The 1,097,346-nt window shown below is 39.8% G+C and overlaps 2 protein-coding genes and 1 long non-coding RNA gene across 17 annotated transcripts; 1 reads left to right on the top strand and 2 right to left on the bottom strand.

Annotated features, from left to right (window-relative positions):
• Positions 1-11,075: 11,075 nt before the first annotated feature.
• NARS2 (asparaginyl-tRNA synthetase 2, mitochondrial) lies at positions 11,076-62,479 on the bottom strand. Of its 4 annotated transcripts, none has more exons than XM_051778613.1 (14): positions 62,297-62,479; positions 60,180-60,289; positions 59,208-59,328; positions 58,389-58,529; positions 54,276-54,356; positions 46,123-46,223; positions 31,741-31,873; positions 25,209-25,306; positions 24,764-24,808; positions 22,869-22,935; positions 21,181-21,393; positions 19,964-20,061; positions 17,742-17,768; positions 11,076-11,792 (listed from the first exon to the last, which is right to left on the bottom strand). In XM_051778613.1, exons 1-14 carry the CDS (start codon positions 62,423-62,425, stop codon positions 11,648-11,650), a joined length of 1,509 nt encoding a protein of 502 aa, XP_051634573.1. In that variant the 5' UTR covers positions 62,426-62,479; the 3' UTR covers positions 11,076-11,647. The 4 variants fall into 4 exon arrangements, with proteins under 4 accessions (XP_051634573.1, XP_051634574.1, XP_051634575.1 ...); XM_051778614.1 differs by having other exon boundaries at positions 24,764-24,801; positions 25,208-25,306; positions 62,297-62,478; XM_051778615.1 differs by having other exon boundaries at positions 21,181-21,318; positions 62,297-62,476.
• Positions 62,480-123,700: 61,221 nt separating this feature from the next.
• Positions 123,701-724,322, bottom strand: TENM4 (teneurin transmembrane protein 4). 11 transcript variants are annotated; one of them, XM_051778642.1, is made up of 34 exons: positions 724,038-724,322; positions 632,874-633,016; positions 528,314-528,409; positions 476,981-477,269; positions 472,309-472,578; positions 344,471-344,723; positions 339,242-339,340; positions 336,953-337,188; positions 314,794-314,964; positions 309,759-309,973; positions 302,680-302,890; positions 284,037-284,138; positions 278,767-278,961; positions 274,365-274,565; positions 254,907-255,092; positions 247,156-247,182; positions 239,569-239,715; positions 224,004-224,220; positions 209,446-209,565; positions 201,836-202,097; positions 195,748-196,015; positions 193,543-193,686; positions 192,283-192,532; positions 189,754-189,774; positions 183,297-183,529; positions 173,636-173,790; positions 169,644-170,521; positions 158,272-158,444; positions 154,552-154,787; positions 147,744-148,040; positions 145,084-146,698; positions 139,317-139,459; positions 130,624-131,378; positions 123,701-130,205 (listed from the first exon to the last, which is right to left on the bottom strand). In XM_051778642.1, exons 4-34 carry the CDS (start codon positions 477,201-477,203, stop codon positions 130,031-130,033), a joined length of 8,478 nt encoding a protein of 2,825 aa, XP_051634602.1. In that variant the 5' UTR covers positions 477,204-477,269; positions 528,314-528,409; positions 632,874-633,016; positions 724,038-724,322; the 3' UTR covers positions 123,701-130,030. The 11 variants fall into 11 exon arrangements, with proteins under 11 accessions (XP_051634602.1, XP_051634607.1, XP_051634604.1 ...); XM_051778647.1 differs by having other exon boundaries at positions 123,701-131,378; XM_051778644.1 differs by lacking the exon at positions 189,754-189,774.
• Positions 392,693-431,600, top strand: LOC127467103 (uncharacterized). 2 transcript variants are annotated; one of them, XR_007902975.1, is made up of 4 exons: positions 392,693-393,045; positions 396,444-396,553; positions 431,141-431,341; positions 431,510-431,587. It is a non-coding gene; the product is annotated as an uncharacterized LOC127467103 (long non-coding RNA). The 2 variants fall into 2 exon arrangements; XR_007902974.1 differs by having other exon boundaries at positions 431,141-431,600.
• Positions 724,323-1,097,346: the final 373,024 nt, after the last annotated feature.

The raw sequence follows: 1,097,346 nt of genomic DNA, 5'->3' as shown, positions 1-1,097,346 counted from the left end.
CCTCCTTACATGTTTGTGCCGTGGCTGGTGCAATAACAACTCCACGCTGGCTGGATGCTCTACTCTATGTCAAACAACAACAACCTTTATATAACGCCGCTCGAGCAAGGATCTTGCATCACTTCAGAACAGTAATTGCAACTCACAGTGCCTCTGGGAGGTAGGAACGACACCTCTTTTCAAGATGGGGACAGCATGGTTAAGCCATATGTTGTTTATCATCTTTGAGAATGCATAAAGCAGGGGAATAACCCCTTAAAGAACAAGTCAGTCATTTGTTAGGAATGTATTTTCTCAACAGCTTTGTTTTTCTGACAGTGAAATGCAAAGACTTAAAAAGGAAGATTTTTCTACCTTCTCATTACCCAAAGGAAGGATTTGATCCTATTCCAGTGCTGGGCAATCTCTCCACAGAGAGGCTGTGGTCAGATCAGCTCACCTATCTCTGCCAATGCAGTGTGTGTGATGGAGCTGAGAGCAGGGGAGGATGGAGAGACCAGTTCTGTGCTGGCCTCAGCCAGCATTGTCTATTATTCAGTGCACTGGAGCTGTATCAATTTACACTGTATGAGAGCAAGAGTCCCACCTGCAAAATCCCCTGGGTTAGAGGAACTTTGCGCATTCACAGGGAAAACTGTGTCCTGGTGACCTGCACTTGAGAGATCTTCCCAAAACACACAGTGATTTCAGGGAGGCCAGTGAGTCACTGGGGATTTAGAAAGACTCCATCGAGAGCAGACAATCATGATTAATACACAGGTATCATGCAAAACTATTCCATGGTGTATGTTAATGATTCACAAGTTAGGAATTCACTCATACTGACACCAATGCAAAGTGGTATCAGTTTGAATACCAGTTGCAGAGAACCCTGTCTGCATTTTTATGTTAACAACTTCCACCACACGGAGTTGAAACACTTCATTTGGGTGATGGATGTTTGAAGAAGTGCTCCATAATTATCATCGTGTGAATTGGAATGAAATATTCTACATATTCTGTGACAGGCCTTGGTTTATTACCTTGCTCCCTTGCTGTGCTATCCTTTCTCTCCACTCATCCCCTATTCTGGATCACATTTACTGACTTGGTTATACCTCAACATATATCTGAACAGCATCCAAAATGTGAAGTACCCCTGTGAATTCTTCTTTTATTCCTTTGGTGAAGCCTGACACATGTATCTCAGATTGCTGGGACTTTTGGATGGCAAATGGGTTGCATGTTTTGCACATTTAAATATGCTGCCATCTCAAATGTGACACAGAATCATAGAGTCATAGAAGTTGGAAAAAACATCCAAGATCATCGAGTCCAATCTTAATATAAGCTCTGTGCAGAAAAATGCTTGAAACCAAGATGCTGCACGTGAACGTGCCTCCCCAATTCCACTGTGGCCATATGCAGAGCAGGAACAGTGAGTTAATTCTGGCATCAGGCTGCCAGATTACATGTGATCCAGTGCATGTCACATTACAATGCCTTATAATGCTGGCCCTCCTTAAAGCATTTGGCCTGGAAGATACACACAAATACCACCCTCAATGCCCCTAGGAGTTAAGGATGACTTAAGCACGGCTCTGATTTGGCAGCGCTTGCACGTTCGTAACAGTTTTACCAACTTCAAGCTGTTCCTCCAACCGGCAGAGGAGAATGAACTCAGGCTGGCCCCAGCTGACTACGTAAATCTCCGGAGTTTGAGCTAACAGCCAGCAGCCTTGGCGGAAAACTGTGTGAAAACCACATCCCTACGTTGGAAAAACCCACTGAGGGAGCTATGCGAAGCCATAGAGAATCCATCTCTGCCAGGAGGAACAACTGAAAGGGGAACAGCAGAACTAGCAGGCAAAGTAAGGGAGAAATTAAGAGATGCCATATGAGCAATTGTATTCCTTGAACAAGGGAAGGCTGAGAAACATTTTTCTAAGAAAAAGCCCTTGTACTGTGTGTTTAATGTGCTGGAGTGCATGAAAAAGTGACACTTTCTCCTGCAGAAACCTCCAGGATTTTTAACCTTCAGTGTGGTTTCTCGTTCATCTATGAAACCGAAATCTATGAAAGATCAGAACTTCTAAGAAAGAAACCACAATGCCCACCGCTTTTCCTGCCTGCTCCAAATTTATTTATATGAGCTGTGCCATCTGCTGGCAGAAGGGAAAGCTGCAGGCAGAGCAATTCCTTTCCTCGCTCCCGGTCGCTGGTGCAAGCAGGGGATGGATGGAGACACAGGGCATTTCCTGTGGATTAGGGACCAGCTGGCTGAAATGCTTTGGGCTACTTACCCCAGCCAGGCACTAATCCCTTGGAAATGCCCTATACTGAGGTTAAAATAAATCGAAACAGGCTAGGGGGTGAGGGGAAAGGCTAAAAAATCTGCGCTCTTTGGTGCTTCTTGCCTGCTTTTAATTCTGACTGAATACTTGGTCTCCTGAGATCCAGCTCCACAACAATAGGACCTGACTTTATCTTCATGCAACAGTTCCTGCAGCAGAGTGAGATGGAAGCAAGCTTTTTTATTTCACCAAGGATTTTCAAGGTTAAAAAAAAAAATCACCTCTTTCAAGAGCTCCAATCTTTTCAAGCTTTCCACCCTCCACAGAAAAGCACGGCAAGCCCCCCAGAATGACCACAATTGAAGCCAAACCACAAGACAGTCCTTTACTTCATGTTATAGACAGCAGTTTCAGCAGCACTGTGTGCTTTCCATGAGCAGAGGGAATAGTAGCACAGGATGCTTTCATCAGATAATGAGACAGTTTAAAGCATCTTCACTACAGTGTTCTGGCAAAGATGGGGCATCAGAGCTCTGATGCCTTAATAGAGACTTAAAAGAGAGAGAAGGGAAGAGATGACTTGCAGGTCAGCAGTGTTAAAGGGACTTGATGGGCCAGTTGCTAGTGGTGGTGACGGGAAAGCAATCTATTTGGAAAGCCTACTTCGTCCTCTCCCTGTTGGACATTCTGGTAAAAACCAGCACATCCCATCAAGAATGGATGCAGACCATTGGGCAGCATGGGGAGGGGCCTGGGGTGCCTGGACAGTGTCTGTGCATGCAGCTGGAGGACACTTCCAGTCCTCACACTTGAAGATAATTAAATGTGTTTTCCTATTCAGTCCACACTGAAGCCCAGTCTTACCTCTTTGAGCAAATTAGACAGAAGTAACGGCCTGGAGCTGAGCTAGGACAGAATGCTACTGATGTATTTCTCAGTTTTCGGCCCAGGTAGGACTTCTTCCTGCTTGGTAATTCCTTCTAGGATGGATGAGTTCCTTACGCAAACTCTCCTGCCTGGATCCAGACACATTTTTGGCAGCTACCTTTACCCCTCCCCCCCTTATGCTATTTCTACCACAGAAGTGAAAGAAACTGGGAGTTTTCCCATTTTTTTCTCACCTCCTCAAGACAGAAAACCATTATAGAACTGCTTGGTGGACAGTGCACCAGGCAATGCTCCAGACACAGACACTATTCTGATATAAGCATAAAGGCCACTTCATCCCTGTTTTTTCCCAGATGAGACCAGTGGCTCGGTATGGGAAGGACTCCCTCTACGGACCCTATTTGGCACAATGGGGCTTTGACCGCAGCTGAGCCCAGGGCAAGCAACCATAAAACAAATGATAATAAAACAAGCGGGGGAAAATCTTCACCGGGCTCCCCTGCCTGTTTACCCGACCCTGGTATCCTCTCACATCCTTAGGCATTACTTCAAGAGCAGATGGTGCTCTGTGGTAGAGCAAATGAGCAATTATCCTCCTGACACCCTGCAAGGCCTCCCCACATGCGACTGCAAGAAGTTACTTCACCCCAAGCTAAGAGCTGTTGTCTGGCTTTTCAGCATAATTGGATGTAATCAAGTTTAATTTGGTTGGTGCAGTAACTCTGAAGACTTTTGTAACTGGATTACTGTCGGCTCAACGGTCATGTGCCATTATATTTGCTGGTCAAAACAGAAGCCAGAATAAAAACAGATGCTTTCCCCCTACTCCTCCTTCCAGTGACACCCCTCCAGGATATGAGGTTGCCCTGTACAGTCAATATAATGAACTAAAAATTCTATTAGAAGAAGGAAGTCATTGCTGTTGTATTATGTCCAGGCCTCTTCTACAAAGTGTAAATTACTTGGAGTATGTATCTCTATGTTTGTTTACAATTGTAGACCATGCACAGCTTAGAGTGAAAACTGCTGGAGCACAGACCCATGATGCACGTGAGCTTTTAAACATATGAACTTATTATTCTAACTGTACAAATAGGGGGGCTGAGACCATGAGCAGGAGTGAAGGGCTGATGAAAATGAACTCCCCCAGGTTTTATTTTCTGCTATACACCACCATCTGAGAGTAAGGAATACACAAAATGCTGTGTTTGTAGCTGACTTACAGCTCTACTAGAGGTAACCTGTAGGTGAGAGTGGCACCTGGTAAATGTGACAAAGTCAGCAGCATAAAGATCTTATTTTCAGACCCCCCCAGCCACTACCAGTGTTAAGTCATAGAAGAAGCATGTGAAAGCCTGTTCCCATCATACCTTAGGTCAAATTTTGCAAATTCAAAAGCGTGTGGTCTTTTGTAATGCCGCTGAAATGCTGAGAGTTTAGACACGCTGATATCCTTCTGACAGATGCTGAGGCCAGGCAAATGGAGGCTGAAATATGGCACCTTTTTAACAGTGGAAATAATCACCAGAGCAGCACGTGGAGGTGATACGCCCTTGTGGTTTCAAAGCATTTTAGCCCATTTAGAGTGTATTATATTCCTGGTTGAGACATCAATTGCATTTTAGATAGACACCTCCTAAAAGTCTGAAGTGTAAAGAGACTTCCCTGAGATCAGAGCAAAAGATACTCTATAGTTCCCAGTCTCAAGTGCTACAGAGCAGCCACCCTCCCAGCTGAATGCTGTTAAGCTGTAGTTGCAGGCATATGTATCTCTGGTTTTGGCCAGATGGCTATTTTGAGTTTCTAATGATCTGGGAAATGAACACTTCATAATATTCTGTCTCAGAGGGAAGAGCACAAACTTTCTTCCTTTTATCCATAGCAGCACTGTTACAGATGGTACTGGATCTCAATCAAGGACTGGAGTAACACAGTGCTAAAACCACCATGTTTTAACACGTACTCCAAGGACATGGCAATACAATCCTACCTGGCAAGTCATCCATCAAGTTTATTAACAAATAGGCTCGTGAAATTTGCTAAATACTTGAACTGTATGCTTCCTAATTCACCATAAATGCTAATAATTTATTAATGTCATTAGTAATAATGGAATTTGAAAGACTGTTTGAAGCCACTGGATAAACCAGGCCCTCAGATTTTACTTGTATGGTTATTTGGGTTTTGCAGGTGGCAAAGTTCAGATGTGTAGGGTGATATGGAAAAGCACCACCTATGCATGTTTACGGAGAAGCACCTAAAGCACACCCTTTCTAGCATTTCAGCTGCTGTGCAGAGCCCTGTGTTGGCAGCTATAACACCATGTACACAATGTTGAGCAAGCCTGAAAGCACGTCATGATTTATTTATACTAAACAACTGCAGAGGTCATTTCGAGAGCTTCATGGAGATGCCATTGTGTGACTCTGGCCTGCCAAAAGGAGACCTCATCAGTTACAGTGATGACAGCATCTCTGCAGTGGGTAAGTGCTCACAGTTGGATCTCCTGGAGCTGCAAACTGGCTACCAGTTGAGCAGTGAGTTTCTGTAACTTTGTGCAGAAATGGAACTAACCTGTTCTCAAGCTAGGGGAGCCTGGAAAATGAACTCTGACCCTGACTCTTGCTTCCCTTCCCTGCATAGCCTCTGGCAAGTACCTTCCTCTATCACTCACCTGGAGCATCCCAGCTGTGTTAACAGCCCGGGCAGCACTACCACTGAGAGGTCAGTAAGCCTTTGAGTTGTATGTGGTGGGTGTCTAGCTCTCTCCTGCTTGGACATACAGCCTGTGGCCATGCATTCATCAAGAGAGAAGCAGCAAAGCTGAGGGACAAGCAGAAAATGGCAGACCTATGTCTCAGAAAAATATGGATCGTATGCCTGCTTCACACAGCTTAATCACAGTACTGACCACTTAGAGCCCAGCATCTTCAAAGGACCACCAAAGGTATTATTACATATTATTAGAATTATTGTTCAAAAATCACTGTGAAGGTAAAGACACCATAGAAGTATTATTAAAAACCATTGTGTCAATGAAATATAATTACTTTCCACTTTGACTGGAAATCTAGCCTCTTTTGGAAGCCCTAGCTGAGAGTAGAGAATGGTTCCATACAGAAATTTAAGTGTTTACATGATTTATCAAGGCCACCTCCGAGACCACACTGATTTTTTCCTGAGCAGTTTGCATATTTTTTTGCCAGCAACCTGTATGATTGGTGACTTCTGAAAACTCTGAACTCCATTTTTTCAGCACAAGTATCAGTACATTAACCTGCTGAAGACAGTAAGATATACAGCTATCAGTGAAGAACAAGAAGCAAGATCAAGCTTTGCAAAGAAAATTAAATCCTCTGTTGGCTGTCTCAAATTATTCAGAAAAAAAAGTAAATTGTAAGAGTAATAAAAATAAACAGCAGGATTGCTATCTCTGAAAGGCCCCGGGACATACAGGGATAGATAAAAATCACTGAAGCACAGTCTAGGATCTTAGAAATGCCAAAAATGCATTTGAAACCAGATCAGTTGCAAACATCCTGCCTTGCTTCTGGTGTGCCAGCGTACCCAAAGGCAAACAAAGGGAAGTCCCGTGGGCAGGCGCCGAGCAGGGATTTGGTTGATTTGGGTCAGTTCCATGCTTCTGCCATACATCTTCCACAACCTTGGGCAAGCAGATTAGTTGCTCTGTGCCTCAATTTCCCGCAGTAAAATAGCATCAGCAATAAGAGCAACGTGGATTCTGAAGTAATTTCATCCATATGTCATCCACATGTCATCCACAATAGAGCCTACAATTTCTGATGGAGCTGGTATATGACTTTTAAATGGCCACACAGTCGTGTCCCTCTCTTGCCCTTTACGTGAAAGCTCTCCCTTTACAGCATCTTTTCCATACACCTTGTGCAGCAGACACTGTGACACAGCTGTAGGACAGAAATAATACATTTCACAGCAGCAATAAAACAATGGGAGCCATAATTTCTTTGAACTCCGGGTCAAACTTGTTGTTAGCCAAGTCTGTAAGAACTCGTATAGTAAATTACATACGTGTCTTTATCAGCAGGATCATAAAATAAAACTTTACAACCCTTCTGAAGGTCATGGGTCTGCAACAAACAGTAAGACAAAACAATCAATTCACCCCCGAGACCACCATTTTTGTGACTTTGGCAGCTTTGTTAGATCTAAGGAAATTAGAACTTTGTCAATCTTTATACAAAGTCTTTCTTATTTTTCCTTTGGACCCATCTCCCATTTCTCCCTAAGTGTAAGGCAAAGGTTAAAACAACAGTAATAATGGCTGTTATTGGTTTCAGCAACAGCAAAGCCACATATAATAGAAACACATTTAACGGAAACAATGACCAAAGTGGTTCTTGGCAAATTAGTCCCCTTCACCCCCTAAAGAAAAACATATCTATAAGCTATTTCCAAAACAATCAATATTAGTCCAGCAAGCAAAACTGTATGTTACATTTCCCATCAAAGTCTTGGCTTTCCCTCAAACAAGTGATGCTTTATAAATTACAACTACTACCAAATAAACTGGAGAGAGGACTGCTGAGCCGGGCACCTTGCTGCTTTTCCCGCAGGTCTGGGGGCCTGGATGCAGGTAATTCGGCTAAAATACCTGTGCTGGTCTGCTGACTTTTAAACACTTGGCCCAGCGATGTATCTTTTTGTCTCTGCTTGTACAGAAGCTAGTAAAACAGTCCACTGAACACTGCCACAGTATCACAACATAAATCATAACGGAGAGAACAGCAGTCTCTACTCATAGCTTCAGAGTGTGCATTTGCTCTCCTGTGGATTTAAAAATGAGAAGACTGAGACATGATGTTAGTTCTGAAGGTATTATTTTTTCAATTAAAAATAGAGCACTTTGGGATACTTTGATCCTGCATGTAAAAAAATTAAGTGAAGGAATTATCTGATATTCTTGAAATTAAAAAAACAAACGTTTTCCTCTAAACACTCTTCTGAGAGGCTGGCATTTGGTTATGCAAAGTTTATGGCATTGCTCTTTTATCTCCCATCACTCTGTTCTAATGTTGCAAAGCTACCAACGCAATAATCAATGACACTCATTCTTTCCTCTGAAGCTCAAAGTGAGGACGAACTTGAAAAGAGGCAAGTACAGTCTGCTGAGGAACTGAAATGTCAAGAAATACTTACCAAAATGATGCTAGCAGAGACAGTGCTGGTCACCTGGGCTTGAGGGCTGACTGCTTACTGTACTAAAAACACCCCAGGGTAAGCTACTGCACTGCATGGTCAGGCTAAGAGATGGTTCCTGTGTGCAAAGAATAACAGCTTTTTATTTGAAGAAGTGTCAGAGTTTTTATCTGCCTTCAGCCACTGTCACGGTGCAGGCAGAGAGAAGATGTTGCAAGGAAAACTGCTGAAATTAAGAAATTCTTGGTGTATTTCCCTGCCCACATGTCCAGGAGGAACAAACTCCCTGTCCTCCAGATTAACTTCCGTTTCATTCTAGGAGAGGAGATTCAAAGGAAATACATGACATTCCACATGGAAATCCCAAAGAAAACATGTCGCATTCCTTGGCAATACCAGCCCATGTTATATATACATAGCACAAAGTGAACAATGCCAGCCTGGAGGGAAAGAGCAGCTCCCACCCTTGCTGGGTACCCATAAATCAAGCTTCTCACAACGCCAATCTCTGTATTAACCCTGAGCAGTATCATCACATACACAGGCCTCAGCCTCTCCTCTTTCCCACCACTAAAAAAACCAGCACAGGTTGAATGCTGTTGCCAAGACTGGACAACCTTTTCTTACCCTTCTGAGCCATCTGGCTAGCTCTCCTGAGACAACCGTGCTCACCTTTTGCTTCATCTGCCAAATTACTAGGGGTAGTTTTCTCAATGAGTTTTCAGACCTAAGGGCAGTGTCCCCTTAGCTCAACCCTGCCCACTGGATGACCAGTTCACCAAGTACCTTTCAATGAATCAGAAGTATGTGTAGAAGACTGGGAAGACTGCTCCTCTTGGACACCTCATTGGAAACACACAAAAAACTACTCACAGTGCATCCTTGTTACTTCTTTCTTACCTTCATCTACCTATCTACAAATCAAAGGTTCAACCTTTACCTTCAGTCCTGCAACAAACTCTTAACAGGGCAAAGAACAAAGGGTAGGTCAGACCAGTTCTTTGTTCTTGCAGGCTGTCACCCTGACAGCCACTCTGCACGCCTGTTTGAAGCAGTTCTGCATCATTCCCTGTAACTTGTGACTCATGCTACGTTAACCTACAACTTTTTTGCTCCTTTTATTGTCGTCTTCTCTACATCTTGTTTTCCACCTGTCACTGTTTAGCCCCACCTTGCCCATCAGATCTGGCATCTCACAGTGGGATCAACAATCTCCTGCTGATGCCAAAACCAACAGAGACAGCCCAGCACTGCTGCAGGGATGACAGCAGAGTGGACAGGAGATGGTTTTGCCATCCCCCCAATCTGTTCTCAGCAGATGGGCTTCCAGTTCAAGCACTCTCATTTACAGCAACTGTGACAGAACCAGTGACTAAGGATCTCAATAAGGACACCTGCTCATTCCAAATTATTTAGGAACAGGCTATGAATGGGGCTGTTTGGCAGCTGTACTCTTTCCACATCTTTCTGCTGAGAGAAGTAATTTCAAACCAAGGCCAGTAATAAGTTAAGACAACATACCAAAAGGAGAGATGGTCCAAATGCAGGAAGATACTTGGGTGTGGGATGTGGGAACTTCTCAGTGGTTTCAAAGGGAAGGCAGGTGCTTGAACTGTTTCATGGAACCAGACTTACCAACTCGAGGCTGTACTGGGAAATGCAAACCAGCAAACGCACAATTAACACCTGCCTAATCAAGCGGATGAAGGAGACATGAAAAAGTCTTGATATGCAGATGTCTCAGTGCACGCAAGAAACCCCCCAAAGTAATGACCTTGTGGTGATGCTGTTTGCATGATTGTAAAACATAAAAGTCCCCGACCACGGAGCACACTGAAACATGGCAGGTGCCACATGACATAAATAGGTATTTTTAGATATTGCAGGTGCAGTATTATACAGCCTCACCAGAAAGAACTGTGACTGCAGTATTACCAGTGCAATGTGAGTGGATTACTATTTCTCAGTCTCTTTCATCTACTTGGAAAAGAAGTCTTCGGGGTTGTTATGCAGCCACTTCACATTGTGTGTGCCAATTTACAAAGGGTTCATCAGTAGTAAGGCTGCTACCTTGCTTTTTCTCTTTATATATATATTGTTTATATTCCAGCCATAGTGGTTTCCAGAGTAGTAAGCACCATGCAAATGACCATTTGCTGGATTGTGATAATTTGGAAGGGAAGAAGAACCCTCTGTTCAAGTCCCAAATAAATCACTGGTTTCCAGTTGCCTTAGGCAAGTCACTTGGTCTTCCCATAGTCCTGTCTTCAAAACAGAAATGAATATTTCTTTACCTGCCAGAGAAGCTGAGAGCACAAACCCATTAAAGACTGCTAAGGAGTTCAGATCCTATAGTGATAAGTAATTATTTAATACACATGCAATTCTTGGGAGCATATGTTGGTTATTTTGCAATATAGACAAAATTGTTTGGTCCGATGAGCACATGAGAAATTTTCTCAATAACAATACAAAAGCAAAGCAACAACAAAACCCCACCAATAAACTGCAAGTTGGTTCTGGAAAGATGGATGAATGAACTCTGATCTAACTGAACATTTCTTTCTGCTATGAATGTGTGCTCTCTTGGAGACAGGAGACAGAAGACAGATATCTTCTGCAGAAGTTGTGCAACAAATCTGGGTATACAGAAGAGGAAACCTCTACTGAAGACATTGAAGGAAACACTCTGGTGCTGAGAGCTACAGTTTTATAACAGAAGAAGAAACCACAGAGTTACAAAACAACCCAGTACATCTTTATTGATGATTCAGAAAATCAAGCATTCACCTGACTTGCTCCAGCAGTACCAAGGTGACATTGTTCCTTGGTAGGCTTGGTTGATTTTTCCAAGGTAAGCAATATTTGCTTTTAATTCAGAGTGGGGAAAATCATGCTTTACAGTAGCCATCTTGTAACAACAAATGCATCGCTGCCATGACAATATTTTTAGGTCACACCTCCTTATTAATATTTCACATAACCCCAGCTACCTCCCAACAATGCTTATTTAGTACCTCCATGGCCTGTACTAGTCTCATGAGAATCTTAACCCTTTAGTTAAGTGGGATTTACTAATACTCCTGAAGTGCACTGAAGACACGAGCTACTATCAAATTAACTGCCAGTGTGCGTCCATAATCTCACCAGAACATATATTATTTTCAATAGGCTAGTATGAAATTTACCAAGAGTTTCATTGATATAAAAATTATCTTGATTTCACACTAAAACACTCAGTCATATCCTAGTATGTTATATACAGATAGTCACACCAGCAGTTTTCGCCATGTGAGTCAACTGCTGAGCTACAGGAGACAGGAGTGAGAGAACCTGGGGAAAGGAATAACATCTTTGATATTGTCAACTCCCAAGATGTACTGCAGGTAGCGTTCAAACCCCATTCCGAAGCCTCCATGAGGAACTGAGCCGAATTTTCGGAGGTCTAGATACCTGTAATTTAAACAGATAGTTACATTTGCAGCACAGTTATGCTGACATAATTAAAGTGAGCCTTTTATCTAGGGTTTTGCTTTCCATCTAAATTACTTCCCTTTGACCCTGACCACTTTGATTTCTGCCAACACAGGCGGTGTTGGTCAGGGGTGTGAAGAGGCAGAATTGTATTTGCAGAAACCCCAGGTGCAAACCCATTTAACCCAGAATAGCTATGCTTTGCTATGTTTTGTTTAGGAGCAAGAACTTATTTGGGTATGAAGAACAGCTTGAACATCATAGCTCTGCTCATATGGAAAGCACATTTGAAATTTTAGTACCTAAAATATTCCTAGCACAGCCACAAACCCAGGTTCCTACAGAATCACAAAGCACTTCTACTGCTGGAGAGGAAGCCGCCTTCTTGGGTTTGTTTAGCCTTCACCATGCTGGTGTCGAAATCTGCCCTAAAACAAGTTCTTTCATTTTCTGTTTGCTTTTCAATAGCCTAAGTAATTTCATTTTCAGTAATTTCTTCAGAAGCCAAAGTAGGTCTTGCTGTCTACTCAGCATTCCTTCAGACTTTTTTTCTTTTAAGGTAATTAAGATGGCTTTTTGCTACTTTTTCCCCAATCACTCTTATAGACTGAGTCATTTATTTCCATAGTAAGCCAGCAAAAAAACTTGAATATATGTTCTCTAAAAATGAGATCTGGAAAAAGGTATTTTGTTTTGGAGAACAGCACCTGTTGTGCACAGAAAACAGATATCCCAAATACATGGGTGTCAACAAGATTATGATGGTTCTTCTTTAGAGTTCCCTATTTCCCAGCTGGACTGTAGCTGATGTGATACTGTATTTACAGCTACAAATTGTCACCAACAGTTTTATTTTAATAGGAGTGAAAAACATCTCAGTGCTTCTATTGATTTATGGGGCCGCTTCTGAGCTTGCTGAGGGCACAAAGGCATTCTTCTTTATATGAATGCACTGGTAAGGGATTGAGTGACTCTGGATGTATTACATGCTTCTAATCTTGGTGTATGAATATTTTATCACCCCGGTTTAAAAAAAAATCAAGTGCACTTAAATATAAATGCATATAATATGTTTTTCTACTTAGGCAGTGGAATAGAGGGGGGGAAAACACTGTGAATAAAATTAAGATTGGATTGATTGCAATAAATGGCTTCTCAAATTTTAACTACTCTTAATGAACTGCAAAGAAATATTATATTTGTGCGTATATATATTTATATATATAAAAATATGCATTATATATATTTGAGTGTACTTGTTTGGACATCAGAATTTTCTTGGTTTGAAGACTGTATTTTAACAGAGTGAAGCCAAAGTAATGCCAGTGATCACCTTTACTTGCAAAATAAAAGCACTCTCCCACAAACTGTACAGCTGCAAGAATGCTCTGGCACTCAGCTTGACAGTATGCCTTTTATACCATGACATATTATTTTTCCTTGCAGTTCATTAACAGTAGTTAAAATTTAAGGAACCATTTATTACACTCAACTCAATCTTAAGGTTTCCCCCCCCCCAGTGTTTTTCCCTTCCCTCCACTGCCCAAATAGTAAAAATAGAAGCACATCTTACTTCTTCCTAGTAGCACTGACACACAAAGTGCAGTTCTGCTTATACTTCAAGTTGAACTCAAGAATGTTCTCTGATCACTGGGACCCATGTGCCTTCTCTCTGTGCTGCTGCTTAGTTAGCTTGGCTCACTAAGGCTCAGCTGTATCCACCCCATACCTTATAATGAGGATTATGCTTAGGCTGTGAACATGCAGACTGCAACTGCATGGTGGTCTTCATTTCTATCCCCTTCATACAGACTGCATTAATAAGAACTTGTGTTTCTGCTAATACCCTGGGAACTGCCCCTGGGGAGCTCTGCTTCACAGCTTTCCAAGAGTTTGCAAGGCACCTGATAGGCAGACCTGATGCTGCAGGTGGTGACTCATGAATTAGGAAAGATCTCATAAATGTGAGGTATATGGGTGCTGGCTGTGGCAGATCACTGTGACCCAGCTCAGCAGTTCTGAGCAGAACTTGCAAAACAGCTGGTCACAACTTTAGCTGTAACTAGGAATATAAGTACCAGCACAAGGATTTCTGATGATGTCTATAAGCACATCTCAGCCTTGCAAAGGCAGTTTAGACTAAGCCTAGCATCTTCTCTCCCCATTTGCTGGCAACAGAGTTTATAAAGTCATTGTAAGAAGAAGAAATAACTCAGCTTCTTCCAGATGAACAATAATAATAAATTCTACCCTTACTTATCCAGGACTTTGATCTGTAGATCTCAAAGCACTTTAAGAAGCCATTTTGGCAAAAGGAGCGAAACAAAACCCATCAAAGTTAATGGAAAAATCTATTGAATTAAACGTGCTGAGGATCAAGACTGTGAATCCTTTCTGATGACTGTGCTTAGAAGAATCAGAGGAATTGGGAAATTTTCCATTCTTCACAGATGAAAGAAAAAGTAACTGCCCGCAGATGAAGAGAAAAACCCCTTGAGACTGGAAAATGCTCCCTGAGGTTTTCCTTCTTTCAATAGTCTCCAGACATTGGATGTTTCTCACCTCAAAAACAGTCACGAACTAATCTAGCTGTTTTTGCTAGTAACTCACACTTAAGAGGAGAGCTGAGCCCTCCATTGGTAACTGAGGGACTGTGCAACATTATTCCACAGGGAAAATAAGCTTCTGTGACCTCAGCTAGCCCCTAAGTTCATGTTCTGGACCTGAGGACTGGTAGCTCTTCAGTGATTTGAATCTTACTAAAGTATGTGCTGCAACAACATCCCCCAGCGATGAATTCCAGGAGCTTGTTATGTATGTGCCACGTTAGAAGAGCGTTTCCTTTCATCCTTTTAAAGACCTATATCCTTTTATCATCATCATGAACTCCTGTGTTGCATGGAAAGGCAGTATGAAGAACGGCGCTCTCCCAGTGACCATTTATAAGCAGAATATGTTCTTTTCAGCCTCCTTTCCAAACAAATATAATCTTGATCCTTTATGCAACCCCCTTGTTAAACTGAAGCCTCTGTGGCCAGTTTGAAAAAAGTAAGACCGAAAGAACAAAGTTCTTCAACAGTTCATGAAAGTGAATATTCTACTGGAGGAAACAAGTAAAAAAAAAGGGTAATGAAAAACTACTAGTGAAATGATAAGTGAAAGATCATTTTACTGAATGTTTCAGGAAATAAACATGCAAAGCATCACCAGGTTCTGATGCTGGGTCAAACACTGTCTTAGCTTTCAGGGAGCTTCTGCTCTGCTACAGTTTCTTGTGGCTTCACAATAAAAACCCATTCAGGGACACCAATCTAAAACAGTCTCATGGACATGAGTGAGATTTGGGCACATTCTGACTGGCTTTAGTACTGACTTTCTTCCTGCTTCTATCTGGCTCAGCACAGGGCTCCAGTCTCTCCCCAAAGCAAGAGTGATAGGACCAGGCAACTGCCAAGGACAGTGATGGGAAATCTGTTTTCACTGGGCTCTGAAGGAGGTTTAAAGGATGACATGAATGCTGTCACTGGCCATGGGCTGCAAGTGGCTTACCAGTGGTGCTGTTCCCTAAGTCCAACCTCTCCTTTCTATGCTGCCACACAAGACCTATCCAACATTCAAGCTTCAAAGAAAATTAGAAATTAAAGAGCCCAACACAGGTCAGTCTTCTTCTCCAGAGCAGAAGCAGGGCCAAGACAACACAGTAACATCCATTTGAAGATGGCAGACACCACCTGCTCTGCCACTGTGTACTTTCACCAGTGTCACAACCAGATGATCAGAAAGGCACCTGGACTGTAAAGTATGAGACAATCTTCTCTACTGATGTGCATCATGATGATCAGAGTAAGGAAATGGGTGCCTTACGTGCAGGAAGACTGTCTGAAATGCTGTTCTAGCTGATGGTAGTGATTGTTCATTATTACAAAGTACCCACTGTGTTACTTTTAAGCTGGCACTTGGAGGCTGTAAACAGGGGACCTGATCCTGTTTGCAAGGAATATGCTTAATACTCCCTGGTCACAGAGAAAGCAAGTGACTTTCCAGAGTAAACTCTGATCACTCGGCTTTCCCACCTCACTTACGCAGACCTCTCAGTTTAGCCAAGATCATCATCTACAGCACTGAGCTCTTTTCTATCTACAGGTCAAAGGAAGAAGTGTGAAAATAAGATAAAATAACTGCAAAATCAAGCCAAATACTTCTCCAACTCATACTCTTTTTGGAAAGAGACCTGCACAACAGGAAAGGTGTAGTGTCCTGAACAAGATTTAGAGGCGTTTGACTGTGTCACTTTATCTACTTTTTCGAGAAAGTTTTCTAAAAGGTAGGAATGGCAAGAAGCAGAGCAGCATTTCAGATCACCAGTTGCCTCTTTGCCCTACGATTTTCCCACAAGCAAGGCACTCCTGAAGCTGTCCTAGAAACAGTCAGATTCCACAATATCCTCATGTTTAGTGGGAGAAGAAAACAGGTAGAATCAGATACATCAATGGTTAAGGGGCTTCAAAAGGGATCACATTCTAAAGTCAGCAAATATTATATTTAAAAAGGAATGACTCAACTATTCTTCAAGGAGTTTGCGAGCCAGCTTTGGAAACTCAATTCAATCACTAAATTGGAAGAGATTAATTTCAGTCTCTCCTGCCACCTCCACTGAAAAGATGGATGCTGGCAAACCACCTACCAGTTTTCTGGCAGATTTTGGACTGCAGTCCAGAAGCATCCGGAACTACTCCTATCCTGCCCCTTTCTAGGACACTAGACCCTGCTATGGCAGGTGGTAACAATAGCTTTAATCTTCTCTGGGATGTTACATTATCTGTGATGGAGTAGAGTGAATAAAGGAGGAAAGAGTCTCCAAAACAAGATTACAGGAGGAAGAGTTTCCAGAATGTGATTGCTACTATCACATGAAAACGCACATAGGGAACAGGCCATGTCTTAATCTTCTCTTGAGGGAAGCATGAGGCAGGGCTGCACTATCTTAGTAGTGCTGGAAGGCTCTGCTGTTGAACATCAGACTTCCTCAGGCTGTATTTCAGCATCTAACCACACAACTTATACCCTTGTTCAGGATAATCCTTCCCTCACATGAAGGGATATGGTGTATTCTGGTCCATAAATACAAATAACAAAGGAAGACATTTAATTTACCCTGTTTGCAAATGGATGATGTAAAGATCTGCCATATACTGTGCTATTCCTAAGTGATTTCATATTGTGGGAAGTGGAGAGTGAGGAATCCTACACTTACTCTTTTTTCAAGACAGCCTCCTCAATGATCAATCCAAATATTGCAGAATATTTGAATATACTCTTCTAAATTTAAAATTCTTTGCATTAGCACTCTCTCAGTAGCTATGACAAAGTACATACCAAGAAACGCTTGTCAAGAAGAACACTAAGAACCTCCTGTCGTTTTAAGAGGTTAAACTGATAATTCAAAGGTTGATCTGTCTCCTTAGGAAGACAGCTTTAATTGCTTTAACCACTTTGTTAGGGAAGATTTTTCGACCAAGTTGTCCTGTCAATTGCAAAGGGTTGCAATTCATAGGGTTGTTAAAGGTCACAAATTGCTTGTGGTTCTGTAACCTGTTTATCTCACGCATGGTGGTCAGAACCTATTCAACTTCCAACACAGCCTAAAGATTTAATATCAGAAATTATTATGGGTTGTAAATGAATGCATTTCATGCAATCCTGAAAGGAATGACCTGTGCTGTGAGTGGACAAATGGGAAGGATAAACTAAGCAGCATTAAACTTTGTTTAAATGAACTGTCTGTTCCATCTAGACTGGCAGTGATGGCAGGGCAACTGGGCCAAAAAATGTTCCCTCAAGAACAGAATAAAAAAAAAAAAAGATAAATAGGTGTTTAAAGAGTCTCAAAAGAAGAAATATAGCTTGCAGAGCAAGATAGCATCTTACCATTGGTAGGCATCTGTGAGTCCTAATCTGTGAAACAAACAAAAAATTTCCTTGTAAGTAAAAGCAACAGAGTTGATCTGCACAAGCCTGGAAGAGAATGCTACAAGAAAATGGAGAGTGTGTGACTACACCCAGTCCAAAAAGGAAAGGCGAAAATGAAGGGAAATAAAGGGAAGACATGATCAGTGGCCGCCAGTTCTGGTAACTGGTAGACAATCTTGAACAGATTCCCAACATGCTTCATAAAATGCCAAGTTTGTTTTGTCAACATACAGGATTGATCCCACCTTCATGCAAAGACTTGTACGTATTTGTAACTTTAAGCATATCGGTAAACTCTGCTTGTGAATGTTTGGAGTTTATGGGCCTGAATATTAAATTTACAATGACATGCAGCCAACCTCATTTATGGGCGAGTTAAAATGTCTTCCCTATGTGGCTCCCATTTCATAGTGCACAAAACCACTGAACTCCTGTAGCTTTATTAATGTATGCCAACTTCTGTAATGTCTTTTTCTCATCACCACTTGTATAACTTCTCTCCTTTTCCTGCCCTGGCATAAACTGAGCAAAGTTTTAGGCTTTTTTTCTGTTTCTCTGAACAGAAAATTCAGCAGTTAAAGAGAGACCACTTCTCCCATCTTCAGTGCACTGCAGCTGTCCCTGACTTGGCCTTGGAGAGCTATTGTATGAAGCATGTATAAGGAGACAAGAATCCTCTTCGTTATCTCTAAGGTTATGCTGGGTCTGCAGGAAATAGAATTTAAAAGCCTAAACAAAGTATTTGGCTCAGCAAAATCAGATCCTGAGGACTCAAAATTGAGAAAAGCATGTGAAAGGAGGTGTGATTTTTCCAGGCCTTCTTCAATGCAGAGCTGTGCTCTAAGGTCACTGAAGTCACACCCCATTTGTAGCTTGAAATACTTTCTATGACTTTCCTGATAAACAAGAAACTCTGGCTTTGAACTCCATATGGACCCTCCTCCAGCCCCACAACTTGAGGACTGTGGACTCTAGATCTTACTTGCAAAAAACTTCGAGTGAAAAACTGCAGCAGGCAACACTGTTCTTTACATCAGCTGAAGCATGCCTGCTTCAGAGAGCTCACAGGGAGAGTAGCAGGAGGCACAGGGAATATCATCCTACACTAAAAATGGAGAATCAATCTTCTGGTGATTTTAATTGCCTTGTGCCTTTTGGATTCATTATGTTGAAATGGATATTGCTTTTCTTCACTCACCACATATATCTCTGTGAGCATGTGGCTGATTTCAGCAACAAATTAATTCCCAGTGTGCAAATAGTATTACCCTGGGATTAATCCTCCCCCAAAATTGCTTTGCACAAGTGTATGACTGGGCAAGTAGAAATGTTCAAGTGTTGGATGAGACTTTGCACAACCTGATCTAGTGGAAGGTGTCCCTGGCCATGGCAGGTGGGTTGGAAGTTGGAACTAGATGGTCTTTAAGCTCCCTTCCAACCCAAATCTTTCTGTGATTCTACAAAAGGTTCCTTTGAACAATCAGACAGTACTTATCTATGGAGAATTATCCCATCTATAATGTCGATTATTGTTAACTAAACAGCAGTTTTGATATTCTGACATGTAATTTAGCCTAAAATTACTCAGTCATGTGATCTTTGGCAGTGGTGAAAAAGTCCATATGACACAGTTAGGTCTCAGGCACTTCCAGTGAAGCTTTCCACCAAAGTGGAAACCATATTCTCTGAAATGACGCCAGTCACTAAGGCCAGCTGCATCACAGCTAGCAAAGTTTCTGACCAAAACTGCAGTTCCTCAGTTACACAGCGTGATGACAAATGTATCTGTCTACATGACAACTTCCACCTTCACAATTCACTCTCAGCCACAAAAACTGTGAAGAAAAGGCTCAAGGATGAAGTGCCTCTCATCAGATCCTGTACCAGATAGTCCCAGCAGAGCTGAGGCATTCAGCTGCCCTGGCCTCCTAGCATAAAGTAAACTTTTCTTCTCTGATGAGCTAAAACAGAGAGGCCATTTGCATACCTCCAACAGAAGCATAAGAACTTCTTCACCAGTTTGCAATCATCTACTCATAAAAACAGATATCACAAAGACAAAAATAGGCTTTTAAATAGTATTGGTTGACCTTCCACTCCTCTGCCTTGCCAACCACTGTGGGCTGCTCAAACACTCTCCTGAGCAGGCTAGTCACCTGGCACCTGCAGGTTTTCCATACCTCTGTAAGCGTGATTCGAGGAAGGGCAGTCGCTCTTCTCTCAAGCTGCCTCCACACAACTCCCCTATTCCTGGTACGAGGAGATCAACAGCTGCAACCTTAAAAGAAAGAAAACTAGTTGAAGTCATGCCCCGTAGCCACACAGTGACTGGCAGAAGTACAGTTGATGCTGATGGTTGGTTGTAAAACCCTACTGTAATTCTTCCAGAGTCTGTGACACTTAGATAAGTATTTGCACATACTTGAAAAGTCTCTTGTTGACAGAAGGCTCGGAGGAAATTTTGCAAGGATAAACTTCAGTAAATCTACAGAAAACCTAAACAACAGCAGTGATGTTCCACACTGAGAACATCTACAGCAAGTGGTTTGAACTGAATCTCACTAAGTTACTCTAGTCACAACCTGTGCGGGGTTATAAAGAACCCAACAGCAGCTCACAAGACAGCAAAGACACGTCGGCAAGTTTCTTGAAGCCCTGATTCCCTGCTCTGATGCTGTAACTTGTGTTCAGCCTTATCTACCCCCATTCCTTGGGCCAGCTCTAGTGGATATGGTATCAATGCCACTCATGTATTGGATCCAACTATTAGGATCCAAGTGATACCACTTAGGCTCTTAGGTTTGAGCTGGCTGTCTTCTCTGTTTTGTCTTCTAGGGTTACTTTTCTTATCCCACAGCTGAAGTGGTTCTAGAACTAAAGCCACTGAAGTGAAAGTGGTACATGGTAGGGTAGTTGCTCTTTGTAGCAGAAGCGATGCTTCAGGTTGTCTCAGTTCAACTGGGAAATCACACCTTCAAAGCATGAGGCTTGTTGATAAAGAGCTTACTTCCTGTGCCCATGTGCTATTTGAGCATTACATGGATGCTACATTTGGATGACAAGAGAATCACAGACTGCTTCAAGCCATGCAATTCTAGGCATTTCACCTAATAGTACAGAAGTTTACCAGGAAAAGAAATAAACTATGGCAAACTTGTCTTAAGGGAATTAAGCTAAAACTTGACACTATCCCATCTCCTGAATCTTCTCCCTCCTGTTGTTCCTGCTTTGGGGATTTCTTCTACAACAGGAAAAGAACCACACGGGATTGTCATGTCTTTTCTTGGACTTCTTGCACAGAGGCCCAGCAGATGATTATTTTCATCAGTCTATCTATCAGTAGGCCAAGACATATGCCTGGCCAAAAAAGCAGTGGAAGTGTGACCCATGGACTCACTGTGTGTTGAGGTCCATCTTCATTGTCCCGCATGTAGAAAGGCTTGAGGTCATATGGGTAGTTAATCACAAACACAGGAATCTCACCACAGTGCTTCACTAGGTACTTTTCATGTTCTGTTTGGAGGTCACAGCCCCACTGCAAAGACAGCAAAGGGGACCTGGGAACCTGCCTTCGAGTATCTTGCCCATGGCAAGAGACCCAGCAAAATCCCTGTGTAGAAGACGTGGAGCTTTGAATAACATGAAACCAAGCAAAGCAGCTTTTCATACAGGCCACTGGGAAAGTCTGCTAAGAAGACAGTTTCACAAGGTTTAAGGCACAGCAAAGCATGGAAAATAATATGATTTAACTTCACAGAGCAAGGCCAGATCAAACCAAAGCATCTGGTATCAAATCAGAAAAAAATCCCAAACAAACAAGCAAGAAACTCCACAAAATCAGCTCCCAAAAAACACCCCACCACACAAATAAACAAAACCAATCAACCAACCCCAGAACTTAACACCCAAACCACACTCCATATATCTAAAGAGAAATAGGCACCTATTCAAAGTCAGATTATTTGACTCCGCAAACTGGTCTTATTTCAGTATTACCTTTGGTATATAGAAAGCAGCTTTTCTGGGCTGATCCTCTCCTGCTGTGTTACATGTTACATTAAGTCTCACTTAAGAAAACCCAGTATTCTATTAAATTCTTTGTTATCAGAAACCTCAGACATTTGCAATGCCCCTCACTTTTCCTTTCTTCCACTGATGTTATAAATTTTGTGGCTTTTGACTTGAGACCTCAAGTCCATTTATAGGACGTGCAAAGAATATTGGGGGAGTAGAAGGGGAAGACTGGAACAGACCTCTCACAGATTCTCTTCATCTGAAAATATCCCAAGTTTGCTGTCTCAGATCAAGGTAGTACAGATAAGAGATCTGAGGTTCAACACCCACTGGTATGCACAGTGGAAACAGTTACCCAACTGGCTAAAAAGGTGGCTTTGGCCAGAGGATTATTTTCCTCAAGGTATCAGAATGAGATAACAATTAAAGAGTATACACATGAGGTGAGCACCACCACAAATGCTGTCCCATACTGGGGGGTGTGTGTGCGTGTGTTTGAAATTGTGCAAAATATGATTTTCAGAAAACCACAATCTGACAGCGTTAGAAAGACTAGCATGTTATTTTTTTTTCCCAGTCAACATCTATGCTTTGGAAAGAAAAGGGATTCCCTTTACATACATCTAGATTACATGGTATTTTGACATAGTATTGGCTTATTAATTGTTGTCAGACTTTTGGTGCTACCTTATTATATTTCCTTTATTTGAGGACTATTGCAGCAACTCTTCTTAGATGATTGCTACCGAATCTGCAACACTCCCAGCACTACTCACACACAGGAAAGAGAAGTGCCTTTGCTGAAGCCTTGGTCCTTCAACAGCACAGTCATCACTTCCTTCCCTGAATGCGTTACGTGTTGTTCTGCTACAGATCTCACTCCTTATATTGCTCCCATTTCAACCCCAAAGGCCAAAAGTTTCACCTGGGTGATAACCCACGAACACCCCAGAAGGCAGATAATCTGTGCCAAGTAACAGCTTCCGTGGTATCAGAAAGAAAGGAGATTCTATAGAGTTCAGGCTGTGCACATGAACAGGCACAGGGACAAGCCACCTGGCAACAACCTACCTCTGGCTTGAAAGTGAAAGTTTGAGAAGCTTGCTTCAAAATTTCCACTGCTTCACTGTATGAAATTCTGCAAGAGGAGAAAAAAAAAAGTCTTTAAGATAACTATGAAAGGAATAACAAAGTTTTCTGGACAAGTGCCATGCTGGGAAAAATAAGGAGGCACTTCCCCACCACCATGCCAACTTGTGTGTAATGTCAGACTTCCCAGCAATGCTTCTTTGGACAGAAACCAAAAAGCATTTTATATGGCAAGAACCCTATGTTTTCCTGTGCTTCAGCTACATGCTGGGCAGGAAGTGCTAAGCTCTCAACACTTCTGCATTATTGCAATGTTGCATGTCAGTCAAAAGTGAGCTCTGCAGAGAATTGCTTCATAGAAATTTGTGGATTTTTTTTAAAGAAAACAATGTGCTCTCATCAGCATAGCTACAACAACATAGCTCTAGCTCAGGGTGTGTTAGGCAAAAATAACAGCCCAGGGTGCAAAGCTCTTGTTGCTCAAATGTTTCCACTTTGCTTTGCAAAAACCATGAGATTTATTTGCAGCAATGTTTCTCTACTGCTCTGTCAGACTTGGGAGCAGATTCTCCACTGATTTCCACCAGCACAAAAGAACATGGCAATGCAAACAGAAAAACTGCAGTGAATGATTGCGTCAGGTTTGATAACTGGAAATCAAGACTCAGTGGAAAAGACTTTGGCTGATAAGTTTTCCACATACCAAGCAAAATGTCATGGACAGAGGAATAACCTGATGCTATACAACAGAACTATATAACAGAACTATACACTATATAACAGAAAGAATAACCTGATCACTACAATTTCATGTTTCTGTATCATTGGCTAAATCCAATTATAAACAAAATTCTCTAAGGAGCATGAGCTCTTTACACGCAGGTACAAGGTTTCACTAACACAGGGAAGGCTTCTGGAGGAAATACCTCAAGAAGGAATATATTGTTCCATGTGTTTGGTTTATGTCAGGCCACAGTCCAAATGAGGTATATCACTGGCACAGGTTCAACACATGTAACTGATGTGTGTAAGCCAGGAATGCCCCAGATCTGCCAGCAACTGATGAAGAGAGAGAGGGAGAAACAGATGTTCTGACTCTCCCTCTTTTTCCTTGGACCATGAGAGAAGCTGAGTGGCAACTCTGTCCTCTCAGGAATATCAGTTAGGTCCAAAGAGAGGACTGAAATGGGGAGATGGTAACTTCTCTGAGGTCTTCCACGGTGCTCTTGCAGACAGAGACACAGGGAGGATCTATCACGATCCTATTGCCCAAGTGTGGTTGTAGCTGCTTAATAGGACAACCAGTGCTGGGCTGAGCAGACCTACAGTGTTCTGTGGGACAAATGGAGAGCTCCACTATTTGAAGACATAGGCAGGAGTAAGGAAGGAGGTATTCTTGAGGGTCAGTGAGGGAAACCCAAACCCTTCAATTCTTTAGCACACATAGAACTGGGAATAGAAATAGGAGTTGCACAACCAACTGGGAATAGAAAAAAAAGTTGGAATTTTTAAATATCATAAAATACTTCTATAAAAAGGGAGCCACTGGAGCGGAGATGTGATTGAAAGAAGACCACCAAGGCCAAAACCAAGCAAGACAGTGAGCAAACCACTGTGCAAGTACATGCTGGAAGGAGGATACAGTTACAGAAAGAGGATCTCGTCCAGGGGAGCAAGAGCCAAAGGTCAGCAGATTCAGATGTCAGTCTCATGCAGAGATGAAAGGGTAATGACAAACAATAAAAGGGAACTGCAATTCATGCTCCTTTGGAGATATTATGCTAACCCAGAAGATATCGAGTTGTGAAAGAACATATACAAAATAGGAACTCTTTCCCCAAAAGCCCTCTTCCAGATCATTTTGAAATAGTACTTACGTCACAAATTTGTTCTTCAGTATTTGTTCCAACCTGTCCTTGGTCAAAAAAAGAAAAACATAAACATATAAAGATACTCTTAAGGGTTCAGGGGTCCAGTGGAGACTCAGAAAAGTGATTTTCCTCTATATTTGAATTTGTGGGACTGCATTCTGATCTAGATATGGGTCAAAATCCACTCCCGGCCATTCAGTGCTAAAAGAGTACCCGATTATTGAAGCTGATGATCCAGAGGCTGCCAGATGAAGTGACGGCTACACTTCCACCATATCCTCTCTCTGCTGGCCTGAACAATCACTTAAGCTCAGGCTGACATTTAGCTCTTCAATTTCTTAACACAGGACAACACAGTAAAAAAAGAATAATAAAAAATCAGCCTCCCTATAGCCAAGAACCCCCAAAATGCACAACAGGATTGCAGCTCTTTCTTGTCACATGCATTACCTTCTGTGCAGGAGCTACATATTTATGAAAAAGTTCAACATCATGAGGACATTTGGAGAGCACAGTGCTTGTTACTGTCTTGAAAAGATCTTCCATAACCTAATAGGAAAAAGAGAAATGGATGAAAAATGAACACTGCTTAGGTGTCCCAGACTATAAATGAAACATGGTACACATCAGCCAAATGGTACAGGAGTTTCTGTCCTTCTGCATGGTCAGACTGCATAAGAGGGTACCAGCTTGCTAATGCTCCTAATTAGCAGGCTTGCTTAGTAGTTGAAGAGGACTGGAACCTGTATTTCTACTATGGGTTTAGGACTTCAGTGTCTGCTGATGGCCTCAGTATCTTCAGTCAGGTATCTCCAGTGAAAAACAGCACAGTTGAAATATTCAAGCAGCAACCCTGGTCAGACAGACACATATTACAACCATTTGTGGAGACTGGTCTCAGATGAATTCTTAGTGAGGTATCTGTCCTGTAATGAGTCATTCTGGGTTTCTGCTTCATTATTAGAAAAAGCAGAACTAAAGGAAAGGAGAATAAACCTGTAGTGTGTAGAGCCAGCCCACCAAATGGATCCCAGCTAGAGAGATTCTGCAGAGTAAAAGCAAAGTGAAGACACACAGAGATGAGTAGAGAGCTAAAGCAGAGGACACATCAGTGCAGGGATGTTTGAGAAACTAAAAAGATGTGATTCCATTTCCCTAAACTAATGTGGATTAACTAAATGACATTATCATCCAATTTGGATATAGTTATCCAGTAAAACAGGCTTCACTCATTAAGAAATTAAAATGCCATTAAAAGCCCCCACATGCGATGCCATTTTCATCAACCTGTTGTAATTTTCTCTTTTGGTTAAGCAAAGCAGTCCATTCAGGACACTTGCTATTGTGCAGATTAAGTGTTCTCATGACTCCTCACAAAGCAGGTAGTGGTACAACCTGTGGTATCAACTGATGATGGCCCCAATCCTTCTTCAAAATCACCCTCCTATTCTACCCTCCTTGGTAAGAACAGAACAACGCAGCTGGGCTGCACGTCACCTCAGCCTGGTATGGGACTAGGTTTTTCATAATAAAAAGTATCTCTGAAAATTCTGGCACATTCTTTTTTTTTTTTTTTTTTTTTGGGAGCATAACAACTGCTTCATTAATTGCAGGGTTGGGAGAAGCAAAGTATCCACCAATGACACTTAGGTGAGCAGCAGTCCCTAGACACAAGGCCCAGGGAAGACTAACTGTGAAAGCACAAACCTGACATTCAGTCAGCAGATTAGAAGAAGCAGCAGCAGGTCTCTGCCTTACAAGCCCTTACAAGGAACCAGATCCTACAGGGTAAGAGGAACACAAGGCACAGAAATGAAGCAGCTGTGCTACTTACATAGCCTGTATGAGATGAGATTTCAGGCACATTGTTCAAACTCTTATGTTTGGATGAACATCTGTCACCTGTCCCAAGCTGCTGGAACACTACTCTGTGCTGAATAACCTCTGCATCCCACTAGCCTAGCAAAGCTGGTAAAGCAGTCCATTTTGACTCCTCTGGAGCCAAACTCAGACTCAACACTCTTGCATCAACCTGGGCCTTCTTTCTAAACAGGGAAGATGCAAATAAAGGAACGGCATTATCATATGCAGATTAACAGTTTCACCCCTCCTGGTACTCAAACATAGAGGAAATGAAAAGCCAGCATTCCTGCTGCTGAGTAGCAAATAACCAAACAGTCAGCTTTGAACTTTCTTCAAAGTAGCTAGAACAAGGCTTATGCAAATGAAATCAGAAAACTTCTTGGCAATTCATCTGGTTTCACCAGGCAGAGACGAAGGGATTTTACATTAAGCTTCCTCTTTCTAGAAAATGAAAGTATCATCTGGTTTCAGAAAAGCATGTTGTTTAATTAGCACTTTTTTTCCTCACTGTGCGATAAAGTAACAATTAGGTTCCCACAGCATTCAACATGAGCAGCTTCCTCTTGTGGAAAAAAGATGTGGGTGGTATGGGAAAAACAATCGGGGAAATATTTCCAGGTTTGAGACTGAGGTTTTATCCTGGCAAAAAAAACTAGACACGTGGGTCATACACTGGCCTCGTCACTGCTCTTATTTATGCCAAATGTGTACTAGACACAAAGAGTGGGGGGGGGAAAAAAAAGGAAAAAAAATCTCAAACTGAGAATTTATGTCTTTAAGCAGATAGTACAATGAAGGACTAGAAAGTGGGCAATAGGAGAAATGAGTGGAGAACTGTAACCAGTGGCTTGCTGAATTGAGGGAAAACGTGAGCTGGAGATACAGGTGGAGTGACTGGTTTGAACATATGCTGAAAGAAACATGTTTGATAGGAGACTTATACAGGGAAAAAGGCATTGGAATCACAGCAAGTAGCTTATCTCAGCAGTGGGACTTCTGATGTCCCAAAAGCCCATTAATTTGGTTGCTTCATAATGGCAATGTGGAAACTGCTGGTAGGAGGGCAGACAAGAAGGACAGAGGTTAAAGCTTTCCCCCCTCCCTCAACACTACAGCTTTTCTCTCTTTATTTTCACCTTTCAAAGTTCAGCAGTATCAACCTTGGCCTTCTCCAATGCTGCTGTGTTACTCAATGGTTAACTGTTCAATTTTAATTAGGAGCAGCTCCCAAGGGTATTGCTTAATTTTAACTTGGATCTTTTGATACTGCAACTTATCCTTTCCCAAATAAAATTATGATCAGAGTTGAAACAGGAAATCATCAATAAAACAGCAGTAAATGTCAGCAGCAGCAACAGGAGGTGCTGTGCATTCCAAGAAGAGTTCAAATCATCATCCCTGTTACGTAAGACACTTTCAGAAAAATCGCATGACCTGCCAGTAGGATTTTTATTAATGTATTTACCTGAGGCATGCATATGGATGCAGTGTAGATCACAGGCTATTTACATATGAGACACTCACCAGTGGAGCATTATTTCTTACTCTCATGCTTGGACACACACACCGTACATGTGTGCCCATATAAACACACAGAGAGGGGAGGATTCCCATCTGATCTTAGTCATAAAATCTCCTCTCTCAGCTACACAACCAACAGCTCAGGACCCACTCTAGAGAGATGCTGTTTTTATGCAAGGAAGGAGACTTGTCTGTAGGACCCCTGCTTCACTGGCCATTGAAGCTTGAATGCTGATGTAAGTTAGGGGATACAGCAAGCCTCAGCTATGGCAGCTGGATGCCACTTCAGAGAAGGAACCTACAGTCCTGCAGATACCCCAATGTCCCTAAAGAGTGCTGAGCAAGACACTTGGAGTAAACCTTTCCCACGTGATTACCAGTGTCTGTTCTCTTGAGACTGCAGTCAGATTTGCCCAAGTGCCTCAGCCTTAGCACTGAAGACAGAAAGAACGCTGAGTGCAAACTATTCTGGAAATCAAATCACATACATGTTTCAGATCCAAACTCTCTGAAGCTGACACCCAAAATCAGTCCCACTGATTTCATTTCATGCCTGAACTCCCTTCTATAAATGGAGGTAATAATGCTCCATGTCACTAGGCTGTAATGACAGCAAATTAATTTTGATGAAGTACATAACCAGTGGAAGACAATACTTCTGCCCTCAGGACAGAGCTCAAATACTGAGTGTTAAATTGTACTCTCCATCTGAAAGAGATATATTCTTCATCCCTTAAAGAGACAGTGGTGCTAGGATGTGATCTTGTTAAAGAAGACTAACACTATGCATAAACTCCCAAAAATGCCATCAGGAAAATGCCTTCTGGCAGTTCTTAACTTTACAGCCTAAATAATGTCTTTTTTAGCATAGTTTTGTATGTGTGTTTTATGAAATTCAATAATGACTGTATCAAATGGCCTCTTTGAGACCCCATTAGTGTCAGGAGTGAAGTGGGATCCTTTAAATCTACTACACTGCCAAGACAGCGGAATGAAAACCAGAAGATAACGGTGTACAGATACAGCTACATAACACGGCACTCAAGAGAGAGGGAGAGATTGACAACTGGTATCTCAGAGGACAAATGAAACTGGAGACCTTGGACCTCCAATACAGGTACTGGAGGGGAGATGACTCTAGATGGTCATGTCTGGAAGTCCAGACAATTCCACAATTGAACCTCTTCCACTGTCTACCTGACCTTCTTGTAACACCTTCTCATCCAGTTTGGAGGACAAAAGTGCCTTGGAGCAACCTGACCCAACTTCTTCACTTCACTTGTGGAAAGAGGTTACAGAGGTCTTTCCTTAGATACCCTTACATAGGTACCCTTAGGTACCCTGTACAATAAAGCAGAAATACTATTATCCAGCCATGCAGCATAAAGTACTGCACTAAGCACATGGGACTTTCCACAGAAAGTATTATGAAACCAGTATTGTGAGAGTTGAAGCTTCTTTGTAGCACTAAAACACATTTTGGCAGAGAACAGAAATTTATATTGCATGATTAACACATAAGAGACTTTGCAAGAACTGTGCTACTAATTTAGGAATAACTGAGCACTGCTCTGTGCAATTACAGTGGGGAAAAAAGGCCACTGTTCTAAGATTTCAGGCCCTTTGTTCCTAAATACATTTAACTTGGTTATTAAATCTTCTTTTTTCCTTTTATTTCATAAGGAAAGCTATGTTTTTTTTGGAGCTTTGGCTGAAAGACCTCAAGGCCTCATCAGTGAATGGTAAACATCTACATCTTTATAGCAAGACTCTTTAATGGTGTACAAGCAAATACTTCAACATGTCCCATAAGAAGCTGAGCATTCCCAGCATACTAGTTACTATTAGAGGTACTTAGTCCAAATGTTGAATATCAATTTCAAAAATAAATCTTAAACAATTCAGCTCTTTATGTGAGGACAAAGTTCAGATGGTAACCATGGCCAAGAGCCCCTGAGGCTTTCAACTGGGCGTTTTGCACCAAACAAAGAACTTGCAGATGACAACAAACAGACAAACTGCCCAATGGGCAGATACATGAGAGAACACTGAATTTAGGTCAGTTGCACCAGGAAAGAAACTTGACTTCGGCTTTAGAGCAGCTGGCAGGTTTTTTTGTTGGTGTTTTTCTGTTTTTTTAAAGAGTGATTGCCCAATGATTTAAAAATAAACAAAATGGGAACTCCACTTCTGCAAATAAGAACACCCCAAAATTAAGGCTGTTGCAATGTAGACTCACTATGAGGAATGAAAAATGAAGGCTGCTAGGAGACTTTCTGTTATAGGGAGAGAAGCTTGTCAAAGACTTTAAGACAGAGGGAAGATGTGAAGAGAGCACAAGATGAGACTTCACAAGATACTTAGCAACAACAAAAGCCAAGACAAGGGGGGAAGTTCCTCCTTTCCCTACAAATAAAAGCCCTACACATTCCAGAACAATTCTCAACCCTAATTCTCTGAACTGTCTGAACTGGTTGACTATACTTCAAAAGACAAGCAATTACGGTTCTTGCACAGGATATGTTGATGCTGTGTTCAAGAGCTCAAACACCACTTAACAGAAGACCCTGCTTATTATGCTAGATAAAAGCAGTGAAGATTTCAATTAGCTCCTGATTGCCTAGAGAAACAGGACTCAGGAAGTAAGGTGAGAACATATACATATGCTATGTTCTAAGAATACACAAAGTTGTTCTGGAGAAAAGGAGAGAGCAAAGAAAGAGCAGGATGCTACTAATGATGGATCACAGATTCCCAGTGGTCCACTGTGTGGTTCCACACAGTCCAGTGCCATCCAGACATCCCGGACGTAGAAGCAGCACACAGAGCATGTCAGCTCTGCTGTCTGGCCATAGTGACTCAGCAATGTGTACGATCCAGGCTGAAGAAATGACCACCTGGATGTTATTTTATAAATCTGTAGCCAGTGTCTCAGGTATTTTTCTTTATAAGGCTGTTTCTCCAATAGTTTTCCAGGGAGTTTACCTGATAAACCAGAGTTTGTGAGGATGTTTACTCATAAGTCCTACTGGACATAAGCTGGTTTACATTGAGACTAGTAAAATGCATTAGCATCCATCATGTGGTTCAACTGCAACCGAGAGGTCAATCCTGAAAAATCAAAAGTCAACTGACTAAGGATTTCCTCCAGTCTTCTGCTAAAGCCACAATGAACAGTGTATGCCAAAAACTGTTGTTTCTACTTCAGATTTCAATGCAGATTTCAAGGAGGCCTTTACAGACCACATCAAGGGACACACTGTACAAATACTGTTCATTCACTGGAGAGGTGTTGAAGGTTTTGAAAGGGAGAGTGCCACTTTCATTAGCCCAGTCAAGCACATTTATACACTTCCTGGCAATACAGCAACTGTGCAGCTTCAGATGAGGGCTGTGTGCACCTGTATCTTCCCTTCCAAATCCCCTCTGTGGCCTCATCTCTGTTGAGCAAATCCCAATCCTTGGGAAACCCTGTGCAGCCTCTACTTGGTTCACACAGGGTGAGAGGAGTTGTGACCTCAGTTGAGGGTAGGGAGCGCATCTCAAGGAGGAGGAAGAAGCCCTGGTACTGGTCCTGCACAGACATTTGGAGTGCCCACCTGCATGATGTCCTGTAGGTTTTCAGTGAAGGATAGCTCAGCCTCCACCATGTAGAACTCTGCCAGGTGCCGGCGACTCTGTGAGTTTTCCGCTCGGAACGTCGGACCAAAGGTGAACACGTGGGTAAAAGCCCTGCAAGGTGACAGTAAACAGGTAGGTCAGGTTCAGCACACAAGTGAGTCTGTTACACCTAAAGCCCTCACTTTTATCTCAGGATCTAGAAACAATGATGTTTCTATTTCATCTTTGACCCATTTAATGGCACTGCTGAATATGCCACTGTTATGTTCCTTTATCCAGACACGGAGAGGACTTATTCACACCTCTTCATGACTCAGGGAGGTTGCACACACAGTATTCAGCTTTCACTGTACACAAGTTGTGCTCAGGACACTTTTTGCAACTGTGAGGGAAGAAAAAACAACATTCTGCGGAGCCAGATAACTAGAGAAGCACCCAGTCATCACACCAGCCAGGTTCTCCTTGATTGCATCCTTTCTTGTTTCTTTAGCTGCAATGTCTGACCTTCACGGGTGCTGTGAGACCCCAGAGCACAACAGAGCAGAAAGTGCCCTGCAGCTGGAGTTGCTGGGCTAGTGCAAACACGAAGGGGTGGCTGGTGAAGCCCAGCAGGATGGATACACGGTGTACGGCTTGCAGTCCCCCTCTAGTGGCAAGACCGAAGTTTATTGCTGAAAGAGCCTTCGAGATAATCAACTGGGCATCGTCCACACACCTAAAAATGGTTCAGCTAAAGGGTCCCTACTGCAGAGAACACATCTGGGATATCACTTGGTGCTAGAGCAACCAATGCAATTCTCCAGCCACCTTCTGGAGAGTCTATTTAAACACATCCTCTCTTGTTCCGCAGTCATGTCATGCTGTGTTTCTACTTCCCTTGTAAGAAACCTTCCTATCCAACACCAACACACCCTTAAAAGTTTTAGTTTTATGTGGGAAGCTGCACTACAAGCAATACCTTTTACACCACGGGCTATGAACACTTGGGCTCCTGGACATCCTCAAGCCAGCAAGAGCTTCCCAAGCAGATGCCATGACAGCAGTGTTTCCCCTCTTGCTGCATGGGAAGCAAACCATGATTGGGGAAGAGAGTGAGCTGCTTCAGAAAAACCATGAACTGGGCAGCTGCTATCTTTAGTACATCTTTAACTTGATGTTATTTTCAGCTGTAGGCAGCATGTAAGAGAAAAAGAACCTCAGCAGTAGAGATTAAGCACAGTTTGATGCTCATGAAAGGATGCGTGCTAATAGCTGGGGTTGGCATTTGACTTGCATCTTGCTCTGCAAGCTTTCAATTTAAAGAGGATGTTCACTGAAGTTTCTGAACAGGCTAATTTTGTTAAACTGAAGTTTAAATAAACAACACTACAAAAAGCAGCATTTTTCCTTTGCCCCTTATGGAGACATCTGCGCTGCAAATAAAGGAACACACACATTCTGCTTCACTCATCTGTTTCCTCATGTCACATGTTGGTTAAAGGTTATGATCCAAAGAAAGAGCACTTTCTTTTTCCTTGAGTTGCTAGTAGTAAACACACCAGAAGAAAGTTTCAGGTCAAGACTCAATATGCAGCCTGCCTGCAGGTTTTTCTTCCCCATGGCTCTGCTTTCCCCCCTCCAAAAAACACATTTTCTGTCTCTACTTTGCCCCTGTACCTGCACTCTCTCATACATGACCACAGCATCTATGACTTTAACCAGATTTTGCAGCAAACATCTTTCCTCAAGCATCATTTTCAACATGCCTCTTCGCTCTGCTGCCTTTCTTGCTTGCTACGATGTTACTGTGAAACTTCTGCTGTCTCTCGATCATCCATCCTCTTTCAAACTGCCCTTTACTATAGTGCCTATAAAACCTCATCAATGTTTAGATAATTGATGTATCAAGACTGTTACTCAATGCACCAGTCAGTATTATATCATAGGTTCCTTGTGATCCCTCATCTGTAGGCAGCTGTTGTCTTGGGTTATACAGAAACACATGTTCTTCCTCAACAAGGCCATTTTGGTTTGTTTTTTTCCCCTGCTCCTACTGCACCTGGCACAACAAGGTCTTGGATCCAAAGCTTAAGAGCCTCAACTGCTATAGCAGTACAAACAACAAATATGAAAGAATGAGTCATGCTGTCAAAATTGTTTTGTGTTTAAGGCAGAACTGGTCAAAAACTTTTGCTTGGCAGGTTGTGGAGTCTGGCCTGCCGTGGAAAACAGGAGATGCAGGTTCTTGTTCTATCTGTCCTGACGTTTCAGGTTTTTGCTAAAATATTTCAATTTTAGGCTCTTCAGTTAAAGACAGAATTTTCCCTAAATACATGAATTTAGTCACAAGTTCAGTTTGTGGTTGAGCCAGGATCAGACACAAGACAAAAATATTTTGAAATGCCTGCAATTGCTGAAGTACCCATTCAGGTCTGCTCAGTTTGATGTGCACGTTTTTAATCTCTCACTGACATGAAGTCCTCCAAGTAACACTTAAAACTAAAGTGTGACACTAGCTGGTTAGCAGGAGATTCTGTCCCACAGAGCAACAGGCTGGCTTCAGCAAGAGACACTCTTCTCTGTGGCTGTCCAGGCACAGGCACTGACATTCGGTCACTGTAGGTTACCATGACAGATGACAGTCTCCAGCAATGCAGACTACTAAGAGTACTTTGAACTGTACTTATTTCCTTCTGAACAGCAGCCCAAACATGATGACTACTTACTTATTTTCCAAGGGGGTTGCCAACTGCATGATACCTAAAAGCAATCAAAAATAAAAATTACCCCTCATATTGCTCCAAGATGTCAACTATGGTCAAATACTTCACAGTCACAGATCAGTTTTGTACTGCAAGAATAAAGCCTCTCTATGCCTGAGACAGAGTTTCTGGGGAGGGGAAGTGCAGAACAACTGTCCCTGTTCCCACAGGAACCAACTTCTGTCTTTTCTCAGCTCTAGGCACCCTGTTGGAATGAATTTTCTCTAACCTGTAAACTGAGAACCACCTATGTTTACAAAATGAACCATTAGCACTGCAACTCTATGGACTATTCCAGAGTGCTCAACAACAGTAAGGGTAAGGGTTTTGTGATAGCCTGTAGAACCTCACATCACTGGTGTGGGGTTGAGTTTGCCTGCCTGCCCCTTGGAAGAAGGGAAAAAACAAAACTCAGCTCCCCCCCCCCATAAAAAAAACGCGCAGGAAGGGGAGGAATCATTCATTTCCCAGGCTAATTGTAAAGGAAAAAGACAGATACAAGTAACTGTGAGAACTTCACCACAATCCTGGGACCCTGGCAAAGGGAAACCAGCCAGATGACATGCTGGCAAAACGATCAAAGGAGCGCAGTAAATGCAAGTCATCTGGTAACAACAACGTAGCACTGACCAGAGGCCTGGACATAACAGAGGAACACAGCTAAAAATATATAGTCCCTGTTATCAACTCCATGCGTGAACAATTATTTCCATCCAGGCATTTATATGCTGCTTACTGTGCTCTGCCATTCAAGATACTACGCAAATGCTCGCTACACAAATCCAGCCTTTATTTGTACTTCATCTGCTATAAAAAACATATCTGTGATTTGATACACTGCTGTATCTCACTGAGAACGTATAAATATGTTAGAAAAGAGGGATGGGAGCTGACTCCGCTCCAATTTCATGGTACTGAGGGCAAAACCAGTAATTTTGTTCTGTGTGCATTCAGCACCTAGCACAATGGAGCCTCAGTCCAGGGCTGCAAGTCCTATGCTCTACGATGCAAATAATTAATCATTTAACATTCCCAGACCTCTGCAAGACTTCCAGCATTTAAAAATAACTTAAAAATTCTGGCTAGGTCTCCAAAAGTTCCTAGGTCAGTTAGGGTTGTGGGCACCAAAGAGTCTTTAAAAAAAAAATCAGTAGTGCTAATTCCTCATCTCCAACAAAAGCACGCAGGAGAAGAAAAAAAAGCCTAATAATCTGTTGAGCCTTTTCTCTTAGCCATTACAGCAGAGCAGTAACACTGTCCTTGTATGTGCTACCAAAGAATACAAGAGAAGCTTTGAAAAGAGTCCCTTTGCAGTCAGCTTTACCCAGATCAGAGCTCTGGACAGCAAGCTCAAGTGCATTGATGCAGCTCACAGGCGCTGCCGGGGTTGACACCAGAAGAAGGCATAGAGCCGCTTAATTAATTGCTCCCTTTCTGTAACTGTATTTCGCTCTGTCCAGTTCTCTGGGAAAATTTGAGAGCTTAATGTGGAGGCCAAGAGAATACCCATGGCACTCCCTCTAATACACTGAAATGTGGCAAAAGCCAGGGCCCGTCCTGCAAAACCCTGAGCTTGCTCATCCCAGCCCAGCAAAGGGCTCAGCCACTTTCCAGCTACAGGCTCACAGGAGTGCCTTTGGACACTGAAGCAGCACCTGGCAGCATTGTTGGAGCACAGCCGTCCTTCACACGGACGGTCACTCGGTGGAGGCTCATTTTTGCACAGACTGCTCTTGTGTTCTCCACCCTATGGACACCCAGGAAGGGAGAAACTTCCCCTTTCCACCTTTACTTCACATGCTACTTGAAACAGTCTTCTGAAGTAGCCACCTCTCTCCCTTTGGGAGCTTTCTGCCACGCACAATGAAAGCTCATTTCATTTGAGTTCGCTGACAATTCATTATAGAGGCAGTGATAGAAACCAATAGAGAAGTAATAAGTATCCGTGCCCAAAGCTGCTTCAAATCGTTCTTTTAATTAAACTCCTGCAATGTTTGTAGGCCTCACTGTCTCTGCCTTACTGGCAATTTTTATGCTGCAATCCAAATAGAATTAATTGTGCCGACGGTTCCCAAGCCAGGAATGGATTGTGCTCCTTTTCTGAGCCAGGACTCCACACTGCTACCGAGGTAATAAAGACTTATTTGTGCTGTCGAACCAAGGGGATATAACTCTGAACAAGGCAATTAATCAAGAAGATGCAATCCCTGCACAGTCAGCTTACAGCTCATGCCGAGGTCACAACACCACAGCAGTGACACAGCTGGAGGCAGAAGCTGGTTGCTGTGACTCAGGGCTAAGCACTAAACCACACCAGTACACACAGGGAGCAAAGATGTTTTTCAAAACTTAATCATCACAGTGACTCCTAGAGTAAGCCATAAAAATACATTACCAGCATGGCAGGGGGGAACAATTCACTTGGGGTGAGAGTGGTGCCCTTGCTGTTACCCCAAAATACTACAGGTGTCTGCATATACACAAATAATAGTGATTACTCTGACAAGGTCTGCAGTGAAGAGTTAAGTTGAACAGTGACTCGTGCAAAATCCTATCTCTGGCCATGCTAAATGAACACAGCATGTGACCCTTGTATATTCCCCTACACCATGATCCACCAACCTCTCCCGGCCATACACACGCTAAAATCCAGGTTGCAAGAAAATCTAGAAATAATTCTAACCCAAGGACAAAACAACAGATGATGTCAGCGGAGGAGGAAAGAACAGCAAGGTGACCCTAAAGCCAAGGAGTTTAGCTTTGTCAACCCACTGTCCTTTCCCTTAGGAAGGGAAGAAGTTAATAAAGTGAGCCATCTGATTTAATTCCACTCTGTTCCAGCATGACCATATTAATTCTGAGCATGGAGGACCTGCCTCCTCTGTTGAAATAAGCAGATGACTTTGCTCAGCTGCCAGGAGACACTAGTTGGCTGCAGTGCTTGACTCAAGCACGACTGGGATTGTTCAGGGATGCTGAAATTTATATGTTGAAAGATGTTACGGCCCACTGCAAAAAACCACACACAGACAGCCATTCAAACACACCAATCCAATGTCTCCAGGGTCTAGTTTTTGGAGGAGCTGGAAACCCAGAGCTCCTAATGATGCTAGAGAGGTACAGGTGCCCACCAGTTTGGAGAAGAGGCAGAATATTGTACAGAATATCTACCTAGAGCTGGGTAGACTGTGTTAAAATAAACCCCAAACCATCAGAGTTGGACAGAAATACCTGTTTTTTAACCTCAATGGAAAAATAATACTCCCTTTTCTATTGTTTGGTGGTTTGGATTCTGCCCAATGAAAGTGAATTTGTTTCTGTTGAAAAGGTAGCAGAAGGGACTGAAAAAGAAGTTTTAAAAACTCCTCATAGGACATGCCATTTCTGTCTGCCGTCTGGGGAAATGCAGGTGAGAAAAGTTGCATTTTGACAAGGGCTTTTGTAGCAGTATGTGAGAATTAGGCCTGGGCAGCAGAGCTGGTGTGCTGAGTGCTAAGGTTTCAACTCATGCTGCGACAAGATGGGACTGTACTTCCTTTTGTAAGCATCCAAAAATAGATACATAAATTAAAAAAAAAAAAAAGCTGTCTAAGTTCCCAGACAGAGACTGGGAAGTGCCAACTTCCCCCCCAACCAGTCAGACTGAAGCAATGCAGCAGTTTCCCTCGCTGCAATCTCCAAAGAGCAGGGACCCACAATGCCTGAGAGGCTGCATGTGCACAGCACTCTTCTGCCACACTCCAGGACCACCTCTCCCCTTGCCATAGCCTCTGCACCAGTTCCAGTAGCAAAATACAGAAGATGGGACAAAAATCCTCCCTAGGTAATCCACCTCTGCTTGAAAATGATCCAGGCACACTTGAGTAATTAACAACAACATGACCCATATACCCTAATTATCTGGCAAAGCACCCAGAATTTTGTTTATTAAACCCCAGAGCAGAGCTAGGCACTGGATTGTTAGCCTACAGATGGCAGGAGAATAGGGGAAAATCGAGACAAAGGACATAAGTGTTACTCAGAGACATACAAGTTGTCTGCTCCAGGCTCAAAGACCACATCAGCCTGGGTCCTCCACCCTCTTATGCAACACTGTTTTACTTTATTCTCAGTGGAGTCTTGTTTTGTCCTAGTGTTGATATTATTATTTCTAATTAAAGTCAATAAAAAGACTGATTAGCAATGAAAACTCAAGCTGGGTTGATGAAAGCCACCAAAGTAGTTGAACATTTATTCAAATAACCATTTCCTATGCTCTAGCCTAACAGAGATATTCTACAAAGAGTTACATAAAATGTTTCAAAGATTTAAATAAAACAGCGAGAAAAGACGTTTTTCAAAAGTTAATCATCCCTGTGACTCCTACTCTAAGCCATAAAAATACATTACCGACATGGCAGGGGGGGAAACAATTGGGTTAAATCTTTTTCCTTTCAAAGTGGAAAACCCCCATGTTCTCTGAAAACTGCTTTTTAACACCCATGAAAAAGATATTTTCTTTAATTTTTGTTTTTCAGATGAACATGGATTTTATGAACTCTGCAAAAAAGAATCACAACAAGAAAATGCATTGGTGGGTGCATTACTGTACAAAAGGAGTCACGGTTTAGGTCACATTCCAAAGTTTGGGCGTAACTATTTAAAATCTCCAAGGCCTACAATTCTACAGTAACTAAACAAAGTAAGCAACTGCACAAAAAATTTTTCTTAAATCTGTATTAAACAGATCTAGCCTTATTCTACCACAGCACGACGACAGCAAATTGGAGAATTTTAGGGCACACGCTAATAGATTTGTGCATCTATTTTAAGGAAAGCTGTGGGAGCAAATAGGGATGAAGTTGTCTAATTTCACATCTCATCCTAAAGCCACTTCTCAGGGCATAGAGGCTCCCTAAGAAGCAGGAGCTGCAGCCTGGACACAAGGCACGTTCATGCTCTTGTAAGCTATCGAGTTTGCTACAGAGCCAGGAGCCACTGATGGTCAGCTGAGCTGCAGTGAGAGGCCACCCAAAGCTTCTTGCTTGCCTCAGTTCCAAAGTAAAACAAGTTTGCAGAAGTAACCATGAATGTGGCTACTACAGCACGGGAACATGCGGGCAGAGGGTTATAACAGCCCTATTGTAACTCACAAAGCCACAGCTTCTTAAGCCCTTGCAGCTCTCCTGGTGCTGTCTGGGCACATGGATGAAGCTGAGCTGCAAGGCCCTACACAAACGTGGATGCTGGGCTCTTCTGACACAGATCCTACAGTACCTACTACTGCTTGGAATAGGGATGACAAGATATTCAGAGAAGGACCAAAAATCTCAGCTGATGACATCTTTCACCAGACGAGTATACAACCTGTTCTTCTGTTGCTACCTGCATTTCATTTTTACAGCCAGCAGGTAAAAAGAAGAACACATAGTCCAAGACTGCTGGGATTGTATTCAGCCCCTCCATATGTGGATCCCAGCACATGGCTGACCCGCTGCTACTGTCAGCACATGCTCACCGTGCTTCTTGCAAGTCAATTACCTATTTCCCCTCCAAAAAAAGTGGAGGGAAAAAAGGACCAACAGCATATCCATGCATACTGTAAAGCTCCAACCAGCCAAGCAACCCTAGACTCACTGTTGTACCTACAAAGTTCATGTATTTGGCCTCCCAGTAATACGAAGTCATTAACAATCATTGCAGCAGTCATGAACCAGACTGAAGCACGCGGTAATTGATTAAAACCAGACATGTCACAGTTGCTTTTTATAGATCCAATTAAGTGTCAGCCTAATTAATGGAAGTTAGTGCGCTAATTATAAGAGTCTGCATTATGAGTCAGACTCAAACAAATGTTGTGCAAGAAATGTCAGAGATTTTTTTCAGACATCCAAGATAAATAATTACACTTATTTTTGTTGCTTCTTAGCAACAGGAATGTTATACAACTGGACATCATTCCTGCAGCTGCATTCAGAAGTGTTTAAAATTGTACAATGTAGAGCAAATATTTGCTTAAAGACAATGCAATCTGTTTCATCATTAGCAAGTCATTTTGGAATCAAATTTTAAAACTGTGTTTGCCAGACTGCTGAAAATGAAGCCTCTTTTATGGAAGGCAGCCTCAAACCCATCTCTTTTGAGCTCTGCAGTGTTTTCTTGAACACCAAACGAAAATGACAGCACTCTCTCTTTCATTCTCCATCTCCTCCATGCTTTGAAATGCACTAAAGTACTGACGTATTACAAGTGAAATCAGTGGGACTTACGTACCTTTTGTAATCAAAAGAAAATTCACCGAGTTCAGCTCTCCACAAACTCAAGGGGACCCAGCAAAAATGGTCTGAGTGATTGTGATTTTTTTTTAGAGCCTCTCTGCAACCAGCAAAACCAGTTGCAGGACTGTAGAGAATATGTGGATTTGGCAGAACAGCAGCAAAATACATGATGATTTAGAAATCAAGGGAATTTGCTTGAGGAGAGGGGGATTAATTATGTCGCAACTAAACCAAGTTTGATAGCTAGGCATTAACAGGAAGAAGTCAGCATGAAAGGCTGAGATTTTATGTTAGTAGAAAAATACAGCTCCTGGGATGTTGAACTGAAACTGAACTAGAGAGAGAAATCATCAAGGTGCTCTTATGCACGAGATAGGTGGAGATGAAAATGAGAACGAAGCCAAGAAAAAACTTAGAAGGAGAAAATAACTCAGGAGGTCATTGGTCCAGTCTGCTGTCCAAAGCAGGGTCAGCAAGAAGGCCAGACCAAGCTGCTCAAAGCTCCATCTAGCTGTGTCTCTGATGAACAGTACAGAGTTTCTCTCAGCAATATTTTCCAATGCTTGACAGATTTCTTCATGATTTTTTTCCCACCTATATCCACTCAGAACTTCTCATTTCAGTTTATCCCCATTGTCTCTCGTCCTCCTGTTGTTCATCATTGCAAAGAGTGGGCTTGTCTTCTTGATAATCTCCTTGCAGGTCCTAACAGGTTGCTATTAGGTTGCCCCTCCCATTCGCAGGGAACTTCAAGAGAATGTGAGATCAACAAAAGAGCAGAAACCTAGTGAAGGCCTTAAAAGGGAAAAGAAACAGAGTTAGGGAGGGCAAGGAACATGGAGATAACTTATTCTGCAATTTAAGGAGAGGATAGTTTCCAGAGCTTCTAGGAAAAGAAATTTTATTTAAGCTCATGATGCAAAAGGCAGAACAGACAGTGCCTGGGATGAAAAGCTGCACAAGGAAAAAACACTGATGTAAACAGCATTAGCAAGAGGGGCTGAAAGGAGAGGAGCAGGTACAGCTTGTGGGAAGTGCAGATGGGTGAAAGGAGAAACAAAACAAGAACAAAAAGATAACTACAGCCAGTGAGCTGTACTTCTTGACAACAATTGGCTTTGGCTGTCTCCAGTATGCCTCTGAGTCATCTTCAGCTGTCACAGACCCTCCAGACCAGTTCAGGACCCCTAAGGGGCCTTTATCCTCACTGGAGGATCGGGGGGGGGGGCAAAGAAATACCACACAGACTTCACAGCAAACCAATGACATTTAAAACCAGATATCAGGACACACACAGTCCTACAGAGTTTTACCACACACATTGGTTACTGACTCATTCGCGACTGAGGAGACTAAAGCGGAGAGCTGTATCACTGAATAAAGACTTTTCTGGAGACCTTAAAAAGCCCATAGATTTACAGCAGCTGACAATGATTCAGACACCCTGAGCAGACAACCTAGATGCCGTCACCACAAAGATGAAGTACAATGAAATGAGAAGTTGTGCCAACTAGGCCGTTCGTGTCACACTGAGAGACGAGATGAACTTCTCTGACCTTGCCTTCAATAACAAGCACAGCAGACAGTCAATAAATGCAGGAACATCTCTCTCCCCACTTTCCTCAAAAAAAACCCTCACAAACTATAAATGGCTCGGTGTTCTCTCCTGTGATCAGGAATAACACCCCAAAAAGCCCCACTGTGAAATGGAGCCCTGAGCCCTGGACAACATGCAGGCATGGGCACTCACCCTGTAGTCTGCAAGGACATGGAAAATGTGATTCCAGACACCTTTGGTCAGTCTTTTCCATACCTCCCCTTTCCAGTCTTTTCCAACCGCAGCTTGGAGGTTGCTCATGAGCTCTGTAAATCTAAAAGCTAATCTCGAAGAGACATGACTGCCTACTTGACCTTCTGTTCCCTACTACATACAGCCCCCATGGACAAATTCCTAGTTGCCTCTTATACCTACCCTGCTCCACCTCTGGTTTCTAACAGACTTCTGCAGGATCTGTCTCTGTGCTCCCAATGTCCTACAAAAAGTCACAAAAGGATTTGGGCCAAGACTGGATGGGGAAGGCTCTCCCCAGCATTTCCATCTTGGTCTCCTCCCACAAATTCTCAGGGACCAGGTGATCTTGAGAGCCTTAAGACTGCAACAAGTCAACATTTTATTTAAGACAAAAGGAATTTTTGAAGAATAGACCCTTCTCTGGGCATGACGAATTTAACCTGGCTAAAGCAAAGGGTGAATTTCAAGGAATCAAATCCAAAACAGATAAATCTTTACTGTTTTGCCTGCTTTGTTTATTGGGAAGATCAGAATATTTCTGTTTTGGGGGAGAAGACTCCCACATTTTACTACTCTGAAAGCATCATCACACCTTCATTTGCCAAGCAGCTCTGGTTACTATCATGCATTTACATTCTTTAACCACATAGGAGTCCCATTCACAGACTAAAACCCAACCAGAGATAAAACCTTCACAGCTTCTTGAGAGTTTCACAGCATCTCGCCCCTCTACTCTGCCCTCGTGAGACCCCACCTGCATCCACTACTGGGCCCCCCCAATGTAAGAGGACATAGATCTGTTGCAGTGAATCCAAAGTAAGCCACAAAGATGCTCAGAGGGCTGGAGCACCTCTGCAATGGACACAGGCTGAGAGAGTTGGGGTTCTTCAGTCTGAGAAGAAAAGGCTCTGCGGAGAACTCAGAGCCCCTTCCAGTACCTAAAGGGGCTAAAAGATAGCTGGAGAGGGACTTTTGACAAGAGCATGAAGTGATGGAACAAGGAGGAATGGCTTTAAACTGAAAGAGGGTAGGTTTAAATTAGATATTGGGAAGAAATTCTTTACTGTGAGGGTGGTGAGGCACTGCAACAAGTTGCCCAGAAAAGTTGTTGATTCCCCATTCCTGGAAGTGTTCAAGGCCAGATTGGATGGGGCTTTGAGAAACCTGAACTAGTGAAAGTATCCCTGCCCATGGCAGAGGAGTTGGAACTGGATGATATTTAAGGTCCCTTCCAACCCAAACCATTCTAGAATTCTGTGCTCTAGAGGGTCTCACAGCATCTAGAGAGTTAATGATGTATTCACTATGGTGCTTTTGCATCTAGAAGAGCTTCATCTATTTTTGAAGACTGAAGGGATTTAATATCACTTGAGCTGCAGGCCTCAAACACTCAGTGTACTTAAATTAAAACTAAAATAAAAGGAGCAGGTTCCCAGAACAGTTATGTCCCATTATGAATAAAGATAGCTTATCTAAATTTAGATGGCCCTGGACCCATTTAAAATGCCCATAAGAACAACACACTACTGTAAAATAGGAACATGAAGTACTGCATACTGAAGAGCATTGATTTTTTATTTATCCATCCTTAGAGAACAAGGTGCATCTGAGTGATAGCAGTGGAAAAAATATTTACCACACACGTCTTTCATCTGCCCAGTTCAGCTTTCTGCTCCATCCCAGAGCAGGTTGTGTACTATTTAAAGGGAACAGAGAGTGAGATTGTATTTCAAGTTAATCATTAGAATCTATATTCTTTCTTTGGACTTATTTGATTTGTGGAATTACATCTTTCAATATAGGTCACAGCGCAGGACAGTCAATTAAGTCTAACAGATACAAATGCACATCATCCCATCTTCTTCCAGGGACACAAAAACTCCACCCCCCCCCTTACAGTTAAATAAATCTCTTCATTATTAACTTTCCCCAGCTAATGTCTGAGATGACACATAAGTCGTTGGCTGTCAAGTGACCTGTGCTTTTGTCACAGCAGACAGAGCACAGGAAAAATCCTGTCCTTTGAGAACCTTTAGCTTGAGTATTCAGCATATCACAGACACTGAGGTGGGCTGAGAAGAGACAGCGTCTCTCGGAAAGAACAAGCCGAGTAGAAAAGAGCTTTCTGAAGAAGTTCATACGTTTTGATTTATAAGCAAAACTTGCCCTTTGAGCAATTTCACTTCAGCTATTTACCAGCGGCCAATTAAACTGTGCAACAGTGATTAGATAATAAACCCCATTAGTTCTCAACACTGGATACAAGGCAAGAACAGCAAATACTAAGACTATTAGAAATACAGAACATCCATGTGAAAAGGCAGATCTTTCAAGGTCACATTTTCTAAAGCTGAGATTTTATCCCTCCCACCTTCAGATTTCCACTGGACAGTAACAAATCACTTTAAAAGTGATTTTGAAGTAACTATAAGTGCATGAGGAACCCCCTTGGCACGTGGCAAACAACTGTAGTGCTACCTGACTGAAATCTGATCTCTGATAGGCTTTATCAGCCACTCAGCTGGTAAGCAGTGATTTGGCTGAAGTATCATGTCTGAGGAGAACCCACACTGCAAGTGCTCAGAAAAATGTGCCTTCATATAAAGGACTGTGCTGATTTCACTCCCGCTGTTCAATGTACTCATGTAGTTAATTTATTGAGAAAATGCAGTGTAGAGGAAGACCAACCCTCTTAATCAAAGGGAACTGTCTCTCTGACAGACTGACACTTTCACCCTTAACAATCTTAGTGAAACATTAAAAGCTTAAGGGTAATTTATTAATCAAAGTCAGTATTAGTTATTTTACTGTGATCACTTTAGTAGCTAGAATGAAAAAAAAATAGATTTAAGGTATGAGTTTTTTTATGATGAAGGTGGTGAAGCACTGGAACAGGTTACCCAGGGAGGAGGTACATGCCATGTCTGGAAACATTTAAGGGCAGGTTGGATGGAGTTTTGAGCGACCTGATCAAGTTGAAGACAACCCCGCTCATTGCAGGGGGCTTGGAACAGACGATCTTTAAAAGTCCCTTCCAAGCCAAACTGTTCTCATTTTATTTTATGATAAAGTATCAAGTGTGAAAACCATGACACAAAAGAAATGACAACAGAAGGAAGAAACACAACAGAAAGACTGAAGAAGACATAAATAGGAAGCTTGGGGGGGGAAAAAGGAGAAAACAGAAAAGGATGTGATAGCTAAAATGAAAAAGATTTTCTTGCTGAGACATGCCAGACATAAGCAATAACAAGAAGACCCTTAAGGTGTCTAGCAGTGACTAGCAATAATCCTACAGTCATTCCCATGAAGATTACATCTCCATCCAATGTTCCCAAAGCATGGCAAGCAGAAAGAGACTCCTAGTATTTAAAAATGGTTCATAGCTCAGAATTAAAAAGCCATTTAATTTTCCCCTGCCTGGGCTGGCCTCTCACACCATCATTCAGCCACTGTCACTCAATTCATTTCTGGCACATACACGACAGATATCTAATGGATACCAACAGGGCAAAACCACCAACTGGGAAAATCCCAGAGATCAAGACAGAAACTTGTCATTTTGCTCACCCTGCCATCACTTCCAAATGGAGTTGGCCAGAAACCGTCAGGAAGGCAGGCACATTGAAGAAATGGGTCTTTTCTGCAGGTTCTCTTACCTCACTTGATGTCTGTAAGCCAAAAAATGAGCAAGAAGTCAAACTATTAGTGTTCAAATAAAAAGCTCAGCTCCCAGCTTATTTTCCCTTTTTTTTCAAAGCATTGATTTTCACTTTCCTACCAAGGTTAACAGGGAGGAGGAAGGGAAGAATATCATTTGGAGTTTGAAGCTTCATAGAGCATTGCCTTCAAAATTCAATTACAAGCCTGATGAGAAAGCGAAGAAGTGTTTTCTGTGTCAGTCACACTGACTTTTAGCAAAAACTTTTAAAATCAGTGTTACTTTCTTTTCATGGGCAAATGAATTTGTTTCCATTGGAAAAAGGCAAACAGTAATAAAAAAAATGGAATGCAATATCCTCTTAGGACTTGTTATTCAGTCTTCAAAAAAAAATCAGAACTAAAACAATACAGAGTTGGAAACATCACAGCTTACACATTATAGAGGCGCTGAAAAATAAACTGTTTCATTGTAGCTTTTGAATATTTTTTCAGGCCATCAGATATTTAAAGGATAAAAATCTACAGATAATGGAAAATTTAGCAAGTTTAGTGTTTCATTATGAAAAACTCCCCAAAAAAAGAGTCCCATTTAAGTAAAAGTATTTTGTTCTTTAATTTACAGACACAAAATTAAAATTAGAAGATCTCAGTGTCGAGCAATTTAAATGTCACTTGCACGAAAGGGCTGTGCTTCACCATTTCCCTGGCATAAGACAGCAAGGAGGTCTCATGGCAAGGAAAGTCACAGCTTCAGGGCTGTGTTAACACTGCCAGCAGGTCAAGGAGGGGTTCCCTCCCCTCTGCACAGCACTGGTGACTTAGCGAGATCACTGGGTAAAGCCTTTGTTTCCCCTGTACAATACATGGACATACTGGAGTGATATGTCCAGCAAAGGACACAAAAATGATTAATGGACTGGAGCATCTTTCATATTAGGAGAGGCTGAGAAAGCTGGGGCTGTCCAGCATGGAGAAGAGAAGGCTCAATTTATATATTTGTATAAATACTTACAGAAGGGAATGTACCAGACTCATCTCAGCTGTCCTCACTGAGAGGACAAGAGGCAATGGGCACAGATTTTAAAAAAGACACACAAAAATTAATCTGAAATCAAGAATAACCTTTTTTATTTATTGAGGGTGATCAAGCACTAGAACAGGTTGCCCGGAGAGGCTGTGAAGTCTCCATCTGGGGAGATATAAAAAACTCAGTAGCACAGTGTCCTAGGCATCTTGCTCCAGCTGACCCTGTTTGAGCACAGTGAGATGGATTAGATGATCTCTAGAGGTCACAATTCTGTGACTTTCAAAGAAATATGAAGATAAATGAGATTTTGTTTCAACATCTATATTTCAATGTCATCCCTACGCTTTGAGTAGCCAAAGGTTCAGGACAAAAACAGAATGGAACTTCACAGCTAATCTGGGGTTTGGCTGATCTACATTTACTTCCAAACAAAGACTTTCTTCTGAAATAAGTTTGAAATACCCACTTTCTAAAGTGTAGTTCTTAGGAGTTATGCTAGCTCAGCTAAGTATGTCACTGCCTCCAGCCACCGCACTCCCCACCTTGCTCTGTCACAGGGAGGTGCTTGGGCTCAGACTTGTTTGCCAGCCTTTGATATTCTACAACCTGTCATTTTTCTCAATGAGTTGGAAGGTGTTGCTTTTGTTCTCAAAAAGCTCTGCTGCTCATTGCAAAGATAAAACAGTGACTGCCAAAGACCTCAGATCACAAGGCAGTTTTATCTCTTCACAGCATCACACTAAAGAAATGAGCGAGCTTGCCTCGTTCCACAGAGATCAATGAAGATATGACAATCTGTGGTTGTAACCCCAGGACTGCTTCCTTTGTTTCAGAGGCTTTTGCAGTTCTAAAAAAAACCAAACACCAACCCCAAGGATGCAGAAGCAGGTCCCTATTGTTTTCATCAAATAAACCCAGAGTGTTTGCTCAAAAACAATAAGGATATTAATAAACATACAAACATCCGCATACTGCAGCCCCAGAACCACGGTCAGAAGACTAAAGAGAACAGTCATGTACCACTCCAGTTTCTCTTACTGCAAGCTTAGTTCAGCTATATGCCTTGTTTCACCAGTGAAAAATCCTACCTAATACTGTAGGATGCAACTTCTAAACACCGAGAGACTGGAAGCATGCAAAGAACAGAAGAAAGCAGCCATGAAATCTCAATGCTTCCTCCCAAATCCACAAACTGGATACAACTGTCTCCAGAAGCTGGGGTTTGGTTTATTTATAACGACTCTGTGTCATTTTTCATTCTCCAAATCAGATGTAATCTCAGAGAGACACAGAGAAAATAGGCACACAGTAAGTGACAGGAGAAGGAATGAGACAGTCTACAGCTCAACTGGACTTCTGAAAACCTGCAGCCAGTTTTAGAGGCCACTGAGAGATCCCACAATGCATGTCTGCATTGTGAGCAGCACCTGGATGGCTCCTGACAGAAGGTGAAGAGTGAATACACCAATATTTAGATAAAATTTTACTCTCCCATCACCGTTCGATCACCTTGCCTCTCCAGAGCTGCCCACTTTCTCTCCCTCCTTTTGAGACACAATACTCAATACTCAGTGTTGTGAGCTGCAAAAGTCAATCCACTTGCTATGCAGGAAAAATTAAATGCCTCCCTTTTTGTTCAGAAGGGACTTCTTCAGCAAGGGGATATTCCATAATTAGCAGCTGTATGTTTCACGTGTACAAATATCAACTAATTCACTGGAGGTGGTTCCTCCACTTTACACATTCAAGCACAGGTCAGTGTTTTCAAGTACAAGTGCCTCAGATTCATGCTCAGCCTTTTAGATCAAGATGGCTTCTTTATTATATACAACCACAGCCACTGGAACAAGACAAATAATAAATAGTAGGTGACACTATGCCTTCACTGCTAACACTGGGTAAGATTGGTTTTCATGTCCATTACTAGCAAAATAAAACTACTTTTGTGGTGTCTTTATTTCAACTAGATGGACTCTTCTCCCTCTTCCTAACCCCAAAATACTGACTTGATAACAGATTAGGAGGGGAATTATGGGTATGCTTTTAAGCTCTCTCCATTCCCTAGTCAAAAACTACCCAAATTACAATGGGGAAAGAGGGAGGGGGAATTCTTGTACGAAACACCTTGGTGTCTCAGAATAAATGCACTACAAGCATATTAGTATTTGACGTCAACTTCAAAGGCTTTTAATTCTCATTCTAAATACAAGAACAACTGGATTTAGTACCTGTTTTGTTCTCCATCTCCTCAAATGTCTAATGATATAATTTAAAATTATTCCCTTTGATGTCAGTCTTGTATTAACTTCTACTTGAGGCAATTAGCTTCAGGAGAGTACAAACGGTTTGATTCTGTCTTTCACTCTGTGCAAGTCAAATGCATAAAGGGATCAAATGCATAAAGAGAAGACTCTAAAAGCTCAGAGAAATCACTGCTGTAGCTCTAGCCCAGGCCTACACTACCACGCTGCTGAAGCTTTACAGCACCACATCTTTAATCCAGGTTTGCCCTCTGTGACACTCCATTATAAACATGATTGGATTTCCCTTTTTAGACAACCTCTAACCCTTAGACAATTCCTAACTTCCAAGAAGTCCTCCTTACAATTCTAGTCCTAATTCTGATCAGCTGGACTTGCACTGAGCAATAGCAGCTAGTTTTGCTGAGACAGAACCAGCCTGAGACAGAATTCCCTCTGGAATTACAAGCAGAGAGTTAACCAGATAGAAACGAGCAAAAAATGGGAAAGCTAGAAAATGAAAAAGCAAGCCCTCCCTCAGCTCAGTTCCAGGTTACCCTGATCCCTGCTGAGCACAGTCTCTGAAGCCCCAGTCTCCCAGGGACTGGCTGCCTCACAGACTGTGACACATTTCTAAAAGGGAAAACACCTGACAGACACCAGTGGTGTTGCATGTAACTGTGATTCTCCCCAGCAGATGCCAGCCTTCTTTGGTGCTGACCAGGCTATCTTTTAGTAGTACCAATGGGATGGTAGGAATAAGTTTCTGCATCTTCAGCAGCAGGCAAACATTTCCAGTGCCACAGTGGGCACAGCCATGACCTTGAACCTTCAGGAATCTAGAAACTTTGACACTCGCTCCTGTGAAAAAAAAAACCCAAAGCTAAACATCATACAATCTCCAGACGCAGTTTAAAGAACTATACCTGGAAGGTTCTTCAGGTTTACAGTTAAGTATCCTTTCAGATAACAAAATGGCCTGATCCAGACTCTGGGTTCAGTCAAGGTGCAATCATCCAGTTCAGACTTAACCAGGTGCAATCGGGCATGTGCGGGAAGAGACAAGCCTCATACAGAGCATATATTACCTCTGCTGAAGCCAAAAGGTAGAGTGAAGCACTCCTTACACGTAGAGCAAGGTCCCCAGGAAGGAATAAGGCCACAGGCAACAAAACCCACATGTGAGATCTACTTTAAAGAGCTGTGAATGCCAACACAGCTCTTGTGCTTTGTAAAGCATCACATGCTGAGTTCTCTTAAAAGGCTGAAGCTGGGCAACAGGGAAAGTGGCTGTCAAGACCCTCATCATACCAGCTGGAGTGTCCTGGGCCAGACAGACTCTTACAGAGCATAGAGAAGCCTCCAACTTCTCCCCAGCAGCTGAGGACGGCCATACAAAGAAAATTTTCCAATGAGCAAAGTGGAAAGGGGAGAGCAAGAGACCCAGAGAGCCTTAAACACTGTAGACAGAGTGGGAGGCTACTGAAAATAGCAGGGAACAGACATGCAGATGGGTCACAAGGACAAAAGAAAGGCAGATTTCCCCAGACACAGCCCCAGAAGGGGACTAGGTAAAGTTTCTTGCAACATACAAAGCTGCTAAGAATTTCAGACTTTGGAAGAAAAAAAAAAGGAAAAAAGCAAGAAAAGAATCTGTGCTGAGGTGCTGAAACTGCTGGTACAGAGAAATTATTCTCAGATTAAATTAAAATAAAATAAGGGCTGTCTCACCCTACTGATCTGTGTTTTCCCTATTTCAAGAATTACCTTGTCCTGCTCTGGATTATACTAAACCCCAGCTTTCAATATTCAAAGCTCTCCTAGTGTTTTCAATAAACTTACTTTAAAGAAGGCAGCACAAACAAGATGCTTTCTCCTCTACAGGCTTTCACCAAAGGCAGACATTGTCAACAGTGCAGAAATCCACAAACTGGTGCTGCTGATGTTCTCCATGTGGGTTAGGGTCTGCCTAGCTGTTTTCACACTCCTAACAGTTTCTCCTCAAACCTACATTTTTCATGTGTAGAAACTCTCAGCTGCAGAAGATTTCTCTGCAGTTGTTATCATCTTGGGATATATTTATTTTTCTAAAATGTCCTCTGCTTACTGCCCTCTTTTCACCATTATGGTACTTGATTTTAAAAATTATTTAGTTGAACTGATTTGCCAAGTAGAGAGGGAATGGATTCCACCCCCCTCCCAAGTCTTAGTATGAGAACCTCCCAGCCAAAGCTACAGACTAATCATCATACCCAAAACCAAACAAAGATAATGAGGAAGCTGAACATATAAACAAACACAAATCCTACAGGATTAAGAGGTCCAGAAATCAAAGACCATATTTCAAAAAGCCTTTTCTTTCTAGCTCAAGATACATTTTTCCCCATCTCTTCAAGTCACATGTAAAAACACATTCCTACTCTCTTCACTTTCCTTCATTTCCAAAGAATGCACAGGCCTGAGCAACCATCAGACATTACTCAGAGGCCTAAGATTGTGCCAATCAGAGAAGACAGCTATTTGAACGCAATGGTTCACAGTGGGTGTAAAAGCAGCCTCTACTTGGGTCCTAAAGGCTACTCAACTAAAGTTTTCAACTTATTCCACCTGCAGCAGGTCAGCTAAACTGATCAAATCATCAGTTTTATACACTGCCCCAAGGAGCTAAAAAAAAAAACCCTCAAAAGGCAGAAAAAACCCCAACCCCGAGCAGGTGTATTGTAACTACTACAGATTCAGGAGCAAAAGGACGCCAATTTATGTTCTGGTCACAACTAGAAGATAGGTCTTAAAACTTAAGGAACAGGATTTAAATATTTTTTGAATTGAAGAATCTAATTTGCAGGTTGATTCCCATCACCATCATTTTTATTTTCTGCTCAAATATGAGGAACAGGAATTTAATTTCTCCCTTTGCCTGTGCAAGCAGTGAATTAAAGGCTAGTTTAAAAAGTGACCAAATACAGCAGACAGTTGGTTAAAAGCATATAAAGATTCTGGGCTTTGCTGCAAATACCACACCCTTATTATTATGTCTGTCACCCTTTCTTTGTGTCTGACAGCCTCACATGTATGGTCCAATCTTAATCTTCCCCATGTTTTCTCTGTCAAAAAACAGTGTCACTGCTCCAGTGGAGTGAAGTAGTCCCAGCAGGATAGGAGGTGGTCTTGGATCTCTACTAGCCAAAACCAATTCTGCACAGGGCTGGGCAGAAACAAAACTGAGTCTTAAATCAGGACAGACAATGAAGCAGTACCCAAAGAAGAAACAGGAAATCAGGGAGAATTTCCCTCTTCCCAGTAGCAAGTGGGTTTCTGAAGCTCTTCCTTTGTGGCACAAGCCATTTAATGGGATCTGACTTGGCACTTGTTCCACACCTTTCAAGCACAGCTGTAGCTACATTACTGCAAGTATTATTTGCACCTCAGCAATACCACTGGAGAGAGAGCAAAATATTTGCCTTGAACCATGCATTTAGATAAGATCGAGTTTATACAAGTTTCAGACTTACAATTTAGCACCTCATTCAACATTTGCTTCAGGGCTTCTGTTACTACCAGACACCTACACTGTAGTCCTGCATCCTCTACAGCTTTCAAGTGGATACAATTTGTACCAAAGACATAATACACGGTACAGCTGCAAACTGCATAATGTTTTCATCATTAAGTGTCACTTGTTTTCACATCTCAATTTGCATGCAACAGCCTGGAATGAACCTTTGGTAGCATCAAGGGATCTCAATTAAAGAGGAACAATTTAGTTTAGCTAATCAACTCTATTGTCCCAGCAAGCAAAAAGCTGAGCCACATGTACTGGTCTGGAAGGGAATCACCAGTAGCACAGGTTAGACCTTAAGATCCTGAAGAACCAGTAGACAGAAGCTTTTTGTCATGAGGCTGTGCAGAGAGTGGAAGACAGAATCCTGCAGCAAGCAACTGCTACCTCAACAATTTTTCTTTTGCTTACAGATGATTCACCAGCAAACTTGGAGCCAATAAGCTTAAGTGGCAATGGATGCTATTGTTTGAGACTGAATGAATTTCAAACATAGAAGTATAAAAGGCAGATGGAATTCCTTATGATTCATGGATGTGGGGAGTTAGGAATCATGAGAAATCTGTGGGGAAGATCTTAGTGGTTATGGCTGTGTTTCAGTTTCATCGAAGTTTCTGATCCATAATGTGGCATGCTTCATATAATGATACATTGCGAATACTTTGGTGGATGGGGCGGCTTGACAACACTGGGAGAGAATTCTGACATGGAACAGGAGTAGCTTGTAGGGAGGAACCTGTATATACACAGGTGAAAAGGAGTTTTAGGTATTGCTGACTTTTTTTTAAGGATTATCTCATGGTGGATTATATTCTTTGTTCCAAAGCTAAGAAGTATTTGACTGTAGTATGTCTGTCCTGAGTGACCCATTCCATTTCTTGGGCTCTTATGAGCACATGATTCTGTTTACTAATTTGTCCCACCTCCTTGTGTTGTTCTTTGTAAACTTTTTCACAGCACCAGGGATAGAAAAACCTCATCAGTAGAAAAGGTACTGATTAAGGCACAAAACAGCAATAAAATAAAAAAAGCATCTGTTTAACTCTGTCTAAATTATCAGTTGAAGCTAAGGATTGCTATATTAAAAAAAATAATCACAGAAGTACATAAAAGGAAAGGATTTGTAAAGATAAACATTACCTCTAACCTTCAATAACTCAAGAATTGATTTGCAACCAAAAAAAACCAAACAAAAAACCAAAAAAACACACAAACTTTATGCAACCCAACTTACCTCAATTTGAAAGAGTTCCCCAGCACCTTCACAGTCATTGGATGTAATTATGGGAGTATGAATATGCACGTAGCCATTATCCTGGAAGAGACAGAACACTAAAGTTAACTAGCTAAAGATATCAAACTGTCGAGGACCAAGAATCAGAATGGGAACGATTTCAGAAGTGGAAAAATATGTACAGAGATTGAAAGGACTGTATGATTTAGACTTTACAGTTATTATGTATATACACATTGTATGTTTCCCCAGAATTTGTATCTCCCAGGCACATCCAGGCTTGTTCACTTCCCTGCTTCCCTGCTGATTGGCAGGAGAAGCTGCAGAGAGGAGACAGCCTCCATTCGCCCTTTCCTTCCCAGGTTCCTCCTACGCTCCTCCCCCTTTTGCCTGTGTCCCTATCCTGATCTGTCCCCCCGTTTGTCTGTCTCATGCTCTGCCCCATGTTCTGGCCCTTTCCCCTCCTGAGCTGATAAAAAATTATCAAATTATTGATTATATATCAATTATTCAATAAATTGAAGCGTGCACGCTTCAATAAAGCATTCTACCTGCACCCTACCTTGGCTCCTGAACCCACGCTGTGCCACGGCCCCATCCCTCCTTTTGGACCGTGGCATCAAACGTCAACCTCAAGGATGACATCAGCCAGCACACATCATAACTTAGCTATTAGCCCCCAACCAGGACAATACATGTAGTCTTTGAGGCAGCTTCTACCTTACATGGACAGATGACTAACTAAATGCTAGCGTGATTTTCAAATCAATGTTTACTAACTGTGCATTTTCCTCCAGGTTCCATAACCAAACGAGAGTTGTGTCATTACTATGGTTCTTTTGCAATAGCCCATCTCCACACCATTCCCCTTTCTTATCACCTCCCCCAGCATTTTTATATTTTTGGGCAGTTTCAATCAAATTCACCCCTATGCCATCAACACTTGGTTTCTTCCAGCTTTTTGGAAGACAGTGGTTAGGCAGAAGACATTCCACTAAGAGAAGTGATCAAGTGTGTTGGATGACAAAAATTAAACACTGGGTGGGAGAGACACCTTAAAAACACCCAACCACCATTGAAATGTCAGTCCTACCTTGCATCTGAGATACTGAAGTCAAACTAATTTTAAGAGACAGAGTATACCCTGGCTTGGTTATGTTCTAGGTACCTACAGAATTATACATTCACGTTCATAGATACAGCAGAGGCCTCCAAAACCAGAAAGGTTGAACAAAGAAGGAGCTCCTATTCTCTAGATTTCTCTGCAGTGCAGCCACAGGTTTTGAAAACAGCTGCAACCCAATATTCAGTGGATAGATATATCAAGCAGACATCAGACAAGCACATGCACCATGTGCATTTTGCATAGAGGCAAAACTAGGAACTGAACTCTATTAACCATCACCTTTCTAACTTAGTCTTACCATGGAGGTCACTGATGGAATACTGAAATCATACCTATCTGTGTCCAAGCAAAAAGAACTTGGAACTATCTAATTTCAGCTGTGAACAAAGGATTTGTTTTCTCTTGCATCGCTGCAATATCTAGCACAAAGGGAACCCCTTTAATATCAGGGTGTGCCAGCATTACCATGATACAGGCAATGATGTAACAGAACCCACTGTCTATTTACACAAAATACTCATAAAAATAGTTAAGAAAACAAATGTTTCTAAAAGCTTATCTTCACAGTTTTAACGGAATAATACAAATCAACCAGTCACATGAGAGGTCCTGGTCCTTATCACCAGCTAGTTAAAAGGCTGGGAAGACTGAAGCAGTATTTTCTGCCCACTCTGAGAATCAAACTACAGTTAATTTGGACCAAAGACTTCGTATGGACATGCAATGCATTTTGTGGAAGTACAATAACCAAGTAGGAGCAAAGTCCCTGCAGTCACCTCTAGGCTACTTTGGTTACAGGCGCAATGACTTTGGCTTGCCAAGTGCCTGGCAGGAGCACCTCACTGAGATACAGTTACTGCACAGAAGGAAGTTTTGGGACCAGAACTACTTGTTTTACTTGGAGAAGGTCCACCAAGGTCCAGTCTACCAATACAAAATCGAGGTCTCTGACAGTTCCCTGCATATTCAGAGACCTGCTGGTCATGGGGCCTCCCGACTCTACATGAGATTTTGGAAAATTGCCTAAATTCCTCATACAGTGGTAGCAGTTGCTGTAAAGAAGCACATTTCACACAGAAGACCCCCTACATGCCTTGGAAAGGAATGCAAACCGCACAGATCTGAGAGAATCACATAAAACCTCTTGGACAGTTCCCCTTACAAAAGCTTCTAAAATACCTCAGGCCACATTATTGGCTCCCACAAACCTGGACGTTAATGTGCAAAGTGGAAGTTGCCATTCACATTGCAACTATCTTACTGTGCTTAGGAACAACTTTCCTATGCCACATGGACCACAGTATTCAGAAGACTTAAAGATGACATTTTAGCTTTCAAAATCCAAACCAAAGGCACCTGACATTAGACATTCATTCCTGGAAATGAATAGGCTAAAAAAAAAGAAGTTTTTAAAGTTAGAGAGAGTCTTGAGTGTGTATTCAAAACAGTCCACTTATTTTCTTCCACCATTAAGCTCCTTACAGCTTTGCAAAGTGAAAATACTCCAATTGTACTTTCTAGTTATGGTATATTCTGATATTGACAAGTTGGAAATTGCAATATTCTTGGGATGATGCAGGTGACAATTTTAGAAGACTTCCTTCCATTCCTTCTACCAGAAATGAAGCAAACACAAACATTTCTGGTGCTAGGAGAGTTCTGACATAAGCATTTGCAAAATATCCAGTCTGGGACCAAATATTCCTTATCCTTTTAGAAATAATTTTAATGAAGCTGCCGCTGCTAAACTGATGATAATTTTTGATTCTAATTTTTAAAACAGGTCTGCTCTTGAGCATTTTAAACAGGAAGGTATGCCAGAGCCTGAGCAGGAGTTGATTTGGAAAAACAAAGCTCGAGTAAGAGGTTTTCTGTACCTCAGTTGCCTTCTGTGTCCAGGTTTGGAAGCACAAACCGTTGTAGGCATTGCCATCTAGTGGCTCGACACTAGCATAGACTGATTCCCAAGAGTTGGCTTCTACCTTAGCAGCAGGCACAATCCTGAAACCAGCAGCTTTACCTGACATGAGACTTCTATTAGGTTTTTAAAAAAAATCAAACCAAACCCCACAAAAGTCGTCCAAATACCATGTAATTCCAAACAGATAACTCCTAGAGCAAGCAAGCCTTCTTTGCCACTGCAGGTGACAAAGACCAGCACACTTGGGACCAGAAATTCAACTTCAACAATTCTACCCTGTTCCTTGGGCCACACTAATTACTACTTGTGAATGCTCTGAATATGATTCTCCTCAAACTAAAGACAGCTTATCTAAACTAAAACGTTTATTTCAATGAACAATTAATGTTTATTTCAATGAATGACTCAGGTGTGCTAGAGGACTTGCTACCTTTATTTACTCACACAAGGAATCACATGGTCTCTGTTGTGACATCAGAGTTAATTCACTGCCTACCCTGTCTGCACAAAGCCTGTACCATGCCCTCAGTTTAAGGGTGACAAATTCAGAAAACTCGCATGGCTCCCACTCATCAGTTTGAAATGCATAAAACAGGAGTCTCCTAATCTCAGCTAACAGCACTCACACGGACTTGTATTGCAGAAATAGAAAGAACTGAGAATAAAAAAAAGCTCTGAGTCAGTTTGTCTGTGTTCCCTTATCACAGATTTTTCCATGTGGAAGGAGGCTTCTGTCCAAGGACCGTAAGGTCTCTGCTGAAGATGGGTTAAACAACTCCATATCATCTTGTGTTCCACAGACCACACAATTGCAGGGAATTACACTGTAACTTAGAAAAAGGGATAAAATAACAGGAAATGGGTGAAAAGACACTGACACAGATGTACTAACCTGATCATAAGCAACAACCAAGGCCCAGCCAGGCTCAGGCCTGGAAAGAAAACCACCATGTCCAAAATCCATACCCTGTAGTCAAGATGTCACGCTCCTTCCCTCCTAACCTGCACCTGTGAAGCCGACCTGGGGGAGCATTTTACACAGAAGGCTCAGTACAGAAGGGACTACCTGGAAGAAGGAGTGGATGGCTGCAGTGGCTTCGCTGCGGATTCTCAAGAGGGAGCCCAGTGTGTTGTTCCTGCATCGCAGGTGAGGGAACTGTCGGACATACTCCAGTGGGTGCCTCTCCTTCATTTTCAGGGGAAACGACTGAAAACAACAAGGAAACAAAAATAAGAGGATAAGAACTTGGGAGTCAATACAGTTTTACTGCTATTCAGGGAATGGCATCTCTGCCTACTAAAACTCAATCATCATTACAGAGCAGAGAAGAACTTGATGCTTTTGCCTACCTTTTCTGGTTATTTTGTGGATTTTATAATGCTTACGGCAGAGCAAGAGCCATGAACACAAGAGAAGGTATGAGCACTCTGAAATGTTCCACTTTTGGATGTTGAGCTCCCCTGAAACCCAGTTGTTCACCTCACTGCTGCAACAGCAACCTGTGCCTGTGGCAGATGCAGTTCTTCCACCTGCACAACCTGGACCATCTTGCCAGTCCCACTGTTTCTCCAATTCATATCCCGGCCAGACTTACCAGGTACACCACCTGGTACAGGTAAGTGCTTCAGGGTGGGACAAATGCAAACTCTTAGGTGCCAGCATGTGCACCCATTTCCACGAAGAAACGGCTCTGCCCCAGAGAAGAGTTCTCATGGTGGTCCCATGTTCCTCCTTTGATGTACTCTATAGACACCACTGACAAATCAAAGCCTGCAGGATGACTCAGACTTACAGAAAACACAGTTTGAAGCATGCTTTACTGGATGCTTGGACCTTTAAAAATTGATTTCCAGCAGTCCTACCACTCCTGCTGCAGCAACATACCCAAATATCACAAGGTCCCACCACACGGATGGTTTCAGCTTGCAGCTCCATGTTTTGCTTCCTATGAGGACTTTTGACCAGCTTCCCTTGCACTTCCACTGCACTTCCAAAAGTCAGGTCTCTAAGAAATGGAGAGAAAACAGCAGCTTAACTAAGTGCTGACAGAAAGTCAACTACATTCAGAAGAGAGATTCCTGTTAATTTAGCTGGATCACTTGAGATCACAAGGGATGCTGCAGCCATACAGCTTACCTGATGAAATGAAAAATTATTAAATGCATAGCTGGGAATGTGAATAGATTCACAACAATACAAAACAATTTAGGACAAGGTAGGAGTGTTGGACAAGTAAGGGGAAAAGAGGCAGGCTTTTAACTGAAGGGGCTCTTGGTGGAGATAAACCAGGCCTACAGAAGAAAAATTAAAAAAAATCTTTAATATATGAAGTTACACACAGAAGGTTCCTGGATCTTCCCAAAACTCCCAACTCTAGTCCAATGAACAACTGAGAGTTATAAACAAAATTAAGCTGTAAAACAAGTGTATTATTTTATTATACTAGATCAGACATGCCTATCCAGGGAGCATGCCTACCAAGCCTGCCTTGAAAAGTTATTACAGGAAGATCAACAGCACCCTCCAAAACCCAGGGGACAGTTATCCCCCATTACCTTGTGTGATTTCCAAGCAATTCCAAGGGCAGTCAAGAATGCCTACGCTATTAAGAAAATTAGGCCCAAATTAATCTCACAGGATTAATCAGCTGAACCACAAGGCCTCAGCTAAGAGGAGATAGAGTAGTATGACACTCTCCATTCTAAAAATACATCCAGAGACCCCAAACTGCAGCAGTGCCTTTTCTGTGGCCAGGTGCCGCCAGTGGCGAGTCCTGGGCACAGGAAAGGAGGCCCGAGCACACCCTTCCAAGCACCGCTCAAAATGTATTTCTCCACTTATTTCAAATGGACCAACCTATTTTCCAGGCTGGGATTAGCAACCACCTGGAGGTGTTCCAGAGAACTTCCATCATTTATGTGCAGGAACAAAACTTCCTTCTGGGATCGGACAGAACGGACCCAGCCCTAGAGATAAAAGAGATTTATTATTTCTTGGTATGGACACAGTGTAGTTATGCTCTTCTTCCATCTAAGTCAGACATGCCACTTCAAGCCTATTTTAGTTTCTTATTGAAATCAGTGTCTCTTTAGGGACAAAAAAATAAATAAAAAAGGGTAAAAAAAAGTCAGAGAGATAAAAAAACCTTAGGCAGAGACACCCTCCTGAGCATGGAAAGGAATAACTAAGATGCATCTGCATCTTCGGGGAGCTGAGAATACAGAAAGCAAGAAGGCATTCTGGAGATGAAGAGCATTTTAGTGAAGTACATATTCTTATTAGTGGTGTCCCTTCCAAACACTTCTTACTGAAAAAGGAGAGACTGGTAATGCACACTTCTTCATGATAACACATTCAAGACTGTTTTGATGCATTTTATTATCAAATTTTGTTGCTGTATCACCTGTAGAAAAGTTCAAACTGAAATATATTCACTAGTTGTTTACATGTCCTAAACTGCTGGACTGCTAAAACAGTGATGCAGCCAATAGATTCATATGAAAGACTACAGAATGCAAAACAAAAATAAAAATTAACGCCTTGGATGTTTCTCCCTATGTCTCAAAATCAAGACTGCTACACTGTCCCCATGAAAAAAAAAATTAAGAAAAAATTTAGAAGCATCTTGTCCAGTTTCACTGAAAGAATTAAAATAATAATACAAAAGTTCTCTGTAACAGCAAAACAGTAGAACTAGCCATGTACATCTCAGGCTAATGTCTTAATTTGAGTTTTTTAATGATAAATTTTAATTTCTTTTTAAGGGAAACACTAAGTCAGTACTAGGGCACCAAGCAATAGTAAGAGCATCCAAAATAACTCCCTTAGTTGCTCCCCAACTTGCAAGGGTTGAGACAAAGCTGCCCTTAAAAGCACAACTACCTGCTGGGGACCTTGCAGCTCATCTTATAGCAGTACTGTAGAGAACAACTGAAAACAGTGCATCAATTTATTCCAGCTTGCATTATTCATAAAACTACAGCTGCAAAGAACCTACACTGGACGAGCTACTTCCTACCCTATTAAACTTCATCTATGTGTGTGTAGAAATACCAGTGTGCTACAAACAGGTTTTTGGGTCAGCAGAATCACAGAAAGGCTTGGGTTGAAAGAGACCCTAAAGATCATGTAGTTCCAAGCCCCCTGCCATGAGCAGGGACACCCTCCATGAGACCGTGTTGCTCCAAGCCCCATCCAACCTGGCCTTGGACATTTCCAGGGATGGGGCATCCACATATTCTCTGGGCAACCTGTGCCAGTGCCTCATCACCCTCAAGGTATGGATCTTCTTTATCATAAATCTAAATCTACTCTCTTAGTTTTATTTAAAACTGTTACCAAGTACCCCAGTCCTCTTCAGATTCATTCAGAAATACTGACAGCTACACAGTTCTGGCCACAGGCCTTGCACCAAAACAGGTGTGTGTGCTCTGCCAGTTGGGAACACCAGAAATCTGGGGAACACACAACCCTATGTCAAGGGAAAGAGCTCCATTGCTAAAAGGTCCATTTATCCCAGTCTACCTTGGTTCACAACAGGAGCCAGACACGAACAGCAGTGAAAGCTGTCGATGATTCTACTTACACTGCTATAAACCTACAGGTATGTGGTACAAAGATGCGGTACAAGACACAGAAAAAAACCTTTGAAAACAACAGTACAATGGTTTGCTCTCCCAAACGGAACAGGCGATAAAGCCAATATTATAGAGAGCACTTTTCGGTACAACCCATCACAGAGACCAGCTTTCCCTGCCCCTACCAAGTAACTTCAAAGCTTTGACAGCAGCAAACTGAGTACACAAACCGAAAGATCGCACAGTGGGGCCCCGCACACCGCGAAGGCGATCCGGGAGCTCAGCAAAGCGCCCTGCAGAGCTCCCAGCTCTTCCTCCCTGAGGCACCACTACGGGCCCTCTCCCCTCCGCTCAGCCTCTGGACCGGGACATTTCCAGGCACACCGGGACACACACCTGCACTCTGACCGCGTCCGCCGCCTCCCGCGCCCCCAGCGCTTCGCGTACACGCAGCCGCACCGCCCGCGGCAGGGAGGCGCAGCGCCGGAGGGCCCGCCACCCGCCCTGGGCCCGGGCCCCCAGCATGGCGAGGCCTGGCGGGCCCGCTCCCCCCGGACCCTCGGCCTGAGCCCGAGCCCGCTCCCGCGCCCGTACAGGCCCACGTGAGCCGGTGCCCCGCCCACCGTCTCACGTGATCTCCCCGCCCACCCAATTGCCGCTCGGACTGCCCCAGCGAGCCAATCAGAACGGGAGAGCCCACCCAGTCCGCCTCTTCCGCCGCCCGGGCGCAAGCGCCTCTGGGAAATGTAGTTCCTGGCTTGGGATCTCGGCGCCGAGCGAGTCACGGGGGGCCGGGGTTCTGTGCTGGCCGCGGGAGGGATCCCGTGTTGGGAGAGAAGGGATCTCCGTGGCGGGGATGAGGGGTCCTGCTGCTCTCTGGGACCTCCTCGGCGGCAGCGCGCTCTAGCCCATGAGCCGCTCTCTTCCCCTCCCGGGCTCCTCTCAGGCAGCGTGAGCCTTCCGTGCTTGTCCTCGCTGAGGAATCAGATCTTCCTCCTGTCCCTTTTTCAGGCTTATGCCCCTCTGCCTATGCAGGTCCCCTGAGTAGCAGGTGAGGAGCAGCCGCCAGGGCGAGTGTCTCCAGCCCTCCAGAGAATGACTTAGGAATACCGGTGGGCTAAACTCTGAACGTGATGTGGCAATGTGCGCTTCCAGCCCGGAAAGCCAACTGTAACCTGGATTGCAACAAAAGCAGCGTGGCCCACAGGTCGAGGGAGGTGATTCTGCCCCTCTGCTCTGCTCTGGTGAGACCCCACTTAAAGAGCTGAGTGAGAGACATGGACCTGTTTGAGCGAGTCTAGAGAAGGGCCATAAAGAGCCTCAGAGGGCTGGAGCACCTCTGCTGTGGATACAGGCTGAGAGAGTTGGGATTGTTCACCATGGAGAAGAAAAGGCTCCAGGGACACGTTATTGCAGCCCTTCCATAGTTAAAGGGGGTTTATAAGAAAGATGGAGAGTCCCATACTAATGCCAAGATGAGGGACAATGGCTTTAAAATGTAAGAGTGTAGATTTAGATTGCACATAAGGAAGAAATTCTTCCCTATAAGAGTGGTGAGACACTGGCACAACTTCCCCATCCCTGGAAGTGTCCAAAGGCAGGTTGGATGAGGCTTGAAGAAACATAGTCTCATGGAAGGCAGCAGCTGAATATTTCTGCTGTGCTTGTGGTCAGAAGTTGCCTCATTCCTGTGCACCAATCTTTGGAGCACTGTGAGTTAAACAAGAGACAGCAGCAATGAGATGCCCCAGGGCCAGGAGGTGCTGGGAGGCAGCTTTGGTTGTGACACTGCTTATGGGAAGATGAATCCCTGCTTCGCTGCAATGTCTCAGATAAGGAAAGAATTGCTAGCCAGAGACTTCATTTAAAAGAAACGAGCTGGGCTCATGGAAAAGAGAGAGGAAAGCTTTGTAGATGTTTGGTTTTGACTTTTCCCTGTGATGCTTTTTATCTGTGCATTAAAGTCTTGTCCTCAAAGTCCCTTGTGCTGCTTGCCTGGACCTTCCTTCACCTCTGCCTTTGCTCCTAGTAAGCCAGTGTCCCCACCTATGGCTCTCAGTCTTGACCTGAGCTCCAAGTGCCTTGAAAGGCCATCCTGAGGAATTAGAGCTGCAGAGCAGGGGCACGGACATAATCAGGTGGATGAGAAAGACATTGAGAGGAAGGATAGGAGGCTTCAGGGAGGGGTGAAGGGAGGGTAGGTAGAGGGAGGGATAGAAGCACATCCTCAGCCAACAAGGGCAACTCTGTCCTCTGTACCACTGCATGGAACCATGCAGACTGCCTGGACGCACACAGGTTGCTGCCTCAGTGCCGGATGGAAACACAGGGATATTCATATCATTACTCAGGTACGCCTGAGTAAGCGAAATTAGTTTGAATGCGAATCACCATCCCCTCCTGTAAGGGCCAGCATTGAGCTTTGCTGTGTGTTGGTACGCTGCTGTGATGTGGTTTCTTAAAGAATCACAGTGCAGGAAGGAGCTGGTACTGCAGTGTCAGGCAGAGATACAGGATGTAAACTGGTAGGAAATTAGGGCTCTATCGTTCAGGAAACTCCTGGCTTAATGTGAGAATTAAGCTTGTATGTAATGACTGTTCAGCGCATGTTATGTGTTCTCTGTGCCTGGCCACAGATGGTGCATTTATTACTGTTCTCAGCTGTAGGTTTTGCCAGTGCTCATCACCATGACCCAGGGTAAGTGACTGGAAATGGGGAGATAAAAAAGTGTTGATGAGAACTGCTTCTAGCTCTATGGGGACAGCAAGAAACAGGAAGAGATGTTTTTTGGGGGAAGCAATCTCTATGCCCAGGCCTTTACTGTCTGGACTGCTCTTCCAACAGAAACATGCTCTGGATCTGCTGTGAGCAAAAATTTGGCTGGAACAGTGGTCTTTGTGCTGGGCTTAGGCTTCACTGTGGTGGTACTTGTCATCTATCAGAAGAAAAAAAAGTGAATTATTCATGAGCTAAGAAGAAACCCGTTCTTAATGGGGCTGCAGAGAAATGTTTTAAAGCCTGTAATGTTTCCCTAGAATTTAGATTTACCATGATAATTTCCTTGGGTTCCCAGCATTCGAGCGGGTTTCATATGGTCTAATCCAATATTGGCAGAAGCCAGTGATAGCTTTTAATTATTTTAACTGATGTTAGATTGGGCTTTCAGTGATGAGAAGTCAGTTTTAGAACTATCATCAGCTGCTGAAAGGTCAGCCCAGTTCTCTAAGATATAGTCCTCAGCTATGGTTTCTTGTGAGTATCAAATTAGCTACTTCATTCCCAAATGTCTCCACATTGCTTTGATACGGACATATTTTGTAGACTGTAGAAGCAAATACATTCATAGTTATTTTTAGAAGGATTAAATACCTTTCCTTTGAAACTGCACAGAGGGAAAAAGAGAGACGTTATCTCCCAGAAAGCTGCATTCTTGTTCTCAGAATTTGGGTTTGCTGAGTAACAGCATCTTATCCCAGCCTTTGCTTTCTGCTTTCTAATAATTTATGGTTATTAGAATTACAAACAAGTACTGGGTAAGTCACTGTTTGGTGATATCTTTCCTGGTGCAATGAGGAATATCCCTCAGCTTAATCCTGTACTATTATATTTTTCCTAAGCAAATTCCCTTAAGCAAGCCACAGCCAAAGTAGCCCTTTGGCCCTGTTAATTCTCAGCCTATGGATTTAGGTCTCTAGCACCAGGAGAACCTGAATTCCTTGGCCACCAATACAGCTGTTAATAACTAGGGAAGAAAAGGCTTGATGCTAAAAATGCTGAAACCCCCTTCCTTAGACCCAAACATCAGTTTCCCAATGTACTATGATGAGAATGGCATACAGATTTGACTTCATAGGAATAAGTTTTCCAGGCTATTCAGAGCCTGAGCTTGTTGGTTTTTCAGAGCCCCGCGTTTTCCAGGTGATAAATGCTTTGGGTAGGTCTCCAAGGTGATCTCAGAAACTGGATTCCTCTGCCATGAATAAATCGTCTACCAAAACAGCCTCTGGCAGTGCTGCTATGGGCTCTCTGAAGGTCAGCTGACCCCCTAGGTCTTAGTAGCTCTCTGTGGTGGGTTAGCATGGGATGTTGGGGTGGAAATCACAGGAAAATTATTCAGGCAGGTGAACATGGGAGATTCTCCTAACAGGAGCCTAGAGTAGCTTTTCCCGTCCTTTAGTCTAACTGGCATGGTGACTGGCAATGCTCCAAAGCCTCTGTGAGAAGTTCCTGCTCTTTTTTCCTGCAAGTCTGCCACGGTTGTCTGCTGCAGCCACAGAGGAAGTTGGCACGGAAAGGAACATACCGCTGGGTGACTAAGTCCGCAGCAAACCTCTGAATCTGTTTGGGTCTCTCAGAGTTAAGAGGAGCTGTTACTCACTGCTTTTTTTCCCCAACATTATTCCCTTTCTTCCTACTGTTGCCCACATTGGCAGGGTACTGCCTTGTCCCCCCTCAGAAGAACTGTGAATTTGCAAACTGGCAGACTTGCAAATTTAAGGGTAGTCTCAGAGACTGATGCTGGGCCATTGAGGCTTGGATGGCCTCTACTCCTGCATTAAGCAGCAGGAGGAAAGCTGGAGCTTTCCAGCCCTGCACCTACCTGGAGAGAGAAGAGGGGAGTAAATAATAGCATTTCTAAGGAATGTTTTGTACTTCGAGCAATTTATCTAAGGGTCTGAAAGGATTTAATAACTGAGAGCTAATTAAAGGTACTAATTAACCTGATGTTTAATCCCAGCTCTTCATTAGCTTTCTGTGCCGCTGAAGCAGAGACATAGTCCCATATATCATGACATCCAGCCACTTTGCTTAATTGTGATTCCTCTGCACATGGTGCAGGTACTTGGCCACTAAGGTGATGAGAGAAACACGAAAGCCCATGTACAGGAGAAAATTAAAGGGGCGAAGCCAGCCCTGTGTGACTAACGACCTTGAGATTATTTCCATGAAGAAGATATTGACAGCCTAATTTGTTTCCCCTCTGCATTATCACTAGTTTGTTCTCATTGATGCCACTGTTTTGGCAAGAGGAGTGGGAACAATCTGCTTCTGGGCACATGATGACAAAATGGCCATGTTATTCCTTGGTCCCATCCTTGTCACCATGTGTCCAAGCTGTTCTGCTACAACCGGGACAAGGAGGCTGCTCACTTTCTCTTCTCATCATATTTCCCCATGGACTTGCCTTTCCATGATGGTTTATGCTGGTGCTACTGGTACTATTTTTGTGTACAACCCACAGAGCCAGCTCTCAGATCTCCATGAGCTGTTTCCTCAGTGCCACAGGAGAAGGGACATCTGAAGTGACTGCCCAGAGCTAGCTTAATCCAACAGTAGATCAGGAGCGATGTGATTTTCCTGCTTCCAGGGCTAAATAATTCTTCCTGGTTCTGGAATGGTTCTGTGGGGGACCTTGGGGCAGGCTGGTGGATGTGGTGGTCCCAGGAGAAGGTGTGCTCCATAGGAGAAACAGAGACAGAGGACTCAGAAGATTGAAAATCCTCATATTCATGAGAGCCATCATCCCAAGACACACTCCTCGTGGATGCAGTATTTAGTGGAGGACATCTGAAATCCTGTCATTGCTTCTTGTCACAGCTGGCCTAAAAACTATGTCTTGGAAGATACCATGAACCCCAGGCTGCCCAGTCAAGGGCAGAGTAATTGCCCCAACAGCACTGTTTAAACCAGCAGCTTGAGTTTGTTCTCAGCTGTAACTCCGTCCCTACACTGTTTATTACTGCTCATATAAACCTGGGATGGAGGTGAGCTTCTTTCAGGCTCATGACCTCAGCTTGGAGTCACAACTCCTTCTTTAGGAGCTACTCATTTAAATGTGGCTGGAAATGAGCCTGTGTGAGCACAGGGTCATTAAATTAGCTGAGGAAACAGGCTGCAGTAGGGGAATGCAGCAGACACCTTCTTTGGAAATCACACGGGAAAGCCAGGCATGGATCTCTTGGGGATGTCTTAGGGGAATGAATCAGACCTGCCAGGATATGGGGAGAGGTGGGAGATTACCCACTGGGGGCTTTTTTTCTGAACTGAACAAACAAACGATTTTATGAAACCAACAATCCCCCGGTGTCTCCTTGCACAGCCCTATGCAGCCAGTGGAGGAAATTGGTAACTGTACCCAGCAAGCCTGTTTTTAATTAACAAATAATTATCTACAAATTGCTGTAATTATTGCCTTGGATTCCAGAGGACGAGGATGTTAGTGCAAGATGAGCACAGTTTCCTTGCGAGTGAAATATTTTCCCTGCCTTATCTACAGTGCCCTGCTGCTGTGAGGTTTGGGGACTCAGCAGCATTTTCCTTTGGAGAAAGTGATAAAACAGCTCAGGCTGCCTGGAAGGGGAAGCACGGTGAAAAAAGGACCTGAGGAAGGGCAGTTTCTTACATTTATCGCGTTGTCTGCCCTCATGCTGGAGTGACTTGGGGGATGCCAATTAAGACATAAAGCTCATCAATGAGTGCCAGGAGGAGGGTGCTTGCACATTCACGAGCAAAATGAGCAGAGCAAAATGAGCATCCTGATTAGCGATCTTTCAGTGAGGAGAGGATAAATCTAGCTTTGGAAAAAGGTAGTTAGTGTTAATTCAGATCAAATGGAAAGCATAGTTTCCCTGAGCCTTCGGCACTGAGAGATGCTGGTCTGGAGAGAGTGCATCACTGGCCATGACCTTCTGGATCGCATTTCGGAGGGAGAGCACATAGAGTTCTTCCACCTCTTTTTCTTCTGCCAAAAGGAAGAAAAAGAAATTTGGCTCTACTGCAAAACCTCGTGGTGGATATATATGCAACAACTACCTTTTCATGATTACAAAGAGTCTCCCCCACGGTAGCCTAAGTACTAACATACAGAGATGTTTATTGTCCTGCAGGGCTTATACCCTTTCAACAGGTCTAAGAGGAAAATCCACTCCAGTTTGCAAGACTGAAGGCACTGGTAAACTGCAAGTACATCCTGGGCTAAATGGGCACAACCTACTGAAAAGTTCATGAGCCCAGGCTTCAACCCTGCTTGTTGTGTTTAATCTCTGTATCCTGATGCTTCCCAGGAAACTATGACTTTTCTTCCGTCACTTCTAATCAAATCCCCTAAATGATGCCTCTCACTGCCAGGGTTTCCATGACAGCCTCTGCTTCAAGCGAATGGAGTGCTTTTATTATTCATCCATGGCGTATTTACCTGAGGTGAGCTGCCTGTACCACATGCTGCTGTGAAATGTTGCCTTTGTTTACCGTGTACTACGTCTTTCCACTTCTCCATGTACATATCGAACATTTTAGGCTGGGGGGCCCTGCAACACCTTCCAAGGTGATGTGCAGTGCCTACTCTTTCAGCATCCCTTTGACTATAAGAAAACACCTTCTTAGTGAAGAGATGTTGTACCTCCTTGCTGTGGAGGACTGTAAAGAATAGGGTAAGCTGATACTTCGGCCCTGACCTCACCCTCATCTTGCCATCTTGCTTCTACCAGTAGTACAGCCTAAAAGCCCTTAATCCTGCTCAGAAATATCCCACTTTGCCTGTAAATATATAGATGGCAGCTGATTTTCTGCTACTTTATGGGGTAGCACAAGTAATTTGTTTGGATGCATGAACCTGTGTCTCTGCTGAAGCTCAGTGTAGTCTCCAGCATTGTCCAGTCTCAAGGAGCTTCATGTTCTTCAGACCCCCTGAGGTTTAAGCTCCCAGCATGAGCTTATCCTTTCTGAGCTCACACTGGGACCTCATCTGGCTCAGAATGGCATTTCTCAATCATTTCAGGGCTTGTTGTTGAGCTTTGCTTGCTGATCGTGTGAGTGAAAAGCTACCCGCTGTGAAAGCTGGGTCTTTGCCCTTAGTGTGGTGCCCTAGAAGCTGGGACCTTGTTGAGCATCCATAATGCTCCTGCCTTGTTCAAGGCATGGCTGTGGCTCAAATATGTGACTCTAACAGGAAAACAAAGAAAAAAAGACTGTGTTTTGACATTAGGATAAGAAAGTGCCTTTTTTTAAAAAAAAATACCTATCCCTCTCCCATGCACTGTGGCATTTAAATAGATGGTTTCTAATAAATGGAAATAGTTCATGGACAAAGAAGCTGTCATGAGGCATGATTGATGGTGCTTTATATTTTATTTTCAAGACTTCAAAGGAAATCTCTGAAATATCCTTTGGCAGGTCTGTGAACCTAATGGAGTGATTCACAGAGATACAGAAGGAACTGGGGGCTTGTTACCAGCAGAGCAGGACAGCATTGGTTGCATTTCATACCCACTTTTGCAACACAGCTGGAGAATATTGTGAGGGAAAGGCAAACTAAGGCAAATTTCAGATTCAGTTACTTTAGCCCTGCTGACAAGAGAAAAAATAAGATTTTCTAAGCACTGTACATCCATAATATTTTAAAAGGGGAGAGAGGAAACCAGCCCTTTGTTGGTGAAACACAATTTTTTTTTTTTCAAATTGGAGTGTCTGCAGGCTACTGTGCCCAGCATCACTGTGGTGTTCTATATCACCAAACTTTAATGCCTTTGGAGAGTTCCCATGGGAAGCCAGTATCCTGTTGTTCTACTAGGCTACACTGGTGAAACAACTTGTCCTAAATCACACAAAAGGTCAAGGTCACACATGAGATTTGAACTCTGACCTTCTGATGTCTCCTTCTATGTGTATGCATCATCAGCTCTTGTTTTCCTCATGCCTCATTTCACTCCAGGTAGTTTCTCCTGCTTTCAACCTCTCCCAGCTGCCAATGATGCTCTTTGCTGCTTCCAGCAAGTCCCTATAGGGGACATGTCCCCATACAGGACATTTTCCCAAAAGGCTGGAGAAGCTCATTCCTACATATGAAGAAAGAGACCACCTCATGGTCAGCTGCTCTGTGGGGTGGCCAGTTTGAGCTTTTTCCCTGCAAAATCAACAAAAATGGGGATAGGAACAACAAGGTTTCAGGAGAAATTCTGACCTGTTCTCCAGGTGAGTGTCACCTTCCAGTTGAGGGACAGCAGTCTTCTTGCTTAACTCCAGAGTGCTGCCATGGAGGTGTCTACATCAGAGATGTTGTACTCACTCCCTTCATAGCTGTTGGGGACAAATAAGCTGCTCTAGGGAGGAAAATGCCCCATCCTGAAGGAGACATCTAAAATAGCCTATGTACATGCCCACAGTGCTTGTGATGGCAGTCTTGGATGGCAAAGACTCTGTGGATAGATGTGCCCATTTGAGCCATGTTGGCTGTAGGCAATCCCTGAGGAGTTAGAGCAATCCTGCAATGATGGAGGGGACATCTTAAAAACATCTCAGCTTGCTCTGAATGTACAGGTGAGACCTCACTGCTGATAGTGAGCTCCAGATGTTCAAAATGCACAGTTTTCTGCTTCTCCCATCACAACCTGTGTTGACATTTCTTTCATCTCGATTTTCCTTTTTTTTCTCGGCTACTTCTTCACTTTTGTCACTAGATGACAGTAGAGGTCTCATAACAACACACCAAAGACTGCTCTGAAGCCGAGGCAGGTACCACTGCTGTACCAGGCAGTTCACGGCTGGGTACCCCAAAACATCCTGTTAACAATAGCCCTTAATAACTCTTTACCTACTTATTTATCTGACAGTTTATATACAAATACGATGTTTAAGTCAAAACTTCAACTTTTTGTGTGGAGCTACTTGTTGTGTGTGTTTTCCTGCTTTATCACCTCCAGCATCTTATTTTTAAGATTTTTTCTCTCACACTTACTCGATGCCTTTTGTTTTAAACTTGGCTTGTGCTCTCCAAATCCACCTTATTTAGTGCAACAGGGACGCTACAGGTACAGGCAGCAGACACAGCTGAGCTCCCAAGGGATAGGTGGTTCCTGAGGGGAGGATTTCTATGATAACTGGGAACTTACACCTAAATATGAGTATAAATACTTTAGACAGGATGAATAAATGCATGGATAGATGGATGGTTTTTAGCACATGCAATAATTACTTCTCAGTGGAATATAGGTCAGATAATTGAGATAATTAGCTAAAGGGTGAAATGTGGGATTTTTAAAAAATAATTATTCAATTATAAATGATATTGTTATCAGGAATACCTTTACCATATAACAAGAAGGAGAAGTCATGGATTTGTGACACGTGAGTCTATCAAATAGGCAATTTCTGTACCTGGGGTGCTATGAAGGAGGCTGATTCAGGCTGTGGTCTAGCAGAGAGCACTGCACAAACACTTGGACCTTGTCTGATGATTAACTGAAGCAGGTCTCTGATCTGTACAAAGGTATTCTGTGGGGAGGGTATGATCTATGTTTTTAGGAGAGGCCAGGACGCTTTAGGAGACATTCTATGTGATTTATTTGGAGTTTCATAGGAGATTCTGGGACAATATTTCACAAGGAGGATTTTCATTACAAAATTCTCAAACCTGCATCCCCAACAGCAATCTTCAATGCCTGCAGCTCTTGGGTATGGTCCAGGATTTTGTTCTTGTCAAAACAAGAGCAGGGTTGATACCAAGACCATTTGAATCTTTCAGATATTGTAAAACTAGAAAATGCATTTCAAGCTTCTTGTCAGTGACTAGGAGAAGCTTACCTGGTTTTTCCTATAGAGGTTGTGTTTGTTGCCTTTGTTTTACCTGCAGTATAATTTTTAATCTCAAGGGCAGTGATAACCTGCGGATACTGGTAGCCTTTCATAATTGGTCCTTGGCCCTCTGCTCCTACTGACTAGAACCGTGCAGGATCACAGCCCTAAGGGGCTGTTGCAGTGCATCATGATGGAAAAACTAAAACAGCTAGCATTTTAATTTCTGATCACTCAGTCTCCATCCTACAGCTGGATGAAGGAGAGAAGAGGATATTGTTTCTTTCGTGTCGTGCTCTTATTGTTCCCATGGTGGAAATGGAGGATTTTAGGGAATGATGCTTCCCAGTTCATTGTAACCATCTAAATATTAGGCAGTCAAACTAAACTGGCAGTATAGGATCTCCATATGACAAAACAGTCAAGTATATAACTACCTGAAATGGTTCTGCTCTTCCCAAGAAGATTATCTAAAATAGGAGTTAGGAGGCAACCAAAGAATTTTCTGTCTCTCAGTTGGCCATGAAGGGAAAGCTTAGATGAGTCACTTAGACTAGTTACTGATGATGGGGTGAGAAGAGAGGAGGGGAGGGAAAAGGGGAAGGGAGAGGGGAGGGGAGGGGAGAGGAGAGGAAAGGATAGCATAGGCAATCTGAGAAAGATATTTAAGCTCTTGCAGCTGTAGATGTAATATTCATAAGCAACCGTGCAGATACCTCATTCCCACTGAAGTCACTGATTACACTTTTTCCCTGATGTCACAAGTGTCATCCACAGGTTTGGGAGCTGCTCTGTCCCTGGGCTCAGGTGGGTGACTGATGGGTAACAGGGAGAGTCTAGCTGTGTTTGAGAGCTGGCCCATTACCAGCAGAGGACCTTGAACAGCACTTGACATGTCCCAGAGCATGAAGCAGTTCCTATGTGAACAAGCTAGGATCTGTCCATCTGTTTCATGTCCTATTTTAAAAACTGTGAATCAAGGTAAAATCCAGCCTGGAGGTGACAAGTATCTAGGTCATCCTGGCCATGTCCACAGCTGTCAGAGTGGTGAAGGGAGGGGAGAAGGGTGGCACTTGCTGCTGAATCAGAGTTGAAAGCAGTCCTTCAGAGACACTGGTACAGCCTGAATGCTATAGATCAGCTACTGCTGACCTAAAACATTCACCTTGAGGTTGAAAGGACGACTTCTAATCCGTGTTACTGCAGTTTTGGGACTAAAAGGGGTCCTGAAAAGCCCCCACGTTCCCCCAAGTTCCCCCAAGGCTGACCCTTGGGAGAAACAGCCTGCAGTTAGGCAGCTACGTGTCTGTGGTACCAATCGAGCTTTTAAATCTGGAAGCATCTGCCCCAGCAGTGATTTGATTTTATGCAATGTGTCTCATGCTACCGTATTGCTAAGCATGTCACTAAATCCTTGCACATCAAAGGAACAAAGTAAATCAAGCAAAACTGCATAAGGCACTCTACAATTCAGTTTTGGCAAAAGGTGCTTAGACAACCCTGGAGGCTGCTGTCCTCTAGCTAGCAGCAAAACTCACTTAAACCCAGAAGCAGTGTGTTTTTTCCTGCAGCACCAGGCAAAAGGCTGAGGTTGGATTAGGAACTGGCCTGGAGTCAAGTGGTCCAGAGGTCTAGTCCTGAATTTGATTATAATTTTCCAGGTGGATTGAGACATTATACTTAACCTTTTTGTGGTTTTATTTCCTCGTCCGTAATTTTCCCCCCATCTTCCATGGGGGAGATGAGGATTAATTAGATAAGGCCGTTTAGTGGAGACCAAAAAGCTTTGCTGTTGTTAAAGACTCAGGTTTGCCCTTTGCTAAGCCAGCTCACTGTAGTTCCTGAGTGTCAGTGTTGTAGAGCAGAATTTGTCTACAATATTACTGTTAATATTCCCTGTTTGTACTCTTGATCATACAAGGACTGATGCCTTTTGCTGCTTTGCAGGCGTCGGTAGAAAAAAGGAAAAGGTAACTTCACAGGCTCAGCAGCTGTCTGACTCCCTGGGGCCACATTCTGACACGAGAGCTGTCATTCAGCAGCACACACTTAGAGAAGTCCCTGGGACAGGTCACTCATTTGGGTCTGATGGGTGACAAGGACAGACTGCTTGAAGGCTGGGTAGAGGCCACCATGGGCTGTAGGGGAGAGGATGCTGTGTGGCTGTGCTGGAGAAGATGCAGTGCAGAAAGTGGTGTGACTGAGTGATGGGGTGAACATGTCAGCACTCCCTGCACTGATGATGGAGGAAGCCCGGGGGACTGGCCTAGACTAGATGCCCATTATTACATGATTTTTGTTCAGTCAGTGGAGGTCTAAGGCTCATTGCATTGCACAGGTGCACTTAGTGCAGTAGAGAGGCTATGGGGTACCTGGGACATCTGAAAGAAGGATCGTAAGTCCACCACAGAATCTGTGAGACACTTACACACTCCTGGACTAGCAACTGGAGACCCGGTAGGACACCAGAACATTTCAAATGCACTGACCACATATGTGTGGGCAGTTAAACAGAGCTTCAAGTCAATACATCCCATGGAGAACAGGAAGCAGTTCAACCTGTATGGAAGCATCTGCAAGGCTCAGTTGCTCTCCCGGCTCCACAAGTCCCCTCACTAGCTCTTCATGTACTTAAGCAGAAACTCATACATGTGGCTAATGTAGACACTTGCATGTAGACACCAACATTAGAGATTAAACCAATCTCTGGGTTCCTTCTAAATCAGATCCTCCAGCAACAATGCTGAGATCCTCCACAGAAGAAAGGAGAGATCCACTCTGGAGGCTGAGCATACTTCCCACAGCAAAAGGAGGTAAGAGCAGGGTTCTCAGGGGTTTTTTTCTTGCCCCTAGATGGGTTCCCATTTGAGACTTTCTAGGTCAGGAGGGTTAGGGAATGGCCGATATCTCCTGCCCAGAGCCCTCTGTAGTGTAATCCCCTAGATCTCTTCCTGCCCAAAGTCCTCTCCATCACAAATCTAACACAGAAATTCAAGGCCTCTATTCCAAATATCCCAAGACCTCTTGTCCCATACCAACTCTTTACTCTTCTTTTTGTCATAGCACACTGATCATCGTGCCTGTTCCACAATAAATGGACTACAGTCAACAATGTCATTTAACATTGGTAAAGTGAAACCCAGTTATAGTGATTTTTGGTCTAGAACATGTCGACTTTTATAGACCACCATCCCCATACAGAGCACTGCACAAAAAACAAGTGGAACAAGTCTCCTGGGGATCTTTTTCTCTAGAGAATCCAGATGCTTTCAAGGCGCCCGGTAACAGTACAAAATAGTCTGCTATTAAAATTCAAAAGCAAATAAAATAGCCCTTCCCTGCAGGCTTTCTTTCTATGAGGCATTTCTGATGAGAATCCAGAGTCTTTGCAGAGGCCTGGCATATGAAATCCAAATTATATAGCAAGCATTCCCCTCTTTAGAAGTGGCTGTGTGAAATACAAAATCCCTTTGCAATTCATACTGGTGATGAGAGGCAGCTCCTTATGTTCAGACCATTCCTCTCAGCATGCCTTGGGCTGAAGGCCTGCCAGGCCTGTAGCCCAGGAACTACCTGCCCTCCCCATACCTTTCTGACTGAAGGGAGAGCCCATCTCCTACATCCTTCAGAGCACAGTGGAGGGTTCACAGGCAGAACCACCCTCTTACTTTCTCCAGCCCCCTAGAAACATGCTGGGACTGCATCTGTCTTTCCATCCCCTTCTCTGGAGCCTTCCTGCTGATATCTGAAAGGGCATGTCTACAACTACACATTTTGGGCTATTTTGTCATGGGGATAGGTTAAAAATGAGTCATGGTCGTTTTCACAAATTACTCGCACAGCAGAGTTTTTCCACACAGTGAGCCATTATGAACCCATAGGTGGAGAAGATAATTATGACTGGCGTAAAGCTGTGCCTAATTTGCCTCTCCATAAAGGGGAGACAATAACTCCCTTTCCTCTTGGAGGTGTATGATGATTTAATCACAAGGGGAGCTCTGTATTTATAGATTTTAAAGACACGGCTATGATTACATAGTCCCACCTCCTGCATAACAAAGCACAAAGCACATCAGCCATGAACGTCTGTGTCAAGTTCATAATTTTTGCTTGAGTTCGTAGCACATCTCTTAGAAACATATTCATGTGACCAATCTGAATGTATGTGTGTCAAGTTATGGACTCCATTTTTTATGTTGACTTACACGCAGCTTTGTATTTTCCATTTATAAATTCAGTATGGGGAGTAGAGTCTCCATTTTATTATCTGTTGATTTTATACTTACACCACATTCACTGCAAGATTGCAGTCATGTCAGCCTGTCAATGCCTTGATTAAAGAAAGAGTCTGTCATATTCCAAAAATTATGAATATAACTATGAAATTATGTATATAACCATGTATATAAGCATGTATGGCCCTGGCATCAGCTGAGTGATACAGCAGAAAATTATCTTTCTTGGGCTGTGAATCAGGACATCAGGAACTATTACTCTTTGCAGCTGGATAGGTCTATGAGTTTAGCCCATGTAATTCATCCTTTGCTTTATGTTCATATACCAAGTTACAAAGGACAAAGGTTTTATTTTGCATTGTTCCCAAGAAAGTGAAGATGATCTCTGTGTGATGCCCTCATGAACGAGCATAATTCTGACTGGAATCTCTTTGTAGGCATGTATAAGGATGAGTCAAAATGAAATTTATGGGAAAAGTATGCCCATGTGCCTGTGAGTCCAGTTTAACAACCATAAGAATACATTTGGTAAAAGAGCTCTCTCTTGAATTAAAATGGTTTCCATATAGTGAAGAACCTAATTATTTTGAGAAATCAGTTTAACCATGTTTCAAAGGAGGTTCAGTTTTGTTGTTTGATGATATGATGGGCAGTACTATGTTGTCCCCCATCACAAGATTTTGCTCTTGCAAAAACACTGCCCAGTAAGAGCTAATGTACCCTAAAGTTATTTTTCTTATTTTGTTGAATGTGGGATCACCATCATAAATTTGAGGACATTTTGTTCCCCTACTCCACATCGGAGGAAGGGATGTGCTTCCTGATGGAATACGTGGAGAAAATGAACCTGTGATAAGCTTTGGGAAGATTTAGGGCTCTGAAGATAAGTTTGTCACATGCAAGCAAGCTGATCTGAAGACACAGATGCTGATTGACCTCTAAAGTGCCAAGAAGGTCTGTCTCAGGGGCACAGCATCCTCGAAAGACTTCAGTCAGTGAAGATTGTAGGTCTCTAGTGCTTTCTAAAAGTGACATGACATGATCAAAAAAAAATCCCATGCCAAATGTTTGGGGTTTTTCTTTCACTTGCTGATCATTGTGTCCTCTAAAGAGTGAAACCGAGAGCAGATAGGCTCAGTGGGGTGGGAGCCAGAGGGAAGGTATGGAGGCTAAATGCAGAATGCTATGTCTGGAGGGTAGATTGAGATGAAAGGTCTCTGCTGGAGCATCTGACCAGGACCCAGAGCCAGGAGGACCAACTCAAATCCAGACCAAAAAAGTTATTAGGGTATTAATGAACATTTTTTTTTTGCAGGATATCATTTTTGTGTCTTCTGGTGACCTTCCTGAAGTCACTCATAACATCACGCAGAGCAGGATCATCAGTAGCCAAGATCTCCTGTGAGTGCTCTGTCTTGCTGACAGTGAGTTGCCTGGGTTCCCTGTACTCAGGTTGCTTTTCCATCCTCCCTTCAAGGCAAGGCCACAGCTCTCTCTGGCTCATGGAAAGAGCATCTGGCTGACCATTGCTGAGGAGAGAGATGACAGACTCGTAGCCAAACACAGCATGAGAGTAAAGTGTAGCTTGGGCCAACAGCCATCCTTTATGTTTGGGAATTAGCACCTGCTCGGGTGGTGTCCAACTCAGCATTGGGATCATTCAACCTTGGCAATATTACTGAGTGGGGACAGGTGCCTATGTGACAGGGAGGTGGGTGCCTCATGGGGAATATGGCTGTGCTCTGAGGGTGGCTGTGCAGGTGACAAGTAGCAAGGGAGGGACTTGGCCAGTCTGGAGAAATGGGCTGCCAGGGACCTCGTGGAGTTCAGCAGAGGCAAGTGTAAAGGACCCCCATGGTTGCCATAGGATTCCTGCCACAATGGCACTTGGGCACAGTGTGGACCCCCATCACAAAGGCCTGGGCATTGCCATGGGGACCTGCAGACCCATGTCCTGGTGGTCCACAAGGGGACACAGATCTGCATTAAAGACCCCAAGTTTTACATTCTCTTTACCTACTTGATTAACATGACCATCAACATGAACAGCGCCTGTATTAACTGTTTCTTAGTATGTAGCTGTTTTGGTTATTATCTATAGAAATATAGCAATATAAAAGTATGAAAATATCACTTAAGAAAATACATAAGGAAAAGAAAGAAAGAGTAGATAGCAGAGAGATCTGCTATCTGGATCCACCCATGGATCCAGAGACAAGACTTGATTGTTGCAATTCAGATGTCCATTGGTCAAAGTGATGGCCACAGTCTTGATCCACAGGGGATGTGGGAAACCCACAAAACCCAAAATTGAATGAGTTAATATACATTTAGGTGCGGGTGGGAACACCCAAGTACATCCCCTGGGGCTGGAGTTTTACACTGACTGATATAGCACTGTGAACCATGCACAGTCCTCTGGTGGAAGGCCCCAGAAACGAGTCTGGGGGAGAAATGAGTCTGGGGGCATTTTGGGGGATCTTTGACAGTTTATGACACCTTCTAAGGCATAACAGCTGTTTCTCACACCTGTGTAGTTGAGCCAGGCATGCCCCATCAGAAGGGATGAATACTTTCAGGTTTGCGTGTAAATGTCCTGATACCTTCCTGGGGCAGGGAGGAGTATTATACCTGAGCCAGTTGTGTAAGGGAGGACATTGGCAAGATGAAAAGCATAACCCCACCTCGCAGGATCTGCTTCTTACTGGCCTTTTGTCTTATCTGGCTCAAAACCCAGCTTGTTGCTAAACAAAGGTTTGTTGGTCAGGGTCATCTTCTGGTGATGGGTGTGCACCCGCTCTGTCTTATTCAGGTCAGAGGTTTTGCCACCATACACAACAAACTCTCCTCCTTCCCTTTAATTTGGAGTTGCAGACCTGGCCTCAGCAAAGCACCTGCTGCTTTTGTAAATGTCTGATTGTTGAGTCATTAACTCTTAACAATTCAGTCTCTCACAGATGCTGACTTGGCAATCGAAAAGTCATCTTTTCTTTTCCCTCCACTCATCAGCATCCTTAGGTGACCCAGGCTTCCTCTATCACTCCAGCCCCCTCATGTACCTTAATGTCTTCTTGAAAACACTCAGCAGCAATTGGAAAGTAATGTTGGAAATCAAGAGTGATGCTTTTAGCTTTTCACAAGGCTCCAGAACGTTTGACCTTTTTTCCTCTGTCATGGTTTAGCCCAGCCAGCAACTCAGCCCCGCACAGATGCTTGCTCACTCCCCCCAGGTGGGATGGGGGAGAAAATTGGAAGGGTAAAAGTGAGAAAACTCGTGGGCTGAGATAAAGACAGTTTAATAGGGAAAGCAAAAGCCATGCTTGCAAACAGAGCAAAACAAAGAATTCATTCACCACTTCCCATGGGGAGGCAGGTGTTCAGCCATCCCACATAATGGTGACCTGGGAAGACAAACACCATCACTCCAAATGTCCCCCCATTCCTCCTTCTTCCCCTGGCTTTACATGCTGAGCATGACACCATATGGTCTGGGATATCACTTGGGTCAGTTGGGGTCAGCTGTCCTGGCTGTGTCCCCTCCCAGCTCCTTGTGCATCCACAGCCTCCTTGCTAATTGGGTGGAGTGAGAAGCAGTAGAGGCCCTGACTCTGTGTAAGCATTGCTCAGCAGCAAGGAAAACATCCCTGTCTTATCAATGCTCTTTCCAGCACAAATTGAAAACACAGCCCCATACCAGCTACTATGAAGAAAATTAACTCTACCCCAGCCAAAACCAGCATATCCTCCCACTTGGTTGCTTCTCTGCTTTTAATAAATCAAATAAAACTGTAGGAACACTGCATTTCATCTTGTCTGGACTGTTATATTTAATCTCCTGAGTGGGTGGGGTTGGTTTGTGTGGAGAGGAATGGCTCAGAGCCTGAAAACATGAGAGATGACTCTCTTAAGCTCTTCTGATTTCACAGAAAGTTGCCAGATAGCATTTTAATTAGGGCCTATCAAAACCAATCAGGAAAAGAAGAAGGTTTGTCGGGTTGTTAGCTGCTGCTAAGCTTTTTGGAGTTTGTAGGATGGGTTTTTTTGCCTTGTGCACAAATTTATTCATCCTAACAATTTTACAGCTGTGCTCCCTTGCTTGCAGCACATCCCTCTGCATGACAAACCTCTTCTATCATCTTTGCTGCTTGCTCCATTGGTAATTTTCCTGCTGAGATGGGCAGGAGCACTCAGGCATTGCCAGGGTGGAGATTAGATTTTCACTTTTCACCCCTCCCCCCCCCAGTGCTAAGAACTTTCTACTTGTGTGTTGATAATGCTGTTATTTCTGTTTCATCTGCAACGTAGGTTTGGAACTCAAGGGTCCTTGGTATTCACTCAGCAATGTAAAACACAACTATGATAAATAATCGTATTATATAGCCTGCTAGGGACAAAAGGGGAAACCAGCACAATTTTAAAAGGAAAATTAGAACATTTTCTTTAGCAGATTTTAGTGGAAAAGCCTTTTCCCCTCATTTATAATTCTACAATGTGGTTCACATTATCTGAGGAATTCTCTGATCTGCTTGTTGGGTTTTCAGAGATTTCAGTCAATAGGGAGTGAGTCAAATATTGAAAGTTGGGATCATCTTGAAGTGTTTTGCTGGATCAGAGATTTCATTATCAAGATGCTGGTCACACCATCTCTGACATCCGGGAATATTTCTTGTTCAAAAACACAATTTGAAATAAAATTGTTAACTTTTGTGTGCAATACAGCAACTGAAGGAAATTATATGGCAGCTGGAGGCTGTAAAAACAGAGTAGGATCACTGAACACATCTGGAAATACTTTAATTACTGCACATTCAACTTTGAACTACTTGGTGCCTATGTAAACATAAGACTAGTAATTAAAGTACACGATTCAGCTCATGTGGATTGCCATCCTTTTACTACTTATTTGGAGAAGGGAGGGAAAGAGAAAGGGTAATTTTACATTTGTAGATTTGAAGGCCAAAAAGACCATTATATGTGACTGGATGTATAACAGACTGGTGAATTCCACCCCATTGCTCCTCTTCTGAGCCCAAAACCCTTTGTTGACTACAGCATATTATTCTGAAAGGTAATTGATCTTGATAGAAGAACATCAAGTAATGACATTACACCTTGGAGAGTGGAGGGAACTCTTATTAAATAGGTTTTAAGAAATCATAAAGATAATGAAAAGGTTTTCAAGTCCTTTTTTTGAAAGTATGTATGACGTTTTAATTTGATTTGCAATAAACCTGTTACAAAGAGCCATAGTTTTATCTGTCATTAATTATATATTTAGCTTAAGATGTGTTAATAAAAAAATGATGGAGGTTTAAAGGACGCACAGTCAAAAATCAGTTGACTTGGTAAATAATTCTGAGGAATTACTTTAAATAAGGTTGAATTTGCTGACTTGCCATGAAACTTTGCGCAGTTGGCTCAAGATGATAAATTAACTGCTCTGTAAAACTGCTTTAAATATCTTTTTATTGCATTAAGGAAGCTGCGTGGATAGATGAGTAATATTTTGTACAGTATTAAGAAGGGCCTCATCTGTTGGCCACCATTTTGGGTCAGTAAGTCTCTGCTGCCTACTGGTGGCTGGGTGGTCTGAGTGAAGGCAGCCACAGACCTCTCCATAGTGGAGATACGTACTTCACCCCCTGCAGACCACTGCTGGGCAGCGTGAAACCAGTGCCAAACTGCAGATGATGTTACTGCAAAGCGTTGCCTTGCTCGTCTTGAAATGCTGCCTGCACATGTTGGCTCTTCTGGATTTGCCTCTGTGCTCAACAAGTGTCTCTACGCTGTGCTGGTGGAAGCTACATGAGATGCCTTCAAGTAGTTCATCAGGATACTTATGATCTAGCTTGGCTAAGAAGAGGTTTGTGGGTTTTTAAGACTAGATCAGTCTCTCCCTCTACATGTTTCTGGCACAGCTAGTCTGTCTATGGCTAAAACCAAAGCAAACTCAGGGTGAGTAAAGCCAAAATGCTATTCTAGGCATAAAAACAACAAAACCTTCGTAAGTGAAATTGTCCTTGGAAAGCCAGAATTCAACAAGCTGAGGAGCCTGGCCTGATGTCCCAATGCTGCACTGTATTGCCAATGGGAAAGGTTGGGAGATGGGAGAGGTTGTAAAAAACCTGGCTTTTGCAGTTTCTCCTTGAACTGCTTTTTTCTTTCCTTCTGGGGTCTAAGGTAGAAAACCTTAAAAATTGGGGAAATGAAGAAAATACACTTTATGTGAAATACAGCCTTCAGAATAAAACTTGGACATTTTTCGAGTAAGTATGATATTATTGTTACTGGATTTATACCTTTTACTAATAAATATTCCCAGTGATGTCAATATATATCAAATTGTACAATATTAATGGTAATGATTTCCACAGTTTTTAGACTTTACTGCTGGTACTTCACAGTGCTTTGTTATTCTGAGTTATACTGAATGTATATAACAATGTCTTTTTCCTTAAGCTTTCCTCCTGAATGATGAAGATTTTCTTTTTCATCTGCAGGACAATATGAGAAGCTGTAACCTTTTATTTTTTTTTTTGCAAGTCAGCAATATTGATGCTTTTTAAAATCTATTATTTCCCTACCTATTTTATTAGTATTTATAAAGATAAAACATATGCAAGCATTTTAGAATGCAGCACTATTGTATGTGTGAAGTGTATTTGTTGCTATTGGGAAGTAAAGAATTTAATAGCATCACCAAAAATTTTATGTAGTATATAATGATAAAGGACATATTGTTTATTAGAAATTAAAAAAGGTTGGTTTGAATAAGGTAAGTAAAACTACAGATCTGTTTATCTGATATTTCAATGGAATGTTTAAAAAATAAATTAATGAATATCTGGAATTTAAAATTTTGTTCAAATTTCCTGCTGCAGTCAAAGGCTAAAAACTGAGCAACAAGGTGATCGAAAGCATCAGGAAGTAAGTGTAGGTTATGGCAAGGAGAAAAAGGGGCATTAGAGAAAGGACTAAAATAAAAACAGCAGTGGCTGCAAAAGAAGGAAAGGCGCAGAAGACACAAACAGCAGGAGACGTTCAGTGATGTCGTGGGTAGATCTCTCTTTGCAGCTGCCAAGACTTTACCTTTCAGAGCATAATCTCACAGAACAGGATTTCTCAAAGAAAAAACATGGGACTACTGTGGAGTGTCAGCCTCTTCCTCCAGACCCCAGTGGTGACAGATCCACCTGAACATCAGTGTTACCAGGAAAGGGTTTTCATTGCATACCTCATGTCTGGAGAGTGGAGAAGTTTTGCCAGCTCCTCTTGTACAGTGTCTCACGTATGTCTCAAGGAGGTCTCTCTGATTCGCGTGGCACAAAATCATTGCAAAAGTGTGAGATTGCAAAGTGATTGCACTCTGAAAAGACAGTCCTAATTCTGCATATACAAAGCTGACTGCCACCTCTCACAACTGAGTTGGGAGTAAAAATTTCTAGAGAAAACACCACCTCAATGCACAAGAGCTGTCAAAAAAACCCAGATTGCATCTTAGGAACTGTTAGAAAGACAGTACAGATCAAACCAGGAGATGTTGTGCTGCCATGCAAAACCCTTGGAAAGACCTGTGCAGTCCTACTTCTCTTGTTTCAAAACTGATTTACTAGAAGTGGGAAAGGCAGAAAGGAGAAGGAGAACAGCAAGGATAATGAAAGATATCCATGGTTTCTGTATGAACAACTGAGGAGACAGGAGTCATGAGTGACAAGGAAAAGCTAAGCAGGGAATAGCTAATGGTGGTTTACAATGCAAGAATCATTATATTGAAATGTGGGAAGTATTCTACTGTTTAAAATGAAATTAAAAGGAACCACGATCCCAACACATACAAGACTCTTGTTCTTTCCACAGCAAAGAGTGAAGTGGTGAAGTGCTTGCCACAAAACTCTCTGTTGCAAAAAGTTTGGAGTTCAAAAGGGTATCCTCTAAGTAGACCTTTGGTCTGCCCTGACAAGGCATTTATTATGTGAATTCGGTGAAAAATTCTTATGTATTTGGACTCACAGAACTGGAATTTAGCTGTGCAGGTGTGTCTGGTACTGGGGCTTCTGATGAGAAATTTTATGTATTCATTCAAACATTGTGGCAAAAACCTGACTCTGGATACCTTATATCCACAGCAGTAAAGGGAATGACTGATACTTCTCCTGTAATTGAGAGGTTGCAGTTCCAATGTCAGTTGTAGGATTCGAAGCAGAGAACAAAACAAGCAAACAGCTATTGATACCAGATATACTCCTGAGAGTATTTGATGAGGCTGTACTTGAAAACGATACTAGGGAACAGTATAATACATGCGTGTCTGACTAAAAAGAATTATCCAGTTTCAAAACCAATGTGGAACAAATTTACAGAAGCTGCAGCAGAGTGTGAAACATCACTGGAAGCCATTATGGTTGTGATTGTGCACTGGCCGGGGAATCACACACGTAACCGATACTTCCCAGTTCCAACAGAAGCGCTGTGGTAATTCATGGCAAGCTATCTGAAGATAACCACATTGGTTTCAGAGGTGCTGTATTCTTTGAAATGCTTCAGAAAAATACAGGAAGGGTAAGTGAAGAGTCTAAAGAAGAGTACAGAAAGAACTATTCTGGCCAAAAAATGCAAAGTAGACACAGAGAAAATATTGAAATATGTGAAATCTGCTGAAAACTGCAGAGAAACAAAAACTTATGCTGATAAATCAGGACTTCTTGAAGCCTTGGAACATGTGTATAGTGCAAGAATGACTATTTCTTAGCTTTATCTTGCTCATCCTACCCTATGATTGCATTAATGAAAAAACTATCACCAAACCCATCATCACTGGTGTTAGTCAGATATTTGTCAAATGTCGGATCCCAGCAATAATTAAAAGCTAAACCAATCTGCTGGTTCAATAGACAAGACTTCAAACAATTTGTTTGCTTATGAATTTGAGTTCCTCTCTGATCAAAGCCGTGCAGGAAAATCTAATGAAGGATGTCAGCAAAGATATGTGTCTGCAGGGTGGATCCCAAAATCTGGTGAGAAGGACTCGGGGGTTAAAGACCCTGCAGCTGGTGTACACGTTTGTAACACAGAGGATTAGGGAGATACACACTCCTGAGGAAGATTTGTGGAAGAATCAGAGTGCTCTTGCAAGCTATTCTGAGTAAGAGGAATAGGGTTATGAAACTTTTTGAAATAGCCCTAAAAGTAAAGAAAAAAATGAGAACATTGCAGAGCTGTAAAAGAATGAGCAGTGGGACAGAGGTAGATGGGCCTCTTAGAAGATCAGCCAGTACACACAGTGCTTATGGGAGCTCCTGAAAGACCTACTGAGTGCTGTTAAAACAGTTAAAGTGGAGCTGAATGTGTTTTTTTTTTTCCCAAGTGCTGTAATACAAATTGGAATGTGAGCTAATTTACTGTGGAAAAACAGGGAGTTGTGTTATAAGGATGTTGATTTCCAGAACAAGAAAGAAAGTGATACTGCCCAGAGATGCCCAAAAAGGAGCCGTGAGGCTTCTGGAGTCAGATAAATGTTTTTACTATAACTTGACTTTTCTGCTGCATTTCAGCATCAGACTGCCTTCCTGATGGAACCCTTAGTTGGTGTCTTGATTGTTCTGCTATCAAAACAGTGGCCAAAAACTTTCCTTTTGAGCATAGCAGGCAGGTGACAGACCTAGGATGTGGCCTCTGGGTCCATGTCTTCTGTTTGCTAGTCACGTAATCCAGTTTTGGGTATCTCAAGTTGAAGTGTTACTGGTTGTTTTAGCTTACCTTTACAATCAGAGGACAGAAATATTCTTCCCGATGGTGTTGCCTTGCACATCTTGCTGCCATGGCTTGATGCTGAGCTACGTGGTGAGTAAATTTGCCAATGAGAAAATTTCCCAAGGATTCATGTTGGAGCCAGACATAACATGGGGGAATAGTATGGACAAGATGAGACCCAGAAGACACAAATTATGAATTCTTGAAATAGGGTAATATCTTGTAAAGTGGGAGAGGTCCTCTTATGCTCAGCTGAGTGATCTCAGATCTGTGGATCTTTAGTTATCTACAGCCATAGGTGGTAAGATGTTCAGGTGTTATTCACCTCCTCATTATGCACCTCTAAGCAAGGTGCACGTGTTCTCCAAATGCAAAACCACACACATCATTCAAGGAAAAAGCCTGAGTATCCTTATCTATGTGCCTTTCTACTCCAAATTACTGTTGGGCAGTTTAGCACACTCCATGCACCATTAGATTTGCATTGGTTATCTGACTTGAGCACCATCAATATTCAGTCCGTCAACGTGCAAATGCTACTCTGGGAAATAAATATCCATAAAATGTTTTGTTGAAACTCCCAACCAAAATAAAGGCAGATGATGCTACTAACTGAACTGTACAGCCGATTAGTAGTAAGAACTTCTGAAATAGCTTCTTGATTGAGAATATATGTCTCATTAATCTTTTAAACAGGACAGTGTGAGCTGAGCACAAAAAGAGAATGGAGCCTCCAGCAGCATCCTTGGCCTTGCCCTTAGGACAAGGGCTGCAGTGCTTGGGCCTGATTAAAGAAGTCACTTAGGTGGAGGTGGTATTTTATGGAGGTGCTTAAAATACCACGGGCTATGTTCACTGAAGGACATAACTGCCTTCCAGGCAATTGGATCCAAAATGGAGAGCCTCCCTTGTCCTGCTTAGCTGCTTCTCTTTCTGCAGGTAGCTGTGTTCTTCACAAACTTATTTTTTACTGCTTAACCTCCCCTAACACCCCAAATCAGTCCCTGGCCTAAAGCTCCCCAGTATTATGGGTCATGAGTGTGAGCTGTGGCTGAGTGATGATGCAGACCTCGTATATCTGGCTAGTGCTGTTATGCTCCACACTGAGAAGGGCTGGAGGAGTAGAGGATCCCTACCTCCACCATGTGGTGCTTAGGACACCTGTCCAGAAGGAGGGAGACTCACATTTGATTACTCTTCCAGCAGTTTTGCATTTGGATTCATGGCTATCATCATCTACTACCCCAGGGTTAGCGGTCTCAGCACATCTCACTGAGCTTATTCCATGAGATATGGGGGCATATGTCATATGGCCCAAGCAAAAATGTGGATTAGTCTGTAGCCCTGCACTGAGGGAGCTCCCAACAAGAGAAGGAACCCAGAGCCTGGACCCTGCTTCAGCAAACATTTCTCTCACAGTGTTGTCTTTACAGCAGAGACCACAACAAGGTCATCCCTCTTGAGGGGATTCTGGATTCTTGATAAGGCATTTTTTCACCAGGTGAAATCAGGAAAAATGAGATTAGCTCCATCTACAAAACATCAAATAAACAAGTGTCTAGAATAGCCATTGAGGCACAGGGATTTGAACTGAGGCAGAGCAGAAGCTGGGTTACTCACAGCTTTGATGAATACTACCACGGCTGTGTCACAGCTCTAAGAGGGACATGGCAGCATCCCAGACTGTAAATACAAGCAGGGCTTGGCAATTGTCCTGAGAATGTTTAGTTCCCTGGTGTAGGTAATTCATTAGAGGTGTTTGGTAGTTTTGTCCTCCCTTCTCATCCTGTTACAAGGCCAGAAGCATTTTTGAACCACTTGGTCATCTCATGAATATGTAGGACTTTGTTTGGCTGTAACCTCCAGTGGAGAAACTGCCAGTGGCTCACAGAACTCTTGGCAAACCAGAGGACTTGCTTTTCATTACCACTTGTACCAGTGATTCATGTTGTCTCTGGCTGGTTGGATCACTTTGATGTTCCTCTGTTTCCTCAGGTCCTTGAACTCCATAACCCAAATGTAATACATGAAATTATTATCTGCTGCAGTTGCTTGTCCTTAACATGAATTCAGACATAAACACTTTACAAATTAGTACAGAGCAAACAAAGCCACATTAGAAGAATAGCTGAAGCTTTTCCTTTCTTATTTTTTTCAAGTATGGTTTAGCAAAATCAGTTCTAATATCTTTTAAAAAGTGATGCCAATAGCAAAGTGCTTCTGAACTTTAATGACTATTTCCCAAATATAACTGGGAAATTCTTGCTATTTTCACTGGAATAGGGCATTTTACAGAAGGTTTTTGTGAAAATAGATGAAATATTCTGATCATAATCAACCAAGTGATAAAATAAGGATCTTCTAAACCAGAATGAAAACTGACTACTCTGCAGTGCAGCCAAGAGGCTAATGTTTGATGAAGGTTACCTGCAGTGCAAGTCTGTCAGGCTATCATTTCTTAAATCATAGTGGTTTGCTCGATTTTCTTTTGAGGGAAGAGAAGGGAATGTGTAAAATGAATGTCAGCAGACCCCTCATCTCTACCAGCAGAATGGGTTGTAAAGTGCATCTTTGTCATTCTCCATCTTCCCTCTGGAAATGGAGGATATTCTTCTCCCTTTATTGGTTTGCTGGAAAACCAGTTTATTTTGCAATTCATCACCAGTTTTGGGTTTTTTAGCTCCCTTTTGTTTCATTTTTATTGCCCTATGATGTCACATTGCAGAAACATAACATTGTCTCTCTGAGTCACTGTGGGGAAAATCTAAGCGACCTATGGGTATTTGTACATATAGACATGTTTGCTATTCTACAGGGCTCTGCTCATTACCACTATAAAGCATTTGACACATTCCTTTCTTAAAATGGCCTCTTACAGTAATTCAGTCCCCAGTATGGCTCTGAATTTGCCAATGCCATCAATTACAGATTGGGTCACACTTCCAGTTTGTTGTCCCTTTGTGAGCCCTAAAAGAACCGAGGAGTGACTGGACAGTGTGGTATGCCCTGGTAGATAAATTTAAGTGTAATGGAAGACCCTACATTCAGTCATACTGCAGCACAGAGTGATGAGCTTGAATGGAAAGGAAGAAAGTAGAGACCAGAGAGAAATGCTGGATTAAATCTTGCAGGTGATGAGGATTTACACCCCAGGAGGATTTACATCCGCTGTGGGCACAGCTCAACCCAGGTGCAATAGTGTGTGGTTCTGCATGAGACTCAAGTGGTCTGTGGTCCTCAGGGGTTTTTCTGCTGATTTCAGTGGATTTTAGATCATCATGAAATTAGAATCTTTTCCACTTCTGATGGAGCTCACCTGTAGCCTCCTAATGTGCTCCTTGGGGAAGATATCTTCACTCCCCTTTTTTTTCATTCATGCCCTTTCCAGCTTTGTGTCCTAATCCTTTTCCCCAGACTGGGGATGTCAGTGTTCAGGGGAGGGGAAGCTCAGGGCACTTCAGCTGAAGTTGGCTGAAACTTGCCTGATTTAGAAAGAATGTTCATGGATATTTCTCACTCAAACCATAATTAGTGAAACAATAAAAAAGAAAAAAATCCCTTTGCAGATTTCTAACATTTTACCATTTTTTCACCAGTTGTAAAGCCAATTACACTTTGGGAATTCTCAGCAGAGATTCTAAATGCTATGAAAAAAAGGATAAAAAAAGAGCCTGTGACTTTTAGGGGATATTCTTCTCCTTCTGTACTTTCTGGTGCCTTGAAATCTGTGTTTCCATCCCTACCTTGAAGGGAGATCTCAGCCCCAGCTCAGTGGCATTGGAAAGACTTACTCTGGAGGAAAGTCACATTCAGGAAAGGGTCATAAAGGCAAGGAGAGGGACTGCAAGTTGATCTTGTTACAGTTCATCCCCTCCTTTGTAAAAGCCTTATTTCATAGAATCATAGAGTGGTTTGGGTTGGAAGGGATCTTAAAGATCATCTGGTTCTAACCCCACTGCCATGGGCAGGGACACCTTACAGTAGACCAAGTTGCTCAGAGCCCCATCCAGCCTGGCCTTGAACACTTCCAGGGATGGAGTACCCACAGCTTCTCTGGGCAACCTGTGCCAGTGCCTCATCAGTAAAGAATTTCTTCTTAACATCTAACCTAATTTTTTTCTCTTTTAGTTTAAACTATTCCCTCTTGTTCTATCACTATCTGCCCATGTAATAAGTCAGTGATCCTCTTTATTTAGACTCACTCTAAGTACTGAAAAGTCAGTTTCATTATTTTTTAAACCTCGTGGTTTGCTGTGTGTGCAGGCATTGCAGAAGAGGGTCTGGTGAGGATCTGCAGACTCCATCTGACATTGCATTCAGCCTTCTGTGAGACCTCCAGCTGCATACCCCATCCTCCTTCTCCTTGTCTAAGCCAGTTTGACAATAATACTCAGCATAGCAGCATTTGAAAGGCCAGCTTATGTTGTTGTAATAACAGCAACAATGTAATTGCCTTTATTTATCATAAATTTACTTTTAGCTAGTTTTATTAAGGCTCTTGGGCTTAGGTGCTGATAAATTAACATAAATTGCTATCTTATTAATGGCTCCCACTCTAATCTTCCTTATGATGACAAAGACTGGGGTGAAAATTCTCAGCAGAAGTTGCATTTTCTGGCAGGTTGTTTTATTATTATTATTGTGTAGGTTGCTTTTTATTATTATGTAGTTCACTTTAGTATTGTGTGGTTCATTTTTATTATTGTGTGATTCTTTTTTGGGGGTTGGTTTTTTTTTTGATTCTGTCTGATTGTAATTAACTAACAGTTGAGAAAGTCAGCCTTGCTGCATCACCTGCAATTGCTGGGGTCCAAGCTGCAGCTGTAATTTAGAAGGCTGGAATAATCACATAATTACTCTGCAGTGATTACAGGAGGCTTGCATGGTCAGTGGATAAGAGAGATTAAATGGCAGTGGGAAAAAAGAGGCAGACATATGTTGCTAGTTAAGTTAACCACTTTATATTAATCCTGGCCTGTACAGGGAAAATGCCATATTCCTGCCAGAGGACTGACTGCGAAAAATCTCTGCCCAGCTGGTGGGGAGCACAGAGCCCTGGTGCTCCAGTCCCACTGGAAAGATCAGTTTTAACAGAGGAAAATAGGAAGTAGGAAGATCAAGTCATAGAGGTAATCTTTTATTCTTTACTCTATCATTGCTAAATCAGCCTGACATGCATTTTCCTTGGGATGGCAACCCAAACCTTGTGGGCTGCAGCAGGAATTGAGTCACACCTCTCTGAAGCAAGGTCTGGTGCAGCATTTGGCTCAACAATGCTTTGAAGTGTCTCTAGAAGGCAACTAGTCTGATAACCAAATCATATTGCTCTTCTTTGTTATAACAAGGTACTTTAAATCTGTTCTGAATGCTGGATAAGGCAGTTTGGAAGGGCTTAAGTCAAGTGGGGTTTTCCCAGATTGTTTCCTATGCAAAGGAAAAAACAAAATTTTATGGCCATTACTAATTCTCCATTAAAGGCAAGCCTGAAAATCACAGTTGTTTTTGTTATTGAAAGAAGGAAACTGGTGAGATTGTAACAGGAGGCTGCAGCCCTCCTTTTCATATAAGAAACTGTTGGGAATCTTTGTTCCCACCCCATCTGGGCAAATGGGACCAGCAAAGCGAGGCTCATTGTTCCCCTTTACTAGCCCTGGGCTCACCCACAGGTCTTATCCTGCACAGAAACATATGTCTGAATTTAACAGGTCTGTGGCAAGGTTAGGTTCAAGGTGGCCATGGGCTTCAAAAGGCATTTATGGGCACAACCTTGGAACTGTATTCTCCAGGCATCCCTGAGTGCTACATGGTGACATAGAATAGAATAGAATATTTCAGTTGGAAGGGACCTATAAGGATCATGTAAGCCTGTCTGTCTGACCACTTCAGACTGACCAAGTTATAGCATGCTATTAAGGGCATTGTTCAGAGGCCTCTAAACAGTGACAGACAGTGGGGAACCTCTGTAAGAAAGGTTCCTGAAGACATGAAACATCCCTTCTCTGATCCCAGCCCTGTCCTAGCTTGTTTGTGATATGATTTTCATGAGGGTTAATCTACTCACAGAAGAGTCCAGAAGAGCTGCTATCAGGGATGACCTGGAAAAGTTGATGAGGGTGACTGCTGGGCTCGAGGACAGGGTTTGGCTGAGAGTGGGAAATTCCAGACACAATGCAGAGGTGACCGCTGGAGATGTTGGCAAAGACCACATTTCCCAGGGGGTTGGTTTGCTTTATTTCCCTAAAAGTTTAAGGAAAAAAACTTCCAGTGAGATACAAAACCTGCTTTAAAACATTTCTGGATGGGGTCCCTCAGTGGGGAAGGGGGGCTGTCTGAAATCCGCTTCCCAAACACTGCTGCGTTATCAGTTGCCCAGGTGCAGTGTACATGAGGGTAATGAAGACAGGATAGGAGGGGATTAGTAGGACATTGCAAACAAGTTTGTGCTAAGTGGCTTAGGGTTCATCCTGTCCTGCTTCTAAATACTGACTTCTGCTGTTTCCACCTTCCAAAACACATAAACTGTTGATTTTGATTAGTAAATGAATTTATACAGATAAGCTTTAGCCATCTGTTAACAGCAAGACGTGCCTCACCACCTTGTCTTTGACATTCAGAACTGGACTTGTGGCATTTTGGTGCAGGGTGCCCATGCTGATGTATCTCTGAACAGCCAAACACAGCCCTATTCCTGGGTACTCCATCCATGGTATTACAGTATGCAGCGAATTTAACTCCTCTGAAAATCTGTCCCAAGTCCTATACTTGTTCTTGTAAGCCTTGACAACCAACATAGCTCTACTGTGCAGAAAAGGATAGACAGTTCTGAAGAGCCCCTTAGCTCCTTTTGGCCTGTCTCTCTTTCTGCAGATCCTCTGCAACCATTTAAGTCTGGAGTAACTAATAATAGAAGAATAACTATATATAACTATTCTAGAAGAACAGAAGAAGTAACCAACAACAGAAGTCAATAATGTTCTGCTGACATAGTTCATACGGGGCAAAAGTCCTTTCTTCAGGATGAGTCAAGTTCTTGGCTTTGGCCTTGAGTGAGTTTCTTACTACTGTTTTCAATGAGAAAGGGCAGTTGCATCACATCTAATATTCAGTTGGAAGCTTGAAAGTATTCTTAAACTCCATATCACCCTTCTGCATGCCCAGGGCCCTGCTTGATTTGATTATCCAAATCCACCAAAACTCTCAGCCACAGAGTGGATTCAGAAGCAATTTAAGAGATCATTACCTCTAATTTGTTTTTAATTCTTCTCTCTGAAACCCAGAGAGCTGCTAGCAGTTTCAAAGTGATTATGGGGGTCTGCTCCTGGTAAGTAAAACTCCTTGGAAGGAGGCAGAAACTTACTTGCAGGATATGGGGGGGCATTTCATGCTATCGCTTCCAGGTTGACTCCTTGCAGCATCCCATTCAGGTTCTGCCTGTGCATGAGTCTGGCAGCAGCCTACAAGTGAGCAACTCCAGCATTTCCCCACTTGATTAGGACACTTGGGGCCTATGAATTTTTCTATCCTTTGCATTGAGGGATCATTGCTTTTGACCTCCTGACATTGGCTTTTGTTGCTTCCAGTGTGTGACGTATGGGAGGGAGTCTTTGACTGAACAGTCCTCTTCTGGTCTTGAACTTGGATTGCCTCCACTCTCCTTTAATATCTGTCCACATGTGCAGAGCAGGGGGATTCTGTTTGTGCACTAAACCTTTATGCTTCTAAAACATATTGGCATCCAGCCTGCCCTCTGCCAAGGATAATGCCACCGTCCTCAGATCCCCAGACCCAAAGTTTCTCCCTCACTTAAGACCATGGCAATAGCTCCCAGACTATAGCTGCAACCAGCCTCCTACTCCAACACAGAAGTATTCTGACCCACGTAGATAGAGTCAGAGCACCATGAGCTACATAGTCATGGCAGGTAGTGGGGCATCACCTCTCATCTCTCCCCTCCTGTAGACAATTGCTCACACAGCAAAATCTGCTGTACTCTCAATATCCACCTCCGTGGTGCCATTGAGCGGCTCTGGTAGAAGGGATAGAGCAGATGTCACTGATTATGGGCTGGTGGAGCCACGATGGGAGAAAACACTGTCACGATAAAAGAGCAGCAGCTGCTATAAATGGGAAAATGTGTAGGTTTCCTGGTGAAATGCAGCATTCCCTGATTCCCCACATCACTTCTTCAAGTGATAACAGGCACATCCACCCTCTTCCCTCTACACCTGTGCGTTAAACTCCAAACCCATTTCTTAGAAAACCTCTCCGCTCTCTGTAAAAGCTGTAGACAGAGATATCAATTCCTGTTCCATGTGAGGCGATCATTTCTGGGTTAAAATATCAAATGAAACCCAATCTCTGGTGAATGTCTTGGCATCAGGGCTGCCCACCCCAGGAGGTGGCAGCCTCGCACAGCGCAGGGCTCTCATGTGCTTGCCTGATCCCACCCAGCTACTCAGAAAGAGCGTAAAATATTTATCTGCAGATATATTTGGATCTGATTTTTTCCTCCCCCCTCTTTGTATCTGAACGTTCTCTTCTACCCTTGCCGGCACAGCATTTTTCCAGAGAAACGAGACTCTGCAATCTTGTCTACATTCTGACTTAAAGCCTGCAGGGTTGTGGTGCTTTTTTTGTTGTTTCACAGTGGAAAAAAAAACCCAAAAAACCACAACCCAACAAAATTACGGCTAAATGCTTTAAAGCTAATCCGAGGTTCCTGGTACACAGAAATCATTAAAATCCAGCACATTTTACAACAGAAAAGTGAATTTTCAGAGTGCAGTTTTGCCTTCCCCATGCTCATATTAAAGCTTGCTCATAATATTGAATGAGCCTTTGGCCATCGACATGCCAAGCCTTGCTTTTGTTGATCAACGGGGATTAAAAAAAGACACCTGGGACTGCTTACACCAAGGTAATGAAACAGGAATCCAAGGGCTCTGGAGAGCAATTTGGGAAGTTTCCTTTCTTATTGCTATGGCTGGGGCAGGTTTTCCTCAAATTTAGTATTCTGTCTGGGAGAATATAAAATAATGAGACTCCTGCTGCTTCCTAGGGGAGACCCTTGAATTGCCTTAGAGATATCACTGTCAGCCTGAGTTTTTTCCTGTCTAAAGCTGACCTGAAAAAAAGGAGCAAAGAAGAAAGCAGGGGGAACATGGGCCTGTTTTGATGCTTACTGGTGGTCTTTTTTTTTTTTTTTTTTTTTTTTTGTGGGTGGAAGGGTGTTGTTTGTGGATTCATTTTACGTAAGAAACACCAGGATTAGGGAGTTCACTACTGAAAACACTTCTCTTTGGAAAATGAGAGAAACAGGGTATTGCTCACAGTGTGCTCTGAAGGTCTCTGCAATCCCTTCCCAAGGGGGAAGGGATGTTATGAGGCTGGAAAAGCACAGGGTGTTTCACAGTTGTCCATTGAAAGCATCAAAAGCTATCACAGTAAAAAAAGAGAGAGCAGCTGCTGGAGCAGTCAGGGGAAGAGAATTTGGCTGTGAGATGTGGGGTTTACAAGAAGATGGCTTTAGGGCATGAAGAATGCAAACACCAAGGAGTTTCACCAACATATTCCTTGCAAGTCAGGAGGAGGAAAACCAAAGTGCCCCGTGCAGAGAGCTGGAATAAGCTGCTAGGAAAGAAAGAGAGTCATTAAGGAGAGATCTACTGTTATATTAGCTTGCTTGCCTCTAAAGCTGTCTTGATGCTGAACACGGACCTGTTGTGTCTCTGGTGTTGTCCCTTGGGCTCTCACCACTGGCTGCAATAACCGATGGTCCCACAGGAAAGCCATTATTCCACACATTTATGGCACGTCAGGGGCTGATCTGCAGAGCAGAGCTCTGCCTGGCTGCAGCTGAGCTTGCAGACAAGGTGGAAAGGACAGATGTGGCACCACAGTGGCCTTTTTATGGGGCAAATTACACCTGCCACACAGCCATTGACCCCCAGCTGTGATGAATAAATGCGAGAGGTTTAGCAATCATCTCTGTTGGCAAATTAAATGAAATGAGGAGCTGGGCGAAGCATAGAATGGTTTGGGTAGGAAAGGACATTTAAAGGTCATATAGCCCAATCTCTGTGCAATGAACTGGGACATCTTCAACTAGATCAGGTTGCTCAAAGTCCCATCCAACCTGGCCTTGAACACTTGAAGGATGGAATCCACCACCTCTCTAGGCAACCTGTGCCAGTGTTTTACCACCCTCGTTGTAGAAAACTTCTTCCTTAAAAAGCGACCCAACTTATTGCATGATTTGCTGCCAGTAATTTGAGTGGTGGTGCCTGGAGTTTGCTTATGTTTCACCTTGAATGGACATGGAAGTTCAGGCATTTGGAGCTGCAACTGTAGGAAATGCCACCCAAACCTGGCTGCTTTTGGGAAGCTGGTCCCCATGATTTGGGGTGGGAAAAAGTGTGCTGGGGGCACTGATCAGCTGTGTGACACCAGAAATAAGTGGTGGCTTCAAAACATGTTAGGAGGTTGGATCACAGCAGCCCCGGGGATGAGACAACAGAGGATGAAAAAAATTAAGAACAGGGTTTTCAAACAGTGCTGGGGATTCAGTGAAGGAAAATCAAAGGATACATCCCCAGTGAGAGCTACTTCCCAGTCTCTACCCCTCTGGATACAGGTGAACCTAGTCCACTTCCATCCCATCGGGATGCCAAACTGGCTGTGCAGCTTGTGGAGGATGTGCCAACCTTATCCTGGGTATCCACCTTTGTTAGGGCTGGTGCAGAGCTGGCGTGTCTCTCATCACCCTGGACTCTTTCTGAGCTGCTCTTTTGTTTGCTGGAGCAAAAAAACAGGTCTCATGTGAGGGGCCAGGCAACTGGGGCCACCATCTGAAAATAAAAGACCACAGAGATAAAGGAGAGCTTGCGAAGCCCTGTTTCACACAAAGGGGAATAAACATATGGGATAAATTAACTAGCGAGGTGGCTGAAACCGTGCTATAAATAAGACTATAAATAAGTTCAAGAGGCATGTCGACAGGCTGCTGAGAAAAACAAACATGGTGGGGATTGAGGATATTAGGATGGGGGTGATGGGACCCAAAAGGTAAGCTTTTGATAAAGGGAAAATAAGATGAAGAAGCAGTCTTGTCTCTTCTTGTTCCAGCTCTGCTGTGAGTTGGAGGAAAGAGCTGTTTCTGACCAACATGTCTGAACCAGCATAAGGAAGGTTTTGCCCATAAAATTTGGGGTTGTCGAAGAGAGTAGGCAGCATGATGTAAGAAATTGAGTGTTAGGTGTCTCTGCTTTTGGAGCTGCTCTAAGGAATAGAAGTGTGGGTTCAGAGGCTTGTATAATCAGAAATACATCTGGAGGGCAGGGGGGTGTCCTGCACGGTATTCTGCCGAGAGGAGAGAGGGTGAGGGTACAGGGGGAAGGACCTTGGCTCCGGGGAGCACCTCAGCAAGGAGCAATGGCAAAGGGCAGAGACCCCTCCATAAAACACTCCTCTGCAATAAAGCAGGAAGAAATCATGTCATGATGAAGTGAGGTCTTATGCCAGGAGAGGAGCTGAACTGCAGTGGTGTCTGGTGGAGACATGGAGATGCAGTGCTGATGTGAGAGAGGTCAGAACCTACTCCTGCCTCAGCCCCAAATAATTTCTTGACATTGTCAACAGACTTGGGGAGAAAGGAGTGGTGAATTCAAGTAAACTACTTGGGTGTAGCAGATGCTTTTTGGTTGCCTTGGCCAAGCAGCTTTTTAGGAACTAAAGAATGACCCAAGTCCACCAAAGTCATCCATCTCCAAGATTTTATGTAATCTTTTTTTTTTTTTTCTGTGTAACAGACCTTAATAACTCTGCACAGGAAAACACCACATTTAAATGAAACAGGAAATATGTTCTGAGCTTTACGGAGGAATATATTTCTAAAATCCATGGATGACCAAATGGAGTAAACATCCTATGCTGTGATACTTGCAGATCCAGACAGACTGATTTTATCACCTATAGCAACCACTTTTTTGGCTGCCATGGTGGGAAATGAGCTGGGAATCTCCAGAGTGAGAAGCCAAGGTTTGATAAATTGGAATTTAAAGCCATGTTAATGACAGTTTGCACTTCCAGGGAATACAGCTGATAAGTTTTAGGGGATTTTTGATGCTATTGTGATGACAAACTCCTAATGTCTTTTCTGACTCCCTAAAGCCTGGCATCATTCCCAACAGAAAGGAGGTATTAGAACCCCTGCATTGCTTTCTTTGAAAATCAAGCTTTCTTGCTATCCAAGTGAACACTACAGACATGTGTCTATTGTGCAAAGGTGTCAGAGCATCTGTTCTAGGATCTGGATTGGGACTTCCCTCCCCACCTTGGCCATAACAGGCCTTTCTGAGGTTTTAGGCAAAGAAAACCCAGTTTTGGGATGCTATTGGAAATACTAATAGCTACAATCTGAGCAGCATGACCTAAGGGGGAAAAATATGTCTTTTGTGAAAATTGCTGATGAAAATAGAGGCATTGAAGGAACATTTATGGCAGTTATAGAATCATGGAATTGTTTAGATTGGAAAAGATTCTATGATGATAGAGTCCAATCATTAACCCAACACTGCCAAGACCACCATTAAACCATGTCTCTAAGTGCCACATCAACACATCTTTTAAATACCTCCAGGGATGGTGACTCCACCACTGCCCTGGGCAGCTTGTTCCAATCACTCTGGTGCCTGTGAATGCTGAAATGCCTGGGCAAGTAGGTGTGGTCTTTGTGAGCCACTGTATTTTGTGACTTCCAAAATTCCATTCAAGCTGAAATGCGGGTACATAAGTCCCTTTGCAGATTTGGGCCTTGCAGCAAATATTTTAGTTCGAAGTTTTCCCTGTAAGTGTCCAGAAAGTAACAAAATGTGATGTTAGCCTTTAGACATCACAACCCAGTGAAAGAAAGCATGATGAGATGGTTCCTCAGAGTTAATTTATCCATTCATTATTAATGTGTGCCTGGAATTTCAATTTACTCTCATTAAAATGTGATTGATGGTAAAGATACAGCACATAACAGTCACACCGCACCAGCTCTTTCTTTGCACTCAGCAGAAAAAACCAAGAGCTGCTTCATGAGCAAAATCAGGCCTTTTGCTCTGCTTTCTGTGTGAAAGTGGGACTTTTCTGGTCTCTCTATAGAAACTGCTTTTCCTTTGCCTCTTTCAAAACCAAAATTGCTGCTACTTCATTGCCACGCTGTAAATTGACAAAAATGGAGAGAAATGCAGAGAAAACACATGAAATGTCACTTAATGGGCTTGCAGTTTTAACAACGGCACAGTGAAAAGATGCTCAAGGGGGTGATACTGATACCCTACGTCTGAAGCTGGTGATGGAGGCTCCTCCACCATTACACAGAGCAGTCTCACCGTGCCACGTGGTCCCTGCTACCCTCCTCCTCCTCCTCTGAACGTGGGCGGTGATTTCCTGCGTAGCCTGGCCAGGCTCCAAGATATGCTCTGAGCCAAACCCTGGCCTGCAGTCATACAGGAGTTAAGGCCTCATTAGTTTCTTATTCCCATGTCAGCAGGCTCTGAATTGGCCAGCCGGTTTCTGGAGGTGAGCCAAGCAGCAGCAGCACGGGCTCGGTGCCCCGCAGCAGGCACTGCTGCTGCTGCTGGAGAGATGCACTTTGTGTGCATCCCATGATACTGGTCCAAGTTCTTATCCCAGGGGATCCTGCTTGAGTTAAGTTACATAGTGGAGGGTCCCAGAAGCTCCATGCCAGACTCCACTGTGTATCCAGGCTCCTAGGAAGATGTTTCTCCACTGACTACTTTTCATCTGTCCCCTGCTCTCCAAATTCCCAGGTGTCCTGATCCAGAATAAGCTTTTCTTGATAGCTAGGTTCCCTGGAGAGCTGTCTGCAATCCTGCGTGTTGTGTTGGATGGTGCTCTCCTCTGTGAAGCAAACATCTAAAGAGTTGACTACCCTTTCATCTCTTGAGCCAAATTTTCAATGCTAAGTCAGAGCCAGCAGGATCTAACCTGATCTTCCTATCTTCTTCTGGACAGCTTCAGCCTCAGCCTGCAAAGAACCACTCTTTTCATCTGGCACTAGGCACAAAATCCATTGGCAAGAGATTTTCTTTCCTTAGATGCGGGTGGGGCAAATCATTTACTGTTGCAAATTATGCTTAAAATTCAAGCTGGCAGAAAAGCTCTGAAATGCTTTTGAAAAGCTGAGCAAAATGTTTATGTGTGGCTGTGCCACTTGTCCTTGGGGAAGGGAGAAAGGGACAACTGCTGGTCTCCCACCATGACTGTTTTTTTTCACCCATTCCCTCTTGATCTCTTTCATACCTTTTTTTTTTTTTATTCTTAGATCTCCTCAGTAATATGGTCCATATGTTTATTATCCTTCCAGTGAAAGCACACTTCTACGTTGCCATGTTTTCCCGGCGTGCAGCAGTTTTCTAGGAGGAATTTCAAGCCTTTTGATAATTTCCGAAGTTGGCAATTAGATCACCGCCTCCCCACTGCCTCTTGCAATAAAAATAAACTTCCATTTCCTTTACTTTCCCTCATACCAATACCCAGGAATTTCCAAATGGTTTCTGTCATTCTCCAAAGCTTTGTTCCTTGGGGTAACTGCAGAGTATCCGAGACAAGGTCACAGATCACATATACGGGTCTCTAGGTGAGATGTAGCCACTCCTTTGCAAAGCAAAACCTCTTCTTGCCCCTGATTTACACACTGTTCCCCTTGCAACTCAACACCCTCTCTGTTGCTTTCTTTTCTGCAACACTGCAGATGGGGAAGTTTTCTGCCCTGGTAAATGAACGATTTCCTATGCCACATGAAGAACATGGGTGTTTGAGTCCTTTACTTGTTCTTTGTTGTCTTTCTGTTTCCCTGTGGTTCAGCAGTAGATATGATTACTTGGCACCCTCCGGTCCTCTGTGTGGCGAGGTGGTGGTGGGTTTGGTAAGGATGTGGAATTACAGATTCAGAAATGGAGGGGCATTTTTCCAGGCTGACTGACCATTTATTGCATTGCATCAAGTCCCTCATTTGGGCAAAAGTCCTGCTCAGGACAGTGAGCTTTTACGAATTAGATGTTACTGAGTCCCAGAATTAGATTTTACCGTGTCCCACTTATTTCTGAAGGATAGACTCTGCAATGGTGTGAGCTTGCAAAGGAGTTTTTGGGAGTCTCAAGGCATTTGGTACCACTTTCTGAAAAGCTATGAAAGCTTGGCAGAGATTACATCAAACTTACCTCCAGGAAAATAAAAAAAATAATAAGACTGCAGGAGCTAAGCAGTTAAACAGGAGGAGAGAATCCAGAGCCTGTTTATGAACAAGTTTTGCAAATCCCAGTTAGAAAATCTCAGTAGTATTTTGGGGTCGGTGAAACAGAGACTTAATAGGAAGAAAATATCCCACATACTGTAGAGGAACTTTTCCTAGCCAGAAGTCTTGAGCAGTGGGGATTTCTTTCAGAGACAGAAAAAATTGCTGCTGAAAGAAAAGATATCAGCAATCTGTCTGAGTAGCCTTACGGACTGTTGTTCATTCATGTTAATAACTTTGAACAAAGAGAATTCAACAGAAATTTCACCAGCAAGTGGCACTTCTTCCAGAGCTGTGCAGTCAGGCTGGAAGCTCGCTATAGATTTGAGTTGTTTGAGATCTGAAACTTGAGTCATACAGAAGACCTTCCCCTCACATTGTCTAAGTTACAAAATTCAAATCTCCTTGCTATCGTCTGTGACTTCGTGCCTAAATTACATTAACTGTTTCTTCAGGCTTTTTATTCGAGTTATCACAGTCAGAGGTGGGAGCATTATTCCAATGCCTTAATGTTGAAGAGCTGATGCTTTTTTCTTTAGCAAAAGATGAGGAGGCAAAGTTGGGGGGCAGTTTTTGTCCTGGTTCTGGAGGTGTTTGGTTGCATTGTGCTCTTTAATTTTTTATAGGTGGATAATAAATGTACAGTTTTATGTTTCCTTATGGAGTGTAGAAACTCCGAGATCAGGACAAAATGCTTTCAACGTCTTGATAAGATGTTTTCTTTTATGTGTGATAATGAACTCTCACCTCATACAAATTAAGGTCACATGACCAAAAATCTGTGATGTATTTCTTTCTCCTCAAGTTATGAGAGTCAATGAACCAAACTTGTGCTGGGTATTGCACAACACTGAAAAACAGCATGCAATTACATTGTCTGCTTTGATATTTCAGTAACAATTCTGCTTGAGGCCCTTAGAAGGTCTCCACCTTTTCCATCATGTCCATGTTGTCCAACAGCAACATATCTGACACATCAGAATCCTGTTTAGCATTTATTTTACACAGTACTTGAACATTTGTTTAAGTCATAATACCAAAGGAAATTTGTCTAACTTGAAGAAAACCAGAGAAAAACCATTTTTTTGTGTTTTAAGTGGATTCTGAAGTTGATTAAAAATGTTTACTGACCTCAGAAAAATGGAACTCTTTTGCATTACAAAACGAATCTTCAAGGCAAGCAGCAGAGGAAGCAGGGAGATGTGGCTTGAGCTGTCATGAAGGAATCAGATTCAGTTTAAACCCCTGGATCACCCATTTATTGGAACTGGTTTTCCCAAGAATGGGCTCTTCTTTGAATTACACAAACAGCTATCTCCTTGCTTCCTAAAGGACTCTGGAAAGAGTAATTTTCCAAAAGTACTCAAAGAAGCTCTGAATACTTAGCCCCACACCTGATTTTATACTCAAGGAATGTTTTAAACTCCTCGTGGACATTTTATATTCATGGAGCGTGAGTTTTATGTGATTTAACTCTAGGTGAATGTTGATTTTGTAGTGTGCTCAGCAAAAGTTGCACTTCTGCACTAGGAGAGGAAAAGTCCCATATTGAAACTACTATTAGAAAATTCATTCATGCAACTCATGTGCATATGGACTTGTGTAGATTATGGCCATGCTTTATCTCCTGGATTAAAGCCCTCTTCCTTGGCCTGAGAGCTGGCTGCAAACAAGTCATGCAGAGGCATGTGTGAGTGCACACTCACAGCCAGCTTGTTTTGTTCCCATCCCACCATAGTTCATTTTGCCTTCACAGACAAGACTGTGTCTGCATGTAGAAAAAATCAGCTGCCAAGGGAAATAAAATCTAACCCGACATGAAGACTTAGATGCTTCTTTGGTGCACGGCAGCTCCAAGCAAGCTGTTAAGACTGCCCTCTAATTTTGGACCTTGGCGTACAGCAACACATCTCATTCCTGGCAAGTGAAGAAGTTCTCCTTAGGTCTAGGTGCTAGTGGCACGAGAATGAATGCATTGGATTTCTGTTTCCATTCGCCTGGAGACGTGGATGAAAATCTGAAACAACACCTGCTGACTGTCAAATCTGAATGAAGCTGTTGGGGGTGGAAAAAAAGTGGGGAGAAGAAATCTACTGCTGTTTTTGCCCATATTTTATCTTTGGCACTCATCTATTTGGTAAAATCATCAGCTGTCTGGGCATCTGCCTGTTGCTTAGCAGCAGAACCGCTCTCCTGATGCTCTGGAGTACTCTATCTGGGGATATCTCAGAGGGAAGAATTGGTCTATTATTGCTCTCAAACAGCAAATTTCTTTTTTTTCTTTATCCATGAATTAGAACAGCAAGTAATTTACAGAGAAAATACCTTGTTCCTCAGTAATTCAGTTTAGGGATGTATAGAAAGAGTCTTGATGTCTTATTTAGAGTACTATGTTATTCTCAAAATTTATCTGGGTCTTCTTGCTGCCAATGCTATCATGGGTGAATGTCTGCACATTGAATAAGATGTATGTGTCGTTCTGGTTTGTTGATAGCATCATGGATCAATATCTGTCAGTGGATGGTAGATAATTTGTGCCCTGTATTATTGCCTGGGGGAGGGGAGAGATGTTCAGAAATTCAGATAACACAATAAATAAGTGGTCATGTGGGTATTTGTTTTGTTCTGCATTGATATCCAGCTAAGGCAGAGGTACCACTTTATGGTTTTTGGTGCAGCACTGGGTGACAGGCTGTGAGGATGGTACAGAATAAACAGTACAGAGACACATGCTGGCTCTCAGTGCAGTGCTCCAAAGTCACTTACACCATCATTCCATTCCTGAGCGCGCTAGAATGGACATGAGCATTTAACTAATTGTAAATCACTTTCTGCCTCGACAGTGCCTTGGTCAGCCAAGCCCCATTTTGGAAGGCATACATGCTTTCACAGCACAGCTGGATCCAATGGCTCAGCAGCTGAAGGAGCTAATATTTGAGCAGATGATGTACGCTGAATAGTTTGGAGAAGACACATGACAGCATGGGAGTGGGTAGGAACAGAAGTTCAGCCTCCACACAAGTGGCCAACTCCTTATGAACAGAACTGAAATCACATCCTGTGTGCTCTACTCTGCTCTCCACCTCCTTTTGGAAAACCTCATCCAATTTCATCCAGTTGTCTGGTCCGGTGCAGCTGCTGCACTTTCTGCCTGTAAATTCCTGTCAGATGATCTCAACGTAAGAGATGCACTTCCTTAAGGTCCTGTGCCCAATGGCTGGACCTGCTCTGAGCACACCACTTCTGGCCCCTGCTGGTCTGTGGTGTCTTCTGCCACTCAGCTTCCTCCTGATGCACTTCAGTGCCAGAGGAATTAGAAAATTCTGTGACTTGGAATCATAGCATCCTTACAGTTGGAAAAAAATCCCTAAGATCATTGAGTCCAACCATTAATCTAACTGTACCCTGTCACACAGCTTAGCTGGGGAGATTGTCAACCACAATTACCTCAGGGACTGAAGGTTGTAGAGAGCCCTGACCCAGGCCCAGCCCATCTTCTGCATTGCAGCCCCATTGCAAGCAGTCAAAATCTGCCTCTCAGGTTCCCTGCTGTCTCCCACCCCTGTTTCCTATCTACTCTCTTCATGCGGTGTTCCTTTCTTGGAGCAGACCTTTACAGACTGCCTCGGTGCGATCCCACTACTAATCCAGGAGCCAGTGCCATGCCTGTGCTCCAACTCACACAGGTCCTAACGTACCTCCTGTTGCCTTTCCTTGGAAGAAGAGCCCCCAGCCTTCTTTCTTACATTCACTTTTTGAATGCATGACCCAATCTCATAATTTTTTTTTGGCCAGAACACGCGTTGGCCCTGGCGCAGCAGAAGAAATGGGATGAATTTAGACCTGGAACACAGCAAACAGGGTGAATGGACATTGGCTTTCTTACCCAGTTATTCTGGGATGTGTTGGCATCTGTTCAAGCAATGTCTTGATCAACCTGGACATTCCTATCTACTTCTGTAAAGTCAGTGGGTAATGTTATGCAGCACCGAGGATAAATTCAAGACCCAAATGATTCCTGTGTTGTAAAGAGGTATTTTAACTTCTGGCATTAGATCTGACTGATGGCGCCTGTTTGAGCTGAGTCTGTTGCTGTACACCAAAGCTCACCTCTTCCAGCTGGCAAACTGAGATCTGGCTGCGTTTCATCTGCTTTGCACCTCATCAGCAGAGAGGATGATGCTGGAACCAGTTTAGGTGCTGATGTGGTAGACAGCGCGTGAGGCAGAGCAGGATGTTGGGAGTGGCTCTGCATCTGTCTCCCATCACGGGGTCTGGCTGGGATTTTTCGTCTGACTGTGGGAAGAGCAGAGCTTAGTGAGTGAGAAGCACATGCGCCCGCAGTGCACAGTCACGCCTGGGATTGCAGCTGGGGAGGGAGCAGCGTTTAATGAGCAAGGTTATGGCATGAAGTTGGGTGTTGGAAGAGCTGAACTCCTCTTCTGGGTCTGTGTCAGTCATTTGTGAGCTTTGGATCTGTTTTTTCAACCCAGCAGAGCCTTAAACTCTTTCTGCAGTTGTTAAAATGCACAAAAATGGTCTTGATGGGGTGTGGTGTAGCTTAGCATTTGGAAAGAAATGTGAGGGTGGTTTATAGGTGAAAGGAGCCTTAGAAAATTCAAAGCATTGTTATAACCTTCATTCACAGAGTAACCGAGGTTGGAAGGAACCTCTGAGGGTCCAACCCATCACACTCAAAGCATGGTAACACTTGCTTCTTGTACTGCTGGGTTCCAGGACTTTCTTTATTGGTTGTTCATGGTTAAGTGAATTTGGAATTTTTGAATATTGTTTCCTTGCAAAATTCCTTCCATTGCTTGTCTGGTCTGCATATCTTCTGAGTCTGAGAGAGCTGTTTGGGCTGAATGGTGCCAAACTGTGGAGTGAAGTCTTTCCTCTGCACACCCTCTTCTCCATGGAAAAGCGCCTGGAAAACAGTCTGATTCACAGCAGATTTCAAGCCTGTGGATCCTCAGAGGGACATGATTTATATCTGAGGGCTCTGGTGTGTAAATGAGATTGCACTGCATGCATGGAGATGTTTGAGTCATGTGAGGGGCAGCTCCTAAACTGGAGAAGATGCCACCCATTTGGCTGTGCGAAGAGACTCTGGGCTATCAGCAGCCCTTGGCTGAGCACACAGATGCTGATCAGCTCCACTGTCCCAGAAGGAGGGCAGAGGTGAGCTGGAGGAGGTAATACCAACAGCCAGAAGTCTGTCCATCGCAACCATATCTGCAACGCAACTGCAAGACTTGACTCACAACAAGACCTGCTGAGGAGTGCCCTTGATTTGAGAGGGTCCTCTTCTGAGAGAGTTGGGGCAGGGCTTTATTCTCCTCTTCAGATGTGTTGCCTGGGCTTTGGAAACTTTCCTGCAAACCACACCCCTCTTAGAACCCCTCAGACATTCCTTCACCCCAGGTTTAAATAATAATGCAACTTTTTTGGAAGTTATCTGCCTCCTGCCCAGTGCCTCATCAACAGGGCATAGAGCTTATGTCTGCTTCACGTGGGCAGGCACCCTTTTCTGGTTTTTTCAATCTATGAAAGGCTAACAGAAGAAAGCTGGTTGCTATCTGTGCCACTGCTTAATCCTCAGTCTCCAATTCCTGCTATCAGCAGTATCAGCAAGACTTTTCTCTCTGCCACCATGTTGCAGAACAGCAGATAACATAATCCTAAATCCCAGATACAATTTTGACCCTTCCGCTGTGCCGCTTTATTTTTGAAAGCGAAGTCTCTTGCATCAGATGAATCACAGCTGGTAATATTCTCCTTTAGCCTATATTTCCTTAGCATCAAACCAAGCCCCATGTGCTTTCTGCTGTCTTATTTTCTGAAACTATTTTCAGTTTTCATTTGAAAATGTCTTTTAATGTGGCCATGCGTGTAAGACTTTCTGGTAAGAGGAATCAGAAAAATTCCAAGATGCATCTTTCCCTCCTGAAAAGCTTTGATTTATGGCTAAGAAGAATTATTCTTGCTCCCCATAAAGTAATTTTTCCAGCATATTGGTTACAGACAGGGTAAGATTACTTCCAAATCCAGATAGCTGTGGATTTATCAAGCCATCTAAAATGCACATGCACATACACGTGCACATATGCTTAAAAATATTCACTGGGCCATTTTTTTTTTCTGTTACATAGAATAAATTCAATCAAATTCATTAAGTTGCCTTAATGAATATGAGGGTATGCTCCAGGGACTCGATGATCATCTGCACTTCTCTTAGACCAGATTTTTTCTCCGTGTGCTAATTACCAAACAATAATAATTTAATATGTTTTATTTTATATTCACATATTTGGTTTATGTGATATTAATATACTCTCACAACCATAATGTCTGCTTTAGTTTTGCATGTCTTTTAGGAACATAATTTCATTCTTAGCTTCATTACAGTAAAACACATGATTCATGGTGGCAATTTTTTGAAAAATCCCAAATGATTTGAGTCTAAGCTGTATGGAAAGTTGTGATGAACCAAACTCCAAACTCCCATGGGTGCTCATGACACACTTATTCAGGGAAAGGCAGTGGGTGAACTTCATGGGTTAATGCATTAAGTAGAAACGGTACGTGGAGGCCTTTTTCCTGGCAAGGAGCAGCTACAGTGCTGGGTTTTCATGGAAGCAGTTGTGACCCTGCCATCTCCAGCCTTGTAGACTGGCTTGGAATTCATAAACAGTATTTGCTTTTATGTGCATGCGGGTGTAAAACCTTCTACCCATATCTTTATAGTGTGTTTAATTCTGCTCCAAGGTTAGGAAGCTATTATTTTTGCCCAAACATCTCCATCATGCCCACTTGACAGTGTTACTGCAGAGACAGGAGCTGGAGAAAAATCCCCACGTCACAGGCTGAGCATTAAGAATCTTACAGTTTGCTCTGAACCTCTCTGGTCTGAGGCTGCTGCTCCTCAAGCAGTTCATGCCACCTGTTCCTGTGCCACTGGCACACTGTGAGCTGCAGGAGCTAAGCTGATCCAGACTACTGTGGTTAATCCTGGAGGTGCCAACGGCATCTTCCAGTGCAGGTCCTGACTTGTGTGGTATCTACTGTACCAAAAAAAGGGGGAAACAACCTAAGTAACCAAGTCCTTTCCCAAGTTATCTTGGATTGCTGTGCAGAAGGGTTTGACCTATAAATTAGACAGCAATTTAGAGGAAAAACCTGGCCCTGTATTCCTTGATGTGGCCACATGCTTCTAACAGGGTGTTGTGCCCCAGGCACACTGTGGTGCCTAATGGCACCTCCTGCCCCTGCAGCTGCCCAGAATCAGAGGCTGCTGGAAACCCTCCCTAAGCCCTAAGCCAACTCCATAAAATGGGAGCAAAATTTGGCTGCTTTAGAAAAAACACCCAAAATGGCTTCTGCATCCCTAGAATCTCTCCTTCTTAACATGAAATTATTATTATGCAGTTCAAAGGCCTCTTCTGAGTCAAGTCAAATAAATCACTAGAACTGTAGCCATAATTTCCTGAACTTGTTTGGATTATTTCTAGTTCTGGGTACCTGACTTACTGTGGTCCTCATGCATATAAAGGCTGTGCTGTGGTTCTTTTGACATCTGTCAGGTTGCTCACATAAAGACCCCTAAAACCTTCCAGTGGCTGGAAGATTTTGCTGCCACTTTCTCTTTGTAAAAAGTGTTTGTCATTAAGTGCATAATATATGATTATAAAACCTCCCACTTTCTGTTTTGGGTCTTTTAGGGTGGAATTAAAAAAAGCCACATACAACAGTGTCCCTTCGGGGCTTCATACTTAAATGTTATTTTTTTCCCCCATAACAACAGGACAGGAAGAGGCAGTGACAACTGACAGAAGAGGAATTTGAGCAGCTGGAAAAGGGTAAAATTCAAGAAAACAATGAAGCTGTGGTAGATTTTCTCTGCGCCCTGGAATCTGAGTAGTTTTTCCATCCCACAAAAACACTCATGGAAGGGAGGTGCTTTTTTTCCCTGTTTAACTGTAACAAGAAGCATGCTGTGAATCAAAGGTGCTTCCAAGAGCATCTGGAAGTATTTCCCATCCCAAGCAGAGACTGGTGATGCCTGCTGTGAATGCTTTACAGCATTCAGGAAATAAAAGAAGAGAAAAATGTGGGGGAAAAGAAATGCAGCTAGGACATTTTCATGGGTGCGGTGGCAGCAGGTGGAAGAAACAATGGCTGGATGTTGGGCAGTAGTGGGTACCTTACGGTGACACCAGTGTATGATGCTGTGAATGTAATACCACCGGTCCTGAGCAGCTGCTTGACTCTGTGATGTGTCACACAGGGTTTGTTTCCAGCTGTCCTGCTGCCTTTTCCAATGAGAACAACATAATTAAGATAAAAGCTTGGTCTGTGGAACCCCTTGCACTGGAGGATGATTCCCACGTGATTGGCAGTGTCCTGATTAGTTTTATAGTTACTATAGAGTCCAACTGCTGGGGTGCCATTTCTGTGATGCTCATTTGTTGCCAATACTTGACTGTGGGCAGTTCACAGGTGAGGATCACTTGAGGGCAGGTGAGGATCACTTTGGTGTATGTCTGGTAGATGGAGCCATTCCTTTCTATATCCAAACCATCTCTGCTATGGGCAAGTGCCCCTTTAAACTGGAGATGCAGTGAGATCCTGGGACTTAGTTCAGGAGGGGTTCTAATATCTCACTGACCCACTCTTATTTTATGGGGGGGGGGGAGGTTTTGTAGTCAATGTGTGAAACTGCAAGAACTTGCTGTTCAGTTGACATGCTCTGACACATATTTTCTATATTACCTTGGTCCAGTTATTTGATCTCTCAGTGTTTCAGTTTACTGTGAGAATATTAAGACTTCTCTTACCTTGAGGATGTATTCCTTATTGTCAGTGAGGGTCTAGGGGATCATGGGAGAGAGGGATGCTACTTGACTTGGCACCTGTGAATGCTATAAACAACTCTCAGCAAGATGCTTCTTCCTTTCCTTTCTGTAAGCGCATACCTCAAGGTATGTGCAAGGCTTGCTGTTCAGCCAGTTCTGGTTTCCATGGAATTTTAAGAGCTGGTAGATATGACCATCTAATGGTGCCAGTTCTACAGAGCAAGATTGCCTTCAGAAGATGCATAACCTTTGCAGCATGTTCATCAGTGGGTTACAAATCTTGTCTGTGAGGGCATGGTTAATTCACCCTAGGTGTCACAGGTGCTCCAATACTGCCTTGTGCTGTATTGTCCAATACTGCTTTCACCTGCTGCGCCTCTAACCAGAGCAGGTTGGGTATATTGCTCTTTCATGGACAGTGTCACATAATGAACATTGGTTTGGGTTTTTTTATGACTTACTACATGAAGAAAGCCTGAGATTTTCTGAGCCAAAGACAGAACAACTTCTGCAATGAAACAGATCCTGTTCAGCAGAGTCTGTTCACTTTTGCTGACTTCCTAGTGGTAAATCTCAGCAAAAGCCTCAGAGAATGATACGTGGAGAATAGATAAAGACATAATATGGCAGAGAAGAAAAATCAGAAAGTTTTCTCATGCGTGTGTCTGTCCGCTGAGATGTATTTATTATCAGTTTCATATAATTTTATATTTTCCAATGTATTTCAGATATATGGTATGATATAAAAATATGGACTCTCACGACAGTGTTATAAATGATTGGAAATTACCAGCTGGGAAGTTTGTCATCTGAAATATATAGCACAATGGAGGCATGTTGTATTAAAAAAAAAATCTATATTTAAAAATAAAATAATAAAAAAGAAACCCTTGTCAGAAGCAATCTGTTTTCCAGGAATATTCTGGATGTAAAGTGGAGATTTATAAACCCTGCAGTGTGTGCACAGAAAATGGATGAAAACATGAGCCTCTGCTTGGCTCTCTGTGTCCAAGCCATGTGTACAGCATGGACCGCTTCCAGGCAGAGATCCAGCAGTGCTGCTGTCCTCCTTTCCAAAACTTTGGAAGACTGCGCTTCCCTGGTGGGGTTTACATGGGTACAGGACAGATGTTCTCTAGTCAGCAATTGGCCTTGCTAAGCTTTGGACGTGATTCTGGACCTTTGCTTTTTCTCTTTTTTCCCCTCAGAGAGTAGGAAATAAATGAATTTAATTCAGGCGAGGATGTGAAGAGCTGCTGTTCATCACGAAAGAAGTAGACATTTGCATTTATGTGAAGGTAACTGGATTTTTGAATAACATACATTTCAACACAATTGTGCATCCGTGGGAATTCAATTTCTGGTTTTGTGCCAAATAACCACATATCTGTCAATTGACATAAAACTGAATGTATTTGACTTAATAAGTAGCAGGCTGTTGTTGTTGTTGTCAGGACTCACCACCCAGAGAACCCGTGGCAAATGCTGTGCATTTGGCTATTGATAACTGTTGATCCATGTGCCAATAGCAACAATAAGGCTAATCAAACAGGCTCATGGAAAGATGAAAATATCCCCAGACTTTCATCCCAGGCTTGGAAACAGGCAGTATCTACCATTCTCACGTTAACCAACACGCAGAGGGATGTGGAATGAGAGTGTAAAGGGTCAGAAGTGATGAAAAACATACTTCACATTGCATTTATGTGAAAAATCACCTACAGGATTGTGGTGGTGAAAGAAATGGGCCCACTGACCTGACTAGTAAAGACTCACATGAGGAGAAGCCAGAGATTTGATTGGGGCAGGGATATAAACCTGCTTGTCTTGGCCTGAAGAGATCAGTGCTGGTGAATTCCATTCACAAAAAGAAGGATACCTAATGTTTTAATTCAATGGGTAGACTGATGTAGGAGTCCTATTTTATGGCATTCTTGAACTATCTGTTTTTTCTAGTCTCTTAACCATCTGCTAGTCATTAATATCCCCTTGGAAAGCCAGGAATTTCTTTTCCCCCAAAAGACACATAACTTTCCATGCTTCTTTAGCTCTTCACAGAGCCTCTAAGAAAATCTCTCCCAGCTACTTGCTAGAAATTGTTTTTAGGGCATAGATTTGCTGCTGAAGAATAATTCAAGCTTTTCCTTCCATGCAGGCATCTTCTGTGAGGCCGTGGCACCAGCCTGTTCACGTGGGGGGAATAGAGTGCACATGGCCAAGGAGCTGTCAGTGAGGGTGAGACTCGTGGCAGCCAACGGCAAACACCATCTGAGCTCGGCTTCACCTCCCTTCATAGCCAGAGAAGAGAGTTCTAGGGTGTGAAACATCTGCCCCAATGTAGCCATCTGTTTTAGGATGAGATGGATCATGGCCCTATTGCACTGGATTGACTATAACAGGAGAGTATTGCAATTAGTGGGATGGATTGCAATACTTCAGGAGCCTAATGGTAGACAGAATGGACGCCTCCTCCAGGATGATCACTTCTTTTGGAGAAGAGGCTACTTCTACTGTATATGACAGCTCTGAAAAGGATCAGTGAAAGCCTTGGGTTCAAGTCTGTGTGAAAATCTATCTGTTCTCTTGGATAGCTGGTGGCACAGTGACCTCAAGGCGGAACAAGATCCTAATGCAAAATAAATGCCTAAAAATGGGTAGAGATGCATTTATGGGACTGAGAGTGGATTAATTCAGTATGTTTTGAATATACTAAAAATAAGCACGAGCATTAATGGCCTCTTTAATGGTTAGAAAGATATTAATGTTAATGGACTTCTATCCTCACTATCCACTATCTGCCTAAAATATGTTTGGTGTCATTGGCCAAAGTCAGACAATATCACCCAAGCTAATTCTTGTCTGAGTTAATAAGCAACATGGGCACTCCTCTTGGGATTTCAGGTGGCACAGCTGTGAAATATTTAGTGAGAAAAGGACTGATGCTGTTTCAAAAGAGTCTAAAGAAAGATATCAAATCTAATTTTTGAAATGCCAGGACTATGTCTCCTGCATACCAGTGTGTTTTCTCCACCCACTTTTCTTTACAGAAATAGCCCAGAGGGGAGGGGGGAGGGAGAAAAAGGAAAAAGACCACTAAAGGCAAAAGTGGGAGAATTTGATGTATCCGTATAAACCCTGTATTTGTTTTATTTTAGCTATTTTTTTTTTCCCCTGGAGATGGGAAATTTTGTTCTTGCAATTTATAATCTTGCACTATTACCTTTGTGTGAAACTGGGGAAGGTGGAGGGAAGGTGGGGAATGCATTTCTGGTAATATCTAACTGCTTTTATTAGACCACACACTAATTCCCAATCTTTGTATTCCACAGCCTTATTTACATTACATTATCATTTCATTTGCGGGCCCCTTGGAGCTCTCAGTCACTTTGGGGAGCTCTCTAAATTTGCCTTTCATCACGTATTAATGAAGTGTTAATAGCTCACCCAAGCCAATTTTGAGCAAACACTATGTGATATGTTTGTGTTGTGCAAACAGCCCATGTGCTTTGCTAATACATGACCAGTGGGGACAAGGCATGTGCCACCTCCTTGTTAATTGCTTCTTCCTTTGCTTGCTTTGCTTTCACATGACATCCCAGCCCTTTGGAGGCCAACATGGACCTTTCTGCAGCAAAACTGAACTCCCAAAGCTCTGTGCACCACGTCTGGTGGCAGAGGGCAGAAGAATGACACAAAGTCATTGAAAATTGGGCAATTTCTGGAGGCAAGATATCTGCTGGATGTGCACACAGCTGGTAGCTGGTTTGCTCCAGAAATCAGGTAGAGCACTGCCCGAAGGAGCAAAGGTGGTGGATTACCTCTTGCTGCCCAAATTGATGGGGCTGGACGTCTGAGCCTGTGCCATTTTCTCTAGTGCACTCAGGGGTTTGGGGATTTTGACTTGCCTGTTACTGCCTTTAGCAGTTAATTCTGTTAAGTGTGTTTGCCTGGTGTTTCCCATCCAAACTGAGAGCAAAAATATTTTGTTAATGACCTCGGTGAATGAATTGAGCTGGATAAAAAGTTGAAAATGTACATTCATGAGCAACTCCATTCTTCTTTGGTTGTTTTTTTGTTTTGTTTTTTTTTTTTTTTCCCAAGATGAGCAAGTTCCAAATGCAGGGGGGAGATCCAACCCTTTTTTTTACCAATCCCCACAATGAGAGACTGTTTGATGTCCTTTTTTTTTCTTAGGGAGTCAGAAACCACACTTTCTCCATGTTTCCTTCTGTGTTGCCTCTTGCACAGTCCCCAATTCACGTTGGTTTTCTGAAAAGGAGCTAGAAGGTGAGGAAGGAATAGGAAACTACTTAAAATGTGCTGCATTTTCTTACCTTCCCTTTTTTTGTCTTCAGCTGCTTCTGGACACATTCTGCCCTGACCTGGTAGCACCCGGATTAGTGCTCCTGAAATACAGAGAAGGAAAAAATCTGATACTCCAGAGAATATTCTCCTGGGCATATGCTAACCAAGTAAGCTCTTGCAGAATCAAGCTGTTGCATTCATGCAAGTGATGGGAAAAGGCACGGTGATGTATTTTTAGAACACTTTCAGGAAGAGCTTATTGACAGGTCCTTAATAAAAGCTAAAAAAATGCTTGTTTCAGATGTCACTGCCATGTGAGAGAGGGGGTGATAAGGCTTCTGAAGAATGTTTTACTGTCTCTAAAACAACCTTCCCTGATGAATCCCCAGCATCCCCTGGCTATAAAAGCAGTGGGACAGGGCAGCAGGGAGCTGTGGTGGGGATGATGGAGACTCTTGTTGTGCATAATGGACCCTGATCACTTGGAAGGTCTTGGAGAGACAGCATCTCCTAGACGAGCAGACCTCATTACTAATTCAGTGTTCCCATCAGCCAGGGATGACATTTGCAGTCCCCTTCAAAGGACAGGGTTGTGTTTCTTGCAGCCTTTGCAGTCTGGACCATGCTGTGTTGCAAGATCCATGACAGAGCTCCAGCTGAAGGGATGTTGTAGCTTTTAAACATATTCAAGAAGCACAGTGTCTCCTTTTCTTTTTTAATGAACCTCCCATGAATTCTCTAGGATATGTGATAGGATGCGACTCTCATACTGCTGACCTTTTAATAACAATAAAATAACTCAGTGGTGCACTTTATTTTGATTTATCATTGCATAACGTAAAGGGATTATATATCAAAGGAGGCACTAAAATGATAAGACTAATAAGAAGAAACCAGAGGAAGATGGGGAATAACGGGAAGAAGTTTCATTGGTATTTTCAGTCAAAGGAGATAGGAAACTATGGCTTATCTTGAATGGCCTTGGGAAGCATTTTTTTTCTCCTTTCTGACAGCTGAAAATGCAGAGATCATGTCAAAATAAACTCATATTTAAAAAAAAATGTACAGGCTATGTAGAATTTCTTTCCAGTAACTGGAGTACTGGACATTTTCTGCAGGCTTTGGCTATGTTATTTTTTGCATTTAATTTATTTTCAAAAAAGGAGATTTATCCACAGCCTTCATATATTTTGATTTTATTCTTTTTTATTATCAGGACAATATGATCCATTGGCATAGCAAATATCAAAAGTTAGACTGATAAACACTTCAAGATTTTAAGAGAAGATGGTATGAGAGGTGATTTTTTTTTATTGCTCAAAAACCTCCTGTTTTATGTCCCTTACAAACATTGGCAATAAATGTTGGGGGGTGTTTTTATGTCCCCGCAAGGGATGTGTATAGGGTCTGCTGCTTGAGAGAGATCCCCAGCTGAAGTGGGGCAATTCCTGTGGTCTGTGGTATTGCAGCAGGGGCTGAGGACCCTGGCTGTGGCTGGATGCTGCACAGCAGTAAACTGTCTCTCCAGTGGGTCTTGCCACAACCTGGTTGTGGTGGTGTGGGTGGTTGTCCATGTCTTAGCACAAGCACATCCACTGTTGGTAGTTTGGGCATGGTGTGGAGCATCCACAGAGTGCCAAGGAAATGAGACAATGGAAAACTTCCAGGTAAACCATTAGGTTTGGACTGAAGTGAAGTGCACCCATGCTCAGCACTTGTTCTGTGCTCCTAAAAAGTGTCATTGCACACAGAGAGCTCAGACACTGAGCCAGACTGGGCAATCAGAAATACCTCAGCAAGTCCCTCTGCACATGGTGGTGAGCCAAGGCCAGGAGCAGAGCTGGGCTGGTCCCAAAGGTGGACCCACAAGAACTGGTGCACTCTGCCAACCTCCTCCTGCAGCTAAGAGGCTGAAGCAGACGGATAGCAACCATGGTGTTTGGAGAAGGAACACACTTGTCAAAGTGACAGGTAAGGCAACCAAAATGATTTGTGAATTTCAGTTACATTTGAATAGATTCGTTAGGCATTTAAAGGAAAACTTTGGGAATATCAAAATGCAACTTTTTTCCTTCATAGATTGTTGAAAGTGAGTGTTTTTACATAATTAAGTGATATTTAAAGAAGTCCTCATTCTATAAACAGCCTTTTGGTTACAAAGATTGACTTGTGGCAAAAGAAAACTTTTTAAAACATGCCCAAATCATTCTGTACCAAACTGAAGGTTTGGAGTGAGCTTTTTATGATCGTTTGGCCAAAAAACAGTCCAAATTCTCCTAATTCTACCTGACCTCCTTTCTCCTCCACTTTTTTCATCAGAACAGCAACGGTACCAGGAAAGGACTGCAACCAGGAGGCTCAAATTCAGCTCATCAGTGTAGACATGGGAGGTCACCTCTTTCTTCTACTATAAACCTTAGAAATTACCAACCATTAACATTTCATCAGTTCAGGGATTTGAATGGCAACTTGCACAGTAGCTGTCTACAACCAATGCTGGCTGTGCTGCAAGCCAGCCTTTCCCAGGGTGTTTTGGGTGCAGCTGCTGTGGTTAATTCAAGTACTCACTGTGACTGTAAGGCCATGTAGCCTGCCCAGTCCACTGATATCACAGCTGGACTCCAGTCTGCTGTGTGTCTGGAAAGGTGTAAATCCACTGGAGACCGTGAAAAGAAGGAAAACAAATAGGAATGAGGTCTGAAAACACATGGAAGAAGGTCTTGTAAGGAAAGAAAAGAAATAAGTAGTTCTAAATGAGGGGTTGGCACGCTGCTTTGTGGGCTGCTGTCCTTGAGAAATTCACAGACGGGTGTAAAATGAGTGTTCATGGGGCACTGGAAGGTCACAGACACTGGGATGAAGGGGAGGCAGCAGCCAGAGCTGGAGAAAAGACACAGATAAAGACAAGTGTGACAAAAGTGTCTGAGCAAGTACAAGTGGGGCTGTGATGCTCATTGCAGTCCCAGCTGAAACAGGTACTTCAGACCATTCCTGAAGGGGGACCTTTATGAAAGACATTTCTGGCTTTGCAATTCATCCTGTTGGCTGGTTTATGAGCCAATTTCCTCACAGTGTGTTTCTTGCTGGGATGATGGGGAGCATTTAATTTCTTATTCCAGGAAGAGAAAATAAAAGATGAAGAGGAAAAGCCTGAGTTCAAAAGGTTGTGTTAGTTTTTCTCCATCAAGTTCAGCTGACTTTATTTTACTATAAAACCAATTCATCCACTTAACTGAGGATGTTGGTCCCACACACCTAAGACCTCAATCACTTGTTCCCTATTGGTTGTTGAGGAATGTGTGGCAGTGGGTTCTTCATCTACATGTTTCAGCTAGAAAACTAAATTTAGGAGGAAGACTTTGGCCATGTCTAAGTAGTTTTATGTTGCAAAAATGTGAAAACAGGACTCCTTTTTATGCCTTTCCAAGGGTGTTCGTAGAGGACTCTGCTTTTCCCTGCTTGATCATAGAAAATATTAAAAACATCCTTGGACCTGGATCACTCCCTTGCCCAGGTTCATGGGCAGAGACAGAGCTTGTGCCAGCACAGATGGCATTGTTAGACATGTGAGGGGAATATAGAAAAAAAAAAAAGAAGACAAGTAGAAAAGTGCATTTCTACAAAGAGTCGTCAGCCCTCCAACTTTGAAGTGCCAGGGCATGTTTGCTGCAGTCATTTCTCAAGGTCCCCACAGAATTGCTGAGAGGAAGAAAGCCGTGTTTAGAAAAGCTGCCAGATGACAAGACCTGGGGATGTAGGGCACCAAGCAATCACACGGTGCTTTGCTTACTCAAAGTACACCTGCAGGGAGGAGAGTAGGGATGGGGGTTTGTGTCTTCGTGAGAGTGGGGGGAGAGCAGGAAGGGATAGAAGAGTCTCTTAAATGCTTATAAATACCTGAAAGTCCATCTGAAGGCTACTCCTTTTGAAAATATGCATGTATTTCTATATACACATATATTTCTGTGTGACTATACAGCTCCCTTTCAGTAGTGGGCTGTGAGCAGCACACCTAAGTGTCCTGCATGTTGTGTAGGTGTTAAACCCTGAGATTTCCAAAGCCATGGGCATGATGCAGGAGACCTTCCTTGGTGCTCCCTTATCAAATGCTGGAGGTGGCTTTTTCTAGTGTGACATGCAGAGGCCTGCAAGCACTGGGGAGGGAGTTTGAGGGTGTGGAGCAGAGGCAGGCAATGCCCCTGCACAATATCCTCTTGCCCCAGCTCTCTGCCCCAAAGCAGAGCTGGCCCAAGCAAGAATGTACAGAAGAGGTAAGAATGAACAGAAGAGCACCCTAGGTCTAGTGCAGGACATGTCCATGATGACAGACAGAACAGTCTAACCTCTTACAGCTGTCATTTTAGGCTCCTGGACCAAAACTCAGGCATGCTGAAATCTGTCAGCTGAGATCCATCAGCTGACATGAAACTCTAGGAGCTGTATTTACACTGGTGAAAAAATCTTTTTCTTGGTGTCACCAACCTGTTGGGCCCTGAAGGTCTCAGTGGAAAATCCGTGAGATCCTTGGGATAGTTGCACCCGTGGGACTTGCCCCTTGACTATTGTAAAGGTTTGCTGTATAGTGGCAATATAAATGCAGAAGATTTTTAGGTATAGAAAGGGGAGCTCCTGACTGACCCTTACTGATCTTTTTATTCCAGTATCTCCTGCTGTGAGGCAAAACCACCCAGGCTGCTTTTAACAATATCTGGAACCAGCAGGTGTTTTCTCCATGTCTAGGTAGGGACTGGTGCAGAGGAGATGTGCAGTAGTCTGGAACACCGATTTTTCCTCAGCTCCTCCTTAGGGTGGTGGAAGAAGCACAACATGTCCTCCACCAGTCGCTCCCTCTTGCAGATGCGCTCCAGCTTCATGTGGAGGTTGGAATTCCTCACTGGTGGAAGGTGTGCTCATGGGAAGGTTTCAGAGGCACGAGCAGGGGGTAGACAGCATCAGCCTCACAGGAACTCCAACATCCTAAGGCACACCCTACCCTGATGGGCAGCTTCCCTAGCAGATGCAACTAATCCTGGGAATTTTCGACAGATATGGAGACGTTCCATATCCACCAGCTCCTCCACCATCCTGAATGATTCTGGTGGGTCCGGGAGGAAGTTGGTTGAAATTCCACACATGTCCAGTGCAACACTGGATTTTTCTTCTTGTTCCTCCTTATCTGCCTTGTTTCTGGAACTGCCCCCCTTGCTACTGTTGGCTGGCTGATAGCTCCTTTTCCTGAGCCACCTCCAGAGCCTGAAGAGTATGAACAGCACTCCTGCAATGGCCCAAAACTGTCACTGCTGCAAGGCAGTTCAACATCAAAAGGGTTGTCAGGCATTGGAACCAGCTGCCCAGAGAAGTGGTGAAGTCACCATCCCTGGAGGGATTTAAAAGATATGTAGATGTGGGCCTTGGGAAGGTGGTTTAGTGGTGGGCTTGGCAGTGCTAGGTTAATGGTTGGACTCAATGATCTTAGAGATCTTTTCCAACCTAAATGATTCTGTGATTCTATGATGAGGTCTGGTTGTGTAAAACTCCTAGAATACACGAGGATCTTCTGGATGGAAAATAACAGCATAGCAAAGAATTAATGGATCCCTCTTATCTCCTGTTCTTGGAGGCAGAAATCAAAGCCATCTTGTGGTCCCACTGGCTTGTAGCATTTCACTTGTGGGACTGGCTTTGCTGAACAAGTTTGCTCTAATGATCTGCCTGCTGATTTCTGCCTGGAAAACCCTGGGGTAAAAAAATATTTTCTAAGCTTTGGTTTAAAATCTCCACTCTGTGTCTCGAGAGGTGGAATTGGAGACACTCAAGCAGACGGAATAATGTAGCAGATCGAAGTCCAAACTCAGAACCATGTTTTGCCTGTGGGTCTATTTCATTTAATTCAGAGAGTGGGAGATGAGCTGGTTTTAAACCTAAGCATACTGGGTTGTAAACTGCAAAGACACGGTGCTTAATCTGTTCCTATATTCCTTCCCATTGTTCACCAAGTAAATCTTGACAAGGATATGCTGGCAGGACTTAGAAAGGCTTGTGTTTTTACGAACAGTATGCTGGAGGAGAAGGAGGTGTTAGGGCTCGTGGTTTATGTAGTGGGTTGGTAGTTGGAGCAGTTTTCTAGACAGAAACGAAGAAATAATTTTTAAACATCCGACTCACAATAATCCATGCAATTCCCTTGCCCTGGCTGTCATTATTTTAGCAGGCTGCATTCAAAGGAGCTCATCTTGCCCTGGAAAATTCTCTGCAAATGATCACCACATAGAAACAACTGGTTCAAACCAGAACTGTCATGATTCCACAAAAAACTGAGCTCAGTTACTTCAAAGAGACACGCTAACAACCAGATAATGTTTTAAAGCAGGTCAATCTCTGAAGAAGAGTCTCTGTCCCTGCTCTCAGCAGCAGCTCAACTTTTCTATATCTCCAACCTACACCTTTGCAGAGGAGAGCCAAAAGGCACTGGGAACATTAGGTAGCCTGGAGGTGCAGCACTGCCCCCTCCATGCTGTGCAGTGGAGGGATGGGGGGTTGCTGCAGCTGGTACTTACCTGCCCACATTGTTGCACTGTTGCATTGCAGCACTGTGTGGGGACATACACCATCTCAAGACTGAGCTAAAAAGTCCTAGAGGGACCAATATTTCAGGTGAGCTGTGTGATGTGCTGTGCCAACCAGTGGCAAAATTTTGGCCCTGGGAAGAATCATGAGGCTGGAGCACTTCTGTGGGGATGAGCCACCTGTTCTACCCATGTCTATTTTTCCCATCCAAATGTAATCACCATTTTTTGTTTTTAGTACTTTCCAACTATATGTGAGATGTGGTCCATGGCTGAGGCTTCCTATGGAGAATGCAGAAGAGGACAATTTTTTCTGTGCTTTCGTCTTAAAAGCAAGGAGAGTCTCCTTGTAGTGTTGTGAAAGATAAGCCAGAGGCCTCTGGCTACGGCCCCTATTAAAAACATAGTGTGATAAGTCTGCTCTGGCCTATTGGACTGACATGGCAGGGCAGTTCTCCTGAAAGCACTTGATTTACTACCTACGATATTTTGATTAAAACATTGGTCTTATCTGGCACAACCACATGAGGCAGAGCCAAACCTGGTTCGCCGACAACTTAAAATGTTGCTGTTTCCTTGGCTACCCTCAGGGATTAGTCCTTGGTCCAACGCATTTCAATATCATTATCAGTGATTTAAGTCAGGGTCTTTTCTGATGATAAACTGCAGGTGGCGCGGCGAGTGATGGACGGTACGTACTGGGGAGGGCCGGTCACTGTCGCAGGCTGATCTGAATTCCCTGGCTAAGCACAGCCCAGGAAAATGCATGTGAGTAACAACGCGATGCAAACTAATGCACCTGTCTTGGAGGAAAGGCTTCAGATCAGCCCCATGGGAAAACAGAAGCTCAGGGGAAAATATCAAGCTGGCCATGTAATTCTCTCAATGGGCACTTTCCAGGGCAAGAAAGAAGGGGGCAACGCCTTCCTTGGAGACAAAAATCTCTGACGAGTATGGGATCAAGATCCGGCCTTATGCATGAGGTAAGTGAAACTCTCCTGCTGAAGGAAAGGTGGCTAAGCATGTCAGAGGATGGAGAAACTAAAAATACCCAGCAACTGGAAAGTAGACTTTGTGCTATGAGGCTGAAGGAGTCTATCCTGCTTGGTGTAGCAAAGGGATAGCAAAGAGGGGACTTGATTGGTGCCAAGGGGACATTTGCTTTGCAGGAGGGTTCAGGAGCTGCAACAAGTCTGGTGGCTGGAAACTGAAGACTGAGGAACATGGCCCTGAAAGAAAACACATGTTGTTGATGGAGAGAATGGCATCCCACCAGGAATGGCCAAAGCCAGGTAGAAACCTTAGGGAAACCTCGCACACACTAATATCCACCAGAAGTTGGACGCCTCTCACCTAACATGACACGCATACAAAGAGGTCTGAACTGGTCCCTGTGACTCTGTCTGGTGTCAAAGGAAAAAGAGAGGTGCTGTTTATTTCCCCCATCACAGCCACCTATCTCCAGGGGAGGGGAATTCCACCCAGCAATGCTGGACTCTACCTTTTGTTCTGAAAGACCCAATTCACCTGGTTTTGGAGAGCAGAGCCGTGCTCAGGCAGTCAACCTGGATGGCAATGGAGACACTCCCTGCTCCTCCTCCAGTGATTGCCACCCAGTGCTATGCTTCATCTTTCCATTAGGTTGTCCCCAAGGACCAGCAAGAATATTTCCCTCAACACACATCTAGCCATGTTTTCTGAAGTTATTCTCGATCTTTTCCTGAAGCATCAGAATAAGCCACCAGTGGGGCTAGACCAGGTGGTATTAAGGATCACACCAGGGTTTCCCTGGGTTACTGTGGCATGTGCTGCAGCAGTTTTTCTTCCTCTGCATGAATGAGGATCAGATGCACAGGTTTCTACAGGACATATCACTAAATCTAATGATATCTTTATTTTTTTAAACATTTTTTGGAGTCCATGATGTAGTTTCCCAGTTTGCTTACCTTTCTGCTAGAATGAGAGCTTCCCTGATGTCTCAGGGATGCTCGGAATCCCTAGCATTACTGCCTGGATCAGCAAAGCCCTGGGGACACTTGCAATCTTGTATCCCATCTACAGGTGGGCCATGCACCTATGAGTGTAAATTTGAGGAGTGGGTGGGCACTTTGGTCAACTCCTTTACCATGTCCATCTCCCATGTAAGGACCAAACAGCTGAGGTGAAGAAATTGAACATTTTCACAGAAAAAAAAAAAAAAAAAAGAAAGCAGTACTTAAACACAAAATATTGTTTTATTTGTCACCGAAGGCTACACATGGTCACTTCTGTCTGCTTTTTTTTTTTTTTCTAGAAGGTATCTACATCTGCACTTATTTACAGCCTGGTTGTATTTACACAGTCAAGAATACAGTATTAGAAACACAAAGTGTTGAGAAAAAAAATTTCTCAAAAAATTAGTTCCAGACTTCAGGAAAATTATTACACAGGGTAATGACAAGAGTCTTCAGTGCTGGGCTTACAGATGCAGCTTTGATACAAAGTCCTCTTCTTGGCTGGAGCTGCATTAGAAGTCCTCTCACAAAATAAACATTTTTCTTTTTAATAGAAAAGTGTGATTTTTTGATTGGTTATTTTAATAGCATCTGTGAACTGTCCAAACATTTTAATTTTCTTTTTGGAAAGTTTTATTGTTTGCTTGAACAGTTTCCAGCTCTAAGGAGAAAAAAATAATATATATATGTATATATATTTTTAGTTGATTTTCATTTGTGGTTTTCTATGCTCCCCAGAAAGCACTGACCTTTGGGATCAGAGTTAACAGCTGAACCATGTAATACTTGGTCAGGAACACAAAGTTTTATGGTAATTAAAGGAGAGCAGAAAAGAAACACAAAAGGTTTCCCTTGGGTGGGCCAGATTGTTTTTGGTGGGAGTGGCAGAGGATGGAAAACTGCCACAGGAAATGGCCCCCCGGGACATGCAATGGCCCTTCATCCAGGAGTGAGATGGGGGGTGCTGGACAGGGCCCTGTGTGTTCCCATGGTGTCTGTTTGAAGTTTGCTCTACAGTCGCAAGTAATTTTCTTTAAATATACCCTAGAGATGAAAAACAACAACAAAAAGCAAACACAAGCAAGCTGTGGGTGTTTTTTTTTTACAAAACTCATGAAAATTCTTTGGTGTAACAGGGGACTATTTAGTGATCATAATAAAATGAGTGATTATAATAAAAAGAGGTGCTGAAAAACTTCTATCCTCTGGAGGACTTGAACAACAGGAGCAAAAATGCCCCAAGCCAGGCTCACTATGGGATGGAGGATGCTGCTGCCCACATGGCAACCAGATTTTATCCCATCAAACACATCCCTGGCATGGAGGCACCAGGGTGAGGAGACAAAGTGAGTGAGATTTAACAAGCAAAGCAATCTCTTTAGCTCCATTATTAATGTTATAGGTGGTTATTTCTCCTCCCCTTTTAAAAAGCGGCCAGAGGACTAACCATGATCCCTGGTCCTGGTTTCAATTACGCAGAGATTGAATCAAAACAGACTGCTGTGCCGTAAATATGAGGGGGGCCCTCTCTGTAAATCGTAAAATTGAATTCTAAAATTTCATGTTAAGAGCCTTGTCTTTGCATAATGGATTGTGGTGCCATCCATCACGGTGACACTTACAAGTCACAGCTGAAAAAGTACTTTATTAGATTTTTTTTTTAAACAATTTTGATTTATTCTGGTTACACTGTCTGTATAATAGACTGAGCAGAATCTCATGCCGATCCCTACGCTCAACAAAGCAATCACAGATATATTACAGAAATCCCTCACTGTTTCTAAGTTACAGCCAAATGGTGTCTCAGGGACTGCTCCCAGTCATCTGTGCCTTCTAAACCCGAATCAAGCATTGGGGCTCTTAACGACCTTTGGTTTCATCGGCTCTCACCTGGTGTTGTTTAGAATTGTTGGCACATTTTCATTGTGGCTCTGATCAATAGCTGTGATGACAAAGATATGATGAGCTGCATGATTCCCTCTGGTCACCGCTGCTTAATGATTTTTCCAAGCGCCAATCTTCAGTTGAAAGGGGAAAAAAATAAAATAAAGATCTCAGTGGAAATAAACATTGTGGCATTTCTCGTGATGCCAAATTAGTCTTGCTTCTCTCCCCTTGGGCTGAGCACACAGGATGTTTTTCAGCTGCTCCTGAAGCAGCTGAAGGAGTCCTCATGGCGCTGCTCCTGCCTGGATGCCACATCAAGTAGGCCCCATCACTGTTGTCCCTTCAAATGGAGCATGTTTTGGTACCAGCACCAGCTACTGAAGGCTTGAGCTGTTAGTCCTTGCCATTCTCACTGGGAGATGCAGCCCCTGCTCCAGACCACTGGACTTTCTCCTCTGAGCTGTGAGATTTGGTCACAATCCGTCTCACCACCCTTTGGACTAGAGACAAGTCCAGAGTCCAAAGTAATTTAAGCTGCACCTTTGTATTTTTGCATTTTGAAAGGAAATTCCTTTTGGTGAGGAATCACTCCTTGTTTTGGGAGTCAAGATAAAAACGACTTCTCAAAATCAAGCCTCAAAGCATGTGAGACCGCAGCGACCTTATCCCTTGGAGATGGCCTGGCATGCAACTGGCCTTTGAAAGAGTATCTAGAACAATGGTGGACATGCTGGAGGGAAGGGATGCCATCCAGAGGGACCTTGACAAGCCTGTGTGGTTGGCCTGTGTGGACCTCATGAAGTTCAACAAGGCCGACAGCAAGTTCCTGTATCTGGGTCGGGCCAATCCCAAGCACAGATACAGACTGGGCGGAGAATGGATCAAGTGTAGCCTTGGGGGTGTTGGTGGGTGAGAAGCTCAACATGATCCAGCAATATGCACTGATAGCCCAAAAAGCCAACTATGTCCTGGGCTGCATCACCAGCAGCATGAGCAGCAGGTCAAAGGAGTGGATTCTGCCCCTCTGCTCTTGTGAGACCTCACCTGAAGTGCTGTCCAGCTCTGGGGTCTCTGACACAAGAAAGACATGAACCTATTGGAGAGAGTCCAGATGAGGTCACAAAGATGCTCAGAAGGCTGCAGCACCTCTGCTATAGAGACAGGCTGAGAGAGTTGGGGTGTTCAGCCTGGAAAATGCTCTGGGGAGACCTTAGAGACCCTTGCAGTGCCTAAAGAGGCTCTAAGAGAGCTGGAGAGAGACTTTGGACAAGGGCATGGAGTGACAGAACAAAGAAGAATGGCTTCAAATTGACAGAAAGCAGATTTATATTAGATATTAGGAAGAAATTCTTTACTGTGAGGGTGGTGAGGTACTGGACAGGTTGCCCAGAGAAGTTGTGGCTGTCCCATCCATGGAAGTGTTCAAGACCAGATTTGATGGACCTCTGACCAACCCCGATCTCGTGGAAGGTATCCCTGATCATGGCAGGAGGATTGGAATGAGATGATCTTTAAGGTACCTTCCATCCCAAACCATTCTATGATTCTATGAGATGGGGGTTAGTGCTGTGGGATTTGCACCCAGGACCTCCCAGTCCAATGAATTGCTGCACCTCTTCCTATAAGCAAAGCAAGAAGGGTCAGGCACACACAGCATGGCCCATAGCGGAGGCAGAAGGGGCAACACAAGGGCTGGGAAGTGGCTATGGTGCCATCAGTGGAATGAAAATGCTTGTGGATAGTGGAGTGCAGTCCCTTGATGAGGGCACAACTCTTTGTGTTCTCAACCCATTCCGTGGGAATGCACTTGAGATACTGTAGAAAAAGCATTTTTCACTAATGGAGGGGTAAATTTAGGGCTTCAGGACTGATAATGTTCTTGTTTTGCCATCTAGGTGAAGTTGAAAGCTTTCACAGAGGCTGAGGATTTAGGAATGTAGTAGCTGTCTTTGGTCAGGTTTGTCCCGAACACTAGACAGCCATCCCTTTTAAGTTTTTTGTTTTGATAGAGAGGAGCAACATATACATATATATACTTTTACATATATACTTTTTTCCCCTTTTTGACCTAATGTCCATAGTTCCCATGCCATGTGCAGGCCCAGGAGAAGATCCTCATGGACCTGGCAGGCAGACAGGCGCAGTTGCATCCCACCGCTGCTTGAGGATGCTGAGAAATGCAACTCGAGGGGTTTGCCTTTGCCATGGTGCAGAGCAGGACGGCTCCTGGGTCCAGGCATGCTGAGTGTGCACGGCAGGACTGTAAGACTCTTGAAACATGGGTGAACTCCTCAAAGTCATTAGCTCATGTAATAACCTGAAGAGTCTCTGTAAGGCTGTAGAGGTGCCATCTCAGGCTGGCAGGGTTCCAGTAGGAATGTTTCACACTTGAATCCCTTTTCTTGGCTCCATGGAAACATGGCCCATTTACTCTTGCACTACTCCTCTTAGCATTGTAACATATGGATGGGAATGTAAGCACCAGTTCTCTTCGGAGCCTCTCGGAGTGGGGTAGTGTAAATGGGAGGCACATTGAGTCCTCTTGGCACTGCAGGTATTCACCAGGGATTTATACCTCTCGACCCAGCTTCCTGCAGATGTTTTTTCCTCCATTCATGCTGTTTTAAATATTCACAGCCATCACAAGTTTGAGGTTCTAAGAGGGATTTGTCCCTGATGTGACTTGGGGATGGGGAAGCAGGGAGCTGGGTAGCATTGTGAAGAGGGTGCTGCCTCCTTTGAGTAGGTGGCTACTGCTGGTTTGTCTAACATTTCCCCTAATCCCCACCAGCACATCCTCAGGGCAATTGAGGCTTCCCAAGAGCTTGATGCTGGCAGTACAGGTGGTAATGCCATGGCCTTTTAACCATTCCTGGCAGGCGGCAGCCTAAAGCAACTGCTCCCTTGCCAAAGCCTAGAGCTGGTCTGGCCAACGCATCTTCTCCGAGCTGACTCTGCCAGAACTGGATACCCTTTCCAGCTGCCTGTGGTTGACTCCTGCCAAAGTAATAAAGGTTGTGTGCTGCAAGGGGTGGTTCAGAGTACAGCACTGGGACACAGCACCAGTATCATCACCCTCACTGCAAACAGGAGAGACCACCAGAAAATCAAAACCATACCGGTGGTTATGGCCACACAGCCAAAGGCATTAGGGATTGGGAACTGGAGGAGGAATAGTCTGTTAGGGGAATTTCCATCCCATCACCTTCCTTCTGGCAAGCACCCTGGAACAGACAGGCAAGGCAGACGGAGCTGGCAGCTGGCATCTACGGGGAAACCGTGATAGCACTGGGGCTGCCAATGTTTCGCTGCTCGAGGACTGCATGCCCAACATAACACCCCCGCTTTGTCTGGGGGGTGAGACCCTGCAAACAAGTATCAGTCTGTGCTGGAGGATGGCAGTGCTGGTGGCATGAGTGCAGAAGAGCTGGCTCCGAGGACACAGGTGCATTGTAGGGCTCCAAGTCAGGAAACAGCCTTGGCATGAATTTGCACATCTTGGGTTATCTCTCTGAAGAACTGGGAAGCAAAAACCAAAGTGGATGGAATAAAAAGCCAGGACCGAGCTGTTCCCAAAGAAACACAGTGAGAGCTCTTAGAATCGGGATACGTGCTGGTGTCAGTGTGATAAGACATCTGTTTGGGACCAGGGTTGGCCACCTCCAGCCAGAGCTCCATTGAGAGGTGGGGTAACATCTCTGCCTGCAGGAACAGCCCTTGCTATCACAGGACTGTTTCAGGCAGGGAAGAGGATGCTGAGCTCATCTCCTTGCTCCCTTGAATTTCAAGGACTCTTGCAAATACCAGAGCACAGAGGTTATGTGAATACAAATTACATTAGCATGCCGAGTGACTTTGTCAGCAGTTTCTCATTAAAGCACTTGGTCCCCTCTGCAGTGGGCACTTCCACTCAATCTCCCCCTTCATCACTGCTAACAGTCAACTGTGCTCTCCATTTAATTCGAGCTCGTGTAAGAAACAGTGAGAGAGCTGATTCCAATATTCTCCTTCTTGTCCCACCACGCACAAGCTGTTGCTACTTATTAAGCATTTTAAAATCCCTGCTGCCAAAGTCCCTGGGAGACATTTATCTGCCATAGTCATAAATGACTTGCCAGCATGCTACTCAAAACTGCATTTCCCAGCCAATAAATACAAGCTCCAGAATCAGGAAAAGCAGGGTTTGGCTCTAATTTTCAGTGGTATGTCACTGGGATACTATAACTACTTTTAAATTCAAATCAGCTTCTTAAAAATTAACTGGTTTTATCAGATACAGCACAGTGGACTGTTAAACACGTAGCCTCATGTACTGAAACACTATACATTTAATGAAGTTATGCCATTAGCAAATGTACAACATGGGTGCATTAAATCCACCTATAGAACAGCTCTACGTATGAGAGAGAGGATTTATTTTAGCTTTTCTCAATAGAGCAGGAGTCCCTTTTCTTGGCTTTTGCTAGGTTATTTAACTAAAACCAGGATTTGTGCACACACAAAAAACCCCCAAAAGTATCTACTCTCATAATGAAAAAAGACTGTTTTTTTTTCTTTTTTTATTCCAGTTCAGGAAGGAAGAGAATCATCTTGCAAAGTAATATAATCAGCTCCTTTGCCTCTATAATCTACTTCTGCTCAGCAGGAGCCCCCAAGGAAACACTTTATGTCCCAACTGAAACATGAAAACTACTGGTAAGGTCTCTTTTGAGGCACATGATTCGGACGGTCACTTTCAGAGTGTCAGAATCAGCGCTGTCTTCCACCTCCTTTCTTTCCAGGAAGAGCTCTCTGGCATGCCATGGACTCCCCATGTTTTGGGTGGAAGGCTCTCTGTCCCTGCCCAAACCAGAAAGGGTTAGGATGACACGAGTTAGCACCGACACCCATTTCGCACTTACATCTAAGGACGTACGTACGTTGACAACTCCCCACTTCAAATTCCTCACAAAAGAGGGGGAAAAACGAAAACAAAACAAAACCAAAAATGGACAAGAGACAGTAAATTTCACTGTGATCACACTACGGCAAAATATACCTTCTGTTCATTGCAAAAAACACGTGAAGGCCAAATTAAAGAGGGAAAAAAGTATGTTGCATGAGTTACAGTGCAACTGTATTATTCCTTTTCTTTCTATTTTCCTCCCCCCCCCTTGTTCAGTTTAGAAAAAGTATTGAGTACAACACAGTCAGGTAAGTGGCCACAAAAGAGTAGCTGTCTTTGGCAAGAAGTCACCGCATTGACCCTCTCTGTCACCTTCTGCCCATTTCACTCTGTCTCATGAAGTGGATGTTGTTGGCGCTGTCTGAGAGTTCGGGGTACTGCTCCACTGAGATCACAAAATAGCCATCGTAGCCCTGTACCCGGCCCGTGTTTAGCACTTGTTGCCTCTCCCCTTCTGTCCATGATCGAATACCCTCCTCCCCATCCCGCAGTCTCTGCTGTTCCCGGGACCAAGCTTGGGTGACAGCGCGCTGTCGGGCCAGCTCCAGGACACGTGCCTTCTCCTCGTCCAAGGTGGTCCCGTAGCGAGTGTTTAGACACAGTGCACCGTACTGGAGCTGGATGTCTGTGTAACGTCTAGTCCTCCCACTCAGCACTGTGTTGATCTGGGACACTGTCACATTCACGCCGTTCTCCAGGGTCCTCCGCCCGCCGCTGAGGCCCAGGATGGACAGGTCACCCTCCGATGGCCCCTGCTTAATGAAATAGTGTGTGTCCACCCCGTCGATGGTGAAGTGCAAGTTCTCCAGGTAATGGGCGTTGTTCAGGATGGCCGCGATCCTCCGCCCGTCCTCGTTGGCCACGCTGATAATGTCGGTGGCCACTCGCCCATCCTTCATGGCGAACTTGACGCCCTTGCCGAAGATGGAACCTCCAGAAGCAAAGTTCTTGTTCCTCTTGATATGCTGGCACCCAGCGATGCTGGAGCTGTAGATCCGTTCGAAGCGCTCGAGAGTGACAAAGGCCTTCAGCTGCTTCTGCACTTCACACTGGACCCCCAAAATTGACTGAGCAAGGAGAGAAAGAAGAGAAAGACATATTAGAAAGAGAAGCCTTGTGACCCAAAGGCATCATTAGGATGCTAGAGACCAGCAGAGCATCCTGGAAACATGTAATGAGGAGCTCCATCATTTTTTTTCCCTTATCACATTTTTTCCTATTTTTAATTGTTTTTCGATGGAAGAGATGCATTGTCAAGTTATTTCCCCTAATGTACATTGTTTCTATAAACTGAACTGTATTTAATCTCTGAAGAATGAAGAGGCAGAAAAGGATTTTTTGTCTCAGTGGTGTGAGGGTTACATTGGGACACTAATTAGGTTGTATCTCAGTGTTCTTCTTCTGCATATAAGAAACAACTCATCTTGTGCCTGTGATGCTTTACCAAATGATTTCAGATTTTCTGTGAAGTGTGGAAATATTTGTAAAAGTTCTTTCTATTTTAACTTCACTTTGCACCTCCTTGTGCTGCCTCCAAAAGCCCTGTATGACCCCCCAGGTGGCCATAACCACTCTATATCCCATTTCAGCCTGGCCAAATTAGGTTGTTCAAAACTCAAGGAAGGCACTGAATCCAAGTCCTATTTCCTGCAAACCCCTACAATGTACCAGGCTCCCTGAGCTAAGGCCAGCCATACCTGATGCTCAAGGTTTGGCTTATACTGAAGCAAAACTGCTGAGAGACAACAGCCTGGATCATTTGCAGTCAGGTACATACAAAGTCACTTTTGCTGTTAGCATATAATGAAGCAAGCACACGAGTCAGCAGCTCATCGTTACTGCAAAATGTCTTTGGAAATGCTCTCATCAATTCATGGCAGCACGGGCTTCTTACAGACTCCTGTTCATGAACAATTATTTGCTCTAATTTCACAAAAGCAAGAGGATGCTATGACAAAACTCCCCTGGCATTGCCAAAGGCTCAATTCAATAATGTAATGACACCCAGGATTAAAAATAGGATACAAAGAAAAGTTTGCTGCACTCCAATTATTTTGAGGAAATTTAACATCCATGATGGATATTGCCTTAAACTGTCCACAAGCAAAAGGCTGACATCCTTCCCTGGGTGCAAGAAGACAATTCAGGTGATGCAGGCATTTCAGACTTGTAACATGGTAAGGGAAGTGAAATAAACCCTTATTTCTATGGTGGCTGTTTCCAGAGAAGAGTCTTAAAGTATTAAAAAAATAAAGGATTTACCATTGTAACTCGCTTACAGGTTATGAGCAGTTTTGACTGATAAAAGAGAAAACCATAAGAGAATAGAGGTACACAACTTCAAGAGCACATTTTGGGTTGTAAAACATTAAATTACCCTGAACTGACTTTTATTCAAAGTGCTGAGCAGGCTGGTGTATCTTCTCCTTTTCCCCTTTCAGCTGACAGCAAAGCAGCTGGAGCAGGAACCAGCCTCCTATGGAGGAGGAGCTCTTTCTAGTTCTCCCCATCCTGCCTGTAGGGCATCTCACACACCGCCTAGAGAGCAATATAATTAACAGACTGATAGGGAGCCGAGCCCAGCTTTCCTGCCAATTCCACAAGTGCTCTAATTATGCAAAAAATGGACGTAATTAATGTAGATGTCACAGATGATGGACATGGAGCAATTAGGTTTCTAGGCTTCATGAAACACTTACTGTTCTAAATAAGTGCACATTGCACAGCCTTGGTCATTAGCTCTTTCCTCTTCAAAGAGGTTTTAATGGAGGGTTATTCTTCTCGGGTGTATCTCATATGGGTTGACTCTAGGTGGTCCCACTACCACTATATATCACATTGCTCTTCCAAATTGCCTCAGTAACATTTACAAGTGATGGGAAAAGGCACTTCCCAATACTTACACTGAATCACCATTCACTCAAGGATGTAAATCAGGTCTTCTGTGCTACATTGCTCTGTCCTGTGATCATTTATGTATCACCATCTATATACACATCACCTTGTTTACCAGCAGTTGAGTGATAAAGAGTCCCTGGAATTAATTGCACCATCTACTGATTATCACCTTGGAGAAGGGAGCTCGGGGAGGTAAGACAGTACTGGGCATGGGTGAATAATTCCATCAGAAATGTCCTCCTTTCTCATTCTAGTTTGTCTTCATCACCTTATTCTTGATGAGCTGCAGGAACTCCTGCACCTTTTCAAATCTGAGCAAATTATTAGGTATAGATCCTCTGTGAGTGCCTCCAAATTAGATTGCCCCAACAAAGCAGTGGGTCTGGACACCACTGGATAGCAAATTCACAGGCAGACACCTACCTTTATGTGTCTTAGTCAAGAACAAAATCACAACTAAAGGGTTTTCTACTGGGCACTGGTTGCTTCTGGGCTTTCCCCATCTTTTTTTCAAGTAGGGAAGTGGGAGATGAGATGTGCAAAGCTGTAATGCTGAACATCACAGTCACTTAGAATCACAGAATAATTCAGGCTGGAAGGGACCTTAAAGATCACCTAGTTCCAAACTCTCTGCCACAGGCAGAGACACCTTCCACTATACCAGGTTGCTCAAACTTAACTATCAACTATTCCTATAACTAAACACATCTCTGTTAACTTGAAAACAAGCCCAGGATGACTTTGAAATGACTTTTTGAGTGCACTTCTTTGATAAAGGAGTGTATTTGGGAACAGCACTTTTTTAAAAGGAAAAGCAAACACATCCAACAGAAAAAAACCCCCATCCAACAAATTCAAACAAACCAGAGCACAGTCAGTTTGTATACTCTGCTGTGAATATAAAGGAGGTAGAGGGAAACAGATTATATGTAGTTCAAAGGGGCAGTATCCCTGACTTTGAAATTACCATTTCTGTTTAATCTTATAACTCATTTCAATGAGCTGGCAAGGAAAAGAAACAGAAATTTTCCATCCAAAGCTGCAGTGGCATGTGCTATTCTCTAAAAAGTGCTGCTGCTGTTAGCAACTGTAAGCCAAGGTATCTATAAAACCAGTTTTGCAGAAGAAAGAAGGGAATTCATTGTTATTTCAATATTTGTTGCTTGATGTGAGTGACAAACGCTGAGTTTATTTTTTCTCACAGTCTTTTTTAATCAGATGTCCTTAGGTGACATTTCACTTTATCTAGTAACAACCCTTCGGAGAGAAGCGAACGACCTTCATCATTTGTTCTCTGCTGCACAAAGCTCAAGAGAGCAGCACAATACAGAGATCTCTGAATAGCCTCCTGCATTTTACCGGCACCTCTTGAGGATTTGAAATACCATCGCCAGATCCTATCATCTGTTGTTTTTAAATACCGCCTTCCAGTGTGAGACTGAAAGCTTTAATTTCCCATCCAGGATCCAAGATGTGAAATACGTGAACATGTTTCCAAGTTTCTTTCTATCCTTGTGCCATTATACACAGATAGGTGTTTCTCTTACAACCATATGGCTTATAACACAGAAAGTCTCTTCTTCCAAAAGGCTTGGAAGTTATGACTTCCCTGAAATGTTATTCATCATTAACTCCTTCCTATTTATCACAGAATCATAGAAATGCTTGTGTTGGAAGAGATCTTAAAGATCACCTAGTTCTAACCCTTGCCACCATGGGCAGGGATGCCACCAACTAGACCAGGTTGCTCATAGCCCCATCCAACCTGCCCTTGAACACTTCCAGGAATGGGGCATCCACAGCTTCTCTGAGCAACCTCTACCAGTGCCTCACTACTCTCTGGGAATAGATTTTCTTCCTATCATCTAATCTATATGTCTCCCCTTTTTGTTTAAAAATGTCCCCCCCGTCCTATCACTATTTGCCTGTGTAAAAGCTCTCTCTCTTTTTTACAACCCCTCCTTTTTATTTACCACCTAGCTCTCTGTTAACAAAGCCATTTTTCAGTAATCAGCCTCCTCCCTATGTTCCACCTGACCATTACCTGGAGACAAATCCCCATTTGGATGTACCTCACCAGCTCCCTGATGGTGTAGGTGCAGGAGGAGCCCATCAACCTCAGCAGCCTGGCAGGTATTGACCGCTGGCATGGCTGCACTGCACGAGGGCTGGCTGAGAGGCAACGTGCCTGCTCAGCAACCTGCCAAGCACCAACACCAGTGAGGCAGTGGAGGTGAGCGACTGCCCAGCAAGGCAGTGCTCGAGATGATGACTGGTTGGCAATGTGTGAAACACAAGTGCCAACTCATGGGCTTAGAGGAGAGGTCCCTTCTCCACCTCACCAGTGTACACAGCTGCAGGGGGTAATGAGGTTGAGTTCATCAAGCAGATTTCATTTGTGGAGAAATAAAGGATTTGTCTCCTTCTCTTGCTCATCTGTTTTCATATGGCTCATCTATTTTCTGAAAGCCTCAAGAGTTCAACTCCCTTTCCTGCATTAGATCCTTTGAAAACTGGCCGCTATGTCTGCAAAACATAACAAGGGGCTGATGGACAGACGTGCAGACAGAGTGACGGTCCAAGCCCAGGCCAAAGCACTCGCAGTGTGAGGATGCCTTCCCTGAACGATGAACACTGGCAGAGCCAGTCCCTCAAACAGACTGTCCTTGAAAGAAGCTCTGCCAGAAAGCACAGCACTATAGCTCATTCCCTGGCTGAGCACCCCAGAGCAGCCTTTGCCTCCAAAATGTTGCTCCATAAGGAATGCCAAAAACTACTCCTTCCAGCACAGCCTGTAACAGGCATTGCAGAAAACAGGACCCTTCCTGAAGTCAGTGCTCATGGGATGGAGAGAAGGGTTTTTATTAATATGATGTAGATAATGATAAAAGTGCTGACTCCAAAACACTCCCTGGAAATAGAGCTGTTCTGGCTCCAACAATTACCTGACAGTTCAACAAGACAAAAGTGAAAAAAAAAAACAACGAAAAAAAAAACCAACAACAACAACAAAAAAAAAAAACTAGAAGAGAAACTGGATTCAGGTGCAGCAGTTCCACAATATGCCAGAGGTCACCCAGAGTCCCCTGGTGGCCAATAACACTGAACTTGTTCAACAAGCAATTTAGTGACAGCCTCACAGTCATAGGGAGGAGGGGAGGGGGAAGTGCTGCACAACAGAGTATTGGATTTTAAATGTCACTCGGAGCTGCAGGGGGTTAGTGCAAGGTTTATGACATATCGGCTGTTTTTGAGGTGGTGGATGCTCAAAGTCAGAACTATCTCTCCCATCTTCCAGACCTGCAAGGCAAGTACCAAAAATGTTTTGGAAGGAGATGCCAGGGCGCTCTGGTTATGCACTCTGAAGAGAGATGAAGCAGCCATTGATGGGGAGCTAGTTCCTTTGCTGTTGTGCTCTTGTTAGTCATTCCTCTCTGATAAAAGAACTGATTCAGTCTGCAGGGCCATAGCTTTGATCAGCAAAGCCAGTAAAGTAGCTCAAATATACTTTGGTCTATCACAAGGAGGTATGTGATCCAGAGAAACAGGGATCAGAAGACATGGCAATGAGAAAGCTGTGGTATATGATTCAATGGTCAATGCCTTGTCCAGGCTACTTTTAAATGACAAAAGAGGTGGGGCTTACTCCAGAGGCTCCAGTTTGACCATTTTTATCATCTGAAAATGCTTCCTGTGCTTCCATTTACCTATGTTTAATTCTGTCATTTGTGATGTGAAATTTTCCAAAGTTTGTATTTTCTTCCACATGCTTCACGAAAATATACAAACAGTAGGAAGGAGGACTGGATTGTGTCTGGAAGCCGGTTTGGCTGGAAAGGGTTGCGAGTGAACAGAACTTCATGGGAAACATCAGTGTTGGATGCATGGATAGGCATAGGAGAAAATGGATCATGTGTTCAGGTATCATATGTGAATGAATTTGTTTTACGCAAATATGTGCCTACAATATGCTGGGTGTGACAGAAAGAAAGGGAATCCTGCTCTATTGCATTTAAGAGCCACTTGCTATCACAGCATGATCCTGCAACTGTAGACAGAAATAAAATGCTCATGTTTTGTTGCTGTCATAACACAGGGGAAGAATATAAAACAGCCTGCAATGGTTAAATTCCACTTTCAGCATTTCAGTGTAAAGTGACTCATCTGGAAGCACGATGGCTGCATAAAGCCCTCTTTTAACAAGCAGGTCCCTGCACAGTCCTCACTGCAGCTTCTGGCTTTAAAAACCTGGCAGGGACATGGAGATTTTCTTTTCTTCTTATTGCTCATTCAGGCAGATTCCTCTAAAATGGCTGGATGGAAGGGAGGGTCTCCTTGGTTTTATTTCCAGCTCGTCTGCCTGTATGAGCAAGGGTTAGTCTTCATCTCAAGCTGTCACTCATTACTTGGCTATTCAATAAGTCAAATCATGATAATGAACTAATGATAAAATAATAATATAATAACACTACTACTACTATTACTACTACTACTACTACTAATTTCTGTGGTGGTTCTGTGTGGGTTATTACCTACTGCATATAATATTTCCGAGACAATCTTCTGTGCAGTCTCTGAACAAGCATTCCCTGTTTGCCTTCTCCTGTATGGCTTTGCCTGAGGATACTGTGTCACATCAGAGAGGAGGAAAAATCCTGAGGCTCTCTCTCATTACAGAATAATCTCTATTAGCGTTTTATTGTTTAATCAAAAGAAATAAGAAACAAAAAAGGAGTCTTTGAGGTCAAAAACACAACTGAGTTGCTGCAGTGTAATAGTTTTCAAGCATCAACTCAGTCATAGTAGCAAAAAGGCAGAGTTCTTTTGGTCCCCCCTCTATTATTAAGTAATACTTAAAATAAATCTCTTGCTGAAGTTCAAGCTGGTACATTTTAACTTGTCTTCACCACAACTTTCAGGCTGAGTACCAAGGACGGACTGACACATGACTTTTCTCAATCCACAGTATCTTGTTCGCACCTCTGCGTGATACCTTTTGTTGTCAAGGAGGTGTGACCTTCTGGTTTAAGATGTGTACAGGACCTTAAGAATCTGCTGCAGGACACCAAGATTTCAATGAAGTCACAGATAAAAGAGGCTAGGAGCGCACATGGAATCAATTCCATTGCCTATCATTTTATTAGCAGAAATGTTAAGACCGTGCCCTGATCTCCCCAAGCACGTTGGGGCCTCATTGCTCTTGCAAAGTTAGAACACACAGCAATATCAAGCAGGAGTTCAGACTAAAGAGGATTCAGACTAAACAGGTGAAAGCAACCCCAGAATACAATCAGTCTAGAAGATGAAGGAGTATCCTGAGAGGTAAATGACGTTTTCAAGGTCATACACTGATAAGAAGTAGGGCTGAGAGTTAACCCAGGGCTCTCAAATCCTGACTCAGTGTTCTAACCTTTAACAGTGTTGCCTCCATCTTTCAGCTGAGTAATTCCCAACAGGAAGATGGGGAAATGATTGGGTGCAAAAGCTTTTTTTGTGCCAATTTTAGCATTGAATTTTCTGCCATCATCTACCAAAATGGCTTGGGATGCAGGGCTGTTTTTAAAAGCAGGACATGGTTACTTGGGATAAACGCATTCAGGTAAAATGAAAGTTCAATATCATCTAAAACTTCTTTCTGGTGAGAGTCCCTGCAATGCAGAATAGTTTCCTAGGGAAGTACTGGGGTTTCTTGTTTAGGACATTTTAAGCCAGACTGAATAAATTTCTAGAAAAAAAGTCTGTGAAAACTGATTCTGCATCAAGATTTACCCTTTTTTAATTTTTTTTTTTTTTTAATTTCTAAGAATCCTTGGTGCAAAGGCCTTGAATTTAGCCTGCAATATGTAGTAACATGGCCTCTGTGGGAGAAAGAAACAGTAACTATTTCATTGAGCAACGACCAGAAAATATAGGAAAAAGCACCGTGGCAGTAGTGAACTTAAGATGTGATTATTCAGATAGATTTCAATATTGGAATGGGGTCTGACTTGCTCTTAATCTCCCAGTGTATCTGGGACAACACACTGATAGAGGTTTTTCAATAAAGATTGTAAGTGAATAGTCTGCTGATAAGGGCATGAGATACAGTATGGATTTGCATGGATCACCTTGCTATTGTCCCATTCTTGGGTTTTCATCTGCGTGTGGATTAGCTCATAGGACGGCTCCATTGCATCCACGTCTGGCTTGGGGTAGCCGGGGATGACGTTGTGTAGCTGGAACCCGAAGGTGAGCAGCCAACTGTTGACATCTGGAAGGGAAGAGAAGCATAAATAAGATTATCTGATCTGTCAAGTAGGATTGCCCAGGAGAAGGCCCAGAGGAGAACCCCATGGTGGCTGGCACTGTAGCAGGCTGGCCAAAACAATGAGTGTTTACTTTGTGTGAAGAGCACAAATATTAATGGTCCTTGAAAGACCTGTGTGCCAAAAGCTGGGCTTTCCACCTCCAACCAGAGCCAAATTCTGCACTTTCCCAGCTCTGAAACAGAAGCGTTGGCAGTGAGCAAATGGCCCAAATCAAAGCCAAGTCCACATCTGCCCTTCATGAGCAAGAATCAGGCACTGCTCAAAGGTATGCAGGAGAAGTGCAGGACTAGCAATACATTTGGAGGCTGAGATGCTCCATCTGAATGGGAAATGTTATCAAGTCCTAAAGTAAGTTCTGAACTCCTCACTCACAATACTTCTCTCACTGAGGACTCTCAAAGGGCCTGCAGGCTGAAGACTAAATTTAGAGCTGTGTGAGCTGGAATAGCAGGACATCCTGGATGGACAGCACAGGCATTTAGCAGGTGCTCATGCAAGAGGCTCTGGACATGTCTTTTGCTTTTTCCATGGCATTTCCACCTCAGTTCTGAGTTTCCTGGCATTTTTCAAAAGAAAGTGTAGTTTGAGTATTAAACCAGTGTAAAGTCACATGTCATCTCTTACAGTGACATTTACAGTCAGCCTGCAAGGGAAATTATAGTGAAAATAAGTGTACAAATACAAGACTACTTTGCTTGGGTACCTTTTAGAAACCTCTTAAAAGAAGTCCATGGATGGTGAGAAAACTGCTGGCTGCTAGTGGTAAACTATTGTCTTGTGAAAAGAGGGACCACTGGCACTAAAGGGTACATGACGGAAAAGCCATTTGGGACACCATTCCTGCATTTAGTTGCCAGTAGATTACAAAGTCTTCCTTGATTTTTCAGTGCACAGCTATTAGGAATAGCAGCTGAAAGTTAATCCATTGGAAGAAATAATGATGAGGTTGAGTAACTCCCATGCTTGGGATCAGCATCACTTCCCCCTTAACTTCAGAGCGTTTCATGATCTCACCTTGTTTGCTTTCACTGAACTCCAGAGGACACACCTGCTACAGTCCCTGAGCAATATGATGTACATTTGGCACACAAATAGCAGTTGCAAGAAAAACAAAGGTATGAAGGTAAAGTTTAACTAATATCAGCTCCCAGGAGTCATAGGTGTTTGGATGTAACTGGAATTGTGTTGGTGATTGCTCTGCTTCAAGCTGGCAGTGCAAGGGGCTTGATTTTCATTTTGCTAAACTCAATAAGCATTGTTGAAACAGTCTGAAGAAGGAATGAATTTAAATAATCAAATATGCATCTCTGAATATTTTTTTCTCTATTCCCATGAGCCTAAATGAATGTTTTGAAGAACCGGTTGGAAAAGAAATTATGGATGCTAGTGGCAAATAAGGCACTTCCAGATGACTGGAGAATCAGGAGCCAAACAAACACACTATCTGTTGCTTGTTTTCCTACAGGCTAAAATGTTGCGATTGGGCAGATGTCCAAAAAGCCCTTGCGACAATCCATGTGGAAGGGGGAGGATTTCTGTAATAAAAACACTTCTGTTCACTCAATGTACAGATTGTTTTTGGAGTGTCTTTGAAACAGAGAGGTTGGGGGGGGGGAGGAAAGAAATGAAAAGGCTCATTTAATTATTTTGTTTCTTAGCACTAAGCCAGCCTGCTTCCAAATTCTTCTCATCTCAAATGAAGACCTTTGATGTACATATTGTGGACCAGGTGGTCAGGAGAACAAAGTAAAACCGTGAAGGTCAGCATTGGAGTAGGAACCATTTCCCAAGCACTTCAAAAATGTGAAAAATAATACAGAGCATGGATGCTGAACTGCTGAAAAATATGTAACATGTCTGGAAATATCTAAGACAGGGGTTTTTTTGATACTTCTCAGAAAGCTGACTTTCAACACATTTGCAAACAGGAGTTTGTTCTTTTTGGGAAGAGGTGTTGGAATACCCAGAACACAAAAAAAAAAGCCCCGCCAAAATCATAGGAGGAAGGTGTGGAGCTGAGAAAACAGAGGGGAAAATACTAATTTGCCAAGAGGCAGTGACAACTTTTTTGACAGAAAAGTACATTTCACATCACATAGGTTTTTTTCAGCTACAGTAACCCTGCCAACACATTTCAAAGTAAATTCATTTGAGGGCAAAGAAAAAGGGTGCTTAATGTAGACACATGTAATGGAAATGTCAGTTCAATCCATCAAGATTGCTGAAGCTGGCAGCAAAGCTCTGCACCATGAAGTGTACAATCACTAAAATATTCATGTTTAACAATGGGCCTCTCAAAACACAAATACCTGCTTCTCCTGCTCTCCCCTCCTGCATGCCTCCAATTTGTATCCACAAGCTCAGAGACCTCATCAGTGCAAACAAAAGCACGTGTTAGTCACCCACATCCTGGGCACTGATCTTCCCTAAGGACAGCAGATCCCAGGGTGGGAATGTGGAGGAACAGAAAGTGCCAAAATCTGGGCAGATTTGGTTGCGATGACAATGGTACTCTCATCATGGGTCCTGCCCACAAGGTGACTGAAAGCTTGAGCAGAAAGAAATGCTGGGGCAGAAGCTTTGTGTCACAGCATTCAGCCCATAGCATGGCCTGCTTCTTCCATGTACTAGGAGAGGAGAAACTTAAAATATGTATTTGGGCTCTATATTCTTGAAAAAGTAAAAACCAGAACTTATAAGACCATGGAAAAAGTTATTTGGTGCATATAAAATATTAGTGTATCAGATTTGGACATCTTGATCTTATTGTCAGAGCTATGTGGGAAGCTATGCACTTGTTCTAAGACAGGGCAAAAAAAAAAAATTGAGCAGGAAAACAAAATTCTGTTATTATGCCACAAAGCAACAGTTCAAAAACTATATCAGTTCAACAATTTCAAATTAACTTCCATTTTAGTTTTGACTCCTTAATTTTTCTTTTCCAGTTTTCAGTCATTAGTTTACACTTAACTTGAAAAGGTTGAAAACCCAAAAGGAATTCTTCTTTTAGGCTGTTTTGGAATTTGTCATTTAGACAATCTTGAGAGCTGTTTACAACATTTTTGCTGAGAAATTTCTCAACTCAACCTTCTCCCATAAACAAATTCAGTTTTGACAAATGAGCATTTTCTGATAGGAAAAGTTATCTTGAGGTATTCACTGCCAGCCTTAATTATCAGAGTGAGGCCAACACACAGGTTCTTAGCCTGTATCTTTTGACATATTTTACTTCCCTTGTGGCATCATCTTCTCAGGTCTGGAGAAAACAGTTTTTCATTAAAAAACCCACAATATAATCCTTATGTTTATTGTAGAAGAACCTGAAAAAATGAATCCTAATGGCTAGAAAAACAAGCAGAATAGAACCCAGGATTTTTACTTTGTAATATTTATTTGCCATTAAGCCAATTTCATAACTCAGGGGAATGCAGTTATTGTTGAATATGGAAAAGTTGTGATAGATGCAGCAGGAGCATTTAAAAATTAATTCCATCTCAAGGAGTATGTATATTTGGTTTGTGATAATGGCACTGGGTTTTTCAAAGGGAAGTATCTAGAAAAGAGTCCCACCAAAACAGTTCTCTTAAAAATTGCTACCAGTGTTGCACACAGTATGAAACTAGTATGAAACTGGATTTGAAGGGGGAAAGGACTAGAGATAATCCTGGGGGCAGCACACCAATGCTAGAGGGATGGAAGGCTAGTGAGGTCATTCAGCTTGCTATCAGTACAGGTAGGCATTGGCAGATGAGATGAAAGTCTGTCCAGGTGTCCAAGAAGGCCAATGACATCCTGGCTGTATCAGAAATAATGTGTCCAGCAGGACGAGGGCAGTGACTGTCCCCATGAACTTAAGTAACTGGTAAAGCCACACTTCTGATCCTGTGTTCACTTTTGGGTCCTTCATGACAAGAAAGTCATTGAGGTGCTGGAACATGTCCCGAGAAGGGCAACGGAGCTGGGGAAGGGTCCGGAGCCCAAGTCTGATGAAGGAAGGTTGCAGTGAGGTGGGGATCGGTCTCTTCTCCCAGGTAACAAGAACAGGACAAGAGAAAATGGCCTCAAGTTGTGCCAGGGGAGGTTTAGTTTGGATGTTGGGGAAAATTTCTTCACATAAAGGATTGTCAAGCACTGGAACAGGCTGCCTAGGGCAGAGGTGGAGCCACCATGCCAAGACGGATTTAAAAGATGTGTAGATGTGGCACTTGGGTACATGGTTTAGTGGTAGACTTGGTAGTGCTGGGTTAATGGTTTGATTTGATGATCTCAGAGGTCTTTTCCAACATAAATGATTCTATGATTCTATGAATATAGGAGGGACATTTAAGATACAGAATGACCCAAACATACATAGAGCTCATATTACTGCCATTTTACAAAGTCCCAGGGGAAGCAGTTCAGAGATTATGTCAAGCTTTTGGGTAGGTGTGCCCCAAAATCTGGCCTTTAAGCCTAAAGCATCTGCTTTTTTTTTGTAGAATCTGTTAATTCTGTAGGGCAGATTAACTTTGAACTACATAGTTAGCAGTGTTGTAGTCATGTAGCCACTCTGAAATGGCTGACTGTAATGAAAGGTTTAAGTTACTTAGCCATTCTGCTAGAACAAATCTGTATGTCATTTGTTTAGTTGCAAATAAATCTCTAGGCAAAACTATGTAAACAGAGCTGCCCCTCTACAAAGAGAAAGGTTATCAGGACATTAATTGGTAGCTTGGGATATCTGAGGGGATGAAAATCTGGAAGCAAAATAAAAAGAACAAACACCAAAGATGAGAAAAGGAAAAAGGTTTGGGAATTACAATTTCCATCTATGCTAATGAATTAAACATACCCTGGACATAGGGGTAAACTGCAAACTAAAACTTATGTCCATTTTTAAAGATTGGAAAACCTCCTGATCAGGACACTGAGAGAGGAGATACGTATTGCACTGGTTTTGACTAGGATAAATTTCTTTACAGTAGCTACTATGGGTTTGTGTTTTGGATTTGTGCTGGAAGTGGTGTTGATAACACAGGGATGGTTTCATTATTACTGAGCAGTGCTTACACAGACTAAAGGTCTTTTCTGCTCCTCACCCCACCCCTCCAGCAAGGAGGCTGGGGGTGCACAAGGAGGCTGGGAGGGGACACAGCTGGGACAGCGGATCCCACCTGACTCAAGGGACATCCCAGACCACCATGTGGCATCATGCTCAGCATGATGTAAGACTAGGAGAAGCAGATAGAAGGAGAGGACATTCAGAGTGATGGTGTTTGTCTTACCAAGTCACCCTTATGTGTGATGGAGCCCTTTGTCCTTGGGATGGCTGAACATCTGCCTGCCCATGGGAAGTGGTGAAGGAATTCCTTGTTTTGCTTTGCGTGCACAAGTAGCTTTTGCTTTTCCTGTTCAACTGTCTTTATCTCAGCCCACGAGTTTTCTCACTTTTTCAGTTCTCTCCCTCATCCCACCTGGGGGGAGTGATTGAGCAGTTGTGTGGGGCTTAGTTCCTTCTGGGGTTAACCATGACACCTATTCACTGATGGCAAGGTTGAGAAAATGTTAATTAATTTAAATGTCTTACCTGTCATGTAACATTTGATATCCTGAGAGTTGCTAATGGGGTTGTTGTTTTTGAACATATACAGGTTGAAAGGCATTATATTATTGCTACTCAGATGCTTCCACATATCATGGTCTGGACTTGTCCACCGACCCGCTAGCACATCATAGTCTCTCCGTCCCATGTGGATAAGCTTTGTGAGGGGGTCATACAGTCCTCCGTGGTAGCCAATGATGATCTGGAAGTTGGGATTGGTGTCCATATAGATCTCCCCATATGCTGTGTACAGTATCTGCTTGATCATTAAGCCAGTCCCGCTGAAAACAGCCAAAGGAGTGCCAATGTTATCGCAAGCTATGTAGAATTCATCACCGCTGCTGAGCTCCATTGCAAAGAGGTGGCCTTGGAGGTCATAGTAAAGGGAGGTGATCTCAGAACTTGAGTGGTTGTATAGATGGGTGACCTTGGTTGGGTTGGTCAGATCTGCGTAGAAGAACTGCAAGTGATGACCATGGCTGGTTTTGCTGGAGACTCTCCTCCCTAGGCCATCATAGCGGTACTTCACACTCCACCCACTAACTTTATTGTAGGCTTTGATGAGCAGGCCAGCTGAATTGTACTCAAACATATCATTGCCCCTTTGCTTCAGGAAGCCATCTTCATCCATTTTGTACTGCACATCCCCCAGTCTAGTAATCCTATCCCTGAGGTCATACCTGAGCGGTGTAAGGCGGGCACTATTCCCCGGACTCAACAAATGGAGGTTTCCATTTAGGTCATAGCTGTAACGCCAGAGTGGTTTGTCATTGATAGACACTGTCTGCAACTGGCCATCAGCATCATATTCATATGAGTACCTAGTTGTGTTTGCATAAGGGCCAACCTTCAGCTCTTTCTTAACCACTCTTCCCATGTTGTCGTACTGCACAGTCATCCAGTACATGAGAGACCGGAATATCTCATACTGGACCTCCTTCATTCTGCCATAGGCATCAAAATGTTTAGTATGAGTCATGACAGCAGTGGTGATAATCTGGTTGATATCGTAGTAAATTACTCCAAATTTACCAAATTGCTCAGTTTTGCCTGACACGTCATCATACCTGTAGAGATCAATAGGTAAAGGTGTCTCGTTGATGACTGCTTGCATGCTGGTCACCCGAAAGCTGTTGTCATAATTGTAGTCAAAGCGTGCATTCACCATGCCTTCCTCGGTGAAGCGGAAAATCTGTCGATCAATGAGGGGCCCTATTTGTCTGTACCTGATCGTACAGGTGAACCCTTCATTCTGCAAGTTGATGGTCTTCAGCATGCCAGCGGTTTCATCGTAAGTGAAACTGATCTTTGTGGTGTCATAGAGCATCTCAGCTAACTTGGACAATTTTCCGTACTTGTAGATGACACGTCTCCCTGTGCCCAAGTACAAAGTGTGGAGGAGCTGCTCATCCTCTGTGAAATCCTGAATAACCGAGGCGTTGCCTTCCGGTGGTCGGTAAATGTTCCTGTAGTAGCCAATGGAACGAATGGTTTCTAAAGTCTGACGTGCAACATTGGGCATGGTCACCGATGACAACCGGTCATTCTTGTCAAACTCAAAGATGTACTGTCTCTGGCTGTGAAGGAGCAGCACCATGGACTGGATGGGAAGAAGGAAAGTACAGATTATATTCCCAGGTTTTGAGCAAAATTATACTCTCACAAAACCTGTAAGATTCTTCAATCCAAAGAGCAGGGCAATTGAGAAAAATCTCTGCACCCACAGAATTAAACAGTGAGAGGCAAGCAGCTGCAGAGCACATCAAGTCTCCCCAAGCAGGAGTGGGTCAGAGAAAGAAGCAGTCAATGCAGTGAGGAAGGTCTAAGTTCAGAATGCTCAGTAGTTCAAATCAATACCCTGTAGCTGACTGTCTCTACCCAAATTCCCCGTGCCAATAACTTTTACAGACTAAATAAATAAAATCGGTAGACCTACTTAAACATGCTTGAAAAAGTATCCCCCAACACCTTCCAATGCTGAATTAATTCATTGTGTCACCTTATCCTCTGTTATTCTCTTACTCACAACTTCTGTGTGCATGCTTATTTGCTCTGGGATCTTTTTGAATATAACAAAAAATCCACATAGGTTACATAATACAAGGAGTAAGTCAATACTTTTTCCTTTTTTAAAAGATATGGTACTACAGTTTTCTTAAACTGTTTTAGAGATGGATGCTATAAAAAAATCAGGAATAAAAAATTCCAGTCCCAGGTATATAGCATATGGATCTATAGGTCACTGGGCAGCGTAACAATTAATGGTAATACCCAGAAAAATTAAGTCCCACATGAATCTACAGAATGAAGACTGCAGGATACACTGCAAAGTGTGCTACAACAGCGTGGCTGGATTTATGCCTTGCACTTTTTAATTACATGTATTTCCTATAAAGCAGGAACGGCCCGCATGAAGAACACAGGATGTCAGACTCTATGGGTTGTTTTCACGTGGAAAACCCCAGTGAAAATTTCTACTATTCACTCTGATGACATTATCTGAATATATTTTATATTGCAGTTAACTCAACAAATGAAAATTGTGCTTAAAAAAGATGTGAAGGAGTGCAGCTGAACTGATGTCAAAGGAGTAAAGTCCAAGTGCTTCAAAGGCACTGTCTCTTGAATGGTAAGAGGATTCTTACCTTCTCCAAGTAAGTGTAGCTCCATGATTTGCCATCAGCAAAGATCCTGGATGTAATTCTGCCAGACTGGTCATACTCCATCCTTTCTGACATTGTGCCCCTCTGAATCCCCGCAATGTGTCCTCCTGGGGAATAGGTGACATTGACCCCATTCAGTCTGCTGCTTGGTGACCAGAGACTGGGCCTCCCTGCCTGGTCGTAGAGGATGCGGAGCGTGAACTTGCGGTGGTCATCATAGATTTTCTCTGTCCTTGTCACACGATCAAAGTCGAGGGACAGCAGGTTTCTGTTGTGAACCTACAGGAAAGAGATGGAGAATTAGGAAGCTGGAAACAGTTTTAAGTTAGAAAGACCAGCCTTGTTTCACCAAATGCCTCTTTACACCACACTGGAGAGTATCCAGCAGTTCACTGCCTCTGGATAAGAGGCAATTTTTAAAGCAAAGGGTTGTCCCAACATTGCTTCTGTGACTTCAGTGAAGAAAGAGGCAGAAGAATGGTACTTTTGAAACACCACCACAGTGAATGAATACTGCCCAAATCTACGTTTAAGACTGCTACAGCAGACGTAACCTACAGAATGAGGTCGCTTGGTCTGTTCAGCCTGGAGAAGAGGAGATTGAGGGGAGATCTCATTGCAGTCTACAACTTCTTCATGAGGGGAAGCGGAGGGTCAGGCACTGATCTGTGGTGACCAGTGATAGGACCCAAGGGGATGGCCTGAAGTTGTGTTAGGGAAGGTTTAGCTTGGATATTAGGAAAGGTTCTAAACCCAGAGGGTGTTTGGGTGCTGGAACAGGTTCCCTAGGGAAATGGTCACAGCATCAAGCCTGACATCGAGTTCAAGAAGCATTTGGATGATGCTCTCAGACACATGGTGTGACTCTTGGGGATGGTCCTGTGCAGGGCCAGGAGTTGGACTCAGTTACTCTTGCGGGTCTCTTCCAACTCAGCATATTCCGTGATTTTGTGAAATACAGGGGCCTTGACCACTGTAGATTTTGCACAGAGAAGCAACTTTCCCGTAAGAACTGGAGTTTTAATTTCATTGTCCTGGGGTTATTCAGAGTGGCATAATTATACTCCTCATACCTCCAGTGCCTCTGCATTTCCAAAGATCAAAGGTATTGACTTCAAAGGTAGGAGCAGGAATATATTTCGGTTCATGGATTGCAGTGCACAGCAATACAAAAAGGAGCTGACAACACAACTCATGTTTAGCCACGTGTGCAAGGAGACTTACAAAGCCACATCACAACAGCAGCAAAGTACTGAGCAAGTATGAAAAGCAACATTCCCAGTATGAGCTTGCCAGTGAAGATAGCTCTTTCTCCATCTCACTACTTCTAAACCTCTTTCAGCTGGTGAACCTCTCTTTTCTAAAAAGGTGCAGATTCTTCTTGGATGAATTTCAAACTCCAACGAGCTGACTTAAGTCTTCAGTGCCCTTTGTAGCCCTTCAGCTGCAGTCAATAAACCAGAATTTGCTGTTTGCTATGAGGTCTTCAGACCAGGCTAAAAACACTATTCTATACTGCTTTGGGTAAAGCTGATACTCCTGATTGGAAGTGTTCAAAAAACATCTGGATATGGCATTGAGAACATGGTCTAGCGGTGAACATGGTGGTGGTGCTTATTTTGGTTGGATTTGATGACCTTTGCATGGTTAGACTTGACAATCTCAGAGGTCCTTTCCAACCCGAACCATCTATGTATGATTCTATAATTCTATGACCTGAGCACTGTTCTCAGCCCTGCTCCAGCTTTGATTTTGGCCATTGCTTTATGATGTATGATTGAATTCCTACTGTATTTTTGGGGATGTAGGAGTATTTGAGAACTAAACAGTGAGAGGAAGGATAGGGTCAAACCAACAAGGAAGAGGTTCCTCAGCCCTGGCAGAACAGGAGAGGGAAAGACTGGATCACTGCAGTGTCTTCGTGTTGCATGGGGAGATGTCTATGCTGAAGCCTAGAGAACAGGGACACCATAACATCAGAATTCAAAAGAAGGTATCTCAGGAGCTGGGGAGAGAAGGAATTGGTGCCATGATGTGTGAGGATGATGTAAAAGAGAAGTGCAACAATGATTTTCAACTTATGAATAACAATGCTAATAGGTGGGTATGACTTGAGGAAAGAAACATTGTGGAAATGTAGACAATGCTCTAATTAAATATGTGTGAAATAGAATGTAAATGTGTAATGGTAGAGAGGAGAAATCAGCCAATGGTCCACTGTAACAGGGAAGCTGGAAAATAAATAAAAAGGTCCTAAAATTCTAAGTACAGAGGTACATGTGTAACTAAGAGCAATTTGATATCTCATAGGTGCTTGCTGCTATTTATAGAGACATAGGAGTGGCAATTTCTTGCAAAAAAAGAAAAGCAAAGTAGGAAGGAATAGCATCTCTGCCTTCCATCTATTCACAGAGAGCTCCAGCCTGGTAACTGCAGCTTCTTCTGCTCCTGATCTTCGCCAAGAAAGCTGGAAAGAGCTTTTCCAGGGCTGGGACAGTAATCCAGGCTGAAGGAGGCCTTCCTGAGCCATATGTTAGCATCAGTGCCATTCACTGGGCTGGAAGGACCAAATAGAAGGTCCCTGGATAGCTCTTAAGCTCATTTAAAGTCTCTGTATCCCATTATTGATGTCCTAAGTTGTTCCATCCTCCACATGCTCTGGCAAGCAATGTCTGTGGGACTAGTTGGAACCAGTCACCCTTTCCATGAAACTTTTTTTTAATGATTTGTTTTCTCCTGATATCTCTTGCTGTAATGTCTCATATTGGAGACGTGCTGCAGTGCCAGTCACCCATCAATGTGATGGGCAAAGTGAACCCTACCCTGCCAGTAGCCTCTGAACAGGGCCTAAATCTTTCTCATCCTTGTTCAAGGGCATGCCTTGTATAGAAGTGAACTTTCTGCAGAACTGACAGGGTTGCAGGCTTCAGTCCGATAACCATGTTTTATGGTGAGCAGCTAAATAAGGTGCCATCTCGGAGACCTTATCCTGCAACAGAGTCTGAAAATCTCCTGCAAAAAGGTTTTGCCCCTTAGACTGTTTGACAAGGCTTGTGATCAGCACCGAATCAAGACAGGGTAAATTTAAAACCACAGTTCACAGTGGATTTGACATCCCATCTAAAATGTGTGAGAGACTAAATTTAACCCCAAACTCATGTTGCACAGTACATTTATAAATCTCTTAGCTTACTCTGGAAAAGAAGGAGCATAAACACGCCACCACCTCTGATTCTACAATGCTTCCTATGGCACTCCTTTAGCTTAAATGATAATTAAATAACATGCACTGATCTCCCTGGGAGCACAAGAGCACAAAAAGGGGAGAATTCCTGTGAAAATACCTTGGCAATCTTCAATGGAGGAGGGCAAAAAATACTTCTGCAATGAGAACTCCAGGATCCAACAACATCCCTGTGATAAATGGCTGTCTACAAAGAAATTTCCCCGGTGAATTGCTAAAACCATTGGGGTGGCCATATCCAGACTAAACGTCTTGCAGAAATTGTGTAGATCATGCTGGACCATCTTCATTAGTCAACACACCAGGACTGGTTAGCACCATATCCCTCTCTGATCACAGGGGTTTTGCAGATTGTCTGGGACACTAGCTCTTGATGCCACCACTAACCTGCTGCTAACATCTTAGGAAAAACAAAGTGACTTATGACAGGAGTTACTAAATAAATAGTTAATGGTTAAATAAATAAAAGAGCTGAGCCAGTAGCTCTGCCTCTTTTGGCTGTTCTATTTGCTCCACTGTCAAGAGATTATTTTACATCCTTCTTTATTGAAAAACTCAAGTTTATTTAATAAAAAAAAAGGGAAGGAGCCCTGTTCCTTGAAGCATAGTTTACCTAATACTCACACTGCAGATGGAGTCTGTGTTGCTGTTGGCCAGTGACGGTTGGAATTCATAGCCAGCCAATTTGCAGAAATATTCACTGCTGGCTGGGTGGATAAAGCATCACAACTTTCCATGGGGTGCGTGGGACAGGAGAAGGGAAACTGGCTGCTTTAACATATTTGTGCTGTTTTACAGCTGCCTGGTCAAGTGCAGAGCCAGGTCAGCATTGGTGAGACCGGAAAAAAGTCATGAGGACTGGCCTCTTTCCCTTCATTCATGCAGAAGCCCCTACCTTGTGCCTTACACCTGTAATAAAGAAACATGTGTATTGTATTATTTCCTAGGGAGGGTCAAGGAGGTAGCTGTGAAACTGGCCTCCTTGTGCTGGGAGCTGGTCAAGCTCATGGTGACGTGACAGGTTGTCAGTCCCCAAGGACACCATGCAACCATGGGAGGAAGAGGCACAACTCATATGGATCACATGGATCCATGTGATGGCAGCAGAAAGGATTACTCTTTTACAGTGTCCAGATCCTGTTTTCCTCACTTCAAAGGCTTCATAGAATGATGCTGCAGCCTCTTTGGGATGTTCTTTCCCCATGGAGCACCATGTCTTTGCTGCTGTCTCATGTGAGCAGTAGGGTGAGGGGAGAGGGAAAGTAGTAATTTAGTCACATACAGCAGAAAATTATAACATTTCTCAAAATGAGCAAAAACATATTGAACTTAACTTCCCTAAGTTTCTCCCTTGCCAGGGAAAGCAGTAATTATTGCTGTGAAGGCAGAGGAGAACATGACACAGAGAATATGATAAATGTCATGCAATCCCCAGGGAGGCAATTAGCACCTTGCAGGTTTTTGTATTAGGGGTGCAGATGCTGCCATGCAGGTACAGACAGGAAGCTTTAAACATCTTGTACACCTTCAGCTACTTTGAACCCCTGAACAGAGCCATAACTGAGTCCTTCAACCACGTAAGATGCACTTCTGCTTCACTAGAAGGGCCCTGATAGGCTCAAAATGTGAATAAGTTCTGGCAGATTTATAGAGATACAAGTAACAAGCCTGAAAATTCATTTTGCAAGTGTTTTTCCAACTGTAGTACAATATAAAACAAAGACACATTCTGTGTTTGAATCTACTGCAAAAATTTTGGAAGATAAAACTGACACGGGCAGCTGAGCTGTGGCTAAATGATGGAAACTGCTTTGAACACCAAATAGCTGTCAGACAGCTGCAAATTTCAGGAGGCTCTCTCCTTTCAGAAAAAGACCCATCTAATAATTTTGTTGGTTATTAAAATAAAATAAAAACACCAAGACAAACCAAACAAAAAGGGTGATGACAACTGATCTGCAGATATACAGCAGTTTACACTGAAGAAGCAGCTTCAGTTTTCACTACTCTTTGCAGTTTTTCTCCTGGTAACAAAAATAAGAGGCTATCAACACAGGGGAAAAAGAACAGAGGCTGGGATGGGGAGGGTGAAGAGAAATACTTGACAAGTGTGAGCAAGGAGAGATGGGAGAAATCACACCAAGGTGGCAGGGGTCAGGCAGCAGGGAATAAGGAGAGGTGAAGAGCAAGGACTGGGAAACATATATCCTGAAACCAGAACATTGATATTTACTGCAAAGTTTAAGTGTGATTAAATAGCTGCAGTCCTTTTGCTGTGGTGGCATTAAAGGGCACTAAGCGTTTTTCTCAGAGGGTCTGAATTTGCCAGGTGCTGAGCAGGTTCCTGGGAACAGCTCATCAGCCCGTGACTCTGAGACTAGCAAGGTACAGGGTGAGTGCACAGGACTTGCTATTACAAGTTCCCAACCTTGCCAGCAGTTAGCAGATGAATTACAGGCTTATTGGGCAAGATCTTTAAACAACCCTGACAAGTATGAGGTGCATTGTGCGGAACAATGTTTTCAAAACATATCAGTCTCAAGCACAGAAAGGTCCAGGCACTCACGGAGGAGAGAGTACTGTCAGGCTGGAGCTGCTTGTAACACTTCAGGAAACAATGGCAATTGTGGTGCAATGCCTTGTGAGCCCAGCTCTTCAACAGCTTCAACAGATTAGAAAATTTCAGGAATCTAGAGATTTTTCTGAGCTTGCCCAATGAACAGTCATCATAGAATCACTCAATGGTTAGAGTTGAAGGGGATCTTAAAGATCATCTAGTCCTAACTCCCTTGCCATGGGCAGGGGTATCTTTCATTAGCCCAGGGTGCTCCAAGCCCCATCCAACCTGGCCTTGAACAATTCCAGGGATGGAGGACCCACATCATCTCTGGGTAGCCTATGCCAGTGCCTCACTACTCTCACAGTTAATAATTTCTTTCTAATTTCTAATCTAAACTCTCTCTCTTTCAGTTCGAAGCCATTCCCCTTTGTCCTATCACTCCATAACCTTGTCAGAAGTGCCTCTCTAGCATTTTTTGAGCCCCTTTAGGTAATGGAAGGTGCTCTAAGGTCTCTCTGGAGCCTTCACTTGTCCAGGCTGAACAACCCCAAGTCTCTCAGCCAGTCCTGCTATGCCTAGAAAGCTCTCAGTGCTCTGTTCTATTACTGCCAGCAGCACAGGTAGAAAACACCTATACTAATTGGTGAGGTATAGTTATGACTGTCCTTTGCTTGCTTAAACAGCCTGAGACAATGTTAAACCTGCAGTGGCTGATGGGAGGTCACGCATTCTTGGTGATGCAGAGGTCTTGTAGGGAGATCAGCAGTACCACCTATGATGGCTAAGGAAACATCAGCACATAAGGAGATATAAGGATATATTCCAGTCATAAAGGTTGTGTCACTGAGGATGAACAGCCAGTTTTCTGTCCTGCAGCTTCATCCCTAATGCAGACTATACAAATCAGCCCTGTCCCTTTTTATCATGAGACTGGGGACTGATGGGATGGGAAGTGGAGGCCAAAACTGCTCATGATTCTCACTTACCCTCAGTCGACGTCCAAAGACGGTGACCTGCCCTCTTGCTTGCTCCTTCCTCTGCCTCCACTCCACAAGATTGAGTCCATTGTCGATGGGGAGGGTGACATTCCTCTTGCCCACTGTGGGGTTGACGGTGCCAGCCAGCAGATGTGGCTCGGTTTGCAGGGCCACCTCCATGCCGTTGGCAAGCATCAGTCTGAGAGAGCCATCAGCACCGATGTAGTAGCTGTTTCGGACTTGGTCTGAAGACAGAAAAGAGATCTTTGCTCATCTTTGATGATACAGCTCCAGCTTTTCATTCGTTCCCTCCATCAGTCTGCATCAGCATTTCCGATGATTGTAAACCAAATACACTCTGTTACTCATCTGTCCCACTCACACTGAGCAAAACATTGGTTTCATCAGCGAAAGTAAATATGGGCAATACCTTTTTCATTCTGATGAGGTTTCTGCACCTCAAATTCTTACAGAAAGTATTACACAGGTTAAAAAAGACAACAGTCAAAAAACTGTGTAATACCTTATCAAAGGATGTGGGTTCAAACCTCTTCCTCTAGGCTAAAACTCTGGGTGGTGAGATATTTGTTTTAAATCAGTCTGACTGAAAACCTTCCATGCTTTTATATCCTAAAGATCCCAATTTCACAACAATATATGAAAAAGTGGGGCCACCTACTTTCCTCAGCTTATTCACTGTCTCACAAATGACAGGAAATTGCACAGTGAGTTAATGCTAACCAGTTCCCCAAACAACAGCCAAACTCTTTCCCTTGGGAAAGCTTTCAGGAGGCAACTGAAGTCCTCATGTTTGGAGAGAAAGCAGAGGCATTAAGCTCCCACATGTCTCCATACATCTGGCCTCAACTAGGTTTTGAAAAATCAGTGGATTCTGGGGCCAGTATTTGGGAGTTCAGACGTGGAACAGAAGAGCAATCTCTCTTCTACATCATTCAGGAATCAGGCAGGTTGAAAGCCCATCCTTTGAATCTCCAGCTGGCATTTCTCTCTGCAGAGAGGAGCTCATGAAGGGTAAGAAAGCATGAGACTTGCTCAATGCAGAATGGTTTTAAAATCATATACAAAGACTGCCTTATCTGAAACTCCTCAAAAGCTGGAAAATATTACTGTTTCTGTCTTCCAGGGTGCCATAAATTCCTAATTGTGAATAAAAACACCATTAAAAATTCACACAAAATGTTTTTCCATTCTGAGGCAAGTTCACTGATTGCTCTGCTGTAGCTCACAAGGAAAAAAGATCACAGAGAAATTATCATCTCTTGACCGGATGAAATAGATGAGGAAAGAGCACAGTTTGGTATAATTAGGGATGGAAACCTGACACCAGTTGGTCTTTTTTTATGTGGGTCTCATCCTGTTCCTGGTTGTAGCTAGCTGGAGTCCTGCCACAGTGATCTCAGCAGAACCACCACTCAACTTTCCGTACACAGTAGTGACAGTGTGAAAATGCGGGGGTACAAGATTTGGCCATAAACATACAGCAGTGATCCACAATGCAGATCCATGTATTTTAGCTCTACCAATGAGTATGTAAGTTGATGGTCTTTGACATAGCCTCCAGCCAGATAAACTCCACTCCATGCTTTAGTCTGCAAATGGAGAGTTAGGGCCACAGTCATACTTTTCCTAGATGCTTGGTTTGGTGATAAAGTGTTAGGAGATGCATTTTAAATCAAATCAGTGAAATATCCCTGCATAGCTAATATATTCCTCCCTTCTTTATCCTTCACCAGGAAGCAGGGGAAAGCTTGAAGGTTTACAAGAAATTTACCAGACATGTGATGTTCCCTTTGTGTTACATAAGCATCACAGAAGGGTTATTGTCACCAGTACTGTGTGGGAATGTAAATCCTCTGCTTTCAACATTTTCCCAAGAGAAGACTCTTCCCTGGCTTTGGAAGGCATTTCTCAAGGGCTACATGAAATCCATGAGCCATTGGATGCTGTATTTTAGGCTGCTTTGGCTCTAGGGCACTACTGCCCTACTTTGGCATTGCACAAATGCTCACTTTGTCATTAGTCCAGAAGACAAAATCCCACCAGGGTGCTGATGTGCCTGTTGCAGAAGCTCATAAATCCATCCTACAGGAATTTGTAACCTTCTGAAAATGTCTTGTCAGACCTTACCTGTTCACAGCGTGATCCAGGTTTCCTGAAAGGTTCACCAAGAATTTGGCTCACCAAGTCATCTCGTCTGCAACATTATCCAGATCTTCGTTTTAAGACGAATTTCTTCAGATACAAACAGTTTAATAATTTTATACTTCTGAAGATGGTTAAGCTGTTTGTAATTCTGCATGTCCTAATGGCCAGAATGTTCCTGTGCCAGAGGGTAGGACAATGAGAGAATTGACTGTGGCAGCATTATGTAACTGTGCCTTCGGTGCTGAGGGTGTAAATCACATCACAGTCAATTTTCTCACTGAAGGGCACCCAACAGTGGGCTCTATTGCTTAATTAGGCTCTTGAGCTGATACCAACCTCATGTCTGTGCACTTGCCACGTGTCTTAATGTGAGTGAATGGGATGGGGTGGGGTAGGTTGGATCTGCCTTGCAAGCTCAAGTAAAGAATAAGAAAGTCATTGTGTTTCCCTACAGGAATAATGAGGACAGCTTGAGGGGGCTGGCACCCTCTCAGTTGCCCTCCCCAGAAGGAGAAAAATCAGTGCTCAGGCATAACAGGCACTTTCTTTTAGGAAAGCTTGGTGTTATAGGGAGAGGGAGGGAAATGTGTGTCCCAGAGATATGGGAACAAATGTCACTCCGGAACATGCTTGTCTCACTTGGAGCAGGTTGTTCCTTACAAGGTGAAAAGATGTTTAACAGCCCATTGTCATCAGGGACAGACTAAATGAAATCTGGAGAGTGAAGAAAGCAGAATCTGAAAGTTCCTTTCCTTTCCCCAAGCTCCAGGGAACAGTGGTGATAGCTCATCCTGATCCTAAAGAGGCTTCAGCCTTCAGAACCCGGAGATCCAGGCTGGCATTGTTTGTGCAGTACAGGTTCTGCCCCTACCAGTATTTTAGCACAGCGATCCCCTGATATTTATTCCTCTTTTCTTTCCCACTTCATCACCTTTCCTCCACCTAATCAGTCCTCTGCTTCTCACCTTCTCACCAGAGACAGAACTGTGCTCATTTCCCACAGCAACAAACTGGTCCCACCAGTGGACAGTGGCTGTCCACTTCTCTTTTGTCCCTTGTGCCTCTCCACACCAGCCCTTTAGTTCTAATGCAGACCTACTGGGCACAGGAATGGTAATTTTTTTGGATGCTTCTTTGTGGACGTTTGAACAGCCACTGAACAAAGAATCAGATCTTCAGCAACCAGCTGGAAGCTTGTTCCAGGAGGAGAGTAACTGTTAAGTTAGAAGCCATTAAGAGACTGAAGCAAAGGGGATGGCTGGAAGTGTGGTTCGATTTATGTAACCCTTTTTATTACAACAATAATGGTAATGATGATGGAGGATTGTACTGCATGAGACTGCACGGCAAGGGGACCGGCTGGGAGTGCAGAAAAACAGCTGCAGAGCAACTGCTGTGCTTGGGAATGTGGCTAAGTAGCTGTGAGTGTGTGTCTGTACCAGCATGTGGGGAGCTCTCGGGCACTGGGGATGCAGGTGATTTTTGGTGCTGGGATTATCAAGACGATGCCTGTTTCCTGATTTTGTGCAGATTGGTCAGGAGAGGGACAGTGGCCCAACTCACCTTGGAGCAGGGTGTAGAAGGCTCCGGATGCTGACAAATTGGTTGTTATCGTGACATCATCCTTGCTGGAGGTTTCCACCTGGACGTGCACGGAGCTGTCGGTATCGCTGCGGAAGCTGCTCACTTGGCCAGTAGGGAAGGTCACGTTGGTCAGGCGGCCAAAGCTGTCGTACCTGAAAGAGAGGGTGGAGTGAAGTCAACAGCATCAACAGAGAGGTGGGAGGCAGGAATCATCCTATAAAGCAGAGACCAAGTCTTCAAGTCTTCATCCAGATTTCTCCCAGAGAAAAATGCATTGTCATTCTGTCAGGCTGTCCTGACTTTTTCTGGCTTCATGAGAAGAAAATAACAGCTTTTAGCTGAAGAAAATGAACAGAAAGTGACTAAATATGTATTAGCCTGCATTTTAACAATATTTTTCCAATTCTTCTCACCTGAACCATGCTTCTTGTTTACGAGAGTAACTTTATTGCTCTTCCACTATACGGTGACTTAGGAAAACACACTGGCTTGTGAATCCTGTCTAGCAGAACTATGAGTTTCTGAAGGCCATCAACTGTTTTGTCTGGCTGTGCCCTGAGCTTTTCAGCAATTTATTTTTTTTAGTTTTTTTCCTATCTTATTTAAAAGCTAAATGTTAAGATAGCATCAAGGGCCTGCCAGATTGGTCACATCAGGTAAGAGAACTGTCCTTTGTGAACATGGTGTAGAGCCCCGAGCACAGCTGAAACCCCAGTGCCTACCTTTTACTTTACTAGGACCATCTGGAAGGACCGATTTAAAAGCGTAAAAAAGCAGACCAGTTTTCACCCCTACTGTGTCCTTGGCTTTTCCAATGAGGAATCAACATAAGTGCCATCTGGGAAGGTTTCTGTGATGTGGACACCCATGTACCAAGACCCAGATGAAATAAGCTCCATACATGCAGGTCCCACAGCAGTTAACAAGCTGGGGGAGTTATTTTTCGATAAAAAGATAAGCAGACACTTGTGTCTAGAGTCCTCCTGAGTTGACAGAGCAAACACCATCCTGCCTCTCATTTGTGGCATTACAAAACAGGTGCCTGTGGGTTACAGACTGAGCTAGGGCCAGAGGGTTGGCAAGGGACCTTTGCAACAAGGCTATTGTAGTCTGAAATTGAGGGTAGTAGGAAGCTCTACTGGCTTATCTCTGGAGGGCTGTTGAAAGTTCTGATAAGATGGACCTTCAGGGAAGGGATATTTAAATAGTCAGGGAGAAACAACAGGAAAATTCCAGCAAATCAGTCAGTGATAAATGTTGGACTTTTTTCAAGTCCTGCCCCTCTTTTAAGAATGATTTGTATGATATACAAGAAGATGATGTTATGAAAACATATCACTTGGGGATGCAAAATGAATGCTGGGTGAGCAGAGAGGACATGTGTTCCTGCCCTATGCAGTGGTGAGCCTTTGATGGATCACAGAGTCCAGTGAAGGGCACCATTCCTCAGAATGACAAAGTAATATAAAGGATACATTAAGGATAACAAGTTTAGAAAACATGATCTAAGAGGCAAAGCCAAAATAAAAGAGTTGGTTTAGAAAAGGGAAGACAAGAAAATGGGAAAATACCACCCTGACAGTGGATATTCTGAAGCAGATTATAATTAATTGCTCGTCATGTCTATTGAGGATGTGACAAAAAGTAATCAGTTTGAATGGAATCAAGGAAAATTCAGGTTAGAAGCTCTAGAATATTTTCAAGGTCCATTGTTGCTCCAAGGAGAGGAAGAGATGGAGTGCTGGAAACCCCACTGCTCAACACTTTTAAGAATAGGGGAGGAAATGTGTTAGAGGGGATCTGGATTCAGATGATCAGACCTTGGAGGGAGCAAATGGTTGAGGAGCTCCTGATGCTTCTCTTTAGGATTACTCTGAGCTGGGGAATAAGAAAATAGATCCCATCTAATAGCAAAACCCACAAACCAAACAAAAAGAAGAGAGAGAAGAGAAGAGAAGAGAAGAGAAGAGAAGAGAAGAGAAGAGAAGAGAAGAGAAGAGAAGAGAAGAGAAGAGAAGAGAAGAGAAGAGAAGAGAAGAGAAGAGAAGAGAAGAGAAGAGAAGAGAAGAGAAGAGAAGAGAAGAGAAGAGAAGAGAAGAGAAGAGAAGAGAAGAGAAGAGAAGAGAAGAGAAGAGAAGAGAAGAGAAAACAGAAAAGAAGAAAAAACAAGGAAAGGAAATTTCAGGAAATTTCAGGAAAGGGAAGGGAAGGAAAGGAAAGGAAAGGGAATCACAAAGTACTCTCAAGCTGCAACCCATTGAGCAGTCATTGGACTGGCTCCACACTACACAGGAAAAGAAATATTTCTTGTCTTCCATTCTCATTTTCCCAGATTTGGACACAGTGCTGGTAACTTTGCATTTGACAGTGATTTAGTGTGAGGAAGGGCTAGTTGAAAAAGTGATTTTTGTCCAAGTTTAATATTTAGTGTATAGTGACTAAGTGGGTGACCTCACTGCAAGTCTCTCCAGCCCTCAGGTTTGGAGACATCATCACATGAGGCTTTTCTTGCCCACTGGCAGAAGGAAATGTAGCAAGGTAGAAGAAAGCATTTGGCCCTCCACAGTGTCAGCCTATCAATCATGGGATTATCCAAGCATGGGGAACAGCCTTGCCAGATCCTGGCAATCAATCATCCACTTGCAAAATGGAAAAGAAAGAAGAAGAAAAAAAGAAACAAACAAGAAAGGGACAAAATCAGGACTGCATTGCAGGAGTTTGGCAGAGATCAGTTAAAGCTTTTCCAAGCAACTAGCAGCACACAGCCTGGATCTGAACTGCATCTCCTTGAAAGAGCCAGAACTAAAGTGCTCCCAGTACTAGTTTACTCCAGGTTTGTGGCTGCCCTGTTTGCACTGAGACTTATGTGTTTTGCTTGTACTGCCTCCAGTCATCTGCCCATCTCCTCCTAAAACAGCATGTGAATCTTAAACAGAAAACATCACAGGTGACATCTTTACCCCATCTACTGAGACAGGACACATGGGAGATGATTTGGTGTCTCCCTTGAGTAGAGAAAACATTGTTATCACTGAAGGTGTGTTGTGTAACATCCCAAATTCCTTCTACCACAACATCAATAGTCCTACATATAAACCAGTCTGAAGCCTAAGAGGTGAGTTTGGTGTAATAGAGGTGTGCAAGGAAGTGGGTCTGCAGGTTAGGGAGATAAGGAAAGCAAAAGCCAGGATGCAGGCAGAGGGCTTCTTCATGTGAAAAGTGCTGAGTTAATGTCCTCTGAGTCATAGGTTTTATCTTAACTGAGTGACACTCAGCAAAATGCTGAGAGTCAGCACAAAACTTATACTCCATGCAAGCCCTACTTATGAGCTTTAAAGAAAGTCTCAAAACCCTGTAGATACTCAGTTTAACAGCCCCAAGCAGCAGCAGACATCCAGATGCTTTAACTCTATTCATCGAAACACTGAATCACAGAATGGTTTGGCTTGGAAGGGACCTTAAAGATCACCTCGTTTCATCTCTCATGCCGTGGGCAGGGACACCTTCCACTAGACCAGGTTGCCCAAAGCTCCATCCAACCTGGCCTTGAACACTTCCAGGAATGGGGCAGCCACAGCTTCTCTGGGCAGCCTGTTCCAGTGCCTCACCACCCTCACAGTAAAGAATTTCTTCCTATTATCTAATCTAAACCTACTCTTGTTTAGTTTAAAGCCATTTTCCCTTATCCTATCATTGCATGTCCTTATTAAAAGGCGTGTCATGTCTTTTTATATAATAATATGTAATGTAAAATAAATATTATTTTATATACTATTTAAGTAGTGCCTTTTTTTTAATATTCCTGGACCTCAAGCTCCCAGCACTCTCACAAATGGTCCTCCACCTCTGCTGGGCAAATATGTAATATTTGCAAATATGCAACTAGAGAAATCTGCCAGTAACCTCTGCTTGTTCAAATTAGGTTAAAACAGCATGAAAAAAGAGCATGAAAGAGTGTGATGGCGCTTAGACCTTTGTGGACACATTTTTCTGGTAAATTCAAAATGACTAAGTACAATACACGTAATTTACATGGTTACATTTTTACAGTTGTACAAAATTCACAAGAACTTGTACTTCATCAAGAACTTCATCAAGAGAAAGGATTTCCATTTGGGACTTTGGATCCTGAGAAGCAAGGCTCCTTTTGGGCCAGAACAGTCTGGAATGGTCTGCTGGAACTGGTTTAAGATGTCTGCACATGTACATCAGACTTTTGGCACCTCCTTAGTCACCCTATTAATGTCCACCAGAAGGAACCAGGAACATCTGTGTTTTCTGCATGTGCAGGAGCTGCTGCACCTCTCTCTGCCCAGCAGCCAGGCAGGGACCTGCCAAGTACTGTCTTCGGGGGTGACAGCTCACTGATTTTGCAGCTGCAAGGAGGTCCTGCCTTACAAAGGGTGAAAGGTGAGAAGGTAGCACAATTTGAATGCCCCCATTTTTATTATTATTTTTAATTGTGGCAGATGAAGTGTAAAATACTCGTGGACAAAAACTCCTTTTACCACTGTGGTGACAATGCAAAAGGAGGTGTGGGAAGCCAGTTAGCATGTATACACACAGCATTTTCCTCTTGGCAAGCAGTTCCTCTTCTCTTTTCTGCTTTGCTCAGGACTGGAGCATTTTCCCCTTTTCCCCTGCTTTAGCTCACACAACATATACCTGATATCATCTATCACAAACCCACAGTCTCCCAGGGATTTGAAGACTTGCACATCCCAAACAGATAATATGCTTAACGAGTTAAATGAGTCAGCTCCTTCCACCTCTGCTTTCAGCCCCATAAAGGTACTTACAGGGCACATCTCAGCTCGGAGAGGAAGCTACCTAAGAGCCAGCCAAGTGACTGGCTCTTAGGTAGCTGCAGGTGTGCCCTGGTATTTGCAGTAACATAAATCTCCCCTAGTCACCTCATTTTGCAGCTAAGCTGCCTAGTCTGTTTCCGCAGCATCGGGATTTAAGGGTCGGCCAGTTTTCATCACAGCCTAAGACTTCTGTGTTCTCCAAATGCTCTGAAAGCCCCAGCATTAAGGAAATACTGAAGCACAGGAGCGCACACAGCAGCCACTTGGAGCAATGAATCCATCACCTGCTAACACAGCTGCTGCCTCCCTTTCAAACCTGCTGCAAAGCCTCAGCACTTACAGTGACAATTATTAGGCCAGCAAAGGAAGCCGTTGCCATCCATTCCCAATTGGAAATGTATTTAGCTAAGGTTCAATGCACAGAATTAAAATGGTATGTGGTGCTTATGAGGCCTAATTGTTGGCTTGTAAACATTCAGAGCTTTCATTTATCACATTACCATTGTGTAGAGATCTGGGCCTTGGGAATTAAAGAGCATCCTAAGTACCATCTATTCAGAAATCAATTCCTTGCCTGAGTTTCTGGGTTTTCTCATTTTAGCTTTTTCACATTTCATCAACCTTTTAAAACTACCACTCAAATAGATCAGAAAAAAATCACAATAATAATTTTGCACTTAGTGCCAAAGTATCTAAACGGACCTTGCAAACTATATTTTGCATGCAATTATACTGACGTGCACCCGACGCCTCTGAACAAGTTTGCCTCATCTCAGTTTTTCAAACAACATTAAACAGAACATTAAAAATAAATCTATAACAGACAAACTGATAGTACTCAAATATGCATGAAGGCAAGTCCTCTCCCTAATGACCCAAGGCCAGGTTGTGGTCACAGTCTGCTGAATTTTCTGACTGCCCAAACAAGAAGACAAAGATCTCTCTGTAGCTCTTATGATTCTCATAATTCCCTTGGTTCTCAACTAAACTCTACCACCAAGCATTCATTTCAGGGCAGGCCAATGGCTCAAAATATGACCTCACAATTTAGTGAGAGCACTGGAAAAGGGCTATTTTATCACGGTACTTAGCAGAGTTTCACTGTAGCTTCATCTGAGGAACAATGATGAGAATTTCATAATTTGTCATGTAGAAACTGTGGAGCAAGTGGAACAAAGAAATCTTGCTAAAAGAGGAGGGAGGGCAAAAGCCAAGATGTTTCTCATACTCCAGTCTGCTGCAGGAGTAGAATGAGAGCTTCACTTGAACTACTCTAAACCAAGGATACCACCAAATTCTGTAAAACTCAGTGTACGACCTGATAAATCACCAAGTGATAAAGGGATGTTATTAATGCAGGAAGGCAGCTTTTCTCTAAGTCAAGAGGTGGCTGCTCCTATAAGGGCAATATGCATTATTTAACTCTGGTTTTGCCTAAGAGAGGAAAAATCCTCAAAGCCTTTACACCAACTGCAAAGCAGACTGAGTCTGCATCTCACCATGGTAGATGCTGACCATGTTGCCCAATTCTGGTACCACAGTCACACAGCCCAGGGCATTGGCTTGGGAACCAAATGCTGTTGGTGCTGGGGTGGGACTTCTGTTGAGCCCTGGGGTTCACTGGGAACCCATTCAAGGTCCTCCTGCATGCTCAGTCCAGCTGGCTTCTACTTTCCATCCATTACAATGTGTGAGGTTTGGCAGAGTTTGGTTTTCTGTAAAACAGCATCCAACGTTACGGGTCAAAGCTCCCCTGACCACCCATCAGAAGACCTGGTTCTATGAGATCTTTGCCCTTCAGGCAGCTGTGAGCCGCTTCTTGGGGAGTCCATGAAAAGGTTTTGAATTTCTTGGGCTTGGCTGGAGCTGTGTGTAAGTACTTCAGTCTGTATGGGAGGAGGCGACCTTCAAAACTAATTGGGCACACAAAGGATCTAAGCAAAAGAGCCTCATCTGGGTTAAATAATGCATAGAAGGTTTGACTTCAGCTTAGAGGGAAATTGAATTAATGTACAGTGATAACATCTCAGTGAACTAATCAAGATAATTGCCATATTCTTGATTTAAACAAATCCATTAATAAGACTTTCCGGATTCTGAAGCAGACAAACAGCAACTGCTAAGAAACTTTGTAAAGGCTGGTAGCAATTTTTTTCAGGTCAAGTTGAAAAGCAGCAACAACAAAGCAGCAAGTAGTCATACAGCATCCCTTGTCTTTGACTGGAGGAGCCAAATAAGAAGTCATTTCCCTGGCTGAGTTTCCAGATCAGCTTCCTTTGCTGCTGATTATCACTGTCACCAGTTCAATGGGAAGGCAAGTCTTTAATTCAGTTACCGGCCAAGCTGGGCTGCATTGCATTAACTGACAGCTAATGTCAAGCTCTCTGCAGAGGCAGGGAAGGCCTATATAATGCTAAAATCCTCAAAGTGGTTGTAGATAGGCCTTGGGGACAGGCTAATTACTGCAGGGAGCTAAGTTTCACTCTCAAATGAAAGGGGAAACTGCATACCATTACACACTGAACCTTACTCAGAGCTAAACCTGACAAAACAGCATTTAGAGCAGGCTTGGGTGTAGATGAGTGAAAGGAAAAGCTGTAAGTCGTATGAGCAACTCTGCCACTGCCTGAAGACAGCACCAGTTTCATTCCTTTCTCCACAGAAATGAAGGGACTGTGTGCCAGCCCATCCTGAAGCCTTGGAGAACCTGGGTTCCCTGGTGTGCCCTGGAGACAGACCTCCAGTACTGCTTCAATGTATCCTGCCTCCTTCTCTCCTCTCCATAGTTACACCAATGTGCCCATATGCTCTTTGCAGCCTTATGATAAAGGCTAAGAAATGCCCTGGTAAGAACAGCAACTGGAAGAGAACCAGAGATGCTGGCTATGCTGCTTGGAACTAGGTGTTCTTTAAGGTCCCTTCCAATGCAAACTATTCTATGATATTATGATTCTATGATGGACACATATAGTGATGCCACTCTCACATCACCATTGCTCTTTCATGTTGGATGTTTGGTTTTGCACCTCTGTAGACAGTCAGGTAAAGGTAAATCTTGTAAGGATGTTCTTCTTCGGGCCACTAGTGCAGTGTAAACTTGCCAGCTGGATTTACTTTACTCTTAGCTTTTTAAACAGTGGTGTTCAGCTTGCCCTGGCCCATAAACAACTATTATGTGCACTCAGAAACATGAAGCTTTTCCTCCAAGTCAGATTTGATACCTTTATTTCTCTGTCCATGAGCAAAACAGAAATATGAACTTCACCTTCCCCTTCAGCCAGGACTGAAAAATACTCAGAGCACCTTCCAGTTATTCTTGGTAACTAAATCACTTAACTTTCCCTGATATTCTGATAGAGAAACCAATAACCTGAAGGTAGTGAATGTTGATTTGGTTTACACCATCTTCTTAAGCTTCTTGGTTATCAAGGAACTTAGACTTCATCCTGCCATGCCTGCACTCATCCCTGTAGCATGTGTTTGAGTCACACAAATCTTCTGTCTGGTGAGAATATATTTTAAGGAAGGCATTAGAGTCCTGCTCTGAGACACCAAGAAACGGAGAATGTACCGCTTTCATGGTTGGTCACTCTACCAGTTAGGTCATCTCAGCCTTACAAAACCACACCTTCTTGTCAACTTCAATGTCTCTAGCTTTGCTTTCTCTTACTCTTCTCAGGCCTTTCTCTGCTAGGTTGAGAGTCCCTCTGTAGGCGATAGTTTTGGCTGACATGTTGTGATCTAGACAGTCTCCTTCATGTTGAGATAAATAGATCAAATCTTTTTAGTTCTCCCCATGAATGCATTTTTGTAGAGCTTTTCTGCCCCGACTTCAATTTTCACTATCCTTCCTAAATTGCAAACATCGGAACTGACACTATTAGTCACATCATCTTCCTACTACCCACTACAAGTAGAGTGCAATGAGTAAATGTATTATGTTGATTTGTCCATGAAACCAACAAGTTAGACAGATTTGCTGTGGAATTATGCTAAGGATCACACTGAATGACTTGATGCCTTGCTCACTAGAGCTCCTGAGAGTCAATGCTTAGCCCAGTTACATGTGTACCCTTGGCATTAGACGTATTTTGTTTAAATGAAACCTACTTCATCAAGCAATCTAAATATCTCACCTTTATTTACTAATTTTATAATTTTATAATTTTTTCCCAGGTTACATATGCAAAACTGGGACAGAATCAATCCCTGCTAATTTACTGATTTGCTTTCCAAGTCCTTAGTGGATAGGATAGGATAGGATAGGATAGGATAGGATAGGATAGGATAGGATAGGATAGGATAGGATAGGATGTGGTGGGGTGGGATAAGACAGCATGAAGAGGGATAGTCTCCAATTCAATCAAGGAAGATTTAGTCTCAGCATACAAAGAAAAGCTTTCTAACAGTAACAATAAAATAGGTAAATATATTGTTATGACTAACAATTTTTATAAATAACTCAGATGACTTTGACAGGACCCATTTGACCAAATTGTAGATATCTGAAATGTAAACATCTGTATCTAAACTCATCATTCTGTACTGCCTTTGCAGAGAGAAACTTTCAGAATACAACTTGTCTCATCTCATCCTAAAGCAGGCACCTGACATAACTCATAAGAAACTCACCTCGAAAGTGCCTGTTTCTCTTCCCTGCCTATAAAGGGAGGCTGAGGTAACTAATTCAGACATAGGCTTTTACCCCATATTTTTTTAAAGTTGCATCAGAAGTTGTCAGGAACAGTTGAATAGAGATAACTGATCACAGGATTGGATGAGGTATCTCTGAAGGCACATTCCCAATTCTACTTTCAGTGATGCTGTGCTATCATGTAGTGCTGACTTACTCTAGTCAAGATTTCCATAGTCCAACCACTGGAGAATACTGCCTTCCATTTAGCTCTAAAAAGCTTTCTTATGACTCTTCTAAAGTGCATAAAATGACCAGAATGATGACTTTCACAAATGCTCTATTTTGTTGGGCAGCATGTAATAATGGATCACTGTTGTAAATATATCCACAGAGTAAGCTGGATTTGAGCTTCTGTCTTATTTCCTTTATATTTTCAGTCGCGCTTTAAAATAAAAGATTATGTTTGAGGTATAAATCTGACCATTATTAGCTGTAATGTTTAGTTTGCTTCACTGTCTGAGGCTACATCTGTTTTCAAGCATGGGAACTATTGGGTTCTCTGCAAAAAGAAAATATCTCCTTGATTTAGCGCAATAGTCCTGACAATATAGCTGGCTTCCACTCCTATGGAGAAAAACACACTCTTTTTCCTTCCTAAAGCCTCCCTCAAGCAAATCCAATGTAAGAGATGGAAGGATATTAACTTGGATTCACTGAGGAATATTGCTATAGTAATTGCAAGGAGAACATTGATGGAATGCAAACAACATTTCAAAAGAGTCATCACAGAGTTTCCATCAGTTCTTTTCAAGGCAGAATCAGTAACAGTGAGTATTAAGCAAAGAAATTTGAAACTGGGCCTGGAACATTTTAAAGAAAGAACCAAAGCAACTGCATATCAACACATGGGTACATGGGTTCAGCCAGCTTTCCTTCCCTAAATCTCTTTCTTTAACAACTTTTTTCTTTGTAATCTTGAGAACTGTCTATTCTAGCCAAATTGGATTCTTAGAATGGGTCTATTATTATGGCAGCTGAACACTTCCATGTAGCCATTCAAACCATATGGGAAATTATGCACTTAAGGAGCATTTCGAAGAGGCTAGACTTGTAAATAAAAATGGAACTAAGGAAGAGGGAGGGAAAAGGGTTCTCAACAGCCGCATTCATTTGCAGATCATCTTTCTGGACTCCCTTCATTCAGTTGTCTATTTTTTCTTATTTGATACCAGAAATGTGTTGTCTTCACAGTATTTATAAGCAGGGAATTGCTAACAGTAGTAGAGAAAAGAAGTACAAATCTTCAAGTTGCTGCCATCTCCAGGTTTTTCAATGCCTCCTGTCTCCTCTCTGCTCAAAACACTCTTTGGAGCAGGGATGGTCTTGAACAGTTCCAAGACTACTTTTAAAGCTTAATGAGGAAAATTACAACAATCGGAATTGAGTAACCCATTAATTACAGAATTGTTTCCAGAGTAAGCTGACATTAGTCACTGCCAGTTGTCATTCTACATCAGACATTTCAAACAAGTACAAAAAAGACACTGCAGCATAGGAAGTAGGTAAAAAGCTGTGAAAAAGAGGATCTAATAGAACTTGGTTTTCAAAGCCAAGAAAAATTCTCTGACATGCAACCTAAATCCTGACAGTTAAGAACTGGGTGTCCAAATTACTTAAAAAAACTAAGCAGAAACTCTGTCTGACTCTTGACTTGGTAGAGGGAGCTTATTCAAGCTCTAATACACTTAACTACCAGCATCTACTGTTTTTTGTGTGAAATCTAATATTCTCTGTTCTGGCATTTTATTTGGACAATAATTCTGATCAGGGAATTAAATTTTACCAGCCTTGCATGGTTCAGAGAGCATAGAATGAAGTCAGCAGCCCAATATTCATAATATACTTACTCATAAAATGTTGTCCAACCATTTTCATTGCTTTTAGTGGCAAGGAGACCGGAGTTGCCGTGGTAAGTCATCATGGCCACTTCATGCCCCTGTGTTGTTACACTCTTGAGTGCACTGTTGGTACCAATTGTCACCCAGTAGACTTGGCCATCGGGCACCACCAGCCAGAGGGGCATCCCTGTGGAATCTCTTCGGATATTGACTAAATTCCCATTATTGTCAGTGATCAGGGTTATATCTCCATCTCCAGAATAAGTAAAATTGTAAAGATAATCCCCAGTGGTAAGGCTCTGGGTATAAAGGTGCTTCCCACTGGTGTCAAACAAGTAGAGTTCCTGGTCTATGGGCGAGGATAACTCATATAGATTTTGTGTGTTGAGGAATGGCTTGTTTTTCCGAATAAAGCGGATTCTGATATTTCCAAGATCAGCGACATACAGTTCCCCATCTGCACACACCGCCAGGGAGGATGGCGCGTTGAGTTTGGCATCCTTGGCATAGCCATCGTCCCCCGAGAAGCAGTCACAGTTAGCATCGTTCTTGCAGTCACAGCTGCTTGGGGCACCGGCCACGAGGGAAATCTCTCCATTGGTGGTGACCTGCCTGATGCGGTTGATCTTCTTCTCGTCGGTCTCAGCAATGTACAGGACTCCGTTATGGGAGACAGCCAGGGCGGTGGCAGACTCCAGTGTGGCATGGATTGCTACCTTGCTGAGGAGAAAGTGATCCATGCCTGGCACCTGGCAATGCATGGGCCTCCCCGCCACGATGCGCACTTGGTGGTTCTCAGAGATCTGTAGCACAACGTTATTGTCGAGGACGTAGAGTGAATTATCCATGGGATTGACTGCCAGATCCGTGGGCCATTCTAGACGAACCTTAATGGGAAAACAACACAAGGGAATTTTTATAGCAACACATTTTTCCACCGCGTGACTGCTATAAATCAATCACAATGAGGATGTTTCAGCATGGATTAAAGGGAAAATGGGTAAAAGGAAACACAACTAATTATTACTCCTTGATAGGGTGGCCATAGAGGACAACCTGGATTGAGAGAGCAGGCTTAGCTCCTGGTTGTATGAGGTAGACACATGAGGACACACGCTGCATTGGAGCAGTGGTGGGAGCAGGGTGATGGACAGAGGCAAACCATTCTGTGATTTCCCTTCTCCCATGCTTTTTGAATTGATGGAACCTGGACATGATAGCAGAGACCTGGGACGAGAAATTCTGCTGTGTGAAGTGCTATAAAATCAGACACACAAAGTAATGATTTTTTTACTAAACGTTTTTCCACACAAGTGGCTGAGCTCCTCTGGATAAATGACAAGGAGGAATAGACACAAAACTGGTGGCTGTGACAGCATGCGTGTATGTCTAAGTTATAACCACCGATTTTCTGCTTTATGCTGCAAAAATGCAAAGTAGCAATTCACAGAAATTCAGGCAATTTCAATTCATGGAGAAAAATACTTGTGCCTTCATGGTAATTTTCACATTTTGTTTTAGCATAATGGAAGAATAGGTTCAAGAGTGACACATCACAGTTCTACACTGATAATCCATATACACAAATGAACTGAAACAGGACTAGCAGCACCACAAGTGAGCACTAGAAGGTCTTTACTTCTAGCTCTGCTTCTGAAATACACTATCTTTTCAAGTGAGTCTACTCTTTTAGTTGCCAAACCTAAGAAATGTTTACCAACAGAATTTAGGGTAATTTTTTTTAATAAAGAATTCTGTGTTATGCATTTTTTTGATTATTTTATTTTACTTTAGGTTTATATAAGGAAAAAAAAGGTCAGTGTTGTGCTGATGGGAACCAACCAGTTCCAGGACTGTTTCTTTGTTTTGAACCTTCTTCTCCCACCATCCATCTCAGTTGCTGCTTCTTCTCATTTATCTGATGTGACTATATTTAGGGGAGTATTTTGTAACCTTATTGGAAGGAGGAGGAGTAGATGTCAGCAGGCTGCAGTCCAGCAAACCATCTCTCACTGTGATTTTATTTAAGACCATGAACAAGAGACCAGGTAAGATCTGGAAGAACACAGGAAATTCCTATTTTTTAAAGCCTGTAGTTGAACACTTCTGCTACAGTCATGCTTTACTTTTGATGCTTCTCTTCATGTTTAAATCCCTTTTCAACATTTTTTTTTTAAGAGATCAGATGCAAGGTATTTAGTTCATTGTCCCTTCTATTGCCTGGATACGTGAAGCTTATTTTCATGGCTAAACAGTGTGCAGAACTCTGTCTACTCTGGTTCTCTGTTTGCAAAATCTCCTTCCTTTTTCTCAGCTCCTGGCCTATTTTAACCCTTCTTGTAGTAAAACATTATAGCCTGTGGTTTTCTCTTTAATAATTCATGCCTCCATCCCTTCCAGTGGTCTTTAAGCTCTGCAGTTCTGAGTTAGCATCAAGAGCTGAGTTTATTCTGAACTGACAAGGGAATTTTCAATTTCTTAAAAACCATTCCTTGTCAACAGTGGCAGCTAAATATTTCATGTCCTCATGTCCCAGGGAGCCTCAGAGACCTGACAGAAAAGACCCTTCTAGCCACTGTAAATGATGAAAAGCTGCTTCCCAACCTTGTTTTTATTTTTTAATTAAACTTGTCTTCAGTGTGTTTCTCCAGAACAGGAGTGGTAGGTAATCTGCCCATCCCACTACAGGTTAATCTAAAAATAGCTCCTTGATTTTCTGAAGGGAAAAAAAGAGTCTTCAGCTGACACATGTTCATCTCAGAAGTGTTTAAACATGACATTTGTATACACAGAAGCTATGCAGCCTGAAATTAAATAATTTTTAAAGCCTGATTCCACAATGGTCTTGTGGTAACTGCCCCTGACATTCACATAAAGAAGAAACGATGCTCGTAAGATGAAAAACATACTACAGTGTGGCATTTAACCATCCAAATTTGCTTCTATAGAAGGCACAACAGCTTTTAAACTCATAATTTCATCTTGTTCATAAATTGCAGACAGTGGGAACCAGTTGCAAAGAAGCAAGAATGATTTTTCAAATTAGAGGGAAAACCAAGACAAACAGATTCCATATGGGAGCACAGAAATTATCTAGGTAGTTACAAAAAGGAAACCCCATTGACATCTATTGTGGCTGAATAACAGTTCTTAGCCCACCAGCTATGATCTATATTTTCATAGGAGAGGACAACATTCCTGCAGCCAGGCAAACAACAAGTGGCACAAAGGTTTCAAAGGACACTGCCCCTGAACTGGCACAATTTGACAAGTTGGCCAAGGCCCCACAAAATCGAGTGCTGGGCTGGAACAGACTTCTCTTCTACTCCATCCAGAAGTAAAGCAATCATCACACTGAGATTTCTTTTTCTCTCTTTTTTTTTTCTCCCCACCTTTAAGCAGCAGGACTTAAAAGCCCAGGATGCTGGTAGCTGCAACCAATTTGCAATCTGATGCAATTCAAGATTCTTGTTTTCCTGCTGTTGCTAATTTTGGCATCAAGGCCTCCAATCAGTATTTCCTAGATGTTAATTTGATTCAGATCTAAAATTATGCTGGGCCAAATTAGGATGAGAAAAAAAGAAAAAAAACCTGTGGTTAGCTAAGATGCCAGAGCATGGCAAATAGTCCTACTGAAATGGGTACTGCTGCTGGGTCTTTTTAGTTTAAAGCAACTCATTTCTTGATAAATGAGCCTAAAAAAATCCTATCTTTCTAGGAATCTCTGTCTTCCCACTGATTGGGAGCTCTGAAAGAAGTGTCTTCTGTGCTTGGGACATCTTTTAAAATCTCACTTACCAGAAATCTATGAATTAGGTCCGTCAGGAGTTTCCTGCATCTTTAAAGGATCTTTTTGATTCAGTCATTTTTATATCATAAAATATGTAGAAATGGAATTCTTGAGCCCTTAACTCTTTGACCTAGGGAGGCACACAGCTGTGCAGACAGGGTAAAGGCATAAGCTTCTATTCTATAGAAACACAACCAAAACACTGTCTTACCTGAGAAATGTCCATAACAGAGTCACAACTGAGAGGCCGAGCAGACGTCAAGTCATTGGAACCCAACACAGTTGAGATGATTCCATTCTGATCAATCCGCCTGATCATAGTGCCATCTACAAAGTAAATCAGCCCAAACTTGTCCACGGTGATGCCTGGGGAGGAACAAAGCAAGACAGTCAGAAAGTGATGGTAACCTGACATGAGATGAGTAGAAGATGGTGTGTGGTTTGATGCTCATGAAAGAAACTGCGGGTTTGCTTGGGAGCAATTTATTTTATTAAAAAGGATGAGATGAGAGTTGGGCATGTGGGAGTCCTGGTTATCAAGAGCTTTGAATTGGCACCATTCCATAGAAGGCACTTCCAAATGGCATGTGAGGCAATTCAGAAATCCCTGCTTGCTTCTGGAAAAGGGCATGGTATTCAGTGAACTGCTGAAAGGAAAAGCTTTTCTAATAACTGTATGTCTTGCATTTTCAGAAACCTGGTTTTATTGCTTATGGTATGAATGCTAAGCCATGCACATAAAAACGTTACACTGGTGAATCTTTCAGAACTGATGATGACAAAGGCTGTGAAATATCCATCAGGTCAATCAAATTCCAGATGGATAAATGAGGAAGGATTTTCCCTAAGATAACCCTACTAATCTACAGTGTTTCACCTCTTTTGAACTCTGCTAGTGATTCATTCATTGTCCAGACCTCCTCTGTAGACATTCCTGTCAGTGGATTTGAGGTCTGCTGACAGCAGTTACAGGCTGCTGATTCTCATTTCCTCACCTGCAGATATGTGCCATTTCACCTCCCCCTAAGCATCATTTCTCATGTATTTGTTATCGTAGCACAACCTCCTTTACTCCTCTTTATTCTGGGTTAGCTACCCTCTGCATCTTCCATCGGAGGATTTCATAGTGCTTTACACTTACTAATTAGATCTCATACCAGTCTGTGAGTGTGATCATCCTAATTTTACATATCACAAAAGTAACAGATAAAGCAATTCTCACAAGGTCACAGAGAAAGTTCATGACTAAGGCAGTAATAAGAAGTTAAAGGCTTTGTTCACCTCTTCTTTATGCTAGTATAAATTAAAATAACTCCATAGATACTAATAGAGTCATCCATCTCACCTACCCTACAGTGGCAGAATGCCACTCAGCATAATGTTTGAGTGTCTTAAAGAGACTAAAAGACTGTAAAGGAACAGAAAATTAATGTAGAAGCCTGTAACATCCTTTTCTATGCAAGGGAGAATTCTATTTGGAATACACAAATATTAGGATCTTCCTGCTTGGTTTCTTTCACTCTCAGGGTAACAATCACTTGGCAAAAACAGACATCTGCACTGTGCATCTAAGCAAGTATTTGGAGCTTTTCCAATCAGTGGAGAGAAAAATCTACTTTGAGAGTGCAATTCATATCTCCCTAAAGCACATATCCCCAGGAGATTATGTGAATCCTGCTAGAAATACCTTTTCCTCCCCATTGACTATAAAAGGAGACTACAGCAAATATCTCCAAAGGAAACATTTATTTTGTAGGCAGATTAAATTAGTGAGCTGAATCCTCACTAGACTGTTTTTTTGGCTGTTATCATGGTGACAGAAATGATGGAAAATCTGTTTCAGATAGAAAGCTTTTAGAATGTTTGAGGAGTGATCAGATCTTGTGTTTCTCCAAAATGCTGTTTTACAGCCAGATCCCCTTGTTTGAAACATTTACCCTCAGTCTCCATGCACTGTGAGCTCTGCTATGAAGTACAGATGCAGCAGTTTACAGATCAAAAATTCTAGATTTTCATAGAGCAGGGACTAATCCTCTGATTGCTTTGGCAATTAAAAGCATGGCCTTCAGCCAGTGCTGTAACTATTGCATGGGCTGGAAGTAATGGGGATAGGTAATATGTGGAAAAACATATCATATTTGGTTATATGGAAATCCACAGAAGATAATCTGGCCTGGAAGGAAAACCTCAGACCTAAGTGATTGCTTGAGAGACAGAACAAACTTCTCCATTGCGCTGAGGAAAAGGAAGGGATTCAGACATGGTTGCAACCTGTTAATTCAAAGTCAATTAGGAGTCCGGGAACTGATGTTTCAGGTCACTGAGCTGAAGGGGAGACGTTTGTTATTGCCAGGAGGTAAACCCAGCATTTTGTTACTTCTTTGTAACATCTACCTGTTTGAAGGGCATCATTTTGACCTGGATTGGATAGTTGAACATAGAGCAGTGTGGTTTCAGAATAGCATCTAGGGCAGTGAGGAAAAAAATTACTTGCTGCTTTCAAGATAAAGTTCATTAATTTTAGAGGGGATTATATAGCAGGATTGCTGAGATAATGGATGACAGGACTGAATGACCTAAAAGATTGCTTCTAGTCTTACACTCTAATACCTATGTTTAACTCATGCCAAGATAGGACTGATCTTTGCAGGACCATGAAACAAGAGTCTCAAAGAGGAGCAGAAGGTAACAGCTGCACATAAAAATTTACTGAGAGTGGTGAGGCCCTGGTAAAGGTTTCCCAAAGAAATTGTGGCTGCCCCATCCCTGGAAGTATTCAAGCACAGGTTGGACGGGGCTCTGAGCAACCTGGAAGGTGTTCCTGCCCATGTCAGGGGGATTGGAACTAGATGATCTGTACAGTCCCTTCCAACCCAACCATTCTGTGATTTGATAAGTGTTATGGGAGAAGTCACAGTAGTGGTGCCCACTTGTTCTCACTATACAATAAAAATACATCAGTTGTATCTTAGCACTTTGTCAAGTGCTTGCAGAGGGATCTGACAGTACAAGCATCAATATCTCACTGGCATCCATGGCTTTCTGGAAGCTGTCTTCACCTACCATGAGATGTGTCAGCACTGTGCCCTGGCTGGTGCCCTGTCCAATGAGTCATCCAGGATACTGGCACATGTCACCTGTTGCTGGCATCTGTTGTTGAAGATTACTGCTCCTCTAATTATTTTGCCAGCGTAAGGGCAAGTTCTTTCATGTTTGCTGGTACTTGCTTGACAACTAGGAACACAACTGAGCTCTTTAAGCAATATGGTAGATGTGCTTTTTCGGAAGAGGTATGATAGAGGGTTTAGTTGATCTTAACTGGCTTTTATCAAACACGAGAGTCTCTTACCCATTCCTTGGTTCACAAGAAGTATTTTTTAGGGTGTCTGTCCATTAGTTTGTGTGACAAGTCAAAAGCCAGTGAAGGGTGGCAGGCTGGATAATGTGATTTTAAATGAGGCAGAATTTTCTCTCTTACCTAGTTCCATATGTATTGGATTGGACTTATCAGCAGTGTATGCTGACAGTCGCTCAGTGTGTGCGATGCCAGGGTTTGATGGTTGATCTGATTACCCAGTTACAGCAATAATAACTTGGACACACTTTGGTTCTTGAGCCAGCTCTGATCACTTGATAGAGCACAACCTCATTTTGCATTCCAGCTTAGACAAAGAGCTTACACACCTTAGTAAGTTAAAGTGGGATAGCAAAGTTACCACTTATCACCCTGCTCCAGGGCAATGGCATGTATATGTATTCTTATCACAGAGCACTTCTCTGTTTATCCCTCTTTCATGGAGGTTAAGCAATCTCAATTGCCTCACATTTCCTGAGATGTTCTCCAGGGAAGCAGAGTTTCCAGTTTGCCAAAGCCCCAAATTCCTATTTGCACATGCTCCTCACATGGCATCTACTCCAATTCCTTCCTAACTTAAGCTGATTTGTCTTGGAATCAAAATTAATTACAGAGAGGAGCCCTGCTCTCCCACAGACAAGTCTTTGGATGGATGACTTCTGTGAAGAGGAAGAGAAGCATCTCATGGTTTCTTTGCAGCAGATTGTAGAGGTTAGATTGGACCTTTCTGTGTTTCCTTTCTGATAATGGCACAATTCCAGTGCTGAGAGCTGGCTCCTGCAAATGGGCACAGAAATGGGTAATACACATGTTACACTCGTTAAGCCAAAGGCCTTGGCATGCTTTGGCAGAAGGCCCCTCTCATGTTTCCATAGGAACACAAGGGAATTAAAGATTTTCAGCATATAGCTCAAAGCTCAACCTCACAGCTTCTGAGAGGAAACATCTGCTGCCACTACCCAGGTAGCATTGCAGAACTTTAGGTTCTGAGATATGAAGTACATACATTACGAAATCATGCTGGCTCCTCTTGGATAAACAGAGATCTCCTAGGAAACAAGGGCTTGTAGCCCCATTTGCATCACACCAGTGAGTTGTGATGATAGAAAGTTGTGACATGATGACATTTACTTGAAATGTCAGGACCTTGTAGCGTGAAGAGGTGACAGCACAATGTTATGCTTCAAATAGCTACTGGTACATGGTGAGTTTGTCCTAGAATACAAACTGCTAGAAGTGATTACATTGTGCATCTAGCTCTAGTTAGGAAAAACAGAAGGGGAAAAAACCCCTTTTAAATAAAAAAAGGGTGCTTAAAGAAATCTAAATTTAAAGCTTTCTTGTCTGACTGGGTGCTGAATGACTGAGTCATAAAATGGTAGATGAAAATCAATGTCAATAAGTACAGAGGAATTCACAGGGGAAGGGGAAAGCCTAACTACCCATATGCAATGACAATCTGAAAAAGAGCTCACAGGAATTCCCACAAAAAGTTTTCTGCAAAGATCAGTTTTGTGCTCTGCACTGGTCAAGGAGGGAACTATAGGCAAAGATTAGGAAAGGCACAGGGAGAAGAATAGTTAACAGTGATCTGACCTCAAAAGAACCACCCTTTTTCATGACCTCGTTGATGAAATTGTGGAAATTATTAGCACAGGGTGCCTGGAAGAACAAAATTAGGTGTTTAGGGAGGTTCCTAAGCCAATTTATGGTGGCATCTAGGCATAGGTCCAAGTGCAATCTCTTCAGAAAGTCCCCTAGATGTTGATGACTAGCATCTGGAGTGACAGCAGAGAAAGACCCCTCTATCACTGACCACTCATGTGAGACCATTCACACATTTCCCTGTGTGACTTTTTGGCCACAGTAAGAGACAAGATATTTTCTTCCCTCAGCCTCTGGTCTTCCCTGAAATGGTCCTTCTATTATTATCTGATAATGAAAATGTTAACAGATCCTGGAGGGTTGAGTTTCTTCATTTAATTCTGTCAAACTCTTGAACACTTAGCAAACAACTGAGATTTTGTTTACACATTCAGCAGGACACAGTGAAGGAAGCAATCTGTCCCCAAATTAATTACTTCATTTTGCATTGGTGTTATGGTGCTAAATGAATGAGATGCCCTCTCCTTCCCCACATCCCTTCTGAAGCCTTCTTCCTATTTTGTCAGTCTTGTCACTGCAATTTCTCTTAATTGCAGGCTCCATGGTAATTTCTCTGGCACAACATTTTCCTGAGAAGAACCACTGGTGAGTGCTCAGATGAAAAGAAATGCTTTGACAAGCTGAAGTTTTAATTTTTCTTTAGATTGCTTGTAGAAGAGGATCATTATTAGCAGATTATAATTAGGAAGTGGTAACACTTTAATTTGCAAGGATATATTGAAATTCATTAACATCCAAAAGCTTTGCTGTGCACTGTGGCAAATGAATTGGAAATATCAGACTGGTTCCTAATAGCTGTGATAAATACCCTGACCAAACCACTGCCACCCCTATTTCATTCATGGATCTACCTGTCCTATGTTTGTGTAGCCTACCTTTAATAGAGAAGCCAAAGGTAGGTGAAGTGTGAAATTCTTGGAGGGTTTTATCTCTCGTAATGTCTTTTCTAAGCTGATCATCTAAAGGGAGTTCTCTCTCCTTCAGTCAAGTGAGACAAGAACCTCTATCCAGAAGGTACTTCAAAGAAATGTATTGACAGGATAAGGAATAATGGTTTTGAACTAAACCAGGGTGGATTTAAATTATAGATTAGGAAGAAATTTTTCCCTGTCATGGTGGTGAGGCACTGGAACAGCTTGCCCAGAGAAGCTGTGGCTGCCCCATCCCTGAAAGTGTTCAAGGCCATGTTGGACAGAGTTTTGAGCAAGCTGACCTATTAGAAGGTGTTCCTGCCCATGTCAGGGGGGTTGGAACTAGATAATCTTCGAAGGTTCCTTCCAGCCCAAACCATTTAATGATTCTAAGAAATTATCCACTCTGAACTCAGGGGAGTTGAGGTGAGAACTGGAAGAAATGATCAAAACTATGGGGCAAAGGTTGCTGCTCAGAAAGTAGAGAACCATTCTGAACAATGTTTGCTGCAGTGGAGACCTCATTCTTCAGGCTATTAGATCCAGGAGGAGGCCTGTATTCCCAGAATGTGGTTCATACCACCTTGAATACATGCACTGGCATAGAACAAACCACCTTCAGGGTACTAGTTTCTTTCCATTGACAAGAGAGCCAAAAATCTGCTTAGACCAGAGGTTTGGCTGGTCCAAGAGGCTAAAAGTACATTCAAAAGTATATGTTGACAACTCATGACTGATTCTCATGAATTGCAGTTTTTCATCTGGCAGGAGGGTATTCCCTCAGTCTTTTCCAGCAAGCTGCAAATATCAGCTAATTAAAACATCATGAAAGGCAAGACTGATTCCTTATAATTTTTGAAAAAGTGAAAAGTTGTCCTTAAAATAGAGAAATCCTACTTTGCATGAAGCAATTGTGTTCACAGAAAAAAGACAGCTCTAGCCTTAAAAAGTAGAGTCTTATGAAGAGCTTGAGAATTCTTGAAGAACTGAACTTTCTAAGTCCTTCCCTGGCCACCTGATATCTCCCACAGCTACAGAATTATTTCCAAATTTCCTCTGACCATTTTCTTATGAGTGTTTATTTGCCTGACAAGACAGGGAAGCAGAGGGTCACCTGAGAGCACTGGTTACTTTTACAATAAATCATTTTTATTTTGAACTATTATGAAATATGATCATATGAAGGAAGAGCATTTCTAGTTTTTCCTGCTAGGATGAACACCGTGAAACTATACACAATGGTGACGTTACACTGTCAGCACGAGTTTACACTGCTCATTGTTTATTGAGGTGAATGGGGAGTGAGTCACGTCTGTCACAGCGATTGCCTCAGCAAACTTTGCAAACTCAGGTTAGAATCAGATCAGGGAACACTGTTTAGGAACTTTCCAATGGCAGTGTGGGCTTTCTGGATTATTATTTTCTCGTTGTCATTCTGTTTTGTGTAATTTCCTCTTTTACCCTCCATTTACTTCTGTTTTGTGGAATTTTGAAGCTGTGAAGAATGAATGTATGAACTACTTGAGAATCTTGCTGTTATAAGATTGAGGTGGGAGAAGAGCCTCCTGAGCACTTTGATTGCCAACAAGAAGGATTCCAGTGCTGAAAGCTTTGAACTCTGTTTGCTATAGCAAAGCAGAAACATAAGTCATCTAAACCTTGCAATATCCACCCACGGAGGGAAATTAATAATATTCTTCTTATCTTGTACAAGAGAGAAAAGAAGTCCAACAAAAGTTGTGGGTTATTTTTTTTTGGCACTGGTTGAACTTCAAAATGGTGCAGCAAGCTGGATTACAGATTTCTGGATTCCCTGATCTCATGACTCATCTGCTGGACTGCCTGAATCTCTCTGCCCAAGTCACTTTTTTTTCTTTTCACTCAACCTTCTCATTTCAGTGAGACCATTTCTATACTGCCACCTGACCACAAGTAGTTGTTCCCTTTCTATACCTGTGCTTCTGGAAATACTTTAGCCCAATATAATGGTCAACTCATGGGATTCTGGAGTGCTTGGAAACCATGACAGGCTCTTTGAACATTACAAGGGTAGAAGTTTGGCTTTTGATGCTTTTTGGCAAAGAAAACAGGTTTCCCAAGGTATATTTTTCTGCATCCTGCCAGGAAACAGATAGCCAACATGTAACTAAAAAAAAAATTAAAAAAATCACAACTAGACCTGACACAAAAGGTCACTAAATCAGTTTGGGGTTCTTGGATTCAGTAACAACAATGTCATCTCTATGTCATGAGAAATAACTTCCTAAGAACTATGGAATCATTGAATGGTTTGGGTTGGAGGGCACCTTAAAGATCATCTAGTTCCCAACCCCTGCCATGGGCAGGGACACCTTTCTACTAGGCCAGGTTGCTCAAAGCCCCATCCTGGCCTTGAACAACTTCCAGGGATGGGGCATCCACAGCTCCTCTGAGCAACCTGTGCCAGTGCTTTACCACCCTCACAGTAAAGAATTACTTCTTTATATATGATATAAACATGCCCTTCAGTTTGCAGCTATTCCCCCTTGCCCTATCACTCCATGCCCTTATCAAAAATCCCTCTCTAGCTCTCTTGGAGACCCTTTAGGCACTGGAAGGGTCTCTAAGGTCTCCCCAGAGCCTTCTCTTCTCCAGACTGAACAACTCCAACTGTCTTTGCCTGTCTCCAAGAAAAGAAACAACAACTCAGCTGACTTCATCTTGTCTGCTCTTAATGAAATAACTTACCATAGAATCATAGAATGGTTTGGGTTTGAAGAGTCATTAAAAGCCATCTAGTCCAAACCCCCTGCTTTGGGCATGGACATTTGTTAAATGATCCCCAGGTTTTCCTGGCAGATTGCTTTACCAAGAGGCTGGGATAAGCTTGGACATTGCTGTGGCGAGGAAGGAGGGGACTACCACCCCCTGACGCAATGGAAAAGAAAACCTGCAGCGCACTGATGTCAAAGCCAAGAACCTATTAATAACTCCTCACACTCTTAACAGCTGGGCAAAAGAAGACATATAACAGGCAAAAATGCCATATCTCGAACAACATTCCTGCATGGGCATCCTTCTCATCCCTCTACATAAACACTGTTGAAAGTGTGTGCAACAACAGTACCTTCCACCTCATCTCTATACCTCCTGAGTGTTTTTTTTTCCAAGGAGTTGTGGACAGCTGGGAGGAGCGACATCCTCCATCTGCAGAGCTTGTTACCTTGAGACTGCCAGACTGAAGTCTTGGCTACACACAGGAGTGCATATGTTTGGCTAAACCTGTTTTGAACAATTTATTTCACAGTCATGAAGGCTATGTAATGCTTTTATTCAGATTTGACTGTGCTTTTATCTCATTTCAGTATGTTTGAACCAGGTGAAGTTACGCTGAATTGGACCATTACCATATCAAAATTAGTATCCACCCCTATAGGATTTAAGCTGGATGCCATGACATATAACATAAATGTCTAAACCTCAGTTTACATATCTCTGAGCTGTATGTTGGTTTTGCTGCCATTTTATATATATATCTATGTCAATGGTTATAAAACTTTTTTTTTTTTAATGCCAAGAAAGCCTCAGTGAACTGGATCTTAGTGAATCCAGTCCAGGTTGGGATGGACCAAGCGCTGTTGGTAAGGAGGAGTAGTAGCTAAATGGCTATAAAAGAGATGGATGGATTTATTCTATTGCCCTATGGGCATGTGCCCATCACTACACCCCTCTGGTTTGGCACTCCTCCCAGCCACATCAATATGAAGAACCAAGACAGGACTGGCTGAGGGTGAGACATAATTATTTCCAGAAGCAAGCCCTTAGGATGTGTTTGTGGGGAAGGCTTGCAAAATCTGAGAGTATTTTCTGGACTGGAAAGGAGAGCAGTCTCCAGTGTGACTAAACAACCTGCTTTCAAGAAGAGCCCTTCAAAAAAGCCTGTGAAGAAGAAGCAGTCTCACCCCTGGGATTTGTAAGGGTGGCATCAGTGCCTTTGCCTCCATCTCCGCAGCGGGTGTCATCAAATGGGAGGCACTGATCCCCAGTTCCAGCCAAAACCTCTGAATTCTTCACAATGTCTTTCACTGATGTGGTTGACTTGATTTTATAGATACGTCGGCTGTTGGTGTCGGAGAGGTAGATGGAGCCGGTGATTGGATCTGTGGTCAAGTAATACTTATGAGCTGGGCTGTGGCTGAAAAACAAGGGTATGACATTATTAATTTTTTGGATTATTTGTTTCCTTGAGACAACAGGCAATGCAAGCACTTTAGAGAGTGAAAACACACAGGGTAGAGAAACACTGGGAAAGTGAAGGAGTGCTGTATCGGATAATGTTAGAACAGGGTGTGTTAAAGCACAGGATCCTGATCGCTGTGTCGGGAGTGCTCTCTGGCATGGAGGGAAGCAACCAAAGGAAAGGGCTCTCTGACCTGAGCCAAAATCATGCCAGGAACTACCAAAGGTTGAGTCCCAGTGACTGTGTTTGCTTAATTTACTTGTTATAGCTATAGTCCTGAAACCGGTGTTAGTGCAGTGCCAGAAAGTGAAGGGAAATGAACACTAGGGAAATAGAACAAATAATAATTAAAAAAAAATCTTCCCTCCCAACAAAGATCCTAATGCAAACCCTAAAAGCACTCTCCCTGTATAAAGCACCTGAAGATACATCCTGCAAGATCACTTCATCAAGGCTCATTTGGTGCTCTTGCTGACTCCAGAAAAGATTCTGAAGTGCTGTACTGCCCTGGCAAAGATTAAGGGAATCCTACCATTGAATTCAGATGGCCCTCAATGATGAGAGAAACAAAATAATTCCCTGAGTGGCACATTTTTCCCCAAGTAATGCATGAACTGGGATTAGGCTGAGGAACCCTAACATTGGTCCCCTGTTAAACCCCGTTCACTCACTGCTTCCATGGACATAAAAAAAGGGTGGCTGAGGAAACAGCGTGAGCAGACAGAATGATAATGTTTTTAGCTCCACAACTGCAACACTAAATGAGCTCAAGACTGAAGAAATTAATAGACTAGAATCCACTTTATGGAAAGCATCCAATGGGACTGGCCAGAAAAAAACAACCAGATGAGTTTAGACATAACTTAAAAAACTGTCTTGCAAGAATTTTACCTATAGTTTAATATAGATACTTAAGCTATTAACTTCCTTTATTAAGTGTTTACTACTAGTGTGTACTGAACTGTATCTCTTCTAAGCCTGAAAACAATGGATTAGACTTGTAACTCCTGCTGCATAAGTCTCCTTCCTTTTAAAGAAAGGCTAAGTAATAATTAGAACAAGTATGAAAGTGTCTACTTGTCATGGTTTGAGAGCCTCAAAACTTCAAGGGTCACCACCCCCTGGGGTTTTACCATTTTATAACTTCAGGGGGGAAAACTGTTTCCCCCCACCACACTACTATTCTCCAGAACACTTCCAAGCTGTCCAAACTCATCAAGTCCCAAAAATTCATAAAAAAAATCTAGACCATAGTTCACTATTTTGCACTTAGTGGAACTGTTCCAGGAGAAGATGGTTAGAGACTTGAGTGTCAATCATAGTTGACTCTATTCCTCCTCATAATAAGAAAATTCTTTTGTCTTTCAACCTTCATGTTAGGAAAATAAACCATTCTTCAGACATGTAAAAACTAGTGAATTATGCTCGGCTTAAAAAAGCAGTAAGTTAGATCTTCATTCAAATTACTTAATACTTTATGGGGGGAGAGGGCAAAGCACCTTTCTGATTTATTCTTGAATAACCCTTGTGATTTATCTTACCAAAGTCTGAACAGATTTCATCTCTGCAAATGACACTGATTCTTGCTAAATAAAATGCTCTGACCTTCGAGACAGCTCCAGCCTGACAGTTCAGTCACCATCTGTATTCCTTCCCAATGACAGCAGGCTGGGAGGGTATTATTTCATTTACCTGCATGTCACTCACACTAAGCAAGTGGCTTCAACCCCGGTGGAAGAAGTTCCCTGTGGGAATCCATCATCCATTTTGATGAGGGCCTTACATTTCCTGCTGACTGTCCTAACAAAGCCCAGCTGAAAGTCAGCTTTTGAGCTGTTCATAATCTGTATTTTGCATGACAGGTGGACAAGAGGAGGACAGTTTTGATGGCACACTGTAATCCTTTAGCATCTTTGCCTGTCAAGCACAGAAACCTTTCCCTGAGTCTTACACTAGGCTATCAGCAGATGGGCAAAGGTAAATTTTGACTTCCTCAAAGAAGAAGAAAAATGTGGGCAGAAATGGAAGTTCCTGCTCCTCTCTCCCACCACTATCATTGGGATTTATTTTGGATTTCACAGCCTCACTCTGGTGCATTTTATTATTGATTATAACCTTCTGTAAAAAAAGAAAGATCTTAAAACTCTTTCCTATTCCCAGCTCCTGTGCTAAATAGACACTAAAACAAACTGTTGACAATAGTCAAGCTGGAATTTACTCCACTAGCCTCTGCCAACAGTTTTCAATGCTATATGGGGAAGGTGTCTGCCCTTGCACGAATTGCACAGTGTTACACACTGAATCTTTTCTTTATCACTTTCAGATCTTTCAGGATGAGAGATGTTAAATAAACATGTTAGTCATGTAAAAACTCCCAGACTGCTTCCCTTCATCTGTGATAATGCATGAGCACTGCAGCCAGGAACACTGGGCCTTTGTTTTTTATTTAAAGCCACAATCAATAGGCAAATCTAAGTGGTAAACTGGATTGAACTGAACAACAACTGAAATAAATCTGCCTGGGGTGAAGCAGAGAAGACTTTCATCCTCTCTCATTGCTCAGCTAGACAAGGGCCCAAAACAAAAGACAGGACTTTTTACTATTCAGCAAACATAATCAGTTACAGTATTTGTAGTCTTAGAATATTTATCCCTCATATTGACACTACTACTAGAAAAGGACTGTGGGGGAAGAGCTGATATCCCATTCAGAGTGTTCCTTTAGCTATTACACTTTTTTTAGAAGAAAGCCTGAGCATTGTATTGATATTTTAAGCCCCGGAAGCAACAATCTGAAGTTTCAGGGATGGGGTGGGCTGGTCCCCAGCCAAGAACAGACACTTTGGTGGGTATTTGTGGGCAGGATGGTGTAGTCACTGGGAATGAGGACAGTTTCATAGGCAGAAGTTCTGCAGGCCAAAGTGAAATGGAGGTGATATTGCTTTCCTGAATGCTTGTGATACAGTGATATGTTGGCAAATTATAGGGAAAGCTTCCAAGTCCACAGTGATCCCTGTTGTTCGGGGTTGCATATAGACTCTCCCACACATCTGTCTTGCTCCCTTACATTTATATTCTCATTGTCTGGAGAGGATGGTGCCAGTACCATTTGGTACACCAAGGAACTCAAACTCCATTTTAAAGTGCTTGTGCTTTACATGATTCCTTATACAGACACATGGGGAAGGAAAGGGACAAAAAGTTGGGTGAACATGCAGAGATGTGACACTTATGGATTCCTTCAGCTATACTATGATAGATGCACAGGCTTTGAGCAAAGGCTGATATTATCTGTTTGGGCCCAGAGCCCATGTTTTGGAGGAGTCTGAGGAAGGAACCTCCTGCTCCAGAGTGGAAAGCCAGTGAGAAAAGGGACAGGGTTCCTGGTTTCAGCCAGTTCCTTACAGTACGTCAGCACAGCAAACTGCACCTTTTCATTGGCTTCTCTCAAATGCCAGGGTATTCATATCACCAAGCTTCAGATGGTTACAAGGTGGATGCCTAGTATCAGATGGTATCAGAGCTGGCTGCCTTAACTCTCTTTACAGGCAGTGGAGAGAAATATAATCTTTTTGGGTAAGACTTGCCTAACTATTTTCAACATTTATTTTACAAGATGAACTGCATCTTAGTTTCTCAAATACAAGAGCATCTACCACCTTCTCCAAGGACAACTTTTATTATTGGTAACAGTACAGCTCTGGTTCCCACTGTGGTCAACAGACAAGAGCAGTCACACACCAAAATTATTTACCCATAAACCACTGATCTGAATAAACCCCTGGGGCTTCTTTAAATCTGATGTCCCTCTTTAAAGACATGAAACCAACTCTAACATTTTCTGTGCCAGCTACCCACTTCCCCTGTGAGCGTTACTGGCCACATGCATTTGCTGGTGACTAAAGAACTACCAAATTCCTGCAGCCAACTGGCTTTTGTTCAGTGGGGCTGTTTCCATGGCTCCATGCTAAGCACCCTGCAGCTCAAAACCAGAGGATTTTATTGTAGCTTGTGTGAGGTACTGGTCTTTTTTCCCTGGGTGACATTCAGTAGATTAATATGGAGGCCACACAGCGCAGTGAGCTGAATTTACACTTGGTCTTTTAGTGTTTGCAGTTTGTGTGTGATGCCCAAAGCTCTTCTAGTGTCACACACTGGATAATAAAACTTTATAACAGTGCCATAAACCAAGCCAGCAACCGCAAAACACTTTTGATCTGATCCTAGGGCAGTTTTCTGGGATCTCTCTCTTTGCCACTAATTGTAGATTTGTGTCTCTAAGGTATGAATGGAAACAAGAAAGGAAGAATAAATTTAAGTGTGGCCACTTTTTGCATATTTTCAAGACAGAAATACCTCACTGCCCTCCACGTTCCTGCAGAGCAGGTATCATTATTTAGTGATGCTTTTTGGCTTTCCCTTTCCCCTGCACTGAGGAAGCTTTTGCATATGAATTTCAGCTTTTCCAAAACACTAAGACTCAGTCCTGTGGATCTCACCCTTTGCACTGTTGACCTTCATCGGTGTTAAGTTTAGGACCTTCCAGTTCAGAGCACTTGAGCTTTAGCTGAGACTACACCCACTCATTTCCCTGTGGCTCAGGAATGAAGAGGTTTCCTAACAAGACATATTATGGCAAATGACATAGAATAGACACTAAATCAGATAGGTAACTCCCTTAATGTAGTAACAGATGGGAATATTTGATCTGGATCTCCTCACCTCCTCCCTCCCTGATTCCCCTTTGGCCTGCATTGGAGCAGGCGTGTCTTGGATTTCTTTCACTTAATCTCTCAGTTTTTAGGAACTGCCTAAATGCTGAAGCCCTACCAAATTTGTAAGGCTCTGATGGCATCTACAGCATTTGTGACCCATATTTCTTCCCTGAGTTACTGCTTTCATATATAAAACCTCTTCTCAAAACAGATATTCAGATGCTGCCCTTCACAGACAAAGCAGGTGCACTTTAGTGGCTGTGTACTTCTTGGGCATTAAGGATATAACCTGGCTGTTCCAAAGAGAAATGAGTTTTTCTATTGCCTTCAAATGATGTGAAAGAGGAGCTGGGGGCTGGAACTCAACCTGATGAAGACAGTCAGTGAAAAGGTCTTGAGTACCAACCTCCCAGCCCTGCTAATAGATGCTTTGGGCCAGTCCATTATGCTGTGAAGCTCAGCCCTTCATTATTGTTCTGGCAATAAGACAAAAACCTAGTTTTTACTCCATTTCATTTCCAGGCATGCAGATAAAAGGAACATTTCTGGTTTTGCATAGCCTCTATGAAGTCAAAGAAGCAGTACATGAAAAGCATGTAGCAAGAAAAATCCCCAATCCCAAATACAAAAGAAAACTAAACACACACACGCAAAAAAATCCCAGCTCCACAGTCTAAGCTTCTAATTTAGAAAAGCAACCAGGGAGAAGGATGGGAAACCTGTCAGAGTCAGAGAAGTCGTTGTAAACACAGGCAGTGACAGGAAGTTGACATCTTCCAGAATGAAACTGATTGGATCAAACCCACTGAAACTCCAGTGAACCCAAGTGACAAATATTCTTAGTGACAAAGCTCCAATTTAGGAGTCTTTTTTTTTCATCTTGTTTTCTTGTCATTACTCTTTTTTATTGCATTTCCTGGCTAAGGTTCTGAGTTGCACTACCTCCTATCTGAGTCTGACAGACTTTCACGTGCCAAAGCTCTCTATGAAGAGCTCAGACTGAAAAAGTTACAAAAACTTACTTCCCCCAGTGGGTGGTGCTGGGGGACATATGGATCTTCATTATGCCCATGAAACGCCCCAAACTCAAAAGGAAGAGTTTTCACTGTATGAGAATTATTTTTGCATCCTAGCTATTCCAGTGACCTGTATCCTGATGCTGTTCCCATTGTACTTTCTCGGTTAATTCCCACCCGTTTTTCCTTCCCCCCTCCTCCTCTTGTTACCCTGCTTCTCCTGCCTGTACTTCCCCTGTCTCCAGCTATAACAGCTCATGCAGAAGCCTGCACAGCTCAGCATTGTGATTAATGGCTCCCAGTTCTGATGACTGATTGCCTATGCCAGTTTTAATCATGCCAGCTTCATTTGCTATTGAATCATCTGGAAATGGCACTTGTGGCTCACTGTGTAACAACATGCAACAAGACAGGGAGCAGCATAAGAATTCTCCACTGGTTGGCTTACCTATGTCTGAAATCTTTATTTCTGACAGAAGACAGGAAAGCAGGGAATAGAAGAAAGAATGAGGTGTTAGCAGCTTGGTTCGATGCATTATTAGCAGATTGAAAACTTGACAGTAACTGTATCATACAATGCAATAATAAATAAAGACTTAGCTGGAATGACACTGATGTATTTTATATTGGATATTACTTGGCAGTGAGCTCACTTATGTACTGCTGCATATCACAAAGGAAGTGTGATCTCACCTGCTTGGAGTTATTCACTTACGTAAGAGATAGGACCAGGCAGATTTTATCATTGAGTGCAGCACTGAACTAAACAGATGTAGATGCAGATATCTTTACAGTTTTTTTCACTCTCAGTGAAAGAAACACCTTGTCATTTACAAAGGTAACTTAAGAGTTGCACAGTTATGGGTGGCAGTTCATTGCCATAACCTCGTGAACTCCTGCCCAGAGGACTGAAATTATGCTGAGCTGGACATTTTTCATACATCTAAGTTACATACCCAGCTGCAGCTATCTACAACCCACAGTGTATTTGCTTTCCAGAACACTACACTCAAAAACCACCCTCCCAAACAAACCCCAGAGCCAAATAGTGAGGATGTTAATCTCAAAGGAGATGCTGATCTGAGAAGACACAAGCAAACTCCATTTAGTCCAAATGCAATGGCTTTTCTCCACAGCTTTTAGCCAGCCGACATCTGAACCCACTTACTTTATAGCACACCAGAGTGAAGAAATGTTTATTAGATCCAGTAACCTAAGTGTTTGCACAGATGAAGCAGCAATCGTTCCAGCAGATTTAACTCTGGAGTAAATTTAACTCTGTGGCTCTACACAACAGCCAGCAAGGCCACTCTGTCAAGGCTTCCAATTTTCTCTTTTCCAATGAGAAAATACTCTGCAAAACCTCTGATGGGTCTGGTATTTCCACTGACAATGAAACAGGGATTGGGGTTTAAAATTGTACTTCTGGGACTGAAACATTAATCCCACTCAGTTGCAATGGGATCTGGGTTTACCTAGACTCTTCTGGAAATCTCACCTTTGGTCATTAAAATAATTTTCTGGCACTGGAATAATATTACATTCTTTAACGAGGACCAGGTCTGAAGGTTTATTCCAGCTTCCCACCTTACAAACATGAGAGATATTATGGTCTCATGTATCAGGAAACAGAATAGCCAGAATAAGGTTCCTGCTTGTTTGCTCAAAAGGTACCCCAGTCCTCTGAGGTGTGTGTACCAAGGTAGTTTTCTGTAAGCTCCAGCCGTGTGGTGGCTGGCTGGGCTTTTTTTTTTCCATACAACATGATCTACAATGATGGTTCTGTGTGCCAAATAAAGACCTTCAGTAAGGTTTAATAATTATGGCATATTTGTAAAGGAGGGATTAATGGGGTCTTGCGTGAATTTTGCTGCAGTCCTTGGAGAAATGAAGTCTTATGTTTGTCCTCAGTAGGGATATTAAATCTGAGTAGAGGAGGGAGGGTCTTACTTTGCAGAAGATTCGCATTTTCAGACCAGATCTTGAGAGGTAAATGGGAATGTTGAACCTTCCTACCATGCTAACTTCATACTGACTTCTCAGGACCTGAGTTCAGGCCTGTCACAGAGAAGATTCATTCAGAAAGACTCCTTTAGCTCTACCTGACTTTCCTGTAGTGAAGTCATTATTAGTAGATTGAAAACTTGACAGTAACCGTATCTTGTCTGGCCACACAGAGCCCAGAAGCAGGTCCCATTGAGTTGAAGTGGATAATTGTATTTATTGTGGAAATTCTGGATAGGAAAAATATCTCCAGTGAGGTCAATTTGAAATGTGGTTCAGTCACAATTTATTTCATTTTCTCAGAATGTGTAACAAATCCATACTTTTCCCTCTGCTTCCTTGTTTTTAATGAATGTTCCTCCCCATTCCTCTCTATTTCTTCTAACATATTTTTTTTGCTTTGTTATTTGGGGTTAAAAGGAAGCTCTTCACTTTCAGATGCTCCATCTATATGTTCAGCCTGACACTGCTGTTCAGTTGGGAACTGAAGGGGGTTGATACATTTGTCACCTCAAAACCAACTAGAAAATCCCAGTCTGTGACTGCCTAGAGTGATCATCTTGTCTCAATTATGAATGATTATCAGTCTTGACTAAACTCTACATATGATCATCAGTGCTGTGTCCTAAGTTTAGATTATCTCAGAGGCTGCTTGTTAACTTCCAGAATTCCCACTGGTTTCTGACTACAGGAAAAGGCAGAGATCAGCACAGCTTGATTTAGCAGCACAGAAATGTGTCAATACTTTTGGCGTGTGATTCAGTTCTGTAAGAACTTGCTAGGCCTGTGTTTCTCTGGTGTAAATCAAAGTCAGCAGAGTTGCAGAAGAGGCAAATCTGGACAGCTTTTTCTCTGTTTTGCTGTGTTGTTTGCTTTTTTTTTCCAAGAGTTTTGCTCATTTTTCTTTTGGGTACATAGCATTTTCGCAGAACTTAAGAGCATAATTCTAACAGCCACATTCAGCACAGTGTACCTCAGCTCCAGTATGTTGGTGACATTGCCAGAGGGAAAGATCCTTCGGATGTAGTTGAAATCTCCAACATAAAGGCTTCCATCAGACCCACATGTTAGGGCAACAGGAGCCAGGAGTTTGTTCCCATCTGCCAGACCATTGCAACTTGGACAAGAAATGCTACGTCTGCGGCCGTTGCCCATAATGCTTCCAATTACAGGCGGCTGCTGGGAAATGAACTGGTTTTCCCCATTTCCTTTGTGCAAGATGCCTAGAGAGAGAAAACAGTAATAAGGAGATTAAAGAGAGACAGGGAAACTGAGACCAAAAGCAGCACAAACTGACAATGCTGGATGCCAACTGGAGAAATTGTCAAGTAGCAAGGACTTTATCATCTTTCATAGTATTGTTTCGTGATAGTTTGAAATGAGGAGCCCCTTATCTGAATTATTTTTTTTAGACCCATTAAATTTCCTGCAGAAGAAAAATGTGTAGGGAGAAGACGATCGTCTTTACCTTTGAATGAAATACACTTTTCAGCATCTCATGAACTTTTACCTGCCCTTTCTGTGCCTCCTTGCCCTGTAATTTGTTGTCTACCAGGCAAAAAAAAGAAATTACATAGCTCATGGAGAGATAAGGGACAGGAAGACCATGGGACATTCTCTAGAACCATGTTTCATCTGCAAAGTTTTAGAAGAGCTCTGCTTATGTTTCCTCTAAGTGCAGTGCTCTCAGCAGTGATGTGGGCTGAATTAGACGTTTGCTCCCATACCACTGCTATTATCCAGAGGGATACAGTGCTTCTGCCTATCAGCTTTTAGGCCTCCCTGCTGCAGTCCTCAGAGTCTTCAAGGACTCTGGAACTTTCCATTCTCCCTTATGACCCATGAAGACTCTCATTTTGCAAGTACACTAGCACACTGGAGGATGCGTCTGGGTGGATTAATGCTCAGTGACAGGTCCAATCTGAATAGGCTCCCCTTTGTTATTTTAGGAATATTTTCTTTGTTAATACCCTTGTTTTGCAACATCACAAAGTTAGACAGGCCAACATTCAACTACTTCATGATGGCCACCTTCTTTTACATTTTTTATACCAAATCACTTCTAAATGTAGGTTACTAGAAATAATTTGTTAGTAAAACACATGAGAGAGCAGATGTGTTGGTTTTAATTCCTTTCCTTTCTTTTAATTCCTTTTCTTGTATTCTTAGTGAAAAAAAGAAACCAGGTCTTGTAATGCTGCATTATTCCTGTTATGTGTCACCAACAACCTACCACTTTGTATGTTGAGGGCATGGTGTTTGTCCAGGGACCATCCTCCAAGTTTGGAAGCATCAATTTCATAACCCTGGAGCACAGCTGTCCTCTTCTCCCACAGAATCAAGTCTGGACAGGATTCATACTCATAACCTACTGAAACTGTGAACAAGAGAGAAAGAAAAGGCCCCCCCAAGATGAGCAACCCAGAAATGCAGTGCCAGGACACACAGAGTCTCAGCTGAGCAGGGGTAGGAGCATTTCTACAGGTGACTGCTAATTTAATTGAAAACATGTCATCATGATAACACACAGTCCTAATATTTTTTATCTTTAAAAAGTCCATTCTGCATTTAAAAAGGCCAATGCAGTTGTAGATGTTGGGCAAATGTGCTAAAAATTTAAAAGGCACTGTTTTAAAGACATATTTTAAAACAATGGATATTAGGATTGGGACTTGATGATCCCTGGGGGTCCCTTCTAACACAGGATATTCTTTGATTGAAGTGTGTAAACCACTGCTGGACTCCCACATGGGAGAATTTTACTTCTACCTACTTTCACTGGTCAAAGACTGCATGTCAGGAACTTGCTAAAAATCATGATCTTTCTTGGAAAGTAAGGACTTGCACAATTGATGCATGGGGCAGCAAGTCCCTCAGAGGCAACAGTCTCAGACCAGGGTGACTTGTGGTCACTGTTAATGTCAAAACTTTGCTTGCTGGGATGCCCAATCAGAGCTGTTCAGGAGAAACTCCACTGAACGTGCTGGAGTTGCTTGAGTAAAATTATGTCAGTAGAAGGAAAATCATGTTTTTGACAGAATAATGACTCCTTTATGATTTTCTCAGAAGAAGCAGGACCAGTTTCATTGGTCTGCTTTTCTTTAATCTTTATAGCTGAAGTAGAGCAGAACTGCAAGTTCCACACAAATGAAAAGTAATTACATAGATCTTTTTTTTTTTTACTAGAAAGAAATAAAGATCTGATCTTACAAATTTCCTAGCCTCTTTGAAAAGTGCTGAGCACCGAGAGAACTCAGGATTCCCCATCAAACATAGCCTTTTGCAGAATCAGACTGTATCAGAGGAAGACATAAGTAAGGCTATGAAGGCTCAATATTTTCCACTGTTCTAGAAATGCGAATCATTGAAAGCATGACTGCTGATGTCCTGAGACCTGCTTGAGTGCTCTGGGGCTGCAGAGCTGCTTCATGAAGCACTCCAGGACCCACTGCTGACCTAGCATCTTAAAGAGCATGTAAGCATAGTCTTTCAGGATATGCTACGGGGACACATTTCTCAGAGTGGACTCCAAGATGGGTAAGGCTCAGCAGCTTGTATCATCCAGTCTGCTCAAGGTAGCTGAGCCTGAGTGAGAGGAGGAAGGCACTCATTCTTCCTTGTGGAAAAACAGGTATCCTACAGCTCTTCTAAAGGAACTTATCTTCAGTTGAGCTATGAGGCATCAGTAACCATCCTTTTGTCAACAGGAGCTGTATTTGCTGATCTGGGATGTCTCCCATTTTGCTAACACCATTTCCTGGTAGCCTGGAAGGTCTAGTCTAGACTCTGTTGAGGACCTGTAACTGAATGTTCACTTGGTGTTGATGAGATGGGAAGCAATCACTACAGAACTGCATTACCTCTGCTCACTAAACAGCCAGTTTGGGATGGCATTCTTGAGCGGGTAACAAAGGGGAAAATAAGATTAGAGCAATCCTGAAGGTCAGGCAAAAGGAGGAGTTGCAATCAGGGCTCGGTTCTTGGAATTCCGTTCAAAGCAGTGCTGACAGTTTTTGGCTATATGTGAGAGGCAGCCAAATGTCTGTAGTCCCAGTTCATTCCTTCTGTATGAATTTGCTGGTAGCAGCTCGGGATGTATGTGCTGGGCCACGAGCCAGAGAACAGATAAGTATTCATACCCTGTCCTTGAAAGTGTTCAAGGCCAAGTTGGATGGTGCCCTGGGCAACCTGATCTAATGGGTGGCATCCCTGCCCATGGCTGTCCCTTTCAACCCAAAGCATTCAGTGATTCTGTGACTTATCTATTGGGGAATGTGTGCTGTTTGAACAGCTGGGCCAAACCCTCCCCAAGGAAGTAGCAGCAAATCAGCAGGGACTATTTCATGTGTTTGCAGTCAGACCATTCTGATCTACTACAGGTCTGTGCCTTGCCACTTAGCTGCTTTTAAAAAGAGACACAAACCCTGGGGTCACTTACCGAAGGCTTCTGAGAGCCCATACACCTTCTGGCTGTAAACGTCTGTCTTATCCCAGATGAAATAATAGGACAGGTCTGGAGCTGCTGCAAACCACTTTCTGAAGAGGCGTCCCTCAACGGCCACCATGAGGTGGACTTTCATGAGGTTGAAGGGGATGGTGGGGTGGGTCATGCTGATCCGCAGGACTGATTTGTAGCCAGCTGTGCGACTGCTCAAGTAACTCACTTTTATTTTACTACCAGAAACGTTAATCTCCTCTTGTAGAGCCTGTGGAAAAGCAATCCATGAGGTGTCAGATCAGCAGCGAGCAGACAGGAAAAGGCAGTGAAGCTGTAATTTATCAAACACACCAGTATAAAAGCTCTGGCAGACATGTCTAAAAAGGTACTAGTAGGCATCGAGTATGAAATCATATATGTAACTTATTGGGTTATTTATGGAAGCCAAGGAATGCCTCCCTCTTTCTCCATCTCTATTACATGGGAGAAGAGGAAACCAAAGTATCACAGTAGGTCAGGGCTTACAATGGGACTCTTAAAAGGAGTTCCAGGACACACAGTGAAAGGAGCTTGGTGTCGGAGATTATTCCAGCCCAGCAGTTTAGCTTCCATTTTCTGTATTTTATCATGGTAGGCTTTTGTGGCTACTAATTTTTGTCTCCTGACTTATTTTTCCTAATAAAATATCAAGGCCTACTTGGCCTGTATCCTTAAGGATGTTTCCTGGCCCTGATCATAACCTGCAATTCTCTCCATGACATTAGTGAATCCTGTTTCCACTCTCCCTCCTCTGACTTACCCATCTCTCCTTTGAAACTGCTCCTTGCCTACCTCACCTTTGACCCCTTTCTGCCTGAGCTACCATTTACCTCAAGCCTTTTTTTTTTTCCTGTGTCCTAGTCCTTATTTTCTGACCTCACGTTTGTTCCTACTTACTCTGGTACTTGCTTCTTACCTGTGTGATGAAGCTATCAGCCTGACCTATCACTTACAACTCCTTTCCCTTCCCTTGCAGTCCTCCTTCTCTTTCTTTTCCAAATTCATCTGTATTCTAAGTGAGTTGCTTCATTTTCTCCTCCAGCCATGAGTGTGGGCATTTCTGGCTGACTAGGACAGTTATCTCATTTAAGAAAAGACTTGAGAAACATTAAGGAAATTTTTTCTGCCCCTGGTCTGCTTTGAGAACAGAGAAGTAACAGTAAAGATGGGATTTGCAGATAATATAACTGCTAAAGTATCACCAGATCTTAAAATTTCCTCTTCTTTTTTTTTTTTTTTTTTTAGCTGGAGAAATGCTCAGAAATTTTCTAGAAACTGATACCAAATACATCCCTGACACAGTGCTGATGCTCCCATGCAAATACTGATAAAAAAAATCTTAGGAGAAAAAAATTGTCTCTTTCAAGAAAATTTCACTCGTAGGTAAGCACCCAGTGTGCACATTTTCAGCACAAGTCAGCAACCTTCAGTGAAGATTGAAACATGAAGGTAGAAGCTTAGCAGTGAGCTAGAAACTTGGTCTGCTAATGGGATGCGTTAGAAGGTCAAAGCTGGCACTTTCCTCTCCTGTGCCAGTGTGCTGAACCCTAAATGCTGGGAAAATGCTTCCCTAGCAATAGTCAGCTTTCTGAATATAAGGGATGTGGAAGCTTGAAGGCAGGTGAGTCACAAGATCCACCCATTAGAAAGTGATCATGGTGTGATTCTTGGGATTGTCCTGTGAAGGGCCAGAAATTGGACTCAGTGATTCTTGAGGGTCACTTCCAACTCAGGAGATTCTATGATCCTCGTGTCTTCCAAGTTATGTCACTCCTATATCCAGATCCTCCTATGTGGAAGCAGCAAACATCCCTGGTGTGATAAGTGGCTCATCTCTTACAGGTTTTCTGGTTAGTGTTACCAATAATGACAAATCTTGTAATCTGCACCTGAAAACACCTCTTCTGAGCTATTATCCAAAGCCCCAACACTTTTTCAAGTGATAACTAACAGGTTCTGAGAGTTGCAGCACTTGACAAATGGACACATCCAGCAGTTAAAGCCCCATTCCACTGTGCTCATAAATATTTACTTTCTCTAATGTAGCCATTTAAATTTACATATCTCAGTGCTTAAGAGGCTGAAATATGACAGAACTGGGAAAACACAGGATTTTTAAAATATATTTTATGAGATCAGCAACAAGCTGGACTGGGACTAGGCTCAGCCAGAACTGAGCTGAGCCAAACCGCTGTAAAGGTGGTCCCTTGTATCAAATCTATCTTCATATGTAATCCCACTAGGAAAAAAACAGGCAGAAATAATTGTCACAGAGGTACTATTTGGAAAGTCTGGTTCAGATCCCTGTCAGAAATAATTATTTCTCTCTGTCATGATCTATCTCTGCTGTCTACCATTCCAAAGAAAGGGTCAGCCCAACGCTACTGAGCCACTGAGCAGCACAAGGGGCTGTGTTTAAAGGTGTCTGCTTGAAGAAAGGGTTCAAATAGAAATTCAGTTGATCCAAAAAAACATTTGTAGTTTGTAAGTAGAGATAAACTAGCAACAAAGCACAGCATTGGTAGGGGAGAGTATAATCCAGTAGGACATCAGTGGGAGAAGAGGGGAAAAAAAAGCTTTAAAATACTCTGAATGCACTAAAAGTAACAAGAGCTGAATTGTGCCCTTATTTCTATTTGATAATTGCTGTTTGGCCCAGATACATTCATATGCTGTGTCTGTGGGCCTTGAGAAAGATTCTTAAGAGTTTATCCCAGCCTAACCAATATAATCTGCTCTATTAAAGGGGTCCAGCCACCAGGCTGGGTAGGCAGAAGAGCTGCTGCTTCAGGCTTACCAGGCATTTACACAATGTAGCAATTTTCACTGCCATGTTCCCTTTGCTCTGTGGTGTTGATCTATTCTTGTGTTAGTAACAATTCTACTCTTTGCGTGAGACAATGTAGGAAATCTAATTTCTGTGTGCTGGGTTAACACTAACAGCTACTCTTCACTCTGCCAGCAGGCAGCAAGGAACAGTCAGTCTTTTTTTTTTTTTTAATAAGATGCTCAGAGGGAATTTTGAGAAAGAAAAGCATTTAGGGTCTGATTCAGGGGCCTTAACATAGACATCTAGTATTTTTGAGCTGTTCTATGGTATCCAAAACTTCTGCAAAGGCATGACAGCTCTGACATGGACCTCCTTGAAATCTCCACCTTTCTGAAGCTACAGCTGGAAGCCTGAAGGGACACTTCAGGGCATCCTTAATGGCCCCAAATCTGTCTATAGGCACCTGAATCAAACATTAAAAATGCATTATTTGGTCTCTTGAACGCATCCAGGTAGAAAGCACTGCATTTATTTGTTGGAGCTTATGAGGGTTTTATCTACCCACTTGTCAAAAATCTCTTTGCCAGCCCTGGTATCTGCTTGTCACCTCCTCCCAGCTTTGTGCTCACACCTTTTAAACTTAACATTTCCCTACTGAGAACTGTGTATTATAAAATGCAGCTGCAGGAACTGACAGCTAGGTTATTTTTTATTGTATGTACATCCAGTATAGAAATGAAAAGTAGTCCATTTCTGAACTGAAGTACAGTCAGGACTCTGTCACAAATCAGATTCTCTTGTAAACTCCTGCACCACAAACTCCATTAACCTTCAGCTATCGATATTTGATGTGGAATACTGGTTTACAGGTTTTAGCTCAATCATTTGGCACATGGGAAAAGTACTGTTCATCATGTATGGGATTCATCTTAACTTAGGAATCTAAGTTCGGCATCTCTTCTGAAGTGCTCTTTTAGGTCTCCCCACAAACAGCAAACAGCAGAGATAGACTCTTTAGAAGGTTGATGTTGCCATGTAAACTTATGAGTGGGACTCAATTCCAGTTTAAGGCATCTAAATCCAGACGTCAACTTATAAATATGCTCATGTGAGGTAGGCATATAAACATCAATTATAGTCAGTGGAATCTAACTATTATCATCAGTGAGGGCCAGAAGTCTTAACTGATCTGTAGGCTCCACTGATAGTACTGATTAAATTTCTGTCAGCTTTAATGGAAGCTCAGACATCTAGCACCTCTCCCAATGACTGCATGTGAACTCCTTAATTAGGTGTCATAATGAATCCTTCTTAGGTATTATATTCCATAACTACAGGTGTCTAGTGCTATTTGAGATGTCTAAGTGATTTGACATTCACAAGGATTTGGCAGATACAATGCAGGACACTGCTAGGGGGATCATTCTGGAGTGGCAGTTGGAGGCCAAGCAGGATATCAGGAAGACATTTAAAATGGCACTAAACATTTATGATGAGGGTGGTAAAACACTGGCACAGGTTGCCCAGAGAGGTGGTAGATGCCCCATCCCGGTAAACATTCAAAATCAGGTTGGACAGGGCTCTGAGCAGCCTGATCTGGTGGGAGTTGTTTGTGGTCATGGCAAGGAGGTTGGACTAGATTACCTTTCAAAGGTCCCTTCCAATCCAAACCATTCTATGATTCTAGGATTTACAGTCAAGAAACTGTATCAAACCATTGCTTATGAACTACATCACTGGCTGCTCTCACACTAGAGAGAAACATGTGCTTTTATTAAAGAGGAGTTTTAGAACTTTTTAGTTCAATAGATATAATTAACACAATCTGACAAGTATCCTACCAAATAATGAGTGAGGTTATGATCATAGTTGCACTGTATCAGATATTTTTTTCTTTCCTAGGCAGCACTGAACATTACCTTCACAGTGTTTGCTGGTTTAGAAAAAAGAGATGTGAAAACTGAACCAAGAATCTGCACTATGGTAGACTTTAAAAGATCTGGGACTTAATTGGTAATTATGCTGAGACAAACGCAGTGACTGCAATTGGAAATTAGTGTGAGGAAGGATCACAAGATTTGGTCCAGAGGGAAAGGTAAAGAGACCACTACCTTTATTTGTTGCTGGGTTCAGAACCTGGTTTATTAAAATTAGAAGATATAAAATTACTTCTTTTCTCATTAATGGTACTGTAACTCCAGTGGAGTCACCCAGGAAGCACACAATTCGTCCTTATACTTTTTATTGTTGGCAGATGATTATTTGTCACTAAAGGGAATACTCAGGACATGCTGAACTCTAAAATCCGGGGAACAACACTTCCAAGAAAGTAAAGCTTGAATGCTGGTACATCCAGATATTTCAACAGAGTAAGTGTTTTTAAGGAAAATCAATAATTTGGTTCTTTGGACTACTTGGTTTAAAACCCAACTTTCCATTTAGCAAAATACCTTAAAGCAGATTACTACACCACTTTATCTGACCTACACTTCCTTAAAAAGTAGGAAAACGGGGATGAGTAATTAAAGGTAATCCTTTTGCTTTGCTCATCTATTCCAAATATCATAAAAGGCAATAAAACTGAGGTGCTCTGCAGGCTGGCCCTTTGCCAACCATGTGCTGACTATGTCTCAGCAGCTTTGTAGAGTGAGGGATATGACTTCCAACCATGAGAAGGTTCATTCCAACACTCCAACACTGAGGTCCACAGTGCCCCACGGGTGGAATTTGCTCCTGAACAGAAGAAAGGCATTAGAGCAGGAGCAGTCCATCAGCCTGGCACCAGGCATATTGAATGCCAAAGGGCTGACCAAGGGCTTGTTGTGGGTTACACAAGGGTCCCAGCTCATGTGCTGTCAGCCACAAGTGCTTTGCTTTCATCTCTCAGTGATAAGAGAAAAGAAATCTTTTGGTGAAGTGAGTGCTTGGGAGCAAGTGCTACTGGCAAATGTCTGAAAAATGGTGTAACAAACAGAGAATGCTTCTGTTTAGGAAAGTAGATGAATAGTTGCATTTGTGTTGCTCAAAGCTGCCAAAAGAAGCACAGAAAGGGGTGGTGAGGCACTGGCACAGGTTGCACAGAGAAGCTGTGGCTGCCCCATCCCTGGAAATGTTCTAGGCTGGGATGGATGGGGCTTGGATCAACCTAGTCTAGTGAAACGTGTTCCTGCCCATGGCAGGGAGGCTGGAAAGGGATCTTTAAGATCCCTTCCAACCCAAATCATTCTACGATTCTATAACTCTATGCTTCATTGTCTCCTTGGCTTATACAGTTCATACCTGGATTTCAGGAACAATAGGACCTTTCTCTGAGCAGGAAGTTGCAAAAGCTGTCAGCGGAGACGGAGAAACCACAGGGTTGGGCCGGGCAAAGTTACTGAGGTCACAGCTTGGGATCTCATTCTCTTCGTGCCTCATGACTATGGTTTCCATCACAAAGAAACGATCCCACGGCAGCCACAGCGTGTGTTCCTGGGTGATGAAGGGAGCCCGTTCAAAGTGCAGGATAATGGAGATTCCACCAATGGTAACAAGATCAAAGCTGTTTTTAAGAGATGGAATACAAAGTTAATGCAAGCACCACGCCCTCTGTTGGTAACAACTCCCTAGCAAGGACCCCCAGAAAAATAACTGCAAGAAATATCATCAGTCACATTTTATGAGCCTAAAACCTACAGCCCAAATAGGTGTTAGGTGAGTAACAGCAAGTGGCAGAGGCAGGAGTACAAGTTCAGCTTCTTAGCATTTTGTCCTCCTGTATATTAAAAACATACCCACACCTTTTTTGAAACAAATATTTATATTTTTGTTGGTGCTTTTCTAGTACTATTTGACCATACATACTCTTTTTTTTTTAAAAAAAAAAGTATTTATTATCCAAACACAGTTAGATTGGATCAATTCACATGATGAAATATACTATTTGGAAAGCGGTTTCTCTGACATATCTGCATATAAACTGTCTTGGCATCACTGCTAACCTGACTAGTGCCTAATGCAACCCAGGAAACATGTAGAGCCCAGTCATGGACTGAGCCTGGTGTACTAGGAATGCATGCTGTGCAGGTTGTTTGTGTACCACAGGACTCAGCACATCATCTTTTTTGACTCTTAATCATTAAGATCAGAGCAGATGAATCACTGCCTGTGGTCTGTGACTTCACCCTAAGCCACCTCCAGCCAAGTGGCTTTTCTGCCTCTGTTAGTGTTGGATAACACTGTCAGGCTAACAGACAGCCCTCCAGAGCTGTGTGAAAAGATGTGACCTTGATAAGGAAAATATTCATCCTCTGGATGTAAAGATGTTGGGATAAGGTTCTGGGGTTTTTCTTAGTTTTGTATTTAAACTCCACATCTTGTCTGAAATGGAGATTTTATCAAGTACCACAGGGTGTATCCACTATGTATAGATGCAAAAAAAAGAGGTGTTAAGTGAGAAAAGAAGGGATTTCAACACAAATTGAAGACCTCTTGGGTTTGCTTCTTTGTGTTTTTCTCAGTATCTCTTCAGTTGCAATGCCAAATGTGTGCTTCAGGCAAAGGAAGTTTTCTCATCCCTGCTTCTCACTTTCCACGCTTGGCGCTGCTGTATGACAGTCTCGCTCAGAGTTTACACACGTGAACAAGCTCACTGGCTTCAGAAGAATTCCTCGTGTGCTTAAAGAGCTGTGAGCTTATGTGCTTCTCTGCACGAGAACTGCGATCTGATTGCCCAAAGGCAGACTTGATGCACCTTGTAAATACAGGGTAAGAAACAAGATGAAAAATGGTTTTGAAATTATTTTTTAAAATTAATTGTGTGGCTTTCACATCAGCTGCAAAAATACCAGAGGAGCAACAATGGGTATGAACTACTTCTAAACACAAGTCTTTGGCAAGAAATGGCATTGGAGAACACTTTCTGGTTTATGACTAATGGAGTGAGATCTCATTTAGCAAATATAACTATGGAAAGAAGGTTTTTCATGGAAGAATGTTAAACTGAGTCCATGAGAGGAAGTGGAAAGCATTTTAAAAAGCTATAGCCATGTTTATTGTACCACTTGGGTTGGGGCATCAGCTTCCCAGACCTACAGAGCTTGGCTTGCAGCAGCCTGATGAGTAACTTGTTGGTCCCTGCCAGCAAAGCTGAGCAACACTTGTACTCTGATGTGAATGTTTTTAACAGTCAATTAGCATTTGGCAAGTCCTTTGGCTGGGAAGAAGACGCTTGCTCCGCATGGATCCGGGCACTGAACAGGGCAACAGGAGGGAAGAAATAAACATTACAAATGATGCTCAATAAGTTTTTAGGCAAGTTGGAAGAGGCTTTATTTGCAAACACCTCCATTTCACTTCTTTGGCTTCACTGAGTCTGGGACATGGATGGGAACTTGCTGCAGGGAAACATCCTGGCCTCTGCTGCATCCCCAAAACAGGATGCAGAAGGGAAAGTGCCTCCTTGTCAGACTCCAGCAGCTGTGAAAACAGAGCCATGCAGTATTTTTTAGCAGTCAGTGTTGCTCATGACCTGGTTTTCCCAGAGTCTCAAGGTGCAGCTTTCAAGTTACCTTGATGAATTGAACAAAATGTAAACCCAAAACTAAACAGAAAAACTCAAACTGAAAACACCTTCTTTCCAGTTTCCCTTAGTGAAATTAAATTTAAAAAAGGGGGAAACCATCATGGGATTGAAGAAAAGAGATACTTTTATTTCTGTTTCTGCTGCTGATCTCTGATGTATTCTTTATCACTCTGAAAAAATCATACTTGTTGTACAGTTGTATTGTTGTTTTTCTTTAAAAACTCTGGAGAGACAGGCTGAAGGATGAAATTATCTATTTATCCACAAAGCAGGCTCAAAAAATAAGAACTCCACAGAAAAGTGTAACCCTTTCCCATCTCTTTGCTCTGAAAGTTCATGTATTTGGTATTTCTGAGAACACCAGGTCAAAGCTGCTGATTGTGAAAGAAAATGAATGTGAATGAAAATGAACTTGAAAGAAAAAGTCTGGAGACTTTCTTGTTGTTTTACTAACACTGTTCCTACAACTCAGGGACATTGAGGACTTGCAGCCTCTATAAACTACCAGTTTAATAAAATATAAAGCTTTATTTAAAAATGTGGTTTATAATCCAGTTCTGATACTTTGATTTGTCTATTAACTTTGCTTTACAGAGAAGTGCATACAACAGAGTAGTTTGAGACTTGTCATTTTTTATTTGTGCCTTGTTACATGAACAAAATCTCTGTCCCAACAATTAGGCTAAAAACAAATGCAAGCCTTGAAGTTATAAAAGTTTTGCTCAGATTAAGTAATGTGACTTAAAAAGGATGTAAGAGGAGAGCCCTGGAATACAGTGAACCCACTTACAGGGGTGAAAAATTCAGTTCACTGTACTTCTAAACCCAAGATTTTACTTACTCATTTTGAAACTTGGCCATGCCAAAAAACCCCCCCAAACAAACAAAACCAAACAAACCAAACCTGGAGCAACAAAATCAACTTAGGAACCAATCTAGCTAAACTGATGCAACTGTATCTTTAAATTCCCTTACTTTAAACCCCTAGTTATTACTCTGCTATGAATAAACTGATTTACTAAATCAATTTCAGGCAACTCAGTGCACATTTTCACGAATAGATATTCCTATGGTGAATATGTCAAATAATAAAGCTATTGAGTTTTATGCAGTTATCTCATGACCCCTGGAACAAGGTAACTGCTTGCATGTGTGCTCCCATTTATTCTCCAAAACAGAATGACACAGAAGATGGTCCAGATGACCCTGTATGACTGTGCATTGCACTGGACCAGGAATACATGCAGCCTGCTACTGTAGGTCAGGAGAACCTACTTCTTGCCTAAGAGCATCAACTTCTTAAAACAAAGTGACTCAATCCCATGAAAACTGCACTGTGAAAAAGCCGAAGTCACGCTCTATTGAAAAATTACTCAAAACATAAAAAAAGATAATAGAGACTGGAATAGCAATAATTCTTTACATGATTTTGAAAGTACATTACAAATAGTCTTTAATGAATACTGTAACAATTAGTAAGGAAGGCAAGCAAATGTTAACTCCCTTTCACAATTTGGGTTGCTGGCCTGGGAAGGTCAAGAGATGCATCTAATGCTACCCACCAAATCAGCAGTGAGGCTAGGATTAGAAATAAGGGATGTCTGACAACATTTTCTGCCCTGATAAATTTTAGTCTGAATGGTCTTAAATAGTTCAAGGTAATTTACAGACTACTGAAGAATTCACTGGACTCAAGGACAGATCTGATGGGGCTTTGAGCAACCTGGTCTAGTGGAAGGTGCTCATGGTAGGGGGGTTGGAACTAGATGACCTTTAAGGTCCCTTCCGACACAAACCATTCCATGAGTCTATGATTTTGGTGTTCTTTAACTCGCCTATTCATGGAAAAGTGACTTTCACTTGTCCATTTATTACCTCCAGAGTACACAGATGCAGTGCTGTGTACTGTTCATTTAAGAAAATACCTGCGTGTATCCCTCAGCCAAGTTGGAAGGTATTTTTATTATTCCAGACACTCAGTACTGCAACTGGGCAATTTGTTGGATGTTGGCTGTGCACCACATGTGCATGAAGTTTCTGTAGAAGCAGACTGATTTGAGAGGAAGGTGAAGAAAGTGAAATCAGAAGAGCTGACACCACACAGTCTGGGGTTACGCTGACCCCCACCAGCTGCTGACAGAAACCACAGCTTTAGGATGAATCCCACTTGGTCACAGATTCCCTGCTCTGAGACACCTGATCTCTGTCACTTTTATCACTTGGAGCTGAGTATCTGTTGGGGGCTGAGTCAGCAAACTGCAGGTTGAGTTTCTTGAAACTAATTTAACTTCTGGAGGTTGGCAACCAGCCCCAAGGAACCAAGAGTCCACTGAAGCCTGGTGGAGCATACTGATGCTTCAGCTGCATTGCTTTATGCCCTGGGTCCCCTGCTCAGCTAGACCTTGGGAAGAACATGGCATGTAAGGAGCATCCCTAGTTTGAACTGCCAGAAGAAGTAGGTATATAGCAGTACGTGTGGGGGGTGTTTGCCTTTCACCACCCAAGAACAAAATAGTTACTTGCCTGCAAGTTACAAAGGCCTGCAGCCTGGATAGCAGCACTCACCTCCATGCTCTGTCCCTGTTTAGCTTACTGGTATGTTTGCTGACTAGAGGTGCAGTAGAGGTGCTAGGTACAGCCCAATTGCAAAGTAAAGAGATTGTCCCTTCCTCAAAGTACTTCTAAGCTAAATGTAAGATCACACACAGTAGTTGGATCTTGTATATGTACAAGGAAACAGATAGAAAAAGGCTTATGACAGGCATTGTTGTCCAGGAATTTTTCAGGCACATTTATCTGTTCTAATGGACACAGATTTTGTGCTGGTCCATACACAGCAAGCTGATCATGAAAATGTGGTTTGGATCCCACTTTCATGCAAAATAGGTTCAATAAGGATGATGGAGATACTCATAGCATAAATGTTCAGCTTTTTTCTTTTTTTGCAGTAATGCCTAAGTTATGGGGCAATTAAAAGACACCAGCTCCAGAGGCATCCTTTTCTAAGCAAGACCCCTAGTTCTTCTGGAATGCCTTTTTATTATCCACATTTTATTGCCACGCCATCTAAGAGCTGGAGTATCACTCAGTAAGCCTCCCAGTCACCATCAGTGTTGCAATGGGCGCAAAGGCCCCTGAGTGTGAAGGGGACAGCGTTAAGCACAAGTTGGTACCACATGTTCATTATAATTCTATCAGCTTCTCAGGCCAAGTCAAACCTTCAATGAAAGCTGTGGGTTGGAGACGTGCTAAAATTTATAAATCCTCTCCCAAGTGCTATTGGTTAGTGGTACATAAAGCATGTGTGGCTGAAACCCCTTATGTTACATTTTTGTTCTTAAAAGAAAGGGAGCCAATTAGGATTGACAAACAAAAGATAAGATGAAAGACATTCCCAATTTACAGTGCTTTTGTTTTGGTTGAGCATGACTGCTCAGATTTTGCCTCTAACATAACCGTAATCTTAATGACTTCTTCCTAATCATTTCAACATGAATTAGCATGAATAGAGCTCTTGGGAGCATGAGACGTCTTTTCTTTATATGCATCTTTTCTTTATATTGCCCAGTTCTTGGCTAAGGATTCTAGGTGATATCACAAAGTTAATACCAACAAATAATAAACAATAATAATAGAACAGAATAGCATAGCAATAGAATAGAATAGAATAGGAATAGAATAGAATAGAATAGAATAGAATAGAATAGAATAGAATAGAATAGAATAGAATAGAATAGAATATTCAGTTGTTCAGGAACTACAAGGATCATCAAGTCCAACTGCCTGACCAATTCAGAGCTGATCAAATTAACCATATTATTAAGGGCATTGTCCAAATTACTCTTCAACACTGACAGGCTTGGGGAATCAATCACCTCTCTAGGAATTTTGAGGAGTACATTCAGCGCAGGTGGCTTGGGGTGCAGGTGCAGTTCAAGTTGCACATTGAACTCTGGGGAGCGGGTCACGAAGTGCTGACCCTTTGCATAACAAATGGCATGAGGATTGTGGCCCAGTCAGGTGACAGGACACTCAGTGACCCAGCAGGAGCTAAGGACTCCAGACTTTCCTGTGCTTAGACTGTGAGGGGAAAAAAGCCCCAACAACCCTTTGTTTGGGGTCCCTCCTTGGAGGCACCAACCCAAGCTGTTATTTAGCTATTGCACCAAGATTAAATTCTTTTAAGGATTGAGATGTCTGAGACTCTGCTATTTGAAGCCTGGGGTCGAGCCAGTAAGGAAACCTGGTCTGACTGTGTGAGTGTGGGGTGTGTAGCTGTGAAGGGGTTTTGGTCCCAGCTCAGGTGCTGTAAGAATGACTGCCAGAGTGGCTCTGGATGGTCAGACAGGGAAGTTTCTTGAACAGGACTCCTATTCTCCTGTTCCAGTCTTTGAGCACCCTCTCAGTAATGTTTCCTCATATTCAGTTTAAACTTCCCCTGGTGCAGTTTCGAACCATTCCCACACGTCCTGTCACTGGATCACAGAGATGATCTCAGCACCTCCCTCTCCACATTCCCTCCTTAGGAAGCTGCAGGAAGCAATGAGGTCACCCCTCAACCTCCTTTTCTCCAACTAGACAAACCCAGAGTCCTCAGATGCTCCTCACACAGGACATTCCTTCCATCTCTACCACCAGTTTTCTTGCCCTCCTCTGGACACATTCAGGGACCTGAACATATTTCTTAAATTGTGGGGCCCACAACTGCACACCGTACCAACACCGAGTACAGTGGGACAATCACCTCTTTGACTGGCTGGTCACACTATGTTTGATGCACCACAGGATGGAGTTTGCCCTCTTGGCTGCTAGGACACACTGTTGGCTCCTATTCAGCTGCTGCTGGCCAGCATCCCCAGATCCCTATCTGCAAGGCTGCTCTCCAGCCACTTCTCTTCCAATTTATACTTGTGCCTGGTGTTACTCTATTCTGGGGGCAGAAAATCCAGCATTTTGATTTTTTTAAATTTTATCCCATTCATCATAGCCCAATGCTCCAATCTAGATCCCGCTGCAAGGTCTCCTGTCCCTCAAGAGAGTCAACAGCACCTCCAAGTTTGGCACCATCTGCAAACTTGCTAATGGTGCATTCAACTCCTGCCCATATTGTAGATAAATACATTGAACAGGACTGGCTCTGGAACTGAACCCTGAGGAACAGCACTGGTGACTGGCCGTCAGCCCCATAACGACCAACGATAATGTATCAGCATCTTAAAATTCATCAAAAATAAAGGTGCTCTTGGAAGGTGTTTCTCTTTAATGTTCATGGCAATAATGCTGTTACTACTGCTTGAATACTGTAAATTCTATACAGACATCCTACCTGCCATCTTGTCTGCTGATTGTGTACCCAAGGTGAGGATTGTTGACAAAGCTGATGTTCACTCCGACTAGAGGGGTTCCATCTGCCGTCATAACCTGGCCTCGAATCACACATGCATGTCTGCAAAAAGGAGAAAAATAATAAGAAATAGTAAGTATTTTTGACAAATGTAGGTTTTTCCTCTATTTCTGTGTCTGGGAATTCTAATGCATTAGAAAGTCCAGGCCTTTATATCCTGGATAGCTGGGAGCTATGCTGTGTGTTTTGATGGTGAGATGCTGCTCTTGAAGGCTTTCTCAGGAGTTATGTAAAAACATCAACACCTAAGGTAAGGTTTACAATTATCCTACTCTACAAAAGCAACTGCTGCAGGATATCCTTCATTAGCTATAAACTTTTGTAGGATTCACAATATCACACTGGAATTTCACAGTATCATAGAAAATCCTGAGTTGAAAGGGACCAACAGAGGTCATCGAGCCCAATTCCTGGCCCTGCACAGGACAGCCCCAAAACCGCACCATGTTCCTGAGAGTGTTATCCAAACACTTCTTGAACTCTGTCAGGCTTGATGCCATGACCAATTCCCATGGAAGCCTGCTCCAGTGCCCAACCACCCTCTGGGTGAAGAACCTTTACCTAATACCCAATAGTGTCTTAACAATATTGCCCTAATGCAATGTGCATTTTAAAATCAAAGAGAACAGGCACCTACCAAGCGGTGCATGGACATATTTAAGGCACAAGAGCCACAGAAGCCCTTGACCAAGGCTTGGCAGCTCATTTCTTCCCCATTTGGGAAAATCGCGACAGATAATTTGCCAGGTTCAGATACCTTCTTTACAAACTGCTTGAGGAGCTGAGTACTCTAACAGGATAGGCTTTTTCTTCTCCTCTTTTTCTCCCCCAGTTTGGCAGATTGCACTGTTCTATAGGATACATCTATTCTAATTACTCTATGCTCTGTAATGTGCTCTTTTATCTAAGGACTTCAAGGACCCTTACAAACACTGATTAATATTGCAAGACTCATATTTTTACAGAGAGAGGGAAATAAAGCACAGAATGATTTTCAGTTGTCCAAGGTCAGTCAGAAAACATGCAGTAACGCCAAAGACAAATTTTCTAGGTTCTTATTCCAAAGCCTGTTTCCAGACCTCTTAAGTCATTACTATACTACTACTTTAGGAGCTTCCCATAAAGACAAAGCAGCACATGTCTGTGAGACTGTCTGAACCCAATTTTTGGCTGAAGGTAACTATTTTTCTGAGCAGCAACAGCAAATTGTGGTGTCAGTGTGCTAACGTGACCCAGTGAATGACTTTCCTAACTGCCATCCTGCTGGAGAGCAGAGATTGAAAGCCAGTGTTCCTCCAGGTGCAGGACCAGATCTCAGTTACAGTAAATCATCCCAGCTGCACTTCAACAGAGCAATGGTGCTTTACTGGTTCACTGAGGCAAAGGATGATATCTGCAATGTTTTGTAAAGACGATTTCATAAACTTGGATCATTTAGGGATCATCTTCCTACAGGTCGCCTAAAAATCTGAGATTGTATAATGCAAAGAGATAAAGTATAATTTCTATTCAATAAAGGCTGCACAATTTGTGCATTCCACAGTTCAGAAAGCAGATCATTTGCCAGGGAGTCCTAAATAAAATTCCCACTGATCTAAATGGAGAGCTCCGATATGAACAAAAATGACTGAAGGGTTACCAAAATGTGTCTGCAATCTAAAATGTGAGCGGATTAACATATAATTTTGAAATAGGCTGCAGGAAAATGAGATATTGGAAATGATTTTTCTATCATTGAGTTTACTTTGATATATCATCACTGACTTGTTAGGAGTCATGTAGGCAAGGACTTGGACAAAGTTTGGAGCTAGTAATCATAGAGTCCTAGAATCTTTGAATGGTCTGGGTTGGAAGCGACCTTATACACCATCTAGTTCCAACCCCCCTGCCATGGGCAGGGACACCTTTCACTAGACTGGGTTGCTCGGAGTCCCATCCAGCCTGGCCTTGAACACTTCCAGGGATGGGGCTAATGGGGAGAATAATATCCTTAATACTGCTATTGCTTCTCCAATTGAAGAGCTCTAACTCAGCTTCCCATATACAACAAATGGAAAATAATATTCCGGTACAGTATTATGCACATCACTATCTAACACACAGGTAGAGCATAACTCAAAGGATCACAATGCCATTGAATATGCTTGGAAAAATGTCAACACTTGGAATAATCCCAATGAAGTCAGCAGGTTACCAACCATAGCTCAATTTCAGCAAGAAGTGAATGTGACTGAGCACACCTCTGACTCAAGAGCAGAAGCTAGGCCAGATTTTTCCATGATTGCCTCCACCCTGTTGTCTCCTTTTCCATCCTTTAGAGAGAGCAGAGGAAGGGTTTGAAACAGCCTTCTCTCATTTTCTCATGAAATGGCTGCATACTTTGTGAAAGACAAAGAATCACTGCAGATTTGAATGCAGTTTCTTGAATACTAAGACCTGAGCATGACTGACTCAGTATTCTGAATTACATATTCAACACAGGGACCACAAACGTTTTAAAACAAATGAGAGACAATATCACACATTTCTATGAATGCAAGAACACTTCCATCTCTTGTTTTTGGTTCCAAGAGTTGAAAGGAAGTAAAGGAAAAAATACAGATTGCAGGTGTCTCTCCAGCTGCCCTACACAAAACACATCCAAGCAGTTGCAAACTTCTATGTAATATTGCATGCACATTGGCCTAGACCCTTGGCTCAGTTAGTGGGGGGATGTGCTTTATATCAGCAAGCATCTGGTCTGTTACATATCACTGACAACTATTTCTACAACAAGTACCAGGACAATGTGGACAAACAAGGAACTTCCTCTCTTCTTGGCAGCTCAGTTCTCATTGTAGCTCCAGCTCTGCCAGCACACCTTCGTGTTCGCTAACTTGGACACTGTCTCTTCTCAGAGAAGCAGCTCGTCAGCAAGCCCAGCTGCATCCACCACCCTCCCGAGGACTATAAGAGTAGCTTTATTTCCATGCTATAAGAAAAGATGTTCCCACAAAGGGGACATCATTCCCAAACCACAGTGATAAAAAGAAGCTGGAGCAACATGCACAAATTTGAATTCATTTAAAAGCGAGAGGGATGGAAACTGGAGGAAAACTCAAGCTCAGACCACCCCTGATTAGTCTCAAATCTTCTCTTCCTGGGTGTCAAAATTTGTCCCACTTGGATAAAACAGTTCATACAGACTGTTGGAAGCAGCTGGCTTCTCTAGTGTCAACATGTCCTTTCTGGAGGCAAGATCGAGTATCCACAATGCCCAAGCCCCCCAGGAACCCGGTTAATGCTAATTTAGTCAGCCATTTCCTTCAGAAGACCTTGGTCTAAATGCAATTACCCTACAAAGAAGTTAAGTGGTACTGCTAAGATGCTCAGCTCTGCTAGAAGGTCTCTCAATACATTTACATAAAATTCTCTCTCATGTTAATAGAAGAGATTTATTCCATCAGTCCAGGAATGCTAGCTCAGAGTGTTTTCTGCAGTTGAACAAAACTGGATTTCTTGTAGCCGGAGCTTCATCGTTCCATTAAATTATTAACAGATTTCATGTATTGCCCCTGGTTTTTTTGTTTGTTTTTGGATTTGTTTATTTCTTTGTTTTTGTTTTGTTTTGTTTCCTTCACTACTGTTACATGAGGCTGTATGGATTCATGTTTTACAAGGAAAATCAGTCTCAATTTTTCCTCTTCTTTAATTACATTCTTCCTTTTTTTTTTTAATTTGTCCATAAAAGTTTGCCTGAAAGACCAAATCATTGTCAAAATGCTCTCTAGGATGCCAGATGGCATATCAGACAATTTTACACTGTTGCTTTGTGAAGTCATTCTTTATTCCCAAGAAAATTAAATTAAATCTTTCTGGTAAGATCTGGGCCACAGTGGCAAAACGGACAGGGGTGCACTGATGCCTTTACGTTCCCATTGCTCAGATACAAATAAAGTTTGACAAGCTGTCAAGAAAATTCAAGCAGACAAAACTAGCCTTAGAACAGCAGTCAGAAAAGTAAATTCCACAGAAGCCATCTCACATTGTGGCAGCACATTAAAGATTTGTCTTTAATACTAACTCTGATCCAGTGTTTCACAACTTAGACATTGGTCCTTCCAATACTCCTTACTCAAAGATGTTTTCTGCTGACACTGTGCTTGCCATTAGGAAAAAAAGAGAAAAATACTGCTTCTGCTAGGCATTTTTCACTGGGAAAATTCCATGCATCCTAACCCCCACTTTTTCTGCAAGAAATGTATATTCTTTCCTTGACGGAGGATAGGTGCCATGGGAAATCTCACCCTGATGAATTTCTGCTGCTTCTCAAAATATTTCCAACATAACTCATTGTGCCTTCTCCTTTAAAGGTTTCAGATGTGTGGAAATGGTCTTCATGACTGCTTAGCCATTCTCAGCCAAGTTATTAATAATATGTATTTTCATTTGACACTATAAATCTCTTTGACCTTACCACTTCCATATTTTATTGGTATATATAAATACACACACACATATACAGGATTTATCTTCCTGCTCTGGATAAAACTTCAACAGAGCACCATAGAACAAAAATCTAGAAAGTTATAGTTCATTGGGAAGAATGTTATTAATGAAATTAGATGATCTCAGTTTCATTTCTTCCTCTGCTCCAGCCTTTCTGTGTGACACTGGTCATGTCATCTAGTCTGTATGTGTCTCTGTACTTCACCTGCAAAACAACAGTCCTCTGCTTATTGACGCCTTTGAGTTTTTAGGATTTTTAGCTTTTTGTAGCTTTTAATGTAGTTTTCCTTCACTTTAGACCGCTACTTTCTTACTGTTTGCGTGTCACATTCCTGAAGCTTTGGTTTAACTGTCTTTTAACCATCTTTTCAAGGCAACAGATATTCAGCAAGAACGTTCCGTTGGATTCTGTTGGGATGTGCACCTGGACCGAAATAACAAGAGAGATGGTAGACAAAACAAGATAGAAGGCCCAAGACCATTGGAGGGACCCCAGTGGGGTAGGGTATCAGGGCAAAAGGGGTCTTAGGATTGGCTGTCCCAATTAGATATGATAATTAGTAAAGATATAAAAGTGTAAGAATTCTGTATGTGGGGGCGTGCACCTTTTGTACTCTGTGGCCAGAAGGCCTTCAATAAAAGAGCTGTTCTCTATCTTATCTAATTTACCTGGAGAGTTTTTTTCTCCCAAAGATTTTGGACATCATTATAGAAATATAAGAAGAATAACTGTAATAGTCTGATAATCCCTTGTGTAGGGATTTTACATTCTCATGGAACCTCATCTATGATATGCTTAGGCTGATAAGTGCCTATAAGTACAGTCATTTGGTACAACCTCCTGGCTTTAGCTGCTGTGGCCATTTTGCCTGAGAATAAGAGGACGAAGTAAAATGTATCTTGTTCATTTTGAGTTGAATGCACCTGTCTCATGTTAAACAACCTCAGGGCAGTCTAGTACCAGGATAGATAGAAAACCTGGTATAATGCCAAGGTAAAAGCTAAGGGCATCATGATCAAACACATGGACACAGAGAAAATGCCTGAGCTGGCAGATGAAGGACAAAAGAAGAAAAGGAAAGATCAGAACATGCAGACGTTTAAGTTCATTGCTCGTGGCAGTATTTCCCTCAAAAGCTGTCTGTAAAAACAGCCTTGCCCATTTGCCTCTTAACAGTGGAGAAAAACCTCCTGACAGTCTTCCCTTGAATTGAAGGCAATCCCTGTCTGGCTCTTTTGGTTCAGTTTAGTTCTAGGAAAAGCTTAAACTTGAAACCTATGTACTGTTCTTAGCTGCCATCTGAATTAAGGAATTAAGGTTAGGAAAAAGAATGCAAATGATCCTGCTGAAGGTTTCCTTGCTAAAAAAGAAAAAAAAAGCACACTTATATAGAAAATGAAAATTAAAAGAGTAGTTATCCAGAAAGACCCCCACACTACCACAGATAGCACAAGTGAGTTTCTGAAAGGGTTTGGTACATGTTGAGCAGCTGGGATACAAATCTTGCTGGCTTTAGTAGGGTCGGGTGCATTAGGACATGGGGTAATGGTTTTAAACTGAAAGAGGTAGATTCGGACTAAATTCAAGGAAGAAGTAGTTTACAATAAGGGTGTGAAAACACTAGCAAAGGCTGTGTGGAGAGGTGCTGGCTGCCCCATCCCTGGAAATATTCAAGGTCAGGCTGGATGGGGCTTTAAGTAACCTAATCCAGTTGAAAATGTCCCTGCTGATGGCAACGGGGTTGGATGACAGCCTTTAAAAATCCCTTTCACTCCAAACCACTGTATATCTGAATTAGGCTAATCTGAGGAGTTCACAGTAAGGGAAGCACCAGAATGCCCATGTCAATCTGACAAAGGGACTAATGTTTGACCATATCCCAGATGGTGACTTGCTAAAGTGGCACTGACAGACTGGTTTACGTCAGATCCTGCCACTCAGCTTTGTGAGGAGCTGATGGAACAAGGACCCTGGAGAAAGAGAATGTGTCATGTAGAGCAAAGTTTATAAGAGCTCTGAATAGGCTCAGTAAAAGATAGTTCTAAATTGTTTGCAGCAAGAAACAGTACCTGGTCTGTTTGTTTAACTTACTCAGTGAACCTATTTATAAGGTCCCATCACTGAAGGATCAAGAGATGAGGATGATTATGTGAACATGGTCCTCAGCTGTTAATCTTTCCCAAGAAGCCTTCTACAGCCTTTTAGATATTCCACAATATATACAGTAAAGCTGAGTGAATGAAAAGCCCCAATGGAAACCCATTACTTAAATTGCTAAAGGACAGGGAAAACACTGCATAATGCTTGGATACTTTTATAAATGTGTCCAGTGAAGTTGGTATTTGAAGTTAAAAAGCAAAGTGCTTATTAATCAATATAATAACATCTCTAGATGCAGATTCTATTCTTGTTGCTCTTTAGACCTGGTCTAACTTGACAGTATCATCTGCTATTTTTAGTATCCATGCAAGGGCTTGGTTTTGTGACCAGCTGTTGTCCAGTTTCTCAGGCTCCCCACTGCTCCACAAAGACTTATAAACTGATAGTTCTTAAATATCACCTTGGTCATCATCTTTTTTTCAGCAATATTAGTGACTGCTAATTGTAGCTCCTCCATAAGGAAAAGAAGGTATCTTTATTGCATGAGGACCACTTCTCAAAAACCCATGACGGAATGATCATCACTCTCAAAAGAATTCCCTGTTAGTTCCTTTCCTGAAAGGCTCAGGCCCTTATTGCTTTGAAAACTTCTCCCAAGAATTGAACCTTATTCACCTTCTTGATGTATGTCCGTTTTCTCTTTATAAAAGCACAATCTTCCTCTTTGATCTGCCAAACAAGCTGGCCAGTGCTGGAAAGACATCCCACTCCTACCAGCCAAAGCATTTTGTGTCTACCTCTATGCCTCATTGACTCGCTATTTTTACATCCCAAGATTTTTCAGCTGAGCTGTAATGGGGAGGTGGGAGGATAAGGGATACAGGAAGGCTACTCAGCAGAGGAAAAGACACTGATGATGTCTGGGAAATAATAAAACTGGCTCCAACTATACTATTTAAATGAAAGTATTTTAGAACAGAGTTTTATAGGAAATGCAGCACATAATAAAGTTGGGCTGTGCTTTACTGCAGAGTTTCAGTGAAGAATCCTTTTATTCCCAATGTGGTTGACTAATGCTTTAAAAGTTGATGATTCTCTCTCTTTCTTCAGTACAACCAAAGAAACACTCTCTTGTTTTGCATAAGATATCAAAGAAACAGAATCACATTCATACTTTTTTATGTCTGTTCAATCCAAGTCAAGTGTCCAGTAGCATGTAAGGTGCAAGATAATTTTTCCACCTAATACTGAATTATGCTCATTTCATAATTTCTCAAAATGATCCTATAACCATTATTTCTGTGAGAGGTAAAGACTTTATGCTGCAATAACTTTCAGAGATGAATAATGTATTCATGCCAAGTCTTCACTAAAAATGTCTGCAGAACTTACCAGTTCTGTGTTATTACAGTATTTTACATCTGGTATTTATTTGGTAAGCTATGGCCACATATTCAGCTCTGTAGAAGAACAAGAATAAAAGCACTTCTTTCCACTGAATCTGAGGCATCATGAAAGCAAAACTGAGCAGAAGAGAAGGAAAAAGACATTATTTCCAGGTTAATTATAAAATGAGCTCTGAAAGTTCTTTAACTACATATAAGATGTCTGATAGCTTTGTAATGATCCCAAAGATTTAGGAAAAAATTATTCAATAAAATATATAAGATTTTATGTTTGTGATTTTAAAACTGCTTTCTTATGTAGTGGGTTTTAACCAATTTAGGAAATAAATGTCACACTTTAAGGACAGACTCTTCCTGATAGGACTGCTCTTTTTTCACAGGAAAGTACTTTGAATACTGAATAAATATTAATCTAGTATCTATATGCAGATTCAAGAGAATACATCAGCACCTACAGCACAGTTTAGACTCCTAAATCCAAAAGTGCATGTCAGCACCTCTGTAATCCAGGAGGTACTTAGCTCATTAGGAGTTTTTTTTTCAAAGCCTGAAAGCTTTGAAGGCTTGAAATTTGTCTTCTGCATACTCCAAGAGCTCCTTGGGGGACATGTATCACTTGAGACCTTTTAATTCCAGGTACAGGATGGCGCAGCATCTCTATCAGCTGTCTTGCCAGACCCTGGAAGCATGCCCAAATCACACTAGGAAGATCCTACTCAGGAGTTTGTGCTTGGTAATAAATATCCAATGTTTTTAAAATATTTGTTAAAAACTGCACCCAAGTTTCTCTAATGACTGTATACAGGACTTACAGAGTCATTGAATCATTAGGGTTGGAAAAGACCTATTAGATTATTGAGTCCAATCAACTTCCTCCTATGCCACTTGTGAAAGAGGAATATAACTACATCATGATTACACTATCTACACTGTAGAAAAAACCCATAAATATGGATAGGAATTTTGCTTTCATTAAGTCCTGTGGGTACAAATTCCACAAAGTTCAAGTAAGTAGCTGCACATATTGCATTAGTTAATGTATAGAAATAATGCCATGCTCTACTCAAAATCCCTTTAAGATGAAATAATGCCACACTATATAATTTAAATCAAAAGAAAAAGAAAAACATCGGAAAGAAAATATATATGCCCTGTACACTGAAAAGGTAAGTTTTAAAAGTATGCTTTCCTCTTAAAAGGAATAATTACCAAAATAAAAATCAGTAAGTATTTTAAAATTCCTTGCTATTCTATATGTCATAAAGCTTTCATCTGTAGCTAATAAGCAGGTTGTTTAAACAGAAAACAACAAAAGCAGAATGATGCCTTTGGAAGACAATAATGCTGGGAAGGAGAGGGTTTGAAGAGGTGCTGTGTTGGCTTGATTTAAAATATGGAAAAATGTGACCCTGCTTTCATCAGTGTAGGTACCATGCTGTGCCACAAGTACTCACCCTCAGGAATGCTGGATTCTGCCTAATATCTATGACACAGTCTTAAACAGATGCAGAATTCCAAACTGTCCTAACCCAGGGAGCTGCTGAGCTCCACAAGCTCCTTCATTGCCTCTGCATGCCTGTGCTCAGTGGGTGCATCTGACTCAAAGCATTTCCTGCCACCCAAGGGAGCTGCATCTGGCTGGAGTAGGGCCAGAGCCATGGGCTGGACTAGTGAACTCAGGAGAAATCATCAGGATAAAGCTATATCTGGTAAGTTTGGGGGTTTTGACTTTTAACTTTGTCTTCAACTAGAAAAGAAGTGTTTCTTATGTCACTGTATATTTATATTCTTATGTCACTGTTATACTTTTCTTGAGAAAAAAATACAGAAAAGACAGAGCACTTTGGTTTCCCTGGCAAGGAATCTCAGAAAGATCTGCTGGGGTGAACCCACAGTCCTCAAGGTGTGGGAAGAAATGTGAGAAAGGAAAAGAGAAGGTGCTTTGAATGTCTTCATAGAATCATAGAACAGCTAGGGTTGGAAGGGGTCTTACAGATCATGTAGTTCCAACCCCCCTACCATGGGCAGGACACCTTCTACTTGACAAGGCTGCTCAAAGCCCCATCCAGCCTGGCCTTGAACACTTCCAGCGATGGGGCGGCCATAGCTTCTCCGGGCAAACTCCTTTAAGGATACTAAGATAACGTAGCAATATTCTTCCAAAACACTTAGAACTGAGCCAGATGGGCTACCAAAACATTTTGAAAAAGCATTTCAATCCTCCCCTATTTTCTTAGCTGTTCTTTGGCCATGATCAATGCTCGGCATTTTGGTTTGATGGGGTTTGGGATAGATGCAGTTTAACTCTGCCAAAAAACCTCCATACATTTATTTATTTATAGTAAAATAGTGCACACAGGCATTTACAGCATACCTGTCTCTCTGAGCTTCTAACAGTGCTGTGTAATCCTCCCCACCTGCATCAGTAAGGTAGGTTGTACTGCCTCGCACACAGAGGGGACACAAGAACGAGGAGTGACATGTTTACAGACACCTTGTCACTCAGTAGTGGAAAAAACTGTGAAAAGTCAATTCTGATCAGAATTTTAAACCAGGAAAATGAACTACTTTTTGTATGTAGACTACTGACCTGAGGGCAATCAGGGACTATTCTTGCAGCTGATATCAGATGCTGCTCTATGATGTTTCATTATAACTCAGATGTTTATTTCTAGCTGCCCAAGTAATCAGTACAGGTTAATACTGCTGTCAGCAAGTAGATATACACAACCTGTCCCCAAAAAGAAGGGATATAAAACATACTTACTTAAAAATCACCTGATTTCATTTCAGATTCTCTTTACAAAAGTGCCAATTCTGCACATGGTCGTCTTAGGTACTTTAGCCTGTGCCAACACTTAGTATAAAAGATTCTGTGGATCAGGACTTTAGCCTATTTATTCTCAGAAGAGAATAAATATATCAGATGTCCTACTTTAAAGTCAACAACTTGACACCACTGCATCTTGTGTTGCTCCTTATGGTGATGGACAACTAAGAATGCCTTAAAAACAACAAAGCAAACAGCAAGAGTAAGTGGTTTCAAAATCAATACAAGAATAATCAAGTAGTGGAAGAGTACTCGTTATCTGTTCATCAAAATGATGTGAAAAGACATTCTGTGCATTCAGAATTTAATTTAGCTACTTGCTTTATCATCATAAACACTCATTTCAATATAGGCAATGATTATTTTTTCTTCTCAAACATGAATAATATATAATTGCTGGTATTTGGGAAGAGACAAGGTCTTTACCTTTATCCATCAGGGTAATTTATCATTGTCTTTCTTTTTCCTTTGCAGTGGTGAGAGAGCTTGTCAGCTCAGCTTGTTCTTAAAAAGCTGGAGTGTAATTCAATAATAAATTCACTCAAAGGCTAGCTGTCATGAGACATTCATTTATTTGTATCCATTAGGTGATCTGCACTGCTGCTCTCTCTGAAGAGTGGCTAAGCTGCATTTTGAAGCCCAGGAAATATATTGCAGAGATATTCAGTCACTTTCTTCACACTGCTGCTGCTTCTACACAGGCTCTACAGGGATGGAAATGTGCCAAGGTTCCCCCGGGGTGATAATCAGCCAGCCATGACCTAGTAAAGCCCGCAGGAGTGGACCGTAATTCCTGACCTGAATGATGAGTGTGCCTGTGCCACAGGTGCCTATGCAGGATACCAAACACACAGGATACAGAGATCCATGTCCCTTCTGTGGTGCCTGCTCATGGAGGACTGCTCACAGCAAGTGGCATGGACCCAACTCCAACCCTACCCCATGAAGATGACAGCGTTGGGACAGAAAGACATACGACGTTCCATGCCCAGCAATCTACAGTCCTGATCTACACCAAGAAGGAGATGGCTTCATGAATCACCACAGCAGCACTGGGAGAGGGTTGTCCTAAGGCAGGATGCTGGAGCCCTTCATAAGAACAGCTCTCTCCTGTCAGACAAACTTCTAAGCCAGCAGCTGGAAGGAGAGACGAGAACAGTTCATCTTGCCCTCAGCTGCTGCGGTGATCTTCATGGAGACACTGAGCAGTTTCATGGATAACAGGGATATTATCACCTGTCTGTTGTAAAAGCATCTAGAGGAGATTCAACAGCAAGAATACTACTGAAGAAAGGGCATATCCACACATGCAGATATAGGCAGTCCTGTTTGCCCAGACTAATTGGGTCCCAGATGGTCCCAGTCCATGTTCCTCCATGTATCAGTCACTGACCACTGCTGAAGCACCCTCACTTCCAGGGTGATTAAGAGGCAGCTGTTCAAAGGTCCAGCTTTCTAGGTAGTGAAATAGGCAGTTGAAAATACAAAGAGAAGCCAAATAAGCAGAAAACCCTTGCAGTGGTCAAGTTTATCCAGATCTATAGGATCTTTTAGGAACTAACAGGAACACACAATGTCTTTTAAGATCCCAAAAGAGTAATGGCATTTTTAACAACTCTGATAAGCCTGGACTTTGTGCTGTTCCAGGGGAAAATATGCTTTCTGTTGAGGTCCTTCACTGTTACTTGCAATCACACTTGTGAGTGAAGATACTTAACTTGAGAGATGCAATACAATTGCAGCTTGAGGTGATATATCTGTAGACCATATTTAGTAGCACACATCCAATGCTGCTAATTTGAGAATGGTAACCTCATAAATTGCTAACTTTGTATAATCCTTTGTGTTAACTTAAATGCAACAAGGAGCCCCATTAATTAGTTCCACTGCATTTAATAAAATGTAATCATTAAAACCATTCCTATTGATCTGAATCATTGCATTCCCTCACATACCAGATAAACATTTCTGATAGCAGGTGCTCTTTTTGAATCTCAAACGCATGTAACTCCTGTAGGAGTTTATGTGACCCTAAATGACACAGTCTTTCTGTTGGTTCTCTGCTGGCACTCTCACAAACAAAGTAGAAATTCCCACTATTTTCCCCCATCTCTGTGTGCTGTTGAATGTAAGCAGCCTTCAAAGAGAAGTTGCAGTTTTTTGTTGTTTTTTTTTTTTATTGCATATGTATGAATATTTCTATAGTTTATTAGTTGTATCGAAAGTTCATTAAACACGGACATGTGTCTACCAAAACTCTCTACCTATCAGAATGGATACATATGGACCTGATACCAGAGTCCTCTGTGGAAATGATGAGGAATTGCAGCTCTAGATATATCAGAAAAATGAAATTATAAGCATATGTATTTTATATTCTGAAGCCTGATTTTACAGCAACAAATCACAACAACTGACAGCAGAGAATTCACTGTGCTAACATTTAGTCCAGAGTCTGGACTGTTCAGTATCCAGTACCTGGGATCTTCAGAATGTTGATGAAGGACAACAGTTTGAAACACAATGAGTGTTTGTTTATAGTCTGAATCACTGTTGTCAGCTTTCTTAGACCTTAAAGGCCTTGGAAGCAAGAAATATTAGGGAAACTATCACATCAGGCCAATTCCCTGATAGTGGTGTGCTTCATGTCTGAGATCAGCCTGTAGAGTACCAAAAAAGGCCATATATGGGAGGTGGTGGTACCCAAGGGATGCTGTCAATGTCCCTTCACAAAAGGTTGGATGTAGAAGGGCCTGAGAGGCCTGTTGAGATGTAAGTGCTGAAATAAATACCCATACAAACATGAGGGTTGTATATTTTCAGTTCCAACCTATTAACTGCTGTGTGTGGGAAAGCTGAAAGTAAGCAGTTCATGACTGGGTGAAATTCAACAGAGTCCAAACTTAAGTGTTGAGAGCTATCTCTGGGATCAAGGTCACTACTTCTGAAAGGCAATACTCAGGGCAGACACTGCTCTAAGAATCTCACATCCCAGGTGCCCTGCTATAAGCACATGATTTCAAGGGATGACTGACCCTGACAGCTAGGAATGTACTTAAATTGTTGAGATGCAGTCACAGAAGTGACCTTTCAAAGTTTTCTTTCCCAGTTCCTGTTTTTTGATGATCATTGTGATGGTAAAAAATGTATTGGTGTTAAAATCAATCTGTATTCAATCTGATTCTTTATATTGCAAATCATTCTAATAGCCCTCCCTAGGTGTTGTGATTTTCCTCAGTTCTTTTGAGGTCTCTAATAGTCACACAATAGATTGCAAATACCATTCTAGTTTCCTTCTCTTTGGCTCTGTCAGTGGAAGAAGATCTGTCACTGCTGTTTAGGAGATCCTTGTGGTCAATGTCAGTCATTTGAACAAGAATAGCCCTGCTGAAGGGATGCCTTTCACTCCTTGAAATAAGAAAACTCAAGAAAGATGCAACTGCCCATATGGGTTGGGAGAGAAGCATCTTGTCTTACTGGCTGGCAGGAAACTGTAGATGAGGAGACAGTCAGCCGAACTACATCAGCCACAAAATTCTTCAGATATCTACTTAAACAATTTCCATGTTTTACATCTTGCTGCCATTCCATGTCTTAAAATGACCAAGTGGCTTATGCTTTACCACTTACTGAATCAAACCCCAAATCCACTTACCCGCCTTCAAAAGGATTGTCTCCTGGGATGACGTGAGTGCTGTCCTTGCCAATCAGGAACTTGATTCGATCATAGAAGGAGTGCAAGCTCTGCTGGGAGATGGGGGCTTGTGTCTCCTGGATGATATCCAGGGGGTCTGGGGAGCCCAGGCAAAGCGCATTGACATGGCACAGCGGCTGTAAGCAGCAATCTGGGTCCATGCAATCTACCAGGCCATCTGCAAAAGGGTAAGAAAGATTTTAGAGCAATGGTAATGTGGAGTGCTATAGACTTCAGGGTGCAAAAACTCTTTCCAACACAGACAAAAGAGAAATGCAGATTTTCACCTACAAAGAGTAAGGCATATTCACCGAAAGTCAAAATACAGAACATAAAATACATATTAATATGTAACATAAATATGCAGTAATATGTAATATATGAAAACTCACAGATTAGACCCTAAAAAAGCATATTTTAGGTTAATTCTAGGATGTGCCATTCCACATCTCAGTCACTGTGATAACTCTAGAGCCCCAAAAGGTTGTTTTGTTTTCTTCTGCCAATATACATATGACTTTTGTACACTGCTCCTGTTCCCTGGGCAAATCATAGACACATTGCATCATACCAAAGCTATCGGGTTTGCTTTCAGCAGGACTAAATAGTGAATAAAGCCACTGTATCTACCATGGCTGCAGAGGGATCAGTACACACAACCCAGTAAAACAGAACAGAAAGTAAAGAAGATTTTGTTGGGAGGGTTTGATCTCTTTTGACCTTTGTCACATTGATTCCATACAGACGCAGAGTAACAGATGACTCAAACTCTCAGGATATAAAGCTTGTACTTTTAGCACCACTAAATTAATAATAACAACAATAACAGCACTGGACACACATGAAAAAGCTTGCCAAGAGTACGCTAGTAAAATGAGGGTTTGCATATCTGTCAAGCCATCAAACACACAGACAGTACCACTTCCCCTCCCACCACCATAGCAACATCCCCCCATTCATTTTGAGATGTCACTGCTCATTGCAGACAGCTCAGGAAAAAAAACAGTGACAGGAAAGGAAATACAAAAAAAGCTCAAAAGAGGTTTGATGAAGCATCACATTTAGCAATAAAAGTTGTTAGCATGTAGTAGAGACAGATCTTTAAATCTGATAAGGGAACTGGATGTTTTTGTTCTGGGGTAATGGGATATGGAGCCCTTCACTTCCAACTCATCAGTTCAAGAAAGACAGTTTGACAGTGAATGAAAATTATTACCATGTGATGGCTGTTCACAGACCTATGTGAAATGAGTGGTTGGTCTCTGTGTAGTTCCTGGGAGCTCCATATATCAGAGAAACCACCTTTACAGCTAGTATCTACTAACTATTTCAGCATAGAGGCAAGGGATGAACATACCAGGAGAGCAATACTGTCTTGAAAGGTAGTTTCCTCCTGAAGGAGATTTTGAGTTTTCAGGATAATGTATTGTTTATTTCAAAGAAGTAGTAAATTAAAACAAGACAGTTTGTCACTGTTACTATTTGTGAGCTTCAGTTTTGTCCCAGTTTCACCTATGAAACCCAGTATGAACTAGAAGTCGTTTCTCTAGTGTTATTGGTATTACTTTGTATTTACTGTAATATAAATAGGATGGGATCTGATCTGTTATTGTGCTAGTACCTACAATGGCTTACACATCATGGACTTTGATTCTGTTGAGTTATACCTGTTCCACTCTTGGAAGATTTTAGTGCTGTAAGACATCATTTGATGTCGTTACTCATACACAGAAAACTGAACAACGAGCCCGGTCAGGATTCCCAGCGCTTCCTGGCTATGAGTAGGTCAAAGCACAATGAGTATCTGCTCCATGTACATGAGCCCCCACACACAGTGAGTCATTTTCACAAGTGCTCTGCACCTGCCATTAATGATAATGGGAGCAGTGTTAGACCAGTAAAGTGCTTTGGGAAATCCCATCTGTTATCCTTACCTCTATCTGTTCTGATATCTTTACATCTTTATGACTCCTTGCAAAATTGCTAGAAAAAGAATTTCAGCTCACCCATTGGCCTTTTCTCTTGATCACTAGGGATAATGAAAAAGAACTAATCAGGGTTTATTTGCCCATTAAAGAAATTACTTGCTGCAGATGACTAGATCAGTAGGATTCTGGAAAGTCAAGTTTCAGATGGAGTTTGAGAGACCATTCACAGAATACAGACCTGCTTAGATGTAATATGCTTGTCTACAGCTACCTACCTAAAAAAAAAAAAAAAAGAAACAGAAAAGAAGCAACAAAACAACACTGTTACTATATCAACTATAGTGTTAAGCAAGATAAAATGTTGTCTTTTTCTCCCACACATTAATAGTGTTTTTTAAGGCTACAGACACTTGGCTGAGAGGGTGGCAAACCAGCTGTACCATACTTCATTACATTGTCTTTCTTCCACGCATCAGAAATGCGTTTTGGGACCTGAAGCTACAGGACAGCAAGGAAATGTTTTGCAGGAAACTGTAGATAAATGTTTAAAGAACAGACGCAAAAGACAATGTTTTGAATAGGTGGGAATGATGAGCATTCATCTGCAGGTAAGCCTTTCAACTAATGTGTGGAATAAGTTGGGGATAACTACACCAGAGGCATTTGTCACTGACATCCTATATCCTAAATTTATCAACGTCCTCAAGAGCTGAAATGGCATTTACCTACTCAGCCCCCTCTAATACCAACAACAGTTTCAGGAAAAAGCATTTCTTTAGCTTAAGAAATGTAGCGGCTATTTTTGTCTGAGTCATGCAGAACAGCAAGAGTTAAGCTACAAATCAGATCATAAATAGTGATATCTCCATCTGAATACAGTTTTCTTGCTTTTTTTACTGTATGGTTCACAAATCATCCAAGTGGTGCCCTACAGTAAATTGTAAGGTGTTGTCATATAATGACATTGTACACAGCTATGACTTCTCATGCCCTAAGATGTCTCACTGGATCCATCAGAAAAGTGAGGATAAAGTGACTTTTGCAAGAAGCTCCCTACCCATGAAGAGCAAGGTGTCCAGGGACCTGCACCGATTAAGCAAAAATAAAATAAGAACAAAATAAAACTCAGGCTTTAATTGTCCAATCCAACAACAAACGTGAGAAGCCAGCACCAGCAGCAAAGGAAAAGATAGCAAGGTATGATCTCACAGAACAATATGAAGCATAAAGTTTTATTTTCCTTAAAACTCACTGCAGATTTTTCAGAGAGGTAACGGAAGGAGGTGAACATGGGATTAATGGCTTTTGCATCCCAATTTTTGCAGCAGCAAAGCCACAGACCCATGATCCCCACGTAGATTTGTAACTTCAGCAGCTCCCAGAGTACAGGTAGGCTGCACTGTAAGTTCTTAGTTATGGACACCTTTATACAGCTCTTGGTTTTAAAAAGTGGCAGCTTCCTTATTTACATATACCTATAATATGACCATGGCACTTCAGTCCAGAGAACAAATGTGTTGCTTAATTAACTCCATGAAAAGCTTCAAGTCCTGCGTAGAGAGATAATGGTAATTCATATGCTTTAGGGTCAAAGAGGCTACTATGATCAACTTATCTGACCTCTTATACCTCCAGGCTGTTAATTTTTTTCCCACCCAGAACTGGATTAAAGCCTGTGTTTTAGAAAGATATCTCATATATCAAAGACAGCTGATTACAGTGAGTCCACCACCTCCTCCAGTAAGCTATTCAAAATGCTTAATTGCTGCTAGGAAACTGCATCTCATTGCAAGGTTGGATTTGTCTAACTCCAATATCCCATGACTGTGTCTTGTTTTGCCTTTGTCCATAAGGTTATCAATATTTCCTTCTGCTCTGTATGCTCCAATATCTTTTCCATGTGCAAGTACCTTCACACAGCAACAATCCAATCCAAAACTTTTGTTTGAACAGCTGAGGAAGATGAAACTTCCAATTGTAAGGTTTATTTCCCAGCCACTGGACTTTTTTGGTGTATAACACCCTTTGATTTCTTTACAGTAATTTCACATCTATTGTTATGTGTGGACACCAACACTGGACACAGCACTACAGCAGCAATATTGGGCACAGAAAAGAGACCACTTCCCAACTTTTGGGTTTTTATACTTTTAAGGTTCACAGTAGAGTTTTTGCAACAGCCTTGCACTGAGAACTCATGTTGAAACAATCATCTTTAGTGACCTTGAAATCCCATTCTGAGTCATTGCTTCTCAAGAGTCTCCCAATCCACCTGTATAACATCCTTTGTTTGTTCCCAGGGCTATCTTGCATTTTGCTGCATTAAGACACGTTTTGTTTGACCGTGACCTTGTAGCGATGTGAGTCAGATCACTACACCAAAATGATCTGGGTATATTATTTACCACCATATTGAGCTTTAGGTGACCTGAAGATTTTACCAGGAGAGATTTAAACTACATTCTAAGACAATAATGAAAATGCTGAGTAGGGTTGAATACAACAACCAGTTCCAAGGGATCCCTTCAGAAACAGCTTCAATCATGGATGCCTTCCAATTAACATTAATTCAGAGTTCTGTCACTGAGCCAGATTTTAAGACATTTCTTGTGTTCCTTATTTCCATGCATAGGAGTTTTTACATCTTAGACACTTTTTATGCATCCTATATACATATACCTGTCCTTCTGGCAGTCCTGTCAAAAATAAAACAAAACAAAACCCTTCTGTCAGACTTCCTTTGCACCTTTTGCAATCTCAGAGTTACCACGGGGTGAATCAAACCACTGTTGTTGTGAAAAGGGTGCCATTGGCAAGACATTGTCACATCTGGTAAATAATGTGTTCAATGGTTTGCATCTTTCACTAAGACTCATGTAATCACAGAATAAATCAGTCTGGATGGCACCTCTGGAGGTCATCTTGTGAGCCCTGTCTCATTCATTTCAGAAAGGGACAAGAAGGAGAATGGGCTCATGCAGAAAACCTTCCTTTTCTGCCACTGAGGATAAACCAATTCCAATTTATTCAGCTAATATAAAATTTTAGGGGACCAAGTCCACTTTTATCAGATAATCTGCACTCTGTATATTACTAGTCAGTGAGTTTTACTTTGGGATGACTCATCTAGCTCGTGTCTTGTGGTAGAGTTGCAATACTGTTTTTAGAATGATGCTCTGACTCGTTTTAAAGATTACAAATCCACCAATCCCATTAGTGAGCTCTTTAAAACACTACCTTAGACTGTAAACTCCCAGGGAGCCAAGACTGTCTTTTTATTTTCTGTTCACAAAACATCTGTTCCAGTCCCAAAGGACTCTGAAGTGTCAGCACAAGCCAATGAAATAACCACAATTCTCACTAAAGGTTTGTATCTGCAATGTATGTTCAGCTTGTCCTCCACAGAAGCATTGCTTCCTGGAGGGGCTGAACTCTAAAGTTATCTGTGCCTTCTTGGAGCAGGACCTTGGCCTAAAAAGTATGACCTTTGCATAATACCAGCTGGAAAACACCTGATATTAACTGACTTTAAACACTCTCACTATAACTACTGGAACAACTACGTTAGATAATGACAGCAGATGGAAATGCTGACCCTACTCAGGAATTTCACGAGATACTCAATATCATAACTGCCTTCCACAAATAGTCACCTAGATGCCAAATTTAAGATGAGCTAAATTTATTTGGCTTTCAAACACTGCTTGTGACCCATCAGTTCCTAAAAATTGTTTTATCAGGTTTACATAGTATACAAAAAAATACATCCAACCAAACCAATGCAAAATTTTTAAAATCTGGAGCTACTGGTGTCAGTGTGGAGGACACAGCATTCTGTCTTGCCTACCTGGACCTTCAAGTTGGCTGGAGGATCCCTATTTCTGGTATTTGCCACAAAAGGAGTTGCAGGATCCAAGTCAAAAGTAATTTTGTTCTCAAAAATCCAACATATAAACTGAACCTTTTCCAGGTGTGTTATGACACAAATAAGGCTGGAATGGTAAACACCATTAGAGTCACTGGTTACATGGGACATGCTCCTTACCACCTGAGCATGCGGGACTGGGAAGGTGTTGATTAACTAAAGAGGTTCTGTGACTGTCTTCCTTGCCTGTCAGCCTTCATGTCCAGACTCCCTGGCTTCCCTGAATGCTAGAAATGGATTACAATCCTAAGGCACACAACTAGCCACTAACCGATAGGAAAAACTATGTGCTTGTTGAACATTGCTGTTTATTAGGAGAGGCATATCTTCTAGCTTACTTCTAAACTATTCCCTCCCCAGAACAAAAGCTTATTCTCATGTTCACAACCACTACTATCCCACAAAATACTCTTCAGCAGCAACAGGGATATTGTGCCTGCATTCCTTGGGTTTTTGCTGCACTTGCTGGATGCAAAGTGCTCACAAATCCTACAGCAGTCTCATTCCTCCTTTGAGTCCTGTGCAGTCTAGCTTCCAGGTTCCTCACCTAACCCCATGTGACACCAATAAGGGGTCAAGGATCAGAGTTTTGTACAGAAGCAAAGGGCTGATTTTGAGACACAGCTTCTGCAGTAAACAAGATCAGCCGAGAGCTAACAAAATTTCAAATTAGCTGTGACTTTTCATGGCCCCACAATTGTGTTGGCTGATTTTATGGGCAGTATCTTAGCTGGCTGAGACTGAATAATTGAGCGTTTCCACAGTTATGAATGCTGCAACAAAAATCTGTCATGTTAACATGAACAACAGAATGCAAATAACCTGCAGCCAGAGGTGTTATTATGTGTTTAAGCAGACTCTGACAGGTGCTGCGTGTCAGGTGCCAGGCTGCAACAGGCAGGCCATGGGTAGGAATGGGCCTGTTTATACACAGAGAGCATTCTGTGATGCACATCGGGAGCCCCAGTGAGACAGGCAGTCAGAAGGAGCTGAATTTAAAGAGCCTGATTAGGGTAAATCTGGGAGAGCATATGTGACAAACTGAAGGATTGTTCCTGCCAAAGACCATGACACTTTTTGCCACTGACTGCAGTGGGAAGAGCAGCTATGAGAAACTGTACTAGGCAAAGCAAAAGTAGAAAGTAAAAGTAAGAATCAAACCCCATCTTCTCTTAGGAGTATTTCCACTGCCAACAAAAGCATAAAATGCACTGATTATACAAATAATTGTGTCTCTCACCTTATCCAGTTCTTATGTTTCCCTTCCCTTTCTGTGCCATTCATCAGTCAACACTATCACTTTTTGTGGGGACACTGTCTTGTCCTGTGATGTTTTTGGATGAATTACTGGAAGAGTTTGGACAGGAAGGGTTTCAAATGTAGATGCTCAAAGGTTAAGATAACAAGGTGTTAGTCCTGCCCTTGAGCAAATCAGGTTTTAACCTTCCAGTTCTAGTCTAAGGCCTGGTGAAACACAGACTAAAGGAATGGCTTGGTACTTTTGCATAAATATAAATCATTGTTCACATGAATGTTTATGCTGATGAAGATTTACAGGAGTAATCTTGTTCTGCCCTGAGTTGAGGACCAACACTCAATTTACTTGAATTGGATTTGGGAAATAAATAGGTTTTATTACAGTGCTTTGCAGAGGAAAAGCACTATATTCAACAAAAGAGTTGTAGCTTTAGGGTCCCCTGTAGGGAATCAAAGGGGGACAAAACCCAACCATAATGAACAATGGCAATGTGACTGCCAGTCCTCTGTCACCATGTTAGCTATTCATGTTCTCTTCTCTTTCTATTCCACCTGCTCTGTTTTGATTTCACCTGAATAAGCTTCTCACTGTTTGTATCCTGGCTATATTAGACTGTTGGCTGCCTGGGAAAGAATTTGCCCTCACATCTTTCTCTAAGTGTTCAGCATATGTTTGGAAGTTTGAAATAATATAGTCATATGAAATAGTAATCATGTATTTGAGTTACAGAATTCCTTGGGCTCTTGTGCAGAAGCTGAGCTCTGCAGGGCTAGTCACTGCAGAAATACTCTGCAAAATGTTTATCCTAATCCAGAGCTACATTCTCTTTTACAAAAAAAAAAATATAAATAGAAAATGAAGGGAAGTGGAAGGAGGAAATGACAGAAATCACATGATAATCACCATTAGTTGGGCATAAACCAGAGCTATAATAATGTGTTTAGAGTCTACAAGTTCACAGCATCCCCGAAGTCATCATTGCTCTGGAGAGTACAGTTGATGTAGCTGGTTTCATTGGTTTCTTCCTTTCTCCAGGCAGATTTTTAACCAAGGGACTTAGAAATTGCACAGCCAGCAAACAACACAGGCAATCAAGGATTTGAAGCAATTTCATGAAGCTGAGCAAGGCATGTCAGGGCCCTTCCTAGCTTAGGAGAGATTAACTGCATCCTGGGGTGCGTCAGGCACAGCATGGCCAGCCAGTCGAGGGAGGTGATTTTCCTGCTCTGCTCTGCACTGGTATGGCCTCACCTTGAATATTGTGTGCAGTTTTGGTCATTGCAATATAAAAAATGATATAAAGCTATTAGACAGAGTCCAGTGGAGGGCCACAAAGAATGTGAGGATCTAGATGGAAAGTCATATGAGATGTGACTGAGGTCACTTGGTCTGTTCAGCCTGGAGAAGAGGAGACTGAGGGGAGACCTCATTGCAGTCTACAACTTCCTCACAAGGGGAAGCAGAAGGGCAGGCATTCATCTCTTCTCTGTGGTGACCAGTGACAGGACACAAGGGAATTGTCTGAAGTTGTGTCAGGAGAGGTTTAGGTTAGATATTAGGAAAAGGTTCTTCACTCAGAGGGTGGGTGGGCACCAAATAAGCTCCCCAGGGAAGCGGTCAGAGCACAAATCTGCCAGAGTACAAGAAGCATTTGGACAATGCTCTCGGGCACATAGTGCAATTCTTGGGGCTGTCCTGTGCAGGGCCAGAAGCTAGACTTTGATGATCTTTGTGACTCCCTTCCAACTCAGGATATTCTATGATTTTATGACTAGCATTCAGACAAGAGAGTGAGTACAAGTTGATTAACCTGATCAATGGTCATGCAGTAGTGGACCTGAAACCGCCTCCTTCAAGAGCCAAAGCACCTCTCAAAAGTGATATCTCAAAAGTGATTCCTCTGAGCAAAAGGGATTCAAATCTTAGCAATTTTTTTTTTGTGGCAACAGTGGTTTCACACCCTCAGCAGCTGAGATATCCTTGTCACCAAGGTCTCTCGCTTTCCTGGCAAGTGCTGCAAGTGTTAAGCTACTGCTGAAAAATTCACCCTAATATATTCTGACTGAATCCAAGCCAATTTAAGCAATCATCTGAGCACAGCTTGGGAAGTGGTCTCAGACAACTGAAGATACAGGCATGTTTCTCAAATCCTGGTCATGAGGAAAGCGACCATATACGCTATGCATGTTGAGCACACTTAGGGCAAAACCTTAGGATTTTAAGGGGACTTTCTGTCCCACAGAGGTTGTAAGAGTTTGCCTCAGATGCTAAAGCAGGTCTGGTAGAGCTTTCCTTTACTTCTGCTTTAAACATTGGTGCCCAAACACAGTTTAAGCACCTGTTCAGCTGCAGAAATGCTTTGTGAAATGTATGTCCAAGCCTGTTTTTACTGAAGCTGGTTCAAGTCACCTTTTGATACATCTTAGGGACCAGCAGTGCCTCCTTCCCGTGCATAAGTTCCCTTACTTCAGCAGACAATGGTAGGGTTTTTCTGACACAGAAACCACTTTCATAGTTTCTTTCTGAATCTATTAATAAAAGGTATCTTACTAAGAACTAGTCAAAAGTTCCAGGAACTTTCCCAAGGTGTCAAGGCAAGGCACTGCTAGACCCCCAGTTCACAATACATCATCCTCTGCAATGGCACCAGCAACACCTGCTCCTGGATGCTGTAATGCCTGGGTTCACACTGCCCTCCTGCCAGCCCTGCTGCTAACAACCAGCAACAGGTGACACCCAAGTGTTACCATCCAACACAGGATCAGAAAAGAGCTGAAACCCAAAAAATATGAACTGGTCATTTTTTCTTATTTGAGGAAAGGTCGATTAACAGTCATCATGGAACAAAGGAAGAGGAGCTGGATGATTTATAAGAAATTATCCAAGCTAGCTCGACTTTCAGGTACAGCAGACTTTCTCATCTTTTTAGCAGTGCTTTGTGGTTTCTCCCAGATGACCCTGTTGTTTGACTAAATCTATTTGTGATGGTAAATACTAATTTATGATGGCTGTTTTCCCAGGTGCATTCAGATCTTAACACTTTGCTCCATAAGTGTAGCCAGCACATTAATGCATGATTTTTTATATTTTTGAGGACGTAGACAGCTCACACACCATGCCCAGGAGATGATCTTCTCATGCTGTAAAAGCCTTGCAGCATGAAGTAAAGGTTCTAACAGTGTGCAAAAAGAAAAAGAAAATAAAAGCATCCCATCACCTCAACTGCAGCTCAAGAATTTGCAAAGACACAGGTTTGCGTTTTGGGGTTCTCCTGGATTCTTTATAATTCCCTTTACAACCCTGAAGCTACCTTCATGTGTAACCCTGTGTACTGGCAAAGATCAGTGCAGACTCCTGCCAGCTCTCTAATACACTATTTGGCATGTGGTGGACAGATGGTGAACACATGGGTGTTAAGAAGGCCAGTGTGCTGTGCCAAAATTTCTCTTGCCAAAGAATTCAAAAAGCTGCTGTTCCAAAGCATTATGTAAGTCTCCACCTTACTACAAGCACTACCTGATCCTTGACTGCAACAAGCAAGACACGAAGCGTTACTCTGGGGAGTTGCACCAATGGGCTATGGTACAGTTGAACAAACAGCACTGATTTGCCTCAGAGAAGCCATTCCTGAATTAAATTGTCCCTAAAGTGAGAGTTGGTTCCTGGTGGCAGCAATAACTAATGCTCAGGGACGCAAGAAAAGGCAAAAATCCTGTGTGCAGAGGCTTGGTGGCTCTGACCTGCTCACTGCTCCAGGATTGAAAGACTAAGGCAACCTTTAGTTGTTCTGGCCCAGGAGGATAGAGAGAAGGAAAAACATGGATTGCTCCACCTGCTAGCTTTTGGGTAGCATCTGGTGGAGCACAGACTGAAGTTGCAGAGGCAAAATGGGGCCATGGGTACCTTGGAACCCTCTGTTTGTGCTAGCCTAAATGAGACATAAACTGAGGGGCAGAAGCTTTGTTACTACAGTTGTTGTAGAAAAATGGTTTATTTTCCTCACTCCCAAAGGAAGATCATTGACCAGGTGACATGTAAAAAAATGAAGTTTCTGTACTTTTACGTAATGGTATGCAATATATGCTAGGAGAGGGCAGCATTATTTGACTGGGAACAGTGTTTATCTATCTATCTAAGTTATCCTGCAGTAATTACTAACACAAGCCCTTGGAACTGTTGAAATTGGGAAGAGGCAGCAGAGAACAGCAGACAACTGAACAGCAACCTCTAATGAATATGAATGGATAGATAATATTATGAACATTTACATTTCAGACATATTTTTCATCTGAGAAAGACTCTTGCCTTTCACAAGTAAGGTAGATTCACCCCTGGCAGAGTTTACCAGCTGTTCAGGAACTGGAATTGTTCAAAGCAGCAAATGAAGGATGGGTCAGTTCCAATTCCTGAAGAATCAGCAAGCTTTACCCTACCTGAAAGACTTGGTTACTCTGGAAAAGCCCCAAACAATAATAAAGGCCTACAAGTGAAGTTACTTGAACTTTTAGACCCAAAGAGTAATTTAGTCCAATACCTGTAGTTCTCTCATGGTTTCACAACAATGTGATGTATCCAGACAGTGAAATGGAGAACTGGACAACTCTGGCTCTCAATGGTTAGGTGATTTCTCCAGAACAAAGGTGGATAACACAGCTTTGCTGCTCAACAGCATATTCATGAGATTAGTGAAGAATATGCTTTTCTCTTCCCCTCCATTTTTCCTGTTACTCTGTTCCTAACAGAGAAGTCTACCAATGCAAGAGAGCCCATGTTTAGCCTATGGAATGTCAGCCTCTTCTCAAGGTTTGCCACAAGTAACTCCACTTCTAGGACTTGTCACAGAAGATAATTTCCTTGATCTTTTAAACTTTCAAACTTCTTATTCTCCGAGCACATGACAGAACACTCAGTGTGGGGTGAGACAGGACTACTCTTAGGTAGTGAGTGTTTGCAGCCACGAACTAGAGAGCTTATTTTCTTTTGAAGAGAGGCAAGAGCCACTTTTCTCATCTTGTTTTAAGCAAACACCTTCCATTTGTTGTAATACAGGTGGCCTCTTAGGTCAAATGCACAAAATCCTGGCCTTTTACACAGATTGTTACAGCTCTGTCATTGCATAGTTTTTCCTTAACTGGTACTGGATGATCATCTGCTCTCAGTTACTTGATACAGCTTCTTTCAAGTTGATGGGCTTTGTGTTCTAAAGTGTAAACAAAGTGGGCCTGGGTGTGAAACCTAAATGCAAGCTTGGACAAATGACACTTGTATGTGGAGAGTGTACTGCTCTCCAAGAGAACTTTTTTTTTAACCTGAACAGAGATTACATTTCACCAAGTCTCTCTCCAAGTGATTCCTGCTCAGCTTGTTATTGTTTATCTGAACAGCCTTCAGATTTAAGAGGCAAACACACCCTGTAATTTAGTACCCGTCTCCCTCAGGGTATGATTAGACTGGGAGCTGATGAAAAAGATTCTGACTCCCATTATCCTGAGGAATTTCCGGCTGCAGGGATTTTGATTAGCAGACACTGGATACCACAGTGTAGGAATCCGCTTCCCGTGAGCTCAAGCATAGTGAATCCCTGTAGTGTGTCTAGAATTCAAGAGATGCTGCTCTGAGTAGTAAGCGACATGAAGAGCAGTGGTCACCAACCAAAGTAGGCACTTATGAGGTGATATCTGAAATAGCTCAGAGAGATGATGCCCTGACTCTCTTTCTCTCCACTGATGATATCCACCATGACTAGCTCAGATGTTTGACTTCTAAAGCTTCATGAAAGGATTTCTACCTTCATTGACAACATTCACGTGCATATGAAGATGAATTATACAATAATCCTGAGATCCTTTCCAGTGAACCAAAATAAACCACTTTTCTCCTGCCCTGGGCATGCATCACTCCAGTGATTGCAATCCCAAAAGAGGATAAACCATAGTGCTCATCCACATACTACATGTTTTTTGAAGAGGCTTCCGGCATACATCTCTTCAGTGTTCTTCAAAGCACAGCAGCTTCCCAAGGTATAATATCTGTGGTGACAAAGTGGGTGCAACAAATACGGACTCAGTTCTGCTTCTAAACACAGCTACCTAGTGTCATTTGAGTTGCCTTTGGATATCTGAGAGATTCAAAGGGAGGTGTCACACATAAAACATATGTATGCTCTACCAGAGAACCAAGCTGTTGTAAAGGGGAAGCCAGAAGCCATCTGGGGCACTCTGGGATGTCTCAGATGGTGCTGGACAAAAGGCAACAAATATTAAGTTGGAACACAGAAAATTATGATTAGGTATTAGGAGAAAAACATTTACTATAAGGATGATCATATACTGGAGTAGGTTGTCCAGAGAGTTGGAATCTCTGTCCTTGGAGGTGTTCAAGATTTGCCGTGAGCAACCTGATGTAATCAGTACTGCCTTGAGCAGGAGGTTGAACTGATGACTGCTGGAGAATCCTTCCAACCTAAATTATGCTATGATGTTCTACAAAGATCTCCAAACTGTCTTGCCATAGAAATCAGCATAAAACCTAGCAAACAGGCAGAGAATCAGCTTTTCTTTATCAGTCCATGTGTAACTATATTTGAATCTCTCTGCCAAACTAAGGACTAAGGCTTCAAAACAGAAGTGCCTCACAACTGCTCAAGCCCCCACATCTCAGAGGTTGAAACTCTAGATTTGAGCTCACAAATACAAATGATTCATAAAAATGTATAAAAATCAAGCCAATAAGGTAAATGTATTCCACTGTTCCACTTCCCAGCTGAGGAGAGTCCTTAGCAGTAACACAGGCAAATCAAAAGCATAGTGTATGACGGTTTACCTGTAATCTGTAATGTGCACCATGTACCTGCTTTTTTTAAGGAGTGTGCCAAGAATAAAGTCAACACTCATTTGTGGGCTCTGACACATGAATAAGCTGTCATAAGGCAATAAGTTACAACCTATCAGTTGCTCTGTTCTCTGTGTACACCATTGCTCCACACAAGTTCACCAAATGCAAGTTAGCAGCTGATGTGCACTAACTTGTAAACATGTCAATGCCTTTTGTCTCTCCTGTCTATATCTGCTATCCTGCAGGGTAGCAAGGCAGCTCATTTCAAGGTGAGAGTAACCCAGGTAACAAGGTTAGCCCTTGAACCAGAAGACGAGGAGATGGTGGTCCACCAACCTGCTCAAAGTCTGGTCATACTCTTTTTGATATCATACAGTTGTGGTCTAAATTGTACATTGGGCTGGATTACTCTTTCCCTCTCTCTCTTTCTAAAAACTTCACAGGGTTTCTGTTGGTTATTTTTTTCCTGTGGAAACTGGGATTATACTTGGGTCTATTTACCATATTTTTACACATCTGATGCAATGCATTTTATTGCTGCCCTGTGTGAGCTCTAAATAGGAAAGATGAGTACAGTGATATTCAGTTCCATATGAGCTAAAAAGCCATCTTCGTTTTATAGTGTGTACCCTTTGCATGGTTCTCCAATTCTTTCCATATTTCCTAAAGGGATAATTTGGTCCATTTGCCGTGCCAGATGTGCAGAAGTATTTTAAATATTCAATCAGAATCCCAGTTGCTGTGAAGCAGATAATCATGGTCTTGGTTTGGCTATTTTTCCTTTTTTTTTTTAACTGTACTGTTCTTGTGACTATGATAAAACAGAGGCTTGCAAAATGCAGCCTCCTCTTCACAGTCTGGGTCCCGGCCCAGACTTGTGGTTTACAAAGCCTTTTGCTGAGTGACAACAAAACAAATTATGCAGTCTCCCTTATGCCTTAAATTTAATATCTCATCTCCTGCTCTCTAATTCAAACCTTCACACTGCACCACGGTTTCCTTTGTAATGAGATAACTCTGAATATTAAGTTTGCATTACACAGAGCTATTATTCACATGCCTGACATCATTACACATGGAAGAGTAATCAATAAAACATGGTTTGAGAGGGACTGGATGGCTTGTGGGCCGTCCAATGGGGATCAGTCACCTAAGCCTCCCTGTTTCCCCCACTCAGTAGTGACCTACCGGAGAGCCTTAATTAAACCTCAGGCAGTGAGGGCAAAGTTTGAACAGTAAGGAATGTTCACTGTCTGAGGTGATCCCGTTGTGTCACTGCTGAGCCACTAGGCTGGGGTGGAGGGATAAAACAGGTGCACAGCCTCTGTCTGCTCTCTGGTATATGGACTTTATCTGAGGATAAACAAACGTCCCTCTTCAGTCCTGGCACTCCAAGTCCAAACCTATTTAATTTGAATTCCAATCCACTCTGGCTGAGTCAGCCTGGCAGACTTCGCTGTCTGTTTTCTACCAGCTGTCAAAAAACAATCTGCCCTGCAGAATCAAGTCCAGCTGACTATTCACTGTGAGAGGTTTATAGGCTCTGCAAAGCCTGACATATCACATGTGCTCATGTCCTACCTCCATCGTTGTCTTTCCCATCACCGCATGCCGTCTCCATGGAAGTGTCACAGCCTGCTCCTCTCCAGCCCAGCTGGCAGACACAGTGCCAGCCGTTCATGTCCAGAGTGCATCTGCCATTGCCGTTACACAAGCCAGGGCATCCCTCTGCAAGGCAAACAGCCATACGTTCAAATGCACTGGAAAGACAAAGGAACAGAGCCTGGAAAGGGGATAATTAAACAGTTTTTTCCCTTCGCCTTCAGTTTATTTCTCCATTTCCACTTTGTTGTCTTCCCACCTGGAACAAACCCAGTTTGGTATCAGGCTATGGTGACCACTCAACGGGCTGCTGCTTCTGGCTCTCCCAGGAGGTCCTCACAGCATAGCCTCAACTCATTGGACTGAGGGAATTGTAAGTTTTGAAGAGGCACTGAGATTTTCCTGCTTCATTGGTTGTAAAAGCAAGGCAGCACTTTGCTCTCTGAGTCTCTCAAAACATTTGCTACATAAGACCAAGATTTGGGGTTATCTAAATTCATTTGGGTTAAAATTCTCAAAACCCAGTGGGATAAAGCAGCTGGCTTTCAGTCATACTGAGTTGTCAGACTGCTAAGCATTCAAAGCCAGCTGGAAAGGGAATGCAGGAAATATCTGGAAGAGAGAGTTTCTTTACTGTAGTAATTTTGGGTGGGATTCATCTCATCCAGTTAGAACTAATCTATAACAGAGATACCATCAACTCTCTGTAGTAGGCAGAGAAACAGATTGTCCCATGGCAATGAGTTGGATGCTCATGGTGATGAGCTGAAACGTGCTCTGGAAGAACCCATTTCTCCCCAGTGACTACAGAGACCCCAGCATAGAGGCAGGCATTTCTTTTATAGGTGATAAAAATTAGTTAGGGAGAATGAACACCAAACTCCCAGTCTGCTTACTAGGGCTTGATTTTCTCATCTGATGACCTCCTCCTGAGATTTCCGTACTTACCCCTACACCACACCCCTTCAAGAAAACAACAGAGTAATTTCCACAGGAAAGTGGTGTGAGGGAGACTGCTTAGCTTATACACTTCTGGGGGTTTTTTATCTGCAGAGCTCAAAAATCTTTACCAAGAAGCCGTTTGAAATGTGAGAGACATTTAACAGCTCAGGAAACTGAATTACAAGGGACTGAAGTGACTGTCAAGGTCACTCAGCAGGACTGATTATACCAGGAACACAATTCAATCTTCCTGAGTCCTGTTTTAATGTTCTGTCTATTTATATGTGTGTTAAGCAATCCTGCCACATAGTTTGAGTTTTTTCAGGCAAACTTTGTAAGACAGGTTTGTGAACATGTGTGAATGACACACACGTACCCGTCCTAAAGGGTTACCATGGGATGAAGAGATGTGCGTTTTCTTAACATCTGGTTGATCACATGATGCATGAGGGTCTGCCCAATGAAGTGGTGAGACAGCATGTAGGGTACCTCACGTCATCGTGTGTCCTGCACTGGGGAAATGGGGTTCAGAAATGCCTTTAAAATAAAAAACTGTTTCTCAGTGAACTTTTTTTAGTTCACAGAACTTTATTCAGTAAGGAGAAGAAGAAAATATATTTTAGGACTGGTTTTCTAACAAATGGCAGATTTTCAGGGACTAAGTGGAAAAAGGAACAAAGGTGGTAGGGAAAAGTCCTTTAAAAGGATCTTAAATAATTTTTTCATTTACAAACATACTTTTCAGTATTTACAAACATACTTTTCAGCATTTCAGTCTTTTAAAATGTGTATTCTGGGATGGGGCACATAATGTGTGTGTATGTGTGAGCATGCTGCTGTGTGTGCATTTTTGTATTTATACACTATACTAGTACTTATATACTACATAAGAGCTGTTTATAGGCAAGGTTACTTGAAATTTTCCAATTATCCAGCCTTCAGTTACTTACAACAGTGCCAAACTTTTAATGATTTAATCTGTTTTTTTCCATGGTAGAGCTAATTTATGTGTTTGTTCCCTTTACCTACTTTCAGTACAAACTGAAAGCATTCAGCTGTTTTGGAGAATGACAGAGGAAGACTTGTATTAAAGAACCTCCTAAAATTACTTAGCTAGGTAGGTAATCCCATTTTGGAGTAAATAAATTCAGTCTGGATGGGACCATCCTGGTGGTAGAAGATAGGACTTTTCCCCCCTCTCTCTATAAATCAGAGGATCACACAATCATGGAACAGTTTGGGTTGGAATGGACTTTAACGGTCATCTAGTTCCAACCTCTCTGCCAGGGGCAGGGACACCTTCCAGGAGGCCAGGTTGCTCAAAGCCCCATCCAGCCTGTCCTTGAACATTTCCAGGGATGGGGCAGCCACAACTTCTCTGGGTAACCTGTTCCATGGCTTAAATTTGTCAAGATGAAAAACCTCTGAATAAATCTCACTGTGCATATTATGTGTATACTGTATGCCTCCATTAGAGCTTGGCTGGTGCATCACCACTGAGCACATCTCATGTTTTCACTGCTTGGACTCTTTATAACCCACCCTAAAAAGTTCTTTTCTATCCTACAGTTGCAGAGACTGGGCAGAAAACTCCTTGCAAAAGTGCTGTAGTGTTGACCTGGACAGGAGTGCATTGAGAATGAAAACAAGTTGAATGATGAGAAGTTGAAGACACCATGATCTTCAAATGCTTTATGTGAGGAGAGTCCAGCAAGTGTAAGGAAAAACTGTAGAACTAGGAGCTTATATGGAACTGCATATGCTCTGTTCTCCCAGGCTCAGGAGAAAGGGAATCTGGAGTGGCAGAAAATGGGTGACATAGTTTGAATGAGGCACCTTCTGCATCTGAGGAAATAAGAAGAGCACAGCAAAACCTGAAAAGACTATGATCGTTTTCCACAACTTCATGGAACAGATAAAAATGGAGAAGGGAAAGCATCTTTTTAAGGTAAAGAGAATAATGCTGGTATAAGAACAGGCTCTTGGACATAAACCAAGTATGAATAATTTCTAGCTGGAAATTAGAAAGAAAAAAAAATCATTTACCAGGATCAAAGGAATGAAGTTCTGGAGTAGCCTTGCTGTAGAGTGTTAAGGAAAAGAAGATTAACTTATTTATCCATAGAGCTAGGTAAATTATTTATATAAAGTTTTACACAATGTCGTTGCCCTTGCTAACAGAAGACTGGACTCTAACTGAGGAGACCCCTTTCAGTTCTGTGTCTTTGAATTGTGCGTGCAATTCATTGTCTACGTTAAATGTGTTTGAGAGTATTTGAATGGACTTTCAGGTTTTCCTCTGAATCTTCTTGACCTGGACCCAGAGAAAGTAAACCAAGCATTTCAGAAAGCAGACAAAAAGAGGAAAAGCATCAATCAGGAGAGGAGAGATAGAAGAGAGTGAGTACCTCATGAGATTATGCCTTCCAAAAGTATCTATTCCTTTTCTTGACTATTAAGGCAATCCAGGGTGACTAGATGAGATATCAACATTTATGCTGTAGATATCTAAAGTAGGATAACTCCCACCTGTAATTTCATACTCTACTCTCTTGGCATCTTTCAAGTGTAGCAAGTAAGTTTGTCTCTTCCTGCTAAAGAGACAGTCACCTTTGGTTCCTAATGAGATAAAGCTCTTTCAAGGAGCCAGAAAGAACTCTTTCCTAATGAAACAAATGGTTCATCACAGGTACAGGAACATAAAAGTTTTCAGATGTTAACCATTATATTACAAGGTTCCTTAAACTATCAGTGCTGTGAGGACTAAATTGAACCTCTCCAGTGGCATGGTTTAGTAGGAGAGTAGACAGTTTTAAGAAGTAATGAGAAAGTAAACCATTAATAGAAGAAAAAAAGGAACAGCAGCTGACAGAGGACTTGGACCTTCAGAAAGTTAGAAGACAACACAGATGTGTAAACCAATATATCCAGGAGAATGGACCTATAAGTAATACCATTTCTAGACTGGTTCACTGCATAAAAACTTGACCATCACTTACACTACAGGGACAAGAAGGTACAATATTCTTCATTCCACAAACAGTGCACTTTAAATTGCTCGACGAAAGGACGATACAAATAAGCATCCTCTCCTTTCCTCCATGCTGGGGAATAAAGCAAAAAGATCATCTTGTTTCCAAAGTGCTTCTGAATATCAACACAGCAGGATGGCTTAATCCTCACAGATTTACACAACCATAATCTTGCAGCTCTGATTTCTCATAGCTAGAAGTCATTAATGATCCATTATTCCTGTCTGTGGTGTTAGCTGTACTTGAGTGACTAAGAGAATTAAACATATGAATAGGTTTTTTGGGGAAAAGGGGGAAGAAACCCTTTATATGAGTTTCCAACTTAAGCACATGAAATTGCTGCTGAAAGATGATGATTCTGGAGGGCATTCACACTGATGTCAGGTCTGCCATGCAAGAGACAGAACAGACCAGGGAAGCAATATAAAAAGTGGGCTAATTTTGAACTAGACAAGAAAAGGGTATCAGAGTCAAAGGAGACTGTCAGCAGAAGTTATCCTGCCATTTTTAAGATTGCTGGTAAATAATCTGCTCTTAATGATCTCTACAGTTAAAGCCTTCTCTAATTAGTCCAGTTATAAACAACGTTCAGTAGGATTTTTCTTCAAGACAAACCTCACTGCCACTTGAAATTGGACTTAGAAGATAAGACTATTTATTATCAGTAGGAAAGCACTGATGAATGTCCTGGTAAGTCCCACAGACAGCAGTTGAGCTCTGAGACGAGTAGGACATGGCTGAATGCAACATGTGAGGATGCAAGCACCTGGAGCTTGAGAGAACAATAACAAGTAAGAGACCCCTGCAGAAGCTTCTGTAGGACTGAGGGTGAGGAGCAAAGCATCAGCTGATCCCTGCAAATGATGAGAAATTTGGCAAAGTGTCTCCAGACTCATGCAACTCTGAAACTATCACAATGATATTTTGTGATGGTGGGAATCCAGAAATCCTTGACCAGATCCATTCTGTAATAGGAAGGTTACAAAGTTACTTGCCAGAGCTCCTACAGTTTTTAATTGCACAAATGAGGGAACTGACTGTGGTCAGACCTTGGGTTCTCACTTGCTCTCAAGCTTCAGGAGCAGCCCAAAGAAGTTACCTTGCAGCCATCTCTGAATTCAAATATTGTTCAGCAACTTTACATTTCAGACTAGCTGTTTATATGCCTCACTACAGTGTTAATGTGGTTAATATTAATTTTTGAAGAGTAAGAATTGATATTCAGCAACAGAAATTAATTTTGTTGATGTACCATGAGATCCAATGATATTCTGGATGAAGAAGCTCTCTCTAAAATCAGCATCTCTTTGAATTATTATTAAAATAATAGGCACCTCTTTTCATTTTAAGCATTAGCAGTGTTAATTAGGCCTTAGTTTAGAAGACTCCACTCCGAGTCTTGTTAGAGCTTCCTGGTTTAATTATGCTGATGTTTGCTATTGAAATTTGCCCTCCAATTTAGAAACAATTCTGCATCTTTTCTGACTTTCTGGTTTATAGTAAAGCTCTAGGAAAGATTCAGCAGTAAATCAGGCTCACCCTTGACAACAGAGGATTACTGGGAAGGGATTTCAACCAGAAAGATGTTAATAATTAAGAAAGCCAAAAGGGCATGAGTAATTTAGTTTTGAAAAATGCACACCATGCAGTTAGCCAAGTAAAAAACCATGTACTTTTAATGTTTCAGCTATTGCTAATCTTTCCAAAAGAAGCCATGCGTGGCAAGAGACAGTCTTTTATTCTTAGTATGTTGCTTAACCTGTTACCTACCGAAATACTCACTAAATATAATTCGTCTTTATTCTTGGGCATAAAGGTGAGTCAAAAAGGGGGATATTCCCAGAGGGAATATGACAGCTACAGAAGACTTAGTTAAAAAACTGAGTCACTGAATGGGCAAATTGGTTCTTGTCCAGGCTCCGCAGGTTAACTTCTCATCTTTTTATCCCCTCAATGCTTATCTGCTACCTTTTGATGCAACCTTCTCCAATACAGGTTGAGATGAAAAGGAGGAGTCCTGGGGTTCTGAAATGCAAAACACTGAGATGTGAAATATTAACAGGAGGTTCTAATTGCACTCCCTAGTGGTGATCCTCATCTTCCTCTGAGAACGCCACCTATTACTTCATAAGGGCACAACAAGTGATCCTCTTTGCTCGATCTAAGACAGATGCACTTATTCCTCCTAATATGAATAAAGTTGAGGATATTTTACTGGTGCTAAAGCCATTAGAGAAAACTAACCACCACTGAACAATCTACTGATCTATAAACAGGGGTCCAAGGACAGCTACCAGCCGCTGCCTTACACTGAAGATGGAAGCCTTAAAACTGTAGATATTTCCTCATCATAAATATTTGTCTGTTCAAAGATTTTCCCTGTTTGTAATTGTACCTGAACCTGCTTTTAAGCCTTAATGGAAAAAAATAGAGAAACATTAAATTGTAAATTCATCCTGAGAAGTCAGTAGGGCAACCATGTTTCTTGTCACACCACACAAGCTCTATAAGGTAGAGACTTCATTTTAACTGTTCACTGGGCCAGTATTTAGGCATATCTGTTCTTCATCATCAGGCTCTCACAGCTGCTATATCTGATTGTTCAAAACCTGAAAAGGAGGGTAACACTACAGAAAAAATGGATTTGTTCAACCTAATTTTTTTAGTTTGTTTAACCAGCAAACATATGATGCTGCGTGGTGTCAGCACTGTGTTGCTCTTAGTGTCAAATCAGTCATGTAGAAAGATATTTGTGTCCAATTCAATCATGTTTATTGTCAGATTGTTGTATTTAACCATATGCATGCCATTTCAATATTTTTCAAAAGCTAAGTGCATTTTGGAAATGCCTATTTCTATTAAAAATTCCTAAATTAATTTAGCTCATTGTTCTGATTAATAAAGAACTGCATTTTTTTTAAGATAGCAGATGATCTCTGTTCTTTAACAGTTCAGTTCCTTTACTTCTTTTTTGAAGAAAGACCTGGGCCCTAGACTTGCTTTACACTTACAAATGGGAGCCTAAGGTTGGATTTTGTTGTACTGTACATTAATGTAACATTATTAATTTCAGATTTATGCAACCAGAGGCTTTGGGGTCATAACATTTTTTTCAGGAAAAAAACCCCAAAACAACAATATATCATTAGTTTAAGTTCCCACATAAGACTTGGAAGTCATGGATCAAAAACGTGAGGAATCCACACAGAAAGTGCACTCACCTGTGTTACAAAATGGACCATAGACATTTAATTAAAACACATCACTATATGGGCTCCTGCTGCATTCACAGACACTTTTGTTTCCTACTGACTTGTCTTACCTGAGTAGGAAGGCTGAAGATGAGAGATGATTTGGAGGGGAGGGCAGGGACAAGGGAATGGGTAGGAACACTGATACGATGTTAACACAGGGTCACAGCACTTACAGAGGTATTTCCTACCTAAATGACTGGAAAATTCACCCTTCCAGACATTAGGGAGCACTTTGGTGATAATGAGGAAGAGATGCAACCTCAACACATCATGTTCACAGTGCATTTTTTTAAAAAGAAACACAAAGACAATAGGAAAAATAGGAAGGAAGAGCATACCTTTCACTACCTTATCCAGATAGTGAGCTTGGGAGATAAAAGACAGGACATTTAAGGTAGGATTGAATAAGTGCATTGCAGCTTACTATGAGACTGTGCAGGTGCTAGAAAGGCAGAGTTTGCTGTGATATGAAAAGAAAAACCTTGATTATGAGGAGAAAAAAAAAAGGAAGAACGGTGGAGCACAGTGCTCCTCAGTCAAAAGGCTTGAAAAGGCTGTGTTTAGGCATCCAGTCATCTTTGCTCATTAAAATCAGGAAGAGAAACAGGAAAGTTATATATATATACATAGATGTGTTTTTATATAAATATATATATAGGTGAATATGTATATATATCAGAATGCTCTGCTCTGCAAGTCTACCTCCATTTTTCTGACTGCTTTGGTTTTTATCAGGAAAGGCAGAGTCATTTGAATGTGCTCCACCTCACCTGATTGTCTTATATTTTTCCACACAAAGAGGCACAGTTCTGTGACATTATCAGACTGGGAGAGGCTTTTCCCTGGATCTTTGTAATGGTAATACGTTGCATTTATACAGCATCCTCTAGCCCCAGATCAAATTACTTTACAAATATTAAATTAACCTCATGGCAGCTCTATCAGATAGGCAAGTATTAATACACTCATTCCAAGAAGGGCTAAAAAAAAAGTAAAAAAGAAAGTTATAGATGTCATGGGAGCAGTCACGTGCCCAATTCCCATGGAACATTAATTTGGAAAACCACCTTCTAATTGATTTTCTGGCATCAAACAGAAAGTTGGTGGCAAAGACATAAGCAGAAGCCCTACCTTAGGGAGTCCTGGTGCATGCCAGCAGGCGGCACTCTCTGTCCTAACACCAGCTGGTCTTTATTAAGAAGAAAAGAGGCTCTGAGTCTTGCATTTCTCTCTTTCAATACCTACTTAATTTCCCTTGTTCTCTTGCCTGCTCCCTGCAATCTCTCAGTTGTGTCCTGGTACCTTTTGAAGAGCTTTTTGTTTCAGGTTCATTCAGGCAGGCTGCCCACCTGGGAGGTCATAGCCCTTCCAGGAATTTCCATCCTGTGAATCTAATGGATCCATTGAAGAACTATTGTCCATAAGCAAGGAGGGATGGGAGGATCAGAGCTAACCTATTATGGGGCAGTTGTGAGGCTTGGTAAGGAGGTGAATTAATCCCCCTCGTGTAGTGGGAGTGATGCAGAAAGAACAGCTCACCATCTGCTTGGGTGATGGCTAAAGCCTAGGAGTGTGTCTCTTGGATTTTGATGTCCACAGCAGCTCAACCTGTGAATGGTGCAGCTGATGGCAGTGGAGGCAGCTGCCAGTACCAACCATGTGTCAGTTATGTGTCAATGTTTTCTTGTAATTTGAAAAATAATGGGGCTTTCTATGGAAGTATTCCATGGTAGTAGGAATCTTTCTTTTTTAAACCCATATAGGCTCATTCCCATGTTATACTTCTGGTATTAAAGTATCATCTTGTTCCCCACCAACACTTTTTTGGAAACCCTGTGGGCATGGAGGACATGCTGAGGATTTATGTAGGAGCTCAGAAAAAAAGCTAGCTTTGTAAGATGTCCCCTGCATCTAAAGGCAGCACCACGCTCAGTTACATGTCACCATATTCCTCCTGGAAGCCACTTCAGATCTGCTACAGGAGGAGCTATGTGAGCATTTTTCAGTGTGAAAGTCCTCTCTTTTCACCAAGTTAGCCTGAGTTAACTTGGTTTGCTTTGTCTGAATGCATTGGGAAGGATAACATGAGCATTTCCCTTGGCTCACAGAGAGGGAGGAAAGGAAGAGAGAAGCGAGCGATGCTGCAGGCAGGTCCTTGAGAAGGACTTTCTCCCCAGCACACTCTTCTTCATTTTCCAAATATTCTTTTTCCCTTTATCTTTCCCATGGTGTGAAGTGGACAGAGCCTCAGTGAAATCACTGGAATTCAACCGAAATCACACAAATGTGAAGGAGAGGAGAAAGCAGACATCCATTGCTGAATGGCACAAGAAGTTTACGTAACAGGGGCAGGAGAAAAGACTGTCTTTAAAGTTCATCTGGGCTTAATATTTACTGTCAAATATGCTGCCAAACTACTTCAGGACAGATTACCTTCAGTTTGATGCAAGATCATGTCAGAACAAAGCGGAAAGCACATATTTTCCACTGACTGCTATAATCATGGTATTCTCTTGCCCAAAGGTACCCATCCAAACCAGAGTAAAGGCAGGGTGGGTGCCAGAGGGTCAAACACAGCTCAACTTCTGCTGTGCATATGCCTGAGTGCTGACTGTCTGCTCTGTTGGGCTGAGGGTAGAATCACAGAATAATTAAAGTTGGAAAAGACCTCTAAAATCATTGAGTGCAACCATTAACCTGAAGATGCCAGGTCCACCACTAAAGTACCTAAGCACCACATCTACAAGGTAGTGAGAACCTTCCCCAGACACTGGCGAGCTTATTTTTATCTTGGGCCATGCATAGACTGAGTTGCTTTATTCGAACGGCACAATTGATGCGTTAGAAAGCTGAGGAGAAGAGATCAGGATCCACCTGTGCCTTGTCTGGATTCCAGCTGCTCCAGCCAAAAGGGAGAGGCACTGATTACGACCCCAGCTATTCAGAACATGTGTGATTATTTATGCAAGAAGGATGATGAAAGGCGAACTTTAAAGGGGCAGATTTCTCAAAAATAAGAGTTTCACTAAGTAAAACAAAACCTAGGCTGACGGTGCCATAAGCAGAAGCCTGTGTGGGACAGGCTGTCTGCCTGTCTGTCTGGGCACTGTTATTGCATACATCACCCGTGCGTGACAGGACCAGATTTTCTAAAGGAGTTAAGCACGTAGCTTTTGTGGAGATCAGTGGGAATTAGGCACTGAGGTGCTTTGAAATTCTGCTGGTAGGCTGTTGATTGTTTGGAGAGAGACCCTGAGGTATTCAGCTGAAGCAACTGAACTTCCAGGGACAGCTTTGTTCTTGTGTCCAGGCTGTTCAAGAATGGTGAACATACCAACTCCACCACACAGAGAAACTCTCTGCCATCATTTTTCTAAATAACCCTATATGAATCATAAAATTAAGGGTTGTTGGGAGTAAAATGTCATACAAAGAGATTCACATACTAGAGACCACCTCAGCGCAATGCCCATGTAGGCAGAGTGAATTCTCCCCTTACATCTCCAAGGTGGGATGCTGTGGTGGTTTGAAAAACCTTTTCTCTGAGGTAGTAATGGTTTGCCCCATTGATAATACTGGACCAATCAATAGTCCACATGCGCCCTACGGAAATTACATGCCCACAGAAACGGAAGAGAAGGTGGTGAAGATAGTTTAGAAGGTGGGTAGCCATGATCTGAGCCACGAGGAGGCAGGGGGCCAGTGAGCCCCTCTGGGTGCCAAGGGCCCCCAGCCCCCAGCCGAGGCTACCGGAGACCTGGTATAGTGTCAAAGCTGGACCAGGTCCCATAATCAAGAGCTGGAAAAGTTTCCTTACTGTCAGCAGCAGCAGAAGACACTGAAAGCAGCAGCAGAGCAGTCCTGAACAGAGACAGCGATGGCTAAAAGCCAAAAAATAGCCAGCAGCAACGAGATAACGTGAAGCCGGCTGAAAGACGCAGAGATGATCCTGCAGGAGGGAGAGCTGGCAACAAAACAGAGGAAACTCAACAGAGCTGGTTTGAGGTAAGACTGTATTATTTTCCCAAAAACCAGAGACTCTCTGAAGAGGAGGGGTGGACTTCCAAACCCTTAAGGAGTCCCAAAATGCAGGAGCAGCTAGAGAGAGGGAGAAAGGAGCTGAAAACCCGAAGTTGTCCTGAGAGCTAAGCCAGGACGGAATGCGGAGGAGGTGGCCGTGCCCTCTGATGCTGCTGTTGCTGATTCTATCAAGCTGTCGAGCTGAGACAGAGCAAAAGAGCATTGGTAAGACTGAACTGAAAGCTGCCTTCAATGTTCTAACCCAAGAGGAGTGAAGATCTACAAGGAAATCCCCTGAAGGCTCAGGCTCGGGGTTGAAATTTCCACAAAGTAAGAATAAAAGTCCTGACTGCCATACTTAAATCTGCTGCCTCAGGAAAATGAAGGACAGTAACCAGTGCCACAAAAAACTGAAATGAAGGAACTGTGGCCTGAGAAGTGACAGAAAGACTTTTCTCTTTTCTTCTTGGACTTTTATTGAAGAAGGGGAGAAATTTAATGTAATGTAAATATATATGTGGGTGTAAATAAACCTTTGTAAATATTTTCCCCTTCCCCCAATAAGGAATGGTTGTGTTTAGAAATTAGATTCTTGGGAGTTTCAAACCACCACAGGTGCACAGCCCCTGAGGCACTAGCCAGGCAATATCCTCAACTCTATCAAATTTGGGGCCAGGCTGTTACTGCCCTGGGAAATTTCTAAAGTTCTAAAGGGGGTTTACAAGAAGGCTGGAGAGGGACTTTTCACAAGAACATGTAGTCATAGGACAAGGAGGAATGGCCTTAAGCTGAAGGAGGGTAGGTTCAGATTGGGTATTAGGAAGAAATTTTTTAATATAAGCGTGGTGACACATTGGCGCAGGTTGCCCACAGAAACTGTGGATGCCCCATCTGAGCAACCTTGCCTAGTGGAACGTTCCCTGTCCATGGCAGGAGTGTTGAAACTAGATGATCTTTAAGGTCCCTTCCAGGCCCAACCATTCTGTGATTCTATGATTCTTTATTAAACCCATGAAATTTTCTGTGCTGCTTTCTGTGAATCAAACCCTTAGAGCAGCCTACCACAGAGCTGAGCTATAATTTGGCCTTTCAGAGCCCACAGTAAGAGAGTTTATTTCACCTTTAAACTCAATGCTCCTAAAACTCACCATGCTCCTTGGATGTGGTTTGGGCCAGAACAGAAAAAACCTGCAATGTTCCTAACTGTGGATGAATTTGGAATATGCTGGAGAGCCCGTCACAGGAGTCTGGCATTGAGGCTGTTGTCATGGTGTGTTTTGTTCCTTTAAGAAATCAACCAAACCCTTCTACTGGGTTTCAGGATTCCTGCAGTTAGATAATCAACTTTGTGCTCTACTCTCCTGCACTAAGTTCGCTGAATTGGGATGATGAATGCAAGCTTCTGCATCAATTTCCTACTTGGGAGTTAACTGGGGTTCCTCTAATGAAATCTCCGAATGTGAGCAAACAAGCTAGTACATTTGGCGACATGACTCTTCGTAGGAGCAAATAAAATTAATCCACTGGGATCAGAGTTCCTTGTACACCATAAGAAAGAGCCTCCTATGACCTACAAAACAGAAGGATTTCTTACTCTCACACATGCTTGACAGGAAACAGAAGTGTCCCTTATTTGTATCATCCATTTCTACCATGTTACCTGCACACATGGCAATATTGGTAAAGCATCACTTCAGCAATGGGGTTTTATGCTTGTCAGTGCTAAAGCAAACCGGGCCATGACATAGACATATACGGAATTATTATCAACAGAACAAGTTGCCATGCAGGGAAAATACACAAGGACAAGGGGAATGCTTTCCACATACTTAATGTAATTCCAAGTCAATGTCCTTTCATCTGTGCCAATATAACTAGCTTATTACTCCTGCTAAAGCTATTCAATTTTCTTGGATATTTATGACTTTGCCAAATCTCCTTTACATTCTACACATTCATCAATGAAATATTCTGGAGGAAATAGTGTTTACAGCTTCAGAGGCAGGAGACTATGTACAAATTTGTTGCTAAATCACCATGCAAGAAGATGAGAAGGGGGGAAAGTGAAAAGAAACAGAATTGCTCCAGCACTCTAAGTATCAAAGAATGATTCCTAAACCAAGGCAGTGCTGCAATAGGAAGGCAGTAGCACACGAAATGATAGTGTGCACCAGTAAAATCTCAATGCTGACTGCATTGCAGTGCTGACCTTTCCCATGATAACATGGATTCTTTATACGTAGAGTGAGGAACACTACAAATAAATTTAATTACCATGAAAGATAAAAGCTTGTTGTTGGAAAACAGTCTGAGCATATCAGCTATGTGGAGAAATACCATATACCAAACTAGTGGCATTTTGGTTTTGCAGCAGAACTGATAAAATGGCATTGAGGGTATGAATCAGACTTTTTTTTCTGCATAAATAACTTTCATATAAAATTGTCCCCTGGATTTGGGGCCTTTCGCTGAACTTATTTTTTTCTTTTAAAACCCTTTCATGAATCACGTCTTGCTTTCCAAATCAACTTGCTTGAATAAAAGGCTATAAAATAACAGTATAGAAACGCAGGATTTCAATTAACACAGGACTTCTCTCTTAATTTTAAAGTAATTTAAGAAAGGGTTTTTCTTAATCCCTTTCTCACAAAAAGAAATGAAAGCTGCTAGGGACATAGAAAAGAATGCAGAATATGATGACTAATGAGACAGAGGAAGTTTTAAAAGCTAGATATGTTTGATTAGGGGGGTACATGTGGAGACCATAATGTGATAGAGTGACATTAGCATAAATAAATGATAAGTAGAATTGAGCCACGGATATGGTTTGTACAATTACCCTAATGCTGAAATTAAAATATTGTGATCAGGCTTCATTTCCTGTCTGTCTTTGCGTGTGCAAACACACCTGGTGTTCTAGCAAAGTAAGTGATGTCTACATATAACTAAGCTGATAATCCACACAATAACTACAATGACATTTGCCCAGGTATTGCTAGCGGTTAGTCTTGATGTAGTGTGATTTTCAGCTATCTTGGCATAATGAAAGCAATATAGAGGTAAATTTTCTTGTCTTTAAAAGAAACTGATTAAAATAAAATGACTGGAGGAGAATTCTCACTCTGGAACAGTTGTTCTAAATTCAACTGAATTTTTTCAGGTCCACACAGGTATTATTGAGAACAGAACTGGATTCATTAATTTAGTTTTCTATTAACGTGTAATGAAAGGTATCCGGGGAGTTTAATGTTACTGATTTTATAGCATGACTACAGAATGGGGACTGAAGTGGCTGAGTGCATAACAGTCAGAAAAAAGGAAGAAGGGAAAATGCATTAAGTATTTAAGTGAGATGAAGGAGAAAGGTGAAGCTGAGGCAGTTCATTAATGATGCTGCAAATTTCTTAATGTGAGAACTGAACTTCTTTGCATGATTTAGGCATATTGGTGGCATCTTATTAATAATAATAATAATAGACATGACACTGAGAGCTCATGAATAATGCCAGGTACATGAGAAATACAGAACCAAAGCGAGAGGCGAGTGAAATGGTTAGAAAGGTAGCATAGCAGACAAGGGATAAGCAAGACAGAGTTAAATACCAGCCAGAAATCATGTGACTGCAGTTTCCTCTTTTATACTGGCAAGCAAAGTGACAGTGCAAATAATGGAGCAAATAAAAAGAAAGAAAACTTAAAATCAGATGCATGTTTCTAAAAATGCTGTGACCATAGTAGAGAGGAGTCTTGGAAGCCACAGAAAGACCTCTCAAGAGAGATAAAGTGGGGTGTTTTTAAAAGCTTCTAGCTGACATTTAAAGGCTTGTCAAACACCACATAGGTGTACATCTTGTCTGATAATAAAAAATATATATAGCTATGCCATCAACAAATGAAAGGACATTTTGCCTTGTTCCCACATGAAAATGTATGATGTCAGAACTTGAAATTCAAGAACAAGGGTGCTCATGCTACACTAAGTCACACATATTCAATTAAGCATGCGTCTTCTCTCCTCCCTGATCATCAATTATTCTTTTAAAAGGAGTCGGTTTTTCTTTCTCCCTACCAATAGTGCAGTGCTCTCCGTTCCAGCCCGGGCTGCATTCACACTTGCCATCCCGGCATGTCCCGTGCTCATTGCAGCGTGGGTGACACGCTCGCTGATCACAGGCTGTGCCCATCCATCCCTCCTCACAGCGGCAGGTGCCTCCGACACAAATGCCATGTCCTCCGCAGTCCGCTGCACAAATCTCTGTGGGAGAGGAAAGAAGAGAGAGGAGGGGATATGGGTGGAGAGAAGGGAGAGGGGGAAAATCCAGACTGTTATTGTTAAGAAAAGCAGACACACTTCACTACCTCGCCTTACGGGGCAATGAAAGGAATTCCTGGAGCTCATAACACTAATCCTTCCTGACAATAAGAATCTAATAAGTATATTACAAAAACGAGATGGACATGGATTGCAGGGGTCTGCTGTGATTGATCCTCCTATTTGCTTTCTAATTCTCCTGCACTCCTTGAGCTTTTGTGATCCCCAAATCCAAAGGGGAAGGCTCTTCCAATAAGCAGAACAAAAGTCACATTTAATTAAAATTTGGATAAGTGTTGAAACAATGTACTGATAAAATACTGATCCTAAAGTTAAGTGCTGGCAAAGTCTGTTTATGGCTTGTTAACCCACAGTTCTGGGATGGGATTCATTAAAATCCTTCTTCTCTCTTCAAAATTAATATAGAATATTTCTATTTCTACTGAGTCTGCACATCTGTTATGTCCCTATTCTCTTACCACCCCATTAAAAAACCCCTCCCAGGCATTCAGAGGTACCACCATGCCTTTTTGGTCAGCCAGCTGCACTGGAATTGATACGATGGTGCTTGTTCCCATGTTTATCAGAGCTAATGAAAGCACAGAGTCATAGCTGGATATTTTGGTACTCACCTCCAAAAAGGACCTTGCCTTTTCAGGGGTTCTGGCCTTCCCACCCTTTGTGAACCCTAGTGGGCATAAGGACATGCACAATGTTTTTGCCTAGCACTAGATTTTTGTCTAAAACCTGGTATAGTCTTGGCATGAATTTGGGAGACTTTGTGTTTTCACCTACACTCTATTTGCCTGGAGAAAAAGAGACTTGGTGGAGAAGAGGTACTCACAAGTAAGGTGTTAAAGTGTCCATTGCCACCATTACTCCATAGGACTGATTTCAAGGGAAAAAAGAAAACCCAAATACTGATGCAGTGTTGTACTGCAGATGAAATGAAATGAATTTATTTCTTCTCCAGACTCATCAACTGACTGCTACTTTCGATCTCTAATAAACCCTGACTACACTCTCCTCTCCTCAGTTGTAAGAGAGGCAATTCACAGTATTTCAGCCTACCAAGTCTTCTTCCTTCTCTCTGGCTTCTGCCCAGTACTTCTAAATTTCCAAATGTTTTGGCCTCAAGTCTTCTGCTTGACTGAGCCATTTTGTAGAATTCACAGGGTAGGGACACAGTTCCTCTTGGGGCCACAGAGAGAAGATGTGAACAGAAGAAATGCTGAGCAGGACTCGGCTGGAAGCACAAAGGGGTACCGTGGTACTCTGCAGAGCACATTTTCTCTCTGTTCCCTGAGCTGTGCACCCCCAGAATGAGTATCTCACACACCAGCCCATTTCCAGTGCCTCTCTTTGTGTCTCTGAGAGTATTAACTGAAGATTTGGACCTCCAGGCTTGTGGTGGAGAGGTGACTGGTATTATACAAGACATTTACTCTGTGTCACTGGCTGCACATAAAATATTCAAAGCTACTCAGCCTGCATTAACATCACACCTGACTGAAATTCAGTCCTACTTAAGTTGCCTTTAGTCTTTTGCTAGTTAGTATAACCATTTACAGGACACTTGGGCTGTTCAGGGACTTTTGATATGCTCCTGATACAGGACTGGAACATCCCAGTAAACTCCAGGAGGAAAGTTTTGCACCCTAGCAGAGAGCTGCAAGGTCTTCAGCCCCTTACACTGAAATGGCCTCCAGTCTCCAAGGATCAGAGAGCTCTTTGGACAGCTGTAACTATGATAGTAATGATAGTAATACTTTGAATGTCTAGAAAACACCTGATTTTCCAAATGTGACATGAAAATAATATCTAGCTCCTACCTCCTATACAGCTCAGGGTGGCTGAACAGTTTTCAGTTGAACTCCTTTTGCTGCAGTGTCTTGGATTTCTCCAAACACTCTTCAAACATTTAGTTCTATACATTTAAGTCTGTAGTGAAAGAACTTTGGAGTTCAAAGGGCCTTAAGGCACTCAGGAACTTGTCTGTATCACTTAGAGTCAACCTGGAAAAAGCATTTGGGTATCTTAGGTACTTAAACACAGTATGTGCACATACCACTTGCTGCTGAGATGTAAAAGAATCTAATGTAAGTTTTATTTGAAGGAAGTAGAAATTACACTATCAAACACTAAAGGCATGACTGAGGAAGGACTCTTGAGTTGGTGTCAGAACATTTTACTCTGCATCTGGCATCAAGACATAGATTTTCACTGCTCTTAGATGTGAGGGAGGTAATATCATACTACAGTACTCGTTAGGAAGATAAGGAATGGGCAATTATTGACTTGCTAAAGGGTTGGAGCCAGGACGTGTGTGTTTTCTAATCTTTTCCTCAACTGCCAGACAGCACTGCAACTGAGCATGGGTCGGTTAGGATGGTACATGAACACACAGGACCTGCAAGTTGGTTAATATAGCAATAAAGCTGCATTAAAAAAAAAAATTGTCTCCCCTTGGCTGACTTGATGAACAAAGTCTGGGGGAGGATAAAGGAAACAGCAGAGAAAAAATGGAAAGTTTCATTTATGTTGCTAAAATTTCAGCAAGCTGTGAAGAAATACCTTAAGAAAGTCTAAGAGTACTGGTATTTAAACCCAAACTCCAAAAAATATTGCTGTAGTCTCTAGTGCTTCCCAGCACTCTTTCACCATAGGGCTACTCTAGTCTTGGGCTGTAATCCCTTCTTTGGTTATTGGTTTATATTTTTTATTCGTAAGTGTTGAACTTTGATCTCATGTAAATTTTCTTGCTTCCAGTTTACCAAGCAATCCAGGGGATGCCAGCTCGGCCACTTCACACCTTCGTTATATCCTGTTCCCTAGCTTTGACCTGCAGGGTCCCATCTCTGAAATGGCAATACCACTGATACCCTCGAGCCCAGCAATGTGCACTGTGAATAACCTCCTCTACTGCTGACTGTGAAGCTCTGAAATTCCAGAAGACAAGTATCTCCAGTGATGGCCAGGTAAATGGGCATTTTGGAGGACTTGGCATCTTGTGACTCCAAAGTCCATGTGAACATCTTAAGGACTTTGTTATTATTTAATTAATAGTTTATCTTTGGTTTGAGAATGTTAATAAGTCTGGCTGAGATGGATGTCAAAATGTTATTTTATAGGATCATAGAACAGTTTGAGTTGGAAGGGACCTTTAAAGATCATCTATTTCCATAGTCAGCGACACTTTCCACTAGACCAGGTAGCTCAGAACCCCCTGACCTTGAATGTTTCCAGGGATGGAGCATTCATCACCTCTCTGGGCAACCTGTGACAGTGTTTCGCCACCCTCTTTGTAAAAACATTCTCCCTCATATCTAATGTAAATCTACCTTCTTTTCAACAATTACCTCTTGTCTTATTACTAGGTTCTATGAAAAGTCTGTCCCCGTCTTTCTTATAAGCTGCCTTAAAGTACTAAAAAGGCCACAACAAGGTCTCCCTAGAGCCTTCCATTCTCCATGCTGAACAACCCCAACTCTCTCAGCCTGTTTCCATAGCAGAGTTACCTCAGCCCTCTGATTATCTTTGCAGCCTCCTCTGGACTCGCTCCAACAGGTCCACATTCTTCTTATGTTGGGTATCCCCGATCTGGATGCTGCACTACAGGTTAGGTCTCACAAGAGCAGAGGGGGAGAATCCTCTCCCTCGACCTGCTGGCCACACTGTTTCTGGTGCAGCCCAGGATACGTTTGTTTTTCTGGGCTGTGAGCACATATTGTCAGCTCATGTCCAGCTATTCACCCAGCTGCACCCCCAAGCCCTTCTCCTCAGGGTTGCTCTCAATCCCTTCATCCTTCCCTTCATCAGCCTGTATGAATACCAAGGGTTTCCCTGACTCAGGGGCAGCACCTTGTAGATAAAGTAAACAAGGCATAAGGAAGTAAACTGATGCATCCACAGGTATATGTGAACTCTGAGACAGGTACAAGACCTCCTTGATGTCCTGATATGCAGTCCTGTGTCCTGTGGGTAAGATGGAAAGGCAGCTCACAGTAGGTCAGATATTCACAGATTGGTGATGAAAGAAAAAAAAAACCAGAGATAAAAGGAAACTATCTGGAGTGACAGTCAGAAGCCTTCTTGGAGTAATTTGAAGGTGTGAAACTAGAATAATGGAGTACATTCAAAAATTATGAGGAGAGAAAAAAATTACTTCCTGAGAAGTGGAGTCTCTATGTAGTCATTCCTATGCAAAGGGATAGAAACCCCTTTGGGACATTTACATATTGACTGAAATATTTTTCAGACAACGTGCTGCCAAGGAACAGTCTTGCACATGCGGGCCAGGGATATGCACTGCATGAGGTAAAACAAACAGATCTTAGGCTAACCTAGAACAGGAATGCTGGGAGCATTTTGGGTTTAATCTCCTACCCAGCTGAGATCCCACCCAAACCACCACCTATGCACACAAGAGAGTGCAGACTCCAGGTTATGTATGTACAATTCACATATTATGGACAGATAAGGTGGTTTGGATTCCCAGGCCCCAAGAGCTGCAATAAAGACTCTCAGCTGTGAAAAACACTTGTGAAGCAAACTACTTACGACAGCCTCCCTAAAATGTAGTTTAATTACTTCTGACAGGGAACCAGGAGCCAGGAACTCTCAAATCTAAATCTTCCATTTAGCTGCCAGTTTAAAGATAGATAGGTACCATACAATTTAAATAGCCTTACAACACTCATCCTGCTGTACGCCCTGGTTCTTTATAACACAGCCCTCTTAAATGCTCACAGGTTTCTAATGGGTGATTAAATAGTCAGAGTAGCTTTTACTTTTGTGGTGATGCTCAAAGAAATGATCAAAATGGATTTCAGATTAAGCTTCCACTTAAATACATGTCTTTTTGGGCAGAATAAGACAGCTAAGGCTGTTTTACAGAAAAGGGCAGGTGAATTGTTTCGTTGTCATTCAGTCCTAGGGACAGAATTTGTCACCTCTGTTCTTATTACAAGCTGCATTTTTTGATACATTTCCCAATTCTGTTTTTAAAATTAGAGGACATGATTAGCTACCATCTGAGCTGCATGAGCAAATGAGAAGAAAAGCTTTTAATTCTCCTAATACAGCATTTACAGACTGGCCAGCTGCACCATATTGCTCCTGCCTATTTAAGCTTAGTTAGAACACTGTTTGTGCATAAAAGACCTGCCTGTTAAATATTTTCACACCAGCTGTTCCTAAAAGGTGACTAAATATTTCCCTTCATCTTTAATCTCTTTCACTGTTTGTATGAACAGCTTAGCCACTCCTTATCCTTTCCTAGAGGAGCACTGTGTTTTACTTCATCTTGCAATGTAGCTCTCAAAGCTGTCTGTAGTCCCATGAAGGAAGGAGATCCTCTGAGTAAATCTGGTGCCCAATTCTAAGAGTAAATATGAGGCTTAATGTATTTTGCTTCCTGACACTTGCGCTTACCAGAGAGCACTGAGGGATGTTAATTGATTCATGGATGCAGAGTTTTATCTAAGGAATCAAGTTCATTTCAACGCTACCATCTAGGAGTTTGCCATGTTACTGTCCTGCATTCTCTGAACCTTGCCTCATGTTATGGCAGTCTTACCCAAAGAACTGAATTGAGCCTAGTTGCCTTCTGCGGGTCAAGGAGGAAAGACAGGTAGTTCCAGAGGATGATTCATTTGAAATCTCTTTCATGGAGAACTTCTGGAGCAGACTGTGCTGAAGGCTCTACTGAGTTTTGGGTAGTTTGTCCAGGGGTCTAAGGTGAAAAGGATAATGCCATTCCCAACAGGATTCTGATTATTTTTCATGCAAATAATCAAAACAGAAATTATTTATTTTCAGTTTCAGGACCTGATCTATTCCATCACTGCTCATCCCCACCAGCAACCAGCCCATGACTGGGGCTTTGAGCAACCTGGTGTAGTGGAATGTGGCCCTGCCCATGGCAGGGGGATTTGGACCTAGGAGACTTCAAGGTCCCTTCCAACTCAAACCATTCTGTGATTCTATGATTCCATGATTCTATGAGCCTAGATTCAACTGCCTGCTGGCTAGTTTTTTGACAAATGGCTTTTCTTTTTTTTTCTCATTATCTCTTCATGACTGGAGGAGAGATTTCCCTCTGGTCTGTAAAGGCTGCCTCAGAATTACTCAAGGCTATCTTAAAAATCCTTGAATCCTACCCAAAATCTTGACAGTGGCTGCTGATGTGCCTTAACTTCTCCACAGTGTGTTGCCAAATATTGTACTGTAATTTTATTCTATCTCCATCAGCATGTCTCTGTTGTTGTTCACTTAAAGCTTAAGAATCTCAACTGAGGCCAAGATTATCCTTTTTGTTCTGCGTTTGCACTTTGCCAGGTGTAATGAGGTCACAGTCCATTAACAGCCCTTCAGAAGTAAGAATACTAAAGCAATTACTCATACAAATAAAGAACTTGTACCTGATACTTTTTTTTTTTGCATATCCTGCTAAAAACTGACCCAAATCTGTCCCATTAAGAATAAAAAGTCTGCTATGTTGCCTTTGATATTTCAGAAGAAAAGTGGGAAAGAAACCTATCAAACACTAACCACCAGTGTAGTGCTTTGTTCATGGCCCTTTTTAATTGATGGAACAGACACATGAGCTTTCAACACAGGAAATGGTATCATCCAGAATTTCATATTATTTTCACATTACATTAAAGAATGGGTTTGGGAGAGGGACAATGATGTTAATTTGTGCTTCATTTATAGCAAATCCATTTTTACATGTTTACCCCTATTCCTCCACAAATCCTCAAACTGGCTTGACAACAGTCTAAAGCTTTCCAGCTTAGAGAAGAGCAATGCAGATGAAAATTTTTCTTTAGTATTCATGTGATGCAGAATCAGAGACTTAGCTGCTTCTGACCTGCCTGTTAAATCCTTTAATAAATATGGGTTTAGTGCTAAAATATAAGATCAGGTGAAATTGCTCAGAGCTTCCTGAAAAATGGGTCGGTTCCACTGACCTTCAATATATTAATAGAAAATTTAATAATTAAAAATCTGTCTTAACTGGGATTTTCCCATTTTGAGTTGGCTCATTTGAGGCCATTTCCAGCCTCAGACAGATTTTTCCAGAAAAGATGCAAAGAAGAGAGGCATTGCACAGAGCTAAAAGGCTGAATTTGGTAAGGAGCTAAGCCTTGTTTTCACAACCTGCTTTAGAAGGCAAGTTATGGGGAATATCTGGGAAAAGCAACAAATATAAAGATATGGATTAAAAAAACCCAGAAGGTGCATGATCAGCATGGTTTAGATAACAGTGAAGTGCTAAATACATTCTTCATGATGAAACACATTTTGCAGTGTTATGAAACTCTCATTCCTGTGATTTGATAACTCTGTAGTGACATGAACTCTTTTGCTGTTACTGAAGAAGACATAAAGAACATTAGCTTTTAAAACCATTCTTTTTACCAATGTAATAAGGAAAGGATCAAACTAGGGAGTAAGGGAAAATCTGAAAGGAGACGTCTGGATTTTCTGTCCTTGCCAGTAACAAATCTGTAGCATGAAATCCTCCAAAAACCATCCCAGTTCATTAGCAGCCAGGTTGTGCAAGTTGTGTCCATGTCACTGATTGAGGGGTATGTGTTTTTACTTTCAGAGATCATGTCCTAAAAGCAAAATCTGCATAATTTAATGCCTTTATACAAATAATTTATCTCTTTCTAAAATATACATCAATTATGTAAATATTACTAATGTAGAAATAGTAACTATTATTTATGTCAATAAATGGAAAACCTGTGCTTTTATGAGTGTAATTAAACTTCTGGTACTGAGATGACTCTCCACTCCACTCAAGGGTCTCAATGTATTTTACACAGCTCAGCAAACTGAATATATCTGAAAGGTAACAGCTATTTATTTTCTTTCCATGGAGGAGGAGATCAAGATTAAAGGATGCTCTCTAGAGATTGCAAATGAATCCATCAGCTTTGTATCATTCCTAATCAGGAAGCACACTGACCTTCAGCAACGGTTTTGAAATGTGACTTTGGACACCTGAATTTTCACCTCCTGAACACAAAGCCCTGAGGAGCATCCTGGAGTGCCTGCACTGGGGAATGCATATCCTGTGTTAAAGATCGACCCTAACCAGGACACTTGAGTTGGCCTGAATGCTGATTCTTGCCAGGTCTGCAGAAGGAGGACTGAGTACAGGTATTCAATACATGCGCAGAAGGGAAATCTTTGGAGAAGGGTTGGTGAAGATCCCTAATAAAAGAAAGCATCCATCTCTGGCCCTCAACTAATCAAAAGATAACCCCACTTTAGCTTTTTCCCCCATTCTTCTCCTGGTATTTAGTTCTTTGCTTGCATAAACAGCTTTGTGCTTAACTGAAAGGCTTCTGCAAATCCTGTTCTAGGTATCATCTCTCTCTGGAGATTCAGATCAGGAACCTGGGCTGCTCTGAGCTGCCAAACTTGGAGATGAAGTGTCCACAAAGTACCTCCTCACCAGGTGCCGAGCAGATCCAGGAGATATGTCCATAACTGCCCTAGAACCCACCTTCCATCTCTGAAATGAGTAATGAATGAGTTTGGTATAGTAATATACTACTGTATGCCTGGCCTCCAAGACTGAGCCTCAGACTCTGTAAGCTTACAGCACTGAGCCCAATGGGACTCTTGGAAATTCTTGCTAGAAATAGTAACAGTAAGAACAGGAGCAGTCACTAGCTAGCCCTGTGCTAACGGAACACAGCTCTTACCCGATCTGTCCAGGTGCACAATGTACAGCTGGGATATCTTCTAAAAAAAAATTGCACTTCTAAGTGCAATTTCAGTTTGCTTCATATTTGCATAAAAGTCTTCCAGTTCCTGTTTGAAAAGCTGTAGCTGTGGGATGAAATTCCATTAAACTGGTCTGGTGCCTTTTATCAGCTTCTAGTTTCTGCAGTATTCATACTCTATTTTCATCCTTTCCTTAAATACTAGGGATTGACCATCACATTGTATTTAAAGCATCTTCTCTAAGGATGTGATTTACTTTTGTACTTGTGTCAATCTTCCATTTATTTATTATTATGAACTTTATTTTAAACTGTCTCTTGCTGTTGAAAAGCAGGACATGAAATGCCAAGTATTGTCATGCTTCAGTCTTGGAGCTGAGATTTGTTGAATAAAATAAATTTCCCAAAGTGCAGGATTGTATTTTTCTCTTTGATGCTTAATTGAATCTCTGTGCTTTCTGGGATGTGAGGTAAAGCTTCCCAGAGAAGAAACAATTCTTACGTTAGAATTCCTAATCCTAACAAGGCTTCTTCTCTGGACTAATTTTAATTTCCTCCCTGTGTCCACAAGGAAGAGATAATTCGACAGCAGAAAAGCCTTTTACTCATGCTTACTGTTATTAAAAAGAACTAATTTCTTTTCCAATTCTGTACAGTTTGTTTTTTTTCTAAAATCAATTCAACAGAGCATTTACAAATGTGTGTGCTGAAGTGATCACAAGCTAGATTTGCTTGGGATTCCCTTATTCAGAGCTCATACAGTCCCAACGTTGTTTGTTTTTTCTTCAGATAGGATTTCACCAAAGAACTTAGAAATTTTAATTACTCATCTTCTTCAAAAGGAGACAGAACATGTATGAAACATGCAGGGCTGACATATCCAGAAGTTAGATGTCTGTCTATCCACACAAATGAGATGCAGCAGCAGCTGTTCCAAAAGGTTTGTGTCTGCTGTGCTGTCCATATGCCTCAACACTGGTCTGAAAGGATCACTTTAACAGAAAAGCAGCAGAGCTCTCTCCAAAGCATTTTCGAACTTTCATCTCTCAAGATCATTAGAGAGGTGCTCATTAGTGCAAATTGTGATGATAGTTTTTAGAGTATGAACATCTTGCAACCTGGAAGGGGGCAGAAAGACTATACTAATTCCAGTGCATCCACTTCAGACAGCTTATTTAATCATGGATTTCCAGCCTTCAGTAGACACTGATACACTATATGACAATCACTGGTCTTACATTGTTTTTTTCCTGCTTAGTTTTGATGTTATTCTGTTTTACCTACCCCCAGATTATTTTCCTTATTATTTAACGTCAGATATTCCACTCCCCCGCCATGGGTAGGGACACCTTCCACTAGACCAAGCGGCTCAAAACCTCATCCAAGCTGGTCTCGAACACTTTCAGGGATGGGGCATCCACAGCTTCTCTGGGCAACCTATTTCAGTGCCTCAAATGCGATTTGATGAAGCTGAAAACATCCAATAAACCTTTGAAGAAACTCTGATCATGATGAGCTCCAGATGGGTTGGAGTGTAAGGAAATAGTCACAGGAGCTATCCACCAACAACAGCATGGAATTGACTGAATGGCAGCAGAGAAGCCGTGACATGGAACCTATGACAATCCTTGCTGAGCCAAATGAGTGAGGTATGAGACGATAGTCTTGAGCATTATCAAGACAGATCACAGGCAGAGACTGCACACAAATATCCACCCTGCTGACACTGCAGCAGTATTCTGGTTAAAAGTGGGAACTGTCAGAAGCAGAGGTCTAGACTCACAAATTAAGAGGATGTCTACACAGTCTTTTGTGAGTTGGTTACAGAGGGATTGGCTAAATGTACTGAATGACATTTATCTTCAGTTCAAAAGATGCATTACTGCCATAGAGCAATTCTAAGCCTGCAGGAATACATGCTGATTCCTATGGTTTTATGAGCATGACCTATTCCAAGCAGTGATTATAACATTTCAGGTTCTCAGCCGGCTCGATCAACTGGTTTTATCTCCAAAAGAACCTGAAGAGCCATTTCACATCATGCTTGCAGGACAGTAGTTTTGTGCTCAGTGACAGCAGGATTACACTTACTGTGTCAAAGAAGTGACTTAGTACTTTTTTAAAAAGCAGTAACAGACATTCCATTGTAGAAAAGGGACTAAGCTATGACCAGTCCCCATGTTGGCATGATGTAAGTCTAGAAAGTGTAAGGACTCTAAGGCTTCTCCTTTCAAAGATAAAGTCAGAGAAAAAGCCAAAGTTTGGTTATTTGAGACTCAGTGATACAAGTGATAAGTTCTCAGTGATACAAGTAAATGTGCTAATTGTTCAGTCATCCTCAAAACATGCTATTTTCACAGTAGCCTGTTTTAAACATGGAACTTAACATCTTCCTGTGGTGCTGTGAAATTCTTCAAATTAGCCATGCTAACATGAACCCTCCTTAGTCCAGTCCATCACTAGTGTTTTCAGCCAGAAAAGTCCACACCACAAAGCATAATTAATACAAACAAAAAGAACTTTTGAGCTCATAGTGTGACTGCTGAGGTCACATTTGGAGATAGGGAAGAATGTTGAACTAAAACTGGCATGCTGGGAATTAGCCCTAATTGTTGTTGAAAACAAATAGGGCATGGAATAGTCTACCCATTGTCCTTTGTGGGGGTCCATAAATTTGCATTGATTACTGCTGATATGAGAGACAAGCCCTACTCATCACAGAATGACCAAGGTCAGTGAGAATCAGGGACTGCTTGTTGCACCACTGGACACACACTATTCTCAGCCTGAGACACGAGCTAATCAGACCAAATGCTTTGTGATCTAATGGTCAGAGCCAGACTGATGATATCATTGCTTCCACTAGTTTTGGCCAAGTTTGAAATGACAACTAGAATGCAAGTCTTCAGGTCCTTCAATCTTCCCTTAGTCATTGTAACTGATCAAGACTGCATGGACTGCTGCAAACAGAGAAGTGGTTAGAAGCAAGATCCTAAATACATCCTAGAACTGACAGAAGTTTGATGGATCTTCAGTTGGCTAGGGAAATACCGTAAAACAATTTCTCAGCTATCAGATTTTAAGTAGGAACCCATACTTGAAAGATAAGTTGTATTTCTATCTTAGTGGGAGTTTTCTCCCTCCCTTTAGTATGCCTTTCATGTGCTCAGCACAAAGATATTTGGACTTTTGAAGAATTGGACTTTCCACAAAAATAACTACACCCCATTTCAGCTATTACTTTTTTTTTCCACCACACCAGAGTCTTCTTATACACATTTTTAATAAACAAAAGGAAAGGGAGTAAAAGGGTATTCAAATGAAAGCCTTCCTGAATACTTTTATTTCAAAGGTTTGGGCTGATTTTAGTCTTTTATTGCGTTTTTAATAAAAAGCTTAGAAGGCTTTAAAGGATAAGTTCATCTTGGCAATGGGTAGGCTAAAATCTGTACTCACAATCCCAACTAAAAAAATTCATGCTTTGTACAATGATAGTTCTTGTTAACACTGTTGATTCTCTGGATTCACTAATTCCTTCACAATCCACAAAGCAGATATCTCCCAGGCAGAGCCAGTGAGAGTCTTGTGTAATGTCACTGGGAAGCACATACTTTATTCCCTTAAAGAGAAAAGTGACTTCTCTCGACACAAATAAAATGAGGAAGATCACAAGTTCACAAATCAGAATGTTATGTTTCAGCAAGGCTGAGGATAAAATTCCTGCTGGTACAAAATATTTCCTGGTCTTTAATGACCATTAGAAGACCAAATTAAGGCTTTCGGGATGAGTCTGCAATTTAGGTATTGAGCCAGAACAGATTTTGATGGTATCTTTTGAAGACTAGCTCTGAAGATGCTGTGCTACCAAAATTTCAATTGCCCCAAACTAATGTTTCTCACTACTCTGCAAGGGTAGTGAGACAAACAAGTTACAAGCTGAAGGAAGATCATTCAAAGTGGCCTTTGATTACAGAGCTGTGCCCGATAACTTTTTCGCAATTAAAATCTAAAATATAGAGATGTTTATCAATTTCTGGTGTTGCATCCTGAGGTTTATGTCTCTTGTTCTTCCTCACATGCTTTAAAGTTAAGAAAAAGACAAATCATCAAATTCTTAGGAATCAAAAAGGGCTCTAGTCTGTAGTATGGTACAAGCATGTATCACATGAGAGCTGATGTAATATCTGTCTTTTACAGAGACATTTTTATCCCCGAAGAAAATAATTTTTTAAAGAAGGAATTATATGAACATTTTCTAAGAATGAATTTTTATCTTGGTGGCCTTGGGCATGACATGAATTTAACACCAGATTTTGTTTTCAAAGGTTGACACCAATAAGCCCAAGGAAATCAAATTATATCACACATGTTGCATTAACCCTGGTGCTGTTTGACCAATGGGATATGACATTGTCTGGTAGGATATATGAGAACTGTGTCTCTGTGTGCCTGCAAGTGCATTTATGCAAGAGTCTCCTGCCCAACTCCTGATGAAAAGAAGACATTGGAAGCTAAAGGTATATTTGCTTTAGCTTAACTCTTTAAAAGTTCATTCTTCATGATCTCTTTGTCTAATAATTAGAACAGAGAAGAAATACCTGTTTCAATGAACTGTACAACTTTGTGGTGGGGTGCTCTCCGAAAGACTTTCACCATTGTTAATTTATACAACTAAAGTGATACTAAAAATTCAATCACTACCATTAACTGATACAGGATCTTAAATCTAATCATTGTTTGCAAATGATCTTAAATTGATCCATACTCCTGCAAAGCAAACAGGAGCTTTTCCATTGATTTCAATGTGCTGTACAGTAATTTATAAGGATATGGCTTCCCTGCAACCAGAGACATGGATACACACACCACACTAGTTTTATTTTAAATCCAGCTTCTCAAACTATTGAAAACAGTAAAGTCATAGAGGACTATTTTACAACTGGTGGGTAAATGCCCAGTCTTCTGCTAGTCCTGTGGCTACTCACACTATATTCCTACTGTGCTTAGAGGCCAGGTTTATCTAGGCATATCTGCCAGTATTGTGATCACTCCACGGCAATCTGAAGCCCCTCCAAACCTGTCTAACCAATCACACAGGCTAAGATGGAGATTCCTACTGTTTACATTAAATGCCACAGTTCTGTAATTGCCTCTCTCCTAAGGAATCTGTGATCATGATGTCTGCTAAGCCTTCTACAGTTATTTGGCAGAACGAAGGATATCTCAAAAGCTGAACCCAGACTGCTCTAAAGTAATATGAAATAGCCAAATAAGAAAGCAGCTGAATCAATGAGAAATCAATTAAGCTCCCTTTTAAGGATTTCAACTTAACTAAGATCTGAATGGACCTCTGCAAAGATTTCTCTTCTTGAGGAAAACTATCCCACTAAATTGGTAATGTCATGGGAAGCCTAAGAGCAGAAGAGGATAGCATGGAACTAGGCATGAATTGAAAATCTTTCTTTTTTCCTTGCACTAAAGACATTTATAACATTTCTGGCTAGAATAAGTGTGGCCACAATGAGCACTGCAGTGCCGGAAATCCTGAGGAGATGAATGGTCTGAAATGCTGTTTCTGTCCCAAATGACGGGCACTCTGTGCTTTAGAGTAATGCCCACCTAGCATTAAGGTTCAGGGCATGAAACCCCTATCAAAGAATCATAGGATCATAGTCTGATTTAGGTTGAAAAAGACCTCTAAAACCATTAACACAGCACTGCCAAGCCCACCAATAAGCCATGTACCCAGGTGCCACATACACATGTCTTTTAAATCCCTCCAGGGATGGTGACTCCACCACTTCCCCGGGCAGCTTCTTCCAATGCTTGACAACCCTTTCAGGGAAGAAATTTTTTCCTAAATACCAACCTAAATCTCCCCCAGACAAACTGAGGCCATTTCCTCTTGTCCTGTCCCTTGTTACCTGGAGAAGAGAGCAACTCCCACATGGCTACAACCTCTTTTCAGGTAGTTGTAGAGAGCAATAAGGTCAACCCTGAGCCTTCTTTTCTTTAGGCTGAACACCCACAGCTCCCTCAGCTGCTCCTCATCAGACTTGTGCTCCAGATCCTTCCCCAGCTCTGTTGCCCTTGCCAAACTGGATTGGTCCAGCCAGTTCACTATTTTCTTTGAGCTAACTGCTTGTAGCATCTGCATTGACCTGGTAGGTAGGATACTCTCTCAAGAAGTGAGAGAGTACATCCAGTGCATTCTCAGATTGAGGAGACACCTGTTTAAGTGCCACAGAATCTTAGGAAACTAAGGTACTTTTGCAATAGACAGCTCTAGATGGTAGGATGTCTCAGAAGTTGATAAGTTGTCTGCAACACTGTAGTACAGCTCAATAATCTGCATTTGCTTAAGGTAAATTTAAATGCCTAAATATCTTTGTGATCATAGACCTTAATAACAAAGTTTGGCAACAAGTCACTGAGAAGCAGCATTTCTTCCCTGCCACAGTGGGGAGAAAAGGGCAGTCATAAAGTCAAATGCCATATCCTCAAAAAAACATGTTAGCTGTAGAAGTGATGAGAGGAGCTATGAATAGGGTCAAACTACTAGATTTCTTGAGATATGATCATTCAAGTTCAGCCTCAGTCTCTGGTCAGGCATTCTCTCTCACTCTTTTCAAAATGTGAAGTAAAACATCATAACCTCCTACCTCTTTACTGAGTCCCAGCTTCCAGTTTCTAACTTGTATCATTAAATGTACAGCCCAGGATTTCATGTCTCCCCTGACAATTTAGGACCACCATATACAAAGTACTATTCCTTCTACTGCTCTTCTCCAGTGTACTTTTAAGGGTCTGAGGTAGAGCCTGGATGTCAACCATGCATAAAGTGAGTCACTACGAATAAGTGATGCAGAAGGAATCCTTATCTGCATGCAGGTCAATCTACAACCACTGTCAACTGCCCAGAAAGAGTCAGTACTTATTACACAGAGAACATAATTTCTATTGCTGCTTCATATATTCAACTTTGCAATGCTTCTAGTGTATATCATGCATGCCAGGATGTAAACTACCAAACAGAGAACAGTTTGAGAATCACTGATTTAAATTTGAGAAGAGTGAAGGACAACACCAGCTAACTTAATTCCTTTAATAATGATTTTGCATCCAAGCATAATACTGTTTTGATGGGCCTGGGATTGTACTGATGCATCACTGAGATCCCTCTGGTAAACGGTGCATTCCCCCAGTGCAGATGACATGACTCACCTAATCATTCACTGCAGTCAGCAAATATGTCTTACGGTAAGTGGTGTGTTGCCTCTTAATTAGCTACAAATACTTGGTCCAGTTTAAACAGGTCAAGAGTGAAACTAGACCACCTACTGAGTTCTGTTTCACATTGCAGCATAGGCCACTTCCTTCTTCCCACTACACTCACACAATAAGAGGTTAAGAGAGCTTCCCCATAATGGCTTCATTAGTTGCCAGCTAGGGCTCATTAAGAGGTGAAGGGAGATAGCCCACCAAAAGCCTGGGATACTGAGGATCTGTGATGGCAGACCCTGGAGAAACCAGGGTCAGTGTTTCCTTAATTACCTTTCTTGTACTAAGCATTGCCTTATTAGCTGAACTGGATTATAAAGACCTTTTTTGTGTTTGCTTGTGCAACAGTACTAAGATGCAAAAGGAGGGGATTGAATTCCCCCATGGAGAATTCAAAATGTCTCTTTTGCTGCTCAGTACAAGTTATCTCCAGGTTTATCTCTGCACCTTTCTCTAAGAGACCTTTTTTTTTTTATATTTGGGAATCTATCAGAAAAGTAGTGCATACTGAGGGAGGGGGAATCCTACAAAACTGTCCCTTGCATGAAAGGGTGAAGTATGTTTAAGAAGCATTTTTCCAGACTGAAAAATCTGAGATAGTATGGCAGCAGCCCTATCTCAAGATATATTGGCAGTGGGTAGACATGTAAAGCAAAACAAAACCCCAAACATATAATTATTTCTTCCTACAATGCAGTTCAGAGTAGGAATCTCTCAAAAGAGATTGAATTATACAGCTTGTCTATGAGGACACAGGCTAAGTGGAATGAAAAAAGATAATATAAACACAAAACAGAAATCTCTGTAATATTATTATTTTGTGAAAATTGAGAGTTTTAAGCAGAAATCTGTGTTTCTCTAAGATTACCACTAAGAGCAGGTGAAATATACCTACTCAGCTGAAAGATGGAGTCTAAGGTTCAAAGAAAGTCTAGTGTTTCTACATATGACAATCCACAGACTTTCACCTACTGCTTCCATACTGCCCGATAACCTTCTAAATGAATACAGCATACAGCACTGCAGATAGGTACTAGTCTTGACTTCAAGGTGTTAAGAGCCGGAAAATCCACTGTGCCTCTTCATATTCTTGGTTTTCAGATGATTATGCTGTTCGCAAAGTCTGCCTCTCCATGTAGTTTATGAAAGTGGCTGTCCTTGGCACTAGGCCATGTCAGCACAGTCCTATAGATTTCATTGGGACTGAACACAGTCCTAATGGCTTTGCTGAGTTGAGGGTGATTTATGCAAGTCCTTAGTTCTTTCCCTTAATAATTCTTCTGCTCTGTTTGGTCCTGTTTCATACAATAATGAAATCTGACCCCTTTAGTCCCTTCTACAAAACCTCCACTCCACTGGGTTGGGCAATGTGTTGCTACACGTAGTAGCATGCCTGCTCACTCTATTTTAATCATTCAAGAAGAGTACCACATATGCTGTAAGTAAATCTGTCTTTCAAATCAAGTCATCAATTCAGTGGAAAGGTCTGGGTTTGAAATGGAAATTTACAAATCACCTTAGCTGTGATTTTAGCTGTGAGGCACAATAACCTCAATGTTACAAGCACCTTGGTAAGGAAAAAGGTCTTGGAATGATGGTCAAGTTTGTCTCAAATAACCTCATGCTGCCAAAGAAAGTTTGCACTAGATGGATTTATAAAAGCAGTATAAGGAATGCTTATAAATCATCTGCAGGTTAACAAAGGGAAAGTGAATTCTGTTTGTGTGTAGAAATAAACATTTTTCCAAATCCATCCCTGCAATCCCCAAACCTCCATACACATTCAGAATAATGACTCAATTATGAACTATGCTACAAAATCACTAGAAGTACACGACTACCTTTCCCCTTATGGTGGCCTTATAAATAAACCCACAGAGTATGGAAATGAAGATGTTAATATGGGGAAAGGAAAAGCCTGGCACTAAATTTATCCTCCTTTCAATGCACGATAGCTTCTGTACCTACCTCTGCAAAAGTTTTGATCAACCTAGTTTCAGCCCCAGGTTCCTTCTGCTTATTCCTCAGTCCAGTCAATTTTATTTTATGACAAGCTTCTAACATCTAACCTAAATGATGATTGTCAAAAAGATCTTTTTTTTATATTCTTAGCACCAGTTTATTCAGTTTGCTCCATCCTTGGAAGTTACTCTCTTAAACTACTTGCAAGCAGCTAACCTGAATGTCTTTACTCGTGATAGTGATTTCTCAGTGAAAATGTTGTTTACATAATTTTTCTACTATATCCACTCTCCTAACAGCTTTTTTTTTTGAGGCTGCTTTGCTGAAAACTCCTTTCATTTCATTGCTTATACTGAGCTGCCCTGGATTTTTGGCCTAGTTCCACTCCATCTGTGTAAGGTATAGAAGCTGTTATTGCTGCAGTCTCTTGTTTGTGAGCATAAAATACAGGACAAAAGCCAAAGGACTAATGTTCCATGGGTTCTGACTAGCATTTCTTAGTGTTTCTCTAAAAGCTAATTGCATTTGGAAGAAAAGGTTCCTGAATAGATTTTCTTTAGCCTTCAGTTCACATACCTGATGGAGATCTTGAGCAAGATGCCCATTCAGCAGAGGAATGAAGTTGCAGATTCAAAACCTCTACACAAAACTGTCCATAAAATGTGTCTTCTTGGTAGGTGCTTGTACTATTAAATACTTTTAATCAGTAAACTTATTTTTTACTTGATAGGGGATAGTATTTTAATATGAACCTCATGTGGCACTCATCCTCCTCTAGCTGAGCCTAGAAAAGCATGGGCTTTGAATTCAGAAAGGAAAGGAGAACTGACAGATTGCCACCTCTTCCTTCTTGTTTACAGCCACCTAAAGATTATTTAGTCATCTCCTAAAAATCAAAACAGACCCTTTGGTGGCTACTGGGATTCACCAAGAACTAACATCAGAACAAGCAGTTATATGTAGACCATCAATTACATTCACAGCCATATGATGAACAATAGCAAGCCTAGATGGCTTTAATGCGGTTATTTATTGTATTACTCTATGCTCAGCAATGGAAACAGAATTATTTATGTAGTTGAGCTATGGAATTTCTGCTTCCAGTCATGTCTTGCATGTGCTTCACTAGAACACATTTGTAGCACTTTTTTTGCAGATCTAAGTGCAAGAAGATTTTACAGTTTAACGAAAATAAAAACCAACAGTAAGTCACTGCTGACATTACCAATTGAGCAATCATGTCCAGTCCAGTTGGGATCGCAGCTGCAGAGTCCAGTATCCGGGAGGAAGGTCCCATGACCAGAGCACTGATCCAGGCAAGTGGCTCTTGGGGTCTCACAATTTGTTCCTCCCCAGCCAACAGAGCAGTGACATTCTCCTCGCACGCACACACCTCGTCCTGAGCAGGTAGGATCCATGCAGTCCACTATATGTGAGGAGGAAGAGGAAGCAGACAGCAAGAGCAAATAGGAATTTCAGAAAAAAAGCCATCAGACTGCCATCTACACAAACGTACTTATATAATATCTCAAGGTTCCAACCAAAAAGCCCTACTGCGCACAAAAGAGATGCTTCATCCAAGAAGTCAGTGTCCCTAAAAGGCAGTGAGACCTAAAACACTTAAGTGAAAAACAGAGAAAAATTAATGATGAAATCTATTATTTTATCCAGGTCTGCACTAATAAATGATCCTTCTGGCAAGAACTAATATCAATTAAGAACAGAATAAGAATAGTATTCTCTTGTACAGATATTGTGCTTCCATTTATTCTGTTAGAGTAACCTAAATTACTATTACTAATGAATTCAAAGCTGAGTCCTAGTTTTCTGAGAGAGAATTTTGCGTAAAGATTCAGCAGAAGCTGACATTCTTATTCAGTAAAACACATGCTTAAATTGAAGAATACGCTTAAATCTATACAGGTTTCACAGAGACTTACATAAATTTCACGTTAAATATATCCTTAGACAGTTTTCTGGAGTAAAGATTAAAACAAAATCATGTATTTTTTATATTGGTGTTTGTTCTCCTGGTTTTATTTTTGATCAATTAATACTCTTTTTTAAATGTTTGGAGTTTACTTTCCCCCCCAAAGAGTCACTTTCCTAACGAGATAGGAGACAATCCAGTTAGGTATATAGCAATATACACCAAAAGACCAAATGTACTCTTGCCTGATTCCTGAGTTATGTGTTTTTTAGGTAACTGTCAGCTCCTCTGCCCACAGGGGAATTTCACCCAGCAATTGGAAATTTTTAATGCACTAGACACCCTTCCAAAAAAAAAAAAAAACAACTGGAGGAGGTGACTGTCTATTTATATATAAAAGCTGATAGGACAGCCTAGAGAAATTCTTCCCATCTCTTGTAACGGTGTGTGGCAGTGCCCTGGGGATTAGTGACAAGTGTCAGTCTGGCTAAGCAGCATAGGGAAAGCTGTCCAACTCCTGGCTCTGATACAGCAGAGCAGAACACGGCCACCGTACACACAGCAGGCTTGTGGTTCAGTTTTTTGCCCCCTGTAAAAGCTAATAAGAATTCCACTGACCTGTTCAAGACACAGAAACCTTAAAAGGAAACACAACAGCTGCTCTGATAGTTCCCTGAATTCTCAAACCCTTCTCAATCTGACAAGTAATGGCTTAGTTATTACTATCCCAAGGCATGGGAGAGAATTTTCTTTTTTGTTTAGTTCCTGGAGCTCTGCTCATAGCTGGAACAATCCTCGAAAATTGTAAGAGGCTGGAAAGGATGAGTCTATAAATCTCCTTCACTGTTAGTGAGCTGGGAGCTATGGTGCCAATTTTAGCATGAAACCCTTGAAGCCCTGGCCCTGTTCTTTCTCAGCAGTAATAAGTATGAAAAGGACTAAGGGATGGACTAGCAGCCTTGTCCATTCTCAGCAGATGTTTGAACATAGGGAACAAAGTTCACAGGCTAACTGACAAGAGGCTACCTCCAGGCAATTAATCATCCCCTCTGAAGGTCAGCTGGGAAAAAGGTGAGTTTTACAGGGGCCTCCATCACAGGAGGCAGACAATCTGCTATCTCAGCTCTAACACAGACGATTATAGGAGGGGAATGTGCATGTCAGAACCCCCCATTTATCATAATCCCAAGGCCATTTTTCATGTTGAAATGAGCCCTTTCAGAAAATGTCACACACAATGGCTACTTTAATCTCAGCCTCACTAGCTGTATCTCTTTAGGGTTTCGCCACCATCGGAAGGGCCCTGGGACAGGATTACGGGCCTCTGCTTTCTTCTTAATTGCTTAGTGGATTTGGAGTACAATGGTATATTTTTAGGGAGTTGTGCTTGACAAATTTAGCTGCTCAGCTCTAGGAGAAGTAGAGGTGGGGAGCTGGGCAGGAGGGCAGAGCTGACAAAACCTAGTATACCTGGAAAAAGAAAAAAAAAAGCATACGTCTGTGTTGTTGGTTAGAAAATGTCCCAGATGGTAAAATTCCTGGTTGAAAAATGCCCCGTTTATAGTGCAGCCTTGTGCAGAATCTTTGCCAGGGAGATAAATCATGCAGCAAGCAAGGTTAGTGCCTCTTCTACACTTTTCCCCAATATGCTTCATGCTTCATTGGTCACACAAGTTATTAGGCTTATTCGGTGCCCAAAGAGTAACTTCTCATTTTTCACTGCTTAAATTTGCTCCCCTCCTTGTAATGTCTCGCTGACTTAGCCCATGCCTTATAAAATATGGGCCAATAAACTAAGGAAGGAAAAAAGAAAAACTTGCGTAAGATTGTTGGCTGATGTTTTATAAACATTGCTGAACTTCTATGGGGAAAAAAGAAAAGACAGAAGAAACCCTGGAATGAAAACCCACTATAAACATGGACCAAGCCGTGAAGCTACTAAGAAATAATAAAGAGTAATCAATACCAGATGGTCCTTCTTAGAAGAGAAATTAAAGAGTAAAAGCAATTTAAAAAATAGTATAAATCAACTTTTTTACTAGATCTAAATATATATACATATATATATATGTCCTCAAGATTTCCCACATGGCATATTTCTGAGTTACTTCCCCCCTCACAATACAATACAAATTATGCCTCGAATATCAAAAACATGCATGCTTGGAAAAATACTAAACAGCCCATAAGAAAACCCATGTTCTCTTTGTTCTTCCTCCTTTTTCAAGTTTTGACCTACTGGGACTGACACTGTCCCCCGCTACAGTGATAACATAGAATAACTCAGTAGTGTCTGACTTTTCTGCTTTAAATGAGACCAGGGAAAAAAAAGGTTCCTGTTAGAAAAAGGGTAAATCTCACTTCTCACTCTGATTTACACACATTAAACACTTCTGGCTGGAGGCAAAATCAGGATCTTTTCATTTCTGTTTATCCAGTAAAGATATGATCTAGTAAATAAGAAGTCTACATAGAAGCTTTAAAGCTACTTCAGTAGTCACCATCTTTGGGTTTTGCATGCCCCACAGCTTCACTGAATTGTGCTTTAAGCCAAAATGAAGCTTCCTCAAGAGATGTCTTATTGTTATAAGAGCTGATACTGTCTTCTCTAACATTTACTGACACTGATGCCATGTCCCACACCAATATGTTTAACACTTCAAAAGAATTGCCAGATTAGATGTCATTTGAATATCTGAATCCAATCCAGCCTATTTTCATTGTCCGTAAAATAAAGTCATTTCAGATAAATCTTTATCCCTCATAATAAAAACAACCATAAATTAATTCAAGCCATTGTTATTCTTAAACATGTGTCAAATAATGTTTTAAATCTCTCAGCTGATGAAGAGGTCTTACACATGTACTTGTAGAAGCATAATTTAAGTACACTTATTTATCAAGTCACCTGCATAGAATTTTGAGAATAGTTTTCGAAAGTGTTGTACATTATTCTTTAAATAAGGCACTTTTGGATGTATTTTTATAACTCCCTGAATGATTTATACACTTACAAAACTGTCCACTTTATCATTTAGCAATAAGAAGCAGTCACAGGCTCAGGAAGATAAAGGTTTATGTTGGCAGGTGAGTTCTTACACAAAGAGATTAAAGATAAGTACTAAAAGGTACCGTATTTCTGAGCCATAAATCCAAATGTAAATGAAAAATGTTTGAGGGCTAATGTGAGAAAAAAAAGCTATGGAAGAGCCATTAAAATAATATCAGATTTTGAAGCAGAATTTAATTCAAGTCCTGAGCATTTCTAAGCTTTTAAAGCTGACAAGAATCTCGGACTTCCTCTCACACGCCACCATTTTGTGTATGTAAGCAACTGAAATTGCTTGGCATAGCAAGCAGAGAAGAAAGCACGGTAAAATAATTATACGTTTAGATGTGTAAATGGAATCGATGCTTTAATAAGAACATTTGAACATATGATTAAATGTTCTGGTCTTTCAACTAGATGTGTCTATCTGAAACATTTGATGGCTTTTCATCCAATTATTGAACAAATATGATAGCTAACGACGAGTTATGACAACATATCATTTTTATGTTGCATCCATCTATTGTATCTCTAAGGTGCCTATTACTGTTCTGTTTAAGTGCCAGTCCGATTCTGAATTGCCTCCATCCATGCAATTACAGAACGACAATCAAAGCAAAGGGCTAATTGAATGTATCTTGCAAATACCTTCTTCACAGCTCTCGCCTTTGTATCCTGGGTTGCAGATACAGGTCCCCATGATGCACGTGCCATGGTTATTGCAGGAGACATCAATGCACTGGTTCGTTGGGACATCGCACTCTGCTCCCTTCCAGCCACTATGGCACAAGCACCTTCCCTTCATGTACTGCCCATTGCCACTGCACAGCACTGGGCAGGATGCTGGGGACAGACAACAGAAACCACATTAAAATAAAACTGTATATGGCTCTCACTTCAAAAAAGAGCACAAGAGTCCAGCACGTGATTTACAGTCTTCATATACAGTCTTCATTGGGGTATGTTCTTCTTTTCTTTGCCAAAACCAATTTTTTTACATGGATGACACACAGCTGTTGACTGTATTCTCTTGTAACAGTGCTCTCGAGTTAGAATATCTCCTCACTTTGTGTCTCTGATACCTTTTTTCACTAACTAAACTCAGCATTTTCTTGTATTCTGATTTTTCAATGTACTGGTGTCTTCTTTCAGCAGCATCACTTACTTTAGATTGCTTATTGCTATTCCTGACCTTCTGCCAGACTTTGTACTTTCCTTGACACCGCCTCTGCTGCAGACCTTAGTAGCACACTTTATGGGTTTCAGTTGTTGTGCTCAGAGCCCAGAATGCCACACAGACTATTTCCCTGATATAGCTCATATCGTACCATCAACTATCAACTTTCTTCCCTGAAAGGCTTGTCAAGCACTGGAACAGGCTGCCCAGGGAAGCGACTCAGTCACCATCCCTGCTGGAATTTAAAAGACATGCAGATGTGGCATTTGGGGACATGGTTTAGTGGAGGACTTGGCAGTGCTGGGTTAATAGCTGAACTCGATGATAGAATTTTAGAGGTCTTTTCCAACCTTAACAATTCTATGATTCTGATCGAAGCTCCAGCCCCCTTTTTTTGCTATCACCTCTCTGGACTCCATTCAACATCAGCCACAATGAAAAATTGGCCTCTACTCTTTCCAAGTTCCCTGTAATAAAAGCTCTACAAATCTATCCTCAGTACCAATTTATAGAGGATTTTTAATTGCCCTTGTTTCCAGGAAAGCCAGCTGACTCTCAAGGCCAACCAGATACAGGCTTTCTTCCCTGTGATAAAGAGAAGAAGGTGACAAGCTCAAGCTGTGGCATGATGGATCCCAGGATTAAGTGTTTTCAGAGCTAAATTTGGAAAATGCCAGGCAGAGTGGGATGGGATGAACTGAAGGATACAGAGAAGGCTCCTCAAGGAAGGAGTGCATCAAGGACCAGACCCCAGCCTCCACAAACATAGCTTTGATAGGCACCGCTCTCCAAGCTTCCTCCAGCTTCTCTCAGATGATACCTTCTCCCTTTTCCATTTTCCACACCTGCCACCTTATGCTCCTTTTGTTCTCTGCTCTGATTTTTCCAAGGAAGATGCTGACTTCAGTCCCTCAGAAGGAGCAGTCTTTCCCTGTTCCTATCCCTTGAAACTTCTTGCTTAAGCCCTGTTCTCTTCCATTTCATTTTGCTGAAACTCAGCTGCAAGGACATATATTGAACATTGACTTCTCTTGTTCACTGTTGCACATCAGCCTCAGGTGGGAGCAGCTGGGCTTCTCATCTGCCTCTCTGAAAGGCAATCTATGAACAATTTTATGCAGGACAAATGTGAAATGAATATTCCAGTCTGCTGCTTAATTCAACTGCATTAGGCATGTGATGAATACAGTATTTCTATTTTGCTTTGTTCCTGGCTCTGGTTAGGTGTGGGAAGAGGTATTAACATGGTTAAGGGAAACATTCCTCTCCTTCTCTTCCCATCTTTTATACGATAATCTCACAATGCACATCCTGAGTTGTTTCCATGTGTCCTTATAGTCAAGTCTGTTTGAGTGTTACAGAACTAAAGCAGCTTCAATAAAATACAAAGTACTGCCAGCTCTGTTAAGCTAGTTTGATATGCAGTGAACTTTATTTGCCTGACCAAGATAAAAGAGGTTTAGAAAAGAAAGGAATTTGGCAACTGTTATTACTGGGGAGTAATAACAGTTCCCTGTTCACTTGAGAGGAAGCACATTGCAGTGGTGCACTGCAAGTGCATCATTTGCAAGCAGGTATCTACCTATATGAGACATAAATTGTTTAAGATACATTGTGTTGTGTACATGGTTCATAGCAAACTCACTCTGTAATTTCACTTTTCAGCTAAGCTGATGAAATCTTCTGCCTCCCCATCTCAAATTTCAGTGCTCAGTAATGGACCTTGTTCTTTCAAGGCAGTGGCAGGGGATAGTTTGCAGCTCTTTTCAACAAGAAGAAAGAATAATTGCCTTTAACCAGTGAGAGGTTGCTGAGAAAGACTTACAGGTTTTCTGACAAGACAGCTGATCACAGTACCAGATCAGATAAATTACTGGCCATCTGCAATGAGACTGGCACTCTACAGAGCCTTCTGTGGAGAACACCTTAGGCATAACCTAGAAAGTGCTGCTGCAAATGCTGCAAATGTCAAGGCAATGGCAAGAACAAGACCTCCTCTGTAGTATGCAATAATGAATAAAGAAAAAAGAGATTTCTGATTTTTTCCACTGTTACTTGTGCAACTCTCTTCCATATATAAATATGTATAATTATTATTATTTGATCATTCAGATTCCAACAAACAATGTTTAAGATGGCAAAATTATAGTAATTCTCTAGTGTGGTAATGACAGCAACAACCCAAATACACACCCTGTTTCTTGTAAAGTGTAGCATCAGAGAGTAAGATTGTTTGTTTGTTTACTTCACGCAGAACTTGAAACCACCATCTCCCATGTCCAAGAAGACCTTTAAAAGGCCCATGAAATACACCTCTGGTGACTTGCTCTCATTTACTTTGTTTAAAATAATTGGTTAATCATGGCTAGGCTTCGCTATAATACATTAATTATTAACTATTACTAAAAACAGAAAGGCTTCCTGTTCCAGAATTTCCCATTCCTTTGGATGGTAAATTACAAGGCTGAACTGAAACAAAGGAACAGACAGGAAATCCATGACCTAGAAATCTTCACGTGGGCAGGGACCTGCTTATTTAAGGATTACTGCTTCATACAGGGTCTGATAAATGGTTGCAGACAAATACTGTAGCAGCCTTACACATGCTGCCTTTGAGAGATTTGTAGCTCAAAAGCAGCACCCTAGATGCCCCTCCAAACCAACAGGAAGCCAATGCTGGGGTCTCTGGATCTCACACTCATGGCAACATGATCCATTTAACAAGCCTACTGCGTGGAAATGCATACACAAATATTATTTTGACACTCCAGGTACTAATGTGTCTTCCTAAAGGCAGAAAGTAATCTGTGATCTGAACCCAGATGATTCTTAGCGAAAAGACAGAGTTGAATAACAGGTGTTGGTATCAGCCAAAGTGCTCTAGTGAAATGGGAGAGACTCACATGGCTCCATTGAAGAGCCTGAGAAAGCTCAGCATATAACCCACCAGGGGAGGTAAACTCCTCTGAAAGTGGATTCAGAACAAAAGTTTAAGTATTCTGACTCACAGTGAAGGAACTTCTCCTCCACAGCCTCTACAGGGAGGTTTGGGGGGAACAAGCCCTGAACTTCTGCCCCTACTTGAAGTTAGGATGTGTGAGTTGGAATAGGCTGTGGGACATGGAAAAAACCTCCTTTTGTTTCCAGCTCTAAGGATTTGAAAAGGAGCTTGGAAATGCAAACCAAGTGTAAGGAAATGCAAACCAAGTGTAACCTGAGTCAGCAAGAAGTTTGACAGAAGGGCTCTCAGGGATGCAGATTGCCACATCCATCTTACTGGGCTGCGAACTCTGAAACCCCGCAGGGTTCAGCCTGGCCCACCCCGCCCCGCCCCAGCGGTGTGCGGCTCCTTATCTCTGTCTCCTGGCTGGGCTGCAGGGACATGACCCTAGCTCAGCTGGAGAGGGAGAGAACTGGGGTTGGACAGAGTTTAGCTCTCTCTCTTGGGAAGGAGCCAGCCTGCTTTCTGAAGCAGCAGTGAGCTGGGGTGAAGTTTTGACCTGCTGTCTTAGCAAGCTCCTTGTGTGGGCACTAACTTTTTACACTACCTCCCTCCCCAAATTTATAAATCTGTACTTAGTCTGTTGGACTGTTTGAGCCAAAAAAGGCCTTGAAAAGGTTGATGTACAGTATTCTGGCATTTCCCACAAGCAAGGTTTTGATTTCTTGGCCTGAAATGTGTTCTTACTAAAAGAACTTCACTTTGTTTTTTAAATGCTTAAATAACTTAAAAAATTCAGGTCATAGAAAATCCTTCTGAAGCCGTTTATTAAAAATACTTATCACTTGAGCAGAGATATGTATTATATTGTGTACTGGGGTAAGCCTCCTTCTCTCCTCCTAGTCTTTTCACTTTTGGCCAGAGTATCCAGTTCTTCCTGCCATTACTCCACTCCTAGCCTTACTCCAACCCTGCCCCATTTCCCACAGCCAGGCTCAGGCAAACTTGCAAGGTACTTACTTTTTGTATAATCAGTCTCCTAAAAGAAAGTATCATTACAGTGTCGTGCCACACCATGACAAGAGTGCTCTGCTAACAAACAATAATGACAGATTTATAAGTCATGTTTTATAAAGTCACTTCAAGAGAGAAAATACCTGATGTGACATTTTGTCTATCCATAAGCAGCCTAAGGGGTGGTGTTGTTGCTAAGGGCACAGCACTCATGACAAGTATAGAATAATAGAATAGTTTAGGTTGGACAAGCCCTCCAAGATCATTGAGTCCAACTTTTAAACCAGCACTGCCAGTCCATCCCTAAACAATGCCCCTAAGAGCCACATCTACATGTCTTCTGAACACTTTCAGAGATAGTGATTCTACCACTTCCCTGAGCAGTCTATTCCGGTACCTGAAAAGCCTTTCAGTGAAGAAATTTTCCTAATATCCAACCTAGACCTCCTCTGGAATGACTGGAAGACATTTCCTCTTGTCCTTATTACTTTGGAGAAGAGGCTGACCCCCACCTGACTACACCTTCCTTTTAGTTGTAGAGAGTGACAAGGTCTCTGCTGTGTCTCTTTTTCTCCAGGCTAAACAACCCCCAGCTCCCTCAGCTGAAATTGTAGCAAACATATTTGTAGCAAACAAATCCGGAGATCCAACCTATTCCCATCCTACTGCAGCATCCTCAAGCTGGATGAGGAGTACTTTGAAAAGGCACAGACATGAATATAATTTCCACAAGAAAATGTTAATGGAAGGGGAAAGGGAAACAGTTTATCAAGTATAAATTCCCACCTCTGCCGCAGTCAGGGCCCAGAAAGCCAAGGAAGCAATGGCAAGTCCCAGACACGCAGTCTCCATTCCCATAACAGTTACTGGGACAGTTATCCACTGATTCTGGAAAACAAAAGAGAATTCAGGTACTCCTTTAGGTAAGAAAACACCTCTGAGTTTGGGAGGGCTCTCGATGGCAGGACAGCTGAAACTTCAAAGCCATTGCTGCACTTGGAGCCGAAAGCATTAGTCTGAGCTCAGCCAAACAATGCTCATCCATTTACAGCAATAGAGGGTTCAACTGGAAATCTTATGATTAAATATGAGCTGTCCACTAAGCTTTGTTCTCACTCAGTACCAGAAAACTTCTAAATGTCTTTTCTTCCTGCGTACTTTTACAATGATTTTTCCTCTTTGAATTTATTGGAGAGAACCAATGCTCACCATTCTCATGGCAGAATACATACCTTTGGTCCAATTTTGTTGACCTGGGTAAGTGACCTTGGGGCATTTATTTGTGCCAAACAGAGCTGAGCTACAATAGAAATGTTCCCCTATGAATTTACTGAACACAGACCCTTGATTCATCCTGTCTGCCTGTTCAAGGAATATTTCTAACCAATTTCTTCTCGTTTGTTCTGCAATATTATATAGAATATAATGCATTATAAATTATATAATATATAATTTATACTATATATTTAACAGGTCACAGTTCTGGGCATAATATTGTATCTTGGTGGAACAGGAATGGGACTATTCCACACTTTCTTCTGTTCCTAGTTGTCATCTTAAATTCCCTGACTCTGACAAAAACACCAGCTATTCATTTTTCAAGGAAAGTTAACAGGTAAATAAAATGATACCTGGCACTTCTGAGAACAGTTCACAATACTGGGGCTAAAACATATTTTTCATAAAAGAACAATACAGGCTGGTAAACACATCAAAAAGAGAATGAAAATAATGTTATTTTCTTGACTAAACTGTGAGTGAAGACTGAGTAAATGTGAGTGGGGCTTTGAAAGTTGTTGTAACACCATGGTTCATTCCACACTGCTCTTTCACATTTTCTCCAAGGAAGATGCATATCAGATGAGAATGGGATTTGGTTATACAGGAGGGGCACTGGTGGTACATCTACTATAGAGTGGGATGAAAATCTCTGCCCTGTGAATAATGACTGCACTTTCACACGTACTTCACAAGGCCTCCTGGTAGCAAAGATATTTGTAAACTCCCAATCAGTGCAAATGAAGAGAACCAGCAGTAGCAGTGATGTGCAGATCAGCTTCTAATCACAAATGAAAGGAAGCCTGTTTCTGGATGGGTGTTCTCCAAAGAGCAGAGGTTTCTGAAGGACATTTTAAAGGATGTGGTGTAATTTAATCATTCATAAAGGGTAACAGTAATTTTAAATAATAAAACCAGTTTAAAGGATTTATGTTTTAGGTCCTGGTATCAGACAGCTCCATGCAGCAAGGAAGGTACAAGGAAGTGCTGTCAGTTTTCTAACACTTAAGCTCTATAGTTAAGCAGATATTCACTTGATGGTGTATAGAAAAACAGTCACAGCACCTAGTCAACACTTCAGGCTTGAGCTGTCATCTTTATTCCAATCAAAGAACAGCCATCCTTCCTAGAATAAAGAAATAATGACTCAGGCCTTGTGCATTTATACTGATATTTGGAAATGCTATCTCTCACTGCATAGCAAGTATAAACAGAAATCTATCCTGTAAATGAAAAGCTGATATTAGCCCATGTGTATACAACCTTCAGAACTTCGTGATGGTTTAATGTCACTGCTGAAAATAAAAAAAAATTTACTTTATGCCTTTTTTCCTCTATGTTTTTTTAAAAAATGTTTATGTTTTCTTGTCTTCAATAAATATTGCAGAAATTTAGGAAAAAGAAGTTATTTGTGCACATACACATACTTACACATATGAAGAACAGTGTGAGTATCGTGAAACAAGATAATGAGACGGGTAAGGAGATTGAACTGCTCCTGTTGCTGAAAGGGTCAGCCCTTTTCCTCTAATCCTCTCAGCCTAGGAACAACTCTAAGCTCCCTCTTCTTGTGCTGGTTCTGGCACTTGTCAGACTCTTCAGTGAGTTGGTTAAACTCAAAAGGTGGCAAAAAAAAATGAATGCAGCAGAGAAAAAAACCTAGTGAATTTTTTTTTCTACTGCCTGAAAACCAGGAAGAGGAGAAGGGCCACACTATTCAGCATCAATGCAGTATGTAGCTGTCCCATGGCACCTCATCATCACACTGCCATGTTGGGTTGGGGTTTGCCAGCTGTAGCAACACTGTGTATATGTAACACACACACAACCTTTGAAGTCATAGGGAATACCTATGTCACCTTGATGCAGGACAGACTCCCAGTGTTATGACAACAACTTCAGTATATTAAAAAACTAAAAACTAAAAAAAACTTTTTTCCAAGCTTTGCTTTAAAGGACTAAATTGAGTCCTTGAAAAGAAGTAAAATATCTATATCGCTTTCTTGGTATATTTATGTAATATAATAAATAATATTTATGCAAAATAATAAAAAACCAAAGAAACATCTAAAAAACATCTAAAAAGCAATGTAACATCAGACACAGCAGCTGTTCTAAAGTGTGACAATGCACCAGATCAAATAAATGGTAATCTTTGTTACTGGAAACAATATTTTACATTACAGCAGGGTTCAGCTGGTGTGTCTGTGATACTTAGGGCAAGATGGGTAAGATGCTGTATACTGATTAGATGTTCACTAGAGATTAAACTGTCCACTATACTGGCTATGTATAAAAAGATTTAGAAGTTCAGAGGGACCACAGAAACAGAGCTTACCTGTGCTTAGGTAACCAACTTTTCCTGAATCTCAGGGTGAATCCATTTAATTGTCTTTACTCTGGTGGTGCATCCTTTCCTCCTCTGACTAGTTCAGCAAAGACACCTGTAACTGGTCAGATCCCATCGACAGTGACCAACGCTAGTGCAGGTCAAAAAAATATTCACATCTATTTTGTGTTCATCTGCAGATCTGCCATTTTTCTTTGCAAAATGCTGGTGATATGCACACATATCACTTAATTTATCACTATCTCCTCAATATTTGATTTCCCAGACTCTTCTTTGCAAGTGTGGCAAAACTGCTTGATACTAGATAGTGACTAACTCAAAAGGAACTACAAAACAGGTGGATGAAATCCATTGCACCTTCTTTAACTGAAGCATCTCAGTAGCTCTTAACTGTGGCCTGAATACCCTACACTATTAATAACAGAGCAAGCCCTTAAAAATCCTTTCATCCTATTTCACTGATTTCTCTGACTCACCTTGTTTTTCTAACATAGTCAAAAGTAACATTTCTAACACGTTCTTATTTTACTACTTCTCTTTGCCCTGGAATAACCTGCTTGATAGAGAGGAGATGAAGTGAAAAGAAACTCTTCTCTCCTTTGCCACTTGCTGTTTTTTAGCAGTTAAGGATACAAACTTGCCTGGTGTGACTCAGGCAATTACGATCTCACACTCCCAAAGTTCTTCACTACTGAGAATGAATTCTGAAAAGCGATGAAGATTCATGCAGTGCATCTTTGTCTCAAATCTGTTCCCAAACAGCTCCAAAGTATTTCCTTAAAGGAAGTGTTAAATGAACCTACTTTTTTTCTCAGGAACTCCAGAGCTGATGAGCATAAACAAGGCTGAGACTGAGGCTTTAGAGCACCAAGTCTGTGTGTGCAACACTAAGCATGCTTCTATTTATTTTCTTAGGCACAATCAGAAACTGGAATTTCTTTTTACTTTGAAGGTCACAGTCATTAGCGAGTCATGCTCACTTAAGATATCTCATAAAAACCTCTGTTTTCATCCCAGGACTGATTGTCTTTCAGTGGTTACAGGCTGTGCCACTTTGGCACCTGAGTCAGTTTTCTGTCCCTTCTGGAATGTATACACTTAAACGTATCCATGCACACTGCTCCAATACCTACATTTCAAACTAAACAGGTGGAGGTGGGTGACCTGGCACCAGAAATTAGGGAGTCATGATGGGAGAATACTAGAAAGAACAAAGAAGCAAACAGATAAATTTTCAGAAGCTAGGACTTAAAAAAATTATTATGAAGTGGGGCTTAGATGATAGAAGAGACTAAACTTTAACATCTAGGGGGACTCTAAGTTGGTAGCACAAAGCAGCTGCCTGTCTTTTTAGTATACTTACATTCAACATTGCTAAAGAGGTGACAAACTATCAATCAATAAATAAAAACAGGTCACTGCAGTTGTGGCTGGGTTCTAGTCTCCTTTATACAGCTTATTCTGTAAGCTGTTCACATAATTATAAGGATATTTTCCAATATGTACAAAATTCCATATGGTGTTTTATGAATAGCGCCATGGGAACTGCTTTAGAGAATCATGACAATGTTTTGTTTCATTTTATTTAATTGTTAAAGTTCACTGTGAGACCACGGACAATTCTTTTTTAGAAAGCTATATATATGTTCTCTGTTTTCAGTCTGATTCCCACAGTTTTCTCTTGGGTTCCAAATCTCTCAAGAGATCTGATGGACACCAGCTGGTAGGGGCACAGATTAATAACTGGAGGGTCAGCCAATGGAGGATGCATGATGCCTTCATATGGTCTTGTTGTCGTGTCCAAAGAGAGTATTGAAAACACAGTTTCCATGACACCTTTCAATCACCAATGGTTGTAGGAGTGAAAGTCTTTAAAGCAAACAGCTGACACTGGGGACAGATCTGCAGAGGCGGTGGGGCTTCTAATAGGGAATGCAGAAGCTTGGGTACAGAAGTAAGTGTTCTGCCAGCTTCACAATCCAATTAGCAACAAAAAAAACAATTCATTTCATAGAATCACAGAATCATAGAATAGTTTGGGTTGGAAGAGACCATAAACACCATCCAGTTCCAACCCCCCTGCCAGCAGACCAGGTTACTCAGAGCCCCATCCAACCTGTCCGTGAAGACCTCCAGGGATGGGTCATCCATCCACAACTTTTCTGGGCAACCTGTGCCAGTGCCTTGCCACCCTCACAGTGAGTAATTTCTTTCTAATATGTAATCTAAACCTGCCCATGATCAGTTTAAAGCCATTCCCCTTTGTCCTATCACTCCATGCCTTTATCAAAAGTTTCTCTCTTTTAGCCCCTTTAGATACTGGAAAGTGCTCTAAGGTCTCCCTGGAACCTTCTCGTGTCCAGGCTAAACAATCCCAACTCCCTCAGCTGTTCTCCACAGGAGAGGTGTGCTAGCCCTCTGATTATCTTTGTGGTCCTCCATTATTTCCTCAAAAAATGCTGTAAACAACTGAGAAAAGGTCTGAATGACATAATGAGACACTCGGTTTTCAGATCCACACTGTCTCATTTTGGAGAATGGTACAGAAATGCTCTGTCTGACATGGCAGGTACTCCCTACCCTAGGCCAGCCTACCTCATTCAGGAAAAGGAGGATGTACAAAACTGTTTCTAGATTTATAAAAATGAGAGATGGAAAACATTCATTAAGTGTGAAAGTCTAGACTTCTCCAAGAGCAAAACTCTTTTTCTGAAGTACTCTTTAACATCCTTTCTGCTTATGAGCTTTAATCGTCAAGGCAGAGAAAGAAACAGATGATAGGTTGGAGCAAACCAACTTTATTTCATGCACCATGTTGACTTACGGCTGCTGAGGATACTTTGGGATTTTTGCCATTTATCTCAGGGGATGTTTTTTTAATACAAGTAATCTCATAGTTGGTAGATTTTGAGGGAAACTAGGCTGAAGCCTTTATTTCATTGCTAGTTTTCCCACTGTAATCACCCCTTAAACTGAGAGAAGCCATAAACTGGCATGATCCTGCTCATACCCACAATAAGACTTCACACTACACTATCTTTCATTTAAGGATATCACCGAGTTCAATATGAAATTGCTAATTGTTACCATTCCCAATTTTTTTAGGCTGTTAATCTGAGGCATGGACAAATACACTGTCTGCTTCATATTATAAACTGACTCATGACAGCAACAAAGCTCCCAGGCTAATGGTCTGCTCAGGGGACCACTTTGCTGCTGACAAAAAGCCCTGTGAAAGCCAATTCTACTGTGGTGAACTCTATAAAGATCTGTCAGCCTGGCTTACAATTACCAACATGAATTACCTTTATCCAGATGCAACACAATAAACATATTAAGGAAGTAGACAAATTGCTAGACTCTTGATGGACTTCTTTTTTATATACTCACCATGTTTGCTGGTCAGTGGTATAGTTACTTTAACAGCATTTCTGCCTTATTTATTTACTATGCAACATCCAACTTAATAGCTTGTTTCTCTATCTTTAGGCCAGAGGCCAAGGCAGATGTTTGCCTGACACCAAATCCTATTAGAGGCTGCAGTAACACAATTGTGTGTTAAAGATAAATATTTTAGAGCCTACACTTGCCACCAAGCATCATCATTCCCTAGGCATTTAGAGACAACTATCTATTGGCAGAGAAAAAATAGTTATCTAGCTGGCAACTGAAGGCAGTAGCTTTCTGGGAGTTAATAAGCACCAGGACTGCTTTCTAAGAACTGATTAAATGCCATTCAGTGCCATGTGGCTGTATGAATTCAAATGTAACTGTTTAATTTGATAACCTCAAAGAGTTATTCTGGAACTGACAGTGTTTGGTGTCAGAAACACATAGGAATAGCACCACAGTAGGACAACTGGACCTTAATGAATCAATGCTAATCTCAGTTTCTGGAATGAAGGCTCAAAGAAAATAAAAATTTTGTACCAATGAAAATACTCCATATTAGAAGTGAGATGCAAAGAAAAGAGCAGAGTTTTTTAAGTATCCTGTCCGGCCCCTTCAACAAGTAGTGTACTTCACCTCTACACAAGAAAGGGCCTCAGAATCTTTTGCTCAGTGCTGGTCAGAAGATATATGGAGCTACTCAACCTAGAATAAATTGCCACATCTATTGATGTACCAGCCCAGGGAGATATTGCAAACATACTGACTGGTGCAATAAAAGGTTTTACCCTTTCCTAATAAACGCTGACTGTCTATATACTGTCTCTAAAAAAAGGAGGTAAAACGAATAATTAGAGGATAATTGTTTACAGTATCAAATAAATACAAATATTTACTGTAATGCAGAAATAAATTGTTCCTAACTGTCCACTGACCTATTTTCTGCCTAGTCATGTTCCCCTGGATAAAGAAAATCCTTTGCTGGGAGGGAAGGAGGGAGGGGGAGAGGGAGGCCACATGGAGCAGGCAAGCAAGTAGGTAGATTCTATGGTTCATATCTAACCCTGAAATCCTCTGTGTCAGCCAGATCAATGCAAAAGGGCCATGAGGGGTGCACAGCATGCCTCTCACCGTACAATGAAGTACATAGCTTGGGAGAGTGAAGGGACACCACATTATTTCACCTTATTCTTAACTGCTGCACTAGAACAACCTTAGCAAGTCACATATGCTTTTCCCTAGATCTTCATGTCCAGGATAAAGCTGCCACCTACAAGCTCATTGCAATAACATCTCTTTCACAAAAATGCTCCCTGTCACTGCCCTGACTACACTAGCAATAATTTTAATAGGAAGTCAGGCAATATAACATGAAAGGCAAAGAAGATTCTGAAGCTCTGTGAACACATTTAATTTACTTCCCAGTTGCAGAGCTTGCAGTCTTGTTTATTTTTCAAAGAAATGATGCTACTCAATTGAATTTCACTGCAGGAGAGGTTGGATTCTAAGCCTAGAGAACTGTCACCTGCCCTTGTAACTGTGATAACAATGCCAAGGCAGATATGGAGGTGAGAGGGGATAAAACAGGTTTCAGATGTCTTGAAACATCAGATTTGACATTATGAGCCAAAAAAAAAAGTAAAAAAAAAAGTAAAAAACCAAGTAAGGTAAAGAAAATGCCCTGGAAACAAAGGAAATGTGGAAAAGCTGGGTCTGGTATTCTCTTGCTCCTCCTCTTCCTTCCCCAGATGAAGCTTTAAAGGACTGATTCCTTCTTATAGTACATCATCACCTGCTGAGATTTCAATTTTTCTGCTTCATTTGTGTTTTATACAGCTTTTATATTTCTAGCTCAAGTAATCCACACCTGGCATCCTGGGATGTGAAAGTCTTGACAGCATCATGGAAACTCAGTCATTATTTTTGAGTGCTCTTTCACAGTTTCCTCTTCTGTAGGGCACCTAGTGTGATGCTGATACTGCTAATGCCACTTGATGTTGTGCCAGATTTTGATTTTTTTTTCTTTTTCCTAAGGCTGAGAGGTCTGTTTTAATTAAAGATCCATGCATACAACCCTGTTTTGCTCTCATATCCCAGTGGAACTCTAATCTTCACATGCAGGTATAAGGATGCTAAATTAAGAAAAGGGCAAAAGGCAGAAGTCCTTTAAATAACTCCTTAAATTGCTCCTGAATCTGGAAAGTCAGAGAGAAGGACAGTAATCACAGTATCCACCTCCACATTATCCCTCCTCCACTTTTTCTGTAAGAACTTTTTAAAAAAGCAATTTGCAACTGCAGATATCTCCCCCCCCCATCTCCATCATTGTACTGACAACAAACACCTGCCCTGGCCAGCAGCAACTCTAAAGGCTGTATCATTTTACGAGGTGATGGTAAAGCACAAAAGGTTTGGTGCTCAGGAACAGTTGGGTTGCTTATTGAAATCAAGAGCTGCTGATTTTGCCAAATTTGACAGTACATAATGTAAGTACGTTTTTGCTTGAGTTGTCTGTAGTACTGCTTTTAGGTCTGGTTTGAAATGTCTACCCAGGTACTCAAATGGCTCTCACCACAATCACATCAGTCTTTCTTACACTATTTCAAGCACATTTGACTCCAGGTCTACCTGGGAATACTATAAAATCAGCTTTTTTGTGTCTTATTTTTGAACTTTTGTTCTACAGAAAAAGGGACCAAGTGGGAATAAATAAAATAAATAAAGAAGAGAACAAGCTTGATCATTTCAGAAGCCTTTGCCACATTTGGTCTGAATTTGGGTTACCCTTTGAGAGAGAGCTTTCTATTTATCTCACTGATTCATTCCTTTCTCTTACTGGTTCCTTATTAAGAAAAAATCTTTCCATTGCAGAATGCTTCATAATCTGAAGTTCTCACATGGTTGAAAACATAAGGTGTAATGGGATTTCAAAAGCACTTGAGCACTGGTCTATGTATATGACCATTTAACAGTAAAATCTCCTTTGACTTCATCAACTTCTAGAAAATCCTGCTGATGTATTTTTGCTGTTTATAGTGTTATAGAGGGAACACTGTTTTCCTCCCTTACAATGTGAGCAGTGCTAAAAGCATGAAAGGGTCTTGAAATAGAATTGACCATCTGAAAAAAACCTCTGTTCTAAATCACTTGAAATGTGATCATAGGTTAGAAGTTAGCTGGGGAAAAAAATCAGTGAATGATTTTAAACAAAGAGTAGCTGTTGGAGTGAAGTTGCCTTCTTCTTCCTTCTACAATGCAGCTTCGAAGCACAATAAGACTTCACAGAATCACAGAATATGCTGAGTTGGAAGGGACCCACAAGGATCATCGAGTCCAACTCCTGTCCCTGCACAGCACCATCCTGAAGAGTCATATCATGTGTCTGAGAGTATTGTCCAAATGCTTCTTGAACTCTGTCAGGCTTGGTGCTCTGATCACTTCCTTGGGGAGCCTGTTCCAGTGCCCAACCATCCTCTAGGTGATGAACCTTTTTCTAATATCCAACGTAAACCTCCCCTGACACAGCTTCAGGCCATTCCCTTGGGTCCTGTCACTGGTCACCACAGAGATCAGTGCCTGCCCCTCCTCTTCCCCTTACAAGGAAGTTGTAGACTGCAATGAGGTCTCCCTTCAGTCTCCTCTTCTCCGGGCTGAACAGACCAAGTGACCTCAGTCACTCGTCATACAGCTCCTCCTCAAAGCACTTCACCATCTCTACTGCCCTCCTTTGGATGCTCTCTAACAACTTAATATCTTTCTTATACTGTGGTACCCAAAACTGCACACAATATTCAAGGTGAGGCTGCACCAGTTTAATCCATACTTGTAACATACCAGTGACAAGGCTGCAGAAATCTAAAAAGATACCTTGAGTACAGTTATTTTCTTCCTAGATTTCCTTTTTTTTGCAGTTGGAATATTTTTAGACCTGAATTTCACTCCAGTAAATGAAACTCTCATATGCCCAATTTGCCCAAGGGATTGCAAAGAATTTTTTTTTTTTTGTTCCTTCCCACTCTCATAAATTGTTACAAACTAATACAGGAAACAACAATTATGCAGCCTTCAGGGTTCAACTTCTGGAGCTGCACTACCAAGAGGGAAGTTACTTCACGTTCAGTACATTACAACTTCTGCTCTCATAGCTCAGGGCAAGGCTAAAGCTGGCCTTGAGTTTCATTTTAAATGATGTTTTAAGTTGGTGTATTCCAGGGGGAAAAAAAGCAAACCATTCTTGCATACACACAGAGAGAACCTCAAATGTGATCTCAGTCAAATAAGTGCCGTGAAACCTTGGCAATGTTATAATTTTGTGTGTATTAAAGATTAAATTTCATTTTACACAAAGTCTTCAGTTAATACATCCAGCCTGCTAACTAAGAATGTACTGGCTGGAATGACTGAATCTGAGGTTCAGTTAGGTAAATGCCTGGTGCTAGGGACATGCTCTCAAGTACAATGCCTGGTCTGCAGCCACTGCAATGGAAGGGCCTGAATCTTCTCCAGGTTTTAGGTAGAGATGCCCCACTGTAGAGATGCCCTCAGCTCCCTGGAGCATCTCAGGTGCTGCTAGATGCCTGCACTCAGGCCAATGCAGTGGACTTTGATCAGGGCCATTGAAAAAGCAGAACTTATGGCTGTTTCTGCCTCTAGCAGACTCACTGCACAAACTTGGTCAAATCACGTTCTGTCTCAGAGCCTCCAGCAAGCTGTCCAGAAATCAGGTTAACATAACTTATGAAACTTTTTCTGAGACTGCTGTAGCGCTTAGGAAAAGAAAGCAGTCACACATCTAATACACAGACCAGCTGCTATCATTTAAAAAGTCAACATATGCCAGGAGTTACTGTACAGACTATGTCCTTCTCATCCTGCTTTGCCCCCATGCAAAATGAGAGATTGGTCTACTGACTCCTGAGGTGCTGATGTTGTTGGCTTCTCTCCTTTTTGTGGTCTTGCATGCACGTATGTACACTTTAATACAGCCTTTGGAAAATTAAGGCTTTAAAAAGTCTGTTGTTCTAGTACAGAAAGAGTTCTTCTTTTGTTTGCCAAAGCAGACAAGTAACTCCCCCAACGTTATTTCTGTGCTTTAGCAGGGGAGCATTCATGGAAAGAAAAGTGTGCACAGAGCTCCTCTAGCAGCTCGGTAATACGACACAGGAATAAAACAAGCTGTGCTTACATTAGCCCATAGTCTGGGCTGTGTGGAAAGTGCTATATACAAAAGTGTAAAAACGAAAACCATATGCATGGTTTTACACATTTCTCCAGAACCCCTCAGACAGCACTTACATGCCATGTTATTAAGGCAGAATTCTGCTGTTCTGAAAAAAAGTGAACAGAAAAACACAGGGACAGAAATAACAGAATGAAAGAAAACGGCTTTAACTTCAGTATTAAATAAACCTTTTCTTGACCCTAAAACTAAAGTAATTACCCCAATGAATAAACCTTTTGTACAAGCTCTTCAGATCAAGAGAACGTGCCTGCCTGCAAACAGCACACAGACATGCAAGTTCAATGCTACCATTCCTTGTAAGTACAGATGCAGGCAATGCTTTTCAAAAAGACAAATCTACCTTCATTTTTTTATCACTTTAAAGATGATCAAAACCAGACAAAACCTGGAACATTAAAGACGTTCAGACATCTAACTTCTACTGAGATGAATACTTATTGGCATCCAAGCAGTCTTAACAAGCATAACTTAATCTCTTTTGTACAGCAACACAAATGAAAATATCTGTCCACTTGTCTATTTTTCCCACTGAAATAATCACTTGTAATCATAAGATCTATTGAAAGAGGAGTGTACATACAGAAATCAAAATAACAAAATAAAAAGTTCAAATCTAACATTAAATAAATTATTACATCTCTGCTTTAAAACTAACCTAGTTTTACACATTGTAATTTTCTACTGCTAGTTTTTACCCGCAGAGCATCAATGAAGAGATACCCTCTATACAGAAAGAGCAGCTGGGAAGGTGTCACAGCCAAGCATCTGACCTTTACAGGCTTCTTATTATCTAATTATCTTTGAGACGTGTCCTTAATTTCCTCTTTAGTATAGATGCCTTACATCTTCAATGGAAAAATCCTGAATTAATAATTTTGCCTACCATTATGGCTTGGGAAGCAGGATTATTATGTAAGAATTGTTTCAGACATTTGCAGAGAGAAAAAAGGTCATCACGAATACTATCTAGATTTGAAACAACTAGCCTAACTTCATGATTCTTGGAAGTGCTGCAGATCTAGCAGCAGCAGGCAGAAAGCTGCAGTTAACATTTAGGGAGCGGTGTGCCATGGAATCACATACATTGTACATCAATACATTACTGACTGAAGCTGAAAGGGATTTAAGAACCAGAAGGAATTTTTGATCTGTTCGGAGCTGTCTGAAAAGGCAGACAGGGAGATAAACTCCAACATTGGAACATGCTCACCCCCCTTGGCTCACTTGACTGGGAAATGAGACTGTTTATCAGTTTGGGGGAAAAATGTGAAAAGATTAAAGGGACACTGATAAAGCTGTTGTTGACTTCCAGGTGCTAAAGTTTTAAGGGCTGTATCACTATCCAAAAACATCATCAGTGTGTTATTGAGAACAGTAAACAAAAAAACTCTAGGTATGGGGAGTACAAACTAATGTGAAAAGTTTAACCTCCACACAGCCCTCCTTCCATTTCCAGATCCAGGCTCAGCTCATGTTTGCTTTTTATTATGCCTAACAAAGAGAACAAACTGGATTTATACATGGGTTGGATGAAAAAGTGAAATTTCAGCAGGCACACTACTGCACCTGCTTTGAGAGGGGAATTCTTGCAGCTCACAAAGCTCAGGCAGAGGCAGTTGACCTCACGTTTCTGTCTCTCCTTTTGATACCCTATCTATCAGACTGAACTGGATTTAGCTAGGATGGAGAGGGCAACCTCCTGCCTTCCTGTTACCATTCTGCATGGACTAATTCTATTCTCACAGAGGACTTCACTTCTGTGACCAGCTGGATGTTTAGTGGAAGACACTTTGCAGTGCTGCAGCATAACCTCAGCCCACTCTGTGGATAAGCGTTAAGTTTTCAATCAAGTAGACCTGTCAACTAAATGTCATTCATGAGATCAAATACATAAGGAAAAAAAAAACTAACACAGCCCGGCAGGGACTCATAAATGCCCCTTTTGCTTTCTACCTGAATTGAGTGACTGTATCTTTTCTAAATATTACCTGACTGAGACCTACAAGCTTTGCCACATTCAGAGAAGCTAGGTAAGAGCTGAAAGTAGGAGATAAAGCATCAAAAAATGGGTGGCAGCAACAAGAAGGTAATCAAAAAAAGCAGTGACCATCTGACAGAGTGCCTGTCAAGCAAAGGCTTGTAGTGGGACACACAGAGCTGAAGACAAAAAACTATTTGCAGAGCATGCAAAGCTCTGCTGTTATTTTGCAGGAGAGAGACCAATAACATCAAAAATTAAGTAATTTTCTTTCCTGGCACAGTTCTCATACGCTGCTGTGTTTCTTTTTCTGTGCAGAGCAAAAAAAGAGTTGCCAGTGTGAGAAGAAATGGGTTACTAACTAATTATCCATAGAGTGTTACCACAAGGTGGAAGTGCTCTGTAGTCCCTCTCTGAAACATGGGAAGGGCTAAGATGACCATACTCATGCAGTAGGGGAGAACTGAGCACTTTCATGGAGCAAATGGAGTCTCATTAACAGTTAAAGAGTTTTGATTCAGCAAAATACTTGCTGAACTTTCAGCCTCTTTAGCCTAAGAAGTTTGGAAAAGGATAGCTGGGCCATTAAAACCACTTTTCCTCATTCAGAATCTTGAAGACCTAATAGCACATGGAGGACTTTGAAGTTGAGTAACTGAGGCATTAAGGAGCTAAAAGAAAAGTGCAAGCCAGAACAGATCACACCCCATGTTACTCTGCACAGTATCCCGACTCCTCAATATTTACATGAAAACAATTTAGACTTTTCCAGACATTAGCAAAGCAAGTGTAAATAATGTGAATAGCTTTGAGACTCTAAGTGGATCACACTTCTGCATCTCTCTAAAGTGGAAGTTGCTAGAGTTTAAGTTAGCCTACACATAGGCAGCAAAAGTAAGGGAAGCAAATAAAGAGTTACTCAGGCTCTTCCTTTCCCCTTTGCTAAGAACAAGGTAAACACAAAGGCATTTTCACACTGCGCTAAGGAAGAGTCATCCTTATCACCTCTCACACAAGGAGGGTTCCCAGTCCCATGTTTGTCTCTGTGACCTCCAATTTCTCCTCTCTAAGCTCAGTTCTACTGTGAAGTGTTCCTCTGCTGGTACCCTTCTTGCGTGAACTGCTGTCCTAGGGACTGCATGGGGGTGGGCTACATTTTAAGCTATTGCAGGAAGGGCACTTGCCTTTTGATGTATATTGCCAAGTGCTGTATGTGCTGGCAATCCCTTACAAACAATAAGGGAGCTCGTCTTGCACTTTGATGGAGGAAACTATTTACAGTAGGTCTTTTTACGGATAGTAGAGGGGGCAGGGGGAACAGTCCTTTTCTTAAACACTGTCTCTTGCAGATGATAGAAGTGAGATAAAACCTTGCATCCTGTCACAGGCATTCTACATGTGTTTCCTGTTGCTTGCTGGGTGACATGCTGGTAAGCAGTGATGCTCTCCTCTCACAGACAGCTGACTTTGCTTTTCCTTTTGATTTCTCAGTGGCCCTGCACAGCCAAGCTTGCCTGAACTCAGCAGTAACAGCTGCTGGAAGACACTTTCTCTCTGACTCCATAGATGCTGTTTTCAGGCTTTCAGATGTTTCTTGCTTCTACCAAGCAGATTTTTGGCCAAAATCTCTGTCTCAGATGTGCTGATTCCAGCTGATTCCTCAGCCTACTATTTTGCTCCACTTAGACAAGATTGCTCTGAATAAATTACCACTATCAGGCAGAGGTGAATCCACAAGGTGCTTCTCAAAGAAGTGTTCCTATTAGAAATTTCAGAATGTCATTTTCAAAAAGGTTAATTTGTTATCGAGAGACCTCGATTGTCCATTCCTTTATAATTTCTTGCACTGTAATTCAAAAGAATGGGATATAAAAATGCTATTGAAAGCTGAAAACTTTCCCAGAATAATCTTTTTCCCTCCACCTGAATTGTCTATATTATGCAAAAGTATATGCTCTGACAGGCATTAGGAGGCTCTATTCTCCCCATGTTTACATTCAGTGGCATGTAACAGGCACATATTTTGACACCACCTAACTCTTTCGAGATGACGATTCCACACCCTTTTAGAAAACAGACTCTCCTGCCCTCAAAATCTGTGCTAATGTTCCTGAGTTGATTAAGTTACAGTTACACTGGATTTCGAAGCTGTGTGATGGACAGCCTCACAATTTATGAAATTAACTGTGTGCTATCAAACTGGGAATACAGATGCTTTTTTCCAATTTTTCTCCAGCTTTCACTGGAATAATGGAGGCCAAATCATTCCAGAAAAGGACTGCACAGTCCTTTTGCAGTTGACAATGTCATACAGAGCCTGCAATGATTTTAGTGGCACTGAAAACTTCAGTCTGTTGGAACATACCAGATAGACTCAGAAAATCAACACCCTTTACATCCAACATGTTTACTGCTCAAGTAAAAGCTACGGTCATTTATTTAGGTGAGTCCTCACACACAGGATGTTTGCCTGAAGGAATGACTGCACAGTTTGGCTTTATGAGCTTATCATTATGATAACCATTTTCAATTTTGTGCTTTCTACTATTATCTATGATTATTAATTAATGTCTCATGCATTTTCCCAGCAGTTCTATCACCCTCACAGCGTCTGCTGCGAAATTTCAGTTTCCTCAGTTTTGTACAGTGAGCAGCTGAAGCATGAGCCTAGGCAAGGGCAGAATTAGCACATCAATCACAATTCAGGAGTTTCAGACTGCTGGTCCTCTTCTCACATCACCAGATCCTAGTTCTTTCTGCATCACAGCTATACTTTTCAAACTCACTCTTACTGTAAGCCCTATGTCAGTGAAATAATAAAGGGAGATTTTTCTAGGTGCTCTTGCCACAGAAATCAAATTAAATGGTAGCTTGCCTCTGACAGTCAACACAACTTTTCTGAAGGTTCCTCACCCCACACAGATAGATCTAAGGCTCCATCATGTGTAACTTGATTTATTTGTTTGGTGTTGCAACTTTACACATTGGTTCATAAGAACTGTCATGTTGCTTTATCCTCTTTACTCTGGGAGTGAAGAAAAAAATTATAACACTACAGTGCCACAGTATTTATATACTTAGGATTTAGCAATCATGTCTTGCCAGACCTCATGAATACACTAGAAAGGTTCTGAAGCATTACAGTATATTTACACAAAACACTGACTAGATTTTTTTTTTTAAACAAGCTGTTGAAATCTAGACTAAGAAGAAAGGTCCCAACCTGTTAAGGCTATCACTCTTACCGTACTTATACAAATGCTGCACTTTTCTGGACAAATTTCAGCTAAGAAATCACATCTTCCTACCTAAAATTTTTACTTAAGTGAGTTTCAAAATGCATAGCTTGTACCTAAACAGTTTTTTCTACACTATAACTTTGTATTGATATACAGCTGCCAGTGGGTAAAGTGATCCCCAACCAATGCTCTCTCTTATATAACAAAAAAAAACTTCCTTGTACTGAAATACAGAATGATTGAAGGTCAGCAGGGGATATATAGAATATATCATGGAGTCTGTATCATGGACTGTTCTCCTCATCATGTGGTCATGAAGGTATAGCAGAGAATAAACAAACAAAAATAGGATTGCCTTAAAGACATCTGACATGCTTCTCACCCACACTATTCTCTTGCTGTTCAAAGGTAAATTAAGAATGTTTTTTCTCTTTTTTTCTTTTTTTTCCCCCCTACTTTAGTGCAATAAGGCCAAGAGGAAAGTGTGGCTAGAACTCATAAGCATCAGTTTGAAAACAAGAACAAGTAGTAACTGTGCTTTAAAAGTGTTTTCTGCTGTGACAGCCTTACTGATTTTTTTTCTGATGGGAAATTCTGAACTGAAGAAATTCTTAGACAAGGAAAAAAAGCTGCCTTCAGAAGAATACCTGAAGGTTCGCTGGTTGGTGTTAGTAAAAAAATCAAACTGCTAAAGTAAACTAAATGAAAGTAAATCCACATTCTATAGAGTAACACCTCAATTTCACAAGCTAACATACAACTATTTCTGGTGTTGCTCAACTATGAACAGGACTAAACATTGCATTTCCAAGTTTTAAATTTAACACAAAGTATTATAGCAGTTTCCACTTCTGCATTAGATAAACTCTAGTGCTAAAATGGAATACTGGGATCTTAATGACTTTGTTTTAATAAGACCTAAACTTTTAATTAACCTGCAAAGACAAATTACAGCCCATAGCTCTTAGGTAACTACTGCAGACAGCTGAGACTCAACACCAATGCCTCTTTTGGGAGAGGAATTAATGGCAGTTTTGGAATGAGTCTGCTTTTTTCCACAAAGAAAAAAACTCCATTAAACAATCACTGTGGCTAGAAGAAAGCTGAGTGCTAGTTTTATGGAGTAATCTTTAAATTACAACCAAATGAATTGAGTTATATGAACAGTTTCAACAGGTCAATTAAATTTAAAATTAAGTATTATTGAATCAGAAACAGATTCTGATATTTACAGGATGGAAGAAGAATACTCAGTGTGCTGACAGGCACTCACTGGCAGTATTCTTTCCTCCTTGGATGACAACAAATCCGTGCCTGTGTGCTGAACTGGCAGGGCATTTTACTGCCAGAGAATTCAAGAGACCTCTTTAGTTAATTTGTTCTTTTTAAGCAATCTCAGCTTCATTCTGTTAGCAGGGAGAAACAGAGATTTCTGTTATTGTGGTTGCTCCTACCAAGCCTTGCAGTGCTTTTCATTAGAGTTTTAACCCCAGCCCTCTGCCTGAACTCCAGCTTGAGTAATTTTGACTGTGTTCAAGAGCAAGACTGTCACACAAAACGGTGGCATGGTGCTGCTGCCTGTTCTTCAATTATTCCTACAACTCTGCTCCAGAAAGACAAAAAACCCAATGAAACAAACAAAAAATCAAGCAAACAAAACCAGCAAAAAACAACTAAATAAAAGGAAGATCAAAGTAAGAAAATAAAACAGGGATTTTCCAGCTTGCAGACCATTTTTGGCACTGGGCAGGATCTCATTATGGTTATAGTTACTTAAGAGGCCTACAAAATACTTACACAACATTTAGGGCCTAAGAGCATTTAGCTTGTTGCTTAATACAATCCCCTTCAAGCATTCTCTCCAAAACCACATAAAGCCATCATGCAATTTGAGTATGTGCATTAATACCCGGCCTCAAGGCATATTTAGGAATAATAGAGGAAATCCTTACCAATAGCAGTAGTAAGAAAAGAAACCACTTCCGATTCCTTGCCATCATTGTAGAAGGCTAAATGCCATATTCCTGAATCTAAATACTGGATAAATCCCGTCTCGTGGCTGGATAAGGGCACAAAAGCTCTGTGTTGCCGCTGAGGTCCTTCCAAGCTCCTCGCCTCCTGTGTCAGTAGACGTCTTCCATCGAGGAGCTCGACAAAGTCAAACTGAAACACAAGAAGGAGTGATGTTTCTGTGTGTATCAGAAATCCTCAAGCTTGGTCTCTTATTCTGGGTCTACAGAAGCATCGTAAACAGGATTTTCCCTAGTAACTCGAGTATGTTCCTGGACTATCTGCAAGTAACCATTTTGGAAATAGCTAGTATATGAATGTATTTTTTCTGTAATTACATGAATCAAGAAATCATCTTTATTTAAAATGTGACGTAGGGCATATTGGCCCTACAGAGGTGTTCTCATTTTGTAGAAATACAGTTAGGGAAACATGAGACCATGCCTTAATTGCACTGTATGACACTAAGAAGCTTATTTGTTGTCTTCTTTGTGCCTTGCCTAATATAAAATAAGACAGAAAAATATACCTAGCCTAACCGGGTTGTTCGCCAGAATTCCTATGGGTCATAAAGGAAAAAATAAGAAGTATTTTAAAGTAAATTCTGGTAGAAGTTTTGCAGAAGTATTTTGCTTAGCCAACAAGGATTTTTTCTTATTGCAATAGCAAAAGTGGTTAAAAGATCAGGAAAAATGAAGATGTAAAAGAGACAAATGATGTAGAAAAGTCCCATTTAAGGAGTGGCTCTTGGAATTTTCCTCAAAAGGACACATTTCTTTTTTGTCAGGGTAACTTCAGCTGCACAGTTGCTTTGCTTTTGCTACTAGTATTAAAACTACCTTTAGTTCCCTATTTAAATAACTTCCCACTGATTTTCTGCAATATTTGCAGTTTGTCTGGTATTATATTAATGGGATGAGGCAGACAAGCCTAGCAGACATCACAAATGTTAAATGAATCTTATCTAATCTGACTTTTATCATGTGTTTAGACGATCAGGACACCTCGCAAGGAAAATCCAGTAGTTGAGGCAATACTCAGCTTTTCTATTCCCTGACTTCGCTTGGTTTTACCTCTCTCATCCAGATGGTCAACTAAGGTTGTAATTTTTGTCAGGAGGAAGGAAAACAGGCAGAAAGAAACAACACCACTTCTTTCTGAACCAGTAAATGTTGCTGTACTGAATGGCTGCTGAGTGTTGGCTGAGTGCAGCAACAATATTCAGGCTGCTTAACCCTTTTCGCTTTATTGTAGCAAAATTTGGATGCTTGTTATATTATTAAGTCGTCTGGTATGGTCTTCAAAGTCAACCAAGATAAGGACTTGATGACATGTTGTTTCCTATGCAGGAAAAGTAAGAAGTTTAAAAAAGTTAAAGTTGTGAAGTTAAAAAGGTTAAGTTACTAAGTCAGAAAAAAAGTGTTTTATTTCCAAAACATTTTGAGAAATAAGCTATATATGACATAGCTCGCAGATGAAATGGCAAATTTGTCCCTAGTCTATTCTACTTATGTATTTTTAAATATTCATTGTACAGGAAATTAGTTTTGAGCCTTGCTTTACTATTTTTTTTTTTTTGCTACATTTCAGTACATCTCAAATTTGGTGCTGAAGTATCTTTTTGCAAATGTAAAAGCCGGCACACCTGCAAAGTCATTTCTTTTGAGTGTCTATCCAAGTCAGCTTTGCCAGAGACAGAGTTTCTGTTTTGAAAAAAATACAATGTAAATAAAAATTATAAAAATATACAATATAAAATCTAAAAATATAATGTAAGTATAAATTCTAAACACATGTACTTAAAAATGTACATTTGTGTTTTGGAAAAAGGGCCAACCATGTACTGGGGTGCATCAGGTGAAGCATCTCCAGCCGGTTGAGGGAGGGGATTGTCCTGCTCTGCTCTGCACTGAACATTGTGTGTAGTTTTGGGCACCACAATACAAGAAAGGCATTAAGCCATTAGAGAGTGTCCAAAGGAGGCCAACAAAGATGGTGAAGGGCCTTGAGGGGAAGCTGTATGAGGAGTGGCTGAGGTCACTTGGTCTGTTCAGCCTGGAGAAGAGGAGACTGAGAGGAGACCTCACGGTGGTCTTCAATATCATCACGAGGAGAAGAGGAGGGGATGGTACAGATCTCTTCATTCCCATGGTCAGTGCAGGACTCAATGAAACAGCATGAAGGTGACGCAGGGGAGGTTTAGATAAGATATCAGGAAAAGGTTTTCCACCCAGAGTGTGGTTTAGCACTGGAACAGGCTCTCCAGGGAAGTGGTCAGAGCACCAAGCCTGCCAGAGTTCAAGAAGCGTTTGGACAATGCTCTCAGGCACATGATGTGACTCTTGGAGCTGTCCCTGTGCAGGATCAGGTGCTGGACTTGATGATCCTGATGGGTCCCTTCCAACTCAGGATATTCTATGATTCTATGATCCTATGAAAATAATAGAATTATTTAAGAGGATAGTGGTGAGAGGTTGGTTTGAATTACACTTTGTGAGCCAGGTACTTGTAGCCACTCTGAGCATGAGCTATTGCCTCGTCAGATTTTAGTGTGAGCATGACTGACACAGCTGAGCAGGACAGTGACACAGGACATCATAGTGGTATTTGGGTGCCGGGAACATCTCAACGGAGCTGAGTTTGACTAAGGAACACATTGGCCAGGTGAACTGAAGAAGTTAAAACCAGTAAGAGAAAAACCTACTTATTGCCATTTTCATTTTGGAGCGTCATGGAACAGCTTGACCAGACTTTTAATAGGTAACGGCAGAAACCATAGGTAAAGTTCACCTCACCAAGTGCTGACATCTCCATGGCAGCCTGAATTAATTTTCTAGAACCACTGGATTGCAGGCAAAGAAAGAGACACTTTCAGGATGCAACCTGCCTCATCCTAAAGCGGACATCTAAGAAATGTCCTGTGGATTGTGCTTACAAGCATCCATTTTGTGCTATATACTAGATGTAGATACTTAAAGCTTCGTGAAATGAAAACAATTTCAAGGTACTCGAGTATGGTGAGCTGCTGTTGTTCCAGACCAATCTCTGTTATGCTTACTTGGGCTTCCTGCCAAACACAAAAGTTTATTTTTATAAATATTTGCAAGATGCTGCTGCAGATGTTAGTGACTTTGCCAAGTTACTAGTTACTAGTTGTAAATATTAATTGAGCCACAAATGGATTGTGCTTTATTGCATTTTAATACATTCAAAGATTTTTAATAGGCAATTAGTTACTGCCAGCATGGAAATCACAGATAAAACACCATGTTAATCAATTCAAACTGTACAAATGGAAAAATGCTCTCCACAAGCTGTGATGGCCAATCCCTAAAATTTATGATTTATTAAAATTTGGCCTAGGCTAAAATGAGTTTTACAAAAGGATTTGATCTAGGAAGATTAAATCTAATACACCATAACAAAATTGTGTAACTTTTATTATGATTTGTTGAGAAAAATGAGAAGAAATACCTTTAGTTAACAGTGAACTCTTTTGGGCTTCTGCATGATCTATTTCTAAGACTAAAGAAAGTTGGACCTTGCTTTTTCTTCCTACTTATTAGTGATAATAGTTGTTGGCAACCTCAAAGAGAACACAATCACCACAGCCAGAGAAAGTTTCCCAAAGAGAATTTGGAATAGGTTTGTTATTTTAGCATGGATAAATATGACTTCAAACATTGTATTAGGTTTGCATGGCCAGATTTTGGTAGTGAGGGGGCTACAAGGGTGGCTTCTTTGAAAAGCTGCTAGAAGCTTCCCCTTTTCTCTCCAAGGCAGAGGCAATTCCACTTAGCTCCAAGACAGACCCGCCAATGGTTAAGTGTGAACCCATGAGTGATGGTAGCAATTGTCACCTCTGTGATAACATATCTAGGAAGGAAAAAAAAAAATACTACTGTAACCTCCATTCCCCATTTCCCTGTGCTGCTGGGTGGGAGGAGGTAGAGAATCGGGAATAAAGTTAAACGCGGGAAGAAGGGAGGGGTGGGGGGAAGGTGTTTTTAAGATCTTTTTTACTTCTTAATTATCCTACTCTGATTTTGATTCGTAATAAATTTAAATAAATTCCCCAAGTCAAGTCTGTTTTGCCTGTGATGGTAACTGGTGAGTGATGTCTCCCTCTCCTTATCTCAACTCATGAGCTTGTCATGGTATTTTTCTCTCCCCTGTCCAGTTGTGGAGGGGAGTGACAGAGTAGCTCTCGTGGGCACCTGACATTCATCCAGGGTCAAACAGCCACAAATATTTTATGAAATTCAGGAATATATTCCAAGGCTTTACAGCTTTAGGATCAATTCAAAGATCCTGAAACAGCATAAACTATGTTAAGGCTCATAAAACAGAAGAATTATCTAAATAGAAGAAATATCTTATTATGTAACACTGAAAAAAACTCCTGATAATCAGCTGGAGCTTTACTACTGCCATCAAATAGGCTTGGGAAAAAATAATTGACCCTTTATTAAATTCTTCTAGTAGAGACTGTACTACTCTGTACCGTACACTGCTCTAAGCACACATTTTGCAAAGTTTTGTTTATGAAATTCCTTGAAAAATTTTGAAATATATAACTCATTGGTTAGATTTATGAGGTGCAGCAGATACTCTGGATTATGCAAAAGAAAAGAAGAGCTTTGTGTAATATGTATTAAATATGAGAGACAAGTTTAATATTTCAACAGAGAACGTAGGTTACCTATTTAATGACTACTTTGATTAATAAACTGTGGTGAGATTAAACATCATATAAAAGCATATAGAAGGAAAACAATGCTTTAATTAACAGCAGGTTTATAAAATAATTAATCTAGGAAAAATTACAATTAACAAACTAAAATATTAACAAGTAATAAATCAATATTGATTCAATAATCTGGAGCTTCATAAAATTATTTCTTCAGAACAGGGTGTGTTTTGTGATCTGTTTCTATTAGTGTACCATGGTTTTTATTGTTTGAAGAAAAATGCCTGTCTGGTCATTTTTGGCCTAGATGATGAATTTTTCTATATACTTGGCAGCTCTCAATGAGTGGTTACACAAATAGGAGCAAGTGATTCTGAGCAAGCGTATTGCCTTTTCCAGCATGTAATATTGACAAACATGGGCCACATCTCACATTCAACACTTCATTTTTAGCTGAGGCTTCAACTGATACACAGCCAGGCTGATTTAAATGGAAAAGGTCCTGACACTGAGAAATCACTGAGAATGTCCCAGCAAAAATCATGTTGCAGTGACCAGCAGTGATGGTGAAGTTGGTGCAGGCTTGCTAATTTCTTAAAACATTTCTGTGGTTGGGTATAGTGAATCATAGAATATCCTGAGTTGGAAGGGACCCCACAGTGATCATTGGGTCCAACTCCTGGCCCTGCACAGGGCAGCACCAAGAATACACCATGTGCCTAAGAACATTGGCCAAACACTTCTTGAATTCTGTCAGGTTTGGTGCTGTGATCACTTACCTGGAGAGCCTGTTCCAGTGCCCAACCACCCTCTGGGTGAAGAACCTTTTCCCAAAATCCAGTCTAATCCCTCCTTGACATAGCTTCATGTGCTCTGCTATATGTGAAGATTTTAAGTTCAATAAACCTGAGGGTTAGGTGTTAAGTTTTACATTTGTTATTAGAACAACTGAAACTGTTCATGTAATAACTCCTGTTCCATAACAAAATTTAAGATTGACGATAATAAACAAATAAAATCAACACAGACTTCTGATCTACAGTTAGTATTATGTGATTGTGACTTGAGTTTTTATTCAAATAACACAGCAGTTTTTAAGTTATAAATGTTTGAATCTCTCCGTGAAAAGAGACTGATTAAAAATGGGTAATAACAGCATTACTGTGGCACTGAATTTATGACGTGCTGATCCTACCGAAATATTTTAATTCTGCAGAAAAGCAGGCAGAGAAAGTGTAGATTTATGACACCTCTTCGACATAAATATGTTGGAGGTGTGCTAATGTGAAGAAAATACCGTATTACCCAAAGAGATTGTAATAAACATATTTGTTTGTTCAAAAAGAAAGTAAAGACAGGGTATTTCTATAAATCTCAAATATTTTTAGCTAATAGTGGAGGGCAAGGGTAAGATACATTAACATAAACCTGCTAATTCTTTGATAACTTGCTGATGCAAGTGGAAGAAAGATACTTTGCACTGCCAATGTGTTATGCCTTAATGTATTAATCAATCTGGTTAAGAGCAGCTTAGAAACTGAAATGGAAAGTAGAGAAAATAATGTATAAAATCCTTACTTAAGGGAATAGTTCTTCATAGCTTTTCCCAGAAAGTGATTTCTTGATGTGGTTTTTTGTCAAGGTGTGTTAAGAAAACCATCTGCTTTCATTTCAGTCCCATAGAATAATAACTGTATCTTGATTTCTGCCTGAGTTGGTGGCTTTCTGTAAAGTTGATTTTCTTTGCTTATACATTAATTACTTGGCCTTGACCAATGTCAGTCTAAGCTGACAGTCAACATACAGAATGTGAAGGGTTAGGCTCCAGGAGTTTCAGCATCAAAGACAAAAGTGAACTTTGCTCCCCTGAGACTTACCAACCTTGCTGCTCTTACCATGAGAGGGGAAAGGCAGTGGCTGAAAGAGAGACAGATCTGAGATACATGAAACTGCTTATGAGGAAATTCTTTCAGATGCAGTTTGAGTGTGGCTGCCTTTGTGCAAAGCACTGGATGAAGAAGGTGGTATCCCATGCTACTTGGAGCAACCACCTGGCAACCCTCAGTGACTACCAGCACCAGAACACCCTTCTCCTCCTCTAGAAGCTTGCTGCCTTAGGCAACTGCCTGCTTTGCCTCTGCCTACAGCCCACCAGATTAATGCATTTAAATTGTGCCACTGTCACTTGATTCTCTTTCTCTGAATAAAGGATCTTTGACATCTTGCAAGCATGCAACGAATTCTTGAAAGAAACAGACGAAATAAAACCATACACCATACAAATGTACAATTTCAGACAATTATTACTTAATTGAAATAAGATCCCGTTACCTGTGTGTGTGATGGTGGGAGTCCTTTTCTGCCATAGATGCCAACCAGAGCAGCCTTTCCTAAAGACACATTGAATTTCAGATGCACTGGGTGGTCGATGAACACCTGAGATCTCCAAAAAATACCAGGAGGGATCTTCTGTGTGGCTCGTCTGCCTACATCAATCTCTCCGGAGTCTATAAAACTGTCGTCTGGAAAGAAACTACTGGGCTTTCCTGCCAAAACACAGGAACAAAATTCTTGCATTAATCTTATATCCTGAAAGTAATCCAATCATACTTGTATCTCTGACACCGATCTTGAGAAACAGTCTATTAGTGTCCTGAAATCTTCTGAGAACTTTGTCTAGCCAATCCATACGATTATGGGAGGAAAACTGGCAGGGTTATTTCTGGCTTCAGTAACTGTTTTGTTTGAAAACATGAACATGGGAAGAGCAACCTGGAGAAAAATGGCCTTTTGTTTAAATTGTAACATCAGAGAGTGTGCAATTACATTCCAAAGATAAGAATAAATCATCTGATATTATATCCTAAATAAATATAACTTCAGGAACAGAGAAGTCACCATTAAATTACAAAAAAAGAAGTACAGTAAGTGTGAGATAGACGTGTCACAGAGTGGAATGGTGGTGTGGAGAACAGCAGCATGAATGATGCCTGAGTGGGGAAAGGAAAATGTTTCTCTATTAAATTAATTCTTGACAGTGGTAACAGTATTTGAAGCTTGTTGAACAGTGCATAAAAAGGTAAATAAAGAAAAGGACTGAGAAAAACAAAGGAAATTGTACCCTGCACTTGAGTAATGTCTGTTACATGAAAGGTTTTAATTGGGTTTAAATATAATCTGCAAAGTGCGCTATGATTATCCGTTTTCTTTCAGAAGACAAATGAAGGCATCTGTTTCTCAAACCAGGTTGGAGAGCCTAGGTATTCAAAAGGAATCAGTACGTGCTGTATTGTCCAAGGGAGTCAGCAGGGAGCTTGGCACTCCTAAAAAACACACCTGAGAAATTCCAGGTTAGAAATTCATAGACTCACAGCTTTCCAAACAGGTGGCTGCTTTGAAAAATCTGGTCCCAAAGGAAGACCAGGGAACACGGGGTAGAATGAAAAATCAAATGCCAGAATGATGCCTTTTTAGACTGTGCCATAGCCAGTGGCCACAGCTTTAGCTGCAGGGCATAAGGACAATGAAGAAGGCAACTGCTTAGCAAACAGCCTTTATTAAGGACAATTCTAGTTGAAAAGTATGCAGTAGCATCACCTGAAAGATTTCAGCTTTAGTAAGGAGAGTAATATGTCACCAAGAACTAATTATTAATTTTGGAAATTCAAATACATTTGTGCCATTACAGCACACTACTCTGTGTTTCACAGATCAAACAAGTCTAACAAAATGAGAAAGAAACTTCCAGGTAGTTACAGTCTTTTGCAGGAAGATCAAATTGTGAATTTTTTTCTTCCAGAGTCTATATTTGAGAAATGGGAAACAAAAATATGTTTTCCAATCTATCATGAATTCACATGAAACAGTCTCAGAATTTACTTGCCATATTGAAAAAGGTGATTGATAGAACATGTCATTTTAGTGTTTCAAATGACAATATTTCATTTAGTGTTATACAATATTAATTGCAATATTTCATTAAAGTTCTCCACATACCATCTCAACATAAACTTTCCAGGAGAAAAAGATGTAAATTGTTAGCTGTCTCTGAAAATCAATATAGAAGTTACCTGCATATTAACTATTAAGGATGACGTTGCTTTAATTTGTTTTGTTTACTTAATAAAACTTAGCAGAACTTGTGGTTCCAATAATACTAACCAACCACTGATTTAAAGTCAGCAACTGCTTAAATACATTGCTGGAGCAGGACTTGATGGCATATTTCATTTCTCTGCTATCTTGTGGCAAAAGTTTTATGCATACCAGCACAAAAGGTGTATATGCAAAGGCTGTATACATGTGCACAGAAAAAAAAAGCTACTGTTAATTTTACGAGATCCTCATTTATCTTTGCTCATCACTTTCCAATAAATACGGGGGGGGACATGTGTTGACTTTTACTCTTTTTTAGTTGAAGTGTATATTAATGGAGATAATCAGAAGCAGCTTAGGTAAATGGGCATTCCTTATGAATCATTCTGTGCTGATAGACTACAATTGCACAATGAAAATCAGCTTGATTCTGAAGGGAATTACCTTATCAATTGGATTGATAGTATTTATTTGGCATACTAAAAATTACTTTTCACACTGTCAGGATTAAAGGAAACAGTTCCCATGTCTTCATGCAAAGTTTCTTATCGCATTATTGTAAGAGGAAAAGGTAGAGGATTCTATTAAAGAGCTAAAGACATCACATGTTTTGGCTCAAATGAAGTATACAGTTTTTCTGATTATTACTGACATGTTTTATAGACTCTCAGAAATTCAGATGAAAACTTGAAGTATTTTATATGCCCCCTGAATGTTCATTAATAAAGACTGTACATCAGAGTGAATAAGTGAAGGTGAGAATTTAATATGACAGATGTTGCTATGCAAGTGAGAGGCTGGACAAAATGAATGCAGGATGTATTCTGTACAGAGAGCAGTGCTTGCTCATGTAAATAAAAATGCTTCTGTGATTGCAAAAGGCAGTCTTACAGAAATAATTTTTTGTACACACAGTTACAAAGTTTATGTCTCCTCTTGGTGGACAGTTGTATGTCTGAGAAGCTGATATCCTGTTGTATCATGTTGCCAGCAGTTGATGTCAAAAGAGTGGCTCTCTTCACCAGTCTGAACTCAGTCCCTGAAATCCATCCCTATTTCATCAGTTTTAGCCTACGGTAAGATCAGGTTCTGCGGACTGGATACTTCATAAAGTACAATAAAAAAGCCATTTCGGCTTCTAATCAGAAATCGGCTTTTAATCAGAATATCTGACTCCTTAAAATTAACTTCAGGTCTGAATTCTTAATTGAGCTGTCAATTACTTTGCTTTTTCCACACATTACCTTGAACTTTTTAGTTGCCATAGCAACTGTTCCTAATTTCTTTGGATATCAAAATGAACTATTTCATTTCAGACCTTGCTGAATCTGTATTTTTGACAGGAAGGTACCCTGACCCATCAAAACACTTAAGAACACACATTTCTCTGACTTCAATCACAGTTAGTTACATGCTTAAATGTAAGCATGTGGTTAAGTGCTTTGGTAAACAGGGTTGAGCTTAAACACAGGTAAATGGTGTGCTAGAGCACAGACACAGATGAGAAAGAATGACTGTCACTGAGAATTGGCAAGACATTGGTAATGATTCATTCAGATCAGCTCTAAGGATGCTCTAACACATTGCAGCCTATTTCATTCTGATCCAGAAGACTTTCAAATACATTTCAATTATTTTTAAAATAAGTTTCAATCACATACATTATGGTTTAGAATAGAAGCCATGCAACACTGCTAGTCCAGAATTAGTTACATAGCCACCTAATGAGGAGAGAGCTGCATTTTAAGGCTGGACAGCGTCACTGCTGCAACAAAGATGTTGTCCTGATGTGTTTTCTAGCCAACACAAGATATTTTCCTCAAGCCTACAGATTTCCTAATATCTATATGAAGTACTAATTTGAGGGCTTTTCTATTGACGTAACTAGGCTATTTCCCAGTATTCTCTTTTAACAGAGCAGCAACCAAAACTTCTACTCATGTTACTGCAAACATGCCTGAAAATAAAATCAAGTGGAGGTCTTTCACTTAGATGGCACTTTTGGATACATCCATTTATTTTCATTTTGACTTTTAAAAGGAAATGGACAGATCAAAGCTAGATGATTCAAAAATGAAACATATGGCAAGTTAGAGGGGAAAAAAAAAGATCTGTCATGAAGTATTTTTGAATATAACAGCAGGGCTGTCTGCAGCTTGCTGCACTGTCTAGTAAGGTTTGCTGAGAATAACCTGCTTAGCTGATTTTTCCTTGTAGCAACTTGATGGCAGCCATCAGTTACCAGTAAATACACTGTTTTAAGGAATACACATAATTATGGCCTTTATTTGAACTAATAAATACAGATAAGCACTTACAGAAAAAAATACTACAATTAATTTAAATTTTAGACGTAAACACAGGCTCTCAGCCAAAGCCTAGGGAACGCTCTGGAAACTTCTGAGTTGCCAGAACAGTAGCACACGTCTTATGTGTCCTCAAAACTTCTTCCATCAAAATAACTAAAAAAAACAGCCAATGACTTCACTTTTACTGAAATCTATTAACTTTGAATAGGGAAGCCTGATACACAAACAAAAAGGCTTTCAGAAAATTAGAATTTCTCATTTCTCTGGCTAAGTCTAGGGAGGGATAAAACTTTGCAGAGCTTACAGGTACTTTTGGCACTGCTGCCTCTAAAAAAAGCACACTAAGATGTAAAGCTGCTGGATGAGGTGCTGCTGAATTTAGGACCCACCAGCTGCTGCTAATTTATGTCAACATCGTAATTCGTTGTGGAAACTAGGCCTTTTATTTGGCTACTTTTGCAAAGAGATGTCCACCTCTGGAGTGCCAAAACTCACAGTGTAGAAGTTCTCAATAAGTATTTTGGTCCTCAAAACATTTGCTACTCAGTGGCAGCAAATAGGCAAACTGAAATGTTTTTGTAGTGCTGCAGAGAAAGCTTAATCCACTACTCCAGGAATCATTTAATTTTCAAGAGACAATGTTTTCCCATGAAAACAGCCCCTCGAGGCAGGGTTTTCATGATGGCCTTCTGTATCCTGTGAGATAAGGTACACATGGCTTCACCTTGAGAATGCCTTGAATGTGTGGGGAGGGTTTCACACAGTTTTATTGCATTAGTGGACATCAGAAGGGTACAAAACTTAGAAACGTGGAAACAAGACCAACGATTACTAGTTCTAGACATGTAAGACTGGAAAAGCACCTGCTGATGGCAGCATTGAGGGTAATGGAACATGAGATTGGATGGCTGGAGTTTAGAGGCAGACAGAAGACTCACAACATGAACATACACCAACCATACCTTCACTGGTTCCTTTGCCTTTCCTGTCAGGTAACTCTAACCCTGTGCCCCCCGAAGGATATAAGGAGACGTCCGTTGGCACTGGCCAACTGCTGGCTGTGTCTTCCGTGATTTCATACATCTGCCCTTCCATCGGCTGCAGGTGCCAGTTTAGGCCAAACAGGTGCATGGCTGTGGTGAGCAATGAGAAAAGTCATCTTTTTCTGTTTGGGAGAGTTTCAGAACTACAGGGGCACATTCTAAATTCTCACTCCACTGTCTTATTAGTGGTCATTGCTTTAGGACAAGAATGGGATTAATGTAATTGGACAGCCCCTGCTGCTTCTACCATACAAGCTCCCTAGGTCTTTCCACCCACTTAAACTCATTTTAGATCACCTGTAGCAATCCACCCTGGTTCTTCCAGCATATCCACTCCTGACTCATGGTCTGCATGAGAGCATAACCAGGCACAGTGTTTCAGAAAGCTCCCAAGGCTGGGGTGGCAATGTGGTAAACAGAGAAACACAAGGAGTATTATTTCTCAACATACCAATAAATACCAGGAAACTGCACTATGATTTGTTTTGCTATATTCACAGTGTATTATTCAGGTTCTTTTTGTTTTTACCCATCAATTAGACACAGAAGTTCTTACAGACATCTCTGACAGTTTTTCCTGTTAAGACCAAGTAAAAACTAAGGCAATTTAAGATCCATCTTGCACACATGCCTTTGTGCTCTGCATCACAAATGCGAGTGACTATGTCTGAACATTCCTTGGTACAACTCAGCTTCCTCTATTCAGATCAAAGATCAATCCTTGAGATCTGAAAACAAGCATCACCATTTAGATTTGTGTGATATCAGGGCAAAGCTCTCTGTAGGCTTCTGGGCCATGCAAAGCCATCCAGTGCACATGTGAATCTAATTCAAGGCATTACATAAAGACAAGTGAAGTTAAGGAAGAAGACAGACTACTTAAAAAGCAAACACGTGTATGAGGAGTATGGAAATCATATGCCTATACAACTAATATTTGCCCCTTGCAAATATAAAGCAAAGGATGTGGCTTCCCATATCAGTTCTTCCATCCCCAACATAAACATTTCACACTCAATCAGTATCCAGCTTAGCTTCAGGCTCTACACAGATAAATGATCCAATATTTGCTACATTTGGAATGACATTTCTTTTTTAAGGGAAAGCCTTGATATTTTACGCTACTTCTCCAAGAAACTTTACAATGACACTAACATCACAGGCATTTAACATAAACAAAACCAGTAAAGAAACAGAGCATTTCCATGGCTTACGGTTCTCTTTTAATTCACGAAAATATACCTGAGCTTGGCAACCACTGTTAGGGACAAGTGGTTAGTTTATTTAAATCTGTGCATCAGGACAATCTTTTCAAGAGGATTGAAAAGTAATCCGAGTAGTTCTTCCAAAACAGCGTGCTTAGGCAATTTAGCAAAATATGTGATTTTTTCTACTTCAGTCCCAATTAGGTCACCTATCGTTTACTAACATAACTAAGGTTGTCTTTGCACAACTAAAACTCTCCTTTCACCATGTAAGTGGGGACTGGGTTTGATAGCAGTCTTAACCATTAAGAAAGGAAATACTCTCCTAAAACTCCCAAACAGCAAGGAAGGTTTGGGAGGACCTCTTCAAAACTCATTGTTATCGGGTATATATACTAAGAAGGAATGCTAGCAACACAACTGGTAATTCAACCAGGACACTTTAGACAGAGGTACGAGTACTTTCATCTGAAAGGAGTGTATTTACTTGGCAGAGAAACTGTGCAAGGGAAGAGAGGATATCAGACCAGGAGCAAGGAATTTGCATCAAGCATTTGGCATTGCTATGCTTGCATAATTTCTTCATCATCGGAGTGCCTGGGCCCTTCATAGCTATTAACCTCATAAAACCTCATCAGGTAGGAATCTGCTTTTTTCGACTACACAGAAAGGAAAAGAAGAACTACAGCAGATTAAAGGACTAACTTAGTTAACTTGTTTAGGCATTAAAATAAAATTGTGTGTTAATTCACTTTATGCTCACAGGTTCAGAAGCTCCAGCAGGCATTTCATGCACCTCTCTGTCAGCAGTTTTTGTTGTAAGCTCAGTACTGGCTGCTGCCTGAGAACTCCATCCAGGCTGGACCTCTCCAAGGACCAGAGTGTAACCCAGGTGCTGCAGAGCTGTTAGAGAGCTCAAGGGCTTAGATGCTATAAGCATGCAAGTTCCCATGTTTAACCACATGGATGGTTGTAGTTCCAAGCAGAACAAAACCTGTACTGTTCACTCCTCTAAACTCAGGCAATCACAGATATCAAGCAGGCCAGATGCTTCTGCTGGCTCTAAGTGCTTAATCCAGCTCCATCTATCAGATGTCTTCATGTTACTATGACCTGCATGAGCTTATACTGGGCATCACTGGTTCGGGCAGGAACTGAGCCAGATGTTTGCTTTTTTCACAACACCATTTGACTTGCCCTGTCCTTTGGACGTCACAGTCCAAGTGCCACACAGACTTTTAGGAACACATTGCAAGGCCACTGTTTCCCCAAAAGGACGTTGTTGCTTCTCCTCTCCTTAGGAGGAATTTGTTGTTGTAGATTATTATTTACTGCAAGCAAATGAAGGTGAAAAACTCAACATTGTTTTGGGTGCAGAGAAAAAACTATGAACATTTCTTCCAGGCATTAAAATACATTTAAAATTCATGAGAGGAAATGTGTTTGAAGGGAACATCTTGCTTCAGTGTAACGACAGAACTGGTAGCCTGGAAGTGCTACAGCTTTTCTGCACGTTATCCATCCAATTGAGCAAGTGAATCAACCATTCCATGTCATCATTCAATCCTAAATGTTTGAAAAGTGTCTTACAGTGTCCCAATTTAGAAAATACGACAGATTTATCTGTAACACAGATACTGTATTGTCACACAGAGTCAAAAGGTTCATATTAATGTTACCTTTTGTCTTAGATTTTGTCTAAAGCAAAAGCTTCTTGCATACATTGATCCCATCATCATATAGATCACAGAATCAAAGAATCACAGAATGGTTTGGCTTGGAAGGGACCTATATCTAGTTCCAACCCCCTCTGCCACAAGCAGAGACACCTTCCACTAGACCAGATTGCTCAAAGCCCCATCCAACCTGGCCTTTAACACTTTCAGGGACAGGGCAGCCACAGCTTCTCTGGGCAACTTGTTCCAGTGTTTCACCACCCTTATAATAAAAAATTCCTTATATCTAATCTAAATCTATTCTCTTTTAATTTAAAACTAATGCCCCTTGTCCTGTCACTACAGATGTCAATAAAAAGCCTCTCTACATCTTTCCCTTTTAAGTACTGAAAGGCTGTAAGAAGGTTTCCAATGATGATCCATGAGAAAGATTTCTATGACCACCATGCACACAAAAGTGCAGAAATCTGAGAAACAGAGAATTTTTTGAATAGAATCTTGATTACCAAGTGGTTTAATAAAAATGCAGAACGTGGAGTGCAACAGCTCAGAGCTAGTGCTCTATTCAGGATTTCTGATTTGATGTTTCTAAGCACAAAATAAAAGCCTATAAATATTCCCACCTATAAGGTAGAAAGACATCATGCAATTTCTGCTACATGTAGGCAATAACCACAAAAGCCAACCTGAAACAAGAAAAAAGAGTCTGACTTACTTTGGTAACACACACGGGTAGCAGGTATGTTATCATCAAATCACCTGATTAAGTGATTTCATCACTATCTTCCAAATATCAGTAGTGTCTGATTGGCAAGCTGGCGAAGATTAATTTCTTCTCTTGCTCCATCTCACTGCCATACTTGTGATAAGTAGTAACACCACTGGATGTTTTGTGTCTTTACATCTCAATGGGATGTGTAAAACTGTTGATGCACACAGTTGTTTAAAGGTTTTAGGAGAGACACAAAACAACCTTGTTCTGTGCTAAATTGATGCACAGTTCTTTCTTGTGGAAAAAAAAGAATGGACCATCAGGTAAAAGCCCTAGAATCATGGATTAGAGGCACAGTCATATACTTCAAAGTGTTAATGTTCCTAAAAGCAAAGTGAAGCTGTAAAAATAGTTTGAGATTCCTGATGGTCTCAGCCTCCAGGTCAATGGAACCCACTGTGGACATTTTCTCTGGCTTTTTTTTCCTCCCTCTGCTCAGCTAGACATAAGATGTGGCTGACAGGGAGTAAATGCCCTTGTAAAAGACCTCATGTCCTTCTTCCTCTCCCTCCCCAACATGATGCTCAAGTAGATATTCAGATATTGAAGACTTCCCATGTATTAAAAGGGCACTCTGCAATTAACAATCATTAAAGTGTACCCTTTTGTAAAATATCATGTAGCTTTCACTGCCTAGGAAGCCCCATGACAGGCTCTTTATGGAAGCTTTGGCTTTATTTCCCATGGAGAATAAAACTCTTTTGTCTGCCTTCTCTTGGAATGGAAACAATACCTAGGGTAAACCCTGCATCCTCTCTGGGGTGTTTCAGCACCAACAACTTAGACGATATAAAGGCATCTGGGGCCTCTGGTCCATTATGCTTATGTTTTGACATTAAAGCTTTGACTTGCACAACCTTTCCACCGTAGCTACTTGCAAGCAAAAAGTGCCCTGAAATGTGCTGAACAGGTATCAGAATTTTCTGTTGCAGAATAAACCACCTTATCCTCAGTCCTATGTCACCTCTGGTTGCCTTCTTGGTGGAAAACAAGGATGCCAAATTCCAGTCCCTTCAGAGTTTGATTACTTTACTGAGGTCAGCATTTCAACCACGACAGTGTGATATGGTTGTTCATTTGCTGGACCCAGATTCACTTTAACAAAGAAAATTTGCAAACAGTTTAGCATCAGCTGACCTATTTAACCATCCAAATAAATCAAAGTTCATATTGGTGGAACCAAATATTTAGGATCATGAATATTTTCATTTTAACACATTATGTCTTTCTATATTGCATTATTCCTACTCCATAGCTACTTGTGGAGGCCATCATCAGCATAAGCTGATGCTATTAAGCCAGATAAAGAGGAACATTCTTTCCAAGTATGTTTTGAAAAAACCCAGGCTTTTGGGTATCTTTGTATTATTGCCACTTGCTTATGAGACAGCAAAACACTAAAGTCAAAACAACTTACTCAGCAGATCAGAGAACAAAGGAAGTGGTACAGCATTTAGGATGAAAAAGGACAAACAAAGATAATAATTCACATGGTCAACAAAATGGACATCTCTTGGGAGAGGTTGATGGAGTGAAGGGGCTAGCAGAGAGAGGCAGATGATTGTGATAGATCACAGGCAGAAGAAAAGACAAGGCATGCTTACTGAAGCATATGAGACCCCCAGAAACCACACCAGTCAGCAAAAAAATTGAAAAACAAACTCCTGGTCCTTTATTAGCTTGTTGCTTTGCCCAAAGCTGCAAGCTAAGTGTAATAAATAACCAAACCAATCAATTACGATGCTTGAAATTAAGGTTACAGCTGAAGCCACCAGCTGCTTCATCAGTGTTTGTTAAAAGCATTCTCACAGCGGCTCACAGGCTCTGCTGCCTTCTCCCCTGTCCTCTCAGAGTTAAGTCCTGCAGGTACCACTGCCTGCCAATTCCTCACTCCAGCAAAGCTCCTATATAATCTAAGGAATGAATAAAATAACGACTGTTTCCCAGCTAACAACTATCTTGCCCTGAACAAAGAATAAGGAGTTTTTCAGAATGGAAGCTCAATGAAACAAGTTAATGATCACTACTGTGAGTCTGGATTTACAGCAAGCACAGAGGATAAAGGGCATGGAGGCAAGACAGAAAGTCTTCTGGGCTTCTCATCTGAAAAACTTATCCAGTTTCTTTGCACTAAGAATACTCCAGGTTTTGAATCCACATTTGTGTAAAGATGTCAGAATATTTGCTTAAATAACATGGGGGAGCAAACACGTTTTGGAAAAGCCAAGTTTCTCTGCATAGCCCCTCCACCCTCCGCAGCTCAGCTGTACTGGTACTGGGCTCTGTCTGGAAAAGCCTGGCTCCACTGCTCTACTGGTTTCTATAAGCACCTCAATGCACTGGTGATAACAAAGCCAAAGCCAACACAAGACAAAACACCACTCCTAGGACGGAGAATGGCTTTCCAAAGCCGTGAGTGCAGCATGGGGGAAAGGAAAGAATGGGAAAAGTGTGAGAAGGAACAGCTGAGAGAAACTGATACCATAATGAAGAGTAAAAACAAGAAAGAAAGGGAAGGATGGTAAGAAATACAGAATGAGAGACAGTTCGGAAAGAGCAAAGGAAATCTAAACAAAAGAGTAAAACAGATTTGGAATAGGAAAAACAGCTGGAGCTCAGTGATGGAGAAGACATTTATACAGCTTGTTTCTTTGCTCTCCCTTCTTTGTGTGGAAACAAGTATAAGATACACGGTGGTTATCTACTCCTCTTTAACCTTCATGTTTGGCAGTCAGACTTCAACTAACACACTCTCTAAAATGATGCCTCTAAAATGATACCTGAGCTTTGCTTTTCCTCCTAATTGAAAAAAAGCTGAATTCCACCACTGAATTACTCAGGGCTAATTTTGACTCAAGTAAATGTATTGCTTTCACTCCTGTCTCTGGAAGAAACTTAACTATAATTATCTGGATAACTGTCTCTCTGTACACTGAAATCATATGATTTCTGTAGAAGTGGTAGAATTGACTGTTGCAGAAATAATCATATTTTTGCAACATTCAATGTTATGAAAAGGAGCCTTTCAGCATGAAATAATCACTGGTTTGTCAATTTTCAACAAATCACGGAAGAGGCACGCAAGACTAAAGAGAATGGAAACAGTAAAACAAACATTAAAAAAAATAAACTGTTTTTCTCTTACACTGCTGTTCCATGTGCTGGACAAGACTTCGGTGTCCCAGCATGGTAGAACATGCCAACACAATGAGAGTTGAGGATTGAAGGGCTCTATGGCCCTACTGGTTTCGGAAGAGGGCAAAAGCAGCAAGCATGGGACACTTTGAGTGCTGCAGTGATTTAATACTCAAATACCTAAGGGTTCACAGATCTGGAACTGAGATCCAGGGATCTCAGTGGTTTGTAGTACCATGAATTCACATCATTTATACGTACATACCCAGGGCACTCAGCCAGTCACAGTGGGGCAAGGAGAGAGGGATTCCTGCAAGGTCAGTTCTTGCATGGACTTTGGCAGTTACTTTACAAACTAAAACTCTGTACAGTGCTCTGTGTTGCTTCTAGTGTCTGAAATTATTTCCTATAAATAAATGCTTTCCTTCCGTGGCTTAAAACTCTCACTCAAGGAATGGAAAACCGAACTTCAGAAATCATCCTCTACTCTAAGGAATGTGAGTTTGCACACCAGGATGGGACTGCAGCCATGTGGGAACACAGAATCCTGCACACGGTGCTCTCCACAGCCCAGATGGATTAGGCCTGTTGTACAGTTAGAAATGTAAAATTAACAGGTCACAGAGAAATGGAGCCCAAAAAGCAGCTGGACTGCATGTTGTTTAAGTGATGACACTCAGCCTGTGGCTGGGAGATCCTCTGGCTCTGCTTCCTGGCCTGTTGATTTATTTGATACAAGAACAATAGTTAAGAAGAATAAAAAACCCACCAGGAGGGATACTTAGGGTAATGCTCATTATTGTAAATTCCCCATCTGCCTCCCTTCCTGACTGCTCAGTGATCCACCTTCAATGAGAAAAAAGGTTTACAAGCCTCCTTCACAGACCAGATTTGAAGACACTTTGCTGGGCTGGGCTGCAATTGCTTCATCCTGAAAACTGGACAATTAATATCCACCCATCTTGGGTGAAGGGGTTAGGAGGAAGGACTTTGATGATAAAACAGAGTAAAAGCTGTATTGTGTTTGTTTGTGGGTTTTTTTAGGACCTCAGATGTCCTAAAGTGAGAGGCAGGTGCTTTCACAGCCAGCTCAGTACAGACAAATGCTACAGGATACATCCATGTACCTGGGATCATGCCTGCTGCCCGACTCTTCCTCCACCTTCCGAGCTCAAGCAAGTACCAGATGCAACTCTTTCAGAGATAATTCACGTCTCCTCCTTCCATCAATCAAAATCACCGTGTGCAAAGGAGGAATACCAATGATGGAGAGACTCCCACCTCTTAAAATTTTGCTAGCAGAGAGGGAACTGCCTCTTGGGAAAACACAGCACTGCGCTAATCACCCGAAGTCCTGGCTACAAACACAGTTACTTGTTTTGATTTAACACTAACTAGTTATTCTTTGACCCCTCCTGACTGAAGAGCTGTATCAATGATTTCCAAGATAGAAGCAGATGGTCTACCAAACAGTATTAGCTTCTTCTTAGGAGAACACTTCATATTTTAATTTGGTTCCCAATTGCTCTTAATAGGGAAGAAAAAAGGCTTCCAGCTGAAGCATCACATTTCTTTGAAACCTTCAAGGAAGTGACTAGAAAGATACTATAAAATAAAGCAGTTAAGCTCAATGTTTGTTCAATGCAAAGAGTCAGCACTTTCTATTCAGTCTTCCTAATTACCCCTGGGGATCAAAGACTTTGAACTGATTGCCTGTCCATTCAAACAGCTAATAGATGATCACCAGTCCCTCCAGTGCTACAGTAGCTTGTAATTTCTTCCAGGAAAGGGAAAATGCAATTTTAAAGGGGGATATTTAAATATTTTTATGGTTATTTTAAAGGGGATTTTTTAAAGTGTCAACCTATAGAAAAAAAATAGACATAAACATGGCAGGGCTTATCCAAGGAGCTGTCTGCTTAAATACCATCGGTAATTTCCTTCGCCATCTACGCCAATTTGAAATAGAATAGGAAGCTGAAAGATGGACCTCAGCAACACTTGGCTGTTATTAGGTAGCTTACTGCACCAAAGAAACTTATTTTAGACCTCACAACTCTAGTAAATTTGGTGTTACACATGCTCAGGCCTTTCTCAGTAAAATAATATTTTCCCTTCTAGAAATCTTTTCTGGCAGAGATTGCATTACCATAAATATTACTGAGATATTTCTTCAAGATCAAAGTCAATTATAAGATGGTCCCACTATACTTCTAAATGAAACTTTAATTTGTGCATATAATATTAGAAATAATGGTTTTCCCATTGAGGTACTCACTTCAATTAGAGAAATGAGGACAGGCAGCTCTACCAGAGGGCCTTCTATCCTGTTTCACGTTTGCTAAAATTCTGGGCTAGCCTTGTGTGGACAGAATATTTTACAAATGCCCTTTCATTATACACATATAAACTGTGAGGTGCTAATTAAAAAGGGTGTAATTTATATAGGCAAATCAACCAGCTCTCACATGCTTCCTTCCTCGTTATCTTAATCTGATAACGGTCAGAAAACCTGCCTTCCAAAATTAATATAATAGTTTGCCTAAAGTCTAAAAAAAATAGTTTGCTGTGCAAAAGTCATGAATATCTGTCTTCTCATAACACCCCAGCACAACAGAGGTGGGATCAGAGTTTAAAACAAATATTCCAATTAAAGCATTCAGATCTAAATATGCAGTAGAATCTGATGTGTGAGTTGATCTCTTGGATGGCTGCCTGCTCATCTGTCCTTCTGAACACAAACATGATTTTATTATAGTAAGACAAGCAAATGTCTCTGAGAACACTGCTTGTGTTTTAATCCTAAAAAAACATACTGAAAATCCTGAAAACTGCATTAGTGTTATTAGTCACCTTTGCACATTCTCATAGCACTGGAGCCCCAGTTGGGCTGTGCTAGTTGATGCAAGAAAAATTAACAAAATTACATTCTCAGAATCCCTTGATGTCCAAAGTACAGGTTTAGCTTGAGCTTTACTTAGCATGAGTAAATTTAGTGACTTCAAAAGCATAATGGAAGTACTTCAAATTCAGTACAAATTTACACATTTTGTAGATCTGAGCCAGAGTGCTCATCAGCATTGTCAAAACTGAGCTCTAAAGCAGAATCCTCTCAGTTTTGTGACTATTTGAAGAGACATGAAAAAATTTAACCTACACATGTGTTCAGGAGCATCTCAATTGTTTTAGTTGCTTTGGATGACAAAAGCACAGATATGTTTAAAGTAGGCTTAGGATGTTTAAATTTATTTTCTATTTTTTCTTTACATATACTAGAAAAACAGATTGTTCCAACAATTGGAGAGGGGGAAAAAAAATCCTTTTTTTTTTCCCTGTACAAAATCTTGGCAAATGAATACAGTTTGAGAAAGCTGATAAAGTGGGTGACACAGCACAATTAACGACACAATAATTTTTTTCTGTCCAGAGACCATGAGCAAAATCCAGTACAATACTTTCAGATGCTATAAATCCAAGTGAATGGTTCAGATCAGTGTGAAAAGCTCTCTCAACAACAAAACTTAACATAACCTGATGATTTGTTCCCTTGGACTTAGAACTAAATTCAGCACATAGATTAAGGCAAGCGCTAGCAAATGCAACCCACAGCGTTCTCCTAAAAAGACCTACAGGCATCTTTAATTATACCTAAAAAAAGAATTTCCTAAAAAAACTCAAAGTTCGACAAGTCAAGCACTCAAAAGTGAGCAAAGAAGAGAATTAAGATTGCTTGTGTGATTCTGCATTAAACCCTGTATGCATATGTGCTCTGTAATAGCCTTTAATTCCCTCATCACAGGCTATTTTTTTTCCACTGGCCCAATGCTGAGCAGAACAATTGTACAGAAATTGCCACTCAACCCTGGCAACTCCAGCATTGTAGCACGTTCAATTGCTTTCTAGGGATGCCATATGTGCAGCCTGGTTGGTAGCAGTAGGAGGGGGTTGGAAAGGGAAGGAATACACTTGGTGCAGACAATTTTGCTACTGCACTCTAAACAGATCTCTACTGAGTGTGTGTGAACTCAGATTTTCTAGTTTTGTGGTAGCCAGCTCTGGGAGGATCAGGGATGTGATAAAGCACACACCATTGCTTTTTCTCTCTAATAAAAAAGAGGTGTCACAATTCTCCATTACCTCAGCACATCTGCAATACGAAAATTACAGTGGATCCAATGGCAAAACTTTGCCTAAGTGAGTGACCACACTAGCAGCAGGGATACAGACCCCTACTCTTACAACACTTACAAGTCTTTTTAGGCTACAGAATCAAAGAATTGTTATAGTTAGAAAAGACCTCTAAGGGCATGAAGTCAAACCACTAACCCAGCACCACCATATTCAACACTAAACAATGTCCCCAGCTGTCACATCCACATGCCTTTTGAATACTTCCAGGCAAGGTGACTCCACCACTTCCCTGGGAATCATGTTCCAGAGCTTGACAACCCTTCCAGTGAAGAAACTTTTCCTAATATCCAGTCTAAACCTCTCCTAGCACAAGAGGACTTTTCCTCTGGGCCTGTCACTTATTACCTGGGAGAAGAGATTGACACATGTCTCCACAGCCTCCTTTCAGGCTGTTGTAGAGAGCTATAAGGTCCCCCTAAACCCCCTTTTCTCCAGGCTAAATACCCCCCAGCTACCTCAGCTGTTCCTCATCAGACTTGGGCTCCATCCTTCACCAGCTCCATTGCCCTTCTCTGGAGATGCTCCAGCACCTCAATGTCTTCTTTGTAGTGAGAGGCCCAAAATGTTCACTACTGGTAACTTAGGCATGATAATTTTGTTTCATCATTAAATACAAGCGTATCAAAGTGCTTGCTCAGGGACACAGCACACTGCCTTGTCCCTTCACCCCCAAAGACTAAGTTGATATTAGTGAATTAAACAGTACCAAGCAGAGTGACTTGATGGTCTACAACATTTATTTGTTAGAAGGGACTCTACCATGACTCTGGCTCTGGTCAGCCAACACCTTTTGAATTCCTGTGCACTGTGTTCAGCTAGCAAGGACCAGAGATCACTCTCAGTAGACAAGTTTGGGTCTGACCATTCATAAGAGGTTAACAGTATAAAAATGTACCCATTCTGGACCAGCTGGATGCCCAGAATGGTCTCACATACATGTTTCCCAAACTGGAGTTGCCCATGATGCAGTCCGACTGGGGAAGGTACACTATATAAATAAACTGTTACTGACCACCTGGATTAATACTGTTTGGAATATCATTATGCTTAGATTGTGGGATTTTTTTTTTTTTAACCAAAAGACTCAGGAAGCCCTTTTGATTCCTGACTTCATTACAATTTCTGCCATAATTAAAAGAGATTCTGCTCCACTGATAGTCCAATTAGATTGTCTTTTGAAATACTTAGGGTAAGCATAGCCATCATCTCTGCTAACTGCCTGGTTCTGCTTTGCTTTTTAAAGAGTCTCTTTGCATAACGAAGTGATGCTACAGTTGTACTAGGCAAGCAAGGTGTGATGCTGCTGCTGTGTCATGTGCTATCATATTTGAAAACATCCAACATATGCTGTTCTCATCATTCTAGGCAAAAGCCTCTGACTGCAATAAGGACAGGCTTGGAAGTTACAGTATGATAAAATCAAATAGAGAGGAAGATAGGAAAAGCTGGTGATGCTGTTTATAGGTTTTCATTGAAAGACAAAGATTCAACAACTTCTAACTATCCATTGTGCATCAGACTCCAGTATCTCAAGGGGAAGTGTGTAAGTGGTCCTTTTGGAGATTTTAAGTTTCAGCATAAGAAGTGGTTTGAAATCTTAACAGAGTGGGAAAGAGTAGATTGGACCTTTTGTTCATTATTTTACAGGTCACCTAGTATGTTATCTGGTCAGTATACTTAACAACAACACTTCACCCTATAAAGATGTATATCTACCACATAGCTCAACTTTAACTACAGGTAAAAACCTCCGAAAAATGCATCACTTCACATACCCAACAGAAATGTATGACCTGGCTGCAAAGCAGGCTTTGAAGCCATCTTCTAATTTATGCTAGAAAAGGATGGGAGAGAAACACTAAACTATAACTGAGGAATATTTTTCACTGTCAGTGACATCCCTAATTGAGATTACTCTATGACTAGTTACCCACAAAAATGTATGGTATTTAAAAACACTGAAAAAAACCCCCATTATGGCAAACAATTCTCTGTCTCCACTTAACTGTAATTAAATTATGTTCCTTCACACTAATTAGTATGAAATAAAAACATGGACTAGAGGAGAACTCCTTCCATGAGATATTAAGATCCGTAAAATTGATTCTTTTTCAGTATCTGTGTGCAAAGGTCAATCAAAGCTGTGAAATAAAGATTACAGCACCACATCTGTGCCACTGTCATAAAGGCAAGGCCAGCACTTCTGGAGTCAGCCTGCTGTTATTTTCTTTTCTGGGGGCTTATAGCAGCTATAAAACCTCACTAGAAGCAACTGATAAAAGCTTATGGGTTGAGAGCCTGTATCTTACCATTTAATAAAAACAGATGGAATTAAATTAACCTCTCTTTGTATTAAAGATTCTCAATTTTACAAAAGGATCAGGCATCTTAAAGGGCTAACTAATGTGTGGTTTCATGGCACACTGATAGAGACTCCCAGATCAGACGAGCCCTCTGGATATACAGCCTCAACCTGCTTTCGACTAGTTAAAGAATCAGTCATATTGCTGGACTACTTCTAAATGGAAGGCATTCTTCTAATGATCCTGCAATGATGAAAGAGGATCAGACTTTGACAAAAGGACCTCTTCATTCAGTGTCAAAATAAAACAATAAGTAGAAATAAAAAAAGTGATATATAAAAGCCCAGAACAATAGGGAAACAAAGAGTAATCTATATAAATCTAAAACCATGCAGAGAGGTGAAAAGAAGCTGAGGACATGAAGAAAAAATAAATGGCTTGGAATTAAAAAAAGAACAATAGAACACTTTTTTAAGTGTACTGAAACCTAGCAAACTGATCAACGATATAGCTATTTACTTGATGGAGATGGGGAAATTGTTAATAATGTTATAATAAAGGTTGAAGTGTTCAGTAAGAATTTTAGTTCAAGTTATTTAAAATAACTACAATAATGCAATTAATTCACAGGAAATAAGTTTTTTTCCAGTCTATTAATAACCAGGAATTATATTAAACTACATCTATTCAAGGACAAACATTTTTAAATCTGCAGCCTCATTTAACTTTTACCCAGTAAATGATACAGCAGAAGAGGAATCTGACTCACTGATTAATACTGAACCAGCTACCAGGGTTGATGCTGTACAAATATTTAAGAAGGGAAAAGAAGAGGATGCAAGTCACTTGGATTGGGCAGTCTGACCTCTATTACAGACAAAATAATGGAAAACATAACACAGAATTAAACTGATACAGAATAAAGAACATAAATGTGGTAGCTCAGGCCAACAGTATTGCTTTTCTGAAAAACAGGTCTTGAAAAACAGTCACTAATTTTTTGACAGGATTACAGGTTAGTAAGACATTTGATTTAATTTCATTTGACTTATGAAACAAGCACTTTCCAATGGTAAAGAGCAATTTATACATGTATTTTAAAACTAACTGAAAGACCTTAGTATTATCATTGCTGGTGAATAACCATCATATGTTACAATTTCTTGTGAAATTCAACAACTGACAGTCAACCTGAAATTATTCAATGTTTACATCAGTGTTACATAAGCAAATATAAAATCATGGATCACTAAACATGTAGATGACTCAAACACTATTCAAGTGACAAATACAATGATGAGGACAGAACAGATAAATAGAAGAGCTGGGCAGTTTCTAAATTTGAATGATTCAAACAAAAAGTGTCAAAGGCCACCTTACATGCTTCAGATAATGGATAGCAAATTGTGTCTGTGAAATGGGACGTTGGCAACTGAAAAGCAGAGAGTGAAAATTACTTAAGGAGAAAGTACAAGAATGCTGTATAACAATATTTTAATGTAATTTTTATAGCCAAAAAGAGTTAATGAGATCCTTATACATATAAGTTGGGAAAAAACTGAAGTAGGTATGCGGCTTACTGTGTAAAGATGGTAAAGTGGCTGGAGTTTGCTAGCCTTCAATGTCTGAAGAGGTCAGCCTACATGATGTGAGTGTGCTTACGGATTTTAACACTGAAAATTGAGAAAAGAATTTAAAATGAAAATTATGGGAATCCTCATAATTCTTCCTGTCTCCAATAAGCACTTAATTAGTTGATAAAAGATGCAGACTTGACCAGGATCTTTATAATTGTTGACTTTGAAGAAGTACTAACCACTTTGCAAAGCAGGAATTTTGCCGCCAAGTTCAGAACACATTGTCATCAAATGGAATACCTACATTTTAATACTTCCCAATATTAATATGCCTATGAGGAGCAATTGAGGGAGCTGAGGTTGTCTACCCTAGAGAAAAGGAGGCTCAGGGGAGATCTTATCACTCTTTGTAACTATCTGAAAGGACATTGTAGCACGGTGGGGGTCAGCCTCTTCCCCCAGGCAACTCATGACAGGACAAGAGGACACGGCCTCAAGTTGTGCCAGGAGAGGTTCAGGTGGGACATTAGGAAGAATTTCTTCATGGAAAGGGTTGTTAAGCACTGGAATAGACTGCTCAGGGACATGGTGGAGTCACCATCCCTGGAGGCGTTCAAGAAACTGGATGCAGCACTTTGTGCTATAGTTTAGTTGACATGGTCATGTTCCATCAAAGGTTGGACACAATGTTCTTAGAGGTTTTATCCAATCAAAATAATTCTGTGATTCTTTCAATAGCATCTACATCATGGTGTATTTCTCCAATCACAACACTTTTAATGTCAGGTTACAAATCTTAGATTGAAACAGTGAATGTTCTTTAATGGAGTTTCTATGGCGAGGTTTTAACACCCCCCTGAATGAATTGATCTTCACAAGAATAGCTTTAAAGTGGGATCTTGTACCTTTATCACCTCTTTTTAAAGATGAGGATAAATCACTTGTACTTCCTTTACTCTAAATTATAAAGCCAACAGTATCTGCTATCCAAACATACAATGGAAAATTCAAAGCAAAAAAAAGATGCACCCAATTCCCTAATAATCAAAGAGCTCTTGCTGACTTTGCAGGTGAGGAAAAATAAAAGATCTGAGTTATAATTCATACCACCATGCACTTAAAGCTGGAACAAAAGACAACAAAACAGGGGGAAATACAAGACTGAATATATGCCATCATGGTTTTAATTTTCATAGAATCCTTGAATGGTTTGGGTTGGAAGGGACCTTAAAGGTCATCTAGTTCCAACCCATGGGCAAGGGCACCTTCCACTAAAAGAGACTGCCCCAAGCCCCATCCAACCTGGTCTTGAATACTTCCCAGAGATGGGGCAGCCTCCCCTTCTCTGAGCAATCTGTGCCAGTGCCTCGCCACTCTCACAGTGAAGAATTTCTTCCCAATATCTAATCTAAACCTAGTGTCTTTCAGTTTAAAGCCATTAATTTCATTTTGTGTCTTCCTCATTCCTCTGGTGGTTACCTTCTTTGTGTGCATGCATGTGGAGAGGGAGATGGGGGAATTTTAGTAAAGTGATGGAGCTGAAGCATTTCAGTGAGTCACTATTTCATTATGGATCTGGCCCAGTAAAGTCTCTTTTGCCAGATTCCCGCAGGCAGCTTTCCTGAGCTCACTGCTACTCACCAGCCTCTTGTAGGCTTTACACACAGCAGCTGCCCTCACTGGTTCTCTACCATAGTGGTGTGACTAAGGCTAACACAGAGCTCTGTGATCTTCCCATCTCTCTGCTACAGAACAAAAGATGCAAAAAGATTTCTGCAACTCCATGCACTTTTGAATGATCACACAGAGGTTTGATCACACATCAGGTTGATGGCATCTCTCCATGAGGTTGAGACTATTTTCATGTCTTAGCCCTCCTGAGATAATTTACAGTGGAAAAATTTGGAGCTCAACAACAAAAGCGATCATTCAAGACTGGATTGAAGGATCAACATATATACAGATTTATATTCTGTCTTTAGTCAGGTCAATCTCCAGAACCAAGAATATACAAAAATACATGCAGACTCTTCCAGGGTTATTCCAGCTCCTGTTGCAGGCACTGGGTGCAATGCCACTGACTCTGAATGCGTTGGAATCAGTGCTAAAGGAAATGGAGTTGCTACAGTTCAAGAGGAGCATGTGCACAAGAAGAATATGGCCCGTATTTCTCAAATGCCATGGTGTATGAAAGGAAGAGCCAGATGTCATTTAAGCTGTACCACTTAGTGATGGAGTGGTACTAATCATGTCTGCATTTTGTACAAAAAGAGCCAGTTTTAATAAAAATGTGGGGTTTAATAAACCCCACATATTCAAGTTCTACTATAAATGATAAAAATGGTAGTGCTGGGTCCCTTTCAACCAATGTCCTGAAATGGTTATGTTTCACAAACTTCTATAGTACAGAAAATATATTACTGATAATACTACAGCATCTTTCAGACTGGATCTGGCATTTTTATAGATTAAGGATAAAATTAAGTAAATGAGACCCACAGTTACTATATGAGCTTATCACAGTGATTTTGTGAAGATGTGAAAGAACCAAGAAAAGTCCACAAAGCTCCTGTTAACATAAAGGCTTTGCTAGATGCTAGAACAGATTGCTTAGCTTCCATTTCTGCCTTTTATCTAAAACAAGACAGAAATAGAAAACATTCAAAAATTTTCATTTACAATCCTTGTAAATCAAAAGAACAAACATCAAGAGTAGCAAAATAGAACTTAATCTGGGATCAGGAAAGAAATATTAAAGCAGAAAGTGAAAGAAGTTTGTTGGCAGGGTAATAAATTGGTTTATATTTTAATATGAATAAAAATCTTAATATGAAGGTATAAATGTAGGATCTATAGATATGGATCAGGTTTAATAATTAACTTTTCCTATGGATCTCTAGTGGCATGTAAACACCATGGTAATTAGTATACTATACATCATAGCTAACTAGTTAGATTGTTAAGAGCTTTGGAGAACTGCTTTAAATTGTGTTTTCTCCATAGCATCAAAGAATCATGGACAAACTGAGCTAAAATTAGCTTTCAGGGTGATTCTTAGACAACAAAACAAAAGACACTTTATAAACACATCATAGTCCTAACACACTTTCACTGTCAAAGCCTTTTGCCTGCAGCAAGAAACACTGTTCTTTAAGTGAAGCTGCATCTGTACAGAGTTCAAATGAACACAGAACTGAAAAGTAGAGAGCTCTGACTCCAATAAAAAGGAATGGTTGTTTTGGCTTCATAATATGTTTTCCAGCCCTAACTTTAATCTAAATCAAATGCCCATCTTTCTTGCTGTTCATGCAATGCGACCGCAGCACATGCTTAAGTACAGGAAAATTGCAAGTGCCGAACTACGTCAAATTGTACTTCCATCTAGTCTGGAATATATATCAGGCAGAGGATAATACCTCTTGTTTAAGCAGGCAGAAACTATTCTCCATCACTAATTCATTTAGAAACTGTTCCATGGATCTAGCCAAACAGCTGCTGGGCATGGAGATCTGGACAAATAAACAGGTCTTTTCTGTTTCTAAACTCAGAAATCTTCATCCCAAACAGTACAGCAATGTCAGAGACTCTTCACAATGCTCTGCTAGCAGGTCTGGCATCTACCAGATACAGAAACTGCTGGAAAAGTATTTGGATAGCAACATACCTCACGGTATTAGCTCTACCATAATCTTGCTAGAAATTAGCCCTCCAAGGCAGAGCTTAATGGTATATGGACCCCGTCACATCCCAGCAACAGCCATGAAAATTTTCCTTTTTTAGGTGTCTATTGAATGGACAGTCCTAAAACAGGGGATTTAATTTTAAAGTGATGTCTCTTCATGACCTCCTAGAATAGCAGGGCAGTTACAAGCTGCTCAAAGAGGCTTTTGATTTCAATGGTTCCATCATTTTAATGTTACAGCCCTGATCTACCCCTGTTTTTCTCTTCAGTGCTCTCACACCACAAGACAAGCTTCTGCTGAGATTTGCATAAGCCATGTGTGCACAAAACACTGACAGGCATTGTTGCCACCACCTCACTGTGGTGTCTGAATATTTGAAAAGGTGGCAACAAGTCAATCAAAAGCTGTTTAATTCAAATAAAAAACAGCTTCTGATGTTTAATACACCCTGTTATATTTTGTTTGTCATTATCTCTCTAGACCAGTGACTTACTCAGCCCTGTAAAACCTTCAGCTTGATCACAGTGTGGACACATGATACCAGACATTCAGCTGTCATGGACGTCTACTAATGCCTCCTCTCCTCTTCTTTGAAACAGCTCAGTGAGATAAATGCACCTCAGACTGCTAAATACCATAAAGACTTACATAAAATAGTAGAAACTCTGCCTTTTAGCCTCAAACAAATGATTTAGTAAGTGCTCCAGATGAATTTCAAAACTGAACTGGCTTTAGCAAAGAACTTCAGAAAGGACACAATGCCTTGTTGTTTCCATATGGCTCTGCCTGCCCCAGACAGTTGCCCACCACAGTTGTGTCTGAGCACCTGTCACACAAAAAGTACTGCCCACAGCAGAGTCTCTCATGTATCTCTTGATATTTGTAGCTCCACACACTTCTGCAGGAAGGTAAGGTCTGCAATGTGCTATTATTTTAATGCAGTATTCTAATATTCTCATATTCTAATATTAGTGCAATATTCTAATATTTAAACAGAGGATGGTGATGTGTCTGATGCTGTGAGGAACATTCTTAAGGCCTAGATACTATTCTGAAGGATTGCCATTAACCAATCAGTGTACAAATAATTAGATTACATGCCAAGCCACTGCCATGGGGCTTTATCCAAAGCCCATTCACTTAAATGGGAGCCTTTCCAATGACCTCAGTTTGCTCTGGAGGATGAAAATGGTCATTAAAAAGATAATTTCTGTGGTTGTTTTAACTAACAAGAGCAGACAGAAAGTATTAAAGTTCCCAACACTCATGAGCTGTTATATAGATTAGACCTTATATTCATGATTAAGTTATATCTTACCATTCACATTGTCCCCATGACATCAAAGAGAGCAAGATACTGCTTAAATGAGAAATAGCATCTGTAAGAAAATGCAACTATGCAAATATAGGGGGGGAAAAACATAAAATTGGAGAAAAAGAGCAATTTGTTTTGTAAACAGATCAGGCTATTTAGAAGAATAAACAAGGTCCTCTTAAGAACTGCACAGTTTATACCAGAATGCAAAATGTCTCAGCTTAACTTAGTGAAAGTACAAACATTTTGACTCCCTGATTAATTTTTTTTCTTTTGGGTTAGGTGATACAAATCTCATCTGCAACTTGACAGGATGTAAAAAATAATTACAAATGAAAAGGTTATTCATAATTTTTAAATGAGTTAATTAGTAAACCCCGCCAGAGTCACTCATTACAGTAATTAATAATTGATTATACTTGAAATTAAACACAATTTTTCATCAAAATCTAATTAAATATCTGCCTTTTTGCTTGTTGATTAGAACACTGGGTCTGGTAGAGACAATCTTTGCTAAATATGTTTATGCTGAACTGAACCATCGAATTTGATTTTTAATAATTGATAGTTCCTTTAGAAATTAGTAATTATGACCCATAATTACAGCGGTTCAACCTGATAAACATTTCTGGCACCTTGCCAGCCATCCATGGAGTCTAGTGAATGCCACAGAATTCATCTGAATGGAGACAAAAAAAGGATGGGAGGGCACTCAGTGGACCTACCTTTTAACAACACTAACTGTGATTTTAAGCAGGAGCGTGATCTTTTGAGAACACTGAAAAAGGGAGCTGAGTTCAAGAATAACGAGTGGCAAACCCAACTCTTCTCAATCTATCAAATAACACACACATCCTCCTTCAGAATTTTTACAGGCACCTCTATGCTGAGTTATAATGATTCTCCTCTGACACACTGAGATAATGTCCAAAGGAACCATGTTCAGGGCATAAGGAGAATACCAGACAAATGAGAAAGGTGAGTCCAAATGTACATAGCAAATGATGAAAACTGACTGCATATTTCATCAAACTGCTGCTGATTTAATGTTGGTTAATTAATCATTCCTGCTCCTCTTACAGGAGACATAAAAGTGACCAGAGTATGAGCAAGGCAGAAGTGGAAAAGTATCAGTCATTAAAGAAGTGTACATAAAAGGAACACAGTAAAAGCAATCCTTTGTGGTAGTGCTAATTATACTCACGTGAAATAAAAGCAAAAATCTTTCAATCCAGACTGATTTGTAACTCTAACCACAACCTTTTATAGATCATTAGTGTACAGGAAGTCACAGTGAAATCAAAAAGACTCATTTGTGCCATGAGAAAAGGGCTTTTTTACCCATGATCATATCTAAAAGCATCTGACAACTAGAGCTTGCACCACTGACAGTTTAACATAGAAGTCTAGGAATGGACTTTTGTAAGACATTTATAACACAAATATCACATCTGACTGAAGAAAAAGTAATGCTAACACTACAACTTTACGGGCTTAAAAATACAATTCTCACTTCTAGTAGTTCAACTACTTTTGCAACATACAGAAAGAATGCTGTTTTTCAATGAACACTGACAAGCCTCACAAACAAAAGAAGTTCAGATCATGCACAGTGCAAGAAAAATCCACTGCCTCTCCACCTGAGAAGCAAATTTCACCTGCTTCCCCTATTCTAAACAGCCTCTGTTGAACCACAATGTAAACCCAGTCCTTCTTCATCCTCCTGGTCATCCTGTGAACTCCAGTATAATTGCTTAAATGTCACTAAAATGGATGTGTCACCAAATGATAGAATTAAAACACATTTTTGTGGATCAGAATCTTGGTTCTGACCCTGTCCCATCAAGGTCAACTCCCATGGACGTGGATGTGACTGGGACACAGACTTCACCATCTGTTTTAATGGGTTGCTTAGAGAAAACCTGGTGGGTTTGTCTCACTCCAGGTACACTTTCCTCTGCAGGATGTAAACAGTCCATGACACTGAAGGGAGCACAACATATGACTCACGTTTTACTAAGCTCTTCTGGCTCTATGACATATGTTAAGCTTCCTACCATAACACTGCATAACACTGCAACCACAATTAAGTCAACAGAGGCTTTATTTCCCTACCACTCTGTACCACAGTCTTGATCCTTTGCTTCCCAAACATTAGCACCATGGGAGGTTTGTAGAGAAATGAAATAAAAAGAAGAAAAACAAACAGAAACGAGCTTACCTATGAAATAGGCCAGCAGGATCACCAGCGTGACTGAGATGACAATAGCACTCAGAGCAGCACATTTCCAGTTACAGTACTTATAGGGTTTCTTCAGGTTAAAGGCAGGCCTAGAAAAGGTACTTCTGGGAAGGGGCCTAGGGGGAGGTGAGTACACAGTGCTGGACGTCAGGGGATATCCCGGCGATGTTGTACAAAAAAGGGGAGAAGTGCCTCCAGGTTTGAACAGGAAGTGCCTGAGGGAAGAAAGACCAACAGCAAGTGACTCCTCAGACAAATCGATGCCAAGGGAGACGTGGGGTGGGAGAATGGCGACTACTGCCAGGACGAGGAAAGCAGCTTCACAAAATGCTGGCTACGGACATGAACGGCATGCACCAAAGAGAAGAATAAAAATCAAAGGCAAGTCACAAAGAGTAAAGGAAAACAAAACCAAACAAAAAATCACAGTGCCAACAATGCCACAGAGAACTCTTCAAGGGCAGGAGTCCCCTCTGTGGAAGAGCTGGCATTAGAGTGAGATGAATATCCCAAGCACAGCTACGACAGACTGGTGGCACGGGCAGAACTGGGAGCCTGCTCACACTCCCACAGAAATGCCCTACAGAGGCTGAAAAGGACTGTAGGTCAGATTAAAGAGGGGGGCATTTATCTATTCACTGATCACTGCATGAGAGCGTTTTTTGTGTGGCATCGGTGAACGGAGATGGGGAAAGAGAGCTTAAGCCATTCCAGAGCACCCAAATTGTCACAGAGGGGAATATTCACACTGTCCCCACACAGCAAATTTAAGTACTGGACAATGGCACGGCTAAAAGCATCCGAGTCCTGTATATCGCTAGTGGGGAGAGGCACCTGCTTCCAGAAAGCAGTCCAGAGCACCTTAGTTTGATGCCTACCTTTAAAAAAGTGTGAATTACTGTCAAAGACAACAGCATTTCCTGTCCAGTGACATTGGGAGGCACCGTATTTTGCCCATTATGACAAATGCAGCCTGAGCGCCAGCCTATGAGCACCTCATGCGAGACTCATGAAAGTCAGCACAAAAAGAACACACTGAAGTTCATGAGTTCTTGAAATGATATGTCCCAGTGGGAGTTCTGTCCACAGGAATCCTAAATGAAAAACCTGATTTTGGTGGGACATCGTGATGTACAAGGTATTCAAATTCTGGGAATGAAACCTGGGAAACGGATCTGACTCATCTATCACCATGCTGATGTAAAACAAAAATGCAGCTTGTGAGGACTGAAAAACAGCCCCAATGCACTTTGCACATTCTGCCATGGTTTATGGGGCCAGATTTGCAGCCAGAGCAAATGCAATCAGCATGGATCCTTGAGAGTCAGTCAAGCCAGTGGCTAATACCAGATGAAGATGTGACTCTGTTTTCCCCATGAAGTCACTTGTGCAGTCACAGCGGGAAATGTCACATACAGAAACATCACCATGCAGAAAAGCCACTAGTTTGTGCAGTAAAAAGCAAAACATAATTCTCCAAAATAGATGTTTGTAGTACTACAGCCATGGTTTTATTGTTACTCTAAGCATGACTGCTGAGCATTAGAGAAAGATCCTTTATTTCTACTAATGCTCTACATAAAAACATTGATTTTTACAATAAGTCAGATACTATCCTGTGTTTTGAAAAGTATTTATTTAGACAGAAATGTATCTGTTCTGAGCAAAGAGGTACCTGCAGTGTTCAAGTGCACCAAAAAGATCTGTAAATAATGGCTAGCAAATTAGAAACTGCCAACACAAGGTTCAACAGTTTCGGCACTAAGTATCAAGTTAAAAGCTGATTATAACTTAAAAGTCAAGTGATCAAAAGTTAAGTGAAGATGCCAGAATGGGTGGGTAAGTCAAACTCAAAGGCTTGGCTTACATAAACCACTAGCAGGCACTTGTCAGATAAGGTATGTGGAAGACATCAGTTTAATAATGAAATATCAGAATGGTTTAAGATTTTTATGAAAATTAAATTAATCTTAGTTAATATGGGACTTGAAATTGCTGTAGGTACTTCTTACTAATGAAATGACTTTCAAAACAACAAGGGAAGAAAAAGCAAATGGCATGCTGTGGCTCACCAGCATATTAATGAGTCTGCCATTAATATGTACAGGACACAATGCTCCAAGCCCCAGAACTTCATTTTTTCAAAGCCATCTTGGAAGAGGGCAGCAGTGGTGTTGCCTTTAAACATCACTGATATGACCAAATGCTTTCATGCAAGGATCATAATGACTGTACAGTAAACAGGAAGACCACGTAAGTGTCACATACCCATCATTGTAAGCACCGTCATGTCGGGAGGAGGTGAGAATGTCCATCTCAATGAGGTTGTCCTGCAATGTCTCTAGGAATGTCTGCTTTGCTATGTTTCTACATACATATGGAAACATGAATGAAGCCAGTGAGTCATGCATATATGAAGTGTGATTTTATAAACCACAATGGTTATAGTGCAGTTGTGAATGGAATTAGAATGATGGACCATATATTTATATGTATAAGAGGCTACACATATACATATATAGCTTTTAAGAATGTTCACTTCTTTATATATACACTATATATATGCATATACACACATAAGCACACACGCCCATGTGCATGTATAAGAAAAAGTTGATGTTTTTGCTCATTTCACATTATTTATTGCCAGTGACATGTGAAACCTTCGGAACTGCTGGATTCAAAGGAGTAGGTTTCAATCCAGCACAGCTGTAATCTGGTTATACTCTTCCATCTATATTAGTGTTACTCTGAAAAGGTACAGCACAGTATCTATATCCCACTTGGGCCAATATTTTGGTAGCACACTTGCATCTAACATTCTTATGGATTTCTAGCAAAAATCTGCCACTCCTTTGCTTTAGTGTCAGTTTTGGATTTGAAGAACATTTTAGTTACCAATTTGATTGATTTCTTTTCCTTTGTGGAGCAATAACTTCCTATTTAGAAGTCTCAAAATGCAAGTTTTGCTCAATATGAGTATTCCAAGGAAAGTCTCTCAGTGATAAGCAGATAGAAGCTAGAAACAGTTTAAGTTGTAACCCAAATTCCAATACGAGAGTATTGGCTATAATCTGGCTATAAACAGGCAATAAGCAAGATACCTTGCTTATTTCATGCCTGCACGTGAAAATGCCTGGGATTGACCTTGCACACAATAGCGGCACTTTGCAGTATCTGTCCTCCCCAGCATGAATCACATTTTAACCTATAAATGGTGAACTGTTCTGTACTTTTTGAGGAGAATAGTAGAACATAAAGAATTAAGTCAGAGGCACAGCTGGGAACAGACTGTGTCTTTCTCACCTTCAGGTTTGTTTCTCAGGACCTGGCAAAAGAACATTCTTCCCATGTTTTTTTAAAAAAAAAACAGTCCTGATTTTGCCCATGTCTGCTTTAGCATCAAAACTGAATCTAAACCTGAATGTGAATAAATCTCCTGGCCAAAACTAGAAAAAAGAAACAACAAACCAAACATAATAGCATTGTGACACTTTATCACTTACACAGAATTAAGAGCTTGGAGGATTTAACTGACATAAACAAGAATTCCTCTGTCAGAGAAACTGGATTCAGGATAACATGCTAAACCATGAGAAACCAGTCCTGTCACATTATACAAACCTTGATACCGTCTCTTCTAAAATGTCCTGAACTTTAATTTTCATTTCTAATCCCTCCTCTTCCTGCTGCTTAATGCCAGCACTCATTTAGCTCAACTCCCCGCTTTTGGAGGCCTCCAGGCTGCTTTGACAGTACAGATCTACTCCTTTATCTAAATAAAAGTGAAGTGACTCCTATTCATAGTTTTGGAGTAAAGTGGATCAACATGCATGAGCTGTGTGCCATAGCACTTGAGACATCCATCCATCCCCAAGTGTTCGCGGCTTCCTCACATTCCCTGGGAATGCAGGAAAGGCTGGATGTTGAGTTCAATGCAAAAAGAAGCAACATATGTGCATGCACTGAGCATTTAATGAGTAAGAGGCAAGGCTTCTAGCAACACACCAATCAATAAAAGTTCATCAGTAGTTAAAATCCATGTCAAATTGGTTCCATGAATTTCAGTTGTGGATTGTCAATAAAACAGAAGAGGGGAGGGTTATATAATCTCATAATGTATGCATCTGTAACAGAGAGGTCGCTGGGTCACCAAGGTGACTGATGCATGACTGTCCTCCTCACTGAAGGCTGGACAGGGTCTGCTCCCTTGGAGATCACCTGTGAATCGCTGGCTAGTTACAAAACACTCTCCTTTCTCATTAGGAGTTGTGGTGGCAGAAATCTGACCTTACATATTACCACACAAAATTTCCTGGGAATGGAAGTCTCCTGAAAACTGCTGGTTTGTCAACTAAACGTTCACCTAGTTGGCATTTATTTGTTCCCACATGGTCAAAGGTAAAGGAACAGAAAGGAGGCCACAGGAAAAAGAAGACTGAGGAATAAATATGGGGGGAACCGACTTACCTGTCAGGAGTGACTGCTGAGCAAAGATCTTCTCACCACAACCTTGATAATACATGGCTTTTAAAGCAACAAAAAAGGGAGCAGACAGGAAAAGAAAGAGGAGAAAGGAGAAACAGAGAAAAGGGAGTAAAGGGAAACTAATGAAAAGGAGGGAGAGAAGAGGAGGGGCTCTTCCTCTTGCAACATATAAAATCTCAGATATGCTTATCCTGTCAGTTGAATACTTGTGCTACACATCTCTGCTTGCCTTTGCATTACAGTATGGAAATTTCCAGGCAGTGACAAACCATTCTAAATTCCCAGTTCTGAATACTGCCTGAAGTCCATGGCAGTCAAAATCAAGTCTCTTCAAACTCTGGGCTGCTTAAAGTCTGTAAGTGCAGGCAAGTTTCACAGCCTGTGACAATCTCTGTTTAAAAGATGCAGCTTTTTCTTCATGTTTTCTCTCTCTCTGTTGACCAATATGGAATTAAAAAAAAACCAACGGATATTCAACAGAAATACAATTCCATTTTCGACATGAGATTACTATAATCTCCTAACTTCAAAAGCCTTAATTCTTGGATTAATGTCTCTGGGCCAGGATTTATATTTTTACATACTAAGTATTTTATTCTCTTAGGTGATGGTCTTTTTTTTTTAGTTCTAAAAATCTTTGTAGTGGGGCAGATCAGCTTCATGGAAGAGGTGGAATTGGACATCTGAGTCCGCTAACCAGCTCTGAAGCTTGGTCTTTTATGCCTACAGAATTCCCATTGAGAGAAATGGAAGACCTCTGCATGTCAGAAGAGTAGACTGTCAGAGTGGAGGAGATTAGTCACAGATTTACTGTTCATCTATGCAGCACAGCCTCCTCGCTTTATGACACCATAATAACACATTTTATTTTCTTAATGCTGCATAAGTGAAGAAACAGTCAGTCATGATCATTTACTATTTGGCATAAAATTACACATTATTTTCCAAAATACTTGTTGTCTAAAGGAACACTGGGCAAAATTATGCCATTTCAAGCAACGTGTTGAAAGCCTCAACATCAGTCTTGAAATAACCTGTTTTCTACCAAATTAATAAAATGGTTAGATTGGGGATCAAGTACAAATGTCACTGATCTGTGATGCAAGTGAAATCATTAAATGATGCAGAAAGTGCGCTTCCAGTCTGACAGCAATAAGGGGACCAATCCAACCTGCAGAAGGAGCAGTCTGCTTCAGATCTTGAATAAATTTCACCCACAATGATTTCACAGAGAATAAATGAGGACAGCCCTTAAGGATGTACTAATTTACAATTTAACAGGAACAGTCTAGGACCAGCCAGATAATTGTTCTGTCTGTGAACTCCTGCATAAGATGTGGTAGAGTTGTCTCTCTAGCACTCTCTGATTGCCACCAGAATTGGACAAATGGACATATTGTGTTTATAGCAAAGAGTTTTTATTTCTGACATTTCTCCACTGATCCAGCAGCAAGGACATTCCTTCTCAGTTGTAATGTGGTGGGTGCTGAGACATTGCAGTCAGATGTGAGGATGTCTTTGCACTACTAAACCAGTATTATCTCTTCTACAAAGAATTTACAACCCAGTTTAGAAAAAGGTACAGGGTTTCTACCATAATTAAGGAGCATTATCCCAGAAGGGCTCCAGGAGTGGCACCTAAGTTTTTTTAAAATACAATTTTAAGAAGAAATAACACATAAAACTCTGCTTGGGTATATATGCTTGAGAATTAGTAACATAATATAATTATTGAAACTGTTGTCAAATCACACTTGCATTACTTGCTTATAATTTTGTCTTAATCTTTTGGATCCAGTTCTTAGCTGAGTATTCTTAATCAAGAAGTCGCAGAGAAATTAATTATCTTTAAATGCCATAAAATGTGATATTGAGGTCTGTTTTGGAAGTTTCAGAGGGCCAGCAGACATAGCTCATTCTCAAAAAGATTGAGAAGTGTTCATTTTTAAAAACATTCTTTTAGCAGAAGTTGGCAAAACTGGGTACAATTTGTCCCAGGATACAGACACAGCTATTGCTGCTCTCAATTAGATTTCCACAGGTAGCAATGGGACATATTTGGCCCTGTCTCAGTTTTCAGTTACTGTATGTTTTTTGCTGTCTAAAATCTTGTTGGTTTGAGAAGGTTAGACAAATGAGGGAAAAAAGACAGCTGAGTAAATGCACCAGGTTTTAGGCTTGGAAGACCTCTCCAGATAGAAAAAGGCACCGTGACTGCAGCATCCCCACTGGCTTCTCAGTAGCAAAGGAAATGGTGAAGCAAAACCTCAGGAGAATACAAGTGTGACAGCACTTCCAGATGGAAGGAATGAGGTTGAGGTAGTATGGGAACTCTTTTTTCCAGAACCTACAGAGAACCTGAACAAAGCTATGAACTAGAACAACTCAGTGCACCCTTATCACACCCTTTATGTGCTGCTTAGGTGGAACAGAACTTAAGAGCTAAATGGAAGCACCATTAACTGACTGATGCCCTGCTATCCAGTGTTTCTTGCTTGCTGAAGCAATATTGTAAGACAATAAAATGCAGCAGCTGACCTCTCCTAGTTAGGTAAAACAAGATCAACTTCTCCTGAATGATGTACTGCAAAAGTACCTGCTTGACGAGGCACAGCTAGAAAGCTAAATCTTTTCAATATACTGACTGATTTCAGGTTTTTAAATAGGATATTGATTTATCCTACCACATAGGAAGAAAAGACATTAAAGGAAAATAAAAGAAAGAAAACAAAGAACATTTTAATCTATGATCCTGATTCCAATTTTAAATGAGGAAAATAACCTTATGAACAGCTGTTAAAGACAATATTTTAGTTTATGAAAGAAGAGCAATTTCCTCTTCTCCTAGTCCAAATAAAAAGACACAAGGAAAAATAAATACAACTCAAAATACATGAGTCAAACACCAGTTCACAAACTAGAAGGCTAGCTCTACAGATGTGTGTATTTTCCATAACATCCTTAGCACAGACAGTCAGAACATTTTAAGTACTAAAGAAAGTGACCTACCTTGTCTCCAGTGGGATGTTACTGTTAAGTAACCAGTTGTCCTGAGCATGGGCTGGCTCTTGAGTAGTGGCTGGTTGTTCTCCAGAAAGAGAGTGGTCCGTAGGAGCTGGGCTGGGGTTGCTGCGTGGAGTGAAGTTCCCTCTGTTTAGGGAATTGATAGAGGCTGCATGATGCTGATTTGGAGTGTGAGCATGTGATATTGGAGGTGGTGGAGTTCTAAGTCTTGAATGATTTTGAAGATTTGGAGGATGATCTAAAACATAAGTAAAATACTTTTAAGGTTCATGATTTGAGTGGTTCTATACTGCATTCATTTATGTGCAGGCAATTCTAAAAAGTACGAAGGCTGGGATGCCATATACCCTAAATCAAACTCAAAAGGGTAACACAGCCTTGTTCCATATCTTTTAATGACACAGCATTGATCCCTCAGCCAGCTAGAAAAATAGTTCAGTTTCATGCACAAAAGTTATGAAAGTTTCATGGCCAGTCTTCGCGAACGAAGATTTGGGAAAGGTCTTTTACCCTTCGAGCCTGCACAGTGGATTTTTTAGGTGAGACACAGTGTGCGCTGAACTGAGCCCACCCTTTAATCCTGAGGTTCATCTGCCGGGGCCGAGCGAGCTTGGACGGTGGCAGCGAGGTCCTCAGGATGTAGGTTTGTTTAGAGTGACCTTCTCTTAGATGGATGGCCTTACAGGGCTGACGAGCTCCATCTGCCCGGGGAAGTCCCCTGACCAGGAATCGAACCCGGGCCGCGGCGGTGAGAGTGGCGCATCCTAACCACTAGACCACCAGGGGACCCTATGGAAGTTTAAAGCACTGCAGATAGGCCGTCCTGACAGCCAAGTTAACTCCAAGGAACAACTGCAGGTTGCAAACTGCAATCTATTTGACACTGATTTGTGATAAAGCATGAAAAATACAACCAGTTGGATAGATAACACATTAGAGCCATTTTATGATGGATATACAGCTCCCAGAGAAGTCTGTTCTGCCTGTTTTGCCTGAGAACTTTCAATAGTTAAGTCAACAAGAAGACTGAGAATATATTTAATCACAGACTGAGTTTAGGGAAAGCCATAAAAGCATGTCAGGGTTATACAATTTAACAAAATCCAATAGTTTGTACTGTTAGAGATGTACTCAAACTGAGTTAAAAATGCATGTGGTATAAAAACTAAGGTGTCAGGAAAAAATGAAACAACATATGGTGAAGAAAGACGTAAAGATCAGATACGGCTACTTTGAGTAAAACTCGAAATATTTCTTAGCCAGGAGACTGGGGCAGGTAGATTGAGGAAGGCTACTACTTAGGAAAGACCAATCTAGTGCTGAGTACATTTGTATTTTTACTTTTTTTTTTACTCACCATAAAAGATTTTTTTCATGTTTTCTGGAAATGAAGAAAAACTAAACTATTTGACGGAACTGGAGGGAGATTGACAGTTCACCACACTGCATATGGGATACAGGAAACATATACCTCTCTGATTTCAGTAGGTTTATGCTCAAAAGTCATTAATACCGCGTACTAGGACATCATGCCCAGAGAGGTTGTGGAGTCTCCCTCACTGGAGATATTCTGGATGCAATTCTGTGCCATGTGCTCCAGTATGACCCTGCTGGAGAAGGAAGGTTGGACCAGATGATGCACTGTGGTCCCTTCCAACTCTACCCATTCTGTGACCCTGTGATCCTGTAATACACAATACCTACCTTAAAAGCATGTCTATCCTATCAATCTAATACTTACCAGACAGACTTCTGTATCATGAAAAATTAACATGCATTTACTCTCTAATTAAAGTCCTCAGAACTGAGTTAACTGTATGCAGCCATAAATTACAATGAATGGTATCAAACATTTAATGATACTTTTGAAATTTGGATTAAGACTTGCATTTGGGAGAGGAACATAAAGAGCATTCACAGTATCTCTGTACCTTCTCAGATAGTTAGACACATTAAATAAAACATGGAGATTTCTGAGACACAGCCATCCTCTCCCTCCTCAACCTGTATTGATTCAGATTACCTCATTATTAACTATGGCTGATGACACCAGAACCTCAGGGGAGCTTGCAGTGGCCTAGCAAAAAAACAAGTGTTAATTACAAAGGTGCCATTTTTCTGATTTAACATGTATTTACCTCTGCCTTTGTCAGGTTAGACATGGAACCAGCAGTATATATTCCATAGAGAGAACTGAGTGGTTTTAGGGTCTAAATCCATTTTACCCTATACCCTGAGAAAGGTCAGACAAATACCTTAAAAGTGCTGTTTTCTCTATTTTATGTCAGTATTATCAGAAAACAACAGGCTCAAAAAAAGAGGTCTGTACTGGTCATTTATATTTGGACAGACAGATTCTTCATGGGAATCTAAAGAACTATTCAAAAGTCTGACTCAGTAAAGCTCAATCAAAAGTAATAATGCCATCCTGGACTCTGAATTAACACTAGCTCTGACAAATTTTGCACATCAGCCAGCAAATTAAAGGGAAGAGTAATGAGTATAGACAAGAAGAATCAGAACTAAACCAGATCTGATCTCAGCTCTGCAGCACCATGTGAATCAAGATGCCCAGTCATCCTTGGACTGGATACTACTGGGGACTGGTGTTTAATTGAAGCCATGGAGGTAATAAAAAGAACAGTGGAAGAATCCTGCTGCTGGCTCAGTTAAATTAGTGACCCTTTTCCCACTCAAGAGACAGGAATCAAGACAGGAACAGTTTATTAAATCCAGGCTGAGGGAGATGAACATAAATAGAGGGTTTCCAGCTTTTAGGGTTGTCAGTCTATCACCATTCAAAAGAACATAATTCAGCCCAGAGAAAATGACTTGTCTTTTCAGGAGTAACATACCAGAGGTTTCCAAGACCAGCCATTCAAGTTGTCATTACAAGCCTGAGATGAATACTCTCTGCAATCAAGAAAGGGGGTAAATGGGTAGATCCTGGAATATGCAAAAGATGCTCTCTGAAGTTCTTCTGCCATTGGATGACTTTGCTTACTAGAGACACCATTTTCACATTGTGAGTCAGAGCCTGCTTTCAAAGATCTGCTATGTAAATTCCAATTTACACCCTATTATTGCAGACACATTGCAGATGCTATTATGGATAATGCTTTCGAATCAAGTAAAAATGTGCCATTTTCATTCCCTATTTGCATATCCTCTGTGATTTCTTTGCTAAGTAAAGACAGCACATGTATCTTACTTCAGTCTATGTGATTTTTCACAGGATTTTATAGCTTGTATTTCTTTTTTTATGACATTTAGGTAGCTTTTCCTTCCAGAATGTTTTTAATTTCTTTCATATACAAATTCTTAACACTTATGTCATGTCTGAGCATTACTGCATTTAATATATCTTGACTAGAATTAGTCAAGATGTATTAGACTAGAATATAGACTAGACTAGAATTAGCCTTACAATCCCTTTCTTATTGTCTTCTTCTCAAGTTAAGGGACATTAAAAAAAATGTAGACAAAAGTACAAGTTATGAAATCTTCCTACGGAAAATTACTGCAGCTGTGCAGAATTTTTTTTTGATGCAAAAAGACCTATTAAGGTTCTTACTCTCTGTGGTCACCAAACATCCTAAGGGATTTGCAAAGGATAATGGAAGCCCACAAAACAAATTCTTTCTTGATTTCCTAAAATTTCAACTGTCTCCTTATTTGAACATGCTTGGAGAAGCTGTGGATGTCCCATGCCTGGAAGTGTTCAAGGTCAAGTTGGATGGGGCTTCGAGCAATGTGGTCTAATGAAAGGTGTCCCTGCCCATGGCAGGAGTGTAAGGACTGGATGATCTTCAAGGTTCCTTCCAACCCAAACCTGTGATTCTATGATTCTGACATTATTAACTAGATCCACAATGTTTGAGTGATATAAACTGTGTGGTTATATTTCCCCACAGGAAGAAGAACCTTAATGCTGGCTGCAATGGCTCTTTTACACTATGTCTGTGCATGGATCTTATATACTGGGAAGGTGCTCTGATCATCCTGCTGTATATTATATATGAACACTGCATATTTATATCTTCTTAGGCAGATTGAATTTTTACAGATCCCACCCTGTAGGCAGGACACAGGGGAAGCCTGATAAAGCTTTCTACATCTACCAGAAAGCCTTACTGGGACAACAGCACCACATGAATTCAGAAGACTTTATAGAGGAGCAGGACATCGTGGCCACTGCACAGATTGTACAAGACCCCCCAAGACCTTTCTTAACCAAGTATGAGATGGTTAACTGTGACTATTTTTAAGTTATCTTGGCTTACTCCAAAAGAGTTAATTTTCAACATTTTCATTCTAGGCATTTTCCTCTTTGCTTTCTAGAAAGGCACAGACTTTATCATCTGCTCTCTACTTGTTGTTCCAATGAAAAACCTGGCATATGTTATTCAGAAGGATCAGTTAAAATAACAAAATACCAAGGAATAAAACAAACACCTTGTAAAACACCTCTATCCCACCCATCCAAATTTCTAATAGTTCTTAGAGTCAAGCAACACAGTTTAAGGATGATTTTTACCTTGAAGAGACAGCAAAAGAGAACTGTCCATAGCAAAGGAGCCCTCCCAGTCTTAGACACCAGGTGCCAATGAAAGAGCATCCCAGAGATAAAGTTCAACATTTCTAGAAGATAGGCTGGCAACTGTGAAAGTCTAAATATCCCAGAACTTAATGAATGCCCCATAAGCCTCATTTTCTCTAATGGGTATCTAAAGTGTGTCTAATATAAATTATGTCTGTATTCAAATGTAATGAAACTTTGGAATTCTGAATGCAAAAAAACACCAATAGAAATCAAATTGCCTTTTTTGTTTGTTTGTTTGTTTTTGTTTGTTTTGTTGTTGTTGGTCGTTTGTTGGTTTTGGTTTTTTTGTGTTTTTTTCCTTGTTTTTTAACATTAAAATATCATTGATTAACACTGGCTTGGTAACCACAGATAAAGCTCAGCTGAAAGATAACACAGTTAATGAAGCTTGTACTTGGTGCACATTAGAGAGCCTTGACAGAATCCTGTGAATGAAGAACTGAATAAATGTGAACCATAAAAAATTACCAAGGAGGAGCTAATATGGAAAAATTTCAATAAAAGGTCTGAACCTCATGTTCCTTTTCTCTCCCTTAATCTTTAATGAGTAGTTCTGTTTTGAAATTAGTCTATGTAACAATTACGCTTTCTGATTCATTAGGTTTTGGGATTGTGTTCAGGGTAAATGTGCTAACCTCTGAGTGAAAAATACATTCTCATTTTTTTTCCCAGCTTCTCCTGTTCCTCCACACATTTGTCATTTGTATGTCTGCTCATATTCAGACAGCCTGATGCCTGACCGGTGTCTGGATTAGGTACAGCAAATATTTCTCTTTACTCACTGTACACAGTGCCAGGTGGAATGAATCACTCAGTGCTCCCTTGAACTCAAGCTCCACAGTAGCTGTGATGACTAACCTGGCAGTATGACTTTGGGCAATTGTGCTTGTACCCACACACACAAAAATCCCCCGCCCTCCCACCCCCCATCCTGCCACCCCTTGCAGAGGACACAATCTTTTTAAAATAATGTACTGTGCATTCAACTGACAGAGCAGCTAAGAGCCAGGACCATCCAGGACCATAATTCAATCTGCTGTAGATGTACACTCACAGCACTCACACCACCAGCCAGCTGAAATCACCCTGCCCCGTTGGGTGCCACTGGGTATGGAAGCTGGGGGGCTTCACTCATTAATCTGATGAGCCACCTAAGGTCAGGGGGACTATGAAAGACTGAACTGGGTCTTATCCAGCACCTCTGTAGGCAGCACAGGTAGTTTGCTGTTGTAAGTGAGACTGCTTACCAGAAACAGGTTCCCTATCTGACACATGACAAGCCATTGATGGCATCTGAAAAACGAAAAGCAAGCAGACTATTTAACCCCTAATTTGGTAGATAATGGAAAAGTATGAGGAGGAAAATCAGAATGGGAGGAGCTGTCTGCTTGGAGGGTACCTTAGTGGCTCCTGGTGACAGCCAGGACCAACTGCAGACCCAGCTTTTCTCCTGTTTGCAGAGAATCCAGCTGAATGTGTAACATCCGGGCTGAGCCAAAGCAATGTGCAAAAGTGGCACCTCTGTCGTACCAAGAAGGTCCATCTCAGCGCTGTTACTGATATTCTGCAAACTATGGAGAATTTCCTCCTCCAAGGAATGTCTGACAACAGTCTCTGTCTCCACAGGACAGCTGGGTACTCCAATAAGGAAGCCATTGCGCAGGATGGTGATAGAGATGGAGTGAGACAGGTCATTCAGTAGTCAGATGATTTATCTGAGCAGAGATGACTGTTTTCTCTCACTAACACTTAAAAACTAGAATCAGTGTTTCAACTTGAGCGACTGAATCTCCCCTCAAGAAGTCTATCCACTGAATTTGACTTAATACTAGCTTCTCCTACCATCAAGAGGTTTGCACCATACCGTGAAATACATCTTTTTCTGTAGCAACATCTTGTGCCACTGGTTTTCAAAATGCTAAGTCCCAAAATGACACTGAAACATAAAAGGAAAACAGAACTGAAGTAAAATCTCCATTAAGTAACAAAACGACAACGGGAAAACTACCTTGATGTTTTACACTCTATTTAAGTAATAGAATACTAGGGAGCTGCTGTTTGATTAAGGACTCTCACCAGAGAAAAGCATAGTCCCCAGTTCACGCAGTTAGAATCATCAGTGTGTATGTCCTGGTTCTAGAGAGTATTCTGGTTCAGTCTTCTTGAAGTTGAACTCTTTGAATCCCAATCTTCACAGCCTTGTGTCTCATCAGTACTTTATAATGCTGTATGCATAAAATGCAACCTACTATGGATGATTAAAGCCTGAGAAAAACCTCCTATGCACACCTGTATTGCAAAGTTGGTGCAGTCTTTCGTTCAGAAAAATCCCACTAGCATTGGAAACTATTTAATAGAAGAACACTGCCCATATAGATGTAAAGAGCTTTGAGTGTTCATCTAAATGTGCAACTCGGACATTCAGATGAGCAATAATAAGTGTTACAATAAGTAAGCACCAAAAAAAGTTGCAGAACATAAAACCTGTAGTGAATTTTCACGACAACACTACTCTGTGTCCCTGTAAATGTCTGAAGACACTATCTATAGCTATTTTAGACGTTGCTAGAATAAAGCTACACATACCAGAACCAGTGCAAAAAGACTCCATAACTATCGAAATATAAACTTGACTTCCAGCAGCATACAATATGTAAAAAATGCAATCATTCCTCATCTCACAGACTGTAACAAGCAGCAAGTGGAAATGGAAGACCTCAAAATCAGGAAGCAGATAAAATGGCGTCTCGTTACTGATTGACAAGTCTCGGCTTTATAAACTACTGATATTTCATTCTGAAACATTACCAGGTCGTACCTGTACTTAAGAAACTTCATTAGTTTGGATTAATTATGTAAAAAATAAGGCTCACTTGGATGCTACATGTGCACATGTAAAATGAGTTGAAGCTCCCTTCTAGCTGCACAGATCAACACTTCATTGGCTTTACTGCTTATAGAAAACCACAGGTGCACCAAGTCAAGTCCAAACAAGGCATCTCCTCCATATTTTGTTCATCAAATGTGTACATTACATGCAAACTTTCTTCTCAAGTGCCAAAGTGCCTTTGCAAAAGCAAGATATTGACTTTTGGGGTTGAAATCAATTTTTGTTTGATGCTGGGCTGTCAAGCTTTGCCTGTACATAGTCAACGAGAGCTCTGGATGGTTGTTTTTTCATCAGTATGCATCTGACTGAATTGAATGTCCTACAAGTAATGCTTTTAAAAGGGTCCAGGTCACCATCAGAGGATGATATGCAAACTTTTAACCCATGGTGTTCGTTACTTAATAAAAGGGAATCACAGCCTGATAAAATCAAGGCACAGTATTACTGTTTAGACTCTGACAATTTATGATGAATCATTGTCTTAAACACAGAGGAAAGCAGAAAAAAAAACCAGAGTATCTGGCAGAGGGTAAATTTAAATAACACGTTTAAGTTCTAAAACGGGAAACATGGGAAAGTAGACTTTACAGTGCCCAATTAAGCAAACTTTCCTGCAGCCCTGGAGACACTGAATTTTCTGGTGGGCTTACTGAAAATGAACACCTTTAACTATCCTGATGCTACACACTGGAGGCAATGGTACCCTTTCAAGGCTCAAGCTGTTAAACTGCTGGCCTTTCTGGTCTAGGCATATAAACAAACAAATAGACAGTGTTTCATTAGAGCTCCTTCCCTGTCAGAAATGCCCCAAACATAAAAACTGACTGTGAGCCTTGCCACTCTGGTGAGATACTGCAGTCATCCACATTGTGCTCTCAGCCCCTAAGGTCTGGGTTCACATGTTTGGAAACCCATAATTGCAACTCTCTTAATTTTCAGGAGGATGCTCAAATGACTTTGCTGTGCCATTCTGACAGCACTGGTGGCTTCTGTAAGCTCCCTTCCAGCTAAATGACACCTCCACCATATCTTAACAGGGCACAGCACCTTAATGTGAGGCAGGAAAATCCATTGGCTTGAGCAATGAATGGCACACCTGAGTTCTGATTTCAAGTTGCTACAAATCATTCATCGAATGTTTCTAAACATGTGTGTCTAAAACTTCAACCTACTTCCTAAAGAACTGTGAGCCTGAATTTCTCTCTTTTCTAAATAAAGGAAATTCCTACTGACATGTAGGAAGTCAGTAGTTCTGAAACTGTGTGCCTCTTCTGGAGTGTCAAAAGATGCATTCAATTCCCCATGTTTTCTATATTGAAATGTATGCTACATAGACCCTAAAACTCATTTGCTGTCACCCAGGATATCCCAGTAGCTGTGGTTTAGCCAATGTCTATGCCACTTGGATGATTACAAGTCTCCTTTCAGAAGTGTCCAACTTGCACAGACTCAGCAAAAGCAGCTGGGTGCTATCCCTTATGCATAAAAGGCCTGGAGAAAAGCAAAAAACTCTGATTTTCTCCCCATTTCTCCCCCTGCACATTTAAAAAACATAGCTGTTATTACACCTGAGATTATCCTTCTTGAAAGAAATGTGGTGCACTTCTCTGATGTCTGCAGTTTATTGATTTGAGGCCCCAAGGAACTCTCTGGTACAGAGAGAGTTTACCTGGTTTCCCTGCATACACTCTCTCCTGTGTCCGTTTTGTGATTCTTTCATACAGTAACACATAGAGACAAATATCTATATATCTGGAACAGAAAACCACACAATTCAGCCTTGTCCAAAACAGACATGATCAGCTACAAAGTAATACAGGGAAATTTCTGAATTGTTTGTGTAAAGCAGTTCCTGAAACTAAAGTACATCAGCAAAAGGTGCCTTTGGTTGCTGTAATAGCAAATAAACTCAGGATTTTGCCAGCACAGCTCTGTCAGATATTGTTGGGTTTTTTTTTTATATACTTTTATTAGAAAAAGCTTTAAAATATAGACCTGATCTTTGTCTGTTTCACCCTAAAAATAAAAGGAACAAATAGTCTCTATTTTGCTTACACCCTTCAAAAATCTTGTCCAAACTGCAGCACTGTTGTGACTTAGCTGTACACAAACAGACAGGACTGACAGATCCCCAGCTCCATCAGCAAAGCTGACTATTTATAGCAGCTGAGGAAATAGTCTGGTTTATATATTTTTTACAGTATTATTAGCCATGACAATCCAGAGCCCATCCTTTTGCAAATATGAATCACACAAGTTCCATGTAGTTCAACCATGTGTCAGGACCAGGTATGTGCTCTTAGTGGTCAGGGTGAAAGATTAATATCCTGTAAAAATATTTTAAAAATTTGCTGTATTGAATGTTAACTTGTAAGCTTTGGGTCTGGATTCCGACCTCCAAGGGACATGTAATTCCTGGAGCCACTAGGGAGTTACAGGGCACAGACATCTGAGGTAGGGTTTTGTCCCTGTCTTTTCTGTTTATACATGACCCAGGCTTGTGAATGAGTAAGTCTCTGGAAAAACACAATTCAATTATTTCACAGCAAAGTGCTTATGGAATGTGACATGATGTGGTGCAGCACAACGGCAACAAGCACTAATGATTTTAATTATTTACTGTAGAGAAAGAAATGGGGAAATTTCAAGTCGGCAGCAACTGAAATAAACTAATTCAAGTCTTTGCTGGCAAACAGAGATTTTTGCCATGACTTTGGATCAACTTCTCTGCATGCTGTCCCCCAGGTGCCATCAAACAGAGGCACTGCACAGTACAGAACTAGTTCTCCAGTTTTTCCTTTGTTACCCACTCCTTGCCCTCATCCTCTCTTTAATTTTTTTCTGCCTTTAAAGTTTTAACAAAGCTATTTCTGTTAAACACCTCCAAAGCACAACATAAACTGGTGACAAGTCTATCTGACAGCTGTGACTGACATGATGTCTGTCACAGTGATTAATACCTACATCCCCCGCCCCATCCACCACGTATACAAAGCTGACTGATTTCCTTTGGTGAAAACCATGGGTGCAGTTGAGTGTAAAATCTCCCTGCACAGGTGGAAAACCTTATTCCCTTTGGCACAGAAATCTGATTTGTGAGAGCTGAGCTCCATGACCTTTCCCTTCAGGTTCTATTTGACATTCTCAGAAGCACAATGGCAGACGGCTGCACTCCAAATAATTCTGCAACAGACATAAAACTTTTATATTTTTATTAACACTTGAAGAGGCTACTAAAAGAAAATCAAAACTATGAATCTGTCAAGATATCCCTCAGCAATGCTGTGCTTTATTCACAAGAGTACCATGATGGAATGGCAGTGTAGCTTATCCTGTGTGTATGTCTGTCTATCCATAATGCCTCCACCCCTAAAAATCTCAGTACTAATTAGTACAGTTCCTTTGGAAGCACATGTCTGAGGGAAAATATTCATGATGAGTCTCATTTGTCACTTTCTTTTTTTTTCTTCTACATTTTATGTTATAAACCTGTAGCATGTAATACACATCAACAAAACTATAAATACACTACACCTAAATATTAATAGATCACAAAGACATTTATACATGCTCTGATGTTAATTTTTCACCTTATTATTCTGAATGTAGCTTTGTATATCTCTCTGTATATATGGCCTTGTTACAGTTAGACAAATGTATACGAATGCATACTATGCTACAGACAGAGAAAAAACATAACATAGTCAAAAGATTTTGATCTTTTCTTAATTCCTGCTCTTAACTTTTTTGTTTCCCTATCAGGAGCTATTGCCTTTACTGGTATCATACATTAAAGTGATGACTGCTGCCCTTCAACTTTCATCTTGAAAAATAGGCTATTTTAAAATTAATAAATAAAAAGGCTTCTGGTAGAATGAAAAGGTTGCCCTAGCTGTTCTGCAAAAAAAAAAAAAAGTATCAGAATTATTCTTTATTATTGTGGTTTTCTTCAGTGCAGGAGAAACAGAGAAAAACCAGTGTACCAGGCTATACAGTAGTTACTGTTAAATGCACAAGACAGAAAAGGTTTGAGAGAGGCATATCTATTTCTGCAAGTCATACCTCAACGACAAAGGCCCACAAACTGCCCATGTGTGAAACTGCCACTGGATTACTGGTATCTCTATACATGCCAAAGGAGATATTTTCAGACACCCTAAAAGAACTAAGGTATCAGCTCCCATTTATGCCACTCAGTGACACCTGTCACCTTGGAAAATTCACCATGAAAGTTTTAAAATAAAGCCCCAAAATAGCGCTATTAGTGCATATCCCTGAAGCCAGGTGCTTAGGTTGTTTAATAACGTACTTTGGAAGCACACAGTCCTAGCACTAATGCAAGTCCAATATTAGCTGAAGATTCCCTTTGCATGTGGCAGTTCAGGAGAGTGACAGTGCACTCAGATAACACTTCGGCACAAAACATGAGACTTTAAAGCTCAGATTATCGCAAAAGATGAGTTTTCTGAAGTTCTTTTCATTACTTTCTGTAAGTGCTCTTGACATTCTCTGAAGTAGTTTAAGAGAGCTTCCTAGAAAAAATGTCAAAATAAAGTAATAATTTTCTTATAATATTGTTCAACAAACGTGAGCACAGCGTGATTTAGAAACGAAGATCAGTGGCTTATGAAGACGGTGCACACATGCACATATCTATATATATTATCAAGGGCTTCACTGTGATCAAAATAATAAACAACAATTTCATATGAGCATTGTCAGAGAACTAGAACAACTGTTCGGTGTAGAAAGCGGATTTTTTATAACCTTCAAGTATCCTGAAAATATACATTTCAACTATATATGAAACTTTGTTTCAAACATTGGTAGTTATTCTCTGAGCAAAACAATTTACACCGGCTTCATACTGGAAACATTTGCTATAAAATTTATACCCCTTCTATCTCTTTTTAAACAGAACAAATTGAGTTTAGAATGCAGCTGTATTAAAATACTGCCTGGCTTTTTTAAGGACAATCCTGTTAAAGCTAGTTTATTGTCTGCCACAGGCACCAAACAGCACAACTCCATGAGGGTGACAAATTTTTTTAGTTTAATTAAAGAGATGATCATAAAGATATATTTTATTCTGTAACTCAAGTATTACATGTGATAAAGAGGGTTTATTTTGGTTCCCTTCATAGTCTCAGAGCCTCCTCTACCCTCTAGACAAATGATGTACAGTCTAGAATGGACCCATCATAAACCACAGGCTGTAAATTAAACAGTGGGATGAATAACTGGCTGCAGGGCTTTGGGAATGCTAACAGAACACATGCTATTTAGCCTACTATGAGGGAACTTCTTTCAAAAATACATTTCTGAAGGAGAAGTAAAATTACTTAAAACATGATTTAAATTAATAATGACTGGATATTTTTAACTTTCAGGCTTAAATTCCACCGATTTTTTTTACGCATAGAACTTTGGATTGATCACTTTTATCCTAGGGGTTCCTAAGGCCTTTCACATTTTTACCAAACTGATATCCAAACTACAGGACAAAATCATTTAATTCATCACTGGACAGCATGAAGGATGAAGCCCTGACTTCACTGAAAACAGCTGAGAAACTCTGAAAGACTTTAGTAAGGCTGGAATTTTACAACTCATTTTCTGAAAAAAATATCTTAATACTTCAGGGTAACTTTAATAGTGGAAACCAGGCAGGACTTTCTTTATTCTTCAGTTCCAGTGATCAAACCATGACAGGGACAGATCTGTGCCTGCTGTTATGAATGTAGCAGCCTACCTCCCTGCCAGTGTAACCATTTGGAAAGAAACGTGCAGAAACTCCCACAGAGAGTTTCTCCACTGCCCTTGATGTGCAGTAAAACTCCTGTATTGTCAATACTCGCCTTGATCCACAGTGTAACTCTTGATGTCAGTGGCGGTTTTGTGCACAGTGTGGGCAGTATCTGGCTCCTAAAGAAAGTTTTAGATGATGGGGATACATTGAGATTAATCAGCGTTTGATGCCTCACTGGAGAAAAACAACTGAGCAGGGTTTGTGGACGCAGTCAGTGAGGAACATGCAACTGCAGCCAGAAAAAAAGCCAGAAATACTACAAATGAAGCCAGAGAAGAGAAACAAGAGTAAGGCAGGGAAAGGTTAGCCTTCAAGAAGGATCACTCACAGAAGGACCAGCTTGTCTTCATCTCTTCTATAGCTTTTCTTCTAAACTATCAACTTTCTTCTGGACCATCCCTGACCTTCCCCCATCAAAGTCTGAACTCCACAAGCCCTGCCAAACCATCCTAAAACCCAGAGCTTATAAGCCATATAAACCAGGGGGCTTGGATGCAGATGCTCAAATTTCCCTGTGTCCCTCTCCTTACCCAGTCCAGTCTGTATCTACTGAAAGATTCATAGGCAAACACCAGATTGCTCCCTGAAGTGAACCCAGAGACCCTACTCCATTGGGATCTTCTGGGCCAAGAGATGGTCTGACCTCACAGAAAAAAGCTAGGTAGCAGGGAAATCACACTCTTCATTTCTTTAAATTCATGGTAATAAAATTGTCAGTTATAACCCCCCAAAGCTTCTGTGTAATTGAACAGTGTCTAGTGGAGGAGTAAAGTAATATCCTCCGCATTTGGGACACGATGCTTTTAAAATAATCTATCTGGTATACACTGGGAGCCAGAAACATAAATAATAATTTTTATTGCATAGCAAATTTCACCCTAGATTTTCCAAGTAATTTACAGCATTAATTAGTTAAGAGCATCTGATAACAGGACTCCATATTCAGATGATTATGACTATAATTAAAGGTAATGAAATGATGAAAGGAATAGTTCTCAATTTGTACATTAAAATAGTGAACTCTGAAATAATGAAAACAAAGTTGAGCACAAAGATTTGTGACTAAGCACACACAACTGTATGTATTTCATTTCTCAATCCTGCTTCCAGCTAGGAATAGAATATGTGTATGTGAGATCTGCAAGATTTGGTAAAAGCTTTGTTGTGGGACAGATGAACACCAAAAAAAAAAAAAAAAGAGAACAGTAATGCACATGGAGTTCTGTGGTGGCAACTAAAATGGGGTGACTGAGCTCAGATGTTTCAGGCTTGCAAAAGGAAATGGTTTGGATGGCAGTAACGGGAATTCTTCAAGATCTGTAGCACATTTTAGTTCCATTCTTGAAGGACGCAAATTGCATGAATTAAGGGATCATTCTCTTTTAGATAGATATATCTGCTGAAACCGAGGATTCACCCTGAATAAGCTTTTATTCCCTCATGTGAGGTACGACGGGCAGCGTGGACCAGCAGTTGTGTTGTCCCCCTGTAACTGTCGATCCAAACACAACATGCTGCTGCTGGGGCAGGGTAGGAAGGCTGGCCAAGAGATAGCTTTCTGCAAAAGTCAAGGGTCCTTCAAATGCAGTGATCTGAACAGCCTTTCATAAGCTTCCACATGCTGTACATTTCTGACTCAGGAACATACAGTGCTCTAAGTGGTGGTGTGCAAGTGTACAGCCTCCCTGCCCTGACTGGTGCCAAACGCACTCACCGGGGCAAGAGAGATGCTACCGAGGGGTCAGCGCCACAACAGCTGGTGTCTGGTGATGGGGGATGATGCCAGGCTCGTATCTACTGCTCAGACCTCAGCACCAGAAGCAACTGTGTTTTAGTTCTGATCCAGGGTCAGAGTTATGCCAGTGTGATTCCTCACAGCTCTAACAAAACACAGCTTGAGCCACGGAGACCTTTGATCAGCGGCAAGAAGGAGAATTGTGCCTCTTTATATGGAAAAATCCCCAGGAGGCACTTTCCTTATGGTTGTTTCTTTTTCTTTTTTTCTTGTAGCTGTAAAGGCTACTCTATACAGGTACGCACCATGTTCTTATGCTTTTCCCTAAGTGCATGATACCGGGCACTTCTGAAGACCTGCCCAGAGACTGTTCTGATACAATTTATAGAGGCAATACTCTAGGCTGGACAAGCTAAGATAACGCTGGAAGGAGGATTCCAGCAAGATGTAGAGGGGGAGGAAAATGAAGTGGGTGGAAACTGCCAGGCGTCCCACACAAAGTATTCTAAACCAGTAAGAGTATGTAAAGCCACTAGGCAAAATCTGTGCTAAACTGTGTAAGATATTATTGGTCAAACATCTGCTTCTACACCAACATCCAGAAAAGATGCACTCCAAAAAGAATTGTCAGGTTTGGTATTTTATTTTTCATTTAAAATGCTGATTTACGTTATGTATATTCCCACTAGTTCAGGTTTGTGAAACAAATAACCTGACTGGTGGAGAAACTTAAACGCATGGAGTAGTCATGTTCTCATCTTTTGGCATACTATTTCCTTTTCCTAATTTATGTTACTAAATTTGTCAAGAAAAGAGTATGCTCTTGGCAAATCAGAATGAATGCAAAGGAGCAATCAACAACATATACAGTACACAAATCTTTGTACCTACCCTCCCAGGACTGGAAGCAAGTTCAGGTTTAGATAGAATATCCCCAAGGATTTACACCTATAAATATATTTAATAAACTCAGTAAAAACACGAAGTGTGAAGTAAGCATTTCATCAAAGGCTTATTTTGGTTTTCAACAAATAAGAAAATTAAAACTCCTGCTGCCCACATGAGTCTGTGTGTCTGGATCTTTCTTGATAGATATAATTATTCATGGCATATTAGAGCTTGTCAGTCTGTTTAACCAGAAAAAAAGACATATCAGTCCTAGAGGAGATCTAAACAACTTCATTATAAAAGCTGTGAGGGAGTCATAATACATTAGGAAGAACGAATGTAGTCTGCAGTGGTTTTTCAGTCCTTTCTACACCATTGACTTACCAGAGGAAAGTACTACTAATTACACCTACTTGCATTGATTACTTTTTTCTTCAGGATGGATTACCTTGTCCTCCTCTGAATCTAATGATTTAAATTAGAATGAAAAAGCAATCTGATGGAGGTTGGAAGTTATCCATGAAAGAAAGACATCAAACACGACATTAAAAAAAATCCTCTTTCCTTATTAACTGCCCTTCCAAAACAGGCTAAGCTTCAAGTGATTTGATTTAGCAAATACTACAGTGGCATAATATACCTCACATTACAGGAAATGCCAGATATATTTTTGTGGCTATATAGGGTTCAGTGATCCAGATCTGGATCAGATACGATCCTGTTTACATCAATGTAAATCCAACCTAAATTCCACTGAAGCCAAGGAATTAGTTAGATCAGAATCTAGTTCACTAAATCATAAATGATTACATTCTTAGTCATGCTCTTCTTATCTGTCTCCTCTTTTCCCCTTAGAGACTCTCCAGTTTTGCTGCCAGGACCATGAGGATCATCTAAATGAAACTCATATGCTATGGGTCATAGAATACCTCCCAATCACTGCTACATCGGACCCAGTCATTTGCAGTTGTGATAGAAAAGATCAAACATTTCTGCTGATTTTTTGTTTGTTTTTCATTTGTACTATCCCTCTGAGAATTCAGTAATTAGGAGACAATTGCCATGGTAACATATTATGCCCAAATTTGATCATAATTAAATCAGAGGCAAAATTTCTATCAGGTACTTCTGAACCCCTCCCTCTACTCATAAAAGATTGTATTTCATCCACCAGTCTGGGACTTTTGTCTGATCTGCTTGTTGTGACATCAAGCTGAGAGATGGATCTTAAAGAAAATTCCCTGGTTGTTTGTTGGATTACCTCCTTCATCATTTACAGGCTATTATAGCAATTACCACTACCTTCTTTGGTTTTCATCCACCTCCTCTTCACATCCCCTCTCCAGGTATGCACAGATCATTCTGTGCCACCCTTGCCATTTTGTAATCAATGACAAAATACTTCTTAATTCCCAGCTCTATATTCTTTGCACAGACAGTTACAGTGCACACTTTCCCACAGAATAGCTGCTATTAATCTATTAAAATCTGAAAACTTTATACTTTCTCATTCAGTTATAATGCAGACGAATATGCAATCAAAAATCCCATGAAAAACAAGGACACTACAATGAATAGTCCAGGATGGATTTAAAGGAACTGATTCAGTGGATACTCATCCTGTAGCCCAACTGAAACCAGGCAGTATTAGAAGTGCTGGTGGCATATCGAAGGATTTGGAGGGACAGAGGTGGGGTGACACTACAAAAGCTTATCTGGATATTGCACAGAACATATATAAAATGACAAGAAAGAGACCGGATAGTCAATACAAGCACAGGAATCAATATATGCCAAGGAAACAAATGACTGTAACTCAAGATGCCAAAGTGTGCTGAATCCTTTGTACACTTAGAGGAGTGCATAGTTTTGGCCTCAGCCTGGTGTGGAGAGAATATCACTGCCTGGATAAACACACATTCAAGCATTTTTTTTTCAGTGCTATCACAGAATCACAGAATGTGGTTTTACATTTGTTTATGTTTTTCTTTACCCTACTCTGTTACACTGGCAATGAATGAAATTAATTTCCCCAAGCTAAGTCTGTGTTGCCTGAGACAGTAAATGCTGAGTGATCTCCTTGTCCTTATCTTGATCCATGAACTTTTCATTATATTTTCTCCCCCTGTCCTGTCAAGGAGGGGAGTGACAGAGTAGCTTGGTGGGCACATGATAGCCAGCCAAGGTCAGTTCACCACAACATCAAACCCACATCTCTCCAACTGAGCAACAGAGACAACGTGTGGGACCACATCCAAGGACATAAAGAAGTCAAGATATATTACATCAGTTGCTCTTCCCTTATCCACCAAACACTGTTTCTGCATCATAGAAGGACACCAGATTAGTCAGGTGAAATTTGCCCTTTGTGAAGCTGTGCTGGCTGTCTCTAATCACCTCCCTGTCACCCGTATGCCTTGACACAGGTTCCAAGAGAATCTGATCCATGATCTTATCAGATACAGAACTACCAGATACAGAATTATCTGACTGGTTCCCAGGGTCCTATTTTTACCCTTTTTAAAAAAGGGTGTGATATTTCCCTTTTTCTAGTCACTGAGGACTTTGCTTGACTACCATGAATTTACAAATATGATGGAGAGATGCTCAGCAACTACATCTGCCTGTTGTTACCCTGTTATGTGGAAGTCATTATTGTGTGAATAATAGTGCTCAATATTCTCCTGTTAGATGAAGGAAATCATGGAAAAGTCCAGACAGTCTTGGGAAGTCCGAGGGCAGTGTTGACCTTACAACACAAGTGCTATTTGCCTTAACTGACCTCATGCATAATTTTTTGCTTCCTTTTTCATATATTTCTATTTTCTGCAGACCCCACAAGCTTAGGCCTTATATAATCAGTGCTTTGAAAGCTAGGAGAATTACAGGCTCCTAAAATCTCTTTCCCTGTAGATTATTTTCTTCATCTGCATGATCTTAGTGACATGTGTAAAACTCATGCCCTAGATTTTAATGATGGTGACCTTTGAGAATTACAGTTGAGTCAATGCCATTTTAAACATGAGCCTGCTACTGTATTATATCTTTGCAGCTGTAGCCAAGTGAGAGGATGACAAGTGTAATTATCACTTCTTTCTGTGAAGACTCCTAGTCTGAGAAAATGCAAGAACCTTTACAGAATGAGAGCATGACTTTGTATCACTAGTACAAGTGGAAGTATTTTATTTTTCACCAAAGTCAGATGCTGACTTCGATGTAGAAAACAGAAGTGTATAATACATAGTTAAGAAAATTAAGATGTACCGTCCTATACACTATTGCACATGTTTCTGTTCTCTTGGAAACCGTTTCACAGATTGCTTAAAATTGCTACTTTGGAATACTTGCAACAGTGTTCCAGTAGAAAGTAACACTGTGTTTTGTAGTTTCCCATCAACTATGCCCAGTTTGCAAGTTTAACTTTATAAACCAGCTGACATAATCTGGACAATGGGAGGTAATGTGACTTGTTTGAACCTCAGGTACTATCACCAATAAAACATCTGAAGCTAAACTGATGTCAAGACAATGTATTAATTTTACTGAGTCTACAGAAATCTATCTGATTGGAATTTGGTTAATTATTTTACTGAGGCTTCCCATGACAGAACAGAGTCTGCAGAAAAGCCTTGAGATGCCATTCCTTCCCTCTTGATCTTTACCTTTTCTTCCACTAGCTGATGATGGTGCTGAGGTACCTATATCATAGCACAGAAGCTGCTCCCAAACCCTGAAATCCTACTCCTGTCTCTGTGGGAAGTAGCTGTTTGCACAGGAATAACTGAAAAGAAAATTTAGATTTCCATCTAAACTAAGAAAAAGTGTTTGAGAATGTATAAAAGTTCAAAAAGTTTCAATAATGAGGACTGCTACGTATATCAGCAATTTCAAAATGTAGAAAATTATCACTATGGCACTAAGTATTTTAATCTACTTTTGATTCAGCACTCCAGGTCTCTGATGACAATGACAGAATTATTTTTAGCATCCACTGAAAGACACTTTTGTGCAACGGTTTTTCTTATAAAAAACTAGTTGTACAGCATGCACACACAGGGGAAACTACAGCTGAAAAGGAATTTGACAAGTGTTGCTGCAAGGTATTTCTCAGTGTTGTAAAGTGTCTCCCTTCCTGAATGGTTTGGATTTTGTTTCAACATCCTTTTGCTATTCAGTGTCAATGCACAGACTAATTGTAAGTTACCATAGCAATTTTCTCTGTGAAGCTATTTCACATACTGCACCACATTGCACAGCAACTTGCAGAGTTATTATGGGGTCTGACCAGAGGAGAATTTGATGGTATAATGAATTCTGTATGAAAGAGAATCTGATCTGTGGTGCACTTAATGTTAGTCTAGAATAAATCTGTTAACTTCAGCATACTTCCACTGGTATAATTCAGACATGAGTTAGATCCACATTGCGTATTCATAAAACCACTCCCTGCTGGAGGGAATCACGGATGCTCATTACATGTCTCAGAGCCCACACTGGCAGCAGTCCTATTGCCAGCACTGTCCTGTCCCAGCCAGCTAATGGGAAGATAAACATATCCATGAAGTGAAGTGCTCAGATATTACTGCACTGAAAAGGGTCACAAAACTACTGGTGCAGCAAACAAGAGGCTCAGCCATACCGGTGATACTGGGCTATACCCTCTTGGTGTCTCAAGCACAGAGTGGTTACAGCAGCTCCTCAGGTGTAAAGGCTATGACAATGGGATATTCTTGGGTGAGCTCCTGTTTCCTGATATTCTTGGATGAGCTCCTGTTTCCCCTTGCATGCAAAGCACTGAGAAGGCACCCAGGCTGGACTTCCCCATGTGTTACTGCAAGTCACAAAAAATCAAAGCTCAGATCCCATAGGACTTCTAGTTAAATTTTTAGTAGAAGTTAGAATCGCTAATCAAAAAGGCAGGGAACAGCCATATCAATATAGTCAAATGATTCCTCAGTGTTACTCACAGACTAGCCTCTAGGCTCATCCAATTCCCTAGGCTCCTTCTGCAGACCGTGGAGAGACCCAAACATCAAATTCCAACCCATACACTTGGTGTTTAATGGACAAGGGGGACAGATGGCTGGAATGTTTTTTCAGCAAGGATGTGAGAGGTGAGTTATTAAACAAGGCAAACCTGGGCAGGTACCATGAAGCCATCACAAGGATGGGAGGGCCTGCAGGGAAGGTGGCATGCAGTTGGCATTGCTGGCAGAGTGGAAGGCTTAAAGGGAACAAGGCAAAGGACAAAAGTCTGAGCAATACTTTGAGGCTTGAAAAGTAAGCAAAAGAAATACAATGGAAGAAGTTAATGAAGAGCCAACAATAAATAGTATCCGCCTCAGAGTTCTGAACAGGCAAACGGAATTCTCTGTAGGTTAAGGAGACCAAAAAAAAGAAGATTAGAAGAAAACAGAAAAAGAACATGAGTAAAGAGAAGTAGCATACATTGGAAAACCCAGATGGTGCATTTGGTCACAGGCACCGAAGAGTTCATGAAAGCTGTGTACGTGTAACCGCAGGCAACCATCAGCTCTGACATCTGCCTTACCAGATTCCCACACTTTTGGAAGATAAATAACTTGTTTCGAAGGGAACACTTCAAATAATAGTATAGATATTGCTGTAAATCACAGTCTTATTCCTCAGCTGTATTTCATCAACTTTACCTTATGTACCATCTTTCTATCATATGCCAGACACAAGGTTCCTCTATCCTATTACCTGCTAACAACTACTCCTAAATTCAGTATTTCACAGTCCTCTAATTCTGCTGTCTTTCAACCCATATATAAATGTCCAGTTCCACAGGTTAGAGGTAATATTTCTATAATTGTCCCCAGCAGCTCTCAATGCCAAAACAAGAATGAACAGAGAGCAAAAGCCTTGCTGCATAGTGTATCTCAAGCAGGATTTCAAAGCTCTGCAGCCATCAGACTAAATCACCATCCTTATTTCATGTTTTTGATATAGGTAACTCTCTTAATGCTTCAAGAATAACTCAAACAAAAGGAGTGCCATCAAAACATTTTATCGTGACTGCTACCTGCACAGTTTGCTTTTGACTGAAGGAAATATTTATTATCTTTATTAAATTTCAGTGGCACAATACTACAAACACACATACAACACCAGTTTAATTATATGACTGAGCCTCTCATGGGCTGGGTCTCCCATACTGAAATACAGGACAAGTCAACTCATGTTGAAATTTCTGAGAAACTGGGATGCTGATCAGTTCTGAAAATCAGGTTGTTCTGTGTAAAAAAACAATGATGGAACAGGACTTTCAGGTACAAAATAGAAAAAAGAAATAAAGCATACTAATGAAGCATTTTTAATAGCACTTCTTGACCTGAAATGTTGTTTTCACACTCCTCATTAACTGCTTACTCCATACATACACAGTAAATACAGATAAGCAATCCTGAAATGTATCCTAGCTGGTCTTAAATGCAACCTTCTTTTTCCCATAATGATTTCAAAACTGCAACATCAACACCAGCTCTGCTTGAATTTTAGAAAACTTTGGTCCTTGAGCAATCCACCTTCTTACCATGTAAATCCATTATAGCATTTGGACTAATCCTTTTGTTAAAAGGATTCCTGGGAATACCAAGCAGCAGCCACTTTTACTACATTTTTATTCTAGGCAGTGTCTGAAAACTGGATGTGTGGCTATTAAGAAAGTAAAATTCACTCAGTGAGAGCTCCAGATAAAGAATAAGCTCCCACATAATCATTTCTGCAAGTCTGCAGGAGTAAGTCTAAGGTTCAGTAGGTGTCCTGGAGCTTACGAGCATGCCTCTTTGTTTCCCTTGCTTGAATAAACATTTGATAAAGGAAAGATGAAGAGAAATGTTAATCCTGAATTTGTATCTCAAGACATGCAGGGGAGAGAGAGAAAGACAGAGAGAAAGAGAGAGACAAGGATCTGGTTAGATTTTCTTACAAGGTTATAAGAAAAATAAATCCAAAAATACTAATCAGGGGAATTATCTCTTCTCTTATCTAAACAGCTACTTTAATGCAAAGTCAAGAAATAACTGGCCTTCCAGGAAGACATATTTGCATAAAAAGGAAGATATACAGGCCTACTCAGCTGAAAAAAACCCCAAACAATAGTGAAGAATGAGGAGAACTTCAGAAATGTATAGGGTTTGGGGACATATCATAAAAGGAGTTGAATGGTTCCAGAGATTCCTCCAGTAATTTACCAGATGAAAAAGGTCTAAACATAAAACAGAGCAGCATGAGTCCTCATCTCACCACTGACTGTGACTATCCTTGTAGTCCAAGAAAAGCTATTTAACCCATATAAATCTTTCCATCTGTGCAATAGGTTAATAATATTTACCTACACAAGTCTTTGGGATTAAAACATTCTTATTTTTAAAGTACTTTGAGGATGAATCATGCCATGTGATTGCTAAATATTATTATTACTAAAAATGTGACATATTGTTTGAGTTAAAGAAAATAGTATATCTTTATCTTAAGAAGCTTGTCAATGTATAATGAACTGAAATTGTGATTGCTTAATATAGTTACTGCAATTTCTGGTCTGAATGTTCTGTATTTATTGTTTGCATTGCACTGATGTATATTAAATTAACAAGATTATACTGTATGATTGCTCTCCTCTTGAGACCCTTAGGAAATGAGGCTGTCCTAGGGAGCACAGTGTTTAAATCAATATTATTTTATGCATTAGTTTATAAGCATGGACTGTCGTTTTTCTGCATCCTTGGATGTGTTTTCAGTGTTATCTCATGCCACATTATGTTTAAGGGAAACTTCATTGCTTTGAACATTAAAAACAAAAGACTACAAAGTATACAGAACTGGACTGCAGGAAGAAATCCTGCAATGGGAGCTGAAGGGACCAATTGTTCTATTTCATCTTTCTTTTGTGAACGTTTATTCTTTGCTGTACCATTCCTACCTTATGTACAATTTATACAGAGTAGGGAAAACAAAACTCTCGCTCTCTTGTGCATTCACAAAAGCATTTCCTATTCTTTTAATATGACTGAAAGAAGTACACATTAGAAACTCATCCCCCAGTCCAATGTTAACCAAATATGCTGTCTGGTTCTGCACACCCCTGGCACGTTGCTCCTGTTAGTGGGCTGGAGGACATCACCAGCATTTTCTGCCACAGTTTTGGCCACACCTGACTCAAGAGATACCAAGAGTCCAGGAGCCAGGTCCAATGGCCCATGCAAACAAAGCCAGCCCGTTTTTAGGATAGCAGATTTCCTTACATGGATGTACATTGTTCCTCGACACCCAGACTCAGTGCCCAGGAAAGTTTCAGTTCCAGGTACAGACATAACCAGACTGGAAGCACTGCAGCATGCTGCACCAACATCCTCATGGCAACTGGGGCTCTTTGAATACAGACAATACTATTTAGGCACAGCCAGAACCAACCTGAATACAGTTGGAGTCAAATGCTAAATTTCCTGGCTTAAACAATGCTGTTACCACATCTCTGAATTTGTTTTAATGTGGAATCATTATTCAAAGTGTTGGCAGTTTCCATACAGCTTCTGAAGCGTATTCCACAGCTTTTTACCCCGTGGAATAAAATTTACTCATCCATATACTCCCAAATGGTACCACACATGCTTTACTGAAAGCAAAGGTTAGAGGGACTGGTCCTCAGTATATAAATACAGAAGCCTTGCACCTCCACTCTCCTGTGAACTTAGAACTATGTTTTGCTCTTGTTTTAGAAGCTTTTAAGGCTGCAAATAAGTCAAGACCACCCCAACATGGCTCCCACTGCACAAGCTATTCATCTAGAATAAATTCAGCTGTCATTTAAAGTTGAACTAGACTGGACAAAGAAGCAACAAGCAAGCAAGGCAAGTAATTACAGAATCTGTTAAACTACAGTGATTAGATGCTGCTAAGAAGAAGCTTCAAGAAATCTTAAGCAACTTTTGAAGGGGGAAAATGGTTTAATTTAACAGCTGCAGACTTCTAGCTATTGATTTGATTTTTCCTTTCCCCCCTCCCCGTATAAAAAGCAAGCAGGTTAACAAGAGACAAAAGGCAGATAAGGGAGTGTAAGTGGATCAAGGGAAGCCTTGGGAAATCCTCAAACAATATGTCTGAATGTGGCATTAAATGGTTCATTTGGAGGTAAGTGATTAAATGGGAGAGGACTTCCTTTATCATGGAAATTGGTCCTCTACACTGTTGGACCTATGTTAATGATTTGAAACTCAGAAAAAAGGATGACTGTGTTATAATGGTTTATAATACACCACTTCATGCTGGCCTATGAGGAACATTTGCATGAATACAGTTATGCAAGGAATTCGAACAGCAATAGATTTTTGCTTGGCACAAATTATTAGCATTGGTGTCCAAAGTTCTCAACCCAGAAAATGCTAGTTTTGGTGGGTGTTTTTTGGTTTTTGTTTGTTTGTTCGTTTGTTTTTAATGTAGAGCAAAATGTACCATTTTTAGTCACAACACTGAGAAAACAAAGACCCTTCATGGCATTCTGTTTTACTGAGAAGCCTCCATTTCCAAGTCTAATTAAAAATAGCCTGGTGATGAAAAAAACTATACTGCAATTGCTGGGAGAAATGCAAACCTGTATTTAAACCATTTAAACCCTTTAGAGCCCTAATTTATATTTTGCAATGTAAGCTATGTAAATAGGGATATTCCTTCAAATATGGAAGGCCCACTAGCTCAGCACATCAGTTAAGGGTTTCATAGATTGGAGGTCCTGTTTCCAAATTCATTTGCTAATTCCCTTGCCACTTTGAGTGACTTTAAATTAAGCTCTCACCACATTACCTCAAATGAAATTTGAAAAATTCATGCAAAATCTGTGAAGGAGGGCTAAAATGCCTTTAAAATCTCATTGGTGCAATACCAGAAATACTTCAAATTTTCAAGAGAAGAAAAAAGGCAGTTTCATATTATGACCAGAACCCTGGATAGAACCAAAAAAGCAACACATTCAAACCCTTAAAAAGTTGGAAAGCATCATTAAAACATCATCCCTTCCTGCCTTGGCTTCCTTGTCACCAGTAGAAGAATAACAAATGGTTATGGTTTCATTTTACAGTTTAGCAAGGAGGATTTAAGAATCTGCAGGGCCTCATCTGCTGCTTCTTAAACAAACATCTAATGTAATTTTACATTTCACTTCATCACTATGATAGCTTAAAGCAGATCTCTCCTGTGTGCCAATCCTCCCTCTCAAAGGCACACGGCCAGTGTTACAGAATGGACAGAAACAGCTCAAAACAATCAGCTCCCCTAGGACTGTGATTTGTGACATAAAGTACACTTGTAGGGACACAGCTCCTCAGTCTTCATTTGCTGTAAAGCAGTGCCTTGTAGTTTGTGAGTATGAAGTGTTAAAGCTACTTATTGTCACAGTGGTAAAATATTGGGTTTAATGGGTGCAGGGCTGAGTCCACAAGGACATTTAGGTGTGTGAAAGTGCAAGAGAGAAACGATGAGGTCAATACCTTTGAAAGCATCAGAGATGCATTTTCTAGAAAGCCTTAGGCCCAACTGAGGTTTCATTTTCAAAAGTGCTCCATGCATTTTAGAGTTTAAGTGTTCCCAAAAGTTACTGTGACTTAGGCTCATACATCACTTGGGCACTTCTGAAAAGCATACCTTTAGTAAACGTATAAAAGTGCCTGTAGCAGCGAGGTACCTCTCTTTAAGTGTCAGGAGAGTAAGGTTGCTTGCCTTCTAGGCACTCTTTATAAATCCCCTGGGCATCTTCCTGCATTTTTATGTGTGTAAATAAATCTCACCTTGTCCTCCAGTGTCCTTTAAAAGCAACAGGACAACTCATACAAGGCCACCGTGTGAGTATTGATAAATCCCTGATAATCAAATCTCCCAGTGATTACTGATACGGACTTACTGCTAAGGCTGGAGCAATGCCAGCTTAAACACAGCCAACCAGCCTCAACAGCCCAATCTGACCTCCAAGTGTTAAAGCAAAGGACACAGACAGATCATCTAAACAGTGATCTGCAAAGATGAAAAGAGCTCTGCTAATGGAGACACCCTGATAGCTATTCCAATTTCAGTGACCATATTCCTCTTGATGTTCAATGGATGACAGTGAATAAGAACATAACCACTAACTGTCACTCCTGGTGTCCAAGGAGGTCTTCAGATTTTCTTTTCTGGGGGCTAAGCTGAAGAATTAAAGGCACTATGAGGACAGCATTTGTCTGGTACTGGCATTCTCACCATGCCACTCAGTCTTCCTGAGATTTCCATTCCTCTACAGCCACAATGAACTGGGCAGAAACCTCCCTCCTTGACTCATGGCAGCTGTTTGAATACAGGACTGTTGCCTCTACACTAAATCTTACTAAAAAGAAAAGAATAACGTTCTGAACACTAAAAATTAAATGTTAATATTCAACAACCCAGGAAAATTTTTTGCTTACCACTTGCCAACCACATACCAGCAGGCCATGCCTGCTATTTCTTTGGCAAATGAAGGTTTACAGTCTCTGCACAGTTTAGAGAGGACAGAGTAGGTAAAGGGGTGGGGGGGGAACCTCACACATGCCCCACCAGCTTTCCCTTAAAAGAAAAGTTGGCCTCTGGGTCTTTTCTGGGTTTTCTGGCACTCAAGTATGTGGCTTCAAGCAGCAAATGTGCAGGTTGGGAAAACTCCCCAGAGATGAGCTGCAGTCTAAAATTTGAGCATAATGTTTGCTAAAACCTGAAAAAAAAAAAAAAAAGAAATGCCACCCTCCTCCTCTCCCTTTCCCTGGTACTCATTTAAACAAATAGATAGTGCAAGTGAAAGCCAGTGTTGGCTGTGCCCAGGAAGTACCATTCAGTCTTCAGAGAGCCCACACTGCTTACAGACACAGAGCAGGAAGAGAGAAAGAGAGAATTAAACAGGCAGATAAATGATTATTGAAAATAATCATCACGGGTTTTTATGGAATAGCTGGTGCTGGCTCCAGTTCTGGAGGTGGAGGGTGAAGGACCTCTAAATTAAATTCACATTATCCACTCTTGTTCATTCACATTGTTATATATACTGCCCACTGGCAGAAAATTGGGGATTTGTAAATTAAAAGGAGAAAATCATGCCATCTTAGTACAAACACGTTTTGCTGATGAAGACTATTTATGGTAAGGATAAATAAATAATAAAGTAGATAACGTGGTGGGGCAGGACTTTAACTAAAACCCTGAGAATTTCACCTCTGATTCCACTGGAGCTTTCAGTGCTTTAACAACATAACCAGGGCATATTGTCCTGCAAAGGAGAATGAACAGAATGTAATGCGTAACTTCTTAATTACATGGTCTATCAGATGCAATGTTGTCCCCAGCAGCAAAATGTCCATTGACTTTTACAAGGTATGGCTGGACAGAGGCAATTTATAGCAATAACTCTGCCCTAACTCACTGAGGGAAATGTTGTCCTCTGATTACCCAAACTTTGAGCCTTGTCCATTCTTAATGAAGATAGCAGGAATTCCACTTTTGACATAAACTTGAGTACTCTAGAACAGCAAGCACTGGAAAAATGATGTAGTCAGACACAGGTCTCATCAGACAACAGCAGGCCATCCTGGTCAGAGTTCTGGGCTGAGTTCAGCCTTAAAAGTATTACTCAAACCCTCATAATATCCTAGTAACAAGGTTCAAACTCTTCATGCCTCAAAAGCTATGAAATACAGCAAAAAAAAATAGGAGCTAAGTCTAAATGCTGAATGCTATTTTCCACATAATGTTGGGAGGCTTTAGATTACCCCTTTAACTGTGAGAGGAAGCATTTGGGGCACAGCACAGCACATATAAAATACCCCAAACACAGGAAGTGAGATGTTAAGTGGGAGTCTATTATGAAGAATTCGTGATTCCCTAACTCAGGCTCCATATGACCGCTGCAGGATATGCACTACAATCTGATCTCAGTGTTTGTCACTTGTCAAAAAATTGAGAACAAAGAGCCAATTAGATGTGGTTTGTTTTCTTTTATTTTGCTGGAAATAAAAGCTGAGCTATGACACAAAAAGAATTCCTGGTGTGTGTATGAGGCAGGGAGAAGGAAAAAACCAATAAACAAACATTTTTACAAAAACTCAAATTATTGGACTTGCAAAATAAGGACAGCTGGGATGCATAATCAAGAGCATTAAAAAGATTTTATTTTATACAGCAGAAACTTTCCTATTCTGGCATTTGTTCTCTCAATATACAGCATAAATACTAACTTCTACTGAAAATCTGCTGACTTTAAAGGCTGCAGTGGGACAAATTTTTGAGGCTATGTGGAAGGCAGTGACTGGCACATAGTGGCCAAGTGCTTTTCAACCATTAAGTTAACACTGCTTTGGATTTGGTTAGAGACGATCGTATTAGAGTGTTTTGTGACAATTTAATTAACTGCTCCTCCCCACCCTGTTATGCAGCAGGTAAAGAGACACTGGAGACACATCACCCGCACTTGAGTGCCTCTGCAGCGAAATATGTCTCAGCTGCCTCAGACTGTGATACAGCACTGCAAGACAAAAAAGGACCACCTGGTTTCCCAGTCTCATCTCCTGGGTAACCCAATCCACTGTTCTTCACTCCACTGAACAGTACACCAAAAGTTTTGAATGCAAATCGGGGAAAAAATAATAAAAGAGACTACTTCAACAGAGCAGAGACAGGGAAAATCTGGAGGGGTGGAGTAGAATTACTGACTTTAGAATGTAACTAGGACAGAGAAGTCAATACCTGTGTACTACAAAGATGCCAAGAGATCTTTAAGGAACCATAAAGAAGTGGTCAAGATTTTGGTTTTGTGTCTCAGTTACAGAGAGCACCTGATACAGTGCCACAGCACTGGTTCAGCATGACTGCTGACAAAAATTGATTGTTCAGTAAGTACCAGCACCAATTCAAGCAAGATCTGAAAGAATTCCTGCAAGGGTTCCCATTCAGGGATGGATCCAATCCAATACCTGATAGCATAGAATAAGACAATACATGACTAGTTTATTAGGACAGCCTGGTGTAACTCAAAAGACACATTAACAGTGCTGCTTATGACGAAGGAGATGGCATTTAGCAATTTGCTAACACTCTGCACACAAAAAAGCAATTAGAAAATCAATTTTATTCCTGATCTGAGATCTAGAAATAATGAGAAATACATCTGTGTATTAATGTCTTATTTTGTGTAAGGAATTGGCCAGTAACTGCTACAAGAATATGACTTTTCCCATTCCTACTGATAGCGATGGGACTATTTTTTGATTGACAAGTCCAGTGAGTCCTTTCATTATTTTTTTAGGCTCTATATTGAATGAGGAAAACCTGCAGCTTTTTCTATTATCACCACTCTTTGTCTTTCAATGTGCTGTTCATGAACTACTGAAGCTTATTATGTTTAAATAATAAAATAATGCAAACCAAGAGAGTGATTCTGTACAAACATAGATTAAAGTTCTTTACCTAGAGCTGTGCTTAGGACCCTCCCAAGGGAGACTGAAGGGAACAGCCTGTGTGCATAGGGGAAAACACATTTCGTGGTTAAGGACAAGTGCCTTTCAGACTGATGCCTTTTAAGCAATGGGAATCAAGCAATGCTGATTTCTAAGAAAAAAAATCCACATTTGCTTTTGAGCACAAACAGAGATAATTAAAGTACTTGCTCTAACAGGAAGCTGCATTAGAAAACAACTTTGCACTTTTGAGGACGCACACTGTGTTTCTTGTTATGCCAATTTACTTTAATTAATCAGAAAAACGTTTGTTTGAGGTATTAGCAATGCTAGTACTTAGCCTGTCATTTTGCCTCCCCGCTAAATATCCAGAATGGCAATTCTAAAGCAGAGCACATCTGGTGCAAGGAGGAATTTCTCCTTCTGGCACACCACTAAAAAGGAGCAGTATAAACTCAACAGGTCAAATCTTTCTGCTTCCACTCACCTGGAGTAAATCTGAGCTATGCTGGAGTTCATCACCGCCCAGAAATATGTCTTAACTCTTAATGGAGTGTGAAGTGGTGCTCATGGCATTGCAGGAGCCCGTCCATGTTTGCCAGGAGAGTGTAGCTGACAAATCGCATCACCTCCCAATAGCCAACCTGTGACTTGGATTTAACATTGGAGTGTACACTTGGTGGTAGCATGCCCAAACTCCCACTGGGAGACAGAAGAAAAGTGGACAGTATGGGGAGGCTGGAAGGACCAAACAAGGTAGACTGTACCCAGCTGATAGTCTTGGAACACAAAGGGAAGATGAGATCTTCCAGGGCAGTTACAGACAAAAAGAAAACAGAGGATAACCCAGATTCCTTTCATGCTTCTCTATTGCACCTCTCATTTCTGAAACCACTACCGACTTTCAGAAAGTCTGCATCAGCAGCTGCTCTTCTCCAACAGTATCTGGAAAATGGAAATGAAAAATACCATCTTCCATGTTCTTCTTTGCATGCTTCGTTCAAATAATGAGCAACTCACCTGCCCTCACCAGCTCTTGTCCCTTACCTTGTCCACCCAACACAAGAGTTGGGTAAACTTTCTCAAAAAAGAGGTGGATCCCCAAAACACATGTGATTGACTTGACTTCTCAAAAATTTCTGAGGTTTAAAAATTCAATTAATTTTAATAATTGAATATTTTAGTTATTTACATTATTATTAAATTTATTTTAATAAACTCTTTTGGATTTTATTCCTCTTTGGTTTGTATCTCTGTAACTGTCCTATGTTCAATCCTGTTTAAATAAAATAAAGAGCACTAGAGACTTTATTTTACTCTTCTTTTAGTTCGACTGAAGTTAATGGTTAATCTCTAGGGGTAGCAAAAACAAATTCAGGATTTGCCCTGACACAGAGAAAAGTGCTGCTAATATCACCAGTAATACCTCTTAACTAGTACTGTTTGTTTTACCAGAAACATTAACAAGCTGGAGGGAAAACAAGCAGTTGCATGGCAACCAGAAAAAGGCAAGGTGGATACTCCCTGAGGATGAGTGTGGCACAAACAGGGAGCAGACAGTAACTTGGCTCTGGCTGGGGTTGTTGGGTGGTGCCAGCCTGACCTTTAGACCAGCTACACTCACAGGCTCTCCATGCTGGCACGCCTGCTGCACAACTCCACCAGCTCTCTGTCAGTGCCTCTCGCATGCCATTAGGCCAGCTACTAGATCCAAATGGTATGGAAGCCCTCAGAATAAATAAAGAAGTCAAGTCAAACAGTAAGTGTGAAATGGCAGCATCAAGCAGTAAGTTCTCCAGCTGAGGCAGTGTCGGCACCCAAACGATTCTGTGGTACAGCACGTAAGGAGCTGCTGTACACCACAGACTGAGAGCACGCAGGGAACCAACCCACACTCACAATGGGACAGCTCACAACTTCAGCAGGAGAAAAGTCAGCCTTTCCATGAGGCACTTAATAAGGAGACCTGAAAATAACCAAGCTTGCATATTTTGCTCACCTTAAACATCTGCCAAAGTCATCGAAATTGACCCCTAAGTCCCGTTCAGCTGCTGATTTACTCCAGGAAGCATTCTGCTGTTCACACATGGAAAACTATCACTTGTAGCCTCCACAAATACCACGTTGCCATTACAGAGCCTACACTGTCACAGCATAGCAGCTTTGGTACATTATAACCACTACCAGTAAGGGTAACTCATCATATAGAAAAGATTACCATATTTTAGCAGAAGGAGGAAAAAAACCCCTGTATGTTCAAACTAATGAAGAGCATGCTTTTCTTTTAATTACAAACCAGTGAAGAACAAGCAACCAGAGAAGTGTAATCAAGGAAAAAAAATTGCCTCTAACCTTTCATTCTCTTTCACAGTAATCTTATTTTTTTTTCTCTTTGATTTTTAACCTTTTCTGTCACCACCAGCACTAAAAGCTGCTTTTCCCCCCTCTTTTTGCTAGAAGAACAAACAAACAGTTGCCATTTCAGTCAAAGCAATGTTATTCTTTGGCTGGCTGGCACTGGTTTCAGCTCACAGGGCGGTCAGTTCCTTTGGCTCCCATCCAGCAAGCTGAATAAACCACTGCAGCAGTAAGCACAGCTCTGTTTGGGCTCACAAGTCAGTGTTTCAGACCTGTTTCCATCCTGAGCGCTTCCAATTTACAGCACTCCAACACCGCAGGAAGGACACCAGGCCAATCTGAAACTCAAATATATGTGAAACAAAGCTTTCTTCCATGCTTTTAGGTCTTTTTCTACACTTTTCTTCCTCCTCTCTTTACTGTTCGCAGGTCGGAATTTAGTGCTCTTTTTTCCTGCCAGAAGTTTGGCCTTTGCAACAAATAACTTCATCCAAGTGTGCCATTTCCTTCAAAATACACAGCAGTGGCAGAAATGACAGACAGATCCTTATCAGTATTTATCTGTTTCTCACTTCCCACCTTTTGTATCGAGCACTATAAAAGTCAAGAAGAATTTTCCTAAAATTACAAAATTCATTTTTTACGGACATGCAGTTACCCAGCGCAAGATTTTGGATTCTCACAGTGCAAAATGGAAGACACAAGGAAACTTGTAATACAAGAGAAGCTGTGGGTTAGCAAACGCAAAGGCAAGCTGGAGGGATTGTAAGTGCAGGACTAGGCACTTTAGACTCCCCTTATGCTCCACTCCCTAGCAGAATAACACTAACAGCAGAATTCCATTTCACTGGGATAAGGGACAATGCTTGTGAGAAGGGCAGGAGATGTGAAGGCAAAGTTTGAGAAATTGTATTGATTCCTGTGTTTCCGTGCTCAGGTAATTATTTTCTCTTTCCTCTTCTCATTTTTCACACCATTAAAATTCCAGCTCAGACACCAGACTCAAAATGAACAAACAAACATGCATTGTTCGCTATCAAAACCCACCGGCGCTCACGTGGCTGCTGTTGAAGCTGCACTGACACTTGAGCTGGGGAGCAGAAACCACTTGGGCAGTTCACAGGGGGAATGCCAGAGTGACAGATTAAGTACAAAACTAATCCACATGTTGTGTTTCTACTGCACAGGTGTGTTCAGGGATTATCCTTCTGCCACACAAGTCACTTATGCCAATCTCTAGAGATCCTTTCTCTTTCCTTCAGTCTCTTGGTTTATATGAAATAAGCTTTCCATGGCTACTGTGCTGAAACTCTTCCAGGGAAATCAATTTTGTAAAACTTCAAACATTATCATTACCTCTTATGCACAATAATTTATCACTGTAGCATGCTACAATGCTACATCCTACTCTCTCAGTATCTCAGCAAATGAAAGTTACCCATATTCTTCGAAAGAACCTTAAATATTATCCACTTCCAGTACCCTGCAAAGAACAACTTGGAAAAAAAATTAAATTAAAGCCTTCAGACCTCTTTTAAATTCTGCACATAAATATTATGCTAAGCCAAGATGAAGAAAAATAGTGAAAAAGATGCAAGAGCCCTGAGATGTGTTTGAAACTCTCAGACAAAAGTTAGCACATGCAAACTCCCATTTAGACGCAGAAGTAATTTGAAGAGGTTCTACTTAATGGATGGCACAGCAAATATGGGTTCTGGTTTCCAACAAAAAGTGACATGCAGTAAAATATTTAGGCAAACTCTTGAGGATTACCTATCATTTCATAAATTAAAGGGCTTTAGTCAGCTTTCCATGTGACAGCAACCAACACACAGTTCAGTCGGAGGAGAACTTTTTGTGTTTTATCCCAAGATGGACTCAAGGAACTTCTGGTATGAACTGACACTGATATAAACTGCTCGAGAGTTTTTTATGAAGAAATGGAAGACAATGCAAACTGTTTTAAATTGAAGCTACCACAATATACAGTAGAAGTCTAAATTCCCTGTTTAAAAATTCACGTGACCAAAAACTGGAGCACAATTTTCAGACAGGTAGTTAAGGTGCCTTTACAAATTCCACAACTATGTTTGAAAACCATTTATTTCTCATTCCAATTGTGTTACATGTCTCTGTGTCACTTTTGGGAGAAAACATAGTGTACTGGTTGTTACAGAAAGAGAACAGGGAGATGAATCCCGCCATGATGGTATTGCAGAATGCCTGGGTGACCTCGAGCTAGTCAACTGTGACCTCTGTAAAATGGAGATAATCACATTTATCTGATTCAAGGAGGTACCAGGAGACCCACTATTTCCTAATTGTTTAGAGATATACACGGGAAAGGCACAATATACAGTTACATGGGTTAGGTTTCTGGAAATATCTACTGGTGACAAAATAGATTTTACCCATCTGTGTAAAAGTGTCAAGTACTGCTATTATTTTGACATCATTGATAAAGAAAGGATGGGTGGTCTGGTAGATTGAAGCACATTTTGGCTGGAAGCTATTACCCTTTGAGATGACCTCCTGTTTCAAGTTTCATTGGTGTACAGGCAGCAACAGTAATGGTTCCTGTAACTCATTCTACAAAAACACCCAAATCCGCTTCATCTCCTCTGACATGCTACTCCTCTGTACTAGTCCTAATGATATTTTTCCTAATCAAGCATATGTTAATGGCAGGAAACAATGTCACTCCCTTCTGGTTTACCTGACCTGTCTTAGGGTACTCATTGCATATATGAAGCTACACCAGCCTCAGTTGTCCCTCACTATTAGAGAAATGTAGGAAACTGACTGTAATACAACGAAGGGCAGCAAAAACGATGGTAATTTAAGAAGAAGACTGATTTTAAAACAAGATGCCTAAATGAGGGTCTATATGGCTTGAGGGAGAATGTAGATCCTTGTGACAGTTTCATGTAGCCATTCAATTTCAGGGAGAGAAGTTTTTTAAGGTGATTTGGGCAGGATTTATGTAAACTGAGCAGCAAGAAAAGAGATGCTTTACATTAAAACACAGCACAAGCAACCATCAAGTGGCAGTAGTTTTACTGCTGATATGGGATTCTGGAGAATTTTTCAAAAATCTCAACATTTGGCCAGGCAGGGTAAGGCAAGGAAGAGGCCAGTGTGAAAGTATTAGTTTTGACCTGGAGTAATCCATGTTGATTTTCATCTCACCAGAATAATTTTACACCAGAAATATCTAAACAGAACGTAAACACTGGCACCTCTGTCTAAAGTGCTTATTTACTACAAAGTGCCCCTGTTTTATTCAGTGTGTTTGCCAGGATGAACCACTCTGTCATTTATGTCAGTAATGCAACTCCCAACTACATGTGCTTCAACCCCAGACTTGACTAATGCATGAATCTTTATGCCGTGCTCCTTATGAAATGCTGTGTCCTATCACGTTGCCACGATACTGCCACTAGATTTATAGCTATAACTAAATCATCCGATCATACCACTTCTGTGCTGTGCTTCTTCCATTACCACCTAATGTATCAAAAGCATCGATTTTACACTTGCGAGCTTTCCTGCCGAAGCACTCCAAGGTCCTGCAGCACTTTATTATATCCCAAGCCCACTCCCATAGCTGTCATGCTAATGAGGCATGTGTTGCTACTTTAATTTTTCTGAAGCAGGTTACAAAGCTCAATTCTCCCCTCATGTGGGAGAACCTAGAGTCCAATTCCTGAGCTGTCATGGTTGGCTGATTTTGAATAGTGCCTGTGATGACACAGGCTCTCATCTCGCTGGCCTGGTCACCACAACACCCCTTCCCCCTCAAATGCTGAAAGAAATATGGTCACTTATGGTTTCAGAATGCTTTTTCCTATTTGCAGCACATTGTACTTACTGAATGCCTGATATCCTGAGGTGTCCAAAATGCTGAAATTATAACCTGCTTAACCTCAATAATTCTGAGAGGCCAATTTTTGTCTCTACAATAGAGGTCTTATTTAGGCTGAAAGAAAATGAAACACACCACGATTAAGAGACTAAATTGGCAGGACATCTAGAAATACCCTGAAAACCTGGAGAAATTTAACACAACAGAATAAGGTTCAGATCCTCCAGAAAGGATGAATATATTTTAAGAGTAGTAATTTTTACGTTACTCTGAAAGGTACCCCAAACACACTTGCTACAATTTGTGGGGTTAATTTCTGAGTAATGTTGATGTCCTAAAAAGTGAAAGGATAGGAAATATTAGGAAGCAATTAATTAGGTAAATATTTAGGAGGGCCGGTCTGGCCTTCTTATATTGACTGCTTTTACCAATAAGACTACTTGATGTTTGAGACCCTTGATGAACGAAAGGGGAATATTTGGGTTTCAGTAGCTTCATTTGCTTTAGACTTTTAAATGGCATGTGAGCCAGGAAGAAATGTATCAACCACCATTCCATTAGCAATTATTTTTCAAATGCATTTGTGTCCTAGTAGTAAAAGTACAAGTAGCAGATTAGGATATAAGGTCTTTACCATTTGGCAGAGATTTTCCAGAATCGCCATCCCTGGAAGCTTTCAGAATGTATGTGGATGTGGTACCTGGGGACCTGGTTTAGTGGTGAACATAATGATGCTGCGTTGATGGCTGGACTCGATGATCTCAGAGGTGTTTTCCAACCTTAATGATTCTATGATCCTATGAAGTGACATGGAGTCACTGGTCTTTTGCCCCACCATTGTTGTCTTTAGTGAATGGTTGTATATTTTCATGCTACTTTGACACGTCAATATCAGCTGACCTCTTGTAAACAGAAATGTGATATACTCTATGTCTGAATTGTATCAGCTTCTGTCACACAGCCTTATGATTTGAACCATTTTGTCTTTTTGCTACACTTCCTTCGCTTTATATGGAAAATGCTTTAACTACCACATTTCCATTAACAGACCTAATTATTACATGGAAAGGTAAAAAAGATCTACTAAATCTTCCCTGTTAAAAGTGAGGGCAGACTTTGAAGACACGTTACAAAAAGGCTCCCTAAACTCTGCAGCATCACCATCCCTCACCTACAGAGACGAGCACATGTTAAGAGCCAGCAGTAAACTCTGCAACACTGGATTTATCAGTTGAATGGAGTGGGAGCACAACAGTATTCTTCATTTTCAATCTAGAATCTGAAAATCTCCAAAGCTTCTAAGCAGCAAACAATGACAATTATCCCTCATTTTATTCATGTAAGAGCCAAGCACTAGCATTTAGGTCACTTGGCCAAAGTCAACTGTGACCAGTCACCAGTTTTCTGACTCCCACTTCCAGGGACTACTTACTACAAAATATTGACCTTGTAGTTGTAGGTTTTGAGCTAATGCCCACCATGCTGTTAAAACACTACACCAGCTATTCCATCTCTTTTGGGGGCTTTTGTCTCAACTCACAGGGCAGAACTTAAAACCAAACAAAACTTTCAACCCTTCCTTCAAATTCTGTTGTTTTCCAAAGTGCCAGAAAAATGAATTCTTATGTGGGATCTGTATACTGGGGCTTGTAGTCCTCTAAGGCTTAACCCAGTTGACAGTCTTTCATATAAAGCTCTCCAAATCAAAGGTTTCTTCTGTGCCATAACTGTCTTTCACACCAGCTTTACTACCAAGCATGGGCACTAAGGGCTTCGTCCTGCTGTTAGACACACGGTTAAGGATTGCCCTCCCTTGAACAAAACACCCTACTGCTTTGCACCCAGGTGCACATGGGAAGTAACTTCAAAGGAAACATTGTGGTTCATACACACAGCAAGAAGCTTCACGATCCCCTTGTCATACTCCAAATATCATTTTTCAGAAAACTCGTGCTGTATCCACAGAAAACACTTTTTCCTCTGAATTACTGCCTCAAACATTTTTAACCCAATCCTTTCCCTTCTACTCAGAGCCTCAAAACCTTCCACACAGAACACCTAAAGCTATCACTGCTTCAGCTGAAGAATTTGTTGGGGTCACATAATGGTTTGAAAGCTGTGGTTGAGATTAATAGTGTGTTACAATAAACAGAGCGAATAATGCAAAGCACAGAAACGATGGAGGAAGAAGAGGGGGGGATACATCTTCTGAGGCTACACAGTTATTGGATGTTTAGTTTGAAAAGAACACACAGGTGAGAGTGAGACTTCTGGCATCTTCTCCATTATGAATTAATCACTGGTTCACTCCCTGACCAGCAAATTTCAGCTTATAAATAAAGTTCAAAGCCCCCAGGTCCTCATTTTAAAATGGAGACATATGGCTTGCAAAAAGCTAATGGAACAAGCCTTCCCAAAGTTTGAGCTCATTCCCAACTGAGAGATCCATTTCACAGTAATAACACAACATGGCCATGAGTATATGAGCTTCAGACTGCCTTCCTGTATTTTATAATACTTTGCACTTCCACAGCAGCTTTTATCTGGTGAACGGAAAAAGTTCTGATGAACATCAGCTATGACTTTTCAAAGTGTAGAAGGCAAACAGCCCTGCAGGAACTGGGAACATACACAGACCCTTTAGCCATACAGGCATCAGCTCTGAGATGATATATACCCAAAAATAACAAGTTCAATGCTGTGCACCTAGGAATTTGAAAAGATTTAGAAAAAAGATTAGCTTACTCTCTGAAACCTGATGTCTGCAAGTATGGAGCCATGGGTCCCTTTTTGTCTACTTGTTCATCACAGTGTAAACCATGGCTAGCTCCAGTAATATCCTACAGATGAGGAAATAGCTGAGAAGGATAGCGAAGCCAAAGGCTTGCTATATCATTCATTTACAATGGAGAAAACGGAGGTTAAGTTTTATATCTGAGAAGCCTGTGGCAGAAAACAGAAGGCTGAATTCCTAGTACTCACTCCAATCTCCGGACAACTCTGCCTTCAATGTTTTGTTCTTATAAAGCTGCCCAGAAGCATTTTTTCCAAACAGAATCTGCTCCTTTGGGGGCTTTGTTTCATGTTAGTCACAAATCTCTCAGTATAACCTGAGGTAGACCAAAACACTGGCAGTCCTGCAGTGAAAAAGCATCTAATGGGCCATAAATTAATGTTTCATTTCCTCTAATAGTGTAATGATTAATTCCTTCTTCAGAGCAAGATTTTGTTGAACATTTGATAGTTACACTATAAAGAAAGAAATGGGTTTTTTTTAACATTGAAAAGGATCAAAGCCAGAATGCTGCTATTTTTGTTTGTGCTCTTGTGGCTTGACTCTTCAAACAGTTTTTTCTCCCCAATTTTGTAAAAAGGTAAAAAAATCCATCTCAGATGAGACCTCGCACAGCTTGTCAAGTTTCAACCCACAGTGAATTTTTCCTGCAGATATAAACCTCTGAAAGGGGGGGGGAACTAATGGAAATGCTGACATAACCTTAACTATACCAATGCTGCTGTAATGCTCAGGTTACCAGGAATATTTCTGCTGCCAATTCCGTTTAACAAGTCTGAATGCATATAATTTGTTCCAGTTGTCTTTCCTTAGAGTGGGGCTCCTTTGTGCACTCTTTCCAATGTGGCTTGCATTAAAAGAAAGAAAAAAAAAAACCTACTCCTATGTAAATTCATATACACACTGATACAGTTTTATCACAGCTAAAAAGCTATAAATCTGCTTTAACTGATTCAGTGTGTTCCCTACCGGCCTGGAAAGGGGACTTGTTTCATTGCTGCCTTTCACTGATTGTGACAATCATAACTTTGCTTTGTTCTCTTCAAGATATTTTTTCTTTGCAAAAAAAACCCCAAAAAGCCCCTGACCTGACTCTCTGTATATTCATATTATCCTCTCCTGACCAAATGTCTCTCTGTTTGAGCCCAAAGGATTTTAGCTGGGTCAGGATTTGACCCTCGTTATGCTAGGAATCTAATCCAAATGCCTCCCACCGATACCAGCGATAAGAATCTAGTCCTATAGCAAATTATTTGCTTCTCACCTTTGGCTCATCCTGAAGCCAAACGACTGCTAGGTTAAATAAATATTCTCAGAATGCAAAGCGAATTCATGGGGTAAGAGCTGAAGTGACAGCAAGGTAAGTGGGTACTTCTAGAGCCTCATGTCCTCTGAAAGATCCGCAGCTCACACAGTGACATCTTTCTGATCTTTCCTCTTAGTAGCAAGAGTGAAACAGGAGAAACAAAAACTCAACAGGACGGCTCCACTGCTCAGTGAGTAAGAGCAGGAATAATTCATGATCTGATCCTCCTCACAGCTGCCACTTTACAGCTTCTTACTTGATCTTCAGGGTCTGAGAGGCAGCGGCTGATGCTCGGAAACCCAAAACCTGAACCTCGTTGTCATCTTTGCATCAGAGAGAAATTTGGAGGAATGATTTGAGGAATTTGAAATCAATTTTCAAATACGTCAATGAATTTTTGGATGGTTTCAGTGAGTTCAAGTAGACGACAACTGTGAAAATCAAGATAAAATGACCAGACTGAGGCTCCACACTAACTTCTCAGGCTTCTGTGGACCCATAGTAAGCCATAGCTCTTTTCACAATGAGTGGAAAAAGAGGAATCTCCTCGGGATTATTCAAACACTGATGGCTTGAAATGTCTAACTAAATTGAAAGCTTATGATTAATAAGTCCCATGTTTAGTTTTTTGACTAAAATTAAAAGGGAGGAATTTAGGTCACAGTTTCTCAGGCTGAATTTTGAACACGCTCCCAAATTAGAAGATAAACTCATTTAAAAATTATGTGAAACTGGTTTTCAAAATACTTTTTTCCAAGCACCTTACCTAATCATCACTACTGTTAAAAAAAAATTCTTTTATTAAAGAACATTTTTAAAACTATTACTAAATTAAACATCTTTTAAACCTTTTCTCCTAAATTTCTGAAATGTTGCTGAGGGGGGGGCATGACGTTAAAAAAAAGTTTTAATAAGGCACACAATAATAGAAAACATATTTTGAATTTTTTTAAAAGACAGTTGTAAATTGATTGGCTATATCTTTCGATTCCTGTTTCCCTTCTGTAATTATGAATTACCATTACGAGTAACACTGATGCTAATGGACTCTGCAAATCTCTGATAAAGGATGCAGAGATTAATTGCTATTCTTACTTAACACACTTGCTTGAGCAGCAAAAAAAGAAGCAACAGAAAGCGCTGTGCAAGGACAAAACACAGCAAGGGAATAGATTCTCTGTCCACAACCCTTTCTGGAAAGAAAAATAGAAGCCTTTCATAAAAGAAAATTGATTTAACTGGAATTTATTGTTAATTAATAGATGAAAAAATATCAATTATTTAGATTACATTATCAAAGGTTCTTTTGCACTCCTCAGTCAGATCCCTGAAAATTCTTCACTTCTAAGATGCCTTACATGATACCATTCTTTCTTTGAAATACTTTAATATTCAGTGTCTTTTGGGCTCCCTGCTGCAATTTGATTTCTCTGTGACTGGATCTTCCGTCCCAGTGCTTTAAACCCCTAACCACTGTTCCTACAGGACAACTCCTGTGTCTGAAGTCGGACCTGAAGATCAGAGAGGTGATGCCTGATGCAAAACAGGCTGTGTTACATTCATCCTTTCAGCTGGTCACACTGGGTTGCTGAATGAGTCTGAAAATAGCAGTCTCTGTGTGGTAGACTCTGCAGCACCAAACACATCAAGGATACTAAAGAAATAAACACTGAGCACACACATAAATAGCTTAAAAACATTCAACCCGTCTTTCTGGAACATGACTTCCTTCTAGATCCTGAAGAAATCCAGCCATAGCATCAGCACTGGCAGATGAGCTGGTCAGTTACTCACTGTAAAGTGCCAGAAATGCACAATTTATATAAAATTAAACTATTTGACAAAAAACAGATAAGGCTATAGGAGTCCTCAGCAACCTTTTTATGAAGGATTTATCTTCATAAATCTGGGTGAAATCGTGTAATAAAAAATTGAAAAGTTCTTTCTGAAGGATAGGAAAGGGAGGTAAATTACAAACAGTGATTGTCTTCAACAGCTCAAGGCTGCACTTTAAAGATTAAAACAAACAAACAAACAAACACGTAAACAGAAAATAGGTTACGAATTGGGAGGTCTGGATTGGTCAAATTTAGTTAGAAATGAAAAAGATGACCTTAGGAGAACTTACTACTGCTTCAAATTGTCCAGCAATCCAAACAAGAAAAAGTGGCAAAAGCACTACCAGAATCTTCATTAACTCCCTGACCACGGATTTTGTTGGTCAAGTGGCTCATTCACGCAGATCCCACTATGCAGAAGTTGTGGGGTTTTTTGGCTTCTGGGGGCAAACTGATCCTGATTTAGCCTATTTTCCACTGAAATCACGGATCATACAGAAATTGCACTCGCATTCTAGGATCTAACCCTAGAATATTTATGTACATGCTCAACACAGTTTTCCCTCCTTGTCCACTGACAACGCAATCCATGCCAAGGTAAGGGCTACATCGTCAATGCTTCACACAACATTGAATCCTCCTCTTGGAATTCAAAATGTAATAATACCGGGAATCATACCTCCCTCCCCACCCTCCCTCTCTCCAGCAGCAATGTCACTTTGGGTGACTGGCAACACGACCCTCCACTGCTGCTTCTTTGAGTAAATGCCCTCAGTAGTACAAAAGGTGCAAAACTGGTTAATCAATGGGGAGCAACAAGAGTTTTTGTAATAGGGATGTATTTGAGGAAGAAGCCAAAGACGTAGATATATTCAGAAGTGAGCGATAAAACTCCAAACATTAGATGTTAGACATAAGATTCTTCCTACAGAGACTTTGGCAGATGTTAGCTCCAGTGTCACCACAGTAAAGTAATTTCTAGGACCAGAGAGTCAGATTTAGATACTCTTACAACTTTCTGGTATTTCCTTACTTCTGCTAGAATTAAATAAAATCCATGCCCTGGTCTCAGAAATTGTGTTTGACAATACTAAAATGCCCCAAACCAGAGCTGATTTGGGATTTTGTGGCTCTCATCTGCAGAGGCTGTTTCAAATGACTACATCCAGCCCTCCTGTCTGCCTGACAGAAGTAACTTAGGTAAACACACCAGACTCTACAATATGTCGAAAACATACTTCACATGGAGTGCCTGCTCACTGATGGAAGAGATGGAAGAAGTAACACACTTGAGCTTTGACTATGAGGTAACACAGTCAGTGTTCTCAAAGGAATTTGGATGTCAGCTTTCCACAGATTTCATATATGTTTCAAAATCTGTTCTTTGCCACTCTGCACAACAGCCATTTTCCATACCTCATAGCTGTGTTGGGCAGAGATGTACCTGCTAATGTCCCCAGTGCCCCAGCTGTGGATGCTAAGGTAAGTGGACAACAATGTGCTGTCCGATGTACTCTTCTTACACACCCTTCCCTAAAGACACTTGATTGGTTTCTTTTAATTTATTTTTCATGTTGTTTACTGGTTCAAATGGAAGAAAGTTGCCACTGACAAGCTAATCACCAGATTCTACAGCCTCTCCTTGGCTAGTGCTCAACCTTTCCCACCCGGCCAGTAATCTCCCTACAGCCCCACTGGCTCGTGCTTCTCCTCCCCTACCACTGCCAGAGACTACAAGTTCTGATCCAACATAGCATTTGTTAGTTTCTTAAAACAACCAGATTAAAGACTGAATGCCTTCAGACAGTTCTGGCTTCTCCTGAGTCATAAACATATATACCTACACACCAGTATATATAAGAAACCTAAAAAACTAATTAGTGTTCCTTAACTGTCCACTGAGATACCCCAAGACAGCCTACTTTTCAAATAGTGCTGAAATCCTCGAGTCAGGCAATGTTAAGGTTTCTGAACTGAAACACCCTGAGATGTTTTAGAGAATTGGGGCTGTTTAGTTTGCTGAAAGGAAGGTTCTGTGTGACCTTTCTATACTTAAAGGGGGATCATAAGGAAGACAGAGACAGACTTTTTACAAGGGCCTGTATATATAGGACAAGGGGGGTTTAAATGTTTTTTAAATAAAATGGTCAAATTTAAAACAATGGTTTTTAAATAAAAGAGGATGGTTTTAGATTTCATACAAGGAAGAAATTCCCTGTATGTGAGAATGATGAAACACTGGCACAGGTTGCCCAGAGAAGCTGTGGGCTGCCTCATTCCTGGAACTGTTCAAGGCCAGGTTGGATGGAGCTTTGAGCTGGTCTAGTGAAAGGTGTCCCTGCCCATGGTATGGGGTTGGAACTAGATGATCTTTAAGGTGCCTTCTAATCCAAAGCATTCCAGGAGTCTATGAAACAAAGACATTCACATCCTAGTTAATTTGGGTAATTTTAGGTAAAGAGTCTTCTAGACTTAACATATATAAAAAGAAAAATGAAAAGGTTCAAGACTGAAAAGTCTATTTTTCCTTAAAATTACCTGCTGATATTATAAGTACGATAAAAATTGGGGCTTTAAATGTTCTAAATTACTTAGAAGAAAACCAAACAATGGCTTGTAATGCATCTAATAAAAAACTAAAAGCCCTAAAAGATGTCCACATATTTATATACATATTAGTTGGTTCCAGACTTCATTTGAAAGTTTAGTTGGATATTTTTGTGGAAGTTTAAAAATAATATCATGGACAATATTACCTTTCTGGAATGAAAAAAACTTAGATAAAGAATAGCCTACTGTATCTTCAAAAAGTAGCACGTTTCTTAAGTTCCGTGTGCATTATATTTGCAATTTACATGGGGATTTGTAACAGCAGTGCTGCTCCCTGGGTGTTACTTACTTTGGATGGACTTCTCTAAGGGTGAGTTTACACAGCTGTGGAAGGAAAACCTAGCCACAATCAATTAAAAAGTGCAACACAAATCCTTTGGACAGCATTCTCAGGCTGTCCTGCTGTTGAGACAGCTACTATTTTCCAAGAATGAGTACTCTAACTGTATTAAACTTAGTCCTAACCAAAATAAGCTTTTACTAATTTTCACCATTTAAGGAACATAAAGACCTGCCTTTGTCATTTAAACTTTAAGCTGACTAAGCCTCATAGAAACAGAACGGTAAGGAACTAAAGCAATTAATTCCATTTACAGAGGTCAGAAGAGTCTCTAGGTTTTAGACATGATGGGCTTGTATGGTCTGTGCTTCTTATTCACGTGAACTCTCAGATTATCGTTTGTTAGGTGGCAAAATAAGTCACCTTTGTTTTCCTCTTGTCAGCAGAGTTTAGCTGAGCTGATCCTAACAGGTCACCACTGTGCTGGCATTACCTGCACTTCTGATTACAGAACAACTAGAATAAGCAGGCAAATGAGACCCCAGATGCCCTGTCTTTGTGTGGGACATATTTATAAGCAACTTGCTGAATCCTACACACAAAGAAAGCCTCAGGGAATGTAGTGTGTCTACAAGCCAATGCAGAAAGCACTGAGAAAAAAAAAAGAGGATAAATAAGCAGGCAGCTGAAAAGCCTGAAGTCTAACTAACTCACCAGCACATCAATAATACAATAATGTCATCAACCCACTGTGGCCTCTGAACAATGCTTTTCCTGTTCTTCAGCTAATTAGTAAAAGAAGAGATTAAAGTCTTTAATCTCACTTGCTTTCTCTTTCTTCCCTCTTTTTACCTGGAGGATGTGCATGTATGTGTACATATGTATTTCTCAAATGAACAAAGAGGAAGTACATACATTAGGATGTGGAAAACACGACGTGGAATGTGAGCTTGGCTTTATTTCCAACAAGAGGGTCATCTACATGATTTCACATTTCCATGTACTGCGACTGCAAGGAGTCAGATGCATGTCTATGTTATAGGGTGGGAGGGGAGGGGGGAAGCTGAACTGAGGATATGAATTTTAATCAGTTTCCTGAATGAATACGACACTGTATTTCCCCCTACTCTCCTCAGGATGACAATTCAGAGGAGATAACCTTCTCCTTTGAAAAACTCTGAAGGGAAAGTTTGTTTTTACCATAACAAATGCAACAAAAGAAGAGGGAAGCTGGGAAAGGGAAGGGGGGGCGGACAAATTAAATGTCAAACTTTCTCTCCTTACTTGGAGATAACAGCATACTAGGAAACCTTCTTAGAAGCTTAACATAAATGCAGTTAAGCTGTTGCCAGCTGCAGTAAACCTCTCTCTCACCTTTCTTTCTCTCTTTCAAGATATCTTTGAATGCCTTCGCCTTCATCATAAATCAGACCTTTGAGCAATTATCACTCCAGCCGGATGGCAGCAGCCTGAGTGGCCACTGCTATTCCACTGCTGTAATCTGCACTTTGTCAGGTTACACTACCCTTGATGAAATTTCACATTTCTTTGCCAATGAGGGTTACCTCTCCGTTTATGACTCATTGTCTTTGCAGCAGAGAGCTGTGAATCTCATTCCTCTCCTTGTAATTTGTTTAAGCAGCATGGACCATTCGGCAGGGGCTGAGCACCGGGGAGTCTCAGAGCATCCCAGTAGGATGGGGTTGTGCTGCTGCCTCGAATACTTACCCCGAGGGCATCCCTCAGCGCCTCTGAGAGAGACCGAACACAGACACCTTCCACTGGCCTCTGAAGAGGCCACCATCCGTACACGGTGCTGATAACACTGTCACAACTTTCAAGGGAACTCTGCATTTTTGCCATTCCCTTTCCCATCCACGCAGCCCTTGGGTGACAGGTTCTTGACAGGTTCCCTCAGCCCCCAGGCTGCACCTTGCCGCCCTCACTGAGAAGGGGGGCTCTTTGGCGAGTCTTTCGGGCAGGAGTTAATAAAACAAAAAAGGCAAACAACCCCAAAATTTCACACCATCAAAAGGGACCGGGGTCCAACCTTCAACTCAGGCAAAGTTTCTGAGTGCTGCCCAGGTACCACATGGGCTGGTGCGTCCCTCTTCGCAACACCAGCAACACCCACGCAGCAGCACCGACCTTCCCCCCAGTGCTGCATCTTTCAACCTTTACGAGGCGATTTTTAGCCCCCCTCCCCAAATTATTTATTTTTAAACAGCCCCCCCCCCCGAAACAAACCAACCCAGAGAGCACACCCGCTCCCACAACCAACCTACATCCCCGCGCACGGCCGTCAAGACAGGCACGGAAAAGTAGGCAGAGAGAACGAGAGAGAGAGAGAGAGAGAGAGAGTCACTCACCGTTGGCGGCGACACAGAGGTTTCCAGAGCCACTTTGAACTAAGAATGACTGAGGGACGAACTCTTCCTCAGAGTCCGAGCCCGCGGCCGCCCGGGCCGCGCCGTCGCCCAGCGACCGCCCCGGGCCCTCATTGGCCGGCGGCGAGGGGAGAGGGGAGGGGGACTGCGAGCGGGGGGTGGAGGAGGCGGACGAACAGGGCAGGGGGGGACCTGCGGGCCACAGACACACACACACACACAGAGAAGGGGAGGGGGGAGAAACACAGAAAGAAATAAAATGAACAAAAAAACACGGCAAAACACGGACAGAGAGACAATAAAAGTCGAGCCGGGGCACGAGGGAAGGCCGCCCCCCACCCCGGCCTCCCTCATCCCCCCGCCGCCTGCCCCAGCGGGGCAGCCCTGCCCGAGGGGCGGCCGACTGCACGTACCTGACCACATCACCTGCTGCCCCCCGGGCTGGAGCTTAAAACTCCTATCCACACTTTAAAAGTTGTATCCATCAGGGATTTTTGTTTGGTTGGTTGGTTGGTTGTTTTGGTTTGTTAGTTTTTTGTTTTGGTTTCCGTTTGTTTGTTTGTGTTGTTGTTGTTATTGTTTTGGTTTGCTGGGTCTTTTTAAGGTTTTGGAGTTGCAGAGAGCCCCTGGTGTGTGAGACACTTTGTGCCATGACATGGGCTCTCACTGTCAGTGAGGCCAGGTGTTGGAGCCGGGCTGCATCGTACTAAAGGGAAACCCTCGCCCAACGAGGTAAATTATTTCAGATTCCATGTGAAAAGTGTAGGGTCCTTTTAGGGATTGGTTTAACCATTCTTTTATCGAGCTTATAGAGCAAACAGCCTAAGACCTCCATCACACAGGCAGGAGGTGGAGGACAGGTCTGTGTATTGCTGTGTAGTGTAGAAGCACATTAGCAAACCACCACACTGATACAGGGCAGAAGCATAGCTCAGAGCGGCATCATTTGATTGATTAAATGATGAAAAACACAGCAAATCAGGTTATAAGATTATACTTTACATAGAGCTGTGCCTGACTGAAGAAGAACTACTGACTGCAAGGAAATTCAATCAGGTACATGTAGGTTAAGTACATCCAATTGGAAAAGCATACTGTAAGCAATTAATGGTTATCAGGGTCTTATTCCAATCAAATTTTTAAACAAAACTGGGAAGTCAGTTTTTCACCAAACTGGTGAAAAATCCATCAGGCAAACGTGGAGGTCAGATATGTGCGGTACATCAATAAAAACAGGGGGAATATGAACACAGACATATAATACAGGACAATGCATTTAAACATGGGCTTTTCCCCTTGCTGAAAGTCATAATGATTAGTCTCCCACATTTTCCCAAGTACTGAAATGTTATCATGCAAACCCCGTCAAAATAAAAGAACAGTCAGCAGAAGAAAACCAGCAAACTTAAACAAAAAATCTGTTTCTAAAAAAAACATTTTTAGCATAACAGGGCACACTACATAGTTGTACAATATTTCTTACTAAACATAATATGAACACTTTAGAGAAGGACACAAACCCAAAACAATCAAGTGGGTTTAACATTTAAATCCCCCAAAGCTGGTTCTGCTTCTGGTTCTACCTCGGTCATCAGTTTTTCTCATCGTAAGCCCTTGGATGTCACCTCCTTGACATATGCTGATCTTATAAATTGCTAATTATAATCAGAGAAGAAATTTTGGCATCAGAGGCAAAGCCTGAGAACCAGGGAGAATATAAGACTATACCTATATGTACTTAGAGAGACTTATCACCCAAAGGAGAAAAGCCAGACTTGGTGGAGAGCCTACACTGCCTCATGTGCAGCATGCAGACCAAGGGCTGAAATTGTGAGCCCTGTGTGTTTTGTTATGATCAACAGTGGAGTCGTCTGGATCTCCTTCCTTCTGACAAGTCTCCAGACAGAGAGGTTCCTGCTTTAGGAATGCAGCTTTTAGGGAATCTGCAGCCCACTTCACACTCCCTGACCCTTTTTATGGTGCCAAGGCTGTAATCTTCCCATTGTGCTAACTACAGGTAAAAACTGGAGAGCGACAGGGAAAAAAGGGAGCACGTGCAAGTGGATGAGCACTGCTTTCCCTGTTACAGTCCCTGACATGCAAACTGAGATCCAGCTCTAACTCTGATCTTCTCTTGAAAGAGCAAAGTCTGCTCTGCGTCATCCTCTTTGTTGCAATAGAGATTTGATGAGCCCTGACATGTAACAAAGTTTAAATCAGGACTTTGATTTGCTATGCTTTCATTACAAAACGGGGTGACATGTATTTCTAATCCTGTGTAGTCAGAGACTGAATTCTAGTGTGATGATGAGTGAAATAGAAAGAAAGTGTTAAATCAGCGCCTTCCTATGCATCCATACAGTTTTTCAGTGTACTTTGTAAGAGGAAGCACATTTTTCTAGCCATTAAGAAAAACAGACTAGATTTAAAAAATTGTTTCAGTCCTCTGACTCATTTATGCAAAGATCAGTAAAAATGCATTAAAAGGAGGTTCATGGTGTGACTACCCGACAAAAAAAAAAAAAAAAAAGTGTGGTAAATTACAGTAGAGGCCCAATGCTCTCCCTGTGTTTTGTTCAGGCAGCATGCTTGGCATAACTATACATGAATTCTCTAGTTCAAACATAAAAGAGCAGGAGCAGAATGAGCTGAATTTGGAATTGTAACCCTAAAAGCCAAATGTCAGCTTTTGTCAATCCACATCAGAAAGTTTCTGCCATTTCCACATGGTTGCAGGTTGTTGGGTTTTTTTTTGGTATGAGCTTTCCCAGTTTCCCAGTATTACAGTTTTGGCAACGATAAAAGAAAAATAAATATGAATAAAAACATAACCAAAACCTCTTCAATTACAGCTTTGGATTTTAACCAACTGCACCACTGCAGAGTGCACACAAGAAGATCTCGTGGGTTTTCACGGTCATTACATGCACTTCCAGCAGGGAATGAGCTGACCTTTACAAGGGAAGGTTCCCTAGGAATTGTGCATACTAACCATGTTACTGAGGGCTGTGCTGCTCTGAAGAGCACTGGTGCATACCATTGTGCTCCCTGGAAGATTCCCTTTTGCCACAAACGATGGGGTGGATACAACAGGAGATTTTACCAGCTGCCGGATGAAAGATGAGCGCTAATCAGCTCTGCTGACAACAACCAATAAAAATGGAAGGGAAGCAAAGGATACCTCCCTTTTTAACAATTCAACAACTCTGTTTGTAAGCATGTGTTAAGTTGTGGATCCTTTAAGAGAATTGCCTCCTTTTTTTTCATACTTGGGCAGAAAACCAAGAATTAAATCTGACCTTTTCACAAAAATTAAACTGAGAGAGAGATGAAAGCTACAAGTTTGTATCCTTCTCAGACAAGAATTTCATTGGATTTACTGCAACTGCAGGCCCAAGTAAAAAAAGCAGGATTTGGCCTGTAAACTTTCATTCCAGCTGCCAGAGCAAAATTTCTAATTGATTAGTACAAAATAAATTCGAAGCAACACTGTGTTGCTATGGAACCTGAGCAAGTAGAAAAAGTTTCTTTGCAGTATGTGCTGTTTCTCCTTCAAAAATAAAAAACAGAAGGACTAGATAACACATTCATTATGCAGAGTCTTGCAGTTTGGAAGCTAACTCAAAGAAAAACAAAACAGATTCCAAGTATGGGCCCCTTGGCATCAATTTGTAACAATCTTATATATCTGCTTGCAGTGAACAGTCAAAACTATGTTCTTTGGACTTGAGGCAGGAATAATAGACATTGTATGTCACTGTATGACTGTATGTTGCTTGCACATATTTAGAGGAAAACAGAACAGAACCTTCTATTTTATCTATGTGCCAGTACTTCAGACTAAAATTAAAAAAAAGATCAGGGGAAGATACGGTGCAGTCTCTGTAATTTATGAAAGTACTTAGGAAACACAAACTTTAGAAATAGGTTAGTACAAAGAATCTGTTTCCCAGCTTAACCAAGGAATTATGCAATATTCAGGTATCTGCTTTAAATATAGGGAAGAGACAACCAGAGCAGATCCTAAACAGTTAGGGGAAAGTAAGACAAACTGTAAACATGCCTTCATTTTATACTGCACATTTGGCTGTAATATTTCAGAATTGCTAGAATTACTCTGTCTCTCACAGGATTTGGCCTTCAGAGATCAAGAGCTGATTTAAAACGGGTGTATTCATGCTAGTGTGAATAGAAGAGCTGCCAGAAATACAGAACATTCAAGGAGATACTTTTAAAGAAGGTCAGTAAATTGTTTCATGGACTATATTCAGTGGATTATACTCATATGTTTATAATTTGTTCCCAAAGAGGTGAAAAAGAGTAGATATACAAACGCTGACTTTTCACAGAACTGAAATGACAAAGCAACAGGATTTAATAGCATTCAATATACACAGAATGGTATTATCTGCAATCAATAAATCAGTAATATCAGCTTTTTTCCCCTAATAACTTCTATCAGGCTTCATTCAAGAACCTTTAAGGGCTTTACAAGCAATGGGTATGTAAACTTTGAAATACTGTTTCAGATCTGTTGGGATCTGTTGTCAGATTGGCTTCTACAATGGTCAGAGGGCTGGAACACTTCTCCTATCCTGAGAGAGTTTTGACTGTTAAGCAGGGAGAAGGCTCTGCAGAGACCTAGCAGCCTTCCAGTCCTTAAAGGAGACTTTTAGAAAAGAGGGATAACGACTTTTTACACAAGCAGATAGTGATAGGACAAGAGGGAACAGTCTTAAACTAAAGGAGGAGCAATTTAGATTGGATACTGGGAAGAAATTCTTTGCTGTGTGGGTGGTGAGGCATTGGTACTGGTTTCTCAGGGAAGCTGTGACTGCCCCATCCCTGGACATAGTCGAGGCGAGGTTGGATGGGGCTTTGAGCAACCTGGTCTAGTGGAAGGTCACCCTGTGGGGCACTGAAACTAGATGATCTTTAAAGTCCCTTCCAACCCAAATCATTCTATGATTCTATGAATTAGATTTTCTAGGAAGCAGACTTACACTTTTGACAGATAAGGAAACTGAAGCACAGAGATGTGTAATAATTTGACTCAAAATTCTGTCATTTCTTGCATACTATATCTCTAGCCACTGAAATAGTCTAAAAGGCTGTTTGTGACATTCAAAATATTTTAAATTAGCAAAATTCCCACCAGAAAGGAATGACGGGTGTGGGCAGAAGTACTGTCACTGTGATTTCCTCAGTTCAACAACTGCAGTAGTTCTCACATAAGAACTTTTGCATTGTCATATCACTGACAATGCCTAGCCTTTGTACTACCTCAAAATAGGAAAGTTTCTAGGATGGTACTGTGGCACCAATGTTGGTAAGCACCATTACAAACAAAAGACATCTCAATACAGCTCTGGCCTTTAAAACATGGCTGTGCGCTGTGGGTTCACGTGAAGGCTGTGTAAATGATAGCAGAATGTATTCTGTAGTGTGCTGGCTGGGTGTATTATCCTGTCAAAGGAAAGAGAGTGTAAACAAATGAAGTTTTTTTTATGTCTTCCCCTCACTTTGCACAGGAGTTTTGAGTGATTTTTATTGGCATCGAAACAAAATCTTATTGATCAATATTAAAACTGTAGCAAGCCTTGTGCTGGAGAAAACCATGACCTGCCTAAACAATGCTTAAGTACCTCTGTCTGATAAAAGAAATAAATTAATAAATTAGTCTAAAACTCAGGCAGTTTCATCTCATACCATATCTGACTGCTTAAAACCCCACAAACATGAAGCGGTCCTGTAGAGCTGAGATCTTGTGTGAGAGCTGTATTTGCAAAGTGGCAAGCACAGTGGGCACCAGGACATCTGTGGATTGCTGACACACGGGATGAGGTGGAAAGGGCAGTGCCCTGCCTGCACAGCAGTGTTCGGTTCCCTGCAGAATATAAAAGGCAGTAATTTGCTCCACTAGTATTTCAAGGCATCAGAGATCCTGCTGGATTGAGGAGGGGAGTGGGAGAATATCTGCCATTTTTCTTTTCAAGGTGAAGGGGAATGTAAATGAAGATGAGCCCTGGTTGTCATATGCTAGAACACTGGTTTAGCATCCACTCCCTCAGAGGTGGAGAAAGAAAGAATTTTCCTAAGGGACAAAGAGCATCCATGCCTTGCTCATGGCAGCATATCAAACCTTTCCAGTGGACAGCAAAATACACACCCCTGGAAAAAAAGCAAGCTGAACTAGTTGTCTGGAAAAACGTGTCAGTGAATCATAGGAGTAAGGAATTGTTGCACAGATTTATTACTGCTCTTTAACAATAGGTGGTCACAACATTCTTAGTTCAACAGGGAATATATATCTTGTGTTTAGAATTGATTAAAAAAGCAGTCTTGGAAAACTACTCTTAGTTATTTATATGTCTTGAATTTCCACCTGCACTTATGTTTATTTTATTTAATTTAATTTTGTGGTTTTGATTTATAGTTATAAAGCCAGAGGGAAAAATGAATGAAACAAAGGGGACAAATGAATATCATCTTAACAGGAAAAACCTGGGCAGCTGCCACGTCACCAAAATTAAGAAATGAGTAGTTGTGCTTTGAAAATGAGAAATAATCATATGCCCTGTATGAAAACTGGCATATTGGGGAAAAAAGGGCCATGTGAGGTTAAGAAGGACTGAATAAATTCACCTGGGCTGAAGTGGACTATGAAGAACACATGTTACATGGACTTCACCTGCCTTGTGAGTGATTTATGCTACTCTTCCACAATGTGTTTTTTTTCCTCCCCTATGCTGTGAAGTTAGGCAATGTTTTTCTTTCTCCATTTACTAGGATAGTGCATTTCCTATCAAGGCAGTTCACAAAGTCACTGTTTGCAGAGACTCGTGAACATTCTGTCAAGGGCAGACCTTGAGCAGGCCCTGCTTTGGGTGGAAAACATCTAGAACGGCAGCAGCTCTGTAAGGAATGATGCGATGCTGGGATATATAAAAGCACATTGGCTGAATGCCTGTTATCTGCCTCTGTCCCAGCACAGATCATGGACTGAGCATTTGGGCCTTATCCAATTATTCCCAAATGAAGCAGAAGGTAGAAAGGGACAAGAAACAGCGCAGACCTCAGATCTCCTTTCCCCCAGCTCCTGAGGTTACTAACCTGACCCAAAACAGCAGAAAACAATTATCCATTGAGCAAGATGGAGAGGAGCAGGGAGGAAATTGTTCCCTTCTGAAATGCAGTTCCTCAGGGGCTTGGGGTGCTCTGGAGCAGCACAGCCGCACTTATAATTTTTTGCCAACAGAAGAAAATAATACGGCAGATTTTCAGAAAATTACACGGGCAATTGCCCGAGCCGGATACTCAGCTTGCTCATTTGTAGGCACAACAGTAGAAACAGATTGTGTAAATTAGCTACACGATTTTCTACAACATCCATCTCCAAGGCTGAAATCGTGCTGTTATTTAAAAGCACAAACAGGTAATGTAATTTCCAAGTATGTGGGAGATTTCTTGTATCTCTTTCAAAATCAAAGAAATAAGGATCAAGAAAGAAAGACTTTCTCCTGATAGAGACAGTATAAACAATCCTAATCACCACAGAATATTTATATCATGCCTTGTGAAATATTTATGCAAGTAATTCACATCATCTAAAGTTTTAAGAAGAATGCAAGCCCCTAATTGTGGATCAGCATTACAAAAGCTTCTGCAGCTTTACTCAAATCCAACTTGTAAAAGAATAATGTAATTAGTAGGCAGTCTGATGAGCTGCCCATGAAGTGGCCTCTCTCAGTCTGACTCTAATGCTCTATCTGATCCAAAACACCCAACATAAAGTATGGGGTTATCTGCAAATGATTACATGCAAATCTCCTAAAAGGTCCGTTTCCCTGTATTTGAACACCAAACTGTAGGCTTTACAGAAATTGCTTTCTCTAAGCTTAATGTTAACCAAAAGGTTTACAACAGCCTTGCAAAACTTTTCCTGATAGGCTTGTTCAAGGCAAAGAACCTTGTCATGCTCCTGTTACCCCAGCAGGGAAGAATTATTAAACATGGGCCACTGCAAGGTTTTTTCACCTCCTCCAGCAAATAAAATTTACACAAATACCTCTTATGGTGGTTGGCAATGATTTTCTAAAATTAACTTTTAAGTAATGCCAGAGGAGACAAAAGCATAGAGTGCTAGAAACCAACCAAAATTGCATGACGTTAGAGCCCACCTACCAGGGAGCAAAACTAATTCATCCTACAGCCAAAGCACCACAAACCAACAAGTTTACCTCATGATCAGCAACACACTCTGTGGCTGTCCTGGCCACTGGTGATGGGTTCTAGCACACCTTGTATGTAAAACAGTACCTGACGAGTAACTATGCTATTAAGGAATAAAGTGTGTTTTTCCACCTGTTAACTAGATAACCACAAATGAGCATCTCTTGAAAGGAATGAAGGTTGCAGCTGTTAAGAGAAATCCAGGAATTGTTTGGGGAAACAGAGGGGTAATATGTCACTGTTCAGCATAGTCACAGTAGGGTCTGCCTGCAGTCAGGGAAAATACAGCCTTATCTTCCAGAGGAGACTTATTCTGTCTCCAGTTTGAGTTGGAGTGTCTCATTTGTCTTCACTGACTATACAGGGAGCCTTGGGTGATCTTTACTTGTGCATAAGTGAAAGTGGCATGAACCTTGGGTTTAATGTCTAGAACTTGCCTGAAGGTAAGGTAATCTCACTGAGATGTTTTTTTCAGTGGATATTTTGGTTTGCTCTGTAATAGCTAATCTGTAATTGCCCCATCATATGTGCAGACTTAGCACTTCCCTTCCAAGCTCATAGACAAAGGTACTGTGTAGCAATGGAAGTGGAGATTGAACACACAGGCAGCTGAAGATAAAGGATTCACAGAAGAACTCTGAAGAAATATTATTTTATGCTTCTCCTGGAGAGAAACATAGTCTGCCTGAGTAAGTACATTCCAAGGAAAACATATGACTGCAGATCTCTGAAGTATGACAAAGGGGTAGGAAAGATATACTGCAGTAAGAACTCTACCTGCCTATCCATAAGTGCTCTTGTGAGGAAATTTGGAGTGAAAAGAATGTTGCCTTGATACAAAGATTGCATCTGCTTTTATTATTGTTAAAATTACTGTTGACTCTGGATTTCTATGCTGCATAAAATTAATGAACTTGTTCAGCCTCTTACACTTACTAGGGCAGTTTTCCTCCTGATCTCAGCCTTTATCCCCATGAGGGTTGGATGCTTGCATACTTAAAATTGTATGGGAGTTGTTTGCCAGTAACTGTTATTTTTATATCCTAGTCAAACTCCCTTAATTTTGGGAGAACCTTTTTTTTCCAATGCATGATTTCAAACAAAGCAAACAGCCTCTGTGCAACATCTAAGAGTCACAGTTCAGAAGATCATTTTCTTTCTTCAGCTGAGAAAAGAGATCAAGGCAATTTTAGTACTAAAAACCACTTCATAGATCAGCTTCTAAAGGGATCTGATTAAGAAGAAAGGTTATTTTCCATCTCACTGTCTGTGAGCTAGCCCTGGGGCTCTGGACTTGAAGACAGTAGAAAGCGTGAGGCTCCTGTGGAAGCAGAAGCAGAATGGCTGCACCAAAATGCTACTGGGAGTTCACGTGCTCTAGACACAAGCAGCAGAGCCCGGTGCTGCGCTAGAGGGGCCGCACAGCGCTGTGCTGCCCTGTGCCAGCCTGCAGCACACCTACAGCTGGATCTAGGCACCCATGCTGATAGTGGGTGTAATTCCTTTCTGGCTTACTCTGAGAGAGGCCCACTGTGTAACCTGGGTAAGAACTCTTCAGACCTGTCTGATCTGATCCTTATGCACTGGATTCTCATTTGTCATCCACCTCCTGCCCCGTGTGCATTTGAATCTTGCACATACACTATGACTGGCATAGCTCATTAAAAACAAGACCCATCCTGCATCTCCCAGTATTTTCAGTCAGTTTTGTCTATTTATTCTGCAGACTTTTCAAGGCATGGACTACTTCGCCTTGTGTGCATGTAAAGCAGGCAAAACTGCAGGACTTTGATCTTGTGTTTGGTCATTAGGTGTTCTTGCAATGCAAGATGTAAGAGTAGGGAAGTTTGTGCTCGAGTAGCTGTAATTATTGTGGAGGAGAGCTGTGCTCAATGTTCTGCAGGCAGTGAGAGGCTGAGAGTGTCCCTTTGCTACAATCTGCAGTCAAGACAAGTGTTGCATTTCCAGGGAGGTCAGAGTAGAGAGCACACACTTACTGAAAAAGATGCAAAGAAGATGTGCATCCCTCATTGCTCTAATCCAAAACTTCTCCTTATAAACCTGCACTTCAGCTTTGTTTTCCCAGAAACCTTCCTGAATTCTTGGTGAGACAAAGAGCCAAAATACAGTAGGTGTAGGTGATGCTCTTCCCTCCTGGGAAAAATTGCCATTTCATGGAATTGCCCAAGAAGGCAATGCAGGAATATGACAATACTGAGCCAGAAAAGTTGGTGTTGGACCAAAAATTGTGATCTGCTTTACATTTGTTTCAGGCTTAGAACAACATTAGAAAGTAAAGACCAACAGCCATGCACAAGAAGAAAGAAATGGATAGAGACAATTTTTCAGGTTATTGAATGACACTTTCAGTCTCAAAAAAAAATGGGAATCATCTTTTTTCCTCCAAAATTACTCTATGTTTCTCAGCAGGCAACAGAACAACTTGCAGTGCCATAGCAAAACTTTTTTTCTCCAAGGCCTTGATTAATATCTTTAAAGCTGCAATCTTAGTACCTTAATCATTGCTTTACTGACTTCTACCTTGCAAGTAAAGAATTTTTACTTTGACTTTTGTTCAGTTCCCTGCTCAGTGAAAAAATATGAATTTTTTTCAAGTCACTATAGAGAGATTGATCCCAAATAAGAGAGATTTTCTGGATAGAGGGAGGGTAATGATAATTCAAGACACATTGCAGGCACATGAGAATTGTTTATGAGAAAATGTTTAAAAATCCCAGTAGTTCAGAGAAGGGTGGGCTATAAGCAGCAGAGCTAAATACAGGGAAAAAGTATACCTGGTGTCATTCACTGAACAGTCTCTCTGTCTCTCATTTCTCCCAGCCTTTGTCTGGTTTTTTTGAGTGATGGTTAAAGGAATTGGTTATCTTCAAGAAAAAAAGCTCTTTTAAAAAGATGAGAGCCATATAAGAAAATAATTCAGTGATTGGAAATATGGCACCTTAACCCATGTGAAAGTGTGATACAGGTTTTGCCAGAATAGAACACACTGCTGGTCCACCTGACTTACTATCCCTTCCCCACCACTAGCTGATTCCAGCAACACAGTGCTCTCATAAAACAGTTAATTACACCCAATGGTATAAGGGGAAACTCTTTCTAATACTGCATAGTAACCAAAGCTATGCAAGGAAGCAAGATGGCTAATAGACCTTATTTTTTCCTGACTGTTGAAACAGTATGTGCTATGTGTATTCCAGCTCATTGGTAATTATTTTTCTCAGGTGTTTGCCCCAGAACTAACACGTAACAGGTAGCTTTGCACGCTAGTGATGAAATATCCCCTGCTTTTCTTTTTTAGATGTAATAGTTTTAATCATGGTAAAATGCTAATGGGAGAAGAGAATCCAAATGTTTTGGGTGACAAAGAGCCCTTACTGGTTATCTTGTCCATCTCTAAGGTAGTTATTCACTGTAGCATAGAAGTCCCTTCTATAACAAGTTTAATTTTAAATTCCTGATCAATTAGTCTGGGCAGCCTGTTCCAGGGTTCTGGAGGTCCAACTACGCCCACTCTTAGATGTGCTTCTGTTATACTGCACTGAACACTCTTGAGTAGGCTAGTGAGCAGACTCAGGAACGTAGTGGTCTCTTTTATCTCTAAATTTGATGATTACCTGCCTCACCTCTTTGACAGGCTTGACCTTCTGTACACTACTCAGTAGTTTATACAGCTATTTTCTTTCTTATGATTCTTTTTGAACTAAAGACCCTGATCTGCAAGCACCATGCAGACCCAGCTGCCTTTCATCAGTACACATATGTGTCGGCCAAATGCCTACAAGTGGAGAAGCTCTGACTATACAGTCCTTGAAGCACTTCTGCAGACATTACAGCAGTTTCACCACACTTTAATGAGCAACTCTGGCTTCAGTTTTGTCCTAATTTTTACCTTTTGTGTATCTGCACGCACGCTCATATGAGCTATGTTTTCCTCATACTCTTTTAAATTTTGATTGAGCAGCACTTACATGCACAGAAAAGAGGCTCTTTTTTCTCCTGGAAAATAACCCCCCCCCAAAAAAAAACAAGCATGAAAAATAAACCCTTGAAAAATCTGTAAGTGGAAAAAGCTGTTCAAAATGTATGACCTTTTTATTTTATATATGATAAGTTGCCTTCAGTTCATAAAGTGTTAAAAATCAAAGGAGAAAGCAAAATCAATGCAAGTGATTCTGGGGAGATTTCAGAAGTCTCAAAAGGTCAGCAAACTTGATCACTTCTAGGAGCTGTCCAGTTGCATAGGTTTCTGTGCTTAAGTGTCTTGCTACTTAACCTGCTGGTTCCCTGATTTTTTAACATTAAAAAGAGTTATCTATATATACAGAGAGAAGCACCTCTGTTGCCCAACCTTGATGAGATAAAGAGCCCCCTTAAATCCTCAAAAGGCTTAAAAGTAGCTAATACCACCCAAATTGAGTGGAGCCTGGAATCAAGGTTTCCCACTTCTTGAGGAAAGGCTCCAACTCCTAAATTATTTCAGAACACATCAGTGTTATAATCACACACCCATCATCAGAAGATGACCTCAAAGACTGGCATTCAAACACTTCCTATTATTTCCACTGGAGGACTTAAAGGGATTCATGCAGCAACACAGATGTGAGACACCCAAGCTTCTTATGCCATCAGGGTGGGAAGGGATTCCCTATGATAGATTGACTCTACTTATCTTCAAGGCCATCTGTGTCCTTCCACTTCCACCTCCACACACAATGTACAAAAACCAGAATTTGGATGGCTTTTCCGTACAGACTGGATTTCTCTCAAAGTATTTGGGACCAAATGTCCCAAATTTCTTCAGGTTTCTTAGACTCCTAAGTTACATGTGATTGAGTATGCATAAAAGCCACAATTTGCAGACCTTAGTCCTCAGAGTAAAGAACCAAAATTTATCTTTCCTTCCTTAAAATGAAATGCTGAAATCATCAAGTGTTTTGGCCCTGACAGAGAGCACATCAGGTTTTTTGGGTTATGTTGGAGCTTGATTTTTTCATAGGTGCAGAGAACCCAGATCTTGTGGTGAAGACAGTAAGTGGATTTTGATATGTTTCTTTATATAATCAAACAAAGTTATATCTAAGAGGCAATGCTTGAAATTGTTAACTGACATAATAATAAACATGAGTTATTTTCAAATATATTTTAAACTATCAGAAGTCATCAGCACACAGACTTTGTACAGAAAGAATGAGTTGTATTTTTAGTGTTCTTGCCTGAAAAAAGCTACTGTCAATCCCTGTGCCTTTGGGCCTAAACTAACCCACCACACGCCCATGGGAAAACAACATACATTTGGAGATGCTTTAAGAAAAACAAAAGCTCATTGCTTCCTGTCATAGGCTCAGTGTGTACAGAAGCTACAGTGAAACTCATTTACATTTGAATTCTAGCCATGGATAGGTAAAGGTGCTGCTGACAGGTGCTGTGTCTGAAGGTTCCTGAAGGCATTCCTTATCTAAGGCTATTTCAAAAGCAGTTCTGGTTGGATCTGTCTGCTGGTCCACAATAACTGTGCTGCCTTATGGTTTTTCTTTCTTTCTTTTCTTTCCCCTTTACAATTTCTTATATGCTGAAGCTGATGCAAGGATAAATGTGAAAAGGCATGACATTTCCTTTTTGTTAGATGCTTGTGATTTCATTATGCGTGTCCCTGAAGGTGGCTTAACCAGCACCTGGTGCTATTTGAGTATTCTGGTCTTCCAGTCAATGAAAGAGTCTCTGGAATCAGGGAGCAATAAAGCTACTTCATAATCAAAGTAGTCATTCTGGTGTGAACATTAGAGGTTCTTTCACTCACACACACACACATGCACACACACAAACAGGGAGAAAAGGATTTGATAGCCATTATTCTGTGCCATTTACCCTGCAAAAATATATACACTCATACAAGCTCTGTTATAAAGTCTCAGCAATTTCTTTAAACTTGCACTTAGCTGGGAAGTCTGCTCTTTCTGTTTCAGATTTGAAGAAAGCTTGTCTACTTTTTCCAAGTATATCACTTCTAATAAAAGATACTACCTGTGCCTGTGTTTTCTTGACTAACTTGTCAGATTATCACACCTACAAAAAGATGCCACTAGGCTGATATTTCAAGGTCTCAAATGACATACAGATGTTTGCTGGCTCATTTTGAGAAACAGCTTTCTACTACAACATAGGTTTTATAACTGTATTGGTGACACTTATAATCATTTAAAGCTCTTCTGGTAGTAAAGCACCAAACGGATTTCTCTACATCATCCTAGTTTTGGTGGGGAACATTCACATCCAGTAATAAAAAGATGTGAAAACCTGATGTGAATTACATGGAATAAACCTATTATTTAAAATATAAGAAAATCTAACACAGTCTCAAGCAGCACAGATAAGAAGAGAAGGTCAGGAATCTGAATGTATCCATTTATGACAAATATATACTTTTAACATAAATTTAATTTTTGAGCTTTGCTGTATCATATCACTGATACCATCCATGTGAGCAAATAAACATAGGCAACAGGAGCAAAGGCCATTTGGACTACTTGGAACAAATGGGGAACTGAAGCCTGAAAACACGAAGAGCAGACTAGAAGTTAAATCTCCTGTGAACAGAGTGGAGAGGACAGCCAGGAGATGCTAGGAAATCCTACAGGATATGGGGGAGAGACAAATAGATGGGACAGTTTTGTATGAGACTGCAAAATAAGATATAGAGAAAAGGAGCTGGTGAAATAATGGTGATGAACTTGGCCATTGGACCCACAATGGGAAAGCATAGCTGTGCAAATGATTCTCCATCTGGTTTACTCAATAAAACATACATATGTTCAGAAAATGTGTCATAGGGAAAAAACTTCAGCTGCTGTAACTTGTGAGCTAGGTCAGGTAGAAGAACAGAGATTGGACTGCTGCTCAAAATCTCCACAGCAACAGGCATATCTGCTGTTTTTGTTAATGCTAGGTGGAAAATGGAAGGGCTAACATTTTATGTAGAGAAAGCAGTTGTGTCTGATTGTACACAAATGCTAGTTTAAAGCTCAAACAAACACGGATTTTCCCTAACTGTGAAAACAACTCTTGAAGTCATTAACTTTTGTGGTTCCTCAAGAAACAGGTATATTTAAAATAATTTCAAACTTGCTTGATCATTGTGAAAATTCTTGCTGATTTTTGTAAAATAAACAGAATTCAAGGTCTGCTTTTGTTGTGCGCAAAGGTCAGTTGGAGGAACAGGAAAGGTTTTGTGATGTATTCCATTCTTCTTTCTTACTTGCTGTTGCTGTGATGCCGTGGAGCCAGCCAAGAGATGAATTAATGAATATCTCCTTTACATTTCCTATTTTATCCTTCTCACTGGTTACAAGGTGGGTGTTAGACCGTGGACTGATGGAACTGGCATTATAGTTTTTGGAGCAGTGCTTTTCAAACCATTACATTTTCCCGATCTCATTTGTTCATTAATTCAGCAGTCTCTTTCACTATGGCCGGTGCTAAAATCCATAGAGCAATGATACAGCTAGCAAATTGCACATTGCTGTGTAGGCAGGAATTTCTCCCTTCAGATCCCTGGTAAGTGATAAGCACATGCCCTTGAGCCTGAGTTTTTTGCAAATTCCTGTTGCATTATGCAAATCTCTAGAACTGATTAGAACAGTTTCTGAATAACAGCATCTTCTGCTGCCACCTGTTCACCAAGGCCTTAGGAATCACTAGAAGAAACTCAAAATCCAAACTCAATTTCCAGATTTGTCCGGCTGAACAATTTATCTGACAAACTGATTGACAGAAGCACGTTTGCTTCTTAAGAGGAGAAAAACAGATGAACAGTAAAGCTACCAGGCCAAAATCTTCAGTGAATCAAATAAGGGCACAACACTTCCCTTGATTCCTACCACAGGGCTCTATCCACTTGATCATCCCATTTGCTTAAGAAACTTTAGTATTATTAGCAAAAGAGGCATTGAGATTGAAAAGAAAGTAAATTAAACCAATCTACCCCTCACACCTTGGTGTTTAATAGAAATCTGCAATGAATTGGTGTGTTTTGTGAAAGGTCTGTTTTAATAAAACCTGCCTTCATCTCAAAAGGGACTAGAACCAGAGTGATATGAACACTAATAGTACCAGCTTATCGGCTACTCGGTAAAATCCTATTTATAAGTCTATGGATGCTAATTAACTGTCTTGAAATGGCAAGCAGAATTGTGTGTTATTCCCAAATGAAAGCATGGAAAGTGTTAAAGAAGACACCACATTGATTAATGTCTAGCCAGGTGCATTGTGTACCCAAATTCTTCCTTTCTGACAACTTTTTCCCATTATTTTCCCTTTTTATAATAAACTCATATGAACTCTCTCAGCTATTTTTTTTTTTTTAAGACTGCAACTTGGCAATAGAATCATGGAATTATAGACTTGTTTGGGTTGGAAGGGACCTTAAAGATCATCTAATTCCAACTCTCCTGCCATGGGCAGGGGGACCTTCCACTAAACCAGGTTGCTCAGAGTCCCACCCAACCTGGCCTTGAGCACTTCCAGGCATCCACAACTTCTCTGGACAACCTGTGCCAGTGCCTCACCACCCTCACAGTGAGGAATTTCATCCTAATATCTTATCTAAACCTGTCCTCTGTCAGTTTGAAGCCATTACCCCTTGTCCTGTCACTCCATGCCCTTGTCAAAAGTCCCTCTCCAGCTCTCTTGTAGCCCCTTCAGGTACTGGATGGTGCCCTAAGGCCTCCCCAGAACCTTCTCTTCTCCAGTCTGAACAATCCCAACTCTCTCAGCCTGTCTCCACAGCAGAAGTGGTCCAGTCCTCTGAGCATCTTCCTGGCCTCCTCTGGACCCACTCCAACAGGTCCTCATGCTTTTTGAGTGGCCCGGGGCAGGTGGAGTCTCAGGAGAGTAGAGTAATAGTACAGTGAGCATCTAAGGTTGTGTCAGAGTCTGAGCATACCAGAAATCAAGCAGTAGCTTGATAATAAAGTGGAATGAGTGCATTTAAGATTGATCTCTGAAGAGAGAGATTATCTGATAATGGTGTTAAAAAAACATATGGTCTTTATGAAAAGACTTGTAGGTAGAAAAATCTGCTATAGGAAATCCATATGTATTTGTAAGCCACATGACAGAAATGTGTAGTTACAATGTAAGATTGATGGAGTAGGTTTGGAAATTGTCTGTGAGACTCTCAGAAGGAGGTGGAAACACACAGCTGGCTTCAGACAGGTCAACTCTGGAAATGAAAAAAGCTGTGAGAATATGAATGGGATGCTTCACACCTTCCCACAGTGTGTCTCTGAGCTTAAAAAGCAGTCCTTGGCTCTCTAGGATTGGACTGGACTTGCCAGCGCAGACTAGAGCCATCAGAAAACCCAGAGGTACTCTGACATGATGCATATAAGTTTAGGCTTCTCAGGTCTCTCAAGAAGTACAGGCTTGGTCCTTCAACATGTGCCTACATACTTTGCTGGATAAGGACTTGGGAGGGAGGTGGATGTCTGCAATCCTTAGTTTGAAATCCAGCACTCACAAGTGTGAGCATCTGAGCTCTGCTTGCCATGTGCAAAATGTGTATCACACATTGACAGAGCTGATTACCAAAGGTCATTTTCCACATGGACCATTCTTATTAATTTTAATCAAATTACTAAGAGTATAAGGCGTTATTTAATGAGACCCAGGGAACAGGTGGTTGGAAACCACAGTATCCCAGATTCTGTTGGCTGTGTTCATGAAGAGGTACATTTATTCTGTGAACAACTCCACTGAAATCAATGTGCATGCCTGCGGAATACCTCTTTGACCAGCCTGATTTAGAGAAAAACAACCTGGCTTCTTTGGATGAGAAAAGTTGCATAGAAGTATAGCATTATTTTTATACCCTTTCTTATTAATATATTAAACTCCACATCATTCTTCAGGGGAGATGAAGCAGACCAATGCTCAACACAACTGTAGGTTACAATCACCTGTGTCATTCTCTCAGATAGATGGCTTTTACATGGTGTATCCTGGATAGCCAAAATATCAAGAGGGTAATTTGTCTCTAAATTATGGCTGTTAGTAATTAATCCTCTTTTACTCTGGACTTGAGTGACCTTTATAAAGAAGCAGTTTAAGTTAAAAAAAAAAAGGGGGAAAGAAATGAGCTATCTCTCCACAAACATATACACTTTTGTCTTAAACTTACAGCAAGAACTATGAAAAGAATAAAAAAATCTACAGCTGACTCAAAATATAGCCCAGAAGATGTATACTAACTCACTTCTGCTGTATTTGAGGATAAAAGACTTTCCTGTAATGGCAGTGGGAAGCCTGTGACCTCTCCAAGGCTTGCCAAAATTAGGTCATCTCTGTGATAAACTGCTCAGTCCTGCATTTCCATCTTGAAAAGTTTCCTGATGAAGTGAGAAAGAAAATGTCCGGCCTCTGTAGATACGGTGTTTCTTAAAACCTTGATCAAAATCAAATGTCTCCCACTCTTTATTAGGGACGTTAAACAGAAGCAGCTGTGCAAGGGACATGCTGGCTGTCAGCATGACCTTCAGAACTGGTACCTGCTCACTGGTAATTACACAGCGTTGGCTGTTTATCATATGGAAAGTGAATCCAACACCTTGTAGGAAATACCTTTGAGGAAACAGAGTCATGATGAAATGCTACCCTGCTTTGTTTCTGTGGGTGAATTCTAGCATTTATAAAAATAAACTACTTCCATGACAGATAAAAAACAGACATTATTTTTGTGCAGGCTGTTTGGGGTGAGACATCTCTGCCGGTTTGTGTGATTGTCTTACTTGCAAATTTTTGGTTGAACCTTTAGTTTTGTTAAAAAAGAGAGGAAACAAAATACCACTCTGAAGCTGTCCCAAATGTGTGGAGAAGGGTAACTTGTTAACTTAGTTTTTTAAAGAAACACACATATGAGAATATGTAGAATGATTTGTGGTGAAACTATCTTTGTGTTTGGACTGCCCTCTTTTTTTCATTGTAGGCAATTTGGGTTTGGCTGGGAAGGTTAAGTAGGGAAAACCCTATTTCTGCAGTATTTATTTTTTCTCATCTGAAAATCTGGGAGCTTATCTAAAGAACAGTGGCGACTTCTCTTTCAGATATAACAATCTCTTCTGTCTCAGATTCGTTATATGTGATTTTAAGCTCCATCTAATTGAGACTGCCTTATCTATGTTATTCTTAGAAACCAGAAGTTAATCCGTAAGAGCTACAAGTTTATCTTTCCCCTTTCTAGCCACATCTCAACTCGAAAAAGCCCATACCATCACCCTGCCTTGCCTCATTTATCAAAATAATACAGCCTCTAACCCTTCTGGAAGAACGCAATGTGAGATATGCACAGCAGGACACCCAAATTCCCAGGACTCTTCGGGGAGGGGGGGAGGGAGCTGTGTGCCTATACTGCATCCCTGTGGTTCCCAGGAGGTTTGGTTAGGTGGCTGAGACAATTGTATGGGAACGCAGCATGATGGGAGATGTAACAGCCTGGTAGAACTTTGAACCTTGTCCTTATCCCCATCTGAAAACCTGTGCCTAGGGAGGATGACCAGAAATTATCACCTCTCCATGGGACCCAGAAGACTAAGATGGTGTCTGAGTACCAGTCCCCAGACCTGCATTTGGTGCACAGAGAAAGCCCATCCAGCTTCTTTTATGAAACCCAGTGTATTCCAACCTGAGCCAAATGTCCACATGGTAAATGATTACATTAGGTGTAAAGGTTCCCTTAGAGAACTGAGATCTGTGTTTATTTGCAGAATAGGTGAGGTCTGCTATTAGGGTTAAGTGAGGGAATGGGATGTTTGCAGGAAAATATTTAAATAGTTGTGGTTCAGTGAGTGCAGATTCCCAGCAAACAATGTAACAGAGATGGATAAAAAGGGCTGGGAAGGTAAGCACTTGTCCAGGTTTAGGCACAAGTTTAGGCACAAGTTTAACAATTGCTTTCTTAAACAATTGTTTGGCTTTTTGATTATAAATATGGAGTGAAAAAAGTTTCCCACTTGCTTGAAGGGAACAGTCACTTCTGATGTTTCTCTTATAGACTTTTTTGATGGTGTTTTCTTTTTTGTCATAATGAAGCAATTAAACCAAACAGTTCACAGGGAGGTGAATACATACACCTAATGCATCCAAAGTTTAGATCAAGTCTCCAAATATGAGAGGATCAATTTAAATATCTCAAACCAATTATTCTCAACACTCAGGGTTTTCCAATTCAATTATGTCACAGAACATGATGTTTTAATCTTCAGGGAAACCTATCAGAACACATACTGGTGGTCCATTGAAGGACTGGGTTCATCTAGAGAAATGGCAGTGCCAGGGACGCTGCTCTATTGGCACAGTGGGGAATATGTGAACTTAAGTGTAAGCCAAGTCCTGAAGCACAAAACGTGTTTTAAGATCAGTGAGTTGGACAATGTTGTTGATCCCTGCAGCAAAGAGGGAAGGTTTGAAAGAGCAACAACTGTATGAACGGCCCAAACATGAATACTTAGTTGATGGTTCACAGAGTCGGAGGCATTAGGAATGGAAAAGACCTACAGGGTGAACAGTGATTATTCTGCTTCAGTGCTCTGTCCTGTGTTTCAAACCAAACAGACTTCTCTGACCCAAATGTATATTTTAATATGTGTATTGTACAACCAGGTTGATTTGGGGTCCTGAGTCAATCTCTTGTAGAAAGAATATTAAACTGCAAAGCATGAACAGGGATTTAAATAACAATAAGGGGTTTTTTGTTTGTTTTTGTTTGTTTGTTCATTTGTTTCCCCTTCCCTCCCCTCTTTTATTTTTTTCTTTTTATTAGATTTTGAACACCAGCATGCATTAAACTATCTGCAAGGCCAAACAAATATTCCTTTCCAGAAGTGAAACATTTTCTTTCCATAGTGTTTGAAACGGGTACGTATAATGCAGAGATTCACACCAAACAAAAATCTGCTAAACAAAAGTAAATGTTTCACCAGCTGAATGCAGAGTGCATTCCCCCAGGAGATGAATTTTGGTGGTAGAAATAGCGAGGTATGTAGGAAAAAAGGTGAGATTTTACAAGAACTGGAAATTGCTCCAAGTCATCCTTATGGAATCAGGGACAGAGAGGAGGAAGAAAGTGCAGAGTATGTGAAGACAATTTCTGAGAAATTTCAGCTTGTGACCATGTGTGGCACTCATAAGCTCAATGTGTGGCTATATACATGCTGACTTACACAGCCTGCAGGAGAACTTAGGCCTGAAATACAGCAGGAGAACAATGCCTATCCCAACAGTCTTTATGGCATTTCAAGGCAACATACTTGCACAACTAGAGATAAATGCCAATAGAAGTCACAAGAGCCATTGCTATATGTGAAACAGTGCTAGCAGTTTATTCACAAGAGTTCCAGTGTTGTTACTGTAGCCTTTCAGAAAGCCCATGGAGCTTGCTGTCATTTTGATTCTGGAGACCACCCTTTGATCAAAGTTTTCCTCAGCTTTTCTCCTTTTTGACAAATCTATTTTCTTCCAACTCAATTGCTCTATTTAAAAGTTTGCAGGCAGCCTGAAGAAGGCAAGCCACAGCCTCCTTGCTTGGTAGCAGTTCAACACTCTCAGAAGTGAAGGCACAAGATAGGAACATAAGTACAATGCTGGAGAGTCATCCTAGAGGAATGGCCATCCTAGCTACTTGAAGCAGAAAGAAATTAAATAAAATCCAAAACCAGAACATGGAAAATTTTTACAATGAGGGTGGTGAAACACTGGCACAGGTTGCCTAGAGAGGTGGTGGATGCCCCATTCCTGGAAATGTTCAACATCAGGTCAGATGGTGCTCTGAGCATCCTGATAAAACTGAAGATTTACTGATCATTGCAAGGGAGTTTGGACTAGTTGAGCTTTAAAAGTCCCTTCCAACCCAATCCATTCTATGATTCTGGGATTTCCATGTTTTTCCAAATCCTGATTGTGTTATAGCAGCTGCATTCCTCCTGCTAACTCTGCTCTCTTTCCTTCTTAACCTATCTTAAACCTCACTTCCCAAACAGACTAGCTTTACTAGTGGGTCCTAAGGCTGAGAACTCTCCTCCTTGTTCTAAGAGTCTCAGGATAAACATGTCAATAAATACAGTGATGTAGTCTTGGCAATAAGACCTGGGCTTGTTTGCCTGTGCACCAAGCCCATCAGAGGCAGTTTAGTCATGGACTCTTTTATTGTGGTTTAAGTGGTTGGCCTCAGCACTACCGTACATGGCTGCACAGCTTTAAGATTTACAACAGACATGCATGTCTGGCAAAGAACAGAGGTTACATGGGCTTATGCAACATCCCCGTGTAATGTATTTACTATCTCTAAACCTCTTTAGAATTTCTTTGGATGGGAGCCCTTTGAGCGGGAAAGAGACTTGAAAAAGATACTAATTAGAAACTTGCTAAAGAACCTAACAGATGACAAATGTCTCCAGCATTGAAAACTGGAGGTGAAAAGATCATTTGCATCTTGTTTACCTCTTCCTACCTAAGATCAGCTGTGACACTATCCTCATAAATTATCATGTAATTTACTCTGATAGACTTTAAATTACTCAAGTGATAAGGTCTATAGACCATGCAATATGCTGTACAGTAACTGCAGTATTTTTTTAATGTAGTTTTATACTCTAGGTAGACTGATAAGAAGACTATTTGGTGATGTAGCTGAGGGGGTAGAACACTGTTCACTTTTTATCAAGCTGGCCTTTAGTGAGATGGAACTGTTATTCTCATTAGCAAAAGCAACAGAATACTCTACACCAAACCCTTAAATACTACCATAAAAGCAAGCATCTGCCCAAATGCTCCTGAAATGTATAACAAAATAATGTTTCTGTCACCACACTTAATTTCTACCAAAGACCAGTCTGATTGCTGAAGAAGTTCATTTCACCTTGAAAATATCTGCATAAAAAGTCAAGCTTAACATAATTCAGGCTTCAAACCCTTTCTGCGAACTTGCTCTAAATATGGTGACCCTGTGTTGCAGGCTAATGCCACCCCTGAAGTAGGTAGTTATATCTGAGGGGCAATTAACCCCAAAATAACAAATCCAAGTTACCTTGTGTCTTCAGGCAAGCTGCGTAACATTCAACCCATACCAAAGTGCTCTTCCAACTTTTTAATTTCAGGTATTTGACACTCAGGTTGAACTCATGCCAGTGATTATTTGCATCACTTTCCAACCTGCAGCACTCTGTGTCTGAGTTACTGTCATTACATCTTTGAACAGCACCAAGACCCATATGGCTTGATTTACTGCTTCATGGGATTGAATAAACAGCACAACATTCACCAAATTGCTCTTTTTCAGAAAGATCCTAACGATTCTTGTGCACTCCATATCCAGCCCAACCGATGCAGACTTCCCTCCCTATTAAGAGATTTTCCCATAACTGAATGTATTCTGCACATACTGAGCCTTTTTCCTCGTCAGATATCTGAGCTGATCCCCATGCAGCCTAACCCTGAGAATACGTCCTGTGTGCTTAGTGAATTTTTCATGAATCCCACATTAAATCTTCAGGCTTTGAGGTGCACTGAGGGAACTGACATGTTTACCCTTCCAGATCTGCACCACTGTTATCTTTCCTAAGAAAGCACAGGAGCACGTTTGTTTTCCAAAATAGGTGTGGGCAAAGGAAAGACCATGGTCCTCGCATGCCACTCTGCTGCCACATCATCATTCTTTCCAAGTGTATTTCTTAGGCCATTTATTAGCATTGCTAATACCAAGCACCTCATTTTTATGCCACTAGCAGCAATTGTGAAAGCCATACTGAACTTTCTAATCCATTTATCTATTAATTTATTATCTAATTAAGGCTCACAATGACAGTGCTATTTGTTTAAAAATGCCCTCAAACTAAAGCAATACAAAACACACATGCATTCAAATCAATTAAAATGGTACTTACTAATGTTTTCCTTAATCAGTTGGTAACTGTTCCATTACCATTTAAAGAAAGGCAAAATTCATTTTAACTTCATCATAATCATGCGACCTACTTGCGTGGTGCCAAACTGATACAAATAAATGTTACTGTCATGTCATAAGGTCATGGAATAGTACCAGCCATGAATTTTGCAAAAGCCATCCTAGGAATAAGGCTTTTTTATATAAAAGGACCCTAGAACATTAGTTTAAATGCAATCACTGAAAGGCAGTCAGGCAAAAATGGAGATTTCTGAAGAGTTTATTAAAGTTTAAATCATACCTCGTGCTACATCTTTGTGATTTTTTTTCCGAGGGCTGTGTCTTTTGCACAACAGCAGCAGAATCTAGTGCCACATGCCTAACACTTCATGTTCATTACAGGAAAAAAATGAACCCTTCTTCCTGTGTTGCTTAAACAAAGCCTGACCTCATTCCTTAGCTACTGAGCTGTGTCAGGGACCCTTTGCACCGCATCATCCATGCACAGAGAAATCCTGCACAATACCTTAATGCCATTTGTTTTGGCCACTGACTTTGAAAGCAGTTGTCCCTCTTGTTTGGATGCAAAAAGTGCAGGCACTGCACATCCAAACCACGGGCAGATGTTACACTGTCATCTACCTTTTTAATACTGTGAAAGATCAAACCTGATGTTAGTTGCTTACTGTGGCAATGGATTTCTGGGGCACAGCAGGAAGAGAGCTTTGCTCTCTTCCTTCTTTCCCTGCTGCCAGAGTTGCGGCAGTAACAGCACAGATTATCACACTGGAAAGGGTTGCTCCGTTTGGTTATTTAAAAACATTTTAAGAGCATCTTTCAAAGCCCACAGTAATGCATACTGACACCGAGGTCTGAAACACAAATCCTCGTGGACTCAGTCTGTCCTGTTCAAGCCTGGGAATGCATGGAGGAACATTCATTCATTCTCCAGATTTGTGTTTGAACATGATTGAGGACAACCAGTGCTGCTTTTCCCCTCCTGCATGAAGCATCACTTTCCCTTCTGTTCATTATTTATAGTACCACATAAGATATTTTTAAGATGAGGAAAAGCAGAAAAAGCCAGATTGAAGATTCATATATGTGTAGTTTCTTTAACTAAGAATGACTAAATACCATTTCTCAAGCTATTTACTTCCGGAAAGTTGTTTGGATTTTTTTCTTTTCTTTTTAATACCAAACAGGTAGCCAAAAGAAAATGAAAAGTAATAAACAGGATATTTGACTGCAAGTCAACATCTGTATTGGCAGAGTTTTAAAACTCCTGCTCTGCAGTGACTGAAATGATACAGCCATACCTGGCATGGAAATCACTCACTTTGCCTGAATTTTTTGTAGCTCTTTTAAAAAGTGAAGAAATATACCTGAAGAGACTTCTTTTCCTTAGCAAGGGAAAACAAGAGAGTGGGAGAGAGCTCTCAGGATCTGATCTCGATTCTTCTGAAGTCCAGAGGATACTGTATCTGAGAGCTTCAAATCCTCACTGCCTTCCAGCACTAGTGTCAGTCCACAGGCTTGCAAGCTGGTTTTCAAGCAACAGCTAAGCCATCTGAAGAGTTGCTCTGTTTTATCAGTTCAGTGGGGATTTTTTTGATCAGATTTACTGGATGATGTCTTCTTGAGTGACAACCATGGGTTGGAGTAGCAGATGTGTGTTCAATAAAGCACGTTCCACTCCCAGAGCTTATTTCTTTCCCTTTGTGCTTTATTTACCCCGGCTGACATTATGACACTTAATTAGTCTTCATATTGGAAATGTTTTCTGGATTAGAGATTTCTGTTTAATAAAGCCTGGGAGGAAGTGCTAGGTCTGATTAGTGATGCCTGACTCAAAGGAAAACAAACTCCCACCACAGCTTACTGACAGCTAATCTCCAAACCTGAATAATGAGGGACTGGGAGAGGAAACCAGCACTCCAAAGGATTGGGACCTATCCTTGTCAAATACCCTTGGTGACCAGAATGAGCAGTGAACATGTAAGAAACCTCTTACTCGTGGTTGCTGACAGCTCACATGACCAGCCTGAAGGGGAAGCTGTACTGTTTTGGCAACAAAAGAGGCTTTGCCAAACCATGGCAGAGCTCTCCCTGGGTCCTGTTTCTGCATCATAGAATCAAAAAATGGTTTGGGTTGTAAGGGACTTTAAAGGGACACCTTCCACTACACCAAGTTGCTCAAAGCCCCATCCAACCTGACCTTGAACACTTCCAGGGATGGGGCATCCAGAGCTTCTCTGGGCAACCTGTGCCAGTGCATCATCACCCTCATAGTAAAGAATTTCTGGTTCACTGGTCTCTGCTGGCTGCAGCAGAGATGCCCTCTGTGGGACAGGGAAATTCCCTGCATTACTGAAATAGGTCAGCTACAAGTCAGGAGCTTTTATCCTGTCACTTAGGATCTTTTCTATGAAGGGAACTCATAAGCAGCATTGTTGCTGTCAGAAGAAAGATCTCTGCTAAAGCTCCTCTCCGGAGGAAGAGGAGAAATTGCTGCTGGCCTGGTAGGCTGGGGCTGGCAGCATCACCAAGAGCAAAGGTGACAGAACATAGTGCAGGAGAGTAGTTCATGAGGAGAATGGTGCCTGGGACCTTGACTGGGGGCGTGGCCAGAGAAACGCCTGGAGTAAATGATGACAGAGAGCTCATGCTAGAAAGGAAAGGGTCTCTCCATGTAAGGAAGAGAAGGTTTTCAGAAGGTCAGACACGAGGACATCATCTTTTTGGGGAACTCAAAAGTGGACCTTATGGGTGCTGTTACGACTCAGCCGTGCCATGGTACAGCCAACAGCACTGGCCTGTCTAGCTATCAGTCATAGCTAAACTCCACAAGGCAAGAGGGTGCAGACAGTCATTCTCTTCCCCACAAGGCTGTGACATTCTCTCGGATCATGTCGCTCTGATCCCATCATTACACTCCATGGGGAGGTTCCTCATGTGTACTCAAGTCAAACACATGTCTGTCCTGGACTTCACCACTGGTAGATCAAAGTGAGCACTCATGCCAGCACCCTGCACACCCGAAAGGAGTCTGTGGCTGGACCCATGGCTTGCAGATTTGCTGTCAGTATAGCACACAGGTTTACCCTTGAGGGCAGCCTCAGTGATCAGAAGTGCTTCATGTCCAGCTCTGAATACACTTTTGCAGAAACTTAGAAGTATTAGAATGAAAACTGACTTGGAGTAGAGGAACATGGAGGGCCATGATCTGCTCTCCAATGTAGAAAATTAAACCAGTTTACAGTGGTGTTTCAATGTAATAATAATATATTAATATTTCAATTAATTTAATATAATGTTGGGGAAAGGATTGGTTGAAGATTTGCAAATAAATAATTGCAGTGGCACATCCTGCCTATATTATGATCATTCTGAATATCTATTGATACACAGTTATCACAGCTATATCAATATCTTACTCTATCAATATATGGAGTGAGGGGAGTATGAGAGAATCCTAACATTGCTATGAGGTAATTGATGACAAAGAAATCACTGATATTGAAATGGAGTTTCTATACTGCAGATAATTCCAAGAATGTGCTATAAGAAAAGTAAAGATCAGTTGTTCTGGTTTTGATTTTCAATTAATTTTATAGTATAAATGATGCTGTGCTCTTGAGAAGCTGACATAAAATCAGGTTGTTATGGAAAGCTCCTGTAAAATGTTCAGCTAGTATTGTTAATTCTGTTTTAAAACAACTATCTCCCTATGCAATTATATTTCAATAAGCAAAAGGTTATCTCTGTTGTAAAGACACGTAATGGAGAAAACACTCAAACTGTTGCAATGTCATCACTGCAGTTTATCCTCCAGCATGACTGTGTGCTCAATTACAGCAGAAAAAATGTATTAAATATCAGTCAGATAGGAACATCATCCAGTAGCTGTATATTTCTGAAAAGCTTTTAGATCCCAAGGAAAGAAGATTTTTTTTTTTTTTTTCACCTACATTATGCTCAGTTTAGGAAAATAAGACAGAAACCAATTGGAGCCAGCTAAGGAAGAATAGGAGAAATCTCCATGCTATGGCCCAGAAGGGGAACCTAGGAGTTCTATTTACTAGAATTATTGTTGGTATTGTTACACTGTCATCCACAGTGTGCCAAACCCCCTTTAGCGTGAACTTGTGCAACTCACCCGTTACCCATGATTCACTGGCCTCATCTCTAAAGTGGAAATAAATGTCCTTTCCACAGCTGGGTCTTGTAAAGATGCATTTAGAGGATTGGAACACCAGTATAAACCGGTTTCTTATTCAGGGCTTTATAAACTGTAATGAAAAAAGGCTGAGTAATCACTGACAATGTTGATGTCTTATCTGAAATTCCCCCTGAGATCCTTCTAGTCACAGGAAAGTGACAAATTATTTTTCTTGTGTTTCTAATAGAGTCAAAAATGAGCATGGTTCTCTGTAATAGTCAGTTCCTTAACAAGCTCTTAAACTTTCATTATGTCTTGCTCTGCTGAAGTATTTGTGCTGCAGAACCAGACATCAAAGATATAGTGTAGCTCTGGACACTGGGACTACTTCACCAACTGCTGCTCATAGGTTATCCATAAGAGAGCAACATATTGTTTTGTTTTTATGAGATCCTGTAAAAGGAAAGCTGGTACTTAGAAAAAATGAAATGCTGCAAGCAATATATTGGCTGGATTAACTTTACCTTCAGTACTTATAATTTCAAGGAATCTCTACCAAGTTTCACTATAGACACATTGTGACTGTGCTTACGTGGAAAGTAAAAGAGAGTGCAAGCTCCAGTTCACATGAATTTCCTGTTTAATGTCACTGGGTTTACAGTGGTCATGGTTTGACCCCATTGTGTCAGCCTGTCTCCCAAGACTGTGTCTGGGGCCAAATCCATCTTCCTTCATCCCTGCAGCTTTCCAGGAAAAGTTTCCTTACTTATTCCTTGATACTCACATGTTTAAAATTAAGTTGGATCTGACCCATCATAACTGTTGATAGGCAACCTTGTTCTGAAAGCTGGTAGCCACTGCTTGGTTAACAAAAGGCAAGCATATACCATCCTTAAAGGAATTTTCACAAAACTGCTTGATTGCCCTTGGGCCAAGAATAGAGCACAGAACTCAGTTTTGAATCTGAGAAAAAATTAAAACCTGCTGACTATTGCTTTTTGTGAGGATGCATTCAGAAATGCTGTTCTGTCAAACAAGTGTCTCTCCCTGAGACGGAATGAAAATGGATTAGTAAGTATCTTATCTCACACCCCACAAACACTACAGATGGTCACTGACCAGCAGTGCAAGGTTGGGAGTTGGAAATGATAGAGACATGCATTACCTTGGAGCAGATAATCAGTAACAAGAGGAAAACAAAGAAGAAAAGAAAAGAAAGAAAGAAAGAAAGAAAGAAAGAAAGAAAGAAAGAAAGAAAGAAAGAAAGAAAGAAAGAAAGAAAGAAAGAAAAGAAAGAAAGAAAGAAAGAAAGAAAGAAAGAAAGAAAGAAAGAAAAAGAAAAAGAAAGAAAGAAAAGAAAAAAAGAAAGAAAATAAAGAAAAGCAAGAAAAGAAGGAAGGAAGAACAAAAGAAAGAGAAAGGAAGAAAGAGAAAGAAAGAAAGAGAAAAAAGAAAGAAAGAAAGAAAGAGAAAAGAAAAATTTTCTTTCTTTCTAAAGAAAACCACAATTAGTATAATTCTGTGAGGATAGACTGATTTGAAAAGTTGTAAGAGATTAATAAACAGTAGGTCTGTACTTCAATAATTAATCTCCATTATCAAGTTTTAGTCCATGCACTCAGTATTTATTTTTTGTTTCAGTATATTTTGAAAAAGGGGAGGGAGGGAGAAGATTATGGGATCTTCAACACAGAACGAGACAAAGTGTTAATGGGAAAGATTACTGCTGTATAATCCTTAGCAAATGGCATAAAAGCATTAGATACCTGCACTGCTACCATGCCTGCCTGCAGAAACACGTAATTGCCAGGAATTTAGTTGTTCTTCTTATGGCCTCTGTAGTGGTAAGAAAAAGTCAAACTGAAGCTGTTATTCTGTAAGATTTCCTTGCAAATCCATTGGATTTTGCTCACAAGACCATAAAAAATGCCATGCTGGGTCAGATCAATGTCCATATAATCCAGTATTCTTTCTCCAACAGTGACTAATACTACACATTTTGGTACATCACAAGAAAATATAAGAAACCTTTCATGACCAATTATGGAAAAACCTTCCCCTAGAGGAAGGCTCATCCTAACCTCTGGCAGAAAATGAAGCTTTTTTGCTTTGTCTGAAGTATTTCTATTAGCTCCTGTCTAACCTAACCCTGGTTATATTTGCTATTCTTATAAATACCTGTTCCTTTTTCAAATCTGATTAAGTTTTAGCTTAACAGTACTGTGTTGCAGTGAATTTTACAGCTTAAATTGTCTTTAGAAGTATACCTTTTACCTCTCGGAAACTTACTGCCCTTCAGTTGCACTGGATGGTTCTTGTTTTGATTTTATGAGTGGGAGTAAATAAGACTGCCAATTTACTGTCTCTGTAGTAGTACTCAGGATGTAATATACTTCCATGAAACACTTCTTTATTCACCTTTTCTTTAAAATGACTGTTCCTGTCTCTTTCACCTTTACATTGTTTCTAACATTTTCTGGCTGTGTGAGAATTCTTCTGCTCCGAAATATCTATTTCTTTAATAATAAAATGAGTTGTTTGTTTAGATCTGTTTTATTCTTCTTTATTTTTATTCTCTAGTTTATTTAAAAACTACAGTAGCACTGAAAAATTTCAGTGGCACTGAAATCTAATTTCTGAAGGTCTGACTTGAAATGCCTTGAACCAGTAACTGCATTCCTACCAAGCTCCTGCCACCATGGCCATGTGACATCAAGCCATTTGTGATATTATTCTTAAAATCCAGTTTTAATATTCTAGCAATTTTCATAAACACAGTTCTGCACTGAGTGCATGATTTCCCTGAACTGCTGTTCACAGCGACCCACCAGTTCTCCCCTAAAACCCTCCAGAATCTATCAATGTGCTAGACCCTCCAGCCTCTGTATTCTCACCTCTGATTTTTCTCATCTGTGTTTTCCCAGACAACGGTTCAGTTGCTCCTCTGCACTGGGAGGTGGTTCTGGACTTCCTCCTTAGACTCTTCTAGCCCTGTCAATGCTTACATGTTATCTGCCAGTCTTGCCTCTTCTCTCTTCACTGCTTTTCCAAATCAGTAAAGGGTGTATTAAATATAGTCCATTCATACATCTTTCCCTTAATCTCTTATGTTAAAGACCTTTATTTGAAGTACAAACCCCTTATTTTGAAGACCTTTATTTTAAATACAACCAACTGTCTATTTATCCACTGTTGTATGATGTTCAAAGTAGCCTGGACCAGAAGAGCAGAGAGGACAAGTATGTTTACATCTGCTCCCTCATGTACATATGGTTTCATGTACATATGTCTTCTTTGTAATCTAATACTGTTATGACGTTAGTTTCCATTTTATCAAACTGTATAAGGTTCATTGGCCAATCATTCAGAGATCCCAGTTTCTTTTTTAAAGAAGAAAGCAGAAGATGCTCAGCCCCCTAGTCCCCTAAGCCTGAGTTAGTACTTTCCCTTTCTGTGACCAACATCAGTTCCATTTCCTGCAGCAGTCAGAGAATGAGCCCCTCTGTGCTGAGAGAGGCATCCAGTGCTCTTGATTTTAGCAGTCTTGTGTCAGCAGCAAGGCACTGTCTGTAATGATGAGACTATAAATAGTCTAGCACCTCTGAAGTGCAAGTTGTTCCCTGAGGCACTTGTTTTGGTGGGGTTCCTCACGCTCTAGAGATACTGGTCTCTTTCTGCTGAATATCAGGACTGCCTAGAGGACCAGCTTGGAACTAATGGCTTTGTTCTGCCAACTAAAGTTGCCGGAGATGAATCCTTCTTTAAGTGACCTGAGCATCTTTAACATAATGCTTTTTTTATGGTCTTCTCTGGCATTCAAATTCAACTATGTTGCTGTTTTTTAAATGCATGAGGTGCTGCAGGGCTCAGAAGACTGACAATAGGCTGTGGAAGCTGCTAGGAAAGAAATTTTTTTTTTACTGGGAGATTAATGAAGTACTGGCAACTGCTGTTGCCCAAAGAGTTTGTGGAGTCTCCATCCTTGGAGATATTCAAAAGTCATCTGATCAGAGTCCTGGGCAACTGGCTCTAGGTGGTCCAGCTTGAGCAGGGGGCTTGCACCAGATGATCTGCAAAGGTCCCTCCCAATCTCAACCACTCTGTCATTCTATGATTTTGAATTAAATCAGTTTGGCATAGCCTAAGGATATTGTATTGATTTGTGGACAAGTTTGTCAATCTCACAATAGGAAGACAGAAATTAAGAACCTGCCAGCTCAAGTCCAGATCCCAGAGCCTCTTTGGAAAAGTTCATTTAAGTCCTGAGGTCTGCACTCATCCTCTCAGAAATGCTGTCCAGCTTGCTGTGAAAGGACAAAGGTTTTGAATGTAACATGCTCTACTGCATGCAATATATAGTCAATCAGAGAACTTCACTTCGGGATCTCTGTTAGATGCTTTTCAGGAGAACATTTAGGACCCACTTTCTTTAAAGAACAATAATCGAAAAATGGTGGTATTTTCATTATCAATAAACATATATATACATATGCATACGTATAGATATGTGGTGACTAGACATCCTCATACCAGCTGTATCTATATCTATATAAATATTTTAAAAACATTTTTTTTCACTTCTCTTTAAATCTTTTTTTTAAACTTAGTAAGGTGTTTCATTGACTGTGAATATTGAGTCCCAGCAGTTAGAAATGTAGCAAGGAAATTGTGTTATGTGATGGGATGACAAAAACCCTAAGCTGTATCTCTCAGGAGAAATCAATGCACTGTGTCTTTTAATGTCATAAAAAAACCCTCCCAACAAGATGTACTCATGGTAGTATTAGCAGAAAAGTGAGCTTCTAATGGCCTTTATTGATTAAGTCAGAAACAGCAGACAACTCTGAGGGTACTGTTGTTGTACAAAACAATTGGAACTACCACTACCTTAGTGTACTCTTAAGTAGATTTAGTGAGGATGCCCCAAACTCAGTATCTGTGGAACTGCTGTTGGAATAACTGCAGCCTTTTTCTCCAGTAAGTGATTTGCTGAGCTTGAAAGAAGCTTTGCGATTGCCTTCTCTGAGATATTCCTCCATTTTTTTGCCCCAAATTTTGCTTTTTGGTAAGTGCAAACCCTTCTTTTTCCTTCTCAGAGACTTCCTCTAACCATCCTGTTTCCCTTCTTAAGCATCCATCGGAAGTTTGCAGAAGGGAATGAGGACAAGAATCCCTTTGAGAGACAGCAGCCCTAATGACATAAAGAAAATATTACTGCTTTGGGGAATGAATCTGCAATGATTGTAGGACTCTCTAGGAAAGGACACACAGACAACTGCAGCTGAATTATGGAGGCCTAAGAGCATGCTGTTGAACCTCAAAAGGGTGGGTGTAGGTCCCATGCATCTGAGGGGGGCAATGTCATAGGATGTAGAAGTGCATTACACACTGGCTGACGCTGAGAGGCACAGAAATGCACTAGTGATATCCAAATCCCTGGTAAATCTGCTCCTGTCCTGAGGCACATTCCTAATTGAGAGATGGAAAAATACTGCTTTGCTATTCTTTCCGTATGCTAAATTCCTCTATTTTGCAGATAGTGAGCTAAGTACACGCTGCCCCAGCTGCACAGCCGTAACTCATCAAAGTGTACCAATTCAGTGAGGTTTGACTGTGTGCCCACATCCTCCAAAAAACCTCATGATAGGCACAAACCGTGTCGGTGGCCTCTTGACTCCCTGCTCTGCTGCATTATTGAGATGAGAGCTGCTGAGAGCCATGGCCAACAGCATTAAGGGCCCTGCAGAGCATCTGATTGCCAGCCACACAATGCTGTAAATGGGCCAGGACGGATGTTTTGGATAGGAGCCAATTCACCATAAACGCCAGCCAAGGAAGCTGGTTTGTGACTTGCCCCTTGGTGAATGCACCTTTATTCAGTGAAGAATTAATATACCTAAAGTAAACAGAGAGACAAACAGACAGGCTCTGCAGTGGTGTGAAGATGTGACAATACACAGGGATGATAAAGAGCAAAAAAAAAAAAAAAATTCTGCAGTCAACCATAAAAATTCCCACTTCCCACTGGCTCTTTTACGGAGAATTGTTTTCCTCTTGTGAACAGTAAATAATGAAGACAGGTTTTGTGGCTGGGTGAAGGGCACTGAAGCAGTGTCAGAGTCTGATCAGAAAGAGTAAGGTGCTAAGCATCATACGGGGTATGCAGACTGGAAGCCAGAAGCATCACTGCTCTTCTGCTGTTATAAACACTGGAATCACCCCAAGCGATTGAGCCCTTGCCAAGTAATTCACCGCTCTGCGGACAGACTCTGCTTCTTGTTCGCGTTTGCTGATCTGATGCAATTCCTAGTGCTTAGTGGTTTAACAGAACTTCTTGTGAGACACTCGATTTATCACTGATAAATCACTGATGAAATCTAAAGTTCAGTTATAAAGTGAGGGCTCATCCACAGCCGTATAAAAGGCTTTCCCCTGGCTTAGAAATACACCAGTGAAGATACCTAAAACAATAAACTCCTGCACAACTCCTGCACCACTCAGTCTTTGTTTCAGGCTTTTGCTTTTAAGGCATAATTATTGTTCCTGGTTAATTATGGAAAAGATCTGTGCATCATTCCTACCACTCCCAATCAGTCTCATCCTATCCTCCACTGGCTCTCAGCTCCTTTATGCACACAGCAAAGATAAACTCAGCAAAGAGCTTCTCCATTTTAATAGAAACATTTTCTGTTTTCAATGCTGCCAGTGCCATTGCCTCCTTTGCATAAAATAGATCAGTGGATGGATGCTGTATAGTTGCTGTCTTAGGATGTTTCAGGGGTCCTTTGTATTTGTTCTTCAAGTAATGCTCCAAAAGCAGTGAATTTTTGCCCTTTTCTGTTCAAAATCTTGGCAAATCTTCTTGTCTCACTGAACAGTATGTTTTGGATATGGAGGTGATGATGACTAGTGATAGGAGAAGGGGGAATGACTTTAAACTGAAGGACTGTAAGTTTATGTCAGATATTAGGGAGAAATTCTTTACTATGAGGGTGATGAGGCACTAGGTTGCTCAGATAAGCTCTGGATGCCCCATCCCTGGAAGTGTTCAAGGCCAGGTTGGATGGGGCTTTGAGCAACTTGGTGTAGTGGATGGTGTTTCTGCCCATGGCAGGGGGTTGGAACCAGATGATCTTGAAGGTTCCTTCCAACCCAAACTACTTTGTGATCCTATGATTCTGTGACTTCCTTTCCTTGCAGGTGTGGGCTGAGGACAAACCCTACAAAAAATTTTTAAGTATTCAAAATGACTATGGGTCTGTGTTTGAGGTAGGATCTCCAACTATTTACTTTTCAGCTGGTAAGTAAGAGATGATGCAAACAACAACCTCTTCAAGCAATTTTTTGATCTGGACTAGAATGTGTGGGACTACACTACAAATCTTTTTATTCCCCATGCCTGCAGTGCTCATCATACAAGCTTTTGAAATCTGTCTTAGACATCTCAGTGCACATCAGTCCCAAATCTCTAACCCAATGCATTTCCCAGCACACCACTTGAAAAGGAGGTTTTGCCCTTTGATCCCAATATGCACAAAACCAAGTAAGAAATCTGTGGGGCAAAGCACTACCTGATTATTCCTTTGTGTGTATCTGTTATTTCCCAATAATAGATACAGTGCTGCTACTCTGGATCCTGACCCCCATTATACTGATACAATGCAGCAGCTTCACTGACTTTCTCATTTGTGCCATCAAAAAGGTGCTGCAGTACAAACTGTGGCCCTGCTATGCATTCATCTTTCATTTCCATGCATTTCTTGCCTAATACCAGAGTGAGGGTAACACCAGCACAGTTCAACCTTCACCTCTTCTTGGCATGATTTATCTGCATTATACAGCAGCTCTAGGAGAGATTGCTCTCATTTATACTCTGATCCAGCAAATTTTCTCCTCAAACTAACTCAATACCTTTAAATAGAAGCAATACCTGAGCAGAGAAATGAAAAGAAGGGTCAAAACAGTGAGAAACAAAGTGCCTGGGCATCACAGCATTAAAAGTAAATCTCACTGTAACCCCATTTTCACTGTGATCTTTATAAAGGCTACAGACACTATGCCTGTGGGATCTTGTTGCTCTGACATTGTTATACATGGGTTTTGATTAAAAAATGGAAATGTATGGATGTTGTTTATGGCTCGTATAATGGTGCTAGAAATCTGGTCAGATGGAAGGTTGGTTTGAAATGGGACATAAACCTCAGCATAACCTTTGGTCACCTTTGTGCTAAAAATTGAAGAGATGAGCTGGTTTGTCTTCCTCCCAAACTCCATTTTAACACTTAATAGGCTGCCCGTTGCTATATGAAAGTGGTGTTCTAATTGCAATTAGTAGTTTAGGGGAATTTTAATTGCAATGTAGTGGGGAGCACTACCTCTAGATAACACTTTTATCAGTGTGGCATTCCTTGAATGACAAGCAGTGATGGGTGGCTTCTTCTGATTTAGGTAAATTTGCTCCTAAAGAAATAAAATTAAATTATAATAGAGCACTCTTAAACAAACAAACAAACAAACAAACAAAGGAAGAGAACTACCTATTAAGGTGACTTGTCTTGCCTGTTATAGGAAAACAAATGCAGACAGGAACATACAAAATATAATATTTCAAGCAGGTAAACACTGGCAAGAGAGAAAAGCAACTGAACTAGTATAAAATGCTATGAATAATTTGAGACTGAAAACGAGATGAATGTTTCTAGGCATCTGAAGAATGAAGCAACTGTTTCCAGTAAAAGAGATGAGAGCAAGGCGCCAATCTGGCTTCAAGACAAAAAGTTTATCCCTGTCTGTAGTGAGAGTCAGTATTTGGTGAGGCAGTAAGGTCTTGGGAATGACAGGGCATGGTTCTCAAAAATTTGGACAATTTCCTTTCTGCAGTGTTAGCATCAAGATAATTTTTAATGTAAAAAAAAGGAACGGAATAATGAAAGGGAGGAAAGAAGTGAGGGAGAAGGAAGGGAGGAAGGAGGGGAGGAAGAAGGGAAGGAAGGAAGGAAGGAAGGAAGGAAGGGAGGGAGGGAGGGAGAAAGGAGGGAGGAAAGAAGAAGTAAAAGGAAACAAGAAATTAAAAGAAAACAAAAGAAAAAGCAACAGAAAAATGAAAGTAAAATGTAAAAGAGAAAGTAGAGAAGAAAAGAGACAAAGAGCAGGAAAGAAAGAAAGAAAGAAAGAAAGAAAGAAAAAAAGAAAAAGAGTAATAACCTTTTAAACCAAAACCAGCTAACTTAAAGCCCAGATGACTTCAGAGAAGCTGATTTACTAAGGCTTTCTAACGTTTCACATAATCAATTGCATCTCACCATTGCTTGACTATTGTTTAACATACAAGAGCAATATAGTTCCAGACCTTGCTTGGGGCAGGTAATGATGGTGTGTTTGTGTGGGATGGAGTAGTAATTCATTTCAGACATGGAGGTAATTCATTGCAGACATTCTTTAAGAGAGTTAGGGGAGAAAATAAAATGACAGATGATTTTACAATAGTTCAGGATTATTTTTTTTTGCTGCTGACCCTGGAACTGGTAATAGCAGGAAATGGAAAGATTAGCATAAAGAATGGTCATTGATACTTGGGGTCTGATAGCCATTTTTGCTGAGCTCTATACTTATTTTGAAAGGAATGAAGCATTAAAAACAGCCAAGGTTTTCTTTCTTGCACATAAACCGTCTTACAGGTCTTATGGAAAGTGTAAAATGGGTGAACAGGAATTATGCCAAAGGGTTTCACAGGAATAACTCTGAACTCACACAAAACATGACAGAGAATTGGGTATTTTTCTGTTCTAAATTGAGTAAGATTTCTCAGAAACCTATAGAGAAGTCATCCTTTTCCATTAAATTCTTTATTTTTCCATATGAGAAGAAAGGATTGATTTTGTTTGTTGTCTGTTTAGTAATAAAATTGGTTCTGCACATAAATGAAAAGAGTGGATATTCATACCCAGACAAATAGTCTAAATAATAAGAATATAGAAAAGAAATTGTTCTAGGGAAGTCAGAGATGGAATTTATGGGAGAATAAAAGGAATCCACCTAAAAAATTATAAGAATCAAGATGATCTTTTAAGATGTGGCTTCAGAATTTGTTTACTGAATGGACAAGTGACCATTAAAGGATATTGTGGGAATCATGATTTATTAAGTTAGGTTCAGCTCTATGGTGCAAAGCAGTCTGTCCAGGCAATACCAAGTCCACCAGAACTACTCTGTATTGAAGAAGAACAGAAGTGGTTTAGGGTCGTTCACACTGATCCGCTCAATTCAGCCAGCAGGTTTCTGTCCTGCAGCTTAACCTCACTTCTGACAATCTAGGTGGCCCTTTTCCCTATCACCATTATGAACTTACTGGGCAACTTTAGTGATGCCACAGGTAATCTACAGCCCTTTTACATAGCTCTGCAGGTTAAATAAACAAAACAGGTGATGTGAATTGAAATATATATGTATATAACCTTGTATTCATCCCCTTTTTCTAACCACAGGAGCCTGGTATGAAAATCACTCAAGGAAGGATTGATGTACCTTAATTTGGAGGGAATATCATCAATGGATGACACAAGCTGGATAAGTGTTAACAGTTGCACTGAACCAAGCAGTTAACAACATTGATGTGATTAATAATAATAGACAACTACTTACATGACTTTGAGACTTTAGAGCTCTGAGTTCCTAAAGGAGTCAAGGTGAGGAGATAGTGGATTAAGGAAATGGGAACTCCTGAAAATGGTTATTTTTCTAGTCCTGCTGTCAAGTCTAGGAAAATCCTGCAGCATTCTCACCGTAATGTGAAAAATAAAGTGGTCAGATGTTATATGGCTGTTTTAATTGTGGTAATTGTGCATTTTTTCCAGGCACAAAGAAGGATGCTGCTGCTTCTATATTAAAGGGAGAATGAGTTTTATGATTCATAAAAGAGAATGAAACACTGGACCCTTAGCTCACTTGCTGTAAAACAAAAAAAGAAAGAAAAAAGTAAAAAATAAAAACAAGTAAGGACTTTCAGGGCTTATCCTGAAAAATATGGAAACTGGAGGTGTTCAGTAGCTCTCTGGACCAGGCTTTTTGCCAGGGAGTAGCACTGCTGACAAAACACTTTGAGCCGAAGATTCATCCCAGCATCCCTAGAAGTGAGGAATAGAGGTGTTACTGCACCAGGGCTAACTAGGACATCACTTAGGAAGGGACAGTCCCCTTTGCAGCAGCCAAAGCATAACACGTCTCCCAAGAAATGTACAAAAACATGTGTTCCCTGGAAATTTCTTCCCTTTCTCATATGCTGTTCACTTTAAAGTCTATTTCTACAAACACTTGCTGCTTGACTTCCTTCCTGTCACCACAAGGAGTCCCATTTAATTAACCTGGCAGCCTACGGTGGTGAAAATAGATTGCAGCTTGTAAGTGTGGAGATTGACAGTCTCTGCAAGCTGCCTTGGTTTGCTTAGCTACAGCAGTTATTGTTTCTCAATTATTTTGATGGTATGATTCCAGGCTGTACATCCAGTGGCCTGGCTGCAGCTGCAACAGTAGTTGAGGACAGGGAGGGAGTGGGCTGTGTGTGACATGGAGCATCAGCAGTTCGCTCCTCCACGTCTGTGTTATATTGGGTAGGGAATTGCCTCTGGCTAACGACAAGCCTTCTTAACATTTTCCTCTGAGAAAACAGATGATCAAATGCAAGAAAGCCTACTCATTAAAACAAGTGCTGGGAAGGTTTTGTTCTTTTCAGACTCATCCCTGTGTTTCAGTACCTAGAGAACCAAGAGTACCTATATTGACTGAATATAGCATCTGTTTACCATCAGCTTTGTCTGAAACTACTCTTTTTTTTCCAAGTTAATGAAAACGGAGTTTGAAAACTGGTTCTGATTAGGCAGGTCAAATAGTGAAAATACTCTCTAAGGCCAGAATATACCTCAGGATCCCATTGCACAGCAAAACAGCACATAGAAATCACCAGAAGAGCAGAAGATCAAAGCAGATGGGAGTGGCCTACTGGGTGCTACTGGGTTTGGAGGTGCTGCCATGGTGCTGCAAAGGGAGGTGCAAAATTTGTGGATGAAATTCAGCCATATGATTTTCTTTGCTAGATGGCCAGGCAGTAGAATTAGACCCTGGGCAAATATAAAGGAAGATAAAAAAGCCCCCCCTTTTAATTTTTAAGGAAATATTGTGTGGTGCACAAGAGTGATGGTGGCCCCCGGAAAGGTTTCTTCTCTGCATTTCTTTCTGCCTACTTCACAGTCAATTGCTATACACCACTTCCACTAGAGTATTTTCTTTCCCACTGCTATGAAGATAAATTGCCTATTACCAAAGTAGCTATAAGGAAGGGAAAAAAATAGTGTCTTTTCCATCACAATGCAGTCAAGTTCTGTTGTAATTGGCAGCACAGCATGGCGGGTATGCCACTCCCACCAGGTCCCTTGCCCCGGTAATCGAGTCTGTTCTTTGTGTAAGATGCTGCTATTTGTGTTGGTTCATGTGACTTTCTTTTTCAGTCTCTTTTTAGGGGCTGCCTTTTCTTTCCCTCGCAGGAGATGGACAGCCAGGGGGAGGAAAGGCAGTTGTCATCTCCATTTGCTGGAGTTAGTACTGCTGCAGTGAACGTGATTCCTTCTTATGTGTTTGTGCACTTTTGTGGGTGCTGCAGGGTGAAACTCTAAATTCTAGTTATAAAAATAAAACATGATGTGCAGGAGAAGCAGGTGAGACAGAGATGTTAAACACAGGTATTTGGATGGCTGGGTGGGTGACCATGTTACATGAGTTTGGCAGAGATGTAGACAACGTGCAGCTCCTACTTTGGGGTTCAGGGGCAGGATCCAAAAATTGTGATGTCTGGACTTCTGAGCAAATCTATATCAAGAAAGTGAAAACCTGTAGCAAGTAAGCCAGAAAGGGTCTTTTAGCAAGGGTATATTTTGACAAGGGGAAATGACTTTAAACTGACAGAAGGAAGAGTTATTTAGATTAGATATTCAGAAAAAATTCTTTACTAGGCTAATGAGGCACTGAAAGAGATTACCCAGAGAAGCTGTGGCTGCCCCATCCCTGAAAGTATTCAAGGCTAGGTTGGATGAGGCTTTGAGCAACCTGGTCTAGTGGAAGGTCCCTTCCAACACAAACCATTGTATGATTCCATGATCTGTTCCAGCTGATACCCCACTCTGACTGGCCTGTCTCTCTGTTACACTCCGAGGGGGTGCCTGTATATATATCTATTCTGATGTCAACTGGCCCACATCTGGGCTTCTTGTGCTCATCTGGCAGAGTCAACTTGGCCACCCCAGAGAAGACCTGAAGCCATGAGTGGCTCACCAAGAGCCTACCCACACCTTTGTACCGCCTTGCCATGCCTGCTACATTGCCAGCTGAGTCTTGTCATGATTTTGTCTTTCTCCTGTTAGCAGCTTATACAGGCTGAGCTGCACTGCTAGGGATTTTGTTTGAATCCCTCACATAGGTGACCAGGAATATGAATGTCTCCCTGCTCCATACATCTGAGGTACAAGGTGATCAAGCACTGGAACAGGCCATGGAAGTGTGTAGGCATGCCTGGATGTATTTAAAAGACGTGTAGATGTGGCAGTTAGGGACATGGTTTAGTGGTGGGCTTCGTAGTGCTGGGTTAATGGTTTGACTTGATGATCTTAGAGGTCTTTTCGAACCTTAATGATTTTCTGATTCTAAAAGTGCTTTGTTCTCTTGTCTCCTAGAATCACATCAGATCCACAGGCTGTCTCTTTTGCATTACTCAGCCTGGAATTGTTTCTCCCTCCAGCACACAGAAAGTTGCTTTAGAAGAAATATTTGAAAGAAAAGCTCCTTTTCCAGCGTCTACTATAGCGCAGGTTTCTCCACTGAGTTTGTCTGTGAGGAGTCAAGGGTCCTGAATATTTTATTGATATCTGACTAGAGCCAGAATTTGGAAATGCCATGACTAGACCAAAACATGGGTTTGAGAAGTCATAAGATATCTGTTCCAAGTTTTACAGAGAAAGCTAATCTTCAGATTTAATATAAAAATTGAGTTTAATCCATTATTGTCATTGACTTAAAAACTGTGTAACACTTTCTGTATTGCTGTACCTCCAACACAGACACACACAGATTATTCCTCTTTATATGTGCAGTATATTTGAGACTTACTGGAAGTTACAGAAAAATCCAAGGTTTATCTGACACAAGAATGCAGTCAGCATGTACACACATCTTTGGGGATTTAAATGCATTTCTTTTTAACTAGTTTTAATTTGCATCCATAGAGAAATTGAGACTCACTAGGAAGGATTAGCTTATTGTAATATACCAGGTGAGATGTAGGGTGGCTGCGAGATTGAATAATGTAATTTAAATTTTGTAGTGTAAGTGCAAACATGAGACGGGGATATATATACGGGAAAATCAAGTCCAATATGAATTGTATAACAGTAGCAGAGAAGAGAGCTGCAGGACTCATGAAATGTAAGGGTTTTCTTTGAAAATAAAAATGCTAGTCAGTTCATTAAGTAAACAGAAGTGAATGGAGTGTTTGATGTAATATTTTAAGTAGTATTGGAAAGAATAAAATAACCACAAGCTAAGAGCAAGGATAGTTCAGTATATTGCATGCACAGATTTCTTTTTATTCATTTCTTGCTTGTGTCCAACACAAAGAAGGTTAAAAAAATTAACCCTTATTGAAAAGAATTATTTCTATATGCAGAGGTGTAGAATCTGGTGGCATTTTTCTGATCCGTGTCTATGTGCATGTCTAGGTGATCAGGTATATGTATGTCCTTCATTGTAACAGAGAAATATGATTTTTTTAAAAATAAAATCTGCCATTCACCAGAGTAAAGAGCCAAATTCCCAAGGGAAAAAGAACTATCTTTGTAACGTGTTACAAAACAAGAAAATACATTTATTTCCACTCCAGAGAGGTCTTATCACCCTGCAGAAAAATTAAAGGGGTAATTTCAAGAACCTATAGAAATCCATGGGAGAAAATGAGCCTTTACTGCAATAAGTATGAAATCTTACAGGGCCACAAACAATACAAACTCTCCCTTCTCCAACCACTTCAAATCTATTTATTGTCTTTTTCTAATGTACTAACAAAAGTAATAAGCTTATCTCACTTGGAAAAATAAAAGGCATAAACCCTGTTATATCCTTGAGTAAAAGTGCTCTCTCAATCCGCTGTGGTCAATTGCCAGCCCCTGCACCCCATGCTGGCAAAAAAAGAGTCACAGAAGAGGAATGTCTTATGCACAGAGGGAGACTGTGCTGAAGGGTCTCCATCTCCCTCTCTGCAAAGTGAAATTCGTCGCAGGAGGCTCTAATTATCCTGTGGCAAATTAAATGGCAAAAGCAGCATGAGCCTCTAAGACTCTGCTGTAGAGTGGAATTTCTAGTGGGGTTTTTGTTGTTTTGTTTTTATGTTCTGGCTTAATGCACAGCTCATCATTACCAGGCACTTGGTTATGCCTGTGTGTTGCAGCCTGGGCGAAGAATCACATGGATGTGATCAATATTTCAGTACCTGAAGGGGTCCTACAAGAAAGATGGAGATGGACTTTTTATAAAGGCATATAGTGACAGGACAAGGGAAATGGCTTTAACATGATAGAAGGTAGGTTTAGATTAGATATTAGGAAGAAGTCTTTTACTGCGAGGATGGTGAGGCACTGGTACAGGTTGCCCAGATAAGCTCTGGATTCCCCATCCCTGGAATTAAGGTCAGGTTGGATGGGGCTTGGAGCAATGTGGTTTAGTGAGTGGCATCCCTGCCTATAGCAGGGGGGCTGAAACTAGATGATTTCGAAGGTCCCTTCCAACCCAAAAAATTCTGTGAGTCTATAATTCTTTGATATATTTCACCTTGAAAGCATGGGAAAAGTAGTGTCTTTTCCTAGGCAAAACCCCACAAACAAGTAATAGATAGAAAAGTTCCTGAAAACTATAAGAACTAAGCTGAATTATCCTCTATCCTCTCTCCACATCCTTGGTTTGATATTGGCCAAGGAGTAAAAAGTCATGCAACAAACAGATAGACTAGTAATGATGAAGCTGAGAATGTACCAAATCAGCTAGCCCACTCATGCAATTTGCTTCTCTTCATTGTTCGCAAAATCCTCACAAAGTCAAAGGTAAATAGAAAAGTAAGTTATCTGATCATAACAAACAAAGCATCAGCAGTTTGAATCTGTGTTTGGCAGTTGGGCTGTCTTCTCTTCAAGTCTGCAATCCCTTCAGCTACAAGCTACCTGTGGTGCCTGAAGCACTAATGCAAACTGTCAAGGATGGAGTAAATATCTTGTCTGCAAGATTTAACTTTTTGTAATAATAGAACATGATCCAAACAGTGAGCTTCAAAACTAACAGAAACAGAAAGGTTTGCATGTATATGTCAAGGCACAATTGTGTATCTGTCTTTAGCTGTAAACATAAATATTGTGTGAGGCCCTGGTGGTGTAAGCTGCACAACAGAAGCACAACATCCCCAAGCAGGGTCCTGCTCTGAGTCTCCTGGCATCAGTAAGAAGCAGGACTGGGCCCTGGTATGTAAGAACAAGATAATGATACTGGTTAGTTTGGCTTCAGTATTGCCGAGAAACTGGCAATTTCAAATACGAAATACCATTGGAAAGACCAGTTGGGATCCGGGGGATCTGTCATGGATCAGAGCTGGGCATGTGTGATCTTAGCCACGGAGCCAAACCTCCACCTGATGTAAATCAATATATACCTTTTCCAGTCAGACACTTTAAAAAAAGCACATGCTTTCGTGTGTACACACAAGTATGGGTTTTTTCCTACTAAGGGAATTAGACCTTTTTGAACTTATTCAGTACTTGATATCCAACATTGGCTTTAGCTCATTTATTTAGAGCAGTCAGACAAACTTTCTCCCTTCCTCTCCCATAATTTTCCTAACGGTGCAGTATTAAAGGAATAATTTCTCTGCTTCTGCTGAGCACCTTATAACTAGCACCGTGTTGATATTTACCAGCTGTAACACAGAAGAGTCATTTTTGGCAGCTAATGCATCTCTCCTATGTGTCCCTGTCACTCTCTTCCTGCTCCAAGACAGCTCCCTATGCATGAGATGAGACAGCGCTGTAAACTTCACAGTCGTGCTGAAAATCTTGGTCTAGGCAAAGATTTCTTAGCACTTTGGCATTTCCCTCAGCTGCCTGACTTTTTAGGGGTTTTTTATTGGTTTACAAAAGAAAGCCAGAAAATACATGCTTGGCAAGCCCAGAAATCAAAATGTAAAGAGAAAGAAGAAATCTTATTCTCATTTTGTTCAAGTGTCATTATTACAAAGAGAATTTCATTATTTTTTACAGGCTATTCAAGATCTCTGAATTGTGGTCTTTGGCATTGCAGACAACAGACATTTTAACCACTTGTTTGTGAAATGAAAGCAAGATTCTCACCAGAATTTTCAACCTGTGGGTGGCAAAATTTCCTCTCTTTGAGGAGTTATGAGCTTCTAAGTTATTTTCAATCTATACAATAGGCAATAAAGTAAATTCAATAATGCCTACTGCTGTCTTTAGTGTTCTGGTCTTCTTCCTTTGCAGTGCATAATTTAACATAAAGCTCCATCTACTACACAATATAATCTGGCCTGCCAGGAAAGTGCATTGTAGGATGACAGTTACATCATATAGTGAAGACTGAGAGAAGTATATGTTTTTCCTGCATGGTTTATGGGACTATTTTTATCTATTTTTCTGTAATGCTTCAAGAAGTTTTTTTCTGTAGAATGAGCCTGCAATTTTTCCTCCCCAGAGCCAACAGCTGACCTCCTTAAGATGCCACACATGCTGCCTGGGGAGGAGGGAGACAAATGACCCCTGTAGTTCTTGTCACCTTCCTCTGGTCAGCTGGCAATGACTCTTGGAAACAAAGCATGGAACAAAAGTGATGAAATGTGCCTTTTCTTTAGAGTGGCCAAATTGTTTTGCAAAGACATAAAACCAGGTTTTCCACAAGCTGTTCTTATAGCCCCACAGACCAGCATCACAGAAGGATGTGACCACCTGTCCTACTGTGCTTGGTACTCCCCCTGTACTTAGCACTGGTGAGACTGCACCTCAAATCCTGTGTTCAGGTTTGGGCCCTTCACTACAAGAAGGAGATTGAAGTGCTGGGATATTTTTATAGAAGGGCAATGGAGGGGGGGAAGGGTCTGGAGCACAAGTCTTGAGTGGCTGAGAGAGCTGTGGGTGTTTAGCCTGGAGAAAAGGAGGCTCAGGGAGGACCTTCTCACTTCTCACTCTCTACAACTACCTGAAAGGAGGTTGTAGCCAGGTGGGGGTCAGTTTGTCCTCACAAGTAAGACACGACAGGGCAAGAGGAATTGTCATCAAGCTGTGGCAGGGGAGGTTTAGATTGGAGATTGGGAGAAATTTCTTCATGGAAAGTGTTGTAAAGCACCGGAACAGGCTGCCCAGAGAAGTGGTGGCGTGACCAGACCTGGAGGTATTTAAAAGGCATGTGGCACCTGGGGACATGATTTAGTGCTGGACTTGGAGGTGTTGGGTTAGTAGTTGGACCTGATATCTTAGAGGTCACTTTTTTCCCATTTCCATCCTTAAATGGGAATTTCACCAAGATTTCTCTATCTTGAGTTAAAATTCTCTGCTACATAGTGACTACTCAGAGCATATTGTTCACAAAAGTAGAAGTACTACCTCTAACAGGGGGTTCAACTGCAGGATGGGTTGTTGGGTTAGGATAGAGTTATTAAATGCCTAGCTACTAAGTGATGATTTCTGGTTTTTCACCCAGTTTTCTCTAGGGCTGTTGCAACAGTCAACCCTGAATGACAAACATCCATTTAAAGCCTAATTTTGATGTTGGCAGAGCAGATTTCCATTTAAATGGAAATCAGAATGGAAATATCCTCTTGATCAGGAATCTGTAGAAACAAAGACAAAGCCATAGGCTCACAGCACTGCACTCCTGAGTACTTGATTCCTTGTTCAGAGCACAGGTGGTGAACCCTGAATTTTGGCTGGTAAGGATGCAAAGGTCAATAGGATGGGAGAGAGGAGGCAAAAGACAACAAGGAACCCTCCACAGAAGGTGGCTCAAAATACCAGCACAGAACAGAAATTGGTGGGAAATGCTCCTTTTTTTTATTTTCCTGGACTAAAAACGAGGTAGATGTATTTTATGTCACTGTCTGTTTGTATGTTTTCCACCCTCCCTTGCAACTTGCTGCAACCTTTTCATTGTGAGATATTCTCAATTGTGTCTACCTATCTATCTATCTATCTATCTATCTATCTATCTATCTATCTGTATTCATATGTATGTATGTGTATATATACACATGAACACTGATCTATAGATTCTGAGGTAATTTAGGAAGTGTAATAAATATTCCTAAGTGGAATATAAATTAATTCCCACTTAGAAAAGTTAGCAACACATGGTTTGTAAAAGACTGCACACTGTTAAGAAAAGTCAGTTCTCTGTGCCAAACCTGCTCCATATTTTGCATGAGGAAATAGAGAAAAGATGTAGTGACCCAAAGACCCTAAACTGGTTCTCTGAGGTCGATGAAAAAACTTTTAATATTCATACAAAACTTCAAGATTTAATATATTTATGTATTAAATCTATACATATTGTATTATACATTAATATATCATCTATATACACATTAATATATAAATACATCAAATAGATAATAAATATTTATATATTTAATATATATTTAAGCCAAGACCTATTTTTTATTTGTTTCTGCACTTGTTGGCATCACCAGCATTGCCTGGGCTCAGCTGGTCTGATGTTGGCACCTATTAAAATGCACCTTTTAAAGAAAGGTGAATGAATAGCTTTATAAATAAAATGCTTGGCTGGCATCATTGAAATATGATATGTGAACAAGAAAAGTACACAAAGCCCCAGAGTAGGTAAGATCAAATCACAGACAGCATATTGTCTCTTTTTTCAAGTGTTTTGAAAGGGGCAAACCAACCAGGATGCTGGGATAAGACTTTGATCCTCTCTTTGTAATCGTGCTATGCTTTTAAGTCTTCTTTTTGAGTGGCAAACCACTCATGAGTTAAGAAAATGCCACGGTGCAGTCCAGCATGAAAAAAACCCCACACCCCACAACAAGGTATAAATAATTCACTGATGTAGAGAAAGGTTGTGGTGTTACAGGGTAAAGTTGACAAGAGAATTATATAGATATATATAAAAATATATATATTATATAAATATAAACACAAAGATTTTATTCAGCAGTAACAATGGTGCTAACAGGGGAGAGTGCCTCTGTGTGTGCTTCACAAGGCTAGAAAACACTGTAAAATGTTCTTCAGAGACCTGCATGTTTTAGTTAGAAATCCCAGAATACAGCCTTGGAAATCCAGCCTCTTGGAATAAAGACACATAAGATGAGAAGAGCTCCTGAGCCACACACACACCAGACAAAGGAGAGCACATTCCAGCAGTGTTTTTCAAAGACCTTCAAAGGCTGATGAGTAAACAAAGAAAATACAGGGAAGGACAGCAGTGGCTCTTTCACCTTCATGTTAGACTTGACAGAAAGGGAAGGAAAAGCTCTAGCATAGAAGGATCTCTAAGAACTTATCCCTGTGGTACCTGATGAGTTTTGTCAGGACAACTGTGCTTCTGCAGCACCTCCTGCAGCAGGCAAGCGACCGCACACTGACCTTGCAAAGCAGACAGGGACCCAAGGTGCAGTGCTGCTAAAAGGCTTCCACAAGGGACAACCATGGAGTTAATGGCAGAATAACAGAATGGTTTGGGTTGAAGAGACCTTCAAAAACCACCTAGGTCCAAGCCTACAGCCATGGACAGGGACACCTTGTACTAGGCAAGGTTGCTCCAAGCCCCATCCTCCTTTCCAGTCACTATCTGTCTGTGTAAAAAGACAGGAATTATTGGAAGTACTGGAAGGCATTCTAAGGTCTCTCTGGAGCCTTTTCTTCTCCAATCTGAACAATCCCATCTCTTTCCAGAAGAACAAGGAAAAAATTTCGTTTGTCCTGGGTTTTCATTTTAAGACTGTATTCTTTCCTCTTGCCCAGATAAGTATAGGTACTACATTTTAACAAGATGCTTAATCAGATCAACGGCTAAAGGCAAACTAAAATGCCCACCCTATAAACAACAGCTAGGCTGAGGTGAACTTCATGGATCTTTAACACTGTATCACCTAGACTGATCTTCCCTGTTCCCAGAAATACTGTGAGCTGGAGCATCAGGAAAAGCAACATCCCTGTTTGCCACAACATTTTTAATGACGTGGGAATTTTTGGAACTTTACCTCTGTGGCGCTAGACATTAAGCATTTCTCTATCAGCCCAGCAATGTATTGAATGCAAGTCTCTTAATGAGCAGAAGTGGATCATGGCTAATTGATGTGATGAACAGGAATAAAAGAATCTTGCTACTTTTTTGTTTGTATAATGACACTTTCTTGGAAGCCTGGATTGTGCAACTAGAGACCAAACTCTCTGGGCTGTGGATTGCCCTTTCTAACTGAGTGTATCAGACTCAGCACAGCAGGATCCTGATGATTGCTAAGGGGCTTGAGGTGTTACTGAAGGAAAAGCCATCACTGAAGTGCCAAACATGACAATTAACATTTGAATTATTTACAGACTACAGGTGGGCTATCCATATGCATCTATCCATACACTTATAATCTGCTTACTATAACATTCTGAAACAAACTTTTTTTGTACATGAAAATGATGCATCCATGGTAAAGCTTCCCACATGAGCTGAAATGGGAATTCAAGTTTGAAATGGAATTAATGTGTAGGGAAATTAACAACTGGTATTTAGGGTTGCATCACCATGGTTAGGGCAGAAAATGATACACCCTTTCCCTGCAATGAGAGTGGAGAGGATCATTCTATCCCACAGGCTGAAAACCTTGATCCAGCATCTCTGCATCCAGCCTCTGATTTCTAACAAGAAAACAAAACCTCAAGCAAAAGAGCAAAGGCAAAAACGTATGGAAGGTCCAACAAATTTGTAATCAAAGCAGTGTGTTGCCATTTCTGAACCCCTAACAAGGCAGAGTGAAAAAACCCCAATATTGTTTCAGGGTAACTGTGCAATGAAAAGCATTCAGCTATTTACATTTCAAGGGCTGTTAATCTGGGGGAAGCAGCACAAGAGGTAATTTCACCCTAATTGATAGTCTATTGATATCAAAATCTTTTGAATATTAAAAGTATAGAAAGAAGAAAGGTCTATATATCTGTGTTTGCAACACGTGTCCATCATCCATCTGTGGTTTTATCGGGCACCAATCACCATAGTAACCCCACAAATCCCCTAACACTGCCTTGGAACCATCCAGATCTGAAAAAAAACTAAGAGCACAACCACAGCTTCCCAGCCCAGCTCACAGAGCTCTGCATCATTAACCATCAGGTAATGACCAAGTCCTAACTGCTTCATCTCCCTTAAGTATATGAAGATTGTTTCAAACAGCTAAATACAGTGCTTGGAAATAACAGCCCCACTGAAATGGCCTGTTAATGAATGATTCATTAGAGTGGCAGCAGCAGCTTTTGCTGGGATCATTTCTTAATTAACAACCACTAACTAGTTGATGTCTGTGTAAAAAAGAAAAAGTAAAAAAAGACCTAAATATGGGAGGAAATATGAAGCAAACCTGTAGGGGACAACAGTTTGTCCATGGTATTCTTATGAGAACTGCATGCATGGATGCAGGTCCAGAGACAATATTCTGTATTTGCCACACATTGAAAATTAGTTCATGAGAATATTACAATCCTTGATTTTCAGGTGTTTCCTTGTCTTTTAGTCTATTCCCCAGTCAAAAGCTATTGACATTCCCCTATTGCCAACCAGGAGGTGGACACCACCAATTTACCTCAAAGCCTTTTGAGTGTGAGCTGCCTAAATGAAGCAGTTTGGTGCTGATATGCACATGGGGTCTCCTGTCATTCTCCCATCTGCTGCTGTCTTTAGGCTGACCTGGAAAGCCTGTCTCTACCCAAGTTACCTTCTCCTGCCTTAACCAAACCAACCCTGCCGAAAAACCTCAACTTCTGGTTTGCAACACAACAACAACGACAAATAATAGCGTAGGGGGAGAAAGGAGAAATATGGCAAGTCTGAAAGAGAGGTAAGTGGAATGTGAACCCAGTCTGCACCCAGAGCAACGGGGAGAAAAATCTATTTGGCACCCTAATCTACAAATGAACTCTTGATAGGATGAAATGAGAAAACAAACTGATGGGAAAGGGAACCGTTGTGTGGCTGCTGGTACAGCCACGTGTTTACCTCTAAGACATGGTAATTACCACCAACTCTGTGCTTTGGGCTGGTTGTCAGACAAAACACCAAAGCCCATATTCAGTCCCTCCATCGTCCTCCCTCAATCCCTCTGCCACAGTTTGCCATGAGGACCTGTCTTGCACACCCCTCACCCAGCCACCTGCCTTCCTGTGTGTGGGCACAGAGAAAACTATTTATTTTCTCTCCTCTGAGTTGCATTTTGCCCTTTTTTTCCCCTAAAAGTTATTGATCAAAGAGTGAGACAGGGAAATCTCCCTGTGCAGGGTCCACTAACAGCCACATCAATTTGCATGGAAAACATATTTTAAAGCATTTTGCTGTTGTCCAGATGTGGCATCTTGTACCAACCCTGGAGAGATGCACAGGGAGAGGTTTGCTGCAAAAAGAGAAGTTTAAGAGTTGCTTTTGCTTTACTCCTCTCCTTTTTCTAATTCCACATTGGTTGTGTCAGGCAGGAGCAGCTCTACAGCCCCTCATCCACAGTGTGTAGCTTTAGTCCATCTAGGTCTGGAAGCAAGTGATTTTTACAGGGTCATGCTGTAACTCAGGAGCAAAGCAAGGAAACAACTGAGAATTCCTGATATGTCTTTCATGACCTTGCTAGAAATAAATCCCCTCATTGCCTGGAAAAGGGCAAAAAGGGAGCTAAATTCCTCCTTCTACCTAGGGAAAAGGAAAGATATTGCTCAGGAAGGTATTGTTCAAGATATTGAACAATGGGTTAATGAGGAATAACAGGGATAAAACTAGAAGCACCTTGCAGTCTTCTGGAAGTACATGAAAGGATTTTGAAGCTGGCACAGCAATGTAGGATCTCCCTACCTGAAGGGCAGCAAGGTTTAACATAGGATGGGGAAAATGGAAATTGGAGGTGGAGCAAAGTATATCTTGAGGCAATGAGGGAGGTTTGGATATGTGTGAGCATGAATTTTCAGAGGTGACTCAGCTCTGCAACATCAGCAGAGGTCTGGGAATGGTGTGCTTCTGCTCTTCTTCAGACACAATCTAAATCTGCTCAGCAGAAAACACTGATCTTGCTGTAACTGACATTTTTTGACTTAAAATAATGCTTATTTTCTTTTTTTGTCTTGGGGCATGAAGCCAGCTTCAGTTCTTGCCTGGGCCTTGCTTCAGCACAACTGAAAAATGTCTAGCAAACTTATCAGTTTACATATGCTAATATGATGAATTCTCAATATGCTCTAGATGAGGCAAGATTTGTAATACAAAAAAAAAATCCATTTTCGATGACATAGGAAAATCACTTTCACCTGTAATAATGAAAAAAGACCATAAATAAATTCTACTTCATTGTTCTTATCTGTCAGGTTATATAGAGTTATGCAAATGCTAGGACATTTGATGCACGGTATTTCCTAACTCTGTGAAACCATTACAGACCTGAAGCTATTTTTTCCTCTATGGCTTCATCATCCTCACAATGGCATTTGGATGAGGAGGGATGTGAGTTTCTTGGCCATGTCAAAAAACTTAGAAAATGTAATTCTTAATAGTTTTAGAAGTGCCTTAAACTTTTCAAAGCTTCAGATGGGTCCAGTTCTGGGCCTCTCAGTTCAGGAAAGACATTGAGGTGCTGGAGCAGGTCCAGAGAAGAGCAACAAGGCTGGTAAAGGGACTCAAGCACAAGTCCTATGAGGAGAGACTGAGGGAGCTGGGGTTGTTTAACCTGGAGAAGAGGAGGCTCAGGGGAGACCTAATCACTCTCTACAACTCCCTGAAAGGAGGTTGTAGCCAAGTGGGGGTTGGTCTCTTCTCCCAAGCAACCAGCAGTAGGACAAGAGGGCATGGTCTTAAGCTCTGCCAGGGGAGGTTTAGGTTGGATATTAGGAAGAAATTCTTTACAGAGAGAGTAATCAGACATTGGAATGGGCTGCCCAGGGAGGTGATGGATTCTCTGTCCCTGGAGGTTTTTAAGATAAGACTGGATGTGGCACTGAGTGCCATGGTCTAGTAACCACGATAGTGTTGGATCAAGGGTTGGACTTGATGATCTCAGAGGCCTTTTCCAACCTGATTGGATTCTATGATTCTATGATTTGATGTTAGACAACTTCATAGTGAGTGCTTTCAACAAGCTTCAACTTACTCTGGCAATGAGATAATGAACAATTTAAACAAAATGAAAGAGAAAATTAAAATTAACAGTCCAGAAAACTCTAAATGATGAGGGAAGAACCTCTGATGAGTTAGAAATATTGAAGTTTTTTGAAGGATTTTGAGTATTTGCCCAATCATATATATGTATATAAAAATTCATAGCCTTGTCCATAATAACCATTATTGCTCTATAATCCTGAGAGTAGACAGACCCTATGCCACATACTGGCAATAATGTCTCTTCTGTTTATGGTTGCTCAGTGGAATAACATTCATGTAGACACAGGAAGATTATTTGCATTAACTGCATGAATCCAACAATCTTTTACATCTTTTGCAGAAGAAAATTTTTTCATTCCTTGTCATTTACTGACTCATGTTGGAGTCTGAGCAGGTTGAAGACAGGGTCATTAAATCCCTTCACATATGATTGAATGCTCTGAAAGAGCCTCTTTAAAGTGACATAGGAGTGTCTAAGAGACAAATCGTTACCTGTGCAGCTACTTCTGGAGCTGGACAAAGTATCTAGAATAGTCAGTACTCAAGATTAGAATAAAAGGTCAAGAACAATATGTACTCAGTGGAAAAGAAATAGAGAAACACTGAAACAACATAGGAAAATGTCATGTACAAGGCTGGTGAAGGGATTTCAGCACAAGTCCTATGAGGAGAGGCTGAGGGAGCTGGGGTTGTTTAGCCTGGAGAAGAGGAGGCTCAGGGACCTCATCACTCTCTACAACTCTCTGAAAGGAGGCTGGAGCCAGGTTGGTATCTTCTCCCAGGCAACTATCAGTAACATAAGAGGGCATGGTCTTAAGCTGTACCAGAGGAGGTTAAGGTTGGATATTAGAAAGAAATTTTTTACAGAGAGAGTAATCAAGCATTAGAATGGGCTGCCCAGGGAGGTGGTGGATTCTCTGTCCCTGGAGGCATTTAAGATAAGACTGGATGTGGCACTTAATGCCATGGTCTAGCAACCACAGTGGTAGTGGATCAAGAGTTGGACTTGATGATCTGAAGGTCCCTTCCAACCCAACTGATTCAACGATTCTATGATTCTCACAACTTATTTCAACCGTTGTCAACTGGACTTTACTGGTGAACACAAGAAATATCCAGCATTTTTTGTTCCTGAGTTGTCTCTAGGAATATCAGAGGCAGAGGATCCCAGAATGTGGATATAATAAGCCTAGTTTACAGCTCCCCTATCAACTTAATGACATTATGAACCGGGATGGTGTCCAAGACTCAAATTCTCCTTGCAATTAAGCAATGAGAGATACCAGCTTCTATAGACAGTGCCATGGCTTGAATCCTATTGTTCTGAAGCTTTTAAAATAGATTTCTGACTCTAAAAACCTCGTGCACACCAAAAAAAACAATAAAAGGTGATTATCAGGCAGACCTAGCAGATGTTTGTGAAAACGTTTAGTTGCAATCCCAGCACTCGGACGTGGCTTGCCAACAATTGCTCAGAGGTTTAAGAATGCAGACAGAATCTGGACTAAGTCACAGTGTCTATGACTATGGAGGCAAATAATTCAAATGGGATGTTTTCATCTTATTTCAAAAAAAGGTATTTTAACCTCATGGAAGCTGAATGACTGGAAATCTGATACATGATTTTTCCTTCCACACCACCCTAGGTCTGCAAAACAAGTCTGAGTTTACGAATCCTTCCTTTTCTCTCCCTTAATCTGTGCTCCTGGGCCCAGATTCTCAGATAATGTGGCAGGGCATGAAGTATCCCAAGAGCTGTTGAGTTAAAAGAGGTTCAGACTTGATTCTCTGCTTCTTTGCAACAGGAGAAGTAATTTATATTGGTGCAAAGTGAGTTAAAATTGTGCAAGAATGCTCCTATATCAAATGGAACTTTTTATACCAACTCTGAACCTGATTTTTACCAATATACAGCTAGTTAAAGTACAAGGTAATGAAAAGTTTGTTCCTATATGGTTTCCTTGGGTATCAGCTGGTAGCACCAGAAGTATCCTTCAGAAACTAGACTGCTTCCTATTCAATATTAACTTTACACATGGAAAGCCTGATCATGTGCTATTAAAGTCAACAGGATTTTTATCATTGACTATGATGAGCAAACCATCAGACTATATGCTTTCTTCTCTCCCCTCCACTCTGCTCCTAAGTTTCTCATAATCTTTATTCAAATTACTTTTCCCTGATTTTCTGTACTTCCTTTCCCTTTGAATTTTCTGTCATCAATGCCCCCCATGCAAAACCAGTGCTTCAATAGGAACTACTGCAATTCTATCCTTTAAAAGTGAAGCTGAAATACTATTTTTCCACATTTCCAGGCGGAACTGGGTAGGTTATGGAGCTCTCAGCAGAGTCCCTTTGCAGGCTTGGTTTTCATTCAAATCAAATTGAATGGGGCATGAACATGAGCAAACTGAAAGCAATCAAAACCAATATAACACAGATGGAAAGGCCAGCTTGGCAAAATGCTGAATATCCTACGCTCTTGATGATTAAATGAACCATAAAGGTTTTTGGCATCTTTTAGAATTATGCTTTGAGGTCCTGATCTTGCGGAGGGCTTCAGCTATGCCTAATTTTAAGCTCTTGCCTATATCCCAATGAGATCAACAGGGTTTAGTTCCAGATTCATGCCATCTAACTACAAGCACTTAACTGAAGCAGAGAAGAGGTGAGCAGTGGTCCTCAGCTTCACTGCAGAAGGAGAGGCAGCTTCAGGATGTTTTCTGTGTTTTGCATAAAAACTGTTGAAGTGCTTTACGTGGTGTGAATATTTACAAAAAATGGTGACAGTAAAAGGACAAACCCAGATGATCTCAAACATCTCAGGGTCCTTAAGCAGATCTTTCTCCCCTCTACTGTTGAACACGTATTAGATCCCAAAGTATATACAGTCATCAATAGCTACATACAAAGAGACTGCATAATTCTGGCATAAACCTGGTCAAAATTCTTTGCGATTAAGGAAAATAAATGTTTTGGCACAAAACCAGAACAACCAGAAACTCAAGTATGCATGCAATCTCATTTTCTGGCAGGTTGCTCATATCAGTGGAAGGAAATGATCTAATTAGTTTATGGGCAGTGTTTGTCCCTGAAGATCAGAGCCTGGAACTTGGGGGGAAAAAAGTCTGCATGAAGCAGCTCATGTTTTTTGTGTGCTGAGTTCTGGTATCAGCGAAATGAGTTATGCAAAGTAAGAATAATGTTTATGAAGGCTGATATGCACCCAAAACCTGGCTATGGTAGAGAAAATGAGGACAATCAGTTCCAAACACCCTAAAAATAGCTTTGTTTCCAGGTTTACACAGGGACTTGTATGGATGAAAAAGTAACCAGTGCCTTAGAGCCCTTTTTTTTTGTTTCCAGTGGATGATAAGACATACATATAATTTTGGATATGTATTCTTGATGGGACTCAGCAACTCAGTTCTGTACTTTTAAACAGACTCCATGTGCTCAAAAAGGGCAGCCAGAGGCCACATTTTTCTAGTTGTGTTGGCAAAAGCTGACTTGAATTTTGACAAGAACATGAGAACCCAACATAAGGAGTGGACTTGTCTCTGGCTGCTTCTACCTCTTGCTGTCTTGTGAATTTCTCAATAGATTTATCTTTATCACTCAATTAACATGTTTAAATACTCATTTTCTTATTTTTCTCATCAGGGCTTCCAACAGTTCTAGGAATGGAGACGACTGATGGAGTAACAACTTGTCACATTGTCTCAGCCTTGAAGGAGAAGGTAAACAGAATAATTTTCAAAAGAATGGAGAAACATCAGATTTTTTTTTTCTTTCATGAGTTTTTCTTTTTGATTGTTCTAACTGGAACCTGAAAACCACTGTGGTGCAATTTCTTGACTGTCATGAATCATGGGTGGTTTTTTGTTCCGATTTCATCTTTCTAGGATGCTTTGCAAGGGTGCTCTGTCTTAGGAACTTGTGCACATCCCTCTTTTGTACTTTCTGCTCTCTAGTTCTGCCTGCACATTGACTGATCATTTTAGCAGAGAAGAAATTGGTATTTGTAGGGTATGGAGGGCATGGGATTGCATTAAACAGATTTAGGTTGTAGGGTCAAAGCTGGCACCATGGAAATCACTGACAATGAGATGAGACTTCATTAAATTCTCCAAGAACTGAAATTAAAGATATCTGTGCTTTCCCTGATGAAAACAAGCAACCGATCTCTGACCTATCTATGACAGGAGCTTCCTTTAGTCCATTTTCACTTGTGCTAGCATTTACAGAGTCAGACTTCAACAAAATACATTCTTTGTTTTTCAGCCACTCATACTTTGTATTTATAATGACTCCTTTCATCCTAACTTTCCAAACTTTGACAAATGCTTGTATATTTAGATTCACATCAATACTTTGGGTTTTGTTAGACCAAATTTAACACTGAATAAAATGAAATGTTGAACTCCAGAGCATTTAGTAAGTCAGCTTCACAGCTTGGATGAGATGGCAGGAGTTCTGACTGCTCAGTTGTTATTCTAACCACTAAACCACATTCTCTTCTTTTGCCTTATGTCTTCCAGGAGTCATCCATCAAACGACTTTCCTGCATTTCCTTTTATTGCTTCCCAGGTAATGTTTATTGCTTTGAAAGTAACTAATCATTGGTTGGGCTGTGCTCAGATGCAATTAAAAAAATATTCCACACCCACCTCTTAAAATGCAGAGCATCTCTGAGATTCCTAATCATCTGAGTTTTATAACTCTGTTTTATTACTTTCCAAATATACAATGCTCATAAAAAAGGTAATTGGGTCTTTACAATAATGCCATTTCCTAATCTTTACCAGTGAAGGAAAATTATCATCATGTAGCAGAATATTATGTTTCAATTGCATTGCTCTTTTATCCCATGTCAAAAGTTCTGAGGGCAAATGCAAGGCACAAATACTAAGCCATCACTGCTGAGCAAAATGGTTGTCAGGGGTGATGATAATTCTGTTAAGCAGGGAGCATCAAGGATGAAGGGATAGGGCAAAAATATAGAGACTGGAGAGCTGGAAATATTAGAGAAAAAACATGGAAAAGTAAGTGTTCAAATTAAAGGCTTATTAGATAGGAAAACTGAGAGCCATGTTTTTGCCTCAGTTCTTAAATTACATAGAATCACAGAATCATGAAGGTTGGAAAAGATATCTAAGTCATTGAGTCCAACCATTAACCCAGCACCGCCAAGCCCACCACTAAACCATGTCTCTAAGTGCCATGTCTATATGTCTTTTAAACACTTTCAGGGACAGTGACTCCACCACTTCCCTGGGTAGCCTATTCCAATGCTTAACAACCCTTTTGGGGAAGCATTTTTTCCGGATATCCAATCTAAACCTCCTGTGGCACAAGTTGATTCCATTTCCTCTTGTCCTACTGCTTGCTGCCTGGGAGAAGAGACCAACCCCCACCTGACTACAGCCTCCTTTCAGGTAGTTCACAGAATCACAGAATATCCTGAGTTGGAAGGGACCCACAAGGATCATTGAGTTCAACTCTTAAGAGAATGGCCCATATGGGGATCAAAGCCATAAGCTTGGTGTTATAGGCACCATGCTCTAACCAACTGGCCAGGCAGCTCTGCTTCGTGGAGGCACGTTGGAATCCTTTACTTGCCTCAGTCATGGAGTAGGTTGAAACTGGCTTTGACAGCCACCAAACACAAGAAGAAACACACATCAATGGTGGTAGTTTGGGTCCAAGAGTTGAAAGGTGTAAGAAGCAGAACAGCAATGTGTTTAGTGAAAAAAACGCAATAGCATTTTTGGTGTCAGACTGCATAATTGATTGCTCTTATTTTCAGAGGAGATGAAAGTAAGATCAAGCCCATAAGAGCCCAAGCTGAGGCCATTTGTAGAAATATAAAGCCCTAATGAAGCCCCTGTTGCATTTGCCTATTTGCGAGGTGGGGACAATAACCTCTTTCTCTGGCAAGCCTTGCAATTCCTTTAGGACAAGGATTGTTCTTTAATGTGAAATGAGCAGCGCTTTGCCCAGCAGGGCTCTGACTTTCATTGAATGGCTTGAATTTGCAGTGAGGTAAAAATACCAAAAGGGTAACAGTACTTGGGTAAATTAATTTCAAGCTACTTTCAAATTTCCCTTATTCCTGTATTCCTGTGCTGAATGCAGAGATATTCTTTCTGTCTGCTATAGTTTGCAATTAAAAGAGCCCTCTGCTCTCCTGCATGGGAAGCAAACCTTCAAATATGGCTTGTCTTTGATCTGCTACCACTGCTGTGGCTCTCAGCCTTGTGAACTGGTAGTATATTGAAACAGGGGCTGCTGGTGTGAAGAAATGACCTGTCTGACACAACCCTCCCTGACATGTTATTCAGGACACTGCAGGCACTGGATGACACAGAAATGAAAGAGGAACATGGGATTAAGAGGGATGTTTAAGGTCACCAAATCTATCCCTCAAATATAAGAGGCATCATCCCATGAAAGCATTCTCACCACTGTCTAAAAACTAGTTTTTTCTTGTCTAATCTGAAAGGGAAGGAATTCCAGAACTCATCCTCTAAACAGTTAGAAAATTTCCAGTTTCCTATCTAAATTTATTTTTGGAATATTTGTAGTCATCTATTCTTTTGCCAACATCATGTTTTAGCTTAAAGACCTCTACTGCCTTCTTGGTGTTTACCTGGCTGATATATTTAGAGTCTGCAGTTATATCCTTTCCGTGCTCTCCTCCTCCAACCCTTCCTGTAAGAGATGAAACTCAGATAGTAACTTTGTAGTAACCCCATGCTTCCCTGTGCTGTAGCCATCCAAATTGCCAGTTTTCTTGCAATAGTTTCAGTTTAAATGCTTCTTTCTTGAACATGTTCATCAGGTTATGGGTGGGAGAAGAGGGGGAAGAAAAATAGTGTTAGAGTCAGTATTGCTCCGAAGAAAATGAAAGTCTGGAGAGAAAAAGAGATCTGAATCATTTGGAACAAGAAATGACTGAAGCAAGAGGAGAATTTGAGTCTCCTGATGTGAAGTTTACTGCCTTTAAATACTTTTATTCATGGTATACCTCCATCATACTAAAGGGTTATTAAGGTGTGAGACACTTGGCTCTCAAAACCAGCATTTCGCCGTGTGATCTTACGAGTCTCATGCAATTTGCTCATGAAATGAAAATCTATCAGGAAGGGTTTGCTGTCTGTACATATTAACATGAGCTAAAACAAGAGCATTCATTATCGTTTTCAGTACTTGCTTTTCCTGTTCGCCATGGAGGCAGTGTGAAGGTTACACTTAAGGTCAGCAACTATCCATGTTTATTGGTTTATTCACAGATTTTGAGCTATTGATATTGAGCTTGTCCAGGAAATCAGTGCATTGCAACATAAGGCTCATTGATAGCCTGCTGCTCTTTGTGCAATTTAAAAAGATAACCTTATAGAGTAACATAAATTTTAAAAGAGAACTTCAATGTCTTTCTACTACCAAGTCAAAGCTTTGCAAACCCTTGGGAAGCTGTTTTAATTTATTTGTACACTGTCTTTCCCCTAAAGCTGTCTTTAACAGTCAAAGCAGGTTTTGTTCTTTCCTTTTTTTGTTTTTTTTTTGTTCCCCATTTCTCCTGAGGATGAAACAAATGCTCACTGCACAGATATTCACATAGTTCAACCACTTGGAATTGTTCCATGTGTGTTGCTAGACTGTCTCTTAGCTCGCTGGGTCCCAAGAACGAAAATAACATTGTGGGCTTGTGGTATCAGCAGGGCTGTGACCTCTACCTGAATGCTGTTTCCCCCAGCCATCTAACGGGTGGTCTCTGTTTCTTGCCCTTTGCTTAAAATTCACCTCAGGGACACAAGTCTGTCCCTGTACTTTGTTTTTCAGAACTCCTACAAATTCCCCAAGACTTTGCTTTTTATGCTCCTGTTGTTTGGTTGCTGTGCAGCTCCCCTCCTTTTCCTGTCCTAATGTTGTTATAGGATATTGCTGTTTGCTAAGAAATGAAAGATGATATTTAAAAGGATGCTAGTACTAGGTTGACTGCTGTTGAGTTTCAGAGTCACTGGTACAAATACTGAATTGTATTACTTTCATGGTAATGGTCTCCCCAAAGGATTCTCCTCTTGCCTCATATGCTCAGTCCCCGGTCAGTTCAGATCTGATTGCTCATCTGTTAGATGTAATAATAGTATCGTGCTGTAGCTCTACGGTGCCTTTCATCTGATGTATTTTGCAGAGTCTGGGCAGCTGTCACAGAGAAACAGGTGGGAAGCTGAGTGCTGAGGCTCCTTCTAAAGCAATTTCAGCTGACATATATTTAGTGAACCCATCCTGCTGATAAAGAGGTACAGTGTATATTATACAAGTGTATATATACACACAGCTAATTAAAATGACAATGCTGGCACCGGTAGCCAGCTGGGACAGATCTTTCTCCACAGCACCTTTCTTCATCAGCCCCCACTTGCCAAAGATGGTCACCAGTCCCCAAGGTGCACCCACCGTTACTGCTGTTTCAGAACATGATTTTTCTAGTCTTGAGATGACTGAAGACATCTGCCTGGACAGAAATCGGGAATCTGGCTGTGTTTTATGAAGTTGACATTTCTCTGACTGCTCTGATGTACTGTCAGCAAACCAAGCCCAAGCCATGAGAGGAAGGACCCTGTTTGCCCAGAATTAAGTCACAAATATGACAACTCCCATAGCCATGTTACTGAAAGGGTAAAAGAAGTCCATAACTGGAGCAAAGAGGGGTGATCTAATTTATCCACAAAAGAGCTGTGATTTTGGAGGGTAAAATATTATCTCAGAGAAGTATCCAGAAACTCTGGATGTATCTACTGTGCTTAATACAGCTGAACTTGGGACACCTCTGGGTACTGGGCCAAAACACACACGCACGCACACATGCATGCACACACAAAATGGCACAATCTCATCTGCTCTGGCGACATCAGAGTCATTTCGTAGGCAAAGGGTGCAACTGCTCACCCCTCAAGCAGATTTTTGGTTTTTGCAAACCCCAAAAAGCAAGTTGTTTTGCTAGGAGACAAATCCTGAAGCCTGACGAGCAAGAAGGGGAATTCAGGTGAAAATATGATAGTGGTGAGTAACTACATGAGGAACAAGGTTGGCTTTTTTCAGTGCTGAGGTTGTGCCAGCGCAGTCCCTAGTACAGACACAATGGTCTCCATGGACTGTGATTTCCTCTTCCTGTAGATGAATTGGATATATTGGACTGGTTGTGATCCATTTGCAGAAACTGAATCTTGGAGAACCATTGCCTGTTATGATTCTGCACTGATGTGAGTGCGAGTGTTTGAGATGTGCAGGCCAGAGGGAAAGAGCAGGAGAAAGTGAGAATGCTGGTGACCTTGTCACAGGCTAAATGGCAAATCCACGTTTTCTAAAAATAGAAACTTGTCTTTCCCACGACACTAACCTGCACTGCAGCTTCAGAGTTGCTTGTAAATCTCCTCCTGGTCACATACCAAACCACTTGATTCAAACATGGCAATGCAATAAATTTGAAGCGACCTGCTCAGAAGTACATATAGGATGAAACTCAGAGCAGCATTACAGACCAACTGCTGACATTGACCATTTTGTGCCTCTCAAGTAATACCTGTCATCCAACACCTTCCCACAGTTCCCTCTGTATACCCAGAAAGGACAGATATTTCTTTTATAATTTCAAGACTTTAGGGTGAAGATCAATTCTACGGAAATGCTAAAAATCAAAAGACTTTCCCCCAGTATTCCTAAAGCCATACACATACGATGACCATGGCAGCATGGGCACCAGAATTTGAGTTATAGTGCTGCTCTTACTCTAGCTTGACTACTTCCAGTTGAAATACAGTTCTTCAGTGAAGACAGATGCTGAGAGTGAAAGTCCCTTCTGTTGTATGTGTGGGGCTGACCAGCATGACTATACATTCATGGAACCAGATGGAACAGTTTATACTACAGTACTCATGCATACTTGGTTTGTATTTAAATGAAGACTAACAGATGCAATGTGCTATTTTATTTTTTAGGAAATATATGATTAGATATGGTTAATTTGCAGAGGGTAATGAGCTACATGCCCTTATTAAAAAGTCATATATTTATGTACATTTCTACCAGAAACATCTTTCTCTTGAAAAAGGGAGTTCTCAAAAATGGAAAAGTTGATCTCTTTGGGTTGGTTCTTCAGTTGGATACCTGCTCCTTCTTTACAGCTTCTTATAGATGTTCATTAAGAAATTGCAACAGGAGGATACTGAAGACTGAATCATAATCCTCCAGCAATTTGCTCTCTGTAGACTTTTTTTTCATATGTATATACATCACATATCACTCTCTTCAACTACCAGAAAGGAGGTTGTAGAAAGGTGGGAGTCAGTCTCTTCTCCCAGGTAACAAGAAACAGGACAACAGGAAATGGCCTCAAGTGTCACCAAGGGAGGTTTAGGTTGGATATTAGGAAAAGTTTCTTAACCAACAGGTTTGTCAGGCATTGGAACAGACGGTGTGGGGAAGTGGGAGTCACAGTCCCTGAAGTTATTTTGAAAGACACGTAGATGTGGCACTTGGGCCCATGGTTTAGTGGTGGGCTTGGCAGTATTGGGTTAATGGTTGGACTTGATGGTTTTAGAGAGCTTTTCCAACCTAAACTATTCTATGACTCTAAATCATTTTATAATTTTTGAGCACATCTCCAGGAAAATTACATTTCATTCTCACTGTGTTGACAAGGTCTTCTGTATCTTGAACTTGACTGATCTTGACACTTAAATCATCATATAATGAGACATTAAGTGAAATATTACTAGGTGGACACCTGCTTTAAGGCTGTCATTTACTTGGGCCTTAAGCAATTAATAGCCACTTTGGCGTACATTTTCTTTTTGTGTTTGTGAAAAAAACAACTGATATACGGAAACTTCCCCCCTGACTTTAATAAATAATACCATCTATTAAAGCCAGAAACTTTTTTTTAGTCCCACAAACTCAGTGGACTGACCATGCTAGAGGTGTATACCATCATATCTTGAGTGTTTCAGAGGGCTGGAGTCAGTAGTGCCAGATAATTCCTATTCCCTGACGATCTCAGTAGCATTTTGAGCAGACTCTCAAAATGGGTCGTAGACTGGGACTGGGTGTTAGTCATGGGGTCTAGTCCCAGCCCTTCCAATGATACAGCATGCAATATCAAGCAGATATAATTAACAGGGATGAAAATTCATCCCAAGGAACCACCTGGACTTGCAGCTTCCCATGCACACACACACTTTGCAGACTTGCACGTCATCACTTGGCAGACTTGTACATTGCCATTTTACAGCAGTTTCATTACGTTTACTTCTCTTAACTTTTATCAACAGGGAGTTATTACTCTAGAATGTGGATGCCTGTATTGTTGAGGATGGTAGCCAGTTGGTTCAGTGCTAACTATCCTTTACTCATGAGAAAGACACCTTAGCACAAAAGCCTAGGTCACCCTTTCCATTAAAGCACTGTGAGATTTTTAACATCCTTGCAGAGCAGATGAAATCAAAGTCTCCTTCAAAGCAGCAACTCACAGTGCCACATAGCTGTGTTTTCCTGTCCTGGTGTGATGAAAAGCCAAGCGGACTCTGCTGATGAGTTCAGTCCAGTGGGAGTGTGAGTTCCCAACATCTGGTCCAGGCTTAACTGATGTTTCTCTGACACAGGAACAGCCCTCATGCCAATTTATTAAGTGGAAGCAACGTGGCGTTTTCCATGTTGTGTGTTATGAGACCAGGTCCATCTCAAGCAAATCATATCAGCCCACACTGTCATCTCCTTCCACCCACTTTTTCTGTAAAACTTCCATCAGCCTAGCTTACATTCACTGAATTTGCACAATGGGTAGTTTGCCAGGGAAAAAAAAAAGACAAAAGACTTGGCCTTTATATGAGAGATAGCTTCCTCTGTAGTATTGGGAAAGGAGGAAGGATTGTGATAAACATCATTACTAGCAAGTAATTTTTCCCTTTCTGATGCAGCTCTGCAGTGAGTTTGTTATCTGCCTGCATGAAAGATCTTTTCAAGATGTTTCTAGTCCCCAAGGAAGTGAGAGACTAACAGAGTCTTCCCAATAATAATAAAAGAGGGATTTCAGGGGGGAGAAGATGTCTCTCTTGTTCCTCTAACACTTGACAAAGCACTTTGCTCCCCTTCCCAGCACTACTTTCCTAAGTCGTTTGGAAGGGAAATGAGTTTGCTTGCAGATATTTTTGTTCTCTAGCTAAAGAAACAAATGCATTCACTGAATATAGCTCTGCCAAGAAAATAAGAACATGGGCAGGACTTTGAATGAAGTCACTGATGGGAATGAAGGAGAGGAACAGTTTGCTGTTTGAATTGCTCATCAGGAAGAAATAAAGGTGAAGAAAGGGAGGGAGGAAATGGAGTGAGGTTGCTGAATGCAAAATCTGAGTCGAAGAAACAGTAAATGCTGAGAAGTAAATGCTGGATGAGTCTGAGTCATGTAGTAGATTTTTTTTTCCCCTGAAGCTGTGTAGAACAGATACTGCAATAACCCACCTTGCAAACCTTTCATACAATCATTACAGGAAAAATTACCCCAGGGCAAGGTCATGCCTTCAACAGATGGACAAAGCCTCTTCTGTTCTTCTCTCTCTTGCCCAAGTGGATTGGGATCTCAATGGTTTTGAGTGGCATTTCACAGATTTTGTGGCATGTCATGATAAAGAGAATTACTGACTGCTTCCTAACTCCCTACAGGGCTACACAGAATCTCAAAAACTCCTAATTCCTGGTCTTACCATGTCAACTTTCCTAGCAGGGTGATCTTTTCAAAATACTCCCTGGTAGTGACCTTCTGAATTCCCTGTAATTCCTAACACTCTTACTTAAAAATATTAGAAACCAGAATCACTAACCAGTTTTCAGATAGTATTTTTGCAAGTGAAGATGTGTCTGCCTGTTTCCAAAAACGTGCAAGTAAAGAATCTCATATTTTTTTTTTTCATCCTAGTCTGGAATCCTATTCATAGGCTTATCTATACTTGAAAATGTACCAATATAATTATTCCTAGAAATTTATTTGGGATTATTCATTTCAAAGTAACTGTCTACATGGAATCAGAAAGATCAGACAGATATTTGTGCCAAAAGAAGCAAATGCTGAAATAATTATTTCATAACAGCCATATAAGCACATTTCCAGTTGGAGAAGAGCTGGTATAAACAGGAAGGAAGCAAAGCCTATTGTCTCCCTCCTTCCTTACAGCCCTGTTTTACAGCCGAATAAGCAATAATGAGGCTGTAGATCTATGTCTTCTTCTTAGAATTCAAAGGCTTTACAGAGTCTGTTGGATGGATTTCAACACCCTGTTTAAGTCCAAGGAGGAAATAAGCTCTTCCAGAAACTCACCAATCTTCCTTTTTCTTCTTTGAGTCTGGCTGTAGCTCAAAAGAACCTCATGGAACATCTGTCCCTCCTATCCTCTCAACCCTCACATGCCACCATTGATAAGACATCAATCTGGGAAGCAGTTCTGGGAGAGATTTTTTTAGTAGTTTCTCCAGGAAAGCATCTGAGTGATTCCTCTGCAGAATCTATCTGCTCTCTGTGTCTGCTGGGGAAAAGGGGTATTGACCTCTCCCCATCTCTAACCTGGTCTGGACATTCTTCTCTTGAAGGATGCAAATATATTGGCAAGAACTTTAGACAAAGCCAAAAATGAATTAACCAAATCCAATTCAGGGAGGACATTGATAAACATTACATGGCTCATGAGAGTGTTAAAGGTTTGGAAAACATTACTTACAGTGAGAAACTCCAGAAGAATTAAAAGAAGGTTAAGGACTCAGTTCATCATTGTCTAGGGAGACACGAATCTATTGTAGTACTGCTCAGGGACAATAATAGGTGGTAGGGTCTAGGGTATCTTTGGGAACCTTTCCTGAATATCTTCACTCATGTGAGATCACTTTTGTGCTCATGTGAGATCAATTGTAATCTGATACAGATAATGCAAAACTCTGGTGCCAATGACTGAGATAAAAATGATTGGGGGCTCCATTTGCTTCAGAGTGGCTCTTTCTAAAAGTCTTAAAAAAAATCTACTGGTCTAAGGTGGTAAAATATCTCCCTCAGAAAAAGCACTAATCCCTTCTGAAATATTCCTTTGGGAACTATCTTTTCCATAGTCATGGAGCTTACAGAGAGAAGTTAGTCTGAACTCTTCTGTTCTTGTTTTCCACTAGATAGCCACTGAAATGTTGAGAAGCGTTGTACTGAGTTCCATGTACTTACAACCTCAATATCTACCCTTTTAACCCCAGAGATTCAGTATCTAACAATCCAGCAATTAACACAGTAGTTTTAACATTCAGCCTTAGGACCAATGGAGTTCTTGTGAATTGATTTCTGCTTTCTGCTTTCTCCATTCACAGCTCCATTCACATAAGGAAAACGACCAAAGAAAGCAAATTGAGTCCTGATTTGAGAGCAGTTAGCATACCAGTGGAAGGGGTCCTATGCAGACAGAATGGAACCAGTCAGTCAACAGCCAAAAGTATTCAGATGGGGTTGAGGGACACTGTGGCTTGGGAGGGGACAAGGGGAGCACATTTCCTCTGGTGCTGTGTGTCACAAGCCTGGTTTAGACATATAATTTACAAATACATGCATTTTTATTCTGTTTGCATAAATGTTTAAGTCAATCTTTACCAAACAAACTCTCTTTATCAATCAAACTTCTAGCATGCTTCTCTATCTCTCCATCAGAGGGCATCCATCGAAGACCTTTCCCTGTTCTTCTTTGTAGACTGATCCCATGCCAAGTTTTCTACTCTCCTGATACCGTGAGCAAGTGCCTACAATACCTAAGGTCATTACATTCCTTTTCTTGAGAAGTGGCCCAGGATTAACACTCCTTCAAACTTCTACAAACACAGCACTCATTTGATAGCAGTCCTCCAACATATGATGGGTCAAATCATCAGTCTGAGAAACAGGCTTCTTTAAGGACAGCTGAAGAATGCATCCAGCAAATTGCACATGTTTCAGAGGGAACACCTTGTACTAAATGCCAGGAAGGAGTAGAACCAGCGACAGGTAAAGTTTGCTTTGTTGAGCACTAACAAAACTAATGGGGTATGTTTATGTAGCACCTTTCATTTCAAATGATCAAGTGCCTTGTGAGCCTTAATCATTTCACCCATCACTGAACTGCAGATACCTCTGGGGTGGAACATTAACAGCTGCTTGGTAGAGCACAGCAGCAAACCAGAGCAATTTAATGGAGAAACACCCTGTCCAACTACAGGAGCAAAGGGAATTTTGTTAAGTGGAATGTAATTATCCAAAGAAGAGACAGGGAGGCATTTCCCTTCATACTCTATAATTTTGGGCTATGGCTGCTTTTCCAGCCTCTGCATTACTGGGGAATCAGCATCCAAGCCTGGCTCTGAGTTTGCCGGTGAATCTCACTTTAATTTCCATCCTAATAAAAAAGCAAAAAACTCCCAAAAGAAAAAAGCATCTTGAATTTTTTTTGTTGGCTTCCAGATTCCCATTCTTTCAGATGAGGATTACCATTTGCCTCCTTCAAGCATGTGAACCAAACTAGAACCAAACTAAGAACGTGGCTGGAGGTTAAGACTCAGTACATGCATGTTCTTTACAAGCCACAAGATGCTCTCTCAGCTATAAAATCTGCACATTATGTAAGTGAGAGAAATCATTGTGCCTAAACTATTTGTGGCAGAGTGGCTTGATTTAAATTGTAATCATAGTTTAAACCAGGAAACAGAGAATCTGGATTTAAATAATCAGTTTTAATCTTGTTTCGCGTATGTGCTTTTCAGTTATTTTCTTTTAAAACTGGTTGATTCTCACTGATTGGCATAATTTGCTGCTTCTTTATGCTAAATCAAAAAGTATCTTATATCTATACATATTTATTTCAGCAATTATATAGCTCAGCATGCATTTATTCAGATTCCTACATTTTTACATTTTTTTATGAAGAGAAAATGGTGAACAACAGATTTCTTATTCAGTAGATGATTACTAGCTTTTTCTGATTTTTTTGTTGTTTTGCATTTATTTGAAATATGCATCAAAACTGCATTTAAATGGAAACTGGAATTTGGTCATAATTTTACCTTCCTCCTCCCAAAGTAAGGGTAATAAAAGTACTTGAACATGCTGGAGATTGGAGAAGAAAATAAGTCTTCAATAAAAAATGATTTGGTGTGAACAAAGACAGCGCTCGTTGTCACTGGGGAGCTGGAACAGGGGTGTATTTCCAAGAGAGCTTGGCAATGCTTCTTCCTCGCTGGCAAAGCTGGCTTAAATAGCTCCCAGGTGTTTTTGTTACACCACCCTCAGTCACTGGCTCTTATTTTATCCAGATGAGGGAGATTTTCTGTTGGGTGGGATTTCTGCTGCTGTATCTTGGGTTGAACTCATCTCTATGTGGGACAGGAACAGAGCAGCAGCTTTGAAATCAGAGCTTTGTGTGCTGGCAGCCTCGAGGAAAGGCTTTAAATCATATGCTTTTGGGGGATAAATCAGAGCTGGACAACATGAACAGTTGAATTATGATGATTATGGGGATGGAGAACCCCAGCAAGGGCATGGGAGTGGGTACTCAGAGTGGCAGTCTCTTAAACCAGTTGTCCCTCCAGATGTAATCATAGGATCACAGAATCATTTGGATTGAAAGGAACCTTCAAGATCATCTAGTTCCAGCCCCACTTCCATGGGCAGGGACACTTTCCACCAGACCAAGTTGCTCAGAACCCCATCCAACCTGGCTTTGAACACTTCCAGGGATAAGGCAGCCACAGCTCCTCTGGGCAACCTGTCTCATCACTCTCACAGTAAAGAATTTCTTCCTAACATCTAATCTAAATCTTCTCTCTGTTAGTTTAAAACTGTTCCCCATTGTCCTGTCACTATTAGCTTGTGTAAAAAATTAGGAATTATTGTTTTCTTTTTATATACATGATTCAATATGATCTGTGCTGGGATGGAAAAAAGAAAACAACAAACTGCCCTAGAGCATATAATTAAAGTTTTTAGGGACAGTCCAAAGAAACACTGAAAACTTTGTAGAATTAGGGCAGTAATGCATTTTCAATCACTGCCCTTGATTGAATAAAGTTGCTAAAAGTTAATCAAAATCCTCTGAGAAATAAAGCAATGAGATTTTAATGAACAAATTCTCATGGCAGAAGCTATACTTTCCTTTATTTGGAGCTCAGTGTGCACCTCTGGGCATGGGTAAAACAAAAATAATGTGCTCCTTCCTCTCACTTTGTTCTGCTTACGGATAAAGACACATCTTCACTGAAAGAAGCAAAGCCAAATACCTCAAGGGACATGGGAGGAGACTGAACCAGATGTGGAGTAATACTCTGTGTGCTGGATTCAGAAGCAGATCCAGTTGTCCAAATGGGAATTCAGAAATACAGACATGAGAATATGGAAGGCACAGATTTGCTTCCAGCATCCTTGTCAGCTTGTCCGCAATATTAATAAATGCAATTATTTTCCTTAAAAAAAGATCTCCATGACAAGACAGTTTAAAGTGGTGAAGGAAAGGACAAAAATTAATGGTGCAATTGAAAAGAACAGTAAATTCTTACCTGTTAGTGTTGTTTCTACATGCCATCTCTACTGTTATATTCAGGCTATTAATGAGTTTCTAGAGTTTGTGCCTTTTTTCACCATCATCACAATAATAATGATGTGAAACCTACACACTAACCTATATTGAACTGCAGTTCATTACAGCAGAATAATGCTGAGAAAGGCTTTAATGTCAGCATCCTTTCAGATGCAGATTACAGTAATACAGAAAATACACTCTCTATGGGACATACCTTATGGGAATAAAAATAATAAAATAAGAAAATGGAAAGACTTCTTTTCCTCTAGAGACAAAGAGGCCAGAAATGAGATAAATTAGCCCCGGAAATTAGTTGGAATTCTTTTACTGTGGAACAAAATCAAGACACTGATCACTAATGCAGCAATTGAAGTATTGAACTCAGATTACTACTGGGTGCCTTCACTTCTTAAATGGGGAGCAAAGATGCCGCTGGCTCTCTCTGTGGTGTGACCAAAGGGACCATCTGCTCTCAAATGGGTTGAATCCTTCCTGACAGACAGTGACATCCTCATTTGAAAGGCTGTTTTATACCCACTGGGCACGGAGTTGGTTGAATGTGGAGAGAGATTAAGGGTTTGTTGTCCTAAACACCATCCATTTACCGCCCTATTGAGGTAAAACTTTTCCTGAGACTCTTATGAAGAAGTAAGGTGGTGACTCACCTATTCACTTTCAAGAAGCATCTCAGGGCTAATATCTAAAAAAGGACAAAAAAAGACAAGAGGACAGAAAATATGAGGAATCCATCATCAAGAATGTCAGTGGTTAGAAAGTTGGATCACAAGCAAGGAAGATGTAACAGCCTTCAAGGGAGACATTTTTCAGTGGAGAATGTAGTATTTGATGGTCATACAGTTAAAGGTCTCCTTTTTAGGACCAATATTCTTCATAGGAATATTAATATCTTTATGGTTTGAGAGCCTGAAGGTACATTCCTTCCCCTGGCCTTCACATTTCAAGTGATCACCAAGTCTCTGAATATCTCTATAAGATGACTTCAGTAAATTGCAATATCCGAGCAATCCCCATGTGCCATTAAAATGGGGATTTTTTTGCAAATCCTACCTGGAAAGGAGCAGTGTAAGAGTTTTGAGAAGCTGAAACAAGGAAGGGTATTAGTGAAAATTACCTTCTGAGTGTGCTACTGTCTTTTGTAGTTCTTCACTGACTTCTGAATCAGTGATGGATCTTTAGTGGTCAGGATTCTTGCAAATTTTTATTTCAGGCTGAGACATCTTGTTAAAATTATTAATATATTATTTATTGATAATTAATAAGGTTACAACTGATAGTAGAGAAGTCAAAGATGATAGCCAGCAGATGCCTGATCTTAACTGGGTAATTCTAATTTATTCTTGTCTTCCCCTACTAAAAGCCATGAGGGAAACTTATTAATGTGCAACTCATAGCACATTTTTTATCATTATTTATTGTGAAAAATTTTGGGTTGTAGTTTTGTTTGTTTGTTTGTTTTGGTTTGGTTTGGTTTTAAATCTCCTTTCTGAATACTCTGGAGTCTGAGTATCACATTTTTGCCTCTACGGCTTGGAGAAGAAGCATGTCTGAAGCACACACTCATTTACTGGAAGTACTTTATAATGCACTGCTTAATTCAAATGAGAAAAAAAGAGATGATGTTGCAACCACGGTAACAATATTAACAATAGAGTATATGAAGCCTGAAAGGAAATTACTCGCAAAACATGGTAATAAAAAGAACAGTCACCATGGATTATCAACTGGGGTATTAACAAATAATTTGTAATGCTGAGAATATACAGTAATTGTGGCACTGCTAATTGTGCTGATATAATGAACTGTACTTTGGGCAAATGATTTGGGTCAACATGATTTGGGAAATAGGAAGGTGAATGTTAAGAAGACTGAGTAAAAATCCTTCCACTGCAAAGGATCATAGCTATTTAGGAGACCCTTGCAAGGCCTCTGGTAGCAAATATAGACACCATTAGGAGATGAGCTCTCAACAACCAAAGGGAACAAGGAAAACACACAGAAATAATTACTGTTTGCCCAAAGCTCTTAGCTGTTGTAAAACAGCTCTGAAGAGAAAATAGTTGGAAAAAGCCGATGAAATTCTGGACCATGTGGCTTGATCATCGGGACAGTTTTTTGGTTTAATAAGAAGCCAGAATGGATGTCAGAAACCGAGCAGCAAATAGCATGTTGTGGTGTATTTAACCAAGAGTGCTGGGACTTATATGACTTGGGCATACTGTTTTGCAAAAGCAGATAGTTACCACCATGCACCTAAGACCTGATATACCTGTGCTGAATGGCAACAGGAGCCTTCAAAGGCTGGGGTGAGCTCTGTATCAATCACCACTGAACAAATTAAAGCATTGGTTAGATTTCTTATCTACCCAGGAAAAATAAAATCATATAATTTCTTTGGTGTTCCCTGTTTGAAACACTTGTCTTTAATTATTTCCTGCTTTAATACACCCCTGTATTTCTAATATGTTCTATAAACATTCCGTTCTATTGAGTCCTCAAACCCTATGCAGTTTCTTAAGCACTCTTTCCAGCAGTAGTAATGGCTTAAGCAGTGGAGAAGCAGAGAGAGTGGTGGTTACTGCAAGAAATGCTCTGTAAATCTTGTACTATGTCAATTAAAATAGCTAAGAGTTGAGTCTGTGATAGCAGAGCAGGTGGAGCTATCACATGAGCTTTAAAGCTCCTGGTTGCGACTGTGCTTCAGTTTTACAAAAGCTTATGAGAATTTTCCAGAAAGGCAATATATTTGATGAGAAACCAAAGGTTAACTGTAACATATTCTCTACCTTTCTAGTCAAGTTAGTAAGGTTTGGAGAGCAGGTTTGGATATTGGGCTGTTTGTTTGTTTGACAGTTTTAAAGTTCATTTAAATACAACCCAGAATAGTTGTGACTAAATGAAAAATTCATAGAATGTTTTGGATTGGAAGAAACTTTAAAGATCGTTGACTTCCAATTCCCCTGCCATGGTCAGGGACACATTCCACTAGACCAGATTGCTCAGAGCCCCATCCAGCTTGGCAACAAACTATTACGGGAATGCGATGGAAGAGAAAATTATTCCTCTTTGTAGGATGTGGGTCCAAAATGAATTAGTGCTCTTAATCTTGTCATCAGTAAGTGTCTGTATTACTATAGTCACTATATCACTTTTGTCACTGATTGGTGCTTTCAGACGTGGAGCTAAAGATAAATGAACCCTGAGATTAAACTCCCCTTCCTAAATAGAGGTGATCAACACCTGTGTGGTGGAAATGTTGGGGTGATCAAACCCGCATTCAGTTAATTGTTAAACGGGTGATTTGAGTTCAGTAGTGCCATTTTCAACCCTTTCGCCAACGTAGAAGGCAGGCAAAAGTTTTTGCAGGATGATGTTTCCTACATGGTTTTGGGTTGTGAAGATGGAAGAAGTCCCACAGTGTAATTTGACAGCAAAAGTCCTGCATCCTGAATTTTGGCTCCAAGGGTGCTTAGATGTGGAATTTTAGTTTGTGTCTACTAATCTCTCAGTATACTGAAGTCACACTGCAGCAAGACTTCTGCTGCAAGAATTTCTTTACATGACAGATCACAGTTGAGCATCTTGATCAGTTGAACTGTCTTGAGCCATCTGATGTTGATCATCCTGCCTGTGAGACCCTTCTGGCTGCTTGATACTGCCCACATTCTTCCCAAGAGGAGATGATGACAGACAGAAACATCAGCTCCACTCTACACAGCATTAATCACTGCTGACTCTTCCTGCTAATGAAGAAAACTGCTTCTCCTCTCTGCTATTCTTTCTCATATTTAACCAACTACGTGCCTTGGTGGATGTTAACACTGAGCCCAGAGTACAACTAAAGTGAATCCTTAGTTTGACACAGCTTCTTTAGAACAGTTGAAAGGTAAGCTGTATTTTTTTTTTTATTTAAAAGAAAGAGCTGCAACTCCACTTTCAGAAAGACAAATTTTATAATTGCGATTGACTCTAGTCTAAAGTAACCTTGCAGTGGTTGTGCTGAATAAAACAGTAAGCTCATTTTCACACTGAAGACAGAGGAAAAAGTGGTTTAGTTTTTTGGTTGTTGGTGTTTGTTTGCATTTTTTTTTCTCTCTTTTTTTTTTTTTTCTTGTGGGGAAGGGATTTTTTATTGGATTATCTATATTTTCTCTTCAGGGATTACCAGCATGATTCCTAACACTTTGGGTGAATCTGGGTTAAGATCTCCGGTATAGACCCAGAAGAAATATTCACAGTCCATTTCATGGATGCTTACACACAAACACTGTCCATCTCCACATCTCTTGGGAGTGCCCTAGGCAGTACAAAAGCCTAAAGTGCTCAAAGCCCTGCCTGAACAGTCCTACATCACCCCAAAGTCAAAGAAAGTACAGCAATGCTACAGACACTGAAACTGGAGAAAGAGGGAGATTTCAGAGGCCAGCATGGAAAGCCACTCTGAGCCAGCATCTAATCTAGATCATTCTCAGCCAGTAAACTCGTAAACTAGACTATTGTCTAGTTCACACTTAAAAACTTTTAGCACTGGAGTTCCTCAGACTCCTCTATCTCCTCTGGTGCCTAACTGCCTACAAACTGTTTATGAAGAGAGGAGGACTCAGGTGGCTTTGTTCAGCTAGTTGAAGACATCTCTAAAGGGAGGCCTAGCTGCTGCCTTCTAACTATTTTAGGTATGGGTGATGTTCAGAAGATGGAGTCAAACTGTTCTGGGAGATGCTTAGTGGGAGCAATGGACATGAGTTGTGGCAGTGGAAATCCCTACTAGCTTTTAGGAGAAGAGTTGTTCACAACAAGTGTGGCCAGCACCAGAACCAGGATATAAAGGTTGTGGCCTCTCCATCCTGGTCAATACTAAAAGTATAACTGAACAAGGCCCTGAGTGACCCAATCTGACCTCAAAGTTAGCCCTGCTTTAAAGCAGGAGATGGACCAGAGACCTTCAGCAATGCCTTCCAATATAAATTATCCTGTGGTACTGTATTTTTATGATGGTATTCTTGTGATTAGAAGTTGGGTTTTTTTCCTAGTATGTGACTAAACTTCTGCAAAACAAGTCAATTTCTGGAAAACTATTACTTCATTCTTCATTGTGCTCTTCTCTATAGTAAATAATTGCTGGCTCGGTACAAAGTCTGTTCAGGGTTACCTAAGGTAGTGCCAGTAAAGTCCAGGCTTCAATCCAAATGGCCACTTCAGGAACTTTTCCTTGAATCAGTCTTACTGAGAAATAGTGCAAAACCGTATAGGAAAGAGGTTCTCCTAGCATCATTGCTAGACTTCCAGGAACCAAACTGCCCTCTGTGCTTGGGTCTGAATTGTTAATGGGAGTTCACAGTCACAGCTCAGCTTAGATGGTCATGCTGCAGAAAAACCCTTGAGCTATATAAAGTGCCTGCTACATCAGCAGCACAGAATTATTGCATTATCCTTCGACAAGGTGCAGCAATTTGAGCTGTACCCTCTGTTCCCTCACTCTGCAAAGTGACTATCCAGGTTGAGCGAAATGCGGAAGCTGTTGTGGCTGATTAGGTGTGCAGGATCTGAGCTCAGGGTAATGCCAGAGTTACAACTCAACTCTTCAGTGAAAACAAACTCTTAATCTAAAAAAAGAATTCAGACTCCTGGCAACATTCAGCCTTCTAGTGGAAGATGTCCCTGCTCATGGCAAGGGGTTGGAACTAGACGATCTTTAAGGCTGCTTCCAAACCGAACCGTTCTTGAATTTTGTGAAAGCCTTAGATAAAGCTACACATGACTTTCTATGCCAGCTGTTTCTGCAAGGGATTTATGGACTGCAATATGCCATGGAACCAAAGCACCTCATAGGTTTCCTTAAAGACAGAGAGGTGGATCATGACTGCACATTCTGAGCAGCATATCTGTTCTTTCAAGACATCACAATTTCTGAAATAAAAACAAACTGGCTTTTCAAGGGAGGCAGATCTCCCCTTTTCTAAGAACAGAACAAATATCTTGGTAGAATTGTCCTTTGACAGTTTTGGATTTACAAACATCAGAAGTAAATTCTGATTATTTATTTTGGATAAATAATGAACAGCATAAAAATTGCTGATGTTGACCTTCATTGGAAAAGTTAGTTTAATGGGCCCCATAAAATCTTCTATTGATGGCACGTTCATAAAGTCCATATTGACTTCAGCTAAAGGCTATAACTTCTATCAATACTGTCAACAATTAATATTGACTCATAAAGGTATCCTGTAAACTGAGTCATAGCATTATGTTATTTTACATTCCCATTAACAAAATTTCATGTCTTCTTGCAAACATTTTTCCTATAGGTCTGGGTTTTCTCAAAATAGCCTGTGTGATAGCTAGCAGCCCAGAGTAACACTGCTAATGTGCAGAGGAAGGAAACACAGAGCAACCTTTGTGTTTACCAGATAAAGCTTCTGAGAGGATCTCGGGCTTCATTTGCTCCAACAGCAGGTCTCAGGCTGTGAGGGTTTTGTGCATAAAGGGTTCTCACACCTTTATCTGTGCTAAGCAATTACACAAAGAAAACACTCAAATTTTGTGTACAGTTAAGGCTTTTCTTTAATCCTTCTGTTTTTCCTCCATTGCAACCTTTGTTTGGGTATGTTTTATACTACCTATTCAACTGCAATCCTTATATTGAAATAATATGTCCTGGACAGGTTTTTCTGACCTGAACTTGGCTCATGTCCATGACATATTCCTAGGGAACTCTAAGCATCAGATGAAGCTCACCACCAGCACACTTTGAATTGTCTCTTTTTCGTCAATATTGACAATACAATTATATACTGGATACCATAGTGATCTAGATTTTATTTGTGCTACACAGATTTTGTACTTTTGGGTATGATATAGTCTTTCTCCTTCAAAACACCCAACATCTAGTACTGCAAGTGCCTAGGGCCCAAAGAAACTAATTCTACATTTGTACAGCACTGTATGTTCTCCACCTTCCTTATTTCCCTTTTTCTAATTGCTATGAAATGATGGTTCAATGACTGGTTAGTGTGTCACTAAATTTAAGGGAAGAGGTTCAAGGTTGTTTCTTTCCTTACATGAGTATTACTGCCTGTAGTTGCTTTCAGAAAGGCCTTTCAAAGGCAAGCCAAGCAAAGGTTAATATGTTGTTTCTAATAGAATTTCTTTTGTAAGTGATCTGTAGGTACAAAATTGCATTTGCAAATGTAGAGATAGCATTATAGAAACCAGTGAAAAAGACTCCAGCAGATAATGCAATTCTTCTCTCTTAAGACCAAGAAAAACCAAACCTGAAAACTAAAATTCTGTATTTTGGTTTTCTGAGTAGGCATAGAAAGAAAAATGTATGGAACACAGCTGCTCACACACTACCATGGAAAGCACAAGAGAGAGCTTTCGATAGAGTAGAATGGGATGGAAGTTCAAGCTTTTGGCTGTTTTCTAGTGAGTATGCAAAACTCTAATTGACCCTGATGATCCTTCTGATTTTTCATCAAAACACAAGGATCAGAAGGAAGACAATATAACCTAGCACTGTGTGTCTGCCTGTAAGATATTACACTAAAATCTTAAAAAATATGATAAAGATAATTTAAAAAGATTCCTCTGTACATTCTTTAAACAGAAGGCCATTTATCTTTGAACTCTGCCTAATACATCATTATCTCTGAGTAGAAACTTAATAAGCTTCTACTGTAATTTTGTTGGAGTTAAACATAAAATCATGTGGGTGGTATATGTCTCACCGTGTCATGGCTTCCAGAGGAAAACTTATCATCATTTGTCACTATAATACTGTGGCAAAAAGCATGAAAAGAACAAGAGATACAGTCATTTCACGTCAGCTTTCTGTGCTGAGCTCAAGCGCCTGATGACTTGTATGCAGCAGCTATATTAAGAAGCAGACTGTACTATAATTGAATTAAAGGTGCAAAGGCATATAGGGCTGGATGAACTCCTGGGTCAAGCTGCAATTGAATCAAAATCCTCTCTGCTTCCTACACTGCTTGGCAGAAGTGCTGACCAAAATGTTCACAGACCTACAAAACACATGCAGGAATCCCTGCAGCTGGGGACACAAAGTTACAGAGATAAAAAAAAATCAGTGACCTTCAGCTTCTATTTCGCATAAAGAAAAACGCTTCTAAAAATATTTTGCCATTGTTTTCCTTCAGAGAGCAGTCAGCCCATTTACATAAATGAAATGGCTCCTGTCAAGGAATCAGCAAGGAAAAGAAGGAAATTATCTGCCCCAAAAATCTGTAGCAAAGATAAGAGTAGCATTAGCCAGGGGAGGGGAGATTTAAATGCTTTTTGGTTGCTGCAAAAAGCAGGGAGAGTATTACAGATAATTAATGATCTCTGTCACTGTGATAAATAAGTAGGAGCTTCTCCATCAGTTCATTAACAAACACTTCATAGGTCAGTACAAAAGGTCATGACATGGGGTTGTTAAAAGAGTGTCTTTATCGAGCCTGATAAAAAAAATCCCAATACAAAACCTAAGGAAGATTAGGGTGGAGTGGTAAGAAGAGTCATTCCTGGTAGAGCTCAAGGCTGACACTGCATTTGCTGTCACCACTTACCAGTTTCAGTATTCTCATGCTCTGTATCGGTGAGGGTGAGGTTGGAGTTGGCCCGACTCGACAAGCAGGAGCTGCGTCCAGACTTGGTGTTGCGTCCCCAGAGCCTCACTGGGTGCTCGGGCGACATGACCACGTCTGCCTCTGTGTCGGCATCCGATCCGGCACTGATGGAGTAGCCACAGTGAGGCAGCCCGATATCGGTCCGGTACAAAGTTCCATGTGTGGGTGTCACATCTTCAAGACCCAGTTCTCGCAAAGAGAAGTTGGCTCCTGTGAGAAAACACATAGGTTTGGTTATTCGTTATTAGAGCACAGTTCTATCTAGCACAAGACAATGGTAGAAATGTTCATCCTCTGTCTTCGTGTGGGGCAGAGCAGCTTGCAAGTCCTGACATCACACCAGAGTCCCCGCTTCTGTGGTCTTGTTCAGTCTGAGACCAAGTGACCGTAGAATCATACAGTCATTAAGGTTAGAAAAGATGTTTTAAGATCATCAAGTCCAACCATTACCCAGCACTTCCAAGTCTACCACTAGACCAGACTCTAAGCACCACATCTACACTTTTATTTAGCATTTCCAGAGACAATGATTCTACCACTTCTCTAGGCAGCCTGTTGCAATCCCTGACCACCCTCTAAGTGAAGAAATTTTTCCTAATATCCAATCTCAATCTCCACTGATGTCACTGGGGGCCATTTCCTGTTGTCCTATTGCCTGTTACTTGGGAGAAGAGACTGGCCCCTGCCTCATAGCAACCTCCTTCTCATATGTCAAGACCAAAAAGCAGCTGGATTCCTGCTTCCAGAACCTGACAAAAACTCAGGGCATGTTAAATGAAATCATCAAATTTGAAAGCAAAGATGGATGTAGATGGTGGAACTCTTTAGGAGAGGCAAAAAGTAATCTTCTTGGGAGAAAAGGAAAATGAGGTGTGCAATGATCAAAAGTCCTACCATACACTTGGCAACTTCACTACAATAGGCAATTTGAGTGAGTTCTGCTCATTGAAATCCCTGAAATTACATACTGGGGATTTAAATTTCCTCTGGCGATTTCACTTTCCCCTTGCTGACCACTCACACCTTGACTCAGTTTAGCTATTCATTCTGATACAGTCACAGCAGAGGTTATTTGGCTGCAAATAGATGCAATTGTTTAGCTGACTAAAAATACAACTTGAAAAGTGACTCTTGACTTCATGACTAGTTACCTGCAGAGCTTCAAAATCAGCCTGAATTGATGTGAATGAGGCTTCAAATATTAGCACACTTTGTTTGGAAAGTTGCACAAGGAGGCTGGGGAGAGCAATTTTAATCCACATTTATTTATTAATGCATGCATTTATTTTTCAACCCTGAATGTCTTGAAAAGATTTTGGCTGCCCATGAGTGCCTTTAGCTGCACAGTGCATTTATACAGCTCAATGCACCCCTGCTTCTGTTACGCTATGCTTTGGATGGATGAAGGAACTGAACGGTGTTTCCAGCTCAGACATACTTCAACAAGATAAATCTGAATGAACAATCCCCAGAAAAGTTCAGGTACAAACCTACCTGTAAACACTGAAGTTCATATCTACTCATTACTGAAATCAATTCATCGAGTCTGCATCTCAGTGTTGTCTCCAAAATTGAATTATCATTTTCTCCTTTCTCAAGACCCTACAATCATGGGGTTCTCCTCACATTTCCATTTGTTGATGTTAAATAGCATATTAGTGGAAAATGTGTATCCAACAGAAATAATCAGATTTCTACTTTTCCAGAGTATGGTTTTGCACATGTGGAAACACCCTGGGCTTGTCCTTGAACCCTGCTGCTTAGGGAAGGTCTCTTGTATTAGAGCACATGTGTCAGAAGACAGCTGGCCTAAACTAGATGCTATTTTACTACATTTTTTCATTCAGTTGACTTTGCAGCTCTCAGTGAACAAAGAGCAGACTTGAACGCAAGGTAAATAATGAGACTGGACAACATTTTCATGTAAAGCTCAGAGAAGGAACTGTTTGATGGCAGGAGGAAGTAACTCTGGTTCAGCTGGTCACAGATCTGCAGTCGAGAACACTCAAAGTTCATAAAGCATTCATGAACTTCACACCTTTTTAATAGACCAAACTAGAATAAAGCTGTCCAACCCTTGGGCTTTGCTTGGGAAACACCATGCAACTTGTGGCAAAGTAATCCATTTAACTTGATTGCAAAGTGGTTTGTGAGAGTGTCCTCTATGAGTTCATGGAATGAGGTAGCAAATAACTTGACCTAAGTTGTAAACACAAGGAAGCAGTATCTCCATGGAGACCTTGCTCTTCTCTTCCAGTTTTGATGTATGTGCAAGGCCGGAATAATTTTTAAGCCATCCTTTCTAGAGGATTGGAAAACATCTTTTGGTTTTGCTTGTGTTTGAGTCACTGACTGTGAGTTCTACCTTTCCCTGAAACAAGCCACACAGCATCATCAGGCACATCAACATGCAGCATGACTGATGCTATCCAGTAACAGCAGCTCATAAATTATGAAAAATGACTGCTACAATTAACTGAAAATCAAATTTATTTGCAATAAACAGCAGCAGATGCATTGATTTTCATATTCTATGCTCACTGTTGCCTTTTAAGCTGGAAGAACTCAAGTCAATAAAGGGAAGATAATAAATATCTGAGGCTTTTTAATTCAGATCTGGTCTATTTTCTCCTGTGCTGACTTGCACATTTTGCTGGCACTCACTCTAGCTAAAATCATTTAAATGCTGACTTGTTTATTTACTGAATTTATTTGGTCTATTTGAAATGTTTCCCTCCTCTGCCTTCCAAACCAACACATGAGAGAAACTCACTTTGCCTTCTTGATGTCGAGCAGGCTAAGGCGGCTTGGTTTCAGTTGGCAGGAGGCCAAGCAGCATCACAAAGTGAGGTCCATTCATGGCTTATTGCCAGTGGAAAATGTGGCACAGAAAGTCTGGGTTTATTGTTAAACATCAGGCCAGTTTAGAGAATCTCAGGATAAACTAGGAAAAAGCTTGAAACTGAATAATCTATGACTGTTATGTCAGAAATAGAACTGATGCCCAGACATGGTTAATCTTAACTTCTCAATTAATTTCAGTCACTTCGACCAGTCATTGTTACTATTTCTCAGTATAATCCAAAATTTTCCTATGAATTTGTATGAATTTGTGTATAGTAAATTTATACTCCCTTTTCAAGAAAAGTAACCTTTTGTGGGCTTCTTAGGAGAAGTTTATGGACCTGCATGGCCTCATAGACCCTCAAGTTGAAAACCGCTGACCTGGACTAATTCACATCTATCCTGCATGGTGAATATATTGTATGAAGTGAGCAAACTCAATGACTTAAAGTTTCCTTTTCTTTATAACATCGCAGATTCCTTAGAGAGGATGAAGTACTTCAGTGTTGCTAAGAGGGAAAGTGCTTTTATGATGTCACAGTACTATTTACAACACCTATTGGCCCTTCTGTTGATTATTGCCTTTTGCAGCTATCCTGAAATGCAAATACCAAAGCCATGTACACAAAGATACCTCTGAAAGTCATTTTGCTTTTACATGCCTTAAAGATGTGTCTTTCACGAAAACCACAAGTGCATGATGTTTGAGGAGTAAAATTAAGCACCCCCCAAGTTAAAAGAGTGCAATTATATGCATTCCCTTTGGGGAATAAGCTCTTCCAAATTGCAGAGGATGTGTTCAGAGCACTCTAGGTTGGTTAGTTTATGTTAATTTTTTAGAATGCTGCCTACTCTATTTGACTCACTTTGCCATTTTGTGCTTTTCTTGATAGACTTCTAAAAATAATTTATGTAAAGTCCTACTTGGCTTCTGAACTACAACACTTGTGCCTCTACAGAAAAATGAAGACAAGACATAGCAGGGGTCAGAAATCTACTGCACATAGGCAACAGCAGCAGTGAAAATGCAACTACACTGACTTTGAAGTAGCAATGAAAAAGTGAATATCTGAAATCTCTATTAGGACTGTGATGCCCATGGTGACCCTTGAAACTCCACATCTTCACAGACACTGTGACTCAGTGGGCTCCTGTAAGTCCTGAAAGTGGTTCCTTACTCCTCTAATATTGGAGCATGTTCCCAAGTCAAATCTAAAGCCTGCAGGCCATGTACAATGCCAAGGGTGGTTCATCCCGTCTGGAGCTCAGTTGCTTTCCTTCTTTCAGGATTCTTGGGTTTTGCTGTAGACCAGAGGGACATTGTGGGCAGTGGCGCTCTCCTCTCACTGTCTTCTGCCTCAGCTTTCTTGTTGACTTCCTTCATAACAGAGCAGGCACATGACATAGTGAAAGTTCTCCTGAGCAGGCAAGAGCTTTCCACACCATGTCAGTACTGTACAGCACATGCATGGGGGTTCTAGTCTCATGGTAGGAAGTGGCAAAGTGCTGTTGGAGGCAAAAAGACTAAGACACAGAAAATGTGTCTTAGTAAATGCTAATGAACATGGGGTATGGATATGCCACTTAAGGACACTGGTCTGCACACAATGTCTGTGGAATATAATGAAGATGATCCTTGCTGCTCTCTCTGAATCTCTCTATCTTCCTTTCAGACTCAGAGTCCTTCAAAGGTATCCTCCCACCCAGCCCCAGCTCTCAGCTGATTCACTCACACTGCTTACAGATCCATCCGCTGAAAAGTACCCACCTGCTCGGCAGAATTCATCGGCCTCCTGGTGCACCATGTCTTTGACCCGATTGCTGTAGGTCAACCTGGAATCTTGATCATAAGCCTTCAGGGTCTCGCTGGAGCTGTAGGACTTCTGGGGTACCTTGCTGTCCTCACTCTCAGCCGAAGAGCTCGTGTAGCGACGCTCAGTGTCGCGGCGCCGAGTCAGAGATCGATATGGTTTCCTCTCTTTTACATCCATGGCACCCTTATCTGAGTATTCAACATTAAAAAAATGACGTCTGTGTGGTGGTCAGACTGGAATAACCTGAAAGAGAGAATAAAAGAAATTCATGCCTTTGGGCACCTGATGGCTAATTTGCCTTCTTTATACATTCTTGCATTGAAGAAAAGAGATGTTACTCAATGGATCGCAGGAAAACCCTCTTAGAACAATTACCAATAAAAAGAAAGTCTCAATTATACGTGACTCATTTAATAATTGCCACCGCTAACAGGACACATACATGCAGCAACCTGCATCTGTCTGAACTGGGAATGCACTTGGGAATTTGAAACTGATTGTGATATTCTGTGTCTTTTTTCCATGGGAAGTGATTCAGACACCTCCAGGAGGCATGTATTCATCAGTCACCTAATCTCTTGGAAATCAGGTAATGTTGAAATGTCTCTATTTGGGCATCCAGAAGACTTTGGAAAAAATGCTGTCCTGTGGTTTTAAAAGTGTTTTGTCAGATTGTGAGGTTACAAAGGATGAACAAAAGACTGAGACAGTGTAAGAAGGCAAGTGGGAAGGGGGAGGGAGAAAAGAAGAATGAAGGGCTGAGATACGGATGGAAATTGGACAAAAATGTCTTCCTATTCAGAGGGCTCATCTTCACTCAGCTGGAAATATATTAGAACTTAAGCAGAGCTGAGAAAGAGTAAATAAGTGATAGTGCTCTGCTTCATGTAACAACATGGCCTGGAATTTATGCCTGTTGGAAAACTAATGTATATATGCAATGTTATGCAAGCATACATATCTGCACACAGAGAAAACAGATAAGAGAAATAAAACATGTTAAAAGTACATTTTTCAAAATAATTAATAAATGGTACTTTCACTTCAAGTTTATTAAATGCAACAGAAAAAAAAAAGTCAATGACTTGCATCAGGATAGTAAAATATGTTTTTTAATATCTAAACTGGTTTATGAGGAAAAAAAAATGATAAAACCCACAAACCAAACATTGAAAATCTGTAATTACGGGCTGAGCTTCTAAGGAACTGAACCCTCCTGACTGCTAAGGAACAGAAGTCAAGTCTCTAAATGCCACCTCAGGAAATTTTCTTTACCAGTAGCATTTAAAAACATAAAGGAAGAGGTTAAGAAAGAACCTATCAGTTATTGGTCTTTTTCATAGGAAATACATATGGAAATGTATGGCAAGGACTGAATCACATTCTGGTGTCATTTCTCTCTTAAAAGTCTAAACCCTGAATGTACTAATGAAATCTTACTCCTCCATGATTCAGACCCCAGCCTTGGTACAGATGTTGTGTCCCGGATTTCACAGGATCATAGAATCCTAGCAGGGTTCGGGTTGGAAGGACCCTGCAAGATCATCTAGCCCCCCCTGACATGGGCAGGGACACCTTCCACTAGACCAGGTTACTCCAAGTCCCAGTCAACCTGGCCTTTAACACTTCCAGGGATGGGGCAGCCACAGCTTCTCTAAACAATCTGTGGCAGTGCCTCACCACCCTCACAGTAAAGAATTTCTTTCTAATATCTAATCTACACCTGCCCTCATACAGCTATGATGCAGTAGCTGAGGATGGATGTGCTGTGAGCTTTGCAGGTTGGCTTAAAGGGATGTGGTGTAATGTGGCATTTGTGGGGTTCAAAATATGAGTGTTTGAAGGATAGAAGACTCTTGGCACAAAGTCTTCTGAAAACCTACAAATCATAATTGTAATGCTGAAGCCTGAAGACAACATTTTATTAGCAATTCCTTACTTGCCAAAGTGTCTGACACAAGCAAAAATAAACAAATACTGGAGCTGAAGAGAGATTATGGGAAGGAACAAGAGCTGCAGAAAGGTTGTGAGATACACCTGCAGCTGGGCAAAGCAAAGGAGGATTACACTCTTGGAACTCTCATGGGGATAAACCATGACACACTCCTATTTCTGCAATTCTGATTTTGCTAAAACTGCTAACTGGGTTTTAGTCCTTTTAACCTCCAAAATGAACTTTGCAATGATAGACCCCAATTCCAACACCTTGTACAGTTCCTGTGGGATTCTTTCCTGGAAACGAAAACACTACTATATATTAAAAAAAAATCCACTTCATTCTCTTACAGTTTATTCCACTGATGGTGGTAGACCAAGTTCACACTTTCTATTTGTCAGCAAAATGCATAGAAATTATCAAACACTGATGGGAGGATGAGGGGAAAAGGAGTGTCTTATAACTGAGCTTTACTTAAATCATTCCCAGAGATTTGAGCACCACTTGGATTATGTTTTAATATATTTTTTAATATGTTTTTTATTTAATATGTTTTTAAACTCACTGAACTCACTGACTTAAAATCAGTCATGTAAATTCAACAGAGTGAATGCAAATGGGATTACTCACCGGCCAAAACTGACACATGTTAAATGTTTTGCAGACCAAATACACAAAAATCAAGGCCTGAATGTAGAAGTCATAGTGAAGGAAATTGTGTTATGCTAAGGACCAGTAGTAGCATGCAAGAGATCTACCAAATACTGGTATATATTTTTTTGCATTGAATCAAACATATTGGTGCTTTCACACTGGAGAGAGCTAAAAGAAATAGAGCATCTGATTGCTTTTCAGTGCACTGTCTTCTTCTCTTAAAAAAAAAAAAAGTCCTTTTTGGCTTGAAAAATTGTGACTTTTTTGCACTTATTATTGAGTCAGTTTGTCTGCTTTATAGCATCTTTTTTTTGTGTGAAATCCTGAGAAGGACCAGGTTTGTTATACTTTTGAATAAAACACCTTAAAACAAGCTCCTTCACAACAGCCCTGTAGTAACAGCTGTTATAATGAACACTAAAATTGTGGTTTATTGTCATGGGGGATGGAGATAGCAAAATGTGAGCAAGAAGCAGTTACTCTATAAGAAAGAAATGAGGAAAGGTGGCTTCTATCTGTTTCTGAGCATTGTAGCAATTCCTACTGAGGGCTAGTCATTTAAAACCCCTCTACCGGGAGAGGCACGTGTGCCAAGATAACCTTTCTGCACAGTTAGAGCCACAAGGTACAAACAGGGTCTGTAATTACCATTAGTAACCTTGCAACTTAGGAAATGACAAAAAACCATGAGGAAATTGACTGAATTCCCACCAGATGAAGAGTTTTCTTTTTGTAAAGAAAGGCGCTGAAAAACTGAAATTCCTCCTACAGTTCATCAAAAATAGCCCTGTAAATTTGCACCGTCCACATGTACATTCCTCTGTAACAGTGTTTCTATTCCCAATTCATTCATATCTTTACAAATTTAGCTCTTCTCAACTTTTTATTTCTCTCTCCCTCACCACTTGGCTTGACTTTCCAACCAGAAAGGTCACCTCCCAAAAACATAGTGAAGTGGTTTTTTTTTTTTAATTTTTTTTTTTAAAGAAGGAACTGTTGCATTTAACTGACTTAAGTAAATTTCCAGCACTTCTCCATGGACATGCAGTTCTTGTCATCTGAGTTTTATGGCCCAATTCCCAGATGGTTTAGATACCTTACGTTCAGTGGAGTTGTGTGGTCAGGGAATTTGCCTCATAATGTTTCTGTGATAGATTATTATTTTTTATCTGCTACTTCTTGTGTCTAGATTTCACTTCTGCTACAATTTCATCTGTGCCATCAACACCTCACATTTTTCCTGACTTCTCTGGCCCATGGCGAATACAAAGAATCACACTCGTCTCAGTTACATACTCAACCACCAGTTTCTTTCCATCTTTAGCTCATGATTGCTCCTCATAATTTTAAAAGCTTCCATAAACTTGCTGGACTGGATGTAAAAAAACCCAAAGCTTCTAATAATGTTCCTTTCAATCCCTGCGCTCCTTTTCCTTCTACAGAAGCACAAAACCCTCCTGCTCTGAACCATTTCTATTTGGAAAGGGCTTTCTTGTCCTATAACGCAGCGTTTCTGTCTCTTTTTGATTCTTTCATCATTCCTGCTGTCCGCCAATTTCATCTTTTTTCCATTTTTTTTATTTTTTTTTTTTTTTTTTTAAGGCCAGTTAATGGCAATAGCCATTCTTATTTTTGTTAGCCCTCTGTGTATGCAATCCCAGCAGGACCACAAGCTGATCTGGGGTGCAGTTCACAAGAGAAATAAGCTTTACTTATTCTACTCAGAAAAATCCCACTGACCCTAGAAAGGGTTACTCACATGTAAAGACATATAAAACCAGACTACTTGAAAAAGTTATATTTTTCAGAGATGTGGGACTCTTCTCACATCCTTGCATATATGTCAAGGAGTGGAACAAAAAAAACAGCTTTCTAGTTCTGGTGCGGTAGTGCAGCAAATGCAATGCTTATTTGCAGCTCTTTGTGTTCTGCTTTTCCTTTGGTTGGCTCCCAAATAATCCTTTTTATGATGTTTTATCCTTTATATCTATCCTCCTTATTCTCAGTTCTGTTGCTTTTTGTTGCTCTTTGGAGCTTTGATTAACCACACCGTCTTTGTGCTGCAGAATCGCACTCAATGAATGGCAAGGGGGATGATTTATTTTCTGAGTCACTGCTCAAAAGACAAACTTGCATCAATCAAAAACCAGACAAGAGAGTGTGACACCACAAAGCGATATGCTAGGATGTGCTTACAGCAAAAAGGACAGGTGGTCTTTTATAGCTGACTTACATTGCAGGTCACTAATCACAGAGATTAGCAGCAAGGTGATAGACAGCACCTGTTCTGGAAGGCAGCATGTCATATCATCCAATTTTCTGTCAGAATGTGAGGGTTTATATAGAAGAGATAGCTTTATGTGTTTCCCATATAGTTACGGTAACAAGGTGATGAGAAAACTGGAAGAGTGAAATATCTTGACTCCATGAAAACATGAGCATGAATTCTGGTGGGTTGATTCCACCTCCACCTTTGTGCTGGAAGAAGCAAAGTGACTTCCCATAGGCATCTGTTTTCCTCTGCAAGACTCCCTATGCAAAAATAGCATCATCTTCCTTGGTAGGGCCTGCTTTTTGTCTTCTTAAACTAGATTTTCTCATTTCATTGCTTAGGGCAATATTTTTCTGTATTTTTTTATTGCTGCTGCCCTTTGTAGAATGAGCAAAGCTATAGAATACTGAGAGGCAGCTGAGTTTTATTTTCCCTCCTTTGAGCTCCACAAATCAAAACATTAACTACTACCTAATGCTGGTAAGTAGTGAGCAAGTATTGTTTCCTTCACTTTATAGAGGAAGATATGAGCCATGTGAAGTCAAACTGAATTGCTTAAGGTGGTACAAGAAGACAGCAACACAACTGAGAGCAAACTCTTGTTCTCCCAGGCTGAGTCTGATACTGAGCCCTGGGTTTTTTTGAGAACCAAGTCACATAAGCACAGTAGAATACTTAATTAAAAAAGTCTTGGCCAATGTGCATCTAAAATCTTTGTTGGAGAAGAGCAGCATGAACCTCAGGTATTATTAACAAGATTCTCTTTCATGTTTGGATAGTGTCCTTCAGTCAGAAGAACTGTGGAGCATGTAAAATTGCAGTTGTGTCTGACCAGTGAAATCCCATGGTGAATGATGAAAACCCCACTCAGAGTCAAAACAGAAGCAGATTTTCACCTTACTGTATAATAATCTTGAAGGTAGCAACAGATATTGGGGCCAGACCAGCAATGTCATTTGGGAAATTAAACTTAGGATTCTAAGCTGCAACCAAAGATGTTGTCAATTCAGATGATTAAATGACTTTGTGTCTGTGGTTATGAATATCCTACACCAAGTTAGGTCATCACCTGGTGTTTTACACCTTATTTGAAAGAGTGCAGTCTGCTGCAACAGTCCCACCACACTTCTATGAGGATGCAAGTGCCTTGTTTGAGGCTCCGTATTCTAACTTCATGGAGTCACAGAAAGTCTTGTGTTGGAAGGGACCTTAAAGATCATCTAGTTCCAAGCCCTCTGCCATAGGCAGGGACACCTCCCACTAGTTCAGGTTCCTCAGAGCCACATCCAGCCTGACCTTGACAAAACCTGGCCTTTTTTACACAAAATGTTGAACCTGGGAATGCATTCAGCAAATGCTTAGGCATGTACTCAGGTCTGATTCAAATCAAGTTTGTATTGCCCAGTGATCAGAGTCAGCAATGATCTGATTTTAATAAATACATAACTGTGACTTAAACAGTGTGGTGCCATTTACCATGTTTCTGGGAAGTTCTTCTAAATAACATAAAGGACTTCTGTGTTTTTTATTAAACTTTAAGCTTCAGATTTATAACAGAGGTTCAAATCCCACAAGGTCTTTGTAGGAAATAAATTAAGCTATGGGTACAACATCCTCTCACATTTTTGGCAAAGGCTTTGGAAAGAAGCAGGCACAAGAGAGGAAAAGGAACAGTTGAATTAATACTACTTGGCTTCAACTCAGTGCTCAAAGAAAGTAAACCAAACCTCCCTTTTCTGGTCTTAACCACTAAGCCTTTCTTCTGCTTGCTAGGCACTTGGTAATGTCCTGTCCAAAAGATGTGGTTTGTGACCTTTTTGTGAATAAATCTAAAACTGCAAGGAGCTGGAGGTCCAGGAAAGTTTGTAACAGTGGTTGAGCTTTGAAGTATGGTGGAAAAGTGTGAAAGAGGCTGGAATGCAATTATCTCAATTATTTTTGGTTTGCAAAGCCCTAAGTCTTCTTTCATGGGCTGGAGCCTTTAACCTGTGCTAGGGGAAGATTCTGGAGCCAGAAATTAACAAAGCTTTGGAATAGTTTTTGACTAATATAAGCAGTTTGCAGCTGCAATCATCAGAACCCTACTCTATCTTCCCCTAAAATGGAAATGACTTTTGAAACAATCTTAGTTTTATATTGAAATTTTCATTATGAGTCTATTAGCCATTATTGGATGAAGTGGATTTTCTTCAGAACCTCAATTTAATAGATAATGCATAAAGGTATTTAAATAATAAATGCCAGAAGAGACAGTCCTGACCATGTAGGCTGTTTCAGGTTCAACCTGGAAGTTTTTCCTGATTCTCTATGTCAGACTATGTCATACACTATGTGTATGATGTGCCAAACATCCAAAACCTCTGTGAAATCAGCCTGTTTATCAATGAATCTCAGAGTGAGAAAGAACTGGTGACACAGAATGCAGGTAGTCACTGAAAGCATTCCCATACTTCCTCTGTCATGCACCATCTGCTAATTTGGGCTCTTATCTGGGATACAGAGGGCTAAATTTTAAGTCCTTAATCTGAATCAGACATGATGTAGTTTTGAATGTGTCTCAAGCATCCTAGGTGAAAACCCTTGACACAGGTTTCCTTAATTTGCTTGGGAGAATCTTTTCTTTTTCTTCCAGAAAAGAAAAACAGACTTTTTTTTTTTTTTTTTTTTTTTTTTTGGTAAAGCAACATATTTGATAGTCTCTAGTCATAGAACTGTAGAATGGATACTATGACAACAAAGAAGGTGTCTTTGTGTTGGAAGGGACATTAAAGATCCTCTAGTTTCAACCCCCTGCAATGAGCAGGGACACCTTCCACTAGACCACATTGCTCGAAGCCCTTTCCAACCTGGCCTTGAACACTTTCAGGGACAGGGCACCTACAATTTCCCTTGGCAACCAGTGCCAGTGTCTCATCTCCTAGACAGTAAGAAAAGGTTGGTAAAGGGCTTGCTCAGGGTGCTAAGCTTTGTACCCACTCTTGGGTAAGCTTTGTGTCTGTTTCTCAGTGTTCTGTTGCAGCTTACAGGAAACCTTTGAAATAGAATGGTGACCCATATGAAAATGTGGCAAGAATCCCAAGACAATTACCATACACACCTTGTGCCATTCAACCTCTTTATTCCACAACTAGGCAAGTAAACTGCCACATGTAGATACACTATCTCTGTATTCCTGTTTTTCTTGTCATATACTGAACAAGGAAACTATCCATCTTTATTACCCCTGCATGGACTGGATGCAGTCAATTTGGAAGAGAAGAAGGAGCAAGTGGTTGTGAATGGTGATTTATTGATTAAGGTTGGCCCTTCCCCTCCATACGCTTCAAGAAATTTCTTTGCAGGACCACCAGGTTTGGCAGTCCTTCATAAACCTGTCCTCTGAGAGTCTGCCTAATCCCATTTGACTCTTAAATACTTTTGGCCTTTGCAACATCCTGTGAATAGCCCTCCAATGTGATTATGTGTTGTGTGAAGAAGTACTTGTCTCCTTTAAAGTTGCTGTTTACAGTCTTGTCTTTTGTGGGGATACTGAGGAGCCCTTTCCATAAGAAAGAAGCCTTTGAACTCAAACCCACTCTCAGATGTAACTTATTTTTTACTATTACACACTATTTCTGGTCCCACTGAAGAGAAGTGAATGGAGGCTCTTTTAGGAAAGAAAGTATGTCTGCCTTTTCTCCCTGTGGCCACCACCACAGGCTCTAATCCTGCCTCTAAAAACACTGATGCAATCAGCTGCAGGAAAACAAAGAGAAACCTGTTGGTAGATAAAGTTCAAAGAGTAAAGCTTGCCATGTTTCTGTATCCCTCAGTAAAACTATCACGTTGGTGTGCACCACCTGTGTGAAACAGAGTTCAGAGCATCTCCTGTTCTACAGCCTTCGGATGCAGCCTGGGGTCTGAGCAGCTTGCAGGGTGACAGCTTGAACTGAAGGAGATCTGTAACGTGAAACTTGCAAGATCTGAATTCCCCCCCACACCCCTTTTCACTGGCTTGGCTGTGAAAACAAAAGAATAACAGTTTACGCTTGCATTGGCTTTCACTACTGCTGTCGAATGGCACGGGATGTCATAGGCTCAACTGAATTTGGAGGAATACACTCAGCTATGCTCAAAAAGCATTTCTAGGGACAGATTTATTTTGTATCTGCCTATTTATTAACACTATTTATATAGACACTCTGCAGAACAGCATAATGGAAAACTTCCTGCAGCAGAGGGAAGCTCTCACCTAACCAAGCAGGACACACAGCGTAGGGAAAAAAGTATTACCATCCTTCTTCTGCAGGCAAAGTCAACTATCTTATTCAGTTCCTTTGATTCAAGTAACTAACACACAAAACTCCTGCAGGATTAGTCACAAGGCCAACCTGTTCTTGTCTTACTACAGTATCATGTTAAAAATTGTCCCTGCTCTTGTCACAGATGTTGTAGTACTGTGTAATCTGTCCTGGCTTTCATTCAGCGGAGAGAGAAACCAACCTGTTTTCTTGTTCTGATAAAGTCCCCCAAAGGGTCAAACTTCAAACTGAGGTTATTAAAACAGGAGTTATCTGAAAAAAGACTGCAAAGGCCCATGAATTGATTTATTTTAGGACTTCTATGTAAGATAATCAGAGTGCACTGAGAGATGCTAAGGATTGATTAATCAGTGTAACCCCTACTGTGTCCAGAGCTTAACTTTCAATGACACATCAAGCTTATGCAGTAGGAGGGGTATTTTTCTTAGGTAAAATGCCTATGGAGGAAAAATAGAGAGATGAAAATAGTAAATTAGAAATAGAAAATGTTGCTTTTTTTCTGAAACAAAGGGAGAGACCTTAGAGCTCATTCCAGTATCTAAAGGGTTACAAGGGGAGGCGCTTTTTACAAGGATAAGTAGTGACAGGACAAGGGGGAATGCCTTCAGACTGATAGAGGGCAGGGTTAGATTAGATATTAGAAAGAAATTCTTTAGTGTGAGAATGGTGAAGCACTGGCACAGGTTGCCCAGAGAAACTATGAATATCCTATCTGTGGAAGTGTTCAAGGCCAGGTTGGGTGGGGCTTTGAGCAACTTAGTTCAGTGGAAAGTGTCCCTGCCCATTAGATGATCTTGAATGCCCCTTCCAATCCAAACCCTTCAATGATTCTATGATTCTATGACCTTCCAAACCAGAAATTAATACGCTCTTACAGATACACAAATGCTGCTCAACTGCAAGGTGCATTAAGGAGGTATCATACTAAGGTTATAATAACTGATACTGTAGCTCAGAGGAAAATATATAACATTACATTTATTCTATTGTTGCAAATTACTGCTTTTCTACTTGACCAAAGGTATCAGAAAAATAGCAGGGTTTATTTTTATTTACTTTTCATTTTTAGCACATGGTAAAAACTCAGAAGGTAAAATTTGTATTCTGTTTTTATACTTTGTGCACCTACATGGCAGGATGATCAGTCAGGGTGATAAGTCAAATTTGTCTCACCTAACTGTGGATATCAGTCCTTCAAATATCTACAGCCAAACTACTCACAACTGATTCCTTCTACAATCAATGAAGAAAAAAGAGTAATTTCTAGGGCAAAATTAATATAAAAAATAATTTAGACAATTATTACAGTCATGGATAAATTATTTTTATCTGGAAATGACTCCTTCTCCTTATGGATTCCAAGGGGACCCCTAGGCTGACTGATTCAGGACTAAGAGTCTAAATTTGGTTGCATTCACCACACAGTGAAGTTATTCATTTGTGTTGCTGCACGTTTGTGATTTCTTACTGATTTAGCCATTCGAAGAGGTACATTTGCATCTCCCCCATGTTACAGGCAGAACAGGGAAGTGACCTGATCAAATAATGCAAGAAGTCGGTGGCAGAGACTACACAAACCCCAGCTCCTGTTTGGACATCAGAAGCCTGTTTACTAGAGTTCTTGGATTTTGTGCCAGTATTTCTGAAAGCCAAATACTTTTCATATATTTCAATAGATAAAATGCTAGGTAAGAGATTAAGTTGTTTATCCAAGTCCAAACTGGAAAATAAAGTCTGCACTGTTGGTATTAAGATCACTAATTTAGTGACTAAGTGATAAATCTTTTGGTTTGCCATAGGAAAACATCTTGTACGTGACTTCCTGTGGCAAAACAGAATGACTTATTAAATCATTCTTATAAGACTACGTTTTTATATCATTTAACAAAATGAGTGGAAAGGCTCACTGTTTTGCTGAAGAAAAGCTTTGCTACCATGCTAAGGAATCCAGCTTTAAGAATATTCAGCAAAAAGACATTGGGAAGAAAAGGAAAAAGCAAATGAAGGAGCTGGGGAGGGGAGAAGGCAATTGAAGATGTAAATGGCTCTTCTTAGTCATACCTTTAATGACTAGCTAGACCAAAGATTAGAAGTAATTGAACTAGCTCTCAGTCAACAAAAGACGCAAATAGATTGTAAAGCAGAGTGGGATTACATTAGCTTACACTAAACCAAGAGTAATTAGTGTTTGTGCACTGCTTAAAAAGCAGAAAGTGCTGTATAAATGTTAATTATTACTATTTGTTTCAAATAGATGCAACAAACACAATCTTTCACATGCAAAACTTATTAACAGGTTCCATCATTTGACTGAGACTCATTAGAGCACATTTGGAAAAACACAAGGAGTCTTATTCAGTGGGTATCTCTGACTTATGAATGTCTCATTTGAAGTCACAGGTGACTGCCTATCTCTGGAAAGTGTGTTTTCTGGAAAATGAAAAAAAACCACCCAAACCCAAAGCACCAAGTTCAGCATCTCCACCCAGCTCAAAAGACAAAAGAATTTAAGAGATGAAGGCCATGGGTTTCAGATTGCAAGTAAACCATCTTCATTTTGGACCATCCAATAAATACTGAGATGAAGAGATAGTTATGTCTACTTCTGAGGTGCAAGAGTCTGGGAAACAGCACTAGTTTCTATTATGCCCTGCTGTACCACTAATTTATTGTGTGATCCTGGACAAGGCATTTAACCTTTTGGGCCCGTTTTATGAAAAACAGATATAACCATTCTTAGCTGTTTCACAGCCAAGTAAAAGGTCTTTTTTGATGCTTTTAAGCATGTCATTTCAATAAATAATTTATGAGACATATCAGTACTAAGAAGATGTCTGAGAGAGTCTAGGAGTCTAACAAGAAACTTATGAGGTGAGATCATACACTTTCAGGATGGATCCTGGGCCAAGACATGCTAATGATTTGCAAAGATTATTAGGCTCACTGGAATCATGGACATAAAAGAACCCTAAAGTAAAATGCTTATCTGCTTTCTTGCAATAAATTCTTGACCCAATTTCCTTCCTACCTGGCAGAGAAAAATGATGAATAGCAGAGGTCCAACCATTTGTAAGTTTTAAAAGTCACAAAGGATAATTCAATTACAAAAAGTAATTTGTATGAAAGAAATATTTTGCCAGGATATGAGCTAATAAAAACCTATATTTAAGTTCATGATTTTCAAAGTATTATACAAATGTTAATTTATTAGCAATTATGTCTGTAAAGGAAGCAGTACAGATGGAGACAGAGGAGACAGCAACATCCTCTGTCGTGAGCTTCTGAAGCCAAATGTCTCATTGTACTTATCGTTGCCCGAGTGAAACTGGATCAATGCTTGCATCTGTTGGATGCAGAAATCTGCAGGAAATCCAATTGCCAAGAATCCTTTAAACATAAGTTTGTTTTCACCAAAGTTCAGGCTCCTGGGTTTGAAAATGTCAGCCTCGGTAGAGGAACAGTTCCACGTTTCAATGTTTCTGATGACAAACCCTGCTTGAGATGTTCCCTCCTGCTAGGGCTCAGCCACCCTGCTGCTTCCTGCCTCCCTGGGGAAACTGATGCAGCTGTTCATAAAACCACACCATAAGCAGATCAGGGAAATTGTCTGTAAACTAAAAGAAAAAGAGCCCTTATCTGCAAAATCCTTATTTTTTAATTTTTTTAGTCTCCCCAACCTTATTCGAGCTAGATTAATATCAGTCTGGTTTCACAGCTAGATGCAAGGCTCAGGCAAGAGGGCAATACCCTGGGGTGAAAAGGAAAATAGATTGGGATACTCTTTTCTATCATCTAAATTGGAAGAAGGAGGTGTTTCCACTTAAGGTTGCAATAACTTGCCTGATCTAAAAATCTGTATTTCTAATTAGTTTTCAAGCAGTAGAACTGGAGGTTTCTAGTAGCCCTTCTGCTACAACTTTGCCAGCTCTTGCCCCTATCACACGTGGGCAGGTGTACATTTTGTGACTCTGAGAGATAGTATCACTCCATTTCTTGTCAAGAGAGCTGATGCTGCTTCATGGAAGCTGCCTTGCTGAAAGCCCCTGAACCATGTCCACACCTCATCTATTCCTTCTAAATTACAGATGAAGTTTCCCTGCCTTTAATTGCAATTTCTGTTAAAACTGTATTCTCTCTGCCATGTCTTTACCACATTGCTTTTGAGAAAAGTTGAAAACTGTTGTAAGCAAACCAATCAAATGCAGTCAGCATCTTTTTCTTCTTCTTCCCTTTTCTTCTTTTTCTTCCCTTTTCTTCCTCCTTCTTCCCTTTTCTTTCTTTTTTTTTTCTTCCCTTTTATTTCAGTAGCAATTATTGGTATCCCGTGTAGGATAAATGAATGTTTAAAAAAAAATCAGATCTTTCTTACCACTTTGTAGCTTTTTGCTTTTTAAATCATGCTGTCTATAAGCTATGTTTTAAGATACTCCATGAATCACTGTTTTTCTCCTATATTTCTGACCAGTTGTGTCATCTCCTGACTGGCACTGGGTTTTACACCAGCATGGCTTCTGTGAACTGTGCATCTGATCCAAAGTCCTTTAAATTATATGGAAGTATTTTCCATTCATTTCACTTGGGGAGTAAAATAGGGCTTCATAAGCTCAGCTCCCTGTACAAAAGCTTTTAACGTTCACATTTATGGTATGGGCTGCACTGCATCATATTTCAGCCTTCAAAAATGTCAGTGCTGAGGATGAAAAGGAATGAAATTAAGAAATTGGAGTCTTTTGGAAATCTCCTTCCCAGAGTGAGCCAAAATGAAACTACAAAGAAAAATGTAAGAAAGCACATTGACAATTTTTTCACATGTAACCTGTGACCTTGGGAGCCTCTGATTTGCCCCTGAGGACCCTCAAGGGGCCCCTGATGGGGCAGGTTTTTCTCCAAAATTAGGCTCCTTTCCGGCATTATAAGCATTTCGCCTTTTGCAATTAAGGCATTTTTGAAATTTTCATTCTATAATTATATGTAGCTGGGGTCTGGGGCAGTGCAGCCCTCAAGCTGTCACTAAACATGTTCAGTGCCACGTTGGGTCATTAAGTTTACTAACAGGTTGAACCTAAACACTGGGGTCTGTGCATTTAAGCTGATTTCTTGGGTAGGTAAAAAGATATTTATATTTTCATTTAGTTTGAGCGATACCAGCACCTGCCACTTGCTCTAAACAGAGCAGTTTACCCATAACTCCCTCTGTCAACTCTCATTGATGGAAAGCAAAGCAGATAAATTAATGGTTCCCCTGAGAGGAGAGAACCAAGAAGGCTCATGTAAACAAACATCTCACAAAATACAACTGTATTAATGGGAATGGTAATGAGAGAGAAAATGCCTCTCCCCATCCTTGATAGGCACAGCAGGCTGGAGGCAAACACCCACAACGATGCTAAAGGTAGGGAACACACACCAGGCTCTTGCAGCTCACTCAGTGGCCTCACTCAGTGGCCCTTAGTGCAGATGGGAATATTCCAGTGAATATTCCAATAGCTGGGATGCCTTTGCAGTTTTCTTGAAGCGTGTGGATATGTAAATGTGACCCTTGCCTTTCTATGCAGTCATGGACACAAGGTCCTGCTGCTGGGAGATGCACCTTGCAAACAGTAATTAAAAGTGAAAGGAGGTGAAATATATGATTCTTTTAACAACCTGGTTTGCTCTTAGGGAAATGCAGAGGGTGATTCATGCTCCTTGGCTTTTACGCTCACCTGAGGGTGGGCTCCGTACCTTCAGCTGCTCTGTCCCAAATGTACTGGGACAATGCTGGCACATAAACTGAAGAGCATTCAATTATTTCCTCTGTCAAGCAGTAATGTCAAAACACTTAAGATATCATAGAATCATAGAATGGTTTGGGTTGGAAGGGACCTTAAAGATTATCTAGTTCCACCCACCCTGCCATGGGCAGGGACACTTTCAACTAGAACGTGATGGTGATAGCAATCTTATAAAAAGCCAAATCTGCAGGTCAGTTGACTGGACTTTAGTCAGGGGAGAAATCTAATCAAGAGATTTTTTTTCCTCCCATCTCTGTGACCTTACTCTCTCAAATATGTTTTTCCTCTTTTCCCTGAGACGAAAAACTCTGAATTTTAGTTTCTTTTCCTGTTACTTCTTTGGGGTGGTCCTGGGCACCCTAGGTCTTGTGCACGTCATAGTCTCCCAAGTGAGAGAAATGTTTACACAGACAAAAAACTTAAAGTATCTCCTTCCTTGAGATTATACAAATATCTGGTATGAAATGATTGCAGAAACAAAAATGAATCAAAAGTGTTTTTTGCAGACCGGGGTCCAATCTGGTTCACTGCTGCATGGTGGGATGGGGTGCAGGGCAGGCAGAATCTGCTGCTGGCCAAAGCTATGGCCTGAGGGAGGATTTATGAAAGACAATAATGTTGTGTTTAGGGTAAAAGTAGGTCCCAAGTCTGTGCCATCTTGCTGTACTCTTCAGGATTGCACCATAACTCCTGTCTGCTCTGCATCCCCAGATGTTGCAACATCTGGATGGAGAGGGTGTGAAGATTTTAGCCAGACTGGAGGATCATAAGTGCCTTTTTACCTCTCTCAAACCTCTGCTTGTCCAGGAATGTGGAGGAGAAGCCCATAGCTGAGCTTTCTCACTGAGCTGAGCTTGTGTTAGGCTGCAAATTGCAATTTGGGAAAGAATGTGTGTAAGGGGGGATGGGTGCAGAATCAAAGCAAAGAGTTGTAAGTGGAACTCTTATGCACATGTGTTTTATCTCTTACCCTGGCATGGTATACTGTCTGTTCATCGGCTTGGAGCAGAGCCAATGAGTCAAACAACATTCTCTGTGTAATTATATGCTGAATGGAAACAAGCAGAGGTCTCCATGGCCTAGATTTGGAGAGGATTGTTTCTTAAGTAGTTGTCTCTGAGGAAGAGCTGGGGAGGAACATGCATAAGTCACATGTAGAAGTGATGTTGGAAAGGCACCAGTCATAGTGGGAGCCCATGGTCTAGAGACTATGCTCTGCTCCCCAGCCAACTCTAAAATTAATCAATGACTGCTTTAGCACTTCCTCAGATGGTAAATCAGGAGCAAGAATTTGCACCAAGTGGTCATCTTGCCCTGCTGAGGACCTGCCAGCTGCAGCTCTGAAAGCACATGGTGTCATTGGTGCCGAAAACAGAGCCCAAGGGTGTGACAGAGGTGATCTGGTTTGACTTGTTGTGGCATGGAGTATTTCTCTTCCAGGCTGGTTTTCCACATCACCCTTTCTTAATGATCCTCTAAGGGCAGCAGCAATAAATAAATGTGCCTATCCTGGAGCCTCATTAGCATAAAGCCCAGCATTATAAATCAATTTATTAACCCTACATAGGCTGGGTTGGCACAAGGATGGAAGCATGAGCCTTCTTCCACCTTCCATTACACTGTCTGTGCTGTGACAAGGGCAGTGGAGCAGCTGGGCTTGAGCATATTTTAAGTTCTTGATTTTATGCTGCTCTGCAGAACTGCTCTCAGCATGAGGGCTCGGCATAAATGTAGAGGGAAGGGGCGTTAGGATCACAGACAGACACCGTCAAGATCCTGGCCTAAGGCAAACATGCCTGTGGCTTTCTTACTTCATGCTTTTCAGCTCAAATTAGCATATCTGAGTCAGAGAGGGCAGCTGTTTCATGGGAGAAGGAGGACAGAAAGTATAGATCACGTATCTGGCTCCAGAATTTTCAAAATAAAGTAAATGTGATAGGAAAGGGGCAGAGACAGCGGCTGAGACCCCAACTCTAAGTCCAACACTTTCTCCAATGGGACTGCAGAAGGAGAAACACTCCAGGAGAATGCTTAGGCAGTGCATTAATTATGTCAATATTATTAACATGCCTTTCTGTGTCCCTTTCTCAGCTGACACCTCCCATCCTCTTTCTGCCCTGTGTTTACTATAAACTTGTAAAAGAACTACAGCAGCTTTCCTGTTGGCCCATGGTTTTATACAGGCTAAGGCTCAAATTAAATCATTTCACTAAGACATAAGAGATGGTCTCAGTAATTTGTAAATTTTGAAATAAATGTATTTAAACATTTTTCTTTTTTTTTTTTTTTAAAAAAACCAAACCTCAAGCAAACAAGCAAACAGCAACAAATTTGTAAATGGCTTTGATGGTTACATTTATTCCTAAACAGGAATGCTAATAATGTATTGGTCCTCAACCAGATTTTTCACCAATCTAATCTAGGAACTCAGTTCATCTTAAATACAAGACACAAAGGAGATATCTACACTACTAAATTAAATATTTTATTACAGTAAATAACAGTCTGGGACTATTCCCTGGTACGGAGGCCAACTGGCACAGAGAAGCCTTCATCTATATAAAAAACCTTCTTATTATCCAAAACAGGGTGGTGCAGTCTTCTGCATTTTGGGACTGGTTCCTGGCCTATGCTGATGCTTTAACTGTGCTCAGAAATTGTTTGCACAGGTCAAAACCTTGCCAGGAACATTAATTAATTGTTGTTTAGCTGCTATTCAATAATATAAACAATAACTCCTTGGTATTGTTTAATTTACTATCATAAGCAGAGCCAAAACTGCAGCTGGCCAAGCTGTACAGAAACAGGTACCTCCATATTTACAGTAGTTTCAGATTCTTTTGTAAAAGAAAATTTTCTTTTATTTTGATTGTAAGTTAATTACCCAAGCTCTGACATCAGTTCTTTAACCCATCCTAGCATTGCCTTACATGTATTGCAGAGACCTTGGAAGAGCTGAGTGTTGGTAGTCTCAAAGCTGGCAGGCTTGAATGTACCAATAAGTGGGACCTTGGGCCTCTTTTTTTAAGGAAAATCCTGCTCCTTCCCCTTTCTCACAAGATTGTTGAGCATTGTTACTTTTCTCAGCATTCAATTTAATTTTCTTTCCTCCCTTTTTTTTTTTTAATTTAAGAGGAAAAAGCAAATTAAATGGAACTGATCTTTCATTAGAAATCCATTGATGGAGCAGATATCATTAAAAACGGGTTGTCTAGAAGTGAAGGCAACACCAGCCAGAGAGGAAATGCTGCCAGCTTGCCCTACCAACTCTAATCTCTGATTTCAAGCTATCACATGAAGCAAATCACCAAACAATGTGAACAATAATGAAGGGGTGTTTAAGAAAGAAAGATGCCATTTGGGGGGGGGATTACTGGATGTGAATGATATCTCTCCCAGCTCTTGGCAAAGAACGAATCGCAACTGCATTGTTGTCAAATCAAATATTCCTAAAGCACCCCTAGGGATTGTTTTGCAATTTTGTTAATATTTTAAAAGCATCCCTTGGTCTCTCCCATGCCTGCCTGCAGCTATGATTTCATTCCTCTCTGAAACAGATGTCTTCTCTCTCTCCATTCTCCCCTCTCTCCCTTCAAGTGTTCACCTTAATAAGGTGCATTATGAACAATTGATTTTGAAGCCCATAAGCACATGGAATTCACCAGGAGACAGAGCACTTTAATCCTGCCACATTTAGAGAACTGGCCTTTTAGCCAACACTGGTCAGACACAAGTATAAGAAACTTCTCAGAAGAAAATCAAGAAAAACCAAACAAACAAAAGCTTTCCCTCAGAGTCACTCGGAGGAAAGAAAAGCAGAGCATGATTGCTCAGAGCACTCTAATGGCCTGGTTCTGAAAGCCCGTCTCCAAGATGAATTCCCAGCATTGTCTTAAAGTACTTACGAATTACATATTACACAAGGGACAAACTTAGCAGGTCTTGACCTAGGAGAAGGGGTAATAGTTTTAAAGACAGTCAATTCAGATTAGATATAGGTAAGAAGTCTTTTAAAATTAGGGTGGTGAGACACTGGCACAGATTGTCCAGGGAGGTGTTAGATGCCCTATCCCTGAAGACATACAAATCCAGGGTGAATCCCTGAAAACATTAAAATCCAGGGGCTCTGACCAGTCTGATTGAGTTGAAGATGCCCATGCTCATGACAGGGAAGTTGGGTTAGACATCCTTTAAAGACTCCTTCCAACTGAAATCATTCTGTTAGTCTATGATTTTTTGAATGCAAGTTGAATAAGCTAGTATTGGAAGTGCATGCCAACAAATTAATCAAAGCCTGGGCTCTTTGTGAAAAAACACAGCAGAGACCTAATCAAACTGAGGGTACCTACCTCAGCAGCATTTATGCTGCTGTTTATCTTCAGGATGGTTGATGTAGAGGTAGGGTCTTTTCAAAGACCAAGGCTGTGACTTTGCTTGACATCCGTAAAGTGCCATCCATCAAGTGAATTAATTGTGAATCACAAGATGATAGAAAGAGTGGCCAAGGCAGGTCAAATGCTCTGGCCCTGGTCAAAGCACAGGCAATGAAGCGGTACTGTTCATAGCAATGACCCATGCTCCTGTCTATCCATCAGAATAAAAAGGATGAGTTTGTTTTCTGGCTAAACCCTTTCTACTTATGAGTTTCTGTTTGTTTTTATTAATTTTGTGGTTCTCAGACGTGGATATCCCACCAAGGCAAACAGGAAGGTAGAATAATTAAAGAATTTTGCACTCATTAGTTATAGAGGTTTACTTGTTGAGCTATTCATGTGATTAATAAAAAGGTCTTCTCATTAAAAAAATCTACGAAATGACCACAGACAGTGTGTGGTAAAGCAAGCTCCAGTTGCATCTGGGGAAGCAGAGGTAAAGAGGAAGGAAATTAGGGACAAACACAGGTGGTGAAACACTGGATGTCTCAGCTGGCAGAAGAACAAGGGACTGAACAGAGATCATCTGTTTCCCGGTCTAGACCTAGCCTAAGTCTTACAGTCAGGCTTGTTTCAACTGTGAGATGCTTACGCTTTTCTGTCACTGAGGAGTAAGCATTATCCACCAGAGAGCATGTTTTCATCCCAATCTTGTAGGCTTAACAGCTAAAATCCCTCCTTTCCTTCCTTGCCTTTTATGTCTTGGCTTTTTTCCTTCCTACTTAAGTGTATTCAAATATGCAGATTCTTCATGGAACTCAAGAGTGGATGTTTCAGTGGTGACTTCACATGCTCCTTCTAAATTTGTTTATTAAGCCTTTTTCTTTAATTGTCTTTTAAATAAAACAGAGCTGTATTGTTGGACATTTCTTTTTAACTGTATTGCTTTTCAGGTCTCATTTAATATGTAGACTCCAGACAGAAGCTGTCAGACATATGTTTTACCTCTTTAGAAATACAGATTGACAGTTGAGGATTGGGCAACTTTTGAAGTTGGAAGCAGACTGATTCACAGAGTGAGATAACTGTTGCTATTTAGATCAGATTAGCTTGAAAGATCATCCAAAGACAAGCCTTTCCGCAGGGAGACACCTGTCCACCACTGCGTTGTGGACATCTTCCAGGTGGGTCATGTTCCATGGGTCTCTTGTGGAGGACATTGTGGCCCCAGGACAATGAGCGGTCCCCCGCTTCCTGCGGGGCTCAAATCTAAGCAGGAAACACTCTCATATCATCTAAGAAGTTAAGGTTATGCAGAGGTTGAAGGAGCCTGCTCATTTGGCAGGCACAGAGAGAGAGGACAGCACAGGTTAACCAACCGAAGTTAAGAAGAAACCTTCAATGGGTGTGGTCTTCTTACAGCGGCCATAGGGTTTACCTTCCCAGATCAAGAGAATCAGCCTCCAGTACAATGAAAGGAGCAAACAGGACTTGAACATGCATAGGAGCTTAAAGAATGGAGTGTGTTCCAGGATTTGAAATGTAAACAACAGAAAAATTTGGTGTCAAAGCTATAAGAGGCAGTAAAGGTTGCCCAAATCAAGGAAGAGACTGGCATGGTGGAAGAAACAGACATCAGAACTGCAAGCTGTGTATCCAGAGCATTTGTTTCTGAAGGGCTTTAGCAGTCTGAGTCTGACAAGTGCTGCTAACCACTTGCGAGCTGGCTGATAAATGGGTCAGATGCATTCTGTCACGCTTGGCTGGGGATACTGGACATGAAACAGAGAAAGGGATTGGTGTAGAGTAGAAGGTCCATGCAGACCATGCTGTTTATGTCACTTCCCTGTGAGTCATAGTACCTTGAAGAAGAGCCTGGAAAAGACCGTGCAGCGGAGATAACCAGCTGTGTGATTATCATCAATGTGATATTTCTCAAACATCCCTTAGATTATGACCTGAGCCACTGAAATGCATGTCAAAGAGTGATAGCAGGGTGCTCATGTAATGACTGTTATCTTCTTAATTATACCAGAAATATGACAGAAAATTTCTTACTGCCTTAAAAAAACAGCAGCACCAACAAAACCTAGTTTTTATCTGTTAGCTTAAGGCAAGGAGGAGGGTGCACATATTCCATATTTAGTTTTTGGAATAGAAGAAACAAGTGAAGGAGACTATTAGGGCTTGTCATGGTGTATTAGAAGCTTTGAGGTAAGGGAAAGTTGGCTTAAGACATCCAGAAAAGTTTTTTGCCTTTTTCCAGGTCATTAAATGTTGGACCTAGTCCAGCTCAATTGAGTCGCAGTGATTTCAGTACAGGGCATGTAAATCCAGACCCTTAGAGTAATACAATTAAAATGGTTTCATTATGTTTCTGTAGCTCAATACTTGCAAAGGGCTGCCTAAAATTCTGCTTTTACATTCCATACCTGTAAAACAGGAGGTAATTTTATCAGCAGATCAGAAACAAGTACTGTTCATTTCTGTATATGTGCTCCATAGTGCAAAGCACAGGCCACAGTTATTCTTTTTCCTCCATGAATTGTTCCACATCTTCCTGTCTCCCAAAGACAATCACACCTCCTAATTCCTGTACTCTTGCTTGTGGATGGGTATGAAGTTGTTGCCCTGTCCCTGGAGGTGTTCGAAGCCAGGTTGGATGGGGCTTTGAGCAACCTGGTCTAGTGGAAGGTTCCCAGCCCTCGGGAGGGGGCTTGGAACTAGATGATCTTGAAGGTCCTTTCCAACCCAAACCTTTCTGTGTTTCTATGATAATTTCTGCTATGAGAAGTGTGGAGTTTTAATCCCTTCAGGTTGAAGGGAAAAGAATACTAAGGTCTCACTGTTCTCAGCAGATGTTCCAGGTGCTTTGCTACTCCCCAGCATTTTAAAAATAAACTGTGATGGGGTTTATTCCCTGTATTACAGTCCTACATCACAGTCAAGCTACAGAACTCGAACATTTGTAACAGTGGTGATGTTACTTTCTATATTTGATTTGAAGTGTTCCTGGGAGGACAGATAGGGAAGGCAGAGTGACCCCTTCTATTTCATTCATAGATTGGTGTCATCACTAACTCTTTATAGTTTCATTTCTACCTCCTACAGCTGGGAAGTGTGTGTCTCTCTCTACATGACTCTGCTAAGGGCAGGCTTGAAGTGTGTCATATATCCCTAGGTGGTTACCAAAAGTATATTGATGTAGATATACTTATGGTAACTCTTAAAGAGAGTAGGTAAGAAGAACCATTCTGTTAAATGTATGCAATAAATATATGCAGATTGGCAAGCAATAAAAAACAAAGGGGTTATAAAAATCCACCGCAATCGGAAGGATTCAAGCTCAAGACAAAAAAAAAAAAAAGGAATGGATATCAGTGCTACTCTTTAACTCATAATAAGATTTGATAGAGAAAAAGTTAATTTCTGATTAACATAATGAAGTATTTTCCTAATGATCAGATCCCTTAGGGAAGTCAAATAAAATAAATAATAACAATTTAAAAAAAAATTAAACATCTAATGGGAATCTGGACTGACCCGAACTGCGCACTGGACAAATTGCCCAGAGAGGTCATTGATTCTACCTCACTGGAGATATGCAAGAAGTCTGGACGCAATTCTCTGCAATGTGCTCAAGGATGACCCTGCTTGAGCAGGGAGGTTGGACTAGATGACCCTCTCAGGAAGTCCCTTCCAACCTTACGCATTCTGTGATTCTGCAACTACCCAAAGTGCTATAGAAACAACACTAAAGTATTGTATAAAAATGAGCAGTCTTATGCTGGACTAGCCTTACAGATTCTCTTCCACTTCTTAGCTTTACTGTACTGGATAATTCATAGTGGAGATAGATAAATCTGAACCAATGATTGCAAAAGTCTCTCTCTGTTTCTCAGTAGACCAAATCAGGGAGATGTGGACCCAGCTCCTAACCACTTGGCGACCACCCAGAATTCTAATGGAAAAAGGAAACAAATGTTTCCATTTAGTGGTGATCCCTACCCAGATCACAATGCTGAAGTACCCTCTATACAATCAGAAAGCTTCATTGACCCAAATCAAGCCTGAATTCATAGCCTTAGCCTTGGGAGATCGATTTTATGTGAGAAAAACCTCTGGAGTTAGAGAACTGCTGTAGAAATCTCTCTGCAATCCAAACATCTGTTTGTTACTTGGATCGAGTGTGGTCTAGATTCCTTAATTAATGGCAATCCCCAGCAGTTTGTAATGGCCCCTAAATAATCCTTAATTTATTGCAACTGTTGGAAGGCAGCCCAGGAGGGCAGTTGAGATGATAGCTTGACCAAAGGCAGGAGATGCTTCTCATAGCAGCTGTGACAGAGAGGAGAATCAGAGCCACTGACTAACATCACTAAGCTTCAAAATATCCCAGTGTTCTTGCTTTTGTGAGGCATATTCATTGGAGATCTGGAAACTGTCAGCTGGTTCCAGCTTTGTAATACCCTCAGGGAGGAAGCAAATACTCTGCTGACTCTGAAGATTTGCAACTCTAACTGCACTAATTCAACAGTAACAATGAGTTAGGGCAAGCAGACCTACCACTACAAAAAGGACACCAGAATGGAGAGATGTTTAATTGGCAGATGTGCACTGCTTAGCATTGCTGGAGACAATGAAATTCCACATTCGTGAGCAGTAATGGAGATTTTATCTGATGTGCAATACAACTGTGCCTTAAATTTCCTCTAGAGAGCAGCTGGGTGTTAATCCCCTTTTCATGGTATACCCCTTTCTGGCAATGAATACACTTGTCAATTAAAATATATTCTTTGAAGTTATTTCAAGCTTTCCAGAGTAAAGAACTGTGAAGTCTCACTATGACCCAGGATTAATTAAGAAGGGCCAAATTTGATCTCATTTGTGGGAGTGTAAATGTGTTGTAACTATTCCCAGCCTAGCAAGGGAAGACATTATCTCTTGGTTGGTAACTTTACTTATTTTTTTAGAATATTTGGTCAAGAAAAAATAAGGCAGTTTTATCCTCCAGCTGATACTCTGTGGACTCCATCTTCATGTGGATCAGCATCAGATGTATATGCCCCTGTCACATGAATTGAAAACATAATTCCTCAGATGCACACCAGTTACTGGAAAGATTCAAACCATTTCCAGTTAAGTAATGATGGCAACCAGACTCTCCACACTTTGCTATGGATGGTGTTTGCATGTGGAAAGCATGCTGCTTACACAAAATTGAGATGTGGCGTGGAAATCTTACATGAACTGATTTGTGGGGCCAATAAAAGGCATCCCTTGGCAAACTCGATAGAGTGCTACTGAGTAGACCTGAAGAGCATTTGAAGGATGTAAGAGAGTTTTCCTTTGAACTGATAAAAACAGAGAATAACAAAGGTTAATCTGATGATCTAACTAGATGTATTGCATATTTGAGATGTCTCTGGTCATCAGAAAGGGCTGGGAGGGAGCTGTCCAGGAGAGGGAGAGGAGGGAAAAGACCAAAGCCGTGTAGCTGGTGACAACAAATGCAAATGGCCAGAATTCCTATCTGATATATTTTTACTTAATTTTACAAAGCAAACACAGGGGAGGGAAAGTGGCAAAAAAAGGTCGATAGTATTTTACAGTGGAAGTTCAATAGTACAACATTGTTCTTTCAACAACAGAAAGAAAAACAGCAAAAAAAGAAATCACCAACTGAGCGTTTGGACATGTTCCTTTAATGTTTCATTAATCCATCTTCATTTATTTCTATCTTGATAGTGTGATCCATAGCAGCTGATTAAACTGTAGAGAGTGGCAATTTATTCAGCTAATATGAAGTAAGTGAAAGATAAACACACGTTACATGAGTCTTGCAAAATTGATATAATAATCCCTAACTCTGTGTGCCTTCTTCAAAACAAAGTATCATCACACTTCTGTATTGAACTACCACCAGGTATTATGGCAAGACATGGAAATTAATAGAAGAATTAGAGGATTGGTGATGTTCTCAGGAGTATATTTGAAAAACAAAGTACATTGAACATGCTCATTCACCTTTGCATTAGACCTGTGTTTATGCAATTAAATTTTGCAGCTTTAGGAAGGCTGTGAACATAAACAGTTTCATTTGGTATTCATATTGCTTTCATCATTGCATTTTACTGCAATGAAACAGCAAGCTAAAAAATCCAAACATGTATGAGAAAAAAATAAAAACAATAAACTTTTTTCACTATCTAGTTCTTTGATATTCTTGAATATTTTAATGCTATTTAGTGATGGAATCATGTGGCATTCATTGCACCCATGTAAATGGAAACATGATCTAGACTTCTGTTAAAGGATGTTTGTGTGTATTATTTTTTAAGTGGAAGCTGGTGGAAGAAAAATAAATCCACTGGGTTATTTCAGATTTATTTCCAATGGGTTTCAGAACTTTAAAGTGCTTCTAAAATTATACTAACTGAAACTCAAGTAGACCCCTATTGAGTACAGTCATGGTGCTGCAGCTACAATCATGAGGCTTAGAGAACTGTTTCACAGATGTAGACAGCCTTGATGTCTCTAGTGCCCATGTAATGTTCCCCCCTTTCTCTCTCCACATGGCTTCTTCCCTTTGCTCATTTTTCTTATTGTATTTTATTTTTTTACAAAGGAGAGGGGAGGGAAAACACAGCTGTTGACTCTCACAGTTCTGCAACATGGTAAGACAAATCTCAGAGGTGGTCAAGATTCAAAGGCTTGCTGGGAAGCCTGTGCCTTTTGGCTTCTGCCCTCTATTATTTCTTAATCAGCATTCATTGGTATTGCCTTTGAGAAAAGAAAAGAAGAAAGAAGGGGAAATGAGGGTCTGATCTTCATGTTGTCCACCGGGCTTCCTCACTGTACGGCATCTTAAATAGCAATTTCCCTAATTTCTCTGTGGTATTTAACTTTGGTATTTCACTATCATCAACACCACCAGTCTTTTGTAAAATTCTTGGTCATTCTTAAGTCCTGTCTCTATTCTTTCCCTACAGCAGGTGTCTGTCATCAGTGCTTCCTAAGAAAGGCCCTATTTAAATCCTTTCCCACACCCTGCACTTGCTGTGTGCCTGTATATATTCTTTTGTTACCTGACTTGGCTTGTCAGCCAGAGCTTTGTGAAAGGGTTTCAGAGACTCACCCAGGTAAGTGACATACTGCACTCTACCACTGCCCTGATGTTCAACCTTGGGCAAGTCAGTAGCACATGGGTACATTCAAAAGCTGCATTTGTCAATATTTAGTAGTGCGTGTTATATAAATGACATTTTAACTTCTGCTTACTAGCACAGTAATAGGCTGTTTAAACTATATCCAACTAGCAACAAAGTGGACAAGAAATTTCCCAAGTTTGAAGAACAGCATAAAAAGAAAGGAGTAGTATATATATATATATATATATATATAATAATAATAAAAAGAAGATAGGGAAACAATCCAAAGAGATTAGGATCAGGAATTAGTCTCAAAAAAATTCAACACAGGGTCCATTGTAATGAATCACAGAATCACAGAATCAGTAAGGCCGGAAAAGACCTCTGAGATCATTAAGCACAACCTTTGACCAAACACCACCTTGTCAACTAGACCACAGAACTAAGTGCTGCATGCAGTCTTTTCTTAAACACCTCCCGGGACAGTGAGTCAACCACCTCCCAGGGCAGTTCATTCCAATGTTTATTCACCCTTTCTGTGGAGAAATTCCTTCTGATATCTAACCTGAACCTCCCCTGGTGCAGGTTGAGGATATGTCCTCTTGTCCTGTTGCTAGTTGTCTGGGAGAAGAGACCAACCCCCACCTGGCTAAAACCTCCTGTCAGGTAGAGAGTGATGAGGTCTCCCCTGAGTCTCCTCCTCTCCAGGTTAAACAACCCCAGCTCCCTCAGCTGTTCCTCACAAGACTTGTGCTCCAGTCCCTTCACCAGCCTCATTGCCCTTCTTTGGACCTGTTCCAGCACCTCAGTGTCCTTCCTAAATTGAGGGGCCCAGAACTGGACACAGGCCTCGAGGTGCGACCACATCAGTGCCAAGTACAGGGGCACAATCACTGCCCTGGTCCTGCTGACCACACTATTTCTAATCCAGCATGCCATTGGCCTTTGTGGCCACCTGGGAACACTACTGGTGGCTGTGGACCAGCATGCTCAGGTCCTTTTCCTCTGGGCTGCTTTCCAACCACTCTGCCCCAAGCCTGTAGCGCTTCATGGGGTTGTTGTGGCCAAAGTGCAGGACCCAGCACTTGGTCTTGTTGAACCATCTATATAGCCTGTCCAGATCCCTCTGCAGTGCCTTCCTACCCTCATGCAGATTGGCACTCCCACCCAACTTGGTTATGGGTAACTTTCAAAAGTTTGGGAAACAGTCAGACCATAAGTTTCTATTTGGAAATATGATAACTGTAAGACTTCAAATGTCAAACTATCACGCAGAGTACTAAAACACAGCCAACAAAGTGAAGAGTTAGAATGCAGTGTGTTCGGAAAATGTGTGCTTCTTTTTAGTTGAGCAAACTTCTGAGATGTGAGACTGCAAAATATCTTTTTAGCAGCTGAATCTCCACCGAGGATTCTCTAAAACTGGCCATGCAACATTAAGCTTTGTGAGATACTGAGGGTCTCTGCATCTCTGCATCCGAGATACTGTTTCCGTGGCCACAGACTGTGATCTGAGCACTGGCCTTAGTGAAACCCAGATTCCCAAAGCAAAAAGCAGGGGAAACAGTGAAATACCAAGAAGCAGGAAAACAAATCAACTTACAAAGTCCAGGCACATATCTGGTCCTTCAGAGAATCAAGCAGGAGAAAAGGACAGCATCCTGGAAGTGCTCAAGGCCCAGCTAGATGTGGCTTTGAGTAACCAGGTCTGGAAGTGGAAGGTGTCCCTATCCATGGCAGGGGTGTTGGAACGAGATGATCTTTAAGATTCCTTTTAACTCAAACCATTCTGTGATTATACAATTTTAAAATCCTGTCAAAACAAACTCTGCAGGGTTTGCAAAGCTTTTGTTCTGTTGCATTAAACTTAATTGTTGGGTTCTTCTCTAACTTGCATTTCTGAGTCGCTTGTTTTTAATTAAGCCTCTGATCAACATATTTTCTTGGATCTTGCTAGTGTGTCCCTGAGAGCACCCTCTATATTCAGTTTACTTCCTACTGTTCTCATCCTAAAGACAAAGCAGTATTGTTCCTTTATTAGGCGAACTTCTTCTGCCTCAGTGTGTGAACTGAGCACGACCCATTTTGTCATTATTTATCACCCTTTCTAAAGGTATCTCCTTGTCAGATCTCAGCCTCCTAAGGTCCAATATACCATCAGACCAGACATTTATAGCAATATTGACTCACAGAAAAAATACGGAAAAGGAGGGACTTTATTTGACAAAAGAGCCAGGTGCACTGGCACTAATTCCCTACCAGTATCCTACTGTACTTCACAGTTTCTGCCAGGCATAGATAGTTTTCATTCCCTTGTGAGGTAAATGGAAGCTTTACCGTCAAATGAAAGTTGGAACTGGATGATTTTTAAGGTCCCATCCAAACCATGCTATGAAATGCTGGAAACACAACGCACTGAACCCTCCAAACACATGCCCTTTGGAAGAAATCCTGCCTCTTTTCCTACCCTGCAGTAGCTTAGGGCTGCACATCCTCCTCTGGAGAACTGTCCATTCCTAGCACCTTATCACAACATCCCAGTCTTTAACACAGTTGATCATTCTGATCCAAACACAGCTTCGTGTTGCTGCCTAACAGGACAAAGATCAGCTCTGAAAGGAAAAAAGCAAAAATAAAACAAACAAGCAAACAAAAACCATGTTGGGGAAAGAAACACAAACATCCAGAGTGTGTGATTTGATCTCTTCTGTTCATTGATAGAGGCTGGTTTGAATTTACACCCTTGCAAAACCAGCAGCAGTGGCTAGGTCAGGGGACTGGATGTGCTGTAAAGGAATACAAGGTCCAATAGTAGGCCCAGAATTGTTTAGCTTATTCAGCAGTGACTTGGATGAATGGAAGATGGTGCCTCTACAGCAAGTTTGCTGAGGGTACAAAGGTGGGAGGAGTGGCCAATGCCCCAGAGTGCAGTGTAGCCCTTCTGAAGGGCCTCGACAGGTTAGAGAGATGGGTAGAGAAGAACATTCTGAAATTCAACAAAAGCAAATGCAGTGTCCTGCACCTGAGGAAGAATAACCCCACGAATGAGCACAGGCTGGCGGCTGATGTGCTGGAAAGCAGCTCTGCAGAGAAGGACCTGGGGGGCCTGTGGACAGCAAGATGTCCATGAGCCAGCAGTGTGTCCTTGTGGCCAAGAATGCCAATAGTATCCCAGGGTACATTAGGAAAAGCATTGCCAGCATGTCAAGAGAGGTGATTCTGCCCCTCTACTCAGTCCTGGTGAGGTGCATCTCAACTGCTGTGTCCAATCTGGGCTCCTCAGTACAACAGAGACATGGAGCTCCTGGAGCAGGTCCAGTGGAGGGCAACAAAGATGATTAAGGGATTGGAGCATCTCTCTTGCAAGGAAAGGCTGAAGGAACTGGACCTGTTCAGCCTCAAGATGAGATGACTGATAGGGGACCTCATCAATGCATATAATGCATCAATGCATATGGATCGGGGCTCTTCTTGGTGGTGCCAAGCACACACACTGGAACAGACCACCCAGAGTTGTTGTGCATTCTCTCTCACTGGAGATATTAAAGAGTGTCTGTACAAAGTTCCATTCAATGTGCTCTAGGATGACTCTGCTTGAGCAGGGAAGTTGGACCAGATGACGCACTGTGATCCTTTCCAACCTTACCCATTCTGTGATTCTGCTATTCCATGATTCTGGGAATACAGAAATAGGTTCATCATTTTCCTCTGGTGGCTCTCTGCAGCCACATCACTGCAGAGTATGTGATCCTGTGGAGCACAGAGCAGTAGAGATTTGAGTCCCTGGAGCCCAGTGCTGGGAAAGGACCTTTATCTGTTCTATAGATAAATGGATGAAATACAGCATGAAAGAATATAAAACACAGAAAAGCATGAGAACAAACTTAGCTATGCCTAGACAAAGGACTTGTGGTTGCTTCCTTCTCACCTTTTTTCTCATGACTGCATGGAAAATAAAAACATTCATGGTTATAAATAGAACTGCTAAGGAAGGAGGACAAATCCTGCATCATTCATGAACATGAATCTCAGACATTCTGCCAGAGCATAACTTAAACATTTGCTTACATCTAAGTGAGCATGATCAAAAACTGCAGGCTTCCCTCAAGGCTTTCATTCAAAAGAGAAATAGAAAAAGAAATGCACTCTACCTCTGTTACTAGATGCATTGTATAAATGAAAATTAGTGTAAACAGTCTAGAGATAACTAAATATTGAATGCACAGGATTTATATAGCTTGAAGGAAAACAGTAATTGGTTAAGCTCATGAGAGAGCTGAAACTTCACATTGTATTGTTTTATTCTTTAGCAAACAGAGAAAGAAATGGGTAAAAAACAGCTACAGCACTATTCATAGGTCATCATTATCTCCCTGAGTACCAGGAGGGAATGCCTTCATCTTTAGGCCCCTACAGTCACAGGCAATTATATCAAATTCTAAGACCTACCTAAATTAAGACATTCTGATGGATCCGCTTTTCCCCCAGGGATTGGCATAGCCCACAACAGACACAGCAACCCCACCCTGAAGATGCCTGATTTGGCAGGAAGGCTCCTAATGCAAACACCGGGTTATTCAACAACAAAACCAAGCCCTTGCCCACACAACATCCACTTACATACCCTGAGCAGAAGTCGTAAATCACTCCTCTAGACAGCGTAACAATGGAAAGACCTTCAGCACCTATAACCACGAGAGGTAAAATCTACACTGGGTCACCTATAAAAACGAGGGTAAACTAAGGGCATGGCCAGTGCTGTAAATCCCCTATAAAGGTGGGAAATATTTGAGGAAAATTCTTCAATGGGCCACCCACCATTTTTTTAAGGAAAGCTTCATCATTCCTGCTAATATCACCCAGGGAAAATTTTTTCATGAATATGGGAGACTGTCAGTGTATCTGGCACATCGGCCTGCTCTGTCAAAGGCTCACTCTCCAGTCAATCAGTTAGTCCACTTAATGAGCAATAGTTAATCAAGTTAATGACTGCAAACTTAAGGATTGGATGTTACCAGGGAGCTCAGAGCTTTTCTCCCTGGGGTGCTACTGTCTACAGCCTTCATGGCTGTTTCCTGTTTATGTTAAGGTATCCTTCAAGGCCAGATATGTATCTTACTATAAGTTTGCACAGTGCAGAGCACAACCAAGCTTTGGCGCCATTGCAATGCATATCTGCTAGGTTTTTTAGTAGATATTCCCAGTGACTTCAGCAGGGAACTGTGCTGCAAAATTGCTCTTAAAGACCTTCTAGTTCCTACTAAAATCTGAAGAAGGAAAAAAGGATGTTGGAGAATACCTCAGATCCTACATCAGGTCACCAGATACCACTGTAAGAATATTTCTGAAGTGTAATTTCAATCATAGATAAGTCAGAAAATGACTTAAAATTTCTGAGTGTATCTCAACTCCAAGTTAGTGGGTGGGATTCAGATCCCCAAATTTACACGTCAGGAATTGACGTGTAATTGATGTGTATTGGCAGATCTCTGGTTCCTAAGTCAGCTTTCTGTCTTTCTGATACAACCATGGTTCCATGCAGCTCCTTGGATATGTGGTTTTGTTCTTTTCCAGATGAGAATTAAAGTCTATACATTTGTCTATTTTTTTTTGTGAATTTTAAAGAACCATAAGCATTCTTACATTAAAAATTTTTTTCCTATATTTGGTAAAAATTTCTGTTTCTGAATATTTCTTTTTTATTTGTAAACCTGCTCACCCCCAAACAATGGTCAGTCAACAGCATGTGAGCAGCTCATATGAAAAATCTTTATAGATCTGTTTAAATAAAAGTCAGTATAGTAAGTATAGGATAACAGTATGGCTGAAGGTCTAGCCAAGCATATCAGCTTCTTCAAGGGGACAGGATTCAGCCTTATTGTAAATCATTCTTGCTGAGGATCAGTGTATTGCTGTTTGCACTGTGCTATCAGGTCACTGCGCAGACACTCCTCATGTATTTGCAAATCCCTGATGGACTTTGCCAATGTTCCCCATTTAAATGGCTCAGTCGAGCAGTTTATAACCACTGGAATTTGCCGTGATGGTAGAGGTGGAAAGCAATGCAACTTATAAGTTAGTTTTCTCCCACCATAGGTCAGAAAATAGCAAATACTATAATGATATCTGCATCATGTATGCAGCCCAGAGAAATGAATTAGGTTGTCTGTCAAGGAAGGAGTAATGTTTATTACTTCCCATACCTTTCTCCGCTAGATTTTCCCCCTTTTAATCTGTATATTTTATACCTATCTATACATACATAAACATTTTTCATATTAAAGCAGCAAGTCCTACGCAACAATTTAAAACAAAAACAGAAGATAGATTCCTTACATGTGTTAAATTGAAATGCATCTGATTTATAATCCGGTATTAAAACAGCTCTTTCAAGGTTTCTAATCTCCATTTTGAGGGTTTTCTTGTCTTTTAAAAATCAGTTATTAATGTCTCCTCATGATCCTATGAGCCTTAGCTCCATATAAAGATATGCAAGTACCAGGAAAGAAAAGGTGTCTGCCCAATGAAAACTGAGATCTAAATTTAGAGTAAGTTGCTACTGAAAAGGAAGTTTGGGCAAATGAAAAAAAATAGGAATTATCTTTTGGGAAAAGAGAAATTAAAGAAATAAATTTTGGAGGACAAGGAAGATGCAAAGCTGTGCAAAACTCTAAATGACAGGATGGTAACGGCAAATGGTCTTGGTCTTTCTCCCTCATTGAAATCCCACTGAGAGTGATTCCTGCTTTGAGTGCCAACTCTGCATACAAATGGTGCAATATTCAAGGCAGTTCTGCATCTCTCTTTGGAAGAACTTCTCTGAGATCTATTTTTCAGATGCAGTAACTGCCCAGTTTCCTGCTCCACACACTGACTGAGCACTGAAGATGAAGAAAGAGTTCTCATCATTTCCCAAGCTGACAAACAGAGAAAATCAGACTCGGGAGTTCTGACCAATGCAGTTATCATTTGAGGTTGATTTTTGACTAACTTAGTAGAGATTCAGGACAAAAGAACAAACTGAGAATGTGACCTCAGGAAAGTCTCGTAGTATGATTACTTTTCATTTTCCATTAGCCTAGTTCAGAAGGGAAAATACATCAAGACAAGGAAGATGTTCGTGCAAAGCACACTGGAAGTCATTATATGTCATTTCATGGAGGAGGAGGAACATTGCACCAAAGTCAACCTCAATAAACAAACAACTTCCTATGTTTGAAGAATTTTGGTCTGGATCCTATCTTCTGTAATGAATCTCTACCTGAAGTTTAATCATACCCTATCAGGATTACTCATTCTGTATCAGTAACACTCTAAGAGGTAAACCATGTTTATCCAAACCCATAATTTTATTTTTTCTTATATCACCTGGCTCACAATCACTGAACTGAACAGAAAGTGAGCCATTTCCTTATTTTCTGTGCCACATAATTACCATTCCCATTCAACTTTCATTCCTTATTACAGATGTATTTTACAATATATATAACTATATACAAATAAAAATCTAATAGAATCAATATCAAAAATGTGTTTTCCAGCTAAAGATACCAATCATTCTCCTTTGTTTTCTCTGTATATGTCAGTGGATACCTGAAAAAAACTATTAATGCAATGTTGCTGTGGAGTTAAGGAAGTAAACCAACTTCCAAAGCTGGGGAATTTTCAGTGAAAATGTGATTTTAGGAATGACTGAATAAATAAGCCATTGTTATTTAAAAATCAAGCTTACTTATATGAAGCTTGACAAAGCCCTGTCAATAACCTCTCCTAATAACTACCTACTTCTACAAGAATATGCTGATCATAGAAAGGCAGTGATAAATAATAGCCTGTTTGCTTTTCCACTAAGATGCTGTTACTCACCCATATTTATAACATGCCATTTACTGAAGTGTGCATGTTTATAGGCTCTCTGGAAAAGTCTGATAAGGGCAGAGATTGGCGGCAGGCTATGCTCCAAATGGCTCAAACTTCCTTTCCCTGTTGACGCTGGCTTTCAGCAAAGCCAGAGCAGAGCTCTCTGCATCCTTCAGCAGTTCATTTTCTGTGCTCTCCTTTAGCTATGTGGCAGCGGGCACGAAAGGAATGCAGAGTCATGCTCTTGTGCACTGCCCTTCGGCTTCATTATTTACTTTACACTCTTCTACCTGAATGGATCAGAAAAGGCTCTTCTTAAGACTTTTCCCTCTCTGCCTGCTTTTAGCAAAAGCCTGCTGCGTGGCAATGTTACTCTAATTTAAGCTGTTGGGAGAGCATGCTCGATGGCTTCACCAGGTGCTGGGCTGGAGGGGTCTTATCACAGCCATGTTCTGAAAAGCTTTGCTGTTTTTCTCCCTTTATCCAATGCTGACTCACCCCACCTTCATCATGGCCATTCTTTAATTGTAGCCTAGGCTAACTCAAATTCTTCCTGAAAGCATTTTGAGACAGTTTCAGAGTTGCTTTTCATGTATGGGGGCTGAATACAAGCTTCGACGGCATATGCATATCCAGCTTATCAAAATGGGTGCATAAAAGAGCTAAGAAAGGGCTTTGTTGTGCTTTCAAAACTTTGCTGTAAAACTTCAGCTTCTGCCAGTGCCACAAGAATTTTTCCAGACTAAGAAATAACCTAAATAGCTAATCCACTGATGTCTAATTTGGAGAACAAGAAGTAATTATTGAGAATTAACTCATTATAACTAAAGTATGACGACACTGTGGAGGGTCTACTGAAAGTGAACAGCAGAAAACCAGCTCAAAACTTACATCAGAGCTGCCAAACTTTGGAAACCTGGTCCAGGAACTGGAACAAAAGCCATGCTGGTATTGTGCTCTGCTGATAATGTCCTTCCATCCTTTGTGTGGCCCTGAAACAACCTCATCAGACTGTCGTTTGTCAAAAACAAATTTAGACCAACCTACCATATGTAATTTACAGCCATGGCTTGACAACATACTGCAGTTATCCCCAGCAGACACAACTGTTTACATGTTATACACATAATTGGGTCTGGTTCAGTAACATTTTTCATTGGTGTGTCTGCCAAAATTATTAAGCTATTAGTACATGCTGAATCGGTGCCAAGCAAAATATTTGCCAATAAAATTGGCCTTATCTGTCTAAATGCCAAAAAGGTTTGTGGTTTTTGTGTGTGTGTGTCTATTTTTAAGACTCTACTCCATACAGATATATGTATATGTAAATGTTAAAGAAAGCTATGACTGGACATTGATGTAGCATATTATATCAAGAGAGTCCAGAGTTTGGATGTGGCCCATGGGATCGTGTCTCACCTGCCATATTTTCTGCTGTCCCAGAACTATAGGATGGTTTGGGTTAGAAGGGACTACTTCCTCTGCCATGCACAGGGAAATCTTCCACTAGACAGGTTGCTCAATACCCCTTCCTTGGCCTTGAACACTTCCAGGGATGGGGCAGCCACAAATTCTTTTCTCTGTCGCCACAGAGGAGAAGTAAGGTATATAATAGTAAAGCCCATGAAGGAATCTTCTTCCTAAACCACTTCTTAGCAAGATGTGGAGGACCAGCCATCATATCCACACAGAACTTGTGGGAGAGAGGGATCCTTAAGCTGGCATTTGGCCACCAGCATGCAATGTTCAGCCCACTCTTTAAATATGAACTTGCAGCACAACACAGTTAAGATCATCGCGGCCACTTTGGCATCCATCTTTCTGTCTAACACTCAGATCAGGTATTTAAATTCACATCCAATCTTCACTACTTACAAAGAATTACAGAAGCTTAGGTGGTTGCATTTTTATTTTTTTAACTCAGTTTTTGGAAATCTTAGTGTTTGTTGGTTTTGTGACTGGTCATAAGAGTCATCAGAAAAAGATCAAATTTGTTACTGGGAGTTAGGCTCTTATTCAGTATTATCTGCAGCTTCAACAGTGACTCCGAAAAATGCTTTCTCAAAACCACTTACCCACACTGCATTTCAGCTTCCCAACTGAAGAAGAGGTGTGTTATGTTATTTAGAAATGCCTCTTTTTAAATCTTGTGGAGAGGAAAACAGTTTGTAAGTGGCAACAATTCAGGAAAAGTTTTTCCCACCTCCTCAGTAAATAAGTTGTTTACTGTAATGTTCTCAATAGTTCTTCTTCAGACCATCAAAATGTGAGTCCTTCAAATTCTTCAACTCCATGAGATCTCGCCTTCCTCATAGCCCATTCATGGGAAGCAAAGAATGACCTGAACTCCCACAAACTTATCTAGGAGACACGTCAAATTTATGGGGAACCAGACTGATTATTAGTATTGAGCCTCCTGTGAGGTTAAAGAGCAATGCTGAGATAAAGAACAAAAGTACAAGCTTTATTCTTCAGTGTAATTGGACATCAAAGATGCACCTGTATTTATTTTGGTTAAAAGATGCGTAGTCAACATGCCAAAGGTAGATGACAGAGTCTGCAAATCTGTGTGACATGATAACATCAGACCTCAGTTCAAATAATGAAAAGGGTGCAGATTTTACATCATCATTAAAATGTCTGTGGTATCGCTATCTACACAGGGTTTACAGGTGCAATTCATCTTATCCTAATGTACACATATAAAATACATTAGCTAAAGAGCTCTGCAGAAGGCCTTTCCCCTTCATTGACAGTAGATAAAGTCCAGGGTGACCAGCCAAAATGTGGATGTCTGCACTGCTGAGAACTAAAACATAAGGCACGGCAAATTCTACTTCTATGAATTGCCAAGGAGTTTTTTTTGAAATCTACATAATTCCTCAGATCCCAAAACTTTGATGGGTCTTTTAAGTACTCAACAAGCCCACACGAGTTATTCAACATCTGGGAAGATCAACTTGCCAGTATTTTATTAGTTTATTAAGCTGAAAAAACATAATCAGTTTAACATCTCTGGATAATATTTTCACTGCAATGAACATAGAAATGTATGAAATACAAGACTTCAGAACCAAGTTTCATTCCTCCCAGTTTTTAAAGAGCACACTTGGAAAAGCACGGGTTTTCATATCATCATATTCTGGTATTTTTACTGCTTTTTATTCGATTTTAGTCTCCTTTTTAAAATAATCTATGCTGAGTTGCATCAGTTCTCCGGTCTTTGGATGACAACCCCTAGTAGTCATGGAGCATGAAAGGACAAGTCAACCTTGATCTCACCTTCTTTGTATTTGAAATAGGGCCTTTATCTTAATGTTCTCAAGTTGTGTGTTCTGCTATGATTAATACACCCATTAGCCATTACTTACTTATAGTTTTTTTTTTCAATCAGTCAATGTGCAACACTCATCAAGAAGCCCTGAGGTTAATTTTAAATGATTTTCCATATGGTATCCAAGAGACGACATTCCTGCAGTGCTGGCTGTGCAGCTGCACAGAGTAAGGTGGTAAACTTTGTCTTGGGGAAAGCAAAGAACAGTTGGAATCAGTGATCTTAAGGGTCTTTTCCAACATAAATGCTTCTATGGCACTGCCGAGGCAGTGTTCACACCTGCATCACCTTTAGGCAACATAAGGTTCAGCTTCATCTCACCCAACCTGGCTGATGTGTCTAGGTAAGAAGATAGTTTGTCTGGGATTCTCTTTCATTAATTGGTGCAGACAGAATGGAAGTTCCTGAGGATGGTTTCCTCATTAAGATCTATGAATCTCCTCTGGAGGTGACTATATCTGGAAGAAACCCAGGGGATGTAGGAAATGGAATTAATCTCACAAGACAGCTGCCCCTTGCTAGTTTTCTAGACTTCCCTAATGTATAGAAAATAACAAGTTACACTTCTGTGTTCAATTTAGCCACCCTGTTTTATATGTTCACTGAAGGTGAGAGCAAAAAGACATTTAAAATGCCTTTTTCTTTAAGTTTAAAAGAGACACTTAGGGACTTTTTAGCACAGATGAATTCTGCCTGCAGTAGTGATAAGCAGGATGATCCCAGGCTCATCTATTCATTATTTAACTGCATTCTGAAAAATGGAAATTCATTGTTTTTTATAATCAGAAAGGGATTACTGAAATCCTATAAAAATGGTTATAAAAATTCTATGGAAAAAAAAAAAAGCAGCACAGGATAGTTTAGCTGGAAGAGACTACTTGGCATTGCTCTCTTATGCATTACATCCCTATTTCTGAACTCATCCCTTTTCCTCTTGTTTAGTTCCCAAGGTATATGCAACTGGTCTGAGAAAGCAGACACCACCCTCCATGCAGGGGATGACAATCCTTTGTCACTTCCACCTTTCCACCCTGACGACTGCTGATCATGAAGGGAGCAACACAGAAAGTAACTGCTTTTATTATGTATATTTTTTTTTAACATCAGTAAAAAATAAAGCCCTCCACCTGCTATTGTGCAGCTGAGTTTCTAATCTCTGGTGCCAGCACTGTTGCTGGGAGCCCACCCTCAAGTGAGAGGAAGCAGGTTCAGGCACGCACGGGGGAGGACGGCTGTGCTGATGTGATGTGACACACACATGTCTCTACAGCACCAGTAAGATATCCCCCGTTGTTAATTGCTGGGTATAATTCATTATTTCCTCCATGGGTAGAATCTCTGGATTGCATTCAGCATGCTGGTGTAGAAACTAACATCAAACTTATTTCACTTGATTTTCCTATGGAAATTCAGGGTCAGAGACTTTCATTTTTGTTTTTAATGATCAGCCATAAGGAGGTGGTAATTAATCCCAAGGGACAACTCCACATATCATTGTTGGCTCCAGCTATTGGTAGGACTGATAAAGGAAACAGAATATGATCCTGCCCCACAGGCTCTGGAGCCAGTGATAATCTGATAATGAGTGCTACTTATTAGCTGCTTTTTCATGTATTTTCTTTGATTTAGAGTCCAGACCCTAAATACCAATTTGTTCACATTATCAACAAAACAGTTTGCAAGGCCTTTTGGAGACCAAGCAGGCAAATGCTTCCAGACTCCTCTGCAGTTCTTATTTTTCTGCTCAGAACTCATTTGTCTGCAGCAAATTTGGGTGACAAGCCTGAGAAAAGTCACCTTACATGCAAAGCCAGGCATTAAATGGACACAGACAGTGCTGCGCATTCACCACGTTTTGATGATTACCAGGGGCCTCTGCTCTCCTGACAATTAAACCTGAAATATTGTGACAGCTGGCATGGGAGAAGGAGAGAGGGATGGTAGGAGCTGAACATTTGGGTCTCAAAAGTGAAGGCAAAGAGCGAGAACCGTAGGCTTAGACCATTTTACAGCTGAAAGCAGTGAGTTAGGTGCTTAACTTCAGACATCAGCTGGAAAATGACCTCAGTTTTCTTATCTGTAAAATAGGTCTAATTCTATTTGTCTTCCTCCAGGGGAGCACGATGCATTTGGGTTGCTAATGGCTTTGGATGCTCCAGGCTTCTTAGGAAATATGAACTTCTCGAGAGCAGTGATGGAACTGTGATAAGCATAGGTTCACCCTGCAGTATACAATATGCATCTCATCCATATAGGATGCTAATGCCAGTTTAGAATGGAAAAGCAAGTCCTGAACAGATATTTTTCTGAATTAGCAAAGACTAGAAGGGTTAGTGGAGTTTGAAAGAATTTCAAATGAGGAATCAAACTAGACTTTATTGGGCTTGGTTATAAAAGTCCCCAGGAATCTTTAAAGGGAATGAGAGTGTTGAGGCAGTCCCTTGACTTGGTTATACATTTGTTCATTATTTATGTAATATTCTGACCTACCTAAAACTTTCATTTGCACATGTAGTTCTTGATTAAAAGATTGACTTTCTTCCGCGTGTGTTGTGCAGCACTCCCAATGCAGGTCCCTTTTAATAATCGGTGCAACCATATATGATGAACAAGGTACCAGGAGGGACTCAGAGGATCTCTTAACACATCTATTTGTAAAGCGCTCCCAGGTGGTTTTAACAGTTATGGATGACAATAGATGTTTCTGATTCTAGGATATGCCCCAGGATAGTGACACCCAAGGATAGCGAAGCCAAATCTAGCCCAGAAGAAGTTTTGGTGATGGATAGAGTTTTGGAGATGGATAAAGTTTTTGGCTAGGATACAGATAAATTTCTTCACAGTAGCTGGCACAGTGCTATGCTTGTCTTCCCAAGTTACCATTATATATGGCAGAGCCTTGCCTTTTCAGGGATGGCCAAACATCTGTAAGCTGACGGAAGTAGTGAATGGATTTCTTATTTTGCTTTGCTTGTGTACCTGGCTTTTGATTTGCCTGTTAAATCATCTTTATCCAAACTCATGAACTTTTGCAGTTTTACCCTTTCAATTCTCTCCTCCATCTCACCTGGGAGGAGTGATCCAACAGTTGTGCAAGGGTTAGCTGCCTACCAGGGCTAAACCACAAAAATGGGTTAATTTTGGAAATGCCATGATTTAAAATAACAGGTACTTTCAATGATGAAAAATCATTAGGACACACAACTTTGTCTTAAAGTCAGGTACACAGTCACTGAGAAAGTGAAGGGATTTTAGTCCTTTCATCCAGTAAGCATAACCTGTGACACCTGCCATCTAATGTCCTTACAAGCATCCACCTACAAACCTGTTCCCATTATTGGTTACTAAAATATACCTTCCTTCGGGTTCTTATTATATGTATATGCACATACATATCTGCTGAGAGTAGTTCAGAGTAATGTAGAGTAATTTCAGTTGGAGGTAACCTTTGGAGACCTTCTAGTCCAACATCCTGCTCATGGTAGGGCCAAGTTTGAAGTAGAATCTAATTAGGGAATTAGATCAAGTAGCTCAGGGCCCTGATCAAATCAGTTCTTAGTATCTTCAAGGATGGAGTTTCCTCCTGTGCCAAGGTTTGACTAAACTCATTGTAAACGTTTTTTTCCAAATATTTAAACAAAATTTCCTTCTTGTAACATGGACCAGAACCCTAGGATGCTTCAATTTGTTTCTTTAAAGGGCTTCTTCTATGACACTGCGAGAGCAAAAATCTCTCTCAGGCCACACTCCCACTTGCAAAATAGAAATAACATTCCTTAACAGACACCCTTTTCTGTCCATTTCCTCTATAGAGAACAAAAGTATCTGGGGATGGGCAGTCTAGCATTTAGTGCAAAGGGTCTCTAATATAGCTCACACTACCAGATAATTCCATAACAAAATGCTAAGTGATCACAATAAGAAATATGACAGAAGTGTCCTTAGATGCTTTGGTTTCCAAGAAATTTGGCTACTGCAAACTTTCAGAAATATTAAAGTCCACTTAAATCCACAAAGATGATACTCAGTTACAGTTTTGAGAGAAGGTTATAGGTATACTTTTAGTAAAATCTAGTGTCCATATCAGAAAAAAGCCCCTCAGAAATCACTCCTATCTCCACACTGATATAACTTCAAAATGCCACACATGAAGCACTCCAGCATCATTAATACTGGTGTGCAGTGTTGATTTTCATGTTGCAAATTTGATTGAAAACAGGAGTTTATCAGTGAAATGCTGAAATAGTCTTGAATATGGTGAAGTGAATGAGTATAATTGCTGATGGGTTCTTTTTATTATCAAGGAGTCTTGATTATAGCTTCATAGACTTAAATTATGGCAAATCTAGGACAAGATCAATTTAGTATCTAAGCAAATATTTATATGAAGCTGGAGATAGGCATATATTGATCTGCTTATAAGGAACATAATTCTGTCTGCAAAATGCATTGGCATTGAGCAGGACTCTTTCTCCTATGTGCTTCCTCAACAGCAAGGAGCTGCAAGTTATGAAGAAAAAAGAAAACACAATTTGGGAAGCCAGAGGGCTCATCCCAGTCAAATGTGGCTGCAAATCTAAGCCAGTGGTTAGGATCACCCTTTAGATGGAGAATGGCTAATGCCAAGGTATGCACTGTAGATAAATTGATAACCCGTTCATGTAGTAAGTTAGAAATTCTGCTTGAAGGAAAATAAAGGATTCTGAGGGTCTATTTGTCAAATTCACAATTCTTCATAGGCAACATCACCCAGGGCAGGCCATCAGCTGCAACATCACGAGTCTCCCAGCATTCGTAAGAGGTCACCTTGATATAAAGTAGAAGAGTGTTCCTGATTTGTGGGATGAAGGAGGATCCCTATGAAATGGTGACCATCCCCACCAAAGGCTGTTTTTGTTGGAGGGAAAGGCGAGTGTGGGGGCAGGGCAGAGAAGAGGTTGGATTACCTTTTGTTGCATTTGACAGTTGAAAAGGCCCTGGTGAATAATTACCCTTAAAACTAACAAACAAATAGAAAGAAAAAAATGCATAAAAAGAGAAGAAAAAACCCCTTGAGCCTTCCCCATCCATAACAGCTCCCTTCCAAATGAAAACAAAATAAAAATAACTTGTAGGGGAAAAAATAACTTAATTTGACTTTCCTTTCTGCTTTGGGTAAGTGTACAGACACACTCACATTTATATGTATACATACATACATATATATATATACACAATTGGAAGGTCCCCACTGTCACAGTCATCTTAAACTTTGCTAAGCTTGATCCATTCAGCAGCAAAACTTATGCAAAATGAAATAAAAAATCAAGGGAAACTACAGCAGCAAAAAGTGCACCCTTGATTGAAGATCCCATTGTTTTAGCCACAAAAGAACCATTCCTGGTGAGCAGCAGTTGTCATCTGTTTTGCATACTCTTTATTTTGCTCTTAATTGGCATTATATGGAAACTTATCTAGAAGGCCATGGGAACCAAAAGGCATCCCTTGCCCCCTCCTGAACAAGCAGAACCAAATTAAAGCACAATTATCTCTCTTTTGCTATTAGCATCCTCCACTAACAGAGAGACACAGATAGGAGAAACACTGGTGGTCTGAGAGCAGTCACCTTTTCTTATGAAAATTTTTGTAAAGGTCATAAAGAAAATAAAGGAGGCAAAAGTGGTCCAGGCTTTGGTGAGCTGAAGGGCAGTGGGTTTTTAAAATATTTGATCTGGATTTCTGGATGATTTTCTAAATACCTTTATTTTCACCAGGGAGTAACTGACCTAAGATTCAAAATGCACTCATAGAGTTTGGATGTAAGCCTGGAAAAATAAAGGAGATGACCAAAGAAGAAGAGGAAAAATAGACACAGGTGTCTTCCCAGAAAGTCCAAGCTACCTCAGAAAGCTATGAAATTGATAATTCCACTACGGTTCCTCTGGCACAACTATGGGAAAACATCTCACAAGAAACCAAAAGACCCCTTTTCAAACTGGAGCCCAGAGTCAACTCTTAAATCCATATTCTGCCGCTAATATTGCAGAGCTATGGCCTACACATGAATTCCTGCAACCCTGACATCCACATGGGTGGTCAGCACTCCAAGATGATTACGACTTGAAGAGGGATCCAATGACATCATTCCTGGGGTTTTTGATACAATGTTTGAGGTGTACTTGGAGAATGAACGCCCACCACTGATCTCAGTTACAAATACGCCTGGCTGTGAGAAACTTCAAAGATAGCTCCGCATACCTTCCGTATCAGAAGCCTTCCCCAAGTCAGCAAACATTTGCACTACCACTCATCCTGTCTCATCAGCAGATACTAAGAATATGCATGTGTCAGGAAACGTCATGCATTTTATCGCTTCAGCAAGTCATGCCATCACAAAGCAGTACGTGTCCCACTTGATTCCTTCCATTTTCCCCTGGGCTGATAAGTACAGCCTTTAAAAAACTGAGCAAGGAAACAAACAAAGAAGCTGCCTTCTTTTTTCTTTTTTTTTTTTTTTTTTTTCTTTGGGATATTCCACTGCTTTATTTTCAACATGTGAAAGGTGCAGTTTACATATAAAGAAGAATCCAGTGCATCAAGGTGAAAAGCAGAATATTCCTCTTAAGTGCTTGTCTGCTGCCCCAAGGTTTTGTCAGAAAATCCCAATTTTTAAGAGGTTCAGTTTTACAGTCATTGCATAGGCTTGCGAATTGATTTAATTTCCAAATCAAGTTAACAGAATAATGCCTGGGAGGATGGTTTTTAGGATGCCATCAGCTCTTTGACCCCTAGAGCAGGTGTCCCACTTTCTTCCCTGGAGAGCTCAATGCTGCAGCTACACAGTTCTTCTGCCTGAAGAGAAAACCATGTCAGTGCACATGTGTTGTTTGCTTTTGTCATGGCACCCATGCTTTTTGATTTTACCACAGTTGGCCAGTGCAATGGGAGGGAGAGAGACAATGTCCCTTCTCTAAGAGCCAATGGAACAGATGTGGCTGCTGCAGACTGTTTACATAAGCAGAGAAAACAGTTCTGCCAATGGATTTATTCCCAGTTTTGTTGGAGCTCCTGTTAGTTGGGTAAGTGTTCTAACAGATCACCAACAATTGGTAAGGAATTGGTTAAAGAGATCAGAAGATCAAAGAAAAGGGAACAATGTAGAAATTATACCATTGCATTTAACTACAAAAATACAAAAATTTCCCCTGTGCCCTCCCATCATGTAATACCCAGAGGCTGCTCTGAGAGCAGTGGAGCAGGATGAACAAATCCCTGTCTTCCAGCGCCAAGATGAAACCTGCAGGGAGACAGCTGCAGTGGAAAGCATTGAAATTAATGTCAAGCAATAGATGAGATTTTGGTGGAGATTTTGATGAGATTTATTGCTGCAAATGTTTCCCCTGGCAAATGTCACACCATTAAAATGCAACCCACCCCCCCCCCCCAACAGAATTAAGAAAATAAAGAGAAACTCAAAAACACTGTCTAGATAAATGACATCTTGAAACTCAGTCCTCAGACAATCAGGGTCATGGATGGTCTCCTTTGTAAGGAAGTGTGTAAGAGAAGTACTAAAAAGTTCTTTCACCTCATCAAGGCCTTCACCTATGAATCCAGAGCACATGTTTTATGGATAGCAAGGATATTTTGCCAGCATCCTTTGGGGTGTGGCTGAGTCTAACTGGGAACAGTCCTTGGAACAAATTCTACAGCTGAGCACTGCACAGAACAGCTGCACTACTTTTACACACAGTCTAATACAGGTGAATCAAGATCCTGTAAAAGTAAACAGCATATTCTGCATTTGCCTGTTGAAGCTCCTTGGGAAGCCTCTCCTGCTCTGTTCTTAATGGGAGAGCCAGAAGAATTACTCCTTAGTGCCTGGTAATTACACTTAAAAGTGCCAGTTCCCTGGCACAGACAGCAAAAAGTGAGGATTGCAGGTGAATTGCGTGCTTTCCTCAAACAGGGCAGCAACTCTGCATGAGGCTGGCCAACCTAATTTTTATTTTCCCCAAAGAACTGGATGCTCTGTAGGTTTGAGTGCATGCCTTAGGCATGCACCCGCCTTCCTCTCCCCACAAGTACCTTGTATTTAGCAATCCTCCACTTCAGGAGCACATAAATATTACCAAACTGATGATTGTCTATAATTGTCACTGGTAACACTATGCTGTTATTACAAAATGGAGTTGGGAAAGAATCTCACCTGTTGAAGTATATTTTAAATTGTCTTCCATATTTAAGCCTGTCCTTCATGTTAGGGTTTAATAGGACTCCTCACAGGAGCTAAACACATGCTGGAGAGTTTTGCAGCAGCAGTACTCAAGGGTGCTTTTATGTACCAGGTGAAGACAGATCTTATAACTCACTTTCATTTATTTTTCCATACTTCTGTTTTGGGTTACCCTGTTGCATGAGAAATGAATGCCCCTATTCACCTTCTTGTTTATTGTGCCTGATGATATGCAGGGGCTCCTTAACCCCAGTGAGAAAGCATACAAAATACAAACTTCCCCAGGAGCAGAGTTGAGGATAGAGTCAGACACAGTTGCAAAATTAGCATTAAAATGAGATGAAAAAGCTCAGTATTTTTAACGCAGAAACATTTTATGCTCTCCAGCAAAATGGAAACTATGCTAATGTGCCCCAATGCAAACTTTGCTCCCTTTTTCCACTGTCACCCCAACCTATAAGTCAATGTCTGATTAGAACCTGTAAACTAAAACAAGTCTAACTTTGGATATCCAGAGCATTTGAAAGCTTTACCATGAAAAAAATGAGTTTACTTCAACCAACATGAATGAGCAAAAGCATCTTCCAGTACCTAAAGGTGTTATTGGAGAGGGACTTCTGACAAGGGCATGGAGGGTCAGGACAAGGAGGAATGTCTTCAAACTGACAGAAGGCAGGTTTAGATTAGGTATTAGGAAGAAATTGTTCACTATGAGGTGGTGAGGCACTGGTGCAGGTTGCCCAGAGAATGTGTGGCTCCTCCATCTCTGAAGTGTTCAAGGCCAGGTTAGATGGGACTTTGAGCCACTTGGTCTAGTGGAAAGTGTCCCTGCCCATGGCAGTGGGGTTGGAACTCGATGATCTTTAAGGTCCTTTCCAACCCAAATCATTCTGTGATTCTGTGATTTTATGAAAAACAAACTGGGATGAAAATCCCTGGATTCATGGTTCCCACCGGAGCCCATAGTGAAGTCAGCTTTCTGTACCATGGCTGTGGGTGACTAGCCAGGGCTTGCACACAGTTCCCAGGGGTGGCACATGGCACTGTAGGCTGTGCTGCTCAGTCAAAGCTTCAAAGTAAGGAGTGTTGAGGAGCTTTGGCCATGGTACAGCGGGGTTCAAACCTGCTTGAGGACAATGCACCTGGATGGATCAGCCTGTTCCTGGGAGTGGGTGGTGTGGGCAAATGGTATTTCACTGTGCAGGCTGTGGGTTAAGCCTATGCCAATAACGCTCTCCAAATAGCAAGTAGTTTTCAGCAGGAAGATGCTATGATATTTTGGTGTATTTGTTAAACCTACACGGAGATGAGCAATAAGTATCCCTAGGGGAAGATTTTTCTGAGATACATCACATCTGCAGCTAAGGACAGTTCCACTGCTATGAAGTTACCTCTTTTTTCCAAACAGTGTAATGATGAGATCTTTGTTATTACATTGCTGTTGTGTATCAATTCTTTGGAGGGTGTGAGATCACACTTCCTGCATGTCACAACAGGAGGAAGAAAACCTGGGCTGAAAATAGATTTCTTCAGCAAAGCAAAAGAAAAAGAAAATCTGATGTGTCCAAGAAATACATTGCAATTAATTCCCAGTTCTAAACAGGGACAAAACGACTGACAGACAATGTACAAACAGTCCTCGTAATAAACTTCTGAGTTCATACTGATTTCCACACCCACCCCCTACTCCACTGCACATTCCACAGCCAAGTTGCTAATTACAACCTTCCTATTGTTTTCTAGTTCCTTATCTGTCAAATAATGGGAGGGGAAAGGATTATGAAAACTGATGCACTTGACAGCAAAAATAAATAAGCAAACGAATACATAAATAAATAAATAATGCATCTACTAGTCTCCAACACAAGTCTATTCTATTCTTCCTCCAGCATCTTGAGCCAAACTTCAAGGGTTGTTCAAGAAAAATTATGATTTGGCACCTCAGAAAATAAGAAATAATTATCAATTAATGCTTAATTAACACGGCATGACATTGAATAAACAGAACCTTTAAAAGGATGTCTCTCTGTATTGTGGGTTGAAACAAGATGCCTGTGGGAAGAATGAGCAGCTCCATAGTATTATATAACATCTCTATAGTTATAGTACCTGGAGGCTTTAAGTGTCTCATGAGCCTGACCTGTTAGATACTGTATAAATAGACAGTTGATAAAGATGCTTATCTTGGATTTGTAGTGTAAACAAGAAGATATACCGCATAGTTCCTGTGACAGGTTGATCAAGGCTAAGAAGACAGGGGACTAAAGAAAATTTGAAAAGACATACACATTATCTAGCACTTTCTAATTAGCTGGGAAAGGGGAACTTTTTTACAAAACCTTATTACCAAAACCTTATTCATATAAAGTGCTTGCACAAGTCCCCAGTATAGAAGAGTTGCCTTATGGTGTTTAAAAGGAAAATAGAAAAGAAAAAAGTGCACAGCAGAATTGTATGACAGCCAGAAACAACAGCCAGCATTTTCAAGTTGGACAACCAAATTCCAGTTAGCTAATGCTCCCTTTCATCACCTGAGTAAGAGTAGTCTGGTCAGCAATGAGCCACAGTTTCCATTGAGAGATGCAAGCGGACAGTAACTCCTAAAATCATCTTGTTTCCTGATCCATGTTGGCTGCTCCAAGTCAAAGATATTATCTGAAAAGCACCCTAAGAAATACTCTACATACCCTGAGGCATGTTACTCCTTTTAATGACACAATAAATAACAGCCTTCCCTAATTTGTACTGTCATATTCATCTTCTGTGTGCATTGAAGAGGGCCACGAAGTTGATCAAAAGACTGTAGCACCTCTCTTTTGAAGACTAGCTGAGAAAGTTGGGGTTACTCAACCTGGAGAAGAAAAGGCTCCAGGGAGACCTTATAGCCCCTTCCAGTACCTAAAGGGGCTACAAGAGGGCTGGAGATGGACTTTTGACAAGGTGATGGAACAAACAGAAATGGGGGAATGGTTTTAAATTGACAGAGGTCAGATTTAAATTGGATATTAGGAAGAACTTCTTTCCTTCAAGGGTGGTGGGACACTGGTACAAGTTGCCCAGAGATGTGGTTCCTCCATCTATGGAAGTGTTCCAGGCCAAGCTGGATGAAGCCCTGAGTCACCTGGTCTAGTAGAAGGTGTCCCTGCCCATGTCAGTTGGGTTGGAACTAGAGGATCTTTAAGGTCCTTTCTAACCCAAAACATTCTATAGTTCTAATACTCAGCAGATAGCACTGGAGCAGCCAACATGGCATACCTGGGAAGCAGCTGTGGACTGGCCCTTGAGGTAGAAATGTGGTTGCCTCACACCTGGCATGACTGACTCCACTGTCCAGTTGGATGTAACTGGGGAAAAGATCTGTGGTTCCACAACAAATAATTGATTTGGGGTCTATTATTGACTCCTTGAACTTTTGTCACTACTCAGATCTGCTGGCAGCAAAAAGGTTATCAAACGCATCAAAGTGGTGAAAAACTGAATAGCATTTTTTAATGAAAAAAATTCTTCATGTTATGTTGACAAGTAAGAATTCACCTTCAGTAAAAAGCCATCTAGATATGTCCCATGAAATTCCCATCTATTAATAAGGAGAGGCTGTCATGCACAGCAACTCCCAGCAATTTGGGAAGTTTTATTTCAGAGATTTCCTCTCCTATTCCTCATTCCATTCGGTTTCCTTTAGGCTATCACCTCATAATACTCTTACCACTTACCATGTAACCTTGACTTTGAAAATACTTCTTTTTCTGACAATTTTTCACCTCTCCTTTTCCTTTTTCTTTTTCTTTGATAACCAGTCTTTATCTTCAAGTGAGATCTTTCTCAGGGCTGACTTCTTGAACCCTTGCTACAGACATAACATTTCAGCTTACACCATCCCTATTACTTTCGTGCCCACAACAGTGGGGTTGAAACTAGATGATCTTTATGGTCCCTTCCAACCCAAATCTTTCTATGATTCTATGATTATGTAAAAAGGTAATTTAATTCCTTATAGGAGCAAGTGGTTTATAGGATATAACTTGCAGGCAGAGTTATCATGCTTTGGGAACTGCCTCTTCTTCTTTATGCCAATACCTGTGTAGTACTGGTGATTAAAGCATTGGTATTCACTAATCACTTCCATTCTACCTTGCAAGTACACATAATTCTTCATCAATTTAATTTAAATATTACTTTATATTCATGGCTTTGAGTTTCAGAACTCCCCCTACCATACCAGTAATTTTAACATTAATAGGAATTTCTTTCTCTCTATTCATCACTCCTGTCAAGACTTTCCAAGCTGAGGTCCAGGTGAAAGGCCCTTAAAGATCATCCCTCAACAACCTTCTCTAGGAAAGCCTGCTTCGATTAGGAAGGTGACTAGACAATCTCCAGTGGTTCCTGCCAACCTCAAATATTCAGTGATTCTTTAATTCGTGGTTCTGCTTCTCTGCTGTTTCCTCGTCATTTTCTGTGTAATAAACAGTCCTAGAACAGTCCTAGAGTTGTTTTCCTTCCATTTTAGGAGTCCCAGCAATGATCTCCAAGCAACCTTCCTTCTTGATCACTGTGGACAATGCCACCATCCTGTCACGTGTGTACCACTGGTATCATCTTCAACTCATACTCCTCTCTCAGATGCCACTTTCCAGTTATATTGAAGCTACATATATATTCTAAGTATGTTCTGTGCATCCTACTTGCAATAATGCCTTTCCTCTCTCTCTCCCCATCTGGGTAAATGTCCTTTCTCAGACCTTATCATTGAACATCTTAATTACTGCAGAATCCCTGTCTTTCACTTACATCACAGAAGTAAATTTGCCCTGATGATATTCCCTGGATACAAAGGCCATTTTTCCAGATATAGCATTGATTTCCCTTCCCCATTTCTATCAAAACTAGGCTGTCTGTATCCAATCAACCCATGCATAGTCCATGTGCTGGATTTTCAAATGAGTGGTTTTGTATTTTCTTCCATGCTGCACTCTCTAAAATCTATAAAATAACCTTCTAGTCCCTTCCTTTCTAAAAAGCTCTGATAGGGGTTAGACTACACTTGTGCTATTAACATCTCCTGTCATACTGAGCAGCACTTTCTTATTACATTCATGGGTCTCCATCTTTCTGTCACTATCCATACTTTCTTGATTTCTACTAAGATGTAAGTCATTTCAAGCAGAGAACATTTGTGTTTCTAGAGTGCCTGGCACAGCAAAATTGAATCCTTGACTGGGATTGTGATGCAAATTATCATTGTCAGATAATAAAAATAGACATAGGTCAGTAATAGACATGTTCTAGAGAAATTAGAGAAATTCCTCAAGACTCCACTTAGAGAAATGTGCTCAAGAAACATTACAACTATCATAATTTGATTTTAAACAACAAAACATAATTAAAGCATCCCAGGTACTGGAATTAATACTCACTTTTTGTATTTGCCCTCTTAGAAATATCTAGGAACAATCCATCAAATGCTTCTTGTAGGATATTGTTTTAACCGAGATGTGTTATTCTCAGTCTACCTGTAAAAATACATAGACATAAAAAAAAAATCAGTGCTTTGTTCAGTGATTTTTAACTTATTTCCTATATAAAAATTAATTAAAACCAACAACTACACAGTTAGACAGGGTAAATAAAATAGTAATCTATATACATGAGGTTCCTGCTGTAATATCATATCAGCAATACTAGGGTATGCTTAGTTATCTCATGGAAATAAATGCATCTGCCAAATATAAACTAAGGTCTTCTGTACAGCACTCAGAATTAAATAGCTGTCCTTGACCAACTGTGCAAACATCCATCCCTTTGCCAAAAGAGAAATTTACTCATTTCCCTACTGTAGTTTAAGGGTTTCAAGTTAACATGGCAATTGTTCCTTTCCCGTTCTGTGATTTTGCAGGCCTCAGAAGATGAATGTGGTTATTTATGTGGTTATCCCAAATATCTCCTTTCTTAAATCTTCCCCCTTTGTTAGAGTGAAATGACCAAGATCTTACACAAAAGCTTCTTGATGTTTCAACTCACATCAGTAAATTATGTCATATCTGAGTTGCTTGTGGCATTGAAGAGCCACAGTTTAAAAGTGATGATGCATGTGTGACTAACCTGTCACACCACAAGCAGCAGTTTCAAAGAAAGTGTAGAACAGCATTGGGGCTCCTCTTCTCTTATGACTCTCATTAGCTGGTTATTCTCAATCCCCTTCTCTTAGCTCCTTTCCTTGTCTCAGGTAGACAAAGTCCCAAAGGGATTGGAAAGGTGGAGAAGAGACTGCAGCAAGAGAGTGTGTGTAGTTTCATTGAAAACCACATTTGCCAGAGCCAGCAGCTTTACCAGGGCACTCATTTAATTTGATATGCTTCTATTTTACATTCACTCTGTTGCACAAGGTCGCGCAGAACAGGAAAAGAAATAAAATTAGAAGCCTGAAAGATGTGGTTACTGTTATAGAGGTGGGCTTCCACGTCCTTTCTTGGCACCCTGTTTCTGCATATATGGTCCAAAATTACATTGACCCCTCATTCTTGCCAATTGTAAATTAATTTTGAATCCAAGTTGTCCATTGAAAAGGTGCAAAGGTCACCTTTAAATAGGTGCTCTGCTTCATTGCCCTTTACTCCATGGTCCACATCCTTTGGCTTCCTCCCATTATTCTGCTTCTTGAAGAACCCTCCTTGCTGCTTATTGTGTTCTCTTATAGATTATTTCTTCTCCACATGCATTTTTCAAACTGCATCTCATTTTGTCATTTCCTGCCTAAGGTTTCTAATCTCTCTGTCTTCACTGATTTATGCAGCGCTTCCCAATTTGGATCATTTGTGATTTTAATTAACATGTACTCTTTTCCTGTCTTTTGCTAATGAATGAAGATATTTAAAGAAGACTGGACTCAAGACTGCTCCCTGATGTTCCCCCACTAGAAAACTCACGCAATTCAACACATTTTCATTTATTATCTCAATTTGCTAATGGCCCTGTGGATGGTTTCTAATCAACATCACAGGGTCCTTATCTAAGCCAATCTGAATTAATTTGTGAGTCTTCTCTCTTGCTGATGTTCACTTCAATGAGAGGGAAAACAAAAGCAGAAGAGGCCATCGCTTACCAGAATGCATTTCTAGGGGATCTGAAAATGTGGAGGAGGAGGTGAGAACAAATTATTCATTCTCCTCTCTCAGAAGCCAGGTACACTTTGAGTCCCCCTTCACCATAATATCTATACTTCTCCTGATTTTCAATATATGTATTTTTAAACTGCTTGACGAGATAGGGAAGTGATATCATTCCCACCTTGAAGAGTAAGTTCCAGCACAGAGAGAATAACAGAATAAGATCTGCTCTACTCCTTTAACATTCATGGTTAGAAATTGAGAGTTTACAGTTGCTCTTGCATTTACACTTGTCTTCTGGAAGGTACTGTGACATGCCTGCCTGTGTATCTCTGGGATGAACCATCAAATGCACCATCAAAGTGATTTCATCTCTTCTTAAACAAACAACAAAAAAAACCCCAAACACCAAACTAAACCAAAGCAAACCGCTATGTTTATATGTCAGTATATACATACATACATACATACATACATACATACATATATATATACACACATATATCATGACCTGAATGCCGTTTTGAAAGAATGGGCCCAAATAATGCCAAATGATTCCAGAAGAAGTGAGAATCAGGTACTCAGAACACATACTCGCTTAATCCAGACCACAGGATATAGAATAAGACATATAGTGGTATCTCTTGGATCTGATCCTGAAAGTTATTTGGGTACCTCCTTCTCACGTAGCTTGTTGTTGAGAAATTTTTGAAGACCTAGACTGCTTTACTTGATCCTTGGTATTTGTATTGTATTTGAACCCAGATCTGCAAAGTCTGAAATGTGTTCCCCACTTAAGGACTTCTCTACTTTCCTATCAAGAGGATAATAATGTCTTGTGGTGGACATCTAACCTCCAGCCACTGCCCGATGTTCCCCAAAAAGTAGGGTCTCGCCTTGACCACATGCACAACCTCCTCCACTGTCACCTAAACAGTCTTAATGTGGTAGTTGCATTTCTTTTGGATAGAAATAAAAAGTACATTTCTGCTACAGAGAGAAGGATTTGGAAAAGTATTCATAGTACGGACATATTAACATGGGTTATTTATTTTCTGAAGTATTAATTTATGTTTCTGAATGAGATCTGAAATATTCTTAGAAACTTCATGTTTATGTGGTTTTTAATAAAAGTCATCAGGATTTCTTTAAAAATTGCCATTATCCCCTCTTCCCTCCCACCCCCCTCACCAATCAAAACTCAAACAAAAAAACCCAAACCAAATTAAACTAAAAACAAACAAAAAAAAAAGAAGGAAAGAAAAATAATGATTAAGGAAAAAGACCAAATATTTTCAGAAGTATCAACAGTCATAAAGAAACTAATCACAAGCTAAGAAATGATCTAAGGGAGAGTATAGGGAGGTAATAACATGAAGAAGACAATTTAGAAAATATTTGCAGGAGGAAAATTTATAAATACTCATTATATCTTTAAATACATGACCAAATTAATATGTATTCTTGCTTCTGCCTTTCTCATTAATATATTTAGTGCAAAAAGATATGCAGGATAAATGTTTGTCACCAATATTATCCTCATATTAGGAAATAATTACACAGTTTTTTCACTTTAAACTTTTAAATGTGGCCCAGTTGGAAATGAATTGCCTTTGACTTGCTAAAAATAAGCATGAGAAACTTAATCTAAGTCCATCAACAGTGCAATTTATACTACACATAACTTTGGTGAGGTGTAATTAACAGTGCATCACAATAATTTATTGTTGGTTTAAAAAGTCTGAAAATCAGGACCTTACAGCAAAATGGGAAAATGGGAAGCTGTATGCCAGGCATATTATTCTGGTTTATATTAATTCAGTTATTTTACCTTTGGTGCACATTCTTCCATCTATACAATGAGAATGCTCCACTGAGAAGGATGCTGAATATCGAACCTTTGACTCAATATAAAATACGAACTCTGAGGCATAGCTGCAATAATACTTCCATTTGCATTATTATGATTAACATTCCTCTGAATAGGAAGCATCCAGTAATATTAGTTGCAGAAATAGTGAGATTCCAATTGTCATAAATCACTGTGCAGTGTAAAGTAAGCTCCAAAAACAGTATAGAAAAACTCCTCTTTTTTTGTGGGTTTTTTTTGGAGTTCATTTCAACCTCATTTTCATCAGGCTTTCTCATTTGTGTCTGTTGACAAGACAGTAATTATGCTTTTCTCTTGATTAACACATTCTTTTCAGTAAGGTCCCAAACAGCTTTCACATGAAAGGTTGAATCCAAGAGAACATGGTTTTTCTCATTAAAGATTTAGCATTCACCCACAGTTAATTTATCATACAGATACTTCCTGTCTCATAGGAATGAGGGTGGCCTTGAAGCTTGATCTGATTAGAAGTTTTCTCCATAGCAATTGAAACGAATGCCTTTTCAATGATGATTATCGAATTTATTTAATAAGCTAAAATACAGAGGGGAAACGGTACACAATTTCTCTACTAAAGCACAGATCGAGTGGAGATTTTGCCTTATTTGAAACAATATCATCACTAATCTACACAATCTTATTGAAACTTTAACTATATATCTATATCTTTGTATCAAGTAAACATTTCCTCCTTCACTATTGTTTCTTTCCTTCACACTGTTAGCAAAACTCAATATTCATTGATTAATCAAAGCAAGCAACCCTGACATTTGGTGCATCAGCTTTCATTCTTAACAGGCATATGATACAATGATTTATTTTGATGTATTACATTGTACCCTAAAGAGCATCCAAAAATAAAAATGTTTTCATTATAAGTGTTGTGAAAACAAGGCATCTGCATCAGGGACCACACACAAGGAGAGAGCAATTTCTCTGCCACCTGTGCTATTTAATCCGGACTTTTGATGGTTGGATTGCTTTGGAGTTTGCTTGCTCGGGGGTTTTCCAGATATATTATTTCCAAATGTATCATATATTCCAAAAGCAACTGAGAGGTTTAAGCGGTGTTCAGTGCTGGAAATAGTTTAGCTTTTCCTGGCTAGCATGCTGCTTTGGTCCATCCTTCATTAACCCACAGTAGGTGAGATGCCCCTGAATTACTGTGGTACCAACTGAATTGCTGATAACAGCGGCCACTTTGCAAGAAAACACCCCTCCTGAGATGGCAATTAGTGCCAACCTCAAAGGCACAAGAAATGGCAGTGGATGGCCTGGCTGCCTGGCTGCCAGTGGGAGGCTGAGGAAAGGTCACGGATATGCCCTCACCAAGGATGTTCATACTGACTACGAATTTCTGGCCAGCAATACTTTAGTGTCCACCTCTGGGCCTGCTCAGAGTGTCCTGCAAAAGCAGTTACATATGTTCTGTAGTCTTTTCCAAACCCAAATAATGCTTTTAGCAGACATTTACCATTAAGCACAAGTTTAAGTCTCACTTGGGACAGCAGAGCTTCAATATATGCCTGAAGTCAAGTGTTCCCTCAAAGGGCTGAATGGGGACAGTCTGAGGAGCTGGACACACTTATGGCCAGGATTAAATACATACATGCATACATAAACTGGTTGCTGCTGCTTCTGATTGTATCTGTGCAGCACATTTCTCTCCACCTCCTTTTCCATTATCATCCTCTGCTATAAACGATGACTGGGGGTTTGCTGTCTGACATGGTGGCTAGGTGGAGTGAGGTGGGAAGCAGAGACAGCGCATGCTGAATGAGCTGAAAAATCATCCTCCCAAATGAAGCCCTGCTCACAGGACAACTTCTCATTATTTTGTTCCCCCATGGAGAACACAAAGGCATGTCTGATGTATTTGGAGATCATAGGCATGTTCCAAAAGGCAGCAAATGAAAGCAGAAGAGGGTCTTGTTGGTTTATTTAGAGGCAAAAGACAACTTTCTGTAAGATGGCATATTCCTTTGCAGTCACTGAAGCCCAACCACCACTATAACCATCGCTGTCTACAACTACCTGAAAGGAGGTCTTAACGAGGTGCAAGTTGGTCTCTTCTCCCAGGTAACAAGCAGGAGGACAAGAGGAAACAGCATCAAGTTGCTCCAGGGGAAGTTTAGATTGGATATCAGCAAAAATTTCTTCACAGAAGGAATTGTTAGCCACTAGAACAAGCTGCTCAGGGAAGAGGGCAATTTTGACCTTCATCAACCAGAACGGCTCCCAGTGGACTGTTTTGCACATCCCAGTCTGTTCTAATTGTGTTGTGGCCATTTAACATCATTTTGTCTCTGATGTTTTTCCGGGTTTGTTTGGGGTTTTTTTAGGAAGGGTGAGACTGATTTTTAAGTGGTTTATAGAGGAGGTTGGAAAAAGGCTACACAGTGGAGACGCATTTTCTCAGTGTCTAATAACTTCAAGTGAAAAATTGCATTTCTAGGAAATGGTAGCACAAGTAAAGGATGTAGAATGTGTCCTGTTGAGTTTTGGCAGAATTACACTTTAATATTCATCAAAGAATTGCAGTCCCATGCCCTTTGCATACCAAACTCTTCCTTCTTACTTGTTACAAGGTCACCAGATATGCTTTGTACCAAAAATTGGCTTTCATGTTCTACTTTTAATTGTGCTATATTTAAGTCTCATTTGCCTGCATATGCTTCGGTCATCATAGATTTATCTCAACTACCTTTAGACATCTACATCATAGAAGTTAAAGAGCTATTAACCTAGACCAACTCAGATGTCTAGTTTTTAGTTGCATGAGTTAACAGTCAATGAGTATCACCTCAAGCCATGTTTTCTCAGTGCAAATGAATAACCAGTCCTTCAGCCATTAGTTTTAATGTTGCCTTGACAAAAGCTAAGCAGCATTTCAGTTATAACACTGTTCAAAATATTGCAGTTGACCACAATAATAAATCTGGTAAATAACTTATTTTATCAAACCAGGAGAACTCAAAGATAAAATACCCAGTTTTGGTCAGTTGGAACAAAGAAACAAGGCATTTCCATCAGCCTAAAATTTGCAACACCAAATGAGTTGCTTCTTTTGTGCAAATTTGATTTATTGAACTTAGATTTCAGGTGGGTGAAGAAATTGTACCAAAATGCAACAGCTTCTGTCTCAAAGTGAAACTGGTCCTCTACTTGCAGAGTTTAAAATTAACATACCCACATTACATTAGCCTAGTGAGGCACTATAACAGGCTGCCCAGAGAAGTAAGGGATTCCCCTTCCCTGGATGTGCTCAAAACCAGGTTGGATGGGGCTCTGAGCAACCTGGTCTAGTGGGTGGCATCCCTGCCCATTGGAGTGAATTGGAACTAGGAATCTTTAAGGTTTCTTCCAACTTAAAATATTCAATGATTCTGTGATTCTATACCCATCTGATCAAGGCTGGCAAAGCAGCTTTCCCCATATGTAAAACATTTCTTTGGATCTTACAGCAAAATTCATTTTCAAATGTTCATAACCCTATCTCAAAATTCAAAGCATTAAAATATGCCTTTTGTGCAGTAGTTTCTCCAAAATAAATATTTTCCCAGTCTACTGTGGAAAAAAAAAAAGAATCTTCTTTGGCTTCTGGATAATTTTTTTAAGCTACTCCTTCATCTCTGGGAAAAAAATATTTTTTCTGTTGGGTTCATTTCATAAGTAAAAAATTTCCCCTGGCCTATTTGAACTGTATATTGTAAAAGAGCTTCTGTATTGCCTAGAAAAAGTATCACAGTGTGTTTCCCAGTTCATAACAGATGTTTCTATAATTGTTGCTCGATTGTTGTCCTGTAATGGTTTCAGGTCTTTCAGCACAGCCTTGACCAACAATGAAACATAATCTGACCATCAATACACTTTTCGTTAAAGCTGTTAAATGGAAGTAATAATCCTTCCTTTTATCCAATGCTGATCTATAACCCTTCCAAAGCTTTGAAATGAAGGGTAATTTTTTTGGCCTTATTTTTTTGCCATTGGGCAGGTAAGCTGACATTGAGAAGTTTAGAGGAGCACAGCTATTGAGCACAAGGATGGAAAACGGGACCCTAATAAAGGCTGGCAATTGTGTACTAAGCTATATGGACCCCATGTTTCTTGCAGACTATGAATACTCCTGCATCTCACCTTACAGATCCAGTCTGGTAATTTTGTAAGTTATTTGTACATCTGAACTTTGACGTACCCTGGCCTGGAAATGCTGAGGAGAATGGAGACTTCCTTGCAATGTTTTTAACCTGCTTGCCACAGATAGCATATTCTCCATAAAAACTCCACTGTGTTTGCAAATTTCTTAAGAGTAGAATAAAAAATGCCAGACACCAATGATTAAGAAGATGACAAAGCAAAAGCTTCCAGTATAATCATTGTCTAATTACAGGTACATGAAATGGACATTAAATAATCTTTTAACACATTTTTAAAAGCTGTTTTCTTAGACATTAAAATATTATGTAGCTGCTGCAGTGGACCAACAGGTATATAGGATTAGATAGTTCTGCACTGCTTGGGGGCCTTAAATGTGTTGCTGAACCGATTCATTAATTTGTAATTGATTTCCTGGTGTAAATCAACTGGTTGTTGCATTAGTGAGAAAAGTACTAAGAGGACAGAGGGCAAGGACACTGTTCCTAAATCTCAGTGCTTCTGTGTTGGGAGGATGTGCTCCTCACCATTGTCTCCTCACTTCCTGGGGGTATAATACTGATGAGGAGGGTGTTGAGAAAGGGGTACATTCAAGGTGGATCACATAGGAACTTATTCCATCTACTGTTCCTCTGCCACTACCTCTGCCTCCAGTTCAATGAGATCATACCCCAAGACATGACAGGTCCGAAGAGGTACAGGCAGTGGTTCACTTGGGTGCACCAAGTGAAAGGCCTGCACCTTTCCAAATCAGCAAAAAAAAGGCCAGATTGGATGTCTAGGTCATCCCAAATGAATTAGCCCTTTAATCCATCAGAGAATACATTCATAACTGTATTCTATCGCCTCAGCCCACAACATGCAACGTCTACCCTGTTGCTGCATGTGTAGTATCCTGTCCTTCTGGCCCTCATGTTGAAGCAAATGTAGGCATGCTGTGATGTCCTTTCTGGAAACCATGGAAGAATTTACCTCCTACATTTAGGCAGGGTATTGACATTTAACAAGGCTCCCCACTGCAAAGGAACAATCAAGGGTAGAGTTATGAAAAAGTTTTCATTTGTGATGAGAGAAGAGGTCTGTGGCCTCCGAATGCCCTTCTCTCTCTCCTTTGCCTATTCTGGAATCCAGGGGTGAATAATTTAGGTACTTTTGGAAAATCCCAAGAATGAGGTGGTATTAAGAAAGGTCAAAGCATGCATTTTGTTTATGTGGCTGGACATAAAAACAGAAAAATGTATCTACATATATATATACATAAACATATGCATGTAGTGAAATTTGCTGTTATCAAAAGAACTACAAGTAGCATATGACGGCTGAACAGCTGGAGGTAGATTGGTATATTGTACTGTACTGTAATGACAGCACAGGATTATTTAATTTCTTCACATAGTCAAAATGTCTCCTTCTCAACTGGAAAGACTGGGGTGAGTGAGCTGCCATTGCTTTTTCCTGGGTACATATGAAGATACTTTTATAAGGAAGATGCTATGGATCAGTATTTTTCTTAATTTCTCTTAGAATAAATAAAAAATGGGCATTCAGGTATTAGCTACACAGAAGAACTCAAATCCCTCAATAATCACCATGAAATGCAAAAATTCCATTCAGTTCCTATCTCTGCTAGAAACAACTTCTGTGTCATGGGAAAAGCCTCATCACTAACCCTTGCTTCAGGCCTTCTTTCCACTCAGTCCCTTAATAAAACAGGAACATGCCCTCTGTCATGTGTTGGGATGGCAAGAAGGAACCTGTTTAATGAGATGCCATAACAGCCTCTCTACCCGACTTGTCACAAGCATCTTTACAGCTGTGCTTGTATCAGGAATAGTTCACTGAATTCAGGAATAGTTCAATGAATGATTTTTTATAACCAGACTTATTATCCTATACTCCCTGCCCAGTTAATAATTTGTATAAAAATAATTATAAATATAAATGTTTCCAGTTTCATAGAAAATTTGCAATTCTCTGTTGGCAATAGTCCCTCTATCCAGGCTTCCTCTCAGAACAATATGTTTTACAAATGGCATTACGGTTTGACTTTGAGCTACTCTTCCTCATTTAATTACCAAGGAAGGTGTGAAGCTAATGTTACAATATTGAGTAAATTGATGGGATCTTTCCCTGCACAATACAGGTTGAATAAAAGCAAAGAATCCTCATGCATCCCCCGTGTTCAGCTTCCTGCACTCTGTCCCTCCTGTATAGATTGGCATTTTATTTCTTATCAATAGATCTCCATAATTCTGTGAATGAGAATGACATTCCTTCAGACCTGGTTTTGTAAAGAAAACCTATATCCATAGGAGCAATTAGTCCCCTGCTGTGAGTTTAGACACGCCAGCTATACTGCAGCTGCTGTCTGTTGCCAGCACTAAATTTTCCTTAGTAGTGGATCAACGTGTTTAAACACTTTGATCTTCTTTATCTCAGCGAGGAGATTTGAAAGCCTCCTGGTTGAATAAGTTTTCTTTTGGGTGAAACTCCATCTCATTCACCATTTCAGTGCTGACCTGTAACATTTGTGCTTTATTTACTGGAGAGGCATCGCCTTTTGAAATGGCTTCTTACATCCCCTGAGAAAGGCTTTTTATTTTCATTCCCCCCCTAACACCAAGCTTAAGTAATGGTACTTCAAACAGCAGATAAGAGGCACAAAGAGGACTCAGTCTTTTTTACGCAGCAGTTCAGAATCATATTAATCTTCATCATGCACTTTCTGATTTTCTTTTCAATCTCCCGCGGTACAGTGTGCACCAAACACAGCTGAGAACTTGCTATTTCGGCTGCCTTATTACTGTTATGCTATGAGAGCTTAAGTACTGTTTGGAATAGATGAGCACAAATGAACTGAAGTGAGAGATCAGGCACATCAGATGTGGGTACAGCAAAGAAGATGATGGGAGACAAGAACTAAGGGCTGGGTTGAGTCTTACCTGTTTTCTCACTTCTCAAGGAACGACAAGTGAACTCTTACTGATGTGAAAGTGCTGAGCAGGGGAAAGCATGGTGTGACTCTCAGGTTATTCCTACAACCACTTCTGAATTCCTGAATTTCCTGTCCAAACTAACTCTCTGCCCCTTTGCCCACCATGGGTTTTGTATAGCTGTAAATGGAAAATCCAACTCAAACCTCATTAATGAAATTACTTATCTGAGCTTTGGACTATAGATTGGTCTAACCCCAAACTGACTAAATTTGCTCTCATATGAATTGTTACCTCCTCTGATAAAGAGGTAACAATTTACATTGCTTGTAAAGCAGATGGAAAGAGGCTAAGGAGAGACCTTATTTCAGCCTTTCAGTACTTAAAGGGGGCTTATAAGAAAGATGGGGACAGTTTAGTAAGACCTGTAGTTATAGGACAAGGGGTAATGGATCTAAACTAAAAGAGTGTACATTTAGAGTAGATTGAAAGAAATGAGCATGGTGAAACACTGGCACAGGTTACCCACATAGGTGGTGGATGCACCATCCCTGGAAACATTCAAGGTCAGGCTGACAGGGCTCTGACCAACCCGATCTAGTGGAAAGTGTCCCTGCCCATAGCAGGGGGGTTGAACTAGATGACCTTTAAAGGTCCCTTCCAACACAAACCATTCTGTGATTCAATGATTCTAGAAGGAACCCAGAGGGTTTATGTGATATTAAAATTTTCTGGATGTTAGAACCATATTAACAGGGCTGCACTCTTATAAAAATACTTGCTCAGAAATGCAGACAAAGCCTTTTCCCTCACCCCAGTATTTGTTTCTGGCCGTGACACAGAAATCTAGACTAAACAGCATAATTAGTGACTTTTTTCACAAGGGTTTGCTCCCTAGGCATGATTTTAATACCACAGACAATCAGAAGAGTTGGTGGATGGACAGATAACTGAGTCAAAACTTAGGTGAATTTTATTTCTGCTGCAGTTTGAGTGCTCCCACCCTGCACCAGCTGGTTTTATTACGCAGGTGGATGGAATGTGTTCTGCTCCATTTCCAAGGGAGCCACACAAGACTAGCATAAATCAGTCAGCAAGTACCTTGAACCGCATATATTAGGAATGTAAGTGAGAGGAATTCCAAAATGAAGCATGTTTAGACAAAGAGGCAATTATAGCATGGAGAGGAAAGGAGTGTAAAAATTTCAGCTGTAATCAGGGACAGAGCACAGTAGCTGAAGGAGGTGGAAAGTCTAATTCTTTATTTATATAGCCTCATAAATGGGGTGATTTTAATCCCCTGCATATGATATAGTAATATATATTAGAAGTGAATATCACAGACTGATTCCCAAAGAGGATTTAGGAGACTGGTCTTATAATATCCACACAGTTCAGTGAGCCAGATTCAGGTCTCATTTACAAAGGGTCTGCCCAGGTGTGCTTTTATGGACATCAATGGAGTTACACAGAATGGAGGCAAACGATACATAAATGTGGGTTTGCACTGCAGAAATAGGAGGGGTGAACAGAGCAGTTTGTGTCGCTGCATGCTGCAAGCTTGACCATAAAAATGCATTCCCAGTGGGTCAGCACCTGTTTAGATAAATGGTTTGCTTGAAATACACAATGCAGGAGAGCTTGCATATTTATCCATATGGCACTAACACGAACTGCCAGCTGTGGCCAGTCGCCCAATATGTTCTCTCTCCATCTCTGACATATGAAACCATATGGAATCATCTATCCATTAGGAAGAGATCATTTTCAGACAGGAAGGTTTTCTGACACAATTATTAGCTGTGGCGTTCTTGACCAGGAACAGGCTGAAATAGTCAGGAAATAAAAAGGAGGTTTATGTTGTCTTGTTGTCTTAAAGGGTCATGTGAAGTATTTTGTGTTTTTAAATAATTTTTCAAGCTGGTCCTTTTCTTTGTTCGATTTTGTTTTGTTTTGTTTTCTTTTTGTTTTTTGTTTTTTTTTTTTCTTAGAGAGCGCCTTTTATCTCTAAGCTTAATGTAATTCTGCTGCATGGGATGCTTTTCTTCCCACCCATTTTTTTGATGAGTGATCACAGCACATGAGGCTACTGGTTTCCCCTGAGCCCCGGTTTGATTAGAGCCAGCAGACAGGTACGTGACTTGCTAGAAACAGTCTGTTTTAGGAGCAACTGCTGAACACCCTATTCGCAAACAAGTGGTCTCAGAACTCTGGCTCAAACAAATTCCTTCTCAAGTGTCCTCGTCTTTGCACACACTGTGGACTTTGCTGTGAACCAATGCTAAACACTGTATATCAGCATAAAATCCAAGAAAAACAGTGTCAAAACAGAGTCACTGGCTGAATTCAATAATATCTTTATTGAGACAGAAAATCCTATTAAGGCAGTTTGCCTGCTCTCAATCTGGAATAACTCGATTACTCTTGATTTGCACCAATGCAAATGAGATGAGCATCTGCCCCCAGAACACTTGCTAGCTATGCTCATTGACATGATCAGAAGTACGGTGTTCCCTATAATCAGCCTTGGTTTACCTCTAATGGATATAAGCAGAGACAAGAGCCTCAGGCGTTTCAGGCTGTGGAGTGAAGAGCTGATCCCTGTCTGCCTGTAGAGTGTGCAGATTATGTATGGAGAATCTGAGAAGCTTATTTTGGAAATTAAGTGGCCCCCAAACGAGCCTGAAATCCAGAAATATTTCTTAACCATAACACTTATAGATACATGACCTCTCCTCCCATGTGCATTGTTCCTCACCTAATCCAGCAGAAACCTTTTTAGTTAAATTAGCATGTGATGAAAATCGGCTCTGACCTGTGGTACAGCACAGACTATCCAAGGAAGAGAAAGATAGCATAATTGCTACTAACTTTAAAAGTAAATTGTAAGTAAGGCATTCTTTGATCTAGCACCCTGGTACTTGAAACAGGGTTTGGGCTCTTATGTCTAGTGAGTACAGATACACCACTCAGTAGACATCAGTTCAAAACTCAGTTGTGCAAAGTTCAGACTCGATAGATGATGCCAAACACAGATGAAACTTTGTAAAGTGATACTGCATTCTACTTAATATAGCAATGCCCATATTCAGTCCTTTCCATCCCCTTCCCTTTTTCTAGGCGCTGGTGATATAGATCCTTTGAAAGGATGCAGATCTGGGTAACAAGTTTTGTCCTGTTCTGCTGACAGTGTCATATCATGTGCTCTGGAAAGAAAGATCAACAACTGCCTGTGGTCCCACCACAGCCCACAGTTAGGGAAGTTAATGGGAAGCCAGGATAAAGACTATATATATATATATATATATATATATATATATATATATATATATAAAAGTAATCTTCATAACAGTAGGTGGGTCTCTACAAATGTCCAGCTGCTTGATTGTGTTTTCTATAGCCAAATAATGGTACTCAAACAGTATTTCCTTTCTTGACAGCAGTACTCTCATAATAGTCATAGACCTGAAAGTGCCCAATGTTCGATGATGGTTATCAGAGCATCAGTGAGAAACACCAACCAAGGACCTTTGCAAGCAGACTAGGAGATACTCACACCATACCAAGGCAATTTAATGCATTTAAGGGGAGATTTCAGGCAACTTTTTCCTGGTTGGCTGGCCATATGCAGAAGGTGATCACCACAAACACAGTGAGAATTCATATAAAACACTTCAGAATATTTTAATGCCTACTTACAAACAACACAAAGTGCCTAAAATGGGGAGCCTAAATCCTCTGCTAGTTAATGCAGACATTTCCAGATAAACTAAGGTACAAAACTAATATTTAACTAACAGATGACATGGATAGCCCAGTGATTGTCCACTTTGCTGACAAAACAAGAAGGCAAAGAGTCAATCTTGCCTAGAGACAGAGCACCAACTGGGAAGCAGGATAGATACATGGATTTGTTTCCTCTCTACATGAAATGAATTCCGTACATTATTTCCAGGCACATTAGCCCACAGTTTTCCAGTTCAGCTAATAAAGGATACTGTTGACCATCTACTAGTCACAAGCAATTGTTCCGGTACTTTTCTCTTTTTCCCATGACCAGGGACACTTTTGTGGTGAATCTGATGCTCATCAGATGTTTCTATATAAGTTTTTCTTTCCCGAGCTATAATACTGAGCAGCACTAGCATATTGGCATCTCAGGAGGTTTCCAGTACTCAAGCAGTTCACTCTGAAGATTATGATCCCAGTTCTTTTTGCAGTCATTTGTTTATTTTCATGACATCATGACAATTGTTCTCCCACCGATGATTTGCCTTTCTTTGGTCCTGTAACTGCTTATACCCAATAGCATGTCTTTATCATGCATACCTGACATATTTTAAAACATCACGTGCAAGCGTCTCACCAGAGGAGCAATTTAGCTCAACTCCATGCAATGCCTTAGTAGTTCAACCCATTACTTTCCCAGATTTAAATCCATAGCAGAAATTTTCTCACACATATTTGTCAACTACCAGCTACCACTGGCTCTGACATTTATATCTCTACTTTAGACTACAGTTCAGATCAGAAAGCTTCTTAAATCTACAGAATGCATTAAATAGGACTATGGAGATCATAATCAATCAGGAAGTGATAACATGAGATAATAGATATGCTTTGATGCATCTCTATGTACAGACAGAAGTATCTGTATTTAAAAAATATAGATACGTAGAAATATTCTACATAGCCACCCAAAGTTTATAAATCATCATTTTCTGCTTTCATAAATGTATTTGAACAAAACATCCCCAAAATCCAGCAAAATTTAGAGGTCAGTGTTCCAAACTGGCATCTTTGCTGGGAATCGATAGGATAATTTGCTTTGTTCAGACTTTTTCTATATTTCTACACCTACTGCAAACAGGTGCTATGCCATTGGTGCCAACCTAAAAGACAGTATTCTGAGAACATGGATATAAAGGAATTTATCTCAAGCACAAAGTTTTGTGGATATATGAAGCATTAACAAAGGCCACATGCTGCAAAGACCATGCTACCAGTCTTGAGTAATAATCTGCTTTACAAAAAAGTTGCCATCCCAGTTGAAAGAGCAACAAGCTCTAGAGCTACCCAAAAGCTTATCTCAGAGTCATTGCATTAAAATCCTAAAGAAAAAGTCATCAGAAGTTGTCTGCTTTAGTATTCGTCACACTGAACCTTGAAGAAAATTCCTCAGGAGCATTGAGTCTCACAATATTTCGAGCATCTCTTGTCACAGGTTGAAGCCAACTTGCCAAATGTGGCAGAAACTATATCAAACTGTAACAGGACCCTAATTCCTTCTTATTTCTGTTTTACTTGGTGATTGGGAAGAAGATGCCCAAGACACTCTTCAAGGTGGATCAAACTATAAGTGTTCTTCAGGCTGCAGAACTAACGTTCCAGCCAGCTACTCTTTGAGAAGCTCCTGATACATTTACTCCCCAAAGCTGCAAAGAACAAACCAGACCTTTAGTCATGTGGGGCCTAGATGGTATTACTCTCACTTTTCATTAACTTCAGGAGACCTGCATTGGCACTGGCATGGAATTAGTGTGAACAATAGTTTGGATCCTACTCTAGCAGGCAAATGCCAGTCCAGATTCAGGGATGATACCTGCACCTTGCCCACTGCCACCATTAAACAGAATAATGACTCCTTTATGCCTCTGATTCCTTTCTCACTTGTTGTCTGCTGAGACATGATGCCTTCATGATGACCCTGTAAGACAGGGTCTGTCTTACATGCAGTTATCTGTGGACTGATGTTGCCTGAAACTATAGCAGCATTAACCTGCTGCAGCTATAGTCAAAACAACAGAAAAATGTCTACACCTGCATCATATCTTTTCTGTGTGTGAAGGGGAATAAGCTGAAAAATGAAAGGCAGGTCTGCTGTGATGTAATACTCTGGATTGTAACAGTATATAGTTATTTTAGTAGAATATTTATATTCTTGGATGACATAGTTATACTGCTAAAAACTACTAGTGTTTGCTGGAGTAGAATGTCTCACAATGCTGCTGCAGTCCTGACTGGTATATGTGGATGTTACCGTAATGCAAATAATGAATAATAAAAAGTAATAATTGAATGTGAACTGCATGCACTGGGCTGCCATGGATAAACAATACAAATCACTTGCGGAATTTTTTTCTGCTCCTCTGTATTCTGCTCTTTGTGACGAGCTCTTTGTCAACTTTTCCTTCACTGTTAGCAATGAAAATGTGCATATGTGGCATCTAGTAACTCAAGCTTCCCACGGGGACAGTTAATTCTCTGCTCCTTGGTCCTGTGCTTATTTCCCTCAGTCACTTTTCCCCTATGGATCCAGTAACACAGCAGAAGATGTGCCGGAAAGAGAATGAGAGCAATAATTAACCACAAGGAATGAAAAAATGGGACTGGTTAGAAAGAGCAAGAAGCAATGGCATGTCAAACAACAAAACATCACTGCTCGATGGTTTAAACAAGTAACATGAAAGCCTTGTTCTTTCTTTTCCATTGACGCAGGAGTCTCCCTATCCACAGAAATATCTACATTAAAAGATAACATTAAACAATCCAATCTTTAATAAACCACTGGAAACCCAGAGGCATGAGACAGACCCCCTTTGTTTATTACAGACCTTATATGCTCAGAGGTCTTCAGATGAATGAGGTGTCAGACAGCAGTCTGGGGAGACTGGGGGTGTTAACTCAACACTCTCCATCAGCTTCACAAAGCCATCCCTCCATGCACTCAGATCCCACCCTGCCTTTCCCAGAGTGGCTGAGGATAATGAGGAAATTATTCCAAAACTACAGAGTCTAAAATAAATTTGCTTCTATCTCAAAGTCAGATTTTATGCCATATATTTTTATTTTATGCCATATTTTTATGGGATTCACATGCTGAGAAAAAAAATCGTAGCTTTGATGAGTTCAACAGCAAAACTCCAAAAGAGTTACTCACTTGCCTAAGTAGGGGCTCCTAGTCCTGTTTGAGATCTCCTGGGGTATCCCACAGCTTGTTGCCCATCTCATGTCCATCCTTTGGAACACCTTGTGGCATCTCATAAAGCAGTGAAAGCCTGTGTCAGGTACCCAAACCACTCTTCTGTCTATTCTGGGCTACAATTTCAGCCTGAGGCTAGTTCGTGATGAGATAGCAGTGTTTGCAGAAAGTTTCCTTTTCTTGCTTGGATCACACTAGCAATTAGTCCTTGGAGAACAAAACACTGCAGAGGTAGGATGAAAATATCTGGCCAGTGTAGAACTCATTTACCCTCTCTGACTGGCAGCGCAGGGAGCGGATCAAGCCTCTCAGCCCACAGCAAACGTCAGAAGAAAAACTCTCTGGCCTAGATGTCAGGTCTTAAAGATTTTTCTTATTTGTAGCCTGAAAATTCAAAACTGTAACCTATTAAACAGGGATTTGCCTAATGCCTCATATAAATCTCATTGAATTCTGCTCTAATACCAGTTCTACATCTGTGTGACAGTGAAAGGCAGGTATTCCACATTTTCAACACTGGGGCACCAGTTCTACATTAATTTCATTGTAAGCATTAGGTCTAGGTGCAGAGAGGTACTTTCAAGACTTGGGACTTTGAAGATCCATCCAAGTCCTTTATTAAGACAAGACAACCCCAAGCTACCTTTTTTATGTTTGTCTTTCAACAGCAAAATAACATGGATGGAAAAGATTAGGATCCTGTGCTTTGCATGAAGGTTGGGCTGGCAGGTTCTGCTCAGGACTTTCTTCACATCCAGCTCCTAGTTCAACTACCTAGGAGTCACTTGACTCCTAGACTTGGTCGAACTCAGGGCAACTTCCCAAGCACCTCCTCCTATGCTTGTTCTAAGAAAAGAGATCCAACGTTATCTTTAAAACTGAAGCAACCCAGAGCTCTGTCCCATCAGCTACACAGGACAGATAAGTTCAAAAGCACTTTGGCAGGGGATGTGCATCTGACACCTTTCCCTTACATGATGCCTCTCCAAATAGGCTCCTAAGTTAAACCACAGTCTTTGGTTTAACAACCAAAGATACTTGGTAAAGCAAAAGGGGATTTGGGAATGTATGTGGCAAAAACTGGCTGGTTGATAAGGCACATTATGTCTAGAAAACTCCTTTGAGCTTACACTTCATCAAGCTGGATGATTCCGTATGTGAAGGGTAATCTAAAAATGTGGTAAAGTACATGCAAACAGGTAAGTGAATCCCTGCATGAAGTACAACCCCTCTTTGAAAGTTATGATGGAGAATCAAATGCATGTGGGCTGGGTGAGAATTCCTCATTTGCACCAGGACAGCAGTGTATAACAACCTCTTTTGCTCTGCCTCACTCCTAACGCTTGCAGAATAAAGGCTCCTAAACCCTTCAAAGATGCCAGCATGGTGTTTACACCTTGCTACAAGGAGCAGTGAGCAGCACAGTTTTGATCATGAAAATTTTCAGGATGAAATAATCACATGAAGAGGAAGAGAGAAAACAGGCTGACTGTAGACGTGATAGAAAATGATACTATGATTTTTATTGAAATTACGGAGGTAATTTTTGAGATATTACAGAACTTCCAAGCCTCTAAGGAAACCCCTGATATAGGATGAGCTCACATATGATCAGTTTGCCCAACTTTGTATTTTCCCCTTCTGACCGACCCCTTTGATGGATTTGCCAGGCAGGTGGATCTGGGCATTTTTTGGAAGGAAGCATCATGGCCAGGGAAGGGTTACAACAACAGATGCCCCACATTTGAAGCACTTCTTTAAGCCTCTGTATGCACACAATCAGGAGATGCTGCTGAGCCTCTCTTCATGTTAAGAAAGATAAAATCAGGTCACTTAAGACAGAGAAAAAAGAATGAGACAAAAACAGATCTCAGAAGTCACCACTAACAGAACATCCTGTACATGTAAGAGTAATGTAAAGGGAAAAGTGAAATTCCTGCAGACTCCAGTTCCTGCATGAATTCTCTCTGTTGTTATGAGAATGATTGGGGTTTTTTTCCTGCCTTTCTTTCCCCACCTACAAAATGGGGACAGCACTTACATAACTGCTTTGCTAAGTGCATAGGAGGATTAGCTGGCTGTCATTTGTCATATGAGCTGAGCTATGAAAGTGCGAAGGAGTATTTTTAATAAATACCTCATTACCTCATTATATTTTTGACTTCGATTCTTTCCAGGAAGGTCAATCACATTTCATTTTTTTCTGCCATCCTCCCAAAAATGTGCAGACCCCTTAACCATCTCATTGCTGATGAACCACCTTTACCTAAAATGACTTGCACACAACGTGATGTACTTCTATTGGTCAGTCACGTATGCAAGTCACAGGGAGCAGCACATTAAACAATAACAGATTGATTTGTATTTTAATAATCTGACCTTGTTTGATCTGGACAGGCAATGGTGTTTTACATCCAGTCATGCTGCAAACACGACAGGTTATGGATCCTTTTTACACTGCTGTGAATACTGAGTGATTCCAGTGATGGCTTCAGAATTCTACCACAGAAACAGAGATCAAAATAACTTTAAATAATTGGGGGTATTTAAATAACTTGGAAGTGGCTGCAGCCTTGCTCTTCAGGCTTTAACCTGCACAAGCTTGTGAAATTTTGTGCCCTTTGCAACTAGGGACTGGGGCAAATTTAGCATACCCAAAGCCTATTTTATTTTGTTGTAATCAAATTGACCTGGATTCACTTGGTTTCCTCCAAGCAAAATTCACTGTACTGCTCATGAAAAAAAATGGCCCTCACAATATCTGCCAGCTGTAGTGACCCTCAGCTAAAAAAAGATATTTTCATCAGCATATTATTTTATTTCTTTAGCTGATTTGCTTTTGTCTCCTAAAAGCCTTTGGGACACAAAGCCAGCACTAACTTTCCTACCCATCACAATGCTCAGTGATAACATTAGCTGACCCACTTGAGTTCTGCAATGAGTTATGGTAATAAATGACTGAAGGCAAATTGACTCTTCTGTCTCTTCACAATGCAAGTCTCAATACATATGAAAAGACTTCTTTTTTTTTTGTCATTATGAGGGCTTACCACTTACCAAGGAGTGCTTTCTAGGGAGAGGGAAGCTGCTGTATGACCCATGTAAAAATGGTAAATAGCAATTCAGACTGTTTATTTTGCACATTACACAAGAGAATTAATATTATAGGGTTGGAATTACACTGGAGGGTTACTTGGCACTGTTTTTCTGTCTTTGGCCAACTCACAGTGCAGAAGGACAGGTGTGATGGATGTGACAATACCTGGGCTATGTTGCAGAAATGCTAAATGACAGCCTCAGAAAGCAGTCAGGAAAATGGAAAAGGATTCAGTTTAACTCTAATTGAGGCCTTTCCATAGGATTTTCCTGAAGGTGACCCAACTGCTTTCACAAAAACTTGTAACACAACTTCTGTTCATATTTTCTCATGCCATCTCCATAGCAGAACAGAGTGCAGACTTTGCTCATACCAGAATGCAGTTCTCCGCCCTCTTTGCTTCCTTAAGTCCTTGAATCACTGCACTGGATGACTGGATCCACTTCCTGAAGTGGCTGAAAGCCCTCTTCAACTTTCTGTTATCCCTGAGTGGAAGCCTCACTCACCTGACTTCATCAGGCTACAGAAAATGATCTTCTTCATCCCTCTCTTGTGTACGAGGGACACAGAAACAGAAATAACTGTTTGCTTTTGTACCCTTGTGAACCATCTAGTTCCAGCACCCCTGGGATGGGCAGGTTGCATAAAGCCCCATCGAACCTGGCCTTGAACACTTCCAGGGATGGGGCAGTCACAACTTCTTTGGGCAACCTCTGCCAGTGCCTCACCACCCTCACAGGAAAGAGTTTCTTTCCAATATCTAATCTAAAACTGCCATTACTCCTTGTCCTGTCACTCTATGCCCCTGTCAAAAGTCTCTCTCTATCTCTCCTGTAGCCCTTTTAGGTACTGGAAGGTGCTCAGAGGTCTCCCTGGAGCCTTTTCTTCTCTGAACAACTTCAGCTCTCTCAACCTGTCTCCATAGCAGAGATGCTCCAGCCCTCTGAGCACCTTCATGGCCTTCTTTGGACTCACTCCAACAGGTCCATGTCTGTCTTATGCTGGGGACCCCAGAGCTCAGTACAGTACTGCAGGTGGGGAACTTGGGCATTAGCCAGAGCTCATCCTGTCATCAGATCTGATTAGGCTTCGGTGCAAATGGTTGCTTTGAAGAAATGAAGATGCAGTCAGATAGATCCGTCTGTCACTCCTAAGTCTAGAGAGATACTTGTCTGATATTAGATGAAGAGAAAAATGGTATGAAAGGCAAGTGGCTTTGGGTTCATTTTAAAGACACTTCCTCATTCAGTCATAAAAGATTTACTGATTATTCACTTCAGGGAGGGTCAGAGCTGGATGTGTATTCCAGGGCTAAGGAAGGTATGGTCTTCATCCACTGCTTACATATAACTGGAAGGTCCGCTTCATGCTGGTACTTAGTTAGGCAAAATGGAAGGAAGGGAAGACCATCACATTGGATAAACTCATTACCAAACCGTTGTTAATATGCTTGATTGCTAAGGGTGACTTTCTTTTCCCCCCATATTAGAAGGCAGTTCATGCCAACAGAATATTATAATGAGAACAGCGGAGTAACATTTCCCAGATCAAGGCTTTCAATATCAAGCTGGTAGAACGGGAAGAAACCTTCATGATCTGGGAACTCTAACAAGCAGGACGGGATTGCACTATAAATTACATGCTGGGCATGAGTTACAGTAATCTCAATCACTAGAGACTCATCAATTGGACATTTAAGAGCAGGCACATAAATAAAATATCTCCAGATTGTAGGCAGATTACATGCATGCAGTTCTGTTATGGATACACTTTCTTCATGATTCCTACTACATGGTCCACTGATAGGATTTTAAAATTTTATACCCCAGACCAGTAAGTCCAGAAAGTACTTCCTAAATAAACTACTGCCAATACTGATCTGAATTAAGACAAGCCTGTAAATGCTACACTATGCAATTGATTTGGCTTTTCACTGTGTGTGGTTTTTCTTTTCTTTCCATTCTTCCCAGATATAAAACAATAACTGCACTCCAGAAAAAAAGAAGACAAAGAGATAATTCTTAATTTGGTATTCAGTTGAGGAACAAGAGCAATACATCCAATGAATTAAAAGAACACCATTAAGCAGTTTAAGAATACAATTTTAGTTTTGTGAAAGCAATGATACTAACAGTTTGCATCACTGCAGTATCTTCACTTTGAGAAGATTCTGAAGATCTTCGCAAACTAAAATTTGTGGAGAAATGTCATACAGCAATCTGGGTAACGAGTAACTCCATGTGAACACTGAGCAGCAAGACTGTGAATTCTATGAGAAAGACCATCTTAATGTGCTCTGTAAGGGGAAAACAATTTTTTAATGTACTTATAGATTAAACATTCAGTTTGTCCCATTAAGCAATTTTCAGTTCTCTAGAAGATCAAAAATCATTACCCTTCATAATTTTTATAGATTTCCCAAATCTTGACAATTTGGTCAATTTTCTTCAAAAGTTCAGTTTCAGTTGTGATCCTTAACCTTATAACTGGTAAGTAAAGAAGCAGCAATCAAAGATGGTGATGTATGGTCACCAGCTCCATGAGTTGGTTATTCTTCTTTCTAAATAAAATTATTTCAAACTTTCCTTGCAAAGAAAATCTTAGATTATAAATTTGCTCTAGGTTATTTGTAACATTATTTTTCAAAATGTTTAAATACTCCAAAAGAATTGAGGCATTTTAATTGGCATTAATGAAATACATGCATTTGTGTTTTTTTTCCCCAGAGCAGTTGTTTGTACGTCTGCTTTAGCTCTGCCTGACACAATATTTTTGCCCTCTATTTTTTGGAACATTAGGTGAATCCCAAACTTATTACACAGCTGCACTGCTTCATTCCTACTTGCTTCAGGCTGAGGGTAACATGCCGGAGCACAGCCTGATCTCTCCTTCAACACTTCTTGGTACGTACATGTGGCACCTGAGATGTGGATTATTTGTTGCTTTAGCTGTAGGAAAGAGCCAGGCGTGGAGGAAATTGTGACTCAGAGATGAACAGTTTGTAGTACTTCTTGGCTTTTTCAGGCCTGCTGTAACCGTCTTATGATGTGCAGCCTTTGCTGAAGGCTATGCACTAAATTGGGTGATGCTTTCACACTTGGCGGATGTCGGTACAACTCCACTGAGTCAGTGAGTCAACGCAGGATGATGACTTGCACCTGGCTTTTCCCCCCATATTCAACACTGGTGAGGCTGCACCTTAAATCCTGCATTCAGTTCTGGGCCCCTCACTACAGGAAAGACATTGAGGTGCTGGAGCGTGTCCAGAGAAGGGCAACAGAGCCGATGAAAGGTCTGGAGCACAAGTTTGATGAGAAGCAGCTGAAAGAACTGGGGGTGTTTAACTTGCAGAAAAGGAGGCTAAGGGGGAGCTCTCTACAACTGCCTGAAATGAGGTTTTGGACAGATAGGGACTAGTCTCTTCTCCTAGGCAAAAAGTGCCAGGACAAGAGGCCTAGGTGGCCTCCAGTTGTGCCAGGGGAGGTTTAGATTAAATATCAGGAGAAATTTCTTGACCAGAAGTATTGTAAAGCATTGGAATAGGCTGCCCAGGGAAGTGGTTGAGTCACCATCCTAGGAGGTATTTAAAAGACATGCAGATCTGGCACCTGGGGACATGGATTAGTGGTGGATTGGCAGTGCTGGGTTAATGGTTGGACTCGATGATCTTAGAGGTCTTTTCCGACCTAAACAATCCAATGATTCTAAGATGGAGTATGCCCCAAACTCCCACTCCTCCAAATGAATTCAAGTCTTGTCTCAGGTATCACAGGACACACCTACACTCTTGCACTACCAGGGTCCGGGAGCTGAGTTTCGGGTGACTCGACAACTGGCACTGCTTGGCTTCGGGTGCTCCAAGTTTTGTTTTTGACTGTTCCTGCTGGGTTTCAACAAAACAAATCAGCTCTGGAGAGGGTAGCAATGAGGATGTGAGCTTCTTGCTTTTGCCCTTTAGGCTATAGATATTTGTCCTTTAGGTGATACTTAAGCCTCTAGAACATTTTTTTCTCTTTTTTCCCCCCCTTCATTTTTTCTTCCCTTGCCTTTTTTTTTCCCTTTTTTTTTTTTTTTTTTTTTTTTTTTTTTTTTTTTTTTTATTTTTTTAACCAGCATAAACACAGCTGTAGAGATCCCAAACAAGCCATCTACTTCCAGGGGAAGTTTCCCCAAGTGTTCACTTCTCAGTGTCTTCCTTTTTTGTGACCATATTTATATTTTCTTAACATTTTTTAAAATGTATATCCTATGGAAGCCACACCACTGACCTGCTTTTAAAAAAATGCATTTTAGAAATACTTGCTTCTTTAGATGTTTTAATACAGCATTTATGCTGCAAAGGTTAACCCAAACAGGTAACAGACCAGAGGAAGCATCAACTATAGTGTGTGTGAAACAAAACAAAACAAAACAAAAAACATTTTATAAAAAATAGACTTTGTCAGGTTTGTGAATAATGCAAACGGTGAGCTGAATTGTGTCAAAACATAAACTGAGCAATTCTTTTCAGTGATGCAAATCTTCTGTAGCTACTCTGAAATCTTAATCACAAAGGTTTTTCTAGACCCTCCTTTCACTGAAGAGTGATAAAGAGGCACTAAGCCCTGCTCTATTGTTAATCACAAGTCATTTTAATGTGGGTCTGTAACACTGTGAAAGGTGACCTACAAAAGGCAAGTGGCAGGCTATAATTCTGTGCCTTGGAAGGTAACACCAGCATCTACTAGCTGATAACTGACTTTCCTGTTATACGGTTATCCTCTGTAACACTTTTGGACGCTCAGTGGAGGTCCTTGCTACCACTGTCTGTGTTAATCCCTGTAATGGGGATGGAGCAGCAAATTGTTTAGAGCATGGAAATGACTCTCCCATCCTGTCTGAAAGCAGCAGCAACAAACATGTTGCTGTGAACCCAATCCCAATTTCCAGTCACAGGCCACTAATTAACATTTTTTATAAGATACAAACACTACCTGGCCTCAGAATTGACTAGGATCCTGTTGCAGAAGCACAGTGTAAGATTTTTGTCTCCATTCTGAAGAATGTATAATCTGACTAGGCAAAGGACTAGCAGAGTATTTGGGAAATACCGCTGCATTTGTGTCCTGTTCTCAAACACCTCCCTAAGTGCTGACACGTGTCTACTGTCAGAGACAGACATGAGACTAGATGGACCTTTGATGTGCCTGGTCTGAGCATTAAGAAGAGCGGGAGAAAATCCATGCACTAAGGACTCAAGTGATTCAGTCAGAGCCAGGTCAACAGCCAAGCAGAGCAGAGAGCTCAGGGGTTGCAACCCAGAACTCAGCCTGGGAACTGCTTCAGAGCATTCAGACAGGTCTCCCTCCTCTTCCTCCTTCTGCTCCTTTTCTTCTTCCCGTCTCCACAGACTCCGAGAGATCCTTATAAGACTTGCATGTGCTTTCTTTAGGAAGGGATTTCTAGACTGAGGCAGGAACAGTGACACAGTGCCTGGGCTGTTGCCATCACCGCTCCTGCACATTTGACATTTCAAAGCTGCAGAAGCCAACCTGGTTAACATGGATAATGAACCAAACAGCATGTACCTGCTCAGAGCAAGCAGGGATGCGCTCTCATATGTATTCCAGTTACATCCCATTTGTGAAGTTTGATATTCACCCCAGTGGGATGAGACAGCCTTTAAGGCAGCACTGCTGATACAAGCACAGTCTGCGGGCTGCTCCTCTACAGATGCAGAGGTTTAAGAAGGGAAGGAGAAGCACCAGAGCAGGCTGAGAAGAAAAAAATACAACTGGGTATTTCTGTACTGCTCACTGCTATCTTGGAGAAAGGTAGAACCATTGTAGGAACATGAGCCAGTAGCATTACTCAGTTTAAGAAAGGCAAGAATAGATGAAACCTTGGTTTTAGTCTCCTTTGCTGCCTTGATGACAGACGTCCCACCTGTGATTCCTTCTTTGTGCTGTAATCCTCACCTGCCTTAGTGTGTATATTTTGGATACAGACTTGAAAGTTGTGATGGTATGTGGTTTTCAACAGAGTTTCCCCAGTCATACCTCACAGGAAATTTGGCTCTGGTTTATTTTGTAAATTTGATACATCATCTCTTCCTAAGGAAACTAGATGTGTTTTCTTTTGGAGGGCAGAAAGGGAAGGAGAAAGAAAGGAATGGGAAGATTCAGCAAAATCTACATTAAAAAATACTAAAATACAGTAGATACATGGATCCACTTTTTTCTCATTCCTCTTTAGTTTCTTTAACTGAATAATGATCTAACATTGATTTTTATCTGGTAACTCATTTGGGCTGAATCCCAGAGCAGTAAGTTTTGTTATTCTAACTTGCTGTTACTAAACCCAGTTTCACCAAAGCAAGCTAGTGGCTGTAAAAAAATGTCTTCAGCCAGTCTCAGTTCTGAACTAGACCATGAAATTATAAATATTAGTCATGTCTTCTATAAGCCAGTGAAAACATGTCTGTAAAATACATGTGAATGTAGAAATTCAGTCTTAGGAGACAGCTAAACTTGAGCATCTGAATGTAGTTTAGAAGGACTCCATGTGAACTCCTGTACGCGAAGGAGAAAAACAAATCAAAAAGTATCTAGAAATGGGCTTTGACCCTCTATTGAACTCTATCACATCTGTTTTCTTGGCATTAGGTACTCTTAAATGCTTGTGAAGAACTGCAGCTATTTGAAATCATGATACCAAACCGAAAAACATCCTGTCACCTTGAATGCAACAATCAATATTGACCCCCTTTACCATGCAGTAGCAGATTTCAAGGTCAGTCTCCCACTGGCAATGTGGAGCCAGGATACGTGTTGCAGTGCAAGTCTTTTATTTCCCTTTTTCCTCATGTATCCGAAGAAAAATATGTATGAGCTATATCTTGGCAATTCCCTTTTTTCCAATCAAATCAGATACCACAGTCCTGAAACTCAGCCTCTTTTTCCCTTCATCTCTTCCCCCTTGGAAATGACCTGTCTCACTTTATCTGTTTCTCTTCCTAGTCCATTCTGTTTTAAACTCAGAATTTCCCTCACTCAAAACACAGTATTTCTACCAAAACTCTACTTTTCAAGTTTTTTCAGAATTCAGGTTCAATCCACCAGTGGGAAAGATTATTTCTGACTTTTGCAGTCCAAAATTAGGAACATATACTTTTACACAGAGAATCCAAAACAGAGTCATGTTTCTGTTACCTACCTCAATCTTTTCAGGCATTGATATGTTTTTGTACTGACAAATGGTACACTAAGTCAGGGTTTCTGAAGAGAGGTTCCTCAATAAGTCATTAAGAAGAGGAGTTACAAAACCTAATTTGGGCTTTCTTATGTGATCTAGTGCTCACTGGGAGAAAATAAGAAGTTTCATGGACTTCCAGAGATGTTTTTCTGTTCACTTGTACTCCAAAAAATAACTCACAGGAAGCTTAAATAACATTGCATTATGCAATTCCTTAAATATATATCTGTTTAATTTAAATGTATTACTTGTTTGGTCGGGTCTTTTTTTATTTTTTTTTCTTTACTTAGAGGAAAAAAATTCTCTAGACAGGATGTCACTTGCTACAGGGAAGCAGTTACGATTTTTCTGTTTTCGTGTGTCCTTTGTCTTCCAGCGCTACATGGTGTGAGAAAGTCTGTTCTGTTTAGGGGAACCAAACTGTGACAATCATTTTGTTCTGGGACATAGTACTCCTGCCTAGCACTTTTGAAGATCTGGTGGCCTAAATTCAAGCACATCTGAAGGACATTTATGGATGCATGAGTGGAAAAGTCTTTTTATTTCTAACTGGACTTTTTTACAATATACAGCTATTTAATAGGGAGTTCTAATGGCAAGGGAAGGCACTGAACACTAAGTATGTCATTCTCTAATGCATGCTGGCATGGATTTATATGAATATGTATTCACGCATATAGAATGATATACATAAAAACTTTTATATATATTGCTGTATGTACAAGCAGTTGTCAATGTACAGAAATATGCTTGAATGGAAATATGCATTTATATCTATACATAAATTGAGCATGATTTAATGTTATTCATCTATACCACCAAGACCTGTTGCCATGATATGGTTGCAACACTTCAAATCACTTTTGTCACTAGCAGAGAAAAACAGCATTCAGGGAGTTAGTGCTAAACCCAATGGTCAAAATCTCTTGCCAGTATAAACATATGTCTTCATAAACCAGGTTTATAGGAACTGCTACACCAGAAATCCATCCCTATGTAGACTAGGCTTATGACCTCAAAGGAAACACAAGCCTTAGAGACTGGATGTCTTTAAATTTGTGTCAGGTACAAGTGTAATTTCTTTCCCTGTTAGATGGGGAACCACATAGAAATAACTCAGTCACAGCTTTTCAGAGCTACTTTAGAGGTTGTACATACCCAATTCCCTTTCACTTCTGTTGCTACTCAGATTTCAGCTCTAGAATTCTATCTTGCATTTCCAAAGCACCATGAATTTATGATAAAGCAAATCAATCTTGTCCCTTAAGATAAATCATAAACCCAAGGAAAGGCAATTCAAGATCTTTGGAAATGTAGCAAACCCCCCTGCAGGTTAAAAGGTGCTATGCCTTAGAAGGAACACTTCCTTCTCTTGTCCAGGACGGCTTTGGCTATCAAGAGGTGAAGATCAGTAGGAAAATGCTGTAAGCCTTTGAGCAACTCTCTTCAGCTGTCACAGGAGAGGACACTTACATGTTGTTCATGGTACTCAGTGTTATGTATTGCCCTTGACTACAGTCCTAGGTGCTCAAAGGCAGGAGGCTCCTGCAGCCTGCACAAAAGAGCAAGCAAAAGTAGAGAGAAAAAGTACTTTGCCCAAGGTCACTCTGCAGGTCGAGGCTCAAAATTAGAGTGTTGAACTACATGTGCTGTACAGCATTCAAATTTCATGGAAGAAGCCTCTAGCTAAGCAAGAGAACAAGAACAGCCCAGTTTCCAGTTAAAATATCAACCTGGCCAACATACAGCCAAGCTCTGAGCCCTCCCCACTGGTTAAAGCATGATTAACAGGTCACCAGTGAATGCTTCATCAAACTTTTCATTATTCCTGAAATTAGTTTCCTCTTTGATTTCATTTCCTCTTTCCTGAGAACATCCCCATTCTTGAGACATCTAAACATATCCTTATTTCCATTGAAGACACTGAAAGAAAAGCTTATTAGCTACTTTTTAATTTGGAACAATGAACCCCTTAAAGTTCAAAATGAAGTTTAGCATTTCCTGATTGTTTGTTGCTTTAAGCAGAGTTCATTGTTCACAAAAGTCACTAAGGGATAACAAAGCCAAAAAGAAGTGAATGGATTTATCTAGGATCATCTATTTTACAATAGCGGACACAGAGAAACCACAAAAATCTACTGATTTTCACATCACTGAGATCTCTAATATCCCACATACTCTTCCTTTCTCTTGTGATGAGGCCCATGCAGGACATGTCCCTAGATGAACAGGGAACAAAGGGCTGTGGGTTCCTGTAAGGTCTCCTGCCATGCTCAGGCAGCCTCAACATATCCAAGCCTACCTCTGAGGTCCCTTGCTAAGCTCTGCAATCCCACTCAGGCTCCCGAGACAATTCACCCTCTGCCACAAAGCCCTTTCTGACTTGCTCCCATCCTTTATACAACAGAATTCATTTCCCCACTTGGTATTTTATTTTGATGTTCCAGGCATAAAAAAGCAAATGGTTCCCTCAAGCCATTTTCTCTCTATGAAACTGTGAAATAGCTTTGCAATTTTGGAGCAGTTTAAAATGCATTGTTATATTGAGAAAGAAGAGGGGAGGAGGGGGGAAGCTTCTTTTCTAACTTTGAGCACTGAATGCTATAGTAAAAACGGATTGAAATTCTTCAAATAAGGATTTCATAGCTTCTGCAGCTATCAAGACGGATGGCTCCCTATTTGCATACTGCCGTCTGTATAAAAGAAATGAGACTCAACGGTTTTATTATAATTATATAGCTCGATTTTTAGTACTAATAAGCCTATTGTTATCACCACTGCCTTTCGAAAAAACCTCCACATTTCTGTCATACAAACTGAAATACTGCAATTTATTTTTAAGGCATGTACTAAAAAAGTAAATCCTTTCCAAAGACTCTTCCTGGTTTGTTGCTCAGCACTGAACTAGTTTGCTGGAGATTATCACCAAGGACTGTGTTTGATCATTGTTTTTCAGTCTTCCCTTGCTTGCTGAGTGCTTTATTTAAAATTCATAGCAGAGATGAGATGCATACTTTAAATATGGTATCAGTGCCATTTTTTGTGGGACTTCAGGCAGTTCCTAGGTGCCTGTCGTGATGTTCTAATAAAATAGAGCATCCTTCATTGAGCCACAAAAGAAGATAACTGATAATTAAGGTGAAAATGCTGCTCTCCTGTCTATGCTGCAGAACTCTTATCAGGCATGTGAACTCTTATCAGGTGCCCTCTTATCTCTCCTCTTGTGCATCCTCTGCTGGAATCTTATATGGAACTCTCATGACATCAATGGGAGCTCCACTCTTGGTGATATGAAAACACAATAGCTGCTTGAGTCTCCAGAGTGTGGCTCTGCAACCTTGTGGTCTTAGGGACATGGTACACAGAAAGGAAATCTAAAAGGAAAAAAATCAGTGGCTTTTGAGGCTGAAACAAAGTATTACAGTATATTACTACATATATATGTTTTTCATTTATAGTAAAGTTCTTCATTTGGTGTTGCAGCCAGAAGGAGAATCTAAGAGTCAGAGCTGAAATGCTTTAGCTTTGAATATTTGCAGGGACACATTCTGATAGGGTAAAATAAGATTTATTCCCAGAATAGAAAAATTTGTATCAGCCTGTGGCTCAGTTTCAGAGGTTTTTTGTTTGCACAGGAAAAAAAGAATCATAACTTTTTCAAGTAGATAAAATACAAGGGATTTTTGTGGAGAAAGACAGAGTCATAAAAGCAGGGGGTTATCTAAGCTAAATCTCTGCATGTCAGTCACTTCAACTTCAGAAATATCAGCAGGTCCTATTTGCCATCTCTCTGGTTGATCTCAATTCATTTCTTATGGGCACAGTGACAGAAGTGGGTTTTCAGGGAGAAGTTGGAGAAGGACAGATATTTGAGGTGTTTGGGGGAGGAGGACAGAGGCTTTGAACAGCACAAGAGGTTTGAACATCACTTGATGTGAAAGGGAGCTGGCAAAAGACAAAAAAGGTGGATGAAGGAGAATGGGAAAGAGGTGTCAAAAAACACCAAAGAAAAATTTCTAGAACAGTCAGAGAAGACAAGTATATGATATGTAAAGGAAGAGGTTACTGTAATCAAGAAAGGAGATACTGAAGCTTCACAGCAACTTTCTTAAAATCATCAAGCCTACAAGAAACTAATTCTGAATATACAGTTCAATGAAACTTTGATAATACCTTTTCGATGGGATTTTGCCCTAAGACCTTACTTGCATGCCTCTGGATCTTCTGAATTCCCTTAAGCACTGACATTAGGAACAAATACAGAAAATGCAGGCCCTAAACCTTTTCATTTTCTAGAAACCTGTATGTTTAGACCATCGAACCACAGGTACATTTTCAAAGTGCCATAGTGTAGGAGTTATTAGACACATGACCCTTTTATACTGTTTTTCATGGCAACCACATGACTACAACACTGTCTGATGCTTGAAAAAATTACCAGTGAGATTTACTCCTCTGCACAAAAATAGTTCTAGCTCATTCTTCACCTACCATGAGACGTCAAGTCTAGATTTATCATCTCCTTGCTTACTTGTCAGCTTGCATTATCCTGACAGAATACAAAAAACTTGAACAAATACCCTCTAGTAAAGAATTCACAGACTCATAATGTGGGAAGGATTAAGCATCATAATAGCCAAACCAAACAATTTCTTAGGGGGTTCATATACAGTCTGTCAAACATGTTCCACAGCTCTGAGATGAAAAACAAATGCAAATGTAAATCACCTCTAGGAAAAGCAGCTTCTTCTAGGTGTCCAAATGCACTAAATCAATCTCTTTATTTTCATTTGGGCAGAGCCCACAAGCTTTCACCATCTACAGAACCACGAGATGAAAGAGAGGACTGACTGTGTTTGGCATGTTTGTATTGAAAGTTCCCAAGGCAGTCAACTAAACTGCCTTGGTACTTTAATAAAAATCAACTCGGCTGAAAGAATTTGAACAAGGAAAGAAAAAATGGGACTAAGGTTTGGATCACCACTGAAGAAACTCCATCTTCCACATCTTCCATAGTCACATTTTGAGAATTGTGTTTTTGACTTAACATGTAAACACTTGGACCCAAACTGGCATCCAGCCTAATATACACTTATTAGCTACATGCACTGGAAGACTTAGCCAAAATGGATACCAGACATGGAAACTTAATTACAAGTTAGTTGGAAGAATCTGGACCTATTGACTCTCTCAGGAAGCAGCAGGTATGGCCATCTGAACTACTGAGGGAGCTGCACCCAACAGACTAAAGAAGACCTTCTTTGTCATGTTCTCAGACACTCTTAAATCAGTAAATTTCTTTCAATATCAAAAGAAAGAACTGAGCACTGGAAGAGTTCTAAATAAGGAGTTCCTGCTTCAGTGCCAACTCCAAATTCTGTTCCTTCATTACAGGGTTAACTTGTATCACAAAGAAATGTCCATGGTACAAAGTGAGATAAATCTGTTAGCAGAGGAACTATCAAAGGAAGAGACAGCAAAATTTACTGCCTGAAAGCAGAAGTTAGTTAACTTCAGTCTAAAATTTTTTAAACTCATAGAACAGTGAGAATAGTTATAAACTTGATAAAAGTTCCAGTGGAGTGACCAATATACCCTATTTTCCCATTGAATGAGAAATTTGCCACCACACAAATACTTAATATGTCGCAACTCAAAAAGAGCACTGCTCAGGGAAGTGCTGTAGTCCTTGTGATGAAATAGATGCCAATGGTGTGGCTATTCTGGCTTTCTTGGCTATGAGTCCTTTAGCTTGCACAAGTCTATGACACAGTTCACACTCACTATTTGTTAGAACTTGAGAAAACCTTTATGCAGCTACTCCTTTCCATCTCTCAGTCTTAGGCTGAGGACTCTTCTGGGGACATTATGTCTGTGTAAGAGTCCACAGCTCAGAGATGTGCTCCTCTGTGGAGTGGTGTATCTAAGCATCACTGTAATTTCACTGGAAACCATTTGTCACACCTTTTTGTTTTCCTATTCCTCTTTTCAGAGGTATCTCTCAGCAACTTTTCCTGTGTTAGTTAATGTAGCAAACGAGATTATACTGTCTGCTACTGTGGATATGCTCAGACAGCATGCTGCCCATGTTCTCAATGTCACTCTCCACCATCCTCCCTCATTCTTACTAACTCAAACCTTTCAAAACCTCTAGTCAACATGGACTGATCTATTACTAATCTCTGACAAATCCTTTGTTAATCCTTCCTCACTTGTGGCCCAATAAGTTCCTACTGAAGCCAAAGGGAATTTGACTCAAAAGGACATGAATTTATGGCCATGACGCACAGTGTTTGAATATGGAGTAAAAATAGATATGATTCCTGCCAAACAGAATTCCAGAGAAATGGACAGACCAGGTTGCTTGTTGTCTTCTAGAGGATTAATGAAACCATTTTATACGGGGTGTGTGTGCACTTCATAATATACTGTTGTACACAACAGTGCTTTTCTGGAGTAGGAGGATAAATTCTCTTAAAAATTGTCTTATCCCATCTGGTTGGTAGAGCTGATACATGTGCAGGTATAGTAGAAGACTCATACCATATTATAAGAATGACAATGTTGTCCCTGAAATACACCATATCTTTTGTCAGAGAGCAATAAAAATTCTATGATAACTTACAATTTGGTAAGATTAATTTCATTTTCTAATCTGTTTTTCTCCCTTGTTAGAAAACATTTTCTCATATGAAGTTTTAAAAGTCATCCTCTCTCATATTTTTTTCAAATTTTAAGATTTTTTTGTTATTTTTTATTCCTCATCCTCCAGTAGCTACCAGGAAGAGCAATCTGGAATTAAGGTATTCTGGACAGGTAAATATTTAAAAAAATATTCTGCAAACAATATGTACTGTCTGGATCATAGAAGAGATTAAATAAACACAGGAAGATGAATGGTGAAAATGAGAGAGTGAGATCACAAAATGAGAAAATTATCTGGCACAATGAGTCTCAATTTACTTTTCCTTTCATTAATGTGAAAAGATGTTATTAACAAGCATGAAAATCTCTGTGCTCTGATGGTTGTCACACTGAAAAATGCAGTTGGTACCTTAAATCTGAAAAGACAGAAGTCTGAGTGAAATTCCAAGCCTAAGGTGAAGGATAACCCTGAATTCTGTTGCTTTGGCGTTAATAATTTTCTAATGTGTAAATTGTATCACTGTGTCTAAAGACTACAGTAATTATTATTTTTTTTAATATGCAAAGAAAATGCAATGATTAAGTGATTTAGCCAGATCTACATAGGGAACATGATGGTGAAAGCAGAATTCAAGTGCCTTATGCTCAAGCTTGTTCTTCATAATAGGAGATCTTCTTTCTTTAAAAAATACCACAGAAAATATACAGACAGCCAGAAGGGAATTATCCTAAACAACTAAAAGTCAGTCATGCTTGCCAAAACAATTGACACTCTACATTTTGCAGAGCAGAGGGACTGTTTTAGGTGTATGCACTCACTTGCTAACTTGCAGACTTTGTAAGACACAAATAAAGATTCAGTGTAATGTGCTGTGGTGGTTCTCAGGGGTTTTTGCTTCAACAAAATAAAATTTCATCTGAATCACTGAAGAAGTATTTAAATGTGGCTGAGAATACATCCTTGTGGTCTGCTTGAGTATCATCTTCATTTTACAGAGGAAACAGAAATAGAACAATTAACTATTAACCCCTATTCAAGAAAAAAAAAGAAAGATCCCTTCAAATCTAGAACCAAAACCTACTTAATTATTTTCCTTGGGGTTTGTGCCCTGGAATATTTTTCAGTAGTATGAGTGACTGCTGTATGTCTGACAAAAGAGTCAGAGGACCAATATAGTACTTTTGTCTTGATTAAAAGTCTAATATTCCCATATTGAAAGTCTATGGAAGTGTAATTCAGTTTCTTTAGAAATTTTGCTAACCACTATTTTAATTTAAAAAAATCCTTACTACAGGACTTTTTAAAGCATCTTATAAGATTCCATATAAGAATTATGACTCTCTATATACTCCAGAAAAACCTTTATTATAAACTACAAAAGTCACAGCATAGAAAGCAAGTAACATCCTATTAAATTCAATTGAAATTTCCTAGATGTGACAGATTGTCAAAAATCAAGGAGACTTTTTTCCTAATCTCTCCCGTGAGAAGGGATCCAGACATGAAACCTCTCTTCACTGTTGCACATGTCCCCAGTGAATTAGCATTAGGGTTCCCAAAGCCCTTTTCTATCCTTCCCCATACTGCTGGGTTTGTTTCATGGAAATTGTGCCTTGTTCTTGCCTCCTTATGTTGTAATGATAGGTCTTGACAAGGGTTTTCAGTCATGGCTACAGGCAAAAGCACAGCTTCTGAACTTCATGCTTGTCAATAGCTGTTTTACTTTGCCATACTAATGTGCCTTATAAATATTCCCCAGGGCTCTCCTCACCACCACGTTGCTGTTTTCTTATTCATCAATACAGTCAAAACAGATGCAGATGCTGTCAGTTAAGGTCAAGACGTACTTCTTCCAGATCTCTGGAGTAAAAAGACCTCTATCGCATCTTATAAAAGGAGGAAATATTCTGTAGTCATTTAGTAAGTAGCTCTCAGGGCTCGTGGTTTTACCATGATGGCCCCAATAACTAACCTTAACTGTAGTACTGAGATTTACCCTTCATACCATCTTCTCTCCTCATTTCACTTGCTCTTCTCTCCTGGAGTCTTTGGTACCCACACCATTGCGGTGCCTGCAGGCCATGCTGTACGAGATGGCATCTAAGAGGACAGGAAATGATAGTATGCCCTTCATCCCAAAGGAATGAAAAATCAAGTGAAAGACTTGAGTGTGAAAGGGTTGGGGAAGAATGGCCTCTTCTTATCTACAGGATGGATGAGGGTGGAGGCGCTGCTGGCTGGAGTTTCCCCAGCAATTCCAGCACTCAAAACTCCATCACTAGAGACATTTCTGAAGGTGCTTACACAATTTAGCTGACCAGTTCTTAACTTTTTTTCTTATTTTCTTTTAATTTTTGAAAATTGCATTCTAAAGCTGTGCACCCACTTGGAACTGGATTTTAAAACGAACTTGATTTCCCTTAAGCTGGAATATACATCCTTCTATATACCAACACATACAGGTCAAAAATTCCTTCTGCTCTTTAGCTCATTTAAAAGTCTTGAGATGAGTTCACACTGGAAATCAGTGACTTTGAACATTATGGTCAGTGTGTTTCTATTTAGGTGCTGATGTGGGATTGATTCGGAAGTCAAGGGGAGACAAATACTTCAAAATATAGCTCCAGGGAAGCGTCATTTTTCACAAAGTCCTTGGATTTTCTGCTAAGATTAGTGAGAAAGCAGACATCTGGCATGTGCATGGGTTTCTGCATTGTATAGACCCGATGGTATTGTCCAGAGATGTTATCTTAGAGCTTGCCCTTGTGCATCTTCCTAAGGAAACTTTCTTTGTGACTTTTCCTTCCTTGCTATCCCTTCCTCAGCTATCACCACCATCTTTATTCCTGTGTAAATCATGTTGTTTTATACAGAAATTATACCTCAGTGCATTACTACCTGTCTTTAAATATACTACCGTGGTTGTAGTTTCACATTGTATCAGGAATTCAGGCAACACAATTTGATAAATTCTGTCTCAAAGCACAGTGAACCCATTTGTGGTGCCCTAATTACTTCATGCACATACCTAACAGAGAGGTTGCTGCTTATTTTAATACTAGTTTTCTTCTGCAAAAGACACAGTGTGTCAGAGAAGTAAGTCAGCAATAGTCTGAAGACTTTAATAAAAACGGCAGCAGTAAGAAAGTAAAATATAGCCTCTGTTTCTCCTGCAGGCCTAGTTTGATAAAATCTGTTGTCATTCAGTATACACACAAATTATGAAGAAGACATGCTGAGCTTGCAGAATTGGCAGACTTATCTGGGGAGCATCAGGGACTGCAGACCTCCAACAGCTTTGCCTTGTTCTCTTTTCACAAGACCTGTTCTGCCCTTCTCTTTCCTTTGTTACTCTGCAATCCTCTAACTCTGTGCTGATAAGCTGTCCTCTTCAAGATATACATTTCTGGAAGAAGCAGAAGGGAAGTACTTGCTCTGATTTCCTTAGAGCTGCTGCAACTTCACCTTGATGGAGGTTTGGGACCATATTCATCCTGTTGAAAGTTTCCTTTCTTTGCAAAATTAGGATACTGACTGTTCTTGTCTGAGAATAAACTCTTGCTGAGTATTGATGCATGAAAAATATTAATGCCCGCCCCCTTTATATCATGTACTTAGACATATCACTTTTATAAATCAACCTCAGCTTCCAAACCCCTCTGGCCTATGGTAAGTAAGAAATGTAAAGAAAAAAATAGCTACCAAAGCCACATCTTCCACATAAAGTGCCCACCACACTGTAAAAAGGGGGAATGACAACATCTGGAACTCCATTACGACAAAGGACCATGTGAAAGCCAACTCGTGCAGATGTGTTTGGCCCTAAGAAGGCTTACAATGCTCATCCCTAACCTATAGCAACATGCTCCAGAAAACCAAATGGAGTAAAAATGTGTATTTGATTTAGGATGAATGGGGGGGAAGGAAGAAGAATGTGAAAGTTTCCATTGGCTTATTAAACTTTCCTTTTCAAAGTTGTTTCTGTTCAAATGAGAGACTTGCCAGCTTCAGAGCCAAATGTGCTCAGTGCCAGTCATCAAGAAGGATGGATTATAGAGCTGCTGCTCATTTATGTGCTTGTTCTGATGAAATACAGACATTTATCTTTGTGGAACTAGTAAAACAATTGCATCATTTTCCACTGCAAATTGAATCAATGCACCAAGTGGCTGTTGAGCTGAGAGCAGAGCTGGAAATTGCATCTTCTGCTATGCAGCTGCTGATGGTAGGATACACTTTGGATTCATCCAAAGTACTTTCACACTCCTTGTCCATTCTCAAGCCTTTTTTAGAAAACCCACACATTAACCAAAGAAACAAACAATAAAACCTGAAACAGACAATAAAACCCTAAACAAACAAACAAAAAAACCCCAGCAACAAAAACTTGGGTTTTGTTTTTCTTTGTTTTGTTTTCTCCACAAACCCTCTGCTTGTGAGCCTGAGGGCCATAATACTGGTGGTCCTTCATCTGAGTTCGAATTGGTGGAGACTACCCTGCCCCCATGCAAAATACAGATCCCACATGGAATTCCTCCCAATACTTAGAGATATTTGCCTCTGAGATTTTCACCCAGGTCATCTCTCCTTACAGAGCATCACATAGTGCTCCATTCTCTTGTCAGACCCCACACAGAGTAAGCCATTTAATAAAAAATCATAGCCGTTTAGTCAAACAAAGAAGACAAGGACACTTCCTTTGCCCCCTGGGCAAGTATAAATGTCTGGAGTCACCTATCCCAGTGTAATCACTACCGTAAACAAAAAAGATTGCTCCAGAGAGTCTAACTTTGTGTGGGAAAGGAAGCAAGTGCTACGATACATATAGTGGATCTGCCAAAAAGCTGTGTCAAAATACAAAAAAAAAAAAAATTTCCCATGACACAATTATCAACTATTACTTTTATCACTAATGTTCTTAGGGTCCCAGATTGGACATCCAGGTGGATTTTAGTAATTTATGAATTATCCTGCTTGGTTTCTATCTGCCACCCCAGATAGTGGTGGTTATCTCATAAATCTTGCATCACAACTATCATTCCAAGGTGAAAAGCTCAGATGCTGCTGGATTCCTACAAAGGCAGGAGATACACCTTAAAACACCTGTATTCCATCTGGTACATCTTCAAAAAACAAAGATCCCTTTCAGCTAGGAAGCCTGCTGCTGACAAATTATAATTCAAGAGGTACGAGTCATAGAAATCATAGAATCATGGAAAGGCTTGCATTGGAAGGGACCTTACATATCCCCTATTTCCAACCAACCCACCGTGGGGAGGGATGCCACCCTCTAGACCATGAACACAGGCAGGAGAAGGGAGAGCACAAGAAAATGCTGAAACCTTAGTACAGTGCTCCTATCATAGCTGACTGATGGTTGGGACTTCTTCAGCAATCCAGTGAAGGACATCTTCAAAAGCTGTATGTGATGAAGCTGTACTTGTATTAAGGGGTAAAGTCTCCCCTAAGCTTGACTGTCAGCAGAAAAAGAAAGCATGGAGATGCCTGCTGCACTGCTATAAGGATATTCAGAAATTAGGTAGAACACACAAATGCAGGGGTTTTATGAAGGTCTTTCAATTTCTGTAACTCCAGGGCAAGAAAAAACAGTCCTGCAAAGAAAAAACAGTGAAGAATCTAGCTACAAAAGTAAACAGTACTCTAAAGAAGACCTTGAAAATTCACTTATTTATGCTTTTACAGATGATTTAAAAAAATCTTCAGCTGGATTAGATAGATGTCCTCTTTCTACAGTTTGTTTAATCCTGAGATGATTTTGGTTTGTAAATCTGTAGTTTGTCATTTTATTTATGCACATTCCAGTAGTGTCTAGAGACTATAAACAACATTATTGGTGCCTACCATACAAACCTAGATAAAAGACAGTCTTTACCCTGAAGGCAAATAGAAATAGGGAGAAGATGCATCTGTGGTATAGAATAGAGTAGAAAAGAAAAAGCTGTCATGAGGAAGGATCCAAAGGAAATCCAAGATTTGCAAAAGTGTCTGGTTGTTTATAGGGCCTCAGGGTTTAGCTGCTCCAGCTGAGATGCTTCCAAAGGGGGTTGATAATGCAAAACATTCATTGCCATGAAACAGGATTCGAGCCTGCCTCGAGTTAGTCTCTTCTAACACTAGGAACTGAAGATCTTACACTTCTAAAGCATCCTCAGTTTAGACTTCCACAAATTAATCTTCATCCAGTGCTAATGGTGCTCAGTACTGGCTCTTAAAACTCCACTCTCAAACAATTCACAGTCATGTTGCCTTCAAGTTTTTCTACTTATTATGAGGAAAAAAACAAACACTGAAGTGAAAATATCCTTTGAAAGAAGCAACATTTGTCAGAAGAGATTTTATCTTTTATTAACCCAACAGATAAACTTGGAGGAAATGAATAAGCTTTTAGGCACATGTTCAGGCTTGAAGTAGGAAAATCCAAACTAAATCAAAACTGAATATAATTGTTCCAGATTTGTCATCCTACAATACTTTGTCTTTGGCAGAAAAGTTGGTGCAAGACTTTGTACTCCCGGGCACTCAGTCCTGCTGGATCCCCACTACTCTTCATTCACTGAGTTGGGCCAATACCACCATCTGCATGCCTGGGATTTAAATAAGTGTATTAAATGATGCTGATTTAAAAGTGTTGTTTCTTTTTCTTTTTATCTGAGTTGTTTGAGCAGTATGAACAGACTCTACAGATAAGAATTTCTTAAGTGGCTTTAGTGCCAAAGGCAACATACTGGGTTATTACATACTTCAGTTTAATTAATCTGTGTTACTCAATTAGAAAATCCAAGAGAAAAAAAGATTGCTAGTGCCTTTGGAGCAGAGGGAGCTTCTGGTCAAAAGAGAGATGGTTTGCCTCAATGGAAAAGAAACAGCAATTCATCTAGTTATCCAAGGCACTAGTTTAAGGATTGTATTTCACTTTACTGAAAACATTCCTACTATCCACTTGTGTCCTGTATCACCATATCCTTCACAAGATAGTTCCAGGTCATTCACCAGCACATCAGCAGGGTTTTGCTGCTTGCTTCTGCATATGGGTAACAGCATGAAATCCACACTGTCTGCCAAATAGCCCATATATCAGAATCTACCTGGCTCTGCTGCTGCTGCTTTTTCTCCCCCTGCAGAATGCCACAGGTTACAGACAGATGAAATGGGAGACATAGCTTTTCAAAAGACCAGTGTAACTCTTAGAGGGACATTATCCTTTGATTTTACAACAGAGATTGCCGAACGCAGATGATATTAGGAAACACCCATGTAACACTACCTTCGATAAAGAGACACAACAAAACATAAATGTTTCTCAAGTCAAAAGAATGAAACCTGGCAGCTTTGCACACCTGTTTGGCAAAGAATATAAGCGTGGCTGTTTAAATGCTAGAATTCTAATGGGAACTGGAAATGGAAAAGTCTAGAAACCTTCTAACTTTGGAGGCTGAGACCTATTTTCTCTTTCTCCTGACTGGTGTATAATGAGACACAACGTCTGCTCTCTGTTGCTGTTCTTTTGCATAAATATATGCCAAAGGTAGGAGCAGACAGCTGCTGAAAAATCCATCAAAGGTTATTAAACACAAAGATACCACCTCTGGCTCAAGTAATCCTAGAATAGCAGATTGCTGGGAGGTGGGAGGTGGTCCAGGGGAATTGCAACATGCGTCCATCTCGCACCCTCATCTCTGTATGACAGCGATTGGGTACCGTGGAGGGCAACTTCTGTCCCCACCCAGTACATTTCTTTGTAAGCTACTCTGTTAAATGAGCACTTCGTTATATTTCATTCAACAGGCACATTTGGAAACAGATGTTTCCCAAAGATGCTTTCATGAATGATTTGGGTCAGTTAAAGTGGCTTTCAGGAAAAAACACCTCAACATTCAGTGAAATTTACCCTTTGCAAGGGTTTACAGAGAGGCTGTTGTCTCTTTTACCACACTAAATCCCCATCAAACATTGTTAGACAGCCATACGCTGGATTCCACTGAAAAATTCAGATCCTATAATAAATCTTTCAAAGTGCAAAGGTATTTGGACGTCAGGAAGAGAAATCTCTTTCAGGTCAGCGTCTGCTTACAAGTTACCCATCTTTTTTGCTGTAAGGACTCAGGGCTCAGTTCTCATCTCAAAGCCCACACTTAATCAAGCATTTAGCCAAGTCCCTGTAGTCTGTTCAGAAAAGAAAAGAAAACACAACAGATCTAGATTATTTAGACAGCAGAACACTATTTCCTTCCCTTGCTCTTACACATGTGAGAAAAAACCTAAAAATAATTTGTTCTCCAACCTGGGAGTGAAAAACACTACCTTTGAGCAGAAGCAAATCTCAGAAAGCTTAATTTGATGCAGTGATCTTTCCAGAAACTTCCTCAACAGGAAAAAGTAAAGACTTATTAAGGAGTGCATCTGTAACACAAAATGTAACAGAGACCCCGATGGAAAAATGTGGCTTATATATTTGCACATGTACATACACACATATATGTAATAATGTGTCAAAGTTACTCAGAAAATAAAAAGATCAACACATAAAGAAAAATGAAGGAATTTTATTCTAAAGTATTGAAAGAAAAAAAATCAGAAATATATATCAATCTACGTCTAACCATCATTTCTCAAAACTATCACCATGTGCCATTGCCAGTTGGTGGACTTAGTCAGTTCAGCGGTCCCAAAAGACAGAATTTTGGGAAGTTCAAAACCTGACAGGAGGCCTATGAGTGTTAGGCATCCCAAGCCTGTTGAGTTTAGTCTGGATTTGGGACACTCAAGAGCCATAAGATCTTTTAATGTCCAAATGCAGGTGTCAGCATCTAAAAGCTCTGGATCTTTTAGAAACTTAAGCTCTTATTACACTTTTAGAAACTTGTGTGACCCTTTTGTCAAACTCAGTAACATTTTCAAAGCTGGATAGAATCAGAACAACAGATTTTGTAGCCCATAAAGCAGCTACCATATGGGAAAAGTTAAAAAAGAAACAGGCACACATATAAGACAGCATGAGAAATGATGGCTTTGCTTGGCCTGGGCAGTGTTTGTCCTCTCCTTGGAGGATTTTCAGCTACCTGAGCAATCAATCCAAGCACTAAATTTGCCGCTTCTTGTCTTTGTTAAAGAAAATCTACCAATAAATCCCCATAAGAGTTTGTGTAACCCAGATCAGTCAGTTATTTTTCTCTCTCTCAGCATTCATGGCTTAACCAGCTGGCTCTCACACTGCCCAGGCATGGACCTTGTTAGGCACCAGTGGCCAATGGAGACAGCCTTGTGTTGCATTGTGTGGAGGCAGACACACTGTAAAAGCTCCCAGAATATACTTTTTTGTGTAAGAACAAATAAGCAAGAAAGCCCTGAAGTAATTTGTTTTCTTTTATGCTAAACAGGAAGATGTATGGGAAGAAGAGAATTGCTTATTAATCCCAACCAAACAGTCAACTCCAGCTGAGCAAACTCTGCCATTTGGTGGACTGAATTTCTTAATCAGGAAAACATATGGGGAGGCAGTTTTCAGCAACCAAGGCAGGAGCATTTGCAAATGTTTTCTTATTGGTGCAGATCAGAAAGACAGCAGAGTTTGCACAAAAAAAAAAAAAAAAAGGAATCTTTTCCCTTTTTTTGCCTTGTATGAGCAAATTAATGTTAAGGGAACTCAACAGCTTCCCTGTAGTGTTGTGAGAGCAGCAGAACCAGTAAAGATGGCTCAATTACAAAAATGAGAAAGTTGTATACAAGTAGAAAACCAAATGAAGCAAAATTAACCCATGCTTCTGTTCTGCTCATCCACCCACCCCAGGAATGTATGTCAAGAAAACAGTTTAAACTCTGGAATTTATCATCAGGAAAAAGAGGCAGAAAACCACTCAAAGTATCCCAATAAACAGCAGAAGCAAAAAGCCTTGAGAGGAAACCTGCTGTATTTCTATAAAATCATAGAGTGGTTTGAATTGGAAGGGACCTTTAAAATTCATCCAGTCCAACCGCCTTGCAATAAGCAGGGACAACTCCAAGCAGATAAGGTTGCTCAAAGCCCCATCCAACTTGGTCTTGAACATTTCCAGGGCTGGGGCATCCACCACCTCTCTGGGCAACCTGTTTCACTACCGTCTTTGATAAAAAATTCTTATATCTAATCTACATATACCCCCTCTAGTCCTATCACTGCAGGCCCTACTAAAAAGTCTGTCCTCAGGTTTTTCACAGCAGGTTTATCTATTGGATAGCCTCTTTCCTCCCTAGAGAAGCAGAAGCAAATATCCAAGCATAGTGTTTGTGGACACTGTGCTGATGAAGACACAATGTCTCAGAATACTTCAAAAGTCAAGCTCTTGCATGTTTCTATCATGTATGTGACCAGCACTAAGGCCATTAGCTCCTGCTTGTGATCAAAGAGGTTATGAGTGAATTGAACAGATGCCCTGTTGCTGGAGCCTTCTGCTAGAATGGTTCCACTGTGCTCTGTGTAGTTTAAAATGAATCATAAGGGCCCTAGATCCTTAAGTCAGAGAAACAAGTAAATCTTGAGGGCCAATAAATATATGCAGAAACAATCTTCCTAATTTAGGTAGCAAGGACCAATCAACATAGTGCTCTAGCACAATAGGCTGGTGGAGTATATTTAAATTCATATAGTGCTGGGATGTAAAGTTGATAGAGGGTGAGAAATTAAGTCTGAAATTTCAGCATGATCTGTTCATCAGGTTTTTTTGTAATTACCTATCAACATGCAGTGTTTCACCAAATTGTGCACATTAAAAGAAAATTATGCACAAACCTTTATTAAAAGAGAAAGGGTACAGATGCAGCTTGTAAAGAGATATATGGAAATGGAGGTTTAGCACCACAAGAGATTTCTGTGGTGGAGGGACATGTGTCATTAAGCTATTCACAAACAGAAAACCCACTGGTGAAATTTAGTCACTAACTAGAAGTGCCCTTGGTGAGGCAAGGGTAGCAGGTAGGTACCTGAAATGTGCAGAGGTATCCTGACTCTTGAATTTATATATAATAAAACTATATGTGCAATATTAATTACAATCCAAAATATGAATTGTAATTAATACACAAGATGCTTTGTAAAAGCAGCTGAATTGCTGGTTTTTTACCCCATTGTGGGAAGTTGTGTGATTGAACTTCCCACAACAACCTCATTCTCTTTAGGTATTTGCTTACTGGTGGAAAAACAGCAAGTTGTAAGCAAGCCCCATCCTGCCTGCCTTTCACAACAGTGCAGGATCAAGAGTAACCCCCTGCCGAGAAAAAAACAGAACTGACCTCACTGTGAAAGAGAGATGAGTGAGACCAGATGGATTCCCAACACTGCATTGAGCACCAAGGGCCAGAGGGAGCAGGATGACACCAGAAGAAAGAGGTCTTTGCTGATCTCACCATGAAGTAACTGCAGGGAATTTTTCACCTTTTTAAGGCACTGTAGCAACATCTGTTTGTCACTGAATTTAATACTGCAGCTCCTCAGTCATGAGGATGAGAATTAGATGGCCCCATCAGGAGTCAGTGTAAAAGTGCCCAAAAGCATTAGCTGGCAATATAGGGAAGTGATTGTCTCCTTCTACTCCACTCCAGTGAGACCCAACCCAGAGTCCTGTGTCCAGCTCTGGGGCCCCCAACATAAGAAGGACATGGACCTTTTGGAGCAAGTCCAGAGGAGGTCATGAAGATGTTCAGAGGACTGGAGTACATCTTCTATGAAGATGCTTAGAGAGCTGCAAGTGTTCAGCCCGGAGAAGAGAAGTATCCAGGGAGATCTTAGAGTACCTTCTAGTACCTAAAGGGGCTCCAAGAGACCTGGAGAAGGACTTTTGACAAAGGCATGGAGTAATGAGACAGAGGGGAATGGTTTTAAACTAAAAGAGGAGAGATTTAGATTAGATATTAGAATGAAAGTCCTGTCTGTGGAGGTGGTGACGCACGGACACAGGTTGCCCAGAGAATCTGTGTATGCCCCATTCCTGGAAGTGTTTAAGGACAGGTTGGATGGGACACTGAGCAACTTGATCGAGTTGAAAGTGTCCCTGTCCATGGCAGAGGTGTTAGAATCATAGAATGGTTTGGGTTGGAAGGGACATTAAAGATCATCTAATTCCATGATTTTATGATTCTGTGTTACTCCAGCTAGTAAAATCACAGATCAGCGGAACTCAGCAGAGCAGCAGAACTCTGGTTTTATTTCACTAACAGGAACTTACATCACCCTCCTTAGAAGGGGGTTCTGACCTTTTTAAAGTATAGGTTTTAAATGACATTATCCATTTCAATTTAGTTGCAACGTTCAGAATACTACAAGTTTTGTGCTTTTTGACAAGATTAATATCTCCCATCCTTAGACATCTACAAAGTACATCTTGTCTGATCTGGTCCTTTGATATTTACTTTAGAGCAAAGAAAGCTGTTTCTGGGGTGGAATTTATCCCATCCCAAAGTAGGCATCTAAAACAGGTCAGAGAAATCACACCTGAAGAGTGTCTTGTCCCTTCTTTAACTGCAGCAGTTTAGTTGTGGAGCTCACATACAGAAAATTACACTGAAACAACTGAATCTGGAGGAGGCAAATCCCACCCTAGAATTCATCTCCCAAGAGCTGCCAAAGCTCTCCACTGGAACTCTTTGAGGCAAGGAGTCATTTAGACTGCAAAGCTTTAGGGGGTCTCTTACTGCAGGCTTGAAAAATTATTGACATATTGGAAACAGTTTCAATGAAAGTCTTTGGACACTCTAGTGATACTACCTGCTGGGAGTTCCACAGGATTCCTGTTTGAATGAAAAAAGAACATGATCTGTGGCTTGTTGCTAAACATGGTCCCACTCTCCAATTTGCAAAATCCCATTGCTAATGAGTTGGATTATCATCTAAATCACCCTAATGCAATCATAAAGAGCACCCCAGATATCCAGTTCTATCCAATTATATTGGTCTGAGAGAAAGCAAATCCAGAATCAGGCCTATTCCATTCCACATTGATTTCCAAGTTTTCCCTATGTTCAAATCTCAAAATGGCTCAAATATTGATGACATGGAGGAGCAAAGTCCTATAAAATGTCATCTTTGATATTTATTTAATCCTACTAATTGTGATTTGTTACTCTCTACCTATCATTTGTACATTTAAAACATATTCAATGCCCCTATAGTGAAATTCTCTTGCCAAAGAAGATCCAATCGTTGTTAGCTTATACTCACAACCTCATCCCAGGAAAAGATAAATAAAAAATGTTTAGATAAATGCAGAGAGAGAATTTAATAAAAGCTAAAGTGAATGCAAATACTTAAACATTTAAAGTACTTTTAACAAAAAATTCTTTAATTTTTTTGTTTGAGGAGTTTTTGTTCTTTTAGTAGGGTTGAACTTTTTTTCAGACAGCCTCATTTCCGGAGTGGCTTCAGAGCAGTTCTCAGATAACTTGGACTTTTTGGGCAGAGAGGACCACTGCAGCACCTCTCTGTGCTAGTCAAACAAGGAGCTGGTTTCTCTACTGTTTGTGGGGTGATAGGTCTTCCACACATCATTGAAGAATAGAACCAGGTGTGATAGCAGCTTCACAATAGCTGTCGTGGCAAGGTAGAAACTGGTGATCTGCTGTGCCCTAATATTAATATATGATATTTTCCATCCAGATGGCATATTACCACAGTGTTAAACAATGCAGTGTTCACATGCCCTGAAAATGTCAGGGGAACAAAATCTATGGCAGAAAATGAAGCAAACTTCTATACTTCAGAGTCCCAAGCTCAACAAAGTGTACCTGTGCATGTGTGTGCATGGACGTACACACCCATACCCAAAAAGGCTGCATGGGGAAAATTATATTTTCAAGAATATAAAAAATTACCAGTTTCTAACCCTTCAAGGAACTAAATATAACACAGGGAAGGCACATATTTAATGAATGACTCAAAAGTGACTGAGCTCTGGGAAAGACACTTGTTGACTGCACACTGGTTATAGACCAAGCTCACCATACAACAATGCAATTTCTCTCATTAGAGGATGTTTACATTTAATTAGCTGATTGTATTTTTAATTACGTATTATTTCTCCCTGTTCTTGTCATTAGGATTTTTGTTTACAGTAGTGGTGAATGTGTCAATAATAAAAAAAAGCTGAATACAAGTTTATCAGATTTCTCTTCCTTAAGCAAAACTAAACCAAAACCAACAAAGTAATTCCAAAGCCACTAATTACACACGTTGTTCTCCATGACAGGCTTTTCTAAATGTGATGTCTCTAACAACTTTGTTCTACTGTTGTGACTTACATTCACAGATTCTGTGGGGTCTAAACGAAGCGGAATGATTAATTGCATACAGATGCTTTACTATTTCTTCTTGCCACTGTTTTTTATTATTCTTCTGTGGTTTTTTTTTAAAAACAAAGCCAATAAAAGGATTTTACATTATACTAAGAAAGTTAAATACAACCTGTAAGAAGTAATTACAGGCACAAAACATATGGAAATGCCATCTCTTGTTTTGGTTATATTTGCACATAATGTATGCAGAACAAGTTGTGATTAAAAGACAGGAAACACAGTCTGTGATTATGCACGATTTGGTAATTGAATCCACCAAGGATAATGATGCTGACCTTCCCCTTCGAAAATAAACTAGGCATTCAAGTTTTAAGTGGTTTGCATTAATTCTAATTGTATAGATATGTCTACCCAGACCTGCTGCTGGGAGGACATGAAACAGGTAAGTAATGATTACATTAGAGTGTTTTATTAACAGCAACTAAAGTAATATTGTTTACGCTAACAGTGTTTGGACCACATAAAACTGAAATCTGAATACCTAGGAGCCATAATTTTCACCAACGTACACACACTGGTGCTGTATCAACCACAACAAGAAGTTGCCCAAGAAGCTCTGTGATTACAGAGTCTATCCCTTGCAAACTCACACAAAAGAAACTAGTAGCTAGTTAATTAATGGAAGACCTGGTTTCTTGCCTCTTCTATTATCCTTCGATCTTTAAAGGAAGACAGGGTTCCAAAAGGTCAGAAATGCAATGGAATTTGGATAAATAAATGCAATATTTATCCCAGAGACATGGTATGAACTACCTACCAAACCACAGGTTGTGGATATGATATTTTTTTGAGTTGTTCTCTTTAGCAGAGGCATCGACTTGATTCTACTACTGTAGTTCAAGAACAGAGGCTATTTGTCATACAGAAACAGATCACTGGTGTGTTAAATCTGGTATCTTGCCTTCCTACAAGGTGACCCAATTCTCAATTAGTCCAGTGAACCCACCTCAAGTCCATCTGTGATGCTCTTTCCTAAGCTCTGAAGGCAAAGTGGCCTCAATCCCAAGCCTGCAGTAGAGTTTTACTTACTGTACCTCCAAGTCTATGTTTCCCAGTCTTCAGTGGGACAAATTTGTCAGCCAAGAGAGGAGAAAAGCAAAGGTCAGTGGCTTAGAGAAACCTGCATGGCCTCCTATTCTCAGGGTCACAGCAAAAACATGTTGCTGATTGGGAGCAAAGTAATGGCCTTGGCCTCCTAAATATTGTCTCTGCTAGAGATAAAGTCTGTCTAGCATAACTTATTTTCTCTTCTGGAAAAAAGAGTTTAAGGACTTTTACATTTCTTCTAGATTTCTGATATGTGTCAGTGCTAGCCAGATGTGAGATCCAGTCACCTGCCTCAGGTCTGGAAATTACAGACATTTCCATTTTTCTTGAACAGATCAGCTCTGTGATGCAGGCATGGAAAACAACATTTCCCTCTGGAAATGCCAGACTTACATATGCTTCATGGTTTCAGGTTGCAAAAAGCTGTACTTCCAATTCTTGCAGCAAACCCCAGGCACACACAGGACTTACCTGGGAAGCTGTTCAGTCAGGTGCATTGCAAGCCCAAGGTGTTCAGGAAGCATTTGGCTTATTGCATTTGTGCTTTGTAGCCAGGTACAGACATTCATGCCTGGACAATGGCAGGAAGAAATACTGCAGCTAAGTTTCTGTTTTCCTTTACCCTCTGATCCAAATAAAACTAAGCCATGGATTGATTTCTCTCTGGTCCTTAAAGGTGATGACTGATGCCTGTAGGAATAGCTCAAGGACTCAGAACTATGAACACTGGGAATCTGGCCTCAGTCATGATATGTGTGATCCAGATCTGCAGAAACATCCCTGAGGTATCCAACCACCAGGACAGACTGACTGCACCACCTCTGCTAGGACACAGAGGTGGGAATGACCATTCACAGGGGATTATAGAGCAAGAAGCTTCTAGCAATAGTAAGAAGCACGGATGGCTGTTCTATGGCAAATCACCAACCTGAACAGGGAGTGCTTGGAATCTAAATTACTGAAAAACAGAATAGAGGAATCACAATGAAGTTCTATAACTGCACTGGAATTAAGTTATATGCTTACATTTTGCATGTGTAATAAATTGGCAGTACAGAATGCACAGGCTTTCACCTCTAGGTCACTAGCTTACTGCTCTACTATTTTTAATGCACAAACAGGAAAATATTATGTAGTCTTCACTTAGAGTGTATTTATGTCTCAACAACACTCTAAAAGTATGTCTAAAACTATTTTTCAGTTCATTAGAATAACTGCAGGAGGGAACCATAATAGTCTGGGGTTTGTAAGGAGATGTGAAGGTCAAATCCATTCCAGGATCACCATAACCAGAAGTTATTACTTACTTCCCACTCTCTGCTATCTGAGATATGGATTGACTATCTCAGTCCAAGTTCAGGTGCTTAGATACATTTATCATACATCCCTCACATGGGACGTAGGTAAAGAAAGCATAAAGATCACTTGCTTGTCCAGAAAAAACAACATTCTGAATCTTTGAGCACAAAAGTCAAACCTTTATTCTAGAAAATGCCTTTTGGCCCCCAGACCATGGAAGAGATCTTTATTGACTGCTTCTTTCACTCTTACTCAACTTCTAAGCTCCTGGATACAAGCAGATTTAAGAACAACACCCCAACTCAAAGGCCAAAAAGAGCTTGTGAAAATGTATGGACACACAATGAGCTTTTCATCACCAGCCGTATAATGCCACACTTCTCCTTGCCCCTACACACCAGGCTGTGCTTCCAAGGAAATTTAGCAGCAACATGGGAAGGACAGTAGCTTGAACCTTAGGCATAAAAGCAGTTAATAACACTAGCAAGAGCTCAACACTAAGATGTTAAATTAGTTCTGTGCAGCTTTGGTAAAGATAAAGAGATGTGGAAGAGGCAGTAGGACAGCTCTTCACATCCACCTTTGCAGGGAACAAGCAAGCGGGCTCCATCAGCCCACATCACTTGCTATCAGCTTCAGCTTCTCTTTCATGAAAAAGGTCATTGAATCTGCTGTATTATCTCTAGCAACAGGAAAGAGATACAAGGACCAGAATTAGAAATGTTTCTCTCCCTTGCCCAGACTTCCCTGTCTGCAGAAAGGTAGGCTAAAATGAAATTTGAGTCATGACCTTCTTACCTAGTAAGGACCCCGGGGATCATTGTTAGCAAAGGCAGTTTTGCTCTTTTCAAGGGTAACTAGCACCCAGAACAAGTGCTTGTGTTATTCAAACCAGAAATGAAGATAAATATCCACATGGAATCCTCTCCTACTGCTGATGGGCATCATGGTGCACACAGACAGCCCTGGATCAAGCCGACAATAGTCTGCTCCTGTTCACAGATGAAGGAAAATGAGTCTCAAATTACCAGACCTGTCCCTGGGCTTTGATACTATCATGCACAGTGCTGCTATCCAGCCTCAAAGTCATAACAGGGGCAAGCACTGTGGCACCAAAGAGGGACAATGTGGCTTGAAAGAGCACATGCAGAGAAAAAAAAAAGGAAAAAAAAGCACATCCTTTCTTTTATTCATCATTCAGCTTATTTAGTATCATGATCCTTGTTTTCTTATGGTATCAAATCACATGGGACCCAAAATAGTCCCCATGTTAATAAATGGTCAATTCAGATGCAAAAGCTACAACTATTCCACCAATTTATACCGGGACAGGGTTTGGGCTGGAGAACTCGAGTGTGACTGCCCACATTGTTTAATATCAGAACTCTCTCTGCTTTGGGTTTGGTCCATAATAACAACCAATCTCTTAGACAAGCCCAGACGTGTTTTGGGGGATACACTATCCAGGCAAATAGAGCCAGTGGTAACGTGATATGACAAAATGCATAGCAGACCTACAGAGAGCTTGACTTCACTGTCTCGTCACCAGCTAACTACCTTGATACTTGTTCCTTCTGAACCCTTTTTACTGAATGACCCCATTGAAACACTAAAGGATCAAAACAAAGGACAGTGAACTGGGACTCATAACATTAATTATGTCTGACACTGGTTACTGAGGAGACCTTTGGTAAATCACAACTATTTTGTGTCCTCTAAGTGAGGAGATGATGATTGCAAATCCTTACCACATGTCAGGAAGGAGAGACAATTAATTAATACTCAGAAAGTGCTTTGGAGATTAAGTGTGCAACTCTTGATGTCATGGGAGCTAAATATTATTACTGAACTTGGATTCATACATTTGGGCAAAGGTTCCCAGAAAGAGAAGCATCAAGGGTGGGAAGCAAAGAATGCTCTTATAGAAAAAGACTCAGTGTAACTCATTCTGAAGCTCTCTCCCAATAGCCAAATGATTGTTTTCCCCTAGGTACAAGGTTAAAAGATTTTCTGTTAAGTGCCAAGTATGCATCAAGGCTTAGGGATATGACATGAGCTGCAATCTTCTCCACAACAGCTCTCATTATTAGTGGGAGCATATCATAGTTAACCAATTCATTACGGATAAACATTGCTATGTGAAGTTAGGGTTTTCTATCTCTGTGTCTTCTGAGGAGCAGTCTTTGTTAGGCAGTGAAAGAAACACTGTTAAATACGGGCAATAGACACCAACTCTAGATCACTTCTTATTCTACTTCTTTTCTATCTGGTACAGTCAGTCTGGGAGTTCAGCTCAAATGCAGTGGAAGTTGGGCCATAAAGGAGGGAGCAAGAGAGGGTCCAAAGGGAGAGCCACCACAGGCTAAAATTAATCTCCAGCAGTCAAAGGCAAGGCTCTTACCCAGAGCAAAAAGCATCTGACAGTGCTTTTATTTAATGCTTTATATTTCCCAGTCTTTCTGGAAAATGAGATATTTCAAAGGTCTGCCTTCTGGAACAGGTCAATTTTTCCCCCACTAGAAAAGGAGGCAGTGATGTGCTACTGCAAAGGTGGTCACAGAAAAGGTTGCAGTGTGAGGAGTGGAATGAGCTAATATAAAGACATATATAAGAGAGCATGGGTCTTTCACCCATGAAGATAATCTGAATTTTGCCACGGACTCTGACAAGAATACACACTGATACTCAGAGATTCATGGATTTTAAAGGACCTTCATAATCACCATTCTTCATTTCTGCATAACGGCTTTGAACTCGATCTTATCTCTTAAGAAGATATCCTATCTTGATTCTAAAATCCGCAGTTATTTGCAGGATTAAATACAACTCTTGAGAAACTGGTGCCTATTTTCAAGGTTGAGGTTGTCTAGGTTCAGGCTGCATCAAGATTCTCTCAGCTCTTTTCAACAGATTGAAGAACCATTTACAATGTTTATTTTCTGCAGAAGTACATCTAAGGACCTAATCAAGCCTCTTTCTGATTCTTTAACTCAAACTGCATTTATGGTATTCTGAAATCTTCCATTATGTGCATGATTTGCAATTGCTTAATCATTCTTAGGAATATTGCCTGAACCATCCCCAGTTTTTTAACATCCCTGTTGATGTCACATGCAATATTCTGATAACGGTCTCATCAGCACAAATCACAAGTGTTACAGTTAATTTTACTGAAGATCTGCCAAAACCTATGTCACATATTTTTGGCACTAATGTTCAGTGAGTAATAAACCAGGACCCCTCAAATATATCTCTGAATCAGTAACTCTGAAAATAGAATCAATCTGTGGCCTTTGTTCCTACACATTTGACTTTACTTTTGTCTCATTGCTATCAAGCAATCCAGATTGTTCTGTATCACTGATCAGTCCTATTCATGATTTATCACTCTCTCAAACTGTGAAATCTGAAAACTTTATCAATAATGAGTACATCTTCTTCCATGTTGTTCCTAAAATTATCAGACAGCTGAAGCTCAGCAAATGATATGTGCTTGGCCCACTAGAAACAGCCCCCATTCACAAACACATTTTAACATCTAATATTCATCCGGGTTTTATAATTTCAATAAGTTCTGGTTTGAGCTTGTATCATTCTGGTTTCTTAATCGATATGTCTTACAGAAGTCAAATCGTACAGAAGTCTAAGTCTATTACATCAAAACTAGTACCTTTCTATATCAAACTTGCAATCTCATCAAAAAGACATCAGGATTATTTGACAAGAAATATAGTTTTTGTAGAAAACTACATTGATTGGCGTTAATTACATTATTCTCCTGTATGTCTTTACTATTTGAGAGCTGCACCAGCCATGCCATTATTTTGCCTGGGATCAATGTCAATCTGACAAGACTGTAATTACCTGGGTTGTTCCATTTACCCTTCTAAAACATTGGTACAATGTTAAATTTCTTTAAGCTTTGTTAAGGATGGTGGGTTTCACACCCATTTTGACATCTCAGGGCCATGACAGAGACTGAGGCCTCTATGAGTGAAGTTTCCATTACAATAATTATTACTTTACATCTTTCATGCTTGCAAAGATTAAAAGGTCAGCACTACTCTCCAGAACCCCAGCCTGAGAAAGTCTGTATGAGGAGAAGTTCAGGAGCATACAAAATATCATGCACTGAGAATTACGTTGATCTGATACTACCTCACATGCTTCCATTACTGTCCCAACACTTTTACTGCAGGCACACACAGCTCACTGTACCGTCCTCTTTTCTGCTCCCTGTACTCCCCATTTCTGGCTAGACCATGAGCCATAACTGTGAAGTCACAGTGAACAGCAGCCTACAGCTCTGTAATGCTGGGGCTATTTTGCCTTTGAAGAAGGCCAGTCAAGCCACAACTGGTCAAGCCAAGCTTCAGCATGGGAGAGGTTAGCTGGAGAGAAACCAAGTCTGAGATAGCACAGAGAAGGGCTACTACATCATATCTCTCAGACTACTCTAAGAAGCCCTCTGAGCAGCATTCAAAGTGACATTTGCAATGAATACAGGATTTATTTCTTTATTTTTTAATCTTTTCTGTCACTTTAAAGGGACTAAGATGCTGCTACAAAGATGAGGCTGAGGTGTAGACTATGTTATATGACTAAGAATAGCATGGCCAAATCCAGCTGTATCAGGCTCAGTTTTAAGACTGTGGCCAAGTTCAAGCTTGGCACTACTGCAACACCTCAGTTTACTCAAAATTCACATCAGCACTGACATGGGGGAGGGTGGCTGTGCTGCATCTCTCTGGCACACAGCAACTTGCTCAAGGTGATTCACAGTCACATAAAGCTGTGTTCCTGAGACAAAGGGTCAAGATGCTTCCTTAAAACCTGCAGAAACAGACCATTTTTCACAGCTCTTGCAGCTGGAAGTTTTTCAGCACATCAGCTGTGCTTGCTGGGAGAGCAGAGATTATGTCTGGCCATGACATCTGCTCTGGGTTGTAACCAAAATCTTGGCCTTCCAGATTGGTTCTTTTTATTCTGCTCTATTATTAGTGCAAACTTTGAAATATCTGCTTTATTTATATTTATTTTATCCACAGTATTTATTTCAGTAATATATTTCAGCACTAATAATTAAAAAAAAATACTTACTTAAACTATTAGAAACCAATCAGTCTGTGTAAAGCTTCAAAAGGACTGGTCATAAGTCATGAATTCATAAGCATTACATTCATTCCAATTATTTCCTAGACCAAGAAGACAATGCAGAGAGCTATGTTTGGTGCATGACATGCAGTTTAAATTTAAAAATAGTATGGTTTGAAGTGAAGATTCATTTCTGCTGCTTATTATGATTCTCCTTATATCAGTATGCTCATCCTGCATCATGCTTAAGGAAAAAAAGCACCAGATGAAATTTTATCCATCCTCCCAAAAACGTGGGAAAACCCACCTTATTTTCCTGTGGATAAAGTGTACTTCTAAAGTACTCCATTTACTTGATGATGTAGAAACAAAAGACATGTAGGAATAAAAACAAAGAGAAAGCACATCCTGTGTACAATTAAATATGACCATACTGCATATAATTTAATTAAGACACTTTAATGTACTTCTGTATTCCTGTTGCTGAGTACCTGCACTCAGGCAGCAGTTAATTAAACATGCAGCTTAGTAATGGTGACTGCATCACACATTTCACAAAGTCTTGTATTAAAATTTTATTTGTGACTCAACCCCCACAAACTATTTGCTCATTTTTCTCAACTTGTGTAAGCGATGAACTATAATCAATCCTGGAAGGTGCAATGTTTATGATTTTTAATACTGGATAAGACCAAGAAGAAATAAACGTATATAGAAAATGCAAGATGTCTCTTTGAGGATCACCTGTGTATGGAGAGAATAGACTTTGGTGCTGTATCTCATTTTTGTACATAATATGAAATAAATTTTAAAAAAAAGAAATTTTGAAATATACCTTGGTTGGAAATGAAACCTCCCCTTCATAATCCATAAATGATGAACAAAATGCTTCTTTTGTTTGTCTGCTGAGGACATTTTAAATACTCTTTGGATTATCTGATGTGGTTTGTTTGGTTTTTTTCATATGGAGATGGCACATGCCATCTGAAATGACTGAATACACGTAGATGAGTTCACAACGTACAAGAGACATACCTTCTTTTTCCCCTTAGCTTCTGCCCCATGAGCAAAGACAGACTCAGGCCTGGTGTGTGTAAAAGTAAGTGGACTATTCTGTAGCTAGCTTGCCTGCTGTTGAACTTGTCATCATACTGTGGACACCTATAACTAGTAGCATCTCTACAAGCTTCCCTGTAGAGCCTTCTAGGACACTTATTGACACAACATCATCAAGAAGATTCTTTAGAATGCATCTCTATACATTATAAGGTATAGAAAGATTATTGCTAAATGATTCACTTTGTTAGTACATTAAGTGGCCATATATTCAATCCCAGGCAATTAACTGACCAACACAGTCAATTATCTAATAATAAAGCTGTACCCTTCAAGACTTCCAACTAAATTAAAGGGTCTCTTGCAGGAAAAACGGAGTGGCCATAAAACTCTCTGCGACTTAACACTGTTAGAGGAGTCTAAACATTTCCTGATTCCATTTGGAATATAGATTTTTTATTTTCTTCCCAAATGACCACAGGAAACAGGTTATATCATTTTAATTATTGCTGATGCTGCTCAGGGGTTCTGAGACCAAGACAATAATTTCAAAAACAGGTCTCCTCTTTTATGTAGTTTCTCTTCAGCAAACATTCTACTCCCACACCTAAACTCTTCATCCACCTTATATGCTATCTTTTTGGGGGAAGCCCTGAATACTGTGCCTGAAACACTTTCACACTTTCATTCTACCCCTTCTCCCCTCTTATTTAGTCCTCCCCCATCATTAACTACAAAGTCTAGATTGCGAGACTTGCAGGCTTAATGGAATGTCTAATGCAGAGCAGCTGTACATTTTTAATGCAAAAGGGGAAAAATGAAGGCAGCATATGGTTTTATGTAATCTTCCTATGAATTTTTAACTGAGCGTCCTAATTCACGTCGGACAGAAAGAGCTTTTTTACTGGTCCTTTGTGGTTTAGAGCCTGCTAACATGAAGCATGCAGTACTTTAAAGCCACAGTAAGTGTGGGTGAGATTGCTCTGCATGAGATGCTGGTGTGGATGCCATTTGTTTTGTATTGATGCCTTTAAATATCACAGTTCTGTAGTTGGAGAAACAAAGGGATGTATGAGAAGGATGAGTGAATTGGTCTCCTCTGGACATGCCTGTTCTTGAGGGTCCTGTTCAGTCCTGCATAAGTATCATAAAAGTAGAAAGTACCTTAACACCTTCTTGCTCTTCTGTTCTTGTAAACTGCTCACAAAGTCCAAAAAGAGAGGAAGAGAGGGAGGGAGGGAGGGAGGAAGGAAGGAAAGAAGGAAGGAAGGAAGGAAAAAAAGAAAGAAAGAAAAACAAAGAAAGAAAGAGAGAAAGAAAGAAAGGAAGGAAAATAAAGGATGTTTAAATTCCTTCAGTCCTAAATGACATTAATTTTCTGCCTACATGACTATTTCCATAAGAGAAACTTTCTAAGGGCAAGGCAAACACTGAGATAAATGGTCTAGGAAGGTTGTGAAGTCTCCATCAAAGGAAGTCTTCAAAACAAATTATGGAAACATGCACCAGAAATGACAGAGATATAGCTGATCCTGCCTTGGGGTCTTTTGAATCCCTTCCAGACTTATGATCCTATGATTTCTTTATTATTTATTGCCAGTGTGGATGTAACCTCTGTAGCCTCAATGGTGACAAACACAGGTTCCTCTGTTACTTAGCTACTACCCTCTAAATGTGTCCATTTTCTTTGCTTTCAACTTGCTTCCTTAGATTGTCACTACCTCTATTTTTCTTATGTTATATATCAGAACTCCCTGCTTCCTCTTTTTTCCTTGCCTAAGTGGCTGCCCTCCCTCTCTAACATGTCAGCTATACTCTTCATATTCACCTTTTTCAGCAATCCATGGAACTCATAAGTGTTTTAGGAAGGAGGTTATTTTACAAGTGAAGAAACCAAACTGGACAGAGGGAAGTGACTTGCTAAATAGCCAACAAAGAAGCAAGTCTGCCATGCCAGCTTGAAATCCAGCAGGCAACACTTCTTCATTGTTATCCTTTAATGATAATCTGCTGTAATCTTCTTCTTAGAAAAAATGGATAGGAGAGCTGAGAATATAGGATGAGAAAACACAAGGAGTAGATGAAGAGACCAGTCATGGTGTTGTTGCCATCCAACAGAGGTGACACATTCCCTAACCCAAATTTTGGGCCAAACAAATGTCACTTTTACTTACACATCACAGTCTTGCTAAAGCCATGCATCTTTATGTGCCATTAGTAATTTTTTTTAAAAAGGGGCAGAGGAGAAGCAAAGAAAAAGTGTAAAAATTTTTGTCCTGGCTTTTAGCAATTCATTGCAGAATTAGGACATGCTTTCAAGCTAGTTCTTTGTGACTGGAAAATCTGAGAATCTTTTCCTTTTTGAATGAAGGTTGAGATCTTTGTCTAATTAACTGACTCCAAGAATTGAAGAATTCCAAATATGGTTGCACCAACAATAGGATTGCTAGCATTATCAACACTGAAACCGTGGTCTGAAAAGAGCATGACATCATATTTCCACCCTCAAATGCTCCTGATTCCAAATTAATCTTTGTCTTCGATCACACTTACTATTGTAAAAATGTTTTACTCTATTTTCATCCAATGATGGGTTATCTGTATTTTTGTTTTCTAGGGCTATGTGCAATCTCATATGAAGAGGTTTCCTGTGAGATCTCCAGCACTGTGCTATATACCCCAAACACCTTGGTTATCTCCTTCATGGGACCTTCTTTGCTTTTATAAATCAGTCGTAATCATATATGAAGGTCTATACATGCATGTTTAAATTATAAATGTGCATGAGGATGAATCCCCAAATGATTGTGCCTGAAGAGAAATAAAGATATTACTGACTTAGATTTAAAAGATAGATTATATTACAAAGACATTGCTGCTCTTGCCAATATCTTGCCATGGGGCTTAATATGGACTTCTTAATATGGATTCTTCTTTGCCATGGTGGTGTAAGTCTTGTACTAAAGCAGCAAAACCAAATAATTCTGAAGTTATTCTGCACTTACAGGAGAATGACATTTGTCATATAGTCATGGGCCTCATTCAGCCAGAGGGCATAAAGAATTTACAGAGACAAGAAGCAAAAGGAAGCAATTAACAGGCAGGCCACAGTGCTTGGGAGCAATCAGCATGGTTGCTTGGAGAAAGAGATGTATAGCAATCCAGTATGACTGATCCAAAGACCGAGTCTAAAGACTTATCTAAAGGCAGATAGAAACAACAAGAACACATCCTTTCTAGCCTTGTACGTTTAACAATGCCTTTTATATCTCTGACTTGAAGGTCCTATGGGCAAGTCATCATGAAACTCACATTTTTAGGACTTTTATTCTAAAGAGAGTAAAAAGTTGGATATTTTCTGTCCTCCTTTTATGAGTAAAATTAAAACTTAAAATTAATCCCAAAATTAAAATTAATCCCAAATACCACAAAAACTCATAAGACCATTCACCATTACAAAGCCATTTTGCCTACCACCAATACAATGATAGGCAGAAGACACAGAGAAAAAATGCAAACACATTTTCTATAAAAAGGGACAGAGTTTTATTCCCCCTCCCAAACTACCTTATCATGGTCTAAAAATACATTTCAGGTATTGGAGGGTGAGGTTTTATGCTGAGCTTGGCTGTGCACTCTCCACCACTGACTTACCGATCTAATTATTTTACCTTAGCATCACCTCCTTCCTCTCAGATGAAAGTTAAATATATAAATATTCCTTATTTATATATAAAGTACTTTGAGACCCTTTACTTATATACAGTCTGAGTTTTAGAGATATGTGGAGCAACACTAACAACTGACTCACAGAGGAAGACAAATACAGCTCTTTATATTATTTATAGGTTTGATATAATGTTATTTCTTGTGAGAAGTTTTCACTGCACACATCTCCCCCCTACCTCCTTTTCTGCAGTGTGTCTTCTGCTGTAGATACTGTTCCACTCACAGCTTTTCCAATGTTGGCCATGTGGATGACTACGTGCCACAGAGACCCAAGAACTGCAGGATGCAGGGCACATCACAGTGGAAAACTCTGCCTATTAGATGCTAACAAATAAGCTTAAGAAATAATGACAGGAATAAAAGGATTAATTGGAAACCCCTAATGATGATGAAAGTTGCCTTTTTTTTTTAATTGGAATGATAAACCTGTTGTAATTACACTGAAAATGCTTCACGTCTCAGATTAAAGTGCAAAATTATATACTATGAGTATGATAGTTTACTGATTATGTATCTTTACTTTCCGGATCAGTGAATAATTGGCTCAAACAGTGGCAGGAATTCATTCATCCTTAACATCTGAATGAGTAAGGGAAGGAAAACTTCAAAGATTTCCTGCAAGAAGGAAGTCTCTTCTCCCAAGACTATATTTGTCAAATGTTTCATTGTCCACTTTCAGTCCTGCTCTGATAATCCACAGAAGATCATGAGGAGCACAGCTTTCTGGGACTATAGCTGCATTCACAGCCACAAGGCTCATGAAGCCTAAGATATGTCAAAACTGCAGGGGTTCATTAAATGTGGTCACTGTCATAGCATTTTGTTCACAGGAATGTAGAAGGATTCACTAATGAGGAATGACTTCCGAAGGTAAATATACACAATACAGTTATATGATGACAAAGAAGGTGTCTGAAGAGCACAGAGACTTTGGGAGATGTCAGCATCTTGGAGATGAGGCAGTTATTTAAAATGTTATAAAACACTTGGAGCATGGGGATGTATTTTAGAAATGGAAATAACAGGGTTATTAGGGAAGGAAGCCATCAAATACTAATGATAAAATGGTTTATCAAAATAGATGTCTTGTCAGTAGATTCAACTGCTCAAAGTATATTTAGTTAGAATAGAACTTTACTGTCTTTATTAGGGAAATTTACCTTTCTGTCTAACTCATAGAGAATGTCATTCAGCTATGGCATCCAGGGGGGTTTACAAAGATGTCATTTTTCCCCCACCTCTGTTCATATTTGTTTGCTGTCTGTGCTCCCAGTGAGTTGGATGCACACCCACATGGCAGTAGTTAAACACTCCCTTGTGAATGCTAAGGTATGTCACAGGCTCTATAAAAAACTTTCCTACCCTTCCCATCCTGTTATCTTTAGTCAGTAGGAATATTAGAAAGATAAGACCTAGCAGACAAGCAAAGAGCATCAGACTAATTTCCAGTACTCATCTCAAATACCATTTGAATCGAGGAGCCTTGAATCTCTGGTGGAGATTCAAAAAGCTTCAAATCAAGTATTTTAAAAATGTTGTCAACTTCTGTTGACTCTACATGAAACTGGTTCCTAACACCACCATCCCCTTAAGTCTGAGCGTCTGAAAAGCAAGAAGTACGTCCTCAAATATCCCAAGTGTCTTATAAATATTTTTGTCAATCTGGATTTTCAATCATTTCATCTGTACTCAGGTCCAGTAGCATATTCTGTCTCTATTAGAACTAATAGTGACAACAAATTTCATAGAATCATAGAATGGTTTGGTTTGGAAGGGACCCTAAAGATCACCTAGTTTCAATCCCCCTTGTCATAAGCAGAGACAACTTCTACTACATTAGGTTACTCAAAGCCCAATCCAACCTGGCCTTGAACACTTCCAGGGATGGGGCAGCCACAGCTTCTCTGGGCAACCCATGCCAATGTGTCACCACCCTCATAGTAAACAATTTCTTCCTAATATCTAATCTAAATTTGCCCTCTGAGTTTTGTAGCTGTGTAAGTCATGGCAGCTGATCAGTTTGGGTTTCTCTTGAAGCATCTCGTGCTTTTCACTTTTAGTGTCAGGATAGTTAAAGGGATTAACTTTGGAAATCACTCCTTGATATATTCCAGTAGCAGTATTTGGATATTTTTTTTTTAATTTTTGCACATATGTGGGTAAAAAAGGATGTGGATAACAGAAGATTCTTTTTTGCCTTTCAGTCACTCACTTCCATAGTGTTTATATGTCTGGACAATATCTTATGAGCAGATACAACACTGCTGTGTCTACAGAACCCAGCTCAGCTCCAGGTCAAAAAGTGCAACTGTGTTAACAAGGTTATAACTCTGAGCTCATATATCCTCATACCAAGCCTATTAGTATGGGTTTGGTCACAGGCTACATGGTGACACCACTTTCTGCTTGGCTTGGAAATGTGGACCCAGGAGCACACATCACGGCACACCATAATGCAAAGAGAATTACTGCCTTCTCCACCTGTGAATGTGGAACTGGCACCAAAATATATTTGGAAGTTTTATGATTCCCAAATGGCAGTAAAGGAGTCGTCTCTTCTACATGCAGAGAACACCAGGAGGCACACAGTAACACACAGAGGCAGGTACTCATCCCCTTGGAAAAGAGAATAAGAGTTGTTTCCAAAATCAAGAGAAACTCAAGAGAAAATATTAAGAGAAATGCAAAAGCAAAAGGGATCTTGCAGATTCACAGTCCAGAGAAAAATGGTTGAGTTTATGCCTCCACTGTGGGGTTTAAATGGTGCTGCTTTGCAACACTTCCAACTGGCATGTCTCTGAACACTGAGCACGTGTTGCCAACAGTGTTAATAGATTTCATTGCAAGACTTTTATCCATGCATTTCAAAGGCTGTTTGTGTACACATTTCAAGTAACCCAGACTTCTTCGATGATCAGTTAGTAAATTATACAGATAACCATCTCAAGCCTGAGCAGAAGGTTAGGGGTCATTTTTGGCTTTTTTGGGGGGCTACCAGGAGAGAATGAATATGACTTGCTGAACTGGCATACATCCTTATGACAAGTCCTGGTCCTTTTTGTTGACTAACTGAACTGTGACCCTTGAAGCCAGTACTTTGTGCTTAGAAATGCACAGAAAATGGTCTGCATAATGCTGCAAAGAGTTGGGAAATTACAGATTGTTATCAATAATTAGTATGATTTTTTTTCCATTTACTTAACAAAAAGACAGAAAGAACCTGGGTCAGTGGTAGTGGTTCAGGCTTGTCACTTTTCATCAGCTTAAGTGCTGAGAGCAGATATGAATCAGGTTACAGCTAAAAGCTTTATACACCAGTATTCACAGCCAAGAGTGCATTGCATTTGGTTAACTTTTATATGTTATGATTCTTAAAAGGGGAAGGGTCTTGATGACTAATAATCCATTTGAGGTAATGGGAGCTAGTAGGCTCAACTTCATTAGGGTGCACATGCAAATAACCTGAATCCTGCCACAAGCTATGCTGACGACTCAATAGCAGCCAGCACACACAGCCACAGACTACAGCAAGTTTCAACCCACAGCATCATGCAGCTCATGTGAGCATTTCCATACCCTTTTTTAGCACACGCCATGTTTGTTGACATTAATATCCAGTAGATGACTACCTAATATATATAGCACTCAGAAAACCCTGTATATGCTTGGGGTAGGGGGCTTACTCTGTGGAATAACTCTTAAAATAGACTCTTAACTTCTCATTCTAAGCTAGTTTTCTAAATTTCCTGTCTCCATCTAACTGCTCAGTTAGCTGAAAACAAGTAATCATGCTAAAAAGATAAAGCATTTTTGTGTCTTCTGGGATGCAAACTCCCATTTTGCATTTGGAAGTGTTTGGAGACTGGCTGCATGAACATCCATCTGCTTTGCTTGCCAGAAAAAAATGAGCTCAATATCTGTTATTGAGTCTTCTGTGTCATTTCCCTACGTTTGTTGCACAGTATTGGGTTGGCAGAGAGGCACTAGTCAAAACCTTCTGCGTTTCATTTAATTAGATGACCTAATTTTTAACCGTGTTATGACATGGGGACCTGTGGATACAGAAATCATGAGTCCAACATGGCAATACTAATCTTTTTATCAGCTAGTCAGATACCCGTAATCATGTTTTAAGGTGGTTCAAGTGAAATGAATTTGGGATGATCTTTAAAGTCCTTTCCAATCCAAACCTTTCTAAGGTGTTATCAGAATGAGCCTAGGTCAGCCCAGTAGGTATTTTTTGTGTTGTCTGGCATATACTTCCCACCCTAATATAAAAAATCATCCAATCTGTTAAAAGACTTGTAAATGGTATGGAACAAATAAATTTTTTTATAATAATATGCAGTTTGAATTAGCAGCCACACTTTAGAAAGCTCCCAACTGCAGCTGTCAAGCAAGAAATGCAAATAGCTACTCTGGCTTAAAAGTAACAGCTTTCTAAAACCCTGTTGTCTGTATCATTTCCATGTTTCTTGTCTTTGAGTAACTCTATCCTACCATAAGAAAAATGTCAACTGTCTTCCTGTGCAAATCTAGGATTAATGATGCAGGGAACAGATGCACTGCAGAAGCAATGGACAGTAACATTTTTGCTTAACATAGGGTTGTAGGTAGAATTTGAGACTGCAAGTAAAAAGTATCAGAGACAGACATAAGGTTTTAAGAAACAGCTTAATTGTTCTAAGCATGATTCACAATCTCTTCTGCCCACCATATAAAAACCTGGATAATGATACTGGCAAATATATATGTGCACAAATGCACACATACAAACATGAAGAAATGAAGCAAAATACTCGGGTCTGTTGTAAAACTACCACCAGAACAACTTACTATGGCAATCACAGTCAGTAATCAAAGTCTGATCATATATTTTAGCTGCTAATAGCTGGACCATTTCCAGCTTGTACTCTAATCCTATTGCCAAATCTGCTGATGCTGTAGAGAAGCATGGTACATCTCAGACAATCTGAATATGAGCAAAGGCAGCAACGAAAGTTTAACAGGAGCAAAGATAAATTTTCAAATATACCAGTAATGAGAATAGTGCCAAAAATCAACACTCTTCATCACTTGAGTGGGACACTGACCACCAGGTGTAGTCAGGAAAAAATAGAAGGATCCATTGTGAAGTATAAATAATTTTCTTTTCTTCTGAAGTGTGTAGGTTTTGTTTCATCTCTGGTAGAGAAAAGGTGGATAAATGGCCAGATTCAGACACCTGAAATTAGATCTCTACAGGAGAGACAGGTGTCTGTCTACACTTCAATTACAGTCAGAGGAGACCTAATCAGCACAGTCAGTGAAGTCTAGAAAGCTGTTTGGCTGGTCAAATGCAGGTGTCTATCTCAGGGTCAGATAAATAGCTCTCTGGACTCTATTGTTTGCATTGAAGAGATCAAATTTAAAAGGAGCTTTGCCATCTAGCTCATAATTCGATTCACAATACACTAAAAATCATCTGGTTAAACATGCAGATGAATCCTGCTCAATGCTTTTTTTTTAATATCTTTATTTATTTTGATGTAGGAATTCCCAGGTCATGTGCATGTATGTGTGTATCAAGATGAAGCAGTGAAACAGCTCAGCCACAGCATGTCTGAAACCATATAGTACCTTCCAGTACCTAAAAGGGCTAAAAGACATTTGGAGAGTGACTTTTGACAAGGGCATGGAGTGATAGGACAGGGGTTAATGGCTTTAAATTGACAGAAGGTGGGTTTAGAGTGGATTTAGATTAGATATTATGCAGAAATTCTTTAATGTGAGAGTGGTGAGGCACTGACACAGGTTTCCCAGAAAAGTGGATGCCCCATCCCTGGAAGTGTTCAAGGCCAGGCTGAACAGGGCTTGGAGCAACCTGGTCTAGTGGAAGGTGTCGCTGCCTATGGCAGGGGATTGAAAGTAGATGATCTTTAAGGTCCCTTACAACCCAAACCATTCTAGGATTCTGTGATTTACCTAAACCAGCATTCTCACTGTGATATTAGAGGTGCCTCTGTTGCTATTACAAGGCAGCTAAAAAACTGCACACTGCCTTGATTGCTTCACAACTGCAGATTTTTTGGACGATGATAAGCAACACATTTTTCCCAAACTGGAAAACATTTCACGTATTTCTACATTCCCCTTATTCTGATAATGCTCGCTCTCTCCTTCATACTCATCTTCTAGCTTATCACACTTTAATGAAATTCCTCCCATGCATACTTACAGATATACAGATCTGAGATAGTAAACCAAGGCCAGTGCAATGAAAGTGGAGTACTGAAATACAAGTACCTCTCAAAAATTTGTAACACAATCAATAAAACAAGGTAAACACTTTTTATTGCATGTTAAGGGTTATTTTATTCAGTTGTCTTTTTTTTTCCCCCCAAAGAAATCTCTTTGAAAGGACCAAAAGCAGCAACCACCACAAAACAAATGTTATTCAAAATAACCTGCACTTGCAGCTTTTCATCTTTCCTCACCTTGAATCAGAAAAATCTCAAGTGAGAGAATATTATGTCCAAACAGATTGCTTGACCTCTCTAGAAGAGTACATGAGGAGGAAATGAATGGAAATTGTCTTTATTTTTCATAAAAGCTTATGCAGTCCTTGAACAAAGTGTTAACAAGGAAACATTATGCTCAATGAAATTGTTTATTTCTGTAGAGTCTCCACACCAATGGAGACTGATTATGTATAATCAAAGGCAGCATTTTTACTGAAGACAGAAAAGACTAAAATTTGGCCCAAATTTGGTCATTGTGTTGACAATGAAAATCATGAGATATCCCAAACTCCATGTAACAATCAAAGCTAAAAAATGAATCCCCACACATCCTTGTTCTAGTAGAAGTAGCTCCTATGAGCTCCCAGCTATGGTTACATAGACTGGGAACAAATATAGCAATTGAGAGGAGAGATGAAATCTCGGGAGTTCCTGCATACAAACCTGCATTAAAATCACTAAAGAAAAACTTTCCCCAGCCAATGATTTTTGTGCCCTATTTCTTCCAAGGTACTTTCACAAAGGAGGTCAAATATACCCCTTTTGGTATGACATGGAGCCTGTTAAACCTGGTGAGTTGTATCACAACAGCAATGATATTGTTAGCTTGAGTCATCAACTTGCAAAAACATAACTTTCTTCATGGCATCAGTTCCAATGGTTGTAACAACCTTGTTGTTTTTCCACTGACATCAGTGTATGCTGAGGTGGTGTGAAAAAGAGAACAAGAAGTGGGCAAAGTCAGGCCTGTTTGCCAGAACAGCACAACAGAGTATAAGACGCTAAACATGTTTTTTTGACTAAATAATTTCCCACTTGTCACGAGAGAGTCAAATACAATGCTTAAATCTTTGATATACCCCAAGGTTCCATCATTTCATCTCTCCTGAAGCACAAAATTGTTCATTTCTCATTAATTGTTCTTTATGCAGAGAGTTTGCAATTACACTGGGACTAGTGTTACACTCCTTACTTTGTGATATTAGCCCCAAAGATTAATAGATTGCTCATAATTTTTGAATTGCCGTCTGTGTTCTATTATGCTCTCATCATTTGTTCTGATTATGAGACCAAAACAGAAAGTGTCTCCCAGAGAGTGGCAGTAGCCATCTGGATCCCTGGAGGAGCTGTTTTGGTAGAAAGAATGGCCAACTCAGTTTGAATGCAATAACAAACCTAAAGTGATTGCACGGAAGCCTACAGCTCCATGGAGGATCCCATCCAAACTTAGGTACAACGTACTAACTCCTGAACAATGTGATCCAGCTGTCTTTCTGAAGAATCAACTTTGTGTGGTTCTGAGTTAGTGTGGGGTTTTTGGTAGTGTTAAAAAAAGAGACTCAAAATAAAAAAAAAACAACCTTATAATTTTAGGAAAACCTGATTTCTAAAGCTAAGTTTTCTGAAGAGATAATAGTAAACAAAATAATTAGAATATATTTTCTTAAAGAAGTTACATTATATCATTAACCTGTTATACTTACTGCCCTGCTTTTATCCTTCTTTTTCCATACTTGCACTCAATAACTACAGTGCAGATGTCCTAACACATTTACTAAGACTAACTATCTGCTTTAAAATTTTACAGATTTCAGAAAAAAATGTGGTTGTATATTCATAGTCTTGTCACCAAAAAAGAGCTTGGGATGCTAATAAAAATCCTTTAACAGTCTTGGGTTTAAAAATAATTCTGCCTGTAAAGAAGTAAATCTACAATAATCTATATTAATAGTGCTGTTACTCCCAAAGAAGCATTAGGCAATGATGCACAACCCAATATGTGGAACGAGACAGGCTGAGCCTGACATAGCAGTTCCTGTCACGTGAAAGTGGATCAAACAACTATGAGTGTGGAAGAGGTAAATAGCCAAACATCAGAAAGCTCACCAAAAAGAAATGAGTCTTGCTTTCCACACATAGAAAGTACGAGGAGTCAAAAACTGCTTGAAAGAGAGCATTCAATATCCAGTCTTTAGGTACAGCTTTAGCTACAGCTCAGAGCAGTGATATCTCAAGCTAGATGGGTAGTTACTGGTAGGGAGCACTTCTGCTGGGATCCCATCAGCTATTAAAGCCCCAGGGGTGTTCACCATCATTAGTGGTCATCTCCAAGGCTTTGCAAGACCATAAATAACTGACATAGTTCAAGATCAATGATGTTCTTCATAACAACTCATATCACATGATATGGAGTATCACTTTGGTCAGTCTGAATCAGCTGTCCCCTTCCAGGACTTAACCCACTCCCAGCCAACTGGTGAGCAGGGAATATTGGAGAGAAGCCTGGATGCTCAGTAGTAGTCAAAGCACTGGTGTGTTATCAATACCTTTCTAGCTACCAAGGCACAGCACTCTGAGGGCTGCTAGGGAGAAAAGTAACTCTATCCCAGCCAGACCCAATACAGCATCCAGGCTTTTTATTTCTGGTATTTTAAGTTTTGGTCCATCTCAATTAAAATCGGTTAGAAGTCAATTTCACAGCTGTTGGTTTTTAAGATCTCACAAAAATGATAATTCACTGCTAGGCAATAATTTACTTCAGCACAGCAATCCACAGAATAAAGCTGACACATTTTTAAATCTCTCTCACTCTCCCTTCCTCATATCCAGCCTTCTGTAAGTCAAGGCTGGGGAAAGGACAATGATCTTTCTTCTCGAGAAGTATGGGAAGGAAGAAGAAGATTACAGATCTGTTTAAGTCACCTACATCCACATCTCATTGACATTATTTTCCAGGTATAAGCAGTGCCTTGTCCACTGTCTGTGCCTTGTCGACTGAGATCTGCACCCTCCTTGTGCTTCACATTGCCCACACTCAATATTGCCACTCATGGCATCTCATGGGAAGATGAGCCTGAATTCAAGACATTCCAAGCCTGGAGCTTGAGAAGTTGGGGTTTTTTTTTGTTGTGTGGGGTTTGGGATTTTTTGGGGTTTTTTTGTTGTTTGTTTGGAGGGTTTTTGGCTTGGATTTTTTTTTTTTTTTTGGTTGGCTGGATTTGTTTTTGTTTTTTTTTTTTATATGAAATCTCCTTTTTCTTGGTTAAAATATTTGGACTAAATTTACATTTTGAAACTTATCCTAAGTACTCTCCTGAGGGATCAGAACAAGATCAGTCCTCTGGTGGAATTTGTCTTTTAAGTAAAGGTTGAAAAAATTGTTCTGGAAACCTTAGACATGTTTTCAAGTGGATAATTAAACCAGACTGCCCCCATGGGGGGTGGCCTTTAGTGCAAGCTGATTGCCAGTAGAAGTCTATTTAATATATTGTATGTTATTTCTTTCTGGTTTATTTGGTTTGTATTAGACTGCACGGAATTGAAAGTAGATGGGGTAATAGGCATTACCTAAAGTTATATGGATTTGGATTACTCATGATAGTGAGAAAGATGGGACAGAGGAGTAAACATCCTGGACTCTGAAATTCAGCCGGGTGCTGCAGCTGGATATTAGGTTCAGCAGTGTGATGCAGAGCACTTCAGAAATGCAGCCAGAAGAGGGATGCCATAGGGCTTGGCTTGCTTCTGTGAGGAATGTAGGAAGTTTTGCCCAGATCTAGCAGAATTCAACTCATACATCTTTTTAGAGCAAATCTAAGTCCAGCATTGCAAAATTCAAAGATTCAATCATTAGCTCAGCTGGTATATTACTGACTTCTGGTAAATCTTAAGCTTATATTTCCTTTGGGACAAAATATAGTTTATTTGAAAAACAAGGAGCAAAATGATGCCTTGAGCTCAGTTAGTTGCTAATGTGAATGCTCATCTTTAATAACCATGTTCTGACAAAGGGTTAGGTAAAGAAAATCTGGATTTAGTTCAACCCTGACAAAACTGTGTTTCCAACACCAGGTCTAAACATTATCCAAGTGTACCTTTCCTCTCCTAAAGACCACACAGTAATGAATTAACACAGTTCCCACAAAGCTAGTGGGATTATGCATGTACAGCACTAACTGATAATTGAAGCACATCCATTTTCTTCAACATTATTTTCACATCTTTTCCCCAATGACTGGCTTCCAGTTATTTTTACATAACTTATTAAAGTAGATCATGAGCCATCTGCCTTCAACCTTACCCTCCATTACCTACGTTTGACATGGTTAGGTTTGAAGAGGTATGCAACTAATTAATATATTCCCAGTCATCTACTCAACATGGAGGCAGCCTTTGTTTCATTATGTACAACATTCTGTGCATCAAAGTATGTTTTGATGCAAATTATCAATTACTGTATCCCAGTGTATCACTTGCAAAGTACTTTTAGATGGTAAGACACGAATGCCACCACAGAAACATTTCTTATTTATTCCTGGTGTGGATGAACATGCCTTAACTGTAGACCATTGCCAAATTAAAAAAAAAAAAGGACCATTGCAAAGAGTCAAACATCTGCCCAATTCCAAAGGGCAGCATCAGAGCACTTAAACAAAAACACAGCAGGGAATTTAATCATGAGAAAACTGAAGTGAAAGAAGGTTTTGTAGGGGCACAGCTAGTTTTAGTTCTTTCATGGCAAAAATAAAGGGGTCAGAGAGATCAAGAGGTCACCCATTCATGGGTTAAAAAAAAAAAGAACAAAAAGGACTTTTCTATAGTCTACTATGCAGTGCTAGGAAATGTCCAGATCAGGGTTTCCCCACCCTGTATTCTACCCACCTTGAAGGATAAAGAAAACAAAATCCTCGGGCTTCAACCTCCCAGACGGCTTTTATCATAATCCACATTATTCGCAAAATAGACTGGAGGTGACTTATGTGGTGACCTCTCACCACAATTCAAAACGAGTCCTAATGAACTAGGGTAATTCATTCCTCTGGCAGAGCTTATGAGATAAGGCAAGACTGCACTGGTGGGCTCAGCAGACTGAAATGTTAATCTTTTGTAGTCCCTACTCCAGAGGACCCCCAGGTCAAATCCTGGTGCTGCTGAGAAGTAGCAGCACCTTTGTTTGGAGTTGGAGAAGCATGGTTCTGGATTTTGGTGTTGCCATACACTTTGCAGAATGTAGTGTTTGTGAATGTAAGTAAAAGCAGCCTGTAAAGTTATTTATAACCATATAACAGAACTGTCTGTTGAAAAGCAGAGAACAAAGACTTAAAATTAAAAAAAAAAGGAATTTAAAGATTCTGAAATAAAAAAGACAATAAGGCTGTGGTCCCAGTCTGCATTTCTGGTTATTGTCCTCCTCTCTGGGTCATTAAAAATCCACTGTGCCATTGCTTCAAGAGTTAGAAACTCCAAGTGAACAGGCTCTGATTATTCATTAGAAAACAGGAATGCATTTAATTTCATCCTTCAGTAGCAGCAAAAAAGTATGATTTGCCTTATCAAATGTGATAACATGTAAACATCTCTAATTTTCTTTCTTCCCTGCTCCTAGACAAGCTAGCTGCTTCTGAACTCCAGTGTATAGAGCAGTCACTGGTATTCCTTGCTTTGAATCAGTAAAACAGAGGTATTCAGAAAGAAAAGGATGTGCTTAAAGCTGTAGTGGAAAAGTATTGAGAGAGAAATTGATCTAAAGTTCCCAGATCCCAAGTTCCTGCCCTTGTCTTCCTACTTGTGCTTTTCTTTCTCTTGACTCTGGCAGCACTTGCAAGGCAGCAAAAACAGTCAGCAGGTCTTTGGACATCTGACCAAAAGAAAGAAGAAAGGGGAAAGTTATAAACTGTGGGCCTGAATGTAAATGAAGTAACAGAGAGGAGTTATCAAGGAAAGGTTTAAAAGACTTCCCAGGAAAAAGAGAGTGAACATGGAGTTAAAAAAAAAAATTAAAGCTGATTAAATGTTTGGCTATACTCTATCTTTTTTTAAGAAGATAGCAAGGTAGATGTACACAGGAAACAGAGCTTCCCTAATATAGTAACAGTAGACTCCAGATTGTTTGAAAATTATATTTAGGTGGAGAAAATATACCTGGGAACTGCTCATAGTCATCCTGACCTCAGCAAGTTCATCCTGAATGTGGCATGTTGGTGGCCAGCACAGACCAGCTTCCAGGCCAAGTCTAGGACTGGAGTAAGACTAGAGAAAAATCTCGGTTTCTCAAGTCACAGTGAAATTTCTGCTAGACTGCAGTGGGGTTGGAGTGTTGGGCTGTAGACTGACCCCAGTGAGATGAGTATGTGTGGCAGGAAATACTCCAAACTACTGACACATTTCTAAATTTATTAGAAAACAATTCTGGTATTGACAACTACAGCTGAACTTCTGGTTTTGTGGCCAGGGTTGATGAAGGACCAGTCCTGAGATCCTCACAGTATGGAATGTCTTAAAGCATCGTCTCTTTTTGGTTGTTGTTTTTTTTTGTTGTTTTTTTTTTTTTTCCCCCTGGTTCTTCTTGTTCCCATGTTGAACTTGAGACTGTTTGGATGATGAGCCACACAAAACACCATTAACTGCCATGGAAACTATTCAGTTTTCATCTGAATGTGATCAAGTCACTTGCACATTATTGTTGTTGTTGCTATTATTGCTAATATTTTTTAGAAGTAGAATCTCACTAATGCACCTATGTGTGTGAATGTTGTATGGCACAGAAGGATGAATTTTCCCCTTTGGCTTCAGTTATAATGTTATATTTTCCCCCTAGAGGTAATTTTTGTAAAGGAGAAATGAGAGAAAGTTGTTGTTTCCAGGCAGGAGAGGATTCAGGGATAGTGTTTGGGCAGGGTTAAGTGTCACTTCACATCAGAGAATCCACCAGATCCATGCAAATAGGATCTTTTTAATAATTTTTTTTTGGTCTTTTCCCCCTCTTATTATTATTATTTTCTTTTTACTCAGCTACACAGCTCACAGAATTCTCAAGCCTGATCCTACAACCAATTCATCAATGGAGATACAGGCAGGACTGGAAATTGCATTTGAGTGCATGTATTAAGAAGACTTACTACTTTATTTCTGGGTAATTAAAGCTACTTGTGGTTAGATTTCGTGCAACAACAAGAAGGTATGGTTTCAACAAGTTGATTATTTTCCTTTGTGGCCAAGAATTTGAGGAATATTTCCACTGTGAAAGCAACTTGTGTCAATACAAGTTAATCATCTAAGTTTGAAGAATACTCTAAAGGCTAAATTCCTACAAAATTATAGGGAAAGAATTTTCTTCTTCATTTTTATTACTTTCCTTAAATTTGGTCTGTAATGACTTTTACCAAAATAGAGAAAAGAGGGAAAGGAAGAAAGAAGAATTTGTACTGTGGAGCAATATACTTGGTGAGCTCAAATAAAATATACAGCTATGTTATCGCAGAGTACTGCCCTGTAATTATACTTATTCCTTTATTTCCTACAAGTTTGTATATTACAATCCACTAAACCAAAAGGCCAGATCACTCAGCTACCTAGATCCCTTGCAGTCTACTTAGCCAACGGTGAAATTAACTGAAATTCAATGGTGATATGCTGATTTGCAAGCAGAGGATCTTTGTCACAGTACCATAAAAGTCTCTTTTGCTTTTGAATGGATGAGTGGTTAGATTTAGATTAGAGAACTTATATAAACACAAAAAGATAAACAGTTGCCATAGCCTTTTCTCAGATCATAAAAAATAATCGGATTCAGGGTTAGCTTTCTAAGAGGAACAATCTGCAGAAGGAAAAATAAAGGAGCATCTTAAGCTGCTGTCACCACACTCTAAAGTGCCCACACAATAGGTTCACTTCAGAGTGAAACCACTTCTCCTTTTGGTTCATTTGCTGACATTGTCTGATGGGCAGCTTTGCTCTTTGCAAAGAATGGTTCAGAAACCCGGAGTGAAAGGTTCAGAGCTGGACGAAGAAGGCAATTGTTCATCCGTTCCGTGATCACAAAATTCTGGCACCTATGTGGCTTGTGAACAAACAGTTACACTGAAAGCCGGGATGTGAGAAGGGTTGCTTGCTCCTGGAGCAAGTGTCTGAACTTGGGCCCCCAGAAGTATTTAACCAGAAATCTGCCTAGAGGGTCTCTTTGCCATTTGCCTTTTCTGCTTCCCTCTGTCTCTGAGGTTTTTTTTTGATGAATGATTGCTGTCACTGCTCCCCTTTAGGTGAACCTTTATGCTCTTTAAACAGCATTGGCTAAAGACCAGAGAGTAAAATAAATGAAAGAAGAGGGAAAATACCTCTGGCAGAAAACGTTGGATGTCCAGGAGAGCAAAGCTGTATCCTGTTCACTGTTTAGTTACTAAAATCACAAGACTTTGCCTTAAACACCCCTGAAGCATCACATTTAACCTCTGCCTGACTAACATGTGGAGGAAGATGCCAGAATAGTTGCTGCCTTGGCAGTGATGCATTTGTGACCAAATAAGTAGCTATCTCTGGATACCAGTTTTTTTGTAAGCAGAGACCTCACATGACATCTGAGTATCTGAGTTGCTGACCCAAAAGGTAAGATGTTGTCTGTGCCCCTGTGCCCACCTGGATACTTTCCCTTGATCACTTTATTGGAAAACACTACCCCGGCAGAAGATTAATGTGGATGTAGGGGGCTTCAGACCACAGGAATTTTCAAGTGAGCTTGGGTCAAAATGTTGCTACCAAAGATGTGATTATAAAAAAAAAGGCTTTGAGTGCTAAATCTGCTTTGTTATTACTGTCTAAGGTCCTCTCTCAGTCAAAAAAAAATAGAAAAATCAATTGGGTTTCCCTTGACTGAAGGCTAACAAAGTGACAAGCAAAGTGAGTAGGATTTGGTGTTAATGTGCTCAACTGACTGACCTCACTAGCAAAATCAAGTTTTGTCCACTATCATATTGCAAGCATCAGCTAAGAATTATGAGCTAGGAGCTAGACATTTCATGAAGAGCCAGTAATATGTAAACCCATGTTTTCACTACAGAACCTCTAAAAGAAAGAGTTGGACCTTTTTGCTTGCTATTCTGATCCCAGATAGACTCCTTAGCAAGCCCATTTCTAATTCACAGCAAGCAAAAAAGTTATGAGCTGGAGTAACTGGAAAGCTGTTGTACCACTGTTCTCCTTAGAGACAAGATAAATGGCACAGAATGTTCCCTTCCTCCCTAAGGTCTACCCCACCAGATTGAGGTGTCAGTTCAGTGTGTTCCCTTGCTCACTAAATTGCCACTTAGAGGAAGATGCTGTTAAACGTGGTCACCACTGGAGATCCTCCCTCTGCACAGTGATGAAGTCATCAGGTGGCCACTAGATAAGCCAGCTAAAGAGGGTCAAGAAAGCTGTCCTCCACTTGATAGCAGGATCTTTAGCTTTCTAAAAACAGTAGGTCATCAAGTACCCAGACAATTTAATTTCACTTCTCAGCTGGAAAATAAGTACAGTACTTGTTTTCATTCAGAAAAGAGAGGAAAAAGAACTCATCTGCCCATTGATTCATTTGTTCACTCGTTTCCTGTGTTAACTCTGATGTACTATATGCTGCGAACTTTCACAAAAATTTCTATGCCAATACACAATGACACTTTAGCATCATTTGTAAACTCTTAGGGTGCCTGGCTATCTTGTGATGCTAAGACAAATGTCTAGAAAACATTCAGAGGTGACAGTCATTGCATAACTGTATTCCAGCTACTCTATCTAGTAGTGATAACATGGATGTATGGAATTGGGCACCTCTATCTCCTCAAGCTTTTGGAATAGCCTGGTGCTGAACTAGTTTGCAAATTTGACATAGATTGCAGTAAAGTGAGAGCCACTCATAGTCTTTCAGAGTTTCTTGCAGACTTGGGCAGACACAGACAGACTCATTGTTAAATTATATTCTCTGGTGAATAGTTAAACAAAAATCTGGAGAAGGTCCAGCTTTTCCCAGCATCTTCATAAATGGTTCAGACCAGATATTCTTTCATTTTGTCATTAACTGGATTGAAATGATATTTCATTATGTAAATGGCAGTGTTGGGAGATTTGTGTACTTTTTTTGGGGGGTAGCCTTTAGAAAGTTGCCAAATGACTTAGATGAAGCAGATATTTGCTTTCTGCTTCACTCAGTCTTCATCACAGTGGGAATGCAGTCTCAGAATATATCCACTGTAAAGATCACAGCCTCAGGGCTCCCCACCGCAAAGCCACTGACTGCTGCCAGATTAATGTGGACTGACACCAGAGCAACAGACAGTCTGGGGTGGCAAGACTAAACCTGTGATTTATCTGCCAAATTTAGGATGTGTTGTATACAGTGACTTATAGTAGTATGTGAAACATCTTTTGCTCCAGTGATGGACTTAAGCCAGTGCTTTGGTACTGCTGCAGCCCTTCAACCTTACATACTAAATTTGATAAGCTGAAGACATGCCTATAAATCTACAACTTCATGAAGAGGACTCCATCAGTGCTGGAATACATGGCATTTAACCACAAGAAATAATGGTTCTTACTGTCTTGATGGAACTGTTTTGACTGGTCTACGAAAGTCTAGGTAGTAATCAAAAAACTTACATAATATTATTAATTATTAGGGTGATCAGAATTGTCCCTTCCAGTTTTCTAAGCCACAATACATGCTTTTTCAAATCACTAAACAAAAATGCTTTTAACTAAGTAAAGACAGTCTGGAAATCCCTTAAAGTGCTCCCACCAATGTTGTACTGGCAGAGTCTTTTATATTCTGTGCAACTTTGCAGGCAGAAATCTCATCAAGGTACCAAATTAAACTGTCATGCTGCTCTGTGACTCCTGAACTGCTGGCACGCCCCAGCTGTAATGTATGTTATTAATAACACCAAGTTGTTGGGAAAACAGTTTCCAGGTCATATTGTAAAGGCATCTAATTGGTAACAATGAATGACAGATTCCCTTTAAAGTTCTGGAAATAACTGGATGTAAACAATGCCACACAATGGTGCAAAATATTGAGACAGACAAGATTAAGACTTATTTTTGGCACAGTTGTACCTGTCACTAAGACCCTTCTTAAAAGCCAAGCCAAAGTATTTGCAGAGAATCTTAAGTATCCAAATGCTTCATTTTTCAGACAGGAATTAGTTGCAGGCAGCATAGCAGGAAAATGAATAAATAATGTGGGTCATGGTTGATTATTATTGTTAATCTATAATAACTATCTAACCAAACATAAAGTAAAGGTTGAATTTCCAAAGTGTTGAGATACTATCGATAGGTTCACATGACCAAATAAAGACCACCAAGCTTATACTTCAGATTCCCTCTTTAACCTTTGGAGAACCAGGAACATTGCTGCGGTATGATTCATCACATCTTAAAAGTGACATCTGCAATAGTTGTGACCAATCTCTCTTTTAATAGGGCCTCTTCCTTAACACTGAGCATAAATATAGACTAAGGTGCTTAGCTTAGATGGAGTCGTCTAAGTTTAAGCAAAATGAATCCCAGCCTTTGAGAATGAAAGCCACCTAAGATGTGGCCTGACCAAAAAGATGGGTGAAAGGATGCACTGCATATGCACCAGGTACCTAAGTTTGGGAGCCAAACTGCCCCGGGCTGTGACTTCTCTCTCAGTGGCCACAGTTTCATAAGCAGTATTAAAAAATCATATAAAGCACTGTTTCAATGGGTTCTATTTATCGCTAAGGTATAACCTATAACCCTCTGGGATCTGCCTTTCAGACAGTCTCCAGGGACAGGATAGACTCTTGGGATTTGAACATCTCCTGAGGTAAGTACTGAGGAAGGTTCCTGCGTCCCATGAGTGCAAAATCAATTTTAGTTTGAGGACAGGAAGGGATTTAGGCAGTATGCAAATGTAACTGTATCACTCTGCAGCAGGGGGAATTTCACCCTTGGTGCCTCAGCTCATCATCTGCAAAATGATTCAGAGATGCACAGGCTGTAAGGCCAGAGGGATCTCTCACCGGCCCTTCCCAACAGAAAAACAGCTATTTCCAGGAGGTGGATTAAACCTTTTGAAAGATAGCTAATCTTGTTTCAAAGAACCAGAATCACGATGAGTCTGCCACCTCTCCTTCTAAGGCGTTGTGATGCTTAATTACCCTCACTACTAGAAAATTGTACATCCTTTCAAGGTTGAATTTGTCCAACTTTGTCTTCCAGTCAATGAATTATATTATGCCTTAGTTTGCAAGACCAAAAAGACCTCCCCATGTAAAAGTTTATCTGGGCATTGGTGCCTGCATACTGAAGCCAAGCCCCTGTCAATTTTCACTTTGATGAACAGCAGATGGTGAACTCCGTAACCTCTAAATCACATAGTCTGTCTTTCTCCCTGCATCTTAGTTTTGGGTTCCCTCTCAATTCTCTGAAGCTTTCCTGCATTGCTGTCCAACTCTATGGAGGAGAGATAAGACAGGATGACTGCAGGGCACCCTGGGTTTGGTGCACAGGTGGGGGATCATGTGGATCTGGTAAGAATTGACCTTCTGCACGCAGAATGAGAATCAAGCTTGGTTCTTGGTTGGCTTAGTTGTTGCATTTCACTTGCTACCTTAACAACTCTCCTGTCTTCATCCAAGCTTCATCAGGGCCAGCCCTTCTCTAGTAGAATCACACAGTTTTGTCTGTTTTACATAAGACAATATGATCTGTACACAAATCTCTGAATTTTCACTACCTCTTTCTCAGATTTTAATTGTACTTGCTTTTTTCCCCCTCCATGAGATCAAGAGAGCAATTCCTATATTGTATATTTTTGTCCCTTTTTTTTTTTAAAGTATTTATTCGGCTTAAATCTGCTGCCACACACTCTCATTGGGTAACTTCTTGTCTTGTCTTGTAAATACGGTTCCTGATAGGTTAAATGGAATATATGTACAGAGCACAAAACCTTTCCAAAACAAGTTTAACTAATCATATGTCTTTTCTGTCTGAATTACTGTTTCAATCTACTTCCTCTTACATAGAAAGTCTCTCCTTAACTATAGGCAATTGCATAATTTTTCTGCTACTTGTGTTGCATCTCTCTGAAGTTAATACTGAACACATACAAAGTTATATAATCACTGAACAATATTTAAAATATTTTTTTATAGCTGGCAAACATACAATATAATATTTTGCTTCCCTGCATTTTTGGCTACCATTGACCTATTAGTAGAGAAATTTTCAGTCTATTTTCTTTGTGCAACTATAATCCACTTTTTTTTCTTTTACTGGGATTGCTGGTTTGCAGACACTGAGCAATTAGATAATACATCAGAAGAAAATGCAATCAGCTTTCTCAGATTCAAGTTGTTTAAGAACATTGAAGTTCAGTCTTGGTTGCAAATAAATTATGAAACTGAGTGGCAGCAGGGCTGTAGCAATGATGCATCCTAGCATGTATATTGGTATGTGTTGCCCCTCTGCTCCACTCTGATGAGACCCAATCTGGAGTACTGCATCCAGCTCTGGGATTCTCAGCACAGGAAGAACATGGACCTGTTGCAACAAGTCCAGAGGAGGCCATGAAGACTATCCAAGGGCTGGAGCACCTCTGCTATGAAGACAGGCTGAGAAATTTGGGATTGTTCAGTCTGGAGTAGACGCTGGGGAGACCTTGGAGCACCTTTTACTACTTAAGTGGTCTACAAGAGAGCTGGAGAGGGACTTCACAAGGGCATGTGTGGTGGGATAAAGGGGAATGGTTTTAAAATAAAAGAGGAGAGATTTAGATTAGATATTAGGACAAAAGTCTTTACTGTAAGGTAAAGGTGAGGCATGGACATAGGTTGCCCAGCAAAGCTGTGGATACCCCATCCCTAGAAATGTTCAAGGCCAGGTTGGATAGAACACTGAGAAAGCAACCTGATCTAGTGGAAGGTGTCCCTGCCCATGGCAGGGGGGGTTGAACTGAATGATCTCTAAAGGTCCCTCACAATCCAAAACATTCTGTGATTCTCTGATTCTTTCAGGTGTGAAGAAGGTAGGTTTTTGCATAAGAAGGGAGTGACCATTCTAGCGTTTTATGGTCTGAGCAACGGGGGACGGGAAGGGGAAGGAAAAAAAAAACCATCCCTGAAGAATTATTTATCAGCTCAGATGAGAGCACATCTGCAAAATCTGCAAGGTAGCAATTCCTGGGATGTGCTGGCAGCAACACAAACCTGCAACTGGGACCCTGCAACTCTAATCAGTTTCATGACTCTGTGGACAGAGCTACAGATGCTGTGCCTTGCAGAAGCAAACCGTGATCTCAGTGGTGGATGATTCACCAACTGCTGCTACAGGCGCTGCAAAAAGAGTTTTGGAAAGGCAGGATGAAAAAGGAGACAGTGGATAACTATATAAATAAATCCTGAGGAAGATAGGCTGAAGGACTGATAGCCAAGTGGGGTTACATGTTGCAACTGGTAAAAGAATGCTTCCTAGTCATGATGTGCAAATATCTGCAAAAAAGAGGAAGAGGCGAAGATGGAAGAGAGGAAACATTAAGATGGCAGTGGAAATGGAAAGAAATATACCTGGGCAGCAGAAAGGGTGATGTTCATGAAAAAATATAACCCCGTGCAAAGGTCATGGGTTAACAGTAGAAGTGGCAAACATAAATTGAAGGTTTGGTATAGGAAGATGTGGTAAGAATAATCTTATTTCCACAGGACAATAAGAAACTAAGGACTGGTAAAAAAGAGATACTTAAGAAAAAGCTCTAGGTTCTCTCTTTACTCTGACAATGAATGTGTCTGCTGATATGCAGCTGGGAGCAAGCTATTTTAATATTGTTAGTCTCATGTCTGTTTTGAATAAAAGATAACTGTGTCAGGGACACCAAGCAGTTTATAGACATTATTTATGTTCAGACATTATAATTTTGAAAGTACCTTACAGTTATAGGATAATTAAGCATCGCAGCAGCACTTGAATAAATTGTATCATTATCATTTTTGGAAATAAGGTAAGTAGGCACAAGAAATGTGAGATCAGAAGTTTGGTATTCATGTACATGTTAAAATCAATAGTTCAAGGCTACTAATTTAGACTGGGTGCCTGATTGTTCAGCAGTTCATTGCAATAGAGTGGAAACAGGATTTATCTAAGGTGGGATTCCTACTCTACTTTAAATAAATGCCAAAAATGTAGAATAGGAATTTCTAGTTCTAATGCAAGTGACCATAATCTGCCAGTGCATCTTTCTTAGCACTGTCAACACCTATTGCTTTCTTCAGAAGCTAAACTAGCTTCTGCAGCAAGTCTCTCCTCAGTGCTCCCACAGCTCTCTGGCCTAAGTGACCCCAAAAGGCAGTGCTTCATGTCCCTATTTCCCTGAAAGCTAGCATGAATTCTTCCCTGCTGCAACCTGCATCCTTGTTCTCCTATTGGCAGTTCTGAGCTCTCTCATCTGCTCAGTCTTTTTACAGATTTTTCCTGCTGGGGTGGACTGAATACCACAGGCAGAACAGCGAAATGTAGCTAAGGCAGGAGGTAAGTGCCCCTTTGCATGTGCTTCAAAGCAAGAGCACTTCTGCGGTTTTCTGCCTCCTACTACATCCTGCAGCTCTAGAGCAAGTTCAGGGCCAAACCTGGCCTAAATACCCTGTCCTCAACCTCTTTCTTCTTCATAGGCATAAAAATTGCTCACAGGGTTTCACATAGGTGAATGTAGGTCATCCAACACAGGTCAAGTGTAGTTCTGCCATTGCTTCTTCCTGATAAATTCCCCACTAAGACTTCCATAGACCTGTTGGAGAGAGTCCAGACAAGGCCACAAAGATGATTAGAGGATGGAACACAACTCCTGAGAGGAACACAGGCTGAGACGGGGTTGTTCAGCTTGGTGAAGAGAATGCTCTAGGGAGATGTTATAGCAACTTCCAGTACCTAAATGGGCTACAAAACAACTGGAGAGGGACTTTTAAGGGCATGGAATGATAGGACAAGGAGGAATGGCTTTAAACTAAAAGAAGAGAGATTTAGATCAGATATTAGGAAGAAATTCTTTATTGTGAGAGTGGTGAGGCACAGTCACAGGTTGTCCAGAGTGGCTACCCCATCCTGAAAGTGTTCAAAACCAGGTTGGATTGGGCTTGGAGCAACCTGGTCCAGCGGAAGGTGTTCCTGCCCATGGCAGGGGCATTGAAACTAGATGATCTTTAATATCTTTTCCAACCCAAACCATTCTGTGATTCTACGATTCCAGGTTGATAAAATATGGTGTGTGACTGAGCTTACTCTATGTGCAAATGCACGATGGAAGGGCACCGAGCAGGCTGTTAAACTAAGATTCCAATTATGAACACCAGGATATCATCTCTAATAAGGCAGGAAGCAAATGGCCTCCCTCTGCCTTGCCACTCGTTGCAGGCCAAGGTACCCACCTTTGTGTACACACACACTGGGGACCACTCATCTTAATGACAGAGATGATGAAAACTTAATGCTGAGCTCAGGTAATGTGTATTAACGAGGCTTTATCTGCTGCAAATAAATGGCACTTCTTTTAGTATTTTAAAAAGATCTGTAAAAACCATGAGCTTGTTTTACCAACATTAAATAAAGAAAGGATCTGGAGAGGCATCTATCTATTCTTCTATCCATCCATCCATCATTAGAAGTAATTTAATACTTAATGACATTTGTGATCATCATGCTATGCTTGTAATTGAAAATGAATAATTGAAATTCCAATTACCACAGGGGTCAACGTAAGGGGAATTCGTATAGTAACTTGCTAGGCAATAGCCTAAATTCACAGTCATGTTAGGACTGCAAACAATGTGCCTCATTCTTCAATTATTTATTGGGAAATGTCATCTTAATTTCTCTTAGCTATTTCTGTGAACAGGCAGGGCATTGTCTTGAAAGACAGAAAATCTTGACTTCCTCATGCTCATTCAGCATCTTGCTGGAGAGACCTGGATCAGCACTCCTGTGGGGCTTCCCACAGACATCTCTCCTTACCAGAGCAGCTGAAGGTACCACCAGCACACAAAATGCACTTCAATACAGACCACACATCTTTCAGCCTAAGGGAAATGGCAAGAAAGCAAAGAGCTGCACAAGACCAAGAATACATGATACCAGTGGAGTTAGCCTTAAATAATCGATCCTGGGCTTCAAACAACATCCAGTGGCAAATCATCAACATAACAAAAGAGGCTCATTTTCAGGCCATTAGCTGCTTGCAGTACAAGGAACTTTTCTGGCTTTCTCAGAAATTTGATCCCCTAATGACTGCAGAAAGGGCATCAGGACAGAAAATAATTACAGTCTGTCAGACAGTCTGGCATTCAAACTTCCACATGGTCCACCAGACGGTGTCAAAGATTTGACCTCAAGGGGGTTTAAAGCACATTGTCAGAAAATACTCATCTAAATGGTCTACAGAGCATCCTACAGCTGATCAATGTCTTAAGTGAGCAATACTTAGCAGCTGAAATGTGTTTGATTAGTACATCTAACCCTTGATCGATTGGTTTTCTAAATAATTAATTGTCTTGTTCGTGGGGGAACAAAATAAAACTTTAATAAGTGACAAGGATCTCAGCGTCTCTGTAGCAGGGTACAAGGATGTAAGATCTGTTTTTTACTGGTCGGTTTAAAATTCACATTTGAAACCACCCGTATATTTGCATTCAGAGCTGCAGAATTTCACTGCTTTCCTAATAACCAAAAAATGTGGCTCAGTGGACATTTCCCTCCAACTTTCTTCAATGCCAGAAATTTTACATATTTCTTTCACTTATCTTTTAATCCAGCTAATCTTTTCAGAAAGATACAAAGGTTTTGAGCATTAAAATTCAAACACATGACATTAAAAAAGTTTTGAATACAATGTATACTCATATTGGTTTCTTGAATAGGCAGCTGATCAATTTATGTTAGGCCTCTCTGTATATGCTAGTCTCACTTGACTTTTCTTTCAGCTCAGTGGAAATAGGTTTCTACAGTAGGCAATTTATTAAATCAGGGCATGGAGGGGAAATAGAATCACAGAATGGCTGAGGTTGGAAAAGATCATTGAGTCCAGCTGTTAACCCAGCACTGCCATGTTCACCACAAAGCCATATCCCCAAGTGTCACATTCGCATGTATTTTGAACACTTCCAGGGATGACGATTCGACCACTTGCCTGGGCAGCCTATTCCAACATATGAAATGGATCTGGTCTGTCTTAAGATGAATCTCTTTCAAGTGCCTGAGTTCGTGCAATAACTCCTACTCAACATGTTAGGCTCTATGTGCCTTTGATCAAGAAAGTGTGGAGTGCCTCAGACAACCTACTGCACATTCAGGTTCACAGGTAGAAGGAGACGTGCAGCCTTCGTAAACCAGCTGCAGCAGGAGGTTGATATACAGTCCTTCATTAAGATCTGGAGGGACTGATTATTTCTGTGAGTACTGAAATGTGTGCACGGTCTAGCTCAAAATGTAAAGCTAGTGGGACTGAAATGATTTACATCCCTTCTACAGAGACACCAGGCTGAAGGGCAAGAGATGATCCTACCACAGTCTAGTCCTCATCCATTCTCTAACAGCCATCTGGCCTTGTCCAATAAAAGCAAGTTCCACCTTTTTACTAGAAACAAAAGGGAAAGGAAGTTTTTGTCAGAATTAGCTAGAAAAGGCTCATCTGAGCACAGAAGTTGCACTTCTGTGACTGAGGATCTTCCTCCTCGCTTCCTACCACCAGCAGCAATAGGAGGCCCCAGTTCTAACCTCAGTCCATGGCACAATGTCTCACCAAGACCTAGATTCATCTCTGCAGTAAAGAAATATTTCCTAAATATTCCCAAATATCTGTACCCCAGGACATACATATGGCACTCAGTTATCCTGTCCTTCTCTGTGTCTCTTGGCAGGACTCGATCCTAGGCACTAAAGGGACAGTCACTCCACTGGAGCAGTCAGGTTTCCTAACTTTTTTTAGGTGAAGAGGAACAGGCCCCTCAAAATTCAAACAACATCCTTTCCTCTTTGGCACACAAATACCACTGCAAGAGACACAACTCGGCCAAGATAAGTGCTAGTTGATCCTCTGTACTGAACCAGTCCCTTCCACTGCAGGTCCATGGCACTGAAGAAGCTTTTCTACGTTGCAACTTAAACTTTAAAATCTCTTGGTTTATAAATACTAATGTGTTAAAATGATCTTTATGTTGTTTGAACCTGTGTTTTTTTGGGTTAGTACTACCACATTGCCATGCAGGTCACAATGTTGTTATTAGTGTCAGATTTATAAGGACCATCAGTGGGTGAAGTGTCCTCGGAGAGGCTTTTTAAACAAACCTGACTTCAGCTTATGGAACCAGACCATAATTATGTCTCTCACCAACCAAAGAATATGTGTTTACACAAGAGGAGGCCACGGGTCAGAGGCAGAGAGCAGAAGCACAGACAGTGCAAATCAATATTTTTAGACAGTTTACTGTTAAATAAACTGTAAGACCAGGCCCAGCTGGTTTGCATCAGTTTCACCACTCTTAGTATCAATGAAAGAAGCACAGTTTACTTGTATCACAGTTATGGATCTCAGCACAGTCATCTCGATATACTTCTGTCTAGTAAACCTCACATCTCTAATTAGCTACTCATTGAGAACGCGGAAGAGGTATACAGCTTCTTGGCTTACAAATAAAGCAATTAAATAGTAATTTAGACATCAGGGTAAGGTCAAATATTTAACTTTTCAGAGCCTTTGAGTAATCAGGGACTGCTGGGTGTCAAAGAAGTCATGGGATTTGAAAAACCTGATCAAGAAAAGCAGTTCCTCCATCTCCTGATGCTCAACCTGAGGTCCTGCCCTCTGCATGTAGAGTGCCATCCCTCCTATGCACAGCAAAGGCCAAAAGTTAAAAAGCTTGCCAGCAGAGAAACAGAAACAGATGCCAGTCCATTAGTTGATAAATCTAGGCAATCTTATCTTATTTTGCTGCAAAGTTGGCTGTAATGGCATGGTGGGGTAGAGTAGTTGCCTTCACTCTGATGCAGAGGGCAAAAGGAGTTTGAATCCAGTCACAAGACATGTCAGGCAGAATAAAGCTGCTGCCAGATGTGGCACTGACAGCATCAGGGTTGTTCACCTGTTTTCTTATAAGTCATGTCCAACTTTTGGACATGCATTTCCTTGTGTATCCAACACAGCCCGAGGTGGGAACTAATGAGAGGCTGGTTTTGACATGTGTTGATATACATAGTGCAGTTGCCTGGTACAGGTGCTGTTTTGCACATATTTCTGCATACTGGATTTGTAAATCAGTGGGGGCTCTGGATCAGCAACACTCACATGGACTCCCTACTCTAGGCTCTGAATTCTGCCAATACCCTGAACAACTTTCATGAATATATTAAATACTTATAGATCATGTACCTTCTGTGAGGATTACTATAACCTTGTCTGATATCATAGAAAAAGAATTACAAAAATTCATTTTTTTTAACCAGTGAAGCTTACAGTGATGCCTTTTTTAACCTCTGAGCTATTGTCTTCTTCCTCCCTTCTTAGCTTTCATGTACTGCTTTGTAAGGTTTAACCTTTTGTTTACTTTTTTCCTTGCTGAAATAATCAGAATTGATTTTTATTTTTTTACTAATTGAGGCACAGAAATACAAAGAAACAATTAAATTACCTAAAGTCTAAGTATTCTAAATAGTTCTACTCGCTTTTTCCTTGAAAACCAAAACGTTTTTTTAATTGTCTTTTAAATCATAATGTTAAATGCTGATTCAAAAGCTCAGCTCAATTTCACATCACTTCAATAGGCATTTGATTAAATCACCTCACTTCACAAAAATCTAGCCAGGATATGTGTCTGATGGCTGCTTTTAAAATTATTATTATTATTATTATTATTATTAGAAAATATTTATGCTTCAGTAGAATACAAAATTTCATATGGGAATTAGTATTATTACTACTTCAACACTGCTGCAGCAAGCATTTTCCTTATCCATATGTAAAAAGTTATAGTCTTACACTACTTAATTGAATTTAATAATCAAATTTTACTCCCTAGCCAACACTTTATTGACTCTTGCTCTGCTGGCTTTTTGTCATTGCTGACATCGCCTTTTGATTTTCCAGTTTTCCCTATATATTTTCAGGGCAACGTTCCCATACAGAGGACCTCATGCATGCAGTCACTCTAACCAGTTCATCATGAGGATAAACTTTGCCTCAAGTCTAAAATAAAGTAATAACATATTTCACTGCAAGATTAAAATACAACATGCTATCATTATCAGTAACGTATACTGCAGCCATTGGTTTATCCTACTAAAGGAGTTTTGCAAGAATCTGTCTTTGTTTCCCTTTTTGAGTCACAGTCTGAATCCCTAAAACTCAAAAAGGAGAAAGTATAGCTTGGACTGACTTGAGTGAGCCTGCTTACTGTTTTTCTTTTCACTAACAAAGCAGCTGCAAAACTGAACAGGAAAAAAAAAGGAATGGGATCAAGGAAACATTTTACTTGGACAGCTATATCATGTTTTCCTTTGTGGAGGTTGGAGTTTTCCTTGGTTCCTTTGCATTTTTATTTCTTTAGACCAACAGGCTTAAACCAACAGTTTCTACCAAGCCACTGAAATATTTTATTGATGTTTTTCTAGTTTCCAGTTTTTATTCTCTGGGGGAGAGAGCTCTTAAAATATATGGGTGTCACACCACAATATACAACAAACAAACAAATCCGAAATATTATATGTTTGTACAACCATTAACTATAAGATCAGGACATATCATCAGCAAGGAATTAAAGTTCACATGGATTTGTTCTATCTGGCAGAGAAAGGATGAACTTACAATAAGAGTTACCTTTTTAAGCTTCCTCTGCACAGTCATTTTCAAGCTTTACTCTCTGCAACCTCTCTTACGGATTTTCCACTGCAGCGAGGACCCCTGTGTCATGTCTGAAAGTATACTAAAAATGTATTTCTGTTTTTTCTTTGCTACCAGCTGAGATTCTGCATAAAATTTACAGAGTCACAGTTCTCTCTAGAAAGAGAGCAGAGGATGTCACTACAGAGAGTAGGTCCCTTTGGCTCTGCCCACATTCGTGGCTGAAAAATTGAAATGATTTGGTTGATCTCAACTTGAGGTTCATATGTTGGCCAGCCCTCCTCAGCCTAAGTATCTATAACCCTTTGGTAATTCTCTCTTTTTTCTTCAAAGACATGGACAATGGTACATTGCACTGTTCCCTGCTCTTTTATGCAGAAATATATCGACCTAAACTTTCACAAAGGAAATAGATTTACATTCAAAACTTCCTCTGCAAGCAGAGGTGAGAAGGAGTTTCTGCTAACACAGGACCTTACCTCTTCCCTATTGAGTGATCTCAGAACCAATTTAAAGGATGTTCTCTTTCCCCCTTGTTGAAGCTTTTCACCTTTGCAGGCAAGAACACAAGGCAGCCAAGCTACCAGCAAGAATGGGATCATTACCATGTAGCTGAGTCTTTAAGAGGCTAATCTCTAGCCCTGTTTTCTCACCCAGGGAATGGTGTCTTTCCTGTTCAATGGAGCAATTCCAGCATGACCGATAGAGAGAGATCCCATGCATACAGGAAGGAAAATCATATAATTTTAGTTGTCTCCAGTGTCTATCCAAACATGTCACCGTAGGCTCCTTTTTAATCCCCAGGGAGAAGCAGAAAACTTTAGACACATATTATGTGTTTTTATTTTAGGTGTGCCTTTTGAAATCAAAATCTTTCACCCTGAATGTGCTTGTTTCTCTCCACTGACTCAAAAAACAGTCTGTGATGACTGTCTCAGCTGTGAATATTTTCATTTGATCAGATGTACCTAATCCTGGCTAACTTTTTCTGTCATCTTCCTTTCCAAAATAAACTTATATTTTGTTAAGAAACCTCTTTCGTACTATCTCAAAACAAAACCTTTATAAAACCCAGGATGAAAAAAAAAAATCAAATTAAACCCTCCTGTTTTTAGCCATACATGTCCTGGAATAGACCCTCATATGTAACCACCACTACCCGGGCAGCCAGAGGGAGAAGCAGAGTATAAACAAAACTGAAACAGATTTTATTGATTTTTCCCTATGCTGGCTAAGCTGCATGCAAAATCAAAATCAAACACAGAATAGCAATAACTAACAACAAGTCAAGTGCATTTTCAAATTAATTCCCTCTCCATGGTCTAAGGCATTCCTGTAATAAGTCAGATTAAGAAAGATACCTGCAAGTTATGATTTGAAGTGGATTATGTCCATTTAAATATTTATTTCAATGGGTTTCCATGCTGATGACCTTGATAGAATAAAGGAATTTATATTATCCAAAAGCTGTTAACCAAGTACAATTCTCTACTGCCTGTGCATGATAATGGTAACGTTTTCTCTCAGAAAAAGAGCTACCATGACATCCAACTCCTTTTCCCCAAGCTTTATATAGACTTTTACATCTTACTGAGCTATGGTACCTCACCCCATCAGGACTCTGGCTCCAAGAGCTGACTTTACAATTAGGGTTTAACCAAGCAAGGGACTGACCAAAAGTGTAGGTCAGAGATGTACAAGGAGACACTTATTGTGAACTCCTCCATGCATACATGGGTAGGATTTATCTCATTAAACTTTGGATATCGCATACACCTTCACGTGAGCTAGCCACCTGCATCTCCTGTGATTGTTGATGGAAAGAATCTTCTACTGCTGTCTCCCTCTGACTGGGATGAACCCCAGCCAGGGAGTGCATCTTAGGATAGAGCCAAGCTAATACAACTCACGAGTTGCTGCTCCATGACTATCTTGCTCTCCTAATATATCCTTTCTGTGCAAGAAGATGCTTATACTGGGTGACTTCTTTTTCATGAAATGGCTTGCTCAAAAATGCCTGACACTAAATAACTCAAGCTGCTATGAAGACACAGCCTTTTTCAGTGAAGCACAGATACCTCCAATAATGCTTGTATGCAAAACTTTTAAAGTATTTAATTACAGTCACAGACTCTGCATATTCTCAGAGCTGCTTATGCATCTTGCATTTTAAATTCCCTGGAATTTTTCATACAAATAAATATCCAAAAGGAAGGACAATTCAATTTAGATTTGGTGAGGCTGAAAAGTTACTGTAATTGAATAATAATTTGCCGTGAAGTATGGATGTGAGTCCTCATGTTTGCCTCCTGACCTGAAGGGATACGGCTAGTGAAAATGTCTAGCAGATAATTACTGTGGGGTTAACCCTGAGGCTTGGCTATTATTCACAGGTCAATCTCTCTAAGATAATTCCCAGGATAATATTACTGAAGAACACATTTCTCCTGCATAATGCAACACCTGCCTCTGTCATGAGGGACCAGGGATGGGGAGTTGAGCTTTACCCCTTCAGTCTCTTCATCAAAGTTTCTTACAGGACAGAGGATGGAAGCAGCGAAAGGGGAGAGTAAGGGAAAAGTAACCTTGCAACAGTGAACCTGGTGATTTTATTTCCATTACTTGTCAGGGCTATGACCAATCACAGAGTGTGGAAAGATGAGAAACACACAAATTCTCAGGTAGCGCAACAGGATCAGGTGTTGCTTTTGGAGAAAGAAAGGGGACTGTTTTGAATACACCAAGTATTTACTAGCCCAAAAAGACTAACAAATAGGCCCTGCTAGAGCATATAGTCCTTTTCTGGGCATAGGATTATGTACATCATTCAAAATTAGCGGGAACTCACCTTTTAAAGTCTTTACAACAGTGCAAAGAGATTTCTGTGTTTCTATTTGCATCCTACCACTTTGAGTGCCAGCAAACCACTTCTCTTTATGAATTCTACTGCAGATGACCAACAGGAAAAATAAGCATGCTGAAAAGTGATCTCAGAAGATCACTTAAAATCATCATTTGGTCCTTTTTCTGACAATATATACTCACAGGAGTCGGGGGAGAAGTCACAGAATCATAGAATAATTTAAGTTTGAAAAGGCCTCTAAGATCATCGTGACCAGCCATTAACCCAGAACTGCCAAGTTCACCACCAAACCATGTCCCTAAGCACCACATCTACAAGCATACAGTACTGTGTATATATGTGCTACAGCACATATCTACAGTCAGGTATGAGCTGTATTTTAGGCAAAGTCAGGATGCTTCCTAGACTTCTACAGCATTGCAAGGTATGTGAGCACAGGACAGACCAGGTCATGCAATGAATGGGGGGTGAGCCCAACCTGTTTTATTCCCCTCGTAGAAACCTAGGGCCATAAAAGATGTCTAGGGGTCATCTAGTCCATCCCCTTGCCCCAAGGCAGGCTTAACTACAGGGAGGTCAGGCCTGACAGATGTTTGTTTAACTTGCTCTCAGAATGATGGAAACTCCACAACCACTGCAGATAATCTGTGCTTGGTCCTTAGTGTCCTCATCACTAAAAATATTTCCTTCCCAGTGTTATAAATCTACCCGTGCTGTTGGAAGACAAGAAGAAGGAAAGATCAACAGCAAGAAAATGTACGAGTGGGAAAAAATTAATATCTAAAGGAGAAAAAGGTGAATAAAAGAAAAAATCTACAGGGGTCCCTAGGTTTATCTGCATTACTTCAACCTTTTGCAATTCTGAAAGCAGCACTGAAGAGAAAAGTTTAGTGGTCCTGGTGCCAGCAGTGAGAATAATAATTAATAATAATTATGCATCTGGTGAAAGGTCAATGGTACAGTAAGGTTACATGATTAGTTTGATCAGAAACATAGAGAAGGGATGGGAAAAGGTATGTAAGGGTCTTAATTAAAGCCACTTAAAATACCATTAATAATGTATGATTACTTAAATATTAATATCTTTCATTACTTTCTTTCACTTTACCATAATGCATAGCAGGCAAAAACATCATATAGCAACATATATGTAAAAGTTACTGTTGGATTTTTCAATTCTGTATTGGAAGATACATTGGTCCTAATGTTCAGATTTCAATTTTTATAAATCTCTTTAATTCCATTTGTGTTAATTATGCCTTTCAGCACTTTACTGAAAGAGCATGAACTATCTTACCTACTTAGCATACTCATTATTATTTTTTTGAATTGTTTCTTGTTTTGCTCCCAGTATTTTTAGAAAATACAGTTGAATGAACTGGTTTGTTCTAGAGTAACAATGTAGTGAGGAACAATTCCAAAAGATAGTGTTTTAAATTAGAAACCCTTGTGAAAGAGTAAACCAGCTATCAGTCTTGAGTTACTACTACTGTAACTGGAAACAACTTTACAACCACATTTGTATAATTCATATTATTTTGCCAACACTTTGAAGTTACACTTTCCTCCCTCATTTCTTCAGTCAGCAAGAAATGGTTATTAAAGGCATCTCTTAAAAAAAATGAAACTGTCAAGATGTGGCTTTGAAATCTTTGAAAAGACTCCTGTAAAGTATAATGTGCTATAAGCACGTCTATTAAATCATGGCTCTTGTGGTTCTAACATAGAAATACCAGAAAAGAATTCTTTTCACATAGGATCAGTAGCTACACAATAATGAGAAACAGTTGGGCTGAAGGTAAAAGTTGGCTAAAGTAAGCTCCTTCCCATCTGCTTGTTATCAGCAGTTGTAGGAGCAAAGCAGGTGACCAATAAATATATTTTTTTAACTGACAGGCTTTTGTTTGTGACTGTGTCACAATGAAGGGTCTCATTTTAACTTTATAAAGATATCGTCCAGGAATTCAAAATTAAATTGCAGCTTTTAGTAAAGAAAAGAGCAGTGTTGGGAGAAACTGAAATGGTTTTCCCATGTTAGAATAAAGAAAAATATTTCAAAAAATTAAGTCCTCAGAATTTGCCAGACAGTGTGCTAGAAATAAGAAGCTGACTGAAATCAATAGAGGAACTGATCAACTAACTTACCCTGCCCCAGGTAAATGAAGTGCAAAGTAGAAGTACTAGGAAAGACATGAAGAGAAAAACTTCTTTGGCTACACAAATAAATCCATGAGGATGAGGCAGACATCGCAGCACGCTCTATTTAGTATTGAAAGGCACAAATCAAGGATCAGAAGGTAAAGTTAAACAAATTCACAGCAAGCAAAAAGTACAGATGCTTAACAATGAATGCACTTAACCACTTACAGCACAGTTGCGATAGGCATGGTGGGATCTCAGTCTCTTAGTGTGCTCAGTGCGTCTCCCATGATAAGAGTTGTCCACAGAAGTTGTTAGGCTCCAACTGGGAATGAATGAAATTCCATCACCTCCATTAAACAGGAGGTCAAGGTGGAGGAGCTAATGGTTTCTGTGACCTCAAAAATCTTTGAAATTATGAAACCATTAGATTAGGTTGCTGATCTAATTGTCTGGGTCACTTGGAGTTGTGGGGGTTTTTATACAGGCTTTTAAATTTAATATATTGCTTATGACTTATTATAGTTGGGATAGATACAATAATTAACCTTTAGTTATTTTTCAAGACACAGCTTCTCTAAAAACAATGGATTTTTTTAGATCATAAATGCTGGTTGGCATTAAGTAACTGCAATGTGAAAAAAAAAACCCTTCGAAACCCCTTAAAGCCATTCTCTACAGTGCATCCTCTTTTAAATATTTTGTCATCAAGAACATTAGTGAATTGCTAAAGCAATTAAATATTTGTTAATTAGCAATAAAGAAAAATCAACTTAGGTAATTATAAGTGAATTAAAAACAATGGAATTATTAATAATGCTAAAGATTGGCATTCTTCCCAGAGCTGTAACTTTAATTTTGCTTGTCTTTTTAAAGCTAAATTCCTTCTCTGCAATATATCCAGCAAAATAATTGGTGCTTGTTTTGTAACCAAGGGTTTTGCGGATGAAGGAAAAGTGGAGCACTCTTGCAGATATATGCCTTGTGCCCTAACCCAGTGAACACAATGATTCAAAATCCTTTAATGTTCAGGTTTGAGGACAGATGTTTCATAATGACACAGGAAAACCAAACTAAACCAACTTTTTAAGGAATCTCAGAGACACTAGATATGAGTTTATATTTGTAGATAATCTACTGAACCTTTAGGGCAAATTTGGTTGTAAATATTTATTTATTGAATTTATTTATTGAAAAGTAGCTTCCGAATGTGGGAAGAAATTCAGCTGCTCTTTTAGTTCAGCCCCCACAACCAGGCTGCCACAGGTCCTACCATCTCCTCACTGTCTCTCTCATTTTAGCACTGATCTTGCCCTCCTTGCTGTATCCTTCTCTTTTGTTTGCTCACTGCCTTCACTCTTAACCTTCTTTTTTGTGTTGTTCCTCCTACTAAAATATAATTATTTTTTTTTTAATAAATTCAGCTCTTTCAGGTCTGCCTTCATCATTTTTTGGTGACCAACAGTGCTGGGGATCTGGTGCCTTTCACTTTGTCCCCAGCCTGTCAGCAACACTAACGTATGAAGCTTGATGAAATAAAACCACACCTGCTTACAGGCCTGGCCAGGCAGTGGTCTGATACAATTAATTACTAATTCAGATTCACATTTGTGATGTTTTGCAACCAATCAGATCCCAATGTCACTTTGTCCTTTAGACATAGTTATGTAGTGCTCTACTTAACAACAGCTGAATAGGCACATGGCTATATGTATTTCCATGGCAAAATAAAGGTTGTCTTGCTAAAAGCATCTTGGTCTCTTGGAGATCTGCTAGGAGACCTCTAGAGATCATGGTGTTCAATGTAGCCCAAATATTCACCCTGAATGCTGAAAGACCTAGTAATTTATTTTTTTTTCTAAATCAGTTAGACAGTTGTGGCTTTAAATTACTATAAAATGGATGTGGACCTGAAGCTCCCTGATGAGATGACAGGGTTGTATCTTACCATCATTGCCTTCCCGCATTGTGCAGAACTATTGTTTCAGGCTTTCAAAACCCAAGACCACATTTCTTTACCTACATACCTTGGTCAATTCTGAGGGCAGCTAGTTAACCATATGGTTATACTTTTATGGCACTCAATTGTCAATTAAACTCATTTAAAAGGGTCATAATTCTGTGCAACTTATTTTCCTTACAACAGGGGAAGAACAGCAGCAGTGGCATAAGGCATACTTAGGCTAGCAGCCAGTTATTCCCACTGGGAAGAGATGCATGGCTTTCTTTACAGTAGTACAATGGAAGCACTGCACCTATATGGAGGACAGAGAAGGCCTCAGTCAAGATGCACTAACCTTGGTCTTGCCTAGATTTTTCCTGCTCGAAGCATGAGAGAATAGTCCATTTGTTTTACAACAAAGTCTAAAAATCAGCAGAAAATGTTAGGGGCACTGTGAACACACAGTGTACGCACGCTTGATTCCATCTTGGTATCAGAAAGCTGAACATGGGAGAGACAGGGGTAAAAAAAGGTGTTTTAGTTTTCTCTCTGAAACCATTTTATTTTAGATATTTTATCACAAAATTTGGCTCAAGCCACATTTTTTCCTGTGAAAATTTCTACCTTCTTGAGCCCCTTGAGCAAAACAGAGACTCATAATACCTACTTAACTGTCCTTGCTGATGCTTAAACCTGATGAAAATTTTAAGCCTTTCTGTTCTTGATTTTTGTTTATTTTTAAAGACCTTCTGAAGACTGCACATTCATTCACATTTCCACTCATGAACAAAGAGAAGAGAGACACGAATCTAAGAACTTAAGAATCTCCCAGCAAAATATCCCTCCCTGCTCTGTTATAGAACTATACATTGGAGTAGAAACTCGTGGGCTTTATGTGAGCCGAACCCATCCGTCAGTCTGGCTCCATGTACGTCAATATCACAACAAATAGTGTGCCATATATCACCACGAGATCCTGAAAAAAGACATCTGTTCAATATCAGTGTCCAATCTCCTGAGCTAAAAAACACATTCAGGGAGTTATTATTTCACAAATATAGTTTATTAATGTGGTGGGCTGCAATGTTTGAATTTAAAATGAATACTTCTACCTCATATGACTATTGATAGAAAATGCCACCATCAAAGATACCATTGCACTGGCTGGCAAGAAATTTGTTTCCTTGTACATAATAATTCTTCTACTAAAGGTGCTTAGCAATCCTTTGGCCCTACACATAATACATATACTTTCACCTATTGTTACACAGCCTGCATGATGTATTTAAACTGGATTCTTCATGAAGTCCTGTTTAAGTTGTGTACCAATGGTTTGAAACAGCAGGTATGAAACCAGGTATGAAGTGGCATGAGGTTAACTGACAGTGATAAATCATAGAATGACAGAAGGGTTTGGGTTGGAAGGGACCTTAAAGAACACCTCGTCCCGAAGACCCTACCGTGGGCAGGGAAACATTCCACTAGACTGTGTTGCTCAAAGCTCTTTTCACATGGCCTTGAACGCTTCCAAGGATGGAGCATGATATATGAGAGTTCCCAGATAACTAAACTGTAAGTGCAGTGCAACTGATTAGAGGAACACCAGCAAATGTAAAATAGCTTAACATTTCACTCTACAGTGAAATGGAAATAAATGGCAAAGTCACTAGAAAATACTGCTACAGACAATATGTTCTAAGACAATGTTCTAAGCCTGATTTTTGAAAAGTACTTGGCTTATAACTAAAACATTCCTACTAAAACATTGGAAATTGTTAGAAATATCATAACTGTTTAATGAAAAGGGAACATCCAATGTTGAAAGGGTAAATATCTGCTTATTTTGAGAGTCTGACTTCTTGAAGAGAAAAGGTAAATTAATTGTCTGATAATTTTAGAGTTTGCAGTATCTTGCGTCTATTTTGAAAACTTAATAATAATAGGGTAAATATGATTTCAAAAAGCATCCTCTCAACATACTCAAGAATCATTTTTGCATATGCATTTTGAAGCTTTTATCAAGCTTTTGCCCCTTGGCCCTATTAATATAGACTTTGCAATTTATTTATCTTTATCAGCAGAGAAATTTAAGAATTCAAAGAGAATATTCCATGATATCCTAGTTAAAATACCAGCTTGTAATTTGTTTGTGTCCTTCCAGATATATGCCAATTAAAAAAAAAAAGGCGCAGAAAAGGGGGAAAAAAACTACAGTAGCAGGATTGATTGACAAGTGCTATTGAATAAGATTTCCTTCCAACATCTTATGAAAAGGACAATGGATTTCATTAAATTTTGTTTTCAAAAGCCATCCCTACTGAAAAGAATGTATTCTGAGGAATTAACTGTTTCTGTCCTGCAGATCATGTACCAAATTCAGAGTTCACCTTCTCATGGCAGAAGGCATCTTTCCCTCCAGCCCTATCTACGATAGGAAGATAAGAGGCAGGTGGAAAGATCTTGCATCCATATTATATGCAAAGGATAAATGTATTTGTACAGGGCTGGGTGCATTTTTAAGGACAATTTAAAATACGTAATAGCTTTACCTGCTGATACACCGAGGATTGTGCTATATAACCACACAGGAGCTTAAAAAGAGTACTCAGAATACTACTTAGAAGATCTGTTTTGCAAGCTCCACAGTGAACCTCTTCCCTGTGAAAACCTCCTTAACTACTTCTAATGGTACGAAACTTCAATTCACTCCTATGAGCTGAAGGCCACCAAAGTGCAGTGGAAGTTGACACAACAGAAGATTGTTGCTCAGACAATCTTTTGCTGCAAACACCCTTCACCCCCTGTTTGTGAATGTTTTACTAAAATATGGTGAACTGGGACTCATGCAGCAAGTGTGGGTTAGGAGAAACAGGAGAAAACCTTTCAAGTAACATCTCACACAGCCATAGCAGCTGAAGCGACCAAAAATGGCACAGATCCAGACACAGGAAGGACAACTCAGAATGCAACAGAGCAGTGGCCAAGAGAAGACCAGTTTCACTACCTAGATCCAACTGCAGCAAAAATTGAGAAGAATACACAGTAGGAATCCTACTGTTGTGAGGGTTAAAAAGCCTGAAATTGCTATTCTGGCTCAATGCAGAGTTACCTGTGAGGCTAAGGTAGATATAATAGATATTGTGGAGCCCTCTTCAAAAACGTCACTCCTGATATGTACACTGGTGATTTCCTACCTACAGTCCTACCTTCTTGTAGTGCAGAAACAAGGAGACAAGCAGAAAAAATGTGCTTCCTCCCCTCAAATCGCAAGTAGGAAAAGCAAGAAGGGATAAGGGGATGGGATTGAGTGGAGATGAGAAAGTGGGCAGCAGATGGTAGGAGAATCCCAAAGGCTATTGTGAGAGTTGCCTGTATAACCCACCTGCTGGCTGGCAGTCTCACTTCATGTTGAAGCAAATCACAGCACACTTTAGGAGGAAAACTCAAGAACTGAAGAAGTCATTTGGCCCATATCTTGACCCTTCAGGCAGTTTGGGTTTGTCTATGGTGTCTGTTATATTGCTGTTATTAGCAACCTGAGTCAAGGACCCAGAATGAATAATCTCCTCCTTAGCAGGGAGTGGCTGATAACAGTTCACTTCATTGTTCACGTACAGTGACTGCAATGACATCATATATGAAGGGAACCTGCAAGGATGGGAAAGCCTCCAGCCAGGCTTTACATGGGGATATCTAGTGCAAAAAAGGCAGTGCTAAATCCCCACTATAAAAGTGATGACTTGGAGAAAGGGAACTTCAGCTAATGTTTAACTGAAGCTAAATACGAGTGGCAGCAAATTCAGCTGACCTCTCCTCACACTGTTTCCAAGAACTGTCAGAGAAGGTGACCTTGTTCTTCCCTCTTTAAAGTAGATAAACAAAAAACCTCCCTGCCCCACTAAGACGTCTGTAGCTATAGAGATGCCTTTGGCTCATGGCAAAGATGATATTTCCAGATTTTTCTTTGAACTTTTCATCTTTGATGGCCTCCTCTCCTAAAATCCTAAAATAATTCAGGTTTGACCAGCACCTCTGGAGCCCTGTAGTCAAACCTCTCTTTCAAAAGCAGGTGCTTAGATTAGATGGCTCAAGAACTTGCCCTTCTATTTGAAAGTTACCAAGGATTGAGATTATCCAACTTTCCTGGTTAACCTGTTCAAACATCTGATTATCTTCATGTGATAAATTTTTAAAAAATTTGTTTGACATTTTTCTTTTTTTAACCACTTTACACCCACTATACAATTTATTCTCTCATAAACTGATGTCACTGATTAGTGACTTAAAATCTGAAGTTACCACAGTAGTAGTCTTTAAATTACATTATAAATATTCAATCTCTAAAGATGTTTGTGATTTCTAGGAGAGCTCCATGCCTCACTTCACACACTAGTTCTCCCAACAGGTTTATGTCTGAGGTAAAAATTACTGTGCACATAAGAAAATATCTTTTTTCTTGTCCCATCTCTAAAACCAGAATCAGCTTTATTTGCCAGTTTTCTGTCATTCTATGCCTTTTTGAAATCCTGATAAATTAACATGTAGCATTGCCAACTATTCACTATAGAAATAATCCATGTCTAATAAAAAAGGTAGTGTACTTTTATGTTTTCAACTAAACGATAGGGTGTTGGAAGTTAATTTCTGCAGTGGAGGCTGCAAGGGTCTGAGCATATCCCCTATGCTCATCCTGGGTCCATTTTCTGGAAAGAACATATCATTAAGAGAAAAGGAAAATATAATTAAACCATACAACTGCTAAGAGTTAATTTCTTTTATTTTTCTCAATGTCCTTTATGAGTGTTGGGTAATCTCATTAATTTCATTGTATAAAAGGGCAGGATAGGTTGATATAATCTATCAAACCCTTGCAAATAAAGAGTAAATGTAAGACTACTTTACCCATCTCAGCCCTGTGTTCTCCACATTAGGCTATACCAACACCCTTAATTTTTAACAGCAGAGAAATATTAGAGAGAGAACAAACCACGTGGGATACAATGTGTGAACTAAGGGCATGGTCTGATGATCATTTCTGATCATCTTCTGTGTCCCTTTTCCATAAAAATAGGGATGAACCCTGACTTGGAGCAATAAGTGGTTTTATTTTGTAGTGTGCTAATTTGCAGTTTGAGCATGTTGAAGCACTGCCATAAGTGTCAGAATAAAATGTCAATGTCTTAGTAGAAACAAATAAAAGCCATGCTAATTAGTGCACATTTGACCACCCCTTAGCAAGAGACACCACAACACCTCCCATGAACTGGCTCATGAACATATTCTATTTGGTCGCCAAAATTCAGCTATGTCAAGAGCTCCAACATCTTGAGATGCAGCATTAATAAAATTGTTCAACTACACCACCTGTTTCTTGTCTTTATCAACCCCCTACTTGTAGTAACAGGTCTTTGAACCTCAGGATCTTTGAGGACATGGCACCAGCAAAACAATAGCCTTGATTCTGTAGATGCCTTACAGTGATTACCTGGTGTTTATTATGGAAGCTCACTGTGCTCAGTGAGCAACCAAAGCTTATTTTTCTTCCAAAGGCCAGACTTACATGGAATTCTTTAATTAAATGCACTGTAGAAATGTCAGCCTTTACCCCTCTGTATATATAGCATCCTTTGTCCTTCACATAATGATTTTAGAGTGTTCTGCAGACATCATCTGATAGAATAATAAGGTATTATTATTGAATCTTTATATCTCCTATTGTCCCAGGAGCACTGACCTTGCTTCCCCAGTGCAGAAGTCTGTCTGCCAGGCTAATCACACTGATATTTGAGTACCTCAGAGGAGATCCTTAAGTGTCAACGTTTCTGCAGGAACTCAAAACTGACCAGACATACTGATAAGATCCATTTATTACTCTTGTGTGTGTCTGCCAGGTTATAAACTAATTCCAGTTTCAAATGTAAATCCCCATCCCGGTGATATGTAGAGATGCATGGTTAAGTAACTCAAATTCTCCCCAGTTGTCAAGGTTCTCCATACAGGTAGCAGTGGATGTGATTTACTAGCAAATAGTAACCATAGGGAACTAAGATGAATGAATCCCCCATCCACTCTTTTCCAGCAGGTACGTAGTCCTGACAAATGCCCTTGAACTACTGAATCACTATGGGAATAACCCTTCATTTATGTCCTTCACTTCCCTTTGCCAGCACAATGCATTAATGCTGTATCTTTTAGCCATGGACAAACAGACATTAGCACACCTTCATTTAAGTTTTCTTCTTCCTTGACTTGATATGTTTTATAGATATATCCATAAATATCCATGCACACAGCAGGGCATATGCAATACATCTGACAGGGAATGGTTACCTCCAGCACAATACCACTTTTTAATATAATCTTGGCTTGTCTCCATAGCTGTCAAAAAGTCTAGGTTAGGTTGATAGGTCTCTTAAAAAGTACAGTTTGTGGCAATTGAATTATTATTCTTCTTTTTAAGAAAGTCCTGATACTTACGAGGACTTTTTCTTCCATGAATAAGATATTTTGATAGATGCTGAACAAATTATGATACAAAAGTTCCTATCTGGAGATATGTAGATACTTCATGGCAGTATCAGCATCCTTTGCATATCTGCACATCTGAGAAAATGTCCAATGCTTTCATTTTCCAGTAGTTTTTCACTTATTTTCTTTTCTGAAAGGAAACCTGAGTGCTCTATTATTGCCTCACCATGCTTTTCATTTTTTCTGAAAAACCTTGTTTTCTCCTTCTAACACAGTGAGGAAGTCTAGGTTATAGTTTCTTTTATTGCAATACCTCTAGGGATCTCCAAAAGAAAAAGAGCCTTGATATAATGACACTGTTGTTATACCAATCTCTATCAAATCAGTCAGCTACAGTTAGAAATCTAAATATTCCTTTAAATGTATTTATTTTAATAAAGAGATATCAAGAACAATCTGCCTGTCACTGGTACAATGTGTATTTTCAAGAACTTGCCCAAAGCAGCAAGAATTCAGGCTAGTTTCATTACTATATAAACACAATAATCTGAAACATGTTTTTAGTCTGGAATGAGGGAAGAAAACAAGCATGTGCTTGTTGCTCAAAACCAAAGGAGAATCAGTACATTCTTGAAACATAAAGCTATACTTTGAACTCTATTTGAGTAAAGACATTCTCCTGTGATGGATTTCAAAACCAGAAATGTCATAGGACTCTTAGCCCCGTCCTTACAAGTCAAGCCACTACAGATCTTGTTGATTTGTTTCTGTACTTTGAAGTACAGTGTTCTTGTACAGTTTCTACAAGTTGTAGAAACGAACTCAATCGTGTTTCTAAATCTTTATCCATGACTATTTAAAGTCTTGGTGTATGTAGCACTATAAGAGCATTTCAAATTTCTATTGGTTTTCTATTATTCTCTTTGAAATAATTTGGTGTGGACACTCATTTGTAAAACAGGGGTACAGCATTCTGCAGCTGACAAGTTCTATTTATTAATTGTTACACACAAATATTGTTTTATGGGGGATAATACACTTATAAAAGAGATCTTATGCATCATCATTAGATGAGTCAGAAGTACTAGACCCACATGATATTGTAAAATCAGTGGTGGTTACTCTCATTCAGCAAAAGTGTTGGTGGCATTCAAGATAAAGTTGAAAGTCAACATACATTTTATTTGTTGTGCAAAAAAAGAAACATTATCTTTACTAGTACTGGGAGTGTGCAAGAGTAAAAAGCTGAGTGTTGGTAGGTATGTGGTGAGTTGGAAATGCTGGTAAAACACAGAGAATGGATGTTCTGTAGTAAGGAATAAATTATGCTAGGTAGTATATGAGCTGCCATGAAATTATATTTAGGTTATTTCTTATACTTCAAATGAACTTCCAGACCAGTACATTAACACTGACAATATCATTTATTTAAGTTTCAGGAACCTGGGACCATTTCTCATCTTGATTCAATCACTTTGGTTAAACCTCTTGTTAACAATACAGAAAAAAAATGGATTTTCCAAGTGATCCCTATTTATTAGGCAATAAATTTAAAATTACACTACAAATATAATTTCATGGTTTTTGCTCTTTTCATTTCTTTTACAAAAAACAAGGATGGAGACAAATAACGATGCTTAAATTATCATGAGGAAAAGCTTGATTTATCAACTCCACTTAATTATAAACACACATCAAAAGAGAATTATAAATGTCTAAATACCACACTCATGATAGATTAGGTGTTTTACTTCTTTCTCTCATCTTTACAAATAAATCTAAAAAAACAATGATAGTGTACTTACATATTTCAGATCCTCATCTGTCTAAGAATAGAAAGCACTCAAGTCATGTGTCAGAATAACTCGTGTGGTCTCTTCTCAATCCCCTTTTTTTGTTCACCATCCATAAAAATCAGTGCGCCACTGCAATGGTCCAGCCATTCTCACTACAGAAAAGGAGCCAGGTGTTGAGGGTCAGATAAGACTGGCATGGATTTGTAAAGGTTGTTTGCATTGCAGCTGTCAGGACTGTACATGAAGGATCCCTTGTAAGTTCCAAGACCCAGATTCCCTTTACCTACCAAAGTACCTACATCAGAAGCCAGGCTACCATCACATCAAACAGTAACTGGTACCTGTCTTTATATCTGTATTGATATGGACAAGTGGATGTCTACCTTCATAAATACAGGACAGCGATGCCCATGCTGCCCTCCCTAGGAACAGAGTTATAGCATGTTCCAGACTCGTTCCTACCCAATGTACACAGGACATGCCACCATCCATTGGTGTCTTCACACATCAGATTTGGTCTCAAGTGCTGGATAGGGAGTACACTGAATGTGAGGTGTTTCAAGCTGAATGGAATGAAACTGGACCTAAGTTAGTAGTACACATATTTAAACCTGGAGAAAGAGAAAATATGTTTTTCATGAGACAAACCTCCTAACTACAATTTTTCCCCTTTTTTACTGTATTTCATGCTTAATGCTTATTATAAAGCATATTTACTTTTTTAAAGATAACACTAAAATGTTGTAGCTTTTACAGACTTATAGTGGTCTTTTTGCAGAAATTTAGGAGATATGCTCCTGTGTCTGACACCTGGATAAGTACAATTGTTTCAACATGCATCAACAAAATTACTATCTCTGTCCCGTAACGCATATTGTTTAGACATTTTAACTTAGTAATGTCCTGAGCATTTCTTTTTTAGCAGCTCTATATTTAATGGGGACTTGAAGACAACTCTCAATTTTAGAGGCACTTAAATCTATATATAAGTTTACTGTGAGACACATTGGGTAATGTCACTCAGTTTAGTGACAACACTCACTGGTATAATATGTGGCACAGCAGTAAAAATGAGCTAGTGTATGATCTTGCTAAAGGCCAGCAGTTTCTGATAGGTCACAATTAGCATGCCCCTCAGTGTTATCAAAAAATAGCTTGAAAATTTGTGACTGCAGATGTAAGATGCAGTCCAGCTCAGCTGTCCACATAAAACTGTCCAGTGTCACTAGAGATGCCCTAGTTATTCTGATTGTCCTTCATCAGCTCTCCAGAAAGACATGGATTTCTTGTAAATCCTGCATCTTCTCTGCCAGTCTCTTAAATAACTTTGGGCATCTCAAATGGTTCTGTGCATCCCCAATGCCTCTAAGTTTATTTTAAAACTAAATTGTGCACTAAATCACAAGTTATACATTGACAACAGGACTCTGTGACCCCCCACCTCACTATTGCTACTCCCCATGTATAATGCCAGTGCATCACCCCTTTCCACAAGTACTGCTTCAGGGAATGGGTTGCATAACAAGATCCCAATATTTTTGTATTGTATGCTATTTATGCACATGCATGCATGCTGTATCAGGGCTCACATTTTTTATTCTTTAATTAATATTGCCATTTTGTAAAAATTAAAGCAATGGGAATCCCAAAGAGCTGTTGTGTTTTGATTGTTAGGAGCTGACACAAATGGATTCCAGTAGAGATAATGCTGTAAATGTTGATCATGTTACAAGTTGGCCCACCTACTGTCACATCAGGAAAAAGAGGTTTAAATATAAAACTCTTATTTTTAACTGAGTTAATATTAGAAGTGAAGGAGGAGACATTCAGCTGGGATAAACAGTAGCTTTGCTGATGTAAGTGGCACAATGTTGATTTGCAGCAGTGAAACAACTATCAGAAACAGTATATCTTTTCTCCACCTAGAGCTCCATAAATGTATTTATAATACAATTTCAATAAGGAAAAGGAAAATCAGAACACAGAGAAAAGTTGAGATTATTCAAAGGTATCTGGGGAGTCCTGACAAACTTCTATGAGCAAATGAATGAAAATATAAAACGTGTCCTAGCTCACTAAACCGATTCAAATCCCTGAGCTGAAATCTGCATGTTAAATAACTACATGTTTTGTTTACAATGAGCAGTATATTCCAGACATAATTAAAATAAAGAAAATTGTTATTGGATACCTCTTGATGATAAAAAAACCCAAACAAAGCGCTCAAGCCTCCAAGGTATTAAATAAAAGTGTTTTTTATACTATACACATTCATTTATGTTTTCTTCTTGAAGTTGCAGTTCCTAGAGTACTGTAAGTTAGATTATTATTAAAAATAAGAGAAAGACCAGCAGATTTTGTTACTGAATTGGAAATAGGAGTTCTGGTTTGGAATGAAAAATAAAGGGAACAAAAATGGTCTAATATTTAAAACTCACAATTCTAAACACCTTAATTTATCTCGGGTTTTAAATATTCTAGAGTTGGGCATTAATTTTGGATGTCTACTCAATAGCACTTGGACTTTGTAATAAAATATAAACAAAATTAGAAGACTCTAATAAGTTTAACCCAGGAGGAACCATACTTCTCCAAAAATCCAACTAAAGGAGCCAAAGTTGTGTTTTCTTTTTAAATTACTTTCTCTGTCTTTAGCTGAGGTGTTTAAAGACTTCATAATGAAGCATAGCACAGAGCACAGCACAGGAGGACTGAGACTGTGGGCTTTAGGGAGATTTAGGGCTGCAGAGCGGCTTGCTTTTTGTTATATTAACCTGCCCAGGAAATCAATTCCCTCCATAGTCCCCATGCCCAATCCCCATAAGTGGAGACATATGGCAGTTTTGTGATACAGAGAACACACTGTGGTAGTTTTATTGATACTGGGACTGCTTTTTAGCCAGTATAAGTCTTCTCCACTCAGCTATGAATTGATCCCATTGACTCTTGGCAAAGGGAGAACAGTCATATAGGTTAATGCTGCCCTTGCAGTCAGATTCCTTCTCTGAATTGCCCTCTGAAGGTGCCTCTCTTCACTGACTCCAGGGAGACTCACTGATTAAATTTAGGCTATAGCTAACTTTTGGGCCTCTGCCGATTCAATGGGATCAATTTGTAATGGTGTGCTTTTCTCTTTGTTCATAATTTTCAGATGTGAGTTTATTGATAGAAAACCATCAGAAATAGCAATGAGAGTGGTGCAAGTTGTGCATGGCCATCGTTGTCTTATCATTTGGTCAATGATAATGTCAAGGTGAGCAGAGTTTCTTCCTCCCTCCCTCCCTCTTCTGCCTGTCCATTATCTATCTGAGGACAGTATTCATTAAAAAATTTCAAAACCCAGATACCAACATTTCATGTTAAATTAACATGAAATTATTAATGAACGTGAATAACCCTGAGTGGGAGAGAGCTGTGGTGCATCTTGCAAGGACCTTGCAAAAGAGGTTTTTAGCTCAGATTCTTGGCTAAAGGACAAAAGGCGTTGGCCATGTGGCTCAACTCTGAGCACACACAGACACACGGAGATTGTTTCACATTTTCTGCTTCCCTCCTCAGATTTCTCTCTTCCAGCCATCAGCTTCTCTGCTAACCTTGAAACTGCTAGGGAATTCATTCTGTGGCTTGTGTTTCCTCCAAAGTAGAACTGCAGGACCTCAGTTCCTCCCTAGAAATTATGTCTCCTGGAGTCATTATTCCCTCTCAGCTTCAGACCACTTCCTGCAATTTCAGAGCCACTGAAAACAGCAGTTTCAAATGAGCTGTTAACCCATGAAGGCTAAGCCAGGCTGGATTCACTAGCATTCCTTTGATGCATTTTCTTTTCTCCCACTTTTATTTTCTCCTATCCCTGAACTTTGGTTGAATTAGAAACAAAAAGATTCCTCCTCAGACAAGTTTTGGCCCATTTTTGCAGACCTTATCATCCCCTGAACACTGTTTGCTTTTCAGCTCCAGTTTTCTGCTGCAGAATACTATTTACCAAATCTATCTTTCTTGAAAAATTCTGATGACCTGTAAAAGCTGAAATGTTAACTATCGAAACCCTTGGGTGTATCCACAAATGGTTATGTAGGGCTGGAGGCACAATGCCAGACTATCAGATGACAGACCCATTTATCATCAGTAGGAACAGGCACATTAATTGGCTACAATACCAGTACCGTCCTTCAGCATTAACAAAACTCTTCTTGATCCTCAATGTAGCCCCAGAACATCCTTTATTAAATAAGATAAATAATACTCAGGTCAAGGGTTGCACTGCTTCATCTAAGAAGGCTCAATTATTTATGAATACGTCCCTGACTAAGGATGCCTTTGCCTTGCAAAGAGAGCTTTTTGGTCTACTGACTAAATGTTACTATTCTACACATACACATCTTCTCTATAAAAGAACCAACAACAGAGAAACAGAAATGCATGAGTCCCGTAAACTTTCTGGACTGGGGGAGGGGGGTTGAACACTGGGACAGGTTGACCAAGAGGCTGTGGAGTCTCCAGCTGTGGCAATCTGACTGGATACAATCCTGGGTTCTTGTACCTGACCTGTCTTTGAGCAGTGTGTGTTGGACTAGATGATCTCCAAGGTCCCTTCCAGCCTCTGTGATATTCTGTAGTTCTGAGTCCATAAGATGAAGTCACACAAGTGGATTCCCAGATTTCTGTTGCTGGCTCTTCCACGTACTCACGCAAAAGCCAAAATACTCATAATTGACCCCTGTTTCCATCTGTTTCCCCATGCCAAGAGGACTCTCACTTTAAGAGCCCTTGATGCCAATTTTTTTTGTACACTCACAAAGCCCGTGAAAAAGTAACCAGTGGCCATTGTTTAATATTGTACCTGCAGAATTCCCTGTAGTTAAATGAACTTGTCTGCAAAATGGGAACTGTTTGACCCCCATATTGCAAAATACCATGTATGATTCCAGGCACACTGGGTCATATTTTTCACCATGGTTAGTCCAGAAGCAGTGATACAGAACAATACCTCTGCATCAGGATGGAGAAAGTAAAACACTGATAATTTTACTGCAGTATTGATCACACATTACAAGTAACAGAAGCACAGTGTTTCTTTCAATGGTGGCTTTCACCTACTTTTACTTGAGTTGCTATAAGTGGTTCTGTGACTCATTTCATGGAAGGAAGAGCTCAAAAGTAATACTTTAGTAGTATTTCATGGGACTTGAAAGGACCATCTGGGTCAAATCCATCTTGCCAACACAATTTCTAATTGATCCCGTATTGCTACCATGGCTGCACTTGATAACACACAGATTTTGATGTTATCAAAACCCCTCCATATAGCTTGTTGACTAATTATGTGTTGATCCCATCATAATGATATTTTCCCCCTCCTTTTATCACCTTTTGCTCTTGATAAGAAGGAGATTTGCTTTTTCTTTCTCCCCAGGTGTATTTGGGACTTTTTTCTCAGAATGATAGAATATTTCCTCCATACTTGGAACAGAGCATTTTGTTTGCACACAGTACTGGGGAATTTTCAGAGCTGACACTACGTCAGGCTGGCATGCATGCTTTATACCTGCATAGCCAAAGGAACTGGCAGATGGTTGGTGACAAAAGGAGCATCCTATGGAGCTGCAGGAGAACCATCTCAACAGATCCTAGATTTCAGAGCCTGAAAGACACTCTGCAACAGCCCAACCATAGCACTGCGCAGCATTCAGCCAGAAGCAAGGCAGGTGCTTGAAGCATTTGCCAGGATTCACTGATTCAAAAGTGGTTAGTCTCTCACATGGAAATAAATCTGACAAAAGGATATGGAATGCTCTTGCAAAGAGATCTAAGGGCAATCACCTGCTTTAGGACTGCATCTAGCACTTTGTCTCTGTGACTTTTTGATAGCAAGAGGACAGATGTATCAAAAATTGTCCCTTCCAGGCCTCAAAGCAGGACAGCCAGTGAGAATAAGTGGGAGCAATGAGAATACACAATGCCTAATGAAGTGGTAACTCAAAGAGAAGATGTGCTATGGAGTAGGTCTCATTTCTGCACAGATCTCCAGGGCCACAGCATCTGCCACTCCACAGCATTTGGTGAAGACCATTTTATGGGAGAGTGGCTGTTGATGGTTCAGTGCTACATAAACATTTGAGTTGTAACCCAGGCTGATGGGACTGGGGAGGAGGGAGTCAAGATTGTTGAGCTCAGTATGTTAGACTTGTCAGATTTGGATAAGTTCTGCCCTCTGCTTGACAACTTCATATTTCATGTCATTCTACCTCTAGTAGGCAAGTGCCATACCTGGTGTTCTGTCTCCCATCTGAACTTGTCAAAAAACATACTTGTTTTTTTTCCTGCAACTTTCCTTCCTCAAGCTGGTGGTAGACTGAGGAGGAAGCATTCAGGACTTCACGTCACACTATTATTTCATTTTGTTAAATCCTCTTCCCTGAAAATTTTCCAGTACCTGCCCCAGTTCCTGCTCAAAATTTCCCATGCTGCAGCTACAACATATCGACATGATCCACAGTTCTTATTGAGCAATGGTGAACCTGTCCAGAATATGTGAAGCCTCTTCCTTCTACAAAAGAAATGAACCATAGCAAAGATCATTGCAGCTAATCTGTCTTCAGACTCAGGAAGATTCTTCCGCACCTCTGCATTTCAGAAGATGACCTTTATCAGATGTAAAGCCTGCAAATATGTTTTGACTGTGTAGGGTAAACTACGGATATAGGATTTGATGTACAAATGTAACAGCCCTTCTCCTACCATACATCAGCCAGTGCAGCATCGATACAGTGTCACAGAAAGAAAAGCATAGAGGGAACAAATGTAAAAATAAGTTTATAACTTGCCAGTGGGGAAGAGGAGACCAACTGAAACAATATATATGGAAGGTCCAATGGAATACCATGGAGCTAGTCTCCCTAGAGGAAGGAAGGAAACCAGGAACAACAACATCTCTATAAATGCAAACATTGTTTAGGAGAGGTGGTGCTTCTGTGATCAGGCCAAGAACGAGAGTTCTTTGCTGAATAAGCAACTGGGTTTGCTGGTGTGGAAAGCACTGTGCACACTGATGCCCTAGGGCATTGATTTCATGATCAGGAGACCCTGAGACCTGCTTCAGTTTTCACATAATGAGTGGATTGAGTGCATTCATCAAAACTGAGATTTCAGGGCTCAAAGTTCAAAAAGCTACCAGAGGTGACATCATTTCCCTACTTCCTCCTTTTCTTGTCCCTTCCAAAAACAACCCCACTATACTTTTTTTCTTCCCATTTCGAAATCTCCTGGGGGTTAATTATCTTTCTAGGATGAAAACCATATGCTATTTCATGCTCTTGCATAAGGTTAAGCTGCATATGATGAAACTGATCAATTAAATCTTATGGGAAGGAAAGGGAGAGTGAAGCCCGGCCAGCAGTTAGTGTTCTCATTTACTGACAATGTAATCCCAGGTATCAGACACCTACAAAAATTCACTTGTCCACAAGGAGCAAAGGAGAGAAACTGCTGCCTGTGTCATCATAAAATTAAGATGGAGAACATTAAAGTGGGGAACATTAATGTAAACAAGATCGGGACTGTCACTGCCTAAGACTAACAAGACCTGGACTATGGAAAGGTCATATTATTTAAAAACCAATTTTTCTGTGTGTTTGGGTTTTTTCACTTTGCAGCTTGAAGACTCCTTTGAACACAGCAGATACCCTGCTGACGTGCATTCATAAAATCCAGCCTGCTATGTGAACCTATGCCTGTCATTTCACTTTAGCATAGGAACAATCCTCTAAAATCTCAGTCTGATTTTCCAATCTATCTGGCATGCGAGGTTGGTTCTTATCATTGTGGATGGTTTTCCTTCAAGCTAGAATATGGATTTTTTTTGTGCAGATCTGGCAGGGATAAAAGAGAAGAAGAGAAAACAGACATGGAAGCACTCCATTGAGTTTCATGCTTGTAAAATTCCGTGCATACAAAAATTGTAAGCAGAAAGATCTACAGCCACATGCAACCAGCTGAAGGGAAACAGTGACAATTAAACTAAGAGTTGTTTACAAGTAGATTCTTCATAACCCCTAAGCCAATAACTTAGTTGCCTGAATAATTTCCTTGTCAAAGAGCAATGTTTTTTTTGCCAGTGAAAAAGAATAACTCTGAGAACCACTCTATCCACAGCTCTGCAGAGCTTAGATTCAACATAGGGTAAAATTTCAGAGGAGTTATACTTCCCCAGAATCTAGCATTTGGAAAGCGTGTTACTGAAAAGAAATAAGCACAAACATACACAGATGTCTACTGTTCTGGCTTCAAATAACCCTTGTGGAGAAAGAGTGGTGTTTATATATAGAGGTGTGCACATGTGTGGGCATGCATGGGAAAGCAGAGTGATCTTTATTTTTATTCTGAATCCCACCTAAACAAAGATCCTAATGTTATCCACTGGAATGAGGTAAGAAACATGATCATTTGGTTCCAAGACCTGTCTGAAACTACAGTTTTTGTAGCCTTGAATGAGCAGCAGTCAAAGTAAAAGGGATCAGATGAACTGCATTTAGAAGTGATGCAATGAACTGGTATGAGGGGAAAGTGCTTTTAGTGATCGATATGAAAACAGGGGGCTTTCATCTAACCACAGCAAGGACAGCAAAGAGGAATTTGGGCAATATAATATGGGATAAAAGGGTAGATATCCTCTTATTTCAATCTAAAGACTTAATGATGCTTATTAAAAGGTTGTTACTTGGTTTCATGGAAGAATTACGGTCCTTTACCTCTTAGAATGAATGGCCTGACAGGGAAAAACAAGGGGTTTTAAGTCCTTGGTCCTTGTTATGGAAGTGCTCATTTTTCTGTAACTTTGCCAAAAGATCAGCTCATGCAAACAAGGAATACACAATACAATTCACCAGGAAGCACATTCATACTACAGCACTTGGGTAATAAGTTATTATGATTTGATTCATATAACAATTGTTGAGATTTGTGTCAATGTTACCAGTAAGTGAGAGCTCTGAAACAGCAAAGTGTTCTTATGCTTAAGAAAATGCATTGTGCCAAAATCAAGTCTGGAGGAGGCGTATTGAAGACAATGAACTTCCAGCAGGTGAGCTAGGCTGCACATTTCTGCTGGGGAAATCTTTCCACCACTTACTTTATCGCTGTCATTTTCTCTACGAATTATTGCTTCTTTGTCAGATTTACCTCCCCTTCCACTTGAAAACAGTCATCTGGGGAATAGGCCAGCAATAAAGAAAAACCTCCTGGAGGTTAATGTTGAAATGACAACAACAACAAAAAAGGAACTGGTCTACCTCTTCAACTAGGGTTGACTGAACCACACAGTACGGTTCAGCTACAAGAATTCAATCTGTTTGTATCTGAATATAACATACATCACTGGTTTTCTGGCACTTGATAACAACAAAGTGTTTTGAACTTACAGTTACTAGATTTTTTTTTAGACTACTAAGTGTACTTGAAAGCCTTATAGTTCTTCAGCAGTGACTAGAAAAGACAATTCAGATGAATTCATATGTCGGAAAAAGTCTATTAATCAGCTTTTCAATTAATGTTAGAAAATCCCATATAGCATTTGAATATGAGTATAGAAGGTGCTGACATTCCTAGAGTTCTACCGTGAAGAGCCACGGGGCAGAGATATGCCCTGGGAGACAGGAGACCAGAGCACCAAACTACCCTTCTTCTTGTCAGAAGTACTCACCAACTCCATAAACTGCCTTTTCTGGATTAAAGAACTATCTCCCACTTTTTTAGAATAAACCATGGGAGATTAGTTCAGATAGAATTACCTAAAATTAAATAAACTGGGCCAAACCTTTGAAAAGCCATGTTGCTCCTGTATTCCACCTGATGGTGTTTGCCCTACATATGAAATGTTACTTCTGAGTTAAATCTAACCAGCATCCAGAGGAAGCTTAGCAATCCAAGATGTAAATTTATAGAATCATTTAGGTTGGAAAAGAATTCCAAGATCATTGAGTACAAAATATCTTTCAAATTATAAAATGGGGGAAATGTTTTTAAGTTAAACACTTTCAGACATGTAGAACATGTGAGCACATTCCTTTAGAAATTAACATGACATGGAATCAAGCAATGATCAAATGAATGAAATCAAAGACCCTTTCCTTTGTTGCATTCCTTGAAAAGTAATTTATGAACCAGAAAGTAAATGCACAAAGAATCTTAAATCACAACCACTCACACCAGGAAAACTTTGACACTCACTTCACACTACTAAATGGTTTAAAGACAGAACAACTGCAACAGGAGATCAAGTCCAACTTTACTGGAACAAATTCTGCTTTGAATTGTGTTGGTGCAGTGCCACAGAAGTCAATGACCTTAGCAGCTAATGAAAGAAGTCCACTAAATTTGTCCCAGTCAGCTTGACTGCAAGCCCCTTTGCACATTCTATGAGCAGACTCTCGTTCTTTCTTAGGATAAGCAAAAGATTTTAGTTAAAATATAAGCTAATGAATGTGAGAAACACCTTTTTACAGCAAATCCTCCAAAAATAATAAGGACAGTACACTGGAAACTACAGACCAGATTTACATGAAGAACTTGATGAGCTTTTCTCAAAGTCCTTTCACTATGAGATCTCTTCATAAAAAAGCAGATTTACTACAAAGTTGTAGGAGGCCGGCAAACATTTTAGAGCATTTTTAGTGCCCCATGAAGTGCGCCCTAGTTATTGTTTGTGTGACTGCAGAGCAATCATGGAGCAGACCCTCATCCTTTGCCTCCTCTCCTTCCAGATCACATCTGATTCCACCCTTGCCTAAGGCAGTGGGCTAAAGAAATTCCTCAGAGATGCTCACACCCAAAATTTATGGCATGGCATGATCCTGTCAAACACACATTTGAGAAATGCCTACACAAATGAGTTTATTTATTCTTTAAGAAAGAGATTCAGTTGACAAGGGGAAGGAGGGAGGCAGCGAAAATAACAAGAAAATAATAACTATCGTTATCCATAAATATTAAAGCAGATTAACAGATTATGAGATAAAAAAGTAAATTAATCTTTCATAGTTTAAGGTTCTAATAGCATTAAGGTTCTATTTCCTGTCAACTAATTTTAAGTTAATTGCCATTAATTTTTCATAGCTAAGTAGCGAAAGAAATGAGATTCCTGTATTATTTGCCATACACTCTAGTTGTGAAGGGAGTCTAATGTAAAAAAAATGTGGTGAAAAAGTCTCATCACAAGATAATTGAAATTATGGCTAGAAAAGGCTTACTAATCCATACCCTTGCCACTGCAATTTCCTCTCTTCTATGGAGCATCCGATGAAGTATCCTACTCAAGAAGGTTTAAAAGTGATTCAGTGATTTAGAATTTTCTATTTTTAATTGACTAAATTATGTTTTTTAGTGAAACCTCTCAGCAAGTAATCTGTAAGTACTGTATACTGTAAATCCCTAAACAATTAGAAATATATTATACATTAGAAAAGCATTTGAGCTCAGTGCAAGGCACAGAGATGATGATTTCTTTTCAATGCAAATAGTTCACTGCTTCCTTCCAGTTTTTAACATTGAAGCTGTTTTGTTCAGTAAACGCTGAGAAGCTTGTTCACAATCACCTTCTTGTTATATCCAATTTAGGCATGTTGAATATTTTTCTTACTGTGTTTTCCATACAAGAAAGCAGTCTAAATCAGCCTTTTCTACTTTTATCTTGATGTCTCAAGAAGTCATTAAATCCCAGAATGCTTCGGGTTGGAAGGGACCACAAGGACCATCTGGTTCCAACCCTCCTATCATGGGCTGGGCACCTTCCACTAGACCAGGTTGCTCAATGCCCCATTCAACCTGGCCTACATTACGAGTTCCGGTATTCATAAAGTGTTTTCTGTATTAAAACTCTTTTTTTTTTTAAAGACTGTATCACCACTGCATTAACAAAAATATAACAGGGTAGAAGTAAAAAAGCCTGTGCAATGAAAGGATAAATATTAATTTATTCTGCTGAATATAGATAAGCGTATACATGTTGCCCATCAGCTAAAAGCCTGTAGTTAATTCCAAACCCTCTATGTTGAACCACCAATAGAAGGTGGCAGAAAATCATGAGGTGATAATGTTAATTCCCCAGAAAAGTTCAGAAAAATAACTTTGAGCAAGGTCATTATTGTATATGTAATACAACCAGCAATAAACCAGTGACACTCACGGGATGCCTCAGGTCATCAGATGCATGAAATGCACAATCTGAAAACACAGGTTATTGTATTTCATTTAATTTAATTTTAATTTAAAAAGGTATTTGTACAAATGCCAGAACAATTTAAGTTCTGATTAATTTTTGCTGCTGACATCCCCTTTTATTAACATAAATGTCTTCCACCATATACTTGAGAAAATTCTTTAAGTCACACTGCAGCAGGAACTTCTTCCTGCTTTGCAGATCAAATTTTCTTTTGTTTAACATAATCCCATCATGCCTGTCTTTATCACCTTGGGATAACAGAAAAAATCTTTTCCCTTTATCCTCCGAGAGTAGGACTTTCTGTTTCCTACCAAGTCAGGTTGTTCAGCCCCTTAATGATTTTTGCTGCTGTTCTCAGAATTCCCTTCAATTTGTCAACATCCATCACTATATTCAAGGTGCAATCTCATCACTGCTGTATAGCAAGAAACTCACCTCTCTATGGACAAAGGAATGATGACTCTGCACGTACAGACTGAAATCACAACATCCCTTTTTGTCATCCTCTAGCATTCCAGCATGCATATATCATTTGCTGTCTGCTAAACCCCCAAGGTCTCCTTTGACATTTCTGTTTTCCAGGTATCTTTGTCTGACTTAATAACGGTGCTTTAGATTATTTCCCTCTAAAATTTATTAGCCTATATTTTTCTAGGTCAAATCTCATCCTGTTACTTGAACCACATATTTATGACATGTCCCATTCTCCTTGCACTATTTTCTGGTAATTAAATATAGTTTGTTATTTTGAGGTAAAAGTTGGGACATCCTTATTAAGATTTGGATAAGATTTGATCAGAGTATTTCAGTCATTTTATCCTTTTATGTCTGTCTTGCCCTGATTCTACTGTGTGCTACACTCTTGGTCACTGCTGGGACACTTATTTTTTTTATCATTGTGATTGACTCTGCAGGTGCCAAAAGGCAGCCCTGTAGCTCTCTCTTATCAGAGAATCATAGAATCAGCTGGGTTGGAAAGGACTTCTGAGATCATCAAGTCCAACCCTTGATCCACTACCATCATGGTTACTTAGACTATGGCACTAAGTGCTACATCCAGTCTCATCTTAAAAACCTCCAGGGACAGAGAATCCACCACTTTCCTGGGTAGCCCATTCCAACGTCTGATTACCCTCTCTGTAAAGAATTTTTTCTTAATATCTAACCTAAACCTCCCCTGGCAGAGCTTAAGATCATGCCCTCTTGTCTTATTGATAGCTGCCTGGGAGAAGAGACCAACCCCCACCTGGCTACAATCTCCTTTCAGGGAGTTGTAGAGAGTGACGAGGTCTCCCCTGAGCCTCCTCTTCTCCAGGCTGAACAACCCCAGCTCCCTCAGCTTCTCCTTACAGGACCTGTGCTCAAGTCCCTTCACCAGCCTTGTTGCTCTTCTCTGGACCTGCTTCAGCACCTCAATATCCTTCCTGAACTGAGGGGCCCAGAACTGGACCAGGTGTGGCCTCACCAGAGCTGAGTACTGGGGAAGAATCACTGCCCTGGACCTGTTGGCCGCACTGTTCCTGATCCAGGCCAGGATGCCATTGGCCTTCTTGGCCACCTGGGCACACTGCTGGCTCATGTTCAGCTTCTTGTCAATCCAAACTCCCAGGTCCCTTTATGTCTGGCTGCTCTCCAGCCACTCTGTGCCCAGCCTGTAGCGCTGCAGGGGGTTGTTGTGGCCAAAGTGCAGGACCCGGCACTTGGCCTTGTCGAACCTCATCTCATTGGAATCAGCCGAACTCTTCAGCCTGTCCAGGTCCCTCTGCAGAGCCCTCCTGCCTTCCAGCTGATCGACACTCCTCCCCAACTCAGTGTCATCTGCAAATTTGCTGATATCCTTATCCTTGTATGTTGTCCAGTAAGAAAAATGCAACCCTAACTTTTGGTATCTACAGTATAGACAATTCATTCACTCCTGAACCAGTATAAGGTCTTCTACAGTCAAAGGAATTTAAAAATGGACATGTTCAGGTTACACTCTGGAAATGTTTGTTTCAATGGACATGGGGAGAGTTCAGTAGACCTGGTTGTAGATATGTAAACAGTTGCAGACAACTGCAGACATCTTCTTTGACTGGCTTCATGATTTACTCTTTCATTTTTTTCTAACTACTAAAATGTTGTCATGGGTTGACCTTGGTTGGATTCTAGGCACCTACTAAAGTCACTCTGAGCTGGTAGAGGTCACACAGGCAAAACAAACTCAATGTGGGGTTAATACTAAAATTTATTACTAACAGGATAAGATCTAAAAAGTGAGAAATAAAACAGTCTTAAACACACTTTCCACTCATCCCTCCTTCCTTCCTTGTTCTCCCTCCCCCCTCTGCAGAGGGCCAGGGAGAGAAGTCCACCCCCTCGAGCAACAGGTCTTCCAAATCTGCTGTCCCATAGGTCACTCTTCCATGGGCTACAGGGGGACAGCCTGTTCCACCATGGTCCTCACCACAGGTTACAGGGAGGGGCATAACTCTTAAGTCCTTCCCCTGCTCAGTGGGGTCCCTCCCACAAGTAAGAGTCCTTCACAGACCTCTCCAACATGGGTCCATCCCTCAGGCAGTAGTTCTTCCATATCTACTGTCCCAAGAGTCACTTCTCCATCCTTCATAGGATGCAGTCCTTCATACAGTGAGCTATACTGATGTAACGTACTCCAGCATGGATTTTCCTCTCCACAGGCCACAAGTCTCTTGAAGGACTCTGCTCCATCCTGGGCCTTCCACAGGGGGAAATGACCTTCTTCCATGCATCCATCTGCTCCAGCATGGGCTTGGCTGCACTGCAGTGGGCCGCTCCAGCCCTGGCCCAGCTCGACTCGGCTGGGGGGAAAGGGAGGGCAGTGCCTGCTGGCAGGGGCCACTCTGTCATCCTGGCCTAGGCCGCAGGGTGCTCCCCCACAGCCCTCACAGTTCACCTTGGGGGCTTTGGCACTGTCGGTGCTGTTCGGCTCCTCGGGCAGGACAGGCTCCAGCACGGGCTGCTCGTGGTGGGCCCGGGGGCTGCAGGGCTGCTCTCCACAGGGCCGCATGCCCCGGCTCTGGCCCCAGCCCCGGCCCTGGCCTCCCCTTCACAGGGGCCACTGGTGCCTGCTCTGGGCTAGGTGCCGAGAGGCCTGGGCCAGGCTGCTGCCGCCTTCCCTTCCCCCCCATGGCAGGGGAGGCAGCGGGTCTGCCTGGAAGCTTCGGTCAGCTCTGCCGTGGCTCAAGAGATTCTTCTGAGCAACAGCCTGTTCCTAAATATGTTATCACAGAGGCGTGATTATTGGCTCCCCCTTGGCCAGGAGCAGGAAGTCCCTCCTATAGCCAGCTGTCGTTGGCTTCATTGGGGGGGAGACTTCTAGCAGCTTCTAACTGAAGCCACCCTATGTAACCCCCCATGCTACCAAAAACCCAGCCACTTCAACCCATGACAAATGTAAAAGCATAAGACCTTCTTTAGATTTAGTTCACTTTTTTTCCACATCATAAATTTTCTCATCTATGTAAATTAGGATCATTTGTGATGATCCATGTTTAACTGTGAGTTTTACCCAGCAGTAAAAAGAGTCTAGGCAGTTAAAGTAGTACACAAGTGCTACATCCTTTATCCAATTTTTTAGTAACCGATCTAAGGAATTTATACTTTCTTTCATTTCAAGGTCTGCAACAGATGCCTACTGATGTCTTTCATCCTGTGCTAATGTAATCTGAAGTATTCCATTTTCTGCTATTCATTATCAAATTGTATCTCAGTGATATTACAAACACATAAACTTATTCATGATTTCAGTGTATAGCGGTAATATGAAAAAAATAGAAACAACGCAACACAAAAAAATAAACCACCCCTCTCACATATTTACTACCTTGAAAACTTCTGTAGGACATATTTCTCTCAATGGTATACAAAAGAGTCTCCAAGTGTTTCTTGCATCACTTCATTATGAAAAGATCAGATAGTTTACCACAACTACAACTGCAGCAGCCCACAGTTCCACAAATTTTCAACTTCATTAATCTATTGCAAACTGAAGAACTGAAAGTGAAATTCTGATTATAACCTGGTTTCTCAAGCACTGCCACGACATAGTCCCTGAATCCTATCAAACCTACCAAATATGAAGATACTTTCCCCCATATGATAACGTACATTAAGTTTATTTCAACAAGAGAAATCTCTTTAAGTTTTATTATAGGAATAGCCATGAATTTTATTGTTTGTTTAACAACATGGAACAGTCCATAAAGATCCGAAACCTTAATTACATTCTTCTGCCTAATCCTCCAGGGAATTAATTGGAATGGCATATTAAACTCATTTTTCCCCATTTTTAGACAGGTGTCTTCTGTTATCCATTGCTATTTCCCTTACTTTTTAGAATGAGTCAAATACAATGCATAAAGTAACTACAAGCCAGTGGGATCCTCTTTTCTCACTAATCTCAAAATTTTATATTTACAATATAAACTGCATATCTTTTTAACAGTTGAAATGTTTTCGTAGATGTTCTGGTAATAGCCTCAAATAACTTATTAATATGTGGTACTAAAATGACTATGCAGTAGCAATTCAGTGGGTTTATTCCCTCCTCGTCCACCATGTTGCTATTGATTTCAATGATAATCTTTATTGTATAGCTGCCTTTGCAGTTTCAACATGGATGCAAACGAAACTCCATTCCTGTGCATACCTTCTCAAAGTAACTGTTTATTATGCTCCAAATCACTGCACCAGTCTGCAGTGCAGGAGGTTGAATATCTATCAATGAGTGCATCATTTCAAGAGGAAGTATTTATCCAGCGATAATCAGGGGAAAATTATTCTTTTAAAGCATCTCTCATTCAGAAAGGTTGGAAGTAACCTGTTTGACTATGAGACATCTTGTAATGTTTGAAAAAAATCCCTGATATAAACCATTGTATGAGTCTATGCTAGACTGACCTTCAAAATGAAAGGTACACAACCAAGTGAAAGCAGTGATGTCCATTTTGTGTATTTAATTATAACTGCAAAGCAACTTCAATGACAGAGAACAGCATCCAAATGCAGGTCAGCATATCTCCTCGAATTAATTAACAGTAGAATTACTGATAGTATCTTAGGAACAATGATTTTATTAATGGAAGTGATCACTCTGTAGTAAACTACCTTAATAGTTCAAAATATTCTGTGTGAGAGCAAATCCCAGAATCTGTCTGCTTTTGGGTGGTGTGGGCAGTCATAGAATAGAATCACAGAATCATTAAGGTTGGAAAAGACTTTTAAGGTCATCAAGTCCAAGCATCAACCCAGCACCACTGCCGTGTTCACCATAAAACCTTGTCCCAAGCGCCACAGCCACATGTTTTTTGAACACTTCCAGGGAAGGTGACTCCACAGAATGTAGATATTCTGTGAAGTATTTTTTCCTAATATCTAATCTAAACCTCCCCTGGCACAGCTTGAGGTCATGTCCTCTTGTCCTGTCACTTGTTAACTGGGAGAAGAGACTGACACTCACCTCACTATAATCTCCTCTACCTAGTTGCAGAGAGTGATAAGATCCCCCCTGAGCCTCCTTTTCTCCAGGCTAAACACCCCCAGCTACCTCAGGCTTTCTTCATCAGATGTGTTCCATCTCCTTCCCTAGCTCTGTTGCCCTTCTCTGGACACACTCCAGCATCTCAGTGCCTTTCTTATTGTGAGGAGCACAAAACCGGACACAGGATTTGAGGTGAAGCCTCATCAGTGCTGAGCACGGAGGGAAAATCACTGCCTGGTCCTGCTGGCCACACTATTGCTGATCCAAGCCAGGATGACATTGGCCTTCTTGGCTACCTGGGCACACTGCTGGCTTGCATTCAGACCAGTCAGTCTGCCTTATGGAAATTTTATTAAAGGGTCAAGTTTTTCCAAAGTTTGGCTTTTTCTCAAGGATCTAACTTCACTGGAGACTAGAATAAAGGCTGTGATGTCCCCCAGGACTAAGAATCAGGTTGGATACATGGAAAGAATATGCATAAGGAAGTGTGTGTGGTCTTGTGTGATAGAAACCCCCATCACCAGCATGATATGTGAGATATCAGGAACAGACTCCTCAGGGAAGTGGTGGAGTCACCGTCACTGGAAGCATTCAAAAACTGAGTAGATGTGACACTTTTCAAAACAGTTTAATGGGCACAGTGGTGTTTGGTCAAAGGTTGAACTTCGTGATGTTGGAGATATTTCCCAACCTTAAAGATTCTATGATTCTATATCATCCCACAGAAAAACGCAATATGAATTAAATTTCTGATAGAAGAAGCTGACAGTTTTCAAATGAACATTCCAGAATAAAACATAAAAGATGTAAATGTGTTAGTACTTTTAAAATTAGAATAATTAAACTTACTAGTGTACTTAATGTATTTTCCCATTCCTGGAAGTGTTCAAGGGCAGGTTGCACACAACTGGATAGCAGGCGTCCCTGCCCAGGGCAGGGGAGTTGGAATAAGATGATCTTTAAGATCCCTTTCAACCCAAACCATTCTGCAATTCTATGATTCTACTTGCACTCTTTTATTAGACAGCAGGATGTGCTCAATATTTGTAGTTTCTGGTTAAAAAATGTACGTATCTGTAGACAATATTTTTCTTTTAAGTACAAACTCTAAATATAGTTGTTCTTGAATAGTCAAGATTAGAGAAAATTCTTGAAGACTAAAGATTAGAGGCCTGCAGCAATCTTTATGAGTGGTTCTTTGAAACCACCCTTAATTTGGATTAATTTGGATCTTAACTAGCATGGCTTCTCCATATGCTAGCAAGAAAATTCCTCTTCCAAACAATGGTGTCTCAGCTTTTAGACTATGAGTTGATAGAAAATTATCTATTTTCCTAAAAGGAGGTGGCAAAGCATAGGTGGTTCTGGATGGAGCACAGCATCTGGTGAGAACATAAAAGTATGGAACAATAAATAAAGAATACCATATCTTATTCAAGGTGGAAATGAAAGTGTAAGGACAGTTTTTTGCTTCTTTTTGAATGCTTTCACTTTGCAGGCTAAAAATAGTTTTGGATCAAATCTGCATTTTATTTTACAAATGTATTTTATAAAAATGAGTAGTTTTTCAATATTTATTACAACTTTTCTATGTTTTTTTCCCCATGTGAACCAAAAAGGAGGAAAAAAAATAAGAAATAATTAACCCAGCAACACAGACTCTTGCAGCTAACTGAAAAAAAATTGGGATGCCAAAGAATAAACCAATAATATCAATAATTATTTTAACAGACATGATGAAGCAGGCTTGCAAGTGGGTGTCTGTTGCCATTTCAAACCCACAAAATACAGGGTGCCAGTAGTGCTAACTGAGAGGAAATAAATATACATACAACTTTTCGGCACTGAATGGTAATTGGTATTTATTACATTTAAGCTCATTTTATCTGACTTTTCATTTAATTGTACTTTCTTCTCATAGAGTGCATTATATTAAATATTTACTGTCTTGGTTAGGATGTCAAGGCACACTTTACTGTCTTATTAGATTACTGAACAGTAGTTCATGTAGGAATTATTTAGGGTTGCTGAAGGTGGAGTATTAAACGTGATGGGGTGAAATTAGAAAAGGAAAAATATAGAAAGTTAAACTAGTCATATCCAGAAAATTTTAAACCATTTCTCAGGGAAGAATAGATATTTACTTTCTTCAGAATTTTTTCAAATAGACTAAATGGACTGACAACAGCTGTTCAGTAATAAATGGTCCTGCACAGAAAGAAAAGATCATGGTCTTTTTTGATAGCAAAGTGATCTCCTGCCATAAGCAGCGGCCTGGGAGTCAGAAGACATTTTCCCAGCTCTGCCACTGACTTCCTTTGTAACCTCAGTTGGCTCACCGTAGCAATTTCACTTTCTCTTGAGTCTCTTTCAGAGTCTTAAATGTCTTAAAGTAAGGTCTAACTTTGAATGGGGCTTGTAATTCCTGCAAGGTAATGTTATTGTCACGTGATACAATGCAAATAATAAAGAAATGGTGTATTTTCTAATAATACTCACATGCTTTATCTTATACCACCTTCTATTACATTTTTATCTCCCATTTTATTTTGTCAGGATCTAAAGGAATCCAACCACTTACTTGGAAACTTGCACCCCTGGAAAACTCTTGATGTTAAAAGAGCTTTACAATCCACAGGTGAAATGATCACAGCTCTCAGAAACTCATCCCTCAACCTTTTTACTCTAGTCCTTTGTGACCTACCAGCATCCAGCATCTGAAGAGGTCCTTCACTTAACACCTCTTTTTCACAACAGGAATAGACATAACTTTCTCAGAGATGGACGTTCCAGCTCTGTTAGTCACTGGGCTGCTTCTATACTTGAGCATTGAGAACCATCTCTAGAAAATATTTTTCTTTCACTCTATTAATGATACAAGATGTCCAGATGATTCCTGTAGGAATGACTGTCCTGGGTTGGACCAATGACTCATCAACTCAAGTGATCAACATGGACTTCTAGGAAAACAGTGCAAGAACAAGCAAGCATATTGAGAGCTATGTCTGCTGAATATTCTCCCGGACCCTTATATGTTGTGACTCAGTTTTCAAAGGATGTTTCTCCATGAAGTTGTTTGAAACATCCACAGCCAGCTAGACAATGAATCTGTAGATGGCTAAAGTTAGAAAGAAGCAGCTCAGTCTCTAAACCCTGTACTTTATTGCTGTTCTAGAGCAATTTTTTATTTTTACTCCTGATGGCATTGTATTGTCCCCTTTCTTTCCACAGGAAAAGAAAGTCATGATGTCACAGTAACTGTCAGCCTGAACACTATTCAGAAGGTGGGGTATATCCCTGTGGCAGGCTAAATCAAGTGGTCAAGGAAAGCAGTGTAAGTGAAGATCATATCCCAGAGAAGCTGTGGATGCCCCATGTGTGGAAGTGTTCAAGGCCAGGTTGGATGGGGCTTTGAACAACTTGGTCTAGTGGTATGTGTCCCTTCCCATGGCAAGGGGATTGGAACCAGATGATCTTTAAGGGCCCTTCTAACCCATACTATTCTATGATTCTAGGAAGATTAAAAGCTGGAGGAGGAATTGAGGGATAAGAGGAATGAAAACAAAATGCAGTTCCTTTCTACTCAACAAATAGCCATACTCTCTAGAAGTGGCTTGGAGCCAGGACTTTGTTTCAAGTGCACCTCTGAACTTGGCCCACCACACTTCCCAGGAGGTTAATTGCATTAAACTACTCCTAATATTTTATTGAAAATTGATAGCTTGTTCTGCTGATCTGTAAACTCCCACTGCTTGCAGTAGCTGTCTTTTAAATCATGAGCTGGAGCCCTTCCCAATTTTCAACTTCTAAAATCTACCCAGTTGTCATATAACTACTGTTTTCTCTCACACTTGCTTACAATAGGCCTGTTTTATGCTTTTTTTATTTTGCTGCTGTGGATTTATTTTTATTTCAATGGATCACTGTTATGGAATGAATAATATCGTCAAAACATCAACCACAATCCCAGTTCTCATCACAAAACTTCTTGGAAAACAGCAGTACACTTCTCCTGTCCTTCTGTGAAGTATTGGATCAATTCTCACTGTGTTTTCTCCCAAATTCAAATTTCCAAATTTCCTGTGATCATAGAAAAAAAACAATAGGAAGGCCTTGATGGAGAATGAGAGAAGGATTGGATCTTTAGCCACAAGAGGAATCAAAATGTCATGATGAAGATTACAAATGTCATCTTCCTACATGCATTTCCTATGGTTATTCTGGGAGAAGAGAGAGAAAATGGGATTTTCTTCAAGAAGCTCCTTTTTCCTTTTTTTCGTTTCACCTTGAGTTCAAAATAAATCAATAGAAGATGAGGTCTCCACTGTACACTCTTTACGACGATGCTTCTCAGACAGTTTTCTCATTTGTTAATAGAATCATAGAACCATTAAGGTTGGAAAAGACCTTCAAGATCAGCAAGTCCAACCTTTGACCAAATACCACCATACTAACTAAATCATATGGTGAAGGTTGAAATTGATCTCGTGATCTTGTTGCACAGATTTAGGCCAAATACCTGCTTGATGGAATGGATTCTGAGTAGGGCATGGCAAGGGTCTTAGTGCTGAAGACCAAGAATATCTGTTGCCGAATACTCTCGGAGCAAGCTGGTGACAAGACCGAGGATAAGGTACCCTGTGGGGACTAAAAGTAATACATGGAGTAGTGAGGAGGAAAAAAAGTGAGATGCCAAAGGCAAAAAAAAAAAAAAAAAAAAAAAAAGCAATACTTTTAAACTGCCAAAATGCCCAATCAGCTGTAGTTCACAGCTCTGTCAGATACTTTAAATCCACTTCCCACTGTCAAAGCTGAAGTGGAATCTGCTCAGTGCTCAGCATTACTTTTCATTAAAGAAAGTGGCTGCTAGGAGTACAAGTTGCAAGCAGGCTTTGGAGGAGAAGATGAAGAAGAAGGGAGAGAATCAAGAAAATCTCAGATTGAGAGACAGAGAGGACTAGAAAAAACAGGCTTGATTTTCCTCTCACTTAAAGCAGTTTTACTTGTTAAAACTCATCTGATTTCAGAAGAACTGCCCCATATTTTCAGCAGTGTGAGAACACGAGACCAAGTATATTCCTGGGGAATATATTTTAAATTATGTGCCATCCATGTATTCTTTTATCTGGCTTTTTTGTTAGCCATTTTCATAGGAAAAAACACAATGACTAAATACATTGCTTTATAAAAAATTATAAAAAGAAATAAAACAAAAAACATGTTTCCTCAAAGTTCACATTCACAAATGACTGATATAATAAAAAACTTCTGAATTTGGATTAATGTTTTATACAGGTGATGACATATGGCAACAGTATGTTTATTAATATGTCCCCTCTAAAATCTGCAATTCTCTCCATAATGTGGTGACTGTCAAATTTCTCATTTTGCCTTATCTAACAAGAAATCTCAACGTATTTGCAACAGAGAGGTCCAGGAAGTATCAAAATTTTTGAGTTAAACGTTATGGTCAGATAACCCAGCTGAATCAGTTTTAAGGGCAAACCTTTTTTTATGATGCTTGCTTATTGAGCAGCCAAGTACCCTGCAATCTTAAAGGAGGCTGTGTTTACATGTGAAAGCATGAAAATGACTATCAGGCAAAAATATATATCAACATTGCATAGCCTGGCCCTTGACAGTTGAGGCTATGGCCAATATATTACACACAGATGTACATTTGGTAATGCTTTCATTTAAAAGGTTTAAGCTGTTTCCAAGGGGACTGCTCCAGCTCCCAGACAAACGGCCGCTTGACAGCTCTCCTAGTGCTCAAAGCTCTCATGCAATTTTGTTCAATACACAAAGTGCCAGACTGAAGGAAATTGCTGTTCCTCATCTGATGTTAAGTGATTGGCTTTCTATCTTCATTAAATGTGTGCTACTCGATGCTTCAAAGACATTTTACTTTGTCCTGGAACGTGAACTTTAGCAGCTCTGTGAAATACCCAGAAGGGCTCTGTGGAAATAAGAAGGAAAATCCTAAGTCCTGCCTGCCCATGCCCTTACCCCTGTTAAATCGATTAGAGATTGGATAGATCAGATGTTGTCTCACTAGATGCACTGAGTTAGTCTTAAAAGTTAGTTTCAGAATTCAAATGAGATTCTATTCCCAAAGACCCCAGTCTCATCTGCAAGGGTGAATTAGGAACGGAGAAAAAGGAAAGAGTGGAAAAGAAAGAGATTTTGTCTGTGAGGATGGGATTTATACATGATTGATTACAAAATTAAGGCAGTAATTGGGAAACATTGGTGGTGTTTGTGACTGTAGACTTCTCAGGCTCATTAAAGTGCCAGGTGCCTTCCCTCTTCACTATTTCCAATGAGAACTCTGATACACAGATTCATAAAAAATGCGGTTCAGCCAAAATATCTGAAATCACACACTGATCGCATGTTGGGATGTGAGGCATCTTTCTGGATTTGTCTTTGATCAGGCACAACAGAGAAAGGGAAATTTGTCTCTCAACAGCCATTAATGAAATGAGCATCCATTTCTTTTTCCTACTCCCATTTTGGTAATAATGAAGAGCTGCTGCACCTCTCAAAGCTTGAAAATACAACTGTGCTGTTGAAAGTCACAATAATGAGATGTCTGAGAGTCCAGTCTGACCAAACAATAGACCTTCCTTGTTTGTGTTTAAGGATGTCTAAACAACATGAAAGTGAATCCTAACCAGAAGAAATCACATGAACTTCTCACATTTGTGCAGCTGTTTTGTTCCACTGCTATTTAGAGCTTTACTGGTCTGTGGCTGGACTGAGTCTGATACAAAGCCACTACTTATTTATGAAGAAAGGTGACTATTTACCCTGATGACAACTCAGCACACTAGAGACAAACTGAAAATGGCAAGAGCATTATGCCTTGTGGACAATATAATGACCCTTGAAAGACTGGATATATGGTGGCTTTATGGGTTTTCATCTACTCCTTCCTTTACTCCCTGAACAGCAAATACCTGTGTATAAAAGGGATATAACAATGAAAGCACCATTACTGGGAAAACTGGTACTTTGGCAGAATGAGGAATAGCCTATTCTAGTCAAGCATGAAGGGATGAATTTGCATTGAGAAATCCCAGGAACAGAGTAGTGCCAGCATCCTCCTGGAAACAACAGAGCAGCTTGCAGGTAGGAAGTCCCCAAATGCTTTATGACCCACCAGAGAAGATATATTTGAAGTGCATGGTTTAGTGGTGGACTCGACAGTGCTGGATTAACGGTTGGATTTCATGACCTTATTGGTCTTTTCCAACCTAAATAATTCTATGATATGTTGGTACTCAAACATTCTCTTTCATCCTCGGAAAATGTTTCAGCATTAGCTGAGTCTACATTAGCTGAGAGGAAAATCACAGTAAATTCACAAGCTGTGGAGCTCTTTCATCCCAGGAATGGTTAACACTCTCCAGAGGCCTTCTGCACATTTAAAGGCCTTTTCTGGTGGTTCTACATGACAAAATGAATAACTCAACATTGAGCCAAAGCTTAGCATTGGAAGATTCTGGGGGACAGATCCTCTCACCCTGATTTTGAACACTTAACTGAGCTGCTAAATTAAAAGCATAATCCTTTTGTGGAATGGAAATAACTCACTAATAGATAAAGATGCTTCTGTGCACTGGCTAAAAGGGCAATCTAGAACAACTGAACTTCAAGCATAATTGCCACAGTTATAAGCCAGAAATTAGAACAGAAGAGAATCTGATTCTTCCTCTTGCAAGACAGGATTTCCTCTAAGATAGCAACAACCCTACTTCTGAAACCATCTCTTGGAAATGTTTAGTATTCCCACCTGGTCTGCTTCATGTCATAATCATTAAATCAAAAAAAACAGACGTAAAAAATCCTACTTTGTAAAAAATGAAAATACGAGTAAAAGTGAAGTGAATGTTCAGATTAATCATTTCCCAGTTCCACAAAAACCATATGATCCTGAGGAGCAGATGATAGTACCAATGACATTTTGTCAACAGGAGCCCAAAATTATTTGTGAAGGAACTACTGACTTATGTCTTTTTATTTGTTTATCATGAAAATTGATAATTCAGGTAACAAATAGACAGTTTTTTTATTTGAATTTCAGATCTCTATTAAAACAACTATGGAAAAATGGTATTTAGAAATCTCTTGTGTGATAGAGAGTTTTCTGCGTTAGGTGCTGCATAGGGGCTGTCTACAAGAGAACCTTCAGGAGACAAAATAACGTTTTTCCAATGCAAGTTGCATGGGAATAGGGATAAACAACCAATCTACTTGAAAACACAATTCCAGCAACAGTTGTTTGCAGTTATGAATGTACAATCCTATCTTTATATTCCACATGTGGATATAAATTGTCAGCCTTGCTCTGCACTTACCCATATGTCATACCTGTGAAATATTTTATTATATAAACAAAGCCATGTTTCACTTTCTATGGGCCAGTATTTCCATGCAGATCTGACATCAAAAGGGGTGCTGGGTTAGACTGTTATTATGCCGTCTGTCAAGAAGCTCAACCAGTGCCTTTCTGCATGCAGAACTGGGAGACAGTCCCTTCCACTTAATCTTGAGACAAAGAGTAAGGCACATAGTCTTTCTCCCCATTCCCTTCTATTAAATGAGGGAACCAGTTGTTTTTTCCACAGGGTGTGAAAGTTTGTAAAGTTTTCAAATGAGTACATGAAATTATTCATGAAGAACATAAATATCAATGGCTTGATTCAACATAGCAATAATCTGTCTTTAAGACATATACTACTCTACATCATCACAGCATCTGAAAGAGAATCAAACCATATAATATTTCATTAGTAACCAAGAGCAATAGAAAAGTTCTGTGACTTCTTGGTGCTGTTATGGTTTTTCTCTTTTGTAATAATTCTTAGGTTTTAGAAAGGAGAGTTTTCCATTTTTGCTCTTGCTTTGATTTGTGGTTTTGATGGTTGATTGATTTTTCTGTGTAACTGATTTTATTTTGCTGTTATTTGATTTACTGAAGTCACAGTTTTGAGGGATAGAGGGTATGTCTGTGTTCTGAGCAAACTTCATGTTATGTTGGAAGGATTGTTTGCAAGTGAGCACTAGACATTTATAACACCCATGCAACTGTCATTTTCCATCAGTCAAGACTTTGCATTGGTAGATGGAGAAATTGTTACAGTTATCAATAGCAGTGCAAAACCAAAGGATGAAGACATTAATGATCAAATAAATTAGATGGAACAGATTGCAGGGCATTCCACCAGAAACAATGATGTAAACCAGGTGTAAAATAGGGTTGAATCTAACCTCTTGTTCCCTTGCTCAGTGCTAACCTCTGCTATGAGGTTGGGAAGGTGTGCCCAAGGTGTTGCCCTGTCTGTGCTGATGGAGAGGGGTGATGCCTGAGCTCTGCTTATCGCACTCGTGAGGACCGGTCCCAAGGATGCTGTTCTCACAGAGGCTGCACTAAATTCGACTTCAGCTACAGAGGTAATTCAAATACACAAAAAACATTCACAAGCTCTGAGGCCAACTGGCACAGAGCAGTGAGTGTCTAAGCCAGTAACCTCTCTTAGTTTCCAAAACAACACAGATGCATAAAAAGAGACTGGTGGGAAGGATCTTTGTTTTTGTTTTTTTTTTTTCCTAGTTCCTGATACAGACTCAATAACTACTTGGGAGAGCATCAGTTGACACAGGCAAACACCGTGCCACAGATGCTTTTAACAGTGCAACAGGAGAAATTATTGTATTGTAGTGCCTAGGACTGTTCCCAGACAGTGTTTAATTTACTTCTTGGTTATAGTCTTAATATTCTTATCTGTGAGATGAGCTTTAACATCTACTGTAAAGCAGAAAATTTTCAGTATATGCCCAACTATGCCAATGCAGGATGTCCTGGGAATATTAAAGTAGTTGCCAAACAGCAGCACACAATTTTTTAATTATTTAGAACCATTCTGCCACAGTCACAGATAAAAGACAAAGGCTTGGCAGAGAAAAATGAGATTAAACCCCCTGCACCACCAGAAAACCAAGAGGGAATTTGGAATCACCAGGTGTTTCTTTCCAGATGTTGTCTCTGATGATGCTGTTGAGTGGGTTTAACTCTTGAGCCAGAGGATACATATGAGAGCTACTGTTCTGTACCCATGCTTATCTGCATCTTTTTAATACAAAAAGCACAATTCAAGCAGAGGAGGTTAATGATTTCCCACACAATGTAATCTACTTTATAGATCTGTATAAATGTTTTATGGCAACACTTGATTATGTGATGTCCCAAATGATTTATCAAAGAAGCTGATGTAAAAGACCAGCAAGAAATGCTGGGGAATTAACTATCTAATTCTTTCTGGGGAACAAACAAACACTCAGAGCCCTCAGGAAACTTGAAACCTGTCTGGTGCAGAAAACAATGTGTAATTTGTTTGCCTTTGATGACTCTCCTTAGTTGCAGGTAGTAGTGATAAATTCACAAGTTGTGACAAGTAAAAAGAGATCAGGGAAGATGCAGTGCACATTAAAGTTGTTTAATCACCTACAGAATACAGTGTCTTCAAAGCAGGTTTCCCCCACTGTGCTTTATTGCTCAAACTGGGGGGAAAAAGAGGAAAAGCAGGCTGCACAGTGGACTTTGAAATGCTGAAATAGCAAAATATCAGGAACAGAATGGTAAATAAAAAATGCAAATTAGCTGAAATGCAGATTAGCTAGGAGAAGCATATTGTTCAACTTCCATTTTTCTGATCTCAACAGTGTTTGTCCAGAGAAGGGCATTAAAGCTGGTGAAGGGTCTGGAGCATAAGTCTTATGAGGCTGAGGGAGCTGAGGATGCTTAGTCTGGAGAAAAGTAGGCTCAGGAAAGACTTTATCAATCTCTACAACTACCTGAAAGGAGGTTGTAGCCATGTGGGGTTCAGTCTCCTCTCCGAGGTAACTAGTGATAGGACAAGGGGAAACAGCCTCAAGTGGTGGTAGGGGAGGTTTGGATTGGATATTAGGAAAAATTTCTTCATTGCAAGAGTGATTAAGGATTGGAATAAGTTCCCCAGGGAAGTGGTGAAGTCATCCTCCATGGAAGTATTCAAAAAAAGAGAAGACATGGCGCTTTGCAAAATAGTTTTGTGGGCATGGTGGTATTTGGTAAAATGTTGGACTTGATGATCTCACAGGTCTTTTCCAACCTTAATGATTCTATGATCCCAAAAGACTGGTAATCAGGACTATCCCCCCTACACAGGTTACCAAAACACAACATGCATCTGTAGGTCTTTCTGTGTGATCAACATCTAATACCAGGCTTGGAGCAAGAGCTTCAGTAATTGCAGATCAACACTAGCTGTGTCTGTTAGTGAGGAGCTTCCCTAATCTCCTAGGGAACTTTTAAGGAGGAAATAACATGGCAAAGATTGATCAGGATCCTGTGCTTTTCAGCACTCCAGCAATCTGGTGACGATCCCCTGATCTGTTAATTTCCCTCATGCTTGGACAAGACAGACAATCAGATTCTCTGTGAATTGTAAACACTTTCATGAAGCATCTGAATGAGAAATGCAGAGGTCTGGGTAACTCTAGAGAGAAATGAAGCTCATATGGTAATGAAAGCTCATTTAACTACTTTCTTATTTTTTAACCTTTGGTATCCATGACAGTGGCTTTTACTACCCTCCTTTATGTAAAAAACGAAGTAATCTTACTTATTTTCTAAATGATGAGCTATAAGTACCTAGAATAAACAAGAAAACAGTTTACAATTGTTCCAGAGGAAATCTTCTATTCTGACAGTGCATCTGCTGGCTGCAATCTTTTATTAGTTCAAGAGAGAAGAAAGCCATTGCAAGATGATCTATTTCTGACTTAAAAGGCCAAAGGTGACACACATATTGACATGCAGTCACTGAACACAATTCTGGTACAAAAAGTGCTCATTGAACCCAGAGGGTTTTATCTAAGTCAGTAAAACTGTATTGAGAAAGTAGCTTTGTAGATTTGGTTATCAGAAAGAGTTAGTCTGGATAAACTAGAGAGTGCCAAAAGTATGACCACTAACCTATGATTGTTCCCACTGTAAAACTGCTGATATGGCCCATGGCAGAGTTTTGATCCAGCACTTTAAAATAATTTTTGAGAATATTTTAGGTCGTATAGGCAAGGGAACATCGTGAGAGGGTGTGTACAAATGTTCAACTCTATCTGAAGGAAAAGAGAACTTAGAGGAAAATTCCTCAACACTAAAAGTTATACGAAGTAATACCTCTGAGTGCATCCTTTGATTTAATCAACATGGGAGAAAAAAACAAAAACCAAATTAGACTTCAAGAGGAAGTGCAGTGCCTTGGTCATTAATGCCTGAGAGATAACGAAAGGGACATTCACTGGGATGTGGCCAACATCATGTATTGTAGGACAAGAACAGAACAAAAGTAAAAGATGGTGTAATCAACAATAACTTGCAGAAGTATGCTTTTACATGCCCAGCATTATGGAAATAAATCCCACCTAAGCTGTTACTTGTATGAAGAAAGAAGATAATGTTTGACATCAATGTTAACTTCAATGAAGTAGCTCATATGGGCAGAGTCCCAGAGGCTGAGGTCTGTAGGAATCACAGAATGGCTTGGGTTAGAAGGGAACTTTAAAGCTCACCTAGTCCAACACCTTCCACTAGACCAGATTGCTCAGAGCCCTGTTCAACCAAGTCTTGAATGTTTCCAGGAATAGGGCAGCCACCACCACCATCCAACACCTTGCCAATGTTTCTCCACCCTTATTGTAAAAATGTTCCTTAAATATAGTCTGAATCTTCTAGTTAAAAAACATTACCCCTTGTCCTATTGCTACAGGGCTTATTAAAAAGTCTGTCCCCATCCTTCTTATAAGCTCCCTTTAAATATTGAAAGGCTGGAATAAGGTCCCCCCAAAGCCTTCTCTTCTACAGGCTGAACAACCCTAACTCTCTCAGCCTTTTTTCACAGGAGAGGTGCTCCAGCCCTCTGATAATTTTTGTGACCCTCCTCTGGACCCACTCCAACAGGTCTATGTCTTCCCTAAATGAATACCAGCTCTGCATCATATTTACAGCTGATGCAATGTTCCCTTTTTGGCTGTGAACTGCTCTAGTTCTTGAAAAGGTACAAGACATTGAGGATCTGTAAGAGAACTTGAAAACAATTAAAAAGGTGACTAAAAATGTGCCCAATCATTCCTTAATGAGAAAATACTTGATCTGAAGCCGCTTAAAGAAAAACACTTAAAAAACTGTTAAACAGCTTGCTGGAAATCACAGCCCCAATGGTCTGTCTTCAAAACAGAATTCCAAAACCCCCTTTGAATTTATGTGCTTTTATATTTGTTCATGGAAAAGGCTGCTTCACTAGTATGATGAATGATACTTAATGTTTATAAAAGACAAGAATTTGTGGCTCAAACTTGGAATCAAGCCATACTGGTTCAGTGGAAATTAGTAGTTGCCTGCCAGGAGATAGCTGGTCCACTAAGATGCTTGCAGTGTTTTATTGCCTGGATTAATTAATGTTAATGGTTAAGAGAATGATAATCTATTGGCTTCCAAGAGGGAATCGGGCAGTCTTCCCTGCTCAATGGAGTGTTAGAAGATTTGAAATATTTGAGGCACCAGGGGCTACTAGGAAGATTTAAACAAGTAAATGCTTGAGCTACCCATTCCTGGAAATTTGTTAATAGAAGGTTTCCTGGAGCTGAAGTGGATATTATTGGTTCCTAATGGACTTCTATTCTTCTTAAATTTCTGGGAATTTAGGGTTTACAAAAATCTATGCATTTGATACTGTTTCTTTTTAGTCTTTCACTTTTTAATGCATTATACACAATCTTGAGGTTTAGTTGTCATTTTCTGTTTTGATCAGTTTTTTACAGAACAAGTCAAGTCCTTGCCTAAAGTATCACTACACAACAACTGTTTTCATCCTCCTAATATATTTAATTTTTTTATCAAGATGTTAATCTTTCATTTCAAAACAGCACTGGGTGTGTTCTATGAAAGACCAAATCCATTTTGTTTTCCTTTTTGTATGACAGCTAACCCTTCACTTAGACTTCACTTGGAAACACACTTGCATATCAAAGATGAACTGAGGAAAGGAACCATTTATTAACTCAAGTATTTAGAGACTTCGAGCCATAGTTAAAAGCAAGCATATTGTGAAAGAGGACTCAAAAACATTGGAGTGAGATAATAAAGACTCTACCATTCTGTTTTTATGGCTTCTTTATATCAATTGATACTTTTTTCTACAGAATACAATTTTCACAATTATTATTTACAGAAATATTGTATGGAATATTTCTAATACACTATTTAAAAGAGGACTAAAACACCTTAATAATAAAGAAGTTGTCAGTCTAAGGACTGGAAAACTGGTGAATAACGGAATTAGAAACTGAAGAGATATATGCCATTGGTATATAAATGTTCCTCAAGGATTTTTTGTTTAATGTAAGGCTACAGAAAATATTCTCTGTTAACTAGATTTAATAATTAAAGCTCTACATATGCATTAGTCTAATAATAAAAAGGAAATATTTACATTTCTCGTATTTTCCAAAGAGTACTCCTGTTCCTATTATGTGACAATGTAAACTTGGCTGGAAACAACATTCTTTTAAATATTTCTTAGAGGGAAAGTTTTCTGTTCTTGAGGATTGATTTCCTTCATGACAACAAGTCAGCATTGCTCTGCATCTTTAATCTGAGAAGTACGAGACAGGTGTGGAGACTTTCTTGGCATGGAACTGTACATTGGTAAGTTCTCTCTATCTTTAATTTATTTCCTTATAGCAGCTGGCACACTAGATTTGTAAACCATTCCTCTAACTTTTTTTGTATGAAAATTTTATACCCCTTCAAGGACACCTACAAGTCATGTATTGACTCGATGGGAGGCTGTCAGCTTCTTGATAGTATTTTCAGTCCCTTCAGTTTTATCCTCAGAGAAACAGTCTTTGTTATCCAAGCGTGGCTACTCAGTATATGTTTTACCTGGCACTGATTCAGGCACTGCTCTTTTCACTGATGCAAGCTGATATCTGCCTACACTTTCAAAAGCAGGGTTTGAAAACACAGTTTAAAAATTACTGTGGCAGTCACGGATAAAGACAGAAGAAATTGTGAGATCATTCGTGTGACTGCATGTATGTCACAAGCCATTACATTTAAGCATTACACCATATTAACTTCAAAAAATCACTTTGACTAAACTGCGTAGATCCAGATTCATCCTGTATAACACAAGGTACCCAGTGAAATGCCCATCTTTGATCCTTTGTGGACTAGAATCTATGGAAAAAACTAACCACTTAAGAGGGCAAATTGGACCAGGATATGAGCTGTCCTTTGCAGAACTACTCCTCATGTACACAAGGATGGCCTTAAACTTGTAAAAAATACCTGGGAATTTAAATGGCCCTGTGGCTACTCACAAGGTAAAAGCAAAAGAACATCAGAGAAATTAAGAAATAAATAGAGAACAGAAACAAAAGTATGTGTGTCCAATCCTCACATATAAAATGCAGAATTTTTTATGCCAAAAAAGATGTGAAAACTAGAAATTTTAAGGGAAATGCAACAGCATAGGTAAGCTTTCCCATTAGGAAATACTAAATACACAGAGGTTTTTCAGCTTGCCGGAGGCAGCTGAGAGAGACTGTGACTGAGACACAGTCTGGATGTTTTCATGATCCCTTTCAATACCAGAGTTCACAAACAGCAAATGAAGCCAGGTGGCATATTGACCCAAAGGGAAGGGATTTGTGTGCATGTGTGTCTTGAGGTTAAACATGTTACGCTGCACAGTGTGTAGTTATGCTGTGGAACTCAGAAGTCTGATAAAATGAAAGAAAGAGTGTTTATTGTCTAAGACTTCTGTCCTCCAGAAGTTTTTAAACAAATTTCATCATTTAACTACTGGCTTCTTAAATAGGAAGCCATTTGCTTATTTGAATTGTGCAGGAGGCATAAATGACAAAAAGTGAGAGAAAAAAATCTTTGACTTGCAGCTTTTTCGGCTCCAGCTACAGACATTGTGTACACACAGAGTAGTAGCTCAGGAGTGACGATGACTGGTAATGGGCAAAGCAACATCTGTCTGAGAAAAAACATCTGGACTGCTGCAGCATTCAGCGAGGAGCAAAATTTATCTTAAAGATTTTCCCCATGGACTGGCAAAAATGCACTTTTTACACAGAATTGTTTTTTACGAGTCCAGAAATTTCTCATAGAAATTTTAAGTGTACTGTGAAGTGGCTATAACAGATGCTCTTTTAGGGAATTTTCCATTAACATCACATCAGTGATATTCAAAACACTTCCAAAAGCCATCTGAGAACCAGACCACATCTCATATTGGAGATCAATACAGAGAGACCCTCAGACTCTCTCAGTTTCCAAGGGTTTGGATTCTATTTCAGATATTCTCTGCTGCACTTGGGCCACATTAAAATGCTAAAGAAAGCTGTGAGACCACCCTCTCAGGTGTTCAAGCAGCAGCCTGGTTGAGTAGCTCATAAATTCAGAGTAAGGGGTGGCTGGAAAATGCTGCCTTCAGCTGTCAGATCCGAATGTCACAATGAATAGGTATATGTTTAAAAAAATCATAGACTGTTCTAACCTCTACAGCAACTGGATCCAGAAGAAAATATGCTCTCTGTTTTTAAAGAATTATTTGTGTCCCAGAAGTCATATGCTAGAATTGTAGCAGTTGTAACTGATCTCATATAAGCAAATTCTGCCTGATTCAAAAGAATACAGTTCCATGGTTAGGAAACACAGCAATTCGTAAATTCAATCAACATGTTTTAAAACATTTAGTGACATTAAAAAGAAAGTGACTGGCTTTAGGGCATATGAAGTATTGCAATCCCATAAAGTTTAAGCACAGGCAGAGAAGAAGAATAATTGCTAAAGCAAACAGCTCAGCAGCTGGCTTAGTTGTGTTTTTCAACTAGTGGTGATGAGCATGATCCTTCCTTGCATCCTTGCAGCTGCAGGTAGAGATGGCTTATAACAAAAAGAGTAATGGAACTACAAAATTGTCAAAATTGGAGAGAGATTGGATGTTAGGAAAAAAAAATTCACTGAAAGACTGGTCAAGGCTGCACAGGGAAGTGGTGGAAACACCATCCCTGAAAGTGTTTCAAAAAAGCATGATGATGTGGTGCTTAGGGATGTGGTTTAGTGGTGGAATTGGCAGTGCTGGTTTAATAGTTGGACTCAATCTTTTCCACGCCCCATTGTGCAGGCTTGAAGGCCTTACCCACATTTGCAAGAATTTACCACCTAAGGAGTCTTTCTGCTGTGCCTTTTGCAACCGGACGTGCCTGTCTTGTATTGGCCTTTTTAGCCATCAGTGTGCTTGTAACAAATGTGGGTAAAGCCCTTCCCAAATCTTCGCTTGCGAAGCTCAGCCATGCTATGCAATCTTTTCCAACGCTAATGATTCTATGATCCTGATATGTGCTGCAATATTTTCATCACAGAATTGCATCAGTAAACAAAGATACTGGATTGCAGCTGTAATAATTCTGCGGCTCTCTGGAATTTAACTTGGTGATTGAGCAGTTCTCCTGCTTTTGATCATCAGATGATGAGTGTTGCTTGCCTAAGTAAGGAGTCAGTGTTCTCAAATCGACCATGTACCTGCTGAGATCAAACAGCAGAGTCACCTGTGAGATCTGACATCATATACCCAGGAACACTCTTGGTATGACAAAAATGACTCATGGCTCTAGTGATGAAGGACTTACATTCATCCAGCAGGAGGTGAAAGAAGACACCTTCTCACTATGTGCCAGCAGTTCTGTGATACAGCTAATGGAGAACCCTCCAGCTCCTCACTCTGCAAAAGCCCACAAAGACACAAGCTGTACATTGATGACCCCACATTGTCCACTACAGAGGACAGTTGAGGCCAAAGTCCATATGTGCAGCAGCTACTCTACATGCCTCTCTACATCTTCCAGGGATGGGGCATCCACAGCTTCTCTGGGTAACCTGTGCCAGTGCCTCACCATCCACCCAGTAAAGGATTTCTACTTAATATCTAATCTAAACCTGCTCTCTGTAAGCTTAAAGCCATTTTCCCTTGTCCTGTCACTCCACGCCCTTGTCAAAACCCTCTTCAGCTCTCTTGCAACCTCTTTATATACTGGAATGTGCTATAAGGTCTCCCTGGAGCATTCTTTTCTCCAGGCTGAACAATCCCTACTCTTTTAGCCTGTCTGTATAGGATAGACTGAAGTGGTTAAGCTAGAGACACACAGGAAATCAGTTGCATGCAGTGTCTCAGACACAGGGACAATATTCTCACCTACCTACAAACAGTAATTAAAATGCCCAGACACGTGAAGAAATGTTTTTTCTTAATCCTATTAAAGTTCACCCATTACTACGAACCCACTCTTGTTAAATGCATGGTTTGCTCTAAGTGTTATGCAATTGCATACTACCTGGAATACTTAATTGCTTCCCAAGAATAGCAAATGGTTAACAGCTCTCCAAACAGGGACTGTGGAGCCAGCTCCCATAAATTTCACTGCAGTTCACTGCCTTCATTTATACCAACTGAAAAATTGACTTTAAGGGGAAAAAAACCAACCCGAAAATATGAAATACATGCACAGGAGAAGGAGATAAGCTTTACACATCTTAAAAAGCAAATGTGGAACCAGTGCTACAAAGAAGAAGCTGTCTGCTGCAAGAGAGAGTGCAAAGTACCTCGGAGGTGTCAAAATACGCAGGTATAGAGATACAGCTTCCTCAGCTTAATGGTCTGATAATATCACTGCTGAGACCCAGAAAACCATTGCCTTGACATCCATTTCTGGCAATGTTGATATAAACTCCACAGTGGTGGGGCTAGAGGTAAATTCTGGGGCTTTGCCTGCCAGGCTGATGAAAGAAGGGAAATCTATTTCAGTGCTTAAAAGACAGAGTGGCTTTTGGTGCAGAAGGTCAGACAGATACATGAGTAAGTTGCTGTATAGGAGTAGTCTCAAAAAGGACTACTGAAATGAAAACCCGATAAGGACCTGGAACAAGATCCTACAGTCTATTAATGCCCTGGAATAGTGTGAGAGAGACACATGGGAACTCAGACATAAGGAAAGTGGTATTTTTTTTTGTAGTGTTGACAATAAATATGTTTGTTCTATGGTAGTGAAAAAAGCCCTTGGAACAAAAAGCCCTTGCAGACTGATATGGGAAGAAAAGCCTGTTTGTGGTGAATACAATGAGGAATTTGTTCATGGCAGTCCAGACAAACCCATCATTTGAAATCTGAAGTCGTTGTTTTGACCCTGTTCACTCCACGTTATCCAGTCAATCCAACTGGGCATTTAATTCCCCCAGGGCTGAGGAAATCCATCTCTATTCTTTCTTGCAAAAAAAAGAAAACTGACTGCTCTGCATGTATTTCACCAGACTCAGGCCCAACAGGTACTGCATCCTGCTGATGGCCAACTACATCTCGCAAGTTTTGCTGTCAGTCCACATTAGAAAGCTGTTCTACACTTGGACCTCCACCAGTGTTTTCTTCATTTCAGACTAAATCCTAGCTAAAAATGGAATTTATAAGTTCTTTTCTAACATATTTTAGGATATGCTCATTTCTACAGAGATTTCTAGTACAAAATGCCTTTCAGGAGGTAGAGTGCAATGAAACAGCAAGGTCTAGAAGCAAAATTAATCAAAAATTACCATATGGAGAAAGAAGAAAAATGAGCAGTCTATTCCAAGTCTTGGTAAATAATCTACTTCTATGAAAATTTCAAGTAAAAATTCAGGGAGGAGGACAAGGATAGGCCTTTAATCTGGTAAGACCCCAAATCAGCACAGGAATCAACAGCAAAAGCATAAGAGACATCTGGCTGATCACTCCTTGGGCTGACAATTATATGCAGGCTGTAGTTTGCTGCTGGAGCTGGGCTTTTCTGGGTTACAAGGACAGTAAAGATAGTTTTTGGATTGAGACTGTTCTCAGACACTTATCAAAGGTTCTATTCCAAATTTACTACCAGCTTAATGCAGGCTCCCTTTACTATCATATGAGCATCCTCAGTTCTCCAACTCAACACAGGAAATGAGTTGTGAGTTAAATAATTATCTGGGTTAAATAATTTAGGCTTCTAGAAGGAAAGCTCAGCATCCAGGCATTATTTTAAAATTAATAAAACAGTACAGGTATTGAAGAAGCAGCAGAAGCAATAACCTTATCCAGGTACCTTATGTTTTTGAACTACTGCAGCAAAGGAATTCATGCATTTCAAGGGTAAAAAGAGCAAATTGGAGATTCTACTGTGGTATCCAAAAGATCTAGTTCTAAATCTAATAGTACTCTATGTCCAAGATCTTTGCACGAGGCACCTAGTCCACAAGTGTGCTGTTTGGCACTTTGTCAATGGGCAGCCCAGAGGCCACAGTCAGCTCACATGAGATAACATAGTGGCCAAAAAATACTTCCAGTCTGGTCTGTAAAAAGTCTCCCCTGTCATAATAAGGTGCTAGGCATTGCATCAAATATTTCTATGATGCTAGATCTGCCAGAGCCTGGCTTCACTGTGAGAGTCCTATACCTTGAAGTCAGGAGGACATTGCAATGAGTTAGTCAGGGATAGCTCCACTAAACACCAGTTATCTTGTGGTCATCTTCCCTAAAGAAACATCCAGAAGACGATGGGTGTCAATGACAAGGTGAAAAGTAAGTGATATTTGTTCCAGGGCAGCAGGGACAATAAACCCAGGCAAGCAGGAGGTCAGGACATGGGTGTACGGTTCTATGGGTGCATGGGTGATCGGCTCAGAATGGAGAATTAAGGGTGTCATGTGGCTGTGGAAGACCAAGGACCCAGAAGAGTAAACTTCCAGAGGAAGAGAGCTGCTGAATGAAGTTACCTCAGAAGGTACACTAGTGGCAGTGTTAGGGAAATAAAAGGTGGTAGTAGATCCTCTTAATTGATGATGTGGTAATACTAGAGGCAGGTGTAGGGATAGAAATAGAAGTGAGGAGGAGAGAGGAAGTAAATAGAGGCCTTGAAGAAGGAAAGGTGTTGGAATAAATTTTGAGCCAATGAGCAAATAGTAATGGGTAATAATAGTACTGAAATGTTGTGTAAGAGCTTGTGTTTTTGCTGAGGGAACAAGAAGTAGAAGATGGGCTGGCTTATAACAGAAAATTCACATGCGAAGTAACAGCAGGCTTTTTCAGTACAGCCTAGATTTACATCCTATACAAAGATATCATAGAACTACAGAATGGTTTGGGTTAGAAAGGACCTTAAAGATCATCCCATTCCAACCCTCTTGCCATATGTAGGGACACCTTCCACTATACCAGGTTGCTCAGGGCCCCACCCAACCTGACCTTGAACACTTCCAGGGATGGGGCAGACACAATTTCCCTGCAGAACCTATGCCAATTACTCACCATCCTCACAGTGAAGAATTTCTTCCTAATATCTAATCTAAACTTACCTTCTTTCTGTCTAAAGACATTGTCCCTTGTCCTATCACTACAAAATAATGTATCTCAAAATAATGCCTGTCTAGGAATACCAAACCATCATGCACTTTATGTTGTGTCAAGCTCTACAGGAAACAAGCCCAGGGACAAGGGCAGCTCCTGGTTACATCAATGCTGCCATTCTTCCCACAGGTCCTGAGGAAGGACCAGAGCTCCAAAGAAACTGTCTGAGGTGGAGTATATCAAGGACACAGCATTATCCATTCTTGTCTGTTTGCCCAGAAACACACTCATCTTTCATAATCAGCAAGACAGCAGCAAAACTGTCTGGCATAGCACCACATTTTCATTTTTCTTCATTTAATTGTGCTCTGTCCCATGGCACAGATCAACAAGCAAACAACAACACGCAAAAAAGAAACCGAGAGCTCGTCAGCAGGTCTGACTGGGGAGATTTACTTCTTGAGAGCTGGGCGAAGAGCCAGATCCACCTGATGGTGAGACTAGCTCAGGGACATGGAGGTAGCACTGGATTTCGTAAATAATTCCAAGAGAAGAGGCCAAAAAACCTGAAATCTGAAAGAAATAATCTTTCAGTTTCACATAGCAGGACATAAAGGTCCACATGGAGAAACTGATTCAACCCTGAGCCAGCACCACACAACACTTCATCCTCCATCATAGCCTCCACAGCCAGAGATTTACGAGAACAGAGCAAGGTTAGATTTCATATTTTTCCAACCTGGCAAAAGAATTCTGTGGTTTAACTGAAATGGCTTTTCTGACACATCATTTCTTAATTCTTGCTCATTCCTGCCCTCCATCCCTTCCACAATCTCTTCTCCCCTTCCTCCTCCCCCTAAATCAGACTGTTTCCATGAACAGCTCAACACTTCTGTGCAATCTTAATCTGGTTTTCCAAAAAGTGTAGGAGTCTCTTTTTCCCTCTCTCCCTGGCATGTGCTCTCTCTACAGCAGAGACTGAACCTGTTTTCCTGTGTGCTTGGTCATTTTGTAATGAGACACTGACTTCTCATACATCTGCAAGATGCAGGAAAAAATTATGCCCTGTGCTTAAACTCACACAGTGGGAAAGATAGCAGGAAGGAGAAAGAATGGTGTGTCCTTACTATTTTCCTTTTCCAAAAGCCATGGTAACCCTCCAGCAAAACCCTGTGACAACAGAGACGGCTCTGCCATCCTCGGGAAGATTCCAGAGGCTAGACCACAGTGCCAGCTTCATTTAAAACAGGCAATGGGGGCAAACAGGAGCTATAGCATGCTTAATCCATACAGCATCCTGAGATAAGAAACCATAAGACCACAGCTGAGTAGTATCCAGCTTGCCTATTGCACTTGTCCTGCATGAATGTCAGGAAACTTAAAAAGGATTTTAAGTATGGTTAGCCCCATATTATGTATTGACCAGCTGATTCATGCTGAAGTGAAGAGAGTTCATCAAGGTCATGCAGCAATGGCAAAGCCCAGAATAGCCAACACAATGAAGAAAAACCTCCCACTTAGCAATCATCACATTGCCTTGTTGACATCAACAATCACATATTTTTGTAATGTTGTCATTCACAACACATCTGCGAGACAGAGGGGATATTTTGAGGACCCTTTGTTCTTCCTGCTACACACAGAGAATTATCTGAAGACATGGCATGTGATGTAACAAGACAACATTGCTTATTCACTAGATCTGGATGGGGCAATCATTTTGCAGGCTGAGAATGGAGCATAGGGAGTGGGAAAGGTGTGCCCGCCTTACTAAAGAAGTTCAAGTAAGAAGAAAGCAAATGGAAGGTTCTGCAAAAGCACAGACATGTTGCTTTTATCTGACATAGCAAATCCCATCTACTGTTCTCCAGTTTTATCCAAGTGCCAATTGACTCTATGTCTGTTGCTGGTGTTATTCCTATCTGCCCTTCAGACTAGATTCCTGAATTGCATTCATTTTAGGTCTATATCCAAAGTTTGCCCAGAAACTTCATCTGATCCTGAAGTCTAATGATCACGTTCCTTTGCAATATTTTATGTATATATCGAGATACACCAGTACTCCATAGAGATATTTTGATCCCTATTTTCATGCTGCTTAGAATTATGTTTTGTGCTCTAGTGACACAAAAGATCACTTGCCTACTTTCAGTATTGCTCCAAAATTATGATTGGCAGACAACTTCTAGATTCATGTATTATAAGGCAGGGCGCTCTCAGATGAGCAAGTCTCAATTTTAGCAAAAAATTTTCTTTTCCATGTAACAAGTCCTTGCTATGCATCAGGGTGTACTTCAGGATCTTCCACTGTATTTAGGCATACTCTGTTCTTTGGCACAGCAGGGGATGAAAACACTATTCCAGGATTGCTGACACTTTGTCAGTGTAACTGATTTCAGAAGGTAGCTGTGTTCTATATTTTTTATAGACTCAAGATATAAATTTTTAAAAAATTAACAGCAAGAGAAACATGGAGAATGGGAAGTTGATACTGTGAAAAAGCAGTATTAGCAAGCAACTGGGTCCCCAGCTTTCTAGAGACTTCTGCTATGAAATCTGGTTTCTTACTTCTTCCCTTGAATTTCTTCATCTAAATAGTGATAAAGTTGTGCTACTAACTCCCGACACAAAGAGGAAGATAGCAGCTCTGTCCAGACAAGATGGCAGTGCTGCATTGAATGCCTGTCTTGTGCAGGAGTGGCCTAGCAGAAAGCTTTCATGTGATTTTTTTTTCCCTGTTAGAAAAACATAGCAAAGATAATTCAGTCCATTTTGTAACTTTTTTGTTGCAAGACATTATTTTGTGAAATTCCCCAAGAAAACAATGGTTGGTTTAACAAAGCATTTGTATAAGAGGAAGAGGGATGCTGTGAGATATGTACAAGAGTTAATCTCTTGTTTCGCATGGAGTGAGTAAGGAACAGAAGGTAAAGAAAGAAAATGAAGACCTGTTCTCTGTCATTTTTGGTCCTTCTGATGAAAACTATTTCATACAGTAAATAAGAAATGGTTTGGGTTGGAAGGGACATTAAAGATCATCCAGTTCCAACCACTCTGCCATGGGCAGGGATGCCACCTACTAAAAGAGATTGCTTAGAGCTGCATCCAACTTGACCTTAACACTTCCAGGGATGGGGCATCCACACTTTTTCTTGGCAACCTGTGCCAGTATTCACCACTCTCATAGTAAATAATTTCTTTCCAGTATTAATCTAAATCTACCCTCCGTCAGTTTGAAGCCATTACTCCTTGTTCTATCCCTACCTGCCCTTGTCAAAAGTACCTTTCCAACTCTTCTGCAGCTTTAGATACTGGAAGGTGCTATAAGGTCTCCCTGGAGTCTTCTCCAGGCTGAACAACCCCAACTCTCTGAACCTGTCTTCATAAAACAGGTGCTCCAATCCTCTGATGATCTCTGTGGCCTCCTCTGGACCTGCTCTAACAGGTCTATGCCCTTCCTGGGCTGAGGACTCCACACCTGCATGCAGTATTCCAGGTGAAAGTACAATATTCATGTAGTCATCCTGCTCTCATGTTACATTTGGTGGTTACAGCTGACCCAGGAAAGTTCTCCCTGCAGTCTCACTTGGCAGCAGAATTTCTCCTTCTGTCCCCAGATTTCTCATGTAATGAGGCAGCATGATTGTCAAGCCAGTTGCTGAGTTTCACCCATAAGGTGAAGACACTACAGAGGGTACAATTATACATTCATAGCTGGCAGTGTCTGTAAAACAGGCTCCTGGTAGGGTTGTGCAGGTGCGAGATCACGGTCACCATAACCAGGGTATGATCAGTCAGCTCCGCATCCCACTTAACATTTTCCAGCTCATGGCTCCATGGGTTGTCATTTTAAGAACAAGTGGAAGACCCTCATCAAACTATTTCTCTGTGCCCTTCTATCCAGGGGCACAAGCACGTCTAGAAAAATCCACTGACCTGCAGAGAGCAATTTAGCTCTGTTGCTCTGATATTAAAGTGGCAGGTCTGTATTAAAAGCACTCATTAAGTCTGGGGAGGTGAATTTCTGGTCAAGTAAGGTTGAATAGTGCCTGCTTGACTTATGTCAAAAAGTTGTTCTATTAATTTATTTGGTTAGTCCTGATTCTTTCCCTGCAAATGGCAACACTATTATTAATGCTAATTATCCTAGGCCAAGTAATGCAATCATTGTGAAAGGAACAGATTTGATGTATGCAAGTAACATCTAATATGTGGTGTGATATTGCCCCGTTACAACTCAAAGAAAATATATTTCTGATTATTAAACACAGGAACTGGAACCTCAGTCCCATTAAGTTAATGGCAAAACTCCCAGTAATTAGAATGCAATAAGCATTATTCACTTTCATAAAAATCCACTAATTTCCACATTTTTTATATTTGAGTAAGCAAAAGGAAATGTCAGCGTGCCACTGTCAAAGAGTTTATTTACTCTTGTCTTCTCTGTCTTCAATTTTAAAAATCAGATGTCTTTCTCACTCCATCTTACCATCACTGAGCCATGGTGCTTGACATATGTGTAACCATGTTACTTAAGTGACACAAACTCTGCCTTAGGTTCTTAGATCGAGTCAGAAATTGCACCTGCTTCCCAAACTTTATACTGTTTTAAATATAATAAATGAATGAAGCCAGTATTGGACCAGAATAGGAGAATGTACTCATGCTTTTACAATTTCTTAAAATAAATCTCTTCACTCTAATCTCAAAAATTTAGAGGCAGATGCTTTCTCTTTCTAACCAATTGGATTATTAAGATATGTAATTCAAAGACATTTATTTGAGGTTCAAAATATTCATTATTGTGACTGGGAAAAAAGGTATAGCTAGAAAAAATTGTCAGATAAAAACACCTCCACAGGTCCTTTTTTACTCAAGCCATTCTATGACTATAAAATATTTTGAAATTCCAACTGAATGTCTTCTCCACAAGTGCAGGTCAACTCTCTGCTGGATGCACTACATACATAACTAAGATGGGATGCCCCTATCATTCTTTATGTACCTTGGATAACCCACTCACATGTTAACAGTAAGTCTAACACATACAGTAGATATTAGACTTACTCGACATATCTACACATCAGCACAGGTGTGGTAGATCTCAAGGTTCCCAAATACATCAGTCCTATGAGACGTGGACTTCCTATAACATCAAATCATAGAATGATTTGGTTGAAAGAGAACCATCTAGTTCCAACATCCCTGCCATGGATAGAGATACCTTCCTGGCCTTGAACACTTTCAGGGATGTGGCAGTCACAACTTCTCTGGACAACCTGTGTTGGAGCCTCATCATTCTCACAGGGAAGAATATCTTCCTAATATCTAATATCATCCTGCCCTCTGTCAATTTGAAGCCTTTTCCCCTCGTCCTGTCACTCCATACCCTTGTCCAGAAGTCCTTCTCCAGTCCTTATGCAGCTCCTTTAGATGCTGGAAGGGGTTCTAAGGCCTCCCTGGAGTCTTCTCTTCTTCATGCTAAACAATCTCAACTTTCTCAACCTGTTTTCATATCTACCAGGTATGACCGACAAGTTCGAAGTGAGAGGGATGGGTTGAGTTTCCACATTGTGTGCAGGCCATCTGCACAGACTAAAAATACACCAGATAGCAAGCTCAGCCTTGAGCAAGCTTTCACATTAGTTAGCAAGCTCTAAACACAGTCACATCTTTGCTCTGCCTATAAAGCTTGCCTGACACTTTCTGTTGCGTAGTACATAAATAATGTTGTGCTTCTATTCCCTGTCTGCATTGATCCACACTGGCCTTTACAACTTCATATTGGATGACCCTGCTGTCAAAGGTAAGACCTGTCTGTAGAAGATCTAAGGACCCAGAGCATAAAGCAATATTTACAATGTTATGACTGTCACCATAACCTGCCCAAGTGCTTTTGGTGAGTACTCCCAGCTCTGGTAGAGTTTTCTTACCTGAGACGTCCCACAGAATTCTCTTAATCTTCCTTCCTACATCAGTTTTCCAAATCCTTTATATTCCTTGAAAGGAGATTATTGTCTTGCAAACAAACAAACAAACAAATAGGGCACTTCATCTAGTATATCTTAATTGCCATAACATTTAAAGAAGATACATGATTCCATGATTCCTCTAATCCAAAAGGCTAATGAATAATTTTTAATCATACAAAGATGTCATGTCCTATAATAGTAAGCAGCCTAAAGAAAACAGGAGGAGTTGGTAGGCATATGCTGGCTGGCTTGCTCTTTCCGTAGCATGAAAAAAATGCATCAGCCTGCTGCTGGCTCCTGACTGCACATGCCAGTCTTTACTTCAGAGAAGTAATCACTTTCTCCTCAACTCGTTCCTCTCTTTGTCCTTTGATTGCAGATTCCAGATGGGTTTGGTAGCCAGTAATTACTTTTGTAACTAGAACTCACTTGCAATGCATTGGGTTAATGTTAATGGTATTCTGTACAGACACACTCATAATCTTCTCCAACTTCTCTCCCATCCCAATGATTGTATTTCCTTAATACTAACCAAACTGTGATCTCTTATCTTCTTTTCCTTTTTTTTTGACAACAGATATGTGGGGAGGGACAATTTACATTTTTCCAGGCTCTTTCCCTCTCCTTCACTATGTTTATTAAATCTGTATCTGTTACTTTTACATCTTAATGCCAATGGATTTTTCTTTTAATTACAGCAATCTGATTTCAGTTTATTTAAATGCTGATTTATGTTTATGCTATCCCCTGGTATCAATTTCATTCTAACTAGATCCCAGTGTAACTTAATTACTTGTAGTCTTGTCATTCCAAACTAATGCTAATTAAAACAGTTTTATTACTGGAAGGTATTAAAGACTAAGCCCTCCACTGTTCTATAGGAAATAAAGCAAAATCAAGGTGAAGAAATAGAAGGTTTAGTAAACCAGAGAAAAGACTGGACAGGAATGACCACTACATCTGTTTTATTCGATCACACAATGTGTGGTAGTTGCCCAAGGTTCACAGCCTGGTTGTATTGCCTGATCTGGTGATCTTTACCTGTGCTCACACACCATTGCACCCATCTCCTCTTCTATAACTCTGCCTAGGGGTAAGAGTTGCAGAAGATGAAGGTGCACACCTATTGGTGGCCAGCCTCTCCTCTCTTCATGTCCCCCAGTGTCCCTCTTTCTCCCCCTCTGCCACACTTCTCCATTCCTCTTCTTAGTGGTATCTCACCTTCTCTCCATCCTTTTCATCACACATCCCACTCTTTGCCATTCCCTCAAACCACACACTTATCCACGGTCAAGAAAAACAGTGTTTTAATCCAATCATCTTCCTTCTATGCTTAGCATGGACACAGATCTCTGTCCATACCTTGTCCACCTCTGTTTTACTGTGTCCAGGAGAAGATGAAGCTGAAGGACTGACAAGCCTAAGCTTTTCAAAGCAAGCGCTTTGCGACCAAAGAGAGATCAATCCTCATGGAGCTGTGTTGGAGCAAGTTTAGGTTAGATGTTAGGAAATTTCTTCGCCCTGAGAGTAGCTGGAACAGGCTCTCCAGGGAAGTGCTCACAGAACCAAGCCTGACAGAGCTCTAAAGCATTTGGACAATGCACTCAGGCACATGGTGTGATTCTTGGGGTTGTCCTGTGCAGCACCAGGAGCTGGATTCAATGATCCTTGTGGGTCTCTTCCAATTCAGGATATTGTATTAAGGGTTTTTTCCTATGAGAATTTGAGACCATATGTACTGAGCAAAACAGAATATATTGCTACAAGTCTTCAAGCAAACTAGAGGAGTTAGTAGGCTGGTAAAGCACCAGCTGAGTGCAATTATCTCCTGTGCAGTGCTTGTAAACTTTACCTGCCACTTCAACACTCCCCATAAATCCCTCTGACTGCAGCATACCACTGCGGCTTCCCAAACTCCCTCCCCATCTCAGATTCAGCTTTATTTTCTTCCACCTTACTCCTAAGTTCACATTTGCAAAACTGGTAGTAAACTAACTCAGTTATTTTAAGAAAATCCCAAAGTCCTTACTCTTTAATACTAAAATAACTCCACATATATCTCTTCAGGCTTACATATGCACATATATGCAAATCTGTACAGTATTGTATTCAGGTGCTTGGCTTTCCAGAATAGTTTTTTTGTTGGTTGCCCAGTAACTGGAACACATTTGATACACATGTGCAGAAGACACAATTGTTTTTCCTGTGCACCCAAATTAGGAGGCAGCGAAGGCTACTGTTATTTCTGCTCATGAGTAAGTGACATCTGTGGGAACACAGAAAGCTACAGAGTGTGTCTGTCTGGGGCTAATTGATTTATAAAACTTGCCGACAGACAGATGTGAACAAACACTCCCAACAAACAACATGATTATAAATTAGTTTTGTCTTTTTATAGGAGGTAGGCTAAAACACACAGCAAGTATAAGTAATGAGTGCAGGAGACACGTTATTTGTTTTCTACATCCAATGAAGCACAGGGATTGTACTCTTTTTTGTGGGCTGGTTTTCTGTCGGAGTCTGAGAGTAAGGAAAAAAAGTTGAAGAATGAGCATGATCTCTACAAAGTGGGAAACATATTGCAGTACCCCAGGAAAAGAAGTAAATATAATCTCTCTGAGCTCTCTGTCTGAATTAATGGTTTATAGCTGAAGTGGATAGGTCTGACTTTTATTAAGGAATTTCTATGCTGTTTTGGTTAATGAAATTCACTCCTACACAAACCAAGCATCTCAATTTCAGGATTTGTGCTTTAGAGGAGAAGGGAGTGTGAACTTCATCACGTTTCTTTGGTAAGTGAATAAAATTGTGAAATTCCTTTGAATTGTCTTTTAAATCAATGGACAATACTGGTTTCCCCAGGAAAAGAAGGGAGGGTGTGAAGGGAGAGGTCAGCCTATGAGACCACTGAAGTTCTCTGTGTGGTTTTGTGGATGCTGAGATCACTCTCTAAATGAACTAAGTGCTTTTCTCTGTGTCCCAGAAGAACCTAATAGGAAAAAAAAAAGAAAAAAATCCTACCTCTTCATACCTACATTATTTCTTAAAAAGAGTTTTATGTACTATTGTTTAGATGAGAATTTCAGTACATTTTCCCATATATAAGCAGGAGGGAATAAGAAATAGAATTGAAATTAATTTGGCTCAAAGTAGTTGAAATTAAATTTAAAAAAAGTATTAAACATGACAACAGATCACAGAAATTCAAAACAAAGCTTCTTATCATCCCTCAAACTTAACATCCCTCAAAAATCCCTGTTTGCCCCACCTGGTTTCTGCTGGTCCCATTGCCAAGCACAAGGCAGCAACAACAGGGACTAGTAGAAAGGAGTATGCTGTGCATGCTTGTATTTTATACAGGAGGGCTTGCCATCTATCATCACAGCTCCAGAGGGAGAGGCAATCCTGATTCTTTCCTCTACGATGCTTTCCACCACATCGCAAAGAAATCTCTGAGATAGAGTACATACAAACGTTAAATGCACCAGCACAAGGATAGAAATGGAAAAAATAAAGAAAAGTCATTACTCATCAGTCTTAAGATTTACAGTCTTCAAGGCCTGGGAGGTTGGGAGCTGAGGATGTGCAGCAGCAGACAATGCTGCTTCTCATCTAAGGCATGACCTTCCCTGAGTGCCCAGCCCTGGGCAGGCAGATCATGGGGAGAAGGGCAGAGAAAACTCATGCTACTCAGTTCTTGGAGTGTTGCCCTTGCACATACCCATGTGCAAGGAATTCAGAGCAGCAACACTCAGCATTGGATCTGGGAAGGGCAGCTAGCAGCTAGCAGCAATTTTGATGGCCAGTGAGGGATTTTCAGAACGACAGCTGAGTGCAATCAGGGAGAGGTAGGCAAAGCATTCCTCAGAGTTGTGGTTTCTGGAGGCAGCTGGATACAGAGGCAGACCCTTTCATGCAGAGGGTTGCTGGATTCAGGGGGGTTCACAGGATTTAAATGGCTGAGGGTCCGTGGTGCAATGAAGTTTAGCACTGAGGGTCCTGTTACCCTCATTGGCATCCAGCAGAACCTGGTAGGAGGAGGATGAAATACAAGCAAATTGAGGTCCCAAAGTTCATGTAGACTCTCCAATCTAAGCTGAAGTCTTGGCAGACAGGACATGCCAGTGGAACACAGGACACTGAGTAGTCCTGGGAAAATGTTAATTATTCTTGTCATTAAGAGCAGCAGGAAATGCGTCTTTGAGAGCAGCTTGTCTTATATACAGACATGCACGCATGCACCCAGGCACAATCCAAGGCAGGCTTTAGGAGAAAAGGCTGTTGCTCAGTGTAAAGGAAACTAAGTCAATATTATCTTTTAATAACAAATCCAAAAGGAGGCTAGCTGTCCCAAAGAATGAGCCAACAGAAAGCCCAATTCACAGGAATATGACAGATCAAGGGGCCTCAGTTGAACAAATTAGCATGTGCAAATATTTGGGCTGATGAGCTTGATGGAGATTTTAAATTGTAGAGACCACATTAACAACTGACATCCCAAACTGCATAAAAAAGAACCTCCCCCAACTCAGAAACTGTTTTTCCTGCCTTGGTAGAAAACATTTTTCCTTCATGCTGTGAGAAACAACATTTTTTTTCATCCCTGTGCTTGCTCTCACTTTTCTGATGACTGCTCTGAGTTTAATAAGCTGCTGTCAGACATGTGCAGTTAAAGCTTGGGGTTGTGTTTCCGTTTTCTCTTGTTCTTTCACAGCACAATTCCAGTAGTGTTGCTTTTACAAGGCATGTTGCAACTCCTCACAGGAATAGTGCAAGACAAAAGCAAGGTGTTTATAGAGCACTGAAGCATCTCTCCCCTGCTGTGGTTCATATGTGCAAGGAGAAGGGAGAAATAAGATCTCTTGTAGTCCCTCTTCATCTTAAACCCATCTGAGTTTTTCCTAAGTGCTCCCTGAATAAACAGGACAGGAAGAACTATGTTTTATACACTTGGAAAATGCACAAATTAGCCCAGTTCCAACCTCCATCCCCCCACTAGAACATATTGCCCCATCCAGCCTGGCTTTGAGCAGAATCATCTGAACGGAAGGCAAATTTTTCATCCAGGAGAAAAGAGGAAAGTGACAGGAACTAATTGTTCTGCTTTGATTTGGTTCGTGATCCCTAGAAGGGAGAAGATGAAGCACAAGCCAAGTTCTTATCTGCCCCCCTTGGACCTTCTTTTCCCCTTTACTGACACAAATGACACGAATGGAAAAAAAAATGCTGGAAATTCCTGTGCTCCAGCGTAGTGTTAACCCATAGCTTTCAGGACTGCATTACCCTGCTAATGTGTGCTACACGTCAGTTAGACCAAGGCACTTACTTTTGTATTTGTTATGGTTAGCTCAACTGCTATTCACTGTCTGAAGCCTCTTTTCAGCTGCCATTTTGAACTGATCACTGTGCTAGACTGAGGAAAAGCTTATGACCATATGGTAGCATTTGGCTGCTCACCCACACTCAGGATTTCACCCAGTTTTCATTGACTTTCAATGGTACCTGGATAACTAATTGCCACAGGCACCTTTTGAAGCCTCAGCTATAGTACTCCAAAGTATGCAGGCTACTTTACAGTCTAACTACACTAAACAAAAGGTTCAAGCCTCCCGACACTTGCATCTACTGTTAGATTCTTATTCCTTAAGTAGTAAAGATAAGTCAAGCAGGCAGAGTGGTTGTGCCAAGTCTCAGACCACAATGTGTAGCTGCAAGTTTTGGGAAGAGCTGAGCTAGTCCCATGAGCATTATCGTCCCCCCCCTTGCAGTGACCATCACCAGATGCAGCAGGAAAGCAGCTGAGCAGCCAGTGCTTTGAGATGCAGGTTTTATTTCATGCTCTGCCACTGATGTCCAGTAGAGTCTCTCTCATGTTACTTAACCCTTGTGCCACTTTTCTCTCTTAGGTCACAAAATGTTGAGGACAGCAAACGGCTTCCATTACCTGTGTGTGAAGGACCTCATCTTGGAGGCTCTGGTATCACCTGGAATCCAAACTGGAAAACATCTATGAGAAATAATAGCTGCAAAGTATTTCTGTGTCCTCAGAAGAAGTGTGTGGACTTGCCTGCACTGTGTGAGCTGACAGCACCCACTTAACTGACCTGTGAAAGTGGCCGTACTTGGTTTTGGCCTGTTTTTTCCTTCATAGCCCCACAATTCCTGCAGGGCAAAGAAAATGCTTTGAACAGGATGATCTAGAACAGAGAGAGACAGTATGTTGCGTAAAGAACTATGTGAACCAGGAAAAATTAAAAAGAAAGCTCCGCTATTCTAAAGCAACAGCAAGACCATCGCAGAGGTCAGAATGGCCAGGGCTGTAATAAGCTTCTAAAAATGTATGTTCCGCTGCTGAATTGCTTTGCCCTTGTCTCCAGAGCTTCTCAGGGAATTGTATTCAATCTCAAGTTTTATGAAGACGAGCTCAATGAAGATTTGGTCCTGCAGCATTTCTGGTTGCAGCCTTTCTGGCTTTAGCCTTTTTTGTGTGTGATTATTTTTTTTCCAAACCATAGAATTGCTGAAAGGTTTTATACCTTTTCTAGTTTCTCCCGTCAAAGGTTACAGATAGACTCATCATCTAATTATTTTGTTTCCATCTTGTAAACAAGATCTGGAGAATAAGATAGCAAAGAACGTATTTCTGCTTGCATCTTACAACATGCCTACACTGAAAGAAATTATACATAACAAAATTTCATTTCAATTTCCTGTAACAGGGTACTCTGTGAAATGGAAAAGAGAAAAGAGAAGACGCTGTTAGACACAGTCTGTACTGTATAGTTCTACTCTGCTCTGAAGGGCTGCTAAATGGAAACTTTCAGTTTCAATAAACCTTTTTTTGACATATTTACTAATATTAATAAATTATTCAAATAGAAAAAGAACAAACGTTCCCCTGAAAATATCCACAGATGTTGTTTAAACAGTCTTTGCCTGGAATATAGGAAGGCCAGATTTCTCAGTTCTAAAAATCTGAAAAATAAGTTGACTATAAAGCACAAAGAAACTGTTCTTTAATTGATTTATTTCTTACATCTTTCTTTTCCAAGTTCAGTCAAAACTAAAGAAAGTAAATGTGTAAATTAACGTTTTTAAAGTTAGATTTTAAAAAGTCTTGCTTGCAGTAAATTTTAGTAGGCTGTGCTCCTTCAAAAGCAGCTGGAATCTGCCTAACTGCATGCATGTTCAGAATATAATATATAGCATATAATATGTCATATAGAGCATGTAGCACATATCACATAGAAATAAAATGAAAATAAAATAAAAGAAAAACCCTCCGCAATATTTCCCCCCCTTCATTTCATAGTCTGGAAGCCACCTCATGAGTTTCAGAGAATCTCTGTGGAGATCACAGGTTGAAGGTAGACATATATTTTTAAGGTAAATACTTCACTCTTCAGATACATGGTTTCTGGACTGCCTAAAGAGATTGGTGATAAGACCCCATGGTTGTCAGTGGAAAGATGGGAATATTCCTAATGGAACAAAGTGCTTCCCATAATCAAATGTTAAATAAGACATTACCATAGCCAAAATTACCTTTTGTACTATGGTAGGTTGTAATAAGAAAAGTGAGAGAAACAAATAAAACCTCCCTCATCAGACCAGCAGCCCAAGGAGGAGGACAGGAGGAGTGCAAGCACCATCATGTGCTTCCTGAGATTTGCAGAACCAGAAAAAGCATGAGCAACCTAAATCAAGGCAAGTCTACAAAGCACTTTAGAGTCTACTTGAAATTTTGGTTTTTCTTAGTAAATGTTCTCCCTTAAATGTTTGAATTCTGATAGGAAAGTGCAAATAGGATGTTTGCCCTTGTAGCTTTATACTTGCACACTTATGCTTGCAGCTTTATACTTACTGAGTCCTGATTTGGCAAAAAAGAAATGGTCATACTGATTTCAAAGGAAATCTCTTGATGTTAGGGCAAATTTAAAGCCCTAAAGATATCTGTGGGATTTCAGCACACATTTAAAGTTAATCATGTGCTTTTGTATCCTTTCTGAAGTGGGCTCAACAGCCCAATTGAGGCTTTCAGGAAATCTCCAATCCTTACAGACCCCCAGATGTGCTTTCCCATTTGATTGATTTCTCACCATCTTTTCTTGAGATTTCAGCAGTGATGTGTGTGTTACTACTGAATTTGAGCAGGATGGGAGATCACCCACTTTGGAAATGCTATGAGTTTGCAATGTCCAGCTGTGCAGTGATTTCTGCTCTCCCAGTTTTCCCTCTGTACAGAGGACGTGGAGGCATCGGGGCTTGTGGGGAGCCTCCCCTCTGAAGCCTGCCATGAGCATCTCCACCTCCATGGACCTCAAGTCCACAGAGCAGGCAACAACCCTCACCTTTTCTTTGTATAAAGCCTGCAGAACATCAAAGATTTCTGAATTGGTGGTGTTCCTGTTGCTTTTCTTTCAACAATTTCTTTTTGCTTCTAAAGTTTAAGTTGAAATTCAATTTAATTAAATGCACAGGTGAGCTGCTGGACTGTAGCGAGGGCTGAGCATGGAAGTATATTTCTATGCTTTCACTGGTCATTTCACCCAAAGGTGATGTCTTTCAAAGCGGAAAGAAATTCATCAAAGAAGAGGGTGATGAGGGAAACCAGCCTTTTCTCACTGCCTGCTTCCCTCAGGAGGACATTTTGATTGTGCAATAATCAGAAAGATGAATTCTCTGGTGTTCTGAAGACACTGCCAAAAGGCAAAGCCTGCCCTTTGCTGCCAAAACCTTATGTGAGTGGCATTCATGCAATGACAAATTTTACAGAACCCCATGTTTGCACAAGGGAACCAACCCCCCACAATCTTTCTCATTGGTGCTGGGTAATTTCCTGTCCCATGGCAGGGTCTGAGCGCAGCACAGCACCCTCATTGACAATACCACTTTAATTAATAATGGATTACTTGCCACAAAGGCCACCAACCTGTGCTCACCCAGATCGCAAGGCTGCAGTTTACATTGTCCTTGCTGCTCTGGAGACTCTCTCCTTGGCTCAGAAGACAGGTTCCCTGCTCCACAAGGCAAGCTTCCTTGCTTGCTTAACATCCTTTATTCACCAGCAAAGAGCTTCAGTGATAAAGTAAAAGTAATAGAATCAGAATCATGGAATAATTTGAGTTGGAAGAGACCTTAAAGATTGCCTAGTTCCAGCCTCCCTGCCATGGACAGGGACACTTCCAATCGTAGAAGCATTAAGGATAAATCTGATTATTTGTAAATGCACTAAAGGACTGTTTCAGACTAAGGCGCTCTTCATTCCCAAAGAAGTAAAGAAGCCTGTATTTATGCTTTAAAATCAAGGGAAATAATGATAGAATATTAAAATGAAAAATAAGATAGAAAGTCTAAAAAGAATGATTTTTTTTTTTTCCCAGGAAATCACTACTTGGAAATTTCACTGACAACACAGACACTTGAATAATGAATAAAGTAGACTGGTTTAAGTGCAGTGAAATTGCCCTCTCCTCGTCTTTCTTTTAATCTTTTGTGGCCCTACAAGGAGCCTTAGAAGAGGCAGCCTTGTGACATGATAATCCAGCCTCCTCCAGCAGCTGAGCTTAATCAGTCAGTAAGGCCTGAATCCACTGTGTTAGATTTTCAAGTAGGAACCTCAAATTCTCTTTTTGATGGCTAAACACTTGTTGGTTTTACAACTGCTGAATTAAAACATAGAAAAAAACCCAACAAAACCAACACTAACCACAAACAACGCAAATTACTAAATCCACATTGCTAATAGTTCCTTAACTACTAAACTGAAGGTCCATAACAGTCCTGAATGTCATTCAAGTTTTTTATACATGCATGTTGATTTTGAAATTGTAATGATGCTGAATTAGCCAAACGGATGGGGTAGAATGGTTTTCTGTGTCAGAGGGCCCTACATAATGAATCATAAGGTTTCCCACCTGCGTAACTCCCGTGATCACAATACATTTACCAAAAATTAACTCCTCATCACTCAAAACACTGGGAAGTATTCAGATGTTTGTGTTTCACAGAAGTTAAAACTGCAGCATTAACAGAGACCCGATGGCTTGTATTCTGCCACCAGGTCCACTGCAGCATTAAGGCCAGATTTCAACAGAAACTGATATAAACCCAGTTTTTCATGGAGCTGGGTCTTGTAATTAATTATTAGTGTGTCTAGAAAGGACCAGACTCCAGTTGAAGTCAGAGTTTCAGCTCTCTCCTGAGATTCCACTCCTCTGTCTTGCAAGTGGTAAGCTGTTCCTGAGCCCCATTGGCTTAGGTTATCCAGAGAGTCATGTTAACTGCAGGTCCCAAAAAAAGTTTGGGACTGTTATTTGACTGAGAAATGGTAGCAAGGGCACTGACAAAAAGAGAAACAGAACCATAGAGTCAATTGGGTTGGAAAAGATTTCTAAGATCATCGAGTCAAGCCATTAAGCCAGCACTGCAAGTCCACCAGTAAATCAAGTCCTTGAGTGCCACATCACTCATGTAAGAACAGCATGGGATCATGTGAACCTCATTTTTGATGAAAGAGTCCTAAACCTAGATTTTTTGTTTTTCATTTATGCATTTCACAAATCTTGGTATTTTTTATTTTTCTATTTACTTCTGGTGCAACCAGATAGACTGTAAGACTAGAATGAGGTCCTTGGCAATGGACTCTAGTGACTGGGAAAGTCTGTAGCTGGTTCGACTTCCCTGCAACAGCAGAAATTTAATGTATTTCTCCCTTGCTATACAAACCTTTCAAAAGAACTGAAAAAAACATTATACACTTTCGCTTCTTTTCTTAATCAAATGGTACTAAAGAAATCAGGGCAAAGTGTGCACAGTCAGAAACTTATTTTCCTTTAATGAATAAAAAAATAAGCAAATTGAGAGTGCACCTTCAAGGAAGCAACTTGACATTACTTAAAATGATATTGCAGAGAGTAGAACCAAATTCTGGTATTAGTTTGTTTATCTATACTTTGAATATTTGATCGTCTTCTTCTTCATGCCTTACAGAAATGAAGGAATTCTGATGGCACAAAGCCAACTATAGGCACTAGAAATGCATGCAAGCAGCCATGTTACTATTTAACCATCTACTTTTAGACAACGTTGTCCCACTGTCAAGGTGTACTTTTGGTCAACTTAATATAGATGGAAAAAATAGATTTCCATATGTGAAGGGTTGGCCTGAAACTTCTCAGAATTAGATTATAATTATTAGGAAAAATTTCTTCACCAAAAGGATTGTCAAGCATGGGAATTGGCTACCCAGAGAAGTGGTGGAGTCACCATCCCTGGAGATACTTAAAAGACGTCTGGGTGAGGCACGGTGTAGTGGTGGGATTGGTAGTATTGGGTTAATGGTTGGACTTTTCCAACCTCAACAATTGCATGATTCTAAGATATTTACTGGGTTGAAAGTCTCCTCTGGAGAAGCCAACAGCTGATGAATATATTAGTGCAACTCAACTCCATTTCCCTCCTGACTATTCAAAGAGGAGCTACAGCAGCATGCCCGAAACGGGAATCAATTACTCCTCCTTCTTGAGCTGCTAAATATTCAGATCCCATTGATGCATCTCCTCCTGCTTGGCTCCACTTCTCTTGCAGGTTAGCAAGGAAATCAGATGCAAATCACATAGGTGATCCCTCTGCGGGAGGACAGAGCTGTGGCTGCCAAGGAGGAGGCAGGCTGCCTTTGTGTTTTTCAGAGTCACATAGCACTTAGCCACACAGTTCCCATTGACTTTCAAATGGGAAAAATGTAGATGAAAGTCAGAGTTATTGAAATGTAGCCTTTCACTGTATCATTAGTTTTTTGTTTCCACATGACAGCAACTCATGATTTAATTTGAATATTTAGACTGTGTCAGTGCATCTTTTTTTTTTTTTTTCCCAATAAATGTAGTTTTGGCATGGCAGCATAAAGAAGGTGACATAGCTGAAGAACATTGTAAAGGTGTCTATTTTGCACATCATCTAATCTAATTGCAACATATGTAGTGTCCTTACAATTATAGTACAGGAATATGGAGGTGGGCACCTATGTTGTGTTCCTCCCTGCTGGACAAAACAATTAGTCTATATGCCTCATCTTTAAGATAGAAATAATACCTTAATCAAATTTAAGTTTCAAGCCATTTTCAAGTCTCTGGAATTTTTGGATTCAGAACAACATACTATCTAGGTCATATACAGATATCAGCAAGCCTGGGACTATTATAGTTCCTTCACTCACACCATCCCACTAAACATCTTTTATTGGTATCTTGGCTGCCACTTATGTCTATGGTTTAAGACTGGGCTACATGGGACACAGTCAGCAAGATTTTCTGTCATCTTGTTAACACTAAAGAAAACTAGAAATTAACTCCACCAAATGCAATGCTACATCTAGTTTCAAACTGAGCTGCAGCAATATCTTCTTTTTTTTTAATCTCCTCAAAATCTTATGCAATACCGAACATTTAGATTTAGCAGAATCCATCACCTGATGGTTTGATCTATCTTACCCCAGCCAAAAAAGCAGTTGAGCTCCTTAGAATTCTGCTGAAATTACAGCTGAAAAGCACAGGCTAGTGTCTCTCTGAATCATGTTCTTATCACAAGAACTTCAGGGGCCATCAGATGATCTGACCAAGGAGCTAAGAGGGATCATTTCTCTTAACTAAGCTTTTCTCAGAGGGAAGTGGATATTTGAATATTTTACCAGTAGTATCAGGCTTTTATTAGTTATAAGGAAGCATAACGGTATCTGCCTATATATTATCTTCCCACAGGTACCTATCTATACCTTATTTTACTATTCAGGACACTTCATTGGAGCCTTTACCTTTGCACAGAACTAGAAATTACTGGCCTCATCCTTTCCTCAAGTGACATAAATCATGAACAGTTTCACTGAAAACAGTGACATTTCAGTAACGTAAAACTGATGAGGAAAGACAGGAGGGCCTTTAATTCTTAGAGAGCTCTCTTTAATATTCTCAGTCCAAGGGCTTTCAATGTACAGCCTGTCTCTACTACAGACTACATACCAACAGGAGTCTGACACAGAGTATCTTCAAAGAATGCAGCTAAATTGTTTCTTGTTTTGTTTTGTTTTGTTTCTTGTTTTGTTTTGTTTTGTTTCTTGTTTTGTTTTGTTTTGTTTTGTTTTGTTTATGAAGCAGAGCTAAATACTAATATATTGGAACAGGCTGCCCAGGGAAGTTCCAATTATCAGTATTTAGCTCTGCTCCATAAAAAAAAACACTTTTAAAACCCTTTAAAAAGCAACAATTCGTCATGACATTGACCTGCCTTTTGTGGGGATCTTGTATTTCTCTACTTCACAGGTTCCCAAATGCTTTTGTTGTGGCATTAATATTAGTAATGACTGAGCCTCTTTCCCTAATAAGATATAATGGATGTGAAAAAGAATTTCTATGGCTGCTGCAAGAAACAAGCACTGTGTTCAGATCCTGAAAATTCAAGAGTCTGTTATCCTCCTGCAGCCATAGGAAAAATTGAAAATGTGTATGCGAGAGGCTGAACAGGTGGAGAGGAAAAGGGCCTGGGAGAAATGAATGCACAGCCCCTGTTCTCACATATGCCTGAGCCTCAACGTGGTTATTGCCCTTGCTATCAATAAAAGACTTTGCAAGACTTTTTTGTAGAACGTCTTCACCAATTTCTTTCACTTTGCTCTCTTAATTTCATTGCAATCTCTGCCAACCTCCTCTCCTAAGGATACATCAGGCAAGTTCTTGACAGGCTAAAAAGTAAAATATAGGCATGTTGGCAGCAATTTTGGTCACCTAGAACCAAAGGTGCTGCAAACATGAGGAAGGAAGAGGAAGAACCAATTTTCAGGCTAGGAAATACTAGAAAATTAATCAGGCACATAACCTTACTCCATATGTGTTTTGTTATCCCAAACTGGTGAGGAAGATAAAACCAGTGTTCACAGTCTGGTTTTGCAGGTGCAGTCTCAAGGTTTCGTCCCTGTGATCTCCAATTGCTCTTCATCCTTTCTTTCACTCTTTATTCTCTCTTTCCCTGGTGATGACAAACAGGGGCACAAAGAAATATGGAACAACAGAGTGAAGTGCTTCTTTCCAGCAGGCACTCGAATTTCAAGCTGAATACTGAAAGAACCAGAACAAAGGAACAGGGGTGGGGTTTTTTCCCCTTTGCTTCTTGTTAAGCTTCACAGCTCAACAAGTGTCCTACTTTGAAAGAGAAAAAGCAACAAAAACATCCACTCACTTCTCCAACTCGTTAATTAACCTTCTTTTCTTTCCCTGTTGACATTTCTCTTCAGTGTACTGTTTCCTAATGTTGCCTTTTGTGAGACAAGATGGTGGTAGACCAGACAAAATGGCAGAGGGATTAACTACCAGTATTTGGGAATCTTTTCAAGCAAAGCATGCTCAGAGCATATGCAAAGGTGCTGCCTCTCTACTTAGATCATTTCCTTGGCAGTAGGATGTGATAGGCAAAATCAAACCAATATTCAAAGATTTTCAGCTGCAGATCTCAAGAATTGGCATGTTCTTTATTGTTGTTTTCCAAATGGGAAAGCAAAGGGACAGAGAATTTGAGAACATATGGTGATAGAATAACAAATGGGTAAACAGACTTCTTCCAGGCTGTGTCCTTCACTGAACCCAAAAGGCAATTAACAATCTTAGATTCGGTATTATAGTAATAGATATCAACCATGATTTCATCATCAGAAAGTAGCCACTGCAAGTGTCTTCAGCCTCCTTCCCTCAGAGCTAATATACAAAGTTTGGAAAACATAAGTCAAAACTCAGCTTTGAGTTTTGCCATTTTGCTCCCCAGTGTGTTCCCACTGACTCCTGTTGAGCTAAGCTTCTGGAGATCAAACAAATCATGGAAAAGACAGGTCAAAACTCAGTTTTACTATGAAAAACATCTTTTATCTGCAGATGTCCTTTTCACTAAGAAGCTGCAATTCTAAAAATGTATCTATAAAGATGATAGGAGATAGAGGAATCTTGTTGCTTACTGAGATAGTCTTCTGACCCTGAGGCCATTACCACAATCACATTAATCTAAACTTTGGAAATATTTTACATGTTTAATTTAGCTAAGAACAAAATAACGAGCAGTATGCCAACAAGTATATGGTTACCTTCTCATCTGTATACCATGAGGGAACACATGGAAGAAGATCTCTTGCTGAAAAGATACTTGCTTTTATTACACTGGTTGCCAGCACCCCTGAAGTTAAAAAAAAAACCAAAAACAAAAAATGGCAAAAGTAATTAAAGCATGCTAGGCCTAATTACTTTCCTGCCTGCTTCGGCAGTGTTTTGGTGGGGAGAAATCACAGTACTTCAAATCCCACGTCTGCATAGGAACTGCAATTCCCAAGCCTTCTGCTGAGTAGAAAGCTGGAATTCTCTCTTCTCAACTGGACTACCTCCTGCTTTTGTCAAGAAATTTGACATTTTCCATAGTCAGCTCCACAGGAAACTCCTTCCACAAGATACCATTTGAGATCCAGGAATGTGAAAAGGAAAATACAACTGAGTATTTATATTATTAACATATTGAGAATGTTGTGAATTGGCTGTTGCTTGTTGAAGGATACTGATAGTATTTAATCTTAGAGGTTAAATACTCAGAAATAAACAAGATTGTTGGAAGGCAGAGGACAGTTCATGCTTAATAGTTCTTACAACTACTCCAAAGCTGGCTATTTTAGAGGTACAAAGGTCGATACAGAAAGGCTTAGAGACATCATTATGATAATAATGATAATATTAAGAAGAACAAAACAACAAAACCCAAAAGAAAATATCTGACAAACAGTGGAAGAAAAGGCAAAATACAAAAGGGAAGAAAAACAGTGGCAAGAGAAATCAGAGAAAATTAATGTAAAAAGCAAATAAGGTGAATAGCAGCGAACATGCAGCATAGGACAAATGTCTACTACATTGTTTTGGGGGCTACTTTTTTAAGAAAAAACAATTAAACAAAAAAAATCAATCAGATTTGAAGCCAGGGAAAAACCCATATGATTGGACTAAGGGAAAAAGGAATATTTCCGAGACAAGTACTTTTCCCCCATTACTGGGCTTTCATCCAGCCACATCTGGAATACTGCATCCAGCTGGGCCCCCAACAAAAGAAGGCTGTTGACAAACTTCAGGGAGTCCAACATAGGCCACCAAGGTGATCAGGAGGTTGGAGTACATGATGTACAAGGAAAGGCTGAGAGAGCTGGGTTTGTTCAGCCCGGATGCTCAGCAGGGACTTCATAGTTGCCTTACAGCACTTCTGAGCAAGTTATTAAGAAGACAGAGGCAAGTTGTGGTGCATGACAGGGAAGGATCCATCTGGATAGAAGGGAAAAAAAATCCAGTATGAGATATTTAAGGCCAAAAAGGACGTGCATCCTTTGAGATTTTGAAGGCCCAACTGGAGAAAGCCCTAAGTAGTCTGTTCTCAATTCAGTGTTGACCCAGCTGTGAGCAGCAGCTTGGGCTGAAGATGTCTTGAGGTCCCTTCCTACTTGCATGACCCTCTAATTTTCAGAAAGCTTTGCAGAAGCATTTTAGATAGGGCAATTTAGGAGACCTAATGGCTAAAAGGCAGAGAGAAAAGCTGTGTCTGCTGAAATACAGGACAATCTAGACACAGGTTAAAATATTTTAGCATTTAAGATCAATCTTTGGAAAAGAAACAAGTAGATGAAACAAAGGAAAAAAATATGGAGAAGAAGGTCAGACTAGCCAGAATTATAATCTGTGAATTTATTCTTTCTAGGGAAAAGAATAAAGTGTTAGGTGAAAAGTGGGCTAGATCATACCCATGTTTTTCCTTTGTTTCCACCTTCTGAATAACCATGGAGGGATAGATTCTCCAGAATATATTTCAATGCTTTCCTTTCTACCCTACACAAATAATTTTGTTTTATATTTGATTTTTAAACAAGTTAGGATACTTTTCACACTAATTTTAATGGGAATAATTTATGAAGATGAAACATTTTTGTTGTCATCCTCCTTATTGTCAAGAGCATATATACTACACTGATGCTGGCTCTTGTGTCTTCATTAGTCTTCATTCTGTGTGAAAAGGGTAATAAGAGAAACTGCAAGATGTACAAGAATATGAAATTGAAATGTTTGGATGGGTTGTAACCAAAGTTTGTTGGTTACAAGTAAGTTACAAGTAGGTTACAAACACAGTACTTGCTTAGCAGAGGTCAGAGTTACTAGAGGTGTCAGTGCTGTAAACTTTGGTTTGGTAACAGGCAAAAGTTATTGTCCACTTTGCACTGGGGCCACATTCTGATTGCTTATTCAATGTTTGCACTTGACTCATCAAGTTTTGCTGCTTCTTGGGAAATACTTGTAGGTCAAGGTTCCGGATAAGTAAAATCTTGGGACTCCCGAGGGCAGAGGGAGCTTTGGTTTCACTCTTTGCTGAGGCCTGGATTTTAGCAAATTGTTCCACATTTAAGGAGGAAATATGGCTCACATACATCACCAAATGGAAGCAGCTCTACAAAATAACATTGCTATGATACTTGTTTTTGCGTTGACTTTTATGCGTATTCAGTGGTTTAGTGATGTCCTGGAGTTTCATTCCTTGGAAAAGAAACTCAATCATTAAATTTGATGCCAAGGCTGTTTTGCAAGACTTTTCATTACAGTTGCTTTGCTACACAACTAAGAAATGCAATTGGGAACAAAAGATAGTACTTCCCACTCTTCACTGCCACCTCCTCAGACCACACCATGAATCCTGCTCCATCTTAGCCCTTCTTTTAATTGCCATTTGTTACTTACAGTGAATGTATTAGAAAGATTACCCTCACAGAGAAAGCTTGTGAACTTTTAAAGGAACCCATTGACAGGCTTGAATAAAACATCCGTAAATTCACATGACTGAGTTCTGTGCAGCTGATTTGATCTTTCCAAAACCTGCAATGCCTTGACGATGATTTTGAGGCCTGTTCTTGGATGGAGAATCACAGTATCATACTTCCCATGATATGCAATGACAAATTGTAATTCTAACAGTGAAGAACATATCAGCTTCCTAAACAATTCTAAATTTTGTGTAGTCTTACATGATCGCAAAAATTTTTCCCAAGAAAGAAAATCCTAAAAAAAAATCCTATGCATTCACTGATGAGCTCCCAATAATGTATTAATTATGAGCAAATAAGACCACAGGGAACTATAGTGGAACATTCACAGGCCTGCCACCATCTGTAAGACTTTATGTACTTTGTTTTGCAGGATAATGAGATGAAGAGTCTAGTCTAAGTGACATGCTCTTCCACTGAATTTAAGGCCATAATCCCAAGCAATGGTAGAAGTAGACAGAAGATGATAGAAGATGCCACTGTATACTTAGGGACAAGTGATCAGAGACTGGAGGTATCAGGTGATATTTGTACAACAATCAAGTAGCTCTCATATTACTGAGACAGAAATAATTGCCACGCTAAGCCTTATATCCACCATATTTTTGATAACTTTTATTTCAAGATCTCTCCACCAGATAGCACCTTGAGGCCATTTGCATTTTTGGAGATTTTTCCATGCCAGTCATTTCTAGGGATGCAAGTAACCTGGAACGGAACATAGAGCCTTCGATGAAGTGGAGAAAATATTTTCTTGAGATTCCCTCCACTTACACTTTATTGCAGCTGGTTATTAAAGAATTTTAGTTATTCTATAGGCTCCAAATTTTGCCCAAGTGTGGATAGTGCTGACAGATTGCCGGAAGCCAGATAGTGACAGAAAAAGCAGGACACAGTATTATCTGCTTCTAAGCTGTACAGGGGTGATTTGCTGGAGATGCTGAATTTCAGTAGCCCATTTGACAGCCACCTTCATCTTGTACTTGTGAAGTTGAATAAAGTGGAAATGTTGCCTCCTGGGGTACATAGTCTACATGATTTGCTCAAACATCACTGAAAGCTCCAGGGCCCAAAATTTCTTGTGATGAGCTGGACAGTGCATGGAACCACTACTGCTGTTCTGATCCACACCTGACACTAGGAAACATTTACTGTCACAGAATCAAAACCAGCCACAGTTAAAATTTCTGAGAATATAAAAAAAAAAGAAAAATATTACAAGAAAAGGAGACAGGAAATTAAAATTAACTCAGCTGCTTCATTTGGCATGTGATATTCCAAGGGATCAAGAAGAATTATATAAGAAAAATGCACAGAAGGCATACTTTGCATTGCTGCTCATTATCAAATTAGCACATTTTATATCATGTTTCAATCTTTTTTCAGGCTTTGCCTTGTAATATATGTGTTTAGAAGGGAATTAATAATAGCAATTTTTAATGATTACTTGAAAACAAAAATGAAAAGGGATCTTCTACAATATTTGTAAAGAATAGCAGAAGGAAACACAAAAAGACACAAAAGTCCATCCCACGAAAACTCAGTACACAATTTCCAGGCCTCTGCCTTTAATTGCATCCAAAAGTCATTGTTCTCCAAACAAAAGAAGCCATGGGGCTTTTATGTTTCATTGTATCTTTATAAACTTTCATCACTCAATATGAAAGAGGCACCAAATCACTGGTGTCAAAGATCTGCTGTTCTTTTTGCTGGTTTAGCTATGAAGGTATTTGTTTTCCCAGCTGATTTTTGCCATTCATGATTATTCCCCTGCTTCACAATATGACAGGTTCACATGGTACTTTTTCTCTGGTGGCCCCAAATTCTTTAGGCAAATAGTTTATTTTACATCGTGGTGGCAAAGATGGCTTGCAGAAGACAGTCAGACTACTGGGTTGCTCAGAGTCTGAAGTCAATGGTTGAGTCAGTAAACTTTTTTTTATATATATATTTTATTGCTATTTTTTATTATTATTTTGTTGTTTATTTTTCTTTTGTTAATTATTTTGTATTATTATCTCATTATTATTTTATTGTTTTTTAAAGAGTGGAGGGTATAACTGTGTGCATTCTGTCCTCTCGTGCAAAAAAACATGATAAGTGCATGGTACAACATTTGAAAAAACTATTCTCAGCCCTGAAAAAGGGCATTCTGAGTTGCTTTTTTGTTTTACCAAAATTAATCAGACAAAAGGCCTTATAGATGATACACTAGCTAATGAGGGAAAGCAATACTTATAGTCTTATTGTTCGAAAAATATTGGGGACTACAGCAAATAATTTTTCTTCCTATAAATGAGAAAACAGGAGCATGCAGACAGAGCAAAAATACGTCTGAATGAATCACACACGTGTGTGTGATTTGATTTTCACCATAGCTTTAACTGAGTAATATATTCATTTTCTCCTTTTTTTCAAGTTCTTTCCTCAGCCTTCATTTTAACATAGAGAGAGAGAAAGATGAGAAATAAGTTACTGGTGTCCTCCCCCATTGTGTGGATACATGGATACAAAGTTTGGGAAAAAAAAGATGAGAAAAAGAGCTACAGTGAGACAAACACAGGTAAGTGTCTCTGGGTTTAGAAGAGCTCAGTGATGAAGCGAAGCATTAGGATTTATGATAAACATGAAGTGCACACAGAACAGACACAGTTAAATCCCGTCTGTCCCCTACAGACATGCAGATGATACATTTTTCTTTCACGTAGGCTGGTGACACTGATGAGTATTGCCCCCTGCCCCAGTATCTCCCCCTGCACTTTCAGCATCATTCCCCATGGGAAATCTGTGGAGAGAGCTAGTCAGGAGCAACAGACAGGGCCTTCAGATATTCTCTGGGCAGCATGTTCCAATAAGGATTACTTTCCTTCCTTTGTTTCACAGAAATGAGACATTATAACTGTTAATAAGTAAGCCAACTGATAGACCCATTCTTTATGCTTTGGGTTCCTCTATTTGCTTTCTGGTTAAAAAGCAGAAGCAAAATTTATTTACAGAGCATAAACACATGACACTACTAGTACCGTCCCTTGACCTTTCAGGAAAGTTCTATCAGGAAAATAATAAAAAAAGGGCAAATTGGAACTTCAAAACACCTACTTAAGGCTATGTTTGCATACTGATTTCAAGGTTGAATACCTTTATCCATTCACCCAATATGGACCATAAGTAAACAACAGCAGGATATTAATCACAATGAAAAAGCATGTTCAAAGAGTCAAGGAATTACTACCAGAAACTATTAAAATGGAGAAAATACCTTTCAACAGTTCTTTTGAAAGGGGAATACAACATACATTTGCTCTAACTTGGAAAATAAAGAACTATAAAAATTTTTTTTACTGTTTTTTTCCCTGCTTACTAATACTCTGTTTTTTCGATAAGCATGTCTTCTCTCCATGATCTCCAAAAATAAACTGAAGATGGTTTTGATTTGATCTTTCTCACTTTCCAGGCTTCTTATCTCTTGAACTAACATTCTCCTCCCTAGTTCTTGTGTTTTAAAGAGCTAGAAAAACTTTGAGAAACATCCTGGTTTGAAAAAACTCTCATCTCCCCATTAATGTGGATATTCACAGATACACACACACACACACACACACAAATTAAATATTTCTTCCTTTGTTTTTTCTTTATTTTCCAGACTTCACTGGTTCTTCTTTAACCACACATGCCCTGAACATGATTGTCAATTCTAGACAATAGGATGTCAGGGAACAGTTTAAACTAGAATTATTCCGCGTTATAGTGTTTTCATTTCCTGAAGTTTCCTAAGTGCAAATCTATTGAATTTATAATTTTAAAACCTGTTTTTCATATGTGCAAATAGGAAAAGAAAGTAGACACAGAACTACCCATAGTAAATGTGCAAATGCAAAGCAAATGATTACTATCATGAGTATAGCATACATACAAGTCAAATAAAACTGCATCTTGAAAAGAAACATTTAAAAATAAAAGAAACAGAAAAAGTATTTCAATTTGAAGAGGAACAGAGGCAAGAATACACCAGCTTTCTTACAGATGCAATCTTCAGTTGCTCCCCACTGATTTTGGATCCCTATCATTCTCCTCAACTGTCTTTCTGTCACCTTCTCTGTATGTTGAGTGTTTTCCTCACTGCCTCCAGGAATCTGTCTCTTCTCCTCCTCTTTTACTCTCCATCGTCTTACCTCTTCTCCCCCAGATTCTGTTGCCAATAAAGGAAATATTATTCCCATCCTGGAGTTTTCCTTATTTGTTTCCTCTTTATGGAAGCATCTCTCCCACCCTCTTTTCTTTGGTTCCGTTGCCTCATTTTCCCTATCTGCTCTCTTTCTTTTTCTCAATAATCCCATATTAATTACTCCCTCTTCTCCCCACCTATATTTCAAAACCCTTTTAACCCTTCCAGAATTCGTGCTGGGAGTCTGATAGGTAATTATGTATTGCCAAGCCTGCAGACAAAGGGAAAGCGCCCTGAATGAGCAGACACTGGGGAAGTCCTGATAGCAAATCATGAGACAATTGCACGACTCATTTAGGAGAATCAGGAGATTTCTAATGAGATGAGATCCCTAACTGGTATAAAAATATATAATTTCTTTCAGAACATAGTCTAGGATCTGCCACTTTGGTATTTGCTACTTCAGAATCTGTCTTGGAGATAGAAATGCAAAATACAACTAAAAAGACAATGTCATCCTATATATTTTCAAAATGCCCTGGTTTGCATTTTACATCTTTACTTTAAATGTAAAGAGGACTAAATTATGGATACTTTAGTACCAGGGAATTAAACACTCAGTTTGGAGTTTTATTTGTTGTGGGTTTTTTCCTCTTTGTCTTTTTATAGTTATTTTTCCCCCCAAAGATTATATGCAGCACTTAAACCTTTCTGCGAGATAATCAGACTTTTTGGTATTATTATTATTTATGTTTAACTCTTATCTGAAATTAGGCAGCAAACAGGAGCTGCTCTGCTGGCTCAGCAAGCTGAGGGGCTGCCGTATAGATTGGTTTGTACTCAAGGGACTGGAGCCTGATCTTCCCACACAAGCTATTTGGGTAGAAAAATCACAACTGCTATAATGAGTAGCATCTTTATCTTCGTGTGTCAGCTCAGAGGGTGCTCTTCTGGGAGAAAATTAAATGTGACCTTCCACTGTTGATGTGACTCAAACACACACATATTGCACATTCTGCATCAATGGCTCTTTCTTGCAGTTCTCTGATGTGCAATGCTCTTTAAGAAGGGTACGAGCCCCAGCACTTTTCTCTGCGGATTCAACATTGTATTGGAGAGACTTTGGAAGTGAGCTGAATATGAAAAATATTTTTGGATATATTCTGTTCTTCATGAACTGAGTGAAACCCAGCAAATTTCAGGGACTTAATGAATTGTAATAGCAGAATTCAGTTCCTATTTCTACGGTGATAAAGTGGTTTAGTAACTTTACAACATCATGGGCTGCAGGACTGTGCTGCTCTCTTCCTTGAACTAGCAAATATCTACTGAATATCCCAACAAACACACTATTCAAGATAGCAACAGTATTTGTTAGCTGGACTTAAATCAGATAACTCTTCTGAAGCCAGTGAAGTTTTCAGAAGCATGGAAGATATCATGGTTCAAACCACTTGAGATCCAGGTTTTTAGACAGCCTCCACCAGCCTCCATTCCCTTCTCTGCTCATTTCATCTCTGGGTTTGTATACTGGTTTTGGTTGAGATAGACCCAGTTTTCTTCATAGCAGTTCATTTCAAATTTGTGATAAAAACAGTGTTTAGTTATTGCTCAGCAGTGCTTATAGAGAGTAAAAGACTTGTCTGCTCTTCACCCCATGCCACCAGTGAGGATGCTGAGAGTGCATAGTTGTGAGAGGACAGTTAGGACAGCTGACCCCAACTGATCTAAGGCATATTCAAGATCATATGATGATGTGCTTAGAAATAAAAGCTGGGAGAAAAAGAAAGGGGGGTGTTTGGAGTGATGGCATTTGTTTTCCCAAGTCACCATTACACATGATGGAGACCTGCTATCCTGGAGGTGGCTGAACACCTGCCTGCCTATGGGAAGTGGTGGATGAATTTCTTGAGTTGTTTTGCTTGAGTGCACAACTTTTCCTTTCTCTATTAAACTGTCTTTATCTCAACCCACACATTTTCCCCCTTTTACCCTTAGAATTGTCTTCCCCATCCCATCATGACAGAGTGAATGAGCAGCTGGCTGGGGGTTAGCTGCTGCCTGGAGTCAACACGCAACAGCTTGATAGACAAAATTATTTTTCCTGTGTAAGTAGGTCCTACAGACCTACTATATATAGCAAAACATTTCTTACCTTAACCCTTATGGTCATTACACTACAAATATTGAGCTAATCAAAGGACTCCCTTTAACCAAACATAAATGCCAGGTCCACTAAATGGCCTTCAGTCTCCATGAGGCAGAGCCACTCTGCAAAGAAATTGTGGCACACTTCTGTTTCTCACAAATCTGCCTACAAACAGGGGACAGAGACGGCAGAGAACAGGGATGGTCAGCCACTTGATAACGTGCTCAATGAAACTCTCTTTTCAATCACCTTGAAGAAATTAAAAGAGGACCTATAATCTGAAGCCTGTTTCTCATTTGCTATAGCAGATTCATAAACAACTGTGCGAGACACTATATTGCATTGTTTAATATGAATAAGTGTATGGATCAAAACTAATTTTCCAGGGCATAGGGATCCACCACTCAATAATACCACTGATAGTGAGCATATCATTCCAGTGATGTCAGTGGAGTCACACTAGCCTATATCTGGACTAATGGGAATGAAAACCCATCCCATGGGTAAGGATAAAAACATATATAGCATTAAATAAAAATAGACAGTCAGAATAACTATCTCAGCCTTGGGTAATAAGTTGTGTAATAACCTTTACTATTATTTTTACTCATGGGAAATTTTACACATGGAGGATAGGCTGAATTTCATGTGGAAGAATCAATTCTTGGGACAACAGAAATTGACAAAGATAAAAGCAATGAAAAATATGGCTAAAGGTATCACAGAGAAACAATTGCTTTTCAGCTGAACCATCCCCATTTTAAATTGCCAGTGGCACTGTTTTATAAAAAATAGGGTGTTTCTAAAATCAATATATTAGGCATTTTGGGTCCAAATTTTTGAAAGTCCTTTAGAAAGGGAGGAAACTTTTGTATAATTTACTTACAAGAGAGTTGGAGAGGGACATTGACAAGGGCATGGAATGATAGGACAAGGGGGAATGGTTTCAAACTAAAAGAGAGTACGTTCAGTTTAGCTATTAGGAAGAAATTACTTACTGTGAGAGTGGTGAGGCACTGACACAGGTTGCCCTTAGTAGTTGTAGTTTCCACATCCCTGGAAGTATCCAAGACCAGGCTGAATGGGGCTTTGAGTAACCTGGCTAGTGGAAGGTGTCCCTGCTCAAGTCAGCAAACTGGGACTATATAATCTTTTAAGTACCTTACAATCCAATCTATGCTGTGACTTTTTTTCCATCCAGAGGCCATATTAATCAGGTTTGCAGCTGTTTTAAAATGTCCAAGTTAGTGAAACTCTTTGGTGGATCAAATTATTTTGGTTTGAAGTTGTCTTATTTTGGTTGCAATTTGGGGGATCATATAGATTGAATCAAGGCACAGTAGTTTTAAGAAGCCAGCACCCACCTCTGCCTCCAGATCTGTCCACATGTTCATTCACAGGCATTCCCAAGAGCTTATGTCTCAACTTCAATGTAGTCCTACAGTCCCCACTAAGAGGCACATACATAGGCAATATAGACTGATATTAAGGGCAGATCAGAGTTTCAGTTTCCATTTCAGTAACACTAAAGAAAGGAGAGAACATAGTTTTCCTTTTTCCTTGCTTTTTTCTTTGCTTGATAATAAGATCAATGGATTTGTTATTGTGTCCTTCTTAAAACAAAACGCAATTCTGTGCGATGGGGAGGCAGTATTGCAGCTGGGCTAAACCAGAAAACTAAGAGAGAACTTGAAAATGCAAAAAAAGAAAATCTGGTGCATAATGGGACCCAACTGCTTGTACTGAGATCTCTCCAGATGAGCAAGAGACAATAACAAATTTGAGATTAAATAAATGCTATATATTCATATCCATGCTGTCTCCACTCCAAACCCCTCAAAATCAGAAAAAAACCCATCTTCTGTTCCCAGAGTTGACCATTTTTAGAAGATTTATTTCACTTCTGTATCTATTCATAAATTCCAGTTCAATCTAGTCACAGTAGCAGACACTTGAATCTCTGCTGCTTCACATTCTCTCTCTCGTCACATATGGGGTATACAAGCATGCAAACTGCTATCGCATTATAAGTGATTTACATTCATTTTGTACATATGCAGATTAGTGCAAAACATGAAGAATGGCAATGAGTCCAGATATTATGAGAAAACCTGCTTTCTTACATGTTCAGTGTCCTTTTATTCAGATTTAGGACAGGAGAGTACCTCTGAGCAAGCCCATGACAAGCCAAAAAAAAAAAAAAAAAGAGCAAAACCAACAAAACCACCCTGAATGGTTTGGAAATCAAAGCTCTGGTCAGGAAGTGTAGTTGTCACTATTTCTAAAACATGCACAGGGCAAAGATCACCTCTATCCACGTGGGAGATCGCAAGTATGAGGCGCTGAATATCAAAATAGGTGTATATTGTGTATTCAGAAGTTATACTGACAAGAGGGACCACTAGGAAGATCCTTCATGAGACACAGAGTGCAGGATGTAGGTAAATCCATCTTGAACAAAAGTATTTACTAAAATGTACAACAAAGCAAAATATATTCCTCATCTAGAGAATTGTTATACTTCTCCTCAGATTGTTCCCTTCATAGCAAATAATACCCATTTTGCTTCAGGTCTCTCTACCTAGAGTCAGCTTCCTGACATTTCTTACTGATGCCTCTCTGCTGCATATATCCAGTGGACCTCTCTGACAGTGAATTTTTGTTGCCTCTCTTAAGTAGTCAGAATGATCCCATCAGTCCTTAACTTGCACTTACACTTTTCTTTAATGTAAGACTTTATGTTTCCTTACACTAAAAATTACATCGCTTGTCTGTACACAGCTTACCAAGACACATAAATCTTTGTGAATATCTTCTACTCTTTCATTGCTAACTCCTCCACTTTTAGATCACCTGCAAATTATTGCCAATGGCCATATTTTTTATCCCAGGTCACCGATAAACATGGGCAGGAACATAAATCTAGGAAATGGAGTCTCATAATCTTGTAAAAAGTTAATTGGAAAGACACATAAGAAAGTAAAAATATAAATAATAACTTATGGAGAGAGATGCTGTACCTGAACAATTCCCTTTATGAGAATAAAACTTTAGACAGAAATAGTTCTTACACAGATAGGGATTAGCTAATCTGTGTTGCTGCATCCTATATACTTTACAAAGAATAAAAACCATTTTGAATTAGTGTGTTTGGGTTATTGAGTCAGCTGACACCTGCAGATAACTACAGACAAGTAACAGGAATACTGAAACCATTATATACTTACTCATCTCACAAAGGGGCTTTTAACCTCCCAGCTTTCTTTTTACATAGTTTGATTACTAAAGCAGCTTTCCTGTCATCATAAGTCCTTGGCAATACTGGATACTGTGGTGATTCTAAAAACTACACCCTTTACTGTAAAACATTTTTGTGGACTTTTTTTCGAAATATATTTAATATCCTCCTGCAAAATTTGGCAGTGCCTCTGTCTTTATCTCTGACTTTCAGTCACTGTTTCTCAAGTGGGAAATAATATGCCTTGGAGTTATTAATAATCATATGGAACTTTTTCAAAGAGTAGTGGGTATGAAGAATATATACCAAGGACATCTGGGTCATTCTGATACCTTCCTACCTAGGTGTTAGCTGTCCTATCAGTCATAAAGTGTTTCTAATTAGTACTATCAAGATAAAGAGTCAATAACAAGAAATGACAGGGAGCTACTGGTATTCCAGTGTTGCACCAAAGAAATATTGAAAAAACCCTAAAATTTGAGAAAACTGTGACTCTGTCTAATTTTGCAAATAAAAAAAAAACCCTACAATACATGGTCCCATATGTCTGTCCTACATTTAAGTCAAGAATATAAACTGACCTGATTTGCTGGTAAGAACCTAATTAGTATGGCTACAGGGTAAGCAGTCCCTCCAAAATAATAATTTATTAGCTAGAATTCCCTGAGCCTTGGCCAATGCAGATTCCTGCCAAGGAGACCTGAAGAAGAAAGGGACCTAACCCACATGGTTTTCTGACTCTTAGCACAATGGGTTTTGGCAAGGAAACTTTCCTCACTGTGTTCACCCTAAGTTAATAGGAGAGGAGAAAACGGATTCCATATCAATTGGGTTGAGGTGGTTACCTTAATTTCTATTAGTAAGCACCTATTTGGAGACCACAAGGTAAGTCATCTAGAGCCCCTGCGCTGTCCTTTATTAAAGAGAAAAGTAGCATCTGCTTTGGATAGGCTATTTTAAGTGGACAAATACTAAAACCAAAATTGGCATATTTGTCTCAGGGAGTTTTGTTATCTGTCTTTATCATTTCTTCGCCTGTGGCTTGTAAGAAAAGAGGGAGATTTCTTGCATTAACTGTTCTAGAAAATATTTTCCTACTCTTTTTTTCTTCTCTGATCCCAAAAGGATGTCTAAACTAACAGTAATTGTTATGAACAAGGTTTGAAAATATTTAGGCTTTATCAGCTTGTTCAGGGATCCTCCTTTTCCTATGTTTCTGTCTATTTCAGTTTGAAGATCTGATTTTCTTTTCATATGAATGAATCTGAGTCATCTCACATGGCCTTTTTATAAGTTATCTGTTTTGTGTGGCTTTAATACATCAGCTGTTCCAACCAATCAGAAGTTAAAGAAAACTTTTAGACTTCGGGAGGTTTTCTCCACCTCCCAGTCACATACTGCTCCCAACACCTTCATTCAGAAAGGCAGAAAGCAGCCTGGACATAAGTGGTACTTGGCCAAGCAGTTGAGGCAACTGTATGTTTTGACTTTGTCCTTCACATGTTTCTTCTGTAAAACCAGTGAGGATAAATTAAGGCAACAAAGGAACTTGGTTTCTTTCATAAATCCAGCTATTTTGTATTCCAGTTGGTCTACTTTGGCATATTCTCTTTTCACCCATTTTCATGGGTAGAAAACACTGAGTCATTGCTGATAAAACAAGGAAGAAAGTTAACTGTATTGTTACCACATAACAACTTCCTCTCTATGAGGAGACTATATCTAAGCTGATTTAATGGGGTTGGAGTTGTCATCTAACACTCTGCTAATGTTGGATCTGAGATAGTTTTGAAACATTATTCCTCTTAAGACTATGCTTGGAATGAGAAAATTCAGTCACCAAGAGCAGTATCATGGATTTTGTATCCAGGTCTAGTTTGCTTATTTTTTCCCTTCTTAATGTTTTTTTTACCCCCTTTCCCAGAAGACAGAGTCATAGAAGCACAGAATCATAGAATGCTTTGGATTGGAAAGGACCTTTAAAGCTCATCTAGACCAACTCCCCTGCAACGAACAGGGACATCTTCAAGTGCAACAGCTTGTTCAGACCCCCTTCCAGCCTGACGTTGAATGTTTCCAGGGATAGGGCGTCCATGACCTTTCTGGGCAACCTATGTCAGTGTTTCTCCACCTTCAGGAAAGGGGGTAAAAAATTTCTTACTTATATCTAGTCTAAATCTACTCTCTTTTAGTTTAAAACCATTAGCCCTTGCCCTGTTGCTACAGGAGACAGAAAGACTGCAATAAGGCCTCCCCAGAGCCTTGTCTTCTCCAGGCTGAACAACACCATCTCTCTCAGCCTGTCTTCATAGGAGAGGTACACCAGCCCTCTGATAATTTTTGTGTCCCTCCTCTGGACCTGCTCTAGCACGTCCATGTCTTTCCTGTGCTGAAGACCCCAGAGATGAATGCGGGACTCCAGGCAGAGTAAGGACAAGACACTCTCCAGACAAGAAAAGGTCTATCCACAGTCAATTGAAGCACAGGTCAAGTGCATGCTCTGAAATTATCCATCTCTGATGCATATGGGATCTGCAGAAGGAAATATATATACCTATTGCCAGAATGACCCAGGATTCAGCTCTTTTGGTGTAATTCAGAATTCAGCTCAATAATAAGTCTGATATTTGAGACAATGTAGTTTTGGAAATACATCTATACTGAACACAGCCAGTTATGGACAGTGTTGGATCCTGTGAGCTTCTGAGAGCTAAATAGATAATCTTTTCAACATGGAAGTAACAATTCTGCCTCATACAGAACACTGGAATTGTAATTGAGAAGATCTGACAAATTTAGAAAGGATTTTGTGCATGTGTTTGAAGAAACTGACATTTTTACAATCTACCTGGAATCGTCTTCTAGGATAGCATTGAAGGAATCAAAGTAAACACATCTAGGAACCTAATAAAACCAAATGTCCCAAAAGACAGGTCAACTACCTTTCTACTTCACAGTTTGATCGCAAATGTGATTCCCATTCAACAATGTTGAGTGAAGAATGATGAACTGACTGTATTTCTGTATCTTAAAACGAGTGTTGCCAGGACACAGCAGTGATATATTAAAGGAAGGGAGAATCAGAGACAGAGCTGCCAGGATACCAAAATGGTTTGGCAAAGAGGAAATAACCAGGAAGTTATTAGAAAACATCTTCTATGGACAGATAAATTGAGACAAAAATACAAGTGAGTTCTCCTGGGTCACAAAAGAGATCTGCAAACCTACCAGAAGTCCCCATGTCCCCTCCTTTAAACTACTTACTATGGTCAAAGTGTCTCCTTAATAACTAGTCAATGTAACTACATCAGGACATTTGAAATTGTTTTTTATTTGTGTTTCATATTTACGGTTCACCCAGGAAAAGGAGGAACCAGAACTGGGAAGCATGTCCTTTAATTAACGTCTCTACAATGACCAAGAAACAGTAACAGAAGAGAGAATCATCTAACTTGCTCTGTTGGACACGATCTGCAAGACTGGGGGTCGTTCAGCTTCTGCCCAAGCTGTCTAGCATGTAGGCTGTAAAAACAAGTGTCAGCTAATGGAGCATGCCCTCATGCTCAAGGAGAGAGCAAAGTGCATTATGCTGCACGTCCCGGTGGAATTGGGCTCTGGACAGTCAGAGACTGACTGCCATAGACAGGCTGTGCTGAAAATGTCTGTCAGGTGTTAACTTTCAATATCAATCTACCATTTCCCCTTGTTTTTCCTTAAAGGGGATTTGTCAGGTCTAGAGTTGTCATTCCAAAATGATACTTTCTTGGGTATTCTCACTTATTAAAGGGCAATGTCTGTCCTCATTTTGAGCAGGATCATGACTGCACCAAAGTTGATCACAATCAAATTTATTGTCTGTATTACAGACAAGAAAATAATAACATTGGATGGAATGAATCAGCTTGACAACACACATTTTAAAAAGACTTCTTCCAAGAAATTAACCTGAAATCTACACCAGAGGCGTAGGGTTAAAATCAGAGATGAATGACATTAAGCTTCCCTTGTTCGTTGTCCCAGCTGCAAGAATCTTGTAGTGATTTACCTAGTGAGACAAGGAATTACTGGAGCTGGTCCAACTCGACCATGCAAAGAAGCCTAAGAAGCAAAAACATCAGTTGTGGCAATTTTCCTGGAGTTCCAGAATGACTCTCAGGGGACCTCAAAGGTGAAGCGATCTAGCAGAAGTGAGGAATTGTTTTGAAAATTAAAACCCCCACATTTCACACTAAGTGGGGCTAGAAAATAGAACCCAAAACACCTTACCTCCTCTTGCTCTGACAGAAAGCGATTAGTTGCTATATTTGGTGGAAAAAAGTATTTAAAAACATAAAATTGGAGGTTTAATTATATTTGGTATGTGTTACTGGCAGAGCTTCATGAAATGATCAACAATTATCTTTCTCATCTATCAAGTGCTAAGGGATCACACAAGGACAGGGAGTAGGAATATGAAGTACGCTGTGCCAAAAACAGAAGTGTGTTGTTTCTCTTTTAGCTTTCTTCATTTCCCCCCCACATTTTCCATGCACATCATGCAAATTGCAGTGGTTTTTTTCAGCGTAGCTCCTTTCCCACTTATCTGGAAGCAATCAACCCCACAAAACCTTTTGAACATCAAACTCACTACAGGACTCAGTGGATTTTCATTTTAAACCAAGAACAAATTAACGCATTCCTATTTAACTTCAGCACTTGATTAACAAAAATGAATCAAGAAATGCTGCTCATTGACATGCAAACCCGTCTTTTTTATATTGCTACTCGTAAAACTTCATATGCAATGACACAACTCTGCCAAAACATTCAGACAACAAAAACCAGATTAATTTTGGAGATTTACACATGTTCCTGAAAGACTGTGATATTTCATGCCTACAACCAAACTTTAATTAGTGCTAAAATTACAATACAATGCTTCCCATCAAAGTAAGCATGCTATTTATAGTTGCATATTTAACTCTTGGGTCATCAGGTGCTCTGTACTTTGGGATCACTAACATCCTATTTAGCTAAGAAATTCATTGCTTAGTGCTTAAAACACAGCTGGAGGGGGATGCACATTATGCTATGCTGTAAATGCCATTGGAAAGACATGTAGTTCATGAATGGTGGTTTTATGAATACAACTTGCATGCTAATTTATTTATTTTCTGATTATTTCTCTCTGAGATACTTGGTCTATTTCTGATGGAGAAACAGTAGAAAGTCTGATGATGTGAATGCACTTAATGGGAAAATCCATTACACGAGGAAGTGGGACTCTACACAAGACTAAACTTTGGCACTTATATGAAAGGCTCATCAGAGCAGTAATTTGTTGTATATTGTGGGGGGATATTTGGAGTGGTCAGCTTTAGGTCCAAGAGTGCTCTAAATTCATCATGTAATATGCACGATTTTAGTTAATCCCACGGGATCACAGACTGAACACCATTATTTGGTGTTCCGGCTTGTCCACCATAACTGAAACCCAGCTCTTCCTGCTATCACCATCCTAAACTGGACTTCAGAGAAGTGGGGCAGCATTATGGAAATGTTCCCTGCCATAACACAGTGCATTGTCTCACCAAGCACAGAAAGAGTCAGTGCTTGCCAGTCACTTGAGAATTCAGTTTTGTCCAGGTTTTATTGAAGACTCTTCTCAGGCAGAAGAAGAAGCAGGTGACAGGGTGAGAGAATAAGGAGCTCCTTTGACTTCTGTGCTTGAAGTGTGTTTGCCACCAATTACTATCTGTCAAACCAATTCACTCAGGTGCTTGCTTTTAGCTGGGATTAATAGGTACACAAAGACATGGCAAAGTATGTTTCACTCAATTTGCGGGTGACACAGAGCCCTTTTCCCACCACATCATGAGGGTTGTATCTGTAGTAGATATTTTCACCTGAGGGTTCTGTGGAGCCAACCTTCACTAGCCATGTCAGATATGCTATTAGCACTGTTAAGGTTCAAGAATCTCAAGTTTATGCCAGTTAGTACTGGTCACATAATAATGATGGGATGCTTTGAAAACAAAACTATATCTTCTGTTTCTAAGGACAGAATAATCCAATGGCAATTACCCAAAGTAAAAATTAGATGCTCTGACTACCCAAAAGAACTATTTTCAAAGGTCATATGGATTGTTAATGTAAAGCTATGATGTAAAGCTACAAAGTTAATGTAAAGCTACTCAGATGAAAAAACAAATATCAGGTTATAGACAACAGAGGCATAAGGAATGATCCCAGTCTATAGGTTTCCTTTCAAAGCTGGATGTCTACTTGCAGATATCCACTAAAAGCCTGCACATTAATTACAAAGGGGAAAAGATGAGTTCAATTCATTTAGTTCTTTTCTTCCATGCATTTCATGGCTGTCAGTCTGAAATTTTAAAAGAGGCCCACATTGAAGATAACCCTATAAACAGGGTAACTTGGGACTTAAAAAAAAAGGCTAAAAAAAAAAGGCATACTTTCCCCACATATGGTTCTAACAGATGTGGTTTTAAATTACCATTGGGACATAATAATGTTTTTTGAATAGACTGAATGTTAAATAGTTGGCTCTTCCTATGTGACAGACATTAGTTCTCAGTGGTTTAAGCAGAAAACTCCCTATTTGTGTCTTAGCTGGCATGTACTTCATTTTCAGCCCACGCCGGTCAGTATGATTTAATAGCTTGGCCTGATGTCCCTCTCACCAGCAAAAGAAAGGATAAAATAGGATTAAAGACATGAAACAAAACAAAACCAGGCAAACTCCCCCCATCACCAGCAGCCAGTGCCAGGCTCCTGCATTGTTCCTTACACAGCTCCTGCAGCCCTGCAATGGGAGCTCACTGGAGATGACAGCTGAGGAAGAAAAATGTTAAATAATTCAAAGCCACTAACATCAAGTCTGATGTAGATATAAAAATAGTTACAAAATACCACTCTGCATGTTTTCATATAGGAACTTTGACTTACTTGGAAACATCAAGAAAACCTCAAACCTACCCTACTCCCAGCCTTGCACGCTCAATTAGTCCAGCAGTGGAAATGACATCCATTTCCAAAGCAGCCTTCAATTTTCATGGCCATTTTGTGTTTCTGCACTGGGGGAGCCAGCACTGTTACACAGCAGGAGTGAAAAAGCCTGATCCAGAGCCCATTAAAACCAACAGGAGCCTTTGAGTTAACAGTAATGATCCTTGGATCTGGCCCTGGTTTAGGTTAAAGAGTTGTGGAGCTTTGGGGATTCAAACAAGATTGGATGGGACTGGCTTTTGTTATCTGAAAACATCTTTGTCACTGGGAATGTCCATTTCCAAATACTCGGTCTGATAAAACAGTGCACATTTTAAAAAAAGGCTCTAATGAAGTATTCAAGGAAACATGATACAAGGTGAGCTACCATATATTTTGTTTAAAATTAACTCCAGGTGTTTTCATTTGAACAGAGGGAAGGAGAGAGAAACAAACAGGAATATTTACATATGAAGAATATATGCCCACTCACACACACACATTTGATTGGGCAGCTTTGCCAGGGCTAGGCATCCTGATTTTATTGATGTATATATTTCATGCACAGAAGAGATTTTATAGAATTTTTAGCCTTCCATGGTCTGAAAGGGAGGAGGGAAAAAATCCCAAAAACAAAGGAAAAAAAGAATCAGTCTTCAGTGCACAGAGCACAACAGAGCACTGGCTGAAGGAATCCAGCTCTGTTTCTGGTATTCCCTTATTTTCTCACCCCCCAAAAGACCCACTTTTCTTCCCTACTATCGACTTCTGATATCCCCTTCTTCCCTGTTACCATGTCCTCAACTAGATGTTTGCTGTCTGATAATCTCTGGAGAAGACATCAGCCAAAATAAATAAATACATAAAATTCAACTAAACATTAATTATGCAAAAGGTATAAAATAATACAAAACAGAGTGATGCAGGTGTACAATAACGCTGCTCCCCAGAGCCCATGATCAGCAGTGTTCGGCACAAAGAGCCACAAACATATGTGGGATATGCAGGGCTGTGAGCAATAGTTTGTAGCTTCTATATGAGTCATTTGTGCATCTCTAAAATCCCAAATATTATTATGAACAGCACTAGCAATTATAACCCATAAAAACCAAGTCCTAAAGAAACCACTGTATAGGCAGACCGAAAGCTCGTCAACAAACAGGGCTCTAAGTCACGGGCAGGTGGTTGTGTCTGCTCACACTTTCTTGTTAGATAGAAGCAAAAACAAGTGAGTACTAAAAGTTTTTAAATCCCACGTGTCTTTGTGGGGCATCATGAACACAAAATGAATTTTGGGATAGAAAGGAGATGGAGATACAGGGGAAACATGTCAGTGTGTGAGAAGATGATCATTAGGTTCTCCCTTGGTTCAGGACTCTGGTGCTCCAGTGTGGATGAAGTAAAGGGTATACTTTGCTATTTGGGGGAAGAGCAAACAATCAGTAGAAAGACGTATAAAAAAAAAGACTCTGTTAGATGCGATGCTGATGAGAAGCAAAATCATTTGAGCCACAGACAACTTCACTGTCAGATGTCACAAGACAGGCAGGCTGGTTGTTCTTACTTTGTATTAAGGTTATTTTGTTGGTTATATTTTTGCTCAGATTATCCCTAAGACAAGAATAAAAGTCAGAATGAGAGCCTGTTTCATTGCTGGCCTTTCTGATTCTCTCATGAAGCCTCCAACAACCTACTCTCACAGTACTGACTAACAAGCTGGGTTATAAAAACATCAGATGAAATTCAGTAACAATAAAAGCAGCATAATGCATAAAAGGAGAAACAATTCTAACAATACATACACAATGTGGACTCTAACTGGTGCCACACATGAAGGTGACTGAGGAATCTCCACAGGATGCACTCTACATATACTTGCTCTCTGTTCATGCCAGTCAAATGTGCAGTGCAGGGAAAATCTTGGCATATGTTAGGGAAAGAATAGACAACAAAAGGAGAAAAATAATAAAATCATTCAGTTTGGAAAGGACCTGTAAGATCATAGAGTCCAGTCATTAATCTAACACTGCCACGTCCACTCCTAAACAATGTCCCCAAGCACCACATCTACCACTTTTTGAACGCTTTCAGGCATGGTGATCCCACTGCTTCCTTGGCAGCCTGTTCCAATGTCTGATTACTCTTTCAGTGAAGAAATTTTTCCTAATATCCAATCTAAACTTCCCCTGGTGCCAGTTGAGGTCATTTCTTTCTGTCTTGTCACTTCCAGCTTGAGAAAGGAGACAAACCCCCACCAGGGTACACCCTTCTTTCAGGTAGTTGTACAGAGTGATAAGGTGCCTGAGCCTCCTTTTCTCCAGACTAAATATCAGTAGAATATGGGATGATGTATAAGCTAACGATACATTTCTGTTTTAATGATGCATCCATTTTGGGTCTACCCATCTACCAAATATAGAGTAGAATTAACAAAGGCAGAGAAAAAGGCTGCAAAGATTATCAGGAAATACAGAAAGACTTTTGAAGAATAGATGAAGTAGGGTGAGGACTTTAAGCTTGGAATAAAAAAATAAAACCAAAAACTAGGAGGAACAGACCTCTATTAGATCCTGCTGTATAACCCACAAAGTAGTAGTCATCTAATGAAATTACCAAATTGAGAGTTTAAAGCAGAAAAACAGGAAGGTTTATTCACTCTTTGAATGATTTTAAATTTCGAAAGGTTTTGTTGTGGCTATCACAACTGTACACTGGTTTCAAAGAGAATCCAGCAAATTGTTAGAGGACAACTGCTTCAGTGCCTACTGAGCAGGATGGTTCAAAAGACTGTCCTGAAGATAGAAGACTGTAATGAAAAAGTGCACTCTGTATTTTAATAATAAAATGAGGCTTTATATCAGTACAATAAAAATCCTGTAAACAGTTGGCAATCAAAAAAAACAAACCTCTTGAGTCATGGGACTAACCTAAAAACTCATCACCTCCAAAAAGCTCTTTATACCCCTTTCTTACTGCCTTCTCCTTGGTACATGCTTCCACAACACTGGAGCAAGTCACTAACTCAGAAAACAAACAAACAAAACAACAACAAAACCCCAAAACAAACAAACAAAAAAACAAGCAAAAGATGGAGCTTGTTTCTTCCTGCATTCATTAATTAATTTATAGAATCATAGAATGATAGAATGGGTGTGAACAGACCTTCAATATCATCTAGTCCCAATCCCCCTGCTATGGACAGGAACACCCTCCACTAGACGAGGTTGTTCAAAGCCCCATCCAACCTGGCATTGAACAATGGGCAACTCTCTGGGCAACTTGTGCCAGTGCCTCACCACCTTCCCAGTAAAGAATTTCTTCCTAACATCGAATCTAAACCTGCCCTCTTTTAGCTTAAACTCATTACCCCTTGTCCTACCCTTGTCAAAAGGGCATAAATCATCAGACATATTCTGAGGGTGAGAAAGGACAGGAGTTGAGGAGAGAGGACATTGGGATGGGAGGAGAAAGAGAGAGCAGGACCCCTCTCCTTTTATGTCAATGGGTCCTGAGGTCGGCTCTGATGTGAAACTACAGCCTGAGAGGTCACCTGTAATGCTGTTAACAAAAGAAAAAAAGATGATCATACCAAAATGCAATTATCTGTTCTTTCAGTTTTAAGGTTTTCCTTCTTTTTTTTTTCCCCTTGTTTTTTTAGCTGTGATTTACAATAACAGTTGCTGTTACGATAGAATGTTGTTATACTAAATCAGAATTCTTCTGTCAGCAGGACCATGAACCCAAAGGTGGGATATTGGGAATTTGTGTGATTGCTCTGGCAGTTCAAGGTCTCCTGAGATTTGTTTGGGTTTAATCCCGTTTTACAAATCCTGCAATGTTGTATCACTTTGATGTGACTTGGTGGGATTCTCATTACTTGTATTCACTTTGGTTTCCAGGAAGCTTGAGATTTCATCATCTGCTAGCATATGTTGAAATGCATGTGTCAAGTTTATAATAAATTTCCAATGTATAAAAATATCTATAAAATGCACGAATACGAAATTAGTTTGTAACACAATTTCCAGTTCTCTGTTTATTAGGGAAAGGTAAAGTTGGTAGTGCTGTCAATTATGAGAAGAGCGAGGCAGCTTTAATAATAAAACAGCATTCACAGTTTCTTATAACTATACTAAGCAAATTGTTTGGCCTGAAAATTTCCATGCCAGCTGTCTGCCTCAGGCTGAATTTTTTTGGAAAATTTCAGTCAAAACAGTTCAGCAGATTCTGAGAACAAGGCTAGGGAAAAATATGTTGTTTTACTCACGTTAAAAAAAAAAAAAAAAGGCTTTAGCCTTCTCTCTAGAACCTCCTCTGGGATTTTTAGGACTATAGAGGAAGGACTTGAAATTTGCCTGGGAGAGAACTGTTTTTCTTCTAATGAATTTTGTGTGCATGTGTATGAATTAAGCCAAGTTTAGACATCTTTGATAAAAGAACTGTTGCTACATGCTCCTGGGTTAATTTGTACATATTTACCAGTTTCCATCACTTACATTTCTGCCTGTGTGTGACTAAACAAGATACTTGGTGCTATAGGATGTGCCAGGTTTGCATCCAAGTATCACAATTGCAGTTGGAGATGGTCTCTGGTGCTCAGCATGATCCCAAGCTGAGAGGAGCTGAATGATGTTGGGGTGACAGACCTGAAGAGCAGGGGTTAGAGGGGTGAAAATGGGATTGCAGAATAGAGCTAGGAGAGGCAGGAGATGAGGAGAGGAGCAGACTGAGCAGGATGGACTAAAGGATCTATTTAGAGGAGCACAGTACTCAAATCAAGAGATGATGATCTATTAATTTAAGCCATAGACACATACAGATACTAAAATGTGGCAATGCCACAAAGCTACTAGCTCTTGCAAGACTTAAAAAAAAAATATTCAACAAAGACCAGACTAAGAGACAAATAATAAGATTCAAATGTACATACTGGAGACCCAGAATTTAAGTAAAAACCTCCATGAAAGTTGCCTTAATTAAGTGTCCTGAATAACGAAAGTCATTATTCACAAGACAATGTTTTATCCAAGCCAGCCTGGAGATGAAGCATTGAGGATGAGGAATAGAAGAGGAAGTTTATGATCCCTATCTCACCCGTAGCAGAGCTGGAAGGTTTGTAGTGACTAAGCAGACCACCGAGGAATGAGGTCAAATGTGTTTCAGATTAAGGCAGCCAAATGATACCCCAGAACTGTGGGCAATGCTGGGCAAGTTTCTTCAACCCAACATTTCGTAACTGTGTCAGAGTGTGTTGCAACCTCTGTATGATCATCTTGACAGCTCGGTCTGATCTGCTGACACGTCAAACATCCACAACAGCAATTAAAGGCCGTGTGAACTCTGCATTGTTTTAGCACAGTAAGGAAGAACTGTAAGTAACCCCCAATCATGGCTCTGTCTGCAGGAATGCATCGGCAGGCTGGCTCTTGAGATCGTTCTCTGCTTTCTAGCGCAAAAATCTGAGCCAATGTCAAAAACCTGATCACACCTTAAGCCCGCCTGCACAAAGGGCAATTTTTGAGAAATAGCAGCATTTGCTTGTTCCTGACTGACGGGATCTGTGCTGCCCACAGCCCAACCACCTAACACTGTTTGTATCAACAGGCAGAAAGCAAATTCCAGTGTCTCTCATGCTCCATCAGTTTTTCCAATCACTTCAGGTAGCTACTTCTAAAGGCTTTTTGACTAACCAAACTCTCCCTTCCTATTCTTCTTTATGTTACAGAGGTGAGGATGAAATGGTTTTCAGCATCCAAATGCACAGAGGCATTTCAAAAAGACTTAGCAGAATATTGAAAACTTTCCATTATAAAATTTGGGAGTTTGGTTCATTTATAAGATTGGGGCATTTAAGTCCAGGTGACCTACTGGAAGAGATGGTTTATGAATTGCTGACCTCCATAACTTTGATTTTATGTAGACAGATAGTATTTGATGACATTCCTGTCCAGGAATTGAATCCTGACTTCTCTTATCCTCCATATAGCATGGTATCATAAAAGCATAGAATATCCTGAGTCAAAAGAGACCCACAAGGTTCGCTGGGTCCAACTCTTGATGAAGAAGATTGATTTTATGAACGGACCCCATATTCCCCAGAAGGAACAGGCCTAGGCTGGATTTTTTAAACAAGTCTAACATTTTCATTACACTTAATGGAGTTTGAGAAGGAGGCAACAAAGCCGGTGAGCCCTTATTGCATACATAATTCAGGGTTGGATTAAAACAGTAAATTAGGATTTAATATTCTGTTTTCTAACTTTTGATTCTTTAACTAATCAATCTCCAGAATACTTTGAAGGCTCAGTGTGTGCAAACACATGTGCAGGCAAGTGCTACACCTTCTACTCAGTGTTTGAAGAGAAAACTGCATTGAATAATCACCTAAAACCTAAATCAGTGGGCAACGAGACATCTCCTGTTTTCACATTTGCTGTTACTGCCTGAGTAGCACATCTGCCACCAGTGCCTTAGCGGTGATTGTGGTAGTGAAGCAGCATTCTTGACTGCAGTGGTTATCCTAGACAGTAGCAAATACTACTTCACTAAAGCATGTGGAGATATCTGTGAAATCTAATTGAATCATCCCCATTTAAATGGACTGACAAATGCAGTTCAGTGAGCTCCTTCACTTAAATCGACCATCAGCAATTGCTCGCTTTTTCTTCTCTCTTTCTCCCACTTAAAATAAGAACAAGGATGTGTCAAATCCTAGAAAGCAACTCTAATTTGGAATAGGAAACTTATCTGCCGGGCCTTCTATTTCATAACGCTTTTCCCTCCTTCTGCCAACACACTAGAAGAACAGAGAATTCTATGTCTGCTTTCATGGACATCTTCACATTCAAAAGATCACCTCTGCTGATACCCAGCAGGACAACCTACAATAAAGTTTGTATCCCCCTTCAGCACAAACAGTTTCGTTCTCAGCAGTGTGGTATAAAGGCAAAAGGATGTTTGTGAGTAAGGCTCAAACTTTCCAAGAAATTAGAACTTTCCATAAAGAGTGTTTATAACTGCACACAGCCAAGGAAATGTGCCCTCCTATTCATATTTCAACTGTGTCTTTAAAGATGTTTCAGGGAGAGTGATGTAGAACAGCTGGCAAAAAAAGTATATATTTCTAAGTAAATTATTTGAATATCAGTGCAGTGATGGTGAAATAGCACAGAGGAATGCAAATCATATATTTATTCCTGACTAAAAATATAAGTCCTATAGCCACACTACAGCACTTCTCCTCAGGTTATACCGATATAGTTAGGATATAAATTTCTCAATGATTCTTTTTCCTTTTATTCTACAGCAAAGAGGAAATGCATGCATGTACTTATACTTTAAAAAAAAATTACAAGACTTTTTTCTCTGAAACATATTGGTCAAGGATCCATGAATACCCAATTTGCTGGCAAGTGGTGCAAGTTACTTTGTCAAAGTGCCTAGCAATGCCAATCTGTCAGTTCAAAGCAGAAATAGAGTATTTTAGCTTTTAGTTACAATAAGCTATGCTGATAGACCTTGTAACAGGGAAGGTAACAGCCAGTCTTTAAATCTGAATTGACATTGATTTACGGTTTCATTTCTTTGAATGAAATCAGAGAGAGATCAAGTTTCAAGATACTTCACTTCTTGAAATTACAATTACACATTTCTTAAACACGGAAGGGTTTGCTTTAAAAAAAAGAAAAAATAAAGTCTCAACTGCCTACAGAGGTAAGATAAAAGGAAAAAGTGATGTTAAAGAATATATCAAAGTAGTTTTCGTTTATTCATATTTTTTAATTCTACTTTTCCCCTCCATAAATTTTTAAAACCTCCTTGATTTGAAATCCTAATAATAAATATGCCACGCAACATTCCTCCTGTCAAATCTCTCTCATCCTGGTATTACTGCAATATTTGTAACTTTTGATCTGGAAACATCAAGTTACATAAGATCATAGTTCTGCTTCTTGCAAAGATGTGATTCTGTCAGAAAATGAACCATTGAAGTGGGAACGCGACAGAACTGGAAACGACTTTCCCAGGGAAAAGGTAGTTTTGCTTAAGCATCACAGCTATTTTAAAGTGCAAGAACTCAACTATTTGTTCTCCTAAGCAGAGAAATGGTAAACTACCAGGTTAAAAATAATCAGAGTAGGCTCTTAATTGGAATAGTGTACATGTTGTAGAGAGAAAGAAATAACATTTAGTTATTATACACTCCACGAAATCAATTAAATAAAATAAAAGCAAAAAAATTCTCACTTTGTAAAACAAAAGAGAACAGCATTTTCCCTTGCCTGTGTACTATCTGCTCACCAAAATGATAGGAAAGCATCTAATTTAAATGAGTCAAGGCAAATAATTAAGCTACAAGGACTTAAAAAATGCAGTGTCTTCTCAGCCCAAATCTCACTGCTTCCCCAGACCCACGGAAATCAGAGAGATGTCTCTCTTTTTCCGTCCATGTAGTAAAATAAATTGGAAGGGAGGGAGAGGGGCTATCTCCTCCGCCAACCAAAACCAGACAAGCAGCTTTACTCTCATCTCTCCGTAATTTTTCCCTATCCTTTAAAATCAGAAGAGGCAAATTCTCCCCACAAAAGCCTTTTTTAAACCGAGACCCCTTGCTAATAAGAACAGGAAACTACGAAGTTAACTTATGCATCTTCTTTTGCCTTTTCCCCCTTTTCCTGCCAAAGAGCAGCCTGAGGACCTCTTTCCGCACTTATGGTCATCTTTCTCCACCAAAACATGACATTTCTTCTCCAGATCACACACATAAATGACAGATACATTGAAAATCTCCCCTTGTGAAGATGTGTACACATGCATGCACGTATGGACAGGAAGGGAAGGTGAGGCACAGAGGCAGAGTCCCTGCAGGGATATATTGCATCTCAGTGCAGTGGCAGTAATTCCCAGTCTTGGTGGGGTTTTTTGTTTGTTTGGTTTATTTTGAGGGGAAAAGGGGAAAAAACCTGAAACAGGTTGTCTGCAAAGGCACTTCCCCTCCTCCCCTGCCCCAGTTGTTTGTGCAGAGCCCTTCCCAGGGTGGTGCAGAGCAATGACCCCGCTCTCGAGAGAAGAACAACACAGGTTACATTTTCACGTGCCCGGGAAAAGCCTTGGCCACACACTGCGACCTCAGAGTCCCCTCCCTACTCCCAGACCTGCTGCAAACCAGCACAGACCCAAATTTTCCTTGCCCGTGCACTGGCTTGGGGATCACATTCTCAACAGATCATGGCAGCAGAATCTGACCGTCCACAAACCAGCCCACTCCAGCAAGGAGTGATCCAGCAGCGTGGCAGGGTCTGGGAGCTGGGAATTTCACAGGGAAGGGCAGCTCACGATGACCACAAACCAGCAAATTCCTACGGCCTTATAACACAGGCAGAGCCAATCAAGCTGCTGTGAAGTCTTGTTTCACTGCAAAACAGTGCAAGAGATGCATCATCCTCCCTCTATGCCCCCCCCAATACTGAATATATACACACGAACACATATACTCCTTGTTTTTTCCACCCAAGCTTATAAAAGTACTACAGGCTGAGGCACTAAGTGGGAGGTGCCTGGCTCTGAAAAGGCCAATGAAATAAATTAAATACAAATCACTGGCTCAGCCCCAGCCTCCCCCAGCTATCAGGGGAGAGGTTGGGGTTCCCAATGGCCGATCCTCAGCTCTTAGCAGAGTGAGGGTGGCATATGCAGGCTGCTGGCATAGTATAGGTGTATACGTTAAGCCTTTGGTTTTGCAGGCACATATGGTGCACATGTTGGGAGCAGAGCACTTTCCATAGGAGGGGAGGGGCTACCCTTCTAGTAGGCAATTTTATTAGGGTCAGCGAAGCAGAAAGAAATGGGATTGGGATAGGCTGGGAGCTGCCAAGTTTTCCTGCCCAACTCGGCGCCCCAGAGCAGGGAGCAGCACACTAACAACTTGCAAGGCTACAGCAGAAGTTTACCAATATAAAGCATACAGACAAGTTCCAACTTCAAAGCTTTGCTCTCATTTTCTCATTTTATGGCCCTCCCGTCACCTAGGACTTTTTTCAGGGGAAAAAAAAAAAAGGCAGCTATAAATTCAAGGTGAGACTTCACTGCAAAAAGGAGGAAAATGGGGTGGAGGTGGAGAGATTAATTTTTAGCTAGATTCAAAGTTGTGTTGTTTTGCTTTTTTTAATTATCATTTTTAAATCAAAAATAATTGAACTTTCCAGGAAAAGCCATGAGCAAATACATTCAAGATGCAAAAAGGTTTTGTCTGTCTATTCAATAAGCATTTATTCATCTCTGTTTTGGCTGTATGAAAAAATGTATTTCAAACTGTGTATCCCTGTTTCAAACTGTATTAAAACAAGACTGTGGCGTAAATATGTTTTTTGGTTTTATTTGGGTTTTTCTGGGGGGTTGTTTTGTTTTGTTTTTTTTTTCTCAAATCATGTGCTTACATGGTTGTAACCGCTGTGAATTTCTAAGCGTGGTCATGGTAAGAAAGTAAATACATACTGCCTTGTAAATACTTTAAGAGTTTGGGGGTTTTAATTATTATTTTTTTAAAGATTTGGTATTCCTTAACTACTACCTATTTACATGTAAAAGAGCTCAAATATTTTATAGTAAGAAAAGATCTATATTTTTAATCAAAACAACTCCCAAGAAATAAATGCCCTTTGGTAGCATCCTGGTTTTATGTTCAAAAGCCAAAATTTGTATTTGAGAATGCAAACTGCTGAGAATAGAAGAGGGAGTCTGAACCACTGCATTTCTCCCAGTCACTCCAGCATCTTTTCCCCAACATCACACTATTTGGGGGAGCTTTTAAATCTAGCAGGGCATGGCTGGAAGCAAGTCTTTAACATTTAATGCCTAAGAAACAGACTTGTCACTCAACTTGCAGTCAAGCGCATTTCTTTTTTTCTGTTTTTTGTTGGAGGCAAACCCACCTTTCCTTGGAAAATGGGAGACCCCATCCCCATCCCTGACTCTAGCACAGATCCAAATGTAAACATACACACACACTCCCACTACGCACCACCCTGCAGCAGGACATGGGCATGGGGGTTTTAGGCAGAGTGAAAGGTACCTTGTGAGCTGAGAAATATCAAGGCACTTTTTAAAAATTTTTTTTCCTCCCCCTTCTCCTCCCCGCTTTTACTATTACATAAATAACATCGATTGATCTTAAAGCTGCATCCTTGCTCCCGTGCCTCCCAATCTGCACTGCTGCCTTCCTCCAGCACAGCCGCACCGCTCGGGGTGCAGAGGGAAGGGTCGGGGAGGGGGAAGGTTGGATGGGAGAATCCACTCCAAACATACCCTGAAGCAAGGTTTTGGCAGTCTGGGGGTGCCTGATCCGCCTCCCCGCCCCCCCTTCCCTCCAGCCCGGAGCCTCCCGCAGCATCTTTGCCTCCCCGAATTGCTGCAAACTGTGCGAGGGAGGGCAGGGAGCTGGGCAGCAGGCATGGATGGATGCTGGGGAGGGAAAACCAAGGATTCAAGGAGCTTCTCCCCAGCCTCAATCCGTGTGCACGGCTGTTTAGTGGGAAGAGGAAAGGGGGAAGGGAAAACTGGAAGGAGCCGATGTCATAAATACACTTTTCACAGGAAAAAGCGAAGCTTACCATGTCTGCAGCTTCCCCCCACCGAAATGGCACTTCTGTGTCCAGCGATCCAAAAGTGGAAACTACAGGCAGGCACCGGAGCTCATCTCCGCAGGCAGATCGGAGATACACCTCTGCCACCCCCAAAAATCAAAATCAAAATAAATTTAAAAAAACCAAAAACAAAACCCCAAAAAACAAACCCAAACAAAACAACGACTGGTCCAGCTTCTTTCCTGGCAGGAATCGTCCTGGTAGGACTGCCCAAAATAAGCAGCTGCAATCCAAAGGCTTTATTTAAAGCTTCCCCCCCTCCTCCTCCTCCTCTCCGTGCCTCGCTCGCTCTCTCCCTCTCGCTGTTACACACAGAGAGAAAGAGAGACACACACAGGTTACATGAATGGGAGGCAGGAGCCGGCGCTCCCGGCTGGAATGACAGGCGCACATGCGGCTGGCGGCTGCCCACCCCGGCGGCGTGGGAACTGCTCGGACACGGCGAGCGGATACGTGGAAAGGGGCATTGGGTGGGAACGGGCATGGGGTGGCATGGACATGGGGAGGAGATGAGAACGGGCATGGACGTGGCATAGGCATGGGGCCGGAGAGGACATGGACATTGGTGTGGCATGGACATGGGGAGGAGCGGGACACGGGCATGGGCATGGCACGAGCATATCATGGGTGTGTCATAAACAAGGGGCAGAGGAAAATATAGACATGGACATGAGCATGAAGTGATCATGGAATAGGCATGGGCCAGGGGTGTACATAGACATGGACATGGCATGGGCATCAGGAAGATGTATGCATTGGCATGAGATAGGAATAGGCGCTGACATGGGCGTGACACAGTCCTGGCATAGGCATGGATCAGAGGAGGACACAGATGTGGGCATGGCATGGACATTGGAAGGAGCAGGGCACAGGCATGGCATGAGCATGCAGGGGAGTTGGGCATGCACGTGGGCATGCAGAGCAGATGGGCACAGAATACATGTGGATATAACATGGACATGGGGAAGAGATGCGTACGGCCTGGGCATGACGGGGTAATGGACATAGGCATGGCATGGAGACCGGATGGACAGGGGTATAAGGAGGGAATGGGCATGACATTGACAGGTACAGATGTATGGGCTCGGTGATGAGATGGACTGAGTGTGGACATAAGAATTAGAAGGTAATAGGTAGGAGAGAGAATGTTCTTGGGCATATGACAGGCATGGGTTGGGTTTGGGCATGGAATAGGCATGGGGATAACTTGGAATGGCATTGGCTTCAGCATGTGGATGGGATGGGGATCCGGGTGGGCACAAGAATAGGAAGGAGAGCTGACTCAGGTGGTGCCTTCATGTCCTGGCCCTGGTGAACCTCCCTCTCTTCTTGTAGTCAGGTAGTCTCCAGCTTCAGCACATGTATATGAGGAGCGGGAAACCTCTGTTCCTCCCTTGCCCCTTATCCCTAGTTAGGCAGCTTGCATAATATATTGCTTTTGGGGTCAGGGATCATTATCCACAGTGGTGTCAGGAGATGCAATTATTATTATTATCAGTTATTATTATTATTATTACTATTATAGCTTAATTTTTTTTTATGCAATTGTGTTGTTTGAGAATTAAAATCAAATTCTCAGGAAGAAGGCCTGCAAGATTTCAGTTGCGTAATTTGAGGTTAATTGTTCTTTAGGGGGAAGATCAGTCCTGCCAGTTTCTGCCTTCTAAATATTTGTGAGGGGTTTGTTTTGGTTTTATTTGTTTTGTTTTGGTTTTAAACAGTAATGACAGGAAATTAGGGCTATTTGATGCTGCTATTCAACACTGTCTGAAGCAAGAAAGGGTTGTGGTGTTGCTAATTGTCAGGCCCTGCTACTGCTTCACTGCCTGACCTTGGGCAAGTCCTCGATAACTTGTCCCTGCCAGGATACATCACCCATTGCAATTTACACTCAGCCTATCATTTTCTCATTCACCAAATAATCACATTTTTCTCTTTCAAGTCAGTCCTCAAAATTTATTCTTACAAAACTTTTCAGCAACGGTCTCTGCATGGCTTGTGTTGGCATCACAAATCTTGGAGTGATACTGGATTCAGCCCTACAACTGCATTGTAAGAAGAGTGCTGAACATAATGGACTGCAGTACTTCATGCAGTGCTTTGAGCTACATGGGAATTATCCTCTTGATGGCATATCTTTAAATCAGCCAGGTGCAAGTCTATGTTCTGCCTTTTTCTCCTGTCCCAAAATTTCCAGCCTTTCTGGAAAGCAAGATGTAAGATATATGTTTTATTCCAAACCCAGAAATCAGACTAAAAAGGCACACAGCAAATCAGAACATCATCTTGAAACAGCAGAGTCCTCCACATAAAGGTCTGCTTAGCAAAATAGCTGCTGCTGTTCACTATTTTTCAGTCATACATATTAAAAATGAAATATATTTGCATTGGCTTTATTACCTCTGGAATATATTCCACATCAGGATTTTAGACTCTAGACAAAGGTAATTTAGGTCTCTGGAAGGAAAAAGTTTAACTGAGAAAAATATATATATTGTTAGTAATAGACCTCATCCAAATTCAATGGTAATTGTATAAGCCTTTCAAAAAGCATACAGTATGCAAGCTTCCAAGATTTCGGAACAAGAAACATTTCCATTTAAATGCCAAGAAGCAATTTTTCCTCTCTTGTTCAATACTAAATCAGTCACATGAGCAGTTTGCATTTGATTTTAGAAAGGAAATGGAACATCTTCTCTTCCAATTACATAGAACTTTTTCTTGTTCTTAGTGCTCTTACTGTTTGCATTACTTTCCTTTACTGTTTGCAACACTTTCGTTCAATCCACCCATTTTCTCCAGCCATTTATTTCTTTATTTTTTTAAACTCCAGTGACATTATTAAGAGAAAATCAGTAAACCCAAGTGGGGAGCAGAATGCTGTTTGTTTGAATTCTGGCTGGTAAATTCAAGTTTAACAGGTCAGCACTGTTTGTCTAATTGGCCTTTCTCTGTTAACTGAACTAGATAATGACGCTCCTGGAAAAAAACCCAATAGTAATTTAATGGGAAAAAGTGACTTTGCTGTGGAAAATCCCCCTCCTGCTTCAATTCACAATGAATTCCTGTGGTCACAGAAGTGTGCTGCATACCAATTTGGAGCATATTTTATGAAGATGTACATTCAAAATGTCAATGTTCAGCAGCCTACCATGTTGTGCCTGTGTTCTGCACCCCTGCAACTTTGCCCTTTGCTCCTTGTGAACAGCGACTATTAAGTCAAAGTCTCTCCTAAGTAGTGTTTTTGCAGAGTTTGTAAAGAAGCTACATCTGTGAAACAAGAAGGTGAATGACAAGACTAATGCATGAGCCTGTTAGACCTTGTGCACCAGGAGAGCAAGGACATCAAGTCCTGGAACTGCCGCTCAAATTAGCACTTAATGGTCCTGATGCCAGGCTGTGTTTCCATGTTGACATTTGCTCCAACAAAACAATGAAAACACCTTTTGTAAAGTCCCTGTTCACCAAGCAAAAAAAGTAGCAACATGGTGTGGTCAAAGGTTTCTCGCTGACCAAGTTCAGCAGGAGTTGGTTTGATGAGCCCTTTGCTAACAGGGGCTGCACTACTTGACAGACACTACTAAAGATTTTATTTTTTTTTCTACTTCTAGGAGAATAATCCAGAGGGAAAAACTCATATATTTTAATCAATGGAAGTGAAACCATTTGCCTTTCAGAGACTATAAAATAATACGCACCCCAGGGTTCAATGCTCTTTTCTACTCCTCCAGAACATTCTTAAGGGGAAATCACTCTTTTCTTGATGAATGTGCAATTCAAATGTGGAAATATGCCATTCTTCATGCTTTCTCCATAGGGAGTAAAATGATTTCTGTAATTAAACCTTTTTTGCCAACATTTCCTGATGAGAATTTTATTTTTTTTTTAATACAAGGGGAAAAGCCATATAAAAACAGGTTTGCAAAACTAGGTCCAGAGTGTTCGACCTTTAAGCTTCTATTTGAATTAGTCATTTTGGTTTAAAGGTGCATGAGGATGAGGATGAAGAACATGAGTAAGGGCTGCAGCATAAATTTCTAATCAGGCACAGCTGAAAAGAAATGACTGCAGGAGAAAGAAAGATATGGGTACCACTGCTAATGTTAGTCTAGCTATTAGGGATGACATTAGCACTGAAAACATGCAGCCCAGTGTTCAACACACTTTATCAGCCCCAAGCGTATAACCAGGGGCCCTGTTGGGATCATGCTGAAATCTGTGCTACAGCATCAGTGCTACACTGGTTCCCATGGTAGCTAGATCAAAGAAATCCAGCTTCTCTGATACACATAAGGCTGTGAGGAGCAGTGTAGACAGAATTAGAGTCAATTAAGAAAAACATCTGTGTGAACTTTTGTAGGGCTTGGACCTGAAGTCCACACCGTGTTGCTCGTGATTGTTGCCATGTAATATACAGAGATCAGGGTATGGGACAGAGCTTTTAGCCACTTAACACAGTTGTGGGGTGGAACCCCATTTCTGTAAGACAGATGGCAGGGCTGAACCAGAGCTGGATGCAGAACTGAATCCTGAAGTTCTCAGTCTGAGTTACATCTCTGACAAAGCTCTTGAGCAGGGTGGTGGAGCAGAAATCAGGTACTCTTTATAAAAAGCAGGATTTCCCTCCTCTTAACTCCTCACTGCATGGATGGCTGTAGCTAAATCTGTCTGCATTGACTCAGACAGATGTCTCCATTACTGGTATCATGAGATTAACTCCAGACTGGGGACGGAGAAGTGTTATCATATATTGAATCATAGAATCACTAAGGCTGGAAAAGACCAACCGTAAACACGGCACTGCCAAGCCCACCACTAAACCATGTCCCCAAGTGCCACATCCACATGTCTTTTGAACATTTTCAGGGATGGTCATTCCACCCTGGGCAGCCTGTTTCAATACCTGACCATCCTGTCAGGGAAGAAGTTTTTCCCAATACCTAATCTAAACCTCTCCTGGCACAACTTGAAGTCATTTCCTCTCATCCTGGAGGTTCTTTATTTTCGTAAGGGTATTTCCTTTCATTATCTTTATTATTGTTAGCAGGATGCTAAAGGCTGGAGAAGGTCATTCTGTATGGACAGTGCCTTTTGTAGCATCTCAGTGGATCTTAGGACTTAAGGAGAACAGAACTCAGCATCTACCCACAGTACTGGGTCTTATACCCTTCCTTTCCTTGCTTGTGAAGCAACAATGTCTGTTGTCACACCTGAGAAACCAGCCAAGGCATCGATGGAGATGAGAGTCTGCTCCTACTGCTTATTCAAGAAAAGTTCCCATCAAGTGAATTGGACATTTGCCTGAGTGAGTGTTGCAGGATTCGGCCCATATGCTTCTCAGCTCTTATATTTGCATAGTGTAGAATATGCTTACAGTACAGTGCCAATAAAACAAAACTATATACAGTTAAGCAGAGACAAATCAAGAGCACGGTTAATATGATTTACAAATGGCAGCTGAGCTTGGCAGCTGACATCCAGGCTTATAGCACCATCAGAGACCATGCTCTGTTGTGTGTAATATGCACAAGAAAATTATTTATAGGCAATTAGGTGCAAGGTTCTGTAAGACTATAGGTCTCTATTCTCCTTTCCCTAAGCCTGTTATTTTCTTTTTCCCTGTGCATTGTTTATATTTCAACTCTGTAAACGTGTCCCTATTTTTTTTTTTTTTAAACTAAGGAAAACATTTCAGGAGGCCACTTTCATGGAAGACACTTATTCTTCAAATAAGTGCTCTGGCATCGTGTAAACATACTGTATATAAACATATGTGGTTAACTTCAAATGAGATACTGGTTCATTCTTTCTAATGAAGTGCAATGAAGACTCTTTTGTCTCCAGAAATTCCACTGATGTCTTAAGAAGGAGAAAGATCTTCATCAAGAAAGTGCAGACCGTGTCAAGAATAGTATAAATTGCTCAGTTATGCCCACACCTTTTCATAGACAACTTTTCCTCTCTTAAAATTTAAACCATGGGTTTTTTTTAATCCATGGGATAGGATAGAATATTTCTCAATTCACAGCACGTGATAAAACAGCCATGAACAACTTTAATATAATACATCTTCAATAGAATTGACCATAAGTATATTAGAAGAACCTCCAAAAAATAATTACTCTATTACTGCACTGTGACTTCACATCCAATTTTGTTCACCTCACTGTATAAAATGGATGGAATAGATGACTTTTATATTTTTAATAATAATGAAATGTTCAGGGTTTGATATAGAAACCTGGCTACCAAGGTAATAGGTACATATAAGAACCTATTTAGAATAACTGTGTGAATAGGAATTGCTGTTAAATTGCAATGAAATACCAGAGCCTATCAAATAATATTTGAAATAAAATAAAACTTGGAAGGCCAATCTGCACACATTTTCAAGTCATAACCTCATCATGAAGACGACTTTTTTCCTGTTGGAATCTTCTGGTTTAGACACATGTATGGTATTTAGTTCTCCAGTAAAGGCCACCTATCTCGACTAACTTTGTGACTCACTCTAGGTTCACACTTATGCAATAGCAAAATTCATATGAATAGTCCCGTTCACATGCTAGATGCTCTTGGGAAATGAAAAGACGGTTGTTTCACTCACAGATAGTCCTGATCTTACTAAAAGAACAGGTCTGGAGACATCTTTCTCCTTTACAGAACAGCCTCTAAGCCAGAAGAATAAAGCCCTCACTTCACCAGTACCTTCACTTCAGGTATCTCCTTTCCATGCATTGAACCAAACATTGACTTCTAAGATGGCAAAGTAACCACGTTATTGTGTGATAACAGAGGGAGAAGGTGATCTCATGGTATTGGCACAGCAGATCTCAGTACTGGTTCTGAGACACATTTTCAACACTTGTTAATCTTTTAGGACTCAACCCAGAGCCTGTCTCAGTGAACCCTCACCAGAACAGTAAATAGCACTAACATTCCCTCTGCCCCCTGTCTGGGCTGCCTCCGTCAGCCGACACGACACCACAACACGAACAGGGAATAATTGAGCTCTGCTCCCGCTTTCTGCTCTGTCCTCCAGATAAATTGTGTTAGTTTACTGGCAAAATCTAGTTTGTGTTATTGTTTGCACTTCATAGTCAATATGGATATGGAAGAATAAGCTGAAATATATGCCTTGTGCATCATTAATAACAGCGTAGTCTCTCCGTAGCTACATGACAATTCCCTAACACTTTATTTAACAGTAAGCAATTTATCATGTCTGCTGTATCACAAGCAAGTAGTTCAGTATACCCAGTTTACAAGAAGCAGTATTCTCTGTGCCTATTTGTACTGCTTATATCAAGACAGACCAACAGTCTGAGTGCTAGCTTTCAACTTGGAAAATCCAGATTCAGTTCCCTGGTGTAGCAAAAAATGATCCAGGCTTCAGTTTCCCCTGTATAATATATAGATAAAAATACTTCCTCCTTTTATCAGATGTTGTGAGGATAAATGCATTGAAGACTGCAAGTCCCACCAGCACTACAATAGCCATAATTATCTCAAATAGATACCCATAGTGCAAGTACAGTGATATTTAATACATACTCTATGTGTATAAACCATGAGTCAGGGCTGATACAAACACAAGTTATGGTAAGGAGTTAAAAATGGTGCTTACCTGTATGTTCTTCCCTGCCTTATGCTCCATTAAAGTTTGTGTATCAGAGACCAGCTTTGGCTCTCAGTGGCAATGAAGCAGGGCTGCTAAAGTCAGTGGATTTATTTGAGTCGCACACTCCTGGAGGCAGGGGCCCATTGTCTGGGCTGAGACACTCAGTCTGGAAGAGAAAGAATAAAAGGGCTTGAGTGTGTGAAGTCATTCATTACAATCTGGAATGAACAAGAAAATCAGTGGGATTGTTGGAGGTTAAACACGGGCAGAAATTGGTCTTTTATCATTGAAATGCCATAGGAAAAAAAATCAACCCAAAAAGTAACAGATCTAATCCTGCACATCTCTACTCACATCTCTTGCCTTTATTCATTGAAAGCAGTCACAAAGAAACAATCATGTACATTTGTGGGACCAGATGTAAAATTTATTTATAACATAATTTCATAAGCAAGAAACTTCTTTTTCCTTGGACAGAGCTCCAATGAAATTTTGATACTACCTTTATATACTTTCAGGAAAAATAAGATTGTTTGGATTGCCATCCTACATAAGTAAATTTTCTACAGTAACTTCAAACTCAGAGGCATGAGAACATGCCTCAGAAGTCAGCAAATATTTTTGAAGATTGGACCTGGTATTTTTTTAAGAGGAGTTTTGGCGGTGAAAGAAAAGGAGTTGATTACAAAGCTTGTAATACTGAAGGTGCATAGTATTACTGGAAAATGGGGAGTGAAAGTTGTTCTAGAAAGCTTCAGCACATCTGTGCTTATTTTATTGTACTGGATACCCTTGGCTATGACGACTTTATGAACAGCATCAAAAGCATGAGATGTTTGCAATAGCTGTTCAAAAATTTAAACAAAATTGTGAGTAACACAATTTCTTTCCAAAATGCAGTGATTGACATTACTTCCTGAAACCTTTTATTCTTTCTATTCCAAGACTGCCCTATACTGGGGTCCACAAGCCAGCATCCAGACTTCAGATAAACACAGCAGTGAGGACGACTCAAAGCATGCTTGCTGAGCAACAGTTCTTCAAGCAGGAAATTGGATTCAACCAAGGGCTCCTACCCATTTTCCTGGGGGGAATCCAATAACCCCTGGAGCCAGATTTTGTTCTGATTTCAACACTGCACATGATAATCCTCCCAGTTAAGGCATTTCACCTTTCACTTTCTTTACATACCCCACCTCGCATGGTAGCTCACAGGGGCCAGACTACCAAGGAAAGGTGCTATAAAAATTGCCATCTGTGTCTAAGAGGCTAAATAAAGTATGTGGTTGATCCTATAGACTGTTATTCAACCATGAGTCTAACAGGGACCAAACAGATCAAAACCTGAACTGCTAGTGCACACTGCTAGTACTAAATGCCAGAGAACTAATTGCAGAGGTTTAAACTAGGTGATCTTTAAGGTCTGTTCCAATCGAAACTATTCTGTAATTCTGTGAATTTTTGCTGTAGCATTTTCACATATAGTGAATACAGCTCTAGAAAGTGATGTTAAGTGGTAGGGTTTAGGATTCAGTAAACAGTACATTTAAAATTGGTCTTTTTTCTTATTTGAAATCCCCAGATACAGACTATGTTGCCTGTTAGACTTGGTCATGCCTGATCCTGCCACTTTCAGAGGGCATGTGGGTCAGAGAATGGGTTCAAATCATTTGCAGGGTGAGGGACTACAATTTTAATATGCTATTTATTTATCCTATTGGACTGGGTAAAGAAAACCATTGGAAGAGCTTTTGTGAGCCTATTGGTTTGGATTAAGAAAAGCCCCATGAATGTCTTTAAATGACAATACACAAAGGACTAAAGGAGTTAATGACAAATCTGCTTTCCTTTCCCCTTCCCTTTTGAATGAGTAGCTATGTCAGTCTTCTGTGAATCTACCTGAGACAGAACAGGACTTAAACTCACACCTTTGAGGCAAAATAAGGTACTTCACTAACTCTTCCTCTACATCTCTCTGCAGAAGTGTCTGACACATGACATCTGTTAATGAGGGTTATAATTCTCCCCCCGAAAACCCTACACTAGTAGTGCGTAGACCCAACGGCCTATTTTCCTAAGGAAATAAGGCTTTTATAGGAATGCTGTCTGTCCATCTGGCTCCCCATCTGTCAATCCTGCACCCAGCAATATAATCTGGACCTGGTGGCTAATTTCACCCCATTCTCTAGAGGGGTAAAAGCTTAAAATGTATTAATATCCTACATGTATTATGAAAATCAGTGGAGTAGGAGACAAGGCAAAGCACAGCTCATCTGAGTGAAAGGCGGCGGTATAAGCTCGTTAGTTAATTGCTTGGCTCAGGCTGCCAGCTGGCCAGTCAGTACATGCAAACTGGCCGGCTCAGCTACCTGTTAGTGACTTCTTGGATCTTCACACAATGCAAACTGGACAGCCAGTAGAAGAGAGGAGAACTTTGTACGGGGAATATGTGTGTGCAGGGATAGACAAAAAATGGAAAATAAGACATGCCAAGGGCTGAGGTCAAAGAGAAAATGATGTTATTGAAGTGGAGAAGAAAAGGAAAGATGGAGGGTATTATTTTGTGGCGAAGGGATTTGCAATTTAAATTGCTAATGGAGTGACTTGGTTGTTCCTCCTGTGTGAAGGGCAGGGTTGGACAGCTTCTCCAGTGAAGACTTTCCTTCTCTTTTGTCTTCAGAGCTTAAGAACAACCACTGTTAAAAGTAAAGGTCCTTATAATTCTATACCTTGTTTGAAATGATTACAGTTAAGGAAAGAGCAGAAAAAGAGGACATGAGCAGAAAACAACCTATGGAATGAGTCTTATTATTCCCTCTCCATAGCAGATAAACAGCGGCACCAGAAGACAAACTGGACTACATTTCAAAACTTCAATTTAAAACGTTCTTAGTAAAGGCACGCAGAAATTTGCCACAGTATTGAAGCCAGAGCATCCAGTCTCCAAATCTCTGGTGCTGGAATTTCCCTAGTGTACATGGCAGCAGAGTTACTCTGCTCACCTCTGCATTCAGCTGGCAGACACCATGTTCAGACGTGAATTACTACCCTTGGTCTGTCAACAGAGAATGAAAACCTACTTCTGTCTAGGTCCTACCATCAGTTAAACAGATCCCACTGCCACTCCTCTTTCAAGTATGTTTTGGCATTATTTAGTACCATTCCACTGCCAGAACACTTGGTTTTCCCCATTCCCCTGCTCCCTCACCCCCTACATGCCTTTCTGTGTTTGATACACGTTCAACCACTGCACAAAACATAAAGCAAAACATGCAGGATGGACAGACACCTTAAAAATCAGTTGAATTCAGGATTCCCAGTGTCAGATGATAAGGCACCCAAGCTAACCTACTGATAAAGTATGTGGTAAGCAAACCCTGTGATCTACACAGATAGCTTAAGCTTCTGCAGTGCTAATTACTATTACAACCTTAAGCTAATATTTGAGCCTTTCTTTTGAGCAGGGATGTGTAACAATTAGATTACAGGATTTGGAGCATTACAAAGAGAGGTAAAAGCAGCAGTTTCGTCATGGTATGTGGTATTTTGTTTACAAAGAGATAATAGCAGAGCAGATAATAATAATAATTATTTAATAACAATTACTCTATTTAGGTCCAAATTCTGATTTCAGGTGCCTCTGACCAGATTTAGGACGGCCTCTTGCCTGCAACAGAATTATCCTGATTTTATTCAGATTGAAACATGCAGATCTCTCGTCTGGGACCACTTGGCAGTGAATTGTGCTGAAGAGCCCAGCATGGTATGCGATGAGTTCTAGCTACTCACAACAGTAACTAGTAAATATTTCCGAAGGGACTGAAATTGGATATTTCTCTTTATTTCTGTCCTGAGCGTCACTGAGAGCTCTGATGGCATGTATGGCACCCTGGTCCTGATGACAACTCCAGCAATGAGAAGGGACCTCTATTTTTTTTTGCTCTCTATGATCCTTGAGGTTTCCTCTCTCCCCCCTCCAAATGTATTTGTATATGTAAAAAACACGATAGGCTTGAATACAGTGATAATGCGTAGAAAAAAACCAAACAACACTGAACTACAGAGAAACAACAGTTCACTCCAGCAGCATGCCAGATTTAGTATGTGGTATGTTTTAATGTGCTTGGGAAAACATCTTAGAAACTTTCTACAGTGTATTAAAAAGAAAAGAAATCTTCTTTGGATAATATTTCTATGTCTCACTGGTTCATTTTTTATTTCTACTCCTAGGCACCCGAGGGAAAAAAAAAATCACCCCATGTCCATAACAACAGTCAGCTCTTCTGACGAACCATAGAATTCCTTGCCTCAGAGATAAGTCAGCTCACACAAATGAGCGTTTGGCCTCTGAAATTATCCTGCTGAGATCATAGGAAATATATGACAAACACCCACATCGCCAAACACTGAAATTGAGATTTCGCTCTGCTTTAGAGACTAAAATCAAACTTCCTAACTATGAGAGTTATTCAAGTATTTATCAGCATTTCCTGGAAGACAGAATCAGTCACACAAAGCAAAGTTAATGTGTGCATCCACTCTTTAATATTAAAAATGCTATTACAGCATTAAAAAATAAACATATCTCCCAGCAGTGGATTTAAAGAAACTCTCAGAAGCTGGAAATCTGGTCCCAGAGTCACAAACAGCAAACAAGCAAAGCAACTTAACAGAAAAAAGACAGGTTTCCTTGTTTTAGCAAGTCCTCTTTTAGTCTATCATAAGTATAAAGGAAATCTAAAGCAGGCAAGGCAGCCAGACAGGATATTTTTCCTTACCAATAGTCACCAAGGTCCTTTCAGAGAACTGCATCTTGCAGACAGACGATACTTGGTTGAAAACTTGAAAAACAGGTTTTAAGCAAAAGCTCTTCTGAGAATTAGATCCAGATTCAAGAGGCTAAAAGCGTCACTTGAAGCAGCCAGTTTAATTTATTCAAAGAAAAGCCACATAGCTCAAGGACAGGTAAGTAGGTAAATAAGCCATTGTCAGCCCCTTCTTGGCAAAGAAAGGTACCGTGAAAAGCCTGCATTAAAGGAGATCTCTGCGTGGGAAATGAAGGAGCCTCGGGTATAGACATTTGATTTATTTTTTTTCTGTGCGTGGCACAGGGGAGCATGCACTGGCTCAACCTGTTGTAATCTAACATGTGGGTTGCTAGTTGTTGCGATGATATTGCAGCAGCCTCTTCATTAAAGCAGCTGTGTCTTTAGCAGCAACAATTAATTTCCTACATATAAAATCAAGACACTGTCACTGCTGCTATTGCTCTCTTGTTGCTCTTTTCTCCCCCTTCATCAGCTTTTTTTCCCTCTCTTTTTACTCATAGTGAGCAGGAAGGAATACAGGGAAGGATGGATATCTACTATATGTTTCTGTTTTACTCAGCTGGCAGTCCTTTTGCTACTTCGTTCATTTCACTTTAATAGAATCTTCTTATTACCCACCTACTGTATCTCAGTGAGGAAAATCCTGTCATCAAAAGGTTGAAAGCTGGAGGTAAAACTTGCCTCCCTGCAGCTCTAGATGAGGTGAGGATGAGACAAAGTCATCTGGTTGCTTTGCAAACAGCATTAAGATAGTTCAAGGAAGTGCGGGTAAAGGACATTTTCTTCCCCATGAATTAATCTCCAGCAGGCTTCTGCTCTTTCCAAAAGCAGAGAAGATGAGGGGACAGTCAGATATATTTTTGAAGTGTATAACTGTCAAGGAGAAGTGGTCGAAGGATTTCTTCCATGTGAAATGCGATGCATTCTTGTTCAACTTGTGTAGGGGTATGTGTGTGTTTGTGTACATGCAAAAGGGACCCTGTAACAGAAAAATATGAGTGTGACAAGCAAAAGAAGAGAGGAAAAAATCCACAACTGTGTGTCTGGGTAACCTTCAGCTGTGTGCTAGTGTGCAGGGATATGAGTGTGCATCTGCACATAGACTCACTGGCAGGCAGCGTTGGGACCACCTGTACGAGCCCAAGACGTCCTTCTGCCATACCTGCTGATGAGTTTCAGAGAAAAGGCAGCCTGCATTTAAAGTAGCCTCTGGAGTGTAATATTAAAACCTTACACTTAAAACCAAAACTGTGTTTGGAGCCCTGGCTACACCTCTGTTTTCCAGCACTTTGCGTTTTAAAATCCAGCATCTTACATAAGTGTTATTGGGGGGTGGGGGCAGGGGGGGTTGGTGTGTACGTGAGAGCTTGGTGGAAGACACTGTATTTCTTGGTCTGGGGGAAATTGAGGGTAAAATCAATGCAACAAGGAACCAAAGGGGATTAAATTAGGTGTTTGTATTGGTGGGGGGGAAATTTCAGCTCTTCAAACACTAGACCTGACATTTTTGCTGACTGCTTTGCACAGCAGCAGGATGGAGCACGCTGGGAAGCCTGTGTGTACCACTTCCCTCTGCTGGAGGCAGCTCAGACTGTTGCCTGCCTTCCTCTATCTCACAATATTTCTGTAGATAGTAAAAATGCTCCAACCCCTATCATCTGGCACAGCAGTGATAATGAAGTGGCCACAAATCATTTCAGTAACTTTCATTTATATAAAAATCTCGGCGCTGACTGGGAGGTGGAAGAGAGCAGCTCTTCCAGCACAGGGAAAAAAACAGGACAAGAGGAAAGGGATGTGTGCTGCAGAGATTGTTTAAGCTGACACATTTTGAAAGGATACAGAATACCACAGCCTGGACATATAACACTTAAAAGAAGAATCAACTTTCTGATCGCTCGCAGCTTTGCACAGACACACACAGCCTTCCCCAACTCCAACACTCTGCAGCACCAGTCAAGGAGTACTTTGGGATTGTTTAATATAACATGGTGTCCACATAACCATGCACTGATCAAGTTTGTTTTGGAGCTTGTGCAAGATCACAGGTCAAGGGAATGTGAGGGACTGAATAAATTAGTGGAGAGAAGACGAATCTGTCTGTAAACTGTCTTCCCTACTTAGCTCTTGCATCATCTTCAGATATTAAAATACGTGGTATTGTTAAATAAGCAGCCAAATGAAGATATAAATAAAAAGAAAATAAAAACAAACCAAATTTTTGTATCCTCCATCTATTTATCTCCATTGGCATTATATTTTGCATCAGAAGGGTGCTATTGAGCCCCCCAATCTGTAAGTCTCTGCTTATTGTGATTGGATATGCATCTTGGAGTTGTTTTGGAGCACACTAGACCACTTTCAGAAAGAAGTGAAGGGGAAGATGGGTTTCAGAAGCTCACTTGACATGTTCCAGACAATAATAAGCATTTACTCTATGGGATTAGAGCAGAGCTAGCTCAAAGTAGCACACCAAATAATTTATCATGTGAATGTCACGTCTTCAGAATAAACAGTTTCAGTCTGTGAACCTGCTCTTGCCTGCTACACTGTTCTGTGTTGCTCAGGTACCTGTAGATCAAAAGACCAGAATTTGAAGTGCCCTTCTTCACTCAAGTACAAGTATCAAGAAAGTCATGTAATGAAAACCAAAATGACAGCCTGACAGACATAAGAAAGGTGATCCAACTGAGGTCAGACCAAGGCATCCTAGGCTATGTTCACACTACCATTTCTACAGGGATTAGAGGGTTAAACTGGTAGGACAGATCTTGTTATGATCATGGGAAAAGACAGCTGAGAGGGACAGACCCATGGTATATCAAGATATTCCTAGACATCAAGGTAGAATTCCTCCTAAGGGTCTATGACACAGACAGGACTTGTTGTACAAAAGTTATCAAATCTAATTGGAAAAATTAGGGAAAAACGTGGTGATCTGTCTAAGCACTGTCCCTCCAGTTAAATGCTTTACACCTGAATTTCAAGAAATTGCATGACAGTTGTGTAAAACAGAAAATATGGGTTATTAGCTCCCATTGGAAAGTAATTACTAAATCTATTCCATGTAGTGAAAGCCAAAGAAATTACAGAACTGAGGTTAATCTGTAGTGGTCACTCATACCTTTGAGATTTAAATCTCTTTGGAAGTATGAAAAACTAGATCTCTGGTTTTGTATCAAATCAATTACACTCCATATGTGTTTTTGCATTCATATTAAAAAAAAAAAAAGAAAAAGAAAGAAGAAGGTAAAAAGAAGAAAAAGAAGATAAAAGGATGGAAGGGGAAAAGGAAAAAGGAAAAAGATAAGGGACAGGAAAAATAAGAAAATGTGAAAGGAAAAGGGAAAACAAGGGAAAAAGAAAAAATAAAGAGAAAAATGTAGATAGAATATTTTAAGATTATATTAAAAGAACTGCTGTCCATATGAACAGGAAATAAAAGATTTTCTTCTGTCCTTTTTTCTGATAAGGAAATTCTGACTTTCTTACTTCAAGCAAGGAAAGATAACTAAATGAGTGAACATACTGATTGCACTACAGATGCTTTATTTCCAGTAGCATTTGATCTGTATCTAATATTCTTGATTATCTCCAACTGTATGTAGTAATCTGGCAATAAATGCCCTTGCACGTAGGGTAATGTACTGGATATGATATTAACATTTGAATCTCTCTAACTGACTTTTAAAATTGTTTCCATCCTATTTTTCAAGCATTCTCTGTCATTATTACTCTCCTTTCATGAGAAAAAAAAATCAGACATATAAATAAAATCAGAAAGGGAATATTCTTTGATGGTGATTTCCTGTGCAAAGGGAACGAAAAAGAAAATATTCTTCCCTCTCATTAGAGCAACTGGCTGCAGTAGGGTGAGCCTGAGCAAGGACAATGATGGAGGTAGAGACCTGAGGCAAAGCAAGATATGGACCAAGAGCTTCCCAGGGATTGTCACATTTGGCTGAGGACAGAGTGGTTTGGTAAGGCTACAACCAGTCCATCATAATGCTGGGGAAAGAACAAGGACATGAAGCTGATGAGGGAGGAAACACCAACTTCAATTTTGTTTCTGAAGATGCTATTTCTTCCCTAAGTTGAAAATAATATAAAATATAATAAACAAATAAAAAACCCCAAACCAAAACTAACAAACAAAAAAACCCAAACAAACAAAAAACCAAACAAAAAAAACCCCAAACCCAAAGAGATACAATATGTTTTTGTAGAAGTGTAATACAAAGATAGCCTAAGTTTAAAGACAAGTAAAAACTATTCTGGTCTGTATATATTAATGAACAGTCAGAGTGGTGTTCTAGCCTCAGTGGCCTTTTTCTTCCCCACAGTGCTCACAGGGGTCTCACAGTGAAGTTTCAGCCCTTAGACAAGGTACTGCTTAACCTCAGGTTTCCTCATCCAGAAAAATTAAATAATAAACATTTTCTAAACCTTTCACAGTTTGAGGCTATACTGTGCTAGAAATAAGGCTAATTCTGCTAAAATATTAAATGCAAAATGTTTTCCTAGTGTAAGAGTGTTTTCAGAAGAATGGCAACATTTAACCAACAGCTTTATAAAGCTCTATCAGACCTCAAACTACAAGAAATATTATGGAGTTCAATATGACTTCAACATTCTTGTGGATTGTGGCTTTTCATAGTAGTAAGTGTGAGGGTCTCTCCACAAGTGTCCCTGCTCAGGACAGGGCTTTTCCGTCATTTTTTTCTTAATTCATCAGTGTCTTGTGCTTTGCTCTGTAAAAATGTTTGTGAAGATTTATAAGCAGTCCAGATGCAGTTGAGAGTTATTATTACACTCAGACAGCTTTATACTTTGACAGAAGATAAAATACACTCATCTCCTTAATACTGTATATACACTTTCTCTGTATGTAGCATTAAGGTGTCCTTACTGACATTCTAACCATAGGATCAGTAGCTTGCGTTTATATTTGTACTTTATTTTTTCTTTAGACCTACCACAGTAGTATTCAGACTGAATCAAGATAGATTTGTTTAGTTTTGTTCCAGACTATATAGTTTTTAACATTGCAGGGACATGGTAGTTCAGAATATAACTCTTCAGACCAGGAGTCTGAACAACTGCTACTGGGCACTCAAGTCTTCTTAACCTCTTTGTAAACTGAGGACAACAGTGATTCGTAAAACGACCTTGAGATCTGTGTCAGGTAGATGCCAAGCGTGACTATAAGCATAATTTGGATGACTAAACAGGCTGGACCCAAGCTCTTTCAGAAGTACCTTTTCAAAACAAGGATGCTGAAAATCTCAGGCTCCCCTATCTAAGCTAGAATACTTTCAAAGCTTGCCAGATCTTCCACACTGAATTTAGTGAGAGAATTCCAGAAGGAAGGAAATACTATTAACCAGCAGATGTCTTTGGTCAAGCTCTCTTTGGCCAGTAAAATCAGGAATATACTTAAGTAATATATCAGAGATATAAGTCTTGCTGATTTATGCAGGCACCAAAAAGAGAGCTAACCCATAATTTTGTTATTTTTTCAGGGCTTGACTTTTGTTCTAAATGTCAACAGGGTGTGCAAATGCCATGCAGGTCTCCCCTAGGACTTGGCTCAAGTTCGTATGCGGATACTTCTGAGAGTGTCTTGGAATCATGAACTTAAAACACTCAGCTTAAGTATACAAAGGTAAAACTAGCCTTGATAGAAAATATAAAAATCCTGTATAAACTCCTGAGAATTTCTATATATTTTTGCATAGTTATACACACACATGTATACAAATGCACACATATATGTACACGCATGCATTCTATGCACACGGGATTTCAAGATAAACTCACTGGTCAATTTTAAACAATCTAATTTCCAATTTGCCTCTTTGGATTGCATTTGTATCTGATTTACTGCTTTTCCCATTTTCTTTTTAACTGAAATTTACTATGTTGAAAACTTCTTAGAATGATAGTCCTGGAAGCTGTCTCTTCAAAAGAATAAGCTCTGTGAGAGGAAACTCCTCCAAACTACTCCGATAGTACACCTCAGCCTTTTTCTGCATGGAAATGCTTTTAGATGTGGAAGACCTGATGACACAAAAGTTCCTACGTAGATCCCTCCGGGGCATGGCAGTGCTGAATTGCTTGGCAAGGCTGAATGGAAAAATCTGTGCAAAAAGCTGCCCTTGCACTTGCTCATGCAAATAGAGGGCTTGTGTAGATCTTAATTGAGTGATGATCTGGAAGGCAGAGCCTGTTCTTGACCAGGATATAAGGTATTTTGGAAGTTAGTGTTTTCCAGAATGTATGGACGATGCTGAAAGGTTTGAAGAGGAGAAATTCTTGACAGAGGACCTCTTTGAAGGGCTCTGGTCTTTTGGTAACATTCTCAGATAAATTTTCTTGATTGTAAGAGCCTGGAAGAATTTGAATGAAAAAGTACAAGAAGTTGATAGTAGAAATAGTCTTACAATCAGGCAAATATAAGTATGAAAAGCATTTAAGATATAGGCGTGTCTGTGAATTTAATAGGAAGAAGCATCTGTAGCACTAAAGGCAAGGTCCCTCTTACGAATGCACAGAGTCTGTCTCAGACTACAAAAAAAACCCCCCAAAAAACAAGGAAAAAAACCAAGGAAAAACACACACACACAAAAAAAGGTTTAGTGCTTGGTTAAAGAGGACAATGTTATCTGCCTCTTCTCTCATGAGACTTCAACTGGAATACTGTGTTAAACTGTGGGGTCTCCAGCATAGGAAGGACATGGACTTGAGGAAGCAAGTTCAGAGGAGGTCACAAAGATGCTCAGAGGGCTGGAGAACCTCTGCTATGGTGACAGGCTGAGAGAGTTAGAGTTGTTCAGTTTGGACAAACGAAGGCTCCAGGGAGACCTTAGAGCACCTTTCAATACCTAAAAGGGTTACAAGAGAGTTGGAGAGGGACTTTTGGGCAGGGCTTGTAGTGATAGGACAAGGGGCAATGGCTTTAAACTGAGTGTAGGTTTAGATTGGATATTAGGAAGAAATTCTTCCCTGTGAGGGTGATGAGGCACTGGAACAGGTTGCCCAGAGAAGCTGTGGATGCCCCATCCCTGGAAGTGTTCAAGGCCAGGTGGGAAGGGACTTAGAGAAACCTAGTCTACTGGAAGGTATCCCTGCCCGTGGCAGGGGCATTGGAACTAGGTAATCTTTGAAGTTCCCTTCCGTTCAAACCATTCTATGATACTATAAAAGATTTAGGACAAAACTGTGCAGTAGCAATTCTTACTTTGAAACAGAACACCATACTACTCTTGCAGGCTAAATTCTAGTTTCTCTTCTTTTCCATTTTACCAAAACTTTGCACATTTCTTGTGTCTCGAACATGTTGAATCATTAAAGACATAAAAATATTTCTCCTATTCCTATTGAATTTGAATCATAAAACTTTCCTTTTCCCCCTTGCATACGTAGAAGAGTCATTGTTTCCAATCCCACTTCTGTCCTATTACCTGACTCTAGTAACTGGAAATTATGTGCATGAGGCAGTTTAATGGAAAACAACCAGGTCACCTGCTAGCAGGTTAATCTTAATCTGCTAGTCTGTCCATTTGACAATGTAAAATAAATTACACCTACACCCACCTTGTGACATAGGCAGTAAGTTGGTTGATTCCCTTTATTAAGGAAAACAAAAATGAAAACCACCAACAAAACAAAAAGAAAATTCCTGATACTAGTGGTGGCCTTTGTCCCAGAAATAAACTTATATGCACTGCAGGAGTGCAGTCAATGATATAACATTAGGCTAGACAAGAACAAAGTGCATATTTTAGAGGATGTTTTCCTTACAGTGCCAAAGTGAAACCAAGGATGAACAGACAGCATTTGTACTACTGTCTCTCTCCCTCCTCTTCCTCTTTACTCAGAGATGTACAAAAGATAAATCTATCTTGGAATTACACCCGCATTTGAACACAGAACAGAGATGTGTGAAGAAAGCATAGGAGACTCAGTTTTTCATAAACATTTAGATTATCCAAATTCTATTTAATCTGTGATATCTGACCATCATACCACACTTCCTAGTAGCTCAGTTGGTTTGGCAGTTCTGACTTGTTATCCCCTCTCTGCCAGATCTGGCATATGACAATTATACACCTTAAGAATATAGTTAGACATTTTAATAATAATGCTTAAAATTGTTAATGAGACCACACACACAGAGAAATTCTTTTCCAATTGTGGTCTTGGACATAAAACACCATTTATGATCATGAAAACCAATCCTTGCCATCCAGTCACCACCACCATCTATCTTCATCTCTTTTCATAACAAACACTTCTTATATAGTGAACATGTAGAGTTAGTTCAAGACAACATCAGTGATGGTCTTTTTTTGTCACTGCGGGGAGGAAGGTACAGAGTTATAAAGCTGCTGACAAATACCTTTCCTTACTGACTGAACATCACTTGAGCACATGATACGCATTGCAGCATGCAGAATGTTTGACATCCCAAATCTTCCCTTGTCAAAGCAGGAGCAGTACCTGATCTCATGGCTACAATGACTTCATTCCTTGAAAAATCTCTAGCAGCTATTCAGTTTTTCAGATTTATTCTAGGACAGGGTTTTAAGGTTGTCTGTTGAATGTCAGTATCAAAGATGAAGCTGATTTTATTCCTGTACTTTGGTCTTTTGAGTTATATACAAGCTTTTGAAATTGTTTCATATTTCTGTTTTGTTTCCTCTCATTTGGTAAACTCTTGAAATCAGACATGTAAAATAGTAAACAGATGTTCCAATAACAATTAACAAGTATTTCTGCAAGTGGAGAGCTAACAAAGCCTGCAAACCTAGGAGTTTCTGTTCTACTCTATCTATATTCCCCCTCCACCTCAGAAGCCCCATTATTTTTTGGGTTTTTTTTCCTTTCTTTTTTCCCCTATGATCTCAGTTCCCACCTCCAAAGCCTGCAGATATCCTGTAGATAATCATTTCTACTTGGTACCCTGCATGCCTCCAGGCTCTCTTCTAACTCTAGCAATTACTAGCTGGCAAAAGGCACCTCATGCTGTGACTGGTTCCAAAATGTACATGATAACTGATGGTCAGTACGTACAGGCTGATTGTGCAGGGTCAGACCATGCAGAAAGAGACTCATCACAAATTTTCCAAGCTGAAGGCTGCTCCCAAATTTGGAGGGTATCAATTTCAGTCTTTTCCTCCTATTTTCTCATTGATTTTCATCAAACTTATCAGTATCTCATTGTATTTTCATGGAGATATCTAGTTCTTGTTCAACATGACTAATTCAACAATGATTTCAGGTTTTAGTTAGGGGACTGATAAGCAGATGGACAGACAGAGGAACTGCATAAGGCTTCAGGAACCCTGAGTGAAAACTAGACTGTCACCAAACTTGTGCTCTTAGGGTCTCAGGAGATTTGATATCTATTCATGAATTCTTCTTCATGACATCACCTCATCAGAGAGACAAATACTACTGTTCCTTAATTTTTAAGTGTGTCAATAGAGGTGTGAAGAGGTTAGGAGACTTCTCAAGATCCTAGGTCAAGTCTGTGGTGGGTCTCGGGATATTTTTTTGACTGGCCACTGTGTACTCAACTGGGTCTTTAGTAAAGGTGTGGCTTTGTCATGAAGCAGGACTGGGAATAAAGGTGCAAACCATGGAGAATCTCTTGGGATAGCTATGTCCTGACTTATTGGATCCTTGACCCATCCCTCTTACAGGCAGTAGATACTATCACTTGAGACACCATCGCTGCATGGGGAGAGGGGCAGAAAGCAAAAAAGAACGCAGATGTCATTTGCAGGCTCACTAGACTTCTGAAACTTAAAATTTCGACTTCTGAATGTTAAAGTTTCTGCTCCTGATGCCCATTTTGTGAGCCCTTGTATCCTCACATTTGCCTTGCATGTTCTCAGCTGCCCATCCTCAGATCCTGCCACATCCCATGGCTCAGTTCCTTTCTTTCCTCAAGGCTTTTCCTGCATTGATACAGGCCATATCTAGTTTTCTCCTATAACTCAGTTTGATCCTGCACCATCTCTTCTCAAGTTCAGATCCACCCTCTTGATCAAACTTATTCTGTTAGGTCCTTCCTCTCCTTGAAGCAGATGAGAGCTCCCTGCTGCAGAATGCACCCAAGGGACATGCGACTTGGATGAAAAGGTAATAAACCTCAAGAGACATAATATGAAATTCTACCTCTCCGTGAAATCAAAATTCAGCAAAACTTTTATTCCTGGACTCTTTCCTTGCCTGGAGTTGCACGACTTGTTCTAAAAACCTAGGTCTCAGCTGAATATCCCTGGATTTGTTGCATATTAAGACACCTTAAAATTCCTTTAATTCGTTGGGCATGACCCTCTCCCCCAATTTCTATTTCCTGATTTGCTTTGGTGACCTCTTTATGAGGTAAGGATAGTTTAGAGATGTTTACAAGGGAAATCTCTGTCCTTCAAACTCAGCTTTGTTTTCCCAGACTAAATGGCTCAAAGCACTGGGGGTTTGTATGATTAAGGACTCAATGAACCCCATGAAAGACTCTGTAATTTGCACAGCTATTGGTATTTTAAACCACAGTGCTTAGATCTTCCTACACCTCATGATATGAAACATGTTTACACTTATGAGTGTAATTATTTTTAATCAAATTAAGTGGCTGCTACTTTTTCCCTCTTATTATGTCCTGAGAAAATATAGCCTTGAGACCATCTCAGATCATTTTAATAAGCCACAAATATTTTGTATGTATCTTTTCTTCATTTCTCATGTGTAGCTTTGCCAGTGAAAAAAAGAAACAGTGAAAAAAGGAACTGCAAAGAAAATGACATTGTTTTTAAAGTTAGAGGGAAGGGGAGGAAAGGGAAAGGGAAAAGGGAAGGGGAAGGGAAGGGTGAAGGGAAGGGTAAAGGGAAGGGGAAGGGGAAAGGGAAGGAGAAGGGGAGGGAAAGGGAAAGGGGAAAGAAACAGTTATTCCATGTCTACTTTTCTATCTGTTCTTCTGCTCATTGATGAATCAGAAATGGAAAAAGTAATATACTGCTAAATTAGCAACAGAAACCTCGATTTGGTTTCTGTCTATTGTGACAGTTTTCTATGTGATCTTGAGCGAGCTGTTTCCTCACCTTAAAAAGGAGTATCAAAACATGTTCTTGCAATTTTGGCTGAAATAAATCATTAGTTCATCAGACAAGCATTGCCTGTCACTATAGCCATGTATGCACATACGGTCCTGATCTCAACTGATGTCTCTAGGTGCTAATGCAATGCAAAGACTCTGCAATCAAAACTTTGCAGTCAACTGTGTTAAGTCATCATTTTGTGAAAATAAAAGCTTTGAGAATCTCATGACAAGTAAATAAATAGATAAATAATGAGCAACCCCACCGCAGTTCAGATCATGTGGCTTTGGACAGAAACAAGAATTTAGCAGTGGTGTGAATAGCAGTCCTTAGTTCTTTCTAAAAAATCCCCTTGAAATTTTTGCCATCCTGCATTTTACATTTTTTCACTGGAGCACAATAATATGCTTAAAACATATTTTCACACAGCCATCTTGCCACTTGAGCATTCTAAACATTTATGAGATGTGATAATCTCAAACCACTTAGCTAAGGAGCAAATGCTCTCCTCTTCTGTGAACAGGATTTAGCTCATAGAGCTGGCTGGGCCAAACCAGGGGCTTACCACATACAATCCACTTCAGGTTTTTCTAGGCCAGCAATTCTCAAGTGCCTCAGGACAGCTAGAGTTGGCTATTGGGAACTTTGTGTATGTTCATCGTACTTCTAGATAATCCACATTATAACACCTTGACAATCAAAACCATGGTGGCTATGGATTTGTATGGGACCCGCTGCCTAGCGCAACTGTTGGCCTGCAATTTTTAATGAAATCTCCTTTTCTGTCTTTCATGTGAAAAATACTGGTTTGTCAAAACTGATGCCAGTAACAGAAAACCACATCAACTTCAGCCTAAACTTTTGTCAGAAAAAAGCTTTCTGGCTGCAGCTAAGTGGTTGTGAAGCCGAAAGTCACTCACCCCAAAAGACCTGGCTGCTGGATGACCAGTAAGATCCTCTTGCAGCTGTATAAATAATGAAATGTTCATTCAGCCAGAAAAGAGACAAGCTCTTTAGTCCCATGGTCAAAATCTAATTTGGGATGCGAGAAATCTGCACACTGAAGTCCTTGCTCGAATAAACATGCATTTATTTGCCCAAAGAGCTTGGGCACCTGAAGGTGAGGGAAAGAGACATGCCTCAGGGAGACCCAGGAGGATTCTGATGTCCAAAGTGGCTTTTCTGAACCAAGTAATTACTAATGGCACAGCACATACATGTTCTTTCCCTGCTCTTCTTAAGAGAGCTCAGTTTGACTTTAGTTCAAATTTATTTTTATTTTTTTTAAACTGAAGAGTTTTGTAGGGATAGGAAAACCATTTCCAAAGCCACCCAGCTCTACCTGGTATCCATCACTACAGAAGAAGACATTTCAAATACTAATGGTGCCTGTAAAGCAGAAATTGAACTTTACTAAGAAAAATTAAACCAATTAATCATAGACCAAAACTTCAGAAAAAAACCCAACAGAAGCCTTACAGTGTGCCGTGAAAGCTGCCAGCTTCTGGGATTTGCAGCAGTCTCACAGGACCAGCGTGTTACTTTGCTTCTGTAACAGCTATGTCAAAAACAGAGCTTTGAAAAGGACCAATAGTGTTATTGTTTAGAGGGTCATACTTGTCTCAGATATGTGCAAATTAACTCAGACTCAAGATTCTTTGCTTTGTGGAAGACTTTTGATAAGACTGGGTTAGAAATTACCTGAGGATGGATTGTTTTGCAGATTGCCAGGTCTTTCTGTTCCCAGTCTTCTATTGAAGATAGATATATTCATAAACATCTACCACTTGCTCCTTCTCCTTATGATAAGAAATATCACCCATGCACACACAAATATACAAAGATATGGCAGCTATACACAGGAGGAAATGACCTTTCCAACTGTAATTGTCTTCAAAGAAGTGTCCCCTCACTTTCAACAGTTTATCCTTTTCCATTGACTGTAACCAGAGCCTCAGCAGTTAGTCTTGCAGGTGTAAATATTCTGCTTGAAAAAGCTTTGGCTTTTTCAAATTGGACAACTGGATTGTGTATAGACAGAGAGAGACAATGCCATTTTTCAGCAATGCCATTTGCATAGGTTTGGTAAGCCAGGTTGGGTTGAGGAAGGTGGAATTTACACCACTGATCTTGTGATAGGTAGCGCTACAGATGCCTGCCTGTTAACATGCTGTGAATAGCTGACAAAAAGGACTCCATGCCATAATGCACTTGCCAGGTGAGTCCTGTACTACCTAGATCAATGACTGTGGATTTCAACCAAGCTTGGCTGTTGTGCAATGCAAAGGTATTCACCTTTACAATCACTCCCTCCCCTCTCCCAGCATCCCTACCTATACTGCTACTTACAGAGATAGGCAAACTTTATCATCAAAAAACAGATCAAGTCATTTGGCTCAAATCATCAGCGCATAGCATTTTGTAAAAATAATAATAATAAAAGATAATCTTCATGTTTGGCTTCTTGTCAGGTTTGGGATGATGTTTGCCAAGTGTGAAGTTATGAAGGATGGTTTGGGCACTATTCAGGGATCCTCCTGGAAGCAGCATGTACCGGAAAACACATTCCACTTAGGAAGTTTTGTAGACTCAGGATGTGTTAGATGGACCTTTCCTCTCTGAGATAACACCAACAAGCAATTATTCTGAGATTTTTTCCTGGCAGAAGCAGTGGTGGATTCAAGTATTTGAAGATTTAAGGGACTTACATTTTGATCCATATTTCTTTAATCCAGTTTTACTTGTTTGGTAGAGTACTCTGTTCTGTCCATACCCAGCAATACAGTAATACTTGTCTCTTTTGTAAAGGGCTTGGACATGAACAAGGGAAAATACAGCATAATATAGAATGCTTGTTTACAGGGATGGGACAAGTGGAGCCCCACTGTGCCAGTGCTTCACTATGCTCTTTGTAAAAAATTTCAGCCTTATAGCTAACCTAAATCAACTTTCCTTTATATTAAAACCACAAACCCTTATCCTATTGCTAAAGGCCCTGTGTCCTGAGTTACACAAAAATTCTGGTATCCAACTTTTCTCTTTCCTCTATATATGCCTTTTTGACTTCCTGATGTTTTGCCTTCTTTAACGAGACTGAACTGCTAGTGATTAATGACTCAAAACTACCTGCAGTGACAACCCAGGTGCTTTAAGAGACTGGAGTATTGGTGCTCATGGCTCAGTCACCTGTGTGCTTCATTAAAAACGTGCAGAGTGGACACCCAGGCCAGGTGCTAAAGAAGTGCACATCCCACACCTCAGGCTACAAGCTGGGTGTTAAACAAGTTAAGGAAACAGGCAAATCCTACATGGGGTAGCGTTTCTTATTCCTTACACAGGTGGGTCAGCTGTGATAACATCTCTTGTTGATGAGCCATAATGCACCATAATGGACTCAGCTGCACTGGTGCAAGAGAAAGCTGCAACATCTTAGAAGGTGTCTAAGACTCCTGAAGTATCTTGTGACTCACAGTATTGCATCATCCAGTGTAAAACTCCCCTCCTCTGGGGGAAGTGCTGGAGGCATTCCCACCTGAACCTGAGCATATATAACTGAGTTTTGGGGCTTCCCTGATCACCCAGGGCTTCCACCACCATCTCCATAGATCTGGAGTGGGACCACCACTTCGACAGGACTAAAACAACCACTTCGAGCATCTTGAACATTGGAATTGCAACAACCAAGTCTCATCGCTGGATCCAGCGAGTGTCTTGCAGGTCCTTCCAGTCTCCTGGGGGGTCTGCAGCCCTGCTCCAACTACCTCTACCAGCACTGCAGCCTCACTCCAGCACCATGCAAGCGTCTGCCGGTATCTGATCCCGGCTATCTGCCAGCACTGATTCTCCAACCATTCCTGCCAGTTTGAGGAGGTGAACCACATGGAAGGTGGCCATCTTTTCTCTGTCCTGTGGCCACATGTATTTTCTTCAAGTAGGGGAGGCTGGCTGCCATTTCAATTTGGTCTTGTGGGCAGGGCTTGGGAAGTTTCTCCTCATCAGTTGGTTTAACCCAGTTTTATCAGTATTGTTACTAGATTATTCTTGGCGAAAAGTTATTTTTTCACTTACATCCAGGTGCATTTGATCTCTCTCTCTCTCTCTCTCTCTCTCTTTTGAATAAACCAGGGGTATTGAATCCAAGGGAGGAGACTTCTGTCCGAGGTCTCAAACTGTCTCAAAATTGTCTCAAACTGAGACACTCCTTTAAAACGTTTGTACCCATCCTTCTTAAGTCCTCTCTAAGTCCTGGAAGATGCAGTTAGGTCTCCCCAGAACTTTCTTTTCTTCAGGCTATACAACCCCAACTCTCTCAGCCTGTCTCCATAGCAGAAGTGCTCCAGCCCTCTGAGCACCTTTGTGTTCTCCTCTGGACTCACTCCAGCAGATCCACATCATTCTTATACTGGGAACGCCAGAGCTGGATGCAACACTACAGATGGGGTCTCACCAGAGCAGAGGGGGAAAATCACCTCCCTTGACCTGCTGGTCATGCTTCTTTTGCTGAAGCCCAGGATGTGGTTGGCTTTGGGGGCTGCAAGTGCACATTGCCAGCTCATGTCCAGCTTTTCATCCACCAGCTCCCCCAGGTCCTTCTTGGAAATGCTGCTCTCAATCCCTTCATTCCTCAGCCTCTCTTGATACAGTGGATTCCCCTCAACTAGGTGCAGGATCTTGCACTTGACTTTGTTGAACCTCATGAGGTTACATGGGCCCATGTCTTGAACTTTTCCAGGTCCCTCTGCATGGCATTCCATCCTTCAGGTTTGTCAACCATAACCACTCAGCTTGGTGTTGTCTTCACACATGCTGAGGGTGCACTTAATCCCACTGTCTGTAGGGTGCAACTTTTCATAATTCTTTTGAACTCCATATATTGGGTTGAAAATTTTTCTAAACTCAGATGATAAAAGTTATGGAGTGACAGAGTACTAGAGTGGAAGAGACTTTGAGATTCCATTCAATTAATTCCTTGTCTGAACTGAATTTATGCCATTTCCCACAGATCCTTTCTTGGCCTGTTCTTAGAAACATATTTTGCCTCTTCAGGGAAAATTCCCATTGTTTATCTACACTTAGCTTTTGAATGTTGTATTAAACTAGACATTTTCATCTGGGTATTTTCTTGTGTTGCTTATGGTGATCATTTACAGTACATATTCACATCTTCTTTGCAGCAGAGTTTTAATAAACTCAGAGTGTGCCTCAAACCTCAAACCTTCAACCTTCCTTCCATGGACACATTTTTTCTGGTCTCCAATAATTTTCATTTCCTTTCGTTGGATGTTTTTTGCTTCTCATACAAATGTGTGGAGTGCAAAACTAGTCGTGTTACATCTGCTAATGAGTTAGTCAGGAGTAATACCTGCACCTAAGATGCACATCTGTCTGGTTACCCATTTCAATATGATGGGGTTTTTTCACTGTAGTATATAGTGGCAAGACAAGATACAAAATGACTATGTTATTCAGACACAGATAGGCAGAAATATCTAATAAAATTATTTTAATTCTACAAACATAGCACTGTTTATACATATTTGCAGGATCTCCTTGTTAGGTGTCATCTATGGTACTAAGAAATGGAGTTTATTCCGTCCTCTCAGTCTTCAGTGAAATATTGATCAGTATCAGACCAAGAACTGACCACTGCCAGCCTTCGTGTGGAACTTCTTTTCACTAACAGGAAATTCTTCTAGCACATCCACTTCTATTGTAGCTTCATCTAAAGCCCAGATTTATTAAAAGACTGATGTCTCAGAGCCTTACTGAAGTCAAGGAAGAGGGTTGACACTGGGACTTTATCATGGTCCAAGAATTATCAAAGACAACTCTTAACAAAACACTGAATTTCTTAAATATTATATGAGGAACTACTTCAGACTCTGCTGATTTGAAACCATCTAATGGGTCCAAATAATTTCTTACCATACCTTTCTTGTTTCACTATTGGTTTCTCACTCTTTCAACCCTGGTATTAATTTTATTAGTCATCCAATCGCAGTTAATCTTTCTAAAGAAGACTAAAGCAAAAAGGCCTTTATTGCTTCAGCCCCATCATGAGTTATCTTCTTTCTTTGTCTGTTGAGTAATGGTCCTGCACTTACACTTCTTTTAGTGACAGAACTGCTTTAGGCAGCTACCAGCCCCCTCCTCCTTTCCCTTTGCCATCTCTTTTTTCTCTTGCATTACTGCTCATTTGTGCCAGTACAACAGTTTGCAGGATCGCATGGCGAACAAATTAACTGATTCAAGTTAAAAATAAATATGTTTTGCTGGGTTACTTCTTCACAGTCTTTCCTTCCTCTTCTTCTTAATACTACTGCACCTACCCAGTATGCTTTTGTATTGCTGTAAATCTTTTGCGTAACATTTTGTCCTTTCTTTGTCTCTATGTGCTTGTACTTATATTGTTTTCCACTGACTTGACCTACCTTCCACTGTCTTTCTCATTGTTTCCTAAATTTCATAGAATGGAGAGGCTGATGCATCAGATAAGCTCTTATTAACCTTCCTACACCTCCCACATGATAATTTGAGCCTCGAGGCTGCCTCAGTCAGCTTTTTGGAACTCTTTCCCGCTAGATTTGGTTCCCAAGAGATCTTCTCTACCAATTAGTTGAATTTATCAACATGTCTTTTCTTAAGTCCTTTTTGCTTTTTATTTTATGAGAGTTTCTCTCTCTGTTATCTTTAAAGGAATCAGAGTATTCACCCTCTTCTGTCTTCCTACTTTATTTTCTCAATCAATTCATATCTATTGATCAGAAGAGTACCTACAAAGACTTTTATATCCAAAATTTGCGGTGGTTGATGTGAGAAAGGTAGCTCCAAAAGAAACCCAGGAATTTGCCATTCTTGCTGTGTTTCTGTCCTGACTGATGTTTGGTGTCAATGTGCCCCACTGATAACAACCCCTGGGGTGTGAAATATTCTGGTAGCTATTCACTGCATTCATATCACTGGCCTATTTGATGGTCATTTAGACTAGCCCATCCCACCACTCTGTTGGCTTCCTTTCTATTTCACCAAGGTGGTTTCAGCAAGTCTGTCTCACACTGAATTCAGTCTTTCAGAACCAATGATGTCCTTCATCTATAAACCATGTGCTCTCTCTTTTCCACTGTCCTCTCTGAAGAAGCCATACCTTTTTACATCAATATTCCAGTCACATCAATTAGCCTAGCAAACCTCTGCTAAGCCAATTAAGACATAATTCTAATTATGTATTAAGATTCCCAGTTCCTCTGGCTTATTCCCCATACAGTTTACAATAGTGTATAACCATTTAAAATGTTCAGAAGATTGACCCAGTGGTTTCCTTTTCATCTCCCCTTTGTCCCTTTATGTATACTATCTCGTGCCTCTGACAAATTTAAGTGCATCTATATCACACACATTTATAACTGGTAAGCAAAGTCTGTGACCATAAATTTCCATAATGAGGTAAATTATATTACTCAAATATTGCACTATTAAGATACTAAAATATTCTTAAGCATTTGCATTTTTCAAAGGATGATATTTTCAGAAATATTGTTAAGATTGCTAACAATGTTAAAATAAGAATGACTGAAACAGATAGGTATTAATCAGTGGAAAAAATAATCCACAAATAAAAATCAGACAGACTAGAAATGAGTCATATACATGATTTCTCATTAACAGCGAATTTTTCCAAATGATGTTAGAGCATCCCCATGTCTTATCTCTACCCCAGGCTATCAAAAGACAAGGTAATATTTTATTTGGGAATAGTTTTAGGGTTTTTTTGCCTTGGAGAATATGTTTACAAGTTGACTTGAATAGCCAAATTCCAGAGGACTTCAAACTGCTGACAAAACAACCTCTCCCTTTATTTCCTACATTATAAAAGGCTTCCATTGCATTCTTTCCTGCAAATCAGTACCTGTACTTCTGCATGTACATGCGCAGACACAGATTCACAGTGAGCAGATCAGCTATAGTTTCCTCAACTATATGAGGCAAAAGAATTTTAAAAAAGATGGCATGTTCAGCCATAGAAAATGGCCACATTACACTGTGGCTGTAATAACAAATGATATTTTATGTATTATTTCCATAGCACTTTCCATCCATTGTAGACTTGTATTTTGGCAGCAGCTTTCTGTGCATCCATAGCTTTTCTTGCTAGTATTTTTCAATGCAGGAAACCACTATGCCTTTAATCCTAAACACTTTGAGTGTTCTTTGGTCATCTGAAGCATGTGGTATTTGTCATCATTAAATAAGCTACTATTGGCCTCACCGTTATCCTACAGAAATGCTGTTCATGTGAATCAGGCTATGATATCTGGGGTAGAACAAATATATCAGTAATGAAGGCTTCAGTTCCTCTGTCTGGTCTCCACTGAATAAGGTATAATGTCATTATACTCATTTTACATATGCAAAACACAGAGGAAATCCCCCAAAAATATAGTCCCAGTGACCTGAGTTTGTGAGTATTCAGTTGGTGAAACCTTGTCATTGATGATCCTTACATGTAATGAAAGAGACCTTGTAATCTATTGCTCTGCAGTTGTTGTAAACTGGAATTGCACCAAATCAATTAGCTGTAAGGAACAGACTAACTATGAGTGTAAACGGATTTTATTGTCAGTCAATATAGACTGGCAGTTACAATGGGAGATGGAGATCTTATGGATCCATCAACTACAGAAGAGCCCTGAGACTGTGAAATCAGTTTGCTCAGTGAAACACCTGAAGTTAATCAGGGTGGATCCAGCTGTACATGATTCATGCAGACATGGCAGCAAAGCCACGACTAGAAACAGCCTCTCAGCTCCCTGCCCACCATTGTGATGATCATAATGTGTCTCTGGCAGACAAAGCCTGCGTCAAGGACTCACGTGCTGGGTACTCGCAACACCTCCAAACCACTGCAAACCCCAGATACCTAATTTACTATGCACTGGCCCTACAAATGGGCATCCTCCTTAGAGTCCTAATTGCAAACATCATTTAAAAATGGTTTCAAATATTTCAAATATATAATAGAGAAATAAGCAGCCTCAGGGAGTGGGAGCCCTTAAATCATGGTCACCATCATGTGAAAGTGAATGGCTTGTCTTCCATACAGATAGTAAAGCACTGCAGCGCTAATAGAATAAGGCTGCTCACAGCGGACATGGGTATATCTTTCAGCCCACTCTGTGTGATAATAGATGTACTAACGTTTTGACTACCGCCTTGTGTTTACTGTGGGTGTTAGCTGAGACATTTCCATGTAAATAAAACATTCATCAAGCTCACAAAAACGTCTGCAGAGCAATTATTGCACAAAAATGGTGAGCACTGGAGAAGCAGGCTTATTCATCCATTCCATATACATGCTTAGGCTTGTTGCAAAGGAAGATGCCACTTTCATGGATGTTGGAATTAGGTCAGGTCTCCTGTGTAGAAGCTGTGTGGGACAAGGAATAGGGTTTGGCATCAGGAGACCTGGTTTCTATTTGCATAACTTCTGCTGAGTTCCTCTATGGCCTTGAGCAACTCACTTTGCAGCTCCATGATGCTGTTTTCCACCCATCTGTAAAATGGGGTTAATGGTACTTATCAGCCTTCACAAAGTACTTTAGTGATGTAGAGATGAAAATTATGGTGACTAACCAATTGTTTTCACTCTCTCCATGGAGAGAAGCTTTTTTTTCCCAGGAGTGTAAAAACAAGTACATTTTCTGCTAGATGCAGAGTTTAAGTTTCCATTTGCATGGCTGGTAGAGTCCTTTCCTATAATTTTTCAATAATGTGATGTGCAACATCTGAGATCGAACCACCTCAAGGGCTGGGTAATATACAGGGCTGGCCCATCATAGCAATGAGGGGCCGCACAACTGAAATTAGACTACAGAGATGGCAAAACAAGGTAGTGGAAAACAAGTGCTATTCACAGGAACTGAGTGCAACAAGAGGTTGAGTTGACTCACCAAGTCAGAAGGATATGTTTAAGAAGCTGTGATGAAGCCCATGTTTCCTGGTCTTCCGGTTAGTGAAATAGCCACAAGAACACCCTGTCTACCTAATGTCATTCTGGATTAATAATAGGCTTGCCAGGAAACTTTTCTTTGTAGTTTAGTTTTCATTTTCAGAGTATTTGTTTTTCCTACGGAATGATCACTGACAACGTGCAGCAGTGGGGTAAGTATCTGAAATTTCTTAGTTACTGGAAAATAAGAGCTTCAGAAACCTTCCCTTATTAGCACATTAATTGCAGCTGTCACAGACAGCAATTATTTGCTCAATTTTCCTCAAATTCATCATTTTCTTAAAAAACAAAACCAAATCCAAAACTGCAGTAATGAATATTCAGAGTATCCTGGCACTTGAAACCCTGTTCTCATTTCATAGCTGGCTGTGGCTTTCTCCTATCTGAACACCTTGAACACCTTTCAGGCTTGTATGATTGACAGCTGTCCTGCATGCATAGCAAAACGAAGTTTAGTCCGCCATATCACAGACAAATGTACTTTGACAGCCTCAATGCTGAGCAGCACACCATGCCATTCACCCAAAATGGGTACTCTTTAGAGCAAACACCACCTTGTCTTAAATCCAGCGGACATTTCAGATTTACTTGCAACTACCTGGGTGTGCTGGTTTTGGCTGGAATGGAGTTAATTTTCTTCAAAGTAGCTGTGTTTTGGATTTGTGCTGGAAACAGTGTTGATAACACAGGGATGGTTTAGTTGTTGCTGAGCAGTGCTCACACAGAGCCAAGGCCTTTTCTGCTCCTCACCCACCACACCATCAAGGAGGCCTGAGCTGCGCCAGGAGTTGGGAGCAGATACAGCCAGGATAGCTGACCCCTACTGACCCAAGTGATATTCAAGACCATAGGGCATCATGCTCAGTGTATGGAGGTGGGGGAAGAAGAAAGAAGAGGGGACATTTGGAATGATGGTGTTTGTCTTCCGAAGTCAACGTCAATGTAATGACACCCTGCTGTTCTGGAGATGGTTGAAGACCTCCCTGCCCACGGGAAGTGGGGAATGAATTCCTTGGTTTGTTTTGCATGTGTGCACAGCTTTTGCTTTCCCTATTAAACTGCCTTTATCTCAACTTTGAGTTTTCTCACTTTTACCCTTCTAATTCTCTCCCCAGTCCCACAGGGGAAAGTGAGTGAGTGGCTGGGTGGGGCTGAGTCGCTGACTGGGGTTAAACCATGACACTGGACAATGAAAACCGTCTACAACTACTGATTGTGCAGCAGTAGGAGGGGGAAATATGTCCAGTAATTCCTACAATTCCTTTAGCTATATCAACTAAAAAAATCTCAGGAAACCATGTTCCTCACCTTTAGTCTTTCCGTGTGTAAGTTATTTGCCCTCATACACTCCATCAAGAGTGGAGAGTGCAGTCCAGAAGAATTACAACATCTCCAGGAAACAAGCAATTCCTCCAGAGCAGAGGGACTTCAGTTCTGAAAAACCATTCTCAGGAGCCTAAACGTGATTCTTAAAAAACTCCATAAGACACCCCTGATGTATGTATGTACGTATATATGACATATATATATATATATGAACAATATTACAGCCTTTACCTTGAGAACTGATGATTTCTGGAGATGATGGAATAGGCTATAAACAGTCTGTAGGGAGGGATGAATATATGTCTGTTGTTGTGGTGCCGATGAAGCCATGTACTTTGTCTACTTCCATCAGACAATAAAAGAGTGGGCAATTTTAACTGAGTAACACTGAGATGGTACAGTATATGCAACATCAATTTGTTACGATGGAATATTTAACATCATTATTTAGATTAGTGCATTTTATCACTAGACAGTGCTTTTATGACCATCTAATGTAACCTACATTTCACCTAGCAATTTCTGTAACTTCATGACTAATGGCTAAGCTACAATATATCTTTTAGAGACACCACATCTTGATTTAGAGTCTTCAAGTCACTGAAAATATAACACCTCCATTGTAAATTGTTCCACCTTATCTTTAGTTTGAATCTGTCTGGCTTTGACTTCCAGTCAGTGAATCTTGTTATACCTTTGTCTGAGGGATGAAAGAGCCCTGTTCCATTGAAAACTGTCTTCCTGTGTAGGTACTTACAGGGTGAGCAAGTCTCCTCTTAACCCTTTTTCCACAAGCTAAGTACACTCAGTGTCAAAATTATTCTTTCTTGGGGTAGGAAGATTGATGGTGCCAAAGTCAGGCAACTACTTGTACCTACTTGCCTGAGCATCCCTCTTTAATCAGTGGATGCTCCTCCATAAGACATTTTAACTAACTTCAAATGTGATTATCCCCTAAAGGTGTCTGTCTCCAGTATCTGTTTAACTATTCTAGGGCAAATATGACTCTCACTTGGATACCTCATTTAAGCAACTGAAGTTTGTTGAGGTTTCCAGCCTTTAAATATTTTTTGGTCTCTTTCTACATCCTTTCTATTCCCTACACAACTTTTTGGAAGGATAGACATGAGAAATGGAGGCACATGTCAGCCCTGGCTTCCCCCAGTATCCTAATACATGGTTAGTGATGCCTCCACTGTCCTGTTCGACTTGCTTGCATTTGACCAAGAGCAAAATTAGCTTTGTCTCTTAACCATCAGCTCCACATTCACAGTTCATATTTAGTACACTGTCTGCAATGACCTTTCAGTATTTTTTCAGAGCTTCTACTTTCCCTGAATACAGTCCCACATTCCCCAAGGCTCAGAGACATAGAATTTTCAATTCGGGGATATATTAAAATGGATTTGTAGTGTACTTGGAGCTGCCAGTCAGGATCAGGGCCTCACCATGCAAACACACAGTGAGAGATAGTCCCTGCTCTGAAGAATTTACACTCTAAATTAGACAAGACCGACAGTAGTAGTGTGTGGATGGTTAAATGGAGACACTGAGAAATGAAGGCCACAGACAGGCTTGAGTTTTCCCAAACCTTCTCACCCTCACTAGTTTATCAAAGTATAAGACTTGTTTTGCTGATGCTCACTACACTACTCCATCTCAACATCCTTTTCGGTGCAAACCCACGTGGCTGCAGGTGCAGGGCTGCTATCATTTGACCAGTTCTGTCCGACCCATATCCCACAGGAGGTTAAACATATTCTGTCAGAAGTGTGCTTTGGATGGGTGGTCTCTGTGCTGCAGAAGGTCCCAGGGGCAGGAGCATTACCAAGATGAAGCTTCCTGCTAAAGCTTCTTCCAGGCACAAGCACTGTTTATGGTTTTGGCTAAGACCAAACTAGTGCCTAGACATTCCTGGAAACAATGTCTAACTCTCCAGTGTCTTTTTGTCTCTGTTAGTGTTCAACAGGACTAGAAACCAGGTAAAGGTAAATTTATCTCTGAGGAGCAAAGAAAATGTACAACATGAAGTTCTGTCTGTCTCCTTACCAACACACCTTTCTACACACATGCTTCAGGGTGACCACCCAGGTTTTAAGACTCTTTCACTCCAGCTCTTTGCAACAGGAAGGATTTGAAATATATTTTACAGATCTAATTGAGCTTTAAAGGTTTTTGAGAACATTTAAGTTATCTCTGTCAGCACAGGCTTTCAAGCTGAGTAGTTGAAAGGCCTGTAGCCAGAGATGCAAATGCAGGAAAACTGCTGCGAGTGCGAGAGTGACATGTGGAGGACTTGCTTTTGTGAGTTTTTTTGAGCCATCCTCTTGCTTTTGGCAGCTGTGCAGCTTGTGGATATATGAGCAAACTGGAGGTAGGATTTGCATGATCCATTCTGCTTCAGCTCAAGTCAATGTAACTGTTTTTGCTCTTAGCAGAAAAAGGAAGATTTGACCCTTGTTTTAATCTTTCTCTGTCATTGCCCCGTTTTTGTTCCTCTGTAGGTTTTCAACATGACATGGGAAAAATTGACTAAGTGTTGCAAAAACAGGTCTACAGGGTAAAGCCAGACTTTCTGTTTTAATGGTTACCATCAGTTACCTCGGGTTAGAGTCAGGTACTATGTTGATCTTGACGCCATGACACCATCAAAGCTGTAATGCTGAAATGCAAAATGGGAAAAAGCCAAACCAATTAAAGTAAAGCAGAAAACTGAAACAGGGATCTGGTGGGGCTGGGATTGGTGACGGTAAGAGCAAAAAAGGACTAGCAAAGGTAGAGAGGGTGAATCTGAACCATATTATATGTCATTATGATTTGAAACACCAGCCCAGGAAGGGAAAATAGGAGCTAACATCTCTCCCTTTCCTTTCAGAAAGATATAAATATCAGTTAATTAACTGTCCTCAAGGGCAACAGGAAAAATTGCTGAACACCTCAAAAAGAACATAGGTAAATTAAATTCTTTGCTTGTAGTCAATAAGCTGCAAAAAGGTGGAAATGATGTATACATGTAGAATATGTTTCTTATAATTATATATACATCTAAAAATTAAAATAAAAGATAAAAACATCTAAGAACTCTCCATCTATGGTACTGCATGAAATAAGGAGTCAAAAAAAAAAATCCCCTACGAACAAAACCTGTGTATTTAATGAATACTAAATAAAAGAGACAATAAACATTTCACAGACAACCTTAATTATGAATTTTCTATGTTTTTCAGTGTTTGACTTTGAAGCATTAATAGCATTTGTCCAGACTGGCTTGGGATGTATTCTGGTTTTTGGTAGCAATGTCATCTCTCTGTGTAAAGTCCTCTTTGCCCTGTGCTACTGTTAGGAAGACAAAGAGACAAGAGAGATAAAACTAGATGTGCTGAGTACTAATCTGATTGCTTAATGTGTTTTTTTGGAAGATACTCTGATACTCTGATGATTCAAGCTGAATGAGAACTTGCAGATAAGTGGAACTGAGCCCCAGGTTGTCAGTAAGGAACTTCAACTAACTCACACTGGGCCTAAGCCCAGTAGCACTGGGCATTTTTACCTACCACAGAAGGCAATGATAAGACACGAGTATGCTGATCTCCCTGTGGATCCAAGATATTATACCACTTGCAGGCAAAATTACATTAGCTGCTTACTGTGCTGCAAATTTTAATGGTTTATAAGCAACAAGAAATTGCCACATTGTAAATTTGGGATAGATGACACAAATCAGACAGACATAGGGAATGTTCCCTTTACTCTCAGCTCAGTTTTACTTTATTAATACCCTACTTTCTCTTTGTTTACAGCACTGATCACTTTTATGAGTGGGTGACATGTATTTTGCTCATTTGTTTTGGTTTAGAATAGGAAAACAAGAGGGGAAAAAAAGGAAGTAAAAGATAATCACTCCTTGCATCTTCCCTCTTCTCTTTTCCTGGGCCTTACACCCACAAGTAGAGGAAGAGTTATATTAGTGACGTGAGTAAGTGTCAGTAGACATACTTTTTGCTAGAATGATTCTAACATTGTTTCCTTGATGATGTGCATAAATGACATTGTGGTAAGGCTACTTGTTTCCTGACTGGGGACATCTACCCCTTGCTTTTAACTTTGGATTTCCTCTTGCTGCTGCCAACAGTTCTCCTCCTATAGCAGGGACAAGAGTCCACATAGGACCTCAGGCCATGTGGCTGATGGCACACACATGTCTCTGTCCTCACCATACGCACGCTCTTAGGCAAAAAAAAGTCGCTGTTAGCAGAGCACTGCACATCCTGCCCTCACTGCAACCCCTCTCTGCAGTGAATCTACCAGTGTGGCAGTGTAAGAGAGGACCTGTGCACATTACCATTTGTGGATACTTTCTGATGTCCTGCAGATGATGGAAAGACACAGAACTCCCTGACATGTTCGTTCTTTTATCATGTGGTGTTCACTAGAGAGGTAAGTTGCCTACATAAAGTCTTGGGGAAATTGGTTCAGCTCATTGGGTGAGCAGTCAGTAAGTTGGATGTGTATGGTTAAACCCTGGGGTACAATAGTGAAACCCTCTGCAGTGAACAGGGAAAACTTCAACTAGATCAAGTTGCCTCATCCAGCCTGATATTGAACATTTCCAAGGATGGGGCATCTACCACTTCTCTGTGCAACCTGTGACAGTACTTCACCACCCACTTAGTAAAAAATTTCTTCCTTATATCTATTATAAATCTACTCTCTTTTAGATCAAAACTAATACACCTTCTCCTATTGCAACAGACCTTGCTAAAATGTTTGTCCCTACCTTTCTTATATGACCCCTTTAGGTACTAAAAACTGTGATAGGATCTCCCCAGAGCCTTCTCCCAACTCTCTCAGCCTGTCTCCATACTAAAGGTGCTCCAGCCCTCTGAGCACCTTTGTGGCCTCCTCTGGACTTGCTCCAGCAGGTCCATGTCCTGATATATTGGAGACCCCAGAGCTGGACGTAGTAGTCTAAGTGGGGTCTTACCAGAGTAAAGGGGAAAAAAAATCACTTCCCTTGACCTGCTGATTATACATCTTTTGACGCAGCCCAGGATACCATTGACTTTGTGGACTGCAATTCACATTGACTGTTTAATATCTCCATCAATGACATAGACAGTGGGATCCAGCTCATGTCCAGCTTTTTCTTCACCAGTACCCCCAAGTCCTTCTTGGGAGGGCTGCTCTCAATCCAGCCATCCCTCGGCTTCTATTGATAAGGGTTGCCCTTACCCAGGTGCAGAGTTTTGCCCTTGGCCTTACTGAACATCATGACACTCCATAGGTCTGCTTCTTGAGCTTGTCCAGGTCTCTGTGGATGGTATCCTGTTCTTTTGGAGTGTGAACCACACCACTCATCTTTGTGTTGTCTGCAAACTTGCTGAGGGTGTATTGGATCCCACTGTCTTTGTCACTGATGGAGATATGAAACAGTACTGGTCCCAGTACAGACCCCTGACGGACATCACTTGTCACTGATATCCACCTGGACATTGAGACATTGACCAATACTCTCTGGATGTGATTATTTGACCAATTCCTTATCCACCAATCAAGTCCTTCTCTCTCCAATTTTGAGAGAAGGATGTTGTAGCAGACCACGTCAAAGACTTTACAGAAGTCCAGATAGGGTGACATCCATAGCTCTTCCTTTGTCCAGTGATGTAGTTTCTCCATTGTAGAAGGCCACTAGGTAGGTCAGGCAGGACTTTCCTTGGGTGAAGCCACACTGACTGTCTTGAATCACCTCCCTGTTCACCACGTGTCCTTAGCAGAGCTTGTAGGAAGATCTCTTCTGTGATCCTCCCAGGCATAGAGGTGAGGCTGACAGGTTGATAGCTCCCAGCATCCTGATTTCGATCCTTTTTAAAGATGAGTGCGTGCTTTGAAAGGTGGGAGTATGCTTATGCACAAGACTGTTTCTCAAATACATTTAACCTCTAAATGAATGGGTTGAAAGTGTGATGAATTGCATTCAGAGCAATCCATTTTCCTCTGTCTTACTGCTGAGCTCCATGCTCAGACACACAGTAATATTATATGCAGAACTTATGAGATGCTCACACGAATATTACAGCTGCCACTTAGAAGAGTGGTGAGGAGGTAGTAACAAATGCTGCATTGTCAGTTTGCAACAATAAAGAATCATTTTCATTCCTTGTGCACAAGAGCTCCAATTATAATCTAATTCAATTCAGATTAACTATGCTTTGATGGCATTTCCATTACATAAAGAATAAATTTATTAGCCAAGTATAATGTGTTTTGACTATAGTCCTAATGCTAATAAGGAGGCTGTTTAACTGCTTTAATGCTGCATTTTAACCACAGTTATAAGCTATTTTCTTAAAATTTATAATCAGGATGTGCAAATATTACACTAGAAACTCATAGAAAGAAAAATTATCAGGATTTACAGGTGAGCTGTTAATAACAGTTTATAATCCATTTGGTTTAAATCCCACCCATTAAGAATTTTCATCACACTTTCATCAAAGATTCTTTCCATGTGCTTCATCCCTGGCTAATTGCACGGTCTGGTGAAAGGTGGAAAATGTGATGGGATCAAATTAACGCTGCTTTATCTAAGGATTGCTAATGACTCATTGCAGGTATATCTAAACTACAGACACCTAATCTTGTTATAGCACCAGAACTCAGTCTTTATGTTCTGTAAATGACCTTGATCTTGTGAGCTTCTGTACCTCCAGCCTCTCCAGAAATCCTCATCCTGTCCCTGAGTTCCTGATGGGTTTGTATTCTGCTATTTTAAGTGCTGCTCTGGGCTCTTGAGGAGAGGCTGCTCACTCTTGCCCTCTTTACCCAGTGCCCAAACGGATGGAGGCTTATCACTAATTAGCCATTCTGACTAGTGGAGCACATATTTATGTTTTCACACAAGGCTGTAAGGCATGTGTTTGAGCTAACACAAATGAGAATCCAAAGCAATCCTCCCTCCTGCACAAAGGAATCACAAAGTTGGATCGACATCATTTTGCTGGTCTTTGAGCAATCATTTGCTTTTTGCTAGACTGTGCATGGGGTGCTGGCATGGAGATTGGAGGCTGACCATTCTGCTGTTTGCCAAAATACGAGGGGGTCTATAGAGTTAGAACTAAATATGGAACTTTATACTGTGAGGAAACGCATCACACACACTCACCCCCATTTATTGCAGAAGAGACCTACCCTGACAATCCATCTCAAGGTAACTGATAATTTTTGTGTAGTCTGCATTTGAACTGAAATGACCACTGCTTGGGCAGTTTGCTTTAGTAAATAAAGAGTTGTCTTGAAGGAAGCTAGATCCCACAGCTCTGGAATCAGTCACAAAAGGGTACGATAACAGATGGAACGCTTTGATTACTCCAGAGTGATATCTATGGAAGTACCATTTTAATTACATTCTACAGTGATGGAAAACCAGACCCAGGCTGTACTTATGAATTACTTTCTATTCCAATTTGCTTATCACTGAAGTTGTTAGTTTCTGTGAACAGAAATTAACACTTGTTTTCTTTTTCTCATTCACAATTTCTTTTCAGGACAAAAACACTTTCACTTGAAAGTCATCATTGACTCTGGGGGAAAACAAACAAACAAAAAACCAAAACCAACAAAGCACCAAAAACAGCCCCCCAAAATTTGAAGTAATATCTTCCAAAAGGAGGGGGAAGACAGAAATGCCAAAGGCAATTTGGACCATTAGTCAGCCTTCTCCAATTATTTATGATGAACAATTTATCCAATCTTTTTAATAGTCTTATGGAGAAAATGCATTTTCTGCAAACAGATCAACAAGTTAGTATTTATCTTTTTTCCTCAGCTTAAATCTTCTTTTTATTCCTTAACAAACATCTGTAAACAATATATCTAAGCCTCTGAATTTGTAATTTTCTTTACAAGTGCAGTTGCTTATATGGGTAAGAGATTTATTATAGCAAGCTAATAAATCAAGTAACAACATATCTAATGACCACACTCTAAAGCTGGATTAATTGACTCTGCATAATTTTTTAATTTTAATTTTTTGGGGGGGTACAGTTAAGGCAATTAGTCATCAGGATAACTTATCTAGAAATAAGGCAGACTTCCTATCACTGCAAATCTCTGATAAAAGACTTTCTAAAATATATGTTTCAGCTAAAACAGAAGATGGGGGCTACCTGTCAAACCCCATCGCCTTTTGCTTGTAGAATGTCAGATTAGATGAGCATAATGTTCCCTTCTGGCCTTAAAATTTATGAAGTATTTATTTCAGACGCGATCTGTACTAGTCACCTAGGTCAAATAATAGGTCAAACATTTATGAAATACCACACAAGCAGATACAAGCACCACCATGGGGCAGGAAGTGGAGATCTTCACTCTGTGAAAGGCTTCAGCCAGGTTCTCAAAATGATGAACAGAAAGCTGAGGGCAACCTGAGGTTCTAAAACAGCAGCTCAAGTGACAATTTGAAGGGAAACAACTAACATCGAAATGAAATATCACCACCTTAGATGGTAGGTTATATCTGCTGAAAATGTGCTTGAGTCATTTGCTCATTTCTAGCCTATAAATTAAACATAAACTTACAATTGATACATAACAGGAAAAAAAATGAAAAAAAAACCCTAACCCTAAAAACCCTGTTGAACTTTATATCAGAGTGCATAAAAAGAATCACCACCATGTTTCTATGCAAGGTGGTTACCACCTCTTCTTTGTGTCTAGTGCCAGTGACCCAACATCTGGAAAGGTGTTCAGTGGAAACACCTCATAATCAGAAAGAGCTTGAGGCACTTCAGAGGGATCGACTCAAACAATTAACAAGGTAGAGGGACTGATCTGTGAGGAAACAGCATCTGAATAACTTGGGAAAGTGATGACTGAAGTGCTGTGTTGGCTCTTTGTGACTTTTATGGGAGGTTTTGCAAAGGTTTCCGTGGGAACTTGATGAAGGACAGAGAAATGCTAATCAATGGCAAATGTTCAAAATGTGTGAAAAAGAGAAAGAAAAGGATATTTAGCTACTACACAGAGTAGAAATGAGGTAGAACTAGAAAGGAGAGAATAGAAGTGAACTTTTCTAAAATATAAAAATTTATGAATGATGAAGAGACAACGGGTGGAGCAATCCCATGGAACAGAATATGATTTTTATAGTTTCAAACTAACTTTATTAATGGAAAAAATATTAGGAGTTGACATGACTTAGACTGGAAACAGAGGTTTCCTAGTCGTGGATGATAAGCCTGGATAAGGCTTTGAGAAATTTTCAGTTGATTCTGGGAGTTCAAGTCCAGATTCCAGTCTGTTATCTCTAATGCAAGGCAAGGCCCTCTGACCTGAGTCCACCTCAGACAAGAAGTTTTCAAAACCACAGAGTCGTCTTTCCCAATTCTTTCCCCATCAAAGCTTCAGAGCAAATACTGAAAGGTGAAAACATTTTTCACCTCAAAACCATATAGCTAGGTCCTACCATGGACTACACCCTGCTACTAGATTCAGCAGAAAAAGGGGAATGACTTCTTGATAATATCCCTGAATACAAATATGTGTATATATTGTTACAGATCAGGTTTTAGAGGTTTGTGTCTTATTGTCTTATATGGGAAAGTGTGTCTTCTATGTATAGAGTTGAATTCAGCATCTGCTGAACAGTACCTAAACTTCTGACTTGTTCAGTGAAAAAGTGTCACAACAGTTCTCATCTTTTGACTTCCTATTATCCATTGCATATGTACTCTTATTCAGATATTTAAATTATGAATAATGAGGACTCATAGGAAGGAAATCTAGTTCAATATTTCTTTCCATTGCGATTAATTGTCCTTATTTTTCTCTGGTTTGGGGTTTTTTGATGTTTGTTCATTGTTGTTACTTTTATTTCTTCTTGTCTGGAAGGTCAGTACTACAAGGAAAATCACCAATTCTAAGAAGAAACAGTTGTTATCAGTTTAATGATCAGTGAGTAATTGGATCCTGCAAGGACCCAAGGGCTTTTGGTTCAACAAGAGTCAATGACTACTGAAGATATACAACCTTTCTCAGCATTGATCCTTATTTATACAATTCAGAGAAACACTGAGAGCAGAAGAAACCATGTTGATGACAATAAGGCATTTATGGCCTTGAGAAGCTGCTGTTCCCCAGAAGTCTGTAAGTAAAACCAGTTTTCTTCTGATTCTCAAGCTGCTGTACATGATATGGAATGTTGGTGTTGGTGTCGTGGTTTGAGAGCTCCAAAATCTAAATCCTTAGTCCAAACCCCCTCCCACATCTCAACCCAAAGTGAGATGGGTTTTTCAGACACCACACGAGACTCAAAAATGGGGGAAGGGAATACATATTATAATGACTGTACAAAATAAATACTACAATACATTATATACAATCTTAGCTATCTCTACCATGACATAAAAGTATTTACAATGGATCAAATCTCTTCTCCCCTCCAAATAAAAGTCCAGGAGGGAAGAAGGAAAAGACCTTTTCTACTTTCAGAACAGCAGTCTCTAAGGTAGCAGGCATCTCTTCTTCTCTCTTCCATGCAGCAGCTGTAGCTGGATCTCTACCAGTGCACATGAGGGGGTATCCAAGCCCTCTCGGCCCATCGTCTCCAAGCGAGGGTCTTATCTTCCGTGAGCTACTTTCACCCGGACAGGGTTGTCTCACCACGGTCATATCAACGAAGCTCAGGCGTCGTCGTGACGGTCTGTATATTCAGGGGATTCAAGCCCCTTTGCAGAGCTCCTGTGCTCTGTCTCAAGTAGTGGGAGGGGGCCAAGGTCACCCCCTCCGCATTCCTTTTGAGCTTTTCAACTCTTTTCTTCAGTGCTGTAGCACTCTAAGACTCTTTCAAGTAAGAGTCCATCATCCTCCTCTCTCTCGGAAGTCTCAGAGGAGTTTGGGATCTTTTGGTTCAGTTCTTACCCCAACTTTGTCTCTGTCTGAGCTAGTTCTCTCTCTCTCTGCTGCTGGCTCTCTCTCGGCTCTCTCAGACAACTCTGTGTCTTCCTTGGCTGCATGCTGTTTGCTGTTACTTCTCCAGTTCGGTTCTTATCTTATGGCTTTCAGCCATAGCCTCCGTTCACTGCTGTCTCTGCCGCTGCTCCTGCTGCCCACTCAAGGTGGAGAAAACTCCTTCAGCTTTCTAACTACAGGCACTTACCCAGTCTAACACTGTTCCAAGTCCCTGTAGCCCCCAGGGGGGCTCCTGCCCTCTCCTCGTGGCCTTACAACATGGCTACTTCTTCAACAACAACTACAACCACCTTCTCTTCCGTTCTGCTTGTGATATGTTTATATTTTGCAGAAGTGCTCATTGGGTAAAAACCTCAAGGGTCACCACTCCCTGGGGTTTTACCATTTTATAACTTCAGGGGGAAAACTGTTTCCCCCCACCACACAGAAATATTTTAATACCTTTAATTTTAATACAGAAATATGTTGAGCTCATTTTGTATGCATCCTCTCCCTTTTAGCACTTAGTCTTCCATTTGTTTTTGTGGAGGTGCTGGATACTGTGTGTGATGTATTGAGGAGGCTCTTTCCAAGGACAGACATGAAGCAGAATGCATGAGGAAGGGAAGAGAAAAATAGTGAGACATGAAAAATAGTAAGTGAGAACTGAAAAATAAATTACAAGAGTCTTCAAAAAATACTCTATAGAGAAAAAAGAGGTAGCCACCTCCTGATACCAAAGCAGTTCATCTGTTCGGTTTGCATGGAAGCAGTCCCCAAGCAAGGAGTCACGATTAGGCAATTAGAATCTGGTAAGGTAACAGACCCCATACCAGGTTAGCAGAAAAACTGTAGATCTCTCTCTGTTTCATGTCAGCCAAACAATGCAGACTTAGTGTCATGTTCACATCAGTGGTGCACCAACCTCTCTACTCCAAACCTATGAAGTGGTCTTCTATAGGTGTGATTCTCTAAAGCCAGCAAGTCCTTAACCTTACTATACAGAACTTACATGTCCTACTGGGATCCACCACAGCATCTACATTCACCAAGCGCTCCCCAGAAAAAAATTCTGCATATGCTGGTGAAATCTTCTGCCACACAATAGGTAGAAGACTGTAAATGATGACCAGCCACAGTGTCTATCCTGGTCTGGGAACTCTTGTTTATCATCTTAAGAGCATTCCTCTGTGCCTGAGAGCAAGAACAGAATGAGAAAAGATGGGATTTTATTCTGAACATACTAGCTGTGCAGAAACTAGATGTACTGAGGAGGAAAAAGCAAAACTGACATCCCTCTAGACGCAGGTGCCAGTATTGACGGTCACTCCATAGAGCAGGAAAGTACTGAGCAGAGGGCTTGTGACAGGCTTTATATTGCCTCAAATGGGAGCTCCCACAGCAGCCCAACAGCATGAGAAGTGGGCTGTAGAGAGACCAGGAGGAAGAATGGACTGGAGTGTGCTGAACAAACAAAGAGAAAATCACATAATCAGGGAGAAAAAGTATGGCCTTTGGCAAGACCTGTGGTAGTAAAATCTATGTTAACAATATCACCTTGTAAATTTGTTGAATGCATGTAACTATGCTTCCTCTGGATAATATTTTCATTTTGAAAAAAAGCCTTCCTCAAAAGATAAATATGTTTCAAAGGAAGTTTGAATGGAGTTTTAAGAGATCACATTTATACTTTTATAAAAGAAAAAGAAATGCAACTTTCAAACTGTGCTTGGGGTACAAATGAGAAATTTGCGGCCGGCTGCAAGTCTTTTTGTGGTTTTTTTTTTTTTTTTTTTTTTTCAAATTAACAATGACAAAGCCAGCTCAGTTTGCTTTCTTTACATTATAACTGGGGAACGTTTCTTTTCATGCAAGTTGGTTGTGGCTCGGAGGGATATTAAACCATTTGCATTAATAATAATCAAGACTATCTACCATCAAAGCAAGTCGTGGACTTGACAGGCTGATTACATCATCTTTGGGAGAGGAAATGAAGTTTAGCGTTTGTTTAAACACAGTGAAATGAATTTAAGCAGTTACTAAAAAACATTAGAACTCATCTCCCACTCAGTTTCATTATGGATAAAAATCAGCAGACTAGGGGAAAGGGAGGATCTCAGAAACCCTGACCCTTGTAAGTATTTTTTAAGAGTTATTAATTTAATAAAAAGTGCATTTTAATTCAGACAAACACAAGCTCCTCCATCTAGGAACCAGAGGTACAGACCATATATAAAAGGCATGGAGATGCTATGCTGAAGTAAGATCTAAAGCTTTTTTGTGAATAACCAACTTGAAAAAAAAGAGTAAAAACCACAAACTGCTATAATAAAGAATGCAAATAAAATCTTTGAGTGTTTAAGCATCAAGTTGATAGGACTAGTAAGGTTTTTTGCCTGGACTATTTCCAGCAATCACATTGCCAAAAAAGATATTAATTAAGAAAGATGTTGGAGGGTAGGGAAGTATGGCTTTAAGGGGAAATCAGAATTTCCCAGTCTGTTTAGTATACTGGTAGATGACAGAGAGCTGACTTGGTCATGGGTTACAGGCACTGAGAGAAGGAAGAGTTTTCTGATTGTAATTTGATCTTTAATTTCTTAGGATCATATAAACATTTAGTTTGAAAAAGACCTTTAAGATCATCCAGCCCAATCATTAACCCAGCACTGCCAAGTTCACCTCTAAGACATGTCCCCAGGTACCACATATACACGTTGTTAAAATGACCTCCAGGGATGATGACTCTACCATTTCCCTGGGTAGATTTTTTCCAGTGCTTGACAAACCTTTTAGTGAAGAAATTTTCCCTTATATCCAATTTAAACCTCCAGCTGAACAACTTAAGGATGTTTCCTCTTGTCCTATCACTTTTTACTTGGAAGAAGAAACTGACCCCCACCTCACTAGAACCTCCTTTCAGGTAGTTGTAGAGACCTTATTTAGAAGAAATAAAAACAAAAAAGTGTACTAGCCAGTGTTTGGAATTGGAAGCTAGATAAATTCAAGTTAAACCATTAGTGTCATCAGCTCCTCAAAGAGTGTATCTAGATTTCATGGTAGCTCTTCATCAGTTAAACTGTTTAACTAAAGCTTAAGCTACAGCGCACCCATTTGAAAAGCAAAGCACATGAAAGCAGAGGTTGTAGAATTGACATAGAAATTACTGAGTAAGTCCTGTGCTACAGGATAGCACAAAACCAAAGGAGTGATCTACCAGAACATGAGGCTCCCTGTGGACAACTGTATCACTGAATGATGTAGCAGGGAGGTACGGAGGATGTCCTTGCTGCTACCAAAGCTCTGGTAGCCAATCCATTCCCCCAGCACTAGATTGTGGATTTCCTCCAAGTCCTTGACCCCAGAGCTCCAGACACATCCAGCTAATAATCCAAGAAAACAGCTGGCCCTGATCTGTGTTCTCCTGCAATGAGTGAGAGACTTCTGCACTGGGCAAAAGCCAAGGAAGTTGTGCCTCTTTCCATTCCCACTTTTGCTGTCTCTGTGCAGTGGCAGTTGCCTGTCCCAGTGCCTTGGCTGGAGTTCTCCCCTGTCACACAGGCTTAGGGAGGAGATGCTCAGCCCTCCCACTCTCACATGGTGGATGACTGCCCCATATAGTCACATTCTCTTGTTGGAAAGTCAGAGCAGAGGATCATCCTGATACTCCTTCACAACTATTTTGCATCGTTAAAAATTACAGTTCCTATTCTTTCTCTTTTACTTGAATACAGAGAGGTTTATCCTTAAGGATTTAGCCCACACTACAAAAACACTTCTATTCAAAAAACAGCCTGATGTGTTGATGTGATGTTGACTTTTTTTAATCATCATCCATTTAACATTGACAGGGATTAGTACATCTTGAAAATGTTTACCATAGCAGATAACACATTTTCAAATAATACCATTTTCATCTTTAGTCTATAAAAAGTGGTGATTAGAAATATGTTAATTATCGGCTACACTCACCTTGTTTTTGTAGTCTTGAAGAAAGCCCATCTCAAGCTTTACAGAATGAACTTTAGAAAGCAAAAAGATTATGTCGAACTTTATATTACCATTACTCTTATGGGCTGAGGTACTCAAAACAACTCCAGTTTTAGAATCACATAATCATTTAGGTTAAAAAGGACCTTTCAGAGCATTGAGTCCAACTGCTTACCCAGCACTGTCAAGTCCACCACTAAACCATGTGCCCAAGTGCCACATCTACACATATTTTAAATCCCTCCAGGAATGGTGACTCCACCACTTCCCTGGGCAGTCTGTTCCAATGCTTGACAACTCTTTCTGAGAAGAGATGTTTCCTCTTATCGCTTTGGCTAGCTGGAGTCATCTGCCCCAGACAAGTCTCCTCCCAGCTGCTTGTGCCCCTGCAGCCTCCTCACTGGTGGGATGATGTGAAAAGCTCAAAAGTCCTTGACTTAATGTAAATGTAGCTAAAATTTTCTTTGAACGGTATAGCTGTTATCAGAAATATTTCAAGTGTAAATGTGTATTTTTTTCCCCACTATTTGTTTGGAAGATAAAAATAAATATTTATCTTATATATGTATATGTGTAGGTACATGTGTATAAATATATATGTGTACACTAATATAATTTAATTTTTTTACTTATATATCCTAAAATGATATCTCTCCTACACAGACCTTTTTTTTGCCTGTATCTGACTATTGGTAATGATAAAATAATCCATTACTCCACTTACCCATTGTGACAAAACTAAGTTTTACTGAGTAGTAGTGTGTGATTCTTTTTTCTTGTTGGATAGAACGAAAATGCTCAGACAAAAGATTATACAACTTTCTAAGGATGAATAAATTATTTTGATATGGTATAATAGGTATATTATGCAAAAAATCCTTATCTACTTTATTTAATCCTCAGTAATTAATTTGATTATATTTTTGTTTCCTTGTTTTGATTTGTTAAAACCAGATGTAACAGTGATGGGTATCCTTTAAGAACAGCATAGCAAAAAAAGGACTGATGTTGTGTATATAGAGCCTCATATAGGAGTTTCAAATACTGCAAACAGGCTTTGAGAAGATCCACTGAAAACACTTTTAAGAATTAAAAAATATGCTAATGCTTTTTTTTTTCTTTCAGCCATAACCCACCACATTAAAATGAAGTACTGTATTATTTTACAAGGTGAAAACAGCACAAAAGATTTTGACCTTTCAGTGGACACACAGAATTGCCCTGGGATTTCCAGGTCAACTGCAACCGGACTCCCTTTCAGAGACTCAAGGTGATATAATCTTTATCTTTGTAACTTTTACCTACATCTGCAGTTCAAAAAAATGATGACCTCTCAGCTTTCTGCTCAGCCACATAAACTGAATGAGGTTTGCATTCTTTCACAGTTGGCTCTGAATGGAAAATGTGTTCTGCTTCAGCACCTGCTATATATTTTACAAGTAATTATTATCTTTATTCCTTTTTATAAAACATGGATGTACAGACATGTGATGGTACAGTGAGTAGATGTGTACATATGTACACCACCACATTCAAGTATCTTGTAGGTATCTAAAGGATTCTTCTGCCGCTTGCCTGAAAGGATCATGTGTAATTTAAAGAAGTCTGGACAGTCACTAAAGGAGGAAGGGGAAGGAATTTCTCAATCACAATTGTAAAGTATCCCATGTTCCACACCAAGGACATAAAACTAGGTAAAGTGGAACAAACATTTTATATAAAGGAAGAATTTTACCAATATAGGGGAATCTAAGAAAAAAGCCTCTGGGCAGACTGGCCATTCTCAGCATTACTGAATAGCTACAGCTGCTGTGTCAGAGCCTTAGGGCAAAGCCTGACAGGGTTGCAAATTATAAAAATCGGGGTGTTTGCTACTGCTTGGTTCTCTTGTTGATTCCATTCACCACATATTCTTTAATTTCATACGCTGACACTGCTGCTTCCATAAATTATCACATTTTATGGTTTTATTGCTAGCAAAATAAACTGATGACATATTTAAAAGATGTCAAGGCTATGAAAATGAGTTTATATTTGCAGAATATTTTTAATTTGTAGTATTTTCAATATATTACAGCCAAAGGTGGGAAAAAAAGTGTTTAAATAAAAGTGACACAGTGAAGGTTATTCTGGCCACACATACCCACAGACACATGCAAAAATGACCTTGAAAGATGTCCCATCTGCCAGGTCTCTTCATCTGACTGAAACATGGAGTTGCTTTGCAGCCAACCCATGCTAAATAGAATGAATTCAACAAAAAAATGTGGCAGGCAGCTTCTTGTCAGTCTAACTAATTAAAAAAAAGCAAACAGATGGACAAGCAATGACTCTTATTCAACAGGAATATGGGTGCTTTAAGTGAAATGGCACATGGAATTTTTTTCAGATTTTTTAAGGACACTTTTTTAGCTTCCGGGTTCCCAGTCTTAGGGTTTGATGCTGTGTTTCCAGTTGTCCCCCTGCAATACTGCTTCCCTCTGCCCCCACAGACATCTGTATTTCTCTAATGCAGAGTTCTGCCTTACCATGCAGCAGTAGGTCTCAGTGGTTCTTTGAGAAAAGGGAAAGGAAAGGGTGAGAGACATCACAGGTTTAATTTAATTACAATGTTGTTCTTAGTATTTTTTAATTTTCAATTTATGATATATATAATATATAAATATATATTTACAAATTACATATATTATGAAATTTATAATAGCTACTGGATAATATATATTATAATATATTCACCTTTTGCACTAGTGAGTTATTACCACTTCAACAGTGTCTGAGGGAGGATTGCTAAGAGGGAGGCTGATTGCTTCTGAGGAGCAGCGAGCCTAAAAGCAGACAAATGAAGGAGGACAGGGAGATGCAATGCTTGAAGCTTGCTCTGAGATGAGAGTGAAACTGGATGCAGGAGACAGCACACATGGAATAACATGAGCTGAAGTGAGGTGCTGCCAGGAAGGGTTATGTGGGCTCAGGAACAATGTGCTTGAAATCAGTGCAAAGCAACTGGATCCTGCACATGATTATAAGGGTGAAAAGAGGAGGGAGAAAAAGGGGATAGTCAATACCCAGCAGCAATGATGATTACTTTATCAGTAGCAGCTTGGACAGAGCTAAGGGGGACCAAAAGTGAAGTGGAAGTGACAGGGGATGAACTGGAAAGATGCTAGTTGAGTGTTAACCACACAGGCAATGAAACTTGGTTACTACTTTTTCAAAGGATTGATATAAGACATTGATAAGAAAAGAATTTGACACAGCCATGGATAGAAAAATTCTACATAAAGAATAATCATAGAATCCTAACATCATACAATGGTTTGGGTTGGAAGACGTCTTAAAGATCATCTAGTTCCAACGCCCCTGACATGGACAGGGACACTGTAACAACAGAAATAGTGGAAAAATATCACAGTATCACAGAATATTCTGAGTTGGAAGGGACTTACAAGGATCATCGAGTCCAACTCTTAAGTGAATGGCCTGTACAGGGATCAAACCCACAACCTTGGCATTATTAGCATCATGTTCTAACCAACTGCGCTAATTACAGGGTGATGATCTACAATGTATTTTTTTCAGTGTTCTGTCAATATAAACATATAAATAAAAGATCTCATTTGAACTTTTGGCACTTCTATTAAAGATATTATAGTGGAAGATATCAGTTCTGCAAAGACAGACATGTGGGGCACTGTAGACATTCAGCGCACAGCAGTAACCATGTACTTAAGCTTTTCCAGGGCAGGAAGAATAGCAATCTCAGGAACTCCAGGACTGATGAGCTAAACTGCCAAAGCCCAGAGACTTATCCTGAAAGTTATTAAAATTTTCTGTGTTAGCCTCCAAAATTTTGCTTTTTGAACAGAGCCTCTTTTGACTTTGAGCATATGAGCCAACTCACAACAGTTTCAAGTGAGCAGGGCCAGCTTTCTAGTCTCTTTGGGAGCCCTCACTAGAAGAACCAGCTGGGACTAAATCACAAAAAGCTGCCAGATGGTGTAGCCACCTTTCACCCTCCAACCAAAATGCCCAATGAGAAATAATTATGTGCTTCTCTAGCCTACTATCTGCCAGCCCACTGATATTGCAGCAGCTCACTATATATCCCTCTTCCCTCCATAATTGCAGTTTGAACCTTCGTCATTCAGTGTGTCAATTAACTTTCCATTCTTCACTGTAACAATTTTAAACCCTGTATAAGTAGTAATGAGCTAAGTCACATACCTTGGAAGGAGTTGCAGGACCAAAACCATAGGATATATCCTGGGCTTCTGGCTGTCTCCAACTCATGCCTCTTTTTCTGTGCAAGTACTGTCACCTATTCTTTCTGACCTACTCATCCCAAACCTTCCTGACAGTCCTGGAAGGAGAGAGGGGAAGCTGCATCCTCCTCCTTAAAACTGATCCAAATACCTGCAGTATTTGGAATATTCTAAAACTCTGAATATTCTAAAATCATTAATTGCTCTCCTGAAAATACCAAGAAGTATTTAAAAGGTGGTACTGGGGTCATATTTTCAAATTTAATTCTATACATAGCTCAAAGCTCAGGTCTTCATGACACCATAATTTTTGGAGGTACAAATTAAAAAAAAAACCAGCAAAACAAAACAACAACAAACTCCACAAAAATAAAACAACATTTTCAGTAGAATCATTACAATTAATCTCTTGCTTGTGAAATCTCTATACAAAGTTCATAAATTTCACAGATTATTCCTGAGTTGGAAGGGATCTTCAAGGATCATTGAATCCAACTTTTAAGTGAATGGCCCATACAACTCTTAGTTTAGACAGTTCAAGGATTTTCATCGCTAGTCTGCCAAAAACAATGGGATGAGTTCTAAGTGGGGCAAGTTCTAACAGACCTGTAAAAGAAAACTGAGAGAAAAAAGTGAAATGGAGGTGATATGTCTTAGAGGGGAATATCTCCAACTGGAGATTTAATGATTCAGAAATAAAATAAGGTTAAAAATCACTGTAATCGATAATTTTCTATTTTACAGACTGACTGAATATATTTTGTTCTTTTTTAAAAACCAACAGCACAAATCCCATCAACTACATTCCAGAATAAATCTGAAACCCAGATGTCCTGGTCCTGCTCCCAGTTATCTGAATGTTGAAATGAGAAACAAATACATGAGTGCCAATGCAGTTCAAATCAGAATCAGCACTGTCATCTGTGGAGAACAGAGTATAACAGAATCAATATCTATGCTATTGTGAAATCCTCACTCTGTTCCTGCTGCAGCAAAACTCCTCCTTACTTGTATGGCACTTTAGGGCTGAGTATGAATCTCTAGCTTCGACACATCCTTGGAGTGTCCCCATATTCCTTGCACAACATTACCAATGGCATTTTCAGGATTATAACACTTCTGTGACTCAGTCTGTAGTTAGCACCATCCCATAGAATCCTGGATCAGACTCAAAATCTGTCCCCTCTAAAAGTCCACAGAGAAACCTTTTACTTTTAGGATCTGATGAATGTATGAAAGTTTAACAAACTTTTGCAGGTCTACTGCAGATCTTTTAATCTGTGTCCAATATGACTCCACTGCATGCTCTAACCTAAACAAAAAGCTGTCTGTGCAAAAAAAAAAAAAAAAAAAATAGAGACACAAAACCCTCTCCACGAACCTACCAAAATTAAACTGTCTCCTGCACATCAAGTGTTCCCACTTTTCAAGGGGAGCGGTGGTGATGGAAGAAGTGTCAGGGAGAACAGATCTTGATGTGACAATTGTTAGTCATAGTGCTTAATACTCAACTAGAAAGCATTCAGATCGTGCAGTGCTAAAGGCTTGATATGAAGCAGAACAGAACATAATTCTTCCTATTCCCATCCTGTTTTGGAGTCTACATCCTTTGCTCTCTCTCAAACATGGTGAGCTTTCTCTCTTGTTAGGTACAGATGTAATTTGACAAACATTCCTGCATTGATTTCACTCATTCACTAGACTGAATACACAGGACTAGAAAAGTCATCCTTTGGTGATCCGAATCAAACATTTTCACTTTAGTTTGCATATAGGAAAACCCTAAAAACTCACAATTCCCATGAGGCGATAAATGTGACTAAACAACAAAACAGTCTCTCCTTTTCTTTCTTCGCTGTTTCTGCTCTCCTTCATGTTTTAGATGCTTGGTCTTAATTATTTTTTTATTTATTCAGCACAGTCAAGGTACTCAGCTGAACAAGACAGAACTGTAATGACAATCACTAATCCCTAAAGTGCTTGGTAAAAGCAAGGATTACACATTACTCTGGCTCTCCCTCTGACTTATGACAGTTCTGGTTTTCTGTCCTGAATCATTAGTGGCGTCAAGGTGCTACTTGCAACAATAATTGCATCATTACATGGTTTAAAAAAGACTTTTTGACCAATGCTGCATGCTTTACAGGGCTGACCACGCTATTACTGTGAGAAACCCCCCAATACTCTCAGACCAACATAAACATATTTAATAAGGTTGAATTTTCAACTCAGTGATTTAACTTGCTTTCACACTGCATATATTTCCTGAAAGATTTCTTGTAAAGATGATCAATGGCAATATTTTTTGGTTTTCCTCTGAAATTCTTTATGTTGAAGCCCTGTGCTCTTTTCCTATTACCTCTTTTTTATTAGTGCTTCTCACAAATAAGTACTGAAGTACTTCACAAAAGCCCTCTAAGAGTCATTAGACATGTTTTATGGTTGGGAAGGTGTGTGCAAAGGTGTAAACCAAATAAACCCCAGGATCATTACACTATAGGATCTTTCAGAAAAATCAGCTATGGTAAAATCTCAGGTAATAATAAATACCATTATGCTATGATTAGTTTTGAATGAACCAGTGCATCAGCTTATTCTTAACTTTTCCACTGTCTGACAATAAAAGAAATGATTATACTAAGTGTTAATATCACTAAAAGGAAGAAAATCTTCAGTTATTAAAAAGCTTTACGTATAAATTCATGTAATGCGAGTAAAATAAAAAAAGTATTTATTTCAGTATCGCTAACAGGATACTGGATATTGCTATGATGATAGTGATAGAGGTTAACTTGAGATGTAAGAGAAGAGTGCTACCTCCTGCTCTGAGTCTTGTAATAGGTTATTCTGTATGTATTTTATTATTTTATTTTATATTTGTTTCATTTTATTTATTCTTATTCCATTTAATTTTATCTATGTTATTTTAATCTGGTTTGGGGTTTTTGGTTTTTTTTTTGTTATTTTAAAAATTTATTTTGGTATTATTGAGTTTAAACCACTTCAGCTGTAATGGCTTTTACTTAGCAAATGTAACATTGACACAACCATACCATAGGGCCATCTTGAGAACAGAACTGAGTAATAACCGAAGCCTAGTTATCCTTTTCCATTAACCGTCACGAATCTGTGTCTTAAAATAACTTCACAGACTTCAGCCTTCCCTCCAAACCCTGAATCATCCAAGTACACACAATAGAGTTTACCCTGGACAAACAAAATAAAGGCATATTCAACAAAGACTGATCAAGAATGAGAGGTATAAGCATTTTTAATCTAACATGACATTTGAAAACATTCCACTTTCTGCTCATTTCGGCCTCTTTTGCCTTTTAGTTATTCATCCTGCAAAAATCTTTGTTTTTTTCAGGTCAAGGGTTGCATTTTATTCTCATTGCTGAACATAAGAGGAACCCAATTCAGGGCATTTTTCTAGTGTAAAGGAAAAGGTAAACATGACCAATGTTAAGAGGAGCTTATTTTCAGGAGGAAGCACTTACAGTTCAGAGCTGCTTCTTTATCTGTACTTTTAATTAAACTATCAGCAACTTTTTCTGCAGACTCGTGTGTGAAAACATGCTACTGAGAAACAACATTGAAGGAAAATTCAGAGGCAGTTCCTAGGAAGGGGTTGCTATATTTCAGCGAGAGACAAATTTCTACAAGACTAACTAAATATCCAAGTCTGCATCTCCTGTTAGACAGCACAGACCTGCAAGAAGACAGGCCAGCCCATAGACACTGAATGCCACTATCTCGCTGCTGCATCATGGCTGACAAACTTCCCAGTGTCACATAACACCTTTGGCTTGTCTGGATCTGCCTTGGGAGCATCTACATTAAGATACATCCTGCAGTCTTATCACCTCGCAGTTAAATGAAGAGGACAAAGCTCAAGACAGAGAACAGAAAATAAGACAACCCAGGCAGTTCAGCAGCAAAAAAGGCTGAAGCAGGCATCATCTGCTGCATGTGTGACTGAAAGCAAAAGCCACTGCAGGACGTTGAACTGCGTTGGGAAACAAAGCCAAGCAAGTGGTGTTTGGGATTGCTCCAGAAATTCTGATTAAAACCTGTACAGCACTCTGTGAGGGAAAACAAAAATTAGGAGCCGAGTTGGTCTCCTGTTATGGATTAAGAAAAGCTGCAAAGGAGAAGCTGAGGATCTAAACAGAGGTGGAAAGGGACTTTTGATAAGGACAGGGAGTGATAGGACAAGGGGCAATGGCTTTAAACTGAAAGAGTGAAGGTTCAGATTGGATATTAGTAAGAAATTTTTTATTGTGAGGGTGGTGAAGCACTGGAACAGGTTGCACAGAAAAGTTATGGCTGCCCCATCCCTGGAATTTTTCAAGACCAGGCTGAATGGGGCTTTGAGTAACTTGCTCTAGTGGAATGTGTCCCTGCCCATGGTGGTGAAGTTGAAACTAGATGATCTTTGAGGACCCCTGAAACCCAAACTATTTTATTAGTCTATGATATGCAAGCAAATAGCAGGTAACTGTATGTATGTCAAGGGTTAAAACAAACCCCGTTTTCTTTAGCAACTGAGTTTACTGGGGGGAGGGAACTCCTAAGCCTTTGTTTTGTTGTTCTTTCCACAGTCAAAAAAGGAAAAAAAAAGAAAGATATAAAATGAGAGACTTCACTCAGGATTAATTATTGAGAGTTTCAGAGCTTTATAATATATTTATATACTCCCTTGAGCTTGGCATGCTCTCTCTCTCCTTTCTGTTTTACTGTGTCATCTCCATCCCAGCACTCTTCACTCAAATACCTGATGAGGGTCTATGCGGTATCAGAAGAGATGGAGGTGCTGGGGGAAATGCAGGAACACCGTGCAGCTTTCACTAGTGCTGCTCCAGCTAAGGACTTCCTGAGCACCTCTGCAAACAGCCTTGTGCTCAGGGTTCAGGAACACGGCTACAGAGGCATATATTAATGCCCAAGTCTAATATTTAAAATTAAAGTTCATTTAGAAATTCATTTTACTACCATAATTATTACCCAATATCACAGAGTTTTATTTGCTTGTGCCCTTTTTCCACGTAGTTTGCATTTTCCCTTTAATATTATCCCTCCCTCCCACTACAGCATAAGAAAAAAACCAGATTAAAACATATCTGGAGTTTGAAATAAGGGTGGCAGGGGGATTTTGATTAATATGTGCCACAGAAGAATGAACTTTATTAGATGGAAGTACCACTGCTGAACAACTCAGATGACCCAGAGGATGGTGGAAAGACTACAGTTGATGGATGAGAAGGAAGAGCAGCTGTGCTTCCCGAGTTGAGGAGTAAGGACCCCAGCTCTGATGTTTGCTGCTGTTAGTAAGCACTTTGGAGGTACACTGCCTCTCCAAAGCCCTAAGCAAACATTAATTAACACATTCATTTATGGTCCTCCACTTGCAGAGACAGGGAAAGAGATAAAGAAGGTGAAGACTTGGCCCTGTTGACCTCAGCAATTGTTGCATCACTTTTGTAAAGGCAGAACTTCACCCTAAAGTGGATTTTTATAGACTACACTGAAAACAGCTCCTCTAAAAAGCATTCTTGTGGTTTTCCACTGTTGTTATGCTGCTGATAGCAAGTGCCCTGGTTTACATGGTCCCTTTGTCAAGCAGAACAACTAGAGATGTTTTCATATAAATGTTCTGGACATTTGATTTACCTCGGGAGCTTGTGACAGCAACAGAAAAAAAAACCAATTTTGAATTAAGATGCCATCCAATGTTTCCTTGTTCTGCACTTGGTGCCATGTACAAGAAATACCATGACTCTATTTCTTCAGTCAAATTGGCATGAAAGCAGTGAAGAAATCTCTCTGAGACATCAGCTACAGGTGTTCAGAATATTTCTCATTGCTAAATAATGCCCTAATTACTTTGCATTTTACAAATCAGAGACATGCAGAATCCACATCGTTTGTATGTTAAACCACAGCTAGGCCTGTGTGTTGGGTATTGTGTACTTACATGTACTTCAATATGGACACAGGTTGTAATGACAGTACTAGGATATATTACAATCTATTGAGCAAATGGCATGAATTTAAAATTACATGATAAAGCATTTACACAAGGGATAACAGCTTTATTGCTCTACCAAAAAAATACAGTTTGCAAGTTATTTAAATTTTGCATTTAAACGTAGGGAAGCTATTGCAAACTGTTATCCAAAGGATATAGATACGGTTACAGAGGAGGAATATTTGGCCAAATACAAACTTCTGCAACGTGTGGATATCTTCATCTGAGTTAGCCAACGTGGGCTTCCTTTGAACTTCTCTGACTTCATGTAGAGGACATACACCTCCAGAAGCAGAATCACTTCATCTTAAAACAAACTTTTGAAATAAGTTAGATGGATTTTATCTCTATTTTCTTGACTCACTCTGGAGAGATCCAGTTAACCAGCTTACATACAGGTACCCACACTCTAGTTATCTAAAGTTAGGTGAGACAAATCTTATACCCGGTAGTTTATGATACTTCCCCAGCAGCATCTCAAGGTAACAGATCCAAAGTCTTTAGAAATACTTATCGGAGAAATAATCTAATCCAAACTGGCTAATGGAGAGAGATAGCTACATACAGACAACCTCTCCAACCAACCTGAGATACTGTCCTATGGAGTTGCATTTCTCTCCCTATCTCCTCTGACTAGATAAGATACTTAAATTTCACATGGCTACAGTCAGGAGAAAAAAAATCCCCCAAGGCTGAACCTCTTCCTATGGTTCAATGAACCAACAGCTGATTTCAGTTTAATTCTATCTCAAAATGTTTGAGGAATATGGAAGAGTTTAGCTGTATCCTTGCTATACCCTGACTCCCTTACAAAGGATGCAACTCAATGAGTGATAAAAAGTGGGAATTTCAAACTATGACTTGCATTATGTGAGGTTACATTTTCAAAACACTGATGAATTTAGATGGCTCAACATTCACAGGATACCTGAAGAGAAAAATTTTCAGAACTCCTCTTTGGCCCTGATAAAATATTGAGGCATTTATTAATTATTTCTGACTAAGTAGTCAAAATAACTAGTTGTTTTGGAAATGCAGTCCCCAATATTAGTACTGCTTACCAAAAACTGTAACAACATTAAACATCACAACTCCATGTAAATATATTAACATTTCAATTATTATCTGTTGCATGTCAATATTTCAAAATAATTCAATTATCAAACTCATGGCCATATCCTGAGTTACCTAAACGCATACTTCTTTCTCAGAATGTTTAACTTCTACGAAAATATTCTCAGAATATCAGGCAGGAGAGAGACAGATTTTCACTTATTATAAAATCAGCAGAAGAAGTCTGGCATCTCACATGGGGCTAAATCTATGTTAACATATGAGGATAAAATAGGGCCACACTCTCAAGAGGCCATCACTTTCTGCCATAAGAAGCATTATTCTTTATAATAATTTTGCAGACTGTGCTTCAAAAGAGTTGCTACTGCCCTTACACTTCCTTCTCAGCCTGCCTTCACCTTCTACCAGATGAATATTGATGCAAGAATGTCTCAGTTCTGTCAGCCTCAGATACTTTTCTTCTCATCAAAAATCAATTATCAATCAAGAAAACAAAGCTGCATTTGTTTTGCTAGGGGTAAGCAATGAAAAGCATTTTACAATGGTTCACACTCCAATTTTAATATGCTCTTTTAAGGGTAGTATCATGAAAACTCTTTACTCATTCAAGTAATAAGCCTGCTGCCATTTCAGTTTAACTTCCACAAGTCTGCACACTTATGTTAGAGGACAAGTCTGTATTCAGCTGCAGTTCACAATGGTAATCCCTTTTAATATGTTTGATAACATGAGGAGCATATCTCCTCTCTCCCTTTCTCATCCAGCTTTCAAGAGTCATGTAATGTCAATATTTCATTCCTGATAATTGTTTTCTTGATCACTGGATTTTTCTAAGATGACTTCCCAGAGCTTTGCTTTGGTTTTGTGTTTACTCAGTCTCCACACAACATAGCTTTCCACCTCATGGTATTTAGTCAGGCACTTCTCTAGCTCCATTGTCTGTAGGCTTAATGGAAGTGACTCATTCTTCTTCGAACAACTATTCTCAAGTGTAACCAACATATGGAAGGACCAACTTTTGACTCTGTTTTTATCCCCCATTGCATACACTCATGTTTTCCACCAGAATTCCTCTGGTTTTATGCTTCATTCAGTACTTTAGCTCAATGACTACTTTTACTGAAGTAAAAAAATAAACAGCATAAGAAGAAGCATTAAGCGCCAAGTACCACTAATAATGCAAGTTCTTAAAGAAGAATTAACAACTGATTGCGCTGTTTTTTGGCTATGGGTTTTTCAAAGCTTCTATCTATCTTAAAAGTCTTACAGGGAAAAAAAATCTTAAACAATGCCAAGTGTAATTCAGCTCATAATAATAAAATGCACAGTTTTGGGCCAGAAGAGGCTTGCATGAGCTGAAAATAAAGTCTGATGGAAGATTTCAACTCCTGCCTCTTGAACATGTCACTGCGGGCCTGGGCCAATTATGAGACTAAGATTTGGTTCCAAAACTATCTCCAACACTTTAACACCTCAGTTATTTCTTTGGCTGTGGACAAGTGGATAACAAGGAAGATGTCCAATTTCAGCCTGGTTCAGCAAGTGGGAAATTTGGGTTAAATGACTTTCCCAGCTTATTGAAACACAGTTCATAGATCTGTAGGGTGCCCTGAGTACAGATTGGGCTGTGCTATATCTCAGTCCTGAAGGTACACCAACAGGTAGGAAAAAATCACATGGTGTATTCCTGTAGTTGTCCTGTGCAGGTCCACGAGCTGGACTCAGTGATCCTTGTGTGTCCCTTCCAACTGAGGAATTCTGGTTCCATGGCTCTACATGATTCTATGAAATGAAGTTTTGGATGGCCAGGGGTTAAGCATGTGACTCAGGGACATGAACACCTTGTGGGAGTGAGTAGCCCTCAGTTTCAGTTTCTGTTCTGGTTCTGAGTCACATGGATGCAATCTTGGCTGTACTATATGTATAAAATAGACATTACTGTGGGTGAGGCACAGTGTTGAAACAGTCAGAGAAACTTCAGATTCCGTGCAGTTTTCCAAGCCAGGTTTCCCTGTACCACTCTCCTCTGTGCAGCGTCAACAACTTGTTATTTGATTTGAGTTCTAGATGGCTCAAAGGGATGTCAGCACTAACTTTCATTGTAAGGTAGGTATTAGGTATCTGAATATTTTCTGGATGTAATCGCCTAGGCTTCACCTCTGATCACCTAACATATTATAATATACTGAGAGAGAGATTGAGTGAATTTCCCACTGTCTAACAAGGAGGTTGCTGCAGGAAGAGATTTAAGCATTGCTGTCTGTCATGTCCATTAAGAGACTACTCGTCTCTATCTCTTTGTGCAGTTGAAAATTACATCATAGCTGCCTAAGTGGTATGCAAAAAGGGCAAATGGAAAATTCAGAAACAAAAAAAAAAAGGCCATTGTTCATTTCAAAACAAAAATTATAATAAAAATATGCCTACTATGCTACAAAACTAAATATATTTTATTTTTTTCTCTTGCATATATAAATACCCATGAGAGATTAATAAAATTTTGTAAATATAAGGAATAGATTAGTATATTCAGATGCATTGCCCTGATTTGTGGATAATTCAGATCTCAACCTAGATTGATGGACAATTCCAAAATGTTCATACTTGAGTACTCAAAGCCAGGTTGGATAGGGTTTTGAGCGGCCTGGTCTAGTGCAAGGTGTCCCTGCCCAAGGCAAGGAGGAGATTGGAATGAGATGATCTTTAAAGTCCTTTCCAACCGAAACCATTCTATGATTCCATGATTCTATGAGATATTTTTCCCAGTCAGAGTTTTCATTATTTTATTCAGGATTCTGTCCTTCCAAAACGGAAACGGTGATGGAATTTAATACATTTCACTGGCTCATGGAACTTATTATCTTTTGTCAGCAATTTTAAACTATTCTCTAGTGCCATTCTGTGAACCAGGGTGACATAGCATTGACACTAATCATGCTGATGCTGACAGTCAGTCATTCCCTGTTGCCAATGAAAGGCTTGTATAAAGACCAAGAGTAAATCATTATCTAATTAAATAGCAAATGTACCTTATCAATTACCCCAATTTTCAAAAGCATTTTCACCTTCAAAATCACAGCTTATTGATTCATCTTTCTCTTTGTGCCTTTCTTCTTGTTCTCTTTATTCATCTCTCTCCCTTTCTTTGTCCTTTCACATTTCTTTATTATTGCAACTGTTAGTTTCCCATCTTGGGCATTACCTTTATCTCATAAAAGATCAATAATTTCATAATGAATGATTACATGAGAAAATCTTAGACTGTGATACAGCAACCTAAGGAAAACAGAGGTGAGAAATAAGCATATCCCAAATACAAATTGTTTTGGGCTGTTGATTCAGTGAAAGAAATACTAAGTCAGTGGATAGGAATGTTTGGAAATTTTTTTCCCAACTAAAGAATATACTTCAGATATTTAAAAAAACACCAAATATATCCCTTAGATTCTTCCATATTTGAAGGTGCCATAAACATACAAAGCAGAATGGAGTCAGCCCTCAGGAAGGATGTTTAACACCTCTGTTCTTCATATCATCTTGTCTCTCCTTGATTCAGGCAAACTGCAAAAAGCTCACTGCCAACCTTACAGGACTTTTATGCATCTGCGTTTATCCAAGGATTTTGTAGAAATGATCTTTGCAACAGCTGGGCACACAACTGCTCCATGTTTTATGACTGGGAAACTGGATCATGGGGAAACTAAATGGTTGGGCCAGGAGTCACTCAGAGAAAGCAGCATCAGAGCCAAGTGGAAACTTGATAGTCTCAATTCTGTCTCATGAATCAATTGATTATATTTTCTCTTTATCTGTCATTCTACAAGGGCACTCTAAACATGTTGAATTATGTTTTGACACTTTTGAAACATGACTTTTTTTTTACTGAGTTCTTATATATTCCATTTATATAATCTGTAGAAATTCTCAAAGCTGCAGTTTAACTTGGCTTTTGTTGTATTGTACTGAATTAGAGAAGATTTAGTGAAACTCATATTCCATTCCATTCACACTGAAGAATAAATCCTACTTTACAGCACAACAATTAATATTGATTATATTACTTGAAAATGTAAGAGACTGCACATATATATATATATTTCCATGAACTAGTGTTCTTACAAGGACATCTATTTATTATAGCTGTTGAATATGATCGAAGAAGTGAATCTTTAAAGTAAACAGTTCAAAATATGGAATTAAATATCAAGATTCAGTCTTCCTAGATGAATGGCATTTCTACCTATACAGGAAAGATTGCAGAGAAAATCTTTGATAAGAATAGCTCACTGTTAAGGGAACAGTTTTGAAAATAGAGGATTTAGTTCTTTGCTAATTGTGTGAGTCTGGGCAAATTATGGAGTCTCTCTGCTTCTCAGTTAGCCAAGTGCAAATAACATCTCACAGTTCATCTTTGCTTCAGAGTGAGGTGATGAAAACTTACTCAATAAATTTGTTCTAAAGGTATACTCATGTAACAAACCCTTTCTCACACTGGGGAGTTTGCCTCTGGTGGAACAGGAGACAAGTTCATGAAGGTGGCAGACAGTGCACAAGCAGGAGTGGAGGGTCCTATGGGTGTCAGAACTTGATGAGTTGAGTCAGTCTCAGGTCATTTTCCATCTCAACATCTGTGTTGAAAGACACTAGCTCAGTTCATTTGGTGCTCTGTCACATATCTCTGTACTACTTTTCCTCTTCCTCTAATTTTTATTCTATTTTTTCTTCCTGCTCTGTCACTCCATCTTCTTGACCCTATCACCCTGCTGTATGTATTGTGAACTGCACATTTCAAAAAAGCAGAATCAGTGATGGGGTTAGAATCATAGAATTATCCTCTGTTGGAAGGAACCTACAAAGATCATTGAGTCCAGCTGCTGGCCAGCACAGCATAGCCCCCAGAATTACATCATGTAGCTGAGAGCATTGTCCCAATGCTTCTTGAACTCTGATAGGCTTGGTGCTGTGACTGCTTACCTGGGGAGCCAGGTGAATGATCACCTGAGAGAGGTTTTGAGTCCCTCAGAAGCCAGTGAAGCTCTACCAAAATACTACCTGCAGGGATTTTTACTTGCTATCCAATTTAACTGCATTTCTATGTCGATAATCCACACCCAATTCATAACAGTGTACTGACTGTATTTCAGAGTGCCAGTGCTATTTGACATCCTGTGATTTAATTTCACAGTGCTTTCATAGAATACATTTACAAAAACAATTCCAATTGTGTTCCAAGGAACCCATGCTAGATGATGGACTAATCTACAAAAGATTAAATAGTAAAACCTGATAGTCAATCACCATCTTTCTGCTCCATCCCCTTCCCACCCCTGCCCATCCCCTCTATCTTTTGTTAGAAAAAGAACCAGCTTGCTGAAATTAAGAACTTAGTCATACAATGTGGTTCTTCTAAATGTCTCAGTGACCCCTAACACCAATTAATCAGGTCACTGTGTGAATCAAAGCATTTTGGGATTGGTGTAACCCAGGACAGGACTCTATCTTCTTTGGGGAAGACCATGCTTTTGTCAGAGTCAGGTTGATGGAGCTGACCTTACCAAACAAAGCACTTCAGTTACTGTCCAGCAGAAATCAGCACAGAATAGACATCTGTCAGTCAACAGAATCACCTTCCTGCTGATAGTGGCAGACAGCATTTGCCAAGGGCTGTGCACCAAATCCAGACTGCTGAAACTCCAGCACTATGACTTAGCCATGAAACCATCCTACTTCTTTGCAAATAGAGTAGGATAATGTTAGGAGACAGGTTTAAGAGAAGGGAGGACAGCATTCCTCCTGACAACTCAGATTCATAGATCAGAGCCAAAAGAAGCAGCAGGTTTCTGGCTACACTGCATTTAGATCAAAGGCACTGTTATAGCTTATATGATTAATGAAAGATGAACAGCATTCCAAAGATTAACAAATTTAATTCCTGAGAGTGTAGCAGTTATCTGTGTGGGTAGACTGACCCCTAATCTCTGACTTGGTGCTGGACTGTGCCACCCTTATGTTTTTTCTCTGCTCCCCCTCCACCACCACCTTCACGCTGGCAACTGAAAGATGACATTGAGTAGATGGGTTCAGTGCAGGAAGATAAAAACAATGTGAAAGGATGGAGATTGGGAGCTTATCAGCCAAACAGGACACAGGATATAAAAAGTAATCAACTTAAAGCTCTTATCAAAATGTTTCCTGGGAACAGTTTTGGTTTGTTTTGTTGATTTTTTTTTTTAAATAAAAATCTGTCATTGCTCAGGAAAAATTAGAGGATTATTTCAAAGCAATTTAATCTGATATACTCTGCATGTGGGAGTCTATGTGTTCTCTGAAGAATGCACACAGTTTGTTATTTGAGGTGTTCTAAGCCAAGGGAATCAAGTTATCATGTATAAAAGGATTATATCTACAAGAGGAGCTCAGACATGACATTTTCTGCCCTATCTGAAGAGCGAATGGGAAAGCACTGGAACAGAATGCACACACTGCAATATGTTAAGAATTTAAACAATTAAACAAAATATTTAGATGAACTACATATAATTATGTGCTGAAACAAAATAGCTGCCTGTAAGATCTTCCCTACCAGCATTCTATGGAACTTCATTTGCAGAATTGCTTTGAAAAGGTTTTGAAATCTTACAGAGAATTCGATAATATGATTACAGAAGACGACTTTTAAAGTGGAATATTTTTGGATTTCTGTTGTTGTTAGACTCAGCTTTCAGGATTAATCGTTTTCATTTTATATGCCCACTCTAGTATGCATCCAACCCCTTCTCCACTGTTGAGAATCTACGTTTCCTAATCTTGAGAATATCATTCCGCTCACTTAAACAGTCTCCTGCTCAGCAGGGGGAAAAAAAAGTGATATTATTTCATATATTTATTCCAACTATCCTTTTTCTTATTATTGCAATGAAAAAGCTATTGGGCATGTGAGTGCTGGTTTTACGGTGAAGGCAAAGTACTTCTTAATCAGCTAGATAATATGAGAGCACTAAAAGAGTGATAATAAGAAAACACAGTAGATGAATAGAATCACATGGAAAATGTTGCAATAAAGCCAGAGAGATAATTTCGACAGTGAGACCTTGATTCCATCCTGATTTCATCATGGCATTTGGCATAGCTTCCTTGGCAAATTAGGCTTTATGCAACATTTGTATTCCAGCAATTCATTCGTTTCCTAGCATAAATTATAGTAGCCTTAGGGTTGCTCAAGTTTTATATAACTTCCTATGCCCAGATTCCAGACTATGTTGTGGTTTAGATTCTGTGCTGGCCAAAAGACTCCTGTGTGTTGGAAACCCACCAATGACATAGCAAAGTATGTTATGATTTTAGTAGCACTTAAATGAACTCATTTGGTCAGAGAGATCTCCTAGATGGATGCCACAAGATGATCTCATTAGGGAAGGACACAACTGCAGCTGCCCCATCAGCTCCTCAGTAGACAGGAAGTCCATTTCTTCTAGTCACAAAAGGAATTTGCACAAAACATACCACAGCTCTGCCTGGTGCTCTTACCTTGGCTTTCACAGGTATACAACAAGAGGTTCAGTCAGGCTTGAATTCTGTGGTAGGTATGTCTTTAATATTCAATTTTTTATGAATATTTGAAGTAATAAATGTCAAATTATATGTTTAACTGTCTTGTTTAGACTAAAAAGACCTTGAGAAGGATCAGGAAGAAGCCAAGCTATCTAAATTGGCCAGTCATTGAGCTCAGAGGAACATCTCCCACAGCTTCTATTGCTCTGAAGCAGGTACCTTGTGATAGTGGTGGTTGAATTACATCAGGCATACTGATGTAGAGTGTGCCTACACTTAGAGGCAATAAAAATTTCTGTGCTTTGCACTATCTCAACAGATCTAGTCTAGATGGACCCTGAAATAATGATGCAACAGTAGGATAATACCTTTAAAAGTTCCTCTTCTTACTTCTTTTTTCATAGTAGCTATGGGATTTTGTTATGACTTCTTGATGCATTGAGGTGTATGCAGTAGATTTTCAGTAATTTTAAGTAAATTCACCTGCTTGAACTACCCATTTCTGTGATGCTGCATCATGGTCAGCTCAGGTCTACTTGGGTCTAGCTTGCATAGTTGTGGAGAAGAAATCCTCCCACCTCCACTGCAAGGTGGAATTTTCTGCACAGACACAGACATCTAAAAGGTTTGGATTTTTTTACGCACCATCTAGCAGCTGCCTTATTATACCTTATTTTTTTAAAGAAAGTGAGAGTTCAGGCCTCATTACTGCAAACTATGGAAGCCACATCTATAATCTCAACTATTAAGGAACTGGGAAAAAGAAGTTAATTATGTACAATTACAGTTATCTTCACCTTGGTGTGCTTTAATGAACTACAAGTGTTTAATTCTGTACACATGACTTTTATAGAGGTGAACAGATTTGAGACAGACTTGTGAGTGACCTACGAAACTGTGGAATGGGAGTTGGCACAGTGGGGAGCAAAGGTGGAAGCTGAAATCATGGTGAGGGGAGTACATTGTTTCTCAGCCTCTTCACATTTGGTCCCTTCTCTGTTCAGCTCCTGTCTTGGCTTAAGTGATTGTTTTCTTGCATTCACTTGAAAACAAGCCAAGCTTTTTAAATCGTGCTTGAGAAATATTCTTTAGATTTTTTCATTTTTTCTTACTGCCTTGAATTTTTTAGGTTTAAATTAAGCCAAGAAAATATGAACAAGCATTCAACTCAAAGCCACTTGTCCTATTGACACACTCTGATGTGGCATTTCCCTCTGGACTAATCAAGTTAGTCTTGCTTTGCCAGTCAAAGCTGAAGGCAAACAAAAGTCTAGCTTCATTAAATTGAACCCCACTTATGCTGTCCAACAAGAATGAAGATACTTGATTTGTTATAATATTATTCCCACATTGCAATTATCTAAAAGTTCATATGTGGGTTGGGAATCCAGAGTTCTAGGTATTTTCCAAACTAGTTTCAAACTTCAAGAGCTTATTTTACAAGTGAGATTTCTGAAGGAAACAATGCTGATCCTTCTGGACTTCCCTCTGTTGAGAATATGCTGGCAGAACAGTGTGTAAATACTTTTTCTTTTGCTTGTTTTTCTTTATCTAAAGTAAATGCAAGTTTTTCTTTGCGCCTGTAAGAAACCTTTCATTGACCCATTTCCTGAACCAAGCAAACAGTCATCAGCTTATAATTGGGTGAATAAACCACAGAAGAGAAAGCAAACTTTAAAATGATTGTTCTTTTTCCTCCTTTATATCAACATCTTTTCTGCAACAAGCCACCTGTCTCCAAATATTTGTTTTTAAATCACCCAAATACAAAACTCACCAGACAGCAGACCCTGAAAGGTCCTAGAGTGAAAATCTGCTCAAATCACATCATCAGCTTTCAAAAACCATTCAAAAGGAGAAGACCAGCAGAGCATACCCCCATACTGTGCATCCTTTGGTTGGGAAAGTGAGCCCCCCCCTCAGCTCAGAGGTAAGGAAGAGGAAATTTTGCTCTTTAATTCACATGAAATACACAGAGAAAGGGAGGAAGGGACTGCAGGGAAACAAGTGCTGATCAGAGAAACTACTAATGGAACAGCAGAGTTTGAAGATGTCTGATCTCTATCATGACTGCAGATGAAGTCTCAGATGAATTATAAAACATAGAGCCCTGTCATGCCCCCCTGCAAGTTCAAGGAGCAGCACAGTTGTGTACTCCTCACTGGGTACTCTACCAATTTGCTATTCATTCTCTACCTACTTTACAGAAAGGGATATTTTATATATTTTCCATACACAATACATACTTATTTTTACCAGTTTTTCTCTGACATGCTCAGGGCAAGGATGGCTATAAAATATTCCTTGATGATTTGCAGCTGTGTAGGGAGGCCCTCAGAAATCAGCATACTGCAAGTTCTGCTCTGACTTGAACATTTTAGTTTCCAAGAGGTTTTACCTCCACCCTGCTGCCTGCACACCTACAGCTGTGGGAGTCATCTCACCTCCATTCACTCATCTGCAGGGTTGATGTCTGCATGCAAGCTCGTTTTCACCTTCTTCTCCTTACAGTCACAGGAAAGAAATAAGTCCTCCTAGGGAATGATTAATTTGACTGATTTCAAATAGCTGCATTATGTTGAGATAATTAGGCCTTAGAAAAGCCTAATTATTTCTGTTGACTATAAAGGGAACCTTGAAGATTGCTAGACATATGGAAACTTACTCTGGTATTTCCTAAGCTGCAGATCATTGGTAGCTGGAGGAAAGACAGCTCTGTGCTTGCCCTGTCCTTTTGCTTTTCCCTCAGTAGTCATCTAGTGCTGGTTATGGGCTAAATTATCTCTCAGTGAAACTCGAATTTTATGAAATTGTACAGCCCTTCTGGAGCACTCTCAGCCTTGGCTCTATCCATGACACCTGCTGTAAGGCAGCAACTTCTCAAAAAGTCTTCAAACATACCCAACGTCCAGGTAAGGTAGGAAGCAATAACCCTTCCAGAGCTGCAAATCTGCTTGTGGAATGTAGTCTTAATGTGTAGCAGTGCAGACATCCTCTGTGATCACTTTGCTTATGTGGGAAACAAAGTCTAAGGGCGTGTGCAGACCTGTCTCCATGGAGGCTCTGAAGAGAGGGACAGGGAGGTTGGGGCTTCCTACCTGCCTGGTAGGAAGTTAAATCCAGTGATTTAACTCAGACAAATTATCTCTCAGATTGTTTCTTCTCTGTCCACCAGGACTAGATCTCTGGGAACCAAATGGTAAGGTTTTAACTGACATTGTGTTGTGGATCAACCTTGGTTTACCACGTGAGCCCACCCAGATGCCCTCTCACTCTTCCTCACTAAGACAAGAAAATAGAATAAAAACTCACAGATCAAGGTACAGACAGGGATACCACTTGCCATGTAACTTCACAGGCAAAACAGACTTGCCTTAGGGAAACTAATTTAATTTCTTGCTAATTAATAACAAAGTAGAATTGTAAGAAATAAAACAAATCTAAAAACACCATCTGTCCACTCCTCCCTTCTTCACAGGCTCAACTTCCCTCCTGACTTTTCCATCGCTTCCTCCCTGAGTAGTGCAGGAGGGTAGATGGGAGTTGCTGTCAGCCCATAACAGTTCATCTCTGCTGCTCCTTCTTCCTCATGCTATTCCCCTGCTACAGCATGGTGTCCCTCCCAGAGAACACAATCAGTTCTTCATGAACCTCTCCAATGTGGGTTCTTCCCATGGGCTTCAAGGACTGCTCCAGAGTGCTTTTTTTTTTCATAGGGTGCAGTCCTTTAGGAACAGACATCTCCAGCGTGGGTTGGTCCTTCATGGGTCAAAGATCCTGTCAGAAAACCTGATCCTGCTGGGCTCCTCTCCGTGGACCACAGTTCCTGCCAGGAGCCTTCTCAACCGTGGGCCCTCCAGGGGGTGCAGGTCGATCTCTGCTCCACATGGACATCCATGGGCTTCGAGGGCACAGCTGCTTTACCATGGTCTTCACCACAGACTGCAGGGGAATCTCAGGTCCAGTGCCTGGAGCAACTCCTCCCCCTCCTTCTCCACTGACCTTAGTGTCTGCAGAGTTGTTTCTCTCACATTCCACAGACCCCTCCCCCCACCCCCCAGCTACTGAATAGGATTTTTAACCCTTTCTTCCATATGTTATCTCAGAGGTACCACTAACATTGCTTATTTCCTCATCTTTGAAAAGCAGCGAGTCCATCTCGGAGCTAGCTGAAATGGGAGCTTCTGGTGTTTCCCCTGTAACCTCACTGCTATCAAAACCTTTCCATTTAAACACAATAAACTTCATGAGGGCCAGGATTTCCATCCATGTCTTCTCCTAGATCTGTCATTCAGGCAGTGTGTCTCTCTGTCTATCTACTCATCCATCCAACCATTCATCCTCTCTTTTCTCCAGTCCTGACTCTCCTCTTGGGTATATTTTTCCTTATTTCTCCTTTGTAACCTCAATTTAGGGCTACAATAATTAGCCACAGGTGCAAAGAGTGCAGCTTCACACTTACTGCAAAGAAGAAAGTCATAAATTAATTTTCCATGTCTCTCTGCAACATGCCTTTTAGGCTTCTTATCAGGGCAATACTTCATCAGTGCTGGTCCCTTTGCTACTGTCAGCTATTTCAGGAATGCTATGAAATTAATGAGACTAATGGCTTTTGTTTCTTTGTTGTTTGGGATTTTTTTTTTTTGTTTCTGTGGGGTTTTTTTCCTAAGGATCTCATTTGTTTAGTGGTGATTTTTTGCACTCATAAGTCCCATTATACAACTCCTATTATATACTCTGACTGCTCATGGCCTTCTTATGAAAAAGAATAATTTGGGAAGCAGATACATGCCTTCAACCTCCCCAGTGAGAAAGCTAAATGGAAAATGTAAATTATGATATTTCAGAAACACTTCAATACAGAAGTGTTAAAATGTGAATTAACAGACAAGATTAACAGGCATTTCAGGGTGTCTACAAGAAAGTCACAGGTTTAACTTGGTGTCTTTAACCTATTCCTGTTATTCTTGATGGATCATGAAATAACTTTGCAACTTTAATTGTGCTGTGGAATTAGGCCTTTCATGACTCCACATGACTTATATATATACATATCAAATTAATTTGCATAGACATATAAATTAATATATGTATATATAAAACCTAATGGAACCAAAATGTGAACGTCACGAAACAACGTAAACCCAGGAAGACAAAACATGTGATGGTACTGCTAACTTTACTTTTTTCCCCCCTCTATATCTCCTGTACTGTCGGAACTTTCATCTCTAGTATAGTTTTAGTATACAGTGAATTTTCAGCACACAAGATTGTATGGACTATGGAGAACACAGACTATCTGTTCTACTGTAGATTAGTGCTGCTAAGGAAGCAGTGTGAGGAAGTCAGGATTTTTCTTGTCCTTAAACCTACCTTTAGAATTAGTAACAGGTTTTATCTTGGAAGACTGTTATCTTGACATCTTTTTCTAGTGTTACAGCTGTCTGTGTCATAGAATCTCTAAGAAAAACTTACCTAGAAGCCACTAAAACTGCTTTTCCAGCAGAAAGAAGGAGCTGTAAGAAGGGAAGTATTCAGAGCTTGCATTTAAGTCCTTGCCATCCACCCAGGGGTATATGGGATGCAGTGAAGGCTGTCTGAGGTACAGACTCCACAAAAACTTTTATTGATATGAATGCTGACAGATGTGGTCATGGAATTTCTATCAGTGGTAGGAAAGCTCCTATGAAAGCTACCCTCATTCTCTAAGGAGACCAGGAACTAGGAAACTGTACCAGTGTAGGTTCAGTTATTGGTTCAGCTGACCATTTTTAATTTTTGCTTCTTAAACATGAAAGCAAAAAGACATTCTAAGAGCCTTACTCTAAAGCAGTCACGACCACTCCTGTGCACAATTATGCAAGCACACATGCACATTTAAAGAATTAGATCACTTTTTTTGAGAATTTAGCAGATATATCAGATCCCTAGTCTGGCTTTCTCATCCTGTGTCTGTCGAATTGTAGGAGATAACACTCTGCTGTAGAGACCCATTACATGGATAAAAACACAATAATACAAAACAAAAAACTCTTCCGCTTCAATATACCATGAAATATCTCCTAGTATACAAACACAGACAAAATATAAACCTGTAATACCTCATAAAAATAAAATACAGTGAGGGATGTGCTCCTGTGGAGTCATGTAGGGACTATGCAGCTACAGACTTACCTCACTTAGTTTTGAGATACATTTACTGCTGGAGAAGATGATCAAGCCACACTCCAAAGTCAATGCCTGCTCTTCTATCAAGTTCTTCCATGTGAAGGTCTCTCTGCTTATAGACAGGGGACCTTAAAGGAGGTGTTCCTCGGCTGATGTGCCAGTAAACTCATCTGGCTAAGCACTTCAACTCCATATTGCTCAGCTGATATTTTATCATAGAATCATAGAATCATAGAATCATAGAATGCTTTGGCTTGGAAGGGACCTTAAAAATCATCTAGTTCCAAACCACCTACCATTGGCAGGGACATCCTCCACTAGACTAGGGGGTTCAAAGTGCCATCCAACCTGGCCTTGAGCACTTTCAGGCATGGGGCAGTGTGGTGGTGCATCCCTCCCTAATCCCCCCCTCACCTAGGCTGCACTGTGATTCTTTAAATGACCTTAAAACACTCATTTGCGACGGACAACCACAATGTCTCTGGCCATCCTGTGCCAGTGCCTCATCATCCTCACAGGAAAGAATTTCATCCTAATGAATTTCATCCTGTCTATTCTAAACCTACTCTCTTTCAGTTTAAAGTAATTCCCTCTTATCCTACCAAACTACCATTTTACTCAACCTTCTTGTTATAACCTTCCTAAAGTGCAAGGTATACTCTCAATTGTAAGAGTGAGATATTGTGCACACAGACCAACATTTTAACCACTGAACTATCTAGATGTGCTCTGATTAGATAAGATACCAACTCTTCCACCTAAACGGGCTTACTGAGGTGGCTAAGAACAGAGCTGCACCAAGGAAATTCTAAAGGAGAATGATGCTAGTCATGGCATGTAGATGCATGTAAATGCACTGGTAGTGTAGTGAAAGAAATTTTTTGCTAGTCTGTCAATGTTGATTTTATATAAAGGGTAACAGAAAAGAAAGATGAATAGAGAAAACCCAAAGAAGACATTGAGAAATCCTGACAAGGACAGTTTTGAGACTCTGAAATATTCAGAGGAATGCAAAAATACTATGAGAGGCTGTTTATTGTAAGTCTTCCACACAAAGATATTTTTATTTTGTCTTCATCAGTTTGAGCTGGCTGCTAATCTGGGATGCAGCCAGATTTTTATTTTCCCTCTCTTGTGCCTAGTAAACATTTGCTTATTTAGTTAAAATGCAAAGATTGTTAAGAACACTTTACCAAATGCTTCCCTGGGTTCAAAACACAATTGCCTTTGGAGCTCGCACGTGGTCTTTTTATTCTGCTTATGGTAATTTGGACAACCTATGTGATAGCAGTTAAATGCTCAAAACCTCACTTCTAAGTGGTATGCTCTAGGTCAAGTGTATCCTAAGAGATCATGCCCAGGAAATCAAGACTATAAATATAAATACAGTAATCTAAAACAATATAAAGAGAACATTACTGACAACACAGTGTAAATGACAGCCTGAAACAATATATAAAATTCATTCTTGTTTTAGTTGTGCTTTTACATCCACAAAAACAAATTAGAGGAGATGTCTACATAGACCTTTGGGTATGCAGGTCAAATCTAGAAACTACTGCAAATTTTCTGACAAATGTAAGGAACTGACTAAAATGGGTGTTTCTGTACTGCTCCTCTCAACCTGTTCCACAACACTGATCCCTGAAGAGAAAGCATTGCTCTGGAGAATATTCATGCCAAAGGGTGACTACTTGCAATTCTAATGAAACGCCTTCATACTTCATCAAGGAAGGTGAAGAGAATCACAGAAATGTCATTGTCAAGAATTATTTTTCTTTTTACATGATATCTTTGTGTTGAATTTTTAAGGGTCAGAGAGAGGATTACCAGTTCAGTTGCTGAATTATTGAGATCTGACGTGTCTATCAGTATGCTTTCACAGCAGCTGTGAACCAACAAGACAATGAGATGGGCTATTTGTACTAGCGAGCGAACAGCTTTTCAAGTGAAGCAGGCCAAGACCATATCTCCTCTTGAACATCAGAGTCCTAATCTTTGTCATCACTGTCAGTTTTACAAGGGAAGTGAATTTTGAGGTGAAAAGTGCAATCTGAATCACCTTATGCAATATTGTTACCTGAAATATCAAATACCTGAGAAACTGTCCATGACCTGTTGATACCTGATGAACTAACCTCCAAGGTAATGAATCAGTGTATTTCCTTTCTTCAAATAAAAAGGCTCTATGACAAAGAAATTCATTGATCAGCTAAAAACCACACAAGAAGAGAACAGAATCTGTATTTCATATGTCACTAGACTGATCCATCCCTCAATTTCTGAATGCACAGATCAGTTTTTCCAATGGAATAACTGACTCTAAGGGAATCTGGTGGGAGTTTAATTGTTATAATTCCTTTAAGACTTGTATCCCACTACCAGACAAGAAGCAGACTGGATCCCCATCCTTACAATGTGATGGTAGTTTCTAGTCCTTATTTTGAGAAATATATCTAATGGAAATATGAGGAACAGTAATGACTGTCCCCTCCACCTCCATATCTTGCATACACATTTCACACCTCCATATCTCAACTTAGAGGATTATCATATGTATTTCTATAACACCCAGAGCTCCAATCTGTTTGTAAGATCGACACAGTTTAAGTATTAAAGTTTTATTTTGTGACTACCTTTCGAGGAGCTGGCCTGACAGCATAAATATGTTTTATAATGTTTAACAAAATATCCCTAAGATGGCATTTCATGACCTGCAATGATGTCTTAAAGATGAAGCCTTTGTGCCCTGCATTTTTAATTTAACATAGGCTTTTCCTTTACTTCAAGCATTGAAACCAAAGCAAAACCAATTTCCATTTCCTGTTACTGATTTATCCAGGAATTAAGGGATTAAAACCCCCACTATATTTCTTGGAAGCAAAGCATAAACATTGCTGACCATGACTCCCTAAAGCTGGAGGCCTCGTTAATGGCAATTTACAATGGTGCTCCCAGTAGATGCTTCCACCCTGGTCCAACAGGATCCCAAAGGGCATGTCAACACTTCAGCTGCTGAAACACCCCCAGATTTATTGTCATAACCAGAAGCAGGTGCTTTGTAATGAATAAACATTGCTGTGGCTCTGTCAATTTCTGATTGCACCAGTTAACAGATGGATGTACAAATATGGGTTGGCACCCACTACTGCCCCATTTTCCCCCTTGTCTTCCCAAAAAGAACAAAATTTTTCTTGATCTTGGGTGTCTAAGAGTAGAATCAGACTCCTGAAATTCTTAAGTAAGGAAACACAAGCGCATGGAAAGATAATGGTTTGCACAGCCCTGGAAAATATAAACTTAGAGTGTTTTAAATACAAATAAACTTCAGCCATCTCAAGCAATTAGCTTGGCACAATCTTGAAATGTGTTTAATGGCTGAGTGATCAAAAGGTTTTCCATCAACTTTAGCTGAATCAAATTGGCAAGTAAATCTTTCCTTACATACGATTTTCTGAAGTTTGAAGTGACAAATTGGACTGAACTCAATTAAAGCAGCAGGTTCTATGCGTTTAATTGCAAGCAGTGTCTATGATTGTGAAGGAATCCAATTCAGAATGAAAACACAGATGTGGCTGTGGTGGAGCTCTGTAAAACACAAAGAGGTAAAACCAAGTTCAATCAGGAAAAAGTTACAGGCAATGTAAAATTATGTATTCTGCCATACTTCTGGAGCACTAGCTGTAGGCAACTATTAAAATACAAAATTGGGAAATGTTCACCAGCTACACCATTGTAGTCCAAAAAATGCTACGAGAAAAAGTAAGTGAAGCAGTTTGACTGTGGAAAGCACAAGTAAATACTAATGATATTTTCAATTACTCTGCAATGACACTTACTTCAAAGAATTAGTTGTAGCATCAGTTAGAATATATTAGAAGAAAAAGCTTGTGCTAAAAATGGTAGTTAAAGAACGACTTTGTAATAGGACACTCAATCATTATGGGGGAAGTGCTTAGGGGGTAAATTTAGTATTTAGTCCTTCGGTGCACACACATGGTTCCCATTGATATTAATGGGAGCCATACACATGTTCAAGGACAGGTTTCAACCTACACCAGGAAAGCTAAACTAAAAAGGAAGCAAATCTAGCAGATCAAGTTTTTCTTAAAACTGTCCCAGGTGAACACGACATGTGCTAGCATTTTAAGCTCTGCACTCAGTGAAAATTAGAGTTGTTAAATAAACAATGGAATCAATTTTAAGCAATTGCAGTGTGTATTTATAGAAACAGCACCTCCATCAAATATCTAAACAACTAAAAAGGGAACTTATTGCTGTTTAATTTTGGTCGTTGGAAGAAGATGATTTCCATAGTAAGGCAAGTATAGGAATCACTTTAAAATCTCAGCAGGCAATTTCTGTACAGCCCATGAGTTCTGTTTGAAATTGGGAGCTTTTTATATGTATCTGTGTCAAACCGCAGACACGATTTTGGGTGTGGGATTTTTTTGTCCTTTCACATCATGGTTGGGGGTGAATTGTAGAGACTGTTGTGAAAGGGCTAACCCATCAAAAAGAAAAGAAAGATTAAGAAAAAAAATAGAAAACGGCCAACCCCTCAAAGATGATGTGTAAAACAACTAAGGTGAAAACCCCTATTTGAACTGAAAAGATAATCCTCAGAAAATGGAATGAAACCTTCTGAAAAGGGAAACAGAAAAGAACTAGTTAAATATAAAAGTATAGTACAGCAGGACAAAGGGGGGAAAAAATCAAGAATGCATTGGTAAAACCATGAAAATCAAAACTTTTTCCCCCAGCAACAGATTAAGGGAATCTGTCAGAGAGTTTTTAGAGCTGAGATGATCAAGAAGGAAAAAGATCATACAGAGGAAATAGGACTATAGAAAAAAAGAAATCTTCTCCATGATCATTGTTGATGTGTTTAGGGAGATTGTCACACCAGAAACTTTCCCTAAAAAGAGCTGAATTCGAATATCTGCTTCAAATTAGACTACCAGTATAAAATTTTAGAGTGAATCACTAAAATTAACGGCATTGCATCTCCAGGACCAGATGGTATTCACCCAAGAATTCCAGAAGAACTCAAGTATGAAACTGTTAAACTATTCATTATGTTGAGTAATTTTATGGTTTTTGGTTTTTTGTTTGTTTTTTTTTTTTTGCCTAAAACAGAGTGCCCAGTACAAAAATGGGATGCCAATGTGAAAAAAAAAAAAAAAAGAAAAGAAAGAAGAATTTTTTGTTTGTTTGTTTTCAGAGGAGGTATTAGAAACCACAGATGAATAAAATTGTACTGGTCAGTTTGATGAAAGTAATAATAAAGAATGGAAACAGGAGGCACATGGAAAATGGAAGATAATGGAAAAGGACAATTTTTTTCAGGGAAGTTGTGCTTCCGAAATCTGTCAGAGCTTTTGTTGCTTTCTAAGGGTGTTTAAAACACATTTTTTGTTATATTTTGCCTCCTGCTATCTTAATAATGGTAGAGGACAGTGAGGGAAGAGTAATTGCCTGCTGAGGAGGATACAGAAAGGAAGACAGCATTGGAGGCTTTCTGGGGTAGGAAGAATCAGGCAGTGTCAGAGTGTTATTTGTTATTGTTCACACTTGCTGATCTCCAGTAAGATGTCCTTAACTTGCCTGAGAGGTGCATAGGTAGTGGACTTCAAAAGGTATCTAGACAGGTTATGTGCTGGTAGAGATGAGGAGCCAGCAATCTTCTCTTGTACAAGTACGTACTCTATAGGCATATAATACTTACTGCTTTTGGTATTCTGATGCCATAATTTTTTTAAAATGCCTTTGATGAGGAAACTTGAAGAGTGACAGATGATGCTGAATAGAGAGAGCACACAGACCACTCATGGCAGTTCATTTCCCCTACATTCCTCAGTCATCTGTAATGGCTGTGCTAGAAAAGATATATTTATGCTTATTCCTCTTAATATCTGTTCACAGACTTCATGTTAATTTGTCAAGTTCCTTTTTTAATGTTGCCTGCCTCCACAACCACTAATGAGGAAAGTGGCTGTAATTTCCTGCCCAAGGGCTCAAGAAGGGATTTTACCTGTGTTAACCCCATCTTCTTCATCCTCTGGTTATGTGTTCCCCTAGTTCCTGTATTGTTACATGGCAGCACTTTTAAATTTATTTTACCCACTGTCTTCTGTCTTCAAGCAGTTACTTGATCCCCAGAACATTTTAGTTGCCCTTTTCTGTTTCTAGTCCACATCCATTATACCTTTCTTGACACAGAAAAAAGACATCTGCATGTAGTATCCACAGTGTAGGTGCACACCGGTTTTATAAAGCAGGGAAATAATGCTCTGTGCCTTCTCTTCTGTCCTCTTCCTGATAACACAGAAATGGCATTGAGTTTTTTAGGTTTCATTACTTGTTGACATTCAGTACCAACCATGTAGTCCAAGACTCAGTTATTCAGTCCATCACACAACAACCAGTGAAGTATGAATTGGATACTGCCCCCACTTTAGGAGAAACCCTCAAGGCCATACAGCAGGTGAAAACTAGAACGCTTCCATCAATGCTGCCTCCTTACAATCTTAAACATCCACTGGTCAGATTATGTGATTAACACAACTGTTCTAGAACAAGCAGCAGTCACAAGTATTGAGACCATGTTTCTGAGAACACAGCTGCATTGGGCAGGGCACGTCTCAAGGATGAAGGACCACTGCCTCCCCAAGATCTTGCTTTATGGTGAACTTGCCACCTGCTGCCACATGAGAGGAGCCCAGAAGAGAAGATACCAGGACTCCCTGAAACAACATCTCAGCCTTGGCCATATTGATCAACATAACTGGTCTACTCTGGCCTCCAATTGGGAGGCCTGGAGACACACCATCTATAACGCTGCTGATGCCTTTGAGAAAGCACGCAGGATCACTCTCGAGGAGAAAACACAATGCAGAAAGAATCATGCCTTGCAGAATATTCCACCTAAGGAGTCTTTCTGCTGTACCTTTTGCAACCGGACTTGTCTATCTCGTATTGACCTTTTTAGCCACCAGCATGCTTGTAACAAACGTGGGTAGAGTCCTCCTCAAATCTTCGTTCACGAAGCCTAGCCATGACTTGTTGACATTATTATTTCAGGAAAACTTCCATAGTGATTCCAATATATCCTTCTTGCAACTGCCTTTTCTGAGTTCAGCATCATGCTCCTGTGTTTCAGAGTATTTTCTCTAGATTAATTCATTGCCTTATATTTTTTTGCACATAGGAACTCATGTTTTTTATGTAGGAACTCATGGGCTTTCAGCCCCTTTGCTCAGTTTTGTTAGGCTATAAAGCTGCATCATTTGACTACCCGATAGATCTTAATATAATTTCTAATCATAAAGGTTTCACTGTTCTTTGCTTCCTCAAGGGCATTGATGACAATATCAAATAAAAGTGATGCTTACACCAGTCCTAGGGTATCCCAGTGCTGACTATTCTTCATTCTGAAAAGTGACTAATAACCCTTTTTTACTTATCCTTTTGTTACCTTTCAGAAATTCTTTTCTCCATTTCCATAGTAACTTACTTTCTTTAATAATATTTGACATAAAGATTTACCAAAGGTATTTTTTATATTTTTCTTTTCAAAATCTGAATACATTATGACCATCCCATCCTTTTTTTACTGAAGTGCTTAAAACTTCATGGTAAAACTGCATGTAGGAAGAGAATGTCCCTTTACAAAAGTTAAGCTCATTCTTTCCCAATAGGTAATGCTTATCTGTATGCTCACTGATTTTATTGTTTTTTACATCATCTTACTAGGGTCAGCGGTCAGACTTATCAGCCTGTAGTTTCCAGGATCTCCTCTAGATCTGTTTGCACACGTGGGTGCTATGTTTGCTACTCAGTAGACAGGTCTCACTGTAGCTACTTGTGAAGAGAGCTGGTGTACTTTGGTCATCAGCTGGAAGGTGGATCCTAAAGTCATATCATAGAATCATTAAGGTTTGAAAAGACTTCCAAGGCTTGGTACCCTTTTTCTTATTAATTCAATGTATGTTTGATTCTTTATTTGAGTGACAGGAGGAACGCTCTGAATGGGACAGAGAAATATGCAATAAGGAAAAGAGAAAAAGGAAAATAAGGAAGAATAAAGGTGGAAAACTGCTTTCCTCCCTTTTCCCCAAGAAATCATTGAATATTGCTGTACTAGGCAGGAAATCTTCACCATAAAAACATCCCCAGGACTCCAACCCAAGGACAATGCTGAGACTCCAGGCTAAAAGCGTATGTTTAACATCAAATGTACAGTGTAAATGTTCAAAAAAAAGTACACAAAAAGATCCACTTCAGGTGTTTAAGACATGAGGAAACAAAGGAATTGGTGATAAAGTAGTCAGCCTGGCAGACTATGATATGAAAGAAATAACACCACACTGAAAGAATGGCAGTATTATTTGTTTATTATATTTTGGATCTTTTAGCAATTTAGATGTAAAAACTCCAAACTCCTTACTGAAAACCAATTGATTTCAGATTTATTAGACACAAAACAGAGCTCTGCTATTTCAAATAATTTCAGATTAAAAGTATGACCGTTAATGAATCATAAAACATGACCTTTACTTTATCTCTCTTGTAGTAGCTGAAAACTCCTTGATTGGATAAAGATTGAGATGTTTTTTATGACTTTATGACAACCACACCAGTCCTAAATCTGAAGTAGTTTGTTTATCACTTATTTGGTGCACCTGTGAAATTTCCTTGTCAACAGTTTCTGCTTTAAAAGATGATACTAGATATTAGTTGTGAATTTAGATATAGCTCATCTCAGAGGAAGATTATATTCAGAACTGAGGACACTTTACATCTGAATAAGAGTTTCCACATGGGGTTTTAAGATACTCGAACTGAGATGCTCTAAGTTCACACCTCCAATTAATTTGAATTAATTTTCCTAAGTGTCTAGATGTCAGCTGGCTCCAGAACTCCAGATATAAACAACTTCACACTCTGGCAAAGCCTAGATGTAAACTTGACAGCTTGGATGCATTTCTTTTGACTTGAAGCCAAGACTTGAAGCAGACAGAACAAATTAATGTGTGAAATACCATTAACCAGTATTGCAGAATTTTGAGAAATGAGTTTTACCAAAAACTGCTTGGAAAAGTCTGAACTCTATTTCAACAGTTATCATGTTATAATAAGGTTTATCTAAGTTCAGCCTCTGGAAACTTTGAAGTTTGCTGTCTCTTGATAAAACTTGTTTCATTCCGTATCTACACATTCTGTGCTTAAATGGGCTTGGCACACTTCACATCAGCTAATGCTGCATTAAAGAGCTGTATATGGCACAAAAATGTCAAAGGCAGCTTCATAATGTAATGAAAATACTCTGAATGGAGACTTGGAAAAAGATTCTTTTGCTGTTACATATTGGTACATGTATTACTGCACTGAAAGATATCAGAGCTTTGATCTTACATGCACCTAAAAATATCCAACTTCAATAGAGCACTCAAACAATTCTTCTCCCTCACAATGAACCCATATGTTCTTTCAGCACAAAAGAAAATTAGCTTTCAAAATTAAATGCTAGAGAACAAGCCAAATATAGGTCATTCCTAGCAGGGCTGTGATCCTGTTAGATAACACATAGCTAAGAAGGCTCAGGTCCGGGCAGCATATGCATGGAAGACAGCCAGAGGGTTGAAGAAGGCTGTAATTTGGTAAATAAATTGGAAACGGACCAAGTGATGTAACCCAGTATTGAACTGTGTCCTTCCAGTCGTGAGAGGCGACTTCTCAGTACAAAGGCAGGAGACACTGGCATGACAACTCGTGGTCACTAATGATGCCGTTAGTACTTGTAGAGGAAGAGTTTTATTAGCCTCGGTGTCCCAGATTTATTCCAATTTCAGCAATGATATTCCACTGACCTACATTTCTCTTGCAGGGTGAGCTGAATGAGGCTTTCCTCCTGGTTGTGTCTCTGTGACAGTTTATTATTGCTGTGCATTGACAAATAGCTGTTGTGGTCTACCCAGGAGGTGAGTGTGCACTGCACACACCATCCAAGAGCTGTGATTAGTTTACAGTAAACTACAGAACAATGGGGATTGGACATATGGTTCTGCACCATTCTCAGCCACAATGTCTTTTGTTATATCTGTACAGCACAATGTGGTCAGAGTCCACATAAGGGTCTTTGGGACCTCCCAGGACTCTACATTATGGGGGCAATCATATTACTGATATTTTTAAATGACAATAGGAAGAGTCTGTATTTTTTGGTATAAAAATTGTTATATAATTGTTTGGTGGTGGGGTACTGGAACAAGTTGCCCAAAGAAGCTGTGGATACCCCATCCCTAGAAATGTTCAAGGGCAGTTGGATGGTCTCTGAGCAACCTGGTCTAGTGGAAGGTGTCCCTGCCCATGGCAGGAGGGTTAGAACTAGATGACCTTGAAGGTCTGTTCCAACTCAAACTATTCCATGATCCTATGATAATTTATTTTTTATAATTCCTGCACATATATTAAAAAAAATCAGGGCAACAGTTTTGTTAGTAATAAGGTTACTTTCACCTGTACTTTCTACACATGTTAACAAAAGCACAAACTTCTTCCAACATCAGCTCACTATTATGTTCAGCTACCTTTCAAGCCAGCCCAACAGTTAGGGTTTGACATGACAGACCATAACCTCCAGTGGTCATGGCCTGTAAAAGCAGTTTGAAATGGGCAACAAACTGATTGCCAAGACAAAGGTGAAGCGAGGTACTTGCAGTGGCTTGAGAGCAATGAAGCGTTACCAGACAGGAGTAAGTGAGAATATAAAAGACAACAGAGAAGGCAGGAGACAAGAAAGATGAAAAAGAGGGCAAGAGGGTCTAATGAAAACTTAATGGATTTGTGCCGGTGAGAGGTGCTCCTCTGTCACAGCAATCCTTGGTGTGAAGCAGCAAGACTTTTGTCACTGTATGTAATCACGCCAGGGAGAGCGTATAATAAATAGGAAGAGACAAGGCTGTATGCATTCACAATAAAGCCTCATTCTTGAATTTCCCCTTTGTGGAAAATATCAACTCAGAAGCTAATCTAAAGTTTTGGTAGAGCTGAGTTCTGTCACCAGACATATTCCCTGACAATGTGGAGCATGGAGCCACAGGGCTTGGATGGCTCAGCAACGTGATTCAGAAACTTTTACCTGTCAGTCAAGAGTTAAATTTCTTTTCCATGCTGGCTGAGGTAGTCCCAGGTGATTCCTGTTAACAGGCTGTTTGGAGGCTGACATGAAATTAATTTGTCATCCTAAACCAACAGCAGGTCAATTGAATATCTCCCTCCCATGGTGAATGATGCAAGACATTACAGAAAGGAAAAATAAAAGGAATATGGAGCACCTGTCTCCACTGCAGAAACAATGTCTCTTGTGGGACCTTTTCAGTGCCAAACAACTACATTTTCCATACACACATACTTGGAAAGAGGCTTCAGTTTACAGTGCTGCCACAGCCAAATAACTTCTAAAAGTACAGTGAAAAAAGGAAGGAAGAAATAAAACAGGGTAAAAAATAAATATTAAAGCAACTCAGGAGCATGCGGCAAGCACCCTAGTTTTCTATCATCAGTCCCTCAGCCTAGTTGAGGTATATTTTCACTTAGGTTACACTCAGGAGTATGACCTACCTGCTCCTATTACACTGGTTTCTTCTTGGGAATTGAAATATTAGCCTATTTTCTTAACTTGTGTATTAAGAAGACAAGTTAATTTTTCACCCCTCTGGTGAATTATTGTATGATCAGTTTATATGAGAGATGTCCCAGAAGTGAGAAAATGAGTCATAACTCACGGGAGGTGAAGCTACAACTGAGTAATGAAGAATATGAAGATCATTCTTTCCCCTCAGTGCCTGCACAGACTTGTTCTACAATTAAAAGGGCAGAGGAATAGGTAAATGCACAGTCAAGCCACGAGTCATCTCTGTATGCTGTGATCTTAGGCAAAAAGTCTTAAAAAGTTTATTTTTGTTGGAAATGAGCATGTGCAGCTATAAAACACATTAAAAGCCCTTCACTTTCTACCTAAGAGCTTCATTAGAGTGCCAGGTTATGAAGCAGCTCTTACATGAGAGTTTCCTGAGGACATGACAGCAACTAATTTCAGAGCTCTTTTCCTCTCTGTTGCTGCATGCCCACTACCTCTTCCTTGTAAGGTTCAGAAAAAGTTTACTCTGTAAATCCACCTTCCAAAAGGCACATTGAAAATAGATTCAATAAGCCCTCATTATTACGGATGTGATCTGTGTGATAAATTGGGAAATCTCAGACTGAATGGAAATATGTTTTTATATGTCCTGACCTGCTTTAATTGTCCATCACCTGCCCACAGGCTATCCATTTTCACTGCTTCAAATTCCTTCCTTACCTATCTATTTGCTTGCAGGACCTAGCAGTCGGAGTCTGACCTGTTCTTGCTGAAGGTTTAATTCCACAAGATGCAAAGACCTGATTTCAAGATCCCCACACTTCCAATGCTTATCTAGCACAGCTGCTAGAATCACAGAATGGTTTGGGTTGAAGGGACTTTAAAGATCTTCTAGTTCAATCACCCTACCATGGGCAGGAACACCTTCTGCTAGATGAGGTTGCTCAAAGCCCCACCAACCTTGCCTTGAACGCTTCCAGGGATTTGTTCCAACCCCTCTGCAGTGGGCGTTTTTTTAGCATGGATACTGGTATGACTTATGTACCAAGTCTGGCCTCTAATGGAAAAAGAGTGTAAGTAGGTTTCATGAATCTGCTTTTAGTGGAAAACTAAATGGATGAAATGGGAGATCCCTCTGTGGACAGTAGCCTACACTGCTGAGCAGAAAGTGGAGGAAACCCTCAAAGACTGCAGGAACTGCAGCTGTAAGGTGGATTCCCCTAGGTTACCAGACATCTGCAATATTTGCTTTTTGATGTAATAAAATTGATGTTTTTTGCAGGTATGTTGTCTTTTGTTCAAATTATCTTCTGACCAGACCAAGGTAACCTCAAGGGCATGTAGTTCTTGCTGTTACAGTGTTTGGGACAAAAAATCTGTGCTCTCTGAAATTCAAATATCCCTGAACTCTTGAAGAAATGTGACTCCAGTTATCTCAATTTCTCCTTTGTTGAAGCAGTTTTTGTACAGGCTATACATTTATTATAAATATCAAAGAAAGATGCAGATGCAAGTGGCCACTGACAACAGTGATCTGCACACTTAGATCATCAAAACTGTATCCAGTTCACTGAAAATTCAGTATAAGTTGAGTTGTTTACCCCATTTGATGGCATTTTATGTACTGTGCTGTGATATGACTATTGGGAAAGCAGGAGGAAAAGGAGTAGTAAAAACACTTTCCGAGAGACAAGACCCAGATTGGCAGCAAATCTCAAGAAAACTAGAAACCTCACATCTGCTAACACTGCCATCTAAATACAAGGGTTGTCCTTCATTCTATGGAAGCCAGCAGCAGCTGCCATCCCTCTGTGAATACTGAATGAAAAAACTTATTACAAAAGGGACCTCTCTAAACCAATCTAAAAATCACTACCATAGGCCTGGAAGCAGATGTGGCACATGAGACTCGACACCATCAACCGTACAAGGATTTGTTCATTCTAATGATGCATAGTGGACCCTTCCTTGGCATTTGGAAAAGTGCTTAAATGGGTTTTAAATAGCAACATGTCAAAAACCACCAGTTACAGAAGGCAGTTTCCTTCCACTCCTTTAGTAGATTGGACAATTGGTACATTTTGGAGACAGGAGCAAGTAATACATTAAAGTTGTTTTTTCCTAAGTTTTACAGACTTGGACTAAATCTATGTTAATACATCTACGTGTGCACTTGGGTGTTTTACCTTCTGTCCACTCACATGGAGGATGCCTGAAGGTCATATAGAACCCCATTCATTTCTCAGATACACAGTTTGCTAAATGTATTTTTCTTATTATAGGCTACTGATTTCAGTTGTATTCCACAATAATTGCCCCTTGGGGTTAACATATACAGTAAGAACCACCTACTTAAAGTAACTTGAATTTTGAAGGCTCCTTGCAGCAGTTTCCAGCTGACCTTATGCTCCTATCTGTACAAACAGTTCTTCTCAAAGTCATGTTTTTCCCTTCCAAACTGCCATATTTTAACCCTGCATCTGAAAATAGTGCAAACAAAGAGGTAAGGAACAAGCAACTGCTCAGAACTTCTTTATCAGAGTCATCATACACCTTCAGGGGTCACATGCAGTGACACTTGTAGTCCTAGTTCATAATGTTAATATATTAAACAATACAAATAAGAATATTTCAATTATTCAAAATAAAAGATAAGATACAGAATTCCAATGCATCAATCCTTTGAAATTAATACATGTATCATAGAATGGTTTGTGTTGGAAGTGACCCAAAAGATCATTTCATTCCATACCCCCTGCCTTGGGCAGTGACACCTTCTACCAGACCAGGTTTCTCAGAGCCCCGTCCAACCTGTCCTTGAAAACTTCCAGGGATGGAAACACATATGTATTTCATTGAAGGAAAAAATTAATGCTCCTCTAAGAACATTACACAGATTTTTTTTAGTATGCAATCTAGCCAAAATCTGTACTGCCTACTCATGTTTCATGGAGTAGCCTGTAATTGTTGAGACTGGTTGTTCTACTGGGGGATGTTTTCAGCATCTGTGGTGAATGACAAATTCATTACCAGGCAGCACCCTGGAAATGGAGCATTGCAAAGTTGGAAAAGATGTGGCACTCTAACTGGGGAACAACTCATCCAACTTTAGCAGCCAGGCACAGGCAGGGCCATAGTGCAGCAGGATTGTAGCTCGGGCTGCATCATCTCTTGTATCAAAAATTTTGCCAAAAAATTTGGAAATTCTGTTTTATACATCAAGACTATGCTCCAAGTGATTTCAGACTCTGCTTTGTGACTCCCAAAATGGACTAAGTATGGCTTTCCCACTCTCTGCTGTAGATGCCACTGTATCATGTAAGTTAAGTCAGGGAGAGCCAGCAAACACACTAAGCCACAATGTGATACCTGTGATCATGCTAGTTATTAAAGAGTCTAAATTGAAGAAAGATACTGTGAAAGTCTAACTATTAGAGAAGTTTCACTCATATTTTTATACTATCTCAAGCATGAGATAAGATTCCATATATTCACTGAGAAGTAATAAGATGCAAAGTCTTAGGGTGCAAAATCACCTTATCAGATAATTTTTGACTTATTTTCCCAAGTGGATTTTCTAGTTTCTAATATGGGATTGGCCTAAAAGCACAGTCTTCCTCTCAGCACGGGGATTTTTGAGGCAGCACTCCATTACATAGCTGTTTATTTGCATGAATCTTATGAAAACATAAAGTTAATCCTTTATGCCTGTGCCAAACTTGTCTCAGTTAAGCCCTCCTCTTTGGAGACTCCTAGAAAGCAGACTGAAAGAAGGAGAAGCTGACAGGCAGTGTGACTACTTCTTACATTTCCTGAAAAGCCAGACTAAAACTCCCCCTTAACTTGCAGACACTTCAATATTTTGAATTAGCTCATTAGCGTGTGATATGTGGTGACAGTGAGCTCAGCCCTGCAGCTAAGCTGGTGCTTTCTGCTCCAGATGGATTACTGTGGGTCCAATACAAGAGCTACTCGTTGAGATTTTATGGCTGATGTTATAAAGGAGGTAAGATTTATGGCTTTGGAACATGGAGGAGTTATGGGAACTGAATAGGTTACCGTCTCTTGGATGAGATATATTTTTGGATGGTAACTGCCCACGTGCTTACTCCTAATCTGTCCCATTTGCAAGGTAACAGGACTTAGCTTAAAACTCTTTCGGTGAAGTTTAAGCTTCAGTGTATTACACCACTTTTAGGTGGGCCATGAGTATGCGCCACAACTGTGCCTGTGGCTCACAGTCAGGGATAATTTGTTAAGCCATGGTAATGCAGCTGTGGAACTGCAAGTCCACAGCCTGTGATCTAACTGTTCCTTTCACCAGCAAAGTCCACGAATCACACCACTAATAGACAACATAAAGGGAAAGGGATAAGAGAAAACTGGGTAAACAGCAATGCTTTCCTAGTGTCATGGTCTGCCTGACATGGTAGACCATGTCATGTCTACCTTTTTTCTTTTTTACTTTTTTTTTACGGATGATTGTGGTATAGGCAGCACAAGCTTCTAAAGTAGATGCATGTCAATTGAATTAACTACCATTGTCATTTGCTTTTCATAGCTGAGGCTTTTACTACCTTTGCCAAAGCAATTCAAGTAAGGGATAAAAAATTGCATCTGGACTGCACTAGCTAGCTTAGTTTCAAATTAATTTAGTTAAACCAAAACAAGTTTTCTGGTCTTCACAAGCTCTTAACTAATTGAATGTACATGTTACTGACCCACACTATGCATTTACCTCTGCTTAAAATTTCTGCAGATAAGAGCCACACTTTCTATAGCTAAAGGATGATCTATATTGTAAGAAGATATTTAGTATTTGGATTTTTGTTTGTTTGGTTTTGTTTGTTGTTTTTTTTTTCTAAATGGAAAATCACCTTGGAACATAAAGGAGGCAAATTCAGGATCATGGAATCATGAAATGGTTTGGGTTGGAGAGACCTTAAAGATTGATCACCTAGTTCCAACCCTTTGCCATGAACACTAGTTCAGTCCCTTCTCCATTCATTTTTTTAACCACTCAAAGCATCTATACTGGATTCAGTAGGCTGTAAATGCAGTTAAATCTTCCTAGGAGGATAGGTATTGTCTAGATGAACTGTCAAGAGATTCAGCTTCAAGATGGGAATAGCTTCATCTGCTAAATCCAAGAATATCAGATGATATTCTTGGATTTAATCTTCCCACACAACTTTTGCTCTCCTTACAAACGCCCCTTTTTAATAAATAAGCAGTTTATTTCATAACCCCCGTTGCTAATTCAAGTGATGTTTACTGGCCAAAAAGAGTCATGCCTAATCCATTTAGACCAGATACAGTCAAAAGTTTTGAACTTCACAGTGCTTTCTTGAAAAATATAAAAGAAATTCAGGTGTCTGGAAGAATTTACTGAGAACTGTTTATTTACTGTAAAAATATTTCACTGGAAAACATAATGAACATAACATCATCATTCTTTGGATTTTATTCAGAACTTAGGATCTACAAATGTTCATCAGAAGATCAAGTAACTGTCTTCTACCCAGTAATACTAGTTGCATATAGAGAGGAAAAAAAAATCCCATTATTAGACATTTCCTTCCAAATCAATGAAGATAAAGTTAATCAGGATTCATTAACTCTGAAGTTTGGTGCCTCATTCCTGTGCAGATAATAGAGAGACAATGTCTGATGATGCAAATTCAGATGTGATCAACCGTGAAGAGAGAAGAACGGGAAGTACTGGTTGAACCTTACTAATATGAGGCTTTTTGGGGAGTGGTGTGAAATTAATGAAAGAGATAGACTCTGGTGGTGTCCTACTGAGCAACATTTCCACAGAAGGAAATTTGCATGATGAACAGCTAACTGTCTATACAGCTCATTCTGTCACATAAGAAAAGAGTCCCTCAAAATTTAATAGGACTAGAATGGATAGAAATCTTTAGAAGAGTTTAAGACAAAATTAAGACAGAAGACTTTAAGACAAAGAAATGGAATAATCCCCTTTACATGAAATATTAAATGACTGAGGTCCTTTCTTTGCAATTTTAAGTTGGTCAAAGGAATTTAATAAAGATTACATACTTCAAGAAAGATTTCCGTAGAGAAGCTTAACTTTCTATAAGAAAGTTAATGTCCTGTTTTATAATCCATACTGTCTTTCCAGAGGGGTTAACAGAACATGATGGTTCAAATAACTGAAAATGGAAATGTTTTGCTTTGCAAAGTGGTTTGATGTAGCTCACATATACAATGTAGTTATGTTTTGTAAGCAAACCCTTGTGTGTACAGGATTTGCAGAACACACAGAGAGAAACCAAAATCATATTATGTGCCTATACCGCATTCCCAGGCAGTTGTAGATAACCACAGAAAATAGAACAAAGTCAAAGATTTGGCTGGTGAAGAAATTAAACAGGGAAGGTTGCAAGATTAAATAGAATGAATATTACTTCAGTTCTCTATTTCAGTAAGCCAGATAAATCAACTCTCCCATGTCTCTACTGAAGCCAATTTTTTTTTCTTTTCAAGGCAGCATATGTGTTTGCTTCCTAAAATTTTTACCCAGCTGTAGGAAAAAAGCCCACCACTTTTATGATAGCAAAAATATTCCTGGGGAAACTATTTTTATTCTTTGCTATGTTCCAGTCATCCTTAGAATCAAAGAATCATAGCATATGCTTAGTTTGAAGGGACCCATGAGGATCATTGAGTCCGACTCCTGGCCCTGCACAGTACCCTCCCCAAGAATCACAGCATGTGCCTGAGAGTATTGTCTAAATGTTTCTTGAACTCAGACAGACTTGGTGCTGTGACCAGTTCTCTGGTGAGCCTCTTCCAGTGCCCAACCACCCTCTGTGTGAAAAAGTTTCTGAAGCTACAAAATACTTTTCCTCTTTGTGTCTCAGAAATAATAATTTAGGATGTAGAAGCAATTATTTATAGAATTATTGAATTAAGACATCATAATAATTCAGGAGATACCAGATTTCTTACATTAACATCTGTATTTCCCTTGATGTAGTATGAGTAACTTCTCTATTTCAGTAGATATCACATTCACTACTTTCAGGTTCATCTATTTTCTTCATGTTGAATAACCCACCATTAACACCTTAATTTTTAAACATCTGCTTAAATTTCTCTGAATCTGGAAGGGAATTTGGCTGGCTGTAACAGTATTCATTATTATTATATTGGAGTTACTTATAAGGGGAAAAAGTATCCAGAAAACCCCAGTGGATATTAATAATCTACAGAATTTGTCATTGTAGTTCCTTAAAAAATTAGTAGGACTTTTAAAACACTGATAAGGAAAAGAAATATTAAGAGAATTTCATATAAACATAGAATGGTCTGGACTGCAAGGAACCTTAAAGATCATCTAGTTCCAACATCCCTGCCATGAATAGGGACACCTTCCACTGGACCAGGTTGCTCAAAGCCCCATCCAACTTGGCCTTCAACACTTCCAGAGATGGGGCAGCCAGTTTCTCTGGCCAACTTGTGCCAGTGTCTCACCACTCACACAGGAAAGAATCTTTTCACCATACCTAATCTAAATCTCCCCTCCTTCAGCTTAAAGCCATTCCCCCTTGTCCTATCACATGTCACAAGTAGCAATTACTGTGGCAATGGGACTTTTTTCTGAACGGACTTCATGTCAACTCCTGGCAATCAGACTTATCAGCTAAGTCCAGGTATCTACAATATTAGTCTTCAGCTGACAAGACATAAGGGACAAATGCAAAATTAGTAAGGTCTGATAAAATGAGTAGTGCCAGAAATGAATTGCAGTCTGCATAATTTGTGTCATCTGCCCAGCTAATTATATTGGCATTCAATAGCACTATCTAGTTAAGGCCCTGTCAACATTTCTCCCAGAAAAACTTATTTGATGGATTTTATAACATAGCTGTAAGGAAATCAATTCTCGACTGAATCTTGACACACATGGCTAAGTACTTAAGAGGTGTTGGTTTCTACGAAACACCTGACAAACTGAACTAAGTATTTAAAGAGTCAACACTGGCCAACACAGCAAGATTGGAATAACAGGGGGGTTCTTGTTATTTACAGCAGGAGATAATTGCATTAGCTAAGCTATGCTACTGGGATTTTTTACTGAACAAAAGCATCAGGTAAATAAAATAGATTTTGCAGGCAATTTTTTATTTATATGATAAGTAAATATCCTTTATATCCATTTTTTATTACTTTTCAATTTTTCCCTGGGTGTAGGTGAATTTATCTAGATCATTCTTTGTTCTTCTGCCCTTTCCTTTCTTCCCATCTCTTCCCAATCATGGTTTTAATTTTTCAAATCTCGTAACAAAACACACTATGTAAAGTGTTGGTTAATGTGCTGACAAAAAGATACCGAAGCTCAGCTCACAAAGTTAAATTTCAAAATTCATACTGCTGATAAAAAATCCTTAGCCTGGAAGAAAATACCAAGTGCAGACCATATCATCCTCTTGTTCCTACCAATCTGTTCAAATCTACATCTGTAAGCATTTAAGGCAAATGCCAAACATAGGAAAAAGCAAGTGAAAACAGCAATGTTTCAGACACGTGATGGTGAAAAGCTATGAAAGAAAATGTTAGCTTAGTTCAGTAACAGGTGCTGTCCCTGTGCTGCTTTACATTTCAGAACCTTAACTCTTAATGTGTCTCACTGGTAATTATGCTATTTATTGTACAAATGCATATTCCTGAATATGTAGGACATGTATTAGTTGCATTTTCCATGTTAAACAAAGCGTGAGAGCCTTGTTACTCTGGTTTTCAGTATCTATTACCAGAAGAAAAACTATAACATTTTTACATGATTTTGATGTATCAGTTAGTGATGTCTGCTTATCTATATTCATGCCTGTTCTTAATAATATGTTTTTCAGTGATTTCTATTATTTACTGTAATGATTTTTTGAACTTAAGTGCGTTCCCTTTTAACTTAAGTGCATTCCTTTTTAATTTTCCATGGTGGCAATTTTCATTGCCATGAATTTATTTACTTCAATCGGAAATGAATACTATACTCTGAACTTTTGCCTTGGGGAGACAACAGGACCCCTTTCCCTCTAACTTCTTCTTGCAGTATGTGGAACACATTCTCATTGTGGAAAAGAAAATGGTGTTACTTTTTACACAGATCTTCATGCTATGGCAGAAATGGAAACACACCCCAGGTGTATCTGAGCACAGCATTTACAGGCTCTCTCAGTAGATGGTAATTGCTGGAGTTAAATGAGAGTATTACATGTTTTTGACAAACCACATTGGAAATATTTATTTTTCATGAACTTACTGACTTTTCAATGACAAGACCTCAATTTTCAAAGCTGAAAAAATATTTTCTTTTTTATATTTTTTCCTCCCCTTGCTTGTTCCCTTACAGAGAAGGTCTGTGGAAGAACTGAGAGACAAAACCAAGGAGTCAAAATTTTGACCTTAAATAGTGCTGCCTTTAAGAAAGCAATGCTATTGGCTTAAATAAATTAAGTGTACATCCCGGGATCTGAATGTAACCTTTCCTCTTCGTTTCTAAAAATGGAACCAACCACAGAAATATCTCACTCTTGCAAATTTCTTTAAGGTTTTTGAATGATTTTATCTCTTCAGGAAGCATTTCTCAAATGTTCCATCAGTTTTACCCCCTGACTCCCTGGAGACTGAAGAGCTAATTGTTATTTGCACTTTCAGCAAGGCTTGTACTGTTCTCCTGGCATCATAGTCATGAAGTCTTATTACAATTCTTGTTATTCTTTTCTCTGAGACTATCCCAATGGTCCCCAATGGGCGAATAATGAATGATAATACATCCAGGTTGCAGCCAGACTCTGTATGTATATATACATATTTAGGAGACTGCTAGCAGTACAGAAGATTTAATAACATTTACATTGCACTGGCTTCTTCTTTGACCCATGACCTGGAGAAGTTGTTACCTTCAAAACTGTATTCCTAACCCTTCCTGTCTCTGTTTTTCTGCAACTTCTACTCTACATGCACAAACAAGAGGCTTTCAAAGTCAAGGTTGATGAAAAGTGTTAGATTTTTCAAGAAAATTGTTTGTAATTGTCTCAAAAAATGATACAGTTCCTACATATAAAGGATTTTAAGAATTTTTCAGGTAGGGAAGCTGATTTGGCTAAAAAAACTCAAGGAATTTTGGTTAGAATTTCTGTAGGAAAGTATGATTTAGTGTCTAGGCTCTATTCTAGCTGAAGAGAAAGATGTGGATGCCTTTAATTTTCATAATCCCAGATATATAAATAAAATATTTTTATAGATAAAAATTAACCTGAAATAAATACTAGCAATAGTAGACAGTTTACACGACTCTTTTCTGTGAGTTAGGTATGTCCTAATGTACCAAATAGTTAAAGGTGTGATAAAGAGATTGGTGGTTTTGCCCTGTCTCTTTTTGCATTATCTTTTTTCCACTTATAAATTGTGTTTTGCCATTCCCACAGCTCTGCTTAAAGTACTGCTAGGGCAAATGAGCACTATTTTTTTTGAGTAGGAGGTTACCGAGCTGTTGTCTACTGTCTCTTGCCAGAGACAGGATACAGGGCTAAAGGGACAGGTGGTTTGATCCCATATGGTCATTCTTACAAACAGCATAACTTGGCTGGAAACCTTTTCAGTAAACCATCCTGGATAGAGGAAGTTTACTTTTAACCTGGGTCTTGTGAGGGATGTGATGGATTTTTTCCAGCATGAGTAGAAAAGGTCCACTTGTATCTCCTTTTGGTGTGTTTATTGCTTTGTGCAGCCAGATTTTGGTAGAGCCAGAACCAGCAAGTCCTGCTCCCCTGCTGCAGTTGTGCCAGCAGAAGCAGCATCGGAGGGAGGTGGATAAGCAGTGATGAAGGGATGAGGCAGAAGCTGTAAGGGTGTGAGGGTATGGAAATATCTTAACCTATTTGTTGTTCCAGTGGCAATATGTCATGCAACTTCAACATTAAGTCACAGCTTCATCATATAACATGCTTTATGGCCAAGAAATTATAGCCTTGCTCCAGCCCAGCTGTGCTACACCTCTGAGTTTCTGTACTATGGTAAAGCACTTCTCTCCCATACATCAACCAGCTGTGAGGATAATTGGGATGGATAAATGATCCCCCTTTTGGAAAACAAACCACTGAAAAGCAAATTTTTTGTTTGCCACTAAATGAGAAGCATAGTTCTGTTCCCACTTAGAGCAACCCCACAGTGGTTTTGGCACAGCTGAGGGGATGACATGCCTCACTGAGTAGACAGGGAATATTTTAAGCTTCTATTGACACAAACCCCTTTCCAAGGTAAAACAATGGCTCCTGGTATGTACACCTATCCTTAAACAACCCCATTTAGTTCTGTAACCAAAACCACATTCACCAGCTGCTTTATAACTTGCCAGAAGATTTCCAATTCATAAGAAAACCAAGGATTTAAGCTTTAGTAGGGTAAAAGTTGTGTTTATCTCTTAAAACATAATGGAAAATAATACATTTATTACTAAAAAGGCTGGATAAATTTTACTTGAAAACTACCCCATGCCTTTAACTTCTGACTCCATAATGACTCTCTTCATCCAGGCATGAGCCTGTGATCACCACAGTTAACTGAAGAGCAAAGAGTCAAGTAGCGTTTGTCAACTTTCAGTTATCCTATAGTGGTATCCTGACAATGTTTGTTAGCCAGAGTTACAATGTTTTGGTTTGTGTGTGCTCTCTTTGAATTCAGATCTCACCTACAAGCACAGTTTTAGAGACAAAGCAGGGAATTAATCTCTTCCAACTTCAGAACTAAAATTCAGTACAGATTAGGATGCTTGACTGTAAACTATTACTGTTTTACTGGGAACTTAAGCTCACAGTAGTCAGTGGAGAGGTGGAACTTAATTAGGTTGCTCATGCTTTCTTGTGCCATTTAAATTGTCCTGGGGCAGCTAAAATGTAAACCAATACTGGACATGACACAGACCTTGTGGAAGAGTTCTGTCTGCTGGAGGAGCAGGTGGAAGCCCAGTGAGACCCTCAACAACATCAAATACAGTGTGAGATCTCTACATGGGGAACTGAATGAAGCCTCTAATGTGTACACAGACACTTTCAAACAGCAATGCAAGTATATTTATTTTAAAGCAGAGTCGTACCCCAGACATCTGCAAGGGAAATATCTGTGTATGAAATAAAAGGATACACTAGGTTCTAACTTTGAAATATAGAGACATCATACCAGGAAACTTCAAAGAAGGTAAAGCTCCAGGCTGTAAACTAGGACATACTCATACAATAGATGCATTCTATTTCACATGTGATATTGAATTTGTCCCTGAAGTTTTCAATTTTCAAGTTTGATAAACTTGTGACTATTTGTATATATATATATACTATAGGTTTTATTTTGTCCATTTGTTTTTATTTTTGTGTAAGAGGCAGATCAAAATCCTTCCTCTCTAAGTACAGGGAAAGCTATTTCCTGTGCCAGAAAAGCCAGAAAAAGACCTATGCACTACTATCTCAACCCATTAAAAACTTTGAATCAAGAATTTCAAATGTGATTTAGTATTGCCTGAGTCTTGTTCTGGCTCTTGTATGGAGATAAGCAGTCAAGTAGGAAGGAGGAAAGCTCAGTCAGTAAAGAGCTCCTTTTAAACACTAAGATTCTTGGCTGTTCCTAGACAATAAAAACTGACTTCAAATCCTTATAATGGATATCTTGTTTATTCACTGCTCCTGTAAAACAATACCTCCTTAAAAGCAGCCTACAACTTTCTTTTTCACACCGTCATATTCCATTCCACTAAGATCAATGACAAAATTTCTGCAGCTTTTAAAAGAGGAATTAGCACAATATAAAGATTTCTCTTCTCATTTCTGTCTGGTCCAACAACACAAATGTATTATGAAGTTTTTTCAAAACGTTTTTCATTTTGGTCTAAATACTTTTGCCATGATATCACAGCTCTTAAAAGAGAACAGGCTCAACATTACTCCCTCCTCACACATAAAAGTTCTAGTATATTCATCATTGCATTTGAGTCATTTCTTGGTACCTATTATTTAAACATTCTGTCCTTTGGCCACCCTATTCTTCATGCAATCAAGAAACCCTTTGCTAGCAGAATATCTGTGGTTTTATATAACCAAGTCCTATTCAGACAAGCCAACATATTAGACCTCTTTTACTGCAGCTGCACTAAGCTGCATAAAGAATATAAAACACTGGCCAAAACATTGGGAAAAAAAAGGCTATTTTGAGTGTTCAGCTTGATACGCTTAAAAGAATCTAAAATTGAGATGATGTGTTGCTGCTCTACATTCTTTTGAAAGATGGACACTAAGACGTCCCAAGCTAAATGTCAGATGTGAATTGTCAAATCCGTTTTGTATTTCATTGTAGTTATGATGCTATGTGAACTCTAGAGCATTTGGATAATATCTCAACATCTCATATATTCAAGAGTATTTCAATTGATTTCAACATACCAGATGCTTCATTCAGTAAGACATGGCCTTACTGAAGCTGAGTCCAATTTCAGGCATTGCACAAAATGTAGGGCTCAAATAGAAGTTGAGCTGAGAAATGGTGGAAGAAGGAAAGGGAAGGATCATATACAAAGGATCAAACAGTAATAATCTTCTTTCTGCTTATGTAAGAGTTAGCCATCTGCTTGTTTTCACTGAATTCTCTTTTGGGGAAACTGATCCAATTATCCTCTCTAACCACAGACTTCTTGTTGGGCATGTGAAAATGACAACAGGAACCGATTCAGTCATGATGGGAGACTTCTAGATTTGTAACAGAAAAAGTTTTGGGTCTGGGTTGGGTTTATTTTTGTTTGTTTGTTTTCTGTTTTATTTATACGTTTTGTATGTGATTCTTCCTTTTCCTATATGGGTGGGAAGGACTTGTAGTGGATGAACAAACTCCTAACAGGAGAACTTGAAGGATTACATATGGCAACACTGAGAAATGCACTTTACAGTTTCCCCATTATCTTTGTAATGTTTTCAGCAAAATCCCGGGAAAACAGTTGCTCCTGGGGTAGTAAGGAAGCATCAATCCTTAAATTAGTCTTTTGAATCAAGAAGATATATCAGATTCCTTGAGGTTTGTGGGTTTGATTTACTACCTTGAGGTCTATAGTCTAGCAACTTTTTTGTACCTTACTGATTGAAATGGTATTTTTTTTCTAATCAAACAATCCTTAAAAAAACTAGATGACTAGTTTACTTCTAAGATAAATGTGGTAGGTGAACAAGCTTAATTTTCCTTTGGGTCCAAAATATAAGTCTCATCTGATTATGGTAATGAATGGAGTTAATTAAAATAGTGACGGATCATGCATTATAAAACTGACTGAAAACCAGGATATACAGAGGGAAAGTCAATCTCTATGACTTACGAAGAAAAGATGATCTAGTTTTGTGCAGTGCTATCTATGTGTGGCCATGAGTTGTGCCATATCTGACAGTTCCTACCTTAATGTAATGTTGGAAAATCTGTGTAGGAGTCACTCTTGCTGATAGCCGTGTCTCAGCACTGCTTCAGTGTAGCTAAAGAGAGAATGAGCAAGGGGTACAAGAGGTGAGCACCACAGGCAGATTTTGCTTCCCCATTCTTTGATCTGTTTTTCTTCCTGGCTCATGTAGAGTTCTCAGCATCATCTGTTTGGATATTTACTGTGCTGATAGTTGTCTTGACACATCACATTAGAAATGGGAGGTGTCAGGTCATGGGCTGTCTGCTCAGTCTTTCGAAGCCCATGTGTGAGGCACCAAGCTTCGTCACAGACAGTCAAGACTGCCAGAAGATGACACTTTGTTCCTGGCCACCACATCCCCACCCAGCTGCTTCCCTGCAGGAGAAAGCTGACTTCATGGAGCAGAGGAATTGGGAGCTCTATTTGGGAACTACTTTGAGTCATGCTCTGAGAGCCCCATTCCTTTGATGTTTTAGTTAGAAAGCAATAAAACGTGGTTTCATTCAGTCTCTCTCCTCCAGCATCTCACCAAATAGCTAAGTCAGTTCAAAACAGAGTTTCTAGATCCTAACTATTTCTATCTCAATGCACAGTGAATGGCACTATTGCAGATCTCCAACAACTTCTAACCTGCTGCAGGATTGACACACTGAGAGGATGAAGCCATGCAGTAACACAACAGCTCCAACAGAACATGACCTACAGGTCACACTGCACAAAACAGTGCCTGCTGACTTGTCTTACTAGTAAGTGTTGCTTTGTGAAGTACATCACATCCAGCAGAACTAAACTTCAGTCTTTTGCTTTGCTGTGGGAACTTCTGGGTTCAACTGCCTTGGACAGTTGAGAAAAAATTTTTTCTCCTGTAAGCAAATTTAAGATACTTTTTCTCCTCATAACCACTTTCTCTTGCTCTGTCAGGATCTTGAGCATAACACAGCCTGTATTTCCAGCCTCTTCAGTAAGCCTTGAGAGCATCCTTACTCCCATAAAATGAGGTCAATAACTTCTTTTTTATTTGTTGGTATTGACATACAGGCTTTGCAACTTTCTGTAACAAAGAAAACAGACCAATGCTTGCATGTTGAAGAGATTATCTTTGGAGGTATTCATAGGCAGCTTAGTTTGGTACCATGTCAGTACCTCATGGCTGATGTATCTTTAATTTTGGGCTTTTGTTAAAATCTGAGATGGTATCCAGTGCAGTGAATACTCACTAGACTGGTGACCAAAAGCATTCAGTTTATCTGTGAATGTCTATTATAATGTTCAGTATTTCAAGGAATATGTGTTCTCACTTTGTCTATAATGCTGTCACAGAAGTGGTGACCATAAATATATGAAGATATGTTGCTTATGCTTTCTGTTCTTGTGTCCAACTCATATCAAATCACTTTGTAGCCCTTGGCAGCCCCTTCATCTTTCAGAAGATGAAGTTTCATAAAGAAAAATACCTTGAGAACCTCAGAAAACCCAAATGTCATTTTGGGTAGAGCATATGTCCCATAGAGATTGCCAAATTTACACGGACATGAAATCTTTTTTACTGAGAGCACCAACTAAGAGTCCTCCTAAACATAATGCATCAGATACAGTAATAAAATTTTTAATATTCATCTAATTCTTTTAGTGAAGCACAATCACAGGTGCATCTTCTCAGCTTTGTCCTGCAATTCCTACTGCAAAGAAGCCTATGTATCTCCTCTTTTAACTCTCACTTTTATATAAGGACAACTCTCCACAGCATGAAGATTAGACTCCTATAGGTATGTTTATCATGCTAATAGCCTATCATGCTAACAGCCTATCTATTCCCAGTAATACATCTTTTAAAACTTTTCTCAATTCTCATCTTCAACAAGGGTTTTATTATGAACATGAGTAGGATGCACTTTCAACCCAAAATGATTTTTCTCTGTACTAGTGCTATTACGAATTGCATCTTTTCTATTTTTGTTTGCACATACAGCTAAGACACATATATTCACTCACATTTAGTTTATTTTACCTTCCAATATCTGTAGTTCTTTAACTGAAATTTCCAGAATGCTTCTATCAACAGCATGTCTTCTTCATTAACATCCATCTTAAAAGTTTTAAATGTCTCATTTAATTTCTAGTAGTTTATTCAAATTTTGTCACATCTCTCTTCACCTCCTTACAGGGAACTTCCTTAGTACTGTGCTATCCACAGCCAAATACAATGATGGTGCTTGAAACTTCTGAAAAGTGGCAGAATCTATTGCAGCTCATTCCATTTTCCAATACACCTGACATTGTCTTAGTTTTTGCTGGTCCTCAGCATTTCCTTCATGTGCTGTTCTTGTTTTCCTCTACATTTTCCATGATTTTCCAACTCTCAGCATTATGGATTCTCATCCACCTTTATTCTATTATCATCAGTAATCTCCATATGCTTTCTTCTGAACTGCGTTACCTCTTTTTCTTGAAAAATTAACTCAGTCTCTTGTAACAGTTTCTAAGTGTTTTTGTTCCATCCATAATCCAATTTTTCAGAGGCCAATCAACAAACTGCAATATTGACTCTTCAGCTTCTTCTTTGTGTAAGTATGCTCACAATCCTTTTTTTTAAATCCTTTGAAAATATTTTGTGTTTACATAGAGTATGATGCATCCTTTTCACTTCTGAAGCACATTTTCATAGTCAATAGCTGACTTAGATGGCAGCAAATTCAATTTGGAAAAACTAAACCTTTTGAAATTTTTTTTACTGTAGCAAATAATTCCTTACAGACAAGTTTACAGACTAAAAATTTTGTGTATTTCTGTAAGTTACTGTATTTCTAGGCAGCTTCAGTTCAGGTTCATGCAATTATCATATCACAAAAATGGTGGGGCAATTGGGTTATTATCAGTGATATCTCATGACCTCTGACATTTCAGCACTCTCCTGAGCAGTACCTCTGGGCCCCCTTTCACAGTTTTGCCTATATAAATTACTGGGTGTATCGGTGTCCCTGCCCATGGCAGGGGGTTGGAACTAGATGATCTTTAAGGTTACTTCCAACCCAAACCATTCTATGATTCTATATGTATTTGGTAGTGCAAGAGTTGGTGTTGCAGGAGACACCTCCTTGGCAACTGCTTTAGGTTCCCTTATGGAAATGAGTTTGCTTTGATCTTTCTTAGTGATATCCATGTAGCCATAGCACCTCTACTGGGATACAGATATTTTTCACATTTTAAACTTGTTAGCAGTAGTCTAGAAGCAACTGATGTGATCTGTCTGGGAATAGCTCTCAGAAACTTTAAAAGAGTGCTGATTGCATCAGATCGCCTCTTGGTAACAGTGTGCCATGCTCTGTTATGATGGCAAAGCCAAGTGATAGTTGCAGTACTTTAGAGATAAAATGGTCTGGGCTATAGCTACCGTAGGTTCCTCATATCCCTTCTGTCATCTGGGATAACATTTAGCATATTTTTTTTTTTTTGCTTTTCCTTTGATGACTAAAATTTCACTCAACAATAGGAGTAGATGAAAATTCCCACAGCTCACAATTGTCCATATTTACAAGACTTTAGGCACAATGCAGAGCCTACATGAGGAATTGTCTCATTGTGACAGTGTTAGATAGCATCTTATATTTTGGATTATGAGCTGATGAGCTCTGACTCATCAGCTTATCTCACTGATTATAATTTCCCTACTACCTTCTGCTTCCCCAGCTGTTGTATTCACTGGTAGCTGTTTACCCTGGACTGTAAGCTCTTTGGGGCATGAAGCACATTTCAGGTATTGTTGTATCATGTCAAACCAATTTGTGTCAGAAATTACCCTCTCTGCTAATGTAGCAGAAAAAAGTGATCATATTAGCACTTAACATTGCATGTTAGCTGTCCTCAAAATTTAAATTTACTTATATTATTTCCTGAAGGACCTTTCTCCCTAAAGCATGTTTTATTATGACCTTGGATGTTTCAGGGAGTAAGACCCTGATCTTACAAAGTCCCTCAGAAATTCCAGACTGCATATATAACAGGTTGAAGTGGAATGACCCAAAAGCCCCACACACCTTCTAACAATTTTAAAGAAGGGAGAAGAGAAGGAACTCACAGAATCTAAACAATTCATTGTAACGAGGTACAACACTGCATAACAAAAAAGATTTCAAGTGCATTTATGTAAGAACCAGTTTCAAAAGTCAGGATTCAAAAAATTCAATAAGAATTTCTGTAATACATTCTTGAGTGTACAACTTACACTTCCATTTTCCTTTCTTCTTTCCTGGACTATGAACTTCTTTCCCTCTCTTCTTCTTTTTCCTTATCCAGATATACTTAAAGTTCTTTAAAATTTTCTGGGCATTATTTTGGTCCCTACTTTATGGGGGACTCTGGTCCCCTAAACTTTACATGTCATTTTTCTAAAACTGTCCTTTTCTGTCTGATTTAAAGCTCTTTTGCTACTGTCATCTCTTGTAAGTATCCATAATGCACAACAATTGTCTATGCCTCAAGGTTTTTAAGACTTCTATTTAAAGATCTTTCTGGTGGTGGACTTCCTTACTGAAAGTTTGGGAATTAAAAAGATGTAGTCTCCTGTCAGAACAGCAAAATTGGATATGACCAGCTGAAGCTCTTAGTGCTCTAAAACTGATCTCGTTAATTGATGACCTAATATACCATCAGATTTTCCAGAGCATGTTTCCATTCAAATTTTAGACACAGTAAAAATTCATTTTAGGCTTATCAAACTGAAACATGTCCTACTAGGATCATATTCTGCATTGAAGGAAATTGCCTACTGAAGTTCTCATCTTTTGCACATATCTACAAAGTCATCAGTAATATAAAAAAAATATATGTAATATGCTTGATGGCCACAAACATTCATACTCCAGGGATATTTGGTTGTTTATAAAAATATTGACTTCAGAGAGATATAACCTAGAAAACAGATAGACACTAAATTTAAATCAGTAACTAATTGGGAATTAGGATTAAATCTGGTTAACAATTTATTCCATGTTTGGAGATTACATACTGCCGATATTTTTAATGTTAGTATTAGCTATGAAAACATTTGATACTAACCATTGCTGCAGAAAAAAATGCCTTAAATAGATTAATGATCTGATCAAATGTATTTAATCTTATATCTCTATGTCTTCTGATATAAATCATGGCACTCTTATGAGTATTATTAAAAAGGGACAATTATACCTAGTCTTATAATGGCAGAGTTATAGTGATATGTTTTGTAATGAGCAAAGTCTTGTTGCTATCTAACATTTTACAGAAGATTATGAAAGTAAAAGTTTTGGAGGAATCACTGGGGTTTTTTTTTTTGTTAAAATTGTAACACCGTCTTGGAAAGACAATCTGCCTTCACAAGTTCCATCTGGAGTTTCCCTTGAATTAATATTCCTTTCTTCTCAAATTTGTGAACTAAATTATTCAATGATATTGCTTTGTGATGTTAAACAGCTGTTGTGTTTCACCTCTAAAAGCACATTTCATTGATGGGTGAAGTAATTCTTTCATTTGAGCTTTATTTTAAAAATATCCTTAGTACCTTGAATTAAATGCAATATATGCATACTAGAAAATACTATGCATTTTATCACTTGTAATGAAAGCAAGATATTTGTAGATGACAGATAATATTAATACCATAGATGCGACTGAAAAGGTTTTTAATATAATGGTGTTCCGGAAAAGATTAAACCAATAATAGGATCTGAGGCGAGTAGATGTGGGCCTGGTATGGGTGGCAGTGAAGTGTTCCAGCATAGGGTGTGGGGGTGTTTCTCAAACTGGAGCCCACAGCTTGCACAGCAATGGCTGACAGTAGCAACAGCAGCCAAACACCCCACACTGATAAAAGAAGCCTCTGTACAGCACTAGTGACCAGGGTGGACAAATAGCCTTTGGAACAGCACTTGGCATGGCAGTTCTTGCAGGAGGAGTGCTGAAGCTCTGCCAGCCTGACCAGGGACTAGTGGTATCCACTTGGCAGAAAGCCATGGTCTGACTGAACTCTTCACCCACCACGACTGAGGCAACTGCCCAGAGTGAGCTCCAGTGGGGAACATGGTGCCATCCTGGTGCCAGGTGTGCCCTGTGCTTGTGCCAGTACTGAGGCAGCACTGGGAACACCTGTGGGAAGTGTGCCCCGGTAGAGGAACTCCCACACTTGGTGACAGAGCTCAGGGAGGAAATGAGTAGGTTGAGGAATATCAGGGAGTGTGAGAGACAGACAGGTAGCTCAGGAGGACTATAAGGATGTCGTGATGCTGTGCAGGGAGAAATTTAGAATGACCAAAGCCTAACTGCTGTAAAAGTCAATGAAAACTGTTTCCATAAATACATCAGCAACACAGAAGGAGAAAGCAGTCCCCCTGCAGCCCATGGAGGCCATGGCACCCTGCTCTCCTGGAAATGGGTGAACACCTACCTGCCCATGGGAAGCAGTGAATGAATTCCTTGTTTTGCTTTGCTTGTCTGCACAGCTTTTGCTTTCCAAATTAAACTGTCTTTATCTCAACCTACAAGTTTTCTGGCTTTTACCCTTCTGATTCCTTCCCTGATCCTGCTGGTGGGGGAATGAGAGAGCAGCTGTGTGGGACTTGGTGGCTGCCTGGGGTTAAATCACAAAGCAGATGAGGGAAAGGCTATGGATGTTGTCTGCCTGGACTTTAGTAAAGAGCCTGACACTATTTCCCACAGCATTCTCCTGGAGAAACTGGAGACTGCTCGGGGCTTGAATGGGTGCTTTGGCTGGGTAAAAAAACTGGTTGGCTGGCTGGGTCCTGAGAGTAGTGGTAAATGGAGTTAAAACCGGGTAACAGTTGGTCCCTAGTGGCGTTCCCCAGGGCTCAGTATTTGCTCCAGTGTTATTTAGTGTCTTTATCAGTGATCTGGATGAGGAAAACGAGGTCACCCTCAGTCAGTTTGCAGATGACACCAAGTTGGGTAGAAGTGTTGATCTACTGAAGGCTCTACAGAGGAATCTAGAGGGGCTGGATCAATGGGTTGAGGCCAATTTTATGAGGGTCAACAAGGCAAAGAGCCAGGCCTGCACTTGGGTCACAACAATCTCATGCAGAACTACAGGCTTGGGGCAGAGTGGCTGGAGAGTTGCCTTGTGGGAAAGGAGCTGGGGGTGCTGGCTGACAGCTGCTGAACATGCGCCAGTGGTGTACCCAGGTGGCCAAAAATGCCAGTTTCATTCTGGTTTATATCAGAAATATTGGAAAAGGCTGCCCAGGGAAGTGGGGGAGTCACTATCCCTGGATGTTGGCTCCCATTTGAAAGATGGTTAGATGTGGCATGGTTTAGTGGTGGGCTTGGCAGTTAACGGTTGGACTTGATGATCTTAGAGGTCTTTTCCAACCTAAGTGATGCTATGATCCCAGAGAACTCAAAGAAGTTGTTTTTCTGGGAAAGCACCTGCCTTTATATATTGAGGGGAAATTTCACAAGGGCATATTCTGTCCTCAGTCAGTCATGCATAAAACAAATTGATTTCAATAGAAATGGGTTGCTTTTACTGGAGCAACAGTGCTGCAGAGGCCTCTACTGAGATTCCAGAGCTAGACTTGTCTTTAAAATCTCAATTTTACACTTGAATTGGCAATTTTAGCTTCCAGATCCAACAAAGTCATCCAGAGTGAAATAAAATCTCCCATGAAGAGCTGGAGCCTGGCAGTGTCCTAGAAAGAGTATCAGCTTACTTTCCTCCTATACTTTTCCCCAGGCATCTGCTCCTGGCCACTTTCAGAGCCAGGATGCTGGGAAGGAGGGACCTTCATTCTTAGAGTTGAAGCATTCTTAATTTGGTATGCAATGAGGATTTTTTAAATTAGGATGTGTGTGGCTCAGAGAACAATGAAAGGAACCATCCTAATTTTCTCATTTTTCTTGTATTTGTTATTCCTTCTAAGGTAACAACACAAGTCCTAACATTAGATCTGGCTCCTTCTAAATACAGTAACTTCACTTATGAGAAGAAAAAAGGCAGCATTAAGATTTGTTCATATGAAACTTTCAGTAAATGATAATACCAGATGATCTAACCTCCAAATGCTCCACTAAATCAGATACTTGATGGCTTCTGCTTAGGAAAAACAAGCTAGACTACTGTGTTCACCTACTCACTGTGATCTATTGTTTTGCTTGAATTGTTTATGTTTTAAGAAAGGAGATCAACCTGTGCTCTTTCTTGGCTTTTTCTTCAGTATTCTGGCACTGCTCCAGAGGCACTAATTACCTTTTAGCTAAAACTGTGTCTTTTGGACTCACAATATCCTTTTCTACTTCTCCCTAACATTTACAGCAGCATCATTGTATGCTTGCAGCCAGCTACCATCTTTGGAGCTGAGCACCACCAATGTGAGCAGGACCCCAAAATTTCTCAAGACAGGAAATGAGACTCCCTGTTATATCAACATGGAAAGCGAAGGAAATGAAAGGATCTACAGTTTTGCATCTAGACACCATTACATTCCATTCAGGAAGTTCCAGACAGCACTATCTAGCAGGTGAGTAAAAGGAACAGAAATCAGATTTACTCTTTTCTCTGATGTTTCCAAAAGCACTGATGTAGAAGATACTGATGGGAACTTTGTTAAGACTCTCTGCGCCCTGTTCTGTCCATTTGTATAATACTACTAGTGTTTGCAAATATCTCTGAAACCTTCATATTTAAGCCCCTGGGGTCTATTATTAACTCTGACTGTTACTTAGTCACATCACTGTGGTCCTCAAGCAGCTCCAAGTTGAATTCCTCTTCACATCCTAGTGATTCTTTCTTTTCAACTTCTAATGACTCTGAAAGAGCCATGCATAATAAATACATGGTTCACAGACAGCTACTTAGCCTGCTCTCTAACAAATCTTTAATTTGTTATCTAGTAAATATAGTAACACTTAAAATACAGAGACTCAATCAATGAATCTCTCTCCCTGTCTCACATATCTGGAATACATAGGATGCAATATACTGTTGCTATCCATGGGCTAGTCACCTCTGATTACAGTATATATGCATGAACTGTCACGTTAAAAATGTACAAAGAGCTCTAAAATGTTGAAGCAAAATGTGTTATTTGCTTTTCTCTCCTTGTCTCCTCTTCTGTGATGTGCTATGGCTGCTGCTCAAAAGGAAAAAAAAATGGAGTCAATTATCTGCAGCAAAAACCTGGGTCAAGACTCGATTTCAGTGTGCTATCCTTTCTTTTATTAAAACAGGACCAGGTAACCCTACTTCAGATTGACAGGGCAAAATTCCATGCAGCATATGTAAATATTGTAATTCTTTGTGGCAGACACTGCGGGTTACAGGGTAAAAGCAGGAAGCTAAAAAAGTTAATAAACCCAAATGGAGTTCTTTGAAGATTAATCAGTCTGTGTATGGCACTCAACAGAAATACTCTTTTATATTCCTGAAAGAGTGTTAGAAAACCTAAAGTATGTTTCATTTCACGGACCGGACGAAACAGCCTCTAGTGGTCCCTTTCAACCTCAGTCATTCTGTGATGTGTGGTAGCATCTCCCTTGAGTTTCGAGTGACAGGATGAGGCTCTGCGAGTCTAGAGTAAATTTTTATATAATTTAAATGCTGAAATCAAGAAATCTGTATCCTGCAGGTGCTGACTACCCCTATCGGTGAATTTATTCAATAGAAATTGTGTAGTTTTCTGCTTGTGGTAAAGAAGACATTGTACAGTACCTGACAAAAAACATTAAAGTTATAAAATGCTACCTTAAATGCATAGTAGAGATTTTCTTAGGGTTGATAATTTTATCTCACTATTTCCTTTCATTACATGGAATCAATCATTTCCAGGGGGTTGGTTTTAGACAGTTCAGAAATTTCTGTTTTCAGAAGTAAACTGAATATTTTATAGGGTTTTAATCTGCATGAGTGGGTGATCCTTTCCCTTTGTTTTGTTTGAGTTTTGGAATAGAAAATAAAAAAGCTTGTCAAAGCCTTTTTTTTTTTTTCTGGCTTCGTGTCAAACCTATCTAAAATTCTGCATTCAGGGTATATTTTCATAAAATGACCTGGATTTCATGAAATTAAAAAGATTTGTCAGTTTTCAGAAGATGTGCAGCTGAGATATCAGTTTGTAATTATATCTGAAATGTGGTTATCAGTTTAACTCACATTTCATTGGAAACATTATTCTCAGCATTCTGTCTTTAAAACAGTATGTTTTGCCAAAGAATGCTACAAATGATCTGTTTGAGACTAATAAGCAAACCAAAACACATTAAATGAAAAACCCAACACAACTACCCAGCCTAATCAAACTCTATTCTTAGTGTTATTTTTCATGTGACTGAAAATATTCAATAGTTTTCTACAATGGCACCAGTCACCTCTTCAACCGTTAGTTTTTCACCAAATCTCTCAAGAAAGCTAACTGTTAGAAGGAAAAATGCAATTGAGAATAGTATTTAAAAAACCCCAACAAACCAGGCACGCTTTTCCAGTGATGAGTTTTTGGGTGGTGGGATAAAGAATGATTATAGATTGGGTAAACAGCTAGGAAACACTATGATCATTTGATATGAACTCTCAGAGTGAAAATTTCTTTCTTTAAAAGGGCATAAATCCTACTGATAATGAATCAAATTCAGTTCAGTGTTTTGTTTTTCTTCTATTTATGTTTGCTTTGGTTTTTTTAAGCTCTTCAGAGGAGATATAGATAGAAATCTCTGATTATTTTGGTATAAATAATTAAATTATAAAAACGATTTCATAGAAATATTTGTTATAGCAATGAGATACAGAGAGTCATGGTGACTAAAACATTTCTAAAGTTCTGAAGATAGACCACAAAGGTTTGAGGCAGTAAGGAGAGAGTTTGTGTTTATTGTATGCTACCAAAGAACAAAGGACTTTTCACTTAGTTGTAACAGGTTTTCCAGGGTTTATAGGAGCATATTTGTGTCAAATCCAAGTCCACCTATAATTGCTATAACCCAAAATTTCCGTATTTGGAGAAGTTAATTAGTTATATTTAACAGGAAGCAAAGCTTAAAAGGATTGTTGATTACATGGACACTAAGTGACTCACAGCTATAAACAATGGAGTGTTTTAATGCTGATGTGATGAGATTCCTTAACTATTAATGAAATACCCATTTTAAAGTATTTTGTACATGAATTCTGTGTGGTGGGAATCTCTATATTCTAGAGAAAACTAATCAGGATTGAGTTAAACATACACATACATATTTTAAACAGAAATGCATACATATGTATACATATACATATATATATATATATATATATATATATATATGTATGTATATATCAGTTTTCTGATGGATAAGAGGAAGCCAAAATGTAACTTTTGGCACAGAGATCATGTCAGCCCAAACAGACTAATATTAGTTGATGATTTTCCAAGTATAGATTTACATATAAAAAAGAACAAAGCAGTTCAATTCTACATTTTTTGACTGGAGACCAATTTACGCCAGAGGGAAGAGAAATTCTTGAGCATGGCTGGCTGTTGTCCAAAACCATTTGAAGAAACTAAATGAGACCTTGCTGTGGTCATGCAAAAAGACCTACTTTTGTTTTGACTTTTACCTGATGAGTAGGTTGACAATTCAGTATCCAGTCAACTTAAAATAGTAAGGATCCACTAACAAGATTTAGAGTGGGAAAACATCCTAAAATGGTGTTATCAGGAAACTTATTTGGGATTGATTTAAATTCTGGTTTAGTCATTAAGCTGGCTAGTAATTGTGAGAGCAAGTTACGTTTGACATCCTATAACACAGTTTCACATTGTCCTTAAAGAGACCTTTCTTCATCACTGGATATGTCATACAACCTAAATGTTGTGTGCTTTGGTCAGGTATATAGCAAGGTACAGTGTTCAGCCTTTTTTCCATTTTGTGAAAAATAGTTTGCAAAGGAAAAAAAAGCTAAAAAACAAGACCTAAACACAAAAATTGTTCGCCTGCTTTAGACAAAAACAAAATGAAGAGTGAAAGAAAGGGTCATGTTAGTTTTTCTTTGGAAGAGCTTCATATAGTTTCAGGCAAATCCTTCCCACAGCAGAAATGGATTATGAAATTCTAAGTTAAGAGTGCTTTTTAAGGACCAGCCTGCATTCTGCAGCACCCTTGAATCAAAAGATTAAAATAGCAAATGACTTGCAATAAGAAGGAACAATTTTGGATGTCCCACTTTATCCACACTAGACATTAATTGTAAATCCTCTCATTGAAAGTAAGTGTCTGATCTGACTGAAGTATGAGAAAGAGCTTCCAATTACTTTAAAAGTTATTAAATGAACATATAGCGGTAGCACATGACAAGGAAAGAGTAGACTTCAGATACCACTTTTTTATTAATATGGGAAGATAATTAGCCTTTTCACTCCCAAGCCTACAATGATAAAATTCAAAGGATTTGAATCAATCTTCCCCTGTTAAAAATGACATTTCTTCTATTCCTAATTCTTAGGAGAGGAAACACGCTCTCCTATTCCCTTCTTCTACTCTGACTTAATATATTTTCTTGTGGAAGTACTTTAGTGTGTTTCACCTTGGTTTGTTATTTAAGAAATGACGCACTATGCTCTTACATACCTTATGTGTGAGTGTCATGAAATCTTTGGCTGAAAATCCTACTTAAATGTAAAACAAGAAAACAAGCCTTCTTGGAGTTGTACCAGCAATATGTCAAAAGCAGAGGACAGCTGAGGAAAAGGGTGTTGTGTATGTGAAGAAGAAACTACAGTTTGGCACACGAAAACACACATGCACAAACACGGACTGTGGAGGCCATCACAGAGGAAGTGGGAGAACTTACGTTTGCTATATCTCATCACGATCTAATGTTGGTTGGCCAAGTCAAAGTAATTTAAAATGGAAAAAAGTCCATGACATAGTCAATAAGCCCTTTTGTAAGTCCATTCTAGAGAACAGGTAAATTCAAGTCAAGGGAAAAACTGTTAGGCTGGAAACCCTTGAATGCAAAGTGCTTGCTTCTGAGTTACTTAAATAGATATTTAGAGTATTTCCTTTTACTCTTTAATATGAAGTTCACTCAAAAGCATTGTACAAATAGAGAATTCTTCCTGACCTCAGTGTTACAAATAAAACATTATTTCACCGCAGACAGTAATTAGACAGAGAATCATTAGTAAAATCCCACTGTAAACTGTATGCTTGCTGGAGGAACAATCAAAGAGTCTCTACAGTGCTTTGCAGAATTGCTGTTTCCTGTCCCTTTTGAATAAGCATTACCCATTTTCTTCATCCATCTATCAGAACGATTCCCATGCACATACTGAGTGAATGTTTACCATAATCTGTCAAACCTCTGTGCTCAGCTCATGGGAAGTGCACATCTGCTTGCTGAATCTGAGGATGCTCAAGCGATAATGGAGTTCTTGACACAGGGAAATAAAATAGTGATCTGCTTTTTCAAAGCATCCCATAAATGTGATGTTACCAGCAAAGGAGCACTGTCCTAATAAGAGAATTAAGGAAAGACTGTACACAATTTTTCCCTCATTCCAGACTTTGAGTGCAAGTATGTAATTTTGGCTGTATTACACAATAAAAATACATTGATTTATGCAAACTTTTGCCTCCCAAACCCCAAGGCACTTTATGAGCTGTGCAACATATACAGAAACATTTTCACTTATGACTAAATGCAGCAATCTCTGCACCGTAGCTCTGCGTCTGTTAATTAAGGTTCATGTGTAGCCCAAATTTCTTTTTACAATACCCTCGTGTACCATCTCCATACTTCAGGCTGGGAACTAAAACAGTGAGGTTGCCATTAATCTCTCCAGATTTAGGAATTCTCCCAGAGAGATTATGAAACTAGATTAAATATATAGATAAATCTCATAGGGAGTGCAAATAGTAGATACAGGTCAAAGTCCTGTATTGAGAAAACTCCCATTGCATATCACAGAACCATAGAATGGTTTGGGTTTAAGGGACCTTACAGATCATCTAGTTCCAGCTCCTCTTAGACTTACGTTAGACCAGTTGCTCAAAGCCCCATCCAACCTGGCCTTGAACATTTCCAGGGATGGGTCAACCACAGCTTCTCTGGGCAACCTGTTCCAGTGCCTCACCACCCTCACAAAAAATTTTATTCCTAATATCTAATCTAAACCTACCCTCTTTCTGTTTGAAGACATTACCCTTTGTTCTACCAATTCCCCCTTGTCCTGTCAGGACACCAAAAAAGGTGAGTGGTATTAAACTTGCAAACTGCAACAAAGATTATACCTCTAGGAGATAAGAGTGGCATTAGGACTGTGAAATGTTCATTGAGTAGGAGGTAGGGCTTTTCAAGCATCATAATTGATAGATTTGTAATTAAAAAGCTATGCAGCAGGAAGAAAATGATTGCATGATGACTAGATTACAAACCCCGTCCTTTCATCCTGCTGCTTGTGATTTTGCAATGGCTCTGATTGTAGCTTCTCTGACATTTGCATATCTTCCTAAGCATTTGAGGTGCATGCTGATTTTATGTTTTATCTCCTTTTGATGTGTTGCAGGTGCTTGTCAGTGACTACTAGAATTTCTATTACCGTCAGCTTTTATTTTATTGAAATATTTGTGCAGAATAATACAACACCAAAGCGTGACATGAGTCCATCTTAAAACCACTGTGTGGAGAGACTTACAAAAGGCACTGAATGCGCTACAGAAGAGAGGTATTTTGGTCTGATCGTTATGGGTAGATGGATTGGGAAATTTTTTTACTGCATACAACAAATGGGAGAGAATTTAAGGATGGTTTTGCACCCATTTGTATTCAGCAGGCTATCTATGCATACAATTAATGTTGCCTCCCCTTTCCCATCAGTTGCTGCCTTTGCCTCATGATTAACACCAGTCTAATATTTTGTCACCACTGAGGTATCAGTGGGATTTCAGAGTGACAGATGTCCTCATGGCAAGTACACTCAAAAGTGACTGGAGCTAAAAGCCCAGTCTGCAAAAACAGGACCTGTTGACAGCTGTGGAAAGGTATCATAGGGTACCATATGCTATAAGGTTATTTGATCTTGTGCTTTGAGGTAAGATTTTGGGCAGATGACTTAGGACTATTACTCCAACTCATTATTTGTCAGCTTTCTTCACTTCTGGAACCTACATTTCTTCACCAACACTGATGATAAGATCAAAATATTCAACCATTTGATGTATGAAGGTTTATTAATTCAGGTGTTTGTAGAAATTTAGGATCTTTCCATGATGATACTTGTAGAAAATGACTAGCAGGTGTGTTAGATTATTTTCACATAACTGTAAGTACGGCAAGTATCACATAATATTTTTAATGTCTCTTCCAGTCATTCATTCATTTCTATTTGTTATTTTAGGCCTCAGTTCTGCAATGACAAATAGGTATGCAAATCACTCAGACAAAATTCCTACAGAATGACCTCTTTTGGCACAGAAGAACTTGTTACAGAGTGATGATAAGTGGGCATTGATATAATATAAAAGAATCTGTATGAAAGAAATTCTTCATTATGATTGGGAAAAAAAAGATTAAGAAAAGTGTGCTCAAAAATTTGATTGCCCAGGTTATCTCATGACAATAAGAAATGTTGCTAGCATAGTCTTCAGTTTAGAGGAGTCATGGAAGTACTCAAATTCCCGTTTTTCTACCCTTTTGACTAATAACATGGAACAAAATGTGAATTATCAACCCCCAGCACTGTATTTTTGTTCTTTTCCTCAGTCTTGGAAGGCTTTTAGGATAGCAACAGGGCTGTACCCTCAAAAAGGAATGAGATTAAAGTCACCTTCCTCCATCTCAAACTCTAGTTTGTGGTTGGTGCATATGGAGGGATGTGGTGGTTTCACTCTAGGCCTTCCTGGAGACCAACTTGTAACCAGGAAGGAACTAGAAAAGTGATCACGGAAGTATTCCATGCTATTCCTTTACGTAACTTGAGGTATAAATAAGGCTAGCGGGAGGCATCTCGCTCTCTTCCTCTCCGGCGAGGTTCGAGAACGGCGGGTCCCTGTTTTGGTCTGGTTTATCTGGAGCTGAGGCCTACAGTGACTACCGTTATCTGCCACGCGTGAGGGGAGAGCCTTGGGCCGTGTCTAGCCATCCTGCCTGTTCGAAGGGAAGTGGTGAGATTTTTGCTAGTTTGCCTTCGGTCGGCTGGTTGGCTTGTTCGGTCCTTGCCCCTTTTTGTCCTTCTCCCTTCCCCTTTCCCCCCCCCCCCCCCCCTTCTGTGTGTGGTATTCTCCTTTTGTGTATCTGTCTCATATGTAATATATATATATATATATATATATTTGATATAGCTTTGGCTGCTTGGTTTTTTTTTTCTTTTCCCTCTCTGGGAGGCAGGTCCTTGTTGTCGAGTTTCGGGGACTTGGCAGGAAGCCAGCTCGAAACTTGCACAACATTTTTGGTGTCAGAAGTGGGATATTTTGGTTAAGTTTGGCTTGTTTTGATAAACGTTTTTCCAGGAAGACAGCCAAGCTCGGTGTTGTTTTGCAAAACCAATCTATTGTTTTGGGAACAGGTCTGGGAACACTACCAGAGTCTGGGAAAGCAGCCAAGGAAACTTTGTTTATATAAACAAAGGTTTGTTTTGGGATCAAGAAGAAATAATAACAAAAAACAATGGCTATTTCATTAATTTGTCTTATAATTCTAGCCACCTTTACACCTGTGCTAGGCTACCGTATAGGGAGACGTCCAGACCTTGAGGATGGATGGAACAAATTGCTTCCATCCTTTAATTTTGACATCGAAGGTTTGGTAAAGGAAATTCCCATGGTTAAAATCGGCTCTAATTACTATATAAATCTTATTGCAACAGTACTGTCATTGATAAAGGTACTGGAAGTGCTACTTAAACTTGGAAGAATGGGGTTCCGTTGCCTTCCCTCTTGTAGGAAAGATCACACCTCAAAGGGACTCGCTGGAACTTTGGAAAGGGCTGCAGACAGGCCAGTCCCCGGGTGGCATGGAGCTTGGGAAGATTTCGGTAGATTAGTAGGACATGTGTCACCCCCCATTAATTGGGAGTTCACACCAGAACAAATGTTTGATTCTGGTGAGATGGCCCACTGTTTGGCAGAAGGGTGTTTTTCCTACAAAGATCCGAATATGCAATTCTCTGCTTTGTGCTGGGGCCTGGCTAATGCTTATCGAGCTGCCATAGACCACCTTCAAAGGGTTAAGGTCGACACAGAAACCCAAACCACGCCACTTGAAACCAGTGATGTCCCTATTAGGTCCACAGAAGTTGGAGTCCAAACACAACTTGAAGTCAATGCCATTTCTACTAAGCCCACTAGAACCGGGACTCAAGCTAAGAACCGGAAGGTCATCATTGCCCCTGTGAAGAAGAAGAAGACGTGGGTAAGAGAGATCAAGGAACTTACAGACTCATCTCCCCAACCAGAACGCACAGAAGAAAGAGAAGAAGAAGAAGAAGAAGAAGGAACAGAAGAACCTATCCAATTCACTCAAGATGTAGTGGACGAAGGAGCGGCAGCAATGGGAGAAGGAGCAACAGCAAGTGATGAAGGCGCGACTGCGAGAGAGGAAGTAGTGGTTGTGACTGAGGAAGGAGCGATTGGAAGAGAAGAAGCAGGTACCAGAGAGGAAGAAACGGTTACACGGGAAGGAGCACGTCCAAGAGAACTAGGGGCACGCCCAAAGGAATACAGAACAGCATCAAGAGAAAAGAAAGCAACAGTACAAACGGCCGGTGGTATATTGTCGCTTGATGATTTATATCCTGACTACACATTCAGTGTTACAAAAGACGCAAAGAAGGAGCCAAAGCATCCCCCTCAATTGGAGGGGGAATTATCCCTACCCCTCCAGACCCAACCTTCTCTTGGAGGTGTGAATGATTGGAGGAAGAGGCCCTTATCTCACCACGTGAAAGATTACTCACTACCTCCACCCGCTGGGTATCGCGAACGACGCAGGAGTCCATCCCCACGGCGTGAATGGCATAGAAGTCCATCTCCACGGCGTGAACGACGCAGAAGTCCATCTCCGCGGCGCGAACAGCGTAGGAGTCCATCCCCACGGTATGAACGACGTAGAAGTCCATCTCCGCGGCGTGAACGGCATAGGAGTCCATCCCCACGGTATGAACGGCATAGGAAACCATCTCCGCGGCGTGAACAATATAGAAGCTTATCCCCACGGCATGCTCAGTCTCCACCTCCACATGAGAGATATAGGGAGGAAGTGGGAGCAGTCCCACGTAGGAGTGGAAGAGTAAAGAGAGAGGTGGAAAAGATTCTACGTGGGAGAGATGGACAAGAAATTATGCGAGAAAGCGAAATTACACAATCACTGACCACAAGAGAGCTTCGAGATTTACGGAGAGATTATATGCGCTTGCCTGGTGAAGAAGTCCTCACCTGGCTGGTGCGATGCTGGGACAAGGGAGCTGATAGTCATGTAATTGAAGGTGATGAAGCACGACAGTTGGGATCCATTGCTCGAGACCCTGTGATAGAGCAAGAAATGGGGAGGGAGAAAATGGCGTCCAGTCTTTGGCTCCGAATACTCCACGCGGTGAGAGTGAAATACCCATTTAAGGAGTCCCTGAAGAGTTCTTCAAGAAGGTGGAGGACTGCGGAAGAAGGCATCCAATACCTACGGGAATTGGCCATGCTGGAGATCATCTATTCTGATCCAGATTATTATGATATCCAAGTTCCTGAGAATGTTCCCTGCACGCAACCAATGTGGAAAAAGGTAATTCAAGGTGCCCCTAAACCATATATTTCCTGCTTGATACCCGTATATAATCCAAAGATGGATGAACCAAGCGTGGACACTATGTGTGCTTGGATAAGAATCATCGAGGAAAATATGGAAGACTCCTTCAATCCCCTGTACCGACGCACCTACGATAGGGAAAGAACGGAGAGAGATTATGAATATTCCAGATATGAGGACGACCTTAGAGACAGAGAGGACAGAAGGTATAGAGATTACCAAGAAAGGCCAATGGGAAGATCACGGCGGGACCGACAAAGACGACCTCGGCCTAGACCTCGATCCTGGTCTCGATCTTGCTCACGATCCCTGTCATTCACACGTCGAAGGAAAGAGAACTCTAAGCGTGGGTCACGTAACCAACTATGGGCATACCTTCGTAGTAAAGGAGAAAACATGAAGAAGTGGGATGGTGAACCCACTTCTAAGCTTGAAGCTAGAGTGAGGGAGCTGAAGCGAAAGAAGACTGACAAGAAAGTTGTCTATGTAGTAGATGGAGATTTCTTAGAAGAGAAACTGCGATCGCCGAAACACGAGAAGATGGAGGTCCACTTCGACAATGGCAAAAAGTCTAAGAAGTCAAAGTCAAACTCTGACGACGAATGCTCTGATCAAGACCAGTAGAGGGGCCCTGCCTTCTGCCAGGAGAAGGAGAGGGACCAAGAAGATAACCGGGTTTACTGGGCTGTGTGGGTCCGATGGCCTGGCACATCGGATCCTCAGAGATACCAGGCCTTGATAGATACTGGAGCCCAGTGTACTGTAATGCCTTCGGAGTATAAGAGTACCGAGACTGTTACTATTTCTGGAGTGACAGGAGGGTCTCAAGAATTGTCAGTAGTAGAGGCGGACATGAGCTTGACGGGAGACCAATGGGAAAAGCGTCCCATTGTGACGGGGCCAGAAGCCCCTTGCGTCCTTGGTATGGACTACCTAAGAAGAGGATACTTCAAGGACCCGAAAGGGTACCGGTGGGCTTTTGGTGTAGCCACGGTGATTGAAGAGGGGTCCAAGCAATTGTCTGCCCTTCCTGGCCTTTCAGAAGACCCTTCCATTGTAGGATTACTACGAGTTAAAGATCAAGAAGTGCCAATAGCCACAACAACTGTACACAGACGACAGTATCGGACAAACCGAGATGCTGTGATCCCTATCCACAAAATGATCCGAAAGTTGGAGAGCCAAGGGGTGGTCAGCAGAACCCATTCACCCTTCAACAGCCCCATCTGGCCTGTGCGTAAATCCGATGGAGAGTGGAGACTGACTGTGGACTATCGTGGCTTAAATGAAGTTACGCCACCGTTGAGTGCTGCCGTGCCAGATATGTTGGAGCTCCAATATGAGTTGGAGTCCAAGACAGCAAAGTGGTACGCCACCATCGACATAGCCAACGCGTTTTTCTCCATTCCTTTAGCGGCAGAGTGCAGGCCACAGTTTGCTTTCACCTGGAGGGGCGTTCAATACACCTGGAATCGACTGCCCCAGGGGTGGAAACACAGTCCAACCATCTGTCATGGACTGATCCAGGTCACACTAGAGAAGGGTAAGGCTCCCGAACACATCCAGTACATCGATGACATCATTGTATGGGGGGATACAGCAGAAGAAGTTTTCAAAAAAGGACAGACGATCATCCAGATTCTCCTCGAGGCCGGTTTCGCTATCAAGAAGAGCAAAGTCAAGGGACCTGCCCGAGAGATCCAATTCCTAGGGGTGAAATGGCAAGATGGACGACGCCAGATACCAACAGACATAATCAACAAGATTGTAGCAATGGCTCCCCCCACAAACAAGAAAGAAACCCAAGCTTTTCTGGGAGCCATAGGCTTCTGGAGGATGCATATCCCAGAATACAGTCAGATTGTGAGCCCTCTTTACTTTGTGACCCGTAAAAAGAACAATTTCCAGTGGGGTCCTGAGCAACAACAAGCTTTCAGGCAGATCAAGCAAGAAATTGCACATGCCGTGGCTCTTGGACCAGTTAGAATGGGACCAGATGTAAAGAATGTGCTCTACTCTGCAGCTGGAGATAAAGGTCCCTCCTGGAGCCTCTGGCAAAAGGTGCCTGGCGAGACGCGAGGGCGACCACTGGGTTTCTGGAGCCGAAGCTACAGAGGTTCTGAGGCCAATTACACCCCTGTGGAAAAGGAAATCTTAGCGGCGTATGAAGGTATACGAGCAGCTTCAGAGGTAATTGGTACCGAAGCACAGCTCTTCCTGGCACCCCGATTACCCGTCTTGAGCTGGATGTTCAAAGGGAAGGTGCCCCCTGCGCATCATGCCACCGATGCCACGTGGAGCAAGTGGATGGCTTTGATTACACAACGTGTCCGAATCGGAAACTCGAATCGCCCCGGCATCTTGGAAATCATAACCAATTGGCCTGAAGGTGGGAACTTCAGTCTGGCAGAAGAAGAAGAAGAGCCAGTGAGCCGAGCCGAGGAAGCTCCGCCATTTGATCAGCTGCCAGATGAAGAAAGGCGTTATGCCCTTTTCACTGATGGTTCTTGCCGAATTGTAGGAAGGAACCGGAAGTGGAAAGCGGCCGTTTGGAATCCCACCCGACGAGTGGCAGAAGCCGCTGAGGGTCAAGGCGAGTCGAGTCAATTTGCGGAACTCAAAGCCGTCCAATTGGCCCTGGACATTGCTGAACGAGAAGGTTGGCCGAGACTCTACCTCTACACAGACTCGTGGATGATAGCCAATGCTCTATGGGGATGGTTAGAGCGATGGAAGAAGATGAACTGGAGGCGTGGAGGAAAACCCATCTGGGCTGCTGACTTGTGGCAGGACATCGCTGCCAGAGCGAAGAGTCTGAATGTGAGAGTCCACCATGTAGATGCCCACATGCCCAAGAAGCAAGCTAATGAAGAACATAATAACAACAGAGAAGCGGACCGAGCTGCACAGATAGGGGTGTCACAAGTAGACCTAGACTGGCAGCAGAAGGGAGAGCTGTTTCTGGCTCGATGGGCCCATGATGCTTGCGGTCATCAAGGCCGAGATGCCACCCACAGATGGGCACGAGACCGAGGGGTGGATTTAACCATGGATATCATTTCTGAAGTTATCCATGATTGTGAGACTTGTGCCGCTATTAAGCAGGCGAAAAGACTGAAACCCCTGTGGTATGGTGGACGATGGGATAAGTATAAGTATGGAGAGGCATGGCAGGTTGATTATATCAAACTGCCACAGACCCGCCAAGGTAAGTGCTATGTACTTACCATGGTGGAAGCAACAACGGGATGGTTAGAGACTTTTTCAGTGCCCCACGCAACGGCCCGGAATACCATTCTGGGCCTTGAAAAGCAAGTCCTGTGGCGACACGGGACCCCAGAACGTATTGAGTCGGACAACGGGACTCATTTCAAAAATGGATTAGTCACCACTTGGGCGAGGGAACATGGTATCGAATGGGTATACCACATTCCATATCATGCACCAGCTGCTGGGAAGGTTGAGAGATATAACGGATTATTGAAGACCACTCTAAAGTTATTAGGTGAGGGGACTTATAAAAACTGGGACAAGAACTTAGCCAAGGCTACCTGGCTAGTTAACACCAGGGGTTCTGTCAATCGAGCTGGCCCTGCACAGGCAGAATCCCTTCACATTGTTGATGGAGATAAAGTTCCAGCAATCCATTTGAGGGGAATGCTAGGGAAAGCTGTTTGGGTTACCCCTGCCTCAGGCCAAGACAAACCCATTCGTGGGATTGTCTTTGCTCAAGGGCCAGGACATACGTGGTGGGTAATGAGGAAGGATGGAGTCATCCAGTGTGTGCCTCAAGGAAACTTAGCCTTGGGGAAAAACTAATTGTATGTCCTAAGTTGTGTTTTTACAGGAAGCCAGTCACCAGATGAGAGAGAGACCTGAACTAAGCTGTTGCTGGTATCCAGTGATGAGACAGTCCAGTGATGAAACAGCCATAAATCAGAACTGTAATGGTGACTGAGGAGACCAAAGATCTGGACTGAACTGACATCGGTATTGATTTTCCAACGACGAGACAACTGTGCCGAGAGACCAACAAGAACTATATATATATATATATGCAAATGTGTATATATATGCGCGGGATGTAGACGAACGTGAGACATAGGTGTTGCGTAAAGGAATAGTATGGAATAAGGGGTGGAGAATGTGGTGGTTTCACTCTAGGCCTTCCTGGAGACCAACTTGTAACCAGGAAGGAACTAGAAAAGTGATCACGGAAGTATTCCATGCTATTCCTTTACGTAACTTGAGGTATAAATAAGGCTAGCGGGAGGCATCTCGCTCTCTTCCTCTCCGGCGAGGTTCGAGAACGGCGGGTCCCTGTTTTGGTCTGGTTTATCTGGAGCTGAGGCCTACAGTGACTACCGTTATCTGCCACGCGTGAGGGGAGAGCCTTGGGCCGTGTCTAGCCATCCTGCCTGTTCGAAGGGAAGTGGTGAGATTTTTGCTAGTTTGCCTTCGGTCGGCTGGTTGGCTTGTTCGGTCCTTGCCCCTTTTTGTCCTTCTCCCTTCCCCTTTCCCCCCCCCCCCCCCCCTTCTGTGTGTGGTATTCTCCTTTTGTGTATCTGTCTCATATGTAATATATATATATATATATATATATTTGATATAGCTTTGGCTGCTTGGTTTTTTTTTTCTTTTCCCTCTCTGGGAGGCAGGTCCTTGTTGTCGAGTTTCGGGGACTTGGCAGGAAGCCAGCTCGAAACTTGCACAAGGGATCATGGTAATTAATTACACGTGGATTATGCTACTGTATGCAGTAGTCAATGATATATGATACCATTGTATTTTTACTGTTTCAGTACTTTTTGAGACTGGGAGAGGGTTGTATTTATTTTTCCATGTGTGATGGCTAGCTGCAAAGACACTGGTTTGACACACAGGTATGGTTGGATATTTGGTGTGCTTTTTTTCATTTATTTTTAATAGCAACTCCTTTCGGTAACCACAGTGAGGAGACTTGAATAAAGCCTGGTATTATCAGATTATTATTTTTTACATTAAAAAGAAAGGTCTTTCAGTATTTTGAAAGATTTTTCTTGGGCTTCAGTACCAAGTTATATTCAAATCAGCAGTTCAAATCAGCAATCACTTTTAGTAATATTAGTCTTTTTTTTTTTACTGTGCTTCCTGGCCACAATGGAGAAGGTATTTACTTATAATTATGCCATTTTTATTACTAACCAAGTAGAAGACACTGAATATTCATATTTCAAATGTAAAACCAACCTCCGGAAATTATAAGTAATACTTAAATCTTTTTTATTTCAGTAATGATAACAGATATATTAGAAATATGACTTCTTTATAAGAAATGGCTAAATTTAAAATAACGGGTTTATGTGTTTTTCCTGAAGAAACTCTCTGTGATTTGAAAATAAACCTTTGCTTTTTTATGTTCTGCATTAATAACTGCACCCAGAAATAATACAGACAGTTGATGTAGAATATACACCACACAAACTCATTTATAAATAAATCTAACTTTATATATGAGAATAGTGTCAAAAGGGAGGTGTTTTGGAAGATAACTCATTTTTATAGAGGAAATGGCTCAGCTGCACTTGACAGTTTTTTTGAAAACAAAAGAATCAGACTCTGACCATCAGCTCAACAGGGATTTTTGGCAAGACTGACATCATAGTTTGTGAGGGCCAGCTACTCTCTCTGCCACATGCACTGCACGAGGAACAGTAAATGAGTTGAGGAGGGCTTTTATTTGAAGGAAGGAATGACAGTGCCAGGACCACTGAATTTTTAAAAAGACAAAGATAAAAAATGTGCTTTCTCTGCCCCTGCTTTAATGTACTGACATGCCAATGTCACTTTAACAGATTAACAAAATAGTGTTCACAGATTTTGAACCTGCCTTTTACATGCTCAGCGATACATTTTCAAACACCCACTCCTAGCATTCCCCTTCATTTCCTTGCAGAATTTAATCTCACACAGATACAGTAAACTCGATGGACAATTTATGCTGGATTCCCTCCCTAACAGGGTATTGCACCTGCCAGTAAGATTCAGAGTATTAGGATCTCTTGTCCTGCTTCTCACAAAGAATCATTATACCCACAGAAATGCTTTCACAGGCTGTGCTACTCATGTCTTGGAGTAACATTTCTGTCCTTTCTCCTCATTTGACTGACCCATACTCATCACTTGCCACTTTCCTTCTGACATTTTCCCTCCTCTTTTGTTTCCCTGTAGATACTTTCCTCTGGACTAAATGACCCTTTGTAAATGTTTCTGTCTTTATATTTTGAGTGTAAAATGACGTGTATGAGGGGGTTCACTCTTACATTTGAGAGTAAATTCATAGCCTGCCTTATTACTGACAACAACAATACAGTATTTCTCCCCTTCCTATTGTTCTCTCTCTTCGGCTGTGTTTTCCAGGAGGCTCATCTTTATTAGCTACTCAGTTTCTACTACTAATAAGACTTAACTTAGAGATACTGCTACTCATCTCAGTGCTTTAGGCTTAGTCCTCTGAGGCAGAAAATCATCATAGTCCCATTTACTGATGAACTTTGGGCACCAGGTTTGAATGTCTTGTCAAATGCTATAGAAATGTTCCCTGCAAAAACATGGTTAATATTCAGAGGTGTATGACCTCTGGTTTTGCAGTCAGACAAAACTTGACTTCTTTTTTTCCTGTCTAAGATTACAAAGGTAAGGAAATAAGAAGATGAGGTAAATTGCATATTTATGCTAATTTCCATCTCCCACAAGGAATCTGAGAGGTACTTAAAATGCAATTATTTGGTTCAGATATTCTGTCCAGGAAAATGTTTCCACAAGCATTTTACAGACTTACTGTAAACAATACAATCACACACTTCAATCATAAATAAGTGAGGAGGAGCAGAAGAGAGAGAACTGAGGCATAAACAGAGATTTGAAGCCTGCTGCTGAATCTGCGAGGCAGCAGAACACAGACTGATTGCTCCAGGTGACAGAGGAGAAACCAGAACTACCAAGGATGACAAGACTGGGTTAAAGACAGAATGGAGAAGCTGAAAGTGTAGACAAAGCCTGTACAGGAACTTCTGGCAGCTCTATTTTAAATTAGTTTATGGAAGGTATTTTTGTGGTGGGGAAAATTTTGCAAGTTTTTTCCTACTCTTCAGCAATGCCTTAAAGGAATATGCCAGACTACAACTTCTTTGTTTAGTGGGTTTTTTTTGGTTTTGGTTTTGGTTTTGTTTTGTTTTGTTTTGTTGTAGTTGCTGGTGAAGTGAAGATGGGTCACTTCACAGTAAAAAAAAAATAAAAAAATTTCAGTACACTCTAGGGCCATGGATGTGTTTCTTGTTATAGAAAAAGAAAACAAGGACCAGCAGACCACAGCTGGACGAATAGGAACAAATGACTATGTTCATGACTTTTTTAGAGTAAAAGGATACTGAATCATGGTGTCCAGGGAGCTGCCTCTTATTGTGGTCCTGGTGATGGAGATGGGTGAAGAATCTCTGGAGAACAAGATGGGTGACTGTTCTAGGGTGAGACTTAAGGGAAGCAGGAAGATTTGTTCAGTAAAGGTATAGATGTACATAATTACACAACAGTAAGTCCTGATGAAACTAAGTACTTTCAAGGACAGAGAAAAGCTGTTCTGTTACTCTCCTTGTGTTGACTGAACCCTATATGGTCATTGCCAGAAAAAAAAAAAAGCGAGCTGTGGAGATATGTGCACTGCCCCAGTCGCACATCAGAAGTCATCTATATATATATCCAAGAGTGATCCTTGTTTCAGATGCCAACTGACACATAAGAGAACATGTTTGTGAGGAGAATAGCTGTATGTAAACTGCTTGTGATCCTAGTTGCATAATAAATCCTGAACTATGCCCAGAAACAATTTGGGGAACAACAGTGTACTTAGATCCCAGTCAAACTGTTGTACCATAGGACAAATGAAATCCAGTGCCTGTTTCTCCTTTACGGTTTATTGGTATACACATAGTTATTATCATCAACCCTCATGAAAGACCTTAGATGAATTTTGAAAGCAGGTACTCCTGTAGCTCCAAACCAGCTACTGACGTGGATTTCCATATCCTTAGAGCCTTTTTATGTCATGAGCAAAGCGTTATCTACTGACCTCAGACCAAGACACTGAGAACTACAAACTTCAACTCACTGCGCAACACAAAAACATTTCTAACCTCTGATCAGTCTCTGACTCAGTTTCTCTCTTTATGGGTGTTTGTAAAGATTAAATCATTGCAAAAAACCTTTTTGAAGATAAGAATTCTTTGATTCTGCTTAAAATAAGAAAGCATAATTGTCCAAGACCATTACAAAGACCCTCTGCCTATAAGCCTGCCAAGTGAACCTGGTTACAACAAGGAATGTCTTGGCCCAATTACAACCTTTTACCCAACTGCAAAAGATGCAAAAAAAAAAAAAGTGTCAAACTGAATTTTGGTGACTATTACATGTAATGACTTTGAGATTTCTGTTATAATTATACTTTCATAAAAATTTGAAACATTAAGATTTAAGTTTTGTATTTAAATGAACTATTGAAAAGGCTCCAGATAATATATCCTGACATCTTTTTAAGTATTTTACAGGCTTCTGGCCACAGATGGCTTATATAGGCCATCACTTTTTCTTAGATGACAGCCTTTTCTATGTCTTCCTTGACTTACTCTCCTATCCTTCAGTTTCCCATTTATCTGCCTGTCTCAGTTCTTGGCTACACCATAACTTTTTCCTACTGAATCCTTTGAAGCCTGAAGACACAATATGGATAGAGTTATTGCTGTCCCATGTCTCTAGCTCTGTGATTGTCATCTTTACTTTGTTTTCAGGAATAGAAATTCCAAGATTTGCCCTTGACTCTGAGGTTATTTTTTTCCTCTCACAGCTTTTCAGCCTGTTTCCATGCATAGAGCTTTCTCTGGAGTGCTGCCAAAAGTTATCTTTATCCCATCACCCTCCTGCTGTTGCCAAAACCCTTACTCATACGCCAATTGCAATTCAGTCATTTATTATCTCTTTTAATTTCTTATACACACACTTTACAGAGTAATGCCAAGCTACTGTCAAAGAACATCCATTTCCAGTCCATAAGTACCATCAATGCTATCCCCATGACCTTATAGCCACTCTCTTGCTGTCATATAATAACCAGACTCTCCACTGACTAGAATTCAGGAATAGGACACAAAAGTTAAACAGGGGAAATTAAAGGAACTTTTCAACCAAATACTAAACTAGTGGTCTTTATGCCTTCATAAGTTTCTTACGTTGTCCACAAATTAGTTGTCTTGAAGATCACCAGGTTTGGGTCCCTACCTCCTCCTAGAAACCATTTTCAGTTTGAATGCATATATCATAGTTTAAAACCACAACAAAAATCTTGTGCAAGTTGAAAATGTGAGAGTTAAAAATAGCAATGCCTGATGTTGAGATCATCCCAGTATCTGACACTACCTGCCACCTGGTGGAAAGGTTTTCTGATTGCACTTTTCTCTCGATTGAGTTGGTTACAGGATTTCTGTGAGAGTTCCTAGTTTTTCATGTGCAGTGCAACCTAGAAAGGCTAGATCTTGACTAGCTGAGAAAGGTTAGAACCGTCTTTCTGAATTCCCATCCAGACACAGCATGACAACACGGACTGGGAAATCTGCACAAGATAACTCTGATGGTTACTCACAGTAGGCTTCATGGTGCCACTGCTACTCTGAAGCCTGGGTTGTCTTAAAGCTGGATTGAGCTTGTTTCCACGAGTCAGTCACTGCATTTTAGGCTTACTATAAAATCTGTCATGTGCTAATTTAAAACAGATTGTCCTGTGGCTGTTTAAATTGTGACAACAGTGGGTGTTATGTCCTCATCGATTTGAGCTCTCTTCACCCTGTTTGTGCTCTATTCCATAAAATGGGCAGGATGGTAATATCAGTGAAGGCTCCTTTCAGTGTATGCAGTATATTTTCTTCTGTGTTTGCTCTGCAGTGAATATCATGGTGAACAATTGCACTGCTATGTAAAGATGCTGCGTAAAGATGAAGATCTATTGAGAATGAAGGTCACGTTCCATCTTGAAAAGTTGAATTCAGGCCTTCAGGCAGATGAGGGGCTTAGAGATTTCAGGCTCCAGTTACTATGTTCCATTATGTCTAAAAAAAGGTTTTGTAGCTGATTGTGAGCCATACAGATATGAGAGAGATACAGCTCAAGGCAAGGGCATTTTTAGTTTCTGGATTGTGGTAAGGACGTTTTTAGCAACATGCTAAATATACAAATTCTACATTTCATCCAGTGACTCCTGAAAGTAAAACAAGCAAACTATTCTGAGAGCAGATACAAAACCTCAGGACTGACATTTCCCAGGTAAGTATTTCCTATCTTTGGGATGCAAAGCTGTGCTTCATCTTGACTTCTTTTTTTGACCTATTACATTTCTGATTGCACTGTAGTACAGATTAAACAGCAGAGATAGAAGGTGTTCCTCTTTTCTCACATCAGTCTAAACTCAGTTTTATCTCTAACTTACCTAAAATGAATGCTCCCTTTTGGACTGGAAGGATATGAGATATATTTTGCAAATGAATTCACTAAGCCATAATGAAAAATATGAGAAACACCTCTTTTTCTTGATATCACCCTACTACTACTACTACTGGTATCAATGACAGTGACACTAATGACTGCTACTAGAAGTTTCTTGTTTGTGTGTCTGAATCACTGGAAAACTTGGTGCTTTCAATTTGCAGTGACTGAAGGAAGGTGTTGTACTGCCTAAACTTCAGACATTTAAACAAACAAATGGATGTAAGACTCATTACAGAATAACTCAAAGTAGCTAATAAACTTCACTGAATTCCGGAATTTCACTTCAGACGATATTATGGGCACTCCAGATCATCTTATCAGAGCCAGTAGCCAAGTTTATAGGTATTAAAACAATTAGTAGACCTAGGAGTCTTAAAAAAAATGTTTCTACTAGGACTTAAGAATGAAAATTAAAATTACGCAGCTAAATTCCATGGAAGATCTGAGCTGAAAGTGGTGAGAATGCTGTGCTGAAGAGCAGAATTGGATCTTGACCTGAATTTCAGGCCAGAGACATAACAAGCTACCTCTCTTCCCAGATACTTTCTAAGGTGAAGACATCCAATGTCTGTCACAACACTGCAACCCATAAGGTAAAAGCACAGCTTTTTTAATATTGCACCCACTCAAATGTCAGTCAGGGAGCCTCATGCAAAACAGCTCTATCATCCTACACGGAAAAGAGGTGTCAACCAGCAGTACCTTGCTACAAAGGGTTGTTCATTTTTTTCAGCAAATTTCCTTGATTGTGAACAAATAAAAAACCTTTTTAACTTCCTGATTTGTTGCAACTGTACTACAAGTAAAATAAAAATTTTCCTCTTCAGCCTGTGAATGTTGAAATATTTATAAGATTATTCATGTGGCAAAGTGAGGAGCTCCAGCCTGAATGTTCTTTAGCTGAGATATATGCCATCTATGCTTCCTTTGTATTTTAATTTTTTAAGGAAAAATTAGGGGAAGAAAACCTTATATGGAAAAAAAATATCCACAACCAATTTACAGTATTACCTAGAACTGCCCTGTCCTTGCTAACATTATAAATATCTGTCAGCCAAAGAGAATTTTATTTTTTTTCAGCAAAATGGCTCAACATCTATACCGGTAATTAGCCTCGTCATGAGAAGTAAAATTTGCTTCTGAAAATCAACTGGGTTCACCTAGTCTAAACTGTCCCTACATTTTAAGTTATATTTTTACTGATGTTTAAAATTCTTATCAGAAAAAAAAAAATCAAAGGGAAGAAGGAACACTCAAATAAGTTCATCCTGATAGTTCCATAAAGCATTTTTTAATCGATAAATCTGACCTTCTGTTTGCTTGCCTCTTTACTTAACCTTACGTAGGAGATGGCCTAAATTACCCTGTTTACTTAGTGGATGGTTTAAATTTACCATTTGCATACTACATTTAAGGGCAAGTGCATAAGTTCCTTTTGTTCTCTGTAAATCAGATGCTCTAAAGCTGGGACAATTTAGTGCAATTTTTCCGTGTTAATTATGTATTGAGGTAAGCGCCTAATAGTGCAGCATGGGCATTTTTCTGCCATGGATGTGCACTGAGGTCTTGGGAGTTCAAATTTTCATCTTTAGTCTTTCTGGAAGGACAGTTTCCCCATCGAAAGAGCTGTGTGTACCGTCACTGGCAAAGTCAAAAGCTTCAGGTAAACACAGACAGATTTTCCCTTGCCTTTATCATGCTTGTGCAGGTACGAATTTACAGCAAGATTTTCACAGCAGTGTACCTTCAGTACACAAATAGAAAACTCTCCAAAAATGAAATGAGGGAGATGCCTAGTGAAAATGGAAGTTTTCGGAGGTATATGTTAGCTTCCATTGACTTTTCAAAGTAGTTAACCTCGATTCCTATTTCATTTGCATTAAGAGTTATCTAAAGTTCAGCTGAACCTCTAAATAGAGGAAAGGATAAAGGATAGGAAGAGAGATGCAAGAAGCAGAAATGCAGAGAATGTATCTTGGAACTACCTTAAACAAGAATTGTAAAATTCCTTTGCAAATGGCTGCTGTACTTATTCAGGAAGCCAACAGCTGTAGAACCAGGCAGGTTATTAAGCTGTATCTAAGGCTGAAAAGATGAAGTCAAAGGAAAGCTCAGTGTGACTTAGGTCTTTGTGTTTGGGATGACAGATATAAAGAAGCAAAAGATCACAGAAGAAAGAACTACTTGATTGTCAGGAGTGATGCCTGACAACAAAACAGACAGGACTTATGCATTTAAGTCAATTGAACTGCCTGCACCTTGAAAATTAAGCCAAGGAAGAGAGCAACTCTGGGGGAAATCTGCAGATGCTGACCTCCCAAAGAAGGAGAAAACAGAAGGGACAAGAACAGATAAAATGAAAACACAGGAGAATGCAGAATTGAAGGCAAGTTCAAAGTTAATTATATTAAAACTGTCTTGGCATTCTATTTTCATCTCAACAAATGTTGACCATGTTTGCTATTGCTGAGTTTCACCTACTGTCTCCTTTGGGAGACAACTCCTTGGAGAAAACACTGTATTTATGTTATATTGCATAGAGTCTAACTCAGCAAGGTAACAACAGTAAAGACTGCTAGAGGCTACTGCAGTATAGGTGATGAGTGTTAATGCATTTATATTTTTAAGGGTACCATATTATTCTCTTCATATCAAGATAGCCTAGTGTCATATGCTAATATTTCTCTCTCAGTCTTATTCCATTCCTCACATCACCTGGACTTATGAAAGTGACCCAGGGTGACTGAGACAGAAGAATCCTTCACAACCATTCATTACGTTTTATTTGACTTAAGTGATTTTTAATTCACTAAAAGACTATGCTCCCTACCCTGCGAAGATTTATTCTCTCTGAGAATTCCTTATGAAGAAGTATCAAAGTAAGTTATGTCCACTGAGTCACCTTTATATACTGTTTTATTAACTTTTTCAAGAAATCTGAACAGGTCAGAGGTGTACTTTGGTGCACTTTTTTTTCTTTTAGGAACTTATGAGGCTATTCTCCAAATACTGTTCTACTCTCTCCCTAATTAAGACCCTGTCATTTCCTTGTTTCCAATTTGTGCCTTAGCTGAGGTAGTTTATGTTCCAGTGTATTTGCAGGTAGGATTTTGTAGTGTCAAACCATGACAGATTTCCAAATATTTAACCAAGCTTTGTGGTTTGCCTTCGTTTCCTCACTCAAAGATATGACATAATTTATATGCATTAAAAATGTAAAAGATCTAATTTCACAGCAGAAAAATTCCAGTTTAAAAGCAATTATTGACTTGACCAATTTTTCCACTGAGAATCACTGTATTCACTGGAGAAACATGACCCCAGATTCACAGACCAACAGATTCATAGAAAGGATATCTGAAGGAGACTTCTGAGTTCACATTCCTGCTTGAAACAGTGCCAGTGTCCCCATCACTAGGTGTGACACACCCCATGACTTTGTCTAGTAGATTCTTGAAGTCCTCCAAGGATGGAGAGTCCACAGCCTCTATGGGTAACTTATGTTACCCAGTTATGTACTACCTTCCCAGTGACTTTTTTTTTTTTTCAAACTAATATCTGATCAGAACCTCTTAAACCACAATGAGTGGCTATGATTTCATTTTACTTTGTTTTGCCATCTTTCAAGAAGAGTCTGGGTCTCTGAAACTCCCCTCCATGTAGTTCTTGGTTAGTATTAGATTCACTTTTTTGCCTCTATTTTCTGGACCAAAGAAGCCTGGGTATTGCTACCTGTGGACCAACCATATGCCCTTGGCCTCTGCTGAACTTTACAACCGTTCTCCACATTCCATCAATGTGGAATCTCACCAGTGCTGGGAAGAGAATGATAGCTTGCTTTGATCTGCTGGCCATGCATTTCAGTACAGAGAATATAGAGTTTCTGATGAAAACACATTCAGTGGCTCATATTCCACCTTGGAGACCACTGCAATCACCAAACTCTTTTCAGTAGGGCTACTACTCTGTCAGACTCTTGCCATCCTGTCCTGATGCTTAGGATTATTCTGCCATATATGTAGAACTTTCCTCTTTTTCTTGCTGAATCTAATAATACTTTGGTTACATCACCCCTTAAGTGATGTAAGGCCACTCTGACTGGAAGTTCTGACATTTGTTGTAACCCTCTCTTCAATTTTATAGTCACCTGCAAATTTTTGAAGGTACATTGTTGTCAAGGTCTTTGATGAAGATGTTGAACAGTATGGGTCCTAGTACTGAACTGTGGGAGGCTCTAGTCATTGCTGTCAGCCAGCTGCATGGTGAGCCATTGATCTCCATTTTTTAACTCTAGTGATCCAACCAATTTTTTCCTCATCTTACAATCTGTTCATCCATCCTATATTTCCTTAGCCTCCAAAAGAAAATACAGTGGGAAACAACATCAAAGAAAGCTTTTGACTTGCATGCTTGAAATAAAACAGAGTTCAATACAAGATAGTTCCCTTGCATCACTTCCTATAAACCTCAATAGCTGACATTTCTTTTCATTATTCTATCTCAGGAAACCGTTAACTACTTTTCCCAGCTTAATACCTTGGAACAATTTTTTTTTTTTCTTTGTGAGAATCAGGTCCTGGTCACCACAGATTTTTGGCTCTTCTTGTGTGCTGACTCCTGTGGGATGATTTACACAAGTTTCTCTGTGAACAATGAGGCTAATGAAACGTGTATTGCTATGAATGTGTGCCCAGAAACTCTCAATATGCCAATCCCTCAGTTGCCTTCCTTATACTTTCAGAGAAGTATTGCAGAATACAGAGTTTTAGTTCCTCACTTTGTGTCTTCTCACTATGATCAAAACTCCCTTCCCCTTCCATGCTGCTGGGGCAGGAGGAAAGTGCTGTGGCTAGTTCAGATATGTTTGTAGATGGGTGTCCACATTGCACATGTAACAGACATTCACCAAAGTCATCCCAGAGCTTTTCTTTGATAAGGACCTTTTTAAAGTTTCCTTTCTATACCCAGTCACTAGATTTCACTGAAACTTAAGACTTGGTATCTATTTCTTCCTCTCTAGACTTATCACTGGGTTTGGAATTAGCCTGGTGAGGTTGGGGGTAGTGGGAAATACAAATATGGGCATACAAGAAAACTTATTCTTCTAAGTACACACAGTGAAACACTTTTAAGCTGCACAAAAATACAAACAGCAATTGACTAAATTGTCTTCACTTTGGGTTTGTTTGGTTGGTTTTTTTTCTCCTAATACAAACCATTTAAACTTCTGCTTAAACATAGGAGTCACATCCACTAATCTAGATAAAAAATATTTACATTATGCTTTACTTGCTCTCTTGGCCGTATCTCTGACCTTGAAACTTTAATATTAATATGTGAGTCAGTCAGACACCATTTCGGATTTTCTACAATAGTGGACAAAGTACTACTTATGCTGAACACTGAATCCTCCCTTCATATGCTAGGCCACCTTGCTCCTAAATGGTACCAAGATTTCTATAAAGGATGTCTCAGTCATGGCCACTATGTTATCCCTGTTTCAGGATGTTGTGAATTCACCCAGTTTTCTCAGGTGAATGCAATTTTACAGGAAAAAAAGATACCAAGACCAGGTATCTGAGACCAAACTAGTTTTTTTTCCAGGAACTTTATTAAAGTGCAAACATTAGTAGATATCACATCCATTTTAATAAACTGCCTAGCATGTAACAGCTGACGAACTAAGACTATCACTCATCCTCCACCAAAATGCAAGCATGATGATATGATTTCTGTACAATGTCTTCAAATTTTGTGTCTCTGTAGGTAAAGAGAAGTAAAGAGATTGTTAGAGGCATGAAACACATCTCCTATGAGGAAAGACTGAGACAGGGTTATTCAGCCCCGTGAAGAGAAGACTCTGGAAAGACCTTATAGCACCTTCCAGTATCTAAAGAGGCTACAAGAGAGTTAGAGAGGGACTTTTGAGCAAGGCATGTAGTGATAGGACAAGGGTTAATGATTTTAAACTAAAAGAGGTTAGTTTAGATTAGATATTAGGAAGAAATTCTTCACTCTGTGGGTACTGAGACACAGGAATCAGTTGTGTAGACAAGCTGTGGATGACCCAGCCCTGGAAGTGTTCAAGGACAGGTTGGATGGGGCTTAGGAAAGCCTGGTCTAGTGGAAGATGTCCCTGCTGATGGCAGGGGGTGTTGACACTAAGTGATCTTTAGGGTCTCTTCCGACATAAAATGTTATATGATCCGATGTTTCTATAAAGTACACATATATCCACAAAAACTGAGTCCAAGCCAGTGGCAGTGTTATCTCTGAGAGCTGGAGCACAGCTTAGTATTCCAGCATTTGCAAGTGAAAAGTAGTGAGCGTAATTAGTCAGAACAATACTTAACAAATGACCTGTACATTCATAATCCTGTGCAAACACCCAGATGACTGTCTCCCCACAGTAACTCTGATGACTTTAGTATACTTAAAATTGATTTAGCTCATCAGGAGAAATGCTAGACATGTCTCACTCTTTAAATATATTCATTTCCCTTTGAAATTTATTTAATGAGGAGACTGATTTGGCCTATACAGAATCAACAGAATCAGACTTTAAAATTGCATATTATATTACCTTATATATATGTATACATATGCATGCACAAGCACATACACATCTATATTTGTTTATAGATGTATATATAGACAGACACTGGTTCTACTCTTTTGGCACTTCTGGTCATCTTTCCACAGAAGACAGTTAAGACAAGAAGCCAAGAACCCTATGTTTCCTTAAAAATAAAAGACTATAATGTGGCTTTCCTATTAATGGCTTATAATACCTGAGGCCCTGAGTGTTAGCAGGGATTTCTGTAGAAAAAAGTAGAGAGTAGTTGCAAAAGGCAGCAGTAGGTATTGTATTTTTATCAGATTATATATTATATTATAAATTCACCCTCACCAAGCAAGCAAAAGGAATGCTCTCCAATTGGTTTCAATGATACATCCCATTCTGCATTTGAAAGAAAAGCAGGTTAGGATCTACTGCAATGTGCCTGCAGAGTGTTTAGAAACTGCTTGCATTGTAGGCAAAATTGTAGTAGCTTGTTTTCTCTACTTACTTAATTTTGAATTTTATGTGCTAAGACTGAATGATTTTTATTTCGTTCTGGGGAATAAGAAATTTGTGGCAATAGTAGATTGTGAAGCAAAGCAATTTAAATGCCATGATTACCAGGTAGTAAGAAGAAGGGCAAAAGTTCAGGAAGTCTTTGTTTGAGGTAGTGTGTACCATTTAAGTCAGGAAAAAACTGCTAAGAGATATTAGCTGTTTTCTATGGAATGTGTGCAAATTTTATGCAGAAAATGTGCAAAATGCAATTTTTCATACTGTTACTGTATAAATCACTTTTGTAAGCAATTCATTATCTCTATTCTCATTTTTTGCATAAGCCATGTCTTGTTTACAACGCTAGTTTACATGTAGTAACCTAAAAAAACCAATCCAATACCAGCGATCTATAGTCATTAAATGTCACTTTTCTGTTCCCGTTCTATTCACTGTTTTTAAGAAAATAGCAACATGCCTAGAGATGTGGAGAGGAAAATGATAACTGCCTGAAGTTATTTGAAAGGTTTTAGTTAAAAAAAAAAAAAGTATGAATTAATTTAGTGTAATACTGGATATGGCTGTGAGTTATTGCATAAAGCTGAGAAATGGAAAATAATGGCTGACTGTTGAAAGGAGAAGTGGGAAAAGAAGATGAAGAAAGAGAGTGAGACCAATTAATCTGTAGAGTCCTCTCCAAAGGGGAATAATATAAGCCCTATTTCTTGACATTTAAAAGTAGACTGAACAAAAAGTGAATAAAAGTACATTAGGGAACAATACTGCATTATCAAAGAGATTAATGGAGTGATCTAACAGAGCTTTGCTACCTGAGTGACTGTCCACTGATACACACCAATAAACTCTTATGGAATGATCTCTTTCCATGCAGATATAAGACAGTTAGGACTTTTCTTATCTGTGTTCAGAGATACAGACCCATCATTTTAATGAAAAAATATTATAACCTTCTCCCAGTTCTTTTCTCCAACTCCTCTCTTTCCTCTGTCTGTTAGGACATGAGCTGTATTGCAATGTATCAGGGGTAGAAAGAGGAGCCCAGAGCCCCGGGGAGTCAACAGCATCAACCATCCTTCTGGTGAATCCCAAAATCATAACCAGAGCTCAAAACTAGAAGAGGCCATGCAGATGGTAAAGGAGCATTGATGACCTTACTAATAAAATCTTTGTAAATATATTTATCTCACAAGAATTATCATGTGAGTTTAGCGAATGGGCCATTTATGCTATATTCTTCAAACCAACTGACAGGACATCTTACAAGAAGGATACCAAAATCTTCAAGGAACTGCCAAAAGTAACATTATCTTCAGTGAGATATTTGATCAATTGTTCTCAAAAGCATAAGAGATGGGACTGGATTATCAATTTCTTTTTTTTTTTCCCCTGCCCTATCAAGCTGCTGTACAATTATTATTGTAAATTGCTCAAACTTCTTAGATAAAACAGTTCATGGTATCATAGAATCATAGAATGGTATCGTTGGAAAGGTCATTTAAAGGTCATCTAGTCCAATCCCTCCTACGATAAGATGGAATGCCTTCCAGTAGACCAGGTTCCTCAGGCCCCAGTCCATCCTGATCTGGAATGTTTCTGAGGATGCGGCATCTACCACCTCTCTGGGAAAACAGTTCCAGTGACTCACCACCTTCATTGTGAAAGCTTCTTCCTTATATTTAGGCTAAACCAACCCTCTTATAGTTTAACCATTACCCCTTGTCCTATCACACCAGACCTTGCTAAAAAGTGTGTCCCCATCTTTCTCATAAACCTTCTCTAAGAACTGAAAGGTTGCAATAAGGTCCCTTCCAGAGTGTTCTGTTCTCTGGGCTGAATAAACTCAACTCTCTCAGTTTGTCTTTACAGTAGAGGCTTTCAAGCCCTCTGATCATTTTTGTGGCCCTCCTCTGGATCTGCTCCAACAAGTGCATGTCTTTCCTTTGCTGAGGATCCCAGAACTAGACATAGTACTCCAGGTGGGGCCTCATGAAAGTGGAACCCTTTGACCTGGCTACACTTCTTTTGCTGCAGCCCAGGCTTTTTGGGCTCTAAGTACACATTTTCCAACTTTTCATCTTACAGCCTGTATTGATACTGGGGGTTGCCTTGACTCAGGTTCAAAACCTTGCACTTGTCCTTGTTAAACCTCATGAGGTTCCCATGAGTCCACTTCTCAAGCTTGTGGAAGTCCTTGTGGATGACATCACATCCTTCAAGTGTGTCAACCACACAACTTGGCTGCATGTCATCTGCAAACTGATGGAGATATTAAACATTTGTGGTCCCAGTACAGACCCGTGAGGGACATCATTTTCACTGACATCCATCTGGACGTTGAGCCATTGACCACAACCCTCTGGATGTGACCATCCAACCAACCCCTCATTCACTGAACAGTCCTTTCATCAAATCCCCCTCTCCAATTTAGAGAGAAGGATGTTGTGGGGGACCTTTTCAAAGGCCTCACAGAAGTACAGGTAGATGACAGCCACAACTCATTCCTTGTCCACTGATATAGTCACTCCATTCTAGAATGCCACTATGTCGGTCAGGCCGGACTTGTCCTTGGCAAAGCCACATTTGCTGTCTCAAATCACCCCCCTGCTCTGAATGTGCCTTAACAGAACTTCTAGGAGGATCTGTTCCACTATCTTCCAAGGCACAGAGGTGGGGCTGACAGGTTTGTATTTCCAAGGGTCTTCCTCTCTATCCTTTTATAAAATGTGTGCAGTGTTTCCCCTTTTATAGTCACCAGGGACTTTACCTGGCTGCCATGACTTATTGAATATCATGGAGAGTGGTTTGGCAACTATATCAGCCAATTCCCTCAGGACTCTGGGATGCATCTTCTCAAGTTTCATACACTTATGTATATTCATGTTCCTCAGCTGGTCACAAACTTGATACTCTCTTGCAGTAGGAGAGATTTTGTTCCCCTAGCTCCTGTCTTGTGGTTCATCCACTGGGAAGTGTGGGAAGAGAGTGTGCCATTGAAGACTGAGTTAAGTATTTTGGTTTTCTACTCTGTTTGGACGTTCTTCTAAGAACTATCTTTTTCCTAAAGTTTAGTGTAAGTTTCTTCATAAGCAAAGGATATTTATATATTCTCTTATCTTTCTCTGGTACTTTTTACATATTTGTAGGTAGAAAACATGCCCTCTGTCAGCTTTCATTTTGGCAGACCAAACGAATCTAACTAATGTTTTCTCAGTTCCACATATTGTTTGCTTAGCCATTTCTTCATCAGTTCCAATTTGCATTGAAAATTATTAAATATGAATGTCCTAACTGAGAACTAGGCACAATATTCTAGAAGAGGAATACCTGCTGCAAATGCGTGAATATTTTCAAATGATGGTGGTGTTAGTACTTTCCTTAGTGTGGCTATAGAATCACGTTTGGTATTTTTCACAGTAGTATTGCACAAATTACTGAAGGGTATTCTGTCATTGACTGGTAGAAACATAACTCTCCTTACCAATTCCAGATAATAACATCCAGTTTAAACTGGACTTTATGTTCCAAGTTCCTAAAGGTCTGAATCTCAATTTTTACTATTAAATGTCCTCTGTCTTCCTTTTTTTCCATCCTCAAAATGATCCAATTTACCCTGTATGATATTCTGCCTGATGACTGGTCTTGCAATCAATTTATTCATGAAATGAAAACCCCTTAACCACCTGCTCCTTTAATATCTTTCCTCTCAGCCTACAGCTCTTTCTCCAACACACCTCTTATAACTATGCCAGCAGCCTGTTCCTTACCCACCCTAGTACTGACACTAAACTCATCTTCACTGCTTTAAGTGATGGTTTACTATGTGGTATTACATCCAATCCTTCACAAAGATCTTGATAAATTAAATCGTCCCATGAATCACAAAGTTTTTTAAACTCAATCCAAATTAACTAAATATTGATATGATTTTCTTTTTTTTTTTTAAAGGGAAAATAAAAATTCTTTGATTTACATTCTGAATCATTCATTTGATGTACCCCAACTGAAGTCATCTCAGCTTCAAACTGGGAAACACAACTTGTTTCATTATCTCCACTTCTCTATGATCACGCTAATTGCCAGTTTTTTAATTCTTTTTATAGATCCTGCATTCTCTTGGATGCTGGATACATTGCCTCCAAAGCAAGAAACTAGTATTTAAGCATCTGTATTGGCTTTCAGGATTTTGCACACCAAATCATGTATTCATATCCTAGGTCATAAAATTTATACTGTTGGCTTCCAGTGAGGAGGTGCTGGATTACATAGGGAATCAACTCTGTAGGGAGAAACACCTGAGATGATTGGCTTCCATTTCCAGGATAAGGAGATTGGGGGTAGTCTACACTAATTTATGAAAGTGAAATCCTACTTTACAAGACTAATATTTTTTCATAATGTCATGATTGGCTCAATGGATGAGAATGGTGGTTGCTGTTTCTCTTAATTTTAATAAATTTTTTGGCATTATATCCCATTAAAAACCTCATGGAAAAGCTAATGAAGCATAGTGTAGGTAAGTGGACACTGAGAAGGATCAGAAACTGGCTGAATGGCCAGGCTCAGAGGGTTGAAATCAGAGGCACAAAGTCTAGTTGGAAACCAGTCACTACTGGTGTGTTCCAGATGTTGATACTGGCACCAGGGTCATTCAACATCTTTATTAATGACCTGGATGAGGCTGAAGTACACGTAATTCCATTTAAACACTAGAAACCACAATTTTTATTATGACAATGGTTAAACATTGAAACAAAGAAGCTGTGGGGTGTACAAACTTGGATATATTCAAACCAGAACCGGACACAGTCCCCGAACGACCTGCTCTGGCCATCCTTGCTTTGAGCAAGTGGGCTGGATTATGCCATCTCCACAGGTTCCTCAGAATAACATCAACAACAACAACATCAGTTCTGTGATTCATGATTTTGTGGTTCAAATAATTCACATCTGCATTGTTGAGAAAGGAAGTTTCCTGTCAAAATGTTATTAGCCAGGGTAAGTGTGAAGTTCTCCTTTCATTTTGCCCTGCAAGTGGCTCTAACTTTTACAGCAAGTGACTATAAGACTTTTATAGTGTTGTCATTTTGAGCTACTCTTTGTGGAGTTCTGAAATTTCTAGGAGATTTTTATGTAAAATATGCCTTCTTCCCCTCTGCAGTCCTCTCAGAGAAATGCAGATGGGTAAATTCATTATTCTAGACATGTGTTCTTCTACAGAGAGAGCAAAGCAGCCTTTCTGCTCTACTTTTGGTAGAATCTGAGACAGTTTGAACAAAAACAAAAGGTAGTAAAATAGAGTTTTCTTGTTAACAGTGTTTGTTTAAATAGATAAGGTTTTTTTGTGCAGTTTTGCAGACAATGTAGTTAAGTTTCTACCCTTACCCCTTCCTAAGACAGAGGGTGACATTTCAAGGTAATACTCACACTGAATAGCCTTTCCACATTTTTTTTTTTCATTCTTACTATTAGTTAAGAAATATTTTCTTGAGTTCTTGAGATTTTAAAAATTTTTTCCTTATTGCATCCATGATCTGGAATACCCAAAATGTATAACAAATGGTCACATAATTCTGATTTAATGGGATGTTTTTGGTAAAATTTGTTTCATGTCTAGGACTGGTTTGGTTGGTTTAGAGAACTGCATTTTTAATACACTTTGAGGAAGGAAAGAAAAGTTATCTCAGAGACAGACAAACAGGTGATCACAAGTGTACACATGCACACACACAAATTAGAGTCAAAGATGAAACAACTCCTTTTTTGTTTTCTCATGTAATTATAGCTATCTATATTTTGGTAAGGAGACAGGTCTTTTACACAGAGGTCTGCAACAGGATAATGACTTTTAAAAAATGTGACTGACAGTTACTGCACTACCTCTTTAATCATGCTTTTACTTCTATCAACAATGCTTTATACTTTTCAAACATGTGTTAGAGATGAATCTGCTACTGAAACTTCAAAGGAATGAATAAACAGAGTGTTTCAGTAGAGCTAAATGGGCCTATATGTTCAGTGAACACATGACAAAGGGAACAATGCTGTATCATACAGTCACACTGTAAAGGGCTGCTTTACCTTCTGGACCTGGTGTTCACACAGACTGCACTAGAAATGATATTTTAGGCTGAATTTATTGCTAGTGGATTTCTGTGCTGAATATCTGTAGCAATTATTTACCTCATTGTGTTTGACAATGCTCATAAAATCACAGATTGTTTGAGTTGGAAGGGACCTTAAAGCTCATCTGGTTCCAACTCCCTTGCCATGGGAAAGGAATCTTCCACCAGACCAGGGTGCTCAAAGCCCAATCCAGCATGGCCTTGAACAGTTTCAGGGATAGGGCACCCCCAGCTTCTCTGACAATCTCTGCCAGTGTCTCAGCACTCTCACAGTAAAGAATTTCTTCCTAGTCTAAATCTACCTTCTTTAAGTTTAAAGCCATTCCCTCTTGTGCTATCACTGCTTGCCCTTGCCAGAAGTCCCTCTCCAGCCTTCCTTGTATGCCTCTTTAAGGTACTGGAAGGCTGCTCTTGCCATACCTGTTCTTACCCTAACTGGTGTGATATGTTTTCCTGGAAAATAGCAGTTTCAGACTCCAGGGTATCTTTCTCTCGTGTTCAAGAAAATAGGAAATAAATAAGACTGATGGGAACTTGGAACTATTACTGTACATGGATATCACAGGTTTGGTAGCAAACTCTAAAGTTCATCAAGCTTTGGGGTCATACAGTTCCAATCCTCAGGAAATTATCATCCCATCATATTTCTATTTCATTGATATTCATTGTAGAAATGTGAAGCAGAGTTACAGTAGGCACAAGTGCATTAGTGGCTCCTTAATTGTCCAGTCCAGCTTCTGTAGAGGACAGAGGAGTTTTAAGCCTTATTAACTCTAATTTCCTACAATGGAATTGCTTTCAGCCCACCACTTCTGTCACTTGTACATGATCTACTACCCAAGATTTCTCCTTGCATTGAAGGGACAAGAGAGCCCTCTCTGGAACTAGGATTTCAAGTCCTTCAGTTGAAAATGGTAATATAATTATATCTGCAGGTTTGGCTTAACAAAAGTTTGGATTTTGGGATTCAAAATTAAAATCAACTTGAATCTCGTTATTTTGCAAGTATGGAAATGTACATATAAATCCTCTAAATAACTGCTTGCTCCTGCTTTACGGTGTGAGTGCATGAAAACTTAAATTGATACTAGAAGTGATGCCTCTTCACAACAATCATTCACAATCATTATATGTTAATGATTCCACAAGGACAGATTTAACTGAACATTCATCAAGAGTTTGCAAGAGATTAGAACTTACCAAAATTTGCTTTGATGATGGCAGTGAAATAGAACAGTCCAAGCTGGAAGACTGTATTGAATTTTAGGAACTTCACATTTTTAGAAAAATCATTTTAGCTGAGCAGTGGCCATCTTGAAGGTGGGGTCTTGTGTTCAGTTGTGTTACCTTCATTTACTATATAATTTTTGATCCTGATCCCTACACCTTCTGGTCTGCAGATCACACTTAAAATTATTTCCTAGATGTGCACTCACTTTTTTTCAAAGGAAGGTAGGAATATGAAACAAAGTTCGTGTATCCAGGTCTCATCCTACAGGGAGTTAGACTATGAACAGCAACATAGTCATTAAAGATAAGAAAAAATAACAGAAATTCTGAAGAGGTTGTTCATCATGAAATTCTCTCTAACAATGTTATCCATCATGCTCTGTCAAAGGCCCAAGAGTAATGGCAAAAAAATACTATCCACCTTAAAACAATTTATTCAAATGCGAACGCCGCACAAAGTACTGTATTTTAGCTACATGGGAAATCGAAAGGGCCCACATTATTGCAATGATAGAAGACAAGATATAAAACATGGATGTGCTTTGTAAAGATTAATTTGCAGATTTACTCAAGGCTTATTGTATATATGAATTTTGTGGTCTAACTTCAGTCTGCAACTAAGCCTTTTGCTCACTACTCATTGCAATAGGATGGGGGGAAAAGAATTCAAAGGGCAAGAGTGAGAGAACTCCTGAGTTAAAATAAGAGCAGTTTAATAATTGAATAGTAGTAGTAGTAATAATAATAATAATAATCACAATAAATTGTGATGAAAAGAAAAATAGCACAGAGGCTTCAGATCCCCTACATTCTTGGCTCCAAAACCCTACAGTTATTAACCCTAACTAGCATTTTACATATCTCACAGTTCACTTAGGGAAAGGGATTAGGGGTTTTCTGTCACATTCATGATTTCAGGCTCTTCCTCCTGTTCTTGTGACTGCTCTGCAGCAGAACTGTCTGCCATTTCTGGTTCTTTCTCCTGCTTCCTCTTAGAAAAAGCTTCTTCATGTCTTATTAAACGTGTTGACTTCCACTTCTTCTTCACAGGAGATATTCAAGAACCATCCAGAAGCAATCTTGTGAAGTGTGCTGCAGGTGCCCTGCTTGAGCAAGGATGTTGGACCAGATGATTCCACCATGGTCCTTTCCAGCCTTACCCATTCTCTGATTCCATTGTGTTTGTCTAGTTATAAGGGTGACTGATTTAGCATGTGGTTTAGCCTTAGCATTTGTTAGTTTGTTTCCCCTCTCTTCTAACTGAGGGTGATGCATAATATTGAGCAGTGTTGGTAGATGCTGGAGAGGGCTGAGCACACTATGATAAGTTGTGCCTCTTTGGAACAGCAATGGCATTCTATTTTCAAATATTCTATCACTACATCCAGGATCCTGTAGCTTTTGGGAGTGAAGTTCCAGACCATTTGAGCTAAGAAATTCTCTAGATATCTGCCCATATTCTCCCACATGTTAGAGAAAAGCAAAGCAATGTTTCTAAAGAATATTAATAGAAGTATTTTAACTACTGAAGGTAGTTCAAGATACTGAGAAGTTACTGCGGCATTTGCAGAATAGGGTAGCAAAGGTTCCATTCTGTATTTCCCCCAACAAACAAGAACTCATAAAGGAGAAGGTATAATTGTTAATTTTCTCCATGAGATTGTACCTACAATTCAGAGCCCAAATACCAGATTAAGCTCAAGGTCAGTTTTTTCATAATGAATCTCCCTGGCAAAACATCACTAATCACTACAAAACATAGCAAAGTGCAAAAGCCAACACCAACTTTTAACATGTGCAGCAAGAAAAAGAGCATGGTACAGATCATATAAAGTAATATCAAGAACGAAAAAATCAACGCTGTGACCCAAAACTGTTAACAAGTATAAATCCCTTCTAATACACTCTGGTCAATCTGTTATTATCTCAAAGCCTTTGAGAATCACATTGGGTGTCAGAAAAGACTGTCATGGTTTAACCCCAGCTGGCAACTAAGCACCCTACCACCACTTACTCGCTCCCTACTCCAGCAGAAGGGAGGGTGAAGAAAATTCAAAACGTAAAGAGAAAACTCATGCATTGAGATAAGAACTGATTAGTAGTGGAAATAAAATGAAATAAGAAATAATACAATAAAATACTTCTACTATTACTACTGCTGCTACTACTACTACTTTTATTGTAATGAAAATTAAAATGAAAATAACAGAAATAAATAAAATCCAAGAAAGACAAGTGATGAAAATGAAACCCATCAATTGACCGATGCCCAACCAGTCCCCAGGCAGCAGCCCCTTGACCAATCTTTCCCTAATTTATTGCTGATCATAACAATATACACTAGAAATATTCCTTTAGTCAGCTGTGGTCGGCTTTCCCAGCTCTGTCCCCTCCAAACTACTTGTGCATCCCCAGCCTCCTTGCTGGCAGGGTGGGATAGGAGCAGAAAAGGCCTTGACTCTGTGTGAGCACTGCTCAACAATAATGAAACCATACCTGTATTGTCAACACTGTTTCCAACACAAATTCAAAACTTAGCCCCATATCAGCTACTACAAAGAAAATTAACTTTACTCTAGTAAAAACCAGCAGAATAGAAAAAAAAAACCCAACAACATTTTTCACTTTGGGAAGATACACTACATTTTTCATTTCTCCCACACCTTTTGCATTTCAAAGCCTAAAATTCAAATCCAATCTAAGTATAGAACTCTGAACTATGCTTATGGCAGAAAATAATTCTCCCTCTGAAATTTATTTATAAGTAGAAAGTTTTGGAGAATGTGTTCTTTGCCAATTTCTTCTAATGGAACAGTAAATGAACATAATGGTGAGTGTTTCAAAAGGAAGGCAGCATTAATTTCTACAGTGGAGAATGAGTGTCCATCATACCATACTTATACTGGAGGTATAAAAATAGAGCAGATTCATCTTATATTTTGGACTCATCCCCCAATAAGCTTCTAATCCAGCAATTTGCTGTTCAGGGACTTTTGAGACCTCTATGCCCCTGCAACATGGTCAAGGATTCTTAGAAAAATTAGGACAATCAAGTAGTTCCTTTGGAGGTTATCAAAAGACAAAGGTAATTTTCTCCCTGTGCTCCAAATTTTAAAAGAGAAAAACTTGTGTTAGTAGGTTCATCTTCTAGGGTTTTTTTGAAATCTTCATTTCTATACTTCATCCCTTAAATAATAAGAAAGACTAGTTTCAAGCATTGGTACATATTTAATACTTTTACACTAATGGAGACTGGTTCATATATTGTGTTGAAGGTATCATTTTCTCTCACCAGTTCATTCCTTATTTAGCATGCTTATGAATGTAACTAAACCAGCTGGCCAAATATAATAGTAAGAGCTCTCTTCATGGCAATTTCTTTCTTCCTTAGATGTTTTCTTGGATATTCATAGATATTCACAGAGAATTAGAGTAAATAAAACTTGTAATATTATATTGACTATAACATTCATTTAGTCAACAACCAGACCAACCAGCCTGTATCTACTCACTGGTAAGATGCAACTGTCTTATATTCTTTCCAGATAAATATAGCAATTCCTGATACATATGAAAATACTGTAATATACTGTTTTTTGAAATGGTCACATTAAATTAAAAGCCTTGATTTGGTTTGTTGTTTTTGTTTGTTTTGTTTTTTTTTCCTTAAGGTCAGGCAAACTTTGTGAATGCATCAAAGACACAATGTAAAAGATAGTAGAATCACACATTTATATCTGTGTATGAAAATCTTTTGTAAACTTTTTTAGTTCAGCATATGCCAAAATTCTCCTCTCCTTCCTAGTCTTTATTGTCTTGACACATTTTATACATGCTTAAAGACATGCAAAATTATGTGTAAAATAATGATTATTTTGTACACAAGTCCTACTGTCTAACTACAGAAATGTAGCTCAGTGTGAAGCAGATTGGTCTTTTTCTATCTGATTTGATTTCTTTTCCAGGTTTGATTGTTGACTGTAATTTGCAGATATGTAGATGTGTAGAAGTGCATGATATATAAATTAGTAAAACCAGAAAACAACAGACTCATTTGGAACTCTTTTACTCTTACAAATCAGCAATTTAAAATCTCCAGCCTAGGAGACATACAGGAGTTCAAGCAGCATATTACTCTATATAAACACCTTTTTACTACATTCTGACAGCTTTTGACAAATGTAACACAGAGCAAAATCATTTGCAATGGCTGCATCTGCCTCTTTAGAATCCATGATGAGAACTCCAAAGACTAGTTATTTATTTAAAAGTCAAGTCTATGTTCAGCAGATTCTGTGAAGTGTGAACAGTGAGAGCACTTCAGTGCCATCTTTTCCTGTGTCTAAGTGGAATGCAAGCAATTTCTAATTTTTTAACTTATACCTTTGTTATTTTAGCTTATTACCAAAGAACGTTTGGCAAATAACTTTTGGTAACAAAAAACTTGTGAATTAATTCACAGCATCACCTCTGAAATGAGAATGTACTGGCTTGTTTTACCTGAGTAACATTGTTATACCCTGACTGCATAATAGTTCTCAAGATCACTTGGATGGTGAATACTTCAATCAGTGCTAGTGTTTCATTATTTATTCTAAAGTCACTATTTGACTGAACATTTCTTCCCAAGATACCTCAACACAGAACTTAGGATCTCCTGGTGCTGAAAAATTGTAAAAAATATTTGCACTGGTTGACCAGCTCCAGTGTTCAGTGTGGCTTATGATGGTGAAATTAGCAGGAGTCAGTTACAGGAAGAAAATCAATGGATTCAAACTTCCAGGCTTTGATGAAAAACTAAGTGTAGGGATGTCTCTAGTAAGGCAAATGAATCAAGTTTTCATGAATGATCTGATTTTTCTCTATGTAAGGGTCTTTTACCAATAATAATTTTTATCATCTCACAAGTAATCAATTCTAGAAATAAAAAAAATCAGACTCTTTTAATTATGTTGCTGAGATATGAAATCAAAACAGATTTTATTCAGACTCCTAGTGTTAACCTAGTTATTTCCCTTTTCTCCATTTCCAAAAGGTACTTTAAACTGTAAGAAAAAAATAATATTATGTATCCAATATCCTCAGTCAAGTTGCTATTAGAGACACAACAATAGAATTATCTCAATTATCTGCTAATTTAATCCACTGACCTTCTTTCCCCCAGCTTCTTGCCAAGGGTTCTAGCATTTAAGAGTTTGCAGGAGTATAGATGCCTGTGTCTCTTACGCAACACTTCCCAGCTTCAGGGGCTATACCTGGGTGAGATGATTCCTTATTATCTGTCCCCAGGAGATTACCTCCTTCACAGCCTTAAGATTAGTTTTTTTCTGATGCTGAATTTCTGAGTATACTGCAGGCATCATTCTTTGCATTTTATACTACCTGCAAAAAAACCCCAACCCAACTTATTCTTCCTCATAGGCAGAAATGCAAACCCTTATTCATTATCTCCAAAGACAACGTTTACCTCTGGAGTCTGCTCTTCCATATATTTTGTAGCTCTCAAGGCAGTAAATAGTAAGAGTTTCTCCTCTACCTGAAAGCAGAAAGTAGTCTTTTACTAATATTTTCAATTTTTTTTTTTTCTGGAAAGAATGCAAGTCTTTCTAATTGTCTGGGTTTTGATCCTGTAATAAAAATCACACATTTTACAGAACAGATAAGAAGAAGCCTTGAGTTTAATGTAGAGGAAAGAAATTTGGCTAATGGATAGGACGTGGGACCGGAAGGTAGGAGATTTGGGATTAATTCTTATCATTACTGTTTGCTTTTACGTGATCATTGTCAAGTCATTTAACCTCTGTGTCTCATGTTTCTCTGTATGCAGAATAAAAAAATATCATTTCTCTATTCCAGGCAGATATTGCATGGTATGAGACCTAATTAAAGCCAGCAAAGTGTTTTGAGATCCTTGGATAAAAGGTACTATAAAAAGTTCCAACTATTAATTGCTTCATGCTCCCTAGAAGATTTTAAGTCACATATCTCTTTGAATCATGGATCTCTGTTAAGTGAAGATTGCTAACTGCGCAATCATGCAGTTGTTGGCTTTTTAATTTCAGAAACAGATGTCTTGTGAGACTGAACCATCCTTGCTTATGAACTAATCCAAAATCTCAGCTAATACCTACAGACTTCTGATATAATGCAGGAAAACAATGCACCAATAATCCACTTTATTGTCTTTCATAAGTTTCTGCACATTCTTCTGACTTTCTGTATTAATTCCCCCACTGTAGAATATATGTTTTTTCCCAGGAAGATCAGATCTAATCTGAAGTAGGTTTCTGTTTTGTTTTGTTTAATTTCCTCCCTCTCATTCTGAATAGAGAATCTTCAGGAGGAGATGGAGTGTGTATTGAATGAAATCTTCTGCTTCTCAGATTACCAAGCTGTAGGCTATGATCCACACAATGGTTGCATTTGAACCAGCACAGTCTTGCATGAATTTGAGCAAAGAATTTCTTCTAAACATGTGCATGGATGTAAACCACTGTGTAACACAATCACCACTCCTTTGATTACTTTTTCTTTCTACAGGGTTGAAATGGGAAAAAACACTTAGCAGACACCCACAAGCTGTGTTATTTCACTTTAAGGAATGCTCTGATTTCTTGCAACTCTGTCAAAACCTGACCAATTCTTTTTATGAAAACTAAGAAATTTACAGACTCTCACCTTACATGTAACTTCCTAGACTCTGCTGGAAGGTATCTGGTTAACTGCTGTATTGCTTTGAGATGAATGAGCTTTTTAAGAAGAACAAATGCAAATTAAAACACACCTTTAAAAAAGCAAGTATTCTGGAATTATACCATACACCTATCATCTCAGACTAACGAGAACTGGGGTTTTTTAGTACATATGTCCAAAACCAGTTAGCTTCACAATCACTTAGCAAAAAAGTTTCCACTGAAATATATGAAAGCCTGATTTTCTGCAATTTTTAGAAGTCTTTGATGAACTGGATTTGTGTGATTAAATGTGAAGCTGGTAAAATATAGATGGCACAAGAAACATTTCTTTGAAAAAAAGGTGAAACCACATTACTGCTCAGTTTCGAATACAACGTTGATACTGCCAGCTCTCTTTACTTAACATAATTTAGAATCATAGAGTCATAGAATGACATGTATTGGAAGGGACCTTTAAGAATCATCTAGTTCCAACCCCCTGCCATGGGTAGAGACACCTTTCAGTAGACCAGGGTGCTCAGAGCCCCATCCAACCTGGTCTTGAACATTTCCAGGGATGGAGCAGCCACAGCTTCTCTGGGTAACTGTGCCAGTGCCAGAATTTCTTCCTAATATCTAATCCAGACTTACCCTTTTTCAGTTTGAATCCATTCTCTCTTGTCCTGTCACTACCTGCTCTGCTAAAATTCTCTCCCCATCTTTTTGTAGGTTCCCTTCAGGTACTGGAATGCCCCTGTTAGGTCACCCCTAAGCCTTCTCTTTTCCAGGCTGAACAATCCCAACTCACTTGGACTTTCATCAAGTCATCTTGGTGGCCCTCCTCTGGACTTGCTCCAACAGGTCAGTGTTCTTAGTGTGCTGAGTACCCCAGAACTGCATGCAGTACTCAAGGCAGGGTCTCATGAGATCTAAACAACTGCAATGGTTCTGCAAGGGAGCTGTGAAGAGTCAAATCCCAAACAAATTTTCACATAAAAATTGACATCTACGGGTGATCCTGGACTGGAGAAAGAGATCGTTTGTCACCAGACAGTAAATGTCCATAGATGTCAGAAAAACTGCAGTGCTGATGAATGTAAATTTTCTGAAGTAAAACTGCCTTTTTTAAGGTAAACTACAAGTTTTTCTCAGTCAGAAGCAGGACTAATTACTTCTTCTTGACCTGGGTTCTGCAATAAAACAGGAAATATCTTGTAGTGTTCAAGTACTGGATAGAGCTCCCAAACTCTGCTCTGGGTTGTATTTAACTCTTTATTTATTGAAAATGCTCCAGCTGCAGCTGGACTCTCTTGGTTCAATATTTATTATTATTTAACCCATGAGGAAATGGGAATGATAAAAGCATTTTTGATCAACGAATTCAGTTCCAAAAGGCTTTCAGGTGTGGCTTCCTATGATTTCTGCAGAGGGAATCTCTACTTCTAACTCCACTCTCCAATAATTTGCAACTCAAAAAAATGTTTCCGAATGGATATTTGAAATTTCATTGTCTTTTTCATTACTATAGCAACTGTTTTGGTCATCAGACAGTGAAAGACTAGAACAGGATACATGTTCAATCTTGCAACTGCCTTTACCTAATGCAGTGGTAATATTTTCAAGGTTACCAGTCCTATTTCAGTGTTTTATTTCAAGCTGTTTCCAGTAATTACATAGTAGAGCACCTGTGCTGGATGAGTATCAAAGATATGAAGGCCAGAAATTTTTACAGACAAAAAGAACACTTGTTTTTATCTTAAATTGATTTTTTTTTTAATTCAAACAATCCATTAGAACAGTCAACACCCAAATTTCTGACTATGTTAAGGCATAAGAGGCGGAAAATTAAAAGGTGACTATACAGCAGCAGCTCTAATTGGCATTATTCAAGCTGGTGAAGTGCAGATAAAGAGTACAAAACATGAAAAGTTGGAGTTCAGTTCTAAAGAGACCTTTTCAAAAGATTTTAGATTCTACTAGTTATACAGAAAAGGACTATTATAACTACTTATATTTCTATACGGTTAAGATATACAGAGAAGTGTGTCATCTACCAATTCATATACCCAAAAGTAAGGCATATAAACAACATGATTATTTGCTAAAAAGGTTACAATTCCCAGTGTTTGGAAACAGGGCTATTATTTCTTGTAATTGTCTATTGAGTTCATAATAATTTTATTTCCAGCCACAGTACTAATTTCTTGTACATTCCAAGCAATATTATGCCCACACATGTGATACAATTTCTGTGTATGTCCATCATAGCTATTTTGTGGTGTGTTTTGAAGCCTTCACATCCCCAATATTGCAGTGGTTTACTGCCAAAACCATCAGTAAGTGTGTCAAGTCTGATCAGGTATGGAATATAGGGGCTGTTGATTTTAGATAGGGTATCTAAACCACATCTTAAAGCAAACAGGGTAACCAGATATTGTCTTTATGTTTTTCAACACATTTAGAGTGCAACTTGGGATGATTACAGATGAAAGTCTCCTGTCAGGGATTCAGCTTCCACTGAGCTGAAATTGGTGCTGTTTACTCCTGATATAGACAATACAGATTTTACCTGGTGCAGATTGCTTTCATGGTCCACTATAACATACAGAACTCACAGAGGTGAGTTTATCTACACTTTCCTTTTCCTCCTCATTTACCCCCTTCCCCTCTCCCCTTCCTCTTTCTACACAACTCTTTCCTTGAGGAAGGGCAATTTTGCATCTGGTAATTTCTGCTCTGGATCCAGGGGCAGCCTATTAGAGACAAGCAAGGCTGGGAGAGACCCTGGGACGTGACTTAATCCACATTTTTATCCCAACAAGGATTAGTTATATCTGACAGAAGATTCTTCAACCTATTCTGAAAATCCTCCACAACACATCCAAGCAGTGTATTCTGACACTTTGTTTTCCCAACCTGTCTAAGCTCTCTGCTCATACCTGCCTTGAATTATCTTCAGTTTAATTTCCCTACCTTTTTTCTCTCTTTAGTATGAATATAGTGAAGAGAATAAAGCACTAGTTCTTTTTTTAAAAGTCTGTTGTATATTTGAAACTCATCACTGTAAGCCATATCAAACTTTCACCTTTCTTTTCATTCTTGCTCATGAACCTCTCATACTCATCCTTGTTTCTCCTTGGAGGTCTATGTCCTTCAGGTCCATAGCTTTTTTTTTAAAGTGTCCCAGGATTGTATCAATAGTAAACTGAGCAGGGCAGAAGGTTTATTTTGCATTTTTCAGGCTGTACTTTTATCCACACTGCAAAACAGCATTTTCCCTTTTTACAGAAATGCAGTATTCTTCACTCATATTCCCCTGTGGTGTTTCATAGCACCCTGCTAGGGAGACTGGACAGAGTTCCCTCTGTAAAATCAGTCACAATTCCCAAAGAGAGCTTAAGTTTTACCCAGCATGTAAAAATCTGTGCCCTCCAGTGATCAAAGGAGTCAGTGATCACACAGACTTCTAAGAACAAGTCATACTCTAAAACAAAAGCATTTAAAAGAAAATCTTAAAACCACAGGACAAATTATGTGCACATCTATGGTATTAGGTACCTAATTATCTCCCGCAGTTGGATCCTAACCTTACTAAAGAAATCCTTCTTGCGCTTTTCTGGCTCCCCATCTTCCCTCAGCATCTTTAAAGTTGCTCTCATCCATTGAATATTAAGTCATGTAATTTCTCTTGGAGATTAAGTAGACTACCTTACTGCGTCTATATAATATAATATAACATAACAGTTTTATGAGTGTCACATATCTCGCTTAACTACACAGATTCCCAGACCCTTGGAATAAGTTAGATTGGAAGGAACTCCGGGATGTTGAGTCCATCCTTACTCAAAAGCAAGTCTAACTGGATGAGGTTGCTGTGGAATTTGTACAGTTGACAACACTACCTGTGGAAATAACCTCCTTGTTGCCAAGGAAAGATTTTTATTCCCTCCTCCTGGTACATATCCAGATAACATGTGAAAATACAGCACAAATATATTTCCTAGATATTTTCTTTCTTCTTGATAAAGACATAACAGAGAAAACCAATTTGTTTTTAACTATTGACATTTCAAAGTGACAAATATTTCAGCTACTGTGGCTAGCAACAAATGATATGTCCTTTGTGTTTCATTAGTCTGTAGAACAGGTATATCTTTATATAGCAACCTAGCAACTCAAATATGGTGATTTTACCTCTGGTTTTTTTACTTTAAATCCATAAAAATGTTGCACATTGTAGATACAAAATCCCCGACAACATTTCAAGTGAAGATTTGACACCAAGTGGATGAAAGTAGCAATCAGCATTGAGGACAGTATTGGAAACATAAGAGTTAAAGAAACTCCATTAGAAACTAAAAGTTATATTTTATATTATTTCACTTTTGGTAAGTTTTTAGGAATAAATAAATCTTATCAGGCTTAATGGAGTTTAGTCATTCTTAACAGCTACCTAATGAGCTCTCCAATTATGTAAAGAAGAGTAATTCATTTCACAAGCTACTGTACATACACTACTGAATCCCCTCATAGAAAGGAGGATACAGTAGTCATTCAGAAATGACTCACTTAAGGTCATACAATAAACCAGAGGCAGCAACAGGACTAGAGCTCAGACGGTTCTGGCTAGTGACCTTATCACTAATCTTTTACATGGTGTGTGATTTTCTTGATACTCTCTATTCAAATACTTTTAATATCTGACGTATATTTAGCAGCTGTGAATAAAAGCTACTCTGATGTTTATTGCCCCACAAATACTCTTTAGCATCAACAATAAACCAAAAGCAAACCTACAGTACATACAATCAGAACAATCCAAATATTAAAAAACCCACAACCAAACAACAGAGAAAAAAATAATTAAAACTCTATGACTCCTGCATAAGTCTATGAAACTGAATTTTGCACATTTTTGATGAGGGAGTACCTGTAGATAAAACAACCTATAAAGCCTCATGATACACAATGGCATAAAGGGGAAACTGAAAAAGCTTTTCTCAAGGGAGGGAGGAAAGATAATATACTAATACTGAAGTTATTTGGTAAAAGGAAAGGGGACTGTAAATATTTAAACCATATTATTAGACTGTACTTTTTTTATTTTAGTAAACATCTAACTGGACATGATATAAGCCTTCCTCTTCATTGCTTGACATGAAATGTTGTAAAAGAGAAGAAAGAATACACAAACTACTTACCAGCAATGCTGTTTGCTAGGTAAATATTTCATCCAATACTTGTATGATACTTTATCTTCAGAATCTATATACTATTACCAATGTCCTGTAAAATGATAAAGACAAAAAAAAATCATAATTCTTTGAGGAATATTGTAAATAAGAAATACAAGTACAGTGTCAGTAAGAAATACCATATGCTACTGAAATTTCATATCATATTTACTAGGAGAGTAAAGCTATTATTACAAGGCATTTTAACTAAGATCACTATTGAAAATAATTACATTTGAAAATAATTCAGTAAAATACTGACAGATGGGTAAGTTTTGCTTCTTCAAAAAGGTTGGTAATCTACATTGTAAAAAACCCATTCATGATACAAAATGGATAAAAACTAAATTGGGTTCTACTTAAATGAAGAGATTTTTCTGGTGCTGCTTGAAAATCCAATGGCAATCTCACTAGAAAACAAAATTGTTGAAAAAAAAGTATAAGTTTTTGTTGCTTTGATTTACCTCACCTCCTTAAAGCTTAGTCTAAGCTAGTTAGACTCTCCTCTGAAGCTGGTAGAAAAAGACAAGTACCTCTGAAACCAAGGGCCTGTACAGATGTTTTTCTCTTCACACAGGTTGTTTAGATGGTCAGTTCAGCCTGCACTACCAGCTAGTACAGTTAGACAACACGAATCCCACCCAGAAAATGCAGGGGAAACAAGAATTGTCTCTTTTTATTTCAACAATGTTTAGCTGTCTCCCGCTCCTGCAGTCTGCAAACTGGCTCGGAAGGCAGACTTCTCCAAGGTTGTGAAGTTCTCTTAGATGAGATTTCAGGCTCTGATAAAATTAACTCTCTCTGAACAAAACCATGGTGTTAGGGTCAGAAAAGTAGTGCAGATTAGACTTCAGACACCTTTCTCAAGGTCTCCCCTGAGATGATGAGAAATGTCAATGGAGCAACCTTAAGGCTCTTGTTTCGGAGTGAAGGATCAGAGTGCACAAATCCCTGTACAGGACCCCTGCTTGAATACAGTTTTCATCTCCTAACCATTAGAAAGATGCATAAAGCTCAATGTTTACAAAGAAACTGCAGTATATGCAGGATACAACATAAATATTTTACAAGTGTGCAGAACCTGCTAAAAAAGATCTTTTCTCACTTTTACTAATGCATCCTTCATACCAATAACAACCTTAGTACATTTAACCGCTTTATATAAAAGGAATAATCTTGCCAAATATGAAATGGTTGCTGAGATACAGCCTGATCTGCCCAGTGAAAAACAAATATTACATTTCAATCTGCTTTTAGTGAGTCCAGGAGCATCCTCGTCTTAAATGCTCTTTAAGAATATTTTCTCTCTTAACACACACCAATTAGAAGGAGGAAAGGCAGATGGTCAAACTAAATTAGAGACAGCATACCAGCCCTGCCTGAGATCATCACCATTGGCAGATCTAAGCAGCATCACCATCCAGTCACTAGTTAGGAAAAGAAGTATATGTGCTTTTTTTCCTCTATTTCTTTCCGGAACAAAACTGGAGAGGCATTGCAGCTGTCAGAGTACTAAGTTTGAGATCTGAAGGAAGTAGAAATCTGGCTGGGGATACACAAATCCTTTTGGTGGAGGAATTTATTTAATATCCAATCTAAACCTCCCTTGTCACAACTTGGATCCAATTCCTCTTGTCCTATTGCTTGTTACTTGGGAAATCAACCATCACCTTGCTGCAACCTCCTTTTAAGTACTTGTTGAGAGTGAGAAGCCCCCCTAAGCCTCCTTTTCTCCAGACTAAACACCCCCAACTCCCTCAGCCACTCCTCATGAGACTTGTGCCCCAGACCCCTCACCAACTCTACTGCCCTTCCCTGAATAAGCAGAATAACATGTCTAACATGATGTCTGTGTTACTTATCAAAAGGAGTCCAAAGGAGAGTAATTTAAAGTTTGGGTTTTTTGTTTGTTTTATGATGATGGCTCCAACTCCTCCATGGTGATGTCGTTAATGGACAGTCATTCTAGACTATAACACAGCATCATGGACTAAACACTTGAAGACACTGAGGCACAGTGGAGAGGGGCAAAATTTCCTGCATGAGAGGAATAAAAGACTCAAACACTAAAATGACACCCAATCCTAATAAATCCTCTACAGGATTACCTCACCAAAAAAAGAGAACCCTCTTGGAGGAACCCGTTCAAGCAGAAGTCTTGAACAGAACCTGGAACAGTCCTTGAAGTCTCGTTCAAGAATTCTAGATCAGTATCTTTGAACCAAGTAGAATATTTTTCAGGTCTTTCCTGTCACTAAATTTAAATGAATGACTAGATGGATGTAACACTTCAAAATACATATTAATCCAACTTCCTGAACTGACTAAAGAATTCAGTTCTGCCTTCCCTGAGATACTGGCTTCTCTACGCTTCAGACACAAGCCTTCTTTCCTTAAGTAAGAATATGTGAAAGATTATATAAAATAAATAATGAGTACTAAGAAATTTAAGGAAGTTCTTTCAAACTAAAAAAGTTCCCTCCCAGGCTGGCTAGAAAGTGCAAAAAATTCTCACAATCCTCGCACAAAACAAGTGTGCCTTACTTTGACCATATGATTGATGAAGCATATACACAGATGGGAATGTGAAAGAAAAAAAAGAAAGGTGGTAAAAAGGGTTACAACAGTGAGCGGTGGAAAAGACTCACTACAATGGTGCAAGGTGAATTGCTCTCTATGCTCAAGTCAAAAAAGACTTCATAAGGCAAGGAGTAATGACAGCTTTAGATGGAAAAAAGGAAGGCAAAAGTAAAACAAATTAAGATTTAAAATGAATGAGGATAGCTCATTCTTCTCTCCTCCTTAAGCCCATTTGTACATCAAACACAAGCCCAAAGGAGTGAAACAAACTAAGGACTTCTTAGGATGTGCTTTTGTCAGGTAATCTGTGGCAGGCCTTAAGGAAAAAAATGGGATGTTAGGGTTTTACGTCATCCTGTATGTTAGAACACCTGAAGCTGAGCTAAATGATCTGCTTCTGCGTTTGTAGAAATTAGTCACAACAAACACAAATTTCAGCACCCCCAAATTACTTTTTGAAAGCCTTTTGCCTTTCTGGTGAGAAAGTAAGAGTTCGAAGAAAGATATAAATGCATAGTTTCATTATTGGACCAAAATAACAGATCCACATCTACCAACGTGGAAAAGTTATTGTTTGCTTTATATATTTACATAAAAATCACCTCAACAAGCTATGAAGAGTATTAAGTAGTCTGAATGCTGAGTGACTCAAGAGAGTGATCTTTGCAGTTGCAGAGCAATGCAAGCATGCCTGTAAGGTTTTGGATTGTTTTGTTTTGGTTCTCATTCTACCTTTTAAATTGAAGATAAATTGTAGGCCACAAATGTACACAAATTATCAGCTGTTTTACATTTTCATACTGACAATCTTATTTTTTGCAGGTTTTTTTTCCCAGTTGTACTACTAGAAAGTGTAAGTATTATAAGCTGCATCTAACTGACACAGCTGCATTTCTAATTAAAAAACTTCAGGCATTTTGCAGTATCTGACATGTCATGAGCATTATAAGATATCATTTGTTTCCAGTCTGAATTGCATAAGTTGGGTAACCCAGTCCCTGCACTACTAGGGGCTATTATGCCTTGCCATGTCATTTTGAATGCTTTTTATGTATGATAAATAATTATTGTTAGTGTTTCCACTGCTGCTGGAGGGTTCTCTACCTCTTTATATTCTATTTTTCTTGCCATTCTAAAAGCTTTTTTTTTTCAAAAACCTTAACTTCTGAATACATTACTCTTGTCCCTTAGACCTTGTATTTATGACTGTATTTTATAGTTGGGTCAGATTTATAGTAGATAGAATTTTACTTGGGATAAAGATGTATCAAAAGCATGTTTGCCAGAGCTTTGGGAAAACCTTGTATATGGGAACCTGCACTGCATATCACAAAAGAATAGATTCATGCAATTCAAACATTTCCAGATATTCACTTTTGTTAGAAATAACTTTTTATAGCATTTGAGCTTTTTCAGGCTTGCTCAAATCTGGGAATCACAGAACTGTGGAAATATCATATCATGGCATATAACACCATTTGAATTAGAGTCCTGCTGTGTTAGGTATTGAACACAAATTACATCCAGATTGCCCTTTAGTCCTAATTGCTCTCAGTTTTTATTTATAGTTTTAAAAGAGGAGACAATCAACCATACCAAGTTCTAGTCTTTCTTAATAATTACTTACAGACACATCCCACTGAGAACAAAACCAGCTGCCATTTTCCATTATCTATGACAATCATTCACAAAAGAATACAAATCTGCCATCCTAAAATAGTACCTCTGACCTTCAGAGAAAGTGGAGATTTGCACCAACAGCCTAAAGTACAAACTAATATAGCCAACTGGAATCTGAGAAGGGGTAGAAGTGAGTTTTGAGTCAAAACTAAGCAATAAAATCAAGTTTTGTCATGAATTTCAATAGTTGCAGGAATATGGCTTCAAGAAACATAAGGATTTGTTTTATGGAATGTGTTTATTGATTATTTTGTGCTGAATTTTCAGGACTTGCAGTGCACTACTGAAGATGTTTTGTTTTGCCACATGGACAAGAATAGAAGGCAGAGCAGGACTGGAAAGAAGGATAGCTAAGTCCACATCATGATATCACTGCTAAAAGAAACATGGCAAGAGAGGCTGAAACTAGATGACCTTCAAGGTCCCTTTCAACCAAAACCATTCTATGATGCTGTATGACTATGACTTGCTGTGACAAGTGGTTGCTTGGAAATGTCATTTCGACTGGAAGTCAGCTTAGAGTTAGGCAATGTATATTCTATAGAGATTTTTCCTAAACCAAAAAGTCAACAGCATATGACTTCCAGAGTTCAGTTGACTGGACAGTAAAGACTCAGCCTAGTTACTGCAGAATACTGGCCTCTACCACTAGAAATATAATAGGGTAATTCACCTCACTTTCAGATTCTAGAGAGCATGTCAGTTCCTAAAGGGCATGTGTCTCAGAGGTTTTGCATTGTATCTCCCACCAATGTGTAAATGGTCTAGATTTACCTGCAGTGCCCTTGGAATGGCAGAACACTCCCTTACTCAAACCCCTATATCATACCTTAAATGTCTGTTTTAGGGAGAGTTAAATAGTTGTTTAAAATCACATGACTGCATTGATCAGAGGCAGGATCCAGATGACCAGCCATAGGTAGATATGAGATACCCAAGTATATTACATTTGGCTTCCAGATACTGCTTCAGAAGGCTACAAGGCTTCTGAGAATGTCCTGGATACAGGTACGGGAGTCAAGTGGTACCAGAAAACTGAATTTAGGCAACTGAACTGTGTTTGGAGCTCAGACATATAGCTCACAAGCAGATACTCACAAGTAGGCACGTGCATTTGCTATATAGGGAAACTAAATCCCACTTGAAGAGTTTGATTTATGTTTACCTTAATAAAAACACTTAGAACACACTGAGAGATTTTAAAGTATCTAGTAAACTCACAGAAGGGGCAGATACAACACAAGACCTATAGAAAAACATCCTTTTTGACAAAGCAGCTAGCTGAGAGCCAAGGCATGTCACATGGTTGGGACACCCTAAGGTAACTACATCAAACTTTCACATCCACGTCAATGATGTAACTTAAACCAAAGGAGATTATTTCCTTACTTTGAAAAGCCCCTATTGAACAAACAACTAAGCCTAAAAGACAAAGAAGAGCAACATATTTACTTTTGCACAACCAGTCAATGATGATGTGTGCTAAAAAGGCATCTTTTTTTTCAGATTTTAAGCATTTATTGAACAGAGATTGACCTGCCTTTCATGATGACACACAGACTGTATTTCTCCCTCCTGGGCACAGAAAAAACCCCAACCCAAACCAAAAACCAACCAAAAAACCCCAAATCCAACCAATCTGTTAGAAGAAACTGGATGTTGAAGATGCTGCATTTCAAACAAATAAGACTATGCTGATCAATCTACTGCCTCAATGTATGGTGAGATTCCTCGTTATGCTGAGTTTACAATTTGATGAAAGTTTTTCCCAGAGATCCTGGATTTGCTGTCTGTGCTGTCTTTGACACCTGCAAGGTAATTTATCATCAGTTTTAAAGATTTTTAATTATCTAGGATGGGGTTAAGGCATCAAGATGACTCAGGATTCACAGGGGCTGTTGCAATGTGTAACACTTTTAAATAGTCAGTCATTAATTAGAGAAGTACAGTTGAAAATCAGAAATAGTATTGTAAGCAGAACAGGGCACAACAAAATGTGTGGTCACTGTCCTTCAGTAAGCTGGAAGGACCTCTTCTATGACAGAAGTCCAGCCAATGTAGCTTTGAGCAATATTTGAGATACAAATGATATGTGATAAATCAGACCTGCTTGCAGAAGATGTCAGTTCTCATTTTCCTTTCAGTAATGTTTGTGAAAAAATAAGTGACATTCTGGCTTGTACCAAAATCTCTAATGAAACTAAAAGGCTGTTGAAATAATTACCTGGTAAATCAATGTGCATATATATATATATATATATATATATATATATATATATATATACACACACACACACACACACACACATACACAGGATTTTACTGCACCTTCTCACTTAGGCTTCTTATTTCTCTTATCCATTTTGCTATTAAATCCCACACATGGGAGACAGATAAAAGGAAGACCAACTAGGAGCGCAGCATGAAAGATGTTAGGGCTTTAAAGTAGATGTGATGAAATGAAAATCTGGCCTTGAATTCCCTTCTTCCACACAACTGTCTATTGTCATTCAAGCTACCTTAGGGACCCAGGTCATCCACACTCTGATTCCTCTTCAGATTTTTTGGCTGACAAAGGGAATATTAGAACTCTATGTACTTCAGAACTAATTTATATTTACATCCATTTTACCTACGTATTACCTTAACTGTGATGTGAAGGGCCAGTCAGTTTAAAGACTGTAACAATAGGTATTTGTATGTATTACTTTGATATATCTCACAGAGGATATTCACAAAGGGCAGTTTAAGACTAATGTCCCCAAGTCTTCTGCTACAGTCAGTTCAGGGAAGTGATCCTCCATAGAGTGAGGCAGATTAGGAGACTAACTTTTGCTAGTTTCCCTGACGATCCGTCAAATAATATAATTTTATGACTAATTGACATTGTCATTCAATTCTCTTGCAAAGAAGCCCCTACCTCAAACATACAGACAGCATAAAATCGGTCTGTTGCTGTAGTTTTTAGTGATTTTTCAGAGTAGTATTTACTCTTTTCAAGTTATTACAATTATGTTGCAAAATACCATTTTAACAGCAGGGCTGTTGTGTTAAACAACACTCAGCACTTGAACTATCATTGCATCACCTTTTTTAACAACCATGCACCACCTAATTTTCTAAGTGGTCCAAATTTAGAGACCTCTATGTCTGATCAAAGGCCATGTTAAGGATGATGCTTCCTGAGCTAACACTTCATGGAAGATAAGTTCTGAAGAAAGCTATAGAGAAAAGTGGGCTGAACAACTCTACGAAACAAGCACTTGCATTCACACATCCACATGGAGATCCAAAGAAGTGTGATTTTTGGGAGGGTGAAGAGCAACAGTAGTATACTCTGTTAAACAACTTCACTGTGCTGCTGGTTTCTTACGTGAAAATAACTTTTCTCCTTGCAGTTTCATATAACATGGTAAAATGCTCGTGAAGCCAGCTCTGTTAAGACAGCTCAAAGCCTGTTATTTAGTAATGTGAAGAATCACGTGTTCCTTTCCAGGATTCATCCGTGCTTTAAACGGAAAGTCTTGAGCTCCTTGTCAGCAGTTCAGTTCTTCTTGTGAATGTTGTAGAGATTTTATGGGAAGAGAGAGACTGACAAACTGCATGTGGTAATGTATCTGGTCACTGTAATGATTCAGTTGTGTATTACTAACTGGCACTGCTAATGTTAATTGAGACCAATTCATTCATAAAATGTATTTACTGGCAGCTAGTTTCTAGTTTACAATAGTTAGAAATTTGTCACTCGTGCTGCAAAGAGAAGGTAAGCAAGCTTATTATCTTATGTGCTACATATTTACAAAATGAAATCCAAAGTCCTACATTTCTTAAGTTCATAATAATATTTTTATTGTTCCTTTCTGTACTATTTTCCTGTAGATATATCTGTGGTTTATATTTGTATCAAAATTAGTCCCAGAGACCAAGTTTTGACTTAGAGGAAATGGCAACATAAAGATTTTAATTTTAGATATTTGAAAGTATTAGTAGAGGGAGAAGGATGCCTGTGATGAATGGAAACTGAACTGAAGCTTTTTGTGATCTAAGAAAATCTCGGCAATTTTACATCTGTCTCTGGGAATATTTGTGTGTTTTTAGCAAACCAAGCATTGAAAGTGTGAAAAGAAGAAAAGAGTAATATTACAAAATTACATTATATCCAAGGTATGAAAAACAGCTCAGGATACCTGAATAGGCCAACAGTGTAAAAGCATACAGCAGTGTGGCTTCCATCTCAAAAGCTGTTTAATCACTGCCTGTAAATACTTGAAATGACAAACGTTTTATAATGGTTTAAAACCATAAAAATATTTGGTTTCCTACAAGACTTATTTCCAAAAGTTTTCAATCTGAAGAAGGATTTTTTCTACATTTAACAAGAAGGGACAGGATAAACCCTAGAGAGAGATTCATCACACCTAAGTTAGACATCTGCATCTGAGCTAGTCACCCTAGGCTTCTTTTCCAATCAAGAAGAGTGAACAGCAGTGCTACAGTACAAGACATCTGTCTCTTTTAGACCTCTTCTTTAATACGACATGTTTTTCACCCTAAACCCCATTGTTTCTCATCTTTGATTTTAACTGTAGTCTGTTGAACTAGCTCAGATAGCCGATGTTTAAAATTGCATACAAAATTCTCCCTCTACTACTATTCCAGAGCGGGCACAAGACATTCCTCAGTATCAGCTGCCACGCTGAGTACATACGAACATGTCACTGAAGTTAAACTCTCTCACAGTATTTAAGAACAGCAAGGAGCTGGAGCTCAATGCTACTGTGTGCTTAATAATAATGTCATGTCATGGTTAGGCTTTGTGAACGAATAACATATAGCTAAATAAATGAAATTCATTTTTCTTGTCATATTCAATAATGATTCTGATGAATAGACACTTAGAGGACTTAATATTTCACAGTTGCTTTTTTTTTTTTTTGAGAGGTCTCATAATGGACCAGAAAAATATATACTTTTAAGCAGGAGATAAATATCAAGATTTCTAATATATATTCTTCAGTAACTACTTTCACATCTTTAACTCCCAGTGAGATTTTCTTTCTCTGTGTTTTGCATGACCTTGGTGGTTCAACCCTTTAGAACACATGACTTCTAAAAATATATCTTATTTTAACTTCTTATGCATACTGTTGTTCTGCATTTAGACTGTTCACAATTATACTTATTTTTAAGAAATGCTGTTTTACATTCAAACCTACATAAGACAAAAAAGTTTGTTTCTTCTGTAAATACCTTCAAGAAAAAAGAAAAATTGTACTTGAAGAAGCATTTGGAAAAACATCTTCTGTGGTTTACTAGATAGCAAATAAACTACAGAGATTCAGGAAATCCCCTCACCACAAGATGGTCAGAGATGGAAAAGTATTAGCAAATTTGCAAGTTCGGTTCATCCTTTTCTCCTGCAGTCTACTTGCAGCCACTGCTGGGGAACAGGAATTATACTAAATGCGCCCAGGCTCTCCAGCTCAGCTAAGGATGTACAATGTGAAATGATGACTGAATAACACAGAACACTTGTCAGGTCTAATCCAACTCATTTATTTAGCTGGAAAACATTATTGTTATTCATTGCTGTATAAGATTTCATCAGATGTTCTTCAGGTGCGTACTTAAATAGAAATGAAATAAAAATATTAGAAGTTCTATACATTTCTTCCTAACCCAGTTCAGGTCTGACCTTCTTAAAAATGTTTATAACTCATTAGGTGGAATCAATACCCTTAATTAACATTCGATTGTTAAAAAAGGTTAAATCCTTGAACATTTTATATAGCATCTGTAAGAACTGAGTTAGATGTATCTGTTCCTCTATCAAGAGAGTGAGCCTAAAGATGGCTTTTTTTGATGTGCTGCTGAGTATCTAAACTCTCTATACTTTCTGAGAGAAATTAGGAAGGATTAAGTGGGCATAATGTTAATGTATCAATTGAGCTAAAAAAAAATTGTACTGTATTTTTAAACACACAGGTTAGATGGGATTCTGATGAATAGTCCCACAGGAAGAAAAGACCTACTATCTCTTCTACTCTTTAACCCAAACACTGTAAATAAAATCAAGGGAAGCTTCTGATTTTTAAGATCATTGATTCAGTGTTCAGTCTGAGACTGTATATTCAACCAGCATTTCCAACACTAACCTCATGAGTATTTTAATTTTCTTTTAAGATTGGCCAGATTAGGAAAAAAAAGAAGAAAAAATATTTACTGATCCTGGCCTTGTAACAAGAACCTCAATCACTACTTTCTCTGTCAAATCTATAGTTTCCAATCACAACATTTTTTTCCTCAGAAGGAAAAAAGGAAAATATGGCAATCTAAGACATTACACCAGTGTCCAGGACTAAAGTGGGAGTGGGAAGAAAGTGTTGATTATTTCCACCATTCATCCTCTGTATTATGAAGATTCATATATCTCTGTTACAGTTTGGAGAGTCATTGCCAGAACAGATTTCATTCTAGTGTTCCAGATAACTGTCTTAAAACCTGTTTTAGAAAGCAAGCTCAGGAGGGTAGAAATGCGTCACCTCTTTTGTATGGTATACTTTGTCTTACACAAAACTGTTGTTTCAATCGCATTATGTGCAGAAATCTTGAGAGTTTCTGAATAATGTAAAGAACGTATCAAAGAACTTTACTCACTAATTCCTGTATCAAAATTATGGATTCTATCACTGAACTATCACAAACTTCAGTCAAGTATATCCAGCCTCAGCTTTTAGACTTCAGGTGATGAGGAACCCATCATACATCCAGGAAAGCTTCTCCAATGTGTAAATAGCTTTACTTAGTATATGTACCTTGTTTCTAGCCTGGGTTTATCTAGCATCAGCTTCTACCCAGTGAAACTCATTATGAATTTCCAGTAAATTAAAAAGTCATTACCATCAGATGGCTTTCCTCACTTAAGTGCTTGTAGACCATGATGAAATCACCTCTTAAACTCCATTATAAAATAAATTGATTGAGAATTTTTACTATACCTACTCAAAAGACATTAACTGCTTCTTGAAGTTATTGGGTAGCAAATATACCGCTATGTTCTCTAAAGACTTTCATAACCTCTCTAGCACATCATAAACCCAGTATTCAAGAATGGTAGTTCTTTGTTTAAACACACCTTGTCAGTGTATACAGGGAATTTCTCAGCCCATAGTACATTTCATAAAAGAGAGGCACGATATTTCATTTTTCAGCTGTGAAATTCTTCCTCTCTTTCTGCCTTCTGAGCCTAACATTTTATTTTCCAAATTCCCCAAAATGTACCAGTTCTTGTCTTTTGAGAATGGAAGCAGTTAGGGTCTCTCAAAAAAATTTAAAAATCCTGCTTGGAAAATCCATTCTGTGGCTCCCTTCCAGCCAGTCATGCTGAATCTTCTGTTAATAATGGAATTTCCCCTTCTAGTTTTATAGAGAGGAAACATATAGTCTAAATACTAAAGGTTTGACACATCTATATATGAAAAGAATCCAAGTCCTTTACTCTGTAATTTTTTCTCCTCTCTTGTCATCCAAAGCAAGTCATATATATATAAATTTACTATATAAACCTTAGGCAGAACCTCAGTGTTAAACAATTACCTAAAAGCTACATTTACCTTCAATAAGCCCTATAGACTCCATTTCTCTCTCTATCCATTAATTGCTTGTTTTTCTGGAATATCTCCTGCAGCAAGAACATGTTTTAAGAATGAAAAATAATTGTCACTAGTTTTGAGGTCAATTCATGGCAGCAACAATATATTCCAGCTTTGAATGGTGTTCAACTAAGGCTACCCCTTGCTTTCAATGCTTGCTGCTAAAAGGCTTTGTTATACACCTGGTTTGGATCGATCTGGCTTGGACTGTAAAAATCTTGTATATATATATATATACTGTTATATATATATATATATGGCAGCACTTTGTGCCACTTTCTGTAAGAAATGAGGGGATCAATATATCTTTTTCCTTTGTGATAGCATAGCACAATAACAGCTGACTTACAGCAGTCATGATTTGACTCCTGTTAGCTGTTGCTGAAAATAAGAAACCTATAACTCTATTGTTAATGTTGCACATCTGGGTGAGAAACTTCATTTTGAGAAATCCTAGTTGACTTTTATGGGTGGAGTTGAAAATACCAGGTCTGAGAAAAAGAGAAAGTTCTGTAATCTGCAAGGTATTTTCATTTCAGCACTTTATTATCCTTCAGTATTTTTTAAGATGGTTCTGAAATATGAAACTGGAATTGCACCAGCTCCTGCCTTGGCTCCGGAGTGGGGATGGTACAGTGCAGGTTACAGACTGGTGCAGTCACATCAGGGTATGAAGTTTCCAGGTCCGCAGGGAGAAAGAACTTGCTTTTCAATGCATTGTGTTGTCTTGGCATTTTGATATACATGTGGTTCCTAAACCATAGGTTCAGATAAGTAGCATCTTCAATCTCTCCTTCAAACTTGAGGGCAGTTTCCAAATTTGTATTATAATATCATGGGTTGACAACATCCCACAGCTAAATGGAATAAATTATATTTGTATAGGGTTATCCAAATATTCAGTATTTTCACCTTGTTCCTCATCCTTGCTTTTGAGTTGTTTGCTAGGTTATTATATGAGTAATACATCTATTCATGCAGATATGAGAAAGGTAGCACAAATAGTTACTTGTGCTGATTTGACTTGACAATCTCTCTTGCTTCCTTTTTTCTCCTATTTTTTTAAACTATTTCCCTTGACACAACTCCAGCTACTTCTCTCAGTCCCAAAGCTACCATCTGGCCTGTAGCTTGGAAAAGCTGTTGTCAATGTAGAATCTTCTTTATTTGACACTCCAGCTAAGAATTCTTATAATCTCTACTCCCCCTATCCTAGGCTTGCTAATAAAAAACAACAACAAATATTACTAAAAGAAACTGAATTGAAACTTTTATGGCAGGAAAATAATTCATGCCAATGACACTGAGCAGATTTGAATTCACTTCAAATACTAACAATCTGCTTATTTGGAATAATTAAAAAAAAACCAAAAAACAAAAAACCCTAAAAAACAAAACCCCAAATAAGCAAAAAAACCCAAGCCACAACCAATCCCCAAATACCAAAAATCCCACCTGACATAATTGTGCAGCAGATACTATGGGAAGAAATACCTACTCCATCATGACACTAGAATACTTGAGCTGGCATCCTACTTGCTGCAGTTATACAACTAGAGAGAGACAAAATGGCCAACCAATCTTTTTACTTCTTACAAGAAACAATAAAGCTCTTTAATTTTTCTTTAGAGTGTTTGTATTTTTATGGTAGCATGTCAAAATATCACCTTAGCTTCATTTTTTGTCATTTGGAGAACAGTGAATGAATCATTACTTAGAATGTAATATACTATAGTAACTGTAAAAATTTCCCTGAAGTAAACACTTTCCAAATCTGATTTGCAATACTCACACCCTGGTCTTTGATTTGTCAAGAGCTAACTGCACAGTAGTACACTAGCAAGCAGGGACAGAGCAGCAAATCACACTAATTTAATTGTGACAGACACCAGTTGTATTATTTTGAACAAAAAGAAAAGAAAAAAAGACTCTCAGAAATTGAATCTTCATGGTGAAAACAAGTTTCACAGAATTCTGCAAGAAGAAACCAAATGTAAACTCTACCTGTAGCTTGAAAAAAGCAAAGTTTTTTACTCTGGCTTTTTAGTCTAGCATTTTACTCTGCCTGTTTTAATAGTTTTATGATTAGGAAACATAAATTTCCAGAAATCAAAGTCCACTGAATCCTCAACTAAATCATATGACCCACGGAGAAGAATTTTGTTGATCATCCTGGTCACTGGTTAATGCTCATGCTCAGAGACTTCTGAACTGGCCAGCACTGAATGAAACAGAAAAATAAGTAAACCTCATACTAATGGGTGTTGTAGGATTAAGGAGTTTGATCACCAGCATGAAGTCAAACAGACTGCTGATTGCTATTGGTGTTTCTCTGGAATCAGACTTGAAGCTAATTCTGCTTAAAGTCAGTGTTAGTGGTCTGGGCAGTGGGACAGAGTGCACCTCGGCAAGGTTTTGGATGAAATCAAATTGATTTGGGGAGTACTCGATAAGCTCAAGGTCAGATCTGCCATTCAGAGGATACTCAGAGGGCTGGAGATATGGATTCAAAGGAACACCATAATGTTCACAAAAAGAAAATGCACAGCCCTAGAACTGAGATGGAATGATCCCATGCAATACCACAGGCTGGGATCTGGTTGTAGGAGACTGAAAGAGCTGGATTTCTTCAGTCTGGAGAACAGAAAATTTACTGTTGTTTATAACTGTCTAATCAGAAAATATAATGTGGATGAAACCAGACACTTCTTAGAAATACAGAGCAGAAAAAAAAAAAGGCAAAGGCCAAGCTGCATCGTGGGAAATTCTGATTATATATTAGGAGAAATATTTATAAGAAAGGTAATAAAACATTGGATAAAGTAGTATGAAGGGGTTGTGCAATCTCTATCTTTAATACAGTGGAAATCCAACTGGAAAAGACTCCAAAAAATCTGACTTAAGTGGGCCCTGCTTTGAGGAGTAGACTGGACAAAATGGTCTCCAGAGGTCTCTTCCATTTTAAATTAGTCTATGAAATAATATTTTATTGATTTAAAACCTAAAAAAAACTGTCATTTTTTTTTCTCCCAAATTCTTTTTCTACTTTAGTTGTCATTTCTGGATATTCTTGTAGGCAATAAATGCAGCACAGCTCTTGTCTCCAATCTCTTGATAACAGAATTCTGCTTATGTCAAGAACAAGTTTTCACTAGATGTCTAATCTGATTAATCTGACATCTCATTAAATATTCAAATGGCTATTAGTTTTGATTGATTTTATGGCCCAGTGGTATTTTTTCTATGGTGGAAATTCTACCTTTTGTTGAGTTTTCCCATGTTCCTTATCTCTTCTTAATCTCTGCTTCTCAAATATTCAGTCTGAGACTAGTGTTCTACTCTACACTTAAGCTGGGGCATCACTGGTATGCGGGATTATATAATCTATGCTGTTGTTTTTCCTTTCCTTATTTATTAAAAATATTTTGCTCTCCAACAGCAGCTACACTTTAAGCAAAAGGTGCTACATGTAAACATGCTATGCATAAATAAAATATATTAAAGCTGGATTTCTATAGAATAGAAACTTTCATTAGGGAAAACAGGCCATAAAGGGAGGCAGGGAGGGAAGAGATCTCAATTACAAGGTCCATCTGTTAGCTACAGGAAAAGTCACTATTCTGTGGAAATTATTCCTGGCTGAGGAACAGTGTGCAAATCCACATCACAGTCTTTGCTAACTGAGGGTTCATTTTGCTTAGTATGAAGATGCATAAATATAAATCTTTAACTACTTGGGCTTTAGTTGTGTTCCTGTTTCCAAGCTAGATGATAAGCATTATTCTTCTCTCCAGTGTATTAATTTCTCCTAGACTCCAATCCTTATATTTCTATTAACCCTATTAGGAATCCATTTTATCAAGAAAGGACAGGGTGCAAGTTTTAATAACTTATGCACTAACATGGATTTCTGAGAGACTTCGAGACCTGATCAACAACAGCTAAAATACATTTGCATTTTATGAGCTCCTTAGCTGGTCACACGTCCAAATAGAACAAGGCAGTTACATGGCCAATTTTGACACCCTAACAATTCTATCAATTGGCTCAAATTACATTAATCTTAACAGTTTAAGCTCTGCAGTTCATAGATGTGTGTGAAAGAGACTTTGAGAGATTGTCAAGCAAAATAGTCACATTTGTTTGACCACAGGCCCGGTAACTACAGCTACCTTTGCGAGGTTAATACCAAGGAGTCCTGTATTTCTGTTGGACTACCTCTGTGATCTGCACAATATGTGAAGCTCACTAAACTGAGGAATGCAAGCAGATAGCCAGAAACTAGAGCCACTAGAGTGTCTGTGCCCATGTGGCATGATGCAATGTGAAGAGGGTGTGTAATTTCCACAGAATTTTGGAAGCGGGATTGCCATACTGAGTTTACTGGCATATGCAAAGAAAAAGAATCTATTGAGTTTAGAAAGCATGAAGCTCTATTATCTTGTTCCCCTCTGAAAATGCTCGTGGGTTAGAAAAATAAGGCTGAAATAGTTCTGCTGATCTTTTTGGAAGGCGTGTTGGAGGCTCTTACTGGGAATTTTATACATTTATATGTATATGTACAATTGTAAAATATTAATTTTTTTCTTAAATTCTTGTTTTTCTATGTATTACACAAAACAGCACACAATTGTTTTGCATGAGGGAAAAATGCTACATAGGCTGCAATTTAAGACAAAGAGATGATTAATACGATTTCTTTGACAGGCACATACTTTTGCACAGTATTAAAGCAAGGTCAACTCAAATTTTACTGTGCTTTTCCTGGAAAATGAGAAGAGATAAGAAAGTGTAATGTAACATCTCTGTTAATTTTATATCCTGGCTCTCATAGAATGAAAGGGAATTAAGAACTCAGTGCAAAATTTTACCATAAATATGTATGTAGAATTTCTATTCACCAAGAACTGTCAAAGGAAGACTTGATTCTCAAGTTGTAAACTTCCATTTGCCTTTATAATTAGGTGATCATGTCCACATAGTAATAAACCAGCACACAGTATTTTACTAAAAACCCACCTGAAATTATTTAGGGAAGACAATATTACTTTTTTTCATTAAAACTGACAAAATTTAGAAACATTCAAAGCTACAAAAAATAGACCTACCTTTTACCCTTCTTTCTCTCCTTTTTTTTGTAATGTTACTTTATCACTTGGGTCAAATTGTCACTAGCTAGTCCAGACAGGTATCTTTATTAGTTTTAGATGCCTATTGTTAATATCCTAGTGCATTAAATTACCAAGCTGAGAAGTTTAGTCCCTTTGGCTGGGCTGATGTTAATGGCCATACATACAGAGTTACTTTAAGTATTCTCCAGAAGTCAGTTAAAGAGGTATCAAGATACTTTTTGAAGAAATGGAAGAGAGGAAGCTGGGGTTGTTCAAGAGAGCGGGGGTTGTTCAGCCTGGAGAAGAGGAGGCTCCAGGGAGGCCTTAGAGTATCTTCCAGTACTTAAAGGGAGTTTATAAAAAGAGGGAGAGTAACTTTTTATGTGGGAAGATAGTTATAGGACAAGGGGGAAAGGTTTTAAACTAAAAGAGGAGAGATTTAAATTGATGTTAGGAAGAAATTCTTTACTGTGAGGGTGGTGAGGCACTGGAACAGGTTGCCCAGAGAAGCTGTGGATGCCCCGTCCCTGGGAGTATTCAAGATCATGTTGGATGGGGCTTTGAGCAACCTGGTCTAGCGGAAGGTGTGCGTGCACAGGTCAGGGAATTGGAACTAGATGGTCTTTAAAGGCCCCTTCTAATCCAAACCATTCTATGATTCTACAAAACACGGAGTACCCTGCTCTAGTCATGTTGATCTTGGAAGTGTCCACAACCATAGGATAAGATCAAGAGACAGGGTGGGATTTTGTTGCGATAAACAGGCAGAAGTCTGAGTATGTTATATCTCATCATAGTGGGAAGCAAAGTTATGTTAAATGTTATGTCCCAGAAGAAAATGTGGAAGAAAAGTAGAGACAAAAAAATAGAATTTTGCAGATGACTAGAAGGAAAAAAACAAACAAGAAAAAGTTAGGAAGAGAAAAAGGAAGAGCTCAGCACTGTGATAAAAACATAAGTAACCATTTGTCAAGTGAACGAGTAGTTCAGTGAGGGGGAATGAGCAATAAAGAGAAATAACATCCAAGCGGTGGCTTATAGTAAGGAATCTGAATACATTGCAATTAAACATGGAGTCTAAAAAGTGAGATTCAGAGGAAATACTTTTGCTCCTAAATAATAGTTCATATGTTCATGCATAGAGGAAACAGTTTTTAACGAGAAATTCCTTCAACTCCTTCCATTAGGAAATGACAAGTTTCATTAGAGGGATATTTGGTGATATTTTTTCTTCTCTCCCTCCCTTTGGTAATTCATCCCCACTCATGTCACATTCCATTTTTGTCTTTGGTGAATTTTCCTATTTATCATAAAAGGAGCAAGGTTTTGGGTCCATATTTTGCTAATATGGAGGGAAAGAGCAAGAAAGTATTAATGAAGCTTCCCTCAAAAGAGAAGAAAGCCCAACAGTGTCCAAGAGCTAATAAACAAGTATTCTACTCAGTTATGGGGAGATGTTTCGTTTAGGTTTGGGTTCTTTTGTATGGTTTCTATTTACAAAGGACATATATGTTAAAATATATTTTTTAAAAAGGTCATGATTTGATATTTTTCCAGGCAAGATGTAAAAGACATGAAAATATAATTTTTGAACTGGAAAGAGCCATTAAGGTCAGCAATCAGAGAGTGAACGCATGATAATACAGCAAATAAGCTAAGAAGTCAGAGCTAGACTAATATTATTTCTACATTAAATATTCAGATTTTTGACAAGTAATGTTTATATCAAAAGAGTATATTGAAATACAATACTGGCTGCTGTACATGATCAAATCCTGGGGAGCTTTTAGGGTTTTTTGCAGGGGCTACTTTTTTCTCTCCACAGGCTTTAAATCACACATTTCCAGGTATAAGAGAGAAAGCTAATCCTCAGAGGGCGTCATGAGAAAACCAGACAATACTGGCATGGGCACAGTGACTCTGATCACACTGAAGATTGCAACTCAGCAGCTAATCTAATGGTTAGGAGACAAAGGTAGTAGCTCTAGTCAAAGGGGTGGTAAGGCTTGAATAAAATTAAAATCAACATATACATGATATTTTGAATTAATCTTTATAAACGGAGTACAGTTTATGAACCAAGGCCAAAAGAAAAAGGAAACCTCTTAAAAGTATTAGAGAAAAAAAATCACCAACAGTGATTTGAGGTTGTGTTGTTTATGTGTTTATATTTAATTCAAATATTACTTATAAGGCAACAGTAGCTAATGGCCACATTTTTTTCTTTGGAATATGTTAAACTATAGAAGCCAAAAAGACTGCCTGGCTTGTCAATCAGGTGGAAATTTGGATGATTTATTTGTTTCTGGTCTAATCCTCATCAGTAATAACTCACTGAATTATGACAGCACCTGCATAGTAAAATACGTAAATATAAGGATCTCCACTGTGTCCTATGAGGAAAAAAAACCTGAGTGAGCAAGCATTTCAACTAATACTTTTATGTTGTTTAATCTAGTACAAATTCTGTGTCTTATATTTTAAAACAGGCTGGGTTAAAAAATATAAATTAAAGTCACAATACTTAAATGAATATCCCAGAATAATTTTTAAAAATATTATCAGAGCTATCTTTCAAACTCCAAATTCACAACTATTTGTCTACCCTATTTGTCTTCCCTAATCATGTACCTTCATCTACCCAAATTCACAACTCCTCATCTGTTATAAGAACTCGAATCAGCTAAGTAGCATAGATTTCAATAAAGTAGCAGAATTTGAACAGTGTTTCGAAAAAGGCTATACAGCTTTTTGGGGAAAACAAATGAATTATGCATCTTAAATATCAACAAATATTTATACAGCTAACAATCTGCAGCTTAACTGGTCTCTAGAAATTTAAAGAAAGGGCATATTGTAGTACTCCATGATAAACTCAATAATAATTAGAATTCCTACCAGGCTGTTAACTAATGCAGACATATTAATGCTTATTTTTAGTCGAGCTTATTATGTTCTAATAAAATTTAAAGAAGCATAGCTGAAGGGTAAGAAGTAGCAGCATCTGCTCTACTACCAGCACTGCATTCTGCTGTGCCATTTAGACAGTGCCAGTGTGTATGTTTTCGAAATACTGAAATGAAGTCCTAGATTGATCTGCTATAACTGCTTTAAAGTAGTCTGTGTATAAGCCTCTGTTTTTAAATTCTGTGATACAGCTTTTCTGGAGAGATGCAATCTCAAAAGTAGCAGTCTAAAATAGAGACCCGGTTCAACAGAAATGATGGCACTTGATCCTCATGGCAGTTTCTCAGAAACCACCTTCCACTACCTGTATCCCTAAACATAGCTGTGACCCTTTCTTTGATGTCCAGGCTCAATAAAAGGAAAAAAAGTGTAATTTTTACAATTATTTTTGTACATATAACCTCTAACTTCTACAAGGCTGGTGTCTGTTTCATGGTTGGGAATTGTGCTAAATGGGGATGGCAAAAATGTTAAAGGGAAGATGATTAGTCTTATAGTACTAATGTTCCTTAAGTGATACAGATTGCTCTGAAGGACAACAAATTTCAAGGCAAAGAATAATCTGAGCCTTTACACATAATTTTGTAGAATTAATGTTGCATGAAAAACAGTCCTTTAACTTTTTGTTAATATATTAGTCATTTGCAAGCTTTCACGCTACCCTTCAAATCTACTTGCAGGCTGATAGAGTCAGGGAGTCTTGTCAATGGCACATCTAAGTTATAATGGGTTAATTCTCATCTCTCTGGGCAACACTGGTGCTTGATAAGGCCTGAGGTCTGAGGGCACATGAGCAATGTGGAACATGCTGAGTACCTCAGACAGCGTCATTCAGACACTTCAAGGAGTGTCTCCTGCAGGTTGTATCACAGAAATGATGTTATGATCTGAGAAGTTGTTCCACTAGATTTGTTTTCCTTTAGGAACCGTGTAGAAATAATTTAGTTTACTTCAGGCAACAGGACAAAGCTCTTTGGAGTTCTCATGTCAGGCAGGCAGAAAGAAACAACAGTCCTAGTCCCATTTAATGAGTATTGCTTGATTTAGGGAGTAAAGTAGCATTAGAAGTAGTGTAGTCACTTGTGGGAAGACAAGTATACAAGTATCAGTTTAATAATTTGTGAAGTAATAAAAATAAATTATTTCCTTTTTTTTCCTTTTTTTTTTTTTTATTGTCAATTATATGTAATCTATGATGTAGTTCTGTTAATGCAGTCCTCTTTCCTGAAGTATGTACTCTAGGGATTTCAGTACATAAGCATCTTTTATTGCAATGTAATTTGCATGCAATAGCAAAAAGAGAAGGGAAGAGGAGGGAAGGGAAAGGAAAGGGAGGGAAGAGGAGGGAAGGACGGACAGATGAACCAAGGCAGTAATCATCAAGTTACAACCAGGTACTGATAAGGGCACCTCTGAAGTGAAGCTGGGAATCCTCTTGGTTATGAGACTGATTGCCCCTTATAGACTTCTCAAGGGCACATAAAGCACACATGTGAATGTGGGTTAGACAAGGAGCAGGGTCAGAAGGAAACTTTTTAAGCTCCCTTTGTCAGCCTGTTTCGAATGCCTGACCAAGAGATGCATCCTAAGCCATCATTAGTAAAAATAAACAAGAGCCTAGCAGAAATGTGATACATGCCATAATACAACTAATTTGTGTCTAGAGAGTAAAAAAGTGTTTAAGTAAAAAAAATAAATGGGAAGGTTATGGATGACTCCCTTCTCTCCAGAGATAGGAATTTCAACATCTTTCAGTTTTCAGCACCTTGCTTGTTTTTCCAGCAGGGACGTGGGTCACCTTATCATAAAGGTAAGTCTGGTGCCAATAGGCTTGCTTTTTAATTGACTTTCATGGGGTTTGTAGAAGTAGTAAAGAGATCTCAGGAGACACCCAAGAGCACAGGATGAAGAGCATGGAAGTAGTGCTGTCTGCCCACAGATCACAGTAAGAGACCAAATATCCCATATAAGAAATCCAAGAAAGATTGCACTGCACTTACAGTTTCTTGATATCATTACACTGCTACTCAATGCAAGAAAAGAATTTCACAACTGTTAGCTTTCAAGTGAGAGTATCTCTCCCAAGGAGCTCTAAGTTCCCTTCACTCTTTCTTCTCCTATGCTCCTTTCTCACCATGCTCACTAACCACTTTCAGTGGTAAATCCTTTCTCAGCATCTGATAACTGCATAAAACAAGAAATTATTACTTTTTAATTTTTAAATGTCTAAATATTAGTGCAGAAAATTATTATAGTTCTCCTTTCTTTTCTTTAGTTAAATGAAAAATTTGAACACAGTTTCTGTGTGGCTACACCAAGTGACAAATAATATATAAGTAATATATAGGTGTAATAAATTATTTTGTATCTCTCAAGCAAAAGTTTATATAGATTGTTTAGAGATTACGGTGTACCTTATAAACAACTTTACTGCTTATATTAAATTTTTATCTATTCCACATACTTACAAAATTACTGTAATACCTCGGGACTTCAAAACCCTCTGAAATGCAGATCTTGGTAAGACTGGAGAAGGAAACAACACTGCTATTATACTTAGGTAACAAAGGAGGATCAGCAGCCCCAGATCCTCCAACTTAGAGATCTACATCTCAGCTTAAATTCTGTGCATCTGCATCTGTAAGGATCTAGTAGAGCAAGTGGAGACATGTTATCAGGGTATATGAACAGCTAACTATACATGTTTGAATTTGAAGGAATTTTCAGAAACCACTACGTTGGTTTAAATTTGTGATGACCATCAATGACAGAGACCAGAGCAGTTTAAAAAATATCCACCAAGGTTCTCTCTGTAGCTCTGATTTCCTAACAAGTTTTAAAAAATTGAGCCCTTTTGGCTTTTTGTTTTTCTTTTTAAGACTGTTTCATAAAACTTAGGTAAATCAGTTAACCTTGGGATTCTACTTTCTAGACTGCTGGATTACCTTCTAGTACAATATTCACTATTGTTTGAATGTGAAATATTTTTCTTTGTCTGAGGCAATTTTAACCAGTCTCAAAACTTCAGAGATTCAAAGAACATACTTTTTCCCTAAATGCTAATTAACATGATAACTTTGTTTATTCAAAGCTTATTAAGCAACCTGTTAAATTAATATGTAGCATCATAATATATCTTTCAGGTTTCTTGCAGCTGATTTCTTGGAGGGTTTTTTAACAGAGGAGCCCTGGCTGATGGAATGCTGGTCTCATGGGATTTGCAACTTACTGAAGGAGCAGATTTTTTTTGCTCAAGTTGTGGCTCACTGAATTGTTTTAGAAGTGAGATGTTAATTGTATCAATAAACATAGCCATAGTGCCTTTCACAGGTCCCACAATAGCCACTTTTGCCTCAGCTGGGGTTCTTAAAATGTTTTTTGACTGTATTATTCCACAGCTGACTTGTACCACGCAGCTAGTATTTCTCCCTGACTCATGCAGTAAGAAATTTGAAACTGCTGGTGAAACATCTGCAGGCTCGCTCTGCACCAGGCATATGAGGAGTTTCAAAAGAAAATCATTAATTTTTCCTACAGACCACCAATCAGTAATAAAATGGCATTTTTATCAATAATAACAGAACACATTTGTATTCATGCAAACTCCACCATTGTTTCAATTTCAATTAGCTCTGCTATTCCTTGTTAAAATATTTTAAAAATTGTAAAAGTGTATTTTAATTTGTGCAGCCTCAGTTTAATGACTGGAGGGAAAAGACAAAGAGACAAAGGCATTTCTACATATATGTAAGGTTTTATAAGGAATTTCTCTTGAAATAAACTCTGAAATACTCTATTTTGCTTTATGTTCTTTAGCACTGCATTACAGTTTCAACCACTTGCAAGATCTCCCATTATTGGTTATATTGAATCAAGGCTATATCTCAGAAGAGCTTAACTTTTTATCTATTTTAGGGAAAGCACTCTAATAAGTGGAATCTGAAAGGAAATACTATTGGTTATTGTAGAGCACACTTTAAATATTTTAAAATGTCATATTTCAGTTCCTTATTATGCAGTAATTAACAAAAACTTGGAAAAGATTCTCTGCAATACACCTCATCATTTTACAGCTAGATAGATGACATTGACTTAAAATACATAGTAATAAAGTTTATAAACCATTATACAGAAAAAAACATAATCATTACAAATGGAGTGCTGCATAAGAGCTAAATTCTTCTCAGTCACCAGCATAATGCAGAGAATAACAAAACAGATGAGCCAAATATCAGATGAAGCACCAACTACAATAATTTCTATTAGAAATTATTTAGATTATTTAATTATTTTTTTTTTAGAATTATAGAAAGTTTTGGGTTGGAATTGACCTTCAAGATCATCTCATTCCAACCCCCCACCATTGGGGAGATTTTTTTTTCTTGTTTTATTCTCCTACTTTAAAAAATGCACTGATACTTAGCACAAGGGTTTTTTTAATCTTTGGGGGTTTTTTGTTTTGTTTTGGTTTGGTTTGGTTTTTTTTTGGTTTTTTGTTTGTTTGTTTGTTTGGGTTTTTGTTTATGTTTATTTAGCCAGAGTAAAGAAGACAGTGCCACCATCCTGGAGCCCAGAATATTTGCCTTTATCTGAACCTGAAGTATTATGGCTAAACAAAACCCTTACTGCATTCATCCAGTGCTGGCCATGGTCCCCTCTGAGCCTGGAGATGGCTTCCGCAGTCCCTTCCAGCCATCCTTTCTATGACCCTCTGATGCTCTGACAGGAGTGGGAATGACCCATATTTTAAATCTTGGGGTTTATGGAGGTGGTTTTGCATTGATTTATCCTTTATATTTATTTTTAAATCCCCTTTTGTCTGTTTGTTGATATTACCTATTAGTTATCACCTGCCAGAGAACCCTGTCAGTCCTCCCAGCATGGGAACTCAATAGCTTTTCAATGTGACTTTTCCCATGGCAGAACAAAACGAAATTAATCTGTTAAAAACACAGTCAATTGAACAGCAGATTGGCTACTTTGAGTTCACTATTTCTTTTCTTAATGTTACAAAAGTCAGGGTAGGAGTCATGGTTTAATTCACTCTGGATTACAGTCCAATAAGAACTTGTTAAAATTGCTCCCATGTGGAACAATAATCCATATACAAAGAAAGAGAGGAGTTGAGCCTGCATTTCAAGGACAACCACCTACTACTTTGAAAACCAAGGTAAAAAAACTCTGTTTTTCTTGTCATCAGTAGGAAAGCTTGCAATATACATAAGTGATGCACAACTTGGAGAAAGTCTGTTCAAATGGCATTACGAATATTACATTAAACGAAAAGAGAATGGTGGCATTTTTTTGCTCCCCCTGCCTCCATAAGGAAGGCTTGCAAGATATGGTATAATGAAGGACTTAGAAAAAGTCTGTTCAAATGGTATGATGAATACTGTGCTAATAGAGAATCCACTTTCCATGTTTACATGGAAATAAACCAGCTCCTTCACTAGAAATGGATGGGGCTTATTGTTATTCTGTCCTGATTCAGAGAATCTTGACATTACCTTTATGGTAGAATTTCAAATATCTATATACTGAAAAAAAAACCACAACAAAAGAAAAAAGGAACCCACAAAACATTTTTAAACAAAAACAACAATAACCAACCAAACCCAAACAAAAAACCACCTTAGGTAAAGAAAGTAGAAATTCCTCTGCTTTATTTTCAAAAATCTGTTCCTCACAAACAGTTTTAAAACTGATTATTTAGTGCAACCCTGGACACCTGATGTTTTTTAACATAACATAAAACATTTTTGTTCTGTTCAAAAAGAGAAACCATCTCTATGGGCTTGAAGACAAATACCAATCAACATGACAGGCAGAAACAATCGCATGCTTTGCTGTATGCTAATGTGTTCTAATTCCCTCTTCTTCCAAAGTGGTGAATATTCAAAAAAACCCTCAGAAATGTATACTGTTTTTTAAATTATAAATATAGGTCTCAGGTTATCCCAGAAGTGTGCAATTCAGCAACTGGTGCATTCAGTAGGTGGACAGAAGACCAAATAATGAATTTTAATTTGCTTAGATTATATGCAGTTAGTTGCATTTTATATAATGCTGTAAGTTTACTGTTTGCAATAAGCAGTATATACTGCTCAGTAACTCTTATTTTTCCCTTTAACTCAGCTTCTGTATCATTAGCAATATTAGCTATTTCTATGTATTCACATTCTAGCACTCTCTTCAGGTATCAGCACACAAAATTAGCTCAAAAATATAAGATAAATCTATCCATAAACTATACATGGTCTGGAAAAAACTCACAGAGACTGAGAAACCAGATATTACAGGGCATTTAGTTATAGCGTAATAGAGACTAACACTGTAATTCTGCTTCTAATGAACACCATGGGCATTCTGTGAATGACTTCTGCAAGAATAGGACTCTGCATAAGAAAGATATCATTGTATGGTCACCCACCATAATCTGCATAAACATGCCATAGAAATCAATCTAGTTATATCTTCACTGAGTGACTTCTCATTATACTGGAGTATGCCCTTTAAATCCAATTTGGGCATAGCATTCTTAGAATTATAAATTGAATTCCATATTAAATATATTTTATTTCTTTCTACTTTGAATTTGCGTACTTTTAACTTCCAGGCACTTTGTCCACTCCTAATATTTTTCTGCTGTGAGAAACCTTCCACAGTCTTACACCACAATTATTGTCTTTTAATATTCTTTAGGACATATTTGTTACAGGGATATGGTTTTCCACGGCTACTTTTCCACCTTAAAGCTGGTTCCTATTTGCATTATATCTCCTTTCAACAGCTGAGTAACACAAAGGGATTTTAAGGATAATGAGTATCCTCATGGTCACCCTCACACAATAAATACTTTTATGATGTAAATACAGCCAGAGAAAATTAATAACAAACACTGGTTTTCTATGTTAATTAAACTCTTAGTGGATTTTGATAGGTAAGATTGCCCTTTTTTCTACCATAGGCCAGAAAGACATTCCCAGGCTTAGGAGATCCAGAAAAATAGCACTATGTGTAGCCATAGGTCTCTGTGTAACACCTTGCCTAATGTGAGATATGTGCAGTGGATATAGCTGCATTTGAGCCAGTAACCCCAGACAGCTTTTCCCATCAGAGGGAAAATCAGACCTTGCTAAAGTGCAATTTTTCTCTCCTAAAACAGACATCTGAACTCAGCCAGATGAGTTGTGCCCTGAAAGGACCTCCATTGGCTGTAAGTAGTAGCCAGGGTAATAATCTTGGATGGAGGCGTACTTAGAGGGGTTACATGCAGTTAAGTTAAATTAATTCCAACCTCACTGTACTGCTTTTGAAGAGAAAGATAGGTTTAGAAAAAAAATATGTCAAATTCAAAACTTTTTTCTGGTGCACAGAACAGGGATGTTTAATGAACAGTCCCTGCTCCCTTAGGAAACAAAATTCCTGGCTCCTCAACAGATTTTGTTGGGAAGAATGGGGCATCTCAGTGTTTAGACAGGGAATTCATAATGACATAAAGGGTCAAAATGCTCGCATAACTAGATGTTCTAAAAACATTTTTTCTAGGTGAAATTGTATAGAGTTATCAGATTTATTAAAAATGTGATCAATTCTCTAATAAGTATTCTTTACTTCACACTTTAGCATTGAAAATATTTAGATTCAGTTAATGGGGTATGAATATAGATAAAATACTCAGGTATTTAGGATTCTGAAAGTAATCACTATTTTCTTGCAGAAAATCTGTTTTCATAGGTACAAACTTTTTGCTAGATACAAACAACTCATATCAAAATCTTATATAATTTATAGTTTGTTTTTATTTGCTTTTCGGTTCTTTCAATATTTCATTTTCATTTTAGGAGTAATTTTTCAGAGTTACTTTATGCAATTAGGTTTTGAGGTATTTTTTCCAAGACAAAACAATGGACAAGTAAAAGAAAACACTTTTTCTCGCAGGATCAGTAGCATACCTGGGTTAAGTATATCTAGAGTTATTGTAAGAATTATTTGAAAACAATAATGATTTTATCTAATCGACACATTTGTTTGGAAATTAAGTAAAAACAAAGCAAAATGTCACTTGGGATGCAACAGATCTTCTAATAACAGCTCTTTCCTTATAAAGGGAAAGATGTAAATCCAAATCAGAAAAAAATACTATATTACAGTGAACAAAGAGACTGAATGGCAGATGTAGAACTGAACTAATAAATAATTTATTAAAAACCCACAACCCCAAACAAGCAACTACTTGGCATGTGTTACAGCAAATGGATTTTGTCATTATACTTAGATGTTGATTTTGATAGGTTTACATATTGTTAGTGCAATGTGTTGTATTTCTACAAGACTTTTGAGCTGGTATCACGAGAAATCCTGTTTCATGAATTCGAATGACAAAAGCTTCAAAGCCAAAAAAAAATATGCACATTATATTAAAAAATGCTTTACCTATAATTAAGAAAACATCATTACTAATAAGAAATTGTATCTGAGTACCTCTGTTTCCCCTCAGTTCATCAGAGGACTTTCTTGTTCTATGTTATTTGGAAATTTTAAGATTGACTGGGATAATTACATTAGTGCTGAGAAAAATCTGTTTGTGACAGAAGAGGGGTGGAAGCAGTTAACGAAAAACTTATAGAGAGTTTGGTTTCAGTGAAACAGTATCTATTTCATTATGGCCAAGGACCATGTATTTAGGAAGAGAGAATGCAAGCTACAGTAATGATGTAGGTTTGCTAACCTGGGAAACAGTGACTCTGAAAAGTACTTAGGGCCATGGTGGATAATCAACTCATAATGAGATCCCAGGTGACACTGCAGTAAAAAGAAATAATGCATAGAAATATGGGGTAGTGAGTAGGAGTTGTGAGATTATAATATATCTGCATTTGACAATAATGAAGCCATTCATGGAATAATTTGTCCATTTCTGCCATCAGTGCATTGTGAGATGCTATAAAGCTGCAAAGAATTGAGTGTGGAGCAGCGGAAGTAACTAAAACCTGGATAGCATTGTGGTGTCCTGGGAGGCAGGAGGTATTTCATCTTTCCAAGGAGAAAACTACAGGGTCACTTGATGATGTCTCTATGTATCTGTGTGGACAACAGAAATTCAACAGAAGTCTTTTCAATCTGGAATACTAAGGCAAAATATTATTATATTGCAAAATATTATTATATTGCAAAGCCAAGAAGACTGACACGTAGGGATGGGACAAGGAAAATTGTTAAGAAAACTTTCCAGTCTGACCATTCATGAGATTCTCTGGCAGTTGCATTCCCAACACCAGAGACTTTCACTGCTGAGACTGGAGCCCCTTCACAGTGGGTGGCTCCAGTGACTCAATGGGTGCCCCACTGAATCTCTGCACACCCCACACTCACATGCAGGCAGACCAAGTTTCCTTACTGGTTCGATCTCAGGTTTCCCCTAGTGCAGTCCCTGATGTCGTGTTCCATAAAGCAAATTATTCATGACATAGTAACACAGAAACTACCCAAGCTGGTGCCAAAGAGGAGGGACCCTGAACAAAGGAACTCCTGGGCTTTTATACCCTCACTGTTCAAGCATGTTGAAAGTCTCGCTCCTCATCACAAATCTTTGGCTCCTGACCATCTCTGATGTCCGGTCACCCGGCCAATGACACAGGTACCCATGCCCTTTGTTATCCAAAGGCTGTTCATGGCCTATTGTCTTGGGCTCCAGCCTCCCAGAGCTCAACCTGCAGCTGGCACTGCAGCTGCACCCCGAGCTATCTGCACTGAATATATTCCTCAACAGTAATGGCTTGAAGCTGACAGAGGACAAGTTTAGATTTCATATTAGGTAAAAGTTATTTACGGTGAGGTGGGGAGACACTGGCAGAGGTTTCCCAGAGAAGTTGTGGATGCTCCATCCCCGGAAGTGTTCAGCGCTAGGCTGGATGGCGTTTTGAGCAATCTCGTCTAGTAGGTGGCATTTCTGCCCTTAGCAAGATGATTTTTAAGAACCCTTCCAACCCAAATCATTCTATGATTCTATGACTTAAATTTAGCACAGAAAAAAAAAGAGAAATTAATAAAGATGAAATCGCTTTCTAAATTTCATGGTGAAGTTTCTGTCATTAGAAACTGCAAAGCCAGGACTGAATGTTTGTTTTACAGGACACCACACACTTTTGCAATTTCTGGCTAAAAAATCATTTGAACTTTTATTAAAGACTACAGTTTACAGCTTATGTATGCTTAACTTAAGATATTACAGAGACTGAGGTCTCTCAACCACAGGCAGTAGATCACAGGTATGACTTGATCTTACCGATGCTGCACACATGGAAGCACATATCAAACTGAGAGCATGGTAGATTTGCATGATAGATGCTCTCAGCTTAGAGGATGCAAAATTTGTGCAGCTCTGGTCCTGGTGTTCTGTACTCACACTGGGAGGAAACTGTGACTAAGCCACGAACTTTTAAAACAAGAATATTACAGTGGAAATGGAAACTACTGTGTGGTATTGCCAGTTGGTAGTTTACAGTGCAGATTTCAAGAGCAAAGAAGGGAGACACTGAAGCTGGTGACATTACACAGGAAACTATCACCTGGTTCCCCTTACTGTACAGAAACACTAGGACTGACTCCAATATCTTCTGCTCTTGGCACTTGGGACGCAGAATCTGGCCCCTTTGTAGGAATCCACAGTCTACAATAAAGAAAATTATAGCAAACACAGTTTGAAGGAGAACACTCCTACCTTAAGCCTTGACCATTTAGAAAGACCAGTCTGATTTTACAAATTATTATTGTCCTTCTTGTTTTGTACACCAGTGGTTTGTCCCAACACCTTTTCCCAGGAGGCTGAGCCTGAATTGTATTCCAGAGGCAATTCAGAAACTAGAAGGCAAGCTGGGTCTCGTTTTTGAAAATTAACATTTAACTTTAATTGTTCCTTCCCACACTGCTTTGGAAATTATTCCTCTGTGCAAAGTGAATGAAAATGGAAAAGGTCATGTTCAAATGTAGATTTAAAAAACCCCTGAATTTATGCTCTAGTTTACCACCTTGTATTCATCTTAAATATAGCAATAAAACCAAAACAAACCTTGTCTGCATGCCTGCTTTACATTAGAGCCTTACAAAGGAAGTTATATGGTGTCTGTTGCTCTGTTGAAAACAAAAATAACCAATTTGCTCTTGTGTGGTTCAGGGCAAAATAGCCTTGAGAAAATGTTATTGATGTAGTGTATTTATGTAAGGTTACAAGACAAATTATGCCATCAGCAAATAAGGTCAGTGTGGCAGAGTGAATTACTAGCAAAAATAGGTTCCTTGCAAAGGACAAAGGTTGTTTTAAATGCATATAAACCTTGAAGCCAGATGAGAAGGAATAATAACAGACTCTGTGTGGAATGCAGTATTTTAAAGCTCTCCAAAACTCCATATGATTTTTTTTTCTGTGGATGACTACTACCTTTTTAGGAAGGATGAAGATGGATGCATGGCAGAATATCTGCCTGTGATTATCGGGAGGCAGTTTAAGGGCTCCCGTGAAGTACGATGTAGCTGCATCAGTTAGACTTGGGACCCTGCCTTCAGAATGGAAAACATTCCATTTAAGGATGAGTTCCTACTGCCTTTCATGGAGTCCTAAGGAAGTTAATGTAGTTTTCTACAGCAGGGAAGAAGTAAAACATCAAAAATGCCAAACAGCCTACTTAACAACTACACTGCAGAGAAGAACACACTATTTAGTTTTTATCAAAGCAGAATTCTGTTCCACAATTCTGGATATTTCATATGATTTCTCATCTGTCTGAAACATGTTTATCACAGGTTCTGCTAAATTATTCCTAGTGCACTTCAAGTTTTTTTGCCAGTCATAAAAATGAGCTTTGAAGGTTTACTTCTGGACAGGTTCTGGGCTGGCTGGATTATGGGATCAGTTCTTTAAGAAAAAAAACTTCATAGTCATATCAATTTGATAAACAATCTTTAAATAAAGCAGCATTAAGCATGTCAACACTGATTTGAATTGGCAATAGGTATTGAATTTTTTAAAAGAACAAAATCACTGCTTATCGCATACACCTGGGCATCGTTTGCCCTCATGCTATATATTTCGCATTAGTCATTCAGGACAAATTTTGGAGAAGATATCAGAAAGAAGATCTTCCCCTTTTTAGGGATGCCCTAACATTTGTGATAGAACACCACACAGGATGAGTGTACAGGTACAGCCAAAGAGAGGGATGTATTTACACCACTGATGCTACCTCAAGACCATCTGCCCATGGTGAGCACCACCTTAAGAGGACTTATACTGGAGTGGCCCAGAGCTGAGTCTGTGAATGAGCTATCACCATCCTTGCAGGTGGTGAAGGTCCCCTAGGTAAGCTCAATCCTAAGCCCGTACCTGACTGGCAGCAAACACCATGGTTGCATGAGTACAACTGTTCCACCACATCCAGGCTTGAACCCTGGCATGCAATGATCTCTTCTGTTCTCAGCATGTTCTTCATCCCAGGCAACAACTGGACATTGCTCACAGAATCATAGAATATCTTGAGTTGGAAGGGATCCACAAGGATCACTAAGTCCCACTCTGGGTCCTGCATGATCCAACCAACCCCTGATGGTCAGGTACAGTCCAAGGTCTGTTCCTGATAGGCAGTTTGGGTATCAACAGCTTATTTTTAGGGCTTGTGAGTCTTGCCCAGACATCACCAGGCTGCATCTGAGACAAGCCGGGGTTGATGGGATGAACCCTGGCTGGTGAAACTCTGCTTTACTCTCCCTGAGTGGATCCCTGTGTCTTCTGCCACCCCAGGAGTCACTGACACTCCTGCCCCCAACTCCTGCTGTGGATGGCCACAGTTTCAGTGGGCAGTTTGTAAACATGAACAATTAACAACTATTCTTTCCAAATAAGAACTTTCTCCTTTCAAACCTTTAAATATCACTGCTGAACTAATCTGTCATGACAGCAAATAATACAATATGGTCACTGATGTTAAACTGACAGTTACAGCTGCTTTCTCATGCTTTACACTGCTTGTTTTTAGCTTTCCAAAACTTTGAAACATTACCTCTTATGTCCTGGGTATGTATGAAACACTGTCACTGTGCTTCTGCTTTCCCAAATGTTACTTGCTGATTAAGACTGAAAAACATTTTGATTGTGGTAAGAAAAAAAAAATCTGTGAAATAGGTTTATATAACAAGAGAGTAGAAGAGATCTTTAAACAGTGTGATTGAGAAGGAATTATCTTTACACAGGAGGTGGGCGCTTGGATACATATAACTTCATAACTATAATTAAGAAATAGATCTGAAGAGTTCTGCCTTGGATCAACAGTTAAAGTAATAACCTGTGAGACTGGGTTCCTCAATTGCAATCCTGATTTATCAGCAACTTCTTGGTTATTGGCAAGTAAGATCTGAGCCCAGTTCCAACATTTTTTTAAATGTACCTTATGCTGATGTAACTCAATTGATTCTAATGGAGTCACTTTCACTTTATGTCAATGGAAGTGAAATCAGGATATCGTTACAGTCTCAGTTAACTCATCTACTGAGTAGATGTAGTTTATTGATTAGAGCTAGGGGAGAATTTAGAGCTGGAATTTTTATTTTCTTCTTAAAAAAATACGGCTTTTTTGTAATTAAAAAATTGGTATTAGACATGACATAGTTCTTACTTAAAGACTGTGACTTAAAAAGGAATGTGTTGGACTCCTGGACTGAAAAAATTATGATTTCTACAGAATTATAGAATCATTAAGTTGGAAAAGGCCTCTAAGTTCATTGAGTCCAACCATATTCTTCTGAAAGCAGGTGAGGAAATGTGGCAGGAAATCACACATTTACAAACTGTGATCTTTTTTTTTTTTTTGAGCTTTCTGATCCTTGAGAATAGTTTTTTGTTTGTTTATCTCAGCTCACATTTCAAGACGTGAACAAATACTGAAATACCAAATTTTCCTTAAGGCAGTTTTTAAAATATTATTTGCACGGCACATTGAATATGAGTCATCAGTGCCCTGGCAGCCAGGAGAGCCAGCCATGTCCTGGGGTGCATTAAGCACAGCATTACCAGGTGGTCAAGGGGGGTGATTGTCCTACTCTACTCTGCACTGGTGCAGCCTCACCGTGAATATTGTTTGCTGTTTTGGGCACAACAATATAAAAAAAGACATTAAGCTATTAGACAGCATCCAGAGGAGGGCCACAGTGGTGGTGAGGGGTCTGGAGGGGAAGTCTCATGAGGAGCGGCTGAGGTCATTTGGTCTGTTCAGCCTGGAGGAGACTGAGAAGAGGCCTCATGCAGTCTACAACTCCCTTGTGAGGGGAAGCAGAGGAACAAGTACTCTCATGATCAGTGACAAGACTCAAGGAAATGACATAAAGCTGAATTGGGAAAGGTTTAGGTTAGATGTAAGGAAAAGGATTTTCACTCAGAGGGTGATTGGGCACTGGAACAGGCTTCCCAGAGAAGTGGTCACAGCACCAAGCTTGTCTGAGTTAAGTGTTTGGACAACACTCTCGGGCACATGGTGTGATTCTTGGAGTGTTCTGCACAGGGTCAGGAGTTGGGCTTGATGATCCTCGTGGGTCCCCTCCAACTCAACATATTCTATGATTCTATGATCTCTAGTGTTTATTTACTTTACAGAGGTGTTTGAAGGTTGAAGTTAAGTCTAAAGAAATTAAGAAAACTTTGGGTAAAAAAAAATTTAAAAGAGTTAAGGCTGTATTTTATTACAAACTCCACTAAATACCAGTTACCCACATTCCCCCTTCTAGCTTTCTTGACATTTCTAGCAGGTTTCTATCCCCTTTAGGCTGCATACTTGCTTTGAAAGTATTGTATATATACTGTGATGGGTAATTTGGGTTTCATGAAGGAAAACCAATGTTTAAAACCAGTTATAGAACCTTGGAATGGTTTGGGTTGGAAGGGACCTTAAAGATCATCTAGCTCCAAACCCCCTGCCTCTCCTCCAACTAGACCAAATTTTCAGGGCCACATACAACCTGCTCTTGAACACTTTCAGGGATGGTACACTCACAACTTCTCTGGGAGACTTTTGGCAGTGCCTCACCACCCTCACAGTAAAGGATTTATTACTATTATCCAGTCTAAACGTGCCCTCTGTCACTTTAAAGCTATTCCCTCTTTTCCTGTCACTAAATGCTCTTGTAAACAGTTCCTCTCCAGATGTCTTGTAGGCCCCATTCAGTTAAACAGAGCTGGAAAAACTGGTGCAACATGTCCTATATTTGGCTTATTTGCAGAATCTAAATAAAAATCAGAATTATCTAAATAAAAATTTGGAATACTCTGTGTTGGTTTTGCTTCTTTTAACTTCTCTAAAGAGTGTGCAAGTTTTTACATCTGTGGCTCAGCTTCAGGAAGAGTTGGAAGTAGTTTTGTCTCTTAATGTTACAGAAGAATTGGCTGGCCTACATCTCTTAATGTGCAAAAGGCTATCTCATTTGCATTCTTAGTTATAAGAACTTGTCTTTATGGTATATAAAAGCACCATTTAATATATTTACTCTACAGGGAAGCAGATAAATATTTTATCCCTGGCTTACCTATGGCAAAGAAAAACCAGACAGAATGTAAGCTAGATATTAAGTATTTTGAACGATTAATTTTCAGATAACCAAGCTCAGGTGTCTGATAAAATTACACTTGTTTAGTTTTATTATTATCATTATCATTATTATGATGATAATGACTGGACACCTGCTCAAGAAGCAGGTTAAATTGTATTAGTCAGTGTCTAAATACACACAGAAAAAAAATCACCTTCTGACTACAGTGCTTATTGTCTCAGGATGAAACAAGAAATCAAGCTGAGATATGGACAGAGAGGAGCTACAGAGGAGTGAGACCCAGAACTACACAAGGTTTTCAGTCTGACATCCTCAACAGTCATCATAGACAGTATATGAGCTAACTGTCAATCTATCTGAGATTGCTGTCATATTAAATGTATTTATATCTTTATAGTGTAGTTGTGTATACACATAAAAATAGTTATTATACAATATAGAGGTTTGCAATTAAATCTTTCCACTCATGCAAAACACTGGGTGAAAAGCCCCAAGATGTCTTTTTGAAAGTATTGCATGTAACTTCTGAGGGTGGACTTCTTTAGCTGGTAACTGAGACCATCTCCTAGTAAGTGGTAAGTCATGAAAATCCTTAAATCTGAAGACTGATGGCTTTGTTTAATGCCATACAGGAACAAATAAAGGAGTGTCTAGAAGAGAACTGAGACTATCAGAAAAAAATAAATCAGGAGAAGGTTAAGGGAAGCAACATCCATAATGAAAACAGAAATTATCATATTGTACTCCACAATGAAAACAGAAGTTACCATATTGTACTCCACTAGACCAAAAAATCAAATAATGAATCAAATAATTGAGTTGTGACCAGACTACAGCAGGCACAATTCAAGTAATATGAATGGAGGGTGCTAAAAAAACTCTAAGGGGTTGTTGTGGATACCAGACTGAACATGGATCAGTGTATTTGCATCAGGAATACACCAAAACTACTCCATTAGGACACCACAATAAAAGAATTTTGTATCTTCTTTTACTTAGTCCCAATGAGGCCACACTTGGAATAATGGGTCCACTTTAGGACCTCCCTAATTCAAGGGGAGAAATTGGAGGGGACACTGCAGAGAGCTGCCAAGATTATTACTGGCCAGGGAAAGCGATTTTTGGGGAGAGTTTGTGAGAACTGGGTTTGTTTAATCTGACAAAGAGAAGACAAAAGAGATATTCCATAGCAGCCTACAATTTTTTGAAAGAAGTGGGTGAAAAAAAGGAGTTACTAGACCATGGCACTAAGTGCCACATCCAGTCTCATCTTAAAAACCTCCAGAGACGGAGAATCCACCACTTTCCTGGGTAGCCCATTCCAATGCCTGATTACCCTCTCCGTAAAGAATTTCTTCCTAATATCTAACCTAAACCTCCCCTGGCAGAGCTTAGGACCATGCCTTCTTGTCTTATTGATAACTGCCTGGGAGAAGAGACCAACCCCCACCTGGCTACAACCTCCTTTCAGGGAGTTGTAGAGAGTGATGAGGTCTCCCCTGAGCCTCCTCTTCTCCAGGCTGAACAACCTCAGCTCCCTCAGCCTCTCCTTACAGGACTTGTGCTCAAGTCCCTTCACCAGCCTCATTACTCTTCTCTGGACCTGCTCCAGCACCTCAATATCCTTCCTGAACTGAGGGGCCCAGAACTGGACACAGCACTCCAGGTGTGGCCTCACCAGTGCAGAGTACAGGGGAAGAATCACTTCCCTGGACCTGCTGGCCGCACTGTTCCTGAGGATTCCTTCAAGGGTGCAAAATTATTAGGGATAAGTCTAATAAAACATACAGCATCAGTCAGCCATGCAGACCAACTCAAGATCTGGCTTCTAGCTTGGAAATCAGCTCCACTCAGTGACTAAAAGTACATGAAGAAAGTGAAAAGGTGGAGCACAGAACTTGAAAATGAAACCTCAAAAAATGAGAAAATTCTCTGACATAAAACTGAGGTTTGGCTTCCTTCATTACCCAAGGAGCAGAGTGGCGTCTCAGATATCTCTTTCCTGAGAGACACAGGTTTCAATTTGCACCAAGCTCCCAGAAACTATTCAGTAAATTATCACAAAGCTACTAAATCCTCCAGGGCTGAACCAGGTCCCATTTTAACTCCCACTGAGCACAGGGAGAAAGAAAGTGATAATTCAAAGAGAATGTGGTAAAGGAATGGACAACTATTTGCGATATTGTCCGGTGTTGGGAAAAAAGTGTGTTAATGGTCAAAATATGTTTGAAATAATACCAATTATAATGATGGTCTTCACCAGAAGGTACTCTTAAAGGACATTTCTCATTCAGAATTAAATGAAATTGTTTACCTCTAATGCCAATTGCCAGTGTTAGTTAGCACAGTCCTTAAAAATCTGTTCCTTGAAGAAGCCCCTTAGATGATGTAACATGCCCTTACTTTTTCATGCTGCGGATTTTTAAAATAACCATCCTCTGTTCAGTGCTGGCATTACCAGGAAGAATTGGAGCACCAGCTCCCATAAGTGCCATCTCTCTGTCATAATTAATCAAAAGTTGGTAAGAGGAAGGGCCTTTTGAAATAATAATGACAACAACAGTAATAATAACCAAAGTGGTGATGCTGATGGTGGTGATGAAAAATGTACTAAACTGCAGAAAAAAGTTCAAATAATTAAGTCTGCCAAAGCAATAATGAATAAAGGAAACTATAGGAACTACTTAAGTGGCAAAAACATCAAGGCAATATTAAAATTAAAACAAAGAATATTGCATAACTATCAATGACTGTAAGGGTACGAGTACTCAGATACTAGTAACCTGTATCCTATGACCTATAATAGGAGTATCTGCAAAGATAGATAATAGGATGTTTAGTTGCTGAAATCTTGTATTTCCCTAAAGACAGACACAGGTGCAAAGAAGAGCAAGACAGATAGAGAGAGAACAGGGAACATATTTTATTAGAAGGGACTAAACCAGTTAATTTGCTTAACAACTTGAAGGTAGATATGGGATTTGATTGCAACATATACAAAATATCCTTTTCCCTTCTTGCTTTTTATAATTATTTAGGCTAGATACAAACAAACTGATCATCAATGTCGTTGGAGTTGCTACTAGTCAGATATTTCTTGATTTAGGGGTAGGGTGACATAATAGCTCTCCAATAAAAAGACTAAGGAAGGAAACAGAGACTAGCAAGGAGTAGAGATCTCTAGGAATGAATATACTGCAAAATCCAAGGCACTTTTAGGATGGAACTTGACCACTGTGACCAGGCATCTCTTTCTGCATTCTGCCAAAATATTTTAAAATCTGAGATCTTCAAGGCATTAACTTTTCTGGCTTGAAATGTTCTGGTTTGAGGTTGATCTAAAGCAAGGAGAGGATCTAGTTTTAAGCCTAACCCCACAGAGCAGCTAAGAGATTATGGGGACCTGAAGAACCTGAGCAGGCTCAGCTTTTCAATCATATTTTCTTTTTTGTCTTGGTTGGCTTTTGGATGGCCTTACTGGTCTTCTTTCCAAGTCAGTGCTATTCCAAAGTGGCTTCACAGCTCTTCACAAGCTCTCCTGGTGATGAAGGATCTGGAAGCACAAGTCTGATGGTGAGCAGCTGAGAGGGCTGAGGGTGTTTAGCCAGAAGAAAAGGAGACTCAAGGGGGACCATATTGTTCTACAGCTGTCTAAAAGGATGTTGTGACCAGGTGGGTCTCTTCTCCCAAGGTGATAGAACAAGAGGAAACAGCACCAAGCTATGCCAGGGAAGGTTTAGATTGGATATTAGGAAAAAATTCTTCATCAAAAGGGTTGTTAGGCATTGGAAGAGGCTTCTCAGGGAAATGGTCGAGTCACTTTCCCTGGAGGTATTTAAAAGATACGCAGATGTGGCACTTGGGGACATGGTTTAGTGGTGAGCTTGGCAGTGCTAGGTTAGCAGTTGGATTCAATGGTCTTAGAGGTCTTTTCCAACATAAATGATTCTAAGATTCTGTGATTCTATTTTTTCCAAGTGTCAAGGCTTATTGTTATTGAACTTTCCTAGTGCTTTCCCTTTGCTCTCTTTTGCTTCTGCCTTCTTTTTCTCATTTTTAAAATGATATCCAGAACCTCACAAATTCAGGACTTGTTTTTCAGATGAACTTCATATAGCAATGCTTAAAGCCTGGAAGGTCTTCAGATCTCACCAGCTGAGATTTTTCTTGGCATTATAACATCGCTTGCTGGCATGCAGTCAATGAACCCTGTTAATATACCATCAATCCTGTCTGGCCCTGGAGAAAGGAGTACCGAGACTTGGCCAGAATACTACTGCATTTGGCTTATTCCCAATTGGAGTTGTTTAAAACAGTCCTCAGGCTGCTTTAATACATGCCAAAGACAGCTTAAAAATCAGTGAGCTCACCCTCTGAGCCACCCATTTCCTGAACGTTGTGTGCCTGATGGTCTCTGGGCACATCAGGCAACAGGGCCCAGGCATCTCCTCTGATCCACTGCCACCAACAAACTTCAGTATCATCAAAGCTTCTCAGCATACCTATCACTCTGTCAAGTAGCTAAGTGTCACTACACACAGGAGTAGACTGAATTCTACAGAAACTATAAGAAAAACTAAGTTGAAACTTTTAGATATGTAAACAACTGTTTTCACAGCATGATGCTTTAGAACACTGTGAAACAAAATTATGTCCTGATCTCCACATGCTACTGGTTCATGTATGCATATGAGGCACAATCTCCCCTTTCTTTAGGTTCATTAATTACCACACATTACTTGCTAGTAATTTCTTTCTTCCTCCCATAAAACAGAGGTGTGGGCATTTGCAGAAATATAATCTATTACCTTCTGTAAATTCCTTATTTTTTCAAAGATGAGTTACTGTGAAATCAATAGACAGATTCAGAATGTGAGCTTTGTTACTTATAAACTCGGCTTTGTGGAGATAGTTTAAAATGTTGCAAAACAAGTGTAAAAGCTGTTGTTACTGTCTGTGTTTTCCACTTCCTGTGCCCTCTGGATGTAAGCAATGGCATAAGGCAACAAGGTGTCTTGGCTGAGACTTAGCAATAGAATATATTCAAAAGTCATTCATTTTCCTCCACTAAATTAATTTGATTTATTCCTTAAATCTGCTGAAATCAATATGAAACAGCTAGCTTTTATGTGGAAAAAGTTCTTTTTTCAGATACTGAGCCATCACCATGACAGTGTCCATTTTCCATGCTCGGTTGAATCTGTACATGTCTGCCTGGCAGCTTCACCGACTTAGCAAGAGCGGGGAACATACACTTCATATTGCTGGCAATATTTATTCTGAACATCATTGCAGGCTTTTTTTTTAGTCAAAGAACATAGGAGGGCTTGTTTTTCCTGAAATTTAACCTGTCACTCTGAACTCAGGGATTAACCTTATTTTACTAGTGGATTTTGGCAGCTGTAGCTGGAATAGCTGGTAATTCTGTAATTGTTGTGGGTTTTTTTGTGGTTTTGTTTGTTCTTTTGGGGGGTTTGTTTGTTTGTTGTTTTTTTTTTTTTTTTTTTTTTTGTGTTGTGTTTGTGTTTTGCTTGCTTTGCTTTTGGGTTTTTTTCGTGGTTTTTTTGGTTTTTTTTGTTTGGTTGGTTGGTTTTTTGTTTGTTTGTCTTGTCAGGTGTCATCTACTTTCTGTGACAAACAATCTAGATTGTGAAAGACACAACTAAAGATTGGATCTGAAAGGAGTCTTGAACTGGGTATACTTCTGCATATATGTTAGGGCTCACTCCTTTTGGTAATTAAAGGGGGCTTATAAAAAAATTGAGAGTGACTTTTACCTGAGAAGATAGTGATAGGACAAGGAGGAATGGTTTTAAACTAAAAGAGGACAGAGTTAGACTAGATGTTAGGAGAAAATTGTTTAGTAAGGAACAGGTTGCTCAGGGAAGATGTGGATGCCCCATCCCTGGAAGTGTTCAAGGCCAGGTCAGATGAGGCCTTGAGGAATTGGATCTAGTGGGTGGAGCTAGATGATCTTTAAGATCCTTTCCTTCCCAAACCATTCTTTGATTCTATGTTTCTCTGAAAATATTACTCTCCTTTTTTTCCCTGTGCTGGAATTCCTCATGTTGTTATCTGGTGAGAGGAGCCACAAGCCAGGATAAGCCTGACTGTATCCATACCTTATCAAGCACAGTCAAAACGAAGGCAGGATCTGCAGGGTGAGCAGGAGAAATAATTATGAAATCATACATAAATACATCGCTTTTGGTACAAAGAAGTTTCTGCTCTGGGTCAGACCAGTGACTCATTATATCCAGAATGGATTCTCTGGCAGTATCAGACACATGCTGCCTTTGAGAAAAATATCAGAAATCTCTGACTGTAAAACTCATTTTATTCTAGCAGCTAATGCCTAAGATTATACCCTAAACCAGAAGCTTTGTATCCAAAAAGAAGGAAAGAATGCACACAGATCAGTCTCATCCCAGTACTCATTCAGAAGGTGGTTAAGGCATGTCCCCAGCCAGGGAGCCCATCTTTATCCCCACTCCCAAAGATAGTTTTCTGCAATGTATTTCACAGGCTGTATATCCTCCTTATACTACATGCTCTCTGACTCCTTTTAATTTCTAAGTTTTCTTCCTTATTTCTTTTGTATGTGCTAAAATACTTTGAAATATATTTTACCTTCCCTATGCCATTCCTTGTTTTATGCTTGAAGCCTATATTGTAGATCTCTGAAGACATATCCTACCAAACCTTGCCATGAGTCTTATAGTTTTCACATAGAAGTCAAGAAGTTAAAGTTTGCTTATACTGTGCTTTTAAATCACAAGCCAGATGAAATGGGTGAAATTTCTGTGTGGCATAGGAAAGAATATGAAATTGTCTCTTGTAAATAATTAAACAGCCGTTTAGTGTGGCTGTGCTTCTTTTCAAAGAAAACGGCTATAGACAAACATGAGCTTGTGGGAGTCAGTCACACAATCTGTGTCTGGTGTTTGATGGATTATCTGCTGTGCCTATTTGAGAAAAAAAGATAAGTTATGTTTAACAAATCCTTCCAAAACTATTTCTCTGCTTGAACCAGAGAATGGGAAGAGATAGCAACCAAAAGCTGAAACTATTCTGTTTTGGCAGTCATGAAGCCAGGAGACTCATGAGCAGAAGCCAATTGACAAGGAATATAAAATATGGAAAGACTGGGATAATTTTACAGGACTGCTGTTGTGCATAGGATTATCTTGCACGGGCAACCACAGACTGCACAAGCAGGGGTGCCTGGAGTGCCATGGACAGGTGTCTGGGCAAGTCATGGGAATAGTATACTGGGAAAAATAAATGCAGTCTTCAAAGGGAGTCTTAAGGGAGATGGAAAGAATGATTCAGCAGAAAACTCAAATATGTACCTTTTTATTCATCAGGGTATTTTCAAATATATAAATAAATACATTAATAAATACAGAAATAATTACAATGCATAGAAGTAAGCTGGGCAAGATAAAGCAGGCTCTCTGCTTCAATTCTGTTTCATCACACACAACCTGTGTGTGAGCAGATCAGTAATTGAATGCTTGGGCACAGATATGGTTCATATTATAAGAAGCAAAGTATTTCTATTTCAAAAACTGTGTAAAGACAAGCTACCAGGAATCCATCCTTGGGGGAAGGCAGGCAAAAGCTGACTTGCCTTCAAATACTGCATTTGGGGTTTTGCTTATGGCTCCTAAGATTATTGCACTGGGCAACTGGGGCTCTCCAAAGCCTTTTGGCACTGGCTTATAGTCTGAGCAGGATCCCTCAGCATCCTTCCTGAGCTCCCTGCTGGGGACACAGGTCATCACCCCTCATTTTCTCCAATGAAGTTTTGGCGTGGTGGTCTCTGGGACCCTCCCTGCATCTCTTGCACTATCATCTCCATAATGAAAATGTTTGGTGCTCACCAGTGATACAAAACTAGGGTGCAGGAGAGGTCTCAATTGTTTCCATTTTGAGGAGAGACAAAGGTAAAATAGGTGCTAAAATATAAACCTTATCAGATTACAGGGATTGCTTTCCAGATAGTTACAATGTAGCTTAAGGACCATAATAATGACAGTACCATCATCTGCCTCAGAGTCAGGGTTTGTTTGCTAACTACTAAAAGTCTGGACATAATGAAGTGAACAGAAGTGCCTTTTAGACCAGAACTATCAACTCTGTCTGCTGCCAGCTAGCTTATCACCCAGGCAGGCTGAACAGTTATAATATCAGTAACACATGCTTTAGATCAGATGCATCAAAATAAAAAAATAAGAATAACATCAATGTGTTGTCCAGATTAGATATATTTTCACATCAAAATAATAGTGGGCTCTGTTTCATGACGCTCATGGCAATTCCCAGTTTGCTGAATTTTAACGTCCTTTCTTGCCTTTCACTTTCCTTATGACTAAGTCCTAAATTCCTGCCTGAATCTGTACGGCTTGGTACTTCACTTCTATAGATTTTCTGCCAGTTTCTTTTTTCATTTTATGTGATATTCATTTGATGAGATTTCCTGTGTTTTAGCTGCTATCTGCAAGCCAGGAACATCAAAAAACTCCTCAATTCTTTGCAATATAACAGAAACTTGAACATATAATGATGAGATAGGACAAAGAGAAAGTTTTAAACTAAAAGACGGGAGATTTAGATTAGATGTTAGGAAGAAGTTCTTAACGCAGACAGTTGTGACACGCTGGTACAGGTTGCCCAGAGAAGTTGTGGCTGACCCATGCTTGAAAATGTTCGAGGTCAAGATGCATGGGGCTTTGAACAACCTGATACAGTGGAAGATGTCCCTGCCCGTGGCCAGAAGGGTTGAAACTAGAGGATCTCTATGGTCCCTTCCAATCCAAGCCATTCTATGATTCTATGATTCTATGATTCTATGATTCTATGATTCTATGATTCTATGATTCTATTAGATATTTCCCAGTATAAGAGAGAGAGAGAAAGAAGTAAAAATCCCCTCTGGGCCACCCTATCCGAACAGAATTGTTGGTCAATGCTCACAAGAAAATGGAAGAGAGTTAAGGAAGCTCTTAAGAGTTTTCTGAGGCGGACCAGATTCAGGTGGTTTCCTTGAGGCTCTGGGATTCGTATGTTTTTCTAAAGGGCTGGTCAAGGCCTCTGCATGAATTTTCCCTGCCTGCTGCTGACTGTGTCCCTAGATGACTAAATCACTCCACTGATCAGTTGTCTGGGCAGTTTTATAGATGCAGCTGTCAACCCCAATACAGGAAAGCTAACAGCACTCTGTCTCTCAAGCCAAATATTAAGTATGTGCTCTGGGCCCCAAAGTGCTGAAATGTACATGCAAACACCATCCTGCAGATGCTCAGCGGATGTTTGAAGCGCTCAATCCTGTGATCACAGCACTTGGTTGAGCCTTTATGAGCAAGCAGCAGGCAGGGTGAGGGCATCATTGGTGGAAGGCTCACATCACCCATCTCCTGTAACAGTGTGTTCATTTTTCTTCAAAACGCATGATCAAATTGCAGACAGTCCTTACATTACACTGCTTTTTTCGGACTGCTTTCACTGGGATGCACAAATAGGTTCTATTTCTCTTGCTTTCATTCGGACACCCACATATTTTTCATACCAGTACCATATTCATGCAGAACACTGTAGCTAAAGATTATTCTGTGTCAAGTTGACATGGAAGAATGTATTAGCAGTTAGGGACAGCAGACAGTTTCCAAATTATTGTTACTTGTTTCTCTCTGCTCAGTCAGATTCTCATACCAACAGTCTATCTGCAGCCTCAGATGTTGCCTGGCTTTCCAGGAATAAGGCATTTTTTCATCCTGAATTTCTCTTATCACTACTGCTCATTCAGCTGCATAATCCTCTCCTGTTTGCCTTGTACTCAGAACCAGCAACCAACAATCTGCAGCTGGTCCCAGACTAAGCCTTTCTCAAGTATTAGCAGGATATTTCCTTTGGGAGATTGGAAGCGTGGGGAAGGGAGGCAACATAGATTTGAAACGTTGCATAACACAGCATCTCAGGTCTAAACCCAGTACCAGAGCAGTGCTCCCCACTAAAAAATAATTATAAACAATTGAAAAATAAAAAATAATTATAAAATAATAATTTTACTTTGATATTTATATATTTTATATTAAGATATATAGAAAATGTTATGTTGACAGATGTGTAGCAGGCTAAGGAAATTTAGGGGGAAAATAATCGCTTGATAATGGGATAAAATCTGAAAAAGTCTTTATCCCATTATCTGAGCACTGGTGGAGACTGTCATATAAAGTGAGGCTGGAGCCTTCTGGGATTGAAAGATGATGTCCATAGTGCTTCCAACATTGCTCTTGATGAAATGTTTCAAAAGACACTGGCATAACAACCCTTTTTTTCTTCTCTCTCTTTCACTAGTTGAAATAACTTGTGAGAAGCATCCCCACGTTGTTACCCTGGTGACCACTGAGTAGTGGTCAGCTGCTTCCTCTGTAGCTGTTTGGTACCACAGGAATATTTTTCCCTGTTTTCATTAGCAATAATATAGGCTATCTCTATTCCACAGGTGTTGTTACATGTGAGAGACAATAAATGGATTCCAGTATCTGTGTAGTAGCATTTCCAGAGTAACACCTATAATCATCTCTCTAAAAGGAAAGGTTAGTGTAATTCACTAAAGGCTCTTCACTGCCTCCCCAAGCCATGAGCTGTGAAGATTTTCTTTCATAGGTAGCCATTTTAAACTTTCCCCTGTGTAAGAATATGAGAAACTCATGCTGGAAATAGCTGCCAATAGTGCCCTTACACCCTATTACAGGTAGCTTTCATCCTTAGCAACATATCTCTCTCTCTCATAGAGAGTTCAAAGCATGTACACAACTGCTTGTCTCCACCTTCTCCTGAAAATGCTTACCTAAGGGTGATCCTGGAGCCAATCAAAAGGACAGAGTCAGTGTTAGGTATTTTGGAAGTTATCCATAACAGAAAGACTTTTCCTTGCAGCTCAGTGTCAATATCTTGGGCTCTGAGTTTTAAATCTTATCCAAAAGGTAAGGGAAGCCCTTCTCAGAGCACAGTAATGCAGATCAGACACTCAGCTGAAAAAGCTTAGACATGATCCTGGATTTTTGATATCAGTTGAATTTCAGTCTCCTATAGTTTCTATCTCTCTCCTAAATGTTTTCTATAAGTTTGTACACTGATTTTTTTTCTTTTCCACTTTACTCCTCCCCCTTCCCATTTCACAAATGGAGTTAATTACTGAGATTTAGAGTTCTATGGGTTTGTGACTTGCTGGTGGATGGGAAGCCCTGCAGCAATAAATTTCACAAAAAGGCCCAAACATGGGCTTATTTTTTTGTTTCATTTGGAAATTGGTCACTCCTTTAAGCCTCATCTTAGTCATACCATGTTAATGACTTCTTTCCCTACTTTCCATGTGCTCAATCAACACAGCTTAACTTGCACACAGAGCTCCTTCATAGCATCTCTTCCCCTCTTCATATGTCCAATCTTTGCTTTTCCTGATCACCCATATTTTATAAACAAGATAGTATTTTCCTCCATAAATATTCCTCTACCAAGTTCTTCCTCTTAGCACAAAAATGCACAAGGGTGGTAAAGAAAACGGATTTTTTCTCTGAACCCCAATCACACATGATATCTCTTACCTCTGAGAAAGTCAAGAGCCAAGACCATAGAATCAAAGAATCATGGAATCATTAAGGTTGTAAAAGATCTACAAGATGCAATGGTTAAACCAATGTTGATCAATAAGCTATATCCCCACACATCAAATCTACACATCTTCCAGGGATGGTAATTACACCACTTCCCTGGGCAGTCTATTCCAATGCCTGACCACTCTTCCAGTGAAGAAATTTTTCCTAATTTCCAGTCTAAACTTCTCCTAGCACAACATGAGGTCATTTGGGGGAGCACATTGAAGAATGTGGTTTGAGTGCATCTCAGAGGTTGTAACTTGTAAAAAGCTCTTCCAAATGCTTCTACCTGTGTGCACAGCAAGGATAGCCATTAAGAGGTTAGGTTTATGGTTATACTCAATGATTCTAGAGGTCTTTTCCAACCTATTGGACAAAAAAACTCCAATGGTAAAACGGACATTTTATTTCTCTGTGTTGAATAAATGTGAAGAAAACATAATAGAAGAAAAATATAAAAAAAGGAAAAAATATATAAATCCTTGTAATGTAAATAACAGTAACAAGACTAGTAATGACATCATCTGCATCTAGGATTATCCACTAGGTTGCATACAGCATTTTGGGAAGTGGAAGTAAACATATTCTTCTAAATTAGCCAGCAGTTGGTACCCACATAGCCTCATGAATTCAATGGAAATATACTATGAATGTTTCAAAAGATGTTAATTAAGCATTTTGTTCAAGGATTATAGACTTCACACAAAACACATACCAAGCTTTAAAGGTACACAGAACTTCATGGAAATCAAACTTAATTTACTATAGGTTTTGGTTTTTTGCCAGAAAAAAAAAAAAAGCTGAAATATTCAAGTCAGATACAGCCTATTTATAGGCAATAAAAATAATTATGTGGAGCAAATGTAGCCATCAATATTACAGTGAGAGGGAAACAGGCACACAGAATATGTAATAAAGAAAACTCTTTAAGGTTTCAACTCACAGCCTTCTAAACCTAAGACAAAAAATTTATCTCCCAGGACACACATTCTGCTTACACTCCAAGGGGATCTGAAACAAAGTACTGCAAGTGTCAAATTAGCTAAAAACAGGAAAGGGGAAATTTTTCTCTATATAAAAAGACATATGACCAGCCAAAACATACTAAGAATCATAAACCAGAGTTGGATATGAAGGGACTTGTGCAACTCAAACTAATGATCTCACAGTTTATATCAACAGCTCTATGGCAATGTAAGCTATAATCAGTTATTTTAATACTTCAATATTAATTATAAAAACTGTTGTCAAAAGAAAGTGGTAATGTATTCTGTATTTTTTCATGTTGCGGTTAAATGTTCAAATAATTAACCATGTGATGTTATGGTCAATTACACACACAGGGGCAAGGCAGGGGAAAGACTTAGCACTTGTTCTTGTAGTGAGTAAAACTCATTAGGCCAGAAGGTTTGGTACTGTTCTTTTTCACTAATTTGGCTTGATCTGCTCTGGTGACACTATTCTGTTATGTAAATTATGCATGGCATAATTAACCGAGTACATTTTTAATAAGGTTGGATGCACTTTTCTAAATCAGTCTTTGAGTCACTAGAAGATTTAGAAAGCAATTTTTTAAAAAAATAATGGTGGGGTTAGGAAATACCCAATCTGTAAGATTTACAGTGTTGTTATTGTACTATATACATTTGGAATTCTATAATTCTATCTATATGTGACACCATACAGGAGGAAAACTGCCAGGTGGTACATGCATACCCTGAAAACATTCTGTTTGAAATCACCTTGTTAACTCACTAAATGAAAGTGAATTAAATCTATTATGAAAATATCTACAGAAATTTTCTTCTTTCTGGATTCTTCCAGAAAGAAACAGAAGAAATAAAATTCACAAAAATTCATGAAAAAAGAATGACCATATTTACTGAATGTTACCAGGTAGATGTTTCAGGTTCAAATTGTTTTTGAGATCTAAAAGACCTTATTCGGATTTTTGCATGCTTTCTGGCACTAAATAAGAAAAATTTTTTCACTGAAAGTGTGTTTAAGCTTCAGAACTGGCTCCCCAGGAAAGTGATAGAGTCACCATCCCTGAAAGTGTTCAAAAAATTATTAGATGTGGCACTTTGTGATATGCTTTAGTGGGCATGGTGGTATTTGGTCAAAGATTTGACTTGATGATCTTGAAGGTCTTTTCCAATCTTAACGATTCTATGATTCATTCGCTCCAGATTATTTGCTTGTTTGCTGGTTTATAGGGGGTGTACATAATAGTTTGCTTTTTATCAGCTTAAGGAAAATAGTTAAGAATGATTTTTATTCAAGAAGTTCTCTGAGAAGGAGTTGTCTAAAATGGTATTTTTGGTATGTATAAACTTAATTGTTATATTTTTATCTATTGTTTGCCCAAGGATTTCAAGAAGACTTTGCACACGTCTCACTCCCAGTCAATGTTGTGGGGTAAGCAGGCAGATGCAGAGAAGTTTTGTGCAAAGGGAACCTGAAGCAGAGGGAAAATATGTTGGACAAGCTCTCTGTGGCACAGATAAGATGATGATCAGGTCTACTGACTGCCTATCTATGCTGTGGCTCTAAGGCACAGCAAACTTTTTTAAGTACCTCATTTATGGAGAGTCGTTTTCTTGACATAGGAAATCTAGAGAAACTACTGGATTTCCCAGGCCACTTCTTGCAAAGCCTGTGTTTTAATTAACATTTAGCTAAGGGAACTCATGCAAATATTTTTATGGGCATAGCTAAAATCCTCCTGCCTGATGACTGACGATATTGCATCCCTCTTCAGTAGATGGATTAAACGGGAGGTATATTGGGATTCAAATGACGATCTTGGCTTCAAAATGTTAACTATTTCATACATGGTACAAAGACTATATCATTTCACTCCTCACTGTCTTTATTACAGAAAACAATAGCTGGATATATTGCCCAGAGAAGCTGTGGCTTCCTGGAAGTGTTCAAGGCCAGGTTGGACAGGGCTTTGAGTAACCTGGTCTAGTGGAAAGTGTCTCTGCCCACAGTAGTGGGGTTGAAAGTGAATGACCTTTATGGTCCCTTCCAATGAAAACCATTCCATGATTCTGCATACAGGGGGTTTTATGGGGGAGAGGGAGTTGAGGGAGAAAGACCTTTGAATGAACAGACAGTAAGAAGGGTAAAACTAAAACCACTGATCCTAGAGCTATGACTGAATGAGGTTTAACCAAAAACATGTTGAATCCGTCTCCTGCAACACATATTTCTGAATATAGGATAGATAGTACTACAGGAACTGTCTTATATTAAAAATTTGATACCAAAGTCCTTCAAGATTATAACATTTTTAATGGATTAGAACATAAAAGCTGCCTACAGAAGTGGCTGATAATATTTTTGTCTGAAGGGCACAGATTCAGGATGGTCAGAACACGACCAAATTTACTTACACATTTCTGCTACAGCCTAACTTCATGCAGAGTAAAAAGTTAAAAAATTACATTTTTTTTTTTACTTTGCTTTTTCAACATTAAGACAATATGTTTTGACTTTCCAGTTCAAAGAGCTGTTTCTTGAGAAAATTCAGTTCAAGTTTTGAAAGAGATTTTAAGAAAGGGTTCAGAGAGCTTGAAATAAAAGGCCATGAGACAGATTAAACAAAAACTTTTTTTTTCTGCCTGAAATGTTTTTCTCAGGTTGCTATATCCACCAATGAATCAAATCTTCATTTTTTAAAACACAAATCTACTCTAGACAATGTATAATCTGTAAATATCAAAGTACTGACTCTGGAAAGTTACAGAAGGTCTGTAATAACTCATTGACTTCAGTATGGGATTTAGCAATATTTGGTGTCCCACTGGAGGACAGAAAGAGTGAGTGAAAGTATTTGGGGAGGAGGTCACACAAAGAGTGGGATTGTTAATTTTTTTGTTAAACTGACGTGGGGGAAAACTTCATATTCTGAGAAATCTTGCACGCTGTGACTTTTCACTATGACATTTAAGATTAAAATGCACAAAGGACTGGAAAAATACTGTATAGGGATCAATCTTGCACCAGGAGGTCATGAGGATGAAATAAAACACTTTTCTATCCCTGCTTTCTAAACCACACACACACTAAATAAATTTCACAGAATCACAGAGTGGTTTGGGTTTGAAGGGACCTCAGACTATCTAGTTCCAACCCCCTCTACCCTGGGCGGGGACACCTTCCACTCAAACAGGTTTCTCAGAGCCTCATCCAACCTGGCCTTGAACACTGCCAGGGATGGGTCATCCATAGCTTCTTGGGGTAAACATGTTCCAATGCCTCACCACCCTCATTCTCTTCCTAATATCCAATCTCAATCTACCATCTTTTAGTTTAAAGACATACAAATAACTGCAATAGAAACGTGCTTGCCCTAAGCAGAAGCTGTCTCTATATTGGAAAATTTCTATTTCCATATAACTTGACCTGCTGACCTCAACGTCTAGGATCCTGGAGAACTGCCCTGCTTTCTCTCCCCTAGACCCAGTTCCTCAATATGACATTAATAAATATAGACCTTTCCTCTACAAAGAGGGTCACAGTCGTCCCTTTAAATCTACTCAGCTATAAACTTCTTGTACCTGTGCCAAAACCTGCTGCTTAAGGAGATGCAAAATGACACAATTAAAACAAAGCAATTGAATTAAATATATGGAAGAATTCAGTTGAATATATTGGAAAACTTCCTAGTGGCAAGAAGTTGACTTCAAAGGGGTTGCACATGGGTGTAGAGTTGGAGGCACTGGAGAACTGATTCCTCAGGTAGAGGAAAATGTAAGAGGGCAAAATAAAGTCAAGTTTAATTAGCTTACAGAATCACATGGGAAGCAGACATATGGGTCTGTGCAGCTACAACTCTTTGAAGTGAATTAATTGCTTTGACCTGGTGGTGATTACAGCTTGTAGAGAAGGTAGGGTAAGTCTGACTTTTGGAGAAGTGTCATAGGAAAGGAAAATACCAAACTTTGGAAAATGGAGTAACTACAGGAGTCATGGGACAGAGAGTGACTTGAAAAAGCAACCCATCTTTAAATCTTTGATACAAAACACCCTTAATAATTCGGTAATTATGCTGTATGGTGATATATATTTCTTTCCCCTACCTCAGTTATCTAACCTACCTTCAGCCACAGCATCCCAATTCAGAATAATGCTATCACTGCTGTGTCATTGAGGACTCAGTTACAAACTTCTCACTAAGATAAGCCTTCGCACTCCTTTGTAACTCTTGATTTGCTTCAAATAAGTGGATATTGGCTCAGTAATGGAGACTGCCTCTGTTTTATGTAGTGAGGTTTAACTTATGGTATTATTGCTTCCTGCTCTGCCCAAGGTCAGTTCTTCCTGGCCCATCTGAGACATATTTAAGCTAGAAGGGGACAGGAAAATCAGACGCCACTTGCCCCCAGAACAGTCCAGAGACAATTTCCTTGCTAAATTTATTTCTTTTCAGTTACTGGGGTGTCCTAGTTAGGACAGCTGAGATCAGTTCATCATGGTGGGTGTAACCCAAAACTGTATTCTATAGCCTTCCATGTCATTTCCCAGAAACTAGACTATTGTTGTCAATAGACTATTCGCACCCTCTGCCCATAGAGCATGGTGGGTGTAACCCAAAACTGTATTCTATAGCCTTCCATGTCATTTCCCAGAAACTAGACTATTGTTGTCAATAGACTATTCGCACCCTCTGCCCATAGAGCCTGACTCCTCAGGCTATAAACTAGGTGTTAAGAGGCCTGTGAGATAGTAGGATGTTTCTGTCCTCACACCCTTTGTGAACTCCCCGCCCTGAGGAGAGTACCAAGCATTCCTGCCTGAACTGGAGGATATATAATCTTGGAGTTTTGGAACATTTTTCAACCCACTCGTGGGATCCAGAGGACGGCTGCATCTCATCGCTCTCAACCAGACTTAGACCACCACTGGACTGCGATCACCAGTTCTGGCCAGACTGCAGCAGCTCTCCCACCAGCAGGTTCTTCCCCTCTCCCTTTACTTTGGACTCAAACAGGGCCCAAGGAACACCACTTTGTTCAGGCCCCAGGGCACTGGGTTATACATTTGGGTTTTTGTGGGTTGAGACCAATTGTTTGTTTGTATTATTGTACTTACTGTATTATTTTAATAAATTGTTATTCTGACTTATAATCTCTCCTTTGAGTTGAGTTCATTCCCCCTGCTGGTTAACTTTTAAACCAGCACATTTTGGCGCCCAAACGTCGGGCAGAGAGAGAGAAGTCAGAATCACAATTTCATTTTAAGCATTTGTCTATTTGAATATAGAAACTCCCTGATCACAATGTTGTCTGATGCACTCACATGGATGTTGTATTTGAGCCTGTTCATATTTCCACAGATGGGGTATTATTTGCCTGTTTTGATGCTCTCTTTAAGACCAGGGAGAGGGATCCAAATTGTTTTATTAGTATATTATGTTTATGTCATTCTAACATCAGAAGCAATGAGTTTCATTGTAAATGTGTATTCAGTCCTGTTTGCCTGTCCTGGTTTGGGTTGCTACTTCTGGGGCCTCATTAAAAATCGTACCCAGCTTTTTGGGGGAACAGGGGTGGATGGTTTCCAGCCTCTCACCTCCTTCTTCCCCTTCAGACCTGCTACAACAGTTTTTGAAAATATTGAGTTCCCTTTTGATGTTAAGGACAGCATAATGTTATTGTTAGTGTTGCTCTGTCTGCTCTGTACTGTGTACACCATGTTTAGGGTCAGAAAAGTGCCTTTTAGGGAGGTTGGTTGGACACCTGCCCTGGGAGCAGATAATGCTGAGTGGCACGGGAAGTGGGAGGACATCAGCCAGTATTTGGAAAAGTTTTCTCCTCCAATGATCTGGAAATTCACCCCTGAACAACTGCAGGATCCTGTTAGCATGATAAGACTGGTGAAGGAAAAATGCTCTGGCAGCTCCAGAGATGGCCAGCTCACAGCAACCTGCTGGGCCCTGGCCACTGCCTACCGGGCACTACTTGACATGATACAGCACTGTCAGGGGGAGGAGAGAAGGAGCAAATCCGCAGACACCACGTCCACCCAAACCACAGCTGAGTCAGAGGGAGAAAGAAATAAACCAACCAGCACCGTGTCCACACAAACCATCGAGGAGCCAGAAGAACAAGCAAAACCAATAGCAGTCGCCCCTGTCCAGAAAAGGAAATCAAAGACTAAATCAGTCCGTATAGCAAATGATGACGAAGAGGCAGGACCTTCACATCCACCGGAGGAGACAGAGCCAGAAATAATCACTCGGTCCCTATCCCTGGGTGAGCTACGTGAGCTCCGGAGAGAGTTCACACGACAGGCAAATGAGTCCATTCTGACCTGGCTGCTCCGAATCTGGGATGCCGCAGCTAACGATACGATCCTAGATGGGAGTGAAGCCAGACAGCTGGGATCCCTGTCTCGAGATGTAGTCATTGATCAGGGGATTGGAAGGAGGCAGGAAACTCTCAGCCTCTGGCGGCGACTGTTGTCCAGTGTGAGGGAGAGATACCTTTGCAAGGAGGACCTCCACGTACAGCAAGGACAGTGGAACACGATGGAACAAGGTATCCGGTGCTTAAGGGAGTTAGCTGTACTGGAGATAATCTTTTCAGAGGATGAAAGATTCCCTAAGAGTCCAGATGGCGTACAGTGCACCTCCCAAATGTGGTTAAAGTTTGCACGACTCGGGCCAGAAATGTATTCCCGCTACTTAGCAACGCTGCAATGGAGGGAGGGAGAGGACAAGGTGGGAGCATTGGTTAGCAAACTCAGGATTTATGAAGACACTGTCACCGCCCCATTACGAGCCCATGTCTCATCTGTGGAAACCAAACTGACTGAACACGTCCGAAGCCTGGAAGAGAAAATTGAAGAGGGACACCAGAAGCTAAGAGAAGAGATTAAGGAAGGGATTGTCCATATCTCGCCAGGACAAACAAGAGTCTCTGCTATCAGGAGCCAGCGCCCCCCAGCTAAGGAGAGAAGGTACACTCCACGTGGCGATCTATGGTTTTACCTCCGTGAGCACGGAGAAGATATGAGGAAGTGGGATGGGAAACCCACCTCTTCCTTAGCAGCCCGGGTACGTGAACTGAAAAGAGGAACAAATACCATAAAGAACTCTTCAAGGGTAAACGTTGCTCCAGTCTCTCGTGGGCAAGACTCCAGACGGTACAGGAATGATGATACGTCTGATCCTCTTGAAGGGACCTCCAGGTCATACCCACAAGAAGAGCACAATGAGTACCATGACCAGGACTAGGGGTGCCCTGCCTCTAGCCAGGTAGAGGAGAGGGACAATCGAGTCTATTGGACTGTGTGGATTCGGTGGCCTGGCACATCAGAGCCACAAAGATATAAGGCTTTAGTGGACACTGGCGCACAATGTACATTAATGCCATCAAGATACGTAGGGGCAGAATCCATCTCCATTTCTGGGGTGACAGGGGGATCCCAACAGCTGACTGTACTGGAAGCTGAAGTGAGCCTGACTGGGAAGGAATGGCACAGACACCCCATCGTGACTGGTCCAGAGGCCCCGTGTATCCTTGGCATAGATTACCTGAGGAGTGGGTATTTCAAAGACCCAAAAGGACTTCGTTGGGCTTTTGGCATAGCTGCTGTGGAGACGGAGGAAATTAGACAGTTGAACACCTTGCCTGGTCTCTCAGAGGACCCCTCTGCTGTGGGACTGCTGAAGGTTGAAGAACAATTGGTACCGATAGCCACAGCAACAGTGCACCGTCGGCAATACCGCACCGACCGAGACTCTGTGACCCCTATACATAAGATGATCCGTGAACTGGAGACCCAGGGGGTGGTCAGCAAGACTCGCTCACCCTTTAATAGCCCTATATGGCCAGTGCGTAAGTCCAGCGGAGAGTGGAGGCTGACGGTGGATTACCGTGGACTCAATGAAGTCACACCACCCCTGAGTGCTGCTGTGCCGGACATGCTGGAGCTCCAGTATGAGCTGGAGTCCAAGGAAGCCAAGTGGTATGCCACCATTGACATAGCCAATGCCTTTTTCTCCATTCCTTTGGCAGCGGAGTGCAGGCCACAATTTGCTTTCACTTGGAGAGGTGTGCAGTACACCTGGAATCGACTGCCTCAGGGGTGGAAACACAGTCCCAACATTTGCCATGGACTGATCCAGACTGCACTGGAAAAGGGTGAGGCTCCAGAGCACCTACAGTACATTGATGACATCATTGTATGGGGGAACACAGCGGGCGAAGTCTTCGAGAAAGGAGAGAAGATAATCCAGATTCTCCTAAGAGCCGGTTTTGCCATTAAACGGAGTAAGGTCAAGGGACCTGCTCAGGAAATTCAGTTCCTAGGAGTGAAGTGGCAAGATGGACGCCGCCTAATTCCAATGGAGGTGATTAACAAAATAGCAGCCATGTCCCCACCAACCAGTAAGAAGGAAACACAGGCTTTCCTAGGCGCTGTGGGCTTTTGGAGGATGCATATCCCCGAGTATAGTCAGATTGTAAGCCCTCTCTACCTTGTGACACGGAAGAAAAATGATTTCCAGTGGGGCCCCGAACAACAACAAGCCTTTGAACAAATTAAACAGGAGATTGCCCATGCGGTAGCCCTTGGGCCAGTAAGGACAGGACAGGACGTGAAGAACGTGCTCTACACCGCAGCCGGGGAGAATGGCCCTTCTTGGAGCCTCTGGCAGAAAGTGCCTGGGGAGACCCGAGGACGACCGCTGGGATTCTGGAGTCGGGGATACAAAGGATCTGAAGCCAGCTATACACCAACTGAGAAAGAGATCCTGGCTGCCTATGAAGGAGTTCGAGCTGCCTCAGAAGTAATCGGCACCGAAGCGCAGCTCCTCCTGGCACCCCGACTACCAGTGCTGGGCTGGATGTTCAAGGGAAGAGTTCCTTCCACACATCATGCCACCGATGCCACATGGAGTAAGTGGATCGCTCTGATCACGCAGCGAACCCGGATAGGGAATCCTAATCGCCCTGGGATTCTGGAAATTATCACCAATTGGCCCGAAGGTGAGAGTTTCGGACTATCCTCTGAAGAAGAGGAGGAGAAGGTGACACGGGCTGAGGAGGCCCCACCATATGACAAGCTACCCGCAGATGAAAGGCGATATGTGCTCTTCACGGATGGCTCCTGCCGCATTGTAGGGACAAACCGAAAATGGAAGGCAGCTGTATGGAGTCCCACACGGCGAGTTGCAGAAGCGACTGAAGGACAAGGTGGGTCAAGTCAGTTTGCAGAGCTTAAAGCCATTCAGTTGGCTTTGGATATAGCTGAACGAGAGAAGTGGCCAAGACTCTATCTCTACACTGACTCATGGATGGTGGCCAATGCTCTGTGGGGATGGCTGGAAAGATGGAAAAAGGCCAACTGGCAGCGCCAAGGGAAACCCATCTGGGCGGCGGAGATGTGGCAGGACATCGCTGGCCGGGTAGAGAAGCTGAGTGTGAAGGTCCGTCACGTAGACGCTCATGTAGGCAAGAAACGGGCTAATGAGGAGCATCATAACAACGAGCAGGCGGACCGAGCTGCCAGGATTAAAGTCTCTCAGGTAGATCTGGATTGGCAGCACAAAGGAGAATTATTTCTGGCTCGATGGGCCCATGACGCCTCCGGTCACCAGGGGAGAGATGCAACATACAGATGGGCTCGTGACCGAGGGGTGGACTTAACCAAGGACATTGTCTCACAGGTCATCCATGACTGTGAGACATGTGCTGCCATCAAGCAGGCCAAGCGGGTGAAGCCTCTATGGTATGGTGGACGGTGGTCAAAGTACAGGTATGGGGAAGCCTGGCAAGTTGACTACATCACGCTCCCCAAAACCCGCCAAGGCAAGCACTACGTACTGACCATGGTAGAAGGAAGCACTGGATGGTTGGAGACATACCCCGTGCCTCATGCCACTGCCCGGAATACCATCCTGGGCCTTGAAAAACAAGTCCTGTGGCGACACGGCACCCCGGAGAGAATTGAGTCTGATAATGGGACCCATTTCAAGAATGGCCTTGTAGACACCTGGGCCAAAGAGCACGGCATTGAGTGGGTGTATCATATCCCCTACCATGCACCAGCTACTGGAAAAGTTGAGCGGTGCAACGGACTGCTGAAAACCACTCTGAAGGCACTGTGTGGGGAGACTCTCAAACACTGGGAGCTGCATTTAGCAAAGGCCACCTGGTTGGTCAACACCCGAGGTTCCATCAATCGAGCTGGCCCTGCCCAATCAGAACTTTTGCATACTGTAGATGGAGATAAAGTCCCCGTGGTACATATGAGAGGAATGTTAGGGAAGACTGTTTGGATTAGTCCCACCTCAAGCAAAGGCAAACCCATCCGAGGGATTGTTTTTGCTCAGGGACCTGGTTCCACCTGGTGGGTAATGCAAAAAGATGGGGAGACACGTTGTGTACCACAAGGGGACCTAATTTTGAGTGAGAATGGTCTGTAATGTTTCATTGTATATATATATATATATAGATAGATAGATAGATGTATATAGTTTTAAAGGGATATAGTTTTTAAAGGGGGTTAATTTGGGCATGACATGGATGGCATAGAATAAGGGGTGGATAATGTCCTAGTTAGGACAGCTGAGATCAGTTCATCATGGTGGGTGTAACCCAAAACTGTATTCTATAGCCTTCCATGTCATTTCCCAGAAACTAGACTATTGTTGTCAATAGACTATTCGCACCCTCTGCCCATAGAGCATGGTGGGTGTAACCCAAAACTGTATTCTATAGCCTTCCATGTCATTTCCCAGAAACTAGACTATTGTTGTCAATAGACTATTCGCACCCTCTGCCCATAGAGCCTGACTCCTCAGGCTATAAACTAGGTGTTAAGAGGCCTGTGAGATAGAAGGATGTTTCTGTCCTCACACCCTTTGTGAACTCCCCGCCCTGAGGAGAGTACCAAGCATTCCTGCCTGAACTGGAGGATATATAATCTTGGAGTTTTGGAACATTTTTCAACCCACTCGTGGGATCCAGAGGACGGCTGCATCTCATCGCTCTCAACCAGACTTAGACCACCACTGGACTGCGATCACCAGTTCTGGCCAGACTGCAGCAGCTCTCCCACCAGCAGGTTCTTCCCCTCTCCCTTTACTTTGGACTCAAACAGGGCCCAAGGAACACCACTTTGTTCAGGCCCCAGGGCACTGGGTTATACATTTGGGTTTTTGTGGGTTGAGACCAATTGTTTGTTTGTATTATTGTACTTACTGTATTATTTTAATAAATTGTTATTCTGACTTATAATCTCTCCTTTGAGTTGAGTTCATTCCCCCTGCTGGTTAACTTTTAAACCAGCACATGGGGTCATTCTGCTGTTGTATCTAGCTAATTCATGGGTGGATGATACATTGATTGAAACAAGATGTATTGTTTAAAATTGGAATCAAAACACTGGCAAATTCACTACTGCATCAGGGTATCAGAAACTAATTTAGTGATTTCCTTTAGAAACTATATAAGGACTTCCTTTAAGGAAGAAGAACTTCCCACATGGATTTAATTTAGAAACTATAACCTATTAGCAGCTGATCAAGTTGAAAAAACAATTATTGAAAAGCTTTCACAGATGTTTTTACCAGGTGCCTATATTTTTCTTCCAGTGGATGAACACTACCATAAAAGGGCAGAGTCACATCATATATTGCAAGAACATATCTGATGAGGGAAAAGTCTATGATTAAAGAGTTTAGGTTAACACTTCATTATGTTCCTTGCATATTTAAGGCTCAAAATAATCTTAAGCACAACTAATGTAGCTAATTCAGTGGATTATAATAGAGTTTCTTGGAAGATTTGTTTGTGTACCTCAAATGATAATATCTAGCATTTCTGTTATGTTACAAGACTGCCAAAACCTGCTTCTTAGACCTGATTCCTCCCTGATTTCATCTTGGTTCAGGATCACCCAGCTAAGAAGAGATTTCTCAATCCAGCTGTGGGCCTCTGCTAATGCAGTGTTTCATAACAGTACCTTATTAACAGATAATTCTTTAGCATAGTGCCGTAAACAAAGTGTGGTTCTCAGTCCACCATTTCTAGAAAATAATTTACTCTGAATAACATAGAAGTAAATAAAAATATCTCCTCAAGCAGGATTAAGCTAAACTTCCTTCTCATCTGTAATTTTTTTTCTCTTGTCTATTTCTGACGTCATCTCCATGGCACTGCAGGACTGTCTTGCCCTTCTCAGCCTCCTAGTCAAGTGATGTCTCAAATTCAAATGGGGTCTCCAACACTGCTGGAGATATTGCTCCAATAATGCTATCTGTGTAATTAGCAAAATACAGGCCGAGAGAGGTGAGAAGGCCACTCTCTGCCGTGAGAGGAAAGTCAGATTAATTCTACAATGAAAGCTGAGTGGGTTCACAGGACATGATACTTTTAGCTGCGGTCCATTAATTCATGGACTTAAATTCCTTAAATCAAGTTGTTTCTCTTTATAGGCAGCATAATAAAGTCTCAAATCAGGATGTCAATTTTTTAACAACTCTTGTGGTGACTTTATTATTACATGTTTTTGTTGGGTTTTGTTTGGTTGGTTGGTTTGTTTTGTGGTTTTGGTGGGTGTGTGTGTGTTTGTTTGTTTGTTTGTTTTCCCAGCAGTGCTCCACTAAGAACTTTACTTCTGAAAAAAAAAAAAAGAGGGAGAAGAAAGAGATTATAAGAGAGAAAGTAAGAGAGAGAGAGAGACAGGAAGAGAGAGACAAAGAGAAAGAAAGAAATCAGGAAAGCAAGCAAGCAAGAAAGAGGAAGAAGGTGGAAACTAGAAGAGTATTTGCTTTGGATAAAGTAGAGTTTGACACTTTCAAGGAGAATGGTTGACTAAATCTTCTGTCTGGAGTTAGGTAAAGCAGAAGACTGTGTAGCAGTTCATGAGTTAAAAGCAATGCAGAGACCTAACATATCCCATGGCACACGTACCTTCAAAATCTGCCACAATTTTCCTGTACCTATTGTGAAAATATGGAAGAAATATTTGAAAATATTATGAGCCTCATAGCGAGAATATAAAGCATGTTGAAGGCTGTGCAACTACAACAGACAAGAATAGCCAGCACCTAAATTCAGCAAGAATATGGGTTTGTGGAGATGATCATCTGGGCTCAGCTAGACCAGTCTTCAACAGGACAAGACCTGATGTGGTCAATAATGGTCCTGAGAGACAAAGGGTTGTCCAGAATAGGAACTTCATGGCATATCTGGGAAAAGGACGTGGCAAATGTTACTGGGATACTTAAAGCATGTAGTAACAGGACATAGGGGAATGGCTTCAAACTGAAAGAGGTTAGGTTTAGATTAGATATTAAGAAATTTGATACTGTGAGGATGGTGAGGCACTGGAACAGGTTGCCCAGAGAAACTGTGGATGCCCCTGGGAGTGTTCAAGGTCAGGTTGAACAGGGCTTTGAGCAACTTGGTTTAGTGAAAGGTCTCCCTGCCCATGGCAGGGTGGTTGGAACTAGGTTATCTCTAAGGTCCTTTCTGACCTAGGCCATTCTATGATTCTGTGATACTTGTCCTAGCTCTTTTTTAGTCACCAGTTTGATGTTTGTCAAACCGCTGCACTCACTGTAGTTACTGAAATGAAGTGGGAGCTACTAGAATGAAGGATCTGACTCCTTCAGGCTGCAATACTACATTTGCAATGTTATCATAAACAAACTGTAAAAGGGCTAGTGCATTGTACTTGCTACATCCACAAGAAGAGGACTCAGGCTTACAGCTTGTGTTGGTAAATCATCATTGTTAGACCTAGTTAGACTAATGTGTATTCATACCGTCATTCTGCTGTTAAATTATATGATCTCTGTTGAAATACTACATGTAAACTAGGAAGCCCTTTCAATGTTGTATATAAGAGGACTATAGAAGGCAAAGATATCTGCAAAATGATACGTAGCCTCACTGAACACTTGCAAGTGGACAGTAAAAGGCCCCCTTCTCATAAATTGCTAAGTAAGGGTTAGAGATATTTATTTACCCAATCTAAACACTATTAAAAAAATGAGGCCTAATTAAACATAACATAAATGGGGGAAAAAATCTGACAGAGACACACCACCCTAGACATGAATATATCACTCTTTTCCCTAGGGAAGAAAGCCAGTGTTTAAACTTCAAATTCGGCTAGTAATTTAATAGAAAAATCATTAAAAAAAAGAAAAAAAAGGGAACGAAAAAGAAAAAAAAAACTTGTGTTATTCAGGGCAGAGAGCCAAGTCTTTATTTCAAAGGAAGCATATAACAATTGTAATTCACAAGAGGCTGAGAGGCTGTTTGTATATACTTGTTCAATACAATGCCTAAAGCAGCCCTCAGAAAACAAATGAAGAGCATCCTTAACTGGTTTTAGAGCTTGTTTTCTTCTTTCTACTTTTTCTCTGAGAAGGAGCTACTTCTAAATGTATGGGAGGAACCTAATCCAGAAACCTTTGATAGAGTGGGAGCCTTTTCATTGACTCCCACTAGGAACTGGGAGATGGATTTATCCTTAGGTCAGTAAATCAAAGAGTATTATCCAGCCATAGCAACCACCACACAATGAATCTCATCATGTTGGACTAGTACCTGTATTTGCTCTTTAAAGTAAAGGCATAATAATTAACATTGAGGCATGTATCAAACCCTTGATTTGGTCAAAGAAGGTTTGCTGCTAGAATGGATATTTTATGTGACAGAGTCAACCAGCAGTTTTGGTTTAGTGACATGGACCCTGCTTGATTTGGAAGGGATAATCCAAGCATTCCATGAAAAATTACTACATAGGTTGGAATCATTAATCTGTCTTCCACAATTCCCATATCTTAAAAGAAGGGTAATTGATGACTAAAAACTTCAATCTTGCAAAATATCCTGAATCTGTGCTTTTTTTCAAAGGCCACTAAAACCAGTAAACATTGAGCAGCTTTCAAAGACCATTTATCTCAATAACATGTTCTTTAACTGTGTAGTTTAAACACAATGAAAGTGAAGATACAATTGGCTATTGCTAGGAAGTAGAGGTAGATACTTGTGTAGCACTTTCTTACTTCCCCAGTGAATTCCCACCTGCAATTGCAGGGTCTGACTTCATTAAATTGTAGTGCCAAAAATCCAAAAAGGACAAAAGTCATGTAATTAAAAAATACCCTGCACTTCCAGTGAATGATTTGAACTATTCTTGTTCTCACTTACACAAATAGAAGAAGAAAACCTCAGGTTCAGTGACAATCAACAAAACAGCCTTTGTCAAATCATCAGTCAGCTGCTGTAGTCCATCTTTCCATTGGATTTATGTCTGCCATCCATCCTGTGTTCAGAAATGTTATCTTGTTCCCTTTTGGCAAATTTCCAGAGCACAGTAAAGAAAATGCTTCAACAGATGGAGAAAAAATATATCTGCTCATCTGTAGGAGGCATTTTTGCTCACTGATAACAAAGAGCTAAAAAAAGAGAAACTTTTGTAGAATACAGTACAAGAGTTAGTGGTGAAGGATGAGGAAGAATAAAACCTGCCAAAAGGACTAGTTTCTTAGTGAGGTCTTTTTGGCTTTTCAGTGTTTATTACTGGTACAAATGACTTCTTGTTTTACAAAAGACACAGTCTGCAGATACAAATGATTTACGCTGTATACTTAGTAAATGACTGGAGCTTTTTACTTATGAACTTTACAGCAATTAATAAAGAAACTGTAAGTTAGTTAATGAACTTTAGCATTCTCAGGCAGTTGAAACTAAATGTCTTATATGATTAAATTTGACACCACAGGTTAAGCCATGAGTTTTGCAGTGAAACACAAAGTGGATATTTCAGTGAGTTCACTCCAGCTATTGTCTTGGCTACTCCAAGGTTTTGGAGACATCAGAAGGGCTTAATACTATTCATTTTATTAAGCTGAAGACAAATTTTATGCTTTCAAGTTTCGAAGTTATTGTTTTGGGTAACAACAGAAAGCATCTCTTCCAGCCTGGCAGAAGCAGGCATGTCAGCCTCACATCTCTGTTATGAGCGTGCACAGGTTCATGGCACTTGTATTCTGGCCCAGTTGTACTGAGTTCACACCATGCCCAGAGGAACTGTGGAGTGGAGACTCCCTCGCTTGCTCCATTTTATATCTGTTCTTCAAACTACTTAAGCCTTACTGCTGGAGAATGAATCTTTAACCCATTTTCCCCAACCAAAGCAAAAAAAAAGACTCATACCAGATAAGTGTAATTTGCTATAAACAGATAATGCATGGTCAAAGGTTCTTTTCACTTACTGCAACAGTGACGGAAATCTAGTTCAACACTGACCAGAGGAGACTTGCAGACTTCAGGTTTTTCATCAGCTTGGTGTTTTCTTCAAGCTCTCTGAGATTTGTCCTGATATCTTTATCCTTCATACCCTTCCCAGACACTTCCCCAGCCCCAGTAATACACTGAGGAGGAATTTGCAGACCCAAGATTGAGGTTTTCATTTATTAGACTAAAAAGAGAAAACTTGCACCACGATATTCAACATTAACCATTGTGCACCTGGACAATCTGAAGAACCAAGGAGCAGGTTAAATATTTTTTTTCATTATTTTTCTTTCTCTCTAGATTAATACCAGGTTAGAGGACTGTGCCGGGACAGGAAGGGAGAAGACATGGGCCATGGAAAGAACAAGCTCTACATGTTGCTGTGCATGTCACAGAGTATTACAGCCTGTTACAAGAACAGAAAATAATTCTGAAATTTGAGAGACTCACTGTTTTTATTGTTAACTTGGAACAGTGCTATGGGCTTCAGTTTTTCTACGTTCTTATTATATATGTACCTACAAAAATAAGCAGTGCAACATTCAGGTTGTATGTGAGACAGTCTGAGCCCTTCGATTAAAAAACACTGTGTGCACTGAATTATTTTTTAGTCATCTTGGTATTCTGCTATGCTGTTTGAAAGCTGCTTTTCAGTTCAGTCCAGTCACGACACAGGACATGGTTCTATATTGCATCACATTCTCCATAGGTTGCAGGAGACATTAAACCTCAGATGGTCCACATATGGTTCTATCTCTGCATTTTATGAGTTTAGTAGTTTTTTCTGTTGTACTCCCTAGTATTGCAGCAATAATTTTATTCTGTTGGACTTGACATCCTCTCAAACCCATGGCTATTCTTTGAATGTAGACCATTGGGCTGTTGGATGCTGAAGAGAGGATTAGGTAAAGTTCTGAAGGATTTGCTTTTCAGCGAGGCACTCTGCTGGTATTCTCTGATATTAAAAATGGCCAAAAAAAATTTCTTTCCTATTTTTGGCTCAGGAATCACCTGAACCCAGGACTTATAGCATTAAGCAACTATCCATGAATGGGGTTTCTGAATGTACTAATTTGAGCTGCAAATCACACAGAACTCCTCCTTTGTATCTAGAATATTCCTCTATATTTAAAAAAATAAATGTGAAGGAAAATAAACACTACTTTCTTTACTGACTGTATAAGTAAGCAATTATAAGATATAAAATACTTTATGAATGGAAGATGTATCATTTGACAGTTTATTTCAGAGAAAAAGATAAATACATACTATTGGAAAAAAGGCTTTCTAGAATCTGTATATCAAAACATGCTGTTAAATTGTAAGCCTTTACACACAGCTACAATGTGATTCTGATTTATTTATTTATTTGGGGTTTGTAGGTATTGTTGTAACAAATAATGATAGTAATAGTCTTGGTCACACAGTATTGAAACTAATGGTACAGATCCCATTACTGTTAATAGCAAAAAAAAAATTGTAAATGTATAAGGAAATGTATAACTACATAACAGAGTAGACATATATAAAATTAATTTTAGGGAGAAGTTGGCATAAGACATTTCAAAATCAGTATTTGCTATTTCATAATTTCTATATTATTCAAGTTTATCTTATTTCAAATGACTTCATACTGTACATGTACTTCTGTTGCTAAGTAAAAATACTTGTTTTTTCTTCTCTGATGAGGGATCCAATATAAAAATGTTTGTTCCAAACAAGAGAACAAAATTTCTATACAATCTTAGAAGTCAGCTTTTTCTTCTAGTCTCAAAAAAAATGATCTTCAATGTTCATTTCATTTGCTCTGAATAAATTACTCATATCTTATTTACCATATTATTAAATTTTAATTGTTCTATTGCATTTTCTCAAATATAAACAAACCTGTGCAAGAACAAAACACTGGTTAATTATGGTAGCTTCAATTTCTCAACAAGAGAGACATTTCAGAGAGGAATTTTTATATTGCCTAATTTTCCCTAAAGACAAACTCAGCTTTCTCAAATATATTGCCTTTCCATTTTATGATATATCCACAAAGGTAAATTTTCTAAAGAATGTCTTACAAAAGAGGGCATTTCAACTCTTGAATATTTTTTCACAGAAGATAATTGTGTATTAGTGGAATTTTCCTTTGTTTGTCACTGCCCAGAAACCTGTATTAAAAGTAATGCAACATCCATATGAGTCTGTGTGAAAAACAAAAACAGAAAAAACCACCAAAATACCGGTTGTTTCAGGAGAGGCTCAGGTCTTTTTCAACCTTAATGATTCTATGATTCTATTGCATGATTCTATGAATTCACAGTCACAAGGCTTATTGAAGGACAAAATCTCACGGGGGTAGCCCATACCCAGAAAACCACTCTCATTTCACCTTAAATCACATAACGTAGGATTTGTACTTTGTCAGGAGCTTCAGACAAGCAAGATGGTGCGTATAAGTGGCCCTACAGGCCTGCAAGATGAAGCAATGACCATTTCATTATTTTTATATTGCTTCCAGTAACAAAACTCTAATGACTGAGGAGTGAAAGCTGGTCCCAGCAATATGTCTGTGAAGGAAATCTCTGCCTGCCCATAAGGGGTTAGTATGGCACCCTCCAAGCAATGGTGGAATGTGAGGCAGCAGAAATCTGGGTTTAGCTTAGGAGTGTAATTGCACAATGTATGTTGATGAGTAAGTAGTCTGAAATATTAAAAACAAGTGTGATCACAGTGAGGCTCATTAGTAAGTCACAGACCCGTGTAAACGTATTTGAACAGCTCCTGCGCTAGCTTGGACCACAGGAGAAACAGACATGAAGTTCTCAATAGTCAGCTCTTACTGACATGCCTGTAAAGGTCCATTGCATGGACTACCAATGACTCAGGGCCCTGGGGTGTTGACAGGTCAATTGGAATTTTTTGGTGTAAATGTTAAGAAACATGGGGAAAATAGATGAATGTTTCAGAAGGGTTGTTATAGATGGAGCAAATAAACAGCATGCTATTGGAACAGAGACTCCAACCCGTACAGCATTGTGTTTTTTTCTTAATGTGTTATAATCTCATTTCATATGCCTCAAATTGTGGACAGTGGAGTAAATTTTTGTTCATATTTAGCAATGATTGTAGAAGGAAGAAAAAAAGCCTAAAACGCTGTCAGCAAGATCCAGCTGTAATCTTGCAATCACAGCTTCTCATAAAGAGTGTCTTGCACTATCAGAAAATACATGTGTGGTCTGATCTTAGCCAGAATGTTTGTCTGGAATTTCTCTGCTGTTCTCATCTAAGACTAATGTTTATGAATGGTTTTGCACAGCCTTGGGGGCCCTCTGTCCTACCAAGAATTCTTTTTTCATGATGCTAAAGCTAAAGGACCCCAGCTGAAACCAAGTGGTCTGATATTCCTCTTTAATATTGGTGTGATATATATTACTGATACGAAAAAATAGACCAAATTTTCAGCAAAAAAGTGATATTCCCTAAATTCTTTTGAAATAACAGAAGAGAGTGACCTGCAGAAAGCTGTCTGCTCAACATTCAAACATAAATAAATAGGTGCCTGCAATTTTCTGTTGTTCTGGGGTCCTGTCTTTGGAACTCACCTGTTTGTGCCAGCAGCAAACAATACATCTGGGGAAAAATAATACACTTCAGGGCTGGATCCTCCGGTACAAGCTAAGAGACAAGTAGTGTCACGTTCTAAGTGAGAACTAAATGTTGCAAAGAATTTAGTAGAGATAATCTAACAAAGGCTGCTGAGAGAACCCAGAGGTGACACCCCACAGAGCTGCCAGAACCCTTGGGTGAACCCAGAAAGCAGCTTATTGCCTCTCTGTGATCTACTCCAGTATGTGCATGTGCAAATTAAAGTAAAAATACCAACAAAAAGGAAATTTCTACCCCTGCTGCTTGGGGTCAGGCCCTCACCACGCAGTAACTCTCGCACATCTTTTCTGGGTTATCAAGAAAACACAAGAATGAGAGGAAACACTAGCATTAAACTTTCCTACAATAATTAGGAAGTGATTGGTCTAGTTTCTGATTTCTGCTTGGCCATCTAAGGCCCTGGGGAAGTAAAATGAGGAACTTAGAAAGCAGACTGACCTACAACCGTCAGTGGTGTCATTCCTAAAAAAAGGGATTTAAGAATATCCCTTTTACCCCTGTGCTGTCATTTGAACTTTGAAGTTTCCATATAGTCTTGGCCAATACAATTTTTTTGTGTAAACTTCACAGCTAATAAGGGGCTAAAACAGATGCCATGCCAGTTGGAAGGGATGATGACCTCCACTTTTATCACAGCTCTAACTATAGCATGTGCAATACTTTCAAAACTAGATAAGAAATATTCATTTCAACCCCTCCATCAATCTAAAATAATCTAAATAGCTACTCTCTATCTGTTACATTTGCAAATTTTAATGTACTGCACAAGTCCATGAGGTTTGAATCGCTGATGAAGAGGAGCCCAAACCTGACCTCATAATTTTGTTTTGGTATTGGGAATTTTTGTCTGGGCAACTTCAAATACAAGTGACCTTTCCCTGGAACTCTTTTCCCACATCATTTAAAGAAAAATAACCCTAAAATTCAAGTAATAAACAGGGTTGCATAACTACTGCAATTCTGAGGCTTGGTTATTAAAAGAAATCAAAAACTAAGGCAAGAGGATAACTTAAAGAATATTATTTTCCATGTGTATTTTTCTGCCAAATATTTTGCTTTGTTTTGAGCAAATTTGATATATTTAATTTGTAATTCAGGTTCAGTGCTCTATTTTATTGTCATAATATTTATTAATTAGTAATTTAATGTACATAGATTTTTTTAAAGAAATGTTGGAATATCTAGGAAAAATATACCTAAAAACTCCTTACTTAATCAAACTTGAACTGAATTTTCAAATACTTCTCCCTTCCAAAAAAGGGAAATGTTAAAAGAAATCTCATATTTGTTATAAGTATTCCCCAGATCTGGCTACGTGCACCTGTCAGACTGACATTTTTATTTTAAAGCATGCGATTTTAATCCTGTGTGCTCAATAACACTACTATCAGACCATAATTTATGTTACTAATAATGTGCTTCTGTAAAAAAAAGAAATCCAAGGTGAAGCTGAAGGAAAGGTTTGGTTGTCAGATGCCACGGTAGTAAAAGGGATTTGACAGCAAGAGCATGGGGTGAGGAGGAAAGAGCCAGCTGTTGTTATGTGTTACATTCCTCCATGAAAGGGCAAAGATGGAACAACTCCTGTAGTTTCAGGTCTTTCTCCCCCAGCCAGGGTACTTCTTCTTGAACTGTGACACAAGCTGAGGAGTAAGGATGTCATTTTGCAGACTGGAAGCTCAGCAGGGCAAGAACCGTCTGGTTATTTGGACTCATTCAACACAGCACAATGGAGACTTGAGAGAGACTGCGGCCTCAGGATAGTGCAAACAATCATATAAATAACTCTACAGATGCAGGAAAGCCTCACTGAAAACTTTAATTGCTGTGACAGTACCAATGTCTGCTCTGGTAAAAGTCTGCTTGAATTCCAACACTGCATTAACAATCTAGGGCAATTTTCATTGTATATTGGCATCTAAAGTATATTTTAGATGACCTGAAAAAACAAATCCTGTTGTCAAGTATTTCAGCTTTGCTACTATCCAATATTTTTATTCCAAACACACATTTTTAAGTGCAGCTGGGGCTAAGTGACCAGCAAATCTGATTACTGCCAGCTTACAATGCCTGACATCCTTTATGCACTTGATTCTTGACTCAACACAGTGGGGGTTAATGGGAGCTGTGAGGCTAATGCCCTGTGTAGCAGGTTGAGAACATGACTCTGAAGATTAACATGGTATACTTTCCATCTTCATAAGGATGTTTTGCTGGAGATGACAGTGATGGGTGGTGTGTAATATCAAGAAAGATCAGACCATGGCACAGGCAGAAATTCTGTGACACCAATGTAGAGGTTCTTAAGGACCTCAGCTGTTGGGAAGAGGACTCTTACCTCAGGAAATCAATTGAATATTATTTTTAAAATTACACTGATTAAAAAAGAGAGATGGCAGAAAATTATCATAACAAAGGAAGTCTTTCTTGCATTCATCATGAAAAGGATGGCTGTGGAGGGAAAATAATATAGTGGGACCTAGAAGATTTATTCTCTAGGCTTTCCACAGATTCTATTAATAATCTCAAGAACAGCCACATTTCTTCCCTCTCACTCTACTATGGGATCCAGTTAAATAATAAATTCTTCGGGGAAGGGGTGATCTCTTGTTATGTGTCCGGTACAGTGGCACCCTGGCTTATGAACATATATTGGTATTTGTAATAGCTCCACTGTGAGATTTGCTGTAAGAATGTCTCAGTGAGAATATAATGCTTGTATTGTGTGGAAGGTCAGGCTAGATAATTTTAATATGCCCTTCTGAACATGAAATATATTATCAAACAAAAACACGGTGATACAGGCAGCAATTATTTTCATAATGAGAACTGGTAATTGTGTGGACAGTGTTGAGCAAAAATAAATGAGATTTGGAGACTAATACCAGACTTCTGTAATACTAAGAGGAACAAATATTCCCGTAAACAGAATTTGTATTGCTAATACTTCGTATTCATGAAGCATTTTGCAGAGTTGTTACCTTCATTTTGCAGAAGGAGCACAAAAGAGGATCAGTGGTTGCCCAAGACCATGCAGCGATGCACTGGGTAAAGGCTGCTCAACCATCTCTACCAGCTCGTCTTCAGCCCTCCCACCTCTTGCACAACTGGAACACAGCATTGATAAGGGATTCCCCTCCTGATCCCCACTGCTCTGCTTTCTCGACCCTGGATGACACCCTGAATACCTCTGACAGTCACTTTCCCTCCAGCATCAGTGCAGATTAGCAGCAAGTCCTTCCAGCTCCTACTGATGCCATTCCAGGTGTAGGGTTTTTCTCAGGGCAGGTTGGACAGAAGGAGCTTTAGATCAGGCTTTTGATGACCTTTACCTGCAGCTCTACCTTGTGTCTGAATGCACCCCTTTGACAAACCCCCTGTCAGAAGTTACCAGCACTGACACACACTTGGGGGTGTGAGGATGTCATTGTGCCTGTCTGTCTGTGCAAATATAAAAGAACAACTCAAAAATATGCTTTTATTGCCCTAATTGTTTTCTTCCTCTTTTCCCCTGACCTTAGTTGAGTTTACACTGGCTTCGTTTGGAAAGCTTGTTACTTCTGATTTTGGATAATTTTTTTTTGCTTTTAATTGGTAGACACACATGTCCTTACCTAGTAACTTTTCACTTACACTTAGTGGCTACTGGAGACTAATTTGTAGACACTACATAAAGTGTCTGTAAGGCCAGGAGCCAAGTTCTGAGCTGATGTAAATAAGGAGCTATACCAATTTACATCAGCAGATTATCTGTTATGACACTAAATTTTTCCTTTCTGTCCCTGATACAGGATGCTCTGTCTACCACATGCAATAACAGTAAAATGCTGGTAAGATTAAAGGCCCTTTCTAGTAACCTTTTACAATTTGATTTACTAATTAGGCCATGGGACTCACAAAGCAGTGGATTCTACCTCAACTACTAATTATCTGGCACTCAAATCCCAAATTAAAGATCTTATACAGAGGGTTGGAGTCTTAGGGGAATGTGATTCTCTCCTGTCATTTTAAGGAAACAGATTCTTTCATATACTGTACAAAAATGGGAAGAAGATGACAGGAGCAATTTTGCTTCCTTGCTATTAACATTCATGACACCCATGCTATCTGGAAAAAAAAAAGAAAAGGAAAAAAATTATACTACAATAGTGATGTTTTGGCAGTCTGTGAACAACTGCATTTATAGAGTGTTATTAATAGATTAAGATCGTGTCTACTGTACTCCCAACAGTTACCTAAGGATCTTGAAGTGTACTTATAATAATAGCAATGCTCAGTACTTAAAGAGTTTTACATCTCCAAAGTACTGTACAAACATTAACTAATTGATCATCAGCACCACTGTGATCTGTCAACATTAATCAGAAAAACCTTTTGAAAGAAGACCAACCCTGTATTTGAAGTGTTCAGGTTGCAGATCTATTCTGTAGAGGCTGAGTGCCTTCATACTGTAAAATTCTTTACAAGAAACATCTGTCATGGATGCCCTGTTTTCTCATTTTGACCTCATGCGAAGAAATATTGTAAGACAGAATATTTCCTTGGAAGAGGTTTTTGTATACATATGAAGATGTTATTTGCGTCTTTTAAATATATGCATTTGGATTAATCTATAGTAAAGTGGACACTAACAAAAATTTATATAGTGTGATTTTTGGTAATTCTTCCTTTGTATATGAATATTCTTCAGCTACATCCTTAGGCAATTGAATTGTACAGAGAGAACAAAGTCCTACACTATTTGGTTCTTTTACACCTGCAAAGTTGTTTGCCTTTGATTATGAAAATGAAGTGGACCTAGAAATAGGAAATATAGTTTTCTTAATTTTATTTTTATTTTTGATAGATCATGATGCCGTCTCACTCAGATAACAGAGGGAAACAAGCCTCAGTTTTCCTTGTTCGGTTTAGAACAAGGTGGTTGTGGAGGTACCTTTTTAGCACAAGACTGAGCTGTTGCATCTGTCTTCACATACCAAAACTGACATAAAGGACTGCCAAAGGAATCATTTTCCTTTGTTGAAATAGGTTATATGTCCTAAATTACATAGGAAACAAGCTACTAGGTTTTAAACATTACCTAATAGTGATGAACGTAGTGACTACTCGCAATATACATACGCACACAAAATCACACACAGAGATACTATTCCCCCTTTGCATCCCAAGCTCCACTGAAAGAACAGTATTAAAAAACAGAAAGTCAAGCTCCCCAGAGAATTTTAGTTGCTTATGTCCCCTTAAGTAAACTTAAAAGTATGTATATATGTAGGCCTTTATTTATTGATAATGTAGTATTTTTCTGGTCTCACTTGGTCCAGAAATGCAATGATACAGAATGTTGTTTTCTCATTCTTATACATGTGTGGGTTTCTTTGTGTTCGTTTTTGGTTTTGTTAGTTTGCTAGGGGTTTTTTTGTTGTTGCTGGGTTTTTTTCTGAACACTATCTAGCCAAACTTTTTTGTTTATTTCCATATGGGATTTTCTGTCATTTGAAATGCTTCAAAAATATTAATGAACTCCAGCTGTATTTTAGTGCAGGATGGAGGGTGAGAAAAGAATAGGATGATTTAAGGTTTCTCATGCATTTAACTATTTCATGCCTGACTGTTATAATCTTATTATAATTATGCTTTTAGGGAGAATTTTTGCAGGCAGGTTATCAGATTTTCGAAAATTAAATTAATAAAAAAGCCAAATCTCATTCCTTGACAGTATTAAAACCTACATGATTCATAGGAAGGATTGGAAACTTTAGTAACATCTAGTGAAATTATAAGAACTTCTGAGTGGTAAACCAGATGGTTTAACAAATAAAAATATTTTATAGGTATTTTGTTCTGGGTTTACTACCTTTCTTTATGTGGTGATTTTTTCCTCTTCAGCTTGCCTTTTAAAATGTCTTAAATATATTTCTTTTCTTGTTGTTGTGGCTATATAACTCTTGTGCTCCCTTTTCTCCTTGCAAGATTCCTTCTTCCTTGCTTTCCTCATTAACCTTTCTTTCCTTGTGTGTAGTTTTTTCTCACCTAGATTAGGTGTAGATAAGGATGATGCTTTTACTGAATGTAATAAGAGCATATGCATATAGGTGAAGAGGAACACTACAGCTCAGTGTTAGCAGGTCACAGAAAGCACAGGCTTTTTTTGATAATCCTTAAATTGAGGTACGTGCCACAAATGCCATGTAAAGCCAAATCTCTCTCTTTCTCTGTTATTAACTAGCATTCTCAATCCACAGCCCACAGGAGATGGAAAACATTCTCCTCAGTTTCTGCAAGTTCCTGACAAAGCTTGTCATCCACAGGAGGAGTTTCTACTGTTTCCACTGGCAAGGGTGACCATGGGATTTTTAATTTGTGGTGGACACAAAACCATTGAACAGCATTTAGTGACTTATGGGTTCCTCTTTTTAAATTTCTAACTATCAGCTCCTGATAATGAACTGTTCCTTTGTTTAAGGGCCGTTGCTGCACTCTCTCCGTACCACATAACACAAAGGAAATAGACAGGAACCAAAAGGCAGGCAGCTCTTCAGGTCTTCAAGAAGCATTTGAACAATGGTCTGAGGCACATGGTGTGAGTCTTGTGGCTGTCCTGTGCAGGGCCAGGAATTAGACTTCAGTGTTCTTTGTGGGTCTCTTCCAACTCAGAATATTCTAAGATTCTATGATTTCCCAGACTCCTGTCACTAAAACAAGGGATAACAGCAACAGCAGGGGAGCTTCTCTTAAGGCATGGTTAGGACACATTTTGCAAGCCCCATAAAGCTTTATGCTGCAAATGTGAATTGCCGAGTTCCCACTGCTGAAATCTCTGGAGGATGTGAAAAGAAGTGACGTACCAGTAAACCAAGTACTGGTAGGTGTGCAGACTATCAGTGTGGGCTGATAGTACTGGCTGATGCCCCATTCAGACCACACTACCAGTATAAACGGATTGGCTGGATAACCAAAAATAGCAGCCGTTCTGAACTTCTGTTCATTTTTCCCAACCTGTTATGACTCTGCTAATAGAAGAATCTTGTTCCAGTCTTTCCTAGTGCTGCTTCCAAACTTTTAACCCAGAGAGTCTCTCTCCTCCCTCCTATTCTCAACCTTCCAGTTTCTTCCTTTGTTACTCAATTTCAATATCTCCTCTTGAATCCTCTTGTTTCCCCTCAGTAACTCCAGATTTGCTTTCACACAGTCCTCATTAGTCCTAATCCCACCCAACAAAATTTCTTGTTCCAGTTCATTTTATTGTCTCCTGCTTGTTATCTGACCTCAGTTTCCTCACTGACCCCAGTCCCACAGTGTTGTTATGACTTTCTCATGGGTCCTATACCTCTGTGATGCACACAGAATACCAGTCTCGCTTGCTTCCTTTTACCTTTTCTCAATCTATATTCTCAGTCTCCCATTTCTAGGGCCACTGCTCTTTGTACTTGAATTCCCTAAACTGTCCTATATCTGATCTGTTTTTGATGTAAATAAATGTCTCTTCCTTCCAGCTTAACTATCAGTATAGAGAGAGAGGAAAAGAAGATCTCACTTGATTTAAGAGTCTGGATCATAGCAGGCTAGGAAAAGATGAAAATGTCCTTAGAGGATTACCTACTTTATACCTCAACAGCTGTGGAAATTCAGGGTGCTCTTGTTCGGTGTTATGGGTATGAAGAAGAATCGCTCAGGCTGACTCTAGAACTGAAAGCAGTATGACAGCATCAACAAGGTGATGACTTTGCCACCTTCAGCCTCAGCATTATCTCTATATAACTACTTTTTCCAACAGTTGTTTTCCTGCCATCTAACTCTGAACTTGCTTAGGTATCGTGTTAAGATTTGCCCTCCATTCAGTGGAGGATAAGCTACATCACATCAGCCCAAGGAATGATCAGACACCCAAGGAAGTTGCTTAGCTCTTCAAAGAATCACGTAACTTTTAAATTTCTTGTTTTAAGTTACATGTAACTTTCAAAAATGTGTTTTGACTGTGTCTTGGTCTGTGTTTGTGGACTGGTGCCACAAGGAATGAAAGGGTGTCCACAGTCAGTAGGACTTATTAGACATCTCATGAAGGCTCTTGCTCACTATGTTGCCAAATAATCAGTGATTTGCAGATAAGTTTTCAAGAGTGGAGCCTTTCCAGTGGAGCATATCCAAACTTCCAAAGCTTGTTTAAATCCAGCAAATAGTGAAATTCCTGGCAGTTGTGAGAATCCCAGCTTCAAATAATACAACAATTTTTTTTCTAATCCCAGATGAAGTCTGAGAGCAAAATGAAATGAGAAACTTTCTATTGGAGCCTAGGTAGTGCTGCAAGCCTTAAACACCCTTGGAGAGGGTATTTTTTTAATTTAAGAGTGTATTTTGCCATTCTATTGGGAACCATGTACATATCAGTTACAAATTCTGTTTTGAGTCTATGAACTCTGTGTATATATCTACCTTTGTGCTATCTTCTGGTGTATTTTAGATGAAATCACACCAAGCCTGTAGGTGAAAGGGAAAATGAATACATATCTTCTGAAGCCCAAGTCAGACCTCTTTGCATTAGACAACCTCTCCGCATTCTGCCAGTAAAAGTGGATTTTTTTATTGATGTCTTGTAAAAATGCAGGTTATTCAATGAAGCAAAACCAAAGCATTAGTTTTAGTTTTGAAATTTCTCAACATTCATAAATGAATTGGATACTATGAAATTATTTTGTTCACAGTCCTGTACCATGGGATAAAAATAGATAAGTGAACTTTTCACAGAGAAAATACAACCTCTTTCCTCCTTGTTTTGACTGAGTGCAGAATGCAGCAGAAGCGCCTTTTTATTTAGTGTAGTCTCATGATTGGCTACACTCAGATTCTGGAATTAAAAAAAAGCAAAGCCAACGACGCCCAAAAACCTGTACAGAAATAAGGCTTCTTGCAGACATACCTTTCTATGTAGATAACTCCTGTTCTTGGGGGAAACAAACTCTAGGAAATAAAGAAAAAAACACTATAATTTTGGGCATCTTTTCCTCCTGAAATTTTTTTTTCTCTGAACATTCAGTGTACTCACTCATATTAAGTTTTCCAAATTCTTTCAACTAATCCTCCTTCCTTCCTTGCTTCCTTGCTTTCTTGCTTTCTTGCTTCCTTCCTTCCTTCCTTCTTTCCTTCCTTGAAACACTTTTCTAGTTGGCAGGTGATTACAAAGAGCAAATTAGACACAAACTTACAGTGGCAGCACAAAACACCTGGGTAATTTCAGAAAAGTTTACCTTCAGTCTTTAAAGAAACAGCACTGTGATGCCAAAAGTTGCCATACATAAATTTCTATTTCATATTTAGGGCAAACACAGACAGAAATGTATTTTAGATAGGGTGAATTCCAAGCTGCTATAATAGATGTTTTATTGCAATTTCCATTGCAGAAAATGCTTAGAACGGAGCATGAGGATGGCAGTGCAGAAGTTCTATGTTGTTTATCCCCTGTTAAGGGGAGGGGGGTGAGGTGATCTGTGTATAAGTCTGGGAGTAAAGGAATGTAAGCTTGCTGTTGTGCTGATTTCCTTGAAGCTCTAGGTAGGAAAAAGATTTATTTTTTTTTTCTTAAATATTCTTATTTATAAAATGTGCATGAAAAGGTTTTCCTGCTTTAGAGGATAGATTTGAGGATTAAGGCCAAAGACTGAGAAGGTGAGACTGATGATATGGAAACAAGAAATACCACTATCCTGCCTCAAGCATCCAATTCCACTCTTTATATGTTTGCAAATTACTTTTGATCAGTTCAAAGTGCATATCTCAACACAGCCTGCCCTTTGCACCATACAATCCTAAGAGATGCTGAGATTTGAAGTCACAGTTCATACAAACATAGAATCATAGAATCATAAAATGGTTTGTATTGGCAGGGGTCATAAAGACCACCTAGTTCCACCTCTCCCGCCTTAGGCAGGGACACCTTCCACTAGGCCAGCTTTTTCAGGGTCCCATCCAGCCTTGAATGTGTCCAGGGATGGGGCAGTCACAGCTTCTCTGAGCAACCTGTTCCAGTGTCCCACCACCCTCACAGTAAAGAATTTCTTCATAATATCTGATCTAAACCTACTCTTTTTCAGATTAAAGCCACTTCCCCTTGTCACCTCACTACATGCCCTTGTCAAAAATCCCTCTCCAGTTCTCTTGTAACCCCTTTTAGATACTAGAAAGTATTCTAAGATGTTCCTGGAGCCTTCTCTTCTCCAGGCTAAACAAGCTCGACTGTCCCGGCCTTTCCCCATAGGAGAAGTGCTCTGGTCCTCTGATCATGATTGTAGCCCTCCTCTAGACTCACTCCAACAGGTTCACATCCTTCTTGTGCTGAGGGCCCCAGAGCTGGATGCAGTACTGCAGGTGGGGTCCCATAAGAACAGAGTAGAGATGTAGAATCACCTCCCTGATCCACCTGGTCATGCTGCTTTTGATGGTCAGGGCACCCTGCTGAGCCATGTCCTTAGCTGGACTCAAGATGACCAGGAAGAGCAACTCTCAGACCTCAGGATCCCACCAGGACCTTTTCCAGGAAACCCAACCACATGTTCTGTTTCTGGTATGTGTTTGAAACACGTAGCTCTGGTGAGCACCAGCTCTGCCAATCGTCTGTTACAGACTCTGCTGACTTCAACATGAAACCACTTTGGTGGCTCCTTGTAAAATGTTTGCTGTGTTTCAGCTGCTATATTAACAAAGTAAATCAAATATCTGTTCTTGGATGCTTTCCCTCTCTCTATCCCAAGCCGCTCTCTCAACTCACTGTCCCTCAAGGATCCTATTTCAGTGTTAATATTTTATGCATTTAACTGTTATAAATAAAGAATATAAACATGGAAAATGAATGCATTCCTGAAGGACAAAGTAGCACTATGAAACCTCTAGTTTGCTTTGAATTTGATAAATTATTTCTTGTGAGAATAAAAGGTGTACCTAAGGAAATGTCTGCTAGTCAAAAGTTTAAATGAAAAACAGAGCAAGAAAACATGCAATGTTTTAAAGTTCTAACTAACTTTGAACAAAATATACCTTGGGGAAGAGAAAGTAAGACTGGTATGTGTCCATTAAAAGATGCATGTGTAACCTTTGATTTCTTTTGTTTAGAGGACTTTGAAATGATAGGAAGAAGATGTTAAGAAAATGGGATTACATCATCAACCATGCAGAGACTGGGACAGAAGGCAGTCACTGGATATACTTGTCTCATTTTTTGTGCAAGATGCTTCAAGTACTCTGAAACTAGTAAATGCAGAAAAAGTCTCAAAATAGTAAACCGTTGGTATATTTGAAGATTTTATTCTGGATGCAATAGGATATCTAGGCAGCTCCACATTTCTTGGTAGAGGGATTTTGCAAATATAAAGGGAAAAAAAAGGAAAATAAAAGCTGTAGAATATACGCAGAACACTTTATGTGGAAGAGGAGAGGGAGGGAAGAGAGAAACAGTACAGAAAGGTCTTGATAGCCTCTGCTCTTCATTCTCTGTGACCTAACAAAAGCTCGTGGCCATCTGATGGAAAACTGCCAGTTCTTTGGATGCATGACAGAGCCAGACTTTTAATCCAGGTCTAGTGCCAGTGTGAGATATTAATCATAGAATCATAGAATCAATAAGGTTGTATACCTATAGAGATTGTAAGACCTCCAAGACCATCATCTAATGTCATCCAATGCTTCACTGTGCCTATTACACTTCTTCCCTCAATCATTTCACAGATGTTGAAGGCTGTTCTCTGTCTCCTTCAAGAAGGTGAGCAGCAAGTACTAACAATCAAGCACATATTTCAGAGTATCTCATCATTTGTAATTCACAATGGACTGGTTTTTGCAAGGGAAGAAAAATATCCTGTTATATAATGAACTATGAATAACAGTCCCACCTAGACCTCCATTTTCCTTTATAAATTGGTACAAATGATGCCACTTACAGCACTCTGGCAGGTTTCAACAGGAGGCTAATAAATGCCACTTGCAATTAACAAAATCTCTGTTCTCAAATGCATTGTGCTGCTTTTTCCCAAGGAGAGGTACTTTGCACTTTTTGTACTTCCAGACTGATGGTCTGAGCATGCACTTGGTGGAGTTCTTTTCAAATGGATAATCATGGCTGAACAACTGACAAACCAGATGCAGAGTGGATGGTGCCCCTCAGGGCTTGGAGAAGTGGAGAAACAATAGAATCCACAGGACATTTCTAGTGAATTGGACCCTTGTTCTCCTCCACAAAAGAGGAGGGGGAAAAAACATAGTGACACATAAAACATGCGGCAACAAATTAATGGCAACTTCTACAAAATGGAAACATGAACTACATGGCATGTGGATAAAAGAGAATGCATCTGCAAAATATGTGAGGAAAATTGTGAATATAATTCTAGCAATTATGATTATAGCGTTGTATACACTACTGCACTTAATTATAATTCTCCATTCTTTTTGTGCTATGGAAATGGACTAAATGGACTACAAAATATATCTCAAAAGACAAGCAATCTGTGGCATGAATAGGAACCTCCTTTATCTTAATACAATGAGACCCACATTTCACAAACATGGCAGCATCTCTGTGAGAATTTTGATTACAAAATGAACATCGTGATAAAAATTAGCATCCTTTATTATTTCATCTGAGAACATGAATAGGATTATTAGGACTATTAAGAGGAGTTGGTTTGTTTTGTTACTTTTTTAAAAAGTAGTTTCCTTTAGGAGTTGCATTAAAATGGTAATCTTTCCTTTATTAAAAAATTCAATGTTATTTTACTGAAAGGGAGAGAGGTCTGATTTTAAAAAAATGCCCTTAATTTACATATTTAGCATTTTCCGTCTTTTTCTCTATTGAATGAAAAGATGTACAAGTTTAGTAGTACACATATACTCAATTAAAAGTTAAAACAAGTCATAATCATTCATCTTAAACTGTGAACCAGAACAGTTCATCTGTGTAGATCTGTGAAATATTTTGCAAATAATGAATTCCGTTTAGGAACATTGGTCTAGAAGGGAGGCCTTGGGGAACTGAATTAATATGCAGGGCTTTTTTGTTCTGCATTTAAAAATGTACACTCATGTTTTAAGTGTTGTTTTCAGGAGTTTTTGGTTGTTCTAATGAATTAAATGAGCCAGAGTGGATTTACAGGATCTGGAGAAGTAAGTCATCATACCTCTTGAGAGGGGAAATTGTATGAAAGCATGGTGTGGTACAGCATAAGGTTTTCAGTGGCTCGAATTTGGGACAATGGCTTCCTTGAGAATAGTAAAATTATGAGTTACACAATTCTCAGTAAAGACACACTGATAAATCTTGACAGTTCATTACTCTATCATATATACTGCAGGCCTCATTCATTTTATAGATTTTTCTCTTTTTTTGAGTGTTTAAGAGTTCAATGAGTTGGATAACTTGTCAGGAAAAATGTTGCTGAGCCAGGATGACTCTCCTTCTGGGTGGTAGTAGACTGCAGTGAGGTGGGGGTTGGTGAAATTTCAGCAAAGCAGAGCCAACTACAATATTGGTACAGCTCTTGGTAAATACAGAGACTCTGAAATTATGTGTGTGTTTGGGAGATGGGGTAGGGGATGTCGGGTGGGGAGCCACAAGTTGCTAGACTATAAGGTGAGAAGGAATATGGAACCAGAAAATGCCAATGTTTGGACAGTTTGGTGTATCTAAGGGAGAAACCCAGGAAAGAATAGAGTGGTTATGAAGAAGGTGAAGGGAGACAGAGAACACACAACTTGGAGAAAACTGTAATTGCAGTGACATACCAGCCTACTAGGCCATACTGGCCATACTGATCATTCTTAGACCTACTACCCAATAACACACAGGAGAGTAAAGAAACCAAGCCTGAGATATGCATATAAATCTACTTATTATGACATCTATATTGTCATCATTATTACTTCCTTTCTGCTAAGAAAGACTTTTGAAAGTTGGAGAGTTATTTACTGTGGAGTAAACCTTTTTTCAGGATTCATTGTGAAACCACACTCCTCCTAGAAGAAGCAGCTTAAACTAATAGGACTTCATTGAGCTCTGTAGAAGTCCTAAGGGCCATGGATAACTGGGATTATGCTCTTCACATAAGAGTAACGAAACCAGCAAGGAACTGACTGTGTCTCAATTCTGCTGAAGCATGTGAGGCTTGTGAACACCCATGCCTAGTGATCTACCATCCAAACACATCTGCTCAGCTGTGCCTAACCAGAAAAATCTCTGTGTAGGCTGTGGCTGAGTTAGCAAAAACTGGGTTGAATTTATTTCTTAAAAAATTTTCATTATAGATTCAAATTCAAGATTGTCTGCAGAGTTCAACTGCACTACTCTTCTTTACACCATCTGCCATAATTCATTGATAAAGCTGGTACTCCTGTATATAATGTGTGGTAGGAGATAAATAACCCATCTTCTTCTGTTGAATTCAGGATGATTTGGACCATTGTAAATGTCCAATATTTACACTGGAGAATTAACTAATATTCGGACTTCCCACAAGCCAATTGCTGTTAATTTTTCAGCAATTCTTCTTCAGTTTTTCAACTGGTCTCTATTGCTACAGTCTGTACAAAAGCTGACATTCCTACTTAAGATCATCTAGCTGAGTATTTCTTTCACCCCCTACCATCTTCCAAAGAGACTCTGTCTAGACTTAGAAACACATGCTAACTAAGAGTGATTTATCCCAGTCTGGACAAGCTATACAGTTCTCAATCTCAAATTTGATCTCTTCCTGTCTGTATTTTCTTGAACTCATGATAACCCTTGCTCTATAACCAAGATATCCATGTTAGAGTGCTAAATATCAGGACTCCAGAACCTACCACATCTTTGCCAATGTTTGCTTAAACTCGTGTTACAGCAGAAGTCTGCAAAGGACTTTTCCTCAGAGGCTTTTTATTTTTGTGTATTTTAATATTTTTCTTCAGGAAGAGAAAATTCCTCCTCCGCACTGTTTAGTCCTTCATAATAAATAAAAGCTGATGCTTTTTTTATTTTTTCCTGTCATGGACAGCCATATCTAGGAAAAAGTCGACTTCTGAAAAGTTACTTTGAACATATATAATCAGTTAACAACAATTTAATTAAAGCCCATTTAAAAATCTAGTGTTTATTATTAGCTTGTGTATTTCCTAATTGTTTTATAGGCTTTTTATTTTTATGGCAAGATTCCAATCACTACAAATCCATGGAACTTGATACATATACAAGCAAAGAAATGCATTTGCGAACTTTGTTTAAAGAGAAAATTGTCAGAAATGTCAGAGCATAATATTTCACAACAGAGGAAGAATAACTTTGCTTTTAATGATGTGGTTCTTCTCTTCCTTGTTAATATATTAAAGAATACATTACCATATTTGTAGGGCAAAAGGGGAAAGGAGACTACTCTTAGAAAGTATAGGGCTGTGTAATGTCAGCAATGCCAAGAGACTAAAAAATAAAATCAATATATCAGTGTTCACTCAATGCATTTTCTTTTACAATTTTTCTTGTGGACACCAGAAATAGATTCTGATCTCAGTCAAATCCTGATCCTGGAAACACTATTCTGACACAAAACAAACCCCTAATTTAACTGATTTTTAATGAATAGCAGCTTATAAAATGGGACTACTGAATGCAAACCTTTTTCTAAAGATTTTCTGGGACTACTCTGTGTACTTAATTAAGTAGCATCCTTATATCTGAATTAATGAGTTAAATATGTAGAACCATTACAGATACAGTAATGTCAACTAAAAAGGAATCAGCCCTGAGAATATAAAATGTTAATTCCATTAGTTCTTATTTCTGGAGAACTTCTATATCTTGATATCATCCATTGCAATCTTGCAATGATTTTAAGAGGTAGGGAATGTCAGAAAGAAGCATTTCCTGCTGTTTTCTGGTTAAGAATTAAATACAAGTGTAACAAACACAAATATATCTTACACAGTTTTAAATCAGGAGTTTCTAATCTGAAAGTCAAAAGCACAGGCAAAGGGAAAACAATGATACTACAGTTCCCTGCAGAATTCACCCCAAGGGGAATCAATTTGATTGTAAAGATCATGCTTTTAATCCACTCTTACCTGAGTGCCAGATGGTCATACCAAAGAATCAACACATTAAGCAGATGGACTTGGTATCTGATTCCCAATTACTAGAGTGGCTTCATGTGGAAGATTAATTCTACTGGTCAAAGAAAATTATTTGTCCCCAGATGGTGGCAAAAAATTGCTCACTCTGCTCTTTTAGTATTAAAAGTTCGCAATTATCTTTCAAAACTAGGCAGTAGCATTAAAGATTTCATCCAAGGCTCATGGAAGGTATCTATTGAGACTGGTAGGTTTTGTATCTAGCCTTAAAAGTAGGCAATAAAAACTTAGGAACAAGAAGTTGTTAGGTATGCAAACCAGGTGATTAAGCTCTGACCTAATGTTGAACAAGAAAAAAAGCCATTGGATATACACAAGAAACCATAGGATGTAACGAATTACTGTGCGGGAAGTTGGCCAAAGCTTGTGGGGATGGATGGATTCCATGGGTGTTTGAAGAGGAGTTATGTAAGATGCAGCCAAACTCCCCAAATGCATAGACAGAGGGAGGACCTTTTGGGAAGCAGTCTTGCTAGGGCTACACATGGTGCACACGTAGCAGCAGCAGTAAGACTGGATAAGGCTGAGATTACATAATTACTAGAAATACAATATTTGAGTTCAGACTTGACACAACTGGGGTCAACAAAGAAAAACAATTAGGTGCAGATTGGTTTTTTTTGTGAAGAGAGAAAAGCAGAGAAAGAACTGGCAAAGAGGAGTGGAGAAGTAGGGGAATATGAAATAGGAATAAACTTTAAGCCTGACCAGCTGGAGAGGAAAGCGTATGATAGGACCTTCAACACTACTGAAGTCCGTGTCACATTACACTGATTCTATTTCTGCAGTTGTTGGTAAGGTATGGTTCCCTGTTTGTGTGTATGTGAATGACCATCTGTGGGATTACACATTCAGAGCTGTTCATGGATGGACCCCAAAATGGGAAAAACAGCAGCCTTACATCCAGCAGTCCAGAAAAGGAGGAATCCTCAGGTCTCAAAGACCAGCAGATGTGTTTTTCTTTTAACAAAAGTGTCAAAAGTATTTAAAATAATCTTTGTAGATAATATAGGACAATAGAGCTGAAAACAATAGAGCTCTATGAAAAGCAATAAAGCTCCATTAAACCTTGTTCAGGCTTCTGCAGACAACCATGCATTAGTTACCAGCTGTACGTAACTATTTAGTCAAAGCATCTATTTCAGTGACAATTCCCCATCAAAAGGATAAATGGAAGTATTGTTGTGATGGATTCAACAAGTTGGCTCTGTAGATATCTGTGCATCCAGAGGTTAGAAGCGGATATTGTTCTGAACAGAGCTCATGCCTTCCCAGAGCTGACACAGTCAAACCAGATTCCCAGCTCCCTTCCCCCATCTCATGTGCTCAGAACATTTGCATTGACTCATAGCCCTGAAATGAGAGACTGTTATTCTTGAAACCCAGCTGTAAATAAATAAATATTATATATACATATTTTATATATATATATATATATATATATATATAAACTTACTATGTATTCTTTTAGGGCCAAACCAAAACACACACTTCCGTGTCAAGTAATATGCATTTCCTTTGAAAATAGCATTCAGGCCAGTAGAAAACATTTGAATTAACTGAAAATTATGCTTTCATTTTAGCATTTTTCCTCCATTTCAAATGCTATCACTATTTGGAAATGGTTAACTTCTGAAACAAAATTCCAGTTGAAAGAGAAAGAATCAAAAGACTAGTATTGATCATTGGTCTTTGGAGCTTTAAAGGTTTTCATCTTCCAGTTTTGGACTATGGTTATTCGTAGAGTAGAATCATAGATAGATTCATTAATGTTGGAAGGGACCTCTAAGATCATTGAATCCAACCATTTACAATTCCCTCAAACTGAATCTTGTGAATAGTCTCAATTCCTCGCAAATGATCACTGCCCATTCCCAAATCTCTCTCTGACCTCAAAAAAACCCACCCCCCCATACCCCCTGTTTATCTGCAACTATCTGCAGGGCAAAAAAGATGGAAACTTCCATGGAGTGCAGATCATTTGACATCAGGCAGATGCACAATGCAATGCACATCATGATTTGGATTTTTTATAAATAGCAATGAAATTTTACTTCCCAGGTGAACCACTAAACTTGGTCTAGTTTTAATTAAATCTAGCCTTTTGTTGTTCAGACAGATCAGGTTTCCAAACTACACTAGCTTTCTGGACTGATATTTCTGTTCAGTGACTAGGTTTAGACAGGCAGGAACTGCTGCTCCTCCTTGTCCTAAGGGACTGCTTTAGTTTTATACTAATATGACCTTTGAAAGAAAAGGATAAAATAAGCTTTATGCCAGAAAAGGCTGGAGAAAGTCAATTCCCTGTGTAAATAAAGGGTAAAGACCAAGTTATTTAGTTCTTTTGAGGAACAGTTTGCATCTGTTTCAGGTACATCTGACAGCAGAGACAATTTTAAATGCAAGCACTTTACAACTTGACAGTGACATTAGTTATAAAATGCTGTAATACAAACAGGACAATAGGATGGAAAATCTGAAAGGAAATTGCAGTGATCAAGAATGGAAGAAAAATATTTCTTTATTGCAAATATGTATTTTCCTTGTCTAAATATCCTCTTGAAATTGTCTTAGCTCAGTAGCCAGTGCCCATTTGTTTGTATTAAAAGGGAGGTAATAAAGAATTTAAATAGTGATGATAATATTATTCTTCTTTAAATTTAAATTACCTTAGAAAAGAAGTAATGAAGACTTTTCTTACGCAGAATAGTTGTCTGGGGAGGCAGTGAGGGTACAGGGCAATGCTACAGCTGCATGATAGGGATGGTATTTCTTTGCAGATTTACTGCACTGCATCATAAGCAGATAAAGGAGAAATGCAAATGGCTTTGTAGGTGAGCAGGTGAGACATGACATTGACCAGACAGACACTTTAGAGATAGTTTACAAAAAGAGAGAGGAATGGTATGACCTTCTCCTGACTCTCATGTTATTTATTCTATAGTGACGGGTTAATGATTCTCTATAGCAACCACCCCAGATTGGTTCAGGAATATCCGTGGCTCCTCAGAGACTCACTTGAAATAACCCCTCTCTTTATGTAATCATTCACCTCATCTCAGACTGGCATAAGACTATGAGGTAGGCTATAGAATAAATATGATAGGAGCTTTATTGCTTATATCTTCATTCCCAGGAAAACCTGACTTGGGGAATAGAAGAAGCAACACTGAGAAGGTGAAGAAGATCAAGAGCTGATAAGAAAAGGAAGGGGAGGCAGGGAGAAGAACATGAGTGGCAAATGGAAATATTTATAGTGGTTTTATAGCCTCCTGCTTCAGGGGGCAATTTTCTCTAGGGGTCTGGAAAGTGTCTTTGATGACTCCCAGAGTCAGCCAGGGCCTAAAGTTGGGTCTGTCAACACCTTCTTAAACAGGGGGCCCCAAAATGCCAAAGGGTCATGACAAATCTAGACCTAAGTTTTACAAAAATATGAAGGTCATCCTCAAATTTGGTAAAAGAGAGAAGCCACAGAACTTGTTTGGGAAAATATAAAAGATTTTGAAACATATTCCCTTTCTGTCAATCTCTCATGGAGAGACTCCTTTCTTTCTGCTTTCCCTCTACAAGCTCTGGGTTAAGAGTCTTGTTCTTTCTGTCATTTTGGCTCCTGGTTCTGTGTTTGCCCTAGTGGCTTCCAGCCCATGCAGCAGCCCATCTCTCTTTCTGTTTGCCCCATCCTGCTCTGTTGTTCTTGTAGAAGAAATAACCTTGCACCAGTGTGGAATGCAGCATCCTTGTCTCCTGCTTCTCAACCACATTCAGTGAAAGAACATAGACATTAAACACCAGTCCCAGCACCTTCTGCATCTGCTTCCTGTGCTACAGGGATTACCAGCAGGGTGCTGGGCAGAAGATGCCTCCCATCCGTCATATGGGTGCTCTCTACATGAAAGACATGACACAGAGGAGGGACTGGAGTACAGCTGGGATGTGCTGCACAGCTGACATATCACCCAACATTTATATGCAGATACCCAGATCCTGCCCTTCCTTCAATGATTAAGTAATATGAATACAGTATTTTCTCTGCTCAGTTGATTACAGTTGAATAAAAAGAGTTTCTGCCTGTGGATTTTATCTTCTTTGTCCTTCTCATGTGTTTTTCTGAGAGTTAACACATTTTGAGAAAGTGCTGTTGCAGAATACGCCCAGAGCTGTGACCGTCTCTTCATACTCTAATTTCACAGTTTGTAAGGCAGGAAGGACTTCTCCAGTTGTATATTCTACCTACATACTTAAGATAGGCCAGTAATTTGTACAGAAGAAACTGTATGTATAAACCTCAATGCTTTATTTTAGAAGGCACTCATTAAAAACGAAAGTGCCATGGAAATATTAAGTGCAAAGAAGAGTGCATGCACATAAAATCAAACAAGGATTAAAAATCTTTCTTATTGTGTCCTGCATTGTCTCATGCAGTGGAACAAAAGGAAAAGTTTGAAATTTTCCTCTTCTGGACTAGGATATTTGGTAGTGTTGACTAACACCAAGAAGTCTCTTACCACAGGAGTAAAGCCTATCAGCACTGAATCATGACAGACAGTTTGGTAGTTTGTCCAAATTTAGATACAATTAAGATATTTATAAAGGATTTTCACCACTTTACATCTGGAAAAAAAAGAAAAAAAATGCATGGGCATATTCAAAACATTCACTTGAATGCCTTGAATATGCCCCAGCCAGAAAGAATTACTAAATTCATTGTTGCTAGGTTAGATTTCCCATCCATCTCAGGCCACAAAATGCCACCTAGTGCACTTCTTATGGTCATCCATCGAGTAATCCATATGTTGTTTGTGACAAATATAATCCATATACAGCCCATCGCATAGGAGGAGAGTAGGACAATTTTATCTTCCTCATTTTTACCTGAGGTCGAAAGCACATGATAATACTATTGCTGTACTGGAAGTACTATAACACTTATAAGAACAAAACTACCTGGTTTGATCTCTGTTCTTAAAGGAAGGTAATCACTGAGGATGCTTTGAAAGCCTGGATCTCTGTACGCACCGTAGCATATAAATGAGTGCATGAAAAATCTCAAATGACTCTTTCAGAATCTTTGTACATGAACAGTCAGCCATAAGATAAGGACAAAACTGGGAGTGAATTTTCTATGACAGGTAAAGTATGACTGCAAGTTGCTTGTATGGTGGTACAAAATCCTTATAAGATTTTTTTTTTTTTAATTTCAAGCCTCTCCTCAAAAGAAAAGACACAGCAACAACATGCAGTTTCATGTTGCATGGATGAACTGTTTAAAAATAATTAGAAAGACATCAGTTTCTTTCATATTCATGGGGAATACTCCAAGCTCTAAAATAGCTTGGAGGTAGACAGAGGGACTGTAGCTGGCCCAGGCTTTAGGGTTTGTATATAAATATTGAGATTAACACATCTTAGAGTTTTTTCTTCCCACCCTCTGTGAATTTATGCTTCTCATCGTTCAGTTCATAAATTTTCTTGTTGATAAAGATGCTGTTACAGTGCTGGATTGGAAAGAGGGGAAGAATTCAATTGCCTAAATACTGAAGTGGTGCTTTAGACATGCCAGGTTATCCAAAACATTCCCACAGAGCTGGTAGATATGACTGAGCAATTTCTGGAACAGCAACTCAAGACCAAATGAAATATCCTAGGGAATTTTCTAAAATACTAGGCAACTAAGTTTAATCAACAGAATGCCATCCTGGGGGACATGGGTGAGAAAGATGCAAAATGATTTATCAGGCATACCTCAAATACTGCACCAACTTTGACTACCTGTGAAATTCTCTTTATCATAAGCAATAACTTAACACTTTTTTTTGGAACATATTTAATACTGAAAAGATATAAGATTTTTTTTTTCTTTTTAATGTCATCTGGAAAATAAAGGCTGAAATATATTCTTGATGGAAGGAGACACTCTCCTCCAGGAGGTGAGTCAGTGCGTTTAAGAATTAATTTGTCCTCTGAAGGGTGTCAAGGACGTCAATATTACCAAACAAAATGTTGCAGGCAATACCAACTATGAAATTGTATGAATTCAAAACTTATATTTCACCAAGGTTCCCTAAAAAAAATAGGATTGTACTGAGGAAACTAGAGTATGTATCTCTTCTTAAAGTGAAGACTTTGAAAGAGTGAGTGTTGAAGAACTTAATTCATAGTTGTTTTTGTGCATTTCAGACAAAGTTGCTGTCTTTTTTTCTTTCAATTAAATAAATTAATTTTAGTCACTCTCTCTTCTTTCCGTGTGTCCCAGAAATACATCTCAGTAATTCCAGAAAAAAAAATATCTCCTAAGAAAACATTGAGAGACAGGAGTGCTTCACTGGTATTAAAAGACAAATCTATGAAAATTGATTGGATGGCTGATTAGATTTTTCTGAAACTGGAGGTAACTACACAGTTTACCTTGCAGTAATGCACCCATACCATCTGAGGGCAACAGGTGCAATAATAAACTATTAGTTGACAAATTGCAGGTAGCTGTATTAAAGAGATTACTTTTGCTATTAAAGATGGTTTTTATAAAATTGTCCTCTGTGTATATATAAATCCAAGTGAAACTAAATGTTTCAGACAGAAAAATCATCTCCATTTAACAACTTGATTAATTATATTTTGGTAAAGGGCCAACACAGTCAGAACAACATCTTTTCACCCTTCTCGTCTCTACTTGTTTTTGACTACAACCAAAGGCACTGACAGGGTAGAAAGTTCAATTTAATTTTTCTTTCCCCTTGTAATACTTTTTGCCAGCGGTAAATGTAAAAAGGATATAATATTAAAAGGAACTACTAAATGTCTGTTAAAAATGTACCATCTAGTGCATAAAACACCTTCTCAGAACAAGCATGTATCCAGCACCGTTACTGAGATTTTGTTTTATACTTTTTAAAATGTTATTTAGCATGTAAGGAATACCAAATATCTTCTTATATTCCTTTGTATCATCTTTATAACACAGATCAAGCCTGTATATGACACTAGGAGACAATATACTCAGATTTCCCAAACAATAACTTTTTTGATTAGAAACTCCATTCATTCTGGTCACTGTGAAAAGGCATTATGTAGCAATTTATCAGTTTTGTTTTTCAATACACAGAATGGCCAAATAATCAGTGTTACAGCAGAATTCAGTAATAGGTACTGTGCAGTTGACCTGTACAGGCTCAACAACTTCATTTGTAGAATTAAAAAATGGTTGAGTAGGAAGGGACCTTAAAGATCATCTAATTCCAACCCGCTATGGACAGGGGCACCTTCCGCAAGACCAGGTTACTCCGAACCCCATCGAACAGGGCCTTGAACACTTCCAGGGATGTGACAGCTACATATGGTCACAGTGTCATGGTGCCACAGCACGCTCACAGGGAAGAATTTTTTCCTAATATCTAATATAAACCTACTCTCTTTTGATTTTAGCCCCTTTGTCCAAGTATTATATGCTATTATGACATATGACATGCTTGTTGTCAGATATGGGATTTTTCCACTTTTCCTGGGTGCAAAATATGATCCTTTGTAAGAATAATCTACAGATTTATTCTACATATTTAACATGTACTACTTTTAGAGACTTATGTCCTCAGTCCACGTGGTATAGTGCAAGGTGCAAACACAAGCTTTTGCATGATCTTTTAATTTATGGGCAGAAGAGAATGGTGGCATGTCCAGGTTAGCAAATAATGTCATCAGCAGTGCATTGGAAGTTTTGATACAGGGCCACTAAGAACTGAATCATAATGGCAAATGATTTCATTTTAGTTGGCACTTAGTAACAGCTTACCTGTGCTAAACAAAATTTGAATAGATGACCCTGCAGCATGAGTCTTTTATTTTTTTTTTTTGTCTGTCCTAAAACCCATCCTAATCAGAAACTGGAAATATTTCCTGCTTCATATTTTTGTTCCCACAGCAGAAATGCTCAATGTCCATCTGTAAGATTTCCACAGTATAAACTCACTTAATTCCTTCCCAATAAGAAATCATTACCCTTGGAGGTTAATGAGATGTTTTACAGACCACAATTGCAGGTGTTCCTTTCTATAGGAAGACAGAAAGCACTGTAAAAAAGTATTACAATATACTTCATATGTAGCGAACAATTTGTTTTGCATGGTTGAAGATAAAAGGCTGAGACTTCTGTCATCTGTACCTATCTGAGGTGTGTCTGCCGCCTTAACTGGTTACTTAGGTTCCCTTTTCTGTCACTGGAGAGAGGTATATCTTTGCTGTGATTCATCTGACCTTTTTTTTGATGCATGTGATGAGATGCATTGCACCTTTGGAGTGTCCATATGCTGTGAAATGAGCCCGATGTCACCAGGTAGGTGGATACCCCCGCACTCCGAGTGTCTGCCTCAGACATGTGAATCCCTCCTTTTGTAATAACTTAATTTGTTAACACACCTGTTTCTTAATCCACTGTGGGGTCTCAAGTGTCACAACTGACCCAAGACTACCTTAATAGATAGATTTGTCTGGAGATAAAGAGGAACAAGTCTTCTTTTATTTCCTTTTCATCATTCTTTAGTGTCAGATTTGCATGCTCAGTTTTCCCCGTTTGTTTTGTTTTCCCTGGTGTCTTCAGAGGTAAGGGTTGTCCCTCCTGCTTTTGTTAACCCGATGCCAAAATTTGAGCCAAAGATTTCAAAAGTACATTTAGTAAATGATTTTTTGAAATTTCACTTCCTAAAGGTAAAGCTCTGGACTCAGAGTGGAAAGATGTGGATTCGTATCCTTCAGGTTTTCTTTTGCCTGATGGGAATTTCAACACAGTGGAAGGAGATGTTTCCTTTTTGCTTGATTCTGCAATAAGCACATCAGAAACAGAATAAAAAGCAGAAGCCTAGAGGCAAGGCTGCTTGAATAATGCAATTTATCTGGATACAGATCTCAGAATTGGTGCTGAAATCTCTTCTAAATTGTCAGAGCCACTGACTTGAGTTGTCCGAAGAATGCTAGAGTTGGTAGAATGGCAGTAAAAAGAAACACTTTTGTCTTCTAAAGAATTTGATTCTGATTTATATATTATGTGGTTTAAAAAAGCTTAAGAATTACCATATTTTCTTTTTAATTTAAATTTCTCTTTGTATAAATTTCTGGCATGAAAAAATGAACCAAAATAAAAAGAAGAAAAATACACCTTATTTTAAGGGGCTATAGCCTTATATAAAAACTTTGTTGAAAATTGGAATTTTTATGTGTTTAGATTTTTCATCCAAAAAGAACTTTTGGGGATTTTGCTCTTTCATGCAAACTGGAATTTTCAATGCGAACATCTCTGACTATGTCTATTCTTAAGATTTTGGAGCATGGCTTTTGATGGTACCAAAGAGGTCTGTCACTTCTGAAAGGTTCAATCCTCATGTCTACAGCAAAAATCAGGAAAACTTATTCAAATTGCATAACTATGTGGATGTAAAGTGATTTAAAGCAAGCTAAATCATATAAACATTGATTTCCTAATAATATGTATTTACATTGCTTCATTAAACCATTACAAATTAATTTAGAATTAATTTCCTGCAGTCTCCCATGCTGACAAATTCTTACAGAAGGAGGCAATTGCTTCTCTTTGAGTTGTCATGTATCTAATCTATCTGCCTAGATATTTAGCATGCACTCATTTGTGACAGATTAAAAATCTTAAAAAGATACATGGACAAAAGCGGTGAAGATATGACTTTTATCTACCTGTACTGTACATAAAAATATTGCTCCAGTGCTCACCACAATTAACAAGTAAATACTTGTTAAGTTCTGTGGTGAGATAGCACAGCCATGGGTCATCTTCACCCATGCTCTAAGCTGCAAAGCATATGAAATGTAAGTGTTCAAAAAACAACTGGTGCTCTGATGTAGCTGACATGGTGGTGTCCAGACAAAGGTTGGACTTGGTGATCTTGGAGGACTTTTGTGACCTTAACAATTCTGTGATTGTAAAGATCATTTAAAAGAACTAGCCCAGAGGCTGTCCTACACAAAGCTGAGGGTGAGAGTGATGAGGCACTGGAACAGGTCACTTGATGAAAATGTGAATGCCCCATCCCTGGAAGTGTTCAAGGCCAGGTTGGATGGGGCTTTGAGCAACTTGGTCTAGAGGAAGGTGTTTCTGCCCATGGCAGAGGAGTTGGAACAAGACAACCTTTAAGGTCCCTTCCAATCCAAATCATTCTGTGATTCTATGGTTCTATGAACTGAATATAAGCTGTGGAAAACCTCTGACTCTGCTGATGTACCTTTTTTCCTGTGACCACTTCTTTGCCCAATAGTAATTAATAATATTAATTAATTTATTACTAATGACTAGAATTAATTTATTAATAGTAATTAAATATTGGAGGTGACATTAGAAACAGCATTGCTTACTGTTGCACCTGGTAAAGTATAATAGTATCTTTCATTTCCTTTTGCTTCCCAGAAGACACCTCTCCCAGATTAAGGCAGGGCACCATTGCCCTGTTCTTCTGAAAAGTTGTACCTCACAGATTCAACATTTAACAACATCAACTCAACATTTAATAAAAGTAGTGGTGCAAGCAGTATTTTGACTACTCATCTTGTGTTCTCTAAATGGAAGATGATTCTTCTGTGTTGCCCTTTTTTCTTCTTGATGAAGGGAGAGGCAGTCTTGGTGCTTCTGAGGACAAGCACAAAAACCAGTTTCCTTCTTCTGTGTCATTGTTTCTCAGGCAAAATGTGCAATTTTGACATAATAGGTAATTTATTTTTCTCATTACCAAGAAGAATGAACACATCAATGGATTACTTTTCTAGTATTGCCTCTGCAAAGGTACATGTAAGTGTTGATTTGCAGCATCCCTGAGCAGAACAAGGTATAGCATCATCAGAAACATCTGGTAATTTTGGAGCTCCCTGTGCCTTTCGCATCAGCAACTGGAGAAAGTGCAAGTGCATATAGCAGTGTGTCATCACCAGTAAATATCAAGCCAGGCTAACTAGTAAGTAGGGTGATCATAAGCTGATGGGTTGTGTGTGCAACTGGAACTGAAACAGCTGGATGCGATAGGACCTGGCACAGTTTGCCCAGAGAAGCTGTGGATACCCAATCCCTGGAAGTGTTCAAGGCCAAACTGGATGGGCTCTGAGCAACCTGGTCTAGTGTAAGGTATCCCATGGCAGAAGGGTTGGAACTAGATGATCTTTAAGGTCCCCTCCAACCCAAACCATGATTCCATTCTATGATTTGGCTACTGGGAGATTAGGGGTCTAGGCCACTGCTGAAGAGACAGCAGCATTTAGGAGTTGACTGAGGTTTGTGTTTGTGTGTAACTAGAGGGGGTAAGTGGCAAACAGGTGATACAGTGGCAACTGCTAGGCAGACTGAGTTCACTTACTGAATAGATCCACCATATCACATAAATCACATAAAGATTTTTTCCAACTAATGTACTTTCCTCCTTCTAGAGAACAGAATAACGCCATTGATGCTGTTTGTGTTCATGAGTTTGCCTAAGTGTGCTGTTCCATGTGGTCAAGCATGTGACTATTGGGAATACATGCCCAGACTTGCTCATGGTTGGACCTGGGAAAATGAAGGTCCAACTCCTCACCTTAGTTTTCATTTCATCACCCTCTGAGTGCACACATAAATTTGGATGAAATGAGCATCCAGAGTGAACATTTTCCTTGTGTCAATGCTCCTCCCTTGTGTCGGACACGTAATTCTCAAAAGCAGAATGAGTCTACCATATTTACTATGACTTTGACTGAAGCAGTGATGATGCTTCCTAAGATGTCTCTCCCCTCCTATCAGACGTGTGCTTGCAGAGGCGGAGCAGAGAGGGAATGTTAAACATTTTTCAAGCTTTCAGAACCTGCCTTGGACACCACACTGCATTCTCCTTGCAGCATATATAAAGATTTTTTTTACCATTCATTGGCTCTGATGAGTCCCAATTCTTTTGACTCTTTTCTTTCCATATATCCTCCAAAGGACCTTTCTTATTCTGGTTTGGCTCAGATCTAGAGCTCAGTATGCAATCTCCTTTAGCCCTCTTCCAGACATGTAAGAGACAGGTTTGTCCCTACCAGACAGCCTCTTTGGTTGATAGGAGCCCTCTAAACTCTTCCACAAAACTCTACCTTCTTGTAAATCAATCCTTTATGAAGTTCTTTACTATTGAACCTTCTGAGAAAGAAAAAATCCTCAAGATATTGGCCATTGCTTATCAGACTGACCAAGAAAGAAAGTGTTTTCTTGTGTTTTTGTGTTGTCCTGTCTTTTTGCATGAGGCGGTTTTCTCTTGCCTTACACTTTACATACAAGTTCTCAGAGACAGAGACTGTCATTTTAATCTGTATTTTTCAGTGCTTAGCACAATAGTTCGTGACGAGGCCTCTAGGCATTACACGAATATAAACAGCAGTAACAAAATAAATACGATGGCTATTCCTAAGATGTGGCTTTTAAAAAACTACCTGATCATTTCACTTGTCTGGACTTTTATTCATTCAAGGTCAAAGAGGTGAAAGAGTAGAGCTTTCTCAGTAAAATCTCTCAATCTTTCCTAACCCAAGTAATTTTCGCAAGTGCCTTTTATTGTTACTTATACATTACAGTTCCGCACAGTTAAAAAATATCATAGAAGCTACAGTTATTATAGTTATTAACATTTTATGGCCTTGTTATTCATACCTTAAGCTCCTTAAAATGAAGTGGTGCATTTTAAGAGAACAGCATGTATTTAATTGATTCTACTGTTAAAAGGTTGTCCTACTTCAGCAGTTTCCAGTCTTTTTCCTTGGGTTTTGCTTCTATTAATAAGGGCAATATCAATTTTATCTCTTTAAGGGAAGTGATATGAAGCAGTTCAAATTTTCTTACTGTGCTGTATGCCTGTTCTTGGTTTAAACATTTATCCCTCTTTCACATTCGAAGTCTGTGGAAAGATTTGCAGTGTTCTGAGCTATCTGTTCATGCACTTGTCTACCTCTGCTTTGGAGTATAACTGGATTGGATTCATTGGCAGTGTAATTGTTCTTGAATTATACACATTTCCTATGGTGTAAGTATATATCCTTGGAGAGCTACCAGGAAGTTGCTGATGTTCATGAGAGAAGTTTATCTTACCCAACTTTTAAATGCCTGCAGAGCAGATACTCATATCTACAGGGATTTCTTTAGAATCTGCTTCCAATTGCTATAGAGAAACAGGGCTGCTCACTCCAACAATCTCAGGAATATAGGGTACCTTAAGATCAGCCTCCTTCTAGATATGCCCTGTTTTCCCCTTTGTTATTTTGGGAATCCTAGAGTAACATAGTTGAGGAGACAAGCCATGATCCCACTTAGATCTTGTGTAGTGGCAGTTTCTTTGTATGACAAAATTTCTCTGTGTGGAAACTCAAACTCTAAACGTTTATTAAACATTTCCCTTGAATTTTATACATTTTCTCTACCAAGAGACAGGGACAACCTTTCTCTAAGTGCTTATATAGATTCAAGCCCAGGGATCTTTATTCACCACAGAGGATTGTAATCATTGGAACATTAAACTAAACCATTCTGGTCACTTAAGAGTACTGAATAGCAGCTTCCTTATCTTTTCTGACTGAAAGGTCTTCGGACACCTGCATTTGGACAATGGAAGCTTATATTTCTGTGAGATCAGGAAGGTCAAAACCAAAGAGAATGAAAAAAACCATAGGCAATTGAATTATAGAGCAGTGATAAAGTCAAAGAAGTATATGTTCACTTTATCTTTCCCAGACAGCATGACTCATTACAATTTTGATACTTCAGTGTACTGGCAAAGATTGATGGAATTGGAAATGGCTACTCATATATTCATTGTTATAAAAGAGGGCAATGAGAAAGGGAAGCAGCACAAATGTAAACCATTCTTCTCTAAAACACATACCCATATACCTGGCACATTTCTGCTCCATTGGCACCATCTACTGTGAACAAAGCCAGGAGCTGAATGTGGTATGGCTGTTACCAAACATACCGAAAACAAAGGAGGTGTATTGTAACTTATGCAACACAGGGAACATGTCAGAACAATGTCTAGAAGGTCATGTAACATCTGCCTATGTGTTCCAGTTGATCTGAAACCCCTAAATATGCTCAAAGATTTAAAAGACATGTAGATATGGAATTGATATGCTTTAGTGGTAGACTTGATGCTGCTGGGTTAATAGTTGTGCTTGATGATACTAAAGATCCTTTCCAATCTAATCAATTCTATCATTCTATGATTCTAAATGCACCATTTTTGCAATAGATAATCCATTGTATTATTCATACAGTTGTATTTTTCAAGAAAGTTAAATAATTAAACACGATTTTACTACTTCTTCTCTTTCCCTTAAAATAAAATGAAATTATTAACTTCAACAGGAATATTAGATATTTTCCTTGTTCTTCTTCAAGGGTATTACATGAGCACATGGGGATCAAAGAAGAGAGCTGCTAGGAAGAAAAGTGTCTGCCAAATACTGTTGAGCAATGTATTAACATTATTCAAATTCCTTTTAAAGAACAGTCCTTCCCCCCACAATTTCTTCTTGACAGGTGTCAGTTGATGAAGAGATGTGTGCGGGGGTGGGTGTTCTTATCTAAAAGGATTTTAAATAATGTTAGCGACATTATTTGAATCAAAATTACTGCCTAAGTAATGTTATAAGCAGTTCTGTCTTTTAAAGGGCATTCAATTATGTTACATTTCTTAGTAGCCCTACCTTTCATACTCCCTTCCCCACCATGTGTATTTGCATTTTCCTGGAGTATAAGATGCCATAATGGCACATGATCAGCCACTGTTATTAAATTGAACATTTCACAAATGTTGGTCTGTGAAGAGACCTGTGAGTTTCAAGGGTTTGAAGTGCTGACTTGGTTTGCTGTGAACTTGTGGCAGTTCAGCAATTCTGTAGCAGTGGAGAAATCAGGGTCCTGAGACGGTAAATATGAGTGATTGGGTTTGCTTTGTTCTTTAAGAACAACTGAGGAACAGGAGTGGATTTCTATCAGAGAATTTTGAGTGAACTTAAGAACACCGTAGTTATGCTCTGTGCCCTTTCTCCCCCTATGACTCTTTCTGATCTATTAAAAAAAGAAAAATAGTAATTTTCAGCCTCTTGGAGTGAGAGACACTTTTCAAAGTAAAACTAACATGTTTTTTCCTTACACTTGTTCTAAAATTAGGAATAATAAACTCGTGGTGCATCTGTTGAATTTATTTGTGCATATCTTTTGAGATGTCAGCAAAGAGGTTGGAATAGTTTTACAGAGTGGCAGATGACATGTTTGAGGAGAAGTTTACGTTCTAATAACTGCTCAAAACTAGATGCTGTTGTTGATAAACACGAGAGTTGTGTTATACTCAGTACTTCACAAAAAATTACACATGAAATGGGAAAACTAAGAATACGATTTCTTTCAATTCTATGTATGATTCTGCTGGTAGCTCATTATAGAGTAGATCATCATAGAAATGTTTAGCTTTTGTTTCCATAGTGTCTGTGAACTGATGCAGCAGCATTAGAGGTGCTTAGAAGAAGACCCCAAAGTAAGATTAAAATATCTTTCCTAATAAAGAAAAGAAAAAAAAAAAGATAAAAACTTGAAGTGCTGTGGAATTGGATTTTCAGAAATTATTCATGTATGTAAAGAGGGAAAAAAAAGAAGCATTAAATAGTCCTAAGTGGAAAGAGTATCAGTAGAGTATAGAGTTGCAAGATAATACTTGCGAATTTACATGTAAAGCATATAAGCATATAACTGTAATGGCTCATGACTGAAAACAGTTGTTTTCTAAATATTTGAGAAGTGTTGGTATAAGTAGATCTAACTTAGAAAAAAAAGGTAAAAGTTAAAATAAAATTGTTACTCAATAATAAAAATTCAAACACTGAAAATCTAAGATGCTACAAAAAAAATTTTCCTAGTAAAATTCCATCTTCATATAAGTTGGATACCTATAGTAAATTTCCTAGATATGTAGAAGAATCCCACAGCCCCTAAAGAAGGAATTCTATTAGTTGTGCATTTCTTTGTCCTATATTGAATGAATCTGTGAAGAAAAACAATCTATTAGTACACTTTCTCTTCCATAAGCTGAATTTATTGGAGGCTTAGAGATGCTGTTCAATGTGATTATGTTATTTGCAGTATACTGGTTGACTGCATAAGCAAATCAAAAATTATTTCTACATGTCTTGTACGATTTGGAGACTTCATTTTTAATGCATACATAAATATCATATAAATGTTCCTGGAGCTGATGTGATCTTCTATTAGATAAACAACCATCTAGGCAGGTAAATATGCTATGAAGTGGCCAAGGAAGGAAGGCAGTAAACATAGCAATAAGCAGAATTTGGAACTTTGTATTTGAAAGAAGCAGATCTAATGCCTGTTTTTCTTCTTTTTCTCCACAAAGTTCCATAGAGGATAAGTTTTTCTAGATGACTGAGAAAGATGATCCCAGTGTGCTCTAAAATACAGAATTATTTTGCAGAATTTTACCTCACCTTTTCATCCTCAATAATAACTATTTATATATTGTTCTATCTTTGTGAGGTTCTCTTCAGAAATTATGAAAAAGACATGATCTCTGTCTCAAACAAGAATAATAACAAGAGATGAAGGAAAGTGGGTGGGAAAAAGGATTATAACAAGTAAAGGTAATTAGGTAGTAATTGCATATAAATTTCAACATTTAAACTTAGAATGAGGACAGAGAAGAAAAGAAGAATAGCTTGAATTGAGTGTTAAAAAAGGCATTTGAAAGTGGGGAAAGTAACCCTCAGCTCAGCAGAAAAGAGTGCAATACAAAAATGTATATGAATAAAAGTGGAAGGCTTGGGATTGTAAGTTTCTACTACTCTGCACATCTCGCAAGGCCCCAAAATTGTAGAAGACTGGGATAAAAGGTGGGACTTATATCTTTAAGTCTTTCCCTTATGTTTTCCTTCACTCCATTGTTTATGTTTACATGTCTTGCTTGATGTCTAGTGCCTGGAAATGCAAAAGATGGGCAACAAGACATGTCGAAACTGGGAGTCTGTGATAATTCATACATTTTTGATCCCAGTACATCCCAAAAAATATAAGGAAGGCAAGTGAACCTGTCCTCCACATTATCTTCCTGCAGAGACAGTTGCTAGCAAGAGATGAAGCTGAAATGTTTGGCTTTCATTCAGTGCAAATTTGGAAGAAAAGTTTAGGAACACACAAGAGAGAGAAATCTCTTTGGTCACTGCATCCAGTTCTCCGAACACTCCTTCTCACAGAATTCCTTTTCTGAATTCAAGCTACATCCTGAAACTGGCTCAGAAGTTATTTCTCCCCTACTTGTCTGGATCTAGATTTGTTCTGGTATTTGGGTTTTCTTCATAGTTGTTAATTAAACCATAATTGTGGCAATTTATGACTTTTGTATCTTGTGGTTCTAGTTTTTTTTCTTCTTCTCTGATATTTTTTCCATTTAGTGTATTGATAAAGAGCAATCATAAATTGATTTCTTGCTTTGAGAAAAGTTTCACTTTTTCTAGACATTCCAAATAGACCACTTGTGCACCAGACTACGCGCATGTTCCTGCTCAAGTTCGTATTTCCAGCTGAGGTCTTGAAGATTTTTCTGTAGCACAAACACTTTCTTACCATTGCAACACATACCTTTCTGTAAGTATCATATTAGTCATCCTATCTTCTTGCTCTTCCAGCACCTAAGAATCTTTTCCTCACTTTTCCACAGAAGAGTGTAGTTATGGTGACATGTGCATTTTTCATCTCTACATTGCACTGCTGTTTTTCATTGACTATATTGCTGAATGGAAGAAAATAATGTACAGTCTCAGCTGGTTCCTGACCTCCCCCATGTATCAAGATGAGCCATAAACATATCTGTTGCTCATTTGGCTGTCGGGGAACTCTTCTCATCAAGGCAATTCATATATCAGGCTGCAATACCTTAGAGATTCTCCTTCTAGGTGCCTCAGCAACTGCTGGAATAATTTCCAACTATTTAAGCATAGGTCATAGAGCGGGCAGAGAAAAAAATCCTTGCATTGGAGACGAACTGGTTGACTAAGCTTTCAGAAAATCTCAGCACTGGATCAAACTAATTTTTGACTGACAGCATCAAGAGTTTTCCTGTTTCGATTAAAACTTTACATAATAAATAGAATTGAATTAGTGACAACTATCTCCACATAAAAATTATCTGGAACAGAACTTTGCCCATGAATTAGCTGCTAAATACTCAGATATCCTAATGATGGTGACCACTGAAGTATAGTATAGACTCTACCAATCACAGTTTTTCTGTTTTTCAGATCAGTGCATTTTATTTTAGGCAGAAAGAACAGAAGTATTATTGTAGTCCATGACATTTGCAGGGATGTCCAAAATGGATATTTATTAAAATCAAAATAAGACTTAATTGGAGTCCAGTTGGTGTTTATTAAGCTTTTCCTTTAAAAAAATTGCTTGGACCTTTTCTTGTGTTTACAAGATGAAAATGAATTAAGATATATAGCCAAGCAGGAAGAAAAGGAAAAAGCAATTCAGAAATTCTCACAGTAAAATAAATATGTTTTTTAAGGATTTTTTCCCTTTTTATTAAACCAAGACTTTTTCTGTAAACTGAGGTCTCAGGGGGTTATATTGGAGGGAATTTCAGGGAATTTTAACAAAGTGCTGTATATTTTATTTGATTATACCTAAATAGTATGGTTATACCTAAAAAGATGAAAAAGTAAATAACTACTAAGTAATGATCATGTGGAACTCACTGCCACAAAACAGCCCAGCCAAGCATTTAGTGGGATTCCCAAGGCAATGCATTGTGCTGCAACATACAGTGGTCAAATGGTGTGCACAGATGTCTGCAAGAATGGGTTGTAAAAGCAGATCATACTGCCTACAACTCAATATAAAATTGAAAGTTAAGGGTAAGGTAAGGACAAGAGTTGTTTTCCTACCTTGCGGAGCAGGGACAGCAAGGAGAGACCCACAGCCAGTGGGTCTCAGTGCACAGAGGTGGGAATTAAGGGACGGTAGATACTGGTGTGGGTACACACAGGGGCACAGGCATCACATCTCCAACAGGAGGGGTGTGAAAAGAGAGAAACAGCTCTGAGAAGAGGGATGTGTGCTTATAACGTCCCTGTCCTGAGAGAAAATGTGTGCACTCAACCCAGTGAAGCTGGTGGAGCTTAAGGTGTTTAAAAGACACTTAGCGAGATGTGTTGCTTAGGGGCATGGTTTAGTGGTGGACTTGGAAATGCTATGTTAGTGGTTTGACTTAATAATCTTAAGGGTCTTTTCATTTAAACAATTCTGTCATTCTATGATTTTATACCTCTGTATCTGCATGATGCATGTGAGTGTGATTGCGATTTTTGGGAAATAGTTACAGGAGGATGTCCCAAAATGCGTAGGTGTTCATTAGCATTTTGCAAGTGTCAAGTGTTGTGGTTTGTTTTATTCGTGAATTGATCCTGACTGTATCTGATCACCGATTGCAACATACTGATGTGTCATGAATGAATGGACGTGCTCCTTAACACTGATTTGATTTAAACCATGTGAATTGAGCAGAGTTATCTTTCCCTGTAACACATGGGAAAGGAGGCATTGGATTTAAGGCTTAATGATGAACCAATCTTGGGCCAAAAATCAAATCTAAAAGGAACATGCGGGACAGATGAAAAAATACAAAATTTTTATTTTTTTAAATTATTATTTATAATAAATGAACTAATTTTCAAAGTGATACTATATGACCAGATGCTTCCAGACCCTTTCAACTAAACTGATACAGACAGCCTCCCAGAAAGGGCTTTTCCAGGCCATTTCTAGCTCAACATCATAGAGACAATTCTCAGTTTCAAAGGGCTCAGGTAAGTTTCTGCATTTCCTGTTTGGTAAATCACTCTGGCCTCCCAGATGGAGAAATTCAGACCAGATTCTGAATCAGTACTGCGTTATTTAAAAATTTGTCTCCAGCTGAACTTCAGAAGCATATATTGAGTGAAAGATAAATAGTACAGATCAACAAAAAGATAGACACATTAATATAAACAAAAGCTTCTGCAATTATGCTTTTCTACACCCACTGAGTTTGTTTTGAACTAACCCCATCCATTTTTATTTTATTTTATTCTTTTTGTCTGAAAACGGTAACCACTAAATCTTTCTTGCTGGTCTCTATTCCTGTTTAACTACTTTAAAAATAATCAAAGAAATACAGCATTGCACCACCATGGTTGCTAAAACTCCTCAGAAACATAGGATTGAGGCACTGGGCTGTGCTCAGGAGAAAGTGAGCTTTTATTTAAAAAATATTAAAGAAGAGCTGAAGTAGCAGTAACTGAGGGGTGTCTCATATGTAAAACTTGGGTTGCAAAACTATTCTCTGTGGCTGGGGTCACATTTGGGAATAAATCTTCACAAAAAATGAAACCAAGTGACGTTTATTTAAAGTAAAGGAGAAGGAAAATATTTCACTGACACAGGGGAAGAGTGAATGCTAGTATGCGGAGTCTGGTAGCTACAACAGATGACCAGGATCAGGATATCATAACATTGTATCACCTTAAAAAAGTTCAGCTTCAGCATGCCTTGCCATGTCTAGCTGCAAGCAGTGATCCTCTGGATATTTGGAAGTTTCAGTCTGACCATTAACTTCTTAGAAGAAAGGCTTTTAACATGCAATAAGCTCAAAAGTGGTAAAAATTATTTTACCTAACTGAAAAAAGAAATTAAAAAGCAACAGTTACTGCAACATACCTATAATATTCTTGAGAAACTTCTTATATGACACACTTCCGCTTTTTCCTTTTCTCCTTAAGCTGTTCATTCATCTCTCTAAGAGGATGTACACATGACATGCCTGATACACCTGCTGTAGTAGTTACTTGTTTTTAAAAAGACCCAATTCTGCTCTTGCACAAAGAGTTATTTCTCGGTTCACTGAGTTACACCTGCTTTACTTCAGTGTGAATGAAAGAAGTTTTAAACTCCTTCTCAAGATACTACAGAGCCAATAACAAACTACTGCAATGGGTACATCAGACAGACAGATGAGACGTCAATCCACGATTCTGGCAGAGGATGTTACCATGGAATTACAGTTATTTCCCAGATGTGAAAAATGCTATTTTAATGTCTCTTAAATTGGATAAGGAAATATTTGTCTGTTAGTCTGTGATTTCCTCATCAAGGCTTAGCTCTTTAAAGCTAGGCATGATTCAAGTCCCGCCTATGGTCAGCAGGAAAACAGAGACATCCCCAGACGGCCTGGTCATACTCATTATCATGAATATTCAGGTTAGGATGTTTTTCTAAGTAGCTTTTCTCTGATGAGTACATACAGAAGGAACCCCAGATTGGCCTACATACCTAATTTTACATAGTCCTACTTTAAGTAAAATGGATTTCACATTTCACCTTATTTTGGGAGGGAACTAGTTAGCCTTGTTGGTGCTTAAAATCTGAAGGCTGGAATACAGCAAAATGGGTCTCAGATAGTCCGTCTGAGGACAGAATCAAGTCATTAGTGACGAGGTGGGAACTCCAAGCTTAAACAACATGGGTTACTGAAAAGTATCTCAAGATTGGCAAAGGATTGTAAAAAACTACACCTCCACTCCAAGATGTTACAGGATTCATGTAAAATGTTCTCTTACACTGTTTTGAAATTTTTCCTCATGATCAGACACCAAACACTGGAATAGCAAATTAATATCCTCTTCAGTTTTGGGGCTATGTTAATAGGATGACTCAACATCAAATATATTTTCAGCCAATTGGTTTAAATATAGCTCATATGAGAGGCAACTAAAGTTTGTTGCAGAAGTAGTGGTTCAGGAGTGTGTAACCTCTGAGCATGACTGCTGTAGTTCAGCTGTGGGGAAAAATATTTTACTACTTTTGATCAGACTAAAAATAAAGAAAAATCCAGGGAAGGTGACAGCCTTGTTCATCAAATGAAGACACACAATCTTCAATTCAGTTAACGATGCCAAGTAATGGCATACAGAGGATCATTTCAGTGACACAGAGAGAAGAGGAAGAATACTTCTATTGTTAATTACAACAATTAAATTCTGATGGATAGAACATTTAATGGTACAAAATAATTACAGGAGGATTGCCTAACTTAGTTATTTGACTATTCAAAAATTTGAGAGAGAAGCTTTTCTAGTCCGCATGATGCACAGTTCTATTCCCAAGGATTTCCAAGTGCTGGTAGCAAAACTGCACCAGTCGACGATTTGGTTATCCTAAAGTTCTTGAGAAACAGGAACCTGAATCAGGGCCTCATGGATATCTAAAAAGCCCATGGGAGGTACTTTTTTATATTCCCAACCACCCCAAGATGGGAAATACCCAATTCTAGTTGAAACTAGATGATCTTTAATATATCTTCCAACCCAAATCATACGATTTTATGACCCTTTGAGACCCAACAGTAAGAAAGGCTTAGGAAACTGTTACCAAGTTATAATTCCAGTCTGAAAAAAAGCAATCTGGCAGGATTTTTCTGTAGGCATTCTTCTCATATGATAAGAAATTGGAGAAAAAAGATAAATAGTCTCTCATCAATAAGCACAGTCACCTCAACTAAAGAGAGACAAAATCTATAAAATGCATTCTGCAAAAGAAATAATCATATTGTGTTTCTTTATCTAACTCTGAAGTTTTGAGAAGGCTAAGCTTGACACTCTTAAAAAAAAAAATCAAAGGAAACTAAGTAGCCTGAGTTTACATCAGAGAATAAAGTGAAATCTTTCCTAAATAAGAGATTATCAAATTACAGTCTTGTCACTACAGTTTCCTGTAAAGGGTCAGCACCTTCTCTTGTTCCTGACAGACAAAGAAAGTGTGACAGGCTTGATCAATATTTCAGTTAACAAAACGACTGGCTAATAATAGGACTTATGACAGACAAAGTTTGTTTCAAGGCAATAAAATAAACGTTGTCTCAAAGATGTTTCCTTTTGTTTTGGTTTCCTTTTCTTGTTTGTTGAATAGTTTTCATTAATCTGAATTTTCTTTCTTCAATCCTGAAATATGTGTGTTCAAAAACAAATTTTCAAAGATGTGGGGAAAAAAAACTAATCAAAAGGTCATGTAAATTAAAACAAGAACAGTTTTGGTTATCTGCCGGTTGTAAAAGAACAAGTATGTTGAATGGAAATTTTAAGACATTAAATGCACGTGCATGTCACTCTCATGTGATGAGCAGTAAGAAGTGCACTGAGAACAAGAGAGGTGCAGACCTCGATGATATCCTAAACTCTGCCTTCGCAAACTATTTGCCTTAACTATTGCCCTCACCAGCATTTATTCAATCACAGCTGGATTTAGAGGACAGCATCAGAGTTCCTGTCTATTCTGCCATGCATAAAGAATTCTGAAAAGGATTATATTCCAGATTTCTCCTTCTGTATAGTCATAACATTTAAAATACCATTAAACCTTTGCTTTTACTGCTCTGTGGGCTCCTGTACCCTACAGTTTACCACATTTCAGAGTCTGTGGGGGTTCATATTGTACTCTGAGCTTTGTGTAATGTTACCATGTTTCTATAAAACCATTATGTGGAAGAATGTTGCAGGCTTTGTTTTTTATTTTTCTATGGCAGTTTTGTGTGACACTTATTTATATACCTTATTATGTATTGTAGTCCCTAGTGATCATTTTTCATAGTGATCTAACTTGTCTGGTATTCTTTCCCTAAAGGCTCTAAACACAGTGGCTCTATATAATCTCAAGGCTTTAAAGCTGAGCTGTTCTGAAGCTGCATTCAGCAGCTAAAACTTTCCACTTGAGCTATCATCTTTGTGTGCGAAGTGTCAGCTGCATCTGATCTAACTCAACATTTTGTGTGACAAAAGCTGCACTTCTGGAAAGAACCACCCTAAAAGACACCTCTTGGTAATGGAATGCATTGATCTGGATGAACACGCCAGGTCTGTGCAGGGGGGATGGATGAACTTCCCTCCACCTCAGCTTCAATCTGCCAGATATGAGCTACAACCTTTGCTTTATCAGAGAATGCTGAACCTGAGTTACACTGATGTGACCAAAAGCATAGTGTTTAAATAGGAGATTGTTCCCCTTAAAACATTTGTTTCCAAGTTTGTTAAAGCAGATGAAATATTACCTTAACAAGTTCTCCACCCTAGAAACTTTCCAAGGTGTCCAGCATATATTGGTTCTTTTTTTTTTTTTTAACATGCATTAAGATGCTAAACTCCTCGTGACAAATTCATGCTGGGGAGAAGGAAGAGAGCCAAGATGGAAGGGAAAACTGGAGTTTACATTTCAGTGTCTTCTGTTTGTGTTTATGTTCCCACCCTCCATGGAATTAACTTAATGCCTTCTGAAACCTTTTATCAAACCAGAAGAATGCTGGGCCCAGCAGGTTATGGTGAGGCTTACGCTGTTTGATTCAGCCTTTCATGCTGATTCACATTACTTTCTATCACACATCAAAGAAACCTTCAAAATTTGGCATGTTCAAATTACTGCACTATTTCTAGGTGTCTGTTTATTACCATTAAACCCTCAAAGCCTTCAGTATCAATTGGGTGTTTCCTTTTTTAACAGCCTTTAGCATCCATGTGTTCATACATGAATCCATTCTTCCCTCCTTGTAGATTCTGAAGGCTATTTTCAACAAGGCTCCTTCTGAAGCTTATAACCTTCAGTGGCCCAAATGGACATGGTTTTCTGCAAAAAATATTCCACAGAGGATGCTAAGGTCTTTTGATAATCACTAGACTTCATATAGGACAGGTGGAATCTCAATCTCTCCTTGAAAGACAAACTGCTTCATGGGTTATTTATTCTGCTTAACTTTGCTTATAAAAAATTTGGGCAGCTAAAATAACCAAATTATTTGAATTCCTCATGAGTGTAATGAAGAGATACAGGCATAAGTACTGAGCAATTAATTCCTTTCAAAGATAGATATCTGAGATATGTAGGATGGATTGCCTGTGGAGGTGCCACATTCTCTGCGCTGGCTGTAGATAATTACCTTCAATTACTGACTTTCATATGGATAAAATTAGATGTGATGATAGAATGACCTTGCAGAGGAATGGCTCCCAGTACAGGCAATTTTAAAAGCCTATGAACATTTTGTTGTACAAACAATGAGATATAAACATCAGACATTGGTAATAACAGTAGTATTTACATGCTTCACATTTTTTCAGACCACTTGAAAACACCTAACAGGTGTTGAGTTCTGGGGTTTTTCCCTTTTATTGTTGTTGTTGTTGAAGGTGATTTAAAGCATATCAGGAGAAATAGGCTAAATCCAGCTGCTACGTCTCCAGGCCCACATTACCTATATGTGTGCAGATTTTCACGTCTGAGACAAAGGAGTGTTAAAGTACTGTATGGGAAGACCTTATGTCAGACACAGTTCTCTCTGCTACATGTTCTCCTTAGAAATAGCAGAACAGTGAGGTTTAGAAACAGACAAATTTAGACAATAAATAAAAAAAATAAATTCACTACAAGTCCCCTCCCTGCTCATTGTGCCCTCTGCTCCCTTTCCCCTTGCTTATTATCAAATAATATCTGGCTTTGCGTCATGTAATGCCTTGAATGAACTCCACAGAATACCTCCACAGGGCCAAAGATCCATAAATGCTTCATTCTCTTTGTGGGAGAGAAGGAGATGGGAATGTCATTTCATGTTAAGATTACAGAGCACTAGCTGCACTCCAGCTCATTTCAAAAGTCTGGTCCTTTACATTAACATTATTGACCTTTAGAATACTACTGTCCTAATCTCACCTGGCAGCAGATGCTAATTTCTTATCTTTTCCTGTCAATGATGATTGAATTCAAAGAAAGTATTAGCAGTGTAAAATACCTGTATAATGGTTAAAAAAATAGTCACCATGTGACTAACTGTAAAACCTGACTTGCCTATCCAAAATGCAGATTAAAAGACTCCAGGTAACCCTATCAATATGGAATTCCAGCAGAATTTAGGAGGCAACTTAGTGTTTGTCCCAGAGATACCTGAGCTATAAGCTAGCTATAAGGAAAGACTAGATGAATGAAAGGACAAAAGCATCCTCACATAACCACATATACTAGGATTTTTCTGTACTCGGGTAAAGTTTTCTTTGAAAGTTTTCCACACCAAGAAACTTGTGAAGCCCCTGGCTGCTCCTGGAGCACAAAACAGCAGTAGTGTCAAAGACTTCACTATATTTTGTTGGGCTTGTTAGCCTCCAGTTCCTAATCTCAATGTAAAGACACATATTTGGCTTTGTGATGAATTGAAATGATGTGAACTGCTTGGCATTTGATCTAAGATACAGTATGTGATGAATGCAGGGGTATCAAATAGTCTATGACAGATGTGAAGCCATCTGACAGGGAGAAAAAGATGTTCCATATCACAAGAGAAAGGACATTTCTGCATTATTTCTCTTTTTTACGTTGTCATGGTTTAATCCCAGATGGAAACTTCATACCATGGAGCCACTTTCTCTACCCCCAATCCTTGTAGGATGGGAAAAAGAATTGGAAAAAAAGGTAAAATTCATGAAGCCACTTTCTCTACCTCCAACCGCAGTGGGATGGGGAGGAGAATTGGAAAAAAAAGGTAAAATCCATAAGCTGAGATAAGAACAGTTTAATATTGAAATAAAAAATAATAGCACTAATAATTGCAATATAATAATGAAGCAACAACATAATAATACAACAAATAGGGAGACAAAAAAAAAAAAAAAAAGAGAGCAATAAACCCCAAGACAGACAAGTGATGCACAATACCACTGCCCACTCGTTGATGTCTACCCTATCCCAAGCAGAGACTGGCCAACTCCCTCCAGTTTATATACTGAGCATGATGTTCTGTGGTTAGGAATACCCCTTTGGCCAATTCAGGTCAGCTGTCCTGGCTATGCTCCCTCCTGATTTCTTGTGCAGCTGTGCATGGGAAACTGAATTTAGAGTTAGCACAACTAAAATATCAGTGCGTAATCAACACTGTTCTCATACTAAATCCAAACCCCACGGCATTGTAACGACTACTTAGGAAGAAAATTAACTCTATCCCAGCTGAAAGCAGAACATATGTTTTCATATCTCATCTTCAGAATCTCATGTTTCTCATCAGAAGTTTGATCAGATGTATTCAGGCTCTAGTAAATGGCAAGAAGGAAGAATCTCGTGGATGAAGGGAATCTGATCAGAATCAAGCACCAGTGTTAGCAGGGAGCAGTGAGGGGTATGCTTGCCTAATTTCAATGTGGAAGAATGGGTTTTATAAACGATTGCAGAAACCAAAGTAACCTCTCAGGGAAAACAAAAAATTGAAAATTTCCTAATAAATTTCCTAAACACTTTCAGCTGCTGTGCAATGGCAGAGAAACATTAACTCTGCTTCTAATGTTTAGTAGCTTAAGCACTGCTCAAAGCACTGCAAGATTGTACACATTTATGAACTTTATTTTCCAAGTTTAAACTTCAGATTTTCCTAACAGTTCATAAAATATGTTCCTATTTACTTCAAGAAATAATACAATGCAATGAATATTAAGAATATTAATAAAACCAGTTGTATTTAAGATGAAAAAGTGCTTCACTGCTTTGGTGGTCTTTTAAAGAGAATGTTTTTCTGTATTTACCTCAAGTACGATATAATCACATAACTTCAGTACCTGCTGTCCAGAGTCCCTGGTGTTAGGTGAGACACAGACAAAAGGCATGGTAAATACCTCAGCTTTTCTGTGCTTTTATGTTTTTACCAAGATATAAAATGAAGCAACAGCAATTTCTTATCTTCATAGCAGGATGCTGTGAGTAATAACTAACAAATGCCTGCAAGGTTCTAAGAACTTTAATCCTATTTACTGGAGAGGTCAAAACTCTTGTGCTTCCAAGAGGAAACAAAGATTTTACATTGCGAAAAAAACCAGAGATTTGTTTCAGTGCATCCATTAGTCCTGAGGAGAACCAGGTATCCTTCCAAGCTCATGACAAAGAGTTGTAATGTGTGGTGGATAACCTGATACATCTTTATGTGAATTAAAATCATGCAGTTTTTCAAAACCAGTTGTTATTCAAACTCATGCTTTATTGCAAGGCTATGCACGTCTGTATGTCTTTGCTCCAAGACAATTCAGTAAAATAAGCTCAGATCTAAAGCTACTTCTGCTCTCAGTGAGATCTACATTAATCCCTTGAGAAAGAAAGCCTGGTCTGTCAAAATATCTTAGAGAGCAAATGGAATGAACACAGAAATACGTATATATATATTAAGCAGCCCTCATTTATGTACACTATAACCTTAATTTTTGTTCTAAGTAATTTTAACTGGAACAACAAAAGAGATCCAAGAAGGTCATGTGATAGTGTATTGTAGCTCTGGGACAGAGACCAGTCCTCTTGTGTGACCCCTTGTGATAACAAAATAATAGAAGAGAAGCTTGTCAAGAAGGTAGATAGTACAAATAACTCGGTACCTGACAGTCAAAAGCTTAATAGCAATGATATCTGTTGATAGAGAATTTTGAATTAAGACAGTGTCCCAGGTCATACAACCTTTGCCCATATGCTCAAACTCAAGAAAATCCCCCCAAGTTAAATTTCTAGTTAATGTAATGTGCTCAAGCTACAAAGGAGCTATATGCAACCTAATGCATTAATTAGCTTACATAACACTTACTTACAAAGTAATATTTAATCTGAACTGCCTGAAAACACATTGTTAAGATGGCAGACTGCATTATTTCTTAGGCATTCAAACAGTTGTGGTATACTATCATCTCATCACTTCGTTTTATCTAAACTTATGTAGAACCCCTTGGAAATGAAGAGTAAAAAAACCGGTCTGAAAGCAGTGTATTATTTTACATTGTTGTCATATTACATTGTGTCATTTCATTTGATATTAAGAGTTGTCACATCATATTAATGTTGTAGGTCAAGGAAATGGTAATGTGGTGGGACACACCAGATACAGATAGCAGGAGCTAAATCAGAATTCATTTGCATGTTCTCATCGACTTCATTAGCTGTTTGGTATCTCAACACGATCACAGTAGTTTTCAGAAAAATAGAAATATTTTGTCTAAGTACATGTAATTTAAGTGGCAATACTGAAAAGTTCATGAGCAAAAGGGACATTTAGGTTACATATTGCAAAGATATTAGTTTTAGATGTATATATAAATATATTTTTGAATGTTATGCCGTGAGAGAATTTTTTTAAATATTACTGTCTCTAAGATAGTTTTTCAGGTTCAATAAATCTAAGGGTTTTTAACTTAGGAAGCAGTTCTTCACCAGAGTCTCATCAGTAGAATTGTATTAAGCTGGATGCAAAAGACATTTATGAAAAGAGTAGCTGCAAATACATTGAGATTTTCACACTCATCTGACATGTTTTAAATTACATGTACAGGTTGGAAAACAGATCTGTTGGATCTTGTTTGGGTTTTGAGTGGTTTGCTTGTTGCATTTTTGTTTAGGTTTTTATGTTTGTTTGTTTGGTTTGGTTTGGTTTGGTTTGGTTTTTGTTTGGTTTGTCTGTTTGGGTTTTTTTCCTTTTAGAGGATGGTACTCTTAGCAAACAGTAGGACTTTATATGTCCATCCCAGAACCAATATTTCTGATACAAAGACCAAAATATCTTATATGTCTCAGTTCCCTTCTATGCCTTTAATACTGAAGATAATCTTATGTCTAGAGAGGTTAAATCCATTCTCAACTCTGAGTTGATACTCAAGAACAATAAGATTCTCGAAACACTTCAGTATGTGCTTAACTTGCAAAGAAAATAGGACAGTTAAGGTATTTTTTAAAATAAAACTTCACATAAATTGTAGTTTTAGATATAAGAGTCACAGTAGAAATAAAATTGTTAAAAAAAGGGCCTAATACATATGATTAACATGGAAAAAACCCAGCATATACTACTCTTTTTTGACTGCTAGTCTCAGAAAGAAAAGCATTAAAGGATCCTGCATATCTGCTTACGTTTCTGGTTTCTAAAAGGATAGGAATTTAGTGAGTCTTGGACATTTCACCTTTACCATGCACTTTGAGCCATGCTGAATTGAGCATTTGATAGAGTGACTCTGCAATGTCTGAACAGTGAATACAATATTTTTGGGATCAGCCAGGCCAATGTATATGTGACATAATGTCACCATTTCCCTTCAGAGATTTCTGAAGCAAACAATATCCAGCAGCAAAGAATAATTGACAATCAGATCTTCTGATAAACTTGATGGAAAGTCAGAAAAAACATTAGAGATGCAGAAAGGGGCTATAGATGTTTCACACAGATGGAGAACATGTTAGATATGGTCTTATTTATACAAGCTTTTTAGCTACAGCTGACATGTTAGGATGGGGTTACATAATCAGATTTAGGTTTTTTTAAGCACTGAGTCTGTAGATCTTCTTCTTACTAAACTAAAAATTTTTTGAAGTTTAACCAAATTACAGTTTCAAATTTAATGCTGAATGATCCAGTACTGCATACAACCTTATACATATAAAGCATCTGGCACTATAAAGACATAACCTTGGCTCAGTTTTGTAACTGACCATTAAATAAACAATAAGAGTAATAGGAGAATACTACAGTACTTATCAAAACATTGTGTTTCTCTAATTTTTAATGTAATTTTAAAGCTAGTTTAAGTATGGGTCCCTTGGAAGGTTACTTCAGATGCATAGGATATTTGGTTGTTAAATTCAGCACTTAATCATTCCTGTTTTAATTTTTTTAAAAATCTGAACTGCTATGACATAGATAAAATAATTTTTTACATTAAAATAAAAAATCTGTGAAAACCAGTTTCTATCTGAAACTCTGTTTAGCTACTGCATAATCTGATATTATGACTTAGACTTGAGACATCATGAAAATTTAAGCATGTCATGAGCTAAATTTATCCTGGCCACTACCTCTGTAAGCTGGGGAATATTAACAATGTTAAGCTTCACTGGATCTCTTTCCAATACTTTCTAGTTCTGTGCAGCTTCTTTACTCTAATATGCAGTGGCATTGATAACATAACCCAGCATGATAAAATTGTGCCCTCCTTAACTCCCTCCTGTATGATTGGGATTCTGGCTCTAGGGCTTTGCATTCCTCCTTAACTAAGATGCAGCTTGAGCAGGAATGAAGCAGACTTCCCATTCGGATCCGCTGGCCAAAACTGGTCCCTGAAATTGAAACTTTTGGCATTAACTCCTTCTGTTTCAGAAAAATAGTGAATTCAAGGTGACCTTTTTTGCCTACATATAACTGTGAAAAAAAAATAAATCTGAATAAATGCAACTATTGCTTGTTCTAGATATAATGTTATTTCCATTCAGTTTAACCACTTCTTCGGTGAGTTTGTGCCTCCCTGCCTCAGCTCTGTATTGTAAGTCTACAGTGTAGGAGAAAGAAGTTGGTCAATGCAGGAGTGAAGTGTGCTGCCCCCAAGTTCCATGTCTACGTGTCTTTTGAAGACCTCCAGGTGTGGCAACTCCACTACTTCCTAAACAGCCTGCTCCAGTGCTCGACAAGTCTTTCAGGGAAGACATTTTCCATAATAAGCATTCTATATTTACAATGTGTGTAAATATGACCTCAGGTGTATTTTGATGGCAATTTTTGATTTCCATAGGATTACAACAGAAATTAAAGGGTTTTCCTACCCTCTTGGAAGCCACAGTTTTGCAAAACACCTAGATGCTAAAAGATCAGTTCCACTGATGTGGGTGCTTAGGCACATTTCTGCGTCACATCTGAGGTGGATCAGGTACAACAGCTATGCTGAGGTGCCCAAAGAAAGATTCTTTTCCATATTGCTTCAACTGTTGGCAAAATGATTGACAAGAGGGTGTATCATTTGTCTTGAGCAAGTTCATCAGTGACTAATGGTCCTCTTCATAATCACTGAAATACCACACAAAAACAACTTAGCTATTAATTTATCAGATCCGAGTATTCCTCTGAGTCATAAGGAAAATTCATTTTATTTGAATTTCAATTAATAAAATAAAGAGAAGGGAAAAGAGATACAAGCTTGATAAAATACCCCATTAGTCTATTTATATAACCGCAAATAGACATTTTTCTCCTTCAGTTGTTTAAATTTGTTATATAACAGGGCTTCTTTAATAAGGGAGTTTATATTTAAAAAAACCCTCAGACAACAAAACCAAAACCACCAAACACATCACCTCTTGCGGAAAATTTTGTTTCCTTCCCTCCTTCACTCCTTCCTTCCTTCCTTCCTTCCTTCCTTCCTTCCTTCCTTCCAAAACTAGTCCTGAGAAGTACGAGTTAGGGTAGAAACTCTTGACAGTCTTGAGTACCATCTGGCTTCCTCACTGAGGAGCTACTGATGGAGATCTGTGTTCAGGAAAGCCAGCAGAAGTTGGAGGCACCCTATACTCCACAGATGATGTGAGCAGGCAGCTTATGAATTCTTCACTACACAGATATGTGGCTTAGTATGTTTGCAATGGATATATAGAGCAACTCTAAAAATGACCTCCTCACACTGATCTCCCACATTTTGTAGCAGCAGCTGCAGCTCTACCCCATTTTCTGTCACTTCTCTTTCATCTTGTATCCCAAGTGCATGTCTCTGCATGATGTTAGTAAATAAAAATTTTAAAATAACTTGCCTTGTATATATGGAATATCCAATCTGGGCATGTAATTCCTGGTTCTTCATGTCTAGTAATGGGCTTTCCTCTTAAAGGATCAGAGGAGAAGCGGATCCTGCAGTTAGAGGGAGCTGTTGTCTGTGCTACATATCTTAGACTCAATTAATGGCATGGCAAGTAACCCTTGCTTTGTCAGACATGTCTGTTCCTACTGCCCAAGAGCTCTTAGAGATAATTGATTCTGGCACTTCTATTACTGCCCAGAAATACAAGGGCATATTTTTTACATTTGCTCAGACACTGGTTTGAGGAGAATGGTTTTCCCATAGGATATTTCTTACACTACCTATTTGTGCCTTCAATGAGACTGTGTGCAGACTTGGTACTCTCATAACATGGTGATGAGTGCAACATAAAAGTGATAGATCCAGAACACTTTTTGTTGCAATTTTTTTGGTTTTATATATCTGCCTGTGTTTCATATTCAGTCAATGACACAGCTTTTAAATTAAAGAAATTCCTAATACTCAAGCATCTAGGGAAAAAAAAAATCTATTATTTATCTGATATTTTTTCCTTTTTATATTTTTCCCTTTCTGCACTTTTTTGCTCGTGACTAAGCATGGATGTGAACTAGCTTGTAAGTTCCAAAATGTCATAGATTTTGCAAAGAAATAAAGACAATTACATATGTACATTCATGCACACTTCGTCACAGAATACTTGTGGGATGCAGAGATAAATAAAGTACACACAAAAGCTATACATTTGATATTATCATTCCTGGTTGCCTTGTCCAAAGTGTACTTTCACACAGAGAAATGCTTGTGCTCTGATAAACCAAGAAAAGGGAAAATGGAAGAGATGGACCTTCAGTGACTATGTATGGGTAAATGTCCTATGTATATAATTTTCCTTCCAGTTCCTTAAGACAAAAAACTTACAAATATAAATTTTATTAGTGAATTTTCTGTGATGTAGTGGAAGGACGAACTAACAGCATCATATTTGAACAATGCAAACATAAATCAAAAATTAGTTTTCAAAGATAATAGGTCAAATATTCACAAAAATCTTATTAAATTACATCTGAAAATCTACATACAGACAATGAACTGCATATGTGTCCACATAAACTCACTTATGCTCAGTTTCTCATATTATCTGTAGGCATGACCCTGTTTGCCCACAAATAATTGAATATGGGTCAAATTTTTTGCAGCAGGAATGTGACTATGCTGAGAGATTTAATCCTTGCAGGATCTACTGCTTTGTGCCTACATCTGAGCTTAGTAAAGACTGTTCATTCAATACTTCAGCTTGAGAGGGTGAGTTCAAACCCTTGCAACTAAGATTTATTTAGGGGCAGAGGACTGGGAAGAGTTTGACTAGTGAAAATAGCTACTGAATCCTCCTCTTTAGCTGCTCAAACAAGCCCGAGCAGTAACTAATTCTTGAAAATATATCTGGATGAAGCAAGCCCTTTTGCTGCTTCAAGAGCATAAAAATCATAAAGCTGCTTGAAAATACTGGTCCATCTCAGAAAGATGGACTAAAATACACTTTCTTGTGCTGTCAGAGGCTTTTCAGTAGAGTTGTTTAAAATGTGGGATGAATAAGATCAGAGGCACATGGAAGATATCTTAAGTCATTTGAGTAGGTGTTTCTCTGTGACTTGTGCTACTTATATGAACCTCACTGTTCCCCTGCTATCTTTGCCTTACAGACTCTTTTGTCTCTACCTTTTTTTCCTCAGAGTGTTAGAGAGAAGGAGGTGTTTCCTCTTCAGTGTGTCCAGGGGATGGGGCCATAAGAGAAGCAGCGTATGTGGAGCATGGTAGAAACGCAATGACACATGAAACTTCCTCGTTGTGTTTGTTCCTCCCTCCCACCATTCCTGAACTCTGATATTCACATACAAGCCTGTTGAGCAGGGATCAAAGAAAATTGCTACTAACAGCATGAGAAAATTATACATGCATAGCCACGTAATCATTTTGAAGGTTTGTTCGTGGGTTGTTGTTTTTTAATATTGAGGGCATTTATGTCTGTTCATAATTAGAGATGCTTACAATATGCATTAACAGTAACTGTCCACACTGCCTTTTTGGAAACATGTGACTTGATGTTAATGACTCGAGTTTGCTAACAATTTACAGGCAAACATTTACCACTCTAATACACCCCTTACTCATTTGTTCTTCGTATTTCTAATTTTATGTATATCCTTTCCTGAGATCCAGAAATTACTTACTCCATCACCCATGCTGTTTCTCCTACTTAAAGATGTAAATGTACCCCAATTGTACCAGATATTTAGCATATGCTTAAATATAAGCATATGAATACTCCCACTGAGGTAAATGGGACTGCATGATTAGAGTTAGACTCATACTTAAAATGCTCATTCAAAGCTGAAAGAAATCACATACTTTTCTTCTTGAATTCTGCACAGTCCAACGTTACCCCAGGACTTTGTTTTGGTTTGTGAGTTAGTGGTATGTTGTTTTGTAAATCCTCTATTGAGTATCATCCTGACAGGTTCTCTTTTCTCATGTTTTGCTGAGGTGTCAAACATATTGTATACCTGCTTGCAAGTGGTTTTTTCTAATGCAGCTCTGAGTGAATAACCATATCCAGAGAGCACAGCCCTGCACTCAGCTGCACAAGCAGCTGGTGGTGTCCTCAAAGTGCAATGCACGTTGTTGTGTGGGTTTTACACAGTGAAAGGCAATCTATCAAAACAGTGCTTTTCTCTGCTTTTCACACTTTTTACAACCAGTGGATGCTTTGGACGATGGTTTTAGGAACAGTGAGGTTAGGAATGTAGTCTGTGTATATCTTAATGTCCATAAAATCATAGAATCATAGAATGGTTTGGATTGGAAAACACCTTACAGACCTTTTACAGACCTTACAATGCCCCTGCCATGGGCAGGGACACTTTCCACTAGACCAGGTTGCTCAGAGCCCCATCCAACCTGGCCTTGAACACTTCCAGGGTGGGGTATGCACATCTTCTCTGAGCAACATGTTTCACTACCTCAACACCTGCACAGTAAAGCTTTTCTTCCTAATATGCAATCTAAACCTACCTCTTTCACTTTGAAGGCATTCCCCCTTGTCCTGTCACTACATGTCCTTGTATGTTCTGCACACAAACACTCCTGAAGCCTTGAAAAATGCAGTCAGACAACACAATCCTTATTTTGGGAAACTTGACTACAAACTGATTTCTAATTCCCGAGAGACCTTTATTTTACTTTAGGAATCCTGACTGTTCAGAGACCTAGAGAGAAAGAGTTCTCCTAATACCCCAAATGTTTGTTTTCTGAGGATCAAAGCCTTTATACACCATCTTGCACAACCCTCACAATACAGAAAGATTTCTATAAAAGTTGGTCATTTATTCATATTTTAAAATAAAAAATATAATCTGGACAACTGAAAGACCATTTCTCTAACTCTTCTATTTTCTCCTCTATACTTTTTAAATCTATTCTCTTTAAACTTTTTGGAGTAGGGAATTCTATTTTAAAGTGGTTTTATATGGGACAGATAATAGGTGCTCTCTTCTAAATGGGAGCTCTCTCTTCCATATGTGTGAGTCTTCTTACCACAAACTGAAAAAAATTACAGCTGTGCGTGCTTTTTTTTTTTTTTTTTCTCCAGCTTTCCACATGTTCTTCTGGAGTACTATGAACAAATAATTCTTACTATAATATTCACAAAATGATGCTTGTTAATGTACTCGTCTGTTTAAAAAAAGTATTTGATAAAAGCAGAAGATTCAACATCTCTAAGGAAAAAATAAAAAAGCAAAATTTCACAATGTCTTGATCTATTAAAAAATATTCATTGTAAAAAAAGGAGACATCTTGGAGATAACGATAAGAAGGATGATCAGATAATATATTCATGCCTGAAAGCATCAATTCTTGTTTTACTTTTAGTGATAATCTTTTATACAAAATAGTATTTCAGCAGTTCTATGTTTTCCTTTCAATTGTTTTCCAAAGACTACTAGCAGAGTTACAAAAACATTATTTTTCAAACTGCTCCATGTGTTGTGTAGGAATGGAAACCCAACAGAAAAATGACCACTTTTTGCTCATTGGGAAACCACTGCTAAGGCAGATTTTTGGACAGGAAATCTTTTTTGGAATAGTAGTTACCAATCCCTCCAATCTCTGTGTCCTGGTTCTGGTCAGGACACGGCTAACTTTTGCAGCATCCAGGAGTGGCATGGCCAGGACTCTGGGATTATTCAAGACTATCTTGGGCTATGTTCAGGGGAACAGGAGCTCTTTAGGGTTTTCCAGGGTTTACCAGGGTATGTGCGGTTGGGTGGCGTGGGTTCCACATAGTGACCAATCACGTATGAATTGTTTGCTTCTCTTGTACCCTCTGTTTTTAGTATTGTTGTTTTTAATGTTCATTTTCTTATTTCACTGCTGTTTCCATCCTGCCACAGGGGAAGGAGAGGAGTGTAGTCTGAGGTGTAGCATGTAGTCTGAGGTGTTTCAATGGGAACACTACATTGAGGAGTACCATTCCCAAACCACAGCACTCTACACTGAGATACCGCAGCCCAAAGACATCTAGATAGGCAGAGAAAGAGGATAAATGGAGGAAAACAAAACATGGTTGAGGAAAACTTCATATTTACAACTGCTGAAACCACTGAAGGGTTTGCACTTAGAAAGTATGGATTTCATGAAATCAGGGATGTCAAAAATATTTGAGTTCGAAATTTTTGAAAGCCAAATCACTGTGTCATCACACTTTAGTCTAAAAATCAGTCTCTCCTCCACTTAATCAATTGACCATGTTTCATTTTAAATATGTGCAGACAAACACAATTCAAAGTCACAGTAAGACAAATTGTGTAATAGTAATATGTTCAATGTCTGAATAAAGGCCTATCTGATGCATGAAAACATCACCTAGTGAGTTGCCTGGAGATTCAAAAATTTCTGCAGAAAGGTATAAATATAAGTGTCAGTACTATTGCTTTTTTACTTAGATGTATACAAAGTGATCATTCATTAGAACAACAGAGAATATTTATCATTCCTTTAGCACATATATTCTCTGAAAACACTCTGCTTAGATGGTGAAGAATTCGGTGTCTGTATTTATGGCTTGAGATAGCCATTTCTTTACAGCAAATGGATTCTGGAAAAATATCTTATTAGGATTTAACTATTGGTTACAGGTTACTTGGAGAAATAAGACTGTGTATTTTTGAGTACTTTGCCTACCATAAACAATCTTCAGATCTGTAGAAAAAAACTATTATCTTAGGACACTTGATTTATAGAGCTATTAGAAGTGTTTCTCTATTTAACAGGAGGTCCTCCTGCAGCACAAGAACCTGTTTCACCATCAGTCAGAGGGAGCTAATCATGATCATAATACCAGTGTAATGATTTGGAGGATGGTGGTGTGGTCAGACCCTGGGAAGGTGATGTGTTCGTGATCGTCACTCTTTATTCTCCCACTCCCGTCAATGAAACTAATGTTTTGGTTTTTATTAATAGGTGCTAAAAGTGGAGATGAACTACAGTGGAATGATGATTAGCAGCTTGCAGCTCATTCACACAGTATATGATTCCTATTCTTCCTTCTTAGACGAGGAATTTACAGCATCTGATTTATCCACAGGTTGAGGCTTGCAGCTGGGACAGGCACAGTCCACCCACTGAAATCAGTAAGAGTCTAACTTGTCAGGTTTGCAGGAGCAAGACTTATAAATCAGCTTTTATAGGTGTTCCTTACTTGATTGTGTTCTCATACACAACTGGCCATGGCTTTGAAATAAACAAACACATAAAGGCAAGCAACCTCTATCATAGTCACTAAAATAGATTGTTTAACTCACTAACAAAAATCCTTATCAATTAATGTTTTTTTATTCCAATTCTGTGTGTCATTTTATCCCTTGACAGTAGCCAAACTAAAAGCCCCATTGAACAGTTCTGTCCTGTGCTTTCCTGTTCAGATGCAATTGAACTCTAGCAGTCATCGGATATGCAATGAAATAAATTCCACAAGTGAGAGATCTGCACCCCAAAATATCTACCTACTCAACTCCAGGAATGATTGAACACAGAGTAAAATTTTGGAGAATAATGTATTCAAAAGACAGACTCTAAAATCTATCAGAAAGTGTCAGAATAAGTGCAAGAGAAGAAAAGAATTTTGGTGTGAAAAATAGGTGAGTTTCCAACGCGCTGATTATGATTTTTTCTGTCTGCACATTTGTCTTTGCATTGCATGTATAATAAGTGGTCAAATATTTACCAAAAATGAACTGCAAGTGGAATCATTGTGATAAAAGCTCATGCAAATGTATTTGTGTCTGAATAGATTGTGCCTTTTTGCTGTCAACCACTAAAGCAAAACCCTGTGACTGAGTTAATCTTTGCTAGGCATCTAGCTGGAATTTAACACAATGAACACAGGATATTTGAGGCTTGCCTTTGTACGCAGAGAAAAAAAACCCACCAAATATATGTGAAAAAAAAAAGTAAGTAAACTCATCTATTTAAAGAAACTATTATTTGAATGTAAAGAGAAGTTAAATTTGTCAGATAAAATATTTATTAAGACTTTTTAAAAACGTTGTTTTTCAGCCTGACTAAAGCAGATCATAACTGAACTGTGTACAACTGAGATATAATGAAATGGCTTTCATTTGGATATCTAAGGATATCCAAAACTTATACAAAGTTGTTTAATATTTTATAGTCCCAGTATGACATTTCATGAGATCAGTCTGACAGCCTTTGACAAAGACTGCAAGAACAAACACAGAACAAAGACAAAAATGCACTAAAGAAATGAGAAAAAGTTCTGCAAGTAAAAATAGAGTAGTTTTCCTATCAATTGATTTTGTCTGAATACATAGAAAACAAGATAAATATTTAGATGAAGATGTCAACCAGTGATAATCACATTTTGAAGAAGGTGGTGCCTGATCTTAACAAAGATTGGAATCATTTTGTGCACCATTTAAATCAAATCATTCCCTGAGAATAGGAGAAAACCACCAAAAATAATAAAAAGGATTCCCTACTTTATTCCAACAGAATTCTATAATATATTTCAAAATAAAATGAAACAAAATAAAAAAAATAAATAATGAAATAAAATAGAATGAAATGAAATGAAATAAAATAAAATAAATAAAATACTATTTTTTTTTGTTAACATGATTCTCCATAGCTCTAGGATGTGTCTCATACTATCCTACTGGTTAGACATCATGAAGAATTTCTCAGTGTATACTGATGAAATCAGACTCAGGTGTGATCAAAACTCAGCTGCTTCTGTGGAATCGTGGATTCTTAAGATTTTAAAAAATCATTTTTATGTACATTTTTATAAGAGATTCCGATGAAAAATAACTGAAACCACCATGTGTGGCATCTTCGGCTTTAAGAAAGGAGAACATCAGTATTCTACTAATACTAATAGACAAAATGTCTCCAGGAAGTTCACCTTTCTTCATAATACTATAATTAGTATTTCATATACTATAATTTTACTCTTGATGAGATAAGCACTTTCTGAGGAAATTTCAATATCTATATTGTTCATGCTGGCCAAAAAAAACAATTTAAAATGATGAATTCTAATACTTAAAGAAGGTTCAAACCTTTTGAGATAGTGGCATGAATATCAAATATTTTAGGTACATTCAAGGTTTTAGTGACTTTATAGCACTGCAAGCAGGGCATGCTCAGCCCTTCCTAATTTCCTTCTATTTTCCCTATTTCTTTCTGTCAAAGTCATCCTTCTGCATGGCTCAGCTTGGCAGAAAAACTATTTTCTCTGACCTAGTCTGAAAGACTGTCAGTTTTGTTCTGATCTGAAGTAATCTGAGATCATCACTCAGAGATCCCTTTCATCAGCAGGTGTCAATTGAGTAGAAAGAAAATGCTACAGAAAACTTTCAAAAATCCAGGGTGCATATTTGTGTAAGAAGTTACAGCCAAAGACAATATCTCATATTTCCTTTTATCTTGTTGGTGTGCAGGGACTTGTGTCTGTAATTTCCAGACATGCTATTTCTGTTCCTAAATACCAGCTCATAATGGCTGAACCGTACCCCAAAGCATTTTTAAAGGACTTGCTTTATTTTGGTACTCTGCAAGGACTAATTAAGTTGCCACAAATTTAAAAAAAACCAACCAAAACAAAAACACAGAATTGTTTTTTGTTTGTTTGTTTTGTTGTTGTTGTTTCTTTGGGGTTTTTTTTTGCCTTTTTTGTTTGTTTGTTTGTGGGGGTTTTTTGTGTGGTTTTTTTTGTTTGTATTTTTTTGTTTGTTTGTTTTTGGGTTTTTTTTGTGTGGTTTTTTTTTGTTTGTATTTTTTTTTTGTTTGCGTGGTTTTCTTGTTGTGGGGGTTTTTTTGGTTTGTTGGTTTGTTTGGGGTTTTTTTGTTTGTTTTGTATTTTTTTCTCTTTTTTTTTTTGTTTTCTGTTTTTTGGCTTGGTTTGGTTTAGTTTGGGGTTTTTTTTCATTTCAGATTTGAGATCAGAAAAGTATTATTATTTAACCTTTCAAAAATTCACTTAAGGCAGCCAGAAGTCATGCAAACTTAATGGGACTGGGTTCTGTTACCAATCAACACAAACTCAAAAAAAGGAATGCAAAAGCTCTTCAAACATTTCAATTAAATATGTTTCAGCTTAACCTGAGACAAAATTCTGGGGTTTATGGCCAAACTGGGTGGAGCTGGGTGCTTTTTGACTGACAGTATTATGAGGTTCACCATTGGTTCAAAGCCAAAACCCAAATTGAACAGGTGTTCACCTGCATGGCTCAAAGGCAAAATACATTCTTGCTTTGTCACATGGAAGATAAATTCCCAAATTTTACTGCATCAGAGTGGTGAATCTTTGGTTTGATGAAATACAAAACAGAGACAGAAGCGGGTGTGACAGTTCCCTGCTGGCTAGGCATGTCAGCTGTATTTTCAATGGAAAATGTGATTTTCAGCTCTAAATTCACTACAGCAACAGCTTCCACCCTCAGTGGGAGGCACTGGGTAACAAAGGGCTTCTCTAAGGGGGTGCAAAGGGGACAACTGTTCCATGTTTTGCTCTGAAAACAGGACACTGTTCCCATTGCTGCAGAATAAGCTCATTTATTTTCCATGGGAGCCTTTGTAGGGATGCAGGTGCCCAGCAGTGAGGGGTGAGTGGGCAATGCCTCAGGGATAGGCAGTGATAACACCCCAAACTGGGCAAATCTGTGTTGTTGTTGTGTTGCGGTGCTGACACAATAAACCCTTAAAACTTTATGCCAAAAAAGTTGTTGCTAGTGTGGCCAAAAGGAAGTTCTTCAGTTGCTTTCAGTGAAACCAGCATGTGCTGTTTTGCTCACTTCACCCAAAAATGTGGTTTTGGGTAAATCAGTAAAGGTAATGTGGATATGTAAAGCTTTTTGCCCCAAATTGTCAAACTCAGATAATAATGCTATATAAAACATGAACTATCTTAGTGACAATTTAAGCTGACCTAAATTTCCTAAACTTTTTTCCTAGGAGAAATTGTATGTGATAAGTTAAGGAAACTGATATCATGGACTATCGAAAATGCCCCTTTACAGATATAACTAATTTTAAAAGTTGTCAGTCTAATTGGCAGAAATCAAAATGGAGACACATTTTGTTTTTACATATCAAACATCCCAGGAACTCTGTGTCCTTGCAACTGCTTAGGAAACAGTATCAAGACTAGAGCAGGAAATTAATCATCATACTTGGCTAAAACTGACTCATATGTCTTGCCAAAAATTATTGAAAAAAATTAGTTTTAGAGTTGCTTAAATTCTTTGTGAATTCATGAAATATTTTATGAACACTGATGATAAAGAAGTAGTCATTTCAAAAATATTTATTTTATTTTGGAATTAAAAAAACAAAGACAAGTTATATTTATTGTAAAAGAAAAAAGCAAACAATCGGTCCAAAATAGCCTCAAAATCCACAGTACATATGATTAATGAGAAATGAAATTTCTGAAGTTTTCTTCACTCATCAAAACAAAAAAATCACTCTCCAAATCCCAGAGATTAACTTTTTGTCAGGATTCCTCTAGGGAATGGCATGAAGCTGTGTCAGGGGAAGTTTAGGTTGGATATTAGGAAAAGGTTCTTCATCCAGAGGGTAGCTGGGCACTGGGACAGGCTCCCCAGGGAAGTGGTCACAGCACCAAACCTGACAGAGTTCAGGGGGTGTTTAGGCAACACTCTCAGCCACATGGTGTGATTCTTAGGGCGATTCTGTGAAGGGTCAAGAGTTGGACTTGATGATCCCTGTGAGTCCAATTCAATTCAGTAAATTCTATGATTCTACAAAAAGAATTCTTAACAAATAGAAAAGAAAAAAGGAGTTACTGACAAGACTTCACCCGAAGCTCTTGTATCAACAACTATGTCGCGGACATCCACAGAGAAAAGTTCTACTATTAGGACATGTTAATTTGTGTCTATTAAAACCCTACTGTACACAAAGCGTTTTTACTCCCTTTAGGACAATCATAAATTTTTGAGAGGTCAGAAAATACTAATCTGTTCAAACAAAAATGTTCTGCAAGAATGTGTCAATGTTTGCACAAGTATCTCTGCTCCAGTTTTAAGTCCCCTAGATGCCTAAATGCTCCAGCAATCACCTGTAAAATTCTACTTCAAGGTAAACTTGTGTTATGTTTGTTTACTCCTTCTTTGAAATGTACCAGCAGGATCCCACACTGGCGGGGAATGCTATTTAAGAGCATTTCTCCTGAGCTGCCACTGAGAGAGGTGCTTGGAAAGACAGAAGCATGGGGAGGAATTACTATTTAATGGCCATTTCCTGAGTTTGCCTGTTAGTAGTAGATCAACAGAGTCCAATATCAGAAGAGAATCAGCATTTTTATAAAAGCATTTTTACCTTCTGGGGAAACAAAAATAGCAACCGCTGTTACATCTCTAAAAGGTGGGTGGGGTAAGATTATTTTTAAATTGGGTAATTTCTCGGCAACTAAATCCATGGTCTACATCAACATTTCAGACTAATGCTTTTATAAGAAAGTGTTGGTGTAAAATACTTTCTGCATCTTTTACTTCTGTATTTGGAAATCGTTGGATAGAATCAGTGTTTGAAACTTTCTGAGAAATATAACTGTACAGATATGTACTGGGATAGGTAATTGTAGATGTGGAGGAGTATGTTAAGTTTAATACATTAACTGTTAGGTGCATGGCTTCATACATGCTAACAAGCCAGGATTAGGCATAGATTTGGAGTTCTTCATTGTGCACTGATTGTGATCATGAAGAAGGACGTGTGTGTTTAAGTCCTAGTGCTGACAACTTGCTTGCCTGCCCTAGTCAGACAGCATGTGTTCCAGGAGTTCGGGGTCCAGGTATCATTCAAAGTAACATAAAACGTTTCAAAGAAACATAAAATTACTTATGAAAATGCCTCAGCATTTTGGAAGTCTTGACATTGTCTAGACAGGTCTCATTTTAAATCATTTATCAGTGTATCCAGCCATGCATTACTTGCTGGTTGCCTACTTGAAAAAGTTTTTTTTGTTTAATTACACAATTCCATGTATCTACTGTATTGTTCTGGCTGTATTTTATAGAGTAAAACAGTCCCCTGTGTCTGTGCACATATTTGTCTGGGATATGTTCACAATAAAGGTGGTATAAAACAACAGAACTAGACAGAAAAGGATAGTACCTGTTCACAGATGTGCAAAGACTGTGTAAGAAAGATCTTATTAAGATCTTTGAAATAGTAAAAACATCCTGGGCCTGTAAACTAGAGCAGTGTAAGGTAGGAAGGCTAATGGGCTGGATTAGATAGAGTACTCCTGGATGACTCTCCTGGGAGATTTACGGGGCTTAGGGGCAGGTGTGGCAGAAAGAGCAGGAGTTAGTATTTCAAGACTGCGAGGAGTTCCCAAGACAGAAGAGGTGATGTGAAGGAGGAACACCAAATACAAGTCCAATTCAGCCTGTACACCTCTCACCACAGCCTTGATACAGAAATAGGGATAAATGTATAAAATGTTCCTAACTGTAGTTCTATATGAAGCATATATATCTTTCCTTGTCTTCATTACACTGAAACTTGAAGTGAGAAGTATTTGCAAGGGCCAAGTTTCCTGGTCAAGTTTAGAAGAAGCTACAAACACATAGCTCAACCTTCAGATGCTAAGAGTTGCTCTCAACCTGAAGTCACAAAAAGACAAGTCCAGGAATTTCACATTGAGAAATGGCTTTAAATAGTTAATTTGTTGTTGTTGATTTTGGTGTTGGTTTTTTTAATGGATGCAAACCCACCTATAATTGTGACCGTACTATAGTTACCTACATGAAAGCACACACCATATAGAAACATGTGGCATGATAAGTACACAAGAATAAGCATCCTATTACTGCTGAAGAACTAGTACATCCCTGTTTTGTGTGAATTTTGTTTGTGTATAGGATGTGCATAAACTTGCACTGTTACTTTTACATTAAAAAACCCCTAAATCTTAATAAGATGACAAAAAGAAAAATAAATTGCAAAGATATAATTTTAGTAACTTCTAGACAAGCACTTAATGTTTTCCATTCAAGCAAGAACAGAAAATATGTTAGTTACTTTATAAACTATTATTCCAATAAAAAGTAATTATAGTGATTAATTGCATAATGATTACTGTAATCACAGCCTATTCTTAGTTGATTAAGAAAGACAGAAGCAGCTCACAGAAAGCTTTCCACTAAAACTATTTTTGTTTATTTTCTTTGTCTTTTGTAATTTTCTTATCAGAACCCATGAATGGCAACATTTCAAAGACAACCTTGCCAGTTGCTTTGAGATTAATCCACTGTCCATCGACAGAAAATCCCTTTAAGAAACTGACAAATTTGTTATTGTAGAAGCAAGAAATTCTTTTATCTAACCATTACTGGGTTTTCTGTTGCTATTACAGTTTTTTCCTGCTTTTTAATTGAGTACTTCTGTCTCACTAGAATATTTTGAAAGAATTTGCATGTACTTTTAAATACATATAAAATTTTTAGCATAATGCATATATTGAAAAGATATATGGACTCTCTGAAGAGAAGATAATAGGGTGACAGATGTGGGATTTCATTTTGGGTGGATAGAAATCTTGGATGCTGAGGAAAACCATCACATTTCTATCAGTTTGGATGGAGTTGTCATAAGTGTCACCATTTAAGACTGTCATGTTGTTCCTCCTCATGGTCCATTGGGACCCTGGTTTTTATTAATTTGGTGTGCAAGGAGATCGAATACTGCTATGACAGTCAGCATTACAAAACTCAAAATAGAGAGGTTGAGTGATGGACAGAGATCTCAAAATATTGTCTACTTTTGACTTTTATGGGGGAATTGGAAGAAGGAAGCAGCTAATAGGCAAGGTAGATGTTTTAGTTAAAACTTGTTGACTGCAAAAAGACTCAATAATACCTAAATCTGATCCATGAGCTAGATGTTGCTACACTGCCATGTGAGATTGTCTTGGGCATAGAGGTAACAGGATAGGGACATGTTCCAATGATAAATGGATGAGATGTCTTAAAAAATTGTGACAAGTATTGCAAAAAGTCTGGAGATGCAAAACAAACACAGAAGGAGCTGTGATATAAGAGGACCCTACTGCCTAGAAGGGAGTCAGCTCATTCCCCAGTGTGGTTTAGCTACATGAACTTGACTCTGTGAAAGCCCTGCTGAGTTCAGGTGCAGCACCAGCAACACAGCAAGATGCCCTGTGAAACTGTCCCAAGATGTTCCCGTAATACCATATCAGTCTGTAACAACCACAAAATGAACTCATCTTTCCTAAGCCTCACCCCAACCCTTCAGTCAGCAGTGCCAGATAGCCTTTCCATGATAATGCAGTTGAAGATGAGCTATCAGACTTTTGCCAACTTTTGGTACATTGACTGCAGACAAGATGCTGAAGTAGTTCAGATAAATGTCAATGCACATGGTAGCTATTACAAAGGGAAAACACTTTCTTCTGTATCATTCCTCCACCTAGTGGCCAGGTCAGGGATTTGGCTAGTCCAGGTACTGGGCACAGGGGAGACCAGTTCCCAGATCAGTCATACCTTTCTTGTTTAAGGTGCTGCTTAGCTTGGGCAATCAGGTAAAACCCTAAAGTTTATTACTCACATGGGGCCCTCACTTTTTGGTTTCTGGGACTGGACACATAGCCTGTATTTGGCCAAGCGTGTGCTTTACTGGTAAAGAATATCATAATCTTCCAGAAATTCTTTATCTTTTGTCTTCCCTCTTCAACACTAAAAACAATTATTTTCTTCAAAAGTGACACCATTTGCAAAAAGTAACTGGTTGTAAAAAATACCACATTTCAATTTTAAAGAAAATATATCATTGTTTGAAATTGTCAAAATGCCCTGTTTTGACATTTGAGAATGAAAATAAAAGAAACTTTGAAAGGTCACTATCAAAACAAAATGCTTACAAATTTTTAAGTGATTTATTAACTCAATTTCTTTGAAAGGGTTCTTTCTTATTGTTTTGCCATTTCCCCCCATTTTTTTATTTAATTTATTTTATTTTTTTATTTTTTCCTCCTTGTTTCCCAGATATTCAGTACTGGAACATCTGTAAGGCAGTGAGATATTTAGACATCTTATAGAATTTTCAAATATGCCAGGATGCATAACTGCTTTCGTAACTAATGAGAACAAGGAACTTCTTTGCATTCTACATCTCCAAATCCTGAAAGTTCTTGCAAAGCGGAAGACCTGCTTTCCACCTGGCACTCATGCATATACTCCATCAAGTTATTTTATGGTCCTCTTGAGTTAAAAGACATGCAATTATCACAACTGCTTGTTATTATAAATGCATACATGCATTAGAGGTGCATTTCTCTCTGTCTCATTCTTTTCCTGCGGCTGTAGTTTTTAGTTTGTTCTCTATGGCTTACTACTCCTCTCAATATATTCTTTGCAATGAGGATATATTGAATCTGTCAAGTTTATTTAAAGAAAAGTTAAACTGGGGAAAAATCAGGAGTATGTTGCCTAGATAGGGATGGTAAGGTATTCAAGACAAGGCCTTGCTCCACTTAGCAGACTACAAATCCTCCAGATGTCGAGGGAAGCACAGAAAAGCAGATGATAAATGGCAAGTGAGAAACTGTACATTGATAAATGGGACTGCAAAGAAAGAATACATCTCCAGCAAATCCTTCATTGTTGCCTGAAACTCCGTTGAATTGCAGAGTGCTATTTATATAATCAAACCTGCCAGTAATCCATCAGTGGGAGGCATGGTCCTACATGTCTATGAGTCTAGAAAGTGAAAGCAAATTGTAACAGAGGCTGGGGAAAATAACCAGATTGTTCCTGTCCCCCAGCAGTTGCCCATATTCCTCATCAACTATGGACTGAGTGTCCTTTAGGGAAGGGTTAGGAATGATAAACCCTGAGAGCAGAATAATCAAGGGACAGCATTTAGAGGACTCTAATCGTGCCATCTTATAAAATGTTATTGAAGAAATGAGTCAAAGGCTTTTCTTCCTCTATAATTATATGATCTTTGTTATTACTTGGTTTGTGGTCTCTTGAAGGAGATGTTCCTGCCATAGAGGGGCTAAAGACAGGTTGCAAGCATTGGGTTGTCTTGCAGCATCCTTTAGTGAGCCTTTTCTGTTAATTTAGTCTCCAGAAACAGTCACATTTGAGTATTTAAGAGGAAGAGACAGTAAGCAGAGGTGACCATGACTTAAAATAATCTATTTCTTCTATGGAATCTGTGTATGTTCTTTGGAGGACATTCATCCTTTGGAGCTAAAATCTTGTGAGAAACAGAGATTCAGACTTTGGACTGCAGGAATGCTTTAAGTGGCCCCAGAGTACAAGCTGAACACAAATTAGTAACTTTGGTTTCTTTTCCAGAAGCAAAAATCTAATCTCAGCTCCCTCCACTTACACAGTTGGTTTGAGTATAATCTTGTCATTGATAAGTGTGATTTTTGACCGACAAATCCTACATCTTGATCCAACCCCTGAAACAGACATGTTATGGAGCTACAGAAGCACTTTGTAATGGTGTTTCTTACATTGTTATAAGGGGAAGGGGTCATTTTGGTACATGCATATTATGCCAGTATATCATCACTCGCACGGCTGAAGGGCTTCAACTATATGGGACAGTTAAAGCAGTTCAACCAGGATACACAGACACCTTTATCTTACTGTTTACAGATCTCTCAGCCCACAGTCACTCCAAACTAAATGCATCCAACACAGAGGCTCCTGGACCCTGCTGATAACTGGATAGGGACTACATGAGAATCTCAGGAGCTGTAGGACCAAGAAAATAATATTGGTGAACATAAACCAGAAAAACAAAAGCAGTGGAAGGATTTCAATGAGCTTCATTGCCACTGATGTACAGCAGGATAGGAACTAAAAAGGAACAAAAAGTAGACATCTCTTTCACATGTCATACCAATATTTATACAGATGTATGAGACATGCTTCGTAATAGGATACTATAAGGTCTTAAAAATTGAATGCTTGTAATTTCTTGCTTGTAATTCAGGTATGGAAAGAACCTCAACTTGCCATGCAGAATGTCCTTTCTTTCTTTTATAATTCAATTTTAAATACGTTCAGGAAGTTTAAACTCACATATAATATGCAAATTATTGGTACTCTGAAACATCACATTGATTTACATTGTAATTGTTCCATTACTGATGATAATGGAAGTTGCATGTCCATGAGTACTTATTCTTGTTAGATAGGAACTCTGCAAAACAGGCTGACATTACTTTGCTTTTGCAGCAGTTATTACAATGTGAATGGAAGAGTCACAACACAAAAGCCGTATTGCAAGGTATTGAAAAGCATTCTGGAGATAGTGTTATTTCTCAGAGGTTTATTAGGAAAAAACCCACCAAAATAACTAAAAAACTCCACTCCATCTATTCAGGACCTGAAGAATACAACTACAAATACAATAGTTAGTATTAAATATAGTGATATGGTTCATGTAATGAAAATTCATACTTAATAGCAGCAAAGCTATGGAAAATGGTGATGGGGGAAAACATTCATATAATCTAGGTCTAACTAGTTCTGATAGTGTTGCCTACATTAATCTGTGACAAAATGATTCCTGGAATGGATTTTTTTTGCTTTCTCTCTTTACTCTTTTTCCACAATTTTACTCCACTTCCATCCCCTTAGTGAATGTAAGACTGCTTGGTAACTTTACAGATGGACCAAAAATAGGCCATCTATTTGGTACCCACTTTGGGTATAGAATCTCAAATCAAGATATAAATGAAAGATGAGATCATAAGAAACAGCAAAGATAAACATTTGATTTATGAAATTGTTAACACAGATCAAGGGAGAAGATTTTAAATTAAGCGTCAGCAGTATGTATACTCAAGAAAAAGCAAAACCAAAGATACAATAGTTTAAAAACACTTGTTTTAATTTGATATGTTTGAAGTTAAATATAATTTTTAGGGTGTGCAAAAATTAGGAGAAGTTTTTTTTATTATGTTGGCCTGAGATTTGTATTCGCAACATTTCTATTTCAGGGTCAAGTAAAAATAAATAAAGCCCAGATATCTTGGTTTCTGTATCCAAGTGCAACGGGATGACAAGTTTGACATTTGGATGATGACCATGGAACCACTCTGAATGATGACTCAGATATTGAGTTCACTGCAGTCTCAGCCAATTCCTTTGATTACTATGTGTTTCAAAGATTCATAGTTAATATTTGTATGTAAGGAGAAGATGTTATTTCTATAGAATTGTGGAATAGGATAATTTAGGTTGAAAAAGGCCCTTAAGACCATTGAATCCAACCGTTAATTGAACACTGCCAAGACCACCACTAAACCATGTCCCTAAGAGCCACATTTACATGTCTTTCCAATACTTCCATAGATGGTGACTCCATCACTGCTCTGGACATCCTGTTTCAGTGCTTGACAAACTTTTCCATGAAGAAACTTTCCCACGAAGAAACTTTCCCTAATATCCAACCTCAGTCTGCCCTGGTGCAACCTGAGGTCACTTACTCTAGTCCTATCACTTGTTATTTGGAAAAGAGACCAACTACCCCTCCCTATGACATTCTTTCAGGTAGTTGTAGAAGGCAATGAAATGCCTCCTGAGCCGCCTTTTCTCCAGGCTAAAGACCACCAGTTCTCTCAGCTGCTCCCCATCACACTTGTGCTCGTCCCTTCACCAGCTCTGTTACCCTACTCTGCACTCACTCCAGCACCTCAGTCTTTCTTTTAGTGAGAGGCCCAAAACTGAACACAGAATTTGAGGTGTGGCCTCACCGGTGCAGGAGGATTGTCACTGTCCTGGTTCTCCTGGCTGCACTGTTGCTTACACAGCTGGATGCCATTGCCTTCTTGGCCACCTGGGCACATGGCTGGCTCATCTGGGCGCTGCCAACCAGTACCCAGGTCCTTTGCTGCCGGGTGGTTTTCCAGCCACTCTTCCCCCAGACTGTAGCACTGTATGGAATTGTTTTGACCCAAGGGCAGGACCCAGCACTTGGCCTTGTTGAACCTCATACAGTTGGCCTCAATCCATCAATTTGGCTTGTCCAGATCCCTCTGTAGAGCCTTCCTGACCTTTAGCAGAGAAACTGCCACCCAACTCAGTCTCATCTGCAAACATACTGAAGGCGCACTTGATCCCCTCATTCAGGTCACTGATGAAGATGTTAAACAAGGCTGGCCCAAATACTGAGCCCTGGATAACACTACTTGAGACCAGCCACCAACTGGAATTAACTCCGTTCCACACTATTCATTGGGCTCAGCTATCCAATCCAGATTTTACCCAGTGAAAAGTACACTTGCTCAAGACATAAGCAGCCAATTTCTCCAGGAGAATGCTGTGGGAGGTGGTGTCAATTGTTTTACTACAGCTCAGGTAAACCATATCCACAGCCTGTCTCTTGTCCACTAAGCCTGTCATCTTGTCGTAGAAGTTTAGATAATTCAAGCAAAAATAAAATAAAATTCAAAAATTCATTTTAAATGAGACTACTCCAGCATTTTTTTTACACCGGTGTCTTTCCAAAATTTTACAGCACCTCCAAAACCACAATCCCTTGTTATGGTCATCTACTCCTCTATGCAACATGAACTGATTAAGTACAAAGCTTTGTAGGAGCCAAGTATGTAAAAAGTAATCTCTCCATCCCTGTGCCTCAACCCACAAGATGCTATTGGTTAGTCTAATAGAAGATATTACTTCTTTCTAGAAACCTTTTCTTACAATCTTAGAATATCTCAGACACAGCAACACTACCAGTAAATTTGTTTACATTCAGTATTGCACACTATTAATGGGGTAACTCACATTGTTGATGTATTACTCCCATTGCTAATGCAGCTGCATTTGCACTTGTGCCTTCCTGCAATATGCACTACTTCTGGAATTTATGCTATGAGTGTGCAATGAAGCTTTTCAAGCTTGCAATGAAGTTGAATTCTTCTTACTTTATTTTAGATGTCTAAAAGTCAGAGAAGTTGTCTATGCCACTTAAATAGATTCTGTTCAATAAAAGAGATTACTCATCTCATCCAAACCAGGTAACTAAGGGAGGTTCAATGAATCTTGCTGAGGAGCTCAGACTAAATGCCTGGTTTATGGCAGCTAGTGTTATATGCAATGAATTCCTTCATCTTGTTGGTATCTATTTTGTGCTTCAGTGACACAGACACATACGAGGGATCTTGACCCATCATGATGGTTTACAAACAATTTAACCATGGAAAAGGCTTACAGAAAGCTTGAATCTGCCCAAGTGTGGTGATTTGGAAAAAACTTTTCCCCCCTGGGGCTGGTGATAGTCTGCCCCAGGGGTAGCATTTTCGATACTGGGCCAATTAAAAACTTGGTGTGCCCTGTGGAAATTACATACAGAACTGGAAGAGAAGAGGTTAGTTTTAATTGCGTAGCTAGAATTTAGAGGCATCCATGAGTTGAGACGCCACATGTTAGAGGAGTGGGTTGGTGAGGGGTTTCCCCCTGGTCCTGACCATTGGGGTCGGGGGCTTCTTTCCTTCCCTGGCCCTAACTTGTTGGGCCCTGGCATGGTTCTGTAGCTGGGCCAAGATGTTAAGTTAATACCACATCACCCCCCTCCACTCCCAAGGAGAGGCGACGGCGCGGTGCCCAATTGGCCAGCCAGAGGGCTGCAACCGGCAGGCAGACACGGCGCTGGAGTGGAGCCAGCGCGAGTCAAGGGGTGGTCGGAGCGGGCCGGGCTGATTAGCCATGACCCTTGGAGAGATGACTGCAGCACACAGCCACGGAGTGGACCAAGACAGTCCAAAGTGGCAGCTAGGACGCTGAGGTGGAGGCAGCCATGGAGCAAACCTCCACAGAGGAGTGGCCCACAGCAGCTTGGAGCAGGGGCGAAGGGGCGGCAGCAGCAGCGAGCTGGGCAAGCCAGAGTGTGCCTGAATCCGGGAATGGAACAGAGCAGACGAGCAGCAAATATGGCATGGGCCAGACCGAGAGACGTGGGGACGTCCAACGGAAAGAGAGAGAGAAAGAGAGTTGAATGGAACCAGTTCTAGGGTAAAGACTAAATTAAAAGCCCTTAGAACTCTTTGACCCTGGGGAGGAAGGGTGGAAATCCCCAAAGAAGTCTCCCAAGATCTCGTCCCCGGGGGGCCCAAACCTTCACAGAGCAAGAGCAGGGGATAAAGACTTTAACCCCCTGCACTTCATACTGCAGACGTGGAGGTAAGGGTGTTCCCTCCAAACCCACGGTAATGCCTGCGGATGAGGTGGCCAAGGAGTAAGAAGTGGGGGCAGACCCCCGACACCCCTTAGAAGAAAGAAGAATTCTAACTACGACAAAATGAAACTGCTGACTTAAAGATAAGAGACACTTCCAAGTGCTGCAGAAATTAATTTGAAAGAACTGTGATCTGAAAGTGGAAAGAAGACTTCTTCTTTCTTTCTGGACGTTTTTGAAGGAAAGGAGGGGTGGTCCATGTGTATATATTGTTTCACTATAGGAGAGATAGTTAAAATTATTATATATATGTATATGTATTTATTATAATATTTATTTTGTTAGTAATAAATTATAATATAATTCTCTTCCCCAATACTGAGTTGTGCCTGTCTGAAAACTTCTGTCTCACATTGGAACAAATTGTAGAAGAACTTTGAAATTAGCTTTTGGGAATTTATTTCCAGACCCCCACACCAAGCCTTCTAATTTTTGAAATGTTAACCTGAGAGTCCCAAGAACACAGAGTTGATGCTATCCAGGTGGAAAATACAAGATAAATCTGTCCATGTGTATATGTGTGTTTGTATGTAAATAAATCTGTTTCTACTCTCTCATTAGGTGTTATTTATCTAAAAATGTCTATAATTAGAAAGGATAAATCTGTAGCCAGGTAGACTATAATCATACACTAGCAACTCCTGTCAGAATTCTGTAACTCAGCTAATTAAGCTTAAATGTTATATATGGTTTTTCTGGGATTCACTTTTGACCAGGATCATGCCCTGACTTCTCTCATTTCTTGGATAAAGTTCCTGCTCACAGAAGAGGAAAGCAACTTCCCCAATTTATGACGTAGAAAATCCTTTGCCTGGGATATTTTTGCTCTACATAACATCATTCTCTGTATTTTCATTTCTTTATGAATTAACAATGGACTTTGCTGGGGGTTTTCTACTGTACTGTAATATCCGGCATTTCTTCTGTCACTTTTGTTTCTCTTTCTTTTGTGGAGTGGGGTCTCCATAGGATATGATACTCAACAACAAATCTGAACTGAGAAAAGAAAGCAAAGACAATTTCCCACAGAACTTGCAAGAATGCAGATTTTTTTTTTTTTTTTGAATGTCCATGGGTTTCACAAAATCTTTTTTTCTTTGCTTTAGATAGTGATAATTTATTACAAATATATATGACGATAAGAGAAATTAGTTTCAACAGAAGAGGCCTCTCAGAGTCATTCCTGCCTCTTGCTGTATTTGTTTGTGTTTATGTAAGCAAAAAAATGGCATGCATTATCTTTTTATGAGCCTTGTGATTTATTCTGGTTTGTTGTCAGACCTTTGGGAATGCATTCTATAAACTTTATTGAGACAAGATATCTAGAGGCGTTTGCATATTTGTGAGCTCAGCACAATATTACTTTTTAATGCTCTTTTGACTTTGCATGGAGAAAATGGAGTAAGAAAATGTAAAACAGATATATTTCAGGTTACTTCATTTTTATTGTCTGCTTTTTGTTTCCCTAGGTTAAAAGCAAATAAAGACTCAATCATTTAAATTTAATAAATGCTGAGATTCAGTAGGTTAATTTCTCACTCTTTCTGTGGCTAAAAATTAAAATTACAAATCAAGGTCTCCATTCAAAAACTTATTAAGGATACTGATAACTCAAATATGTATTTAAATATGAGGTTGTACTGGTATGGTTCTTGAATTAGGTTTTATGAAGTGTCTGTTTCCAATAAAAAAAATTGTTACAGATTTTGTTGTGGTTTTAATTCTCTATATTATTCCTGATATTTACCTAAATTGGCATGAGCATGTGTGCAGTACTGTGCTCTGTTGTGCACAGATATTCACATACTGATGCAAGTCCAGCAGTAGACTTATGAAGGTAGTCCAAATGTGTGTGATGTACAAGCAAGCAGACACTGAAGGAATTGTTTTTGGACAGCCCTACAAAGGGAAATTGAAGTGAGATATTATTGTGTTCTTCAGCCACCTAATGGGAAGGTTTAGAGAAGATGTATCCAGAACCTTCTCAGAAGCATGCAGAAGGAAAAGGGGGCAATGCAGAAGGCAACAGCTTTTTACCAGGACGGTAGACAAACACTGGAAAATGAACCCAAAAAAATTGTGGGTTCTTAATCCCCGAGAATAAGGTCTTTAACAACTTGATCTAGAAGACCTTGATCTGATCAGAAGGTCAGAATGCACAACTTCCAAAAGTCTCTTGTAGCCTGAATTATTCTAAGAATCTGTGACCACATATATTTCTATTGGCTTTCAGTAGTGTTTAATTTACCCCTGTGCTTTTGACACTTTCAGCCTTAAATACTTCTAGAAAATGTATAAAATCAATATAAATTCATGTGTTGATTACAGCAAGGTTGAAGAAATTTGTCATGCTCCCCTAAATTGATGGAAATCTAAGCATTTTTTAAAGCAGTTCTTAAATTATTTGTACACATTTTATTTTAGATACTTTATTTGCATGATTGGTTTATCATTGTATAAACAGGTCTGGACTGACAGGTTTAGATACTAAGTACAATTCAATATGTATTTGTTTTATTTCCATTCCTTGCACTTCCGTCTGTGCTGATGTCTCAGAAACCTCTAAGGATGTTAGGGGTTCAAATATGAGAAGAATTTGCCCTTGCTGGTTTATTTAAAAAAACAATATTAGGAAACAATGATGAAGTCAAAGTCTCCTGGCTCCCATCTTTGCCTTTCCCTTCACCTTATTTCTTTGTTGTGATTTATGCCTTTTTTTACCTGAACTGTCCATTAGTATATTTGAACTTATGAGTACTCTTAAAGAAAAAAGAATCAGATTAGAGAGTATTTATAGAAAACGTCCTCCTATCATACAAAACCACTTGTGATAGAACATGGAGAATGAAACTCCTTTTGGAAAAATTTCTGACTTGTTATATTTTCCTTCCCTGATGAATCACTTCATGTTGAGATAACATACTAACTGACTACTTGGGGCAGTGACATAAAGCATCCTCTCTTCCTCACAGTGTAGAGGCTCCTCTGAACAATTTCTGTTCCTCTGAAATGAGCAGTTTCTCCATTTAGACTCTAATTCAGCAGTGCTACATCATCATTATTCAAGAAAACGTAATGAACATGCTGATGGATGTGCTTAGGTGTTATGTTGAATTAAGGACTTAATGAAGAAAGGCAAGCAGTAGAGCTGAACAGTTCATATTTGAAGAACCATGTCTCCATGGAATTCAAATGTTAATGATGATCATATACAACATCATATTAAAAAAAAAGGAAAAATAAGTAGATTTTGAGGAAACTGAAATATATGTTTTAACTTTGCAAATAATCATAATCCCTAGAAGGGTTCAGACTTTGCTATGAATATTAAAATTTCTGAGTTTTGTTGAAACTAGAAACAATATGAGTGAAGTAATAACATGATGGAGCTTGTTGCCAGAAGAGATTGTGAAGGCACAGAGTAACAAGAGGTTCAAAAAGGATTAGAGAAATTAGGCAGACAAATTAGACGTGACAAATTAGACATTAAATGAGCAAAGTCAATACTACACTATTGAGTGACTGACAAAACAAATAAAACAGCCTTAGTCTACAGGGTCTTTGGTAAACTGTAAGGTTGAGTGAGCAGAAACTTCATGGAGTTTGACAAGGAGAAGAGCAAAGTCCTGGACATGAGCAGAATAAAGCCATTTATTACAGCTGGCAACCAACAGACTAAATAGTTCTGCTGAAAAGGACCTGGGCACAGTGAGTGGACATTGTATTTAATAGGAGCCAGGAGCACTCTCACTGTGAATAATATGGTCCATATTTGTATACAGCAGGAGGAGCACTGCCAAAAGACTGAGAGTGGATATTATTCTCACCAGTGCAGATGAAGTTGCACGTGGAAGAGTGTTCAGTTTTGGACTCCTCAAATTCAAGAAGCACGTCACAAAACCAGAGGCAGCAAAGAGTGATGGGTGTGATTAAGGTCCTGGAGCACAGAAAGTAGAGATACTGAGTGAGATGGGATTGTTAAATGTGACTGAGTGAAAGAAGTCTAATGACACCCTAAAATTTCTTCAAGATTTACAATCTCTCTCAAAGAGTATAATTCTCTCAGTAATTTACTTATTAGTGACAGATGCTAAACCAAAGTGGAATGGACACAAGTTGTAGATTGAGAGACTAGATATTAAAAAGCTCTGTCTTTCTGAGAGGTTTGAGGTCATCATTGGTCAGTATCTTGCTGGAGAAACTGACTTCCCACAGCGTGGATGGGTGTACTCTTTGGTTGGTAAAAAAACGGTTGGATAACCAGGCCCAGGGAGTGAGTAGAGTTGATTGCAGTTGGTGGCTGGTCTCAAATAGTGTTCTTCAGGGCTCAGTATTTCAGCCCATCCTGTTTAACATCTTCATCAATGACCTGGATGAGGGGATCAAGTGCACCTTCAGTATGTTTGCAGATGACACTGATTTGGGTGGCAGTGTTGATCTGCTGAAAGTCAGGAAGGCTCTAAAGAGGGATCTGGATTGATGAATTGAGGCCAAGTGCTGGCTCCTGCCCTTGGGTCAAAACAACTCCATACGTTGATACAGGCTGGGGGTAGAGTGGCTCAAAAGCTACCTGGTGGAAAAGGACATGGAGGTGCTCCTTGACAGCAGCTGAACATGAGCCAGCCGTGTGCCCATGTGGCCAAGAAGGCCATGGCATCCAGCTCTGTATCAGCAATAGCATGGCCAACAGGACCAGGGCAGTGACCATCCTCTGTACGTGGCACCGGTGAGGCCACACCTTGAATTTTGTGTTCAGTTTTGGCCCCTCACTGCAAGAAAGACTTGGAGGTGCTGAGTGTGTCAAGAGAAGGGCAACGGAGCTGTGGAAAGATCTGGAGCAGAAGTGTGATAGGGAGCAGCTGAGGGAGCTGGTGATGTTTATCCTGGAGAAAAGGAGGCTCAGGGAGACCTTATCACTTTCTATAAGTACCCAAAAGAAGGTTGTAATGAAGTGTCTCCTCCCAGGTAAAAATGACAGGACAAGAGAAAATTGCCTAAAGTTGTGCCTGGGCACAACTAATTATATATATTCATATATTCATATATATATACATATATATATGTATATATATATTCATATATATATATACATATATATAACAACAACGTCATCTAACTGTGGTGTGCAAAAAACAGTACAGCTAAACCACAGAACAGTGTATGTCTTCAGCAAGTATACTTCAAATTTATCTCGAGAAGGAGACACCTGACACCAACGTAAGGTCATTCATTGCAGAAAAAAAGAATTTTCTATGTTGGCAACATTACTTTTTCCAAATAATATTTTGCTTATAATCACCTTACTCCCATTTATTATAATATAGTTAAAAACAGAGTACATGCTCTGCATTGCTTTTAGGGATCAATCAAGAATACTTAACAGAACACACAGCTTGAGTCAGACAGACACCAAGTAGACAGTTTTTCAAAAGGATGCAATTACAAAATAATTCTGGAAATCCATTGACGTCACAACTACTGAGTTTAATCCAGCTCAAGTTTTTTCATTCTTGACGGTATGAATGACACCCATTTATCCCCCAAAGAACTGAAAAGACAATAGGGAAGTTAGAAGTGAGTTCTATTCCTTTTAACAAGTGAAAATGAATGAATATGGGAATTGATGTGTGTGGAAATTTCATTGAGCTGCCTCATTTTTAAGAGGTTTAAAAACATTCCTTCATCATCTTGTGTGGCACAGACCTTAGTTCAGTACACAGGCAAAACACTCTGCTGGGGAATGTCCTGTGACACTTGAGCTAGCACAAGAGCTCGCTCAAGACTCCTTTAACCTTTTTTGTCCCATTTCCTTTCATTTTATTTTTATTATTCTGCCCTCTACCTCCAATAGGTTGGAAAGGATTCTGAGCAAGTAAAGGGATCACCAAGACAGAGAGGTATCCTGATGTTCTCAGGGCTACATACAGGAAACTAAATTCCAGGAGAAGTATTGCATCCATCTATCCTTCAGGCCAACTGGCTTTGTGACTCTCAGTCACATGGATTGTCAAATGAATAGACAGTCCATAAAACGCCTTAGTGACTTTTACTGCAATGTGACAATTACCTCAGTGTTGGACAAAGAGTTTAGAAATCTTTAGGAAGATTCTAAAAATAGAAAGGTATTTATTTTTTTTTAAATCTTTTTAAACAGGGCTTTGCTTCTGAGTATGCAGTGGCACTAGCAATCATCAAAATGTGTGACTTTCTTGTTTTACAAGGCAATGTTTCTGGACCATCTCAGTCAATTCAAGGGATGCTGTCTACAGTTTGGATTTTTAAATAAGAGAAAAACTAAATAACATACTCAGTTTCAGATATCCATTTACAGTGTAGCATAGAGTAATATTTTTGTTCCATGTGTTGACATCTCTTTGACACATGGAGATTTGTTATGCATATATACATTTGTTATTCCTCACTGCAAGAGATAGTTGGATAAATATGTATAAAAGAAATATACAAAGCAATTTCTTCTTAAAATAGTTCTATCTAGATGGAATTTTGCATCTTCAATAAATCTTTTTTTGTATCTTTTGGATTAATACCTCAGTGGTAGGACTAGAAAATCTACAGCTTTAAACAATAGGGTTGGGGTTTTTTGTTTGTTCTTTTCCATACTGAAAGGAACACAATGGAGGAAATAATGTAGGAAACAATTTTTGTTTCACTTATGGAGTTACACTGAGAAAATACAAAAAGTTTGATGGTTCTGAGTATTAGCTTTTCTTGTTTGGGCATTAAGTATTCTTATCCTGTCAATCTTATGGAAATGAAAGTCTTATGGAATAGGTGTTCGAAATTAAAGCCATTTCATATAATTATTGAATGTGCCACTCCATTCTGAAAAGGGTGTAGCATTAAATGGTCTTTGTTTGATATTAATCAAACTTTCTTACCTGAAATACCTTCTAACTTTAATGACACTGTTCTGCAGTCAAGATCAGCTGTCATTCAAATTCAGTCTATGGGTAGATATGTCTTTTTTTTCTTTTTTTAGTGTGTGATTACTATACACAATCAGAGAAAGCCTCACAGAAAAAAAATGTGATTATATGAGATGAAAGATAGAATAAAACTGTTGAAGAGAATAAAGGCATATTATTCAATACCTTATATATTCTTTGTCATGGAAGCATTTTCTGCCTTTGTAAGAAGAATGATGACTTACTAGGAGTTAAATTCTTCATTTGCTAAAGCAGTGTTGTACTCTTACCGTGCACGTCATGTAGCTAAAACTCAACAAAAGGAGAAAACAAAACAGAACATGTCTCAGCAGCAGAATCTCTTCTATGTTGCTTTCACGGGATGTTGCATAAAAGTCTGCATTTCAAAAGATCACAAAAATCCTCACAAAAATCAAGCATTTAAAAATGTGAAGTTGTGATGTATCATCAGATTTTCACTGAAGTCAAGCTTTCACATGAATGAAAATGTTAAATAATGCGAGTGAAGTAAATTTTTCTGATTTACATCTTCTGAGAATCACAGAAACATATTATGTCAGTGGTTTAGCTATAACTACCACTGGGAATTTTTTCTTCCCTTTCTGAATTTTCCCATCCCAGCGAGACTAGGATTTGAGTTCATTTTTCCAGTAGGAGGATAGAGGAACTCTTTTTCTACCTATTGATCTAACATCAGCCTTACACTCCTGGGATGGAGTGCATGAATGAACCATCACATGCTGATAGAAATTAAGCAAATTTTCAGTTAAAAGAGTAACTATGGGCTTCATCTTTTATTTGCAGAAGTAAAGGGTATGGATAAGATGCTATTTCTTTGTGGATCTTCTCCATTTCAGAATTCATATCCTTTTACTCAGCTCTGTGCTCTCTAAGATTATTTTCGTGTATCAAATCATGGTCCTTGGTCAGTGAGATGCTCATGGACAACTGGGACCATACCTCTAGGTAGTGCCTCTCCCTACAGCGTACGAGTTCCAGAAGTGACAAGTCCCCACCTTGCCATGTTCACAGCATGACTTGAATTTTATCATAGAAAGTTCATTTTTAAAATTAATTACAGTAATAACTCCAGCATGGGAAATTAAGGATGGTACAAAAAGAGCTGGCTGGAAAAATTCCAGCAGAATAGTTTTCGCTCATTCAGCGCTATTCAGATAAAACCAGTTCAATTTTTTTTTAATGTGAAATGAGATCAGATTGGACTAAATTACATTGTATGGTATTGTATATAAAATAAAACACTTTGAAAATGTTTTATAATTTTGAAATATTTTTGTTCCAAGATGAATAATACATAGCAATTGAAGAAATATTAAAATTATAAAATATATAAATAAAACTATTAAACCAATCTAATAAAGCTATAGAGGGAATTTACTGTAGTTTCAGCTATATTTGACATCTTAATGTCTTTTTAGTGAACAGAAATCAGTTCTTTGGCCATGTCTAATTGTCTGTCACCAAGTTATGAAAAATAAACTCTTCATTTTACCTTGACTTTATGAACATATGACAACTGTGTACTTTAATTGTATTAGAGAATTAATAGATTGGGTAATAAAACACAAAATGTTTAATCTGATCTGTCCATTGCAAGATGATACTTTTTTTAACAAAGAAAATGCAATAGATTTAATTGAGGCTGCACTGATGTATCTCATAAAGTCTCATATGGATGATTAATGTAGAAATTGGAAAAAAATAGGATCAGTAAAAAAAATAAAGGTGAACAAAGGACTTGATAAATAGCAAAGAGATGGAAAACAGGAAAGAGAATCAAGAATTGATCTGTATAAGAGTCTTATGAAATCATTCTTAATGATTTGACTATGGAGGTTAAATGTGAATTCACAGAATTTGCTCATGATTCAAAGGAGGACAGCACTGCAGGAAAAAAAATCTAAATATCATGGAGGAATTACTAGATCAAAAGAGGAAAAGAATGGAAATGTAAAGAAGTTTAGAAGCTGAAATAATTGGGAAAAAGTAATCAAAATTTCTCAAGCGAGTCGGGCTTTTTGCTCAGAAATATTAAGGGAAGAAGATGCTGGTTCCTCATAGGATACCTGAAAAACATCATAAGACCATTACGAAAAAGGTGAATGTGGAACAGAAGTGCATTAAACAATATATTTTCAGTAGAAAACAGAAAATAAATTTAGGGAAAATAGAATGGTTTAAGGAAAAGAACAGATTATTTTACCAAAGGAGACTAAAATGCTTGTCTCATTTCATCAGGTTAAGTACAGCCTGAATAGGGAATATGATTTCTTTCTGTAAAAGATATCATGAGTGAAAACAAATGTATCGGTGAGGTTGGGTAAAGAAAAAAATACAAATTTCTCATAAAATTGGGTGAGTTCAGGGTGGGGGATTTTTTTGGTTTTGTTTTTGGGGAATGTTTTGGGGTGGAGGGTCTATTGTTTTTGTCATTGTTGCTTTGGTTTGGATTTATTTCTGGTTTTAATTTAATCTACTCAGATTTCTATGTTGGTTTGCTTATACTTACAGAAAGGACACTATTAAGTGCAAATTTTAAGACTAACACTACAGCAGATATAAATTCTATTGGTTTTTCTGCCTCTGAACTGCATATTCATCATGTTTTAAGACTCTTTATTTCCCAGCATCTAGATGCCACTTAATTAAAACACCTAATTTGAAGAGTCTTCTAGTTTACTAATATTTTATGCATACTAGCATTGAAATCTAAATATGCAAAAAAATAAAAAAAGAAGCTCAGAAAAAATTGGGATGCCATGAGTTCACAACTTAAGATGATCCTGTTTTAAGCTGCAAAATATTGAACATATTAAAAATTTTACATGGAGGAAACACTGAGCATGATATCCTGTGATTTGGTCCTTTCAGATGTATCCTGGACTAATATTAAAATTACCTTTTTTTTTTCAAAGTCTCTTCAACCATTATTATTATGTGCTTGTTATAATTTCTACATAAAAAAAAGAGGACTTCAGATGTAGATATTTCCCTGAAAGTTAATTCATTCCTTCCAAAACACAGGTGAGGACATTGCTTTTTTTTTTTTTTTAATGAAACATTAGGATTAGTTCTTAAAATAATCTACCAGTACATTTGTTTCCATTTTAATGAATTCTCAGACTTATTTATAAATGTGAATTAAACAGACATGGAAAATACAACTATGCATGCTGGTTTCCAAATGGTTCAATTACAGGTACAACTCTCATGGGAGACAACATTTATATTCATTGATAACTCTGATAAATATTTTCTCATTTTGGTTGAATAACATGATAATTTCAGTATTTCATAGGGACATATGAAAGAAGAAAATAATTGGTGCAACATTATTGCCTTGTCCTTTATATCCTCAATCTTAAAGGATAAATGTCCTTTAAAATGTGATTGAATGAAGAATCATTAATGGAGGTTATGAGAGCTAATCAGACTGTCAGTCTGCATTTTTTGGTGTCCGGAAAATGAAAAGTAAGCAAGACACTTACTAGAACAAGTGAGACATACTTTTTACTGTGATAAAGATGCAATCCAATACAAATCTACTGAATGTCATCTTCTCTTGAAGTCAGAATGACATCTCTATTCTCCACACTTTTAATCCTGAGGCACCTCACAGCAGCAACTGTCAAACTAGTGCTAATTCAAAAAAAGCCCTGGAGGTGAAAACATTTGACAGACTCTCTCAGCTATCCAAATGAAAAATCAGGTTATTTTGCTTCACCATCCTTTTTGTCCACTTCTGTACACACTTCCTTCAATTTGCCTTTCAATTTCTTTTTCATTGCCACCCTCCCCAATTATTCAGTCTTAAGATTCCTTTTCCTCTGCTGTTAATGATTCAGATAAAATTGTCTGCAGTGTAACACCAAAAAAAGAGGTGTGAATTCCCTTGTACAAATGGTGCAGGTACCTTGTTTTTAAGCTGTAGAACTCATCTGAAAAGAAGTAAACAGCCTCAATCTTATCTTTGTTTTTCAGGAGGACTCCCTGCTTTCTGAATATATTAATTTACATAATTAACATTACAGTAAAAGTGAAGTAAATATTAAGTAAAAAAGTGTTAGTTCCAGAGTAACTTGGAAATAATCTTACAAGGTTTTGGCTGGTGTTGGGTTCTAATTCGTTCTGTATTGACTATATATTAACTGTTATAAAGACACAAGATCTGGACTAGTAATTTAAATATAATGCACTTATATTAATTTTCCATCTCTGTTGCTATGAACACCATTAATTTTATAGTATGGAGAATATGGAGAAATTAAATATGAAAAATAATTACTTAATCATTGCACAGTATTTAAGGTCATTAGGTTACAAGGTCATGCCTTTGGTAAATTGCAAGTCATTGAGTTTCACTCCAAGACCCAGCGACTCTCATTACGGAGATGTTTGTGAATGTCAGGAAATGTGGGATGGCATGGAGAGCCCCAAGCAGATTTTAACTGAATAAGCATGGCTGAGACATGCACTGCACTACAATGCAGACATTCTGAGGTGGGTCCCAAACCAGTGTATATGTGATGAACTCAAGGCGAACCCAAAGAGAAAAGATATGGCATATGGCTGTCCTATCTCTGAAAGGCTCAGGCATTCCATCAATGTGGCACATCTGCAGCCTGGAGTTCTTGTTCTCGTGGACTAGGTGAAAGTAGACACAGATCAAGAGAGACCAAAGGGACATCTTAGCTTAAGGCCCCTGTCATGACTGGGATCTGATTTTAAGTCATATCCCAAGGTTTCACAATCTAAACATAGAATCATTGTACATCAATGGGAATGAAGGTTTCCAGTACACTTGGTGAGCTCTGGATCATATTTCACGTGTACAAGTGATTGCTGTGTTATATTTTAAATTGTCAAAGCTTTTTTTTAAGGTTGACATTAAGCTGTGAAGAACAGGACTAAATTCACCATCTCAGAACCAGTAGGTTATCTCCAAAAGGATGTCATGGCTCTGATTCATTCATGAAACAAGGTTCACACAATCTGTTATGCATTACAGTTTGCCTGGCTACATTTTCTTCTTTGTATCATGGCCAAGATATTTCAGTGTTCCTGTTCCTTTGAGACCCTCTGTTTAAGATGTGAGTGATTTCCAATGCAGAAAATTATTGCCGCAATTAATTAATTGTCAACCAACTCCTTGTTAATAAACCCACCATTGAAATTCTAACTTTTAGTCTAGGGGCTTTCATTTCAGTTTTATATTCTAAAGTGGGTTTTAATTGTGTGCTAAAAAAACCCCAAATGTCAGGATTAATTTTGAATCTTGCATATTGCTCCTCTGGACATGTCACAGGAAATAAATAGGAATAAGAAAAGCAGGATAGGGGTTTTCTGTAGCCATCTTACTCCAGACAATCTTCAAATGAATTAAATTACGTATTTTATTGATCAACAGGGAAATTCACAGTGCAGGAGGGAATGTCCCCATTGGGCAGACTGGTTCTTCTTCACTGACACAGTTACTTACCTTCCATTTGTTGTTTTCAAGAGAAGGATGAATTCACCTTTTCATCCTTTAAAACAAGCTGCTGGGAAGATGCATCATTCTGCATGGAGGTTCCTTGCTTTTGCAAATAAAACTGGTTTTTAAGAAGGAACTCTGAAAAAATCTACCTTCCTGTGTATGAGGATGTGCAATGCATTCATGGCATGTATAAGCAGTGCGTTAGCATTTATGCAGAGTTTAACTCCTTTTTTAACTGCTTGAACCATTGATTCTTTGATTGAACCACCAATTCTTTGATTTGCTGCCATTCTTGAATTTCAAGGTGTGGTAAAGTTCCTGAGGAGACCATTCAGACTGAGCCCTTGTGCAAATGAGCAGTATTAGTGCACATAATCCTGTACATGCCATTTCAATTCCCTCCTGACATCGGAGCGATTACCAGTTCCGTGTAAATGAAAATCCATAAGAATCTAACATTTTTCTGCAGATGTATGGCCTCAGATAACTTAAGTACAAAATCTTTATGTTTCCAGAATAACATGACTTGTAGAACAACCAGGATAAATAGTGCTGATTTTCTCATTTTATTTTATAAATACCATGGAAATGTCACATTCCTAATCTGCATGGACTATCAGTTTTGAAATTCAAATGTTAGAGCTCATAGAATTTAAACAAATCTTATTCTACTCAATGCACAAGCCTAATATTACCCCAGCTACCAAGGCATGATAAAATTGCCTTTTATTTTTGCATATCTTTTTTTATTTCATTCATCAGACAAATTTGAACAGAGAGAGAGTGTAGAAGCAAAGATGCAAAACTCCTTCTTCACCTCTGGCCCCAAAACTAGGACCAGAGTCAAATGATGTTATGGTACATACAATTGGGTCCAAAAATCCAGGAGGAATACATTTCCACCAGAAATGTAACTGTAACTTGAAATTAAAATTGAGGAGTCACCATCTTTTAGGAAGGCATGTTTAAATTTTCTTTCTCAGACGTGTCATGTGAATATCACAGAATTGGAGGATGGTTTGGCTTAGAAGGGACCTCAAAGCTCATCTAGTTCCAACCCCCTGCCATGGGGGTCTTCCATCAGTCCAGGTTGCTCAAAGCCTCATCTAACCTGTCCTTTAACACTTACAGGGACTATTTCTCTTGGCAACCTGTTTCCTCACCACCCTCACCATAAACAGTTCCTTCCTGATATCTAATCTAAGCCTAGTGTCCTTCAGTTTGAAGCCATTACCCCTTATTCTATCATTACATGCCCTTGTAAAAAGTCATATATTGGCAGATAACCTGGGGTTGTGATAAGAAGTAGCTATTTGACCATTTAGAAGTTTTCCCTTGGTTAAAATTCACTGATATCCTTCATGTGTTGCTGTTCCTTACACAGTGCTATAAATGCGTTCTTCACAAGTCCTGACTGATTTGGTTTTGGGAATAAAAATCTCAAATAACAGAAAAGATTTGGCAGTTTTCTAAGGATCTCTCTCCACATTAGGGTGTCATGTTCACAGTCTTGCATGTGTAATATTCTGGATTCTTAGTGAATTCAGGATATTGAATTACTTATTTGTCTGAGCAAAGTCTTCTCAGTTAAATAGTCTTTTAAGAGTAACTTAACTGAGATAGGATTTAAAAGATGATTGGTAGATTTGGGAAAATTGCTTTAAGCATAATAGGCAAAATGGAGCAGCACTAAGGATATAGGGAAAGGTTGTCTTTGTCTTGTTTCTGGTATGACAGAGGTAGCAGGTGTGGGCTGAAGAAGTCCAGACCAGAAACATCACAGCAACTCAAGTTATTTCACTGTGAAAATTTCCATCAACAAGGCTTACTTAGTTTATTAACACATATGAAACTGGAACCTGACTCAAAATATTGCCTATATTGCAATGACAGTACAAGATGATTTATTTTGCCTAAAACTTTCTTCTGCTCTCTACTTAGCTACATCTCCTAGTTCTCTGCTCCTATAGTTGTGGGGTATAGTGTGTTTAAAATAAACATCATCAATTTTAGTAAAGTCTAATATCAAACACCTTTTGCAAAGGACCCTCCATTTTAAAGATTATTTGCTGATTAACTGTATAAAATAATTACAGATTTAGTAGCATGTTTTAATTTTTTTTTAGCCAGTTCAGATATACACTGTCAGTGAAACTGCTTAAAACTATAGAATCCTTATGGGGCTTATTCATCACTGAAGTCTTATTTTCTGAAGTAAATTAATGATTTGTTACTCCTGGAGACTGTACTGTGCTTATCACTGTATTAACTTGCATCAAAAAAATAACACTAAGCCATTTTTCAACCCTTGACAAAAATAGCCTAGAGACACTCTGGTGAATGAAGGTCTTGAGGGAGAAAAAAACAGGTATATTTTTTTGAATAATGGAAATGTACTCAGTTAACATCAGGTATAACAACCAGAGGTTATTTCTAGCATTCATAATCAGCCTTCCTTTCTACTGACAGTATGTCAGAACAGAGTGAGAGATGATGCTGGGAGCATCTGCATAAAGAAAAGCCACGTTTAACTGCTAAGATTTTGGCTTGGTTGTGAAAATTTTCGGGGTGCCAATTCCCATTGGCATTGTGTAGCTGACGGAGATAGATTTAAGAAATTCAGCAAATGCTTGCAACAGGCAACACAATAACAGATCTGTGACAGAGGAAAGAGTGTGAAAGAGGGAAAAGTTTTTTAAGTGGACAGGGATTTCATTAATGAAAGTGGTATCTGGAAAAAAAATAAAGGACAGTGCTGAACAATTATCAGCCAAAGAAAAAAAAAAAAAGGAAGAAAAAAAGTATCTTCCCCCTACCCCGCATCCCCTGAAGAGAAACACTGTATGCATAGAATATCTTCTTTTTTCTTTCATGAGGTTGTACTTGAAAGCTGCACTAGAACAGATCTCTGGCAAACTAAAAACCACGGAGATGTTTTTCCAAGAGTGATGGACATTAACAACAGAATGAAACAACTGAAGAATGAACAAACTGGGAGGAACAGGTGAAGACAATTTCTTTATTTTGAAGATTCCTAGGAAAAAGGTCTTTGATCACAGGGTCATAGAATCATTGAGGTTGAAAAAGACCTTCAAGATCATCAAGTCAGATCTTCAACCAAATAACACTATGCCCACTACACCAATGGAACTTTGATTTCATACATTCTCCATCTGTCAATATCCTCCTTATTGCTTGGTTGGTCAAATAAATTTCCATTTTGAACAACAGATTAAATGGACAGGTTCATTCTAGCCACCACAAAAACATATAATCACAGAATTGTTAAGGTTGGAAAAGACCTCTAAGACCACCGAGTCCAACTGTTAACATATCCTGATGTTGTTCTTTGTTTTGAGGGACAAAAACTCCATGTAACAACACCTCTCACTATATGTGTGTTTGGTAAGTAGCACAACACGGGTGGTTTGTGGGCTGTACTGTAATAAAAAGGTTAGTCACTGAACTACTACATGTCAGAGAAAGTAAAATAAGCAGCAGCTCATAGAGAATAGCAATGACATGGAAATTTAAAAAAATGTAGATAGTTACAAAGTTGTAAGATTGGCATCAAATAGAAAAAGAGGTGAATTCATGCTTGGACTTCACCTATCACTATTATGCACAGGTTTTGATGCATGCTCCAAGCACTAACTAAAAAATATCAAAGAAAAATTCAGAGAACTAACTGAAAATAAGTAAGACAAAAAGTAATGCTTCTGACATTTCTTTTTCTAGGAAGTTTAATAAACATGAAAAATTAGAAGGTAAATGTTATGATGTAGTACAACAGAGAATAGTACTAATTTGCTGCTTAGTTATTCCCAAAAATCTAGTAAAGCAAAATTTATTTCCTATTTAACAATTTACTTGAATCATATTCTGGGAAGAAGTGCAGGGTCTAAGGAACTTGTCACATTTGGAAATGACAGTGTTCTATGTAAGAATAAACAACTGGATTGTTTAGTACTCAGTCTGATTCTTACAAGTTTTTTTATCATTATGTTTTCTCTCTGCTGGCTATTGTGGTCAATGAACTCAGGATATTATCAAAATCCAATTGAAATGAAAACAAATTATTTAAATGACTGTGAATAAGTACCGTAATTCAGATTTATTTTAAAACATGATCTGGTTGGTTTGGGTTTTTTTTATGAGTTTTACAATAAATTTTTAGGTGGTTTTTGTTTCAATAATGCAATTTGGATTTATTGTAAGAACGACTGAGGAGACTAAAAATATCCTTTTCCTCAAATCAACTCAAATACATTCAAAAATTAAGCCTGAAAAAATAATAATCATGTGTTCTCAGAGTCTGACTGGAACACTGAAAAATGAAATGGTCTAATTCATGTGTCTCTTATGGTTTATAGCATTTAATGTTTCCCTTCTAAGTTAATTAGTGATATTTGGAATAGAATACAAATTAGAAATACAACCTAAAATGCAAAGAAAAGCTCATATGATTGCTTTAAAATTCAGAGACTTATCACTATAATCCCTTGCCTATGACTTTCACCCTTGTGGCTTGATAAATAATTTCTTTGTCATTTCATATACCTGACCTGATTAACAAAGGATTGCTAATTTCCTAAAACAGTTTTGTAATTAATACCAAAGCCGCACTTCATCCCCCCTGTTGATCCTTGCCTCTGCATGTTTCTGATAAAATATAATTGTGTTAATTCTCTCTGGATTGATTAGATATAATGTTCAAAGGGAAATCTTTATTGCTGACCTAACATACCTTAGTTAATAAGAATTTTTTTATACTGCACTTCACAGATGAAAGTTTCTTAATTAATAGCAGAAGCTTTACTGAACCAAGTCTATTACAGTCACATCACCGTTTCCTGAGGCTCTATTATTTTCTTTATTAACAAAATCCATTGGAGATATAGGCTTGAAAATAATATTTAGACACAACAAAAAACATACTGCCCTGTACACTGCTAATAGTTTTAAAAGTCAAACTTTAAGAACTAGAGGTTTTATATAATGAAGAACATTTAAAATGTGTACTTGGAGTGGAGTTCACCACTTTACTTCTATTTGGAAGATTTAAATGGGACTCAAGTGGTGCACTTGCCTTCAGATGTAAGGGGGGCAAATTTCACCCTTAGTAAAGGCAGTTTTTACTACGTTATTTGAAAAAGTGATATTTGCTAGCTTTGAAATTCCTCTCAATATTTTTGGTTAGTCAATAAAGTGCTATTTTTAAAATTACATTTATAATAGTCAAGGTCAAGAAAAATATTTTCCAGGAACCATTCCAACCATTAATGGTCAAATAAAAGATTTCATGCAGTATGCCATAATACTATGTATAATTCACCTGCATGAAAAGGTTGGCCAGAGGCCCTTCAAATGACTTTTATTTATCCATATTGATATTTACTTGGCCATTTGTGGTATCTGAAGAGCAAATATTTATGGTCTATTTTAACTACTTCTCCTTTAGTATTGTCAGTGCTCACTATTAAAAGAAAAGGAATAAAAAAGAAATTAAAAAGAAATTACATTCTTTGTGTCCACCTGTTGACACAAGAATATTTGGCTTAGGATTTTTCTCAGCAAATCTAAGGCTAAAAAATCTAGTCATTTAACTCTGCAGTCCTCAGCTTCTCATAAAGAAGAGATAGTATTATGAAAGTAACAAAAAATACAGTTGGAGTTGCAATGGTTGTTCTTCCAATGGGAAAAAAAACCAAAATAATTTCTAAATAGAGATACAAAACATAATTTTTCTCTGAAACAAACTACTGAAGTATTGAAGCCTATGGATTTGAGACACGCGGGGAAGTTCTGTTTTTCAGTAAGCAATACCGGCAGCTTTACACATTCATGGTAAGAATAATTAGGCCTAGAAAAAAATTGCCTATATTATCATTAGCATGTTGTGACATTTAAGCCATCTCAAATTTGAAGACTGTCATTGACCTCTAAAACTCATAAAATTTATGCAAATTATTATCTCCCAGTTCAAAATGCAAACAAGAGGGAGAGAAAACTGAAATTCTCAAGAATGGTGTAGTTAAGAGTTTAGTAATTTTATTCTGATATTATTGAAAGAGTTGCCAACAGTTTTTTAAAAGTTCTCCTTCCAGGAACATAAAAAAGAGAGAACTGCTTGAAAGTGTATATGTATTAATTTGAAAAGAGGACTGACACACTTGCCTGAGAGAACAGAAAGGATTCTTTATTATTGTGTATTTCCATGAAATCCTATCACTCTACACATCTATTTTGCTTGAAGAGCATTAAAAATCAGGGAAAGAAGAAAACAAATGTTCACTGAAAGGAGCTGTAGTCCACTGGTTATCACATCGACTGTATACATTATTACTAGGAATGTATGTTGAATATTTACAAAAAATCAAAGGAAAACTTGGAAGAACATAGTACAATTACAATGACACTGAAATCAATCAGATAAAAAAGAAAAAAAGGTATAAAAATTCCTTCATTTTTTAAAAAGGAAAATATTTTGAGTGCATTAAAGATGAAGGCACATGCATTATTCATATGCAGTTTGGTCACAGCATTTACTTTCTTTTATCTCTCAAATACACGTTACAGAAAATCACTTTGATTTGTCTTCTTTTTCAGGGTTTTGAATTTAACTACCTATGTATCACCAGTGCATTTTAATTTAGTCAATACATGCACAAATATAGAGTGGAAAGAGTTTGAGTAGAGAGCAGCTCACCAAAAAAAAGGAACCAGAGAATAAGAAAGATTGCTAATTATAATGATATTCTGTCATACACACAGACACACACACATCAAAGAGTAACTTCAGACCAAATTCATAAGCAGAATTGTTACAGTTAAACATGAAACAACGTTTAGTTCCAGTCAACTGTCTTAAGGTTACACTGCTCTGGGATAGACATTTGTGAACACTGTGTTCCAAATAAACTCTAAAACACTTAGATAGGATCCAGAAGAGAAAAATAAATTAAAGGAATAAAAACCTTGACTTATGAGAAAAGTCTCCAGAAGTCAGCATGGTTGAGTCTATGTAAATAAAACTGCCTAGAGAGTTTAGACCTCTTGGAGAAAAAAGACATACTAAAGATCTTCAAATAATTTAAAGGCTCCACAGAGAGAGAGATAATAAAATTTTCCATATACCTACTGGGGAGACAACAGTTGCAGTGAGGTTGAACTGCGGTAGAGGAGATCTAGGTCAGATACAAGAAGAAATCTTTGTAATGAAAATAATAATTGAGCACTGGAATACCCAAGGATGGCAGTGGAATTGCTGACACTTGAGTTTTCAAAAGAGGGATAGAAAGGTATCAGATGATGTCAGTATGGCTCTACCCTGGGGCCACAGAGAGATAAAATGATTATTGGAGTTCCCATCTACATGTACCTGAACTCTACCAATCTAGGATACTGCCTCTACCACTTTATAGGCATCAGTTTTTGTGAAGATGTTCATGAACAAAATCAAGACAGGATATGAACCTGTTTCCATTGCTGATGTATTTTTGAGACACAACTAGACAATAAATTCTCCTTGTTTGAATCTCTTCAGGCAGTGATAAAAAGATAAGAGCACAGTAGACAGTAGTAGTACTGCAATTTTCTTAGGATTCTGGAAAGACAGAAAGTCAGAATGTATGTTTTTTGTCTTGAAACCATTCATCAGCCAGTGGCTGTACAGAAGATGACCTACTTATAGACATGATAAGATATTAGAATGAAAACAATCTTTCCATTGTTTTTTCTCTATAGAAACAACTGAATACTGCAATGATAAGTGTAGCAAAACAGTAGATTTGTGTAGCGCATTTGATGAACTCTGGGCAGACTATCTGATGGTCTCATTAGAAAAGGGAAAGTCACCAAGAAGAGAAACTGTTCAGAAATGCTGAAGTCAAGGCCATCAGCATTACTCCTTACTAGTTTTGTAATTTGCATTTATTGTTTGAAAAATTGGTATTCAAACTTTTTACCAAGGACACTATAATAAATTAATGAAGACACATGTTGTTGGAAATTATTCTAAAAAATATTAACAACTAAAGGTTGCTGCTGACCAGTCAACAACTGTAGGAGACACAGAATGTAACTCACTTGCTGTGAGTAATTCATCAGAGGAAAAATATTATATCCATCTTTTAAAGGTGAAACAGATTTTCAGATACAATACACAGACTTTTAAAATGTAAAACTCAAACATTTATTTGGGTGTAACAGGCTATAAGTAGAGACATGAAAGATATCTATTCATTGGCAGTTTGCTTCAATGTCTTGTCAAGGAACTGTAAATAGTTTACCAACTCAGGCTCAACCATGACATGCAAAATCTCTTTCCTTATTGACAACGTCATGGAGACTATTGCTTCCAGTCACTTCAGGTCAAGTTCTAATGTGACTGCATTTGTTTTAAATGTTGAGATAGAACTCATCTTGCTTAGGCAATTCCTAAGCCCCTAATTTCTAATTTCACATTTTAGTTGTGATGAAATCAATAGAGTCAGTTGAACTACTAACAGGGGCTTGATTTGGTTACCTTATCATAGGTCATGGTACCATTTGAGACACCATTTGAGATGGGGTCCCATCTGACCTCCGGCTGCAAGTCCAAAAAGCCAGGATCTTCTGTAAGCTTAACATCATGGTTGTCACCTCTCTAGATGCCTTGAATAGCCTAGGTTATCATCAGGGGCCCACATTTAAACAGCCAAATTGAGAATTACATGTTTAGTTTATGAAGAGAGAAACGTCTTTCTGGAGTTGATGGGCCAGAACTCCAATGACTATAAAAGGAACTTAGACTCCTACTTTCTCTGCAGACACTTCTACTTTGGGAACCCAAACATAGGTGAAATAATTTTCACATTTCATATATTAATTTTAATATCACAATGGCTGAGAAGATTTTACCTGAAAGTTCTTCTTTTTTTAATTTTTTTTTCCCTATAAAGGTCAGTATAGGCTAAACCAGTTGACCTTCTGGGTACACTGAAAACCTCTTGATTGAAGTTTTTGCCTTAGGGCAGAAGCAGGGCATTGGGCAAGGGCTATATTGTATTGTGCAGCTGAGTCTCTTTCAGTTTAGTTTTATATCAGTCATCCATTACTCATTGTTCTTAATAATTTACATGGACACCCAGAGAGATTTTGATGAGTATAATTTTTTAAAAATGAATAATTAAGGGAAATGAAGTAAGAAGTATGTGAATGAGGATGTCATATTGAAAATGATCTATTGAGGATGATGCATACCGTAATGGCAAAATCAGGTACTGTCTTCTTATATTGTTAAAACAAAAGGACACTTCCCTAGTGATGTAAAGGAATCTGAGATTTTTGAAGCTTGAACTTACCCTTTGAGGTTTTTCTTTACTCACATTTAGGTTGAATAAGAGAAAATATATACACTGGTGAGTCAGTAACATTCTCTCTATTAACAGGTATAATAGGTGTTCTGTCACAAGGATTATCATAGGGATTATCTCAAAGATTACAAAAAATTGTGACAGTCAAAGCACCGTTGAATATACTACACTGAGAAAAAATGTACCAGTGACTCATGATAAATAATTCCTTTCAGAGGTAAATATCACTCAATCAAAATTCAACATTATTACAAACACCTGAACATGCTTAACATTCTGTGTCCTTAGTATCCCTGCTGAGATGCAGTACATATGTGACTGTTTTCAAGTTCAACGAATAATTACGTTGGAAAACTGAGAATAAGACAATGTTAAAACAGAAACTAGAAACGGGGAGAAGCAAGGGAAGGAAATAATACAAAGCAAGGACATTTTATGTTTTTGTATAATCACAGAATCATTCATGTTGGAAAAGACCTACAAGATCATCAAGTCCAACCTTTGACTTAATATTAGCATGCCGACTAAACCATATTGTGAAGTGCCATGTTCACTTGTTTTTTTGAACACTTCCAGGGAAGGTGACTCCTTCACTTGCCTGGGGGCCTGTTCCAATGCTTAACCACTCTTTCAGTGAAGAAATTTTTCCTAATATCCAACTTAAATCTCCCCTGGTACAATTTAAAGCCATTTCCCCTTGTCCGGGGAAGAGGCTGCCCGGAAGAAGAGGCTGACCCCCACCTTGCCACAGCCTCAATCAGTTTTGCACAACCTTTGCATCAGTTCATACATAATTTTATAGGCATATTCATCTGCATATAAACATAGTTTTTCTTTAATAAGAATATATTTTAATTGCTTTTGGTGTGTGTCACACAATATTATTAAAACATGACTGTTTCAGTTTCAAACTATTTTAGTGCAACTGTTGGCTGACATTATTGTCCTATAGGCTTCATTATTTTCTTCTAGTTTTTCACTTTTATTGTTTTATATATTCCTTTTTCTGTCTCACCCCTATGATTGGTTTTGGGGTTTTTCTTCCTTCATCTATGTTTAAGATGACAAACTAAGTAAGACAGATGAAGCAGTGTGTGAAAGTTGCTATGTCCTATGAGAATAACCAAAGTATATAGAGATACAGGCTAACATGAAAAAAAATAGATATGCACATATGGTCATTGTAAAGAAATAAAAGTAGTTATATAAAGAAGAATATTCCTTAAATTAAACTTAGCATCATATTGTAAATATGCATATGAACATACAATGTAAATATTGTAAAATATTACAGTGGTGATATAGGAAAACTCCATCTCAAGAGTAAGGAAAGAACTCTTCCAATTTCTAGTCTACCTTCTGGAAACAATTTCCAGCATGCACAGGCACTAACAGAACTGAAACACTGAGCAGTACACCATGTTGCACTAGATAGGAGGATAATGTACTTTGTGCCATACATTCTCTAATTATTAGTATTGCTCATTAAAACTGACTCATATAATTTTGTAATGATGATAGTGAAGAAGGGGAGTTAGCAAATTTTAAAAGTCTCAATATTATATAGATTTTGCATACAGTATCATATATATGTCATTATTTTAAAATTTATTTCTAGTTGTATTTTTGGGATTAGTGGTGTTCAAAACTTTTATAGATTTATGATTCACAGATAATAAAATATTCAGAAGAACAATACCTTAGAAAAGCCCCTTAGGGGTTCACCCACACAGTAACCACTGAACTCACTTGACACAGACCTTTTTACAAAAATCCTTATGTACATCAAACATTTTCTGTTTTATCCCTTCTTCAGTCCTGGTCACTGAATAGGAGGAAAAACTTTTTTATGATGGCACACTAGAACAGGTTGCCTAGAGAGGTTGTGGAGTCTCTCACTGGAGATGTTCTAGAACCATCTGAACACAATCCTGTGCCCTGTGCTGTAAGATAACCCTGTTTGAGTAGAGAGGTTGGACCAGATGACCCAGTGCAGTCTCTTCCAACCTGACCCATTCTGTGATTCTGTGATTCTGTTTGCTGACTTTTGGTAGCCTTAGATATTTCTGTCTTATTTGAGGTGTAAGCAAGGTGTGTTGCATCCCAGTCCACCGAAGTTTGTGAGAAAATATGTACATCCCAAACAGTATGCAGTCTCAGAATTGAAATGAAACCTCCCATTCCAGCTGTTCCCCCTTACTAATTGTCTGTTCATACCCCATGAAGTGTTATGTTATGTATTTGGACAGAAACAACAGTTTTATGATATGAGGGGATGCTGGATGGAAAGTAAACCTTATGTGGGGAATAAGCATCAAGTGCAGTAGACAAATGCTTAACTCTAGCATTATCAGCTCCTTAAAGTTTGATGTGAAAATTCATATAATGTAGATATTACACCAACAAATATCTAAGAAATAATCAAATTAACATTAAACCAGAGATAAAACATTTAAACTTTTTTGTATTCACGTGAAACATAAGCTGATGCAAGTTGTCACTGCTTTACAAAAAGAAAATAAAAAAGGACAAAAGAGTGAATAGATGAGAAATACCTCACTGTGGCACGAATAAATGACTTGCTGTAGGCTATTGCACTGTTGGCTCTGCAGGTACACAGCCTGTTATGAAAACCTTACAGGGGTTTTTGGCTCATTTCCTGTACTAAGTTTTCAGAATTTCACCACTATATTGACATTTTCTGGAACTTCCTTGTTCATTTTTCATTTCAACTTGGATCTTGGGGTTTTTTACTATTATTATTTCCTTTAGTATCTCATTTTCCTTTCTTGTTCTCACTATTAGTTTTTTAAGAATTATTTAAATTATAGATATTCTCCAACTAGCTTCATGCCATTCCTTTGAATTCTATATCTTAAATGAGTATGCTTGGTTCCAGGGTTTTTTACTATGATAGAGGTCAACTATGGAAGAGGTCACACTCTCCCATTTAATTTTTTCCTAAAATCTTACTTCATCTTTCATAATCTACCAAAATTCTGTTGATAGTATGCAGGAAATATCCAGTATTTTATATTTTCTACACTAGGTCAAATGGGTCATATATGCTTATTAATATCTTGGAGACTGAATAGCACCAAATCTAGAAATAAATTGTTGTTAACAGAGTCCTTGATATATTGCTTCAGGAAATATTCATTTGTATGTGAGTCATTCCACGTGCCATCAGCAAGTATCACAAAGGTTTCTCCATAATTATTAGGCAGAGTAAAATCACCCATAACCACAATCTTACCTGTCTCCCTTATCTAATCATACAGTATTTCTTTCTCCTGCCTTTCCTGTCATGTTGATCTCTTGCAGTCCTCTGCTATTAGGCCTTAAAGCACTATCTGTGAGCTCAATCCAATTGATTCTCCAGTGTTATAGTTCTTTCATGTGGTTTTTGTTTCTCAACAGATAAGGATAAATCTTCAGTTTCAGATCTTTTCTTTCAAACATCCTATAATCATGTATTCAACATAAAACCTTGTTTTCGGGGGGGGAATAAAACAAAAAAAAAAAAAAAGGAAAAACCACAAGGATCTCATTGTACTGTGATTCCTGTGCATTTTCTGATTGCAAATAATAGACTGTTCTTCACTGAAACAGATTTACATCAGCAACAAACTCTTAATTTTAAAATGTTTCACATCAGGCATTTCTTGTTCTGATTCCATAAAGTTATGCAATCCTAATAGGATATGTACATGCCTGTGTGTGCTTGCCTGTATGTCTGCATGTTTGTGTGACTGTCTGACAATTCTTTAAATTGTTTTGATTTTAAAATCAAATTTTTGATTTTAAAATTTGTTGATTTTAAAGTGAGTTCAATAACTATTATTACAAGACATGTAAAAATATGAATTTTCCCTTAATTTCATGGAGCCATGAACTAGTAGAGAGATATGATTTCTAATGTTTCTACTGAGAGTTAAACAAGCTCAACCTTCTAAGCAAAGAATTTATAAAAGGGAAATACCATGAAAACCTGCACTAAGGCAGAATAACTTCTACTGTCCATATTTAGTACTTCTGTGGATTATCATACTTGCTTTGTTTCCATTACCAGATTTCACTCTACTTCCTTCTTCCCCAGGACTTTATATAGGAAAAAACCAACAGCAACAAAAAATATTCTTTTTTGTTCCCCCTCATTCCACCATCAGTGTTTTATAGCTTTTTCTAACAAGGATACATCCAGGCCTTTCTGATGCTGGCATCTTTTAAGCTGTGTACTAGCAGTGTACTGCGTTTGCTGAGGCAGGTATGGCATACCACTAATGATCACTTAAAATTATATCAGTTTTATGCTTTAGATACTGACAGAAAGCAATAATCTAACAGTGAGGTGGTGTATAAGATAATGTTATTTCAGTTGCACTCAAATTGTACTACTTGATTCTCTCCTAACATATGTGATCTGTGGACAAAAAAGACATTATACATTCTGTGTGTTGTCTCCTGCATCCTTTTGAGAGATTCTATGTTTTCTCCTATGCTGGTATATGCCAAGCTAACACACTTGGCATGGCACACAGTTGTGGTTTGTCTCTTGCAGAAGTGAGAAACTCTCTTCATGCTTCAGTGGCTCCTCAGACCTTCCCCAAAATCCTTCAAAGACATATGAAATAGCAATGTGTGTATGGAGATCAGACATAGTGCTCAGTGAGTCAGTTTGCTTCCGGCAGTGATATAGTAAAATTTTCAGAGTGCTGTCTATATTCACATACCCCATTCCTCAGTTGTTTCATCCACCTCTTGCTATGATGCACTGTGTGGGCTGAGCACCCCAGGTCAGGCATGTACATCTGGGGCTCCTATCTACCATGCATGGTCCATTCAATCTTGGAAACCTTCCAGGGAATTCATTCACATAGCATGCAAATGTCAGTCTAAGTCAGCCTAAGGCTACTATAAAGAATTTAAATCTCCAGATGAACAAGATAGAGACACAGGCAGGAGAGCACGCCTAGTGTAGGTTATCTATATATTTGTGTTAATCTCTAAGTTTGGTCCTAAAGCATCTCAAAAATTGGCTTAAGCTTTTATGTTTCCACATGCTCTCCCTTCCTTTGAATGTTACTTTGCCACACCATCTAGCTGACTAAGGTACATGACTCATTTGTTCAGTAGCTAAGAATTTTGGTGGACCTTATCATCCTTGTAAACTGTAAGAGAAACTGCTTACCTCTGCTTAAGTAAAAACAAAACCTTTCATCTCTTGAAAGGAATTAAGAATTACTTAAAAGTTAATTATTAACAGTAACACTATACAGTACTATCATTATGCTCCATGTAGTAGAATATTTTTCAAATTATGTCTTGAAATGCTTTTTGAAGTCATAATATACACCTTAGAGATCCAAACTACAGCAATTGAAAAGAAAGAGCAAAATGGCAAAAGAGAACCAGTGACCAAGAAATATTTTCAGATGTGGTTTGTGAATGAGTAAGTGCTACACAAATGGAAAGGGAAGATATTGGGGAGGTTACTGAAGTGCTGTGGTATGAATAAAAGGCTAGACTGATCCTTACTTTCTCTTTTAACTGTGTCAGAAATGTGCAAGCAATTTTGTTGGAAACATATCTGCCAACTAAATGGTAAATATTTTAAATATTCCCTCAAGTTGTTACAGTTTTTCATAGTTGGTTTATAGCAATTTACGCTCACAGAAAGCTTTCAATACAAAACCAAAAAACATGAAATACACTGAAATCCAGAGTTTTGCTATGCATTTTTTATTTATCTACTCTATATTAATAATGCAATAAAAAACTAGTTCTGCATGAGGTGAAATTTATGAAGAGTGGAGTAAGAGTTATCTCACCTAAATCAGGTGTTTACAGTGGAGATCCTGACATCTGAGCTAGCCATTGGGGTCCTTCTAAAGACTCTGAAGAGAAACAAACAATTTGGGATCAGGGTTCATCTCTGAACTTCTAGACTATGTAAGATGAATGGTGCCCTGCAGTGATTATTTTCCTGCTGCAGAGGACTGAAGACATTTCATCTGGACTTTAGCACCTATATTGAAAACCTCTATAGGTAAATGAGATTAAACTTCTCCTAGGCACTGTGGACTCCACAAACTATAAGACCACTTGTTTCCCTCATTATATACTGCCTGAGTAGCCAAATTTCTAGCTGGGCTGTCACATATAGCATTCATGTTTCAGCAGGATTCAGGTCTTAATGAATCATAGGGACTAGCAAATTAAAAATATGTCTTAGATGAGCTTTAGTATCATGTTTTTTAACATAATTGTCAAGGCAAAAACATCTTGAGTGAGATCACACAGCACATAAAGGACAACCAAGGGGTCAGGCTCAGCTAGCATGGTTTTAGAAAAGGTAGGTCCTGCCTGACAACCTGATCTCCTTTAATAACCAGGTGACCTGCTTAGTGGATGAGGGAAAGTCTGTGGATGTAGTCTACCTTGATTTTGCTACTGTCTCCCATGGCATTCTCCAGCAAAAACCAGCAATCCATAGCTTGGACAGGTGCACTCTTCTCTGGGTAATAAAATGGATGGGCCCAGAGAGTGGTGTTGGATGGTACCACATCCAGTCTGGTCACTAGTGATTGTCCCCTCTGTACTTGGCACTGGTGAGGCCACACCTTGAGTACTGTGTCCAGTTCTGGGCCCTTCACTGTAAGAAAGACATTGAGGTGCTGGAGTGAGTCCAGAGAAGGACAACGGAGCTGGTGAAGAGTCTGGAGGGTAAGTCCCATGAGAAGTGGCTGAAGGAGTGGAGGTTATTTAGCTGGGAGAAAAGGAGGCTCAGGGCTGAACTTATCGCTCCCTGTAACTACCTGAGAACAGGTTGTAGCAAGGTGGGGCTTGACCTCTCCTCCCAGGCAACTAGAGATAGGACAAGAAGTCATAATCTCAAGCTGAACCAGGGCAGGTTCAGGTTGGACATGAGGGAGAATTTCTTCACAGAAAGGGTTGTTAAACATTAGAATGGGTTACTCAGGGAGGTGGTGGAGTCACGATCCCTGGGGCTGATCAAGAAACAACTGGATGAGGCACTTAATGTCATGACCTAGTTGACAAGATGATGTTTGGTCAAAGATTGGCCACTTGATCTCAGAGGTCTTTTCCAATTTAATTGATTCTGTGATTCTGTGAAAAAATTTTGCCTTTCACACATAGGTTCAACAAACTGTCTTGCAGACTTGAATTTTTAATTTTAACCCTAACTGCTTTCCTATCACAATGCACAATACTGAGATTAATATGACATTTGCCTAACTGTGCTACCAGTCACAGTTCTAGAGTTAACAGCAGGGTATATAATAAAAGACCCATTAGCAGAATCTATAGTCAGGATAAAAACTGTGACCGACATATGCATTTAAGTCTGTGGTGAATTCCCTTGATATTGACTTTCTAAGGTTCAGTTGCAAATTAATAAAACAAATGTGTTTTTTTAAGATGTTTTGAATGGTTTAAATTGCATTCATTTTCTTAGGTTTCTACAGTGACTATAAATTGAATAATCTTGATACAATCTCTGTTTTTTAAGGATTGGACACATTTAATTGCGAGACTGCTTGGTTATACTCTGTGACAATTGTCTTATATTTATTAGGTATATGTGGTAAAGGGAGGAACTGACATTCAGAAACTCCATCTGAAATTACTTATTCAAACTTTAAGATACTGATTTGTGACATAAAAGAGATACATCTTTTCAGAGATGGACTGTTGTACTCTGTATTTGCATACAAAAAAGATGTTTTGGATGTTGGTCAAGTTGTATATAAATACACAATAAGTAACGATAAAGCTAGACAACCTAGCATCCACGAACCTGAGATCCCTTTTCATATCAGTCTCCTCATCTTCCTATCATTGCACTGTTAAGCATTGTTGCATATGTTAAATGAATATTTTATAGCTAAAAACCTACTGACATTTTTTTAAATTAGGTTCTACCACCATCCCTGCTCCACAGACACATCTGTACTGACTTCAATTTTACAATGATTATCTCCAGGGCATTCCTTGAAACAAAAAGAAAGAAGAAATCTCCCTAGTTTGAGGGTGATAGACTTCTTTATCTGAAACAAGCTAGTTTTATTAGTATGCTGCCAGAAAATGGAAAAAAAAAATATTTGCTGATAGATTGGAATAAAATTTAAAATATACATACAAATTTGTTTTATTTCATATATTGACACCTGATTCTGCTTCATAAAAATCTTGAACTATTATTTATGTGAAAGTTCCTTAATAAAATGCAGAAAGGCCATGTGATATAAAATGATCATCCAAAATGCTGCTGTGCATATTAAGAGCATTTATTGATCATTAAATGCATATGATGACCCAGGTAAGAGTCCTGTTCTGCAGTGTTTGATGCTCTAGTCAGAATGACTTGGGATGGTCTGTGCTTTTGTGTGCATGGCACACCAATAGAGGGTTGCCCAGAGAAGTGGTGGAAACCCCATCCTTGAAAGTATTCAAGACCAGGTTGAATAGGGATTTGAACAGCTTGGTTTAGTGGAAGGTGTCCCTGCCCATGGCAGGGAGATTGAAACTACATGATCTCTAACGCCCCTTCCTACCCAAATTACTCTATGATTCTATGAAGTCATTGGTGTGTTTGGGTGTATTTCAGTGTTCTTCTTCCTTCAAATTAACCATTCACTCAGCCCATCCCTATACTGAGCAAATATTCTTGAGGATGAAATTATAAGTTCCTACCTGGCATATGAAGAGCACAACCCTGACTTCCATCCATGAGGACATGAAAAAGACTTAATTCTGGCTCATCTTGAGTGTATTTTGCCTGTACTATCCCTCATCACCCATGAACATCAAATGAAGGGCATATAGAGAGGATTTAGATAGAATTCTGATATTTTTCAATTGTCAATTCAGCATCTCCTGCAGAGAAACTAATGCCACACATTGACACTGCCACCATTAGATTCTCATTTTGACTTTTCATAGAGAACTTTATGGATTTTGTGATTTAAATTTCCTTTGACATTTTTTAATACACAGTTTTGATAAAATGTCAAAAGGTAAGAGAACAATGAATAGTTTCAGAAAAATGGAGAATGTCATGAAAGAGGCTACCTTTTGTGTTAAAAGGGAAAAAATCTTGCCATTTTTATTTAAAGGAATAATAGGGACTAGAATGGTGGTCGTTAAATTTTACTTAGGGAGAAAATAAACAAGGTTACAAAAATGTTATTAAGGATGAAAAACGGAGCAACTGTTAATTGTTTCCCTTGCAAAGTTAATTCTTATTCTCAATTCACTAAATGACACAGGCACGCCCTGTGATCATGTAAAAAATGTCGATATGACAGTTAATTGACAATGGCCTTACTGCTTCTCAGAGATAAAAACAGTCACTGTAATAACTCAGAATGAAATGCATTAGGTAGCCTAAATGTACAGATTGCTACCAGCTTCCTCTACAACTGATTATATTTGTCAGATTGTTACGAATATGGCTTATAATGAGAAATCAGCTCAATCTCGACAACAGAAAGATGTTATGTTCTCTTTAGTTAACCTCTGAATGTTATGAATTATTACATAGAGAGATATTCAACTGCAATGCATGCAGATCAAATCCTTGCTTCTATTATTTTGTCAGTCATTTACAGAACATCAAACTTATACCTATCAGGATTTTTTAAACTATTGTGTGAATAATTAAATCATACTGCCTCCCCTGTACATCCATGTAGGACTGAGTAACAACAATGTGGTTTCCTAATGTTTGCTCTATAACCCATATTATTCCCAAAGACACTTTAAGCAATGTAATTCTGCTCAGAGAGCTTCTTACAAGTTTTTTTCAAGATTTCCTGTTTTCCATGGCATTGCAATACAGTTTATAGTTTGTAAAAATGTATGTCTGGTATTTTAATATATAAAAAGAAGCTTTGCTACAGATGTTATACCAGCACCCAGTTTTATTTTGTAATTTGATATTTTCTCCATTTCACAGGCTAAAAGTATGTAGCTATTGCAAAACTAAATGTATTTTACGTAAAGACTTCTGCCTGGAATTGCCATTTTCCACCCAATGGGGACTTTTGTCTCAAGGCTAAAAAAAAGCTTTTAAAGAAAAATAAAATTTTTTGGTTTTTGGGTTTTGTTAACCAAACATGTAAAGAACATTTGTTCAATAGCAAAATTACCTTTATTTACTGTGCAACATAGGTTGTATAGTTTGCACACCTTCATTTCCCAATTCAACTACCAGATGATATCAAAATATGAAAGATTCTCTTGTAAAACAGTGGCTTCAACACTACAGCACTGTGGGAGTCTATCACTTCAGTCAGTGATAGGTGCTTCAAGAGGATCAGTACAGCAAGGGGATTTACAGTCCTCATTTAGAAATCTGCTGCTGATGTTGTTGTACATTCAATGAATCGTTGATTTTGTTACAACTTAATTGCATCTATGTAGGAATTTTAAGGCTGAAGACACTACAGTGGATGAACTGAGAGAATATGTGTTAGGCTCACCTCTTAAAACCAAGCAATGAAAAGCAAGCAAGAGAAGAAAAATTGAAGAGGATCTTCAGTTGTTACTGTTTTTAAATATCTTGATAATCCAATGTTATTTTTTTCATTGTCCTCATGTCATTCACTAAGAGTTTTCTCCAGTATTTCTAATGTTAATACTAGTTTTAAAAGAACATGTTGAACTCATAATGTTGTATGTTCATATGTTCAGAAGATTTTGCTTATCTGGGTGGGAGTAGAAAGAAAAATTAATGACTGAATTGTGATGGTCCTTTTCATCCAGAACTTACAGCAGTAATCAAATAGAATATCTGACAATGAGAAAAAGTCTTTTCACTACTTTACACACTTCCTTGTTTTTATTACTACTATAGTAGCTTAGCATTTCATTGAACACTCATGCAAATTTATTGAATAAAAAATGATCAACCTGCAAGACAATTTGAAGTATTAAGATTGTAAGCTTTCATACTGGGTCAAAAATCTCCCCCGTCAAAAACTAGAAAAACCAAATCTAAAACTCCCTCTCATAGCAATGCTAGTGGGTGCAATTGTAATATTATATAAATGAGCTTTGGGAATTAATGATTTAAGAATATCTAGCCTCTCAGCTTTGATCCATTAGTGGGTATAGATTCAGTGGGAGTTAGTGCAATTGGGTAAAGGCTGCCTAAGTGGAAAATTGATCCTGGTAAGTGCTAGCTTACTTGCTTGACACATTAATGGTTCCTGTTTTAGTGCTTTGAACTTTTGCTCTGTGATAATGTGAGTTCAAGTCCCACTTGGGATGTTGAACTTTCAGTGAAGTCTTAGAGTGAGCATGGGGGTTCTGTCATTCCTTTACATTTTAATTAAAAGGATAAGTTGAAAGCAATGGAGAAAATATAATGAAATTACAGTCATCAACATCTAGCTCTGGAACTGGGAAATAGACCTTTTCTGTCATTTAGTCAAGGGAATGGTTGACTTGGGAGTTGAATCAGGCACTGACAATATCAAAAGGTGCTACATCCAAAGTTTGAACTCTTTAGTCACTGTCTCTGTTTTTGCCTAGACTGCTGGAAATAAAGTAAGAAAGAAAAAAAACCCAACATAATTCCAATGACTTTGAACAGAGCTTGAACTTCAAGCACTTGTTAATCAGACATATTATAAATAAAATTAAAGAAATGGATAGTTTCAAGAACACCTTACAGACTAATTAAATAGTTCTCATAGAACTCTTGGGAGATGGGCAATTAAGTAATTTCCCAAACAGATAATTTGGAAAAGTTGGGTAGAAAGATGAACTAGGGAAAAGCACCCAGGGAGTAACAGTTAATGGCAAAGTGGAAGTTCCTCAGGTCCCATCCTCTGCTTAGATTTGTTGAGTGAGACTGAATCTACAGGAAAAAAATGCATTTTCCTGGGTTATTAAACAAGTGTTTTACAAGGAGAAAAATATTACCCAATTTAACAAGATTTTAACATTTATTCTTCTTTATTTCACCTCTCGACATCCATTTCTATCTCAGTATAACACAAAATTTAACCCTTTAATAGTAGAAAGCTTCGAGTCCTCTCTGAGGTTAGTACTATTGATCACTGTGCATATATCCTTCGAGAAATTTAGTGCAGAAGCATGAGATACATTTTGCGCCTGCATAAGCTTTCAAATTTGGATTGTTACAAAGATTTATGGGCAGGAAAACTTTGTCCTTGAAAACCTTGCTCAAGTTTCAGGACAAAAAGGTACAAAGTTTACAAATTATTTTGTCAGATCCATTGAACTTTCATTCTTCAGTTTTTAAGGAAGGCACCCACCAGAAATAAAATTTCTGCTTTATTTTGCAGACTCTTTAGTTCTGAATGAGCTTTTGGATGTTTATCCAAGTTGAGCTTGAGGGTTTTCTGTACCTCACAGATATGCTACTGCATAAAAGGAAATAAATATGGAGTCTAATGGCCACTGGTAGCTAGCATTTCTATTTCTAAAATAATCAGCATTGAATGATTACCACTTGGTAATGTAAGCACTGGTGTGTACTTTTGTCATCCTCCTGGCAAGATGACCAGGGTAAATGACAAAATTCTCCATGGTTATCTCTGGCATTTAAGTATCAATGTTAGAGCTACTACTTATGGCTAAACACCACCAAATAAGAGACTCCACTGACAGTACTTGGTGCATCATCAATTGCAAAAAGACAAATAAAACTCTTTTTGACTTAAAGACTTATCCACATTTTTAATGTCAAATTTTCTTCTGAAATAGCATCTTTCAGCAGAAAGACATAACTGTGCATGGGTCGTTCTCCTCACAACTGCTTTTCCTTCACCGAGTCCAAGAGCTCAGAAGCAGGCTCTAAATAGAATTCTTTCATATTTTTAACCATCTTCCAAAGTTGTTCTGATAATCTGTTGCCAAGTTCACAAAATTCGTTTGACTTCCATTGCTCTAGAAATGAGTGGATGCTATAAAAATGGCAAACTAGTTTGATCCTGGGAAAAATGACCAGGCAAAATAATTCTGAGAGGAAAACAAATGGAAAAAAACCAAACCACCTTCCTTTCTTTGTTTTACTGATTGATCCTAATGCAGTATGAGTTTAATCATGCTACTAACAGAGTATAAGGCTGGAAGAGATGACATGTACTGTGGGAATAACCTGTAGCTATTGGCTCATTAGTCACAATGTCTTGGCATTTCTCGATTTTCAGTTTGTCAATGAACAATGGTTCACAATTACCACTGCCTCAACACTAAGTCTGGCTTCCTGTTACCGATCAAGTCTAAACATTGCCACTGTGACATGCATAAATAGCAAGGATAATCACTCAGTTTGGTCAGCTCAACTGTTTATCTCGTTTTTATTCTCAAGGAGGTTTTTGGGGCTTGGAGAAGAACTCACTCCAATAGTTTCAGAGGTCATGTTAAAAGAGAAGACAATACTAAATGTTTAATCCATAATTGCTAAACAGAAAAAAATGTACCTTTAAATATATGATCAAAACTAAGCTAGTATTTATAACTTTTGCTAAACTGTGTTATGATTGGATATATAACTAGTGTTTAATATCTGGGTAAATACTTTTCCAATCAAAAACCTCTGGTGATGTTTACAGTGATACTTCGGCAAAGCCAAGCATCTACTTTGCATCAGATGATCCATATCTGAAAAGCAATCTGCTTTCCAAACAGTGGCTTTAAAACACTCTAAAGGAGAATTGAGCCCACAGCATTATGTATCATAATAGACACATCTTTTCAGTCTTTATTTTCTTCCCAAAACTTAATACAGGCACTTGTCACCATGTACCTGAAAGATAATAAATAAATAATAGAAAAACAATCTGGATGCCCTCTGCCCTCCAATCCCAATCAATATTTGCTCACATTATCTGACAGACAGACCAAGTATAGAGAAAATGAATTCCTGGTATCTGATAAGTAAGTGGGATTTCTTTACACAAATTTGTTTAATTTTGGTCTCCTGCTTGTCTGCTGGTTCATCTGCTCTATTTCACTCATTTCATGCAGCAGAGGGTTTTTCAATTATAAATCCAGGCAGCACAGTATATTTGAGCATTCTGTCAGCTTGATTTGTTTTTACGCCTGTAATGAATTTTAAACTCCCTCCTCAAAAGTCATCATATATGATTTGAAAATAGAACTACTCTGGGTTTTTTGGTGGGATTACAAATAACAGATAAATGGGAAGAGACTGACGATAACTAAATCAACCCTATAGAAGCCAGTAATGAATCCCAATACACTGAGAAAAGCATGAAGCTCTTTATACTTCTCTTTATTTACTCTCTATCCTCCTTAGTCTCCTCTTTCTTATTTAATCCATTTTATTTGTTAATAAGTCTTTGATCGTTGTTTATATGCTACACTGAACACTTAAAAAAAATAAGCAGCAATTGACTTAAATAGTTAAAAGTTCTAGTTTTGATGATTTCAATCACTAGAAACCAGGCTACATGGTTCCTTGCTGGCATCAAAATTTCCCAAGGGAAAGAGCAGGACAAGGTGTCTACAACTTTGGCAAAGGGCTCTCATGTAGGATGAAGCTACGCTAAGCTGAGAAGGTGAGAGCCTCAGGGCTGAACAGTTTCTCCTGGAGAAGACCAGGACTGGGTTCTCAAAGGAAATGGAGAATTTTCCCATGGTCATTTTTATCACCTCAAGATACAGGAGGAATGGAAGGTGCATGTTTGCAGCAACATGTGTGTGCACAGGTATATTTTTATATAAAAACTATTCCCTGCACATAAGGAAGGATTACTCTAGAGAACTAGGGTTGTTTATTCTGGAGAAAAGCAGACTCAGGAGGGACATTATTGCTCTCTACAACTACCCAAAAGAAGGTTGTTACCAGGTGCGGGTCAGTGTCTTCTCACATGTAACAAGCAATAGGACAGGAGGAAATGGCCTCAGGTTGAACTAAGAGAGGTTTAGATTGGTTGTTAGAAAAAACTTTTTTTGAAAGGGTGGTCAAACACTGAAACAGGCTGCCCAGGGAAGTGGTGGAACCACCATCCTTGGAAGTGTTCAAAATACATGTAGATGTGGTGCTTAGGGACATGGTTTAGTGGTGGATTTGACAGTGCTGGGTTAATGGTTGAACTCCATCGAAGAGGTCTTTTCCAACCTTAATTATCTTATGATTCCATGATTCTAAGATCTAGAGCTGTATTTACAATATAGGTAGAAAAGCTGTCAAAGATCTGATGCTTCATCAAAGGCAAATAATTAAAGCTCAGCATCTAAGCAACACTTTTGCTGCTCTGAATTCTCCTACCTTTCTGTGCAAATGTTGCTGGTTTCCTGTAAAAATAAGGTCTCCTCAAACAATAAAATTCCTTTAAGGTATTATGGAGCATTTAACTAACAGCTTTCTATGAGGTGAGGGCTAGAGGGATGAGGCTAGTGCATATTAGGGCAATCCAACACATTAAATCCCATACTCGTAATCTGATGATGTCCTTGTATTCCCTGTGCCTCATGAACAAGGATGTGTTTTTCATGCTAGAAGTGTTAAATTTATTGACAACCTTAAGCAGTAGAAAACACACTGCTGTTCTGAAAGTCAGGGCATTCCCAGGACAATCACTACTAAGTGGCTAGCAACCTGAATGGCAGAACAAGTCTGTAAGAAGTCAGAGATCACCAAACATTCAATACCTACGGGCTGGAAGGTGGATAGCTAACAGCTTTGAGAAATCAGCTAATTAACCCAAAATTCTCTCTGTCAATAAAACGTACTTGTAATGACAATTTATTTTGCTGTTTTGATAGTGCTGTCACACCTTTAAAGTTGCACTATTGGGTTTTTGTGACAAGGTTTTGGTGGTTAGGGATCTACTGGGATTGGCTTCCATGAGAAGCTGTCAGAAGCTTCCCCCATTTCTGAGAGAGCAAATGACATCCGGCTCCAAGACAGACCCACTTCTGGCCAAGGCTGAACCCACCATCAATTGTGGTAGCACCTGTGGGATAACACGTTTGAGGAGAGGAAGAAAATGGGGTAAAAAATTGCACAAAAAACTGCAGAGGAGAGGAATGAGAGGAATGAGAATATTTGAGAACAACTCTGCAGACATGAAGGTCAGTGAAGAAGGAGGCGGGGGGTGTGCTCCAGGCACTGGGCAGAGATCCCCCTACAGCCCGTGGTGCAGGTCATGGTGAGGCAGGAGCTCATGGAGGTCCATGGTGGAGCAGAGATCCACCTACGGACCCAGGAGGACCCCACATCAGAGTAGGGGGATGCCCAAAGGAGGATGTGAGCCCATGGGAAAGCTGCTGAAACAGACTCCTGGCACTGCCCTGGCACTCACTCCAGTGGTCCAGTGAAGAGAAGAGCCACGCTAAACAGGTTTGATGGCAGGACTTGTGGCCCTGAAGGGGCCTTTTGTTCCTGAAATACTGCACCCTGTGGAAGGGACCCAGGCTGGACCAGTTAGTGAAGAACTGTAGCTCATGGGAAGGCATCACATTAAAGAAGTTCATAGAGGACTTTCTCCTGCTGGAGGAAACCCACACTACAACAGGGGAAGAGTGTGAGGAGTCCTGCTTCTGAGGAGGAAGGAGTATCAAAGACAGTGTGTGATGAACTGACCGCAGCTTCCACTCCCCATCCTACTGCACCACTGAATGGGCGGAGGAGGTAGAGAAAATTGTAGATGAAGTTGAGCCCAGGAGGAAGGGAGGGGCGCAGAGAAGGTGTTTTCACTTTTGGTTGTAATTCTCATTACCTTCTCTGGTTGGATTGGCAGTACATTAATCATTCTGAGGGCCTGTCTCTTTTGTCCATTTGGACAATTGGCAATTGGTGAGTGATCTCTCTCTGCCCTTATGCTGACCACAAACCTTTCGTTATGTTTTTTCTCCCCTGTCCAGGTGAAGAGGAGAGGGACATAGCAACTTTGGTGGGCACCTGGCAGCCAAGGTCAACCCACCATGCTTGGTCAAAAGTAAGTAGTTTATTTCTTCATTGCGATACAGGTAACTACAGTCTACTTTAATCTATATAGTTTTTTGGTGATTTACTGCACACATACTAAAAATACTGACATCTTTACAGTCTCTGTTTTTCCATGTAACTTGGGGTTTCTAAATGTACATATGAGTGACTGAAAGCAAATTTTTGTTTATTGAGCTCTGAAGGCTTTAACTTTAGCCTTTATAGCAGTCCGTGATATAGTTCTTATGGTAGCCACACAAAGAGTTTGCTGGCTCTCTGATGGAACTAAAATGAATTTTGATCACATTATGATCTTCTTTCCCATCAACAGCCCTTCATGACTCTTGCTTGTTGATCCAAATAAAGAAATGAGGTAAAATGATGTTCTGTGTAGTGTTGGAGAAAGTGAGAAAGGCAGGAATTTGGAACTGGCAGGCTCCGTGATGCCCAGACTCCTCCAAGAGGAACAGGAAAGAGCTTGCCCTCTTCTCCTAAGGCAAGATTGGCTGGAACTTCAGTTTTTGAGGTTTTGCAAGAGAGTGAGCAGCAGAGTGAGTTAACACTTTCTGATTGCTACATCATTGATGTCTTCTACATTTAAGCTGGGAAAGAAAAAATTACAGATATGTCCACCTTGGGTATGTGTTACTTTTCACAAAGAAGAAAGAAAGTCACCTTTCACAGTCTGAAAAATCCCTGGATTGCTAAAAGACCATAAGTGGCTTAACTGATAGCACTAGATGATTAATTTTTAGGTACAGTTACATGACTGGAATCCCACTGTTACCAAATGAGAAAACTCAGGTCAGGAGAGCATGGTGTGAGAGAAGGGCTGTTTCAACCAACCCTTGTTTGCATATAGGACTTACATTTACCTTGAGAACAGATGAAAGGGGTAAGTTTTAAGCTTGCCAGAGGAAGAAAGAGCTTGTCAGCAAATGTGCAAATAAAAGCGTAGGTGTATCCTGACAGCAAGAGATAAGCGACCTTGTAACTCTTTGATTTTTTCACTAACAAAACCACTTTTCAATTACATTCAGAATAAAACTTATTCTGTAGGATAAGATACCATTTCACCTGCAAAAAAAATGTTGAACATGTATGATGCTACTGAACTATCCCGTGTAAATATACTAACACATGGAGGAGAGGCAGATAGATCAATCCCCCCAGAAATGAATTGCCTCAAGGGAAGCTCACAAAATAAAACAGAGCTAACACAAAAAAACTGGGGGCAAGATCTTGGAGGAGAAATTAGACACAGCTCAGGACAAGAACAAGTTTTGTAAAACATCCAATGAGGCAGTAAGACGAACAGAAGGAGAAAATTCACGTTGTATGTCAGAAGTCTTCCTCTCCAGTTTGGCAAGGTTTTGAACTCCAAGTCAGACCCCAAAATTTTGCTTTCTTTGAGCATTGCTCATATGAGAAATTCCTTCATTTTTCCTTCTGCATATTTCTGCATCTGCCCAGTTGTACTTGTGCTTTGGCAGGTGCTCTAGCTCTGCTCTCAACATGTGTCCAAAGTGCTTATACCATTTTCTCTGGATGACTTGCAGGAATAGGAGTCAACAAACCATGTGATAAAACCTGGCATGTAGTTTACATCCCATTCATTTAGTGCCTCATTTTACTGAGGAACTAGCTTTTGAATGTATTTAGGCACCTGTGTGGACTTTGTGTATGTTTCCAGCTTATAGTCATATATTTGGAAACCATAATTATATTGACATTTTAGTTTTTCTAAAAAAAATTACAAAATCTTATCTCAGTTGGTGAATATGGCCTCTGCTTCATAATTTCATGGCATTATTTTCTTCCAAAACTCTTATGGCATTTACACACTACTATTAAATATGTGAATTCGTGCCACTCATGTCTTGTGCAGGTCTGAGGTGGAATTTGCTGTGTTTATTATTAGATTTGTCTTCTATTTGGCTACTAAACTGAAGTTTTGCTATGATGTCAGGCTATAGTTCATGCCAAAACTCATTTAGTGAACAGGAGAGGTTTCTGTAGACGTCTGCGGCAGAGCTAATCATGTTCAACACCTTTAATGATTGAAAGAGAGAGAAACAGGCACTTGAAGGTCATGATTCGTCAAGTCCCAAACAGGTGAGCTGACCTGAGTTATAATTTTTGTTCATGACCCTGAAAAGAGCTTAATTGAGCTGTAGACATCCACATTGTTGACACCTATGAGTAACTGAGTAATCCCACAGCTGCCCTTCAGCAGCCACACTGTGGCCTGCAGTATTGACTGGAAAATATTGTCTAATTTTCCCAAATTATTAACTTCAGACATGATTTGTAGAGCCAAATCAAAAGTCCAGCTGACTCCATATTCCTTTTCTGTGACTGAGATACCTGTATTGTTTCCTATGTCTATTTGTTAATTTTGTAGTCAAAATTAACTTTCCTAGGGGAAAGTTTCTTAAAGGTGAGCTGTTGGAACTTTCACAGCTGAAACATATTCAGTGAAAATTGTCAAGAAGATAGATGCTTTGGACGTAAATGGAGAGTATGGATTCGTTTATTTGTTTTTCTTATCTCTGTTACTGAAAGCACCATGAGTGGATTTTCCAGAACGGTGCTATGAAAACAAAAGTTGATTGATTAATTCAAAACCTGTAGCTAGGAAATGTTTTCCAGGAATACTTACAGGAAATGCACAATGGTCTATGAATATAAGTAATTTACTATGTGCACACTGATGGGCAAATTTACTGTGATCTGATACATATGGCTATAGCAGTGACAGATTTTACAAAATGGAATTTTTCTACTTTCATTCCTTCCTGTTATGTTGAATAAGAAGACAAGGGTATCAGAACTACAAACTGCCTTAGTGATATTCCTTAATTACACCTTTCAAATGTTTAAGTATATAGGACACAGATGAATGTGTAGACGTAAAAATATATAAAAAGGTTGACTTCAGATTGCAGCAAGCTCACTAAAAACTAGCCCTGATAGAATGAAGATATCATCTCATGCTGCAAGAGCAGTATTCACAGGGAGGGTGTTTTTGCCAAAACTTAATGAAAGTTTATCCTTTGGCTTCAGAGGTCTTTGAATGAGGATATACCTGTTTCTAAAACAATCTGTGTGTAAGAAAACAAGAGAAGAGTGTTAATGGTTTTGTATTATATGCTTAAGAAGCAGATTAGACATGAAATGCTAACAAAATAAGAAATTTTAGGGAATTTACCTGAGGGAAAAAAATTATAAAGATGAAACAAAAACCTCCCTAAATTGTTTCTTTCCTGGTGTGGTTGAGCTACTCAGGTTATTGTTCCTCCGTCAGCATTTTCTACCCTTTCACTAGTCTATTTATTTCAGTTGGTAGATTTAAATGTATTTAGCTAATTTCCTGAATAATAGCAATTTGCTTCTAATGCAAAAGTTTTTCTCTTTTGACCTTGCTGAGATGTAGAAGAGGACAACTTCTGCCTCACTGACTTCACCCTCCTACTATCAAAAGCACAACCTACTTTTGATGTCTTTCAGAAATATACTGAACTTAATTTAATTTCACTCAGTGATGACACTACAACTCTGGAACCTCATTCTTCTAAAGTTTAGACATAATCTTTTAATTACCAGCTTAAATTTATTAATGATCAATTTATACTGAGTTATTTTTTGTGTCAGTTAAATAGTCCCTTTTCCTTCCTAGCATAAGCACAGTTTTGATGTATTTAAAAGGCTATACCACCCATTTAGTTACCTGAATTCAAACTTATGTGTGTACAGTAATAAATATAATTATTCCAAATGTTTTTAATGCATGAGGGAGGAAATGCACTGGCATTTCCAGTGAACAGAGAAATAAAAATATTTTTAGTCAGATCTCATGTGCTTACCCTAGAAGAAAAAGATACATCTCTTAAATTGAAACTCAAGGAGAAAGAAAAAAATTAATACATGAAGCCATTTATTCTTTAGTGTACTTTTCGCCACCAGAAAACTCTTTCTCGAGTTTATTGATATGAGTGAATAAAGGTTTAAGAACAAACATTCGCTTCTGGTATGACATTATTTCATGGTTAGTTAACAACATGATGGGCGTTGAGAAAACAGCAGCATATACAGCCATTGAAAAAAAGAATGTGCTCCTATAACATAAATACCTAATACAGTTCTCTTCTCCATTTTCATAAAATTACTCTTTTCTCGTTTTTGCCATAGTATTTTTTTGTTTGCTTTCTTGGTAGCACAGTAGATGTATGGATATGAAACTCACATATCAGGATTTTTTATTTCCATTTTTATGATAAAATATGTTAACTTTAAATTGAGGAATTGTCATAATGAGGAATAGGAAATCACTGGTTCCTTGTTGCTGATATTACTGTGTTTGTAATTCTTTGAATTACTGTCTGTTCCTAAGGCAAAGTGTCCTGATCTGATTATTTAAAATTACATCATTGATTAGGTGTGAACAAATAGACTCATGAAATGAAAGGATGTACAAAATGTCACGATTAGACTTTCAGATGCTCCTGGCAACATGCAGGTTTAAAAACCTCTCACATCTTGCACACTCCTCGTTTAGAGATATAGTGTAGTTCTGCTGGAGTCTGGCTTGAGAGATGCTTAACAGAGGGGTCTTAAGTTAGTTTCATAAAAAACAAAATCCATGAAAACAAAGCATAAACCAAGATTTTGGGATATTTACTGTTTTTGGGTAATCATAAAGGTAAAACTTAGGTAAGGTTTATTTTGAAAATACCACTTAATATGTTAATCAGGATTACTTCACTTTCAACTCCTCTCCTACGCATGTTTTTCACTTGATGCACCTGTCTGTTTTGGCTATAAACACTTTCTAGACAAGGCTTGTTTTATGTACAACACTTAATTTTGTGGAATAATAACAGGAAACATAAGGATACATCTTTCTGATAACAGGACATTGGACTTCCCTTTTCCTTGTGCCTATAGACCTGAAAACAAAGAATGCTTCAAAACAAGTTTAAGCATGGCCCTTTGAATAAAGGGCAATGTTTCATATTATTGGTAAAGTAATAAATATTCAAATTCTGTTATTACATCACCAGTTTAAAATCCTAAGATATAGACAGTACGCACTAAGAATATGAAAAGGCTGTGCTGCTTCACATACCTGGTACTTATATATTTCTTGTGCACCTTTGTTAGACTACTTGGCTCATGGGTGCCAATAGCCACGAGAACGAAGAGCACTGAGGCAGATGCAGAGGGAAAAGCTGGCTTTGGCACCCACAAGCTTAAGAAATCATCAGGCATTGGGAAAACCACCCCAGACAGGTACAAGTCAGTTTAAGCTAGTTGAGTTGTTCCCTCTACAGAAAATGAGGAAAAGAAATGCAATTTATCCATCTTATGTGTCTAAAGTTAGGAAAGACGAAAACCACCTTAGTTTTTAACTCCAAAAGGAGAGAAAGTCTGTAATACTGCACCAGAAATCTTAACCCAAGATCCAAATAATATGTTAACACTTTATGGCCAAACTTCAAATTCAGAAATAAATATTCATATATGTATGTATTTATTTCCAGCTAGGCCTTGTTTACAAATTGCCTTGAAAGAATTCTCAATTCAAATTGGCCAGTGAATGGTGCTTTGTCAGTAAGACTTTCATAAGAAGTAAACGTAAGAGCAGAAAAACTGCAGTTAACCAGGTCATGTGTGTTATTGTTATGCAAGGTAAAACCTAGAAGCTGCAATGTTAATTACTATAATTTGAAAAAAGCCAGTATAAGTAAAATTCAGATGCTCTTATATCTATGTAATTAACTTGTAATTGCAGCATAATTGCACAGTGGTTTTACTTTGCAGTAGATTGCTAAACTGGATTTGTACACTTACTTATGAATGGGTTAATTACACGAATTTTGACATCATATTAAATTTATCTTTGTGAAAAAGTTCCTTCAAATTATCAAACAGGGAGTGTATATTTTTTTCAATTTTTTCCACAGAAGAACATTTAATATTATTCACATGTTATATGTAGGTAGCATGGCAAAAATTGTAGTGAGTTAAACATAAATCCTAAAAGGTTTTACTTCATACATTATGCATTATTTCTCATAACACAGAGCTCATAAAAAATACATATCACTTGGGCTGATAAAGCTGTAAGCAAAAGAAGGATGACTGAAACCTTAAGGCAAAAATATTCTAATGAAATGTAATAAATACACAGTAGAAATAATACTCAAGTAATTTTAGAGAAATAGTGGAAGTGACACAGTCACCCAGTCTCATGTGATCTCCTGCTATCCACTTGCAGAAAATGATGGACAGCTGCATCATGAGGGGAAAGTATCTTGTACTACAGAGGAAACAAACTCTTCTAAGCAATTTTTCTTGATAGATGCAATAGTTGTCTCACAGAAAAGGGAAACCAGAAAAAACTCTTTAGACCATGCTGTCCCTTGAGCAAATAACAAAACCTACAGGGTGGTTTTAGAGTCTTGGTGAAATGCTGGAACAGCTAAGGAGAAATTTTAGTGTTAGTTCATGTTTTATTCATACAATTAGTTGTTCATTCAATGTTTTGGGCTAAACATTTTTCTCTCTTTTACTTCTGTGGAGTAAAGCTCATTCTGATCGTAGTGAGGAAGCTTTTGCCATGGCTGTGTCAGGTCCTAAAATGGGGACTCTTCCAGAATAGTTGACAAAACAATTCTCCAGAGTGTTCAGAAGGTAACAAGGTTGTGCCTCTAACTTCGTGCACAGGCTAATTAGAGTAATTGTAGCATAGATATCTGAAGGCATGTGCTTGTCAGCCCCAAGGTCTCTGCTATGTGCCGCTGCAGCAATCAGCAAGCATGAGCCCCAGGGCCATGCATATCTACGCTGGTGATCTGAACGTGTTCAGCACCAGCCTTGGGTAGAGGCCAGCTAGCATGAAACAACTTACTGCATTGCCAGTAAACCTAGTCAGCCTCCTGCATCCAAAATGCATCCTAGGAATCATTCTTTTCTCCTCACATTTCCCAATACTGTCTGAAAGTTATTTGACAGAGTGTGATTCGGCCAAGCCAAAACCAACTGGGGTGTCCTAATTCTTCCCTGTCAAGTATTGCTATTGTATATAGAGTATATAGAAATATGATTAATTTACACAGTAAATGTCAGAGGTTTATATTATAAAGAAATTCCATGTTTTGGAACACAAAGTAAACAACATGTGATGTATAATCTAAGTTAATTATTATAAAGAAAACAATTCTTTAATATCATCTTTGACAGAAATTGAAGAAGCCAAAATTAAGGGCGAACAGTTGAAACAGGTATTTGTATAGGAAATTCATACATTAAATAATATAATTATAACATCCTGAAAACTACTTTTACTAAAAGAATAAAAAAAATCCTCTCGAGTTAAACACCAGCTTACTCAAATGGATTACATCACTTGTGTAAATCATTTACACTGGTATTTAATAGACACTCAGACATGAAGGTTGTGGGATTTTTTGCTCGAACAGTGCATCTACAGCAGCAGTGAGCAACCTCTGGGTGCCAATGAGCAACGCATGAGGAATTGGTACACAGTAGATTCAGTTTGATGTAGTTTGACCCAGCAGCTTTGGCAAGGTATTGGCATAATGAGGTTTTAATAGCAATAATCTACAAAAATGAAAATAGTAATAAACTGAGGGAAAAGCTCAGTGGAGACTTCCATGCATTTTTAATTTTTGCACACAGGGTTTCCAACTAAAATTTTCTTTGGAATAAAGTGGAAAAAAACATTATGTTAAATATTTGAACCCATTATTAAGCTGAGCTTGTACTTTTAGACATCGTGAGAATCCCTTTGGAATATCTTGCTTTGAAGTAGGCAACCCTCCCTGAAATACTCCATTTCTCAGAATGACATTACAGACCCTACCTGCCATCATGTGAGTACTTTAAAGAAATTTGAAAACCAAAAACTCATAAAGAAGCTGCCCTTCGAAGAAAGGAAAAAGCAGAGAGATAAGACATTATTGTCGAACAAACTATATTTATGAACAGCACTGTAACTTATGTCTCCCTTTAACTGTAGTCATCACCTTCTCCTGTCGCATCACACAGACACAACAAAATAAACAGAGTTTAGAAACCGGATTTTCTGTCTGGCAGTAATAGCATTAGCCACCTTGAAACATTTTTTCTTTCATAGCAAGAGATTCAGTACTTTTTTATAACTCTTTACCAAAATTGAAATTCTATCAAACAGGGCTTCATTTACCAAGTAGAAGTAGCAATATCCATTAAATGCCTGTTAGACTGCTGTGCTGCTGGAATGCAGGAGCAAGAACTGATATTATTTGCCCCACAACCATATAATGAAACCTCATCATGAAAATACCCAATTTCTTGTCAGGAAAATAGGATGTATAAGCACTAGCAAAAGTTGATTTTACATCCTAACATTAGAGTCTGTCTCAGAATATCTTATTTCATGAACTTTATGGATTTCACAGAGTAGAAATGTGGCAAAAGATCTGTTTTCTTCAGCTCTTTCTCTCTATCTAATCTTTTTAGTCTAATTTTTTTGTGGGTGTACACATATTGTGGGTTCCAGATATTGATCTGATATTGTAATTTTCCATATCTACTTAAGTATAAAAAATTATGTCTAAAGCTATCATTAGAAATGAACAGGGTACGAACAAAGCCTCTGAAAAGAAAGCACAACAAAAATTCTCTTAGAAAGTACATTTAGAATGCTTTTGAATTGCACATGCAAAAATGGATGAAATGAGAATAGAGTACATCTGGATATATTATAGCCATATGTCTCTTATATATACATAATTTCATATAAAATACAGGGAAGACAATGTGATTTTGTACATTTGCTGAGATGTATCTACTACAAAATACTAATTATCTTAATTGGGGGGTTATATATATATTATTTATAATGTTACTGCTATATAATGAATATAGAAAGCTAGAAAGAACTGAGTCACAAAGTCCAATTCTAGATACTGTCAAAAAATCATAATGTAGATATTTAGCAGTGGAAGAAATAATGATAGACCTATTACGATGAGGTTAATAAACAAAACAGTCAGCTGTATTGGTGATGTGTTAGTTGCTATGACATGACCTCTGGTTGTGTCACATCACCCATTAGCAATGTTGTTTTTCTCGGTCTACGTCTGGGTTTCTTTCTGTTTTAAAAGTACTGTAGCTAGTTCACTGCCCTGTGATAGCTGAAACCATCATTTTTGATAACAGCCTAACAAATTAAGTAAAAAATAAAGACAAAAATGCACAAAAGAAAAAAAAAAACACCAAAACTCACCAAACCCTGAAACAATTGTAAACCCTTTACTTATCCTGTTTGGAAGCTGGCTTCGGCATCTCACTAGTACCTCCTTATTCAGCAAGAAACATAGAGATAACTTAGACTCCCTTACAGTGTTCTGCTTGAAGGACTGCTGAACAAGGGATTGGCTTGACTGTCTGCCTAAACGTTTTTCTGAAATGACTGTCTGGCATAGAGTCAGTTATCTTAGCACACTGAACTGTCACCCTGGTCACTTCAGAAAGAGTCCAAGGGAGCCAGTTCCTTTTTACAATACCACAGAATCATACAATGGTTTGTGTTGAAAGGGATCTTAAAGTAATCTCGGTCCAATGTGTGTGCCATGAGCAGGGACACCTTCCACTAGACCAGGTTACTCCATGCTCAAAATGACTGGGTGAATTCTGGCTTCCAGTCATGCAAATAACAGTGCTCCAAAACTGGTCATCTTCTGTGGTGTCCCGATGTCTCTTTAGCTGTCAGGAGACACATTTGTGATCAACGCAGAAAAAGGCAATCTGAACTTTCAAATCTTAATTGAATAGAGTTGAATGCAGAACAAATTCTGCTCAAAGAGAGTTGTTATATTTTTTTTCTTAATTCAGACTGGAAATAAAGACTTATGAAATTGTTACAGAAAAAAATACTGAGAGTACCTCAACTTCAGTCAAAACGGTTTCTTATGCCAAAACAACTTGTTTTATTTATGTTTTGTTCATTACTGTATACATTTTAATTGCCCAAAAATTATATTCTCCCTTTTAATATCTAAAATTATTTGTAAGCCAAAATAAATATGATTTTTCTAAGCTTCTGAGTTTCAAATAAAGGGTATTTTTCTCATGGAAAGCAGTTTCATCAACACTTTCTTTGCCAAGTCATCACAATGTTATCAGTATGCACAATCACCACTGTCGCCTAGGGTGAGAAGGACCAATCCATATCCTACCCATTCTCTTTGGATCATGATTAGCCTTTGAAAACGATTTGAAAAAGCAGCTGCTTAATTTCACAGGGTACAATGACCATAAATGTTGCTGGCCCTAACATGGAGACTGCAGTCAGGGGAGAGTCCTGACATCTTTTCACAAGTTCTTCTCTAGTTTTATAGCTGAAATAAAACATCTCCAAAGTCAGAAGACACTTTGAAGACAAAGCTTTTGTTGTCACTTTGCTCCAAATATTAAACAAACCGTGGTTTAGGGTAATTTAACTCACAAAGCTATAGGACACTACCTTTGGAGAAAGGTATCCTTGAGTAATCCATGCATTCAACGGGTTCCTTTCCTCCTGCATATTGTCCCATTCTGTCAGTAGCTATGTTTTAGGAATAACTATGAATAGACATATCTGAAGTGCATTATGGTTTGTTTTGTGATGGACCAGATGGCATCCAGTGACAGATATATGTCAACAATACATTCCCAGAAGAGGACAATTCTGTTCCTCTGACAGCACCTGAATGACATATACTATCTAAATCTTCAGTAAAATATCTGGAGATACTCCAACAGTTAAAACATTCTCCAATATGTAAAACTGTTTGCTTCTGTTCAGTAACCAAAGCACATTTTTGTTGTTGTTCTTTTCTTTTTTTTTTTTTTCTTATTTTTTGTTGTTATCTCAAGAGGGAGGAGGATAAACAGCTTTGTGTTCCTTTCATGGGCTGGAGTTTATTACTTTATTTTCACCAATAAAGTTACTTACATCTTCCATCAAACAGCCTCAAACAGCCTAGATGTATAATACTGCAAGTAGGTTTCATTTGATGATTGAACTTTAAAAAAAAAGAAGGCAGTATGTTTCTCTGTATACTGTAATCACTAACATTTAAGTGGGATCCATATGACAAAGGCTGTGTCATCTTGCTTTGTCTCTAAAAAAACATAAAGTGCCATCATTTGCTATCACTGTTGGGCTTCATGGTCTTTAGAGGCCTGGCAATAAAAAATACTGAGGCTTGAATGTATTCCTTCCATTTGTGACTGGATGCCTTCTAATCACCAGAAATCCTCTAAATACTCTCTACCAGAATAAAATAAGGTTTTGTTTAAAGTCTGAAATTGCTTTTATTTTGGGAATCATGTCTTATTTTAGTTCTGTAGGTCTGATTCTGTTCCATATTCAGGAGTAATTTATTTCTTTAGAAAGGTCTAACTTAAGATGTTGGTTTAGGAAAATAATCAGCTGAAGTTTGTATGATTCTGCAGTGTGGTACTTCAGGTGGGTAGGCAGAGGCTATGCTCAAACCCTGGAGGTTACATCCATTTTACAGAGATTACTTTCTAAACACTCTTTGAAAGCAGCATCTTATAAATCTCTGATGTTTCACTAGCTCACACAGCTAAAAGGGAGGTGGTTGTTTTTTGCAAAAACGTAACTGTTTCAATTCTTATCCTACAATTAAAATCACATATTGTTCTATTCTTGTACTTTTCAGAATGTTTCACTCTAGGTCCTGCTAAATATGAGTTCGCAAACTCCATGAGCCTTCTCTTTTTTTCATAATAGTAGTTTGCCACTCAAACTTCTGGCACTAGGAAAAGTTAGAAGTTACTTCTGTGTTACTTGAAAGAAATAAAGTGGTAGGTTTTAGAAGCAGTGGATATAAATCAGTGTTTAATTTTAGTAATAGATGTCATATAAGTGATACTAAACTGGTTTAAAGATTGTATAAAGAACATAAAAATCAGTCAGAATGATGCTTTGATATATTTACACTCAAAACCACATTTCCAGTTTCACACATCACATGTAAATTACCAGATAACACAATACTGCTAAAAACTCATAAATACAAGAGCATAATATATCAGAAGAAGTGTGTTCTTGGTGACAGTGAGTAAAGAAACTGCAGTTCTGGTTTAACTTAGAAAATACTGCTGGATTTTTTGGAGAAGTTTTAGGATAAAAAATGGCCTTTACTGAATGATTTTTGCTGTTCTCATAGAAAGGGCATGACTAGGGTATTTCTGGCTATTACACTATTAAGGACTTAATTTGCAACTAAATAAAAAAGAAACTGATCATCTGCAATTTTCTGTAGAGAATGGGTTCTATCAGCCTATTAATAGAGATTACAACCTATACACTGCATAGAGGGTGTATAGTATTGCTCATTTTTAACCATATTTACACACATATATAACCTTAGATATTTTCATCACAGATTATAATTGAAAAATGATGACAGACTTCTTGACCAAACCTTCACAAAAGCCTCATTGCTTTACCCTGCAGCCAAACCCTTAGTGGAGTTGTGACTGGGCATTCATTAATACAGCAATGTCAACCATGCCAACACCACGTGGAGAAGGTGATCCCAGACAACAGCAGTCAGCTAAACACATCACTCATTAATTCAACTGTAAAAAGATTAAATCTACAAGTTTTGTTTGAAAGCAGACAAGTCTATTATGTAACAGAAATAATCTGTCAAGACTTGCTCACATCATACGTATCTCCATATATGTATTTTGTTCAGTAAATACTACCAATTTTTTTGTATATTATGTGTATGTATATTCTTGTGCAATCCTTAAAAATTTCTTTAAGACACCTGAACTGTGTTTCAGTTGTACAATAATTGCTTAAAAATCAGCTGCTTTTCTGGTTAGTAAATAAGTGACTGATATAAAGAAAAACAATACTTTCATATTGCTTTTCTCGTACCAGTGCACTGTGAGCCACAGATGTGGTGAGTTATACAGAAGACTGAGCAGGCTGCCAGTCTAACTTCATGCTGTACCTGCTGGTGGTAATCCCACCACACAGGGCTTAAGGGGTTGGTAAATCTATCTGTTTCTGAGAACTGGCCTCCCATCCATCCTGTGTTTATCTATGATTTAATCATGTAATTTGATTCACAATGCTGCTAATAGCAAGGATTCAAAAAAGCCCTTGCAAGAGATAGCCAGATTTGCTCCCACTGGGTTTTGTTAGTGTTCGTGTACTCCACTTCTTTAAAATGCTACACCTTTATGTTTGTTAATCCATGCCTCCAGAAAGAAGTGTGCAATTTTATCTCAATACATCAACATTACCTATTCAAATCCAAGATACACAAGAAAATGTACCTCAGTGGAAAACAACACGACCCAGAGATCAATCCTTAAATTATTTTTTTAGGGGTGGAGGGATCAAAAGCTTACAAATCCCATGTCTTATTTTCTTTGAGTGGGAGTTAAGGGTCCTAGCTGTTTTTCAAAATTTATGCTAACTATTGAGTGTTCAAAAACCAGATTTAGATCCTCCAGCCTTAAAATTCCTACAGAGTGAATTTCTTTACAAAAAGAACTGTTTTCTGTAGAAAGCAAATCTCTTCTGAAAGGCAATGTCTTCTGTAGAAATGCTGGTAAAATTTAAATCTGTGATGATATTTCTAATAACAAACAAAAAAAAGTCCACAGATACTGGTTTAGTTAAATGAGCAGGAATAACAAACAAAGCCTTTATTGCATTAAAAATGCAACAAACTAACTTGAGTTTCTAAATAAAATATAAATAAAGAAGCACAGAAAAAGAATTTCAGGCATCACTTCTCAAGCCATGAGAGACTGCAAGACTCTGAAATTGTAGAAAATTTGAATTTATCCCTCTTACCTTAATTACATATTTTCACCAATGTCCCCAAAGTGTCCCCAAAGCAGAGAACATCCCATTTTCCAAGCAAAGAACTATGTCCATTCTACAAAAAAAAAAAAAAAAAAAAAAAAAAAAGATGAAAAAAGAAGAAATTGAAAAAAAGACTTGCAGTTTCAGAAAGTTTGTTTCTCTTGTACTGCTATGGAGTTAGAAAGTAACACTGAAGTCCTGTTTAGTGCCAGAGGACAGGAAATTTATTTGTATTTGCTATGAGGAGGTCATAGTGTTGTGAAACATTTAATGAATGTTAAACTGAGAAGACAACACAACAGCACTGAAGCTCCTTCTTGTATCACTGGTTCAAACAGCTTTTATAAAGTCACCATCTTTTTATATCGTGGATTTATAACCAGATTTTCTGAACTGTTATCAGCATGACAGAATTTAGTACACATTTTCATTTCAATTAAAATATATTACACTGTAAAACAAATTGATATATTGCTCAGTGAGCCCCCATTCCTTGAATAAAATTTAGGATTACTGTTATATATACCCAAAGGAAAAAAATGGTTCAGGTGCACATAATGCTATTAAAACTTCTGTCTTATAATTTGACTGTTCAATTTTTTTATCCATCTCATATTCCACCAGGCCAGTAAAGACACTGCATCCCCTTAAGGGTGTAAAACTTTACATTCAACACACTCACACACACATACCTTTACATATATACATACAATCATATACATATACACATTTAAGATGGAAGTAAGGAATGGGAATGTAAACCCAAGATATTTAACTTCAAGTCAGGATCTTTCTGATATCATTGCATCTTCACAAACTGTTAAACCACCACAGGAAATAGTCTTGGTACAGCAATAGAACAGATTGATAGAATCAAAGAATCTTTTAGGTTGCAAAAGACCTTTAAGATCATCAAGTCCAACTGTTAACTCAGCACTGCCAATCCCACCACTAAACCATGTCCCCAGGTGTCACATCAACACATCTTTTAAACACCTTCAGGGATGAAGACACTGTCACTTCTCTGGGCAGCCTGTTCCAATGCTTGACAAACTTTTCAGGATAGAATTTTTTCCCATCATCTAATCTAAATCTCCCCTGGCACAACTTAAGGCCGTTTCCTCTTGTCATACCACTTTTTATCTGGGAGAAGAGACCGACATCCACCTGACTACAATCTCCTTTCAGGTAGTTGTAGAGAACAAGAAGATTCCCTGTGAGCCTCCTTTTTTTCAGGCTAAACAAGCCCAGTTTCCTCAGCTGAGACTCATCAGACTTGTGCTCCAAACCCTTCCCCAGCTTCATTGTCCTTTTCTGGACACTCTTCCAGATCTTCTATCAGAAGAACCATCACTTTCTCAGATCTTTTTGATAATATACATGAGTGGAAAAGTAGGTGGAATATGAATAATCTTCCAGGTTCTTTTTCTGCTGAACAGACAAAAACAAATGACTGGTCAATTGATGGCTCTGGGAATGCAGATGTAAAGAGGACTATAATCTCACCTGCCTACAGACTTGCCTGCTTTTAGCTCTTCTTCCCATATTCTGTCTAACTACATTGAACCCACTGATCATTTTTTTCTTTTGTGGAGCAGAAGAACACTTGCTCTTTTCCCTGAAATTGTTAGAGCAAGACCAGATTCCTTTAGTTTTGGTCATTTTTGCAGTCAAAACCATAAGAACACTTAGTTGTAGAAATAATATTATGTCATCTTATCATTAGATGCTGCTGTCATTTGAGATTGAAATGGGAGATTTTGATGCTGCCCGCTCTGAACCTAAGCCTGATGGGGGCCTCAGCCTCAAATGTTAACATCCCAATACCAGAGCTTTAGAATCATGGAATCATTAAGATTGGAAGAGACCTCTAAGTTCATGAAGTCCAACTGCCAATCTAGCATCACAACCATGTTTGCCACTAAACCATGTCCTCAAGTGCCCTATCCACAGGTTTTTTGAAGACTACCAGGGATGGTGACTCTACCATTTTCAGTATTTATCTAAAAGTGACCAAGCCCTCTCAATAGATTAAGCTCTGTTATCACTGTCATAGTAGCTCTAGTCACACAAAATAAATTCACAGGTAAAGGAGACTTCTGCAAGCAGTTAGCTCTAGCTTGTTCTGTCCCTGTTTCCCAGCTGTTATGCTTTAAGCAGCAGGCTATTGACACCCAGTAGTGACAGTGAAAAAAAAAAAAAAAAAGGCAAAGGCAAACCACCTGGAAAAAAGCAGTGGTTGAAATTTACAATGACAACATTTCTCACTGAAGTTTTGTGGAATGCCCTTCACACTTAGGCAAGTCTATGTGATGACTTTGCATTTGATAACAAATGTGATGAACATAAAAAAGGTGAACCAGAAAGAAAATATGTCTGGAAATACAGTTTTATTCTACAAATATATTTTTAATTTTTTTTCCTTCTTATAATTTGCATATTTATATGATCAAAATTTTACTTATATAAATCATGACTATGTCAAGTGATTGCTTCTGCCTCAAATTAATAGGGTGGAAATAAGGAAAACGTATTCTTTATCTTGCCCTTTCACAAATCCTACACAAGAACAAGGATAGAACATACACTTATGAATGTGATAGTTATAATGATTTAATGAGTTACAGCTTATCAGTTGAGTTCTATAAATTACTGTTTGCATGATTTTCAGCTCTCCCCACCTTTCAGGTTAATGTAAAACTTTAAATCAAAGATAAACTGCTTTAGCAGAAATAGTTTGACTTAGAGTTTGAATTTGTATGGCTACAAGGAGACATGTTGGCACTTAGGGGGGCTTGCTTAAGAGTAAGGTATATTATATTAAACAAATGTAAATTAAGTCTGTACATAAAAAAAACATTTTTTTTTCATCATGGATTTCAGTGAAACTACTCTACCTTGCACTAACATGAATGAAATAATTGGATGAAAATGCCTTATGAAATCTGGGGGGGTTTCCTTCTTTATTTTCTTCCATACTATTTTCTTATCTCTAATTTCTGCTACACTGACGGTGCTTTTCTCTTTTTATTTGCTCTTAAAAGTTGACCTTAGTTGCTTTTCACATTGCAGAGACTACATGGCTGTTCACCTGTTTAATGTTAATAAGTAAAAAGCTCTAAAGTCTATCAATAATTAAATAGGCACTTGCAGTTGATGAGCACTTGGGGGAAAATGTTGTTCTTTAACTCAGAGACAAAGCAAATTCTTGACATGGGAAAGAAAAAGATGAAGAGAAGGAAAAGATGAAAAGTCAAATGAGAAAAAAAATACTATTCGAGCAGCTGAAAAAAAAAACCCAACCAAATAAATATAGTAATTTTGAAAATTCCTGCTTAAACTTCTTGTTTCATCTGCATTTGTGGAGTCCTTGCTTGAACAGGACAGTCCTTGCAAGGCACCGCATTCATACAATATATCAGAATTAAAAGAGAGATGAAAAATTAATTATATATAAAAAAAAGCATGCCAGAACAACCCTATTTTCATGTGGGGAAAAAAAAGGCTATATACAGTGCTGAATTTAATTATCCAGAAAAGTGTCAAATACCTATACCCTGCTTTTGATCCCCTTCTAGCCTCCTTGCTTCTACTTCTGATCCCACTCTTAGGGTAGACCTTTCTCTGGTGAGGCTTTTTGTCTTTTGGTTAGGAGCAATTACCAGGGAAATCATGGTGAGAATGGACTAAGTAAACTGGACATTGGTTATTCTTTGCCTTTCCCCCAGGTAAACTTACTGTAGAGCATAAAGAAATGACTGCTGATATGTCTTTAACTTCAATTATACAGCAGGAATACGTATAAATTGCTCTACCTTGTTCTTAGTTTTACAAATTATAAATCAAAGGGTGACTGATAAGTGACCAGGTTGCTCAAAGCCCCATCCAACCTGGCCTTGAAGACTGAATCATCAAGGTTGAAAGGGGCCTTCAAGATTCTCCAATCCAACCATCAAACTAGCACCACCATAATCGTCGCTAAACCACATCTTCAAGGGCCACTTCCATATGCTTCTTGAAGACTTGTAGAGACAGTGACCCACCACTGCCCCAGGCAATTTATTCCAATGCCTACCCACTCCTTCAGTGAAAGTTTTTTCTAACATCTAGTCCGAACCCCTCCTGCTGCAACTTAAGACCATTTCCTTTCATGCTTTTTCTTAAAACGTGGCAGAAGAGATGAACTCCATATCACTACAGTCTCCTTTCAAGTAGTTGTAGAGGGGAATGAGGTTCCCCCCTGAGACTCCTTTTCTCCAGACTATACAATGCCAGCTCTTTCAGATGTTTTCTAGACCCCTCACCAGCTTTGTTGCCCTTCTCTGGACACACTCCAGCACCTCAATGTCCTTTTTGGAATGAGAGGCCCAAAACTGAACAGTGCTTGAGGTACAACCTTACCAGTACCAAGTATAACAAGATGATCACTTCCCTGGTTATGCTGGTCACACTATTCTTGATACAGGCCTAAATGCTATTTTTTGCATCATAGTATTCGATAACTGGCAAATATCACCTCCAGGCAGCCACAGTGCTTCTAAGTACATTTTCCTCATCTGTTTTCCCAGACTTTTTTCCTTTGGAAAGCTGAATGGATAATGCATCTCCAGGGAGCAACTTTCTCTCTAGGCCATATGTTGAAGTCAGAGCCCACCTATTTTTCTGTTATATTTTCTACTATAATATTTTCAGATTGATAGACTGAAAATTAAAATTGACCGCTCTAGAACATTCAATGTGATTTTGCTCATAATACAGATTTTAAAAGGTCATATCTTTTTATCCGATTGTTGTGTAAATTAAAATTATCTGTTTATTAAACTTTCCTCTGCAATTTATTTTTCTTCATAGTCAGATCAACATTTGCAATTGCATTGCAGTTCTCCAGTACTTTACACTTTTTCTGCTCCAGTTCAGTCACAATCATTGTGGATAAACTCCATTACAGATGCTTCTATAAGTGTCTCTGTGGTGAAGCTGAAAATCTAGGTCAATTTTTTCACTGAAAAGTGAAACAAATTTCCTTCTGATGATATTGGAAAGTGTGATGGGGTAAACTCTGATAGACTCCTAAACTTTGATCAGCATTACTAACCCATAGCATGAAATTACACACTTCTGTGTGCAGCAGCTACTAATAAATGCTCATCCAGCTAATGCTTCATTACAGTTGGGGCTTATCAACTGTGGAAAGCACATGGCACTCTCATTTACTTCTGTGTACTTCCAAATTTTCTCATCTCTATGACAGTGTGACCAGGCAGGAATATGAGAGAGAATTTAGCCTCCTGAGTCTATCTCATGGGGGAATTACATAGGTAAATGAATATCACTGAAAACATGGATTAAAAGAATCCTAAATAAGGTGTTTTAAATCCTCGCCTGTCCTGGGCAGTTTCAGCAGCTTCCCTCTTTCATACTCTTAGCCTTGAATATCTTAAGGAAAATAGCATTCCTTTGAGCCCACTGTGTTTCTGGACAAGAAATCCCTATCTAGCGTTCATAGTTCTTTATGAAGTAGGTTTAGGATTTCACTAATTTCACTTCTAATACTCTATCTTGCCAAGCAGCTTGGTAGGTTGCACAGACTAGCACTGTTCTGCCTTGCATTGCAACCTTTTAATCCTCAACCTGTCCCATAGGAGCAAATGGACACATATGAAACCTTTGGTATTATTCAAAATGAAGACAGGTTATGAATTACTGTAGAATTACAGTTAGAATTACTGGTATATGTGATTCTGCCTAACTTTTAGGATAAGTTTTTCGTCAATTAGGATGGTTTTTTCCTATTTCTACCCTCAGTGTCAGACAAGAAGCACAACATCACTGTACCTCTGCTTCTACCATAATGGAATGGTATAAAGCCATCTCCCTGCTATCCTTTGTGCTGTTCTTTGAGATCTTCTGATAAAAGGTGCTAAAATTAGAACTATGTATTATTCATATATTAATTCACTCTGGCATATTTGTTTCAGGAAACTTCATTTAAGTGCACTGGGAAATCAACATCAAAGAAAGACAGAGTTACACACGGTGAATACACTCAGCAGTGGAGCAGGCCAGGCTTAACATAGCTCTGAAAAGCAAATAAAAAGCACAGAAACTCTGTAATCTTCTTATGATCAGAAAAAAAAAAAAAAAGGAACGAAAAAAGAGAACAACAACAACAACAAAAAAAAAAAGGCCCTATAATAGCTTTTCTATGTCTTTTGGGACAGTCTTGTACAGCTTTGTAGTGAATTAGACCTTATTGATAGAACTTTGTAGGGCAGCCCCAAATATGAATGGAGAGAATATAATTAGGAAAGTGATTGTCCTGGACAAAACATCAAGTGATTAAGAACCCCGAGGTTCCTTGGCTTTCAGCTTGATTTTTTTTAGGAGGACTTACTTCTTAAAGAGTTTTGAAGTGTTGCTGTTCTTTATCAGTCTTCAAGATACCTTGAGTAGAACATTCAAAAACTGACTATTCCAGAATTCCACATCACTTCTGAGACTGTGGAACAAATTACCAGCAGAAGAATTTTTTACAAACTTTTCCCTGTTCATTCTCCAGATTTTGCTTTAGAAACATTTGGATTTTTTTAACAGTCATATATATATATATACACAACATATATACACATACATATATAGATAGGGACAGTAATATTTTGGAGTTTTTTGCTCATTTCTCTCCATCAGTTTGAAAGACTATTTACATACAAACATATAAAATGAAACACTCTGAACTCTGGGAGTAAAAGTAGAATTTCAACAGGCAGCATAAGACATTCCCCAAAAAACTTTAAGGCATAATTACCTATAATGAATCTTGAAGCTTAAACTCTCAATTCCATAAACAAAGGCAGTATATGTGCACTGAGGGAAGATAACTCAGTAATTTTGTCAGCAAAATTGTTACAGTAAAGACCTAAGCAACACTTCATCTACCTGTCACTTGTCTTGAAAGGGCAGATTACTTTTTCCTCAATCTTGGCACATCCAATTAAAGCAGACTTACAACCCAGGCAGGTGTAAAGTGCAAACCAGCACTTGTTCACATTAGCAATTATCAATGGAAAAAATACATAAGTGCCGAGGCTTGGCACAACAGTTACCCTGGCAACTGTTCGTGTTCAGAACTTAGCAGAGACTAACATGACAGTTTGACATCTTTCCCCATTTAAAAAAAAAAAAAAAAAGAAAAAAAGAGATGATTGCATTCTCTCTTTCTCTTTCTGCTTTTCCCTTTCCACTCTTTTCATGCTGTTTTTCCAATGCTCTTGGTGGTGACCCTGACTTGTGTAACTCCAGTTGCTCACCTATCAGTAGGAACTCACATGAGTTGCCAGCCTTTAGAGCATCCTCTGTGAACACGAAGTGTGTTTAATGTTCACCTGGCCAAGCCTGAAGTCCTGAAAGGAAAGATGGAGGGTTGGAGAAGCTGCATTAGTGCTATTGGCCCAAGATAGTCAGAGACCTGTTGGCCAAGATAAGTTCACTTCATGCTGGAAAAAAGAAAAAGGAGAAGAAATAGCCTCCAGTTGCATCAGAGGAGGTTTAGATTGGATATAGGAGAAAAATCTTCATGGAGGGAGTTATCAAGCTTTGGAACAGCTTGCGCGGCAAGTGGTCACCATCCCTGGAAGTGTTCAAAAAATGTGTAGATATGGCACTTCAGGATATGGTTCAGTGTTGAACATGGTAGTGGTGCTAGGTCGATGATTGGACTTGATGATCTTAGAAGTCTTTTCCAAACTTAGTGATTTATGATTCTATGAATGTTATGGGGGGGTTTGTCCTAATATTCTGGAATATCCAGTAAGGCACACCACTCATCTGCGGCAACTTGCCTCAAGATATTGGTCCCTCTGACTTATGCATGGGCTTTGTAAACAAACAGTTCTCTCTTTATTCACTGCCTTCTTAAAAAGGAAGAAAAAGTCAGTCAGAAACAGATTATACACATTTTGTGTGCAGGGGAAAAAAATCCCTCCTCCTAAATTCCACCAAGGAACTCAGCCCAAGCAAGCTCTGCAGGAAATACAGTGTGAGATCATACCCAATTGTTCAGCCCTTGAGAACAGAAAACCTTGAAGAAGACTCAACAATCTTTCAGATTAGGCTTTGTTCTGTAGAATACTTGTGGACTAAGTTGTTTGAACTTGTTGAATGTGTTAGCCGCCAATTCTTTTATCTCTATTTGGCATTTTTATGTCAAATAGAATTACAAATTGATATGCACACGTTAACATTTTATTAATTAGTGACTGTTTCAGATAAAGTTTACATGACTTTCCTTTTGCCTCAGCTTGCAAGCTATTTCTTTTGGTTTAGTTAGATTTGTTTTTATTTTTAGTGTCCCTTTTCTAGGGAGTCTTTTGACATCCATTGTTTTCCTTCAGTCTTTTTCCTTTAATTTTGTTCACATCTTTCAATGTTAAAAAGTGAATTTTAAATCTTAAATATCTACATCTCAATTGATTTTATTTTCAGTGGTTTATTCTGTTCCCTCTTACTCCTTTGATGTGTATCATTCATGTCCTTCAGCTCATCATGTTCTCAGTCACTGTCATCTCCAAATGGAGAACAGCAGAAGGACTGAGGAGGTTTTTTTTCAGGGTGGAGGAAGAAAGCATTTGGGAAACTGGGTCTACAATAAACGGTTTCATGGTGAAACTGAGCTGATAGTCTGGTCTTTACTCTTAAATTCAAGACAAACAGAATACATACTCTGAAAGATATGCAGAAAATCAAAGTAAACATCTCCCAGTGTTTACAAGAAAATTCTGCGTTTGCTTATTATTGCATATGCTGCAACCTTAGACCTCACAGATTTCAAAAGAGTAGGTTTTGGCTGTGGAATAACATTGACCTGAAAATTCAAGATGTGGAGCCAAATCTTACTGCCTGTGTTCCTGTGATCTTTTCCAATGTGCAGACAGAATCCATGGTGTAGCTTTAATTCTGTCAGCGGGATGAAGGCATAATAAATAAAAGTAATAAACATTTTACAACATTAAACAATCTTTCGTAGCTAGTCACTCTGACAATTTTGACCAGCATTAAATTTACTGGAATGTTTCTAATCATGGACAAGAAACAAAGTCATACTTCCTCTGGTACACTTGCATTGATTAGAAGGGTGAGACAATAAACATTATTACTACTTTCATATTCTGAGACTAACAGAAACTAGTTCCTTTCCCTGCTATTCTGTGGACTGCATTGCAATCTCTTCCACAACAACATAATTTAATTTAAAAATCATGATGCTATAAGTACTTGAGAAGCAGTTAGAGCCATTCAGTCAGAGAAAGGTCATGTTAACATAAATATTGAAAAGAATGATAATTAGGCAAGAAAAACAGCAAAACACATTAGAGAGAAATGAGGCAATTTTTAAATGTAAACATCTCAATTCAGAAATGTTTATGTTACATTTAATGGTTCCATTTTCAATGAACATTCCACTAAAAAAAATTGCTGAGCGAAATTATGAAAGAGAATTACAACTGAAAATGGCATTGTATCCATTTTATCATCTCAGGAATAAATGAATTGTCTGAATCTTGTTAAACACAATAGAATTCAAATAGTCCAAGCATGACTTACTGCAGAACAAAGCAAACTACTCTCTTATTAACAGAAAATTACTTATTTTTTGATGATCGTTTATAATTTAAAATTCTGAATATTTGAAGCAGCTGCAAAATATTTGTTTCTAAGAGTTATTCAATACATACTGAGCTGGATATAAGTAAGAATGTCTCAGCACCATTGGTAATTTCATAGCCTGAAATACATTGTGCCTGCTTATCATAGTACTGACTTCAACATAATTTGGCCTTGAGATCAAGAAACTGACACTAAATGACCCTTTTGAAACACTCAAACAGGCTAAGCTGATTGTTGTTTCAGGGTGAATCCAACTTAAAGTATATGCTTTTCAAGTTTAATTTTAAGTGACGGTTTATCTTAATTTAAAACATTACAAGACACCTCAAAGCTTTTATCAAAAACTTCCTGAAATTAAATATGCTTAGATAATTTTTTTTTCACTTATAGCTGTTTAATATGTTAATTTTAAAAGAAATTTTAAAGTAAAAAAGCTAAAATTCTCTCCCAGGAAAATGTGAATCATTGTCCATTCAGGTTTGCTATCTACATAGGCACCACAAGCAGAGCTAGAGTGCCATGATAACACAGCAGGAGCATGATACAGTCCCCAAAGCAAGGTCATTCCAATACAGCTAGGCAGAGATGAAAAAGTAGAAGTCTGGGCAGAAGCACAGAGCAATAAAGACATGGATTTACAATTTAACTTTGGTTTTGTTTTATTCTTAGTGTATTTGCCACAATATAAAGTCTCCCAGTTTAACCTGCATAATTATCAGGTCAAGGAAATACTTCTGGTTTTTATTTTTTTAGTCAAATGGGGGGGGGGAATGGTAAAATAGAAGTCAAATATTAGGAAGAAATGTTTAAGACATTGTGAGAAGCAACAAATTTAACTAAGAATGTCTTTAATTGCAACCTCCTACACCCTGCTTTAAAATGGAAATTAATCCACTTCAGTGAATTTACTTTAAAAGAGCCATTATGTGAGACTACCCCTCTTTTCAGAGACTTGAGAAGCTGAAATTTAAAGGAGAATAGCAGAAGAGATTTCTGAGAGCTTAGAGCTGTGAGTATATAAAATATCTCAACAAAAATATGTTCCTGTGGTTTTCATTCTCAGCGGTCAGGTTCCCTTCCCTTCATGCAGCATATCTGCCAACGATGTAATGTCAGCACTTGTCAGTATGGACATCACAACAGCAGCATGAGAAAGTTGCTTGTCATTGTTGTAAACAGCAGGACTGTGATTCTAGCAAGAAAAATCATGGCCATCAGAAAGTCCAGCTACCTGTAACACTTCCTACCACTTTGTCTCTCAGCTCTTACATGTGAATTTTATATATTTTTAAAAAAAGGCAGACAGTAAGTGCACAAAAATACAACAAACTTGTGAAGCAACAACAGCAGAAGCAAGAAAAGTCATATCAGAATTGTGGCTATACTTTTCTTCTCTTTGGTACAAATATAGCTACTTACCCAGCATTACTAACTGAGACTATTGCTGGGTCATTTTCAGGACACCTCAATGCAGAACTGCTGAAATGTCTGTAAATAGACTGTTTATAAGTAAAAACCTGATTTTTGGTATAGATCAGATAATATCTTTTGATAAAGCATCTATCCACAGAAAGTTTAACAAAAATGTGCTTCAAAAGAAATTCCATCCCAAATTTCTCAGCCTTATTGGTACTTCTAAACAGAGCGTGGAAAGTCTTTCCATGGAAAAACTGGAAGAGCACAAATTAGTAGAAAATAGTGTAAAAAAGGGGGGGGGCTCAATAAATTATTCCTTGATAGCCTACACAGAGGTCCTGGTCCATGTTTTGGGCCTTTTTGTAAAACTCTGGGGGGGAGATGCTGCAGCCTTTCAGGCAACTTAGCCCAGTGTTTTGCTTTTTTTTTTAGAGAGTCCTCCCAGTGGTTTCACCCAGAGCTCTCTGATGCAGTTGAAGCCTTTGCTTCTTATTTTATTCAAAGAGGACAACATTTTACTCCTTTTCTCTTTGAAGGCCTCTTCTGCATATTTGGAAATGATTATCCTGTTTTCCTGCAGTCTTTTGGTCTCTAGACTAAACAGTCTCAGGTCTTCTAGAGATTACACTGATTTCATAATGTCTGGTTGCCATTTTTGGAATTTGAACAAACTCAACAGTTATATAATGATACTAGATTGACCACACAGAGTCTTTGAGATTTAAATATGCTTTTCACAGTCATATTTCTTGATTCTTTCATAGGAAATTCCTGTTGACTAATGCTGATGAAAATAGCAAGGAACGTATTGGGTGAGCTGACATGAGTAACACTGGCCAATGGTTTATCATATCAAATGAACGAGGCACAACTATATTTTTTAGTTATCAGAGGTCAACTCTTTGGGTGCTATCATTCATTAGCTCAAAAATATTTGATGACCAACATAAATGTGATTTGATAAAAAGGAGCTATTCTAGATATTACTTTTGTATATTCACCTGTTTCTGATGTAACAACCATCAAAAAAACTCTTGAAGAGAAGATTTTGCAAATGACTTATAATACCCTCCTGAGACCTGGGCTGGAGTGATGATACAGAGCCTTAAAACCTTAGCTTTTACGCTTATTTTAAAATCAGGATTTGGTGTCTGCACAAGCCATTTGATATGGGAAAGCAGCCTTTTTCCAGGGGGATTGACTATGCACACAACAACTTAAATCTGTGGAAATGAATCAACTGAGTCAGCTGCCGATGACTGCAAAAATGGCCTGGATGCCATTTGCTGTTACCTTTTTAAACAGGAGCTTGAAATGAGGAGAATTATAGCAAAACTGTCATTGAGGAGAGATCGACTGACTGGAATTTGCAACGCAAACCTATTCTTAACCCTTATGCAGAAGAAAGATAAGTGAGGGGAAAAAATCAACAGCCATGAGAGTTCTCTCTCAGCTGCAGTTTCATCTTATTTATTGTTACCATTTATTTATAGATATATTTAAAACTTAAATGATTGGTTAGCTATGCATCAAGCTAGCCTCTATAAATGCATGTTTTATTGCAGCTGCTACAGCTTTTAATATTGTTTATTATTATTCTCTTAGCACCTAGAAACTAGTAGCATGCTTCAAAGACCCACTGTTCAAGTCTCTGTATGAGCAAATGAGACAAGGGCAGATGCTGCCTCAGACAGCTCACAACATAGGATTTTGAAGGCATGAAGCATATGAGCAGATAGACACCAGTAGGGACAGGTGGGGTGGCAAGGTGATATAAAATTCAGTAAATGTACTTGAAGAAGCAAGGTTTGCTGCAGAGATAGGTGTGTCAATGCAGAATAGAGTAGGGGGAAAGGTTTTTCTCTTCCTTGTTTCTTTGTGCTTTGTGTCACACTTGTCACTTTGCGGCTTCAGATAAAGTCCTATCCTCTGCCTGGCTCTTCCTGAGTTCCTCACTACCTTTACATAGAGCCAGCAATGGAGAGAGGACAAATGATTTCCGATAGAGGCAAGCTCTGGATTTACCCAACACTACGGGAGAGACTTTTGCACAGTTGGTGGTAAACGTTCATACAAATAGATTAAGTTTACCAGCATCCATCTTGCACTATGACCTCTATTCCCTAAATAAATAAAAAGAAATAATAACAATATTAAAGGACTGCAAAGCCTTCACAGCCTTAAAAGATCAAAGAGAAAAAAAAAAAAGGCATATCTACCTGGTTAACAAATGCAGACTGGAAAAGCAAACACTCTAGCTGAAGTAAATCCTCTCACCTCTCCCCAAGACCCAGAAAGAGTTTTGATTGAACAAAATAACAAAACATTTACTGAAGTGCAACAAAACATTTACTGAAGTACCACTTAATTAGAAAAGTTTTGGATGCCCCTTCCCTGATTGTTTTCAAGGTTAGGTTGAACAGGGCTTTGAGCAACCTGGTCTAATGAAAGGTGTCCCTCTCCATAGCAGAGGGGTTGGAACTATATGATTTTTAAGGTCTCTTCCAGTGCAAAGCATTCTATGATTCTATGATTTAATTACATCCATTGCATGCTAATTTTTAGGATTCATTGTTAAGGTTATCTCTTTAGTGAGAAAGGATGTCTCTTCCCAAGGGGCAGACAAGAAATAGGAAGGGAAAACTAGAAGAATATGAGGATACACCACCACTGGACATAAGTGAAGACTTTAGCGATTGTAATGAAAAAGAACTGAAATAATTTTTCATCAAACTATGCACACAACTGCAGTGAGTAAGTCTAGCACCCATCTTTCCAGCTCCTTTTTTTTCCTTCCACTTGCCAAGGTCACTCCATCACTGGTGGTAGATACAGGTAGCAGGGTTGAAGCTGATTTCCGATTTTTGGTCAATCCTTTTGTCCCGTGTTGCTGTAGCTCTGATACATGTTCCCTTCTTCCAAACCTGTCTACTACCTCAACAAGTGCTCTTCCCAATTCAAGTTTACAAGTATATTTAACTACCAACTAAACATCATTTCCTTTTTTATCTTTTTTACTGAATCTGCAGTATTGCTCCAATTTTCTAATTGGAGAATTCTTGAGAAATTTGTTTGAACTTCTTTTCATTAACATTTTTCATTCTGGAATTTCAAATAATGCTTTCCAAAGTGCTTTTCAGTGACTGAGTAGTGAATAATGAGAATTTATTTCCCTTTTCAAAAGTGATTAATAAACAAGGAGGAGATATTGCTTTTCTACTAAATCAATAGATTAATAAAATATTTTGTTCCTGGCAGCTATAAAAGAAATGTGAATTAATGCAATGCTTATTCTCAGAAAATAAAATGAAGAAAAGCTCTTATAGTCACTTGAACTAATGTTACATGTACAATACAGAACTGAGAGCAACTCCTGGACTCTCTCCAGGAAAACAATAGTTGTGACAATTCAAAGGTGCCTTTGTTTTTTAGAGAATATTTTAAGTAATATATCGGTGTATGAAATGTGTTTGCTAACTGTGTGATCAATTGGTTTTAATGGTCAATTCAGAAAAAAGGCATACTTTCTGTGGTTCAGTTGATGGAAATAGAAGTTGATACAAGAAAAAACAGTCAGGAAACACGTTTTTTTTCAGAACTGGAGGCTCTTTAGAGCATTTGCTTCAATTCCAAGTGAAGTGCATGGCAAAGGTTGTGCAGAAAAGGAGTTAGGGAATGGGAAGCATAAGGATGAAGACAGTTCAGGATGAAACGAGGTAACAGAATCAGATTTTAGATGTTCAGTGACCAGACTATGATGTTAAAGTGCACTGGAAAGGGGGTTTGAAATGTGAAAAAACAATGTGTTTGAGTGGAAAATGTACTGTCATAGCACTGAGAGGTGTTAAAGGGCAAACAGGAGAAAATACAATCTCTCCAGTCAAAATTGGAATCTTGAAGTAATAACAGGAGGCAATCATGTTCAGTAAACAATTAGGGACACGACTATAAATAGGCTAAAAACTACTTACAAGCCATATGAACTAGAAAATAGAATGATAAACTGAAGTGAGAAGAAAAAAGAAACAAATAATTGTGTCCAGGAAAAAAAGAAATATAAAATAATAAAACTATACTAATAAAAGTTTTGGTTTGAAATTTTTGGAGTATGATTTTTTTCTTTCTTTTGAAATCCACTGCATATAAAAGGAATAATTCACATGCTCAAGTGAAAATATTCCTTAGCAGAGTAGCTAAGAGATTAGTCTAAATTAACTATCAAAACTTGACAAAGGGACAAAACCCCTACAGACAGGTCCAGAAAATGCTGTAATCAGTATGCAGCTGCTACAAAGGTTGGCACACTGTTAGGATGCAAAGAGAGGAAGAATCAGATTCCCTTTTGATGTGAATGTAAAAGGGAAAAGCAAAGCAAGAGCTCTGCAATTTGAATTTTTGTTTTTGATAGACGGTTCAAAGCAGTCTTGAATTCCGATGTAGGAACATTGGTAGCAAATATCAGGTGATAGATATCAGGTGAGTAGAAATGTTTCATTAAATAAAGAACAGATATAATTCTCCATTCTGATTTCAACCTGTACTCATTATATATTAAAATACAAAGTAAAACTGAAGAAGTGCAAAAAAACCACTCCAACATATTTTGAAGTGAAAAAATCTAAGTACTCCAACACAGTCAAACTGAAACCTTTGCACTTGCCAATGTACTTCTCCATCTGTGCACAACCCTTTCCCTCAGCCCTAACCTTCCTATGCTTATTTCAGAGCAAAACATCAAAGGCAACAGGATTTCTTCTTGAACAGCCTGAAGCAGCTCCCTTCCCACGTCTCAGTGTCTCCACCACCACGTGGAGGCATGCAATATTCTCTGGTTGTGCCATCAGGAACTTATACAATTAGTCAAAGCTTTCTGGTTCTACTCCGGTTCCCTGATGTCTGGATCCCTTTGAGCCTTGAATGACTTCACATTTCTCTTTACCTTCTTGTAAAATGGTTATTTTATAACCTGCATGCAAAATGGTTATGAAGGGAGAAAATGACTTCTGTTGTCCAGTCCTCTCAGGCTGGATGTATTGTAGGAGCAAAACATACAATACGTACATGTACGTGGACATGTGACTAGAGGTACATATACACTGTACTCACTGTGCACCATCAGAAATTAGAAGTATTGGTTAAATTACAGGGAAGAGAGGATATCACTAAAAGGATCTTTTTTGAAGATGAATAACTACGCTAATAAGTAATTACAAAAATTAGTGTTGGGTCTTGGACCCAATTGTTTGGGGGTCAGATCTGAATTACACCTTAAAAAATGATGCTAAAATGGGATGTGGAATGTTCAATTGACTGCCCTAACAAAAAGAAGCAACAATTATGAAGTTTTCTATTAAAAAAAGCATGTCATACAGGAAAATTTAAAAAGAAGACAGGCAGGTAGACAGAAAAAGTATGTAAAACAGAATTTGTTTTAGTCAATTGACAAGGAAAAATATTTGACTATTATTGCAAAAAACCAAAATCTCTAAACCCTCAGTCCACTGAAAATTGCAGTGGGAAAGACAATGTACAGATTATATTTAGGGGCCATATATCAGAGATGATAGTGGTTCCACTACAATAGTAATAATTAAACTACAATAATAATTCAACACTAGTTTCCTGATAAACCCAAAATTTATTCATAATCAATTGCCTCAACAAATCCCAAAAGATGAGAAGCATTTGAAAATGGACACAGTGTAGAGTATGCAAAATTTCAGTCAAAATACTCCATTTTAGAAATCCAAAATTACAATGAAATATATACCAGCACTGTCCCCATCCTGTTCCATCTGAGGGAACTATGGAGAGATTTATCTCTATAATGCTGATGAAGGAGATTGATAAACATGCACTTGGGAGGAAAATATGCATAATAAATCAACAGGAAGGTGCAATTGGACCAGCCAGGGCTGTGCTCCTATGGGTGCTGCTGTCAGCATCATTTACTCTGCAGCCACACCAGATCCCTGATGCAGTTCGTTGTGTCTGTAGACTGCTGGACCAGCAACAGTGAAACCAGGCTGGGAACAGGTATTAGGTGGACAGCAGAAACTGATGCCAATTTTCCCCCCAAAAGACAGTAGAAGGAGATAATTTGATAGAAACATGAAAACAAACTGCAGGTAAAGATAGTGATTGCAGAAGTTGCAACTTATCTTCTTTCCATGTACTCTTTCCACCACCATGTAATTTGTTTAAGTCTGGTTAGGACACTTCCAGGTTCGCACTGGAATTAAGATTTCCCTGGTTTGGGAAGCACAGTTGCCCAGTTTGTGTAGGATATCAGGTAAGAAGCTGGTCAACGCAGGTGGGGGGATACAGCAGTGAGTGTATGTGTGTATATCTGGAGGAAAAAGTTCCCAAAACCCATTTTGCACACTTGGTATGTAGCAATACTGAGCCCAAAAATCAAAGAATAGGGAATTTTAAATGTCAAAACATTGCAAGAAAATTCACACTGATAAAAAGACATAATCAGCTGGATACTAAGTAATACTAAAATGTTGAACAGGTTTTGTTTTATATTTTTGGCAGCATGATCCCCTGTTTCTATTTTAATGAGGATCTTCATATGTTCATGCTTAAAATGACTCAATGTTTCTTTTCCCCTCCTACCTAAAATTCCACTGACTTTACAAAAATTTAATTTTGTTTACTCTCAGCTCCAAGACTGCTGGTAATTAGCCACAATTAGGAATGATACAATTGAGATAACTACTTCTTTGTGTATTTTTATTTTTCCCTTACATTAGGCTATTACTCTTCAGAGTTTCGGAACATTGTGGCAATAATGAAAAGTATTGGTTCATTCATAGGTCATTGGATTAGGCATTTATCCAAATCCCACTATCAAGCTCAGTCATATCATGCTACTTACAGTATCCTCTGCCCACCTCTTCAAAGTGGCCATCTACCGAGGAGGGCTGAAAAGCCATTTCGCAGTGAAAATAAACAGCTTCCAGCACTGCAGAGCACGATATGGAAGCTATAATTTATAGAGTTTGATAAAGAATTTTAAAAAGAACATTCTTTTTTGATTGTTTTAAAAATGTCTGTGTTATGAGTACTTCCAATATTTTACAAGTATCATGTGAGAAGAATGAGATCAACCTTGCCATTTCCTAGAGAAAATTGTAATTTTTTTTATCATAAGGCAAATACAAGCCCTATTGTTATGCTATCTCCTACTATTTGTAGAAAGCAAGCCACAACCCTGCAGAAAAAATATGGTTCCATCACTATGGCACAATGGGTATGGATGTAAGGTTCATGAAGCCTCTGAGGACTGCTTGCAGAACTATTGACTGTAGTGATGGCACCTGTTCAGAAGGTGGGCTTGTTATGCTGTTTCAAATATTGCATCATTTTGTGATCTGAAATGGGTAATGTATTAGATATACTCTGCTCTCTCTTACCCAGTTTGGTGCAGGAGAGACAATTGTTGCATTAGTTTTATCCTCAGATCTCAAAATAATATACAGATACCAATGAAGCTATGGCACACAGATAAAGTAGGTTTAAATTTCAATACCATTAAAAATGGTGCATGTACGACTCAAACATGTTATGCTTAGCATAACATTTTCCTGCCTAATTAAAAGAGAACAAAGTAAAAACATGTTAAAAATTATTGCTATGCAGTAATAGCTTGTCAGCTTAAGGTAAAGGATAGCTTTCAATATCTGTGCTAAATTGCTTAGGAGCAAAATCCAGACCAACTTAGGGCTGTGGTTAGCTTTAAGCATGTTTTACTAATTCAGATACTTCATTCCTGTACTGAACAGGAACTAATGTTTTGTTAATTGAGTGTTTTGCCTTTCTTCTAAATACTGTTAGACTTTGGTTAATTTGGAGGAAAAAACCACAAAAATCCCAACCCCAAAATTCCATTCATTTTATTTATGTTTCTCCTTTTCATTTATAGTGTCATTTTTCTCAGTGATGATGCAGCAGAAATAAAGCCTTGCTTGGCTGGTTTGTATTGCACCTCGCTGCGCCGCTCCATCTCTCCCTGCTTTCCTCCTGATTTACAGTTTCTGGGCTCATCCCACTGCATCAATCACTGCATCCCTCAGCACTGGGGGAACAGTAAGGAGGAAGATACAAAACTTCCCTGTAAAGAATAGCTGGTGTTATATTTCTGTCTGCAGAGACAGAGAGATAAAATTTGGCATGTAAGGCATCTTAGCTGGGAATGACTGTTCTAACTTCATTAAACTACGATTACTGGATTCAAGGGGGAAATGATGCCTCCTTTAAGGGAACATATAATCACTAACACAGCTATCTCCCTAAAGGGAAATTTGTATGACAAATAGTTTGCAAGATAAGTGTGGTATTTCTATGGTAATTCTATGTTGTCCTCTATCGTCCAAAGGCAAATGCAGGTAACTGGAAGGTAGATGAAATACAAGCCTGACATTTCAGCATGTTATTAGCTACGTGCAGGATATGTAGAATATCCTTAAAATATAGACAGTCCCTGCTTGGACGTACAACCTGGATGCTTCTCGAGCTATGCCTTACATTTTAAGATAGCTTCCCTCCCTCACTGTGGTATTGCCATTTCCAATTAAAGGCACTTTATGCTAAAACACTGATTTTTCAGTTCTCTTCTCTGCCAATCATTTTTTTCTCACAGCAGTTAACATCTGTTTTCTGTCTGTGTTGCTTTTTTAAAAAATCTAATCATGGGTTTGGACAATATTCCCAGTACAGATATGGTACAGATATTCTTTCCCATCTGAAACATAGTGGAAATTTGACTCTGGCTCAGAGCTTTGGGGCTCAGATTTCTCTATCATGATAGGAAAAGTGGAAGGTCCAGATATAAACATGCCTGAACTTCAAGTGCATTTTGTTTTCCCAGTGTTGTTCTTGGCCTTCCATGAATTTTAACTCTGCTGAATCCAACAGAATTATTCCTGGTTTAGACTATCATAAGGGAAAGGGGGAATTAATGGAAAACATTTTAAAAAAATCTGACATGTTGCCTATGTGATCAAACCTTGGAATCTTTTCTTGATACTTAGTAATTCAATATTTTACTGAAATTTTTATATTATACTGCTTTGGATAAAGTAAAAATTAGATAAAGGATTTCAAAATTGGCATATACACACACAGTATCGGGACATAGTTTTCCTCTTGCACTCAAGAGAAAAAAAATCTTTATAATTTTTCCCACTTTTTTTTTGTCTTCTCCAGCTCTTATATACTTTTAAAATTACATTTCCAAAATGTTACTTAGAAATTTAAAAATTATTAAAAGAAAGCTGTTGACGCTTCTTTAGTCTATCTTTCTCTTCCTCTTTCATGTGCATATCTGAAGATACATAGGACATCTCAGATGTCTAAGGATTCAGACCAATTAGGAATATAAAATGAATGTGATATACATATGATTAATATATAGTATGTATTATCAATAAATTTATTAAAATAATTAGTAATGAAATAAAATATCTATAACAAACTTAATCAACTGAAAGAATTCAAAAATTCATAGTAGATAAAAAATTCTGCATCAAATTTAATCACAGAATCACAGAATATGCAGAGTTGGAAGGGACCCACAAGGATCATCAAGTCCAACTCCTGACCCTGCACAGGACCATCCCCAAGAGTCGCACCGTGTGCTTGAGAGTGTTGTCCAAACACCTCCTGAACTGTCAGGCTTGATGCTATGATGACTTCCCTGGGGAGCCTGTTCCAGCACCCAACCACTCTCTGGGTGAAGAATCTTTCCTAATATCCAGCCTAAAACTCCCCTGTAACAACTTCAGGCTATTTCTTTGGGTTCTGTCACTGGTCACGATGGTCTTTCTACCTCCTCCTTGAATAATGTTTTGTCATTTTAGTATCATAATTTCTCATCTTTTAGACAATGCCCGAGTCAGGCTGATGCATAAACAACACATTAGTTCTAGACCAAGAATGTGTCCTAACATCCCATCTTCTGCATATATCTCTTTTAAGTAAAGTACACGAATGTTCTTTCTGTGTGTGACCCACATTATATTTTATTTAAGACGGTCAGGCTACTTTCTCCATGCTTAGACAATTACCTATGTGATTTTTTTGTCATTTATGAGAAGACATAGGTGTAGTGTCCTATAATAGTAAGAAGTAAGATTTGTCTTCATACTTTGTCAAAATAAAATTATGTAATTATGTATTATTAAGTTTAGAATAATGAGTCATATCTGACCCTAAACCCAAGGTTTCTGAGCTCAGGAGATTGGATCGCAACAGTAAGTAAGTTAAAGCAAAATGATGGCCTAACCAGAATTGTGGGATCACAACTTTTATTGCTAAATAATTAGGGCCCTGGGACCAACCAGCTCTTACTGGCTTGTGTCTATACTGTCAGGAATCTCCAGTCGAGATTTTTCTTATGTAGAGGTAATTGAAGCAGAACAAAGAGCCTGGGAGAAAACTAACAGTTTTGCGGTGGGCAAAGCGAAGGTCCAGGCTTGTTCCCAGGGGTTCAGAGGTAGCCTTCCAGAGTGGTTCCTTCCAACAAGCGAATCTCAGTGACTCCAGAACAAACTAAAAGGGGAATCAGCATCTGTAGCTCTTAAGTTGCACTTGGCAATGCTATAGATGCCCAAATGATCTGGTTGGAGCACTGCCAGACAAGGAACTGGAAAGAACAGTTAATTCAGTAATAGAGAATGTGTCTGATTTATCTGCTGTCTAACCCAATATTAACAAAAATGAGAACTGGCCAGTTTGAAAATTGGGGGGGGAGTTAAGAACAGTGTCAATCAAAAGCACAAGAGGTGAGCAATCAGGGCAGATGTTGTGGCAGGTGAGAACCTGTGGCTGGACAAAGATGATTCAGAACAACTCAGGATCTGTAGAAGGTGATAGGATACATACATAAAAATGCTACAGATGGGCAAGAGGAAAAAGAGATAAGCAAACTAGGAGATCCATTATATCAGAAACATACTCCATTTCTATGCTGTACATGTGACTGGGAAAGGGCTTCAGGCTGTCGTTTTATAGCACTTCTCTCCATCACTAAACTCACACTGCTGACAGATGTGTTTTTTTGTTCCATCTGAACCTGAACAGGGAGAAAGATTTGGACTGTGCTTGTACTAAAATGGGATTTCTCTTCCTAAAGCTTCTGTTTAAGCTTTAAATCAGTTTGTTTGACATTCAAATGTTTTCTATGAATTTTTTGCTTCTGTGGGTTAGTCTTCATTTCTCTGGACAGTTTCCTTAAGAAACTGTTTTGTGGAAACTCAGTGAAGCAAAAGGTCAGTGTTGGACATAGCAACTGGCACACAAGTTCAGAGGAAATCCATTAAATCTTGTTCTCAGTGAACCCATGCCTTAGACCTAACCCATCACCGTGTCTCTCCCGTTCAACACGGGTGCAACCTGAGTCACGACAGTGGGGAGCCACTGATGGAAAAGGGATTCATGCAGTTGAATTTCATTCTGCAAACTATTGTACTTATGATGCATGCCAGAGTCATTATGAAAATGATGAATCCTAACTGATCCTCAGGAAACTTTGATATTCATAGTCCTCTAGCCATATATTTCCTATTATACTCAATTCAAATTGCAGATGTTCTCCCTGCAAGTATAAGATATTAATGTCATTCCGGTAATTTTGCTAAGACATTTATGCTGTTATCCCTGTACTTAGGTGGAGTAATGTGTGTCAAACAGAGAAATACCTGGGTGCTGTTGATCACGCAAAGGTGTTTTAACACCTTTGTGAAAAGGAAGGCATTGTACTCTGAGCAGTGTGGTCAGTTGGAATCCTTGCTAGTTGAAGTAACAGAAGACAAATAGGAAAGCCTTGGCATGGTAAAAGGCATCGATTTGGGAATTTGGAGGGGGTTTTGTGTGTGTTTTTTTTGTTGTTTGTTTTTTTTTTCAATAAAATATGGCATTGTGTGTGCATTTTCTGCATTACAGTATGATTAGGAGATACTTTCACAGCAAGTTATCAAGCAGCTTGGATAAAGTATTTCGCATAACAAGAAATGAACCAGTCAGGTCATTAAGTGTAGACTCAACTCCAGACTGTAGACACCTAAATTTGGATGTTTCAATATGCCTGCAGGGGAGCTAGATTGCTAATTTCTCGTTACGCTCAATGGTAACCAACACAATGAAAGGGGTCTAGAGAATTGCTCAACTCACTCTAATACAAATGCATTTCAGCTATGCTCCACCGACTGCATTAACTAGCTCTCAATTAGCTAGAAAAGTGAATTTGGTGTCTTGCTCAACACCTGCTCCTAGTTGTCTACAATTCAGAGCTAAATCCCAGGCCAATGGTGTGATGCTGCAACTAAAGTGACATAAATACACTGATGTTTAATCAGTGGGATAATCCTGTTCTTAGAAGCCAATAGAAGAGATGTCAAATAATTAGTAAGATTTACCATTGCTATAATAATTTTAATCTTGTAAAAGTAACAAGGCCTAAATTAAGGTTTAAGCAAATCTGATCATCAGTACAATTGGCATATCAAGGGAAGAATGAAGATTATGGTCCACATTGCAGATATCCATGCCTGAAACACAGATTTGACCACAACTGCTATAGTAATTGCATGTATTAGGTCAGTTCTTGCTTCAATTCACCCACAACATTAATATACATCCAAGGTTGCCCTAGAGAATTTGGTACATAATGGCCTGTTAGCTGTTTACTCCTACGAGAAAAGAAGAAAGCTAGCTTTCCACTAGCTAGCTTTCAACTAATCTAATACTATATGTAAAATACCAGAGAGAGATAATTGGGAATCTTTAAAGGGAAAAACTTAGCTAACTTAGTTCTTGCTGTGGCAGTAAAACAGTTCTCACAATACTCTGTTTACAAAGCATCAGTTCTTGATGGAGAAGGGGAGTCAAGTTAATTTTGGTGTTGAAGAAACCAGGCTGACTAATCCACCCCTAAGTTAAACATCCTGAGGAAGAACAATGTTTCCTGACAGAAGCAGGTGAGGATGTGGCAAAGTACCTGATAAAGGAACCAAGTGCTTATACTGATAACTTATCTATAGCTACTGAGCTGACACAGCTGGCCTGGAGACATATGCATGACAGTCAATCACTTTATACTATGAAAGCCCCACCCCCCTTTTTATTGATAGTGTTTTCTAACAAACCCCTTCTGAGAGTGTGTGTGGAGATTCCTCCCTTGAGTAGGGATGCCCCTCAAGGTTACTCCTTGAGGTTGAGTGAAAGAGATTTGCCCACAGGCATTGGTATCGATGAGTAACATCAATTTCTATTTAATAAGTGGTTTTGCTAGCTTTACTATAATTTCTTTGATATAGCTTCAAAAATAGTGCACTATACTAGTAGTCACAGCTATCTATACTGTGTGGTAAATATTTCTGATTAGGATCTTTTAGTTCAATAATTATCATAATCAATTTAAATAAATAATCTATTTTATTTATATAAATATATACAGTTTGCCATTTTCAATCCTGTGGGACAAAGTTCTATAAAGTTGAGATTACACCTATATAATCGTTTAGACATAAACAGTTGACAGTCTAGGGCTATGATTGGATCCAAATGCACCCAGGCTTCTCTCTGAGAAGGAGTTTAGACAGCATGTGAGTCCCATCTGCACCTTGTGACTCAACAGGAGGCTTCTCTAATAAACTTTGATTCTCTTGTTCTACCCGTGACATAAAAATATTTGAAGTAAAAACAACATATGCAATGTTGCAGATATTTTACAGTGGGATAGAGGAAAGAAAATTAAAAAATAATTTTGATGTAAACATAATTTATTGAATTAATTAATCAAAGATTAATTCTTCATTTAACTTTCCTTGGAGTTCCTCTTTGTTTCTAGAAAAAAAAAAAAAGAGGCTGTCCTTTGCCTACATCCTAATCTGGACATCCAGTGTTATTTTCTTTTTTGTGTGTTTATGGCAAAAGGAAATTTAGCATTTCTGATCTATGTTTAAGTAGGTGATATATTTCTAGGCCAACTGTGGAACTAGGAAATTTTCTACAAATATTTGTTTGCGGTGGGGAAGAACAAAAGTTACTATGATATTGTGAACAGATGAGTCTGGGATTGTGCATTTGCTCATGCAGGACAGGTACAGCTTTTCAGCTTTCAATTTCTCTTTTGCATTGTCAGTGACTGAAGACACTCAGACACTGAAGTACAAAACAGAAAAATAAACTTGACCAGTTTGGAATGGAAAATTAGATAGAGTCATACAGCTGTGGAATGAAGGGAACTCTCTAGCATATATTTCTGTGATCATTTAGGCTTTCAGTAACAGAGAAGAAACCAACACAGTCCTGGAAAAAAATATCAAACCCAAAGAATATCAATTAGAAATTATCCTTAGACTAAGTAGAGTGTGGAAGTTTTTTTACTGGAATTTTAAAATCTTGTTCAAAACCACTAAAAAGTCTCTGGATTTTTCACTTTTAAGATGTAGTTAACGTGTTCCTAAAAAAACTGATTATTTTCAAGGGCAGTAAGATAAACAGTGCAAGCAAGATCAAACAAAGAATGCAGGAGGGATCACACAGACAGTAGCATTTTCAGTGCAAATTCTGTTTCCTTTTGCTTAGTCTGTGGACAAAATTAACATATCTAAGGCAAAGGGAGGAGAGAAGGAGGGAGAGAGGGAAGGTACATCTGTTCCTCCTCTGTGCTGGTGGCAGGATTTAACAGGTAAATTCCGACTCCACTCATTCCAGTCATGATGGACCAAATGTGGACACCTAGAGGTAACTCACTTGGACGCTGGGAGTTCAAAATGAAAATCAAACACACAGCATGGCCACCATAAACATGTTTTGCTTTTTTTTTCCAGATCAATTTACCAAGAATACAAATTTAAAACAAAACGAGGTACTAGAACTGCAATTTGGTGTAACTGGAGAAGCAATACAGAGAGAGATAAGAGGAATGTAATAATCATGACTGAGAGTTCAGAGTTATTTATATCAGAAGGATTTCATGGGGGCAACATAGGAAAAGGAGAGTGCAATACCACAGTAACTTTTGGTTCA

The sequence above is a fragment of the Manacus candei genome, unplaced genomic scaffold (assembly GCF_025592945.1).
Source record: "Manacus candei isolate 608988 ecotype Guabito, Panama unplaced genomic scaffold, ASM2559294v1 h1tg000014l, whole genome shotgun sequence".
NCBI lineage: Eukaryota > Metazoa > Chordata > Aves > Passeriformes > Pipridae > Manacus > Manacus candei.
This window is presented reverse-complemented; position numbering and strand designations above follow the sequence as displayed.

What these genes read in the sequence shown, in the direction of transcription:
- TENM4 (XM_051778642.1), bottom strand. Translation starts at nt 477,203, where the DNA reads ATGGATGTAAAAGAGAGGAAACCATATCGATCTCTGACTCGGCGCCGC. An exon ending in TGGGCTCTCAGAAGCCTTCG is followed by an intron (nt 193,687 to 195,747) that starts GTAAGTGACCCC and finishes TCTTGTTCACAG; the next exon opens with TTTCAGTAGGTTATGAGTAT. An exon ending in ACCAACATACTGGAGCTGAG is followed by an intron (nt 189,775 to 192,282) that starts GTACACTGTGCT and finishes GTCTTCTGTCAG; the next exon opens with AAATAAAGATTTCAGACATA.
- NARS2 (XM_051778613.1), bottom strand. Translation starts at nt 62,425, where the DNA reads ATGCTGGGGGCCCGGGCCCAGGGCGGGTGGCGGGCCCTCCGGCGCTGC. An exon ending in AATCCCAGCCTGGAAAATAG is followed by an intron (nt 59,329 to 60,179) that starts GTTGGTCCATTT and finishes TCCATTTCTTAG; the next exon opens with AGACCTGACTTTTGGAAGTG. An exon ending in CCATCCACTCCTTCTTCCAG is followed by an intron (nt 54,357 to 58,388) that starts GTAGTCCCTTCT and finishes TGTCTCTTCCAG; the next exon opens with GATAATGGCTACGTGCATAT.